Below are 1094190 nucleotides of genomic sequence, written 5' to 3' on the forward strand. Positions count from 1 at the left end.
TGTCAGACCTTAAAGTTTATCAGAGCAAAATACTCCCTGCTTACTCTTGCAACCAACAAACTCTACCGTGAGAGCTATATAGCAAATGCGTAGAAGACATGGAACCAAGCCATCTGAGTTGTGTGGGGGCAGGTTTTGGAGGGGTTTCAGGCTGGGGCTGACTTTGAACTCAAAGATGCCCGGCTCAGCTCCAAGGTGTCTTCTGGGACACATGATGGTGGTACATGAAACCCCCATCCCCACCCTTCCTTTGTTAGCCCGGGTGTGAGCTATAATCTCTTGTTGAGGAACAAAACCCACTTCTTGAGTCATATATTTGGGAGACAATAGACAAAATGATCAAGTATATAATGCTTAGAGCCACCAGACCTGAGACCCAATCCCAGCCCCTTCCGTATCTGTGCAAGTGACCTTGAGTCAAGATGAATCTCTTTGAGCCCAGCTGGTTTCACTTGTAAAACGAAAAACATACCATTGTGATCGCTGCTCAGAAGCAGTGCACAGAAGTGGAGCCACAAATGACAGCCTTGAAGAGGAGGCAAAGTTTTTTAGAAGGGATATTCTTGATAATCTTTTAGTATCAATATTGCAAACCACAATGCCCAAAAGAAGGGAGAGAGAGAGAGAGAGAGAGAGGAGAGAGAGAGAGAGACAGACAGACAGACATTCAGACAGACAGAGAGAGACAGAGACATACACACACACACACAGAGAGAGAGAGAGAGAGAGTACGCACTCGGATGAGCCTCACGCATGAAGGAACCAACAGAGGGACCCAGGTATGTGGAACCTGTGGCTGAGATCTCCAAGCCTGCTCAGATCAAGACTGGGCCTCCTCCACCCAGATCCCCCGTTTTCCAGTAGCTTGGCAGTCACACCTACAAACTGTCCCTGGCACCATGTAATCTCATCAACTGCCAAGATCCAGAGACTATAAAAAGAATCTCCCGGAAGAGAGCTACGCAGTTTTTCCTGGAGTGTGCAGCCACATTTGCAACCATGCAACCTCTTACACTCTAGTCCACTAATGTACCTAAGGCAGCACACATGTGTTTGGTTTTAACATTCTTGCTGTATATATTCTCTTATATACTGGCTTAAAGGGCCCCAGAATGAAATCAACAACCTTTACACACTTCCCTCTTATTGTGGTGGGAAGATGCTTGCTGGTTGGGTGGGTGTTTGAATATTATCTGTGATGAACCATTGTGAACTACTTTATGAAAATAAAATGTGTAAAAACCCCAAAAGAGAAAGAGAGACAGAGGGGGAGAGAGAGAGAGAGAGAGAGAAGAGAGAGAGAGAGAGAGAGAGAGAGAGAGAGAGAGAAGAAAAGTGCCTGTCATAGAGGCAGGCAGGAAGTGGGGCGATGGGGGGAGTGGGAGGGAACCATCACCCCACTGGTGCTGGGAAATGTACACTGGTGGAGGGGTGGGTGTTGGAATACTGTATGATGAAATCCAATCACCAGCAGCTTTGTAAAGGTCTATGTCACAGTAATTCAATAAGAATGTTAAAAACAAAAAGTTTTCTAGCAGTGACTTACAAACAACAAAAACAAAACCAGTAAAAAGAAATGGGGGAGAGGTGAGATAGAACAATGAGGCAGGCATTTGTACCACAGCCATGCCCTCTCCTTTTACCAAGATTCACTGTTCCCGACTCATGTGGGATCACGTCCTTACAGGGAAGGGTGAAGGACCAGTGCTTCAGCATGCCCCCCCCCCCGAGAAAACAAATAGAATCACACCCAGCATGAGCCCTCTTTACCCCATGGCAGCCCAGTAAATAACCCCAAAGCTATGGGGATTCTGTTCCTGCATAGGTTCATGGGTGAGACTCGGGTCAGGGTGACCCTCCAATGCAGTCACATCCACCAACTCATTTAGGGGTTAGCCCATTTCCTGCTGCCTCATGGAAGTCTGCTTGCCCATCACCAAAGCCCTTTCCTGGGCACAGCACTTTAGAAACGGCAAAGGGTTTAGTTGAGTCTCACAAAATTGCTGTCTGATATCGAAGCAGACGTGATGATGGCGTTTTTCACTTCCTTGTCTGCTGGCTCTCCCCCTTGTGCTCTCAGTCTGAGGCCAACACAGACCAGACTTTCTTTATGAACCAGATTGGAGACTTCAGACCCAACAGAGGATGTCTGTGTGCCTCTGTGTCTGTGTTTTCATTCTAGATTTTATAAAATAAAAACATGGAATCACAATTATACATATAGAATTACATGTATTGTGTAATTCTAATTATACCTACAACCAGCTTTATTGAAAAGAATAAGGATAAGAAGCCAGAGCAGGACTCAGCTGTAATACCCCGTAGACCACAGGGGAAATAAACAGTGACTGACTGCCTGGCCCACAGAAATGACCAGCTCAGGTGACCTGATATCTGGGGGTGAAAAAAGTTTAAAAGGCTGATCTTAGATACCAGATTAATGTAATTAATTTGAAATGTAATGTAATTAATTTATTAATGTAGGACCAGAGGTTCCAGGGGACCAGATCCTTGTGGATGGAATCCCGAGACGTTCCTTAAAACAGCTGGACCCAAACCTGTAGGCTACCTTGCTCTGGCTCTCCTCACCCCCCTCTACCCAGAACTCAGATGGATGCAGCCAAGTTAGGAGGAAGGTGTTCAGAACCTCCATTTACAAGGTAGAAAGCTTGAAAGCAACCTGTATAGGGTACCTTGACTTGCCCTGAGTAGTGCCTTGTCCTCTTACTCCCCACCACCATTGGCCCCTGTGCAGGGTTTTCGAGAACTCAGCAATCAGGTACAAACTTGGCCTTTGACTTAACCCAGGGCTCCTGCTTGAGCCCCAGACACTTTTCTAGCTACTAGTGTGCTCTGAGCAAGGCCAGGGCCTGAAGATAACAAGCATCCAGCTGGAGGGGACGAAGCAATAGTACAGTAGGAAGGGCATTTGCCCTGCACGCGGCTGACCCGGGTTTAATCCCTGGCATCCTATATGGTCCTCTGAGCACCACCATGAGTATTTCCTGAGCGCAGAGCCCAGAGTAACCCCTGAGCATTGCTGAGCATGACCCAAACCAAAAAGAAAAACAAAACAAAACCCATAAAGACAAAAAACAGAACACCCTTGCAGCTGGGGCTAGAGTTCTGGCGCTCCGTGGGATGCCTGTCTGAGTCCTCCAGGGCCCGGTAGCTCTTGCACGACATTATATTTTCCCAACAAATGAAGTACCCAAAAGTCGTCTTTTGTTTTGTTTCCCTGAGGCTCCACGTCTCCCTCTGGGCTCTCAGAAGAATGCTTTTTTAATGTCAGAATGGCTTTTCCAAACAGCTTCACACTGAAGTTTCCGGAGACCTCATCTTCAGCTATCTTCTCCTCTTAAAGACCCTCTCTCCAAATTAGGTCTGTTCCGCATGCCTGGTGTTTGGGGATCCAAGACATTCTTCAGAGAATGTTATGTGCACAATGTCCACAGAACCAGTAGCCAGAAGTCCCCTTGTTGTTTTCCATTGACTGCAGCTAACTCCCTTCCCCACATATGTTTTTAGCGTCTCCAAGTTCTACCCAGAATCTCATAGATCCCCATTTCAGAAAACAGCTTTGCCTGTGGCTTTCATTACGAAGGATGCTGAAAACTCCATTTAACCCACTGGACTTTTTGCAAGATGAACAGTCCTGATTTTTCAAAGATAGGTTGAGTTTTTGTGGTTGTTATTTAGCTTCAACTCAACATGTTTTCCAAAAGTCCTCTCTTCCACTTAGGTACCCTTCGACATGAACATAAACTTATTTCATGTGTTCCAATGATTAAACATCTGTGAAGACAACGAAGTCAGTCAATGAGAATAATGGGGCTGCTTTGACAGATGTAAAAATGTGCAGTGTGCATTTATAGAAGAAAGAGGCAGTCTGACATTCGCCTTACTATGTCTTTCATTTTTGCATTTGATTTAGGGTGCATAAACTAGAGAATATCTGGATTCAGTTCAGTAACACTGATATCATTTGCGGCCTAATTGCACCGTGTTGCTATCACTGAAGTGTCTGCAATTAAGCAGCTAGGGCCAGAGTTTTGTTCACAAAATCAATCTGGTAGCACCAGTTAACTCACCAGAAATCGACAACACGTTAAAATTTAGTGCCAACCGAGTTTGGGTATTCTCATGCAATTGCATCATTGTCTTAAAAATGTAATTTGGAGAATTAAATTGAAATTAGTGACAAAGCTCATGGATCACCTCTGTAGCGTCCTGAGGTCGTGGGGAAGTAGTGGTGATGGTGGGGGGGGGGCGGAGAACATAATTAGAAAAGCTCTGACCTCCTTAGTCAGGTTTGACCTCATTTGCCTTTGCTCTGCCAACTGGAACTCCTGGCTTTAGAGGTCTGACTTCTCAGGGCCCCTGGTTAAGTTTTTTTTCAAGCAGTTTGTTTAACCTGCTCCCCTGGGCGACTCTCCCAAGTCACTCCTGACTTTTAAGTCCTGCCCATTAATCAGTTCAAGTCCCTGATCATTGCTTTTTGGGGTCCAAGCGATGAAAGAAAGGTGTATGGAGGAGAGCCCAAAGCACCACTATCCAGCACAGAAGGTCACAATGGTGTCCCCAGTGTTGTGTTCTATAGGAACACATGGGGATGAGCTTGTGCCCCTCACTCCAGAGAAGGCACGCCCCTTCTGGCTGTTTTCCTTGACTTACTTACATTCCCATGAATTCAAAAATAAAGATTTGCCCCTTTAGACAGACATGTCTGGTGAGCTCAGACTCAGCGATCAATAATTAATACCCCCTCACCCCTGAATCTACAGCCCTTGCCAGTTTCAGGGGGTATAAATAAGTATTCCCATCCTGATTGACTTTAAAGATCCAATACGCATCCCCAAATAGGTAGTTGGGAAGAGATGCATAGTCTGAACGTGTGTGTGTGTGAGCACAAAAAAATGGTTCAGCATCTGCATTTCCTTGCCAGGGTTCGCCTTCAAGGAAGGCTTCTGTAATCAAACAGGACATTCTGTCTTTGATTAATTTCAATTGCAGTCAAAAATAGAATATACGAGAGCTTATTCACAGCACAAGACAGAGAGACAGCCTAATGCCTCTGTTCCTTCTAACTGTCTGTTTTGATGAGTAAATAATGACTGACTGGCTTAAGGAGGAGACAGATCAAAACCAAGAACAAGATGCTCCGCTTTGCAGGTCTCTGTGAAGGTCCAGGCTCCTGAGTGCCTCATTACATTTGAATTCCAGAAGCAAAGCTTCTCTTAAGCTCCTTCGTGATGTAGCCTGTGGAGTGTGGAGTTGTATGAAAAGGCAGATTTCAGTCCCACCCCCAACCTACATTCAGATTCCAATCTCAAATACCATCAGTAAGGCCCAAGAATGAGTGAGAAGCTTCGTAAACCTCCTTAAAAAGACTTTTGGTGAGGAATTGCCAGCCTCTGTCCTGGGTGCTGGGGAACAGCGACAACAGGCCAGGTGCAGAATTCGACATTATGAGGATGAGGTACAGTAAAACTCTGGTTTTCTCTCACACTCCCCCCCTCCCCACACTCCATGCCAAACTCACCCCTTGCTTCATTTACTCTTTTTTTTTCTAATTGAATCACCATGAGATACAGCTACAAAGCTTTATGATTGGGTTTCAGTCATACAGTGTTCCAACACTCATCCTTTCACCAGTGTAAAAAATACAAATGCACGCGTGAGAGGGTGATGTGATGTGTGTGTGTGTTGTTCGTGGGATCTCAAGGCGGCTCTCTCTCTCTCTCTCTCTCTCTCTCTCTCTCTCTCTCTCTCTCTCTCTCTCACTGCTCGAGTTCGTTGCTCTCGAGCCGCTGTGTGTGGATCGGATTGGGATGGCTTTTCCTTTGGCTCTGCTTCTGTGTGTGCCGCTGTACTCTCTTCTGTCTGCCTCTCTATTTCTGATTCTCTCTATGTAGTCTCTCCTCTAGTTTCTTCTGTCGTCTCTCCGCTAGTCTCTTCCGATCTCTCTTCTTCCTATCTCTCTCTCCCTAACCCTTCTGCTTCTCTCTCTGGAGCCGCACTTGCTCTCACTTCCAACTCTGACCCTTACTTCTGACTCTGACCTGATTTTGATTCTCACTATACTTCTGACTCTGACTCTGATTCTGTCTCTCACTTTCTTTGTGCTCTTTCTTTCCCCTACTTCTGGCTCTGATGACTTCCTGATTCTCTTTCGCTTTGTGCTCTGCTTCTGTCTTCTCCCTTATTTCTCTTACAGCCTTAGTTTATATAGGGTGGTGACACAAAGGTGGGTTGAACATAAACAAATCAACAAAGAGGGGTAAGACAACTGCTCCAGGAGATTAACAAAATACCACCTAAGGAGATTACTCCAGATTACTAGGAGATCTGCTTAAGGGCGGGATCCCATCCAGGGTGTGTCACTTTCTTCTTTCTTCACTAGTAATCCACTTAAATAGTTGCAGTAAGTCTACTTCTAATATTTCTAGAAATATCATTCTGTATGAGCACAGTAAGAGATATATCAAACTTAAAGTTTGGTTCTTCCTGAGGACATCTCACTATATATTTCAGACCACAGTCCTCAGGTCAGGTTAGTCTTCCTAACCACAGCAGGGTCCTAATCTCAGTTACTTTTGGATCATGACAGCATTTGTCTATAACCATGCTCTCAACTTAGAGTTGAGTATTGTGGCGCTTTGGCCTGGCCCATTTTGATATCAGGGTAGCTCACAGCTTGCCCTGGGTCCATTTCATCCCTCGTCGGGACCCTGCTTTTGGGGTGCTAGGAACTAAGGGCAACTGAGTTGAGAAAGCAGATGCCCAAGAGTAAATATTATTGGAGTCAATCAGCTCCCAAGTTACAAAGCATAATATTAACTGTCTTCTTGTGTCCGTACAGAAAGGACATTGCTTTAAGGTAAACTAAGTTCCCTGCAGCAAGGCTAAAAGGACAAACCCAGTGTTATTCTACACACCAGTGTACATACTAATATCCCCCCATATCCCTCCTGCATGGCCCCTCCAGCCCCTGCCTTTATGGCAGGAGCTTTTCTTCTCTCTCTGTCTCTTTGTATCTCTCTGTCTCTCTTTCTGTCTCTGTCTCCCTGTCTCTCTGTTTCTGTCTCTGTCTCTCTCTGTCTTGCTGTCTCTCTGTTTCTGTCTCTATCTCTCTTTCTCTCTCTGTCTCTATCTCTCTATCTGTCTCTATTTCTCTGTCTCTCTGTCTCTGTCTGCCTCTGTCTCTGTTTTTCCCCCAATCCTTTTGGGCATAACAATTTGTAATACAGATACTTAGAAGTTATCATGTTTGGTCCTTGACCCACTTACAGCACGCATCTCCCATCCAGTGCGGTCTCTTCCAAGCATCATTGTCTTAATGGTCCCTTCTCTATCCCAGCTGCCCTCTTCCTGAGCCCTTGTCCTTCTTTCGACTGTCCTTTTTACCCACTTAGCCTTAATAATAGGCTCCTCTGTTCCAGATGACCACTGTATCTGTCTTCCCAGGTCCCTTGGGGACACGTCCCTGTTTCAGGGCTGGGAGCAGGAGACGGGTTTTCACCTCTCCATCATCCTGCTGAGGGAAACCAGGAGCCCAGACTATCAGCAATGTGCAGAAAGGAGCGGGTGGGCCTTGCCAATGCACACCATCCGTCAAGGAAGCTTCTCCGAGAAGGGCAGTGCCTGACCTCTGCCCAGCACCTCATCCCTGCCCAGGCCAGAGCAGTCTCGCTCGTTTCCCTTTTCAAGGTCACCAGCTTCTGTTCCCTGGGAAGAGCTCGATGGGCTGAGGAGAATTCAAAGAAATTTGGGGTCTCTGAGCTCTACATTACCATCAAATGCATAAATGTTTTGTGTCAGTACCAGTGGTTGCTTTGACTGATGAACCAGCTTCCCCAGGCATGATTCAAAGTGACTCCCAAGAGCTATTTATTCCAACTTCTCTTCCAATCCCTGCAGCAAGTTTGAAATGCAGATGGCGGGCATATTGTTCTGGAACCTGACCCCCCCCTTCCTCCCCTGCCCTGTCCCCCCTCCCCAAGATCTCCTGCCATGGAGGAAAGAGCAACTCCTTGACATGTAGGTATTGAAAACCCATCAGTTGGGGTCCTCCTCTGACAGGCACTGCAGGGATAGACCCTTGTAATTTGTCTCTGTCTTCACCACCACACAGGCCCAAATTCATGAATGAGACTCTCCACTGGCCTTGTGTAATTAATCTCTGTCTCATTGGGGGGCAAAAAACCCCCAGCTCACAACAATGCTGCTTCTGTATCTGCAGGCGCAGACACCACACCTATCACAAAATGCATGTGCCAAATTCATTCTCTCAGTGCAAACTCAGGTTCCCCAAACAAGACAGTGTAGTGAGCCAACCAGAGTCTGGAGACTGGAATGGGGCCATCAGAGTTAGTGAGCAAGGGACTGGGACCTTACTGCCCCCCCTTCACTACACACACACACACACACACACACAAACACACACACACACACACACTGATGTCTGCAACTGAGTGGAACAGATGGGAGCTCGTTTGACTCAGAGTCTGAGGACCACAAGTCTCTTCTGAGATGTATAAGCCTCTTTGGCCTCGTCCTACCACCCCCATCTGCAAATAATGTGGCTGCCACAATGGTTTTTAGAAGGTACCATCTTCCTTAATACGGGCACCATCTGTGAACTTTGCTGAGCTCTCAGGGTGAACTTGGCAGTGAAGAGGTATAGTGGGATGGGGGTAGAAACAGCCATTAACTTGCATGGTTCAATATTCTAGCACTGAAGTGATGTTAGGACTCTATTGGGTCACTCAGGAGTCTCTGGTGAATGGTAGAGCTAGCAAAGCCACTAAATGCAGTCGGCCACTATGTTTGGGATGGAGAAGGAGGGCTCGAACTGGGTCCCGGATCAGGCTTCAGGGTGGCTTAGCAGGGTGTGGTCAAGGTAAAATACCCACCTGTTGCCAGCACACCTTCTCCAGAGGGAGCCCCGGCGACACTGAGCTTCTACTAACATGGCTCCGGTATGCAGGACTGGGACATCTCCAAACCGTGGGGGGCACTGGAATGGGGCAGCGCCAGCCCAGTTTCCAATTTGCCCCGGCTGCCGGAAGTCACGCCCTCAACCCACCCTCGGCGCCATCTTGCCACAACCAGCAGTGAAGAATCCGGGCCATTCCGGCAGGCACCACCAGCTGGAGGTTGCTCCGGACCCCAGACTGGGCCAACAACACCGGGGTGCCAGACGGAGAAGGTACAGGTAGCACGCCTTCTCCAGATGAAGCCCCGGTGACACTGAGCTTCTACTAACACGGCTCCGGTATGCAGGACTGGGACATCTCCAAACCGTGGGGGGCACTGGAATGGGGCAGCGCCAGCCCAGTTTCCAATTTGCCCCGGCTGCCGGAAGTCACGCCCTCAACCCACCCTCGGCGCCATCTTGCCACAACCAGCAGTGAAGAATCCGGGCCATTCCGGCAGGCACCACCAGCTGGAGGTTGCTCCGGACCCCAGACTGGGCCAACAACACCGGGGTGCCAGACGGAGAAGGTACAGGTAGCACGCCTTCTCCAGATGAAGCCCCGGTGACACTGAGCTTCTACTAACACGGCTCCGGTATGCAGGACTGGGACATCTCCAAACCACGCAGCCACTTATGCGGCCACGCGACCTTTCCTGATATACAAAATATATGCTCAGGAATGGCTCACCACCCCTGAGCGTCCATTATCCCAGAGGCACAGAAACCAATCTCAGAAACGCAGCGGCTGCTGGCAGATATACTTCTGGACTTTGAATTAAGCTATGGCCCTGTGCAGTCCCGAGGGGAAGGGTTTCTGTCCCTTGGTCTTTTCCCCTCTGGACAGCATGGCGACCGCCACCATTCAGAAACAATTGGACAGAGAGGTAGGAGTTTGCAGTGCTGGGACAGGATGCATGGGGAATCTTGCAATGGGGAAGGCAGAACCGGCCCGGCCTACTGCCCAAATTCCACCCCGAGTGGTTGCCCATGAGCAGCTCCTCCGCTCCTGAACAGCCATGATCCCAGTGCCACAGAAACCAACCTTGGAATGCAGTGGCTGTGGCAGAAATACCTCTGGACCTAATATCAGAATTCCAAATCTGGGCGGCCACCTTCGCGACTGTACAACATCAAATGCTCTTTGTTACCAACAATAGAAAACATGCAATCTAATGATGCCATTCCGACAGGTCTGACTGTTGGGGGGAAAACTCCAAAAAATGATAGTGAGTTTCCTGTCGAAAATTGAATGTAATCAAAGTAAGGAAAGAGTAAAGTAAAAATCATCTGCCACACAATCTGAGGGGGAGGGTGGGTATGCTGGGGTTATTGATGGTGGAACATGTGCACTGGTTAAGGGATGGGTGTTTGAGCATAGTATGACTGAGACTCGGTCCTAAAAGCCCTGTAACTGTTCTCACGGTGACTCAATTAAAAATAAATAAATAAATAAATAAATAATAAAATACTCACCTGTTGTATGACAGAGCTAGAGACATCTCTACAATGCAGCCAACCACCATCGCTAAAATGGGGAGGCCTTATTTCCAATCTGAATCTTTTTCATACCTTTTCTTGCATTGCTTCACTAGTTAGAACCACCCAGTGTGGAATGGTGATAAGAGCAGATGTCTTTTCTTATTCAGTTGCTAGATTCAGTTGTGAGGGGCAATCAATCTGTCACCAGTTAGTATGATGTCACCATTTAATATGCATGTTTTTCATAGCTGACTTCCCCTTTCTAGTTAGCTGACATCTTTCATTAGGAATAAACACTGAATTTTAGCAAGTGCTTTTTTTCTTTTTTGCACCTTTTGAAAGTATGACATAGTTTTTCTTTTCTTTTTTTCATTTTAGTGTATCATCACTATCTTTAATTGTATTATCATGGTGAATTAAACTGGTTTTCAAATGTGGAACCCATTTTGTAGTTTTAGTAGAAATTCCACATGTTATGATATGTTCTTCATTTGATATGTTGTTATATTCTACTGCCTAAAACTTTGTTAAGGCTTTTAACAAATGCTTATGAAGCATATTAGTATTTTCCTATCAATGTCTTTTGTAGTTTTCATATCAGGGTAATTATGATCTCATAAAGATTAGGAATGGAATAGGGAGATAGAGTCGCAGTAGAGCACTTGCTTAGCATGTGTGACACCTTGAGTTTGATAAGAAAGAAAGAAAGAAAGAAAGAAAGAAAGAAAGAAAGAAAGAAAGAAAGGAAGGAAGGAAGGAAGGAAGGAAGGAAGGAAGGAAGGAAGGAAGGAAATAACGAAAGAAAAAGAGGGAGAAAAAGACAGAAAGAGAGAAGAAGGGAAGTGATGCAGAGGCCAGGGAAGGGAAGGGAAGGGAAGGGAAGGGAAGGGAAGGGAAGGGAAGGGAAGGGAAGGGAAGGGAAGGGAAGGGAAGGGAAGGGAAGGGAAGGGAAGGGAAGGGAAGGGAAGGGAAGGGTCAGTAGGAAAGTGAAAGGAAAAAAAATAAAGTAAGGAGAGAAGAAAGAGAGGAAGGGGGAAGGATGGAAGGCAGGAAGGAAGGAAGGAAGGAAGGAAGGAAGGAAGGAAGGAAGGAAGGAAGGAAGGAAGGAAGGAAGGAAGGAAGAAAGGAAGGAAGGAAGATTAGGTGCTTTCCTCCTCTGATGTGATCTGGAAAAGTTTGTGCAGAATTGGTAGCATTGCTACTTTAAACGTTCCCTTACAATTTATCAGTAAGGACTTCTGAATCTGTCTGCTCTTCTTCTATGCTTGTTTTATGTATTTGGAGAGGTTTAAATTTAACTAAATTCAATTTATTGAATGCTATAGAGTAATTCTATAGCATTTTTTAAGTGGACTGTTGTAGCTTTTATCTTTCAAAGAATTTGTCTCTTCATTCAAGGTTCTTTTTTATCATCAATTTGTTCATAATATGGCTTTATTCTTCTTTGTTTGATTTGAGGCCACACCTAGGATGTACTCAGGGCTTACCCCTAGCTCTGTACTCAGAAATCACTCGTAATGGTGCTCAGGAGACCTTATGTAGTACTGGTGGTTTAACAGGGTTGGTTGCATGACACCAAGCACCTTATCTTCTGTACTATCTCTGCCCTTTATTTTTGTAATATCAGTTTAATCTGATAATAATTATCTTTCTTCTTCATGGCATTTATAATTTGTTTCTCTTGTTTCTCTTATTTCACTGTTGAATCTAGCTAGAGGCTTATTAATTTAATTGAGATACTAAAAGAATTATGTTTTGGTTTCACTGACTTTTAAAATGATTCTCTATATTACTGATTTCCACCTGGCCTGTTTTATTTCTTCTTGGTTTTTTGTTTCATTTGTTTTCATTCTTTTTTTTTCCTCCTTAATGTAAAAATTGAGGTCACTTAATTTAGATGTTTCTTCTTTTTTCTAAAGCTGTTTCAAGCTAAAAATGCCCCTATGAATACTGCTTTAACCACATTTCACAAATTTTGAGCTATTTTGCTTTCATTTTTCTTCTATTTAAGTCACTTTCAAATGTCCAATTTGATTTCTTTATTCCTCCTCTGTATATTATTTAGTTTCCAAATATTTTGGTATGTCCCAGATATTGTTCTATAACTGATATCTAACTTAATTACAAAGTTGCCAAAGAAATGCATTGTGTGACCTAGAATGTTTTGTACTTATTAACGCTCATTTAACCCTGAATATGTAAAGATGTTATGCATACTTGAAAAGAAAAATTTTATTTTCTCTTTCTGGGCAGAATATTCCATAAATATCAGGAGAGTCAAGTGGGGTGACATTGTACATCAAGGCTATAAATACAGCCTTATTGGTTTTCTGTTTTGTCCTCTTCCATTTGTCAGTAGAGGTTTGGTTTTGTTGTTGGTTTTGTTGGCTCGGTTTGTCTTTGAGGCCGCACCCAGCAGTACTCCTGACTCTGAACCCAGGGATCACTCCTCATAGGCTTGAGAGACCATCTGTGGTGCCAGGGGTTGAACCCAGGTTGACCACTTGCAAGGCAAACACCTTGCCTCCTGGACTATCACTCCGGCTCCTAAACAGAGTTATTGATGAAATCTTCGGCTCTAGTTGTGGAAGCGCTCTGTTCTCTCTACAGTGGGCTGTGGGCAACAGAAGATGGAGTTCAGAACTGAGGACTGCTCCAACCAGGGACTGAAATCAAACATCACGGCTGAGCAAGTCAAGGAAGAGCAGTGTCTTGGGAGGTGATAGAAGGCAAGGCTCAAGGCGAGGGCACTGTCACATGGTAAAAATTGGGTGACCACCTCATGTTGGAGGAATGATGTTCATTTGGACTGAGGGCTCTCCAGTGCTTTGAGTACACCAGATCCCAGACTGAGAGGTGCCCTGGGGGCGACTGAGGGCTCCTCAGATCCCAGACCCACAGGACCAACCACAGTTTCTGATTCCGTATGCCCACCAGTGGTCCGAAGTTTGCTCGTCTAACAAGTCTTCATTTGCCCTGAAGGGAGAGTCTGAGAGCCCCACTTTGGGCAGCTCTGTCCCTATGCAACAATAACCCATTGCCTCCTCCTGGGTCTGACACCTAAGGCTCTCATTGTGCCTTTTCCCCTCTGTCCATGCAGACAACCCTGTCCTCCACCCGCAAGCCTGAGTATCACATTTAGATTAGCTGGCTCCTCCAGAAATGCTCAAGTCTGGTTGTCTTTGCATCGCATTATGAAGAGATCGTCTATTACCTGTCACCCAGTGCTTCCCCCAGAGAACAAAGGCTCTGACTGAGGTGTTTCCTACGGCACTCCTGGCAGATCGCCCTTCTAACATCCCCTGCACTACAGATGTCTAATTCCTCGAATTCCTGGGAAGTTGGGATGGTCATAATAGCTTCATGGGAAGCGTTTCCTGAGTCCTGTAAACTGAATAGCCACAATGGATATTTAAGAATCCAGGAATCTGCCTACGGCTCCTGAGACCTTCCTTCCTTTAGGCAAGGCTTCCGTGGAACAAGGTCGGGTTTGTTTGTTTGTTTGTTTGTTTTTTCTGCGTCTGGCGATAAGTTCCAACACTCCTCCTCCCTCCTGTCTTCCCCAAAGGCAGAAAGTGGGGTCAGGTAGGGGTGGGGTGGAGGTAGGGGCGCCCTCTGGAGGAGCTGTGTCATCACTTCCGGCCTGGCCTCTGCCAGTCCCCAGGTCCAGGCTCTGGTTCCGCCTTGATGGACAGCTGCCCCGACAAATTGGCGCATGATCTACACAGCTCTTCCTTAAAAGCTGTGACAAATGGTGACAGATGAGGACCGCGAGTCGCCCGTCACTGCCAGAGACATCAGCTCTGAAGAAATTTTCTCTGGTGGATGATAAATAGATCCTAGCTACCAAGCAGGGAAAATGTGCACCAGGTTTAAGTAGGGAAATTCCTAACCAGATCCAAACTTCCATGGGTTTGTGGCACTCATTTGTCTGAGATGGCTTTCAATTGATTCTAATCATCTCCATGGAGGACCTGCGATTGCCGTTGCTCCCGAGGGCAAAATGAGGCTAGGAGAGGAGAAACATCCATCCTAAGGTCTCGTGCTGCCAAGCCCCTGCTCTGATGTTCTGAGTCCTGATTCCCAGTGCAGGTTCTGGGGATAGATTGGAAGATTATTTTCCACAAGGCAGGAAAAGCAAGTCTGGCTGGTCAAAAAATGTTTCCATGCTCACGCTTCATCCTGGAGACTGATTTATGGGAGGGCAAACAGCATGAGAAAGCATTGTGTTGCGACAGAGAATGAAAAAAGAAATGATATTTTTGTCATTGCAGGTCCCTGGCGTGGCACCCGACCCCGTCAGCCTGAGGTGGGGTGCGGGTGGCAGGCGGTGGGCGCCCCGCTAGCCTCTGCTGTGGCCAGCTCAGATGCTGCGTGCCTGCTGTCAAGCATCTTGCTGAAAGCCTGACTCCCTCCCTCGCTGGAACTCCACAGTGCATCGCTTTAGGGGACAAAGCTGAGGTCCCTGCACCAGCCTCGGGCCAATTAAGCCTAAACAAATTCTTAGGCTGCCAGGGCACCGATTATGCTTGAAGAGCGGATGGTGCAGTCAGTCGAAAGCCTGGCAGGATCTGCCCTAGTAATTGGGTTGAGGCACCGCACCGCCTGCCTCAGCGTCCTTGCTTCCCTAATGGGACCCAGGGCTGGCTGTTTGTTTAGGAACATTGCAAATGCAGAAGCACTAGGAAATGCAGCTCCCAAGCCCAGGAGTCAGGCCTCCCTGGAGGCCACTTGTTGGTCATACACTCTGGTTTTTCTACCACATCAAGGGGGCATAAGACGGAAAGCAGAGATGAAAGGTCAGGAAAGCCATCATTAAAGCCGGAACTCAGCGTTCTCCACGTGTTCAGAAAGGCACCCTCAAAGCAGGTGGGAAAGAATTCTTGGATTTTTTGTTTGTTGTAGTTCGTCTGTCATGGAGACACCAACTCAGCTTGCAAGAGAAAACAATTATTCAGAAAACCCAGCACATTGAAATGCATGCCCTCTCATCCCCCTGGAGAGAGATTCCAAATGGCTAATAGCTTCAGGGTGATTAACTGGGGCTAGATTAACGTAGTGTTAAAAATGAACCAAATCCATACCGTTTAGAGGTTGCAAAGTTGTTGTTTCCACCAATGTATTTTCATCAGTAGCAGAAATTAAAAACTGAGAATTAAGAAAATAAATTCTCTTGCTTGATCCCCTCGAGGTATTCCAAGTACATCGAAGTACCCAGGATGCTTTAATGAAGAGTATCAGGCTCCCACCCCCACTCCAGGGTGAAAGCAGCTCCCAGAAACTCCTCGGGTAATAAACCAAAGACACACAACTCTCCTGGCATCTGAAGGAGAAAGGATCCTGGCAGTTGTAATTTTCAGCCACAAGTCTCCACCAAGAGGTCTCACATGCAAACACACAAGCCATCATCAGAGCCTCCAGTATCTTCAGAACTGAGCTACCGAATGGACTGGTAGGTGTGGAGTTTAAAAGTTCCATAAGTGATATCTCATTGTTGTTTTGATTTGTATCTTCCTGATGATTAGTGATGCAGAGCATTTTTGGTGTTGGTGTGGATGCAGGGAGAAAGGGCCTCTCATTCACTGCTGGTGAGAATATCAACTGGTTTAGACCTTTTGGAAAATAGTATGGAAATTTTTGAGGAAAAATCTAGAAACTGAGCTTCCATATGAGACAGCAATACTGCTCCTGGAAATATACCCCAGGGGTAAAAAAAAAAACTGCCAAAAAATCATCTGCACACCTATGTTCATTGTAGCCCTATTTATAGTAGCCAGAATTTGGAAACAACCCAAGTGCCCAAGAACAGATGAATGGATACAGAAACTATGGTACATCTACACAATGGAATACTACACAACCATTAGGAAAAATGTCACTGTCACTGTCATCCTGTTGCTCATCGATTTGTTCGAGTGGGCACCAGTAACGTCTCCTTTTTTTTTTTTGGTGAGACTTGTTGTTACTGTTTTTGGCATATTGAATATGCCATGGGTAGCTTGCCAGGCTCTGCCGTGTGGGTGAGATACTCTTGGTAGCTTGTCGGGCTCTCCAAGAGGAGCAGAAGAATCAAACCCAAGTCAGCCGTGTGCAAGGCAAACACCCTACCGCTGTGCCAACTCCAGCTCATATAGGAAAAATGGAAGTTATGAAATTTGCTTATACATGGATGAATATGGAGAATGTCATGATGAGTGAAGTGAGATGTAAAAAAAAAAATAGTATGAGAGGGGCTGGGCAAATAGCACAGCGGGTAGGGCATTTGGCTTGCATGCGGCCAACCCGGGTTTGAATCCCAGAATCCCATATGGTCCCCTGAGCACCACCAGGGGTAATTCCTGAGTGCAAAGCCAGGAGTAACCCCTGTGCATCGCCAGGCGTGACCCAAAAAGCAAAAAAAAAAAAATAGTATGAGAATAATACCCAAAGATAAAAGAAATAAGGGCCAGGAGAACTGGTTGGTGGTAGAAAGCTTGTCACAAGGTGAAAAGGGGAGTGCAGTTAGGACAGTGAAGGGACCACTAAGACATTGATAGTTGGAAACAATCACTCTAGACAAGAATTGAGTGCTGAAAGGAAGTAATGTGATATACAAGATACCCTTTCAGTAACAGTACTTTGAACCATCGTATGTAAAAGGAAACAGGGCAAACATAGAGATAGAGAGGAAGAAAAGTGTCTGTCATAGAGGCAGACTATTGATAAGGAGCAGGAGGGAAACTGAGGGCATTGGTGGTTGGAAATGTACACTGGTAAAAGGATGGGTATTGGAGCATTGTATGACCTAAACTCAATCATGAATAACTTTGTAACTGTGTATCATATGATGGGGCTGGAGTGATAGCACAGCGGATAGGGTGTTTGCTTTGCACATGGCCGACCTGGGTTTGATACCTCTGTCCCTCTTGGAGAGCCCTGCAAGCTATCGAGAGTATCCTGCCCACACGGCAGAGCCTGGCAAGCTCCCTGTGGCATATTCGATATGCCAAAAACAGTAACAAGTCTCACAATGGAGACGTTACTTGTACCCACTTGAGCAAATTGATGAGCAATGGAATGACAGTAATACAGCGATACAGTGATCGTATGATGATTCAATAAAAAAATTTAAAGTTCCATAGGCACTTCAACTGGATAACAACCTAGTTATATTCTTCCATTGCCCAGATGCACAAACAGAGCTCAAACTGAGAGGGAGTGAACTAAGATGAACTCAGAGTGCCACTGCGATGCAAATTTCCTAGCTCTTAGCTTCTCTACCAAGCTCCTTTCTCTGCCAATTCAAAAAGTATGCCCCATCTCTGTGACAGCCACCAACTCTCATAGTTTCAAACAGACCTGAGAAGGAAACTGAAGGGCCAGAGCAATAATATAGCAGGTAAGGCATTTTTCCTTGTGTGTGGCCCACCTGGGTTCAATGCCCAGCACCTGGTGGTCTCCTAAGCCCACCAGGAGTGATCCCTGAGTGCATAGTCTAGAGTGATCCCTGAGAACTGCCAGGTATGGACCCTCACGCTCCCCCAAAACAAGAAAACTGAGTAGCAGGCTACCCACTCTAGCAATGTCATCCCGTTGTTCATCGATTTGTTTGGGCAGGCACCAGTAACATCTCACGTCTCCATTGTGAGACTTGTTGTTACTGTTTTTGGCATATCGAATACATACGCCACAGGTAGCTTGCCAGGCTCTGCCATGGAGGCAAGATACTCTCGATAGCTTGCAGGGCTCTCCAAGAAGGACAGAGGAATTGAACCCGGGTCGGCCACATGCAAGGCAAACACCCTACCCACTGTGCTATTGTTCCAGTCCAGCAGGCTACCCAATGGTAGAAGTTGAGCTTTAGAAAGGTGAACATTTCTGTAGTCTAAGAACTCCAAAGCTACCTGGGCTTTTAGCCAATCTAGCCCAAAGCCTCCCATTCCAAAGTGTTTCTGATTTTTACGTCTCTCTACAGGTCCCACATTGGTTGTGGGACTATGTGATGGACAAGGACTGACTTTGCACCGGTACCATATCCCCATACCCAGTTACTCCTCAGTCACACCTGGAATTCAAAAGTCTGTCTCACTTTTGACTACCAGTTAGTTATCAATTTTCACGACCTCCCTGTTGTCACCTCCAATGGTGGGAGTGAGATGGGGAGATGGAGAAGGATGGGACAATCCTCAGCTACTTTCCTTGACTTGGATGTGTGAGGAGGCTGGGTTGAGGGGTCCCTGCTCCTCAGGGATCTTTATATTACCTACACGAGGGGCAGAGCAACAAAGGTGTCTCTGCCAAGGTGTCCCCCAGCATAGAATTGGGGACACTTCAGATGTCAGCCTTGATTTGGAGTTCAGACTAGGGGATGCCCTTAGCACGCTGGCAACATCTTTCTTTTTTCCATTGACCATCAATGCTCAACATTGCTCTGGACACACTAGGAGTTAAAAATCAGGAAAGAGAACCGGAAGGTAATAAGTCAAATATGCCCTGGGATCAGGGACCATCAGAGCCAGAGGAGCCACGATTCCAGCTGGCTGTAGGTCTCTGAGCATAAAAGAACCTGGGGACAGAGATAGCTTTAAGAAAAACTCTGAGTTGAGTTTACACTGAATTTGTTAGGAGAATTCATGGCGAAAGAAAAACAGTTTTCACAGGAATAAACATGATTTTTTATTAAAACTCAAAACTTGCCAACTGTGCGGAGCTCGCTGTCTGATATTGTCCACAGGGAATTTGAAAATGTGGGGGAAAATAATGCACCGAGGAAAAAGTGCTGCATCAGGGAAACGGTCAAGCAGTAGCCAGAACCCTGGGGGGCCAGTCATTACCGATGCAGGAGATGGAAGGTGTCAGGCTCGGAATAACATTCCGTTTGGGAAGCTCGGGGTGGGGAGCAGCTCAGAGGAGAGGAAGGTGTGGGAAATCTCCTCTGCAGGAGTCACCCCTTCCTCCTGCAGCACCTCTGCAGCACAGCAGCCCTGGGCAGGGCTCTGTCCCCAGATGGGCAGGACAGATGTGCCTCTAGTGCAGTTGCTGTTTTGTTGCTTTCGTGCCAAATCCTTTGAGTATGGTGCCTTCAAGTACCTCTCTCTGGGGTCAGGCATTGTTACTCAGTCCCACTGAGTGAGCCCATTTCCTAAACATTTAGATGTTTTCTAAGAAGTCTTGGATGGCAGAGGCAAGGAGAATATGAGAAGTGTCTGACATCTATGGTTTCCCGGAAAGCAATGCTCACCAATTCATTCATTCATTCATGGTCAATAACCCAGCAATGAATCGAATGAACCTAAAATGTATCTCACACAGAATGCCCCTCTGTCCCCCACCCAAGTTTATTACACAGCAAACTTACAAGGCAGAAAACAAGCGAATCTTGTACAAAACACATCCCAAAGTCTTAGGCAGTCAGCGTAAGTGCTTCAAAGAATCCAATTGGGTCCAATTCATTTCTAAGTTCACGCCTTCTTTGTGTGTCTCTTGTAGCCATGTGATCTATGTAGGGAGATCTATGTAGGGAGCATGCTGGGGAGCTCCCTCCTGTGGTAGAGTACATGTGAGCACATGTGTAGCCCAAGAGACCCTGGATTCCATCCCAGGCATCACACAATCTCCTTAAGCACATGGGGTGGAGTGATCTACCCTGTGACCCCCTCTCTGCTCCACCCAGCATCTTCAAGTTTTCTGGCACTACAGACAAAACAGTCAGACTGGCACCTCTGGGCAGATCATTAGCTAAGGGATCTCCAGGTCTACTGGGGTGGCCATTTACAAAAGAACAAGAAGACAGAAACTCTTGCTGCCTCATCTACAGCTGGGAAGTCAGAGCCCCAAACCCTCAGCTGGTTCCCACAAACACTAAGTTCTCCCTGAGCTGAGTCAGCTCTGGGGACAAGTCTTAGAGGAAGGGCGGAGTCCTCCCTCTCCCAGGAGCTGCTACTGCCCTTTACCCAACAGAGAGAAGAGAGCCAGTGAGCAGCTTCTAAGCCTCTCTGTGACGCATCTGCCAATCTCCTCTGTAGACTGATGGGATCTCATGCTTTATCAGTTCCACTAAAACAATGACTGGATTAGGCCACGGTCAGATGTGGCCCCAAATGTGGTTGAGGAGCCACTCCTGGAAATATTGGGCAGGGTGGGACAAATAGGTTCAAGTTGGGGTCTTGCAGTGCTGGGTCACTGAGGCAGTGTTCAGGGGACATGAGGGTCACACTTAGTGGCACTTGGAAGGCCACAAAGTGCTGGATATTGAACCTGGGTCTCTGTGCACGCAAGGAAAGTGGCCCAAGCCTTGAACTCTCCCCTAACCTTCAGCTTCACACTCATATTTTTAACAAAATTCATCTGATACCAAATTGACAAACAACCATAATGTAAAAGTTGCTCCCTCACAGAGCAAGAGATCCTAAACTTTGTTTTCTGCTGGTGGTTAGTATTCATTATGCGATATAGTGTGGGTGCCTTCCGGGATTCTGGGAGCGACTTTTCATCCTTCCCGAGGCAAAAGCCCGGCCAATCAGGGTTGAGCCCTTTATTCGCAGGACCCGACTCCAGCTTTCTGCTGCTGCACGTTCAACCACTTTTTGAAAGTTGACTTCCAGAAGGGCTTTTGAGGGCCATAGGACAGAACTGCTTTCAAGCTAAGGGTTTGTAAAACCCCTTTCCAGGAGCGGGCACAGTCCAGGAATCTTCCAGAAGTGGTGCTCTTGGGGAACACCATGTGGTGTCTAACATACCTCCCTTCTCAAGACAACTTTCAAAAGCAGAGATGGACGAGTCTTGCTACCTCCAAAAGAAGTCCCTGCAGGCTCTCTTGGCCCTAAACTGCATTCTCCTGCACAGCGACAAAAATGCTTAGAAAGAGCTGAGAAACTTTATCCCATCCTGCAGTTACCCATTGACCTTTCCAAAACACCTTTGTCACCAGAGTCTTCCACACAAACCCTTGATACCTCCCACAATTTTTAGGATGAAAGACTCATTCTTTAGCAAGAATCCCCCACCAGCTACTGTCTGGCCAAAGGTGATCTTACAGCTGATCATCCAGACCCAAGCCTTCCTAGAAGAGGTGCTGCTGAGCAGAGTATTAGAATTGTGTTGCAATACACACTATAGCGGGGGTAGACACCTCATCCTGGCCTCATCTGCAGCCCTGTCTCCCAAAACTACCCTCACCTAGGGTGGTCCTTGACATCAGATTAGCCGCAGTCCAGAAAAGCCTTTGAGTCAGGTTGCTCCTCGCCCTCAGCTACATTGAACCTTGAGTCTCATTCAGATCTAGGTCCACTCTCCACTCTGGCCGAGTGAGCTGAAATACTGCAAAACCCCCTCAAAGGCCCGTCCTGCTTCCTCTGGCTCTGTAGTGGGGCACACTCCAGTTCTGGACTCGTGCAGACTAGGCTATAACTAGAGAAATCCCTTAAGTTTCAGTCCTTCAGTTTCCACATCTACAAAATCGGTATAGGTGTGGAAGTGGTTTCCTTTAACACTTGAACAGCACTATCTTCCACAGGCAAGGCATAGCTGAGGCTTGTCTATCACTTAGTCCAGTAGGGAGAAGCACTCAAGTGCTGGTCCTGATTCTCTCCTTACAGCATTCTATCACACTGTACTGGTAGACAGAGGCGCCCTTTAACTCACCAGAGAACTAAAACCAGAATTCCCTCTTCTGTAGGACCTCAGGAGCAGTCTGCCTTCTTGGTAAGTGGCCAACAGTTGTCTTAATAATGGATGACCCCAGGGGAAGGGGACCAGGAAGACAAGCTGCCTGGCTGGTGGATTTGGAAGCCCTAGAGAGCCAAGTGGAATAATTATCAGCTCCTTTGTACTAGATTCCAGAAAGGAGCCAGGATCCTGGGAAGGTGTGGGGGAGAAGCGACAATTCAGCAGATTTGGCTCAAAGACCATCTGCAGGATCACCCATTTGCTTGCACTTCCAACAGTTGGTCTGGGTATGCAGTGAGCTCATTAGCAGGATGTTCTTATCATTGGCTTTTTAATAATTGAATATTTCTCCATCTTTTGGCACATCTCATCTCTGTGTTTAAATCCTATTGAAAGCCACCCTTCACTGCTCCTCACAGACTTCCCCATTAAGCCAGTCCTCAGCAGAGAGCGTGAGCCTTAGTACCCACAGGCTACCACCTAATCCCACTGTTTGACAAGCTGCACATGGTCCAGTGGAGGAGGGTGGCTCAGAGGCCTTTTTTTACCTACCCCAGGTCCCCCCGGACCATGCACCCCTTAATCCCAGGGAGGAGAGAGAAGGCTTCACATGGCAGCAAAAGCTGTTTGCTATTTTGTTAGAGTTGGAACAAGGGGGTTTCTTTCATGGAGGATAAAAGACTAAAAATCGATGCCAGGGTTGTCTGAAGGCTCAAGTTTCATCTTATCTCAAGAAGGGATAAAAAACACAGGCACACACAAGAATCGGTGATTCTAGTCATTCTATTTGATTTAGTTCAAAGGTGTCACTCGCATTGGCAGTCAAGCGGTATCAGTGATTTATTTGAAAGATACTTGATAATCCATTTGTTTATTGATTTAGCTAAGCAGGTGTGTGTGCCTCTGTTTACTTGGAAGAAAAAGAGAGATCTTGTCTTTTGTGAAAGAGAAGCTTCCTATGGGCAAAAAAAAAAAAAAAATAGCATCCTGTTACCATAAAAGAAAGACAGAGACATGGTTGGGCTGGATAACAAAACCAAGTGTTATTTAAGTTTTGTAATAAATGCAGAAGAACCCGGAAAGTGATGTGAAAATAATGGTCTGCAGGGAGAGAACTTTCTCTCCAAACTCAGAAGTGAAGAGACAATTATTCAAGCGTTGAGAAGTGGGGGGTGGGTTGGGGGATTTCTGGAGTCTCTGGATGCATGTAGAGTCTTGGGTACATGCTTGGTCCATGTTTCTTGACTTTGATGTCTGTGGACTTGAATTCTTGTCAGGGACCGGAGAAGGGAGTTGGATACTCCACCATAAAGTGACACAGCGAAATGCTCGTCCAGAGCAGGACGAAGTGGCTAGAGGCAAACCATGGGAGCCAAGAAGGAGCCGCAACTCAGAAAACAAGCACGCCTTAGTTGCTTAAAACTTTCTGAGAAAATGAGCTGCTCATGGGTGAGCTGGTTCCTTTGAGACAGAACAAAGAATCTTAAACAAATCAGTGTAACTTTTAATGGCATTGCCCTGAGCAGCCGGCCGTACATTGAAAAAAAAACCCAAAAACCAGGCAAAACTCTTTCCGATATTGTCTACTGAGGCGACTTCAATGACTCTACTCCTCTGTCAGGGAAAACAAAAGCAAAATAAGCAAATGGGATTACATCAAACTGAGAAGCTTCTGCACTGGAGAACAGACTATGACTTAAAACCACAACAAGAAGAATCTATCCAGTGGGAGAATGCATTTGCACACTGCATATCTGATAGAGGACTAACAGCTGAGTTATAGAAGGAACCTGCAAAACTCAACAACAACAAAACTCAACGACTGGGGAGAAGAGCTGAACAGACCATCAAGGAAGACATGCAAGTGACCAATAAGCATATGAAAAAGGAATGCTCAGCATCACCATTTGGGAAATGCACATTAAAACAACATGAGGTACCACCTTACACCTATGAGAGCCATCTATATCAGAAACTACAAATAGCTAGCATTGTCAAAAATATTTTTCACAATTTCACTAGTGAGGGTTATAAACTGAAAACTAAACTATAAAAACTCATGTAAACTCTATAGGAAACAATATTTGGAGAGTTCTCAAAATATTAAATGTAGAAATACCACAAGATCCAGCAATTACACTGTGAGATAACTATTTAAAGAACACACAAAAGAACACCAATTCAAAAAATATATGCACAATTATCTTTATTGCAGCTCTACTTGTAAGGGTCAAAATTTTAAAATAACTTGAATGCCTAAAGTTAGGCAAGTGGGTAAAATTATGGTCTATATATCCATGGCATATTATTCAATTGTAAGAAAAATTGAAATCTTGATTTTTATGACAGGATGGATTGAACTGAAGGGGATTTTCCTTTTGTACTCTTTCATGCTTTATGCCTAGAAAAGGATCTGGCTCTTAGTAGCAACTCCAAGAGGGTTCCATATGCAAACAGAAAACAGGACAAATGGACTCTGATTTCAATTTGAACTAAACTGGAATGCATTTATGGGATGTCCTAGTCAACAACTGCGTTTTGGGACATTTCTGAAGTTAAGTGTGAGTCAGGTTAAGGCTAAGACAAAGGGAAAAGTTATGTTCCGCAAAGCTTGCCTTGATATCAGTCTCCCAGAATTTTTACTGGGATACTTCAACTTCTTTTTTCATTTATTCCAAATGAAAGGAGATTCTTTGTACTAATCTTCTTGCTGAGCTCTGGGTTCCGGACTATGTGAGCACTTTGCTGAAAGATGTTAATGGATAAAATTATTTCAAGATTTACTTAGTATGCCAGTAAGTAGCAGAATAGGGGTCTGAACCTACCCACCAACTGTGCTCTTTATGTAGCCATGACTCCCTGTTCTCTATTGTAAGTCAGGGGACTTTGGCTAAGTTCTTCCAACCCTATGAGGAGATGGGAGTGGGGAGGAGAGATGTTCACAGTTACTTGTAGAAATACATCATCATCATCATCATCATTATCAACATCATCATCATCCCGTTGATCATTGAATTTCTCGAGCAGTCTCAGTAACGTCTCCATTTGTCCTAGTCCTGAGATTTTAGAAGCCTCTCTCTAATCGTCCTTTCCAATGATGCCACATTGGAGGCTCTTTCAGGGTCAGGGGAATGAGACCCAGTTTGTCACTGGTTTTGGCATATTAATACACCATGGGGACTTTGCGAGGCTCTCCCATGTGGGCAGGAAACTCTCAGTAGTTTGCCAGGTTCTCCCAGAGGGAGAAGTAGGCTGTAAGATATTGCTTCTGGGAGCTGGGTTTTAAGTCTCTGGATGCTGGCCGTTGATGGAATTCCACGGCACCGGGGGCAGTCCCTAGGGTGTGACTGCCTAGCAACTGGGAAATGGGAAATCTGGGTGAAGGAGGCCCAGTCCTGATTTGAGCAGGCTTGGAGGTCTCAGCCCTGGGTCCCACACACCTGGGTTCCTCTGCTGGTACCTTCATGCGTGAGGCTTGTCCGAACATGTGGAGAGGGACCTTGAGCATGGCTGTGACTAGGCTCTGGAGGTCTTTGGCCACCAGGAGCACTGCTCAGGGCAGGGAGGGAAGCTGGAGCTCATCCCCTCCGAGGGGCCCTGGGGAAGACAGCCAGGCGTGGGGGCAAGAGACTCTCTGCCATAGAAATTTGTAGAAATATAAATTTAATTTGTAGAAATACAAATTAAAATTAAATTGTGTGTGTCCACAAACCAAAGAACTGAAGCACTAGGTCACAGAGATGTCAGAAAATACATTAAAGAATTTTTTTAGGGGACTTAAAGAGATCAGCAGTGTTCCAATAGAAAGGAGAGGGAAGACAGGAGGGATAGGATTTTTGAAGAAGGAAAGAATTTGAATACAGGGTATCCATGGGGTAACCCAAGGAGTTGGCATCCATCCTACAGCATGGATGCAATAACCAGGTTTCTCTAGAGACTTTAGAATGGGTACAAAAAGGCTCTGACCTATACAAATGGCCAATCTTCTTCAGCTGTCCTTTTTTTTCTTTTTGGGCCACACCTGGCGATGCACAGGGGTTTTTCCTGGCTCATGCACTCAAGAATTACTCGTGGCAGTGCTCAGTGGACCATATGGGATGCTGTGAATCAAACCCGGGTCGGCCGAGTGCAAGGCAAACGCCCTACCTGTTGTGCTATCGCTGCTCCAGCCCCCATCAGCTGTCCTTTTTGAATGATAAGGATGGAGGGTCCACAAGGTCATAGAAATAGACCATGGTGTTTCTCCTAAGCAGCCCTGGATGTAAGAGTCACTTTAAGCTGATTGCATTGACTCGAAGCTAATGTTACCAACTTTCCCTTATCACATGCTATGGCTGAATATTTCTGCTGTCCTCAGGTTCTTAGGTTCAAATCCTAAGTCCAAGACATCAGTATTAGGAGATAGTGTCTTTGGAAAACAATTGTATCATAAACATAATAACGCTTATTGTTAGGGTTAATGCTTATTTTATGTTTTTTTGTGGGGAGGGGGATGCTGTGTTCAGGGCTTACTCCTGGCTCTGCACTGGGGAATCACTCCAGATGATTCTCAGGGTACCATATGGGATGCCAGGGATCAAACCCAGGTTTGCTACATGCAAAGCAAATGTCTTACTATCTCTATAGCCTCTTTATTTTTGTTTTTTGGGGTTACCTTCAGAGATGCCTGGGAGCTACTCCTGGCTCTGGGTCTGGGAGCAGAAGCCCAAGTGGACAAGAAAACAGGACTAACCCCATACTCCCAGGGGTTGTCCTGAGCAGAGAGCAGGAGCAAGGGCATTCATCCTGACAGAAGGTGGCACTGAGCCATGGACATGACTGAGTTCTGCCCTAAGTCTTACTCTTTGGCTATTTGTGGGCTTATGATATGCGACATAACACCCATTTCCAGTCAATTGGTATCTTTCCTGAAATTCTTCTTCTACCGATTATGCCTTGTTTTGAACTATTTTCTCAGCCACCATTTTTCCAGGCTGAATTTCAGCCTCTAGAGAGACAGTCCCCTGGGCTGCATATCAAATGTCCCTGGAGTGTCGCACATTTTGCTCACTTGCATATACCGTTGTAAGTAACCTTATTCGTTTCCTCTGAAGCAGTTCTCTGAGGAGCAAGAAGACAAGAGCCTGGTTAACAGGATTATCCTGACCAGAGAGCAGGAAAAGGGAGGAGGGAAGAACAGGCAATGAAGTGGCTCATAGCTGAGGACCACCACATCCCTGAGGGAAAGCACAAAGGAAGATTGAAAAAGAAAGAAGGATAAGCCCTACAATTTAGGAGAGAGAGATTTCGGGATTTGCCATCTGGCCTACTGGGTGTGATTCCTGCTCTACCTGCTAGCTTGAACCTTTGGGGGTCACTTGGCTTCTCTGGATTCTCCACTTTTGTGTTTGTACAGGTGGGGTCTAAGAGGCCTCTGGATTAAAGGTGGTGCCATTTCCCTGGTTTATTTCTGTTAGCCAGGAAGTTAGACTGATGGACCAGGAAACGCCTTGTTTTTTATAGCGTGCTGAGTGGCTAGCACCAAATCTGTGTCGGAGACAAGGAGATCTCATGGTTCCTAATCTGAAAAGATGCAAAATGGGGCAACACTAGGGTACCCTCTTATGTAGCTGTTCTTACATAGCTGGACATTATAAAATAACAAGAAAATGCATCTGTGTGTAATCTGGCTTCTTATGGGGAAATTTAGCCAGACTCTAAGTCCATTTAGTAATACCCAATGTCTTCATAGTAATAATTATGCGACAGGCACTGTCCTGAAGACCTTAAGTCTTTCTTGTTTTTACACTCATTTGTGGGATATAAAAATATATATATGTATATATATATATAATGAGAATAATACCCAAGGACAGTAGAAACATGGGCCAGGAGGATTTGTCCATGGTTGGAAGCCTGCCTCAAGTGCCGGGGAAGAAGGCAGTTGGGTTAAAGAAGAAACCACTATGACAATGATAGAAGTGATCGCTCTGAATAAGAACTGCATGCTGAAAGTAGGTAAAAGAACAAACATGATAAACTTTCAGTATCTGTATTGCAAATTATAATGCCCAAAAGGAGGGAGAGAGAGAGAGAGAAAGAGAGAGAGAATAGAAAAGTGTCTTAGTGCCTGCCATAGAGGCAGGCTGGAGATGGGGGGTGGCAGGAGGGAAACTGGGGATTTTGGTGGTGGGAAATGTACACTGGTGAGGGGATGGGTGAGTGCCCAGGGTGAATTCAAGATCTGAACATAAGCTTGTGCTAAGTCTCTCTTGTGCTAAGTTTATGTGCATCACCATTGTGCTGTACTGCTTCTCCAGAATGGGAAAGGCACAGCTCTGTGAGCCAACAGTATCGGCAGATTGACCCACTACTATATTGCTACACGTGCCTATAGAATAAGATTACCAAGTCACCTGGAGTTTCCAAGAATATAGCCAAGGTGTAGGGGGCCATATTTAGTGAGTTGTTGAGGTGAACGAGACTATTCAGAGGAGGACGTCTCCTGCTCCGTCCAACTCTGCTGGGAAGAAGAGAAAAATAAATAAAAGTGAGCAAAGCAATCAATCAAATTCTAAGTCATTGAAAACTCAAGCTTAAAACAAAATTTTGGTTCCTAGGAAATGGAATAAATTCTATATTGGGTACAATACTTCATACACCACATCTCCAGTTGTATAGAGCAATTCCTCTTGAGCTATCTTTTTTGGTACCAGTGAGAATGGTGGTTTCATTCTCAGGACTGAAACTCATGATATCTGCTTCCATTAGGGTCTGCTATGCTACCAATCCCCTTTCATGATAAGCTTTCTGTCTTTATCAAGAGCTTTTATGACTATGTTTTTAGAGGTATAAACAAAGCAAAGGAATTGATAGCCAAGAGTTGAACTTGTTCAAATTAAGTATTCCATATTTTCTAACTTTTATGTCACCATTGGAACCAGTAGACTTCTGTGTTTATTCATCCAGGGCATGAAATCAGAGCAAGTGATACATCCTTGGGTGGAAGTAAAATCTCATATTTTCTCTGGTGTAAGTGAAGAATAATACTGGTCATATCCTAGGTGACTGGTGGAGAGTAAGATATCAAGCATCACGCTTTAGAATATCCTATCAAGCCTTTCATCAATCACTTCACACCTATTGCCCCACTTTGAATGGCGGCTGATTTGCATCATGGATAGTTTTAGTTACACGGGAACCATACTCAATGAGTTTATGAGGTGAACCAGACCATTCAAAAGAGGCCATCACCTCTTTAATCCAGCTTTTCTGGTATGGACAGAGAAATAGATGTGAGTGAAGCAACCAATCAAATTATCTCTAAATAGTTGAAACCTAGAGCGTAAGTAAATTTTTTGCTCTGATAAACATAATAAACTTGTTATATTGGGTACAATAATGTATAAGCCACACCTCTAGTTAAATGAAGAGTAATTCCTCCTCTTAACTCAACCTACATTTCTCTCAAGCTCCTATTCCAACAAAGGCAAAAGTTTAAGCAAGATAAGGAAACTGAGGTGCTTAAAGGTTTTCTCATTTGGGTTCTAGTCAGTTCAGTCCTTTAAGCCACATTTTTATTTTTATTTTTTTTATTATTATTATTTTTTTGCTTTTTGGGTCACACCCAGCGATGCTCAGGGGTTATTCCTGGCTTTGCACTCAGGAATTACTCCTGGCGGTGCTTGGGGGACCATATGGGATGCCGGGGATCGAACCCGGGTCGGCCGAGTGCAAGGTAAATGCCCTACCCACTGTGCTATCACTCCGGCCCCAACACATTTTTATTTTTCATGTGGTTAGGTGACCCAAAGGAGGGTTTTGCTGTCACATCTATGCCCTACTACTGCCCAACTGTCATGGAAGACACCCTTTTTCTCTCCAAACATCAATATACCCTGCTGGTACCTGCTGGAGCAACTGGTTCTCCATTGGTCTTGGCCTTGGCTGTGTATAAACTGCTAAGACCTTGGTCCCTGACGTACATGGGGGGGGCGGTATATTCTCCTCACTTCCTGGTCTTGGTTGAAAGAGGAAAGTGGGGCTTCAAGTCTATCCAGTGGTTTATCTGAAGATTCTCCCTGAGTGCATCCAGTGGAAGCTGCTTCAAGGCAGAGGGCAGGAGAAAACAGGGACATCAGGCTATATAGTTCATCAAACCCATTGGCTATGGGCCATTAGGAAATTGAGAGCAAAATAATGCCTATTATCTCCTTTCTATTTTGCACCCCCCCTTCCACTCCTTTGGGGACAAGGATCTAAGGCTTACTTTTCTTGCTAGTCTCATTAATTTGGGGTGGTGCATCACCAACATTACACACTCAGAGGGATTTGATGGATAATATCCGAAACCAAAACTCCAAACCAAGTAGTTCCAAGGAGAAGCCTTCTCCGGGATTCAAGCCTGCAGAAATGGACACTCACTTATGGCCAATGGGTGCTGAACATGAACAGCTGAGGACATCCCCAACAAAGGCCTCAGGGCTTCGGACTAAGCGTCTGCCCACCAGAGCTGGCCCTGAAAGGGATGGCGCCAGAGCAGCAGGATTCACCATGGGGGCCTTGAGAAACGCACGCTGCGTTATTAGCACCATTTAGTGGGGCCATGGTGTTTCAGAGCGGACTTCAGGGCTGAGAGCTCATTTCTGAGAAGAAGCTGTGCTTGCAGGATTGTGACAGCTCCTTCCCCCTCCTTCCCAGCAGTGAAAACAATGATTCTTCACATTAGTCTGCCTCACTTCAGATCCTCATCCATCTCTATCCAAATGGCCCGAGATGAACACTGTCCAAAGAGCTTCTTTAAAAGCCTCTCTCAGCACAAACATGCCAACGCGTGGAGTGGCTCCTTCTCTCTGCTGGAGGTCAGGCCCCAGCTCGTCTGCAGAATTACAGCCTCCCTCATGGCCTGTGCAGAGCCCTCTGCCCATTTGGCCACGTGCCCTGCTGGTGCTTTGCACAAGATCTTCCGTGGCTCCCACAAGTTTCTTCTAGAGTGTTCTGCGGTCTCTCTTTACTGCTGCAAATGACATTATTCATTTCAGTGACATTTTTCATCTCCTCAGAGTCTCTCTGGACCCTTCTCACTTGTCATTGTCCCGCAGAATGGTTCAGTAGAGAAAAATACAAGTTTGCTGGCTCGCTCTAGAAAGTGAGCCTGAGAGCACACAGGAAGTGGGTTTTCTATGAAGTGTGGCTGAAGTCAAGCTGAGTTGTGGGGGTTCTGAAGAAGGGTAGAGGTGACAGGGAGCTTCTGCTAATTCTAGGTCTACTCTTCACCCCTCCTCCTTGCCCCCAGGCTCTTTGTACTGATGAGGAAGATGAGTGAAGATAAGCAACTATGATTTATGATTCCCTTTCTAGGTTTCCCAGTGACCCAATCTTATCCTCATCTGACCATGGACTAGTATTAGCAGGCTTTGATAAAAAATAAATAAAATAAAATAAAGAAGCTATAATTCCATCACATCACTATGGAAATTTAATGGAAAAAGTAGCATTGCTAAACTAGGTTATTTCTCATGCCAGCTCCTTCTGGAAGCTCCTGGGACAAGTCTTGGGCCTCTCTCAGCATCTGGTGGTTGATAGAATTCTTCTTCACTCAATATTTGCTTCTTCCAGGGATTAAAAGACAATACAGTGGGTAGGGCAATTGCCTTACATGCAGTTGAGTGAGTTAGATCCCTAACATCCCATATGGTCTTTTGATTCTGGCCAGGAGTGATTCCTGAGTGCAGAACCAGGAGTAAATCCTGAGCACTGCTGGGTGTGACCAACAGTGCTCAACCAACCAACCCCCCAACACCCAATCTTTGCTTTTACTATCACATGCCCAAGTTTCCACCTCTTTCTCTAATGTCAAACCTCCTTCTGTGCTAATCTTAGAAGGATACTTGTGATTACATTTGGGGTTAAACCTGTTAGACCAGGGCCCCTCATGTAAAATACACACCTAGCATATCTGAGTTTTTAAACTTGTCTGATCATGTGCACATGGTGATCTGGAGGGGTCTTGATTCCGCACAGGGATCCACTTCATTTTGGACCCTCTCAGGATTCTCCTTCCCATCAAAGGACACGTTACTCTTTTTTTTTTTTTTGCTTTTTGGGTCATACTCAGTGATGCACAGAGCACAGAGGTTACTCCTGGCTTTGCACTCATGAATTATTCCTGGTGGTGCTCAGGGGGCCATATGGGATGCTAGGAATCGAACCTGGGTTGGCCACGTTCAAGGCAAATGCCCTACCAACTGTACTATTGCTCCAGCCCTGGACATGTTACTCTTGGCCTCTGTACTCAGGGAAGATATCGAGAGTCCTCAAGTGCCAGTAGATAAAGAAGAGGGTCACAGGACCACTGGAGTGGATGGTAGGGAGTATAACAGCCAATGTTTTGCAAAGCAGTGAGGAAGAATGCAATAGTTACTAAAAGAAGTGACAGTCCTGGCGTAAGTGATACGATTAGAAGATTTTGGCAGACACTGACTGATGGTAGTTTTACTCTCAAACCCTTCCCAGATATTTATTAGCATAATCCTAGTTTTTCCGAGCTGTCATAGGCATCTCCAGGGGGTGAATCACCAGTGAGCTGAAGCTGGAGCTTCTCCCAACATCACCTGGGAAGTGCTTCCTCCTCATCTCAGTAAAGGACCCGCCAGGCAGTGTGGAGTTTTGAGGGAGATTTCCCCTTTTGATGAAAGGCTAGAGAAGGCAGTGCTATCTTGTGCTCTTGCCAGCTTTGCACAATGTCACATGAGGGTATAAGACCTGGGGCTGGACCATCTTGTGACCATGGTAGACATTGGTGAAGATTAAACCCACTTACAGAGAAGGGGGAGAGAGCAGCACTTGAGTCATCAAAAGCAAGAATCTCACTTCTAGAAGTTCTTGTTTTAGTGAGATAGAAATTCCTTGTGTTTTTACTTTTTTGGGGTGGGGGCAAGTTCTAGCTTAGGAGTTACTCTTGGTCAAACACAGCCAACTAGGGGGTGTATTTCAATGCTAGGCCCAAAGATGTGGTGCTTCCTGGACTGTGCGGTGCCTGGTACCACCATAGTCCCCCTCTCCTTGCTTAGGGCCCTCCAGGGCAACAATCTGTGATACAGAAGGAACCATGTAATGCCAGAAACCAAACCTTCTAACTGCTGTACTATCTCTCACCCCAAATTCCGAATTCTTTAACCCTCCATCAGCATGTCTATTTGTGGCTGAGCTTTGCCAATGGATATCAAACAGTTGCCTCTGAAGGAGCCCAGGGAAGAGGGACAGGCAAAGAGAAGTGGAATCCAGAAGCAAGTACTCAGAGGAGACTTATGAACCCCTAATTCTACTGAGAGAGGCAACTTTTTTTTAATTGAATCACCGTGAGATACAGTTACAAAGTTTTCATGTTTGAGTTTCAGTCATACAACGATTGAACACCCATCCCTCCACCAGGTACATTTTCTACCCCAATGTCCCCAGTACCCTTCCCCATCCCATTCCTCCCTCTGCTTCTATGGGAGGCAGTTTCCCCCATACTCGAGAGAGGTAACTTTTAATGTCCACCTGAGCCCCACTGCACAGACCCCTATTTTTCTTGTGAGACTCGATGCATAGTTACTCTCTGGGCCATGTGCCTGGAATAATCATTCCTCAATCTGAAAGGGACTCTGGTCTCAAGAATCCTTTAGTCATCCTAAATTTTATAAATCAAACTCAAAATTTCTCTCAGGCATAATGATACCTGAACCGGATATCTAAGATAACGAGGAGTCAATGCTGGCAGCAGCTAAACCATTCCAACCTTGCCTCTTTTATTTCTTTCACTTGATTTTATTTTGGGAGAAAGGACTGGTCACACCTGGTGGTGCTCAGTGCTCAGTGCTTACTCTTGGCTCTGCACTCAGGGATCACTCCCGGGAGGACTCAGGGGGCCATATGGAGTACAGGGAATTGAACCCTGTTTGGCTGTATGCAAAGCATGTGCCTTCTCAGTTGTACTGTCTCTCTGGCCCTTGCTTCCTATTTTATGTACAATATCTCCAACCCTCTCCCCTGCACCTATGCATCTTTCATCTTTCCTCTGTATCCTTTACCTAAATCATGCTCTTTCAGTCTGACTCCATCCCTTCTCAAATCAAATGGCTGCTCCTTTCAGTTCTCAGGTAGCCCAGACATAAGCCACCAGTCCTGAGTATGACTAACGCTACTTGAAAGAGAAGTCTCAGGGGGAAAAAAAACAGAAAGACTCGTTTCTTTCCTGAATTATTTGTCTGAATCCCCACTGATATCTTACTTAATTATGCAATACCTTAGAAATACAGAAACATTTGCCATCTTATTTCCAAGTGTGTGTGAAAGACAGAGAATTCAATGTCCTATGCAATTGCAGGCACTCGGATCTTCCTGAGGTGAAGGGGTGGAGAAAGAAAAGGGAGAGAACTCTATTCAGTTGATATGGAATTCAAAATACGTCAAACAATTGAAAGCAGAAGAGCTGGCACATTTTATGAGCATATGCCCCAGGGTCTATACTGCTTTTTCTTTTAAGAAAGAAATCTGCAGGATGCCAACACCTCCTGTGGGACCTGGGTAAAGTATGCCTGTAGCACTGATTAGCTCCGTAACTTTGAATCTCGAAGGTTACTAATTTGCCTGACAACTCCCCTGCCGTTGGGCTCTGTCCTTCTATTTTGTGAGTCAGCACACTTTCTGCATCTTGCAGACCTGTCACTTCTATCAAACACAGTGCCCTCCGGGCTATGCTCATCATTAAAGAAAAAAAAACTTGTTAACTATTAGCCAGGCTCAGTACAGCACCGTTCAATTATATTTTAGAGATGTATCTAGGTCATACATCTGCATGGGGCACAGAAACACACCACTAGTTATCTAGTTGAAGGTATATGACTAAATGAGTAAGACTGTGTTGGATGGAGAAGGACCATTTCATTTGGCCCTCAACAGAGATGGATGCTTTTTCTTTGATAGAACTATCATGGTATTGTAATGTTTCTTCTGAAAGTGGGCTGCCATGAGACTATCCCAACTAATCTTTTAGGAGACAAAATGATGTTAATATTCCTGTTGCTTCAACTAGCAGCTCTTTCTAGAGGCTCTTTTGATGGCCCGATAACTTATGAATTCTCTAGCTCTTATTTTTATCTTCTGCGTAGAAACACTGTTTCCTCAGTCCCTGTAAAGGGGAGGAAGTTCTGACACACAGTTGACACAAGGCAGTGTGTCTACCTTTGGGTAGAAATGAAACTTCATGGAGAAATCAAATAAGGATTTAGTATTTTGGTCGTGGTGAATAAAGAATATTGCAGTGGGTATCGTTCAGAGGCTCTGCATGAGGCAAGATGAAGAAATGTGTGAGAAAGTGACAATATCCATTTTTTTCAATATGCTCTCAGGCCATTCTAAAGCATGACCCAGGCAGTCTGAAATTACAAAATGAAACCCTTGGCCTTGAAATGTCACTCTCAAGAAGATCCGTGTGCCATCTTAAGAATTTTCTTTTTCCTTTTGAAGCTGAATGAATCAAAAAAGTCCTAACATTCTCACATAACCTTCTTAAAGCTAATTTCTCAAGGCTTGATGACCCAAGTAAGACCATAATGTATCAGAAAGAATTCCAAGAGAACCTATCAGTGTGTCCAAGATGGCGTTTGATTAGGCAGATAAAAAAAAAGAGGCAGGGAATAAAAGAAAGAATCTGATGAGGATCATGAAAGCTCTTTAATTGAAAAGGACCCTGTGTCAATTCCTTGGATGAAATGATCTGTGTAAAAGAAGAAGTTTTGTGGGCTTAGGAAGTCTTTATGATAGCATCACCAGATTCTAGAAAGAATATTAATGACCCTCCTTGCAACTGGAACTGTGACTTGATCTGCTACAAACCTCAATCACCTAAACTTTTCTTTCTGAGAACTTAGACTCTGGGAAAGATATAGATAAGCACAATGCAGGGCAGGGTCCAGCAAAGAGAAGGGTGCTCAGTGATGAGTACTCAATATTACCCAGATTAATATTACCAATGATTGAGTGGGTCTTTTTCCCCTACTCCTGACCGCTGTTCCTACCAACTTTGGTACTGGTTCTGAGAAACATTCCAATGAATTTCTACTTCCTAACAGAGTGGAATACTGACAGCGTGATCACATAAAGATGTAACTGAGAATGGCAAAGTCACTTCCGATGAGATCATTGACACTTTCATGGCCCTATGATAGGACATGATTAGGTCTGAGCTAGCCCATAAACAGAGCTGATGATGGTGATTAATGAGGCCCACTCATGAGCATGACAGATCATGGGCATCTGAAAGTCTGAAGCTCCCTGATGCTGTGTAGAGTCAGAGCTCATTTCATGGGGGAGAACCATGATATTCTGAAAGACTAGACTTGCCTTAGAAAGGGGAGACTAGTCCTTTGAGGAGATGCATTTCTGCCATTAGAAATCAAGGTCAGGGAATGATGAGTGGGAATTCTGACATCATTTCCCTGCTATTGCCTGACGATTGTGTGCTTATTAATTCCTGCCCAGTTTTGAATCCTTGCCTAAGGGATCTGAAAGGTCACCTGAGGTCACTTCAAAGATGCTCAGGCTGTCTGCTTTTGCAGAGAAACTGTGAAAAATATGCTGGAATATACGCAAGGTGTGGTCATTGCTAAGGATCATCAACACATCACAACCACCTCAGAGTCTGATGGGTTTAACCAGTTATCAAAGTGGGTTCACTTTGATCCCTTCTTGGCATCCTCTGAGAATGTGCTAAAACTAAAAGTTCTGTAGCCAATACCAGACTAGTTGAATCTGAAGCCCTAGAAGGGAGGGGAGAAGGAAGATGGAATAGGGAAGGGATCACTAAGAAAATGATGGCTGGAGGAACCAGTTGGGATAGGAGATGTGTGCTGAAAGTAGATAAGGGACCAAACATGATGACATCTCAGTGTCTGTTGCAAGCCATAATGTCCAAAAGTAGAGAGAGAGTATGATGAATATTTTCTGCCATGGAGGCAGTGGGAGGATGAGGAGGAGGGGTGGGGTATACCGGGGATATTGGTGTTGGGGAATGTGTACTGGTGGACGGATAGGTGTTTTATCATTGTGTGATTGTAATCCAAACTTGAAAGCTTGTAACTACCTCACAGTGATTCAATAAAAATAAAATTTAAAAAAAGAAATGATTTCAGCAACACTTTAGCATGACTTACAGGTGATTTAGATCTTCTCTTAAGTCTTGAGGGTCATCAATTAACCAAAAAAAGGAGAGGCTGGAGAGATAGTACAATGGTAAGGCATTTACCTTGAACACAGCTGAACCTGAGTTTAATTCCTGGCACACCGTATGGTTTTTGGAGGCCCATCAGGACTCTGAGTACAGAGTCAGGAGTATGCCCTGGTCACTGCCAGGTATGACCCCCAAACAAACAAAAATTCATTTTCACACTTCAATTCTCATTCCCTGCCCCTACAAAGTAGAATGTTTTACTTAGCATAAATTTATTTGGTAGCTTATCAGACCCATCCCTCCTCCCAAAAACTAATGTACAAAGTTATACCTAATAATAACATTCTATATTTCCATTGTAAGGGAAATCTGTATAATGGATGAGGAATTATTTAAGTAGTAAGGCTTTTTGAGCATTTCTGGGATTTTTCTATATTCAGTTACAGAAAAAAAATGACCTCATTTATATGATTGACATTCTTGCAGAGAATTCTTGATTTGAAGGTAGCAGAATGAAATGATCAGAATCCGATCATTAGGAAAGAAAGGCAACATTTTAGTTTCACCACCGCTTGGGGTATTTATTTTCACAAGATAGTCACTTGGTGGAGTCATTTTTTTACACAACTAGTTTCTAGTTTCTAATGATACTGTAATGCCTCTTCAAGGTGTAACTAGTGCGTAGCTAATAAGGGTTTCTACGTACATAATGCAATTTGATTTATCAGCTCAAATTATGAACAGCCACTTAGTGTCAGCTGTACTGGGGTGAAGAGAATGTCTTAAACTTAATGCTCATTTATCACATAACTTCTGTCCTTCTTTGGCTAGATGTGTGCAAATATGCTTCCATATACATATGTTCTACACCTACATGTGGGTATAGTGAATGAGAATATTGGGTGCTGGGACTGGAAAAATAGTATAGTGGGTGGGGCACTTGCCTTGCATATAGCCAAGCCAGGTTTGATCCCCATATGGTCCCCTAAGCCGGGCCAAGAGTGCAGAGCCAGGACTAAGCCCTGAGCACTGCTAAGTATTAGCCACTACGAAAACAGAATATCGGGTGTTTAAAAAGAGGACTACTACACATTCTCCACATAAGGAGAAATGAAGGTTGAATTTAGACTTGAAATGAAAGCCCATTATATATAAACACAAATAGAAAGAACAATTCTATTATATAATGTACTCTGTTTAATAATTCTCTCATTGGCTTATAAAACTCAAAAGAACATGGTTAAATGAAGAGGAATTGAAAGTACATGATGGATGCCTCCCTCATAGCATTTAAATCTCTTCTACTTGATTAAAAATTCCTAGTTCCTCTTCACTGAATTGTTTAGAGTTTTTGAGCAGCCTCTGCCCTGATTAAAACAAATTAGCATCAAAGATCCCCTGTTGAATGAGAAATCATTAATTGAGAAACATGCAATGCTCCTTAATTACCTTTAGAACAGTGAGAGAACAAATAATCTTAGGTTCCAGAGGGGCCTGCTTGCTCGGCACTGTGGGCTCATTCTGTGTAGCTGCTGGAATAAAACTCAACTTGCAAAGACTATTGGGGAATATCAATGCAAGCTTCAGTAAACACACTGTAGATTGTTTATCTAAAAGAAAAATATCTAGATAATAACTAACAGGAAGAGAGGCAAATGCTCTCATTTATTGTTTTGTAGAGAGCTTTGAAAGTGTTTTACATTGGCCAATATTGATTAAGAAATAATGCAAACCATTCTTTCTCATACCGATTTTAATGCTTTGTGTAAAATACTTCATTTATATAATTATCTGATAAAATTTCATATGCTTAAGTACAGATGAGTAGCTGTATCATTTAGCAGTGGAACAGAAAGAAAAAGTTTTCATTTTCATGAAACCCAGTTACAACTGGAGATTCAAATCATGATACAACTCATATCTTCTATGCTTTTGTGAGTTATTAATAACTGTAATTGCATCATTTCATACTTATCCATGCAGTTATTAGATAGTCTATAGCTTCTCTAGGTTAGAGAAAGGTGTATCCCTCCACCTTGGAAATTTAGAAAAACACTAAATATCATGAACCCTTGAGTATCATGAATAAATAAAATTGTTAGGGATATTATGATTAGTGTAAAGAATAACATTAAAGGCTTATACACAGTTCCACTTCGACAATAATTTGATAAAAACAGGGATATAAGAAACTGGTTTTTTTCTTAGATTTCCTTAAGCACTCTGGAATGAAGGAGCAGTGGTCTTAATTTTTTTCCAGAAATAAATATTGAGACTCTTAGTCATTTAGCTGATTCTTGATTTTATTCTAATTTTTCCAGTTCTCTTCTTTCACCCCTAGATCAACAGACTTTGAACAATCAACAGTAGTGATTCAGTGACTTCCATTTCCTTGTATAGTTTTGATTCACTGTATAGTGTGTTGACTGTACATATAAATTAAAGCACAGAATTCCCAAATGAGGCTACCCTTTAAAACTGATAAGGTTAGGATCCAATTTTGGAAATTTTCATTTAATTTTCATTCATGTGAATGACTTAATTTAAAACTTAATTTCAAAAGTCATAGGATATTTCAAACTCTGGATAACTTGTTAATCATTACTTTTTGTCTCACATTCCACCAATATAATAAACTTCATATTGCCATAATCTTTGCAAACAATGTAAAAATAATCTTTTGGGCCTACATATTAAGGGTAATTATTAAGATTGCATAAGTAATAAATATACAAAGTAATTTCTCCTCCAAAGAGGTCTAAGATTACAAAGAACCTTTATATTAATGTAGCATGAAAACATATAAGCCTGATCATACTATTTTGAAATACTAGAAAAATTGTCCTTGTTTTTTCTTTTATACAGGACTCTCATGGATGTACATGCTTTCTTTGGGTATTTTCACTTTAGGCAAAACATATTATTAATTCAAAAATGTATAAAGCCTAAGTGTTTCATAAGTACTACCAAAATGGTACGTGCTGAAAAATACCTGACTCAAAGTCATCTTCTAATATCATTTTTATAAAAGGACAGTTATTACTAGACCATTGCATATTACATATAAAAACGCAAACGTATTTCTATGTCTTTATGCACTACTTTGTAAAACTCATTCTAGACAGGGCCTCCTTAAAAGTAAAATGATGCTATTTGGTAATTTTCCCATGTAGGAAGATGGAGAGAGATATAGTACAGTGGATATGAGTTCCAAAAGTGTGGGTGCATGATGTGTGTGTTCAGTGGCCAAGAACTGTTACCCCAGCTGGCCCATGGCAATCAACCAAGGAACAGGGAATGAAGGAACGAAGGAATAGGGCCATGAGTTGTTGGAAATCAGTAACTGTCTCTCTCTTACAGCATGAGTTATATAGCAATCGTGAAGGGTGGGGGCACACATAGGTGGGTTTGAACATTCTTCTAACAATAAACGATGTAAAACTGCTCCTTCAGGGGACATTCTCCTAGGAGATTAACTCAAGGACAAAATCTCATCTGGGGGTTCAGCACCCTAGATTACTAGGAGATCTGCTCAAGGGTAGGACTCCATTCAAAGGTGTATTCTTTCTCCTCTCCTTAGCTAATAATCCATTTAAACAATCATGTTGAATACTAAAATTTCTAGTCATTTTGTATGAACACAATAAGAGATATATTAAGCTTAAAGGTTGGATCTTCCTGGGAACATCTCGCTATATATTCTAGACCACAGTCTTCAGGCCAGGTCAGTCTTTCCTAACCCCAACAGGGTCCTTATTCAGTTACTTCCTTTTGGGTCATGACACAGTTTGTTCCATGACCATGCTCTTAACTTATTATACTTCTTATGGCGCTTAGATTGTCCCTTTTTTATTCCAGGGTAGCTTACAGCTTGCCCTAGGTCCATCCAAGTCCCTCCCCAGGACCCTCCTTTTGGTGGGTGTTAGGAAGTAAGGGCAACTGAGGCTTAAGACAGGTAAATATGATGGATTGAGTCAATATTAATTGGAGTCAATTAACTCTCATGCTACAAAACCATAGCATCAACTATCATACTGTGTCTATACAAAAAGGATACTGCTAAACCATGCAAAAGACATACAGGAAAGTGAAAAGCAATATAGTATTAGGAGTGCTGACAGAATTGGGTGTGCCTCAGGAGCACTGTGGTTGGAGTAACTCAATAAACCTAAGCTCCCTGCTGGAGGAGCAAGGACAAACCAGTGTTATCCAACAAATGGATAATGATATCCAGCAAACTTACTTCACACGCAGCCGCTCTGGGTTCGATTCCTGGCACCACATATGATTCCCTCCTCCAGGAGTGATCCCTGAGTGCAGAGGCAGGAGTAAACTCTGAGTAACTCCTGGTGTGGCCCCCAAGCAAAAACAAAAACAACCAAAAAATCAAAACAACAACAAAAAACAATTCCTTTTGTAGAAAAGGCCTTTCTCTCAACAGCCACTCTGACTGAATTTTTGCATGAGAAGGTCAAATTGGGGCTTTTACTTCAGAAGTCAGTGAGGAGTGGACTCCCTCCTCCAGTGATTCTCATCTGCACATACATATTAGGGCGAGCATCATCTTCTATTCTCACAGGCAATGAGCGTCCAGTGAGTTGGAGTCCTGACTCTCAGTGGGGAATAGTCTTGATAAGTAGAATATCCTGTTTGCCATTATCTATTTGTGTTGTGGAGTAATTCATTTTAGGTTGAAATCAAATTGTTTTAAGCTGAGCTGGTGTTTTTATTGGTGTCCTTCCAGCCGGCCTTCCTTTTGAAGTATCATTGTGTTTCAAACAAGCTGATCTAAAGGAAAAGATAACTGCTGCCAACAAGGAGAGTCCCAAGGGAATGAAGATGTACTAGATTTATTTGAAGTTATTCATTTATTTGGAAACCGTTGGTGTAGGTATGAGAGTGCCCGAGCTGCTAGTGGAAAGGAACTGTTAGTTAGGGGTCAGGTAAATGTGCGATGATAGAAGGAAAATCTACCCAACCTGAGGTCAGAGAGATAGGACAGGGTCTATGGCACTTGCCTTGCACACGGTCGACCCTGGTTTGAAACTCTGAAACTCTGGGCCCCTAAGCACCATCAGAAGTGACCCTCGAGGGTAGAACTAGTAGGAGAAACTGAGCACCGCTTAGTGTGTCCTTCCCGACAAAATAAACCACCAAAGGAAAAAAAAATACAGAAAAATGTAAGAACCTGTTAATATTTGCTATATATAAAATGACTCTTCAAAGTTGAGGATGGTGATATTCAAACTATACAACAAGCATTGTAAAATTCCTGAAAGGCACAATTCTGAATCCCCAGGTAACACATCATCAATTAATCATTTGGGAACTTTGGCACATATATGTGCTTTATTGTTACCAAAATAAAACAATGGCATAACTCATTGCATGTGCTTTACTGTATTTAACCTTTACTGCTTTAGAATCAAAGAAGAAAACATGATTTAACTCACATCTACTTATATGAGCAACAAAAACTATCACAACTCCTAGGTGAGGTAGTGAGTTCTTGTATCCCAGTTTACTTAGACGTGGTTGAAACAACTGGTTTAAGACATTTAGCATTATGCTTTTATTACATCTCATTAAAAGATGGCATTTACCTTCTTATTAAATCCCATGTGTATCCCTACATAAGACTTAGTCTGGAACCATTGACCAGAGAGTCCTATATTTAAATTATCTCTCAGCATCAAGGTCCAGGGAAGCACAAGGAGCTGCCTGCAAGAATCTGCTGGCTCTTCTTCTCGGTGAGTGTTCTAGAGTAGATTTGTCTATTAACCAATGCGCAGTCCATTGAGAGGATCTAATGCTTCAACAGCTCATTGGCCTAAGTGAAAATTCCACTTCTGCTGAAAGGAAGTGATCAAACCTTTAGAGGGTGACTAGAACGAATTCTGTAGTGGTCTTTGTGAGGGTTGGTTTCTTGCCCAGTTAGCCCCATAACAGATCCCTCCAGGGAGAAGAAATGGTTTCTGAACAAAGAATGGGATTCTTGTGAGCGGGGGGGGGGGGGGGGGGTCATGTGTGCAGTTTGTAAAAGCAGGAATGAAATTATGATGCAGTATACCTGAGGAAGCAGAAGAATCATCAACCTTGCTGCTTTCAGAGGACTGGAGAAAGGAAAATCCCCACCCAATGTGGCTATGCTGGCTAGGCCAAGCACATTCGCCGGGGGACTGCAATCGGTCATGGCAAACGGGATATTCATTCTACTTGGCGAGACTATTCCCTGCTGAGAGTTCGAAGTCCGGGTACATCTAAAAATCATCATCTCTGAGGAGAAAGGGTTTCCTTATCAGTTATAGGCTGGTGGGCTAGCTGGAGGGGAGAAGAGTTCTAAGGAGCTAAATGCCAAGCAAAGAGGAAAGCCCACTGGTATTGGAGGAGGAGTTGGTATCCCAGGCCTGCAGTTTAGAGCTGAAAGAATTTTACCTGCCCCGCCTTTGGCCACTCATGGGTGATTTCTACGAAGAACCTCTCCAGGAAAGAGAACAGTCATCTTGGAGATGAAATTCTCAAATCTCTGGATAAGCCATTGATGTGCCATCAAGATACTGAAAAATCCAGTAGTTTCTTGTTGTTGTTGTTAAGAAAATGGGACTCAGGTATACAACAATGATCCACTTTTCAAACACACATTTATCTGGGCCCCTCCCAAAGTGTCTATCTCTTTTCTAAAGCTTCTGGGAGATTCCATCATGCTGCTTCCCAGGCTTAAGCTGTTTTCATCCTAGTCTCTTCTTTGGCCTCACCTTGGGGTGAGGGAGGGCTGCCTGGAGGAGATTAAGATGGCATCCTCCAGGGCAAACCAGGAGACCATTCTCGAGGGTATGCCTCAGGTTAGGAGACAGAGGGCCTGCCTGAAGTCTGAGTTCAAGAAAGACCACAGACCTTTCTGTGAGACTGGGGAGAGGAGAGGTTTATTAGAGAGCCCAGGACAACTCACAAAGACTAGACCACCAAGACAGCCACAGAAATGAAGAAGCCAACATTTGGCAGGTTTTCAGACTTCCTAGAAAATTCCTCAGCTAGTCTGCAGCTGTGCCAGTCAGAGAAAGGAGACTGTTCTTTCATTGCAGTTGAAAACCCTTGATTGGGCACAGACCTGGGTGATAGCTGGCATCCTGCACACTGTTCCTTGGGGCTTCCGTCTTCCATGCTCTGGGACGTCTTCAGTGCTCAGCACACCAAAGAGAATATAGAGAAGAAGTGGCCAAAAATGGGTGACTGAGTGACTGGAGAAGAAAAAGGTATTTTAAATGAGGTAAGTCAATGACACAAATTGTATAATCCTTCTTTCTGGTGGGTATTTTTGAGGGGTTGAGTGCTTGTTCCTGTGTGCTCTTTAGAAGATGAAAGATAATAAAACTGCATATGGGAGTGTGTGCTGAGAGAGTCAATATTTTTATTTGGTAATCATTTTTTAAATTCCTGATTAATATCACACTGTATCATAAGATATTGGCCTCTTAAAGCAGGGCTGAGCTTTTGTACAATCTGTTTTAACACCGGCATGCATACCTTTATACACATATACTGGGTCTGATTAGTAATTTAAAGTTTTGAGGACATGAATATGGTAAATGTATACTACAATGAAAGCTTTGTGGTAACAGATATAATATGGCTTGTCTTCCTTGGGAAATTACTGAGAGCATTTTAAATTAGAACGATCATTTTGTGATTTGATACTATTCTTCCAACTGTAGATAAAAAGTCGTTTTTCTTCTTAGAACAGTGCTTCCATAATTTGCCTCAGCATATACTAAGAACTAAAGTTCTTATTAAGCATATTAATTTCCCACGTCCAGTTCACTCCATTCTGAATTTCAATCTCTACAAACACAGGTGGAAATCTACATGAACCCACTAGGTCTTATGGTTAAATAAGCTTTAAACTCACCTGTGTAAGTGGCAAATGTGCTTTAGAGGATGATTTTTTTTTAAGTGTAGGTGGGTAAAATTTTTTTCATTTGGTCAATTTGAATTTTTAAAAAACTTTGATGTAAAACACTTTGGAACCAGTCTTATGGGCAGTGACAAAAAGATGACCAGCAGATATTATCTGAACTTGAGAATGGCAACTGATTGCCCTGTCTAAATTCACAAAGTCATAATTTTAGAATTACTCTATTAAAACTATATATACATATTTTTTGAAGCAGTCAAAGCCTCGCTGTATCTAAATGTCAAAATGTTTTTATTTTAGAAACTTTATATTCTACAAAGATAGGAGCTTATTCATTATTTGCATGACGTCTTTCTTTCCAAAACATTACCTGGCTTTTACTTATGGTGAAAAGACGAATGAAACAAAATCAACCGATGGATTCATAAAACAGTGGCAGAAAGAGTGGCAGGGCCTGGTGGCTCTGTGCTTGCTAAGTCTCTGGTACCTGTGCTCTACCGCTCTGAGGTGGGCTGTGACCTACTGATTATCTTCTCACTCGAGGCAGCTCTGCACCCTAAATACCACAATCTGCCCTCAGTGATGGGAAATCTTAGGTTTCAAATGGTTAAGTGTTGCTCAGAATCCCATAGCTCAAGGCCCGTTCCAAAGTCTGTCCTGAGGTCTACCCACAACTTTACACGGTAATAATCCTATAGGGAAGAGGGACACCTCTGTCTATGGAGACCCAAGGGAAACGAGGCATTGGGCAGTACAGTAAGCATTGAGGACATATTTAAATACTCCAATTTGACGTTTTCCCATGAAACATTATGGTGACGTGCACACCTCTTCTATGATTATTACAATAAATTTCCATTTGAAAGCAGTGATGAGAATCAAAATCTTCTTACAATTTATGAAATTGATTGGGGTAACCAATTGATAACCAGGACACCTGGTTATCAGCTCTGAAGAAAACATTTTGCTAGGCCCTTTACAGATGTTAATTGATGATTTATGTTCCCTCCTTCCAAGGCCGGGTATGCTTAGCTCAGACAAGTGGTGACTTTCAAGTTTTATCCCACTATCTCCTCGACCAGGGAGCCCTTCTGGGTGGAGTGCTGGCACAGGGCCTTGGGGCCCTGTTTGAAGAGAGCCTGTTTCTATCTCTAAGGGCAGGGGATTTGGCCAGGGTCTCAGACTGGCTGCTGAGACCCCAACACCCATGCATCTCTTTCAACAAGAATTTTCCAGTGCAGTGTTCCCCAATTAATATTAAAACCTCATTATATTTACCACAACCCCCATTTCCATCGCTGTCTGTCACTGTCATCCCGTGCTCATCGATTTGCTTGAGCGGGCACCAGTAACGTCTCCATTTTGAGACTTGTTGTTACTGTTTTTGGCATATTGAATACGCCACGGGTTGCTTGCCAGGCTCTGCCGTGCGGGCGAGATACTCTCAGGAGGGGCGGAGGAATCGAACACAGTTTGGCTGCGTGCAAGGCAAACGCCCTGCCGCTATGCTATATCACTCCAGCCCTTCCTTATTGGGAAGAATAAGAAAACTTACTCTCAAAAAGGCTTCTGAACTAAAGTCATTCTGAACAAAAAAGTAAAGTAAAAAAAAAAAAGTAAAAAGTAAAAAAAAAAAACAACAAAACACCACCATAATGCTAGGTTTTCAAGAAATTCAGTCACTAACTCCTGAAAAATGTCTGTATATACCTGTGATTTGATTTAAAAAAGAAAAGAAAGAAAAGGATAAAAGAAAAGGAAAGATAAGAGTCAAGTGTAAAGTGTTTGGAAAGTTGGAGGAGTGGGAAGGGAAGGAACATGACACAGATTCTAAGTCATGATCCCTAAGGGCTTTTAAATCTTCTGCCCTAGAGGGTAAAGAATTTCACTGCTAGTAAAAAGCTTTGATAAGTCAAGAAGATACTGCATAATTAGTCACAGAGCTAGCTATATTTGGCCCAGAAAGGTATAGGATGACTTTAACTTCACATTGCTTTCTGTCCCTTAATTTTCTAAAATTCAAGTTTTCCAGTTTGAACCCAGGGGATGAAGCCTGACAACTCTTTTACAGTAATACTGTTTTCTGCGTGTCTCTGAAAATAGAGCTGAAGTAGATTTTCACATACGACTCGACATGCTTTGTGTTTCTGTTATATAACCTCGCTTTCATGACAACTGGTAAGAGAATTCAACTAATTGGGGAATTGTTTATTTTTAAAATGATTTATACTTTTGTAATCACCAGTTTTGCCGATTTATTTTCCCAGGAGAATAATCAACATTAAATAGTTCAAAAAGAAGCTAATAAAATTAGTTGATTGCTTTTAGGAGATGTTTTACAAATGTTGCTCCCCCCTTTTTTTTGAAGAAAGAATATACTAAAGGGAAATAAAATCAACCAGCTCCACTCCTCCCGCAAAGCCCACAGGTTTTAGATAAAATTACTCTAAGAATTAGTCTTATTTTTAATACATGTAAAATAGCAAAACCATCATGCCAACATAAGGAATATATACTATAATTCATAAGATCCTAATTACCAAAACAATGACATAGGAATGGTTTAGATGCAACCTAGCAATCTTATATACGATGCAACTACATATTGTATGATCATTCCTGTTATATATTACATTCGAATCTCATCAAATTAAGCTGCCTATGGATAAATGGCATTATGAAATTAACATTTAATATCACAATGGGGTCATATTCCGCTACTGCACAACCATAGCATGCGGGAAACTATGCATTAGCTGTAAACAGTGAAGTGTCATCTTCCTCCAGAAATCCAAAGAACATGAAAAGTCCATAGATAGTACTAAACATCAATTATATTTAAGTGATCTTCATATTGCAAAAATATCATATCATATACGGAAGTTTTAGATCTCCTGCCATGGCTCTGATTGTAGCCTATAGCCATTTGGAAGTAAAGAAACTCCCCTTCCAAATATCTTTCATGCTCTGAAGCTCCTCAACTATTGTCGTTATTAGGACACAAATGATTGTATGTTTCAATGTGAAAGTTGTTTAATATCATTCTTCCTTTCTACCATTAGCCAGTTATGAGTCATTAAGAATATTCTGAATTTGGAAAACAATGCGTTTATTCTTAAACTGGAGACTTTGTCTCCTGGAATCAACGCATTCATGTCAGAGGAATAAAAATACTGTGGATGCTTTTCTCTCCACATTGTCTAAATGAAAGAGCTGGCAGGAGTGAACCTGGGTATAATTTGGGAGGCAGTGCCTCTAAAAATTTCTCATAACACCTTTGAACAGTAGATAAAATCTAGCAGTGAGGAGAGAAATATCAAAGGCGTTCATGGATGGGTTCTTATGAGAATGCAAGTGGATCACTGAGGTCTGATCCAGTGATTTGGAGGCAATTAAAAACTACCATCTTGGAAAGAGACTTGGGCATACTCTCAAAATGACTTCCGCTCTATTTAGGTTTGCGGTTTTAGGAGCTTGCTTTTTGGAAGGAGGGGAGTGACTGATTGCTGGACAGGCTCTTCCATGCTCTATCAGCTCTGATAATGAGTTAGGCAGTTGGCATGGACTACAGGAATGTCCTCTTCACTCAGAATTCTAATAAACCTCCTGTGAAGTCGCACATACCATTCATCCAAATGGGCTAATTTGGGCCTGCATTCCAGCTATGTGGAAAATTGTCACATTCTCTGACGGAGTTTGGGACATGAGAGTCATGTGAGACATTGAAATACATTACCTACATTCTATGAAATCAAAATCTTGCTTTTACATTTATACCGAGATAAAATAGCATTGAAACCCATTGCCATTTGTTAATTTCCCATTCACTTCCCATTAAATATACAAGAGGTTTAAGTTTATGTGTATGAGGCAAAAACTGTACAATTCTCCTCATTCAGGCATTATAAAATGTCTCTCTTTAAAGTCTTGGGATATAAACAATTTGGTTTATACGAATTACATATCTTTCATCTGCATTAAGAAACAATATACATCTTTTTTCTAGAGTAATTTAATATTACCTACGATAAGCCTAAGAGAGTCATAAAAACTGACTTCATTGCCGGTGACCATCAATACTGTTACTTCTAGAAAACTTGTGAGCATTCTTTGGCCACTTGGGTCATGACCCATTTGGAGGGAGCTGGACTCGGTCCTGCGGTCCGTACATGGGCTGGCCTCCATCAGAGCCGAGGCCAGAGACCAGCTTTAGAGGAAGCCACCCGCAAAGTCAAATACTCTGAAAGAGCCGGGCACAGTTTCTGCTTCTCAGACACAAGTTCCCTGACGTGTTGAGAGGTGATGCTTTCGATTTCTGACTCCCGAAGTCTTGTCTTTATTCTCTGAAGGCTTCTGTTGTGAAATATCTACGAGGGCACTGGCAATCGCGAGACCTGGAAGAGAAGAAAAAAGGCGCTTAAATAAATGCTTGGCGGGACATTTCGGGGCCAGGGACAAACTGTGCAGAATCTGAGCAGACAAAAGTCTTAAAAACAATCAAAGGAACTGGAGTATCATCGGCAGAGTATCAACACCAAAGGAGATGTCTAGTTATCAAATTAAAAGAATATTGTTCTTCCATCCTGTTTGATTTTATGCTTGACAAGAACGTTTGGCAAGATGTTCAGGAGTTCTAAAGGCTTCAAATTTGAACACACAATGGCTCCATCAGAAACCCTCATTTATCATAGCGACACATAAATCATTTTTGCTTCTGTTGAGACCAAAACAATTTTGGAGTTAAAAAAAAAGTTTCAAAAGAGACGGAGAAACCAGATTGCTTAAGAAGAGGTTACTGAAGTACTTGTGGTTCATTTCTCTTTTCCATGGTTTTGGAAACTGGGCTGTAACCGGAGGTAAAACTGATCTCTGAGACTTCAGGCCTTCTCCATGGTGCCAGAGGGAGGCTCTCTTATAGCATCTTTTCCTACATAAAGGATCACTGAACTCTTTTCTTCTTGCAGGTCACTTTATTCTAGGGAAAGTTCAAACATGGGAGGGCAAGAACATGGCTCCAGAGATTTATGAACAGAGAGAAAAAGAAATAAAGAAGAGAAGCAAAATTGTAAGAGGAAGGAGAATTCACCTAGCACAGCACTGCCAAGAGGGAGAACAGGGCTCAAAGGGTCTGTGAAAAGGCCCAAATAGAATGCAAGTAAGTTTTGTCACAGAGATCCTTTCATTTCCCCAAGAAGGTTTTAATGACCTTTTAGTTCTTTTCATAGCTAATAGAAAACTTCAAGTTGGGCAGAGAAGAAGGGGTGAGAGGAGGCAGGCGAGGAGACCTCAGTCCCAGGTTCAAGTTGCTCAGCAATGACAAGAGATGAACAGGCTTACAAGGGAAGCATCCAATAAACTATATGCAGGCGCCCACAATGGTCTGGGCTCATTTATGGACCACGGAGTTTGTGGCCCACCTTGACTATACCTACTGGTGCATTGCAAAACAGAAGAGAAGGTATACGAGGAGGGAAATTCATGAGAAATGACATCATCACACTATCTGCTACACTAATTACACCCGTCAATGTCCAATCTGAAAGCCTTACCCTCTCAAGGTTATTGTTAAGCCAATCTGCTCTTTTAGGATATTAGTTACTTCCCTGATTTCTTAGAAACCATGCAGGCTCAAACCTTCAATGTTTATTTTTTGTCTTCTTTTTGGGGTTTAGGGACCACACCTGGTGGTGCTCAGGGGTTACTCTAGGTGTACTCTGGAATGAGCCCTGGGAATACTCCGGGGACCACATGTGACACTGGGACCTAGAGTCAGCTGATTGCAAGGTAGGCCTCTTAACCCACTGCACTATTTCTCCAGCTTTGAAGTTAGAATAAAAATTGCTTTCTTGACCTTTGAAGAGCAGTCACGAATGGCTAAAGTGTCCAAGAGAGATGCTTTTACCACTTTGCTGGGGGAAATAATTATGTTCTTATTTCTTTAAGAGGAGCTAGACCACTTGTTTTGCTCACAGACCATGGCTGGGTTAAGAGTTCAGTTCAGGCAGACCTTGTTTCTGCATCTCTCCTGGCATGCTTCCGTCATAACTTACGTTATGTTACTTAATCCTTGGCTCATCTCATCCAGAAACAGCCAAAGAAGATGATAATATATGTCTCCTTTAAAGTAGACAGAGAACACTTAGACTGATTTCAGGGATCACAGCCTCCAAATATGAAATCATGTTATTCATTAAACCACTGTATGACCTACTGCAAAGGAGCTCCGGAAAACAATGTTTTTCTATTTACAGAAATGTTTTTCTCACAAGAGATATAGCACCCAAGGAGGAGTAAACAGTTTGTATTGCCAAACAGGAAATACTAATCCCAAACTGACACTGTATCTGTGTATTTGGGGGGTATGTGAAGTCCAGAGCCTAATTAGTGTCTTTCATAGCACATCCTGGGCTTACTAATGATTTGTGGGCTTGGAAACACTCAGTGGAAAATAGGAAATCTAAAACCATATTCAATTCTTAATTTAGAAACAAACCTGCAAATCAGGGTTATTTTTTATTTTACTGCTTTTTTTCCTTTTCCAGGAAAATGGAACCATCAATGCCTTTTCAGGTTACATAAATGGCAATGTGCAAGGAGACGTTTTGTCTTTTCCTGGGGCGGTGAGATGTGAGGGTCCTTTCAGCAACCAACCAGAGAAAAGGTTGCTCAGTCCTTATGTTCTCCCTGGATTAGATGATGTTTAGATTCATACTGAAGCTTTATAGTTTCTGGACCACATAGTTGGTTGGCCCACCATAAGCCATTACGATTTATGAATATTACAACTCAACAATCATAACTGCACAGGGGTGTGTGCATCTTACTTATCATGTGTGTGTGCTGAGTGTTTAATTTTTATTACTCTTCTCATTTCTTCATGTCTTAATAGGAGAACTGAAACACTACCACCACCAACCATCACTCAGCAGCTGATCGGCTGTCTTTCAACCTACAACCAGCTCGCGGAACACAGGACTGAGCAAGAGAGACAAGGTCCCCAACTTCCTGAATTACACTGCATGTGAGATGCTCATTAATAAAGAGCCTGAGAAATTAAGGTAATTTCTTTCCTTGCCCTTTAGCATACTCTGTTACTGTAGGGAGCCTAATTTATTTTTTAATTGATATCGAGGAAAGTCCAGTCTGTAGCTTTTTTTAAAATATATTTTATAAAGTAGTTCACAATATTTTATTACATTTAGTATTTAAACAACAATTCCACCTTTCGTACCCATGCAGACCCCAATTCCTGTCCCAAAGCAGAACCAAAATAATATATTTTTGTGTTGCTTGTTATGAAAAACCACTGAAAATGCTACAAAAAGTATCCTTAGAGGAAAGAGTGTGAAGATTGTTGTATTTCACCCAAGGGCCATTAAGTCCTTCTATAAGAGATCACTTGGGGGACAGAGTCTCTTGCCCCTGCACCTGGCTGTCTTTAAAGGGGCCCCTTGAAGGGGCCTGGTTGAGTTTCCCTCACCACCCCGAGCAGAGCCCCAGCAGCAGCAGACCTCCAGAACCCAGCCACAGCCATGCTCAAGGCCATTCTGCACATGCTTGGATGAGCCTCACGTATGAAGGAACTGGCAGAGGAACCCAGGTGTGCGGGACCTGGGGCTGAGATCTCCAAGCCTGCTAGGATCAGGACTGGGCCTCTTCCACCCAGATCCCCCATTTTCCATTAGCTAGGCAGTCACACCCAGAAACTGCCCCCTCAGCGTTATGTAATCCCATCAACAGCCAACATCCAGAGACTATAAAACCAAGCTCTTGGAAGCGCGAGGCTGCATCATGTGACATCTTATAGCCTAGTTCTCCCTCTCGGAGAACCTGGCAAGCTACCGAGAGTATCCTGCCCGCACATGAGCACATGAGATCCTGGCAAGCTCCCTGTGGTGTATTCATATGCCAAAAACAGTAACAATGATGGGTCTCATTTCCCTGGCCCTGAAAGAGCCTCTAATGCAGCACCATTGGGAAGGACGAGTAAAGAGAGGCTGCTAAAATCTCAGGGCTAGGACAAATAGAAACGTTACTAGGCCCACTCGAGCAAATCGATGATCATCAGGATGACAGTGATACAGTGATAAGAGATCACTAACATGTTGTTTAAGATTGAGCCTTGTGTGGTTTTTATATTTATTTATATATATATCTGTAAAAATATATAATTTCCTCTAGGATTGGTTACCTCCTACTTTGAACCCCATCAAATGTGGTGTGGTACTCTTGGAGTATGGGTAGGGTGTGTCCTATGAAGTGTAACGAGGCCACATTCCAAGAATAGGTTCATGGGTGAGGCTCAGCCTGAGCATGTGGAGAGCAGCTATGAGCCTGGTGGTGGGGACAGTGGAGTTCTGGGGCTTTTGGCTGCCAGGGCTGGGTCCCTCGGGATGGAGAGGGATCTCACCCCCCACCCCCGGGCGTCCTGAGTGAAACAGCCTGGCAAGGGGTCTGGTGGCATGGTGACGAGATTATCTGGTGCCAGCCAGAGGTAACACTTGTTTGCCAGTGAGAGACTGAGTACATGGGTCAGACCATACATGAGAAAAGAATTCTAGCCTTCCAGCACCAGCAACCTGCTCCGAAAACAATCCCTTTTCTACAATAATCCATCCCTGATGGGGGCCGTGAGCTCAGATCTGGAGGAATCAAACTGTTCTCTAGGAATAACCTGGGGGTCAGATCACTGACCTTGTAACAAGGGGTCTCAGACTTGGAGAATTACTGACAGCTTCCCTGATATTTTTGATCCTGCTTTGGGCCAACAAGTCACCACAGAGCCCCATCCACCAAAAGAGGGGCCTTCCTTTCCTGGCCCCTTATCTTTAGCCTTGAATCAGGCAGCCTGAAGCCTTCACACACACACACACACACACACACACACACAAACACACCTTGGGCCCCTATCAAAGAACAGTAAGTGGGAGTTCTGGTTGTAGAGCAAGTTCTGGGCAAACAGCTTGAGAACTTCCCTGAATTAACAACAAACACTAACCCAGCACCGGGAACGTGACTGAGTGGCTTAGTCTCTGTCTTGAAGGTGTGAGGCACCAAGTGTGATCCCCATCACTGCTCCACACAGCCAAGTGTGATCTTCAGATCCCTGGGTGCCACAAGGAAGTGTGCACAGTCCTGGGCACATCACAAGCAAGAGTGTGATCTCAGACATCAAAATAGCAAGAGAAATCTGTCATCTGTCACATGATCATCTTTCGGTACCTATATTGCAAACCATAATGCCTAAAAGGAGGAAGGGAGGGACAGACAAAGGGGGAGGGAGGGAAGGAGGGGGAGAAGAAAGGAAGGAGTGAGAGAGAGAGAGAGCGAGTGAGTGAGAGAGAGAGAGAACTGCCATAGAGACAGAAAGTCTGGAGGTTTGTGGAAGGAAAACTGGGGATATTGGTGGTGGGAAAATGTATGCTGGGGAAGGGTTGGGTGTTGGAACATTTTATGAGTGAAACCCAATCATGAACAACTTTGCAACTGTGATTCTCACACTGTTTCAATAAAACAAACAAATAAATAAAAACCACTTAGAAATAAAATCACTTTTGGACATGGAGGTTGGGGACCCCCAAGCAATGCTCATGGCCCTAGCCTCCCTCCTAGCAATTCATGGTGAATGGTTTGTTGCAAGGGCCAGAGAGCGTTTTGGTGCTCTGGTCCTTTGGTGATGGGGGTTATCTGGACCAAACCTGGTGATAACTCAGGGACTTCCAGGGCTGCACAGGGCAATGCCTAAAAGACCAGATGGTGTTAGATCGAACTAGGGTGATAGTGTGCAAGGCATTTGCCTTAACTCTGACCCCCAAATCTTCACCCCAAATTGAGGTAAAGGCTTTCTTTGGGATTAGATGTCCTGGGAACATTTCCAGGTAGGAGTTGTTCTGGTTAGCACCCAACATCCCCATGAGGGGGGAGGCAGGCCTTCTCCCCACAGGCAGAGCACGGGGCACATGCGGCTCACCATCAGAGTTCCATTAAAACCAGGTCGCTCCAGAAGATTATTTTTCAAAACGTCACACAAATCATCCTATGCAACCTCACTTACTGTGCTCTCTAGGCCTCGCATAGTTTCTTGTTATCGAAGCAATATAATTAAGTAGGAGAACAATTCATTATTTTAGACTGGTGGTCTAAAGGAATTTCATTTACCACGTCAAGATGAGGCACAGAAGCTGCAGGCTAGCAGAATTTACATCAAAATACGCTGGGGGATGCAATACAATTGCAGGGGCTTCAATATTTATTGTAAGCCTTACGTGCTTTATCCTTTTTGCACTTTGAGTTCTTAAATACCAGACATTTGGACATTCCAAACAGGAATTAGAGATGGCTTCAAAAAGTCCAAAGCACTGTTCATTTCCTATTCGTTTCCATGGCCACTTGGCGTTGCTGAGTGAAACTGGCTGTCAGAGAACATCTTAGTAGTGGCTCTGGGTCACTCAGCCCAGGGCCAGCTGGGAAGGATGCTGCCTCTTTAGGAACCATGCAGATATGGGCATGATTTAGAAGCGTTTAGTCGTTACTAATTTGAATACCAAATAGCAGATATAAATGGACTACACTCGCACGTGACAGGGACAAATGGAGATGTTGCTGGCGCCCGCTCGAGCAAATCGAAGATCAACGGGTTGACAAGTGATTTAAGTGACAATTTGGATACCAAGAGCTATCACGAAGAATCAAATAAGCAGATGCGCCAAAAACATCTACCCAAGGGCAGGGAATGAAGGTCAGCGGTGGAGAACTTGCCTTCCACATGTGAGGCCTTGGGAATGAGTGCAAAGGGGTGTAACCCAGATCCCAGATTCTAGAAAAAAACAAACAAACAAGTATCTGCATTGTAAAATAGGAAATCTCTGTTTCCCTATTGACACATGCAGATATGCCCTAAAGAGAAAGCAATATAATTGACTAATCACTGTTTAAGTGGTAAGCTGCAACCAGTGGTTCTCTGGTCTTACTCCTGGAACTGACACAGAATTACACCTGTGGGACTTCAGGAATCCTATGCAGTGCCAAGGACTGAACCCAGGCTGGCTGCTTGCAAGGCAAAAGCCTCACCCACCCTGCTGTCTCTCCAGCCCTGTAAATACATCTTCTTAAGCCACTAAATCTGCAATGAACACTACCACAAAGAAACATGGGACATTCCATTGTCGTTAGTAAAAACTCTAGACTCATAAAGGCAGTGAGTTGGTATTAGTAGACTCCAGCAGTAACAACCTAATCACAAAATTACTGATGTGTGTTTTTTCACAATTATGCAAACAATTAATAAGTACAGTAATAAAATACTGCACATCAAATGAAATTGCCTTGGAAAGAACATTCTTGCTTGATATATCAACATACTACCAGCATTGTACATTGGAACAAAGCCTCAGAAAAAGTCATTCATTTTGAAATGCTTGCCTCCCAAGTCTGCGTAAAAGCAGTCACCACTATATATTTTAATTTTCCAGGAAAACAGCTTCATTAGGCGTGAAAGGTTAATTGAAGGTTTAAGTAGAGCTCAGGGATCAGTGTGGGGGTCTGTGGTGAATTCACAGCCTGTTTCAGGAAGACTTGAATGAGAGCTGTAAACTGTTTGCCCTGCTGAAATGTTTTACTACCTCATTTACTATCTGTCTTCTTTTACGGCTTGTATTTGTAGTTCTTCTAAACCTTTAATGGCTACAGTTTTATTTCACTGTAATCAGATTTAAATGGAAATACCATGCTGGGATGTTTAAGTGTTTTCCTTCTGATTGTATATAGCTACATATTACTGATCAGAGTCTTGGCCATCCCTCGCATGATGAAGAAAGTGACTTTGGGAAACTTGGATCTTACACAGAGGCTAGTGACGGTGCAGACTTAACATTCCACGCGGCCACCTCTGCCAATGTGCAACTAGGGCTGGATGCATAATTAGAAAATATGCATTTCCATTTTAATTTATCTGCTGGAAGGCCAGCACCACTGAAGTCATTATTAGGCAAAGCTCCAAAGGTTACATTATTGAATAAAAATTAAAATACTTCAAGTGCTGAAGACAGTAGAATGACAAATGGACTAGTCAGTCACATTTGTCTGAAGGTTTAAAGAATTGTTTCTCCTTCCCTGCTGAAAGCCAATGACACTCTGGATGTCAGGGTTTGAGCACCAACAATAACTGCATCCTGGTTATAAAATTTGGCTTGGCCTTTAGCACATAATAATATTTTAAAATTTCATTTAGAGATGTGTGTGCAAGTTATAGAAAATGTGATCCTTCTCCAGGACCAGAGATGACAGTTTGTGTTATATTGCTGAGCATTTCCCACATTTCAAAAGAGCAGTTCTCTCATTGGCTAGAGGGTACTGAGTAAATCACTACTGATACTGTTTCAAGTCACCATTTAATTGCAAACCCTTGTGACTCTTAACAAGTAAATCCTCTCTTATGCCTTATCAATTCTAATTTCAATTACATAGTAGGAAATTTTCCAGGTTCATTTAAACTATTCTAATTCTTTTCTCTTTTTCTAACTATGTAAATTACAAGAATTAGCCTTGCAGAGACCTGACCTTTCCGTGTTGTTAGGTGAATTTCCATTAAGAATTTCCTCTTTTTAAGACAAATGAGGAATTTCAATTTTTTTTTCATTAAAAAAATCTGATATATGATAAACTCTCATTTTGAGTTCTAATCCTCCTGAATTTAGGTTCATTAATATGTGTGATACTCTTGAAGGTAGTGAACTATGAGATTTTGTAACAATGTCTATACTTTATTCTTCATTAGAAACACTGTAGTTTAGCATTTCTACTAGTAAAAGGCCATTGTTGCTTTAAATTAAAATGTCACTAAATGTTAAAGTATTTTATAAACTACTGAATAGTGCCAATTTCAACACAAAAGACTCAATTTTATCATCAAAATCTTCATTTTTATAAATGAGTGAATTTATAAAATATATAATTTTTAATAATTATAAATTTAAAGTTTATAACACTTTAAATCAGTAGGAAACATTCAAAATATTGAGCCCTCAAGATTTTGCCTCTATTCATTCATTCTTTCATTCACTTGCTCAAAACCCACCAAGCCAATCATGTTTAATTTCAAATAAGGAACAAAATTTGACAGAGAGATGGACTTACAGACAGATCAATCTGGAGCAACACTGTCCGAAAAGTAAGATTGTATTTAGTCTTCAGGTCAGAATTATTTGAATACCTTGGACAATACAATGACAAACTTGCTTATGAAAAGAAAGATGACTGCCTACTTATTGGGGAATATAAAAAAGTAGAAAATAATGGTGGTACAATGGAAGAATTAAAATATTCACTGGAGAGAGCATTGCTGAGAACAATATTGCTTTTTATTACTGTAAATAGTATCACTATTTTTTTAATCCAATATTCAAAGTTACAAAATGCTTTTATATTATCTAGGTTGTTCCTCAAGACTATTCCTTTGAAGTGGGTCAAGAAGCTATTTTTACCCTGGCTTCACAGATGGCCAAAATGAGGCATGGAGTGATTAAATGACTCTCACAGCTGGTGGCAGTGGTAGGACCTGAACCCAGAACTCCCAGACCTTTTCACTTGTATACTGTTCACCTTAGAGACATGAAAAGGAAATGCTGCTTTGGCACAAATAACTAACACATCGTTTGGAGCCAAAAAAGAAAACGACACAAAAATTGGTACGAATGTAAAATCAGTTATAATTATGATATTAGGTATTAGTCAATGTGTGTGGTAATGAAACAAAAATAATAACGATGTATTTAAAAATATAACCCTCCTGCTGACAGTTATTGGATCTCACTACATCTGCAAGGCATTGCCCTTCACTACACGGACGCCTGGTTTTTATCCACTTATGCAGACAGGAGTGGGGAAAAAAAATGAAGGTCAGATGGATACACTTATACTGAAGTCCTACTGCAGGCAGGACTTAAGTTGGTTGGTCTCAAAGAGTCACTGCCAAATAGCATCAAGCTAGCCAAAGGCGGAAGAGCTCCTAGATTTGCTATCAATGCACAGACACATTAAAGGCAGTCAACATAAGGCGTGAGGGAAAGCAAGGTCTCTGAGGTGGGTGTGGCAGTTGAAGAGCACCAAAGGAGTGCGGACTAGCTAGGGTTGAAAGACAGCTGTCAAGCTAAGAACGCTGGTGTGGAGGGTATAGTGTCTTCTGGGTAGAGAGAGGGTGGGGACATATTCCAGAGAGACAAAGTATATCTGGACCTTAGGTCATTTTAGAAAAAAGTTAAGACCTAGTTTTAAAACAGGAGCAGTTCTACTTTGCAACAACAAACTTTCTTTTCTTCACCAAGGCAGGGGATGCAAATCTTGGTTGGTGGGGTTTTTTTCTTTTCTTTTTTTTTTTTTTTCTGGTCAGTAGAGTAGATGAGATCACGCTGGTAGAAAGAAAGAACAGAGTAAAGAGAGAAGACCAAGAACCAGGCACGGAGCAGGAGGGTACAGGAGAAGATTGGAAGACCCAGAAATGTACGAAAAGAGACAGGTCAGAGTGTCCGCAATTCTCTAGAAGATCATTCAGTGGCTAGTTATAATCCACAATATAATCTTTGTTCCTGTTTGCTAGAAATAGTCCCCAAATTCCATTACAACTTTAAGTCAGCTGTATCTGTCACTTCCAGGTCTTTCTTCTCTTTAAAAAAAAAAAAATTGAAGGGTGTCCTGAGAGATTCTCTTGGAGGAAGTAGTTACCTGTGGCTGCTAAGGTCACTCTGAGTCCATGCAGCTGCCTTTCCTCCACACTGACTAATCCTCTCTGTCTCATTTGGCATCACGGTGAAGTTCAGGGGTCCTGGCTAACTTCAAGACCTTCTAGAAATGTGTCTTTGGTTTTGCTAGCTAATGGCTCACAAAGAACTGGACATACTTCTCGAGTAAGAAGAACCACACCGACAATATTCATTAGGTTTTTTTACGTGTCACTAGTGTGGTTTCTGAGATGTCAGTAAGACCCATGAAACCATCCCTAAGTCTCACACTAGTTGAATGGAAATGGAACGAAATTGATATTCAAGAACAGATGAGGGCGTGGTCTTCTTCCCTGCAATCTCTGACTATTTGGATAAGACTTCTTCCCCCCAAAATCTGATTTTCTAATTCATCATATTATATCCCAATTTTTCCTTAAAAACTGCCCCCACTTTGTTACTGGGAGTACCTGGAAAGTAGGGACTCTTTTAATTCACCTTCTTTATCATAATATTGGGTCTCAGAGAGGCAGTCTGACATTACTAAAATGAGCTTAGAAAAAAACTCTCAAAAATCTCTGATAGCTCTTTATAAGAAACCAGTTTACAATTTTCCATCAAAGATAAACAATGGTGGTGGTTCTATGAAACACTGCATTGAAATAAATCACTGGATTAAACAGTACTTGAGTGTATGGCGCTGCTGTGTGTGGCTGAGGAGTGACTTCTGAGGGGCAGGATCCACGCTGTTCCACCTGATTTGGAAGCACAGCTGACCTGCCTGTGTTTTAACCCAGGGACTTAGTTGCAGGGAAGTCAGTGAGTGGTGAATAAAGCAGAGGAGCAGAGGACACAACATGGTGCCATGTGGTTAGAGTCATCTGTTGTCCAAGAACCCAGGGAGAGCAACGGAAATTTCTCTGTCCCATGTCACTGTGTACCACAAGTGTTCATGACCATCCTGAGGGACTGAACATGCTTATGCAAGAGAGAGAGAGAGAGAGAGAGAGAGAGAGAGAGAGAGAGAGAGAGAGAGAGAGAGTTATGCCAGTGAGCATCTGGCTCTGTATCTTGGTCAACACCATCTCTAAACAGGTTGTGATCTCAGTGGCTGTGTGCGCAATATTGATGAAAAATGGAAACAGCTGTCACGCTTGCTTGGCATCAACTCATTAGCAATTCAACTCTCCCTGAATGTCATTGGAGAGACGCTGAGTATTTTAAATCAACTTTGGAAGTCTCACCACAAGCTTCCTTCAGTTCCTGAATTTCCTCTTTCCCCCTGTCTCCACCCCCCTCCGCCCCCTACAAAAAAACAAAACATAACCAAAAAAGACTTCACTTCTAATGATCTGGACTTTCTCTGGAGATTTGTACCCAATTAGAGCCAAAACAAATGATTAAAAAAAACCCCCAAAACTCATAGCTCTATGTAGGAAAAAAAATTATACTTTTAAATCAAGGTTAAATAGTATTGGTGGTGATGTGAATCACTGCTTTGCATAGCATTTATATAGGAGTACATGAGGTGGAGGAGACAGGCACAAAGCTTATGATATCATAAAGAACAGGTATACCATACTGAATACTAAGAGACAAGTTATCAAATAAAAAAGAAATTTTAGTATTGTCCAAGGTGATGTTTCTGCTTCCCTGAGTTCATAGCAGTCAATATTTTTTAAAAGTTCAACATCAAGGGGAATTGAAATTATGTAACTATTTCCACAAAGTTAAAATATTATTTGAACAAAATCCAATGGTAAAACAAAATAATGCCTTTATATAACATTCCCAGCTCATAACAAAAAAAAATTGGGTGGGGGGAGAAAAATAGATAAAATTATGCAAATCCTCACTTCTAGTCATTTAGATAAAAGGGAAGAGAAAAACACTGTACAGAATCATGGATTTTCCATTAATATTATTATAAATTGCTTAGACCTTACCAAAAGTTATTACAGATAACTTAATGGCCAGAGGCATTTTAACAAAAACAGATGTGTCTGTAGCCAAATTGATCCTTGATAAATCTCCTCTGCTGAGGAAAAAGGCAGAAGAGTTGGATAGTGTATTTCTCAAAATAGACTTCAAACTATTCCTCTGATGTCTGCTAAGTGATCTAGGACCCTAGATAATACACAGTCTCTCCAGTAATTCAAAACAGGGACTTTGGGGGAGCAGTTTGTTTAAATGACCTCCTTTAATCTAACACACTAGTATCAAATATGCCTCCTTTCTCTGAAGCAATTTTGAGAATCTGACTGGGTATGTCTCATAAATGCTGACCCCTCTGAATGAAAAAAGTATCACCTGCCCCTACTTTGCCTTGGGGAACAATCAAAGTGGCCTCTGAGCTTGTGTAAATTGATAAGTGTCTCAGAGTCAGTAATAGGGGATTGTTCAAACTCTAGAGACAGGTAAATCATCAAAGGAGCAGACATCAGAGTGATCTGGAACTTTCTGATAGATCCAGGGGGATAAACTTTGGTCTGCATTTGCTTCAAGATATCCCCAACACAGACTTCCCATCCTGATCCCACAAGTCCCCGAGTCTAGCTCCTTAACTGATTTCCCCAGAGTATCTGTAGCATTGATTATCTTGATAAGCATTCGTTCCTCTTATGGTAGCACAGGAATGCAGTGGAGAGAGATGGAGTCAGAAATTCTTATTAGCACATGCCATTATAGAAGGCTCAGGGAAGAAGAATCCAAATGTTATCTGTTGTGAGATGCTGTCCTCTTTATTAGGCATATTTACTCTGATGTTATCTACCTACTTTCAGTAAGTGCCTAAGCTGGCAGGAAGATGGAAAAAAAAAACTTGCTTTCGGGTCAATAAAGGAAATATCTTATGATCAATGGCTGACTAGAGCAAGATCTTCTGAGCGGGACTATGGGCTGTATTCTGCAAAGCGTTTTCAAATTAGTCTTACTCTTATGCCCGGGCAAGGGGCCAGTTCATCACCCAGCTGCTGTTGACTTTCAGCCCCAATGGTCAGTGAGTTCCCACAACTAGAGAAAAAGTTTTTGCTTTTTTAAATAAAGGAAAGAAGCTTACAGTTTAGGGTAGATTAAGCCAAAGAAAGAGGAGATATACAGCAGAACTAGGATATCAGAGGGCAGTTAAGAAAACTTGTATTTCATCAGATTGGACTGCATACTCTCCTATTCCAAATCTTCATTCATTAAAGTTGGAGAAACGCAGATTGTAGTCTCACCTGTAAAGGCACTTATGAATTTCCGTTAAAAAATTGTAAAACGGGGTCCTGAAAGGAGCACCTATATGATTTATTTGTAATTGACTAAGTATGTTAAGTCTCCCCTGCTTTTTTTTTTGCTAAAATATTTCCTCTTAAAAAGCATTCTGACAAACTAGGAGCATAATAAGCAGGGGGAGCAAGTCCCCTGTGAATAACTGCAGATTTTAATTAATTATATTTCATCCCCGTTTCATTTTGTAGTTGCAAATCGCCAACCAGCTGTTCTTATTTCTTTGGTTAAGTAGTAACTGGGAAACAAAAATGGGGATGTGAAATACGAATCTTGAATCAATGAGCCATGAAGGCAAGGGATGCCATTATTTCGAGGGAGCTTGGATTGTCTGTGAGGATGAAAGTCTGTGTGCAAAGCAGCAGCAGATCCCAAATGCTGAAGCCTAGAGGTCACCGTCTCTCAGCAAGACTCATATTGCAGACTTAGAGCACTTTTTGAAGGGGAAAATGAGCAAAGCTATTTGTGAAAAATGTTGCAAGAGCTGCCTGGTGTCAAAACCTTTGGTATATTTGTATGAAACAACTTGTACTACTAGAAGGGTCCGATTGAATCAACAACTAAGCTAATTATATTCAATTTTTCATTTTAATTCAAATAAAAGCAACCACTATATGGTCAGTGGCGGCCTAGTTGTTTGGCCAAAGTGTTTCACTCATATTCCATTGTGGTAATTTTCAGGCTATGACTAAAGTCATGTTTTGGTTTATGATCCAACCTGATGGGCTGGAACCCAATTCTAACCATGAACTTTATTTAGATGGGTAATTAAACATGGTAGAAGTAACAAAGGGTTGCAAGTCTAATGGATCTCTAGAATTAATAATGTAATCAGGGTGATCTTTTAGTGATCTATTTAGAAAGATCTATTTCACCCATTTAGAAAGAGGATATAGGGCACTGGATTCCCAGTGAAGATTCTTTTAAGTTTTGGAGTGGTGGGGCCGGAAAGATAGTACAGCATATAGGGCATTTGCCTTGCACACAGCTGACTCAGGTTCGATCTCTGGCATCCCATATGGTCCTCCAAGCACCGCCAGGAGTAATTCCTGAGTGTAGAACCAGGAGTAACCCCTGCGCATCGCTGGGTGTGGCCCCCAAAGAAATAAATTATATATACATATATGTATATGTGTGCATATATATGTATATATATATGGCCTGGAGTAAGAGCACAGTGAATAGGGCATTTGCCTTGTATGTGGCCAACCCGGGTTTGATTTCTTCCATCCCTCTCAGAGACCCCGGCAAGCTACTGAGAGTATCCTGCCCGCACAGCAGAGCCTGGCAAGCTACACGTGGCGTATTTGATATGCCAACAACAAGTCTCACAATGGCGATGTGACTGGTGCCTGCTGGAGCAAATCAATGAACAACCGGATGACAGTGCTACAGTGCTACTATATGTGTGTGTGTGTGTGTGTGTGTGTGTGTGTGTGTGTATGGATGAAGTGGGGATGGGTACGTGACTCAATGGCAGAGTGCCTGCCTTGACGGTCTGAGCCTGAGTTATTCTCAGCACCATCCTACACTGTCAAGCAGTAATCTCCAGCATCACTGCTATAGTGATTCCCAAGGCCCTAAGTGTGCTATAACCAAGTGTGTGAGCACTGCCCTCCCTCCACATTGTAACAACCACAAAAACAACAGCCACAACAAAGGGAGGGGGGCATCTGGCCACTGAAGTGAGAACTTTTTATCAATATTGCTAGTCCATATTCAAATCTCAAAGTTTAGGTACATGAGGATATATTCCCAAAACTTTCTGAAATGATCAATAACTTATTTATGTATCTGGGGGCCCAGAGCAATCTTCAGGGGGACCTAAGAGTCATTTCCTGCAATACTTACTCAGTTGGGCCAGGGAATCAGTGCTCAGGCCCTGCACTGCAGTGCTAGTCAGGGCCAGTGGTTCCCAGGGGCCTCAAGTGGTGCTGGGGGGTGGGGTGCATGTGGAAGAGGATCAGACTCAGGGCCTGAGCATGCAAGGTCTGGGCTTCAGCCCTCTGAGCTATTTCCTTGGCTGCCCCTCCCGCCTTGGTCTGCAATGATTGATTCCATTGGCTATGAAAGGATTTTAGGATGAAGTCCTTCCTTCAACATTCAAAAGCTCCTACTCTCACAGGTCTTTCTCAGACATTTTTAACAAATCAACCTTTGAAAACAAAGGTAAAGGAGAAGAGAAAAAGAAGTACTTTTTACATACGAATGCAATCTGCTCCACTCTCTGTCTTTAACATACTACCATGTGTTTTGTTCTAGTAGTATTCAAAATTAGCTTTGAGATAAAAGTTCATATTAATTATCCCATAATGTTGTCTAATTACTGTTGACATTTGGAAAGAAGATGTTAAGGCAGCCAAGATCAAGGCTAGAAAGTGGGTGAAAAATACTACATCTGTTCACCACAGAAAGCCTATAGCTCGCCTCCCAGAATCCATCCTTTAAAGGGAAGCCCACCAGTGAGCCCCCTCTGAAGGCAGAAAAAATGAACTGGACCTTCTGGCTTGCTCACGTGGGGACTCTCCAAATTCTGTGCATCTCAAGTTCTTAGATAAGGAGCCAAAAAGATGTTAGATTATTTCAGTTTTAGTTTTCACTGCTTTACCAACTTTCATGACTTTTATTATCACATAAAAATAAGAATGTGACAAAGGCTTATACTTCAGGTTTCTCTTTCTGAATTTAAATGATTTGTTTTAGAATTAAGTGCGTGGTAAATACAATCAGTGCTATCCTTTGAATTTTGTGTGGTTGCAAACTTGAATACTGCAAAGCTGCAAAGCCAGCTTTTTTTTTTATTATTATTCGTATGCAAACATTCTTAAATCCTCTGCAAAATATGTGTCATCAAACTTGGCATCTACAGATTTTTCCTTAAAAATAAAAATAAGCATGGATTAGAAGCTACAGTTCTACAGTTTATATGTATCCAGGCAATGACATAAGTTGAGATTTCTTCCTGTTGCATAGAGCAAAAACCGAGCTTAAACAGCAATTACAACATGAAAGCAAAGGAAAATACTGATTTGAAATCTCATTTCTACAAAATCAGTTTCCTACAAAATACAAACTGTGGTGCCTGGTGATGAGGCAAATTGTCCAAAAAACAAAACAAAACAAAACAAAACAAACAAAACTACGAGGATTCTGTGAATCCTGAAATACCTGTTCTTATATCCCAAGTGATGTAAAAATTTAGACAATTCTAAAAACATGAGTGAGTCTCACCGAATATGTTTCCAAAACCATCTTTATTATTCTGCCCTACTAGTAAAGACTCTTTTCACACACATAAACACATTCATATATGCATGGTGTGTTTGACTGATTTTTTAGCGCCAGCAAGAAGCAGAATTTTCTATTAGATTTATGCTGCTACTCTTTGAATTATCTATAAAGTAAACTGTTTGTAACAACAGCAGAAAAAGCTTTTACTCCCAGATTTGATGAGAACATGTAAATAGGGAAAAGGTGAGGTAGCAACCCTTAAACACTAAACCTGGGGCCCTTGGTTGGAGATAATTAACTAATCGATAGACAATTCTCCTTCAGGGACACACAGGACCACACATTTATTAAGGAACTTTTCAGAGTTCCATACAAGGTAATTAATACAGGCACCACTATAGAAAATTACATTTTAATGACTTTCTGTTGAAGTTACACAAAGTTTATGTACGGAAAAGCTCATGAAGTCTAAGATTTCCTTTCCACCCCAAGTTATTAAAATTTGTATTTGAATATAGTTCCTTTCATTAACGTTAAATCAGTTAGCTTTAATTTATGAAAAAGGCCTGCTAAGTTCCTCCATAATACTTTGTACAGCTTTAATTTGCATTCATGAAAAAACACAATAAATTAATTTGCTACTAGGAAAGAATTTGACAAATGCATTAATCACGAAGAAACCAAATTCAGTTTTCTTTACCTCTTACAAAGATAGATGTAAGATAAGGGGCTACTGATTTAACATTCTTTTAGTAAAGGAGATGTAATGATAACAATGGTATTCACAGAACCAGACTTTTAGAGCTGGCAGGATCTTAGAAATTCCCTGATTTAACAAATGGAGAAAGAACAATTCAGTCTCCCAAATGTCCACGGAGCTGAGTACTAAAGAGGAATAATTTGCATTTTCTTCACCGGAAACCATCACAAAACTCAGAATTACTCAAGGACCGAATAATTTGGTTCTCAAATGACCTCTGTCCCTCCAGAAGCATGCTACTGGAGTCTCTGAGATTCTTAGAGTATCATTTGGCCTAAGGGATGATGCTGAACTGTAATACGAAACAATCATTACAAAATTTAGGTTTTAGAAACAGCACTAAAATCATTCTTACCTCCTACACTATGTACTGAGTCTTCTGACAAGTCAATGAAACACTGCTGGAGATATTCATAAGTTTGTGCCATTGTGGAAAAGGAGTTGTATAAAGAAACATTCAACAGCAATGCATTGTATTGCAAATATTGCTCTAAATTTGAAGGTTGTCTCTTTTACTTTACTTTATCTGAGATGAAACTTTTGATCTCTACCAGTAAGTCAAGTTACAGATCATTATGAAGATACTTAAGCCATCTCATTATTTTGTGCTTCTTGGTAAGATCTTCCTACTCACACCATACCTAGATATTCCTATGCTGTTCCTTCTTTTTCACTGTATCACTGTCATCCCGTTGCTCATCGATTTGCTCGAGCGGGCACCAGTAACATCTTGATTGTGATACTTGTTGCAACAAGTCTCCTTCTTTTTAAAATTAATTAATTAATGGCTATACTTGGCTGTGCTCATGGTTTACTCCTGGCTCTGTGCACAGGGATCACTCCTGGCAGGCTTGAGAGACCACACAGGGTACCAGGAATCTAACCAGGGTTGGCTCCTATGCAAGGCAAATGACCTACCTGCTCTCCTAGTGCTTGGAACCAGTTTATTTTAAATGTAAGAAAATTTGGGTGACCTATAGTGCAGAAGTTACTGAAGATAATAGTAATAATGGTATTTACAACAAATGTCTGAACTATATTGACTTGGAAATAAAATAAAATTCTAATGTTTGATCCATAAAATTTTATATGTGTATCTATGTATGTGTGTGTATTACAAGGCTACACAAACATGTTGTTATAATTATTTAAATAAAGGAATAACTATATTAAATCCACTTCACCATCACTAGAAGAATACTGATCCTTAAGCAAAGTCTTTTGACCCAAAATTACTATTAAACACCCATCAAACATTCTGAAAACATCAGAAAAGTTGGTGATTCAATCATTCCCATTGAATTATAAAACTGATTTAGTCTCCTTTTAGTGTGTGTGTGTTTGTGTATGTGTGTATGTGTGAAGAAACAGTTATGTTAAAAAGTGAAAGAATATAATTCATGTGCCCAGTTGGAACACATGGATTGTATTTTCCTTGAGCTAAAAATTCTTACTTATTTTTACTCAACTGAGTCTTGGTTTCTGTAGAAATAAATGTAATCTTCTTTCTTTGCATGAAAGAACTAGTCTTCCCCTGCACCCACCCTCCCATTCTGTTTTTAAATTTTAAAACCTCCTCTTACACAATCACCTGTGTCACCCCCAAAAAGGCCGCATTGACAGGGATGCTAGAGATGGCCCTTCATGGCTTTTGAGAAAGAATATCATTCTGGTTATTTATCTAGAAATATAAAAGTTTACATTATTTTATTTCAAACATGCTGACATTTGACAGGCTACTTATCTCCAGCAAATTTTAACAGATGGAAATTTAGCCCAGTGATTACAAACTACTCATTCTGTTTTGTTTTGTTTTATTTTTTCTTCTCTCTCTTGCTCATAAAACAATACAAGTTCCAGTTCACAAATTGGAGTGTTACTCTAAAAGATAAAGACTTGAAAAAAAAAAAGTTAAACATAGGCATTGCCAAACTGATTCCATGTATCCATAGAATTTTTTTCACGCCTAGTAAACCTTCTTGTCCACATCCCAGGTGAGCACATGAGATGGGCTTCAGAGAAGTTTCCAGCCCTGGTCCAGTCGAATCTGGCCCCTTGGTGTTGCATGAGGAGGCCTTTCCTGAATCCAGCAGTGATGTGGCTTTGGACTCCCTGACTGGAGACTGACTGAGTCCATCAGGCAGGGAAGTTCACTCATGTTGTTTCAGAGATTGAAACACAGGAGTGTGTGTGTGGGGGGGGGCGGGGGGAAGGGGGCAGAGTAACCTTCTATTGCCCAGAATATGCAGTTACTTTGTTTTTCTTCAACAACGTTTGGAAATGCCAAATGTTAAATGCTTAAGTTTAGGATAATGTAATGGCTAAGTGGGGGTAAATTTTATACAGACAACACTCTAAGAAAACTAACTGACTGAAGAGTTCCCACTTGATAATTATTCTGAAAATGTGCATACCAGGTATGCGCATGTGGATATGCCTCAAACTCTGTGATCATGCCCTTAGACTTGAACCCTAACATCAGGACCAGAGTAGCTAGAAGGTCAGCAAGGAGTTATACATTCTGCAAGCTGAAAAACTAGAATGGTGGAACAGGAGGTATAAAGAAATGTAAAAACCTGAACAATGTTAGGAGATGCAACTAGATGTGTAATTCTTTTATGAAAAGTTGCAAATGTCTATGGCTTTTTTCCCCATCTTTTAATATGATGAATCTATACATATAGTTTGATTTTTTATTTATTTATTTATTTTTACTTTTTGGGTCACACCCGGCGATGCACAGGGGTCACTCCTGGCTCTACACTCAGGAATCACCCCTGGCGGTGCTCAGGGGACCATATGGGATGCTGGGAATCCGGGTTGGCCACGTGCAAGGCAAACACCCTACCCACTGTGCTATCGCTCCAGCCCCTATACATATAGTTTTGAGACAAAAAATACAGTACTGCTATCAGCTATACCTATCTCCTTCAGACTATCTAATTACTTTTTCTCTCCCCTTTGTCATTTTTTCTTCCTCTGCCTCTTTTTAATCTACCCCCTTTAGTTCCATGCTTCCTTTATTTGAAAAAAAGAAAAGGTAGTTTGATGGTTGGTATTGAAATACTTGATTAAATAATTGCATGATATAAACCATCTTCAAGTCTTCAGGTATCTCCTTTTGTGAAACTACAGAAATGCCTACTAAAATTTCTCTAATGCTTTTTTCTCTGATGAGCAACTCAGACTGTCATATCATTATTTGATACTTGCAGAACTTAGAGGAAATTTTAGAGGGTTGTGGAATCATTTCTATGGCTTTGCTATTCTTAACATATAAGCTTGATTCAAAGATAATTTATACTTAAATATCTTCTAATATATGTATACTAGAAATACTGATGTTCTGATAATTTTTTACATCTTCCTTTTCTCCTAAAACAGCAATTTTTTTCCAATTTTAGGACCAATATCTATAAAATATTATATTTATACGACTTTAACTTTCATAGTTCTTTCCAGCTAGGATTATAGAGGTGATGTTTTTGAAAAGCACAACGGAAAAGAATCTAGATTTTGGTTAAGAATACAGTCACCTTACGGTTACAGCTTAAATCCATCCCATGTGTACTTCAGGGCTGCTCTTCTTCTGATAGGTCTCCAGGAAATGAGTCTCATTGTCAGACCTGGCTGGCTGGGTTCTTTATTACTTTTTTTTTTTTTTTTTTTTTTTTGCTTTTTGGGTCATACCCGGTGATACACAGGGGCTACTTCTGGCTCACTCAGGAATTACTCCTTGGTGGTACTCAGGGGACCATATGGGATGCTGGGAATCGAACCTGGGTTGGCCGCGTGCAAGGCAAATGCCCTACCCACTGTGCTATTGCTCCAGCCCCTACTTTTGTTTTTTGGACCACATACAGTGGTTATTCTTGGCTTTGTGCTCAGACATCGGCTGCTCCCGGGTTCAGGGGGTCAGTCCCAGGCTGCTTGCCCAGCAGGGATGGCCCAGGCCATGGGGCAGACGGAGGAGGAAACGAGGGCCAAGCCAGTTGATTGATCAGTTGCCGTTTATTCCATTCTCTCCACGCGCCTGTTCCAGTCTCTCTGAGCTCCCCATTTCTCCTCTCTCCTCTCTCTCCCCCAGCACTCTTCCTTCCTAGCTCCTCACTCCTCCATCCTGCTCTCTGGATTCTCCTCCTCTTCACTAGTCTCTCCCCCAACTTGTCTCTCTTCACCTTGCCCTCTAGGCTACACACAGTCTGGTAGCAGAATCAACATAAGAAACCTCTTCCTGAGGGCAGCCACGTTCAAAGGAGACACCACCTAGGGGCATTCCAAAGCCTTCCTGAAGACCCACAGGCAAAATACCTCTTAAGGTGTTTTTCTCCTTTCTTCAGTCCAAAAACTCATTAATATCTTAATACTAATTATTTTTGTATGGACACAGTAAGAGATACGTTGAGGCTTGCAGGGCAGTTCTTCTGGCAACATCTTGCCATAGACTCAGGCTACAGTGCTCAGCCAAGATTAATCATTCCTAACCCTAGCAGGGTCTGAATTTAGTTATTACTTCTTGGATCATGACAGCATTTGTCCATGACCAAGCTCTTAACTTATAGTTAAGCATTAGGCACTTTGGCCAGGCCCATCTCGATGCCAGAGTAGCACATAACTCACTGCTTGCCCTGGGTCCGTCCTGTCCCTTGTCGGGACTCTGCTTTTGGGGTTGCTAGGAAGTAAGGGCAGCTGAGGCTTAGGTCGAGAGAACAGATGCCAAGGAGGAAAATATCATGTAGAGTCAAATGACTCCCAGGTTATCAAAGCATAGCATTTGCTACAGTCTTCCTGTGCCATACAAAAGGACATTGCTGTGAATAAACTATACAAAAGACTCAAAGAGAAGAGAAAAACAATATTTATAAGTCAACAGAACACAAAGAAAGAAGTTACAAATAAACACAGAGGAATAGGAGCACTGTGATGGGAGTAACTCAATAAACCTAAACTACCTGAGGCTATGTTACCCTACACTAGTCAAAATCCTTTTCATTGTCTCCTTATGAGCAAGATCATCTGGTCCTTACCATTTACTTTCTGACTCGGTTACCATAACATCCTCTCGGTCTATGTTCTATCCAAGTTGCACCAACCTATACATTGTAAAAAATATTCTTTCTCATAGCTGATAGTAACCTACAGTGTGTGAAAGCACCAAAATTTCTATACCCACTCATTTGTTGTCGAACTCATGGGCCGTTTCTAGATCTTGGCTACTCTAAACAATTCTGTGATGAACACTGGTGCGCTTATGTGTTTTCCGATTAATGCTTCTGTTCAGAACGCATCTCAGCATATGTCTGCATGCAGAAAACACACCAACTTGAAAGGGTTCTAGTCAGGTCACTGTCTTCTCACAGAAGGGAAGGAGGTGGATGGTGGAGCCCTTGGGATTCTGGGAACAGAGAAAATCCTACATGCTCTGTCTTTTCTCAGCTTTCCTAGAACTTTGTACAAAGCATGGCTGACAGTTGCTCTCTGCACCTGTAGAAACCTTATTCTGTATTGAATACAAGTAGAAACCCTATTCTGTATTGAGAAAGTGGAGCTCCCTTCACTTGTTAATCACTTCAATGTGTTGTTTAAAGTTCACAGTGGACTAAAGTTCACAAAGCTCTGTCTCCTTCCTAAAGGATGCCTCGCATATTGCTGGGTTTCTCTATTACGACTTTTGAGGCAGGTTTCAGAATTCAGCCAGCAAACTTCCTGGCAAACACACCTTCAAGGAAGAGCCAGTACCCATTAGAGAGTGGATCAAAGTAAGTACCATGAGCTCCCGTGGCAGGCATCAGTATCACACACCCTCTTCCCTGAACCCCTGAGACGTGCTCTCCAGCCCTTCCTCCATGCAAGGCAGCTCTGCTTGTTCTAAATCACAGCAAATGATAGACCCAGCACGGGAATACGGGTTTGTCTCTCAGTTCTGCCACACTGCCTCTCAGTGCATTTCAAATGACTGACAGCAGTGATTCTCAACATTCCGAAAGCCAACACTCTCCTTTATAACATACTTTTTTTTTGGTAGTGAGCCTTATTATCTGAAAAGAATTTCACAGAGTTTATAAAATATTGACACAAATAATTCTCAGAAAAGCAATGGTATATTCTCCTTGTAAATGCAACAGAGATAAATAAAAAGTATTTTCAGGCATAACTGGATTCATATGAATGTCTTAAGGTGACCCAATAATCAAGGGCCACTTTGACACTGTGACAGTTTTGAACAATCCTAAAAAGGTCCTAGTCTAAAATTTAAAATGGGGACTCCAACAGATCACTTTACACAGTGGTACTATTCATACACACATCTCACCATTACAAATTCTAAGTTCAGGCAACTGAATGGATTGTTCTTGCATCCTTTAAGTGCCTGGTAGGGTACCTAAACTGATGAGGGAAAGAGATTGAGGCTGTATTGTGGTTCTGTTCCATGTCCCAGAGGACATCTGCGGGAGCCCCGCTTTTATCTTGACCCCAACCCTGAAAGTCCCAAATGATCTACACGTTTTTAAAACCATATGGGGGGGGGCAGTGCTGTCTCCAATGATATTCACTGCTGTCAGTTTGTTCTTTTGGTTCAGATGGGAGAAATATGTAGAGGTTCTAGAAAAGCTAATATTTTTCCTCTTTGTCAAGGTCTACCAAAAAAGTGAGGAATTCTTACCTAATTCTTTGGGCTGCCTTTGTTTTTCACTCCAGAGGAGCCCATTACAATGGTTATCAATAGCAGAAGACAAATGCTCTCCAAAGTGAGCTGCTTCTAATAGCCAGTTCATACGGACGGTGGCTACCATTTTGTGAATTAAAAGGGGAATCAGCTTAACCATGTGGTTTTGGCTCCGGGCCTCCCCAGGGGCTTGCCCACGCAGACTGCTCAGGACTGAGGCTGGCCTCTGAGCTCACTGGTGTATCTATTACCTGAGACCTCTTTCATTTCCTTGCCCTCACACCTTGCCACACGAGACTCTCTGGAGTGAGTATTCTCCTAACAGCCAATTGGCTTTTTTTTCTGGGCAAGGTAGAGAGTGAGTTGAGGCTGAAGTGTGCTTGATTGCCCAGCACCAACATCTGCTTCCTGTAATCTTCCGGCATCTTCCATTTATTAGGACCAGAAGAAGTGTTGCTCTCAGTTATGCTTAAAACAGGGTTGCTCTCAGTGATGCCTGAACCAGGTTTGGCCACATGCAAAGTAAGCACCTTAAGCCCTATACAATCCTTCTGGTCCTAGATCATAATTTTGTTGTGGGGTGGGGGGATTATATTAGGGGCTACACCCAGCAATGCAGAGGGCTTAGTCTTGGCTCTGTGCTCAGGGATCACTCCTGGCAGGGCTCAGGGGACAGTATGAGGTGCCAGTGACTGAACCCAGATTGGCCACATGCAAGCCAAATGCCCTACCCACTCTACTCTCTCCCTTTCCAGGGAAGAGAATCCGAGAACCAGTGGACATATTTTTAAATCACCACAGACTCAAAATCAGGAACAAAAGACATAGAGAGATCAAACAGGATGTTTCTGAATCTAATAATATCCCATGGAAAATAATGTGAGCAAAATAGGTGGAGTGGTCTGCGGCTTGAGTTGGGAAGGAGGTGGTGGTGGGAGGGAAACTGGGGACATTGGTGGTGGGAAATGCACGTTGGTGAAGAGATGGGTGTTGAGGTATTGTGTGACTGAAACTCAATCAGGAACAACTTTGTAACTGCATATCTCACAGTGATTTGATAAAATAAATGCACTGTAGCACTGTCCTCCCGTTGTTCATTAATTTGCTGGAACGGGTACCAGTAACATCTCTATTGTGAGATTTGTTGTTACTGTTTTTGGCATATTGAATACGCCACGGGAAGCTTGCCAGGCTCTGCCATGCGGGCGGGATCCTCTCTGAGATAAAATAAATAAGCAAAACCTTAAAAAACAAAAGGGGATGGGATCATAGGAAAACAGGGAGGCAAGCAACTCCTAAGACAAATAGAAGTTTTTCATTATATATACGTATATATTTAACTACCATAACTACCTTTAATCTATATGCATATTAGTTTCTTTGTCATATTTACCTATAATCTGTATGAGGGCTTTGATAAACTTATTCCACTCTTGACCTTTTCTCTCCTGAGAGATTTTTATGTCACCCAAAATACATAGGATATAAACTAGGTGGGGCTGGAGCGACAGCACAGCAGTAGGGCATTTGCCTTGCATGCGGCCGACCCAGGTTCGATTCCTCTGCCCCTCTTAGAGAGTCTGGCAAGTTACCGAGAGTATCTCGCCCGCACAGCAGAGCCTGGCGAGCTACCCATGGCGTATTCAATATGCCAGAAACAGTAACAAAAAGTCCACAATGGAGACATTACTGGTGCCCGCTCGAGCAAATCAATGAGCAATGGGATGACAGTGACTGTGATGGTGATAAACTAGGCACACATACAAATCAAACATTTACTGATAATAAATCCAAAAAATTTTTTTAAACCAAAATTGTTATAGGACCCCCTCCTCCCTAACCTTGGGCTCAATACCTAGTTTTCAAAGGTAGAATCTATAGCACAGAACGCCAATAACATCAACATTTTATCTGAGGGAAAAACACACAAAATGTACTATGATTCTTATGGGTTTCTGCTTTCCCATGATAAAATGGGCAGGAAATAATTAGACGCGTGGAATGTTTCTCCTCTGCCTCCTGTCCTACTCACTAGAGAACCTGGAGCCGAGACCGTAATGAGTGGAGGTGTATTAGAGAACTTTCTCCATTTCGCAGAGCTTCCTCCAGACGGAGTGAACCCGCCACTTCTTATTCAGGAAGTCCTAGTTAGCATTTCATCCAGCTCTCCAATTTAGCTTATTTTCAGATTCTCTTGTTTACTGTTGACTTGCGCTCCCACGTAGAATGTGAACATCTCATTTGCATCATCACAATCTGTTGACCCCCGTCTCTTTTTTGAAGATCTGTACTCAGGAGGAAACTCGGGGCAAAGCTGGCTGCCAATCTGTGGAGTGGGCCTCAGTGGAAATCTTCCTTCTTCCTCGGGGTAGGTGGGTGAGGGGGGGAGCACCTCTCTCAAGTTCGACTGCTGAGGAAGAGCCAATCCTTTTAGCCATTCGCAGTCAACCTCTCATGTTTGCTCGTTATCTGGAAATATTTTAGAGGCTCATGATGGGAATGAGTTTGCAGACTGTCCCTGCAGATCCGAGGTAGGAAGTACTTAACAAACATGTTGGCGCTATGCATCTCAAGTCAGCTCTCCTCTCCCTCCAGACTCAGCCTCAAAGCTAGTTCCTGCAGCAAGCTTTCCTGATTACCAAGGATTTCACGAAGATTTCTCCCTTTCTGAGAACATTCTCAGCGCTTGCAGCCTGCGTGCCATGATTTGAACCCTGGTGATTTTATTGTTGTTAACCTGGGAAGATGGAAGGGGACTAGTCTGTGTGCTTTGTCCCTGTCTGACCCTCAAATCTCGAACCCCACTAGACTACTGCTACAAAAGAAAAACTTATGAAAGAAAAACTCACTGGTGAATTTTTTAAATTAAAATGTTTTTCCATAATTTACTGCAATAATTGCCCTAAATTTATCTAAACACTTCCCCCCAATTTTTCCTTTGCCTTGTATTCCACAAGGGATGCATCTAGTGCTACTTTTTGGTATAACTATTTAGAAGGCAGGGGAAAGACAGAAGGGACTAAATTGCTATAAACCAGGACACATATCACTCAAACCTCAGATTCCTGGTGTTATAGCAGGGGAAGAAACAGTGTTAAAAGCATTTAAATATAATCACAACCATATTCTTTGAAACCTACTATTTATCATTTTAACATTGATGAGACATTGGATCTCATAAGAGAAGTCAATCAAGCAAGGAATACAGTTTGCAATAGCCATTAATCGCAGTAATTTTCATTGTTCCCACTTACCTTGCTGTTATTTCTCTATAAGAAGAGTACCATCTGAGTAAGCCCTGAACTGACCTGAAATATTAATAATAAAGCCCTGCAGGGAATGTTGATTCAAGCATTATTGGGAACAAAATATGATTATCAGAACTACTTGGTGAACTACTTCACAGGGTCTTTGTTCCTTTTGAAACAGCATTTGAAAAAATAAATAAGAGTTTTCCATTTTAAATGCTAATTGCAAATATGGCAAAGGGACTCTGTTCTCACTTCCTAGAACATCTGTAATACTTTGAATAGCCCTTCTCACTGAACACCAAACCAACAGAAAAACAACTACAGAGAAAGCTACACCCACAGCAAGCCTTTCCGCCATGTTCCAGAATATCTAGAGCACACCATCATTGTAGAAGGTAGATTTGAAGACCTCATTTGACAGAGAAAAAAAGCAAGAAACTTAAGACTCCCAGAGGCTGTCCAAGGCCTCTTCTTGGCTACTGAACTTGAAAGCAGAATTAGTAGCCAGCCATCCCAAGGATTTCCAACACTCCGGGCACCAGGCTGCACCATGACAAGTGTGCCTACAGCCTTGTCACGTTTGGAGGGGGGTGGGGGGGGTGAGAGAACCGGAAGAGGGGTGGGAAATGCAGCAGGAGCGGTGGGGACTGTCGATAGCAGCCCCATTCATTTGTGTTGCCAAGATGGAACTTTGAATTTCAGTGTAGGGCCAGGTCTGGAGACAACACCCAAGGGAAGCCAATCTGGAGCTTCACAAAGACCTGGACCAAACAAAGGGTGGACTATTGGCTCCTGAATTCCAGGCATCTCAACAGGAGGGGGTCTCTAGGTTTCTCCCAGCAGAGAAAAGAGACCCCAGCAGAGTGAATATTCTGAGTTCTATAGATCATCCCAGCATCAAAAAGTCCCTTGAAGGGGCTGGAGCGATAGTACAGCAGCTAGGGCGTTTGCCTTGCACGCGGCCGACACAGGTTCGACTCCCAGCATCCCATATGGTCCCCCGAGCACTGTGCCAGGAGTGATTCCTGAGTGCAGAGCCAGGAGTCAGCACTGAGCAGCACCAGGTGTGACCCAAAAAGCCAAAAAAATCCCACACAAAACAAAAAAACAAAAAGTTCCTTGAAGATATTGTATAGCTGGGAAGTCGGGCTATGTATATGTGTGTGTGTGGGGGGGGGGTCTACGGTGGAGGTCATCTACATCCTGCCCATCTCTTCCCCCAGAAGTTTTCAAGGGAGATAGGTGAGTGAATTCTTATGCACGTGGCCTGAAAGGGCAGGGATCAGTAGGAAAACAGGATTTGCTCTACAGAAATTTACCACGCAGCCAAATACTGTTTAACACACAGACCATAAGGTGAGGGAGAGCTGAGACCCAAGGCCGTGCTCACCGGCTGTGCAAGTTCAGTGTCTGAAATGTTCTATTTACAGCCGATTCCCGTCTCGGCACCGTGACGGTGCATGGCTGATGGACCGAGACTATTTCAAAGCGAAGGTCTCGGACAGCCGGGTGCTACGTGCACTTCGCTTGCGGCGTGCAACACTGGCCGGAGCCCACGGGGCCTTCGAGGAATTTATAATGTTATTTGGGATTGGTAATTATGATTAGGCTTGGGCTTGACTCTGAAACAATTCAGCAGTAAAATTGAGACGAAAATGTGAGGTCACTGCCTCCCAACAGTCACATCAAATTACTTGTGCATGAGAATGACACTCTGGTTGCAGGCAAGGAGACTGCCCTTTGAAGCAGCCCATTCCAACTGGAAAGCCTTCTGGACAAATGAGTGAGAAGGAGCTGACTCACTAATGCGCCTGCAAACACTTTCAAACTGTACTTTAAACGATGCTCTGCTTTGAACAGATAATTGGCCCAATTCTTCCCTTTCTCTGTCTGTAACTCCCACTGAAATCAATGAGAATTGCATATTCAAAAGGAGGGGAGAACAAAGTTACAGGTTGAATTAATGGGATAAAGGACTGCAGATCTCTTAAAGCTTGTGCAATTAAATTGTGGCCTTGGACAATTCTCTCGGGTCACCAGCAATTTGCTGGCCTAGGGAAGCCAGCTGACTTCGTTTCCCGAGGTGTCGCAATTTATAGAATGCATTTTCTTAGACATCAACATGGGACCCTTCTCGGCTCAAAATCGACCTCCTCACTCTAATCTCTTTAGGATCCGATAACTGGGCGGGTGGGCTCTCATCCACACGCCCTCATCACTCACTGCGACCATCCATCAATTGGCAAAATCTCCGCCTGACAGTCACGTGAAATAAGTGCACATGAATATCTATTTTTTTCTATAAAAAATATCTGCCTGAATCATTTACATGCATATTAATTATCCAGTATTTTTCTCAACGAGAATGGAAGTTTCATTTGGCGAGAACTTATCTTATTTATCATTATATCATTAGCACTTGACCTGGATGCACCGGTCAAATATCTTTAATCATTATACCATATGAATATTCAATTAGATATTCATAAAAAGACCAAGTACTCTTTGCCTTTTAACACTACAAACGTATAAAATGCAACAACTGCATTAAGACACTTCTCTAGTGAAGGGGAAGTAGGTATTTACTCATAACCTATCATCTATATGTTTTGACTTCTCTACAATATTTTTCAATGAATTCTCACACCAGTGGGACATATCTTTATGTTTATGTTACAAAAGACCAGGAAACTTCAAGAACTTTCCCAGAATGAGGAGGGGAAGAACTGAATTGGACCCTTCTAGCCCTGGAGTCTATGCTTCTTTATCACCCTTTATTTTGCTGCTTTACGAGCCAGGAGATGACCCACATCTGGGAAGAGAAAAAGAGAATGGGTGATGCCGATACTCCTCAGAGTGGAAAAATGTGGGTGTCCAGGGATACTGAAGGGAGAAGAGGCCCAGGTCGGCTGAGATCCATGCTGCAAAGCCCTGACAGAAGCCCCACCCCACACTGCACCCTCGCCCACACCTGGCACTCGGCAGGGAACATGAGCACCCCATGTTTCATGTCTGACTCCCTGGTGACCTATTCCTGATCTCCTAGTCTCTTCGGTCTCTCAGATCCTGGCAGAGTAATTCCTCTCCTCCTGCACCACTGTCTTCTCCAGCAACTTTCTTTTCTTCTCTTTTCTTTCTTTCTTTCCTTTTTTTTTGATTGAATCACTGTGAGATACAGTTACAAAACTTTCATGTTTGAGTTTCAGTCATACAATGATCGGACACCCATCCCTCCACCAGCACATTCCCCACCACCAATGTCCCCAGTATACTCCCCCTTTCCCACCCTCTCCCTGCCTCCATGGTAGACAATTCCTCCCATACTCTCTCTACTCTTGGGCATTAAGGTTTGCAATAATACTGAGAGGTTATCATGTTTGGTCCTTTATCTACTTTCAGCACACATCTCCCATTCCGAAGGATCCCTCCAACCATCTTTGACTCAGTGATCCCTTCTCGACCCCAGTTGCCTTCTCCCCCAGCTCATGAGGCAGGTTCCAACTATGGGGAAATATTCCTGGCCCTTGTGTCTACTGTCCTTAGGTGTCAGTCTTGGAGCAACAGCACAGCAGGTAGGGCGTTTGCCTAGCACATGGCTGACCAGGGTTCGATTCCTCTACCCCTCTCAGAGAGCCCGGCAAGCTACCGAGAGTATCCTGCCCACACACTAGAGTCTGGCAAGCTACCTGTGGCATATTCGATATGCCAAAAACAGTAACAACAAGTCTCACAATGGAGACGTTACTGGTACCCACTTGAGCAAATCGATGAACAATGGGATGACAATGCTACAGTGCTATATTCCACAAATGGGTTCCAGCGCCTTTCTTGCCCCCACACACTGTCCCTCCCCATCTGCCCACAAAGCTGATCACATTCCCAGTCTGCACAGCCACCCCACACCTACCATAACCCATGGCTCCACCAGTGGGGAGCATCATTTCACTGTGCATCATCATTTGACAAGAAGTCTACATGCCCACAAAGGATTTCCACCACGTTCTACAAACTCATCCGGGCCTTTGTAGCGGTGGACATGGTCTAGCCCTTTGGAACCTGCTTTTTACTTATTTAGATTGGGGATGCTGCGCACTGGGTGGGCGCAGGCCCAATACTGTACCTGGAAGCAGAAAGCTGGGTTCTGGGCAGGGGCCGCAGTAATAGTCAAACCTGCTCTTGATCACTGCATGTCGGGTGCCCTATGCTCCTCCCTCTGCCCCTTGAAGTGGAGGCCACTGTCCCCAAGCTACAATGGGATGCACTGCTTCTACACCTGGGCTGATGTTTTGTCACTGGTGTGTGGCAAAAACTGGCCACAGAACAAAAGTCCTGCCTTCAGCGCTGGCTATGGAAACACTGTGACCCCTCCACACCCCCCTCAACTTCCAGGACTCTTCCAGGGCATCAACTTTGGGAGTTGGTGTAGGTGGGAGTGATCCACAGGCTGGGGAAACACTGGTTGTGAGTGGCACGTGAAGTGATTGGTGCTGCCAGGGAGAGGAACGGAATGAATGTTCAGAATCAGTTCAAGTATTTTCTCATACATCTACCATCTACGACCATTTACTTCATCAAGTGCTTTCATGCTTTATTATCCATCCCACTGATAAATTCTGCCCCCTTCCCACCCTCCTTCCCTTCTGCCTGTGTTCTGGACTACAGGATGCAGCTTTCTCTGCCTAGGGCAGTTCTAATGCATGTTATTAGTTCACAAGCATCCTGTGAGGGAGGAGCAGGGGAGCACCTCGAAGTGGTGGGAGCACTATGCTACAGTGAGAGACATTTCCAAGGCTACCAGCTTACATGTGACCACTGTCAAGACATTGGGTCCTCAGTCCAGGACCTGCTGCTGGTCCATCAGCCCCTTCTCCAGGTTGGAGGATGGTCCCAATGACATCTCGATTCCCACCCAGTAAAGAGCACATACACCTTTCCATGACTTCAGGAGGATGTACTGCCAACCTGACACTTTGACAATCTGACATTTCTCGATGCAATCAAATAGTCCTTGTGTTGTTATAACACACAACAATCTGAACATATACGTAAATTGATCACGATTTTTCACCATTATAAGAAATGCTGGTTCACATTTTTCTGTTTTTACTGATCAAACTTCTAATGTCTTCCCTAAATTTCTTTCATTTTTTTAAATAGAAAATTACAGAGTAAAGAAATATTTGGGAAGTTTGATGTATAGTTCTAATTTATTTTAGAAGAAAGGGCTAGTCTGAACCTCTAAGAGCAGCAATTAAAATATGCCTGTTTCAGCATCTATACATACAATATGTATTGAATTGTTATTAATTTGGCAAGTGAGTTGTTTTAATATCTATATTAATTAATATGAATTATATCCTAGGTTTTTCATGTTATTTCTCATTTATCAGTCCAATTTGCCATGGATTTTCTGTACAGGTTATCCTTTCTGAATTGAGCCTCAAAGGACCTTATCTGTGTGTTTCCGTGTAATGAAGCAATCGATGTTTGATCCCATTTGTTGGTGCCATTTTTGTACTCCATCTCCACACACACCCCACTTTAGCCTTTGATGTCTTCATTATCAAGAAAGACTTCCAGGACTGGGGTGCTAGTCTCCCCTGTAGTTCTTCCCAACTCAGTTCTTCCTCTCACCCCAACAGTTAGGAAGCTGTTTAAGTCAGAGCATGCGATTAGATCGTTTAATAGTCTGCTGTGAGCACATGGTGCGATGGTAAGGAAAGCAGGCCGGGAAGGAAGAGCACCATACGGAGCTCTATTAAGGTATGCACACACAGGAAATGGATCACCAACGATGGTTCTGCAGGCATTAAACTTTCCAATGGAGCAAGGAACAAGTTCCTAAAATTAAAGGCCACTCCGCAACGCCCCATCACCCCATCCTGATGCCACCCACTAGCTTTGTTACTTAGGACAAGTCAGTTGCCTTGTGTGTCCTCATTTTCACTATCTATATGATGCAAATTCCATAGGGTTATTACCAGAAGCCAGTGACACCATGAATAGGAAAGCAACTTATAAGCCATAGAGTAAAGAGGAAATAGGTAGCATCCATTTTTTTTTTGGTGGAAATTTAGCTATTTGTGTCTTAAAGGAAGAATTCCTTGCCACACAGCATAAGAAGCCTTGATTTTTCCCATTTGATTGCTCTGGTTTCTTTTCATTCTCCCTCTTCCCTGTTGGCCTCTGTCTCATGATAAACACTTAAATGTCCCTAGAAGACAGACAAAAAATTCATTTAGCTTGGCTTCTCTGGTTTTCCACAAGCTCCTCTGAACAAACTGTTTGGATGGGAAGTCAGCAGGAGAATCCTGTTAGACACCTACCTCCGGTATAGTGCATTAAAGGTTAGCATACAATATTCATTAATGACCTTTCTGTGCTGTGTGCATTGGGTGGTGTTGGTCATTAGGAAGCTTTTCACAGAGGGATGCTGAGCACTGACAATGGGCAGGAATTGCCCGGTGAGCGAGTGAGGCATAGCCACGGGCACAGAGGTCTCTGAGGAGGAAGGAGCATAGCCCAGGTCTTGAATGACTTTCCCACGAGACAGAAATGGATGTGGGGGAAATACACCTGCCCAGAATAGTCCGATTCGGTACCTTTGATAGAGAGCCAAAAGAGATCAAGAGGTCTGTGGATGGGTTTGAGGGTGAAGAGGGAGCCAACAATAGAACAACTTCCTCTTTAGTTTGCTGGTGCGGCCTTGCTCTTCCTGCCGAACAAGAGCATGGTTCTGGCATCTTCCTCCACGGGGGAAGTGATCTGGGAGAGAGGAGATGCTGATGGGGGTCTTCTTGAGTTCCCTTGGGCAACTGGTGCTGAGGCATCAGGCAAGGAAGAAGAGGGATGTTCAGGGACAGGACCTGATCAGAAGAGCTTCCTCTTAGTCTCTCTCCCAGCCCGCAGCTAAGCAGGTGCCACAGCCTCAGGTGGAAGCTCCCATCGTATTTATTTACTTGCTCTGGCTCTTGCTTAGGGAATGGAAACTTTATGACTTCTTGAACATCTTCCCAGACAGATTATCCCTGGTGACTGCCAGAGTCATCATCTCTGAGGAACTATACCTTCTGAAGTGAAAGATACATTTCCCCCATGAATTCATGCATTTATACCCATTCACAATCATTGTACCTATTTTTGAAGGCAAGACAATCACCGTAATATTGCAGAGAGAATTCCTCTAGCAATGGCTGTATCCGTACACCTTTCCTCCTATTCTTCCAACTCTCTCTCTCTCTCTCTCTCTCTCTCTCTCTCTCTCTCTCTCTCTCTCTGTGTGTGTGTGTGTGTGTGTGTGTGTGCGCACGCGCACGCACGCATGCACAGGGAACTTTAAGTAACCTCCTTTGTCGGGTGCATGTAGCAGACCTGTTTTCAGGAGGGCTGGGTGCAGCAGACGCAGTGAGAGGTGCATCTGGCAGCTGGCAGTGGGCTCAGAGTTTGAAGAGCCGAGCTGCAGCTTAGGGAGAGGCAGATAAGGTCGCACCACGTCCTGAAGGGATTCATTACATCTGGTGACTGTCTAAAAAATATATGTATTTTTTTTCTGAATCAGGAGGGAAAACCCAGAGAGATAAAGATGAGGAAGGAAAAGAAGATGAATCTGCATACATCTCTCTCACCTGCAAGCCGCTCTCCCTCCTGACAGGCCCACCTCACAGGCGCCATTTTCAGGAGACTAAAGGATGATGGAGAACCTCCTGGCTCCTAGGTTTTAAGAATAAGGAATGATCAGGAAGAAAGAAAGGCGGCTTCATCTTCAGAGGCAGAGTGGGAGGAGGACAAGGGCTGTGCAGAGATGAGGTGGACACGCCCGGACATGTCCCCAGAGTCCTTTTGAGCCAGGCTCCAAGGAATCTCTATTCATCAAGAGTGACGTGTGGCCTCAGCGACTGGCAGAATAAAACTCACCCTTCTAAGATGACCGTGCCCACGCTCCTGGTATCTTTTCCATGGCTAAAGGACTTGGCTGATAGGATTGAACTGCAGCTGTGGGCACTCTGGTGGTGGTGAGCAGTAAATCTGGGCATCAATACTAAAAACTCTACCTTCACTGTAACCATGTCACCTAAACTAAAGTGAAATGACACCTGCAATAAATATTATCACCATCATAAGTGAATTCAGGATTTTGAGGCAGGAGATTATCTTGGATTGCCTTAGTGGACCCAATATAATACCAAGGGTCTTTAAAAGTGGCTGATGGGGCAAGAGGGAAGGACTGGTCAATGTGATGGCATGGGAGGGATGGCACACTGCCCGATACTGCTGGGTGTGACAATCCATTTGTCTTGGCCATACGGAAAAGCTCCTCTAACCTGCTGCCCAGCCGAACCTGTGCTAGGTGCTAAGAGAAGCAGAAGATCTGGTGATGAGGAAGGTCCACCACTGTCCCCTGGAAGCTTAGGATCTGGAAGGTAGGAGAGCTCATCACACATTCTCAGCCCTTTCCTGCTCTAGTTCCAACCTCCCTTTGCCATATATAGCTGTTCTCTCTGCTGTTCTATGCAGGAAATGGGTTTTAGAACTATAAAACTAGAAACATGGAGAGAGATGAATAGTTTCAGCATCGGCATGGTAATGTATAAGGTAAAATACCTGTTGCTTAAGAAAAATGGTTACCTGTGAAACTCATAAGAAAACACATGTAGAAATAGGCAGCTCGCTGGGCATTTTGTCAAGGAGTAAATCAAAGTGGGTCATAAAAAGGCCAGGTAAAGTTCACCTTCACAGACACTTTTTGTATGTCAGATAAAATACAGTAAAATGTACTCATGTGAAATGCATCTGATGATACAATATTGGAGATGTTAAATATAATTTTGATTTGAAAATTTTTATTGACAATGTCTTGCAGAGAACTGGACACAGTTATTCAGTGAGCTCCTGCTTCCTTTTGCAGTCTCATGACATGAGCAGATTAAAGATTGTTTGCACGTGCATGGAAACACCGACATATTCTGAATTTAACCACCAGGAAAGATTGCGTACATTTGTAGACATTCCCTAGTTTCGTAGTTCTCGTTTTCTATTTTAGAGTAGAAAATGGAACTTTGCTTCCATTCTGAAGTATTTTCCTGGGCCCATCACTGTGCTAAATCTCACATCTAAAACTCAACTATAAAGATGGTTCTTTTATAGTGTATATGTACCAAAAGGGAGAGGTTGGGTTACAATGAAAACCACAGTGGACATTCTAGCACTGAATTATCACTAATTCAGTCATTCAGTTTGCTAGCATGACTCCCTTTTCAGTGCTGAGAGAATTGTTTTCAGCATGTAGCAAGACTGAAAGACGAGAATTGGCAACCACTCAACTTCCAGCTGTAGTCCTGGCTTTCCCCTCACTGAACTGTGTGATCTTTGCCGGGTCACTCCAGCTCTCTGTTCTGTGGATTTCCCATCAATAGCATAAGGGTAATAAGCAGGTACACCAGAGGTATATAAAGATCCAAACACGCTTATACAATCTAAGATCAATTTATAATAAATTTTATACATGTGCAAATAATGAAAGGATAAAGTGCATTTAACATTTAAGAATTCAGCTCAGTGGCCACCATGGTGAAGAGGAAGACCAGCATACAATTCTGGTCCTCAAGGCAACCGGTGTCTAGTGGGAGGTTTGTGAGAACAAAGATAGGGGGAATGTGCAGTTCTGTTGGAGGCAGCTGAAGAGTTAACAGCTTAATGACGACAGCTGTTTCTTTCCTAGTTGAAGCTGCTTAAAATAATTAAAGTATCACCAAATATTGAAAGTAAGATGAATCAAAACAAGTCATAAGCACCTATTTTGTTTGCAGTCCACTGTGATTGCTTGGCAGGGGGCGCGTGTCAAGTGTGGAGAAAGAACAATGCAGAGTCTGTTGTGCGCTTCTCATCGACCCCTTCTGATCTCAGAGCCAAGTCTGAGAGATGCACCTTCCCTCCCATTTTACAAAACTGTCACTGGCACCTCGGACATGGGAAGCCAGAGCAGAGTCTGAATCCAGAAAAAATTCTCAAGACTCCTGTCCATTTTGCTTTTTTTGCCGATCCACCACTGGCTTTCAAAATTCATTAGCAGAAACCTAGCTTTGGAAAAAAAAAAATCTCCATTGTTAGATACATCACTTCATTAATGAAAATGTAAATTATGTTTCTAACTTTTTCAACAGCTACAGCTGTAACCGTAGACATTTATTTGTCACAAAGCCTATCAATAAAAATAATGTCACAGCGAGGAGCATAAACATTGGAAATCAAGGGCATGAAAGACAGGCACAGTCATACTAGTCAAAGGGCCTCGCCTCCTCCGGTTTCTCTTTACAGTGCGGAGTCTTTAAAAAATTCCGCAACACACATTGCAAAGTGTAATGGAGTTTTTTCAGTAGGTCACTTTGTAAACCGGGTCATTCATCAACTGAGGTGATATGAAAGCTTGAAAGACACAAGTGGGGATTAAATTCTATTTTATTACTATAATTATTTATCATGCCCCGCTATATGCACGGTAGCGTGTTGGATACTGAGAGTCTATGGCGCACACGACAGACGTGGCTCCTGACCTTTAGATAAGTAAGCACTTTATAAAGAGAGGTACTGGGTCAAGAACATGTACTGCAGGGAAGCAGTCATACAGATGGATGTCCTATTCACGTAGGTATAGCGCATCTAATTGAGTTCTCATGGAGAGTTTTATACTTTACGGTCAAATTTATATGCATGGGCCATTAATTCTGGGACTAGACTGGCATCTTTGAAATGGAAACCAATGTTTCTCTCCACCTACACTTTCATTGGTTGTAGTTTGGGGACCCAGGCCTTGAGTTTAGCTCCTTTTCTAATCTATGTAAGTATGAAGATGGTGTTATAATAATCTTGAGTTTCCCATGAACTTCCTGGACTCTTCCTAAGTGAGTCTGTCATTTATGAAGTGCGGAAGAAGTGACATTCATCCTAAAGAAGGGCAGGTGAGGATGAACCTGCTAAAACAATCCTAATTCCTCCAATTTACCAAGAACACCATGAACTGGCACTGAACAGAACAAGAAATTGGAGGGCAAGAGAATGAACTTTCGATTGAAAACAGAACAATTCCTTTGGACAAGACCCGACTACAGACTTTATATTCCTCATCTCTCTGAGAAGGTGAAAGTGGTAGGGGGCTTATTCAATCTCTGGGCGCCTTTATGTTGGCAGTCATTTATCAATACATCTAAAGGGTGTTTGGGCTCTACAACCTGTTATGTGCTCCTACAAACACGGCTGTATATAATTTAGAACTGGGCAACAGGAAATGGATTTTAAACCTTGGCTATGGCAGCGCCTTGGAGCTAATTTAATTGATGTATGGTTTTCATCAATTTCAGTGCTTCGGGGATAAAATCTGCACTGCCCATCAGCCATCCCACGATGATTCCCAAAGGAGCAAAAGTTGGCACTGGAGAAGGACTGATGGGCAAACTGTCTTGATGGATTGCTGATATCTTCCTGTGAGGGCAACTGCAATACAATGAGTGAGAAACGAAGAACTGGGTGGGGTGGCCTAGCAAGGAGCCATTTGTTTGCACAGAGTTTCCTGAGAGCCCCTGGTCTCCTATCTCACCCGCAAAGCATCCCCCTGGATGCAGCTAGGCTCCCCGCCCCCCCCTCCCCGCCTCCCGTTGCTCACAGCTCACGAGGAGCATGGTAGAAAGATTTTTCTGGCCCCTTCCTCCTGTCTGGTGCAGGATTACTCTAATAGTGAACAGACCTGCTAGATTTCCCGTTGGCCTGTGCGAAACTTTCTTAAAATCATACTGTGCCTGCCCAGTCATACTTCCTTTCACCCCTTTTTTTCTATCCACATCACACCTGCATCCTGGTCTCAGGCTAATGCTTGCACACCTCTAGTCTGCTGGGTACCCACTTCTCTGATTAATGAACAGACACAGCAAGCAGGAATGGGATGGTGGAAGCACTGAAACAGTATACAGAGCCAGACAGACTGTCCAAGAGTTAAAATGCTTGTCTTGCACGCGGCCCACCCTGGTTTGATCCCTGCCACCGTGTATGTTTCCCTGCCAGGGGTTACTCAGGGACAGACCCTGTGCACCATTGCATGTCATAAATCCCCTCCTCAATATATAGATTAGCAAGAAGCAAGTCCTATAAGCAATGAGCTCCACTTTATGTAACTGAGGTGCTTATGGGACTTCCTTTTTGCTATCCCCGCTTACCCTTGCTGGCCGCTTTTGCAGGCAACATTAGAAAACCACTTCAAAAACTGACAAATGGGAAAGGAAAAGGTTTATTTCTATGAAAAGAAAATAAAGGTCTTTCTTTAGGGAATTCTGACCCAAGTAGATCAAGATTGAATTGGATCCCAAGATAAAAGGGAGGTTATTAAAGGTGGCAAATAGAGGATAGGAATAGACTCACATTTTAAGCTAAAGATAAATAAATAAAAGGAAATCTGGCTAAGGAAGTTGACGGACTCTTTTTTGGCTCCAAAGGGAAGGTGCAGGTACTACTGAGAAGCAAGGAATTTATCATAGTTAAGAATGGAAGCAATTAAAGGCGGAAATGCTCGCAGAAGCATTTTCCAGGTCAATACGAGCGTGACAATGTTTTGCAGAGAGCGCTAAGCAGTCCTGGGGGTGGGGACGGGAGGCAGAAGGTGATTATTCTGAGCCCGGTTTCTGGAGCGAATGTAAGTCGAGGCCAAGGCGGTGGAGGGTGGGTGGGCAGACACCAAGGTGAGGGTTATCGATCAGAACTCTGCTTGTTTCTCTGAAGCACGTTTTCAAAGGTTAAAAATGGAAACTCAATACCCAGCAGGTGCAAAATAAATGACATTTAGGGGGGAGTAGATGAGAGTCGGGTAAGGAATATTAGTCCACGTGTTCTGGCACGTGTGAGGCCCGAGGTCCCATGCCTAGAATTCTATAGGCCTCCAAGTTTTGCTGGGAGCAGCCCCTCCAACAATAGCAGATAAACAAAACTAAGATGGAGGCCAGAGAAATAGCACAGGGGTTATGATGCCTGCCTCGCATGTGGGCGATCCCAGTTCACCCCCTGGCACCACAGATGACTCCTCGACCACTGCCAGGAGTAATTCCTGACTGTAGAGCCTGGGTAGCCCCTGAGCATTCCTTGGGTGTGGCCCCAAAACTAAAAACAAAACAAAGCAACGGCACCACAAGGATGATCTCATGTGAAGCGATCCACAAGGGAGATCATTCAACTCCCAAACAATGAACAGCGAAGGAATGATAAAAGAGAAACTTCCCCAATTTCCATCAGATTAAACCTCAACTGTGCACCAGAGGAACGAAAGATTCAGAGTGGCACCAGGATGTCAGGAGCAGTCCAAGATTTTGATAGATTTCAGGCAAGATGTGTTGAAAGATACGCTTGACCCAGACAGCAGCCTCCCTCGCGGGCCAAGCTTCTGTGTCTGGAGTTCTGCAGGTAACAGGTTCCTCCATCCACCGCTGCCTCTAAAAACAGGTCTCAACGGAGCAGACTTCAGCAAAGCCCTGTCAAACCCTGACTGCTTTTCATGACCAAATTCCTTCTGTAAGCTGTGCCACCGGTGTTAAAACAACAGACTCACAACCGATTTGAAGTGAAGGAAGGAACTGTCTCGAAATCATTCCCTGATTTTCTTTAATGTATAAGCGAGCAGAAAGCATGTGCTGTGAATGTGTGTGTGTGTGTGTGTGTGTGTGTGTGTGTGTGTGTGTGTGTGAGTGACTGGGGGAGCGGGGGATTGAGGCAGGGGACACAAGTGCAGACTGAGCTGATGGCTTTCAGTCAGTGGCTTCTCTCCAGAAACCACAGGGGTGCTTACTTCAGATTCTGCTGTTTGTCACCTCCAGATATGATGGTTCCACTAGACGCCAGGCCAGTGTTTCTCTTCCATTAATGTTAATGGAAGTCACTCTTTGTATCCAGGGGAGAATAGATCCCTTTGTCTTTTTAATTGGTCCTATAAAACAATAAATGAATGCACTAGGGGCGTTTCATCTAGAAATAAATTCTGGCCCACCAGACGATGCTGCTTTTTTTTTTTTTTTAAAAAAAGGCTTAAAAAATGATGATAATATGTAGCTTCCTGGTTGGACACTAGCTAGGAACCAAATACATAAAAAAAAGTACATCAAGATTAAGGAGATAATAGGTAATTTCGTTCTTTAGGAAGATGATGCTACTAAGTGTGTCTGCAGCACATGGGGCAGAATACAAAACACAAAGCGCCTGTTAAGATGAAGCAATTGCAACCGCAATTTAATGGAGGACAAGAAAGCAATTAACAGTGTAAAGTCATTGATGCGAAGGATAGACCTCGAGATTAGAATCTTATTAAAACAAAGACTGGTACAACTTGATTATAATGAGTTAAGTTGAAAGATCTCCAAAACAATCTCAGTGTGCAGATGTGGAAAAGAAAACATAATTTATCCTATTATACTCTGGGCCCCAAACTCTGCTGAGAGCGTTGGGATATTTCATAGATCAATATCTCAAGCAAACTGGACAGGAGCAGTTTCCAGAACTTAATTCCAGAAGAGTGGACTCAGGGATTGTGAGGGTTTTATCACAACTACTTAGTTCAAAATGGCAGTTCAAGGCATCATGAATTTTAGCACTGATGTCTGGGGTCTTTTGAGAGCAGCAAGCAAGGTATTTGCTTGACTGTTTATTTATTTTTGATTAATTCGTTTACTTCCTGAACTTTGAAATAATAACCTCACCATGAAGGCTGTTTTGCAGGTGAGCGTGAAACTAGGGGATTGTCTGAGGTGAACTGAGCTGTACTTCCCTGACACTTTCCTTGGTGATTCAATATTTTAAAATAAATATCACACAAGAAACAGTGAGAAGTGAAGCAAAGGGCACTGGATGAAATGAGGAAAAGTAAAACAGTAGAAACCTTGCAATCAGTTAACAATCACCTTCTCAGTTCGCCAACCCCCTCCAGGAGGTACTGAAAATCTTCTTCAATAGGCTTTTAAGAACCAGCCACTCAAAATATGTACCCTTTTCTTTTTAATCAATGTATTTTTTCTCTATTTAAGAATCATGGATTATAAAGTTGTCCATAGTACAGTTGTTACGGGCATTCAATGTTCCAATACCAATCCCTCCACCAGTATGACCTTCCCTACATCATTGTCCCCAGTTTCCCACTCACTCCCCCATCCTGCCCCCTTAACACACACAAAATAATTTATTTTATATTGCTCATTAGCATTAAATGGCTAATGGAACTGTCCAAAAATACTTTGGTAAAAGGAAATCTGTGAAAATTGTCATATCTCACCATGGAATCATTCAGGATTTACTGTTTGTTGTTAGTTGAGCCTTCTGTGTTATTGTTTTTGTGAAATGAGCATTTGATGAGCTCTTATTGGGTTATCAGTATTGTGGATTTTTTTTCTTTTTGGGTAAAACCTGGTGACGCACAGGGGGTTTACTCCTGGCTCTGCACTTAGGAATTACTCCTGGTGGTGCTCAGGGGACCATATGGGATGCTGGGAATTGAATCTGGGTCGGCCGGCTGCATGCAAGGCAAATGCCCTACCCGCTATACTATCACTCCAACCCCAGTATTGTGGATTTTGGAGGTGTTCTGTGGCCATGTTTGTGGCTGCATGCTCCAGGATCTGTAGAAGTGGGCCAGTAAGTTTTGATGGCTTTGGAATGTGGGTGTGTATGCCAATGCTTCCAAAGTATGTGGAGGTTGGGGAGGATGGAAGTTTTCATCAGTTTGACATCTCTGCAGAGATTAGCTGTAAAGCAGTGGAGTGTGGGTCCTTGGCATGGCAGCAGCTGTGATGTGTGGGAGTAGCTGCTGGGACTTTAGCAGGGTGGGGACTCCCTTCCTGCGGGAGCCCCAGCGTTTCCAGCCTAGAGAAGGGTATAGCCATGGATTTTAGTGGCTTTATTTGCTGTACTGTTGCTCCAGTCCTGGGACTGATATTTTTTTAAGGACTTGTGTGCAAAAAAATTAATGATGAAATAAGAAAAAAAATGTACCCCCAACAAGAGAACTATGTCTCCATTTTAGGTAGCAGAACAAAAGTATCAATTAATCGACTTATGAGTATGATGCTCTAAAATGGTTATTAATTTATAAGCCCAGCAGAAGCGGGAAGTTTTCACATCCATGCCATTATTTGATACTGGCAAACTTCCTCTGTGTTGCAAATCAGATGAGTGTGTAATTGTAGCTTCTTGTGCCCTAATTGACATTTCTTATAATTGAGTCCTGTTCCTGTTTATTGACCATTGATATGCCCTCTTCTGTGAAATGATTGTCAAATCCTTTGACCATTAGTTTTTTTCTTTTTTCATTGCCTCTTAACCCTTGTTATTGATTTGTCAGTGTTCTTTGTATACTTTTGTGTTGGATAACATTGGGTTGTCCTTGCTCCTCCCCCAGGGAGCTTAAGGTTTACTAAGCCACTCCTACAACAGTGCAACTGAGGCACACCCAATTCCATCAGGCACAAATAATCCTATATTGCTTTTCTCTTTCCTTTAAGTCACTTAAAGGACTTAAAGGATTTAAATTGTTTATTTAGCAATGTCCTTTTTGCATAGACACAGGAAGACAGTTGATGCTATGCTTTGTAACATGGGAGTTAACTAACTCCAAAATACTATTTACTCCTGGGCATCCATATTTACTTGACTTAAGCCTCAGTTGCCCTTAGTTCCTATCACTCTAAGAGCAGGGTCCTGACTAGGGACAGGTTGGACCCAGGGCAAGCTATGAGTTACCCTGGCACTGAAATGGGCCAGGCCAAGCACCATAATACTTAACTATAAATTAAGAGCACGGTCATGAGAAAACTGTGTCATGACCCAAAAGGAAGTAATTGAATAAGGACTCTGCTCTCTGCTGGGGTTAGGAAAGACTAACCGGGCCTGGGGCTGTGGTCTGGACTATACAGCAAGATGTCCCCAGGAAGAACCAACTTTAAACTTAGTATATCTCTTACTTACTGTGTTCATACAAAATGATATTGCTAGAAAAATTATAAGAAGTAAATTTACTATGACTGTTTAAATGGATTACATCCTGAGGAAAGGAGAAAGCAATACACCCTGGATGGAATCCAACCCTAGAGTGAATTACTTGGAATCTGGAGTGCTGAATCCTCAGATGAGATTTTTTCCTTGAGTTAATCCCCTAGAGGAGTGGCTTTATATCTCTTTGTTGATATGATAATGTTCTTTTTCTTTCTTTCCTTTTTTTTTTTTTTTTTTTTTTTTGCTTTTTGGGTCACTCCTGGCTCTGCTCTCAGGAATTACCCCTGGCGGTGCTCAGGGGACCATATGGGATGCTGGGAATCAAACCCAGGTCGGCCGCGTGCAAGGCAAGTGCCCTACTCTCTGTACTATTGATCCAGCCCTGATATGATAATGTTCAACCTCACCTTTGTACCCCCACCCTTCATGATTTCTATATTACTATGCTGTACGGGGTAAGAGGAAGGAGATGTTGAAGATGTTGAAGACTAGATGTTGGGGATGAGAAAGTGGGGACTGGATGCTGAAGACTAGATGTTGGGGGACAAGATGCTGAAGACCAGACACGGAGGACTAAAGTTTCAGCTTTTTATTAAGGAAATCCTTCCCTTTTTTAGAGTTATTAAGTTCTTATGTAAATTGACTTCTAAATGTCTCACATTACTTTCTATATTAAACATTTTAAAGCGTGAGACATTCATTTTGAGTTATGATGTGAGGTAGGGCACTACGTTTGTTCTCTTTTCATCTTTTCATATGAAACATCAATCACCCAACACCACTGACTACAAAGTTCCATTCCTCTTCCACTTGCTTGTCAGCTTGATTATGGCACAAGTTTCTGGAAGTAGAACTGAGTTCTCAACTTCTCCAAAAAAGGCTCATGTAACTGCATTATGCCATGACCACATTGTCTTCATTAACTCAATGTACACTATTCTTTTTGCAATCCTGATAAAGAAATCTCTGCCCTATGATCTTTGTATATGTGTAATATAGACATACATGTTTATTTTTAATTTTTTAATTTTTAATTATTTTTAGCATACACGTTTATTTTATATTGACCACCTTCCCTTCATTGTGTCACAATGTGACCACAATGACCAGTAGTGCACCACACACCAAGCTGTGGTGCTCACCCATTTAGCTGTCCATTGGGATTTAGCTGTAGTGTCCATTGGGATGGGTGGCTCATACACTCAGCTGCAGTGCTCACTGAGAGGGACTCTCCTGAAGTTGCAGTCTTTGCAAATATGCTTTCCAAGGGTTGTTCTCTCAGTGGAGGTGCAACTGTCAGGGTTGTGGGGCTTGCCCGGGGCCGCTGCAGTAGCTCACACACTTGCTCGCTGCAGGTCACACTTCTGAGTGGTGGTGTTCACAAATCTCTTCAGTGACATTGCTCACTGGGGGTCACACCCCTGTGTGATGCTTCCACACACTTACTATTTGCTTAGCTAAGACATCTACTGTGGTACTGGGGATCACAGGCAGCAGAGATGACAGGTTCAGATAGTAGAGCTGCCAGGGCTGCACGGGATGAGCACGATGGCATCAGGGACTTGAACTTCTGACCATGTGCTTGCCACGCAGGTCCTCTGAGCCCCGGTGCCATTCCTCCTGGCTTGCACCAGTCTTCCTTGGGAAAGCCTTGACTAGTTTTGGTTGGGCAATTGAATTTGGGGGAGTGGGTTCAGGCCAAAGCTGTGGTGTTCAAGGGCTATTCTGGGCTCTGCGTTCATGGGTGACCCTGGTGGCACTTTGGGGCCACCTATGATGCCAGGGATTGAGCCAGGACTGGCAACATGAGGGAAAATGTTTTATCCCCTATACTATCCTTTGGCCTCGTAATCCCATTTTTGTGATCAGACAGATATTTACTTTTTCTTAGGAGGGCAATTTTTCTAATGGAATTTTTTTTTTTATGTTCTATGTGTGTCTGTGACTTCTTTCCACCATCAACTTTATAAAATATTAATTTCTTATTACACCGTATCTTACAGCAAGTGAAAATTTCAGAGAAATACAAAAACAAAAAACTAAAATTCATCCTCCGTCTCACTTCTCAATTATCACCTACACTTCTCCCATACCCCCCAGACTCCTCCCTAATGAATCTATAGGGGCTTACAAACAGAAATTTTACGTGCAACATTTCATGCTACGCTTTTTGATTTGCTGCTTGTCCTGTCTCTCCTTCAGCAAGTTTATAAAGAGATTTCTATGTCAATGAAATGATCATAATTTTTGTTTGTTTGGGGGTCATCCCTGTTTTATTGAGCACTAACTCCTGGCTCCATCTCAGTGATCATTCCTGGTGGTGCTTGGACTCATATGTGGTGCCGGGGATCGAAATTTGCTTCAACCATGTGCCAGGAAAGTGTCTCACTTGCTGTATTACCTCTCTAGCCCCAGATTGTCACACTCTAAAACAGTTTACTAGTTAAGTTTACACCAGACTAGTTAACTTCACCAACAGTTTGGTGCCTTGTAACTGCCTTTTTTTAATGTTCCTTTTTTTTTTTTCTCTTGTGTATATGTGTTTCTGGAGTTGAAGGACATCTACTGTGGCTGTTTCACATGCTGTTCCAAGCCGAGGATTGAGGCATCCTCAGTGGGACAGAGGTCGAAAGTAAGGCCGGGCAGAGGTGTGGTCCTTTGACATGCATGTGCCACTTCCACTCACATCTGTCTGCCTGGGGAGAGAGATTTGGTGGATGGCCCAGAGCTACTGTAGTAGAGATCTCCTCCACTACCACTACGTGCAGCACTGCCAGGTAACAGAAGAGGGGACAGATGATTTGCACCCCATGGAGGGAGAGTAACTCTGCAGACACTATTAAAAATCTACCAAAATGATGGAATCACCTCGCATTTCATTATACAAATTTGAGCATGTTCTCCCTAAGTCAAACTCGGGCATATGCCTATAAGACTCCCAAGATGCTTTCTTTTATGATTCATACTAGAAACAGAGTCCCAGCTGCTCTTCCAGAAAATGGGGAAATCTGGCAGTTCTGGCTCAGCATTATCTCACGGCCACAGATAATAGTGGGCACACACATTTCCACTGGACATACCCATGTTCTCGAGTTGGTCCCCAGTTCCTGTTCCCCCTCCCGGCTGTCTCCCACGTGAGCTGCTTCCCTTATTTATCTTCGTGATGCATGCCTTCACTTAAGCTTTTTATTACCAGCCAAGACAAACTGTCTCTTCTTCTGATTAACATCAAGGATATTTCTCATTTTTCATTATGATCTGAAAATGCTGAAATCAACTGCTTCGATTCTATCCTTGAATACTTCTTCAAATTTCTGTGATTCATACTAGGGCTGACAAAGTTCATCCCCCACACTGATAAATATTGCCAAGTGATCCTTCCAGCAACTTCTGGCCTCACCCCTTTCCTCAGAGATGGACATTATGGAGTTCTGTCTTCTTCGTTTACCGACTAAGTTACAAATGATAAGCTATTATTGCTATAGCCTGTATTTCTTCAATCACCTGCAAAGTTGGATATACTTTTCTATTATTTCCTTCTTTGGTGTGTATATATGTCCACAGTCTGCCCGCAGCCTTTGTTTAGTTTCTTATTTGCACATTTATTTGATAAAATTGCCCAGTCAGTACTCTTTATGTGAAGTATATTGATTCTGTTACAATTTGGTTTGAGCCTTTCATTGCGGCTTTGGTTATAGAATCCATGTGCTGGAATTACAGTCACATCCCCTTGTCTTTGGCATTGTGAGTATTCTTAAAGGAAAGTTAATAAAAACGCTTCTAGTTGGGCCAGACAGATAGTACACCAGGTAAGGCACTTGCCTTGCATGTGGCCAACCTCCAAGCCCCCAAGCACAGTGGACATGACCCCCAAAGAACAACAACATAAAGTTTACTCGTATCTTGACTGAATACTTTTGTTTGATGATTTGATTGTGTTCACACCCAGTGGTACCCAGGGCTTACTCCTGGCAATGTGTGCTAGAGTGACTGACTATATGTGATACCTGAGATCAAAGTCAGGTAGGGTGTGTGCAAGCAAGCACTTTCCCCACTATACAATTCCTCTGTCCCTCTTGATGGAATATATTCATAAGCGTTTTGTTTTTATAATACATTGCTTTACTCACTTAGAACTTACTTTAAAGAGTGAATTTGGGGGGGGGGAGTTGTCCCAAGCAGTGCTCAGGTATCACTTTTTGAGACACTTGACTAATGGGCGAGATGATTTAATGTCAGACCTCACAATGCAGTGCTGCTTGGGCCCTGTGTTGCCAAGGGACACCAAGGCTACACAGATGCAGGGATAGGACCAGGGTCCCACTCAGCATGAGCCCCTGAGCCTTGTCCTATCTCCATGGCTCTGGAAGGAGTGTTTTTTAATACATTTTTACAGAATCTGAACAACTCTCTTGAGACTCTCATTGCAAAATCATCTTTCCCACACTTGATATTCTTTATTTTTAATTAAATTACCATGGTGGAAATTAAGTTTATACTACACTAAAAAATTCTGTAGCTTTATTATTTAACATAAAGAATTTTTCACAATGCTTTTATTATTTTCCCATCATTTGTTGTTTTAGATTAACCATATACACATATAATCAATTTGTCAAGGTATTTTATTTCCATACTTTCTTGTCAGCTTTTCATTATGGCTACAGTTGCTTCAGTGAAGGCTGATTTGATTTTGGGTACTCTGTAATAGTCTAATTATTATTGAAATTACTTAGTTCTTGAAAGTGTAAAATAATCTTTCCATTGCCGTCAGACCTCGCATTTTAGAGGGTCTATCTTTAAAATAGTCAGATAAGGTTAGTCTGTGATTATTAATCAATGTTAGCTTCTGACTTGTAACTCATGAGTTGGTTTGTAATTTAAAATTACAATATATGCACAGCAATTTTGAAAGAGCATATGTTATAGATTAGGAAGATAACACACCAATGAATTCATCTCAGAATGAATCCATTCTAGTAGGTCTCTTTGATCAATTGACTCTGGGCAATAGGACAACAGGGCTCTTTGATCAATGGACTAGGGAAATTAGAGCTTGATGAGGATAATGACGGTAGCAATACAGGATAGCTTGCTAGGATCACTACGTGCATCCCATTCTCTCCATTCATATTCCCTCCCTTGATTTAAAGAATCCTCATCCACCTGTCAATCAACTCAGCACTTTGTGGACATCTCAAGAAAGAGCTTATGCTTTATGGCTAATCACTTGCCCAAAGGACTGTCTCCCTCACAGGAGAGAGAACATCTTTGAGCCCAGGGTCTGGAATTCTTCACTTTGATCTGCCTGGTATTTATCAATGTCTGGAATATAGTAGATCTTCATTTAGTGTTTATAAATGATGCAGAAGCAGTAACTCTCTTTGTGGAGATTTGCAAGTATAGGTAGATGCTTCCCTGGAAATTCCCAGCTAGAGGTGGACAGAAAGTGCCCCCATGCTCCTGTTGGTACATCACAGCACAGGAAACAGTGTATGCACATGAGAGCGAAGGGTAAGTGCTGTGTTCCAAGATGAAGAACGAATAACCTTCTGGCAGCAGGGACTATTGCACACCAGATAATACACTGAATCACAGCACCTTCAGGAGATCCAGCTACATCCCCACTGGACCAGTGGTTCCTTCAGCACAAGCATAACCAGCATGGACTCTTCATATCTTGTTTGACTTCAGACCCCTGTAAAATCTCTGATCACTTGTGCTAAAGTAATGATAGTAAAAATATTCCTTTTACATAGCATCTATTTTTTAGAGATAATCTTTGAAGGAACCAAGAGAAAAGGACTAGTATCTTAGCATTTTCAAATAAGAATTTTCTGAAGATACTGTTTTAATACTGCAACATACTTAGGCAAACTTCTGTTTTGCTCATTATTTGGGATCTTTGGAACACGGTAATTTGAGTTTTACTTAAGAAAACAAGCAAACCAGAATTACTTCACACAGCTTGTGAGTGAAGCCACAGTTACAACTGAGCGATTAGGCGCCATCTAATTGACCTAGAGGTAGAGTAATTAACTACCAGGGGATAAACTAAAAGCTTATTTTCTAGACTCCGGGTGTTTCTACACAGACCCCACATGTCATTTTAGTCTGCCTGAAGCAAAAGCCATTATGGTTGCCTTCGTGTAAACAGGAGAAGTGTGCTGGGTTTAAAAAGAAATGTTCTCCTTTTTTCAGGGTTCTTTGCAAGGGTACTGGGTACGGAGTTGCAACTACGGTTCCTGTTGTCTTGCTTCTGTCTTCAGCTTCACAATGTTTGCTCTGGGCAAAAATGTACTGAGTTGTCTCTGAATTCAAAGTATTCAGTAGGCAGTGACAAGGCAGAGTCACCAGAAACAAACACCTGATTTCCATGATAAGTATGGTGATGCTATATTAGCTAGTGGAGCTGCTTTTTGTATTGCTGTATGGACTTATACAACAACTCAAATTGGAACAGAATGTAACCTGTCTCCATCCCAAAGGAATGGAGAGATCAGTGATCATCTCAACTGGCGAAATAATGGCTTGTCTCAACATCAAGTTATAATTTATGCCAAGTAAAAGCACTATGTACCCATTAAATATATGATGTGATTAAAAACAATAAAATAACTTGAGACTCTCAAAAAAATACTCTTGTGTTTCTCATTGTCCAGGAGGGTAAATAGTGGCATCACAGATACCACATTATTTTTTTTCAGTGAACATAAACAGTTCACTTTTTCTCATAAAAGCTTCTTTTATGAGAACATAGGACTGGAGCGATAGCACAGTGGTAGGGCGTTTGCCTTGCACGTGGCCGACCCAGGTTCGATTCCTCCATCCCTCTCGGAGAGCTCAGCAAGCTACCGAGAGTATCTCACCTGCACGGCAGACCCTGGCAAGCTCCCCGTGTACATGCCCAACACATCAACAAACAAGTCTCACAATGGAGACGTTACTGGTGCCCGCTCGAGCAAATCAATGAGCAAGGGGATGACAGTGACAGTGATCCTTGGCCAGTGTTGCAGTGGTCAATGTCTTGGTAGCTACTTTGAAAATGAAATTTCGTTGGGATCTTTGGAGTTTGCCAGAACACTTACATTACAACGCCAGGTTTTTGTTTTTTGCAGAAGACTGGTAACTGTCTTTGAAATTTTAGAAAAGAAATATATTCCCTTAGGTGTCACCACCTTACCTGCATTGCATCTGTCTATAGCCAATTTAAAAAGCTCTTACAGATTTTTCGTAGAGGTGAGACTAAAGTATTGCTTCCTGGCAAAAGAGTGACAAGACCAGCAGTCCCCAATGAAGCTCAACGTAACTTCCCAAAGGAAAGCAAGCACTGTAGCACTGTCGCCCGTTGTTCATCGATTTGCTCGAGCGGGCATCAGTAACATCTCCATTGTGAGACTTGTTACTGTTTTGGGCAAGCTGAATACACCATGGGTTGCTTGCCAGGCTCTGCCGTGGGGACTGGATACTCTCGGTAGCTTGATGGGCTCTCTGAGAGGGACGGAGGAATCGAACTTGGGTCTGCTGCGTGCAAGGCTCTGTTTCAGTTAATAGTTTCATGGCCTATAAGGCATAACATCATGTCAGTCACATTTATCCAGGAACTCTGTGGACACTGGCCCATCAACAAGCCTTTTTGGAACATCCTCAATCAAATTCCAAGCTAATTAGCACCACTGATTCAGTATCAATTGTGTTCAAGGCTCCCAGCCTTGTGTGTAACATAAGACTTAGTTCAGGGTTTCACTGGATCTTAAAATCTTACTGAAATCCCTTATATGTCTATTGCTTTTTTCCTTAATCCCGTGGAAGTATAAAGTCCTTCCAAAGACTTTTGTTCATACTTGAAAACGGAAGTAGGACTTTAAAAAAAATTGATTTGAATTCTAGGAAGTGAGCTTCCATTTTGCCCTGGCAGCCTCACTTCTTGGAATATATCCCAAGGGACCCTCAAAAATGAAAAAACATTTACACCTCTGAGTTACTTGCAGCGCCATCCACAGTAGCCAAAACCTGGAAACACCCCAAGTGTCCAGGAACAGATGACTAAATAGAGAAGCTATAATGCAGATACACAATGGGAGATGACTTGGCCGTAAGAAAAGATAAAGTCATGCGATTTTCTGCTACACATGGCTCGGGGTAGGGACCTGGAGAGTAGGAGATGTTCCAGGTACCATGCTGAGCGGGGTTGGTCAGAGGGAGAAGAGACCGACACAGAATGATGTTTCTCGTGCGTGGGATATACAAACAAATTAATGGTGGAATAATAAATAACCAAAGACAATGGAAACAAAGAACAAAGAACATGGCATTCAGTAGGAAAGATGCCACTTACGAGGGGGAATGGGACACGGAGGGTGCCAAGTCTAGGAAAGCGTCCAACTGGGAGGAGGAGGTGGTGCTGAAAGGTGGTCAAGTGTACGGCAGGAAACCCTATCAGCAACAGTGCCGTAAATCAAACAGCAAAGACATTATTGAAAAAAAAAAAAGAAAAACATCTCTCGTAAAAGCAGGGTGGGAAGCAAATGGGGGGTGGGCACTGGTGGAGCGAAGAGGACATGGGTGAAGGGATTGCACTGAAACATAGTATGTCTGCAACCTAATTGTGAACAACTTTGTAATTTCATGGTGACTAAATAAAAAATATTTCAAAATATTTCTTTGAATTCTAGTTTCATTGAGAAAGCTTCTTTGATCCAACATAGAACAGATGCACTTATTTGGTTCACATTATAAAATGGTCTACTCTGAGCTTCTGTGAGGTTGGTAGACCTTTCATAATTTATTTCTGGAGGGGGTTCCTGGGGATTGAGTCTAACCCCACACCATGCCTGCTGCCTGTCCCACGTTCTGGCCTTCTCTTTCCCCAGCCATCCACACTGACTAGCCTCAATTTTCCAATTTCCTCTGAGAATATTCAGATATACATGTTCTAAATCCAGGGCTATTCAGTACCTCTCAGGACTGTTCCCCAAGTTCAGCAGAACACAAAGTCTTCCAACTGGACAGGAGTCACCCTTCTTGAACGGAAGGTGAGATACAAAGATGAAAAAAAAAAGAGATAAACTACATAAACTAGACTTCATTTCATCCAACCCCAAACCTTGGGTATTAGGCATCTTTAGTTGAACTGTACAGAAAGGGCATATTATGGTACAAGAAGTTATATGTGTGTGTGTATATATACATACCTATATATATACAGACACATATTTTAATATATATTATAAAATTATATATTATATTGTATGTATATATGCATATACTTATATATGCACATATAAGTATATGTATATACCTGGCTGAAAGTCACCATTTACAAATCCAAAGCCTTGCTGTTCTGCTCTTGATACCCTCAAAACTCCTTTTCAACTGTAGACCACTCTCTACTCTTCAGCTGGGCCTTTTTTGCCACTTCACATAGCTGCCAAAGAATTCACATAATTGATGCTTCATGCCCTAGTCCCTCATCTCAAGATTGATATATGAAATTTTGTTCTTACCTATATGATAATACGCTTCTCTCCTAGGGAACAGAGGATTCTGAGTTTATACACCCACAGTCTCTTAATATTCTTGATTCCCCCCTCAGGGAAGCATTTAACACATTCAAGAATATTCTCCTTGATAGCCTTCTCCCCTAGATTTCCATGGCATATATGTCTCATATAATTAAAAAGCAATTTTTTAAATGGACTTTTCTTGATTAAGCGTTCCTAAAGCATTACATTTAATAGAAACTATTTTTGAGTTAGTATTCTATCCATTTACAGAATATTTAATTAGATCACTTAATTACAATACAGTTTAAATAAAATAGGAGATATAGTTGCAAACATGGAGGCACAAACAGACCTGGGAAATGCTTGATCTCGCTTCTCAGTTGTCTGAACTTCCAAGACCTACAAACTTCTGGATCATGAAAGGTTTCTATGAGAATTCACCATCTGTTGTGTGATAGGCAATGCTCTGACCTCCCAATGTGGGTGATTCAGGAAATGTTAGGTTCTCCGTAAACTCCACTGCCTTCCCCACCCACCAAAAATACAGTATGGTTTAAATGATATACTTGATGTGTCTGCTTTCAAAAGGTTCAGAGTGTGACAAAATATATGCTACCAGCATGAAACACTGCTAGTCTAGAATCCGTTATTCTTTTTGTAAGACACCAAGGAAAACAGTATCACTCTGAATGTGTCACATGAAAGTTTTTAAGACTTACTGCACATATTGAAATTGCTGGTGCTAAATAGGAAGTATACTGCTGATGCATAAGTCTCAAAGAGAAGCTAAACAATTCTCACATTATATTTTTGGGAATGGGAAATTCTTCCATACTGAGTAAGTGGTCTCTGACACAGAACCTTGCTACAATTATTCGAACTGAATAGTTACTGCCTGTGTCTGCATTGTCTGGTAGGTTTCTTAAACAAAAGACAGATATAAAAATTTGCTTTAATAAAAATCACTTTTCTCAGAAATATCCTTCTTAGAGGAAAAACAAAGACGACATTAACAAAAAAACCTTACTGCTCTGAGTCAAGATTCAACTGAGTAAATATAGCAGAATAAATAACTAAACTTCTTTGATATGATTCTGGCAGTCAGTAGACTGTTATTCCTATTCATAATCCTAAGATCTTAAGTCACAAGATCTCACTTGTGATGAGGATGCAGTTTAGTTTTTCTTACTTGCCGGCCATCATTCAATGGTAAATGTGTGTATCTACTCCTCACGTTTGCAGGGAACCAATGAACTGAATTAATAGCGTCTTACTTAAACTGCAGAATATTCAGAACACATAAAAATTGCTGGCAAAGCAACAAAACTTACACTTTTTCTTAATAAAGAAAAATTTTCCTTTATTGAGTTTTCTTAATAAAGAAAAGTAAACTTGAGAGGTGGGGCCAAAGATGGCCATTTGAAATCATGCTGGATTCTCAAAACAAAAATCACACTAAAAGTCTAAGAAAATTACAAAACCTTGAACACAGTCTCACAGAGAAATTACGTGGAAAGACCCAACTATTAGCTTTGGGAGATTCTCCACAGTGGAAGTAGTCGAAGAGCAATAGACTAAATAAAGAGAGTGACCCCAAGAGGTAGGGGTGGAACAGAAACAGACGAAGCACAGAACACCGCCAGGAGAACAGAAGTAGTGGGATGGAAATCTGTCTCCCAGCCTTCTAAACCCTTAGCTCATAAAAACTAATCAGGAGGCAATACTGGGACTTGGTAAGATGACTAGGATTGGCAGCTCATACATCTGTGGTCCCAGCAGGGAAGCAACCTATGGCCATTCCAAGTAGTAGTGAAAACAAAAGGCCTAGTGCATCCAAGCAGGTGTCTGTCCGGAGTCAGAAAGGGAGACTTTATACAATTACTAAGGAAAGCTGGTTCCATGGTGCTTCTGCCCCACAAAGTCACGGTGAGGCACCAGCAGCAGAGAATGCTGGGAGGCATTTCCCAGTACAAACTCAGCAGCACCACAGGCTCTGTGTTGAAATGCTGAATGTGAACCCAAACTGCCACCAAGGCCCACACAAAGCCAGACTCTCATCCCTAGCCTGCACAGTGCACCGGACCCAAAGCAGAAGTGGATGCACTCAACTACATAAATGGATAAAGACAAAAGCCCGTGAGGTCTCCAAGCACACCAACACTCCCAAATGTCAAGAGTGAAGACTTCAAATGGTAGGGATGTTCATTGAATTGAGTAAAGCAATATATGAGACCTCTGGGTAGGAAAGGGAAAGTATGAGAGAGGGAGAGAGAGAGAGAAAGAGAGAGAGAGAGAGAGAGAGAGAGGGAGACAGACAGAGACACAGAGACAGACACAGAGAGAAAGCGAGTGAGCGAGCAAGCAAGCAAGAGAGACAAATACAAGAAAACAGCAACCAGAAATTACTGAAACTAAAGAGCATGATAGGACACTAAACAGCATAATGACTGGGATCAAGAGTAGAATGATAGGACCTGTCAATCAGTGCACTTTGAGGAAAAGACACGCAAAACTATCAATAAGGATAGAAGGAAAAGAGAATTAAGAAAAATGACAAAAACATAAGAGATTCATGAAACAGTTTCAAGAGGAATAACATCCACATTATAGAAATTCCAGAACTAAAGGAAAGAGAAAATGGGGATGAATTATTGGTGAAGGAATTATAGCTGAGAACTTTCCCAATCTGAAGATTGAGCTATAGATCCAGATGAAAAACTTCAAAGAGTTTCAAACAAGATAAATAGAACATAAAGACATATTGTAATTAAGATGGAGGGGGGAATAAAACAAAACACAAATATACTATGAATCCAGAATGCGGCAACATCAAAGCAGAAATTTATACAGAAGCAAATCTCATAAGATTCATAGCAGATCTATCAAATGAAACCTACAGCTTAGAAGGGAATGGTTTAATGAAGCCAACATTTTGGGTAATACTAGAATACAGAAAAAAAGTATATTCTGTTTTTTTTATAGCTAGGTCACCATCCAAATGTGAAGGAGTGGCAATGAGAAAGTGGGAGTGGAAGGGTGGAACATTAGGCAAACTAGTTAATTTAGGCAGTAGACTGGAGTGAGAGGGTAGGGCATTTGCCTTGCACACGGTCAACCCGGGTTCAATTCCTCCATTCCTCTTGGAGAGCCTGGCAAGCTACCGAGAGTATCCTGCCCGCACAGCAGAACCTGGCAAGCTACCCATGGCATATTATTCGATATGCCAAAAGCAGTAACAACAAGTCTCACAATAGAGATGTTACTGGTGCCCACTTGAGCAAATTGATGAACAATGGGAAGACAGTGCTACAGTGCTACAAGTTAAGTTAGGTTGGTCACTTTAAATCTCAGTGCTGAAACATTATATATAAAAAGCCCAACTATGAATAATATTGTAACTCACAGTGCTTTAATAAAATAAAATTTGAAGAAAAACCTTGTAAAAAATAAAAGTGAAGATAAAAAATAAACCACCCCAAAGGTATCACTGTGTATCACTGTCCTCCCGTTGTTCGTTTCGTCGATTTACTTGAGTGGGCACCAGAAACATCTCTGTTACACTCAGTCCTGAGATTGTAGCAGCCTCTCTTTACTCATCTTTCCCAAGAATTGGAGGCTCTATCAGGGTCAGGGGAATGAGACCCATCGTTGTTACTGTTTTTGGCTTATTGAATATGCCATGGGTTAGCTTGCCAGGCTCTGCCGTGCGGGTGGGATACTCTCGATAGCTTGCTGGGCTCTCTGAGAGGCATGTATATATCTGTGACTGTATTTGAGATATGAATACACTGGGAGTTTGCCAGGCTCTCCTGAGCGGGCAACAGACTCTCCGTAGCTTGCCAGGATGTCCAAGAGGGAGAACGAGGCTATTAGATGTCTGGGAGCTTAGTTTTATAGTCTCTGGATATTGGCCATTGATGGGATGACACAGTGCTGGGGGCAGTTTCTGGATGTGACTGCCTAGCTACTGGAAAATGGGGGATCTGGGAGGAAGAGGCCCAGTCCCAATCTGAGCAGCCTTGGAGATCTCGGCCCCAGGTCCTGCACACCTGGGTTCCTCTACCGGCTCTCCCATGAGTGAGTCTCGTCTGAACACGTGGAGAGTGGCCCTGAGCATGGCTATGGCTGGGTTCTGGAGGTCCTCAACTGTCGAGGCTCTGCTCGGGGTGGGAAAGGAAACACAACCCATCCTCTCTGAGGGGCCCCGGTGAAGATAGCCAGGCACGGAGGCAAGAGACTGTATCGCTCTCTTCCAGGAGCTTGGTTTTATAGTCTCTGGATGCTGGGCATTGATGGGATGACACAGTGCTGGGGACAGTTTCTGGTTGTGACTCCCTAGCTACTGGAAAATGGGGGATCTGGGTGGAAGAGGCCCAGTCCCGATCCAAGCAGCCTTGGAGATCTCAGCCCTGGGTCCCACATACCCGGGTTCCTCCGCTGGCTTCCCCATATGTGAGGCTCATCTGAATGTGGGGCCCTGAGTATGGCCATGGCCTGGATAGTTCAGTTGGTAGAGCACCCCAAAGGTATCCAATTAAAATAGCTAATGATATGTCTGGAGGTGAGAAAGAGCAGCAGAGAAAAGAAAGTCTCCAGTCAGGATCTCTCTTTCTTGGTTCTCTCATCTAAGCCTAGACACACAGTAGGACAGCAGGGATCTCAGCCTTGTGCACGTGGTTGCGGCTGGAGACTAGAGAAAATCGACGGGACAGGGAACTGTCTGGGTATAGTCCTATGAAGGTCCAACGACAGGTAACAGTGCTAGTATGCCCAAGCAAGGAGACACAGGTGACGGGCCTCCAGCTGCTGATCTCAGACGAGAAGAGCATACACTGGATAGAGCATGGCGTATGGACAAAACCATTTCATTGTACCCTGGAGGTGAGCAGATGGCGAGGAGCAGAAATTAAGATGTCATACAGTGGGCAGGGCATTGCGGGATAGGATGTATGTTGTACCTGTGTAGAGGAGAGGCCTGGACACCGGGGAGGAACTCAGGCCCATCTACTTTAACTGTACAATGAACTTTAACTTCTTAAGCTTCTGAGTTTTGTATGCAAATCCTTTCGCAAGAACCCACAAGCTCTAGAAAAAATCCACTTTCACGCTAAGAACATGAAGCTTCAAAAACAAACAACAGCTGGAGAAGTTAATAGTCAGTAAATTAGCTCTGTAAGAATGACTAACTGGTCTTCTATAAAAGACAATTAGACCCTGCTTGATGGTAGAAAGATACTGAAAACGAAACGGAGGGAAGAAGAAAGGATTAGAGTCCCGAGGCTCACTTTGTACTTCAGGGGTCAACTGCAAGGTAATCTGGAGACAAATGTATTTAGAAGACCAACTGCAAAGAGGCACACGGATCGTGACCACTACACAAAAGGCAGATATAGAAGTTGCAAGAAAGAAAATAAGAGAAAGCTGGGGCCAGAGAGTTACAGTTTAGGGGTTTAGGCACTTGTTTTGCATGTGGCCAATCTCCAATACCACCATGGGTAATAACCGCTGAGCACGGATTCAGGGGCAGCTCCTGAGCCCTACTGATGTACCCCCAAACACACAAAATAAATAAAAGGTCAAAGAAGTCGTCAAATTTCACAAACCCCCCAGAATCTATAAAAAAAGATGACTGGGCATTCTCTAATTTTGGCAATTTTGCTTACTTTCAATGCCCTGAACCCACCATTGGAGGGCACAGGGACGGCTGTTGAATCAGAAAACCGAACCCAACCTTCTGTGGCTTACAAGTACACACCTAAACTGTCATGAAATCACAGGATCAAAGTGAAAGACTGGGAAACAATGCTACAGGCAAACAGACTGAAAAGACTGGGATAGCCCTATTCACATGCGTCAAAATTGAATTCAAGTTAAAAAAAAAAAAAGGAAACAGTTATGTGGGACAGAGAAGGGCATTGTATAATCATCAAGAAACAGATGCATCGGGGCTGGAGCAATAGCACAGTAGGTAGGGCGTTTGCCTTGCACGCGGCCGACCCGGGTTCGATTCCCAGCATCCCATATGGTCTCCTGAGCACCGCCAAGGGTGATTCCTGAGTGTAAAGCCAGGAGTAACCTCTGTGCATCGCAGGGTGTGACCCAAAAAGCAAAAAAAAAAAAAAAAAAGAAAAAGAAAAAAAAGAAACAGATGCATCAAGAATATTTAACACTCTTTGCTCTATATGCACCAAAGGAAGGAATATTAGAACGCAGGACGCAACTCCTAACAGGCCCTATCAACAACACAATAGTTAGGATATCTTTTATTTTTCTTTTTGGGTCACACCCAGTGATGCTCAGGAGTTACTCCTGGCTCTGCATTCAGGAATTTCTCCTGGCAGTGCTTGGGGACCCATATGGGATGTCGGGGATTGAATCCAAGTTGGTCCCATGCACGGTAAATGCCCTACCAGCGGTACTATTGCTCCGGCCCCTAGTTAGGATATTTTAACACCCTCTCTCGTCACTGGATAAATCAAGCAGACAAATCCATATAGAGAACTTGTTTTAAGGAATAAAAAAGCTGGGCTTAATAGACACTGCTAGTGCTCCTCATCACAAAAAGCCAAATACCCATTCCTCTGCAGTGCATGTTGGACATTCTCAAAGATAGAGTTCGTGCTGGAACATTAAATGAGTCTCCATTAAGAAAACGATAGATATCTTAATAACTAGCTCTTAGACAACAACACTTTGAAGGTGTAGATAAAGAAAAAACAAATAGGGAAAACTCAAACATTTGAATACTAAATATACTATTGAACAACCAATGGGTACAAGAGGAAGTCAAGGAAGAAATAGAAAGTTTCCTGGAAACAAATGAGAATAAAGACAAAAGTTACCAGAATATATGGGGCATGGGATCGAATGTTCTAAAGGATTCACTGCATCACTGTCATCCCGTTGCTCATCAATTTGCTCCAGCTGGCACCAGTAATGTCTCCATTGTGAGACTTGCTGTTACTATTTTTGGCATATTGAATACGTGATGGGTGGCTTGCCCAGGCTCTGCCGTGCAGGCAGGATACTCTCGGTAGCTTGCCGGGCTCTATGAGATGGACTAAAAAGGAAGGATTATACACCATACAATAGGATTTATCCCTGGGACACAATGGTGATGGGATATATATAGTTAATTCTAAACATACATCACACCAATAAAAGGCAAGATAGAAATACTATTATAACATTAATAGCACTGTAGCACGGTCGTCCCATTGTTCATTGATTTGCTTGAACAGGCACGGGTACTGTCTCGATTGTGAGACTTGTTACTCTTTTGGCATATTGAATACGCCACGGGTAGCTTACCAGGCTCTGCCGTGCAGGCGGGATACTCTCGGTAGCTTGCTGGGCTCTCCGAGAGGGATGGAGGAATCGAACCCAGGTCGGTCATGTGCAAGGCAAACTTTGATCCTGTGATTTCATGACAGTTTAGGTGTGTACTTGTAAGCCACAGAAGGTTGGGTTTGGTTTTCTGATTCATCAGCCGTCTCTGTATCCTCCCATGGTGGGTTCAGGGTATTGACAGTAAGCAAAATTGCCAAAATTAACATTAATAGACACAAAGAAAATATTTGACAAGATTCAATGCCCTCTAACAATATAAGAATGCTCCAAAATGGGGTAGAGAAACTTATCTGAACACAGTAAAGGTCAGAGAGCACAAAAACACAGCAAAAAAAGCTTCCATACTTAACGCTGAAAACTTTTCCCCTATGATCACACATAAAATAAAGTTTCCCATTCTTCTCACTGTTTTTTAACATAGTATTGGAAGTCCTTGATACAGCAACTAGGCAAGAAAGAGAATATAAAAGTACTCAAATGGGAGAAGAAGTAAAACCATCAGTATTTGCAGATGACATATTATAAATAGAAAACACTAAAACATCTGCCAAAATAGTAATGTGTCAGGATCAAAGTCAATACATAAAAAGATGTTCCAAGCAACAATGATAAAGAGAATGAAACTTTTAATAAGCCAATCCTACTTCCAACTGTAACCCCCAAAATCATGTAATTAGAAATCAAAATAACAAAGGAGGCAAAAGACCTATTTATAGAAAACTATGAAACATTATACAAATAAATAGAAGATACAAGGAAATGATATCCTTGTATTAAAAGAATTAACATAATTCAACTGACCATTGTATCTAAAACACTACACAGATCTCAAGGCAATTTCCATGCATTCTTCAAGTCATATTAAAATTCTGTCAAAATTTATATGGAAATATAAAATTTGTATGGAGATATAAAACTCTCAATAACCAAATAAGTTCTAAGACAAAAAAATCAGATGTGAAGCTTTACATGCCCTGACTTTAAAATATTCTATAAAGCTTTAGTAGTCAAAACTGTGATATAGAAATAAAGACTAATGGTATAGAATTGAGTGTCCAGAGGTAAAGACATATTGACAGTATTTGAAAAACAATCTAGGTACATAAATTGGAGCAAGGGAAGTTTCTTCAACAAATGGTATGGGGAAGAAAGTTACTGATAAGCAAAAACTGAATCTAACTTCTATCTCATATCATATATAAAAGTTCATTCAAAGGAATAAGTGATATTAGATTCTAATCCATAACATGTATTGAGGAAAAGTTAAACAGAACTCTCCACTAAATTAACTTTAGAGGCAACTTCAATGATTGAATTCCACTGGCTAAGAAAATGGAATCAAAATTAAACAAATGGAAAAGACTTTTGTGCTGTGAAAGAAATGAGTGCTGATATTTAAAAAAAGCCTACTGGATGGGAGAAAGTCTCTTCATACCATGTATCTGACATATAAAGCACTCACAAAACTCAAAAACAAAAACACAAATTACCCCATCAAATAATAGGGAGAGGAGTTGAACAGATGTTTCCCCAAAGGATATACAGACGGCCAAAAGGAAAGAGAGCTCACCATCACTGATTATTAGGGGAATGAAATGTCACAATGAAATATTACACTCACATCAGGAAGAATGGACTATATCAAGAAGTCCAGAAACAACCATTGCTGGTGGGGATGTGATCAAAAAGGGACTCTAATTTGCTGTTGGTGAGATTGATGTTTGGCTCCATTCCTATGGAAAAGAGTATGGGTACATTTCCAAAAAATTAAAAATAAAAGCTTCCATATGACCCAGTGATTTTAGCTATTGGCATCTACCCCAAGACAAAAATATTAATTTCAAAGGATATCTATACATGTATGTTCACTGCAGCACTCTTCACAATAGCCAGGATATGGAAACAATGCAAAAACCAATGCCCAACAACAGATGAGTAGATGAGGAGGAAATTGTGGTCTAGTGGTACAATGGAATACTGTGGCATACAGAAAAATTAAAGCAAATATTCCAGTTTGTTGTAACTTGGGTGGAAATAGCGGGTAGCACGCAAAGTGAAGTGAGTCAGAAGGAGAGAACAAATACCACATGATCTCACTCATGTGCAGAAAATAAAGAAACAAAATTGGGCTTAGACAAAGACCAATGGAGAAAAAAATCCTGAGATTCTGCCTACAGAATTGAGTCAGCTAAGCCTGGGCCGGAGTAGAAAGTGTAGGAGAGATGGCCACAATGAGGCGAGACGGAGGGATGGTGGCCGAGGGGGGAAGCAGCCTGAGGATGAGGCAGTACTGCACGCCCGAAGCGTCCACATACACACTGCTGTAGATCACAAGCCCGGAAATTTTTAAAATAAGCTGATTACAAAATATTGGAGGGGGTTCTTCTCAGGTTCCTAAATAAGGTTAGAGACTATGCCAGTGTAGGGGGAAAAAAGACAAAAAAGAAAAACCATAAAACAACCTATTTTTTTTTTTTTTTTTTGCTTTTTGGGTCACACCCGGCAATGCACAGGGGTTACTCCTGGCTCTGCACTCAGGAATTACCCCTAGCGGTGCTCAGGGGACCATATGGGATGCTGGGAATCAAACCCGGGTTGGCTGCGTGCAAGGCAAATGCCCTACCCGCTGTGCTATTGTTCCAGCCCCCGAAAACAACCTATCTTTTACTAGATTACCTGCGGCAGCTAAAGAATCTTAGCCAAGTAATCAAAACTAATCAAGAAAATAAAGCCATCATCTAGGAGGAAGGATCTCCTGGTATTTGAGGGAGATGCACTCTGAAGCAGAAGGCAATGAGGAATAACCATCTCAGGAAAATATTCAAGGACACAGACGTAATCAATAGATGTATGACAACGCCTCTCGAAACTCTGATTTGTTCTATTGTACATAAATCTATGTACAATTTGATAGGTTGACCACATGAAAATTTTGCATGAAAATAATTAAAACTCCCTTTCAGACTGCAGGTCACAGGGAAAGACAGATCCCAAGGCTGTGATTGGATGAAGCTCCCAGGTTGGGGCTGTTTAGAGAAACCCGGTAAGACCTCCTTATCCCCCCCACCCCCAGCCCCATTTCACCTGGCCGTACACAATGAGCCCCTAACACTTTCCCTTCCACTGTTTTCTGACTTTCAACTTTTTTTCCTATGTGACCTCACTCAAATGTTCACCCATGTTTCAATGAAACAATGGTTGCATTTTTACATAGTAGACATATTCATTTACAATTAAAATAAAAGGTTTGAGAGGCTGGGGCTGGAGCTTAGTGGCAGAGCATTTGCCTTGTATGTGTGGAGCCCTATGTTAGAAACATACACAGACAGACAGAAAGGCACATATGCACACACATACACGTGTGTATAAAATGACGACAAAATTTTAAAAATTTATCCAAGGAAAGAAAATGTCCATTGATGCTGTGACCCAGACATATACACTTGCCCTCATATACCCACACACCATGATCTGCACATTTGAAGCCAACCAAGAGTATCTTTGGCATCTCGTAAGTCCCTAACTGGCATTGGCACTAAATGTGCCATCTGAGATCAATCAGACCGACAGCTTCCAACTTGACAACCATAACTCTAGGATCTAAATAGAATCTTCTCATCAGAAACCTCCCTCAACACTAATTGGCACAGAAACAAACAGGCTGCTGAGAAAAATCTCTAAAGGGAAGGTGTCTGATACTAAAAGGTACCATTAAGCTGATAAAATATCTCTGCATATGAGCAAGCGTCATTATGGGGCTATATTTCTTAGCACCTGAAGTTTATTGGCTCTTTCTCCAAACCTGACAGTGTCCTTCATGAACTATCAAACATATCATAACACATGCCATTAAAGAAAATGGAAAGTGTACATTTCTCTAAATAATCTTTTCCTGTAGCAGGCAAAAAAAGCAAAGAACTTGGGGGAAAGGCACATGAAGTAATAAGAAAAGAGCAATTGTACAAAGCTTATTTGGGCGGGTGGATGGGGGAAATCTAATTTTAAAGGCAGGCTGAGCCCTGTATATATTCTTTGTACAGCAGCATTCCTTCACATTTTTAACAAAGATATGGTGAAAATAGGGATGAGTGAGAGCGGTAAAGAGCAATTCATTCACCAACTGCTCAATCAAAAAACCTTTGTGTCCAATAAATAGCTTTAAAAATTAACTGAGCTGCTGCTGCTGGTGGTAGAGCCAGTGACAAATGTGATCCTTCAACGTCTCAGACTGTGCATAACGGGCTCTGCATGCATCGCACCACACAGGCCATCGCTCATGCAGGCGTGTTCTCCTGACGACCACCTCCTGCTCCGAGGGTGCAGACACAGCCATCAAAGGGCTTAGGGAAGCTTCTCTGGCTTTCCAACAAACACCCTCGCAGTATTGTTCTGTGACTGCTATGAAGCGCAGCTCAAGGAGAAAGGCTACGGCAACAATGCATACCTCCCAGAATAAAGGGAGCAGGCCAGTGGTAGCCGCAGTGGTTACCCCCGCCAAACCACCCCCGCCCCCAACATACACCTCCCAGAAATACATCATCCAGGAAAACATTGACTGACGGTGAGAAAATCACTGTGGCTTTCGAATATCACGGAATTAAGTCCAGACACTCCCATTCATTGGTGTTGGCTGCAGCTTCAGGAAAATTCTCGGAGTAGGACCCTGTGTCTATGTCCTGAGTTGGGTTCGTGGAACTGTGATAAGCTAGATAAGGTCCACTTAGTTATGCAGACATTTAAAAAAAATTTTTTTTCCAGGGGTGGGGGTTGGTGACTGTTCAAGTGTTTGATAAACTCTGCTGGGTGGCAGTGACATTAAGGACATACATTGGGCAGTCATGGGAATCTGAGCTGCTGACCGGTGGCCCCAAGACCCACGAGAAAGACCAGACCACACAGTGGCTACAAGAACCTCCCTGTGTCGGGATTCCTAAGACACGGAAGCACCGGCCAGCACGGAAACGTGGCTCTGAATTCTCTCTGACAGACGTTACAGTGTCTTATAGAAACTGAGAGGGGCAGGGGACTGACCCAGTCAGCCAGCTCCTTCCGGAACACACGGCCTGGAGTGAAGAAGACGCTGGGGTGGAAGGAGAGGAGATGCGGTGGCGGAGGTGGGCTGCAGGTGGGCTGCCTCTGCCGCTCCCCTTTCGGTCTCCCTCCGTGTTTTAATCTGCCAAAGTCTCCCATTATCTCAGGAGCCAGCAATTCGGCTCACCGCCACTCATTCATTTATGCATAGCTTGAATTCACACTTGTGCCTTGTATGGGTGACTCAGACTCAGATGTGGCCTTTTCTCCACCACCCCCTGCCCCCCGCCTCGGAGTCTGTGGCTGGGTGGCATTTCCAGTTTCACACATAGAGGCTCCAGGCACCTTCCTGGCCATGTGGGCAGACGACTCGTCTTTTTCCTTTGAGAGGGGTCAGGTGACTGGGGACAGCAGAAGTGACGTCCCGATGGAGCGGCCTCTTCACAGTGGGTAATTTGTCAACCCCGGGCTGGGCAAACAGGCTGAGTGAAGGGACCCCAGGCCCCCGAGTCACTGATGCAGGCCACGGCACTCCGCCCTTTGGAAGAGCAAACATGAAACTTGTAAACGTTTCAGCAACTGGTGGTCCTGCTCACTGATGAAGGCATGCAGAGAGAAACGTCTGTAGTCATCAGCGCAGAGGATTAGGAATACTAGATAAGGGGATTTAGACAGCCGGGACGGCCATATACTGGAGAGAAGGCTTTTACTTCAATCCTGAAAGACAGGTCTTACTTAGCAAGTGACAGCGGTAGGCTGGAAAGAGCTGTCTGTGGAAGAAAACCTTGGGGGGACCAAAGAGACAGTAAAGTGGGCAGGGCACTTGTCCTGAATACAGTCAGCCCGGGTTCGAGTCCCTCAACAACCCATATGATTTCCCAAGCCAACCAGGAGTGGTCCCTGAGCAAAGTGCCAGGAATAAGCTGTGCCCGCTGCTGGGTGGGGCCCCCATAGCCCAAATAAAGAAATATTTTTTTTAAAAAAGAACCTGGAAACAAAAGAAGTGCAGTAAGAAGGTAATGAACAATATCTCTGCCAATTGGCAGGGCCCTGACCTTTATTACAGAAGTAGGGAAATGCATGCCCAGCCCTGTACTGAGTTCCCAGTCTCAGGGAGGACCCAGAAGAATTTTTGTTTGTTTGTTTTTGCTTTTTGGGTCACACCTGGCTATGCGCAGGGCTTACAGGGGTTACTCCTGGCTCTGCACTCAGGAATTACTCCTGGTGATGCTCAGGGGACCATATGGGATGCTGGGAATCAAACCCGTGTTGGTCACGTGCAAGGCAAATGCCCTACCCACTGTGCTATTGCTCCAACCCCGGCAACAGAAGAATTCTTAAAAAGAAAGTTGATCATTGTGTGATTGTAACCCAAACATGAAAGCTTGTAACTATCTCACAGTGATTCAACAAAATTTTAAAAAGTAATAATAATAAAAGAAAGCTGATGGTGATACATAAGCAGGAGAAAATATGGTGTGATGTAAAGTCACAGAGTTAGAGGAAGGAATCTACATAGATAGGCTGGGGAAGATTTCCTGGGGAAAGAAATGCTGAGCTAATAAAATCTCAGAGACAACAGTTAGCAGCCAGTGGTAGTGGTGTAAGAGGATGAGTCGTGAGGCCATGTCCTGAATGGTGACTTCTGAGAACAGGAGGGGGGCAAGCTAGGAGAGGAAGGTGGGGGTCTCGCCCCCCAGAATCCAACTTGCCATCTTACTGAGAACAATGTGGCATTATGAAGATGTTTTCAGCAAGATGATGGTAAGTTCCAGTGTCTGAAAGTTTCTTCTTTCCCATGATGTACTGTGGAAAGCAATGTAAAGGGGGTAAGAATGGAAGCAGGAAAACCAGCCAGGGGGAGAGTGCAAAGTGCTCAGGCAGATGATGGTGGCTGAGATGGTGGAGAGAAGAGGAAGGTGTAAGAGATGGTGCACTTGGGGTTAATCATAGGATGGATGCCCATCTGCCAATAGAGTAGATGACTATTCCTCTCATCCAAGTAAGGTCAACTAGAAAAAGAACCGAGTACAAAAGCCACGCACAAAAGTAAAATCAAAATGGCTTAAAGATCTCAATACAGACCTGAATCCATAAGATGCACAGGAGAACAAAGTTGGAACTCCATGACATTGAAGCTAGAGACATCTTTAAAGATGAGAAGCTACTGGACAAGCAAGTGGGAGCAAAGATAAATAAGTGGGACTACATTAAATCAAGAAGTTTTTAGCACCTCAAAGAAAATGATAACCAGAATAGAAGAACAGCCCAAAGATTTGAAGGAATAATTTACCCACTACACATCCAATAATTTACCCACTACACATCCAAGATATATAAAGCACAGATAGATTTGCAAGAAAAAAATGGGAGAAGAGATGAACAGAAGCTTCATCAAAAGAAAAAATACAATCAAAAGGCACATGAAAAAAATGTTTTATATCATTAATCATTAGTAAGCAAAAGAAAGAAAAGAAAAGAAAAAAAAAAGAAAAGAAAAGAAAAGAAAAGAAAAGAAAAGAAAAGAAAAGAAAAGATCCCTCCACAGTGACTCATCAGGAAAGAATAACAACAACCAGTGTTGGCATGGATGTGGGAAAAAAAAAAAGGGACCTTCTTTCACTGTTGGTGGGAATGTTGATGATCCAGACTTTTTCCAAGACAATATGACAAAAAGTCTAGGTAGGAATTGAATTCTAATCCTAAGAATATACTCTAAGGACCCCAAAGCATGATGCAGAAAAGACACCTGCACTACCATGATCATTGCAGTACTATTAGGTTAGGGAAGGGATTACTGCACCAATGACAGAGGGAACTGGTCACTCTTTTTTTCTTTTTGGCTTTTTGGGTCACACACGGCAATACTCAGGGGTTTATTCCTAGCTCTGCACTCAGGAATCACTCCTGGAGGTGCTGGGGAACCATATGGGATGCTGGGGTTTGAACCCAGGTCGGCCTCATGCAAGGCAAACGCCCTACCCACTGTACTATCGCTCTGGCCCAGGAACTGGACACTCTTGATGAGAAATGAATTCTGAAAGGAGGTAAAGTGATATGCACTGTACCCTCCGAGTGACTGTATTATAAACTTCAGCGCCTAAGAGGAAAAAATGAAAATGATGCCTGTCACGGAGACAGGCTGGAGGGAAACTGGAGACAGTTGTGTAGGGAAGCAGATGCTGGTGACGGGGACTGGTGTTGGAACATTGTATGCCTGAAACTAAATCACCTGGTACTTTGTAACTTTATCACTAAAGGTAATTGAAAATAAATTTTAAAAAAGAACTATAAAGGGAAGTTCTCTTTGGAGGACGAAGGATTGGATCACATCCGGGGGCCATTCCTGGCTCTGTGTTCAGGATCATTCCTGGCAGGGCTCAAGGAACCATACTGGGTGCTGGCAATCAAACCCCGGTCATCTGTAAGCACGCTTATCTGCTTGTACTGTCTCCTATGCTCTAGACATTCTACTTTGAACATGCTGATTTGGAGAAGAACTTTGTGTCAACCATGAGGAAATTCCAGGAAAGAAGTCTTGCTTCTGGGTCTGCTTCTTAATGCAGAGATCTCAGAGCTAAAGAGTCTCACGGATCCCCAGGACCCCTTCTGAGACTCTGACTCGGAGGGTCTGGGGTGAGGTCCACGTTTCTGCACTTGGAACATATTCTCAGGTGATGACCATGTGGCTGCCCCACAGACCAAAATCATGGAGCAACGGCTTGGAGGGTGGGTCTGATTAAGGCTAAGAAACACGTCAAAAACCAGCCTGGGAGTTTTGGGTAGCTTACGAGACAGTACAGAGACGAGGGTCCGGGACTTAGGTTTAAATAACACTGACATTGAGGGGCTGGATAAAGGCCCATCAGCCTGCAAAACAAGCAGAAGAGGGAGCGAGAGAAAGATAGGGAGAAAACCAGGAGGGTGTCATAGCATTGACATGTAGGCAGGAGAGTGCTTTAAGAAAGATGGGCTAAGAGAAAAGGCTGGAGCGGATTGATGAATGAATAGAAGGTGAGGAGATGCAGGGGATGCACAGAGAAAATTCTTCAGGGGAGCTTGACATAAAAAGGATAAGAAAGATGAAGCTGTAGTGGGAGCACATAGAGGGCTCTGGGCTTTCTTGTTTTTAGTGGCTTGTCCTTACACAAATTCCCGATCCTTCTAGTCTCCACTTAACCCTTTGCTATGAAGCCTCTTCTGACTGCTGGGTAGAAACAAAGATCTGCCCTCCCTGCCTCATGCTTCTTAGCACACAGATTCCACACATCTCATGATCATTCCCCCTCCGGGATGGCTCTGAAAGTTATGTCCAGGGGCCCTTGGGGACTCTTGAGTCGGGGGGGAGTCACAAGGTCAAAAGCAATTTCATATTATTAAGATTATATATGGACTGGAGCGATAGCACAGCGGGTATGGTGTTTGCCTTGCACGCGGTCGACCCGGGCTCAATTCCTCCATCCCTCTTGGAGAGCCCGGCAAGCTACCAAGAGTAATCCCCACCCACATGGCAGAGCCTGGCAAGTTACCTGTGGCATGTTGAATATGCCCAAAACACTAACAAGTTTCACAATGGAGACGTTACTGGTGCCCGCTCGAGCAAATGGGTGAACAACGGGACGACAGTGCTGCTACAGTGCTAAGATCATGTTTACCAATATGATAGTGAGTTTTCCCTTTTGTGTTGTTTCCCTTTTCCCCGTGAGGTATTTGTACAGACGGTGCAAATAGGGGATGGGGTGAAATGAAGCTCTGAGGGGAATCAAGGCAGAGACCCCAACTTTGACAGCCCTCAGGAACCTCTCTCCTTCCTAGTGAAAAATAACACCGACTGCACATAAGAATGTTTTTGTCCATTAAGCCTTGACTCTTCTGGACATGCCTTCCTAATACTGTGGGTGATGAAATGCGAAGCATTTTGCTGCCTACCAGAGTACAATGAGCAGCTCAAGGAAAGCACTTAGGTGATTGTTTGCAGTGCCAGATGAAGTAGCTGTATTTATTAGTATTGTTATTATTTTTAAATAGGAGACCATTTTTTTTCCTTCAGTGAATGACTGACAAATTACAGTGATTCGGATTTGGGCACATAGCAGACATTCTCCTTAAAATGAACAAAATAAACCTGTCACCTCAAGGAAAACAATTCATAGTATGTCTGGACAGTATAAAACATGGGGCTAAAGAGATTGCATGAAGGTTTAAGACAGACCCCCTAATTCGATCCCTGGCACCACCAGGCCTCCGGAGCACAGAAAGGAGTGACACATGGACATAGAATTGGAAGGCACCGTCAGCACTGCTGAGTGTGGCCCCCCCAACCCCATCCCCAAATATTATAATGGATATAAGAATACGACATTACAGACCCAACACCAGGCTGTTTCACTTGGGGCACTCCAAAGGGGGACGGGTAGGACCCCTCTCCACCCTAAGGTACCCAGTTCTGGCAGCTGAACACCTCCACAACTCAACTGCGGCCCTGCTTACAGCTGCTCTCTACAGGCTCAGGCGAGCCTCACTCACCACTGAACCTTTTCTTGGACCACGCGGCCACATTTGCAACCACACAACATTTCATAGGACACACCCTACCCACATTCCAAGAGTACTGCACCACTTTTGTTGGGATTCAAAGTAGGAGGCAAACAACCTTAGAGGGAAATCTTATATTATTCCAGTTCTTCTTTGGGGCAGGGATTGTGGTACGGGATGGAAATACCCAAAATATGGGGATGGGAAGGTGTATGGTGATGGGGTTGGTGTTTAAATATTAAATGTAATCAAATATTGTGAACTACTTTATAAAGCAAAATTTAAAAAATATATGGCATTAAAATTGAGTGAGTATTCTTTCTTTGGGGGGGAGGGTGTTATTTTTGGTTTGGGGCCACAACCATCAGTGTTCAGAGCTTACTTCTGGCTTTGTACTCCTGATGGAGCTTCAGGTACCATATGGGATGCCAGAGATTGAAGCGGGATCAGCTGCAAGCAAGGTATGCGCTGTACCCATTATACTATCTCTCTGACTTCCAAACTGTATTTCTATTCTAATACAGTAAATACTGGGAACTATAACCCACAACATCAAAAGTTCTATGATTTAGAGATCAGAAGCTCTAAATCATTTGTAGAAGGGAAAACCAGTGTTTTGAGTACTGCATTATTTAGTTGTCCCAGGCACAAGGCGGTGGACTGCAGCAGAGACCTGCACCTATCTTGGAAGGATGGATGGTCATGAGGATGCTTGCATGCTGAGCACTCACTAAGTACACAGAAAACTGAGTGGGTGATGGTAGGAACATGAGAAATGAAGGCAAAAGTACAGGGAGAAAAAGTAACTTGCAGAATCTGAACTCGAATTTGACAAAAATATCAAAAGCTATACACTGCTTTACATTTGATGATAAATTTTATGCCTTAAGGCGACAGTTTATATTTAAAGGTGAGACATATCAGTGTCATCATGAGAAGTGCACAGCCAGACCGAGAAAAATTACAAATCCACAGCTGAAAGCAAACCTCAGGCATCACTCCGTGTGCAATGCCAGGATCAAAGTCGGGTTGGCTGCACGCAAGACAAGCACCCCGCCCCCACTCTGCTTTGTTTTAGTATTTTTGACTTTGTCGTTTCTATGCTGTGCCTGTGACAACTCAATTCTAGAACCACCGTTTTGCACACCATGAAGTTTTTTTGGTTTCATGTGGTAGAAGCCACTATACAACCATTGACACACTAAGTTGAACTCTGACTGGTCAGGTGACCTTTCTCATTGGTCCACCATGAAAAATGACATAACGTAGCTCCTACACACACTATGACTGTGGCAGCAGACTTAGGCAGTGACTAAGTGATTAATCACGGGGTGATTATTTAGAATGGATGGTCCAGAATAGAAGTCTCCAAATGTATTTGACCCATTGCCTGCTTTAGAAAATAGACTAAGCTAAAAACAATCACTCAGTGGAACCCTAGAAACCAACCTTCTTTTATTTTTGATCTAAAAAATTTTATTGAGATTTCATAGTTTACAAAGGTACTGCCGACCTTCTTTAAGTGAGTAAATAGAAAGTGCCTCTCACTCGGACCTGATACTACTACCCTAGCCACATTACCAGCAATACCCCCCAGCAGCTCCAGGGGGCAGTATCAACCACTGTGAAAATGCTGGTCTAGCATATGCTTCCATGAAAACACACATTTGAAAATTCTCTTAGAGAACATTCACATAGGGGAAAAAGGACAATAATAATGATGAAAAATGGGAAACAACCTCAATTCACTGTAAAAATGGAGAAAGAGAGGCCCAGGAGGTGGCTTAGCGGCTTAAATCAAGCGTGAGGCCATGTTTAATCGCTGGCTCTGCTGCATGTGAAAAGGGTGAAATAATTTAGGACATAGTAATATTGCAGAACTATAGGAAACAGAGGAGGAAATTCATAGAAGAGAACACTGCTTGAAAATTGGGATATACAATACATATTATAAAGCATATATTACGGATCATACGTATGTAAAAAGAGAAACTTTTAGAAAAAAACCTGGATACTAGCGTGGCCAAAAGTTCACACTGATATTGATACGTGATTTCTATTTTTTCGCATTTTTCAGAATTTTAAAAACAATCTATAATGTACACATATATAATAGCATGATAATCAGATTAAACATCATCATCATCATATTATTATTAGAATTCTTGTACAAAGCAGTCAATACAAAACTACTGGACTTAATAGCCTAGAGGCAGATGACACTTAGTGAGACAACCTCGATGTACTTGTTATTTGATGCACACTAGGAAACACAGTGAGCATGTCTTAGTACAACTTATCCCCAGTGGTGAGATGTATCAGAAAGAACCTCTTTCTGACAGGGGGGGAGAATTCTTCTCTTCCCATCTCCAAGGAGCTAAGAGTATTATTTCTAATTCTTGACATGCTATACAATCTCCCGGAGAACAATGGAATTTACAATGAGCTGCAAGCCTTTGAATCTGTTTATTTTTATTTTGGGGGGGAGTGAGGTACAATTTTTACATAAGGACTTTCTACTTATACAGTCACTGTTCATCATTTAATTATATAGTTAATGCCTGGGATTACAATAGTGAGCACACAAAGATGTAATTATAGGATAAGTACCTGGTAATTTCTATTCTCTAAAGTGAAGATTGAATGTTAATTAGCTTTAAGCATATTAGAGTAGGTGCAATTATCAGGTAATCTTTGGGAATGTGTACTTTTTGGATCAGCATTTATTAAGGAAATCCCATGTAGTTACTGAGGAATGTCATAAAAGGCCCAGACCTTTGTGTGCTGATAAAAAGAAAGAATAATTAGAAAAGTTAATTCCACTGTCACCTTATTGGTATTACTATATTCCCGTTGCTCCCTGCTAATTCTCTTCCTGGAAATGCTCAATTATTCAATAGTCCTGGCTACCTGGAAATTTGGTAATGCCATTGATGTCACACCTAGCCAAGTACAGAATGCTCAAAGAAGCCAAGTCCATCAAACAGAACCTCTTTTCTGCTTTTTTATTTTTTTTTGCATTTCAATATGAAACCATAATGAAGAGTCCAGGTGGCGAATTTTTTTGCTTCAGCAGCTGCAGCACCAACTCAGGAATTCAAAAGCAGAAGCCCAACAGATTAACGATTCCCCATAATATTATCTCTGTAACATGCAATTTGTTCTCAATGATAATTAGATATTTAGAAAGAGACATAATTAGGAAGAAGCGGCTTAATGCCTGTTGCTGTTGTTGTTTGCTGAGGAACTCCTGACGCCAGAACGCACTGTGGCAGAAACGAGATTCTGGTATTGGAATTTGCAGTAGCTCGGTGGGGGAAAAAAAAAAAAAGGCATAAGCATCCTGCCTGGTGAAATCAAACCGGCCTAAATTTCAAGCCTCTCCATGCTTAATGCGTGTGTCCTATCACCCATCCCTGAAAATAGGCCAGTATTCTGTTTAGAAGTGCTTCATAAGCACGGAATAGGAAGGGAAATATTGGGCCTGATATAAAGAGAAATGAGGTGAAATACAATTTCAAATCCATTTCGGGAGGGGAGCTCCAACGACGACGACGGGAAGGTAAGGTGCAGATGGAAATTGCGGTTTTTTCCCTGCCCGGAGATGACAGCTGGTTCCCTGCCTCCTCAGCAACGCGATACTGCTCTAAGGCCTGGAGTGAAACCCGCGCGCCGCTTCCTCTGGAATTTTATTTACAGAATCAACCACGGGGCTCCTTCCTCTGAGCAGAGTGGACTCGGGGCTACTGGAAAATGTCATGCTACATGTCCGCTCCAAATGTCCCACCTCAGGCTGAGAGAGAACAGAGAGAGCATCTGCATGGCAAGGAAGCTGTCTGAGATCCCCAACCCCTCACAGGCCTGCAGGAACGGAGGGCCCGTGTCCCCACGGGATCCCGTTCTCTCTGCACCCTAATCCGAGGTGACAACCGCTGTTCGGCCCCTCTCCAACAACAACTGCTACACCGATTCTCCTCACCAGGACTACCGTTTGGAAACGGGGGAAGCCACAGAGCCGAACGACTCGGCCCACTTCTTCCTCGGCTCTACCTTATGTAACGGATTCACCTAAACTGCCACAGGCAGCAGTAGCTTATTTATTCCCTTGCTGTCTGAATTCTGTTTCCTGTCCGTGAACGCAGATTGCCGCAAGGTTTATACCTAAAACCCATCACCGCTGCTGCTTGCTGACACCTTACAGCTTTACGTCACACAACCTGAGGCACCCGAGCATCACGTTTCTGAGAAGAGCGTTTTGTGGAGGAAAGTGAGTCTGAGGTGGAGTGAGATGCAGAGCAGAGAAAGAAATGGCATTGATTTCCCTACGGGGGCTTGTGGGTGAGATGCGAGTGCCCTGGGCACGAGGGTAAAGAGAGGCTGGCAGGGTTGGATGGATAAGGAAGAAGAGAGGTGGGAACCAGGACGCACCCTCTCACAATCCCACACAAAGCCCTGTCCAGGTGTGACGCCATGGAGAGCAGGAGAGGGAGAATGCAGCTTTGGGGAATGACTGGCAACTTGTCCTGATGGATACAGCAGTAGGTTTTATGGTCAGGAGATAGCGGAGCAAGGGACAGATTGTAAGACAGAGTTGATGTCCCACGGTGGCAGTGCTTTGCCCCTTTATTGATTTTCAGAGTAAGCAGTAGTCCACTGAGAGGTAGGGGCATTCAAGGTTTTCTCTGAGGCAGGGAGCACTAAAGATTTGCTATGAGGCAGGTGTAGATGCAATGGTGGATGCCCGGCTCATTGTAAACCAGTCAACGAATGAGGCAGTTCATGCTCTAGCAACAGGATGAGCAAATGCTCAAGAGTTGGAGGGGGAGGAAGAGATCTGCCCTCTGTTTCCTTCCTTGCTCCTCACTCTAATGAAACCCCTACTTTCCCACATCTCCTCCTCTGAGACACAACCTTTCCATTGCCCAGGAGGAGTCCAGGCAGCTTCTAGCTGATGAAGTGTCTGAACATGGAGAAGAACAGGATGTCCCAGTGACAAATTGCCTCCAAAGACAAATTCAAATCCCTTGAACAAGGAAGGAATGCAAGTGTGAAAATCCTCAGGGACAGCAAGTAACCAGGAAGCATTCGCTTGGAATAGAAAGTGGAACAGAAGGAAATTGTCTGCCATAGAGGCAGGGGGCGGGATGGGGTGGAGGTGGCGGGAGGGATACTGGGGACTTTGGTGGTGGAAAATGTACACTGGTGGAGGGATGGGTGTTCAATCATTGTATGACTAAAACTCAATCATGAGAGCTTTGTAACTGTATCTCACGGTGATTCAATAATAAAAAGAAAAGAAAGTGGAAGAGAGATATCAGATCCTAAAGGGTGCTTTTAAGGCCACCTGAATGCAGGAACCACTCCTCCATGGCTCTGGCAGGCAAACCCCACAGCCTGGCCTTCCCGACACTCTGCAAGCATGACAAGACCGAGGCTGGCTTACTCAGCTTGAGTTTATATCAGCGGCCGTGCGTGGTTCTGCTCCCAGCCTGAGTCTCCTTCCTCAGGGATATCACCTGCCAGAGCATGGGGTGCTCATAGGACTGCTGCTCCTTCCCAGTGCACCACCTGTGCCCAGCAACTTGGCATTGCTGGCCTCAGACTGGCCCAGTGATATGAGGTCTGAGCGAGACTGGGAAGATAAGTGGACACTTCCCTGCTTTGTGAGGAGTTTGAACTTGACCTCTTCACAGATGGCCTCACAGATCCCCATATGACAGGACAGTCTGAATGAACGGGAAGAAGACAGCATTGGTGTGGAAGATGTGCCACCAGGGTGAGTGTGTGGGGTCACCTGGAGTGGCCACACAAGGTCCTGGGGAAGAAACAGCCAGTGCAGAGCCAACTGTGAAGTGTGGTCAGGGGGTATCTCGGGTGTGATCACAGGCCTGATCACCTGTTCACTCTAGTTCAAGTGGCACTGGATTATTCTAAGTGATTAAGTTTCCCTACTTTTAAAAAAAAGACAACATCAGCAGGTATGGTGCTTGCCTTTTATGTCACCGAATCAGGTTTGATTTCTTGCAACAAATCTGGTCCCCGCAGTCTACCAAGAATGATCCCTGAACTCAGAACCAGGAGTTAACCCTGAGCACTGCTGGGTTTGGGCCCAAGGCAAAAGTCCCTCCCCCCAAAAAAAAAGAGAACATCATGTATAAGAAAGAGAAATCATAATCATAGAGCTACATTATGAGTACCTGGAATTCTGTACTCCAGAAATAATCAGAGAAATCAGGGGGCAGGAATAACCATCTGTAAAGGTGGAAGGAAGAGTCAAAACAATTTTAATATTTAGGGGAAAGGAGAGGAGACGAGAAGAGGGGAGAGAGAGAGAGACAAACAGACAGAGAGAGACAGAGAGAGAGACAGAGAGAGAGAAGAGGTTGTAGAAGGGAGCTGTGTGGTCAGACACTGACCCCGCCGCCTCCCAGTGTGGGTACGTTACATCCCAGCAGAAAGGTGTACAAAGCTTGGGGTGCCGGTGGGGGGAAGCCCCGGTGCAGGCTGAACTGTGTCTGGGTGCACACAGTCTGGGGTAGGACTGCATCTGCTCTACGGCTAAGCATCAACATAGCAGCCCGGGCTCTGAACCCAGTGCCCCTGCCTCCCTCTCTTCTTAGCAAGAGAAGGCGGCCTCTTTCCTCAGAAGGGACTTAGGGGCCAAAGCCCAGGCTCCCAGGAGTGACCTGTGGCCTGGAGTACAAAATGTGAGGAAGCTGGTGCCCCCAAATGGCCTGGGACTATGTGCTACTCCACAAACACAGGGTGACATCACATATGTGGAAACAGTTCCTTCTCCTCTGAGTACGACATCTCGAGACCGAGGAGACCACCCCGTGACACAGTCTCAAGCCTCCCGTGCCAAGAGCCCCGTTCTCTCCTCTTAAGAAGCCACAGGCAGAGACTGACCGGATTACTGACCCCGGGGGCCTTTCTGGCTCCAAGTAAATGGGAGCCTGGGTTTGACTGGGCCAATGTGCACAGGGAAGTGGCAGAAAATTCAGTACCCACTCGGCGAGTGGCAGGACTCTGGGGCTGCCAGGCTTGCTTCCAAGGAACAGGACCGTCATTGATTCAGGTTTTGTCTCCTGCCTATTTCTGAAAAAGAATGGAAAGCAACCAGGCGGCCAGTCTTTCTATTTATTTTCAGTCTCATAGCTTGGGTCTCCACCCATGAACTTCATCCCTGGTTCTTTCCAGGGTCTCTCATTCCTTTTTCTGACAATTCCCAGTGGTTTGGTGGCCAGCACTGAGTGCCATACACTGTGGGGCTGTCTGCCATGGGACAGAGTCCCAAATCTGTCACTCCCCAACTGTGTGATCCTGGGCAGGTGTTCTGATCATCATTCTTCTCTCAGTAAAATGTCAACAAGTGTGTTCATCCCCTGGGCTTGCTTTAGTATTTAAGTGAGCATATAAATTCACACACATATATATATATATATACATATATACATATATATATATATGCTTTTGTAGTAGTTTATCAAGCAAGGGATGTGTGAAATAAAATTAAGGCAATACCCAAATTCTCACATTTTTGTTTTTATTCCTGCCACTATGGTTTTCTAATCATTTAATGAAGCCACTAATTCTTGGGGCGCTGGGATATAATTTTTCCTCTAAGTACAGGCCAATAGCCAAGAAGCTACTTATGATACTCAGGTAGGGTGTCCGGGGTACTATCATCAAATCGTATGCATTTTAAGAAACATATGTATAATGCAGCAGAGAGCAGAACATTTCTAGAAATCCTTGGGCAGGAGAAGAGCACAAGAAAATTGGAGGGTATGCGTCCCCCCCCCCCCAAAACACACACAATGCCAGATGACTCTATCCAGATTGGAGACACAGAGATGCAATCTTATGACACTGTCAGTTTGGCAGCTTTGGCAGACACAAAGAATTTGACTGATGAAAAAGAGAGGCAAAGGCGGGGAGCTGGGAGAGAAAGAGCAAGCGAGCAACTTTAGGTATATTATAGTTATCATTTCTTATCATTATCAATTTCCTGTGAGAACTCTTCCTAGTAATTCTTCCCCCCCACCTAAATCATGACAATAAATTGCCTCTTTCATTACAAAGAGCAAATTGTGAAGCATTAGGGTGCTTGCAGTGAGTCCTTAGGGTGCGGCCGGGGTGGGTGGCTGGCTAGGCAGAGTGGAGACAGAAACGCAGGCAGGTGTTTTAAGACTTTGCTTCTCTCTGCACACCAGCTTCCTGGGTGAACTGGTTTTTCCGGGAAGGTACTCTGAGCCCTAGCGAGGCTCGTCCTAGAAGGAGGAAAAGGCCAATCTCTGCCCCTTCTCTGATGCTACTGCAGTGGTGCCACCGTTACCTGCTGTGGTTCCGCCATGACTCCACTTGCAGAAAGAATCCTGGGGCATCATTTCATTCCTCCATCTACCCCCATGGACTCAGAGTGTCTGGCAGGACAGGGGCCAGGGCTCGGGCGCCGTCCAACTGTCTACCCAGTGCCTAGCACACAGCTTACACATTCTTTCTCTAAGTGTTTTTAAATAAAGGAACAAAAGAAATTTTGAAATGGCCTTTTTTTTAAAAAAAAAAAAAGCCAAGCACAGAGAAAGGGCAACCTGGAACCGTGAGCATAGAGTATTATTCAGCTGGGCAGTTGCCTGAAATATGTATAGTTCGTAAGTGTCTATTTTGTTTATTAACTGTGTTTACTAGGATTTAGGCAGTTTTAAACCACACGAGTTTGTCCCCAAAGTCTAATCAAATAATGCATTTGGATATTATCCTTGGGGGAGTGTGTGAGCACCGGAGTACCTTATCACCTGATCACAGGGTGTATGTTACTAGGTTTATGGAACTGTTCACAGAAACAGAAAATGCCCAATTGTTTATAGAAATAGAGACAACCAGGATGGGGCCTCTCTGCACACCTCTGTTCTGCAGGCGGAGGTAAGGGAAGGTTTCAGCAATTCCCCCACGAAGATTCATGGCTTGAGCACCAGTATAGCATCCCCACTGTGATTGCAGGATGGTCTCCTAGGGGCTGAGTGTGGGGGTCTCCGACTATGCAGCATGATTCCTTTCTAGTTTAGAACTGGCTATAGCTCTTTTTTTTTCTTCTTCCTTTTTTAAGGCTACAATCAGAAAGACACACGCTCTCTCTCTCTCCACATTAATAGCAAATAAAATGACTACCTCTCTGCCTCAAGTAAAGCACAATGCTAGTCGTTTTCTGGTTTCAATCAGATAGATGCCTTCTTCTCAATTTTGTTCTCATGCTTCTAAGAAAGCCGGAAAAGTATTCTATGGTAATAGCCGCTTGAAGTGGCTCGATTACAATACACCAGTTACTCATTTTCGTTTGCAATTGCTTATGAAGCACAAAAGTTGTATGGCTCTTGGCCCGAATCCACGAGGCAGAAAATTTACTGTACAATGCTTCTAATTGTCTACTATCCCTTTTAGAGGGAAAATCATTCTAGATAAATTGTTTAGCTGAAATGTTAGAACTGTTTTAAGGAGAAAAAAAATGTTTCCTTTCCCGGAACTGTCAGAAATGTTTCTCTAATTAAAACATGGTAAGCTCATTACAAAGAGAATATTCAGAGAGCAAGAGGTTAGAGTTTAGCTTATTAACTACTTAAAAACACAAATTGGTAAAAAAATGCTTTAAATTATTTTTAACATATACTACCTTAGCAATTGATTACCTATGCTTTTCACTCTCAAATCTCTCTAATTACTCAGTAATCATTCATTCATCAACAGCTAATTGAGCACACTCTAAATTCCTGGTCGAAGTGTGTAGATTTACGTACCAATCCCTTCTACCCTCCCCAACCTGAGCCTGCTTTTCTGAAGCTCTCGAAAAGCAATGCAACTGATAAAGGAGAAAAAGGTGGGGAAGACTCAGACAAACTTCTGAGCTGAGAGAAAATGTCAGTTCCCCGGTCCATGCATTTCACTCAGTATGTAGACATTTTCATGAATATGACCCAAATCAATATAAACAGAATGGCAAGAGGATTGATGACGGAGAACATTTCTTGTTTATCAGGCTTCAAGATACACATGCTCTAGGCATTCGCTTCTTTAAGCCTCTCATCTTTCCTAAGACACTTTACAGAGTGATGAACTAAAGTGAAGAAAGGTTAGGTGAGATGCTGTGAGAACAGCCTACATCCATCACACTGCAAACCTGAGGCTATGACCATTAGACAACGCCACATTTACCACTCACTTTCTGTGTCCTGGGTTCTGGACTTGGTCACATAAGAACCTCACACTTCATCAACTTAGACTTGTGTTTTCCCATTATATTTGGTTTCCTACTTTGCCTTTCAGCGTTCAAGTTGATGACTGATGCACTAAACCTAAGCCCCAGTCTTTCAGAGTTTGCTTTATCCATGCCCTAGACTTAAGCTCTCTGCCAGTGAATTCAGGTTTCCTGAAGAGTATATTTATACCCATGCTGTTGTATCTTTGGAATGCCAATAGCCAACCCTAGAAACTTCCACACATCACTGATCTCACCTTGAATCAGTGTTCAGTCTTTGCATGGCTAATTCCTGGCCATCCTTCTACAGTTTGTTGCAGTGTTATTTGGGGAGATTGTCTCTGACTATCGGATCTAAATGAGAAAGCCTTCTCCTTCCTTATGTCTCATGTCTCATGCACTGCAATGATCAGTCTTTGTTTAGGTATGCTTTGTGTGACTATTTGATGGTTGTGTTCCACACCAGCAAGAGCTATATAAAGGCAGACACTTTGCCATTGGTTCAACCTGAGCCCACATCTCATAAGCACTCAGAGTCTATAGAAATAATCCATGAAATACACTAAGCATGTAATAGGTATTCAGTGCATATCAACAACATGATTTTTTGAATGAGTGGCACTCAGATCCTTAGAATTCACCCTCTCTCAACTCCATTTTCCATCTTTGTCTCGGTGGACTCATCTTTCACTTAATTTAGAGGGATTTGCTGGGTTGTCCATTTCTTGATCTTTTGTAGAAAAATGGATCCTAAACTCATCCTTCCCTTTGTCCTTTGGATAACCTAAATCCAAGGTGGCTTCCCAAACTTGAAAGTGACACTAAATTTAAACTATGTGAGTGTTCTATTATACACACTATCTAATTTTTAATGTTGTCCTATTCAGTAAGATATTTTTAGGGTAGACCTAAAATTTGCTATCCTGATTCAATTGACAATGAGTTCTCAAATCAACTTATATTAAGAACTTTTCTATTAACATAAATATCCTTCATAAGTTCACTGTGGAGATGTATACCGCTGAGATAGACAAAAAGAATGAATTGTTATTGGTCAACTTAATTCAATTTTTTCATCAAGTAGTATCAATTACTAGTTTGTAATGACTTTCAAATTCATCAGGTACCTTCCCTTCTGACACTGCCTGGCCCCTTACCTGTTTTGATTGCTCTAATGATTTTCTCATTGCTTTTCCACTTCTAGTCTTAACCTTTTATTATTACTTGCACACTGCAGCAAAATTTATCTTCTTCAAATCCCCATTTTTAGGGTGGTCCCTGATCAACAACCTACCAAGGTCTCCCAATTCCGAGGAGACCAGACCCAGATGTCTGCTGAGAGTGAGGATCTTCTAATCATCGGCAAACTTCCTTAGCAACTAACGGCCACCGAATCACTGATTTATGGCTCATCTCTGCTTACCAGTCCCTTGATTTAACTGACCTTCTTCTATACTGTCTGCCTAATGCCGGTTCACCAGTTAAAAAAAACCTCAAGTTCTGCTGGCTCCAATGAATTTTTAGTAGATGTTCTATTGGAACTTCCCAAAGGATATATCACAGAGTGAGTAGCAGCGTAACCAAGAGGACACAATTCTGGAGACAGAGTCTAAGACCAAGGCATTGGTGTGTGTTTCTCCTGAGGCCTCTCTCTGTGACTCGCAGAAGGTTTTCATCCTGGGTCCTCAACTGGGTCTTTTCTCTATGCACAGGCATCCCCAGTACCTCTTTCCCTTCCTCTAAGGACACCCTTCCTATTACTCTAGAGTTTAACTTTGGGGACCTCTATGTAGGTACCCTATCCATTAGGCTGCCAACATAGAAATTTCGGGCTCGTGACATTCACTGATTTTCCTATCTCATTTTTTAAATCTGGTGTTGAAATAGACATTTTGAATATTGACTAACTGCCTCAGGAGAGTATAGTCTCCTCAGAAAAAGTACTCTCTATAATTTATAATCCAAACTTGTTCATAATTAACTTTAATAAAAAAATACAGTGTCAGAGAGTTGAGAAATGAATTCTTTATGAGAGTCCTTTAGAAGGAAAACACTATCCTTAGTTTCCATTGCCCCATGGGGGTTGGCAGCCAAAAATGAGGCATGTCTCCTGAAGGATGGTGGGGGATGGTGTTGCTTCAGAGACAGTGGCCAGAATTGGGTGATAATCTCAGCTGACAGAAAGGGCCACTGGGGTTGTAAAGGTCAAACTGGAAGAACTTAGCCCTGGAAGCACAAACCCCCTGTGACTTTGGCTTCTGAACTTTGAAGAAGTATCAGGACAAGCAACAAAGCAGAACAGGTGTCACCAAAATAAGACACTGGCTCTTCCTCAGCCTGTTGGACTCACACACTAGAGCTGTGCTGAAACCACAGAGAGCTGTGTAGGGTGACAGGTTAAGGAGATTTAAGAAAGTAGGAGTTCCAGCAGTTCTGTCATATTTTGGTTTCCCCAGACCTACTGATCCCAGTTATCATCCCACATCTTCAAAACCCTGATGCCAGTTATTGGCAGTTACTTGTATTTGGGTAAATGGTTGAATTGCTGAAATGATTGGAAGGATCCTTTAAGAATTTTCAATAACAGTTTTCCTAGCTGAACAAGAAGACTAAGTGACCAAAAATAATATGGTGAAAAAGTCCACTGGCATTCTGAAATGAGTCTTTTATGAAACATTTTCCTGGACTTACCACTGGTTTACAGTACTACAGAATTCAGGGGACGGGCTACAAACCTATACAGAAGTATGTAATATATCACCATTTTTACCAAAAAGGATTTTTTTCCCACAAGAATTCTTTACTTATTTCTCTCAACCCATTTCTTTTCCTCTGGTAACCAGCATGATTTTAACTGAGTTTAGTACTTTGAGGACTGGAGCGATAGCACAGCTAGTAAGGCATTTGCTTTGTACGCAGCTGACCCGGGTTCAATTCCTCCATCCTTCTCAGAGAGCCCGGCAAGCTACTGTGAGTATCCCGCCCGCATGGCAAAGCCTGGCAAGCTACCCGTGGCGTATTCAATATGCCAAAAACACTAACAAGAAGTCTCATAATGGAGACATTACTGGTGCCCACTCGAGCAAATCGACGAACAATCAGAAGACAGTGTTACAGAGCTTAGTAATTTGAAGCTAGTCTTTGAGTGAATGAATGCAAGAAAAGCTGCCAGTGCATTTTCTACTGCCATTCTGCTGGAAAGTCAAAACATTTAGCTAGCAGACAACTAATAAAGTAGATCTTAGACAAAACCTCTTGAATAAAACATGTTTTCTTCTTCCACTTCCAAACAGTTCTCAGTCCTCTCTTTTACCAACCCAAAACTACCTGAAGACAAGGTCAGAGCTGAGGGAGCCTGAGTGGGAGGGGCGTGATGAAGAGACGCAGTTCCCGGAGTCAGAGGACCGTTTCTCCTCCCCAAACAAGGGCGTTTTCAGTCTTACTCAAACTCACGTTTGGGGGTGAATGGAGTAAAAGGAAGAAGACACGCTCACGGGGGCTGGAGCGATAGCACAGCGGGTAGGGCGTTTGCCTTGCACGCGGCCGACCCGGGTTCAAATCCCAGCATCCCATATGGTCCCCTGAGCACGGCCAGGGGTTATTCCTGAGTGCAAAGCCAGGAGTAACCCCTGTGCATCGCCAGGTGTGACCCAAAAAGCAAAAAAAAAAAAAAAAAAAAAAAAAGAAGACACGCTCAAGATATTTCTCATGCCCCCAAATCTAGGAGGTCAGATTGCGCTTTTTGCTCGAAGCAGCATCACAGGGGGCTTAGAGAAAACAACCACCGCAAAAGCTCTGCTGGAAGCACAGGCAGGCTACACAGAAGCAGAAATTAGCCATCGGGGGGGCCACGCCTCGAGTATCCTTCGGAAACCCACCACCAACCACATCCAGCCCGTCGGAGCCAGCGGGTGATGCTCCACTGCGCTCTGCTCCCGCGGCTCCTTCCGGGGCACTTATCTTGCACGGAGGAAAACAATAAAAGGACACTGTGAAATACGAGCGGAAGGGTCTCCCTAAATGGCCAATAAACCGTGCGGACAGTTAGATTTTAAGACAGAGCAGCTATGCTGGAAGCCTCCAAGATTCCCAGAAAATGGGGGCTTCCCAGAATCCTGTTCTGATTTACATAAACAAATCAAAGAAATGTTTTACTCCTGGGCTCTTCTTCGTTATTTCCCTGACAAATGCTAGAAAAAGTGGCCGACTGAAGTATCTGCTTGATTTACAGTTGTTCTCTCTCTTGCTGGGGGGTGGGGAGCAGGGTGGGATGGGGGGGAGTGTGGTGGGGGGAGGAGACCCGGGCAGGGGACCTTGCAAGAGGAACTCCAGGAAGCTGCAAATAGTCACTTTATTTCAGTTAGTTTTCTCTGCACAGTCTGCTGTCTCTTCAGCCAGCTCGGAAAATATGACTTTTTCGTATTGCTTCGACTGCTGACAGGGTCCAGATAAGCCCCGAACTCCTACCTAGCGCTTCTGAGGAAGATTACATCCTTTGTCTCGTATCAGTTTACCTGCTGGTATTTCTTTAACCCCATTTGTGATGAACACTCAATTTTTTGGGGGGGCGGTGTGAATGGGCACATTTGTATTCTGACTTGATAATTAATTTATCTTTATCTTCTGATGAGCACAATTCCATCTGGGTGAACTGGAGTCAAGTCTTTCTGTTTTGTTTTTTCTTCCCTTCTTCCCACAGTCCTACCTAAATACAAAATCTGGCAACTGAACAGTCCCCGCTTTGGAATCAGACTTTTAAGTAGGCACAGTCCCTATTAGGCTTTTGAACTTTTAACAAGAGAAAGCACTGACATCTTTCTGTCAACATTTTTCTGAACCACAAATTGCTCATGCATTAGAAATTCTCTTGAAATGACATAAAAAAAAAAGGCCATGAAGCAAATGTATTCTTGTAGTGTGGGTCTGCTGGCCAGGGTAATTTCAGAATCTACCACATAAGCTGAAAAGATGGCAGATGCAGGAATTGGATTTAACCATAGATGATAACCCAATTTTCTCCATAGTGCTGTAACTCAATAAGTCTTTAATGGCTTCTTAGATAAACAGATGGATGTCATCAGAAGGTACAGAATGATAAATCTGATTGGTGTCTGAATAATTTGCACTCTTTATCCCCAAAACAAGCTGCGAGAGAAAAATGGGAGCACCCTTCCTGAAATTCCAGCAGGAGACTTTAAATTATTTGATTCGAAACAGTTGTATTTTCCCTGTGGCACAGTATTGAAAACAGAATGGCAAAGACCAGGAAGTGCAGTATATCTTTTTAATTAGGATTCTTCTTTAGAAGATTTATACTGTTTAGTTTAAGTTGTTTATTCTTCTTTAGTTGACTCAGTTTATTTTCATACAGATTTTCCAAATATTCAATTAAAGTTCTCTGGAAGATTATGACTTTCAATTATCCACGATGGGCCAGGGTTTATAGACTCTCAAGTCCATGGTCAAATTTCTGCTGGTCAAGCAGTTCCTGTTTCTTTGAATAGCTCCTTTACTTGGATGCTTTTTCATTAAGCTCAACTTGTCCACCAGGATCAGTCAGTGAAATTACATTTTAAATTGTTCAGTGTGTTGTCAATTTTTTTTTTAAGAAATGAAAAATCTGACCAAGTCCTTTCGAACCTGGAACTGTCAGATTGTGAACAAATCAGTGGCATTTGCCCAGATGAAATCTAAGAGAAAGATGACCATAGCGAAAAAAATAAAGAAACATTCTGAAAGGAAAATATACATTTTGCTATCATGGTCATTATCATATGGGTTGAGAGGTCATGGGAAAGTTCTAGGACTTTTAAGTAATTATTTAGGAAACTCCATGCCTTAAAGAGAAACCTAGAATTTTAAAATATCTGATAATAAAGTGTATAACTTCTGGCAGCATGCATGAAGAAAAAAATTATCAGGTGATGATAATGCCATTCATATTTGTTTTCTAATCTAAGATATTCTTTTAAGTAGTGTTGAGGGGCAAAAGTTTACTACTGTCACATACATATTTTTTTAGTATAGAACTGGAATATTTTTAAGAACGTAGTTTAAAGACAAATTTCTTTGGGTCAGAGAGAGAGAGAGGGAGAGACATGGGCTAAAGCATGACACTGCACATACTCTGAACTACACGTGACTTGTATGGGGTCAGCCCCAGTTGAATCCCTGGCACTACTGCCTGTAGTGATCCCTGAGCACAGAACCAGGAGCAAGCCTGAGCACTGCTGGGTGCGATCCCAAAACCAAATCAAAGTATAAATATAAAATGCTGTCTTTCTTTTTTCCAGAGTTCAAGCAATGGCTTTAAAATATGTTTGTGTTATCCAAAAGAACAAAAGCAACCGCTGTTGGAGAGGATGTGGGGAGAAAGGGACCCTTCTTCACTGCTGGTGGGAATGCCGACTGGTTCAGCCCTTCTGGAAAACAATTTGGACGACTCTCAAAAAATTAGATATTGAATTCCCATTTGACCCAGCAATACCACTGCTGGGAATATATCCCAGAGAGGCAAAAAAGTACAATCGAAACAACATCTGCACATGTATGTTCATCGCAGCACTGTTTACAATAGCCAGAATCTGGAAAAAACCCGAATGCCCCAGAACGGATGACTGGTTGAGCAAACTTTGGTACATCTATACAATGGAATACTATGCAGCTGTTAGAAAAAAGGAGGTCAAGAATTTTGTAGTTAAGTGGATGGGCATGAAAAGTTTCATGCTGAGTGAAATGAGTCAGAAAGAGAGAGACAGACATAGAAAGATTGCACTCATCTATGGTATATAGAATAACAGAGTGGGAGACTAACACCCAAGAACTGTAGAAATAAGTACCAGGAGGTTGACTCCATGGCTTCGAGGCTGGCCTCACGTTCCGGGGAAAGGTCAACTCAGAGAAGCGATCACCAACTACATTGTAGTCGAAGGCCATATGGGGGAAGGGAGTTGCGGGCTGAATGAGGGCTAGAGACTGAGCACAGCGGCCACTCAACACCTTTATTGCAAACCACAACAGCTAATTAGAGAGAGAAAACAGAAGGGAATGCCTTGCCACAGTGGCAGGGTGGGGTGGGGGGGAGATGGGACTGGGGAGGGTGGGAGGGACACTGGGTTTACGGGTGGTGGAGAATGGGCACTGGTGAAGGGATGGGTTCCCAAACTTTGTATGAGGGAAGTATAAGCACAAAAGTGTATAAATCTGTAACTGTACCCTCACGGTGATTCTCTAATTAAAAATAAATAAATTAAAAAAAAAAAAAAGAATAACCAAAAAAAAAATAAATAAAAAAATAAAATATGTTTGTGTTGTCTGACATTATCTGTTCACCTGTTCAAGCGATTTCTTAGTAAACTGAAAAACTGAAATAGAGAAAACAGGGATTCTTAAAGGTTAGATAGAGCGTTTTTGCTATCATGTGCTCTCTAGGAATTAACCTATTTTATTTCCCAGCAATCCTACTGGGATGGACTATGACCATTAGTCATTAGCAGAGAAGACTGAGACGCAGATGCCTTGAGTAACCTGGCCATGATCACACAGCTATTAAATGGCAGAGCTAGGAGTGAAGCCTTAGGCAGTCTGGCTCCAAAAGCCAGGCTCTTACTCATTTTCAAGTCTTATTGCTTCTCATAAATACCTGATTAATGTATAAAGCTATTCAGATTATAGCTGAGTAACCAGATAAAGATGGGGCTGGAGTGATAGCACAGCGGGTAGGGCGTTTGCCTAGCATGAGGCCGACCTGGGTTTGAATCCCAGCATCCCGTATGGTCCCCTGAGCACCACTAGGGGTAATTCCTGAGTGCAGAGCCAGGAGTGACCCCTGTGAATCACTGGGTGTGACAACAAAAAGCAAAAAAAAAAAGACGGATTTGTTAGGATATCCTGAATATGAGGATAAAGTCTTGGCTCTGGATTCTGGTACTCCTAGTTTCAGGCTGGGACACTCAGGGGAGGCTCCCGGGGGAATAGTCTAGGGCTTATATTGGGGATTTAGAGTGTAAAGAACAAGAGCACTCTCCCAGATGGGTGAGATGTTACATGGGAGAGTTGATTAGCCGGTTCTCCTGCCTGCTTTGCAGATGACTTGCTATGTGGCCTTCATTCACTGTGTAGTGGGGTCTGTGATGCAGGCAGAACTTCTGGGTGTCAACTTCCACTCAGGTCTCTACTGTGGAATCTCACTGTCTTCTTAAATCCCACTGGCATTTTCCTTAGGGTGGAGATGTGGCCACAATTTACTACGGTAGTTCTCATGACATTCAGAAATGCCCCAGTTGACTGAGTAAATCAGTGAAGTTTTCCCCAAAGCATCCCAAGAACATGTCTTGAAATTTTTTTCAAAAGAAAGTTCTAATATTATGTTCCAAGGAAATAATCAGAGATGTGGAGGACAAAAGGTTTACATGGAAATCTTTATCACATTATACACAATACCAAAAACAGAAGAAGTAGAAGCCTGTGAACAACATAAATAGCTAAGAAGAGGGGAATCATTAAGGAGTTTATGATTCATCCATAAAATGGCATATTATGCCATCATTAAAATTATGTTTCTGAAGAATTTTTAATGACACAAAGAAATTCTCATTATATACTATTCAGTGAAGAAGTTGAATACAGAATTTCATTAAAAATATTCCCACTGATGTAAAAAGAAAAAATATCTCACAGTATCTAAGGTCTAGGGAGGAAATAATTCTTTGCTGGATTAACTTTAATTTGTTAAGATTTTGTTTTCTCTTTTATAAACTGTCTCCAATGAAAATACATTAAGTTTATCATCAGAAAATTAACCAATCAACCAGAAATATCATGAGCAGCTATCTGAGTGTGGTGACCACAGCGGGATGGGCAGAAGAAGGGGAACAAAACCTCCCTTTCCAGAGCAAATATCTGAACTCCCCTGTACCCTCTTCCAGTCTCCCAACCCACCTGCTGTCCCCAGCACCTCTGGAGGGGACTAAATGTACATAAACATGTATTCAATCACCTGCTTATATTCATCTGCCTGCGTACCAAACTCACAGAGGGCACGTCCACAAAAATTGAGGATTCTCACTACTGACAAATATACCTTACAAATATAAACAGAAACAAATCATCCCGATGCCTACTTTTAAGCCAATTAATCTGAACCCTGATAAAATCCTCACAATGGGGACCTTCAATTCTTTAGGTAAAGACTAGGGGCCAGGAGCTGGAGCAACAGCACAGCAGGTAGGGCGTTTACCTTGCACTCGGCCAACCGGGGTTCGATTCCCAGCATCCCATATGGTCCCCCGAGCACCACCAGGAGTAATTCCTGAGTGCATGAGCCAGGAGTAACTCCTGTCTCCCTGGGTGTGACCCGAAGAGAAAAAAAAACCAGAAAACTAGGGGCCAGAGCAATAGTACAGTGGGTAGGGTGCTTGCCTTGCATGGCTGATCCGGGTTAGATTCCCCGGCCCCCTCTAAGGCCCCCCAAGCCGCCCATGAGTGATCCCTGAGCACTGAGCTAGGAGTAAACCCTGACCACCACTGTGACTCAAAAACTCAAAACAAACAAAAAAACGAAACTGACTTGTGCCTTTAAACACACAGATAATTAATAATGCACAAAAGGTGAGGTGTTCATTGGTTGTTCCCCTTTCCTTGCTAATAACCCTGAAAATTTCAGCATACCTTCTGGATTCCATTAACGAGATAAAAGCATGGCAAATGAGTGAAAACACCATCTCAATCAATGATCACGTGAGAGAGTGACACTAAGATATCATATAAGTTAGAGAACATATAATAACTTACATGATTAGTTTGGCCGCAAAAAGATGAACAAGAAAGAAGTGGCAGAAGCAAGAATGATGACAAGTCCCAGAGTCCTCCCCATTTACAAAACATTAATTACTGTATCACTCATGCAAGTATATTTAACCCTTCAAAAGCCTGGGAGGCAGAAGTGACCCATTCGATGTAAAAGCGTCAAAGTGTCGGTATAAAAATCAGCAGTCCCATTCCTAATGCTAAAAATAAATCAAGGTCCAAAAATAATGATGGTGAGAACCTGTGTCATCTCAGTCTGTGGATAGGTTTGATGATGAATGAAGTGGGCATTGCACAAGAAGAATTCTAGTTGTTGGATGCTGATGATGCTAATTGTGGGTGGGAGGAAGTGAAAAAATCCCTCCCAGGAACCCTTTGCTGCTTGCCCATCCTCTGCTTCCAGTAAGCTGGCGTTGACCTTGGCTCCGACTATTCTTTTGCTCCTAAAGACGGTGTAAATAAATGGAAGCTGCCTCTGATTATATGACACGAGAGAGATGGTAATGCTTAAGCAGTTAGCTGCTTGAAATTCCTCGATGTATTATCAAGATGACACCCAAGCCAACAAGTGACAACATGAAATTCTATTGTTCTAAGAAGATATAACAGTGGGATTTCATTTCCTGAAACAGCTAACATTTGCAAGTGGAATTTCAGGTAACAGGTAACTTTCATGTGACCAGGTTAACACTAATGAGTTTTTCAAAGGACAATGTGCTTTCACTTTTCCAAAGGACAAGTATGTTACTTAAAAACAACAACAACAAAACTGTGAAAATAGGAATCTTAGAAAGACAATGACATTAATCTTAGTGTTCAGAATTCAGAGTTACCAGTAAAGGCTTGGCTTGATTTTTTTCAGGAGCATTTTTTTTAAATTGATCAGACCAATTAGTCTGAGCAAGCCTGAAATTCCCAGGATTTCCTGAATCTGCTATCAGTGGCTTCCTTAAGCCGCTGGCGACACACGTGATGTAAATTTCCCAATTACGGGACGCAGAAGTGGATGTGCTTCAGCAGCAACAAAGCCTGAGTGTGAATCCACCGCGCTTGGGGACAAGAGAGAAAATAATGTTTCATCCCTGAATCGCTCTTTCATATCTCTTTCTTTTAGTTCTTTCCCCTGCCCCAAAATATTAAAATAGAGAACAATGACCACAGAGCACAGGAAGTGTAAGCTCAACAAATTTCTTGTGTTTTTGCTTTAGTTTTCTATGCTGCCTTTAGGTGAGAAAAATAAAGATTAAATGAGAAAGTATAAAAAATGAATTATCATAGAAATGACTTATGATTAAGTAATAAATGGTACAGTGTGCACACGTGTGTGATATGTTTATTCACCTCAGAATAAACACCACGGCTTATCTACTGAGTAGCACTGTAGCACTGTCATCCTGTTGTTCATCGATTTGCTCAAGAGGGCACCAGTAACATCTCCATTGTGAGACTTGCTGTTACTGATTTTGGCATATTGAATAAGCCATGGGTAGCTTGCCAAGCTCTGCCGTGCAGGTGGGATACTCTCAGTAGCGTGCCGGGATCTCCGAGAGGGATGGAGGAATTGAACCCGGGTCGGCTGCGTGCAAGGCAAATGCCCTACTCGTTGTGTCATTGCCCAGTCCGTATAGTTTCTAAATTGAAGAACGAATCATAACAAAAATAGCATTTGCCTCAGTAGCCCCACCTGCTATAATTGTTTAGTACAACTTGTCTGTGCCAATATAATTGAAGGCTGATTTAATAAGAATGAGCTTCTAAATTCCTTTCTGGTCTTTAGACAGCTTTCTTATTTAAAACATTTTTCAAAGCTTTAACAAAAATATGGCAACACCTTATATCCACAAATAATGCAGTAAATGTGCATCTTTGTCTTGTTTTAAGCTTTTAAGGATAAATATGTATCTTCATCTTATTTTAAGCTTTTAAGAACCTTGTTTCTCACATTACATTAGAAATCTTGTGCTTTCTCATTTACGGTCAAACGTGTCCTCAAGAGGGAAAGCAGTCTTCAAGAAAACACTTCCACATGAAGTTAATATTTAAAAAAAAAAAGGCAGGCTAATGGGCAAAATAATAATGAATACATGGTTTAAAAATCAAGAGCCAGAGACAAGAAGAGAGCACAGAGACACCTACACAATAGTATCCTCCATTCTAGTTGGTCTCCTACATCACTATGTGAGTGAGCAACTTGACACTTAGCGTCAGGACTCGGAGCATAGGATCACAAAGACCCCGCTTGGAAGTCCGCTCTCCAACTCACTGAAAATCTTTGGCAACTAAAAACTTGGGGTAAGGAAAATAATCTATCTGAAGCTTGCTTTATTTAGCTGTAAAAGATGCAGAAAATAAATTTTTTGCTTCTTTTTTGCAGCAAGAATAAGTGGCATCTACTGCCTGTCTTTCTGTCTCTTGCACCTGAAGTTGTGCTGGACAGTGCTGTGCTCTGTAAATTATGATTTTCTCGATGGCTGCTCTTTAAGTTATCAGTTAAGAACTTTCTCTTATTTTTTTTTATTCCAGGGCGCTACTTAAGAATGGCTCCACCAATACACTTGAGAGCATCTTGGGGAGACTGTAATTCATGACCATGTGGGCATTCCTGACTCACTCTAGAAATTCTAAGGGAGAGTTCCCAGGTCAGTGACAGCAATTCTCTCAGGCCACTGAAACCAAAGCACAGAAAGCTTTCAAGGCTGATCTCTTCGGGAGAGATCATGAGCAGAGAAAACAGGGAATTCAAGATCAGAAGCACAGGACAGACACTCAAACACCAAAGGTTCATACATGTGTCACTCTCCATATGTGAATTCATTTTTTTTCCCTTTAGAGTGAGAAACAGCATAATTCCTGATGAGAATTAGTCTGTTTCCAAGGAAGACAGAAGAAACAAGGAAGCTGTTACAAAAAAGATTCACCCATTTTCTCTCTCCTCCCTCCCTCCCTCCCTCCCTCCCTCCCTCCCTCCCTCCCTCCCTCCCTCCCTCCCTTCCTTCCTTCCTTCCTTCCTTCCTTCCTTCCTTCCTTCCTTCCTTCCTTCCTTCCTTCCTTCCTTCCTTCCTTCTTTCCTCCCTCCCTCCCTCCCTTCCTTTCTTCCTTCATCCCTCCCTCCCTTCCCTCTTTTGTTCCTTCCTCCCTCCCTTTCTCCTTCCCTCCCTCCCTCCCTTCCTCCTCTCCTCCTTCCTTTGTTTCTCATCATGCAATTATTCTTCCACAAGACTCTACTTGCTTTCTAGAAAGCATTTTCGGAGATTAGAACAGAAGTCTTAAATGTATAGGGGCTGGGGAGAGAGCACAATGGAAAGGAAGCTTATCTTGCATGAAATCGACCCAGGTTCGATCTCCAGCACCCCATATGGTCCCTCGAGGCTGCTAGAAGTGATCCTTGAGCCTGGAGCCCAGAATAATACAGCCAGGTGTGCTCTGCCCCAAAATAGAGTTTTCAATGTTTAAACAAGTGTATATACTTGAACATGCATGTGTGGGGTGTGCATGTAGTCACATGCATAGGGACCCTTGATATGCAGCATATATTTTAATCAATTCATTATTCATTGATTCATGGCCCCCCTCCCCACCTTGGTTAAGTGTCAAAGGAAGAGAGCAAGAGTTTATTGTTTATGTCATAGGAGACAGTGAGGTGGACAGGCAGATAGGCAATAGGCAGACAGACAGATAGACAGACACACACACACACACACACACACATGCATAAACACACACTTTAGAATGAATAAGCTTGAAGATGATCCCAGTGTCCATCTGTTAGGGAATGTAACCTTTAATAGACAGATGAATATTTGGAATATGAGCCATTTTCAGATGAGATCTGATAAGCACTTTCTGGGTAACCTTTCATTTTGAACTGATTTTAGACTTACAGAAAACTTACAAAGGAGCCTAGAGTTGTCGTCTGCCCTTCACCACCTTTTTTGATAGTATTTCACATAATCACATTATGTTGATCTAACCTAGAATATAAACATTAATATATTTATTTATATACAGTGATATTTATTTATCAGGGAGGTGCTTATCTACAAAAGCTCACTTGCCTTTCAACAACTTGCCCACTAATGTTTTATTTCTATGCTAGGATTTAATTCAGGATCTTATTGCACATTGATGCCATCAGTCTCAAATTTGTGTCAATTCGTCCTCTTTCTTTGCTTTTCACTCTCTTGGCACTTTTGAAAGGTTCTGGTCAGTTTGTTTGCTAGTCTGTTTTTCCATTTGGATTCATTTGCCCTTGTCTCATTCAAGTGTTATGCATTTGAGAGAAAGCTACAGAAGAGATATTTTATTGTTTTCTGTGCAACCAATCAGAGATATTTGAATTTTATGACATACTACTCATGATAAAAACAGTAATCATTTGAATAAGGTCATGTCTGCTACATTTTCCTGACATTATTATTTTTCCCTTTGTAATTAATAAGGTTCTTTGACACTCTGCAGATGTGCTGGTTTACATTATGTTTTCTCTCACTAATTTGGATTCCATCAATGGTTCTTGCCTTTAGCAATTACTGTGATGGCATTTGTCTAATGGTCATTTTCCTATTTTCCCTATTCTTTATATATTTACTAATTAGAATTTCACTAAAAAGAAAGTTGCCTCTTCTCTTCCACTTATTTATCAATTATACATCTATGTTAGCAGGGACTCATTAACATTTAAGTTATTCTCTGAGCTATAATCCATTACAATGTTTATTTTGATGCTCAGTTATTCTAGCTTTAATTATTGGTGCTCCTCTGGGTTGGCACCTTTTCCTGTGAGAATCCTCACAGTTCTCTAAGAATTTATTCTCTAGATCCATAAGATGTGGCAGGCTTAATTTCTATTTCCCTTTCCAAGACTTGGTAGTTAACTGTTTCTCCAAACAAAATAAAGTAAAACAAAACCTGGGTCCCTTTGAGTGGGCAATGGGGCTAAACAATAAAAATGTGGACATTAAGTGTATTTATTGCTATGCATTATCAATACTTCCCGACCCTCTCAGAAAACACAGCTGTGAAACTGTACATATATACTATCTCATCTATCTACTTATCTATCTATTATCTATCTATATATTTAATCTCTCTGAATGAACGATTTGAGGTTTTCTGTTCCTGGAGCGAGCAGGTATCAGTGGGCTACACTAGCTCAAGATAGGGACAAATGGAGATGTTACTGGCGCCTGCTCAAGCAAATCGAAGATCAACGGGACTACAAGTGATATTTAATCTATCTACTCATCCCTGTATGCTTGTATGTGAATGGGTTCATTCTCAACCCTTTAGTTCCAATCTGGCCCCTCAGAATTCATTCCGTACCACAGCGTACATGCCTAACATGTATCATTTCTCTCACTATGAGAAAGCTGGCTCTCATTTACTCAAAATGTACTTACTTCTTTGTTCAGTCCTAGTGGAGAAATAAAGTACTATCAGAACCGTTTCCACAGGAAGCAAATGTAATGTACCAGCTATTGTACAATGTATGTGTACAATTATTTTTGACGCTAGCCTTAACAGTGCAAAGCCAGAACATTATTTTCCCAAGTTACTTTGGTGGCTCTTTCCACCTTAGCCTCTCAGTGTGCTTGTATTATGCTCTTGTAAAACATTTAGATTCATTTGGGGGGGCATGGCTTGTATTCCTTGGGGGTTCTCCCGTGTGAGATTTAACTTACTCGTTGGGTATGGGAACGATTACAAGGTTTCAAAGAGTCAAATTTACAAAAAGACGCCTTAAAACAGTACCCCTCAGAATTCCAATGATTCCCTCTCTCATTCTCCATTTCTTATTCTCCATTCATACTCAACTCCCTGTATATAGCTGATCTTATTAGTTTTTGTTTTATCTCCCTTCCAATATTTTGCAAAATTGAGTAGGTGTCTGTGTATGCTCTTAAATCTCCTATTTCTTACATGAAGGATAATGTACTCCAGCTATTCTTTTGCACTTTATGCCCTCACTTAATAATACATCCTGGAAAGAATTTTATATTGCATCACAGAGACCTTCCTCATGTTTTATTTTTAGCTGCTTCGACCTGTATTTTGAGAATATAATGTATTTTTCTGCTTTCCTACGTATGCTCACTTAAATGGCATGTGAATATTTTCATCCTGCTGGAGGTATATTTTAGGGTATATTTCCTAAAAGTAGGGCTGCTGCTAGCAGAGTTGTTTGGTTGGGTGGTACCCAACTCCCTGCACCAGTGGGGATGAACCAGTTTGCTCTCTCATCAGCAATGTAGTGTTGTATTTCGCTTTAATTCACTAAAATGACGGCGAGAAATGGTATTGCTGTGTATTGTTTGATTTTGCATTAGTTAAGAAGATGTTTAATGCATGCAGGAAAAAAAAAGGAGAATGAGGAGGGGCTCAGATGGAACATCAGTGTCCTAACAAGGCTATGCTAGTCATGGAAGATATGGAGATTAGGCTGACAATTCTGGAGTGTAGGGGGATGGAAAACTATTCATGGAAGCCAGAGTTGGCCCTGGAGACATGAAGAGTTGGCCCTGGAGACATGAAGGGAAAGACAGCATCTCCTTTAGGCACTTCACAGGAGCTTGGCTTTGGGAGATTGGCTGGGTTCTGCACATACGCACAATAATGTACAAAAGAGAGACTCAAAGAGTTTGAAAAATTGTGTTCATAAAAGCAACCAGTGTTGGCATGGATGTGGGGAAAAAGGAACGCTCCTTCACTGTTGGTGGGAATGCCGATTGGTCCAGCCTTTCTGGAAAACAATATGGACAGTCCCTCAAAAACTAGAAATTGAGCTTCCATATGACCCCACAATACCACTTCTGGGAATGTATCCCAAGGATGCAAAAAAGCACAGTAGAAATGACATCTGTTCCTATATATTCATTGCAGCACTGTTCACAAAGCCAAAATATGGAAACAACCCGAGTGCCCTAAAACAGATGACTGGTTAAAGAAACTTTGGTACAGCTATACAATGGAATACTATGCAGCTGTTAGGAGAGATGAAGTCATGAAATTTGTTTGTAAATGGATACACATGGAAAGTATCATGCTAAGTGAAATGAGTCAGAAAGAGAGGGACAGACATAGAGGGACTGCACTCATTTGTGGAGGCTGACACCCAAGGACAGTAGATACAAGGGTCGGGGGATTGCCCCATAGCTGGAAGACTGCTTCATGAGCAGAGGGGAGAAGGCAGAAGGAATAGAGTAGGGATCACTAAGAAAATTATGGCTGGAGGAACCAGTTGGGATGGGAGATGCATGCCTACAGTAGAAAATGGACCAAACATGATGACCTCCCATTGTCTGTGTCGCAAAGCTATAATGGCCCAAAGTAGAGAGAGAGAATGGGGAATATTGTCTGCCATGGAGGCAAGGGGAGGGTGCGAAAGGGGGGGTATACCAGGGATATTGGTGGTGGGGAATGTGCACTGGTGGAGGGATGGGTGTTTGATCATTGTGAGATTGTAACCCAAACATGAAAGCTTGTAACTATCTCACAGTGATTCAATAAAATTAAAAAAAAAAGAAAGAAAAATTGTGCTCGTAAAGAATTGCTGATCTGAAAGATCTTCACAAACAAACAGAAGTGAGGAGGCCACGGGGCCAACCAAGGATTGAAAGAAACTGTACATGAACAGTCAGAGCCAGCAGAGAACTGAGGGGCTGGTGATTCCCACTATGGACAGGAAAAAGGGAGACAGAGTCCAGCCTGCTAGAAGCCCCTATGTAAGAGGGTGCCGACTCCGCATTCATTTTCTAGGACAGCATGAAATGATGGTCCTAACAGTGATTAGGAATAACCAAATCACCAAAATGAGATTTCTGTAGATGTACAAAACAACACCAAAAAACAAAATAATCCATTAAACATACAATAAAACCAAACCAAACCAAACGAACAAACAAACAAACAAAAACACAGATACTGTGTGATGACCAGCATCACTTGTGACAAACGTCTGCAGGGACAGGATGGTACAACCACCCTCAGCAGGAGACAGATCAGCCACTGTAACTTCAGTGACATTGCCATTCTACATCAGAGGCAAATTTCAGAGCAGAGAGCAGGGGAGGCCTTTCCATTTTTAAAAGAAGAGGAGATCAATAATCAATGTACAGTACAATACATACAGCAAGGACAAGAGCAAAATGTGGCAGGTAGGCTCAAAAGTTGGACTCTGGAAAGTTGGTGCCCAAAAGGACAGGTGAGTGAGAGAAAGAAGGAAAGTAATGAAGCAAATACAGTGATTTTCTATTATGTGCCAGGCTCCACTTCCTCCCTGGAGAAATAATAAGGGCAATCCCTGCTCTTCACTTACCTGGGTAGGATAGAGGCAGCATAATACAGGTTTCATAGTTCGAAATGAAGCAAAGAAATGAAATGGAGTGAAAAGGGGTAGAGACGGGGGACAAGTTCCACAGAGGAGGTGACTGACTGTTTCATGAGAAATTCTCTCACTGGCTAAACAGAGTTTGGGACAGCCCGGGCCGGGGGCAAGATGTACTCACACCAGGCACACAAAAGTTGCTTTGAAATCCAACCATGTAAAGGTGCTATTGTTTTCCTAAATGAATCATATCGTAGGAACATGGATGTGGGCAGGAGACACAGGACTGGGGTTTAGAAGTTTGGCATTAGACTTAAAAGCATGACCTCAAGACATCAGATAAAACAAGGGAAATGTAAAGTGCTCCCGGTTCCCCTGCGAGGACAACAGCGAACATGCATCCACGGTACAGGTAGGGTCAGGGATGGACAGTACCGTCCTGCAGGAGAGCTCTGTCCTGAGGAGCAGGACTTCCAGCAGGACCAGACAGTCGATCAGAGAAGGGAGTAAGGGCATCAGCACTGGCTCTGCCAGTGGAACAAAGGAGAGATGCTCAGAAAGTCTCTTTGGGTGCACCTGAGTTTTCTCATGTCCATTGAAGGGAAAGAATGACCTCAGGATTTCCATTTGTGAAGCCAGAGGTATCTGGATAGACTGGAGAGTTCTTTACTAAGCATAACCTGGCTAGCATTGGGAGACAGGCTCTACAAGACAGGCATGCAAGAATGGGGAGGATCATCTTAACATGAAGGCCGGAGGTGACTTCTAAGCTGCCTTCTTCCCTGTGGATGGCTGATGAGAAGTAATGCATTTAGTTGTTCTCTATTTTTTTTGAAAGATGAGAACAAAAAGAAAGAACAAGGGGTTAGAGTGATAGTACAGCGAGTAAGGTGTTTGCCTTGCACGTGGCCAACCCGGGTTCGATTCCCAGCATCCCATATGGTCCCCTGAACACCGCCAGGAGTAATTCCTGAGTGCAGAGCCAGGAGTAATCCCTGTGCATTGCTGGGTGTGAGCCAAAAAAAGGAAAAAAAAAAAAAGGACAGAAGGAAATGAGATAAAAAAAAAAATCAGTGAAGATTGTGAAGTAAGAGAATGAATGCATCCCGGAAGTTCCGGCGAGCCTTTTGGGAAAGCCTATAGGAACAGTCAGTCTGTCCAGGGAGGCTGGGGACAGGGTCACCAGCTGTGGCAGTGAGCAGCTGGCGGAGCCACATGCCACTTCAGCGCCTTCCCCAGCTCGGCATTTCTGTGCTGGAATAATATTATGCATAAATAGAGTAAGACCAAATCATCCCATTTATACATTTTATGTGTCTATTAATATGGACAACAGTTTCCTCTCCATCGTGCTAGTCAAGTTTCGAATACAAATGTGGCTCCAGCCTCCCCCCACCGCAGCCCGCCTTCAGCACTAATTGCTTCAGAGAACACTTAGGAGTCATTTTTCATGATGATGGTGAGCAGGGGGAAAGCAGATGGCACAGGCATGTTATTGATTTGATGAACCTTGCCTGGCGCATGGAATAAATGGAACCGAGGGTATGGTCACTGCATCCAGACTTTAAGGTTTTCAAGGTTCAGCTTCGGTTAGGTCAGACAGTCGGCTCGCAGGGCAAAGGCCCACTGAGTCCTCCTCGACTTTCAAACAATGAGTCCAGCAGCTCTTGAGAACTCCTCCGTCACCTCCTGGGAGTCTTGAGGGAAGGGTCAGCTCTCTCAGCTCTGAAGGAGAAGGAGCTCTCTCTCTCTCTCTCTCTCTCTCTCTCTCTCTCTCTCTCTCTCTCTCTCTCTCTTTCTCTCTCTCTCTCTCTCTCTCTCTCTCTCGCTCTCTCGCTCTCACTCTCGCTCTACCTGTGTGACAGCTGTTATCTGGATGCCCCCAGCTAGGGACAACCCTCCAGTTTAATGGGTTGTGTTTATTTGCAAATGGCTAGTGCAGAAACGGAAATGAATTACTCACTTTTCAGAGGGCTGTAGATTCTTTGCAGGAAAAACCCCAGAGAAAGACCATTCTGGTTGTAAGGAATTAATGTGATGATAATCAAGCTTTGCCTTTTAAGAATGACATTAATTATTGCTGGTGCTTGCTCCTTCACTGGGCCTCTTATAAAGAATGAAGAGATATTCAAACTCGAAAGTGCCTTTTGCAGGTGCCCTGGCACTATTTTACTATAAAAGGTAGTAACTGTAAATGACCAGCAGCACAACATGGAATTTTTACCAAGACCTTAACTAATATTCCCAACTGCATTTGACAAGAGGGCATTTGGCCTTTGAACGTGGACTTCTGGAAAAAAAAATACTTAAGGGAGAAAGAATTCCTGGTGTCCTTGACCTGCATTTTTCTTCGACTATTATTGTTCCTACTAATTTGTAGCACTGTAGCACTGTCATCCTGTTGTTCATCGATTTGCTCGAGTGGGCACCAGTAATGTTTCCATTGTGAGACTTGTTATTGTTTTGGGCATATTGAATACGCCATGGGTAGCTTGTCAGGCTCTGCTGAATTTGTTAGTAAGGAGACTTATTTTCACAGGCTACTCAATTTTCCTTATCAGGCCCGAGAAGTCCCATTGTGCCTCCCATTTCTGGGTCCTGGGGCAGAAGGATGTGTAATCATGTTTTCTGGGACGAAGTGGGAACATTTTGGACTCTCCAGATTTCACTTTGCAAAAACTGTGAGAGAGAGCTAGAAAATTACTAAGGTTATTCCAAAAGTTCCCCAGACTCTAAATTTCTATGTCACTCAGAATTCCCATCCACCCTTGCTTGGCCAATGCAGGTTAACCTCCCCCTAAATTCCCATAAATCTATGCAAAACCAGACAACTAAACGTGTGACCGATGAGAAGCAAAATATTGTATACTTTGGCAGCTGTATACAGACTTCATGTCAACCATCACCATTAATTGTGGGGGGTTGTCTTAATCCTTATTTACACCCACAAAATTCTTTTTTGTGTGTTGTTTTGTGGTGTCAAAGGCAACTTGCTTATTCCAAACCAATCTTGATATTCTTCTTTGTCTCTGCAAGTTGATCTGTGGCACTGCTTGCTTTTTCCTATTTTCTCTTTGACCACAAGAATTATTTACCAGTCAATTCCAGAAAAGAGTGGTAGTTGGAGAGAAGAAAAAGAAAAGAAAAGTACATTGGCCATTCAGTATCGGGGGTCTCATTTTTCATGCCCATGGATTCTGACTTTTATGAGTACTTGTTTTCAACAGTTCTTTCCTGAAATGATTCGAGCTAACTTTTAGGGCACTATAATCACTTCTGCAGTATATTTTAATTATCCATAATGACTTTCTTCATATTTTTTGGTCCTTAGATTACTTTTTGTTTCTTTTATACACTAATCAAATTCTCTCAACTCACGATGGCACAAAGATACATTTCAAACCTCAAGTGGGAGGTCTAAGGAATACCAGGGCACAGTGACAAAGCAGGGTTCAAGAGTGATCTGGGCTATACCTTCCAGGGCAAACAGTCTTCTACTATGTCAAAAAATTCACTATTCCCTAAAAGTCTAACCTAATCCCATTGTTCGCTTCTGGAGATAAAGTTACCCAAGGAACAACGTTGGTCATAACCGACACATTGATCTGGATGTTTCAATACTAGAGTCCAGCAATGCAGTGCTGCTTAGGATCAGGGGTACTAGGGTCACCAGCACTACACCCTCCAGTATTAAGGAGCCACAGGGTGCTGGCTATCAAATGTGGGTCCTTCTACATATAGGGAGACATGCCCCTCTGAGCTGTGACCTATCTCCCTGGCCCTAATTCTATTATTTTATACAGGATGCCTACATATTGCCATGTCTCAGAGCTAATGTGTGGTTAAAACTAAACCAGGATCTTAGAATTTGGGGCTGTAAGTCCACATGCAGAGTCTAAGTTTTTCTGTAATTGTCCGATCCTTGTTGCTATTACTCACGGGGTCACTGTTTCTCTGGCTAACAGATGTGCCACAGCAAACAGGATTTTCATTTTTCCAAATTTCTGGATAAACCACCACCAAAGAGAAACAAACTGTTCCTTCCCCTTAAACTGAATGCTAAGCAGACCCCCCTCCTTTTTTTTTTCTCTCTTTGACTTTGGATGGACAGTAATTTGGGCAGAGGGTCATGTGGGTGTCCCTGTATCTTTATCTAGAGGAGAGCAGTGACAAGGGAGAATGGCTCATCATTTTAAGAAGTCTCTCAGTCAATAGCTGTACTGGTTCTGGACATGTCATTCAGTCCCTCATGAATTTGAGGATTGAACTGTAAGAGAAGAACTGGAATAGCTCCTTGGTAGAGTCATTTGAGAGTTAAGTCAATGAATACTGGGTCTCCTTCCCCCACTCCCTTCCATTTCCTTAAACATTTTCAACACACACAAGCAAGGCTTACATGACAACAGGTATGTCACATTAAAAGTATTCTAAAATTGGGGCTGGATAAATAGTCTACTGAGTGGGATGCTTGCCTTGCACATGGCTGAACTAGTTTCCATCTCCAGTATCCCTTACGGTACCCTGAGCCCTCCAGGAGTGATTCCTGAGTACAAAGCCATGAGTAAGCCCTGAGCATCATTGTATGTGAACCAAAAACCCCAAAAGATATAAATACAAAGTAACAAAAATATTCTAAAATTAATTTAGTTCTTAACATCATACAATATTCCTAGATATTTCAAAATAGTTTGGTCATCCTTCCAAAACTGAGCAACCTAAAAATATGAAACTTTCAAACCTTTGACCTTCTAGTACGCTTCCTCTCCCATCAGAGAGGAAGCAAGATCAAGGCAAAATTCTACTGTCCCCTGGAACACAGAGCTCTCTCTCCTGCTTGCAGTGGACATTTGTGCCACTGGGAATTGTAATCCAGAGAGGAAAGTTAATTTTCTTCTTATTAGTAAGAATCCACAGGCTCTAGAATCCATAATCTTCCATCATAAAGTGACAGCCATCACGATCGTTTTCAATTTATGCTTTGGAAGCGCTCTATTTACTTTGCCCACATTTCATCTTAATGTGACGCTAACATGCTCGGGGACCTTGCTTGTCCAAGGTGATTGGAGACTCACTTGGATGTGTAGAGCTGGCCACAGAGTTACTCCATATATCCGGCTTTTGTGTAAAGACAGTCTTTTACCCAACTCCAGGGCAGAAGAGAGCATGGTTACATGGGGTCCATATGTCAACAGCAGAAATCCCATATTAATCTGAGTGCATCTGGCAGTGTGGACAGAGGTCGCTCCCAGAAATACAGGAATGAAACAGCAGGCTTGCCAGGTAGGGGAGCAAAGAATCTAATAAGTCAGGCCCCAGGAATGCCAAAAAGCCTCTATCATAATTTCTTTTGCTTTTACTCTTATAAGCCACCTATAGGGAGAATTGCTCACAAACATCTAAATTCATTTTATTAAAGGGAAAAAGAAGATTAGTGCCTGGGGACAATCTAAAGGATGAAGTCACACTTCTTCTCTTGACCTCTAGGATTAAAAGCATGAAAGAGATTTGACACAAGTTAGATGCAGAGAGAGTTATTCCTTGCCGAATTACACTTAAATACTAACTGGTAGAAAAAGAGCAGAATCTACTGTCCATGCCACATTTGAAAATAAAATTGATCACTAACTACGTAACATGACAAGAGACGAGCCATGTGAGTACCTGTAGGCTTCTGACACACTTAGTTCTAAGTGGTGAGCCCCAGAGTCCTGGAGACCACCACCGTGAGGCTGCCCACGGAAGCTGCCTGCTGCCTCCGTATTTCTAGATCCACTTATCTACGGCTGCTTTTATTCACAGTAATGAAGAGTGTATTATGGAAAGTATCACTCGACATTTAAGAAGTGATGTTTTGAGACTTTTAAAAAACTGTAGCCTGATGTATTTTTTTTTTAATGTTGAGCTTGTGCAAAGTACTGCAAAAAAGACTTTCCATCTAATAATAAATGTCAATTGATCATTGAATAGCTATGCAACATTTGGAGACATAAATAGCCCAAGAGCCAAGCCAAGACTCTTAGAGCCAAATCCTTCAGCAAGGGGGAGAGGAAAAGCCCAGAACAGAGCAATATAAAACTTTCCTGCAGACCCTGACTCCTTCTTGCTGGTTTTTACAATGAGGTTTTTTTTTTAGTATAAAAAAATTATTTCTCAGCACTTTACTAAAAAAATGTTAAACACCTAGCAAATTAAAAATAACTTTATAATGAATACCAGTATTCTTACGTACTACATGCTAACATCAATGTTTATTTATTTAAATGAGTTAATTTAATTTTTCTTTTTGGTGAAACTCAGCCAGCTTTGCGGGACAGATTAAAACTCAGATCCAGGGATCTAGGGCCAGGGACACTTAAGCTATGCTTAGGGGACCCCAGGCTGCAGTGCCCACGATCAACCAGGGGCCTCGAGCAATCCAAAGCATTCTTTACAGCCTTTTAAACTATTTCCCTGCTCTCTTATGTTTACTTTAAATAAACATATCAGTTTATCTATCCATCCATCAATAAAATGCTTTGGGAGCATTTCAAAGTAGATTGCAGACAGCAGAAAATAAAGTATTTGAAGGAGTAGCATCAAAGAGTGTTCCTATTTCTCAAAAAGTAACTAGAGAAAAAAAGTATTGTTTATTTTTTAAAGACAAAGGAAAAGCTCATCCTAAATTACTGTACATGAGACTCGGTAGACTATGATCTACAGGCCCCAGACAGATGCTCAGTGTATTTCATCTCTAGGTTCTATAAAACATAAGTTAGCTCAAGGTTTTATCTTCTTGTACCAATCCTATAGATATCTTCAGTATTCCTCCAAATGTCTGAATACTGGAGGATAATGGCTGTGGATTGTAAGTGAAATAACTTCCCTGTTGGAGAGCATCATTAAAATCGACCTGGGATTTAGGAGTAAATATATTTCTGTCCTTGTCTTCTATAATAGATGCTTTCCCAATTATTCCCAATGTAAAAATACACAATCTTCTACATTCCAGTTCCCTCAATTACAAATGAAATTTATTATTAAAAATATATATAACACAGACTGACATGCACACTTAAACACCAACATACACACACATAAAACGAACAAAAACCCAGGAAGACACTTTGTCGAGAGAGTCAAGCACTGGTCACATCTAAAATGGCAGTATTGCTACCGCAATGAAACACAGCTGAGGTAAAGGTCCATGTTGGGACTTCAGATTTTCAAATCAGTCAAAAAGGATCTCAGAGGTTAAAGGGATGAAGTATTGGCAGTTGTCTTCACTCTGCCTTTCAGTATGACATCTTGTCAAGGAAGGAGACAAAGCTTGGTGTAGATGTGTTTTCTTAGTGAATTGTTTGTTTTGTAAATCCTCCTGGTGCTAAAACAACGCTTCTATTAGCTGGGCACAATTAGCCTATAATTGTCCATTCTGCCTGATCCAAAAGAAGTAGGAAATTCACAGAAAATAGAAGAGGAGGTTTACTTCTTTGAGTAAATACCTAGAAAGACACTTTGGGTGGAAATTCCTTACAACAAGGTATCACTGGGTTTAAAAACGTTTTAAAGAAGATGGACACCCACTGTCCCCAAATGGGAAAAATTCTTACATGAGTAGTTTATGTTTACAAAACACAGAGGAATATGTGGCTTGCTTCCTTTTCTTTTCCTTTCTTTCTTTCTTTCTTTCTTTCATTTTTTTTTTTTTGGTCTGTTTGGCCACAAATCAAGAAAGTGAGGAGCAAGGTCAAAGCTAACAAGAGAACCAAGAAAAGATAAAATAAGCAGGGAGGCAAGTTCATCATCCATTACTATTACTGAGAACCTGCCAAATCTTTGGCATTTTATTCTGTGCTTTAAGGGGGCTTCAAAACAAAGATAGATTTGAAATTACCCTAACCCCCCAAACACATCCATATTACTAAAAGAATCAAGGGAAGACCAGAAAAATCAGAAATTGTAAGTAGGTAAAATCAGATATGTAACAAGAGAGCAATAAGCATGTTGTGTGATTTAATCACATAGTACCAATCCCACTTGGTGAATTTAGAAATCATGCTCCATATTGATTATGTGGACAGCCCACATAATCAATGTGACTGTCCACATAATCAATACTGTCCACAGAATCTATGACAAGACCACGAAGTGAATGTCTATCACTGTCACTGTCGTCCTGTTGCTCATTGATTTGTTCGAGTGGGCAACAGTAACTTCTCTTATTGAGACACTTATTGTTACTGTTTTTGACATATTGAATATGCCACGGGTAGCTTGCCAGGCTCTGCCGAGTGGGCTCCATACTCTCGGTAGCTTGCCAGGCTCTTCGAGAGAGGCGGAGGAATCGACGTGTTGGCTGCGTGAAAGGCGAATGCCCAACCGCTATGTCTATAGCTTCTCCTAAACACCCAAATATGCTTCCCATGGAGGCAAAGGAGTGGTAGAGTGGACAGCACGCTGTGCCCGTGTAAAGAAAAGGGCCCTGCCTGTAGGTACTGGCCCAGGAACATGCCACCTGGATGGACACACACACATACAAGTAACTACATCCAGCTTTCATCTTTGGGGCCTCTTCCAAACACACAAGTAAGTTCCCTCATTTATTTATTTATTTTTCTATTTATTTATTTATTTGCTTTTGGGGTCACACCCAGCGATACTCAGGAGTTACTCCTTGCTCTGCACTCAGAAATTACTCCTGGTGGTGCTGGGGGACCATATGGGATGCTGGGGATCGAACCCAGGTCGGCCACGTGCAAGGCAAACGCCCTACCCACTGTGCTATCGCTCCAGCCCCAAGTTCCCTCATTTACAAAGGATCTCCTAACTATCTTCCTCATTCACATCCATTATGAACCACAAACTGGGAGAGAGGCTTACCCAAAGGGCCAAGTCTCAGTTTGCTGGTGAGTTTCCCCTTGTCATTTACCCAATCTGGAGTGTGGATGACACTATGAACGTGTGCTTCCTGTGATCACACACGTGTTTATTCAACACGCACGTCTTTGCTTGGGGGACTCCCCACTCCGGTGGTGGTGTTTGGGTGCCCTGAAGTCCTGAGGAGAGAGCTCAGGATTTGGCACGTGTTCGGTCTGTGCTCTCCCACTTGAGTCACAGCACTTGGCATCTTGACATGTATTTTCAAGAGGGCCATTAGCAAATCAGAGTTTCTGGCGAGGCGATGGTTTGGGTCAACAGCACGGCTCTTACCTGATTGCCCTGGCGGAGGGGCACCTGAGGATCCTCGAGGGAGACAGAGAAACACAGTCAGGACGGCGGCTCTGTTTCCGGCGCATGGCTCAATGGCAATGGGCTTGGGGGCACCCTGTAAAAGAAAAACCAGTTTAAACATGTAGAATCGACAGGCCAATGTCCTTTGATTTTTTTCCTTATCTCTACATACAACTATATTGAACATTCTGAGTGGGAGTGTGAACCTGGGGACATGACAGCATGTTTCATTACAAAAGAAGAAAAACATCCAGTTTGGAGAGATAGCTCAAAGGCTGGGAGAGTGCTGAGTGACATCCCCACGACGTGGTCCCCACACAGCACCAGCAAGAGCAGCCCCAGGAAAGGAGTTGGGAGAATCCCCTGAGCACGGCCAGGTGTGCCCTAACTTCTCCCCGGCAATCCAAAAGACCATGCTATTGTGCAATAAGAAGTAGTTTTCGGAGGAGCGGCCTTCCACATTTAGAAAATATTTTCCATGTTGGTACATATTTTATTTTTTTTTCAATTTTAAAGACGTTCTCTTGGCTTTGCTTGTCTTTACCTCATTAATTTCTTTCCTGGACTTTACCTTCAGAGAGGTTTACGTTCACAGCAAAATTCAAACAATGACACAGAGTTTGGACACCACTTTACCGTGTATCAATATTTCCCCAAGACTAGAACTTTAGTTATGGCTGATGGGGACATGTCACTGTCCCCCAGTGCCTACGGTGTATACATTAGGGTTTACACTTGGGATTGGACATTCTGTGGATCTGGACAAGTGATTAAGAGTATGTATCCATCATTGGAGTATCAGGCACAATCCTTTGGCTGCCTGAAAGTGTCTATATTCTGCTCAGTCATCCTTCCTCCAGGCTCCAATTCAAGGAAGCTCCTCCAATTCAGGGAAGCCATCTAGCTTTTTTTTTTTTTTTAAATCTGTCTATAAAATTTTTCCTTTTCTTAAATGCCATATAGTCTTTAGCTTTTTCAGATGGATTTCTTTCACTTGAAAATGCATTCCACTTTCTTCCATGTCTTTTTATCCTTTAATAGCTTACTTATTTGGGGAGGTGGGCGGGGGGGCTAACATGGTTCAAAATCAGGGTTTCACATACAAGGCATGTGCTCTGCCACTGAGTTATATCCTTGGCCGGTGGATGATTTCTTTTCAGTGTGAACTATGCTCCATTTTCTTGTTGTAACACAGTTTATTTAATCATTTACCTCCTGAAGATTACTGAGTTTCTTCCAAGTTAAGGCTGTTACAAATAAATCTGTTACAAACATCTGTATACAAGTATTTAAGTATAGACTTAAGTTTGCGATTCCTTTGGATAAATATCAAGCACAATTTCTGTATCAAAGACACCATCTATGTGTCATTTTAACACTAACTCTTGGCACAATCTAGATGTTAAATTCGCCTACATTTGAATAAATGAATGAGTTTCATTAAATTTGATGTATAGCTTCTGAGTCAAAGTTATGGTTATGCCACTTTTGCTCTTTTTGATTTTCTCCACACAATTCCTTCCTTTTATCAATGATGTCTATGTAACAAGTTTACCTAAGCAAATGATCACAATCTAAAACATTCCTTTGGCATATCTCTAATGTCACTTCAGTGAAACACATAACAGTAGCTTATCATTACAAAAATTCATACGTAATATGACTATAGGAATAAAATAAACATAGTAATCAAAAAGTAAATGCTAGTATTTTACTGAGTACTTACTATGAATTTGATGCTAAAATTACTTTATATGTGTAATATTATAAAAACACTGTAAGATAAAAACAGTGAGCAAGAGTTTAAAAAAGGGCTGCTTCCTCTGTGGATAGCAATATGGAGATTTCTCAAAAAACTCCCATATGAGATGTGTGCTGAAAGTAGGTTATTGACCAAACATGATGGCCGCTGAGTATCTGTATTGCAAACCATAACACCAGCGAGAGAGAGAGTAAGAGAGAATGTGCCTGCCACAGAGGCAGTGGGTGGGAAGGAGTGGGGGTGGCGGGAGAGGTACTCGGAACATTGGTAGTGGAGAATGAGCACTGGTGGAGGGATGGGTACTCAAACATTGTATGACTGAAATGTAATCACCCAAGTTTGTAAGTCTGTAAAAAATGATAATAAATAAATAAAATTAAGTGATTTAGGACTGGAGCGACAGCATAGCAGGTAAGGCATTTGCCTTGCACGTGGCTGACCCAGGTCCAATTCCTCTGTCCCTCTCAGAGAACCTGGCAAGTTACCAAGAGTATCCGGCCCACATGACAGAGCTTGGCAAGCTACCTGTGGTGTATTCGATATGCCAAAAACAGTAACAAGTCTCACAATGGAGACGTTACTGGTGCCCGCTTGAGCAAATGGATGAACAACAGGACAACAGTAACAGAAAGAAAGAAAGAAAGAAAGAAAGAAAGAAAGAAAGAAAGAAAGAAAGAAAGAAAGAAAGAAAGAAAGAAAGAAAGAAAGAAAGAAAGGGAGCCTCCCATATGACCCATTTGATATAACTTCTTGGCTTCTACCTCCAAAACACAAAAACATTAATTTGAAATGTCATAAGTGCAACCATGTTCACTGTAGCACTTAGCATGATGGTCAAGATAGGGCAACCACCCAAGTGCCCAACTATATATAAATATACTGTGTCCAAATGCAGGTCAAAAGGCTGTAGTTACATACAAAATGGAACCCTCTATTTGGCTGTAAGAAACAACACAATCACACAGTTTGCCACGACATAGATGGAACTAGAGGGTATCATGCTGCATGAAGTCAATTAGAAGGAAAGGGAAAGACACAAAATGAACCAGAAAGCTGCTCCACTGAACCACAGAACTGAGCTTACAAAGGAATGGCGTGGCACGGGAGCACCGTGTGGGAGAAAAGTGAGTATTTTGATGGTGGGTGTGGTGGCACTGAAATTATGTTTGCATGAAAACACCATTCATCGTAGTGTAAATCACAAGTTCTCAATAAAAATTACAACAAAATTTAAAAAATGAGAAAGGTATTCTCAAGTTTGCATAGCCAGGAGTAGTGGAGCCGGGATTCAAATTCAAGAAGACTGCTTATTGCTGACTTCCTATGGTATCACAAACTTGCACCCATGCCCTGAGCACAAAAACACATGTATAGACACATATGATCTCTGCACATGTACAAGTGCAACCAATCACAATTCAGGATTTTGGGTTTTGAGATAATGTCACCGGTGAGGTAGTAAGGATATATAATTTTGTGTAGGAATGACAGTTTTTGCTATTTCACTCAAAAAATGGCAGGTGAGACAAGCTGGGCATATAAAAGCAACATCTAGGCAAAAAAAAGTCAAAATTAAAGAGAAGGAAAATACCGTGGCTTTCATTATTACAACAAATGATTTGTTTCATTTTCTTCACTGATGGTATCTGAACTTTTCAGAAGAAATATAGATGTAAAGAGTCATTCACCTAGAATATTTTAGGATACTGCTGTTTCCAGAAAGTTTAATGAGGCATTAAATATAAAATATGCCCCCTTTCATGTAAAACTTAGACTGAAATTTCGGGTGGGAACGGTTTTATGTGGTTATAAAGGATTTCTCCTTTATAGCAACATAAATCTCATGTTTTAAAATTATCCTCATATAGACACATTTGGGGAGTTTTCAATATAAAGGTGAAAGTGACCATAGTAGTAGAAGCAAAGGCATAAAACTCTTCCCAGAAAATGCTGTAAGCCATGTGGCAATACTTGGATCAAGTTACATGATCTATGACTCTACCCTTGAAAGCCTACATTTAATTTAACAGACTTATTTTTGAAAATGTTAAGTTGAAATCAGCATAAGTACACAGATTTTAACCAATGACGCAAATATTTAGGGAATAAGCTTGTCATATTCCAGGGTTAAAAGAAAAAGACAAAAAGAAACTGAATGTTTTTGAGTCATATTTCTAGGCTGCTGAAATTTATTCTAATTTAATAAATGCAAAGTATATGTAAAGGTCAATTGGTTAAAATGCACTAAGAACAAATAACATGAATTCAGGTCTAAATGATGCTGATATATTAGAAATTCAAAGTTCCTCTCTAATACCACTAAGAAAGAATTTCCAACTTCTACCATAAGGCAAGGTTCTTGTTTTCTTTTTAGACTATCAATGCATCAACCAGCACTATTCAGACAATCCAATGTTAAAATACTTGATTATAATTTAGAGAAAAGAAAGATTTTATGATGAAACAAATAAACTCCAGCTGAGAAACAATGGGTTTTGATTGAGCGGATTTAGAAAAACAGTTAATAATCTGAGGGTACATCAGCTAATCATGGTGTCATGCTACTTTTCTGTTTTTTTTTTTTAAAACAGGAGATTCACTGTATCACTGTCATCCCGTTGCTCATCGATTTGCTTGAGCAGGCACCAGTAACGTCTCCATTGTGAGACTTGTTGTTACTGTTTTTGGCATACTGAATACTCCACGGGTAGCTTGCCAGGCTCTGCTGTGCAGGTGGGACACTCTTGGTAGCTTGCTGGGCTCTCTGAGAGGGGTGGAGTACTTCAATAATTTTTTTTCAAAATTCTGCTTTGACATATACATCCTGCAGTGTTAATAAGTGACGTCATGTTTCACGTCACGTAAAAGAGGAGATTAAGGATTTAAAAATATCAGATGATGATACCAAAAGTACCCAGGGAGAAAATATCAGTAAAAAAAATCACTGTAAGTTTTAGATTAAAAAAAAAAACCTGAATTGTTTAATACCTTAAATTTCAGAGACTCAACAACAGATAAAGAAGAATGGTAGATTGTTTTGGCCATATAAAAAGGAGTTATGCATAAAAACTACCTCTATAAAATCTCCCTTAAAATAATTCACACTCTTATCTACTGCTTTTGAGCAGAAAGCATCCAAAAATTTCTTTACAGTGATAAGCGACAAGAAGGGAGATTATAATTCTATTTTAAAATCAAAATTGGCTTACACCTTTATCTATTTATAGCTATACAATTTTCATAAAAGGATATTAACCCCAAAATGAATTATTCATTCTATTTAAGATATTAGCAACTAGCATATCTCTGACATTTCTGTCAGGAATTCACACATTTTTGAGAATTATTTCCAGAGAATTTGTGCAAAATTCTCACTTTCAATATAGAATTTTAAATTAGAAAATTTTTATCACTTTACCACACTTAAATTTTACAGAGAAAGCAGTAAGACCTCACAAATTTCTTTGAGCTTTTTAGTTGTTTAGTGATAAATACATAAACATGAATCAAAATCATTGCACAATGACATAATGTGTTCACCGAGCCATGCAATTTATCATGTAGTTTCCACAGCTGTATTTGAAAGAGATAAGGCCTGGGTTTGTCTGCCCACAGCACTCTGACTATGTTTAACTTCTAGAAATTTTACTATTTGCTGTAACACATGAAGCTGATGTTAGCTTGTGCCAGAAAACACCCCTGACAGTTATGTAATTAGCAGTTCTTGTTTATTAAGCAATTGCACCTTCACAAAGGCTTGCTTCACTCACTCAAGAGGTTTTGAAATGATTGTATACACATTTCTGTTTCTGTTGCTGTTGTTGTTGCGGGGTAGGGGTACAATAGTATCTTCAACTTTCCCCATTTTTCAGTTTATTGATGATAAGCAATTGACCAAGTGAAGTTTTTGTAATTATAGTGACATCTATATACATTTTGTAATCATAGTGACATTATAGAGCCTGGCAAGCTACCCGTGGAGTATTCGGTATGCCAAAAACAGTAACGATAGGTCTCATTCCCCTAGCCATGAGATAGCCTCCAATAGTTGGGAAAGACGAGTAAGGAGAGGCTGCTAAAATCTCAGGGCTGAGTGTAATAGAGACATTACGGGTGCCCGCTCGAGTAAACTGACGAACAATGGGATGACAGTGCTACAGTGCTACAGTGACATCTCATAATGACATCTTCAGAATGGACCTCACCATCTGAGCTAAGGTGAGACATACGTTGAGATATGGTCTGTGTAACAATCAGCAGAGTGTTTGAAGATTCTAATGGGCAAAGCTGGTGACCTGCTCCTTCCTCTACCAGCGTCTCAAAGAGTGAATAAAGGAGTGAGTGATATCTACCTAGAACTCATGTCTCAGCCCATCACTGGAAACCTTCAATCTGCTAACAGATTAGACAGAATTATCTGATTGATCTTCTTGGACTAGTCATTGCCATTTAGGTAAAATTTAGATTAAGACTTTTGTACTCAAAAGATAAAATGATGCTACCTCCTTTCCTAAAAACATCCAGTAGTTTTAAAGTAGGTCTTCTAAACTCAAATATCTTTAAGGCCCATGTGTGTAATTTTTACTAAGTGCTTACAATATGCATGGTGCTAGGTGGCATGATAACCTGGATTTACTCCCTCCCAATGAATTACACACTTACACTTACCAATGGTCAAAATGAAGCTAAGATGGTTTATGAAACAACAAAGTTACATACTTAATGATTGTCAAGACTGGACCACTGCGATTTTCTGAACTTGTAAATCTAACAAGATGATGACTTTCATTGTATTTACATTTTTTAATTTTTATATAGGTATCATGATTTACAAAACTGCTAACTACAGAAATTTAGTTCCAACTCTAAGTCTACCTACTGTCAATGTCCCTTCACCGATATCCCAAGGTTCCCTCACCACACAGCCTGTTTCACAAACACGTTTTAAAAATGTAATAGTCATAGTTTTGTCATCATTTGCTACCTTCCCTTGACCCTGATCCTGCCCCATTTCTGACCAGGGTTCAGAATAGTTGAATTCCTGGACCAACTCTGCCACTGTCCAGTTATACAATCAAGGACACATAATAGGGTCAGTTTTCCCAGGCAGAAAATGAACGTAGGGGTTGTAGAATTTTTAGAGGTCCCCTTACTTTTTAGCATTCTGTGATTATGATTTGTAGACAACTTCCAAAATGTATGATGTGCCAAGACCTAACATGTTATCTAAGTCTGGTAAAGTCTTAAATTCCTAACTCAGTATTTTTTTTCCTGTTCAGGTACTTTAAGTGACACATCTAATTTTTAAAACACATTGTTATACCATATGATGAATACATCACATAAGACTAAACAGTCACCACTGCATGCCAAAAAAGCAATTAGAAAATTGAATCAAGGAATTAAGGATTAATGTGGATATGTTATACCTGTCAGTGGTAATAAGTGTTTTGACAAGGACAGAATAAAGTCTGACAGTATGCACAAATACTAATCTGATATATGAGTGAAATATTAGGAATGCAAACAACTGCACATTAATCACTCTAACATTTCCCTACTAAAACACTTCCAATGCTATTCTTATCAGAAGCTATCTATAAATAAAAACGAGCCTTTTTCAACAGCTTGCATGACTTGGTATTTGCAGTTTAATGAGTGTTTACATTGATATGAAATTTAGTTTTTAGTCACATTAGCAAAATAGAATTAATTTACTGAACGTTGAATTAAGTAAGTCTGATAGCTTGGTTCACAGTGAATCAAATGTGTTGATTCCTAAGATCAACAAATAAGAAGATTTCCTATTTTAAAAACAGATTCACTGTTTCATTGTTTTAGACATGGGAAAAATAAAAGGAAAAATCAAATATCTCCCTTATTTACTATTTGTTTTACATGAAATGATAAGGGGAAAACATTAGCTAGCTTTACTGGCTCGGAGAATTCATGTTAATAAAAGAAATTAAACTGATGGATACTCTTAGAACCAAGGCAAAATTGCATTAGAAGCAAATTCATAGAGAATAAAGTATTACACATGGGAATAGGTAAAGAAATAAAACATAATATTCACAGAATCAGTATGCTGCTCCTGAGGTTACAAAGGTATTTCAATTGTAAACTTAATTTTGATAGTATACAAAATATTTTCCCTTTGCTGAAAGGCCTCTCTGCTGAATCTCTGCTCAGAATCTTTCTATATGTGTGTAGCACTGTAGTACTGTCATCCCATTGTTCAACGATTTGCTCGAGCGGGCACCAGTAACGTCTACTTTATTAGTTGTCTACTAGGTAAATGTTTTGACTTTCCAGCAGAATGGCAGTACAGAAGGCACCAGCGGCTTTTCTTTCATTCATTCACTCAAAGACTGGCTTCAAATTACTAAGCACTGTCCTAGCACTGCTGTCCTGTTGTTCATTGATTTGCTCGAGCGGGCACCAGTAACATCCCCATTATGAGACTTGTTCTTACTGTTTTTGGCATATCGAATATGCCATAGGTAGCTTCCCAGGCTCTGCCATGTGAGCAGGATACTCTCAGTAGCTTTCCGGGCTCTCAGAGAGGGACAGAGGGATCGAACCCGGGTCGGCCACGTGCAAGGCAAATGCTCTACCCACTGTGCTATCGATCCAGTCCACACAGAAAAATATGTTGAGCAAAGGAAAGTTTCACATATATGGTGTAACACCTAGTTTTTATGAGATTGCTTTTGTTTTACTCTTATGGCACTGATTTGGGGGATGAAGAAGCCAGCTATTAGAGCAATACTTTCACTATCTATATTTCCACTACACTCAGGTCCCAGAAAACAAGGACATAAATATAAAAATATAAAAACAAGGACAAGAATATAAAAAAATTCTCTTTAGAGATACAATACAATTGTGCTCTACCATGAGTTGTTTAATAAATATAAATGCCAACAGGGCATATGTTTAAAAATGTTATCTTCAAAAGTTGCCTCTTGATAGTATATTTTTTCCCAAAACTTAAGACAAATTATCAATTAAAAAATTGTATTGCAATGAGATTCTCTTTAGTAGCCTGTACTTTTCTCTACAGCTCAGTGCAAAAAGGACCTAACTCATAGATGAACAAAATCTCATATATAGATGATGCCATCTTTTCTCACCTTAAAGAGTTTTGCCAAAATTTGAGGGACAAATGTGTCTATCGGATCACAAACACTTGTGCGCATAGACCCAGACCTGTACTTTGATTTAGGCCATTTCCTCCACCTCTAGTACCTCCACTCAGTACCTACTATTTCTTCAGGACCTTGCTCAAAATTTGTTATTTGTGGGGTGGGGTGACTTGGGCGGGGTGGGGCCCGGCAGTGTTCAGGGCTTACTCTTGGATATGTACTCAGGGATCATCCATGGTAGGACTCGGGGTATCATTTGGGGTGCTGGGGATGGAACCTGTGCTGGCCAAGTGCAAGGCGAACATCCTATCTGCTGGACTATAAACTTTCTATCTTCAAGAAGCCACCTGAAGTCACCTAGATCACCTCCTAGATCACATCCTTGCTCTACTCCATCTCAACAATCAGGAATAAATCATTTTCTTTTTTGTTACCACTGAAAGGTTGTATAGCATAATGATTAAGAGAACAGCCTTTAGCAACTAACTGCCAGGGTTTGGACCCTGCTCTCAACTACCTCAGCTTTGGTGAAATCACTTCACCTCTCTGTTCCTCGAGCTTCTCATCTGCACAGTGCACCTAGCCATCTCTTCCTCATCCTCTCCTCTTCGGGCAGCTTTGACAATCAAACATATGGACATGATTAAACATCTGTATGCACATGTCAAAACAGTGAGGGCTTGGGAAGAATCAGCGATTATTCTGCCTGGCTGCCTACTTCCCACCTTGCTTTCTCTCCTCTTTGAAGAATAGAACCAATACAAAAATAAAAATTTGAGGACGGGCACCATATTTTAAAAATCTGTTACAGGCCTGATGTGTTACAGGCCAGATATAATATATCTGTTGTATATATTATACAACAAACTCAGCCCGAAGGAGAGAATCTTATTGATGGCTCGGAGGATGGGGAAACTCTGCCCTCAAGGGCCAGGACTGAGTGTCACGGAGGCGTTATCTCCAAGTGCGGGACTCGCCTGCCGTCACTGCTTTGACCAGAGCAGCTTATCTGGCCGAGAGCATTAAGTGCTCCTGAGAGTGGATGTTCCCGGCTACCCAACACCGTGACGTTCGGTGAGTATCCTGAGTAAATTGGTATTTGTTTTTCCTCTTCCCAATTGTACACAAGCTAAATCTCCGAACGCCACAGCAAAACCGGTTTATATCCAGAAGCTCAATCGAGAGCAGACATACTCAAACAAGTGAGAAAGTTAGACAATCAAGAGGCTGGTGTTATTCCCCAGGCGGGTCCCTTTCAACACACATTATGTCACGGATGCAAAATGTGACCTTAGCAAGGCAGAAAAATAGGTTAATTCACTTTGAAAGGGAATAGTTTGGGGGCTCTTCTGGCTCTTCTGGTGGAAAGTGTTCCCTGGGAGGGAGGCCTCGTGTCTGTGTACTGGCGCTTGTCCCTTCAAAGCTATCATGCCGATGGGAACCACCACTGTTTCTGCAGCTCTGCAGAAAGATGAGGGGTGGGGACACAAAAATGGGGTGGGGTCAGCAGTCATGAGGTGTGGTGACCAGGGGCTCGTTAGGAGAAGGAGGGGGAGAGGAAGAATTGTGGTGAAGGAAGAGTCTGAACACAAAGGTTTAAGGCAAGGGGCCTGTTTGGAAAAGTTCTGAAAGTTTTTGATAAACAAAGTCTTGGGAGTATTTAGTAGAGAAGGATTAGTAGAACCCAGAGGGGTCACTGCAATAGGTCCCTTAGCCCCTCTGGTACTCATCTTGGCCAGGACCGAGCTCATCAGACCTGCTGCCCCAGCCAAACTTTGATGCTCGGTGAGATGAAGACAACTTCCCTCTGCAACCAGACAAATCACCCCAAATAATTCTATGGCCCATAGAATCACAGCCGGGTCCTCAGTTTGACTGAGGACTGGGTCCTGATTTGACTCACTTTATGGTCAAATCGAGTGAATACAAAATTCAAACATTAATTTCTGAGACTTCACACATAAACGGAAACCAAGAAGCACTGTGGAAACTGTCAGTAGAAAGAATAAGCGTGCAGATATGGCAATATTCTTAACAAGGAATCACATGTTAATAACGCTAGCGCAATAAACGACTTTCTACTCATTAATATACCAATGGACTGGAGCGATAGCACAGCAGGTAGGGCATTTGCCTTGCACGTGGCCGACCCGGATTCGATTCCTCCGCCCCTCTTGGAGAGCCCGGCAAGATACAGAGAGTATCCCACCCGCACATCAGAGCCTAGCAAGCTACCCATGGCATATTTGATATGCCAAAAACAGTAATAAAAAGTCTCACAATGGAGATATTACGGGTGCCCACCTGAGCAAATTGATGAACAACGGGACGACAGTGTTACAGAATATACCAATCCTAATCTATTACTAGAAACAAATGCATGAACAAAAGTCTGAATAAAAGAAAAATATCTGACTTTTAAAAACACCACACATGAATTTACCACCAGTAAATCATACCTGGATCTCTTAGAGAATCATTTGCTCTTGGTGGCAGAATTTCCCCCAGAATTTCTCAGAAAGCTAAGCATTAACTCTGTAAGAACTAAGACTTAGCTATTTGGGGGTGGGGGATTAAAATTGGTATATACTATCTTAAAGCAAATTTTCATTCCTTGGCTTCTTAATCAGATTATACTACATTAAATGAATTTAGCATTGTCCCACGAGTACTTGGGACAAACACCAGACCACAATATGGTAAAGATGCATGGAATTGCAAATATGTGTGTGTGTACGTGTGTGTGCACTGTTGCTATAAGCCTAGAGGTTTCTTTTCTTCTCTCTCTCTCTCTCTCTCTCTCTCTCTCTCTCTCTCTTTTGTCAAATGCCAGCTTGGTAGTGTCTTTGTCTTCAGGAAACTAATGATTATACTGTTGTCAGTGGATAAAATGGTAATTGATGGTGGTATTGAAGACTGAACCCAGGAGTCTCACATATATTAGGCAAATGTTCTATAACTGCACCACGTCCTAAGCCCCTAAAACATGTTAATAACTCTAGCATAATAAATCAAGTTTTATAAAAATCCCATCAGTGAAACAAACATGGAGTGTACCTTCTTCATAAGGAGTTGTCTTCTCCTCCCCAATATTCTCCTTACTGTTGCCACCAGCATCCTGCAAAGCTCTGTCCAATTTCAACATCACCAATCTAAGGGCCTCAAATACTATCATATACATCATTTATCAAAAATCTTCCCATATCCCTTAAAGTTCATTGGCAGAACACACTTACCAATTTCAACCACTTTGACCATGGCATTTGGGAGGAATATTTTAGTCAAGTCTAGAAATACTCCATCAAGTTCATATGATTTTACTGAATATAAAATGACTTGGGTTCAAATTGCATAGAATCTTGGGAAAGTATTTACCACATCTGGGCCTCTGCTTCTTCATACGGAAAATAGAGTTTATCACACCAATCTTGCTAGGAGACTCAGGATTATGAAGAATACTATCAAAAAAATCTATTTAGCGTAACACCTGACAAAATTCGGAGTTTGCATTTTTTCTATTATGTCACATCATCTGCAAACATAATTTTCATTACTCAAAACCACTTGACATAAGCTATTGTAGCTGGTTCCACCTTAATCGTTATTTTTCCTCTTTGTTTGATACAGCAATAAGGAGGTTCAGATGTCTGGATATCTTTTTTATCATTTCTCCCTGGGCACTGTCATTCTATCAAATGTGCTTCCAGAGTATTGGAAAAGTAAGAGACCAAATATTCTAGTGTCTGCGCATTTAAATTGGAGCCACACTACCAGTTTTGTGGAGAAGATAAAAACGTATTGATGTAAATGTTGAAACGTTCAGGGGAGAAGAGCCATTTAGAAATAAATAGTCTGAATTCTTTCTGCTTACACTGCAAAGAGAAAAGTGCCTTATGGATGGCCATGTTTAGAAACGGCTGCTGGGAGGATTCCCTCTGTCTCTGTGTGGACTGGGAAGCCTCTTTGCCTATGAACCATTTGCCCTATTATTTGCAAGATTATAATGCCTTTGATTTTATAATTAATACATTACGGGGTCGGCAGAGCCTGGCAAGCTACTTGTGGCGTATTCAATATGCCAAAAACAGTAATAACAAGTCTAGCAATGGAGACGTTACTGGTGCCCACTCGAGCAAATCGATGAACAACAGGACTACAGTGCTATAGTACAGTGCTACATTAAGCGGGGGAAGGGAAGGGAAGCATCTAGAGAATAACAAGCAGAAGATACTTTTTAATGGTCTGACTGGGTCCTTAAACAGTCGGCCTCGTCATTCCCTGAAACTTTTAGCATAGGTCTGTGGCCTCACCGGGGACATGAGGAATGTGGAATCTGTGCAACCTAAACACGTTCGCACAGCACTTCCAGTCTAGTCTTCAAAATGTGTGTTTGCTCACTGTGTGAATTCAACTTTATACCACTGGAGCTTGCTTTAGAAAGTAAACATGCAGAGGGAATAAAACCTAAACCTATTCTAAATCTATATCTAAATCTAAATCTAAATCTATTCCCTCCCCTAACCCCTCGTCTCCAAGATCCTTTCAGCACAACTACGGATTAATTGTCATAATGTATGGCACGATTCGTTTCCTGGTTTCATTCATGCTGCTTTACCAAATCCCACTTGGTCCCACTAATGATTGCACTGATTCAGCCTTGAAGGAGCCCTTGGTCACTGGGTGTGGTCCACTGACTGCATCTGGCTAATTCACAGTGTTTTCTTTGACCAGGAGGGACCAGTTGATTTACAGAGTGTAACACAAATAAAGGTAGCAATGAAGAAGCAAATCTTGGCCTCATTCAGTCTCTGCAGTGGGGTGATACAACCTTCCACCCCCACCCAAAGTTCTTGCCCATCTAGAATAATCTCAGAACACGATGTGAGTGCCTTTGAAGAAGGTCTTTGAAAATGGAGGATTCAAACTTTATTCTTACGAGATCACATGGGATTAGGGTGGCCCTCGGTCCTTATAGAGGAGAGACCCTACAGAGGGACAGTGAACTCAAAGGCAGGGGCTTAGGGAAAATGTCATAGTCTGACCCCATAATAGGTTCAATAAGTGCTGGTTAAGTGAGGGGGGGGTGACTGGAGAAATGCCAAGAGTTGCCAGCAGCATACAGAAGTTTTCATAAAGGCTTAGAACAAACTTTCCGGGGTCTGCTGAAGGAATCAACCCTCACCGAATCCTTCATTCCAGCCTGGTGACCTCTCGACCTCTGAGGATAGACTTCTGCTGTTCTAAGCCATCAAATTTGTGGTCATTTGCGGTGGCAGCTCTAGAAAATGAATACTGTTTCCCCAGACCCCATCTGACCTCAAAAGATTGGCAGAAAGTACTGATCAGCTGTCATCTTTCTCTGTTGTTTTGGAAACGGTCATGAAGTTTAATGCTGAAAGTGTGACTAATATCAATGCCTTAGGGAAGTCCCCCTATTTGGGGAGGAGGGTCATTCGGGCTACTTTCATTTAACAGATAAATACAGATCACACAGCATGGCCAATTCAATGGGAAAATTCACTTTGTTATGGGAGTTTTGAGACTGTCGTAAAATCGATGGCCTCTCTTCCACTGGAAATGGTCACACTTACAACGTGAATACAGTATATGGCGTATGTCAGATTTCCTAGGAAAGGGAGTTGAAAAAAATGCAAGACTTGTAGGCAGAAAGGGGCCCCAGGAAGAGCATCTGGGTGGGGGACGGCAGCAGAGATGGGCAGGGGGAGAAGACCGTTTGTGCAGGAGTGGGTTGGTTCTCAGCGGGTACTGCGTGCAGACAAGAGGTCAAGCTTTGAAGCCTTCGTGGGGATGAAGGCTTTGGGCAGGGAGGGGGCTTACTGCTGAGGGAGGTGGTGGCAGTGACCTGAGGGCAACTCCCGAGACCTGCCTTGATGGCGGTCCCAGCAGCTGAGCCCTACTCCAGTGCTCCTAATTCTGCTCAAAAATGCCCTTGTTGGCCATGAAAGTGACTTTGGTCAGACTCATACATAATGTGTTATGGGGTAGATACACATTTATTTCTCTCAGGGCTTTGCAAAGCTGCTGGATTATTGCCATCACTAATCTCTCTCCAAGAACGCGGCTCGTCAGGACCATAACTTTCCTCTTTAATTTTCCTACCCTGGCATGCAACTCCAATGGTGATCTTTCTCTTTAAAGAAGGGGAAAAATGATGATCTCAGTGCTAACTCCGTGGCTAGGTCAATCGTCTAAAGAACTGAGTAAGCACTGACTATATCCTTCACACGTATTATTCAAAGTAGCATACTTTTTTTTTTCCAATGTGAAGCTTCCAGAGAAAGGGGTCATCCTTCTTTTGCATGCAGACACAAAGGAAGGTGAGATCACTCTTATCGCTGCGCATATAAAGAGCATCTAAAAGAATGGCAGAGAGGAAACGGATTTCTTTTGTTTGCTGGCTAAGTCATATTCTCTTTTGGTAAACTGGAAAGGGACATGGCTTTTCATAATGATAATAAGAGACTACTGCTCATTGAGCACTTATTTATTAGCTTTCTCTTGAGCAGTGGAGTAAAAAGTAGCTACTGGATACTGGGCTCAATTCCTAGGTACAGAAGAATTAATTTAGCTGAGTCTTTAATTGTCATTAACAGTATTGGAGGACTATGAGGATTTTGGAACCTGGAAGTCAGATTTAGTTGCGACACTGCTATCACAAACTAACTGAACTCTCTGGGTGTGGAACTGCCACCAATATTTTTACCATAAAGACTAGCCTTTATCATAGTAAGCAAGAAAATATATAACTAAACCAGAATAGAGTTTATAGTCTCCAATGCAGATGCCTGATTGGAAAATGTATTAGGGCAAGGTAGGAGGTAACAAGACTGTAGTAAACTGGGGTCGGAGACAGAGCACAGTGGGCATGGCCACTAGTTCCATATGCTTCCCTGAGTCCCCACATGGTCTCCCAAGCGCAGCAGGAGTGATCCTGAGTGTAAGCCAGGAGTAAGCCCTGAGCACTGCAAGGTCTGGCCCCCAAACCAAAAAAAAGCACACACACACACACACACACACACACACACACACACACATATATATATATATATATATATATACACACACACACACATACACGCACATATATACACATACATATATATATATATATATATATAGCTAAAAGAGAGAGTAGTACTCTAATGCAGACAGCGCAAGGAAGACAAGATAAGGGTGATGCTTTCCAAACACAGATGCCAAACCTCACACTAGTGGGAGAGCTGCGGGGAATCTCTCCATACAAAGCAGGTAGAAACTGAAATGATCGAGCTCAACTGAGTGGCAGCTTCATTTTTCAGGCTCAAAGGCTCAAGCAGCAGATATTCTAGTCTGTTTCTGACCAGCAGAGAGTTGAACAAGAATGTGATAAGAACATTCAAGAGTGTGACCAGGCTCTTGCAGGATTAATAATACTGGACAGAAGTCATTCATTTATCACACAGAGTCATTTCAAGCATACATGTTGGGTGAGATCATTCCAGGCACGAGGCATAGAGCAATGAGTAAGGCAGAAAGGATTTCATCCTTCAGAGAGAGAGAAAGAGCAAGAGAGAAGAGTGAGATAGAGAGCGAGAGCGAGTGAGCGAGAGCAAGAGCAAGAGTGTTATTGAAAAGTAGGCAACGTTGTTAAAATCAAAGGAGAGGGGCCGGAGAGAGAGTACCGGGGTTTAGGTTCCTGCATTCCACAGGGTCCCCTGAGCAATTGCAAGAGTGATTCTTCAGGACAGGGCCAGGAGTAAACCTCGAGCACAGGCGAGTATGACCACTCCACCAAAAATGTCAGAGAACAGTAAAAACTTAAATAAAAAGAATAAAATTAAAATGAAGTAACTGATGGAAGAATAGTAGGACAAGTTTTGGGGACAGGTCGCATTAGTTTAGTGAGAGCAATTGCTGGCCTCTCAGAGGAAGTGAATCTAGGAAGAAAGACGTGAAGGGAAAGGGCAGATCTAGGTAGAAAGCTGGCTGCCAGGCCTAGAGAAAGAGATGGTACAGAGGGGAAGGAAGTTGCCCTGCATGTTGCTGATGTGGGTTTGACCTCTGCCACCACAAATGGTTCTCTGAGCTCCACCAGAAGTCCCTGAGTACAGAGCCAAGAGTAAGCCCTGAGAACAGTCAGGTATGCTCCCCCGTCCCCACACCAAACAAAGAAAAGAATCTGCTGCCACAAAGAAGTAGCATCAAAGGCAGAGATTCAGAGAGAGGGAGGACTGGGTGTACTGCATCCCAGCATCAGCAAGATCAGTGAATTGACCAGAGCAATGGGGAAGTGGTCCAGGTTGCATCCTAAAGTTAAAAGATAGTTTGGTCTTGTCTTCTCCAGTCTCCCTTTTTCTCCTTGGGTGATGATATGAAATAGACAGAAGATATGGTGACTTGGGCAATTTGGATTTAAGCAATACTATGGTTAGGTTAGAGAGGTGACCTATTTTGGGGTGTGTGGGGTATACAGTAAGAAGTAAAAGAGCAGCTGGAGCAATATCACAGCGGGTAGGGTGTTTGCCTTGCATGCAGCCGACCCAGGTTCGATTCCCAGCATCCCATATGGTCCCCTGAGCACCGCCAGGGGGATTCCTGAGTGCAGAGCCAGGAGTAACCCCTATGCATTGCTGAGTGTGACCCCAAAAAAGCAAAAAAATTAAGAATATTGTGCTGGTGTGATATTCCAGTGGGTGGGGTGCTTGCCTTGCATTCTGCCAGCCCAGGTTCAGTCTCCAGCACCTCAATATGGTTCCTCAAGCTTCTTCAGGAGTGCAGAGCCAGAATTAAGTAAGCCCCAAGCACCACTGGATATAGCCCCCAAATCAATTTTAAGAAAGTAATATTTTGGATGTGATCACCATTAAAAGAGCTTATTGGTCTATGGATTGGAAAACACAATAGTGATCAAAGGGTTTTAGGAATAGAGATTTACTGAGTGAGCGAGCTGGAACTATAGAGGGTAGGAGACAAAGAATACCACATATGAATAAGTGTCTTCGGAGGCAATTATCACAGGTCTTTAAAGGAAGCTGAGAAGGCACACACGCCCCATTTCTAGCTCTAATGCTGTCAAGGTTTTGGGAACCACCACTTGAGAGAATTATAAGGGAAGTAGGTTTCCTCAGGGAATAGCCAGGTTTCAATTAGAGCAAAGAGGTAAAGAGAACAATTTGATGGGTTGAAGAGGCTGAAAATATAAGGGTCTGCCTAACAACACTGTGAGTTCCTGAAAATTAAGTGGAAGAGTCTGAAGGGGCAAGAGAGAAGTAGGCAATTCAGCCACAGAAGGAGAGGTACTGAGTGTTGTACATTCAGACAAGTACCAGGATTCCAAGCGGGCTCTTCTAAATTCAGAAGAAAATAGAAGAGTAATCCCAGAGCTAGATGACTTACAATCACCTGGCACTAGGACAGGAAAGATTAAAATTGAAAATCGAAAATACAATCTAAGGCTAAGAAGTCTTTTTGGTACTGAGATAAGCTAGTGCATATAAGCTCTGGTCTAACAAGACAACTGCAGGAAGCAAGATCTTGGTGGTGACCAATAATGTGGGAAATGAGGGGATGGGATATACAGCTCCTGAGAGCCTCTGAGAGCAGCTGATCTGACCTGAAGGCGGAGAAGTAGAATACTGGCAGGTCCATTGTGGCATAGGCCTGACATGTTCCTGGTTGGGGAAAATACAGCCATGAAGAACCAATCATTCTGTACAAAATACTTGCTTCTTAGCATCCCTCCTCAAGAATCATCTAGATATTAAGTTCTTATAACCAAGGGCAAGTTCTTGCTGCTTCTGAGACCTGCTTTACCAGGTGTGAGGGTCAATGGTGTTGATTCTTAAAAATTATTTTGGGCACTTCCTAGCAAAGGGCAAGGGCTCAATAAATGTTTGGTAGTTGTTATTTTGCCGTTTTTATTTGTTCCTGGACACACCCAGAAGTGCTCAGGGCTTACTCCTGGCTCTATAATCAGGAATCACTCCCAGTAATATTCGGGGGACCATATATACAGTGTTTGGGATTAAACCAGGGTTAACCACATACAAGGCAAGTTCCTTACCCATTGCATTATCTCTCTGGCCCTATTTAATCAGTTTTTTAATGGCCTATTTAATGGCAACATATTTTGGCATAATTTATTCTTATAACTTGGTATAAATGTTCTCACTTGCAATGGAGCATCTTATGGGACTAATATATGGCTCTGGTGTAAGCTCCTGTGGGCTGTTTCTAGACACAGTATCCTGAACAATGATAAAGAAAATTACTTTTGAATCCTGGCCTATCCACTTACTGATTGTACACCGTTAGTCAAATAGACTAATATCTCTAAACCTCAATTCATTCGTCTGTAGTTTTAAAAAAGAGTAATAATGCCAGTAACTCAAAGCATTTTTTATAATAAGTGAACTGGATAACTTATGTTAAGCACTTGGGAAATTGTGTAGCATAGGGTAAGCATTCAATATGTGGAAGCTATATTATTATTTAGCCCTTTTAATCTCCTTAATTAGAGATAATTTTCACTTGAATGCTTATTGTAATTGGACATCATAAATTCTTAGTGTGCTATTTCAATTTCCTTTTTCCCTCCTTTCTTACATGTCAGGAAAGGATTAGAAAAAAAAACTAAGATGAACTACGGTGTCATGAAAATACTTGTGATGGTCATTTTCCATTTAGAAGGGAATCACCTTCCTACTTAACTGCTTCTCTCAACCATAGATCTTGGGCTGCCGAGACTATAATTCATATTATCGCCAGAGTTGGGGCGGGGGCAGCCAAGGGTCAGTGATAGGTGAGAGGCAGAGACAAAGCACCGAGAAGGGGGTGGGTCTGAAGCAAGGCCAGAAGGAGATATAGAGACAGGATAGAACCAGTCACACAGTCAGCCGTGCGTTGTGCTTCGTTGCTCAGGCAGGGTCCCCAGAACAAAGGGGACACCACAGGAGACATCAGGACAGGTGACCGTCCACCTGCAGCCCAGGAGTCTACGATGTTAAAGAAAAGTGACGAAAGCAAGGTCAGGCTGTGAGGAGCTTTAAATTGAACCTCTAAACAGAGAAGGATTCTTTGGGCGGGGAGGGGCGACCCCTAAGCAGGGCTTAGGAGGCCTGGGGGTCCCCATTGGCAAGGCCCAGCCCACGGCTGCAAGGAGCAAAGGTGTGATGCTGCTGAGGCCCTACTGAGCTCTGAGCACAGTCCTGGGAATCTCTTGGTGCCATATGGCGGGACAGCATTGGTGCAGCTGGAAATGGATTCCCAGTCTTCCCACAACACTGGGACAGTGAAGACAAGAGATGAGGGAGGCTCCCCTGGAAGGCTGGGGTAAGCCCCCCTACCCCCCAACTGTGAGGAAGTCCCACATTTCTCCTCCTTCCTGAATCTTAAGCAGTTCTCTGACTCTCTGACTGCAGTTGGGTTCTCAAAAGGACGGCACACCCTTCTTCGTGGAGCCTAGGGAGGTTTTATTGATTTTTAAATTTCATTCATTCCCATTCTTTTCTTTTTATTCTTACATTGTGATTTAGAACAGTTTTCATAGCACAGTTGTTTCAGGAATTCAGTGTTCCAACACCAGTCCCACCAGCAGTGTGCCCTGCCCGCCACCAACGTTCTCGGCTTCTCACCCCCTCTCCAAGCTTGCCCGCAGAGCAGGCACAAGGGGTTTCCTTTCTATTGCTTGCTACAACAAAATGGCAAATGGAATGATCAGAAACGAGATCAATACACGTCAATTTGTGATCACTGTTGTATCTCACAAGGATGCTACTCAAGTCATTGTCTGAGGGTTAACTGAGTTGGTTGGTGCTGGTTGAGCTTGCTTTTTTCTTTCTAACCTTTTTTTATTGAATCACTGTGATATAGACCTTTACAAAGCAGTTCATGATTGGATTTAAGTCATACAGTGTTCCAACACCATCCTTCCACCAGTGTACATTTCCCAACAGCAATGTCCCCAGGTTCCCTCCCATCACCCTTCACACTGCACCTGCCTCTATGGTGCAGTTCTTCTCTCTCTCTCTCTCTCTCTCTCTCTCTCTCTCTCTCTCTCTCTCTCTCTCTCTACTAGTATGTGGGCTGAGTGTAGGTTAGATAGAGAAGAGACCAATATGACAGTAATAGCTGGGTAGCTGGGAATGATCATGCTGTTACGCTGGACAAGATCTGAGAGTTGAAAGTAGGCAAGGGATATTCTTTATAACCTTTCAGTATCAATAGGGAAGTTTTAAAACAGAAGCATAAGTGAATTTCTTCAATCCTAGCAGCCACTAACCCTCAAGACTCTCATTCCCTTAGATTTTTCCCCCTTTATTTGCTTCATAAAAGAAAGCTAGGACCTATTAATCTCTGTAAATAGCTCTATATTTTTTGAGATCACTTTAGATGAAGACTATTTGAATAAGATAAAATTACTATTTGTCAGAGAATTTAATCATATGATTTTTCTTGGTGCTGGTTGTAAAGTTGCTTAATGCTTTAGTTAATAGCAGGTAGCTAGACTGATTTTAGAGCATCTCTGTCAGTGAGGCCATTTCTACCACTGTTGCTTTTTCTTTTTTCTTTTTAGAAACTTGCAGTTGATCAAACTCTTTAAAATCTCACTTGGGGGAAAAAAAACCTTGCTTGATCATTATATCTGTGCTGTGGGTATGGTCAGTGGAGTAAATCTTGTGGAGACTTAAACAAAGATAAAATTCCTCAATTTTCCAGGGTTCTGGAAAAATGCTTTTCATCACATACTATCAGAGAAATCCAGATCAAGGAGAGAGTGAGATCATCTCACACCCTTGAGAATGGCATTTGTCAAAAAGACCAGAAATAATTTGTGTTGGCGAGGATGTGGTGTAAAATAAACTTTCATCCACTTCCAGTAAGAATATTGTCTCGTCCAATCTCTGTAGAAAATGAAATGGAGATGTCTCAAGAAAAGCAAGAATAGAGCTTCCATGGATCCAACAATTCTGCTTCTCAATGTCTACAAAAACATTCATTTTAAAGTCCAAATGCACACCATTATTCATTGCGGCACTTAGCACACTAGCTAAGACAGATGAGCAGATAATGAAGGTGTGGTATGTATATGCGATGGAAGGATAAAGTAATGCAATTCACTGCAACTTGGATAGAGTCAGAGGATCTCATGTTAAGTAAGTCAGAGGAAAGATAAATGTCTGGGGATCTCACTTATCGGTGGCTTGCAGAATAACATGACAAGGGAATAGATGGTATCAAATGTGGGCAGTTCCTTGGCCCTAGAGTACAGAGAAAGCTTTAATTGTGGAGACTTCTTCAATCTCTCTCCAAGCACTCCTGGTTCCACAGAACACGATAAGTGTTAAACAGTCCCACTTTTGCTCCTTTAACAGAGTTTCAGGTACTGCAATATTTTCAGGTGGGGGGGAAGGGGAGGCTGGGCGGGGTAGGGGCAAGGAGCTGCGTCTATCTTACTGGAATTTTAGGGATTTGTGAACACAACCAAATTTGAACTACCCTCACCACAATTCACTCCACTCAAGCAGATGGTCAGACTAAAACCTCTAAAGCTTACTGCTACAAAGTCTTGGTAACAAGACAGTCATTCAATAAATGTTTATTGAGCATAGCCTCTGTGCAAGATACTGTAGCCACGCCAGATTTCTTATTACTCAGTGTGCTGCTCCATATAATGAGAAGATTGGTCTTGCTGAATTCCTAATGAAGAGACGCCTCAAATCTCACCTCAACTACCTCCAACACAAGGAGGAAACAAGGATGGATTCTGGTTGAAACTTTCTCTCTACATTTGTTTAGTTCATTTGGCCAAGTGGATTAGCTTTGTTAAAAATTCTTTAGTTCGTTCATTTGTCCACCCATACGTGCGTATATCTATTGAGAAGCTATAGTGCACTTCTGCAGCTAGAGTTGTGGACTTTCAGCAGCATCAGGCCAGGAGAATTTAGCTATGACTTTGGATTATTATTGATGCAGGTCTGCTGGTTAAGTCCTAGTAGCTAACACTTATACTTGCTGAAGAATAGGGCCAGTCCTGCACTTATTTGTAAACTATAAAATAACATAATGTGAGAATGAATACTACCTAAGGAGAGTAGAGACAGGGGCCACGAGGATTGTCTTGCAGTTTGGAAGCCTGCTCATATGCTGGGGGAGAAGGTGGCTGGGATAGAGAAGGGGCCACTAGGTCAATGATGGTTGGAGAAATCGCTCAGGATGGAAGATGTGTGCTGAAAGTAGACTAAGGACCAAATGTGATGGCCTCAGCATTTGTACTGCAAACCATGATGCCCAAAAGTAGAGAGAATAAGAAGGAAGGTGCCTGCCACAGAGGCAGGGGTGGGATGGGGTGGGGGTGGTGGAAGGGATAATGGGAATATCGGTGGTGGAAAATGCGCACTGGTGGAGGGATGGGTGTTCGGTCATTGTATGACTGCAACTTGATCATGAAAGGTTCGTGACTACCTCATGGTGATTCAATAAAGCAAACAAACAAAAAAATAGGGCTAGTCCCTATATTGCCATCAGTGAAATTATTGTTTTCGAGTCTTGTGGAGTCTCCAAAAGGTGGAAGTGGCATCAATGTACCAGGAAAGGCCTGACAAATGATTTCCAGGGTCATCTGACAAGAGATGAAACATCAAGAGTATGTCTTCTAGAGCCATCTAGTGTTGACTTTCCTTTTATTCCCCCGAACTCTTCATCCCCAAGATTTTCTTCGTAGGATTCCCCCCAAACAACAAGAAAGTTAAAAAAAATTAAAATCCCCTAGTTCCCCAAACTACAGACAGAGAATCCCTTGGTGACAGAAAGGATTTTTTTTCCCCAGTTCTTGAGAAAGGATGCCCGCTCTCAAAAACATCTCTTTTCTTTCAGATCCAAATAATCTGGAGGCTCAGGAGGGGAAAGGCATTCTCACACCAGGGAGCCCTGCAGGGCTCAGCTCTTGCCATGAGCTGCAGTGCTTAACTCTCTAAATTAAAAATATAAATAAAATAAAAAGAAAGCCTGCTGAATCTCCTAAAGGAGGCACATCAAAAGCGGAGCTCAATACCGGCTTGAGCACATACCCAGGGACCCACCTTCCGATGCTTCTGCTCTACCTGCCTACATGTGTCTGGGTTAATAATCTCCCTGTGAGCTTCCCTGCTAACACTCATCCCTGGGCTGGAGCAACCTCCCTCCCCCGCACACCCCCTGATTCCTCCCCCAGGCCTTGACCACAATATTCCAGTGTTTCTCCAGAGTTGGAGATGCCTGGGGGAATAAACCATCTTGTGTGGTTAGTTTGGTTGTTCTCTTCTCCCATAAATATCTCCCATAAAAGATCTTCTCCCATAAAAATACTGCTGCCATATACCCATAAAGATACTGGTGCCACTGGGGTTTCTCGGCGTTTAGGGACTGGAAGAGACCACCGTTTCTTGAGATGCTCCGAGTCACATCAAAGCTCTGCTGAAGATGGTTCAGAAATCATCAGCTATTGTTTGTCCTGTGACAGAGACTGAGAAAGGGAAATCTCACATCCAGGGACTCTTTATCTTTAGGGTGGAGTGCTCCCAAACAGTGCTCGAAGTTGCTCCTGATAATTCTTAGTCAACTCAGTCAGTGATTTAATGAGAGGGTCTGAGGATGTGGTGCTGAATGGCCCTCCCTGTGGCACCAGGGAGTTCCACGGCTATACCTGGTGATGCTTGGGCACTTCTAGAGCTATACCCAGTGACATTTCACAGGCCATATAGGCAACGGGGCTCAAAACAGAGTCAGGTGCCCGCGCCCCATCCCCTGTGCTATCTTCTGTCCAGTCCCTGGACTCTTTGTCCAAGATCTTCTCCCGTAAAAATACTTCTGTCATTTATCCATAAAAATACTGATGCCACTGGGGTTTCTGGGAGTTTAGGGGCTAGAAGGGGCCAATAATGGGACATCAGACTTTTAAAGCAATGCTCTTTTCAACTTATTTGAAAAATCTTAAAGATTTCTTCGGGGTTTGATAAACGCCCACATATTTCACTGCTTTCACAGACTGGATTGAGGCCAAAATTGATGGCCATCTAAAGGACTATTGTGAAGGTTAGATTAGCAAATAACTCCTCCCAGAGACTGGAGAAACAGGAGCAACACCTAGGGACATAGATGTAATGACTGGCCTTTGAACTTATCCAAAGAACACGGAAAATTAAAACTCGAACAAAACCTTGAGAAATTAAAGAGTAGCATCTATAAAAACATGTAGGTAGATGCCACCATGCCAAGAATCTCATTGCATGGGAAGCAATGCTATAACGGTAGCTACCCAGCTATTCAACCCTTTCCCTGTGATTGAAATGTGCCTCAGAACAACAGAATTCACAAGCCATGAAGCATCTCCCTGAAAACAGTGCCTTTCCACAACCTTAACAGCTGCACACATTCCATTGTTCTGAGACTCACACCAGGCTTGATGTTAGCGGGAGCGTTCTTTCATTCCTCCTGTGTGAGTAGCCTTTGTTCAGTGTCTCTGCCCACCACTCCACTGGGGCTACAAGCCACAGTTCTCTGTGGTCCCCATCTCTCGGGTGCTAAACTGGACTCAGCTCTGGAGGTAGGCACTGCCTTCAGAGGTAGTCCTATGGGAACCTTCTGGAGGCATGATTTCACCGTGACCACTGCTCAGGCTAGTGTGAGATCCATGTCTGACCACCTGCATGCTCACAGAATCCCTAGTGTCTATGATTCTAGGATGGTTCTCTATTGTCAACTCTGGGCGATGTCTTTGCTCTTAGATTACATCATCTCTTACCTCTGCCAACATGTGGTCCACAGAAGACACTTTGTTGACAAGAAAACTCTCCTCCCTTTTCTGACTGACTCTCCTCGGCAACAGGGTGGTACAGCTGTTAGGAGGTTGTCAGAATTCTTTTGCCCATCAGACAAGTGAAACCCACACTGATTGTGCAATCCATTCATGATGCGGTCATTCCTGTGGAGACTCATCACCATCAGTAACATCCAACAGCCTCTGACCAATGAGTTTCAGGCTTTTGCAACAGAAGTCTAGAAATAAAATATCTCCAACAGCCCAAGGTCTGCCACATTCTGTGCAAGGCTGGTCTGAGCATGCATAGAAAACACAGGGACTATAGGTGACAAGGAAACATATTCGAAACTTTAGTCCCAGAGTGCAGGTCCCAGTGCTGTGCTTCTCCTCTCCTGAAATGGCTGGCGGGAAGTCGTCTACCTAGCCGGTCACCTGGACTGCAGTTAATTGAACACATGAGTTCAGTTGTTTGCACTTGTAATAAAGCAAGAAGCTGGAGTCACGTTAGAAGGCTGGCAGGTTTCAGGGGCCCTCCTAAGCAGGACACATCCTTATGGAGCTCTGACTTGGGGCTTATCACTGTCTTATCTAACGTTATAAGACTAGGGGCAGCCATGATGCTCACTCACATGTGGGTTTGCAAGTGAATCTGTTTATGGGAATGGTCACTTTCATAAATACATGATCAGTGATACCTGTTTAGAGGATGCCAGTGTCTGTTACACCGAGAGAAATTTAGAAACAAACATATCTGGGGGAAAATGGAATGGTATATGTATATATATATATATCTACATATACAGTAGATATGATATAATACACCATTTCATATGTATGTATATATTTTAAATCAATTTCTGAAAATGTGGTGGAGATAATGGTTTAGCTAGCATATCTATCTAGAACTTTCTTCAGAAACAACTCTTCAAGGAACTAGCTTCTTGGGGTTGAGCAGGTGGGGCCACACCCACAGTGCAGGGCTTACTCCCGGCTATGTGTTCAGGGGTTAGTCCGAGTGGGGTTCGGGGGACCATATGTGGTGGTGAGGTTAACTGGGGTCTGCCAGATAAAAGGCAAACTTCTAACTGTTGTCCTATCTGGCCCCTCAAGCAACTGATTTTATTAGCTGTATATTTTATCTTAAATCAAACTTGCAAAAAGTTCCAATATGCATAAGGATATATGACCCAAAGAGAAATCAATGAGAGTTAAAAGCCAATGCTTACATATATTCATAGTTTGCAGCAAGCTTCATGGGCACATTCAGGTGCTGGACTCTGACACAGAGCTTAACCAGGTCAGTAGTTACAGGGGGAATTCACCTACAGAAACCAAGGATTCAGATACAGTAAAATCTGCACTGAGCCAGATTGACTAACCGTTAACAGACTAATTTCTCAAACAGGAACTTGCCAAGGGGGGAAAGAACCCTGAGAACTGGATGTAAAGGAACTGGGTAGGAGGTTTGGAGACAGCTGGGTATGCAGTGTCATGCGGTTCAAGTGATGAGGGGCTATAAGCTAGAAAAAGCTCGGAGATAATATGGTTTGAGTGGCTGAGTGTAGATAGACCAGTCCCAAAGACCGTCTATGCCACCTGCAGGTCAACTGTCTGCACATTAAGTATCTCTGAGATGATGAGAGTCAAGGTTGGGTTAGGGGTAGGGCACACGAGGCAGGTTTCAAGCCAGGGAACAGCTTATCAAGTGTGTCATGCATAAAGATACATAGCAAGAGAGCAACCAAGGGCCAAAGGCAATCGAATGGGAGAACTGATCCACTCAATTGAGTCGAGGCAGGGGGTTAAAAAGGAGGGGCACTGGGGTCCATAGGGGAGGAAGGTGGGTGATGAGAAAGTATCACCAACAGTATTGTAAATCACAGAACCTCAATAAAAAAAATTGTGCCATACATATGAAGAAATTTAACTATCTACTAAATATGCTTCTAAGCAAAATAACAAAATAACAAAAAAATTGTGCCATGCATATGAAGAAATTTAACTATCTACTAAATATGCTTCTAAGCAAAATAACAAAATAACAGTAGCAAGTTGTGTGCTGCCAAGTCAAGTAAGAAAAGAATAAGAAACAACTACTGGGTTTGCCAGTTCCTGTTAACAGGAGGAGAGAACAACTGAAGTACTTGGGAGGAAAAAAGAGGCAGTGAGTATTACTAAAATATGAGAAAGAGAATGAACTATTAGGAAGGGCAGAGAGAATGTGCAGTTATAAGGCAACGGTTACTTGAACTGAGTAGAATCACTTATGTCAAAATATATAGACATAAGTGATTACATAGATAAAAGTAGAATCAATTATATCAAATATTTATTGTCTTCTTGATATGAAAACATAGAGAATAACATAACTACCATAAAAATATTTTAAGAGAACTAACAGGGCATTCATTCATCAGTATGTTGCTAAATCATTTTAAAATACTGAAATGACTTTTAAAACCCGAATGCAAACGTGCTCTAATTGCTATCTAACCTGAAACTAGTTTAGGAACCGAACAGTCAAGACTGCACATGCTGTGGATTCATGGCGCAAATGGACAACTCGGGGTCAGAGAGATAGTACAGGGGTTAAGGCACTTGCCTTGTACATTGCTGATCTGGGTTCGACCCTCAGCATCACATATGATCTCCTGAGCACAGATCCAAGAGTAATACTTGAGCACTGCTAGGTATGGGTCACAAACTAACCAACAAAAACCAAATGTATATTTATTCTATAACTTTCAGCAGCTCTGTGTCTCATCTGCTTATTCACAGACACTGTAATCGGTAGATAAAGGATTGGCTGTTTGTCAAAAATAAAAAAAGAGAGAGAAAAAAATTGAATCAGTTGTATTCTGGAATTTGGCTCAGACTAAGAAAATTTGCTTCTAAATAAGTATTTAAGAGTCCAGGGGTGGGGGTGTGGCAAACAAAATGCAATTTGCAGAGACTAATGAAGCCGCTAGAGGAAGGAGAACATGGGTACTGTGTAATGGAGGGAAAGTTCTGTTTTAGAATTTTGCTATAAAACAGTCTTTCCCTGGAGATAAAATACTGGTGATGACATCCAGCCTTTTTAATTGGAATTTTGATCACTGATTCTAAAATAGAATAGATTACAACATAAAATCAAAGCCAGATTCTGTCTTTTTGTATATTGGGGAGTCAAAGGGCTAAAGATTCTTCAGTTTGAAAAATGAAACAAAACAAACCAAAAATACCCCACTTAAATGAGCCATTCAGCACACACAGTTAATGCTAAGTGCTAATTTAGCCCATGAAATGTCATGACAGTTTTTCTTTTCCTTTCTTTTCCTTCATGTAAGAGGTGGTTTTATTTTCCTCATCAAACTCAGAAGGTGGAAAAAGACAAATCAAGATTAATGAAGCCTGCCTTGACACAATCACTCTGAAGTATTTATCAGTGGTATACACATGGCTCAATCTCTTTTCATATACTTCTGTCATATATGTACAATCTGTCTTTACTACATTGTAAATAACTTTGATATCAAAGGCTATACTCTCCTCATTTTTGCCTGAGTCTTTGCATTATATTTTATCCTTAGTGTTTAATAGATATTGGTTAAATAAACAAATGATGATCGTTCAGTTGCTTGAAGCTCTCATAACTCAGATTTTCTGGGGCCCACCCAGCAGAACCTGGGAGTGTAGAGCCATTCCTGGCCATGCTCTGCCTGATAATCTGGTGCTACCAAGGACAGGAGCTACCAGGGCCATAACTAGCAGTTTTGGAGGGCCATGTGGGGTTAGGCATGGCCTCACACAGGGCAGATATGCATTCTCCCTAGTTTTCTCCCTAGCCCCACGTCGAAGATTCTAGATCATGTTTATTCTTATCTCATAAATGATTCATGATTTTTCTCCAAAATAAAAGAGTAGGAATTCAAGAAAATCCTATTTTTCTCGCAAATCTAAAAAAGTCAAATAAAACCTCGAGTTTGGAGTTATTTTATTAGGCCGGAAGGTGGAGCTTACATTCCTGGCATTTGATGTGACTTTAGTCATTCCCCTGCATTCCACTGGCTCTAGAGCCAGATTTGAAGTAAATAAGCAGGTGGAGACACAGATTCTCAAGGGGCAGCTGGATGATAGATAAGCACCTAAAAACAGACTCTGATCTGTCTTGGGCTTTGTGTTCCGAGAATCGATTTCCTTGCAAAATGCACCCTACATCGCAGTACATAAAGTTCAAGTTCTGTAAAGGAAATGCATTTCCATTTGATATAATAGAAAATTAAGACTTGGGGACTAGCTGTTATAACTCTAGATGCTATTCTGTCCTCGGTGTTGAGAGCTATGTTACGGATTGTAGTTACTCATTGGCCCCCTCTACTTTTGACATGAAAGCACACGCTATAGATAAAAGGTAATAAAAGCATGGCAGCCAGAAATACCTGCATTTGAAATATTTATGCACATATTCAGATAAAAATAAACTTTTTTACCTTTAAAGGATGAAACATGATGATTCTGTCTAGATAGGCACAGTGAGATGAGTGCTACAGTCAAGTTAATGAATTAGTCATATTCATACATTGCTACATTTTGTGTGTGTACGCACATGCCATGAGACCTCTGAAATCTGTTCTCTGAGCAAAAGTCTGGTATTCAACAATTATTTATGAGTCAGCGGCATGCAGGATGTTAAACCTCTAGATTAAAATTTCTCACAGAGCTCACAAACAGTGCTCAGGAGGTCCAGGATCTCCTTTTGCAATTCCTGATCAACCAGGCTGAGAGTTCAATAAAAGGTCCTGAGAATGTGCTACCCTTTGTCCCCTACAGTGCTCAGGATACCCGAGTCACACAGTGGAGCTAGGCAACACCTTCCAGACAACACCCAGTGGTGGTATTCTGGTGGCCTTTGGGTCTGCACCCAGCGATGCTTGAAGGACCTACTGGTACTGGGAATCGAACCTGGATTGTATGCATGCCAGGCATGGGCCTTAACCATGTGTTATTTCTGGGGCCCAGTCAAATTACAGTTCTAATAGCATGTAAGTCTTATGAACTGCGCCTTGCGTGTCTGAAAATATTAGCTCAGTGAGGAAATGGACTGAAGAATGGCTCCTAATACATCTGATTCTGAAGCCACTGCAGGGATCAACTAGATTCCCCATTGTTTCAAGCCTTTTCTGTGGGGCAACAGGTAAGGAAACTCAATGGGAGGCTGTAGCTGGGGTTCCCAGGCAGGAAGAAGTGGAAAAGGGGAAGTTGCAATTGGCTGATCAGGTGGCATGACCCCAGATAAAAAACAAAACAAAACGAAAAAAAAAACCTCCCAGACAGACAGTTGGCAGGTAGAGCTGGATGGAACTTGCTGGAATTTGTGCTCCCTGAATTGAAATGACAAAGTGAATGCCTCTTATTTTCTAGTCATGCCGAAGAGGGGCTTCTTTTGGCTTCAGATTGTCTTGGGTCCACCTGCAGTGTGTCCTTCGATGAACCAATTTCTGCAGAGGGTTCCCAGAGAACATAATTAGTCCCACACTGCACACAGGCGTGCAGTTCACGCTCTCCGCTGGCATCCTGTTTATCCTCCTCTAGCCCAGTTATTGGAGATTGAAATATGTTTTTAAAAGAATTATAAGGTAGAAAATCATTAAGAAGATAAATGCACCATGTCGATTCAGAGTTGTACCATTTGCTTATTTCCCAGCCTCTCTAGTATTTAGTCTTCTCCCACTTGACTCTCTGCACACATTCCTACTTTTGCATACACAGATTTTTGTTTTGTTAAATCCTGCCTGATAAAAAAAGCTAAGAGAAAAGAAAAAACAGGTGGATGGGAAAAAAGGATAATTGTGTTGTGACACTAACCTCCATTTCCAGTGAATGAATTCACCCTGAACTAAAGAGTACAGGCTATTTTGTAGTTTGGGGAGTGAAATGTTCTAAATATTTGTGCATCTTCACATGATCTGTGACTTTACAAAGATAATCAAGAAAAAAATTTTAAATAATGATTCCAGTATATTCTATTACACAAATATCCTAATGAGTGCCTGGATATGCAGTAGCGAGTGCCTGGATATTCAATAGAAGCCCCATGTTCAACTACTTACAATAAGATTAAAAAATCACATCAGAAAGCAATTTTATTACTTTTTGTAATGAAATTTAACAGTGCAGGTCCCTCCCACTTTAGGAGAACATTCTTGGCCAAAAAAATGGATTTGAAACGTCCATTTTTATCTGGATCATTTTGAGGTAAGAAAAAGGTAAGATTGCAGGAAGTAGAGACAGACGGGTGCTTTCATACCTCAGTGGAAACAGGCTGGGGACTGATTTTGGGGTGTGTGTTGTGTGTTTGTTTCATGGCCTCTTGATATCAGGACCACACATGGAAAAATATCCTCTTGGAACTAATTTTTGCAAGCCATATTTTCTATTAACCTATGAGTAGCTTATCAATATACTGATATTGATGAGAGCAATAACCCATATGGGTACCACCCCTTGCCATTTGTAAAGTTTTGGGTTTTTTTTTTTTTTTTTGCAGGGGGCACAACCAGCAATGCTCAGGGGTTACTCCTTGTTCTGCACTCAGGAATCACTCTTGATGTGTGCTCTCAGGACCATATGGGGTGCCGGGAATTGAACGTGGGTCAGCTGCATGCAAGGCAAACACTGTATCTGCTGTACTATCACTCCAGCCCCTGTTTATGCAGTTTAACCAACAAGCTAAGTTGGAGTAGAAACTGTCATTTTAATTTTTTTTTTTTTAATAGATGGGAAACGAAGACTCACAGAGGCTTGGTACCTTGCCTCCAGAAGCAGACAGATGAAACTTAGATGAGGCGGGGTGGGAAGTCAGCCTAGGTCACAGAATTGACTGCTATCTATGTACCTGTTGAAGGTGATGGTGGCCAGAGAGGCAAGGGAAGGAGAATGCCTTGGTCTCTCACTGCGCTGCAACAGAGCAATCTCCTTCTCAGTCTTGCCCTCTAGTTAAAAAGCCTGTCCTGAGTTCAGAGACCCTGTTACAACTTTCAGGGCTTGTTAAAGCCCCAGTACACACAGTTCCAGGGGAGGAAGAAGGAAATACCCCGTTAGCCAGTGGTTTGTTCAACACTTCGATCTCACCACGGCTGGTGGGTGGGTAGTGACTTGTGTCTATAAGCAAGGGATGCTTCTGGAAAATGAGGAACATTCTCAAAGAGCAAGCTCAGCATTTTTATTTTAGTAACTATTAGATAGAGTGAATAAGAATATAAGCTTATTTTCTTCAGTAGAAACCACATGTACTGAGGTTGTGACTTGGTGGTAGAATACCTGCTTTCTGCTCATTAGCCAATGACAAGTTCAGAAAAACTCCTGAAATAAGTTGTTTTAAAATTTTAAAAGTCTAGTTTGGGGGGAGGTAAGTTAACATGGCTGACAAAAGCAACATAATGATATTTTTTCTCAATATGGCTGATCTATTCTCATGACATAGTTGGATATTAAAAAGTATTAAGTGATTCCTCTAATTATGTTTTCATATTTTCTCTCTAAATTAAAGTACAGAGATATCTAGAAGACAGAATTAGATCATTCAGTTACTTGAATTTACATTTAGGTGATGCTCAGAGAGTGAACTGGTTTCAATCTCTTTTATTAAGATTGCTTTTTAAAACATATAATTTTATCCTTATCAGTTAAAAAAAATAATTGTAGTTTTCGATCACCAAGATAATGAAACTAAAATTCACTGTTTAGGGGTCAAATGGAAAACAAACAAACAAACTCATTAGACTTTTTTTTCCTGCAGATTGCACTTGGCTGTCAAAGAATTATTTTATAGGTACATTCTAAGGATGTCTGATTAAAGTTAATTAAGGGCATATGAGAAAATATACTTGGAAATGCCTGCTATAATTTGTTTTCTATAAATAGATAAACCACATTTCTCATCAATACCTATTACTGTAATGTGTCTTGTATTGTTTTAAAACTACATGCTGTTCTTTAGACATCTATTATTTAGTACCAGTTTCCAGTTGCTGCTCTCTGACTTATGAATGGTGACGAATTTTGTGATGGAAATTAAAAAAAAAATCAATCCAGAAAAGGTTATTTAAATGTTTTGTGAAAATCTAATATACTCAAAATGCTGTGTATTAAGGTACTGAGCACAACCAGGAGCTATCCTGCTGCATGTGCATAAAATCAGATTTTGGTATTCTGCCAAGGTGACAGTTAAGACCACCACTCAAAATAAGTGGGAAACTAAGGCACCGCATTTCCCACTGTCTGGCTTCAAGTTTGCTCAAAAGTACCTAGTACCTTTTCAGTTTGATAATTTATGACAAATTATCTGAAACGAACGCTTTCTTGTCCCAGCATCTCTAAACACAATAAAGACAATAACAATAAAACCAAAATGCCTCCTGGCACTGTAGTTAGCCAATCTATGTGTAATAAAGAGTCCAAAGGCAGAATAGTGAGATCCTGTGGGATGCTGGAATAGTTCTTAGTGCATTGAAGATCGGATCAGGCAAGATGGGCCAAAATACTCCAAACACGGGCTCTGGTCAGAGGTTTCAGAGGTGACAAGGAGGTGGGCTGCCACTGCAATCTGGGGAAGATGTTTTCTCTCTCTTCTATCTCTAGCATGAGGCCTCTAGAGATGAAATGAAACCAAACGTGCCGACATTACAGACGGAAGGTAGGCAAAGCCAAAGCCAAGAATGAATACTCCTTTAGATGTAAAATAAGAGGAAAGTTCTTTAGAACAAGAAAATCTTTATAATCTTTATTGGAATCTGAAAGATAAGCAAAAATAATTAAGTAAGGTTTAGAAACAAAGATGGGTTAGAGTGAGCTAGGCAGAGGAACAGTTAGAAGAAACCTCAGGAGGCTGTTAAAATGTGGCCCACTTAAGTCAATAAATCATTGATTTACAATGGCCACATACTGCCCGAGAACTATGAACGATATATGGCCCAGATAAAAACCATGCAAATAAATAATAGATTTTTAATCTGAGCATATTGGTAACTACAGTTAATGTAAATATTCTGAATATGAATTAATAGAATTGCCATTTAAGATTAACAGCAAAAACAACAAATTAAGACCCAGAGGCAAGAAACCTAATTTACATATGAAAACAATGACAGGATAAAGCAGAATAATGCAAAAAAGATATTATACAAATACTAATTATAAGACAACTGGAATGGATATATTAACAGCAGTAAGAGTATATTCTCAAGCCAAAAATATACTACCAGAAGGGAAGGATATTACAAAATAAAAAGAAGTCAGTTCATCAAAATAACAATACTAAATGTGTTCTTATGTAACAGCTTAAGATATATGAACTAAAAGCTAAATTTAAAAATAGATTTCAAGAAGAAGTAAGCAAGATCACTTTTTTTTTTTGCTTTTGGGTCACACCTGGCAATGCACAGGGGTTACTCCTGGCTTTGCACTCAGGAATCACTCCTGGAGGTGCTCAGGGGACCATATGGGATGCTGGGAATCAAACCCAGCTCAGCCATGTGCAAGGCAAACACCCTACCCGCTGTACTATCACTCCAGCCCGCAAGATCACATTTATACATTAGTATTTCAATACTTCTCTAATACTAAACCACAAAAATAAGAGTAAATCAAAAGAAATGTAGAATGGAGTATAAAAATGACTTGAATGATATTATCAGTGAAATTAATCTAACTGCACTGCAGAATACACTGTTTAAATGTATATGGATTATTCACAAAGATCACTGTCATCCCGTTGCTTATAGATTTGTTCGAGCGGGCACCAGTAATGTCTCCATTGTGAGACTTATTGTTACTGTTTTTGGCATATCCAATACGCCACAGGTAGCTTGCCAGGCTCTGCCGGTCGGGCTCGATACTCTCGGTAGCTTGCCGGGCTCTCTGAGAGGGGCGGAGGAATCGAACTCGGGTATTCACAAAGATAACACATAAAAATGTCTAAAAATTTTAAAGACTAGAATTTATACAAAATAATATATGAACACTAAAATTTTATTCTAGAAACAAATCACAAACATTTGGAAAATCTCATGCATTTGGAAATTCAACAATATACTCTTAATTAACTCAAGGATCAAAGAAGTTATAAGGAATATTATAAAATGTTCTTAGTTGAGTGAAAGTGAAGATACAACATGATTGGAATTGTTTTTGTAAGGAAATGTGCATCTTCAATGCTTATAATAAGCAAGGAGAGAGGCCTCAAATCAAGGGTTCAATATCCCTAAGACACTAGGAAATAAACAGTGAACTAAGCCCAAACAAGTAGAAGGAAACAATAAAGTTTCAAATATTAATGATATACAAAGTGGAAAAACAAAGGGGAAAAAATCCATAAAACTAAAAGTAATTTCTTGAAAAATGCCAGTAAACTTGATCAATCTCCAATCAAACTGATCATAAGAAAGAGAAGGCATATTATAGACTGCAGAGACATTCAAAATTAATAAACATTATAAAGAGAAAAGGAAATGTCAATAAACCTGACACCTTAATTAAAAGGCTAAATTCCTGAAAAAGTACAAACTACCAAAACTCATGTAAAAAATGACCTATATAACTCAATCATCCAAACACCTATTAAATACATCTAATTTGTAAAGAATTAAGCATATTCTATAAAAAATAACCCACGGACCAGATGACTATACTTGACAGTATCTATGAGAATTTGAGGATTCTATGTATAATCCTATATAAACACTTTAAGAAAATAGAGATGAGGAGGCAACATGTCCACACTAGGTAATGAATCCATCAGTACAGTGGTAAAAAAGGCATACAAGGATATGGGAAATTATTGAAAATACAAAAAAGTTATTAACAAATGAACACAGAGGCAGGGAAAAATAACAAAAAAAACACAAATCCAGGAGTCAAAGAGATAGTATAGCAGGTAGGGTGCTTGCATGCAGCTGACCCCGGTTCTATCCCCAGGAGCCTATACGGTCCCTTCTTGCACTGCCAGGAATAAACTCTGAGCACAGTTGGGTATTGTACCCAAACTAACTGTATCACTGTATCACTGTCATCCTGTGGTTTGTCAATTTACAAGAGCAGGCACCAGTAACATCTCTATTACACTCAGCCCTGAGATTTCAGCAGCCTCTCCTTATTCATCTTTCCCAACGATTGGAGGCTTTCAGGGTCAGGGGAATAAGACCTACTGTTACTGTTTTTGGCATATCAAATATGCCACGGGTAGTTTGCGAGGCTCTGCCGTGTGGGCAGCATACTTTGGGTAGCTTGCTGGGCTCTCTGAGAGGTATGTATATATTTTTTACTGTATTTGGGATATTAATATGCCATGGGGAGCTTGCAAGGCTCTCCCGTGCAGACAATAGACTCCTGGCAGCTTGTCAGTTTCTCCAAGAGAGAGAACAAGGCTATTAGATGTTTCGAAGCTGCTTTGTGGCCTCAAGTTTCCGGGAGCTTGGTTTTATAATCTCTGGATATTGGCCGTTGGTGGGATTACACAGTGCTGGGGGCAGTTTGTGGGTGTGGCTGCCAAGCAACAGGAAAATGGGGGATCTGGGCAGAGAAGGCCCAGTCCCAATCTGAGCAGGCTTGGAGATCTCAGCCCCGGGTCCCACACACCTGGGTTCCTCTGCTGGTCCCTTCATGCGTGAGGCTCGTCCGAACATGTGGAGAGGGGCCTTGAGCATGGCTGTGGCTGGGTTCCAGAGGTCTTCAACTGTCAAGGCTCTATTTGGGGCCGGGAGGGAAAGGCAACCCATCCCCTTCGAGGTGCCCCGGTGAAGACACCAGCGAAGGGGGCAAGAGACTCTGCATCTCTCTCTTGCGGGAGCTTGGTCTTAAAGTCTCTGGATGTTGGCTGTTGGTGGGATTACAGGGCACCGGGCACTGGGGGCAGTTTGTGGGTGTGGCTGCCAAGTTACTGGAAAATGGGGGGGTCTGGGTGGAGAAGGCCCAGTCCCAATTCAAGCAGGCTTGGCGATCTCAGCCCTGGGTCCCGTACACCTAGGTTCCTGTGCTGGTCCCTTCATGCGTGAGGCTCATCTGAACAAATTAGTTAGTCCAAACTAACTAAGGCATAAAATAAACTCCTCCATTCATTAAAACAGATATTAAGTCATAACAAAGCAAATATAATCTCTAAAGTCCAAGTGTCACTGAAAGACCAATCACCTTAATTTACCAATATATACCATATCATAATGGTGAATGACTGAATCTTTTCCTCTAAACCTCGGATGCTGACTCACAACATTTTTGTTCAAGGGTGAAAAGAAGTCCTACATAAGGCAATAAGGCAAATAACTACTGCGGCAGACATACAGATTATAAAGGAAGAAGTAAAACTGTTTACAAATAACAGAGCTGCTACATAGAAAAGCCTAAGGAATCTACTGTTCCAAAAGCATTTAAAAAATAAATACTTGAGTTAAGCAATATCACAAGCTAAACGTCAACAAACAAAAATTTATTTTGTTTTAATATTCAATGGCCCCAAATAATTGGAAATTGAAATTTAAAAAGAGGCCATTTATAACATAAACAAGTCAAATAGTTGAAAAATTAACAAGTTATTTCAACAAGAGAAGTTAAAGAAAAAACTAAATATGCGAAGAGATATTCTACGTTAGTAGATTAGAAACACAAGGCTGCTAAAACATAAATATTACCCCTAGTGATCAACTAGACTGGAGTGATAGCACAGTGGGTAGGGCGTTTGCCTTGCATGAGGCTCGTTTCTCCATCCATCTCAGACAGCCTGGCAAGCTACCGAGACTATCCTGCCCTCATCGCAGACCCTGGCAAGCTACCTGTGGCATATTTGATATTCCAAAACAGTAGCAACAAGTCTCACAATAGAGACGTTACTGGTGCCCGCTCAAGCAAATCAATGAGCAACGGGGACAACAGTGCTACAGTGATCAACTAATTCAACTTAATACCAATTATAAGCTCAGTTGAGCAATTTATCACTATTATATTTTTAATTAATTATTTTTTTAAAACTTTTTTGGGATTACAACCCGCGATGCACAGGGTTACTCCTGGTTTTGAATAAAGGAAACACTCCTGGCGGTGCTCTGGGAACCACGTGGGATGCTGGGAATTGAACCTGGGTTGGCCACATGCAAGCAACCACCTTACCCGCTGTGCTATCACTCCAGCCCTGAGTAAGTTTTTAAAAGTTTGCTTGAGAAATTAAAAAGTTGAAACTAGAAATTGATAAGAAAATGAAAAAGACCTAGAATAACTGAAACAAGCTTGAAAAAAGAAATATAGATGTTTAAGATGCACTTAGCTTTTAGGCATATTGGCATAGGATGAAAATGATACAGCAGAAGCTGTGGTGTGGAGCGTAGGTTCACTTTAAATTTCCTCCCATGGAACAGGCAGCCAATCAGAATAGCCAATGGGATGGCTGAGGATGGGATTTGGCAACAGAAATAAAGGAAACCTCTCTCCCTCCCCCCTCTTACTTCCTCTCCCCCTCTCTCCCCCTCTCCTCTCTCCCCTCTCCTCTCTCCTCTCCCCAGTACAGGTGCACATGGCCAGGGCCCGAGACAAGAAGAGCAGACACGGGACAGAAAGAGCAGAGCAGGGACAAGACAGGGAAGTCCTTCACAAGGAGGGCAGCGTGGGACAGGACCTGTGACTTCATTCATGGGAAGTGAGTAGAGTGTGTGGGACAGGACAGGGAAGTCGGTCTAGGGACCAGGCAGCATTAGGGCCAGGACTAGTGATGTTGTTTACAGGTAAATGAGAGGCCTGGACCTTTGGGGAGAGACCCAGACCCTTCTACCTTTATCTTTATAATAAACTCTTAACTTGTTATCTACCAAGATTTGTATGCAAATTTTTCATATAATTCCCAAGAACCCACCACCATAGGATAATCTCCTTCAAGCTAACAACAATATATATATTATTGTATATAATATATAATTATAAATTATATGTATAATTTATACAGTAAAACAGCTTCTGCGGCGGAAGATCTCCGGAGCCTAGCCACAGCCATGCTCAAGGCCCCTCTCCACACGTCAGATGAGTCTCACGTATAAAAGAATTGGCAGAGGAACCCAGGTGTGTGGGACCTGGGGCTGAGACCTCCAAGCCTGCTCGGATCGGGACAGGGACTCTTCTGCCCAGATTCCCCATCTTCCAGTAGCTAGGAGGTCATACCCAGGAACTGCCCCCGGTGCTATGTAATCCTACCAACAGCCAACAGCCAGAGACTTTAAAACCAAGCTCCTGGAAGACATCTTATAGAATAATTCTCCCTCTGAGAGAGCCTAGCAAGCTACCAAGAGTTTCTTGCCCAGATGGGAAAGTCTCACAAAATCCCCATGGCATATTCATATGCCAAAACCAGTAAGAATGATGGGTCTCATTCCCCTTATCCTGAAAGAGCCTCCAATGAGGCACCACTGGAAGGACGAGTAAAGAGAGGCTTCTAAAATCTCAGGGCTGGGATGAATGGAGATGTTACTGAGACCGCTCGAGAAATTCGATGATCAACGGGATGATGATGATGATATAACACATATATAACATATATACTATATAAATGCTACATAGTAATCAATATACAGAACTATGTAGATATCTAGACAATTGACTCACAACTAAGTAATCAAAGTAATCTAAATGAGGCAAGGACAGTATTGGAGGAAGTAGGTATCTATATTTGAATAACAAAAACTTAGGCCATTAATTCACATTACTTTAAATAACAAACATACATTAAATAACAAACAGTGAAGTCTCCAAATACCTACAAAATAAAACCTCAAAGTTCAACAAAGACCAAATGTTACAGTAAAGGACGATAAAACTCCTGGAAGGAAAGACAAGAAAATCTTTATGACAAAGATTTCTTTGTTAGACAAAGATTTCTTTCTTTCTTTTTCTTTTTTTCTTTTTTCTTTTTTGTTTCTTGGGTCACAGAGGTTACTCCTTGCTCATACACTCAGGAATCACTCCTGGGACTACTTGGGGGATCATATGGGATGTTGGGAATCAACCCAGGTCAGCCGAGTGCAAGGCAAACGCCCTACCCGCTGGGCTATCACTCCAGCCTCGACACAGATTTCTTAAATTTGACACCAAAACCATACTTGTTCCATCAAAGCTAAAAACAACAACAACAACCCAACTAACTGAGCCTCATCGGAATTAAAAACATAACCCTTTAGAAAGACAGTCCTCTTAAGAGAAGGAAAAGTGCAGACCAAGAGAAAATGTTTGCAAGACACATTATGAAAAGGCATTTTTTTCCTCCCCAAATACAATTTAAAAATCTTACAATCCCCACAACTTAATAACAGCAAGACAAACATCCCAATTAAAATTGGGCTAAGGAAAATGAGCATATATTGCACCAAAGAAATTATACAAATAACCAACAGAAATAAAATGATGTTGAACATCACTGGTGATCAGAGAGATGGAAAATCAAGCCACAAGCTCCCCCAATGCATGGCAAAAATTAAAGAGTACCTGTGCCAATGGCAAGGCTGAGGGATATGAAGCATTTCCATAAACTCCTGATGGAAAACCCTGCTCCACGGCCCCAGGAACACAGTCGGGAGAAGTCTCAGAAAGTTAAATAGACATTTATCACACACAGCAGCAGTACAGTACCACCAAACAAACAAACAAACAAAAAGTGTGTCCAGAAGGAAGATCTGCATACAAATGCCAGCAGCAGCAGCTTTGTTTGTTCATCAGAGCTTCAAACCAGAAGCAAGAGAGGCCCACAAATGGAAGAATAAACAAATTAAGAAATGTTCATACTAAGGGCTTCTACTGACTTAACTATATCCAGGAAAGCATTTTCCAAGCACTGATTTAAGTGTGCTACACTGAAAAATAAAAAGATCATTTTGAAAATATTACTAATGCCATTTTTCAACATTATAACAGCGAATCAGCGACATTTCCCAGAGTTCAGCCTTCTTGAGTGAAAGCTACTTAAACTAGTGGGAGGAAGTAAAAACCAAATAACCCAGATGAGAGTGTTGCCATATTATTTTCAGTTCCTTTATTAAAATCTGTTCCAGCCACTCATTATTATTATTTAATAAAGAGTAATCATGATTATAACTCAAGAGAGCAAAGATAAATTCTGTAAGATAGAATGATCAAAGGTTCTACTCCTCCAACCTTCCTGGGAGAAAGACTTCAAACTAGAGAGCCTGTGTAAGAGAGACCTTTAATTAACTTGGGAAATTAAAAGCAACTTTTATAGGGCAATCCTAGTAAGAGGACACGCTTAGATGAGCACATAAGCACATTTAAAAAAAAAAAAAAAGAACAAGAAGCTATTTCAGGTATGCCATGAAGTAGGCATTTACATGCAGTTCAAACTAAGCCCAAACTGAAATTTGTTCATGCTATGAACTAGATAAACAATATAATCCAAACAGTATAGACCTTCATTCTATATTTTATTATGTCTTTATTTAAATTACAATACATAATGGTGGCAGAATGAGCACAAAGCATGACTATGAAAAGACCTCCAGAGCCTGCCAGGCCTGTTGTCCTTCCCAGTGTGAAGGAGAGATCTAAATGGTGTCATTAAGGGGACCAACTGCTGGGTTTTTGTGTAAATCCTGGCCAATTGGCAATAATCCCCCAACTATTTCTTTAAGAATTTCTGGAATCACAGCAAGAGGGTTTTTTTGTTTGTTTGTTTTGTTTTTTTTGTTTTAAGAAGAGGAATTATTTTACTGGAAAAAAAAAAAAGAATGGTTGTTTGGAATTTGGTGCCTTCTCTCATTTCCTGGCTCTTATATACCTCTGGAGTCCCATGTCATTCTCTGAAAAAGCAGGCAGGTCAGTGGTGAAAGACTCAGTAAAAAATTGCAAGCATATTAATTCAAAAGGATACATATGCACATCTATGTTCATTGCAGAACTTAACACAATAGCCAGGATATAAAAACAATCAATGTCCAATGAAGAACAAACAGATGAAGCAGTTATGAGATATAATATATCACTGTATCACTGTGATCCCATTGTTCATCAATTTGCTCAAGTGGGCGCCAGTAACGTCTCCATTTGTCCCTGTCTCTAGCGAGCCAGTGTAGCCCAATGGCATACTGGGGGCTCTTTCAGGGTCAGAGGAATGAGGAGAGTCATTGTTACTATTTTTGGCATATTGAGCATGCCACGGGTAGCTTGCCAGGCTCTGCTGTGTGGTAATATACATATATATATATGTGTATGTATGTGTGTGTGTATATATATATACATATGTGTATATATAACATATATGTGTATATATATGTGTGTATATATATATATATATATATATATAACACAACAGAATGGAGTGATAGCACAGTGAGTAGGGCGTTTGCCTTATATGTGGCCAACCCAGGTTCGATTCTTCCACCCCTCTCGGAGAGCCAAGCAAGCTACCGAGAGTATACTGCCCGCACGGCAGAGCTTGGCAATCTACCCGTGGCGTATTCGATATGCCAAAAACAGTAACAAGTCTCACAATGGAGACATTACTTGTGCCTCCTCAAGCAACCTGAGCAATGCCATGGCAGTGTTACAGTGACACAGTGAACAACGGAATACTATGAAGCCACAAGAAAAGATGAAGTCATCAGTTCCTCCTAGTTTTCTTAACTTGGGTTAAGAAACTGAAATAAACCAGAGGGAGAAGAACAAGTGTTGAATTATCTCGCGTCTCTGCATCAGATAAGAAATGAAAGAGAGATGGATCCTGGGCGCTGGACTGCAGAACAAGAATGCCCAGGTCAGATAGGGTAATGATGTTGTAGTATGGAAGTAAACACAAGTGGAAGGGCTTGGGCACACTAGTGCTGTTAAGGTGAGGCAACTGTGTATGGGACCTAAACATCAACACTCTTGAAAACACATCACCTAAACTTTATTACATTAAAAAGCAACAAAATAAATTTTGCAAGTGTTTTTCAAACTTCAGTCCTTTGGCTATAGATCTGACTCCAGTGTAAAAACGGGGGGTAAATTAAAAGGTCATTAAACCTTTATAACGATGAGGAGAAAACAGACGCTACCTGTAGTCAAATATAGCTCTTACCATGTATCTGGTACATAACGCATGGAATCCTGGCATTGATCCTATGAGATTGGTGTCACTACAAAACCCATTTTATTTTATTGTAATGGTCAGGGATGACTCTTGGCTTTGTGCTCAGCAATCACTCTTGGCTCAGGGGATCATATGAGGTGTTAGGGATCAAGTGCAAATGGACCACAGACAAAGACAGGCACCCTACCCACTAGTCAATCACCATGGCCTCCAGGGCCCATTTGAAACATAAAGAAGGTATGAGCAGGTTCGGTCAAGGGTACCAATTCCCACAGCTAGTAAATGGTAAGAGCCAGAATTCAAACTTTTTCCCTCAGAAGTTATTTTCTTGCCCATTAAGCTACACTGCTTATCAAATCATTATAGCTAAATCAATTAAATAACATCCTTTAAAGCTGACCGCCTTTGGATGGTCTTGTTCCTTTATCAAATTTGCCTCAAGAATTAAGAAACTTTACAGAATATTTTTAAAATTAAAGCCTAATTTATTCTGATGAGTTTTAGTGACTTGCAACTGTAGCATGTATTTATTCTTGCCGGCCATCCCCTCTTTCATTTTTATTAATTTCCTACAGGAAATTGCAAGTTAATAGAAAAAGCAGCACTGGAACTGCCTCACATCCTATAGTTATTAATTAAAGCAAAGTCTGGTTCAGTAACTTTGGATACTAAAAATATAGACTTAAACAAAGCTGACTGCCCCTTGAAATGAAAGTTCGACTTCAATAGTCTGTCGAAAAATTTATGCATTAAAATCCACGTCTTCCCTTAAAGAAATTCTCCACAAGATTTTTAGTGAATAAAAAACTCAATATCTAACTGTTCCTAAGACTTCAGGATCTGAGAAACAGTGAAATAAATGGTTCCAGTTTAAATATATTCCTTTTAAAAGCTGTTAGTCTCATCATTTGACTACAGTTCCCTTTACAGGTTATTACCCACAATCAATAAAGCAAGACACTGTATAAACTATCTTATTAATTTTATACAATGGTTAGTAAACTTTAAAATACTGTACTATAAAACTTTTAAATGTTCCTGATGGTTTAGATCATACTGGATAATTTGTCGTTTTCTATGGCTTAAAGTGTTAGGTAAGTGGATGCCATGCTGGGAAAATGCACATAATTTCTGAATGTGAAAAATCCATTCCATTGTAGTTTTCTTGCATGATATAAGGTTATTATTGGGATGGTTTTTAGAGTCTCGATCTGTAAAAGTCTCTAACGGATAAATACACCAGCTTCTTCTCATGCCACAGGCTGCCAGAGCATACATAAATCATAGCCACCTCCCCTCACCCCCCACTGAATAAGTCAGAATCCTGTCAGGTTCAAGTTCTTTGTGGTTCTATCACATCAAGCAACTCAACTTCGAAGACTCTCTCGATACACTCCTGGCAAAGCAGATTCCAGGAAGGATGCTCCAGTAGAAAGGGATAGAAAGTGGTAATGAGCAGTAGACACTGGACTCAGAACAGCTAAGATATGAGTGAGCAGAGCTTGAAACGGTTAACCACTGTCTTACAGATCTACGCGGACAATCTCACCACATCATAAATGGTGAGCAAAGAGGGTCAAACGGTAGAAGGATATGGCCCCGGGAACGATAACACGGTGGTCAGGGCCTTTATCTTGCACTTGGCTGACCTAGGTTCCATTCCCAAGCCCTGCCAGGAGTGATCTCTGAGCACAGAGGCAGGAGTAATCCCTAAGGTGAGTTTGGTGAGGCCCAAAAAACGAACAAAAAAAGGATATGCCTTTGATCTGTGGTACTGATCATGACTGCATGAGTATCGTAACTGTATGAGTTTCCAAAATGTAATTGAATGGAGAAGCTATTAAACAAATTGCAGAACTTTGAACAAGGGCTATTCTTTTACATATACTCACCATATCACACACCTACAGAACCAACAAATTGTTCATTAGATTCAGTCTAGATTTTATTAAATTATCTAGAAACCAATCTCTGCTTATTTAACCCTTTTAAATAACATAATGAGGTATGCTCCCAAGGAACTGTGGAGAATTAATCTTTTCTATATTGATTAATAGTTTTCAAGTTGCCAACCCTCTAATTTCAACGTTTCCCAGTTGAAGGATGTGTAGGAGGGAGTTTAACTATCTCTACTATATAATATCACAAGGCACTCAAAACTTATGTCTTTCAATTTAAGGTTACTGTGCCTTTGTGGTTTGTGGTATGTATAGGTTCAAGTATTTATATGTCCCAGGGAAATGTTAGTTAAATGCACAATCAAGACAAGTAAATTAAAGTTACTGTAGAGCTAGAAAGAAAGCTCAAAGCTCTACATGCGGGCCCAACCGAGTCCAATGGTATTGGAGTGTTTTATCTCTGGATGAGGCTCAAAAAGGTAAAAAATAAATTACTAAATAAAGTCAGTGCATGCTGTACTGACAGTACCATTTACAATTGAAAGATCTTAAAACAACCCAAATGTCCAGTAACAGATAAGTAGCTGAAGTTATGGTATCTTGACACAACAGACTGCCACTCAGCCGAGGAAAATGAAATATTGCCTTTTGCTACAACTTGGGTGGAATTATAGGGTATCATGTTAAGCTAAATAAGTCTTAGGAGAGGACAAATGTTGGATCATTACACTAACATATCGTATATAAAAAACAAAGCAACTAAGCAAGAGAATGGGCAAAGAAAACAAACCACTGAACTGTGTCTACAGAACTGAGGTTCTCAAGTGTGTACAGGATGTGGTAAAGGGAGGGATGGGGGGACTATAAGGGACCTAGGGAGATAGTGGAGGCTTTCGGAAGTTTGGTGGTAATGGAGGTGCAATAACTTAGCCCATCAAAAGCATAAACATTAACTCTATTGCCAAGAATGCAATTTCAACAATAATAAAAGAAAAAATGTGATTTGTTAAAAAAGTCACTGCATAAAAGTAATGTAAAGCTTTCTCTAGGCAGTAGAAGAGAAACTTGCACTTAAGACAAATCTTAGTTTCTCTGTGTCTTGGACAAGCTTAGCTTAGCTCCTTTCCAACGCAATGAGAATAACCTTTCTATGAGATTTGTTTGTTTGTTTCGCTTGTTTTGGTTTGGGGCCACACTAGGTGGTGCTCAGGGCTTACTCCTGGCTCTGTGCTTAGGATGACTGTTGGTGGAGCTCCAGGGGAGTGCTAGGGATTGAACCCTGGCTGGCCACTTGCAAAGCAAGCACCTTACTTTATGTACTATTGCTTTGGCCCTCCTACGAGTTTTCAGCAGATAATTAGTGGAAATGCTCCTTCACCATTTCAGCCTTCTGCAAAAGAACACAGTGAACTGGAATGTTTAGACAGAAGACACTTCCTGCTAGCATTTTTGGCAGCTGGAAACCCACAGCCGAAGCCCAGAGTGGCCTTTCTCCGTGTGCAGTGGACAGTTATATGCGGCGCCATCACAGGATCGGAAGAGACATAACTTCTTCATCACAAGAATCCTACCATGTTTGGTCCTTTCCGAGCACAGGTGAGATTCTTGTCATGAAGAAATGATCTCTCTCCTGATCCTGTGATGGCACTGCATATACCTATTGTGAACCATAATGCCCAAAAGCAGAGAGAGAGTAAGAAGGAATGTACCTGCCACAGAGGCAGGGGGTGGGGAACACTGGGAACAATGGTGGTAGAAGATGTGCACTGATGGAGGGATGGGTGCTCGATCATTTTATGACTGAAACTTAATCATGAAAGTATGTAACTGTATCTCACAGTGATTCAATACAAAAAAAAAAAAAGAATCCCACCCATGAAGACTCCACTCAAATGACCCAATTCTCTCTCCTGGTTCCCCCTTAGGCTATCACCCTTCTGCGTCACAGGACTGTAGCCCAGGACATGATACAGAGCACAGCTGAGCTCAATGCCTGCTCTCTGAATGGACACTCCACTTAAACATCAGTAAGTGCCAAATATAAACATCACTCACTAGATGTCATGACTTTTGCAATTACTGGCAAGGTAATCACCAAGTGGTCCATCTACAGCACCAAAGAGAGTTACATTACTGGAAAATACAAAATTCAAAATAAATAAATTAAAAGTACACATACATGCCTATATATATGTGTGTGTGTGTGCATATATGTGTATATATATGTTCATTTCATATATATGGACACATTTATTTATATACTAGCAATAGGTTACTATTTCCATTAAAGGAAAAATACATGGAAAATTGATACTGATAATTTCAGCCAAAATCAATTTTTTGTAAAAAATATACTGAGCAGAATGATCTAACCACTCAGTATCTTTATTGTAGACCATAATGCCCAAAAGGAGAGGGATATAGAAATAGACACAGACGAGAGATAGAGAGGAGAGATGAGACGGGGGGAGAGGGAGAGAGAGAGAGAGAGAGAGAGAGGAGAGAGAGAGAGAGAGGGAGGGAGACTGAGAGAGAGAGGGAGGGAGACTGAGAGAGAGAAAGAAAGAAGGAAAGTTCCTGCCATAGAGACATAGAGACAGGTTTGATGGAGGTAGGGTGGCAGGAGGGAAACTGGGGACATTGGTGGTGGGAAATATACACTGGTGAAGGGATAGATGTTGGAACACTGTATGAATGAAACCAGATCATGAACAGCCTTATAACTGTGTATTTCATGGTTATTCAATTAAAAAACAAACAAACCCCCTCCTTTATTTTTTAAGTATTCAATTTTAAAAGATAACAATTTTATTTATATCATAAAAAGCATATTTATATTTTTAGAAATATATTTCTGGGAGGAGATACCATACATCATTAAGAGCGATGTTAAGATTTCTAGAGGTGGTGTGAGTGAAACCCCTTCCTTTAAAATGTAAAAAACAAACAAACCCAACACTATGCCATAGTAAGAATCTTTATATATTTTGAGTGAAGTATTGGAGGAGGCTAAAATTAGAATGCAATTTCATTTATTCTTAGTTAACAGTTTATATGGCACTACTTTATTTACAAAATTCTATAAAAACATAAGTTTAGTTCGTGTAAAAGTAGAATCCTACATATAATGAGAGTATTTCACACAACAAAAGAAGCTATTACAACAACAAAAAAGTAGCCCAGCCATTGGGAGAAGACATTTGTACATGATATTACATCTGATAAGAAGCTAATACCCGAAACATAGAGAAAACTCACAAAACTCAACAGTAACAACAAAACAAGCTCATGTCACAAATACTGAAAGCAAGAGTTGTTAAGGATGTGGTGGCAATGGAACTCTGGAATCTGCTGATGAGAATATAGATTAGTACAGCCTCTACAGAAATGGTATGGAAAATCCCTTAAAAATTTTTTTAAATGGAAATTTCACCTGGACCAGCAATACCACTCCTAGGCATTTTATCCGAAGGATATGAAGACACTATCCAAAATGATATCTGCACCTTTGTTTTCAGTATTAATCACAATCTCCCAAACATGGCATCAACCTAAATACCTTTCCATGACAAAGAAGTTGAAATATATACATATGTATATATATAACAAAGAAGTTGAAAAAAGATATATACATATATAAAACTTACTAATTCTGTTATTTAAAAAGATTAAACTCTGCGCTCTGCGACATAGTGGGTGGATCTCAAGGTGATTTTGCTGAGAGAAATAAGTAAGGAAGTAAATGACAATTATTAGGTAGATTCACTCTTAAATGAAATGAATATGAATTACTGAGGCAAATGAACTGGTAATAATCAACAAAACTCACTCAGACTGAGTGAAAATGAATGTGTTCACCAGAGGGATTGAGGACTGGGTAAGAGGAACGAGAGAAATTGTTCTGATTCTAAGATAGTTCTGGGAATGTAGTGGATGGAGTGGTGACAATTTCAATATGGAGGTGGGAAACAAAAGCCTTAAAATGCCATATTCATGTAAAACCCATGATAACTCAAAAATAAAATTTCAGGAAGCACTAGTCCTTACTCATATGACAACAAGAGGTTAATTTGCTTGTCTCTAATGAAGGCTATTGGTTGACTCTTGTGCCTGAGACAATCTCTCTTTCAGGAAAAAAAACCTGATGCAGCATTTAAAAATATTAACATATAAATTTCATTGCAAGAAGATCAGAGCCAAAGCAATCCCACCAAATTAATTTAGGTAAGTATACCTAATAGGTAAATAAATCAGCATCCTTTTACTTTCAGAAAGCACTCCAAGTAATTTCAAGTCATTAAAATACTTTTAGCTGCAGAGTTTTGCCTTTTAGTGTGGTCTTAATGGTTACACGACAGCATTTCTGCTGCTGGCTGTGCGGCTTTTATGTCCTGATAGCAGCAGCGTTTTAGAAAACTACAAAGAAAACCAAAATCAGGAGTAATTTCGGACAAGTCTCCTCAAATTGCTAAATCAAAAATGACATAAATGTTGTAGGCTCTTGTAAATTCTAATGTTATACAGTCTTTTGGCCAAACATTCAAGGGGAGATGAACCTTCCTTAAAGGACATATGAAACAGAGAACAAATTGCACAGCTCTGAGGAGTCCCTGGAGAGCGTTCTGAAAAGTTTGACCAATTTTTGGATTTGCTGATTTATGCGCTGGTCTTACAGGCTTGTGACTTAATTTCTCTTAACTCTACCACTGTCTCACTCAGATGAATGTCATTACACTTCATATCTATTTAGATTAAAAGTCAGGTCCCACAAGGCAAGAGACAGTCAATTATTTTCGTTTTATGCTGCTCTGATGAAATATTGCTGTTTTTAAAATGTACTTCTGGAGAATGAGAATTGTTCACCAACCAAATTCTAGGTGTCTGAATGCCAGGGAGAAAATAATATAATCTCAAAGTATAACTTCAAATGAATTGTATTTATAATGATTTTGTATTTTTTCCACCAACTTTTCACTGACAAAAATGATTAATTCAGTTTTTCGATTTCTGGGCTTATTTTTATGCACTTTTTGACAATATACTTTCTTTTCAAAGAAAAATATTATGAGCTTAGAGATTCTATAGGATAAAGCTGAGAGGCTATTCTTCACCGAGCCGAATTAGACCATTTATTTAACTTCCTAAATCTAGCAGAAGTGGCTCTCACCAGGCCTATGCTGAATGCTGAGTCCCTTAAAATAGCCACAAAATAGGAGGCGCAGTCGATGGCCAGCAAGACAACAAAGTGGCTGTGCAGATCTAGGACTGGACAACAAGGATGTGTGTCTATCTGCCTTTAACACATGGTTGACCAGAAGACTTCCCACTTGCATATTTAAAGAAAATTAAAAGCAACTGTCTAATATAGCGCAGTTGTAACAAAAAAAAACTTGAAAAAAATAGTGTTATGTACAGTTAGCACCTTTGTTACTGTGATAGTTGAAGGCTGGGTGGCTCAAACAACATATCTTTCTCATAGTTCTAGACACTGGGAAGTCTTGAGTTCAGGGGGTCAGCATGGTCTGGGTGTGGGCAAGAATCCTCTTCCTGGCATGTGGGAGGTTACCTTTTGGCGGTGGCATCACAGAGCAAAGTATAGAAGAGAGATATAGGGCAGTGGGCACAGAAAGCTCTCTGGGGTCTTCTCGATAAAGACACTTAACCCAACAAGTGGATTCACCCTATAAACCTCTAAACTGAATCACATTTCAAAAATGCCACCTTCCAGTATCATTCGACTGGGGGTAAAGGGCTTCAGAACATTGGGAAAACAAGTATTTGGGCCCCAAGACTCACAGTGGGCAAAGGAAAAACCAGGGTAAAAGATTAACTTAGAAGAATTTCTTTCCTAGTTCAGACTCAGACCCCTGGGCTAAGCAAACCAGTGGCAACATGCTTCTTATACTTTCTGTCTCTAAAGACATCTTTATCCCCTTCTCATTCTATTCCCTTATTCACTCTTCCTACACCTTCCTTGGTTCATAAAATTAGAACTAGACCAGAATTTGAAAAGAATATGGCAATAAAGTCAGACAGGCTTAAATTGCATTCTTTTTTATTTTTTATTTATTTTTATTTTTATTTTTTTAAATTGCATTCTTAAGTCTGCCACTTACCAATACAATCTTGTGCCAAGGAATTTTCTTCTTTTACCATCACAGCTCAGTCCCTATTACCTTGCACAGCTTTATCATACGGATAAGAGACAGAGCATGTAAAAGAGCGGTCTCTACACTCTACACTTGGTACCTAGTAAGATCTTAGAAAAAGGTATAATACAACTCTGCCACATGCAATCAGTGATGACTGCTCTAATTTGAGTGGATTATATTTATAATCCACTTTGACATAAGAATTTGACCAAATTCTTATATCAAAACCCTAACTTTCCCTATCTTAGTGTAGTGGTAAGTATCCCTATCTGTTCTGTGGGAGATCCATGTTGGATTCTCCAAGGGGGAAATTGTCATACAATTTTCTGAGTACTGTTGGGGTTGGCCTTCAATCAAAACAACATCAAAGAAGAAAATCCTAACTCCCAACGGGATGGGAATCTACATTAGGATGTTGGTTCTCTGTTAGGGGACAAGGTCAAGAGACTGGAGCACTCAAGTAGGGGATGACACACCTATCAGAGAGACCCTGAGAACCTGGTGCTCTCTGCCTTGGGGCACAGCCAGAAAACGGCTGTCTTTAAATCCAGAAGCAGTATTCCCTGGGTGCCAGATCTGCCTGGGTCCTGATCTTGTGCTTCTCTCTCACCTGAATGGTGGGAGATCAAAACTAAAATTTCTATTTGTTTCAGAGCCACCTCCTCTTTGTCATTATATTCTGTGGCTTGCATGGACTAAGGCAGGGTCCAGCCCATTCAGTTGGAGGTTGTGTTGTTCCAGGATTCGCGAGAGGACCCAGATGATATGTGGTTGGGAGCTCACGAAGTCTGGTGCACTTACTCCACCTGCTCTGGCTGTTAAGTGTTTGAGTGTTACAGCTTAAAAATTAATGGACCCAATCTGGAACCTGAACTGGCCAGGATTCCCTTTTCAGCAACAATGATTCCAGGAATTTCCTGGGAGCTGATGCACAACTGATTGTCCTGTTCTGGATAGCTCGGGTTGTAGGAGCTCTGGGACTTCTGCCTCACTCCCTTCCAGAGAGGATCCCAGACACTTCCTCGGGGTAAGCAAATTTCTCCTTTCTCTCCAAGCAACTTTGAGTAAGGGACCAAATAGAGGACAGGAGCCATGTGCCAATCACTGGATTAGTGATTCAAATTATTCTCATCAGCATGATTGCCAGGTGCACTGCCATGGGATTTACTGATTTAGGATCAGTGGTATTGACTGTCAGAAGGACAGCCACATTAAAAACAACACGTTCCTGTGCACAGGTATTATGAACATAGAGACGAATGAATGAGACAAGATCCGGACTTAAGGAAAGATTATTCTCCAGTGGCTGGAGAGAGATTGACACAAAACTGAAGCCGGGTAAGGAGTTTATTTTAATAAGTTAACAGGAACGATTTCAGGAAGAAGGTGGTACTGGAGCTTTAGACGTAAATTACCAGGTCTTGAACAGTTGTGAGACCCAAACAAATGGAATTCGGGAGTAGCAAAGGCAGGGAGGGTAAACTGGCAGCCAATGACCCATCTGTAGAAATGATACACTTGGCTGACGCAGGGAGGATCTTCTTATGGCATGTGGGCAATAATGGGATTCTTATTTGTATATTTTGCTCTGTGGTGGGAAAGCCAGGGGGCCCGCTTCTCTGAGTGAGGGGTGATGATTGGCTGTGTCAGGAAGACGGACAGCAAGGCGGAAGTGGGCTGGGGCTAAAAGATTTCAAGAGGGGAGTCAAGAAACCTGGTGATATTGGTAGGACGTTAGTTGGAATCTCAACTGGAAAAGGAGAAGAGGCAAGAGATTCTGCAAACCCAGTCAGTGACAAGAAGGAAGGTACAAGCTAAGGGAAAGAAGTCAGTGAGGACTCCGAGAAAACTGGATTTGATAAACGGAAATATAGGCAGGATTACTGGAGCTTGCACTGGTCTTCTCCGGGCCTGCAGAATTCCTGTCCTGAATATAACAGGGACTTGCTCCCTCCTATTTTCTGGGGGATACCTCCATTTCTTCCGTTTGGGCTGCGGGATACCTTCTTAGTGAAGACTTTCCTATCCCCCTACATCAAACTGCAACCCCCGCTGCTTCTCCTACTTTGTCTTCTGAACCCTGCTTTCCTATTTCTTCTATTGATGGTTACATATTTACTTATTATGACTTGCAGTTATACAGGGGCACGTGTGCTTGCATGCACGCGTGCGCACACACACTTATTTCATTATGTTTTGTGCTAAAATGTAAGTCACAGAAGGCTGAGCATTTGCCTGTTCACTCAGCAAGAGTGTGGAGGCTAGGCGCATGCGCATCCAGCTCCCTGCCTCCGGGCCAGATGTGCCTCAGGTGTGTGAGGACCCACAATTTCCGGTGAGGCTCCTGGGGCCTGCCAGAAGGGTACCGTCAAATGCCAACACAGAAAACCACCCTGGGGAAGAGCGGCCAGAGTCTAGTACTTTCAAAGCTATCTTTTCGCTATGCTTTGAACATGGGCCGTGCCATTCAACTTTCTGTTTCTGTTTTTGTTTTCAAATTACATAGCTGCCCTTGAGGTGTTCAATAATTACATTTTGATGAATAGCAAAATTTCCAGGAATAAGGGAAATAAAACCTTGTTCCGGTCAATAACAGGAACTAAAAGTGAAGGCCCGTACTTTAGGAGAAATCCTCATTTTTTTTTTATTACCATCTATGAATGCTTCATTACAAACATCACTAATTTTCATTATCTTTCAAGGTATGATATTTCTTGAAATAGTAATAAGATCGAGTGTATAGAAGAGAATCCATTTATCTGTATGATGAAAATGCAGGAACTAGGGCATACTTCTGATTACCTATAATTTTTGACGCTGAAAAAGAGTGAAATCTTTGCCTCTTGTTAACACGGCAGCTATCAAATTTATGATTTCAAATAAATCCATAGGTCTGATTCACATGCTCAAGAAAGTTCTATGTAAGAGCTTTAGTGCCTATGATGAAAAAAGTTCCTTTTGTTGCAGTCTTTCAGGAATCACCTTTCTGGAAGTCAACTGGTAAAACTGCTGAAGGTGACTCATCCCCTCTGTGGTCAGCACTCCTTGGGCTTCTACCTCTACGCATCAGATTTGTGGGCAGCTGAGAATTAAGTGATGATACATTTGTGGTTCTTTGCCCCAGGGACTCCAGTCCAGTAGGTGACAAAGACAAGTCAACACAGCCAAACCTCAGCAAGATGAGGAAAGTATGGCCCAGTGTGGGTATTCAGGTCTTGAATTGGGTAGGGGTAGGGCTGGGGAAATCCATGCTGGGATTTGGAATGTTGATACTTGGGGTTACTGAAAAGGGAGCTGAGAGCTAGCAATGTTCTGGGAGCCAGTATGTAAGACTTGATGAGGGAGAACGGCTTCTCTATGGAGCAGGGGCCAACCCTGCATGGAGTGTTAGAGACTGGATAGAGGGAGAAAGGATTCTACCCTCAAACAGGAGACTGGTTACATGCAAGGGATGAGCTTGTGAATAGAACATGTATAGGATGACTGGAACCAGGATCTTTTGCTGAAAAAAGACTCAACTAAAGTGAAAACATCAGCTCTAAGCTGCAACCAGTGAAACTCTGTAATGTGCCTGTCAAATTGACAAGTGGGGAGGGGGTGGAGGTTGGAGTCGGGAGGAAATATGTGAACACTAGTATACTGGTGTAGGATTGGTGTTGAAATATCATATGCCAAAAACTCAACTATCAATAACTTTGTAAATCACAGTTCTCTAATAAAAAAAGAAAAAAGAAAAAGGAATGATAAATATGCTAAGAAAAAATGAATTTGATAAATAGGCTAAGAAAAAAATGATTATAGTGATACTGGATTATAATTGTAGGCATTAGTATGCATCCATGGTTTTCAATATATGGACAAATTAATGCACAAGTGAATGTTGATACACATACAAAAATATTCTAGCTATGTCCACTGAGAGACCCGAAAGCAGCTATTTCTCAATAGCAAGGACCGTGTTTAAAGCCTGATCTTGACTACTACTGGGGCAAAAAAAGCACAAGGGGAGAACCGAGCATGTATTCTATGTAGAGCAAAGAAATTCTCAGAGTACATGAAATCTTATCAAAAGGACACAGAAGGCCCCAATGCCCAGATTTGGGGCATAAAAATAGTAGTAATGAACTGCTATTCAGTAGATAAGATGGGAAAGGGTGTTATAGAAAAAGTCAAAAGTTGGAGGGGATGGAGAAATTTACAGTTTTGAGTACATTTCAAAAAATTCTTAAGGAAAGAAAAAGAGTAACTTTGTATGGAAAATTCATTATGAAATAAGTCATCAAAAGTGTCAAGTTCATAAAAGTCAAGGAAAGACTAAGAAATTATTCCAGACCAAGGGAAATGAAATGCAACACTATAATTGCTATAATTTTGCTATAACTGACTGTGACAATTGGCGAGAACTGAACGGGGTCTGGAGATTAGCTATATATAGGCAGTGATATGTCAACATTCATTTTACCATTTTGATAACTATATTGTAGCTAAACAGGAGAATGTTCTTGAATGTTCTTGTCTTTTGGAATACATGTCGAAGTTGGGAGACAAGTGAGTTTCAGGTGACGATGTACTTTCAAAAGCTATATGAAAAAATATTCTTTTTACATGTATATTTTGAGTGAATTTGTGATTGTTTAACAACAAGAAAAAAATCAGTATCCTGTCACAGGCTTTAGTTTTCTTGCTCATCCAAGTATACAGATCTCTAGAATAAATCTAAGGGGAGCCCCTTCTTTAGGACTATTTGACACATATTTGCCTTGGTGGTCAATGTGCAAGCTGGAGCTATGAGCTATCTCATTGTTATTCTGGGGGTCCCTCGAAATGAACCCAGGTATGATACAGGTGAATCATACATTCCACCACTGGTACTATTGCTGGCTTTTATAGTTTAAAATATATATAATTCAACCACCATAAAACTCACTCATAAAAACTAAGTGTATAGTTCACTGAATTTTGTATAGTCATAGGTTGTGAAAATATTATAATCTTGTTTTATTTATTTTAGTGAAATATAATTTTATTGAAAGCACTGTAGCACTGTCATCCCATTTGTTCAAGTTGCTTAAGTGGGCACCAGTAACATCTCCATTGTGAGACTTGTTGTTACTGTTTTTGGCAGGCTCTGCCGTATGAGTAGGATATTCTTGGTAGCTTGCTGGGCTCTCCGAGAGGGACAGAGGAATCAAACCCAGGTCGGACTGCATGCAAGGCAAATGCCCTACCTGCTGTGCTATTTCTCCAGTCCTTTATTGAAAGTATTAAAAGAAATTTAGAAAGATATCAAGTGGAAGGGAGAGAGATAGACAGAGATAGAGAGAGAGAGAGGTGTTCAAGAAAGAATACAGATTTCTCCAGAGTAGAAGAAGCAGAAGAGTGAGAGATATGTGTGCTCAAGAGAGAACATGAGTTCAAAAAAACAGCCTACAGTTTCATTTTAGAATATTTTTGTCACCTCCCACCAAATTTCATAATTATCTGTTATTCCTCATTTCCATTTATACTAGTATTATTATAAAAATGTACGCATTTCTACTGGTACAGAATATAGTATTATTCAGTACATCATCAATAATTATTTAGTGAATGAATTAATTGGTATTCCATCATATTTTATGGTTGCATTTTTATCTTTTAATTTGTATATTTTAATTTTTTAAAGAAGTGGTCCTTAAGCATTTTTTACTAAAATAAATAAAGCTTTAAGTCTCTTTAAAGTTATATTAAATCCTATTTTTATGACAAAACCTATCATAAAAAGTGGTAGTAGTATTACCTTTATTATGGTCTAAGAATATGGATGATGAGCTACTACTATACCAATATATTTTGAACTGTGTTGTAGTTAATCAAACAGAGATAATAATAAATTGCATACTTGAACTTATAATCTTTGTTACATTCGTAACAAAGTCATTTCTATGATGATAAACTAAATGATATTCTTCAAATGTAGTATAACTCTATTACATTATCGAGCTGTAGACAAATACATGAAAAAAGATATTTCTTAAAACATAACCTATGATAAAAAGTAAAATGAGCAAAGATTATATATAATAATCTGCTATTTTTATAAACTATATGTTATTTTCATTGAAAACTACCATTAAGCCCTACTTTTCTTAAGCAATTCATTCCAGGATCCTACAAATGGTCAAATTAATATTTTATGTTAACGAACAATGTTTAAGCCTCTTCTTTAGAGTATCTCCTTATAATCTTAGCACTTATAGATGTAATAATTTACATAATCATATTTCTTATAAAAGCTACTTATTTCTAAATGTCTGGAAGTGGTAAGACCCTCAAAGAACTGGATTAATTTTTCAAGAAGATATATTTATTTCCAAAAAGAATAACTTTGGTTAAAAATGCATTTCTCAAACTAAAAACAAACACTTCAATTATGTTATTTGAAGGAGAATTTTCTTGGTGTGTGTTTTAGCTGATTAAAATGACAGTTTATTAAGGAGAGGATATAATAATCTCAACCATCACTTAACCTGTTCTTTGAATGAACAAGTACCAAAGCTAATAATCAAGCACATTAAACCAAAAAAATTACATTTTTCTTACAAGTTTTTCAGTATGCTTCCTTTATCAAAGGTGCTCTAAGACTATGTGCGGATTATCATCAAGAGAAAAACAATTGATTTCTGGCTGGGACCAAGATCTCTTTGGTATCCTGTCCCACAATGGTGACTGGCATTCAGCCCTAATGCCAGGAGTGGCTCAGAATTAGAGACCAAGAACAGGAATAAGTAGGCTAAAAAAATAAAGGATTGGAAACTATTGCTTAGCAGAAGAGTCATTTTGGGTTCTTTATGCATTTGGGTTTTTAAGACTTTGATGACCCAAAGTTGGCCATGGAAATTTAACTCCCTCCTTCCCTCTTTCCCTTCCTCCCTCCCTCCCTCCCTTCCTCTCTTTCTCTCTGTCTCTCTGTCTCTCTCTCAGCAACCAGCTTATGATCATTATTTTCCTTATATGTCATTTCACTTAAAATCACAGTTTTCAGAACCTATATTAGAGGTGGCTATAAGAGGTAGCCAATGTAAGGTGTAGCCAATATAAAGGCAGAACATAAGTGCTAGTGTAAATATGTATCAAAGCATATGTATACACATATATGTATACATATACATACATACACACATAATGTTACATGCACGCCCAAGTACTTTAGGTGGGTAAAATGGCAACATTATCAGTAGAAGTTCTGAATACTGCATCTTATATATGTTGATAGTGTAGTGATTGCTGAATCTAAGAATTCATTTCCGGGGCCAGTGACACAGTGATTGCAGCTATTGTGAAACTCGATTTTAGATGAATGATACATCTAATTCTAACAACATAAAAAGAAAATGAGCGCTGTTCTGTAGACTCTATGGCGTACAAAAGAAAGGTGGACATGGTTCAGCTGAAAACTCCATTGAAGGGAATAATAGTTAACTTCAACTAGATGAGAATGAAGGACACTTGCAAATAGGCAGCGGTCCCAGTGATGACAAAGTTTCATTTGCATAACCTCTGATTACACATTCTGATTATATATGAAATGACGGCACATTATCAAAACAAAAATGATATTATCTGTGAAGCAGGATGCTGGCTAGAATCTTGGAATAAATCAAGCAGGAAAGCGTGGCTTGTACATGTGATAACCCTAAGGAAAGGAAATTCATGGTGAGGATTGGACCTGAGAAGAAAGGGTATTCGGCTAAACAGACAAGTATGAGCTTTCCTCTTCCTCCTTGGATGGTAACAGATGGTAGAAACGATAACAATTTAAGTTTGTTTCAGGAATGAAAGAAATGGATGGCATCACCTGTCACTGGCCCAGTGGGTTCTCTGGGTTCTGCTGGGTAAATTTTTAGTAAAATTAAATGACACTGTTCACTTGAAATTGGCCTAAGTCAGAAGTGAATACTGTCTTTCTAAGAGAACTGAAGAAGCAACCTGGATATCTAAGAAGGGTAAATATTAGAATGCCAGGCTTGGGAATGAAAAATTTGGGGCAGTGAGAGATTGGGAATGGGGCTATTTATAACACTGGTCAAAGAAGAAGGAAGTTGACTCAATCAAGAATAGATTTGACAAGGAAAATGGGAACAAAGGTGGAAGGAAGGTCACTGACTTGATGGGATTGATGCTGAAACATCAACATCCCAGAGTAACTGTATTCTGAACTACTTTGTAAACCAGGATGTTTAAATAAAGTAAAGAAATCAAAAATAGATTTGACATTAGCAGAACCCTCCAGGAGACTGATTTGGAGGCTTCAACAAGACAAGCACAGTAGCAAAGAAAACAAAAACAAAAATAAGCAAACGAGATTATGAGATTATATCAAATTAAAAAGTTATGTACAGTGAAATAAAATGGCATCCTACTGAATCACTGTCACTGTATCACTGTCATTCCGTTGCTCATTGAGTTTCTCAAGTGGGCACCCGTAACGTCTCCATTGTGAGACTTGCTATTATACTGTTTTTGGCATATCACATACACCACGGGGAGCTTGCCAGGCTCTGTCATGTGAGCGAGATACTCTCGGTAGCTTGCCGGACTCTCCGGGAGGGGTGGAGGAATCAAACCCAGGTCGGCTGTGTGCAAGGCAAATGCCCTACTCACTGTGCTATCGCTCCATCCCACCCTACTGAATAAAAGAAAATATTTGCAAACAATACATCAGACAAAGGGTTAATATCCAAGATCTATAAACACTGACAAAACTCAACAACAACCCCCACCCCTACCAACCCCCAACAATTCTATCACCAAATGAGGTAAGGAGATGTATAATAAAGACATATGAATAACCCCAACAGGCATATGAAAAAGTGCTCAAAATCACTCACGATTAGGAAAGTACAAATTAAAACAATGAGATATTATTTCACACCAGTGAGAATGACAGTATCAAAGGATCTGGAAACAGCCAATGTTGTCTGATTCAGCCTTTTTTGAAAGCAATATAGAGATCTATTTGAAAAAAATAGGAATAGAACTTTCATAGAACCCCGTGATACCACTTTTTAATATATATTCCCAAAGGACAAAGAAATTTCATTTGAAAGGATAAATGTACACCTATGTTCATCATCTCATAGTAAAATAGCCAAGATACAGAAACAACCCTAATGCCCAGCTATAGATGAATGGATCAAGAAACTTCAATCCACTGGAATACCATGAAGCTCTAAGAAAGAACAAAATCATTCAATTTTCCACCAACGGATGGAACTAGGGGGTATCATGCTCAGTACAGTCAATCAGAAAGAAAAGGAAAGCAAGGGATAGATACAGAACAGATGTAGGCAGGTAGGTAGATAGAGAAGACCCCCTCCCTCAAGGCAATGGCAATGAATTTCCTGGCAAATAATGATAACAGTAGCCCTGAAGTTGCAAAAAGCCAACTTTGCAGAAAACAGGAATTAGAACCCTGTAAGACTTTCACCTGGCCAGCAATAGCCCCCCGAGAAGGCTGGACTCCCCTCCGAGAGAAGCTCCAGCAGAAACAGAAGGCCAGGAAAGGAATTCCAAAGACCATCACCACTTCCAACCCCACCAACCTTGGCAACCCCCCTAGTAAACCGAATTTTTAAAATAATTTTATCGAAACCGTGAGATAGTTACAAGCTTTCATGTTTGGGTTACAATCACACAATGATCAAACACCCATCCCTCCACCAGTGCACATTCCCCACCACCAATATCCCCCGTATACACCCCCTTTCCCATCCTCCCCCTGCCTCCATGACAGACAATATTCCCCATACTCTCTCTCTACTTTTGGCATTATGGCTTGCAACAGACACTGAGAGGTCATCATGTTTGGTCCATTATCTACTTTCAGCACGCATCTTCTATCCTGACTGATTCCTCCAGCTATCATTTTCTTAGTGATCCCTTCTCTATTCCAGCTGCCTTCTCCCCTCCACTCAGCTATGGGGCAATCCTCCTGGCCCTTGTATCTACTGTCCTTGGGTGTCAGCCTCATGTGATGTTACTCTATACTCCACAAATGAGTGCAGTCCTTCTATGTCTGTCCCTCTTTTCTGACTCATTTCACTTAGCATGATACTCTCTACGTCTATCCATTGATAAGCAAATTTCATGACTTCATCTTTCCTAACAGCTGCATAGTATTCCATTGTGTAGATGTACCAAAGTTTCTTTAACCAGTCATCTCTTCTAGGGCACGTGGATTTTTTCCAGATTTTGTCTATTGTGATCAGTGCTTCGATGAATATATAGGTACAGATGTCATTTCTACTGTGCTTTTTTGCATCCTCGGGATATATTCCTAGAAGTGATATTGCGAGGTCATGTGGAAGTTCAATTTCTAGGTTTTGAAGGACTGTCCATATTATTTTCCAGAAAGGCTGGACCAGTCTGCATTCCTACCAACAGTGAAAGAGTGTTCCTTTTTCACCACATTCACGCCAGCACTGGTTGCTTTTGTTCTTTTGAATGTGTGCCAGTCTCTGTGGTGTGAGATGATATCTCATTGTTGTAAACTGAATTTTACCCAGATATAAACCCCACATGAGGGCATGTTGGAGAAACTCTACAAAAAACACTTTGAACAAAGGAAGGGTGCACATATGCTTCCTGAGCCCTTGTGCTGCTTGTGCCCACGTGGCCAAGCACATGTGTTGCCCGCATTTCCCCTCTTGAGATGTGGACTTTTATGCTGTTATGTCTAAAGTGTGTAGGGGCTCTCTCTGCCCTTGGAGAAGCCCGGATTCTCTCTTGACCACATTACTTTCTTCGACTTTTTCTTCCTCCTCCCCTTCAAAAACCTCCAAATAAAATCTGCTTGTCTACTCCTGAAATTTTTTTTCATGAGGGGAGACAAGAACCCAGTAACCCTGGGTTCCGGGTGGCAGAAGTGGACGGGGAGAGAGTGGCCGTCTTTCTCCTCCCAAATTCACATGTTACCAGGTGTACCACTGACATCAGTACAATCTCTCTCATGGGTGGTACTTAAACAATGAGGTAGCAACAAAGGGCCAAAGGCAGCTCGTGGGAGAACCTGAATATTTTATTCTGATCACTTCAGTGGACATGCCCCCATAGTATTAATATTTTTCCCTGACTGACAAGCAAGAGGTATACTGATCCACACAAATGACTAAGATGAGGCAAGAAAAATGATAAGAAAATAAAGGGTGAATTTAAAAAAATCTGAAAACTATAAAAAACAGAAACAAAGTCTATAAAACAAAATTCAAAGGTAGTTTTCCATCCTTATTGTTTATTTTTATAGCATACTGGCTTTAATTTTGGAAACTGACCTCTGTCTCCTCAATTCCTGGCAAGTCTCAGGACCCAAACCCCATCGCTGGCATCTTTACAGCAGTAATACTGGTACTGTATCTACAGAGTACCCATACAGAGTTCTGCACTCTCTGCTACCCCACATTCACTGCAATTTGCGCTGAGCACTCCCATTCTGAAATGTGATAGAAGAAGGAGTGACTCAGACCTCATTTTGCTTGACAGCAGATTTAATATTTCCATGTATGAAAGGGACCAACTTCCTCTGGCTTCATTTATTGTTACTTGAGAACAAATCTGACTTGCTGTCAAAGGAAACAAATCTCCCCATGTCCACCGCCGCCCATGGACGTGGAAAAGGAACAGTTGGGGTAGGGTAACAAGAACAAAGCCACTATCAGAAGGTTAATGGGGCCTGGAACCCGCAGGGACTTCCACAGAACCTGGGCAGCACAGGAAGCTTTCTGCTAAGGTGAATTTGTTCAAACCCTTGACTTTCAGTTACTGGGAGAGCCGGTTGCTGAAAAGCAACCAAATCAAAATAATAAACCTGTATGTTACAAAGTGAAATAAACGGGCATGGAAGTTGACAAAACATATATCCTAAAAAAAAATTACTATTACAGAGTAGATTTCACAGTATGTTAGTTCTGGGGGGGGGATGAAAAACTGAATCTCAATGTTCTGAATGGGGTTCTGAATTCAGGGGCTAAGTTTGGGTAATTATAATTCATAGCACTGTAGCACTGTCATCCTGTTGTTTATCGGTTTGCTCGAGCGGGCACCAGTAACATCTCCATTGTGAGACTTATTGTTACTGTTTTTGGCATATTGATTATGCCACAGGTAGCTTGCCAGGCTCTGCCATGCGAGCGGGATACACTCAGTAGCTTGCCGGGCTCTCCAAGAGGAACGGGGGAATTGCCCTACCCCCTGTGCTATCGATCCAGCCCCAAACAAAAATAAATAAATAAAATAAAGATAAAATGTTCACAGAAAAAGTTAATGTCCGAGAGTTGAAAACAGAGACTCAAATAGATTACAATTTGTAACAGGAAAAAAAAATTGAAAGTGCCCCATGCAACCCTTTGTCAAGAAGTGAAGAGGCTGTTACAGGGGCCTTAAGAAGGTTGCTTATAGATTTAGGTAGGTCTCACCGGTGGTTCGTTTTAGAGTCTCTCGTTATAATATTGCCAGATGTATTAAGTCTCCTATTACTTTCCAGAGACTGGTTTTCTGCCCAATAGACGCCGGTGCCATTTTGGTGGGTACAATTTTCATTCTTGTAATTAGTTGTGGGCACTACTAATTGCCTTTCTAATTACCTGCTTGAGAATGCCAATTATCTCTTTGCCCCCACACAAGCATATGCAATTGGCTAATTAGACCTTCAAGTAGGCAACTAGAAATATAATTAGCCATTTGAGAGAACAATTAGTTGTACCATCAATTTCGCACCCATAAAAGAAGGAAGCTTTGGTATAATTTGTAATTTATAATGTGAAATGAAAACAGAACAAAAAATTGGAAACTATATAAAGGAATAGGGGCGCTCAGACGGGAGGAAGTGTGAAAGGTTCAGGTGGGGAAAGATGTGGTTTTGTATGTGTCTCCCAATTAGGGAACAATCTGTAACAAAGATTAAACTTTGATTGTCGAATATGATATTATATTTGGTGAGGAGAAAGGGGAAAGGCTTTAATCAAAACTCAGAGGAGGTATTTATTCCATAATAATTGAGAAGAATAACTGTTACATATGAACCCAGTAAATAACTGTGTGTGGAGGCTATAGAGAATTCTATCTTTTAAGGGGAAATACGAGAACTTCATACTGATTTCTTGAAGGCGCTGCAACAAATCACCCACATTTTGTGACTAAAAACAATAGAAACTGATTCTTTTATGGGGGAGTCCAGAAGCTTGGTATCAGCTTCACTGAAAGCAGGGTGTTGGCAGGGCTGTACCCCCTCAATAAACACGGGGGAAATGCCCCCAGACATTTTCATCTTCTGACACATTTTGACTTGTCTGCATTGCACCAGTCACTGACTTGCAATCATATTTCCCTTTTGATTTTCTGTCATTGAATCTCCCTTTAGGTAGCCTTATTAAGAAACCCTCATGACCCAGGGCCATCTCCAAGAGGTGGGGAGAAGGTAGGGTTTCAGGAAGGTACGATGAGTTTAGTTCATCATAATCACACTTAAATGAAAGAAGAACTTGAGGTGTATTTTATGCATAATTTCCTTAAGGGTCTCAGGAAGCAAGTCCATCTTGCAAGTACAAAGAGATAACACTTCTAAACCTAATAACCTTAGTGCATGGATTTCTGTGAAGACAAGGCAAGCAAAACCTAACAAGTATATTAGAAGGACTCCCCTAAAACAGAGGAAAAGAGTATTGTTTTATAGGCTTCAAATGGTAAATATATTTTGGAGATAAATAAGACAAAGTACTGACGGAATTAGCTGCATCATGTGAAAATAATTAAAGCATATGAACATCAATCTTGGTAGCACAAATGGATACATTTCTGCTACTTATTGATGTTGTAAATCTCTACACTCTAGAGCTTAAAAAGTACAGTGAATGTACAATCTTAAATAGCATTCTTTTCTTAAAGAATGACCTTCAATTTCAAACAAGTTACAAGAATATTGACTACAAAGACACTTTCAAAATCACTAGCAACTTATACATTGACTTGTATTGGCCATTGATTGACATGTTAAAGTAACAAATCCCAGGCTGAGAAGCATTGCAGACCAGGTATTAAATATCAATTTACAGAATCAGTTAAAAAATTTGATGTTTTCTAGTTGAGCAAGTAATTAAGTATGAACACAAACAAAGGTTATTATTTAATCACAGTCAGTAGCAGTCAGACATATTAATCCAATCAACTAAAAACAATGTTTTACTGTTTCTGACTGCACCTTGGCAAAATTCCCATCTCCAGATAGATATGATTTTCAGATTTCTCAAGATACTACCACTGGTGTACCTGTCAGTTTAAAGATTTAACATTTAAGAAACACACTTGAAAAAGAAAGGGGATTAGAATGCAGACAGTAGGCTAAATGGATAAACAGTCACCACTGCAATTTATGCTAGTATTGCTAACAAAAAGAAAATGAAGAGAAATCACAGATCTATATGAACCTGTACTGAGTTTCATAGTGTCCTTCTGGATTCCAAGTGTGCCAAGAACCACACTATGTGATTTACTTGGGAAATAGGTCCTTTTAGGTGTGATTTTTGAGGATGTTTTTGGATTAAATGCTGGTGTCTTCATGAAATGGTCACAGGAACAGGGAAAAAGCCAGGTGAAGACTACGGGGAGGGTGGTACTGGAGTGAGAATTCTAAGTGAAGGTGTGCCAAGGTTCCTGGCAACCCCCTCTGCTGGAAGAGAGGAGCAAAATGGTTTCTCGGGGCCTCCCAGAGAAACTAGTTCTTCTGATTCTAGAACCTGGTAAGAGTACAGTTTTATTGCATTATGATAACCCAAGAAAATGATGATGGAACTTTTCTTACAACACCAATGCATGTTGCTCGTGGTCAATTGTGACATTAGGATTCTCTGTAAGTAGTCCTTCTGGTTTCAGTGCCCTGGGAACTTTTGGAATTCCTGATGTCTGGACTTACTGCACAGCATTAAGCTTCATCTGTTATTTCGTCTGCAATGGCCTACAAACTTTAAGCGCAGGCCAGAGTTCTTTCCCCATCCTAATAGTTAAGAGGCAAAGCATGGTGTGATTATGTAGCTAGCACTCTCTGCGTTTTACAATGTTGTATCAAGTGTATAATTCAAGCATAGATGGAAGGAAACTAACATTTAGAGAAATTAATCTTATACTTCATAGCACAAGGCAAATTAGTTACAAAGCTATGTCTCCAACACAGATCTGATTCCAAATCATCTTATACCATCTAAACTAATGAATTCCTGCTCACCTGCTATAAGTAACTCATTTACAAGAATCAGGGGGGAAAATGCTGTAAATCTGAAAAGTAGCACTCGAATGTAACAATGCCAATATTATCATAATCACATCTTGCATTTGTAGGCACTTTGAAATTTATACACATTTTAACATTTACAATATACTTAATAGTCAGTATGAACTTAGGAATTTCACATCCTGCTCATTAATGAAGGTTAAATCATGTGTTTATTGTTACTTATGTAGTATGTCTAAGAGCTCAAACCTATATGTCTGTCTCCAGATATAAATTCATTCAATGGATCATAATGATCTAAAGTATAGATCATTATGAATTTTCAGTCTAACTTAGAACTTTATGAAACTTATTTTTGCTAATGACTTTCACATATTAAATATATTCATATGCTGTATCTCCATATGTACATATTTAGTGTCATAGATAATAGGAACTTAGAGCTTCTAAATTTTCATACTTTTCATGATTGACAAGGACTGGTAGTTTCATCATCACTGTTATAGAGTCATTATACTTTAGATGTACACAATTATATTCATCAATTGTTCACTTTCAGGAAATGTATGGGTCCATGCATGCTCCACCCCATCAAGCAGATCAAGCACTGTTCATTTCTTCAATTGCAGTGTCAGAGATTTGGAGAGTTTTGCTACACAAAGATGTCACAAGTACTGATGAATAAAGTCACTTCAATAAATATACGTGATCCATAAATATGCAAACACCCCCTTAGAACTTATCATCATGATTTGTCTACTTTAAATCATATGTCTCAAAAATTTTACCTCAGTAGCAATATAGCAATATTCTGGAAGCTATTTTTGTTGTCTGTTTTTGGGTCACACCTGGCTATGCTCCACGCTTACTTCTGGCTCTATGCTCTGTGATTATTCCTGGTGGGCTCAGGGAACCATTCTGGGGTCCTAAGGATCAAATCTGGCCACCATATGGAAGGTAAGCACTGTATATGCTGTGTTATCTTTCTGCCCCTGGAAACTCTTAGATCTAGTTATAATATGGTTTGTTAATGAACACCGTTATTGAAAAGTCACTGTTCTAGGTATTTCATTGCCGAGGGTTATTATTAACTTACAGGTTGAAAATATCAAGGTAAGATGTAAAATTAATTTTGCAAAAGAGCTGATGGGGTGACCAATGGAATCAGAAATATGAGAGCCTCCCATTTTAACTCCCATCCCTCTGCTCTTTGGAAAGCAGCTGAAGCAATGCAAGAGGATAGGCACAGTCATTTGACAATTTATGTTCTACAGCCAGATGAATAGTCAGCTAGAGTGTAAATGATGACCTCACAACTCAAAATGGGAAACTGTGATATGTCAGTATTTCTTCATTATATTATTATTTATTATATTTTTATATTATTATACAATAATATATTACATGTATACGATCCGGGTTCAATTCTTCCGTCCCTCTCGGAGAGCCCAGCAAGCTACCAAGAACATCTCACCCGCATGGCAGAGCCTGGCAAGATAGCCATGGTGTATTCGATATGCCAAAACAATAACAACAAGTCTAACTTGGAGACGTTACTGGTGCCCGGTTGAGCAAATCGATGAGCAATGGGGTGACAGTGATACAGTGATAATATATTATTATATAATAATATAATCTCATTATTTTATTATAATTATAATTACATTATACTTATATTTATCATTATATTATTATTGTTCAATTGCAACATTCAACATACAGACAAATTAATATAATTAAATGTAAAGAAGGGGTACTTTTTCTTTGTACATTTAATTCAAAATACAGATACTTTCAAATAGTCTTGATATGCCTATAAATTTCTAGGAATACAATGAAGTAAACCTGGAAGTTAAGAGGACCCAGTCACTCTGTGGCAACGGGCCACCTTACATGCCATCTCATGTGTGTTAAATCACTATAAAAGGGCCCAAGAGACAGTACAATGAGTGAGGTATTTGCCTTGCATGCAGTCGCAGCCATTCTTGGTTTGCTCCCAGGCACAATATGTGGTCCCCTGAGCCCTGCCAGGAGTGATCCTGGAGGATAAGCCAGAAGTAAGCCCTGAGCACTGCTGGGTGTGGCCCTAAAGTACCCCACAAACAAACAAAAAAAACCTGACACTGGTGGGAAAAAAAATAGACTAAACAATGCAAAGATTTCTGTGCTCTTGGATTGGAAGAACTATTATGTTTTGTCTCTCACAAAGTAACCTACAGCCGCACACTCATGCGGCTCCTCCGCAGCTGCACCAGCGTGAATCCACACCCAGCTGAACCACTTTTGACATGGGAAGCTCCTTGCAGAATGTCTCCAGCCTGAGAACTAAGCCGAGACCCGGTGCCCGCCCAAGAGGGGAAAGGTATTTCTCTCTCTCGCCTCTCCCATTCCGGGGATGAAGGGTGCAGGGCCCGCCATATTAAGACGACCACAGATGGGGTTTACAAGCTTGCAATGATCCAATATCCGGAAGAAATCTCCCTGGACTTAGTTGTTAAAGTACAGAAATCCAAAACCTCATTTCTCTTCACAACAGGTCTGACTCTAGTGGGGTGCTCCTAACAATAATGGTGAGGTTTGTGTTGAAATAATGAATGTAACCAAAGCAAATAGAAAGTAAAGTGAAATTTATCAGTTACAAGGCGGGGGTAGGGGTGTGGGGGTGGGCGGGATGGGAGGTGTACTGTGTTTTTTTTTTTTTTGATGGTGGGATATGGCCACTGGTGAAGGGATGGTTGTTTCAGCATTGTATGACTAAGACTTAAGCCTGAAAGCATTGTAATTTTTCACATGGTGATTCAATAAAATAAAATTCTTATTAAAAAACAAAATAACCTACAAATGCAATACAAACCCTCTCAAAATTCCAAAGGCATCTTTCAAAGAAAAAATTTGTTAAATTTTACATGGCACAAGTCTCACAATGGAGATGTTACTGGTGCCCGCTCGAGCAAATCGATGAACAATGGGACGACAGTGCTACAATGATACATCGCACCACCAACAGCACTAAACAATATCAAGAAAGAATAAAAACTGGGAGATCACATTTTCTGATTTCAAACTTTATTACAAAGTTATAGTAATAAAAAACAGGATGGAACTGTCACAAAACAGATACACTGTTGAATGGAATATAGAATAGACTAGAAAAAAAGTAGTTATTGATTTGTGGCAAAAGAACCATATTATGTTATAAACCTTTTTGATGTCTGGCTTTTATTAAAAAGCTACTAGGACAAATCTTGAACATATGTTGTTTTGGTTTAAAATAAGAGTGTTTTATTGTGCCTTACTGTGGGCCCAGCCTTTGGGAAGGGCTCGGCAGAATGACTTAGATTTTCTGCTGTTGCAATGAGACAATAGCCAGTGCTGGAAAAGTTGGTTGGCTGGAGTTACAGAGCTCAGCGGGACACCACTCATGGCTTCTGCGTGCCCACTCCCACTTCGTTGTTTGGTTTGTGCTTCCTCAGTGGGTAGGTCTTCAGAGAAGGCCACTGTTATTTGTTGGGTTCCCAAGGAAATAGACTGAGATTGCAATAGTGTCCAGGATATTTATTGGGGAGTGATAATGGGACACAAATATTGTGAGGCCATTAAGTCCTTGTCTGAGGGTTTACTAAGCTGTTGTTGCTAGTTGAACCTTCTGTGTTAATGTTTTTGTTAGTCGGGCTTAGTTGGCATCTACATTGCATTCCCATCCAATCTGGTGTGCTTCTAACAGGGAGTATTTTTGGAGATGTCACTCAAAAGAACCCAGGATATTTAATTGGGCAGTGATCTTACATGGTGGTGGGGTGGAATGTGGGTGTAGCTGCTGGGGCTTCAGGATGTGCAGGGAGTGGGGTATGTTAGCCCACCCCAACTCTGAGAATGCCTGGAATTTTCAGGAAAAAACAACAACAACTGGTATACCTGAAATTTTTGACAGTTTGTCATCTCTGTGGAGCTCAGCTGGGAGGTGGTAGACTTTGGCCAGATACATGGTGGTAGCTATTGGGCTGTGATTGCAGCTGCCGGGGGCTTGGCAGGGGAGGGACTTAGACCGCCTCCCCCTCCCAGGATTGCCCTGGAGGTATCAGTCAGTGACCAGTGCATCGAGGAAATTTTTGAGGCTAGTTGATTTCTTTGAGAGTTCATTATGAATCTCTGGAGCAGACATGGTAGATGAGCTTGCATGGTGGCAGAGGTGGAACCTGGGTGTGGCTCTTCAACATAGTTTTGATGACACTTTCTTTTCCGTTGGGCCTGCCTCTGGAAAGGAATCTAGCTGTGTTTTAATTTACATAAATATCTGAAGAGTTTTGGAAAATGGTTAGGTCAATTTACACCCCCAAAAGCAATGAATAAGAACTTGAGTTGTTTACTATTCTTGCCAGATTCTGGTGATGTGCGTGTTTAATTTTAGACATTCTTATATACATAAATATAATTTTAGATATTCTTGTATATATGCATATGTATAATGTATATGTATAATGTATGTATAATGGTGTTGCATATAATGTATATGTATAATGTATGTATAATGGTGTTGCACTGTGCTTTTTATTTGCAGTTCCCAGTAGACTCATGAAGTTGAAAACCTTAATATGTATTGTTAGTGGTCACTGGGTTATCCTTCTAAGAAGTTGCTGCTCAAGTATTTTAATAAATTTTTCTACTAAATTTGACTGAATCTTTCATTGCCCGCATGGCAGAGCCTGGCAAGCTACCGATGGCGTGTTCAATATGCCAAAAACAGTAACAACAAGTCTCACAATGGAGATGTTACTGGTGCCCGCTTGAGCAAATTGATGAACAACAGGATGACAGTACTATGACAGAGTTTATATATATACTGAATAAATTCTTCATTTGATATTCCTAAAGCAAATACCTGTCCATGGGGGTGTTTTGCTCTTTTAATGATATCTTTTGGTGGAAAATATTTGTACTCTTCAAGTAATTTAGTGCATCACATTTTCCATTACGTTTACTTTTATGCATTTTTAAATTTGGGGGATGGGAGGCACACCCATCAGTGCTCATAAATTACTCTTGGCTCTGCACTCAGGAATCACTCCTGGTGGAGCTCTGGGGACCACATGAGAGCTGGGGATCAAACCTGGGTTGATGGCATGCAAGCAAGAACCCTACCCACTCTTAAAGCATGCAGTTTTGTGCAAGTTTTAAAACTGGTTACAGACTTCCAGGCTATTGAAAACTCCTAATGCTTCATTTTTTAACAAATCTGCTGGTGCTAATTCCACTGAAATTTGATTTTTAAGTATGGTATAATGATAAGGAGCTCACTATTTCTTATTCCTGAATTTAAATCCAATAGACTTATTAAAAGTTATTAAAAAAATCAACTTTCTCTAATCAAGTATGATGCTACCTTTGTCAGATTTCATATAGTCAATGGTATTGCTGGCCATCTATTAAATTATTGTTAAACTGTCTTAATGCCAATTTACTTGATATCTGCTCACATATACGTTTTTCTTCTTTGGAGAGCCATTGCCTTACAATCTTCACAAATAACTTGGAATCAGTGTCCATTTTCATTAAGGTGACCTACAGATTGATTAATTTCCCCCTTCTCTTCCCTTTGCTGCTACCGTTGCAATGATTGGGGTCACGCAAAGTTGCCTGCACACTTGATTGAGGTGCTCAGCAGGGCTTCGAATACCTTAATATGGTGCTTGCACATGTTCGCCAAGGGTCACATTCATTTAGTATCATGACTGTGAATATTTTGACTGTAGTGCTTGCCCAGAGAGGCTGTCGTGGCCACACACATACTGTGTAGGGTGTGCTCCTGGCCATAGTTCTGACCCATCTTCACTTCTGTGTTTTCTGGGGTTTGCACACTTTTGCTGCAGTACTCACTCTCCTGACTGTATGCCAGAGATGCATGCTATGTTATCGCCTTTTTTTCTGTTGTGAGGGGTAGCAGAGGGGAGTCCCAGAGGGCAGTGCTGCTTGAACTTCACTTGGTAAATGTGGTGGGACTCCTGGACTGAACGCAAGGCAACCTATTTTTTTTTTTCCGTCAATGAATCATACCCAAGTCTACTTGTTGAGTTTTTATTGAATCCATTTATAATTATAGGAGAACTGTCATTTAGCCCTTCTGATTCTTGAGCATGATGTACAACTGCACCCAGTTGATTCTCTCAACAACGGTTTTATTTTAGTGCCGAGACCACGTATACTTCTATTATGTTTGTTCTTAGGTCCCTAAGAGCTCCAATGTTATTGCAAACAGTAACATTCTTAAATTTCTTATTTAGGTGGGAGTCTGTGATCTCAATTTCATTCTAAAATAATAGAAAAGACTTGACATATTCCTTATAGTGCCAGAGAAAATAACTAGAAATGACAGAACCATATTTTGTATGTATGTTCTAAGGAAGAGCCTTGATAGGCACATAAAACATATTCTTTGGGAGTCAATGTGATCTTTGTTTCATTTCTAGATTCTCCACTACAAAAAGTTATTCATTTTCAAGACTTAATTTTCTCCTTTTAATATAGGAAAATTTTGTTTACTAGACATGTACATGTCTAGAAATATTTATCTAGAACTATAGACATGTAACAAAGAGCAAGAACATGTAATTCAAATATGTAATTCAGGTGATTGGATGGAACTTTTAATACACTGTCATATTCTTTCTAGTTCTTCCTTTTTTGTGTTACCTCCTGAACCAAACCTAAAAATGTATTATCTAGAAAAACATGGTATTATAAATTTATAATAATTCTAGGTATAACATCATAATCACGATGATATAACTTATAATTTGACATATTCCCTAAAATATTTTAAGTAGCTAATGATCACATTCACATGAACACCAGGACAATTTGGAATAAAATCTGAAAAAAAATCTATAATTACTAAAGGTGAAATAGGGAGAAACTTCCAAGAGTTTAAGGTAAAATGGCTAATGCAATTGATATTTAAATATAATTCCAACATTTCTAGCAGTTAAGAACAAAAGAGTTCATTGTCAGACAGTAATTCCTGAACAAACATATCCATTTTCTAGGGACAGTTATAAATGGGACATATGTGCGTATAATAGATAATGTGTTTAATGCTAGTTTCACAGACAACCCTGGAATGTTCTTTACATCTTGTATCTACCCTAGAGGAATGCCAAGACAAAGTTTTTACCTTGTAAATCAATGAGAGTACATTTTAGGGAAGCTAAATTCTAATGCTGTCGATACAAACTCAATGCAAACTATTCTGATATTTAATTTTCTTTGGCTATAAATAATTAATTAGTCATACTCACAGAATTTAAAACAAATTAAAGGAATCCTTTCAAAATACTTCTTATATGTAGCTCCCAAACATCAACAATATCAATTGTAACGTTCGCAGAGCAAGATGGAAGGCAATTCAAGGAGATTTCGGGAAGGGTCCCTGATTGAACACATTGAGTACTGTCTGGCCTAATATCCTTATGCCTAGGAGACAAAGTACGTAGGTGGAAAATACTCAGCAAAGCCCTCCAAGCTACAGGCATTAAAGCCACATTCATTGCCAACTCCTACACAGACGAATCTCCAATCTCTGTCCATCATAATTTCCCAGGTGAACTACATTCACTTTCACATTTTCAGTGTTGGGCGTTATCCTCTGGCCCTCCTACCAGCAACTCACATTTAACTTGCACACAACCAAGCTCTATCTCAAAGCCGATCTTAATATCTTCCTGTTTTCCTCTTAAGTTAAAAACACCTCCCACCCCCCCTGGTTTTGTTAACTATCATCTGAAAGATTTTTGTCATTGCTTCCAATCCCATACGGTGGCATACCAATTCAGGGTGGGAGAAGCAGCGGAAACAACTGGCCTTGGATATGACATACAGAGGCGCATTGTCTAAGGGAATTTAATGACAATAATAAAAGTGACTGAAAACTGGTCAGGGTTTTATGATCAGCACATCTTAGCAATTCTGAGCTATGCACTGCTCCCAGTGTATAACACTTTGTCCGTACTGCCTCCATGCTCTTGGGTTTGAATTAGTGTAGGCTGTATCATTTATCCTCTGGAATAGCTTTTTCTATGTCACAGGGTCAGGGTTTCATTGTCTTAAAGTTTTTTTGTTTTGTATCATTTCATTTTTTTATTCCAAAATGCCAGATTAAAAACAAGTAATAAAGAAAATACTGAGCTTTTCATTCCTCAACTCACAAACCTTTAATGGCTCCTTTAGGGACCAACAGAAGAGGTCCCTACCATTTATTTTCTATTTTCCAATACCATTCTCTCCAAGCACAGTCTGAAAGGAGACAGGCATGTAAGCTTTGCTTCTGTGCTTTTCTGTACTTTTTCATCATATCTCTGTCAACATATTACTCATTTCTCTTAAAAACACAACTGAGTGTTGCTTCCTGCATGAATAGTTCCCTTATATGTCAACTGTAAGAAAACTTACAGAGAAAACTTCTCTGAATTTGTCTTCCACTTTATCTGTTTTTTTAATGTAATTTTATTTCATATGTTACATATAACTTTTTCCTTAGTTCTTCCAACAGACTGCACATTTCAACCACCCTGACATACACTTCACATTCATTAGAAAGTGCTAGTTATTATCATTCATGGCTCCTTGAAGTTAGGGCCAGATATATCTTTCATATCATCTCTCAGCACCTATCCTAATTTTTAATATAAACCACAAACTTACTAAATAAACTTACTAAATAACTCTTGAAATAAAGGAATATTAAGCTACTCTTCTGTTCTTATTCTTCCCTTGGTCATAAACTTGAATGAAAGGCCTATCCTTGAATGACACTGATTACTCGATTGCACTTACTTCCATTAAAGCCATATGTTCTCTGAGAAGAATTAACAAAGAAATTTCATTTACAGTAGGATTTAAAATAACCAGACACTTATAAATAAGTTTAATAAAGCAGGTGAAAGAATTTTTCTGTTATACAAGGAAAACTACCTGTTACTGTCGAAACCACAAAACAAGATATTGAGACAGTAAACCTTTCCATCTATATGGATGGAGAAATTAATATAACTTGAGTGTGGGTGGGGTTGGGATACATCCAGCAGTGCTTAGGGATTATTCCTGGCTCTGTACTCAGGGATCACTCTGGAAGGTGCATGGGGGACCATATGGGGTGCTGGGAATAAAACCTGTGTCAGCCATGTGCAAAGCAAGCATCTAACCCACTGTACTATCTTACCAGCTCCAGAACTAATATGATTTAAAATATATTTATTCTACCAAAAGAAACATGCAGATGTGATAAATCCTAACTAAAACTTTAATAATATATTTGAAGGAACTACAACAAAAATAGTAATGTCTCTATGAAATCATAAAAGACCTTCTCTACCCTCAACATCCTGCAGAAAAATAAGAAAAGTAGACACATCATTTAACTTGCATTCAAACTGCAAAGCAGCAATTGTAAAAACTATATAGTACCGGAGGAAAGATAAACACATGTGATGGACTAAAATTGAAATCCTAGAATATTTATCAATTTTTAATTAATTACAAAGGATCTAGACCACAGAATGAAAAAAAGGAGAGTCCTTTTAATAAATCATATTGGGAAGACTTGATAGCCATATGCAATAGAATGAAACTGGACTACTCTCTAACATCATATTCAAAAATGCTTCAAAGTTTATTAAATTCTAGATATAAGGCCTGAAACCATTAGAAATCCAGACGATAACATATGTAAAATTTTCCATGACTTTAGATATTTCAGGAAATAATCAACGCCAACAGCAAGGGAAGAGAAATGAAAGTCAACAGAAATAATTGGGACCACATAAAATTGAAAAGTTTTTAATATTGTCACTGTCAATGTCATCCCGTTGCTCATCAATTTGTTTGAGCGGGCACCAGTAACGTCTCTCATTGTGAGACTTATTTGTTACTGTTTTTGGCATATCCAATATGCTGAAGATAGCCTGCCAGGCTCTGCTGTGCGGGTGCAATACTCTCTGTAGCTTGTGGGGCTCTCCAAGAGAGATGGAGGAATCGAACACGGGTCGGCTGAGTGAAAGGCGAACGCCCTACCGCTGTGCTATATTATCTATAATTTATCCATTTATTCAGCTTTGTCAGTAAATATATGTATGCATATATATGCATATATGTACATGTGTGTAAATATATACATGTACATATTTAGTTAAAAGACAGCAAAAGGAATAAGAGAAGATATCTGCATGTCATACAGCTGATAAGGATTAATATTAAAAATATATATGGAACTTATGTGCCGATAGCATAAACATGTAACCTAAATCAAAAAATCAGACGAGATTTAAATAGGCACTTCTCAAAGATGACACACGGATGGTCAATAGGCATATGAAAGAAATGCTATTATCACTATTACCAAGGGAATGCAAATCAACACCACAATGAGATACCACCTCAAACCCTCTGGGAATGGACTCAAGGAAAAGTGAAATTAACAAGTGTTGGAGAAGACAGAGAGAAAAAGAAAATTTTGAGTTCTGGACGGTGGGAGCATTGATTGATTTAAATATTCTGGAAAATGTTATGGAGTGTTCATAAGACTGAAGAAAGGGGCTGGATCAATAGTAAAGTGGGTAGGTGCTTGCCCTGGATGTGGATGGCTTGGGTTTGATCCCAGGAACTGCATCCGGTCCCCTAAGCACTACCAGGCAAGGGCCCTTGCAGAGTCAGGAGCAAGCCCTGAGCACAGCTGGGTGTGATCCAAATATAAAACAATCAAAAAGCTGAAGAGAGAGTTTTACTGTGACCTAACAACCCCATTCTTAACACAAAGTTATATCCAACCCAATATTTACTGCAGCTTATTACTAATAATAGCTAAAATAGTGAAACAAGGACAAAAGACTAAATAGCGATGTGACACACTTGTATAATGGAATATCATTCTGCTATAAAATAGATGGAATTTGATGTTCCCAACAAAGTGACAGGACTCAAAGGAATTATTCAAAGAAACTAACTCAAAAAGACAAAAGATAAGTTTTGAACTATTTTACTTATGTGTACAACATCAGGATATAAAATCAGTACATTTTTCTCCATCTAGTGATCTTTAAGGTCCCTTTTTGCCATGTAAATTTAAGAATTGCAATTGTAGCTCATATTCACGGGTTTCAGCAATTAGTATGTGTATTATTTTTGTAGTGACCATTGGGATATTATTCTATCGCAGTACTCAAAAATGCAAAGAATGGCTACTTCATTAAACTCAGGAATCAAACAGATAATGCAGCTCACTCTCAGCCCAAACTCAGAAATGGACTGATTTTGTTAAATGTTGTTATATTTTCCTACAGTTAGATACTCATGTGTGATCTTCTTTGAGTTATTTATTCTCCAATGACTTTCTCTTGCCAAAACAAAACAAAACAAAACAAAACAAAATAAAAAAGCAATCACATGTTCTTTCTCAGTGTTCACATTAATTTTCTTTCATATTCTACTTAAATAGATATAGAAACCTCCAACTTTTGTCCTCAAGGCCTAATGATGTTCTACTCTGAATTCTCACCACATATTATCTATATTACTCATTCAACTCTTAATTATGCACTTTTTTGCTTCATTTTAAATTCCTGCACTGCTCACTTTTTTTGAGGGCTGGACATTTCTTCCTAACCATACTGAAATATTTCTGTGAATGAGAATCTTATGTTAAACTCCATTTTCTCTTCTCTAGCATCTAATAAACATTATTCTTTGTTGAATACATTGCTTTGTTAAAAACAGTACAATCAGCAAGAATTGTATATTAGCTATCTCTGTCTTGTTAGTAAACTTAAGTTAATATAAATTGGGCAAAACTAATCTTTAAAATGTATCAAATATCATGTATCAGGTATAATCAATTTTCTTAATATTTAAAAATTATTTTAGCCCTCTATTGCCTAGGAAATATATGATGCACCAAATAATAACTTGAAATTTCATTTTATGATATTTCACATTACAATTACTTTCTTGAGCTTAATCAATTAAATTCAGAGATAATTTTAGAATTAAGGTGCACAAGTTTTATTTTACTCAATTATTAAAGGACATAAAAGTATAAGTAAAAAAATAACTTGCACTTTTGGAATGTTTTCTACATGATTGACATCACTTTTTTTAAATTCATCTACAATTGGTAGGTAATAAAATGGTCCTTTCTGAGATAATAAAATTAGAATTTAGTGACTAGAATAACTTGCTCAGGATCACACAGATAGCATTTGGAAGAAAAGGATTTAGTCATGGTTTATTTAACTATAAATTCTATGTTCAAGTCTGTAGACTGACTTTCTTCCTGATTGGAAAAAAAGAACTGCTCCCATATCTCTTGGTAAATGCTTTTCCCCAACATTTCATTATGAAAATGTTCAAGAATACAGAAAGGATGGAAGGATTATGTAATAATTACCATAAATCCACCTCTTAAAATTCTTTAATTCTTAATATTCATCTGCATTTTGTTATCACAGACCTATCCAGTTGTCCATTCATTGCTCTGTTTCTTTTTTGAGACATTTCAAAGTAAGTTGCAGAAATCTGCACATGTCATTGCGAACAACCTTCAGTATGTTTCATTAGTCAACATTCAGGCTTATTTGTTCTGTGAATCTTAATTTGTTCAAGTGATGTTCTGATTGAGAGCACAGATTTTCAAAAAAAATTTCTTAGAAATATTTTTCTTGATGTGCCAACTGAAATCTCCAAACTTCCTCTACCTTATCTCTTAACATATGTGTCTGTGCTATATGGAATGTGATGTAAAAATGCTGTTATCATATTTTTTAAAGCAAGGCAACAATTTTTATTACCCATCTATATCAATTTTAAGCTAGTTTGGCCCCTGTCTGAAAATGATAGTGTTCATGTTGTGACTGTCTGGTTTCTTTGATATATTTATATTGTGGGCGAAAAGGCGGTGATCCTTTGAGGTCTCCCATGACAGTTATAATACAAGAGCTCAGATAAGGAAAGCAATTCATGTGTCCAAAAGTCCTCCTCTCTTTCTAACAATCAAGCATTCAAGTACACATAGTCCTTTGTACCCGTACCCACCCCACATTTCTGTGTTAACTTTCTTGGTGTCTACTGCCAGTGAAATCATAATTAAACTATTATTGACCTGGGTATTCTGTAAGCTATCCTTGACATTTGTCTTACTAGTGAAGTGATACAGTGATGTACAAATTTTTCATCAAGTTCTGGGGTTTTATTTGTTTGTTTGGCCACTACACCCCTACCCAGCTGTGCTCAGGGCTTAACCCTTGCTCTAGGCTCAGGGAAAATTCCTGATGGGGCCAGAAGACCAAATGTAGCACTGGGGATCCATCTGGGCTTTGCTATTTGCAAGGCAAGTGCCCTACCCACTGTTCTATCTCTCCAGCCCAGAGTTCTTTTTCATTAGTGATTCCCACAAGAAATCGTATTCATCATCATCATGAAGCTATTACAGATAGAGTGAGACCAACATTTATTTAAAATGCTGCCTATTGGTCGCTGGAGAATCCCTAGTGACCATCCTGTCTCGGGGGTTCTACTCCAGCCCTATTGCCTGCCAGGTTGTATAATTTTCCTGTTATTACGCTCACTCCGTATGCAAATCCTCACTACAGAGGGCACTCCTAACCAGAGTAGCTAGAAAATTCAAGAACATCCTGAGTCTCATCCATTCTCCATCCCCAGGCTTTCTCTTTGATATCCTTGACTAATCTAGCAAAAGTTACAGGGAACAAAAAGTTACCTAGCAGTCAATGGTTAAAGAATTTAGCAATAGTTGAAGATTCAAAAGACTCATGGGGATGTTTGTTGCAAACCATAGTGACCAACAAGGGAAGAGAGAGAAAGAGAAAGAAGTATTTGCCATAGAGACAGGTAAAGGGGTAGAAGGAGGGAAATGGTACAGTGGTAAATGTACAGGTGCTGGAATATTGTATGATTGAAACCCAGTCATGGGCAACTTTGTAGCTGTTTATCCCACGGTGATTTAACTAAAAACAAAAATAGGGGCTGGAGCGATAGCACAGCGGGTAGGGCATTTGCTTTGCACACGGCTGACCCGGGTTCAATCCCCAGCATCCCATATGGTCCCCCAAGCACCACCAGGAGTATTCTTGAGTGCAGAGCCAGGAGTAACCCCTGAGCATCGCTGTGTGTGACCCAAAAAGCAAACAACAACAACAAAAACAACAAAAGTTACTAGGTTACATTAATTTTCAGAGGAGTTAAAATAAAACATTTTCAAAGAAGTTAGAATAAAAATTATTTTAACCTGGTAACTTGGACACTCCAAAATTTACTGATTTAGAATAGTAGCAATATTCTTCTGTAGAGAAACAACTTAAAGGTAAATCAAATTTATAATACAATAAAAACATACTCACTTTAATGACAATATTTGAGCAAAACCCATAGGATAACTAAATTGCTTGGGTATGTTTGAACTTTGTTGGTATTAAAATCTCTAGTTTAGAAGAAATTACCTCAACAACTGGTAGTAAATTTCTTTTCATATTCTATAAGTGCTCTAATTAAGAGGAATAATATGTCACACTTTATACCTACTTAAATTTCTAAAGTTTTCTAGAGAGGTGTTTATGCTAGGCTCTTAATGTATTCATTTGTGTGTCCTGTTTGTGTGGTAGATGAGTTCTGTTCTCTTGATAGATGACTTAAGACATTTCATTTAATCTTTCTGGTAAAAGTTGTGGTAAGATAAAAAGGAGCTGAGATCTACAAACAATAATTTATGCTTAAAAGAAAGAGGATGCCTCAGTTTCCCCTTGCCAGGTGCAGCTAGCTGCTCCATTTTACCTATCTCCATTCCACACTGTAAAAATTCCAGCAAACTCTTGAGCTCTTTCTGAGAATGGGAAGTTAAGAATTTCCCAAGAGTAGATTCTGCCTTAGACGTTAGGCTCGTAGAAAACTAAGAGATAACAAGTACTACTTAGGCAAAAGGTCTAATAGATATCCTAAAAGGCCCTAACCTAGCTAGAACACTCTGGAAAGTCCTGCATTCTCTGTAACTTTCCTCTCAACTAACAAGTATCAGAAAGATGCAGTTTTCCTATTAAACCCCCCACAAAATGAGTCATATTAAACTTAGACCTATACTAAGTTCTTTCCTGGCTAGGGAGTTTCTTTCTCTCTCGCTTTTCAATAAAATTTCTATCTCTGAGTCTGAGCATCTTTATTATTTAATATTTTCATCCTTGAAAATACTGAATAACCTGGGAACTGTGGACCAATACAGTGATGCACCGTCACGGCTCCTGCATCAATAGTGAAACAAAAGAAGGTATGCCACCCTTTCTCATATATAATATAAACAGCCTCTACTCTGCAAGCTTCATTAGAGTATTTAATCAATGGGCAAATTACTATGCATCCATTCTATTCACTGCAGTGCTAGACTCCATGGAGGATAGCAAGGAGATGAAAAGCTGGTTCTCAGCATTTCAGAGTATTGTCATCTACTGAGAGAGGTGAGATGTGACTAGAAATAAATATATAGAATCCCACGTGTTAGGAGTGGCACACAGGAGTATGGGACAAGGAGAAAAAAATTCTGGAGGTGATGCTTAAGAGCGTTTCACAAAAAAATCTGAACCTGGTCTTCAGAGATAAGTAGGATTTTTAAGAGAATAAGAGAAAAATCCATATGAGAGATAAAAGAATAGAATGGTTCAGAGACATGTTTAGGTTAAATATGGTTAAGAACAGAGGCCTTCAATACTAAAAATGTAAACATTATTGTAACCATTTTACCTAAACTATAATATATGTCTTTTCTATAAAAGATCAGAGATTTGACCTAGAATCAAAGAGGGCCATCAGACGGGGCCATGAATGGTGCTCATTTTTGAAGGTACTGAAATGACAAACTGAGCTTGCACTTTTTTAAGTTGGTTTAGGTAAACCCTTTGGGAGGTTTAGATGAAGAGAAAAATCAATTAGCTGGGAAAAATGGGATTTTATATCCATAAGAAAGATGTGACAGAAAGAGGCCCCTATTAAGAGAAGTTGTTCTAATTAGAACAACACAACAGTACCCCCATTAACCTAACAATCCATTGGTATGCTCCAGCAATTATGGGTTGGCACATCTGTTCTTAATGTGAGAAAGACCTGTTTTGAATACTGAGTACATTAGCACATGCACAAGCTTATATGTAAGCTTGCTACCCCCACCCATTCTGAATTTCAAGGACATCTTATTCACCCATCCCGTCTTTGTAATAAGGGGCAACATTCTATTTACAGGCCTAAAGAGAACCTGGGGGATATTTCTACCTGAAAGATGAAAGCCCAAGATATACTCCTAGTTCTCCCAAGTCTTTTATTCTTTTATATATTGATTCCCTTCCTTCCCTTGTATTCTGACACTGCTAACAACTGCTTCAAACGCAGCAAGTTAATCGCAAAATTCACTGATGGAACTGAATTTGTTGGACTTGGAGGGGGAGATACTTATATCTGAGGATCTCTTTCAAGATGGCTCATTTGTATGCCTTGGCTGACAGAGCTGGCATTCAGCTGTCAACCCAGTGGGAGCTGTCAGCAGGAACCTTGGCTCTTTTCCATAAGTGTATCTCGAAATGGGACATTTGCATGACTGTACAGCACTGCAGTGTGGTTTAGGACTGAATATGGAAGTTACTCCTGAGCACCAAAACTAGCAAGCTTCACTTTCACTGTTCTTCAAGCAGTCAAGAAAATGAAACAGAAAACCTAGATCTCACCATTTAGTATGAAGGATAACGAAGATCCTGAAGCCAACTTTAATCTACCAAAATAAATTATCTAGTAATCACGTACTACTATAAAATTCCCTTTATCCTTCATAATTTCTTATTTTTCCATGGAGGACAAATTTTTTTTATGTAATGACATACAGATTTAACTATAGGTGTTCCATGTCAAGTTCAACATATGTCTTACATAGTTGGAGAAAAAGGTCTACTTCATGTGAGGTGTAAGAGATTGCTTTAGTACTGATTTATATTCAAGGCAATATACAAGTTTCTCACAAGCACTCTAACTTGTTTTATACTTGAAACATTTAAATTTATTATTTTGGTGGGGCCATACCAGTCAGTACTCCGGAATCTGTGCACAGGGATAACTTCTGTCAATGCTCAGAGGGTCATATGCAGAGCCAGGGATAGAACTGGGGATCAATTGCATGCAAGGCCAGTGCCTTAACCCATGTACTATCTCTCTGGTCCTTCTAATTACAATAATTTGGTATCTCCACAATTCACAATTAAGATTGGTTAGCTGATTAGATCACAGACAGATGCTTTTCCATCAAAAAAAAGCTGAATATAACAATGAACTTGGAGAGACTGAGATAAAAGTAAAACTATTCCATTCACAAACATATAAAAGAACATCAAGTACCTGGGAATAAACTAGGCAAAGTAGGTGAAAGACAAATATTCAAAATTTTTAAGTCACTATTTCGAAAAATAAAAAAGGACAAAAGCAACGGGAAAATATTCCATGTTATTGGATTGGGAAAAATTAACATAGTCAATAGTAACATAATGAACACGATTGAAACCCAAAGCATTATATAGATTCAATGTAATCCCTATCAAAACACCAGGGTATTAGTCAAGGACACAGAAAAATCACCGGTAAAATTTGTACAGAGCAATGAAACTCTTGAAAAGTTGAAGAAATTATGGAAAATAAAAAAAGGTGAGAAGCATTGGATCCCCCAACTTTAAGCTATCATAAAAAGTTATAGTAATCAAAACAGTGTGGTATTGGGATAAAAGCAGCTTGCAGACCAAAACTTTCAGAACAGAATTGACAACCCAGAAGTAAAGCCGCAGCTATATGGGCAATTAATCAATAATAAAGAGTGGTAGGTGTACTAACTGAGCAGAGAAAGCCTTTGGAGTTAGGGAAACCTGATTGAATATCATATGCAAAAAACAATAATTTATATTCCTATCTTACACTGTACACAAAAGCTGTATGTTATATCAGAATCCATAAAGTACACTGAGAAAACTTAGGTAGACCTTAGACAGGGGGTAAGGTGCATGCATGCAGCTAACCTGCTGCTTTCCTTCCCATGTGGCTTGGTCCATGACACCACATATGGTACCTGAACATTACCACAAGTTATCTCTGAGCACAGATCCAGGAGTAAGTCTTGAGAACCTAAGGGTATGGACTAAACATTTTTTTTAAATGTAGAACTCCCATATGACCCAGTTATTTTATTCATTTTAATATATCCCAAGAACATAAAATCAACAATTAAAAATTTTCAACACCTAATTCACTATAACCCTATTAATAATAGGTAAGTTCTAAAAACAGTCCGAATGTCTAACAGAAGAGTGGATGATGAAGTTGTATTCCTACTCAACTGTACGTTAAAATCTTACCTTCTGCTACAACTGGGATCATCCTAAAGGATACCCTGTTAAGTAACATAAGTCAAAAGAACAGGCACAGATGTCTAAAGACCTCACAAATATGTGGCATAAAAAGAAATAAAGTGGGGGCTAGATTGATAGCACAGCGGGTAGGGCATTTGCCTTGCACGCAGCTGACCCAGGTTTGATTCCCAGCATCCCATATGGTCCCCTGAGCAACGCCAGGAGTAATTCCTGAGCATTGCCAGGTGTGACAAAGAAAGAAAGAAAGAAAGAAAGAAAGAAAGAAAGAAAGAAAGAAAGAAAGAAAGAAAGAAAGAAAGAAAGAAAGAAAGAAAGAAAGAAAGAAAGAAAGAAAGAAAGAAAGAAAGAAAGAAAGAAAGAAAGAAAGAAAGAAAGAAAGAGAAAGAAAGAAAGAAAGAAAGAAAGAAAGAAAGAAAGAAAGAAAGAGAAAGAAAGAAAGAAAGAGAAAGAAAGAGAGAAAGAAAGAGAGAGAGAGAAAGAAAGAAAGAAAGAAAGAAAGAAAGAAAGAAAGAAAGAAAGAAAGAAAGAAAGGAAAAAAGGAAGAAAAGAAGAAAGGAAGAGAGAAAGAAAGAGAGAAAGAAAGAGAGAAAGAAAGTAAGAAAGAAAGAAAGAAAGAAAGAAAGAAAGAAAGAAAGAAAGAAAGAAAGAAAGAAAGAAAGAAAGAAAGAAAGAAAGAAAGGAAAAAAGGAAGAAAAGAAGAAAGGAAGAGAGAAAGAAAGATAGAAAGAAAGAGAGAAAGAAAGTAAGAAAGAGAAAGAAAGAAAGAGAGAAAGAGAGACAGAGAGAAAGAAAGAAAGAAAGAAAGAAAGAAAGAAAGAAAGAAAGAAAGAAAGAAAGAAAGAAAGAAAGAAAGAAAGAAAGAAAGAAAGAAAGGAAGAAAGAAAGAAAGGAAGGAAGGAAGAAAGAAAGAATAAACAAGTGAATGGACAATATCGAGGGAAAAACTGGACACAGACAACAGAACTTAGTCTATAATTGGAGGTGGTGGGAAGAAGAAAAGGGCAATCAAGAAGCAACATAAGGACAATGGTGTGTGTTGGGGGGGTGACTTGGGCACTGTGATGATGGTGGAGATTCAGTAACTTTGCAGACCAAAAGCAAACACCAACACTATTCTAACCATGTTACCTCAATAATAAAACTACCTTTAAAGAAGCTTAACACCTATAATTCTGCTTAAATGTTACATCTAACATATTGCAGCACCTTCAGTAAAAGAGTATTTGAAAGTGACTTTTGTTTTGGTAGATTCACTTTGTCAGTCTTTCTAAGAGCTTTCCTTAAGCAAATTAATGTAATAACTCCTCCAGATGTCTTAGTTATTTTGAAGTCCATATGTTACATTTGGATTTTAAGTTTAAATACTATAACTTTTACATTTTGTAGTAGAGCCTTGGTTCATGCTTATTTTGTTGTCTTATAACTGGAAGTCTATAAAATTCTAAAACAGCCCAGTTCTAAAGAGAATATTCTTAAGTCAAAGTAATTTACTGAGAATGATAGTTTATATATATGATACATTAAGATTTTAAGTACTATTTTATTTAGGTGTTTTCTTATAAGCAAACAGTTGCAAAAATGATCCTATATTTATTTATTCATTCGGGGGCTTGGGGACACACCTGGTGGTGCTCAGGGCTTACTCCAGTCTCTGCTCAGGGATCACTTCTGACAGAGCAAATGGTACCATACATGGTGCCAGGAACTGAACCCAGGTCAGCTGCATGTAAGTCAAGTGCCAAGGTTTCTGTACTATCTCTGAAGTCCCAGTTTTTAAAAATATAAAATCATGGGGCCAGAGCCAACAGTACAGGGCACTTGCCTTGCCTGTGACCAACTCGGGTTTGATCTCCAAGCCCTGCAGAGAGTGACCTCTGAGCACAGCGCCAGGAATAAGCCCTGAATACCATCAGGTGTGGCACAAAATAAAATTTTATTTATAAATAAAATAAAATAAAATATAATAAATTGAATTTAAAAAATGTTGGAAAACTTCAATGTCTGGAGAGACAGTACAGCAGTCAACATGGGTTCAATCCCCACATCCTATATGGTCGCCCAAGCACTACTAGGAGTAATTCCTGAATGCAGATCCAGGAGTAACCCCTGGGCATTGCTAGGTGGGACCCCAAAACAAAACAAAAAATCTAAACAACAACAACAAAAAACTGTTCAGATTCACTTGGTGGGAATTTTATATACATGAGAAATTGGTAGATAGATATTTTAGAAATACACATTTGAACTTTTTTTGGGGGGTCACACTTGGCAATGCTCAGGGGTTACTCCTGATTCAGCACTCAGGATTTACTCCTGACAGTGCTCGGGGGACCATATGGGATGCCGGTGATCGAACCCGGGTCAGCTGCATGCAAGGCAATCACCCCACCTGCTGTACTATTGCTCCTGCCCCCACAATTTAGAATTTTACTAGCCATAATATACTATGTATTACTTAAAAAGTTTAATCATCAACTCTGATCAAATGCAGGATTTATCATTATTTTCTAAAGAACAATATTAAAAATTAACAGCTAATAATCCCAAACCTGATATATTAATTTCTCAGATAATGTCTTATGACCAGTAGTCAATAACATAAAAAAAGACTTTATTTTCTTTAACTTCTGTTCATGTCTTTGTAATGAAGCTGGGAGAATGAATAAAAAATAGATTTTTTCTCAAAAAATGATTTAATTTACTCCTAACACAATTGAGTAAAAATTAAGTAAGCTATAATAGTTAAAAGACAGTAAGAAAAAAATTTCGTGAGATGGTCAGAGGTATTATAGTCACTTGTCAATAAAAGTTGAAGGGAGAGAATTAAATAGAGGAATCAAAAGGTATCCTACAGTTGGACTGTGATACAGCTGTGAAAAAGGATATGAATTTTGGCTTATGTGTTTTAATAGGCATAAGAAACTTATTCTAACCCAAAGGCAAGTATTATAGCTTAGAAAGCCAAAACAATTACATATTAGCACTGTAGCACTGTTGTCCTATTGTTCATCGATTTGCTCAAGCGGGCACCAGTAACATCTTTGTAATAACTTGTTACTGTTTTTGGCATATTGAATATGCCACAGATAGCTTGCCAGGCTCTGCTGTGTGGGTAGGATCTCTCAGTAGCTTGCCAGGCTCTGTGAGAGGGATGGAGGAATCGAACCCGGGTCGGTCACATGCAAGGCAAACTCCTTACCTGCTGTGCTATGGCTCCAGTCCAATTACATATTAATGTCCCTATTATTCAAACTCTTAGAGAACTTGACCGAAAATCACTTCTAGCTTTTCTGAATCTAATTCTAGAATTTGATGTTACCAGTTATTCACATCTCAATTTGGGGGCTAGGAAAATAATTTGTTGTTCTAGAAGAGGTGAGTCCTTGGATTTTTTGCTTCCAATGGCTCATCAAACAGGAATAGTAAGAGTATAGTAGGCTGTTTAATCTTACATTTAAGGGTAAAGGTTGAGTCTACATCTGAAGTGGTCAAGTTTAGGAACTCATGAATCTTATTTATCTGCATTAAAGGTCAGAGATAAAATGAAATATCAGATAGCATATATGATATGTGCATCAGATATTTGAGGAAAAAGGTAAATTTGGTGATTTCTAAAGTTCTACACTAGCCTAAAAGAAATTGTTTTTAAATTTTTGGTACTGCTGATGAGAATTCACAATACAAAACATTTAGAGATCTTGAAAAAAAGACTTTTATTAGCCATCCTTGCAGATGATCATTTTTTATGTTTTTATGAATAAAATGAGTTCAGACTTCACATGACCTTTACATTTGCAAAAGGCAGTGCCAAGGAAAGGCCCAAGCTAGGTTAATTGCTTGAAATTCTTAGTAATTGTTGAACAAGGGGTTCGGTAATTTTCTTTTGGCTCACAGATTACGTAGTCAATCTGAAATAAAATCCATTATGATTGGGTTATATTCCCTATAATCATAGAGAACAAACTGAGCATTAAGCAAATTTGGGGTGTTGGCTAAATTAAAGCATCCTGTAATTTTATAAACACCCCACTCTTCAGATTACCCTTCCATCCAAAGTAATTTTTCTTTCTACTGCTTATACAGGGCTGAATGGAGCGATAGCACAGTGGTAGGGCGTTTGCCTTGCGTGGTCGACCCGGGTTCGATTCCTCCTTCCCTCTCAGAGAGCCCGGCAAGCTACCAAGAGTATCCCATCCACACGGCACAGCCTGGCAAGCTACCCGAGGCGTATTCGATATGCCAAAAACAGTAACAACAAGTCTCACAATGGAGACGTTACTGGTGCCCGCTCGAGCAAATTGACAAACAGGATGACAGTGCTACAGTGCTACTGCTTATACAAAGTCTGATTAGAAGAATCCATGATTTACTCCTCTTGGGCATGTGAGTTTTGATGGGAAATGAACAAACCCGATGAAGAAACCCAATAGAATGAGGTGTTAATGTGGAGACATGGGAAAATGCTTCTGGTGATGTTGTTTTTTTTTTTATAAAACAAAAAGCACATCTGATTTTCTTTCAAAGCCAGAGGTAAGAAGTTTTATTATTGAAATAACCTGTCATTTACACCTTCTCCTGCACTGTAACTTGGCTTCCCTTCTTATTGCAAATCTCTCCTTCTCTTCTTTACTAAATCTTTCTCTCTGTTGTGTGCTACTTGTCTATCCAAAGAGCGCTGGCAGGAAAACAGTTTTCCAGTGAAATACCAACTCAAACAATTGGCCATCGTTGATTCTTATCCCAGTCACTAGCCACAATTTCCAAGGCAATTTTCTTTTATGCTCTTTTGCACCACCTCCAAATTTCTGCTCTTACACCATTAGAAATCTCAATGCAGTTGAATCATGCAGGTCTGATTTAGCTCCGAAAGTGTCAGTCAAAGTAAGCAAGATGTACTCTTTGGCTTTGAGTGTTCTCTGCTGCTAGGAAACCTAGGTTTAATTTTTGCCAAGTGAAAAGCAATTTTACTTGCCAAAAAAAAAAAAAAAAAAAACCACTGTAGGGATACTTAAGGCCTTCGGGTTGGTTCTAAGGAAATTTACCAAAATTGTCCAAGGAAAAGGTTTTGTATATGCACATGTGTGCATGTACGTGTTGTGTGTGAGTTTTTAAATAAAACCCCCCAAAGCTGGAAATTACTGCAACTGTTTTCACTTAAAATCCTTTTTCATTTCTTAGCTTCATCTAGCAAGGTGTTAACCATTAGACTAATAAATTGCTTCTTTAAATGGACCATGTTAGGCAATCAATAAAGTTCAAATTTTTGTCAGGGAGTAATTCAGTTAGATGTGGTTAGGGTGATTTTGTAATTAGTTGCCAAAGGACTGAGCAATACGATATTTTCTGCTCAGGAGAACCAGACACAGCCTAAAAACAACATTGTGATTATTGGATTCAATAATTTTGGAATTTGTGTCCTTAAAAAAGAGGAACTGTACACCAATTGTTCACTTTCGTTTTCATCTTGGCATCCAATTTCACAAATTGTAGGCTTTGTTCTGTGAGGCTGGCACTTTATCTCTATCCATAGAATACCCGTAGGCAGGCCAAGGAGACTTCCTTTCTCATGAGGACTGTCTATTCAGGCTTTTAGAGTGTAACCAAAAAGTATTGTTCAATGTGTTCCGTCCACACTAACGTCAGCTAATCCAGCCTCCTCTAAACAATGGTTATCTGGAACAGTGGCAGCCCCATTAAGCTGTCTGAAACATCTCATCTTATTTTTTTTTCCTTCCTAGATTGTTCTTATTATGAACAATTTTTGTAGTGTATAAAAGAGTGGTGAAGGAGTAAGAATTTCCGGTAGCATTTCAGATTAGGCTATCAGAGAAAAATTGAGCATCCCAATCAAGTCAGAGATTCTCTAAACTGATTTACCACATCTATACTCTATTATGTTTTTAACTATTTCCAGGAAACAGAAAACTAGAACTGATTTCTCTCTTGAAAGTGTTTTCAAGGAAGAAAAGCAGAGTAAAGTGTAAAGTCTCTCTATATCAGCTTCACTATCTGCTGAAAATATCATAAAAGGGGCATTTTCTATTAAATGCTGAAACATGATGTCATCTCACAGACTAAGGGAAGAATCAGGAGCAAGAATCCGATGAATGTTTGCCCCGGTTGCACTAATAATCTTGGGAGGATTATTTAATTCTGGCAATTTAGTCCTACCTTTATTTTTCTGTAAAATTGTAATGATGCTTCTTCCTATAGCATTAGGCACCAGACTTGATAAATGAGCTACACCTTCAGTTACTAGGTGTGTTTAGTTTCTTTAAGATTCTATCTTTCTAAGAAGTTGTTTAATAAGAAGGAAATTTTGTATTGTTTTTAAGGTGGAATGTTTTGGGGGGGTGGCAGAGACATGGAGGCCTCTCAAGCAGGCACGGCGGGGGGGGGGGGGTCCACCCATGATTCTAGGCCAAGCAGTTCAATGCAAGTACCAACAAATGCAATGCATCTTGGTCTACTCTGACTGACGCTACCAGGGCATCACCCAGTGGTGCACAGGTTGCACCCAGTGCTGTTTGGAAGATCATGTGCTGCCCTTTGAACCTAAGTCAGGTACATGGTGGGCTTGTGCAGTAATTTCCAGCTTTTGGGGGTTTTATTTAAAAACTCACACACAACACATACATGCACACACGTGCATATACAAAACCTTTTCCTTGGACAATTTTGGTAAATTTCCTTAGAACCAACCCGAAGGCCTGAAGTGTTTAATGCATTTATTTACCTGGACACAGCTTATATTTTGTAAAGGTGGGGTACACATTTCTAAAAAATATCTAAGGTGGGCTTATTTTCCAACATCCCACAAATGACTGCAGTCATTCTATGCCTGCCCCGCTCCTTCTGACTCCTTTCACCCAGCCTGATACTCTCCTTCATATCCACCTATTTATAAGCGAATTTCATAGTTTTATTTTTCCTGGTGGCTGCGTAGTATTCCATGGTGTAGATGTGCCATAGTCTCTTTATCCAGTATGAGACTAATACCTAAGAACATAAAAAATAAGGCTCAGGAAGAAGGGACCACTATGACAGTCATAGTTGGAAATTATTACTTTGGACAAAAACTGAGTGCTGAAAGTAGATAAAGGATAAACATGATAACCTTTCAATACCTATTCTGCAAGACATAATACCCAAATTAAAAGAGAGAAAGAGAGAGGGGGAAGTAGACGGGGGAGTTGCAGTTGATGAGAGGAAAAATGGGGACCTTGGGGTGGGAAATGTACACTAGTGAGGGTGTTGGAATACTATATGACTGAAACCCAATTATAAATAACTTGGTAACTGTTGTTACCATCTCATGGTGATTCAATAAAAAAAAATAATAAAAAGAAAAAATACCTGAGGTATAAATTAAGAATATTTTTCTAAAGTGCTTTAACTTATATTTTCATATTTCACACCTACTGAACATGTTGAAATATTCAGAAAATCCATCAATAAATTCTTTTGAAGACTAAGATGAATCATAGAAATTACATGGTACTTTCTGTGGTTTCATTAAGGCTATATTTAGATTCACCAATTGATGTTACCAAAATTATCTCCAAGTACTTATTTTTTCTCAATGTTCTGAAGCTAACCATCTTATGTAGAACTATATTTTTCTGTTCACTGCAGCTCACTGGAGTTTGTTCTGTTTATTACAAATGTGTAATTTTTCAGCCTCAATTATTGCATGCGTAAGTAATAAACATTTAATTTATAATGCATCGGGAAATCTATGCTTCCATGTGGTTTTGACATAAACTAACTTGATGGATTCTACTATCTATTTTGGAATATTTTAATTAGTTAGCTTTCTCACAAATGGATTCAAACTATTTTCTCTTCCTTATGAATAACAGCTTAGAAAATATTGAGTATTAATTAGACAATTCTATATCATTGATTACATTTCTTTTGAATTTTACTGCCAATAAATTTCCAGTTCATTTACTGCCTCTAATTTTTAGCACTTTACTTGCAGCCTCATTTTGAAGTTTAATGTACAAAACAGAATTTGTGGCATGAGTTTAAGATAATAATTTAACTGTTATCAATTTGTTCATTTGATGGTATTAATTTTTGTACTTTCTTATAAAGACTTCCATTTACCACTCAGAAAAACAATCAAAGATTCAGGATAGTACAACCTAGGTTAAGGTTTTATAAGTCCTGAAATGTTGGAATTTTAGAAACCATAATTAAGAAAGATGAGTATATAATTAAGACTACAGTAGTAAGTACCAAACATTGAAAGGGACTTTATAAATGATATGTCTTTAGACTCAGCTTCCTTAGCTCGAAAAAGGCTAGAAGAGATAGTACAGCAGGTAACAGCTTCTGCCTTACAAGAGGACAACCTGTGTTCAATCCTCTGTACTACATCTGGTTTTCCAAGCACCACCAAGAGTGATCTCTGTTCACAGAACCAGGAGTAAGCCTTGAGCATAGGGAGTTGTGGTCCCCAAATAAAACAAACAACAAGATATTTATGCAAAAAATCTGAGATAGCATTTATCAGTATGAATTGAAGTAATGAGATAAAAAGAACAGGAACAAAGGCAGTTATTACTTTTGAGTGATTATACCAGGACACTGAAAATTCTTAGCAAGTATCACCATAGCACTGTAGCACTGTAGTCCTGTTGTTCATTGATTTGTTCCAGTGGGCACCAGTACCATCTCCATGTCTCCATTGTGAGACTTGTTACTGTTTTTGGCATATTGAAAACACCACAGGTAGCTTTCCAGGCTCTGCAGTGCGGGTGGGATACTCTTGGTAGCTTGCCTGGCTCTCTGAGAGGGATGGAGGAATCGAACCCGGGTCGACCACATGTGGCTGCATGCAAGGCAAACACCCTATCCACTGTGCTATGGCTCCAGCCCAAGAAAGTATCATAGCATTAAATTCTTAGGAATATCCTATGAAGCTGTTGTTATATTCTAATTTTAATTTCTCAGGAAAGTGAGTCAGAGAACACTAGGAAATTTGATCTAAAGTAGAAAGTTAAGGGGTTGATCTCTTCTCTCTCTCTCTCTCTCTCTCTCTCTCTCTCTCTCTCTCTCTCTCTCTCTCTCTCTCTCTCTCTCTCTCTCATTCTCTCGCTCCTACCTTTCCCCCTGCCTGCCTTCTCTCTTGGTGACCCTTCCAATGATCTGATAAAGTAAAAATCAATCTTTTCATGTAACATGAGAATAAAAAGTGCACGTGTCTGACCCATATTTTGTAAGAGTGCAATTCTCAAATTTATTTAAAATAATTTGATTTTAATTCAGTGGCCTGTTGTTGGGGATGGACTGAATTATCAGGGCAGGGCCCATGTAGACTGTACCTTACTACAGACAGGAACATTTTCCCCCTTCAATCTGCCTTCAGAAAATAATTCCAGTATCTTGTAAGGGGCAGTTTTCCTTTTCTCACAGAAGCCTGACTGATCTTTGACATGCAGATCTTGGAGGCTAGCCAGGCCTGACATTTGTAGATTTCTGGCTCTGGCCAGCCCAGTCTTTGGGATGTAGATTTCAGGTGCTGCCTAGTTTGTAATTGAAATGTAGGTTTTCTCCTGGCAGCCCAGCCTTGTCTTTGGGATGTAAATCCAAGTGCTTATAGCCCAAGAAAGGTTTCAGTTTTGGTTCTGTATCTTCTTTCTGGAGGCCAACATTACTGGCCTGCAGATGCCAGGAAACAATGCATATTCTACTGCCTCAATGTTCTTCCTATAACTTCTTTTGATGCCTTTGGTGACGTCACTGTATTGCGCCCTTTAGAGGTACCATGATCAATAAAAGGAGATCATGGGGCTCTATACCTTTGTCAAGAGTCAGAGTGAACCTTGGCCCTCCAAGACATACATTTCTTCCACGTTCCTTGTCTCAGCGCCTCTGACCGCAAGAATGTTCACGCAATAGCCTGTATTTTTGAGACCTCTAAATTTCAGTTCTCAGTATTTTGGGAACTGAGAAGGTACACTAAATAGTAATATTATTTCTCCTGCTTTGACTACTATGTGGAAACAACTTCGATGGTTAACAGGCATTTGGTTAAAACTATAGTTTCTATCTCTAGTGCAGGAAGGGATGGTCCCTTATAAGACATATTGATAAGTCTGACCCTAAAAAAATCAAAGTAAATGCCGTTGTTGAAGAACCTACATCTTTCAACTTAACACTGCATGTTTTTTTTTTTTTGAACCATATCTGGCAATGCTCAGGGGTTACTCCTGGCTCTCCACTCAGGAATTACTCCTGGTGGTGCTTAAGGACCATATGGGATGCTGGGGATTGAACCCAGGTTGGCAGCACGCAAGGCAAACAACCTGCACTGTGTGTTATTATGTATTGTACAGTTGGCAATGTGGAACTATGCATAATATTTTTGTTATTGTTTTTATTATATATAATAGACAAATTACTAATACTTGGTTTTTCACATGTCTGTATTTTCTCTAAGAATGCAATTCTGTATTTTTCATTAATAAAATGGGAGGAAATGATTCATTTTATATGCTAATGGTAGCTACATGCAAGGCATATAAAAACAGTCTCTCAAAAAGGATATATGCACACCATTATTCATCGGTGCAGTCAGTACAATAGCTAAGATATGGAATCAACCTAGGTGTCCAATGACAGCCGAATGGATTATGAAGATGTGGTATATATACACAATGGAATACTGTGCAGCTGCAAGGAGTGATGGAATCATGCAATTTACTGCGGCCTGATTGAAACTGGAAGATATCATGTTGAATGAAGTAAACCAGAAGAAGAAAGACAAACAGAGGATGATCTCACTTATCTGTGGAGTATAGAATAATGGATGAGGGATTGTATTGTAGTAAAAGGGGGATACCTAGATCACCCTTGCAATGTTTAGAGAGGAGAAGGACCGAGAAGGAAGGAAATCGAGGTGTGGAAGGAGAGAATGTAAGTAATGGGTGAACAGTTAACAAGGCTTCAGTTATACTGGTGATATGGGTGAAAGGCATAGCCGTATATCAAAAACACAGACTCGACAATACTGAAAACATGAAATCTGAGCTACAACCACTGTAACTTTGTAATGTGCCTGTGTTATCAGGGCATGGAGAAGGTAGGGTGTGGAGGGAATACAGGGATACTGATGGAGGGAAGCTGACACTGGTGGTAGTGGGAATGGAGTTAACATATTATATGCCTGAAACTCAACTATCAATAACTTTGTAACTCACAGTTGTTTAATAAAAGTATTTTTAAAAAGCAATTTATATCATGGATTTATAGAAAATGAAATACTTTATAGTTTTATTGATTCTCACCTAAATACAAATAATGAGCCTAAATTTAACTAAAAATTAAAATGATAAATGATAAAATATAAGCCAAATTAGTAAATAAAAATATTCCTTTAAAGGGCATTTAGAAGGAAGAAATGACTAGTTGACAATGTCAGGTGAAGTATGACAATAGATGTAAATTTACAATATTCATGGCTTAGAGTGACTGCTAACAAGGACAATCTGTCGTGCAATACAGAAACAGTCAATGGATGAATGACCAAAAGCACTTATTTGCTCCTTGATATAAGGAAAAGTAGTTAGATTTAAAAGACATTAAATTGCAAAATGATTTGGTAGTACCTTGACAGCCTTCTCATCTTCTTCCAATTATAATGTTGATAACCAAATCTACCAAGTCATAAAATAAAAGTCTTAAAAGTAAGGTAGCAAAAGTGATTCCAGATTCTGCAGAAGCACAGAGAGAACATAGTTTAGTACTAATGAAGGTGGTCCTATTTATCAATTGTTTAGCTATGATATATATAGGCACAATTATCATTAATACTTAGAAACATACACATCATTCTCAATGTATGTATGAGTACTGTGAGGCTTAAAAAAATAGGTAGTTTATATAAAGTTATGGAGGAGTAAATTGGAAGAGGTAGAATGAAAATCATGGACTCTAATGAAAATGAATGAAAAACATTTTGATAAACTCTTAGTCAAATTATCAATCATGTATGTTTAACATTCTTACCATTAAAGTATTTACAACTATTTAGGTAGAAATGAGTCAAATAATAAAAATATTTATGAGAATATTCAAACTGCTCAATCTCAAAAGTTTATACTGTTAAATTCAAGTTACAATAAGGAGCTCAGAGGATGGACTTGAGATTTTGTAAAAGAAAACAACAAAATCCACCTAGACTACTCCTGATGTTCAGCTAGAATTGAGATCCAGTAAGGAAAACCGATTCAGAAGATTAAATAAGATAATAAGTGCTCCGAGTAGGCTGAGATTTCAAGAAGAATGGAGAATAACGGGATGTGACACAGGTCTTCAGATATGGTACTTATTGATGAAGCACTGTAGCACTGTAGCGCTGTCGTTCCGTTGTTCATCAATTTGCTCAAGTGGGCACCAGTAACATCTCTATTGTGAGACTTGTTGTTACTGTTTTTAGCATATCAAATACGCCATGGGTAGCTTGTCAGGCCCTGCCATGTGGGCGAGATACTCTCCGTAGCTTGCCAGACTCTCTGAGAGGGACAGAGGAATTGAACTTGGGTCGGCCACATGCAAGGCAAACACCCTACCTGCTGTGCTATTGCTCCAGTCCACTTATTGATGTATGAAAAAAAATGGATGAAGCGCATCTTAGAGAAAAGACCATTACCCCCCCTCCAAAAAAAAAAAAAAACCATGGGTGGAGGAATGAGCTTGATGTGAAGGAAGGAAAAGCATTAGGAGACTTAAGAGGTAAACATAAAGAGGAGTACTACTAAAAGGGATTTAGGATTTGACATGGCATTCATAAGCCAAAGAAAACAGAAGAAGTGTCATATATCATAACAAATTTGATCTTTGATCATAGCATATAGGATCAATAGATCAGAGAGCACAAGCATGGTAGAGGGATACAAAGACCAGATTATTTTGGCATTGACAAAAATGGAACAGTTGGGATGGAAAACCACTTTAGAGAAGGAAATGGTGCTCATTTATTATGCATCAAATGAATGGATGATGAGTTTATTTAGGACTGTTTAGGACTTCTCAGTTATGAGGAAAATTGTACTGTAACGGTTTATGACTATAGGGCTGGAGCAAATACATGATATGGGTTCAGAATGCCTGTGTATAATAAATAAGTGGATGAGAAAAGTGTGAAGAGTCGCAACAGACGAGAAGGCATAAACTCTCAGGACACCATGAGTCACAGACAAAGCACTGTGCTATAAAATTTCATAATAATTATATTATACCAAGCCCTTGCAATTATGAAAGCTTCATAACCTAAAATTTATCATAGCAATTCAGTGATATAGAGAGAACAAATGTTAATATTCACCATTTTCATACGAGTCAATTACAGCTCAGAGTTTATGTGACTTCCCCAAGGTAACACAACTAGTAATCAAGAAAAACTGCACTCAAATCCAAGTCTTTCACTCAAATTTTGTTTATTAATTAACACCAACTTACATAATTCTAGATAAGAGTCTCTCCATGAATGCATCACAGCAGGAAATAAAGGGAAGATTTTTAAAATTTAGATACTTTTACAAAGAAAAGGGCAAATAGTTTCTCCATCCCTGAGATGATTCCAGACTTCATATATTCACCCTACTATTTACTCTCTGAAATGGAAAACCAAATGTATCCTTATCACTACAATGTATTATGCAGGGACTTTATTACAACAGCTTTATTAAAAGGAAATATCATATGAAAGTTTAAACTATGGGATACTGATTTCACTCTCAAACTGCAGAGCTGATTGCTACTACAGCTTGAGGTTGGCAGGCTATAAGAAACAGTTATTGTCACGATTATTGTCAGGAATCTAAGGCAGTATGATTTTTACAGCAGTGCTTCTTACCAGAGAATATATGCAATATCTGCAGTCATTTTTGATTGTCATAAATGGACAGTTTTATCAACAACTAATAGATAAGAGATCAGGACGCCGCTAAATATTACACCATGCACAGTCTCCACAACAAAGGCCTGTCAAACACAAAATGTCAATCAGCAGTGCCAAAGTTGAGAGTCCCGACTAAATAAAGCTCAATCTGATCATATCTGTCCAAATTATGAATGCTTATTTCTTTTTCATTCATTAGTCTACTTATCATATTCCCCTCTATCTAATGATGTGTGTGCATAATTTATTGGGTGCCTATTAATTCTAATTTCTGGAATTACAAACTGGACAAAACAAAACAAAGAAAGTCTCTGCCTTTAGAACTCACATGCTAGTGCAGGCTGGGATGGGGATTGGCAAGAAAACAAATGAGGAAAATACATAATATGGAAAGAGTTTAGAGTATGAAGGTGAAGAAGGCCAACAAGGAGAATCAAATAAGATTCTTCCCTGCAGGCCAAAGAGATAGTATAATGGGTAAGGCACTTGTTTTGTATGTGACTAACCAGGGTTCAATCCCCAGCAACCTATACAGCACCCCGAGCACTGCCAGGAGTGACCCCTGAGTGCAGAGCCAGGTGGAAGGCCTGAGCACAACCAAGTGTGGCCCCCAAACGAAAAAAAATACCTAAGATAAAAATGTAGATACTAAGGTAATAATACTTACTCAGCATTGTTTCAACTCACTAAATGTTGAAACAAATGCCCTAATGGTATACATTAGAGTGAATCAACTAAATAAATTATAGAACTATGAGATACTGTGAGCAACTTAAAAAGTTTCATAAGTGCTAATATGAGATTTTCTAGCAAGTAAATAAAACTACTTGTCTGAAGAAGAGAATAGGGGCCAGGGGGATTGTGCAACAGGTAGGGTGTTTGCCAAGCATGCAGCCAACCTGGGTTTGATTCCTGGTATCCCAAATGGTCTCCTGAGCACCGCCAGGAGTAAATCCTGAATGCAGAGCAAAGAGTAACCCATGAGCATCACTGGGGTGTGACCCAACAACCTCCCTATCCAAAATACAAAAAAAAAAAGAGAGAGAGAACACTAACACTAGCATTTGTAATGATATCTCTGCAACAAAATCCTCTAGGAAGATAAAATGAGTGTCTGAAGGATCAAGGTGGTAAAGTGGATTTTATTTTCACCACATGGGGATCTTTTTTGAATTCTGAATACAAATGCTCCATAACAGGTATTTAATACCTGTTTAACGTGTATAGTTTTTCTAAAAGTATCTTCATGCTTACCTACATGTATACTTACCTACATCTACACACACAGAGTATATATGTTTTCTCAATTTATTAAAAGCATATTATGAAACAAAGGCTTGCCGAGCATTAACCCTCTCCTGGGTAAACAACTGCCAGGAGGGAGGCAACAGGCGCTGAAAAGAGTCCCTCAGCCTTTCCTGCCAGGAATACCAACTCAGGAGCGAGGAATTGCTTTTTCAGTGCTGAATCCTAGCACCGAGAACAATTTCTGAACACAGCTGTAATAAAATATTTGTTGAACAGATGGACAACAGCCCGAGTTTACCCCCACTTCTCTGTGCCCGAGAGCCTAACATCTTTCTCTGTCTTCTTGCTTTTTCTTTCAGCTGATTTCTCATAGAACCACCCAAGGAACTTAGCCAGAATACAAATTGTGCACAAAAGTCTCTTCCTGTTCCCCACGGCCTAAACGTTTCAGACCCTTGGAGATCAGCCATGACTTCCCTTCCTGAGGATTGACTTGAGGTTGTCCACGTGCAAGGCAAAGGCCCTACCCACTGGGCTATCCTTCCAGCCCCACTTTATATGTTAACTCAGCATTTTTCTCCATCAGCATTTTTAACAGACTGGACTTTGATATCATTTGAGAATAAATTATTTTAATATTTTAGCAAAAACATATAAATCCTTTAATTACAGGGGCCAGAGTTAGTACAGAGGTTAAAACACTTGCCTTGCAGACACCTTGTATCTGCTTACAGTACTTTGAGTGCAGCCAGGAGTGATCCCTGAGCACAGAGCCAGGGGTTAGTCCTAAGTACTGCCAAGTGTGACTCAACTCCCTTGCCCCTCCTACCTTCTAAAAAGATCTTTAAACATGCTCGTTAAAGCAGATGCTTCCATTTCATAAGTCAGTAAAGAAATTTAAAAGTTGTTAAAGAATATTTATTTAATTTACTCTTACTTAAGGGTCCACACGTGGCTGTGCCCAGGAACAGGCTTGGTTGGGCTCTGGAGACCTATCACACTAGAGATCCAACCTGGGTCACAGATCTCTGACCTGCAGTACTCTCTCCTTGGTCCAGCATTATTTTAATTATTAACTGTTTACATTGGAAATTTTGCTATTTATATAATCCATCTAACTAAATTGCTGACATTTACTTTTAAAGTACGAAGTAATTTTTTTATTATATTTTATATGGAATTTGTAAAGTGTTTTTGAGTGGCTTGGCTTTCATTGGTTTAAAAAAAAACTATCTTGCTCTGCAAATAGTGTCACATAAAAGAAAAATTAAACAATACATTTCAATCCCATAAGGTTAGCACTGTCATTGTAGCACTGTCGTCCCGTTGTTCATCGATTTGCTCGAGTGGGCACCAGTAACGTCTTCAATGTGAGACTTGATGTTACTGTTTTTGGTATATCGAATACGTCATGGGTAGCTTCCCAGACTCTACCATCCCATAAAATTAATCTTCCAAAAATAATTTGTAAGTCCTAATTTTTTTTCACCTGTTGAGTTTGACTATTCTTAATCCTGTCTTTCATTATTACTTAGGAAACATTCAATTTCTGATATTCAATTAACATGTCACTTGAATCTCTTTTTAGATATTTTCAACTATCATCAGATAAAGTCATCCCAATCCTAGAAACCTGGCAGAGCCAAGGCAGACTTTTTAGAGAAACCATCTCCACAGTATAAGCCAGAAAGAATACCAGCCCTAGACCTAAAGGAATGTCTATATTTTTTTTCCAAACAAAAAGAAAGAAGGTAAATGATTAAAAAAAAATTTTATTAGAGAATCACTGTGATGTACAGTTACAAACTTATGAACTTTTGTGTTTGCATTTCACTCATACAGTGATTGTTTACCCATCCCTCCACCAGTGCCCATTCACCATCTGCATTTGTATGTTCATTGCAGCACTGTTTATAATAGCCAAAATCTGGAAAAAACTGGAGTGCCCCAAAACAGATGACTGGTTAAAGAAACTTTGGTACATCTACACAATGGAATACTATGCAGTTGTTACAAAAGATGAAGTCATGAAATTTGCATATAAGTGAATCAACATGGAAAGTATCATGTTAAGTGAAATGAGTCAGAAAGAGAGAGACAGACATAGAAAGATTGCACTCATCTGTGGAATATAAAATAACAGAGTGGGAGACTAACACCCAAGAGTAGTAGAGATAAGGACCAGGATATCTGCCTCACAGCTTGGAAAACTGGCCTCACATGCTGGGGAAAAAGGCAGCTCAGATAGAGAAGGGAACACCAAGTAGAGGATGTTGGGAGGACCCATTCGGGTTGGAAGATGCGAACTAAAAGTAACTATAGACTGAACATGAAGGCCACTCAATACCTCTATTGCAAACTACAACACCCAAAAGGAGAGAGAACAAAGGGGAATGCCCTGCCGCAGAGTCAGGGTGGGGTGGTGGGGAATGGGGTGGGGGCGGTGAGAGGGATACTGGGATCATTGGTAAATGAATTTTTTTATTCCTTTTCCAAGGAGCAATGAAGCTTTTGTTTTGACCTCCACAACTCTGACTCGGGTGTCTTACCTGGAGTAGGTGTTCACGTAAGGGATGCTGCAGGTTCCCTTCAGATATGACTTGAGCACTCACCTCTCTTTTCTTTTCTTTTTTAATTTTTATTGAATCACTGTGAGATAGTTACAAGCTTTCATGTTTGGGTTACAGTCACACAATGATCAAACACCCATCCCTCCACCAGTGCACATTCCTCACCTTTCAGTGTGGTGTTCTTAGACCCCTGAGAAAAGTCAGCCAGAGGGAGAGGGAGAGCTAGAACGTAGGTGGGGTAGAAAGGGAACAACAAATGGCTGGAGGGAACGGGACTGGAGAGTTGGTCCACAGAACTGAGCTGCCCTGGGGTGAGGGTGGGTAAAATGAGAGATTCGGGCAGAGTGGAAGAGTCCTAGGGAAACTGGTGGAAGGAAGTTGATGCCCTGTTAGTGGGCAGGGTGTAGGAATCAGTGTAGGCATGACACCCCGTCATCAAGAGTATTATAAATCTCAGTGACTCAGTAAGAATAAAAGAAAAATCACATTATGCTTCAGTTGGAGAGGGTCAAGAGTGCCCGTCTAGGAGAAACTTCTCACCCCTCCATCACTGAGAAAAAGGAAAACTGGCTGGAAACAAGTGTTCACTCCCCAGCCCCCTGTTTCTTTGTTCCAGGTGTTAGGCCAGTATTCTACCCATTTTAGCTCATTTATCCTCACAACAGGGCTGGAGTGATAGCATAGTGGGTAGGGCATTTGCCTTGCACACGGCCGACCAGGGTTTGATTCCTCCGTCCGTCTCGGAGAGCCTGGCAAGCTACCGAGAGTATCCCACCCGAACAGCAGAGCCTGGCAAGCTACCCGTGGCGTATTTGATAAAACAGTAACAATCAAGTCTCACAATGGAGATGTTACTGGTGCCCGCTCGAGCAAAGCCATGAACAACTGGACGGCAGTGCTATAATGCAACAGTGCTGTAACAAAATGAAAAATAAGCACAAATGAAAAAGAAAATCTCATAACAATACTGACTTAGTCACTGTTGGACCTGCTTTGGTTTAAGGAAGCCAAGTTCAAAGACAGGAGTTAATCCACCCAAGAGAGAGATAAGAGGAAAAGTGAGGCTCTATGTCCAAGTTTGCTGACTCCAGAGTTTATTCTAATAAGCCATTTTTACTTTAGAAAAACCAAAACAAAGCAAAAACACCACTTCCAGAGACTTGGCTCTTATCTGCCCCTTCCATTCCATTTTTGCTTGTTTTTCTGAGCCAAAGAGCACAGAAGTACCAGGCCAGGTGGTTCAATGCATGGCCCACTGGGGTGACACTGAAGGGCCTCCACAGTGTTTGGGGGACACAATGGTCACATAGGCAGCCGCAGGGGACGACACCCAGTGCTAAGGACCAAACTCAGGGCTCCCCCATATGCAAAGCATTTGCTCCAGTCCTTTGATCTGCTTCCCTCAAGCCCTTCTTGCAGCAAATGTAATACTCATTTTATAAAAATCCCAATGCTATCAATAATTACATTGCTTTTCAAGCTCATTTGTCCAAATGGAGGATTTAATTGCCAGCTTTACTGAGCAGGGAAAAACCGAGGTTTGACTTCTGCATCTCACAAACACACATCTGAGTCACCAGGTGTCACATCCCTTTCCACATAATAATTAGGTCACATGCTATTAATGACAGCATGGTCTCGCTGACCTCACCCAAGTCCCTGTGCCTGGACCCCCCTCACACTGTTCCAGTGGAAGATGACAAAGGGCACCTCCGAACAGGCAAACTTACAAAGTGCAATTACTGCCTTCTTTAGTGTGTTTTAATATTATTTGAGGCCAGTGTCAGGCACTTCAAATAATGTGTTATTATAGTAGAAGAAAAGTTTTTCTAATAGAGACAGCTTTTTGCTATCATTTTCAGCATTCTTTTGATAATGTGAATTGATTTTTTTTTTTTAAAAAGCTCCAGCAGCACAGGCTTTGAAATTCTACCTCAAATAGGTCAGAGTCTTACTTCTCCAGTTGTGCTCTGCCGCATGAAAGGTGGCCTGGGTTTTCTCAGGACTTAACTCCTCCGGGGACCTCCCATGGATCATTTCTCTTAGTGAAAAAAAAAAAAAAAAGAATCCATTGACTGAGCCGATCCTAAAGCGAACAAACTGAGCTTTCCATGGGGAAACAAGGGCAAATTGAGTACAACTATTGACCAGCCTTTTGTAGTTAAAAATATAACCAGCTTGCATTGTTGGATTTATTCTTGAATTACTGGTTATTTTCATGCTCTGCTGGTATTATCTAGTACTTGATAGCGTCTCAGAAAAGTAGAACAAATATTTCAGCCATTATGTTGTCTGTTTTGGTTATCCAGTATATATGTATGTATATGTAATATGATGTACATATATGTTTAGCATAAACACATACACGGATTTCCTTTATTTGTAGCTAACAAAAATTGTGATGCTATTTTACTCTATGTTTTATTTCAAAAGATACTGTCACTATCACTGTCATCCCATTGCTCATCAATTTGCTCAAGCAGGCACCAGTAACGTCTCCATTGTGAGACTTGTTGTTACTGTTTTTGGCATATCAAATACACCACGGGTAGCTTGCCAGGCTCTGCCGTCGGGGTAGAATACTCTCGGTACCTTGCCGGGCTCTCCAAGAGAGGCAGAGGAAACGAACCCGGGTCGGCTATGGGTTCTAAATATCGAAATTTAAAATTCAGTAGCTTAACTGAATGTCAACCAACATTTATTTATATACATCTTTTATAAACAATAATAATACAACAATAAGAAAAATTTACCTTAATAAGGCATATAACTGAATTATAAATTGTGTCCAATATTTTAAAATTTTCTATGCATATCATTTAGGAATATATGCTCAAGGCCACTCTGCACATGTCCAGATGAGCCTCATACATGAAGGGACCAGTAGAGGAACCCAGGTGTGTGGGACTGGGGCTGAGATCTCCAAGCCTGCTCGGATTGGGACTGAGCCTTCTCCATCCAGACCCCCCATTTTCCAGTAGCTTGGCAGCCACACCCACAAACTGCCCCCGGTGCCGTGTAATCCCACCAACAGCCAACATCCAGAGACTATAAGACCAAGCTCCTGGAAGAGAGCAACGCAGAGTCTCTTGCCCCCTGTGCCTGGCTGTCTTCACTGGGGCCCCTTGGAAGGGACGGGTTGCCTTTCCCTCCCGTCCCAAGCAGAGCCTCGACAGTTGAAGACCTGTGGAACCCAGCCACAAGCCATGCTCAAGGCCACTCTCCACATGTCCAGACAAGTCTCACACATGAAGGGACCAGCAGAGGAACCCAGGTGTGCAGGACCCGGGGCCGAGCTCTCCAAGTCTGCTCAGATTGGGACTTAACCTTCTCCATCCAGAACCCCCATTTTCCAGTAGCTTGGCAGCCACACTCACAAACTGCCCTCAGCGCCGTGTAATCCCACCAATGGCCAACATCCAGAGATTATAAAACCAATCCCCTAGAAGCGCGTGGCTGCAAAGCTGCCGCATGACACCTAAAGCCTTGTTCTCCTTGGAGAACCTGACAAGCTACCAAGAATCTATTGCCCACACAGGAGAGCCTTGCAAGCTCCCCATGGCATATTCATATCTCAAATACAGCAAAAGATATATACATACCTCCCGGAGAGCCCAGCAAGCTATTGAGAGTATCCTGCTCTCATGGTAGAGCCTGGCAAGCTACCCATGACGTATTCAATATCCAAAAACAGTAACGATAGGTTTCATTCTCTTGACCCTGAAAGAGCCTCCAATCGTTGGGAAAGACAAGTAAGAAGAGGATGCTAAAATCTCGGGGCTGAGTGTAATAGAGATATTACTGGTGCCCGCTCGAGTAAATCGACAAACAATGGGATGACAGTGATACAGTGACAGTGATCATTTAGGAATGTGTAAATTAGCGTGATTTTATTTACAATTTAAATCAATAAACTATTTAGAAGAAAGAAATTTTTTATTCACCTGTCTTTTAGAAGATTGGCAATGCTACTTAATTATTAAGAAAATGTCAACTTGATAGCACAGCAGTTGGGCTTTTGCCTTTAGCGCGGCCGACCCGTGTTCGATTCCTTCACCCCTCTCAGAGAGCCCGGCAAGCTTCCGAGAGAGTACAGAGCTCGCACGGCAGAGCCTGGCAAGCTACCCGTGCGTATTGGACATGCCAAAAACAGTAACAATAAGTCTCTCAATGAGAGACGTTTTTGGTGTCCGCTCAAGCAAATCAATGAGCAATGGGATGACAGTGACAGTGACAGTGATGTTTTTGAACAAAAATCAAAATTAACCGCTTTACTCCTAAAACTAAATTAAAAATCTAAAATTAAATCAGTGAGGAATAAAAACAGAGCTAGTACACGTTCAGTAATTGGTGAGTCAAGAGAGATAGTTCAACAGGCTAAGCACATAATTTGTATGCAGAATCCCTGGGTTTGGTCCTTACTACCACATAGTCCCCTGAGCATCACCAGAAGTGGCACCCAAGCACTGAGCTGGGAGTGAGTCCTGGGAGTGTCCATGCCTGGCCTCCAAATTAAAAATAAATCCAAAATAGAAAATAATAACAACAACAACAACAACAAAATACATACACAAATAAATTCAGTCTTATTGTAAGGAGAATGCCATGTCAAGTATGCATTATGGAAAGCATTGATTGAATAAATAATAGATAATGAATTAAGTATATATTAATAATTATATATAATCTTAATACATAAAAGATATCCTTTATTGTGATTAAAATCACGGTCATAGTTGTACATTTTTATCAGAAAAATTTTTATATCTATTGTTAGAAGATCTTATGTACCCAAATATAATAGAAAATATTTCATTGGAAAAATCCCAATATAAACAAAAAATATTACATGACTACATAATGAAATACCTTCAACTACCATCTATACATTTCTAGTGTAAATTAAAGGATACGAACCAGAATCACATAATTAAAATTTTACTTTGTTAAAGATTAAAGCAGGGGTCACCTTTGTCTCACAAATGACCCTTGGATTCCACCCAAGGAGTATCTTACAATGTCCAGAGACATTTGCACTGTCACAGCTGGAGCAAGGTGCCACATCTGCTGAGCCCATAACTACAGGACAGTCCCCACAACAAAGAGTCACCATTGCAAAGGGTCACGCTCAATAACTGGTTTAAACAAGAATGTGTTTTAAAATATAAAAATTTCTTTTAAAATGCTTATTTTCAGCTGAAGACCTACCACCACCATGCAAGCTCATCTATCGGCCTTGTTCCTGAGACTCATAAATAAATCTCAAAAGAGATAAACAAGCTGCAAAACTTTTCTCTGACACCCATTCCAGGCTGAGACCTCCGGGACAATCTTGGAGCAGCGTGGGCCAGATGCGCCCAAACAAAAATCAGTCAGCCTCTCCTAAAGCCAACCCATGCCAACCCATGCTTCTGGTTGGACTGGCGCCGTTAAAGACTCTGGATTTTCTGGGGTGACATCTCCAAATGTACTGGGCTACAATACTGTCAGCCCAGTACGGGCACACCAGATTGGTTGGGAATGTAATGCAGAAGCCAATCAATCTCAACCAACAAAAACACTAACATAGAAGGCTTAAGTAGCAACAATAGGGGCTGGAGCAACACCACAGCGGGTAGGGCGTTTGCCTTGCACGCAGCTGACCCAGGTTCAATTCCCAGCATCCCATATGGTCTCCCGAGCACCTCCAGGAGTAATTCCTGAGTGCATGAGCCAGGAGTAACTCCTGTGTATCACCAGGTGTGACCCAAAAACAAACAAACAAAAAGTAGCAACAACAGTTTAGTAAACCCTCATACATGGTAAGATACAAGTTTCCACAAATTTCCTTCAAACGATGTTTTTTTGATCATTCCATTAGCCATGTGATGGTAACAAGCAATATAAAATAAATTACTGTGGGCCTGCCATAGGTATAGGCCTGAGGGGTGATTGGGGAAAGGGTGATAACGGTGGAGCAAATGCACAGTGGTGGGGGAACTGGGTGTTGAATTATTAATACATGCGACATATCATCATGAACAACTTGGTAAACCACGTTCTTTAAATAAAGTTGGGGGAAATAAAAATAAAATAACCTGGAAAAAAAAAACAAGAACATAAAAAATGCTGATCTTCTCAAGACACAGCTAAGTCTAAACACCCAGAACTTGTGTATTGGGACCAAGTAACCCAATATACTTAGAGCTGCTTCTCAGTATGGTGTTTCTGAGCTCACTGCAATTAACTCTGAGGTGTAGCACTGCACTGTAGCACTGCTCTCCCACTGTTCATCAATTTGCTCGAGCAGGCACCAGTAACGTCTCCATTGTGAGACTTGTTACTGTTTTTGGCATATCGAATATGCCATGGGGAGCTTGCCAGGCTCTGCCGTGCAGGTGGGATACTGTCGGTAGCAGTAGGATACTGTAGGTGTGACCAAAAGACACACCTGTTGCTGAATTTTAAACCTGATTAATAATGAGACATACTGTTCCACCTAACAAAATGCATAAGATCTTAACATTTTTCAAAGATCGTCTTTAAACATTATTCTGAGGATGATTACTTAATTATGCACACATATGTGATATCAGGCAATAAAAACAAACACAAAAAGTGTACTTCCTGCCAACAATTTACTATTTCTTTGTCTTTTTCTGCTTACTTAATTCTTTACTAAGGGATTATGAAGACAACCTAAATATAGCACAAAACTAAACACCAAAAAAGCTCACAAGTAAAAATGTTTCTTAATATGATAAGCAGGACCAAAGAGAAAAGAAATATATAATAATATAAAAGAACAAGAAAAGAATATGTGAGTTTTTCTTATTTCTGAATTCCTGGTTTACTATCATAATAAAGGAGGAAGAAATACAAAACACAAAAATACACCAGAAAGTCTTAATTCTTGAACATAACAATGTTTAAAACCCACTGATTTTGTATTTAAAAATGTGTAAAGATCTGTTCAACAAAATTGCTTCACTAATATGATATTAGGTTTTAGTTTATTACATAATATATCAACTATCTGATTAATAACATCAATTTTGCATTGAGCTCTATGGTTCATCTTGAAAGATTTACTATAAAATTCGCAATTTACATCAGCTTCATTGTAATTATATTTAAAATAATCGTATATACTAATAAAAGAGAATTTTTATTGTTGTTGGATAGATCGCTAAAATATCTATTATGCAGGCTAAAATACATCTGCATTTAATAAATGAACATTCTGAATCTAGACGGGATGCTCATTTCCAGAATTAAGGCTCCTAAGGGAGAAAACAAAATTTCTGCTTGTGGAAGCTAAACATAATGCTGTATAATCGATTGGTTCACTTAAAGGCATCAACCATGTTCCCTTTGATGATAGATTAAATAAATATGAGAGTAGACAGCACAAACATTATGGGTATTAAATAGCATATTGTAGTAAAGACTAAGAAGATTGGTCATGCTCTAGAGTAAGCGATATGGATTAAAGTGTTTTATAAGAAATGTATTTATAAAGAAATTGAGGGAAATGTTTACATTAATTTTTAAGCGGTAAATAAATAGTGATATATAGGTTAAATCAGAACTAAAATAGTCTTTGGGCGTTTCCAGAACCAGAAAGGAAACCAGAAAGGAGTTCAAGACCTTTAAAAATAGTTGCAATTAGGGGCTGGAGCGATAGCATAGCGGGTAGGGTGTTTGCCTTGCACGCAACCAACCTGGGTTCGAATCCCAGCATCCCATATGGTCCCCTAAGCACCGCCAGGAGTAATTCCTGAGTGCAAAGCCAGGAGTAACCCCTATACATCGCTGGGTGTGACCCAAAAAACAAACAAAAAAAGTTGCAATTATTCTACTGGCTTATCCTTTACGGAAAGAAAAAAGATCCACTTGGGCATGAAATGAAACACTTCAAAGTGAGCCAGAAGAAAACAGTGATAATCTACCAATTTACAAGAGAGAAGCAAAAATAATCTCTAATGCAATGGAGTGAATTAGAGATCAGAGAAATAGAATGGCCTCCTAGCTCCCTATCTGGTTTAAAACAACTTGGAAGACAGGACTGGAACCACCCACACAAGGAGTAGGCTCTTGGCTAAACCAGTAGTTCAATGATACCATACAGGTTTGAATGACTAAGCTAGAGGGGACAGTGACTGTGGAAACCTCCAGGCTCAGGGGTTATACAGAACAGTGAGACTTTCCCCTTTCATTCTACTGTCTCTACCACTCACAGATTCCTTTCCCCCCTACCACTGGAAAAGACAAAAATGAGACCACGTGGAATACAACACAAAGCATGAAGCCACGTTTGGGTCACATTCATCAACCAGGCTTTGATCTAAACCAGTTCTGTTAGTAGGCCATTGGTGGCCTTTTGGGTAATCTGAATCTATTCCTAAAGTCATCACTGCATTACGGACCCAGCTTTCTCATCTGCAAAAAAGGGAAGACCAACATCGTGTGATTCCTTTAACTGTGATTCTTCTTAACCAAGATACGATGAGGACAAGTAAGAAGACATATTTAATTTTTCAATTAAAAGCAGTTTTTGGTCTGGGGGTTACACTCAGTGGTTCTCAAGGGTTACTCTTGGTTTTATACTCAGAATCACTCTTGGTGGACTCAGGGGTTCATATGGGACACCAGGTTTGATCGAACCTCAGTAGGCCATGCCCTACCCACCGTGCTGTCTCTCCAGTCCTGAAATTCTCTTAGCAATTAGGAAGAATGACACAGCATAGAAATTGAAGATGTTCTAACAGTGAACTGGAAGATTAACAAGGTCATCATCCTAACACCAGTCTGGGTGAATGAACAGAAATGAATTTGGACCCGAGGCTGCTATCAATAGAGGGTGACAGGACACAAACAGGAAAAGGGGGTGTTGGCTGTGTTTTCTTTCTCTGTATGATAACTGTGTTCCTTATCAAAGTGAATACCAACTCCTACTGCTCATTAAGGCTGTCATGTTTTTCACAGACTCATCTCCCTTATAATTGAAATTCTTATTTTAACAGCATTATCTTAATGTTATTGCTAGCTATGGAATGTCTTGTGAAGACTGCAACATTAAAGTTAATTTGGCCCTACATCTTTAGTAATGGATACTGTCTGGAATATAATAAACTATAGACACTTGGACTGAAATATGTCAAGGTTACTTCTCCAATTACTGTCGTTTGTCATTGGCTCCCCCTAAGATGGTGGGATATCATTTCTTCCATCCAAGTAATGTTATGTCAGTCATGGTCTTTTTTTGTTGTTGTTAGATTGGCAAAATACTGAATTTCTAATGATGTAAAGCATCTTTTTCCTTTTAAAAAAATTCTTAATTAAAACTGGCAGTGCATTTCAGTTGAGCTTTCCAGTGAGAAAAATTAGATCTGCATTATAATAAGAATTAAGAAAATACTCCTAGGATTATAGTCAATGCATAATTTAAAAAATACAGTAAATAAAAAAGTAAATCATGACCTACATTAGTAACTTAAAAAGTCTCCTCCACTAAGCAAAACCTGAACTTCTTATAATTTAATGTCTATATAAAGCTCTGAAGAAACTATATACACAATATGCTAATGAGGTAAAACAATCTCGCTTAATGGGCTTTTATTCCCATTTAGGCATGATGATTTCCCATTGCTTATTAAATAAATACCTGAAATAATATACCAAGAAATACTCTATACTTTTGTATATAAATAGGTCAAGCTAAAGACTAATAAAACCTTAGAGAAAAATACCAGAATTTATATAACAATTTTTAATATTAATACAATAAATCAAGAACTCAGATCAATTCAGATTAATTCATCTTTGATGCCAAAATAATGCCTGATGAATGGAGAAGAGTAAATAGAGATGAAGAAAAACTGGCCATGAATTTCAATTGTTAAGACTTGGTGATAGGATTTGCTTCTCATTTTCTATTTTTGTTTAATTTTTAAATTATATTTGCTAAAATCAATTTTTCCTATTAATATTTTCTTTCTTATTTAATAACTATCTCACAAAAGAGGGCCTCATAGGAAGTTGAAGAAATCAACTATAGTTTGAAAATATATTTTCTAAAATTTTATTTCTGGTTTCAAATTTTACATGTATCCCTGCTCCCTGCCTTTATTTTATAGTATACTTCAGCTGATGTCTACAGAGCATCCAAAGATATGCAAACTTATAAGTGAGTAGAGAGATTCCACTTCAAAAACAAATACAGCACTAATATACTATTACATACCTATTAGAATAATAAAAACAAAACACAATATCAATGATATTTAGTTCTAGTGGTAATGGAAAGCAATCAGAAACCACACAAGCTGCTGCTGAGAACATAAAATGGTATAACCACTTTTTTGAAAATTGTTAAAAGTTAAACCTACTCTTACCATATGACCCAGCAATCTTACTGAAATGCATTTACCCATTGGAAAGACATCATTTTCATAAAATGTTCTGTATGAGATGTTAACGGAAGCTTTACTCACAAATGGTCCAGTTTGGAAATAAACCAAACGGCCATCAACCAGTGCCTGGATCACAAATTATGGTGCATTCATACTAGGAATGCTAACTAGCAACATAATGGACTGATAGCTTCAATGGCATGGGTGGATCTTGAAAGACTTATGCCTAGTAAGAGGCCAAATACAAGGGTCTGGTTCTAGTGAGATGACTTCCTGGAAAGGCAAAACTCTAAGGACATAAATCAGACCCATGGTTTTTAGGGCTTTGGGATAGAGAATGAGAAGGACTGAAGGAAAAAATGAAGAAACTATCTATGGTGGTAAGCATGTTCTGTATTTTAACTCAAATGGTCAGCATGGTTTCACCATAGAACCCGTAGTATAAATGAAGCTTTTAATTTTTATATTTTTCTATTTTTCTAAAGTCTATAATTAAAGTGCCTTAATTTCTGAAAGAATTATTTACTATGTAGTAACTGACATGATGGTAACTCTACTGTCTCAACAATTCAATAATATTGAATACATTTTCCTAACACCTTGGAAAAATAGTTTTATGTGTCAATAGCATTTTCTCTCAGCATTGGATGAAAAGTTTGGAAATACATTTAGACATACATGATGTATGCATGTACTCCATGGCAGAGTGGAGGTAATTAAGTCAGTATTTGATCGAAAGAAGAATCATTTATTAAGGAGTGATAGCACAGCGGGTAGGGTGGGCATTTGCCTTGCATGCGGCCGACCCGGGTTCCATTCCTACGTCCCTCTTGGAGAGCCCGGCAAGCTACTGAGAGTATCCCACTCACACAGCAGAGCCTGGCAAGCTACCCGTGGTGTATTCGATATGCCAAAAACAGTAACAACAAGTCTCACAATGGAGACGTTACTGGTGCCCGCTAGAACAAATCGATGAACAACAGGACGACAGTGCTACAGTGCTAACCTAACTACAACAGATTATCTTTATAATTAATTGTATCAAAATTAAAGGTATTTTTTGAGATTTTACAATGTATTAAATTTATCATTATATGAATCTGCTTTTTATAAGGCCGGTAAATGTATGGGGTAACAAACTAGGTTGGGGGAGGAAAGACAGAGAAGAGGCATAAAAGTGGGATAGTGATAGGGAAAGGTAAATAGTGCCACTCTTCAGAGAAGGCTCTAAGAAATTCGAGAGTCCTGACTGGATATTAATCCCTTGAGATTTTTGGTATGCCCCCTATTCTATACTATAGACTTTGTGATTGGATAATTTATAGTTTGTTTATTGAATCAGGTAATCAATATTCATATGTTTTTGATAAAAATTATTATATGGAACTTGACCCCATGCCTGGCTGTCTTCATCGGGGCCCCTTGGAACAGGGCGGGTTGAGTTTCCCTCCCTTCCAGCAGAGCCCTGGCAGCCGAAGACCTCCAAGACCCAGCCACAGCCATGCTCAAGGCCCCTCTCCACACGTTCGGATTAGCCTCTCGCATGATGGAACTGGCAGAGGAACCCAGTTGTGTGGAACCCAGGGCTGAGATCTCCAAGCCTCCTTAGATCGGAACTGGGCCTCCTCCACCCAGATTCCCCATTTTCCAGTAGCTGGGCAGTCACACCCACAAACTGTCCCTGGCACCATGTAATCCAATGAATGACAAAGATCCAGAGACTATTAAAAAAAACCGCTCCTGTATAATGCTTTAGGGAGTATTGCCATTTTGACAACATTGATTCTCCCTATCCACGAGCAGGGTATATGTTTCCATTTCCTCATGTCCTCTTTGATTTCATGGAGTAGCGTTATGTAGTTTTCTTTGTAAAGGTCTTTTACTTCCTTGGTTAAGCTGATTCCGAGGTACTTGATTTTCTGGGGCACGATTGTGAATGGGATTGCTTTTTTCATGTCCCTTTCCTCTGCCTCATTGTTTGCATATATGAAGGCCATGGATTTTTGGGTATTGATTTTGTAGCCTGCAACTTTACTGTATAAGTCTATTGTTTCTAAGAGTTTCTTAGTAGAGGTTTTAGGCTTCTCTAGATATAGTATCATGTCGTCTGCAAATAGTGAGAGTTTGATTTCTTCCCTTCCTATCTGGATGCCCTTAATCTCTTTTTCTTGTCTAATAGCTATCGCAAGTACTTCCAGTACTATATTGAAGAGGAGTGGTGAGAGTGGGCATCCTTGTCTTGTGCCTGATCTCAGAGGAAAGGCCCTTAGTTTTTCCCCGTTGAGGATAATGCTTGCCGTAGGCTTGTGATAGATGGCTTCGACTATCTTGAGGAAAGTTCCTCCAAACCCCATTTTGGCGAGGGTTTTCATCATGAAAGGATGTTGGATCTTGTCAAATGCTTTCTCTGCATCTATTGATATGACACTCTTCAAAGAAATGGATCAAGCAATCCTAAAATTCATATGGAATAACAAACGTCCAAGGATAGCTAAAACAATTCTTGGGAAAAAGATGATGGGAGGCATCACCATCCCCAACCTCAAACTTTACTACAAAGCAGTAACAATTAAAACAGCATGGTACTGGAACAAAGGCAGAGCCGTAGACCAATGGAACAGGGTGGAATATCCCTACACACAACCCCAAATGTATGACCATCTAATCTTTGATAAGGGAGCAAGAGATGTGAAGTGGAGCAAGGAAAGCCTCTTTAACAAATGGTGTTGGCACAACTGGACAACCACATGCAAAAAAATGGGTTTAGACCTTGACCTGACACCATGCACAAAAGTCAGATCAAAATGGATTAAAGACCTCAACATTAGACCACAAACCATAAGGTACATTGAAGACAATGTCGGCGAAACCCTCCACGATATTGAAGATAAAGGTATCTTCAAAGGTGACACGGAACTAAGCAATCTAGTAAAAACAGAGATCAACAAATGGGACTACATTAAACTAAAAAGCTTCTGCACCGCAAGAGATACATTGACCAGAATCCAAAGACTATCCACAGAATGGGAAAGGATATTTACACAATACCCATCAGATAAGGGGTTGATATCAATGGTATATAAAGCACTGGTTGAACTCTATAAGAAGAAAACATCCAACCCCATCAAAAAATGGGGCGAAGAAATGAACAGAAACTTTACCAAGGAAGAAATACGAATGGCCAAAAGGCACATGAAAAAGTGCTCTGCATCACTAATCATCAGAGAGATGCAGATCAAAACAACCATGAGATACCACCTCACACCACAGAGACTAGCACACATCCAAAAGAACAAAAGCAACCGCTGTTGGAGAGGATGTGGGGAGAAAGGGACCCTTCTTCACTGCTGGTGGGAATGCCGACTGGTTCAGCCCTTCTGGAAAACAATTTGGACGATTCTCAAAAAATTAGATATTGAATTCCCATTTGACCCAGCAATACCACTGCTGGGAATATATCCCAGAGAGGCAAAAAAGTACAATCGAAACAACATCTGCACATGTATGTTCATCGCAGCACTGTTTACAATAGCCAGAATCTGGAAAAAACCCGAATGCCCCAGAACGGATGACTGGTTGAGGAAACTTTGGTACATCTATACAATGGAATACTATGCAGCTGTTAGAAAAAAGGAGGTCAAGAATTTTGTAGTTAAGTGGATGGGCATGAAAAGTTTCATGCTGAGTGAAATGAGTCAGAAAGAGAGAGACAGACATAGAAAGATTGCACTCATCTATGGTATATAGAATAACAGAGTGGGAGACTATCACCCAAGAACTGTAGAAATAAGTACCAGGAGGTTGACTCCATGGCTTCGAGGCTGGCCTCACGTTCCGGGGAAAGGTCAACTCAGAGAAGCGATCACCAACTACATTGTAGTCGAAGGCCATGTAGGGGAAGGGAGTTGCGGGCTGAATGAGGGCTAGAGACTGAGCACAGCGGCCACTGAACACCTTTATTGCAAACCACAACAGCTAATTAGAGAGAGAGAACAGAAGGGAATGCCATGCCACAGTGGCAGGGTGGGGTGGGGGGGAGATGGGATTGGGGAGGGTGGGAGGGATGCTGGGTTTACGGGTGGTGGAGAATGGGCACTGGTGAAGGGATGGGTTCCCGAACTTTGTATGAGGGAAGTATAAGCACAAAAGTGTATAAATCTGTAACTGTACCCTCACGGTGATTCTCTAATTAAAAATAAATAAAATTAAAAAAAAAACACTCCTGGAAGCTGGGACAGTGACCTCTCTCTCTCAGAGAACCTAGCAAGGTACCGAGAGTATCCTGCCCACACAGCAGAACCTGGCAAGCTCTCCATGGCATATTTGATATGACAAATACAGTAACAAAGTTGGGTCTCATCCCCCTTACCCTGACAGAGCCTCCAATGCAGCACTGCTGGGAAGAACGAGTAAAGAGAAACTGCTAAAATCTCAGGGCTAGGACAAATGAAGACGTTACTGGCAGCCGCTTGAGAAAATTGATAATCAATGGGATGACAGTGATACAGTGATACAGTATTACAGTAAGATCAGGGGAAAGATTTTGAGAGCTTGATCAGGGAAGTTGAAGGCTGACATGACAGACTTATTCAATTAGGTGACAGAGCTGAAGGGCTCAATGGCCAACAGAAAACGGAAGAGCAGGTCAGAAGCAAACTTGGATAACTTCCCAGATTTTATTTGTCTCAACCAGTGAGCATAACCTCTCCAACTGTGCTCTATGTCTCTTCTGTAAATTTTAAACTTAAGTCATTGCTCACCCTGTGGGAAACCTTACTTCTATTATTACAATGCAAATGATAGATATGGTTTTCAAATGTAAACTATCACATGAAACTGCTTTCAGTTTTGCAAGACATTTCCTTTTCATTTCCTAAGTTTCCAAAATTAATCTTTATGCTTGCTTTCTGGAGTCTCTCCTGTTACCTCGAAGGTTCATTTCCCTCTTCAAAATCTCTTCTCCCAAAGGAACTTTCTCTTGGATCTGCCACTTGGATCAGGCTACATATCATTTGCTTCCTTGCCATCAAACATTATCCAGTTCTAATCATTTCCACTATCTCATCTTCAACCTGGCCTGGATTGTCTAGTTGCTGCTACTCAATAGTTCCTGTATCAAGGGTCACAAAAATGTTTCCATAATAACAAAATTTTTCTTCTTTTCCCTAGGCCAATATTTACTGGATGCTCATAAAAAAGATGACATCCTTTGCTACCCTTTTTTCATGATAATATTACTTATTTTTCTTTTTCCTATCTAGCACTTCTTTATTTTAATAAAAATATTTCAGCATTAATCCTTTAACATATGAAATCAATCCACATTGATTTATCTGCATTGAATTTAACATATGAAATCAATAACATATGAAATCAATCCACATTGCTGCAAACTGCATGATTTCATCATTCCTTACAGTTTTGTAGTATTCCATTGTGTATACATACCACATTTTCATGATCCATTTACCTGTCATTAAACATCTAGGTTGATTTCAAATTTAGCTATTATATTGAGTGCTGCAATGAATAGTGGTGTGCATACGTTCTTTTGGATGAATTTTTTTGTCCTGTTCATAGGTGCCCCGAAGTGGAACTGCTGAGTCATATGGGAGCTGAGTTTACTGAGTACCCTCCATATTGTTTTCCATAGGGGTTCACTAGACAACATCCTCACCAGCCATGAATGAGGGTTCCCTTCTCACCATGTCCCCACCAACAGAGATTATCTCTGATATTGTTGATATGTTACAATCTCATTAGTGTAAGATAATATCTCATAGTCATCTTGATTTGGATTTTCCGAATAGTCAGTGAGGATGAGCATTTTTTCATATACCTGTTGGCCCTTCATTGGCTTTCCTAGAGATATCTCTGTTCATTTCTTCTTCGCATTTTTTGATGGGCTTTTAGATTTTGTTGTTGATGTTCATTCTCTGTGAGTACTTTATAGATCCTGGGTATCAACCTTTTATCCAACGTGTTGAGTGCCAATATTTTCTGCCACTCAGTTAGCTGTCATTTAGTTTTAGCCCATGTTTCTTTTCCCAGTACAGAAACGTTCAAGTTTGATTTAGTCCCATTTATTTGGTTTTGATTTTGTAACCTTTGCCAATGGCATCATATCATTGAGAACTCCCTTGAGGTCCAGGTCTTGCAGCATTCTGTCTAAATTTTCCTCAGTGTACTTTATAGATTCAGGTCTGATCTCAAGATTAGAAAAGAGGAAGTCAAATTATCTCTGTTTGCAGAAGACATGATGTTACACATTGAAGGGTCCACACAAAAGCTCCTAGAAATGATAAACCAATACAGCAAAGTGGCCGGCTACAAAGTCAATACACAAAAATGGGTTCCATTCCTATATACAAATAATCAATCAGAGGAGAAAAGATCAAAGAGTAGGTCCCATTTAAAATAACAATACCAAGAATTGTTTTAGCTATCCTTGGACGTTTGTTATTCCATATGAATTTTAGGATTGCTTGATCCATTTCTTTGAAGAATGTCATGGGTATATTTATAGGGATCGCATTGAATCTGTATAATGCTTTAGGGAGTATTGCCATTTTGACAACATTGATTCTCCCTATCCACGAGCAGGGTATATGTTTCCATTTCCTCATGTCCTCTTTGATTTCATGGAGTAGCGTTATGTAGTTTTCTTTGTAAAGGTCTTTTACTTCCTTGGTTAAGCTGATTCCGAGGTACTTGATTTTCTGGGGCACGATTGTGAATGGGATTGCTTTTTTCATGTCCCTTTCCTCTGCCTCATTGTTTGCATATATGAAGGCCATGGATTTTTGGGTATTGATTTTGTAGCCTGCAACTTTACTGTATAAGTCTATTGTTTCTAAGAGTTTCTTAGTAGAGGTTTTAGGCTTCTCTAGATATAGTATCATGTCGTCTGCAAATAGTGAGAGTTTGATTTCTTCCCTTCCTATCTGGATGCCCTTAATCTCTTTTTCTTGTCTAATAGCTATCGCAAGTACTTCCAGTACTATATTGAAGAGGAGTGGTGAGAGTGGGCATCCTTGTCTTGTGCCTGATCTCAGAGGAAAGGCCCTTAGTTTTTCCCCGTTGAGGATAATGCTTGCCGTAGGCTTGTGATAGATGGCTTCGACTATCTTGAGGAAAGTTCCTCCAAACCCCATTTTGGCGAGGGTTTTCATCATGAAAGGATGTTGGATCTTGTCAAATGCTTTCTCTGCATCTATTGATATGACACTCTTCAAAGAAATGGATCAAGCAATCCTAAAATTCATATGGAATAACAAACGTCCAAGGATAGCTAAAACAATTCTTGGGAAAAAGATGATGGGAGGCATCACCATCCCCAACCTCAAACTTTACTACAAAGCAGTAACAATTAAAACAGCATGGTACTGGAACAAAGGCAGAGCCGTAGACCAATGGAACAGGGTGGAATATCCCTACACACAACCCCAAATGTATGACCATCTAATCTTTGATAAGGGAGCAAGAGAAGTGAAGTGGAGCAAGGAAAGCCTCTTTAACAAATGGTGTTGGCACAACTGGACAACCACATGCAAAAAAATGGGTTTAGACCTTGACCTGACACCATGCACAAAAGTCAGATCAAAATGGATTAAAGACCTCAACATTAGACCACAAACCATAAGGTACATTGAAGACAAGGTCGGCGAAACCCTCCACGATATTGAAGATAAGGGTATCTTCAAAGGTGACACGGAACTAAGCAATCTAGTAAAAACAGAGATCAACAAATGGGACTACATTAAACTAAAAAGCTTCTGCACCGCAAGAGATACAGTGACCAGAATACAAAGACTATCCACAGAATGGGAAAGGATATTTACACAATACCCATCAGATAAGGGGTTGATATCAATGGTATATAAAGCACTGGTTGAGCTCTACAAGAAGAAAACATCCAACCCCATCAAAAAATGGGGCAAAGAAATGAACAGAAACTTTACCAAGGAAGAAATACGAATGGCCAAAAGGCACATGAAAAAGTGCTCTACATCACTAATCATCAGAGAGATGCAGATCAAAACAACCATGAGATACCACCTCACACCACAGAGACTAGCACACATCCAAAAGAACAAAAGCAACCGCTGTTGGAGAGGATGTGGGGAGAAAGGGACCCTTCTTCACTGCTGGTGGGAATGCCGACTGGTTCAGCCCTTCTGGAAAACAATTTGGACGACTCTCAAAAAATTAGATATTGAATTCCCATTTGACCCAGCAATACCACTGCTGGGAATATATCCCAGAGAATCAAAAAAGTACAATCGAAACAACATCTGCACATGTATGTTCATCGCAGCACTGTTTACAATAGCCAGAATCTGGAAAAAACCCGAATGCCCCAGAACGGATGACTGGTTGAGGAAACTTTGGTACATCTATACAATGGAATACTATGCAGCTGTTAGAAAAAAAGGAGGTCAAGAATTTTGTAGTTAAGTGGATGGGCATGAAAAGTTTCATGCTGAGTGAAATGAGTCAGAAAGAGAGAGACAGACATAGAAAGATTGCACTCATCTATGGTATATAGAATAACAGAGTGGGAGACTAACACCCAAGAACTGTAGAAATAAGTACCAGGAGGTTGACTCCATGGCTTCGAGGCTGGCCTCACGTTCCAGGGAAAGGTCAACTCAGAGAAGCGATCACCAACTACATTGCAGTCGAAGGCCATGTGGGGGAAGGGAGTTGCGGGCTGAATGAGGGCTAGAGACTGAGCACAGCGGCCACTCAACACCTATATTGCAAACCACAACAGCTAATTAGAGAGAGAAAACAGAAAGGAATGCCTTGCCACAGTGGCAGGGTGGGGTGGGGGGGAGATGGGATTGGGGAGGGTGGGAGGGACACTGGGTTTACGGGTGGTGGAGAATGGGCACTGGTGAAGGGATGGGTTCCCAAACTTTGTATGAGGGAAGTATAAGCACAAAAGTGTATAAATCTGTAACTGTACCCTTACGGTGATTCTCTAATTAAAAATAAATAAATTTAAAAAAAAATAAAATAACAATACCAAGTACTTAGAAATTCACTTAACAAAGAAGTAAGAGAATGATACCATGAAAACTCCAAAACACTCAAGAAAATAATAGAAAATATCTTAGGAAATAAATTGAAAAACATTCTATATGCTCATGGATTGGAAAAATCAACATTATCGAAATAACTATCTTACTGAAGTATTATATAATGTCAATTGAAACCCCCAAAAATAAGACCCTTTATAATTAACTGTTCTAAGTCCTTGATGGATATTTGAATTTGGATAGGAATTGAACCATAGAAAGGCTCTGCATAGCCAAAAACATACTTAAAAACAAAAAATTGGGAGGCATCTCACTACCTAAATTGAATCTATATTATAAAACCATAGTAATCAAAACAATGCAGTAATAGTAGTATAAAGTTAGACTCTGACTAATGGGCTCGAATAGAATATTGTAAAAAAAAACCATACACATGGTCAGCTAATATTTGACAAAGGAGCTGAGAGCATGGAATGGAATAATGACAGTCTTCACAACAAATGGTATTGGGAGAATTGGATAACCACATGCAAGAAATTAAAGCTGGATCCATATCTCATACCTTACACAAAAACCTTCTGTCACTTAATATTAAACACAAATAGCTCCTTCTACCTTCTCTTCCTTCCCCTCTCTTTCTTCTTCTCCCCTATCCTCTTTTCCCCTCTTTTCTTGGAGTTTAGGCACTCTTGGCAGTACTCAGAGGACCATGTAGTACCAGATCTCAAACTCAGGCCTCCTGCATGCAAAGCACGCAATTAGTCATTAAAGTATGACCCGATCCTTAGTTTATGTCTCTCTTGGAGGCTTTTCATTTTTCCTTTCACTCAATTTGCCTCCAAATTGTAGAATTTTCCTATATTCTGCCCTTAGCCCTCTTTTCTTTCTTTTTTTTAAATGTGGCTAGGATGTTTAGAGTATATTTTATTTTTCTTTATTTATTTTTGCTTGTCTTCTTAAAAAAATTTATTTATTTATTTATTTTATTAAATCACCATGTGGAAAGTTACAAAGCTTTCAGGCTTAAGTATCAGTTACACAATGCTAGAACACCCAACCCTTCATCAGTGCACATATTCTACCACCAAGAACCACAGTAAACGTTCCCCCACCCCCCCCAACCCACCTGTGTAGCTGATAAATTTCACTCTACTTTCTCTTTACTTTGATTACATTCAATATTTCAACAAAAAACTCACTATTATTGTTTGGAGTACCCCCCCCCACCAAAGTTGGACCTGCTGGAAAGTAAGCATTTGATAATTTGTTTTCCATTGCTGAGAATGAAGAGATATGAGGTCATGTGGCCACAATAGCGTCCTCAAAGTTTTGGATTTCTGTAAGCTCTCTTTACACTCTTATGATTTTAGATCTCTGTGAAGAACTCCCAGTGTTTAAACTCCTCCTTTTGACCCAGACTTCACAATTAATAAGCTCATCAGTTCTGAAAATTATTTATATTCATAGTTATCCCTGGGTTCAAATAATCCTCAAAATTCAACATATAAAATACTTATCACAATATTACCAATATGTGGGATTTCAATGTATAAAATTTCTACTTGATTTAATAGTATTTAATAGTTCCTAGAGTCAATAAATCTATTGAGGACATAAATCTGATCAAATAATATACTAATGCATGTAATGAAAAGAAGGAAGAAATACAAGCTTAATTAGTAACTAAATTTACATAAGAGGAAGCAAAAATTTATTAAGAAAAGGAAACAAATGTATGTTAATAGCAACTGCTATTTAGAAAACCATGGTATAATAAATATTTAAATAAAATTCAGGAAAGTAATTATTATACAATACCAGACATATGACAAATATTAAAAAATTTAAAGTGCTAAAATTGCAGATAACAGTATAATAAATTATTTGCTGTTATTTTGAGATGACCAAATAAATATATTATTATATATTAATATACTAAATGTTCACATTTATATATAATGAATATTAAGAGTGTTTTTGTAGCAATAATAAATTCTATATTTCATAGACTGTGGCATATTCTTAGTGACAGCAATTATAATCTGATCGGTTTGCTGAGTAGAATCTTTATCAAGTGATTTCATACTCTATCTTTTTAGCTTAGAGCAGGGGAAGGATATAGTTTGGGGCTGTGTTTTCTATTTGAGGGTGAAAAGTGCCCCTAACAATCTCTAAACTATACATACAACTTTCCGATAAGTGACAATACAGCCTTACTTTACACAGTACTCTACACTAAGTTCACTGTATAAAAAGAGTTTAGATGGGCACATTTCAGCTTCAATATGTGCCGTTAAGGCACATGCTTTTGTTGAATGACAGCCAATATGAATACCTGCTATCAAAGTGATAAGCTTTTAAACTTCACTGAGGTGAAACTGGATTTATCTTTTCTTTGGTGCTGTTCATTTGGCATTCCCAGCAGTGACTGGGAGTCTGGGGGAACACTATAGGTGTCACTCTGCCCCCGGGAATGGTTAGATGCTCACTGTGGTGGTACTCAAACCAGTGCCACTTAGGGCTACGGGGGGACTGTAGTAGTGCTCTGAGAGTTGGGGGCACACAATGATGTCCGGGGATCGAACTCAGGGCCTGTCATGTGCAAAGCGCTGACTCTAACCATCTAAGCTATCTACCCAGCATGGATTGCTCTTCATGTTTACTTTTGTATTCTCTATCGCAGTTGATACTCATTTCAAATGAGTTAAGACAATTCGGATGTTTTTAATAGCTCCGTGGAAACTTCCCTTATAAAATTTTAGTTCGGAAAGTATATAAGAACTAGATAGTGTTGAAAGAAAATAGACCCTTAGACCTCGACCACAGAATTGAGCTTACTGAGGTGCTGGGAACCGGGCTGCAGGGCCCTGAAGGTGACAGTGGTGGCCTGGTGTGGTGACATGGCCCTAAAACATATGAACTTTCATGTTCCCGCAAACCGGTGCTACAGCTCAATGAAAATAAGTGAAATGGGACGCAGGGCAAGGGGATTCGGGTACACCGATGGTGTTAAGTAAGGAATGACAGAGGCAAATACCCAAACTACAGAGTCAACAACACTGAAATCACGAGACCTAAACTTGAACAAAGAAACGTCAAAAGGTGCCTGTTGAAAGGACAGGCTGGAGGGATGGAACCTGGGAACACGGTGGAGGGAACTGACACTGGTGGGACATTGATGTCTGGACCTCAACTATGAATAACTTTGTATTAATAGATTTAATAAAACTAAAAATACCTCTATGTAATAGTAAATTTAAAAACCACTGTGATCTAATTTGAAACGCCACACATGAAAAAGAGAAAGAAAAATAGTACTGAAACCTTTGAAGGTTTTCAAATTCTAAACCATGTTAACAATAGCATTTTGCTTTTAAGTACAGTTGACTTGGGTTACACAGAAATCCTTCCATTAGAAACAAAACCAAATGGATTTTCTCAAGTTTAAGCAGTTTCTGGTAAGGGCGATATTAATCTAGGACCATGCAATTCTAATAGCTTAAGTAACAAGTTATTATCATGCTGTATTCATAGATTCTATTCATACCATGATAAATTGGAAGAACTACCTTTAATTAATGCACCATTCAACCATGAAATGCACAATTAATCCTGCTCAACTCCAAATATTAAAAAAATGTTTGAACATTTTCTGCTAAATAGCCTTGGTGGAAAAAAGGGTCTTTTACAATTCTGAATGATAACAGAAAGCTCTGCAAAGCAACTGGAACACCAGATCATTTCTTATGGCAGGAACCAAACATGTGGCTACAAAAATTTCAGATTTGTCCTAGATAATTTTTTGAAGATGAGAAAATCTCACCCAGGAACCAGAGAGATAGTAGAGTGGGCAGGGCACTTGCCTTGTAGAGGGGCAGATGTGGGTCTGATTTCTGGAACTGTAAACGGTCCCCCAAGCCTACCAGGAGTGACTCCTGAGTGCAGAGCCAGGAATAAGCCCTGAGCACCGCCAGGTGTGTTTCCCAAGTAAAAACAAAAAGAAAGAAAGAAAAGAAAAGGAAGAAAGAAATGAACATCTTATTCAGTTTCCTGTTGTCTGCCTCTCTGCAGAGGGTGCTGAAGCAGGAGGCTCCAAGTGGTTCCCGTAACAATAACCAGCACCAGAAAGAGAAAAGCATTTCCAACAAAAAGAACCTAAATCTAGTAAATCTAGGGACCCCCAATACAGGACAACCTATAACTTAAGTAAGGTTCTCCAAATGATACAACCCAATTCTTAGTAATTTTTAACGCACTGCTCAGCAATCAGGTTATTAGGGAATGCTCTAAGCCACGGAGCTAAAAATAGGGAGAGAAGCAGAGCACAGCAAGCAAACATGAAAACAGAATTGCCCTGAGGACAAAAGTGAACAACAAAAAGGAACCCAGTAGATAGGGCCGAGCTCGAGATGCCTGAGCCCTGCCAGGGACTCTGGGAGAAGTTGTTAAAAGAATCATGACAGGTCCTTGGTTTCCAGCAGAAGCAACTGCCTTTGGAGGAAAGCATTCTTTATTTGGAAAGATGCTAGGAAACCGGAGATTAGGATCAAACAAATAGGAGCTCACCCAGATCACAAGACACACTAGAAAACAGGCGCAATGAATTAGAGCCAATGGGAATAAACAATGCATTCTGATTTCTGAGGATTTCAGATATTGGGACGATCAGATATAAAAATAATTATGTTTGGGATGAAATATAAAGCAATAAAATCCAGCAAGAAAGAAGAGACTTTTTTTTATAAATTACCAAGCAGATGTGAAAAAAGAAGCAAACAGGACTTGCAAAAACGCAGGAGGAAAAAGTGGTGAAAGCAATTCAGCAAATAGCATAGAAAGCAGATTATACACTACCGAAAAAAGAATTCATGACTTGTAGCCAAGTTCTGAAGAAATAAGCCAGAAGAAACACTGAGAGAGGAGACAGCATACACAACGGAGAGAATAAGAGATTTTGAAGGGTTCTTCAAGAAGATGAGGCTCAACAAGCAACTACTGAGAACCTTAGGGGTTAGAGAAGGAGAATGGGAAAATACATAGGGACAACGAAAATCTTTAGGACTAAAGAAAAGCTTAAAATCTTAAACCTGGAAGCATAAAATATGTCTCACAGAAGAAATGAAAATAAGTATATGGTTAAGAAAATCATTCTTAAGACTGGAGGTCAGGAGCCAGAGAGACAGTATAACAGGCAGGGCACTTTCCTTGCATGCTGCCATCCCAGGTTTCACCCCTGCACCACATATGGTCACATGGAGTGATCTTTGAGCACAGAGCCAGGAAATGCTTTGAGCACTACCATGTGTGTCCCCCAAACAAAACAAAACAAATGGATAAGACTGCATAATACCAAAGGCAAAGAGATTTTAGAATTTATTGGAAAGATAATCTAGATTAGCTAAAAGAATCACAAGAGTGCAAGGTTTCTTGGCTGTAACAATGGAAACCCAACCCCCATGCAGTTTCCACATAGACAAATGTTTCAGTCCGGTTCTCTCACGGAGAAACACCTTGATTATTGATAAAGTTCATTATCGATAAAAAACATTTCTTAGATTGTAAGCTATACGAAGGTACTCCAGGGGGTGAGTTGAAACTAAAACACTCCAAGGGGTGACATAGTGAGATCATGCTAAGAAGGCTTATGGTTAAAATAATGTATAAACGACAATAACCAAACTTAAAAATGTTCCTGTGAAGGAAACAGGCTGGAGAATGGGAGGGAAAAGGGGGCATTGGTGAAGCGAAGTTGATACAGGTGTTAGGAAACTCTATACTTGAAACTCAATTTAACTGCAAAGAATTTTGCAAATCACAGTGCCTAAATATTTTTATTTTTATTTATTTATTTATTTTTATTTTTTTATTGAATCACCATGTGGAAAGTTACAAAGCTTTCAGGCTTAAGTCTCAGTTACATAATGCTCGAACACCCATCCCTTCACCAGTGCATATATTCCACCACCAAGAACCACAGTAAACCTCCCCCCCCACCCTCCCACCCCCCAGCCCCCCAGCCCTCCTGTATAGCTGATAAATTTCACTTTACTTTCTCTTTACTTTGATTATATACAAACAAAAATTAAATCAAATAATTAATTTAAAAATAATGTGTTAAAAGACAAGTAACCAGTAGATGAAAACTTATTTCCAAAGGAGTTCTGAATGCAAAACACAGCAATGAAAATAATATATAAATAAGTACATTTGAAAAACATTGATCATGGATAGTTTCATTCAAGAGAAGTCAAAAAGCACTTAATTATAAAAATCACTGTCACTGTCATCCCATTGCTCACTGATTTGCTCAAGCGGGTACCAGTAATATCTCCATTGTGAAACTTGTAACTGTTTTGGCATATCCAATATGACATGGGTAGCTTGCCAGGCTCTGCCGTGTGGGCAAGATACTCTTGGTAGCTTGACAGGCTCTCTGAGAGGGGCAGAGGAATCAAATCCGGGTGCAAGGGAAACACCCTACTCACTGTCATATTAATGAAAGCATTATTTAAATTCTGTTTAGGTTCTTACATTGTTGGATAGAGGTAGAAATGTTCATTGATATCAAATTTAAACAGTAAAAGATTTTAAGTCACTAAAAGAGTACATCACATTCAAATTGCCCAAGATAAAAAGGAAATACTGCTTTATAAAGCAACTCCAATTCAAAAGAAAAACAGTTAAAAATTATAACTTAATGCTAAAATAATTTTAAAGAATTAAACATAATTTTCAAATAGTAATTTTAAAGAACTTACTGTTTAAAAAATTTAAACATAATAGAAATTCAGAAAAAATAGAAGGCAAGCATGAGAAATTTCTCTTAGTCAAGAGAAAGACATACAAAAAGGCATAAAACAATATCAATAGAAGAAAACGATTTTAAAGGAAATATTAAAAATATATTTGCCCTAGAAATAAGAAGCAAAGAATGTTCCAATAAAAAGAAGATACTGAATAAAGTATTGTCATTTTAAAATTTGTAAGTAGCATTAAATATTTAGCATATCTGATTACTATCAATAAATCCTACTAAAATAGAAGAGGACAAAGGAACATTGGTCAATAAAATGAACTAGGAAAATACAAATCAATTACTTGCTATTCCATTTTTTACCATTAGCACTGCCTTCAAGGAGACAACACAGTGTTTTTTGAAGTTAAGTTTATTGTTCTACTTCCTGAAGCAATAATTATATACTAAGCTTAGCACATTTACAAACAAATGAAAAAAAACCCATAGGGGCCAAAAAGATAGTAGAGTGAGTAAGGCACTTGCTTTGTATATGAGTGACCTGGATTTGATACTGGTAATACACATGGTTTCCTGAGCACATCCAGGAGTAAATTCTAAGCACAGAGCCAGGAGTAAGCCCTGAGCAGAACCAAGTGTGCCCCCTAAACAAAATGAGGAAAGAAAAATATAAAAGAACCACTATTCATGTGATCAGAAGAGATCAAACTATAGATCACATAATTCAAAGTAATTTTTAATAATGCCCTAACTTTATTATGTAATTTTTCCTTACATATCAGATACCTGTGTACTTGACCACATTACAAAGACTTAAATGACCATAATTAGACGTACAAATTATTAAATATGAAAATATTCAGTTTCTTTAGTAATAATAAATCTGAATAACGTTGTACATACTCATTGGGCATATAGATAACATTGTATGCATTGTGTTAACATTTTGTTAAAAAACTTTTATGACTAGTACCTGACAAAGATGTGTGCAAATTCATTTTCCAAAAACAGTAACAAGTCTCACAATGGAGACGTTCCTGGTGCCCACTCGAGCAAATCGATGAACAACTGGACGACAGTTCTACAGTGCTACTTTGCTAAATCTACTAAGAATACACTTCTAGAAAGTAAATAAACAAAATACTCCAATGTCCTTAAGATGTCAAACTTTTTGACTTAGAAATTTTGTCTTTTAGGTGAGGATTAAATGTTATAAATAAAAATTAGTTGTATAATAATTCGTTATGATAGTGTTATTTTTTAATAGGCCACCTAAAACAAAATTGAAAAAAATCATTGTACTACATAATAACTAACATGGCATTAAAAAAAATTAAACCTGGTAGCAAAAATTATTCTTATAGTACAAAAGTGAAAAAATTCAGAACGCAAAATCATACATAGAATGACTTTTCATTTTGCCAAAATTTGTATATGCAAAAGAAAATGTTACTGAGAGGAACTAAAGTTTGAGCCGTGAATATTATTAGTAGTGGTATTATGGAAGCTTTTGATTAATTTTGAGTTTTTTCCAGTGAGAATTTCTGAGCTATATAATTCAAATATAAATGGTAAATGTTAATAAGAATATTAAAATATCAAATATCACAAGAATCCTTGCTTGCTCTATGAGCTACTTCAAGCTGTAACATTGAAACACAAGAAACCTGGGGCAAAGTAATTAAGTCACTCTAGCCAGATTCTGTAAAACTGTCTACAAAGAGGGAAGTTTAGAAAACTGGGAGAGGAAGGGACGGCTGGGTGAAGTCAATCACAGGGAACAGGGCTCCTGCGACTCCGGGCGGGAAGCCAGCCAAACTCGTCTTAACAGAAGCGTTCCCTGTGCTCTCCTAGACTGGAACGAGGTACCCGTCCCCTTCCGTGAGAGATTCCTAACATCTCAGACGAGGCTGCACTGGGCCAATCGTTCACAGCGGAGCATCTAGCATCAAAGAATCCTCCGTGGTCTTTAGAGCACTGCGCCTACACATAGCTTCACAGGAAATAGGATTCCTTGAGATGAATTGGGTCCTAAAACGCATTCTCATTTGAACCATAATCAGCACGTTTTCAGGGTGGCCTGAGCGTGCAGAGAACAGTCTCGACTCTCCTCTTCCTATGGTCAGAAGTGGGATCTTCAACGAATCTCTGAAGCTTACTGGGCCAAAGTTACCCCAAAGCTAAGTAGGAATATTAAACCACTTTGCTTGTCAAAGTGGATTTTTGTTTTGTAAGTTTTTTTTTTTTAAAAAAAAACATTAACCTAAAGCACGAAAGGGACAGTGAGTAGATGTAAATGAACTTTGAAAACAGTTTCTTAGGGACCAGTAAGATACTATAGCAGGTAAAGCGCTTGTTTTATAAATGACTGATCCTGGTTTGATTATAAATGGTACCTCAAGCTATACCAAGGGTGATCCCTGAGCACCGGGCTAGGAGTAAGCCCAAAAAAGGAAAAAAAGGCACAAAAGAAAAACAAAGACTATTTTGAACATTTCATTCCCCTTCTTTAGAAGGAGCAAGTTCAAGTTCTGTGGCTTGGTCTATAAATCCTCATTCTTCAGTTTGGAAGTTTCTTCTCTCTGTGTCTCTGTCTCTCTCTGTGTCTCTGTGTGTCTCTCTCTCTTTTTGGTTTTGGGATCAATACTCAGGGGTTACTCCTGGATCTGCATTCAGGAATTCCTCCTAGCATGCAGAGGGGACTATATGGGATGTTGGAGATAAAATCCAGGTGAGCTGTGTACAAGGCAAATATGCAAATGCCATACAAGCTGTACCATTGCTCCAAACTCATCTCCATCTCTCTCTTTCCCTCTCTCCCCCACCCTGTCTCTCTCTCCCATCCACTCCCTGGACACCCTCCCTCTCTCTTTCTCCACCCCCTCTCTTTTTTTTCTCTTGTCCATGCTTGATGAGCATCTAAGTACTGTTCTTGTAGAATATATCCCAGTGATCATCTATAATTTCAAAAGTTGAAATGGGGAAAAGATAATTATAGTGGATTAGAAAGTAACAGCACAATCCAGAATATATACACAATACTACATGAGCATTTTGGTTCTCTATATCAAATGAATAAAAAGTACATTTTTGAATAACTGACAAAAGCTTATCCCCTTCTAATATGAATAAAAGGGTTTATATTTGGGGGGAATATTATATTTTATATTTTTAACTTATTTTCACCTTTGTGTTTTTTCTCAGCTAAAAGAAGAAAGTTGTGTGTGCCATTATAGAAAGGATACCTGCTTCGGTATAATCAAGAAAAATGCATATATAGAATCCACCTAGATATACTTATTCTCTAACATACAACAAATTAACAGACAAATCCTTTACTCAGGGCCATTAAAGTGGTTTTCTGCTTTTTCAATAAATAGTAGAGTAAGAAAAGTTGTTTAAAAATAGAAATAAAGAATAATATCTCAGCAAAAAATTGCCAAAGACATTGAAAGTCATATATAAATTTATAAAACTGCCAAGCCTCTCCCTTTTCCATCCCAAGACCTCATAACTCTAGCCTAGAAGACTGAAAATTAACTTGCTGGTGATGATATGACATACACCTTTAGGATGATGCCAAATCTATAAAACCCAGCCCATCAATTGACATTATTTTCAGGGAACTGGGAGTCTTTGCCTCAGATTTTCCTGGTTTTGATCAGTTACCTAAGAAGAGCACCTGTTTCATGGTGGGATAGAACATTCTAAGAGAATGGTGCTATTTTGCATCATAGTGAATTAGTTCAAGAGCTAAGGCAGTGCCAGTTAAAGAAAGAAAATCATCTGGACCTGGAAAAAACACAGTCACTGGGAAGATGTTCAGAACGGGTCACTGTGCTCAAAATGACCTGGAAAATAACGCCCAGAGTCTGGACACTTCTCACTTCTACTGCTCCCAGCCTTGTCTCGGCAGAATTGTCTCTCCTGGATTCTTGAAGGGGTCCCCTAACCATAACCTTGAAGGGGTCCCCTAACCATCACAGCCAGCTGTCTTGCCCGTGAGCCCCTGACTTCCAATGCCAAAAACTTCATTTCTCTGCCTTGAGAACTTTCTCTGGTTTCTAGGAAGTGGACCTCGACCAGTGACTGAGGGGGGCGGGAACTAACTCTAGGCTCCGTTTCCTGTGGGGGAGAGACTGCCTTCCCTGCATCACCTCTCCACACTTTCCCCCAGACAAAAGCCATAGTTAGGCACAGTGGTTCTGGCTCCTGCCACTTTCTTTCAGAAGGCGTCACAGTCCACCAGCACATCCTTCCACCCAATGAACGCTTTCCTCCCCTCAGTAGATGCTTCTCTTGGGACCACACGGAGACATCTTCTTTCAAACTCTACTTTCGTTTTATGCATTGGCCATACCTGGCAACGCTCAGCACTTATGCCTGACTTTGTGCTCAGGGATCATTCCTGGCAATGCCTGCCTGGGGCATGTGAAGTGCAGAGGCTCGAACCCTGGTCTACCGCATGCAAGCCAAGTAAGTGCCTTACCCACTGTACTCTCTCTCCCGCCCCCATCAAACCATTTCTTCTTAAAACAATTGTTTTATTTCAGGTTTCTAATATTGTTAATGCAGGGTTTCCTGCATAAAACATTTCAGCCACCCACCCCCCTTGCAGAGTGTTTGCTTCCCTCCACCACTGTCCCAGTGACCCCACCCCTCCACCATCCCAGCCAGACCCCGACCTCCCTGTGGCAAGCTTCTGAGAAGGCCAGTGCTCAGCTTCTTTGGGGTTTAAGCATTTGTTCTTCCCCTACTGTCTTTCTGTCTAGCCTGCATGAGGGAGATCATCCTGTTTCTGCCCTTCTCCTTAGCGGCTTTGCCCAGCAACTTAGAAAGCAGAAGGATCCTTCGAAAAGCCTTCATATGTGAGGCATCAGTGTTAAGTCTGTTCTCCCGAAAGCCTGTCGCTGGCCCCCCTCTTTACTCAGAACTGAGTATCAAACTCTTTACCGTAAGCTGCAGAGCTTGCGGTCACCTGGTTGTTCCCACTTCCCAAGCTTCCTGGCAGAGTCTGAACAACCAGGGCTGCCCACATCAGGGCCTCCGTCCTCACGATGTCCTCAGCCTGGAACATGTTTCCCATGGATATCTGCCGGCAGGTGAGCTCCTCTATGTCTTTTAAGACTTTTTCAAATCTCACCTTCTCCATGAGGTCGCCCTGACTATCCATCCTATGTTGTACAATACACTACACTCCAGGATATCAACAGACACCCCTCCCCCTGCCCATCCTTGTCCTGCTGTTCTTCTCCCACAAGGACTGGGTTCTTGGCTGGATTTCCTGCTGGAACTCAAGTGCTGAGAACAGTGTGTGACGCAGAGGAAGCACTCTGCAAACACCTGCCGAACCAACCACCACAAATTGCATTACTGCCTGCTGGAAGAAAAATAACAAGCGCATACTATGGGTAATGCAGTTATTATAGAATTAATGCTATTTAAGATAAGTTTAAAGCCAATTAATCGTGTTTCCACATAAAGGCACCTTCTGAGAGTCTTTATTACATTTTAATAATGTTTTCAAATGTGTCACTGTAAGAAAATAGGATTTATACTAAACAGACCATTTAGAGGGTAATTATTCATAATTATATTTTCACTCAGAAAAGGTTTTACACCTAGGGTTTTACAAAAAGGTCTGGTAAAGATTTGATACTCATTTACTAAAAAATACAATCAAACTATGTATAAAAATGTTCAGAAACCTCTATTTTTATGGGCAGTAGTAATTCGTTGTATACTGGATCTTAAATGTCCCCTAAGACTGCCTCAGCTGCACAGATATGGTGCTTAGTGTGGCAGACAAAAATAAAATTTAAGTTAAAATCAACCTATTTATTAACACACTACACTATGAGTATTTCTAAAAAATCTACTGCAGAGTTATTGCTAGTTAATTGATGGCTTGCTTTTAATTTTAAATACTGACTTTTAAGAAAAACCCAGGAGGAACATTGAAATTCTTTATATTTGAGGTTTAACTAAAATCCTTAATATGATTTTAGAATAGACCTAGACTTCAGAATCCACTGTATAAGCAAATCAATAAACTGTATAGTACTAAATTATGCATATTAAAAGAAAGTAATTCAAAGCTAGCTTCCAGTGATGTGTTATAATAGAAAACGAATCTCACATGTATTCATACATGAACAGATATACATACATAACATATAGGTAACTTTTCACTTAATAATAATTATTATGTAATATAATATAATATAATATATTATTAATGCAATTTGCTTATAAAAGAAAATAATACAGCATATTCTTCTTTAGAAAAGAAAAAATATATTTTTCTTTAGAAAAAATACAATACAAAAAACTAAAATGCAAGTATCCTGATTCTACTTCTTTGCTAAAGTATGTCAAAGAAATAAGCCTGAAGTTAACTGCTTAAATTTCTTTGTCAGGCTTAAGTTTTATAGGTAGAGGTAAGCAATTCAAGCTCTTTTAAAAAATCCACGAACAACCACATTTTTAACGTAAATTTTTTAAAATATCAGGGCTGGAGAGATAGTGCATGGATGAAAGCACTTGTGTTTCATAACCCAGATTTAATCCTGGGTACCTCAAGTTCCCATGAGCACGGCTGGGAGCAACCCCAGAGCACAGCCTTGGGAGTAGCTCCTGAGTACTACTGGGCATAACTTTACCTCTTCCCCCTAACTAAAAAAATAATAATAATAAAGTTCATGTTGTTGATTCCCTTAAGGTCATTTATACCTATTAATTACTTTCCAAAATACAGGAAATCTGATATTAAGTTTAAGGTTATGACCTTGGAGCATGGGGATACACATTTAACAAAATTAGCTCTTGAATAAAGTCAATGGTAAAAGTATTGCATACACCTAGGATTGCTTTGGGTATTCTGGGTTTTATTACTGAATACAAATTTCAACAATATTTGGTCTACATCTTTCAAAAACTGTTACAGATTTAAAAAAAAAACACATCCGCCAGCCTTTATTTTATTTTTGGGTTTTGAGGTCACAACCTGGCTATGCTTTGGGCTTATTCCTACCTCTGTGCTCAGGAATCACTCCTGACGGTGCTCCAGGGACACATGTGGTGCTGGGATCAAAGCCAGGCTGGACGCATGTGAGACAAGCGCTTTACCAGCTGTACTATCTCTCAGGCCCAGTCACGGGTAATTTTATAAAAATGGCATTGAACCTATATAGTGCTTTGGGTAGGATTGTCATCTTGACAATAATAATTCTTCCAACCCATAAGCAAGGGATGCATTTCCATTGCTTGTGCATTCTTTTAGTAGTAATTTATTATTTATTTCCTTTGTGTAACTTGTTCACATCTTATGTTAAGCAGATTCTTACTGGATTTTGAGGTATTTGAGTTTTTTTTATTTTTTAAGGTGCAATTGAAAAGTGTGCTGGTGGAGGGATGGCGGTTGGAATACTATATGACTGAAACTTAATCATGAACAGTTTTGTAAGGGTTTGTTTCATAGTGATTCAATTAAAAAATATCTCTTCAATTTTATTTATCTGCATACAGGTATGCTATGATTTTCTGTGTATTAATTTTGTAGCCTGCCACTTTGCTATATGAATTTATTGTTTCTAGGAGTTTTTTAGGTCTTCTTAATAGAGTATCATATCATCTAAAATTAGTTGTAGTTTGACTTCTTATTTTCCAAACTTTTTAAAAAATGTATTTATTTTTTAATTAGTCAGTCATAGTGAGGGTACAGTTATAGATTCACACATTTTCGTGCTTGTTTTTCCCTCATGCAATGTTTGAGGGCCCATATCTCCACCAGTGTCCATTCTCCACCACCAATGAACCCAGTATACCTCCCACCCCCCAATCCCATCCCCCCACCCCACCCTGCCTCTGTGGCAGGGCATTCCAATTTGTTCTCTCTCTCTCCTTTTGGGTGTTGTGGTTTGCAATAGGGGTATTGAGTGGCCATCATGTTCAGTCTCTAGTTTACTTTTAGCACACATCTCCCTTCCTGCGCGGGATCTCCGAAAACGTTTTACTTGGTGTTCCCTTCTCTATCTGTGATGAATTTCCCCCAGCATGTGAGACCAGCTTCCAAGCTATGGAGCCCATCTCCTGGCATTATATACTACTATTCTTGGGTATTAGTCTCCTACTCTGTTATTTTATATTCCACAGATGAGTGCAATCTTTCTATGTCTGTCCCTCTCTTTCTGGCTCATTTCACTTAGCATGATACTTTTCATGTTGATCCACTTATATGCAAAGTTCATGACTTCATCTTTTCTAACAGTTGCATATTATTTCATTGTATAGATGTACCAAAGTTTCTTTAACCAGTCATCTGTTCTTGGGCACTCGGGTTTTTTCCAGATTCTGGCTATTGTAAACAGTGCCGCAATGAACCGGGCTTATTTTCCAAACTTAATGCACCTAATATTTCTTTCTTGCCTAACTACTATGGCAAGAACTTCCAATGCTATACTGAATAGCACTTGTGACAGGGGGCCAGCTTGTCATGTGTCTTAGGAATGGAGGGACAAACAGAATGACCTATCTCACACGTGAGATATAGATATATAATAAAGCAACAGAATCAGAACAGAAAATTGGTCTTTGGGAAAAGCTTAACACAGAGTGCAGTTAAGGCAGTAAGATGATTGGGGGATGCTGAGACAACGGTGGAGGGGAGCAGACACTGGTGAAGGGAGTGACACGGTGACTTTTTATTTATTAATTGGAAATCATTTAATTCTGGCACGATGGTGTACAAAAATGCTAATGATAGGGTTTTGTGCACTAAACATTCCAGTACCACTTCCTCCACCAGAGTATCCAATAACCTTCATCATCGCCTGATTGTCACCCTTTCTCCTATTTTCACCCACTATTATAAGCTTCTTACTGAACACTGGTTCTTCACTTCTGTTGCCTTTTGGCATTTGTTATTCTCTACGATGTTTCTTTTTATTTCTCATGTGTGAGGGATCATTTTGTGCCTGTCCCATCTCCTCTGACTAACTTTATTCAGCATGATTCTCTCTAGGTCTACCCATAGAGAAAATTGCTTGATTTCATCTTTTCTGAAAGCCAAGTAGCATTTACTGCATATATTTACCATAGTTTATCTAGTTTTGTGTGTGTGCATGTGTGTGTGTGTGTGTGTGTGTGTGTGTGTGTGTGTGTGAAAATGACTAATGACCACAGGGTTTACTAAGCTGTTGGTTGCTAGTTGCATCTTCAGTTTTATTGTTTTTGTGTATTGAGCTTACTCAGCTTCTGAGCTACTTTCCCATCTAATTTGGTGTGGTCCTATTGGGCTTTGAATTTGGAGGTGTTGTTTAACTGTATATGCTTCTGCATGCTCCCTGAACTTCAGGATCTCTAAAACTGGGTGGATGGGTTTACATAGTAGTGGCCATGGAATTTGGGTTTGGGGGTAGGCCACCCACCCCCCCGCTCCAAGAAGACCCCAGAGTTTTCAACCTGTAAATCAGTGTATCTGAAACTTTCATTGGTATGGTATCTCTGCAGAAATTAGGTGTGAACCAGTGAATTGGGCCATAGGGAGGGGGGTAGCTGTGAGGTTTAGGGGCAGCTTCTAGAGATTCAGCGGGGCACGGACTTGGCCTGCCCCACCTCCCGAGGGTGCCCCAAAGTTTTCAGCTGGAAGACTTGTATACATGTCAACTTTATCTGCTTGCATCTCTCCTGAGATTAGTACTGAATCTGGATCAATGAGATTACATGACAGCAGCTGTGGAATAGCCAGTTCTCTGTTCCTGAATAGTTGGGTTATTTCTAGATTTCAGGTATTGTGAATAATGCTGCTTAGAACACAAGAGTGCAGATGGCATTTCTAAACAGAGTTGGGTGCTCGGGGTTGATGCCCAGAAGTGGAACTGATGGGACATACGAAACTCTCCTTTCTGAATTTTTTGAGGAGTGTCTATATTGTTTTCCAAAAAGGTTGGATCAGATGACATTTCCACTATCAGCGAATGAGGGTCTCTTTCCCCACGTATTCATACCAACACTGGTTGTTTCTATTATTTGAGGTGGGTGCTAGTTTCACTGTGATGGGTTGGTATTTCATTGTTATGACTTGCTTTTTCTTGAGGAAAATTGCAGAGTACTTTTTCATAATATTTTGACCATCTGCTTGTCTTTGAGAAAGTTTCTGTTCATCTCTTCCCCCCATATTTTGATGGGATTTGTTGTTACATTCTCCTGTAAAGTTCTACCAGTGCTTTATATATCTTGGATATGACCCTTTTGTTTCAAGAGTGGTGGGCAAGTGCTCTGCCCCAACTGTGGAGTTTCTTTTTTATTCTGTTTATTGTCTTTTATGGTGCAGATGCTTGTTAATTTGCTGGGACATTGTATGAAGAAACCCTATCATTGGGACTGGATAAATAGTACAGCAGTAGAGCACTCCTCTTGTGCACGGTCGATCCAGGTTTGATCCATGAACTACATATGGTAATCCAAGCCTACCCGGAATAATCCCTGAGCACAGAGACAGGAATAAGCCATTAGCATTGGTGAGTGTATCCCCAAAAAAATGAAGGAAGAAAGAAAAAAAAGAAACACTATCATTAACAGAATTGCAAGTTATGGGGACTAATATTAAAAAATATTTTTAAAATACTATATTGTCCCCCCAAATGATATAAAAAAATCAATGCAACTCAATATAAATATATTCACAGGCCTATTTTCAGAAACTGATAGATGTCAAGGGATCCAGGAGAACCAAACAATCTACGCAAAGAAAAAAAAAATGAAGCTAGAGAAAGAACTCCTTTTTTCCAATTGTAGATCTTGCTAAATGCAAGACTAGTCTGCATAGTGTGGTCCTGATATGTGACAGGCCCATCAGTGAAATGGAACAGTACCGAAGGCCCAGAGTAAATCCTCACATTTATAGTAAATGGACTTGAAACAAGTGTTCCCAGACCATTCAATGGGAAAGAAAGACTTTGATAAGGAAGAACTCCCATCTGACCCAGTTGTGTTTTCTTTTTTTAGTTATATACTGGACTGGAGCAATAGCACAGCAGGTAGGGCGTTTGCCTTGCACACAGCCAACCCGGGTTTGATTCTGCAGTCCCCCTTGGAGAGCTCGGCAAGCTACCGAGAGTATACTGCCTGCACAGCAGAGCCTGGCAAGCTACCCGTGGCATACTGGATATGCCAAAAACAGTAACAAGAAGTCTCACAATGGAGACGTTACTGGTGCCCACTCTAGCAAACTGATGAACAATGGGACTGGACGACAGTGCTGTGGCAATGCTACGATGCCACTAGTGGGAAATGAAAGCAAATCCCTTATAGAAACTAATGCATCTGTTTACAGTGGCATTTTACAAAATATCCAGAGAGTAAAACAACCAGATATTATTAATCTGTGAATATACCAACAAAATGTGTCATATACGTACAACCAAATATGATTTCAAAAAAAAACTGATCAATGTTTCAGCATGAGTGAACTTTGAAAATATCATACTAAAGGAAAGAAGTTAATTCCAAAGACCACAGTTTCATTTACATAATTTCATTTATATCAAATGAATCAAATTATATACTATCAAAATTCGTAAAGATAAAGAGTAGATTAGTTTGCCTTGGGTAGAGTAGTTTGCCTGGGGCCAAGGAAATGGGTGGAGGACAGCTGAGGGGAAGAGGTGTGGGAGGGCCTGAGGACCCTGGGGAATGATAAAAACATTGTTAAGTTCACTTTGGTTACACAACTCTGTACATATTAAAAACCATCCTATTTTCCATTTAACTGAGTGAATCATATGGCATATAAATTAGATTTTAAAGAAGCTTATTTCCAAAAATTTAACAATACTATAATAATGTAGACCTTGATTCTCAGATTAAAAGAGAGCACCACTTGTAGCACTGTTGTCCCGTTGTTTATCGATTTGCTTGAGCCTGCAACAGTAACATCTCCATTGTGATCCTTGTGTTGGCATATCAAATATGCCACAAGTAGCTTTCCAGGCTCTGCTGTGTGGGCAGAATACTCTAGGTAGCTTGCCAGGCTCTCCGAGAGGGACGAAGGAATTGAACCCGGGTCGGCCGCATGCAAGGCTGTGCTATCGTTCCAGTTCAAAAGAGAGTAACGCAGGTAAATATTTTTAAAATGGGAGGGTGCAGGTAAATATTTGCTTTTGACAATTCACTAAGCAAGCAAAGCAAGCGGTACAAAAGTAATAGGGGCGTACACCACTGCTTATACAACAGAGTAAAAATATTCATAAAAATAAGAAAAATGCCACCATTCGCATAACTGCCTTACGGAGTAGAAATTACTTGAATATACAGTCCTGCAGCCAGCCACCAAATGACCAACAAAAATTAGTCACTTGCTCCTTCTCTTGAGTTCAAACACAGAGATAACATAAGAAATAGAAAGGTTGATGACTCCGGCTATACACAGAAACTCTATAGAGAGTCTCAAAGAAACAGAAAGATGGTGGTCAGGCCTCCTGGAGAGAAGAACGAGAAAGAGAAAGACAGTCTAATGCACATGGTCTTGGATGGAGACAGAGCAATTTACTTGCAATTTCCTGCTTGCTACGGGCAGGAAAGTGGCAGAACCTGAGTGGTTGTTGGCCCATAGCTACTGATGTGAAGGAGCTCAAAACTCATGTCCATCTGGTGAGGAATTTCATGGCCATCCAGAAAGGAGACCAGATTACTGCTCAGTTCAGCTACTGTCCTTGCAAGGACACAGAGCCAGGCCAATAAGAACAATGTTTAGGAGGGAGGCACCAGAAAGGTGGGCAAATGAAAAGCAATGACTAAGCCCTGATTACATACAATGGGCAGTTCTCCAATTCCATCCAGGAAATAATCTGTGAGAGCACAGTCTAGAGCCAAGGGCTGACTTCTCAGAGTGAATATTAGGAACTTAAACAAGGTATGTGTACAGAGAAAATAATAAGAGAAAATGCTGAATACAATCATTAAAGAAACAGAAAAAATGAAATTACATATCCATGAAGGTCAAATGCAATGGGCGACATAAAACAATATATACTTTAATAAACGGCTTCATAAAGATGAGGAGATATTACAAATATGAAGCAACTACAAGTGTTTATGAAGTAAAAACCAGCAGCAAGTATTAACAGCAAGTATTAAAATATGCAATTACTGAAGTCAACAAATGGGCTGAGGAGCAGTAAAAAGATACCCTTTAAAAATTACCAACAGTTGGCTGGAGCAATAGCACAGTGGGGTGGGCATTTTCACGCAGGTGACCTGGGTTCGATTCCCAGCATCCCATATGGTCCCCCAGGCACCGCCAGGAGTAATTCCCGAGTGCATGAGCCAGGAGTAACCCCTGTGCATTAATGAGTGTGACCCAAAAGGAAAAGAAAAATTACCAACAGAGAAGCGTTGGTTGGAGTCTTCCTCAAGATAGTAATGGCCACCTATAACGGCCCTATGGGATCACTCTGGATGGTGGAAAACTCAAAGAATTCCCTCTGGTATCAGGCACAAGGCAAAGATGTCTAAACATTATACTTTTATTCAGTTGAGTATGGGAAGTTATAACAATAGCAATCCAGCAAGAAAACTAGATCAAAGGAATCCAAATTGGGAAAGGAGAAGCCAAATTTTCAATATTTTCAGATGACACAATAATATACTTAGAACAGAGTCTACTAAACAGTGCCTAGAAACAATTAACCAACACCACAAAGTCGCCAGCTACAAAGTCAACACACAAAAATTGGATGCATTTCTATACAGAAATAATAAACCAGATCAGAGTCCAATCTAGGACCAGAGGGAGGGTTTTTTGCCTTCTAAACTGCAGATCTGGGTGCAATCCCCAGCATTACCTATGCTCTCCTGAGCCCTGCCAAGGGTAATTACTGAGTTCAGAGCTAGGAGTAAACCCTGTGCACTTCTGGATGTGGTCCTCCAAAACAGACAAATGAGTATATAAGTGGAAGACCTATTTAAAACAAAAACCAAAGACTCCCATTCCATTCAGAATAGTGCCAAGTACTTAGGAATCAAGTGAATAAAATAGGGCAGAGACCAATACCATGAAAACTATAATTCAGTTATTAAAAGAGAAATAAAGAGAGCATAGAAAATGAAAAAAATATTCCACATTCTGAACTGGAAGAGTCAATTGTCAAAATGATCATCCTGCATAACTTATATAGATACAATACACTCTCCATTCAAATTCCTCTGACATTCTCCAAGTACTTAGAATGATCAGTAATAAATTTTACATGGAAACACAAAACACCCCAAATTTTCAGAGCCATACTGAGAAATAAAAAAATGGGAGGCATGTCATTACATAACTTGACTATAGTAAAAAGATACAGTAATTAAAATAGCAGGGCTGGAGAGATAGTTCAGCAGGGAAGACACGCACTTGCATGCAGCCAGCCTGTTTCAATTCAATCTCCAGCATCCCATATGGCTCCCCAAGCACTAACAGGAGTAATTCCTGAGTGCAGATCCAGGTGTAACCACTGAGGTTTCACTAGGTATAATCCCAAACCCACAACAACCCCCCTCAAAAAAGGAAAAAAAAACTTAAAAGGAAAAACAAAGCAAAATTTAGCATAGTACTGTAATAAGGATGGAATCTCTGACCCATGGAATAGAATCAAGTACCCAAAGACAAATTCCCAGATATACGACCAACTAATTTTTAGCAGAAAATTTTGATACAAGAAGTGGAGTAAAGGTAGCCACTTAAACAAGTGATATTAGAAAACTGGATAACCATATGTAAAAAAAAATACCCCAAAATACCAAACAAATGAAGCTGAATCCATGTCTCACACCTTATACAAAATTCAAAATGGATCAGAGACCTTGAGAACAGACCAGAATCCATAAAACATATTGAGGAAAGTGTTCCAAAATTTGGACTTCAGCGTGTTTTCAAGGACATGATTCTACTGGCAAAAACCACAGAAACAGAATGAAACACATGGAATTACATCAAATAAAAAAGCTCTTTTCTGCGTGTCAAAGAAACTCAGCTAACACCGAAAACATACCTAAATGAATGGGAGAGAATATTCACGATGCATGCATCAAATAAAGGGTTAATATCCAAGATATTCAAACTACTCACAGAGTATTCACTAAACACCGCAAGCAGGAGACCCAAATTGCAATTTTGACTAAACAAAAATTTCCAGAAACAGTATCAAAAAATGGGGAGAGGGAATGAAAAGACATTTCTCTGAAGAAAAAGGATAGATGGCAGAGAGGCACATACAACAAAAGCGCTCATTATGATCAGGGAAATCCAAGTCAAGACGACAATGAGATACTATTCACATAGTGAGAATGAGATTTTTAAAAATGAAAAAATAAATAAAATAAGAAACAATGGTTTTTATGGGGATGCTGTGAAAAAGGAACCACCATGCACTGCTGGTCAGAATCCTATATGGAGCAAAGCCTCTAGAAAACAGCATGGAGATTTCTGAGTAAAGTAAGGAAAGCCTGACATGTGACTCAGCAATTACACTTATTGGCATCTACCTTCTAGACACAGAAACATTCACTCAGAAGAACATGTACACACCATTATTCATTGCAACACCTAGTACAATAACTAGATTTGAAATCAACCCAGAGGTCTAATGATAGATAATTAGATAATGAATGTATGGTATATATACATAATGAAATGCTATACGGCTGCAAGGAATGATAAAGTCATGTAATTCACTGCAACTTGAATGAAACTGAATGATATCGTGTAAAATGAAGTAAGTCAGAAAGAACAAATACTGAATGATCTTATTTATCCACAGTAAAAAAAAATAACCTGGCAAAGGAATGCAAGGTATTGGGAGGGGGGAATACTTAGTTTATCCTGGACTCTAGATTAGATTAATGAGAAGGAGTGAAGGAAAGAAATGGAGACGGGGAGAAACGCAGAGCACAAAACATTGCAAGCAGGAGACCCAAATTACAATTTTGACTAGATTTTTTAAAAATGTGCCTGTTAAGGGTGCAGGCTGGGAGATGAGAGAGAACCTGGAACGTTGGCAGAAGGTCGGTCACACTGGTGGTGGGATTAGTGTCAGGGTATTGTATGTCTAAAGCCAAATCATAAACAACTCTGTAAATAAATCTTTCCAAAATTAGCATATTGAAATACCAGTATAATAGTCTCAAAGGCTTTAAGAAGAGATTTTTTTTAAAGTGGAAACAATGAGAAAAAAGTTACAAAATGGAGATGAGGGCTAAGGAGAGTACATTGGGTAAAGGCATTTATCTTGAACATGGCCAACCCTGGTTTGATCCCTGGCATAGCAGATGATCTCTTGAGTACTGCCAGGAATGATTCCTAACCGCAGAGGGAGGAGTAAGCCCTGAGTACCACTGTGTGTACCTCCAATCGCATCATCACCATCCCTAATCCCCCAACACCCACCAATAAAAAAAATGTAGATGATAAGAATCAAAAGTATATAACAGGAATTTCAGAGCATAAAATGTTAAACAAACAGCAACCAGGGACTGAAGCAACAGCACAGCGGGTAGGGTGTTTGCCTTGCACGTGGCCAGCCCGGGTTTGATTCCCAGCATCCCATATGGTACACCAAGCACTGCCAGGAGTAATTCCTGAGTGCAGAGCCAGGAGTAACCCCTGAGCATTGCCGGGTGTGACCCAAAAGGAAAAAAAAAGCAAAAAAAAAAAAAGAAACAGCAACCAAAGATTAGGCAGAATTACACAGTTATAGGCTCACAGATTTATAGGGTTACATAAAGTACCAAATAGAATAATAGGCTACCTGGTGCTTCCCACAAGCTGCGTTCTTTACACCTGTTGTATAGAAGGAGAAGCGTAGTAAACCCACCCCATTTATACCTCAGCCCAGGCAAAAGGTACATATGAGGTGGGTTTGCTATATGAACCATGTGGTATTATAAATGTGGGACATAGATAAATAACTGAAAAAATATACATATATCAGAGAGTATTTTAAAGAATTGAGAAGTGATCTCCTGGAGATAAAATTTTCTGAGAGAAAATTCTGAATGATTATAAATAGAAAGGCAAAAGGACATTTACAAAAAAACAAAGAACCTATATGACATCTGCACTGCGATAATGGAGGGTTATCTTGAAAGTTTCGATGAGAACTTGGGAGGTGAATTCTACATCTAATTAAACTGTTATTTACATGCTTGGATAAAATGAATTTATTGTGAGGGATTTAAGGACTAGGAGAATAGGCCACATAATTTTGCAAATCATCTCCTGGAGGATTGATTCTAGTGAAAACTGAGAGAAATGCATGAGCAAGCAAGTAGATATAAAAAGCAAAGAAGAGGAAAGAGAGTCCATTGTTATTTAAATATGCCACAGTAAGGAACAAAGAACATCCATAATATCCGGATCAAAAATCCAGGCACTGTGAACATAGGGTGGGAGAAACAGCAGGAGTTGAGTGTCTGCTGAAGTATTCATTTTGTTTGAGATGGGCAGAGCAGGAATATGTATTCATAAGCTTTAGACAATGATAGGGAACAATAACCAACACTATAAATCTTGATAAGGGGTAAGTATCAAAAACATAGAATATGTAATATTCAGTTAGCAGAAGAAAATCAATTTCTCTAAGAAATCTTGGGGAAAGAACCTGAAAGAAGCAAAGCTAGAAACAATAACAACAAGCAGCGCCATCTCCACAGTGGAGTAGCTGAAAGCAGGCTTGGTAAAAGAAAGAATCATCATGGTTCATGTAGAGAGAGGTGAGAGCAGGCTCACAGAGTGAATGGGAAAAATGAAAAAACCAACAGTCTGTTCTCTAACATTTAGGGGCAGAACAAAAAGACACAAAGAAATAGGAAATTAGAAAAATTAAAAGGGTTATGAACAAATCGAGAGTGACAGAAGACTGAGGTAGCAATTATTTAGCCCAATGAAATCACATTTAAGAAAGATATCACAAGGGGTTGGAGTGATAGCACAGCGGGTAGGGCAGTTGTCTTGCACGTGGCCAACCCAGATTCGATTCCCAGCATCCCATATGGTCCCATGAACACCGCCAGAAGTAAGTCCTGAGTGTAGAGCCAGGAGTAATCCCCTTTCCATGGTCAAGTGTGACCCAAAAAAGAAAAAAAAATCACAATGATAAAAGGAGATAAAGTTTCAAAAACATACAATAAATAAAATGATTAAGAATATATATGCACATTTTCTAATGGAACTTAGAAACATATATCTATATATATAAACATACAATTTATAAAAATATCAGACATATCTATAAGCACTATCAAAGAACAACTGACATTCCACTTTCACACAGAAGGACCTTGATTACATTTGCTTCTGAAGTTTCTGAGTTTTCTAGTAATTGATCATTTGGCCAAACAGTAATATTTTTAAATGCTTTAGAAAAGAAGTTAGGCTCAAATATTCCAGATTTTCTATTTGGCAAAGTTTTTACTCTAAAGTTTGAAACAAAGTGACAAAAATGAAATTAGAATTCTTACTTTTAACACTCATCTACTTAGTCTATTTCTTTTCTACCAAGTAATGCAAGATTTACAAATACATGTGCAAAGGTCTAAGCTTCCATGGCAACTTGTAGTGCAGAGAAGTAAAAAATCAAGGAGACAAAGGCATAAAAAAATTCAAAGGGAACAATTGTCTGAAAAGTGGTCCTTTGGGGGTTATTGGTTGAGTGACGCACAAACACTTATCGAGGTATGAAGCTGAACTCCCCAAATCTTTTACTATTGTAAACCAAAGGTAAATCAACAAAATTTGTTTAAAAAACAAAACTGGCCCTTTTTATAGCACCCATGATGCATAATTCAGTTTATTTTCTCTAGAATAAGCAAAAATACCCTTAAAGAATCAATTCTATTTGTACCTAGGTTTTAGGTGGAGTACGCTTTTCTATCCCTTGCTTTCTTTAAAAAGAATCAAAAATTTAAAATACCATGTCAAATTCATCAACCAGGGCATGTTTTAAGAGAAAAAGATGCAATATTTCATCTTTACCTTTACAGTATTCCTTAGTCTTTCAACATGTGAAACGCAAATAAAAACCACAAGCAGCACCCAATTAAGTCACCATCCCTCAAGGAGCTGTGCCAGTCATTATCACAATCTGGGGCTTTTTTCCTCCTTGGGTTTTTTTACTCTCAGAAACCATTTCATGCATTATATCAAGATTTTAATACCACATTGCATTGCACATAATGATTTCTGTTTCACCATTCTGTTTCCACATTTGCAATAAAAAGAACTGTGTAACACAGCCATTAACCACAAATAAAAATAGTCACTATATTCTGTAGTCTCAACATTCAAAAATGAAACTATGTAATTAAAATGCAACACATCTCCACACCCCCCTTTTATAGTCAACATTGTTAATAAAGATAGATGTGGATCATTAACTAAGGGACATTAGGTACTCCACGGACTAAATATAGGCGCTTTGTTTCTTTCATCACATCTCTACCTTGAATTCCTTCAGCAGCTATCTGTCAGGAAAAGGCTACCAGGTGAGCAGTCTGTCACTCTTACCTAAGCTAATAGATTCTCCAGTGACTTTTGTCACAGCTCATGTCATACTATTAAGACGACGTGCCTTGAAAATGGCATAACATATGTAGCTGCATCTTGTCAACTCTGGATAATCAGGCGCTATTTGGCGTCACAAGGAGGTGCAGATTAAAGAAACAAAATAAATATGCAAATCACAGTGCTCCCTTTTCAGCACCACTGTTCCTACCTCTAATGGCCCTCGCAGAAAGTCTGTTTGTTCAGCTCCTACTTCCAGTGCTACATCAACAGAAGCAAAGGGACGGCTGGCCATCTGCTGTCGTTCTCGAAGCAGTTGCTGGAGGGGATTAAAAATGATTGGTTTTACAACAGGCTTAAAGACATACTAAACTCATCATCTCTGGCTCCAAGTTTTGAACAAATGACATTCAATTTTTTGGAGGGGGGAATTATTTAATGCACATACCCAAATCTGACCACTAAAAAGGAAGTTGGTTTTACCCCTCGATCGGGCTATCTTTCCATGGAGATTTACAGGCATGTTGCCACCAAACCACTTTCCCCAGCCCTCCATCCCTCAGGCCTAATACAAGGTGCTGGGAAGCACTTTGAGAACATTAAGTTACATTAGGTGCAACTTAAGGAAAAGTGTTCTGATGTCGATGGCTATGCCAAGTTTTACCACTCAAACGCCTCATGTGTTCTCTCAGCTGAGAGCAAATAACAGCAAACATGTTTAAGAAAAGATAATGAAAAGTTGTCCAAATGCATTAAAAGAGATTAAAGCGAACACAGATACCTGCCAAGACTAAGTTCTGGAAGTTGTCAAGATCCCCTTTTAATTGCTATGGAAATCGAGATTGGCAGTGTTTACAACTTCATTCGAAGCTTCTGTGTTCATTATTTAAAATGAAATAGAACAAGCAGGCTGTGGAAGTCTTGTGCCAGGGCTTCCAAAATACCTCCAGATAGATGTTTCTTTTTCTTTATCATTACTCTGGGCTTTGCCCAAGTTAAACTAATAAAGCAGGCAGTCACATCCAACTAAGAAGCTAATTTATATTTCTGTCTCTCCTAATAATTATAATATTCATTAACTCATGATAAGAAAAAATTGATGACCAGCACTAGATATTGCAAATCTTGCCCTTCACATCCTATACAGCTAATAAAATCGTTATTAAATATTAAAAGTGGATGAGCAATGCAATTAAATACTCTTTCAAATAGAAGAAAAGCGTATCATTGAAAAAAGGCAAATCCTTGAACACAATGAATGGCTTCATTATTCAGAGAGATTTCTAAGATTAACCAGCACCAACTTAAAATGTTAACAACTGGTCTTTGAATGTAAATGTGTGTAATATGGTAATGCATCATTCATAAATTCTTTTTTCTTGGGTAAAGCAAGGGGCACCAGCCAGTACCTGATGGCAGTTTATTATTTGACAGTTCTGTTTTGACAATGTGACACTTCAGTCAAAGTACCCATGAAATGATTCTCTAAAGTATAGACGAAGGCCTTGTTGGGTTATTATGGAAACATTCGGGGATGGCAGTGGGTAGTTTAAACCTCTGGGTTCAGGCCCCAGACCACATGTCACCGCCAGGGATCTCTGGGTATGGCCCTGGGAACTCTCAGCACCAATGGACCCCAGCAGTCATTGCTGAGGCTGAGTGTTGAAGCATCTGGCTCAGTCCTGCAGAGCTGGGCCGAGTGTCACCGGGAGCAGCAGTAGGGAAACCATGAGTACTGCATGGGCACACCCCACAAAGAAAAAGAATACTCAAGAGCCCACATGGGATATAAACAATACCATTTCTGAATAAGGGTTTAAGTCAAATTATATGAATTGAAGTAATGTGTACATATTATAAAACATCACTGTCACTGTCATCCCGTTGTTCATCGATTTACTCGAGTGGGCACCAGTAACATCTCTATTACACTCAGCCCCGAGATTTTAGCAGCCTCTCTTTACTCATCTTTCCCAACGATTGAAGGCTCTTTCACGGTCAAGGGAATGAGACCTATCATTACTGTTATATTATAAAACATATTCAAAATTTAAAAATTGAGTAGACCTAAACCACCATTAGTATCATTAAGATGAACTCAAAATTATATTCTGAAAAATATAACCATTGGCATATATTGTTGATTCCCCAATGGGAGAGAAAAAGTGACCTGGTCAAATAATCTGAATATTCTATTGATGTAAAATGCAAGCATAATGTTATTTGATATGAACTACCTCACCCCCAGTAAAGCACAAATGGCTTTGAGAAAATTCTGCAAATTCTTGAACACTATTTTTCTGACATTTAGATTATAGAATTCCTTTTCACACTATTTTTTTCCCAGCATACAAATGGAATAAAGTATAATTAAGTGATTTTTAAACACAGTGAACAGATTATGTTGCTTTATCTTACCTTTTTCTTATATCTAAAGTTAAAGGTCTACTAAATTTATTTAATGCATACTCTACACCACATTTTTTTCTGTAATGCCAATATTTTGAATATTTAATATTCACAATTCACTATCACTTGCAAATTATAGAACTCCATGCAATATAATAATTTATCACTGCCATCTTAACACCTATTAAGAAAAATCAGCAACAGATTTTTGTTTTAAAATGTATTAAAAGAATACAAATTTAAAAGAATATGAGTATCTATTAAAAGAATACAAAGATTCTACTTTATTATAAAGATGACAATATTGTTTAGTACTATATTCTTTGAATAAAATACTAGGTATTTATTTATCAAAGAACACAAAAAAATGAATTTGAAAGAATATATGCACCCCTAGATGATCACAGCATTACGAACAAGAGGCAAACATGAGTCAACCCAAAGTTAAATAGATGACTGGATAAAGAATTGTTCACACAATGGAATACTGATCAACAATGATAAATAATTAATCTTGCTTTCTACATCAACATGGATGGAATATGAGATAAAAGTGCTAAGTGATAGGTCAGAAAGGGAAAAAGAAGCTTATCAGATTGGTTCACTCATATGGTAAGTGAACAACCAAGACCTACTGACCTTCAAAACATAACTAAAACAACTCTGACTGTGAAAAGTATGGTGATTATCAGAGGGAGAGGGGAGTGTGGTGGGGAGTGGGGAGAAGTGGGTGGAAAGGAGACTCTGAGGGTTAATGATGCTGGAACTCTGGTGGTGGTGAGTGAAGCATAAACACACTCCACTGTGTGAAGCTGTGCCCCTCAATATTGCAATCCAATGGGAAAGAAATAAAAACAATTAATTTTCTCGTCTTTGAGTTTCCATCAACCTTAAGATTTGAAGACTTAGTCTAGAACTCTTTAAAAAATTAAGGGGGAAAATGTTTCTAGCTGGAGCCTTAACCTGATAATTTTGTAAAATAAGACAATGGCAGAGTCTCTTGCCCCCGAGCCTGGCTGTCTTCACCAGGGCCCCTCGGAGGACGTGGGTTGAGACTCCCTCTCCTTCTGGAGCAGAGCCCTGGCAGCTGAAGACCTCCGGAACTCAGCCACAGCCATGCTCAAGCCCACTCGCCACATGCTAGACGAGCCTCATGCATGAAGGAACCGGCAGAGGAACCCAGGTGTGTGGGACCCGGGGCTGAGATCTCCAAGACTATTCGGATCAGGGGATCAGGACTGGGCCTGTTCCGCCCGGCCAGATCCCCATTTTCCAGTAGCTAGGCGGTCACACCCAGAAACTGCCCCCCCCACCCCCGTGCCTTGTGATCCAATCAATGACCAACATCCAGAGACTATAAAGCCAAGTTCAGGGGAGCACGTTGCTGCAAAGCGGCCGCATGACCTCTTATAGCCTAGTTCTTCCTCTTGGAGAACCCGGCAAGCTACCGAGAGCTTCCTTCCCACACAGGAGAGCCTGGCAAGCTCCCTGTGGCATATTCATATGCCAAATACAGTAGTAATGATGGGTCTCATTCTCCTGACCTTGAAAGAGCCTCTAATGTGGCCCCACTGGGAAGGACGAGTAGAGAGGCTGCTAAAATCTCAGGGCTAGGACGAATGCAGATGTTACTGGGCCTGCTCCAGCAAATCAACGATCAAGGGGATGATAGTGATAGTGAAGACATGGGAAAAATAAAAATTAATGTGCAAGATAAATGATACAAATGGGGAATTATACAAATGAATTTCCCCTGGGCCAGGCTGAGCAGCAGAGGTTCAAGGACTCTGGCTGACATACTGTTTCTGATTTCTGGAAACGAATGCAAATGTTCTTACTGTGAAACTTAGGAAGGGCAAATCACTTATTCCTGAAACCCTCTTGCTTTGGTGCAATGGCCCTAAAATAATAAAATAGAATAAAATGCTACTCCATGTTCTTTGCTACTCATGTCTGGTTCTTAGTCACTTCCTTAGGAACCCTTCTCCCTCTTACCAATAACGTCATATGCCTTTACAGCCCCAAAGTTGGCCTGTCCATGCCAGAACAAAAGAAGATATAACTAGTAAGCTTACCATTTAAAATTGGTACAAGTTCAGTGTAAAAACTGAATATCTATATAACTAGACTCTGAAATTAGAAGATCTTGTGCTTAAATATCAGCCTTTCAACTTCTTAGTTGGTTAGTTTCACTGAATAAGTTAGCCTTCTCTATGCCTCAGTTTTCCCCAACTGCAAGCTTGAGAAGCTATTAAGTATGTACAATTCCGGTTTTTGAACCTGACCTCACCACTTCCTATTAGATTGTAATCAAATTGCTCAGACCTTTTGAAGGCTTGTTTTTTATGTTCTCTGTAAATTGGGACTAATAATAATATCATAAGTTTGGGACCAAAATGATAATGCACTTGGACTGCTCAGTACAGGGGCTGGCACATTGTCAGCACTCAATAACTGTTCATTGGCACCATTATTATGTTAAATTTCAAGCACTAATTCTGTCTTTGAAGACACTAATTACCATAGGCCTATTTCCTTCAGCGCTAGTGACACATTTGCTCTACTAGTCTCCCTTTTAACAAATGTTGCAAATTTATGAGACAGTTGGAAAATGTCATGATTGTGGTGAAATGAATTGAGATTTGGAACTGTTCTCTGCCATTTGTGACTAAGAAGGACGAAAACTCAACCTGAAAATTGGGAGAAAATATAGAGAACTTTCGCAAGAACCTCCAAAAATAACGTATTTTTGTGATTGTGACTTTTATGTTAAATGGATTTTAACAATTTGTACATCCATAAGAAGCCATATAACAGATGATCTGTTTTATAACTAACCTGCTATTGCCAATTATTCGGCAGAAAGATAAAGCCAAGAGAACAAACTGATCATAATACAATAGATTAGAACCATGCTGCCATAAACGGTGCTGTGAGAAAATTAAAAAATTAAAGAGAGGCTTTGCGTATCGCATTTGTTGTCAATAATTATTTCCCAAAGCAAAATCTCTTACAAACCATGAAATTAAAAATAATAAATAAAACCCATGCTTAAGGATGGCAAGCAAGAATAATTATTGACTCTATCAAGTATGCACTGTAGCACTATCATCAATTTGCTCGAACAGGCACCAGTAACGTCTCCATTGTAAGACTTGTTGTTACTGTTTTTGGCATATCAAATACACCACAGGTAGCTTGCCAGGCTCTGCCGTGTGGGCAGGATACTCTCGGTAGCTTGACGGGCTCTCCAAAAGGGACGTCGGAATCACACCCGGGTCGGCCGCGTGCAAGGCAAATGGCCTACCCGCTGTGCTATCACTCCAGTCCACTATCAAGCATACCTATGAAAATTCTCCCACTCATATTACACTAATTGAACTATTGTATCATTATCTGAAGTTCATACTATCTGCCTCTAATTCCAAATGTATGCAGCCTTAATAGATTTTAGAATAATAAGCCTGAAAAATACACAGACACAAAATCACACAGCAACTAACTCTGTTCCCAATTGTCTTCATCTTTCCTTCTTCCTAAGTTTTGATTCTATCTATCCCTCTCCTGTCTAACATCAAAAATAATTCTATCCCACCCCAACATGGAGTGATCATCTCTTTTATGAATAAGTTATATCAGTATTTCACTATGCTACCTTCATGCATTCCTAAAATCTTTCTAAGGTAAATAACAGTTTTCATTATTTTTTGACTCCCCATAGCACTTTGGAGTCAACAGCATTTGATGAATAAACAGTGAACGAGAGAATTAAAGTATTGACATCTATATCCAGGTATGAGTGAGACAAATCATGATGAAACTGTTTTTAATTATGAATAAGTCTTAAAATCTATTATATTTCCTTGACATTCCAGAATTTATGTCTTATCTTCTAAAGTAAGTGGATAGTCCACTTCTTGGTGGACACACCTGAGAATATAAAAATGCTAAATTATATATAAGTGTGTGTGTGTATATATATATGTATATATTATGTCAACTTCAGCATTCTTTACAATAATTAACATATGAAAATAACCCAAATGTGCACTAATAGATGAGCGAATTAAGACTAATTATATATAATGTATATAGGTATATACACATACACACAAATATATAATATGTATATAATACATGTACAAAGGAATAGTACTCAGCTATTTGAGTACTATTTCAACTATTTAAAATAAATATGAGAGCTAGCCATTTGTATAGTGATACATGGGTCTTGAAGGTATTATATTAATTGAAATAAATAAGACTGGGAGACAAGTCATCTGATTACACTTATGTATAAGAAACAACCAATAAAATAAAAAAGAACAAAACAAACTCATATTATAATAAAACTCCTGATACCAGAGAGGAAAGAGGACATACAAGGGTCAATTAGGGTTAGACTGAACAAGTTTTTTTTTTTTTTAGTGGCGGATGTTGAGGGGGTAGGGGGGGTACGGACAGAAATCATCCTGTAACATAATGTCAAGATTTTGGGGCTGAAAAATTTGAGGTGTCTCAGAATTGGGGGGTGGGCAATTAGCCCCCATCCCACATAGTTCTGGAAGACTTGGCAACCACACTTACATTCCACTACCACCACCACCACCATGTAAGATTATCTTCAGAAACTCTTGATTAAATGTTCAATGCAATCAACTAGCTGCAAAAATTTCTTGGATACCCCAACCCCCAGCTGAGACCTCAGGGATGTTTTGAGGGGCAGGTGGGCCAACATCCTCTTCTACCAAGTCCCATAAGCTGAAATTACACCTCAACAGCTGCTGTCGTGCCTACGGCTGTAGTGCACTGCCTCCCTACTGAGGTACACAGAGATGACAAACTGCCAAAAGTTTCAGGTACACTGGTATTTTTTGGCTGAAAACTCTGGCTTTCTTAAAGTCTGGGTGGATGACTTCCCCCCACCCCTCTGTACTCCCAGAAACTCTAGCATTCTACCACCACAAGCACTACACCATGTGAGATCACTGCCCAGTTAAATATTCTGGATTTTCCTCAAACCCTACCATACTGATAGCACAGTAGAAGCACACCAGAATTGCCCCAGATTGGATGCAAATGTAATGTAAAATCCAACTAAGTTTTTTTAACAAAAAACATTAACCCAGGAAGCTCAACTATCAATCACAGCTTAGTAAACCCTCGCACAAAGACTTAATGCCTCCATGATGAGATGCAACAATTTCACAAATTTTCTTTAACTGCTATAACTTTGATTAATGCCATTAGCCATATAGTGGTAACAAGGAACATAAAATAAATTATTGTGGGCCTGCTACAAGGGCAGGCTTGTGGGATGGTTGGGAATATCGGGACAATGGTGGACAATGGTCACAGTGGTGATGGGATTGGTGTTGGAATAATGAAAGCCTGTAATAAATGCATCAAGGACAACTTTGTGATGCAAAAACAAAAAAAGTTATTTAAACAACTTTGTTTAAATAAAGTGTGGGCAAAAGCAAATAGATACTTTTTTAGAATGTGGTAATTTTGTGGTTCTATATTTTAAATCAACATCAGGTTGAAAACTGTTTCTCATTCACCTTATTGAAATACTGTAGAGATTTACAAAATAAAAATTTCCCAAAAATAAGCATTATAATGCTAATTATATTCCTTACATAATAAGAACATATAAAGGAGCAATGGGCTGGAGCGATAGCACAGCAGGTAGGGCATTTGCCTTGCATGTCGACAACCCAGGTTCGATTCCTCCGCCCCTCTCAGAGAGCCTGGCAAGCTACCAAGAGTATCTCGCCTGCACAGCAGAGCCTGGCAAGCTACCCGTGGCATATTCGATATGCCAAAAACAGTAACAAGTCTCATATGGAGACGTTACTGGTGCCCGCTCGAGCAAATCAATGAACAAAGGGATGACAGTGACAGAAAGGAGCAATAGGAATGATTCAGTAATTGGTCCTGATCTGACATAACAAATCAGAGTCTGAATTAGAGATTAGGCAATATTCATGACAAATTCATAAACACATTTTTAAAAAACTAATAGACATAAACAGCTAATTCTGTTCTGTTGATATTAAGATTTTGTGAGAAAGCAAAGAGAAGTGGTAATGTCTTTTGGCATTGTTTAAAAATTGTTTTTATATAGCTTAATCTGCAAGAGGCAATCTTCAGTTTCTCACCCAAATTATTTGGAATGTTTTGCTTCTAGTTTTCCATTCCCAACTTAGTTTTCATAAGTAGAAGGGTATATTTCTGATGGGAGTGGCTTTTCACAACATCTTTGTTCAGATTGCTTTAATTCCTTCTTTGTATTCTCTAGATCATTTAATCTATGAGGGCCTTATTACTCGACAAATAGTGCTGTATATTTTTAAATAAAAATTTCCTAATCACCTTTCAACCAGAATTCTCTGAGTTTACTGAAAGTATTCATTATTGATGACTTGCAATTTCTTTGCCAATTGGTAATTTTATAATATTTGTATTAATCTGCAAAATAAACTTCACTGACTTCCCATGAAGCTTTTTATTACTTGGAAAGTTCCACTAACCACCAAAGTAGTTTGGGAAACATCATTATTTGGAAGCAAAACAGCCTCAGTTGTTTAATACTGAGAGCAGATTTTTCAGGTAGATTGTTCAGTATGCAGAACCACTACTTGAACAGCAATGCACTGCAAAGTAAACCTACTTACAGCATCACTGAGCCTGCTACTAGTCAGAGGTTGGAGAAAAAAGGAAAAACATGTTTTATGTTTTATAATATAGGGAGGCGTGGGGGCTAGGGAACATAACTAGTGATACTCAGGGGTGCTCTTGGCCTGCACTCAGGAATTACTCCTGGCAGTGATAGGGAACCATATGGGATGCAGGGGATCAAACCTGAGTTGGTCAAAAAGCAGGTACCCTACCCAATGTACTATCTCTCAGCCCCCTGAATGGAAAATGTTTTTGAAATCTTCCAAAATATTAATCTTAATATTAATTTAAATATTTACACTAAAATATAAAATATTTATAAGTTCTATGTAAAAATTATAGCAGAGAGTCTCTTGCCCACACGCCTGGCTGTCTTCCCCGGGGCCCCTCGGAGGGGATGGGCTCCAGCTTCCCTCCCCACCCGAAGCAGAGCTCCTGGCGGCCGAAGACCACCGGAACCTAGCTGCAGCCATGCTGGAGGCTCCTCTCTACAAGTTTGGACAGGCCTCATGCATGAAGGTACCAGCAGAGGAACCCAGGTGTGTGTAATCCCATCAATGGTCAACATCCAGAGACTTAAAAGCAAGCTCTCAGAAGCGATATCTTTAGCCTACTTCTCCCTCTAGGAGAAACTGGCAATTTTCTGAGAGTTTCCTGCCCACATGGGACAGCCTTGCAAGCTTCCCATGGTGTATTCATATGCAAAATCCAGTAAGAAGCTGGATCTCATTCCCCTGACCCTGAAGAGCCCCCAATGCAACATTGTTAGGAGGGCCAAGTCGAAGTAGACTTCTAAGATCTCAGGGAAAGGATGAAATGAGATGTTACTGAGCCCGCCCGAAAAATCGGTGATTAACGGGATATTGTGATTGTGTTGTGATGTAAAAATTATATATGCATATCCTGAATGCATGCATGTGTATATGCAAATATGCATAAAATTATAAATGTAGTTCAAAATAAATACATAATTCAAACTCAAAATACAAATTAAAGGCCAAGACAGAGAATAAGTATCAGTAAATGAGGGTCTTTGTTGTTTTTACACATTTTTTTTTTACACATTTTTTATGTAGTAGCGTTATTTCAGAAGAGCCTCTAGTCCAGAAATGTTTTAAACTACAAACCATAGTCCTTTAAAGAGTAAGTAAATAAACCTTGGAGTGCTCAACTGTCTCAATGGGATGACAGTTTTCCTTTAAAACGTTTTTTCAAGTTGGGAGTATTAGAACATTTAATCTACCAGCTTTAGAGGCTAATTTTCTCTCATCTGGAATCAAAATTCTATTTTATTGTGTTCTCAAGTTCTTTCAAAACATATCAACACATATTAATGCTTTGAAACGAAGAAAGAAATAATTTCTGAAAACAAGTGATAATTCTATGAACCCCGAAATTTTCTTGAAGGCAGAATGTGTTCAAAATAAACATATCCTAAACTTTATTTTTCTTTTCTTTTTCACTAACTCAGTGGTTCTCAAACTTTGGTATTTAAGAGGTCATTTGCACAAGGGCACCTATGTGTTTTAATGAGCAAATTTGTCTCCACATGGATTGTTTGTTAAAGTCAGTCTCATGGAGCTCTGAAAATTATCAATATTATTATGAGCAGAGTGTCACATGCTTTATGGCCACATAGTTTTACCATCATTTCCACATAATTAGGTGTTAAAAGTTTTTACTGACAGGAATTAAGTAAAATAATTTTTAAAATAAATTTATACATTTTAAGTGTGGGCTATCTTTTTGTAGGCAAATTTAGACACTGTAAAACAGAAGAAAATGTGAGTTCTTCATTATAGATACACGGCTAAGTATTCCTGCTAAAATACCCTGAAAGCCAACATTCTACTCCCTACATAGCACAATCTTTCTGAACTGAATTTTGAAGCCAAGAAAACACAAGAAACGCCTGTGTACACACCTGAATCACAATAATTCCTCCTATTACGGTCCCTATCACGTCTAGTTCCATCATTAGTCCCTCCCGGCCCCTTTCTCAGATCACCAATAGGCCTTGATAGAAACATTTTGAATGGAAAAATCAAGCTGGTTTGTGAGGAGGAACAAAGAAAAGCAGAACAATAGTTCTGACAAATTACCACCTCCACGCCAAAAATTGCTAACACTTGTGAATATATCTTTTAACAATTTGAAATAGATTTGGCAAGAACTGGTAGCATCCTTCCTCTTTAGCCTATGGAAATACTAACACACTCAGTCTAGCCAATTTCTGGATATCATTAACTCTGTGGGTTGAATCACCGTATCACTGTCATCCCCTTGCTCATCGATTTGTTCATCGGGCACCAGTAACGTCTTCAAGTGAGACTTGTTGTTACTGTTTTTGGCATATCGAATATGCCATGGGTAGCTTGCCAGGCTCTGCCATGCAGGCGAGATACACTCGGTAGCTTGCCGGGCTCTCAGAGAGGGGCAGAAGAATAATCAAACTTGGTTTGGCTGCATTCAAGGCAAATGCCCTACCCGCTGTACTATTGCTCCAGCCCGTGGGTTGAATATATTAACAAAAAAATTCCATTCCCTGAACATTTTACAAAGGAAAATAATTTACATCTCAAACATTGTAAATAGCTGAGTTTCCATGTTGTAAAATGTTGATTATGCAAAGGATAGACTTATGGAAATTAGTTTTAACTTCTACTTGCACCGTATTAGTTCCTGAATAAGAAAGGAAGCTGAATCTATGTACGTGACACATAACACTCAGGAGAAAATGATTCTCAGTTGTCTTATTGCCTTGTCAAGAAATTTCATTGAGGAATAAAAGAATTTTCCAAGTTCTATACTTGGCATTCCAAAGGATGAATCTGGAAGAGTTCAGACCAAATGGTGAGTGTAGCCAATGATTCCATTCTCTCTTCTTTTCCTCCCCTCCTACTCCTTACCTCTCTGCGCCTTCTCTCATCTACTTTTCAATCCTGTCCTACTTTCCTAGATACAACAAAACTATTCTTAGAAAAAGTCATAGTTCTTGCATATCTTGATTTCACTGATGAATAAGTGGAATTATATATTTAAAATTTCTGGAACTGTGTCACACTTTTCTAGGAACTGCTCTTTGAGGTATAGAATTTTGGAAATCTATTCCCCAAACTTTTCTGTTATCTTTACAAATGAGGGACTTCCCCTACCATTTACCAAAGGCATGTAAGCAGGATATTGGAGGAACAGTCTAAGGCAGAAATAATTACTTTTGAACTCTCTACTTGAACACAATAGATCTATTTATTTTTGGCTTTGGGGCCACATCCTGAGGTACTCAGGGCTTACACTTGGCTCTATGCTCAGTGGTCATTCTGGATGGAGCTTGGGAAACCAGATGAGGTGTTAGAGATTGAACCCAGTCAGCAGTGTGCAAGGCAAGCTTCGGCTCCTTCGTGCTATACTTAGTGCTCCTTCTTGCTCCAGGTCCCCAAAGCCAATACATTTTCATCCATTTCTTAGTGAAGAAAAACTTGAAACACACAAATCTCTTTCAGAATTTTTGAGAATTCAGTGCCCAAATTAAAACTCTAAAGTTAAAATTTGATTCCGACTTCTCTGTTGGCCCAGAGAGCCTGACTGTTTTACATTTTGCTAAAGCTGATCTCACTTCCATGAGAAATAAATCACTCAGAATGGATTCATTTATAAGAGGAAAGGACTGCAAGAGTAAATGGAGTCATTTATAAGAGTAAAGGTGAGAAATGGGAAACACGGTGTCATTTCCAAGTTAGTGCTTTGCGTCGCTGTGTTTGTAGTTGTTGACATTAAAGCAAAAAGTCAATAAAAGAACAGGATGCAGAATGCCTACTTTAAAGATGACTCTGGGCACTTAAAATCACAACCAGCAGAACAGAGAAGTCTTGTTTGTTCAAAGTATACTTGCATAACCAAACAAAGACTATATATACAAATAATTTTGCTAGAGAAATCACAAAATGGCTCGGGGAAGAGAGAGGAAGAATAAAGCCCTTAGCTTAGAAAGGGGGGCCCCACACTGGTGATGTGGTGTTAGAATTATGTGCATAAGAAATCATCATTAACGGTATTGTAAGTCTCATAATCTTTATCAATAAAAACTAGAGTAGATAGACAAGAGGAAAGGGGAAGATAAGAGAAAAGAATGACTACAGAAATATAAGAAAGTGACTGTATACTTGAAACCTTGAATACCCAGAACAGGCAGGCATCATCCAACGATTAGGGTATGATTTAAAAAAAAACATACAACCATATTTCTTTCTCGCACAAAATCCTATACAGGTCTGGAAACAAAGTCATATTGATTTCTTCAATGTGACTCTGTCATCTTGGCCCAAAGTTTCCTTGAACTGAAAATTTAAGAACAGAAAAGAGACTAGTGAATCCTGTATGAATTTTGGGGGCTTCCAACCAAAAGTGACATAAATCACCGTCCATCAAGTTATACGATACTTTCATAGACAGTCACATGACCCACCCTAAGAAGTCAAACCTAGGGTGAATGAATAAATGGAAGTTGGGTTGGGTTAAGGAATCCTAGAAAGAAAAACATAGTGGGAAGAGAAGCAGCAACTGCAAAGTTTCTATGGCAAATCTGATCATAGAGTATTCAAGTGAAATTAAATAAGCTAAAACTAAATAAGCAAGGTGGGGGTAATGACTAAAGATAATATTAACTTTATCAACGTCAGGAGAAATTGAAACAACATGTGGAAATCATCAGACAGCATAGGATTCAAATAAATCAGTTTTGTTATTTTTTTTAAACAGCAATTTTTCTTTGAATAGCTCAGAATTCGTTCCTATAGTGTTTGAGTAGCTTTGCACAAACAGACAAAAGAAATAACCTTTAATATTCTCAAATAAAGTTATTTAAGATGTAGCCCAGAAAACAGCAACAGCAGTTAATCTCAAATACAATGAACCTAGCTTTCCCAATAAGTACCAAAAGGTCAATTTTGTATGTAACCTTCTTTAATACAAAAGGCCAGGTGGTTGTAATTTATCTGAGCAAATCAAAATGAGCAAAAGGATGAGTACTGAAAAGGTCATTTAAAAGCTAGATCCCCAGAATGGATATTTAATACACATTATTCCTCCAAGAGCAAAAATGGGGAGCTGGATAATTCCAAATTTTGAAACCTGAATGTAAAAAAAAAAAAATTTCCTACATAGAATTGGCCTCATAATAAGACTGTGGAACGCAATTCTTCCCCAAAGTACAGGTTTAAGTTTTAAGGAAAATACATATCCTGCTCTTGAGAGGAAGAATACATGAATATCTTTGACAACCAAGAGATGCATAGTATGATCAAATCCACCCCAAGGAGTGAAAAAATAAAAGCAGTTGATTACAATAGAAATGACACATCGACTCATGTTCGTGTACCAGTAATTTATGATTGGAGGTTCTTGTTACAATAAAACTCAAATCAATTCTTCAGCAGTGCCCACCCCTTTAAGAATTAATTTACTAAAGAAAGTTTTTTTTTTCCCCTTCCTGATTCTAGGAATCAATAAAAAACTCAATATTCACTTTTGATCCACAATATGCTAGCTTCTAGGCTAAGGAATTCTAAATGCAACATAATCTGGTTAGTCTTTTTTTTTTTAATTTACTTATCAAGAGTTCATACTGAACATTAAACAGTCTGTGACAATAAATTTGAAGTCCTTCAAGAGACTCTTAAATTTTCCCGGAGACATAAATGACCCAAATGCTGACATTTTACTCTCTAATCAATATTTTTATAAAATATTTTTTACTTTAAAAATGTGATTACTTTGCTATTAGCAAATAAAGTTATATTTAATTCAATATTGAAAAACTCTTAAAGTGGTCTATAAAGAGTTCTTTTGTGAAATAAAAAGACATTTTCTGGATGCAGTTTTTTAAAGTCTCTATTGGAAGATACCTACAATAGTCACTCATGAATTGGCATCAAAGATTAAGATGCAGTGTCATGTTTAATTTTTGAGAAAGGACAGAAGATATAAATATTAAAAAAATAACTTCAATCATTTAAAATTTTTAAATGGAAAGAGTCATTATATATAGCATAGATATTTCAAGACTGATAAGCTGAATTTCTTATGTACTTGGAACAGTGAGTTAAACCACAAAAATAAAAATAAAAAGGTAAGAAAATCAATGGTCATAAAAGACTCACTGAAATAATTCATTCCCAGATTTGGAAGAAATCCTAGAAGTTACCTAGTCCAATTTTCCCATTAAAACAAGGTCAAAGTGCTGAGTTTTCTGATGGATGATCACAGAGCAAACTTGAATATATCTTGCAAATGAATTACTTTCAGTAATCAGCACTTTTTCCCTAAAGATTTTTAACACTTCTAGGAAGTTCGTTACACCCAACAAAAATATATTCTTGTGATCTTTACGGACCATTAAACAGGATACTTTTAATCTCATTAACTAAAATTTCCTTAAAAGTACACACATTTGAAAACTTTCTCATAGCCATAGAGCAAAGAATTCTAATATTTTTAATTTATTACTTGTGCACCCAACAGCTATGGCATATGCCAGGCATTAGTGTTTAAAAGCTAAGAAATACTCTTGATCTCAGGGAGCTGATTACACATCTCATAGGTAGAACACAGCGTTTTCTCCAAAACCATGGCCTGCAGCATTTGGTTTCATAACATTTTCTCTTCAAAAATAAGATGAACACAGTAACCTAAATGAGATCTGACTGGTGAAGAATAAGGTAGAACTAATTCTAAAGTATTCTAAATTAACTTGAAATTGATTTCTCTTTTTAAAATAGGTTTTAATTTTAGAACTACTGTGTTATAAGACCCAAGTAACAATTACAAATCTGCCTGATATGATCAAAATGAGTGCTCCCTTAACATTTCCATAAGAGAATGTCACTGGTGCTTGACCTTTCATGTTTCCTAGCTCATTTTGTTTTCAACCTATTTTCCTTGGAAGTACAGAATCCTCCTTGATGCTTCAAACTCCCAACAAACACATCTAATTGAGTCATCCGATCCAAGTTGCATTTGTGCTGACCCCAATTCTAATCCCTTGACCAGATTAAAAAAAAAAAAGACAAAACACAACCTAGTCAAGATAAAGAGATGCAAACCTGTTAGTAATCTAAGGCAAATAAAAAAGCAACTACCAAGAAAATGACTTGGTTTTTTATATAATAGGGTTTCTTTCATGGAGTAATGTCAAAATGCAGCACGTATAAGTTGCATAGTTTTATGTCCATTTGGCTTATTTTTATAGACACTTTCCTACTACTTACTGGAAAAAATAAATCTGTGGTACGTAATATGATCAGTTAGGAACACTACCAACATTTTATTTTATTTTATTTTTTCCAACTTCTGAAATCATCCTTTATCCATCAAAGGTGTGTGTGTTTGTGTATGTAGGGGTGGGGAGGAGCGGGGTGATTGAGAGGGATATGATGGATATGATGTATCTGAAATGTATCTTTCCAAAATAGGCTTTTTGGATTGAAAGTTTTGAATGTTCATTTTTTGGAACTGTTATGTATACTGTGGGGAAAGTTGATCTGAAAATCGGGGTGTCTAAAGGTTTTTGCATTCTCAGCCTTACCAAGTGCCTCATAGATGACAGAAAGTGCTTTCTTAGGTTCAATCAATCTCATGGCCCAAGAATATATTTTATTTTTTTCCTGTGGAAATTGTCCTTTTGCCTTTTAATGAGAACTTGTTTTCATGATGATTTTCTCATACCAGATAGAATTTTACTCTCACCAACTTAAACTTAATTCGCAACTTATAAAATTCCCTTTATTTGTTGTCCCCTACCCATTTTCCCCAAAATTTCTAATTTTTATAATAAGGGCTTATAATACCCATTGGTTGGAAAATTTAAATGGGTCATGGAAAAGAATGAACCTTGTATTACCGAAGTATTGCTTTTCTTCTTTTGAACAGGACACTCATCTAACAATCAACAATGAATCTATTAAACTGTTGGGAGCTTTTTATAAGATTTCCAATGCATAATTCATTTTTATCCACTTGGGATTCTAAATGAGTTGGAAATAAAAGGTAAGCAGGAAGGGCATATCTTTATTAATGATGGTGTTTAATTCACCTAAATTTACAAATTAAGAAAGTCTTTCCTTTAATGATAGATCAAAAATGGTGCCACTTTAAAACAAACAAACAAACAAACAAACTACAAAACTACAGATAATCAGACCTCACTGAGATACTGCTCAAGCTGAGGCTTTCTTAAACAGAGATGAGTCTGCTGACGGAGCGATTTTATAACCATAAGGGAAGATAAGTTTTCAGAAGTTTGGGGGTGGAACAACTACAATGAAATCAAGTTGTATCTTTGCCTCACTCAATGCACTAAGAAAGAGAATGAGAGAAAGAAGGTCTCTACCTGGGCTGGAGCAATAGCATAGAGGGTAAGGCATTTGCCTTGCACGTGGCCGACCTGGGTTCAATTCCCAGCATCCCATATGGTCCCCTGAGCACTGCCAGGGGTGATTCCTGAGTGCAGAACCAGGAGTAAACCCTGTGCATCGCCAGGTGTGACTCAAAAAGAAAAAAAAAGTCTCTACCTTGCTTTGTCTTTCTCTACTATCTCCACCATATTGGAGCTAATGAAAATAAGGAGATTTAAAGACAGTCTAGGGGGCCGGAGCGATAGCACAGCAGGTAGGACATCTGCCTTGCATGCGGCCGACCTGGGTTCGATCCTCGGCATCCCATATGGTCTCCCCAGCACCGCCAGGAGTAGTTCCTGAGTGCATGAGCCAGGAGTAACCCCTGTGCATCGCTGGGTGTGACCCAAAAAGCTAAAATAAATAAATAAATAAATAAATAGAAACAGTCTAAGGGGAAAAGGAATCTGAAGAAGATTATGGGCTGATCTGATTACAACCTTTTAAACTTTGTAAGAAGTCCACCTGTTTTGCTAAGAGATAAGTATGTGTAAAATCAAGATTAACCTTTGCTTTTGTCCCTTTGCATTTAAACGTGAAGGCTATGGATTCTCTCTTTCTGATCACAGTTGAGTCTTTCTTTGGGTTTTTAGCAGCCATGGGTACTAAGCTTAGCAAAATAATTTTGTTTTTCTAAAATAACTCATGGAGATTAAAGATAGGTCTATTATATATTTTTTTTAAAAGAGAAATTTTAATAAGCTAGATTTCCTGGGTCAGGGACACAGCCTAGAAGTTTGAGCATGTCTTACGTATGTGGGGATCCTGGTCCCCCTGGTACTCTAGCATTGTTGAATGTGGTCACGGTGCTCTCCGAGCACCTCCAGGGTAGCCCTGGTGGTCCCAGGAAACTCAGGGCCTGTGCAATACTGTATCTCAGGCCTAGCACTAAACACTGGCTCAACTGGTGGGAAAATCACCAGGAGTGACCTCTGGATCCTTAGGTACCGATTAGGAGGAGTTCCCCAACAACAACAAAAAAGGAAGCTATTTATCATATTTAGTGTTTGGGTCACAACAAAATTGCAATGCATACTATAGCTCTGGGTCAATTAATAAAACTATCTAATGAGAATTTAGTTGTCAGTTGCTCTTATTCAACTTCTACTTCAAGTCCTTGACCATGTGACATGTTAGATGCAGATAATCACGCTCCTTTTAAATAATTGATCAAATACTAAAATACAGAAATACAAAACCATGCGGCCGCTAGTGCGGCCACTCAACTTTATATCTCTTCATTCTCAGCAATGGAAAACAAATTATCAAATGCTTCCTTTTCAGCTGGTCCGACTTTAGGGGGGAGAAACTCCAAACAATAATAGTGAGTTTTGTTGAAATATTGAACGTAATCAAAGTAAAGTGAAAGTAAAGTGAAATTTATCAGTTACACAGGCAGGGGGGTGGGGGGCTAGGGATGTGGGGGGGGCGGGGTGGAGCTATACTGTGATTCTTGGTAGTGGAATATGTGCACTGGTGAAGGGATGGGTGTTCAAGCATTGTATAACTGAGACTTAAACCTGAAAACTTTGTAACTTTCCACATGGTGACTTAATAAAAATTTTTTTTAAAAAAGCAAGTCTGGGCTTATACCCATATAATGAAGCTTAGTTTTCATAGGCTGTTAAAAAAATTTGGGGACGCTTACGATGCACTACTAGAACCTTTACAAGAACCTTGTTCTATTTTCCCTTCTTTGTATTCAATATGCCAAAAACAGTAGCAACAAGTCTCACAATGGAAGCATTACTGGTGCCCCCTCAAGCAAATAGATGAGCAACGGGATGACAGTGCTACAGTTTTGGGCTGCACCTGGCAGTGCTGGGGGTTACTAGTGACACAGTGCCTGGAGGTGGGAGGAGCGAGTGGTGAGACTCAAACACTAGTGGTGTTTGCGGGACCTTGTACGGATTAGCAAAGCATGTACCCAGCGGTCTATTATCTAAGTGTGGCAATTAGGAGAACAGTGCTATGAAAATGTATACCAGTAATTTATTGTACCAGTACCTGATTTGATCTTTTAAAAATTAAGGCCTAGGGATGGTAAGATAATTCAAGTGTTAGGGCACATACATGATATGTATCTTTCTGAACTACAGAAATTATTGTTTGTATGTAGGTTACCATCTCTTTTGGAGAGCCCGGCAAGCTACTGAGAGTATCTCTCCCGCATGGCAGAGCCTGGCAAGCTACCTGTGGCGTATTCAATATGCCAAAAACAGTAACAAGAAGTCTCACAATGGAGATGATAGTGGTGCCTGCTAGAGCAAATCGATGAGCAAGGGGATGACAGTGATAACGGTGATAGAGTGACAGAGAACATGTCTAGCATGTGCAAGGCCCCAAGTTTGAAACTAGCGCTGTATGGTATGAGAGCATCACTGGGTGTAGCTTGGTTGCCCATGGCATCAGAATGGCCCCTGGTCTCCGAAACTACCAAGTATGGCCCCTATAAGAGGCAAAAATAAATAAATTAAATAGAACTAAACCCTGTGAGTAGTCAGAGAGGGCATAAGTGGGTAAGGTGCTTGCTTTGTACGTGGCTGACAACAAGTTCAATCTCAGGCATCTCATATGGCCCTCTGAGCACTGTCTCAAGTGATTCCTGAGAGTTAGGAGTAACCCTGGTGCACTTCAGGGGGTGGCCCCCAAACAAACAAATACTCTCTAAAAGTCTTTGAATGCATTTACCCAGAAGGAATTTTCACGCATTCGGGTAATAAACTGATAATTGAGACTGTGTCTATGAAAGGAGAAGCAGGTGGCTGTGAGGAATTAGAATAAGAACACACCAAAGAATTTATTCACAGGATTTTTAGCTTACAAAAGCAAAAGAATTTTATTATTTTGCCCTCATGATTTTTAACTTGAAAATAAACAGACTCTTGTGAGCTTACGATAACTTGAGAGAAGAGAATTAAGTTGGGGACGGATTTCTAGCTTTAGGTATATGCAGGGAAAGCTGACTTGATATGCGGATTATTCCAACCCATTCCAGAGCTTTCTGGGAGCAAAGTATAAACTCCCACTGGCACTAGGGAAAAGTATCCAAGCAGCCAACGGGATTAGCCTCCTTCTACTGAAAGTGGGAACGCTGCTGCTGTGATAAAGCCTTTCTGCTCTTTTCGGCTGTATCACTTTAGCCACGGTTCGCCATATGCCATATGGTGAGAGTTAGTGGAATAAGAAAACAAAAAATGAGGAAAGCGAGGAAGAAAAACATATTGTACAGCCCAAAAATATGCTCTAGTAAATGGAATAAAGTTTCCTTTCTTTACCTTCTTTTCCCGGTACCCTGCCCCTTTCCCACCCTTTGCCTCTTCCTCCTCTTTCGAACTCCTTCTCCCCCTTTTCCCTTCCCTTCCTCTTACTTCAGGGAGCCTTCAGAGATTAAACCTGGAATGGCTTGAAACAGGAACAATAGGTCTCATTGCTCTGACCCTGAAAGAGCTTCCAGTCATTGGGAAAGACAATTAAGGAGAGGCTGCTAAAATCTCAGGTCTGAGTGTAATAGAGACATTACTGGTGCCCGCTCGAGTAAATCGATGAACAGTGGGATGACAGTGATATAGTGATATATATATATATGTGTGTGTGTGTGTGTGTGTGTGTGCGTGTGTATACACATACATATATATGTAATTATATACACACAGACATATATAGCACTGCACTGTAGCACTGTTGTTCCATTGTTCACTGATTTGCTCAAGGGGGCACCAGTAATGTCTCCACTGTGAGACTTGTTGTTACTGTTTTTGGCATATTGAATGCGCCACAGGTAGCTTTTTAGCTCTGCTGTGCGTGCGGGATACTCTTAGTAGCTTGCTGGGCTCTCTGAGAGGGACGGAGGAATTGAACCCGTGTCGGCTGCATGCAAGGAAAACGCTCTACCCGCTGCGCTTTCGCTCCATTCCACAGACATATATATGTGTATATATACATATATATAAATCATTAGGAATATATATGTCCACAGACATATAAATGTATATATAAATGATATATATAACATTATATATGCATATATATGTATTATCAATTATATATAAATAAATATATATAGAAAGAGAGATACTTAGTGTTCTGGGGTCCTTGGGATAGACAATATGAAGTGGTAGTTCTATTTTCAATTCTTTTAAGGAGCAAGAGTCTGTTAATGAATTGGGTTGTGTTCAACTCCAAACTGCCTTACTTCCTCTTAGAAACTAATCAGCTGGCATGTAATATTAACTCTGTTCTTATTTTTTATTTCATAGCATCCCATTTTGGAAGGTGTCTGGAAGGAAGTTCACGTTCTAATCTGGCATTACCAATGGTGGCTGCCCAAATCTGCCTAACCCTGGGGCTCAGGATCAGCGAACTCATTGGGTTTATATACCCAAAGATGTTTGATTTTTGACTTCACATTTGTTTAGAAATGACAGCGAGAAGTGCTAACTATTGAGCCCTGTCAGACACCACCAATAATAACCATTTTCTATCCCTTCGAAAGCATCAGGTATTATTAAATCCCTTGCTAAAGTCACAATCCCGAGTATCTTCAACACTGCAAATCCTACAAGAATTTGCTGTACCAACCAAGTTATTCTGACAGAAAGAAAAAGAATCAGTTTTGAAGTCTTAACTCACTTGTAGTTTGAAACTTTCTAACACCATTACCTAGCAAATAGCAATACCATTGCTATTACCTCACAAATAAATGTGTGAATAAATTAATGAAAATTGGGATTTATTGGTGTTACTCTGTGATACAACTGAGCTATTTTGTAAACGGTTTGAAATCTATCTTGCTAAAATTGGTGTTAGGTATGCATCCCCTTCTTTCTTTCCTCTCTTGTTATACATGTTGAAATAACAAGATCAATACTCCCTTCTCCCATTCACGTTGGTAGTTTATTTCCTCTCCTTTCTAGCTTCTGAGAGTTGAAGCTATCAGCAAAATAAGTCAAGAACTGGCCACATCTTCTTCAGCTCTGAGCAGACAGTGCCTGCTAGTCTGCAGATGTTCAGACAGTTCCTATTCCCCTAACAATTACGCTATCTTGACTCAGCGCCAATTTTGTAATCTGTCTTGGGACAAAGACAATTTGTCCCAGGTCATGCAATTATAACTGCACACACATTCAGCTCAAGGAATATATTCTTGGAATTAATTTAAGTGCAGCACTTATTAGAACCACAATCTCTAAAATTTAAATAATCTGATTCATGTACCTCTTCTCCATTTGTCACAACCCTAAGATCAATACAAACTTGGTTCACAAGTCTAAATCTCAAGACTATAATATGACCAAAAAAAAGAAAAAGAGAAAAAATAAAGAAAAAGAACTTTCTAACTCACTGCATGTTTCAAAGCTTCTAAATATCACCCAGGTTTCTGCATGCTCTCAGTGCTATTTTATTATTTGTTCTTAATATAGGACAAGTGAAAATTATATCTAAACACTCAGTCAATCATTGGAAAACTCAGAGTGCTCCAAAAGGCTAGTAAGAAACCAGACAGAGTAATTCTCTTCTAGTTTTATATAATACTCAGAAAATTGGGATTTAATGCATGAAATGCTAAAAGACAATACAGTTTAATGACAAAACAAGTCAGAAATGTAAATGTATGGTCATATGTCAAGTGAGTAGATAAAGAAGTTCTCTGCTTTCAGAAAAGGACAGTATCGAATGGATATTGAAAAAGGCCTTATACCTTTGTGACAAAGCCAACATCTAATATCTAGCACTTAAACGAGTCACATATTAATAGTAAATAATAGTTTTTTTATTAAAACTTTTATTGTAGAATTCTGTGTTATAAGAATAAATGGAGCTCTTCATCTTCATCTACAAATTTCTATATGTTGTTCCATCTCACTTGCCACTTAACATTGTTTTAATTTCCAGCCCTCTCTCAGAAGCTGTCAAATTTTGTCATCTTAAATTCTTTTCCTATATTTTTCTATTACTTTAGTTAAAATAAGAGCAGGAAGTAAATTTTTACAATTAAAATGCACTTGAATCAGTTCATGAAATTATAAAATACAAAACTACGTTGACATAAAGAATTTTATTGTCAACACTACAATATGCATGGTGGATCAATTTTATAAATACTATTAAAATAGACTTGTAAGTTTAACTGGTGGCTGCTACCTTTCTCCCAGTTCTCTCCACCAGCAATAAGAATAATTACTATTACATAAATAATTTTCCAGCAAATATTATAATGTTCAACAAAACACAAGCATGCTAGCTTTTGGAGAATTCTAAGAAAACAATTACAATTTATTTTCCCAATTCATTGCCTACTTGCTTCAACAAAAAAGTGGAATGATTATCTAAGAAAATATTATTCTAATTTAAATGTTGTCTTGACCTCAAAAACAGGAGACCAAAACAATATTTTAATTCAAGTTAGAAGCTACCACAAGTTCATCGGTCTAAGCAATATATACCACAGATATTAGCAAACATACAAAGGCAGTAAGAGTTTAAATGCTACCCTTTAGCAATTCTCTAACATTTCAGCTGGAACTTACAATAACATTTATGATAATTTACTGTATAATGCTGGAGGAAAACATTTAATTGGAAATGATGATGCAAACATACCTTCAGAGAATACCTTCAGATCTGACAAGATATTCCTTAGTGCAAACAAAAGGAGAGGACAAAGGGGACATAAAACACCTCTAACCCCTTTAAAATAATAGCATTAAAAAGGGAACAAGAGTTTATAAATTTTCAAATGTGTTTTTAATATCTATTGATAAAACTTTATTAAAATAATAATTTCTCATAGGAACATTTTGAAAATGTTTACAGCCTTTACGGCCTTCACAGGAAGGTTGTAAAGTTAGGGTTCAATTTTCTCACGAAACAGTATATCACAGAATACATATGGACTTTCTGAAAGGCACAAAAAAACTCTACTTAAGAGGTCGACTTTACCCTTTTTGGAAAACATTTATAGATACTTCTCAAAAAAGAAAAAAAAAAGAATTGAGCTTCCTTATGACACAGCATCTCCACTTCTGGGAATCTACTTCAAGGGCTTAAAAACTGTTGAAACAAGACAACGGCCCTCCTGTGTTCAATGCTCCACTCCTTGCAATAGCCAACTTCTGGAAACCATCAAGTGTCTAAAACAAGTTGACTGGAGAAAGAAGCTATGAAAGAAACAAACTATATATGCACAATGGAATATTATTTGGCTACAAGAAAAGAAGAAATAGTGAAACTTGCCACTGTGTGCTCAGAACTAGAGGGGTGCCATGCAGAGGTGAAGAAACCAGGAGGAAAGAGATAGATACAGAATGATCGCTCTCATCTATGGGATATGAAGAAACATTGTAAGAGAATCACAGATGTTCCAAAGCAACAGACTCTGTGAACTGATCTACAGAACTGAGCTTACCATAATGGGGAGATGGGCAAAGCAGAGGGAAACAGAAGGAACAGACACTCTAGTGGGAAATATGGTGTTGGAGTATCGTACATACAAAAGCCTATCATTGACGGCATTATAAATCACAGTGAAGGAAATAAAAAAAACAAAGTATACAAGAAAAAAAACTCTATTGCTATATATTACAACATGACTAGGTTTTATTTTTGAAGAAATAAGTTAATCATATGTATAAATATAATTGTACAATATACCTAAACTAAGGGCTGGAGCGATAGCACAGCAGGTAGGGCATTTGCCTTGCACACAGCCGACCTGGGTTGGATTCCTCCACTCCTCTCGGAGAGCCCGGCAAGCAACCGAGGGTATCTCACCCACATGGCCAAGCCTGGCAAGCTACCGGTGGCGTATTTCATATGCCAAAAACAGTAACAAGTCTCACATGGAGACGTTACTGGTGCCAGCTCGAGCAAATCAACGAACAATGGGATGGCAGTGACAGTGACAGTGACCTAAACTCATATCATCTATCAATCATACTTCAATAAAAAGGAAACCTTTGGGGGGGAAGATATATACTTTTATTTATGCTGTCTTCCTAATTTATGGTATTGACAATTTTGATTTATTCAAGATACTAGAAAACACTAGACTAATATATAGATGATCAACAGTTCAAACTCATCATTTCTGCCATATCTAAAACATATTTTCCCCACAAGCATTATTTCCCTTCACACAATTCAAATAATTATTACTAATATTGAATTGAATTCTAATTCAATTTAATTAGAATACCAATTATCCTAATGGAATAATACGCTAGAAAAGTATGGGCTTTATTTTAACTTTATCATGCGCATAATTTTAAAAATTCAAACAAAAAGGTATTTGAAAGATAAATTGCTAACAAAAATACCACAAAAGGGAAATAAGCTTATCAGCAAAAATTAAGTTAATGGCAATCCTCAGTAATTGTATGAAGAGAATGCAACTAGTTTGGTTTCTTGATTTCAGTGTGTGACTCTGTGGTTTGGGTATTTGGCTCTATCACTCCTTAACACCACTGATGTACCTGAATCCCCTGACCTGGTTGCCATTACTTCTCATCTGTCTCTTTTTAAATTTTTTTTTTTTATTTTATTGAATCACCATGTGGAAAATTACAATGCTTTCAGGTTTAAGTCTCAGTTATACAATGCTGAAATAACCGTCCCTTCACCAGTGCCCATATTCCACCACCAAAAAAAAAAAAAACCAAAAACACCAAAAACCCAGTATACCTCCCATCCTGCCCACCCCCCCGCCCCCGGAAATGATAAATTTCACTTTACTTTCTCTTTACTTCGGTTACATTCAATATTACAACAAAAAACTCACTATTATTGTATTATTGTTAGGAGTTCCCCACTAGAGTCAGACCTGTTGGATTTCTGTATTTTAGCAACTAAGTCCCGGGAAATTTCTTCCAGATATTGGATCACTGCGAGCGTGTAACTCTCATCTGTGGTCCTCATAATATGGCGGTCACCACGCCCTTCACCCCCGGCAAGGAAAAAGGCAAGAGAGAGAAATACCTTTCCCCTCCTGGGCAGGCATGGGGCCGCGGCTTAGTTCTCAGATGGAGACATTCTGCAAGGAGCTGCCCATACCAAAAGTTGTTTAGCTGGCCTCTGGAGTCATGCTCATGCAGCTGTGGAGAGGCCGCACACATGTGGCCCCCAGGATCACATCTCGGCGGCCTCATCTGTCTCTTTTCCTCCTCCCCTTCACTCTTTTTTTCCTTATCTTCCCTGTACTATAGAGGCCAAGCTTGACTGGGCATCCTCTCTTTAAAACACTGCATTCTCTCACTCAGTTATTCTAAATATCACTCATAACACTTTGACAACAGAATTTAGAAAGGTGCCTTTCAAGAAGGCAGGCTGAAGGGAGGGAGAAGGACCAAGCTGGGAACGTTGGCGGAAGGAGGCTGACAGTGGAGGTGGGATCAGTGCTGCAATATTATGTGTCTGAGGCTCAACTCTGAATAACTTTGTAGTCAGTGTTTTAGGTATAATTTTTAAGAAGAGAGAATGCAACTAATTTGGCTTTCATTTTTTGAAAGTTAAAAACACCAAATGACCCGGCTCCTTTAACTCAGTAATTCCACGTTATAACTATATAAATGAAACAGTAAGATTTAGGCACTTGTTTAAAAAACCCAGACTGAGTACAGTTTATAGTAAAATATAACATAAGTATATATATTATATTATATATAACCACATATTATATTATGAAAGCATTAAAATTATGTCTTTAAGGGATTTCTACTCATCTATACCTGTATATTGGGCTAGAGCGATAGCAGAGCGGGTAGGGCATTTGCCTTGCATGCAGCCGACCTGGGTTCAATTCCTCTGCTCCTCTTAGAGAGCTCCGCAAGCTGCCGAGAGTATCTCGCCCACACGGCAGAGCCTGGCAAGCTACCCGTGGAGTATTCCACATGCCAAAAACAGTAACAAGAAGTCTTACAATGGAGACGTTTCTGGTGCCCACTCAAGCAAATCGATGAACAACAGGATGACAGTGACAGATACCTGTATCATCTACATCTAAATCTACACCTATATCTTTATGCTTAGGAGGGCATTTGAGTACAAATTTTAATATAGGAATACATCTATATCCCTCTCATTTATCTATAGAGAGTTCTGTAAAACAGGATATTAGCAAGTCATTGGATGTTCCTAAATTGTTTGAAGTGTTAACATAAGAACACAATCATTTTTTTTAAAAATCAAAGCAATAAAGTAATAATTTTGGTGTATTATAAAACTGAAATTTTCATTTACTTTTGTATTATGTATATTGTAAATACAGCAAGGATTACCACTTGTTTGCATAAAATTATTGATAAAGTAGATTCTAGAAGAGATCACCATGTAAATAATTATAGTTAATGTGAATGATATAGTTTCAATTTAAATATATATATATATATATATATATATATGGGCCAGGGAATTAGTATAGTGGGTAAGGTACTTGGCAAAAGGCCAACCTGATTGTGACTCCTGGCATTTTATAAGGTCTCCCAGCTGCAATATGTAATTCCTGAGAGCGGAGCCAGGAGTAAGCTCTGAGCACAGTTGGGTATGGTTCAAAACCCAAAAATAATAATACTTTTTTTTTTTTTTTTTTTTTTTTGCTTTTTGGGTCACACCCAGCGATGCTCAGGGGTTACTCCTGGCTCTGCACTCAGGAATTGCTCCTGGCAGCGCTTGGGGGACCATATGGGATGCCGGGGATCAAACCCGGGTCGGCCGCGTGCAAGGCAAACGCCCTACCCGCTGTGCTATCGCTCCGGCCCCAAAAATAATAATACTTTAGATAAATATTTATATACACACTCAACAAAATTTAGGAAACGTAAAGTTTGTAAAAAAATAAGTGAGCATAGGATTGGCAGAATCTTTTTAAATAAAAATAAGGCTTAATTGTGGATGTTAGACTTGACTGAATAAATTATTTTTTTTCTGAGGTAATTATGGAGAGATTTCACAATACAGGAGAGATTGAACTGAAGTGATAGCACAGTGGGTAGGGCGTTTGTGCTGCATGCGGCCGACCCGGGTTCGATTCCTCTGTCCCTCTCGGAGAGCCCAGCAAGCTATCCAGAGTATCCTGCCTGAACGGCAGAGTCTGGCAAGCTATCCGTGGCATATTCAATATGCTAAAAACAATAACTACAAGTCTCACAGTGGAGACGTTACTGGTGCCTGCTTGAGCAAATTGATGGACAACGGATGGCAGTGCTACAGTGCAATTATGGAGTCTCAGAAGAGTCTTGAAATCTTACTGTACAGTTTTCATCAGAAATGGTCAAGTATGGTAAAACTTCAGTGATCAAGAATACCTAATACTACTATTGAGTTTCTATTTAGATATTTAGCTACTTGGTCTGTGAAATTAATTTAGATTAGGATTAAGAATTTATGACCAACTTTGCCATCTGGTGGTCAGTGCAATTCAAACTGATGACTTCAACTAATATATTTCTCAACCAAATTTTGAACTTTGTTTAAAAATATGATGACAACACTGGTGGGGGGATGGGCTCTCGAACATTGTATGAGGGAAAAACAAGCACGAAAAAGTGTGAATCTGTAACTGTACCCTCACTGTGACTCACCAATTAAAAAATAAATAGATTATAAAAAAAAAGAAAAGAAAAAATATGATGACAATTCTGAATTACTTCAATTCATGAGGAATGCTAAAACTATAGCAGAGAAAGGTATTATGTGGTTTTATTAAATAATACTATGGAGGGTTGAATTATGGATCCTGAAGATATGCAGGTGCTGATCGTTAGAACCTGCAATAGTTAAAACTCAAGGACTTATGATTAAATGAAGGAGCTAGAATTGGGGTATTATCCTGGGTTATCTGGATGATGAACTCCACATGTCTTCACAGAATCTATAAAAGGGAGTCAGAGGAATATTTGACTATAAAAAAGGACAAGGTATGGCACAACTAAATGGGGTGAGTCCTTAGAACCTCCGAAGATGGAGAAAGGGCCCAGAAGTCATTGAATGAAAAGGATGTAGTTAAAACACTGAAAAGGCAAGAGTATGTATTCTCTCCTAGAATCTCTGGAGAAGAGATTCCCTGACTCCTTGATTTTGATTCAGTAGCTTTCATTTGGACTTTTGACCTCCCAAAGTGTTCAGGGATAAATGTCTGTTCTTTTAAACAACTTGTGACGATTGATTCTAGTAGTTATAAGAAATGGATGCAATTCCAAAGAGACTATGCTAAGAAGAGTGGAAAGTTAATACGACCGATTGATCTCAAATATGACCATGTCTGTCAATGAACAGTGCACCTTAAACTATTTGTTTTTAGGCCTGGAAGGAGTTTGGGAGTTGTTGACATGGATAGAATGCAAAAACTCTCTTCTCTGCTGCTTCCTATAATCTCACTAGGTAATTCCGAGGATATAACAGTGAATGTTATTTTGTTTTGGGAATTCTTTCTTAAACATGACAGAAATATTTAAGTACATGCATATTTCACTAACAAATAAATGCTATGTATTTAAAAACTTTAAAATATTAACCAAGGCAAGAAGCTGGCCTCTAGAGGACAGACTTTGAATAATATAAAATTCATTAAGTTCAACAAAATGAAAAGCCATCTCTAGCCTGAGAAGGAGCTTGTAGTGTACTTCTTCCCTTTATTATTTTTATCAAACCCTATATGACTTTTATAAGTCGCTTTTCTTGGAAAGGAAGAAGAGAATTATTCTTGTAATGTTAACTAGTCTATTAATACATTTGACTCCCTGTATGGTGTATTTGTGATAGCACAGCAGGTAGGGCGCTTGCCTTGCACGTGGCTGACCTGGGTTTGATTCCTCTGTCCCTCTCGGAGAGTCCGGCAAGCTACCCAGAGTATCCCGCCCACACAGCAGAGCCTGGCAAGCTACCCGTGGCATATTCGATATGCCAAAACAGTAACAACAAGTCTCACAATGGAGACGTTACTGGTGCCCGCTCGAGCAAATCGATGAACAACAGGAGGACAGTGCTACAGTGCTATGGTGTATTTGACTTGGCATAAAGTGCACACTTGGAAAATAGAATGGTAGAGACCTAGTTTTTAGTTCTCTAGATTCCGAGGGAAGCAGATACTCTGATAGTCAAGGTCATGATAAAATACGAGAGATACAAATTAGAGATATTTTAAATCCCTGCTCTTGTTCAATGTGCACTTATGGAGTGTCAGACCAGATGCTGGGGACTGCTGATGGCACTCGAGAACAGAGGGACACATCAATCTTCAGAATACCTAATTGAAAGACTGTGACGGAGACCGAAGAGACGCAAGCAAAAGAGAAGGAGCTGAGTGGCTCAATGGTGGACTAGGATTCTTTCCGAAGTAAGCCCCCTTTACAGAGAAAAAGCATCACAGGGCAAGCCCCCTGGGAATCTGCCTTCTTGAAGCACAAAAGTGCCCACAGGTGCACCTGAGGCCAGCACCCCTACTCCAACAGTATCACCCACTTTGGGAAACACTGAATGAATCCCCCTTCCCTCCAAATTTGATTTTATTAAAGCACTATGAGAAACAAAGTTATTCATATTTCATTTTCGGCATGTAATGTTCCATCATCCATCTCACCACCAGTGTCAATTTCCCTCCACTAGTGTTCCCAGGCTCTCTCCCACCCCGACTCCTGCCCCAGCCTGCCATCTTAGAAGCATCTTTTGGGTTTGGTAATTATAGTTTGAATCTCGTGTTTCCCTTCCTAGCTTTGTTTCTTCCTTCCATCTCTTCCTCCCTCCCTCATTCGTTCCTTGATATACCCTTATTTGTAAAATGTGAAAGAATATATGTGTCTGTGAGAGAGAGAGAGAGAGGGAGACAGAAGAGGGTTTCCATAGATAAAAAATAATTATGCATTCCAAATAGGAATGTGGGCAAATCCAAAATGGAAGACTAGCTTTCATTTTCTAATTTTAAGATTTTAATGCTAGACACGTAAGGTGTGTTCTCATCACATCATAAGGTTCATAAGACATGTGTGCTTAAAATTTTAATGGATACTTTTCTTAAAGTTAAATTTTAAGTATAAGCTATACATGTACACAATTTACACTAATTATTTTGATACATGTTGAACTGTACCTCCCCAAGAGATAGGATAAAGATGTAACTAAGAAGATGAGAAGTTTAGAACGTGACACTATGTGAAATTCGGTTGTTGCAGATGTTGTAAGTTAACATGTCACACAAGAGAAAAGTGAAACCCTGAATTCAATATGACTAGCATGCTTATAAAATGAATGTATTAGTTATCTGGAGCTGGAGAGATAGTGCAGCAGGGAAGGTGCTGGCCTTATAGCTGCCATACCCACTCTCTATCCTTGGCACATCAAATGGTTCCCGGGCCTTGCCAGGAGTGGTCCCTGAGTATAGAGCCAGGAGTAAGCCCCGAGAACAGCTGGGTGTGGCCCCCAAAATAACAACAAAATAAATAAATGAAAAAATGTGTTGTGAATAGACAGAGATCACTGTCACTGTCATCCCGTTGCTCATCGATTTGTTCAAGCAGGCACCAGAAATGTCTCTCATTGAGAGACTTATTTTGACTGTTTCTGGCATATCCAATACACACGGGTAGCTTGCCAGGCTCTGCAGCTCGGGCTCGGAGAATAGACAGAGACACAGAAAAAATGTCATGTGACCATGAGGGTGACAAGTGAGTGATGCTTCTACAAGCCAAGGAATGCAAAAGATGTCCAGCCACCAACAGGACTCCAGAGAGAGGCACCAAACAAAATCTCCCTCCCAACCTTACAAGGAACCAATAATTATTGAACTTAAAGCTCTTAAACGGGAAACAACAGATGTCCAATTTTAAACCACCCAGTGTGTGGTATTTTTTGTATTAGCCCTAGAAGACCAGTATAACTATATAGCTGCATCTCTCATCTTACGAATGAGACCCATTTAAGAATATTCCATTAGTCATTCTCTTTATTTTAAAGTTTTCCTTGTATACATGCATTGCTAAACAATATGTGGTTTAGATAAAGCTATTTTTGTTCTTTACATGCTGGGTAGATCCTACACTTTGCTCTTTCAACACACTATTGTGTCTTGGAGATGATTCATACTGATAGTTATCCGGATGATAAATTATTTTTATTCTTATAATGCTCCAGCCTAAGAATATTGCTTAGCTTATTCATAAATGAATGTCTATGGATGGATCTGTTTTTACTGAGTGTGGGTAAATGTGTTTTGGAGCTTCAGTTTTGCAACACATCTCTATTTCTTAAGGATTTACTTCACTCCATAATTCACTTTACTTTTATTAGCCTTTTAATTTTATTGGCCTTGAACTGTTCTTCTAGTCCTGTAACTTAGAAGGTTAATAGCAATTCCCTGATTCTCTTCTCCTGTGAGAAATTTTTCGCCAACAGGAAAATTTCAATCGATTAGAAGAGACAACTGCTTACAGGATCCATCTCTCAACCTGCAATGCTAAAGACTCATTTGGATGCCAACTGTAATTCCTAATAAAAGACAAAACCAAGCAAAATACAGGTATACACCAGATCCAAAAAGGAGATATGGTGGAAATGATTTTATAGTTTGGATTTGCAGTACTAATACCACTGAACAACTATAAAAATTTTTAGTTAATGTTTTATTTTTAAAATTCATTATTTTCAAAGTGCATTTCAGTCTGTTCATAAACTGAGAATATTGTGTTAAAGAAGTCCAATATCAGTGTCAATTCAATGTCAATAAGCTATGAAATTAATGACCAGCAACCTCCGTTAACAATCCTAATACTTGTGCCAAAAATTAATAGGTGCAAAAATAATTGGTTAAAACTTAGCTGGTTTTTAACTTGTTCCTCATCTTCTGGCCACATAATCTGTGTGGGATAATGTATAGTCATCCCACATAGATCATGTGACCAGAAAGCACACACCTGTACATTGTTGATGGTCTTTTTGGCATAAACCAAGGAAGAGACAGTGAGAAGAATATTGAATATCAATGTTAAATTCTGGATAGTTGCTTATGTTTTGCTTTCTTATAATGCTTCTGGATACTAATAACAGAGCTAATTTTAAATTCTACTAAAGAGTCTGTGTGCAGTACACTAATAAAGGTCATCACGCTGCGACATCTATATAATCTTCCCTCTTGAAATTCCAGAATGAACTCTGGATCGATGGCATTCAAATTTACCAGCATTTACAAAAATATATGGTCACATAGTTCAGTGTTATACTTGAACTATTTGTTCTGGATTTTTTCCTTTGAGAGTAGTTTGTTTTTTATTTAATTAATTGCATCAATATTAAGTTTGTAACCTTTCTCAGATTTTTTTCTTACACCATGATTCTGGTTGTATGATATAATTAATTTTATATAAGTATTTAAGCATTACCTTTAAGTTGGGTACATTTCTTTGAGTATTACACTGACAGAAATTATCCCTAAAGAATTAATTTCTATTTCTCTATCACTACAATCTGTCACTGTCACTGTCACCCCATTGCGCACCAATTTGCTTGAGCGGGCACCAGTAATGTCTCCATTGTGAGACTTGTTGCTGTTTTTGGCATATCGAATACGCCACAGGTAGCTTGTCAGGCTTTGCCGTGCAGGCGGGATACTCTCAGTAGCCTGCTGGGCTCTCCGAGAGGGGCGGAGGAATTGAACCTGGGTTGGCCACATGCAAGGCAAATGCCCTACCCACTGTGCTATGCTCCAGCTCTATCACTACAATGAGTAGTTTAATAACAAGTCACAAAAAAGCAAAAATCAAAATACTCTGTCTGGAATTTAAACTACTCAATGTGTCTCCAAAAGGAAAAGTGAAAAAAAATTTAGAGTTCATCAATTATAGCACATTAAATTACCCTCCATCATTGATTTGGCTTGGCAAACCTCATCCATTTTAATTTACAACCAAAAGGACAGCCAAGCACAAGATATTGGGAATGACATGGTCAAAGGGTGCTCGCTTCTTATTTATAAAATATGTTTTGCTTTGGTGCCATTAAGATATCAATAACAACCTCTAGCTCAAAGGAACTCTCAGAGTAACACAGGATATAACACATACTCACTTTTGTAAAAATGTATTGTAATATAATTTTATACCCTCTTTAATAAAATTCCCCTCTAGTCAAAAGTATATAGTATTATTTGCATCATATAAAATAAATATTTCAACCATGCCATTCTAATCTGACAGAATACAATTGAGCTCTTAAAATGATTCACACTTTCTATACCTTCAGAAATAGAGTTTCCTCAAGTAATACAAACGCTATTTTACAAATCTTACTGGGTGATATATCAGTCTACTCATGACATCAAACTGGAAGAAAAATCTTCAGTTTAGTTTATTAAAATCAAGGCAAAAATTGCCAAGGCAGTTTGAGTTGATTTTTTGTGAAATTGTTGACTTTGACATTGGAATAGTAAAATCCAATAATAAGATGAAGTATGATAATAATCAGAAGAAATGTTCACATTAACCGACAATCCCATAAAGCAAAGAAATAGAACAGGGAGACATGCAATAATACATAGAAGAAAACAATAATATTCAAGGAAAAAGATAAAGACCTGATAAATATTTTGATATTTAATGTTCTATACTAATTTAATAACATGATTTTCATTTTCTATCATATATTTGGTATTGTCTACGTGCTGAAATTATATACATAGATAATCAGGATAAGGACCCAGTCTTTGAAGAAATTGGTTGTGGCAATAATTTAACAATTATTATGTGACTACTGGATGATTGAAGACATTTCTTCAATTTTCTTATTGTTTTAAGATTTTTCTCACTACTTTCACAAGAAGGTATAAAAGTATATTACTATTATATTAAATACAGTAATATAATCACTATTTTGGATATTTAAGACCTTTAGTGATTCATACTAATTTTTTAATTGCTTGTTTTATTTCTTTGAAAATATCATTGGGAATTTGAAAGGGATTTCATAGTTCATTTCAACAATGTTTATTCTTTCAATTCATGGAAATAAGGCATAGTTCCAATTTGTTGTGTCTTGTATTTATTTTACAGTGTCAGTTTTAAATACAAATCTTTTAGCATACAGCATACAGATCTTTCACATCTTTTGTTAGTCATTCTAGTTAAGTTATTTTGGTGAGCTTGCAAATGATATCATTTTACAATTTTTTCTTCAATTCCTTGCTTGCATACAAAAATGCAACACATTTCTATATGTAGGTTTTGTATTCTTCCTTTAATGTATTCATTTATTATTTGTTAGTTTTAACTGTAGTTCTAAGAGTTTTTATTCACATTATTAAGTCATCTGCAAAAGCAATAGTTTTGTTTCTTTTCCAATTTAGATTTCCTTTTTTTTTTTCTTTTTGGATCACACCTGCCCGGCAAAGCACAGGGCTAACTCCTGGCTCTGCACTCAGGAATTACCCCTGGTGGTGCTCAGGGGACCATATGGGATACTGGGAATCGAACCCGGGTCGGCTGTATGCAGGGCAAATGCCCTACCCACTGTGCTATCACTCCAGCCCCACCAATTTAGATTTCTTAAGTGTCTTCTTTTCTTGGCTCACTGCCTTGGGTAAGGCATAAAACCACATTAAACAAAAGGGTGAGAGTGGATATCCTGCCATGTTCCTGATCATAGGGGAAAATCTTTCCATTCACCTCTGAGTATGAAGGTATCTGTGGATTTATCATATATGGTCATTATTTTACTGGGCTATGCTTTTTTGTATTTAAAATTTATTGAGTTCTAAAATCATAAATAGATCTTGAATTTTGTCAAATGTTTCAGCATACATTGATATGACTATGATTTTTTAATGTTTCCTTGAGGATGTGGTTATATATTGATTTATTTGTTCAACCACTACTGTATCTCTGGGATAAATCTTACTTGGTCATGATGAATAATTCCCTTAATATATTGTTGCATCTGCTTTTCCAAAATCTTGCTGAAGATTTTATATCCGTGCTCACCAGAGAGAGTAGTCTGTGGTTTTCTTCATTGGTGTTGTCCTGGTCTGGCTTGGAGATCAGCAAAATGCTGGTTTTATAAAATATGTTTAGGTAAATCCTCCCCTTTCAATTGTTTAGAAGAGTTTAAAAATTGATATGTTTACTTTAAAAGTTATCAGAATTCATTAAGGAAGTAATTCCTGATTCCTTTGAACCTAATTCTCTCTCGGTCTCTGTCTCTCTCAAAAAAAGGTTTGTTCATGGGGCCAGAGTGATAGCACAGAGAGTAGGGCATTTGCCTTGCACGCGGCTGACCTAAGTTCGATGCCCAGCACCCCATATGGTCCCCCAGGCACTGCCAGGAGTAATTCCTTAGTGCAGAGTCAGAAATAACCCCTGAGCATTGCTAGGTGTGACCCCCCCCCCACAAAAAAAAAAGAAAAGAAAAAAAAAGGTTTGTTCATTTTGTTAACTTTTCAAGGAATAAGTTACTGATTTCATTCATTTTTGTGTAAATTATTTTCAAAGATAAGGTTACACTGGAATGTACACACTCACCACCAAAGTGCCACCATCCCTCATGCCTGTCCCTTCGACCCCTTCTGTTCCACTCCCCCACCCTTAGATAAACTCAGTTCCATGGTCAGAGCTGATGGATTTGTTTCACTGGACAGTATCTATCCCTGTGATTTGCTTCTTTACATGTTACCTATGAGTGAAATCATTTGGGTTTTTTTTTTGATTTGTTACAACAGACTATATGACATAAAGATTTTAAAGTAATTTCCCATTCTGTAGATTGTCTTTTCATTCTGTTCACTGTTTCTTTTGTTGTGCAACTATTTTTAGTATTTTATAATGCCACCTATTTATTTTGGATTTATTTTGGATTTTTTGCCTGTGATTTTGGTGTCAACTCTGAGAAATCATTGAAAGACCATGTCAAGGAGATCTGTGGGTTTTAGAAAGACATTGTTTTCAGTTTAGAAATATGAGAACCTGGGCTGAATGCTGGCAAATTCAAATTCTCTCTTCCCTTTTATGAACCTCACCTCCCATCTTTTAAGAGAATGTTTAAACACTACTCATAAATTCTTCACACTTTTCAAAATAAAATTGTCACCAAAATAAGATACATCATTACATCATTAATTTTAAGATACAGTTAAAATTCTTGATCATGATGTTAGTCACCTGAGCTTAGATCTGACTATGAAAAGTCAATTTTCCTTTCAGAAAGTTAAATTTTAAAGATGTTAGCAGCTGACAACAGTCTATCTAAACTGTTTCTTTGTTATTCGTTATTTTCTTTTTATAATTTGTCAGTTTCTTGTCTTTCCAATAACATCACTTCTATGTCATCAAAATCAGCATCCTTTTTGATTTTTAGGAAATATTAACTAATTCTAACTACTGTTTCACAACGTCTGTTTTCCCCAGGGAGCCATACAAATGGATTAAGAACTGTATTCCTCACAGATGTGTGTCATTTTATAACATTTGTAAATAACAAGAAAAACCAAACAATCACTAAAGTACATTTCTAGCAGTTTCTATCCCCAACCCCCTAAAAAACACAGCAAGGAAAAGTGGATCTATTATGTAGTCTAGTCATAACAAATGCCTTATTCCCATGTGAGGGAATTCTTTTCCAAATGTAATGTCTTTTATTATTGTATTGTTGTGTTCCACTCACAACTCTGTCAGTTGTATTGATAATCAAATCATGTTAAAAGAAGTGTTACTGCTCTACCAAATACCATGTATTTACCATCAAGAATTTTAAAGAATCTCAGAAATAGTGTTAAGTGCACACAAAATGGATCTGTCTCTTTAGAAATGTATTTTAAATATAAATTCTAAAGTCATGCTGCTGCATTTAACAGTGCTACTTGCATTTTACTAAAATACATTTTAAAAAATATTTTCTTCCTAAGAACTTGCCCAAATTATTTACCCAATGCAAGAAGACAGAAGTCTATCGGTAATAAAGATACTGAATAGGATCTTGCTTTCATATGTTAAGCATTTTATTGTTTTGAATTTCTCTCTCTATATATATATATATATATTCCTTACCAGTTACTCACTATAATACATATACATACACATGTATATAAGTATCCATAAAAGAAGTGTTACTTTATACCTGGCATGAAATAAATTGTGCTTAACACTGTCTGAAAAGAGGGTTCAGATTTGTTATTATGTTCATGTAAAAAATCACTAAACCTTTCTATCTTTGTTTCTCGAACTGAAATATGGAGAAAGAAAAGATACATCACACAAATTTATTTTATAAAAAACAAATGAGATAGTGTACTTTCTTGGGTATTTAAATAAATTCTGCTCTGATCTTGTGAATTTTATTTTATAAACCCTATTTTATATTATTACTTGATATTGAGTTGCAGATTTAAATCTACTTACCTTTTCACCAGGTAAGCTTATTTCAAAAAAAAAAAACCCACTAACACCAAAATAAGGCCTTATCCTGGGGATTTCAAATGACAAAAAAAAGGTAATTTACAAGTGAACATTATGTAGTTCAGAACTTATTTTAGGTCAGGTATTTAAGTTTTACCAATAATTTCGGTGACACTTAAAATCACATTCAATATTGGGAGTACAATGATTTTCACACCTTGAGAAACACTGAACTAATGTATTTAGAGAACTTTGTATGTATCATAGAAATCTAAGATACCACATTAATAAGCAATCAACTAATTGCATGATCTTCTTAAAAACATTTATTAACCAGTCTTATTAACAGAGTTTCGTAGTATTATTTACATTCTATAAGTGATTGTAACCATCACAATATCTAATGCCATAAGGGAGACTAGCCTGGGGAGTGCAGATCAGTAGCCAGACCTTCGAAAAAACGGGATAAGTATCATGGGGAGAGAGCAGACAGTTGACAAAGAAGAGCAGATAAATGCTACCCAGAAAGAAATTGAATAGCCAGTTTGTTAGGAAGACATTTGCCAAGAGCAGAGAATTAGTGATTTAATAAGTTTAATATGCATACTCCTCCGAAGCGATAGCACAGCGGTTGGGCGTTCGCCTTTCACGAGGCCGACCCGAGTTCGATTCCTCCGCCCCTCTCGGAGAGCCTGGCAAGCTACTGAGACTATCTAGCCCACCCGGCAGAGCCTGGCAAGCTACCCGGGCGTATTGGATATGCCAAAAACAGTAACAATAAATCTTTCAATGAGAGACGTTACTGGTGCCTGCTCGAACAAATCGATGAGCAACGGGATGACAGTGATGCATACTCCTCACCTACTTTATAACTTTACTTCTGATAGGATCTTGCCACTGCAGCCTGTACTTAATCAGCTGACAGCGGTCAAGAATGAGCTGTGTGGGTGTGTGGGTGTGGGTGTGTGTAGGTGTGGATTGATGGAGGATGTGGGGTGGGATGGAAATAAGAAACAGGAAAATAGATATCAAGGAAAGGAAAACAACAGTAGTTGAAACAGCAGTAGTTGGCCAGCCTAGGATTTAGAATTCATTCATGAAATCATTTTTTTAAAAAAACTCAATGGTCAGGTTAAATTTACATGTAGTTTTTATTCATTCGAGTACCGACTATTTGAAATGTAATTTGATGGTAACAAATGGATCTGGGGAAATAGAACAGAAGCTGCAAATCTCTGGTCTCTTTTGCCTTGCCTCTCATTAAATAAAGAAAAGATTTTTCTATTTGTATCTAATTTACATTCAAGTTTATGAGTAATTTCCTTCAGACAAAGGGCACTAAAGTTAACAACAAGAGTGTGAAAATCTATGTTTTATTGAAAAACTGCAAATCAGCCATTGCATAAGTAAATTTTTCTGGCCCAATGGCTATGCTTACTCTTAGTCAATGTTTGCTCACATGAACAGTAATGCATTTTTAAGTAGTAGAATACTGGGAATAATAGGAATTTAAGTCCATTTTTACCACTTCCCATAATAGGATATTTAAAAATAGGAGTAAAAAAACACTTTAAAGTAGCTACCTCTCTTCTCCTTTAAGTACTTACAAAGTATTGCTACTTATTATAAAAACAAAGGTTGGTGATATACCCTCATCTGAATAAAACCTTTCCTTTTTTACTCTACTACTACATATAAAAATAATTCCAAGTAATGTGGGGCATGATTTTCCACAGAAATAGCTCCTCAGCACAAAAATGTATCAAATTTCAGTGGGTTGCTAAGTACCTTTTTAAGAATATGGCAACTTAGAGGCAATAATGCCTATATATAAACAGGTACAACGCATTTAGGCGAGAAATGTGGAAAAACAAAACCTCTGCTTACTCACCTATATTATCAATGGACAAATGATAATGACCGAGTGTTAGATATACAGTGAGCTGGTCAAAATTTTATATTTAAGACAACCTTTTCCATAATGACTATCACATTTTCTACATAGTTATGTTGCATCTCAGCAGGTTAAAAAAAATCTACTCCATGAGTTCTTATGAGGTCAATATTTTAAAAACTGCTCTTCAATCTAACATCTGCTGTCAAGGAAAGTCTCCCAGGACCTATGTCTCATAAACGTAATGGAGCAGCCTTCACCTGTAACACCGCTGATACATGTGTTTGGGGTTCAAGGCCCCTGACTGACACTTTGTAAACTGGCAGTGCCATATGGCTGCTTATTCTGCGAGTTCTTGCCCTATCTTGCTTACTGACAATTATTCCTGAACTTCAGATTCAAGAATCTAGTAATAGAAAAACAATTATGGTTGCAGTGAGATGCTTAAAGCAATGAGGTCCCATCAGACAACTATCGGCTTCACACGTTATTAACAAGAGTTCAGCTATCGTTAATAGGCAAAACTTTGTTTTATTATAGTCGAGGGGAATAGTGCTTTCTTTAATGACCCAGGAATTAGAATTTTAAATGATATTATTTTATTTCACTCTAGGGAAGAGTCTTAGAACATTCTCAGTGGAAAAAAAAAAAGCTTCATTGGTGAAGTTCAGATGTTTTTTCCACTCTCCAATCAATAAGGTGGCTGGCCAACTTGCATTTCAAATGATGTTGAAGTCTGGGTTTTCATCATTTTGGGAATAAGTCTGGTAAGAAGCAGAAGAAGATAACCTGTATATCAGGCTTTTGAGTGTGAATCTTGAATTAAAAGACTCACTTAGAGGTGACTTTAAAATCAATCACACATTTGATTTGTGCTGGATTGGTCAGTTCACGTGAAATCGGATCGTTCTAAAAATACTTAGTGAGCACCTGCTCAAGTGTCAAGTATAAGAGGGATGAAAGATACAGAAAACAGAGTTCTTGCCGCTCGGACCTTGAATTTGGGAAACAAAATTGTGTAACCATTGCATACTGATGAGGGTAGTCACCCTGAAATTCCTGGAAGGAAAGGACAGACATTCAAAATAAACCCTATGTTCGGGCAATAGGACTGTGGGTAGGGTCCTGGCCTTAACATGCCTGACCTGAATTTGGTCACCACCTGGTCTCCCGAGCATCACTGGGTGCGGCCAGCTCTGAGGCAGGAAGCATCACTGAGGATGGCCCTGGAGGCTCCCGTACCACTAGGTGATTGGGATGACCCCCAGGACAGCACTGGATAACACGACAGGGCCCAAGTAACCCAAGTAACAGCTCATCTGCAGGTCCCTGCATTGAACCACTGACTTGGCTGGCCAGGAATTGTGGTTGTGACCCTCAGGCCTCAGAGAGCTACTTGGAGCCTTTCCGCCCCACACACCCAAGATAGAAGAAATAATTAAAGCAAACTTTGAAAGTTGGGTTAGTGATAGAAGAGTTCCAACTTTTAAATTTTGCTTTGAAGGGTATTTCAGATAGTTTTAGTATAAACTGCAGTTTATAGTATAATTTTTCAGAGAAATTATTTTATTTATTTTTTGTGGGGGGGCAGTATGAGCAGTGGTACTTAGTGGTACTCCTGACTCTATGCTTGGGAATCACTCTGGTGCTACTCTGGGGATCATTCAGGGCTGAGGACCTGACTGGGGTGAGGAACATGCAAATTAAATGCCTTAACCCTTTACTATCTCTCCAGCCCCCCCCATCAAATATCTTTTCATCATAACACAACTATAAGAATGCACTAATTCACTGGGATCACTTTAGTTCTATAAAAAAGTTTCTCTAATAGACTTATTTTATCTATTTGTAGAGTAAAAATCCATGCATAGACCAGGGAGACAGGACTGCAAATCACTGCCCTATACCTAGTACCTCTGCTGATACTACAGTTCCCTCATGTGTCAAAAATTTTCTATTAATTTAGAATTTTAGAAAGGCAACAGTCTAACATGACTCAATATTTAGAGGAACAGTTTCACACATCCTCAAAATATGTTATTACACCATCTCCATCCACAAAGTATCAATACCCTTCCATCTGACTCTCTCCCCTCTTGAATCCATTTTCCTTTGTGGTAAACTCAACTAAAAGTGACTTTATAAAGAAATGTTACTATAGAGTACACTGCATCTCATGATATAGGAACAGTTCCATTAAATTATTAAGGAAAGAATGGGAAAACTGTCATTTGTAAAGTTCCCTTTATGTTAGCCATGTAGTCATACAGCATATCATTTAATTTGCCTATCAATGCTACCATATCTATACTAATATTCCACATCTACAGATTAGGGAAATGATATTAAGGGGTGTGAGATAATTAATCCAAAATTGGTGATATATATATAATATTTTTTTTCCTCTGGGATTTTTTTCAGAAGCTCTTTTTCATTTTGGCTATTTTGGGGGGGCCACATCTAGTGATCCTCAGGGGTCACTCATTACTCCTGGTGGTGCTTGCGGGAACATCAGGGATGCCAAGGATCAAAACCGGGTTGGCTGTGTGCAAGGCAATGCCCTACCCACTGTGCTATCACGCCAGCCTCATTTTCTCGAACGCTCTTATCTTAATTAAAATTATTTTGTGATAGGAAAAAAATTGAGAGCCCATGTAAAAAACTAAAGAACGCCGAGGGGCGCAAGCACTCGCGGGCTCTCCGGGCGGCTCTGTCTCACCACCCGCGTTCGGTGCTCTGGAACCGCAGTGTGTGGACTGGATCGGGACAGCCGGTGGTCAAGGACAGGGGAAGGAAGCACGAGGACCAAGCTGGTTGCTGATTAGTTACCGTTTATTCAATCTTCAATCTTTCTCCTCTCCCGCACTCCCAGCTCCGGCCTCTCTCTGCATCTACTGCTCAACTGCTGCCTCTCCTCTGGCTTCTCTCTCTCCTCCTGCTTGTCTCTCCCCCATCTCTCTCGGTGGATCTGGCCCCGTGGATCTGGCCCCCAGAAAGAAGATACAAAACCAAAACCGAAGCCCTCTTTGGGCTGAAAGCACTCGGATTTACATCCCAAAGACCAGGCTGGGCTGCAGCAAGAAATCTACATGTCAATTACAAACTAGACAGCACCTGAAATTTACATCCCAAAGACTAGGCTGGGCCAGAGCCTGGAATCTACAATGTCAAGTCAAGCTGACTAGCACCTTAGATCTGCGGGTCAAAGATCAGCTAGGTTTCTGTGACAAAAGGTTTCTGACAAAACTCCAGAAGGCAGCTGGAAAAGGGGAAATATTCCAACATCTCCCCCCTTTTTGTTTAGGACAGATTTTAACCATAAAATAAAATGGTAGGCACAAAAAGTTCAATAACAGTAGCAGAACACCTATTCTCTAGGACAGATACGCTTTCAGCAGGACCCATCCAAGGATGAAATCCCAAGGTTGTGTTTCTCCTCTCCTTGTCAGACAAACATATAAGCATTCACAATATTAATCATTTTGTATGGGCATAGCAAGAGATGCATTAAACTTTTAGAATTGCTCTCCGGGGGTCACCTCATCTCAGACTACAGCGCTCAGGCCAGATTAGTCTTTCCTAGCCCTAGCAGGGCCCTGTCTCGTCGTTGCTTTTGGATCATGACATGACACCCCATGTCCAAGCTCTTAACATATAGTTAAGCATTAGGCGCTTTGGCCAGGCCCATCTCGATGCCAGGGTAGCACATAACTTACCGCTTGCCCTGGGTCCTTCTTCGTCCCACGTTGGGACCCTGCCTTTTAAGAGGGCTAGGAACTAAGGGCAACCAAGGCTACAGTCAAGAAAGCAGATGCCTGGGAATTAATAATATTCAAAGCCAATTAAATCTCAATTGCAAAGGCATAATATTAAATGTCTTCCTCTGTCCATACAAAAAGACATGCTCTGAATAAACTATGCAAAGGACTCAAGGAGAAGAGAAAAACATTATTTACAAGTCAACAGAACACTAAGAAAGAAGCTACAAATAAACAAAGAGGAATAGGAGCACTGTAATGGGAGTAACCCAATAAACCTAAACTACTGAGGCTATGTTATCCTACAAGCCCAGAGACAGATTTTCAAATTATATGGACACTTAATCTTCAATAAAGGACAAAAAGTATGAATTAGATTAAGGAAAGCCTCTTCAACTAATGGTGTTGGGATATCTGATTAGTCACATAAAAAAAAAAAAAGAATTCAGACCTCTTTCTAACACCATGCACAAGTCAAATCAAAACAATTAAAGACTTTCATATAAGATCTAAATCCATAAATTAAAAAGCAACCAGTGTTGGCGTGGATGTGGGGAGAAAGGGACTCTCCTTCACTGCTGGTGGGAATGCCGACTGGTTCAGCCCATTTGGAAAACAATATGGATGATTCTCAAAAAGTTACAAATTGAGCTTCCATTTGACCCAGCAATACCACTCCTGGGAATATATCCCGGAGAGGCAAAAAGGTATAGTAGAGATGGCATCCGCATTTCTATGTTCATTGCATTGCAGCACTGTTTACAATAGCCAGAATCTGGAAAAAAACAGAGTCCCCCCAAACAGATGACTGGTTAAAGAAACTCTGGTACATCTACACAATGGAATACTATGTAGCTATCAGAAAACATGAAGTCATGAAATTTGCATATAATTGGATCAACATGGAAAGTATCATGTTGAGTGAAATGAGTCAGAAAGAAAGAGACAGACATAGAAAGATTGCACTCATATGTGGAATATAAAATAGCTGAGAAGTACAAGTTTGCAGTGATGCAATTTCTGGCAGATATTTATTTGGACTTAGTTACTAAAATACTAAAATACAGAAATCCAAAACCGTGCGGCCACTAGTGCGGCCACTCAACCTCATATCTCTTTATTCTCAGCAATGGAAAACAAATTATCAAATGCTTCCTTTTTAGCAGGTCCGACTTTAGGGGGGAGAAACTCCAAACAATAATAGTGAGTTTTGTTGAAATATTGAATGTAATCAAAGTAAAGTGAAAGTAAAGTGAAATTTATCAGTTACACAGGCGGGGGGGGAGCTAGGAATGTGGGGGGGAAGCGGGGTGGAGCTATATTGTCATTCTTGGTGGTGGAATATGTGCACTGGTGAAGGGATGGGTGTTCGAGCATGGTATAACTGAGACTTAAACCTGAAAACTTTGTAACTTTCTACATGGTGACTCAATAAAAAAATAAATAAATAAAATAAATCCATAAATTATACATAGAAAAACATAGGTAGAATACTCCATGACATTGAAACTAGAAGTATCTTTAATGATTCAATGGAACTGGTCAAGCAAACGGAAGCAACGATAACAAATGGGACCATTTCTGCACCACACACACACACACACACACACACACACACATACACAAAGAGCCAAAGTAATAGACAGCCACATATTGGGAAAGAATATTTGCCCAACATTCATCTGATAAAGGTTCAATATCCAAGATAAATAGAGCACGGGTAGAACTTTACAAGATAAAATCAACCAACCTCAACAAAGCATGAACAAAAAATGAAATGGGAAGGGGAGGGAGAGATGAACAGAAACTTCTTCAAAGAATACATACAGATACCCAAAAGATATATAAAAAAAATGCTTTGCATCACATCATTAGGGAATTGTAAATCAACAGGAAATGAGATATAATCTCACACCAGTGAGATTGGCACACATCACAAAAAATGAAAACAACCAGTTTTGCCATTGATGTGGGGGAAAATGAACTCTCACCTACTGCTGGTGGGACTGTCGACTGATCAAACCTTTTAGGAAAACCACAGACACTTCTCCAAAAACTATCAACTGACCTTTCAACTGACCCAGCGATTCTACTTCCTGGCATTTACCCAAAGGCCCTTTTCAAAAAAAGTCATTTACACTCCTATGTTCATTGCAGCACTATTCACAATAGCCAAAATTCTGTAAACAATCTAAGTGTCCAAGAACAACAGAGTACTGCATAGAGAAACTTTGGTGCGTATACACAGTGGAATACTATTTGGCTCTAAGGAAGAATAAAATCATGAAATCTGCTGACTGTTCTTGAGAATATGCTGAGTGAAAAAGGAAAGAGGCAGGAGAGGGTCCAAACTTCACGGCAGAAGAGATAATACTGGGGATAGTACTGGGGGCTAAGGCGCACATCTTTCCTGCAGCCAACTACAGTTCAATCTCTGGTACCACCTGGTCTCCTGAGCCTCATTGGGGAAAGTTGTGGACACACCTGAGCACTTCCAGGGTGCTCCTACTCAGTGCTCAAGAGGTCCGGGAGGCCCCCTTGGGACTCTCAGCCATCCTGACTGGCTACTAGTCCAAGAGCCTGAGGGTATGGAGGTGCTTAGGCCTACAGCGATGGGGGTTATACTTAGCATCTCAGAGGAGCTCTAGGGTGTCCAGGACTGCGCCCCATGGATTTGGGGGTCCGTGTGGTGCCAGAGTATAAACAGGAGTTGGCTGCAAGCAAGACATGCATCTGATCTCCCACACTATTTCTTCCTTTTTGTCATGCTGTGCAAACACTGTGTTCTTACAGACCGAAGGCCTGAGGCAGCCCTGCAAGAAGCAAACCCATCAGCACCAAGTCCACAACCATGTGTGCTCATTTCCCGTCTCTGTGCAACAATCTGGTAATTCTAGAAACACTGCAAAGATTTTCACATTTGTTTAGCTGCTATATTGACCTGTAACCAGTGATCTGTGTTGTTTGGATTCTAACTACTCCTGGCAACAAAAATTGTGCCTATAAGACCACCAACATAATCCATGTTGTAGGAGTTGGCTGTTGCTCCCTCTCTCGGCTCTCTCCCTTTTCCTGGGACTTCCTATTTTCCGAGCCACTATAATATGTTTGTCAATATTTAAGTGAAGGGTCTGCCTCGCTTGTAACTCCAAAGCTAGAAACAGCTGAACTTACTGAGAAAGGCGTTATCAACAGTCAAGCTAGAGCCAAACTAAACCTATTTTTCTAAACAGCCAAGTTGTGAATGCAAGGGAGAAGTTCTTAGAGGAAATTAAAAGTTCTACTCCGGTGAGCTCATGGATGATAAAAAGCGAAACAACCTCATTGCTGACGGGGGGAAACGTTTGAGTGGTCTAACTAGAAGATCAAAGAAGTCACGACTCCCTGAAGCCAAAATCAAATCCACACTCTGACTCTCTTCAGTTCTCTGAGAGGTGAGGATGGTACAGAGAAAACGTTGGAAACAGCAAAGGCAGGTTCCCGAGGTTTAAGGAAAACAGCCTCCATGGAATCAAAATGTCAAGGAAAGCAAGTGTTAATGGAGAAGCTGCAGAAATTCTCCAAAAATCCAGCTAAGGCCACTGATGAAGGTGTCTCCCCTAGACAGATTTTAGACGTAGACAAAACCGTCTTTTATCCAAAGATGTTATCAGCGCCAGATGAGAAGTCAATGGTCATGCTTCTGAGCTTCAAAGGATGGGCCGCCTCTCTTCTGAGGGGCTAAGCCAGCTGCTTACCTCAAAAAATGAAGTCAATGATCATTTATCATTGCAAAAATCCCACAGCCTTTATGAACTCTGATAAATCTACTCTGCCTGCCTTCTCTAAATGGAACAGCAAAGCCTGAATGACATTGTATCTGTTTACAACAGAGCTCACTGAATATTTTAAGCTCACTGTTGGAAAAAAAATTCTTTTGAAATTATGACTGCTCATTGACAATGCATGGTCATTCAAAAGCTCTGATGGAAATGTACAAGAAGGCGGAGGCTGCTTTTATTCTAGCTGAGGGGGGAAAAAAAAGATTACCATCCATCTGCAGCCAAAGGATCAAGGAGTAGTTTCAACTTTCAAGTCGTACTTCATTAGAACTAAGGCTGCAGCTGCCATAGATAGTGAGGCCTCTGATGGATTTGGACACAGCAAATAGAAAACCATCCGGACAGGATTCACCAGTCCAGGGACCATTAAGAAATCTATGATTCATGAGAGAAAGTCAAAACACAAATGTTAACAGCAGCTGAGATTGATTCCGACTTCAACCACTTTGAGGGGAGAAAGACTTCAGTGGAGGAAGAAACTGCAAAGGTAATGGAAACTCCACAGCAATAAAACTCAACAAGAAACTGAGTCTGAAGTTTTGACTGAAGAGCTGCAATCTCATAATAAAACCTACGTGAGGAACTGCTTCTTATGGATGCGCAAAGAAACTGTTTCCATGAGATGGATTCTACTAGTGAAGATGAACGTTACCGAAACAATAGCAGGAGTCCAAATATTGCATAAACTAAATTGATAAAGATTTAGTTGATAAAGATAAAGTTGGCCAAGATTTAGAAGGCTGATCCCAATTATGAAAGAAGTTCTACTGTAGAAAAGTTTGTATACTGTGGTGGAGAGATAGTGCATGGGATAAGGCCTTGCCTTACCTGTAGCTAACCTCTAGTATCTCACATGATCCTGACTCTCACACCTGGAGGAAAACCCAGTGTAAGATAGAGTCTTATATGTATTAAAAAAGCATCCTTACAAAAAGAAAGACCGAATATGAAGAGCATACCCTTTACGATGAAAAACTCTCCCTCCTCATCAATGCATTAAAATCTAGGAGCAATCTGAGGTGAGGATACCTAAGATCAGAAGTGCCTTCACTGCTATTACATGTAACCTTTCCTCTTATACAGCAAAAAATAATTCCCACACAAACTGGTTATAAAAACTGATAACAAAGCACCAGTTCTCAATGGAAATGGTGGGTGGGAAAGTGTATTAAAATGATGAAAATATCTTTTAAGCATGCATGATGCTGGAGTAATAGTACAGCGGATAAGGGAGCTTGCCTTGCATGCAGCCAACCCAGCTTGGATCCCCAGCAATCCATATGGTCCCATGAGCACTGCCAGGGGTGATTCTGGAGTGCAGCGTCAGGAATTAAGCCCTGTGCACTGCTGAATGTTGGCCCCAAAACAAACAAAAAGGACAAAGAAAAGAAAAGGTATTTTTTAAGGATACATCTATCTAGGTAAGTATATGGGACTAGGTGACAATAATGTAAGGGGAAAGAGAAGAAAAAGAAATATGCAACTTATGAATGAGTGCCAGGCTCTGTGGTGCGAGATGATCTCATTGTTGTTTTGATTTGCATCTCCCTGATGACTAGCTATGTGGAGCATTTTTTCATGTGCCTTTGGCCATTTGTATTTCTTTTTTGAGGAAGGAGGAACCAGTTGGGATGGGAGATGCATGCCGAAAGTAGATAATGGACCAAACATGATGACCTCTCAGTGTCTGTGTTGCAAGTCATAATGCCCAAAAGTAGAGAGAGAGTATGGGGAATATTGTCTGCCATGGAGGCAGGGGGAGGGTAGGAAAGGGGAGAATACCGGGTATGTTGGTGGTGAGGAATGTGCACTGGTGGAGGGATGGGTGTTTGATAATTGTGTGATTTTAACCCAAACATGAACCTTGTAACTATCTCAGTGATTCAATATTTTTTTTAAAAAAAGAAAGAAAATAAATACAGAACTTAAATGAATCTTCTTTGGGCCAAAGTGATTATGGTATTCGCCTTGCCTGTGGCAAACTCATCACCTGCATCACGTGATCCCTGAGCACTGCCAGAAGCCACCCTGTACCTGAGCACAGAGCTGAGAATAAGTCTCTGAGCAATACTGGGTGTGCCCCCTACCTAGAGAAATTTCTCTTAGCCAACTTCGGCGGGGAATCTGCTGAGTTACGGTCTACTATCGTAAACTCTCGAGTGGGGTCATTCTGTGATCCAAGAGAAGTACAGTCTTTTGTGGTAACTGAGATTGCAGTCTAGTCAGATGCTCGGTTTGTACCACTCCTGCGTCTTATGTGTCCTTGGATTGTTGCTGAATCCCTATCATTAATGTGCAACAATATATATAGGACTGTGGTGAGAAATAAATAAGACTCATCACATCTCCAAATCCTTAGGATGGGACCTCAATGAACAGCATGTTTATATTACTAGGTCTGGTCAATATTTGTTTGTATTAATTTTGCCCATTGATTTTCAAGGTCTTAGCCTATCACAAATAAAAAGTTTAAATGACCAAACATATCTGTTTTCTTTAGTAACGTTATTAGCTAACAGTCAAAGCTATATACTAAATACTTCAATGTTGTATGGAAGAGAAGGGGATTTATCATAATCCTCTTTCTGGTGCTTAGAGAATATCTTTATGTGTCTGGAAAGAAGTACATAATAGAAATGTTGACAATTTTCACAGACACATTATTCATAAGCCGCAACTGAAGCACAGCGACATTTGACTTCAAACCTGGATATTATAGAGGGGAAATCGAGAATCACAGTGAGAGGGAGTTTAAGTAAGCCCAGCGGTCTCTCCAGATCAGCATTCTCTCTAACATACCTCACCAACGGCCCGCCTTTCGGAGAGTGAGCTGTTTCCATGATTCTCTTTTCTAAATTCACTGACACACTCCAAATACCCTTTGTTTCCTAAAATTCACACCACATACAAACTAACGGCTTGAAACACCAACCTCTCTCTTTCTTTGGAAGCTCCAGAAATCAAACCTGGCATGTAAAAATTGCCGCTTCAAAATTGGGGAGATCGGGTCATGGAGATATAGTCCGAGGGTTAAGGGAGGGTTGCCTTGCACACAGCCCACACTGGTTCAACCCTCAGCATCATTTAGAGTTTCCTGAGCACGGTCTCACATAATCCTCAACACAGAAACTGGAGTAAGTCCTGAACACACTGGTGTGCCCGCTGCTCCAACCAAAAATAAAACCAAAAACTGGAAGGCTGGCAGAGAAAATAACAAGAGCTTGTCTCCTGGCACTCTGAACACTGTGCAGCAACAGGAGCATGAGAGTCTTCACTGTTTCCCGTAGTTCCTGGGCATAATCTTGGGACTCACTTCCTTTCTGATGCCCTCCTTTGTGTATCGGAAATGGGTATTGTGGGAAGGTTTTTCATAAAGACTGAAACTTTCTCTTCTGACCTCAGGTTAGTATGCCAACTATAACTTTAAGACTTGAACACTAACATTTTTTAAAAATTGCAAGTGTAATTCCTTTATCAGCATGACCCTCTCAGCAACACATAGGGCTGCTCCTCTAGCTGTTTCCCTTGAGTTTCATGGACTAGTAACCCTGCCAACTACCTTTAAGAAACATAGTTCTCGTAAAAGCTACATTGCTTTGAGTTCTCTTTTCATACCTCAACTCTGGAATTGGGGGCAGCACTGCACCTATAAATCTTCTCCAACTTCCAATTTGATCTTTGCTCTGAGTTATGTTTTCCCCCCTGGCAGAAATATTTTAAGGTGTCTTACTTTTAACCTGATATTTGTTATGAGGAAGAGAATTAGCTCAATAATTTTAAAAATGGGCTCAAAGCTATACATTTAATGTGATTTCTGACAAATATCTGACACAAGATTAAATTGTCTTTTTTTTTTCTGGGGAGTGGGCATATCCATCAGTGCTCAGGGTTTATTCCTGCTTTGTGCTCAGGGATCACTCCTGGCAATGTTCAGGGAACCACGCGTGGTGCTAGTGGTAGAACTGTGGTCAGATGCATGCAAGGCAAGTGCTTTAGCATGGGTATTACCCTCTGGCCCCAAGATAACTTCCTGTTTTCTTTTGCTTTGGGCTCATACCAGGTGATACTCAGGGGTTACTCCTGGCTCTGCATTCAGGAGCTACCTGGCAGTGCTCAGGGAACCATATGATATGCTGGAGATGGAGCCCAGATCATATGCATGCAAGATAAGTGTTTTACCCACTGTACAAATGCTTTGGCCCCTGAAGAAAAAATTTAAATGAGCTGTTGTCACTCAAAACCAGGTATAGGTTTAATATCTAGGATATAGAAGACACTAGTAGAACTTTACAAGAAAAAAACCTCCAGTTGATCAAAAAATGGGGAAAAGAAATGAACAGATACTTCCTCAAAAAAGAAATACAAATGATCAAAAGGCTCATGAAAAATTGCTTGACATTGCTAATCATCAGGGAGATGCAAACCAAAACAACAATGAGATATCATCTCACACCACAGAGACTGGCATCAAAAAGAAACAGACGTTGATGGCAGGGTTACTGGTCCATGAAACTCAAGGTAAACAGCTAGAGGAGCAGACCCCATGTGTTGCTGAGAGGGTCATGCTGATAAAGGAATTATACTTGCAATTTTTTTTAAATGGTAGCATTCAAGTTTTAAAGTTATAGTTGGCATACTTCCCTGAGGTTGGACGAGATGTTGATGTTGGAAACAACACCAAAAAGAACCAGAACAACCAATGCTGGCACAGATGTGGGGAGAAAGGGGATCTCCTTCATTGTTGATGGGAATGCTGACTGTTACAGTCTTTTTGGAAAACAGTATGGACATTTTTCAAAAAACTAGGAATTAAGCTTCCATATGACCCAACAATACCACTTCTGGGAATGTATCCCAAGGGTGCAAAAAAGCACAGCAGAAATGACATCTACACTTGTATGTTTATTGCAGCACTGTTCACAATAGCCAGAGTCTGGAAGCAACCCGAGTGCCGAAGAACAGATGACTGGTAAGAAACTACGGTATATCTACACAATGGAATACTATTCAGCTGTTAGAAAAGATGAAGTCATAAAATTTGCTTGTAAGTGGATGGATATGGAGAGTAACATGCTAAGTGAAATGAGTTAGAAAGTGAGGCATAGACATAGAATGACTGCACTCATTTGTGGAATATAAAACAATATAATAGACTAACCTCCAAGGATAGTAGAGGCAAGGGCCAGGAGATCGTCCCACAATTTGGAAGCTGCCTCGTGGAGAAGGTAGTTGGGATGGAAAAGGGACCACTAAGTCACTGATGGCTGGAGGAATGGGATTGCTTAGGATGGGAGATGTGTACTGAAAGTAGACAAAGGACCAAATATGATGGCCTCTCAGTATCTGTAGATAAAAGTAGAGAGAGTAAGAAGGAAGGTGCCTGCCGCAGAGGCAGGAGCTGGGATGAGGTGTGTGTGGAAAGAAGGATACTGAGGACATTAGTGGTAGAAAATGTGCACTGGTGGAGGGGTGAGTGTTTGATCATTGTATGGCTGAAACTCAACCATGAAACCATTGTAACTGTACCTCCTGGTGACTAAATAAAACAAAGAAAAAGAAACCTTTCCCAAATGCATTTCTTACTGTTTGGGGAGTGGGGGTGGGGGTATAGAAGTTACCTTTTAAAATATAGCAAGACCACAAATTTTGGATTCCATTTCCTTTCATATCTCTAAATTGACTATTTTTTTCTGAATAAAGGTCATTCTTTAGTAGCTTATCAAATGCAAATCAGCATATTCTACTGCTGTGTCCAATTCTCTTTCCCTACAGTCCAAACTCATTAGTTACATAATGTTCCCAAAAATATCAAGGATAACATTTAACCAAATGTTTATCCACTTGATTGTAAAGACTGTGAGCCATTCAGTTTCCAATATCCCTTTTTTGTAACCTAACTTTTAAATTAATGTCACAAAGTTTGTTTTTCCTTCAACACTGCACTAGTTCTCGCACCAACTACTGGATTAGTGAAGATGGATTTTATTGTGATATGAAAGGAAATTAAGCTTGAAATCTCAAACTTTATGCAGCAAAGGTTGTTTCCACACACGTACACATATCTGCCAGCCATCAGCAATATTTTTTCTTCCATAGAGTTACTAAGAGTTACATAGAGTTACTAAGGACTAGAGCAATAGCACAGAGGGCAGGGTGTTTGCCCTGCACGTGGCCAACCTGGGTTCAGATTCCTCTGTTCCTCTCAGAGAGCCCGGCAAGCTACCGAGAGTATCCCACCCGCATGGCAGAGCTCATATATATCTGAAATGCCAAAAACAGTAACAACAAGTCTCACAATGGAGATGTTACTGGTGCTTGCTTGAGCAAACTGAGGAACAACAGGATGACAGTGCTACAGTGCTACAGAGTCACTAAGAGGACTGGACTAACGGAAGACCAATCTCTGATTCTCTCTAGTCAGCCAGCGCAGATGTAGAAAGAGCACAAGAAGTCACATGTCTCTGCTTTGGCCCACAGGGAACATAAATCAATTCCATTCATAGTTCACTAGAATTAGTAAGGTTCTGACTTTGGATTCATATTCGGTCAGTATTTCAGTATGACCTATAGAAAAAAACTATGAAGGTCTATGGCTATGGAAAAATATAAGTTAAAGGATTTACATATTTGCTATTATAGAGTTACTTGGAATCAGTCTCTGTAGCCTTTTAAAAGTAAGTTTTCAGATAAACAGAGCCAATTCTACTTATAATGGGTGAAAAATGTACTAAGTTATTTATGGCAAGATGGGGGAAAAGTCATAAAATTCAAGAAAATATGTGGGGGCTGTGTATGCGGCTCAGCAATAGAGCATTTGCCTTGCTTGTATGTCTACCACGACCTACTGCATCTGAAGCACCCATATATTTTCCTTCACAACTGGGAAAGTGAATTTACGTTCTAATGCAGAGCTGAGCTCCTACCCCCAGACATCTAGACTTGAGCGACATACCGTGACCTCATCAGACCTTAAGGTTGTTTTCCTTGTTGGCATTCACAACATTGGATTTGATACAGAAGTGGTTTTGAAGAGGAGACAAGTAATACCGGATAGTGTCTATTCAAATATGTATTATATTATAGGTTCCTGAACTATACTAAATAATTAAAACCTATTTATCTCCTAAAGATAAGAAGCCAGAGAAGTTTTATAGTAAGTAAAATGGAGAAAAATACAAATATCATTCATTTTTCTAGAGAGGGTTTAATTCAGTTGAGCTTCTCTACATACTACACTTCTTTATAGTAACAAAAGTGAATCCTTTCTGATTCAAGGTTTTTTTGGTTTTGTTTTGTTTGGGGGCCCCACATGGTGGTACTCAGAGTTTACTGGCTCTGATTTCAATAATAACTCCTGGTAGGTTCAGGGGACCACATGCGGTACCCAGGACTGAACTTGGGTCAGTCAGGACCCCCTGTTCTATCTCTCTGGTCAGTGGATCAAGTTAATTATTTAAAAAATCATATGTCTTAATCTATAAATATTTGTATTCTTCAACTATTCTTTTAATAAAACTCAAATGATAGAAATAATCCTTAATTTAATTATGTATAGAAAGTTTTATTGATTTTTGTTGCAGAAGTTTTAAACTGCTCCTTAGCATGATGTAACTTTTAGCTTAAAGTGCCTGAAAATATTAGCGATATAGAATGATACTAACAGGTACTATCCTCACTTCTCATCCTTGAAACATATTTCAGATATAACATTGACTTATTATTATATAAATGAATCACCGAATCAAGGATGGTCTTTGTGGATTGACTCGTAGGTTGCTCATTTATATTTTTTTGCAACAGGCATGAGTACATTAGTTGAAAAATCACTTGTACACATCCAGCAATTGGTTTCAGTGTAGCTGACAGTTAGCAGAGGTTTAGTCCCTTTGACCTTGCTTGCTTTGCATACTGTACAAAATGATGCCCCCGAAGCTGCTGGCATAATGGATGTGCCTCTATTATACAGATACACATCACTGCTTCTCTCAGAACTACCCAGAGACTCCCCTTGGGCTGCTGAGCAGAACTGCCTAAGTTCTGCCCCTCCCCCTTGTCTGTGGGAGCATCCTTCCTATCCTTTCTTCTGGGCCATGGCTCCCCTCCTTATGCTCAGTTTCCTGGCATGATGGCCTTCCCTTGCTTGAACATGAGTGTTACCCAAATCTGTCTTTTTGTTCATTAGTTTTGGGGTCATACCCAGCATTACTGAGTAGTTACTTCTGGCTTTGCACTCAAGGATAACAAACTCCTGGTGGTGCTCAAGGTACCATAAGGGATGCTGGGGATGAAACCCAGGTTGGATTGTGGGCAAGGCAAGTACCGTACTCGCTGTACTGTATCTCCAGCCCCCCTAATCAGCCTCACTGCCAAATCAGGGACATAACTTTTTCCTTGATTAGCAAACCCTTCAATTTCGAAACCACACTACTTGTCACAGCATTTATCCCACGAAATCAACTGCACACATCAACAGTTCTTCACCGACGTCTTCTGATGATCGTTCATGCACACCTACCCTTATTCAACAGATTATTAACCAACTGTTTAGCACTAAATGTAGAGTATAAGTACTTGGATAAATGAAGATAAACAGATTATTATCAATTTTCATGGAGGTGTGTATATGCTAGCAAAGCAGTCAGATGCAAATCTAAGTAATGAGCAGAAAGAACTGTAAAAGTTATGGAACAAGAACCACAACAGTTCTTTTTCCTTGCTTCTATTTTCATAACTGAAAAACTGGTCATGTATATAGTAAAGGCCCAGAAACATTATGTCCCTGAAGAGCTCTCTGATTCAACAAGCTCTCCAACCCTGCTTAGCAATCCGTAGGAAGCAACAATTACAAATCATCTTAATTCTCCCACACCCCTTTCTCTATGCTCATTTGCCTTTGATTTACAATTACCTTTCTCCTCTTTTAGAATTTTTGTTACATCAAACTTTAAGGCTCACAGAAAAACTGAAGACTGGTAGGTTCAGAGATCTCCCCAAAACTCTCTACAAACCTGCCAAAAATCCCCCATTTCCAGCATCTCCCAGAAGTGTGCTAAAGCTGCAACCTATGAACCTACATGGACTCATTTTAGAAATGCACTTAACATGACATAAACGGGCACATTGTAAATTATAACACTTAGAGTTATGTTATTAGGTTCACACTGTGGCGTAAATGCACAGATACTGACACACAGCTAGACCTCAGCTACAGCAGAGACAGAAATCTGTCACTCATCCAGGTCATATAAAACTAACCCAACATTCTTTTTTTTATCTTGCAAAAGCAAAGTGTCAGAAGAATTAGGATTATTTGGTTAACTGAATAAATACTTCTACTGAACTCTTTATAACCTGATAAGTGAACTGCTTCTAAAATATTCCTGAGTATTTTTTTAATTGGACTGGAGAGATAGCACAGCGGGTAGAGCATTTGCCTTGCACATGGCCGACCCAGGTTTGATCCCTCCATCCCTCTCTGAGAACCCAGCAAGCTACTGAGAGTATGCCGCCTGCATGGCAAAGCCTGGCAAGCTACCCAAGGTGTATTTGATATGCCAAAAACAGTAACAACAAGTCTCACAATAGAGATGTTACTGGTGCTCCCTTGAACAAATCAATGAGCAACTGGATGACAAAACCTGGGTCGGCCGCATGCAAGGCAAACGCCCTACCCGCTGTGCTATCACTCCAGTCCTAATCTTTGACAAAGGAGCATTAACTGAAATATGAAGTGGAGCAGGGAAGGCCTTTTTAAACAGTGATGCTGGGAAAACTGGGCAGCTATATTCACAAAAATAAACTCAGACCTCTTCTCTCTAATGCCAGGCACATAAGTCAGATCAGAATTCAGTAAAGACCTCAATATTAGACCTGACTCCATAAGACACATGGAGGAAAATGTGGGTGGAACCATCCAGGATACTGAAGCTAAAGGCATCTTCAAAAATGAATCACCACTGAGCAAGTAAGTGGAAGCAAAGATAAATAAATGGAACTGCATTAAACTAAGAAGCTTCTGCTCCTCAAAAGAAACAGTTACTAAGACACAAATACAGCCCACAGATTGGGGAAAAAATATTTACCCAATATCCATGTGATAAGGGGTTAATATCTAAGATATATAAGGCACTGGTAGAACTTTACATGAAAAAACATCCAGCCCCATCGAAGAATGGGGAGAAGAAATGAACAGACATTTCCTCAAAGAAGAAATACAAATGGTCAAGACACAGGGGGAAAAATGTTCCACATCACTAATCATCAGGGAGATGCAAACCAAAACAAAAATGAGATATCATCTCTCACCACAGAGATTGGCACATATCAAAAGAACCAGTGCTGGCATGGATGCGGCGGGGGCGGGGCATGCAGGGGGCTGGGGAGGGACTCTCCTTCATTGTTGGTGGAAATGCTGACTGGTCCAACCTCTTTGGAAAACAATATGGGCATATCTCAAAAACCTAGAAATTGAGCTTCCATAGGACCCAGCAATACCACTTCAGGGAATATACCCCAGGAACCCCAAAACATCTACACTTCTGTGTTTATTGCAGCACTAGTCACAATAGCCAGAGTCTATAAACAATCCAAGTGTTTGAGAACAGATGACTGTTAAAAGTAACTATGGTACATCTACACAATGGAACACTATGCAGCTGTTAGGAAAAATAAAGTCTTGAAATTTTTTTATAAATTGATGGACATGGAAAGTATCATGCTGAGGTAAGTGAGTCAGAAGGAGAGAGACAGGCAAAAAAATTTTTGCACTCATCTGTGAGATGTAAAAAAACATGATATGAGACTAACACCTAAGGATAATAAAAATAAGGGCTAAGAGAACTGGTCCAAGGTTGGAAGCTTGCTGTAAGTGCTGGGGGAGAAGGCAGGTGGGATAGAGAAGAGAGAGAGAAAGAGGAAGAGAGAGAGAGGAAGAGAGAGAGAGAGAAAGAGAGAGAGAGAAGTGTCTGTAGTAGAGACAGACTTGATGGGGGTAGAGGGGTGGTAAGGAAATGGGACATTGGTGGTGGGAAATATACATCGGTGGAGGGATGGATGTTGAAATGAAACATTCTGTGGCTGAAACCTGATTATGAACAGTCTTGTATCTCATGGTTATCCAATTAAAAAATACAATAAAAATTAAAAAATTAAATTAAACTTGTATATCACAGCACTGTGGGTGGATTCACATGCTAAAGTGAATTCTACTAAAGTTAATGATTTTCCTAGGAAATTGCAATCAAATGCTCTGGCAACTTTTCCCATTGTTTAATAATCACCAAAACGGCTATTGTATTTTCTCTGTAGGAAGACTGATATGCAGAATGTTCTTTCAGTTATTTAAGAACAATTCTCAGATTTTAGATGGCTACTCCTAGCTTAAATCACTATCAAGTGATTTAAAGCTGGCACCGGAAACATCTGGATTCACACATCTTAACTAGCCTTTTAACCCTGGGCTAGTTTTTAAATCTTTCTGGGCTACATTTTCTTCATCGATAAATTGGAATAATCATACTCTATATATTTAAGTTATTATAAAAAGTAAAGGTTATCATATTTGCAAAGCACCTACAAGACTGATGGGTACATAGTAAGCACTCAATAAACCTTGACAGTTCCAGAATTATTAATGACATCTAACAAGATAGACAGCCAAAAAAGCTACCAGAATAGATGTTCTTTGACCTTTCACATCTTTCCATTCCTATTTGCTTTAATGAAAATAGCAATAATGAATAAAATGAACAGTGAACCTTGGAAATTAATATGTGTGAAGAACATCTGTTTAAAGGACCTTTACTGCTAAGTATTTCCAGCAGAATAAGAACATACGGCAAGACAGAAGCTTCCGAAGAGTCTGTTTGGCTTAAACAAATAAATATAGCCCAGAACAAAAAGACATTTTCAATCTGAAACTAATGAACATTTCATTACCCCACTTGCCAAATGTCTGTCTATTTCAATATCCAAGTTTTATTGAAATTTGAAGTCCGAAAGTTGGTTGTTAAGTAGTTCGGTGAATCTTTCCTTGCATCGTGTGAAAAACTATACCTACGAGGTGAAATGTGCTGATTCAGATACACTTAATCATATAAAATCATTCAATAAGTGACCAACTTGTTTAAACAGCAAGCTTGGGCTCGGGAATGCTGTATGTCAAAGGATTACTGTATTATTAAGGGGTGGTCACAGTTTTTTTAAGTTCCTCACTTGTCTAGATTTTGAAACTTCATTTTATAATGTCAAAGACAGTAGCTAGAACGCCACTTCTTTTTTTTTTTTTTTGGTTTTTGGGTCACACCTGGCGATGCACAGGGGTTACTCCTGGCTCTTCACTCAGTAATTACCCCTGGCGGTGCTCAGGGGACCATATGGGATGCTGGGATTAGAACCCGGGTCGGCCGCATGCAAGGCAAACGCCCTACCCGCTGTGCTATCACTCCAGCCCCTAGAACGCCACTTCTACGTATTCAGATTATACAAAATTTTACCTAGTCTTCTGAAATCCATTATGCATTTTTTAAAAGCCAATGATGCCACTATATTCCAGGTTCTGCAGTCAATTCAGTACAATTCAATACATATTTACTGAGAGCTCACATGTGGAAGACTACACTATTGGTGATAGGAAGGAAGCAAAGAATAATTAAGTGCTCCTTATTCTCAAGAAACTTAGATTCTCACGAAGAAGCAGCACAAAGAAATGAGCCTAATTTGTCAGTGAGGTGTTTGCAGAGAAATGCATCACAGTTGATAAGAAATTCAGAAAACATTTCAGGAACAGGTAGTATTTCAATTGGCATATACAGAGTGAATTGAATGATAAGAAACAGATCGTTTAGTTACGAGCATATGTAAAATCACAGCAGGCTGAAAATGCCTTTAAAAAGTTTTCTACTCCAGGCCTTCTCGAAGCATTTCTGAAACATCAACACCAGGGACAGAGATCTGGCTAAAGAGCTTAAGAGCAAACACCTACCAGGCACAAGACCCTGAGTTCAATCCCCAGCACTGCATGGAACAAAACTATGTTTGCACACTGCTTGTGCAGAACCATGAGTTTCGAAATCTGATACCACAAGGCTGCACTCCAGCACCGGTGAGTGTGGCCCTCGTCGTCATTAGCATGGCAGACGTGAGTACCTCCACCTGGCCAGCCCCAAGCTCACAACATCTGGCACACAGCCCCATACTGTACCTCTCTGGGCATGACTGCAGAGCTCCCAAGCACCATGGGGGAGAGCCCTAGAACATCTGCTTTTAAATAATCTAAGTACATAATGTAACTGAGATTTCTCTTTTATTTTATTTAAACATGGGGCCATTCAATCACTCTAGTTGTAACCCACTGTCCCAATGAAAATCCCTACATGGCTACTTCTCTCGTACTATCCCAAACATCTTCTGGGCATTTCCATCAGAACCTTCACTTCATTAGTCACAGGATTTACCCAGCTCTAGGAAACAAAGACTGCAAATTTCCCAGCTGCCTTTCCGGGAATATGAGTTCTGAGCTGGATTCGACGTGAGGAGGAAGGAAAGTGAGAAGTGGCAGCGCTTGACTGTGAGCTGAGTGGGTGAGTCTCTGTGAAGTGAGAAGAGAGGAGAAACACTAGCGTGTTGCCAACTCAAAAGAGCTGACTTCTTAGTTTGCTATGAACTCGAGTTTCAACAGAAATGAAGATTCAGAAGGGATTTCTGTTCTCTGTCTTATTTTTCTCTCCATCATAGTAAGAAAACTGTACGAAAATAATTTGATGACTATGAAAACCTGCCAATATAACTAATGCAGTAAACTGGAGACATAATAACTAATGACCAAATTTTTGCTAATCAGGGACTTACATAAAATGAATCTTTTCTGAAATAAAAAGGTTATTGCTTTGAAAAAAATCTAAGAAGCTTATATTCTTAACTTCTCAATGTTCAGCTAAAATTTGCTCAAATTTATATTATTGCTTTGTGTTATTTTTATCCTCTTAATCATTTTCTTTGTACCAGTCCAAATATGCTCCACTTTTTATGTGCTATATTTTAAAATGCTATAATTTAAGATTCAATTTACAAAATTACAAATATAAAATGGGGACAAGCCTCTATAAGTAATTCCTAAAATAAGCTATGATTTTTTTCCAAAGGAATATAATGTTGGAAAAAGAATAGGCTTAATAGTAAATCTGAATGAACTTCTAGCTTTGCAATTTTCCAGTGGTCGTGAGATGGGTACATTTTTGCCTCCATGGAGTAGGAATTGTACACTGGTGGAGGTATCGGTGTTGGAACATTGTATGACTGAAATTCAATTATTAAAAACTTTCTAACTGTATATTATATAAAATACACATTATTCAAATTAAAAATGAATTCTTTTTAATTTTAAAAATGATTCAAATTAAAAAAGACAGAAAAACCTTGATTAGATAACAAAAGCTGCAATATCAGATCAAAACAATGAGATATTATCTCACACCACAGAGACTGGCACACATCCAGAAGAACAAAAGCAACCAGTGTTGGCTTGAATGTGGGGAGAAAGGGAATCTCCTTTACTGTTGGTGGGAATTGCCGACTGGTCCAGCCTTTTGGAAAAACATTATGGACGTTTCTCGAAAAACTAGAAATTGAGGTCCTATTTGACCCAGCAAGACCACTTCTGGGAATATACCCTGTGGGCCCAAAACACATAGCAGAAACACCATCTGCACTCCTATGTTCACTACGGCTCTATTCACCATAGACGGAATCTGAAAACAACCTCAGTGCACAAGAACAGATGAATGGATAAAGAAACTATGGCACATCTACACAGTGGAATACTCTGCAGCTGTCAGGAAAAATGAAGTCATGAAATTTGCCTATGAATGGATGAACATGGAGAGTATCATGCTGATTGAAATGAGTCAGAAAAAAAGGGATGGATATAGAATGGTTGAATTCATTTGTGGTATAATATGTAAGTATGTATATACATATATATGTATATATAGTAGAAGACTAATATCCATGACCAGGGAAAACAGGGGTTAGGAAGACTGGTCAATGGTTGAACTAACCATAAGTGTATGTGCAGCTGAGAGTAGGTAAGATAGAGAAGAGACCAGTATGACAATAGTAGCTGGGAATGATAACACTGGACAAGATCTGAGGGTTAAAAGTAGGTAAGAGATATTTGATAACCTTTCAGTATCAATATTGCAAACCACAATGCCCAAAAGGGGAGAGGGAGAGAGAGAGAGAGAGAGAGAGAGAGAGAGAGAGAGAGAGAGAGAGAGAGAGAGAGAGAGAGAGAGAGAGAAGAAAATCGCCTGCCATAGAGGCAGGCAGGGGGTAAGGGGTGGGGAGTGAAGGTGATAGGAGGGAACCTGGGGACACTGGCACTTGGAAATGTACACTGGTGGAGGGATGGGTGTTGGAATACTGTATGACTGAAATCCAATCATGAACAGCTTTGTAATGGTCTATCTCACTCACAGTGATTCAATAAAAAAGTTTTAAAAAGCTGCAATATTAAAGTCAATAGGTAAAAAAATGAAAAACCTAGAATATCAACCTATCTCAAGTGTCAGGTAGCTGGTAGAATTCAATCATATGAAAATGCTTATATATGGTGTTCTCAAAAGAACAGTACATTACATAAAACTGTATTGTCTTAAAGTCTAACAACCGTAATTCCTTTAGAGGTGACAATGATATTTACCACTTCAAACTGTACCAAAAAAGAAATAATATATACAAATCTAGTGGCATTGTTTCTGTTTTTTCCTGTTTGGCTTTTGTTTTATTTTTAAAATAAATCGGCATGTGAAATTCATTGAGCCGTCTTCGGTTCTCTCACCTCATGTTAAGCATCAAATCATATCCAAACCTAACTTCAGTAACCATAAGTCAAATTCTTTCCCTCAAAGTGGAATACTGAAGTTCAGCGATGGTATCTTTACTTTAAGAGAAGTTCACATTGCTAACAAGCCACAAACTCTCCGGTGAACCTCTTACCCCAAAGTACCACTTCCTTTGGAAGTTTCCCTAGTTACTTTCTCTCTCCCTGTAGAATCAGTGTTCTGTCTGTTTGTCTGTCTGTCTGTCTGTCTGTCTGTGCTCCCCCTCTCTCCCACAAACTCAATCACCAGTGTTCTTTTGATTCATCATCATCACTGTCATCCTGTTGCTCATCGATTTGCTCGAGCGGGTACCAGTAACATCTCCATTGTGAAACTTGTTACTGTTTTTGGCATATTGAATACACCATGGGTAGCTTGCCAGGCTCTACTGTGCAGGCAGGTACTCTCGTAACTTGCCAGGCTTTCTGAGAGGGGCAGAGGAATCAAACCCGGGTCGGCCGCGTATAAGGCAAATGCCCTACCTGCTCTGCTTTCGCTCCAGCCTATTCTTTTGGTTAAGGAAAACAATGGCTCTTTTTAAGATCACTTTGAAAAGATCACTATATCTTTGATTATAGATATCCTACTTAATACATGTCTTCCCTCAAATACAACAGAATTTGAGGGTAAGGACCATCTTTGTAATTTATAAGACTGTATCACTGTCATCCCGTTGCTCATCGATTTGCTCGAGTAAGCACCAGTAAGGTCTCCATTGCGATATTTGTTACTGGTTTTTGGCATATTGGATATGCCACGGGTAACTTGCCAGGCTCTGCCTTGCGGGTGAGATACTCTCGGTAGCTTGCCAGGCTCTCCGAGGGGGCGGAGGAATCAAACCCGGGTTGGCCACATGCAAGGCAAATGCCCTGCCGCTGTGCTATCGCTCCAGTCCATTTATAAGACTAGTTCTTAAAATAATGCATATAATTTTTGTACATAAGCTCAACTAATTGGCAATTGTTTATATTAAATAAGCATTAATGATGCCCAATATTGTACTTTACTTTTGGCTATTACTTAAGGTGGGTAATACCTTCACCATGAAGAGCAAGAATACATAGAGAAACAAGGAAAATCTATGAATCTGGTTATCAACTAATCATCCTTAGGAACGAGCTGGTCAGAGAGGCAGCAGTGGCGTTAAGGCAGCGGCATGAGCCTGCCAGGGCCGATCCCTGAACACAGAGGGAGGAATAGGCTCCGCCTACAGCATGCGTGGCCCCCAAAGAGAAACAAAATTACTGATAACCCTTAGGAAAATATTTGGTACAAGATCTGTCAAGAGCCTTTAGACCAAAAAAAAGTATTTTTTTTTACTTTAGACTAAAAAAAAAATATTTAGCAAACCACAAATCTGTTCTTGAACTTGGAGCAGACACCTGCCAATTGCAGCCTCTGTTCCCCGGCACCCATCCTTCTGAGAGTCAGCAACCTTTCTCCGACTAGCTGGGAATCATAATTGGCTCTTTCCCTGACCTTGAAATTCAGCATGTTCCGCAACATCGAAATCTCACTCCAGGATGCAAAATAAAAAGTTTAATTCTTTGCATGTTTAGCAAGGTTAAAAAAAAAAAACACAGTAGAATTGTTTGTTTATGACCAAGAAATAACAACGCTGCTTCTTGACTTGCACGATATTTTCAGTACTTAAATATTTTTGCACTGAGTCTCACCTTTTACTTCGTTTTTGTTTATCTGGGGGCCATTGCAGCAATTGTCAGGGTTTACTCCTGGCTCTGTGCTCAGAGATTTCTGTTGGTGGTATTCAGCGGGAGCAGATGAGGTGCCGGGGACAGGACCTGGATGGCTACATTACCTCTCTGGCCCTCTCATCTTTTATTTTTACAATAATAACAAAGTTAAACAGCAGAAACTGTAAAACTAAAAAGTAAATGGCTGCCCAGGATTATAGAACAATAATAAGAGAACCTGCACCAGTATTCAGGGACTCTCCTCTCTCCTGCACTGCTGACTTAGCCATACCTCTCTGCACCACCCAAGAAACACAGGTGCAGTCTCTCCCTCTTACATAAATACATTATTATAGTAGTAAAAGCAAAGTTAAATCTCTAACAAGGTAAGACAGGAAAGTATCAACCACTATACGCTTAATGAATAACCACATAGATGTCTGCCACAAAATATAACAGTTTATAAATAGGCTATTTGCTTAGCATTAAGAAGGTCTGCTTTCGCCAGTTAAGACAGAGTGTGGAGGAATGGAGATATTTCTCACAATTTCTTTTAGATTCCCAATATCAAACATACTGTGAAATGTTTTCGAATATTCATAAATCAAAAACTACAACTTAAAATAGCCAATCATGGCAAAATAAATTTATGGACATATTTTCCACTGTAAGAAGAATTAAAACAAAAGAAACTAGTAACAGTAATTGGAATCTAATATGTCCAATGCTGGGATCAAATGTATTTTCATTTTCTTTCACTCTAGCAATGAGAGCCAATGCCAAATTTCCTATCTCACATTCATGATTTTAAGCATTGCATGGAAACTCTTTTTTTGTTCTTGCTTTTGTTTAGGGGCCATATCCAGAAGTGCTCAGCTCTTACCCTCTTACTCCAGCTCTGTGCTCAGGGATCACTCCTGATGGGTCTCAGGAGACATACAGGGTGCCAGGGATCAAATGCAGGTCAGAGACATGCAAGGAAAGAGGTATGCCCACAGGATTATCGCACCAGCCTCACAAAGAAACTCAACCCTAATAACAACTCTTTTAAAATTATTCCCATTTAGATGGATATTATCCCCAAATTTAAAGAAACATTTCGCTATCCAGTTATTCTATATACAAATAAGAGAGATCATCCCATGTTTGTCTTTCTTCTTTTGTCTTGCTTCACTCAACATATCTTCCAGCTCAAACCAGGTTGCAGCAAATTGCTTGATTTCATGGTTCATTGCAGCTGCGTAGTATTTCATTGTGTGTATTTATACCACATCTTCCTAATTCATTCATCTATCATTGGACATCTAGGTTGATTTCATTTTGTAGCTGTTGTCTAAATGCTATAATGAATAGTGGTTCACCTATGTTCTTTCTGAGTGAATGTTTTGTTATCCATCCTGGGTCTTGAGAATCCTTGATCCCAGAGTATAAGGAGGAGAGTAGAGAAGAAAAGAAATCAAGAGGGAAAGAAAGAGGATTAAAAGAAGAAGGAATAGGAGAACAGGGATCAAGGGACTTTGGGTATATCAGTGGTGTAAGAGAGTGGTACAGACTAGCAAAATTGAAAACTGAGGGGCCGGAGTGATATAACAGCAGGTAGGGCATTTGCCTTGCACGCGGCCGACCCGGGTTCGATCCCCGGCATCCCATATGGTCCCCCAAGCACCACCAGGAGTGGTTCCTGAGTGCAAAGCCAGGAGTAACCTCTGAGCATCGCTGGGTGTGACCCAAAAAGAAAAAAAAAACCTGAAAACTGAGATCTAACTATATACCACTGAACTTCGGAATGTGTTTGTCAAGGATGTTAGGACAGGAGCTAGAGGGAATATGGGAACACTGGTGGAGAGAAGTTGACAATGTTGGTGGCATTGGTGTTGGAATACTCTATGCCTAAATCTCACCTATTAATAACTTTGTAAAGTGTTGGAATATTTCCCCTTTTCCAGCTGCCTTCTGGAGTTTTGTCACAGAAACCTAGCTGATCTTTGACCTGCAGATCTAAGGTGCTAGCCTAGTCTTTGGGATGTAAATTTCAGGTGCTGTCTAGTTTGTAATTGACATGTAGATTTCTTGCTGCAGCCCACCCTGGTCTTTGGGATGTAAATCCGAGTGCTTTCAGCCCAAAGAAGGCTTCGGTTTTGGTTTTGTATCTTGTTTCTGAGGGCCAGACCCACTGAGAGAGAGATCGGGAGAGACAGGTAGGAGGAGAGAGAGAAACCAGAGAGAGGCAGCAGTTGAGCAGTAGATCCAGAGAGAGGCCGGAGCTGGGAGTGCGGGAGATGAGAAAGATTGAAGATTGAATAAACGGTAACTAATCAGCAACCAGCTTGGTCCTCGTTCTTCCTTCGCCTGTCCTTGACCACCGGCCATCCCGATCCAGTCCACACACTGCGGTTCCAGAGCACCGAACGCGGGTGGTGAGACAGAGCCGCCCAGAGAGCCCGCGAGTGCACGCGCCCCCTCGGCGTTCTTTAGTTTTTTACAGTAAAGAACAGATATTTAATTAAATAAATAATTTTAAAAGGAAAAAAATTCAAAAGATAAGATAAAAAAACAGAGGCATTAGAAGGAAGGTAACATGAATAAAGTTTAAAGAAAGTGAGGATCTTGACTGGATTAGAAACTCAAAGACTCCTGGTTTCATAGCCAGAATTCTTCACCACTCTGGTAGCATATTATTCCACGATATTCTATTTTTCTATATTATTCTCCAAATTATTCTATTTTTGTATGTATCAAATGCAAAAACTTTCTAGAGGATAACACATTTCCAAATCAAAGAAAAAGTAAATGACAAGTCATGAAATTGGAGACTGTTAAAAACACTTCTAAGTAATCACACCTCTTCTTGTTCTCAGCTTTTATATTCAGCTGAGAATTCATTTGAGAAACATAACAATGTATATATGAATTTCAGAAACATAATTGTAAGTGGGAACTAAATATCTGAAATTTTACCAATGTTGAAGAAGGGAAAAGGCATTCAATAAAAATCTTCCTACTATGATACCATTTTTATTTCATAGAGCACTGAAAATTTTTGTGTTCCATGAACATATATATATATGTGTGTATATATATATATACATATATATATATGACTGATTTGAAATTATTTGGAAGAATGTCTCTGGCCCTTTGCTATAAGCAATATTTTGCTAGACAGCATTTATTCTTTTATTATGTCAATGGAAAAGCATTGTAGGGCCTGAATGACAGTACAGTGAGTATGGTGCTCGCCTTGCACACAGCCAGTCTTGGTTTGATTCCTGGCACCACATATGGTTCCCTGAGTCCACAGCAGTGATCCCTGATTACAGAGGAGGAGTAAGCCCTGGGTACCACCAACTATGCCTCCCCCCCAAATAAAATCACTCTGGTTCACAATAATGAGAATATGTCAGTAGTACAAAACAAACCTAAATATGGAATATTTAAAAATGATATATTTACCAAAAATAAATAATATATATATTTTTTACAAAGGCATTTGCAACTGTGCGACCTCTTGTTGTCTAGCTCTCCCTCTTGGAGAACTCAGCAAGCTACCGAGAGTATCCTGCCCGCAGAAGCAGAGCCCGTCAAGCTCCCCGTGGCATGTTCAATATGCCAAAAATAGTAACAATGATGGGTCTCATTGCCCTGATCCTGAAAGAGCCTCCAATGTGGCACTGTTGGGAAGGACGAATAAAAAGAGTCTGCTAAAATCTCAGGGCTAGGACGAATGGAGATATTACTGGCGCCCGCTCCAGCAAATCGATGAATAATGGGATGACAGTGATATTTACAAAATTAATTTAATCTAAGTCATATATATACTTTACACCTGCAATGAAATGCCAGAAATGTTGTCTCAATAAAGACATCTACTCCAACTGTAGTTCATATCATATTTATAAGTTACATTTGTTACATTCCACTTTCTAAACCATCTATGTTTTCCAACTTACGTTCTATAGCAATATGAGAGGAAAATTCAAATTTTGATGATATTTTGTTAAAAAGTTTAGTACAAATATTTCCTTACATTTCAAGATATTGGTTTATTTTAAGATTATTAAAGACAGTTTCACTAATCAGAATTAAAAACAAATTTTAAAGAAACATATTATGACCTCAAAGGTAATCATTTGGAATTCTTGTCTACTGCTGGTAGGAATGTTTCCTGGTTCAATTGCTATGGAAAACAGTATGGATGGTTCTCAAAAACTTAAAATTCATCTCTATATGACCTAGTAATTTCACTTTTGATATCAACCTTCAACACAGAAAAAGGTTCATTCAATAGGACATACCGCCATTATTCACTGCAGCACTCAGACAATAGCTAAGATTTGGAATAAACCTAGATGCCCAACAATAAATCAGTGAATTATGAAGATATGGTATAGAGACACAGTGAAATACTATGTAGTGATAAGAAATGATGAAATCGTGCAATTTGCTGCAACACAGATGGAATTGGAAGATATTATGTTAAATGAAGTAAGCCAGAAGAAGAGCTATAAATACAGGATGATACTACTTATATGTTCATTGTAACTGGATGAAGAAATGCAACAGTTTAAAGGAGCAATGCCTAGATGACCCTTGGTCCCAAACTATAGGGAGAAAAAGAAAGACAAGGAGCATATGTGTGTGAGTGCAGAGATAATGAGACACAACAGGGAGAAGGTTCAAGGTACCATAAAGAAAGGATAGAGATAAATATCCAAGCGAACAACATTGAAATCATGAGACCCAGACTTTAATAACCAAGCTTTAAAAGGTGCCAGTAATCATGTGATCATGTGATTAAACCTCCACTGTTTCAACAGGAATGCAGTCTATAAATCCAAAAATTAAAACAAGAAAAATAAGAAGAAATATGGATGAAATGGCAACGGGAAGAGATTCCATTGAATGTAGGCTAAAGTGAGACAATAGTGAACTCTTTAAAAAAACAAATGGTAAATCTTAGGTAATCCAAAACAACAGTAGCCATTTCCATGTTAGGGACACTGAAACTGAACAGAGAATTACCTGGGCAATTAAAAAGTAACAGTCCTGTCACTACAATATATGGATATTGCCAAATCTAAAGATTTGAGAAGTTTTGGAGTTTATTGATATGTTGAATGAGTGGTATTCCATTTACCAATCTGAAGGTTCCATACCTGCAGATTGGCAGAACTCCATGGACAGACAGTTGAAAACTCAAGGTACTAAATTAAATATTTATCGTCAAACAAGTTAAATAGTGAAATAAAAGCTATTAAAATTGAAGGTAACTGGGGAGAGGAAATTACTAAATACTACAACTGCTTAAACAAAATCATTTAAAAATATTATACACAAATTGAATATTTTTAAATTTCATGTACTCGGAGCACCCCAGAGTGGGCAGGTGAAAGCCCTCCTCGCCTGAAGGGACCCAGCCCTGGCAGCCAACCTCCAGAACCCAACCACCCCCACGCTCCAGGCCATTCTGTTCCCCACCCGCTCAGCTGAGCCTCAAGCATGACTGAAGTCCTAAGGAACCCATGTAATGTTGAACTTTGTGACCTTGGACTCTGGACTCAACGGGACCTGGAAGCAGAGATCCTCTGCCCATTTTGCTCCCAGTCTCCAGTGAGCCAGAGGTCACTCCTATAAGCCACCTCCTGCCGGAGCCAGATAATCTCATCATCGGTCACCCTCCAGATCACATGGCTGCTTCTCCAGGAAGGGAGCATAAAATGAGGCCCACAAAGCCATGCCACTGGACTCCAAGCCAGGCTGTTTTCACTCGGGGCGCTCCAAAGGGGGCAGGTGAGAGCCCTCCCTGTCCCAAGGGACACAGCCCCGGCAGCCGACTTCCACAACCCAACCACCACCATGCTCCAGGCTGCTCCCCACCTGCTCAGGCAGAGCCTCACATATGAGTAAACGTTCCTGGACCACGTGGCCGCTTTTGTGGCCACACAACACATCATAAGACACTCCCTACCCATTCTCCATAATTACCATGCCATATTTGATGGGGTTCAGGCAGTAGGCAACAAATCATAGGGGGAAATATATATATATGTGTACATATACATACTTTCAGATATATATACATATACATACTTTCAGATATATATATATACATATATATATATATACACCAAAGCTCACATCACCCAAACTTTAACATGTTAGTGATATCCTATAAAATGTCTTAATGGCTCCTGCCAAAAATAGAACAATCTTCACACTGGCTCCTATATAAACACTTTTTGTCAGCAGTTTTTTATAACAGAAAATACAAAATATATTCTTTCAATTGTGTTTTGGGACAGGGATTGGGGTTTGGGATGGAAACATCCCGAATTTGGTGTTTAGTGGTGGGAAGGTGTAATGGTGGTGGGATTGGTGTTTGAATATTAAATGTACTCAAATATTCTGAACTAACTTATAAGATAAAAAAAATTAATAAATAAAATTTCATGTACTGTATATTTTTTTAAAAAAATAGGCTGAAACAAAGAGGAAAAAGAATATTCAACAGATAATTTGAAGAAACTTTGATAAAAAGAAGCAGAGTATAAGAAAAATAATTATTGGGCATGAGCATAACCATGCTGCTGGACCCGCACCAGGCTGTTTCACTCGGAGCGCCCCAGAGGGGGACAGGTGAGACCCCTCTCTGCCCCAAGAGACCCAGCCCCAGCAGGCAAAATCCTCAGAACTCAACCGCTGCCATGTGCGTGGCCACTCTCCACACACTTGGGACGAGCCTCACCAAAATATGTCCTGGGACACTTCATAGGACATGCCCTACCCATACTCCAAGAGTACCGCACTGCATTTGATGGGGTTAAAAGTAGGAGGAAACCAATCTTATAGGGAATTTTTTTACATATATATGCATATATATGTATATATGCATATATGTGTATATATATGCATATATATATATGCACACAAGGCTCAACATTTAACAACATGTTAGTGATCTCTTATAGAAGGGCTTAATGGCCCCTGGGTGAAATACAACAATCTTCACACTCTCTCCTCTCCTCTAAGGATACTTTTTTGTAGCATTTTCAGCGGTTTTTCATAACAAACAATACAAAATAAATTATTTCAGTTTTGCTCTGGGGCACAGATTGGGGTTCAGGACGGAAACATTTGAAATATAGTGGTGGGAAGGTGTAATGGTGATGGGATTGGTGTTTGAATATTAAATGTAGTAATATTGAGAACTACTTTATGAGATAAAAAAATGAAAATAATTATTGGGCATGAGGATAATACAGGAAGTATAGCACTTGCTTTGTACTTCCCTTGCTTGCAGTCAGCCCTGGTTCAAACAGCCCACACCATATATGATTACCGGAACACGGCCAGAGGTGACTCGTGAGCACAGAGCCAAAACAGCCCCTGAGCACTGCTGAGTGTGGCCCCAACCCCTCGTACCCCACCCCAAACAGGGCGATGTAGGGTATTTCTTGTCATTTCTGGCTTCTATTCACTAGCTGTCAGTAACAAGATAATCAAAACTGTAACCCAATACTTCTAAACATTCTCCACTGGTCAAAACCTAGCCCACCCCCACTGACATCCAGGTCTAGAAGATGTGATATTACACATACTTATATACATATATGTATGTATATGCCAATATATATATATATATATATACACACACACACACACACAAAAGTTAATGATTTTCCCCCCACAATAATACAGCTGATTTCACTCTGGCCAAGTACCATGAAGTAAGCTGCTATGTGGAAAACATCACTTCTTTATGACTTCCTCAAAAAAGTATTTGGTGCTCAGAGGGTAGCCAAATGTACAGTGGCACTTGATGCTCTAATTGTCAATTCAAATCTTGAAGTAAGAAATGAGAGTATGGACTCGAGAAGCCCCAGGATGGCTCAGGAACAAAGCACCTGCCTCGCATGCCTGAGGCCACGAGTTCAATGCCCAGTGTTTCCCGGGGGTTCTGGGCATAATCCTGGGAGCACTGTGTTCTGGGACATCCCCCAGCCCATGCAAGTGCCACCCCAAGAGCACCATGGCCAGTGTGGAACCTCTGACAAGCACCACAGCCTCAGGGATGGGCAACACAACAAATCATGGCTGTGGCCACTGTTACCACGGGCCACAAGAGCAAAGGGAAGGGGGAAATAAACTGATGGAAAGTTTTTAAATGTTATTCAAAATTAAAAAATGTTCATTCTAAGTATTCTAGTCGTATGTTTATATTTATTCATGAAAACTGCAGCCACTTATGGAATAAGTATGTATTTTATGTATTTATTATGTATATAATACATACTTCTCCATGGCCCCTCAGAGGGGATGGGCTCTAGCTTCCCTCCCCACCCCGAGCAGAGCTCCCGGGACCAAAGACCACCAGAACCTAGCTACAGCCATGCTCGAAGCCCCTCTCCACACGTTCGGACAGGCATCATGCATGAAGGTACCGGCAGAGGAACCCAGGTGTGTGTAATCCCATCAACGGTCAACATCCAGAGACCTAAAAGCAAGCTCCCAGAAGTGATATCTTATAACCTACTTCTCCCTCTGGGAGAAACTGGCAATCTTCTGAGAGTTTCCTGCCCACATGGGACAGCCTTGCAAGCTTCCCATGGTGCATTCATATGCTAAATCCAGTAACAAGCTGGATCTCATTCCCCTGACCCTGAAAGAGCCTCCAGTGCGACATCATTGGGAGGGCCAAGTCGAGAGAGACTTCTAAGATCTCAGGGAAAGGACGAAATGAGAGGTTACTGAGCCCGCTTGAGAAATCGACGATTAATGGGATTTCGTGATCGTGATTGTGATTATGTATGTAAAATTTTATTTATTTTGAATTATAGAAGGATAAAATGGCTGTCTTATCAAAGGAACAATGTTAATGAGTCTTGTATTGTTTCCTCAAAATCCTGAGGCATAGAAACACTAAGCTTCACTATTATTATTATTTGTTTAATTTGTTGTTGGGCCACACTCAGTGGTGTCAGGGTTTACTCTTTGCTCTGTGCTCAGGGGTCACTCCGGGTGGGGCTTGAGGGACCATATGGCATGTCAGGATTTGAACCCAGGTCAGCAATGTGCAAAGTAAATCCCCTCTACAGTATCTCTGCAGCTCTTTCCCTCCCCCAACTGGTATCAGCAGTTCTAGCCATGTGGTCCCTTTTATTTTAGTGCTGGCCACCGTGACAAATACATTGCTTCTTCTTCAGCTACTTTCTCTGTATTAACCAAAAACCATTAGCATTTTCCCCATCTGGTCTTCAAATTTCATAGCCAAAGGACCGAGCACATGTACCTAAATTGCTTGGATAATGTTCCTAAGCCGAACAATTTTACTGTGGGCTTGCAATTAACTAGACAAAAACGCAGGATTTAATTTTTTTGCAACATAGGTGTCAAATACAGAAACAGTTAAGAGGACTAGTCTGACACAGAGCAAGGTGACCTGTACTTCAGGGCTGAATACCATTACCGTGAGGTAAATAAAAAGGTATTAAGAGGAAATGACGGACAAGTGATTTGGATTCCAATTCTAGGAGCAGAACAGAGAGGGGGAAATGTGCCTCTTCTCCCCTACAATTAAGAGTAAATCTTGAAATGTGCGAAGAACAAATTTTACATCCAATTGTTCACATAATAATCCCCCTATCTTTGGAAAGTAATTGTAAACCTTAATGATAAAAATAACTTGAAAAATGTACAAGTATTTTATGTATGGTTTTTTTTTCACTGCAAATTATTAAATTGCTTCAAAACTGTAAGCTTACATAGGGTGATGGGACATAAAAAGTTAATAAGCAAAATAATGACTCACTATTTTGAGCAAAAATATTCTTTCCATATACGCATTACTCATAGAAAATTAGAAATAGAAGCTATCAAAAACCTACATATTATCCTCATAAATTATAATTGTTCATATCTAATAGCACAGCAAGAAAGTGACATTTGAGATTTAAAGTGGTGTGATGATTCACGGCTTTTCTTTGCCACGTCTTTGTTCTGCCTCGGATTTGACGTTGTTTCTACAACCAAACACAAGAGTGGCGTGTCTGTCTCTGCCACAGAGACCCCTGCCTGCGGCTCCCTGGGGGGCTGGCTATAGAGAGGCAGAGGCTCAGCAAGGGCTTGGCCAGGTGGGCATGGAAACTGGCAAGTCCTTAGTCATCTTTTCAGTGGGAAACAAAGAGACCAGGGAGGGAAGCTCAATGGGAAGTGGAACCAGGAAGAACAGCCTTAAGAAGGACCATGTTGGATGGATCTAGAATATTATGCTGAGTGAAATGAGTCAGAGAGGGGGGCACGGGCACAGGATGCTCGCACTCATGGGCAGGGTATAAAAAAACCTAGTAGGGGAATAATTAAAGCCCAAAACCAAAAGAAACCAGGAGTAGGAAAACTGGTCCCTAGTAGGAAGCTTGACACTGGGATTTGGGAGGAGGGGTAGGACAGGTCAGGGAAGTGATCACTATGACAAGGCCAGAGGGAAGTGTGGCCCAGGACAAGGTGATGAGAAGAGACAAAGTGACGGGCATGACACCCTCAAAGGGATGGTGTTGTAAACCACAGTGTTTAAGGTGGGGGTGGGGAGGCTGTGGGAGAGGAAAAAAGAAAAAGAAAAAACGTGCCTGTCATAGAGAACGGCTAGGAATGGTGGGAGGGAACCTGGATTCAGTGTTGGAGGAAAGTGGACACTGGTGAAGGGATTGGTGTTGGGACCTGCTACGCCTGAATCTCAGTTATGAATAACTCTGTAACTAGTAATTCATAGTGATTCAATACAATTATTATTATTTTTAAAGAGGCTTTTAGGCAGAATAACAGTGACACTGACGTGCCAGAATGGAATTCAGGTGAGGCAAGGGTGCTGGGGAAATGGCACCGATCAACAGATGCCAAGATTCCAAACAAACTTCTGTCTGCATCTGAGTAACACAGGGAACACTGTGTTAAAGTACCTTCCGAAAATCTCTGGTTCTACTTAGTTTTAGAGGACCCTTAATGCTATGGCAAATGAATCTCAGGTCAATCCATTTTGCGCAGCAAAATCAATTAAATATTTTACCTAAGTTAATGCCAATTCTCATCTTTTCCGTAAAATTCTTCAAAGGGCACGTGTCTTTGAATCATTCAAACTCCAACAGATTTACCGGCTTTAACAAACATTGGTGCGGTTTTGTATTTTGTGAATCATTGTGTGTAATGATAATGTGATAATATATAGCATATGCTGTGTACATTTGAACTTCCTCATTAGTCATTTTATTTATGTATGTCAAATTTCTCTGACTAGATTGAACATTACTTGCAAGTAGATAACTTGCTAAATATTTTGTAACCCATAATGTCTAGTGGTATTTCAGGCATAGTAATGGGTATTATATAAATATTTTAATGCATTTAAAATATATAAATGGATATAGGCAGTTATATTACATCCACATAAACATCCCACAGATAAGACAAATGTGACAAACTGACAAGATTATAAAATATATCTTGGATTTCTATGCAGATATCACACCATGAAGATTAAAGCCTGCAGCTATTAAGTCAGACAAGCTGGAATCAATCCTTGATTCAATCAAGCCTTATTCAGTCTAGTTACAGGCTTATGTCCATCACAAAGCATCTAAGCTCTCAAACTTCAACTTACCACTGGTAAATGGAATAATAACAGTTGATGGGACTGTTTCATAATATACATAAAACATGGTACAGGCCTTAAGATAAATGCAACCAAGAAATAACCAGTTTTTTTTTTCTTTTTCAGTACACTAAGTTTCAATTTACATTTCAATAACAACTTGAATTTCTCTTTAGGAGATGTATAAACTACTACTGTAACTACTGTCATCCCGTTGCTCATCGATTATTCGAGCGGGCACCAGTAACATCTCTCATTGAGAGACTTATTGTTACTGTTTTTGGCATATCCAATATGCCACGGGTGGCTTGCCAGGCTCTGCCATGCGGGCCAGATACTCTCGGTAGCTTGCCAGGCTCTCCAACAGGGGCAGAGGAATCGAACACGGGTCATCCTCGTGAAAGGTGAACGCCCAACTGCTGTGCTACCGCTCCAGCACAGGAGGTGTATATATTCATTTATATAACAGTTTCTATGTCTAACACAATCCTTCTTTAAAAAATTTAATTAATCAAGATGCTGTGATTCACAAAACTTAATCATGCTTTCTTATGTGCATCATTCCACATCACACCCGTTACCGGGGTACCTATCTCCCTCTCCCAAGGAGCCCAGTGCTCCTCTCTCTCAGTCACACTCCCTCAACTCAATAGTGTGGATGAGTTCTCCATTATAACATGATCTTCTTTGGATGACTGACCTAATTTTCATTCGCTGATATCAAGTATATGCCAGCTGTTTTATTTTTACCTTAAGAAATTAAGAGATTTCTTGTTCGCGTTGGTGTGGGGCCATGCCCAACAATGCTCAGAGACTATATCTGGGGCACTGCTTGAGGGATGCTCCTGGAGGTACCCCGGAGACCATCTGCTGCTTGGGATCAAACCTGGGTGCCTTGTAAAACATACAGGCACACTCGCTCTCTGAACTCTGTCCCAGGCTCGAAAATGATTTTTAGTAAAATTATTTTTGTCATATTTAGGGCATCATTTCTGTAATACATTACAAAGAACTATCAAATTAATAGTTATCCCCTTCAAATGATGCATTAGATGTTATTATTTACATTTATTTTGGTTTTGAGGGTCACAGTCAGCTGTGTTTACTCCTGGCACGGTGCTCAGTAGTCACTTCCTGGTAGTGCTTGGGGGGGACCATACTGGTGCTGAGTATCGAACCAAGGGTGGCCACATGCAAGACAAACACCTTAGCTTTTGGACTCTCTCTCCAGGTTCTAGAAGCTATTGTTTAAAAGAATCAGTAGCATTGTCAGTAGCACTGTTGTCCCATTGTTCATTGATTTGCAGGTACCAGTAGCGTCTCCATTGTGAGACTTGTTGTTACTGTTTTTGGCATATTGAATACACCACTGGTAGCTTGCCAGGTTCTGCCGTGGGGGTGAGACACTCTTGATAGCTTGCCAGACTCTCTGAAGGGACAGAAGAATCGAATCCGGGTCGGCCACATGCAAGGCAAATACCCTACCCGCTGTGCTATCGCTCCAGCCCATTTAAAAGAATAAGTTTTTATATTTAAAATAGGTTATGAAAAACTCATCTGAAATCATCAATAAGATAGTATTCTCAAATATTTTGCTAAAATATTAAAAATATAGCATCTTTTTAATAATATATGATTAGACTCACATTTCACCACTAATAAATATATAAGCTCATATACTGGCCCTCCTTCATGAAAAGACTGATTATATCTTTTATTTTGCCTTTTCCTTTTTGGGTCATACCCAGTGATGCTCAGGGGTTACTCCTGGCTCTGCACTCAAGAATTACTCCCGGTGGTGATTGGGGAACCATATGGGATGCCGGGGATTGAACTTGGGTCAGCCAGCCCGTTTGCAAGGCAAACGCCCTACCCGCTGTGCTATTGCTCTGGCCTGGAGACTAATTAAATCTTGAAAGAGATCAATTAGCAGAAAAAAATTCTCAGACACATGAGTCCTCATCTGAGATTTTGGGGGCAATTTGGGTGGGGGCTGGGTCAAGGCTTGCCCTGCCAAAGCCCCGGTAGCCACACACATGTCTCAATAGCTGCCGCTATGCCTATGGGCGGACTCCAGTTCCTCAAAACTGAGCTCCGTAGAGATGAGAAACTGCTGGAAATTTCAGGTACACAGGGTTTTGGTTTTTTTCTTTATTTTCTTATTTTTTAATATTTTAGCTGAAAACTCCAGGCTTTCTTGGAATGGGGGTGGAGACCTCCCCCCACACCACTATACTTCTGGAAGTCCCGCTAGTCACACCCATGTTTCACCACCTCCATGTAAGATCACTGCCCAGTTAAACATTTGGAATTTTCTCCAAACCCTATAATACTAGCATCTCAATGGGGGCACATCAGATTGTATGGGAACGTAAAGTAGAAGCTAACTAAGCTTGATCAACAAAAACATTGACACAGAAGGCTCACCTAGCAAGGACGGTTTAGTAAACCCTTAGAGAAGGGCATCATGTCCTCGTGGTGAGATATGACATTTTTTCACAAATTTTCTTTTCCTGAAGAATTTTTGACAATTCCATTAGCCATTGAGTGGCAACAAGAAATATAAAATAAATTAATTTGGGCCTGCTACCAAGACAGACTTGAAGGATGGTTGGTAAAATGGAGACAAAGGTGGAGGGACAGTCACAGTGGTGATGGGATTGGTGTTGGAACACTGAATGCCTGTAACAAATGTATCATGAATGACTTTAAAATCCACGGTGTTTAAATAAAGTATGTGTGTGTGGGAAAAGAATATGTGATTACTCAATAAGTTTGAGGCTAAATTGTGTGGCAAAAGCCTGCAAGCAGTGGATCAGTGTACATCACATCTCACCAAATTAATGTCCCACTGCCACCAATATAATTAGATAAAATTCACTTTAATTGAGTCATCAGAGTAATGCTTCAGAGAACATATCATGATGTATTGTTATACACTCTATTACAGACTTCTTATCACTTATTAAATTTGAAATTTTGGTCTGACAGAAGCATGCATCTATTATACAGTCTACTCTAATGTAAACAGACTTGAAATAACACAACCAATAAAAAGTACAGGTGAGATACAGGCCAAAAACGCAGAAAAGCTGTCTGCATATAATCACCTTACTCTTATTTTTGTAAACTATATACTGAGGAAGTCTTGGCACGTCAACTGATCTGTCTGCAGAAATAATTTTGGTCCTTCCTTTGGTTTTTCATTAAGTTTCAATATATTGGTTAAAATGATTTCCCATATTTCTATTCCTTATAAATGGTACATGTCAAATGAGAACTGATTTATACAGTTAATTATACAGATTATATCTGATTTATACAGATTAATAATAATTCAAAATATTTAACTCAAAAATATTTCTTCATATAATATCTGTAAGGATATTTGATAATTTTTATTCCTGTTTTGTTTGTTTGTTTGTTTTTGCCACATCCAGCAGTGCTTGGGCTTAATCTCTGCCCCAGTGCTAAGAGTCATTCCTGGAGAAGCTGGGGATTATATGAGGTACCAGGGATTGAATCCGAAGTGGTCATGTGCAAGACATGTGCCCTACCTGCTGTACCGTATCTCTGGCTCCTACTTGACAATTTTTGAAGATGCGATAATAAGCAAACATTTGATGGGCCAGAGAGATAAGTCAATATGCTTGAGCACATACCAAAAGGCAGGAAGATACCTGCCTTTAAGCACATACAAAAGAGGAAGCCTGGACTGAACCCCCAGAATCACATGGTGTTCTAAGCTGGGTGTAGCCACTAAATGCCTCTGGGTATGGCTCAACCAGTCCACCATGAAAAAGTCAATATTTTCCAGCAGTTCTGAGATAAGTTAATAACTCTTGTAGCAAGCTCATCTAGTAATCTGTAGACAGTCCTATATTCCCTAGGTAGTTTCATATGCTGAGGTTAGAAAGAAATGGATAGTGTTTGCCTTTCAAGGTTCAGGCTACTAATAAAAAGCACTAAAAAATTGATGATGATGATGACGATATTGTTCAACATTCCATGAATATAAATATATTGGGTATTCTCTCACTCTGGAACTTTTATCTATCCACTAGTGCCTGTTCCCATCATTGTTTAAACCTCTGAGAGATAGGTAATTCAGTCGTCAGGAGAACATGCTTCAATTGTGCCCGACATGTTCGAAACCACAGGCCCCCTGCTCCAAAGCTGTCACCACATGCCCCTTGCCCCAGCACCTTTAAGTGTGGCCCTGGTGGTCCCAGGCACAGGAGACCCAGATACCTCTGCATTTAGACGCCCTAGCATTGAAACGCACTGTTCTGGTGACCGAAGAGGGCCATGGATTATTACCTGGGTACCTGGTAACTGTTGGGAGGCCACTGTGCTGTCATCTACACAAGAAATAAATCACCCTAAGTCTTTCCCATTACTTTTTAATGATATAAAAGTAAATAGGCATACATAGTTACATGTGTGTTCACATGTGTGAAAACACACATATAATACATGAAGTGGAGCCCTCACTATGTCACTAAAACTACAGTCCCACTCCTCTCCTGTAGAGCAAAAACAATTTGTAAGAGTTATCTACTCTTCAGCTCTAGTTTTTAACCTTTCACTGCTCGAATATGGCTCCTATTCTTACCCCTTTATTAAAATTACCTTAGAGTTTATATATATATATATATATATATATATATATATATATATATATATACACTTTTGTCAACCTCATTTTTTTCTTCTCAAGTCTTTTTTTTCTTCTTTTTTAAAAAAAATTTTTATTAGAGAATCACCGTGATGTACAGTTACAAACTTATGAACTTTTGTGTTTGCATTTTACTTATACAGTGATCGTTTGCCCATCCCTCCAACAGTGCCCATTCATCTCCATCTTCTCAAGTTTTGACTTGGGCTTGTCAGAGAATGTTTTTACATACTTTTTTCTAGGAATATGATACAGTAACATCCTTCTCACACATGTCCCTGGTTGCTCCATCATGATTGCCTCTCTTATTCCATCACCCACTTTATACTAAAGAGTCCTCAATCCACATTACCAACCCTCCTAAGTAAGTTTGCTACTGCCCTAATTTTTCACTTGGAGCTATAATAGAAGTACAGAAAGACATTTATTCATACTTGTATTAGATATATATTAGAACATTGCAATCCATAATGCCCCAAAGTAGAGAGAGAGTATGGGGGAAATTGTCTGCCAGGGGGAGGGGTGGGCTGGGGAGGGGCATACTGGGGACGTTGGTGGTGGGGAATGTACCTGGTGGAGGGATGGGTGTTCAATCATTGTATGACTGAAACTCAAACATGAAAGCTTTGTAACTGTATCTCATGGTGATTCGATAAAAAAAATGATGCATACAAAAACTGATCAAACATTTAGAACTATTAGATATTATGAGCTGCATGTTGACTTTTAAAAGCTATAGGATTCAAAACATTAAAATTTTAATTTCAATACTTAGGAATATAGAATTTTTTAATGAATGAAAGGCAAAGTTATAATTATGTCTTTACATTTGTTTTGGTTTTGGTTTGTATGCTTTTGTTTGGGGGCCACACCTGGCTCTGCTCAGGGCTTGCTTCTGGTTCTGCACTCAAGAATCACTCCTGGTGGGCCCCAGGGAAGATTTAGGGTGCGGGGATTGAACCTAGGTAAGTCACATGCAATGCCTTATCCACTGTACTATCTCTCCAGCCCCTCTACATAAGTTTGTAACATTCCGCATTTTATTTAGTTAAAAGTAAATAAAAAAGTAAGTCCAAAGAATTCAAAAAGCAAGTCGTGCTAGAAAAGTTAAGACATAAAAATAGAATAAGAAAAAAAATGTGCTTCATGTGCTTTAAGTTCTTAACTGTGGGGCTGCAGAGACAGTACATCAGGTAGGGTGCTTGCGTTGCACACAACTGACCTGAGTTTGATGACCAACACCCCAGATGTTTCCCCAAGCTGCCAGGAGTGATCCCTGAGTGTAGAGCTAGGACCAAGTCCAGGTGTGGCACAGCCAGGTGTGGTCCAGAAACAAACAAGCTAACAAATACAAAAAGGAGTTCTTAACTAGTAAAATGCCATTCTGTAGACATTATAGGTGAAAGCAAATGCTGAATACCTGCTAGGATTCACAATGAACAGAATAAAGGGCTGCCCTAGCATATAATGGGGAGAAGTCAGAGATCTGACAGTCCATATTGTAGGTACTGATATTATAATGATTGAGACTGATCCATAAATGGGTGTAATTGAAATGGAGTGAGCTAGCAATTTAAAATGAAAGGGTCACTTGATTATGAGGAAACTAAAATACAGACTGTGAAGCACAGAATGATAAAAGCCTGGCGGTGCTGAGGCACCATGGCCCAAATAAGCAGGTGATTCTGAAAGTACCTCTCAAGCAGTATTATCATAGGAGCTGAATCATCTGTTTAAATATAAATGCGAAGTATGTTTTGCAGTTGCTATTGATAATATAGTTTACAAGAATTCCACTATGGTGTATTTAAGAGAAGACTGCTTTGGTCTTACTCCTAACCTTATCATCAGTTGTTTCCCTTTTCAGAAAATCATACCACTCTACAGTAATGCTATCCTTCTGTTGCAAAGATCACAGTCATGCTAACTCTAAAAAGACCAATGCCTCTGACTGCTTCATCATAAATGATAGCATAACTTGGATATTAAAATGCATTTTGACTTTTCATGAACTGGATTCCTCAGTGTCTCTTTTACATTATGACCTCTTTTTGCATCTTAAAATCTATAATTAATGTAAGTTATCTTGTAACATGTTTCACATCAAGCTAATGAAGGGCACAAAACAAAGTACCCGCCATAGGACAAGGCAGAAAGCTCAAAATGCTATAGTGCAGGTGTAGGTATACTGTAGGATAACATAGCCTCAGTAATTTAGGTTTATTGGGTTACTCCCATTACAGTGCTCCTATTCCTCTGTTTATTTGTAGCTTATTTCTTAGTGTTCTGTTGACTTGTAAATAATGTTTTTCTCTTCTCCTTGAGTCCTTTGCATAGTTTATTCAGAGCCATGTCTTCTTGTATGGGCACAGGAAGACTTAACAAATGTTATACTTTTGTAACCTGGGAGTCATTTGACTCTACATGATATTTTCCTCCAGGGCATCTGTTCTCTTGACCTAAGCCTCAGCTGCCCTTACTTCCTAGCACCCCCAAAGCACGGTCCCGACGTGGGACAAGAAGGACCCAGGGCAAGCGGCGAGTTGTGTGCTACCCTGGCATCGAGATGGGCCTGGCCAAAGTGCCTAATGCTTAACTATAAGTTAAGAGCTTGATCATGGACAAATGCTGTCATGATCCAAACAGTGATACTAGATTTGGACCCTGCTAGTGTGAGGAATGATTAATCTGGCCTGAGTGCTGTGGTCTGAGCCTGTGGCAAGATGTTGCCAGGAGAGCTGCCTTGCAAGCCTCAATGTATCCCTTGCTATGTCCATACAAAAATAACTAGTATTAAGATGTTAATAAGTTCTTGGACTAAGGAAAAGAAAAAAACCTTAAGAGTGAGGAAGGGCTTTGGAGTGCCCTGCCCTCAGGAAGGGCTTTCTTATGTTGATTTGGCTACCTGGCTGGTTGTAGCCTAGAGGGCAAGGTGGGAGAGACAAGTAGGAGGAGAGAGAAGGCAGAAAGAAGCGGTAGATCCAGAGAGAGGCCGGAGCTGGGAGTCCGGGAGATGGGAAAGATTGAAGATTGAATAAACGGTAACTAATCAGCAACTAGCTTGGTCCTCGTTCTTCCTTCGCCTGTCCTTGACCACCAGCCGTCCCGATCCAGCCCATACACCGAGGTTCCAGAGCACCGAACGCGGGCGGTGAGGCACAGCCGCCCGGAGAGCCCGAGAGTGCACTCGCCCCTTGGCGTTCTTTAGTTTTTTACAGTATACAATGACTTCCACCTCAGTTCCGGGGACTGTAAAGTCACCTAAGTACTGCTAGGGTGGCCTTGATGGCTCCCAGTACTGCATGACCCAAGCAGCACCCAGGAAATTATTAGGTAGATTGGCTCCCAAACCCTCTGAGCACTGTGTAGAACACAGAGTTAAATAAACTTAACTACACACGCACAAACACCAAGAAAATAAAACACTCACAGTGACAGCATGAAGTATCACTGAGAAAATTCTCAAAGACAAAAGAACAAGAGGGATAGGACCAATGATGGTGTTGGAGAACAGAAAGCATGGAAGTGCTATTCCCAACACCCCCGGTATGAAGTCCAGGACTTTAAGCACATTCAGCAGCAGCAGTACAGATCAGCTTTCTTTCACACTGAGGAATGGTCGAAAGAGACATCTGGGGAGGGTTTCTGCAGCAGACAAAGGAGAATATCACAAGGAAAAAAGTACAAGAGTTATCAGTCAAGGAGAATGCATTAAACCTGTTGGAGCCATAGCACAGCGGGTAGGGCATTTGCCTTGCACACAGCCGACCTTGGTTTGATTCCTCCAGCCCTCTCGGAGAGCCCGGCAAGCTACCGAGCATATCCCACCCACACGACAGAGCCTGGCAAGCTCCCCGTGGCATATTCAATATGCCAAAAACAGTAACAACAAGTCTCACAATGGAGGCATTACTGGTGCTCGCTCGAGCAAATCGATGAACAACAGGATGACAGTGCTCCAGTGCTACAGTGCATTAAACCTGCTGGCTCAGAGTCCTCTGGTTCCTCCAACAGACATTTTCATGGTCAGGGAAAATAAACTGAGTTTCCCGTCATTCTCATCATCTCATCGTTTTAAGCCTTAAGTATTAATATCTGGAAAGAACACAAGTTGGTCAGGGTAATGAGCAATTTGCAGTTGTCTGTTGGCCAACGGGTTCCCCAATCTGTGAGCAGAGCTTGTTCAAAAGAGACAAAGTAAACTCCAAACAGGGACACGGAATCAAAGTTTTTATAAAATTTAGAATAAAATGTTACCTAATATTGAAACAGTCATCTGAGGTTATACATTATACCCTAAATTTTTATTATTTAAAGCTACTCGAGCTTTTCTCTGATAATATTTTGTTGTTGTTTTGGAGTCACACCTGGCTGTGCCCAGGGCTGACTCCTGACTCTGCTTAGAGAGCACTCCTGGCTGTGCTCTGGGGAATGTCTGCAGTGCTGACGATCAAATTGGGGTCACTTGCCTGCAAAGGAAGTGCATTAACCTCTATACTATCTTTCTGGTCCCTCTAAGCCAATATTTAAAGGAAAAGGAAAATTTCAAATCATTTAACTATAGATTTTCATTCTGTCCACAATAGTAATTTCAGTCTTCATTCTTCCTATGAGTAAATAACTTAAAAAAAAAAAAGGTTTTCTATCTTGACAAAGTGTTGATAATTAATAGAATATTCAGATTGCATAGACTGTATTCAGTTCTAACAAACACATTTTCAGAGACAAATATTATTTTATTGTTTCATAAAGAAAACCTGAGATCATATTCAATACCAGTATTTAAAATGAATTCTCTAAATTCAGAAATGAAGAAATTAACTTATAGTTATATATAGGATCAAATCTGTATGTGAAATCTCATAGATGTCTTTGCCGAATAAACACTAATGAAAGAATTATTTATTGAGTTCTAGCAGTAAGACATTATACTTTATCACTCTCATCCCGTTGCTCATTGATTTGTTCAAGCGGGCACCAGTAACGTCTCTCATTGTGAGACTTATTGTTACTGTTTTGGTTTTTTTTGGCATATTGAATACGCCACGGGTAGCTTGCCAGGCTCTGCCTGCAGGCGCGATACTCTGGGTAGCTTGCCGGGCTCTCCGAGAGGGGCGAAGGAATCAACACGGGTCGGCCGCGTGAAAGGCGAACGCCCTACCACTGTGCTATCGCTCCAACCCATACTATATATTCTTCTGTTTTAAAGATAGGATTTTACATATATATTTTGTTGATGCACAGGGGTTACTCCTGGCTCTGCACTCAGGAATTACTCCTGGTGGTACTCTGAGGACCATATGGGACAATGGGGATCGAACCTGGGTCAGCCGTGTGCAAGACAAACATCCTACCCGTTGTATTATCGCTCCAGCCTCAATTTTGCATATATATTTGAAAGCATCAACCTTGGGAAAAAAAGCTTTGGGGCATGGGGGATAGATGAATAAATCAACAATTATGTAGCAGCACAAGCCACGTGACAGTGGGAAACACAGGCAGCAGAAGGACAAAAAGGAAACACAGCTCAGCCCGTCACTGCTGTGTTTGGAAAGGCCCGGTAGAAGACAGTGACCACAGGACACTGAATGTCCAATGGGAGAGTCTTGACATTGTTTGAGAATAGAGGCAGATTTCAGCAATTGAGGAGACAGCAAATATTCCAAACAAAGGGGTAATGACTGAGAAGAGGTCTGGAAAAGACCCAGAAATTACGGTGAAATTCAAAGCATGACCAATGCTGTCATGGAGGATTTTGAAGAAAGTTCTGGAGAGAAAGACATCCTGAGAGCGCGTCCTGAAGGAAATAACTATGATCACAGCATTGAGTGCTTTTTCTTTGATGCCTGATGTGTATAAAATGTTATACTTTAAGCTATAAGGAGGCACAAATGGACAAAATGCCAGAACATGATCATTTTTGATGGATACTTACACGTGCACTGTCAAGTAGATAAATGCATATTTGTAAACAGTCAATAGAACATTTTTGAAAAGCCACAAATCATAGCTCAAAACTAAAAACATGTGAAAGCTTTTAATTTAAAGTCATAAAACTGAAGTGTTTTATGAGCCAAATGTTTAACTGCTTGTATTGATTAGATTACCTGATGACTTAGTGTTTTTCATTTTGTATTATAATTATTTAATTCTGTGACAAGTATAAATTGTTATTTTAAATGCATTAATTCAAAAGCCTCTGCTTTAGAAATTCATTTTAACTAGAAATTACATAAAAAACTATTTAAGTTGGTAATAATTATTTTCTAATTTACTGGATAAGAAATCTACATGTAATAAAAATTTTAAGAATCTTTAGTAAACACTGGAGGTGTTTATATAATAGAAAACATCCATCTTGATCAAAGTAAAGTACAGGCAAAGAGCAAAAAAAATTGTCCAATTAGAACCTAAGAATATTATTCTGAGTGAAGCCGGTCAGAAGGAAAGGGACAAATACAGAATGTTCTCTCTCATATGTGGGGCTCAAAGACACACAGTGATGTGGCAACAAAGATCCAAAGGTAGCCTAAATGGGGGCACTGACACAAAGAATTGAGTTGGGAGGTCAGGTGAGTGGGAGGGGTATTGGGGTTCTTGAGGGAGGACACACTAGTGATGGGGGTGATGATGGAATTATGTCCATAAGAAACCATTAATAGTATTGCAGGCCCAAACAAGAAATAATTTGAAAAAATTTAAAAGTATCCAATGGTTTTCAGGTTTAATAATACATAATAGAAATCAGTTAAAATAAAAGAAATGTTTGTTACAAACCAATATGTGTGTGTGTGTCTGTGTGTGTGTATTATATGTATTTTGTCTCTGAAAAGAAGATGTCCACAGGATGGTTCGCTCTCATTCAGAGAGGCTTTGAGAATATATGAGGCCCTGGCTATCCTATTTCTTTACTGTTTTGCTTTTAAAATCTCAGTGACAATTTATTATCAATTAACATGAAGAGCTGATATTTGTTTCCATTTCTTCTCACATGCAAGTCTATACATTCTATTGGAAGCCACTTGTTTTGCTTTTCCCATTTCATTATCAAATTATCTCCCAGACATAATGTGTTTAATCATGAATAATAAAAAGCTATTAAATATATTATATCCATGAACTAACTTGATTTAAATAAAGCTGTCCACTGGCCAATAAAATTTCATTTCTATATAGATTACAAGAAGCAAAGACAACACAGACATGCCCTATGAAATGGACAAATAGCTTTTATAAACTACCAAGATCCTTGGACAATAACATCCAATTGCATTAGCTCTGCACACACTAAGGTTTACAAGTCTTTGAACATATTGTAAGAAGGTCGTGGGACTGATTTATTTTGCATGTGCACAGCTGAAGCACTTGTAATAATAAAATCACAATCAGGTTCACTCAAAAGCTGTCCAGTGTTAAGTTGCCAGTGGTCATGTTAATAAGGTTTCCTACCCAACTTGGCTGATAGAAACTTCCAGCTCAAATGCTATTAATTTATTTAGTAATTCTAAAACTCATAAGTGAAAGGAGAAGAGATACTTTCTGAAGAAACAGATAATTCAGGAGGCCTATTGTTGTTCTTCATAACAATGGAGCTTTTAGTTCCATTTTCTAATTTACTGTCACTTTATCACTTTTATCTTCCACTTTAAGTCTGTTTCTTTTATTGGACTATCTATTCAGCTGATAATTCATTTAGACTTTTGAAGTTCTATGCCATAAAAAATTCCATTTAACTGCGTCCTAAATGGTGGTTAATCTGCACAAATTTTAAATTTGACCTTAATGGAACAGCTTATTCCTGAAGTTATCAGGACATTGGAAAACAGATCATGTCCTTAGAAGTGTACTTATTTTAACAATCCTTTTTAATCATTCATAAAATGAATTTTGCAGAGAGAGATATTTGCAAAGTGCCTCCTTTCAAAATAAAATGCAGAGTCATTCTGCCATTTGAATTCCCTCTGTACAGTTCAGAATCTCACTCAGGCATCCGATGAGGTGTCAAAGAGCTTTGTTAACAAACTTCTTCCCCAGATGTGGATGGAACAGGGACAGACGGCTTAAACGCTCTAACATACCTAACAATTCAATTACAGTTATCTTATAGTGCCATCACATATTTTTCTTCAACAATCAAACAACCTCAGCTGGAAACCTCTAGCAATAACATAAATAAAGGACCATCTGGCTCGAATAATTAAGGAAGGCTGGAAATAAAACATTAATTAGTGCAGTATTTCAAACGACCTTCAGAGGCCTTATTATGAAATTATTTCCAAACAGGTAATCATTTATTTCATGTTGCTGTTAAATTTAACTAGGCATGAATAAATACACACACCAATTTTTGACTCTTTCAGTGAGGACTATTGACTTAAAATGATAATGGCATTATATTTCATTTAAATTAAAGCCACAAATAAACGAAACAGAAATGACACTGCAAACTTTGAAAATTTACATAACACCAACCCCACAGAGTGTTCACTTTGAAAGGACCTTTGGCGGCCATACCACCTCAATTTGCAGATGAGTAAACATGGGCTCCAAGACAAGAGAGGACTTTCCCAAGGTCACACACTGAGGGAGTGACAGAGACCAGAGGCAGAGAGGAGCCTTCTTCTCATTTCGGAAATACTCTATGTACACTGTGAACTTGTACTGTGACGCTCTGATGCTCTATAACAAGTGTGTGTACGTATGTGTGTGTTTGGTGGAAGGGGGGGTAACTATTGGTTACTTCCCTTAGTTAAGTAACAAAGTCCCTGCGTGTTTCTATGCCAGAGATGACAAGCTCTCCACAGAAGGGTAAACTACCCTTCCACAGCTCTGGGTCGATACCCTGTGCTACTGCAATGCAGCACATGGGGACATGACTACTTCAGAGTCCGAGCAGGCTTCCACCTCTGAATTTCGTGTTGGTTACATTTGTCGGTGTGCTTTCTGGTTCTTTTTAGGTTCCCGTGTGAAGTTACACATGATCTGTCTTTGACTTATTTTCTAGCACGATGCCTTCAAGGTTCTGAATACTGCTGGAAAGCATAGGAGTTCCCTGCACTTTTAGTGGCTAAATAATATTCCTATATGTATAGTACATATTGCATTTATATATTTCATATATAGACACTGTATATACAATTACAAACATTACATGTATACACACATATACACATATGCCACATCTTTATATTTCAGTGGGTTTTTTTGTATTGATCAGAAATAATGCTGCTATGAACATGAAGGCATAGGTAAGCTATTATTTTGGGTTCCTCTGTATATATTCCTGAAGTGTAATTGATGGATTAAACTCTGGCTCTTTTTAATTTTGACAGAGGTGGGGTTGGACCACACAGCGCAGTGCTCAAGAACTACTCCTGGCTCTGTGCTCAGGGTAAATCCTTGCCAGTGCCCAGTGGACCATCTGTGGTGCTGAAAATGGAACAAAGCCAGCCATATGCAATTGGTCTTCCTGAAACTTATCTGAGGACCTACTACTTGTTTTCCATAGTAGGTGAACTAATCTACAACTCCACTGACAGCATGCTAGGGTTCCTTTTACCTACATTTATTAACTTCATGAAGAAAACATCTACATTAATTTGGTCCACAATCGAGAAATAAGTTACATTCATTACTAAACTTAGCATTATCACAATGTCTAGCCAACTGACAACAAAAACAAGGAGAACAAAAACCCTGGAGAGCACTGATTTTCATGTCCCATCTGTAATTATAAAATATCAATGAAAAACTTAAAAACGGGGTGAGAGAGAGGTCAACAAACTGAGCACATACTTCACAGGCATGCAGCCTGGGCACCAGGTTGGCAATGCCAGGGCTCCTGAGCACCACTGGGAGTAAGCTGCAAGCACTGAGTTGGAAGCAGCCACTTTCACCAGTGTGGCCCAAAATTTGAAGAAAAAAGTAAAATTTATGGGGTAGAGAAAGGATTCAGCGGGTTGAACACATGCCTTGCATGCAAAATGACCAGGTGTGATCTCTAGTACCATCTGGTTTTTGGAACACTGCCTAGAGTGGTTCCTGAGCACAGAGCCAGAAGGTCCCCCTCAGAACTACTTCGGTAGTCCATAGTCTGATAATAAACAAAACTAAATAAGATGCAATAATTTAAATTTTTTTTTGTTTCTATATTATTCTGTGCAGTTGTGATTAGGTTTTTTTTTAATTTATTTATTTTTAATTAGAGAATCACCGTGAGGGTACAGTTACAGATTTATACACTATTTGTGCTTATACTTCCCTCATACAAAGTTCGGGAACCCATCCCTTCACCAGTGCCCATTCTCCACCACCTGTAAACCCAGCGTCCCTCCCACCCTCCCCAATCCCATCTCCCCCCCACCCCACCCTGCCACTGTGGCAAGGCATTCCCTTCTGTTCTCTCTCTCTAATTAGCTGTTGTGGTTTGCAATAAAGGTGTTGAGTGGCCGCTGTGTTCAGTCTCTAGCCCTCATTCAGCCCGCAACTCCCTTCCCCCACATGGCCTTCGACTACAATGTAGTTGGTGATCGCTTCTCTGAGTTGACCTTTCCCCGGAACGTGAGGCCAGCCTCGAAGCCATGGAGTCAACCTCCTGGTACTTATTTCTACAGTTCTTGGGTGTTAGTCTCCCACTCTGTTATTCTATATACCATAGATGAGTGCAATCTTTCTATGTCTGTCTCTCTCTTTCTGACTCATTTCACTCAGCATGAAACTTTTCATGCCCATCCACTTAACTACAAAATTCTTGACCTCCTTTTTTCTAACAGCTGCATAGTATTCCATTGTATAGATGTACCAAAGTTTGCTCAACCAGTCATCCGTTCTGGGGCATTCGGGTTTTTTCCAGATTCTGGCTATTGTAAACAGTGCTGCGATGAACATACATGTGCAGATGTTGTTTCGATTGTACTTTTTTGCCTCTCTGGGATATATTCCCAGCAGTGGTATTGCTGGGTCAAATGGGAATTCAATATCTAATTTTTTGAGAGTCGTCCAAATTGTTTTCCAGAAGGGCTGAACCAGTCGGCATTCCCACCAGCAGTGAAGAAGGGTCCCTTTCTCCCCACATCCTCTCCAACAGCGGTTGCTTTTGTTCTTTTGGATGTGTGCTAGTCTCTGTGGTGTGAGGTGGTATCTCATGGTTGTTTTGATCTGCATCTCTCTGATGATTAGTGATGCAGAGCACTTTTTCATGTGCCTTTTGGCCATTCGTATTTCTTCCTTGGTAAAGTTTCTATTCATTTCTTCGCCCCATTTTTTGATCCGCAATAATTTAAATTTTAGAGAAAACATGAAGTGAAAAGTACACCTATTTAGAAAATCAGATTGATTTAAGGACTTTTTTGATAAAAGTCACCCCTTTTATAAAGTTTTCCTTATGTAACTTCTTACAATTACTGAGTTTAACTGCTTACATAATGCAAGTTTTAAAGATTTGATAAAAACACCCTAGAGAGGAAAGAGTAGGATAGAGCAGACCATAGATGAAATTTTGTGGCAGGGGTCTACTTTCAAGCCCGGGTTTTGGCTTGAGATGCCAAGAATTAAAAAATGTCTGCGTTAATCTTCACCATCTTCACTCCTCAGCTTTTTACTTCCAACACCACGGGGATGGGTAGCAGGGAATGGGAGGGACTTGGTGAGAGAGAGAGAGAGAGAGAGAGTCCAACAGCATCCACAGGCCCAATTCACCCTAAATCACTGCTATAGACAAATAGGAGAAATAAGACTAGCTGAAAGTTGAGAGGCTATTTGATTGCTTTTTGACTGCATTCGGGCACACCAGCAATGCTCAGGTGTTCCTCCTGGCTCTGTGCTCAGGGTAACTCCTGGCAAGGCTTGGCCACCTGCAAGGCAAGCACGATACTGTACTAGGTCTCTGGCGCTGGAGCCTTTTCTTTTTAACATGTTATATATTGATTGAGTTGTTGTGATTTAAAATGTCATTTATTCTGGTTTCTAGTGTATATAATTCCAGCCCTACTGCTCCTTCACCAATGTCCCCACCCTTCCTCCCCCAAAGCTCAAAATATCCCTCACTCTCAATCTTCCTGAAAATCCTCTCAAAAAATTTTCAGTTTTATGAATCTGTTTTCCCATTGTGTTGCCTTTAGACCTTTGTCACTACCTTGCTGTGTATTACCTTTAAATCTCACATATGAAAGAGATCATTCTGTATTCCTTTCTTTCTAATTGATTTCACTCAACATGATATCTTCTATATCATCCATGTCATGAAAAATTCCATGACTATGGAGATCTCTCGACCACTGAAAATAAAACCCCCATATGACCCAGCGACACTACTTCTTAACCTCTATCCTCAAAAAACAAAAAGAGCTATTCAAAAGGACATATACATACTTATGTTCTTAGTGTCTACTAATGTACACCAGCCCCAATACTGTGGATTCATGTGGTAATAACATAGGAATTTCATGTCAAAATTCTTAGCAACCCCCGTGCTGCTTGCTTGTACATGCATAAAAAGGAAATGTGTGTGTATGTATAGATATGGATACATAGGAAACTAATGGAAATCCATTAGATATGGAATATAAACTGTGTAAATGAAACCCAAGAGAGAAGGAATTTTTTCACTGTACTATTCTTGATGATTTTCTGTAGTACAGACCATGTACTTATATTAATAAAATTTTTCCTCTTATAATACGTTAAGCTACAGAAATATCCTATATAGTTTCTCTTTTTTTATGTCTTAGATATGAACAGACATGATAACCCAGATTTATACCCACTCTGAGGGTCAGTACAAGAAAAGGGAGCATTAAAAATCTTTTTTTTTTTTTAATGTTTTCCCTTTATTGGTCACAGTGGGTGGTGTCCATGGCTTACTCCTGGCTCTGCACTCAGGGATCTGTCCCAGTGGACTCAAAAGAGCACACAAGGTATCAAGGGTCGCACCTGGGTCAACTGTATGCAAGGAAAATGTCCCATCAGTTGCACTATTGCTCCAGCCCCAGCACTGGAAATCTCATATTCTTCAGTCTCAGAATATCACGCTCATCAGCTCATCCATTAGGCTTGACTCATGAGGCAAAATCTTGGTATGTCAGATAATAATCTCTAATTACATGTGTTCTTTACACTGAGCTCGGCGACACCAGAAATGCTCGTATGTTGTAAATCTCGAAGCTGCTTCTTCCAGACAGTTTAGATGGAAAGCAGGTGACTTCAAATAATGTCAAGAGAGAACCTGCTAGAACACGGAGTTTTTTTTCTAACACGAACAGAACTCATAATTACATCCACCAACTACCGCTTGCTCACAGACCTGCCTGCTGGTTTGTTTCCAGGCAACTTACATGTAGTTTTCTAATTACTACAAAATCCATGCCAATTACAGAGGAGGGAAAAAGAACAATAGCTACCATTAATTAACAATTTTCCTCGGCCCACATTTTGTACTCATTCATCTTTGGTAATTCTCATAGCACTGTGAAATAAACACCATGAGTGTTTCCACACAGTATCATCTCAAAGAGCCCTCAGGGACCGGACAAGGATATGATGTAGATCTCACTGACGGGGCACTTTAGGATCATCCAAGGCCCTCAGTGATAGAATTACACATGATGCAGCTCCGACTGACTGGACACTCTATGATGAAAAGTCGACAGGTCTGGGGACAAGGCCGATGTGGGAACTTTTTTTTTTTTTTTGCTTTTTGGGTCACACCTGGCAGTGCACAAGGGTTAGTCCTGGCTTTGCACTCAGGAATTGCCCCTGGCGGAGCTCAGGGGACCATATGGGATGCTGGGAATCGAACTCAAGCTGGCCCCGTGCAAGGCAAACGCCCTACCCGCTGTGCTATCACTCCAGCCCCCCTATGTGGGAACATTTTGAGCTCTTTGACATTGAACAAGTCAGCTCATCTTTTAGAGATTTATTTTCCTCATCAGTAGAATGGAGCTGAGAATTTCCTGCACACAAGACACTAGCTGTGACTCTTACAGGTAAGAACGTGGTAGAATTTGGTACAGCGTGTGGTCATGGTAAGACTGGTTGATGACACAAGGGATCTCCCAAGGGACTGCTGAAAGAACAACCTAATTCACTACTATCACTGTAGCACTGTTGTCCTGTTGTTCATCGATTTGCTCGAGCGGGCACCAGTAAGGTCTCCATCGTGATACTTGTTGTTACTGTTTTTGGCATATCGAATATGCCACGGGGAGCTTGCCAGGCTTTGCCATGGAGGCGGGATACTCTCAGTAGCTTGCCGGGCTCTCCAAGAGGGCCGGAGGAATCAAACCCAGGTCAGCATGTGCAAGGCAAAGGCCCTACCTGCTGTGCTGTCGCTCCAGCTCAATTCACTGCTATATCACCGGCAATCTTAGTGTGATGAGCGCAGACACCAGCCGCAACCCAGGGGAATCCTTCAACATCTTTTGTTAAGCTGGATTTCTAGAGACTTAATTATTTTATTTTTATGCAATTGTAAATGTTGAAAATGGGATTTTAAAATTTTATCTATTTCTCTCTAAGCTCTGTTTAAATGTATAAAGCAACATATTTTTCATATATTGAATTTGTAGGTTGTCGTTACACTGTGTTGGCTATCTGTAGTTTTTAATGGAGTCTTTAGGGATATGTTAATATATATAAAAATGAAAGTAGTGATGTTTTTTCTTTTATTTTTCAATTTGAATCCCTTTTCCTTCCTTTACTTCCTCTTCTTTTGCTTAATTGCAGCAGCTAGGACTTCTAGAACTATGCCAGTAGTAGTGGCGAGAGTAGATATCCGTGCCTCTTATGCTCCATCTTATACAAAAAGCTATCAAAAAACTCCAAAGCAACAAACCAGCCCCATCCAAAATATGGGAAGAGGAAGAGAGCAACATACATGCCACAGAGATGCCTCCAGACCCCATGCCAGGCTATCTTAATCGGAGCAACTTGGAACAGGGGCAGGTGAGTTTCCCTCCCCTCCCCAACAGAGCCCTGGCAGCTGAAAACCTCCAGAACTCAATTGCTACAATGCTCATGGCCACTCTTCACAGGCTTGGATGAGGCTCATTCATGAGTGAATCTGCTCTATAGTCGTATTCTAAATTTTAGAATTCCTCACATAATCTATACCACTGATGTACCAAGAGTAGAACACAACATTTGATGGGATTTAAGGTAGAAGACAACCAATCTCATGAGTGGGAATGGGAGGGGGAATATATTTCCCCCATGAGATTGGTATCTATCTATCTATCTATCTATCTATCTATCTATCTATCTATCTATCTATCTATCTATCTCATCTTCATCCCGTTGATCATCTATTTTCTCAAGCGGTCTCAGTAACATCTCCATTCATCCTAGCCCTGAAATTTTAGCAGCCTCTCTTTACTTGTCCTTCCCAACGGTGCCACATTAGAGGCTTTTTCAGGGTCAGGGGAATGAGACCCATCATTATTACTGATTTGGGCATATGAATACGCCATGGGGAGTTTTCCAGGGTCTCCCATGCGGGCAGGAAACTCTCGGTAGCTTGCCAGTTTCTCCGAGAGGGAGAACTAGGTTATCCCGCTTCGAGGAGCTTGTCTTATAGTCTCTAGATGTTGGCCATTGGTGGGATAACACGGCAACGGGGCAGTTTCTGGGTGTGACCACCTAGACTACTGGAAAATGGGGGATCTGGACAGAAGAGGCCTAGTTTTGATAGGAGTAGGCTTGGAGATCTCGGCCCTGGGTCCCACACATCTGGGTTCCTCTCCAGATGTTTGGACGACCCTCACACATGAGGGTTAAAGGTTGCATACAAGGCAAACACTTTTACAAACACTTTGAAAAGGATACTTCCAAAGGCCAGAGAAACAGTCCTGGGGGTGAAGCCTTGCACAGAGCCAACCCGGGTATGATGCCCAACACTACAAATGGTGCCCTGAGCACCACTGGGGGTGATTCCTGAGCACAGACTCAGGAGCATCCCTTGAGCACCAGCAGGTATGGCCCAAATACTCCCACCCCAAAGTACAAGGGTCATGGTTTATTCCAGAATTACATTTCCTTCTCAGTGGACTTTATGTCTACTTTTATGTACCACATTTTCTTAACTGCTGTCGCCTTTTAACAAATTTTATGAACAGAAATCAAGTCTTCGACTTCTGTTCTTTTTAAAAAGTGACTATTTCTAATTATGTGTCCCTGGCATTTTCAAATGGAGTTTAGAGGATCAGCTTTTAACTTCTGTAAAAAAGGCTACGATTTTGACAGGGATTGTATGGAATCTTCTGGAGGACCAGTTGAGAAGTGCTGAAATCTTAACATCTAACAAATATTTTGTTTTCATGTTCTGACAAAGAGTCTCTGAGACTTGTCATATTTCATGTGGTTGTGGTGGTTTGGGGATCTGCTTTCAGTGCCCTTAACCCTGCGCTTTGGATCTATACGCCTCTACACCACTGATGTTCCTGAGGCCTGTGTCCCCTCTCTCCCATCACTTGCCGTCCACTTCTTGCTCCTTCCCTTCATTCATTTTCCTCTCTTGTCCATCTCCTTCCTATATTCAGGGAGAAACCTGTCAAGGAGACAGGCTGGGAGGTCAGGGGACACTGGAGGGAACCTGGAGACGCTGGTGGAGAGAAGCTGGTGCTAGCGGTGGGTCTGGTGCTGGAAAACAGCATGCCTAAATCTAGACATGATCAACTTTGTCAAACACAGTGCCTTAATAAAACAATTAAAATTTATAAAAGAAACAAACAAAAAAATGTCAATTCCATCTGCTTCTTATGCTCTTAAGCACAACATTTAATTTTATGCAATAAAAGAATTAAAATACATTGCTTAAAATATTTTTGCTGAAGTGGCCCGCCTGTAATTTCATATTAAACACCAACTTTAAGCATCTCAGATACAGTTTTCCTCAAATTATTTGCCTTCTATAGGCAACAAAGACTATATTAGGCTTAACAGACTACTAAATTATATCGCTTTTTGACATCTTATTTGCTTACTGTCTGGTGGTCAATTAAAGTCATTGTTCCAGTACAAATTTTATCAACCATAAAATATGCTACCTTTTACCAGAATCTATGGCTATCAAAATCTAAATATATGTATCACTATTCTTTGAACCATCCTGCAAACAGGTCAGTGCTTAGTATGGCTGACTGAATTCAAGACCCATTATAGACACTAACGAATTGTTATTGTGTCACATGAAATAGAAAATCTGTTTCATTGCAGTGACTTAGAAAATAATAAAGATAATTTGGCAGAGATAATAACAGTGCATAATAATCATAAGGTATTGTTTGCCAAAAGTTGAACTAATTTGAAACATTTTATTAAATAAAATTAGTTTGCTCTTTTTCCAAGATACAAACTTTAATTTTGAAATATTGTACTCATTAATATTCCATTATCAAGTTACAACATAGAAGAGTTGCTTCTCTTTTCTGTACCATGGCAATGGTTTTAGATTTGAGGATAAAAGTGTAATAGAGGTAGATTTATTCACAATAAAAATTTTACCCATAGAAAATACCAACTATAGACATTCATGCTTATCACAGAAAATACAAAAGGGAAAGATAGTGTAAAGGTTGAGGCACTTTCCTTGCATCCTGCTGGTCTGGTTTGATTCCCTCATGCCACATGCCCCAAGGACCATCAGAGGTCACATCTGAGCTCCAAGCCAGAAATAGTCCCTGAGCCTGCTGGTTGCAACCCCCCCACACACAAGTGTGTGTGTGCATATAAAAACATATATATGCATATACTCAATGTTTGACTATTTCTAGAGTGTAAAGGACTTATTGATGAATGAGCTAATGAGAAAAAACATCTCACGTTTAAAGTATATACAACTTTTGAAATGCATGCCACACAAAAATAGGAGGACTTGTGGATCTGTGTTAATAAACTATTATGCATCCCACTTATCTTGAAAGATACTTTTAAAATACTTGCAATCATTTGTTAATATTAACAAATGTATGTTTAAACCAGAACTCATAGCCACACGTTCCACAAGGAAAACATTTCAACTCATGCCTTTGAAATTAAAAAAGCTCCAGAAAAAAAAATGCTGCTTAAAAATTTATTTCAATCTAAGATAACTTTTTAAAAATTAGTTATCATTGTTTTAAGTTTTATTATAGTTTAGGTTTGATGGTTAGACTGGTGCCTAAATATCTGGCATTGACGTAAATAATCACTGCACTGCCCCTCCCCCCACCAAAGTGTCCAAGACCCTCCATCACTGTCCCTATGTCACCCTGTCTAGCAATTAATCTATCCACCCAACCCCTATGGTTAGGTTAGGTAGTAAATATTGTAATCCAAGGTCAAATGTTTGTAATTGACTTTTCCCTTGAATATTTTTATAGAGTAAGTGGATTAAAGAATGAGGCTATGCTCGATCTTTATTGCAGTACAACCTTAGTATGCTTTACCTTTATTGTAGCACAACTGTAGTACAATTGATAGACCAAACCCAGAAACACAAAAACTGACCAAGATGACACTCAAAACAAGCAACCACTCAAACTTTTGCTAAAGAAAATATTTAAGTTAGCTTATATTTAAGGCTCACCAACCTCTATCTCATCTGGAAGTGGTTTAACCAATAGGGATATGTATAATTTTGCACTGAATTAGAAAAGTTGACACTTTCTTTAAGATTTAGTGTTCAGAGCATTTGTATTTGCATTTATAATATCAATTCAACATAAAAAACACTTGATTTTATATTATTCATGTACTGCATCTTTAATAATACTATTATTAAGAAGGTTATTAGCCTACTAGAAATGTGCATATGATAAATCACATAGTTAATGGAGTATATTCAATTACATGGAGTAAATCAGTTACATATTTGAATGAACCAAGAAAGGGAAAAAAATGCCCTAACTGGTTTTTAAAAGAAAGAGCTCACTTGAAGAAACATTCTTTATCTGAACTCTGTTTCCACTTTGAACATACACATTAAGTTCTTATAACCAATTTACCAATTGTCTTTAATATTTAATATTTCAATTTTATTTTATATAGTTTTTGGTTTGGGGATCACACCCAGTGGTATTCAGGAATTACTCCTGGCTCTGAGTTCAGGTATCACTTGAGGCAGTGCTGGGGGACCATAATCAGAGCCGGGGATCAAACTTGGATAGACAACAAGAAACGCAAGTGCCTTACCTGCTGTTAACCCCACTCCACCAAGATATCACACTGCTTTGTCAGTACCAAGATTCAGAAAACACTAAGAATTCAAGTTCAAATTCATTAACTGACATTGATAACTGTCAGGTGATTCAGTTTTATCAGTCTACCCTCAAGGGATTCTTATTTCACTGAATCCTCTTTATTTCAAAACTCAATCTACATGACAATGAATATGGAATGTGGTAAGCATTCTCATCTAGAATCAATATCTGCCATAGCTCAAGGGATTTTCCTTGCTCTGGCTAAGAAAAACAAACTGGCATTACGTCAGGATTATCAGGACCCAATGTTTAGTCCCAGAAACTTACTGGCTATGGTTTCCAGGTGTACCCCTTTCAAAATGCAATCCTGATCATATCAGAAGCCATCACCCCCGGCCTGGGCAACAGCATCTTATTTTAAATGTAGCATAATACTGTAAGTAGACTCTAATGCAAATACACCACAATTCTGACTTTGATTTTTTGAAACTCCTCAGACATGTTATTACTTAGACGTATCATCTATAAAAAATATGGACTCAGTTATTCATTTTTTTCATCATGCTGAGTTTGACATCTCTAAGTCCCTCAACTATATGTTCACTCACTCATTTTCCTAATTTACAGGACAGCATGCACTGTCTTTTTTTAAAAAAAATGTATTTTTATAAAGTTGTTCACAATAATTTATTACATTAAATATTCAATACCAATTCTACCATCATTACACCTTCACAACGCCATTATTTCAAAATTTCCCACTACCACCCATGTCTGTCCCAAAGGCGGATCCTAAATAATTTATCTTGCATTTCCTGTTACAAATAATCCACCAAAAAGGATCCAGAAAGTTTTCCTTAGAGGAGAGTGTGTGAAGACTATTGTATCTCACCTTGGAGCCATCAAGCCCTTGTATAAGAGATTATAAACATATTGTTACATGTTGAACATTGTCTACTAATATGTGTATATATATATTATCAAGATCAGTTCCCACAACACCTAATTAGAGAGAGAGAACAAAAGGGAATACCCTGTCACAGTGGCAGGGTGGGGTGCGGGGAGATTGGATTGGGGGGGGTGGGAGGGATGCTGGGTTTATTGGTGGTGGAGAATGGGCACTGGTGAAGGGATGGGTTCTCGAACATTGTATGAGGGAAACATGAGCACAAAAATGTATAAATCTGTAACTGTACCCTCACGTTGATTCACTAATTAAAAAAATAAAAATAAATAAATAAGTAAAACCTACATAACAAAAAAAAATCGGTTCCTTCTACTTTACATCCCATCCAATATGGTGTGCTACTCTTGGTAAATCAGAGGCATAGAGTCTGAGATGTCGCTCCAGGAATTCTAAAATTTTAAATACGGTGATACAACTGGAGTTAAATTTTTAACTGGATGGTGACTTTGAGGTCCGGAGGCATACTGCAGCTTATTGTTCTCTTCTGAGATTTATTTATGAGTCTCCGGATCATGGCCATTAATGAGCTTATATGGTGCCAGAAGGCAGTTCCTGGGCATGACTGCCAGGCTCCCGGAAGAACAGGGGGATGTGGGGAAGCCTCCCATTCCCACCTCCGCAGCACACACTGTCTTTCCTATCTTTCTCCTAGCATAGCAATATCTTCATTTTATTATGATATGATTGCAAGCAGGGTTTATGTCTTAAAATTCTCTTTAAATACCTGGGGATGCTTCTTCTTGCCATGCCATTTCCTTTCTTTTTTTGTATACCTAACCGCTCCTTGTTATTTAACCTTCAATTTAAATATCAACATGTCAGGAAGCTTTGACTGATCATACTTTAAGAACAGTGCTCACCAGAGTCAGAATGTTTCACCTTCAAGAGACACAATTTCATAGATTATCATAAATGGCAAATAAATTAAGGAGCTCACATAAAGGTAGGTTCGTTTTCCGGATTAGTTGAGCCAAAGGTTCAATGATGTCAGCAAGATGCAGTTCAGGGCTAGAGCAATATCGCTTCTCGGCCTTTTGGCCAAGATCAAGTGCAGGGCTTGAGCAATAATATAGCAGGTAGGACATTTCCTTGTACATAGCCAACCCAGGTTCAATTCCTGACATTCCATACGGCCGTCTGAGCACTGCCAGGAGTAATTCCTGAGTGCACAGTCATAAGTGACTCCTGAGCATTGCCAGGTAGGACCCCCCAGACGAAACAAAACAAAAACAAAACAGAAACAGAATGATGCAATTGAGTTCTGACTTATTAGATTTACTGTTTTGCAGTTCCGAGTGGCTTTGTCTAATACTGCACCATCTGGGGAACCCATTTCCTCATTCACTTCTATTAAGAAACTGTCAACTTTTTACAACTTCCTTTTGCAAGTGATAAACTGTCATTTCAAGAACCCTTCAATAACCTACACCAGAACTTCCTGTGGTTTAAAGTGACCTGGATATGCCTGGCCTTGGACACAAAAGCCTTGGCAAGTGGGCAAGGGCTTTGTGACTAGTTTTGACTAATCAGCTAGAAATGTATGAACACTGGTATATTTTATTATGCTACCTACAATTTAATTACACTGATTCCACAGTAAACATGAAGGTCATTCTTTTTTAAAAATTTTTCCCTTTTGCCATTTTTTTTGGCCACATCTGTTGGTCATTAGGGACTACTCCCAGTTTGGTACTCAGATACTCCCAGCAGTGCTCAGGACTGTCTGCTATGGGAGATTAAACCTGGGACTCCCAAACGCATAGCATTTGAGAGCATTTGAGTCATCTTCCTGGCACAAGCTCATTTTTGAGAGGAGGGAAATAAAACATGCCACTTTATATTCTTTCTGCCTAGCAGAGTGCCTACTATGCTACCTACATCACTGAGAACTGGTAATTGGTTGAAAATTATAGGATAATTTATAGTGCATCCCAGTTCCTATTTTATTTATTTAGTCTCTAAAAATTCTTGTAAGGTTAAACATGCAAATCAATGGACTAAAAAATGAGAGTCCAAAGATAAATGCACAAAACATAGTCAACTGGAAGTCAAAATGATGAACTATGACAAATCAGTGGGGAAAAATGTGTCTTCAAGAAATGATACAGGTACAACTAGATATTCGCATGCAAAAAAAGATAAAAGCTGTCAAACCTCTATCTTATTCCCTTATAAAATTAACTCAAAGTTGGTCAGTGATTAAAACATAGAGAATGACCTTGTTATACTGAACATATCAATGATCTTGTTGTTGGCACAAATTCTCAGATGAGATACCAAAACATAGAACAAAAGCATAAAAATTAAACTTTATCAGAATTTTGTTTTTGTAAATAACAAGATTTTCAAGTTAAAAGATACCCACATTATAGGAGAATTTATGAATCGAACATCTCAGAAAAATCAGAAATCCAATATACATAAAAGAGACAAAAAGACCAATAACCTAATTAGGATAAAGTCATCTGAATTATCGGATTTTTTTCCAAAGAAGATAAATAACTAGCAAACAAGTATATAAAATCATTATGTTCAAAATTATGTCAGAGATGAAAATCAAAATTACAGTAGGACACCATTTCATACCAACCATGATAATTGTAATTTAAAACATGGAAACCAGAAATATAGGCATGAATAAGAGTATGAGACTCTCACATGCCACTGGTGGATATTATTTACACCTTCAGAAATCATTTTCATGGTTTCTCTAATAGTTAAAGAATGATAATATCAACTAAAAATTACACTAGGTATAGGCCCCAATCGGAAAATTGACACTCAAGTATGTTTGTTAATATTTATAGAAGTTCTATACATAATAGTCAAAATGTACAGTTATATTCTCATCACTGAAGAAATTAAAACTGTGATATATACAAAGAAATAATGAATGAATCATAAAAACAATTGTGCAAAAGTAGAAGGCTGAAAGAATAAGTCCCACATGTGAGTCTATATATAAATATACACATACATATATACATATATATGTGAAATATTCATCATAGATTAAATCCAAAAGAGCACTCAAGTTAGTGGTTTCCAGGAATCCGGTAGTAGGAGAGAAAAATTAAAAGCAACTGCAGTAATAGTAATGATTACAATAGTGAAATGGCTGGATAGAGTAGAGGTTGAGATGCTTGCTTTACATGTGGATGACCCAAATTTGAATCTGGTACTACTGAATGTAGTCCTCTGAGATTCACCAGATGATCTCTGAGCGCAAAGTAGGAACAAGTCCTGGCTCAAAACCAAACAAAAATAATAACATCATTGGGAGTATTCTCAGTGTTTCTTGACCTTTTTCCAGACATGCCCTTGTTTTTTTTGTTTTTGTTTTAATTATTATTATTTTTTATTAGTGAATCACTGCGAGGGTACAGTTACAGATTTATACATTTTTGTGCTCATGTTTCCCCCATACAAAGTTCGAGAACCCATCCCTTCACCAGTGCCCATTCTCCACCACCAGTAAACCCAGCATCCCTCCCACCCTCCCCAGTCCCGTCTCCCCCCACCCCACACTGCCACTATGCAGGGTATTCCCTTTTGTTCTCTCTCTCTGATTAAAGAAGAAAACATCCAACCCCATCAGAAAATGGGGCGAACAAATGAACAGAAACTTTCCCAAGGAAGAGATACGAATGGCCAAAAGACACATGAAAAAGTGCTCTACATCACTAATCATCAGGGAGATGCAGATCAAAACAACCATGAGATACCACCTCACACCACAGAGACTAGCACACATCCAAAAGAACAAAAGCAACCACTGTTGGAGAGGATGTGGGGAGAAAGGGACCCTTCTACACTGCTGGTGGGAATGCCGACTGGTTCAGCCCTTTTGGAAAACAATATGGACGATTCTCAAAAAACTAGAGGTTGAGCTTCCATTTGACCCAGCAATATCACTGCTGGGAATATATCCCAGAGGAGCAAAAAAGTATAGTCGAAATGACATCTGCACTTATATGTTCATCGCAGCACTGTTTACAATAGCCAGAATCTGGAAAAAACCTGAGTGCCCGAGAACAGATGACTGGCTAAAGACATGCCCTTGTTTTATTCCCATGTTTCTTCTCCCCACCCCCATTCTTCCAGTTTGCCCCCTAGTTCTGTTTCTTGACCCCCTAGTTTATACAGTTTTTACCTGAGGCCCTCTTGAAATATCTTGGTTGTCCACGGGGGATATGGCCCTGTGTAGCCGCTAGATGAGCGAAGCCGATCGAAACTACAGTAAATTCTTAACTTGGAAACAGTTACTTTGAAGCTGAAGATTTAACACAGAGATTAAGGTGCTTGCCTCACATGTTGCTAATCACAAATAATCTCCTCAGTAGGACATGGTTTCCCAAACACACACACACACACACACACACACACACACACACACACACACACACACACACACCACATGCACATTTTAAAAACAGTCAAACAAAATTGCTACTTTTAAGTTGTATAGATTTAATCCACTGAAAATTTTTAATTGTTTTATATACCTACATAGGTATATTTCTGTCAACAGTACATGAAATATTGACATTATGTGGTGGCTAGTAAAATACTAAACATCAGGATACAGAAATCTATATATGACAAAGCTTTTTGAGAATGGCTAAGACATCATATATCTTGATTTCTAGATGATGAAATGACTCTTGAATAGGTCCTAGATGGTACAGCTCCTCATATCCATGGTACATAATATCATAAATTGAGTTAGGAAAATATTTTTACATTATATCTACCTATAAATCTGTAGTAAACTATTTTCCACTGTGACAGCACACATATTCTTATTTCACATTAGACCTAATTTAGTTTGTGTACTCTGAGAAACTGATTTGCACAGTCACTGCTAGAATCAGCTAGGAACAATATGAAAAGCATATTTATTAGAAACAACCTAAAACATTTAACACACTATCTATCTTTAGGAGCATTAAATATCATAGAATAGCATTAAAACACATAGTTTCATTTCATTATTTTAAAGAACCATATATAGCAAACACAAACCAGAGCATATTAAAATATGATAAAACTAATTCACAAGACAGATGAACTAAATTACTGTAACTCTAAGTAAGCTATTTTCCAGGACAGTGATATTTCAAACAAACCTATTCTATTTTGACCACTGAGAAACTTATTAAGTATAATTATTGCCACTCCTTTTCTTAGCCTCTGAATCAACTGACAAAGGAAGGCAATTCATACCATCTACCATACAATACATAGCTTAGGCATACCATGTTTTGACAGTATATAGCTTAGGCATACCATGTTTTGCATTCATCATAAACATTTTGTAATTAATATGTGTATCTGTATAAATGAGAAATAATTTATACTGAGGCTACTCAAGGTGTTGATTCCATTACACCTCTTGCTTTGGGCCAGGAGCTGAAATAAGACTTCACAAAAGATATAGTGTGAGAATGTTGTTGGCAAGAGAGATAAGGGGCCCTGGTAAACTAGGACTGGGAAAAGACATGGTCTAGAAAGTGTAAATCAGGCCAGAGGGGAAGAGAGGCTTTGGAAAGACAGGACCCATCTTTGATGTCTGGAAAGCTTTTGAGATGCAGAATTCCAGGAGAAATAAAGAAGTAGGAGTGGAGGGGAGGTGGAGAAGAGGTAAATGAAAGGGACTGGAGGGCTGGGGTCAAGGAAATTCAGGTACATGGGTGGTGTTAAGGAATGAGAGAGCTAAACAGACAAACCACGGAGTCAGCAATGCTGAAATCATGAGATCCAAAGTTTAACAAACAACCGAACTTTAAAAGGTGCCCGTTAGTTGGTCAGGCTGGGAACGGGGGCATAGAAAAGGGACTCTGGGAACACTGGTGGAGGGATTGGTGCTGGAACACTGCATACCTAAACATGTAATTGCATTGTATATGTTTGTATATTGTATACTGTATATTTTACAATTGTATTGTAAATTGTAAGTATTGTATACCTAAGCATCTAAACATACTTCAACTATGAACAACTTTATAAATTATAGTGCTTTAATAAATCTTAAAAAAATTAATTCCAGGCACAAAAACGGGGGAAGAACTTCCAAGCTGGGACGAAGTCCATAAGAACAGCAAAGAAGACCCTCAACCCTGCCCCGCTGTCCCCAATGAAAACAATCCAGCGACAGACTTTGGGGGAGAAATGATGGCATTCATTGCCCTAATCTGGGGTCCTCCAGATCTCTACCTGTACTCTCTTTCTTAAAGCGTATGGCACCTTCTCTCCATCTGACGCAGCTCTATGAGGGATGGTGTCCTTGACTCTCTCCACTCTGGAGAAGCTCATGTTCTCTCTTCAGAACACAACTTCCCATCTCTTCCTTCAACGATCTCTAATAAACTTATCCAACATCACTATCTGTCTCCTTCCTGAAATTCTTTGCTTTTTGGAAAGTAGAAGACGGGCTGGGCAGAGATCAGGAAAGATTTCCCTTTACCAGCAAATCCTGACCCTAGACTGAGCCCATGGTTCCCAAGAAATCCTCAGATGGTGGGGATAAATTCCTGTGCTGTGAAGATCAAGTGTGACTTAGGCACAGTTCGATGAGCTGCCATGTGGAACTAGTGAGATGAAATATTTGTGCCATGTGGTGCTGAAAGAGGAAGCAGGAATTCTGATTAAAATGATGTTTCCACCATGAGGCTAATTTGCAAGAGGTGAATCCAGGAGATAACAGAGAAGGTGTGAGGTTAGTTAAGTGAGGTGTATAGTCAAGGATAAAAGAGGGGCAATCAGGGCTGCTTGAGGGAATTTGATTTAGGGACAGTGAAGTTTCCTGGGGAGAGAGAAGAAATTGTTCACTGAAGTAAAAAATAAAAACACACAGGGTCATTCCTTTCTCCCACAACATCAAATTCTGTTCTCCTTGAGAAAACTGTTCTCAAAGGCAAGAAGGGAGTTATGGGAACTCAGAAATACAATAATTATCACCCCAGCATCAAGTTTTGTACCACAAATACACTGTCACTGTATCACTGTCATCCCATTGCTCATCGATTTGCTTGAGCGGGCACCAGTAACGTCTCCATTGTGAGACTTGTTGTTGTTGTTTTTGGCATATCGAATATGCCATGGGTAGCTTGCCAGGCTCTGCCATGCACATAATACAAACAGCACAATAAACGGTCAATATACTAAAGTATTACACTATAGCTAAGTGGCTGGGTGGTCAATGCAAATAGCAAAATACTTCGCTAAGGGAACAAAACATATCTTCCCAAAATACACTTCTCTGAAATATTATTTTATGAATTAATATTTTTAAGAAATAGCATCTATGAGGAAAAATCCCTGAAAAGAGTATGTCTTAGCCTTTATTAACAGACAATTACATTTGTTTATTTATTTATTTATTTAAGAAGGAATCAGGAGTTCTGACCTCCGTCGGCAGTCAAGAATCAGGGACGCTATCTCGTTTGCCAAGGCATCAAAAATCAGATGGACCAGACACGTAATGCGATTCAGAGACCACTGGACTAGAGCTGTCTGGATTCCGACTGGATTACACAGGATGTCAAAAGACTGTGTGGCCTTTAATCCACTTTGATCTGACTTTTGTGCATGGTATCAGGTCGAGGTCTAAGCCCATTCTTTTGCATGTGGTTGTCCAGTTGTGCCAGGACCATTTGTTAAAGAGGCTTTCCTTGCTCCACTTCACATCTCTTGCTCCCTTATCGAAGATTAGATGATCATACATTTGGGGTTGTGTGTAGGGACCACAAACCATAAGGTACACTGAAGACAAGGTCGGCAAAACCCTCCATGATATTGAAGATAAAGGTATCTTCAAAGATGACACGAACTAAGCAATCTAGTAGAAACAGAGATCAACAAATGGGACTACATTAAACTAAAAAGCTTCTGCACTGCAAAAGATAGAGTGACCAGAATACAAAGACTATCCACAGAATGGGAAAGGATACTTACACAATACCCATCAGATAAGGGGTTAATATCAATGGTATATAAAGCACTGGTTGAACTCTACAAGAATAAAACATCCAACCCCATCAGAAAATGGGGCAAAGAAATGAACAGAAACTTCCCCAAGGAAGAGATACGAATGGCCAAAAGGCACATGAAAAAGTGCTCTACATCACTAATCATCAGGGAGATGCAGATCAAAACAACCATGAGATACCACCTCACACCACAGAGACTAGCACACATCCAAAAGAACAAAAGCAACCACTGTTGGAGAGGATGTGGGGAGAAAGGGACCCTTCTACACTGCTGGTGGGAATGCCGACTGGTTCAGCCCTTTTGGAAAACAATATGGACAACTCTCAAAAAATTAGAAATTGAGCTCCCATTTGACCCAGCAATACCACTGCTGGGAATATATCCCAGAGAAGCAAAAAAGTATAGTCGAAATGACATCTGCACTTATATGTTCATCGCAGCACTGTTTACAATAGCCAGAATCTGGAAAAAACCCGAGTGCCCTAGAACAGATAACTGGTTGAAGAAACTTTGATACATCTATACAATGGAATACTATGCAGCTGTTAGAAAAAAGGAGGTCATGAATTTTGCATATAAGTGGATCAGCATGGAAAGTATCATGCTAAGTGAAATGAGTCAGAATGAGAGAGACAGACATAGAAAGATTGCACCCATATGTAGAATATAGAATAACAGAGTAGGAGACTAATACCAAAGAATAGTAGAAATAAGTATCAGGAGGTTGACTCCATGGCTTGGAAGCTGGCCTCACATTCTGGGAAAAAGGCAGCTCAGATAAAGAAGGGAACACCAAGCAAAATGTGGTTGGAGGCCATGCGGGGGAAGGGTGATGCGTCTGAATGTAGACTAGAGACTGAACACAATGGCCACTCAACACCTTTATTGCAAACCACAACACATAATTAGAGAGATATAACAAAAGGGAACACCCTGCCATAGTGGCAGGGGAGGGTGGGGGGAGATGGGATTGGGTGGGTGGGAGGGATGCTGGGTTTATTTGTGGTGGAGAATGGGCACTGGTGAAGGGATGGGTTCTCGAACTTTGTATGAGGGAAACATGAGCACGAAAATGTATAAATCTGTAACTGTACCCTCACTGTGACTCACTAATAAATAATTTTTTTTACAAAAAGACCGTGTGGCCACCCACCAACGAGATGGTCAGACTTCATCGTCAAAACCCTGAATGAACGGTTTGAGGCTCTTCCTGTTCCTGGAGCAAGCAAATATCACTGGGCTACACTAGCACGCCTGACAGGGATGAATGGAGACGTTACTGGCGCCTGCTCGAGCAAATTGAAGATCAACAGGATGACAAGTGATACAAGTGATTTATTTATTTATTTAATTATTTTGGTTTGGGGGCCACATCTGGAGGTTTTCAGGGCTTACTCCTGAGTCTGAGCTCAGGGATCACTCCCGGTGCTGCTTCAGTATATCATTTGCGTTACGTGGGAGGGATGCAACTTGAGTTAGCCACGTGTGAGGCAAATGCCCTACCCACTGTACTATTGCTCTAGCTTCCAAGACAATTACATTTATTTTTTTAAAAAGTACCACTTTATCAGAATCACAATCTACTTATACCAAGTTGGGAGCTGGAGCGATAGCACAGTGGTTGGGCTTTCGCCTTTCACACGGCCAACCCGTGTTCGATTCCTCCGCCCCTCTCGAAAAGCCCGGCAAGCTACCGAGAGTATCCTGCCCGCACGGCAGAGCCTGGCAAGCTACCCGTGGAGTATTCCATATGCCAAAAACAGTAACAATAAGTCTCTCAATGAGAGACATTACTGGTACCCGATCAAACAAATCAATGAGCAACGGGATGATAGTGACAGTTGTTTTGTTGGAGGGGAGCATCTAGCCCTGCTCAAAAATTACTCCTGGCTCTGCGCTCAGGGATAGCTTCTGGCAGTGCTCAGGGGAACATGTGGTATGCCAGAATCAAACCAGATTGGGCAGCATGGAAGGCAAACACCTTAATCCGTATACTATCTCTCCAGTGCCCCAAATTCTCAACATGTAAGATTATTGTTGAATCTTACATAAATATGTTTAGAATTAAAATATTTTTAGAATATTTAAAGCTTTGAAATTTTAAAAATATATACATTTTTTAAGATTTTCTGAGGACAGAGATATAATACAATGGGTAGGACATCTGTCTTATATGCAGTTGGGTTCAATCCCCGGCATAACATATAATCCCTTCAAGAACCTGCCACAAGTGATCCTTGAGCATGGCCAAGTGTGGCAAAAAATTAAAATCTGTCACTGTCACTGTCATCTTAGCACCACCAGAATTGATCCAGGAGTGAGGCAGGAATGAGCCCTGAGTATTTGCGTGTGTAGACTAACCACAACCTCCCAATCCTCTCCTCAAATTTTAAGCTAGTAAAACAAAGAATATAAACTAAATTAACTATAATGCAGGGTTTTTTATAAATTTATAAAAAATAAAATTAACTTAGTTTCTTAAGCTCCTAGAAATATCATAAGCCTGAGGCCTTGTATATACTGTGTCTAATGAATAGTTTGGCCCTGGTAGAAATGGAACCAATGAGCAAACATATTGTACTAAATAAAAATCACTTTTAATTACTAGATAATCAGAGAAAATAAACAATATTCTTTATAGCTACCTTTTCAAGCCTATTGTTCAATATTTGCATCTTCTCTTTAACAATGTTGCTAATCTCTCTCATCCATTAGTCTTTTCAAAGCCTCACTATGGGATTTGTTTATTCTCTTTATGGATTTTTTCTTTAATTTTTGTTACTGGTGCTTATTATTTTCTTCCCTCTATTATTTGGGTATATTTTGTTGTTCCCCGTAAATCTCTTACATTAGATACACAGCTCATTAATTTCCACCTGCTGGGATTTTTCCTGTGAACAGTCAGGCCCATAGATTTTTCACTAAGTGTTACTTTCACTATCTGGGGTTTTGGTAAGTAATATTCTGTGTCATTTAATTCTATGCATTTTCCAATTTCTATCTCACTTCCTTCTTTGTCCTGTTCAGCACCCTGCTTTTGCTTTAAATTTTAATTTTTCCTGGCATTTTCAAGTTAGATATTTTTAAAGTTTACTTCTGAATTCTCGGAATGGCATAACAGAATGTGGTCCTATGAAAATGATACTTTAAAATAGTCTGAGATCTATTTTGGGGGTCTCATAGATTGTTTGTAAATACTGATTGGAGATGAATTTATTTTATAAGTTCCTGGTTTTTATTTGTGGGTTCCAGGGGTTAAGGTTGCAGTTATATCAATTCAATTAAGATGATTACTTATTTCTTTATCAGAATATTCTCTTTCCTTAATTATTTTATCTGCTCAATCGATCAACTGCTGAGGAAACTATCCCAAAATTTCTCACTCAGGTTAAATGGTAATTTTGTCATTCTTTATGCATGCCTATTTTTTTTTTTTTTTTTGCTTCTTGGGACACACCTGGCGATGCACAGGGGTTAATCCTGGCTCTGCACTCGAGTTACTCCTGGCGGTGCTCAGGGGACCATATGGGATGCTGGGATTCCAACCTGGGTCGGCCGAGTGCAAGGCAAACGCTCTACCCACTGTGCTATCGCTCCAGCCCCAATGCATGCCTATTTCTAATCCCTCATGTTACTTGGGAATGACACACAGATGTACCCTTATGATAAAAATCATTATCATATTTTCTTCATCAATCAGAATGCTTGTATTATAAGCTTGACATACCATAAATACAACAAAGTTCATTGTCTTTTCCTTAGAATTTCTTTGATATGTTTCTTAGGAAGGGTGTGACAAAAACCAGGTTGTCACTCCATCCAGCAGTAGCTTACTTCCGTAAATAACTGTACAAAGAGAGTGGGCAGGATGGAGATAAATTTGACTCTTAACTGAGGAGCCTCGGGGTAGCAACTTAAGTTACAAGAACTTACAACCCAGAGACACTGGGCAGCTAGAGGAAGCCTGTCACAGAACTGCAGCTTTGGCAGAGAAACAGACTATCCAGTCATTGGTCTCAGAGGAAGCAGCTACAGGAAAACATCCCCCACCCCATCTCTCCTCTTATCTCAGAAACGTCTAGTACCTTCTCCTATAGGCTGAATCCACCACAAGGCAGAAGGCTGGGACCCTCTGGCTAATACAAGCCATAAACTATTTCGGGTCACCGTGGAAGCCATTTCAAATTTATTTTTCAATTCCATGAGTTTTATTGTGTGTATATCTTAAATGGGCTGGCTTAAATGGTTTTGGTATTTGCAGGGTTTTGTCAAACTTTACCTTTCAGCATTGCAAGCACTGCTTTTTCAGAGCATGTTTATATACTTACCATAGTTGAAATCTTCGTGTATGTTTTGTCTCTTTGTCATTTCTGCTGGGCCTTTCTCAGGACATTTTATGTTCTGTGAACTTAGTAAATTTTGATTGTCCTTATTTTCCTTAAAACTTTATCTGAGGAAGTTCTCTGATGTCTGGATGAACGTATTTTCCTTCAGAGGAAGATTTCCTTTCTCTTCTGACAGAGCTACTAGAAAGTAAATTCCCCGGCTCAAGGTCATTTTAGGTCATGTGGGTCATGAAGGGACAGCTGAATGATGGGTATGTTAGAGAAGGGACCAACTACCATTTCTCCTGGGTGTACAGCCCCTTGGCACTCGGCTTCAAATGGTGAGCATAGCTCCCCAGTGATGGGTTGAGCTTCTGCTTTTCTTGGTTGGGACCCCAAGGTAGGGTCCCCAACAAAACTTAGAGGACTCAAGAACCTACTCCGGGGAGTATCCTTTTATTTCTTCTCTCTTATGCACTTTGGTGAACAAACTAAATGTCCTCCAGGAGAAATGTTGATAAGCCAAAACTTGGTATATTTCTTCCCAATTCTCCTGATCCCAAGATTTTACCTTGCAATTCCTAGACATCTTTTACTGAGTTCTTTGATGCTTCTAATAATTTGAAAAGCTCTACTGAAGGCCAGAGAGATAGTACAGGGGATAAGGTACTTGTGAGGTAGGTCCCAATTCTGATTTGATCACCGGCACTATCTACGGTCCCCAGCGCACCACCAGGAGTGCACGGCTGGGTGTGCCTCCACCCTCAGATTTCTGTTTAGTGCTTTGTGATCCTGTGAAATATCCGATCTGATTAACCTATGCTGTCATCATTGGCCTTGACTTTAGACAAAGCTTAATCTAAACACAGGATGTTAATTAAACAATATAAAATTATTGAATAAAATTCTGTGTCTGTATTACATGATAACTGATAAAATAAATCACACAATTCAACTATTCAAATTGTGCTTTCTCAAATTATTTAAGTATGAAACATGCATCCTCCATCACTACATAAATATTTGCATGGGGATATAAGAAAACACATTATATGAAAGTCAGTAAACTGAAATCCTTCCTGAATATAATCAATATAGTCAATTAAGCCTATTCAATTATAAAATTGATATATCTTAAAAAGATATTATAATAGATATTCTATCGATTTATACTTCTTAATGTCTACTTTTAACTTTCAAAATCTTATTCTGAGACTCTTCAACACAATAATATGAAACAGAATCTAACAACTTGATAAAAGTAAAATTTTCCTTCAAATGAAATGAAGGCATTTACAAGTTTAAAATGCACCCTGTAATCAAGAACTGTAAAAAAAAATATTTTCCAATGTTCTATTTACTTCTTTATGTTACTTATGTTAATCTGCTTATTTAACAACTCAATCTCATGGACAATTAAACAATACCCAGAGAGGTATACAAATGTCCAATCTAATCAGTTCCACTTTATTAAGTATTTCTTCCACTAGTTCATTGTATCATGAAACATAAACTGAAAAGTAATTTGAAAACTGAAGAGAATAAGAGAATCTAAAACTTGAAACTATAAATTTATGTACAAATTAGAAATTTTAAAACAAATGTAGATAAATCTGTTACTTTCTTTTTTAATATTATTCTAAACTCAAACTTCCAAGACAAAATATTTTTCTGTAATTCTGAATGCTGCTTCCATATAGGTTAGGAATGGATGATATTTGGTTGAAATTTTGATTTAAAAAGAATTAAACTTGGAGTCCTTAATTTTGACGTGAAATCCTTGTAAGCCACAAGTGAGTGTTAACTTGATCACAAACATTACTCTACAAATTTTATAATGGAATTTATGGTTTCATTTCTTGTTCATGACACATGTTAGAGGTACTGATATTTGTCTTTGTTCATAGATGAGAAAATTGAAGCATAAAGAAATTTGATAACATGACTGAGATTTGAACTTAAACTCTAAGAAGCCAGGCCATTATAAGTCTATTTAAAGGTTAATTTTAACCAAAAGTGACATAAAAATAAATACAAATGGTTACTAATGGGACTTTGATGAATCCTCAAAGAAAACCAAAAAAGAAAAAAGAAAAGCCTTATATTTCTAAAGAAAGCATGCTACCATAGAAAATGAGTTTTTAATATTTTATAGTCCATATAGATTTCAATAGATTTAAATAATTTTTGTCTAATTCCATTTTTCTCATTTGCTTATATTTTCCTCTCAAATTCAGTCTTATTGCAAGTTTGGAAACTACATAGAGTATACCAAACATGACAGTTAAGATAATAGTTTCTGGAATAACGACACAGGGAGTTTGCCAGATTCTGGTTTTGTCATTTCTAGCTGGGTCATGGTTGATAGTTAGATTAAAACTATAAGCCTGATGTGTAAAAGAGGATGATAATTTTATCAACTCTGTAAGTTGTTCAAGAATAAAAGGAAATGCTTCTGAAAAGGATAGCATAGAATTCAGGATAATAAAAAAAATTTGGTGTTCCTGCATCACCTCCTATTCCCAGCTAACATCTCAGCCTGGGATCATTTATTTTCTCAGAAAGCCAGAGATGCCCACGGATTATTTGAGAACTCAGCTCCTCACCTTTTCCCTTCAGTGCTGCAGACCGCAGCCTTTACCTTCCGCTCTGCTCACTTCACCATAGAAATGGCCTGTCCACTTCCTACATTTGACCTTGGACTGCAAGTCACAAATCTTCAGTCGGATTCTTTGCTCGTTGCAAATGTGCCCACACCCACTCATTTTCCCTGTTTTAGGAGCTGTGGCAAAGACTATACCGGTGAAAGGAGGCCAAACATCCACTCTTGCGGGAGTATGGTAACAAACCATTGGTGTGTTTTCAGAAAAAGAATCTCTCATGGAAATCTCTTAAAGTGCTCCTAAAGTGGCATACTGCTCATGGTTGGAGCATTTGTCTTGCAGGTGTTACTGGGTCTGAAACTCAGCCAAAGAGAGGGGGGAAAATGTTCCTTAAAGTAGTTGGATATTAGAAGGTGATTGACAGGACAAAGATGCAGTCAACTTTTTTATATAATTGAGGGATGGAGAGTTTTATGTGGGAACTTAACCCAGGGCCTCACACACGCAAGTGCTCTACCTCTAAACCACATCACCCAGCCCTCCGTCATTTTTATTTCAACTCCAAATGAAACATTCTTAATTTGTAGTTACTACCTTGGCGACCTGCTTTCACAGTGTTGGTCATGGAGGCAGCTGGTCGGCTGCAGCATCCTGGCAATGCCAAAGTCACTTGCTCAGTGTGTGGGAACCCCAGAGAAGGTGCAAAGACCCCTTCTGTTCTTTGCAAAGACCCTTTTTGGCCACACCTGTCAATGCTGAGGGCTTACTCCTGGTGGTGCTTGGGGGACCATACAGGGTGCTAGGTACAGAACCCAGGTAGGCCGCGTGCAAAGCAAACATCTTCCCTGCTGTGTTATCGCTTTAGCCCCATTGCCAATCTTTTTGAAAAAGTCAAAACTTCCCTGGAGCATAACTTACATTCCATTAGTGTTATTTTATTCCAGTAGCACTAAAAAAAAAAACCAAAACATTTCCACTCAACTTTCATATTTAAAGAGATCTATTAGCTCTAAGCTATTTTCTTTTAATAGTTTGCTTATAAATAATCAGCAAATGTATACTCGAACATGAAATGATCTCTAGGTGCCAGAGAGCAAGACAGGGGCTAAGGTGCCTTCCTAGCATGTGGTTGACCCAGGTTGGATTGTGGCACCTCATACGTGATTCCCTGAGCACTGCCGGTGCACCTCTGGAGCTCAAGGCCGTTCTTCAGTTTGGTCTACTGAGATTTTTAATGATGGAGGGACTGATTACTTCCAATCAAGAGTATTAATCATTATTCCCAAAGTTAAAGTTGAAAAGAATCAAGTGCCCTTCTTTAACCTGAACATTCCTGCTCGGATGCCTTTCATGGATTAATTTTACACCAGTCTTCAACCCATTGCTCAGTGCTGGACTGGGAGGCCCTGGGTCTACTGCCTATATTATAACCACTGGTCTGTGGAAAAGTATGGAGGACAAGTGGGATACTGGTGCAAAAAGGGTGAAGAACACTGGCTTATAAACTAGCAAAGTATCTTCAAATTTCAAATAATAAAAATTCTTCCTTAATATAGCATATATTTTTACTTCATAAAACTCTGACCAATAATACAAATATCTAGTGTCTGTCCACACATCACATTTAAATGACTGAAGATCTGAATGTAAACATTAGTAATAGTTATGAATCCATGGTTAGATATTTGATTACAAAATAATTACCATATATTTTTGTCAAGAAGCTTCTACCCGAGTCTCTGTATTGTTTGGACTGATTTCTAGTTGACCTCCAGTGAGCGTTCAAAATCAGAATGATAATACAGAATGCTACAATTCATATCAGCTTTTCTGAGCCTACTTCAGCTGATCTTAATGATTTTTGAATAGAAGAATTCTGAGTTTTAAATTATACCTTCTATTCTTTTAGACTATTATAGAAATTGTGTGTTATGGAACTTAACTGAGCATACACAATTGCTGATAATCAAATTTTTTAATATTTACAAAACTGGCTTTGAAAAATAATGGTGGATAATATAACTACAAAGCAAATTGAGGTCTTTTAAAAAGTCTAAAAATGCTATGGGGAACAGAAATAAAGACTGCTTATGCCTAAATGGTAAATGACTGGACTTAGGTAATTGCTTTTTTAGTGAAGTGAAATAATTTCATTTTAAGACATTTACTTAGAGAAATGTGAGATAAGAAAAGCAGAAACGTGTTCAGGAGAGAACATGGACATGTTGGAGAGATAGCATAGGGTCGCGTTATTAGATGCTTGCCCTGCATACAGCTGAACCCAGGCCAACGTTCCCTGGCATCCCCCAGGTCCACCAAACACTGCCAGGAATGGTTCCTTAGTACAGAGTCAGACTAAGCCCGGAGCACCATTAGGTAAAACTCCAAAACAAGACAAGAGAGAACAGGCTTCTCCAGAGAGGAAAAAACCTGAGAGTCTACATCTCAGCGCATGCTGGTCCCCTGGGCCGTTACTCTAGGAAACTTTTCAAGAGTTGGATTTGCAGTCAGGCTTCTCCCAAACTGACTCTGCCTGGAGTTCCTGGAATGCAGAAACGTTAGTCTGCATGTTGTCACGAGGTCAAAGTCCTGGACTCTTGATGGTCCTTTCCTATTCTTATCATGACCTTGCCAATAATGTATAATGGTTTCGATTAAAATCAATAGCACACATTGGTTCCTATTAAATGGATTAAATGCAGATATCCTGTACAAACATGTACAGTATATAAGAGGTACTTTACTCAGGGAAATGTCAAATACATTAATGAAAATTTATAAAGGATGGCATCTTTTATCTGCACTAAGTATGGGTATTATATGAAGGAGGAATAGCATAACCAACGCACTTCCGAAGTTTCGTGAGAAGTGAAGTGAGATATAATACAGTGGGGATTTAGCAAGACTAATCCAGAGCAATGAATATTTAATTACAGCAGCAGTAATTTTATTATACTATAAAAACCACACTATATTATTTATACCGATGCCATGCAATCTTTGGATTGTCTATACTATAAACAAATACTGATGGAGTAGAATTAAATATCATGGAAATGGGGTGGAAAAAGTCTAGCTTTGAGTTCAGGCTATTTGAGCTTAGCTTGAATTAAATAGCCCATAGGAAGAGAGAGCTAGCATTTCCTGAAGTATTACAGCATTAAATTGCTACTGGGACAAAAGTAAATATTTCCAATGAGACCACACTGCAAACTTCAAAAACACACTATGAATGATATTATTACTGACTAGAATGATACTGTGTATTGTATAACAAGTATTTTACAACTCAGTTCATACTCACAAAAATACTGAAATAATATTGCCATGACAATCAGGGAAACAATATGTTAGATAAACCTAAAAGTCTACCTCGAATCACATTTTCACAGGTAGCCACACACGCACACGCGAACACACACACAAACACCCCCAAGAGGCAGTTTACTTATTTTTTTAATTAATTCAGAAACTGGAAGATGATATAAAATACAATAAAATCCCCAAGACAAACTTCCCTAAATTGCAATATATGTTTCTCTCAAAAGGATAAACTATTCAGCAAACTAACAGACACAATTCATGATGGAAACTGTAGTGATGAACAAATTGTCCAAACTACAGATGAATCTCATCATTTTGACCTTGAGTACAAAGTCTCTGGTAAATATCACTGGGGCATTAATACACTTAGCAGCACAGGAAGACGATGCTCCTCAGACTTGATCATGCATCAGTGAGCTGTAACAAATGCTGACAGTTAGAGAGCATTGCTCTAAACATTATGACACTGTCTTAGTGACAGCTCAAGAAGAAAACCGAGTACCGTATTGTTTCGTATTCACCACTGCAGGCATGGCTAGGAAATACAAATAAATAAATAAATAAATAAATAAATAAATAAATAAATAAATAAATAAATAAATAAATAACCTGACTGAAAGCATCTGGATAAGCATCTTTAATTCTGGCACTTTCAAAAATAAAAGCGGAGAGGTGAATTTGCTGAGTCTCTTACCGTCAGAAATTTATCCTCAGATCTGATGGATAATACTGTCAAAGAACATCTACTTTAAAAATAGTATATGATACGCTTGCTCCATTACAAAGCAATTCGTGACAGAGGTCTTTTGCAGAAGCAATAATATTTGCATAGTAATTGCCGACATCAGAAAATTTCAAAATGCCATGATCGTATTCCACCTTTTTTTTTTAATGCAAACGGAAATTCTCCACAAGCACTTCAAAAAGTTGGTACTTTATTTCTGAATTCTCTAAGCATTATTTTTAATGGAATATCAGTCTCATACCTTGGGAAAAAAAAGTAGATAAGAACACTTGCTAATGAATTTTGTGATTGACTATATTGAGCAGTAAGGGAAATGTTTTCAGAGTAACACTAAATTAAGCATGCAGTTCCCATTAACAGTTTTGGCAGCTGTGTATTTAATTATATGACTACCATGCTGAAAATGTGCATTCCTAGAATCAAATATGCAAAGCTTAATCTGTAAAACTGCTATCTGAACTTTTGCCTCTCGATTAAAGAAGATGCGTGAACAACATTTCTGAGAACACATACACACTTGCAAAATGATCAAACTAATCTCTGATACATTTTAATTGATTCCACAAGAGGCGCTATGAAGGAATGCATTTTCGAATTTTTTATACAAAGAATAAAATTAATTTTGATGAAATGTTATTTTATTCATTTTTCCCTTATTGAATCCAGTACAATGTAAATCTTGGTAATGTGTAGAAAAGTTGTGACATTTTAAGTTTTTATTTTTAAAACAGCAAGCTACAGAGTAACTTAGCCTGAGGAAGCTAAGATAATTTAAAATACTTAGAAAAATGATGTTTAAAATATGTACATGAAAATAATGGTATTTTGATCTTCATAAAGGAATACAATTAAGACGTACGTTCAAATTATAGACATGGTATTATTAGTCATCCTTCCTTTACATCCTCAACAAGTAAGACAAATCATGAAAATACAGAATTATAATTGTTAAGTAAGGCATATTACTAGCATTGAAAGGTTAAAGAAACCAATAATCTTATTCCAGGGGTCAGAATCATTCCATCTGGTTAAAAAACATGATCAAAGACTAAATCTAAGAACACTAAAGTCTGTGAAATGAGTTGTTCCAAAAACATAATAACTATGTTGAAAATACAAATTGATTTATACTTATAAAACTCTATAAAATGCCACAACATATACACACTCTGATCAATAACTAATAGCTGTGTACACCTAATGATTTCTTATTAAGTTCTCATCGTTTCATGTAACAATATTAATATTGTGGTGGTTGTCTTTGTTTGGGGGTCACCAGGCGATGCTCAGGGAGTTGCAGCGAGTCACAGTGCTCTGGGATAGTATAGGATGCCCGGGATCAAATCTAGGACAGTTACATGCAAGGCAAGTACCCTACCCACTGTACTATCTCTCCAGCCCCAGAAATATTAACATTTTCAAATGTGAAAATTATGTATTACTTAGTATCTTTTTATAAAGTTCAAAACAGGAAAAATATCTATGGAAAAAGGTATTTCAAATATATACTCTACAAGGCAAATCATGGAAGGAAATATGGGAAGGGAATGAAAGGGAAGCTAAGGTCACTGTCACTGTCACAGTCATCCTGTTGCTCATCGATTTGCTCGATCATGCACCAGTAACGTCTCCATTGTGAGACTTGTTGTTACTGTTTTTGGCATAATGGTTATGCCATGGGTAGCTTGCCAGGCTCTCAGGAGGGTCGGAGGAATCGAACCCAGGTTGGCCGCATGCAAGGCAAACGCCCTACCTGCTGTGCTATCACTCCAGCCCAAAGCAAATCATAATCACAAAAATAAAGCAAATCAGATTTCCACATACAGAAATGCAGAAGTGGAGATTGATTTACCCCCTTGTCAGCTATAACTAGAAAGGAGACATAGTATGTGAAAGAATTGTTGCTAGAGAGTAGACGACGGGAAGAATATTGCTGTGATCCTTAAGAGAAGAAAAACAGAGAGAGAAAACCCCTGCATTCATGAGAAAGCAGAGTATACCAGAAGGATATCCAGAGTTAATTAAAGAAAAAAAAATTGATACATAAAGAGGAAAGGCTCTAACCTCAGAACAGCTATGAAAGCTACCACTTAAGAGAGTCTTCTCCAGCACAGGGCTACCCACAGAGAACATTTGAATTTTTTACTGAAAAACTAAAAACCACGAGGCAGTCCGAGAATCACCAAAGGATGGTGAGCCACCCACTTTGCTTAACTCGCAGAGAGGTGGGAGACATCTAAGTTCCAATGAGACCAGTTGAGGAATATTTGATCCCAGGTGTTCAATTAAAATAAGCCGGAAGAAAGAAAAAGAGTGGACGGTTGCCCCCAGATGTGGAGTAAAAACCAAAGCAATGGGAATAGTGAACAGCCAATGGAGACAAGCTCTGAGGCTCTGCCAAGAGAACTGGTTTACCCAGGGGGAGTGGCAAGGAGGAGGGGTTGAAGCAGCGGTGAGAGTGGGAGAGAAGGGACCTGCCATGGACAGAGAGGACAGAGATGGGTGTTAGGTGGTGGGTGTGTGCAATAACAATTTATGCCTAAAACATAAATAGTAATACTGATACTAGCTCTGTTACCTCAATTAAAAAAAAAGCTTTGAAAACTTATACCTAGGAGGCTAGAGAGAGATAGTACAGCAGGTGGGGTATTTGCCTGCACGTGGCACACCTGGTTTTGATCCCTGGCATCCCATATGGTTCCCTGGGCACTGCCAGGAGTGATCTCTGAGTGCAGAGCCAGAAAGAACCCCTGAGCATTGCTGGGTGTGGCCCCCAAACAAAGAAAAAAACAATGCACCTAAAGAGAAAACTACACATTGGGGGAGAAGAACAAGAGGACAAGAGAAACGTTTTTTTTTTTATAACATTTCAACACAAAAGTTTTCTAAAACATGGAAAAAGCACAAACCATTAAAAAATTTTTTCTAAAATTTATCAACAATGAATCAAATTATTTGAGAATGTGAGAAATGTAGGGATTGTTTCCCCAAGGCCCATGCCATCCTGAACGTGCATTCCTCTGTTTCTTCTCTTGTCTCACACTTCTCTAAGTAAACTCCCTTTTTTTTGGGTTGGGGGAAAGGGTCCTCACTGGGTCACACCCGGTGATGCTCAGGGGTTACTCCAGACTCTGCACTCAGGAATCACTCCTGTCACTCTTGGTGGTGTTCAGGGACCATAAGGGATGCCGGAGATTGAACCCAGGTCGGCCACATGCAAGGCAAATGCCCTACCCGTTGTACTATTGCTCCAGCCCCTACATAAATTTCTTTCAATAAAAACTGTTTTCCTTTACTAATAATATAAAATAAATTTGGAAGGCAAACAGATAGACTTGGAGGACATATTTGCACTGCAGAGGCCTGGCAAACTTGCCACTCACAATATGAGAATAAAGCTTACATCTCAATATATTTTAATTTGAAATCAGTTGAAGGAAAAACACACTTGGTAATAGATAAACAAATCTGAAATGAACTCAAGTTGTAATTAGTCCCCCTACCTCTCAAAAATAAAATTAAGATCACTGTTTTATCAAAAAGAGAAGGTAAAATTAAATACACTGGCAATAATAAGTAGACAAGAATGTGAAATTCTGATATTCTCACATAGATCTGGCAGAATGTAAAACTGCACAACTGTTTTTGGAAAATGGTTTGACATTTTCTAATGAAGGTGAACATATATTTACAGTAATACAGCAAGGAGAAATAAAAGTTAATGTCAAAAATATTTATAATTATTCATAATGGGTTTAGTATACAACTCAGCAAAACAAAAAACAGTGAAATAAGTTTCTATTTAAGAATACTGGTAGATCTCGAGATTGTTAAGGTGGTTTAAAGAACTCAGATAGATAAATGTGTGTATGGGGTCAGGATAGGTAATATAGTGGGTCCCATCTGCCTTGCACATGGCTAAACCCAGTTTGATCCCTGGCACTACATATGGTTCCGTGAGGACTGCAAGGAGTGATCCTTGAGCACTGACCCAGGAGTCAACCTCTGAGCACAATCTGACGTGGCTCAATTACCAAAGCATGGGGGAGAAGAAAAGAAGATAGAAATAAAAGGAAATGCATGTGTTGAATGAAACTGCTAATATCAAACTCTAAGAAAGGGAATGAAACAAAGCCTGCGAGAATTAAGGCATGTGTGCCTTGCACAGTGCTGGCCACTGTTTGATCCACAGAACTACACATGGTTGTCTAAACACCACCACGATCACTGTGAGCACAGAGCCAGGAACAGCCCCTGACCCAAACCTGGAACGGAAGGAAAAGGCAGGGAAGGGAAAAGAGGAGAGAGAAAAGAAAAGGGAAGAAAGGAAGAAAAAAGAATCTATTTTGCTAGAGCGTACATCAGTGGTGGTTTGAGGAAAAATGGACAGTGGAGAGTAACCGTAAGGCGTCCTAAGGAGCTTGGAGGTTACTCTTGTGCGGTTAAGTTAATGCACACTTTAGTATCATCTATGTTGGTATGTGTTATTGCTGTATATTTATATATTTGATTTTTGTAATTAGCAAGTTTCTAAGTAACAAGTAGTTCTCACTGTGTGAGTTAGTGAGTTACAGAGTTCTAGAAAATCCACATCCACGAACTCAAAGTTATTTTCACAGAGCTTCTAGAATGTCATTGTATTTGAACTGTTGTTTTTACAGTGTCATTCATGGTGCAGAAGCAAAAATGGGTAAACAATACTAGAACTTCAATAATAGTCAAAACAGTGGGCACCCAATGATTAGTCGTTATTGACCTTTATGGTGCCAAGTGCTAGCAAAATAACATAAAAAGTCAGGTTTATATTTAAACTTTCCTTGATGAGTAAAAATTATTAATTTCAATAAATATTGACTGAGTGAATAAAATAAGAAGAAAACATGCAGCATTTCTGCCAAACTATGAAGGAGAAATGTATTGTGCTATTGTACTGCAAGTTGATTTAAGCTGACTTTTTCATAAGCCAGCGCTTTTACTTGAAAAGCAAGTGACAGAAATTATTACAAGAGGGCATTTTGTAGGAATCTACTCAAAAATGAATCAAGTCTGCCTGTCACTTTTAGGGAAATGACTACATTTGCACCGTAATAAAGTGGGAGATATCTTGTTATATTTTAAGCAAAAATTGTTAATTTGGAGACTATTTTTGCTGGTACTGAGAGTTTAACAGCTTTCTTATAGTTAAAAACAAATTTTAATGTATTGGTCATGATATATTTATATTAAAAATTACATGGGTTGGGGCTGGAGCCATAGCACGGCGGTGAGGGGGCTTGCCTTGCACATGGCGGACCCAGGTTCAATTCCCAGCATCCCATATGGTCCCCTGAACACTGCCAAGAGTAATTCCTGAGTGCAGAGCCAGGAGTAACCCCTGTGCATTGCCGGGTGTGACCCAAAAAGAAAATAAAAATTACATGGGTCAAAATTTAGAAGACTTACATAACTCAGTGAATCAATATTCTCCAAGTAACCAATGTCTTGTGCTACAAAATCATACATTGACACCAAATAACAGTTACATTTTTAGACTCTCTCTATGAAATTACATCTTCTCAGGTTTATTGAAGTACCAGTGAAAAATATCTACATTTAACTGAGACTTTTAAACTGGAAGCTGAGGAGATGGTTCCGAGAGCCAGAGCACATAGGAAGCCTGTGGGAGACACAGGTTTATCCCCCGGCACCTCCCAGTTCCCCAAGCACTACCAGAAGTAACCTCCAAGCACCCCCAGAGAGTAGCCCTGAACATTTCCGGTACAGTCCCATCACCCTTTACACCCCCCTCACCGATTATGCGGTGCGGGCGTGCTCGGACGCACACACACACAGACACACACCAAAAAACAAAAACAAAACAACAAAAAAAACATGTTTCTCAATATTCTGTAGGAAGCCACACCTAGCAGTACTCAGGGCTTCTTCCTGGCTCTGAGCTCAGAGATCATTCCTGGGAGGGCTCAGGGGACCAGATGGTGTCCCGGGGACTGAACTGGGTTGGCCGTAAGCAAGGCAAGTGCCCTCCCACTATATTATCGCTCTGGATCACTGTTTTCCAACTACCCATGTAAGGCAATATTGTCTTTGTACACATAGACCGGCCAAGATAGGAGAACAAGTGTGAGAAATAAGTATGAGAACTCTGGATCTTGCAATGTGTCGGATAATTTCTTAACTTTGCAAGCCATACTTGTCACTTTATTGCAAAATAGTTATTTTTCAAAGTAATATTGTGTATAATAATAGTGATCTTTCATTACCAATTCTAAGATATTTTTATTTAATAACTGTATCACTGTCATCCCCGTTGTTCATCTATTTACTCGAGTGGGTGCCAGTAACGTCTCCACTCGTCCCAGCCCTGAGATTTTAGTAGCCTCTCCTTTCTCGTTTTTCCCAATGATTGGAGGCTCTTTTCAAGGTCAGCGGAATGAGACCTGTTATTGTCACTGTATTTGGCATATTGAATATGCCATGGAGAGCTTGCCAGGCTCTTCTGTGCCATGACAAATACAAATACAAACACTACCAAGGGAAATACTTAGTAGAAAATAGAAAAGTATCATAGTTCAAAAGTCCCTTAGTATAGACATACTGCTTAAAAATCACCTGGATAGGGGCCGGAGTGATAGCACAGCGGGTAGGGCGTTTGCCTTGCACGCGGCCGACCCGGGTTCGATCCCCGGCATCCCATATGGTCCCCCAAGCACCGCCAGGAGTGATTCCTGAGTGCAGAGCCAGGAGTAACCCCTGAGCATCGCTGGGTGTGACCCAAAAAGCAAAAAAAAAAAATCACCTGGATATTATTTATATTTATTTTGGCAGTTAAAAGTTCAAATTCACTGATAGATGTTAACCCCATATATTACATGGAAAACTATGATTATTTTTAAAAATAGGGATCATACCAGGAGGTAGTTAGGGGCACATAGTGCCAGGGATTCAGAGTCTCACATATATATGCTTAACTACCTCCCCAGCCATAAAGGCAATTCTTTTTTTTACAGTTACTGGGAATTGAGGGCTGGAGCAGTAGCACAGCAGTAGGGAGTTTGCCTTGCATGCAGGCGACTTGGGTTCGATTCCTCTGCCCCTCTCAGCTCAGAGAGACCCGCAAGCTACTGAGAGTATCTCACCCGCACGGCAGAGCCTGGCAAGGTACCCATGGCGTATTCAATATGCCAAAAATAGTAACAACAAGTCTCAAAATGGAGATGTTACTGGTGCCCACTCGAGCAAATTGATGAGCAACGGGATGATAGTATGACAGTATATTAGGAATTGAATCCAGGACCTCACACATGCAAGGCAAATGTTCTACCACTGCACTAGATTCTTGGCACTCGAAGGTAATTTTTAGACTTCTCACTGAATTGATGTTGTCTTAACCAGATAGCAAATACATACCCTACTACTCTCTAGCTATTTTTATTTAATAGGAATATAAATGTAAATGTGGTTCAATTTTAATTCCTAAGAAGCCTCACCACTTGCCTGTCTGCCTTTGTGCCCCATACAATCATCATGTTATTTATTTCCAACTCCTTTCCTTGTCTTAACACAGGGTTAAGGTAACCTATGGTCACTTACATCCATAGGTGACCAAACTCCTTTCAACATAGCAAAAAAGAGAAAGCAACTGGCAAGGGAATGTGGCATTCCTGCTGCTGAGAGGAAGGATAAAAGTAATTATCGCTCCCTTTACAGAAGGAGAAATAAGCTAATAACATGTTACAAGATGTTACTTCACTTTACAGTGGAGGAAGCAAAGTAACACTAACATGGCAACAACAAAACACTAATAACAGCTAATGTGTGCGGGTATTGAGACAGATAAACCTGGAAAGTGGCTGACACTCTTGTCTACAAGCAGTAACACAAATGAGACCTGCAAACCATAAGGCATTAGAAGTGAAGGAATCAGGAGTTAGAATACTGAATTTCATTGAACTGTGCTGGGCGCTATCCGTTAATCACTTTGTCAATCTGCATCAAATCAATTATTTCTATGTGTTCAACTTCTTTGAACTGAAGCTGGAAAATCTACATTTTTATGTAAATTTTCTTAAAATAATACATTGAGTCTATCAAGCTGAATGGATTACACCGTATTTAAGTTTAGTTAGACAATTACAATTCTTCCTACTATAGAAATTGGGCAGTAACGCTTCTAAAAATGTCTTTGCTTTCATAAACAAAGTCTTTCAGTCGAGGTTTTCAAAATGTGTTCCGATAACATTTTTTAAGCTGTTGAAAATCTTCTCTATTTTTATTGCAATAACTGAAATATACAATACAGTAAATTACACACAACTTCATACCTATCTAGGTATATATACTACCCTATTTTCTAAATAATATTAAATAATTTTTGTATTTAACTATTTCACAGTCCATTAGTATTTAATAAAAAATTAAGTTTTGTCATAAAATAAATATTATAATACATTTGTACTCACACCATCTCTTAGTTAGAATTTGATGTTATTTTTATTTTAACTAGTTTTAACATTTATAACTGAATATTGGACTGGAGCAATAACAAAGTGGGTAGGGCGTTTGCCTTGCACGAGGCCAACCCAGGTTCGATTCCTCCGTCCCTCTCAGAGAGCCCAGGAAGCTACCAAGAGTATCCCACCTGCACAGCAGAGCCTGGCAAGCTACCTGTAGCGTATTGGATATGCCAAAAACAGTAAAAAGCCTCACAATGGAGACATTACTGGTGCTCGCTCAAGCAAGTCAATGAACAATGACACGACAGTGCTACAGTACAATTGAATATTAATTGATTTATTAGCTTAATCAAGAGCATCAAAGGAGCTGGAGTGATAGCACAGCGGGTAGGGTGTTTGCCTTGCATGCGGCCGACCCAGTTTCGATTCCCAGCATCCCATATGTCCCCTGAGCACGGCCAGGGGTAATTCCTGAGTGCAGAGCCAGGAGTGACCCCTGAGCATCGCTGGTATGACCCAAAAAGCAAAAAAAAAAAAAAAAAAAAAAAAAGAGCATCCAATCATTTTGGCAAAGAAATGAACCCAGGTTGGCCACATGCAAGGCAAACGCCCTATCGTGGAAGGCAAATGCCCGTCATGAAAGGCAAATGCCCATCCCCTGTGAACTATAGCTGATTTATTATGTCACGTTTAACTTTTGTTTCTCCAGTTTGTTATAGTGTAAGCTGACAAAATGTATTTAAAAAACTTTATCACATCCCATTAGTCTTCACTGTAATTTAAATATCTTTTGCTATTCACAGTTCATATTTAGCAATATTTTCTCTAAATTATTTAATTTTGCTCAAATAGTCTTGTAAAACATTTTGATTATTGCTACCCTAAAATTGCACTATATTTTAAAAAATATTGTAATATTTCCTCTGTTTTTTGGAAAGCTTGTTAGAAATGATGGGAAATTATTTTCATTGCCTTGCATGCGGCCAACCTGGCTTCGATTCCCAGCATCCCATGTGATCCCCGAGCACTGCCAGGAGTAATTCTTGAGTGTACAACCCAGGAGTAACCCCTGTCCATTGCTGGGTGTGACACAATAAGCAAAAAAAAAAAGAGGAGGAGGAGGAAGAAGAGGAAGGAGGAGGAGGAAGAGGAGGAGGAGGAGGAGGAGGAGGAGAAGGAGGAGAAGGAGGAGAAGGAAGAAGAAGGAAGAAGAAGGAGAAGAGAAGGAGAAGGAGAGGAGAAGGAGAAGGAGAAGAAGGAGGAGGAGGAGAATGAGGAGGAGGAGAAGGGGAAGGAGGAGGAGAAGGAGGAGGAGGAGGAGGAGAAGGAGGAGGAGGAGAAGGGGAAGGAGGAGATGAAGGAGGAGGAGGAGGAGAAGGAGGAGGAGGAGGAGGAGGAGGAGGAGGAGGAGGAGGAGGAGAAAAAGAAGAAGAAGCAGCAACATTCCTTTTATTTAGTCATTTTTTGTTTGTTTGGAGGCCATACCCGTTACTGCTAAGGGCTTACTCCTGGCTGTGCACTCAGGGATGGCTCCTGGCAGGACTCAGGGGGCTGTACAAGATGCTTTGCAAGGCAACGAGCTTGGCTGTGCTCTAGGCAAGCACCCTACTGCTATAATATCTCTCCAGCCCCAACCCTCATTTTTTCCTCCTGACTTTGAGCCACATCTGGCAGTGCTTGGGGCTCATCAAGCATGTGGTGGTGCTCCGGATCTCCTGCTCTCTCTAGTCTTACTCCTGAATGAGGTCAACTGAGGCTGCAAAATGGAGGAGCTGGGAGAAGGAACTACGGGAGACTGGTGGGGCGTTGGTAAGACTTTTGTGCTGGGTGATAAACCAGCACTGACAATATGAAACAATGGTATCAAAAAATGATGTAAACCAAGCTGCCTCAATAAAGATGACTGGGGGATGGTGAGGGGAGAGAACAATTCTGAAGACATTGCTTGTCTTAATGACAACTCGACAAAGAGATGGCCCCATTAAATTAAACTTAGGATTTTTTTTTCTTTTTGGGTCATACCTGGTGATGCACAGGGGTTACTCCTGGCTCTGCACTCAGGAATTACTCTGGTGGTGCTCAGGGGACCATATGGGATGCTGGGAATAGAACCTGGGTTGGCCGAGTACAAGGCAAATGCCCTACCCACTGTGCTATCACTCCAGCCCCTAAATCTAGGATTTTAAGTCTGTGTCTTTTGAAGGAAATATAATGGACATCTAATCTTCATATATTTCTGGCTTTAAAAATTAAATAAACCATGGGGGCTGGAGCAATAGCATAGCGGGTAGGGCGTTTGCCTTGCACGTGGCCGACCCGGGTTCGATTCCCAGCATCCCATATGGTCCCCTGAGCACCGCCAGGAGTGATTCCTGAGTGCAGAGCCAGGAGTAACCCCTGTGCATTGCCGGGTGTGACCCAAAAACCAAAGAAAAAATTAAATAAACCAGCAAATAAGACTCATGTTTGAGTCAAGACAAGATGCTAAGTTTAAGTACTTCAAAGGATAAAGCTTATAGAAAGGTGAAGGGTAAAAGAAACATTTTTACAAAACCATTATTCAAAATTCAGAACTTAAACCCCTTCAATCATTCAAAATAACAAGATTTTATTTGTAAAGCAAGCTACTATTTAAAATAGGCATATTGATACTAAGAAACAATACTGCATATTGCCTTAAAACATGATGAGGCAATTCTCCACATCTACTCGTATTACCTACTGCCTGTCATCTTGAATGTCAATTCATCTTACAATCGCAGGTTCCAGTACTATCCTTGCTCTACCTTGTACCAATTCCAGCTAATCCATCTAATCAAAAGACCTTCTCTCTAAGTCAAATAAATCGGTCCACTCATTGAAAGTTAGTGGTGCTTCGATTGCCACTTTCTGAACTAAGGAATGTGACGTGAAATCATTAATGCAGAGAAGGGCACAAAGACATTCCATTCTACTCCTTATTCCTTTGGTTTTCCCCTTCATTGTTTACCATAAATGGAAAATAAAAGAGTCTAGTATAAATCTCCTGAACAGGTGCATGACTTAATTCGCCCATCTACAATGCCTGACAGGCCAAGACTGTCGCTGCAGACATCATCAGCTGTGCCACGAAGACAGAAGAGGCCTGAGAGGCACCAGTGTGCCCCCAGCCCACTTCTGATCTCCTGAGATTGGCCCACCCACTCTTCTTGTGGAGTGAGCGCAGGTTATTTTAGAAACACCTCGTTCTCTTCTCCTGATTGGCTCAGAACATTTGATACACAACTACCCCCTTCCCAGAATTGGCTACGGCCTTCTGCTCCTCCAGGGCCTGGAATCAACTACTAAAGAAAGCAGAGACTTCCTGCCTTAGCAGTTCCCCCCATCCCCCCCAACACACATACATATAGCCTCTTCAAGACTATGCTAAGCGGGTCTCTCTCTCTCTCTCTCTCTCTCTCTCTCTCTCTCTCTCTCTCTCTCTCTCTCTCTCTCTCTCTCTGTGGTCTTTCTCCACTGCATCAGGCTGATCAGTGTACTCTCTTTAGTCAAATTTGCTTTCATCTAAACATCCTTGCTCTACTCTCCCTTCAGAAAAATAACACGGAAATGATAACCAAGGAGAATAATGAGATCATTCGGGTGTGATAAATTTCCAGATAAAAAAACAACAACGAACTATTATCACCTCTGATGAGTAAGGAGAGGCCGCTAAAATCTCAGGGCTGAGTGTAATAGAGACGTTACTGGTGCCCACTCGAGTAAATCTCGAGGAACAACGGGATGACAGTAATACAGTGATGCAGTGATATTATCACCTTTACTAACAGAACTTTTTGTTTGTGTGGGGCCACACCCCATAGTGTTCAGGGCTTACTCCTGGCTCTGTGCCTTGGAATCATGCCCCAGGGTGCCTGGGGCCATATGTGGTGTGTGGGATCCAGCCAGGGTGAACTGCATCCAGAGCGAGTGCCTCATCCTGCCACTATCTCTCCCACCCCATGAAAATAACTTATATTTTTGGTTTTCAGTTACAAAACCACAGAGATAAAAATGATAATAAAATAAGGCTTAATGTGAAAACTCCTCTCTAGAAGCCAGAGAGATAGAAGCAGGGTTTAAGGCACTTGCCTCATATGCAGCTGACCCAGGTTGGATCCCGAGCACCAAATATGGGTCCCTGAGCATCACCAGGACTGAACCCTAGCACAAATCTAGGCACTTGAGCATTGCCATGTGTGGCCCCCAAAACCCAAAACAATTTTTTAAGGGCTCTAGTAATGCCAAGTGTTACCTTCAAAATTGTGCCGCGGTATTTTTGAACAGTGACTGATATCTGATCGGTAAAATGTTCAGCCCCATCCCGGAGACTTAACAATATAGTGACGTTTTAATGTCAACTCCAATTATCAGTTCTTAGCACTTCACTATAATTAATTCTAACCTTTCAAATTCGGAGCCAATTGTAACATTTGAAGAGAATAAATCATTTCTCCAAACGCTGAGTCAAAACCTACACAACTGTACTGCCATACTGCTATTTTAATATCTATAATGATTCAAATGCGATTGTGATGGATGAATGCTAAAAGGAAAAAATAGCACTAGCTATTCAATAAAACAAGTGAAAATATAATATAAGTGCTCCAATTAAAAAAAAAACTTGTCTATTTCTGTATTCACACTGGGCTCCTTGGTTTAATACTTTTCTAAACATGATCTCAAAATAACAGAATAGATCTAAAAGTAAATACAATGAGAAATGCAAAGTACTATCAGGTAATTCGACGAGTGTTGTTTTGTTACATAAGGCACACGAAGGGCCAGAAAGATGGCTCAGGTGGTGGCGCCCAGGTCTCACCAATGCAAGGCACTTCTTGCCCCCAACCCTCGCACTGCTAGGATTTCCCTGTGTCCCCCACAAATAACAACAGCAACACATGCACATCATAAAAAATCTCATGTTTTTTTTTTCTTTCAGACAAAAGTATTTCACAAATGCTTGCAATTTTTCATCTGGAAGCAGGTAATATTACAGAGTTTACATGAATCCCCCACTAGGCCTGATTTTGAAGAGAAAAAGAAAAACGGGAGGGGAGCAAGGAGGCTAAGGAGGAAGGGAGGATACATGAACAATTTCAAGTACCCAGAACAAGCATAAATGATTCTGTCTTTGTTTTTGTTTGTTGGGGGAACACACCTGACAATGCTTGGGGGTCACTCCTAGCTCTGCACTCAGGAATTACTCCTGGCAGTAACTGGGGGGTCATAGGGGATGCTGGGGATCGAACCGGGGTCAGACACATGCAAGGTAAGCACCCTACTCGCTGAACTAGTGCTCAATCCGCAGAAATGATCTTTACCTAAAATGTCAGAGAAGTCACTCTACGACAAGGGCCGTGGCTAGGCGAGGGTGCAGAGCCCCGTGTCCGGCTTCATTTCTTTCTCTCCATGGGTGCAGAGGAGAGTGATAGGCAGTGTTCGTTCTGTGAAAATGCATCACGCTTCACAGTTTGGACATGCCTGTCTTTCTAGCTACAGTGTATACTGCAAAAGAAACTGCGTCACAGAAAGCTAGTGAGGATATCGAGAAATCGCTTCTCGATCAATTGAAATATTTTCTTAGTGTTTCTTAATCCAAGAAATCACTACTCAACATGAGGGACAGCACGGTGAGCAGGGGGTTTGCCTTGCAGGGCCAACCAGAGATCAATCCTTGGCACCCCACTGGGTCCCCTGAGTACCACCAAGAATGATCACTGAGCTCAGAGTAGGAGGATACCCTGAATACTGCTGGGTGTAGCCCCAAAATAAAACAACAACAACAACAATAAATCCAAGAAATTACTACTGAGCGTCTATGACCAGAGTCCTAGCAAAGGAAGATGGCTTAGGATGGGCTAGTAGTGGCCACTGAGCACTCTGGTCTGAGCTAAAAGGACATATAAACTGGTGACCTCTTTAGGTACCTAGAAGATTTCTCAGAAATCAGTTTACTGAAGGATTATCCTAAAGTTGCTGGGGGGAGATCTGCAAATTAAGAATGCCAACACTAGGTGGGCTGGAACAATAGCACAGTGGGCAGGGCGTTTGTCTTGCATGAGGATGACCCGGGTTTGATTCCCAGCATCTCATATGGTTTCCTGAGTACTGCCAGGGCTAATTCCTGAGTGCATGAGCCAGGAGTAACCCCTGTGCATTAACCCCAGGTGTGACCCAAAAAGCAAAAAATAAAAAAAAAGAATGCCTTCACTCTACCAGAGTTCTACAACCACCTAGATCACATTTTCAGAATCCTTCAGAAAGTTTAATGGAGCAAAAGTGAAATTTCCCCAGAGAATATAAAGAGGTCCTAAAATCTACTTAAAATTCAAGTTTAAACTGTCACAATAAAGGCATATGATATAATATGCATCGGTTAAGGCAAAATATAAAATTGTGGATAATATTTAATTTTAGAAATTGATTTGTCTTTATCAGGACTCTATTGTTTATAAGTTACACTGTGTGTAATTGTATATACACAAATAGATTTAATATCTCTAGGTAATATATTGACTTCAGATCTTGAGAAAAAGCTTTTTTCTAGGAAATAAATGTTCATATCTTATTAGAAACAAGTTCTGAAATATCTTATTTGATTAGTAAGATTTCATATTTCTTTGGTTTTGATCCATTAATAATGACTGGAAATACATTTCTTAAAATGCAATCTTAAATCTTACTAACCAAATGGTTATGTTTTATAGTTTATATCTGAGCAAGACACAAAAATCCAACTCTTTATAGCGTATAAATAGTGCATGTATATTATAGGCTATATGTTACTACACATATAGCAATTGTTATGTATAAATTATACATAAAATTTTTGAACCAAATAATAGCATGTAACCTAAGGAACTATAAGATAATCAATTACATCTCCACTATACAATAACAATGAGATCCAAATTTTAAGTTTTTAGGACAGAATCTTTTAATCTTTTAAGAATAATAAGTGCCTCTGTCCATTTTCTTTCAATGTAAACTTCAGGAAAAAAATGTTAAACTTGATCATTTAAATTAATAGATGTGTTCGAAATGTTTATGATATTATATTGGTTAACTTTGAAATAAATCTCCACATCCACTATGTGAAGTATCAGGTGTAAAACATGTGCAAAGAAATGATCAATTTGAAGGCCAGGGTGATAATACAATGGGTAGGGAGCTTCTTTTGCATGCAGCTGACCTGCTTTCAATTCCCAGAATCCCATTTGGTCCCATGTGCATGCCTGAAGTAATCTCTGAGAATCAGAGTAAAAGAATCAGGGTCAGCCCTAAACACTGTTGGATGTGGCTCAAAACAAAGAAAATCAATCTTGGTAAACTGATGGGATTAAGATAATCATATTTGTGTTTTCTTTAAATCTATTTTGTTAAAATTTTACTTTGCAGCAAAAAGTAATACACTTTAAAATGAGGGTACTGGGGCTAGAGCAATAGCACAGCAGGTAGGGCGTTTGCCTTGCACACGGTCGACTCAGGTTCAATTCCCAGCATCCCATACGATCCCCTGAGCACCGCCAGGAGTAATTTCTGAGTGCAGAGCCAAGAGTAACCCCTGTGCATTGCCAGGTGTGAACCAAAAAGCAATAAATAAGTAAATACAAACATAAATACATAAATAAATAAATAAAATGAGGGTACTGGTATAAAAAATAAAATAAGAATACTGGTTCATGCTTGCTATTTAATATATATAATGCTAAGATTACACAGTGGGTAGGGCGTTTGCCTTGCACGCGGCCGACCCGGGTTCAATTCCTCTGCCCTTCTCGGACAGCCCGGCAAGCTACCGAGAGTATCCCACCTGCACGGCAGAGCCTGGCAAGCTACCCATGGTGTATTTGATATGCCAAAAACAGTAATAACAAGTCTCACGATGGAGACATTACTGGTGCCCGCTCAAGCAAATCAACAGTGTTTCAGTGCTAAGATAAATCTATTTTTAATATGTTATAACAAAAAAATTAGAGTTGCTTGATTTTCTGAGAATCTCTGAAACAAAAATGAAAATCAGATTAGCAAACAAACTCTTTGTAAAATAAAACTAATGACTGGAACAAACACACATTTCTTTTATTCACTAATGGCAAGAGGAATGGTTCTTTTTTTTTTTTTTTTTTTACGTTTTATTTTATTTTTTTTTTTAAATTTATTTATTTTTAATTAGAGAATCACCGTGAGGGTACAGTTACAGATTTATACACTTTTGTGCTTATACTTCCCTCATACAAAGTTTGGAACCCATCCCTTCACCAGTGCCCATTCTCCACCACCCGTAAACCCAGTGTCCCTCCCACCCTCCCCAATCCCATCTCCCCCCCACCCCACCCTGCCACTGTGGCAAGGCATTCCCTTCTGTTTTCTCTCTCTAATTAGCTGTTGTGGTTTGCAATAAAGGTGTTGAGTGGCCGCTGTGCTCAGTCTCTAGCCCTCATTCAGCCCGCAACTCCCTTCCCCCACATGGCCTTCGACTACAATGTAGTTGGTGATCGCTTCTCTGAGTTGACCTTTCCCCGGAACGTGAGGCCAGCCTCGAAGCCATGGAGTCAACCTCCTGATACTTATTTCTACAGTTCTTGAGTGTTAGTCTCCCACTCTGTTATTCTATATACCATAGATGAGTGCAATCTTTCTATGCCTGTCTCTCTCTTTCTGACTCATTTCACTCAGCATGAAACTTTTCATGCCCATCCACTTGACTACAAAATTCTTGACCTCCTTTTTTCTAACAGCTGCATAGTATTCCATTGTATAGATGTACCAAAGTTTCCTCAACCAGTCATCCGTTCTGGGGCATTCGGGTTTTTTCCAGATTCTGGCTATTGTAAACAGTGCTGCGATGAACATACATGTGCAGATGTTGTTTCGATTGTACTTTTTTGCCTCTCTGGGATATATTCCCAGCAGTGGTATTGCTGGGTCAAATGGGAATTCAATATCTAATTTTTTGAGAGTCGTCCAAATTGTTTTCCAGAAGGGCTGAACCAGTCGGCATTCCCACCAGCAGTGAAGAAGGGTCCCTTTCTCCCCACATCCTCTCCAACAGCGGTTGCTTTTGTTCTTTTGGATGTGTGCTAGTCTCTGTGGTGTAAGGTGGTATCTCAAAGTTGTTTTGATCTGCATCTCTCTGATGATTAGTGATGCAGAGCACTTTTTCATGTGCCTTTTGGCCATTCGTATTTCTTCCTTGGTAAAGTTTCTGTTCATTTCTTCGCCCCATTTTTTGATGGGGTTGGATGTTTTCTTCTTGTAGAGTGAGGAATGGTTCTTTATGTCTCAATCTACTCTTTCAAAGTTATATTGGATTTTGCATTGAGAAGCTAAATTTTAAAAACACGTTTCTTTCAAACTGCTAATAATAAAGTCATTTTTCAGTGCTTCATTAACAATATAGCATCCTACATTCGAGACATTTGGTTACACAATAACATAGGAATTATTTATTGTAAGTATTATTAGAATTAGCTGTAGGACCCAGAGCAACAGCACAGAAGGTAGGGGTGCTTACAGATGATCTAGGTGCTTACAATCAGATGACCTAGATTCAGTCCCTGGGACCCCATATGCTCCCCCAAGCCCACCAGGAGTGATCCCTAAGTTCAGAGTCAAGAGTCAGCCCTAAGCACTACTGGGTGTGGCCCCTCCAAACACAAACAAAAAAGGAGTTGTAAACCACACCAAATATTTTGAAGTGATGAAAAAGAAGTCCCTTTAGATACTGAATTTTGTTTATTTATTTATTTATGCTTTTTGGGTCACACACGGCGATGCACAGGGGTTACTCCTGGCTGTACTCTCAGGAATTCACTCAGGAATATATGGGATGTGGGGAATTGAATCCGGGTTGGCTGAGTGCAAGGCAAACAGCCCTACCTGCTGTGCTATCGCTCCAGCCCCCAGACACTGAAAATTTACACTTTCTTTAAAACCATGAGTTGTTCGTTTATACAAAGAAAAGGGGATCATGTTTCCTTTCTGTGGCAGAGAGAATCATGGGTTCTCTTGAAATACTCTCCTCGACAAGGGTGTCTGAGAAAGACCCTCCTAGTCCTCTCAGGCTGGGGGCTGCATCCTGTGACTTCCGCAGGTCACTGAAATGTACAGATAGGTTTTTATTTTATTGAAGTTGAAATGCATATCAAAAGATTTTTATTTAAGTTGAAATATTTTTTTGAAAACACGATTTATGCTATTTATGTTTGCATTGTGTCAAAAGCAGATTCAAATTTCTCTAGCCAAGTCTAGAAGTTGTATGGAGATGCGGAGATTGTTTGGCATCCCCCAAATCAGCATGTCATCTAGACCCAAAGGGCACTCGGAAGGACAGGCCTGAGGTGAGAAGGAGCTGGCGCAGACTCCCTGAAAGTCTGCTCTGGGGCACCATGCTGAGGCCCAGAACAGGTTTGTTCAAATGAGTTGGGATTGTTACTCTAAGTAAGGAGCTGTTGATCATAGTCTACAAGTATTACACTAACCTCAAACCTGTGCCATTAGGTTTCCATATAAAAGTAAGAGGCCAGTAGTTTTGCAGGCTGAGAAGGGGGAAAGCATGTGACATGTGCAAAGGGGTGGCAAGACTGTTGTAGGTTAAGCCATGCCTTCTCGTGTATGTATGATTCCTTCATGGGAATGTTATGGGCACCACCGATTCTCAAGGGACAGTGCTACTCAGGTGAACTGACGAACACTGCTGAAAAAGATAAGCTAAGGCCATAAAGATGACATTAAGTATTTTTTTTCTAAAAATTCCAATTTTCTTCCTGGAAGAAAGAGTAAAGTGGGAAGAAAGGAAGGATATTTGTGAGAAAGTGAACTACAATCTACTACATTCTCTCTCTCTCTCTCTCTCTCTCTCTCTCTCTCTCTCTCTCTCTCTCTCTCTCTCTCATTCTCTCTCTCATTCTCTCCCTCCCTATTTCTTTTAACTGGCTTTGTTAGGTGAAAGCCATACCTAGAGCCAGACTATAGCCATGGCAGGCCACAGCTAAGCAACTAACATTATGTTTTGACTAGGCCTAAGTTTCATTTTCCCAGAAACTGAACTTGTAATTTCTGGTAAGGAACTGCTAGAACATATGACTGGTCAGGAGGGTTCACTATGTCCATTTTTTGGAACAATCAGAAACTAACTGTTATCAAATGCTGTTGACTAATAGCTGACGACTATTGCTTGATGACTGCTATCACAGTGCTTGCTCAACCTATATAAACTGCTTGCACTTGGAGGTCGGGGTCGCTATCAAGAGACCACTTTGTGGGTGAGATAGTTGACCCCAGTTAACTGGAATAAAACACCTTTGCACTTGCATTACTGTCTCTCTGACTCTGTGTCCATTCACACCAAGACCCGAAAACCCGAGTACAACAGTTTTTGGGTCACGCCAGCAGTGATCAGGGCTTACTCCTGGTTCTGTGCTCATGCTATGATCCACTTTCTTTTTTAATCTTCTTGAGGAAATTTCTAAAACAAGGTTAGATATGTTCTATGGAGACAGATTTCCACCTCTGGGGAGTGAGTCTGTCCCATTTTCTTCTTATTCCAAGTCTGGGCTTGCAGGAGCAACTTCCAGTCTGAGAGGACTTTATGCTTTTGTGGCTACAGAAACAATTCTGCAGTGACATGCAACAACTAGCCTTTGTTCAGCGCAAGGAGAATCAGAGAATCAAGTACTGCTTCTGACACAACGCAAATGTAAATAACAGAAATTGTGTTTTTAAAAACAAGTAAAAACATTTCTGACACTTTGGTGGTGGGTGTGGTAGGTTGACACATGTGGAGGAGATTTTCCCCTTGTCCACACACGCTCCTCTTCTCCTTTACCCACTTTGGGTGGGGGAGCATCCTCTGTTGATATTTACTTACTTGCAGGACAAACACAAGGGTCTGTAGCCCAAATCACAAAACTCACACGCCAAACAAATATTTATAATTAGGCAACTAAAGGTGAATACACACAAGGACTTGCTAGAGCAGAAAAGCAAAGACTTCGCTAAAAATAGGGTGATTCTGAGGATACAGCCAGTTCAATGCAATGAACAAAAGTGCAATTCATATGCCAGAATAAGGCTACTAATCTTGTTAGGACATGTATTCATGGAAAATCAGGCTCTGCATCTCGGACTGAAAGAAGCACTTAGACCTTTTTTTAATTTTTGTGGCCTGTGGCAGTTAAGTGATTGCAGTCATTTAACAATCAGACTCTTTACAATTCAGATTTATTCTTAAAGCTGGCAGAGTCAATACTTTCAATTTAACTAGCACAACAATGAATTCATTTTACTACAGCATGTTCTATACTGTGAATTGCATAGACTTAGAGTAAGCTGCTATATTAGAGCTTTCACATAGAGAAGTAACAAAGGGCTGTATGAACCATAATTTAGTTTCACACACAGGCAAAAAAAGATGATCAACAGCAGCAAAAAAGATGGTCTATTGCCTAATGAAGTTGACTGATCAGTTTATTACTGACCACGGGCTCCTGTCCTTTCTATCAGAAGGTCAACAGTTTCATCTCTCATCAGTTCCCACTCTGACATTTTTGATTCAAAAGACTTTGGGGGAAGAGAGTATGTGTCATATAAATAAATTTAATTCGGACTGACCTCATTCAAATTTATAATCAAAGGTGATAACAGTTGCTAAAGCCTTGGTAGTAAAAATTATTGTCCAAAACAGATAGCCACAAGTGTGCACAGATGATAGAATCAGGAGTTATCTACCCTAAATACTCAAATAAAGAAAAGAAAGGGACTTCATTTATCTTCCTGAAAGTAGTCTTTATACAATGAGAATTTAAGACCAGCAGTGGAAGGTCTGGGGCACTTACATAATTACTGTCAAAGACCAGCTCTTGAAATATAGTCCCTATGACAATTCAATGTGTTTTCTTCATTAAGCAAATGAGAATCCAATGACAAAGCAAGGATATAATGATAAGAGGCTATGAATAAATATGATAATCCCCATACCGATCTAGATAACCCATTTGAAAAATGATAAAGACATTCTGTCTGACTCATGTTCAAAGAGGAATTGACTCAAAATGGAGCATTTAAATATTCCTACAGCTCCACATGACGAATAAACGGCTCACAATCCCTTGTTAGTATTGGCAGAATTAGGTTTGTGCTTTATAGGTAGTCAGGATGCTAACAATATTCAAAGCGCCGTTGCTCTGTGATTGTAGTTGCTACCCGTACTGTGCTCAGGGGACACTGAGGTCACATCCAACAGTACTTGAGAGCCATGTGGTCTTGGGAACTGCATCCATGACCTCACCACACAAGGCAGAGCCTATTGCACATCTGCAGACACATCTTAGATGCATATTTTTTTTTTTTGCTTTTTGGGTCACACCCGTCGATGCTCAGGGGTTACTCCTGGTTCTGCGCTCAGGAATTACTCCTGGCGGTGCTTAGGGGACCCTATGGGATGCTGGGGATCGAACCTGGGTCAGCCGCATGCAAGGCAAATGCCCTTCCCATTGTGCTATCGCTCCAGCCCTTAGATGCATATTCTTGATATTCTGTTATATTCCTGGACTAAGTTTTCATTCATCTCCCAGTATCTAATATCACAACTCATATATATTATCTTTCTCTTGAACATCACTTTGCTGTCTGTTTCTTACAGCAAACATTTGGTATCAGTTGGACTGAGTCAGGGTTCTCTTTGGACTCAACATTAATGGCCCTAATCATCTGCAAAAAGAAATGGTTCTACATGGAGAGTGGTAAGAAAGTAAGAAATTTTACTACGTTATTTTTTCTATATTAATTCTACATCAAGGATACTTAAAAAAAAACATATTTGTGGCACTACTATGAAAGGGGGAAGGGTTTCTAACACTGGGCCAGTATTAGCACTGTCGCACTGTAGCACTGTCATCCCATTGTTTATTGATTTACTCCAGCAGGCACCAGTAACGTGTCCATTGAAAGACTTGTTGTTACTGTTTTTGGCATATCAAATACGCCAAGGGCAGCTTGCCAGGCTCTGCCATGCAGGCGAGATACTCTTGGAAGCTTGCTGGGCTCTCCAAGAGGGGTGGAGGAATCAAACCCAGGTCAGCCGCGTGCAAGATGAACACCCTACCACTATGCTCCAGCCCCCACTTATAAGCTATTGGAAGTAATAGTTGTTTCTAAATATTGATAAGAGAAAAGACTGTCTAAAATAAATAAATAGAAAAAGATAGAAAGCTTTGTCTTAGTCCTGCTACACATAAAAAACAATGTCAATAAAAAAGCATGGTATGCTTCAGGCTTATGTGATTAGTTATGCTACAGTTTGGGTCTTATGAAAAGTAGAAGAAATGGAATGATGAGATTGAAAGTAACAACTAAGGTAACTACTTCCCAAATAACATACTGATTTAAATGATGCATGCATTTCTGTTTTCAGACTCTACATTAAATAGCAAAATAAAATAACTTAGGTAAGAGTGTTAAAAAAAGAAGAGATAAACCTATTTCAAGCTGAGATGATCACACATTTGGAAAATCCATAAACATGAACTGAAAAACTATTACAACCAATAAGGGAATTCAGACTAGCATATAATATGAAATTAATAAATATAAAATAATAACTATATGCATATATGTGTATGTGTATAAGCTTTAAAACATGGAAAATTTAAGAAAGCTTTTACATATTTTAGTGGCATAAAAGTCAACAGATACACTATGCTCTTGAATAACAAGACTAAAGTTCATAACACAAGATGTGTAACAGTTACAACTGAATGAGTTTATGGTTTTATTTATTTAAGATTCAAACCCTCGATAGCACAGTGGGTAGGGCATTTGCCTTGCACGCAACTGACCCAGGTTCGATTCCTCCATTCCTCCCAGAGAGCCCGGCAAGCTACCAAGAGTATCTCACCTGCATGGTAGAGCCTGGCAAGCTACCCATGGTGCATTTGATATGCCAAAAACAGTAACAACAAGTCTCACAATGGAGATGTTACTGGTGCCCACTCTAGCAGATCGATGAGCAACGGGATGACAGTGACAGTGATACAGAGAAGATTCAAACCCAGGGCCTCATATAAACAAAGCAAGCAGTCTAACCACACCGTAGCACCTGTGACTTTCATTCAACCTCATTAAGTATACAAAACATCACTTCTTGAGAACATGAGATTGTGAAATCTATTTTTCATAATAATATAAAGATGAGCTGGGAAGATAGCTCTAAGACATTGAGAGCATGCCTAGCAAAACTTTATGAAAGCCTAAGTATGAGAGGTAGCTAGGCTCGGAGAGAAATCCCAAGTCCTCAACATTTGTCGTGATGCAGTTCACAGAGAGACAGACTGATGAGAGCAAACAGAAGGAAGCACGAGAATCATGGGAATTCAGGATGTCGTCAGGAGATTATCTTGATTTATTGGGGGGAGGGGAGTGTGTTATATTAATGATATTTACATAATGTAATAGTCACTTGGACAAAAAAAAAGCTGAGTCAAACCCAGCCATAAATCCTCCATCACCGTTTTCTGGGCTAGGACTGTCTTTTTCTCCATACCTTTGAATTCGAGCTGCCCTCAGGAGTGCCTTCTTCCATCCAAATGAAGAGGCGAGAAAAACAACAAATAGGCATGGCTGTGAAGAGGAACTAAAGCTGACATTTACGTCCTGTCCCAAATCAGCTAGCTTTGCTATTAAAACTAGCACTCTTAACAAGGGTCTTTCCTGAGAGAGGAAAACTGAGTCCCTCAGTCAGCAGATACAGCTGAGCTTCAGTTGGTGGCCACAGCCAAGCTCTGAGGCCCTCAGTGAATGACTATGGCTGAGTTCTGAGGCCCTCAGTCAATGACCCTGGTTAAGCTCTTGGCCAATAGCCAAGAGATACTTAACTCTGTCAGGAGGCTTCTCCTGACCCTGAGTTGCTCCACAATCACGTGAGGGGGAGATGTGCCAACCTGGCTGAGTCCTGCCATAACTGTGAGCAACACATGACTGTCATAAGCCAAGTTTTGAGGCAGCGTGTAATAATTCGCTGACTTTAAGCAACATTTAATGCATCTCCCTTACAACTCTGCGTTAGTACTGGGACATTCTGTCCCTCTTGATGAAGGGGTGTGCGCACCAGGAAGGTGGTGACCAATTCAAGTGAGAAATCACCTGGGCTGGATGGCCTAGGACACCTGGATTCCTCCTCACCTAGAGACTCGGACTCCAGGTGAGCAGCTGGCTGGTGAGGTTGGTCCTCCCTGCTAGGAGTCTCCCAACCGGTGTTCTTTTATACATGGTGGTCGGGTTGTAAGGAGTATTTCATCAGTAAGATCCCAGACAGCATCTAGGGCCAGACCACCCTGAATGCACCCGATGTCACCTGATCTCAGAAGCTAAGCAGGGTCAGACCTAGTTAGTACATGGGTGGGAAGATTTCCGATGGAAGAACTGCCAACTGACATAAAACCCAAGGCCCCAGCTGATAAAGAATCCATCACTCAAACCATTCTGGAGTCTGGTCAAAGCAGCCAGAGTCTGTCTAATCAATGTGATGCTAAAATTAGCCACATGAATGATACTAAAGTAATCAAATAGTCACTTGAAAAAAAAAGCATGTGTATCAAAAATATTCTGTAAAAATATTGTAAATGTTAATGATGTCATCTCTTGTGCATAATTCCAACACCAGACATATCACCGGTGTACTTTCCCCACTCCCCAAAGACCCCAAGGAAAATGTTTAATTTTCTAGCACAAATAGTTATCACTAAAATCTGCTGGGAAAATCTGTTTACAAAATTAGGTATAAACTGGAGGAAACTGCTAACCAGTTTCTCATGATATTTTGGAGACAGTAAGTTTCACGGTAGAAAGCCAAAGTTGTTCTCTACACGTCTTTATAACTGTTTATTTCCATTATAAATAAAAAAATGTGTATTTGTTTCTGAAAAAAAATAGTCTGTACAAAATGTGAAAATAGAGCCTTCAATGTTTTAAGGGTTAAAAATATGACAGATTCCTTCAAAACCATTAAGTAGGAAGTTTTTCTATGAGTTAAGCTTTAGGAGCCACAAAAGAAAAATTGGTGAGAACTTATTACATTAAAAATAAACAACCTTATATAAAAAGACTGGCAAGAAATAAGGGAAAACTAGTAAAAGCAGTTATAACTCATTCCAGGGAGGAAAACACTAATCTCTCCAAAAGCAATAATTTATATAAGAGAAATTTCAACAACTAGAAAAATGGGCAAGGAATAACTACAGTCTGCTATGAAAGAAAAGTGAAGGCCTTTTTAACATAGGGAAATAGCCCTGATATTTCTCATCAGAAAGTGCAAATTGGATCACTTATTAAATGCAAGTTTTGAAGTACTGCTACGTGAAGAGATAGCAGAATGGGTAGGGCACTTTTATTTCACAGGGTGCAGTTATACTACAGAAATAGTATGTACCTGTAATGAAAAGAATAAATAAGATATGCTACACAAAGAGCCTCATATTATATTGCTGGGTGCTAAGAATGATATGCAACAGGTATATTTTATAGTTCTCCATCAAAATATGAAATATTTCACATTTTAGCATTCCTGACATTGTAACAAACGGGGTAATCAGTGAGGCCACAGTTTAATCGCCAGCAATTTTCCCTTCCTGTTCATTGTGCATTACTCTACATGATGTTTTTGTTTTTGAGGAAATATAGAAATACATTTTATTTTTAGTAAGAAATGAAGTGAGATGACATATTTAGGAGCCAGATCTTGATAATACAGTGGGTAAGACACCTGGCTTACATGTCCCCACGCCCCGCAAAAGATTACATATTTATAGACTGCTATTACCATGTAAAACTGGTAAGGACTCTAAACAAACAATACTCTGTCACATGGCTCTATTCAGTTGTAAAACATCAACTTATACAATTTAATTTTGTCCTAGGTTTGAGCCATTTGTATCATTTAAAATAATTAAAATTGAAACTTACACTCCAAAAATAATTAAGATTATTATTCAGAGCTGGAGAGACAATAGAGTGGGGAGGGTACTCCCTTGTACATGGCCAACCCGGGTTCGATCCTCGGCATCCTGTATAAATCTTCAGAGCACCACCAGGAGAAATTCCTGAGTGCAGAGCCAGGAATAACCCCTGAGGATGACAAGGTGTGGCCCATATTCCTCCCCCTCCAAAAATATATAGATATTATCCTAAGGAGTATTACTTGCTTTTTCACTCACCAAACCATATTCTTGCTCAGATAAAAATCAGGGTCTTGTTGGAACACTGAAAACTGAGTTTTAAATTTAGGACTTAAATTATTCTGGCAAAGAAACATAGGGTAATATCCAGTCTTCACAGACAAGAACTGTCTTTATGGTCAGTATTGGAAGTGTTGATACTAAAGTGATACTACTATAATTCAAGGGTCTTTAATATACCAAAAAGCTACACATGGCTTTAGTTATTGAGAACTCTATCCTAAATTTCTTTGGTATGTTTTGTCTCCAGCTCCTGTACTCAGGTTATTAAGTTTATTTTCAATCACTGTATCACTGTATCACTGTCATCCCATTGTTCATCAATTTAGGTGCCAGTAATGTCTCCAGCCCTGAGATTTCAGCAGCCTCTCCTTACTTGTCTTTCCCAATAATTGGAGGCTCTTTCAGGGTCAGGGGAATGAGACCTGATATTGTTACTTATTTGGCATATCGAATATGCCACAAGGAGCTTACCAGGTTCTGCCGAAGTTTACTTTCAATATCCTTAAAAAAATTTCTTGGACGAATGGCTCCTCTGTTCCTGAGCGACCGTGATCCCGGACCATGATCTCAGAGGCCCACTAATAACTTTCAGCACCCAGCGGCTTCTTGCAGAAATGCCTGTAGACTGTGAACTAAGCTACGGCCTCATGCCACCCCAGAAGGGGAAAGGTTTTTCTCTCTCTGCCTTTCTTTTCACCGGTGGCGTGGCGACCGCCATCTTTTAGACCCCACTAGACAGAGGAACGAGCTTGCAGTGATGCAACTTCAGGCAGAAATTTCTCTGGACTTAATTATTAAATACCAGAAATCCAAAACCGTGTGGCCACTATTGCAGCCACACGACCTCATATGTATGCTCTTCATTTTCAGCAATGGAAAACATATTATCAAATGATGCCTTTTCGGCAGGTCTGATTGTTGGGGGGAAATTCCAAATAATCATAGTGAGTTTTCTGTTGAAATATTGAATGTAATCAAAGTAAAGAGAGATTAAAGTGAAAATCATCAGTTACACAAGCAGAGGGTGGGGAGGGAGGGAGGTATACTGGGGTTCTTGGTGGTGGAACATGTGCACTGGTAAAGGGATGGGTCTCTGATCATTGTATGACTGAGACTTAAACCTGAAAGCTTTGTAACTTTTCTCATGGTGATTCAATTAAAAAATAAAAAAAAAATTCTTGGCATGAAAAATGGATACAAATCAGAAACCGTTCCACTTCTTGTGAACTTCAATATCGAGAAAGTACTCACTATGAAGGATTTCTTTTCCTCACACTCAACTGGTGATACGCCACCAATCACTTCATAGCATTAACAAGGAGTGCTGGCTGCCCATATATATGACAACAACCTCTTCCAGGCATGAGTCTCTGTGCCCACACTCATAAAAAGTTATTTCACTCTTATCGTTAACTGCCAGCTTACAGCATCAAAGTCACCTTCATTTGAAATCCAACAAACATTTATCTTAAGGAAAACAAAGGGGAAGAAGAAGCACAATAATGAGGCATATTAAGTAGAATAACAACTAGATAAAGGATGATAGTATCCAGGCTGTTGCCAAATATTTCACTCATCAGGTAGCAGGATTATAAAAGGTTTGATAAAGGTTAAACAAAAGGGAATCATGGACATTGTGATTCTAACTTATTATGCATTATTCTCCTTGCAAGCACTTTCTGGAGAATTTATTTGGTCTTTACCATCCTAATTAAACTTACTGTTATTAAGATACTGTTTCCTCCTTGTTGCTAATGAGTAGGTAATTTGCTAATTAGGAGATGTAAAAAATAAAATTTAACAAAATACGGGGGGAAATGCTCCTATATTGATCTATATTACACATTAAAATAGCATTGGAATAAGTATATGATTATAATTTTTAATTAAATATAGACTAGAACTACCAAAGAGACATAAAGTAAAATTAATCTTTAATGTTTTACTAAGTTGTTGGCAAGCAAGAGACTTCCATTTGATTCATCTGATACAGACTTTTAATTAATATTTATTTTTAATAAAATATAACCATCAACATTAAATGTAAACAAATTTAATTAGGGGAACTCTATTTTATATTAATATCTGATAAAAGTAGATGTTTTGTTTGGAAAATATTGTCCCGATATATCTGAAAAGAACCATTAATATGTGGTAGTCCATTTTATCACACATAATGAAGGAAAAAAATGGTTACCAGTCTCAAAATTGCATTGACTGTAACCTGCAAAATATAATCCACACATATTAATATTCTGGAAAAAATACCCAGTAACCTAACTTTTTAGGAACAAAATTCTAGAAAATCTACTGAATCTTTAAAAACAGGAAAATTTGGGAGCTACAAAGGTAGCAGAGTGGGTAGACACTTGCCATGCAATGCAGCCAACCCAGGTTCAATTCCCTGCATCCCATATGGACCCTGAGTACTGTCAGGAGGAATTTCTGAGTTCAGAGCCAGGAGTAATCCCTGAGCACTGCTATGTGAGGCCCAAAATCCAAAGGATAAATAAATAAGTAAAAAGGTATGAAAAGTAAGTTGCCAGTGAAGTTTGTTCCTGGATACTCTAGATGGTTCCCCCAAAGATGGCCAGAGGTGATCTCCCTGACCACAGAGTCAAAAGCAAGCCCCAAACATTAAGGTGGGGACCAAAACCTGAAAGAAAAAAAAAACAGGAAAATATATATGTTTAAAACAAAATGCAACAGAGTAGCTGATCATTAGATGTTAAGAATCTAAGATGAGGACCAGGGAGATAGACAAGGGGACAAGGCAGGCGTCCCTAAGCACCTCCAGCAGGAGTCCTGGGTACCTCCATTTGATAGTCCTTGGCACCATAGGATCCACGCAGCATCACATCCTCAGACATCTAACATGGCACCACTGGCCAGTTTACAGAGAATGGACTGAAGTTCCCTGAGTCACCTGCTTCAGGGAGCCTTCTCCCCACCCAAAATAAAATGCAAGATGACCCTGACAAATTCTTCTTGTGTGGCTTTGGTTGACAGATCAGTTACCAGATTTCTCCCGAACTGGATTTCAGCTGATAGTAACTGGGATACAGTTCACCAGCGAGAGTCATTGATTATGAAAGTGTTGATGGAGTCTGCATCAGAGTCCATGGATAGGATGCCTGCATTCACAATGAGTCTTACTTTTTTACCTTAGTGCATCCTCTGCTTTCAGGGGTACTCGACATGAAATCGGCTAGGGAGAAATGCATGGTAGCAATAGCATTATTTCTAACTACACTCTATGTAAATATATCCATATGCATGCAATATTCTAAGTAATTTTGCAATTCCACACTTTAACTTATGATACATGCAATAACCTATGTGGTCTAGAACAGTTATGATTTAAATTCCTACACACTCCATTCAGACTCTTCACATATTCTTAATAGTCTCAAGAGGATCATTTAGCAAAATAACTGGCCTAAAATAATGATGCATTTTAATTAGATTTTGCATTTCAAAGGACTTTCTATATATAAGACAATTTATGCAACTTATATCAATACTCTAGGATAAAAGGATAGCCAAAGGTTATATGTAAATTACTAATTATCTAAAGGAAGCAAAACTGATTTACTGCTTAATTCATGTTAGCTCATCTGTTAGGCAAATTATTATTTTGAAATAATAAATGTCCACATCTATTTGAGAAAAATGTTTTATATTCAATGATATAATAAAAAACTAGCTTCTACAGATAGTATATTTCTCTCATGTTGATCAGAAGGTTATGGGCCTTATATAGCATTTAAAAACAATTATGTATGGATTTTATAAAGTTCAAGATAATGTTCTAATTATAGAACTAGAGGACTTCATGTTGTCATTATTTCAGATATAGTAAGAAAAATTAAATTAATACTTTAGTGGATACTTTAAAAGAAAGATCATTCAGGATCCTGCTAGCCTGTATATTATTGAAATTAGTATTATTTTACAGTATGATGACATTTCAAATAAAAACATATCTTCACCAGAGCTAAAAATTGAGTACAGTAATTAAAAATTACAATAGTAAAATGGAAATTTAATGTATTAACAATAATGCCTTTATTTTGTGATAATATTACATAATTGACTTTAAAATGCTGACAATGTGTATGTTTAAAACTTTGCTGCTATCTCATTTCAAATCAGTAGCCAATGGATAATTTAGCATTAAATTTCATTGTGGGTCAATTTCCAGAGCAAAAAATTAGAGCCAAGACATACAAATTGTTTTAGCTAAAGCTTCATAGCTTTTGGACCAAGCACACAACACCTCCAAATTTCATAATACCATCAGCCCAGTATCACAAGAAAATCTAATGGGAAAGTTGCAAAGCCAACCACAAAGCTCAGTGGGTGAAAACAAGAATACAGAAGGCTCAGCTAGCACCAACCCAGTAAATCCTAGCCAGTGATGCAGTCACACCAGTGTGAGATATAACAATGATCACAAATTGACTTTTATTGATCCAAGTCTCGACAATTTCATTTACCTTTGTGTTGTTACAAACATATGAAGTAATAATTTTTGTGCCTGCGAAGGGGGCAGGATGGAGAAGCGGGTGGGAAACTGGGACATTGAAGAGAAGGTCACAATGGTCGTGGGATTAGAATTAGATCATTTAATGCCTGAAATAAATGCATTGTGAACAACTTAGTAAATCACGATGCTATAATATAAAAATTTTTAAAAACTTTTAATAAAAGATAAAGCGAAAATAACCCCTAAAGATCTTTCCCCTCCTCGGCCGGCGAGGGGCTATGGCTTAAATATAGAAATCCTAAACTGTGAGGCCGCGATTTCATATCTCTTCATTCTCAGCAATGGAAAACTAATTATCAAATGCTTCCTTGTCAGCAGGGCTGTTTTTTTTTGGGAAACTCCAACAACAACAGTGAATTTTGTGTTGAAATATGGAATGTAATCAAGGTAAAGAGAAAATGAAGTGAAATTTATCAGCTACACAGGCGAGGGTGGGGGGCTGGGGGGCTGGGAGGTATACTGGGGGTTTTGGTGGTGGAATATGGGCACAGGTGAAGGGACGGGTGTTCAAGCATTGTATAACTGAGACATAAGCCTGAAAATTTTGTAACTTTCCACATGGTGATTTAATAAGATAAATAAATTATATGAAAAAAGCGAAAATAACCTTTGCAGTTAAAAAATACAAATTATTTTAAGTACAAAAAGTAGAAGACCTGCTCTTTGAGAGTCATATTGGCACTGTTCTTTCACATTCTTTCACAGATTGCAAATTGCATGACATAGTGACTGTACAATTATAATCCTTCTGCACCAACATAAGAATGACTAATATTTATGTTATTTTTAATTTAAATGAAGAAAATTAATTTTATTATTTCCCACTTGTTCATCATATCTCAATTTACACCATAGATTAAAACTGTTTGCCAATATTTTTATTTAACCCCAAATGATTCTAGGCTAGCTTGCCATGCCCTAAATTTCTTATTAAAATCTGTTACAATTTTCCTTATAGGTTATTATAAACTTGAATAAGTGTCTTGAATTTTTGTGAGGCACTCCACTGAGAGTATGATTTTTAAGACTTAGTTCTCAAAAGTATGAAACTATAATGGTATCTGAAAATTCTTATAAAAACTATGAAAATATATTCTATACATATCACTGTGCTATATAAATAAATTATAGGAAAAATGGCCCAAATGTGATGTTTCATAAAACACTAGCTTATATATTTTGACTCAATAGTTATAAAATATTTTAAGATAGTTGAATGGTACAATCTGCTCAACAGGAGGGCGCATCTGGTATGCTACCATTAGCGAGAGTAATGTGGGGGAAAAAAGAACATTTGTTGATATTTCATTGTGTTTGCATCACACAACTTTTAGTGAAGTTGTTTTAGAGACACACACATATTCACATACACATGATGATAACACTGAGGACCTCAATGAAGAGAGAACTGAATGAGTAAACAGTACTGGAAATCTTGAATTTTGAAACGACATTAATTCGAAGCAAATTTTTTTTAAATGCAAACAAAAGGAATATAAGTTGGTGCTTGATTTGTTCACTGCCCAAGTTGACTTCCACTGGGCAGAAAGATTTCTATAAACATTTTCTATTTTTAATATTTTGAGAAATGACCAGAATGTTTCCATTGAGGTGGAATCTAGCTGAAGTCTCACCAATAGTGAGCCAAGGTTGATTTTCTCCATGTCTCTCCCCTGGCATTTGTTTTAAATAGGCTAAGCCTCAACTCCATATAGCAGAGAGGATCCTCAACATATTCAAAATGGATCTATTGTATCTTGAATGAATGACTTCACTTGTAGGTATCCAGGCAAAAAGAATACAGACACACAAAACCAAAACTATATGTCACTGCAGCACTATTTACAGTCTATGGAAACAACCAGGATATGGGAACAGTCAGTACTATGGTAATAACCCAGAGGATGCCCACAGAGAAATGGATAAAAACAATGTGGTATAGATTCACAGTGGAATGTCACACTGCCTTTTATGACAATGTGAATAGAACTTGAAGGGGTCATGCTAAGCAAAAAAAAAAAAATCTGAAGGAGACAAACAATTATGAATGATCACATTCATGTGTGGAATCCAGAGAAGCAAAGCAAGAGACAGACAAAACCAAAGGAAACAACCAGTGGGCTCAGACCCGAGAGCTATGGTCTGTAGGGGGGAAGCAAAGAGGAAGTCAGAGTGGGAGAGGTGCTGGTAAATGAGAGGTGGATGCAATATGGGAACAGATATTTACCGAGGTGTGAAATGTTGATAGACCCTTGAGATATACACAACTGTGTTAAACTGATGTTATCTGAACAAAAAAAAATAATAAAATAAAGTAAAATCTCTTCCAAGAGTAAAATAAAATTCTGTGATAGTAAAGTATCAGGAAATGGAAATATGTACTTAGGAAAATAGGAGGGAAATTTTATACCAGTCCCCAGCTACTCAAGAAGGAACAAGTTGGGGCTGGAGTGATAGTACAGCGGGTAGGGCATCTGCCTTGCACGCAGTAGAGTTGGGTTCGATTCCCAGCAACTCATATGGTCCCCTAAGCACCGCCAGGAGTAATTCCTGAGTGCAGAGTCAGGAGTAACCCCTGTGTATCGCTGGGTGTGACCCATAAAGCAAGAAAAAAAAAAAGAAGGAACAAGTTGGCAATATAACATAAGTTTGAAAGGGCAGTGGCAATAAAGAACCAAGCTTTCATTGCCTGCCTTTGTTTTAAAGCTTTGCAATAATATAACCATGTTGAATATAAGTTCATGATAACTAATATACTAAAATAGGTAATATATCCAATATTAGATTCATGAATAAATCTAATGCAGTGTGAATTCATTATAGTCTACTAATACTTCACCTACATACCACAATTAAAGTACACAAACCCTGAGTGAATGGCAATGAGCCAGATTAGGCTATAATTATGCTAATAAAATAATTTAAAGGAAAATGTAGTACACTATGTAGCAAGAGCACCAAGTAATTTCCAGAGTGTCATGTGCATTATTCCCCGTTATAAGCTGTGTGTCTTGGACCTGAGAAAGAAAAGTAGAATTGCTTCTCCTCCAAAAGAGAAATCAAAATCAACCAGAAAAAGCTTTTTCAAATTATCCTTTTTGAAATGTGCTCTTTAGCTGAGAAGCCCTATTACAGTGAATCACTACCAGGGATGTGGGGGTGGGGGCGGGGTGCTAACTTTCCGGAAGCTTCCATTTACTACCTATTCTCATTCTCCTTATAATGCTTGAATTATTGGGAAAGCCAATTCTTCAGGATGCTAGCCTTATTGTACAGCACATTTATTCTAAGATAAAAATACAAAGATACTGCAACATGGGTGAGATGACTAATTTTTTTGGAGAACTAATAAAAAAACATAATTTAAGTATGTGCAGGTCATAAATATAACTTCCTGGAAGCACATTTTCCCTTCAAATTAGAACAAGTAGAATATATCTTAAAATCTCACAAAGGAGAGGATTTTTAACTCATAAAATTAATTATACGTACTAAGTCTGGACTAGGTTTGGATGTAAATATGTAAATGTCCAAGTGTTCACAACATATACTAGGAAAAAACTACAGAGTGTGTGGGGTGGTGAGATGTTCAAGCACAAATGTCAAAATTATGGCACATTCTTTAAGTGGGGTCAGTTTTTCATATTAAATAAAAACTTAAAAAACATAGACGATGCTAACAAGGAAAGCTGGAACACATTAACACTTATGATCATTGTTTAATGTTCCAAATCTTCATGTTAATACAATTTAGAGAAATTCCCTTTCTGTGTGTATATAAGTGAGTGTGTGAGTGTGATATGTGAGAGAGACAGAGAGACAGAGAAACAGAGAGACAGAGATAGTGTGTATATGCAGAGAAGAGGGAGACAGATAATGGGAGAGGAAAAGATAAACGAGTAGGTGGAGGAGAAATATTTATTGGCAATTTAAAACTGAATTTAGATTCAATCCCTGGCACTCCATGTGGTCCTTTGAGCCTGCCAGAATTGACCCTTGAGCACAGAGCCATGAGTAATCCCTGAGCACTGTCGGGTGTGCCCCCCACCAAAAAAGCAGAACAAATAGAAAATAGAACATAGAATTTATACTCCATAAAATTCATATCTGAATCCTTCAGTTCAGTGACTTTTGACAGACACACCTACATCTCTGTCAAGACAGAACCATCCCATGACCCTGGGGAGATCCTTGGGTGAGACCTCTGGCACCCTTCCAAATTTCTCAGGCTCCATCTCCCACCTCAGAGAGAACCGCCTTTTATCACCTCAAGGTTCACTAGGGTGAGAGTTGCCTGTTTCAGGATTTACATTGAAATCAGACAGTAGGCGCTTTTTTTTTTTTCGGTCTGATTGCTTTCATTTTTGCAAAAGACAGTCTTTTTCAAGATCTAGCTCCAGTCTTGCAAAGCTCGCCCCTTCCTCTGGTGTGATAGGAGCTGTGTGCTGCAGGTTCATCCTTCACTCGCTCCGAGATGCTAGGAAGCCGAGACTTTAGCATCTGAGCTGGGGTCACACTCCAGGAGCTGATTCCGTAAACTTGCTGCCCCGTCTCCAGGACAGACAGAGAATACCTGGGTACCCTCCAGTCATACACCACGGCAGGGAAAAGGATTATGAATAGAGAAACTATTTCTCCCTGCAGGACTCCACAGCACACTGTTTCACTCAGGGTTCCCCAGAGGGGGACGGGTGAGAACCCTGCCCGCCCCAAGGGACCCAGCCCTGGCAGCCGACCTCCACTACTCAACCACTGCCACGCTCCAGGCCGCTTTCCCCATGTGACACATTATATGACACTTCCTACCCATTTTCCAAAATCACCACACCATATTTGATGGAGTTCAGACAGTAGGCAACAAATCATAGAGATATTTCTTGGACAGCCCGGCAAGCTACCGAGAGTCTCCCACCCGCATGGGGAGAGCCTGGCAAGCTACTCATGGTGTATTCGATATGCCAAAAATAGTAATGATAGGTCTCATTCCCCTGACCCTGAAAGAGCCTCCAATCGTTGGGAAATACATATAAGGAGAGGCTGCTAAAATCTCAGGGCTGGGAGGAATAGAGACGTTACTGGCACCTGCTCAAGTAAATTGACAAACAACAGGATGACAGTGATAGAGTGATTTCTCCCTCACTCCTCCACGGTTAATATAATTGCTGTGTTTGTATTAAGCACATATATGATGCCGTAACATGTTCTGTATTGTAACACAACAGACGACATGCCATTGCTCAACAAAAGTATTTTAGCAAGAGTAGAAGAATCTCAGGTAAGAGGACATTTTTTTTCCTGTTACTAGTCAGAGATTTACGTGTAGGATAGAGATCACACTATACTAATTTCTAGACCATATACATTTAAACAAAACACAAATGAATTTTTCTTTTGAACATTCTGCATTTGTTTCATTTTCTTTCTTTGGTTTTGGGGCCACATCCCACAGAGCTTGGGGCTTATTCCTGGTTCTGTGCTTCGGTCACTTTTAGCAGGACTTGGGGATCATATGTGGTGCCGGAAATTGGACTCGGTAAGGCATGTGCAAGGCAAGACTCTTATCTACTGGATTATTGCTCTGACTCTGACTTGAACTATTATAAAACCGCGAGACTGTATTACCAAGTAGAAGCACCATTTTACATAACCATATGAGTAATTCGATTCTATTTATCGGCAGCCTCCTTTCATTTATATTATCATTTACTAACAGTGATCACTGGTGTCATTTATTGATAAACATCAGTGACTAATGGTGATAATTACTGCTGCATGATGGCATACTATGATTGATCAGGCATTTCCTAGTGGTTGCGAAGTGGTTTCATGCTGTGGTCTTCTGTTTCACTGATGTAACGGCATTGAGTATCTTTCCATACTCCGAAGTGCCCATTCAAATCTTTTATTCAGTTTTAGCTGTGTTATCTGGGTTTTTTATTTTATTTGTGAGATTTAGTTACAGAGTTAGCTCTGAGTCTCTTGTTCAGATATATGATTTCAAATATTTCCTATAAGACTTTAGACTCTCTTTATTCCTTTCTTGATGGTGTCATGTAAGGCGCAATTTTTTTTTCAATTTTGATGAGTTCCAATTTGTCAATGCATTTTCCTACTGTCACCTGTGTTTTAGTGTCATATCTAGGAAGGCTTCAAAGTATGGGAATTTGCAGTGCTTCCTTCAAAGACTTATTATTCCCTCTCTTAATGTAGTATGCATCTCCTTACTGAGCTCATTTCTGTGTCTGTATCTAAATTCAGCTTTTTTGGAAGTGGGTTTGTGGTTATACAGAATCATTTAAAAAGTTAAATGATGTGGCATAAGATAATAAAGACTGATCTTTCTCCAGTTTTTGTTGTCTTAGCATCCTTGGAGAAAACCATGGAACTCTAAGCTGACTGGATTCTCAATTCTACTCTATAGATCACATACCCATTGTTAGGGCAGTAACACACCAAATGTATTACTACATCCTTGTAGTAAATTGAATTCAAAGCATGTGAGTTCTCAAGCTTTCTTCTTTGTCAAATCTGCTTTGATTATTCAGGGCCCATTATATGAATATTTTTTTGATTCACTTAATGGTTCATCTGCCTCATGATGAAGGTGCTAGATAAATATGAGAGACTCTTGTACAATCTGATTGTTTTTCCTGGAAAGTTATCTCCACCCTGGAGCAACTTGTCATGAGAAACATCGGGACCCCAGAATTCCCAGCCTGTTCCCTCTGGGGAAGAACTTCCGTCGTCTAACCAGGAGCCTGGTGAAGGAAGAAAGCGTCAGATCTCTGTAGCTTCCCTGGAATGGAGTCTCTGCACTCCAGAATGAGGCACGGACACAGGATAAGAAGCGCTCAGGAAACTGAGAGGGAAAAAGAAGAGAGTAGCGGGCTGGAGTGATAGCACAGTGGGTAAGGAGTTTGCCTTGCATGCAGCCGACCTGAGTTCGATTCCAGCATCCCATATGGTCCCCTGAGCACCGCCAGGAGTAATTCCTGATTGCAGAGCCAGGAGTAACCCCTGTGCATCGCCGGGTGTGACCCAAAAAGCAAAAAAAATAAAATAAAAAAGAGAGAGAGAGTAACTTCCAGCAGCAGCTCAAGAGCTACAGGAACTTTTTATTTGTGCTTTCAAATGAGACTAAGTAACTTAATTTAATAAATTTCCATAATACATATGTAACTAGTACAGATTCTAGAGATTGAAATAGCTTTAAATTGCCATTAATTATTTTTTTCCTCCATCAGTTTGTCGCATATGGATGGAGGTCAGTGAAGTTTCTTCTGCTTCCAATTGGGAGGTCATCTACTCTTTTTGCTTTCTTATTCAGGCTTGAATCAAGATTTTGCCATATAGGTCCTTTAAGTTATCCTATGAAGGTCACCTATTACTTACGAGCAGCTAAATCCAGTGGCCAATTTTGATTATAATTTTTCTCTAGCCAAGAGTATTCTTCGAAATGTTAGTAATGATCCTTGCAAGGTGCTTGCTTTCTCAGCTCGACAGATCCCACATGCTCCTTGCGGACTGCTTTGCTTCTTTCTGACTTCTTAAATGTCCTAGGCAGTTCAGGCTACTATAACAAAGCACCATGGACTGGTTTGCTTTAAAAGGGGGACAGTCATGGAAACCGGAAGGGCTGGCTGCAGAGGCAGATTTGGTTCTTAGGGAGGTCCGTTTCCAAACAGCATCAACTTGCTGTCTGCATAGATATAGCAGAAGATAAAAAAAAGAGACTCATGTTTCTTTCTGCTCTTTTTAATTTTTTTTTTCACCTTCTTGGTTCAATAGCACGGCGGGTAGGGCGTTTGCCCTGCACATGGCTGACCCGGGTTCGATTCCTCTGTCCCTCTCAGAGAGCCCAACAAGCTACCGAGAGTATCCCGCCTGCACGACAGAGCCTGGCAAGCTCCCTGTGGCATATTTGATATGCCAAAAACAGTAACAACAAATCTCACAATGGAGACTTTACTGGTGCCCGCTCAAGCAAATTGATGGACAACAGTGCTAGGACAGTACTACAGTGCTACTTTCTTGGTGGTCCTGGGGACAGAGCAGTCGGACCACAACTGGCTGTGCTCAGGGCTTACTTCTGGCCCTGCACTCAGGGACTTAATGTGGTTGAGCTATGTGTAAGAAAAATGGCGTATCTGTTATACGATCCATCTGGTCAGTCTTTCTGTTCTCATAAGACTACTAATATCACCATTCTGACTGACCAATTTCATGTCAAGCAAGATATCTTCCAATAGCTTTACAACTGAGTTTCATCACATTGGGGATTAAGGCTTTTCACTAAAGAATTTGGAAGGAAACATAATATGATGATTGAACATATATGTACATACTATGATGAGTGAATGCCTTCTAGCCTGTCGCATGAGACTTCCACACTTATCTCCCCTGCTCATGTCCATTTCCTCATGACACTCAATGCCTGGCTTACTTGAACATCTAGTAGACATCTCACACATAATCCGTCCCAAGCTAGATCCCCTCCCTCCACACCAACTGAAGTTGCAATCAACTCCATAACCTATCCTGATAGCAACTTTATGTTATAGTACCTCAAGAAAAAAAAGCAAAAAGCACCTTGGCATGATTCTTGGATTACTGCCTTACTTATGTTGGGGCCTGGGGGCTACAACTTGCAGTGCTCCATGCATCGTGGCCAAATGAGGATCTAACCCAGTTCGGCTGCATGCAAGACAAACACCTACACACTAATATTTCTCGTCCCTGTTTTACACCTTCTTGTCCACCTATTCCTAGTATCTTCAAAACAGGCATATGATAAAACCACCTCCCCTGCTTTCTCATGAACATAAGTCACTATTGTCTCTTACCAACTTATCGTAGTAACTTCTTAATGACCTAATGAGTCTCCTGGGATCCGCCACTGCCTACACATAGTCCGTTCTTAACACTGCTGCAGAATTATCAGTTAAGAGGGATTAGTCACATTGCTTCCCTGCTGAAAACCCTCTGTCCCTCCAGGAGTGGAAACCAAAGTAGAGTTTCAGCATCCGTGATGCATATTGGAATCAACAGCCGTCTTTAAAAACAGACACAGGAAACTAAGCCCCAAAGAATAATGATTTACAGGGGGTGGAATAGAGGAGTAAAACACAGGGTTATATAAATTTATATTTTAAGAGTTACAGGTGGTTCTAAAAGGCCAACTGAACTGAGAATCACTAGAGAATCACAGTGGAGAAAGAATTTAAGATACGGGTGAGCCGTTGTTACTAATACTAATGCATATTATAATGATCACTCTTTATATTATATAATCACAACAATAATAACAGCTAACATTTGTGGAAGTAAGACAGATGAGCACTTAGCACACATTAACTCATTTAGGACTAAAAACCTTCTCTGACAAGTCCCACCATATTTTACTGATTCTAAGACACATTTTATTATCTCTGAAATCTGATATCTTACAGTCAATGACTTCATACAGACGCTGCTCGCCAGATGGCATTTGTGCTATAGCTGTCATGGCTGCACAGACACAAACTCGATTATTCTACTCTGAGATACTTTGTGAATCAAGCGAAATGTTTGACCCGAGTACAAAAGAAAAGCTATTTATGAAAAAAAATCGAACTAGGAACGTGCGCAAGTTTTAGCAAAATCCCAACCAACTGACTGTGCTCTGCTTTCCTGAAAACGTGTAGATGTGAATGACAGAAAATAAAATCAAGACCTAATTCTCTGAGTCTCTTTAATTTGTACAAAATAAAGTGCAAGGGACTGCCAGTGTGCTCCGGGGCTGGGTGCAGTACTGTCCAGACAGGCGGAGGGTCGGAGCAGGCAAGGGTGCTTGAGCTTGGTGACACTGGACACCACTAAGGTAACTTAGCTCTATTCAGGGGCCATCAGAGCCGTCCTAGTGGCACCAGGGAACTCCAGAACAGCACCCGTCAATGCTGACAGGCCCATGGGGTGCGAGAGATTGAATCTAAATACTTAGTTATCTCTTTGTTCCCTAAATAAAGTTTCAAGAGGTTTAGGGCCATACCCGACCCCTGTGAATGGGGCTATTCCAGACCTGATGCTTGGTGGTCTTGAAAGGTGGTGCTCAGGGGATCATGGGATCCTGGGAATCAAACCCAAGCCTCTGGCATGCAAAGCACACACGCTAGCCCACTGAATTATATCCAGCCCCCAAACAAACACTTTTCCCAAGAGAGCGTTGTGACAGAATTAATTGGCATTGTCTCGCTCTTTTGAATGTTATACAAATAGAGATAATGGTCTCAAAATGCTGAATAAAATCAGCATATCTATCATACACATGCACATAGAAACAGGAATGCTAAATTATAAGCTGTCAATGAAACAAACTTATTCAAACTCAGGCTATCTTTGTATGAGCCAAAGAACTTTTGTGAATTTGGGATCTCACAGGCAAGTTGAAATTATTATTTCCTATATTCGTGTTTGTGGGGGGAGACTCTCCAGACAGGCCTGGCAGTGCTACGGAGCACGAGCGGAGGTTGAAGGTGGGATCTCAGGCACACAGGTACCGGCCTTGACCCTCAAGTCCTCTCCCTGGCTCCCACCGTTCCTCCTCCTCTGATGATGACATGCACCACTCCTCAAACCCCTTCGACAGCAAAACAGAGCAAAATGTCTATAAAAACTCTGATGCTCAGGTCACGAGGTGAGAATCATGTTTTAATCGCATACTCCCACAGATATTTGACTAGGAAAGTCTACGTATGCTTATGCTAACTTGGTTTTTGTTTGTTTAGTTTTTGTTTTTGTTTTGTTTTGTTTATGGGTCACACCCAGCAATGCTCAGGGCTTACTCCTGGCTCCGTGATCAGGAATTACTCCTGGTAGTGCTCAGGGAACCATATGGGATGCTGGGGATCAAATCCAGTCCAGCCGCGTGCAAGACAAACTCCCTACCAGCTGTATTTTCGCTCAGCACTGATTTATGCTAACATTTCAAACCACTGAAAATATAAATAAGGTATGCTATACATCCAAATTTCTAGCCGGATAGGATAATGGGAGAAAAACCATGGTAACCCTTTTATTTTAAATTTCATAAGAGTAAATGACAAACAAAATAAGTTAATACTGAGGGGTTACTAACTGCAAATATAAACACTCATTTGTATAGCAAAGACAATTTTTGTTCTTTCTGGACCACACCCGGCTATACTCAAATCTTACTCCTGGTTCCATGCTCGGGTATGGTCGCTGCTGGGGGTGCTCGGGGAACCAGACGTGGTGCGGCATAGAAAGGGGGTCGGCTCTCTACAACACAGACACCAGAACTCCTGCCAACCTCTTTGGCCAATATGTATACAATTTAATAATTATTTCTTCAAATGTATATTTTTTAAAAACACAAAAAAGAACATGTTTAGGGTCAGAGAGAGCTCAGTCTGCTAGCGGTAGGGAAGCTTGGATCCCTAGCTCTTCATGATCCCCTGAGCACCCACTGAACTCTGAATACTATCAAGGGTGACCCTCCCCAAATCAAAGATTAAAAAGAAGTTCGAATAAAGCTTTGTTTAATAGTAAAATATTCAATATTCTTAAAGTACTAAGAAATTCTGCAATAAACTGCATGTGGATTTTAATTCACCTTAAATTCTCTACAAAAACATAATATTTTATCATTATTCTCCTTACTCTATGCCAACTACCCTCTCTCTAAATAAATGAAATATTGAAAAAGAGGTGGAGTAACCCATGTTGGAAAAATCATTGAATTAATAAGTATGAAGAAGCAAACTCAGTAAAAACTTAGTGGTATTTTATCATTAATTATTCAATCATGACAAATATTTGGTAAAGTATAACTCACTGGTATTATTTATTTGGGGCTTTTCCTTGATGAAATAGCTAGAAATAGGAGGGAGAGACTAAAACGCATATGGCTCTAGAAAACAACGTTGATGCTTACAGCTACTTAAATTCTATTTAAGGGGTTTAGCTTATTAAGAGGGTTTTAGCTGACATTACTTTAATTGGACGATGCTAAATTTAATATACTGATTAAGTGGGCAGGGGAAAGGAGCATCATGAGCAATATGCCAGTGACCCACTGGACATTGCCATATATCAGGCAACGTTTATAGCACTTTTTTTTTCTTTTGGGGTCACACCCAGCATTGCACAGGGGTTACTCCTGGCTCATGCATTCATAAATTACTCCTGGCGGTGCTCAAGGGGCCATATGGGATGCTGGGAATCAAACCCGGGTCAGCCGCATGCAAGGCAAATGCCCTACCTGCTGTGCTATTGCTCCAGCCCCTGTTTATAGCATTCTTTAAACATTGGAAAAGAATATTCTACTAAGAAAGAGAGGTCATAGATCGTGTATCTCTCCTAATTTAAAGACATATATATCTCTGGGAGCTCAGGTGGGCCACACCTGGCTGTTCTCGGGGTTACTCCTGGCTCTGAACTCAGGAACCACTACTGACAGGGTCCCAGGGACTATATGGGATGCCGAGGATTGAACTCGGGTCAGTTCTACTGCTACCCACTGTCCTACTGCTCTGGCCTTCCAATAATGTATGTGTTAATATGTATATTTTAACTTTTTGTCTTCCTTGGGGTCACACCTGGTGGTGTTCAGGGTTACCCCTAAGCGGGTGTTTGGGGGATATATACAGTGGTGTTTGGGAGACATGGAATATCATAATGGAGACCAAATTCGGGGCTCCTCCACGCAGAGCCTGCATTCAACCCTTCAATTTATCTCTCTGGCCCTGATTTTTAAACTTTAAAGAACTGAAGTTGAAGATACTTAGGAAAATATTGCTGGTACAAGCACTGCTGTAATCATTCAAATACTAATATCAAGTTGATACAAAAATAACCCATTGGCTCTAGGATTTGTTACTTTATACACAAGCTGATAGGTTTTTAACAGAAGCATAGTATAGGGAAGGCATATCAAGACACTCCAAATATGTTGGAAGAAATGTTTCCAGATAAAAAAAATCAAATTATTGTAAATATAAGATATGCATGAGTTTTTTACTCTTGTAAATCAAATATAAAACTAAACATCTTCATTACTAAGCATAATAATATTTTGATAAATTTGTGCCTTGTGATACCTATTTAAAGCCCATATTTCAGTTTAAAAGTGAAGATTGTTAAGCACAACTATATTTCAAGCGAATCCTTTCAATATATACTGGCTCCTAATGAATGTGTTTATAATGTAATCACTATCTAAAGTGGAATGTGTCTTTGAAACTAAATGTTTCCTGTATCTCTGTAATAAGCACCAGCTACAAAAATGAACTCATCTTTTTAGTGTTTTATAATATTTCCATTGATCAGGATTCTCTTATTGTTTCCATTCACTGGGTACAAAAAAAATGTTCGTATTTTTAGTAGTCATTATGCAAATGAGCTTGGGACTCCTACATTAAGAAGCAATGTTAAAACTGGGGCCTTTCTATAGTTTCATTTTTTTTTTGTTTTTAAGAGCACCTAACATCTCAAGGGGTTATTTAAAAGGCTTAACATTGATAATGGACTCTGATGTGAAAATTATACTACAAAACACTGTCATTTACTTTAGGAGAAAACAAAATTTCAGATAGCTTTTTAAGAAGTGATGTGCTGGGGCTGGATATACATTAAGGCACTTGCCCTGTGAGTTCCTGACCCAAGTGGGATCCCGGGCACCACGTAAGGACCACCAGGAGTGATCCCTGAGCAAAGAGCTAGAAGTAAGCATTGATCATTGCAAGCTGTGACTCTGAACCCAAACAGAAAGAAATAGATCAATCAATCAATAACAAAATAAGCAATGTGTATAGAAAAATTAAAAATCTAAAGATTATTTTATTCAAAAGTCTATATTTATAAAACAACTAGAACAATTTCTATAATAAAATTACAGAACTTCTTGGAAGAATCCTTTGAATTTGTCAGGGAAAGGTATTGGGCCACGCCCAGCGGTACTAGGGAAGAACTCCCAGTTTGGGGGCTGAGGAGGTCACTCTGGGGCTTGGGAGACCAAGAGGTGCCAGGGGTTGACAGGGGTCTTGAGCGTAGAAGGCAAGTGCCTCCACCCCTGCACTATCTCTCCAGCCCCCATTTTTAATTTCCCATAAATTATCATTCTACCCATCAGTTTTTTCTGAGATTTACAATAACAGATGTCTTCATGTCTCTGACAAAGTAACATACTCACATTAGCACTGTGTAGGATAACATTGGGTTTGTCCTTTCAGCCTTGCTGCAGGGAACTTAGGTTTATCGGGTTATAACCATCACAGTGCTCAGTGCTCGGAGTCACTCCCATTCCTTTGTTTATCTGTAAACTCTTCTCTGCATCCTCCTTCCCAACCAGTTAATCACCTTTTCCCTAATCAGATTCTGTTAGCTTGTAAGATCATATCTTTCTAAGGATTCTGAACTTGTATTGTAAGTTAGTGTCTTTTGCATAGTTTACCTTCAAGCAATGTCCTTTCTGTATGGAGACAGGAAGACAGTTAACATTATGCTTTGTAACTTGGGAGTTGATTGACTCTAATAATATTTACTCCTGGGCATCTGCTTTCTCAACTCAGTTGTCCTTAGTTCCTAGCACCCCCAAATCAGGGTCCCAACGAGGGACGGAATGGACCCAGGGCAAGCTGTGAGCTACCCTGGCATCGAAATGGGCCAGGTCAAAGTGCCACAATACTCAATAATAAGTTAAGGGCATAGTTATGGACAAATCTTGTCATGATCCAAGAAGTAACACTATATTAGGAACCTGCTAGACTTAGGAAAGACTAATCTAGTCTGAGCACTGGAGTCTGAGATCTATAGCGAGATGCCCCCAGGAGAGCCATCTTGCAAGCTTAATGTATCTCTTACTGTATCCACACAAAATGATTAATATTAGTAAGAAGTAAAATTAAGATGAATGTTTAAATGATTATTGGACTAAGGAAAGAAAAAAAAATCCTAGGTGGGATTTTGACCTTAAGCTTTATCTCCTTCCTGCAGGCAAGCAGGTAGGATTTTGAAATGTTGATCCTGCTACTGGACCTCAGGGTGGTTGCTACCCCCAATGCTGGGAATTGGTGAGAGAGAGAAAGAGAGAGAGAAAAAGAGAGAGAGAGAGAGAGAGAGAGAGAGAGAGAGAGAGAGACCAAGGCAGCGAGTCCAAGAGCGGAGAGATGAGCTAGGGAAATAGGAAGAGACGGGCATGAAGGGTTTAGTGAGATTGGAACAGGCGCGTGGGGAGAATGGAATGAATGGCAATTGATCACTCACTAGCCTGGCCCTCATTTTCTCCTTATTCCACCCACGGCATCAGCTGCCCCAGGTGGGGAAGTGGTGCAAGACCACTGCATGCAGGCCACCAAGAGATCATGGAACGCAGGAGGCGAGAGAGAGCCACAGGATTCCTAGTCGCTTGGTGATTACACACCTACCTGCTATAGCATCTCTCTGGCCCCAAAACATTTTTAATGTGTGATGCGTGTTATAGGGATGTTTTCATTCCTCTTCAAACTATGTGTTATCACACCAGTACAAACCCTGAAGTACAAATAAATCTTCACCAATTTGGATAAGACAGATACTGTATTTTAGAAGAGGTGGCAAACTAAATGCAAACATGACTAAATTCTTCAGCAGAAAAATTCATTATCTCAGAAGCCATTGGCCTAAGGAAATATCACCAGGACATAATAATACTTAGGAGCGTAGATTAGAACTGAACCAGTATCTCCAATACATCCCTCACTTTATCTTTCTCTCTTCTCTCCACGTGTAACATATATCTTCCAAGACTATTATGTCCAATCAAGAGACAAACAAACTCAATTTGTAAGTTAAAAACTGAAGTAATACCAATCTATCAGAACTTTAGATTATATACCTATGTGATATAGTATCAACCTAAGCAATGTGTCTTTTGAGAAGTATGAAGGTTTGTAAGCAAATGAACTGCACACATTAGCTTTCTCAAGTAACTATTTACCATTCTAAAATTCAGTTATTATACAAAAACATTCCTCAATCTGTCTAAACCTCAAACTGGGAATTGACTCTGTAGGATAATTCCTTCATTTTAGTTGAAGGAAAATACAATTTACCAATATTTAGAAGTCAGTTAACACAGAGATGCACACTGATATTTTCACAAGGCTGAGTTTACATAAGTGTATTTCATAATCTTTAGAAATCACACATTTAAACATTGCTAGAATAATAACATGGTAATCTAAACTGCCTGATTGATCCTGCTTCTCTAATGATCAGATATAAATTGTTCTGTGGCTAGACTCCATTATGGAACACCTTTCTACCACCAGTCATTCACTTTTTTTCCCCCTTCCTGAATCTATCATTTCACTTAACAGATTGTCCAACATGTAGAGAAGAGCATTTATCTCCACACAGAATTCTGCTTCTTGCCAAATATTTGTATTTAATGAGCTCCTTTTCAATTGGATTACTTTTATAATAAGGTCATACCAAGTAATTTCACACTGGTATTATACTGGACTTATAGAGATGAAAGCCAGACAGGTGCTGAGGGTTAGAAGGAATAATTTACTAGCAAGGAAGTGGTGTCACATTTGCAAATATACTGAAGGTAAGCTCTGAGCTCTGCTGGACATTTGAAAACAGAAAAAAAATTAAGAGCCCAAGTAATTCACTAATTCTGACACTTAGAATATTCTGAATTGTTCTTAAATACCTCTAAATCTGACATTTTTATCTGGAAACAAATAAAGTAAGGAATTATATTGCTAAGTAAAATTTCACATATAAACAAATAAAACATACTAGAAAATGTAACAGTGATACTATTATTATTACTAAAACACTATATTAATGCTAACAAAATACTAATAAAAGTAGAAAACCTCTTCCTCATGATAGTAGAAATATAAATCTACTATATATTTCTGTTCCTCAGATTGTATTCTTTGGTTGATTTCAATTTACTAGTATATAAAGAACTAATAAATTTATATACTTGTTCTTTTAAAATACTACTGTTTTGTTCACAATTTTAAGATTGCTAGAAACATTTGTGATTAATTTTTATGTGGAAATGTATCAAATTTAGGCATACTCCACATCTTCTTGGATCAGAAGTAATCACACAATGGATAAAACAGGTTTCAAAAGAAACCTTCTAGAAACTAAAAATAAAAATAATATTTATCCCCTAAATTGCAACTGTTATACAAACAGTTCTGTGGTTGAATAACTACCCAAATTAAAGAGATTATGTGTTACTTACTAATCAACAAGATTAATACTTAAATTCATCGACAAATCCAAACACATTTTAAAACATGGCAATTAACCTATGCTTCTACATAGTGTCAAAAATGGCAGTGATAAAAGATGTTCTAGAGCCTAAACAGTGCTATACTTATTTGTTCAATTTTGATATGTAAGATTAACTGGAAAATACGTCTTTGAAAGTGGCATGTTAATTAAGCAACAGAAACCCACATTGTTCACGTCTTTAAACAAAAGATCAAATATCACTAATACCTCTCTTCGACGAGAAGCCCAACACGTTTGCTTGATCTTCCATACCACAGCAGCCACCAGTAATAAGGATAAAAAACAACTGAAATATAGAACAAATAATTTTCCTTAACACTTAAGATGAAGTGATTAAATAATTAAATATATAGTTGATGAATTATAGAGAAGTAGAACTCTGGATGATAACACATAAAAATGACACATTAACTGTTATTTAATCTCAGAAGTAAAATCAAAGTAGACAGCTAATATTATTTATATTTCTTTCTAGGACTGGAGCGATAGCACAGCGGGTAGGGCATTTGCCTTGCATGTGGCCAACCTGGGTTCGATTCCTCTGTCCTTCTCAGAGAGCCCAACAATCTTTAAAGAGTATCCCACCCACACGGCAGAACCTGGCAAGCTACCCTATTTGATATGCCAAAAACAGTAACAACAAGTCTCATAATGGAGAAGTTATTGCTGCCTGCTCGACCAAATCGATAAACAGTGGGATGACAGTGCAAGAGTGTGATTTCTTTCTATACACTATATTTGATCTTTAAGATTTCTTTTTATGTCAGTAGGAATTTAAAATTCAAACTGCACTGTATTTATGAGGCAACAGAAACCTATGTAGAATTGCTGAGTTGATGACACAGCAAATTTATAAATTCAAACACCAAGGTGTGTTCATTCACTTGACTTTGTTGTCAGCTAATTTAGCTATGAAACTAATCCAGTGGCCTTAACTGAAGATTCTCTCCTCCCAAACAAAGAGTTATGTTTGAAGACATTTTTTCATGATCACAATGGGTAGGAGGTGCAATTGTGGCTAGTGAAAGAATCCAGGGGTGCATATAAATACCTGCAATGTAGGAGAGCTCACCCCCAACAAAAAGAATTTCCCAGTCCAAAATACCAGTCATTGGTTAAAGAAACTCTGGTACATCTACACAATGGAATACTATGTAGCTGTCAGAAAACATGAAGTCATGAAATTTGCATATAAATGGATCAACATGGAAAGTATCATGTTGAGTGAAATGAGTCAGAAAGAAAGAGACAGACATAGAAAGATTGCACTCATATGTGGAATATAATGGAACTGAGAAGTACAAGTTGGCAACGATGCAACTTCTGGCAGATATCTCTCTGGACTTAGTTACTAAAATACTAAAATACAGAAACCCAAAACCGAGAGGCCGCTAAGTGGTCACTCGACCTCATACCTCTTCATCCTCAGCAATGGAAAACAAATTATCTAATGCTTCCTTTTCAGCAGGTCTGACTTTAGGGGAGAGACTCTCCAAACAATAATAGTGAGTTTTGTTGAAATATTGTATGCAATCAAAGTGAAAGTAAAGTGAAATTTATTAGTTACACAGGCGGGGGGGGGCTAAGGGTGGGGGGCCTTGGGGCGTGGGGGGGTTGGGGTGTGGGGGGTGGGGTGGAGCTATACTGGGATTCTTGGTGGTGGAATATGAGCACTGGTGAAGGGATGAGTATTCGAGCATTGTATAACTGAGATTTAAACCTGAAAACTTTGTAACTTTCCACATGGTGACTCAATAAAAAATTAAAAAAAAAATACCAGTCATATTTAGCACGGCATTGTAGCACTGTCATCCCATTGTTCACTGATTTGCTCGATCGGGCACCAGTATCCTCTCCATCGTAAGACTTGTTGTTACTGTTTTTGGCATATCAAATACGCCATAGATAGCTTGCCGGGCTCTTCGAGAGAGATGGAGGAATCGAACTCGGGCTGGCCGTGTTGCAAGGCAAACGCCCTACCCACTGTGCTATCGCTCCAGCCATCTTTAAGTTGAAAAAACCTGGATTATATTGATGTTTAAATAAGTAAATCAATCAGGGGGGCAGAGTGATAGTACAGTTGGTAGGGCATTTGTGTTGCACTCATTCTACCCAGGTTCCGACCTTGGCACCACGTACGGTGCCCCAAGGAGCACTAGAAGTGATCCCTGGCACAGAACCAGTATTAAGCTCTGAGCATAGCAAATATAGCACCCCCCCAAAAAAAGTAATGAAAAAGAAAGAATTCAGTTATAATATTTACACATATGACCATACATATGAGACATAATATGCAAGAAGGTTTGATAATACATGATATGCCGTCAGTAGTAACTTGGTTTGACAAATCTCAAAATAACAGTTTTACTGGCTCTGATTCATCAATCCCAAACCCGTACCACTGTTTATTTTCTCTCCTTTTGCTCTGTCCACCCAGAAGCAGACCTGGACTACGACTAAATTCACTTAGCACTACCAGAACTAAGTAGGCTCCATCCTTAATTGATAAACCTTATATTTGTCAATGATTCACTCATAAGAGTGCAATTTCTGACTGTTCCACTCTCGGCAGACATTTAGTGTATTTTATTTCCCATTTCACTCAAAGAGAAGATCGTAGACTACCTTTTGATGCTAATGCTGATAGCAATTCCATGCCTATCCACTTAGTGTGAACACATTTCCAATACCCTGTCAGATAGTTCTCAGTGTTGCTAAGGTAAGTTTTCTAAGAGCACTCTGAGATATGATATAACATTCTTATTTCACAAAAGATGAATCCGATGCTCAGAGTCCAAAGTGAGCCGCTTCTACAGCAGTCATACTGAGGAAGTAACAGAGCAGAAATTCTAATGCAACTTTAAAAGCCTAGCTGTTTCTAAATCTATTGTCTCACATTAGGAGCTTGTTTGCCAATTCACAACAGTTGTATTTCCATATCATATCCAGTCTCTAATCCTCTCTGCAGCATCAAGAAAGCAGATAAAAGGAGTGAAAGTCACAAGTCCTAACATTTTCTAACACAACCACTAACCTTTTAAACTACTTCGTTTTTTGTATCATTATTATGGGGAGCAGAGGGGCACATCCATCGGCTGTGCTCAGGGCTGATTCCTGATTCTGTGCTCATGACTCAGCCCTGGCAGGGTCTGGGAGACCAGATGTGGTGCTGAGAACCGAACTTGGGTCTGGCTGCATGCAAGGCAAGCTATCCCTGAACTATCTATCCATCCCTGCAACATTAGCTTTCCTCCTAATATTTATGAACCCTTTCTTTCTATTTCATTTTAATTTACATTTCTAATAAATGTTCAAAGACCATACATATTTCCTCAAAAAAATAAAATTAAGAACCCTACTTGATTGGCCCTGTAACTTCCTCCAGATCAGAAGTCCCCAACTCATTTGGACTACTACTGCTTTTGCAGGAAAAAAAAAAAACACTCAAATGATGTTGCCCACCAGCCCAAATTTTACCTTCTTTAAGTGAACCAACAGAGAGGACCCCTGCCCCCAATCCAATCAAAGCGACAATTGCCTAACCTGCCATCCCAGTGGCCCCCTAGAGGACAGTGTCACCCATTCTATCAATCACCAGTCTGGTTTGTCCTGTCACCAATGTAGCCATTCTCAAGTCAAGGTTCTCATCGTCTCATAACCTGGTATCTGACTTGTAAACTAATGCAAACACTAACACTAGGATCTGGATAAAATTCAGTGCTAGGGAACAAGGGAACATGCTTTGCTCCACCACAACCAAAAAGATGTTACTATTAATGATTTAAACTTTAGGCAATATTGAACATAATCAAGGATATGTCTGTCACCATGTCTTTTTAGAAAAGATTTATTCTCTTAACAACCAATTTTCAAACCTCAAGTCATAGTACCAGCTAGACAAAACTCCTTCTGAATATTTTATTCCAGTGAATTTTCTTCTTCAGGGCATACTCTAATGTGAAGAGAGGGAAGATAATTAATTACTGATCCCTCTTTTAAGTTATGGGTATCCTTAAAGATATCCTTAAAGCTTATACCACCACACTGATATTTTTCCTTTTGCTCAGTGCAGTTTTTCTCATGGCTTTAACTTTGACCTCATCCGGAATGAATTTCAGATCTATGTCCTTCGATCTGGCCAAATGAGAGCATCTAATTATTAGAAGAAATCTCAGAGATTATTTAGTTCAAATTCTCTCCCAGAAAAGAAACTCCCAGGGCAACTTTAACAGTGCATCACCCCTAATTAAACACTCATCAGAGTGGAATGGCTGATAACTCAGAGCTATGAGAATTTCATTTAGAGGGGAGCTCAAACTCTGTACGTGTTCTTTAAAGCATCTTTCTAAGACACTAGTTAATGCTGCTCTGTTTCTCTCTTCCTGTTACCTAGAATCAGCCGAAGTCTCTACTTGCTGAAATATCAGCTTTGAAATACCCAACCTAAGGAATAATATCTTTAGAAAACCACTGGTGGTTCTCCAGCGGGACAGTTTTGCTCTTCCTGAAAAGCTTGACTTAGCACTCTTTCATAGCAAAGCGAGAGATACTGCTATCACTGAGGGATGCCGGAACACAACTGTGGGGGTCAGGGGTGATAGGAAGAGAGTAGCAGCCTCCTGTTGCTAGGGGGATGCTTTCTGTTTTTCTGTTTGTTCAATTTCCGGGGGTGGGGACATGGTGGAGAGTGCTAAGCTTGTTTTTTTTTTTTCCTGAAAAGCAGTGGTAGACCTAATAAATTTAGGAACATCTGCCAGACTATTTAGATGTCAACATTGAGTGGACATTTAGGAAGATGCTGGGAAATATCTAGTAATAAGTCAACACTCCCTATTCCTTCAAAAGAATAAAAAAAAACATGTATGATGTGGGGGGGGGGGGGTAGGGGAGTTTCCAGTCCATCCTCCAGTAGTGCTGAGAAACCCTGTTTCAGTTTAAATTATTCCCAAGTGCTGAGACTGCCTTGCTCAGGTTAACATTATAACCATTAAGATATAGTGCTGAAACTAGGTACTTTGAGTGTCATCTGAGTAGCCCACTTTAAGAATTTTAATGTGAGAGATAGAAATAATAAGCCTAACTGGAAAGATATTACAGTAGGTAGGGCTCTTGCTTTGCACATGGATGACCCAAGTTCGATCCTGGCAATCCACATGGTCCCCTGAGCCCCACCAGAAATGATCCATGAATGAATGAATGATCCATGAATGAAGCCCTGAGCATCATCAGGTGTGCCCCCTGCCTCCCCAAAAGTAAAGAAAATCAAACTTATTATGTCAAAACTAAACTCATGAATGCAGTAAACCATTCTAAAATGCCTGAATTACAATAACAAAAGTTATTTTATACTTTTTAATTAAAGCAACTAAAGTACTTAAGTATATTTTTATTTCTGTAATTCCCAATATTCCCCAGCAAAAAAAGTTACATGATTTATATTCAGTAAAGAAGATTAATTTTTAAGTGATAGTTTTCATTCTTTTAATGAAAAAAATACACAAAAAGCTGGAAAGAAAATCCATGGATTGGAATAAGTGACATTCTTTTAAAAGGCCATATAACCTATAGTAATATACAGTTACAATGCTATTGTATGAAAATATAAATGACATCCTTTACAGAAAGAGAACCAAAAATCATGAGTTATTTGGAACTAAAAAACACTGAAAATAGAGCAATATTGAGGGGGGGAATAGTCTTGCACTCCCAGACTTCAAATTATACTATAAAGTGGTAGCAATTAAAGTGGTACTAAAATAGAGACACAGATCGATGAAACAGAAAAGAGAGCTCCCAACTAAAACCAAACATATGTGTAGCTGTAATTTATTGGAAAAGACCCAAATATACATCCTAAAGAAAAAAAAATCTGTTAGACAGTTTTCGGTGAACAGGACAGCCACATGCAGAAGAATGTAAACTGCTCAATATTTAACAGCATACCAAAAAGTTAACACAAAATTTACTAAAGCTGTGCATGTAAGATCTGGCTGGCATCATAAAATACATAGAAACAGAGATAGGCAATACATTTCTCAACATCAGTCACAGAGATGTGTAGAGAACTCAAAGCTAAAGGGAAACAAACGTAAAAGTAACAAACGCGACTACATCAAACTAAAGAATTTCTGCACATTGAGAAAAACAATTATATTGAAAAGATGCTATTGAACAGAAAAAAATATTTTCACACATGTCAAAAAAAGGTTATTAAGCAAAATGCACAAAGAACTTATGAAATCTAACAATAAAACAAACAACCCAATTTAAAAATGGACAGATCTAGTCACTTCTTCAAAGAAGAAATAGAGGGAGATGACCAAAGCACACACAGAAAGGCCTTTGCTCATCATCTCCAATTGCAAAGAAATGCAAATCAAAAGGACAGAAATCACCTCTTCCTGTGACAGAAAGTCAGAGAAATATATGTATTTCCAAGTTGACCACACTATTATATTATTTATAACAGCCAGAACTGGAAACAATCTAAGTGCCATCAATTGACAAATGAACAGATATGAGACATATGTGTGTATGTTATGTATGTATGTTTATATATATGCACACACATATATATTTATTACTGAAATTCAGCTATTTTAAGAATGGGTGATATCTTTCCATATGCAACATGCACAGACCTCAAGGTCATCATAATTAGTGAAGTAAATATAGAGAGAATAAGCATCTGGACCGAATAAAGCAACATTTTCAACTATAAGACCAACTAGTTCTTTAATCTAAGAAGTCATCAGGGCTGGAGCGATAGCACAGCAGGTAGGGTGTTTGCTTTGCGCGCAGCCGACCCGGGTTCAATTCCCAGCATCCCATATGGTCCCCTGAGCACCACCAGGAGTGACTCCTGAGTGCATGAGCCAGGAGTAACCCTTGTGCATCACCGGGTGTGACCCAAAAAAAAAAAGAAAAAATAAATAAATCATCAAATGACTAGAAGTGGAAGAGTAAAGTACATAAATAACTTGGACAAATGGAATAATTTAAAACTGAAGGACAGAATTGGTTTTGGCAAACTTAATGTAGTGTGTCTGTGCACACATGTGTACGTAAAGGTAATATAAGTTGATTTTCAGTGATACATAACTAAAATCTATACAATGCTGTAACTAAACACTACTTCAAAAAAGTTTACAAAAACAATCAAGGAACCAGGGAGCCAAAGATACAACTAAGTGGCAGAGCATGGGCTCTGTGTGTGCAATGCTCAGATTGCATCTCCAGCCCCGTGTGGCCCTACAACAATAAAAACAAAAAATTTAAGTTTTTCTGACCTAAATCTATGACTTCAGAAAAAAAAAACTTTACAGCAGAGCAGAAGCCCATATTAAAAAACTGCACAAGTTTCGTACTTTCACCTTATAGAGGACATTTTCATCCATCTCCTCTATAGTAGTTCACAACAAATGCTTTCCATAATACATCATATTCGATGAGCACTACAGATATTACATTGATATAAAATTAGCTGGAGCAATCAATAAAATAGTTTAAGAAATCATTCTAACAACACACCAGTCATCTCCAATGACTATTAAGAGCCCAGTAAATTATATTTCAGTTATTGGCATATACTCATGGTCATTAAGCTTTTGCAAATGAATGGAACTGATTATTTTAATTGACTGGAAAATATTGTAATTTGTTTGGATTTGACGGTCTTTTTAGCTGTTATTATCCTTATGTAAACATAATACTTTGTTAAGTTTTTAATAAATTATGTTGCCAATAAAAGTTATAGTTCTGGGGCCAGAGATAGAATTAAGGCACCAACCTTGCATGCAGCAGACCCTGGGTAGATCCCAGGCTCCCACAGTTCCCCCTGCACTAGCATCCCCCTGGCACCACTCGGGTGGCACAGTTAATGTCCAACACCGTGGTGTCCACACAGCCTGTAGCCTCAGACCTTTTTACTGAAATTCCAGCCCTGGTAGCTAAGAGTTGACAGGAGGGGAACCCCAGGGCTCCTATGTATCACTAAATGTCTTGATTCCTTTTTTGTTTAAATCTGCATACAGGCACCAGAGTGATAGTGCAATGGGTAGATCATTTGTCCTGCATATGACAGGGCCTGGTACCCCATATGTCCCCCCAAGACCCACCAAGAGTGATCCCTGAGCATAGAGCCAGGAGTAAGCCCTGAGCACTGACAAGTTTTGCCCCCCAACAAAGCAAAACAAAATTACAAAAAAACAAAATCCAATTTATTAAGAATATTCCATTAAACAACAAGCAGTGTGTGTGTGTGATGGTGGTGGGGGAGTAATGGAGAGGGGTGCCAGGAAAATAATACAGGGGGAGGGCACTTTCCTTGCATGTAGCCAACCTGAGTTAATCCCCGGCACCCTGATCCCCGCCAGAAGTGATCCCTGAGCAGAGCCAGTAGTAAGCCCTGAGCACTGATGAATGTGGTCCAAAGACAAAAACATAGAAACAAATCCCCAAAAATCTACATAAAAACAAAATCCAGTACATTAAGAATATCTATGAAAAGGCATGCAAATGTACAAAATCCCTTGATAAATTTATTTATTGCTTTTGAAAAGTTAGACTTTTTTGGTAACCCCTTAAAAGTCACCAAGAGACTCTGAAAAGACTTAATCAGAAAACAGGAGCCGGGGGCTGGAGCAATAGCACAGCGGGTAGGGCATTTGCCTTGCACAAGGCCGACCCGGGTTCCATTCCCAGTATCCCACATGGTCCCCTGAGCACCGCCAGGAGTAATTCCTGAGTGCAGAGCCAGGACTAACTCCTGTGCGTCGCCAGGTGTGACCCAAAAAGCAAAAAAAAAAAAAAAAAAAAAGAAAGAAAGAAAGAAAGAAAACAGGAGCCTTCAAGGACGGAAGATGGCTGAGGTGTGACAGCTCGTCCATCACCTAAAATTCCTCCATGGAAAAGTACCCAGAATCGCCCCCCTCTCCCCTTACCCGTCTCCAGCTCTCCTCTCCCACTTGAGTTTGAGGGTAAAATAAATTTTTATTATATAAAGACATTAGGATTGCTGGGCTTGTCTGTTACAGTTCACTTTGGCCTGATGCATTAAGTCAAAGACCAGTGGGTAATATCAAACGGCCTTTAATCTGGCTTTATGGCTGGGTTTCCAGAGGAAAAAAAAAAAAAAGCATTTTCATTGCTTTATTTTCAACGTCTTTCTATTGCAGTGGCTTTCATTGCTCCTGGGTACAGAGATACTCGTGACGGTGGCAGTGTTAGATGTGTGTGTGTGATGAGGAGGTGGGGCTTCTCATTTTAAAATTAAACTTAGTTATAATGCCAGAAACTCTAAAAGGTTTAATACCTTTTCAGATATTTCTTAAAAAGGAACTGGGGTTGTATGAGGGAAGTATAAGCACAAAAGTGTATAAATCTGTAACTGTACCCTCACGGTGATTCTCTAATTAAAAATAAATAAATTTAAAAATTTAAAAAAAAAAAGGAACTGGGGGGGGTTGGGGGGGGCTGGGAGAAAAGGAAAGGAATGTATAAAAGCAAGCTCAGGGCCCACAAGGACAATGAATGAAAGCATTAGGAACTTCGGGAAAGGTGTTTTCATAATTTCAATAATTTGATTTTAACTTTCATAAGATGGTCATTTTAGAAAAGATGTCTATGTGAGACACCATGGCACTCGTTAAGTATTCTCATTTAGGGAATATTAAAAACAATTCAATACAAGTAGCACAAAGGACTATAAGGTTATGCTGTAAAATAGGCTTTGGGGGGGGAAAAATAAGAAAATAAGAAGTAGAAGTAGGTAATGTAGAAGCCCCGTGCCTCTGGGCCATACTCAAATGGGGCTCAGGGCTTCCTCCTGGTCTATACTCAGGGGTCCAAACGGGGTGCTGGAGATCAAATCTGAGCTTGCTGCATGCAAGAGAAGTACCTTACCCATGGCACTATCTCTTCAGTCCCACCTTTGATTACTTTCTGACTGTTCTTCAATTGTTATCAACTGCCTTTTCTAAAGTATCGAACAATTCCTATCCTATCTTTTAGTTCCTTCACTGTTTCTCCTTTCCTCCTGCAATTCCTGTTTAGTCAAAGCCACCTTTTTCATCATATGTATAGATAATTGATCCAGTTGTGATACAAGTTTTTCTTAGCACCGAGCACTGTTGTCCCGTTGTTCATCGATTTGCTCGAGCGGTCAGCAGTAACGTCTCCATTGTGAGACTTGTTGTTACTGATTTTGGCATATCGAATACACCACGGGTAGCTTGCCAAGCTCTGCCGTGAGGGCAGGATTTCTCAGTAGCTGGCCGGGCTCTCCGAGAGGGACGGAGGAATTGAACCCGGGTCAGCTGCGTGCAAGGCAAACGCCCTACCGGCTGTGCTATCGCTCCAGCCCACAAGTTTTTCTTAAAGTAATAAATGTTATAGTGCTTGACTTGATTTAAAAAAAATGTAATGATGCATTTTGAAGAGATATAAAGTTGCTCCCCTAAACATATACAGTTTTGAAAACCTCCATAAAATATAAAATGTTTTTAAATGGCCTACTTCCATCAGCGTTCTCTTTACTCCTGCTCCCTATCCTCTGATGCTCTCTTGAGCTGTATATCTTCAAAAATGGATTGAGACCTTATTTATATCCAGCAGAGGATAGTAGTTTTTCTGTTGAGGTGCTTCAGCTATTTTTAGAATGTGGTTACAATGTACCCAAAATATTGCAATGCATTTTTTTTGAGGATGTCCTGCAATTTCAGTCTGTATCTTGGCAGCATTCTACCCATTCGCTCAGCTTTTGAATTTTCTGGCCTGCTAACAAGAATCAGGATCTCACTTACGCAGCTCGGACCTGATCCCAGCTGTTCACATCTAAGTGCATGAAATTCTTTCCCTCTTCCTGAAGGAGGTTCCTTCCCAGCTCCTTTCGAGTACCCTGAGCTTTTCCTCGACTTGACTTTCCCATCCTCTGGCCAGAAAACGTCCATTTGCACTACCCACAGCACCGTGTGCTAAGCGGGCCTGAGAGAGGCGAAGCAATGTGGTTTCTCACGGCTTTTGTGGAAGCCGAACCCCACCACACGCAGAGGAAGACACTTCTTTGGAGTTGGAGCTCGTGCAGTTTCCACCAACTCCTGACAGGTTTTGCTAATGTCAGCGTAGGTGCTGTGGGACTTCTTGGGACTGGTTGGATGAATAAAGGAAACAGAGGAGGTGGAATTTTTTTTTTTAAGGTGGAAACCAACCCTGATTTCTCTTACGTTTAAGTTCTTTTCCCACACAGTGGGAAGCAGAGGAATTTAGAAGGAGACACAGGTTCAGACACTCATGCAAAAATGGCAAAAATCCAAGCATCTGTACGTAGTGCATTGCACTGGTCCCATTCTCCCTGACAGAACTGCTCACACTCACTCTCATCAGCATCAAACAGCTTCCCAGGAACTTCATCCAGCCGCAAGAGATGGGATCAGATGGTATGGATAGGGTAAAGAGAGGTACGTTTATTCCAGACCTGCCATAAACTTGCAAAAGTCTTTCAATTGAGAAATAACACTCTGACGCGGAAAGCTGCAATAATTAGATACCTGTCTACATGCAAAATAAAAAGATCTTGACATATAGCTCAATAATAAACCAAAAATAACCGAAATGATCACAGATCTAAATATACAAGGTGAAAATGTGAAATTTTTAGGGAAAAATAAGCTTATGTGGTCTTGAGTTGAGCAGAGTTCTTAGACATGACATTCAAATCATAATTTACTAAAAAAAGAAAACTTGATTGTATAAAGGAAAATCTTTTGTTCCATAAAATACACTGTTAAAAAGGAATGATAAAACAAGTTAAAGACTGTGAGGAGATATTTTCACATCAGATATCTACTGAAAACATATCCAGTTGTATAAAAACACATTCGAAACTCTGTAATAACAACCCACTAAAAATGTACCAAATGATGTGCGAAGACATTTCAGACAAAAATATATTTGTATGATTTATAAGCACATGAAAAGATATTCAATGTTATTAGCCATTAGGGAAATAAAAACTAAAGTACTGATGATACTCAACACATGCCTTTTACAACCTCTAAAATTAAAAATATAGGCAAGACCAAGCAATGAGACTGTGGAACTACCGAAGCCTCTACGCTTTGCCAGTATAATGCATAATAATGCTGTCATTCTCAAAAACAGTAGCATTCGCTATAAAGATAAATATACATCAGCCACACAATCCAGCAATCCTCCCCAGGTGTCTATCCCAGAAAAATGAAAACTTATACTTACATTTGCACAAAAACTATACAAATAGGACTGTTGTTCATGGAAGCATTATTCAAAATTGACAAAAGATTAACAATTCATTTCTCTCAATATGTGCAAGCATAAACAAATTGTGCTATAACAATACAAAGGAACACTGCTCAATAAAAAAGTGAAATAGGATATTGATGAAAAAAAACCTACTTGGATAAATTGGATGAGGAGCATTCGGTTAACTAAACTGTAACAAACTTCTCGCAATCACTCTTACTTGTGGTGCATTGGTTATTTTTATTTGAAAGAAGAGTGGAACTCTATCTGTTTTCTTGGAGATAATTCCTGAATAAACCTCCCATATAATGTGATGTCTTTTATGGTTTCTACTTAGCTAAATACATTTCTCCGGGCCTCATTTCCATTACCATATCCATTATCATAATCTCATTTTTGAAAAGGAAAATTTCTGTTTATTTTTCATCCTTTATCCTTCTCCAGCATTCCTTGTCCTTACATGATTTTTAAATATATATGTATATATATTTTAATTTTATACACATGTATATATTTACCAAATACTCCTTCTGGGTAAAGTCACTTTGATGTAGGCATTCTATTACTGAAGATTTTAGGATTGCTTCTCTCCCTCAAGGGAATTATCTCATTTTTTCTCTTTCCTGAAATATCTCCATCAAATGTATAACATGAATACAAGTTTCATTTTCCACAAAACTTGCTTATTCTTCTTATGCTTGTACTGACATGTATAGAGTCCTTGTTGGCTGCTCTTATGTTACAATGTTTAACAACTGATTGGTCTTTTTAAAAAAAATTCAGGTTTCTTTCCCTTGGCCTTTAATTTCTGAATAAACAAAATTATCATTATCCCTTACAATTTCACCCACGAAAATGACCATAATCAATAAAATAGCTGGTAATATGCATGTGTGAGGACATGAAGAGACTGGAACCCTCATAACATTCCCAGTGAAAATATAAAGTGGTGTGTCTTCTTTGCAAAGTAGCTTGCCACATCCTCATGATGCTAAACCTAGAACTACACATGACCCAACTATGCCACTCCTACAAATATACCGAAGAGAAATAAAAATGTATTTCCAGGGGTCAGACAGAGAGTCCAACAGTGTCTGAAGCACAGACTTTGCATGTAGGGGTCCCAGGCTTGACCCCCAGCACAGAATCCCCCAAGCACCACCAGGGATGACCCCTAAGCATAGAGTTGGGGGGAAAAATAAAAAAATCATAAACTTATAAAAGAAAATGGAACTGTGTTGCATCCAAAACTAGAATAGCATTTATAAACTAAAAGAAATAAAGTGTTGGCACAGAATAACTCACGGATAAACCTAAGCACAGTGCTAAAGATGATGCAAATAACAAAAAGTATATATTGTCTGGCTACATTTATATGGAACTTGAAAATAGTCAATTTTATGACAGGAGATATATTAGTAATTGTGGAGAACCGGCTGTGTGGTGTGAGCACATGGAAGGTAACTGCAAGTGAGTATATGGCTTCATTACAGCATGATTAAAATGCAGAGCAATTGATTGTGATGGCGATTGTAGACCGACTGTGCCCTTCAATGGGTGAATTTTATAATGAGTAAAATTTACCTCAATACAGCTTTTTAAAAAAATTTAAATTATAAAATATAACTTGAGTAAAAACTGAGACAATGTATATCAAGCTCCAATAGGATTCAGAGGATAATACTTAGTGATGCTTGGGTAAGATGTACGTGTTAAATTTTAATGACAGTCATGTATCTGGACAGGGACATCATATCTAAAATATAAGTACCTAACTAATCAATTAAACGCAACTAATCAATTAAAATGTCCAAAAGAACCAGAGGTATGTAGGAATTAAGATGCACGCAATTAGATGTGTAGACCCTGATTTGGTCCCTGTCATCTCATGGTCCCCCAGAACTGCCAGGTGTAGTTCTACAGATCACCAAGCACAGCTGCAGGCCTCTGGCCTCCCAAATCCCCAAAACCGCAGGGCCTGAGCAGCACCACATCCTCAGGACCCTGCACAGAAACCGTAGTCCAGACGGCCAAGAGTCACAGGGAGGGGGCCCCCTCACCTCTACATACAGTTTGCCAGGTCACTAAAATGACAGAGGATCTGAATGCACGTTTTTCCAAAGGACATATGCAAATGGTCACAGTATATAAGAAGATGCTCAGGGCTGGAGCAATAGCACAGCGGGTAGGGCGTTTGCCTTGCACACGGCCGACCCGGGTTCTAATCCCAGCATCCCGTATGGTCCCCTGAGTACCGCCAGGGGTAATTCCTGAGTGAAGAGCCAGGAGTAACCCCCTGTGCATCGCCGGGTGTGACCCAAAAACCAAAAAAAAAAAAAAAGAAGAAGATGCTCAACATTACTGGCTGCCAAGTAAATGTTGCAAGTTGAAACCAAAAGATACCACCTCGTACCTGGTAGGATAACTTTTATTTTAAAAAATACAGGGGCCAGAGGCTGGAGCAATAGTACAGTGGGTAGGGTGTTTGCTTTGCACATGGCTGACCCAGGTTCAAGTCTCCAGCATCCCATATGGTCTCCTATGCACCGCCAGTAGTAATTCCAGGAGTGCAGAGACATGAGTAACCCCTGAGCATTGCTGGGTGTGACCCAAAAAGCTAAAAAAAAAAATACAGAGGCCAGAACACTAGTACAGCAGGTAAAGTGCTTGCCTTGCCTGTAGCTGACCCAGTTCAATCCCTGGCACCCTTAGATGGTCCCCTGAGTTTTGTCAGGAGTCATCCCTGAGCACAGAGCCAGGAAAGCCCTGAGCACTGCTGAGTGTGGCACAAAAAACAAATAAATAAATAATAAAGTAAACAAAACATAAAATATACTCTCAAAAAGATTGGTGATAAAGTACAGAAAATGGAAGTCATATGGCAATTAACTGATACATCAACCACTGAAAACATGACCATGGCTCAAAAGCTTTAAAAATGGAGCTAGCCACTGATTTGGAAAGCCCATTTCTGGGTGTACATCAAAGAAACTGACATTGGCATCCCAATGAGATACCTACATCTTCATGTTCACTGCAGCTGTATTCACAAGTATCAAAATATGCAAATAATTTGTCAGTCACACTGAATGACAATATGGATCAGATGATCACATACATAATTCTAATTGCAGGATTTCCAGTTTCTCATGGTTGAAAAATATTCCATTGTGTCTATCATCCTTTCACCATCCTACCATCCTACCAGCTATGAGGTAGAATCTCTGTGGTTTCAATTTGCATTTCCCTGATGGCCAGTGATGGTGCTCATCTTTTCATGTACAGATGCTCTGTGAGACAGACTGGGAAAGAAATACTACACAAAGCCTATTACATGTGTAATCTACAAAAGCTGAATTATAATCACTGGAAGTATGATAATGGCCCCAAGGGTTGGGGAGATGGGAAATTAGAGAAAGGCTGTTGGAGGGCAAAATTGTTCAAAATTCCAACAAGGAGATAAATAAGATCTGGAGATCTTGTGAAAAATATAGTGTTATTGTCCTAGAATTTGAAATTGCCAAGAGAGGTCAGGGAGCAACCTGAAGAGAGGAACCTGAGGAGGGTCAGTTTCAATGCCCAGAACCACAGGAATGACAAGGGCCACCACTGTAGGTTAAGCATCAAACTTTCAGGCTCCCAGAGTCAGGCCAAGTATGTGAATCCCCAGGCACTGCAGGAAAGGCCTCCCCCAAACTGAACACTGTATCTTAACTATTTCAACAGACAAGAAAAAACAAGAGAAATGTGACAGGATGACGGTCTTAGCTAATGGTAGCATTATGTTTATGTAAACATAGCAGCTTGGGTAGCATTATGTTTATATAAGCATAGCAGCTCGGTTTCTATAAAGCAAAATACATAATAATATAAAAGTACTGAGAGGGGTACATCAGATAGGGCAATTGCCTTGTACATGGCCAACACAGAGGAATGACCCTCAAGTACCCTATAGGGCCCCCGAGTCCTGCCAGGCGTGATCCCTGAGTGCAGAGCCAGGATTAAGTACTGAGCACTGCTGGGTGTACCCCTCAAACCCCCAAATTTCAAAGTATTGATAGGGAGAAAAAATAAGTTCAAAGCGATTAAGATGACTATGCAATGTCACCCTTACTAATAGATAAAATAAACAGAGAAATATAAGTAAGAAAGCTGAATACTTGAACCAACTGATATCTAGAAAACTCACCCCCCACAACAACAGAAATATTCTTCCCAAGGGCACGTTAGACAATGTCCAGGATATTTTAGGGCATGCATTAAATCTGAATCGATTTTGTAAAAATAGATACGATGAGGAGGGGGAAGGGAGGGTGAGTCAATGTTGGAAGGATCGTGAAACACTGGTACAGCGTCTGGTGTTGGAACGCCACAACTATAAAATCACGACTTAATACTATTGTCAAACTAGAATAACTTAATAAAAAATATTTTTCATAAAAAATTTACCACAAAGCATATGTCTCCACAGCAGGATTAAGCTACAAATCAGTAACAGATGAAAAAAACTAGAAAATTCCTAATTTTGTGTGAATTAAATACCACTTAAATATCTAGTCACTGCCTCAAAGAAGAAATCACAAGGGCCATTACAGTTTTTAAAGACAAAAATGAAAACACAACACAACAAAAGCCCTGGGGATGCAGAGAAAACAGGGTTCAGGAAGAAACAGAGCTATAAATGCTCAGAAAAAAAAATCTCAAATCAGCAACTTAACTTTACAACTTCAGGAAATAAAACAAGAAAACTAAACCCAATGCTTACAAGAGGAAGAAAAATAATAAAGATTACTGCAAAGTAAATGAGAAAGAAATTTTAAAAAAATAGAAAAATCAACAAAACCAAAAGTAGGTTCCCCAAACAAACCAACTATATAAGCAAACTTTTAGTTAGGAGGAAGGAAGGATGGGAGGGTGGGGAGGGAGGGAGAGAGACTGAGCCACAGACTGTATCACTGGGCTAGGGAGCATATCATTGATAAGGCTCCCCAGCTTCTGTACTCTGAAACCATTCACCAGTTTTCATGCAGGTATTTTCTAAAAAATGTCCTCAGCTAAACAGGGAGCATGGAAGTGACAGCCCAGAAGCCTCGTCCAGGGATTTTTCAGAACTCCCCCACGGGTGCCCACTGGTCTTGTCAAACTGTCCAAGATCCGCACAGAAGTCTCAGGAGATTTTACTCAGTTTCCCATTCTTGCGTATCTGTTTCATAGGCAGATGGTCTGAAAGATCTCTCACCTTCTCCCCTGCTGCTTCCTAACTGAAACTTTCTCTTAAATGTGTCCAAGCCCATGCTGATTCTCTCATATATGTCTAACCCCTATCTGCTTTCCAGAGGACGTGTAGTCTAGGGAAATTGGGAGGTAAAATAAGATTTTAGCACCGATTCTCTCACTATGGGACAGACTGACAATTCTCCCCCACCAACATGGGGCACAGATCATCCAGGAAAGGCTTCTAGTCCTAACAAGTCTTCAGCGTTGACTTGAGAAAGCATCCTGGGTAAGAGAACATGGTTTTAGATACAATTGTTCTGGACATTAAAATTAGAAAGTAAAGGCCTTAAAAAGAAAGGCAAGTTGGTGGGATCATTGCTGTGTTACATTAATACCTGCAGTGGGATAATGAGAGACCGAATGCCCATTAACAGACATTACTGGCCAAATGTATGAGCTAGAGGGTCTCTTTTATAGCTCTGAATGAGGCCGTCGCATCCAACAGTGGAAGAGCCAATATGGATGAACAGCAGGCTGATGGTCCAACTGCTAGAGCCGAAGGGCCCAAGAGTTGGCAGAATATCCAGTCAAAGCAGTTTCTTTATCAGCTCCTTTATGAAAGAGAGGGGCCACAGTCTGGGCAACCTGAGCTCTTGATACAAGGCACAGAAATATCCAGGATTAAATACCTAGATGATTCCTCTGCAATAGATGATCTAGTAAACTAGGCAAACACCATCCCAAACAAGCACCCACCACATCCTCTCCGGTTTCCACTCTGATAGGTGGAAATCGGGGCATGATCCATGTGGGTTTAGAAAGGAAGTAAAGAGATTATATGTGCGACAGAAAGGCAAGAAAGATCCAGCAAGTAGCGGGCAGGAGCTGGGGGGTGTGCGAAGAATTGGATTCGAGTATTAATTGCTCTAGTGGGGGAGAATGTAAGACTCGAGATCCTGATACCTATTTCAGGGCTGTAGAAGAACGAAACGCCCTACTGAGCAATCCAGGGGATAGGGCAAACTCATTACTGGGGAGCGTTGGAAGTCTAGAAAAAGCAACGGTCAATACAAACTGAAATGGAAACGCCTGTGCTGTCTCAGCAGATGGAATGGGGATAGAAAGAAGGAAGCCATGGGAAGGCAGTGCATTGTTATGCTCATATTACGTAAGGGCAGAAGAATGACCAAAAAGACGGTGTTTCCATGAAAAGGGGGCAGGAGATCAAGTAAGATGCCCATCTCTCTACCTTGGACTCAGAACACAGAATTGAGGCATCTCAACTGAGGGATTTCGCTGAGGGATCACCCAAGGGAGAGGGATCCCAGTGCAAAGGGGACCCCGTGGACTGTGGAAGAAGGCTATTGGTTGGACACTGATGGTAGATACGGCATTGTAACATATATTCACAAGAGATGTGAAGTTACACCCTAAAGACATAGTCTTGAAAATCAATAGTACTCAATAAAAATTTAATGAAATGACTTCTTTGGGTTGTTCCAATCATTTACAACATGAAACCACAGACTCTAACAACAACAAACTTGGAGAAGTTAGGACGACCTACATAAACGGCAGGGAAAGCGAAGACCAGGGCCAGGCTCTGTCTATAAGTGATCTCCCTTGTCCTGACCTAATTACGTTGCCCTCCAGACTAGGCCCAGCATGGAAGTAAAACACTGACGCAGAGTTTGTGAACTGGCCTCCACAGAACCGCACTAAACTGAAAAGCTGACACATTCACCTCTGCTCTCCCAGTAGTGAGGGAGCAACAGCAATAGCGGCTGGCACCGATGAGAAATGCTGGCCCTGAGCGGACAGGGCCGCACAAACCCAGGCTGGGGAGAATTTCCTGAAGAAGGAGCGTCGCTCATTCTTGGTGGAAGGGCAAACTGGCTCAGCCTGGATGGAAAACAGTATAGAGGCTTCTTAAAAATTTAAAAATAGGGACCAGAGCAATAGTACAAAGGGTAGGGTGTTTGGCTTGCATGCGGCTGACCTGGGTTCAATCTCCGGCATCCCATACGGTCCCCCCAAGCACCACCAGGAGTAATTCCTGAGTGCAGAGCCAGGAGTGACCCCTGTGTATCGCTGGGTGTGACCCAAAGAGCAAAAAAAAAAAAAGAAAATTAAAAATAGATCGATCGTATGATCTAATAATTCTACTCTTGGGCATCTCTTCTAACAATACAAAAATGAATTTGAGAAAGATAGGTGTGTATATATGCACATCAAAATTCACTATAGAGCTATTGGCAGTAGCCAAGTTCTGGAAACAAGCCAGATGCCCAACAGGAAATGAAAATTGGTGCAGGAATGGCTGGAAAGAGAGAGATAGAGAGAGAGAGAGAGAGAGAGAGAGAGAGAGAGAGAGAGAGAGAGAGAGAGAGAGAGAGAGAGAGAGAGAGAAACAAAGTTTAAGGCACTTGCTTGGCATGGAGCTCTGGTCACTGAAACCTGGGTTCAAATCCCTGAGCACCACCATCAAATCTCTGGGACCATACAGATCCCACAGTCCTGCCAGGAGTGAGCCCTGGGCAGAGAGCCAGACGGTGATGCTTTTGAAGACCACTGAGTGTGACAACAAAAGAGAGAAGAGAAAAGGAGAGAAGAGGTGAGGAGGCTAGGGGAGGGAAGGGGAGGGAGAGGAGGGGAGGAGCGGGAAAAGAAAATAGAAGAAAAGGAAAGAAAAGAAAGGAAAAGAAAGAGAAGAGAGGAGAGGAGAGGAGAGGAGAGGAGAGGAGAGGAGAGGAGAGGAGAGGAGAGGAGAGGAGAGGAGAGGAAAAGAAAAGAAAAGAAAAGAAAAGAAAAGAAAAGAAAAGAAAAGAAAAGAAAAGAAAAGAAAAGAAAAGAAAAGAAAAGAAAAGAAAAGAAAAGAAAAGAAAGAAAAGAGAGGACTTTTGCTATAACCACCATGGAACTAGAGAGGATGGTGTTAGGTGTTACATAAAATAGTCAGAAGAGGGGCCGGAGTGATAGTACATTGGGTAGAGCATCTGCCTTGCACGTGGCCGACCCGGGTTCGATCCTCAGCATCCCATATGGTCCCCCTACCACGCCAGGACTAATTCCTGAGTGCAGAGCCAGGAGTAACCCCAGAGCATCGCTGGGTGTGACTCAAAAAGAAAACAAAATAGTCAAAAGAAAGACCAATACCAGATGATTTCACTCAAATAAAGTAACAGAGCAAGGGGATGCCCAAAGGGAAGAAAGGAAAGGAAACCCTTTAGATTCTACTGAGAGAGCTGACTACCAAGGAATGCGCTGGCCCCCTGTGAAAGGTCCTGTGGACAGGGGTGGACATAAGCACTTCCGCGGCGGCCGTGCTGTGGAAAGACTGTAACACCTAAATCACAGACATCTATATATTTTTAAAGTCATTACTACGCCCAGTAAATAAAAGAATTCTAAAATCAAGTTAAGAAAGAATAAAACAGCAATCGCAGTAATAGTGGCATGAATAAGTGACATCCATAAATGCTGATCTATTTAAAGCCCCACTTGAAAATTTATCAGCAGTGCTATTTAAAAAGAAAACAAACAGTAACTTAAAAATATTCTGCACACGATTTGTCTTAACAAGGAAACAATTTAAAACTCTTTAATTTACATTTCACTACTGGGATAAATTTAAATGACAAAAACCCCGCCGAATAAATTTTATTACACTAAATGATCAGAATATTTTATTTCACTTGGTTCACTTTGTCCATGATGACAACATAATAAATGGGATCATCTCTAAGACATGAAGCACATTAGCACCAGCTTTCTTTCACTTCCTGAAAGAGGTACTAAACTTAAATATGCAAATTCAAAACCTTAAAAGAAAAAAAACTAAACATTTAAATCATTTACATAACATTCGATGGTTTTGTGAATTTTTTTACACAGAACTAAATTATTTCATATATTTCACCCGTACTCTTCTGCATCAAAAAATATTTCATTTTGATCTATTAAATAATGCTCACAGAATTTAACTCACACTTTTCAAAAGCATTCTATAACCTAATTCAGAATCTTGAAATTAATTTATAATCGTACAAAATGTAAAATGTTAAATACACTTATGTTGTATTCTCAAATTTCAAGTTTTTCAATCATTTTACTTTTTTAGGGGGGAGGGTTGGGCCACGTGCTCAGGGTTTACTTCTGGTGTTGGTTCACTCGAGGATTACTCCTGGCAGTACCTGGGGAACCCATATGCCATGCCCGAACTGTACTTGTGTCAGCCACATGCCAGAAAAGCACCTTAACCCGTGGACTATTTCTCTGGCCCTCTAAAAATTTATTTTTAAGGGAAAATTTAAAGTATGCATAAAATTTGCATGCATTAGTGCTAAACATTTGTATAGCATTAAATCCTGTGAATTGCCCCTCTTTTAAAGAGAAAGATAAACAGGACTCTTTGCAGAGCAAAGTGATCAACATGGCAAAGATTTTGAAAAGAGAGCAGATAGAGATATAAATTGAAGAAAAGAAGGTAGAAGCTGAAGTGCACTATTGGATATGAGAGTAGACTTCTTCTGCACAGACCCCGTAAATAAAATTAAAGTAAATGCTACAGGGAGACAGATTTCCATTCAATTACAAAGAACAATTAGTTATTTGAAGATAAAAACTACTATCTCTGGAGATGGTGTGTTTCCTGTCATTAAAGGCATTGAGGCATAAGCGAGATGAAGGGTTGGACAAATTACGTCCACAGGCAGAAGCCAGCCCACCAGCTGTTTTGATCATAAAGGTTTATTGGAACATAGCCTCTCCCATTTGTTTCCATCCTGACCGTGGCTGCCTGAGCAACACAGCAGCTGAACTGAGCAGATGCAAGAGGGACTGGTAGTGCACAAATTCAGAAATATCCAGTTTGGCCCTTTACAGAAAATGTCTGCTAACCCCCGTGGAGAACATATTAGGAATTCAATTGCCTACATGTGTGCACATGGTAGCCAATGATGATGACGTTGGTGTTTAAGAAAATGTCTTGTGTATCATCTGTAAGGACAGACTGGATGGTACAAGTTCTTACAAGACAAGGCAGGAGAGTCAACTAAGAGAGTAGCACTGTCATCCTATGAATCGGTGTTCATCGATTTGCTCAAGCACGCACCAGTAACGTCTCCATTGTGAGACTTGTTGCTACTGTATTTGGCATATCCAATACGCCACGGGGAGCTTGCCAGGCTCTGCCATGCGGGCGGGATACTCTCACTAAGTAGAGGTCAAAATTTATAATTCACTGTTTTAAAGCACTATGCTGGGATTGGGACTATAACAGTCAGAAAGGGAAAGACGCATTTGCCTAATTTCCACAAAGGCACTAACAGACAAGTAGAAGCTTTACACGATGTGATCATGTTAAAAGAAACAAAATCCCTTTCAATCCAAGTATGAAATGCCATTGTACAGTTACTCAGTTTAGCTCTTCTCCTAAAGTTTATTAATATCCCAAGAATATGAGAACAGATGTTTCCCATGAAGAAATTTCACATTTTGAGAAAAACTATAAACTCGACCTCTTTGAGACAGACTGTAAATCAGCAAAACAAAAATTCAAGAAAAAAACAACTGATATGTTAAGTCAATCACAAAAATCAAAATACATATAGAATTTCCCTAAACTTTACAGAAGCCCACTTCATCACTGTATCACTGTCATCTCATTGTTCATCAAGCAGGTGCCAGTAACATCTCCATTCATCCCAGCTCTGAGATTTTAGCAGCCTCTCCTTACTCGTTTTTCACAATGATTGGAGGCTCTTTTCAGGGTCAGGGGAATGAGACTGATATTGTTACTGTATTTGGCATATCGAATACTCCACGGGGAGCTTGCCACTTCATCAACCTATACTTAATGTTATGAATAACTAAGATTCCAGGAAATAATGTTCTATTCTATACACTATTACAGGTAGCAAGTTCCTTAAGAATAGAACATATGTGCATTTTAACAATCTATACAGATTTTAATCACATTGCTGTGTACTTATGATAATTGCTTGAAAAATAATTGAATTAATTTAATGCTAGATGTGCAGAACCAATATGGTGATTTCACTATTCATCTATTCATCTCATTAACTAAAAGAGCCTTTAATGTTTTATGCAATAGAGGAATACAGAGTCATCATCCTTTTTTCACAAAATCCACTGAATACTATCCACAAAATAGTGTAACAGCAAACTAATGCTTCACAGGTCTATTTCAAGGATACTTCCCCTGCTCTGAAACATAGATGTAAATATAAGCATATCAAGGTATTCAAGGTGCACTACAGAAATAATAAAAATTGCTTCCTGGAAAGAATATACATGGAATATAGATTTAATAGATTCATAGTCAGGAAAAGCAAATTACCTGAAGAAGGTGACAAAAAACTGCACAAGATCCATGATTGTATTGTGTTGGGAGAATGCAATCTGAAAAATCAAAGAGAAAGTTTTAAATATACCGAGTCTTTGTTCTTCGCTAATGCCTATGGTGATGTCAAGGCATTCATAATTTTTCATCATCTAGACATCTGGATCATCATATAATTCACCATATATGCTGAAATTAAAACCTCATCTAACACACTCAATATCTTCAGCTGCCCGTAGTGACCTGTGCCCAGCTATAAAATGAAATAGTTTGAAAAACTTATTATAAAATGAAGGATTAAAGATAAGATGGGGAGGTTGGCTGGGGCGTTGGAACACTGGTGGAAGAAAATGTTCACGCTGGTGATGATTGTGGTGTTAGAAGGATGTATGCATAAATCAACAGCTATTTAAATCATAGTACTTCAATAAAAATGTTGAATAAAAGTGATTAATTTTAATACAGAATGTATGTTATGAGTTTCATGTAAGATCTTATTACATAATAAATGTACCTACCTAAAAATGGAAGTAATCTTTATCTACTAATGATCATATTTGAGTTAAAGAAATTGAAAATTTCATGTAAGCCCTCTACCCTCCACCAAATTTTAAATCTATCGAGGAAACTGAAGATACGTGTTTTTTCCCTATAGCCTTCTTTAGTACATTAATGTACTAGTGCCTCAGTTGTCCCATATATGAATACTAAATAAAAAAAGCAGCTAACTTATAGTGCTAGGTTAAAGAATAACTGAATAAACAGGAATAAAATTTCTGCCACAATACATGGCATAGAAGTATAGAATAATAAATGTATATTATATCATATAAGATGATCAACATGATTTTTTTTCAGAGAGCTAAAGCAAAACCATTAAGGAGCTGAACTTCCTTTTAAAAATAATCTGTTATAAAAATCTTTCAGAACATGTAGTAGAATTTATGTTTCTAGTGAAAAATGGAAGAAGAGGAATAATATTTCTCCTTGGTTTTAGACAACTAGAAAAATCAAACAAAATACATAAAACAATTATTTTTAGGACTTTGCCCAAAAAAAGCAAGAGAACGATATAATCCACATATGAAGGGAATGTAAGATGAGCTTCACAGTTGTTCCTGTTTCAATGCATGGAAATGGCAATACAAAAGATATTCTAAAATAAGATATATTAGCATTTCTTATATATAAAGAATCACAATCCATAGGAGGCCGTTTAAATTTGTGACGTTATGTGCAAATGCTTAAATACAGTAATATTAATATCCAAAATGCTTCTAAGAATATGAAGTGCAAAGCACTTATAAAGAAACCAAGGAAAATAATTACTATAAAATATTGGTTAGAGGTAAAATTGTCTTAAAAGATTTTAGTGTTTGGGTCAGAGTGATAGGACAGTGGGCAGGGCACTTGCCTTGCACACAGTCAACCTATGTTCCATCCCAGGCATCTCATATGGTCCCCCAAGTGCACCAGGAGTGATTCCTGAACACAGACCCAGGAGTCAGTCCTGAGCCTCTGGGTGTGGCCCATGTCCCTCCCAACCCCCGCCGCAAAAAACAAACACCTTTTTAAAATTGAATCATCATGAGATACACAGTTACAAAGCTGTTGATGGTTGGGTTTCTGTCATACAATGTTCCAACACCCATCCCTCCACCAGTGTACATTTCCTACCGTCAATGACCACAGTTTCCCTCCTATCACCCCACCCCCACCCAGACTACCTCTATAGTGGGACTTTTCTTTTTTTGAATCTCTCTCCTTTTGGGTATTATGGTTTGCATTAAAGGTATTGACAGGCTGTCCTGTTTGTTCCTTTACCTACTTTCAGCATGCAGTTCTTATCCAGAGTGATCGTTGTAAACTATCATTGTCATAGTGGTCCCTTCTCTATCCCAACTGCCATCTCCCCACAGCACTTGAAGCAGGCTTCCAACAGTGAACCAATCTTCCTGCCCTTGTTTCTAATATCCTTGGATATTAGTCTCATATTATGTTAAAAGAGCATCTTTAAATGGAAAATATAGAAATAAATTTTCTTCTCGGGTGGTTGACCAAGAGAATGCATTAGAAATGGTGCTACCGAACCATTTTTTTTTCTGATGGTAAATTATCTTCATGGGAAGATAATTTTGGATGCAGAAATTAAAAACTGAATCATTTCAAGGGTAGGAATTTCAGTGAAGGGTCACAAAAAGTAGAAACAGGATGTGAAACAGGAAATGAATCAGATAAATATAAATAGTATAAAAGAAAAGAAACAGGATAAAGGTATATAAGTAATCCACTAAACACTGAGCAAACAGAACCTGTGTTAAAACACAGATTTCCATAGTGATATCAGTAGGTATAAATTCAGCTTTATTATTTTAGAAAATCACCCAATTCAATGCTACATTTATATTTAAATGGGAGCACTTCGCAGAAAGACCAAGGAAACACTAATATCAGCGTGCTGAAAGTAGACTATGGACCAAACATGATGGCCACTTACTACCTGTATTGCAAACCATGACACCCAAAAGTAGAGATAGTAAAAGAGAATGTGGCCTGCTACAGTGGCGGGGGTAGGGGGTGGGAGTTGGGTTATCGGGAGAGATACTCAGATAATTGGTGGTAGAGAATGGGCACGGGTGGAAGGATGGGTACTCAATCTTTGTATGACTGAAACATGATCATGAAAGTTTGTAAGTCTGTAAGTATATTTCATGGTGATTCATCAAAAAATAAATAAATAAATAAAGATTGCAACCTTGGGGCTGGAAAAATGAAAAAAAAAAACACTAATATCAGCAGAACATTTCTCTTAAAGAGTGCCATTTTATCTAACCACCAAGTTTTTCTCTGTGCATCTTCTACATTCAGAGCACCAAGTCAGGTCCATGATTACAAGGGAAATTCTTGGTGGTAGTGATGAAATGAGACAAAAGTGACAATAAACTATCATTGCACTGTTGTTGCACTGTTCATCGATTTGCTCGAGAGAGCACCAGTAACATCTCCATTGTGAGGCTTGTTGTACTGTTTTTGGCATATCGAATATACCAGGGGCAGCTTTCCAGGCTCTGCCCCTGCTGATGGGATACTCTCAGTAGCTTGCCGGGCTCTCCAAGAGGGACAGAGGAATCAAACCTGGGTCAGCCACGTGCAAGGCAAACGCCCTACCTACTGTGCTACTGCTCCAGTACGATAGAGTAACAGATAAATTAACTGGCTGGTAGATTGAAGGATACACTGAATCATAAGTAGATACTAGGTGTGTCGATAGAGTAATAAATTAACTGGTCGGAAGATACAGATACATTGAATCATAGGTAGGTAGTAGGTGTGTCAATAGAGTAATAGATAAGTGAATCAATAGATTGGTCGATTGGTCGATACATTGAAATAGATAGATATGGAGTGTATAGACAGAATATATATATAATGATATAAACTATCATTATAATAATAAATTTCCCAGTATCAGAACTTTAGAGTACTGGCTATGTTTATGCTGTTCACTGCATAGTCCTGTGTCTAGAATAGAATCTGGTACGTAGTGCATAGGAAGCATTTAATAAAGATTGCTCTACAAATGAATACACTTAAGAGCAAAATCTAGCATGAGACTGCTTTTAGGGCTTCATGTATCCTTATAAAAGCCATTACAGAAAACTGTTAACAATAATTACATTCTTATGAATAACATGTTTTTCTGAGAAACATTTAAAAAGTGGTTGAATTTCATGAATAAACACATAAATGATAATTAATGTCAAATAATAAAATATTACCTTTCCTTATATAGCTGATATTAATGATTTCATAAACTATGAAACATGAAAATTAATGCATTGAAAATATTATTTCAGGCCATACAAACAGTATGGGGGTAACACACTTGCTTTGCATATGTCCAAACCAAGATCAAACCCTGGCACCTCATATTGTCCCCCGAGCATCACCAGATGTTTCCATCGAAAATCATACTCCTCACACAAAATCCATAATCTGTTTATTATTATTATTATTATTTTGCTTTTTGGAGGATTATTCCTGACTCTGCACTTAGGAATTACTCCTGGTGCTGCTAGGGGACCATATGGGATGCCAGGGATTGAACCCAGATCGGCCGCGTGCAAGGCAAATGCCCTACCCCCTGTATTATCACTCCAGCCTCGTGTTCTATTTTTAATTAGATAAATTATTAGCAATTTTAGTGCTTATGATTTTAGCTACAATATTTAACAATCTTAAAATGAGAAATATTTGTGCACTATATCGTCCACAACAGAGGGTCTTGGCATCATGGCTGCCGAATGTCAACAAGACACCCAAGTTTTTGATCAATTTTTGGGGGGGGAAGGAGGGCTCACCTGGAAGTGCTCAGGGCTGACTCCTGGCACTCAGAAATTACTCCTGGCGGGGCTCAGGGAACCCTAAAGGGGTTATACAGCACAGCGGTGGATTTTACTGGGGCACCTCAGCTTTCCCTGAAATTTGCTGTCTGAGAAGCTGACGTGACAACGGGGTGGGTCGGTGTGAGCTGTGAGCTCGGGGTTGGCCTGGTGCCCCGCAAAGGCATCTCAGCCTGCACGAAGAATGTTCCCCAGAAGGGTCTAAGGCACTCGGGGTGTATCTGTATCTGTGTGTGTATGTGTGTGGGGGGGGTGCGGGGGTCCCTCTGGGGAAGTGGGTGCTGCCATGCTACCGTATTTCACTACATGATCATCACTGTCTCTCACGCAGAATCTCACCGTTTTAAAATTTTCTTATTTGCTTTCAAGCGATAGCGCAGCAGGCAGGGCATTTGCCTTGCACATAGCCAACCCTGGTTCGATTCCTCTGTCCCTCTCAGAGTGCCCGGCAAGCTCCCAAGAGTATCCCGCCTGCACGGCAGTGCCTGGCAAGCTCCCAGTGGCTATTCAATATGTCAAAAACAGTAACAACAAGTCTCACAATGGAGATGTTACTGGTGCCCGCTTGAGCGAATTGATGAACAACGGGAAGACAGTGTAGACAGTTAAAATAAGAACACCAGAATTCCAATGTGTAGTCTTACCACACTTTCTTGATTTCAACTGTGAACATTTTTAATAATATTGGTTTCTAGGAACTCCAAGCGATGAATTAAAGTACACTAGTCTTAGAATTCATACTGAAAAAAAGTTTTTAACTTATGACATAACAAATGAGATCAGCCATGACACTGTTAACTTAACCAACCAGACTTAGAAAACAGTGAAACAAATCAATGACAACATCCTGTGCTTTTATTTTCAGCGAGAGTGTGTCTCCCAAAGTGATGCAGCATTTCTGACCTAAAATCTGCAATTGTCTCATTAGGCAGATTTTCACTGGCTTCTGCCATGATGAGAAATGGCCTTTACAGAACACAGGTATATTCTATTTTGCTTCTGTGGTCTCTCGCATGAAAAGTTTACTCAAGTCTTATTGAGTTTTTAATTCTTAGTCAGCATAAACGTGCAGTTCCCTTTTCCACTAAGGATTTTATTCAATTTACCAAGAAAATTCGATCCAAATCAAGAGATAAATATTGGTAAAGTTTTAGAGTTTGAAAGACTTTCATTTCTTCCACAGTTAAAGTTCTCACAAATAATTAATAAAGAGGAATTCTATAAAACCGAAACTAGTTTGGCAATTTCCTTGAAGTTGAAACTAAAATGACAACGATAAAATATTTTCCACTTGAGCTTAAACACAAATTCAAATCAAATTTACAAATTCATATATCAAAATCTAAAACCTAATTTCAGATATATTGTGTTTTCATTTAACTAGAAATCAACATTTGAAATTTGACCACTTTATGAAGAAAAGTTTCATTAGTTACATTTGGATAAAAAAAAAAAAGGAGGTAAATAACTTAATAAAAGCCCCAAAAGTTGAATGGGGAAAAAAAGTTCTTATTCTAAAAAACAAATTCTATGTGTATACAAAATGCAAGCTTCCCACAAATAAAAATAATGTATTTGAAAAAGAAGAAAAATGAAAATAGAAAGAGGTGTGTTACTATGATCTAACTCATGTGGCAAACAAAAAGGGAAGTATTTTTTTTTTAAATCATTGGATTAATCCTTCCAAATAATAGCAGGAAGCAGAGTTACAGAATGGAAGTGAGTAGCCTCTTCATATCTCAAAGACAGTAGCAGAATAAAACCTATATCTGGGGAAAAAAATGTGGAATATATTTTGTTCTCGAGTAGGGCGTTTGCCTTGCATGCAACCGCCCCAGATTCGATTCCTCCGTCCCTCTCAGAGAGCCTGGCAAGCTACAGAGAGTACCTCACCCGCATGGCAGAGCCTAGCAAGCTACCCATGGAGCACAGTGGTAGGGTGTTCATCTTGCACGCGGCTGACCTGGGTTCGATTCCTCCACCCCTCTTGGAGAGCCCAGCAAGCTTCCAAGAGTATCTCGCCCGCATGGCAGAGCCTGGCAAGCTACCCTTGGCGTATTTGATATGCCAAAAACAGTAACAAAAGTCTCACAATGGAGACGTTACTGATGCCTGCTCAAGCAAATCGAAGAGCAACGGGATGACAGTGATACAGTGATGCAGTGATATTTTGTTCTGGCTAATCCTATATAAATTTACACAAATTACTCTAATATATCTCTGGATTTTATTTATATACATTTAGTGTGTTTAAAACTTTTCATAGCGAACAAATGAGTAATAGCGCTCAGAACTTCAGCTTCAATGGAAAATGCAAAATGGTTTCCTTGTCTTCGTGATCATTACTCTCTGGTCCCTCTCCAGCCAGCTGGGCAAACGCTCTTTTTGAAACTGCATAAGGGGTCTGAAGTCTCTCTTAACAATCCCTTATGCTCTTGCTTAAGTTTTCCTTTCCAGCCTTCTCAACTAAAACCTCAACTCCTTGACATCACACGTAAAAATCTTCACAGCTTAGCCCAAGCTTCTCTCCGTCCACATCAACCCTGAGTTTCCTGAGTTAGTAACAGCAGTTTAAAATATTGGCCACATAGTTATCTCTCTGGGTGCCCCAGTGTTGGCAAAAAGTGGCTTCTCCTGCATTAACCCCTTCTTCTACTGGGTAACTCCTTCCAAAAGATTTGTCAGGCAGTTCTGGATCCTACAATGGAAGCACTCAGCTGTTCTCAAGTTGTGTCTATCAGATTCTTCTCCCAGAGGGCTACTAAATAGTGCTAACGTTTATACATGGCTTACTGTTTATTGCTCAGGCACGATGCTAAGTGCTTTTCATCTACACATTTAATCCTTAAAATAATCCTATAAAATAGGATTTTATTTCACTAGATTCATCTTCTAGATGAGGAAATAATGCTTATCGAGGCAAGAAGCAGTGGAAACGAATGAAAGTTCTACTATTCATATGCCAATTTTATTTTTACAGATGTAGTTCTATTAAATTAGCAACCAGACATCTGCATTTAAAACCTACATAATTGTGGCTAGAGAGATAGTATAGCTTGCCTTGCGCGCACTTACACAGATTCAATCCCCAGCATTCAATAAGGCAGTCCCCCGAGCACATCCAGGAGTGACTCCTGAGCACAGAGCCAGGAGTAAGCCCTGAGCACAACCAAAGATGAAAAAACAAAATATAATTTCTTATTGAGGAAAAATGGAAGCAAAATTCTGAAGAATAGGTCCCATGAAATCTAATGTTGGATGCTTTGAGAAGTATTTTACCTTTACTATCCCTCCTTTATTAAATCTAGTCTAATGAAGCAGAATGTCATAAGTGAGGTTCTTCCCAGAGGTGCTTATAAGCCCCACAGTAGGTATCTTTAATGGTTCTGAGGTTTTTGCTCCTCTATTCACTAATTTTCTTTATTTTATTTATAGTTTATGTTCATTATTATTTTCCTATGGCAACTTACGTGCCATGGTTGCCATGATGGTACCGTTTCTGCTGCAGATACGCAAAGTTACCAACACCTTCACCTCCACCTACGTGCCCACAATGCTCCACCACTACCTTTGGGTCTCCTTTAGTTCACCACCTCCTTCCTTTCCCTCCCCACGCTGTTTGGTGACCCCAGTTCTGCAATCAAAAGTCAAGGGTTTTTGCAATCATACAATATAATCTATTCCTCTGGTATGTTTTGCTATATACCCTATGCATCCAAACAATGCATAATTAAAATTACATTACATAGAAATAGAAAATGATTTTAAAAATGTACAACTCAAGTATAGAAGCAACTTTATAATGAAAAAATCAAATTGTCTGATGTAGTATAAACTACAATTAGAAAATATGAGATGTCATTCAAAAGAAATACTTTTCCAAATTTTAATTTTAAAGCACCGTGAATCACAAAGTTATTCATAGTTGAATATTTGATGCAAATTGTTTCATCACCAATCCCACCCCCAATGTCAACTTCCCTCCACCAGTGATCCCAGGTTCCCTCTCCCAACCCCCAACCCCGGGCTGCCATCTTGACAGGCATCTTCTACATTTGGTCATTAAACTTTGGGTCTCATGATTTGGGTGCTGCTAATTCTGTGGTTTGGGTATTTAGTTCTATTGCTAAAGGAAATTATTTCTAAGCTTTGTAAAGTCTTACAGCTCTGGTGTTAATAGGCCCTTTATCCCAAGGAACATCAACTAGAAAAAAATAATGGGCCTGTGAGATTAAAAACTTTAAAAGATCAACTATCCAAATCATACATTTTAATAGTATATAATGTTTAATGCACAAGGGTTACTTTGTGACCCAAAAAGCAAAAAATAAATAAATAAATAAAAGTTTAACCAACAGTACACTTACACTGTTCAAACTTTTAAAAAAGCTCTTTCTCTTACAAAGACCCACACATTCATTCTCCACCCCCCACCCTCCCTCTCTCTCCCTAGAGTCAACCAGTATTACTTGTTTTCTATCACTCCAAAATGGGAGAAAATATGAATACATACAGAAGTTACTAAGAATATATGTTATATTTTTCCACATATAGTATTAAACAGAAGAGATTGGGTACTAGTCACTTTTCTGTCTCTTTTTTCACATGTATTTTAGATCTCTTATCAACACAAAGCTCTTTTCATGTTATATTTTATGGGTGTATCATAATTAATTGATATACTCGGTGAATATTTAAAATATTCAATCTGTGGCTGTTACAAACTGTGAACTATCTTGGTACGTACTTTGTTTCTTATGCATGCAAAGATGTCTGTTTGATAAATTATAAGTATTGGAATACAGGGCCAAAGAATTTGTAGATTTGTAGTGGATTAGCTGGGCTGGAGCGATAGCACAGAGGGTAGGGCATTTGCCTTGCACAAGGTCGATGCAGGTTCAATTCCTCTGCCCCCTCAGAGAGCCTGGTAAGCTACTGAGAGTATCTAGCCCACACGGCTGAGCCTGGCAAGCTACCCGTGGCTTCTGTATGCCAAAAACAGTAACAAGTCTCACAGTGGAGATGTTACTGGTGCCTGCTCGAGCAAATCGACGAGCAACCGAATGACAGTGACAGTGACAGTGGATTAGCTACAGTCTGACCTCAGAGTCTATCCTAGTTTATGCTTCTACTCTTAATGAATAAGTCTTTGCTCAAAGTCTTAGCAGCATCGTGTAACCAAGTGCTCTTTGCTAATCTGGTAGTAAAAAATGATATTTTCTGTTCTGTTGTGTGTTTTGAATTAGATTGAGAATCTTTGTATAGGTGAGTATTTTAAGAAAACTATTATGTTTTGAGCCTGGCAAGCTACCCGTGGCGTATTCGATATGCCAAAAACAGTAACGATAGGTCTCATTCCCCTGAACCTGAAAGAGCCTCCAATTGTTGGGAAAGACGAGTAAGGAGAGGCTGCTAAAATCTCAGGGCTGAGTGTAATAGAGATGTTACTGGTGCCCGCTCAAGTAAATCGACGAAAAATGGGATGACAGTGAATGTTTAATATTATATTTTACTATTAAATAATCTCCATTATGAATAACTAGCAACTAGAAGAATGGTAGGGTTTCATGTTTACCATGTTCCAATAACACACCCTCCACCAGTGCGTCCACTGCCCTCAAACACCATTGTCACAATTTCACCCCACACCTGGCCCTTGTCTTTTCGATCCCTCCAAACTGTCCCCTGCCATGGTGAGCTCAGTTCTATAGACCAATTCTCACAGTCGTTTGCATTTGTGGGTTTGTTATTTCTGTAAAACATTTATACCCCACGAATGAGAGAGATCACTCTGTATCTGTCCCTATGCTCCTCAGCCGGATACTCTCTAGATCTATCCGAGTAGTGAAACAAAGCAAACCAAAAAATTTATGATTTTGCCTTTTCTTATATCTGAGGAGTGTACCATTGTATAGATATCATACTTTCTTTATCTAGGCATCTGCTCTTGGATAACTGGGCTGTTTTCAGATTCTAGCTAGTGTGAACAAGGCAGCAATAAACACAAGAAAACACACATCTTGTCTGCTTTTCTGAAAAGAGTTTCTGGGCCCTTGGGTTAGATACTAAGAAGCAGAATCTAGGGAAAATATTTGCCCAACACTCTTCTGACAAAGGGTTAATACCCAAGATACCATCTCACACCAGTGAGACTGGCACATATCAAAAAAACAAAACAAAACAAAAAATAGACATAATAGTGTTGGCATGGATAAGGAGAAACAGGAACTCTCAACTTGGGTCCACTGGGGCAACTATATTGTAAAACAGTATGGATGCTTCTCAAAACACTTGGAACTTAGTTTCCATATGACCTAGCAATGCCTTTTCTGGGTATCTATCACAGGGTCCAAAACTCTGTGTTCTTAAAGTTGAAATAAGTTTCAAAAAATAGCTGAATTTGTTTTTTTTAAAAAAAAAAACCAACATCTAACTCTACAAGTCTTATTTACCAACTCCATGTGTGTTCTTAAAGGAAAATGATTCTTTTATGTTTAGTAGACCATTTACAGTGTGATGTGCTTGGGGATTTTGTAGTATTTTAGAGCAATTTGTCTACTCTACATTTTGGAGAACTCAATTCATTAACTGGCATGCAGTAACATGATATATCAATTTTGTTACTTTCTGTGTTTTGAAGACCATTAAACTTTCTTTATTTCTTTATTTATTTTCTTTAATTTCTTTGAGATATTTTATTCATCAATGATTCTTTCACCTCTTTGGCATATGCAGTGTGGATTTCTCTTTGACATAACTTTAGATTATATTAAATGTTATAGTTATAAAACTCAAGTGCAAATAAAATCTATATATCTTTATTTCGCCATAGATGAACTATATGTATTTTATGTTATGTCTCCATTAATAAACAATTAGTGGTAATTATTTCTATTAAATCTGCATGTGGGACAGTTATCATTGGTTTACATATTTGTTACAATATTAGAGTATCATGAATTTGATCAAATAGTTACCTTTTAAAAGAAGATTTTGTATTTTCAAATGTTACTAATTGGTGTTCTTTCAGTTCATCCTAAGGAACTTATTTAGCTTTATTTTTTCAGGATCAATTTAACAATAACAAACTCCTTTAACTTTTATTTGAGAATGTTCTGACAATTTTCAGACAAGATAAAGCATGTTCAGGGTAGTATGACCAAAGACAGTTTTGATAATTTTCAGAAAGTGCATTCTGACAGTTATATTCACTGTTCACACTATTTGTTTTCTTTCAACAATGTGAATGCATCATCATTTTCTTCTTTTCTACAAGGCATCTTCTGAAATTTTTGCTCGTAGTCTCAATGGAAGTTCCAATATATAACAAGTGTTATGAAGGAACTGATAAATTAATTAGTAATAATTTCCATTACCACTCTTTAAATGAAAGTCAACCTAAGTTTAGTTATAAGAATTGAAATTAAGACAAAAATATTTGAAAATAAAAATATGATAAACTACTTAAGAATATAGAAGACAGAAGCAATTAATAATCATGAGATCTTTGAGTAAATTTGAAAAAATGTATGTGAGGTCATCTCTAGTAGCATATCTGTATTATCACTTTTACTCAATACACAGAAAGAAATTTTCTCTTTGTTTTAATATGGTTTCACCAGTAATTTAGCACATTGACATCTTATTTTATGCTCAAATGATTTGTCTTCTATGTTCAAAACCTGATGCTGGAGCGATAGCACAGTGGGTAGGGCGTTTGCCTTCCACTCGGCCAACTCGGGTTCGATTCTTCCGTCCCTCTTGGAGACCACAGCAAGCTACCGAGAGTATCGTGCCTGTGCAGGCAGAGCCCAGCAAGCTCCGTGGCATAAAGCTCCGTGGCATATTCGATATGCCAAAAACAGTAACAACAAGTCTCACAATGGAGACGTTACTTGTGCCCACTTGAGCAAATCAGTGAACAACAGGACGACAGTGTTACAATGTTACTTAAGGAAAAAATTTACAGACTTCAGAATTAGGATCCAGTTTGCTATCTACTTTTTCTGTGTAACAATTTAACCGTTGTTCGTTAGGGGTATCACCTACTTTACAATGGAAATTAGAATTGCAAATTGAAGAATGATTCCTAGCACAATTTTCATAAAACAAAATCAAATCTAAATTATGACATCAGTTTGCAGATTCACTTAATACTGAATTACCAAATCCCATTTACTCAGAAACAGGTAATTTAGATTCAATCTAATTTAATTTAATTTAAGCAGTGATGTATAAGTGTTGATGAGCGGCACTATTGAAGAATACAAAACACTTCAGCTCATGCACTCTTTCAGATTGTCAAGCTGTAAGCTCGGCAATTATACTATCAATATTTTTCTCTTGCTAATTGCCAATATTCCATTGTATTAATAGCACCAAAAGTCAAAGGAAAAAGTGTTACCAAAATAAAATTTCACTTTAGAGACTAATGCGAATCAACTATGTGCAATAATTCACAGCAATCCAAAAGGAAATATCATTTTCCTGTTTAATTACTAGATCATTAGCATATTTGCCATATAAAACTGCTATGTGTCTCCGAGTCACAATCACAATTGTTAAGACTCCTTTATTTCTAAAATGGTTGGTTATCTAAACATGAAATACTCTGCCATAAACAGCGAAAAAATTTTGTTTAAAATTAGACTAATTTACTCAGCACCACCACCACACACAAAGTCCTGTAATAATGAAGTTTTTATTTATCAATATGGCATCCCCTAAAAATACTGCTCATCAAATTTATTTCCAAAGTTCAAAATACCTATTTGGCTCTAAGCTTCTGAGTAGGTAATCCACAGAGCCATAGCAGAGGTCAATGTTGGTTATCAAAGATAAGATTGTTTGTTTTGGTTTGGTTTGGGGGCCATACCTGGTGGTGCTCAGGGTTGACTCCTGACTGTGTGCTCAGGGATCACTCCTGGCAGGCTCAGGGAACCATATGGTAGGTAGGGGATTGAACCTGAGTCAGCTGCATGCAAGGCAAATGCCTTACTTGCTGTATTATCACTCTGACCCTGTAGCACAATTTTTCTGAGAAAGAAAAGAAAGGAAGATTATAGTGGAAAGAAAGATTAGAACAATAAGAAAGGTTACCTGCTTTATTATGGATGTACAAGATGGCTTAAAATGAATGTATAAGAAGGACTGGAGACAGCATAAAGGTGGGCAGTCATGTGTTACATGCACAAGGCTCCAAATTCAACCCCTGCCACAACACAGTTCCCCAAACACTGCTGTGTGCATCCCTAATGTCCCCCACGAGCCATAATACCTTGTCACTGGACTACTGAGTCCAGCACCTCCAGGTCAAGTACTGTCATGAGTTGGATCCCTCTCAGCAAAAACAGCCACATGAAAATGACCGTTCGGTGAGTGTTAGAAGAGAAAAGAAGATGACCAAGAATTGTGCCAAATCACTTCCCATGGACAGCTTCAACAAGTCACCACAGCACTTGAGAAGATGATTTTGGCATGCCCATATATCTATACTGGAAAATAAATCTGAGAGGATGAGGACATGTTGAAATGATCCTGCAGGTATGCTGACTTGAATGGGCATCCCAAGTTTACATTTTACTAAAAAGAAATAATGCTCATTGCTGTTGGAAGGAAAGTAAATTAATTCCTATTTTGGAAAAAAGTATGGAAATTGCTCAAAAAATTAAAAATAGTACTAAATGTGATCTAGCACTTTCCACACCCCAAGTATCTATTATATATCCAATAAAGAACACAAAAGCATTCATTCAAAAAGATGCATGTATATGTATGTATATGTATACATATGTATATATATGCATATATATTCACACACAAACACCTACACCTATATTCACTGCATCACTATTTACAATAGCCAAGATCTGGAAACAACTCAGGTGCTCAATGATGCTGGATAAAGATGTATTATATACACACTATGAGATACTATTCCACTATTGCAAAAGATCGAATATTTTGCCTTTTGCTACAACATGGAACTGGAGGGATCATGAAAAACAAATAATTAAGAAGAAAGACAATTATGGATAACTCCACACATGTTGTATATCAAGAATGAAAACAATGAAATAGACAATGTCCAGTTAAAACAAATCCTTGTACTTGACTATAGAAACGAGGTTTCCAAGAGAGGGGGGGAGAGAAATGTGCAGAAAATATCCAATGAACTGAGCTGGAAGCACATTGGTGTTTTAGTACCGAGCACGGTTAGGTATATCACTAGAACACAGATATGTGTACTCATGTAAACCAGTATTACTTCAATTATTTTTAACTAGGTACATTCTTAAAAAAATTAAAAATGAGTAACAAAGATGTGGTGTATATACACTGAAATACTATGTGGCTGCAAGGAATGATACAAGCATGCAATTTGCTTCAACATGGTTGGAACTGGAAGATACTATGTTGAGTGAAGTAAGCCAGAAGAAATACACAGGATGATCTCACTTATCTGTGGTATATAGAATAATGGATGAGGCCATGTATTGCAGTAAGAGAAGGATTCCTGGGTCACCCTTGACCCCAGTGTTTAGATAGGAGAAGGAAAGAGAAAGAAAGAACTCAAAGAGGGAAGAAGAGAATGGGAATAAATGGGTGAACAGGCTTCGGTGCTTCTGTTACTCTGGTGATAGGGGAGAGTGGTGGTTCCATATATCCAAAACACAGACTCGACAACTCTGAAAACATGAAAACTAAGCTGCCATCACTGAAACCTGGATTAATTCCAGGCACCACACTGACAGTCTCTGCTCTACCAGGAGAGATTCCTGACTGCAGCGCCAGGAGTAAGCCCTGGGCACAGTTGAGTGTAGCCCCCCAAAACAAAAAATAAAATATCAAGTATTTTAATAAGACAAAAAATCTTTAGGAGCTGTGCTTGCAGTTGGGAATGACAGAACCCATATAAAGTGTAACTCCCATAAAGCAATAGGAAATTATGCCATAGTATCTAACTAAACAAGGAGTAGGGCTTTGCAGTTGTATGTTATTTTTTAAAAATGAAACAAAATCAGTATGCTTAATAATTAGCACTTACACACCATTTGACATCAGCAACTCTTGAGAAAGGTAAATGCAAACTAGAAGCTATTATAGCAGGTAGGACATACACCTGGCATTTGCCTGACTTAAGTTCAATTCCCAGCACCACATGGTCACCCAGACATTGTCAGGTACAGTCGAGGAGATGACGAGAGCATCACTGTAGCACTGGAGGCCCTCAAAGGCAAGGAGTAACCTCAGTATCCCCAGGAGCACCAGGCCCAAGCAGTACCCTTGGAAAGAACTGAGTGCCATTCCTAAGCTCCTGAGCACTGCTTGGAAGCCCTCCCCCTGCCTCACACACACAAAACCAGACAGATGAACATGTAAGAATACAGCATTTGTTGCAAACTGGGGCCAAAGTCATTAAAATAGAAAAAATTGCCTCTATAAAAATAATTAGGCAAAGAATGAGAGCTATCAATTCACAGAAAAGGGCAATACTAAGTAGCCAATCAGTGTGTTCCAGTTAAACCTCTCCAAGCCATCAAAGAAATGAGTGACTAGTAAGCATATCGGTCATAAAAACTTTTTTAAAATGTATAATATACTGGGGTTGGAGCAATAGTACATCGGGTAGGGCGTTTGCCTTGCATACAGCCAACCCAGGTTTGACTCCCAGCACCCCATATGGTCCTCTGAGCACCGTCAGGGGTGATTCCTGAGTGCAGAGCCAGGAGTAATCCCTATGCATTGCCAGGTGTGACCCAAAAAGCAAACAAAAAATATATAGCACACATTAGTCAGGACATACTACAGACTGGCAGAAGGTACTCACAACACAAATATCTAACAAAGGAAGGGAGATATTCAAAATATGTGAGAATTTGGTAATTTAATACAAAAAAGACAACTTAAAATATGAGCAAAAAAAAAAACTCGAATAAGAATCAAATTTTAAATGATCCACAGAACACTTGCCTTGTATGTGTAATATTCAGCTAAAAGCCACATGCTTACTTATTTGCCATGATGTGTAAGATGAAAAAAAAACACAACATCAAGTGTTGCTGATGGTATCTATGGCAACTGGACCTTTTTCAGGTGTCTGGAACAACTATAATGGCTACGTACTAGGTAGGTATTGATAAAGTTAATAGATACCTACTCTGTCTAATTCCCAGTTAGAAGTGGTGCTTTGAAGTCAATAAAGAAGAACTAATGTATTTATCTACCAAAAACTTATAAAATGTCAGAGCAGCTTTATTCAAAACATCTGAATACTGAAATCACAAACCCAATGTTCAACAGCTGATGGACAGAATAAATGTGCACAAATCCTTAACATGGACATCGTTTAAATGCATCAAAATTCTATTACATATCAACATGGATGTTTCTCACATATGAGAGAAACAAATACAAAGGTGGAAATGTGTGCTTCAGAATACCTGTCATGTATAGTTCAAAGCCAGAAATAAGGAATATGTATGATTACAGTGACCATGACAGCCCTAAAGAGGGCTCTGGTGAGGAAGGGCATGATGGGGGCCATAGAATGGGGAAAATATGTATATAGATGGAGGTGGGACCTATACAGAGTACATGTAAGTAAAGGAAATTGAGAAGTTCTACATGGAGCTGGAGAAGTTCTATAAAGGAGACCACAGCTTTACAAGGTCATTGTCGGTAATTTTAACACCAAGATAGGACCGGGAAGGTCACTCAAAGATCTCCACATAGAGACCCACGGCCTAGAATGGAACAAATAGGGTGAGAGACTGTCTGAGTTCATCATGTTGACCAAGACCATCCATGGTAACTCGCAGTTCCAGAAGGTCGAATCTAAATGTTGGACATGGGAGTCTCCAGTGGACAGTTCCACAATGAAATTGACCACATCATATTTAATCAACGGTTTTGCATGACCAATGTCGCTGTTATCCCAAAATTTCAAACAGGATCAGACCACTGTCTCCTTCATGGGAAATTCTACTTCATGGAGCAGGGAGAAAGGGCTGCAAAGTTTAAGAAGAGAACTCCCAAAGCAACCACCAACTGGGAGCTCTTTGGCAGTATTTCAGCAATATGGGAAGATGCCGTCATTGACAACATCAACGAGGAATATGATCAACTGGTTCAGCACCTCCATAATTGTGCAAGGAACACCGAGAGAGATAGCCACAAAAAGATGCCTGTCTTCGGAAACTCTCGAACTCATTTGCCTCAGCAATCACAAACTAACGTCCAAGCACGCAAAGCTGTGCAGAGAAGTGATAAATGAAGACTTTATCAGCAGAATCTGGGAAAAATATTTGCCACAACCATCTGTCCTTTGCCAACTATAAGACCAAGATGACTGCCCTCCAACATACTGATGGATCTATCACATCTTCCAGAAGGGCAATGGAAAAGGTTATCCATAACTTCTAATTGGATCTCTTCGATAGCCACATCAACCTGCCCACATACCAAATTCCAAAGGATGGATATGTCATTCCCAGCAATCTCCCTTCTGAAATCCAACATGCCATTTCATCGGTAAAGAAGTGTACTGCACCCGGTCCAGACAGGATCTGACCCAAACACCTGAAGAATCTACCACCAGTACTCATCAATACACTGGCTTGGCTCTTCACATGTTACCTGTCTGAATACAAGGTTCCATCCCAATAGAAAATCAACAGGACTGTTCTGTTGCACAAGAAGGGAGACATCCACGGCATTGGCAACTATTACCTGATTTGCCTATTGTCCATTGTCTACAAGTTATTCACTCAAGTCATCCTGAATAGGATTGGCAGAACACTAGATGAAGGACAACCATTCGAGCAAGCCGGGTTCTGAAAAGGATTCAGCACGATCTATCCACACAGTGACCAAGCTCATTGAGGTTCTGTGAGAGTTCAAGATGCCTAACATTCACTGATTTAAAGAAGGCCTTTGATTCTGTTGAGACTGAAGCAGTCATCGAAGCCCTAGCCAAACAGGGCATTCAAACTCAGTACATCAGGATCCTCTGTGAGCTGTATTATGGATTCACCACCAGAATCTCACCATTCTACAAGGAAGTGATCATCGCCGTAAAGTGAGGGGTTCGGCAAGGTGATACCATTTCACCGAAACTCTTCAGTGCCACCCTCGAGAATGTCATGTGACGACTAGAATGGGAAGGAATGGTAGTGAAGATAGACGGTCGGCAACTACACCACCTCCACTTCGCTGATGACATCGTTCTCATAACACCAAACATTAGCCAAGCAGCATGAATGCTGGCTGACTTCGACTGTGAGTGTAGAAAGGTTGGACTGCAGCTGAATCTCACGAAGACAATGTTCATGAGAAACGGACTCATTCCTGATGTCCCATTTGCTCTCAATGGAACGAACATCTCCGAATGCAGCAGTTATGTGTACCTGGGTCGAGAACTTAACATGACCAACGACCTGGCACCTAGGCTGCACAGGAGGAAGAGAGCAGCATGGAACACCTTCAAGAGAGTCGAAGAAGTGGTTAAAAGGATGAAGAACCTCCGGCTCTGGGCACATCTTTTTGACTACCATTTTTCCTACACTAACATATGCCTCAGAGACCTGGGCTTTACAAAAACAGGATGAGAACACTATTCGGGTATCCCAAAGAGGAATCGAAAGAGCTATGCTTGGAATATCATGCTTCACTCAAGTGAGAGAAGGAATCTAGAATTCTGACCTCCATCAACGATCAAGGATCAGGGACACTGTCTCGTTTGCCAAGGCATCGAAAATCAGATGGGCCAGACAGGGAATGCAATTTGGAGACAACCACTGAACTAGAGCTGTTACTGACTGGATTCACGGGACATCAAAAGAACGCGTGGCCACCCACCTATGAAATGGTCAGACTTCTTCATCAAGACCCTGAATGAATGCTTTGAGGCTCTTCGTGTTCCTGGAGTGAGCAGATGACATTGGGGTACACTAGCACACGACAGGGGCGAATGGAGACATTACTGGTGCCCGCTCAAGCAAATTGATGTGCAACGGGATGACAAGTGATACAAGTGATAAGTATATATAATATCAAGACATTATAATACATATATATCAAAATAATGAAATGATACAGTTCCTATGTGTAGATATTTGTCAAGAAATAAAGCATGTTTCACATCTTCCCCCATTATACTCATGAAGAATACTGGGATATATGACCCAGCAATACCACTCTCCAGATATATCCCGGAAATGCAAAAATACAATAGAAATGACATCTTCTCTTGTATGTTTATTGCAGCACTGTTTCACAGTAACCAGAATCTGGAAACAACCCTAGTGTCCAAGAACAGATGACTGGTTAAAGAAACTTTGGTGCATCTACACAGTGGAATACTATGCAGCTGTTAGAAGAGATGAAATCATGCAATTTTCATATAAGTGGATGGACATGGAGAGTATCATGCTAAATGAAATGAGTCAGAAAGAGAGGGACAGACACAGAATGACTGTGCTCATTTGTGAAATATAAAGTACCATAATATGAGACTATCACCTAAGGACAGTAGAGATAAGGATCAGGAGGATCACGCAATGTTTTGAAAGCCGGCCCACCTGCTGGGGGAAAACGTAGTTGGGATGGAAAAGGGACCACTAAGTAAATGATGATTGGAGGGATCACTTGGGATGGGAGATACGTGCTGAAAGTAGACTAAGGACCAAATATGATGGCCTCTTAGTATCTGTATTACAAATCATAAAGCCCCAAATTAGACAGAGAGAGTAAGAAGGAAGGTACCTGCTACAGATGTAGAGGGTGGGATGGAATAGGGGTGGCAGGAGGGACACTAGTAAAAACGGTGGTAGAAAATGTGCACTGGTGGAGGGATGGGTGCTCGATCATTGTATGTCTGAAACTCAATCATGAAAGCTTTGTAACTGTATCTCACGGTGATACAATAAAATTTGTTTAAAAAATTAAAAATAAAAAAATAAAAATGAATAGTGGGATATATATTTTTATTAATGTGAAGTCATATTAAAATTAAAAAGCCACCCCAGTGATAAAACACGTGGCCAAAATACAGCAGAGAAAGCATCCACCTCTCACATTCACACAGTAACCTGAGCTTTCTTTGAAAGAGATTTTGGTAAACTGGTGAAGGGTGCAGTGCTGGAATTAAGTGCATGAGGAACCCATTATCAACAGTACTGCAAACCACAGAATCCCAATCAATAAAATATTTAAAATAAATAACAAGATCTGGGACAGGGCCCAGATTGAATGGCAGATCTATCTTAGCATTCTCCACCGTATCAGCAGTGAAAAAACATCTCTTGCTTCAGGTACCATCAGAGTGGGCAGTGGGAAGCTACCGAAAGGAAGCAGGTTTCATCCAAAAGTAGAGAGAGAGTATGGGGAATACTGTCTGCCAAGGAGGCAGGGGGAGGGTGGGAAAGGGGGGGTATACCCAGGATATCGGTGGTGGGGAATGTGCACTGGTGGAGGGATGGGTGTTTGATCATTGTGTCATTATAACCCAAACATGAAAGCTTGTAAGTAACTGTGATTCAATAAAATTTTTTTTTTGAAAAAAAAAAAAAGGAAGGAAGCAGAGTCCAGATTTCCTCAGAATAAAGGCACAGTCCAGAGTGGACAGAGTGACCTCGAGTGACCTCGAAATCCAGAGCCCTGCCAAAAATTCTTCAAAGTCCAGAAGAGAATTCTGAGGTACTGAGCGTTGCCCTGGGAAAGACATGGATTGCACTTGAGTTTCTAGCGCCCAAAACTCTACATTCCTTTACTTGTAGTACCAACAGGGGACTCAAAAGACTACGAATTATGTGTATGTGTGTGTGTGTGTGTATGTGTGTTGGGGAGGTGGGGAGGGGAAGAGGAGTGGCCTCTGTCAGTGGCATCGCACAAAATTATTGGGAAACGTCAATTTAAATCTCTCTCCTCAGAAACAGATCCTGAGAGCAAAATTCTGAGGGACATTTTGGTCATATCTTCTTAGAAACTACCACTGGGAGCCCAGTGGCACACATGTGACCGTGGCCAGAGAACCAGATCCTCCAAGCCTAAGGCTGAGTACCAGGATGTAGCCCAAGCACCTACTATCCAAAAACACCTCAGGGGCCTCCAAACAAATCACCGGGTCCTAGGTAAACAAATGAAAGTGAGATTTACCAAACCATCTCTCTAGCAGCTTCAGAGGTGTCTTCCATGAGTCAGCCTCCACTGGGGAGGAGAGCAAAAACAAAAATGAATAAATGGGACTGCATCAAGCTGAAGAGTTTGCACCAAGAGAAAGCCCATGACTAAAGAAGAGGACAGTCTCCTAAACGGGGGAAAATATTCACACACCAGACAGCTCAGAAGCGCTAACATCCAATGTAAGTGAAGAACTCCGAAACTTAGTAAATGAAAAACAGCCTCGTGAATGTTTCATGGTACCAGATCAATGGAAAAATACTCAAGCATCACTGGTTACCAGGGAAACGCAACTCAAAACAGCAGTGAGATGTCACCTCACACCAGTAAGGCTGTCCTCTATCAAAAAGGCCAGAAACAAGAGCTAGCAGGGATGTGGAGAAAAAGGATCCCTCACGGACAATTGTCAGGGACACAAACTGTTTTAGTCCCCATGGAGAACACTGTGGTGATTTCTCAAAAAATAAAAGAGAAAACGACTCTCGGCTCCAGTCTTAAGTATCCATTTTATGAACGCAAAATGACCAATTTGAAGACATATGCATAATCTCACTCTGCAATGAACATTTGCTCCAAAATGAATGGAACAAGATAGAGGCTGGAATGCTGAGCGAGATATGTCAGAAGAAAGAAACAAAAACTGGAAAACTGGATAATATCGGGGCTGGAGCGACAGCACAGCCGGTAGAGTATTTGCCTTGCATGCAGCTGACCCAGGTTCAATTCCCAGCATCCCATATGGTCCCCCGAGCACCATCAGGAGTAATTCCTGAGTGCATGAGCCAAGAGTAACCCCTGTGCATCGCTGGATGTGATCCAAAAAGCAAACAACAACAACAAAAAAAAAAAACTGGATAATCTCAATTAAATATCATGTTAAAGAAACAACTGACAGAAAAAAAATTGTTTAATGAAAAATTTGGACTCTGAGGTCAGAAATAAGATTATCAGGGCTAGACAGATAGTACAATGGATAAGGTCCTTTCCATGTGCATAGCTAATCCAAGTTCCGTTCCTGGCACCTCATATGGTCCCCCAGAGCCTACCAGGAGAGATCCCTGAGCACAGACTAGGAATAAGCCCTGGTAACACCGGTGTGCTCCACCCCCCAAAAAAGAAAGAAATAGGTTACCAAAAGGAACAGGGATTAATGGTAAGGGGCCAAGGTACGTTTGTGGTCTAGTGTGGCATATCACATTCGAAACTTACAAACACTAAACTCTTGTAAACCAAATGTTACCTAAATTAAAAGAAGAGAAACATTAACATGTTAGAGAGAAAAAGATTACTAAATTTAAAAAATAAAAAAAAAAACCTTAGGGGCTGGAGAGATGGTATAGCAGGCAGGGCTCCTTCCTTGCACACAGCCAACCCGGGTTTGATCCTTAGTATCCAATGTGGCCCCCCAGGCACTGCCAGGAGTGATCGCTGAGTATAGGAGTAAGCCCTGAGTACCACCAGGAGTGATCGCTGAGTACAGGAATAAGCTCTGAGTACCACTAGGAGTGATCGCTGAGTACAGGAGTAAGCCCTGAGTACCACCAGTGTGGCCCAAAACAACAATGAAAAATTAACTAACTGCTAAAAAAAATGAACTCTTCAAAACGTTAATCACCTTTCAGGGGGTTGGAGACACAGTACAAAGATTTAGGTGCTGGCCTTGCATGAAGCTAACCCTGGTTCAATCTGTGGTATCACCAGGTTCTCTGAACACTGCTGGGTGCACCCCTGGTGGCCCCAGCATCTTGGTACTGCCTGGTACACCCAGCACATCAGATGCCAAGAGCATCCTTAGCTCTTGTACTGCTTGAATCGCTGGCTGGGTTGGTAAAGAATTGCCAGTAGCAGGGCCCCTGGACCATTTGAGCACCGTTTGGGAGAAGCCTCCCCAAACCGTCATACTGTATTTGTCGGTATTCAATATTATACATTACAAATGAACAAATTTAAAATGCTGAAATGACTGCTTCTTGGAAAGTTACAAGACAACTTTCAATTCTATGAGGTAGTCTATAGATAATAAAAGAAAGCTAATAAAAGACAACAACCTCCTCCCCAGAGCTTGTAAATTAGAACCGATGAATATAGTTTTCCAGGACTTATTTTTCTACAGTTCCTGTAAAACCTGCAATAAAAACTGAAAACGTAAGAATCATTAAACTTTAGCTCCTTCCTGAGAGTGAGCTAGAGAACAAAACATTCTATTCTCTTTACAAGTATAAATTCACAAATGAAAAAAAGTAAACTTAAAAACAATTGAAAATACTTTAATCCTGGGGCTGATGCATTGCTACAGTCAGCCATGGCTTTACACGTGCCGACCTGGATTTGATCCCCCGTCAACCAATCCTCTAGGCCCTGCCAGGAGTGATGCCTGAGCATAGAACCAGGAGCAAGCCCTAAGCCACAGCCAAAATGTGACCAAAAATTAAACAAACAGACAAAAAGTCTCGAAAATTTTACTGTTTCATAGCTAATAATTAAAATTTTATTAGAGAATATATACAAACAGTAACGACAAGTCTCACAATGGAGACATTACTGGTGCCCACTCGAACAAATCGATGAGCAATGGAATGACAGTTATATAAACTAATATAATAATAAATAACTAATAAAAAGAATAATATGTATGCCATATAAAACACAAAATGCTACATGTTTGCTTATGATAACACATTCCTCAGCACAAATATAATGATTTAAGTTCAAGTGAAAAAACTCATTTACTTCTTGACCACCATCACAGTTATTTTCCATATCTTATAATTTTGGAAGAATGGAGTAATTCAACTCTATTAAATTAATTCTAATTTGGCAACCAGAATATTTTTCTAGTATATTTTACAAGGACAAGACAATACAAAAAGTTTATTTCTAAACATTAAATATTCATTAGCACTCTTATGTAAATATGTAATCTACTCAAAAATAAAATATGATGAGATATCTAAAAACAAGGGGCATATGATAATTAAATGTATAACAATTGAACCTACTGTAATAAAATTGTAAATATACTGTAAATTAAATCATTTATTTAATTACCATTGAGTAAATGTTATACATGAACCCCTGTTACCTTCAATCATAATTTGAATAAACCAAACGACATCTGATCAATATTTCTGCATAAAGCATATTAACAGTGCACAAATAGTCTGCATGAATTGATGTGCTGTTAAACCTTACAAAATAAATTTATCAGTAAACATATACCTTTTTTTTTTTCTTTTTGGGTCACACCCGGCAATGCACAGGGGTTACTCTTGGCTCTGCACTCAGGAATTACCCCTGGCGGTGCTCAGGGGACCATATGGGATACTGGGAATCGAACCTTGTGCAAGGCAAATGCCCTACCCGCTGTGCTATCACTCCAGCTCTCAGTAAACATATACCTTTAAAAAAAATCACTCAGGAAGCTGAAGAGATAGTACAGAGGATAGGGCACTTGCCTTGTACACGGCTTACCCAGATTTGATCCTTGCACTACCAAGAGTAATTCCTGAATGCAGAGCCAGGAGTAACACCTGAGCACAGCCGGGTGTGGCCCAACCCACCCCACACACCAAAAATGTGTGTGTGTGTGTGAGAGAGAGAGAGAGAGAGAGAGAGAGAGAGAGCTAGAGAGATAGAAAGATAGATAGATAGATACAGAGAGAGAGAGAGAGAGAGAGAGAGAGAAACAGAGAGACAGAGTCACTCAGGGGAGGGTCAGGGAGATAACTCAATGGGCTGGTAAACTTACTTTGCATGCAGGAGGCTCGGGTTCAATACCCAGCTCCACATAGTGTCCTACCCTAGAATGGTCTACGGGGCCCTCAAACACCGCACTGGAAGGAGCTCCACCACCACCAGGGATGGCCCGAACCCCACCAAAAATTAAATTTAAAAAGCAAATAAAACAGAACATTTGTAAGCACAGATCAGAAGCTCTCAATAACATCAAGGAAGGAACAATTCACACCTTTTTAGAAATTTTAAAACATAATGACCTATTCCAAGGTTTGTAATTTTAAAACATAAATTTTAAAACATAATGACCTATTCAAAGAACTTTTCATGGTTCAGTGTATTAAATCAGACCTAAGTAAATAAACACACAGATTTCAACATTATAATAGACCTTTCTTTCACAAAAATATAAACTGAGGGCAAAATTCTAGATTACTTGGAGAGAAAAAGAGGATATCAGGTGTTTCCTAGCAATAAATCTAAAATCTCTAACAACCAATTGCTAAACACAATGAGAGTGGAACACAAAATCTTTACAAAAAAATATAAGCCAATAGTGAGAAGAAGATGGTTGTTAAAAGGAACTGGTAAGCACTATTTAATAGTGCCCTTTCTTGGCAAGGGGCAATATATGGCATTTCTTTATTATTATTCAAAACACTGAAATGTAAATAGATATCACACTGAACAAAAATGCACTTTTTTATAATCAAAATACAGAATGACCATTAGATGCAATACTAATAATACTTACCTGTATTTTAATAGGCCAGGAAAAGTTGCTGACGTACACATAGAACGTAATGTTAGGATTGCTTCTAAAGTTAAATTTTTCATAGGAAAAGCTATCTCTGTAGTCCTTTATATTAGTTTTAGAAACTATAGGAGTCTCCTCTCCGGATATTGTACCAGCTAAAATGTAAGGAAACAACAAATTTAAACAATTCATATTAGGAAACAGAAATCTTTATGAACTTAGAATTAACAGTACTTAATTTTGTAACCCTTTCATACAAGATAATTACTAATGTAATCTCACCTTTAGAATTTAAAATGAAAAAGATAATTATATTTATCAGGAATATAATAATTGAAAAGATAGTACATTATTATTTTTTACTCTTTTTAAAAAAGTTTTAATTTATTTTAATGTAGACAAAAGCCATAGCTATTGTTGATACAATTGCAGAACTGAAACTGGTTAAATAGCAAAGTTTAGTTAAAATATTAAAGTCAGTAAGCATTTTTAAAAATCGTTTTTATATAAAAATCATTATATCTAATCATGAGGTTGTTAAATACTTGCATACAAATTCATTAAGTTGTTGCTAGTGGAGCCTTCTGTGTTACTGTTTTTGTTTGTTGAGTTTACTTGGCTTCTATGTTAAACTCTCCCATCTAATTTGGTACTTCCTTGGTAGAATTTCAGTATTGAGGAATTATGAGGTGTCTCGCGACCATGCAGTCTAGAGATCTCAGGATCTATTGGTCTGGGCCAATGAGTTGACACAGAAAGAGATATGGAAGGTGGGTGTAACTGGCAGGGTTTCCAGAAGTGGGGGGGGATAGATATGAGTATATTATTTTTTTATTATACTGATCAAGTGCTAAACACTAGTTTATTCTTAATAATAATCTCATCCCAAAGGTATTCCATCTCTATTATTGTAATAGAAACTTGAAATTCCAAAATTAAAGCATGTGCCAGTCCAAAGTTTAGAGCTACAGAGCAGAAAAATTCCTAGCTCGACTGGAGTCTATATCTGCCTCCAGAAACTGAATTCATTCTATTTAACCACTCCACAGAGTCTTTCAAAACAAATCAGAACAAATTTTTGCTAGTCTCAGTCCAATTAAAAACTGTAAAAAAAAAATCAATGCATTTGCCTTACCATAAATGGGACATTCACTACTTCTGAGGACACTATAAAACTCAAGCTAAAAGCTTTAAAATTAAACACATACTGAGAAGTCAAATAAATATTTACTAAAATTAACCAAATGGAACAATGCACTTCCAACACCCTAACCAAGTCCTCTACTTTAATAAACAGCAAAGGCAGAAATAAGGGCCAGGAAAGTGGTTAAGTGGGAAAGCACATGTCTCCCATGCCCCAACACTGCATCATCCCACGCCCTGCAGCATCACTGAGTGTGACCCCAGAGGCACCTGAGTACCACAAGGGCTGGGCCCCGGCACCTGCAGTAGCATAACCTGACATTCAAAACACTGAGCAACTTAATCACTTGCTAAGCTAGTACCTACCTCCAAATCTAATGGCATTTGGGAATTTGACTCTGGGACTTGAAAATTATGAGATATTCTCCACATTGAAATTAGTGTTCCACAGAGATTTTAAAAGTTTTATAAATTCCGATTTGTTGTAGTTGTTGTTTGGGGGTAGTTCCAGCAGTGCGCAGGGCAGACTCCTGTTGCGAGTGCTCGAGGGACCCACATGTCATGCCAGGGATTGAATTTAGGTGTACAGGGTAAGCATCTTACTCACTGTAAGATTGCTCAGCCCCTTACATATTCTGATATACAAATTTTAAGACTTGCAGTTCAGTTTATTGTGCATTAGTTCATTTAAAATAAATACAAGTTATCATGATTCTTAATAAAAATCACAATGCCAAGGTTTTCCTGTATGTTTTACACACCACTATGTATGACAAAAATATCTATAGATTTGCCTGAATTTCTCATTTTTATGCATGTAATATAGGTTCAGAAATGCAAAATTCTACTAACTCCTTAACTCTCATTGCACAGTAAAATAACACAGATTCTACATAGTAAAATAAACACAACAATCTAAATTTTAGAAATTAGCTACATATTTCTAAGCATATAGATACTTTCTTGAAAAAGTTTCAAGCATAGGAGATCCTTCCAGAACTTGAGCCAGACTGAGTCATCCAGGGCACCCATGGGCAGGGTGGCTGAGCCCAGCAGCACCCCCAAACACACACACAACAGGGCCCCGGCAGTCAAAATCTCCACACTCCACAGTCATCGCCATGCTCATGGCAAGCCTCAGCTAGAAATCAATCTGTTGAAAAACTCATGTGTACAGGTTCTGTGACTGAAATCTCCAGACTCTCATGAGGTCAGGGATGGGCTACCTTCCTCATCTCCCTGTACTTCCAGAAATCCAGCAGTCACACTCATGAACTACCTCTGGCACCAAACAAGCTCATTAACTGGCCACAATCCAGAGACTCGCATATAAATCTTGAAAGAGATCAACAAGTTGCAGAGATGCTTTCGGATCCCACAACAGGCTGAGTCTTCCAATACACCCAAAGTCACCCTCCAGTTAAAAATTTAACTCCTACTATCACCCCATTCAAACTTTTTTAATTTTGAATACCTCAAACTGCACATCACTTATAAACCAGGAGTAGCATACCACATTGGATGAGATGTAAATTAAAGGCAACCAATCTCAATTAACAAGATATATACACACAGGCTTAACCTGTAACAACATGTTAATAATCTCTTATTCAAGGATTTTAGGACCCCATGGTGAGATACAAAAGTCTTCACACACTTTCTTCTAAGAAAATTTTTTTGATCATTTTTAGCAAATTATTTATAACAAGCAATATAAAATAAATTATTCAGGGCCTGCTATAGGGGCAGACTTGAGAGGTGGTTGAAAATAATGGTGGGAAGATTGTTGGTGGTGGTATTTGGTGTTGGAATATTGAATGTAACAAATCATCTTAAACAACTTTATTTAAAAAAATTAAATTTAAAAAGTTTCAAGCATATTTATGCAATACATATTCTTGACAAACATTAAAAGCAAAAGAATTTTCTAAAGCATAAATATAAAAAACTACTCTTTTCATACACCCAAATAAACATATCTACTTCTTAATTATATTTTTCAAATGTCAAAATTTCAATTTACAAACCTTATTACCAAAGACATACTAAGTACAGTAGTTTTTCTAAAATATTGAAGCAATAAAAGCTGACAGGCAATTGAGTATAGGACTCTGTTTAAAAGTTATCTACCAGTATGCAGTTAAGAATTTCATTGTTCTATATCAACATTAAGGTTAATATTCATATTTATGACTTCAGTAGCAAAGGAAATAATGGAAGTGTTACTCAATTCATTGAAAATGCAATATATTTCAATTAAAATCACATTTAATAACAGTTCCACTTAAAATCATTAAGCATTATATATTATTTGTCATAAATCTATTTTAATTAAACAAGAATGAAATTATTATGATAATGAAGCCCTATTACTAGGACTTTCTGAATTGTCAGTTGTTTAAATTACTTTTAAAAATACACATTAGAACACAACAGATGTGCAAGACACAGGCACCAAAGTTCTCTTACCTGTGGAGCCAACAGACCATGTAATGTTGAGATTAAAGTTGTTGGATGCATTAATTGAAATATCCAAATTTTTGTTTGACTGTCAAAACAAAAATAAAAGTTAAAAATACTCTAACTATACCAGACATAGAGGTTTAGTCAAATTTTTAAATTATGCCTATTCCATATTTCTCAAATTCCACAGATACCATCACCAAGTCAACATTCAACTAAGTAACTGTAAATGCCAACTACACTATTTAAATGCAAAAAATAAAGTGATTCAAGTGATAATTCATGTGGTTAGTCCAAATACTCAGTTATCTTCTTTACCATAATAGAGTTTTCTCAATATGCAAGGTTTCTGCTATTCAATATAAGCGTGTTGGTTCTCTTTGCATATCAACATTTGAATGATACATGTTTGGCTTAGTCCAAAGTAATTTTAGAGCACTATAGTAGGATTCGGGTTGGACCCATATCACAGCAGGTAGGGCGTTTGCCTTGCACACGGCCGCCCCGGGTTCAATTTCTCTGTCCCTCTCGGAGAGCCGGGCAAGCTACCGAGAGTATCCTGCCCACATGGCAGAGCCTGGCAAGCTACCTTTGGCATATTCTATATACCAAAAACAGTAACAACAAGTCTCAGAATGGAGACATTACTGGTGCCTGCTCGAGCAAATTGATAAATAATGGGACGACAGTGCTACCGTGCTACAGTAGAAGGATTCATGTTATTTTGTTCAGGTCAGATTGCATTATTACACACACATTTTTTTACTAATAGAAAATAATTAGAAGATGCAAAATAAAATTTTCTGGTAATAACAAATCCACATGAGGGGGGAAAAAGTGATCGCATATTTTAAACAGCTTTACAGAGAAGAACTCAAGATTTTTCTCATCAAATTGCTTCTTATCATTCATTAGTAGAATATAGATGCTTTTCATTTAATTTCAAGGAATAGATACCTAAGACATGCTTCTTATGTCATTTGCTATTATTTTACTCTAGGAGCTGAGGAACCACAAAGTGTGGATGATTATAACTGATTAGTGCTTCAGATAAAAAATGATAATCCTGTTCAATAGGTTTTTTGTTTTATTTATTTATTTTTCTTTTTGCCTTTTTGGGTCATAGCCAGCCATGTTCCGGGGTTACTCCTGGATCTTCACTCAGTAATTACTCTTGGTGGCTCATGGGAGATCATATGGGATGCCAGGGATCAAACCCGGGCTTGCAATGCATAAGGCAAATGTCTCTACCCACTGTACTATTGTTTCAGCCCCAATGTTCAATATTCAATATGTTTAACCTCAAGAGTTGTATGCTATGATCTTTTCAAACATAGACCCAAATACCAAAACCACATAAATTTATACCCTAACATAGCTATTTTTAAAAATAAGATAAAACAGGCAAGGATTAGAAAATGTATCTCAGAATTTTAGGGCCACTTAAGAGAAAATAAGTCTGTCGACAGTGAAGCTCCTCATTTTGATATAACAATCTGAGAGCGAAATTGTCTGAAGGATACGGCCTTTTCCTGTCGAAAGGCATAAGGAACATCACAAAATTCAAAAACTGGGGATGAATTATGGCAATCATCCTACTGAAATGATACAATAAGGTTCAATCCGTAACTCCAAGTAACATTTACTTTTAATGATTGTCATAGACAAAGAGACAGCTAGGTTTCTTGAAGAACTATTAACAATCCTTGATAAACACCAGAAAACATGATCTTCACAGTTTTCAGGAAGCAAATCAGACTAAATAAGAATAATCATCTTCGGCTCTCCGCCGAGATGTAACCCGAGTGGCCGCACGTGTGCAGCCTCTCTGTTGCTGGATGACCATGATCCCAGAGGCCAGCTAAACTATTTTTGCTACCAGCAGCTTCTTGCTGAAATGTCTCTAGACTGTGAACTAAATCACGGCCCCATGCCACCTACGCAGGAGAGGAAAGGTTTTTTTCTCTCTCTGCTTTTTCTTTGGGGAGGGGGGAGCAGGGGGGAAGGCATGAAGACCTCCATCTTATAAGGACCAGTAAAGAGAGGTACAAGCTTGCAATGATGCAATTTCTGACAGAATTTTCCCTGGACTTAATTACTAAAATACTAAAACACAGAAATCCAAAACCTCATAGCTCTTCATTCTTAGCAATGGAAGACAAATTATCAAATGCTTCCTTTTCAGCAGGTCTGATTTTGGGGGGGGAACTCCAAACAATAATAGTGAGTTGTTTGTGGAAATACTGAATGTAATCAAAGTAAAGAGAAAGTAAAGTGAAAATTATCAGCTACACAGGCGGGGGGAGGGGAAGTATACTGAGGTTCTTGGTGGTGAAATATGTGCACTGGTGAAGGGATGGGTGTTCAATAACTGTATAACTGAGACTTAAGCCTGAACGCTTTGTAACTTTCCACATGGTGATTCGATAAAAAAAGGAGGGGAAATAAATAAATAAATAAATAAATAAATAAATAAAATAGCAGAAGATAACAGAACAAGTGTAAACGCTGAGCAATGATTGAACTGAGTTTAAGTAACATCTCCTCTTGTTTAAACCTAGATGCAATAAAGATATTCTTGTCAATATGGAAAAAAAAGAATAATCATATTCAAGGACATGCAAAATACATTATAATGGAGTTGAATGACTGTCAAACACAACTCCCAGGAGAGTGCTCATTAATATTGCAAAAAAGGCATGAGCTTTTTTTACTAACAACAACAAAACAAGGAAGACATAGAAAAAAATAGAGCCTGGGGTTTCAATACAAGTATTTCAGGATAATACTGCATCTTTGATCAGTCAAGCTCATCAATGGCTACGAAGCCTAAGATGACAGTTAGCTTACTGAGTTCTATAAATCATATGCGATAGAAATTCCCACAATCTACATACCACAAGTGCCATATTTATTGAAACCTTCCTATATCTTTTAAGACATTACTGGGAAAAAGCTGACAATGATTCAAGATAATGCCGAAAAGATAATTAAACATTACTTCAGCCCTATTAATTAAACAAAGATGCTTTTCATACTAGTACTCAGACAGATCTCTTCAACAAATTATGTTGATCAGTAGCGGTAATGTTTACTTCAATATGTAATTAATGTTGTATCATGAAAAACCCAGAATTGAAAGAAGGAACCTACTGGTAACTAATGGTAATGTATATGCCATCACAAAGAACTAACTGAACCAGAGAAAGAGTTACACTTCTTCATCACTATATAGGGTTTATGAAGTAATGAAAAGAATTAATAAAGAGCATGCTCGCCATTAATTCCAATTCATAAAATTGGAAAGCATCTTAAGGTTTTAGCTCAGGGTTGGACAGACAGTACAAGGAGTAAGGCACTTGGCCTGTCATAAGGCTATGGTGGCTGTGATCGTGATGGCACCACATGAAACCCTAAACAGAGAACCAGGGATAGCTCCTAAGCACTGCGGGATTGACCAACCCACCCCCCAAGACCCCCATAAACACAGAGTCCACCCTCAAAAAAACATTGGGGGCTCAAAGTATCAGCTCCACATTTAGGCATTATTAAAATGTACAGTACCTTAACAAGAATCTCAGAAAATACATTTAAGATCAAGAAAAAAATTCTGAGGCAAAAGAAGTTCTATGACAATTATCATGGTAAATGAAAAGAAATCATTCTCCAAGGATGTGGCTGGTTCGGTGTGGGTAAGTTCAACAGAATAACACTGGACAGGAAATGAGTGTAGAAACTGCTCGCATGGAAGGACTGACTAGAAGGGATGTTTAATGGCTCAGAATTAAATTTATAAAATTGGCGGGAATGTATAAATAATTAAGGAATCTTATTTTTAGTAATAGCTTGCAGTTTAACTGGGTAGCCTTGACCAAATTCCACATTAATTTTGAATAGTTTCAAATTGAATGTCTTCAATTGAAAATTATATTTATATCATTAGAAATTAGAAGTAATGATGTTGCAGCATTCATAAGTGACACCTCTCATACAGTTCGGCATCCTTCAGCCTCAAAGACCATGTGTCTGAGCGAGTGGCTCAGACTGGACAAGACAGTAGGAAAGACAGCTAACGCTCCCAGAGAAGAACTCAAGGGTTTCTGAAAATTGAAAGAGGAAACAGGAGAGAAGCAAACCTGAATCACGGCTATTTCTGAGCTGCACATATGACACTGTGGATAATACTGGAGAGAACTATTAATCATGCCCAGATTCTGAGTCACAAATTCCACTCTCAAGAAGCTTGGAATTACTATTAAGTCATTTATTCTTAATAGATAAAGAATAAAATGTTGACATATGCTGCAATGTGAACATGGGGAGCTCTGTAAGTCAGGCTATGATAACAGCATGCCAGAGCCAGACAGAAAGAGAAATACTGCACGATCATACTTTCATGAGTACCGAGAATGCACAATGTCATACAGAAAAATGTAAGCTAAAGACTTCAGCTATCAAGGGCTGGATATGGAGAGGGCTCAAGTGTTACCAATTTTTTGTTTTGGGGGTCACACCCAGAAAATGCGTCAGAGCTTACTCTTAACTCTGTGTACAGGGATCACTCCTAGCAGGCTTGGAAGGCCATCTGGGGTGCCAGGGATTGGCTCATGCAAGCAAGTGCCCTACCTACTGTCCTTTAATGGATGCAGGGATTGTGTTCACATTGTTAAAACAAAAAAAGAAAACTGATGAATAATGGTGGGTGGTATGAAACTGTAAGCATACTTCAAAATTGTACACCTAAATGGTTAAACAACTTTCATTTTTCTATACTGTGCCACACTACAAAAGAAGTTAAAGGTTACGGTGATGTACTTATAAGAATTTTATATCATATTAGGTTCTGACATATTATTTAAGTTACAGCTTTATTATACAGCAAATGACACTTTAGTCATCTTTAAAATCTTCCATTTAAATTTTTTTTCAAAAATTAAGTGTTTTCCAGAGATGGCAGCATTCTTTAAATCTAAAAAATAAGTAATAACATACCATACAAACAAAATTTCATAAATTATGCCTGACTCCTCTATCAGTAACTATGAATCATGGTTCATTAATAAGGTAAAAAAAAAACATTTTAAAAGAAATGGCGCATTTTGTGGGAAGTCCAATAAAATATTTTAGAGAAAGGAGGGTAGCAGATATCAACATATATGTTAAATTAAGGTTTTATCTATTTGAAAAGCTATTGGAATGGATCATATGGATATAATAGATTAAAATAGTAAAAACTCAGCAACAGGAAGTAGAATCAGCCAAATGGCAGAACTGAAAGTCCTTGCTCTCATTCTTCCTCCCCCTCCCCGAGTAAAATACCCCACCATTTCAACAATGTGTAAGCCAAAATACCTTTCTTCAAAGTGAACGTGAAACTAGCCAATGCCACTTTATTAGAGGTAGGAACACTGTCGCTTTGTGCGTGCGAGCACGCAGGAGCATCAGTGAGACCTGGGAGGCCCAGAAGCAAGCAGGCAGCGTGGAGCTGCCATCCTCAGCCCTGCACGGAGAACTTCAGCATCCTTCCGGGGAGAGCAGACTCTACCTGCCTCACCCGGAGCCGGGGAGGAAACGAGCAAAACGGGAACATCTGCTGGCAGCAGAGAATGAAGGAGGTCAGGGTGGCCCCTTGCAGCTAAAACAACGCGGAGCGATGAGTTGGGACACACAACCCTGAAACCCCTCGCCGGGGAAGGAGGGCAGGAGTTGGGGGGCGTGGACCCAGCACCCTAGATTACAGTGCACTGTCCAGAGGGAGAGGGAAGGGCGGGCAGAGACTACACAAGCAGGGCTCGGTGAGCCTGGAGCGCCACCCCGAAAATTTAGGAGGAGGAAGGAGAATGAGGAGGGTTGGGCTTCCCCGGGCCTGGCCTTTGTGAGAATCAGAAAGAGTTGGAGAAACACACAACCAGAGACACCCCCTGGTCCCCAACAAAGGAAAGAAGAGAGGGGGTCAATGGGCCAAAGCTAACCGTGCCCCTGCCATGTCTAGCTGTGCCGATGGTGAAGGCACCTCCTGTGACCAGGAAATGTACATCTGCGAGGACCAGGAAGGGAACACGCAGCCACATGTGTGAACAACAATGCAGGACCACACTGAACGTGAAGGGTCAGAAATATGTGATGCCACCAAGATGCAAACGCGTTTCCAGTAACTGATCTTAGAGAAATGAAGATCTACACTCTCCCGGCAAGGAATTCAAGACAGCCCCATTAAAGAAGATAAAGGAGTGAAAAAGAAACCACAGAAAGATAACTGAATAAAAATAAGAAATGATACACGAACTGAAAAAAAAGAGGACCAGAGACAGAAACCATTAAAAAGGAGCAAATAGAAATAGTGGGGCAGAATAATGCAATAAGTGAACTTAAAATTTAATAGAGAGTTTCAAAAAGAAGGGCTTAATGAATGAGAAGAAAGAATCAGCAAACTTGAAAGCAGATAATAGGAAATTACCAAAGCAGGGGGCAAAATTTTAGAAGAATGTGAAAGAGTGGGTGAAGAAAGCTTAATGGACTTACGGGAGACCATTAATATATGCATTAGGGATGTCCCGGGGGAAGATGGGAAAGAAAACTTATAATAAGAAAATAATGGCAAAATTCTAAAATAAATAATGATCAAAAGTGTTCCAAATCTGGGGGGAAGAAAGGACATGCAATCGAGAATCTAAGATGAAAATGAGCCAGGATTCTATCTGCAGGAGCAGAATACATGCCCCCCAGTGGAGATTCTAGGTTTGCTCCCCAACAATGCAAAACAAAATCAGTTTTTAATATATTAATAATAAACTAGATGAATTCACCAAGGAGAAAAACTTAAAAATAACTTAACCCAGAAGATAAAAGATCTGAACTTTGAAAATGATAAACCATGGGTGAAATTAAGTCATGGATAATAGAAAGAAACGTGATGCTGTTAAAATCCATATTACCCAAAGCAATCTATAAATTCTAGTGGAATTTCTTACAGAAATATAACAAAAATATCCAACAATTCCAACAATTTTAAAAACAAAGCTGGAACATCCTATTTCTTGATTTAAAAATATATTTAAAACCCCCCACAGTCACTACAGAGATAGTAACTCTGTAGTAACCACAGAGATACCAGAGCAGGAAAGGTGCTTGCCTTACACAATAGTAACCCTAATCCAAGGCATCCTGTACATTCCCCTGGGCCCCACCAGCAGTGATCCTTTGGTGGAGAGCAGGTGTAAGCCCTAAGCACCACCAGGAGTGTCCCCCACCCTCCAAAGGAAAAAAAAAAAGGAAACGAAACAAACAAACGAAACTACTGTAGTTAAAGCACATGATCCAACGTGCTGAAAGGTGGTAAAGTGATATGCATGACACCCTAGCTGTGACCAGACTGCAAATAAACCACAGTGCCTAGGGGAAAAAGTGACTTAGGATAGAGATAGGAAGAGACAGGAAGTGAGGTGGGAACAAAACTGGGGACACTGGCAAGGGAAAGTGGACACTGGTGAAGGGATTAGTGTTGAAACATTATATGCCTGAAAATACAATCATAAAGAAATTTGTAATTCGAGGTGACTCAAAAACAACAACAAAAATCCACAAATTCAATATACACACATATGGTTGGCATTAATAATGACAGCTGACCGATGCGATACAACAGAGTTCAGATATAACCCCCATGTACATGGGCAGCTAATCTTTGATGAGGGCTCCCAAAATATGCCTTGGGGAAAGTACGGGCTCTTCAACAGATGGTGGAGAAAAAACTGGATACCCATGTTCAAAAGAAATTGAATTCTTACAGTCTTCATCCATCCAAGACAGTATAGCAAAAAATGCCATAGACTGGCTGATAAATAACAAGAATTTCTTTGTTCACAACGCTGGAAGCAAAGAATTCCAAGATAAAACTGCCAGCAGATTCACAGTTCATCAAGTCTCACTTCCAGTTCATACACAGACCTCTTGGGCCAAAGCGATAGTACGGTGGGTAGGGTTTGCCTTGCGCAAGCACCGCCAGGAGTAATTCCTGAGTGCAGAGCCAGGAGTAACCCCTTAGCATCACTGGGTGTGACCCAAAAAGCAAAAAATAAACAAACAAACCAAAAAAGCATACACATACACGGACCTCTTTTTTGTGTCTTCATGGGGTGAAAGGGAAAGTGGGCATTTCTAGGGCTTCTTCGTTGAGTAAATCAACTTCATTTCTTAGAACTATATCCTCCTGACTTAATCAAGCCCCCAAAGCCCTCATCCCTATGGCACTAAACACACCAAACATAAAAATACAGCACTTAATTTTGGAGGGATACAAATGTTCAATTCGTAGTACTTATAAGGACAGTTTGGAGAAATAGGAGACAGGCTTAAGGGTGCTGTCTCAGAAACAGATGAATAAGTCCTAGAATCTAATATACTATCTCATGGTTAATGACAATAGTATTGTATTAGAAGCTTCAAAGTTGCTAAGACAACAAAAATCTGAGTCAGTCTCACTACACAAAAGAAAGTTGTGACAGAATTTTTATTTCATTTCTATAGTGATAACATACTGCATTACATAAATGTATCAAATCAACAAGCTGTGTATAGATTTTTTGTCCCCAAGCTGTATATTTTTAAGCTCATACAGCATAATATGTCAATTATACGTCAATAAAAATAATTTATATAAAGAAAAATCCAGCATTCATACCTCAGATAAGTCAGTGGACTTAGGGGAAAAATATGCAATGAGAACTCACTATATCTAACTATATAGGAAAAATATATTATTTAATATAGTATATTCTGAACTTATGGATTTTATTTTCAAATAAAACTACTCCCAGTTGTAGAGCTAATCACAAACAGAAGCACAGCCATAAGTATGAATAAATAACAGAAACAACATAATTTAAAGTGTAGAAATGCTTGCAAAATCTAAAATAGGAAACACAAATTTTCTGAATCACAAGTTTATCTAAGCTTTACAGAAAATAAAAAAATGAAAAGGATTGGTATATCTACCAAGCCCCTACAGTATGATAATTCTCAGATGAGGCAAGAGTACAATGAAAGATGACAACAGTTTTGTCCTGGGTTTACTATAATTACACACACAAAAAAAAGATAAATAGCCTTCTTACCTGTTCTGGGTTTGCTATGAAGTTTATGGCAGTGTGGTGACGGTCATCTTCCTGTAATAAGCTGAATGTAAACTGATAGTCAATCAAAAGGCTGTCTGTGAAGAGAAAAATACAATCGAAAGTGCATCTTGAAAACTTTGAGAACAATCAAGTGATAACATACTGCATATTAGTTTTGAAAACAATTATTAGTGACCTTTTCATGACAGAAAAAACATAAATTATTATCAACAAGCAACAAAAAAGCAAACCATAGGTATTGAAAAGCTTCTAATTTTTTAAAATGATAGTAATTACTTCTTCATCATTATAAAGGTTCCACGAACACTGCAAACATTCTGAAAACTACATAAAAGAAAATAAAAATCATCACAATCTTTTCATGAGAAAAATAAAGATAACACTTTGGCGCATTTATTCCAGTTAAAATTTTGTACTTAGAAAGACATTTGTATCCTACTTTCATACAACAAAAAAATGTATTGAAAATATAAATTTTAATCTTACAGTATTCCAACATAATGCCATTACACAGTTACTTGCTCACTTATTTTTGCAGTAAGTTTTTAAAACTCTCCTTTAGTTTTGTCTGTGATTTGTGCAGTTTTGTTTTGGGTCACACCAGCAGTACCCCTGAGTTGGCCATGTGTGGGGCAAACACCTTCCCCACGTATGACCTCTTGGTGCTCCTTTTGTGGTCATTTTTGCTCTCAGCCATTGTTAGATGACTAGGAAAAACATTCTACAGTAGTAAGTTTTATCAACAACTGATTAAAAGAAAAGGTTTAGGAGGGAATTTTCACTTTTTTTTCCATGTACATAAAAAAAAACAAGGTGGTTTCCGATCCCCAAACTTATTTGGTCTATCACCCATTTCAGAAAAAAAAAAGTCAACACCACCCTAGAAATCTACCTTTAAATGAACAAGGAGAAAGAGCTTCCCTCCCCCTGTCCCCTACACATACTAGGACACTAAGAAGCCTCTATTGATAATTAGCATCATCACACAGAAAATAATGAAGAATTATTAATAATGCTAAATTGCCATCTATAATAACTTCAAATTATTTTAGATAGGAATGACCTCCATTTTGTGATAACTAACTTTCATGTTATGCTCCCAGCCCTTAATAAACTAAAAAAAAAAAAACACAGATGATATAATCTCACTGAGCTTATGGTTTAAACTGTTAGCATCATTTTTCTGTTGCTTACTGTACAGTGAGATCCAGCCTACCTATTACCTGAATAATTTAGTGCAGGCAATACTCTGTACTCAGGATTTAAAAGAATCCTAGGATATGATGAGAATAATGCAATGCACCAAATCGCTCAGTTTCATCTGACTGCCAGGAAAAGCAGAAGAAAATCCAACGGGTGCCAGACACAACAATAAAAAAAAATAAATTCTGGGGTCAAAAAGACAGTACAGTGGGTAGGGTGCTTGCCTTGCATACGGTCAACCAGGGTTCCATTCCTGGCACCCCATGTGGTCCCGGAGCCCACCAAGACCGATACCTGAGCACAGAATCCTGAGCACAGCCAGGCATGACCAAAAATACTAAATAAATGGATAGAAAGTTAAAAATTCTGGCCTTGTGCAACTTAAATTCTATTTGATGTACACTGGAAATTAGTAAATGGTAAGTATTATAGGGTTATAAATGATAAGTATTTTAGAGAATAATAAGCCAGTGAAGAAAGAAATTGCTATCAGGGTTGGAGAACTGCTAGTAATTTTGAGGAGACATTTAAAGAAAAAAAGAGAGTAAGAGCATAAGTAGGTAGAGAAAATATAAGTAGAGCAAGCAGAAAAAAAACTAAATAAAATAAACATCTCAAAGGAAGAATAGGCTGTGGTAAGAAAACAGAGGACAGGTGATAATGGCCTGGGTAATGGCAGAAGAGGCAAGGCAAACTGTGACTGGAAAGAAAGCACAGCAAAGATTACTTGCAGAATAAAAATGTTACAGTTTGAAAAAATTGAAAAGTAAAGGCTTACGGACAACAAATAAAGCAAAATGTCAATATTTTGATATACCACTGTAGCACTGTCGTCCCGTTATTCATCGATTTGCTCAAGCAGGCACCAGTAGCGTCTCCATTGTGAGACTTGTTGTTACTGTTTTTGACATATCGAATATACCACAGATAACTTGCCAGGCTCTGCCCGTGCGGGCAGGATACTCTCGGTAGCTTGGCGGGCTCTCCGAGAGAGGCGGAGGAATCAAACCCGGGTTGGCAGCATGCAAGGCAAACGCCCTACTGCTGTTAAGACAAATATAAATATAAATACTGTCACTGTCACTGTTATCCCGTTGCTCATCGATTTGCTCGAGCGGGCACCAGTAACATCTCCATTGTGAGATTTGTTGTTACTGTGTTTGGCATATCAGATACGCCACGGGGAGCTTGCCAGGCTCTGCCGGGAGGGCGAGATAGTCTCAGTAGCTTCCCGGGCTCTCCGAGAGGGGCGGAAGAATCAAACCCGGGTCGGCTGCGTGCAAGGCAAATGCCCTACCGCTGTGCTATAACTCCAGCCCAACGATAAATATAAGTGAAACAAATAAGAATAGGTCCTATTTACTAGAAATTGAGGGATTAAATGAGAATCTTAGTTTAGACGGTGTCAAGTCTGCGTAACTCATTAAAATCCCAACTGCTATGTGGAGGCCGAGCTGAGAGCCGGGCAGACACAGCAGTTTGGAAAGTACCTGCACTTACCTGGGATTTGGGTCGTGAAACTTCCCCCAGATGTTGAACCAACTGACATTTCAGAAGCTTCATTTGGGGTTTCTTTTACACCAAGCCCATAATATTTGTTGCTTCTGGTCAGTTTGGTATATGTCACACAGCTGAAAGGCCTCACTATATTTGGATTTGAATTTCCTTGATATAAGTGATAATAATGAGTATTTTTTATGAGCCTGTTGTCCATCTATGTCTTCTTAGATGAAATATTTCGGCAGTTTTTCTACTCCTTTTTTGATGGGGTTGTTTTCGTGCGAATGAGTTTTGTAAATATGGTGGTTATCAGTATCGAGATTTCTCACAAAATAAAAAATAGTGTACACTGTATTACCCAGCAATTTCACTCTTTGATGTCTTTGTCAAAAATATAAAAACACTAATTTGAAATTATATATATACACCAATGTTCACTGCATCAATATTAATAATATTCAAGATGTAATCATTGAGGTAAGATAAAGAAACCTGTATGGCAGTAATAACTGGGGATGATCACGCTGGACAAGATATGAGGGTTAAAGGTCGGTAACAGGATATTTTTGATAACCTTTCAGTATCAACATTGCAAACCACAATGCCCAAAAGCAGAGAGAGAGAAAGAAGGAAAGAAAGAAAGAAAGAAAGAAAGAAAGAAAGAAAGAAAGAAAGAAAGAAAGAAAGAAAGAAAGAAAGAAAGAAAGAAAGAAAGAAAGAAAGAAAGAAAGAAAGAAAGAAAGAAAGAAAGAAAGAAAGAAAGAAAGAAAGAAAGAAAGAAAGAAAGAAAGAAAGAAAGAAAGAAAGAAAGAGAGAGAGAAAGAAAGAGAGAGAGAAAGAGAGAGAAAGAAAGAGAGAGAAAGAAAGAAAGAAAGAAAGAAAGAAAGAAAGAAAGAAAGAAAGAAAGAAAGAAAGAAAGAAAGAAAGAAAGAAAGAAAGAAAGAAAGAAAGAAAGAAAGAAAGAAAGAAAAGATGCCCACCATAGAGGCAGGCAGGTTGTGGAGGGTAAGGGGTGATGGGAGGGAACCTGGGGACACTGGTACTGGGAAATGTACACTGGTGGAGGGACGGGTGTTGGAACACCGTGTGACTGAGTCCAATCATGCACAGCTTTGTTGTGGTCTATCTCACAGAGAGTCAATAAAAAAAAAAGTTTTAAAAAATAGTAATATTCAAGATGTGGGCTAGTGAAGTACTTGTTCAACGAGAGCAAGTGGATAAAGAAAATGTGGCGTCTATACACAACGCAGTGCTACTCAGTCGTAAGAGAGTGAAATTCTGTCTTTCGCAACCCCATGGAGGGAGGCTGGAAAGGATTATGCTAAGTGAAATAAATAAGAAGGAAAATGTCAAGTACCAGATGATCTCACTCATATGGAGGATAAAGAGAAGGAAAGAAACCAAGTCAAAAGAAAAATTCTGAACGCTAATGGCAGACCTGAGGTGACTAAAGAGGAGAGGGGAAGCCTGATCAAGGGGGCGCCAATGAACTGTGGTGAAAAGACACTGGTACTATGGTAGTAGGTGTGAGGTGTAATGGGGTAACATTTTCAAAAGATGGCAAAGTGTACCCCTCAATTATACAGTCTTATTCTGTCTTGTTGTTGTTGTTGTTGTTGTTGTTGTTGTTGTTATTAATTTGGGAGCTATAACTGTTGGTACTTGAGGGATACTCCTGGCTCCATGCTCAGAGGAACTCCTGAGATGCTCTGGGCATCGTGCGTTGCCACACCCATACCCATCCTTTAAACTGACCTTACCTAATAAAAACAAAAAATATATAAATAAAACAGCCTATATGAGGGCCACAGGCTCAATCCTTGGCACCAAAACCCAGCCAAACAAAAACCATAAAAACAATTCATGGGGACAGGAATGATAGTATAGCAGGTAGGGCATTTGCCTTGCACGTGGCCACCCAAATTCAATCTTTGGTAACCGTATGGTCACCGAGCATCACCAGGAGTAAACCCTGAGTACCGCCAGAATAAATAAATAAATATATTTTAGAAAAACATTTCATAACCATGATATTTATGCAACTACAAAGGAAACTATGTCCAACGTTTGTACTGAAGGTGTTTGCTTTGTGAAGAAATACTATTCTCACATTATGTAAACACCACATTTTCTTCTCCATGGATGCATTATTTTTTCTCTTTGGGTCACACCCGGCGATGCACAGGGGTTACTCCTGGCTCTGCACTCAGGAATTACTCCTGGCGGTGTCGGGGAACCATATGAGATGCTGGGAATCGAACCTGGGTCGCCCGAGTGCAAGGCAAACGCCCTCCCCGCTGTGCTATCGCTCCAGCCCCTCCATGGATGCATTTTAAACTATCTCCCAATGCCAGCTGTGAATAGTACTGCAATCAACAAGGGAGTGCTATGACCTCTTCAAGATGCTGATTTCAAAAATTTTAATGAATACCCCAAAGAGGTCTGGCGCCTTAGACCACTCGGCCATCCTGACCTGCGGGACAGAAGCGCTATCACGCATAGACTGGAGTGATAGGACAGCAGGTAGGGTGTTTGCCCTGCACACGGTTGGCCCGGGTTCGATTCCTCCATCCCTCTCGGAGAGCCAGGCAAGCTACCAAGAGTATTCCGCCCGCACGGCAGAGGCTGGCAAGCTACCCGTGGCATATTCAATATGCCAAAAACAGTAACAAGTCTCACAATGGAGACGGTGCTGGTGCCCGCTCGAGCAAATCAATGAACAACAGGATGACAGTGCTACAGTGCTACCCCAAAGAGGTATTGCTGGAACTAAGGAAAAGAACCAATCACAGAAGAACAAATTCTGCATGGTTCTATTGATGTGAGGCAGCTAAAGGAGTTTAAAAACATGGAAATGAATCAGGAGCTTATAAGGATGGTTGGTAATCAGTGGACATAAAGTCTCAAGTTGCAACACTAGTAAGTTCTAAAAGTCTTGTGTATAATACTAACTGGTAGCTACCAATACTGTGTTGTATACTCAAACTGCATTGAAGATATATTTCATGCAGAAAATTTAAAAATATATTTTTAAAAGCTGATAATTTCAAAAAGCGTGAATATAATTATCTTTAAACTATGAAGTACTGGTAGTTCTAGGAACAGATAATGACATCTGTTATTATATGTCATTATCTAATAAAGATATTCAGGTTAGATTAAAGATTAATATTGTAATAAATACTTCATATTTGGAAAAATAATATGGTAGAGGGACTCTTGAAACACTGGTAAAGGGATTGGTTTTGAAGCTCTGCCACCATAAAGCAACCTCAAAAGACTTGTAAATTATGATATATCAACAATAACAACAACCCAAAACAAAACCCCACCATATATTTTAAGAAAAGAAAAATAAAAGCAAGTGTATGTTAGCTCTAACAAGTTAACAAAGAAAGTGGCTGGAAACAATACAAATGTGAGATCTGATGATTCTGATGGTCTGAAGACCCCATGAATCTTGTAGGATAAAGATATTTATCCTTTATCTTTTTTTTTTTTGCCCTTTATAAAGGGCAGGATAAATTCCCTTTATCTTGCAGGATAAAAGGAATCCATCTACTCCTTTGGGGGTCTCTAAAGGAGAATGGATCCCTCATTCCCCTACCAAGGTTCAGACTGCCTCTAAGTCCCCGATGCCATTGTCACAGTTACAGCACCACGTGTAATCTCTTGCCTCTCTTCCTGTAATAAGAACACCACTGACCTAATCTATCCACACGTCTTCCTTTGCCATTAAAGGTAATCTGTTCACTGGTTTCGTGGATCAGAATGTGGACATCTTTTTTTAAAAACTTTTTCTGGGGGGGGGGTCACACCCGGCAATGCTCAGGGGTTACTCCTGGCTCTGCACTCAGGAATTACCCCTGGTGGTGCTTGGGGGACCATATGGGATGCTGGGAATCAAACCCAGGTCGGCTCGTGCAAGGCAAATGCCCTACCCACTGTGCTATCGCTCCAGCCCCAGAATGTGGACATCTTTCATGATTCAGCCTGTTACACAATCAGTGATCAGATAAAATACTGGTAAAAATACCTAACAATATTAGCAACAATATTCTTTGGGTAGGGATCTCCTGGTCTCTCTTTTCTAGAATGAACTGTTTGCATAATTAAGATTTTTTTAAAAAGGGGGAGGAGGAGGAATTCTTTTAATGATTATTCACAAAGCTTCTTTCTGTTAGTTTTACTTCTTAATCCCTGATATATTTTTATATGGTTCTCAGTTACAGATTATCTTTTTTTTTCTCAGTTACAGATTAAATGGAGCCAGATGAGTTTTTCTGGTTGGTCATTCAGCGCAAGAGTCCAAGGGCATATTTCTGCTTGAGTCCACCAGTGACAGTGTTCAGGGACTAAGAGCTGCACCCAGTGAAGCTCAGGTATCGATGCAGTGTTAGGGAATCAAACTGAGGCTAGCTATATGTAGGAATGCACCTTAACCACCATACTATCTCTGTGACTCTATACGAAATCTTCCCCAAAATGTCATCTGATTCCTACTTCACTCTTATTCGGGAAGTAACACAAACACACAAGATAATGATGACTGTCAGAGCAATCCCAAGGTTAAATTTTTACATTCATCAGCACGTTTTTGTAGGTAGTTTAGCCATTGGGGAACAGAGAGCAAAAAGAGAGGCTGCCATTTTCAATGGAGAATAAATAACAAATTATATACAATAACTGATCACAAACCAGCCTGATGGAAGTTAAATCAAATAAAGTGGCAAGGAAAAAGAGTTTTCAACATGCACAACATATTTAAAGAATTCATGCAGGGCCAGAGAGACAGTACAGGTGGTGGAATGTTTGCCTTGTACATGGCCAACCTGGTTCAATGCCCTGCACCTCATAGAGTCCCTAAGCATCGCCAGAAGGTCCCCAAGCACAGAGTCAAGAGTAAGCCCTGACAAAGCTCTTCTGTACCCTCCTCATTAGAGGATAATTCATTCAAACTGAAAACTAAACATTTTTCTCTAGGAAAAGGCATTTTCCTGAACTGAACTGCTGAAGAAAGTAGTTTATGCAAGTACACTATATATTTGACCAAAAGCCAATACTGAATTTTAACTACTTTTTCAAAAGTCGTATAAAATAATGTATAGTTTTTAAGAAAATGATAATCAGCTATAAAAATCATCCAAGTGTATGTTGGAAGGATCAGAGAGATAGCACCGTGGGTAGGATGTTCCGCTACCATGCAAACAACCCACCTTCCATACCCAACACTGCACAGGGTCCACTGAGCATCACCAGAAGTGACCCCTGAGTGCACAGCCAGAGTAGCATGTTCCAGTGTGGCCCTCCAATAAAGTATATGTTGGAAATATCCCTTTCTGTGTTTGTTTTTTTTGGGGGGCACACCTGGCAATGCTCAGGGGTAATTTCTGACTGTACTCCAGAATTACTCCTTGTGGAGTTTGGGGAACAGTGCTGGATGCTGGGGATTTAAGCTCAGTTGACCACATGCAAGGTAAGCAGCCTACCATATGTCTAAGAAAGCAAAATATTAAATCCCAAATGAGACTAATCCTATCTGGATTTGCTATAGGAGAAGCACTGTTCAAACAAATTTCGTCTTATTTGGGACCAGAATAATTCTTACATAAATTTATAATTGTTTCAGAAATTTTGAAAGCATTAAAGTCAGATAATAAGTCATTTCACTTTCAATTTAGCATTATCCATAGCATTTAGGAAGATCTCTATTGTAATCTTATATTTACCAACTGGGTTATCTTATGAGGTTAATTAACCTCAGTGAAATGAAATTTCCTGTCTCGTAGGATTGCTCTGTAGGTTAATCACAATTGTGTTAGTGTATATTTGGTTTATAGAAAACTGAATCATAATACAAAACATTCAACACATGTTATTTTGCTTCCTTTATTTACTAAACTGTTCCGAGTGAATACTAAAAGATAACAAAAATCAAGCAAAAATCTGGATAGGTTTTTTAGACACACATTGTATGTCTATAACTCAACTATGAACAACTTTGTAATTCATGGTGCTGTAATAAAATTAATGTTTTTAAAGTTAAAAGAAAAAAAGAGTAAATTAAAAACAAGTCTGGAGAGATAGTATGGCAGAAAAGGCACTTGGCTTACATGCAGTCAAGCAGGATTCAACCTCGAACACTGCATGTATGGTCCTCCAAGCACATCTCGGAGTGACAGCTAAACGCAGAGTCTCAAGTATTACCAGGCGTGGCCGCCAAGCCAAAAAGACTCAAGCATATACTCATGTATATATATACATAGTTATATGCTTTCACAGAAAATTATATGTTCATGATCACGTATTAGCCACCTCAAAGGGTCCTAGAAGGATATACAATATAGTTTTGACAATAATATCACTTGTATCACTTGTATCACTTGTCATTTCATTGCTCATCAATTTGCTCGAGCGGGCACCAGTAATGTCTCCATTCATCCCTGTCATGTGCTAGTGTAGCCCAATGGTGTCTGCTCGCTCCAGGAACACGAAGAGCATCAAACCGTTCGTTCAGGGTCTTGACAAAGAAGTCCAACCATCTCATAGGTGGCAGCCAGCCATTGATGGATGCTTCCTACGCCAGTGTATGTGCGTTGAAAGTAGAGACAGTCATTTTAGTCCTTCTTCGTTTTGGCAGCCTAGTTCAGCCCTGAGATTTTATCAGCCTCTTCTTACTCCTCTTTCCCAACCCTGCCATACTGGGGGCTCTTTCAGGGTCAGGGGAATGAGGCCCGTTATTGTTATGGTTTTTGGCATATCGAATACGCCACGGGTGGCTTGCCAGGTTCGCCATGAGGGTGATATACCCTTGGTAGCTTGCCAGGCTCTCAGGAGGGACAGAGGGCTTTTGGGCAGTCTTTCTTCTGGGAGCTTTATTATTTTTTAAAATTTTTTATTAGCAAATTATCATGAGGTACAGTTTGTAACTGTATGAACTTTTGTGTTTGCATTTCAGTCATACAATGATCTTTTACAAATCCCTCCACCAGTGCCCATTCTCCTCCACCAATGTTGGTGGAAGGGATACTGGGAGCTTTATTTTATAGTCTCTGGATCTTGGCCATTGATAAGATTACATGGTGCTGGGGGCAGTTTGTGGATGTGACTGCCACAGGGGATCTGGGTGAAGGAGGCTCAGTTCTGATCTGAGTAGGCTTGGAGATCTCAGCCACAGGTCCTGCATACCAAGGTTCCTCTGCAGGTTCCCTCATGAGTGAGGCTCATCCGAGCGTGTGGAGTATGGTCTTGAGCATGGCTGTGTCTGGGTTCTGGAAGTTTTCAGCTGCCGGGACTCTGCTTGGGGCGGGGAGGGAGACTCAATCTGCCCCCCTCCGAGGGGGCCCCGGTGAAGATAGCCTGGCACGGGGGCAGGAGATTCTTGAAAATAATATCAAGAATCCAAATAGGTTTTAAATAACAGTGCATAAGTAATTATGTGTTGGCAAAAATAAATTTTCAGACCTTGAAAACTGCTTAGTAAATAATAAAATTCATAAGAATTTAAGTTCCAGTTTGGTTATGGTCTCGTTGCATTTTATAAGCATGACATGTAGTTCCAGGAACATGCCTCAGAAAATGACTGAAACCATCTATTATCACGCTCCGTTGTCCTCACTGAACCATTGAAACACTGCAAACAGACTTGTTTTCAAAGTAAAACTTAACATTTGACTGCCCCTTCACTCCCTTCAAAGACTTCCCATTTTCCCGAAGACCAAACTCCTTAGATGGTCTGGAACGCAAGACGTGATGTTGGTCCTGCAGACCTCAGGAACCTTGCCCCTAGCCTCTCATACCCAAATTCTCTTTATTTTTGCATCTCCCACATGATGCCCTGCCTAGCAACAGGTCAGGTGCATGTTGCCTCCACTGATTCTCCTTGCTCCCATCCTCACACCATCGTTGCTCAACCACACCCCCTCCATGGCTCATCTGCCACATCAGAACCCATTCTTGCCCTTGCTTCATGCCATCCTTCAGTCATGGCCCACTCTCTGGGCCACAAACTGGGTCCGACTGGCTTGCAGTATACTCCCCAAGCAGCTATAATTCTCATCAGAGTTCTTATGACAATAATATTTAGGTAATTGTATAATGGGTTTAATTTTCCCTACTAGCTTATAAGCTTCAATGGAGCAGAACCTGTTCTGTTCACTATAATATCCCCAGAGTCCAACAAAGTGGTTAGTCAATAAATAAATGTAGAATGAATAAACAAAAGTGAGCCAATGCCAATAAGTGACACTCACTCCTAACTTTACAGGAGGGAATCTTTAGTAAATGAGGAGGGAAAAAAGACATGTCACACTCGCGGTAAATGAAATAATCAGCATTAAATTCTTTTGCACATAATAAATATTCAATAAACACAGCTTTTCTTTGTTTGCTGAGCTGTGTTATCCGTGCTTAAAGTGATCAGTTAAGAATTGCTCTTGAACTTGGAACATTCAGACTATTTCAAGAGATAAAATCTGTTGCAGGAATTTTTGCAAGTTGAACATGTGCTACTATATTATTACAGAAAAAGAACGTTATCTTATAATTATCCACACTTTAAAAATGATTGTGTGACCTAGGATCTACATTATACTCGTTGGATTATTTCTCTATCCTCAACGAATGAAAGAAGATAGACAATGAACACCAAAGTCATACATCAATCATTCTAATTTAGGATTTTTTCATATAATATGCATCATCGCCTCTTCAAATTCCACCTTCCGTCATTTGATATTATCTCTAAATAGCTGAACTTTGCATTCTTCTGCAATGACATATGGGAATCTGCTTAGATTTTATTTGAAGCAAATGTTTCATAGCCTAGGTCTGGTGGGTGGAAAGGGGTCGGGAGAAGACTGTTTTTATTTAAATAAACAAGCGATGCTTAAAGGATATCACTTCATGAAAATCCATTTCAAAATGCAAAGCAGCATTATGTGAAAACCTATAACTCTGATCTCCAAAGACTTTGGTCAAACACCCATCGATAAAAATACTCACCCTCCCCCAAGCATTCTGGGGTATATGGAGGTGTTCAGGGGCACCTCCAGGGCTCAGCACCACCACGGGTGACTTCAGAGTCCCCAAAAATAGCCAAGTGTGGCCTCCACAACAATGAAAAAATTATATTTGCCCATAGAGTCACAATACATATATTTTCACTTATATATATATATACATATATTTATATATATATAAATGCATATATGTATATATATATATAAGTCTGCTAGGAAGCACCCACTTTTTAAGTAAGAGTGCTAATAAGACATGGCTTATGGTTCCCAGATTTTTGAGTAAAGGAAAACCTATATCCAGGGCCAGGAATATATCTCAAGTGGCAGAGAAAATGCCTCGAGTGTCTGAGGACCTGAACTTGATCCCTAGCGCCAAATGCTTCATCTCCCCAGCTCTACCCAGTGTGGTGCTAAGTAGCTGCTCAAGAGGCGCAGGGTCCCCCAACTCTGCTGAGAGAGGGCCCCTATAAGGAAAAAGTCAAACCCACTTTCAATAAAACTTAGAATCTCTGTGTTCGTGGAGGTCACGTCTGTTCATTATGGAGATGGAACTTCTAAATCCTATTTGAATAGCCTTTCACAGTAAAAGGTTTAAAAGTTTTATGAGACATTAACTAACGAAATGCAGTGTATTTAAACAGAAGAACTCTTTTGTTCCATTTTGGAATGAAATAGAGTTAATTCCTTTAAATATGAATTTAAATTGAGTTTTATAGGACGGAATTCTAATACACTGGAATTGGCTTTTTAAATTTGTAGGCATACAATGTTTATTAGAAATTTGCCTCGTTATCAACACAAGGATAATCAAATCCAATATATAATATGGTAATAAGTTTGTATTTAATCCAAATCATAAGCATAAATGAATTAATAATAATAAATGGGTTTATAATGTGATGAGTAGACAATTCTACATTATAGAAATATAAAGATATGACGAGGTACAGATAATCAGAAAATCTGTTCATAGCAGGCACTGTACTACCTCCCCAGGCCCAGGTAATGAGAGAATTTAAATTTGTAATTAAATTCTACATTCTTTAAAGAGATAGTGTATTGTTATTGTTGTTGTTGTTATTACTATAAAATTTCACCCTTAACCTTAAGTAGTTACAGAAATTAAAAATAAAGCTGAATATTCAATGAGTAAGAGGTAAAATAAACCAAAATCTGTTATAATATCACTTGAAAATACACTAAAGCACAGTAATTATGAATTTTGACTTAAGAGGAGTAGCATAAAAGAGATGGCTGCAGAAAGTGACTTTTGGGCACTGCTCTACTCACTGTATTATAAGAAAATATTGTGTATATATAATTTTAATAGCTCAGTCTTACAATTTATGTTTGAGATTTTCCTCATTACAACTGCTGTTACATTTAAAAGAAAACATCAAAGGGGGGAAATAAACACTACTTAGAGATTACTAATGTTTATATTTGCTAAGAACAAATTTAGAATGTCACACTTACGAGGACCAGTTAAATCAGATATCTTTGCTAGAGCCTTTCTTTTACTATGTGAGGCAGGGAAGTGTTTTACTACATTTGGTTGTTTGGCTTTAAGCTACAGTTTGAAAAACCAAAAGAATGTACAAGATCAAACTGCTGAAGTACTATTTTCAATTAACACCATCTTGCATTCAAATGCTTAAGCGACAGTGCAGACTGGCATTTTTAACTTTACTCTTTAACATCAAAAAAAAAATTTTCTATTAACAATATTTCAAGAACTACTGAACCTTCCTTTCCCCCCAAACATTATTCCTTTCAAATGTTAAGTCTCAAAACACATGACAAGACTGCCATCTAGTGCTGCATTCGAATGCTTTTTCTCATCTTATTGTTTTAATTTAAATACTGTGGTTTATAAAGTTGCTCATAACATAGTTGCTTCAGGTATTCAATGTTGCAGTAAGAATCCCACCACCAGTGTGATCTTCCCTAGCTCTGCCTTGCGGGCTCAATACTCTCGGTAGCTTGCCGGGCTCTCCGAGAGGGACGAAGGAATTGAACCTGTGTCGTTGGCATGCAAAGCAAACGCCCTACCCGCTGTGCTATCCTTCCAGCCCCCTTAGCAAGTAAAAACAAATTTACTTCATATTGGTTGTTCAAACAAATAGAATGATCAGAAAATGCATTAATACAACTCAATTGGTGATCATTGTTGTATCTCACTGTCACTGTCATCCCGTTGCTCATAGATTTGTTCGAGCGGGCACCAGCAACATCTCTCATTGTGAGACTTATTGTTACTGTTTTTGGCATATTAAATACGCCATGGGAAGCTTGCCAGACTCTGCCGTGCGGGCTCAATACTCTCGGTAGCTTGCCGGGCTCTCTGAGAGGGGAGGAGGAATCGAACACGGGTCGGCCGCGTGAAAGGCAAACGCCCTACCACTGTGCGATAGCCCAGTTGTATCTCACAACGCTGTTATTAAAAGTCATTGTCTCAGGATTTACTGGGCTGGCTGGTGCTGGTTAAGCCCCTGTGGTATTGTTTTTGTTCGTTGAGCTTGGTGGGCTTCAACACAACTTTCCCATCAAATTTGCTGTGCCCCTACTAGTATATCAGCAGGAGTATCAGATATTGCCCACTGGAAAATTTGGAGGTGTGGCGCTGGGCCATTTACATGCAAGAGGAAGTTAGGTGGGAGGAATTCTGGGCATATGCATCAGAGAGAGAAATTAGCCCACCCCATTTTCCAAAAAGGTCACAGAGTTTTCAATCCAGAGACCCTATAGATCGAGTTTTGATAGTCCAACAATGGTAGACATCAGTAGTCACAGTGACTATTAGAGTATTACTGTGTTTGGAATTGAGGCTGCTGTCATAAATCACAGACTGTATTTCAAATAAACTCCCTTTGAAATAAACAGAAAAAAATTACTTGTAAACTTTTATAGCCCTCTAAGTCAAATGACCTTTTAGATATGCTGAGTTAAAGAAGACTAGTAAAAATAACTTTGCTTGCTTCCTTTGACTTTTTTATGTAGCGGCTGAAAATTCTCAATTGTGTATGATGCACACATATTTAAACTGGGCAGCACTGGCTTAGAAGAAAAACATCTCTTGGTCTTAAATGTAAAAAGTCAATGTCTTACTTCTATAAAAGACATATAATTGCTATTTGTTCATACAGAAGTCTCCCAATCAAGAAAAAGAAGAGCAAGAATATCATAGTTTTGCAATCCTAACCAAATAAATAAAAAGAAACAGTAAGAATCCCATAAATATGGAGGCTAGCTGGTGTTTTGTGATTCTTCTAGTTAAAGAACTAACATACACTTATGAAATAGTGTTTCCTCTAAATCAAAATGAATTGGAATCAAGATCTCTCAGTCTCATTCTACTAAAACTGAGTGTAGATAACTGCTTGCTCTCCGGGGCTGGAACGTCCACTTGGGTACCGCAGCCACACTTCAGGTCCCACCCAGTACACTCAGGCCCCACACAGTACACTCAGACCCCACACAGTACACTCAGGCCCCGCACAGTACACTCAGGCCCCTCACAGTACACTCAGGCCCCTCACAGTACACTCAGGACCCGCACAGTACACTCAGGCCCCGCACAGTACACTCAGGCCCCACCCAGTACACTCAGACCCCGAACAGTACACTCAGACCCCGCACAGTACACTCAGCACAGTACACTCTGACCCCGCACAGTACACTCAGACCCCGAACAGTACACTCAGGCCCCGCACAGTACACTCAGGCCCCGCACAGTATACTCAGACCCCACACAGTACACTCAGGCCCCACACAGTACACTCAGACCCCGAACAGTACACTCAGGCCCCGCACAGTACACTCAGGCCCCACCCAGTACACTCAGACCCCGAACAGTACACTCAGACCCCGCACAGTACACTCAGTACCGTATACTCAGACCCCGAACAGTACACTCAGGCCCCGCACAGTACACTCAGGCCCCGCACAGTATACTCAGACCCCGCACAGTACACTCAGGCCCCACACAATATACTCAGGCCCCACACAGTACACTCAGGACCCACACAGTACACTCAGGCCCCAATGTGTACACTCAGACCCCACACAGTACACTCAGACCCCGCACAGTACACTCAGACCCCACACAGTACTGGGTGCTGAGTGCATGCCTACTCCACACCGAGTGTGATTGACAAAATTGCCGCAAACAGAGTCAAATAGCCCACGGGCCCAAAAACGCCTAGGTCAGGTATGGGATTGTAAGTGCCACCATCTCAACAAAGTTAGAGAAAAATTCTGAAAAAGTGATTTTAGAAAGATTTACTTAATTGGAAAGTAAGAAATTTCCTCAATAATTTGAAAGTGGTAACAAAAGTTAAACTCAAACTCTGTTTTTGAAAAAAAAAAACTAAAATAAACCTAAAATTGATGAGATGGAAAATAAAATCAGGGCTGGGGCAATATTAGTGTGGGCAGGGTGTCCGGATTCAATTTCCAGGATACCATAGGGTCTCCCAAGCTCTACCACGAGTAATTCCTGACTGCAGAGCCAAGAGTAACCCACTCACACCTCAGATGTGGTCAGAAAACAAAAACTAAAGCAAAAAAAAAGAAAAGAAAAGAAAATCAGTGAACAAGATAAGTAACCCCCAAAAGCTGATCCTATAATATGGCAAAAATAAAAAGATCAATGGGGTATGTGGGGGGGGCGGGGGGGTTTCAGAGGAGAACTACAAAAAAGAAAAAAACTTCATGAGATTAAGAGAATCTTGTTGAATTTAGCTAATATTTAAAGTCACTTAATAATTTTTATTTTTGTTTGAAAAAACAAATTTTTCTCAAATTACTCAAATCACTTACTCAAATTCATTTTAAAAGCTATTACTGGACCAGGGAGATATTTTCAAAGGTTGAATATATGCAGTGCCTGCAGGACACCCAGATTTGATCTCTGGCATCACACAGTGCCCTAAATATGATTGGGGACTTCCAAGAACTGACCGATAGAACTGACCCATAATAGCCCCTGAGAACCTCTGGGTACGGCCCAAACCAAAAAAAGAGAAAAAAGGCTATTAGATAATTACACAGCATGAAACTGGAAAAGGAAAGCTAAAATGCCATAGTGATTTACAAATATATGTATGTGTATATATATACATATATATGCTGTATTTATTTTAGCGAATAATTCTAAACAAATATAAATAGCACTATATATTTATATCACAAAGAATAATTCATGTATATATCTGACTCACCCCCCCAAAAAAACACATCCTCATGCACCTTCACATTTATTTAAATATTAAAAGGAGTCATTCATGATTGAATCTTATAGCACTCTGACTTAGAAATTTTTATAGAGGATATATTCTATATATTATAGCAAAAATTACTTGATGGTGATAATTACTACTATCATTTTGACTCGTACTGAAGTAAGATATTTCAACCATCCATTCCTATAAAGGAACCAAAATTTAGAAAAGGAGAAATAAAATAAGACTTATTTGCATTTAAAAATCAAACAAGTCTTATAAAATTGCTAATTAAAAATTAAGTTCACAGGAGTTTATAAGCATTAGAGCAATATACTGAAACAAATCTCACTTTTACATAAGATGAATAAAACTAATTTAAAAGAAAAACATTTTAAAATAGCAGAAAAAGCATAGGAAAAATAGAACATATTTTTCACAGTTAACAAAACAAGTTTAAGACACAGACACAAAAACTGAACTCAACATTAATTGCAAAGAGTGATGCAAATTAAAACCACAAGCTATGTTCTATACTATATTCTGGCTTTAAATTTGAAAAGACAGACAAGGGCCAGAGCCATAGTACAGCAGGTAGGGAGTTTGCCTTGCACACAGCTGGCTCGGGTTCAACCCCCGGCATCCCATATGGTCCACGAAGCACCACCAGGAGTAATTCCTGAGTGCAGAGCCAGGAGTAACCCCTGAAAATAGCTGGGGTTCAAAAAGCAAAAAGAAAAAAAAATGAAAAGACTAAAGAATTTTGAAGATAAGGAAAAGGTGAGATATTGAGATATTTATAAATATATATATTTGTATTCTAGAAGGAATATAAAATGATATGCCTGTGTAAAAACAATTTAAAAGTCTCTCTTAAAAATTTGAGCATAAACTTAATACAGGAGTTTACCAGGGAAATGAAGACATGGTTACACTATGACCCTATGATGTTTATTTCAGTATTTTACATTATAGCCAACACTGAGAAATAATCCAAACATCCAGGGCTAGGGAGGGAGTACAGCCAAACATTGCATGCACTTACTTTGCATGCACCAACCCAGGTTTAATCCCCAGTACTGTATCTGGTCCTCTGAGCACTAACAGGAGTGATCCCTGAGCACAGAGCCAGAGGCAACCCCTGAGTACTGCCAAGTGTGGCCCAGAAATCAAAGGGAAAAAAAATGAAGGAAGAATCCTAACATCTGAAAGTTAATGAATAGACAAAAAGAATGGTAGATCCATTTCTTAATTTTAAAATATAAGGTTACACTGCAAAAGTAAAATATAAACATCTTATAATGGTCTCAAATGATATAGAAAAAAAAATCTGACACTCTTGATTAAAAAAACATCTGACACATTTGATTAAAAAAAACAAACTATCCAATAGACTATCAGAATATTTTCTAAATCTGATAAAGGTATCTAGGAAAAAGTGACATCATATTAAAAGTGAATGACTGACTGCTTCCCCTCTAAGATCAGGAAGAATAATATTTGCAGGCTTACTCCATCTGTCATGTTAATAGGGAATGTAATATGACACAAAAGATAGATAAATCAAAGGCATTCATAAAGGAAAGAAATGAATCAAATTCCAGTAATAATAGAAGACATTATTGATTATGTAGAAAATATGATGCAATCTACAAAAAAAGTCTGTAGAACTAATCAATGAGTTTAACTTCAAAAAATATATATCAAAATAAAAATCAACTGTAGTTAAATAGACCAGAAATGAACAGAAGTAGATTCTTTGAAAAATATTTTAGGGGCTTGGGAGAGACACAAAGGACTGGAGCAAAGTCTTGCATACAGAAGAATCTGAGAGTGTTTCCCAGTACTGTACTTTGAGTACTGCTGGGTATAGCTGAGTGGCCCATCAAGACCACCAGGGTGGTGGGGGGATGAGGGGGACACACCACTGGGCTTCAGGAGGGCCCCATGGTCAGGCTCAAGTACTACACTGTCAAGCCTATGTAGACAGAGTATTGTCTGGAGTATCTCACTGGTCCCCCCAAAAGCAAAAGTTAAACTATTTTTGAAAAGATAAAATTACGTAAGGTAAGGACTAAATCTGATAAACTATGAAAAACTTGCAAAGTGAGAAGTGCAAAATAATTCTACTTTTGTTTTGGGATTGGGGCCATATCCAGCAATGCTCAGAGCTTACTTCTGACTCTTTACTTGGGGATCACTCCTGATGGGCTAAGGAGACCATAAAGGATGCTAGAGATCGAACCCCCACCAGCCCTGTGCAAGGCAAGTGCTTTACCCGCTGTACTATCACTCCAGCCCCGATATTTCTGATAGTAAGTATCTGTTGTGCCTTAATATAACAAATAAAATTCCACATTTAAGTTCTATCCAACAATACGTGTGAATTTTCAAAAACACATACCTGAAACTTTACATGCTATGAAGGAAGGAAGGAAGGAAGGAAGGAAGGAAGGAAGGAAGGAAGGAAGGAAGGAAGGAAGGAAGGAAGGAAGGAAGGAAGGAAGGAAGGAAGGAAGGAAGGAAGGAAGGGAGGGAGGGAGGGAGGGAGGGAGGGAGGAAGGGAGGAAGGAAGGAAGGGAGGGAGGGAGGAAGGAAGGAAGGGAGGGAGGGAGGGAGGGAGGGAGGACAAAAAGGGAGGGAGGGAGAAGAAAGGAAGGGTAGATGAAAGAAAGAAAGGAAGGGATGAATGGAGGTAAAGTGGGATGCAGGACAAGGAAAAAAGCAAAAAGAGGCATACTATGTTCAAAAGTCAGAGAATTGACAGAAAACTCATTAGAGTTCAAATAGGATTTATTCCAAAATTTATCCATGAACTAAACATAACCCCAACACAAATTTGAGCATGTTCTTTTTGGCAAAATTGATAAGACTATTCTAAAATTCATATGGCTACAGAAAGGAAATGAAGTAGACAAATCAAACTCAAACAGGACAAAATTAAAGGATAAACATGACATTCTTTCAAGAGGTCTTTTATAGCTAAGATATTGTGATAGTGCTATGCTGGCATAAAGATAACTATAAAATAATGAAACAAGATAGAGAAGATAGAGTCATACATGGTATTACATAGTATACATTCAATTGATTTCCTACCCTGGCGAAAATAGGAAGTCACTGGTTAAAAGATAATCTTAAAAAAAGAAAAATATCTTAGGACACTTAGATCTCCACGCTGAGTGGGGGGAAAATGTGATCTTTCAGAATATAACATTCTAGAAGTAAACACAGGGGGAATTCTTTGACTTTCAGTTAGGTGAGTATTTCTAAAAGAATAAATTTTAAAGTTGAATATCACCTAAATTAAAAATTGCTCAGGTGCCAAAAGAGATTAATACAAAGGGTCAGTGGTTTGCCTTGCACTCAGTCAAGGTGAAGTCTAACCCTGGCAACCCAGACCCAGGGGGTCTGAGCCCTGCCAGGAATAATCCCTGAATGTGGAGCCAGGAGTAAGCGCTGAGCACAGCCAGGTGTGACCCAAAACCCCCACCAGAGAAATTACTCTGCAATGAAAACACTGTTAATAAAATTAAGACAAGTTTGAAAGTAGGAGAAAGTCTTTACAAATCACAAATAAAGGGATTTGTATCTGATAGGAAAGTAATCTGAAAACTTTTTTTTTTCCCCCACGAAAGCAGAGGAATCTTATTAGAATTCCATATTCTTCCTATTTTCCCTATTTTGTACTGTTGAAAACTTCCAATCACTGTAAATGATGGGGCACTCCAATTCATGATACACTGCTTCGTTTTTCAAGCTTTATTTTACTAAAGCACCATGAATTACAAAGTTATTCATAGTTGGGTTTCTGATATGCAATATTCCATCACCAGTCCCACCACCAGTGTCCACTTCCCTCTACCAGTATTCCCAAATTCCCTCTTCAATATGAAAACAATCTAAGAAAGAAGCTAATATATTTCAACATAATTTATGAAATAAAGCATTAATAATTCAATCACATGAAAAGATGCTCAGAGACACAAATCATTGGTAATGTTAGTGAAATGCAAATAACATTTGAATAAGAAGCCACTACGCATCCATCCCAGTAAAACTAAAAAGAACAAGTATGCAATGAGAACTTACAGTGGTACAATAATCTGGGAAAATAGTATTTTATCTTGAAACAATATAGATCTAACATGTCATAAGAAGACATACAAATATTTCACAAAATTGGTGCAGATTTTTGGTAAAGACCCAAATTTTTCCCTGGAATAATCTATCACAAAATATTATTTGTTTCTAATTTAATCATAATGAAAAAAGACTACACTAAGACTCAGTTGAATTTTTCTCTAGTTTTATATTTTGTATGTGTTTAGAGTAAGATGCATTGCTATTTTACTCCCCAAAGTGGAAAACAATGCACCAAAAACAATTAAAATAATACAGTGAAAGACTCTGCCTGAGTAATATCTCTATTATTAATAGAGACACATGCATATATCTGGAATCATGTAATAAAACTTAACGCAAATGGTATCTAGCATAGTAATAGCATTAATAACTGATCAAGAAGACATTTATTATCTACAAAACCACCTGAAAAGTCAGCATAAACCAATCATCTAAAATAAAAACATATACTCACAATAGCACGTTCCTCTGAGTGGATTGCCAACATAGCGATTTTCAGAATCACATCTGTAGAAATTAAAAAGCTCATTTACTCTTAAACAACAAAATTCAAGTCTGTTTTTCTTTAAGCAAAATTGTAATTAAACTCTACATTTAAAAAGTCTTAAAAACTGCATCATTAAAAACTTTAAGGCTACACTATTGAAGTTCTAAAACAGCTTCTTTATAAGCATGAGTGACAAATACGCAAATAGAGAAGACAAATACACACCAGGTGATATTGCAAGGTGGAATAAGATTATAAATTTGGGGACATGTTTTTCCTTAATAATGCTGAAGGTGGTCCAGAGAGATAGTACCGGGGGGTTGGTGCTTGTCTTGTACATAGTCAATCATGTTTAGACCTCTTGGCAGCCCACATGGTTCCTGAGATGCCCGGAGTGATTCCTGAATAAGCCCTGAGCAGTCACGTGTGCTCAACCCCCAAAAATGCAGGAGGAATTGAAAGTCCAGATAAAGATTTTATGGACTTTTTAGGCAAAGGGATAAGTTCACAAAATTCATAACTCTACCTCATTTTCTAAATCCTGACATTCTGTGGATTAATATATTTTTCTTCAGTTTCAATGCCTGTGAACCCTCCATTTTTTAAAAAATAAATGTTCCCAAGTGTAGAATGAAAAACTGTTTTCTCTGCATTTTCCAATGCTAGCTTCTAAATTCATGTCAATAGTGTTACTGAAACATGAGCATTCAAATTCAGGAATTCTAAGTTTAATGTAACAAAATTATAGTTAACTATAACAGTGGGAAAAATCAAAATAATTTTAATAATTATTAAGTTTCTATTATTTTATCCCAGTCTCCAGAATTCAATCATAATGACACTAACTAGTGTCTAACAGGTTATTGTTTGGCTTTATACAATACTACTTCTTGGCACACTCTCCAAAATAAATTTAAAATAAAGATAAATACCAGTTAACTGAATAATGTAACTCAATATTTAAATTGTATGTGAAACATTCCAATTAAAAAAATAGTCTTTAGTTTTAGTAACTAATTGAACTGAGGAATAATTATATGCATACATAATTTAAGAAACTAGGTGACTAAAATAAGCTAAATAAAAAGGCACATTCAACATGCCTTTTTCAGACTTGTGCTTGCTAGCTTTTATATGCATGCAAAAGGAGTTAAAGGATAAATCTTTTCTACGCTACCTACAAAATTAAAGTAGAAAGATGTTAGTCCTTTAATACCACTGACTTTATCTCTGTGAAGCAAAGGCATTCTGGAGGCTAGGATTTTTTGTGACTTCTCCAAAATTGGTAGCAGCTCAAAATGCATAAAATAGAGCAGTGCTACAACTTTAGAAAAGAATCATGCTCATTCTTTTTGGGTTTCAAATCAGAGCCTGTTTCATTTCCCCTATATTATTGTTCCTTCTTTGTCTCATTAACTCCTATCACTTTTGTACTAAGTATATATATGCCAAAGGATTCATTTACATACACTGTTATAATTATGCTTTCCATCATAAAAATAAACCTGAATTCAGATCTCAAGACACCATTTCTCCCCCATTAGATCGCCAATTTTCCAAAACGTATCAATACGCTGTGCTTACAAGCCTGTGAGAAATAGGCATGCCGGGCACTGCTGGAGAGAATGCAGAAAGAGAGCCTTGTGGAAGACAAGCAAAAGGGCCCGCTAACAAAATGACAAGGGCATTTAGTCTTCAACCCAGAAAAATCCCTCTTCTGGTAAATCACATTAAAGAGAAACTCCCAATAAGATGCAAATACATGTGTGCACAAATATGTCCCCCACAGCACCATATGCAACATTGTAATACTGGAGGAAAATACCTAAATGTCCAAGTGTAAGAGAGGTGCTAAGGAATGTGGTACATACATGTGATGATACAAACACACATGATGGATTATGGTGTATGCACGTGATAGATTAACATGCGCCTCTAAACAAAAGCAAAGGAAAAGTGTGGAAGGTCCTTATAACCAGATATAAATACATCTACCAAGGCACTCACTTAGCAAAAATAAAAATATATTTATGTGTATACATAGTAGATAAAACAGATATTAAAATCCTGCATTGTAAATATGCACAAAAACATTTAAATAGCATTGCCCTTACTAAAAGAAATAAAGGAAAGATAAGTCAGAAAACGAAGTTTGCTACCTAGAGGAGAAAGGAGAAGAGGGGGAGTAATTTTTAATGCTTTCATCATTTGGAGTTTTTTGTTTTGCTAAGCTCAGGGCTAAGCTCAGAGCTTGCTGCTGGCTCTGTAATCAGGGGTCACTCCTGGCAGCTTATGTGGTTCTGAGAAACATCAAACCTGGTCAAGCCCCGTGTAAGTCAAGCCCATCACCTGATGTACTCTCTCTCTTACTAGTGCACTAGCCCTTCTGTCATTCTGAAAGGAAGTTCCTAGTCAACACATTGAAATTAGTATGAAAGCAAAGAATGGAAGCAGTTTAAGCAAAGTTAAAACAAAATGGAAAGGAACGAACCTGATAAACAGAACCTGAGGATGACATGCTGAATGTAGCCAGTCAGCAAGAAAGGGACAGATATAGAATGATCTCTCTCAGATGCGGGATTGCAAGGTATACAACCAGAGAGCAAGAAAGGACCAAGGGCAACATAACTGGAAACTGATCCACACAATTGAGTTGGGTTTGAGTGGGAGGGGAATGGGGGTCATTGTGGAAGGGAGGCGAGTACACTGGTGCTGAATGTGGTGCTGGAATTAAGTGCATGAGAAGCCATCCTTAACAGCATTATAAATCACCAAACCCAATAAATAAACATTCTAGAAGTCTTTACTTGCATTATTAAAATTATTCTAGAAAGTATATTTTCAGACCCAGATAATACAGAGGGTAAGTTCTGCCTTGCAACCAGGATTTGGCCCCTGGTATCACATAGTCCCCCGAGCCCCGCCAGGAATGACCCCTGAGCACAGAGCCAGAGCACTTCTGGGTATGTGCCCCTCCCCCATAAAAAATAGAAAGCACATTTTCTATATCTACGGGGACAGCTTGTCCTCGTAATCTGAAACCTCTTTAAGTACTTAATGCCGTGTAATATATAAATATTTAATACATAAATCTATGAACATTAATTTGAATGATTTGAAAAGCAACTGTATTTGTACTACTTTCCATAGTGCTAAGTAACAAATTACCATAAACTGAATGACTTTATTCAACACCTATTTGCTATGTTACAGTTCCTGGGGGTCGGGGCCTAGGCACAGCAGAGCTAGAAACTCCTGCTCAACCTGAGTAGAATGAAACCGTGGTGCCCTCTGGAACCGGGCTTCACCAGTAGGGCTATATCGGTGGCATGAGTTGGGGTCGTTAAGATCACATCAAAGGCTGGACTAGGAAACTGTCTGCTTCGACGCTCCCTCATAGAGATAGCAGAGTTAGAGCACAGTGATGGGAGTGACATGCCATCGCCTTTGCAAACTCATGTCACCAGGACAGCCGATAGGCTTTGGAATTTCTGTCTTAGATACAAACGACACACCCTGCTCACACCAAGGACAGTATGAATTCCAGAAAGAAGGGAGGGGCGTGGCCGGTTATGTGAGGGTCTGATTATCATTACTTGACTGTGACACACAGAAGTGCTTTTACTAAAAAAAAAAAAAGTGTAACTTTTGTTTCTTTGAAACATGAAAATAAGCCACTAATATAATTTATGTTATGAACAATTTAAGAGCTAAATTATTTGTCAGCCAGGAGAGTAAGGGTAAGACAAAGGCCAAGAGAAACAAGGAACTTCAGTAGGAAACTTGCTATTGTGGTGGGGGGAGGGAGGGAGAAGGGAACTCTGACAAGGGGGGGATGAAAAGGTGCAGAATTTTAAATAACTGCTTGCACCTCGCAGACCTTAACCACTGTATTGTCCTACCAAGGAGGCAAGTGTCACAGGAGGGCAACAGGACACTGCCAATGAGGCCCCAAAAGTTAATCAAATAATAATAATAATAATAATAATAGAAATGGAATCAAAATAATTGTGTTTAATTAGTAGTAGGAGTAAGTTAAAATTTTGCCTTCAAAATGAGAAACTATAAGAGACAGAAGATACAGCACACAAAATAAGAATGTAGTCTGAGAATGTATGCAATGTAAACTGGGAATCATAAAAACAACAAAGTGAAAATTCAATAACCAAAATTAATAACTTATGTAAGATTAATTTCTAGGATAGCAAATAAAAGAGAATTTTCGAGGCTTACTGAGGCACAAGCAATCTTAAACTTTAGGTCACCACCCTCCAACCCCCCAAATTGTTTAAACATGGCAGAGCATATCCACCGAGCCTGTGATTCTCACTCCTGATCATCTGCAAGGCTAATGCTCAGGTCAAGACCGAACCTGGATGAAACTCAACACACAAATTGCAACCAGGCCCTCAAACTCCTCATCACTCCCCAGATCTACTCAAACCTGATTTGACGGTGAACTTTGATGGAGCCTACAATAGCTCAACTGTGGCACTACTGACCTTGCCAAATACTTGCTCCTTGGGGTCAAAGGATAGTAAAGTGGGTAGGACGCTTACCTTGCACGTGGCCACCTGAGGCTATCATCAGCACTCCATAATGTCCCCCAAGCCCACCAGGAGTGATCCCCGAGCACAGAGGATAAATATAGAATAAACACAATCTCAAATCAAGTCCAGCTACACACTAATCATGATTTAAGGAAAATGATCTTATCTGCTCAAGAATCTGTTTGTTGAATCCTTTATGAATGCAATGAAATTCGGAGAACAACTAAGGTGTTAGAAAACAACTGCTTGATAAAGGTAAAAGGGCAAGTTTTTAAACATAAGTAATGAAAACTATTATCCTCATAGAAAAAAATTGAAATGAGAAAAATACAAAGGTTAATCGAGTACAACTGAAAATATAGATACCCAAAACACATCAACAAACACAGGCACCTGTGAAGCAGGAGAGCAGAGATACTCATAAGTGCATCTGTGCAGTTAGAAAGGAAAACAAAACTAGGATTATCAAATCTATGAAGTGAGATAAAATGATACTTTTAAGTGGCTCAGTATTAAATATTGATATAGCTACACTGCGCAAAGAATACAGCCACAGGAGGCAGAGAGATACTATAGGGGTTAACGTGCTTGCCTTGCATATTGCTTATCTCAGTTCAATCCCTGGTACCATACATAGACCCCTGAGCACTGCCAGGAGTGATCCGTGAGCACAAATCCAGGAATAATGCCTGAGACTGTGAGATATGACCACAACTCTACACATACACACACACACAAATACACACACGGTACACACATACACACACAAATATAGCCATAAACAGGAAGAAAGTATTTGTAGACCCACCTGAAAAATTACTATTATCTAAATGCGCATAAAGAACTCAAACATTTAAAAGGAGTTTTTAGACAGGTATCATTGGTTTACAAACTACACGTTTATATGTTTAAGGAATATTTTGTTAACACATCCTGGTCACAACCAAAGGGCTATTTAACTTCACAATAATGACCAAAAAAAATCCTTGAACAAACATTCTCTCTTGAACACATACCTCCCCCATGTCTCTAAATTTCTTTCAAAAAAATAACTACTTTGCATCACCAAAAAAGATAGAAAACAAACCTAATTTTAAAAAATAGGTCAAAAGCAGACTCTTCACATAAAGGATACACAGATGGCAAGTGAGCAGATGAAAAGATGCTACCCATCAGAAAATTTCAAATAAAAACAACATGAGGTAACACAACAGAATTATTAGAGTAGCCCAAATCCATAACACTCACAACACCAAATGCTAAAAAGCATGGAGAATGTAAACTATAATGAATGCCACATTCAATGCTGGTGGAGATACAAAAATGGTCAACCACTTTATAACTATTTTGTCAGATTCCCATAAAACCCATCATACTCTTAAATATGATCCAAATATGATCCAGCAATCATGTTTCTTCAGAAATTACCCAAAGCCAGTGAAAACTTGTGTCCACACACACAAAAAAAATTGGGAATTAAAAACTGAACCAGGTACATGAATGCTTTTGGCAGTTTTGTTCATGATGGTCAAAATCGACAAGCAGTCAAGATGTCCTTTCGTCCATTCATCTGTCCATTTTATGCACAGATGAATAAAATGTGGAACTTCCTGGCAACTTCAGCACTAAAAATACATGTTGCCAAACTGTTAAAAGACACAGATGAAATGCAAATGTATATTGCTAAGAGAAAGAAACCGATCTGTACCCTCTACAATTCCAACTCTGCATGAGCCGTATGAAAAAGGAAAACCTACAGACAGTAAAAAAGATCAATAACAATTATTGCCATAAATTAGAAAGGAGGGAGGGATGAACAGGAGAAGCACAGAATACTTGATACAGTAAAACTTTCTGTGATACTGTAATGATTCATGGAAGTCAAAATTCAAATTTAAACTCTGAACTTAGGAGGATGATGATGATGATGATGGTGATGATGATGCTGATATAGATTCATAAACTGCAGCAACAATATTACTCTGGTGAGGGCTATCAATGAAGGGAAGTTATGTGTGTAGGCAGGGGATAGGCGAGTAAATTACCATATTGGGGATATGGTGCTGCCAGCAGGTAAACCTGTAGCCGCTTGCCTCCACAATCCAAAATCACCACCAGACCTCTGGCCTGACTCCAACATCTCTTGGCAGACCTCACCAAGATATAATCTGCCGAAAATTCAGGTATGTGGGTTTTGTGACTCAAATCTCCAGACTTTCTCGGAGTTGGTATGGGCTACCTCCCCGCTATTTCCAATACTCATGGAAGCACTGGCAGTCACCCCCATGAACCAACTCCAGCGCCGCCATGTAAGCTCTGCTACTGGCCTTGCTTCAGAGATCCATAAATAAATCTTAAAAGGGATAAAAATCCTCAGTTAATCCCAGACCCATGCATGGCTAAACAGTGGGAGGAAATCAGAGTGGGGCAGGTTGGCCTGGTGCCTGCCCAAAGCTGGGCTCCCGGCAGCCTCTTGTTCGCACAATCCAAAATCACCACCATACCTCTGGCCTGACTCCGCATGTCAAGATGGACCTCGCCGAGACATAATTTGTTTAACGTTCTGGTATGCGAGTTTTGTGACTGAAATCTCCAGGCTTTCTCAGAACTGGGGTGAGCCACTATCCCCCCCACCTCCCTGTACTTCCAAATGCCTTGGCAGTCACATCCACACCCCAAAGTGTCCATCCAGTTAAAAAGCTACTCCAGCTTTACTGTCTGATAAAAATACCGAATGCCCTGAACAAACACCATGACCTCTTAGCACCTGTGTTGCAAACCTTAATGCACAAAAGGAAAAGGAGAGAGAGAGAGAGCAAGAAGGAAAGTACCTCCCATAGAGGCAGGCTGGGGTGGGGGATGGGGTGTTGGGGAATAATGGTAGGGAAACAGAGAACATTGGTGGTGGGAAATGTACACTGGTTAGAGGGAAGGGTGTTGGATCATTGTATGACTGAAACCCAATTATGAACACTTTATTACCGTTACGGTCTATCTTGTGGATATTCAATTTAAAAAAATTTAAAGTAAGAAATATGAGCATCTTTTTTTAAGAGCTAAGATTTACAAAAGGAGTCAATAAAAAGAATTTTAAGATGACATCATTTTATATATTTGAAAATAAAGGTAAAATCTAAAAATAATTACTGAATAAAAAAGAAGATTAAAATTGCTGAAAATATTTAAAAATTATGGATACCTAAAAGGACATATCACACTAAAGGAATTAATACTGGGACTGGAAAGACAGGACAGCAAATAGGGAGGGTGCTTGTCGTGACAACAGCCTACCCGGGTTCAATCCCAAGCAACCCATATGGGGCCCATAGCCCACCAGGAGTGATCCCTGAGCACAGAACCAGAGCCAGGAGTAAGCCTTGAACACAGCCAGATGTGGCCCCAAAACAAAAACAAATAAAAGAATTAAATCAAGCAAATCCAAACTATACAGACAGCAATTAATCTGAAACAGAATAGAGCACAAGCTTTTATAATTATGTATAATTATAAAACTATTGTTGCAATTATGAAGAATTAATTTTGAGATTTATATAATTATTCCCCCAAAATCAATAATTTTTCTATCCAAAGAACATTAAATTGTATTTAACTAACACAAAATCTTGTACAACAGAACACAGATAAAAAAAAATAAAAGCGTGATGTACAGTTCACAAATATCACTGATAGATTCACTGACAAGAACTGAAATTGTTTTCATTCTTGAAATAGTGTCTTAATTCTACTTTTCCCAATTATCCTTAATAGAGGAATGATGAATAAATCATTGGCAAAGAGCACAGGAATTTCAGTTAAAGAAAACCTACTTCAATGCTAATTAGAGTGTGACCTTAAACAAATTCTCTTTTGGATGTTTCAATTTCTTTTACAATAAAATGAGAATATCAATATTCCCTTACTTCATGGAATTGCTGTAAACCCAAGTGTTCTGCCCTTAGACAGCCATTTTGTCGGGCTCAAATTACACTAACTCTGATTATGACGACTTCAATAATGATGGCAGTGAAGAGGAGAAAAAAACAGTAACAAAAATAGAAAGGACATTATATTTGCATCTGCCAAATGTCAAAGCAAGACCAAAAAATTATCTTAGGAAGATTCCAATGAACTACTTTCAATCATTTATCCTTTTTCCCTAGAAACAAAAATCCTAAACTGTACCACACAGACACTACACACGGCAAGAAAGCACACAGAAATGAATCAAACTGACACACAAGTGTATAACAGCAATTCATCTTATAACACACGCATTTGAAATGCAGCCCCATCCTGATAAAACATACACAGATATATTTTCTGCATTAAAATACTGAAACTTGCAACAATTTATTTCTTCATATAAGGTTAAGTTTAAAAATACCAGGAAACTATTTTATCTTCTGATATTTCAAGATAACTTTTCATAATAAATAAAGACTGACCAAAAAAAAAGTTTCCCTTATTCTCCCTTTCTTTGGCATCTATATTATATTTTATACTTTTCTGCAATTCAGAATTATTATATCCTACATCCTAATTGACAGTCTATTTGTTACTGTGTACTTTTTTATTACTGATAATCCAAACAAGTCTATGAGTATCGAGACTCCTTCTGACCATATACACTTGAAACCTCTTTGTTATTTCGGCTATCAATGTCAGATTGTATCATGCTTACAGTTTCTAAAGAGATAGGCTTCAATAAGAATAGATAATTGTATCTCTAATGAGAGATTAAAAAGTGCCACTGTTTTAAGAGATGAATAAGATTCTAAGGACAAAATGACCCTGAGTAGCTCTCAGACTGTTTAGGGACCAAATTCTAAATGGTGGATACTTATAACTCGATTAAAGTTACTTAAATGAAACCATAGTGAATGAGGATATCAAGCCATTGCCAAGGGAACCGTAATTACTCGAGAAAGGGAATGCTAACTCCTCAAACAATACAGCCCCTAATATTTTAGTTCTACACAACGTAAGTCTAGTTTTAAGGCCAGGTGTGTTTACTGGAGGGGTCTTGCTCCATGCAGATTTCTAGGGACTGGGCTGCAATCTTCAAGGTCCTCATCTTCCTCTGTCTTTCACTGTGGTATAGGAAGGACAGCCTGAGGCACAAGGAGATTTCTTAGGAGCCTGGAGTGGTGGGTCCTGCTTATGACTCTTGGTGAGAACCCAATTACATTACCTCCAGCCTAACTCAACCAAACTGTAAAACTGTAACAGAATCTAGGAAATTAAGACATGTATGTCCAGAAAGTTTCCCAAATTGACAAGGAAATGAAACTCAATCTAATACAGGAGGGCGATCTGTTTTGTTGGCTTAGCAAGACTGATGGCAGATTTAAGTCAGAAGAACACTCTTACAGACCCAGAGTTTAAAAGTCAGGAACAAAGACTCAAAAAAGAACTTAATGACTTGGCCTTGGGGGAAAAAAATATATATTTTTCTCAAGTTGAGCTTCTTACCAGGAAAATACATGTCTGAAGGAAAGGTTTTTGAACTCCTTAAACCTGGGTTCAGAGAACAAGCATCAATTGAATTCTACCATGTTTTCCGAACTGATATTCCGAGGTTTATGGCTTTTGGCACTGCCTTCTAGCCTTAAACAAGCAAAGGAGATCCTCCAGTACCTAAGAAATATTTAAGAAGCAGGTATCAGGGCTGCTAGGGCCATTAGTACCCATAAACTATGCCATGTCACCAGGACTGCAGTGGGACAAGGTCCACGCATGGTGGAAAGACATTCAAGGATTGTTTCTCCCTGAAACAAGACAACGACCTGTCGCCCCGTCCCTCCCCTACAATTCTTGGAATCAATGTATTTACATATGTGCATTGAGGTTGATCTGTATGTTTAGTCCTGAGAGTTCCAGAAAAATGATGATTGGAGACTCGGCCCTTGCAAAAAATGCAACAGGATATAAACTACCTGAGTCTGTGAGGAAATTTATGAATGTGAATTAACATTTACACAAACCGAACAATGCGTTAGGCAACCAGAAAGTGGAAGACAAAATAGAAATTAAAATGCACTCTACAGGTCCCTAATTAAGAGGAGTGTAGCACCTACTATAATGACTAAATATATGACACACTGGACCTTTGGCAAAAAAATAAGGCGCAGCAGGCCATTGTGGTGTTTGTTAACTATAAAATAAAAAGTTGATGCTTTAAGGTAAATCAAAACCTGGAATCATTGGTGGGAAAAGAGTTGGTTACAGTTTAATGAGAAAGGACAAAGGGACCCGGATATCCTGAAAGCCTTAAAAAGTGTCCTAGGATATGGAACGAAAATTATTGAAAATATAGTTAGATACAAATCAATGTCTAATGAACCCTTTGTTCTAATTTGGCACAATTTATGAGTTGTATTTGTGAACCCTGCATGCTATGCTTGAGCACTGTCACTGTCATCCCATTGCTCATCGATTTCTTCGAGCGGGCACCGGTAACGTCTCTCAATGTGACTTATTGTTACTGTTTTTGGCATATCCAATACGCCACGGGTAGCTTGCCAGGATCTGCCATGCAGGCGCGATACTCTTGGTAGCTCTCCGAGAGGGGCGGAGGAATCAAACACAGGTCAGCTGCATGAAAGGCGAACGCCCTACCGCTGTCCTATCGCTCCAGCCCATGCTTGAGCAACTTATTTTTAATTCTGTGCAACCACAACAAGTGCAACAGAAAGTTTGCCTAATCTCCTGCTGTAATAAAGACATAAGTTAGGTGCATACACAGAAAATGAATATAAATATAGACACAAATGGAATAAAGCAGAGATCTCCTTCAACCCTGAAAAAGTTTGTTCGTGTTCTTCCGCCGACTCCACCAAGCCCACTTTCAGGGGTCCTGAATGTTTGCCACGGCTGTCTGCGGCAAAACTAATAGTCTGATATGCAGTTACAAGAGTAAGAAGCAAAAATGATCTGAAAATACTAACAACACTTAGTGTTAACATCTGAAAACTATTTTCACCCGTCACCTATCCAATTCTGTCTATGAGGGGAATAATATACGTGCAATTTTTATTTAGGGGGAAGAAAAAAATACTGCTAGGGACCACACCTGGCAGTACTTGGTGCTTAGTCCTGGCTCTGTACTCAGGGATCAGACTGGTGGTGCTCGAGGACCATCTGTAGTACCAGGAATTCCTGTACTACCACTCTGACCCACAACTGTTGTTCTATGAAAAGGCAGACTGTCCATCAGATCATTCCTCCACACTGTATAACAACAATATAGATTAAAACATGAAGATAAAAGGTTGTCGTTTTTCCCCATTCACAATATAGAAAATGTCATAGAAAATAACAAAGCAAAGACACAAAACAAACAAACAAAGATGCATTCATTAGGAGAAACAAAGATACATTTTTTTCTGCATTTGCCTTATAAAGCTCTTCCTACCTGCCAAAACTAGTCTAGAAAGGAAAGTTGGGGCCAGAGAGATAAGATAACAGGTAATGCATGTACTTTGCAGACAGTCGACCCAGGTTTGATCTCTAGTACTCTATGGTAGCCTGAGCCCTGCCAGGAATTATCCCTGAGCACAGAACCAGGAGCAAATCCTGAGCACAGCCAGGTATGGCACAAAACCCAAAGAAATGAATAAAATAAATAGAAAAGAAAGTTTGATCTTCCCAAAATGGGAAAAATAATTTAAATTACCCTCTGCCTCCCCCACCACAAAATAAAATAAAAAGATCAGGTAAAACAAAATGGCAGAAATTAAATATTGAAATTATTTACCGGGAGGGTTTCCAATTGCTTTCACTAGCACTCTGACAAGTGTTCCCAACAGCCTCTCACACAGTCTTAACTGGGACTTGCATCACATATCTTTTTCCAATCTACCTTCCATTTTCTGTTGCCTCAGAAATTATGTAATCTCCAAGGTCTTTTGAGGACCAGAAATTGAAAGTATGCCTTGACAAGTGGTAAGATTGCAAGACAAAAAATATATTTTCTATGACATTTCATCACAATCCTGCCCATATTTTAACCTCGAGAATTATTCTGGCACAACACCTACAAATAAATTCTAGCTCATATCTGAAAATATATTTTTCATTTCTTCCATTTCAACACCTGTTATTTGTCTTGGCACCAGAATTCTAACTTGATTTAAAACCCTGCTGGGTCCAGAGTACCGGAGAAACCTGGAGGGGAGAGACTTCTTCCACTTGGCCCTTTCTACCTGGTGGCTCATCGGCCACCGGCCAGAAGTCAAATTTGGGACTCTGCATTAGCTCAACATCTTCACTCCAAATCGGGCAAGAGAAATGATCACTGAGAGCTTGTATCTTCACCTGCTCCAAGAACAGATTCAGATCATTTACCACCCGATCTCCCCAAGTTCCCACTCTAACACTGAGGCCATGGCTACTGGTCATCATCAAAATGCCGTGTGCATTATCTTATCTAATAATCAAACCCCCAAAGGTCTAGTGGCACTGTTTTAACTTCACTGATAAATTAATGTTGTCCCTTGTCTGTCTAAAATGACTTGAGCTTCACATTGTGTATCAGACACGATTTTATTAACTTCCATAAAAATTTAGATATTTTTCTGGCAATTAGAAGTAGGTTGGATGAGATCTAATGCAGGGCTGATCAGAAACATGTTCTTATTTGACTTGTCCTATGCAAGAAATTTTTTATCCAATGATGGACCCATGGACTGTTCCATATTTTGGTTATTATAAACATGCTTCTATGAATATGAGGTCTACACTTCTTTTTTGATATTACTTGTTGTGGGGGCCACATCCTGTAATAATGCATGTAACAAAGTCAGTCACAATAAGCAAAGCTTGGGGGCCACAAGGACCACTTTCAGTAGTCCCCAGGAAGTCATACGAACTGGAGATCAAGTCCAGGACCACACACACACATACACACACACACACACACATACATACACACACACACACACACACACACGACATGTACCCTACCACTGGAAGCACATCCAAATAACCTATATATATCTTGCATGCATCTATTTTAACTTGGTGTTTTCATTTCCTCTGAATAATTCTCTGAAAGAGCACTGTTAGCTAATATGGTAATTTGTTTCAATTTTAGAGGATCCACCATACTGTTTTCCATAGCAGCTGTACAAGTTTACAATTTAGCTATTATTAGGACTCACTCTCTCAACATCACCACCAGTGTGTGTTCTTTTGTATTTTGATGAAGGGCACTCTGACAAGCTTGAGGTATTATTTCAGAGTAGTTCTGATGTGTCTTTTCCTAATGACTTGCTACATTCAACATATTTTCTGATACCTACTAGCCATTTATAGATCTTCTTAGAAAAAATACTATTCTAGTACTTGCCAATGTTTGGACTACATCTCTACTACTGAGTCATATTAATTCCTTATATATGCTCTATAGACTATATCTTATTCTGTATAGAATCTTTTCAGCTTGATGTAGTCCTTTTATTTTTTTTTATTTTTTGGTTTGTGGATTTAGCGTCCAATTCCCCAAAATTGCAGAAACACAAGCCCAGAAGTTTCTGTTCTTAGTTCTTCTAGAAGTTTCATGGTTTGAGGTCTTATAATGAAGCACTCCATTCCAACTTAACTTTTCTGAATAACATGAAAAAGTTTAGTTTCATTATTTTATGTGTGATATTCAATTTGCATAGCACAAATTACCAAAGACACTGACTTTTGCCAATTAAGTATTCTTGTGTCAGGAATATTATTATTCCTGCCATTTATTAACTGACTGCATATGCTTAAATTTCCTTCTTGCTCCTCACTTCTACTTCATCTGTTTTTATGCTAGCACCATACTGTTTCAATGACTGTAACTTTTTAGTATAGCTTAAAATTAGGAAGTATCCTATGTTCCATTTTATTCTTCTGAAAACCCTTCTGTAACTCATAAAGTTTAGTATGCCATGGTTCCATATTTTGTTCAAATCAAGATACTTTTTTCTCCTGAAATTTCTTCTCTTATCTACTGGTTATTTGTGAGACTGTTTCACTTACATCTATTCATTAATTTTCCATTTTTAAAGCTTACTGATGTTTAGCTTCATATAATAATATGAAAGCAGAAATTTGGAAGAATCTCTGCCCCTTGAAATTAATAGGCTTTGTTTTTGTCTATAAAATAAAGTCTATCCTATAAAATATTCCATCTGCCCTTGAGAAGTTTTTGTATTTTGCTGTTGGTAATCTGAAAGTTCTGGACATGTCTATAATAAATATTTGGTTTATAATGTTGCTTCAATTCCCTATTTCCTTATCATTCTCTCTTGATCATCTATTTGTTGCTGAAATTGGGTTATTATTTTGCTATACTGATGTTTATTTCATTTTTTAGCTCTGTTAGCTAAATTTATTTAATTAAATATTCTAACACCATCACATTATATGATGACTTTATTTGTTTCTCTTTATCATTTCTTAGTTTAAGTTCTGTTTTATCTGAGATAGCTACCTCTACCTTTTTTAATTTGGGGGGATGGAGTGGAGAGTTGCCATTTTATGAAATGTCTTTTTCCACTCATTTATTCATTGTTTATGTGTGTCTTTAAAATTAAGTCTCTTGTAAAAAATATATCAAAAGGATCTTGGATTGTTTCGTTTTTGTTTCATTTTTGTTAATGCTTCTGATCAGATTATTTAATCCATTTATACTGGCAGTTGAGTCGAAGGTACTATTGCCACTTTTGTTAATTTTGGTGGGGCCTTTTTGCAATTTATTTATTTTTAGGTCCATTGCTCCTGTGTTCTTAACTGGGTTGGTTTTTGCGTGTTTTTGATTTCTTTGACTTAGCATGTTCTTTTGAGTAATTATCACCATTATTTCCCTTGTGGTTATTATGAACTTACATAAAATTTCTTAAAATTATACCAGATGCTTGCCTTGCATCCTGCCCATTCCAGGTGGGAGCCCCTAGCTCTGCATACAGGCCCTGGGCACTGCCATTGTTCACTCCTGAGCACAGAAGGAGGAATAACCTCTGAGCACTGACACGTAATTCCCAAATTATAGCGACTTTTTCTTTTTTAAATAAGGGCCACCCCAGTGAACTTAAAGAGCCTGGGATCTAACTGTGGTAATGCCCAGTCCAGAGCTGTGGGCATGATTCTTCAGTGCTTGGGCCAAACAGCTACTCAGAGATTGCAGAGACCTTGCCCAGCTGGAATGCAAGAGCCACCAGGGCGATCCGCAGCAGATTCAGGAAGCATGCAGGGGCAGAGCTCGAATTCAAAATCTCACACATGCTACGCATATATTCTATCACTTGAATTATTTCCTTAGACTGTAACACTGCATTTAAAACTAATAGCAACCTAACATCAATAGAATTCTGAAATTTTACACTTTAATTTCCCTCCATCACATTTTATGCACCATACACTTAGTGCAGAAATTTCTGGTGCAGAATCTAAGCTTAACTACATATTTATGATTACCAGTGAGTTTTATGTTACCTTCTTATGGTTTTATATTTTGGATGATATGACATTATGTTACATGACTATAGAACATAAGAGGTAATGAGATATTTAAATTATTTAGGCAAAAAGCAACTTTTTAAAAAACTGCCTGTTTTTATTATCATCATGATGAAATTGCAGAACAAAAATAAAATATCTGATCTACTACATAATTTGTGGAGTGTGGGAAGAGGGCAGGTAAAAATAGAGCCAGAATCTGCAGTACAGACAAAAATAGAGAACTCCTCTTTTTCCTAACTTTCTGCATTATTTCACCTCCATGTACCTTTAAAAAAAATTTTTTTAATTTAGGTGTCATAGCTAGGATAGAACTGAAGTCACTGTTTCATAGTTGTAGAACTGTGTTGCAGAACAATTCCCTCCACCAGTTTCCAGATTCCTCCACTGTTATGTCACTCTCCTTTCCTCAACACCCCAACTATCTCATCTCAGTTCCATTGATCATTTCTCAGCTTTTGTCAGCATTAGGGCCTACAATAAATACACCATTTGAGTGGGAGAAAATAATTGCACAGATACATCAAAAGGTAATTAATACCCAAGATACATAACACAAAACAAGTCCATCAAAAACTGAAGAGAGGAAAATAGACACTTCCTCAAAGAACACATAAAGATGCACATGACAAAAAAAAACAAAAACAAAAACAAAAAATTGGGGCCGGAGCGATAGCACAGCGGGTAGGGAGTTTGCCTTGCACGCAGCCGACCCGGGTTTGATTCCCGGTATCCCATATGGTTCCCCAAGCACTGCCAGGAGTAATTTCTGAGTGCAAAGCCAGGAGTAACCCCTGAGCATCGCTGGGTGTGACCCAAAAAGCAAAAAAAAAAAAAAAAAAACAAAGATGCACATGAAAATATAGTCATCATCACTTATCATCAGTGATGCCTGCATATGGAAACAACATGAAAGTGTCACCGCACATCAGCTAGTACAGTCTATGAGAAAGAGAGAGGGAGGGAGGGAGGGAGGGAGGAAGGGAGGGAGGGAGGGAAGGGAGTGAGAGAGAGTGAGAGAGAGAGAAAGAGAGAGACAGAACACCAATTAGGGCTGGTGGGGATGTGATGAGACAGGAACTCCCATTCACGGTGAGACTGGCGCCTCCTTGGACAATGATTTAGAAACTCCTCAAAATATTACTCTCCAAAACTTTCCATATGACCCAGCAATTCTGCTCCTGGATATATACCCTAAGAATACAAAACCATTAGTCTAAGAAAGACATACATATGCCAATGTTCACTATAGGAATCATAAAAATGTATTAAGAATTGCAAAAGCTGAGTATGAAACTAATACTGTCCTTGTAAGCATGAGACCATGTGTTAAAGAAAACCAGTCTGCTAAGTGAAATGAGTCAGAAAGAGAGAGACAGACATAGAAAGATTGCACTCATCTGTGGAATATAGAATAATAGACTATAAGACTAACGCCCAAGAATAGCAGAAATAAGTACCAGGAGATTGTTTCCATGGCTTGGAGGCTGGTCTCTCATTCTGGGTAACTCAGGGAAGGGACCACCAAGTAAAATGTGGTTGGAGGTCATGTGGGGGAAGGGTGATGCCGGCCGAATACAGACTAGAGACTGAACACAATGGCCACTCAACACCTTTATTGCAAACCACAACACCTAATCAGAGAGAGAGAACAAAAGGGAATTCCCTGCCATAGTGGCAGGGTGGGGTGGGGGGAGACGGGACTGGGGAGGGGGGGAGGGATGTTGGGTTTACTGGTGGTGGAGAATGGGCACTGGTGAAGGGATGGGTTATCGAACTTTGTATGGGGGAAACATGAGCACAAAGATGTGTGGATCTGTAACTGTACCCTCACGATGACTCTCTAATTAAAAATAAACTAATTTTTAAAAAAAGAAAAGAAAACCAGTAATGTTACAAAATACTGAAGGCAATGTCCTGTCTTTAAGCAGAGGATTTATTTACTACCATTGTTTTAAGGCCAAATTTTATCTTCCTTAAGAGGAAAATCCACAAATGAGTGTAATCTTTCTATGTCTGTTCCTCTCTTTCTGACTCATTTCATTTAACATGATACTTTCCATGTTGATCCACCTATATGCAAATTTCATGACTTCATCTTTTCCAGCAGTTGCATAGTATTCCATTGTGTAGACTATAGACTGAACATGATGGCCACTTAATACCTCTATTGCAAACCACAACACCCAAAAGGAGAGAGATCGAGCAAAAGTGAATGTCCTGCCACAGGGGTGGGGTGGGGTGGAGGGGATGAGGTGGGGGTGGTGGGAGGGATGCTGGGACCATTGGTGGTGGAAAATGGGCACTGGTGGAGGGATGGGTACTCGATCATTATATGACCGAAACGCAAACATGAAAATCTATAAGGCTGTAACTGTACCTCATGGTGATTCACTAATAAAACAATTTTTATTAAATAAAAATAGAGGAATATCCCCAAGTTTTACAGTTTGACTTCGTTTTTAAGTTTAGAGTCTAAAGATAAAAGGAAAAACACAAGTACTCCTCACCTTTCAGAAACCTGAAAGCCTCAACAGTTAGTCAAAGAAATAACTTGATATATTTAAGGTAATTATGCAGGAAATAATATATTTCTTTTACATAAAAACAAAATATACATACTTTATGTTATTAACAGACTTCTTTGACCATTTATCATACAGTATATATTTATAGTTTTGGAGAATCCTGAACAATTTTTATTATTACATAACTATTACTGAAATGTATCGTTTGTGTCAGAGTGGAATATGGTAAGTTTATATGGAATATAAAGACACAAACATATATGAAATCAAAATTTAAAAATAATTTTAATAACATATGTGTGAATGAGAATATGAAAAACACTTCTAAATATTATTAACAAACACTTTCAAAATTATGTTTCTGGGGAGAGAACTGACAGTAACAACAAAATTCTAAAAAGGCAAAAATCATTAATAAAAAGTGATCAGTTACACAAGTACAAATTTAGTAATAATAAAGAATTCAAAAAGATACTAGGTATGGGTTACTTAATAGATGTAGAGGGAAATTACAAAGATGAAAATGTAGATTTGGCATACAAAGGGAACTTTCCAGAAAAATGAAGAACATTCTTTTTTTTTTTCAGAGAGATACAAAAGACAAACATTTTATAAGTTATTTTTTAAAAGTTTCCACCAAGGTATTATTTTTAAGTTTAATCTTTTCTGAGAATTAATAAATACAAGTGAATATAGTTTTAATAGAGATTTCTTAACGAGGGTACTAAACTGGGGGAGGATAGCAAAAATTCAGTTCACACAGTGTGAAAGAGAGGCCCTGGTAACTTTGAGGGGTTGTTGGATTTGTGTCCATGGAAACCATCAGCAGCAATGCTGTCAATTGCATGGTCTCAATCAATTAAAAAATAAAAGCTCAAAACAAGTTCAATTAAACAAAGTGCTGAAGCTGTTCTACTTACAGTTGGCACTGGTCACCTTTTATTCCTTTGGTTGTGCAGAAACATTTTCCTGTGTGCATATGACAAATATTTGCATGGCCACTGCATGTACAAGCTGCAAGTCAAAACCAAAGTTACACTTAATATTCTGCATCACAGACAAGTGCATCACATTTCCGGGAAGGCCGTATTTTTATTTTACACCACACATTTTCCTCTTGTCATTCAAAATTGAGGGTGATCTCATAGAGTATTTTTTTTAAAGTAATTTTTTATTGAATCACTGTGAGATACAGTTACAAAGCTTTCATATTTGAGTTTCAATCATATAATGATCAAACACCCATTCCTTCACCAGTGCACATTCTCCACCACCAATGTCCCCAGTATACCACCCCCCTTTCCAACCCTCCCCCTGCCTCTATGGCAGATCATTTCCCCCATACTCTCTATTTGGGGGCATTATGGCTTGCAATATGGATACTGAGAAACTATCATGTTTGGTCCTTTATCTACTTTCAGTACACATCACCGATCCTGAACGACCCCTCCAACCATCATTGATTAGTGATCCCTTCTCTATTCCAGCTGCCTTCTCCACCAACTCATGAGGCAAGCTTCCAATATGGAGCAATATTCCTGGCCCTTGTGTTTACAGTTCTTGGGTGTCAGTATCATATTATGTTGTTTTATATTCCACCAATGAGTGCAGTCGTTCTATGTCTGTCTCTCTCTTTATCACTCATTTCACTTAGCATGGTACTCTCCACGACCATCCACTTATAAGCAAATTTCATGACTTTCGATATTCTCCATGACCATCCACTTATGAGCAAATTTCGTGACTTCATCTTTCCTAACAGCTGCATAGTATTCCACTGTGTAGACGTACCAAACATTCTTTAACCATAGAGTATTCTTAAGTAAAGTGAAGTGAATTAAGTTATTCAAATAATTTTGTGAGACTTTTTTTTAAGTCTTTAGTGGAGGGTGGATTTGGGAGCTAACCCCAGCTGTACTCAGGGTTTATTCTTGGCTCTGAGCTCAAGGAAATCACTCCTGGTATTGCCTGGAGGATCATATAAAGGGACTGAATCCAGGTCAGCCTTGGACAATGCAAGTGTCTTACAACCTGTACTAAAGCATCTCTCCAGCCCAAAACTCTTTCAAGTCTTGAGGGTATCCTGAATGAGGTACAGGATGGAGTCAAATATTTGCATCATTATTCTTAGGGCAAATTTCATTTCTAAACTGGTACGTCTGCTTAATGAAATGAGCCTCAAAAAAAAAAAAACACACACACAGGAGTTTGCAATCAAATAGGTTTGCTTGAAAGGTACAGCTGGAGTAACTACAGATTTAACTTTAGGCAATTTATTGTTGCAAGAGCAACAGCAGGACAGCTCCGCCAACCAACATGAACTGCCACTCACATCCTCTCACGAATGTCTGTATTTCTAGGTAATAACTCAGGGACAACGCTGACAGACAGTCTAAGGAAATGAGACTAATCCTGTCATCAGCACCATCAAAAGTCCTTTGTGAAAATGACTGTGTTCCTATACATTACCAGCTGACTAAACAATCCCACTGATAAAAATTAATTTGCTTTTTCACATAATTCACATATATACACACACAAAATAAAATCAAATAGATCATTAATTTTGTAAAAATACAAAATATTCTACAACACTGCATTTGAGTTTAATGTTTATGACTATTTACTTTGAAATAAATCATCATCATCATCATCATCATCATCCCATTGATCGTCGAACTTCTCGAGTGGTCTCAGTAACGTCTCCATTCGTCCTAGCCCTGAGATTTAGAAGCCTCTCTTTACTCATCCTTCCCAACAATGCTATATCGGAGGCTCTTTCAGGGTCAGGAGAATTGAAATAAATAAATAATATAATCATACTCCTAAACATATTATTTTAAAAAAGGCTTTAATACTCAGTAGATTTCTAAGAATTAGATGTTTCATTAAAAGAGACTCCAACACAAAAAGTGTGAGTTTTTCTAATAAGAAATACTTAAATAGATCAACATTCCTTTAACTTAGTAAATTAACTATGGAAACAATAAAATTCTTAGACATAAGAATTATCATTGAATACTAGCTTAAATAATTTCTGAGACCAAAAGTGTATGTTTGAAGTACCTCTTAATGTCAGGGGAAATGCCCTTGGTGGTGCTACACTTTAAGCTAAATAGCACAAACATATTTTAAATTCACTGGTTCACAACTTGTACTTCCTGGCAGAGTTGAAACAATTAAAGAGATCAACATTCCTTTAACTTAATAAATTAACTACGGAAATAACTGCAGAACTTAATACCACGGTAGAATTGCAAAAAATAAAGAAATCCAGGAGTCACACAGATGGCTCAGTGAGCTGAGAGAATGCAAATGAGGCCTGAGATCAATCCCCAGCACTTCATGGGCCCTTAGTACCAGGCAATCTCCAAACAGAGTCATGAGTAGCACACAAGCATCACCAGATGTGCCCCCACCCCAAGATCCCCCAAAAAGATAAAGAAAACTGTCACTACCATAATAGGGCACTAAGTTATATGGGCAATATGCCAATTTGGATCTTGTCTGTTTTGCAGTGTCAGGGGTTGAACCCAAGTCTTCAACTCATGCAAGGCAAATGCTCCACCTCTGAAGTTCATCCCTAGCTCCAATATGAAAATTGGTAAGTATTAAGTGAGCATACCATTGTCTCTCTATTAATTTACAGGCCTTCATATTAACATTCGCTGCCTTAGAATCAGAAATTCACCAAAAAAAGATGCATATTAATATTTAAAATGGCTAACCTTTTCATTGTTTATTGCAGAACTGGGGAACAGTTACGTTTACACAGTTTTTTATTTTGATTATTTTAATAGTGTACGTTTGAATTACATTACCTCTTTTTTTTCCAAAGGAAGGAAACTTCTTTTGTTTCCCATCACTTAATTTCATGTGATCATATATATTTATGGGACATTTACTTCCTGTGTTCTATGATTGCTTTGTCCTTTTTTAAAATTTTTTAATATTTTATTGACTCACTGCGAGATAGTCACAAGCTTTCATGTTTGGGTTACAATTACACAATGATCAAACACCCATCCCTCCACCAATGCACATTCCCCAGCACCAATATCCCCGGTATACCTCCTCCCCATTTTTCATCCTCCTCCATCCATCCATCCTGCCTCCATGGCAGGCAATATTCCCCATACTCTCTCTCTACTTTTGGGCATTATGGCTTGCAACAAAGACACTGAGAGGTCATCATGTTTGGTCCATTATCTATTTTCAGCACCCATCTCCTCCAGTCATCATTTTCTTAGTGATCCCTTCTCTATTCCATCTGCCTTCTCCCCTCCACTCATGAAGCAGTCTTCCAGCTATGGGGCAATCCTCCTGGCCCTTGTATCTACTGTCCTTGGGTGTCAGCCTCATGAATTACATTACCTCTTAGTGTACGTTCATTCAGGAGAATTCCCTTGGTGGTGTGGCACTTCAAGCTAAATAGCACATATATATTTTAAATTCACTTGTTTACAACTTGTACCTCCTGACAGAGTTGAAATTATTCATGCTGTTGTCAGTACATGAGCTTATCATTGTATGCTTAGAAAGCAGCTTGAAAGCATCATACAGGTAAAATATGTTTATCAAGTTTTTTTAAACAAATGGATTTCTGTTTACCAAATTTTACCTGATGATTATTTTACAGCCTGGACTTATAATGGTGGAGACTTATGTGCCCATGAATTTCATTTCCCCACCATATAAAATTTCAATTATGAATTTACAACCCAAACTAATAAACAAAAAGCATAGCAAGTATGTTATCAGGATTCAAACAAGTTTTATATAAAAATATTCTTTAGAAACAAGAAATCCAAAAGTAGTCACCAACTGCTTGTTTCAAAGGCAGGATAATTCCTTTTGTTGTTACAATGCTATCTATCACATAGTATAAAAGAAATTCTGTAGAGTAATAAAGCATGCATTTTAATTTCCACGTATATTTCTAGCACAACTATACCAAATGGCATTTAACAGATATGCTAATTATTAAAGCTGGAATAAAGTAGAAATTCTGATACATCTGTTCAAATGTCAATATAACTTTAAGTTCTGCTCTTCAAACTTCTCATTCTTCATTGTTCTATGACCAAATTCTTTTCTTTTTTAAAAAATTTTTTAACTGAATCACCGTGAGATTACAAATATAAGGCCAAATATAAGGCCTTATAAATACAAATGTAAGGCCAAATTTTCATCAACATGTGGCTTATAAAAGGGAAAACATAATGTAGTTCATTCTTTTATATAAACCTGCAATGTTGATAACAATGAATCTTATCAATTTATTCTTCTTTACTAAATACTCGAGAATAAAAACTGCTACCATGTATCAACCTGGAGAGCGAATTTTTTTTCCCTCATAAAAAGATGATCATCCTCATGATTCAGATTTGTCCAAATAAACAATTTGACAAAGATTACTTTGTTTATTAAGAATATTTTGGTCTCTGTGGGCCAGTAATGGCTGCTGCTGCTATTTCTGCTTCCTCTTTGTCTTCTGCTTCTCAGCTCCTACCTCTCTGCATCATTCTTCCGACACAATTCTTTAAAATCACACAAACCATTATCAATTTAGGAGCCTACAAAAAAAAAAAAAAACCTAGGAAATAGGCTTGTACTGTTTTCTGGGATGATTTACAGACCCTAAGAAATAATGGTTAAGGACTATTCTAAATACACGGCTGTTTCATTAATTCCTACGCTGACTGCGGCACTATTTGCAAGAGTCAAAATCTGGAAAGAGCCCAACTGTGCAAGAACAGATGAGTGGGTAAAGAACCTAGAGCGCATATAAACAAAATGTACTGTCGCTGGAATACTACTACTCGACTTTCAAGAAAAGATGAAATCATGCAATTTCTTGCTGTATGAGTGGATCTGGAGGGGGCCAGGCTGAGCGAAGTCAGTTGGAAGGCGAAGGACAGTGGCAACATGATTTCTCTCATATGTGGGATACAAAGCAACAGGACGGGAGATGCTCAACGGCAACTAAAAGCTGGTCTTCAGCAGAGCTCCCCACAGCACGGTGGGAGAGAAGGTCACTGGGGCAGTGATGGAGGGAAGCAACAGAGAGTGTGGTGGAGGGTGTGGTGCAGGGATGTTTTATGCATGAATTCTTCATTAACGATTTTGTGAAGCACCATGACGAAAATGCAAGTCAAAGAAAAGGGTTCTAACTAATCGAATCCGTCAAAGAAAAGGATTCTAACTAATCTAATCCGTAGACGTGTTTCAGAGTCTTGGGTTAGTAATTCTGAACATTGCATTCTAAGATGAAGCAGATAAAAAATCGATACAGTGGCTAACAAGGTCAAGTTTCTTTCCTTTTAGCTATAGAATAAACAGGCTTGAACCCCAGAGTACAGGGAAGGGAAGGGCAGAGAAGGAAAGAAATCAAGAGGCGAAGGAAGAAGATGACAAGGGGAAGTAATGGGGGAAGGGGACCAGGGGATTCCGTTATACCTGTGATGCGGGAGAGTGTATTGTTACATATCCAAAGCACAGACTCAACAACGCTGAAAACTAAACTACAACCATGAAACTCTGAAATGTGCCTGTGAAGGGGGCAGATTTGGGGGCGTTGGGGGGAGCACAGAAACACTGGTGAGGAGATTGGTGATGAAACTTTGAATGCTTAAAACATAGCTATCCATAACTCTATAAAACACAATTTTTTAATTAAATACAAAAATTTTCAAAGAGAAAGACACTTTAAAAAAATAAACTTTAAAATAAAGGAAATGATCAGTATTTGTATGAAATCATGGGTTTTAATATAAGCATAGGTAGTTGCTGAAATTGGCATCAGTATTGAAGAGGCAGCGCAATATTCACAGTCTAAATCTTCCCTGAGATGTTTTCAGAAAAGAATAATAAGCATCCCCAGAGCGAGGAAATCTGGCTGACAAAACTAACCAAACAATATTTATTCATAGTGAATATTACCATTGATCAAAAAAATACAGCCTGTGGTGTCCTATAAGTGAAAAGAATTTGGTATTACTTTGCCAGTACTCTTGCCTACAGTATAGAGCAGAATACAATTATAAGACAAAGTCAACTTAAAGCATATGCTATATACATATAGGTGGGCTGTATGACTTACTGTATGTGAAATGAATCCAAATGACAGTATCATATCACACCAAAGATCACTGCATTGTCAGAAAGACTGAAATAATCAGTGTTGGTGGGGATGCTGTGAGAAAGGAATCTTGGGACTGGAGTGATAGCACAGCAGGTTGGGCGTTTGCCTTGCATGTGACAGACCTGGGTTCAATTCCCAGCAATCCTATATGATTCCCCGAGCACCGTCAGGAGTAATTCCTGAGTACATGAGCCAGGATTAACCCCTGTGCATCGCCGAGTGTGGCCCGAAAAGGAAGAGAGAGGAAGAAAGAAATAAAGAAAGAAAGAAGGAAGGAAGGAAAGAAGGAAGGAAGGAAGGAAGGAAGGAAGGAAGGAAGGAAGGAAGGAAGGAAGGAAGGAAGGAAGGAAGGAAGGAAGGAAGGAAGGAAGGAAGGAAGGAAGAAAGGAAACTTCATTCACTGCTGATGAGAATATCTCCTAGTTTGGCCTTTTTGGAGAGTAGTATGATATTTTTCAAAATCACAGGAATATACATTTATATTTTTTGACTTTTAAGTCTGTTTATCATTATGTTTAATGATTTCATTTGATGAACTTTGTTTCCGCAGTATTTTATTAGATATTTTTATCTTATGGTTAGAAGAGCAGATTTTTGCAACTTAAAATACACAAAAATTCCACTTCTAAAGAAAATATCAGTCTCTATCTTTTCAAGAAGAAAAATGATCCCATATAAATACGCTAATGCTCCTTATTACCAATAATAAAAATCACATAATACAACAGAAATAATACATTTTGATAAAATGTGCCCCAGAAAATTAAGGTGGCAAGGCAAAAATATAGATGGTAAGCTGAGATGTCAGGCAACACATTTTGATTTGTTTCCTCTAGAAAAACTAGAAAATAAAGAATTAATATAAATTATATTTCTTCTTCCTCATCTGAATTCCATGTAACTTCTCTTATGTTAAAATTTTTATGCACAAACATTATATTATTACTCAGTAAGAGCTATGAGTACAGTGGAAAAATAATCCTCGGTCCCAGCAAAATAAAATATACATGTGGAACCAATGTAGTTTCACTTTTGGCTCAGTGAAAAATAAAAGAAAACAGAAAAATGAACAAGAAAAAATACATCATTTTTTACCACTTGCTTTAAGGTGGAAATATTGTTTGAACTACAAAGCTCTCAAGTTAGAAAGCCTATTTTATCTTACTCTTCAATTACATGAAAATGAGTTAAATGGAAGACAAAATATATATAAACAATATTTTTATTTCTTTCATGCACAGTTGAATGACCTACAAAGCTATGCATTTATAATATGGAAACATAGATTATATAAAAATTATAAAAAACAGAACCTTTCTTATGTTCATAGCCTACTTAGAATGGACAAGTGATAACTTACAAGAACTCTGACAGCTATTATCACAGACCTTCCAACACGACTTAAGCTAGAGAAAAATATTGCTACGTTATTTAAGCTGAAATTTCCCATGAACTAAGATATGAAAAATGAATAACAGGGTTTAGAGACACAAGAGTTACTAGGTATATAAATATAGTTAAAATTGATAAAGCTGAGTTTATCTGAAGATATGGTGAACAGCCTAAAGAGACATAACATCTAAATTATAGAGACCCTAGAAGACTATGGAAGAGATATATCGGGAAAGAGTTCTTGAGAATAGAAATTATCACTGAAAACTTCCCCACATTGACCACTGACTAGGTCAGCCAATAGCCAATAAGGAAAGAGCAACCTTGGAGATGAAACAGAAGAGACGGGTTTAACATCTCTAGAGCTCCCAATCTATGGAACGCTGAGACCTGTTCTTCATTGCTTCTAGATCATTCTCTAGGATAGACACATGCTGGGACACAAAACACGACTTCATTGGAGAAAGAAAATAAAAACAATATCAAGTATCCGCTTGGATCATACACTTTGAAATGGCAGAGAGAGAGAGACCAGAGTATAGAAAGCAGAGGGTATATTAAACACATGGAAATTCGACAACTCACAACTCAAAAATCATTGGGGAAACAAGAATAAAACACAAGCTCTGAGAACGCACAGGACACGGCAGGACTCTCGGAAGAGGGAAGTTCATAACTCCCTAAGTATTCATTGAGAAACAAACCAACAAACGAAAAATAGGTTTAAATCAGTGACCTAATTACATATCACAGCCAAATGTTTCCATTATCTCAGTCCTCTTGTACTTGAAATTATCGCTACTAGAATAGAGGGTTCAGAGGTAAAGCACAGCAGGTAGGGAACTTGTTTTCCATGCCGCCAACCCTGGTTCAATACCCAGTGCCACTTATAGTTCCTGAGCATTGCCAAGTGAGGCCTTAAACACCTCCCCCTAAAAGAATGAAGTAAATGGTAAAAACCAGAAAGAAGAGTTGGAATGATAGTAGAGCTCTTCATGCAGCTAGCTCAGGTGGGTCAGATTCCTGACACCACCTTTGGTCCCCCATCCTGCCAGGAATGGTCCCTGAGCACAGAGCCAGGAGTAAGCTCTGAGCACTGTTAGGTGTGAGCCCCCCAAAATAAAACAGAAAGAATGATGAAGTTTGAAAAGACTTAGATGAAGAAGACTTAGGACTCCTAACCAACTGATGGTAGAGAAATATTTCTACCAAAGAAAATATGGTTTTAGAAAATTAGTTTAGAGAGCCAGAGAGATAGGAGAGTGCAGCAGATACTTGCCTTGCACATCTGGTCCTAGGACAACTCCTGGAGGGACCTTGGGCAGAGCCAGAAGTAGGCCCTGAGCACAGTCAACTGTGGACTCCTTGCAACCCCCACCAAAAATATAATAATAATAAGATTCAAGGAAAGGAAAAATAATGGTATAACATTGACACAAAACCAAGTTCACTTTATCATCACTGGCTCACTGTCAAGCTTGCTCATTGTTTTGCTCGAGAGGGACCAGTAACGTCTCCATCGTGAGACATGTTGTTACTGTTTTTGGCATACCGAATACGCCACGAGTAGCTTGCCAGACTCTGCCATGAAGGTGGGATACTCTCGGTAACTTGCCGGGCTCTCCGAGCAGGATGGAGGAATCGAACCTGGGTCGCTTGCATGCAAGGGCGAATGCCCTACCCGCTGTGCTGTCTCTCCAGCCCCACTGTATCATTGAAATTTCAACACCGCACAACATTGAAATTTCAACACCGCACAATTTTAATAGCCTTTCGATTTTCAAAATGTAATAAAATTCATATAATATTCTCAAGGGAATGATCAAAGTACAATTTGATGAGTATGATATAGATACTAAATATACCTATGCATAATTACCTAATTATTGACTTAATACCCCTATCTTAGGGGATATTTTAATCTCAGCCTGGCTTTTCCCTGAAACACAGAATGATAAAATGGGTCTGCATACTCGAGCCCTCGTCTTGCATGCAAGCGACCCAGGTTCGATTCCTTCATGACTGGGTCTGCATCCTCGAGCCCTCGTCTTGGACCATATGGCCTGGTTGACAGTTACCACCAGGTTCCCTAAGCACTGGGGAGGCCATCCCATCCCTCAGAACTTCAACATGATCACTCCGAAACAATTAACAGAACAAAGACTTCCTCGGCTACTGATTTTCATTCACCTGCCATTTTAAATACTCAGGTTAATCGCTCCAGTTTGAAAGAATGGAGATTTCCACTTTTGAGAACTGTTCAAAATCCTCTGATTATAAAAGCCCCTACCTGAATGAACAATCTGCACTCTGGGAGACAGATTTTAAATGTTTAAATTTCACAGAATGATCTCTCTCATATGTGGAACTTACAGATACACAGGAGGTAGCAACAAAGATCCAAAGGCAGCAGAAGGAGGAAGTTGGGGGTAGTGTGGGAGGGGTGGGGGGGCAAAGGGGAGGCGTGTACAAAATAGAGGGGTGCGGAAGGAAGATGAGTACACCAGTGATGGATGTGAATTAGTATGAATTAGAATTACGCCCATGAGAAACCACTAATAGTATTGCAAACCAAAAAAATAAATAAATAAATTTTTTAAAATAAAATGTTTAAATCTCTCACTCAGGGCTTAGAGAGTCACATGCTCGGGTGTTTGAAAGTGCTTTCGGGAGCAGTGAGGGCTTAAAATGATTTGAGTTCTGAGGACTGCGGTTACTGAGTACAGCACGCCGCAAATAAATCTGCCTGTGAGGGCCTGGGAAAGCAGGTGTGCAGGCCATCCTTTGGAGGGATAATAAACACCGCTTATGCAAATCATCAAGGCTTTGTGATTAAAGGAGCTGGAAAACGTAACTCCCATCTGAGAGCAGAGAAGGAAAAGCTCTCACCATCTTTTTGGTTATCTTTAGTCTCGCAGAATGGCACTACCGAGTGTGTGAGCATCTAAATATTTCGCTGAGAATCGTTCACATGCAGATATTAAAAATATGGCAAGAGAAAAGCATGTTTTGCTGGTCAGAGACAAACAAAAATAAATTGAACTGTTATTTTTAGGAATTCATTTTTATCTCAAATTAGAAAAAATATATAGATTTGTAACTATTAAAAATTTTTTAAATATATTTCTATGTTGCAGGGCTGGAGCGTTAGCACAGCGGGTAGGGCATTTGCCTTGCAAGAGACCAAACCGGGTTCGATTCCTCCATCCCTCTCAGAGAGCCCAGTAAGCTATCGAGAGTATCCCACCCGCACAGCAGAGTCTGGCAAGCTACCTGTGATGTATTCGATATGCCAAAAACAGTAACAAGTCTAACAATGGAGATATTACTGGTGCCCGCTCGAGCAAATCAATGAGCAACGGGATGACAGTGATCCAGTGGTACAGTGATATTTCTATGTATAAGAAAGACAGTCGGCTAAGAAAACTATTCATAAACTTTGAAAAAGCAAGGTAAACTAAAAAAACAATTTTTTTTAAAAAGTAGTAGTTATGCCATGCTAATCTTCTCTGTATCGTTCCAATTTTAGTATATGTGCTGCCAAAGCAAGCATGAGAGTCTCTTGCCCGCACGCCTGGCTGTCTTCCCCAGGGCCCCTCGGAAGGGGTGTGGGCTCCAGCTTCCCTCCCCACCCCGAGCAGAGCTCCTGGCGGACTAAGACCACTGGAACCTAGCTACAGCCATGCTCGAGGCCCCTCTCCACACGTTTGGACAGGCCTCACGCATGAAGGTACCGGCAGAGGAACCCAGGTGTGTGTAATCCCATCAACGGCCAACATCCGGAGACTTAAAAGCGAGCTCCCAGAAGCGCGTGGCCATATCTTGTAGCCTACTTTTCCCTCTGGGAGAAACTGGCAAGCTTCTGAGAGTTTCCTGCCCACATGGGACAGCCTTGCACGCTTCCATGGTGTATTCATATGCTAAATCCAGTAACAAGCTGGATCTCATTCCCCTGACCCTGAAAGAGCCTCCAGTGGGACATCCTTGGGAGGGCCGAGTCGAGAGAGACTTCTAAGATCTCAGAGAAAGGATGAATTGAGAGGTTACTGAGCCCACTTGAGAAATCGACAATTAACGAGATTTCGTGATCGTGAGTAGTTATGCTACAACCAACCATGAACATGGTGTTAAAGAATGTTTTGGTTTAGCTTGGTTTACTTTGGGTTTATTTATTTATCTTTTAGTTAGGGGCTCCATCTGGCAGTGCTCAGAAGTTATTCCTGGCTCCGCACTCTGGAATCACTCAAAGAACCATATAGGATGCCAGGGATCAAACCCGGATCAGCCACATGCAAAGCAAGTTCCTTACCACTGTACTATCTTTCCTTCCCCTACATAATTTGTTTTTAAAAATAAACTAAACTCATTAAACATCTGAAAATAAAGAAATTTAAAAGAGTGAGGGTATTCTGAAGATACCATTACTTAAAAAAGATTGCAATTCTTTAAATGTCTGTATATTTCATGATTTGCAGAGGTTTTATACTAATAGAACATCTTTCTTTGGAATAGTTGAATAAAACATGCATATAACAATACCAAAATTTTTTAATTTAATTACATTATATCTTGGACTGGAGCGATAGCACAGCGGGTAGGCATTTGCCTTGCATGTGGCCTACCCAGGTTCAATTCCTCCATCCCTCTCAGAGAGCCCAGCAAGCTACCGAGAGTATCCTGCCTGCATAGCAGAGCCTGGCAAGCTACCTGTGGCATATTTGATATGCCAAAAACAGTAACAACAAGTCTCACAATTGAGATGTTACTGGTGCCTGTTCGAGCAAATAGATGAACAACCAGAGGAGATGCCATTGCTACAGTGCGGTGCTACATTATATCTTAGTTGTCTTACATTTAGAACAAGTTATAATGAAAAAACATTCAACTGATGATGATCACATAAAATTAAACATCATAAATGACACTAATCTCACAAGGGTCTCAGGTCCTTCCATCAGAATAAATCTTTATCCCAGATTAGATCATCCAATTTTTTCATAGCACTATTATAGCTCCAATACAATGAATGGAAATGTAGGTCCGAATACAGTTCTTGCATACAATTATTTCTGGAATTCAAAAATCATCCTTCATTACAAAGTACCTTAGGAAGTTGAATGCTGAGCCACTGCAGAATATTGTAGATTCAAAGAAGATTCTATTTTTTACTTTTTAACTCTAATTTATAAGCGAGATTAGAGATAATGACAAAGATAATAAATGCTGAAGGTCCAAATCATACATTTTTATTAGCACACTTAATTCTCTGATGTAATAAATAATAGTAATCTTGATTGACAATAACTTTCCCAATAATAACAAGAACTGTAGTATTAACATCTGCCAGAAACACATAATACTTTATATGTAAAGTATTTCACTTAAGTTTCACAAAATAAAAAAAAAAATCAGGCACTGTTTACAGATGAGAAAATTCAAGACACTAAGATATGATAAACAATTATCTAAATTGACAGAGGCATTGGGCCAAATCAGTATGATTCCGAAGCCTAAGCCATTAATAATGTTTGAATCTTTCAAAGCAATAAAGGCGAAAGTAAGATAGACTAACCCACAGATAGCAGCCACAAACAAGGCTGCACCAGAGAATCTACCTGAATTTTAATGAGAAATAATCATTTTAGTAATTAAGGAATTTTAGGACTTATGTGCAATAATGAAATATTCATAAATATCCCATAGTTTATAAACTGAAAAAAATCTACAAGGATACTTACATAATATTGATAATAATGTTCACTTAATTTTAGTGAAAAATTTTAAAACATGGTATTAAAACCTGCATTATACTCAATCGCTCACCATCAAACATAAATCTTCTTTCACTTATTGTCATCAAGGACTTTAAATTTTAATAAATTCATTTCCCGGGGCCGGAGCGATAGCACAGCGGGTAGGGCGTTCGCCTTGCACGCGGTCGACCCGGGTTCGATCCCCGGCATCCCATATGGTCCCCCAAGCACCGCCAGGAGTAATTCCTGAGTGCAGAGCCAGGAGTAACCCCTGAGCATCGCTGGGTGTGACCCAAAAAGCAAAAAAAAAAAAAATTCATTTCCCATACTAAAAATTAAATTCGGCGAACAGAGCAATAACACAGCATATCTGGTGTTTGCATTGAATGTGTCTGAACTGAGTTCAGTCCTTGGGACCACATATGGTCCCCTGAGCACTGCCTGGAGTGGCCCCTTAACACAGAGCCAGGAGTAAACCCTGAGGACTGCCAGATGTGGCCGAGAAAATGGAAAAAACAAAAAATCATCATCATCATCATCATCATCCCGCTGATCGTAGAACTTCTCAAGTGGTCTCAGTAATGTCTCCATTCATCCTTGCCCTGAGATTTTAGAAGCCTCTCTTTACTCGTCTTTCCCAACAGTGCCACAAAAAAAAAAAAAAAAAAAACCTACCTTTGTTCTATAAAGTGAACTAGAAATGAGTTAGTGATTAATCTATACTTTCCTTGTCTTATAAATTGATTTTAGCTAATACTGAACTACAATTCATCAGCTCTCAGAGTTATCTAGTTAGATATGTGTCCCTAGGAAGCAAAAAAAAAAAAATGACTTTCTTATCTCATCATAGAGAAGTCATAAATTAAAAATTGACCAATTATTTCCTTGAAAACTCAAAAAACCTGAAAACCAAAAATAACCATTTGAATTTTCACCAACTGCCAGAATATATGTAACAGTGAATAAGACGGGCTGTGACGGGGATGGAGAGATAATATAAGGGGTAAGGTGCTTTCTCTGCATATAGCTTTGATCCCCAGTACCACACTGGACCCTGAAGCACTGTACAGAGTGAGCCTTGAGCACAAAAACAGTAAGTCACCAGATGGAGTTCAAACATCCCTGGCCATCCTCAACCTCCCCTTCCCCGCCCCAGAAAACTGTCTATGTTATATTTCATTTTACTGTGTGATTTCAGTCACAAAAATGTGAACTGACTGAACTAGTTTTAAACCTAACAGAAAATCATCCCCAAAGGAGAAAAGAGTTTTTAAAGCACTCTGGCTGTTGAAAAAGCAGTATCTACCATTCTAATAAAAAGTATATTTTCTAGTAATACAGTTGCTCAAAGACTAGAGTGGTAGCACAGCAGGTAGGGCAACTGCTTTGCACCCGGCCGACCAGGGTTCAATTCCTCTGTCCCTCTCAGGGAGCCTGGCAAGCTACCGAGAATATCCCACCTGCACGGCAGAGCCTGGCAAGCTCCCCGTGGCATATTCGATATGCCAAAAACAGTAACAACAGGTTTCACAATGGAGACATTATTCCTGCCCACTCGAGCAAATTGATGAACATCTGGACGACACTGCTACAGTTACTCAAATGTTTCTTCGCATATACTGGCAAAAATTAAATTCCAAGGATCCTGAGAGATAGTATGGTAGGTAAGGCACTTCCATTGCACCTTAGTTCTTTCCCCAGCATCGCATATGGTCCCCCAAGCACCGCCAGGAATGATCCCTGAGTACAAAGCCAGGAGTAAGCCCGAGTACCACCAGGTATGGCCCAAAAGCAAACAAAAATAAAATTCATAATGGAGAATCATGTTGTTATATTTGGCAATGAACTCATATTTTTAAAAAGCAGTAAAAGAAAAAATAACTGACCACTAAAATTAAAAGCCTTTGTAGTCCAAACGAAAATTTTTAAAAAGTCAAAATATAGTAACCAATAAACTAATATAAATAATGGAACTCATAACATATATCTGATTAGAGTTTCATAGCCTAACTGTAAAAATAAAAACCCTTAGAATTCAACATCAACCTTATATCTGGTTAGGGTTTCAGAGGGTCAATGTTAAAAACAAAGAAAACCCTGAGAATTCAACATCAACAAAAATGAACCCAATTTAAAAGTGGACGGAAACTAGGACCGCAGCGTGCTGGTCAAGGTCATACCTTTGCCGCCAGGTCTGGCTTCAAAGCCCAGCCCCACAAACCCTAGAAAGAACTAGCAAACAATAAGCACAGGAGATGAACAAAGCTTTCTCCACAGAGAAGATGTAACTACAGACACAAAAATTTAAACGGAGGTCTGTATGTCCAATTAATACCAGCATCATTTCACAAGTCAAAAGGTGGAATTGATTCTCATGTATCATCAGGAGATATAAAGATAAACAAAGTGGGTATACTGATATGACAGAATAGCTGTAAGCCTTTTAAAGAATGGACACACATACATGCAGCCATGCGCACACGCGCACGCACACACACGAATCTTGAAGGCATTATGCTTAATGAACTAAATCAATTCATAAAAGGCAAATACTACAAGATTTCAGGTAAATGAGGTATTTTTTCTAGTCAAAAGCATAGATACTGACATAACAGAATAGTTGTAAGCTTTTTAAAGTGTGTGCACACACGCACACACACACACATACACACACACAGGAATATTGAAGGCATTATACTAAGGAGACTAAACTAATTCATAAAAGGAAAATACTACAAAATTTCAGGTAAATGAGGTACTTTGTCTAGTCAAAAACATAGATATATCCAGGGATTCCCAGAGTTAGGCAAGTGGAAAGTTGCTATTCAATGTTTATAAAGAATTTCAGTTTTACAAGATGAAAACAGTTTTTGAAGATGAAAGATAATGACAGAAGCACAACAGCATTATTGTATTTAATTCTTACCCAGCTAAAAACTCTAAAATTGGTTAAAATGGAAAATTTTATGATGTGTATTTTACAAGTTCAAAAAGAAAAAATAATTTTACACCAGTAAATGACTTGAATAGACACTTCAAAGATAAACGTACAACAGCAATGAGCATATGAAAAAAATTAACATCACTAAAGAATATGGAAATGCAAACCACAGTCACACAGTGCTATCGTTTCATACCCAAGAGGATAGATAAAGTAAGTATAATGAAAAGTAAGTGGGATAGGGAGAAATTGGTAGAAGGGCAAATTTTTGTAATAACTACAGAAAACAATTTGGGCAATCTGACAGTTCCTCAAAAAAGGCAAACACAGAATTATCATATGGCCAGCAATTCTTCTCCTGGCTTTATATACAAAAGAGCAGAAAATAGGTATTCAAAGAATTGTGTAGTACTATTCAAGACAGAAAAGAGGTGAAGGGAACACCACAATGAACAGAATGATTTTAAATATATACATTGATCTATAGGACATATATCTACATGCATATATAGGACATATATATCTGTATGTATATATATGTCCTATATATAAATATATGATAAGTTCATGCGATAGAATAATACTCAACCACATAAAGAAATAAAGTTCTGATACATGCTACAATAAGAATGAATGTCAAAAACATTATACTAAATAATGCCAGTAATAAGAGATCTCATACTGTGATACCATGTATGACCTAACCAGAGGGAATAAATCCATAAAGACAAGATGGAGATTGGCAGCTGCCAAGACCTGTGATGATTTGTAATATATATAAAGTTCTCATTGGGAAAATGAAAATATTTTAGAAGCAGATATAGGAGATAGTTCCAAAAATTATAGAGGAATTAAATTTTCTAGACTGCACATATAAAATTGCTAATTTTATCTTATGTAGATTTTGTCAAAATGTTATAAAGGCTCTAAAACTGGGCATTGTTAGAGGAAGTGAGATATATATATATAACATGTGTAATGTATTAGACAAATTCTCTCACAAAAAGCAGGAAGGGCTCTTATGTAGAGGAACTACATATAAGATGTTGGAAAATAACCATGAAACCATTTTTGTATGTAAAATGAAACATATAAAATTATACATTAAACATACCAAAGTTATACAATTTCCATTTATAAAAAGTACATAAAATTTTTAAGGAACAAAGACCAATTAAAGCTAAATAAGGATTATTATAAAATTATCATTTAAAAGGAAAAAATTTAGGGGGTCAAAGATGTAGTATAGGGGTAAAGGCCATGCACGTGACTTCACATATGATCCCCTGAACATTATTTCTAAATATGAAATGGCAAAGTATTAATTCCAAAACACATCAAGTGGTGAATAAGTTTGAAGAGTAATATTATGGATAATTTTTAATTTTATGCATTTGAAAAGTTACCTATAATAAAGCATGCATTCAGTTTGAAAAATAGATTGTGTGACTTGGGGGTCACACTAGGCAGTGCTTAGAGCTTACTCCTAATTCAGAACTGATGGATCATTCTGGCAATGCTTGCGGAACCAAATGTGGTGCCGTGGATTGAAGTGAGGTTGGCTGCATACAAAACCAGCACCTTCGTCTCTGTACTATCTCTCAGGACCAGAAGGAACGGGTTTTAAAGCAAGTCTATTCCAGAATGTTTATACTTCACACAGCCCTAAATATAAATCATCTTCCCCTCAAATTGAGACCATGGAAAATTTTTCTTTAATAAAATATATTTTCACAAGCAGTGTCTCATTCCCAATTATCTTTTCTATTGCACACTCACTCACACACACACACACACACACACACCACTTAGAAAAGAAAACTACTAACCAGTACACTGTCCTCCATTGGTCGGATCGCCATAATAGCCTGGCATGCAGTCTTGACACTGTTTCCCTGTGGTGAGGTTTTTACACTGTTCACACACATTATTATTGATGCAGGTGCTGTGTCCATTACACTGGCAAGCTGAAGAGAACAGAAAAGCATTAGAAATCCAATGTAACTAAATTAAGGTTATCCAAGGGGCACCAAAGTCCAAGGCCAGTTTCCATTCTATTTGACAAATCCCATGTTAAAATATGTCCTGGTGCACTGTAACTTGCAGGAATCAGAGATATGGAGAGACACAAGGTTGCAGCTAAGGAGACAATACTTTTAACATAGTCCTAGAAGACTCATGTGCATTTGAAGTCAATTATGTTGCGTAAATAGGAGAACAAGTAATACAACCCTGATAAAGAATGTTAAAATGCAGGGGCTGAAGCCACAGCACAGCAGGTGGGGCGTTTGCCTTGCACAAGGCCAACCTGGGTTCGATTCCCAGCATCCCATATGGGGTGCTAAAATGAAGCTTTCATTATAGTGACACACAACAACAAAGTGTTAAATATTAAGAATTGTCTGGAGATGAACACAGGTATCATTTTTAAATTAATTCGCAAAGCTGTGATTCTTCTTTGTATAAGAAAAACTTCAAGGCTTAATTGAAATTCTACTTGAATGTAAACTAAACAGATTATTTTAAAGCATGATTAATTTATGTCTTCAAAATATGAATGTTTTGATGTAATATTTTAGCAGAATCCACACATTTCAGTCAAAAGATAAAGTACATGCCTTTAGCACCTATTTGAGGAATAATAATGACTTAATTTGAGGATGACTTGTCCAAAAATATCATCAAATAGTAACCTTCCTTGTTATTTTTGTCAGTATTACAACTAATTCAGAATTAAACTAGAGTTCTCTTTCACCTTAGTGAAGCCAATACTTGGTAAATTCTGAATCTATGACTGATATCTACTCTGATTAATTCAGTGTACTTATGGCAACAGTTTTAAAATAATGTGATTACCAACCACTGCGAGATAGTGCAGCAGGTAGGACACGTGAATTTTATCATTTAACTGTCACAACAGTTCTTTATGAAATGTTCTAGTCCTAAAATGAGGGTGCCTGATTAGGCAACCATTCGAATTCACATAATCAATTGCAGCATCATATGCACAGCAAGGAAATAGACATCAACAGACCAGACGCCATGTGAGAAAAGTTTAAAGTGAAAGTGAAATCCCAAAGACTGGCAAAAGTTTATCAACCAAAGTTAATATTAAAGCATGAAGGAATATCAGGGAAAAAAAAGAGGCTAAAACCAGATAGCTATACTTATAAAACCGTTAAAAGGCAGAGCTCTAATATAATATAGAAAGCAAATGACATCATTTTAGGAAAAAAGACTTCAACAACCATAATAATCATCTTTGTGAATCATCAGGAAATTTTAATACAGGTTATAAATTTTACGTTTTGTTAGGAAACAGACATGAGAAAAATTAATAACAAGGGAAAATGTTCATGCTAAAGTAAGTGAAATAGGCAAACTTAATTAAAATTATCATGATTTTGTTCTTAAATATTTTTTAAATATATAAATGTTTAAATGTATAAATATGAATAGATAAATATGGTTATCTAAGTTTAGAAGTATTTTTCTGTGTCACCACTTTTCTACAATAGATTCAAATTAGCTCTATAACAAAAAAACATTATTAATAACTTTAACATTCTGCCTAAGAACTTTTGTTATTGTTTTATAGAAAATGCTGTCTCTAACACCACTAAATAATCCACTTGGGTACAAACAAAATTTATTGAACTCCGACAATATTCAAAGCATTGTCTGAAAAGGAAAAGTTGAAAGTGGGTTACTGTAAGCATTTCATATATGTCTTCCTATAAATGTTCATCTAAAACACCAGGACTTTATCCTCTGAATAAGATGGTAATTAGCAATTATATCTAATACCCTTCCCACAAATTATCACTGAAATAATAAGAAAATTTCCAAGCAACAATAGAAAATGTTTGTGTGATGGCAGTAACTAGTAAATGAATAAAATAAAACTAGAAAGCAGTAACCCATAATACTTCTGGAACCTTGGGGCAGATGCCACTGCCACTCAACTATCTCTTTCTGAAAGCTAAACATTCCAAAAGCATTCTAGGCTATGGGACAAACAGGACATCAATTTATTACTAGAATGCCTCAAAGAGCTGCTAAGAAGTGTGACACAGAGCAATCGATGTTCCATGTAGCAAATACAACACAAAGAAACCTGGTATCACTTCGACCTAACTGCTGGCAAATTTTTCCACACAAGGGGAAAAAAAAGTCACTGTCATAGCTTCTAGCTCCGAAGTCAGCTATGGGCGAAATGAGATTCGGTTTCAGAAAGTAGTCAGGGAGTAACAGCTCTATTGAACACTGACAATTAAAGAGCAATACGGTGGTTAAACCTGCAATTGCGTTTCTCCACACACATCAGGGTGTTGGATCCACAGATCTTCCACTCAGTGGCTCTCACGGGGATTCTAAAACACTCTGGCTGTGGAACACAAACCAAACTAAAGAGAAGTCATCCACCGGGATCTGTCTAAACTTTAAAGCAAGCCCAGGTGGCCCTTCAGGTACAGATACATAAGGAAAACCTAGTAAAAACTCAGTATTTGATATGCCAATACACAGTCCTATAAAAAAAAGATTCAAGGCATTTGAGAGTTTTTGCTTGATGTTCTCAATAAGATTCAAAATATATAGTTAGGGAATCACAGCTAAAATTTATCTAATACATTTGCCTGTGCAGAGCCTACCTTAAAAGCAGAGGAAATCATGCTTAGAAAGAAAGCGAGAAATTAAATAATAATGGGGAAAGAAGTTTGAGCAAGCGGTCAAATTTTACTAGATGTGGGACAGGCACAAGAGCTGGTATGAATTTAAAAACCCATTCAGACGGGAACATAATATTGCAAGTATCCTTAAAGAAGACAGCTGAATCAAACCATATGCATAATGCTTGGGAACTTGGAGCTGCAATCCATCCTTTTCAAATACTAAAACATATCACTAGTCAAAAGAAGTAGAAAGGAAACTGAAATCTACTGGGGGGTGTAGGAAGGAAAAGTCACTTGTGAGAAAGAAAACCTTAAGTCAGGCCTATTGGTTACTTTGGAATGCACGTTTTCCATATGATGACAAAAGCTTTAACATTAATATAAAATGTGTTTCATAAGCAAGAAAATCTTCAAATGTCTTGCAAAGTAGATGTAAAATTAGATACTCAAAATAGATGTAAATAGATACAAATAGACACCCCATCACCTCAAATCGTATGGATATGCCACAGAACAAAGACTGCAAAAAGCTTTTTTCTGTAAAGAGACAAATAAGTATTGAGTGTTTGATCCTGGTTGAGCTTATAATGCCTGCCACAATTACTCATCTTTCCCAGTGCAGAGCAGAAGCAATGAGACATTACAACTAAGCAAAGATGGATACTTCATTAAAAGACAACGAACCAGATCTGGCCTGCAGCTTTAGTTTGCAAACCTCTGACGGTAGGCAGAGACATTTTCAGTGGTCAACAGCTATATGATAAAATGTTCATCATCGCCACTAGTTATCAGGGACATGCAAATCCAAACAAAGAGGGATCACTCACACCAGCAAGAAGGTTTATAACAGAAAGCCCAGGAGCAGTAAATGTTGACGGGGATGTTTCGGGAAAAGAAACGGATTCACTGTTTGAACCAGAGTATCGATAGCACAGCAGGTAATGCCTTGCCTTGCATACAGCTGGCCGAGGTTCAAGCCCCAGCATCCTATACGGTCCCCTAAGCCTTCCAGGAGTAATTCCTGAATGAGAAACTAGGAGTAACCCCTGAGCATCACCAGGCATGGCCCAAAAAACAAAAAATAAAAAAAGAAAGAGATCTATTCACTGCGGGTGAGGCTGGTGTCCGGGTCAGCCTTTATGAAAAATGGCTGGAGATGTCCCACAATATCTAAAATAGAAAAGATAGTGCATTATCAGGTAAGCCAATTGCCTAGCGTCCAACTGACAGGGGTTCGCACTGTATATGGTCCCATGAGTCCCACCAGGAACGAGCCCTGAGTTAAAGGGGGACGAGAGGGTTATTTGTTTGGGGGCCAAAACCATGATGCTCAGGGCTTATTCCTGACTCTCTGTTCAGGGATTACTCCTGGAATGGGTCACAGGGTCATATGGAGGGTTGGAGAGAGAACACGATCAGCCTCTTACAAGGAAAGCACCTTACTTGCTGCACTATTATCCCTTTGGCCTGAAAATCATTATACTATGTGGAATAAGTCAGACATAAAAGAACACAAACTGTATGAGCCTCTTTCAATTAAATGTCCAGAATAGATAAATTATTGAAAATGTAAACCAGACTAAAGGCAAAGAAGAATAGGGAGTGACTGTTGAAGGAATGAAGTTAATTAAGGTGTTCTGAATTTTTTAAATAGTACTGTAGCACTGTTGTTCATTGATTTGCTCAAGTGGGCACCAGTAACATCTCCATTGTGAGGCTTCTTGTTACTGTTTTTGGCATATTGAATATGCCACGGGTAGCTTGCCAGGCTCTGCAGTGTGGGCGGGATACTCTCCGTGACTTGCCAGCTTCTCTGAGAAGGACGGAGGAATTGAACCTGGGCTGGATGCATGCAAGGTAAATACCTTATCCGCTGTGCTATCACTCCAGTCTAGAGTATTAAAATATTCTAGAGTTATAAGCTGGTTATAGTTGCACACCTACAAATTATTCTAAGGACCGCTGAACAGTACACTTTAAAATGTGCACATCATGCCATTTAGGTCAATAAACAAATGAGCTAGAACTAATTATATGGGTTTAACAGTTGATGCAGTTCATTCTGAATGATAGGTGCAATATTGAGTACGGAATATTTGTTATGTTATTTTATCATTGTTCTCAACGCAAAGGGGGCCAGCCTTTCTCACCCTTCAAGCATGTACTGACATCAAGACTTGCCCTAATCTCAGGAGGCTTGCCAATTCTATTTCCCATTTCCTGGATTTCTCCCCTTAGCACCAGCATGGCCCAGAAACCCATACAGCACTGCGGACGGAAGACAGACCAACATGAGCACCGGCCAGTTCCAGCGAAGGAAAGGAAGGTGAACTTTCGCCAAGTGATTTCAAAACCCCCAGACAGGAGAGCGGAGAATTCTGAGACTACTCAAAACAAATCAAGTTTCCAGAGAACATTCGCCTCTCTGTGTTGAAAACCTAAGCACCAACTCAAGAACAGGAGGGGCTGGCAGAAGAACGGACTCGCTAAATTCAGCAAAAATAGAGAATCATAAACAAATAAATCTGCTTCAACTCAGTGAGACTAGGGCACCAAGGTGAAGAGTAATAAATCACTAAAATATAAATTTAGAGCAATTTGGAAACACCTAGAGGAAGAATCAGGGCGGGAAAGATAAAGCATGTGCCCTGTGTGCGCCTGAGCCCGGCTCGACCACTGCACCACACGGCCCCATGCAGAGCAATGATCTCGGTGAGGGGCCGATGAGTCTCCTGAGCATCACTTGGAAGAATCCCCCCACCAGAAAGGAAAAAAAAAAGGAATTCGTGACTTGAAAGACAGACCAATGAAGATGCAATTATGTAAAATACAGAGCAGACAATAAAATTTTTAAATAGGGACAAAGGGGGAAAAAAAAAACTTAAAATGATGTAGAAGCCAAGAAATAGAGGTCAAGGTGTCATAATGACACATAAAAAAAAATGCAAAGAGATTAATGGCAGAAAAGTTTACAAGCAATGAAAATCATCAAGGTACAGAGTAATTAAATCTCATTATGCAGTAACCAAAACAATACTTGACTCTATCGTATTAATATTATTGACATCTAAAGACTAAGGGGAAAAAAATCTAAAGAGAGAGAAAAAAATTTTTTCAGAAGAGAAACAATAAAATTTATAGACAGTTTTAAAAGAATAGAAATCGAAAGAAAATGAGACTACATATTTTAAATGATTAAAAGTTTCTATCAATTTAGAACACAATTTTAGTAAAAATATCCTCTAAAAATGAAAACACAAATACAAGAAAAACTTCAGATATGAAAGACAATTTATGGCCACAACTGAGAAATACAGTATTTTAAAATATTAAAGTTCATCAAGCTAATGAAATATTACATTAGGAAATTCAACACTACAGGGAAAAAGACATGGTCACAGAAAATAGTCAATACATGAGAAAATAAAACTATTTCTCCTGGTTATAATTTTTTTTTAAATGTCATTTAAAAAGAAAAATAATATATGGGCAATAACACACAGAAGTAAAATATATGACAATAATTACAAAAAGAAGCAAAATTAATTCCACTATTGTGATGTTCTTACCTTATACATGAGGTAGTATAATAGTGATTCAAGGTAGACTGTGATAAGATAAAGATGACTATTACACTCACTACAGCAGTCACTAAAAAAAACACAAAAGAAGTATAGCTAAAAATCCAATAAAAGTGATAAAAATGGACTTAAAACACTCAAATTTATCCAAAAAAAAAGGGCAAAAGGAGAAGAAAATAAATAAAAGGGAAAAAATAAAAGAAAATTTAAAAACATGCCACGATGGGTGGTAGACTTAAACTTAATAACATTATTACATTAAGTCTAAGTAGACTAAAGACTCTGATAAAAAGACAGACTGCGTTTAAAAATAAATAAGAACCAAATAAATTCTATGTTGTTTAGAGATTCATTGTAAATAAAGAGAGACAGACTTCCAATTCTGCCCACAAGGATGAATCACCCTGAGAACTGACTTGCAGTTGTAAACAAGAAGGAAAGAAATTAAAATATATGAAACAACTCCATATATGCACACCACAATCTGCAGTGGGGCCCCCTTAAATCTTTGCTGCAAAATTGACTGGACAAACAGTATGAAATTTTAGGAAGATGGAGAAAGAATCAAGGAAAGCATCGAGAACTGGTACTAGTTTGCACTCTCACTAGTCAGATGGAGAGACCTCATTAGCTAAAGAGCACTATATGGAGACCACAGAGATACTAGGTCTCAGCAGTGAAAATAAATTAGAATTGGACTTAGGGATGATATACACTGGCCCTATAACTAACCTTAAAAACTATGCTTGTAAAATGACTGTACAGATCCCAAGTAACATAGCTGCATGCAGGAATAAAATCCAACTAATTTGAAGAAATAATAGAAAAATGAAATACAAATTATAAAAAATCACAATGTCCAGATACCACCAAAAAGCTAAAAGAAATGGATTCTGCACCTCACAAAGCAAAAATCAAAAATCAAATTTCCCCCACCAAAAATGTCACTCAAGATGGAATGAATAAAGGATTTCTAAAATGGCTCTTAAAAACTATGCTATATGAGCAAGAGTATAATAAAATGTGAACCTACAAAGGAGAAATACTGAAAATAAAATAGTGGCTTACAGTTTCTAGCCAAGAGAAATAAAATATTAATTTTAAATATTCAATGAGGAAAGAATTATCTTTTTAACAAAACAATGCTGGGATACTTAGATAGTAATATGCAAAATAATCCATGTGGAGGTGTGAAATATTGATATGACAATGAATTCAAAATGGATCAAAGACCTAAATGTAAGAATTTAAAAGATTAAACTCTTAGAAGAAAATATAGACACCAGCCTTTGTGATTTTATAGTGTGCATAGTTTCATAGATGTGACACCAGAAGAAAAGAAACAAGAATAGGATGTCATAAAATTGGAAACTTAAATATTTTTTTTAAAAAAGAAGAAAAAAATCTAAATTTTCTGTACTTCAAAGGACATTACCAAGAAAGTAAAATAATAATAACATAAAAGAAGAAAATATTTGCAGGTCAATAGCTGATAAAGGAAATGAATTCAGAACAAGTAAAGAAGACTGGTTGTTCAATAACAAAAAGACAAATATCTTAAGCAATGACAAAGGCTGCCAGAGGCATTTCTGTAAAGAAAACAAATAGCCAAAAGGTCTTCCCCAGGATTCTCAACCTCTTCACCACCAAGAAAATGTAAATCAAAACTACAATGAGAAACCCCAGGCTCAGGCTAAGATCACAATGATCTGAAATCTTGCAGAAAAGTTGCACTCTCCCTGAGCTGCTAGTACGGACATAAAATAACTCAGCATCTTAAAAACAATCTTCTGATTTTGTAAAAGGTTAAAAGCAAAGGTACCTTGATCCATGCCCAGAGAAGCAGAACTCGTACGTGAATGCTTATGGAAGCATTTTTTTTTAAAGTTAAAAACCCTAAATACCCAAATATCCATCTGATGATGTATGTGCAAACAAAATATGATATCTCTGTATAATGGACTACTATTTAGCAATAAAAAGAAGTAATGCTACGTGCTAAGATTGGAATGACTCTGGAGAACATCATGTACTGTGGGAAAAGACCAATCACAAATCATTCGTCATCTATTTTATGATTCAATTTATATAAATGCCCAAAATAAGAAATCCATGGATGTGTAAGATCAGTCGCTGCCCACGAAGGCAGGTAAAAGTTCAATAGGCAATGACTGTCCATAAGCATCAGGTGTTCTTTTGAAATGACTTTGTAAGAAATTCTTTAATAGATTGTAGTAGTGGTTTCACAATCCTATAACTATATTAAAAGACTTGAAATGAGACGCTTTAAATGGGTACAGTGTAATAGCAGGATGGTGAAAGCTTGTGCCATATTAGCTAAATTATAGTAGTCATTATCTAATCCACACTAATCAACGTCTCATGTACATGGTGGGGACCTGCACTAGGGCAGGAATGGTGGCAGGGCTCTTCTCCACGATGCAGTTAACTTTGCAGACAGGGAACCACTCCAGATGGAACAAATCAATCAGATGCTCACTTGACACAACCTATCTCTACCCAAAGCAGAAGATTCCAAATGTGAAGATTCCGTTTGTGCTTCAGTTTTCAAACCTCTGTGTTGCTAGAGGAAGTGTGTGTGTATTGGGGGGTAGGGGAGGGAAGTGGCAGGGACGGGTAGAGGGGGCGTAGGTGCACAGAACAGAAGGCATGGGGGTTTCCTCTAGGAAATACAGTGAACTCTGAATTCCACCTAGGAAATAGTCCAACCGTGCAAGAAAGAGAATTCTGCCACAGACCTTCAGGAGCAAGGAAGAGCCTGCCTCCTCCAAGCTCCCCAAGAAAAACAGCCCTGGATTCCCACCTCTGAGACCTGGAGCAGAGAAGCCAGTCGAGCTGTGCCTCAACATCTGAGAGCCGGCCTGTATCCAGGGATGCCCATTAAGACGCCTTTAGGTATTTGGGCGCTATTAGGCTGGAATAGAAAAGATGCGCACTCTCCCAAATCCGTGAAACAAACAAGCCAGCAGTGTGCCAGCCACACAAATGAACTCATAAAGTGGTAACTATTATCTTTGGAAATTAAGAGGATCCTCATTGTATGCTGTTAAAACGTTCATCCATTTTTGAAACTCTGTTACTAGGTGAAAATGGTTAGTCGTGTTTCATGAAAAATATTTAGGACTGTCTTCATGAATCCACACATTTTTCTTTAGGTAATGACCCTTATTGCTACAAGAAACATTTATTTTTTGCTCTTAAATCTATTTGCTGATGCTAAAATAGCCAATTCAGCTTTCTCTTATTTTGTATTGGCATTGTATATCTGTTTCCAATCCTTTACTCTTAAAATATTTATGTATTCCTATTTTAATGTGTTTTTCTATAGGCAAATTTAAGGAAGTAAAAGAAAAATCTGCTGCTCCAAAATATGTCCTGTAGGCAAAGGGTTTATCTCTTAAGAGGCGCTTTGAAGGCTGAGTAGGCGTGACTTGTAAACATGACATTTACCTACAAAGTTCCCAATTTTTTCTTCCAAATGTCCAGTCTTCACTGAAACCATGTGAGTGACTACCTGTGTTTCTCTTCCAGGTACAGGGGGTGGGGAGATTGCATATTATTAAACTTCTTTTACACCTGTCATCAATACATTTGATGCTTATTTTATTATTTAGCCAGCTTTTGAAGAACCCAGAAAAAAAGAACAGACTGACTTTCCCTGAACCTTGATACAATCTATAGTTGGTTTTGCTTTCATCTTTGTTTGTGGGGCATACCTGGTGGTGCTCAGGGGTTCCTCCTGGATCCTGGGGACCACACAGTACTTGGGATCAAACTCAGATCTCTCACAACGTTCCAGCCCTTTGAACAACTTACAAACCCAAGGACCTTATTTTTGTCAAAATCTTACTGGAAGGATGAACTCATTTACGGTAAATTATTAGTAGGTTTGCACTTGAACTGATAATGTTGAAATTAACTGTTCCATCCATTGTACATCTTATTTATCTCTGGTTCTTTTGTTTTATGGTGTGTTAGTAGTTGCTTCAGGAGTTAGTGACACATATCTACAAATTATCACAGTGAGATGTCAAGGAAAATAACACCTTCACCTAGTCTGTAAAGATCTTACAACAAGCCACTTCCATTTTCTTCCGTTTTTTCAACCCTCTGTCTTGGGTCTAATACTGTTGTATAGTTAGTTTACTTCTACCTGTGAAATACAATTTTAAAAAAGAAAACGTTGTGCCCTGCTGCATCCCTTTTCTTTCTGCCAACATTAAGATGCACTGTAAAATCAAAGAAGACAAAATAAAACAAAATAAGCATTGCAAGCTTACAGTTTAAAAATGGCAACCTGTCTCGTGAGCTCTCCCTCTAGCTTTGAACCAAGAAATACCTTCGTAGGGATAAGGATGCCAGGCCGGGACAGGAGGAAGCTATTGAGTGCAGGGTGAGCAGCAGAATCTGCCCTGACCAACGACTCTGCCCTCCCCTTATTACCCCATTGGAAATGTGCCCCAAGTTGTCCATGACCAAGCTCTTAACTTATAGTTAAGCATTAGGTGCTTTGGCCAGGCCCATCTCGATGCCAGGGTAGCACACAACTCACCACTTGCCCTGGGTCCGTCTCGTCCCTCGTCGGGACCCTGCTTTTGGGGGTGCTAGGAAGTAAGGGCAACTGAGGCTTAGGTGGAGAGAACAGATGCCCAGGAGGAAACTATCATGTAGAGTCAAATGACTCCCAGGTTACAAAAGCATGGCATTTGCTAAGTCTTCCTGTGCCCATACAAAAAAAGGACATTGCTCTGAATAAACTATGCAAAGGACTCAAGGAGAAGAGAAAAACAATATTTACAAGTCAACAGAACACTAAGAAAGAAGCTACAAATAAACAAAGAGGAATGGGAGCACTGTAACGGGAGTAACCCAATAAACCTGAGGCTATGTTATCCTACACCAAGTGAAGTTTCTCTGCCATTTTCTTTTTTGTCTTTTAGCTTTTGGGATGGGATGGGGTGCGGGGGAGGAGGCATACCCAGGGACGCACCAGGCTTACTCCTGGCTCTGCGCACAGGAATTACTCCTGGCGGTGCTCAGGAGGATCATATGGGATGCCGAGGATTGAACCTGGATGGGCCGTGTGCAGGGCAATCAGCCTTCCCTATGCGATGCACTCTCTCTCCAGCCCCGTTTGCCATCTACAGGAGCAATGTGCAACTGAGTGTCCACTGGGCGTTCTGCACCCTCGCAGGCTGCCTCTCCTCTTGAAAATACACTTGATCTTGCCTCAAAAAACGGCAAATACTTAGGGAATGCTGCTTCACCCTAATCACACGTGGCGTGAAACCAGACTCTCCACTTTCCCAGGATGCTTATACTGCAGCCTGTGCTGGTTAAACAAGGTTCCCAACTTACAAAAAAATGAAAAAGAAGAACCACTTCTTTTTGTCTGGTTTTTCCTGTGATTTCTAGACCACACATTAATCCACAAAATACTCTGTTGTCATTTTTGTTTGGAACAACTGATGGCCTCTTGTATTGTTTGCTTTTTTAAAAATTATTATTGGCTGGTGCTGTAATATGGGGGCTGTTTCTGATTATACTCAAGGACCACCAAGTTGCTCCAGGTGATTGTGGAGACCACCAGGTCCAGCCCAGGCAGTGCTTGGGGACCACCAGAGCTAGTCCAGTGGCAGAGGCTCCACAGGGCCCAGCACACGCCGAGGAAATGCTCTCTCTCCCCCTCGGAACCACATTCCAGCACGGCCTGCCCCTTTCTAAAGATCTCTGGCTACTATTCTACCGTCCCCTATGTCTGCTTCTCTGCATAGGTCAGATTCCTATCTGGAGCCATTTTCCACCTGCTGAAGGATTTAATTCAGCAGTGGGGCCACTGGTAATGAATTCTTCCTGGCTTGGTAAATCTTAATGCACCTGTATTTGTTTTTGGAGGATATTAACACTGATGACTAAAAACTACCTTTTAATTCTTTTGCTATTTGTTCTCCGAGCCACACCCAGAAGTGCTCAGGTCTTCTTATTCCTGGCTCTGTGCTCAGGGATCACTCCTGGCAGGGCTTGGGAGACTATTAGGGTGCAGGAGAGGAAACCCAGCCCAGTCACACGAACGAGTGTTCTGCCTTCTCTACGAGGTCTCCAGCCATTTGTTTTAAAGATGCCGCCTCACTGTGGTCTCACTGCATGATTTTCTGGTTTCTCTGCACCAACGGAAACTTTTCTCCGCTTTGATAACTAGCGTGACTAGTGTGAGTGTGGGTGTCTGTTTCTTCATTTTTCATTGACGTTTTTGCTTTAGGCACTTACAGGTTTCCTTAATCAATTTGGGAAAATATTGGCTATTATTTCTTCCAATTTCGTTAAGCTCTTTTCTCCCTACCTCCTTCACATTCAATTACAAAACACTTTGTTCATGTGCCCACAGTTTATTGATGCTCTCTTCCTTCTGTTTCAGTTTTCCTTCCTGTGCTTCACTTGGGTAATGGGTTGTTTGTTTTAAGTGTAGCAATCTTGACTTTCATAATGTCTTATCTCACATTATATTCATTATATTCACTCTTTTGGGGTAGTATTTATAACTATAAATTCTACTTGAGCTTTCGTAGGATTTTTTTCTCTATACTTCTACTTAACATGCTCACTGGTTCATTTAATTTTTAAAAAATAAATGGACTACATTTATAATTATTGCAATAAATCCTTGTCAACTTATATATTTAATTTCGAGGATGGTTTCAATTGATTGATTTTTCTTTGCTATTTTGGGCCATATCATCCTGCTGCTTTTGTATACATGCTAATTTTTCCTGGATGCCTGATACTGTGAATTGGAAATACTATATTCTGGGTGCACGATATTTTTGTATTCCTATAAATACCTTTGTAGCTGTGTTCTGGAGTTTGGCAAAGCTACTTGAAAACAGTCTGATCCTGAAGGGTCATTACAACATTCAGTCTAGTGCTAATTTTGCCACATGAGTGAGACAAAATCCTTTGGAGTCTTCTATTTGCTGTCAGAGACTAGAACCTTCCCTGCTCCGGTTGACTGGAGTTTCCAAGCAATTTATTGTGTTGACCCAGATAATTTTGCACAATGATGAATTTGAGGTTGTGTGCTCAAATTCTGGGCCTAATCCTGGGTCTGGCTCAGGGTTTCCACCTGGCAGTGCTCAGAGGACAGAATCTAGTATCAGGGATACAACTGCTGCTTACAAGGCAAAGGTCTTACCCCTGGACTATCTCTCAAGCCCCAAATGAACTGATTTTGTTCTAACCAAACACTCCAAGTGTTCCTTCCCTCGAGAGTTCTCCAGAATTCTCTATGTCCACAGCACTCTCTTCCTTAGCATCTTCCCGGGGAATTTAGATGCCTCAGTTTCCCCAGACTTTCAGTTCCAGAATGACAGGGGGCTCTGCAACATCTTTTGTGCCCACCACCTGCACTGCCTCACACAAATACAGGTGCTGGTCACTAACTGGAGGCAGTGGCGGGCCAACCTTGTGTGTTCCATGAATCTAATGAGTCACTGGCCGTATTGCCTGCCAGTCAATAGATGAAGAACTGTGCTTCTTCTCGGACCAGAGAGATACAACAGCGGGCACTTGCCTTGCTAGTGGCCAACTGGATTTGATCCCTGCCACCCCATAGGGTTCCCCACCGGGAGTGACCCCTGAACACACAGCCAAGAGTAAGCCTCGTGGTCCATAAAACAAGCAAACATAAAAACCGTTCTTTTTCTCTTCTGTCCCATTTCTTAATAGTTTCACGTAGAGGAAATTAAATTGAGCCACGTAGAGAGTCACTTGGATGCAGCAACCAAGTATCTGAGTGTGCCCGGGACTGCCCTGTTTTTTGCACTGATAGTTCCACAACCTGGAAAACCTCGTCCTGAGCATCTCAGAGTGGCTGCTCGGCCATCCCACTCACTCCATCTCGCTTGTTGATGAAAGTTCCTTTTTTATTCTTTAAATATATTTCAAAGGTAATCTAAAGCAAAACTAGCAAAATTCTACTGTAGTTCTAACTGGATGTGGAAATATAGTATCACTTATATAGATTATGAGAAGTTAAAAATGAATGTAAACCTAGAGCAGGCACCCAAAAAAGAGAACGCCAATAAACCAATAAATAAAATGCAGCACAAAAAAATTTAAGTCAATTAACTTAAGATCAGGCAGGAAAAGAGGTAATTGGAACAAAGAACAGATGGAGAAAACAGATAACCATATGGTAATTTAGACCAAAGCATACTAACATACATTCAATTAAAATTTGATAGCAGACACGATTCAGTTAGGTTCAACAGAGACCTAAGAATGTGCTGCCTATAAGAAACTTTAAACATAATACAGTTTACAGTATAATCATGAAAATCAATCGGGAAAAAACTAATCAAAAGCAGTTCTTAGGAGAAAATGATAATACTAAACTTAGAAATAAAATTTTAGTTCATTTATCTAATTTTCCATCTAAGTAACTAAATAAGAAAAATACAGAAAATGCAATATGACAAAAATATATGAGAATCACTGAAAGCTGGCAACCCTATAAACAAATTAATCAAGAAACAATTATCAATGCTTAGAATTAAAGATGTTATACTAAAGTCCTACAGATTAAAAGAATAAAATTAATATTATGAATGCCTTTATCAACATCTTAAATTTTAAAAAAACGAATTATCAAGCTCACACAAGAAATCTAGAGAGCCCAATTACCCTCATTATCTATAAAAATAAACTGAATTTATAGTAAAAATTCCCCTCCCAAAGACAATTTCAGATTCAGATACCTCCAAAGGTAAATTTGATCAAATAGTCGAGGAAGAAATAATGCCAATTCTTCACAAAGTTTCCCAGAAAGGACAAAAAGTCAAAAGTAGTTCTCAGTTTTGAGGTTAATATAACATTGGTACCAAACCAAACCTTAAGGAAAGAAAACTATACCCCCAATATATCTCATTAATTTAAATGCAAAACACCTTCCAAAATTTAAACACAACAAACAGGAATAAAAGAGCTGATAAATTTATTTTAAAAAATCAACAATATATTTTGAAGCATGAGGCTAAAATACTTTCCAAGGATTAGGCTCCTTCCCATGATTGTAATCCCACACTGTGTGTGATTCAGAAAGGAGGGAACCTTGTACTTGAAAGCTGTAGCAGGTACCAAGGACTCCGGGACCCCAGACCCACGCCCACCTGGTTTCACAGCAATACACTATCGCTCTCACCTACCACATATTCTCAGATCCCTTTCTCTCACTGGAGTAAGGGCAAGCAATTTCTCAGACATACTGGCTCTTCCTGAAGGTACAGTAATTGCTCCCAACCCCAGGGCATTACTCAGCCAACAGTGCATGGAAATCACTAGCTCATTAGCACATAAAGGTCCCCTCTTCCCAATCCCTCAGGAAGTTAAATCAGAATCGAGTTCTAAATGATTCTTCACTAATCCCTAATTCCCAAGGTGACATTTAACTAATAATATAAATAGTGTTTGGTTTTCTCCATTCTGTCTGAAATTCTTCATTGTCACCTCTTCCCAGCCAGATGCCCAATGCTAGCATTCACTCCCTCACCTCCTGTAGGTGTTTATTGCTGTTTCTCACTGGGGTCTTTCTCTTTTCCACCCTATGATAAGCCTTTCCTCCCTTACTGTATTTCACAGCACTTATCTAACTTTTTGAGTGTGTACTTTTATTAATTTCTATTTAAAAGTATTCTATGCGTATATATTACTTCAGTCTGATTTTTAAATTGTTATAGTTCTATCACCCTAAAATACCCATGGGTGCATAATAGTGACTGAATCATATCATACTGGCTAAACTGATATTTTTAAGGTTAATTTTATTTAACATGAGAATAGGCTTCCTATTTTTAAAAAATAACTCTTAAAAGCTTAATGACCTTCATAATTAAATGATAGTGAATAACAATGATGGTTTTCAAGATAAGGCTAGTTAAGCCATAATAGATAATATAGAGCACAGTCCCATACTTGGATAAAGTTTGAAAAAATCCTCCAAGTATTTCTCTTTGAGTTTTAAAATATCATAATACTACACACAAAAGACTGTACTATACAGTAGAAAACTTATACAATGGCAATATTTTGTCCTCTCAGCAGTTCACAAGAGCCCAAATGCAATAATTATATTTCACTCATCTGGTTACTCTATTTAACGATGCCAAACAGAATGCCATCTACACAGCAGAGATGGGTACAGAAAAGAATTTTGTCTGGTTGGTTGGTTGGTTGATTGCTTTGTTTTTTGTATGGGAGGGGCCACACCTGGTTGTACTCGAGACTTGTGTTCAGGGATAACTCCCAGGGATGCTCAACGGACCATATGCAGTACTGGGAATCAAACCTGAATAGGCTATGTCAAACCAAGTCCCCTACCCAACCAAAACTTTTTAACCATGAAATGGGAGTTCTTGTTGTTATTAAAGTTTTTTTTATTAATCACTGCTATAAGAAAGGAAAACTCGGGGCTGGAGTGATAGCATAGCTGGTAGGGCATTTGCCTTGCACGTGGCCGACCCGGGTTCAAATCCCAGCATCCCATATGGTCCCCTGAGCACCACCAGGAGTGGTTCCTGAGTGCATGAGCCAGGAGTAACCCCTGTGCATCGCCAGGTGTGACCCAAAAACCAAAAAAGAAAAGAAAGGAAAACTCTTGGTTTACTCAAGCAGATAATAAATTGTGTTCATCACGTTTGTATTACCTGGACACTGGATAAAAGACCACTCATAGTTCTTCTCCTTAGGACAAAGACTGGTGTCAAGAACCATCTCGCTGTTGTGCGTTCCAACAAGCTTCATGGGCCCCCGTGAAGAGCCTTCCACACAGTGCCCTCTCCCTGTGTTACTCGGGTCATTGCACCAGCCGCATCCAGGCTGCTCCAAACACTGTCCACAGGTCCTCAGGCCAGAACAATTTTGAGCTGCATGAGAAGAACAGTTATGTGCTGCATGACAAGGATGGGAACGTAAATGCTATTATGATCTCATATAAAAAAACAACTGTAAGCAGATCAAAAACTAAATAGGAACTGATGAGACTGTCAAAGGCCATGTAGAGTTACTATAAACATGTGACAATATTCGATGACACAGCAGTTAACTTAAAACAAAACATCATGGTTCTTTTCTGCCGCCGCACGAGCTTGACCCCGGAGGCAACTGAACTCCTTTGGACACAAGCAGCACCCCAAAAATGCCTCCAAACTGTGTGATTGGAGCTACTGGCCCATGGGCCTCCAGCGGGGCATGGTTCTTCTCTCCAGGCTTCTCCATCATATGAGCACCACAAAAGGGAAGTAAAAGATTGCAGTGATGCAATTACCAAAAGAATTTTCCCTGGACTTCATATAGAAATCCCAAACCTCGCGGCTCCTGTCGCAGCCACGCGATCTAATATTCCTGATTGTCAGCAACGTGAAAAGGTTCCTTTTTAGCAGGTCTTACTGTGGGGGGAAACTCCAAATAATAGTACCGAGTTTTTTGTTGAAATATTGAAGGTAATCAAAGTAGCAGCTATTTCTTTAGACTGTGAACTAAGCCAAAGCCCCACACCGGCCGAGGTGAGGAAATATCCTTCTTTCTCGGTTCTTTTCCCTTTTCTGGGAGAAACGCGGTGTGGTGTCCACCTTATTATGAAGTCTATTAAGCAGGCATGAACTTAGAGGCGCGGGAATGGGAGGGGGGGAAAAAAACTATATTCTTGGAACAGCGGGACGCTTGGGAAGTCTCGGGCCGATACCAGCGCATGCTCCGCTGAGACTCGACCGGGGTGGCCACACTTTTGAGTGGCTGCGATGTTGCTGATCAACCACAATCCGGAGCCTAACTAGATTACTTCCGGTTCCAGAAACTACTTGTAACCATGTCTCTAGACTGAACTAAGCCATAGCCCCATGCCGGCCGAGGACTGGAAATATCCTGTTTTCTCATAGGGCGGCGTGGTGTCAGCCATAATATGAGGACTATTCATTAAGCAGGCACGAACTTGGTGGCGTGGGAAGGAGGGGGGAAAAAACTCTATGTACTTGAAACAACGGGACTTCATATCTCTCCAGTTTCAGCAATGGAAAACTAATTATCAAATGCTGCATTGGCAGTAGGGCTGTCTTTCTTGGGGGAAAACCCCAACAATAGTGAATGTTGTGTTGAAATATGGAATGTAATCAAGGTAAAGTGAAAATGAAGCGAAATTTATCAACTAAGCAGGCAGGGATGGGGGGTGGGGAGCGGGGGTGGGAGCTATACTGGGGTCTTTGGTGGTGGAATAGGGGCACAGGTGAAGGGATGGGTGTTTGAGCATTGTATAACTGAGACATAAACCTGAGAACTTTGTAACTTCCCACATGGTGATTCAATAAAAAAAAAAAAACATCATGAACAAAGAGAGAATAAATGGACTGAAAAGGGGTTTTTCCTTTTTTAAAAAAGGTGTGATAAGCACACACACACACACACACACACACACACACACACACACACACAGACCAGGTCAAAGGGGAAAGATTCTTGAGAACTTTGCTAGGACTGGGGGTGCTAAGCCAGGAGACCATATTTACCATTGCCTCAAATGTTGAACCTGTTAGATACTTTTTTTCTGGCTTTTTGGGTTACACCCAGCAATGCTCAGGGATTATTCCCAGTGGTCCTTAGGGGACCATATGTGATCCAGGAATAGTACCCAGGTCTGCAAGGCAAACACCCTAACTGCTGTACTATTGCTCCGGCTTCTGTTAGCTATTGTTCTGCCAAGATAAGGTCTTTAAGAAAAACCTTTGCATGTGCCTGGAACATCCAGAAAGGGGATGCTTGCCCATCCCCTGAAAAGGCTGAGTTCCATTGGCTTGGTCTGACAAGATTCATCCCTGAACAATTCAATCAACTACTATTTTTAGCTGTAATCAAATGAGTAGATTCAGTCCCATCCACAGAGACCAGCCCCATCCACAGGGAAGCCAGGGACTGGATGCTCCCTCGGGCAGACCACCAGGAGCACGATACAGAGCTGTAGGCACACCCCAGACTCTCTAATTAAATCTGACATTTCCATAGTTGATATGTGATATTTTAACTTTTTAAGGAGTATCTGATATTGGGCAGAAACTTTCTCTAATTGCTTTAACATGTGATTTTTCTAGGAAAAAAGTCCCCTTTCTCTTTGTCATGGAAATTGGTGAGACATAAGAAATAGTGACATGGCATATGGCACCAAGCTAGAAAAACCCAAGAGGAAAATAATGGTACACATCCATCAGACACAACTTAACAGCTATATTTATACTAATAAGTGTCACCGAGAAGCCAAAGAGATAGAATAGCAAGTAAGGTGCTTGCTTCGCACATGGTCAAACTGGGTTCCATCCCCAGCATCTTATATGGTCCCCTGAGGCCACCACGTGTGATCCCTGAACTCAGAGTCAAGAATAACCCTGAACATCAGCTGGTGTGGCCCCAAAACCAAAACAACAAAACTGTTACCAAATGTTGTAATATTACTTGAAAAAAAAAATACTTGTTCCTCAGGTTGCTGGAAATAGAAAGGCAGAAGCTTCCAGGAGACCATAAAGAACTTTTTATAGTCGCTTTCAATGGGATTCAGAGATTCAAAGTAGATTAAAGGATTTACCACTCACAACAGTATTTGTTGTTGTCAATTTTTTGAGTACTGAGAATTCCAGAGATTGGATATACGAAGGTTGAAGAATACCTTTTCTCATCTTTCCTAAATCAAAGCGTTTAAAAGGAACAGAAATTCTGAAACACTGAACCCAGGCGATTGTGACTAACACGATTAAATAACTCAATGGTGAAGACTTGTCTATCTACTTATTCTATCTACTTATACTATCCCTTCAAAAGATGCAGCCACTATACACCTTCGTGTTATACCAAAAAACCACATGTGGATGTTAAAAGCACCTTTATTCCTCTGCCAAAACTTCACCACAATCAAATTTCCCTGTAACAGGTAGGTGTATAGCTAAAATGAGGTACATCTAGACAGACCTATCTCCAAACACAAACAAGCTATCAAACTAGGAAAAGGATGAAGAAAACAGTGCTTATCACAAAGAGAGAGGAGCTTACAGGATTCCAACTGCATGTCAATCCAGAAAAGGCGACACTATGGAGGCAGTGACAGGATTGTGGTTCCCAGAAGCCAGGGAGAAGGAGGGAGAAACCAGCACAGCTCACAGGAATTGCTGTTGCTTCTGTTTTTATTTCTGTTTGGTTGGAGGGTGGAAGTAATACCTAGTGGTGCTCAGGGCTTACTCCTGGCTCTGTGCTCAGGAATCACTCCTAGAGGGCTCTCGGGGGACTAGGCAGGGTGCTGAAGATCAAACCTGAGTTGGCTGTGTGCAAGGCAAGTGTCCTGCCCACTGTACTATCACTATGGCCCCTCACACAGGAATTTTACAGTAGAAAAACTACGGTATGTCCTAGTGCAATGAGAAAAAGTCATTGTGCCGCCCTGTTGAATGTACCACACTGAGAAACTATTTAATTTTTGACAATGATGTGCCAACACAGTCTCAATGCATTTTTGTTAATATTGTCATTACTGACAATAATATATCAACATAGGCTCATTAGGCACAACAGATTTGTGGTAACAAATATGCCCTTTTGTGCAGTGTGGGACATTATATCTGTGCGCCAGGCAGAGAGCAGATGAAAAATCTCTGTACCATATTCTCTATGTGACTGTGAACCAGAATCAACTCTCAAACTTAAAATTCAGTCACTTTTAAAAAGATTGCCTTCCCAAACAGCCAAGAGAAAAACAACATTTAATTTGAGCCAGCACATAAGCCTATGAAAAAAAACTGAAAGAATCACAGATTTGTGAGCTATACTCTATATTCTTATTTTTTACTCCATTTTTACTATATCACTTTAAGCTACATATTTTTCAAATTATTTTATATATTAAGAACTAAATCTTCTGTTATTGCTTTAAATAATGCCCTTGGAATTTATTTTCACCAATAGAATATCCAATTACTTAAGATATATCAATTATTAATTATTCAGGTTATTAACAAAGATTTCTCAGAAAAACACTAGGCACAATTTGTCTTACAAATATTTACAATTTGTAAATTTTAAATGTTAATGCAGGAATATTGTAGCGCTGGAAAATAATAAAAACCCTATATTTGTTTCTCATTTGGAAAGTTTCCTTCGAGCTCTGTTCATTACAAAACTTTTAACGATCACTGATGCAACTTTCTAAAAGCAACATAGAAGGCAGACCTTTCTAATAACTACAAGAATGCTTTCAAACTGGATGTCATCAAATATTTAGTGAAAAAAGAAGTTATTATGTACAAAATGATAATGTGAACCTATCACATATGATTCACACCATAAAGATGCAATGTTGCACAGTCGTTCAATAATAAAAATCTTTAACATAAATACATAAATAAAAATTTGAAAAATAAAGATACAATGTTGAAAACAAAGGTATGGCAAGGCCACGGCCTAGATGCTGACACCTTTCAACGGTGACTAGTGCTTTTTTAAGCACCTTGATTTTGCACAGAAGTGTCAACATCATACCTGGCCCCTGTCTCATTTCCTGACCTCTCCTTACTGCTCAATAGGTATTTTTTGGTTAAAACACAGAGAAGAATTAGACATGATATAGAAGGGCCGATTTTGTACAAGAAGCGTATCACTGCCAGGTAAGCACTACTTTCCAAAAAGCCAGTCTCCCTGCAGTCATGATCTTCCTGCTCGAGAGGATGCAGCACAGAGCATATAATTTTAAAAGCTGTACCACAAAATAACTGTTATTGACATTGCTGGCACAAGCAGGCTATTGACAGAGACAAACCCCGACAGTAGGCAGAACAATGGAAGAAAAGACCTATGGAAAAGGAAAATCTGAGGGACTAAACTAATTGCTCAAGGAACAAATTATAGAAGCAGAAAAATAAAGCCTCTGCGACTATCAAGAAAACAAAAGAAGCAAACGATCACGAACAAGAGACACAAAGGCAGAACTGAAGAAATGACCAAAGCACCCTGCCCATACAGGTAAGGTGTAATTACTCAGTTCGCTGGAGATAAAACTGCAATTCATATTTCTGTGTGTGGAGAGAGAAATTACAAGTCTCAAAGTCTAACTTCAATAGATTTTTTAAAAGTCCCAAGTAAAAACCATAAGAAGGAACAAAAACTGAATCTTATCAAAGAAATATATGGAATATACATGTACAATTAAAAAATAATAACCTATATACAGAAATTCCAACCATTTTAAGATTTCCAAAAGAGAGTAGATAAAATAAAACAAAAAGTCAAAGACATCGAAGACCATTTTGAAGAAACTCTTCCAGACTGAGAAAGTCAGTATGAATCCATTTTAGCGATCTATACTAGTTACTGGAAGACTGGATTGAAATAAATTATAAAAACATGAATGTCAACTGCACTGTAGCACTGTCATCCCGCTGTTCATCAATTTGCTCGAGCGGGCATCAGTAATGTCTCCGTTGTCTCCATTGTGAGACTTGTTGTTACTGTTTTTGGCATATCGAATATGCCACGGGTAGCTTGCCAGGCTCTGCCGAGGGGGCGGGACACTCTCGGTAGCTCGCCAGGCTCTCCGAGAGGGATGGAGGAATCGAACCCAGGCTGGCAAGGAATGTCAACAATAAAGAGAAAACTATTTTTTGAAAAAGAAATTCAGAGTACAGGGAAAGGATGTGCTACAAGGAGTAAAAATTAGATTGTCATAAGAATTCTCATCCTAAACACCAAATGCTAAAGGCACTGCAGAATGATTACTTTGAACTTAACATGTGTTTATCATCCAAATGAAAATAGAAGATAGACTGTGGGTATGCAAAGATTCAAGAAAGTTGACTGGCCACAAACGTTTTTGAGCAAAGGCAACGGAGGATCCACTCTAAACAATATTGTTGCTTTTAATTTTTAAGATTGTAAGACTTCCAAGCTTCCTTTCAAACTCTTCTTAATAAGAGCTTCTATCCTCAAGCTTCTGTTCCTACTTCTGAAATTCATGTTCTGAAGAACCGCACACAAAGAACACAGAGGGGGAAATGTGACACTAATGAGCTGTTGTAAGTAAACAGTGACCCTGCACCCCGCCCTGCACACTTGCCTTCAGCTGCACCCCCATCTCCTCCCCAGAGCATCCGCCACCTGACATCTTTCACACCTTCCAGCACATCTGCCTCCATGCACCCTTTTCTCCCCAGGAAATCTCACTTCTATTACCACCGTCCACTGCTTTGTCTTTTTATCGCCACTGTTCATCACTTTTATTTTCTTACATTGCTCCTTGTGGAATCATCCAAAAGTTTCTTTCTTCCTCTGGACTTACTTCCCTTGACACAATTCCCTCAAAGTCCTTCCATTTCACTGCAAATGCCAAATTTTCATCTTGTTTTGTAACTAAATAGTATCCCCGTGCACAAGTAAACCACATCTGCCTGACTATTAATCAACAGGCAGTTCAGGCTGCGTTCATCGTTTAGCTATACATAATGCTACAACAAGCTGGGAATAGGTCTGACTTTCTAAATTTTAGGCGTAGTGATTTGCCAATTACTTTTAATGAGAGAGTTTCAAGCCCTCCATCAGAGTATCCTTCCCTCTTCAAAAAGCTCCCCACTCCCAACCCCTGCCTTCGAAATCTCAGTTTCATAGACCACTTCTCAGGTTCTGCTACTTGGGGCCAATTGTTACTTGCTTTTGATGCTCTTTTGTGTTCCACATACGGGAGAGTTCATTCTGTGTCTCACTGTCCTCTATTTTTACTCAGCATGATACTCTCCAGTTGCAGCAAATTGCATGAATTTATCTTTTCTTTAACCAAAAAAGACAGAGTACTCTACTATATACAGATTACCATTGTTTCTTCCTTGACACCATTTGGGTTGTTTCCAAGTTTCTGCTATTGCAAGTACTGTTATAATGATCATACAAGTGTAAATGTCTTTTCAAGTTAGAGATTTGGGGTCCTCGAGTAGATGCTAAGAAGTGGAATTGTTGGGTTATATGAAAAAAGCTCAACTCTTAGACTTTTTGAGAAGTGTCCATATTGTTTTCCAAAAAATGGGACCAATCAATACTCCCACCAGAAGTGGATGAGGGTTGCTTTCCCCACTACACCCATACCAACACACTGTTGTGGTTTTTTTTCCTTATTATCTATTTATTTGTTTTATTAAAGATATTTTTTATTGAATCACTGTAAGATAGACCCTTTCAAGGCTGTTCATGATTAGGATTCAGTCATACAGTGTTCCAGCACCCATCCCTCCACCAGTGCACATTTCCCAGCACCAGTGTCCCCAGTTTCCCTCTGATTAACCACCCCCCACCCTAAGCACTTCTCTTCTCTCCTCTCCTCTCCTTTTCTCTCCACCTCTCTCTTGAACATTGTGTTTGCAATACAGATAGTATATCCCTTTACCTACTTTTAACACAGTTCTCTCCAGCGTGATCATTTCCAGCTATTACTGTCATCTTGGTCCCTTCTCTATCGTACCTGCCCTCTGCCCCACACACACTTATGGTTGATTCCAACCATTGGGCAGTCCTCCCAATCCCTGTATTTCCTGGCCATGGATACATCTTTGACTACACACACACACACACACACACACACACACACACACACACACACACACACATACATACGTATACCACAAATGATTGCAGCTATTCTAATGAAAACATCCTATATCTGTTCCTACACTGCTGTTTTGATTTGCATTTCCCTGTTGATAAGTTATGGAGAGCATTTTTATATACCTATTGGCCATTTGTTCTTATGCTACTGTTTTCAATTCTCTACAGAGTCCCTAATATGAAACCACCGGAGAATATGTTAGCCCCATCTTTGACATTTTTTGAGGTGGGGACATACCCAGTGTGCTCAGGGTTCTCTCTTGCCTGGTGCTCAGGGATCACTCCAAGAAGGGTTGGGGTACTATATGTGATGTGAAGAAAAAAACTAGGTTTGTGTTCCTACAAGGCAAGCGCCTTACCCACTGTGTTATCTCTCTGGACCCCCAAGCATTGACTATTTTAAGGAAGCTTTATAATGTTTTCCAAAATGGCTGTGTGACTAACATTCACACCACCAGTGCACAAGACTTTTTTTTCTCCATGCCCTCTTGGACACTTGCTACTACTGCTTCTGAAGTAAGTCAGTTCACTGGTAGGAAGGGAATCTCACTAACTTTTATTTTCATTTCCTTGATGATTAGTAAGTAAACTTGTCTTTCCTTTGCATACCACCATCTATACGTCTTTGTAAGAGAACTGTAGCACTGTAGCACTGTCATCCCATTGTTCATCGATTTGCTCGAGCGGGCACTAGTAACGTCTCCATTGTGAGACTTGTTATTGTTTTTGGCATCTCAAATACGCCACAGGTAGCTTGCCAGGTCCTGCCGTGTGGGCGGGATACTCTCGGTAGCTTGCCAGGCTCTCTGAGAGGGACGGAGGAAATGAACCCGGGTCGGCCACGTGCAAGGCACATGTCCTACTCACTGTGCTATTGCTCCAGCCCCATAAGAGAACTATGTATTCAAATTTTCTGCCCATTTGATTTGAATTGGGTTGGTTTTTACTGTTTAGCTGAATGAGTTCTTTAAGTATAACTTGGGTATTAACCATTTATGAACTATAAGGTATGCAAATTCCTTCTCCCACTTAGTAGGGTGATGTCTTTTCATTCTGTTTATATCCTTTTGCCTCATAAGAGCTTTTCAATTTCACTATAGCACCAATTATCTCTTGTCTCATATCCTCTACTCTTGAGGCTGAGGTCCCAAATATACTTCTCATGCTAACCAAATAGAAATTATTGTTTGGCTTCACTTTGCATCAAGGTCTTTAGTTCATTTGAATTTATTTGGTTTTTCATCACATTAAGGTCTTCATTTTGTATATAAAGTTATATGCTGCAATTTTTACATAACTGTTCAGCTTTCCTAACAAATGTTTTGAACAGAAACAACTTTATCCACTGCATGGTCTCATTTCTCACCTGATCCTTTGCCATAAATTAAATGTCAGTAACTGGGTGGATTTATTTATAGTTTTTTAGTTCTACTCCACTGAACCCTGTGCCTGTTCTATTATAATGCCACACAGCTTTGATTACTGCCACTTTGTCATATAGCTTGGAATAAAGTAACACCGATGACTCCATTTTCCTTCTTTTTCCTCACAAGTCTACTTGAGAGGTGGGAGGGCATTCCCCCGGGGAAGGACAGAAAGTCTGCAAGAGCCAGAGCCTCTACCGGCATTGTCTTCAACAGCTTGTGACCACCAAGTGAGAAAGTCACTGGTTAAGGGACAGGTCTTGGAACACTGTATGACTGGAACCCAACCATGTCCCACCACCAAAGTCCCCAGTTTTTTTTCCCCTCCTGCCCCCTGTCTCCCTCTATGGCCTATGGTAGGTATTTCTTTCCCTCCCCCTCTCATTTTCTTTCTCTCCCTCCCTCTCTTTCCTTCCCTCTCTTCCTCCCTTCCTCCCTCCCCCCTGCTTTCTGTCTCCCCCCTTGCTCACTCGCTCACTCTCCCCCCCAGCTTTTGGGGCATTATAGTTTGCAATACAGATACTGAAAGGTTATCATGTATATATCCTTTACCTATTTTCAATATTCAGAGTGATCATTCCCAGCTATTATTGTCATACTGGTCCCTTCTCTATCCTGACTGCCCTTCACCCATTACACACTTATGGCAAGCTTCCAAGCACTGAACAGTCCTCCTGGCCCCTGTTTTTCCTGGACTAGGATATTAGTCTCGTACTATTTTTTTTTATATCCCACAAATGAATATAGTCAAACCCAATCATGATCAATTGTATAACTGTGTATTGATTCAATTAAAAAACAAATTAATCCAAAAATAAAAAAGAAAGCAAGCCATTCATTTGAGCAGGATGGACTAAGACTGGGTAGCCGACCTGTCTGAGGGCCACTGCAGCCAGGAGCAAACCTCCAGGTGCGCAGAAACACAACCAAAATGGATCAAAACTCTCTGAAACAATCAGAAGCTGCTGACTGAGGAAGAACACCCTAGATCTTAGAGGGGGAAAGATCTCTTCTTAGAGAGATGAAGTGAGTCCACTCAAACAGCGACCCCTCCCCCCCATTCACTGTGCAATGCCCTGGGGAAGGGAGCCACTGTGTCCAGATGGAAGTCCAGAAAATAACCAAGAAAGTAAGAGTAACAATCTATAGTGATGCCTGCCCCGAGCTGAAAAAAGCAGCATGTAGCTCACTGAAGATCTCTGGACCAGCACTGAGCCTATTCCACCTGGGCATCTCAGATAAAGCAGGTGTGCCCTCTCGGCCCACCCCGATGAAACCCTGATGTCCATGAGCTTCCAGAAGCAAAACCCAGGTACGCAGGTTCAAGGACTAAGACTCCAGGCTACATGGCAGCAGCAGAGACAGGAGGGCCCTTCCTGTCTCCCCACCCGGTTGGGGTCCTGGCTGTCACACCCACAATCAGCCTCCGGGCAGCATCTCAGAGCATCAACGGCCTTGATCCAGAGACTCACAAATGAATCTCAAAATGAACTGGCTCCCTACAGAGATGTCTCTGGACCCCAACCATTTACAATTTTAGAATTCCAGAAGCTCACAGCCATTTTGATATGCATAAAAAGCAATAGAAATTAAATTATCTAGCATCTGCCTCTGGCAGGCAGGCTTGAAGGGTGGTGGGAAAATTCAAAATAATGGTGGTGGGAAGGTGTAATGATGGTGGGATTGGTGTTGAAATATTGAATGTAATCAATTAATGTGAACAAGCTTATGAAAATAAATTTTTTTAAATATGAGCATGTGTCTTCTAGAAGGGACAGGAAGAGAGGGAAGGTAGTTGATTAAGGCAAAAACTTAGATAAACCTACAAGAGTTACTAAGGTGACATGTAGAGCTCAGAGCAATGATTAAAAGAAAGGAACTAGAATTGGGAATAACTGAATCCTGGGGACAATTCCTTATGGACACTGAAAAAAATGTTTCTTCCCTAACCATCAAATACCTTTCAATTTAATCCACACTAAATTCAAGTGCCTACTAATCTGTCTCATCCACCACACTGCAACTGCAGCTCCATAAACGCAACCACACGCTAATTCGATTCACTCACTGCAAGCCCTGTGTGTGTGGGTCAAATCACTGGGAGGAAAAGGAAAAAACAAAATCAAAAAAAACAAAAACAAAGGCCTCCCGGAACTTGTAGGCTAGTGAATTTACCAGCCAGTTGGGAGTTGGGAAATGGGCAAACAAAAAAAGTACAAAATATGACTCTCATTTCTATCTGCCTCTCAGGACTGAGCAGGTGAGAATGGCACTTTGCTGTGTTCAAACACTGTATTCCTGGGTGGACATAAACTTGAACCCAATCTTAAATAGTTCTACAGCTGCCTCTAGCTCCTGGGCCACAGTAAAGCATAAATAAGGACATAAAGTCCGAATCAATCACAAGAGGGACAGACTTCGATTAGTGGGTCGGGAGTGAATACACTCAACACTGGAAAGCAAACGGTGGGAGATGCCGGAGGAATTCGGCCTTATTACAAGTCCAAACGCATCAATTGTTCGTGCTCCCTGCATGTCACTTTTTTGATAAGCTCCATTATCAGAAGGTGAGCTGTGCACAAATAAACCAAGTTTTACGCCAACACAGAGTTCTGAGTCCAGAACTTTCTATAGCCTCCCAGGCAACGGGAGTTATACGTGATCATAAATTTCTACCAGGCTGCTGAGACAGAATTACACAATTCCTCTGGAAGCAAAAAAAAAAAAAAAATAGATGTAGTTGGTTTGTGTGAGAAAGGCTTCTCTTTAACCACAAGGTGCTTATGTCACACACCCGGGGTTTCCCCTCCCCATAGCTCCTACAAGGCGGGAGACCAGGAAGACTCAGGACCTGCTCCCAGGAAGTCCGGCACTGCCCCGCCCTGTCGTCTGTGACATGCTGAGACTTGATGCACTTGGAGAAATACAGGATGATATGCCTGTCAGAGCTGCTAAACTCAAATATAATGGAAAAGAAACTGTAACTCTAAACTTGCAAAACTTTTAATATTCTTTTAAAAGAAAATCACAGTCATGTGGGGCTGGGAATACAACTTAGCAGTACACATATGAGGTTCTGGGTTTGATCCCAAGAATTGGGGAGAGGGGGTATCCTGGGAACTGTGCTGGATCAACAAGCACTGAAGAAGCAAGAAGCATAGCCCAGAGATATGTGACCCTTCAAATACCTTCTTCCATAAAGTTTATGCTGTTGGCAACCTACACATGGAGTTTTAAGAAGGGACATAAAGTTGGGAAAATATCAACACGTGGGGCAACTGCTTACTGTATTCAAAATTACAGTATAGGATCAACTGAAGCTTTAAGGCATTCATAAACTCAAACCAATTGTTACCATATTTTTTCTTTCTCTTTTTCTTTCTTTTTTTTTTTTTTCATTGTGGAGCCTCACCTAGTAGTGCTTAGGGCTCAGGGTCCTAAATCAATACTCTGGGGACCATATGCGGTGCAGGAGATATAGAACTGGAGTCAGCCATGTGGAAGGCAAGTCTTCCCTGCTCCACTAATCTCTCCGGCCTTCATAATATTTTCCCTTTCTTAAAAAGAAAAAAAAAACTCTTCCAATATTTGATTGCTCTTTTCATCGCAGAAAAGGATTCCATTGCAGCAAAACGGGAAGCCAGAGTGAGCAGGCACTTACGGGAGCAGGTGGCCGTCTGCCACTCCAGACACTGCCCATAGGGGAAGGAGATGATGTAGGCGTTGGAGTCGACGCAGCGCCGCGTGCTGCTACACCACATGCACTCCATGCCGTTGCTCGTGCAGTTGGAGCACGACGTCCGCAGGGAGCACGGCTTCTTGCAGGGACGCGCGTTCTGATTCGGACTCACTGGAAAACAACACACAGACACCCGTCTCTCCTCTGCGCAGGGGCACGGGAAGGCACAGCAAAGCCAGCTCCTTTGATTGGCTCTTTAGCTACTGTCCCAGCGGGGCACGAAAGTGACAGCATTAAAGACATGGCCAATGAAAATGAAAGTGGTGACACTTGTTAAATTTGTCACCCGATTTGCACGTTGTCGCTGGGAATGGTCACAAAGTACACCGAGTTGTAGAATTTAAAAAGATTATCGGGGCTGGGGGAGTAGTTCAGGGTGGAGAGTGCATGCTTTGCATCTAAGAGGCCCCGGGTTTGATTCCCAGCACCCTATAACGAAAATTATACACTGAAATGCAATGTATGAATTGATATTTCTATCTGCTGATGAAAAACAATAGACATAGTCATTATTTCATGTCCCAGCTGCAACTCTGTCCATAACCATGTTGGACCTTATCGAAATAAATTTGATCAGAGCGCATGTCTCTGATATAAACAAAGAGAATTACCAAATGACCTCTACATAAAATCCAATATTTGTCACATCTATTGGAAAGATATTGGCATAAAAATCAGCATCCCAATAAGATGGTAGAATCTACATCATGCACATAGAACCTCCCCCACCCCCTTTGAAAGAAAAATATGGAAAGAGAGGAAATGGAAATGCTACATTTTCTTTTTTTTTCCCCTCCTTTTCGGATCACACCCAGCGATGTTCAGGGGTTACTCCTGGCTGTGCATGCAGGAATTCCTCCTGGCAGTGCTGGGGGACCATATGGGATGCCCGGGATCGAACCGGGTCAGCCAGGTGCAAGGCAAACGCCCAACCCGCTGTACTATCGCTCCAGCCCCAAGGAAATACTACATTTCTAAGATCCCCGTTGATCGACCACTTACCCACAGGCTTTTCACAGACGAGGCCATCTGCCATGGACGTACAAGGATTGGCTTTGAGCCCCGCCACGGCGGCCCGTTCCAGGTACGCGCAGAAGCCAGAGTCATTGGGCTCTCCAGGCAGCCACTGCAGCGAGGTGTTGGTGAACGGAGACATGTCCTCCCAGCCCCAGTAGGAAATGTTGATCTTGCGCAGGCCTACCCACGGCGAGACTTTCTGCACACACAGAGAAAGGGGCAGTCAGAACCGTCAGGCAGGGGGCACGCGTGACCCGCTCCTGAGCAAAAAAAGTCACTATCCTGACAAATGACATTGGAGGACTGTAGAGCGCATCCGTGGCTAACAAATTCTGGGGGCAGATCAAAACCGTCCCAGAACACTTTGGAGAATGTTATAAAGTTGAAAGCTATTTTTAAATATGAATGTATAAAATAACGGATGGGTGCTAATACATTTAAATTCTAGACAGAAAAAAAAATCTTGCTTAACGCATTAAGATGCTCGAAGTAGATTGACCTCAAACACAGACAAGTTAGCAGGTCACCATTTTTCCAGACTGCCCCAAATGGAAAGGTTATTGCTGTATTTTTTCCTTATGCCTTGCCAATACTATTTTTGAATTTTCTGTGAAGAGCGATGATATTTACAAGTAAAAACATAATTTCAAAATGTAGTGCATGTGTTTAACTACATGAGTTAGACCAATGATTTGGCCCTTATGGATCTCAGAATTCTCTGCAAAATACAATATAAATGTCTAACATAGTATGTACCTTATGAGACAAGATTAAAAACTTTAGCACATTACTATTACTGCTGGGTCTAATATAATTTTCAAAGAAATAGTCAAATTAAAAATATATCTCCATTATCTGTAGTAAAATTATATCACTGTGAGCTAACATCTCTATGTATGGGTGTGTATATTTGTCACTAGGCTGAGTATAGGACCAAGTCGAGATTTTTGAATCTCATAGTTTCTTATGACTTCTGTCAACTTAAAAGCATCAGTCCATTAAACCATGTAGAAATTAATATGCAAAAAAGTCTGCAAAACAAAACATCCTTTAAACATCTTTAAGTAGATAGATGATCTGAAATTCCAGATTTTCAGTCATTTCGTTTTTAGGCTATGGCAATCATGTAATCCTTAACTTCTGTAGGAGTAAGTCTCCTAAATCCAGCTTCATTCCAGATCCCAACGGCTACGTGACCTTCTGTCATTTGCCCTGCAAAGCTTTCTTTTAGGGGTAAGATGACTGTAAGAAGTGACAGATCTTCATAATATCTTTTTTTCAAGGAAACGTTCTCCCAATCACATAATTCTTTTCCATGGCAGTTGCTTTCCATGCAAAGTGCGCTCTGGCGGGAATCTGAATGAATCAACAGGGTCGCCCCCCCGTTCCAGCCCCAGAGAAGAAACTCCAAACGGACGCATGCCACCTGACTGGGTAGATTCTTGCACCACCAAGGTGGTGCATGAAGCCCCTGCAGTCGGTCCCTGCCACTACACATCAAGCCTGTATCCTTGGCGGTTGGTTCCACTTTGCACACGCTTCACTCATCACACACGGTGGATTTTGTTTCTTCTCTAGTTGCCAATTCAACACCCTTTGCTGCTTTAATTCTCACAGAAGAGGCTCCTCCAGCCACGGCAGCCACGGCATATTTATTGGACACATGCACCAGGTGGGCTGAGCGCAGTCGGGGAGTAGCTGCCGCCACGCTCCACCCACCATCTTCACGCAGCAAGCCAGGCCCACGGACCCAAGCATGCTGCAGCCCAGACCGGGGCATCGTTAATGTTTAGCCTCATCACTTACTTTTGATCTAGACTAAGGGTTTTTTTGGGGTTGTTTTTTTTTTTGCTTTTTTTTTTGGGTAACGCCCAACAATGCACAGGGGTTACTCCTGGCTCTGCGCTAAGGATTTACGCCTGGCAGTGCACATGGGACCATATGGGATGCTGGGAATCAAACCCGGGTCGACCCCGTGCAAGGCAAACGCCCTACCTACTGTGCTTTCGCTCCAGCCCCCTATACTGAGTTTTTGCTTTGTTTTCTAAACAAGTTTTTCAAAATTCTGAGATGACAGCTTATGTATTTCAAGCAAGTACGTGAACTAAAAATACATTTGAAAAACTAGATTACTGAATTGTTTTGAGTCTCCTAGTGAATCTATTAACATGTGACCATATTTTAATAACCCAAGAATAGAAACTACTGTAAATTCTCCTTAGATATGTCCTATAATTTGGTATTCGATATAATTGTTCGGAAGGTTATAATTTCCTATGAAAATATTTTCCTAAGATTCCCTAGAAAATGAATGTTCTTCCAAGTGCTATGTATTTTAGCACCTTCTATACAGTTTAAAATATAGTCTTTAATCCTACCAACTTTTATTATAATGTTTCAAGTAAATCTCTACCAATAAAACAGGATAAAGTTAGTTAAAATCATAAATTACTCTCTCTTTCACTCATGCACATATATAAACAATGGTTAGTCTACAGATTTAATTATAAGGGACATCTCAAATTAAAATCAAAATAAATCCTTACATTTTATGCACATGTACTAGGTCTACATGAAATAATGCAAGATAATGTAAAATAAAGTAAGACAAGATAATGACATACTCTATAAAAAATAAGATTTAAGTAAATTACAAAATGTACATGTAGCATAATCCAAAATTAGTTCTCATTTGAAACCTGTTCTATTTTTGCATACTACTGTATTTAAAAACAGAATTTGTTATTACTAATAATTATGAAATTACTGACACATTTCCATTACATGAGTAAACACAGCTGTTACCTGTTGTGTATACTTTTGTATTTCATCCAGAACAAATTCGACTTCTTTTGAGGTTGTTAATGAAGCAAGATTTCCACTAAGATTATAGCAATAAAGTTTGGCATTATCATAGCTTTCTCTACTGGAATTGAGCCTGAGACATGCATCACCGATATGATTCCATCCTTCTCCACAAAGATGAGCTGTTCGAAAGAAAATCATATTCTTATTTTTCAATTACTACAAAGCATGCTCGTTTTTCAGTAATTTTAAAATTATAAACATAACTTTCATATTTGTTTTAGAAATTTCAGCAATGGAAAAAAGAAATTTCAACAATAAAAAGATAAATATTTTAAATACTCCAAAAACGTCTTTGTAATTTTGAGAATAACAACAGGAGATTGTAATTTTTTTTCATAATCAGTGATGGTTGGAGTTGCATCCATTGGTGCCTGGGGACAATTCAGGCTCAGGAGCCTCGTAGGTGGTACTTGGGTAATGCCTGGAATCAGGGACTGAACCTCAGTTTCCATAAGCAGTGACCACTTTTCCATCCTTTGCACTATATTCCAAGTCCCTTTGATGTAATTCTTAAACATAAAATGTCACTGCTCTATAACAACTATTAAAACGTGCTGATTTCATCTACACAATGAAATATTATGCAACTGTTAGGAAAAATGAAGTTATGAAATTTGCCTGTAAATTGGACAAAGAGAGTATCATGCTGGGTGAAATGAATAAGGAGAGGGACAGATATAGAATGACTGCATTCATTTGTAGTATATTAAAAAATATATATGTATTTATATATATACAGTAGAAGACGAATGTCCATAGCCAGGGAAAACAGGGGATAGCAGAACTGGTCAATGGTTGGAATCAATTACAAGTGTGTGTGAGTTGAGGTTAGGTTAAGAGAGTGGAGAGACCAGTATGACAATAATAGCTGGGAATGATTGCGCTGGACAAGATCTGAGTGTTTAAAGTAGGTGAAGAGATATTCTGGATAACCTTTCAGTATCAATATTGCAAACCGCAATGCCCAAAAGGGGTGGGGAGAGGAGAGAGAGACAGAAGAGAGAGAGAGAGAGAGAGAGAGAGAGAGAGAGAGAGAGAGAAACAGAGTAAGAGAGAGAGAGAGAGAGAGAGAGAGGGAAACAGAGACAGAGACAGAGACAGAGAGACAGAGAGAAAAGTGCCTGCCATAGAGGCAGGCTTGGAAGTGAGGGTGAGGGGTGATTGGAGGAAACCCAGGGACACTGGTGCTGGGAAATAAATATACACTGGTGTAGGGATGGGTGTTGAAATACTGTAAGACAGAAATCCAATCATGAACAGCTTTGTAAGATTGTAAGAGTCTATCTTACAATATTTCAATTAAAAAGTTAAAAGAAGAAAAGAAAGAAATGTGGTAATGGAATAATAAAAAAAAATGTCTAATAAAAAATAAAAACCACCAATTTTCTCAAAGCAAAAGATACCACTGACCAAGCCAAAATACACCCTAGAATTGGGTCTGGGTGGAGGGTCGTTGATCTTTGCCAGAGGATTTTGTTAGTAGATTTCTGTGTCAGTCAAGTGTTCTGGTATTTGAAATCTAAACAAATAAATCTCATTTTCTCTATCTCCAAAGATCTAATGTACAAAATGTTAGAAATCTCAATAGAAAAATAGCACATAACAAAAGCAATTTAAAAATTATTCCTTTAACTGCAGTTATTTATCCCTCAAGTTGACTGTCCTTAGCCCAGATGTACTCTATTGGTGCAATTAATACCTTTGATTATTTCATTATACCTGTAGAGAGGACCTGTATGTTTAGTAAAGAAGTGAAAGTCACTGCTTTCTAATATTTGTTTGTACATAATGACTCAGGTTTTCCTAATAATATAAACATAAAAATGTTTGATAATATTAGTTTATCCACAGAGTCCAACTTATAATTAAATGTTTCTAATATAAATTTATAAAGTTATAAATTATAAAGTTATCTGACATTCATTAACCATGATTTATCAGCACACTAACATAAAGTTATATTACATTCAGACCATATTATAGTAAATATTATTTTTATTTTATATCACTATTATTTCTCCAAACTGCCACCAGTAATGAAATTTCCTTCTTACAAAAACAGTTTTCTTTCAAATATATAAATTACTTTAGTTAAATCTTATTTTAATCCAGGATGTACTTTTTCTAAACAGATTTTTAAATATTGTTACTGATCCACTGTTAATTTTAGGGTTGACTCGTAGAAATGGGTACTATTCTGAAGGAAGTTTCAACTCACAATTGCTTCTTAAATCCTGCCTACAAAATTAGTAGTCTCTAATTTTCAAAAGGTAAACACACACGCATACTATCACTATTTAAGCGCTTTAAAAATCCATATTAAAAAAACTTAATCTTAAACATTACAAAACCCTAAAGACAATCTAATGTTTACCTTATTACATGTACTTGTAATAAAAATATAAATCCTGTGATGCAATTTTCCAAACGTTTTAGAATTACTAAGGGCTCAGAATTTTCTCTATAGAAATAATTAAAAAAACAAAACGAATTCCTGGTATATAAAAAGCAAAATACTAAACAGAGACAGGAGTTAAATTTATGTCTACCATTTACAAGATCTGTAGTTTCAAGGAAGTCACTTAATGAGGTGCCTCAGTTTATCTGCATAACAAGAAAAATGAAAGTGGCCAGGGAAATACAATACTTTTTCCTTTTCTTCTTTTATATTTAAAACAAAAAGTACTTAGGGTTTAATAAGAATGTTTAGTGTGAAAAAATAATTACTTATTAAAGTGGGTTTTTGTCTGGCCTAATACTAGAACATATTAGGTTCTAGTAAAGTCACATAATATAAATGTCCCAATTATAATAAAAAAAACATTTAGTAAAATGCACTTCAGTTTTAAAACAAAGGGCACTTAAAAAATAAAATAAACATGTAAAAATGTTAACATTTACAAAATCTGACAATTATTAACCTGAGTGCTATTTTTCTATTTTTAAGAGAGAAGTATCTCTGATCCCAAGAATTCTGATAAAATCCACTTGATGTCTAAATCCAGGAATAAAACCAAGATTTATTTCAAAGTTAAAAATCCTTGAAAATGTTAAGAGTGGGAGCTGGAGTGACAGCACAGTGGGTAGGGCATCTGCCTTGCACGTGGCCGACCCAGGTTCGATTCCCAGCATCTCATATAGTCCCCCAGCACCGCCAGGAGTAATTCCTGAGTGCAGAGCCAGGAGTAACCCTGTGCATCCCCGGGTGTGACCCGAAAAGCAAAAAAATATAAAAAGAAAATGTTAAGAGAATTAGAAGAAAATATACCTTAAAAATTCCCCTTTGGCTACTTCTATAAAGACTATTATTATTATTGTTGTTGTTGTTGTTGTTATTGTTATTATTATTATTATTGTTATTATTATTATAGCAATAGTTTACAAGAGTGTAAATGTTTGCAAGTTTTAGGGATACAATATTGTCATATCAAACCCACCAAAGTACCAATGTTTGTCCTCCACTGTCCAAAAGATCCCTCTTGTCTACACCCATCCCACAGTAATTTCAATTCTGCTTTTAGAGCATAAGTTGTTTCTGTTGGACAGTGCAAATTGCCTTGTTTTGTTTCTTATGTAACACATCATAGGTGGGATTTTTCTTTCTCCTTCTGACTTATCTGACGTAACATGACACCCCCTAATTCTACTCATGTATCAGCAAAACACAACATTTTCTCTATTCTTAGAGCTGAGTAGTATTTCATTATGTACATCTCCTATTATTTATTTTCCCCACTTTTCTGATAGGCACCTGAGTTGTTTTTAGATCTTGACTGCTACAAATAGTACTGCAATGAACATAGAGGTGGTTCCGTATCCTTTTTTTTTTTAATTTATTGAATCACTGTGAGATAGTTACAAGTTAAATACCCATCTGATAAGGGTTTAATATCCAGGACATACAAGACACTAGTAGAATTGTATAAGAAAAAAACCTCCAACCCCATCAAAAAATGGGGAGAAGAAATGAACAGAAGTTTTCTCAAAAAAGAAATAGAAATGGCCAAAAGGCACATGAAAAAATGCTCCACATCACTAGTCATCAGGGAGATGCAAATCAAAACAACAATGAGATATCATCTCACACCACAGAGACTGGCACACGCTCAAAAGAACAAAAGCAACCAGTGCTGGCGTGGATGTGGGGGAAAAGGGACGCTCTATCCCGTATCCTTTTTCATTAGTCCTTTGGTATTGATGAGATAAATACTCATGAGTGAACTGATAGGTCATATGGTAATTTTATTTTTAATTTTTTGAGATGTTGCCAACTTCTGATACCAACTTCTCTTATGGAAACATTACTACTGTTATTACTATAATAGTATTGTGTGCTTGCTACTGGTTTAATTTTATAAAATGTACTGCTCTTAATGCTCTTGATACTGTTTGATACCGTTTACTGTAATGACACTTGTTGAGACTCTAATAAATCTCAGTTGCCAAGTTGCAACTCTTACCTGGTAGAGCCTGGCATTCCTGCTGCCTCTGATCCCACTGGCAGTTCAAGTTTAGGGAGCAGCTTTTACAGCTGGTAAGTTTGTTGCAAATCTGCTCATTTCTCACATGACACTTGGTGTAGTTTTTCACAGACTGGAAAATTGAGAGGAGGCACGTTATTTTGCACTTTTGGCGGCAATGTGGCTCCAACTTCACCACATAAAATTCACCAGGTGAATTGTTATTCTTAACCCCCAGTCCAATTCTGACCCAATCAGATTCTCTCAATCATTTCTTTAAAGTGTAGCTCTTGAAGTTGGAATATGTGGCTATTGGGATGGGAGCAGGGGGGGTTAGGGGGTGGCAAATTACAAAACAGACACTCAAGTAACCTTTTGTTCTAAATCAGATAACAAGTTTCTATTTCAAGAAATAAAGTCATTTCTCTTAAGATTATATAAAAGAATTCTAGCTAATGAAAATATTCTGCAAGATCTCTGAAAATGAAGAGACAAGTAGCATATATTAAAATGATGCTTAAGCAAAATACAATACAATCGACAGAGACACGTTTTTCTCTCAGTTGCTCACAGAGATTTGACTTTCAGGGATGCTGCACAATGCCTTTATGTTAACTGATGCTTTTCCCTGTATCTGTCACATTTCCTGCATCAAGCCTCCAAGGAAACTGCAAAAGCTATGTTCTGATCAATCTTATCACACAATATCATTAAAATTCAACTAATTCCAGCACAAAGAGGCTAAACATTAAAGATTGAAAAATTTAAAACAGACAGCCAACAGAGAAGCTTGTGTGCAGGCCCCAATATGTCACAAGATTTGCTACTTCACATGATTCTTATCAGTATCTATGACAAAAGCTAACTCCTAAAAGTCAGCTCTGATATTCCTAGGGCTGTCTCAGGGAGAAAAAAAAGAATGTCATACTCCAAGCCCCCCAGTCCCATCTTCTTTTGCCCTACCTGCTGTGCTATCGCTCCAGTCCTTCAAACAGTATAAATTCTAGTATTATTCAATATAACCATTAGAGTATATTTCCAAATATTTAGCACCTAAAGGAAAATATATTTACTTAACTCTACTGATGGACTGGAGCGATAGCACAGCAGGTAGGGTGTTTGCCTTGTACACGGCCGACCCAGGTTTGATTCCTCCATTCCTCTCGGAGAGCCAGGCAAGCTACCGAGAGTATCCTGCCCGCATGGCAGAGCCTGGCAAGCTACCCGTGGCGTATTCGATATACCAAAAACAGTAACAAGAAGTTTGGGATGACAGTGCTACAATGCCACAATTATTTACTGATATTGATAAGAGATGAAATTAATTTCAGTCACACAAAGGACGAATGTAATCAAGAAAGTGTTATTCTTAAACACGGATGGCATTTTTTTAGCCTAATCAAGCAGATGTATAATAGTAAGCTGATTGTAAATGGAAACACCACTGATGGTCATTCTGAAATATAGATATATCATCATTATCATCATCATCATCATCATCATCATCATCATCATCATCATCATCATCATCATCATCATCATCATCCCGTTGATTGTTGAATTTCTTGAGCGGTCTCAGTAACCTCTCCACTCATCCTAGCCCTGAGATTTTAGAAGCATCTCTCTACTCATCCTTCCCAATGATGCTGCATTCGAGGCTCTTTCAGGGTCAGGGAAATGCGACCCAGCTTGTTATAGATATTTAGATATATATTTATATATAAACATATGTTTATGTATAAATTATATATAACACATGTAAATTACATATAATTTAGGATTTTTTAAATATAATATTTTTTAAATAAGCAGGTTATTTGAGCACCTAAAACATACAACCTGCAGCAAAGAGGATTAAGCATAGAAATGGGACAGCAATGGACACCATTCACACTAAATCCTCAGATTTGGAGTATCTATACCAAACATTCTGGTAAAACTCTTTAAATGATACAGTATATCAAGATCTAAAGTACAGATGGGTAGTACTAATACATCATTTTCAAAATCATAGCATATAGCAAAGTTTACTTCCTAAAAAGAATACTTGATTTAAGTGTAACTTAACAATTATTCAGAACGTGTTTTCACTCAGTATAAGTGTCTAAACACAAATTCACAACTCCACTCAAAGTTTTAAATAAAAATCTATTTGCAATTTGTTTTTATTAATGAAATGTTTCATAACAGTTCAGGTATGCAACCTTATGTTTATTCAATATTATGATCATTACTGAAAATCCAGTTTCCATACAACAATACACAACTATGATTTGCCTATTTTACACTCCCATCCCGTTTTCCTCATAACCAGAACCTAAAGTTTGCTTTGTTTCATTTCTTTTCTTTCTCTTCTACATTAAGTGAAACCATATTTCATCTTTTTCCATCCGATTTCTTTCACTTAGCACGATTCCCTCAAGGCCTAGATGTGCTGTGCAAATGTAAGAATTTCATTTTTGGACCTGCAGAATATCCTATATGCAAACATATACCACATCTATCTCTACTCATATATTAATGGGAACTTAGGTTGTTTTCACAGTTTGGCCTTTATCATATTCAACAGTGAAAAACTGAATGCCCTTTGTGCTACAACCAGGAATAAGTCAGAATATGCTCACTCTCACCATTATTAATCAACATAGTATAGGTACTAAATAAAACATTTAGGCCAGAAAAAAATAAGTCAAAGGTATTAAAAGTAGAAAATAAGTAAAACTGTCATAAGTTATAGATGATGTGATATCATACATAGGACACTCACTAAAATACTAGAATAAATGAATACTGTAAAGGTGTTGACTACAAAAGTAAATATAAAAAAGCCCACTATGTTTCAACATAAACAATTATGGGGTGGGGGGGAGTCCGTGGGACACCAGCAGAGAGAAGCAGACACTCTGCTGAAGATGTGGTGCTGGAACATTTCCTGCATGGAACCCTACTCTTGACAGTAGAGTGCCTAGAAGTAAAAAAAATTTTTTTTTTCATTTCTGAGACCAGGGCATGAATCATTTATTCATTCAACTAACATCCATTGAGCTTCAGTGTGTAAGATGTTGTACTGGGGGAGGGTGTTCATTCATCATCCCCATTAGATTCTTTGAGCTGCCTGATTCAGAATTACATGGAGGTTCACTGCATCACTGTCATCCCATTGTTCATCGATTTGCTCGAGCGGGCACCAGTAACGTCTCCATTCATCCTAGCCCTGAGATTTTTTTTTTAGTTTATTTTTAATTAGAGAGTCATCGTGAGGGTACAGTTACAGATCCATACATATTTGTGCTCATGTTTCCCCCATACAAAGTTTGAGAACCCCTCCCTTCACCAGTGCCCATTCTCCACCACCAGTAAACCCAACATCCCTCCCCCCCTCCCCAGTCTCGTCTCCCCCAACCCCACCCTGCCACTATGGCAGGGAATTCCCTTTTGTTCTCTCTCTCTGACTAGGTGTTGTGGTTTGCAATAAAGGTGTTGGTAAAAAATATTTTTTTAACAATTCCATTTATAATTGCATCAAAAGGAACCAGATAACATATCTAAATTTAGTCCATGATAATTTTAAAAACCTGTGCTAAAGGCCAATTGTAAGATAAGATAAAATATAAAACATTTTTTGGAAAAAACTGAAGACACAAAGAAATGAAAAAACATTTCATGCTCATGGAACAGAAGAAATAACAATGTCAAAATGGGCTTCTCGACTTGAAGCAAAATACAGATTCAGCATAATCCATATCAAAATTCCGATGGTTTTCTTCACAGGAATAGAACAAAAAAAGTCCTAACGTATGCATGTAGCCACAAAAAACTTTGCGTTACAGTGAAAAATAGATAAATTTAAAAAGTCAAACTAAAATAAAACCAACAATCATAAAAGGAAACCGGCTGCCTACAAAGGTGCTCAGAGGACCAAGTGGCATCAGTGATGTGACCAGGATAAGCCTCATACAAGGGCTGCCCTCAACTATCCCACAGGCATCAAAAATTTTTAATTTATTTTTGCCAAACTTCCTTTTATTTGCTTGTTATGACTTCCTGGAATCTGTAAAGATAATCTTTAATGACAAAATAAAATTTTTAATTAAGAAATAGCATGGGCTGGAGCGACAGCACAGTGGTAGGGCATTCGCCTTTCACGCGGCCGACCCGTGTTCGATTCTTCCGCCCCTCTCGGAGAGCCCTGCAAGCTACCAAGAGTATCGAGCCCGCACAGCAGAGCCTGGCAAGCTCCCCGTGGCGTACTGGATATGCCAAAAACAGTAATAATAAGTCTCTCAATGAGAGACATTACTGGTGCCCACTCGAACAAATCGATGAGCAATGGGGATGACAGTGACAGTGAAAAAATAGCATATATTTAATAGAAAATAAACACACACATTATTTATTTAAGATGTAATCCAATTAGCAAATTTTAAATTCTAATGAATATTAATTACTTTAAACTTCCCTTTCCATTGATTTATCTCCTTTTTAAAGCAGAGAACTTTTTCGTTTGAGTGGGGCGAAGCAGGGGTGATCTGGGCTTATTCCTGGCTGTGTGCTTGGGGTTCAGTCCTGCAGTGCTCGGGGGACAATATGCAGTGCCAGGGATCAAACTGTGGTCAACAGCATGCAAGGCAAGTGCCCTTACTTCTGTGTTATCTTTCCGGCTACAAAGATTATGGAGATTTTTTTTTTTTTTGGTTTTTGGGTCACATCCAGCGATGCACAGGGGTTACTCCTTTACTTCTGACTCATGCACTCAGGAATTACTCTTGGCGGTGCTCAGGATACCAGATGGGATGCTGGGATTCGAACCTGGGTTGGCCGCGTGCAAGGCAAACGCCCTACCCGCTGCGCTATTGCTCTATGTACCCTAGAGAGGTACTTTTATAATGAAGAATTAAAAGGTTAAAATTTGCTGTTCATAATCTGTTCTCAGTTACCACAGTGTTAATTTTATAAATTCTTTAGCCTCAATTAGTGTCTTTCAACCTCATTATTGAGATTTTGAGGAAGATAATTTATTATTATTATTATTATTATTATTATTATTATTATTATTATTATTACTATTATTATCGCTGGAGCGATAGCACAGAGGTAGGGCATTTGACTTTCATGCAAATGACCCGTGTTCAATTCCTCCACCCCTCTCGGAGAGCCCGGCAAGCTACCGAGAGTATTGCGCCCGCACGGCAGAGCCTGGCAAGCTACCCGTGGTGTAGTGGATATGCCAAAAACAGTAACAATAAGTCTCACAGTGAGAGATGTTACTGGTGCCCGCTCGAACAAATCAATGAGCAACGGGATGACAGTGACAGTGACTTTTCAGGGACTGTTACTGGTGCTGTGCCCAGGAGTGACCCCTTGCAGTATTCATGGAACCATTTGCAGTACTGGGAATTCAAACTAGGATCACAAACAAGCAAGTCACATACAAGGCAAGTGCCTTCTCTCCTCGGGTGGGCTCAGGGGACCACATGGGATGCCAGGGACTGAACCTGGGTCAGTGTGTACAAGGCAAGCACCCTATCTGCTGTACTATCTCTCCAGCCCCAATAAGTATTATTTTGGTGGGGGGAAGGCTGTTCATCGATTACAGGATGTTTAACAGCATCATGGACCTGTATCTACTAGAGATGTCAGTAGCAGCCTCACTATTGTGACAATAAAAAATGTCTACCCACATCACCCATTGTTACTTGAAGGAAAAAACGTGTCTCCAGCTGAGAACCACCGGTCTAAAGTCAGACAGATAAAATGGAAACTATCACCATCAACACCTCAGGTTCAACATAAAAATTTACAAACTTATCGAGCATGTAAACAAGCATTAGTCCACGTTACTGTAAGTGTATGTCTCACAATCACTTCGTGGAAAGAATTTCAGTTCTTACCTGTACCAGTACTGTCTGTCAATATAAAAGACACTGTCCACCGCCATAACTACCTTTTAAAATGCATCTTATGCATTGTGTTTTATGCATTAATTTTTATGCATTAGTCCTTTAAGGAATTTTCTGTCCTCAATGAAAGCAAGTAAAAGTTACTGCATCTGAAAATAGAACCTAAGGCCTGAGAGACAGCCTGATAGTCTGAGTGCAGGCTTTCCTTACAGGAGGCCTGGATTCAATCCCCATCACGGCCTGCCTTCCACACTGTGTGACCCCAAAACATGCACTGTAGCACTGGCGTCCCGTTGTTCATCGATTGTTGTTACTGTTACTGCTTTTGTCATATCAAATACGCCACAGGTAGTTTGCCAGGCTCTGCCGTGCGGGCGGGATACTCTCAGTAGCTTGCCAGGCTAAGAGGGATGGAGGAATCAAACCCGGGTGGGCCGCATGCAAGGCAAACGCCCTCCCCACTGTGCTATCGCTCCAGCCAAAACATATTTTTTTTAAAAAGTAGACTCTAAAGAAACAAATCTGAGTTCCAAATAACAGAGTAAGTTTATAATAAACTGAGAACGGAATGATTGCTTTTTGTTTGTTTCCAGATGCCTTGTGCATCAGATGCTGTATCGTACAGTGCTACTTAACAGAAAGATAATGACTCGAAAGCAGCAATTTCACGCTCCCACCCCTGGCCCACATACTAACCATACTACAGTTACTACTTGCTGAAATGCATTTCTTGTCATCACACCATTGGCACCCGTTTGTGTTGGCAGTGCAGCTGGCACAGTCTGCATACCTGTAACATCTGTCATCGGAGGCAGCTGTAATACAGATGGGAGATAGAACACATCAGGACGGAAAGGAGAATGACACCCTTCTGAACTCACACACTGTCACATCTGTCCTAAGAATCGCTAAGACATTTTTAGACCGCACATATGACCAACAATATCAAATTCTGTTTTTTGGTATAAAGTCAACTTTTTAGTTCAATGACTTTTATAAAGTTTTAAATCACTCCTACCTCCCTGTTATTTATCCAATGTGCCAGACTCCAATGGCCATCTTAAATTTACACATTATGGAGGAAAATAAATAAATATATATGTATACACACATATATATGCACATTAAGTATTCTACTGAGTAAAATGTTACTGTACGTCTAAAATAAAATATTGTTAGAAATATTACCATTCTTCAAATGTATATAGAAATATCTATGCTATAGATTATCCAAACTTAAAAAGTGTACACTAGCTGTACCAGTAATAAATGAAATCAACCTATTTAAATAAAATTAAACAGATGTTATTCATTAATGTTTACTGGTATTTTCATAAGATTAACTTATTTGTTCAATACTTTGTGAGAAAAAAATAAAATAAGACCTTATTCATCAAATTTCTAGAAAATATTTTAACTTTATGGTCTGGCTTGGCAATAATTCAGAAAAGAAAAAACACCAAATGCAGAATAAATTATATTACTTTATTTCTTTGAAGCACACAGTATTTCTTAGAAAATATGTGTATGAAAGCAATTTTATTTAAAGAGCAAAACAATTCATACATATAAGCATATTACATAAAAAAATCAATTTATATAAAATTTTAAAAGAAAACTAAAAATAGCAATAAAAATATCAAATTATTGAGTGCTGCCAAATTAAAAAATTAGAATTCCTAATTAGAGGCTTATGAATTTTTAATTTCTGAAAGCTCCTAAGTTGATTCTTAGTAACATAATGCAATTCTATTTCTAGCCAAATGTGGAGGCTGGGAAACACTTTACCTGTTTTTGGAGGGCACTTTGCTTTAATAATATTATTAGTATTCCCAGATTCCCAAGATTCACAGTGGTTTTTATTCCAAATACACTTTATCCCTGGACCAGCATTTTTACAAAGTTCTTCATCCTTGAAAGCTTTGCAATTTGGAGGCTTGTATACAAGAATATCATTAAGAAGTACACTAGAAAATCCTCCAAATATATACATGGACCTATTAAAAATAAGATAAGAGTCTTAAAAAACACTATTAAGTTTCTCTGTAATAAAAAATTAATGCATTTACATTATTTTAATATACATGCATTTCATGTATACACTTTACAATATTTCTAATGCACTATATAATATGAAAGCATGAGATAAACTACTATAAGATCATCTAAATAAAATGTTATCCAGATAAAATATGAAATAGTCTACAATACAAAAACAGTAAGAAAACATCGCCTTCAAAACATGTCTGTTGCTAATGCAAGAAAGAAGAAACAATAATTAAACATCTCATTCCTTTGATAGGCAAAACAAACGCCATTTTATAAAGGTAGAAAACAATCTTTTAAAACAGAATATATGTGGATAACAAGCTAAACTCAAGACATCCAACTAGAAATTATAATTTCAATAACTATTTCTGGAATGAAATTGTAGTTTCCAAATAACAATACACTGAATGCAAAAATAGTGTCTACAGTGTCTTACTATTCTCTTACAAAATAAAATACTAAAAGTAAAAATAATTTTCAAACTTCAAAATTTTAATTTGAAAACAAAACTGATTTTTTAATTAATACTACCAGAGTAAAGAGTTTGACATGTCCCCAAAACAGTGTGAATTTTATTTCTGTATGATGGCATTTTTCCTCAATTTTTATTGAGGCACAATGATTGACAATACTATAAATTATAGTTTCATTACATAATGTGTTAGTAAATAGAAGAGATCAGAAAATGCTTGAGAAATATAGCTTATTTTTTAAAAACAAAATAAAATTAAACCAGTATTGATCAAAAACGCCTAGTCTTCATGGTTCCAAGCTGAATTTAATTTATCATTATTCTGATATTGATATCTGTTTTGCAGTTTTATTGTGGTTGACGTGTACCTGCTTGAACCAAACTGGAGAATTTTTACATTATGACAATGTGGTGGTAATATGCTGAAATCATCAAACTGTCACTATGAATTACCAATTTTAAGCTAGTGAATAAACTAACATTTGTCTACTGTTACTTCTGTCCATATCAGCAAGAGTTTGCCAAAAAACTGAAAAAGCCAGACTACCATTTTAAAAAAGGAAAATAATGGTACCGGGTTCAGATAGGTATCCCAATGAATATACAGATATTAATGCCTAGGGAGATAAGAGATTTGTCAAAATCAAACACTGAAGGTAACTGACAGAACCTCCATCAGAATCCCACAAATCTCGATTTTTTTTATCTCCTTGATCCATACACAGGGAGAGACTTCCCATCATTATATGACTTTTTTTTTTTGAAGTAATCTATTCATTATCTGGCTTCCGCTGAATAAAGGCAAGATAACTTTTAAAAATCTGAAGTTTTAACCTTAACCTTTTTTTCTTGGGACCGTTCCTTGACCTTTAAATATGTCTGAAGAGGGGCTGGAGAGAGAGTACAGTGGGGAAAGTCCTTGCTCTGCATGCTGCCTACCCAGGTTCAATTCCCATCGTCCCATCTGGTCCCCTTCACATTGCCAGGAGAGATCCCTGAGCACAGAGTTGGGAGTAAGTCAGATCACTGCTGGGTATGGCCCCAAAACGGGAAAAAAATGTTTAAAGCAAAAGAGAATAAAGGATATGATTACGAATTCTAATGAATTCCTTGGCAGAATATGGAGAGATAATAGAAGTTCAATGTCATTAGTGCAAATATTAATTTTTCAAAAGAACAAGTATGAGAGCATGTGACTGATAAATGTATGTCTTTTACCCATTAATGACAACTGCAGAGTGGCCAAATCTGTTGACATCTCTATGAAGATTTGGTTTGGGTAATATTTTCCATTCATCACAAGCTAGAAAGAAGAAAATAGCAAAAGATTAAAATGAAAGAACATAGCATACTATGAAACAATCAACGATCAAAATTACTTAAGGAAGGCTTCCTTCAATTTCCCTTGACCTAATATCATTACTTAACTAACATTAGCCACAGGTTGAAAAATAGCTTTCAGCCTAAAGTGCTCACAAAAATTTTTAATTATCTAAGAATACTGGAAAAAATATTAAGTGCACTTTAAAATAAAGATAATTTCAATGACATATCACTGAAACAAAAGTCATATAGCAAGTGTTATGAGTGTCAATAATATGCAAAAATATTAGAAAGTTAAATCACTACACCAAAATCTACATGCATGAATACGAAATTAAATGTAATTTATGCTCTTCAGTGAAATACATAAAAGTCATGAAAATAAAATTTACTTCAGTGAAATTTCAAGTAGTCTTAATTTTATGCAAAACAGATCAACTTTACTTGCAACAGAAAAACTTTATAAATGAAAGGAAAACTAATTCACGAGCTATTTAAAGAGGATGGAAAAAGAAACGGTTAAAGAAAATGCATATCCGTTCAATAGAACTTAGAATTGACACGCTCGCAGATTTCAGGTGTCAAATCATTCCATATTTAGTGACAAGGATATTTTCAAGACACTGTTCAAATTGGTGGGGGGAGGATGCCAAGGAACACCAAGGCCACACCCATCAATGGCTGGAGTGTCCAAGGTGCCATGCAGAGACGTTCCTGAACCTTATGGTGTTGGGGCTGGAACCCGGGAGAGGCTCACGCACACAGGTACCTTAATCCCAGTACTATTTCCCGCTCCCCAAACATCGCCTTCTTAAGCATGCTGTATCTAAGGGAAGATATTCACTAAAATCACACCAGGACAAGTATTCTAAAGTTAATTGATTTTAGCTTTAGGGAGCTTAAAAGTTCTTTTCAGAAAAAAAAAAGTAATAACCTAAACTAGTTACTAGCGAAGATTATAATAATTATTTTCTGTTTAGGTAATTATGACAGCAGTGTCAGTAATGAAACAATAAACTTGGTTGTAATTACCTCTAGTAGTGAAAACTCATAGAAATTACCAAATCCAAAATCACAACTTATAAAATAAAAGTGGAAGACTGTGAACAATAAGATATATCTTGAGCTGCATGTCCTAAAATAATATGCCAAAGAAGTTGGAGAGATAATACAGGTGACAAGGTGCTTCCCTTGCAACCAGCTGACCCTGGCTTGATCCCCAGCACTGCAGATGGTGCTTTGACTCATATAGTGACATCAGGGAACACTCCTGAGCAGAGCCAGGAATATCCCCTGAGTACCACCAGGGGTTAGTATGAACAATACCAATACTGCGAGTGGTTATAAGGAACACAAATCCCCCCACAAAACAATATCGCCTATTTGCAATCTCTCTCTCTTTAAATTGCCTATTAATTACTCTCAAAATAGTGGACAAAGGTATAGAAGCCAAACCTGATACAACCCAGAGTGTAAAACCAATGCTCTGAAGATCACATTTCAGAAAACAATTTTATCAAAGCCAATGCATGGGTATGCCAATTTCACATGTTAAGAACTGATTTAAGAAAGTTCATTTTCTGTACGTATTTGAAGAGAAAACACATTTCCAAAGTGCTTTCAGCTCCTTAAAATGGTCTTCAGAAAAATCCAGTATAGCTATTGGCGTAAGTCTCGCCCGGTGTAACGGGTGAAGAATTAGCCGTTCAAGCAGAGTAATGGATTGAGGTCTACTGGATTATTTTTGTTTTTCTATAAACCATGCTTATGAATAGTTGCTTATAAAAACAGATTGAAAAGATTGAGCATTCCTATTTGGAAAGAAGATTACCTGTAGGGGACAGAGGCTCTGGAAAGAAAAAAAAAAAGAGCTTGAAAATATTGGAGATAGCTAATGAGTTAAGGCACACAGATTTCAACTGTGACATCCAATATCCCTCCGAACAGACACATTCCCATTTGGATACTCACTTATAAATCGTGTATTGGAGGGCAAGGGAAATAGTAAAGGGGTGAGGGATGCACCTGACAAGGATTTGACCCCCAGAACCACTTGGTTAAGTGCTACCTGTGTAGGTCTGGGATGCCAGACCATAACTAGCATGGCCTAGTGAACCCCAGAAGTTGCTGTGTACAACTTCATTCCTGAAGGAGCAATATTTGAGAGGCCAAAACCAGAAAAAGAAAGGTGTATTGACTGTCTATTTCAACAACAGAATTCAAGCGATTCAAGAATGTTTCAGGGAAATGAAGCTGGTGAGAGTCAGGGGAAAGAACAGACTCTCAGCCATCAGTTGATTCTAACATTTCCAACTACGAAATGTCCTTCTTGGTCACGCTGGGAAATCTGGAGTGTGGATAAGAATGTGACACCCACAATCTCACCCTACCTGGGATTAAAGAGGGAGAAATGATGCGGCCTAAGGCTCCAGAATAGAGCAGGCAGAAAGAGGAGAGAGCGTCAAGGTGAAAAATTGTAGAAAATGGTGAGGAAAACCCAGCAAGCAGTGAGTCAGGAAAGAAAGCTCAGAGGACAAAGACCACCATTAACTCAGAATCCAGCTTTTTGGAGATTCTTCTAACTCTACCTGCCTTCGAGGGGAAAGACAAAGTTTTTATTTTTTTTTTTTTGCTTTTTGGGTCACACCTGGCAATGCACAGGGGTCACTCCTGGCTCTGCACTCAGGAATTACTCCTGGCAGTGCTCAGGGGACCATATGGGATGCTGGGAATCGAACCTGGGTCAGCCACGTACGTGCAAGGCAAATGCCCTACCCACTGTGCTATCGATCCAGCCGCAAAAGACAAAGTTTTTCAGCAACACAGAATTATCTAAAGAATGGCATTACAAATAACCTCTACACCACTGTCCAGGGAAAGGAGCTGGGCCACACCCAGGAGGCAGGCTTGCTCCCAGTTTTGCGCTCAGGGGTCACTCCTGCCAGTGCTCAGGGGACCAGGAGGTGGTGCTGGGGATTGAGCCAGGGTCAGCCACATGCAAGAGAAGTGCCTTCCCCCCTACTCTGTCTTTTTTCTCTGGCCCCATACTCTTTTCTTTTTTCTTTTAAGTGACAGAATTTTATGGTACAACTCTAACACAAAATCATATATATTGCTTACACATGGGCTGGAGCAATAGCACTTCAGGTAGGGCATTTGCTATGCACACGGCTAACCCGGGTTCAATTCCTCCGCCCCTCTCCGAGAACCCAGCAAGCTACCGAGAGTATCCCACCCGCACAGCAGAGCCTGGCAAGCTACCTGTGGCATATTCCATATGCCAAAAACAGTAACAGCATGTCTCAAAATGGAGACGTTACTAGTGTCCGCTCGAGCAAATCGATGAGCAACAGGATGACAGTGATACCACTGCCCAGACACTTCAAACTCAGTACTACATCCTGTTTATTACATCTTAAAGATGGAAAATATTATAGATACAAAGAGGGTCCCTTGTGACATCTTGAAGATGGAAAATATTATGGACATTAAGAGGTTCCCATAACTAACTTTCTGTATTTTCCTTCTTTGGACACAACCCACAACCACTAACACTTATTTTCAAATCAATGTCTCTAGCTTTATACTATGTCTGTATGTCATGAGAGTGATTACTATAAATAGGCATCAGACCATGTGAATCCTTCTGCAACTTGTTTATTTTGTTCAGCCCATTGAATACTTCTTGCCACTTAAACCAATTACAGATACATGCACCACACAACGTGCACCCATGACTGCTCTCTTTTCCCCAAGCTTTCTTCATCATGCAAAACTGAAACGCTGCACCCAACACAGTGACTGTCAGCTGTCCTCTCCCCCCAGCCCTGACAACCTGTTCTTTTGTTTCTGTAAAACTGACTGTTTTGAGCAATGCACAGAAACGGACTCATGCTGTATCTGTTTTTCTGTGATTGGTGTACTTCCCTCAGCAAGTCTTCAGAGTTCATCGGTGTTACTGCATGCAGGCATTAGAATTTCTTTCTTTTTTTTTTGAATTAATAAAAGAATTTATTTTTTATTTTTTTATTTTTTTTCAGGTCCCAAAGGTTGATTTATTTTTTTAATTTTTTTTAATTTAATAGTTTATTTTTAATTAGTGAGTCAACGTGAGGGTACAGTTACAGATTTATACATTTTTGTGCTCATGTTTCTCCCTTACAAAGTTTGATAACCCATCCCTTCACCAGTGCCCATTCTCCACCACCAGTAAACCCAACATCCCTCTCCCCCCTCCCCAGTCCTGTCTCCCCCCACCCCACACTGCCACTATGGCAGGGTATTCCCTTTTGTTCTCTCTCTCTGATTAGGTGTTGTGGTTTGCAATAAAGGTGTTGAGTGGCCATTGTGTTCAGTCTCTAGACTATATTGGGCCCGCATCATCTTTCCCCCACATGACCTCCAATCACATTTTACTTGGTGTTCCCTATTTCTTTTCTAATGATTATGAAGAGAACACTAGTCTACTGTAAGACACAGGTTTCAAACCATACATAACAAACCCAACATCTGTATGGACTATAAAAGTCTAATTCCATCAGAATTCCCTTCTTTTTAAGCTAGAATAATAAAACAACGCATATATGCCACATTCTACTTCATCTGTTCCACTATCTATGGATATGGTGGGTTGCTGCCACCTTTTGGCTACTGAGAAGATCAGTGCTTTCAACATGGGTGTATAAATGTCTCCCTGTGGTCCTCTGCTCAGTTTTTCTGGATATAACCCAGAAGTAGAACTGCTAGAGTACAGGGTAATCATTTTATATTTAAAGGGTTTTTGTTGTTTTGTTTTATTTTGTTGTTGTATGAGGGGTGGGGGGGTGGCATGCTCAGGGCTTACTCCTAGCTCTGTGCTCAGGAATGATTCTTGGCAAGATTTTAAAGGTCATATGGAGTGCTAAGGATCCAACACAGGTCAGCACATGCAAGGCAAGCACCCTGCCCACTGTATTGTCTCTCTGCTTAAATTTTTGAGGGTCCCTCTTATTCTTTCCCACAGCAGCTGAATCATTTCACAGTAACTCCGGAAGCACACAACAATTTCAATATCTCTACATCCGGTCTACACTTGATGTTTTCTATTTCCTGGCAATAGCCATCCTCGTGGGTTTGAAACAGTACCTCTCATGGACTTGGGGGTTGATAGTGGTTATTTTGGAGTTTTTTACCCCTTTTCTTCCTCTCCCCGTTTTTTGGGGAGCCACTTGTGCTCAGGGCTTATTCCTGGCTCTGGCTCAGTAATGACTGTAACAAGGTTCAGGGATTCATACTGGGAGCCAGAGATCAAGCCCAGGTTAGCTGCATGCATTGCCATGTCATATCCACTTGGATATTTCCATGGCCCCTCATTATGGTTTTTATTTGCATTTCCTTAATTATTAGTGCTGTTAAGCATCTCTTCCCTTTTGGGGGACCAAAAAGTATAGTATATGCTCTTTGGAGAAATATCATTCAACAAGCAATTTAAATGCATGCACATGTTCCATGTGTTTCATTTTAACCATGTGATAGCAAACTATGTTATGATTTTATCAAAACATCTTTATCCATTAAGCTGTGAAACATCACTTTACTTCAGAATTTTTCCTAACATTAATCAGGATCTTATGTTTACTGTTATGCACACCTTCTTGCACATATTTGGAGAGCTTTTTTGCTAAGCAGATTTCTAAGAAAATTGCCAGACCTAAATACACAACTTTGATCACCAGATTCTGCAAATGTGCTTCTTAGGTACACTAGCTTAAACCCAGGCCTGCTGTATAATAATTCTTATTTCACATTTTTGACAACATAAAGCTCCTCTGCACGTCTTAATTGTTACCCGCTTGCTATTGGTTAAACTATGCATGCTTTTAAAATTTAGAAGTCATTTGTTTTTACTCTCCTGCAAAACTATTGTTAGTGCCATCTAGTCATTTTTCCATTGATTTTTTTAAATTTAATAATTATTTATTAAAAGTATTGGATACAAATCCTTTGCTAGTTATGTGTATTATCATATCTTCTCTGCAGTCATTTTTTCACTTAATTAATGAAGTCCTATAATACAAAACTTGATATAGTAACTTTATCAACTTTGTTTTCCTTAAGATTTGTAAATTTTGTTCTTAACACATGATTTCAAAGATAATCTCTAACCTTCTTATAAAGGCTTACAATTTAGTTTCTACTCATTTGGTCTTGCATGCATATAAAAGTAGTCATTGCACATATCTTAGGAATTGAATTTAACTTCCCACATACTATACTTCTCAGGTATTTCTTAGTATGTTTCTATAGTCTAGTTTTCTCAGAACTATTTTGAACATTTACCCTGACCCTAAAACAAAAACAATAATAATAATATTAATAAAACTTAGGGTACGGGCCTTCTTATTCTAAATATACTTAGTTCTTAGTTAAGAAACTGAATTCCTTCTTTCAGGATGATGAAGTTAATTATTTATGGACGTGCACACACACACACACACACACACACTTCCCCTCTCTCCATCCCTCTCTATCTTTATGGCATAACTTTGTTTAGATCAGCATTCAGTGTTTATTAGAAGGGATAATTCATAGATAAGCCTGTGAGCATACTATGAGGACATTTTAATAGCAAACTACCTTACTTTCCCTACAAATCAGTTTTTCACTTACATTTCTAAACACCTGTTATTTCACCCCCAACTCTTTAATCGTGCATATCTCTATTTGGTGTTTTCTAATTCATCATGTTATTGAGCAGTGTCACTCACTTCTTAAAGCACTGCATTTCCTCTCCAATCAAACCTCACTGATCTCTAGGTCTGCAACTGCATTCAAAAGATTCCTTCATACCTCCCCTCTGCTACATACCCTTGTTTCTTGGAGCTTAACTTTTATGTTCTCTTAAATGTTATTTCGTCGCATGTATCTGTAAAAGACACAAGTTCTGTACTTCTATGAAAAGTTAATTTGGAAGTAAACCAGTGAGACTTTGCAATTCTGAAAAAGACTTACATGATTGACTGCACCTAGAATTCTAACCTCAAACACAGTTTCACACACAGGATGTAATTACTTCACTGTCTTCTGGCATCTGACATTGCTTCTGTGAAGCCATGCGCTAGTGAACCATGCCTTATTTGGACTGTGTCTATTCTCTATTTATAGATTTTTAGAATATTTTTTCTGTCTCAGGTTTTAATGATGGTCTTTGCTCAATTCTTTTCTATTTTTGGGGGGTCTGGGGCTCAGAAGGATCTTTTATCCTGAAAATGCATGTACTTCAAGTTTGAATTCTTTTCTTGAATTAACCACTTGGTGGTTTCTACCTCAATTCAAATTTTTTGAAGTTCTTTATTTTTCACAATTCCCATTACTCAGGGATAACTCTGGATAGCCATACAAAATTATTTTATCGTATTTTACATCTTTCCTTTACTCATAATTTTCGGAACAAATTCTTTTCTTTTGTAAGTTTTTATTGAACAAAACTTACTTAGAAAGATATGAGGAGGGGAGATGGGAAATAATATGTGTTCAAGAGAATCTGAGCTAGAGAGAGCGAGCAAGCAAAGCACAGCGGGTAGGGCATTTGCCTTGCACACGGCCGACCCGGATTCGAATCCCAGCATCTCATATGGTCCCCTGAGCACTGCCATGCCATTTCAGGTAACTCAGGGGTTACTCCTGACTCTGCATCGGCGGGTGTGACCCCCCCCAAAAAAAAGGTACATATTCAAAAGGAGAACATACGTATTCAAAGGAGAACATGGGCTTGAAAGACCAAGGCTAAAAACAGATTCTTGACTTTATCTTTGATATATCTTCTCACTTGCGCTCCTCATTTTAATAGTGCCATTTTTGTTTTGGTTTTCCAAATGATCAATTTCTAAAATTCATACTTTTATTTCATAGGTGAACTCTCTTATTGCCATAAAGGCAGAAGTTGGGGCTGGACTCAGAAGTTGAAAGCATGCACTTGCATGCAGGAGGTCCAAGCTTAACATCCAACAAGACCAGAGTTATACTCTCCTCTTATCACCATCTCAATTTCCTCTCATTTCTAAGTTTTTCCTGTTTTGATTGATATTTTTGTCAAATTTAATTGCTTTTTGCTAATGTCAAAAAGGTTAACTAATTGCTCTTTAAATTATTTAAGTAAGGCATAACTAAAATAGTTGACAATTTTATGGATGGGCAAGATATGCTAGCTCTTGGGATTCTACTCAGGCATTTGAAACCTCCAAATGTCAGGTTTTGGACATGCTTCCCTCAGGCTGGCCAGAGTTTTGAAGGAAAATGCCCCATGCTCTGGACCAGAAAGTATTAACCTGGTTAGCAGTATACTGGACTTACGTGGAAGAAAGAACCTAGAGGCTTGATTCTGAAGCATGTAGGCTTTCATTTAATCTCACAATTTTTAAAATCATACTCTCACTGCCAACTGCACTCTGGTAACTTAAGTATAAATTACTTGGGTCAGTGTCTACAAAGATTAAACCTTTGTCTTCCAGTGGTGTATGAAGAGAGTGGATGTTCATTTGCATAGGCTGAAAAAAGGTACCAAAATATTTAACAGCTCAGAGCCTGATCAATAGTAATGTGGGTAAGGTATTTGCCTTGCACTTGGCAGACCCAGGGTCAAGAACAGGCATCCCATACGGCGTCCCCAAAAAACTGCCAGGAGTGATCCCTGTATGAAGAACCAGGACTATGCCCTGAGCACAGCCAAGGTTTAGCCCAAAAGCAAACAGGAAAAAAAAGTATTTAATAGTTAACTGTAAAATAATTACACAGAATATCAGTCGTTATGAAGAAAAGATAATACGACCATGAAGCAAAGGCAAACATGAGGTGTTAACCATCCCTTGGGTTGGACTCCACCACCTTAGGGCTGAGCTTCATAGAGATCCTAATCTGCCAAAAATTTTAGGTACACGGCATTTTTTGGGCTGAAAATTCCAGGCCGTCTCAGAGTCAGGATGGAAAACTCCTCTCCTCTCCCCGTACTTCTGGGAGTACTGGAAGCCACCCCCATATCCCACCGCTGCCACAACCATGTAAGCTTATCCACCAGTCTTGTTCCAGAGACTCATAAATAAAAGAGATCAACCAGCCAAAAAATATTTTAGCTGAGACCTCCAGGGTGATCCCAGTAGGGCAGAGGCCAGCTCCCGCCCCACCAAAGCCCTGGCACTATGCCCACATGCCAAGACCGCCACCATGCCTCAAGCTTAACTTCCCAGTTTAATATTCTGTATTTTCTGGAGCAACATCTTCAACCACTACAACGCTGACATCCCACTAGTGGCACACCAGATTGGATGGGATGTAACATTGAAGCCAACCAGTTTCAACTAACAACATTAACACAGAAGGCTGAACTTCCAACAACAGCTTAGTAAACCCTCAGACAAGGACTTAATGTTCCATGGTGAAAAACAGCAATTTTCACGAATTTTATTCTATGATCTATATTTTTTGATCATTCTTTTAGCTATTTAGAAGTAACAAGCAAAATAAAACAAGTTATTGTGGGCCTGCTACGGGGGCAGGCTTGAAGGGTGGTTGGGAAAATGGATACCATGGTAGAGAGAAGGTGAAGCGATGATGGAATTTTGTGTTGGAATACTGAATGCCTGTTACAAATCACCATGAATGACTGTGTAAGCCACAGTGTTTATATAAAGTGGAAGAAACAAATATTCTGTAAAAAAAAAATATGAGAGCTAAAACTAGACCACTTGGGGAGTCAGAGACAGTACTGTGGATAAGGCATTTGCCTTACAAACAATCAACTCATGTTCAATTCCTGGCACCCCATATGGTCTCCTGAGCCTGCCAGGAGTGGTTCCTATGTACAGGAGTAAACTCTGAACATAGCCCTTTGTGGCCCAAAAATCAGAGGGAAAAAAATAGATCATTCAGAAAGCAAAACCTGAGTGTTTTTTTTTAAAAAACAAACAAACTACAAGGATTATACTTTCTGCTTTGGGGCTTCTAAAGGCCCCCCCTCATTTTCATAAAACCTTAAAACTTTAATCCAAAAACTAGCAGAAATTAATAACAACTCAAATTCAACTCCTAAATGGAAAGAGATCTGGTTGATTGTCCAAGACTGATCAGATCACATAGTGGTATAGAATAAGCAAGGCCTGGGGTCAGAAAGATAGCTGAGTGGTGTGGAATGCATGTGCAGGAGGCTTGATTTCAATCCCCAATAACACATGGGCCTGTACAATGTATGATGAGGCACGATCTCTAAGCACTCGAGTACTAACTACCCCAAGAGCTAAGAGTAACCTCTGAGCACTCTTCCGTATAACACTCTCCCCAACCCAAAAGTAAATAAAAAATGATCAAGGCCCAAAATTCAAAAGCATTTGATTTCTAAGATTTTGTTCATTTTAATGAGCTTCATTTTAGTAAGGTAGTATTTGATTGGACACTTTAGATTTTACTAACCATGTAAAATGCCTTCTCAAAGTTCTATTTTTCCATAACACTGTGTCTTTCAAAATAAAAACAAGAGTACATTAACTTGAGTTCTTTAATCTAAAGGAAGGAAGACTGAGAGAACTCATTAGCTTAACCTAAAAGTAGGAGAAAATACATGAAATTAAGTTAGCAGGATCTAGAGAAGATGTAGGAAATGATCAATATTTAAGCATCAACTTAGATGAAATGAATATCCAATGGCTCAATGACATGATGGACATTAAGCTGAATAAGACTGGCTTCAGCCCTAGAGGAGTGAGTAGGTAACACCTGTATTGAGGAAATCAGTGCTTTGGAAGGCCCCAACTAAAAGGCACAAAGTTGCTTCTACCAGCCAAAAAAGTTTGTTTGTTTTTAATATTACATGGGCGATAGCACAGTGGGTAGGGGGTTTGCCTTGCACGTGGCCAACCTGGGTTCGATTCCTCCACCCCTCTCTGAGAGCCCAGCAAGCTACTGAGAATATCTTGCCCACATGGCAGAGCCTGGCAAGCTACCCATGGCATATTCGATATGCCAAAAAACAGTAACAAGTCTCACAATGAAGACGTTACTGGTGCCCACTCAAGCAAATCGATGAGCAACGGGATGACAGTGATACAGTGATAATATTATATAATACTAAACAAATGATTCCAAAAAATCTTTTGCTCTTTTTTTGGGGGGGAGGATGGTATCATTAGCAGCACAGCCCGGGGTTTACTCCTGACTCTGTGCTCAGGGGCTGCTCCTGACAGGCTCGGGGACCACATGTGGCTCCAGGAATGGAATCCAGTCGGCTGCACGCAAGACAAGCGTCCTGATCTCAGCCTTTTAGATGGGTTGTTTCCTCACACAAGTGGCAGTGACCTTTCCTTTATTTTTTAAAATGCGTCAATTTCTTATCAATACTATGTGACATTTAATTTTCAGAACAAACAAAAATTAATAATTCCATAGATGCCAAATTCTTAAACTGGGGTTAAGGACTTTTAAATTTTTTGCTCTAAAATAAATGTAGGGACCGGCTAGAGAGATAACACAGCAGATGCAGCACTTGCCTTGCGTGGACGTTCAGAGTCAGATTCCCAGCACCCCGTATGGTCCTCTGAGTCCATACGGAGTGACCCCAGAGCCCTGGGTAAGCTCTGAGCACTGCCGGATGTGCCACCCGCCCCGGGAAAAAAAAACAAAAGAAAAAAAAGCAACCCACAGAACATAAAAGTTGTTAGCTGAAAAAGAGTAGTTAGACTAAGCAAGGAGAGAAACAATGAAAGTCCACTACAACCCTGAGACCAGCGGGAATGGAAATCTCCCCAAGAAGAGAGGTTACTGGCCTCCTGGGAGAAGTGTCCGATAAATGCATCTGAAGAAGGAGACTCAGACACGCAAAGAAATGATCTGGAGTGAGCAGTGAAAAAGTGCTACCAAAACATACCCTCAGGGAAGGACTTTCTACCCTGGCTGTGAGAGCACTCTGAATGGAGAACTTCCTGCTGCCGGCCCCAGGAAAGTGCCTTCGCTACAGACGCCTTCCTCGCCCGGTCCCAGGCTGGCAAAACACGCAGTGACCCAGCCAGGCCTGGCCCTCCATTCTAATGAGTGACAACTCTTTCAGGGATTCCCTAGATGTGGCTGAGGCCATTAAATCTGCTTGACCTTCCCCTGGGCCCGATCCTTCTTTTTGTACCTCTTCCTTTCATAAGTTCATTCCGAGGCCCCTAAGGATAACCCTGAACACCAGTCCCTGGCTCGGAATTTTCTGTTCGAAGAGTCCTTTCCGCTGGTATATAATCCATCCCGTACTGACACAATGAATGTGAATCCCCCTCCAGTTGCTTAAAAGTCTCTGGAAAGTATTCTTCCTCATAATACTCCTTACAAAGAAAGAGTTTAAGTTGCAAAATGATGAAAAGCCACTTGAAATAGACAACGTCTGCAGCTATAGCCACAGCACGCCCCATTTGCTGCTGTCCACCTGCCAGAAAAGACGAACAAAGGAGCAGTTGGTAGAAGTGGGTTTTCCACTGGTTCCTTCCAGGTTTTTCCAAAACTAAAACAAAAGTTGGACTAGATAAATTCTGTTGCTAAGGTCCCACATCCTTGATCAGGACCCTCTACGACACAGATTGGTTTTTCTTGTAAGATTCAGAGTCTGTCGAATAATTTAAGGCTCAATATTAAGCTAATGTCATTTATTTACATGTGTTTATTCCCCTTCTTACATCAGAAAGTCCCCTACATTCTCAATCTGTCTGACTGAAATCTATAATTATGTTTCTTGCCAAGAAGAAAATGTATTTCTGGAGCACTCTGGTCATTATCACTTCATAAATAGTTCAAGTCTAGACATATTAAAGCAAATTCTACAGTTATTGACATCATAAAAATTGACAGAAATGCCATTCCGTACCAGCAGAACACCTACAGAGGATTTTTTTATTTGGTCTCTGGAAACAGATTCTTCTTTAAGTGCTATGCTACAAGGAAGTATATATTAATTTACAAACTATATTCTCAATCACATAAGATTGCAAAATTCCTATTCTCTTATCCCCAAATTTTATTTATCCAACTACTGTACTGTTAGAGCTATCTACCTATGTGGAACCTCCAATTACATTAAGAACCTAGGCTAAAATGTAAAGACTGATTTATTCTATCAATTATGTATAAAACAGTACAGATGGAAAGTGCACATTTATGGCTCACTTTTCTCCAAATCAGATTCTTTTATGAAAAAAATACATCTGTAATACTTTAAGAAGATATTTCTCAAATTATCTTAATATTTCATCTGAAATATCAGGGCATAAGTCATTCTTTTAATTATAGAGTTGAATAAAATAGGCTACAAAGGATAGCCCGTTTGTATATAAGGACCTCAAAACCAGATTTTTAAAAAAAGAGACTTCTATTGACATTTGGATGCCTTCACAATAGAAAACCAAATTTCTAGCCGTCTCCAAAAACTTTTCTCTCTGCAATTCAGATGATAGTGCCTAACTGGGTTCCACCGTTAAAACATTTCTTCATGCTATCTCCAAACTTTGTCTCCTGGCATCCATTCAATAAACAGTTCATTTCTTACTTGGACAGAAATAATAGTCATCATTATTTGACTCTTAACAGTTCTTGGTTGGGGGACACACACCCAGTGGTACACAAGGGAAGCTCTAGGAGGTGCCCAGAAGAACATGAGCCACAGGGAATCAAATCCTGGGCTCCCGCATGCAAAGAAAACACAAAAACATAGCCTCAGAGCTATCTCCCTGGCCCTTGGCTCTCAATCTCAATTGGAATAATCTTATATCAATTATTACAGTATCACAATATCATTCCCTGCTGACTGGAGAAAATAATCTTGATGCAACAGATGATCTTTATGATCCAGAGAACCAGTACAGTGGGTAAGGTGCTGGCCTTGCATATGGCTAACCCAGGTTGACATACGGTCCCCTGTGCCCCATCAGGAGTGATCTCTGAATGCAGAGCCAGGGCTTAAATCTTGAGCACCGAGGGGTGTGGCCCTAAAACTAAAACAAATAAATAAATAACAATTCCCTGAAATACTTAAATTTCTAGAATGACTCTTACTTGGTCATAGTTTGCTCTGAAATTCTATTTACTGATGTTTTATTTTAAATTCTGGGTTCAATATTCATAACTGTTTTCCCCAGCCTCTTCCCCACAAGTTTTGTTCGGCATTTCAAAGCTTTTCTCTCAGTGTTTACTCTACTTCAAGGACTTTAATTTAGTAATTTTTGCAATCGCTAACATGTTTGTAGGTATGTTAAGAGATTCATTGTTCAATTAGGAGAACTATTGTTCATTATTCTTCTTTCTTTAATTTTCTATCTTGAGGTAACTACTTTGTGATTAATTTGTTGGAAGAGAACAGGCACAGTGGAAATCAATATCTTAAAAATTCGATTTACTCCAACTGTAATGATAAATTAATTTTCATGAATGTCTGGTTATAAGTATTATATGACTTTTTCCAACTAAAGATTATTAAAATTTTATTCTACTACATAGGGATGGGATAATAATTAACACATTATAGTATAGGTGGTACCGTGAAAAGAACTTTATTTTTTTTTCTTTCTGGGTCACACCCGGCGATGCACAGGGGTCACTCCTGAGTCATACACTCAGGAATTACCCCTGGCGGTGCTCAGGGGACCATATGGGATGCTGGAATTCGAATCCAGGTCAGCCATGTGCAAGGCAAATGCCCTACCCACTGTACTATCACTCCAGGCCCGTGAAAAGAACTTTAAATGCAGGTGCTGGCACATTCCACAGTTCACTGACACTTAATTGTGGTTTAATTTGCATAAATTGCAGCTCCAGTGACAATGGATAAACACAGATCTGGGTGTCAAATTCTAAACTATCTTAAAACCTATGCTGGGGTTTACTAAGTTTTTTTTTCCCACTAGTGGTCTGTCTTTAGCCAATGATTATTGACATTATCCAAGTATATTAAGTACATAAAATAGGCATGTGAGTCAAATATTTACTGGTAGTAAATCATAAAGAAATTATATTTTAAACAAAATTTTAATGTTTCCATGACAATCTCTATGCAGTGACAACAACCAAATAGGGTCAGAACAATTTGGAACAATTGAAGGCTCTAGGACCTGGAGTCAGAGAGATAGTACAGCAGGTAGGGCATGTGCCTTGCACACGGCCAAGTTGGTTGAACCCCTGGCACCTCATAAGTTCTCCTGAGCCCCACCAGGAGTGATGCCTAAGTGCAGAGCTAGGAGTAAGCCCTGGTGTGACTCCAAAACAAAACAAACAAACAAAAAAAGACAGAGAAGCTGTCCCTACATGACTTTAAGATTTACCACACAAAATCACAGTTTCAGGCTGCAGACGGGCAGAACAGGAGCTAAGGGCACATGCCTTGCATGCAGTCGACTCCTACTCACTCCCTGGCACTGCAAGGGCTCCTGAGAATCACAGGTACAGCCCGTGGAACCCCAACACCACAGAGCCTAAACAACACCACCTTCTGGCCCTCACACTGAACTGCCAATCGGGTTGACTGAGAACCACTATCCCCCCTGATCACCGGGTGGGAAGTTAGTACTTCATTAAATAGAATTAAAGTTCTTGCCCACAAATAGTACATAAAAACACAGATGTTCAAGGAATCACAGAATGAAGTGCTTGTAAAGTACCAAGCACTCTAGGAAGACTATCACATTTTATTAAAATAAAAGTTCATTTGTTTCTTGGGGCTGGAGTGATAGCACAGCAGATAGGGCGTTTTCCTTGCAAACAGCCAACTAGGGTTCGAGTCCCAGCATCCCATATGGTCCCCTGAGCACCCCCAGGAGTAATTCCTGAGTACATAAGCCAGGAGTAACCACTGTACATCATCGGGTGTGACCCAAAAAGCAAAAAAAAAAAAAAGTTCATTTGTTTCTTTACTTAGAGTGCACTATTTTGGGGAAAAAAATAAACTATATTTCTTCTCTATGTGATTATATGACTGTGTCTATTACTATACTATAAAGAAACTATATTTTAGTATCCTAAAAGAATACCTTAAGTAAAGCTCAAAACTCAGCAACGAGTTACACTGAATGAAAACAGTGTGACAACTTTTCAGCACTTTCTTGAGGGACAAAAAAAAAAAAAAAACAAGCTGGTCCTTTCCAGTGGCCAGGTCAGCAAGAAAACGCAAAGAATTTGACGAGCAGACAAGAGAAGTCCTGATTGACAAATAGAGGAACCAATAAAATAACCTAGAAAGTGGACAAGTATCAACATGGAGAATAGGGACTCTTGCCTTGCCTATGGCCAACCGGAGTTCAATCTCTATCACATGGTCCCCTCAACCCTGCCAGGAGTGACCCATGAGCACTGAGCTAAGAGTACTGCCACGTGTGCTCTGCCCCCCCCACACACCCAAAGAATAAACAAGTTAGAATTTGTATAAATTTGATGTGTTAAAAAATTAAGCTTAAAACATTAAAATTTAGTTAAACTTGGGCTGGAGAAAAAGTACAGGGGACAAGTCACCTGCCTTACATGCAGCCAATCTGGGTTCAAACCCCAGGACCCCATATAGGGTCCCAAGCACCTCCAGGAGTGATCCCTGAGTGCAGAGCCAGGAGTAAGACCGGAGCACGCTGGGTGTGGCACAAAAACAAATAAAAAATTTAAACTAGATATATCTTTATTGAATGTGCCTTATAAAACTCAAATATATGTGACTGCATGTGTATACTTAAAAGAGTTTGACAAATATCTATGTGATGCTTCACAAACTAGTTCATTGATCTTTAAGCACTATTACTCCACTAAATTATAAAACGGGCAACTATTCACATATTACAAGTTAACAATTAAAATATCATTGTATTAAAAATGGAATTGTTTTCAGTTTGTCTGCTGAGTCGGCTTTAAATAACTGCCTACCAAAATATTAATAAGCAAAACCTGACATAATCAGAAAATTTGTTTTTAACTCTCTATTATTATTATTTTCATCTGATTTTTAAGTTTCAGCTGTTTTGCTTCCTGCAAGATACAATCCTGACATAAATCCTGTTCTCCCTGCCAAATTCCTAAAGGAATCTAGTTCAGGAAATTACCTTGCTATGTTTATACTACCTTTTTGAAGAAAGAAATAAGATCCATACATATCCCAATTGTCTTTCTTCATGTCTCAGCATTCTCTACATTTTCTCAACTCCTACCATTTATAGTGATAAGCATCATAATTATATACTAGGTCTACTGAAAATTTTGCAGTAGCAGTTCATTAGACAATTCTGAAATTTATCTCAAAATTCACTTTTATATTAAAGTATGTCTCAATTCATGAAAATTTCTGATTTCCAAAATGTGAAACCTCAAATGAACCCACTTAAAGACACCTAAACATTGCAAAAAAAGACAAAGAAGTCTGCCTGATTCTCCTTCCCCACCTACTCTTCCATGAAAACACGTACTGCCCAGTGCCAAGCAGCTCCACAACACATTTTTAACATTAGATCAACTAAAATAGGCATGTTTTTCTATTGCATTTAGTCTCACCATCTCCTAAAAGGCTATGATTTCCAGAAAGATTATTTAAACCTTTAGCCATGTGCTCTGGTGAGCTCCTGAAACCAGGAATATCACAAACAGTAACAAAAATGATGAAGGGTTTCAGATTCTAAAATCTGACTTCAAGCTATATTTACAAACTAGAATTAAATTACATAATATATCGTGCCGCTTATTACAGCTCTCAATCACCAGCCACAGTTCTAATTATAGAATGCCCAGTGCTAAACTAAAACAATATGATTAACAGGCCGGCTGCTTTCCCTATAACCTTCAGAAGGGATGTCCAGGGACAGCCATGTTTGAGAACCACCGTCTCTCTATCCATCATGGGTAAATGTATAGCACCATGGGAACTCGGAAAGCAAGGTTATAGCTTCAAAGACTAATGATAGCCACTATGTAGAATTTATTGTGGCAGTCATGTTACAATAGGACACTTTAGAACAAGGGAAAATTCACAGTGAGATAAATATTCTTACTGGTTTAAACATGATGTAACACAAAGCAGTAAGTTAAGTCTTCAGGCATTTGCAGCTAAACGTGCCAGGAAAGACCTGGTGTACTGCATAAAGAAGAAAAATCAACAAAACCCTCTTTACAAAACCTGTTTTCTAGTTTAGAAAGCAAGATTATTTCTACAAAGACATACTCTGTAATGAAAACAACAATTATTTTGGAAATCATTTTCTGAGATGTGAAAAACACTTTTTCACAGGAAAATATCCCAATATTTGATGTGGAACGCTCAAGAAAACAGATTTGCAAGGCTTCTACTGTGGGTTACATAGAAATAAGTAAAACAAAAAAAAATTTAATGACTCTGTATTGGACTATGAGGTTGCTTTGATGGTTTTGTTGCTAGTGTTAGCACAAAGGGTCGATGCTTAAATAAGAGACTATGCTTAAATTTTAAAATGTTAAAATATTTTTTTTTGCTTTTTGGGTCACACCCAGCGATGCTCAGGGGTTACTCCTGGCTTTGCACTCAGGAATTACTCCTGGCGGTGCTTGGGGGACCATATGGGATGCCGGGGATCGAACCCGGGTCGGCCGCATGCAAGGCAAACACCCTACTCGCTGTGCTATCGCTCCGGCCCCCAAAATGTTAAAATATTTTACTCTTCATTTAACCTGTACAATTTTGCCTGAAATATGAATCTGATAGCTATTAAAACTAACAACATATGATAAGCCCAAGAAAATAGCATGCTAACCCAAGAAGTAAAACAGTGCAAGTCTTAGAAATTAAAATATCTGGAGGGGCTGGAGCAATAGCACAGCGGGTAGGGCATTTGCCTTGCACGAAGCTGACCCGGGTTTGATTCCCAGCATCCCATATGGTCCCCTGAGCACCGCCAGGAGTAATTCCTGAGTGCATTAGCCAGGAGTAACCCCTGTGCATCACCAGGTGTGACCCAAAAAGCAAAATAAAATAAAATATCTGGATCTAGACATCCCACAGCCGCCACCATGTAAAAAGAGTCCAGCTTCACAACTTCACAACTAATCTTGGAAGACATGCAAGTTAAACAGTTAAAACTCACAAGTACACCTCAGAGTGAAAATTCTGGAATGCCCTCATGAATGGGGGGGGGGGGGGTCCAAATCCTGCCCTGCCAATGCCCTGGCAGCCGCGCCCACATACCATAGCTGCTGCCCTGCAAACAACCCAACTTCAGGACTAATCTTGGAAGAGATGCAAGCCACGGCAGAAGGCTGAAACTCACTGACGGGGTTCTAGAGATCCTGGACCTCCCGGAGTGACGCCTCCAAACTCCACAGAACTGACAGTCCATGAGGAACAAAGCAAAGTAGATAAGAAAGTAGAAAATATAGCCAACTAAGCTCAATAAACAGAAACAGTAACACAGAAGGCTCAACACAATCAACGCTTAGTAAATCCTCTGACAATGCCTTTAATGACCCCCCCCCCCGTGAGATTTAACAACCATCACAAATTTTCTTTTACTAAAGTTTTTTGTTGTTGTTGTTGTTATAACAAGCAATATAAATTATTTTGTGCCCACTAAGGGGGAAAGTTAAAGGGGGGGGAGGAGGGGGGAAGGAGGAGGGAGGGGCAGAGGGGGTGTGACTGGGGACAATGATGGACAGTGGTGGGGAGTGTTGGTGTTGGAACACTGAATGCCCTAAACAAATGTAGCTGAACCACTTTGTAAACCACAGTGTTTAAATTAAAGTTTAAAAACTTTTTTAAAAAATTAAATTAAAAAGCTGGATCTACCACATACTATCTGGAAGAGCTTTGGGAAATTTCTTTTACTCTTGGTTTGCTTAATCTTCTGAAACTCAGTTGAAAGATCTATTATTAAAATTACAGATTTTCTCTATGAAGCCCTGAGCACAGTAACTCACTTTTAGAAGACACTGATCTGATACTCTCTTTCTCTAAAATGTCGTAGTGCCACTGTTTTTTCACCTCTGCAATTATCTGACACATGAAAGCTAATACATGATAACCTTGAACAATCAGGGAGAAATAAGAGTAAATTCCCAATATGTTAGCTGCCAAATACTTCAGCAGTAAACTTATTTTTTAAAGTACAGGTTTTAAGTGAAAGCTCCTTTAAAAAAAAATCTTGGGGAAAAGCTCAAAACCTCACTTTGTGGACTCAACAACAAGTACAAAACTCAAGTTTTCCTAGAATTTGAATGCCCAATGCAAAACAAAGTATTTCAGAGGGTCTGTTTATTGTCCATCACCAGAGCCAAGAGTGTGTGGGCAGCTCCAGCCAGGGAGCCTCAGATCTTATTAACGCAACCTCAAGCCAGTACTCACTCAAGTCATTTTTCAAGATCTTGGGTACTAAAATTCATAACCCATCTCAGAGCTGAAACAGTCTCATTATTTTCATCAAGAATCATGTCTCCGATTTTTATTTCAGAAAAGTAAACATGTAATTATTTAGGTTCTAAATTACTAGCGAGGGGAAATTTGTTTGAGTAACTAAATCATAGATTCACTCATAACTTTTGGTCAGCGTTTTTTTGAGGTGAGAAAAGAGAAACGCAGGTTGCCCAGGGCCCCTCTCGGGGACTCTCAGTCGATCAGTGGGCAGTTCAAAGTTAGAAGCCAGTGCTCCTTGGGCCAGGAGTCACCCAGACGGCCCTAGAAGCACACAGCTGTCCCTGGCCGTCCAGGGTTACACCCAGCAGAGCTGAGAGGTATCTGAGGCTACACCTGCTGACACTCCAGTGACCATGTGGTGCCCGGGATTGAGTGAGCGCCAGCGGCATGTAACACATGCGCCTGAATCTCTGGACTCTCTCTCGAGTCTCTGCACACAAACTTTTTCCTAAGAATTTCCTTCCAAACAAACTTGGACTGGTATATAGAGCAAAGTGCTTAGCAATCATCAGAACTGTCCTTTTATGCTTCTATTTGAAATAATTTTCTGTTTGACTATGACCTTAATGGTATCTAAGAGCAAAAGTAGATTTCTTATATATTTTAAGAGAGCTTTCTATTTTGTTTATCAAATTGTAAAATTCATTTATCAAATTCTAAGGTCTTAAAATTGCCACACTGCTTTAAGCATCAATAAAAGGTATTCTTAATTATTAGTAAATATGTCTTAAACACCAGTTATATTTAATTTATAATAAGGAGAAAATATTCAGTAAAATTATCTCTGCTTAATGTTAGTATTTCAAGAAAAACATTTATTTATTGTTTTTATAAATGATAGGCCTATAGAGTTAAAATTAAGTTATATATGCATATATATGTATATATGTTGCTTAAGCTGTTTACAAAAGATTCTCATTCAGTTGTTTTCACTAGGTATGCCCTGGGGGTCCCATTCTGCCTAAAAATCATATTTAACTCTACCATCCCCATATCTGTTTCTCTAGTTCTCTCAAGCTCCTATACCAAGTGTATCTAATGCGTTTAAACACAGTGATGCCCATGTGTGCCACCAGTGGCTCACACTAGAATGAGATTTAACACAAACGTTACCTCCAGCATGAATGTATTAATTTAAATTTATCTTTGCTCATCCAAACTAAATATACAATGCTTGTATTACTACTTCTTTTAATTTTACAATTTAATAGTATTCCATATATACCATTTATCAAAGCCTGTAAGATCAATAGTGCCCACAGGGTGATGCAAAATGTCCTTCACAAAGGACACTCAAGCCCAACTTTCTCAATTCCTTTGTCTCCACCACTAATTCATTCAAGAGTTTATGTTCTCTCGGCCTTCATTTTTTTTTTTTTTTTTTTTACTTTTTGGCAGCACATCTGGCGATGCACAGGGGTTTCTCCTGGTTCTGCACTCAGGAACCACTCCTGGCAGTGCTCAGGGGACCATATGAAATGCTGGGCATCAAACCCGGGTTGGCCGCATGCAAGGCAAACACCCTACCCGCTGTGCTATCACTCCAGCCCCTTGGCTTTCACTTCTAATACACTAAATTTTCTTAAAATCCATTCATAATCTGTCACTAGTTTATCTCTTAAATGATATGTACACACACTGTCAAGCAATGCATTTGAGAATCTCTGCATGAAAACTGTGGCATTTCCTACTTTGTACAATCCTATCCAATACATACCTATGTCATATGCCAGGAAATCGGCAGAAAAACATTTTGCACCGTTACTCAAGGAAGTGTCATTATGGGTATTTCCTCCAAAAATAAGCATAGCTCCATTGATAAGTACAGCTGAATGAAGATATCTGGCAAACCCACTTTCTTTCAAAATAGTCCTACAGGATAAAATTTAAAAATGCATTACATAGGATAAAAAGATCTCCCTGATTTTATATGTATCATATAAAGGATCGAATTTGCATATATAATGTTACTGAAAATTGCAAAAACAACATGATTTATTCATTAACAACTCACATGACTCCTAAAATTTAATAATTTTAAGATATTTGAGATTTGTACTGCCACAAAATGCTTGGAGAAACAGTATTAAATATAATATCTTAATAATTTATATTTTGATTATTTTTTCATTTACAAAAAGAAGTAGTTTCCTCAAAACTATGGCATCTAAATTTCATGACCATTAACACCCATAGAAAAACAAAAACTCAACTGTAATAAATTTAATCCAAAATGCATTCAAACAATAGAACTCACACAGATCCCGAATATACTTTTTAACCATTTATATATAAATAACAAGATAAAAGTACATTTAAAACATGATACATTTTCACAAAACGGGCAAAACTAAGTAACTGATGTCCAGACACTTAATTTATAAAATTTTTCAATGAAAAACTTTTTCACAATTTTTATTCTAGCAGCAAAGATTTGTGCTGCTCTCTTTTACTACAACATGGAATCACATCAATTGCATTTTATACACAATCTTAGGCTCAAGATTGTTTCTGCAATATATCCACAGTCTGTTATAACTGGAAATCAGAACTCATTTTTCAGAAACATTAAAATATCAATATAATTTTAAAGTTTGACTGAGAAACACAGCTATAAATTTATCCTTACAATCACATCTCTGAATAAAATTGTATACAGTGAAGGTACATGATATTAGGAATCAACACTTCATAAATACTCTAAAATAAAACCCTAATATGAAGAGAACCAGAAAACACACATGGTAAATATAGCGTATGTGATGGCATATAAGATTTAAATTCTAATACCAATTAATGCATGAAGAACATGACGCTAACTTCCAAGTATGAGAATTCCACAAGTACTACCCAATGTCTGGAAAAGACTTTAATTGGTAAAATTTATGTTGTATACTGCTATTTAAGTTCGAAATTTCACCAAAAGTAGCAATACATATTCACTCGATAATTGTTACTACATATCAGGAATAGAAACAGTCACTAACAGCTAGACTGCTACATGTTCTCATTCTCCTCCTAATGCTCAGAGAGAGAGAGAAAGAGAGAGAGAGAGAGAGAGAGAGAGAGAGAGAGAGAGAGAGAGATCAACAAAACAGAAGTTCAACCCCATGAAGGTAACTGAAAAACTCAGAACACCTTCATTCTTCAATTCCTAATTCAGATCAATGAACTTTACTACGATAGGCCAATAGAGTTCCGTCTTACCCTCCTAGCTCTGCTGAAGCTCGAGAAGCAAACATGAGAGGCCTGAATTCTCAGATGGTACATGGTGGGTCTCATATGCTTAAGAATATAGGAGCTGAGAAGTCTTAGTCCCATGTCACTAAAGAGCGTGGCCACTGGTTAAGAAAGGCTGAGCTAGAGCACTTGTTCCCAATGAGAGTATCATCGAAGGAAACTGGGTAACTCTGAAACAGCATCAATGTCTATTTCTTATTCTTTCTTTTCTTTATTCTTTATTATTTCAATGATGTGAAATCATTTATGAGAAAAGAGGATACTGATTCTCAGGGGAGAGAGAGAGAAATAGAGAGTGTGTGTATGTGTGTGTGTGTGTGTGTGTGTGTGTGTGAGAGAGAGAGAGAGAGAGAGAGAGAGAGAGAGAGAGAGAGGGAGGGAGGGAGGGAGGGAGGGAGGGAGGGAGAAAGAGAACAAAGTAAATGAAACCTATGCCCTTTGAAAAGCCATGGTCAGGGGCTGGAGCGATAGCACAGCGGGTAAGGTGTTTGCTTTGCATGCGGCCAACCTGGGTTCGATTCCCAGCATCCCATATGGTCCCCTGAGCACCAACAGAAGTTATTCCTCAGTGCATGAGCCAGGAGTGACCCCTGTGCATTGCCAGGTGTGACCCAAAAAGAAAAAAAAAGCCATGGGTAAGCCCAGATTGGAATGCTGAAAAGCAGAGCTTACAACCTTCTACCCTGCCGTGGACTGGAACCCAAACTGCACGGAGCAATGTTCATCACCCAGGCGTGAGAGGAATGGTTCTCAACCGGTCTATACTTATGGCCCACCACCAGCCAATGGACTGGTGGTTAAAGATGGCTACTCTAAAGGCTCGGTCACACACCTGATCAGGGTACAGGTGACCCCGGGCTGGACCGCCTCTGCTATTGTTTTTCAAGAGGGAAACACCCCTCGAGAAGTTCAGGCACCTACAGCCACTCCTGCTGAAACTGGACACAGCGGTACAGAGCTAGTGTTAGGTGCTCATACCTGGGAGTGTTTGTGGCCCATAAAAAGTGACACCCGGCCCAGGTGGAAGGGGCGGGGCAGGGGGCAGGAGGGTGGACAGTGCCAGGAGCTGACTTGCATGTTATGCTGCTTCTGACATGTGAGCCAGGTTTCCAGTCCCTCCTTTCTTTCTCATGAACCTTACAGATAATTACTATAATACATTTTGAAACAGTTTTTATAAGGACATGCTTATAAAACTCTACAATGTAGACATGTCATCTACTTGACAATAATCAAAATCAAAAAGCACAGCACATGGAATAGACAGAAGCGAAGCTCAGTTAAGGCAAGGAAATAATGCCAAATACACAAGAAAAAATAAAAGACATAGAGTAGTCTCCTTCCTACACAGTGTCTATGTAAAACATAAAACTATATGAAGTAAAAGTATAACAATAGTTGAATTTGTAACATCTATATGTGGTGGTATATGGAATACTACAAAAAGACAATGGAGCTATTTCTCTAAGTATAATATTTCTACAGCTCTTTGTAATCAAGTTTGTCAAAATGAAAAGTGTTTATAATTTATTTTACAGATAACAAATTATCTGAGATCAACAATGAGAATAACAAATAATTCTATTAAAAAGAAGCCATTATCATGAGAAATGTATACTGTTGAAGGGATGGGTATTGGGACATTATATGACTGAAACCCAATCATGAAAAACTTTGTAACTGTGTATCTCACTGTGATTCAATTTTTAAAAATTTTTAATTATGTAATTTTAAAAAACATTAAATATATTAAGATGTAGTAGAAAATATTCACTAATGCAAACAAAAATAAAACATAGAATAACAAATAAACATAAGAAATAATGAATAAATGAACAAAAAATAAAAGGCAAAAGTTTAACCAAATCAAATGTAACATTAAATTTAAAACATATATAAATAAGTATGTAATATGTATATTACATAAATATATACAATAATACTATAATGTATAATTCTGACATCTAACAAGACACCGAAAAATATCTATAGATGAATATTATTAATAAATATAGAAACAAAAATCCTCAAAAAAATTCTATCAAATCAAAAACAAAAATACATAAAAAATAATTGCTGCACGACATATCCCTACTCATTTTCCATAATTACCACACCATATTTGATGAGGTTCGGATAGTAGGCAACAAATCATAGAGGGAAATATATATATAAATATATACACATGCCTGATTGAGAACACCTGTAAAGGCAATTAGAGGCCACCCCAAAAGCTTCCATCCCTCTCAGAAAGCCCAGCAAGCTATTGAGAGAATCTCACCCGCATGGCAGAGCCTGGCAAGCTACCCGTGGCATACACGATATGCCAAAAACAGTAACAATGATGATACTCATTCCCCCGACCCTGAAAGAACCCTCAATACACCATCTGGCTACATTAGCACGAGACAGGCACTAATGGAGACGTTACGGGCGCCCACTCTAGCAACTCGATGAACAACGGGATGACAGTGATAGTGATAAGGGGAAAGAAAGAGAGGTGTTCAAGAGAACATGGGTTTCTCTAGAGTAGGGGGGACAAGAGTACACATCTCAGGTTGAAGCAGAATATATCATAAAGAAAAATAAGGGAATTACATGGCTCAGGTTGAAATACCAGCAATAATCCAAGATGGAGGATGCACCATAGAGGGATTCTTTAAGAAAAGAAAATAAAGGAATTAAATATCTCAGGTTGAAATGTGGGAGAATCTCCAAGATGAAGACTGCCCTGGCGTGTATCTTTATAAGAAACACATAGACAAGGGGGGAATACAACCAGGGAAGAAGACATTGGAAGGTTTCAACCACAAATTCAGGAACGCTACAGTTATCAACAGATCCCAGAAGTAAGAAAAAGAATTTCCCCTAGCAACTCTTTATGGGACTTTGCCAGTCAGTTCACACTTGAATTTCAGACTTTTGGCCTCTGGACCTGAAAGAAAAACACTTCCCTTGTTTTAAGTTGCCCAAAATGTGTTCATTTGTCTCAGAAGCCACGAAAAATTAACACAAGGTACATCTACAAGAAAAATACAGATGATATTATATTTAACAGTAAACAATTAAACTTTCCCTTAGAATAAGAACAAAACAAAACAAATGTGTCATCTCTATTCAATCGTGTATGAGAGGCTACCGGCAGAGCAATAGGCAAGGAAACAAAATAAGAACATCCGCATTGGGGGAAAAAAGAAGTTGAATGGTTACTTGCATATAGAGATTCTAATGAATTTCTAAAACACTATTAGAACTAAGTAAGCTCATCAAATTTGGAGAGTGAAAGAGAAACATGCAAAATTCAATTGCTCTTTCCATAAGATAGCAAAGGGAAAAACCTTAGGTTAAAAATAATTTGATTCTTTTATTTAGAATAGTGTGGCAAAAAGAGGTAGACTTAAGACACAAGTGTAAAACGACCCACAAAAATTAGAAAGACAGGGGCTAAGGAGATGGCTCAAAGTTCTAGAACATGTGTTTTTCTTACAGAGGCTCCACATTGCCCATCAAGAGCCACTGGGTGTGGGCCTGAGGCGCTCAAGTGATGCTGAGGATGACTCTAAAATAAAACAAAATAAAATGCTTACCGAAAAGCTCTAAAATATTTTTTAAAACCTTAAAAATTGAAAGATTTTATGATTTTCATGGATTATAAAATATTGTTAAGATGACCAGACTCGTCAAATTGATATATAAACTTAACCCTTCCTAAAAATCCCCAGTTTAACATTTTTCCAAGACAATCAAAGGATGATAAAAATTCATATAGAAACGCAAATGACAAGTACAGCAAATTAAACAGAGGAAACAATACTCTTTTTGACAAAAGTTCTGATACAACTGGACTCCAAATGGGATAAAAAAAAATCCCTCCTTTCTTGAAATATATACAAAAACCTTATCTCAAAACAGATAAAACGACTAAATTTAAGAGCCACTGAAATAAGTATTTCTGAATTTGGGCTAGGTAATAGATTTTCAGATATGATGCAAAAAGCGTGAGGTAAAAATATGTAGTAAATTATAATACTGTCAAACACAGGAGATTTTTTTGAATAGATATTTTCAAATAAAAATATAGCACATTCTTTTTAAGATCTATTTGTTCTGTTCTTCTTTACCAATCACTAGCATGCTTTGATTTTATAAATTAATAACATGGATCAAAGAGGAAATAGCTTCAGTGCGGAAAAATCTGAGCTGAAAATAATTTAAATCTAATGGTTGAGTAGGTAGGATATATCCACATATCCCAGGTTGATTAAACACTTGAAAATCAATTGAAAGAAACAAATTACATCAACAGGCTTAGAAAGAAATTCTATCATCATAGAAGGAGATGTAGAAAAACCAACTGACAAAATTTAACACCATAAATGTTTTCAAAAAATCAGAAAGAGCTAGGAATAGAGTAATTCCTCAATTTAATAAAGAACTTCTACTAAAAATTAATATTTAATAACATAAAACTATGGTTTCCTGCCAAGAAAAGAGACAAGGAGTCACTCTCTCACCATTACTCTAAAGCACTGTACTTAAAGTTCCTACTATGTGTCAAGAGACAAGAAATAAAGAGATGCACCTATTGGAAAGCAATATGCAAAACTATTTTAAACTGGTCACATATAACATAATCATCTATATAAAAAGTCTCAAAAAATCAAGAACAACAAAAATTGCTCCTGGATTACTAAGCAATTATAACAGATTCCTAGATACAAGGAAAAAGTCAACCACTTTCCTTTTTCTTATAAGTCACAATGCAAAAAAATATATTTGAAATTAACAACACAATAGCTTACATCAGCACAAAAATTGATATTAATCTAACATTTATACATATATGTTATCTACATAAGAAAAATTACAAAAGTGATGGCAAAAATCAAAGCAAAACTATTAATAAACCTATATACATCTAAAAGATAATCAAGATAATCAATATTGTCAATGTCAATCCCTTTTAGATGAATATATTCAATACAGTCATTGCAAATAAAATTTCAGCAATATATTTTTTGTCTCAACTGACTATGATGTATATGGAAAGGCAAAAGACCCAAAATAGGTAACACAATATTGAAAAACATCAAGTCAGAATGCTGACTGACACTAGTTTATAAGGTTAAAGTAATCAAGCATGATAATTTCCATATCCTTGGACCACTATGACCATGATGGTTGGAAATGATCACTCTGGACAAGAACTGAGTGCTAAAAGGAGGTAAAGGGATATCCATGAGAACCTTTCTGTTACCTGGATTGCAAACCACAAAGCCCAAAAGGAAGGAGGGGAGAGACAGAGAGAGACAGACCGACAGGCAGGCAGAGAAAGAGAGAGAGAGAGAGAGACAGAGAGACAGAGACAGAGACAGAGAAAGAACACTGCCTGCCACAGCGTGAGGCAGGCTGGGGTAGGGGTGTGGGGTGGAGGGAGAGAAACTGGGGACATTGGTGGTAGGAAATGTACACTGTTGAAGAGCAGGCTGCTGGAACATTGCATGACTGAAACTCAATCGCAAACAACTTTGGAACTATGTGTTACAAGGTGATTCAATAAAATTAAAAAAAGATCAAGACAGTGTGGCAGTGGCAAAACAATAGGCAATAGCTCAATGAAATAGCATAGAGTGACCAGGAATCCACACAGCAACATGGCCAATTATCTTTGCCAAAGGAACAAAACTGTGCCAGCAGAGACACAGTCCTTTGGAGCACTGATGCCAAGATGTGGGACACCCACAAACAAACAAACACGTTCTAGAGGAATCATAAAGATGCCACAAATATAAACAAAATGGATCACAAACTCAACCACAAAATTCAAAACAATACGGTCCTAGAATATTATAAAGGAGGAAACCTAGGTGACCTTGAGTTAAATGACTTTTCAAGAGTTAGCGTCTAAGTCTCAATTATTTTAAAAAGAATCAATGAGCTAAATTATTTTAAAATTTTAAACTCTGTCCTGTCAAAGGCGCTCTTTAGAAAAATAGAAGAGTAAGACCCTCCCAGGTTGGGAGAAAATAGTTGCAGCAAGGGGCTGGAGCAATAGCACAGCGGGTGGGGCGTTTGCCTTGCACGTGGCCAACTCGGGTTTGATTCCCAGCATCCCATATGGTCCCCTGAGGACCGCCAGGAGTAATTCCTGAGTGCGGAGCCAGGAGGTAACCCCTGTGCATTGCCAGGTGTAACTCAAAAAGCAAAAAAAAAAAAAAAATTGCAGCAAATATCTGATAAAGGGCTAAAATCCAAAACATATGAAGTCTTATGCATGAACTCTCATGCATCCCTGGTGGGATGGAAAAAAAACGATACAACCCCATTCAGAAGACCACTGTGCAGTTGCTTACAAGCTAAGCATCCTGTTTCCATAAGATGTAGCTTGCACTCCCTGGGGTTTACCCAAAAGAATTTAAAAACTTCTCCCACACAAACACCTGCACATGGATATTTATAGCAGCTTTATTCATGACTGTCAAAACTTGGAAGCAACTAAGATGTTCCTCAATAGGAAGTGGATAAACTGAAGCACACCCTGGAATGTTATTCAGCAACAAAAGAAATGGGCTCTTGAGTCATGAAAAGATACAGAGGAAAACATGCCGACTGCCAAGCGAATGAAACCAATCTAAAAAGGCGCACATACTATCTGATTCTAATTATAAGACATTCTAGGAAATGTCTTCGAATCAGAGGTAAAACAATAGAGACAGTAAAAGTATCAGTGGTTGCCAAGAGCTTAGAGGGGAAGGAGGGAGGGTTGCGTAGGTGAGGAGCTGATGAGTTTTAGGGCAGTAAAAGGTAGAATGTGTCAGTATGCATTTGGGAAAATCCATAGGATCTACAGTACTAAAATGAATCCTAATGTAAACTATGGATTTCAGTTAATAACAATGCATTAATATTGACTCAGCCATTGTAACAATGTCCTACACTTACAAAAGATGGTGATAATAAATGAATTTCACTGTGTCCCTATATCACTGTCATCCCATTGTTCAATTTGCTAGAGCGGGCGCCAGTAACATCTCCATTCGTCCTAGCCCTGAGATTTTAGCAGCCTCTTTTTATTCGTCCTTCCCAACTGTGCTGCATTGGAAGCTATTTCAGGGTCAGGGGAATGAGACCCATCTTTGTTATTGTTTTTGGCATATCGAATATGCCACGGGAGCTTCCCAGGCTTTGCCATGTGGGCAGGATACTCTCGGTAGCTTGCCGGGTTCTCCAAGAGGGAGAACTAGGCAATAAGAGGTCTCATGGCTACGCACTTCCGGGAGCTTTGTTTTTATAGTCTCTGGATCTTGGTCATTGATGGGATTACACGGTGCTGGGGGCAGTTGGTGGGTGTGGCTGCCAAGCTACTAGAAAATGGGAAATCTGGGTGGAGGAGGCCCAGTCCTGATCCGAGCAGGCTTGAAGATCTCAGCCCGGGGTCTCGCACACCTGGGTTCCTCTGCCAGTTCCTTCATGCATGAGTCTAATCCGAGTGTGTGGAGAGTTGCCTTGAGCATGGCTGTGACTGGGTTCTAGAGGTTTTCAGCTGCCGGGGCTCTGCTCATTGCAGGGTGGGAAACTCAACCCACCCCCCTCTGAGGGGTCTGGTGAAGATAGCCTTGGTGTGAGGGCAGGAGACTCTGCATCGCTCTCTTCAGGGAGCTTTGTTTTATAGTCTCTGGATCTTGGCCATTGATGGGATTACATGGCGCCAGGGGCAGTTTGTGGGTGTGACTGCCTAGCTACTGGAAAAAGGGGGATCTGGGTGGAGGAAGCCCAGTCTGAATACAAGCAGGCTTGGAGATCTCAGCCCCGGGTCCCGCATTTAGAATTTAGAGTGGCAATATAAGGATATTTGGGGATTCTGTACTTTCTGCTCATTTCTCTTAAATCTGAAACTATTCTGAAGAAAGTAATTATAAAATGAATGAGATGATGCTAAATATTTAACATGCAGTTGTAGGTCTGGGAGACCTGATACAGGACTCCGGTTCCAACCCACAATGACAGTCCCTAACCATTACTGGAAGCAACGCCTGCGCACTGAGCCAGAGATAGCCCCAAGCAATGCCAAAACACAAAACAAAACGAGTTGCTTCTCTAGAAGTGAACTTCTTGGTAATAAATGAAACCAGTCCCTCATACCTGGTTTGAGGCCATCTTCCCCATTTTATATCCAGCTGGCCTAGAACATTTCGCTGAAAGATTAAAAACAAAACTCTCCACAAATTAAGCCTTCATAATTAAGTAGGCCTAACTCATTCTTACTTGCTGCACTGGTCTACTTCTTATCTTCATGAAAACACTTAGGACAATTACTGCAGCTTTGTACGTCATGAAACTTTGAAAAGAAATTCTCGAACCTTGGTTCTTCTAAAGACTGGTCAGAGAGATGGAACAGCAGGTAGGGTGCTCAGCTTGTACACGGCCAACCCAGTTCTATCTCCAGCACTCGACATGTTCCTCCAGCACCACCAGGAGTGATTCCCGAGAGTGAAGCCAGGTGGAACCTGTGACCATTGCTAGGTGTAGCCACAAACCAAAATTTCAAAATATTAAAAATTGGGGGCTAGAGCGATAGTGCAGCAGGTAGGGTGTTTGCCTTGTACATGGCTGACCTGGGTTCAATCCCCAATACCATTTGTGATCTCCAAGCCTTGCCAGAAGTGATCCCTGAGCGCAAAGCCAAGAGTAAGTTCTGAGCACCTCCGGATCTGACCCCAAATCATCATCATCATCATCTTAATGATGATAAAGGTTTACTTAGTTATGGTTAGCCCTTTGCAATATAAATTTTTTGAAGTCTTGTCAATTTTCTTGTCAATAAAGAAAAATTCCTGCTTAAATTTTTGGTGGAATTTCACTGTGTATGTAAAAGACATATTTTCTCATGTCTCATAGCATTGCGTATCTATACCACAATTTCTCAGAGCATTGTGTATCTATACCACAATTTCGTCATCCACTCTTCTGTAATTGGGTACCACGGTTGTTTCCAGATGTTGACATTGTAAACAGTGCTTCAGAGAAACATGGATTTACTTAAGTATATGCAGATTGATGTTTATTGTGTTCTTGGGTAGATTTCCAGGAGAGGATCACAGGGTCTTTGGAAGTTCTATTTATATTGTGTTGAGGGTCTATAAACCATTTCAGCAAAGCTGAAATGCTCACTAGTCACTCCAACAGTGAACAGTTTCTTTTTAACCACACCAGCACTATTTCTGGTCTTTGAACAGAGATCAGTCTCCCTGATGTGAGGTGATGTCTCACTGTTGGCTTAATTTCCATATCCCTGACATTCTCTGTTCATGAACATTTTATTTTCATGTGCCTGTTGGCCATCCCTATGTACTCTGAGGAAATGTCTGTTCAACTCCTTTCCCTATTTCTGATGAGGGTTTTTGTTGTTGTTTTGAGTATGTATTACGAGTATCAGCACTGTCTCTGATATGTGGTGGGTCAATACTTATTCCCAATCAGGAGAGTATCTATTCACTTTAGGTCTCATGTTTAGTTCCATGCAATCCCATATGTTTATTTCTGCTTTGGTTTTCTTTGGTAATATGGTTATTATTTTTATTGAAGACTCCTCTGAGGTCAAGACACTGAATGATCCTGCCTGTATTTTCCTCAGAGTACTTAGGCTGGAGAGATAGAAGAGGCGTCAAGGCACTTGCCTTTCATGCAGCATACTCCAGGTCCCTGGTATAGTATAAGCTCCCCCAAGCACCACCAGGAGTGATCTCTGAGCACAGAGCCAGGTGAAAGCCTGTAACACTGCCAGGTGTGGCCAAAAGACAAAAACCAAAATATGTTTTATGAAGGTAGGTTTACTATTGCATTTTTTTTCCTTTTTGGGTCACACCCAGCAAAGCTCAGGTATTATTCCTGGTTCTGCACTCAAGAGTTACTCCTGAAAAAAAAAAAAAGAGTTACTCCTGGCGGTGCTAGGGGGACCATATGGGATGCTAGGGATTGAGCCTGGGTCAGCTGCGTGCAAGGCAAATGCCCTACCTGCTGTACTATCACTCCGGGCCCCGCTATTGCAGTTTTTAACCTGTTTTGAATTGACCCTCGTGTCTAGCAAGAGATGTGTAAGTTCAGGTCTCTGATGTGGCTCTTACTATTTTTCCCAGCTCCATTTTTGCAGGCTGGAGCGATAGCACAGCGGGTAGGGTGTTTGCCTTGCACGCGGCTGACCTGGGTTCAACTTCTCCGTCCCTCTCGGAGAGCCCGACAAGCTACCGAGAGTATCTCGCCTGCACGGCAGAGCCTGGCAAGCTACCCATAGTGTATTTGATATGCCAAAAGCAGTAACAGCAAGTCTCACAATGGAAACGTTACTGGTGTCTGCTCGAGCAAATCAATGCACAATGGGAGGACATGGCTATAGTGCTACAATTTGTTGCAGACGTTCCACTTTACGCACCGCTAGCCCCTTTGCCATCGAATGGGAACATTTAAGCACTTCTCTCTGGGTTCTTAATTCTATTTCATTGACTTGAGAATCTGTTCTGTTTCAGTGCCCACACAGTTTTTATTACCACAGTTTTGTTAGTGTGTAAGGCTGCCAATTTCATGCTGAGTGAAGTGAGTCAGAAAGCAGAAAGTAATACTGAATGATCTTGCTCATATGTGGAGTATGAAAAACGGAATTAGATCACTCTTCATGGAAATCAATCTTGAGACAGGATAAACAGAACTGGGAACAAAGGAGAAGGAGGGAAAAGGAAGGGAAGGGGCCACGGAATAAAGGGGGAGGGTCGATAATTACTGGTGGAGACAGGCATAGTTGCCTACAACTATAAAATAATGACTTCAATACTATTAAACTCTGATACTACAATTAAAAAATAAAGTCAAACAACAAAAAAAATCTATATAGATCAATTTAAGTAGAATAGACAATTTTCTATTATTGAATTGTTCGATCAATTGTCATGTGCCCTCATTTTTATTTTGTCTATGAAACTACATTAGATAACTTTCTATATAAAGATCCCAAGCAGGGTATCATACTGCATCCTGGCCAATGATGTCCTGATGATAAAATAAACTTTTGAATTAATATATTCTAGGGGGTGGTCAGGGGTCTCCAAAGCAGTGCTGGGGGTGGGGAGGTGGGCACGGTCGCTTTCAGTGATTTTTGGCTGATTGGATTGGATTATTCAATCCTAAATAGTGGGGGAAATCAGGCACACTCAGACATGCTCAGGGACCATCAGGGAGCACGAAACTCAAAGAGAAATACAGTATCAGAGATCTAATCTGGGTCTTTGTGGATGTAAAGAATGAAGCCCTGATCCCTGAGCTATTTAACTTCAGGCTCTAAATTAACGTTTTCTAATTGCTCCTGGTATATAGACTTAAATTTATCATTTTGGCCTAAAATCTCTCAAACTATTACACATATACACTGATATTTTATTACTTTCACTTTACATTTATTGCATTGCTGCACTGGGTAAAAATTCTATTAGAACAGAATAAAAATGGTGACAGTGCATACCCTAATGTTTAATGTTACAAGGAAATTCTCAAAATTACACTGTAAAGTTTGCAATAATGTTTTTTTTTTCTGTTTGTACCTTTTAGCACAAAGCAGCTTCTATTCCAACTATCACTCGAATTCTTTTTTTATTTTAATTTCAATTTATTTTAAGCACCAGTAGTCACAAAACTTGTATAGGTATGGCTTCATACATAAAAACATTCCAGCACACACCCTCCCCAGTGTCTACTTCACACCATCATTGTCCCAGTGTCCCCACCCCACCCTTGGCAAGCATCCTATTGAAGACCAGTTATCAGTTTGTTGATATTTCCTTGTTGTTTCTTTATATCCTGAATATGAGAGAGAACATTCTGTGTCTGTCCCTCTCCTTCTAACTTGACTCAGCATGACACTCTCTAGCTACATCTACATGGCAGAAAATTACACGATTTCATCTTTTCTTCCAGTCAAGGAGCATTTTATTGTGCATATATGTATATATATATATATATATATATATGCCATACTTTCTTTACCCAGACATCTGTTTTTAAACACTTGGGTTGTTTCCAGATTTGCGCTATTGTGAATAGTGCTGCAATAAACATAGGAGTGCAGATGTCTTTTCTGGTTAATTTTGGGGGTCGTTGGGGAAGTTACCAAAAATGGAATTGCTGGGTCATATAGAAGCTCAATTCCTCATTTTTTTTGAGAAGTGTCCATATTGTATTTTCCAAAAAACTGAATCAGTGAACACTCCCAAAAGCAGAAATGAGGGCCCCGCTTTCCTTGTATCCATGCTAACACTGGTTGTTTCTGTTCCTTGAATGTGTGCCAGTCTCACTGTCATGAAATGATAGTTGTTTAGATTTACATTTTCCAGATAAGTGACATGGAATATTTTTCTCATATACCAGTTATATTACTAGAGTTTATATCAAGTTCTTATATGTTGAATTTCTGTCTAAATGTTTCTATGCCTCTTTTGAGATTATATGGCTTTGCTTTCTTCATCTCCTGAAGTATTAATTTGCCCTAACATTACAAATTATTGGCCTTATATCCTTAAACTGTATCCAGAGCATTGCAATTTTCATAACTTGCTAAATTATCCTGATATTTTTGTATCTAAGCTAATGAGAAAAAAACACTTATTTTCCTTACCTACAATAGCCTTGTTATATTTATACATATACACAATGAAATACTACACAGCTGTCCCATAAAATGAAGTCCTGAGATTTTCTTATCACATGGATGGACATGGAGAGTCTCATGATGAGTGAAGCGAGTCAGAGGGAGAGGGGCAGACATAGAATGATCACACTCATTTGCGAAATGTAAAAAACATAATTGAGTTTGTTTTATTGTATCATTCTCCTTTCTTATAGTCTTGCAAACAATTCTCAGATTTTCCTTAGCTATACAAAGACAGTAGAAACAAGGGCCAATCCACCCCAATTTGACCCCCAGAATCACAAAAGGGTCCCTGAACATGGCCAGGGGTCTCCACTCACCAAAGTCAAGAACAGCTCCTGAGCACCACTAGGTCTGGGCCCAAACTCCCAAAGTTTGCAAGTTACAAAAACGGACATACAACAATGGCATTTTAAAATTAAACCATATTTTATATTTAATGGACCTGACATACATTATAATCCATACATCATTGCAAACTTAAAAAATTATTTTTGAGAATAATTATTAGAGCCTTAAAGAATGCTACAAACTTTAAGGAAAAATTAAATATTATTTTCTTTTTTCATTTGATAATTTTACTGATTTTTTAAAAAAATATTATTAAATTCTCAAGACAGCTATATCTATAAATTATTCTTAATAAGACATTCTAAATTTACAAAGCACCTTATTAAATTGTAATAGTTGGTAAGTTCCAAAATATATGTGCATATACAAAATTGTCAAGGTCAATAATTATATTCTGTACAAAGTTGACTATCAAAGGTTTTCAGAGGGAAAAACATCTAAAATCTCCGCAAATTCCAATCAAGTGATAATTAACTCTCTCATCTGACTTTAATTCAAAAACCACTCGTGGTTTTTTTAAAATCCATTCATTCCTATTAGCATCTTTCCCTAAAAACTCTACCACCCATTATTATTACTGGGAACCATGTTGCTTCTTTCATGCAAAAGTTATCGTATCTCTTTAGGGAGGCAAGGGAATACAAGGGAAGGTTGGGCCATCTCCACTGTGTTCAGGGGATGCTCCTGGCTCTGTGCACAAGAAAGCATGTGTGGTACCAGGATTTGACTTGGGGTCTGCTGCATGCAAGATAAGCACAGTACCCCCTGTAATATCTCTCCAGACCCATTCCTGTTTTGGTATGATACAATGACATTAATATGCACAAAACTAATAAATAGGGCTGACCAAACCGGATTGATGGTGAAATAATCATGACACAACTGTGCTTATAATCATAGCAAAAACATCAGAAAAATCATTACAAATATTATAATATAATAAATAAAATATAAATATTTAATAATAAATATTATAATATAAAATAAAATTATAAAATAAATTGCAATTAAAATTGTATCACTGTCATCCCGTTGTTCATCCATTTACTCAAGTGGGCACCAGTAACATCTTCATTTGTCCCAGCCCTGAGATTTTAGTGGCCTCTCCTTACTCGTCATTCCCAATGATTAGAGGCTCTTTCAGGGTCAGGGAAATGAGACCTGTTATTGTTACTGTATTTGGCATAATGAATCTGCTACGGGGAGATTGCCAGACTCTTCCATGTGGGTGGGATACTCCCAGTAGCTTGCATAATTTTTCCCTTTATTATGATGTGTCCAGAAATATGTTCACTCATGCGTGAGGCTCAGTCTGAGGGTGTGGAAAGCGGCCTGGAGCATGGCAGCCGTGGGGTAGTGGATGTTGGCAGCCGGGTCTAGGTCCCTTGGGCCAGGGAGGGCTCTCACCCGCCTCCCTCTGGGGCACCCCTGGTGCGGAGTCTGGTGGCATGGTTATAATTAAAATATTAATTCTATTAAATATCAAAATATTAAAATAGAAATGTATTATATAAAATAGTTGCATAATCATTTTGATATTTATAAAATATAAAGACAGACAAAAGAATAAAAATTTTTGAAATTGTCTATAGATAGGTCTTATTTTATTAACTCTGTCTTCCTTTTTAAAAAAATATTATATGTATCAAACTGAAGGGGGTAGAACAAATCATGTGGTAGGAACTATTTCATTTTAATACATAAAGTGTCTTCACGAAAGAACTTTAAAAGAATGTACAGTGACTTAACACAACAAAGTGGTTATTTCCCACATTCACAAAAGAAAATGAGTATAACAAACATTGTATTTTAAAATTTATATATCCAGAAAATCAATACATGAAAAATTAATGAATAGTATTTCAAACATACAGGGACCATTATGCTTATACCTAGGGAATTTACTAAATCGGAAATGTCAGTGCAAATAAACACATAAAACGATGCCTATTCACGAAAGTAATCAGGGTGCTCGCATTAAAATATTAATAAGACACCACTCACATCCACTGCATAGGCCAAAGGCAAACATCCTGAAATAATCAAGAGCTGGTGGGGAAAATGAAGAACAGGGACACTCACACCTCACCAGGGGATGTGCACAGGTCAGCGTGCCCTGGAGAGAAATTAGGCAACAAGGAGTAAGGATGAGGATGGGCAGACCTCCTGCACAGCAGAAATATGGCATGGCAAAGTCAAGCCAGGAGGCACAATGCAACACTGTGGACAACCACCAAAAAAAGAAAGTCTATCTAACTGTCATAAGCTTTGCACCTCAAAGGAAATAAGATGAGGAAATTGAAGGGAAAAAATTTTTTTCTGTGTGCAAAGAACCACTTACCAGGACAGATAATGGCATGGTTCAAGTTAGACAGGTAAGCAAACTGCATCTCAGAGTTTCTACGTAATGGGTATAGTGTAAGTTTATATAGACGTGCAAGAACACAGGATCAGTTACCACTTCTAAGTCAATCGCTTATACCACAGATGGCGATACAGTAAACATATTATTCTGCACTTTTGCATTGCAACAGAAAACCACTAATTGGAATAAAGATGAAAAAGCCAAGTGTGCTTTCTTGAAAATATTTAATACCAGAATTATAAAATAAATAGAAAACAGAGGTGACAAATGTTCTTGTCATACTTCTGCCCGATCTACTCACCAAGTCTTAGTGTTAACTTCATACTTATAAAGGTCATCTACCAATCCATATTTATTGCCTGGTAGTGCCTTATAGCCTCCATGAACATAAATAGACTTTGTTATTTCATCATACACGCTGGTATGGCCATAGCCACCCTGAACAATACCTCCTTTTGTTTCTGGAACAAGCCAAGTGTTTGATGCTGTAAGAAAAAGAGAAATAACAAACCATAAGTATTGTTTTAAACCAAATTATACACAAGCTGAATATAACATAATATAACATAGTCATTTGTAAAGCATGACTAGTGTTCAATTAATAAAAAACCAATTCTTAATTATGGTGGTAGTTTTATTCTGATCTTTCCATAGATTAAACTATTAAATATTAAAAATGCCAATTTTACATGTGCAAGAGAGAAAGAGAAGCTTTATCACATATATGCCTTTGTTTGCAAATGTCTCTGAAAAAAAGAGAAGGAAAGAATATTTTATGAGGGCCAACTTGGCACAAACAGGCTCTTAGTCAGTCAGTAATATCAAAAGATTTAAAAAAAAAAAGCCTTAGTTCCTCCCCATTCCAGTTTTCACAGTTTTCTTGCTTAGAAGCCCAACTTTTCTTTGTATCTCCAATGAAAATCTTGTTTTGTTTTGTTTTCTGCTTTATTGGACCATACCAGCGATGCACAGGGGTTACTCCTGGCTTTGCACTCAGGAATTACTCCTGACCGTGCTCAGGGGACCATATTGGATGCTGGAAATCAAACCCAAGTAGGCCGCATGCAAGGCAAATACCCTACCCACTGTATTATCGCTCCAGCCCTCCAGTGAAAATCTTTAAAAAGTTGAAACCCTAAAAAATTGATTCCCTTAGATGGAGATCAAAACAACAATGAGGTATCATCTCACACCACAGAGACTGGCCCACATCCAAAAGAACAAAAGCAACTGGTGTTGGCGTAGATGTGGGGAGAAGGGGACTCTCCTTCACTGCTGGTGGGAATGCCGACTGGTTCAGTCCTTTTGGAAAACAGTATGGGTGATTCTCAAAAAATTAGAAATTGAGCTTCCATTTGACCCAGCAATACCACTGCTGGGAATATATCCCGGAGAGACAAAAAAGTATAGTAGAAATGACATCTGCACTTATATGTTCATCGCAGCACTGTTTACAATAGCCAAAATCTGGAAAAAACCCGAGTGCCCAAGAACAGATGACTAGTTAATGAAACTTTGGTACATCTACACAATGGAATACTATGAAGCTGCTAGAAAAGATGAAGTCATGAAATTTGCATATAAGTGGATCATGATATGGAAAGTATCATGTAAGTGAAATGAGTCAGAAAGAGAGAGACAGACATAGAAAAATTGCGCTCATCTGTGGAATACAAAGTGACAGAGTGGGAGACTAACACCCAAGAATAGTAGAAATAAGAACCAGGAGGTTTGCCCCATGGCTTGGAAGCCGGCCTCACATGCTGGGGGAAAATACATATGTATATATGTATTGGGTAAATGATTTTATATGGCAATATATATGGCAGTATATATATATGGAATATATATATATATATGGCACTGTAGAACTTTACAAGAGAAAACCATCTAACCCCATCAAAAAATGGTGAGAAGAAATGAACACGAATTTCCTCAAAGAAGAAATACAAATAGCCAAAAGGCACCGTGAAAAAAGGCTTGGTATCATTAACCATCAGGGAGATGCGACTCAAAACAACAGAGATATCATCTCACACCACAGAAACTGGCATACATGAAAAAGAACAAGTACAACCAATGCTGGTACAGAAAGCAGGGAGCAAAGGATTCTCACGCATTGCTGGTGGGGGTGCCGACTAGTTCAGCCTTTTCTGGAAAACAGTAAAGGCATTCCTCAAAAAACTAGAAATTGAGCTTCCATATGACCCAGCAATACCACTTCTGAGAATATACCCTGATGGCCCAAAAACACAAAGAAGAAACGTCATTTGCATTTCTATGTTCACTGCAGCACTATCCACAATAGCCAGAAACTGGAAACAGCCCACATGCACAAGAACACGTGATTGGATAAAGAAACTATGGTTCATCTAGACAATGGAATACTAGGCAGTCACCAGGAAAAGTGAAGTCAGTAAATTTGCTTCTAAATGGATGGACATGAAGAGTATCATGCTGAGTGATATGAGTCAGAAGGAAAGGAACACAAATAGTATGGCTGTATTCATTTGGGAGATAAAAAGAAGAAAAAAACGCAGTATGAGACCCAAGGACAGTCAAAATGAGGACCAAGAGAAATGGATGCCACAAGTGGGGGTGGGGGGGTAGGGGCAGTTGTGGGGGTGGGCAGTTAGGACAGAGAAGGGAACACCGTGACAATGATAGTTGTAAATGGTCACTCTGGACAAGAATTGAACGCTGAATGTATTCAATTAGGTAAGGGGATATACATGATAACCTTTCAGTATCTGTATTGCAAACCATAATGCCCAAAAGGAAAGAGAGAAAGAGAGAGAGAGAGAAAGAGAGACAGAGACAGAGAGAGACAGAGAGAAGTGCCTGCGTAGAGGCAGACTGGGGGTTGGGACATGGAAGGAGAGAAACTGGGGACCCTGGTCATGGAAATGTACACTGGTGAAGGGATGGGTGTGGGAATATTGCACAAGCAAAACCCAATCATGAACAACTTTGTCACTGTGATACCACGGTGATCTAATTTAAAAACAAATAAAAATGCCAGTTGCAACATTAAAAGCAAGAATTTAGAGCAAGAACTGCATAAAAGAGAACAAGGGTGCTTCCTCTCAAACATCCATCAGTTGCATACTGCGGCTCCCTATGTGGTCTCCTAAACGTGGACACCCTTGTCAACCCATCCAAATGCAAATCAGGGAGTATAGCAAAAAGAGAAGATACAGCAAAGTCCTCACACCTTGCTTTGGGCAAATCGTAGGGTCAGCACATCCAAGTGCAATGGATAAGTCTCGCCCTGAGAAACCACCTTGGTGATCATGGCAGGGAAGTATTGACAGATTTCTAATGGAGTGAAAAGACTCATTCTCCGATGATTGGAAGATGTGGACATACAAAAAGAAGATATCAGAGTGAACTGTAGTCTGAGAAAATCAAACATGAGTGAGGAAATTTTATAGTGCTCTTGCAACGAATGGACAATATACTTAGAAGCTCATTCCCAAAGAATGAAGTAACTAATAGCTTCTGAAAATTATTTAAGGGCCAGGGAGACAAATCAAAGGGCTGAAGCACATGCACTGTAGGCATGAGGTCCCAAGTTTGATCACCAACACCTCACAGGCCCCAAGAAACACCATAAATAGCATCTCATGGCCCCCAGTAACACTGGCTGACCTTGGCCCCTCTAGCACCACGTCGCTGGCTCTGAGCACTGCACACAGCCAGGGGAGCACTGGGGGGGGAGTAGCTAGGTCCCCAGGCACTGCTGGGGTGTCCCAAATTATTTAATATTCTGTATCCAGTTCTCAAAGCTTCGCATAAACAACCAAAGTCACGGTTTTTAATAAATCACTTTTATAAAGATCAAGCATTATGATTTACCAAAGAATACTGACACACACAAAGAATGGTGTTATAGGGAAAGCTGAATGTGGCCTTCTAAACACCAGCACTACCAAGAGGTTTCCTCAAAATGTGTCCAAGCATTTGTACAAGTATTTTCATACTATACAGACACACAAACACACACACACACACACACACACACACAACCTGTAAATACATGCCTCTAAAAAGTTTCAGCCTAAAATACCATGCTATTTTAACGTGGTCTTTTTTTAATATAACAATTTAGGGACAGACTTCCATGTGCTATGTCTAAGTTGTAACAGCAAATTTTCATTGGACTGAAAATACGTCACTGTCACTGTCACTGTCTTCCCGTTGCTCATCGATTTGTTTGAGCAGGCACCAGTAACATCTCTCATTGAGAGACTTATTGTTACTGTTTTTGGCATATACAATATGCATGGGTAGCTTGCCAGGCTCTGCTGTGCGGGCTCCATACTCTCAGTACCTTGCCGGGCTCTCCAAGAGGGGCGAAGGAATTGAATTCGGGTTGGCCACGTGAAAGGCGAATGCCCAACCGCTGTGCTATCACTCCGTGCATATTGGATATGCCAAAAACAGTAACAATAAGTCTCTCAATGAGAGACATTACTGGAAGATACATAAGTTAAATAAATATGCTGTTACTCATCTGATGAGTTTCAATTTGATTTTAAAACAATGGTGTACAAACTAAAAACTTCCTGTACTGTGAAAAAGTTATCACTAAAGACATTTGGGGGGTTCTCATGAGATCTTGGGACGGGAGATGATACAGGTGCCGCTCTCTGCCGAGATGTGACCCAGGTGGCTGCACGTGTGTGGCCTCTCCGTTGCTGGATGACCATGATCCCGGAGGCCAGCTAAACTACTTTTGGTGCCAGCAGCTTCTTGCAGAAATGTCTCTAGACTGTGAACTAAGCCACGGCCCCATGCCACCCCAGGAAGGGAAAGGTTTTTCTCTCTGAGCTGTTTCTTTCCGGGAGGGGTTGGAAGGCGTGGCGACCGCCATCTTATAAGGACCACTAAAGAGAGGTACAAGCTTGCAATGATGCAATTTCTAGCAGAAACTTCCCTGGACTTAGTTACTAAAATACTAAAATACATAAATCCAAAACCACGCGGCCGCAACCTCATATCTCTTCATTCTCAACAATGGAAAACAAATTATCATATGCTTCCTTTTCAGCAGGTCTGATTTTGGGGGGGGAAACTCCAAACAATAATAATAGTGAGTTTTTTGTGGAAATACTGAATGTAATCAAAGTAAAGAGAAAGTAAAGTGAAAATTATCAGCTACACAGGCGAGGGGAAGGGGAGTTATACTGGGGTTCTTGGTGGTGGAACATGTGCACTGGTGAAGGGATGGGTGTTTAATCATTTTATGACTGAGACTTAAGCCTGAATGCTTTGTAACTTTCCACATGATGATTCAATAAAAAAATTAATAAATAAATAAAAATTTTAAAAATGATAAAGTAAACACATTTTACTGAATGAGAGAAAAGAGCCACCAGTACCACAGACAAAGGTCTCATATCGAAAGGACCAAAAGCACTCACAGAAATTGAAAGGAAGAGTTGAACAGACAATTCCCCAAAGACATAGAGATGATACGGAGACACATGGAAAAATGCTCATAATTCCTGATTGTTGAAGGAAGATAAGTCAAAGTGACAGGTTCTCCTTGACCTGTGATAATGACCCACATCAAAGGGGCTGGAGCTATAAAGTGGCAGACCGTTTGCCTTGCATGCAGCAGACCTTGGTTTGATCCCTGACACCCCATACGGTCCCGTGAGCACTGCTAGGAGTGATCCCTGAGCACAGAACCAGGAGTAAGACCTGAGCACTGCCAGGTATGGCCCAAAATCCAAAAGAAAATTCAATTTTTTAGAGAAAATTAAAGGTCAGAAAAAAGTGATGGTAAAGACACAGAGAAAACGAAACCCCCTTTCACTGTTGGTGGAAATACAAAGTAGTTCAGCCTCTATGAAGAACAATATGAATTTTCATAAATTTAAATTTCACAAATGTAGGCCCCCCCCAAAAAATGTGCAAAGTGCTTCCAACATCTTCTGCCACAGAGTAAAACTTCAATAAGTATTAGTCTGCTACATCATTATCAACGAAATATATTGTGTAAATCTTTTAACATCTATGTCAACTTATATATTGCAATCACAAAAAAGTTGCAAATGAAAACCTTGTGAGTGAAAATTGAAGTAATCAGAAAAGCTTTCAAGAAAACATGGAAGTGTCACACAAAAGCGAAAGAAAGAAAGAAAGAAAGAAAGAAAGAAAGAAAGAAAGAAAGAAAGAAAGAAAGAAAGAAAGAAAGAGAGAGAGAGAGAGAGAGAAAGAAAGAAAGAAAGAAAGAAAGAAAGAAAGAAAGAAAGAAAGAAAGAAAGAAAGAAAGAAAGAAAGAAAGAAAGAAAGAAAGAAAGAAAGAAAGAAAGAAAGAGAGAAAGAGAGAAAAAGGGAGAGAGAAAGAAGGGAGGGATATAATGAGGAAGAAAGAGAGAAAGAAGGAAGGAAGGAAGGAAGGAAGGAAGGAAGGAAGGAAGGAAGGAAGGAAGGAAGGAAGGAAGGAAGGAAGGAAGGAAGGAAGGAAGGAGAAAGGAAGGGCAATCAAGCACTGGGAAGTAATATATCTAAATACACTGTAGACTGAGTTTGTGTTAACTAACATTTATCCATATTGACAAATAAACTTGTATGCCATAAAAAGACAAAAAATTACCAAAAGTTCATATTTCTTGTAAATATAAATTTTTAAATATGAAATATAATTGCTTCTATGAAAGGTCTGGTAACGCCATCAGTAAAAGACTGCTAAACAGATACAGAAAGAGGAGGACTTTCTGAATCGTGAAGGCATCCCTACTGAAACATCTGAAAATTAGCTGTGCCTCAGGGGTCCCCCCGGGTTTGAAAACAGCATGTGTATTAGGGGCTTTTTAAGACCACACTCATACTTTTATTATGGCAGACTTATAATTGTTCTGTCCCAGTATTAACTATTGCTTATCTCTTGACATGTCTAATCAATAAACCTTTACGTAGGTTGGGGAACGGCCTCCCCCAGGGTTAGCGGGGGATGGTGTGTGGGGCGTATGTGCTGTTTGGGGAGCATACAGTTTATAACTTCATTTACCTTACTGAAGTCTTTTTATTGCAATTATTTTGTGAGTCACTTTGTGAATATAAAAATATGTGCTATTGACAGCAACCTTTGTCACACACTAGCATTAAAATGGCACTTTATGTATCACACTGGAACTACTTCACTTTGCATAATTAGCCCTAAAATGAGCTGTACAAATGGAAGTTTACAGCAAAATGCCAGCCTAAACCTTGCTTTGTTATCATCCTGATTGGATTATTTTTAAAGGGAAAATCTCTTCTATTAAAAATTCCTAATCACATTTTCATATAGCAATTAAGTAAAAACAAATGTCCTATTTATACTTCAAAGTCACCAGATTGTTAAGAACATGCAATAAATTCAAGAGCGAGCCAAAGAGAAGGGAAAGTGACAGAGTATCACTAAACTTTGCAGAAGGAAAAAAAATTACATATCTTCAAAACTCATAGCGGTTTTTAAATCAAAAGAAAAGAGTTAACATAAAATGACATTAATAATGGCTTCCCATCGACACCTCCCAAATTCTGGAGGCATGAAAATAATAAGGCAAAACATTAATATTATACTAACCTTGAAACTCACATTGAGAGTCTTAAAAAGTTTATGAAGTATTGCTAAGCTAAGGTGAAATAAATTTCCCTCAGGATTAACCCAGAAGAGCTTTATGGTCCAAGTTAGTGAAAGTATCCACATAATTCTCTTCTGAGATTTATAGGTTTCCAAAAAGCTATAATTCTAAGTAAAGCAAAAAAGGACAAACTGATGTTTCCTTTACTACCAGAGCAATTCACAGAGATTCTTATGATTTTCAATTCAAATATGTGAATCTATGAAATACATATATATATATATATATATCTCCTACATAGCAAAATGTGAGACACGTCGCATCCAGCATCTAGCTTCCTCTAATCTACTCTTAGCATTTCATTTAGAAATAATTTCAGCAATACAAAAATGTTGCAAGAATAGTCAATTTTCATAGACCCATTCCTCGGATTCATGAATTGTTAACTCTCTGTTTCACTTTTGCCTGACTTTACTCAGGGGTCACTCCTGGTAGTGCTCAGGGGAGAAAATGTGATGCCAGAGATCAAACCCAGAGCAGTCATGTGCAAGGTACTAAACCCCAGAACTATCTCTTAAGCCCAGAGCTTTTGTTTGTGTGTTTGTTTGTGGGCAATACCCAGATGGACTCAGGGCTTACTTCTTACTTGGCAACCAATAATTACACCTGATGGGGCTCAAGTGACCACATGCAATGCTGGGATCAACCCAGGTTGGCTGCATGCAAGGCAAGTATTCTCCCTGCTGTACTCTCTCTGGTCCCTTGTTAACACTCAACTATTTTAAACTAATTAAAATGTTAATTATTGAAATATAATTATATAATATAAATATACAGCACTGTAGCACTGTCATCCCATTGTTCAGGGATTTACTCGAGCGGGCACCAGTAACGTCTCCATTGTGAGACTTCTTGTTACTGTTTTTGTCATATCGAATAAGCCACGGCTAGCTTGCCAGGCTCTGCCGAATATAAATGTATAAATCACTGAAATATAATAATTTTAATTTCAGTATTTTAGCTTTTTTTAATTGAATCACCATGTGGAAAGTTACAAAGTTCTCAGGCTTATATCTCAGTTATACAATATTCAAACACCCATCCCTTCACCAGTGCCCATATTCCACCGCCAAAAACCCCAGTATACCTCCCACCCCCACCCCCTCCCCCAACTGCATCAGTATTTTAGCTTTTGTCCCACTCCCTGCATTCTCTCCCACCTCCCTCTTGCTCTTTCATACACACACACACACACACACACACAGACTTTCTCTTACTACATAATAAGTGTATACATCCTTAGAATTACCCCTGAACATTTTTCTGTATCTATTAAAAATAAGAATTTTTTTCATACTAGTATATTGTAGGGCTGGAGCGATAGCACAGCGGTTGGGCGGTCGCCTTTCACGCAGCCGACCCATGTTCGATTCCTCCGCTCCTCTCGGAGAGCCCGGCAAGCTACTGAGAGTATGGAGCCTGCGTGGCAGAGCCTGGCAAACTACCTGTGCATATAGGATATGCCAAAAACGGTAACAATAAGTCTCTCAATGAGAGACGTTACTGGTGCCTGCTCGAACAAATCCATGAGCAACAGGATGACAGTATATTGTAGTTGGTCTCTTGCCCTCACACCTGGCTGTCTTCCCCAGGGCCCCTCAGAGGGGGTGGGCTCTGGTTTCCTTCCCCGCCCTGAGCAAAGCTCCCGCAGCTGAAGACCTCCACACCTAGCCACAGCCATGCTCAAGGTCCCTCTCCACATGTTCGGACGAGCCTCACGCATGAAGAAACCAGCAGAGGAACCCAGGTGTGTGGGACCCAGGGCTGAGACCCCCAAGCCTGCTCGGATCAGGACTGGGCTTCTTCCGCTCAGATTCCCCATTTTCCAGTAGTTATGCGGTCACACCCAGGGACTGCCCCCGGTGCCGTGTAATCCCACCAACAGCCAACATCCAGAGACTATAAAACCAAGCTCCCGGAAGCAACATTTTATAGCCTAGTTCTCCCTCTGGGAGAACCTGGCAAGCTACTGAGAGTTTCCTGCCCACATGGGAGAGCCTTGCAAACTCCGTGTGGTGTATTCATATGCCAAAACCAGTAACAATGCTGGGTCTCATTCCCCTGACCCTGAAAGAGCCTCCAATGCGGCATCCTTGGGAAGGACGCATAAAGAGAAGCTTCTAAAATCTCAGGGCTAGGACAAATGGAGACATTACTGAGACGGCTCGAGAAATTCAACAATCAACGGGATATTGATGATGATGGTGATGATGATGATGATGATGATGATGATGATGATGATGATGATGATGAGATATTGTAATTATCAATGTTAGAAAATTTAATATGCATACTTTAAAACATAAATACTTCTTGATGAATTGTGCTACTGTGGCCCATTTTTGTCTAGTATATGATCCCATCTGAGAGCTACCACTGTTTTCCTGTTTCTTTTGCAATGTTTAATAAGGAATAATTTAATCAGTCTTTTGTTTCTCATGCCACTGAAACTTTGAAAGAATGAAGCTCTCGGGGCCAGAGCGATAATACAACAACAGGTAGGGCATTTGCATTGCACATGGTCGACCCAGGTTCAATCCCCGGCATCCCATATGGTCCCCCATGCACAGCCAGGAGTAATTCCTGAGTGCAGAGCCAGGAGTAACCCCTGAATACCACTGGGTGTGACCCAAAAGGCAAAAAATTTTTTTAAAAATAAAAAATGCAACTCTCCCCATTTTCTAAATAAAATTATTCTGGCCACAGTCTGAATGATCATCTGATTAGATGCTGGTTTGCAAAGCAGCCAGGCACACCGTGTGAGGCAGCTGATATTTCACACTAGAAACCTAGAGGGTCACTTGCTTTCATAAGTTATCGGTTAGCACACAGGGATATTCACTCGATTACATATTATCTGAGTCTTGCTTTCAAATTACAAGATCCACAGTAGTATTTATCCATGTCATATTTATCATGTGACCCTTTTCAGAAAAAGTTAGCTCAGTCTTGTAGTAGGTAATGTTTATGTCAGTCATATCAGTCCAGAAGCACAGGAACTCGAGTCTGGGTGGTTTGCAATGTTAACTTTGATGACCCAGACATTAAAGCTACACCGTTCCTGCTGTTCCCCTGCACCCTATAAACAACGGTGTGACACCGTTCCTTCTGTTCCCCTGCACCCTATAAACAACGGTGTGGAAGATATTTAAATACCACATACATCAAAAATTCACCCCCACACCCCTGGGTTTATTGTCCCTTAACAATTCTTTCCCAGTTTTCACTGTGATTGTTGCAGATGCAATGCTGAGTGCCTTGGAAGGTAGGTCATAAAAGTAATTCAGTTCTGCCTGGCTGTTTTGGGTTTTGCTTTGAATGCTTAATCTTCTGATGGGACGGTCCATTTTAAAGCTCAGCTGGCGGGCTATGAGAAGACCAAACTCCAGGCAGACGACACAGACCCTCCCCAAGGCTTACTCTGCACTCATCTCACCGGCACACAATTATCTCTATGAGGGGAAAACCTGCAGGTAATTCTACTCCCCAGCCATTCGGGTTACCCCAACTTTTACCTAAACAAGGTCACAGGTTATCAGAGAACAAATGAATCATGCTGTAAATGCAAGAGCCCAAGGCACCCAGTAGTCACCGTGAGCTCCACCTGGCAGTGCTCAGGGAAACATGTGGTGCCAGAGTTCAAATCCAAAGTCCACACGTACAAGGCACATGCTCGACCACCTTAGCCAGACCCAGGCCCAGACCCTTGGCTTGACTCATATAAAAGCTACTTTTTACTGAAATGCATTATATTGAAAAAGTACTTTAAGGAAAATGCAATTTGATGACTTTCAGATGTTTGGACCAAGAGCAAGGAGTGCTTTTCATTTATCTATGTCTACATTTGTGACTTTTTCCTACTATTTCTTTTTAGAAGTACACCTAAGTGATTTGGATTTATTGCAGCTAAGTGTGATTTTTCTCTTCTGTGTCTCTTATTAAGTGTACAAAAATTACTGACTTATGCATATCAGTTGTATAACCTACTTTACCTTGTTGAATAATTTTTTACTTATACCTATCACAGATTATAAGGTTTTCCAGAGTTTTCACTATTTTATATGTCAATAGTTTTATTTGCCTTCACCCAGTTGTTTTTACTTTTCTCCCATTATATTCACACGAATTTTTAGTAATTGTGGAGATAACAAATATCCTTATTTTGCTAACCTTAATAGAAATGTCTGCTGTACCCATATAAAATACTGAGTTTGAAATTAAGATATGTATATATAATTTTACTGTATTCAGAGAATAACAGTCACTTCATCCTATCTTCTCAATTTTTGATTAGCTTTAATAGTTTTTCAGCATCAACAAAAATAAGCATAATATTTCTCCTAACAAAGAATTTTATTAGTCATTTCTTAATAATGAACCATCTTTGGATTCCTACCTAGCACTTTAATTTGATGCTGGTGTTATATTACTGTGTGTTTGCATTTACAAAGTGTGATCATTTTATTAGAGAGTTTGGGTATTTAAGTTTTTAATTAATTTTTTAATTCATTTTCCAATCATTTAGATATGCAATTTCTACTTCAGAGCTATCAGTACCAGTTTTAGGTAGTAATGTTATATTTGCTTTCTAAAATAAATGAGGAAAATTTTTTTTAATCTCTGTAACAATGTGCAAGCTAAGACTACCTTGTTATTAACGGTTTGCTAAACTTACCCTGAAATATTATTTACATTTCGTATTTTCTTTATTTTTCCTTTGGCAATTACTTTGTATAAACTTTCTATCTCTACTGGATTCTATTCTTGCACTGCCATCTTCTAGCTGTTTCATCTGAATTTTCTAATTTATTAGCATACCCATACAAATAGGACTGGAGCAATAGCACAGTGGGTAGGGCATTTGCCTTGCACGCAGCCGACCAGGGTTCGATTCCTTCGTCCCTCTCAGAGAGTCCGGCAAGCTACCCATGGTGTATTCGATAGGCCAAAAACAGTAACAAGTCTCCCAATGGAGACGTTACTGGTGCTCGCTCAAGCAAATCCATGAACAACGGGACGACAGTGCTACAGTGCTACCCATACAAGTAGTATGTTTTTTAAATTTCCAATCAAGATTATTTTCCCCTTTGTCATTCCCTATCCTATTTTGCATATTTTGGTTTCTCCCTTGTTTCTTTATGAAATGAGCTATCAGCTTAAAACAACACTATAATTTGTCAAATTGACTTGCTGATTTTATTTCCTCGTATCACATTTTTACTTATTTTGTTGCTTCCTTCCTAAGGATATGTTTGTTTTTCTTGTTTTTTGAGTTGAAAAACATTTTTATTTTGGCTTTTCGGCTTTTTGGGTCACACCCGGCAATGCTCAGGAGTTACTCCTGCCTCTGCACTCAGGAATCACTCTTCGTGGTGCTCGGGCACGAGAGAGATATGAGATGCTGGGGATCGAACCTGAGTTGGCTGCATGTAAAGCAAACACCCTACCTGCTGTACCTGCTCCAGCCCCAACATTTTATTTTTATTTATAGTGAAAACCTTTTCAGTGTCTTAAATATTCCTCTGATAACTTCTTTGAACATATTTCTTATATTCTTACATGCACTGCTTTAACTGTCATTATTTTTTTTTTGCACTGCTGTAATTTACATTTGTATAGACCATCTTATAGCCTAGTTCTCCCTCTGGGAGAACCTGGCAAGCTACTGAGAGTTTCCTGCCCACATGGGAGAGCCTGACAAAATCCCCGTGGCATATTCATATGCCAAAACCAGTAACAATGATGGGGCTCATTCCCCTGACCCTGAAAGAGCCTCCAATGTGTCACCATTGGAAAGGAAAGTAGAGAGAGGTTTCTAAAATCTCAGGGCTAGGACAAATGGAGACATTACTGAGACCGCTCGAGAAAATCGACGATCAACGGGATGATGATGATGATGATGATGATGATGATGATGATGATGATGATGATGATGATGATGATGATTTACCCTCTTGCCAAATAGTATGGTTTTAACACTGGGGCATTTAATTTGAATTTTTCCACTTAGAGGGAACTAATGATGTTTCACTTATACCCTATAACATAATTATCTCACTTGAAATATTGAAACAAATAGATCTTTAACATTAAGAGAAAGCACTTGGTAGCCAAATATAAGATTTAGAACTTGTACGACAGGAAATCTCACAAAGAAATTTCCCTACCAAAATATTTGTGTGTACCACACAGGGATATTAACTATTTTGCTTTTAAACACCTAACTACATTTTCAATATGAATCAAGACACATTGATTTATGTGAATAAAACAAATCTGCAACCGAAGAATGGGGTGATTTTTCAGATACTGTGCAATGGACTCATCAACGACTTAGAAGTTTAACGATTAAGGAAGGCGGTGTTGATCTGAAGACTTGGGATTGAAGTACCATCACCCTGTGGTACTTGTGTCTCTTAATGGACCTTTGGATGCCTTCTCATGCCTACCAGGCTTCTTCAGTCCCCTAATTGTGTTTTATTATTTTATTTCCAAATTAAAACTCTCAAGTTCACTTCGAAACAAAATCCTTTCACTTGAATTCCTACTTCATAGTCGGCTGTTACGAAAATTCCATTTTAATGAATCCATACAGTCCCAGCCAACAGCTGTTGCTAACTTATTTATTCATCTGTACAAGCATATTTCCATGCAAGAGTTGGCTCTTTCCACCATTTCAAATTCCACTGTTCCTGTCATAGCACTGTAGCACTGTCATCCCATTGTTCATCTATTTGCTCGAGCGGGCACCAATAGCGTCTCCATTGTGAGACTTGTTGTTACTGTTTTTGGCATATCGAATACACCATGGGTAGCTTGCCAGGTGTATGTGCGGGCGGGATACTCTCAGTAGTTTGTCGGGCTCTTCGAGAGGGGTGGAGGAATTGAACCCGGGTCGGCCGCATGCAAGGCAAAGGTCCTATCCGCTGTGCTATCGATCCACCACTTCCACTTCTCCTCTTAAATACTACCCTGGTTTTAGTCACACCACTACACAACCCAACACTAGTTGCTAAGAAGACCAGGAGTCTGCCCAGTACCAATTCTAGGGTTAATCCCCAATCATTTTACTTGACCTAGCTACAGAGCAGCAATTGGACAGCTGATTACTGTCTTGTGTCACAACCTCTCCTCATTCAGCTTCTAGCTCACTGCTCTCTCCTTTTCCTTCTCTCTGTCCTTTTACCAGTAGAACATTCGAGACCAATCCTTTTTTTTTTTTTGTCTACCCTCATTTCCTTCGTGATCTGCTCTAGACTTCGAACTTTAAAAGCGGTCCTCCAAAGGACTCCCAAATTTGCTCTTCCAAACCAGCTGCCTCTACAATTCCTGCTGCCTACTTTAAATTTTCGCTTTAGAACATAATGGACGTTTCATGTGTTGCATGTCTAAAATGAACGTCTGACTTTCGAACCCCAGTGCCCTCCAAACTGCTTCTGAATCGCAGATGACAGCAACTTTGTCGTTAGAGTTTCTCAGACCAAAGCCCTTGGAATCTTCCTTGACTCCTCTTTTATCTCAGCCTCAACACTCAACGCTCAGCACATACTATTGGCCCCGCTACCTGAGAAACACTCAACAGGGGCAAGAGAGATAGGACCAGGGTGAAGGTGTTGCCTTCCCTGCAGCCGACCCCATCTGATCTCCAGCTCAACCGGCCCATAAGCACTACTGGGGGTGGCCCTGAAGGACCCCTGAGCACCACAGGGATGGTTTGGCTAATCCTTGGCACTGCAGGTTCCACGCAGAATCACACCCATTGGCTCTTGCACTGAACCACTGGCGCAGTTGGCCAAGACTGGCCCCAAAAGGAGGCCCCCACGTCTCTTGAACACTTGCAACCCCTAATTAATTGACTGATTTGACTTACTCTGAAGATTTCCAAACTACAACCTTGCTCTGAACCACCATCATTGTGATATTATTATAGCAACTTCCTAAATGGCCTCTTTGCTTTTGTTCTTTCCCAGTTATTTTGAACTGGGAAATAGTCAAAATCAAAAACAATAGTCAAAATCATTCATTTTAATCTTGCCACTGCTCTGATCAATAGTTTGCAATGATTCCATTAAACACAGATATTTTTTAAGGCTGTCTAGAACCCTGACCTAGTTATTCTTGAACTCTATTTGTTCATTTTTATTCTCTGTCCTCTCTTCTCTATACTCTTTACTGATCCTGGAGTGTACGCTGTATGTCCTCCTTGTTAGCAAAACTACTCCCACTTCCAGTGAGCAGTCTTTCTCCAAACACCCACCTAGAAAATTCCTTCACTTTCTTCAATCCCTTGCTCAAAAAGCATATCCGGGCCTTCCTAATTTAACATGCTACTACCTCTCAATAGCCGTATCCTAATCCCCTCACCTTGCTCATTTTTATAAAATATATTATCTTTGGGGCATAGATTTATATAATTTTATAAAATATATTATCAGAGAGTCTCTTGCCCGCACGCCTGGCTGTCTTCCCAGGGGATCCTCAGAGGGGGTGGGCTCCAGCTTCCCTTCCCGCCCTGAGCAGAGCTCCGGGCGGCCAAAGACCACTGGAACCTAGCCACAGCCGTGCTCAAGGTCCCTCTCCACATGTTCGGTCAAGCCCCATGCATGAAGGTACCGGCAGAGGAACCCAGGTGTGTGTAATCCCATCAACAGCCAACATCAAGAGACTTGAAAAGCAAGTTCCCAGAAGCGCGTGGCCACAAAGCAGCCGCATGAATATCTTGTAGCCTACTTCTCCCTCTGGGAGAAACTGGCAAGCTTCTGAGAGTTTCCTGCCCACATGGGACAACCTTGCAAGTTTCCCATGGTGTGTTCATATGCTAAAGCCAGTAACAAGTTGGATCTCATTCCCCTGACCCTGAAAGAGCCTCCAATGCGGCATCATTGGGAAGGACTCGTAAAGAGAGGCTTCTAAAGTCTTAGGGATAGGATGAATGAGAGGTTACTGAGACCACTCGAGAAATTGATGATCAACAGGATTTCATGATTCGTGTGATCTTTGGGGCAGGAATGACAGTACAGCAGATAGGGTGTTTGCCTTGCATGCAGCTGACCTGGGTTCAGTCCCCAATAACCCATATGGTCTCCTGGAGCACTGCGAAGAGTAATTCCTGAGTGCAGAGCCAGTAACCCCTGAGCACCGCAGGATGTGGCTCCAAACCAAAACTTACACACACACACACACACACACACACACACAGATCATCTTATAGATAAAATCTGGACATACAACAATGGATCTGTAGCAGAATATAGTTAGCAAACCACAACAGACAAAAAAAGTGGTCATGATTCTACTCATGTATGGTATATAAAGAAAACCTAAAATAAAATACGTTTTATTGAACTATATAAATTTTTTTTTAGTGTTTGATGTATTAAAATAGTGGTTAACAGAAAGGAAGGAGGACAGAGGTAGACAGGGACAAAGGGGAAAAAATACATCATGAAAGGAATAATTTGACTTTTAAGATGACCTGAAGGTACTACATACACATTCAATTTCTTTTTAAAATTTTATTTTAAACAATTTGGTTTACAAAACTGTTACTGGTATGATTTCATACATGAAAATTTCAGGACCACAACCTCCACCAGAGTGTCCACCTCCCTCACATGTTGATTTTCAATGTTGTACCTTGACATTTATTTAGAATTATAATGGGATATTATGTTGTGTTGTTATATAATGTTAGATTATAACATTATAATTTATGTTAACATGAACTATAATGCAATTGAATACATAAATTAAGAGATTACAGTATAAAAATATTTTTACTGAATAATTTTCAATTTAGAAAATTAAATAATGTAAACATTAATCCTGGATTTCACCTGGGAAAACAGTTAAATCCATAAACTTCGGGAACGTCATCAGAAACGTAAACACTTCCAAACTGAATCAGGTATTTAGTTTCTTTTACCAAGACTTTGCCAGGGGTAAAAGGATTTCTGAAACTATTTTTAAAGCAATCTTAGAGGTTGTCATTAATTTTCATTACACTCAAATTTAATTTCCCAACTACATTTTTATTTAAAAAAATTAATGAAAGTAAAAAAAGCTATCTTCTAATATACTATGTAGTATATATATACATGCATATATATATACATATATAATATTCACTGCTATTGTCTGCTAATCTGCTAGAAGTTCTCTAAGAGTAAGGAACAATGTCTGGCACCTCATTCACTGATCTGCATGCATTCATTGAATAGGGTTTGAACCAAGTGTAAAAAATGTGCTCATATAGCTCCAAAATCAACCCAATATTTGTATATATTCCTTAGTTCAACAAAATATCTTCTTTTTTAAAACTTTAAGTCCTTTTTAAGTACTGTAAAGTTTACCAAAACTACCCTTGATATTCTGTAATCAGTTATAGCCAATAAAAAGAAAAACCTACCAACCAACATATTTATCAGTAATCTGTATCTGTACCAATGTTTACCATTCATAGAAAATTCAAAAAAATCTACTATGCCTTCCTACCATTCCTATAAAGTATAACTACCAGCATGTCTCAGGGATGAAAGAGAATATCCTAAAATCAAGCAAATGTGTAAAAATAACGAAATATATTCTGTTCACAGTAAACTATATTCAATGGAGTGGAAGCATAAAGAAGGTATAACTTATTCAATAAGCCAAAATTTATTAACTACTATATTCCAAACGTTCCTATCAGCAGAAGTTCTCTGAAACTTCTCTGTGTAAGCTTATTAGCTGGGAGTAATGCTGAAGAAGGAAGTGTTCCAAGTTTGAAGAGAGAGATTGTATGGGACAGTCATGTTGGAGAGTTAGAAGAGAGAAGAGTGATTAAAAACTATATAAGTGTTAGACATGTGAATGAGAGAGTAAGAGTGGGAAAGAGTGTTCAGGCTCTAATGAGACTGAATAATTGTCAAGTTTGGCTACTGAAAACCATGAGCTGCTCAGAGTACAAGAGGCATCTGAGGAACAGCAGAGAAGTGCTAAGAGAAGCAGCAGGTAGAGTCTAACGACCCAAGGATCAGAGCTAAAGTCTAACGACCCAAGGATCAGAGCTAGGTGATTCAAAGAAGAGAAGGACAGACCAAGAATACAGAGGAAACAGCAACAAGCATAGAGGAGCAACAAGCATCACACAGTCAACCCGACCATGCTGGGGATACAGAAAACAGACCACCTGTGATGGAGATCACAGAGCACTGAGAAGGGAGTCTTCATCTGAGCACATATGCATACCTTTGTTGGTGCCAATTGTGACCAGTAAGTGAATTTTCTCTTAAGACTCTAAATAACTTCATATAGCTCTCTATACACAACAGTGCAACATATGGGTGAAATGAGTTAGGAGATGAACAGACATAGAATGATTGCACTCATCCGTGAGATATAAAAAAAAAATGTGTGAGATGAAAAAAAAAATCATAGTTTGAGAATAATACCCAAGGACAGAAGGAACAAGGTCAAAGAGAACTGATCCATGATTGGAAGCTTGCTACAAGGGGTGTGTGTGTGTGTGTGTGTGTGTGTGTCTGTCTGTCTGTCTGTCTGTCTGTCTGTCTGTCTCGGGGCGGAACAGTTAGGATAGAGAAGAGACCACAAGACAATGATAGTTGGAAATCAGCACTCAAGAACTGAGTGGTGTATGCTGGTAAAGGAACACACATGATAATCTTTCAGTACCTGTACTGCAAACTATAATGCCCAAAAGGTGGGGGCGGGAGGGGAGAGAGGAGAGAGAGAAAGAGAGAGAGAGAGACACAGAGAGACAGAGAGAGAAGAAAAGTGCCACTGAGGCAGGGCACACGGGGGAGACTGGGGACACTGGTGGTGGGAAATGTAGACTGGTGAAGGAATGGGTGTTGGAACACTGTATGATTGAAACTCATGATCAACAATTTTGTGACTGTATCTCACCATCATTCCATCTAAAAATTTTTTTTTAATTTAAAAAAAAACACCTTTTGTTTCAAAGGGGCAAAACACTTGGGCCCCAGAAATCAGAGAAGCAGAAATTAGTGTATATTACCAAGTCTAAAGAACAATCATAGGGCATATGTTTGTGGAATTTTAAAAACAGAGCCTGCAACTGCTTTAAAATGTCATACAAATTAAAATTCTCAAGTATCAGGAAACCAAGCAAGTTCTTAAGCGTATAGCACAGTCATATGGATTGCCCTCGTCAACTTCGCACACCATAGAATAAAACTAGTATAGAAGCTAAGAGATGATTCTCTGAAAGCTACTTTAACAGAGTGATACATGCATAGAGATACTGAAGTAAGATTGGAAACAGAACCCCGAAAAGTGAAAAATCCGTAAATCACGGAAAGCAGAAAACAGATTGAAGCTGGTTTCAGTTCATGGCTCATAAGAGAAATTCAAAGAAACAGCACCATCTACTGGACATTCTCTTATTTTAAAATAGCTCTAATGTCTAGAAAGTGTGGGTAGTCTATATAACATATCCTCTCCTTAGGCTAAAAACCTCAAATATAAATATTAAAGAATAAAACATAATATAAAGCAAAATCAATTTTGAGTCATTCTGATAATTCTTGGTTCAAGTAACTCACCAGCATTTTGAATAAAATCATGAGTAGTTTATCAAAGATAAAAATATTCCCAGCACTGCCAAGAGTGATTCCTGAGTGCAGAGCCAGTAACCCCTGCATAGTGGGTAGGGCATTTGCCTTGCACGTGGTTGACCCAGGTTCGATCCCCAGCATCCCATATGGTCCCCTGAGCACCGCCAGGAGTAATTCCTGAGTGCATGAGCCAGGAGTAATCCCTGAGCATCGCCAGGTGTGACACAAAAAGAAAAAAAATATTCCCACCCAATAAATAACAAAAAGGAGACAGTTACAATTTCAAAGTAACTCACAGATATGATACTCCTGTATGCTGCTTGTATAACCATATATTGAAGAATATCCAAATATGATTATCATGACGACGTCCCTACTGTCCAGTTCCATAATATGTGCTGAATGTCCCTCCACCGCATACTGCTGGCCGTGCCCAAGGACAGTAGGAGTCTTTGTACTCCAAGACTGACGCTGTATGTTAAAGATCCACAATTCATCTGTAACATTGCCATCACTCGTTTCGATTCTGCCTCCATACATAAAGATGTCCTCCTAAACATGAAAGCCATATGGTAAAGATAAAATAGTCATTTCTTAACAACAGACATTTGCTAAATAAAAACGTTAAAACTGAATAACAGCATGCAAAGGACAAGGTTCTCGTTTGGAAGATAAAGTGGAAACCAATGAGTTAATGAGAATTGATGATTGTTATTAAACTTTTGCTTACTGACGTGGCAAACAGGGGTCAGAGAGATTTCGCAGTGAGTAAGGCAACTGCCTTCCATGTGGCTGACTGGGGTTCAATCCGCAACATCCTACATGGTCCCCAGAGCTCTGCCAAAACTGATCCCTAGTTGCAGAGCTAGGAGTAAGCCCTGAGAACCACTAGGTACATCCCCCCCCATAGCCCCCATCAAAAAAATAAACAAGGCACACACGTTCATGCTTCCAAAAAGTTATTTTAAGATATTTAGTTTTTAAAAGAGTCCCTAGTTTTTATGTTTTACCTACAAGTTAAGTTCCTAGTTAATACATGTGAACTTTACCATCTATATGTATACTCTTTTGAGCTATTCTCAGTCATTCATTGCTTTCACTAATCACTGGATCACAAAAAAAAACACATCTTTGTATTTTATAGAATACTTTTTATTACCATTTTATTTTTCATTGCTATGAGTTAATACATCTCAGCAATTATAAATTACACATATTATTTAGAGCATATAGACTGAAGTGATACATAAACAGAAATTGTTGGTACTTCAACAATACAAGAATAAAAAAATTTTCTTTGAGTTCATTAAGAACACCTATGAAAAACACACAGCTGACATATTTATTAGTAAAGGATGGATATTTCTCATAAGCTCAGGAAAAAATAAAGATCCTTCCTTTAGTCACTTCCATTCAAACTGAGACGGTCATTCTTTTTTTGTTTTTTCAATTTTTTAGTGAATCACCATGAGAGACCATTACAAAGCTTTCATGATTGAGTTTCAGTCATACAATGATTGAACACCCATCCCTCCACCAGTGCACATTCTCCACCGCCAGTGTCCCCACTATCCCTCTCACCGCCCCCAACCCATCCTGCCCCCTGCTTCTGTCGCAGGCACCTTTCTTCTTACTCCCTCTCTACTTTTGGGCACTATGGCTTGCAATACAGACCCTGAGAGGTCATCATGTTTGGTCCATCTTTTTTTTTAATTTTTATTTTATTGAATCACCGTGAGATAGTTACAAGCTTTCATGTTTGGGTTGCAATCTCACAATGATCAAACACCCATCTCTACACCAGTGCACATTCCCCACCACCAATACCCCCCTTTCCCACCCTCCCCCTGCCTCCATGGCAGACAATATTCCCCATACTCTCTCTCTACTTTTGGGCATTATGGCTTGCAACCCAGACACTGAGAGGTCATCATGTTTGGTCCATTATCTACTTTCGGCATGCATCTCCCATCCCAACTGGTTTCTCCAGCCATCATTTTCTTAGTGATCCCTTCTCTATTCCATCTGCCTTCTCCCCTCCACTCATGAAGCAGGCTTCCAGCTATGGGGCAATCCCCCTGGCCCTTGTATCCACTGTCCTTGGGTGTCAGCCTCATGTGATGTTATTCTATACAGCACAAATGAGTGCAGTCCTTCTATGTCTGTACCTCTCTTTCTGTCTTTACCTCTCTTTCTGACTCATTTCACTTAGCATGATACTCTCCGTGTCTATCCATTTATAAGCAAATTTCATGACTTCATCTCTTCTAACAGCTGCATAATATTCCATTGTGTAGATGTACCAAAGTTTCTTTAACCAGTCATCTGATTTAGAGCACGTGGGTTGTTTCCAGATTTTGGCTATTGTGAACAATGCTGCAACGAACATATAGGTACAAATGTCATTTCTTCTGTGCTTTTTTGCATCCTTGGGATATATTCCCAGAAGTGGTTTTGCAGGTCATATGGAAGCTCAATTTCTAGTTTTTGAAGGACTGTCCATATTGTTTTCCAGAAAGGGTGGACCAGCGAGACTGGCATTCGTAACCAGAGCAAATAGGCATACAAATGAATACGTGCACTCAATTAGAGAGGAGTCAGTAAAACAGTCCTATCCACAGATGGCATGAACTTAGTTATAGGTAAATATATATCTTAAAGATATATAGTTATTTAAAAATGAATGCTATTAAATGGGTTCAACAGGGAAGAACACAAGATCAATGTACAAAAGGATTATTCTATTTCTGTATACTTACATGCAAAGATTAAATTAAGTACATTTAATGGTAAATATAACAAAACAAACTTTTGTGTTTGGTAGTTTTGAGACCACAACCCACAGTGCTCAGGGTGTCAGGCACTGACCAGAGGCCTCCTGCATTCTTAGGGGCCTTTGCACAGGGCTTAGCGCACCGAGCTCTCTCCAGCCCTGTCACTTTCACTCTTAAAGCCACAAAACATTTCTGGAAGAAAGTTTATATGGGCATTCCTCAAAAAGCTAGAAACTGAGTTTCCATATGACCCAGCAATGCCACTTATGGAAATACACACTGGTGGCCCAAAAACACACAGTAGAAATGCCACCTGCATTTCTATGTTTATTCATAACAGCCAGAATCTGGAAATAACCCGAGTGCCCAAGAACAGACGACTGGTGAAAGAAACTATGGTACATCTACACAATGGAATACTATGCAGCGGTTAGGAAAAAAGAAAGTTTTTTCTTTATTATAAATAAAGCACATGGAGAGTATCATGCTGAGTGAAATGAGTCAGAAGGAGAGGGATAGACATAGAATGACTGTATTCATATTTTTTAAATTAAGAGACTAATACTCAAGGACAACAGAAACAAGGGCCAGGAGGACTGGTCCATGGTTGGAAGCCTGCCTCAGGTGCTGGGGGAGAAGGCAGTTGGGATAGAGAAGGACCACTATGACAAAGGCAGTTGGAAATTATCACTCTGTAAAAGAACTGTGTGCTGAAAGTAGATAAAGGAACAAACATGATAACCTCTCAGTAGCTGCACTGCAAACCATAAGGCCTAAAAGGAGAATGAGAGAGAGAGAGAGAGAGAGAGAGAGAGAGAGAGAGAGAGAGAGGGACAGAGAGATAGATAGATAGAGAGAGAGAACCTGCCATAGAGACAGGTCGGGGTGGGGATGGGGGGTGTTAAGAAGGAAACTGGGGACATCGGTGATGGGAAATGTACACTGGTGGGGGATGGGTGTTGGAACATTGCATGGCTGAAACCTGATCACAAACAGCTTTGTAACTGCATATCTCATGGTAATTCAATTGGGAAAAAACAAACCCTCTGAAAAAAAGAAAAGAAAGAAATTCTGAAGATCTAAATGAGTGAAAACACATCTTGTGGCTATGGGACCTAAAGACAAGAGAGTCGAGAAGACAATAGTCTCCAAACTTATCTACAGACTCGATGCAATTTCTATTCCAACTGGCTCTACAGAAGCTGACAAGTTGATCCCAAAATTTACATAGACTTGCAAGGCACCCAGTGTCAATTTTGGAAAAGGAGAAGCAAAATAAGAGGACTCTCACCTCTCAATTTAAAACTTCCTAGAAAGTAAGTATGCTGCCAGCATACAGACAGACACAGAAATCCACAGAACTGAAATCAGACATAAGCTTAGAATATTCGTGGCTAACTAATATTTGACAAGAATTCCAAGACCACCCAATGGGAATGAATAAGCTCTGCCAAAAAGGAAGCTGAGAAAACTACACAGTCACTTAAAATTAAGTTGGACCCTTATTGCACACCAAAAGTGAGACTTAAAATGAATCCAAACCTGAATGTAACAGCTGAAAGTACAAAACTGAAGAAACAAAAATTTATTTTGGGGGGGGTGACAGCAGATGGTGCTCAAAATCCACACCCGACACAATGGACAAGCTGGACAACAAAAAAGATGAATCTTGATTCATCCAATAAAAACCCATGTTTCTGTGATGTTTTTAGTATCATATTCATGAAAGGCATACATACATAAAATGAACTGACTACAATGTCATCCCTATCAAAATGATATGCATTTTTGCATAAAAATTCAAAAATCTATCTTAAAATAAAAAATAAGGAATATTAAGAAATTCTGAACAGTTGAAAACAAACCAAAATTAAAACAAAGTTGAAAACAAAACAAACCAAGTGAAGAAGTCTCAGACTGTATTCATTTCAAAACATGCTACAAAACTACAGTAACCAAAGCAATGTGGTATAGGCAAAAGGTGGACATAATTAAAGTAATAAAAAAAAATACTCAGTCTGTACTGAGCATTTAAAAAATATGCAATCAAATGATTTTCAGCATGGTATCAAGGCCATTTATTTTTTTAATTTTTTTAATTTGATTGAATCACCATGAGATAGTTACAAGCTTTTATGTTACAATCTCACAATGATCAAACACCCATTCCTACACCAGTGCACATTCCCCACCACCAATATCCCGGGTATGCCCCGCCTTTCCCACCCTCCCCCTGCCTCCATGGCAGACAATATTCCCCATACTCTTTCTCTCTCTACTCCTGGGCATTATAGCTTGCAACACAGACACTGAGAGGTCATCGTGTTTGATCCATTATCTACCTTTGGCATGCATCTCCCATCCCAACTGGTTCCTCCAGCCATCATTTTCTTAGTGATCCCTTCTCTATTCCATCTGCCTTCTCCCCTCCGCTCATGAAGCAGGCTTCCAGCTATGGGGCATCCCCCTGGCCTATCAAGGCCATTGGGGGAAAAAAATAAGATAATTCTTAACAAATGGTTCTTAGAGAAACAATAATCAAATGCAAAAGAATGAAACTGGATGCTTACTTTATATCAAATGAAACATAAATTAATTAAAGACCCAAACCTATTAGTTAAAATCTTCAAAAGAAAACATGGGGAAGGAGCCATATAACATTCGACTTGGCACCATTTTTTTGACTGTGACACCAAGAGCATAGATTAAAAAGAAAAAGAAAAAACAGATTTACAGGACTATGTCAGAATTTCAAACTTTTGTACAACAATGTTTACTATCGGCAGAAATAAAAGACAGTTCAATATGCGGGAAAAAAATGTTTTAAAATTATATATCTAATAAGGAAGGTAAATATCTATAATACATTCTGAATACAAACAGTTCTATAAAACAAATAAAAATTGAGCAAAGAACTTGAACATACATATGCATATTCTCTTTAGAGAAGACATGCAAATGACTAGTATAGCATTTGAAAAGAAGCTCAATATAATTAATCTGGCCTACAGTAAGACAGTATTTCATAACCAATAAGATGACTAATATAAAAACAAGAATAAGCTGGGTAGGAAGTAGAGAGACCGGACCACTGCTGGGGTCCACAGATTCTCTGTGAAACAGCAGGGCCGCTTGACAAAGGGTTAAACTTTAATTACGAAACCTTCCCCATCCACAGGCACTAGCTATGCCCACCCGTGCTCCCCGTCCAGGCCTCAGTTCTCGAGGGGCCAGCCCCCCACCTGCCTAAGGGAAGCCAACCCCACAGTGCCGGCTTCAGCCAAAGGACGTCCAATCCCCAAAACAAAGTCTTCACCCAGAACCCTGATCTGGGGTTGGAGCTGTAGCACTTTAGCACTGAGGCACTGCTGTCCTGTTGTTCATCAATTTGCTCGAGCGGGCACCAGTAACGTCTCCATTGTAAGACTTGTTGTTACTGTTTTTGGCATATTGAATATGCCACAGGTAGCTTGCCAGGCTCGGTTGTGCAGGCGGGATACTCTCGGTAGCTTGCCGGGCTCTCCAAGGTCGGCTGCATGCAAGGCAAACGCCCGACCTGCTGTGCTATCGCACCAGTCCAGGTGGGAGGTGGTGTGTGTGTGTGTGTGTGTGTGTGTGTGTGTGTGTGTGTGTGTGTGTGGAGCTGTAGCTCCAGAAATAATGAAGATGACGAGGGATCCTTCTGCACTAGTGGACAACACAAGAAGCCCTGGAGAGACCCTGCATCTAGACCTCTCTTGCTCTCTGGGAGAGGAGTTCAAAGTTACAGGGATTAGGCTCTGCAGCGATTAAAGAGAGCAATGAAGGAGAGTTCCAGTGAGGGAAAAGAAGGTGTGAGAATATCCACTCAGGGACCGCTGATGTAAAGGACACAGGAGGAGAAACGCAGAAACACAACAGAGGGGATACGCACACAAGGCCAGAAGCGAAGGAAACACTTGGTGTCCTCGAAGATGAGATGCATGAAATTATCCAAAAAGAACAAAAGGAGGGAATGGGAGAGGCTGCAAAAGGGAAGGTGCTCGCCTGGCATACGGCTGACCTGGGTTCGATCCTGAGCAGATGGTCCCCCCAAGCACTGCTGATGGGTCACTCCTGGGTACAGAGCCAGAACAGTCCCTCAGCACTGCAGACTGCAACCGCCCCGCCCCACCAAATAAAGAAGGAAAAATAAAGAAAAATGAAGAAAACATCAGCCTTCTATAGTTCAGCCTAAAGAGAAATGCTGCTCGTTAATATACATGAAACAAATGAAGTATCATCACGTACATGCAACAAATGAAGTTATTACCAAACTACACAAAACAACTACTAGCATGACTTAAGGAAAATAGCAACAGCAACACAATAGTAGAAAATTTTAATAACATAATGCTCATCCAGATAGATCAGCCAGACAGAGAATCAATAAGGAAACAGCAGACTTAAAGGACGAAATAGAAGAAATGGGCTTAATAGAGCTCTAGAGAGTTTTCCATTCCCCCCACAAAAAAGCAAGAGTATACATTCTTCTCACATATTCATGGATCATTCTCAAAATTAAGAGAATTAAATTACATGAAGTACCCTCTCAGATCGTAATGCTTTGAATCTGGAAATAAACTATAAACAGAAAGCTGGGGAAAGCTGTAACACTTAAAGTTGAACAACATACAAATGAACAACTGCTGAGTCAAAGAGGAATCAAAAGAGAAATTAAAATATTCCTGGAAACAAATAAGAATGGAGACAAGAGCTCCCAGAATTTATGAGGAACACGGCGTACAGCACGCCAGGCATTCATCGGGAAACAAGAACAGATAAAAATAAATTACCTAAGCTCACACTTCAAGGAACTAGAAAAACAAAACAAAACCCAAAATAAGTAGAAGGTGTACAATAATAAAAATCTGAGTGGAAATCAGTAACATGGAAATAACACAGTACCAAAAATGGCAATGAGGGGCTAGAATAATAGTACAGTGGGGAGAGCATTTGCCTGGCATGTGGCTAACCCGGGTTCAATCCCTGGTATCCTGTAGGGTCTCCCAACCACTGCCAGCAGTGATTCCTGATTGCAGAGCCAGGAGTAAACCCCAAGTATTGCCAGATGTGATCCAAAAAGCATAAAACAAAATAAAATGGAAAACAGCAATGAAAATAAGATGATATTTTTGAAAAATTCAACAAGATATACAAGTTCCTGGCTAGAACTCACAAAGTGATTAAGAGGAAATCCTGATAAATCAGATTAGAAATGAATGGAGAGAAATCACAGCAGAAACCTCAGAAATACAAATGATCATACACCATGACTATAAAGAACTTGATACCTCTACGCTGGAGAACCTAGAAGAAATGGCTAAATTTCTTGTCAAACCTTCCAAGGCAGAATCTCCTGGCCCCGCACCAGGCTGTTTTCATCAGGGGAACCTTCTGAGGGAGGCGGGTTGAGTTTCCCTCCCCACCCCAAGCAGAGCCCTGGAAGCCGAAAACCTCTGGATCCCAGCCACAGCCATGCTCAAGGCCACTCTCCACATGCTCGGACGAGCCTCATCATGAAGAAACTGACAAAGGAATCCAGGTATTTTTTGACCCATGGCTGAGATCTCCAAGCCTGCTTGGATCAGGATTGGGTCTCCTCCTCCCAAATCCTCCATTTTCCAGTAGCTTGGCAGTCACACCCACAAACTGCCCGGGCGCCAGGTAATCTCATCAATGGCCAATAATCCAGAGACTATAAAACAAAGCTCCCAGAAGAGAGCGATGCAGAATCTCCCACGACAGAGCCTGGCAAGCTACCCACAGCGCGGCGCATTCAATATGCCAAAAGCAGTAACAATAATGGGCTTCATTCCCCTGACCCTGAACACGACAGGGACGAATGGAGACGTTACTGATGCCCGCTCAAGCAAATCGATGAGCAAGGGACGACAGTGATATGATGATAATCTCCAAGACTGAGTCAGGGGGAAGTAAATAACATGATCAGACTTGACTATCAAAGAAGCTGATATTCTACTAAAAATCACCCCGAGAACAAAGTTCTCAAACAGATGTTTCATTAATGATAATGAGTTTTCCAATCTTCAAAGAGGACTTTTCACGTGTCCTCCAGGTAGTAGAATTAGAAGCTCATCCAGGGAATAGAAGAATCAGGAATTCTCCCCAACAGTTTCTATGGGGCCAACATTACCCTGATACCAATGGCTGACAGATATTACTAAAAAAAAATTTTTAATTAGACCAATTTCATTAATGAACATAGATGCAAATATCTTCAATAAAATCCTAGGAAACCGAATACAATGTACTAAACGTATCATACATCACAAGCAAGTGGCAGTCATTCCAGAGATGCAGGTATATTCAATATATGCAGTCAATAATGGGATACACCAAAAAATAAAAGACAAATTAACGTTCATCTCTATTGACACAGAGAAAGCATTTGACAAGATCCCAAACTCATTTGTGATGAAACTTCTCAAAGAAATGAGGACAGAGAGAATTTCTCAGTAATGTAAAGGCCATATAGAACATCATCCTTAATGGGCAGGAAACATCACCCTTAGTGGGGGTAAAATTGCCTTGCATGTGGGCTAACCCAGAACCCCATATAATCTCCCTAATCCTCTCCAGGAGTGATCTCTGAGCTCAGAGCCTGGAGAAAAGCCCTGAGCACTGCTGAGTGTACCGCCCCCCCACCCCCACAAAACAAATACAAGACCCTCCAAGACCTTGACCTCAATGATAAAGAAAACAAAAGCAAAAGTAAACAAAAGGAACTACATCAATCTAAAATTCTTTTGCCCTGATTAAAAAATGGGGCTTGCTTCTCCCTGTACTCTGGGCCCAAGGGTGATCTAGGTATCCCTCCTTTAAAACACTGCAACCCTCACCCAATTATTCTATAGACCACATATGATGGAGATCATCCTGTGTTTGTGTTTCTTCTTCTGGCTTCAATCAACATGAAAACTGAAGGGGGAAGAAGAGATAAGAGGGAAGCAACGGAGGGCAGGGGTCAAGGGAATCTAGTACTTTGGTGGTGTGATTGGTAGAGAGAAATATCCAAACCAGGGTCAACAAAACTAAAATCAGGAGATCCAAATTTCAACAACCAAATTTTAAAAATGTATCTGTCAAGCTGGCAGATTCGCAAAGGGAGGGAAGTTGACACTAATGGTGGGATGAGTGCCGGAACATTGCATATCTAAAACTCAAATACGAATAACCTTGTAAATCACACTGCTCTAATAAAGTTAAAATTTAAGAAACATAAAGAAAAAGGGCCTAAAAATCAAAAGACACAGGATAGGGCTAATGCCCAAAATGTATAAGTACTCTCAAAGTTAAAAAACAAAATAAATGGGGGGGGGGGGTAATGAAAATTTCACAAAGATGACATAAAAATAATTAATCACGAGTCTATGAAAAATATTCATCATCTACTGATCACCAAGTAAGAAGAACAATGAAGCATCACCTCACACCAGCAAGAATGGTGTGAAGGCAACGGTCCTAACAGTTGTACAATGTAAATGTACTTAATGCCACTGAACTCTACACTTAAAAATAGTTAAAATGCCTGGCCTAAGCCCTGGCAGCCACACCCATGACCCACGGCTGCTGCTGTGCCAACGGCCCTACTTCACTGCTCCATGACTAATCTCAGAGAGATGACAAGCCAATGGAAATTCCAGGTACGCCGGTTTCCAGGCTGAAAACTCTGGGATCTCCTGGGAGTGGGGGTTGACAGTCTCCCCCCTGCCCCATACTTCTGGCAACTTCAGAAGCCCCGCTTACATCCCACAGTCATGGCCATACAAACTCATCAGCCCAGTCCTTCAGATTTCGGAGTCCCTGGAGTATGCGATCACATATGTGGCCATGTGACACCTCCATATTCCACAATACTGACATCCCAGAACAAAAAGACCAAAGGAGATGGGACAGTAACAGAGAAGCCAACTGGGCCCGATAAATAAAAACAGTAACACAGAAAGCACAAGGAGAAATAAACAGCTGCATCCGCCCTCAGACATGCACTTAATCACCCCCATTTGTCAGAGATAACAATTTTCACAAATTTTCTTATTCTGAAATATTTTTTGATAAGTCTATTAGCCATATAACTGTAACAACCAATATAAAATAAATTATTTTGTGCCTGTTAAGGGGAAAGGCTTGGAGGGTAGCTGGAAGGAACACCACACTGGCGGTGGGACTGGAATTGAAACACTGAATGTCCTACTAACTGTTTCATGAAAAACTCTGTAAGCCATGATGTTGAAATAAATTTTTATCAAAGGGAAAAAAGTAGTTAAAACAGTAAATCTCATGATAATTTTACCAGTCTTTTAAGAAATGATTGATTGGATGATGAGGTATTAAGTCACTTCATGTCCTCCATTTAATGGAGCACAATGAATCTATTCTGTATCAACTCAGGGTCATCCATAAAATCTATTGCTCTCATTGTTTGAAATAGAGTGAGATGTGAGTTATCAAGATAAATTCCAAAATTAAGAAAATGAAATTTAAAGAAAGCAGAATCCATACCTGATATAAAGCAAGAGAGTGTCCATATCTCTGGAGAGGTCCCCGTGATAGAGTTACCACACTCCATATACTGCTTTCTAAATTGTAACTAAAAGCAAGAAAATAATTTCATAAGCCAAAACTCATTTTCAGTTTTTTTTAATTTGCATATGCCTTTCCTCAAGTATTGTACTCAAGTATTCATTAAATTCAAAAACAATTATAGCTAATAAACTCATAATTTCATGCAGCGTATTAGGGATTTTTAATAAAGACTCATTCAAGATATGCCTACTCTAAATTAGAATTCAACCGCTTAAATGGATAATTCACATTAACATGACTAAGGCTATTCATTACTGGAATTAATTTGTTCAATTGCCTTTAATAATTTCAACCAATAGATTAACCTAAACAACAGCAAACTATTCTGCATTTTACAAAAAGCCAGCTTTCTCCTTTAGAAACTGATGATACTCTGTCCACTTTCAAATTGCTCATTTGATTTACGATTTCATTTTTATTATCTTATATCCACTTAGCTTAGAATTATATAAATTAACCAAAAGCATATCTTTCCTGTGTACAGATACAGCTTATTTACTGCTCTGAGAAGTGAAAGGAGGAAAAAATGAACCCAATTAGATAGAAACTTCCATTAAAAAAAAATCAGGTGCGATTAGATTACACAATAAAGAACATTGTTCACTCCTACTTCACCGTTCTTAGGTCTGACTGTATCATTCCCGTTGCATATGGACACAGTGTTCTTTTCCCACTTAAAACAAAAAGTAAAGTAAAATCCTTCTGAGAGGGCTTTCGGCTGCTACCCCCATTACTTTACTGCCACTCTTCTTTTTGTTGTTGTTTTTGGTTTTTTGACTCAGAGGTCACTCCTGGCAGGACTCGGGGGACCAGGTGGGGAAGTGGGGACTGACCCCCACCTGGCCGAGTGCAAGACAAATCACCTTACCCACGGCACTAACTCTGGTACCAGCAACCCAACATCACTATTGACCTCCGAGCACCTTCCCGTTCCTCAGAATCTACTATGGCCAGGCTTGAACCCTCTGGCTCCTGAATGTCCACTTCCTTACACACTGTCCTCCCCTGCCTTCAGAGATGGGTCGCCGGGTGGTCCAGCCTCACTGGACGCTGCCTCCTCGTGACAGGGCATGTAGCTTCCACCCAGTGGTCCTCTCCTCTCCCCGTATCTGGTCCCTGGATGAGTCTCAGAATCTCATCCTAAGGCCGTCCCCGTGGGTCCTCTTCCTCCCGGCCCCAGGACTCATCACCTCATCCACTATGTAGTGTTCTGCTGCTTCACAGGCTAAGTTTCAGAACCGGTTCCAAGGCATTCCCGAGACTCCCAGCCCATCTCCAGTAGTCTGTGCCCTCTGCCTCCCGTCCCCCAACCCCGCACTGCAGCCTCCTCCTGCAAATGCCAAGCAAGTGACAGGGGCCCCCTTGTTGCTTCTCAAACTTCCTAAGGGACTTCGGGGTCTGCCTCTTCCCTCTGACTCCAGGTAACGGCGCTGCCGACGCCCACACCCTGGCAGCCTTTGAAAGTTCTCGCCTTGCCTGTGGAGCCTACCCACGACCCAGGACATGTGAGTCTTCGGAACCCTCTTCTCTGGCACACCCCATTTGCTCACCGCTGCCACCATCTCTGCTACCCAGTAGTTACTGATGTCTGCAAACGCACATCCGTATCACTGGCCAGTCCGTCGCTGTTTTTATTAACTCTGTTTTCGCTGTCATCCCCACAGACTCCACAGAGACACGGATATTATGTTCACTGGTATATCCCTTGTTCAAGTTGCTGAGGACCGTGGGTGAGGTCACTTTTTTACAGTCTTTCTTTAAATATATCTTCTCTAATTCTGAAGATCCTAACATACACTGTTTATGGTATTGACTGATTACTGATACCTTAAAGGGTAACCTACCTCAATTTTTAAAGTTTGGGAGGGCTCCCAAACAGTGCTCAGGAGGTCCAAGGGGCCCAGGGGTCTCACTCGAGGATATCTGGTAAATCAGGGGGACGGTTCAAGCTTGGACTCTGCTAGGGCACACCAGGTCACCCAGGCCATGCTCAGGCCACACCCGGAGAAACTCGGGGCACCCCCACGTGACACCAAAGACCCAAGTCGGTCCGTGCACATGACCCGAGGCCCTAAACCAACTCGTCCCAGCCCAAGAAGTCACTCAGTTTTTGGGTTTTTTTTTTCTGGTTTTTAAGGGGGTCACACCCGGCAAAGCACAGGGGTTACTCCTGGCTCTGCACTCAAGAATTACTCCTGGCGGTGCTCGGGGAACCATATGGGATGCTGGGAATTGAACCCGAGTCGGCCGCGTGCCAGGAAAACGCCCTCCCCGCTGTGCTATCGCTCCAGCACCAGAGACCTCACTCGGATTGATAAATCAATTCTTGACTTTCAAGAGCTGCGAAACATGCCTACAGTCTGCTGGGTCACATTCAGACTAAGGAGGGGGAAGTCATCTCGAACCTGTGAAGGCATCCCCCAAGTTACTTGTGATGCTGCGGGACGAATTACAGAGCTGATCAAATAGCAGCCAGCCACGCAAGCACTGGGGCGGGGGTTGTAACAACAATAAAGAAAAGGAATCTCGTTTCAGACAAAAACCAATGTAAGGAGTTGAAAGGCTACAGCCCCGGGCCAGATGTGTAAAGGCACTCCTGTATCTGAGCCCTGGCATTGGTGGGCCTCTCCAGCACCCCAGAGTGCAGCCCGGGGGGGGGGGGGGGGGGCCGGGCGGAGAGTCGGTTCCCAACACCACTTAGAAGACTCAGACAAAAGCGTAAGGGCTGGAGCAAAAGCACAGCTGGGAGGGCATTTGCCTTGCACCTAGCCAACTCGGGTTCGATTCCCAGCATCCCATATGGTCCCCTGAGCACCGCCAGGAGTAATTCCTGAGTGCAGAGCCAGAAGTAACCCCTGTGCATCGCTAGGTGTGACCCAAAAAGCAATAAATAAATAAATAAATAAATAAATAAATAAATAAATAAAAAGAACAAATGCGCAATGGTTCGAATGGAAAAATGCATGTTGAGGAGAACAAGATCCACACATGCACTTACACTTACAGAGAACACAGGTCTCTGTGATTCCCACGTGTCCCTGGCAAGGATATGCTGTCTTCTCAACTCTACTTGGCAAACATCAAAACTGGATCCAAAGCACCACTTTATTTTTACGGGCTTTTCATTCACATTACTCGCAGTTAATGTCCTTTTCATTTCCTAAGCCTCTTCACTTTCCACACTCCTTTCAAAACTAAACAATTCATTTTAATTCCTATCTTTCAATTCTTCTGCTCCCTCCTGTCCTCTATATATTCTTTCACAGAATTCTAATAGTTCGCTTAAAAATTAACCAGAAACAATTTCTCCCTTCTCTTCAGAATTTCTTTTATGATTCCACTGCAGTTTTACTCCGTTTTAAAGCAATCTCCTCTTTGTCCTGCAAAATTTCTTAAAACTTTCAAATTCAGTGGGCTAAGCTAGTCATTCAGTAAATAGGCTTGCTGTCTAAAACATGGAATGCACAGTTAAATTTGAATTTCAAAACAGAATGCTTAGTATGAGCCCAATCAATATTTATAACAAAACCACAAAGATTTCAAGGTGTTTAGTTTCTCTGAAAAATTATTACTTGTCTTGTGGGCTTTGTCTGCGAAATCTGAAAATCCAAATTCCACCTCATGCCAAGGGCAAACTGCCTGGGGCCAGCACAATTTGTACCAATAGTTATGTTATTAATATATATAATATGTAGCACTGTAGCACTGCACTGTCGTCCCGTTGTTCATCGATTTGCTCAAGCGGGCACCAGTAACGTTTCCATTGGGAGACTTGTTACTGTTTTTGGTATAGTGAATACTCCACAGGTAGCTTGCCAGGCTCTGCCCTGTGGGCGGGATACTCTCAGTAGCTTGCCGGGCTCTCCGAGAGGGACGGAGGAATTGAACCTGAGTTGGCCACGTGCAAGGCAAACACCCTACCCACTGTGCTATCACTGCAGTCCATATAATATGTCTTATATATTAAATATTATATTTTTATATTATATATTATATACCAGGAGATATCACATATCTCCTGAAAACATTGAGAATCAATTAATTCTTCCTATTTCCTCTTTTACTGTGTAACTGAGCAGTTCCTGAAATACATCACCTAAAACTAGTCGGGGAACGCTGTCACCCATGTGTGGGCTCCCCTGTCAGACTCATCCAGGAAACAATCCCTATTGAGCCAACAGAAAAATGAATGATCTGTGTTGCCAAGCTGGCAGTATTCTCCCAACAAAAGCTTGTCAAATAAAGGCGAAGTAAAAGTTCAGGTAAATTGAAATTTACAGAACTGAAAGTGTCTTCACACTGGCAATTACACTTCACGCTGAAGAAACAAAAAACGTGGCAGAACTCATTAATACCCAAAGCAGGCATGGCCTGCCCTCGTTTGAAGTTTTTATTTTCTTACTCAGAACTTATTAAAAGCATTCTAGACAGATCAGTGAATTTCTACGCAAAACCAACTTATGCAGAATGCCATATAAGTAGCCACTGCAAATTAGGACACAAAGCAAATAGGCATTATGACAATACAGCTATTCATAAAATTGGACAGACAGCAATAAAACAAGACAGAATAATCTTATTATCAAAGCAAGCCAGTTTAAGAACAGGTTGTAAGAATCGGGGTCGGGGGGTAGGAGGGAGATACTTACTTCAGGACCATTTGAAAAGAACTGTAGTTAAAGGTATATCCACCAATCACCCACATCAATTTGCCATGTAAAACTGCCTTGTGGGACGCTCGGCCTACGGAAGGACTGAAGGGTTTAACATTTGGCAGAATCCAGTAAGACTCAGTAGAAGGAACATTCAAAGAACAATCAGGACCTATTTTTAAAAAGAACAAAACAATGCACCATTACACAAAGGCCTTAGGTTACAGAAAGGAAAATATATGTACATAAATGTTTCATCTATAGGTTATGGGCAATAGTCTAACAACAACGTCAGGCTTACAAGAAAATAAAAATATACACTCATTCAGATTTGGATCTGTTGGTAAGTATCAAATAATATGAAAATTCTAATTTAGCTTACTAAGCTACCAGACTACTGGAATGAAAAGCAGTGTACTGAAATCCCAGTTCCAGCTCCAAAACTTGAACCCTGAGTAGCTCTATTTCATTCTGTGATAGAAAAAAAAAAAGACTTCATGTATAAGAATGGAAATGACAGGACCGGAGCGATAGCACAGCGGGTAGGGTGTTTGCCTTGCATGCGGTCAACCCGGGTTCGATCCCCGGCATCCCATATGGTCCCCCAAGCACTGCCAGGAGTAATTCCTAAGTGCAAAGCCAGGAGTAACCCCTGAGCATTTTTGGGTGTGACCAAAAAAAAGCAAAAAAAAAAAAAAAAGAATGGAAATGACAGCCTATTCTAGTTTTATTTAAAATAATCGATCTTTTAAAAGACAGTGGTGGTGGGATCATTTTTAAATTGTAAACTACCAGAAAAATACAAAAAATAAAAGTACACTTGCATTGGCATCCTTCTTAAAAAAGCAACTATAGTTAGTATCCGAAGAAAACTTTAGCATTATTCTCCAAAAATTCTGAATGAAATTTAGACATTCTTAGCTAGTGTGTGAAAACTTAAGACACCACGGGGTGAAATCACTGCCTCTCAATGCTCATAACGGGGTGCAGGAGTCTTGCTTTGCTCAGACATTAAAGACAGGAGGATAAGTTAGAACAGTGTTCTAAAAATTTTAAATAATGGAAGGAATATTCCTAACAAACAATTTTTTATCCAAGGAAAGGATTCCCAAATTATCTTTATTCTAGTGGAATTAAAATACATTCAAGTACAAACCAGATATAAATTGCCTATGTTTAAAGTTTTTATCAAATTGAGGCTGTCTGGGGCAAGGGCACATCCCCAACACGCGGCCGACTCAGATTGAATCCCCGGCATTCCAGATGCTCCCCTGAGCACCACCAGGAAAAAACCCTGAGCATCACCAGGTGTGACCCAAAAAGCAAAAAATTAAAAAAAAAATTGAGGGCGAGTATAGAGAGCAGGGTGGTTTTGTCTTATAAAATAGGTTCTTATAACCAGGTTCACTCCCCAGAAGCCCAGAAGGCTCCCCAAGCCCACCAGGAATGATCTCTGAGTGCAGAGCCAGGAGTAAGCCCTGAGCATAGCCGGGTGAGGCCAAAAAACCAAAATAAATAAATATGGTTTGCACAAATATTAACCAGACAAATTTATATGAACAAAATTCATAAAACCACTGAAATGTTTTCTTAATATCACGGATGGCAGTGTTTCGCTCGAACTAAGCCATCAGGCGCAAGTGGACAACATAACTCCACCATCATTTTTCTTTCCTCCAACTTGTACAAGCTTCTAATTTATATGACATGCCCTATACTTGTTTAAAAAAGCATCAGTAAACATGAACGACAGCCTGATATGAAAGGGGACACAACTGGTCCCAGCATAACAGTCAAAACAAACCTGGACACAGCAATAAGGCAACATTTTTTACTCTATTATGAGAGTCTAATCGGCTTGCTTATATCAAACCATATAATTGAGTCATTGACCTTTATTTTAAAAAATATTGTCCTACTCTGTTTTTGCAGTCATTGTCCACTCTCCCATGCACACCTTAATCTATATTCTGATCTTTACAGCCTTAGAATGAATAAATCTGCATTTTTCAGGCACAGACTTAGTACCAAACTCTCTTCTGTTTTTAAACTGAGGTAAAATTAGCTCACAAGAGAGTGTTTAGAAGTTTCAAGTTTGGAGGGGAGGACGCACTGGGTTTTATTTATTTATTTTTTGTTTGCTTTTTGGGTCACACCTGGCGATGCACAGGGGTCACTCCTGCATTACTCCTGGTGGTGCTCAGGGGACCATATGGGACGCTGGGAATTGAACCCAGGTCGGCCGCAGGCAAGGCAAACTCCCTACCCACTGTGCTATCTCTCCAGCCCCACACTGGGTTTTATAAACTGTTACTAAGGATTTCCTACTTGAAATCCCAGCCACACACACACACACACACCATACCCTCTATCCACGACCACCTCCCTCCACCACCCTTCCCGGGTCCCTCGTCCATCCCCACCCTCTGTGGTAAGCTTCTACTAAAAACAAATTCTCAGTTTCTGTTGCCTTTGGGCATCTGCTATTCCCTTATTTTGGCTCTTCACATCCCATAGATGAGAGAGGTCCTTCTCTGAGTGTGCCCCTCTTCTTCTGACTAACTTCACTCAGCCTGGTCCTCTCCAGACCATCCATGGGGCAGCAAATTTTATGATTCCATTGATTTCTTACAGTCGAGCAGTAGCTCACTGTGCCTATACCACAGTTTCTTCTCTGATCTTGCACACTTGGTTGTTGATCCTGCACACCTGGCTGATCTGAGCTACTGTGAATAGTGCTGCATGAACACAGGAGTGCAAATATCTTTCCTAAATTGAGTTTTTGGACCCTTGGGTAGATGCCCAGAAGAGGGTCAGACAGATACTCCATTCCTAACTTTTTTAGCGTGTCCATAGTGGTTTCCAAACCAGTGTTCAGAAGTTTTAATGGTACTATGTTACCACACACTCACTACCAAAGTGCAATATCCCTCCCTATCACTTATCTCCTCGAAAATGGTAAGATTCTTTTATTTTTTTATTTTTATTTTTTGGCTTTTTGGGTCACACCCAGCGATGCACAGGGGTTACTCCTGGATCATGCACTCAGATATTAATTCCCGGAGGTGCTCAGGGGACCATATGGGATGCTGAGAATCAAACCCGGGTCGGCCGCATGCAAGGCAAACGCCCTGCCCGCTGTGCTATTGCTCCAGCCCCAGTAAGATTCTTTTAAATAGAGAAAATTTTATCCTTTGTGAGTAAGAAGATGGTGAATATTTATTTACTGGTAATTAGAAAACATAAAAGAGCATACTGCTCCAAGGAAAATTTAACTTGAATATTAAATCATTTTACTCAGATTGGTAAAATCCAAGAAAAAAATAGTTCATTCTTTTAAAGTACTGTCCATAGTTCCTTTGGCAAAGGATGAGTGTTAAACAGAGCCCAGGAGGCCTACAAAACCAAAAATATTAGCTGCAATATAGACCTATAGAGAGAAGTCTGAGAACCTCTAATTGAAGAAAAACAAGATCAGAGATATATTACATAAAAATAACATATCCACGGGCATAAATTTTGTATGCAATTTTCTTAATTAAGTAAATAAAGATTTATTTTAAGTCATTTAAGAATCAGAAATAATATGAAATAGTATAAAATGTTAACCATAGGTGAATCTGGGTAAAGACTATTTGCATATTCCTTGTACAGTTACTCTTGCAACTTTTAAAAAATAAACTTGAAAACCTTTCTAATTAAAAAGTTTACCACCTAAAAATTCTGAGTTCTAAGTAGTCATTTAGTATCACTTGGCAAAAAATTCTGACAAAGAATCACTGTATCACTGTCATCCCAGTTGCTAGTCGATTTGCTAGAGTGGGCACCACTAACATCTCCATGGTGAGACTTGTTACTGTTTTTGGCATACTGAATATGCCAAGGGTAGCTTGCCAGGCTCTGCCGTGGGGGCGAGATACTCTCAGTAGCTTGCGGGGCTCTCTGAGAATAACAGCAGCTAAAACTTTTAAGAGTCAGGGCTGTATTTAAATCCATAACATACTTATAAATTCTAAACCTGGAGCGAAATATTTCAGAGCAAGTTTGCGGGAGACGAAATTAGGCCCAAAGACCCAGGTGTCAGGGAGCGGAACACAGCTGAGCGTCATCTGGCAAAAAGGATTTTGCAGATGTGATTGGAGTAAGGATCTGGCATTGTCAGGAAGTTTCACCTGGTTGCTAGGTGTAATCAACGTCTTTCTAAGAGCAGATCTGACTACAAAAGGGGATAATAGTTTGACCACATAAGCAAAAAAGTTGGGCTGAGGGCTGCATACCTAGCCAAGCAACTGAAAGCCAAAACCGCAGATGCTTGCCTGCAGCCTCCAGAGGGCGCTGGTTTCCGCAAAACCGTTTTCCAACTCTGGCCATCAGGAACTGAGAGGGTTAAACTGAACACACCTAGCTGTGGCAACCGGTGACAACTACTGGAAACTAATAGTAATAATTAGACTGACCAATTTGATTAAACTAGAAGACCTTTAACACAAAAAAATGAAGGACTTGAAGTGAACAGTAAACAGGCATCAAGGCTTCAGTTATCCCGGTGATAGGAGTAAGGGCTACAGCAATAGCCCAAAACAGACTCAACAGAACTGAAAACAGGAGGTCTGAGCGGCAACCCCTGGCACTGTGTAAGGAGCCTGTCAGGTTGACGGGAGGAGGGTGGAGCGAGGGCTGGCAGGGGTGGGAAGGAGCCTGGGAACATTGGCGGAGGGAAGTTGACACTGGTGGAGGGATTGGTGTGGAATTACCGCACACCTAAGTCAGTACCTTTGCAAACTGTGGCATTTTAATAATTTTTTTTTTAAATTAAGCCCTGAAAAATTAAAAATAAATAAATAAAACATCTTGTTTTAGGACCTGGGATAGTATGGTGGGCAGGGCGCCTGCCTTGCACACAACCTACCAGGGCTCAATGCCCAGCGCCTCCAGAGGTGAACTCCGAGTTCACAGGCAGGAATAATCCCTGATCACTGGGTATGACCCAAACAACAAAATATAAAATAAAGTATTTTGTTTTCTGCACGGACTAGAGTGATAGCACAGCGGGTAGGGCGTTTGCCTTGCACACGGCCGACCCAGGTTGGATCCCCGGCATCCCATATGGTTCCCCCAGCACTGTCAGGAGTGATTCCTGAGTGCAGAGCCAGGAGTAGCCCCTGAGTATTGCCAGGTGTGACCCAAATGTCAAAAAAAGAGAAAAAAGAAAGAAATTAAGTCTCAATGAAGTGCCTTTATGTCATATAAAGCAGAAAAGGAAACCAAAATGTGAGATTAATCAATTAGGGACTTTTCGGGGGAGCACTGTAGCACTGTAGGATGGCTGTCCAGTTGTTCATCGATTTAGTCAAGCAGGCACCAGTAACGTCTCCATTGTTGTTACTGTTTTTGGCATATCGAATACGCCACGGGTAGCTTGCCAGGCTCTGCCATGGGGACTGGAAACTCTCGGTAGCTTGCCAGGCTCTCTGAGAGGGACGGAGGAATCGAACCCGGGTCATCCATGTGCAAGGCAAACATCCTACCCACTGTGCTATCACTCCAGCCCTTTGGGGGGCGAGGGGACTTAATCTCGCTCCAAAATTTCAAACTCCCTGTGATGTAGTTCTGGTTAATACCTGGAACTCATATTTAACCTCTGCCATGAAGGAAAAAACAAATCATATTTTACTATTAAGATGATACATTTATAAAGAGTCCAAATTTACTTAATTTGTGCAATTACCTCTTGAAAGCATTAAGTGCAGTTAACATGAAGCTATCTCAAATGCTGGTTGTAAGTTGCACTTCTGTAAAGAACACCGTTCTGCAGATAACCACTCCGGCATTTCAAATCAAGGCTTCCTGAACTTTTTACATCCAAAACCCATTTTTTGCCCAAGAAATGCATTGGGGGTTGGGAGGGTGAACACCACCAGAAACACCTCAAATTTATTAAGCATTTGATTTCACGTTGTCTTATTTCGTTCTGATTTCTCATTGGGGGACGGCATCTAACAGTGCTCAGGGGACCACATGTGGTGCTGGGGGTCAAATCAGGGTCAGCTGCAATCAAGGCCATCACCTTAGCCCCGGGACTAACTCTCCAGTTCTCACATGTTTGATTTTGAATTTTTAGTCATTGCACATTCAGAAGCCTTTTACTACTGCCAAATTTGTTGTGATTTGCCACATTTAGTTATGAGTTTCAAGAATACAGATTTTAAGCAGAAGTTTAAGAAGTAGGTTTTAAATAGATAATAGAAAAATTATACACACACATATATGTAGATAAACATGCCTTCTAAGAATGTAGACTTAAGCACTTTTCTCTCCTTTTTTGTATTTGGTCTTGGACACTTACACTGAATTATGTTCTTAATACTTTTCACTGGTTATAAGCTATTGATTACATATAATATTTAAACTACCCAAATATCCAGCACACATTTTTCTCTGCCTGCTACTTACTATTGATGCCATGAAATGCAACGACAATTTAGAAAGCCAAAGGTCTTTTTTCTATTCCTAATGAAGAAGTGGGCTGGAGCGATAGCACAGTGGGTAGGGCATTTGCCTTGCATGCAGCCATCCTGGGTTCAATTCCTCCACCCCTCTCGGAGAGCCCGGCAAACTATGGAGAGTATCTCACCCGCACGGCAGATCCTGGCAAGCTACCCGTGCGTATTGGATATGCCAAACACAGTAACAACAACTCTCACACTGGAGACGTTACTGGTGCCCACTCAAGCAAATCAATGAGCAATGGGATGACAGTGATCCAGTGACACAGTGAAGAATGTTGGATAGTATATAGTTGCAATTCTTTGACTTTTAGCCATAAAAACTAATTTTGTCTAGTTTAAGGGGGAAAATATGGGAATTTACTGTAAAATATATATAAGTAAATTTAGAAATTTTTTTAAGAAGTTGAAAAATCAAGCTTAGAGTAGACAGGTATCATATTTATCATTCCATCAACACCGCTTTCAATGACTGAAAGGCAATTTTCCAAAAAGCAATTTGACTGTTAATACAAAGGGGAAATATGCTGAGCAAGAAGATTTTAAGCAAGGTACATGCAGCTTACTGTAATCATGCCAGCAAGAGTCAAGATTTAACATATGCACTGAATCTGAAGTTCTCCAATAAAAGGCAGAACAAGATAGCATCATTGCTCAAGCCCTATCACTTAACATCATTAGAAAAATAGGATTTTGTTCCAGAATCCAAACTATTCTTAACATTTCCTAGGCCCATGAAACCAGTCTCCAGAGGCCATATGTCAATTTCAGTGTATTTTAAACATCCCCCAAATTTTAATTTTATAGTCTAATGGACTGTGTGAATATTTATAAAGGAGCTAAAGGGCCTACACTAGTGCCAAGGGGCACAAAAACTCTTATGAGTGATTTTTTTAAAAAAGTGACTGAACTAGGAGGTCTGTGTATGTATGTGTGTGTATGTATATATATTTATATATTTATATACTGTCAGTGTTGTTTTGGTTTGGTTTGGTTTAATTTTTAAGCAATCAACTTTTCAAGTAGGCTAGGAATCTGTATTTTAATTTTATGGATCGAGCAGATGTCTGCTACTCTGTGCTAGGTGGGAAGAATGAACTGAAAGCGCCAATCTCACAAATAACCTATCACCAGTCGCTCCGTAAAGTTAAAAGGAAAATTCACGTCTGGCAAAGCCCTCCAAAGAGATGCCTCACTCAAGTCCCCCTTTCAAAGGCCCTGGCAGGCTGAGACCCTCCTTGCTAAGATAAGCAGCTGCGGCTAGGAGGCCCTTCAGGCCCCAACACCGCTCCACTCTGCCTCACTAGCCCCCGCCATCTCTCACCTCTGCCCTGGTAGGCCCCGCCATCGCTCCACTCTGCCCCTCTAGCCCCCGCCATCGCTCCACTCTGCCCCGCTTGGCCAGTCCTAGAACTGTCCTGGGCACCTGTCTTACCAACTTGGCAGAGCAAGACAAACACTATGCCTTTGCCATCCAGATTCCTAGAACTGGTCACACTACTACTCCCTTCCCAGGATAGGCATAAATTATTTTATGTAGTTTATACGCTTCTGTGATTGACTCAGAACATTTCATAGTTGATCCAAACTATTCTATGTATTTCTTATCCTTTTGCATGTGACTGGCTGAGAATATTTTATGTACTTTCTCCCCCAAATTGGGCAAATCTGTCCTGCTTGCCCCCTCCTGGGATTAAACTAATCTACAGAGAGCAGATTAGTTGGTTCTAAAGCACCTAAAAATAATGCTATAAAAAGTATCCCCCTAATGGGAAACTTTCCATAAACAGGCGGTTACCTATCTCATGTAAACTCCAAAATATGTTAGCACAGACTTTCTTTCGAAGTTTTATTAACAACAGGTAATTACCATAATAAGACCCTAAAATAAAATTTAATGCAATATACTTTAGATGCCAAAGTTGAGAATTTACTCATGTAAATGAGAATAAGCATTTTATTATATTGTATTAAAGAATCCTATTTTCCTTATTCACATAGGTTAAATTTTTATGACAATCACAAATTGACTCTTAGTGATTTATTTTTTGGTCATTCTACTTGCCACGTCTTAAGGTTTTGTTGTTACTTGTTGGGACAAGTAATATAAAGTAAAATATGTTATGTGCCTAAGGGGACAGGTGGGGGTGGGATGGAGCATGGGGACATTGGTGGAGAGAAGGTCACACTGGTGGTGTTGGAACACTAAATGCCTGAAGGAACCGAATAATGAATAACTTTGTAAATGACAGTGTTTTTGACAATAATAATAATAATAATACTTTAAAAATTACTTTTTAAAAATACTTTTAACTGATTATCTCCCAATAATGCCATACAGACCTTTCTCTGAGGTACGATGTCAACTAAAACAATATGTTATATTTCTCGGATAACTTTCTTGCTATAATGCTCTTGTTATAATGGTCTCATTCTTGGTGAATTCTTTTACCTGTCCCACAGCTCAGAGCCAGCGAGGCCTGGGCTCACCTCCACAGAACTCTCCGACTATTAAGATTCTACAGGTAACTCTAAGGAATCCCATGAATTTCTTCAAGGCAACCTGTGTCCAGGTTCAACTATACTCAAGCAACTGTGTCTTAATACATTACCCGGCTAATCCCCCGCCAAATACTTAAGCTTTTATGAGTTTACATTAAAAAAGAGTCACTGTCATCCCGTTGCTCATCGATTTGTTCCTGCGGGCACCAGTAACGTCTCTCATTGAGAGACTTATTGTTACCGTTTTTGGTATATCCAATACGCACGGGTAGCTTCTAACACAAAACCTATCAAATTTTCCCAGCCTTAATGCGGAGTTGTGTTAAGTGTGTTTTTCTGGCAGTCAATACTGCCACCCGGTGGCGAGTAACTGGAAAGGCAGAGGACCCAGAGGGGATGGTGAAAGCACGTGGATTTTCTCTTTCCACGTTTTGTGTATCAAGTAACTGACATCATCTGGGGAAGTATCAGTCTCCCAGGACACCCACACTCGAACGTCCACATATTACTAGACAGACACGTGAAGACATTTCAAATTCAGTTGCTCAATAAATTTAAAATGTTAAAGCTGAGTGTGCCATTTGCAAGCCGGGCCTTACAGGGGTGCTGAGGACAGAGGCCACCGAAACCTCATCAACTCCACTTAACAGGATTTAGATTTCGCGATCAAAAAAATCTCATGAACATGCAACAAAAGCTACACGTTTTGGGGGCTGGGGCGATAGCACAGCGGGTAGGGCATTTGCCTTGCACGCGGCCGACCCGGGTTCGATTCCCAGCGTCCCATATGGTCCCCTGAGCACTGCCAGGAGTGATTCCTGAGTGCAGAGCCAGGAGTAACCCCTGTGCATCGCCGGGTGTGACCCACACAAAGGGGAAAAAAAAGCTACACATTTTTAAAATTTTGGGTCCCATGAAAGGACCTGACAAGGAGATGTCACCTAGTCCTAAAATATGCAGCTGGCCCAGGCTCCATCCCTGACACCCCAGATGGTCCCCTGAACCCAGCCACGTGACCCCAGAGCACAGAGCCAGAAGTTAAGTCCTGAGCGTCTGCTGGGCGTGGCCTAAAAGCTCCCCCAAGAAACGGTTCTTAAAGAGACCAGGGACTGCTGCATGCGGAAGACAGGGGCGGGGCGTCAGGGGCGGAGTCCTGGGGCAGCTGCTAGGGCCTGACACCATCGGGCTCCCTGCGGCTGCACCCCAGGTCCGAGTCCTGTCGGCCCCTCCAAGGGCTGTGCTCAGGGCAGCCGGGACCCTCCACGCAGTTCACAGTCAACAGAACCTGTAGTTTGATCCGCGGCCCTGAGTGCTGGGGTACACCCGGGCCACCCCCACAGGGCCAGGTGGCCTTCAGGGCGGCACCCTGTAATTTGGTGCTCCGGGTGGGAGCTGGAGGAGCGGCAGGGAGTGCAAACCTCATGGCACTGAGGGCTTAGCTGCATGCAAGGCTGTCATCTGGGTTCCCTCCCTCCCTCCCTCCTCCCCCTCCCTCCCTCCCTCCCTCTCTCTCTATCTATCTCTCTCTCTCCCCTCTCTCTCTCTCTTTATCTCTTCCCCCTCTCTCTCCCTCCCTCCCTCCTCTCTCCCTCTCTCCCTGTCTCCCCCTTCTCCCTGTCCCCCCTCTCTCCCCCTCTCTTTCACTTTCTCTTCCTCCTCTCTTCCCCCTCTCCCTCACTCTCTCCCTCCTCTCCCCCTCTCTCCCTCTCTCCCCCTCTCTCCCTCTCTCTCCCCCTCTCTCCCTCTTTCTCCTCCCTTTCTCCTCCCTCTCTCCCTCTCTCCCTCTTTCTCCTCCCTTTCTCCTCCCTCTCTCCCCTCTCTCACTCCCTTTCTCCCTCTCTCTCCCCTCTCTTTCTCCCTCTCTCTCACTTTCTCTCTCCCTCTCTCTCCCTCTCTCTCTCCCTCTCTCTCCCCCCTCTTCCTCCCTCTCTCTCACTTTCTCTCTCCCTCTCTCCCCCTTCTTCCTCTCTCTCTCTCTCTTTCTCTCTCTCTCCCCTGCCTTCCTATCCCTTTGAACATTATTCAGTATCCTTACATTACTAGGGTAAGGGTACAGGTTGAAACACCCAAAAAGGAATGTCTTAAACAAGCTACACGCTGACGTCTCTCCCCTCAGACCTTCTGGGCAGACGCCAAGACTCCTGGTCACTGCAGTTACCAGCATCCATCTTCCGGAGCCAGTGTTTCCACGCAGCCTTCCCTCACCCAGCTGGTCCCAGCTCAGCACCACTGCCAGGGCCGCTGAGAGGGCTGCCATGCAGTGAGGGTCGTGGGCTAAGCCGGCTAAGTCTGCTTGGAGAGATGGAGCAGCAAGCACCGACCTAACGCTTTCTCTTTCTGCCGTGCTTCTCTGCTCAAGGAAGCGGGAAGTGCTGGCGACCCCGGTCTCCCCACGATTCTGATGGTCTTGAAGTGACAGAAAGATCGTCTGCATGATGCTGCACGCATGTGATTAGCGGGGCTCCACGGCATGGAGTCAGCTTTGAAAATCGATATTTCCCTGCAGTTCTTATGCTGGAATTCAATTTGTTGCGTCTTGATATTAATGTCTTTTAAAAAAATGGATCGAAGGGATAGTAGAAGGGTTTTTTGTTTGTTTTTTCTTTGGGGGTCATACCGGGCGGTGCACAGGAGTGACTTCTGACTCTGCACTCAGGAATTACTCCTGAGTGCACGGGGGACCATATGGGATGCTGGGAGTCGAACCCAGGTCGGCAGCGTGCAAGGCAAACACCCTACCCGCTGTGCTATCGCTCCAGCCCCAGCAGAAGGGTTAAGACACCAGCAAATAAGCATCCCACCTCTGAGAGCAAAGCCAGGAGTCAGCTCGGATCATCACTGGTCCAGAAACCAAACAAAACCATGGGCGGAAGCAGAGGTTCCGGCATCTACCTTGCATGCACACCACCCCAGTTCAAATCCCACCACCCCAGTTCAAATCCCTGGCCTGTACATGAGCAGGTGGCTCCCGAGCACCAGCAGGAGTGCTCCTTGAGCACAGAGCCAGGAGTAAGCCCTGAGCACAGATGAGTGCTAGGGGAACACTAGATGAGTTCCCCAGAACGAAACAAGTCTTCCTCTTGCCCCGTGTATGGAGACCATCTTACAAGGAACTACTCGGCAGAGCTAGTTTCGAGCTGTTTCATTAAGTGAAAAGCATCCCTGAAAACGAGTCCACACCTGACCCCATCCCTTAGGTCGCTTTTACATATGCATATCATTACCTCTCACTACTGCGCTGCCACACACAAGTAAATAGTACTCAGTCCAAATGCTTGTCAAGGTTGCCCTCGGCACTTTCTATATTCTTTGCTATTTCACCTATTTAGTGAAATTTTTTGGGTGGGGGGAGGAGGGGAATCTATTTCTGGTTTGGGGGGTTTTTTGTTTGTCTGTTTTAAATTTTATTGAATCAATGAGATAGTTACAAGCGTTCATGTTTGGGTCACAATCACACAATGATCAAACACCCATCCCTCCACCAGTGCACATTCCCCACCACCAATATCCTGGGTATACCCCTCCTTTCCCACCCTCCCCCTGCCTCTAAGGCAGACAATATTCCCCATACTCTCTCTCTACTTTTGGGCATTATGGCTTGCAACACAGACACTGAGAGGTCATCATGTTTGGTCCATTATCTACTTTCGGCATGCATCTCCCATCCCAACTGGTTCCTCCAGCCATCATTTTCTTTTTTTTTTTAATTTTTTTTTTTTTTGGTTTTTGGGTCACACCCGGCGATGCACAGGGGTTACTCCTGGCTCTTCACTCAGGAATTACCCCTGGCGGTGCTCAGGGGACCATATGGGATGCTGGGATTAGAACCCGGGTTGGCCGAGTACAAGGCAAACGCCCTACCCGCTGTGCTATTGCTCCAGCCCCCAGCCATCATTTTCTTAGTGATCCCTTCTCTATTCCATCTGCCTTCTCCCCTCCACTCATGAAGCAGGCTTCCAGCTATGGGGTAATCCTCCTGGCCCTTGTATCTACTGTCCTTGGGTGTCAGCCTCATGTGATGTTATTCTAGACTCCACAAATGAGTGCAGTCCCTCTATGTCTGTCCCTCTCTTTCTAACTCATTTCACTTAGCATCATACTCTCCATGTCTATCCATTTATAAGCAAATTTCATGACTTCATCTCTCCTAACAGCTGCGTAGTATTCCATTGTGTAGATGTACCAAAGTTTATCAGTTCGAGGTTTTTGTTTTAAGGTCACATCTAGCACTGGTCACAGGTTACTCTCTGCTCAGTGCTCAGGTGCACTCCTAGCAGTGCTCAGGGCACCATGAGGTACAGGGCATCAAACGTGGGCCTCCCACATGCTACGTAAGAACTCCTGTCCTTCGAGCCATCCCCCAGCCCTCCGCTGCTGGTTTCCGTAAGTGCCTTCTACAGGCAAAAGAGACAGTGGACTTGAACGGTGCCATACATCCTGAGAATAGATTTCCACATAAGCTGGAGAGATGCCTCAGGCGGTGACAAACTGAAAGCATATGGTTAAAACAGACAGGCTGGGCTGAGACAGTGCTGGGGGGAGCCAGGGGGGGCACAGCGACTGCAGAGCAGATGTCCCAGCCACACTACAGAGGAAGCCAAATTTAGAAAGATCAGGCAGGTCCACCAGCTCTAAAGAAATGCCACGAGGGAATCAAAGGCTCAAAAGCGAGCCTCTTCCTCTGTGCTCTCTAGATGAAAAAACTAGCTTTAAAAAAGTTGAGCTGCTAAAATAAAAACGTTGTTGTATATGAGCATAAAATCTGCAGCACCAAGTAGCCAGCAAGGGAAAAAAAAAATGCCGTCTATAATGAAGGAAGCAACAATCTACTGACGTGCCCATACTTAGTCTAAAGAATCCGGTTCCAAATAATCCCTGGGGGCCGGATCGATAGCACAGCGGGTAGGGCGTTTGCCTTGCACGGGGCCGACCAGGGTTCAATCCCCGGCATCCCATATGGTCCCCCAAGCACCGCCAGGAGTGATTCCTGAGTGCAAAGCCAGGAGTAGCCCCTGAGCATCGCTGGGGGTGACCCCAAAATAAAAAAGCAAAACCAAATAATCCCTTATGAAATAACTGCCAGGTTTTGTAGCTCACAGAGACAACTTCCTCGGCTCTCCTTCTCAGAGATCTGGAGCTCTCTGACCATTCCCCAATGTCTGAGAAGTGAATCTCTCCTTCATTCCTCTCCTTTCCCCCAGACTCCCCTCCCATCCGCTTCAGACTATAACCTCCTGCACCACAGAGCTAGGAACCAGTCGTGAGCTGCAAAGAAAATCAAGATGCACCATTACTGTTTGAAAGAAGTACATTAATCTCTCAGTGAACACTCTGACCTTAAAGCATTCACATCCATTCAGAAACGGTTTTGTTATTAGAAATTAATCATGGTATAAAACGTCTTATCCACGATATTTTATAATTTAAAAAGCACTTTCGTATTAACCTAATTTTTCAAAAATTTATATATATATATCAAACAAAGGTAATGTTTGAAACATCTATATTATAAAAACCAAAACCAAACTTTTCCAGTGTACTAAAAGAAAGTTTTTTTTAAAAGGACAGAAATATTTATCAAGAATGCTGGGGCTGAAGCAATAGCACAGCGAGGTGGGCGTTTGCCTTGCATATGGCCGACCCGGGTTCAATTCCCAACGTCCCATATGGTCCCCTGAGCACCACCAGGAGTAATTCCTGAGTGCATGAGCTAGGAAAAACCCCTGTGCATCGCCAGGTGTGACCCCCCCCCCCCAAAAAAAAGAATGCTAATCAATTGTAATCATCTTTTGCTCTTCAAACTTTTATTGTTGAACTGAGGATAAAATGAGAATGAAACTAACAGTAGTTGAAGACCAGTCTGAAAAATAGTTATAATATACTTCCATTTCTCCAGGCTTAATTTAAATGTATTCTTAATGTGCCATTCTCTCCACAGGGGAGAAAAACATCATTTTAGCTTCCAGGCTGAAATTAAAGAAAAAGTATCTCATGACACTTTTTTAAAGAAGAAAAATCACAAATTACAAATAGCCACTTTACAAAATACAAGTCCCATAATTAAAGACTAAGACATTTACATCTGTTGTAATCATAACACAGAGTCATATTAGCTCACTAAGATATGACTGGTATTTAATGAGATTGGAGAATCAATTTTTTAAATGACTAACAGGTGAAATGGGCATAATTTACACAAAAACTAAAATAAATCCTCTAAATAAGCACTCTGCATTATTAAGCAACTTTTTTTTTTTAAGTCTCCTTGGGAACGAGGAATACAACCACATGAAAAGTACATTCCCTCCAGGTGTAAGACAGGCAAAAGGAACTGCATTGCTAAGGCTGCCATGCTGGATTATAATAAATCATGATCATGTAACTGAGAATTATGTATTTCCTACGTCAAAGTTCCCTCGTATCAAAAGCATTAGTCATTTTGCCCAAAAGAAAGCATCAATCTGTAAATATACTTTGCACACAGTAAGTTCTAGAAGGGTAACTAGCATATAGGTAAGTAGTCCTAGCTCTTTAATTCCATGGAACCCAAATGCATGATTCTATACTCAAGTATTTAAGCATCTAAAATTCTTCAATGGAGTCTATCATCATCCCGTTGATCGTCAATTTTCTCAAGCAGTCTCCGTAACGTCTCCATTCGTCCTAGCCCTGAGGTTTTAGAAGCCTCTTTACTCACCTTTCCCAAACACGATGCCGCAGTGGAGGCTATAATTAATTTTTTTTTTTTTGCTTTTTAGGTCACACCCAAAGATAGAACAGGGGTTACTCTTCGCTCATGCACTCAGGAATTACTCCTGGCGGTACTAGGGGGACCATATGGGATGCTGGGAATCGAACCCGGGTCGGCTGTGTGCAAGGCAAATGCCCTACCCACTGTGCTATCGCTCAAGCACCTATAATTAATTTTAATGAAATTTATGAAAATTATTTACAAAATCCTCCCCAGAAATACTCATGCAATAAGGTTGAAACATCCTCCTTTTTTAAAGTATTCTTCAAAATAGCCACAAGAGGGCAGTCTTTTCCTAAGATGTAAGTTTCACGCACTTGCAAGCATTTCTTTTTCCCAATCAAATTTGAATGTGCCACATGTTAAATTCAGTCCTTTCAATCATTGGAAATTCAAAATAATAAAGTTTAGATTACCATGATGTCACACCTTGATACTCTACAGAGCTGCACTGCATTCCCGAAACAGCGTCAACAAACCTCCTTGCCAATTCTATTTGTGAAGACACAAACTGATGCTGATCATTAAACAGCACACTACAAAAATCAAATACAGCACAAGAGATCTGGGTGTGCAAAGTGCAGCAGGGCTGAGCTGCTGAGCGTCTGCACCCGCTGGAAGCCGGGCCGCGCACGGACTTACCTTGCCAACTGTCATTGCAGACACAGAGCTTCTCCCCGGTGAGGTCACAGTAGCCGTGATCGGGACTGCCGCAGTTGGCTTTGCAGTAGGGGATATCGCAAGCCTCACCCTTCCAGTACTTATCACACTCGCAATAGACTTGACTTGGAACAGAGGTGCTGGTGGTACACTTTCCGTGACCAGAACAATTGTTAGGACAAGAATTGATTCTGTAAAATAGAATTCATATATATATATGCATATTCAAATTCAAAGTAATTGGAAAAAAAAGGATTTAGGCTGATGTGTTATATAAACTTCAGTTTTCATAACTGTATCTCACGGGTTTCATTTAATGCAATTTCACAATGTGATTTTACTCCTTTCTGGATACCTTTTTATCCCTAGTGTACTTCTGTTATACTTATTATAAATATGTTGAAATATATATATATATACACACATACAGAAGGCAATTAGCCTATTCATTGAATTAACTCTGCTAGCAACTCTCTATACTGTAAAGACAAACAACTCAATATCTTCTGAATCTATAGAGACACAAGCACTGTGTTCCAGAAATACTTAATCACCCAAATGTTTTGAATGTATATTTTATGGGGGAAAAAAATCAAACTCACAAAGACCTGAGCTACAAAGAAGACACCTTAATTATTGAACGCCTAACTAGGACATTTTCGCCCCTAACATTGTGTGAGGGCAATGTTTATCAGACCGCATGTGGATGAAGAAGTGTACTACTTTGTGTTTATTTTCTCTTGTCTACAGATGAGATAAATAAGTTCCACAACAAATCTCTAATCCAAGGGTGGTTAGGACACCTGACGCCTGACAAGAAACTGACTCTCGCTGTGTGCGTTCCTGGAGAAAGGAAGGGACCTAACAAGCCTCTCTGTGTCTCCCCTCGGAAAGCAACGTCTTCTTTTCATTCTTGGGTGTGAGAGTGCACAGAAATAAATATGATGTGAGATATAAATTCTCAATAAAAAGCTATCTTATTGCACAAAAGACAATGATATAGCTACTTATCGCTTATGTCTCAATTCCTTCATGTGTAAATGGGGAAAAAGTATTTTTTAAAAATACCCCCTTGACAGGGTTGTTGTGAAGAGAATAAAGGAACATATCTGAAGCACTGGGTACTGTCTCTTGAATGCAGAAGGGCAATAATAATGGATCTCACGTCCAAATGAAGGGTGAAAGCTCCCCGAGCCCTCGCCCCTGGGGAACTCCAGCCGTGTCATTTCCAAACAGACCTAACCCGGTAACGTCCATCCTGAGACTTGCCAGGTTCTGAAAGCGTTATTAAAGCATCCTGCTCCTCAAGAAGAGATCCTCTGTATTTTAAAATTTTACTCACGAATCTGCTTCTCATAAATAAGACACTTAATTTTTAAAATGCACTCTTAAGACAAATTTTAAGAATCTGGGTGATATTAAACCTTTTCCCAATACTTACGAGTAAAAAATGTTGAAACCAGTTAGATTATATGCAGCATCACTAAAAAAATGTAACAGTGCATAGCCAGATGTTGTAACGACTTCAGGCACGGTTTCATTCCCCCTGGTTTCAGGAACAATCAAACCACTGGAAGAGAGCAAAATCGAGGTGGCGGATACATTAATGTGCATGTGGAAGCCGGTCATCACGCTTTGAAAAGCGCTCAGAATGGGCAACTAGAAGAAGGGCAAACCCAGCATTTCTCCCCGAGTGTCTACTCTTCTCCACAGCAAACCACCTCCCACACCTACACGCTGCCTTTCCCGTTCTCGCATTCGTGCCACAATGTCCCATTTCTCCCTCCTGTCCTGCTTCCCATCTGGCATAATACTGTGGTGGTCTTTGACTTCGCTCACTTACAAACCTTCTCCTAAAACTACCCCACCGCTCTCGCAAGTCACCTCACAGCATGAGCCTTTTCCCTTGGTGGTAGTAAGCTTTGATGAGCCTTGAAGGGACCCTCCAAATCAGGTAAGCAATCTCAGGGACAGCCCAGTTCAAGCTGGACAGCTCCAGTACACAGTTCTAAGCAGCTGAAGTCATCTGAAAACTACATACTTTGTATAGCTCCTTAAAATTCTGCATGCCGATACACCTTGCTAAATGATGATTATGCCAGGAGACAGTTTCACTTATGTGAAATCACTAATTTTGTGTACACCTAAGCAGTCACCCTATATGTACACAAAGGAAAACTATGTAGTGAATATGTATACATATATATGTGTATAATATACATATGTGTGTATGTGTGTATATATATATTCACCACATATCACTGATCACTGTCATCCTGTTGCTCATCGATTTGTTCGAGCGGGCACCAGGAACGTCTCTCATTGAGAGACTTATTGTTACTGTTTTTGGCATATCCAATACGCACGGGTAGCTTGCCAGGCTCTGCCGTGCGGGCTCGATACTCTCGGTAGCTTGCTGGGCTCTCCGAGAGGGGCGGAGGATTCACCATATATATATATATATATATATATATATATATATATTCACCACATATATATATGTGTATATATATATATATACATACACATATACAAAAAAGCAAGATTAAGTTAGCAACAAGTACCTTTCCATACAGGGGAAAAATACTATTGTCCCGACTTACACCTACTATACTATACTCTCTAAATCTGTGCAAACATAACATTGAGTTCTAGCAAACAAACCATAGTACTAAAGATATTATGTAATAATATAGTATCATTATTCAACACAGCATATTACTCAAAGTATTATGCAATAAGAGTATAATAGCACTATTAACATGGTGAAATCAAAATACTTTATATTTTACATAGTTAATACAAATAATATGCAATAATATAGTATTTTACATAATCAAAATAATATATAACATATGATTACATATTGTTTTGATTACATAGTATATTTGTATTTTTGCATTAATAATAGCATTACATGGCATTATTTGAGTACTTAAATATTAATAGTATATTTGAGTATGCAGTTACATAGTATAATGATATTTTATTTCAGGTACTAGGTACCTGAATATAGTCAGTTCCTTTAAAACCTGTCAACATTATAGTCAATGGCCACTAGGGACTAAATTCTCTCATTCAAACCATATTGGTCAAAACAAGATGAAATATAATCAAATAATTTTGCAAACACATAGAGATGAGCAAAGAAAGTAAAAAGTAATCAACATTTGATGCTTAAATTATACTAGTTTTACTTCTGTAGAAAAACAGTTTCAGGGACAGTGGCTAAGGGGCACAGTAACTGCACACTGCAACCATACCCTGGAACACTGTTGCAACTCTGAAAAATTTTAATGTAAATTTTTAAAAAACTGTGAGTAGAATTTGAATTCTTTATCAGTTGTGGTTGCATACTCATGAGGTTGTAGCAAAATGTGTCGATAATTAAATACAATGTTCCCAAGTCTTAGTAACCATGTAGTAAATAGCTGTGAAACAGATGAAAGATGTTGCTTGCTAATGTTTTAAGAGCAATAAATGAGATGGTTTATCCTTTCTGTATAATACCAGACAATGTGGGTCAAACAATGCTCCAAGTGAAGTCAACTTGAAAAAAAAATGACTACAAACCCCACCAAAAAATCAGCTTAATGGTAGCTGAGAACCAGTAAGCTGGCGAGTCCAGGCACTGGGTGCCAACACTGATTTCAGAGCCGCAGGGAGGTTAGCAGCAGTCAGAAAGTGGGCTGCTTTACACAACTAGGATGACTAAAAGCGGAATCTGGGGCACTCAGTTTGACCTGGGGCCCCAAAGTCTAGGAATAAAAATAAAATAGTAAATGACGTCCAGGGGACTGCACTCCAGTCTGGAGGTAAATCGCCTCAACAACTGTTACGAGGACTCAGGTGACGTGACCGCCGGGGCCCCGTCCCCTGCAGGACAGCCACTTCTTAGGTGTCCTGTTACTACAGCTCGTGACTTACAAACACGAGCCTCTCCGGCGCACGGTGGAAGAGTCATCCTCTCCGTTCCGCTAAATGCACCGCATTCTAAAGCGTCCCGCACACCGAACAAAGCTCAATTTCCTTAGTGTGGCATTCAAGAAAACGTTATTAGGGAATATTAGGGAATTGAGGAATTATAAAAACCTGGATCCATAAGCGACTATCACTCACAAGGTGTGCAAATCTCAGCCACTCACAGAACCTCTTTGTGCCTTCCATCTTGATTTATAAAAGTGAGGACAATAACTGAAGGATGGCTGTGATTATGAAATTAGTTCACGGATATAAAGAACTTTTATAACAAGCACTCAGTAGATGTTACAGATAACTGCTTGCTGAAACTTGCTCCTGTAATCTAGCTACAGAAAACGCACATTTTCTATAATCAAGTTGCTGAAAATCATTCGCTATTTTTCCAAAATATAATTTCCTATAACCTGTCTCCGTTTTTTGCCCGTTTCTCCACCGAGGAAGGCCTAGCTGGCGCCCAAACCTTGAGGATCATTCTTCTACTCAACATGAAATTTATCGTGGATGTTTAGTTTCTTCTTCCAAAATCATACAGTATCCTTTTTATAACTTGATTATGACATTTTTTTGCGCTGTATTTAAAAAAAGAAAACTTTCTATGGTGCAGATAGTAACTGATGGACACTATTTTGATGCAGTGACAGTCTCCAAATTCTTGGAATTTCCAAGGCCTTGGCGGGCCTCTGTTATTCATGGCAGGCTCCGCGGGCCCATGAGAACAGGGTGACTCACGGTGGGCCCCTGCAGAGTTTAAGCTAATAAAATGACTCAGAATAGGAAACTGGCCACGCCAAGCACTCCAGCCACAGGATTCAGTCTTTGGAGCTTTGAGCCCTGAGGGATCAGCCCGGTTTCCAGAGATACAGGAGAGGGACTAGCGCTCAAGTGGGACCTCGGCACCAACGCCGAGTCAATCCCGAGTGCCCACAAAAAGTAAAAGCCGGATTGATGAAAGCTCCGGCGATCCACTGTGATGTGCTGAGAGAGTGACTTGTCCTAAGGATAAAGAAACGACCCTGGGGCTCCTCCCTGACTTCACCTGACCAAACGTAGATCTCTCCGTTTGTCTGGGATCTGGGCCTTCACGATACAGCTGTAATCCTCAGAAGGCTCCTTTCCTGAACTCTGTGACTCATTTCAGAAAACGATTTACCCTGAGAGTGAGAATAATGGGAACCTGCGGACGGGCCAGCTGGACCACAAGCAGGTGCCGGGCCCCCAGAGGATGCTGGTTCCAGGTGTCCTGTCATCGCCAGACCTACGTCTTACTCCTTACTACACCCCCCCCCCAGGTTTATGACGGTCTAGCACCGCGGCTAGCAGACATCTGTCGAGCATTGCAACGCAGAGGGAGGAAGACATTTAAATTCTGAATTCTTAGCTGCAGTACGACACGTGGGTTCTTCACGTCAAGAGACTGCCCGGTCCTCATCCCGGCTCTCCCATCTTCAGAAGTTGACTTAACTTTAGAACTTTCCCTCACTTCTCTGAGTCTCGGTTTTCTCAACTGTAAAATGGGGGTGACAGGACTTATTCCACAAGATCCCTGTGAGGGTTGAGGGGCTCAGGCCAGAAGGAAAGTGCTATTCCGTAATAGGGAGGCCCCTCCCTCTCTGAAGATAGTCAATAGGAACACTTGCCAATGAGACTCACTGGCTCCATCTTCAGAATCAGATACATCATTAATTAACAATTAACAAGCTAAATTGACAGTATGCAACACAGAATAATATAATTATCTATGTGAAAATTAATTCGGAGGCACAAATCAGCACATATGTGTATTATTAGCATGTAAAATACACTTTTCTACTATAGACGATAAATTCATCAAACCACTCACCTAAGTACAGCTATTAAAGGGGCATATATTGAATCTCCGTCATAAACATACATGTGATCCCAGCTACATTCTGTAGCAAAATGATTGAATCTTAATCTTAACACTGCATTTGGACTGAAAGAAATTAAAAATATGTTTAAATTAATATATACAATGTAGTCTAAAGAGATTTAGACAAAGTATTTCTTCATAAACCTACTACATATAACTTTACTATAAAACTACATCACCAGAAGACATTACTATATCTACAAAAGATAAAATTAATTACCTTATATGTAAAACTGACAAGCAATTTATATGTGAAAATGGTATGCATCTTAAAAATCTATTAACAGTTCATATAAAAAATCACTTTCTAAAAATTTAGTCAACCAAAGATGCTTTAAACATTAAGACAGGAGATACATAGACTCTATGCATTAGACCTTACTGAATTATACACTGAATTATATGCTCAATATGGGTGTTTCCTTAGAGTCAAATAAGGTAAATTAGACCTAAAGGAAGTTAATTGTTAAAATTGTTAAAATTAAAAACCTAAGAGATAACTATTCTCATTTCTACAGAACTCTTAACTAGAAGCATAAATAGGTACTTTAATTATAATCGAAAGGTCTATACTGCACTATAAACAAACAACATGAAACAATGGCCATACAGGAAATTTTTAAGACCAAAAGTTACTTTTAGAATAGCCAAAAATATATGTTTTCAAAATAAACCTTATGAATCACACGGTCTGAGAGCAGGGAGACAGCCCAGTGTACACGCCTCACGTGTGCCAGGACATGAGTTCAATCCCTAGTACTGCCAAACCTCTCCTCCTCTTCCTCCTGCTCTCCGAGGTATGATCGACTAAAACAAATTGGGTTTCGAAAAAAATTAACATGCATCCATTTGAGCTTGGGACAAGGCTTGGCAGTCCAGTGCATGCCTTCCTTGCAAAAGACTTGGGTTCCATTTCCAACACAACCACAACAAATAAATGCCTCTACCAATGACATTTAAACAGGCAAATTCAGTACCAAGACCTAAATACTTGGGGCTGGAGGGATAGCACAGCGGGTAGAGCATTTGCCTTGCACAAGGCCAACCTGGATTCCATCCCCAGCATCCCATATGGTCCCCCAAAAACCGCCAGGAGTAATTCCTGAGTGCAGAGCCAGGAGTAACCCCTGTGCATTGCCGGGTGTGACCCCCCAAATAAAACCTAAGTACTGAAAAAAACCCTAAAAATATAATGAAACTCTTCCTAAAGAAATCTTCCTTAGAAATATATGGTCCATACTACATAGCATAAATCAGCATCACATGGTGAAATGCCTACTGATCAATGCCACTGTAACAGAACTCAAAGTAAATGCGCATAAGACCTAAATTGCAATCACTTAATTAGTAGTACTAGAATTTGTTAAACAGAAAACTGTAAAAAGCTACCTTTACATATAACTGCTATAAAAATATTGCATTTTCCAAATATAAGTAAAATTTTTTAAATTATATAGCCAGAAATATCATGCTTTAATTCTTTACCCTTGATATACTACACTTTATGATTTCAGAATAAGATAAAGTAAGTCAACCCAAGTCGTATACTTACTAGCCTTCAATTAGCCATGTACATTTAGTTTTATACTTATAGTTAATTGGACCGTCTGTTAAATATCCAGAAGGCTCTGTTAACCTAGAAAACAAAACCATAAAATTAATTACCTTTAAGTATCATTAAGACATACTATAACATAAGAAAAGTGAAAGACATTAAGTCAAAGAAATAGGATGCAGCACTATTCAGAAAGAACTGATTCACAACTTAGAAATGCTTTCAAATTATTACATATCTCTTTATATTCCAAAATATATTTATTTTGAGCTTCTGTAAACCTTAATGTCTTGGAATTATTTCCTTTTACACACTCAGAAAGCTTTAATGTTATGTCGGTAGGTTCAGTAATGATGCAAAATAGATTAAGTTAATTTTTTTTCCTGCACAAAAACTCGGCGGAGGCCAGGGAAGACCAGAGGCACTTAGGCGGTGCATGGACCCACACTCCAGGTGCACACTCTCGGTGATGAGTGCTCGTGACACACCGGGACTCCAGGGGGCCTGTCACCAGGCCCTCCTGAGACGCACTACTTGCTTTGGTCTACACTTCCTCTCATCTCTACCTGCTCCAGAAGTTCAATTATTTTTAAAACACAGAATAAACCGGAGGTTTTATAATTATCCTCTACTATAAACAGATGAAAGAGTAAAGATAAAACATTTTCAGAATTTAGAACAATACATCCAAGTTTACTATCTGTTTCCCCTACCTTCTAGAGCAATTGTTTAATATAGGAGACCATGTCGTAAGTAATTAAATCATCTGTCCCTTTAGCCTTTACATATATGTTTCTGTATACATTCATCTTTATATTTTGACACACAGACACACACACACATACACACACATAGATAAGAGGGTCACTTTTAGTTTTAGATAAAATTATGTTTTCACAGTCTTTATTATCATTTTATTATTATTATATATGTATTGTTTATTTCACTGTATCACTGTCATCCCATTGTTCATCGATTTAGTCGAGCGGGCACCAGTAACATCTCCATTCCTCCCAGCCCTGAGATTTTAGCAGCCTCTCCTTACTCGAATTATTCATTTATTATTATTATATATGTATTACAGTCTTTAAAACACTGGTGAAAACAGCTTCATTTAAACAAATCTAGATTGATGGAAAGGTCAGTATGAATTACTATTTAGCAGTCTTTCATATTGTGAAAATTACTCTGGAAATTAAAAGGCTAATTCATGCTTGCCAAAGTTTTTGAGTAGCAACCAATTCCAAATATTCTCGAAGCCGTGTAATAATAAATTGAGTATTTCCTGTGTCAAGCGCTGCTCTGAGGGCCTCATGTATTACCTCATTTTGAAATCTCCAACAGCCTACAGGCTGGTAAAGATAACCCCAACTACAGGTGAGAGACACGAAGCACAGTTCAAACAACGGGTCACATCATGGGTCCCGACTGCACTCCCGGATGAAGTAACTTTGATGAACCCTCCACCGTGGACCAATGTTTTTCAAACTCAGGAACATGCTTGGTGAAATCAGCCAGACGGAAAGGAAGATAAACACCATATGATTTCATTCATATGGGGCACGGAGAGAGAAGGAACAGATGAGCTTCCTACAACTCGGCACACTCTGGGACAGTGAGACAGACGCCGGGGGTCGCCGGAAGGAAAGGGGGGCAGGTGGGGGCCGAGGGGCTCAGAGGATGGAGAGGTGAGAGGGGCCTGTCGGAGGGGCCCCCAGGAGAAGGCACTGAGCCTGGAGACCCCTCAGCGGGCTGGGCGGAGGTTTGGAGAACAGGAAGCCCAGGCTGACTTAGCACAGCCCGACTCCCGAGCACTGCCCGGAGTGATCCCCACCCCCCACCCCTCCAACCCCACCCCCACTGCACTGAGCCAGGGCCGGCCCTAAACAAAGAGCAAAGCAGAACAAAGCAAAGACTTAGGAGCACCCTCCACATGGGGACCTGGTGCAGATCTACCAAGGCAAGACTGAGAAGCTGCGACTCGCGGGGAGCCGGGCACGGACGGGGGCTTGCGCTCGGGAGAGATCTAGCTCAGGGACGCTGACGAAAGGCTGGGAGCCGTGTGAACACCCCGCAGGCAAGACGGGAACAGGACGATGGGGGCCATGGCCCACAAAGGTAAGCGGCTTAAATAAATAATGTGGCACTTTGAATCGGGACAGTCTTGCCGGGGCAAGGATGTTCCAGGGGCAAAGGCGCCCTTCCTAGGGCTGCAGCCTAGCAACGCCTTGCCGGGGCGGCAGAGAATCCAAGGATTACGCTGCACTCCACGTGATGCGACAACTACTAGTATGCTGAACTGCTCCACAGGAGAGAGGAACACACTCGGCCAACTTGCATGATTCCATTTCGGTCATAGGAAACTTGAGCATGCGTGTCTGTAAATCTGTAACTGGACCTCACGGTGATTCATTAAAATTAAGAATATAAGGTAAAATAAAAAATGAAAATACTTGGCGAAGACAATGCTCCCAGGAGGTAGGTGGTGATTATTTCTACAATCATTTTCCCAAAAAGGGGGCTGGAGAGGTAGTGGGTAAGGTGCTTGCCAATCCCAGGCACCCCGCATGGCCCCCCCGAATCCCACCAGAAGTAGGCACAGAGCACAGAACCAGGAGGAAACCTTGATGGTGGCCCCAGCCAAAAGCAAAACAAAAATACTGCAAATATGATAAAGGGTAATTAGGCATTCTCACATCACTGTCACAGTCATCCCGGTGCTCATAGATTTGCTTGAGCGGGCACCAGTAATGTCTCCATTTTGAGACTTGTTGTTACTGTGTTGGGCATATCGAATATACCACGGGGAGCTTGCTAGGCTCTGCCATGCGAGAGGGATACTCTCAGGAGCTTGCTCAGAGGGATGGAGGAACTGAACCCGAGTCGCCCTTGAGCAAGACAAACACCCTACCCACTGTGCTATCGCTCCAGCCTAATTAGGCATTTAAAAACACAAAACAATGAAAATAGTTAGATTTCTGTAAAGAAATCTAAAGGTATCCCAACTATCAGGATGAATAGGTGTAGCCTATAAAACAGATACGCTTTGCTGCATTTAAAAAGACACAGACGGAATCCATACTTCTCGGCCGCTAAAGAGAAATGAAACCCTGCCCTTCTATGACAACATGTGTGGAACTGAAGGAGATCACAGAAGTGAAAGAGTCGGAGGGAGAAATACAAGCAGCAAACGATCTTGCCACCCACACAGGCTACGGAGACGCTAAACATGGGAACGGACAAAGCCAGCCCACGGATTCCGAGCGCAGAGCTGTGTTCCAGGAGCAGAGGGCAGTTGCGAGGAAGAGGGACCCGAGGCCCGTGGGAGAGGGGACATGGGTGCTCCGGTGGGGGGGGGGGGGCTGGTGTGGCAACATACTCCGAGGAGATATGAAACTCCACCATTCATAGAGTCCTGTCCATTATTGTTATTGCAATTTTTTACAGTGAAGAAAGATTTTAAGATTTTGTCAATACACTGCAAGCCATAAAACTTCACAGAACATATTTGAAAAAACTCATGGAAATTACAATCATCAAAGTTTAGAATTTAATGAAGAAATTAAGTGACGCAGGTTAAAAAAGAGAAGAAATGTAGAACACAAGTCTGAAAAATATTACAAACTACTGTGGGGCTGGAGAGATAGTATGGGGGGAACAGGACGCTTGCCTTGCGTACCATGTGGCCGCCTCGCTCACCAAGAGTGACTCCCGAGTGCAAAGCCAGGAGCCACCCTGAGCACAGCTGGGTGTGGCCCCAAACCTCATCACCAGCAGCAGCAGCAGCAGCATAACAACGACAACTGTCATCATCCAAGCTGTAACACGAGATCAACCTGCTGGGTTTGTGCTGGGTTTGGGTCACTGCACCAAGTAAAACTCCGAAAAGCCAAGACTCTAACTGAAGACGGAAACCATGGAGAGAGAGAAGCTGAAGAACTAACCCACAGGTTCCATTGGGGCGGTAGAAACAAGGACCGTGAGAGCCTCCCGGTCACCGTGTGCGGTTCTCTGCACGGAGACTCTCCACATCTTCATTGGCATACACGTTGCTGTAAGTTAACTTTACAGTGGGTGTGGACGCTAAGTCACGGGGCCCTCGGGGCTGACTGGTACTGACTCCAAAGGTTAATCAGCCCAACAGAGCCAAGGACTGAGACAAGGACTCCCCTGGAACTGTGTTTCCTTGTTTGGGACAGAGGGAGAAGGCGAGACGCTTCACTTAGCAGAGGCAGATCTTCTTAGGCTGAGAGTTACCCACTTGGGGGTGGGTGGCCTTCGGCGGTGTAGACGGATGCACGAGGGGAGCTGAGTGACGCACACAGAGACTGCCAGGTGGCCCTGCCTCTCAGCCCGGAGTCTGCACCGCCTGTCCCCTCTGGGGAGGTGGCCTGCATCCCGGAAATACGCCTCGTGCCACAGGGCAGGAGCGAAGCTGCTTCGTGGGTACTGTGACTGGGCGAAGGAGCTCTGTGCCAGGGCCCAGGGTCTCTCTGGGTGAGTTCCTACAGCTGAGGGCTTCGAGGACAAGGAGCCCCCCTGCACCCCCCCACACACACACACATCCCCACCCAGCACTACAGCTCCCCCTCAGGCAGCAACAGAATGCCCCAGTCAGGCAACCATGGAAAGTTCCAGAAAGCAGGTGCCATAGACGTTCCCCCCACGGGCATCACAGTACCTGTCTGCCTCCAGGAAGGCCCCATCACAGCCAGAAAGGTCAGGACGCCCACTGAAGTGCCCCTTCTCTCGGGCTGACGGGGAACAGGCCCTGCGGCCACGCCTGTATTCCTCAGCCTTCTCCCCTTACCCGGCAACTGCCCGTGACTCCAACCCCGGACCCTCAGGATTTCTGGACACTGCACCTAATTAAAATGAATGTGGAATTCTCTCTCCTCCTTGGACCCAAACCAGTCAACAACTAATCCTCGGGAGAAAGCAGAGCAACATCATAAAGTCGTGTGCCACAATGCACACGACTTCTGAAGTGACAAAGACTGACAATATTAAATACTGATGAAAAGAATTGAGAAGAAAGAAAAAGAACTCTCAGAGGAATAAACCAACGGAATGACTGTTAAGCAGGACTCCCCTGCGTCACTGAGAAGAGACACCCCTTCTGCGTGCGCCGTGGCGACCGGGCCCCCTCAGAGCCTCTGCACGTTCCCGACACTCCAGCCTGACAGCCTCAGACCACAGCCGGCACGTTAGGGACGGGCTCCCCTCTGGTGGCCGAACCCCATTTCCCCTGCGCTTGGTATGGGATAAAAGTTCCTGTGAGTCAACATCCTCCGGGGAGCGGCCCTTCGTCAGCGGAAAGTCTGATTAGAGAATGTGAACCCTCCCCAAGACTCCCCGTCTCTTTCCTGGGTAATAATAACGGTTTCCCCCAAATTCTCTTCCCCCTGGGATGAAGGTTGGGTCACCCATTGTGACAGCCGAGCTGAGAAGAAGCCTTGGTTCCTTCTTTCCTAACCCCGCGGTCAGTGTCCCTGCATGTCCCAAACGTGCCACAAGCACGGGAAGCTCCTGTCTGAGTGTCTGCACTGAGGTGCTGGACGGGCCCCCGCAGGGTGGGAGCCAGGGGATGGACCCTGACAGGCTGGGGGGCCCCGGCCAGGGGAAAAGGCAGAGTGGGAACGACCCCCTGGGCACGGGACAGCGCCCCGATGACCCATACTTGCACTGTGTCCCACTGCCGCTGAGACCCTGGGCAGGCGATGTCCCGACAGGCTTCTGTGTGACCTCTGGGATCTGAGACACTAAAGCAAGAGGAGTGTGGGAGACACCACCCCTGGTCCCCGGGGGCTCCACTCCCAGCCACCGATGTTAGATAAGGTGCGAAAGTACAAGGGTGCTAATGACGGAAGGAATGCTCCACGCCTGACTCGGAGTTTTGAGCAAGCTGCAAAACAAGGCCAGACTGTGAGAGGAAGCGAATGACAGAAAGAGTCGAACCCATGGCAGCCCTTCAAGTGCTAGAGATACAGTCTGGGGGCCGAGTGACAGCACAGCAGGTAGGGCATTTGCCTTGCAGGCGGCCAAGCAGGATTCAGTCCCCGGCATCCCATAAGGTTCCCCCAGTACCGCCAGGAGCAATTCCTGACTACAGAGCCGAGAATAACCCCTGAGCATCACCAGGTGTGACCCAAAAAGAGAAGAGACAGACAGACAGAGTCTGAACAAGGGAACGAATTTCTAAAACCAAGAGGGTGCACCTGGGCACTCATACTTGAGAACCTTGAACCCCCCAGACTTTTTTTTAAGAAAAAACCCTTTTGGGCTTGAAAAAGTCTTTGAGGAGCTAAGGGTGACAGGAAAATAAATCTTCCCCCCTCTTTAAATGATTTCCTAACAAGAAACACTGGAAATGAATCAATACGACCAATCGATGAATATTGGCTACAGTAATCATGTATCCAAAATCGGCACCACCAGCAGCAGGTCGAGAGAGTGTCCACGTGAGAAAAAGAGAGCAAAGACACCCAAATGTTTAGAAAGGAAAAGGAAACTTACAGGTCGCGAGGAAAATCAGAAAACGCCTTACCCACAACATAGCTTATTAAATGAAGCTAAACCAGTATTCAAAGAGAAATTTATAGCTCTAAATATGCACATTAAACTACTAAAATAAATTAGGATTATAGGTCAAAGAGCTCGGGGAAAAAAGAGAGAGGGAAATCATTTAACTAAGCCACAAGAAAGTACTAGGAAAGGAGTGACGATGAACAGAATTCCTGAGGTAGAAGATAGTACATAATAAAGAAAACTAAAATAACTGAAGTTTGTTTTTTAAATTAATTTTAAAGCCCCTCGCAAAACAAGATCAAAGAGAAAAAAAGTTATTAACTAGCATTTTCAGAAAAGAAAACGGTGTTAGATTACTGATGCCACAGGAAGAATAAGACATTAAGACTGGTAGGGCGTCTGCCTTGCACGAGACCGACCCAGCTTCGATTCCTCCGTCCCTCTTGGAAAGCCCGTCAAGCTACTGAGAGTATTTCCCCCGCATGGCAGAGCCTGGCAAGCTACCCATGGTGTATTCAAGATGCCAAAAACAGTAACAACAAGTCTCACAATGGAAATGTTACTGGTGCACGCTCAAGCAAATCGATGAACAGGACAACAATGCTACTGTACTGACAGATTTTCATTATCAGCAAATTTGACTTTTTAGATGAAAATGGAATTTCCTTTTTAAAATACAACTTAAAACCAAGCACAAAGAAATGAAACTGACAAAAACCCTCATACTGAAACGTACAAGGAAAGCAAAGCACTTAACAGCATTCCCGACAGAGGCCGTGTACAGACACAGAGGCTTGTGAAAAGCAGAAGTTCGGGGACTAGGAGCCCCTCAGTGAACTAACGGGTAATGCGGAAAGATAAAACAATTCAGGGTAACCCTGACGACTCCGGCCCGAGGCCAGAGAAGGTGGATTTGATCGTTGTAAAGGCCAGCTGAAGAAAGGACACCATAAATTTAATTGAACTGATTGCCTAAGTATTGATCTTAACCTACTTTTCCCCCCCATTAATTCACAAGATCATTTGCTGGTAATCGTATGAAAATATCCTAGGCTTAACATAGAATTTCTTTAAGGGGGGAAAAAAAAAGGTGGAGGGGTTGGGAGATTACAGAAGAAACAAACAACAAATACAGATACCCAGAAACACTGAGGGGAAGAGAAGTCTCTGAAGATGGAGGAGTGGGGGAGGGGAAGTGGGCAGCCAGGACAAGCCCAGAACAGCCTTGAGGAGCCTCCAGTACCACCTCTGGCTATTTTGTTGTTTTTGTTGTTAAAGATCCATTTTCTGACAGAAGTTTAGGTAAAAATGGTTAGCACTGTTAGCACTGTCATCCCGTTGTTCACTGACTTGCTCGAGCGGGTACCAGTAACGTCTCCATCGTGAGACTTGTTGTTACTGGTTTTTGGCATATCTTTAAGCAATAACTTGGACGAAAGTAAAGACTAAAGAAACTCAACCAGCGCCTCTGCTTTTCATTGGCTCTTTAGGGAAGAGCCTGATCATGAAAACCGAAGCTCTAAAGGGAGACATGGGGCCTTCTCCACTCAGGGCTTCGTCACAGACCCAACACTGACAGCCGTCCCTGAATGATTATGTAAGTGGGTAGCACATAAGTGACCAAGTCACTACATAAGTAGCTCGACTGAAACTGGAATTTGGGTTTTTGCCTTAGTTCACTAAGACCTCCTCTCTCACTCACCTTTGCCTGGGTCCTAACTTCCTGTGTATCTCTGTAGCACTGTCACTGTCATCCCATTGTTCATCGATTTGCTCGAGCGGGCACCAGTAACGTCTCCACTGTGAGACTTGTTGTTACTGTTTTTGGCATATTGAATATGCCACGGGTAGCTTGCCAGGCTCTGTTGTTTGGGTGAGATACTCTCAGTAGCTTGCCAGGCTCTTCAAGAGGGACGGAGGAATCGAACCCAGGTCAGCCACGTGCAAGGCAAACACCCTACCCACTGTGCTATCACTCCAGTTACAACTGCATTAATTTGTATGGTATTGGTGTATAAAGTTACAGTATCTCGCCACCCCCAAAGTGCCCGGGACCCTCACCACTGTCCCGTCCTTGGTTCTAACCCAGTTTTCCTCTCCCCGCACCCCCTCATCCCTCCATCACCCACCGCTTCATATTCTGAAGTTTTCTAGCTCAAGACCCAGCGCCTCCTCCACTCAGCTACCTAAATTCAACACGAGAAAGAAGTGAAGGTTCGGCCAGAGAGACATTCGCGGCCTGACTAAGCACCGGAGGAGGACCAGCCAAGACAAGCGACCAAGACTGGGAGAGGCCTTTAGTTTTTCTTGGCTTCAGACATTCAAAGAAAATTAAAAAAAAAAAAAAGACCGATGTCAAAACACCAGCTGACCACAAGCTAAAGGAACAGGGAAGCAGTGATGACACACAATAAATAATGCAGTCACCACAGAAATAATTTAGAGAGGGACTGAGCAAAATACACAACCCCAACCACATAAGGAACAAAAACAAACCCTGACAAGGAGGAAAAACCCTATGCCGAGAGGTACAATGCCACATTATCGCATGGTAAGGTAACATAAAATGGACATTACAGTAACCAGTCTCGCAATGGAGACGTTACTGGTGCCCGCTCAAGCAAATCAATGAGCAACGGGATGACACTGATACAGTGATACAGTAATCATATATTTACTCACCAACAGAAATGTTTAAAAGCACACAAAGCAAAACAGAATGACATACTCCAAGGAGAAACAAACAGACACCTTCCCTGGGGAAAAAAGGCATTAAGGCATGGGACTTGGTAGGCAAAAAGGTTAAATCAATTTGTTTATTATAAAAAGAAAAAAAAAAAACTAAAGCAAACCCCGGCTAAAAGAGCTCAAGGAAACTAAAAACATTATGACTCAACAAACAGAGACTATCAAAAAGATTCACAACTGTTATCACCACATCTCAAAGTCATATCATTTCCATTCTTTTAAAAAGCACAGCAGTAAAAGAAAAAATCATGCATAATAATTTCCTCCGGACCTAAGTCAGGCTCAGCCCATTAAAGAATCCCCCCTCCCTCCTGGTTTCTAACTTAAAAGTCTTACAATAAAAAGCCAAATTAAAGTATCCCTGTTGTTTGGGGCTGCAAAACCTCCCCGGAATCAGGGCTGAATCAGAGAGAAGTCACGAGACACGAATGAGTCCCATATGGTGGCGTCTACAGCCTCGGGGGCTTTGTTTTTAAGAGAAAATTCTCCTTTGCTGCAGGCGGGGCCAGGCTGGGCGGTTCATCAGCCGTCCAGGACGCAGCACTTGGACTTGGGCGGGGAGGGGAGGGCAGGGAAGTCTTGCCGTGCTGGGGGTCGCCCAGCACCCAGGCAGTGCTGGGGGGAGCAGGACATGGTGCGTGGGATCAAAACGGGATGGCCACATGCCAAGTGTGTGCCTTAACCACTGCACTATCTCTCCAGCCCGTCAGTGTCACAGGAACGGAAGCAGGGCCCATTGCAATGGTACACTGACACACAGCCCACACCGACACACAGCGCACACCGACACACAGCCCGCACCGACACACAGCCCACACCGACACACAGCCCACACTGACACACAGCCCGCACTGACACACACCGCACACTGACACACAGCCCGCACTGACACACAGCGCACACCGACACACAGCCCGCACTGACACACAGCCCGCACCGACACACAGCCCGCACCGACACACAGCCCGCACCGACACACAGCCCGCACGGCCCTGGTCCTAGAAGAAAGGGAAGCTGGAATTTACGAACAAGCCGCCCGGTCTTGCACACATCACTGCCGTCACAGTTTCGCGTCTGAGTTCTGGACCATGCACCTCCCAAACCCGCCTCTCTCCACTGGCCCTGGGGTCTTATCTCCAAAGCCCCTGCGGCCCCACAGTCGCCTCAACCAAATGGGTCCAGTCCTGTCTCCCAACTTCTTCCTCCTCCGGAGACGCGGGCAGTGCAGGAGCCGCCGCGCCCCTCCCGCCCGCCTGCAGGAGAGGGGACATGGAGGAACGGTCACACTTGCCCAAGAGCAATATCAGCTGGGTCCCGTCCTCCGTGACCTCGGGGGCACAGTCGCAGACGGCAAACGACCCGCGCGCTATGGATTCCCCCTACGTTCCCACCCCGCTACCCCACTGAAGCCCCCCTACAAGAAGAGATGTCCCCTCTGCCTCCCACCCTTCGGTCAGCGCCAACACCAGCGACGCACAAGAGGGGTGGAAAAGACCTCCCGGCCCAGAGACAGGAGCAGAGGGGGAAAGACCCTTCCACCAGCACCCCGGGGAAAGCGTCTCCCAGGGGTGGGCACTGCCAGCCGGAGAGGCGCCCAGGGAGTGGGAACTTGCCGGCAAAGGCAGGTGGAGGAGACGTGACATGCCCGGGGTACCTGAAGGCAGGGGACGGACGGCAGCAGGGACTCGTGGTTGGAGAGAAGGACAAAGAGGAGCTGAAGGGCCTGCCCGACCCCCGATGCGTACCACAGGCCCAGCTCCAGGTCCTCATCCCCCCCACGGAGGAGGGATTTGATCTGCACAGCGGGGATGCCGGGCAGGGTGGGGGTCTGTGTATGCATCACCCGTGTCTGTCCACACGAACAGAAGTTGTCGGGGCTATTTAAGCCAGTGAGTGCCTGCCAGGACCCTAAATTCCACCTACTCAGCCCCCAATATGTCATCACCAAATCTACCTGAGGACTAAAATTCAAGTGACCAACACTCACTCTCACTCTCTCTCTCTCTCTTTTTCCCTCTCTCCCTCCCTCTCTCTCTCATTCTGTGTCTAAATACACATGTTTTGCTTTCTATGTGTCTGTGTGTTTGTGTATGAGAGAAAGATTAAGAGAGAGAGAGAGAGAGAGATATCTTCAATTCTTTGTTGATAAAACAAAGATTTCTGTCACCCACCAAATCCAGGCGACAAAATCATGGTGATATCATACCAACACATTCTCCTGGTACCTTCTTCCACGTCCAGAAACATCTCCTGCATGCCACCTGAGCAAAGCACACCCTGACGAACACATGGGACAGCTCTGCAACCTCGAACTGTTTCTCTTCTGTAATCCAGAAATCTGAGTCGGTGAGGTTCAACTCTAACCACAGACACCCACATTTCAATGTTTACTTCCTTTTTTTCTTTTTTACCTCAGTGTAACCATCTGTTTTACTGAAATTCTTTGACATTTTTTGTTAATCAATGCTTACTTCCAACCCCCTTACCTATCAGTGCATAGCGCTCTCCAGAAATTAAATCCTACAGGGCTCAACTTCCTAAGGGTCTAATCGTCTTCTTACGTTACTATCATTTCCACCACGCATCCCAACTTTCAAATAATGAACTTGGTTAAATTTTGCGACACTCCTGGTTACTGAACTACAGATCATATTCCACGGTGCTCTCGAGTAGACCATCAATGACAAGCCGACTGCTTGTTTTGTATAAATGAAGTTTTATTGGAGCACAGCTCCCCCCCATCTGTTTACATATCGTCGAAGACTGCTCGTGTGCGACAAGAATGGAGCTGAGTGGTGACAACAAAGACCATCTGGCCTACGGAGTCTGAAATATCTCAGATCTGGCCCTTCCCGGAAAAGGTTTGCCAATCCTTGTCTAGACGCCTGCCACATGCCCATCTGCCTTGCCAGTTTCTCGTCGAGCTGAAACTGCCCAACCCCAAATCTCTGCCTCAGTGAGCACGCGGGGCTGCCTACGACATGCAGGAAAACCAGCACCAACACGGAACAGAAGCCAAGTGAAGCCAACTGAAGTGCTGTTCTCCATCTCTACTGTGAATGCAGCATGTAAAGGCATTAGGAAACACGAAAAATGGGATGGTTTGATACTACCACGTTTCTGATAGAGAGCAAATTCTGATTATCAAAGGATATGGCTCAAGTGCTGCTATAACCACCCTACAAGGAATAGCCTGACCTAGCTGGGGAGAGTTCCCACACAGGGAGGCCTTTGGAAGCCATCCTCACGTGGAAATATTCCTTAAAACTTTGAAAAGTTGGGGATGGAGAGATAGTACAGTGAGCAGGATACTCAGCTTGCATGCAGTCGACCCTGGTTTGGTCCCACATGATCCCCACAGGAATAATCCCTGACCACAGAGCCAGAAGTAAGCCCTGAGTACTGCTATGGTGCAGCAAAAAAATATATGTATTATTATTATTATTATAAAGTAAATGAAGAGAATCTCTAGATTATATTCACTAGTATTTTCTTCTCTGCTCACACTGATATATCATTGTGTGACTTTATTTGCATTTCTTCTGGGGTTATTTGCATTTCTTCCTATTTCCTTTTTTTTCTAACAAAAATGGTAAACATTTTAATATGAATCCTCCTGGTGTTATTTTTGTTGGTGACATACCTAGTAATTTTATTTTTAACCATTCTGATTGAAGTGCCAAGACTCACAATACTACTGATCACACTGTTCATGAATCCACCATTCCAACACCACACACCAGTGCGCCTGTATCCCTCCACCAGTGTCCCAAGGGTCCCCCGCCCACCCCTCCCACCACCCACGTAAGCTTAGTTCTGTGAACAAATGTTCAGTTCCAATGACTTAGAGCATTTGTTGTTCCTTTGCTATGTTTCTTTTTGTATTTTATTTTATTTTATTTTATTTTTCTATTTGGGATAGAGTCTCTCTCTCGCTCTCTCTCTCTGTGTCTCTCTCTGTCTCTCTCTCTCTCTCTCAACTGTGGAGGTGGTGTCACCTACACACAGGTCAATAGAATTTGCCTCCTAGAATTCCACAAAAATTGCAAATCAATGATAAAATGATAAGGTAATATTTTTTTCAAAAATTCTTATTTTTGAGATTCCAGAATTAAGTCTCCAAGGAGATGCAAGCCAAGGAGCTGAAATCCATGAACACACCAGTCGCCCTGGCCGAGAACTCTGGGGCACCCTCTGGGGCTGTTGGGTGAGTCCTCACCCCAGTGTCGGGATGAGAGCTCTGGGGTCTGCTCCTAGCGGAGGCAGGCGGCCACCCCCCACCATCTCTTCGTACTCCCAGGAGCCCCGGCGGCCACACCCACCACCCACGGCCGCCTTGTCAACTCACACACCTGGGCCTGCTCCTCAGACGCACAAGCTAAATCTCCGAGAAGACGCCAGCCAGCGGCCGAAATTCATGGACGCGCTGCTTCCCCCAGGCTGGCAACTCTGGGCAGCCCTCGGGAGGAGGGATGGGCGGAGTTGCCACCCACACACACCTGCTGCTACCGCGCCAAGAGCCTGTGGCCTCCTTCCCCTGGAGACTCTGCAGAACCCACCCCCCCCACCACCACCAGCTCTACAGGCGCTGGAGTTTCCGGACCGACTGTCTGCGTGTGTGGCTGTCAACACCTGCAAATTCTACGGGACTCAAAGTCCAGTAGGATCTCACCAAGTTAGAGGAGAGAGCGACAGAGAGAGACCCACTAAACACAAATCAAAACAGCAACACGGAAAGCTCAACGAGTGACAAAAAAGCTTAGTAAATCCTCAAAGATGTAATAACCCAGTAGCGAGATAGAACAATGTTCACAAATTTTCCTTTACTGAAGTATTTTTGGTAAGTCCTACCTTTTGGCTGTAACGAGCAGTATGAAACAAATCGCTGTGTGCCCGCTAATAACGGGGCAGGTCTGTGGCGTGGCTGGGAAAATGGGGACAACGGTGGGGGGAAGGCATTTGGGATTGGAACATCAAGAACCTGTAACAACCATATTACGACAACTTGGTAAATCATGGTGTTTAAGTAAAGTTTAAAAACCTACATATTTGAAGGCATGTAAGTGTAAATTAATGAGTAATTTGTGCTAATACATTTTAATATTTCTTCCCTAATGCATCTCTTTCTTCCAAGTCTGCATTTTCTGCCCACCTCATCCCTAATGAAGACGCACACTGGGTCACCTTGAGAGTAAATCTAAGTATTGAGTATCACACTAGCTAATTGGTAAACAATATATATTTTATGTGATATGTGTTACATATTTGCATGCATCCTGTTTAAATTATAATGAATTATACATTTAAATTATAATGAGTCACTCTATACAGAATAAATTAAAAGTACTATTAATAGAAATCCGAACATTTTCTTCCCAGAAGTTATCCTGCATATGAGCCCAATCTGGAGATTGCTGATTTTAACAAACCATATTCTGGCCACAGAACTTATAGCTTTATCTTTCTAGAGTTGGACTGTCCATCAACGTACATGACTCTCAAAGTCCAGATCAGTCAGTACCCGGTCATCTCTCCAGAAAAGAAGGAGCTATTTATACCACACAGTGCCCGTGATCTAGATCGGAAAACAGTAACTTCCAAAAAGAACCTCTGGTACCGGTGATCACCAGATCTCTTCCACAAATAAAGAATACTTTTTTTATGAATCTTCAAAATACTATAATTTCAAATCTTGCACAAGCTCATCTTCAACAGGGCATCACACAATTGCCAAGACAAAGCTGCCTTCTGGAAAAACATTACTAAGATTAAGATCATTACCAAAAAGGCTGCAGCATTTTAACCCTTTTATGCATTTTCTCTCAATACTTAGCTGTGGATAAATCCTACTGGAATTGACGGCTGCTATGTTGGGTACTCAAAAGCTTTCCGTCAAGTATTTTAGCATCTGCAGGGCGGAAAATATAATTAAGTATTTACTTCCAGATACAGGCCAAATTAAGTATGGCTGATGTCAAGTTGATTTCCACATCAAATAAATAGGCTGCAGAAAGGAGAAATTAAGTTGCCAGGCAAGATATTCTGTTTTGAATAGATCTGATTCAGCTGTACTTATTTCTTTCCCACTGATTTTAAGAAACATTTATAGTCCACCCCTTGTGTTTCCGAAGAGAAGTAACGGAATGGTTGGGCCACACGTGCCCTGTCTTCCGGCATCTCACGCCATCCTGTCCTTCCCGTGGGGAGCAGAGGCGGCTGCCTATTAGCACCTGGGCATCCATCACACCCAGTTCCAAACAAAAGGCTGTTTGCATACCTTCTTCCACAGGACAGAAGCCTCGTCCCGTCCCAAAAGAGCTTCCATACACTGCTGGGGGCAAATTTTATCTTGAGTATTTGTAATGTCACCAGTGTAACCAGAGCTGAACATTAAAAATAGAATCTTTCCTCATGGTGATTCACTAATAAAAATAAGTAAGTAAATAAATAAATAAACAAATAAATAAATAAATTAGAATCTTAACCAATTCAATAGCTTCGTTTGGCTATTGACTGCCTTACTATAGAATATTGCTCTGAAATTAGGGACGGCGATAGAGAGATGTCAGGTAAATGAAGACATATGTCGTAGAGTCTGGGAGGATGGCCACTTGCCACTGTCATATATATACAAATACACACACACACACACATGTATATATACTTTATCTGTATGTATTAATTTATAAACAGGTACAGATAATTTGAGCAACTAATGGGGAAATTTTTATACTCTTCTTCATACAACCTTCCTAAAGTTTTTGAAAAAATAAATTGGAATAAATAAACTAAAAATCTGATGGAATCATTCCTATTGTATTTCTTTCCTATAATACAATGATTCTTACAAAAACATATAGAAATCTTTTGCATATAATCTGAGGATTCACCAGCAGAGCCTGGCAAGCTACCTGTGGTGTATTCAATATGCCAAAAACAAATCTCACAATGGAGACGTTACTGGTGCCCGCTCGAGCAAATCGATGAGCAACGGGATGACAGTGCTACAGTGCTGAGGATTCACCAACCGTCCATGGTCCTGGAAACATGATGTCAAAAACTCCTATTCGGGGGCCAGTGAGCGTACAGCGAGCAGGGGGGCTCAGGTTCCATCCCCGGCACCCCACCTGGTCCCCTCAGCCCTGCCAGGATTCATCCCTGCACCCAGAGGAAACAAAAGCAAACAACAAATAAACAAACAACAACAACAACAATAAACTGCTGAGGGGCCGGGGAAACAGCTCAGAGGCTGAAGCGCCTGCCCGAGGCCAGAGTTCAATCCCCAGCGAGGCGTGGCCCATCCCTGGCACCAAGGCTGTGGCCCTGTGGCCCCCAACACCTGGGACCGGGCGGCACCTCATCACCAGCCCTGACTACTGAAGCATCTGGACCACAGCCCTGGTCCGGCATTACTGGGGATTGCCCCCAGCCCTCGCCCCACCCCCTCCTGAGCACTGCTAGAGTATCTGGGAACTGTCACGGGCGTCAACCTCCAGACTCTGTGAAAGACCAGCAAGAGCTCAGAGCAACCGACTCTTCCCAGGGCTAAGAAACTCAACGCCTGGGAGAAACGCCTACGAGAAACAGCCTGAACTCTTCACGGGTGGTAGTCAACCTCCCCGGCCCTAGAGTTCGCCTGTGTGTGAAATGTGTATAACAACGGTATTTATTTTTTTTCATAAGCCTGTTTCAGCTTACATACAACATAGTGGCAACCCGTATGCGATCCAGCAGCCCAGAAGATGGAGTTCAGAACCTAGGAAAAGCTTAAGGTGGAATAAAAGATGGCTCCCTGCGGGAAAGAGGGGGACAGGCACATATTCTAGCAACCCACCTGTTACTCGGTAGCTATCAAACTGCACACAAATAAGTACCTTTTCCGGGTCTTTCACTCTCCATTCCAACCATAAAAGGATACACGGAAAAACTCTGCTTCGTTATAGCCTCCGTGTGTCTTGATATGACAATCTTATCATGTTGGTTCAAAAGATAAAGATACCGTACCTCGCCCAAGGCCACCCCTGTGGTGTTCAGAGCAGGTGGTGTGGTGGCCACGAGGATCCAGGGATTCAAACCCAGGGCCTCATCCACACAAGGAATGAGCTCTAGCACTTGGGCCCCAGCCTGGTCTCTGAAATGCCAGGAGCACTTCGTGACAAATTAATGCTATGAGTACCGCTCTCAAAAAAAAAAAATTTTTTTTTTTGCCATCAGAATTGTCAGGATGGCAAATTCCAAGAAATTTACTTATACATTTTCTAGAAGAAAGTCATTATTAGCTTCATTATATTGCTCCAAAACAGAATAAAAGAAACCTGTCATTGAATTTAATACATCAAAACATGGAAAACGCTCTTATATTTTCCAATTTTTATGAGACACAGAGAACCAAGTCAAAATTTACATAGTGCTAAGGGGTTTTTTTTTAATGCTGAAATGCTTATTATAAGTATCTTCCCCCCCCCAAATGGGGGGCTGTGAGGGGTGGAGCCCCTTCAGCCATCCCTGTCCTACATAAAGCAACAGCCCCCACCCCCCGTCACTGCAGGTGGGGGTGAGTCATCTCTGGCCTGGGCTAAGCCCAGGCAGGCAGAGTCAGCACCCCCGACCCCCAGCTGGGGAAGAAGAGCGATTAGCAAGCCGGGAAGGCAGCAAAGGGACCCCGTAGGTGCCCCCTCCGGCTGCCTGGGGCAGAAACTCATCACAAAGCAGCAAAATCCACTGAGAAATGGGCTCAGGCATGGAAAGACATCGGGGGTCCCGGGCAGTGGGCAAGCAGGACAGTGGACACCGGAGTCCTGGCAGGAAACAAAGACAGCGCACTCAGCGACCCATCCTGGGAGAGGGGGATACAAATGCCCGCCACGATCCTCACGAGCCAAAGGGAGGAAACATCTCAGGTGGATGAGCAAAGTGGAGAATGAGCACACAACGGAACAGGCGTCGGCAAATCAAAATGGAACACGTGAAGGTGAGCGGAAAACGTGCTTGAGAGAAGTCGTTCTATCCTTACGTGAGACAGCTGTTACAAACTCACAGAGACGGAAAGGACATTAGTATCCGGGAGACAGCTCAAAGGCAAGAACACGCGCAGAGGGTGTGGGCTTGAACCCCATACCGCACAATTCCCTCAGGTACTGGGGGCTGGGGTGGGGGAGGTGACCCCGAGCCTGAGTCAGGAGTAACGCCTGAGCAGCACACAGTGAAGACCAAAAATATTTATTAGTGGCTGCCTCTGCATCTATAAGTGGAACTGGTGGGTAGAAAATAAAGGGTGACTACTTCTGAGTATGAGGCTCTTTTTGAGTGATCAGAAGTTTTAGTTAAAAACAGGTGTTGGTGTACAAAGAAAACTACAAAACACTACTTCACAAAATAAAAATAGACACCATGAAATGGAAAGATATCCCCTGCTCATGGACTGGGAAAATTAACATTGTCAAAATGGCAATACTTCCCAAAGGATTGTATAGATTCAATGCAATCCCCGTAAGGATATCCATAACATTCTTCAAAGAAAGGAAGAAAACACTCCTGAAATTCATATGGAACAATAAGTCCCCACGAATAGGTAAAGCAATTCTTGGAAAAAAGATGGGAGGCATCACCTTCCCCAACCTCAAACTCTACTACAAAGCGGTAATAATTAAAACAGCATGGTACTGGAACAAAGGCAGAGCAGCAGACCAATAGAACAGAGTGGAATATCCTGACACACACTCTCAAATATATGATCATTGAATCTTTGATAAGGGAGCAAGAAATGTGAAGTGGAGCAAGGAAAGCCTCTTTAACAAATGGTGCTGGCAAAACTGGACAGCTACATGCCAAAATACGGGCTCAGATCTCTACCTAATACCATGTACAAAAGTCAGATCAAAATGGATTAAAAACCTCAACATCAGACCAGAATCCATAAGGCACATTGAAGACAAAGTTGGCAAAACCCTCCACAACATTGAAGCTAAAGATATCTTCAAAGATGACACACCACTGGCCAAGCAAGTGGAAACAGAGATAAACAAATGGGATTATCTTAAACTAAGAAGCTTCTGCATCTCGAAAGAAATAAGGACTAAAATACAAAGACAGTCTACAGAATGGGAAAGGATATTCACCCAATACCCGTCTGACAAGGGGTTGATATCAAGGATATATAAGGCACTGGTTGAACTCTACAAGAAGAAAACATCCAACCCCATCAGAAAATGGGGCGATGAAATGAACAGAAACTTTCTACAAGAAGATATCCAAATGGCCAAAAGGCACATGAGAAAATGCTCTTCATCACTAATCATCAGGGAGATGCAGACAAAACAACAATGAGGTATCATTTCACACCACAGAGACTGGCCCACATCCAAAAGAACAAAAGCAACAGGTGTTGGCGCAGATGTGGGGAGAAAGGGATTCTCCTTCACTGATGGTGGGAATGCTGACTGGTTCAGTCTTTTTAGAAAACAGTATGGTAGCTTCAAAAAAATTAGAAATTGAGCTCCCATTTGACCCAGCAATACCACTTCTAGGAATATATCCTGGAGAGGCAAAAAAGTATAGTAGAAATGACATCTGCACTTATATGTTCATCGCAGCACTGTTTACAATAGCCAGAATCTGGAAAAATACCCGAGTGCCTGAGAACAGATGACTAGTTAATGAAACTTTGGTACATCTATGCAATGGAATACTATGCAGCTGTTAGAAAAGATAAGTCATGAAATTTGCATGTAAGTGGATCAACATGGAAAGTATCATGTAAGTGAAATGAGTCAGAAAGAGAGGGATAGACATAGAAAGATTGTGCTCATCTGTGGAATATAAAAATAAGAGAATAGGAGACTAACACCCAAGAATAGTAGAAATAAGGACCAGGAGGTTTGCCCTGTGGCTTGGAAGCTGGTCTCACATGCTGGGGGAAAAGACAGCTCAGATAGAGAAGGGAACACCAAGTAAAGGGTGTTTGGAGGACCCGCTTGGGTTGAAAGTAGACTATAGATCGAACACGATGGCCACTCAATGCCTCTATTGCAAACCACAACACCCAAAAGGAGAGAGAGAGCAAAAGGAAATGCCCTGCCACAGAGGCGAGGTGGGGTGGGGAGATGGGGTGTGGGTGGTGGGAGGGATACTGGGATCGCTGGTGGTGGAGAATGGGCACTGGTGGAGGGATGGGTACTCGATCATTGTATGACTGAAGCGCAAACACGAAAGTTTGTAAGTCTGTAACTGTACCTCACGGTGATTCATTAAAAAATAAATAATATAAATAAACAGGTGTTGACTCTTAAAGTCCACTGGATCACACACTACAGAGGGAAACGCTGTGTACCCCTGGTAGAGACCCCTGGGCTCCGTGAGCACTGCTTGGACGCCCCCACCCCCAAAGGTAAATGCTATAGTATGTAAATTATAAGTCAATAAACCTCTATTTTTTTGGCTTTTTGAATCACACCCGACAATGCTCAGGGGTTACTCCTGGCTCTGCACTCAGGAATTACTCCTGGCGGTGCTCGGGGGACTGTACTGGATGCCGGGGATCTAACCCATGTAGGCTTCGTGCAAGGCAAACACCCTGCCCGCTCTGTTATTGCTCCAGCCCGAAATCCCCTCATTTTTAAGCATGAGCTACAGCATATATGCCAAATCAAAATAAGTTTATTGCACCTAGGACAGAACTGTTTTGTTTGGGCCATACCTGGTGGTACTTAGGGCTTCATCCTGGCTCTGCACTCAAGGATCACTGCTGGCGGGGCTCAGGGGACCATCTGAAGTGACGGGGACCAAATCTGGGTCGGCTGCCTGCAAGGCAAGCACCCTATGTGCTGTAGTGTTGCTCCGGCCCCTAGAACAGAATTTTTTTTAAGGGCTGGGGCCTCCCCAGCAGTGCTCAAGAGCCCAGGGACCACTCCCAGTCGCCTCAGCGTGGTGGTTAATGGCCTGAAAGTCCAACGCCAGGACCAGCCATGGGGGTGGTGCTCCAGCCAGCAGGGCAGGACGCAAGCAGACGGGCCTGTGGTGTCAGGGCCCAGACTCGGGGCATGCCAGGCGTGTACCCTTCACACTCTCTCCCTGCTTGGCCCAGTTTCTAGAAGGATCAGCCTTCTACACAACAGCCAAAATATTCAGGATCCAATCCAAACTTACATGCCATACCAAGAAACATGAAAATCTCAACTCGTTTGAGAAATGATAACCAGTGGTTACTACGACCAAAATAACAAAGACGCTGCAACTATCACTCTAGTGTCTTATAGGAACAATCAGAAAAAGAGTCCCAGAAGCAGCTGTCAATGCTTTCACAGTAAATGTAAATATTTTCACATAAATGAAATAATAAATAAAACTGCAGAGACCAGAGACACAGTAGAGTGGGTAGGGTCCTCGCCTTGCATGCAGCCAAGCCCAGGTCAAACCACAAATGGGACACACCAGGGAGTGACCAGGCGCACCCAACCATGAATAAACCTGAACACCACCAGGTATGGTTAGAAAAGCAAGAATAAGGCACACGAACGGCTCCTCCGTTCCTGAACGTCCATGATCCCGGAGGCCCACTAACTAATTTCGGAACCCGGCTGCTTCTTGCAGAAATGCCTCTAGACTGTGAACTAAGCTACGGTTCCACGGCGCCCCGGGAGGGGAAAGGTTTTTCTCTCTTGGCCTTTCCTTTCGGCAGCGGTGGCGTGGCCTTTTAGAGCCCACCAAACAGAGGTACGAGCTTGCAGGGACGCGACCTGTGGCAGAAATTCCTCTGGATTTAATTACTAAAATACCAGAAATCCAAAACCTCATATGCTCATATGCTCTCCATTCTCAACAACGGAAAACAAATTATCAAATGATGCCTTTTCGGCAGGTCTGACTGTTGGGGGAAAACTCCAAATAATAATAGTGAGTTTTCTGTTGAAACATTTAATGTAACCAAAGTAAAGAGCATCGTCTTGTTGAGGTTCAGCTGCAGTCCGACCTTTCCACACTCGCGGTCCAAGTCGGCCAGCATTTGTGCTGCTTGGCTAACGTTTGGCGTTATGAGAATGATGTCATCAGCAAAGCAGAGGTGTGTAGTTGAAGACCGTCTATCTTCACTCCCATTCCTTCCCATAGTATGGCTGAATCTCAAACATGAAAGCTTTGTAACTGTATCTCATGGTGATTAAAAAAATAATAATAATAACAGCCCATAAGGGGTTAAGTCAGACTTGAGGATAGCCCAGAGCCGAGCTGGGCACAGCGGGCAGGGCTGTGGGGGTGGGGCGGGGGACACTCTCTGCTTTCACCTGTAAACCCAAGCACCTGAAATGAAAAACGAACGAGTCCCTGACGCTCCATTTGCTCTCCATGGAACCAACATCTCCGAATGCAGCAGCTACGTGTACCTGGGTCGAGAACTCAACCTGAGGAACGAATTCACACCAGACCTGCACGGGAGGAAGAGAGCAGCGTGGGGGAAGGAGGGGAGGTATACTGGGGTTCTTGGTGGTGGAACATGTGCACTGGTGAAGGGATGGGGGGTTTGATCATTGTATCACTGAGACTTAAACCTGAAAGCTTTGTAACTTTTCTCATGGTGATTCAATTCAAAAAAAAAAAAGCAAGAAGAAGAAAAAGAAGGGAAAATAAATAAATAAAAGCTGAACATTTACAGAAATTTTCAATATGCTCCAAGGAAAAGATGAAGATGGCAGAGGAATGATAGAAACGGAGAAATATAAAACATCCCACCTGGATACGAAAGAAATGAACAGACCCTTTGTGACCCACTAGTCAATAACTGAGATCTAATATTTGTCTCACTGAAGGCACAGGAGAGAAGAAACAGCATGCTGGATGAAAAGCTGTTAAATAAATCAGATCAGAAAACTGCAAGTTCTTACAAAGATTTGAATGTACCGTACAAGAAACTGAACAAAGAACAGGAGAAGCTCAAAAGCACTCTATGCTCACACATGTATATGCATATAATAATCAAATTTCTAAAAATGAAAAAGAGGAATAAAATGGAAAAAAGCCTGAGGAGAATGGCACGCTACCTAGACAACAGAAATTCACATCACCATGATTCCTCGTTAGAGACCTTGGGGTCACTGGCGGAAACGCTTCTGCTCTGAAGAAAGGGAAAGACACCAAATTGAGGTTCTGTAAAGCAAACTCTTGGGGCAATAAAGGAGATTGGCAAGAGTAAAAGTAGATGCAGAGAAATTAAGAGATCAATTAAAGGACTATTCTAATAACCCCTAGAAAGAGGGAGGGGGGTCAGGAGCAAGACATGACAAAAGCAACATGCATAGAGGTGGGAAGGGGGTCAGACAGAGAGGGTGTCACCACAAGGCACGTGCAAAGCCCAGCAGGGGTCACCAGGAAGACCTTGGATACATTGAGCCTTCACTAGAAATTACACCCTCCCAAGACAGGAATGAGATTAAAGAAGAAGAACAGAAGCAAATTCAAAGCTTAACATTTGTGTCACTAAATCCCAGAAAGAAACAAACAAACAAAAAAAAAAACTCTTGGTGAAGGAAAAAAAAATTGAAGTAGTAATGGGTTCAAAATACCCATAACGGGTGACAGAGACAAGGAACAATTTCAAGAACTCAAATGAACCCGAACCAGGATGACTTCATAGAAAGTGCCGTCCGGATCAATCATAATCTGAACTGCTTAAGATGAAAGATGTAAAGGAAAAAAATGATTTTGCCAACACTGGAGGGTGATGGCATCCGTGAGTCACTTAGCAGCTGGGACTCGTGGGACAACGGTGCCCCAGGGGGCAGCATCGCTCTGCAAAGGACAGGGGACCTCAGTGGTCTCGCCTACGACACAGCTCGGTGACGGGGCCCCCTGGCATGTATGTGGCTGCCCCTACCCAGTGTCACTCAGCAGCGTGGGAGGACAGGGGGGGCTGTCAACCCAGATTCCTGCAGCTCAGAATCTCCTGCAGTAGCACTGTAGCACTGAAGGCACTGTCCTCCTGTTTGCTCAAGCGGGCACCAGCAACGTCTCCATGGTGAGACAGGCAAAACAAGCCATTCGCAGACTAAGAACAGAAATCCGTGCAGATGCAAAAGAAAGGGTTCAGGCTGAAAGAAAGTGTCCCAGGGGGGAAGGTTTATAGTTTGAGAAATCAACCAAAAGCAAAGCGGAGAGCAGCTGTCTCTGGAAATATAAAAGACTCTGCTCTCTTGGCTTCTTTCAAATAGGTAAGGTCATCGGGCCATTGCGATCGGGCAGTGCTGAGAGCAACTGTCTTAAACGAGGCTGGCCCAGGTCCAACCCCTGGCAACCCAAATGGTCCCCGAGCCCTTCCAGAGTGATCCCTGAGCACAGAATCAGGAGTAAGCCCGGAGCACTACCAGGTATGGCCCCCAAACATTTCAAAAAATCATTTTTTAAGAAATTAAAATAGGTAGGTACTGACGCTTCATCTGATAAAGTATGCCTACATGCAGAGGTGCCACGCGGATATGACAATCACAGCAACGGTCAGTGGGGAAGGTAAGTACACCCGTATGTTTCTAAACGCTCGTAATTTTACCTAAAGTCCCCTAACTCTGCAGTCTAGAAAAGGGTGTGCATGTTATAATTACCAGAGCACCAGCACCATGACTAAACCACAAAGCTAGAGACCCAAAGGGTCAACAGCAAACGAACATGGAATGCTAAAGGAAACTGAGTCTCAGCAACCGCAAATACTCTCAGCAAACTCACAAAATGCTCAAGATGAAAGGGCTGGTAGTTGGCGCGGGGATAACAGGGCCTGCCTCGCCGGCGCAGGGCCGAGAGCTCAATCCCAGACTCTGCCTGTCCAAGGTAAGTCTGCAGTCTGGGCTTCACGGGTGCTGCCAGCAACTTGCGTGGGCACCAAAGCCAGTCGTGTGCCAGCACGACAGAATGATAGGACTCCTAGGGACCACCGGAATTGGGGCTCCTACCTCTAAAAGGATGTGCTGAATCCCACAACCTGATCTGCCAACTGCAATGGACACCACCAACGGACGCACAAGCTCTGCCACCAGGCACACGTGTGTGAGACCACCCCACAGCATCGACAGAGAGAAGGGGAGAAAGTATTTGACTAAAATAAAATAGGTTTATCAGGGGCCGGAGCGATAGCACAGCGGGTAGGGCGTTTGCCTTGCACGCGGCCGACCTGGGTTAACCAGGAGTAACCCCTGAGCATAGCTGGGTGTGACCCAAAAAGCAAAAAAAAAAAAAAAAAAAGGTTTATCAGATTCGAAACACAGACACACACACACACACACACACACACACACACACACACACACACACTTTTCGTGTCAAAAAGATTCGTGCAGAGGCTGGAGCAATAGCACAGCGGGTAAGGTGTTTGCCTTGCATGCGGCCGGCCCAGGTTCAATTCCCAACATCCCAAATGGTCCCCTGAGCACCGCCAGGAGTAATTCCTGAGTGCAGAGCCAGGAGTAACCCCTGTGCATCACCTGGTTGTAACCCAAAAAGCAAACTTTTTTTTAATGAAAAAAAGATTCATGCAAATTCTAACCAGAAGGGCGATTTACAACAGAGGAGACTTAAGGTGCTGGAGACGGAGGCCGACGGGCAAAGAGAAGTCCCACGTGGGTGAAGCCTGAGCACAAGCAAGGGTAGCCCTGCAGGGCCCCCACTCGGTCCCCAAGCACTGTTGAGTGCAGTTGCCACACCAGCAGCAAAAACAAAAAACAAAGCAAGAAAACAGAATTCAAAGCAAAAACAAGGACGGTAGACAAAGCAGATTACCTTATGACAAATAGCTCAGTTTGCCAAAAAGACCCGGTACAGTCCAACTATAAACACCCTTCCCCCAGAAGCGGCAAAATACAAGGAGGAAAATCGAGGTGAAAGGAGGTGGAGAGGGAAAGCTACGATTACAGCCTGAGATTTCAACACTCCTCTCAGGAGCCAACGCAACACACAAACGGACCTTATGGAGGGATAAGAGACAAGCGGAAGGTATTCGACAGCCAACTGGATTCAGTGAACATTTCTAGAACACGTCACCAAGTGGCAGGAGGTAGTTTATTTTAAGCTGCTCATGCAATATTCACAAAAAACACCACGTCATGTTCAGAAAGCCAAGTCTGAAAGAAATGATGGGAACTGGAATAAAGGGGCTGAGGAGCACGTGCTTTGCATGCCGGAGGCCTTAGCTTGATCCCTGGCACCACACGTATTCCCCCAGCCCCCCTCCCCCACACACACTGCTTGAAGCAGCATTTGAGCACAAAGGTAGGAGTAGCTTCTGAGCACTGTCGGATATAGTCCAAATGCCTAGGGAAAAAAGTATATTCTGAACATAACAGAAAGAACCTGAAAATAACGGGGAAATACTTAGAAACTAAACAAAATAGTACTATGTAACCCACAGAGAACAATCAAGGAAAAATAGACTATTTATCATGCTAAATTAAAAATAAAATCTCTACATATCAGAATATGTACGATTCGGTCAAAGCAGTGCTTAGATAAACACCATATTTTATACTGCTTTCATTAAAAAGCATTAATAATTTAAAATGCTTTTATTATAAAGAAAAATTCTTAAGTTAATAACCTAGACATTTCATTTAAAAAAAAAACTAGAATAAGAAATGCAGATTAGAATCAATGGAAATTGAAAGACAAAGTAAAAATAGCAAGATATAAAAAAAAGTAAATACTGATTTTAGAAAAGACCAATATCATTAATAAGTGACTATCAGTCAAATCAAGAAAAAGAAAATATAAACTACCAATATTAGAAATTAGAGAATAAAAAAATCACTAGAATCCATGTAGCACTGTAGCACTGTCGTCCCATTGTTCATCGATTTGCTCAATCGGGCACCAGTAATGTCTCTATTGTGAGGCATGTTACTGTTTTTCAAATACGCCATGGATAACTTGCCAGGCTCTGCCATGTAGGCAGGATACTCTCGGTAGCTTGCCGGGCTCTCCGAGAGGGACAGAGGAATCGAACCCAGGAACCCAGGTTGGCTACGTGCAAGACAAACGCCCTAACCACTGTGCTATCACTCCAGTCCACTAGAATCCATCACTAGAATCCTCACTAGAATCCATAAACCTTGTAAAACATAAAAAAGAAAACCTATGTCCTGAAATTTAAAAACTTAGCCAAACTGCACCAATGAAATCTACCAACCGTAATGTACAAACTATAAATTATAATCTACTAAAACTCTTTCAAACAGGTAACCAATAAAATTGATATCCCATACTCCTTTTGCCTGGGGGCCTCGCCTGGCGGTGCTGAGGCCTTACTCCTGGCTCTCGCTCTGGGATCACTGCTGGTGTGACCCGAGAGACCACAGTCAGTGCCAGGACCGGGAGGGCCACACGCAAGGCAAGAGCTCTACCTGCTGTACTATCACTCTAACCTCACATACTTTTTTTTTTAATACTAGCTTATTTTTCTTGAATCACTGAGATACACAATTACAAAGTTGTTCATGATGGTTACAGTCATATAATGTTCCAACACTCAACCCTGCACCAAGGCACATTTCCCAAGACCAATCACCTTAAGTTTCCCTCCCACCAACCCTACCCCCAGCTTGCCTTCTCTCTGTCTCTCTGTCTCTCTCCATCTGTCTGTCTCTGTCTCCATCTCTCCATCAGTCTCTCTCTGTGTGTCTCTCTCTGTCTCTCTGTCTGTTTCTGTCTGTCTCTATCTCTGTCTCTCTGTCTCTGTCTCTGTCTCTCTCTCTCTCTTTCATGGTGTCTCTTGTCTGCTTTTGGAATCAGAGTGATGTTTGCTTCATAGAAACTGTTGGAGAATGTCTCTGTTTCTTCAATTTCCTAAAAAAGTTTTTAGAGGATTGCTTGTAGGTCCTCTTTAGAGCTTTGGAAGATTTCACTAGTGGGCCTGGGCTTTTGTTTGGGGGAAGATTTTTGATTACCATTTCAATTTCCTCAATAGTTATAGGTCTGCTTGGTATTCCAAATCTTCTTGGTTCAACCTTGGGAAGTTATAGGAACACAGGAATTTATCCATTACTTCTCGGTTCTCTTGTTTCTTGGCTTAAAGATTCTTAAAGTAACCTCTGATGATCCTTTGAATTTCTATGGCTTCTGTGGTGACATCTTCACTTTCATTTCTGATATGGTTTATTAGCATTCTCTGTCTCTCTCTCTCTCTCTCTTTCATTCTTTGTGAGTCATGGTTTATTAATCTTGTTTATTTTTTTCATGGTTTATCAATCTTGATTATTTTTTTCAAAGAACCAGCTCTTGGTTTCATTGATCTTTTGCATTTTTTTTTTTTTTTAGATTCCAGCTCATTAATTTCTTCTCTAAATTTTACTATTTCCTATTTCCTTCCTCCTGCCTGACTTGGGCTCCTTTTGTTGGTCATTCTCCAAGATCTTAAGCTGTGAACTCAAGTTATCTATGTGGACCTTTTCTTCCTTTCTGATGAATACTTGCAGAGCTATAAACGTTCCTCTTAACACTGCTTTTGCCATGTCCCACAAGTTCTGGTAGCCTGTGCCCTCCCTCTCATTTGCTTGCAGGAATCTTCTGGTTGTCTGGAGGTGCTTCATCCCGATCACTGGGGGCGTGTGCTCCCTCTCTCACCCCCTACCGCCTCACTGTCAGGAAGAACACTAGGGGAACGGGGTGGATGGTGGTCTCTTCTCTTCTCATCAAAGACATTCTCTTCCAATTTTGTGTGCCTGTGTGGTGCCCTGCCCTGGTGCGGAGACTGTGTCCTTTGGCCTGGACCTGCTGCTCCCCTTTGATTGGGTTCCTGATGTTTCTTGTGCTCACCTCTACTTTTTTGTGGGCTTGGGGGCAGTACTGACTGGAGTAGGGGCTGGCAGACCATGGGCCTCACGAGGTTGGGCGGCCAGGTTGCCCCGGTGAGAGTTCAGTATCAGAGGCCAGGAGGCGGACCTGATGGGATCTGGGTTGGGAGAGTAACCTGGAAAAACCACACCCGCCACACCCACAATGCTGGGATCTGTGGGAGGAGCTGAACGATAGAGGCACTGGCCAAAGATTTTTTTTTTCCCCACCGTGGGACGTTTGAGCAGGAAGGGCTCCTTTGGGGCACTGCTCTGGGAAAGCTTCTGTCCACGGGATTACTGACACACGGGGAGGGCGGGGAGGGCGCCTGCACTGGCAGCCACCCCACATACCTTTTCTGGTTTTTGTTTTGCTTGGGGGCCACACCCAGCAATGCTCAGGGGTTACTCAGGAATCACTCCTGCTGGTGCTCAGTGGATGATAAGGCATGAAGGGGACTGAACTTGAACATGGCTCAGGCTCATGCAAGGTAATCGCTTGCACTATGTGCCCTCCCTCCCCCACATACACACACATACTTTTTAATTTATTTTTTTGTTTGCTTTCTGTGTCACAACCAGCGATGCACAGGGGTTACTCCTGGCTCTGCACTCAGGAATTACTCCTGGCGGTGCTCAGGAGACCCTATGGGATGCTGGGAATCGAACCCGGGTTGGCCATGTGCAAGGCAAACGCCCTACCCACTGTGCTATTGCTCCAGCCCCCATATACTTTTTTAAAAGAAATTAAATTCATAGCAAACCTTTCCTCAAAGAAAAATTACAGGCTCAAGTGTATTTAAACAAAGGGTAGTACCAGTTTTATTATAGTTCTTCTAAAAAAGAAAACTAATAAGAGAGAACTTCCTAATTTCATTTTTTTAAGACAACATTATAATCAGGACCCAGAAAGAGTAAAGACACAGAAGACCCAGCTATCTCTCATGACCATCAAAGCAAGTCCTCGATAAAATATTGCCAATGTAATCAAACAACATGTAAAAAGAGTAATATATTGCCACCAAGTAGGATTACCCCAGGAGCACTCAAAAGTCAGTGTAATTCACCAATATCAGCAAACTAAAGAAAAACAAAATGACAATCTCAATAGATACAGGAAAACATTTGATTAAAATATATATATATACATATATATATATACATGGTAAACACTTAAAATTAGGAAAAGAGGGAATTTCCTTAATCTATTAAAGCTCACTAACCAAAAAAAAAAAAAACCCTCCACTAACATGACAATGATTCTGGATGCATTCCACCTAACACTGGGGACAAAACAAGGATATACACTCTTACTCTTAAACTCTACATGAGGCTGAGGACGCCCAGGCACCACAGCAGAAGAAGAACAACAATGAAGTGCAGGTCTTGGGAAAGAAGCAAAATTGTTTCTATTCACCGATAACACGATTGGCTGGGCAGGAAATCCCAAGGCACGCCCAAAATAAAGCTACTGAAATCAAGTGAGTTGAGCAACATTGTGGGATACAGGTCAATACACCAAAAATCAACCGTATGCCCACATAATGAAAATGAACTGGAACTGAAATGAAAAGAAATACAACAGGGACGGAAGCGATTGCCCAGGGGTTAGGCGAGCTCGGCTAGGTTTAGTCATAGGGACTAAACCCAGTTCGATTCCTGTTGTTCGTAGTTCCCCAAACCTTGCAGGGTGCAGCCTTGGAGAACCCTCCCCTAAACACCTTTGGGTGTGGCTTTGGAGGTCCCCAAGCACTGCCAGGGTGGCCCAGGCGATCCTGGGTACCACAGAGTGTATCCTTGGGCCCTGCCACTGAATCACAGACCAGCTAGCTGTGAGCCCCCTCCCCCCTCCCCTAACTTCCTTTTCTGAGGCAAAAGAAAAAAAAAGAAAGAAAGAAACACTATTCCAATAGCATCAAAGATTGTAAACTATTTGTTACACATCTGGCTCCGCATCTAATCACCAAAAAACACTAATGCAAGGAGCCAGTGGAAACCTGAATATGTGGGCGGGCGAAGTCGCGTATCGAACTGGACAATCCAATATTGCTGAGACACCAATTCCTCCCAACATGATCTCGAGTCGGAAACCCTCTCACACTCCCGGCAGGATTTTTAAGAAATTGACAAAACTGATTCTAAAGGGTATGTGGAAAAGCAAATGAACCAGAATAACCAAGTACATTTCTAAAATCAATAATAAAGTTAGAGAAACATCACTGTCTAATTTCAAGACTTATACTGCACAGTAGTTTCCAGAGGCGGCGGTGCTCCGGGCGGGGCATGGCTCAAGAGACTGGAGTGCCGGCTCTGCACGCGGGCGTCCCAGGGAGTCCCAGGTCGATCCCCAGTGCTGGACGGTCCCCTGAGCACTGCCAGAAGCAATCCCTGGGCACTATTGGGTGTGACCAAAAACTGGGGGGGTTCAACATATTTTAAACAAAAGGGCAAAGACACCAATGCTAAAAGGATCATCTTTTCAATACCTGGTCATTTTATACTGACAATTCATCAAAATGCTAATTAGGAGCTTCAAAATAAGTGAAGAAAAAATATAAAAATATACCTGAGTATTTCAATATAATCTCCAGTAACTTAAAAACAAAGAGAAAATTGGAAAGGCTTTAGAAAACTGTGACAAAGTTATTAATCAACTTAACTGGAATTCATTGAACTGAAATTCACTCACCATCAACAGTACAACATAGATTCCTTCACCTGGACAAAGAATTTACCAATATTGTCAATATGCTGATCTACAATGTCTTATGAATTTTTCACATCGCACTTTATGTATTAATTAAAATTGATCAGTGATTAAATAAACCAGTAATAAAATTAACCATATCTATTAAATAAATAAAACTGGAACTTAAAGAAAATCCCAAGCCTTCTAAAGAGAACTTGCAAGTTGTGTTCGCTTGTGAATTCTACCCAAAAACGTGATGAAGAAATACTGGAGATTTTATACAAATGCTTGTAGCATATAGAACTGAAAGGCACCAGAAGTCAGAAATACCTTACTCTAATAAATAAAATACAGACTAGGCATTTATATGCCAAGATTCTAAACAAGATGTTAATATATCAAATCCAAATAATTTAACCAATGTATAAAAAGGAAAAGACATAACTTGAGATGAGATTATTCTCAAAACTGTAAGACTGGGGTTGGAGAGATACACTACAGGGGATAAGACGCTTGCCCTGCATGTGGCTGAGCCAAGTTCAATCCCCGTCATCACATTGCCATCCCCTGAGCAACCCCAGGAGTGATCCCTGAACACAGAAACAGGACTATGCTCTGAGGGGGGGATGAGGGGGAAGAGGAGGGGGAGGGGGAGGAGAAGGAGGAGGAGGAGAAGAAGGAGGAGGGGGAGGAGGAGAAGGAAGAGGGGGAGGAGGAGAAGGGAGAGGGGGAGGGGGAGGAGGAGGAGGAGGAGAAGAAGGAGGAGGGGGAGGAGGAGAAGGAAGAGGGGGAGGGGGAGGAGGAGAAGGAAGAGGGGGAGGGGGAGGAGGAGAAGGAGGAAGAGGGGGAGGGGGAGGAGGAGAAGGAAGAGGGGGAGGGGGAGGAGGAGGAGGAGGAGAAGAAGGAGGAGGGGGAGGAGGAGAAGGAGGAAGAGGGGGAGGGGGAGGAGGAGGAGGAAGAGGGGGAGGGGGAGGAGGAGGAGGAGGAAGAGGAAGAAGAAGAAGAAGAGGAGGAGGCAAGAGAAAAACAAAAATACATAAAAAGAAACCCTCATAAGACTCACATTGGCTTTCTCAATACAAGCCAGAAAAGAGTAGTATAATATATACATACCGAACAAAAGCTAAAGGCATTCGTAGTTTCTATACCAACTCTGCAAGAAAAACTAAGCAAAAAGATACATAAAACACACACACACACACACACACACAAAATAAAACCAGGAAAGGAGGAAAGGAGAGCAACAAAAGGAACTACCAGAATGAACTTATGAACTTAAAACTTGCTCTAAATTCGAAAAAGGGTTCTAAAGCATAGAACCTTGAGTATAAACTACTTAGTAACCTCAAAGCAAAACTACTTAGAAGAAACTAACAAGAAGAGGCCAATGAGAGTGGGTCACTGCGTGAACGGTGAAATGAAAATGAAAGCAGAGGAAATAAGGAAAAGCTTAGGAAATGAAAACAACTGGAAAAAACACGTTAATCCAATAAATTCCTTTAGGTCATCTGTGTCTGTTTCTCTCTCTCTCTCTCTCTCTCTCTCTCTCTCTCTCTCTCTCTCTCTCACACACACACACACACACACACACACTTTTTTTGGGTCACACCTGGTGCTACTTAGGGGTTATCCTGGCTCTGCTCTCGGGAATTACTCCTGACAGTTCTTGACAGACCACATGGGATGCCAGGGATTGAACCCGCTTTGGCCACATGCAAGGCAACACCCTACCTGCTGTACCAAACAATCTCTGGCCCCAATAACTTCTCTAATGTTAGTGGCCTGAACTCCCTAATGAAAAGATAAGGCACGTTTGGAAGGAAGAGATGGTAAAAAATATACAACCCTCTTGAACTTTCAAGACAAATCCATACTCAGAGTAAAGGCTGGGAAACAGTCACACAGGCAAATGGCAGCTCAAAGTCACCGGGGCCACAATATTTGCATCTGACAAAACAGAACTCAAACTACATAAGAAATTCTAGACAGGAACTGACATTATCTAGGGGTTGAGACAAATCCATCAAAAGGATTTAACTCTCAGCAACCAAAATATATGCTCCAAATTATGGGACAGCCAAGTTCTTAAGGCGTCTAGTAATGACCTAAGGAGCCGCATCAACAGAAACCCACAGTAAGTGGTAAGAGACTTTCACCTACACCGTCATCATTGAAGAATGCAACCCAGAGAAGGAAATAATCGCTACACAGAGCTTCCTATTCCCAAACACCTCTTGCCCCAGGGCACACGGAGAGACGCAGGCACAGGATGCAAAACAATTGTTCTGAGGTCATGCCACTAGAGATCACACAAGTCTCTCCTCAGACCACAGTTCTATGAGTGTAAAAATCAACCATAGAAAATAAAGCCAGAAAGGCCAGATAAATAGTACAGGCTTTAAGGCACTTGTCTTGCTCGATCAGATTCAAACTTCCCAGTCCGATCCCCAGATCCGGATGGTCCCAAGCACCAACAAGAATCACTACTAATTACAGGGTCCAGAGTAAGCCCCGAGCACTGCTGTGTGCGCACCTCTCCGCCCCCACAAGAAAGATTTGGAAGCCAAAACCTCAAAACATTTGGAGACCAAACAACACACTACTGAATAACAACTGTGTCAGATAGGAAATCAAAGAATAAAAAGATTCTCAAACATCAAGAAGAATGGGCCGGAGCGATAGTACATCGGGTAGGGCGTTTGCCTTGCATGCAATTGACCTGGGTTCAATCCCCAAAATCCCATATGGTCCCCCAAGCACCGCCAGGAGTAATCCCTGAACATCCTTGTATTTGACCCAAAAAGCAAAAAAAAAAAAAAAAAAAAAAAAGAAAGAAAGAAAAAAAACAAGAGGAATGAAGACACAATCAGAATACATGAGGAACGACAAAAGCAGTACTAAATGGGAAGTTCAGAAATAAAAGCAGACATCAGGAAACAAAAAAAAATGCTCAAACTCACATGTTAAAAAATTAGAAAAGAAAAATAAATAAACTCAGATCCAAAGTAAGTAGGAGGAAGGGAAAAATAAAACTGAATATAAATGATACAGAAATCAAAAAAAAACAGTTCAAAAGTTAATTAAACTAATGATGGCTTTGGAAAGAATAAAGAAGACTGACAAATCCTTAGCTCCGCTTATGAAAAAAAAAAGAAAAATTAATAAATCAAGAATGAAAGAGGAAAAGTTAAACAGATATATAAGATAAGAGAGCATTAGAAATAAGAGACTATTACCATAAACAACTTTCTGACTCCAGACTGGAGAATCTAGAAAAAAATAGATGAATCTTCAGAGCTTACAATTTCCCAAGACTGAAACAGGAAGAAGTAGAAAACCTGACTGAAATAATTTCTAGAATAAAATTAAACAGTAATCAGAAATCTCCCCTGAAACAGAAACCCAAATCCAGATGAGATTACTTAAAAATCCAAGTCCAGATGAGATTCTATGAAATCTTCAAAGAGAACTTATTACCTAAGTTCTCAAGCTCCTCCAGAAAAAAAAAATCAAATCAACAGTATTATTTCAGTTTTCTCTAAGGCCAACATTACCTCAGTACATAAAGCAGACACATTGCCAAAAAAGAAAATTACAGACCACCATCTAGGTGACAAAAGATGCAAATATCCCACACAAGATACTGGCCACCAAGTTCAACCATGCATCCCAAGGGTCACACACCATCACGAGTGGGATTCACTCTAAGGAGGCAGGGATGACTCAATATGGAATCAATGTTTCTGTCTTGTTCTGTTTTCTGCTTTTTTGTTTGGGGGGCTATCCAGCAGCAGTTTTCAGGGGCTACTGGTGGCTCATGCCTAGGGGGTCACTGATAGCAGTGCTCAGGGGACCCTACAGGTGCTGACGAGTAACCCTACAGTGCAAGGCAAGCAGCTTACCCACTATTCCATCTCTCCAGACCCACAATGCAATCAATTATTGTTGACATCCCACTATTATCGTTGGTCATATATGCCACGTCAACAAAAAGAAAAATGAAAGTCCTATGGCCACGTCAGTAAATGCATTGAAAGTTTCTGACAAGATTAAACACTCATCATGACGGAAAACACTCTTAACAAAATGAAGGCAGGAGGAACTTACTTCAGTGGAATAAAGGCCAGATATACAACCCACAGTTAACATACTCAATGGCAAAAAAAATTCACAGTCTTTCCTCTAAGATCAGGCACCGCAAGAAGGGCACTTTTACCACTTTTATTCAAAACAGTCCTGGCCACAATAATTAGGCAAGAGAAAGAAATTAAAAGGAACTCAACAAATAGGAAAAGAAATTAAAGTATAACTGCTTGCAGATGGCTTAATGATGTACATAGAAGACCCTAAAGACTACAGGCAAACAGCTTTCAGAAACAATAAATCAATATATAAAGTAGTAGATGGCATAATCAGCACAGAAAATCTATTGCTTTTCTATCTTTAGACAATCATCAAGAAGAAGTTTTTTTTAATTCCCATTCAGAACTGTATACAAAAGCACCAAGTATCAAAAAAAGTGAATTTAAAGAAAATGAAAAACATACATTTAAAACTATGCGGTAGCACTGTAGCACTGGCGTCCCATTGTTCACCAATTTGCTCGAGCAGGCACCAGTAACGTCTGCATTGGGAGACTTGTTGTTACTGTTTTTGGCATACCGAATATACCATGGGCGGCTTGCTACTATTTAAAAAACAAAAAGAGGAGACACAATGAAATTAAAAAAAAAAAAATTCATCCTCATGGACTGAAGTATTGGCAGACCCAAAGCGTTATACAAATTCAATGAGATTCTTATCAAAATTCTAATGGCATTCCTCAAAGACACTGAATAAATGCAACCAAAATATGTATGAAACCATAAAACTCCCAGAATTCTCAAAGCAATAATGGGGACAAAAAGAAGATGGAAGGCACTGAATTTCCTCCTTTAAAACTATATTATAAAACTAAATTTATGTCAACAATGTGGTACTGAAATTCTGAATTTTTTTCTCTTTTTGGGTCACACCTGGTAATGCACAGGGGTTACTCCTGGCTCTGCACTCAGGAATTACTCCTGGTGGTGCTCAGGGGACTATATGGGATGCTGGGAATAGAACCAACGTCGGCCTTATGCAAGGCAAACGCCCTACCCGCTGTGCTATTGCTCCAGCCCCTGAATTTCTTTTTTTATTTTGGAATTGTTCATTTGGGGAAGGGTCACAACTAGCGGTGCTCAGGCTTTACTCCTGGCTTGGCAATCAGGGATAACTTCCGGAAGGGCTTGGAGGACGAGATCGGGTGCCGAGAATAGAACCCATGTTAGCCACTTTTTGCTCTGGTCCCTGAAATTCTGACTTTAAAATAGAACTGAAAACCTAGAGGTTAACCCTCAGATGCACAGACAGTGAACTGATGGCAAAGAAGAGAGGGGTATTAAGTGGAGAAAGAAAAGTCTTTGCAACAAAGAGCACTGGGAAATTGGCTAGCCACAGGTAAAATAATGAAAGTGGACCTCTATCTCACTCCATACACAAAAGCTAATTTGAAATGGATTAAAGATCTCAACATAAGACCTAAATGCATGAAACAGAGGCAAACAAGAGCAACTCTCCATCATGCTGACTTCAGAGGTATCTTTGATAACTGGACAAAGAAAACAAAAATAAATAAACGATATGACATGAAACTAAAGTTTCTTACAATGAGAAAGAAATGGCTAGATTTAAAAAAAAAAAAAAACAACCATTCATGAACAGGGATACAGTGCAGCCTCACACATATGAGGTAAGTATGAGGGTTGGAATCCCTGAGCTTCCAATATAAAGCAAACTAACCAAAAATAATAATGTCTGAAATTTTTAAAAAACCTCCTCCAGGATATAAGAAAATAATACATGTACACTATGCATCTGATAATGGCCTAATATCCAGTACACATTAAATATTCACAGAACTCAACAACAAAAAGCAAACAGCACATCACTGGACCTCAGTACTGAACCACCAGACGTGGTTAGCTGAGTATCACCCGCTGTGCATCACGCAGTGGTCCCCGGCCTCTCTGAGCACTTCCTACAGCCCCTGCCCCAAATGTTTTAAAAATAAAGCTACTGGGGCCGGATCGATAGTACAGCAGGTAGAGCGTTTGCCTTACACGCAGCCAACCCAGGTTCAATCCCCAGCATCCCATATGGTACTCTAGGCACTGCCAGGAGTAACTCCTGAGTGCAGAGCCAGGAGTGACCCCTGAGCCTCACAGGTGTGACCCAAAAAGCAAACAAAAAATTTAAAAGAAAATAAAACTTCTACATGATCCAGTGATGGCACCTCTTGGCCATCTATCCCAAGAACACAGAAATATTCATTCAACAAGAGAGATGCTCACCTATGTTCATTGCAGCATCACTTGTGACAGCCAAGATCTGGGAACACAAATGCCCAACGAGGGGCTGGAGCTATAGTACAGCAGGTAGGGCATTTGCCTTGCACTCGACCAACCAGGGTTTGATCCCCAGCATCCCATATGGTCCCCCCGAGCACTGCCAGGAGTAATTCCTGAGTACAGAGCCAGGAGTAACCCCTGTACATTGTTGGGTGTGACCCAAAAAAGAAAAGTAAAATGCCCAACAGGAGATGAGTGGGAAAAGAGCTCGTGGTATCCATACACAGAGGGCTACTACTTGGCTGTAAGAACAGATGGAGTCTTGCCTGTTGCTGCAGTTTGGAGGGAACTAGAGTGTCATGTTAAGCAAAATGACTCAGAGGCAGAAGAACACATGCCAGATAGTCATAATGTGGTACCTTTAAAAAGTAAAATAAAGGGGCCCGAGCGATAGCACAGCGGGTAGGGCGTTTGCCTTGCACGCGGCCGACCCGGGTTCGATCCCTGGCATCCCATATGGTCCCCCAAGCACTGCCAGGAGTAATTCCTGAGTGCAGAACCAGGAGTAAGCCCTGAGCATCGCTGGGTGTGACCCAAAAAGCAAAAAAAAAAAAAAAAAAAGTAAAATAAAATAAGCAACGGAATGGACAGTGTCCAGCGAAAACCATTGGACTCTGACAGGAGAACTGAGTCTCCCCAACTGGGTGGGTGATTGGGACGCAGCAGACTAGAAATGACCTGAGGACAGTGAGACGGGGTTCCTAGCACTGGGGTTGGGGTAGTACAGCTACAACAAAAAGCATAATTAGTAACACTTATCAACTCTATAGTCTCTATAATGCACTGTCACACTGTCGTCCTGTTGTTCATTGATCTGCTCAAGTGGGCACCAGTAACGTCTCCACTGTGAGACTTGTTGTTACTGTTTGTGGTATACTGAATACACCACGGGGAGCTTGCCAGGCTCTGCCATGCAGGTGGGGATACTCTCGGTAGCTTGTGGGGCTCCCAGAGAGGGACGAAGGAATCGAACCCGGGTCGGCCGCGTGCAAAGCAAATGCTCTACCTGCTGTATGATCGCTCCAGTCCAGTCTCTATAAAAATAAAATTAAATTAAAAATCTAAGATGAAGAGCTGGAGCAATAGTACAGTAAGCAGGGCATTTGCCTTGCATGCGACCGAGCTGGATTTGCTCCCCAGCATCCCATACAGTGCCCTGAGCACTGCCAGGAGTAATTTCTAATTTCAGAGAACTCAAAATATGCATTCTGCTCTGGGGTCACCTGCATCCCCAACTGGGGGTTGAGGTCCTTTCCTTTATCAACTCTGTCTCTACAGGAACCCGCCTTCTCCCTAGTGTTTCTTATCCCTCCCATCTCATAAAATGCCTTTGGTTCACCATAAAACAAAACGAAACAAAACAAAACACAAGTCAGCTTGGCACAAAGGAAAAAGAAAATTTGGAGGTTGAGACTCAAGAACAGGCATCTTGAGCAGCAAATGTGACAGAGGCAGTTTGAGGCCAGCATCCATCCTCATAGAAACAGCTTAGGATTCTACTGGAAATGAGTCAAGAAAGGTTGTCAGAGGGGCTGGAGAAATAGCAAAGCGGGTAAGGTGTTTGCCTTGCACACAGCCGACCCGGGTTCGATTCCCAGCATCCCATATGGTCCCCTGAGCACCGCCAGGGGGTAATTCCTGAGTGCAGAGCCAGGAGTAACCCCTGTGCATTGCCAGGTGTGACCCAAAAAGAAAAAAAAAAAAAGAAAGAAAGGTTGTTAGGGAGGAATGCTCATCCTAAGACGTTCCTGAATGTCTGCGCGAGATTCCCCTACCTATCACCATCTGCAGAAATCTTTCCTTGAATCAAAGATGTCTTATATACATGCCAAAAATACATTCTAAGTGCGCCACGAGAGGGGGGAAAAATGATATATGGCATGCTGTAAGTCATCAAATTTAACACGAAAACACAAGCACCAGCCTGGGAGAAAATATCTGCAAAGGACGTATCTGAGAAACTACTGCCCGGAAACTAGTATGGAAAGAACTTGCCAAAGCCAACAAGAATGAGGGGGCCGGGGAGAGAGTACAGCGGGGAGGGTGTTTGCCTTGCACACAGCCAAACTGCATTTGATTCCTGGCGTCCCATATGGTCCCCCAAGCATCGCCAGGAGTAATTCCTGAGTGCGGCAGAGCCAGGAGTGACCCCTGAGCATCGCCAGGCGTGCCCCCCCCCAAAATAAATAAATGAATAAATTTTATAAAGCCAACAAGAATGAGAAAGCACTTTTAAACTGTGCAGCAGATTTGGACGTGCCATCGAAGATATGCAGGGCCAGGAAGGAAAGCTAACTAACGTCCTAGAGCACATCCCCAGCCATCGTGTAGAGCTGCACTCCCCGCCCTCCTACCCCCAGCACTGCCCGGAATACCCTGGTGGTCTGCCCGGTACCATCAGGCCCACGCAATGCTGCAGCACTGGGCCCAAACATGAAACCATCAGAACAGTGCAGCCCTGACTGAGCACTGTGGGAGTGGGGCCTATAAAAAGCAGAAGACAAGATGCTAAGATGCTTCACATGGTAATGCGTTAGGGAAATGCAAATTGAAATCAAATATCACCATACAGGAAGGAGGGGGAGGCCTTGCCAAAAGGCACGTGGAACTTTGGGGTGTGATGGATATTTTTACGATCTAGAATGCGACGAGGTGTCTGTGTACATCAAGGCTCTCTTGACTGTACAGTCTGGTGCATGCTGATGACACTTAAGGTTCTCTGAGCCTTGAATCACTGCAACCAACTACTTCGTTTTGGAAGTGCAAAGATGGACATTAATAACTCTGAAGAGGATATGGTCTGAGAAATTCAAAGAGCCTCCTCTGAAAGAGTGGTGTGAATGTCTGGAGGATGGTTTGTCATTGACCACACGAAGACCAGAGAGGGAAAGGTATGCGGGCAGAATAGCCCAAGTGAGAATCCAACTGAGTCAAAAGGCAATGGACATTTTGATGGAACTCTAAGAGGCCAGCGCAGAAGGAAGGAGGTGGGCCCTTCCGGAAGGTGCCCATCACATCCCAGTCTCATGGTCCAGGAACCCTGACCGCAACAAGCAACTTACTGGAGTAGTGGCCCCGGCCTTGGGAAGCAGAACACGCAGCTTTAGGGATGTGAAGTTCCGGCGTGATCAGAAGGAAGAATGATGTAAAAAGATAACGTGGATATAAATGACATTCTACCGTCTGCGTTTCCCTCCTTGTGATACAAAAGTTTGTGTGTGTGTGTGTGTGTGTGTAAACTACACACACTTTTCTCAGGAAAAATATTTCCACATGTGACCCTGCCCCTTTTTGTTTATTCGAGTATCCTTATTCCTGACCCAGTAGCGTAAGTTGCTGACGTAGGAAAGTAGTTTCACTATAAAGGAAGAATTCCATTAGGCTATGAGATTCAGTATCTATATTTGATGAACTTGAGTTCTAGAACAGTCATCTCTAAACAATGAACTGTATTATGATTTAGTAGATGCTTTTAGGAAAAATGATAAATTTCTTAATAATAAACTTGTATTTACTTATTAGCATATTGAGTTCTTTGAAAATCTCAAGCACTAACTTATTTTACTTACCTAAGAAACTAGAAGTCAGAGGTTCCTAAATCACATCAATAAGAAAATGTCTGCAGTTGAATACAAAATGGACATAAAATTCTCAACTATTCTACAAAAATAAACCGGTAGAGGAAAGTTGACATGGGTGATGGGATTGGTGCTACAATAATATAAGCTAAAAATTCAACTATGGGAGCTAGAGCGATAGCACAGCGGGTAGGGCATTTGCCTTGCATGCGGCCAACCCAGGTTCGATTCTCAACATCCCATATGGTCCCCTGAGCACCTCCAGGAGTAATTCCTGAGTGCAGAACCAGGGGTAACCCCTGTGCATTGCCAGGTGTGACCCAAAAAGAAAAAAAATTCAACTATGAACAACTGTAAATCAAGGTACTTTAATGTAAAAAATATATATCATTGAAAAAATCACGGTGCCTAATAAAAAAATTTTAATTGAAAAAAATTGTGAAGAGCCTAAGTCTCTAAAAGAATATCAGGTGCTGGAGACACAGCTCAAAGACAGGGCCAGAATGTAGAAACTGCATGCATGAGGCCCCAAGTTTGACAACCCCCCCCCCCCCTCGGCCAGCACACACAGCCCTGGTGGTGCCCAAGTACTGCTGGGTTGGCAGTGGATGTCCTCAGCATCACTGGGTGGAGGAGCACTGCTCTAGCCAGCCTGAGCACTGGGAGGCTGCAAGGCAGGTCAAGTATGGCCCCAGTGGCCCCAAGAGTGACCCCAGATCCCGGAGCACTGCTCTTAGAGGCCCAGAAAAACGAATGCAAAGGAATGCACTGTGTTCAACTCAACACAGTGACTTTAGAAGCTGGTACTTCCGAGACCAGGTGGGAGTCTTCATTTAAAAGCCTCTCACAAGCATTAAAAAGTAAATTAAGGGGCTGGAGCAATAGCACAGTGGGTAAGGTGTTTGCCTTGCACGTGGCCGACCCAGGTTCGATTCCCAGCACCCCATATGGTCCCCTGAGCACCACCAGGGGTAATTCCTGAGTGCAGAGCCAGGAGTAACCCCTGTGCATTGCCACGTGTGACCCAAAAACCCAAAAAAAAAAAAGTAAATTAAATCGATGAGGAAAACAAAGTTTATGGTAATTTTTGTTTTTTCTAGACTAGCATTCCACTAGTTGGCTCAAAGAAGTCGGATCCAAATGAGCAAATATCCCACCCTGCGTGACGTTTCAGAGAGATGCTGTCCTTTCCGGTACTCAGTACTCCTGGTCTCCCCCTCACTCCCGTCAAGGATCACTGGAGGAATGGCTCGCGATTCTGAGTGTTTTATTTTCACACAGAAACCACAGACGGGAATCAATGCTAGGAGAGCGAAAGTACCACTTCTTGTGCCACACTTGCTCCTGCATTTCTCCCCGACTATCAATCTTCCATTCCAAAGCAGCATTTGAAGAGTACTCTAGATTCCCTGGGGAAATCCCCATGGCAGTCCAAAAAAAAGGCGATGTTGCCATGGAGCCAGCCAATTAATTTTGACACCTGCTTACCAAGATTGATCACTTTTGATGTCTGTTTGTTGGGTTGCTATCCTTCAATTTAGAAAAAGATTCTCAAGATTATTAATGAAGCCAATTCCAGGGAAGTCTTTGCCTCTGCGTTATCACTTCAAAGGACACATTTTTAATGCCACAAACAAACCTCTTTTAGCATAGCATGTGCTTTTCCAGGGAGCTGTTTTCTTATACATGGAGTATCCTTTAAACTTTAAATATTACATTTTATTTAGTATTAGTAGGCCTAACGCACCAGAATTAAACCAGTCGTATTTACTCTAATTAATCGCTGAGTACCACAGGGAAATGTAAAAGCACTTACTAATACAGGACCCCCTCCACTTCCCCCCCCAAAAAAAAAAACATCGGAAAGAGCTTGTAAGGAGATGATGAATATTCAATGATTAGTTCAGGATTTATTATTATTTGACAGCACCTATAAAAAGCTAGTCCTCTGGAACTTACAACAGTCTGTCTATGAGCGTCATCGAAGTGGCAAGCTGGTTTGAACGCAACCTGTGGTCCCTCCCACTAACTCGGTCATCTGCCAGAGAGGTCACGGCTGCTGACTCTACCGATGAGGAAGTACCGTAACTCTGAGATGGACACGGAGCTCGGCAGGACCTGCAGTAATTTCTGTCTTCTTCACCGGAAGGAAGCAAACCCACCGCACCACGGTGTAATTACACATGAATCAGGCAGCCTTTCAGTTTATGTACAAAAAGATATTTGGAAAAAAAAAAATCAATGTCACAAGGGCCTGCTGTCTCTCCTAGGTTGAAAATTCTCTCTTCCTCTCTTGCTCAGTAAAGAGGCTAGCTGCTCTACGAGTCATAGCTAAAGTCTAAACATTTGGGATTTGGGTTAAGAAAAAAAAAAGTCTATTAGCAAGCAACAAGATACTTTTCCTCTGGTTGAAATACTCTTTTTTTTTTTTTTTTTGAAAGTGAAGCAATTCTATTGGGAGAGGGGAAAAAAGGATTCTCTGGAATCCTATGTGGAGTTCTCTGCAAAGAGAAAAAAGAAAGAGACACACAGAGATGGGGAGAGGGAGGGAGAGAGAGAGAGAGAGAGAGAGAGAGAGAGAGAGAGAGAGAGAGCCAACAGCAGAGAAAATGTGTATGCACAGAAGACCGGCAGCCTCAGTGAGAGAATCACAAAAAAACAAGGAACATTAACAGCAAGGACGTGGAGCACGGAAATGAGCACTGGGGCCTAAGGGGGAAAACAAAAAAGCACAGCTTCTTATTAGCACCTCTTCCAAATTACACGGGAGTGTACTTTCAAACCTGACATGGCTTCATGGTGAAGCGTCTGCCCTTGCGTGTGAGGCCCTGGGTTCCTCCCCAGCGCTGAGACAAGCCTTGCCACACGCCCAGGTAGGAAGCCGCGAAACATTCCAGCCTATTGCTACAAACACATTTCATAAAATTTCACTTTGAGATCTGCTTTCGCAAAAACCTGCTGAAATTAACATGGTCTACCTAAGGTTTAAAATCATTGCATCACTGCATCAATTATTTTAAATCTTAGGTAGACCATCTGAATTATAGCTTTCATGAGATTTTCATAGCTTTGTGTACCTCATGGGGCTGGAGCGACAGCACAGCGGGTAGGGCGTTTGCCTTGCATGCAGCCAACCCAGGTTCGATTCCTCCACCCCTCTTGGAGCGCCGGCAAGCTACCGAGAGTATCCTGCCTGCACGGCAGAGCCTGGTAAACTACCCGTGGTGTATTGGATATGCCAAAAACAGTAACAAGTCTCACAATGGAGACGTTACTGGTGCCCGCTCAAGCAAATCGATGAACAACGGGGACGACAGTGCTACAGTGCTAAGATTTAAAAGTGCTAGAAAAAAATCAAAACCACTTTGTGATGAATTTTAAGAGTTAATGTTTTAGACAGGAATGGTTTGTTGTTGTGCTGCTGTTTAAAAAATAAAAATGTGAAAGAGGATGGAAAGTGGGGGTGGGGGGGAGAGAGAGGGAGGGGTCCTGTTTAAAAACCCCAGGAAATTTTCCTGTAAGACATCAAGGTGAACCATTTGAATCCGAGAGAAACTTCCCTTCTATTTGAATGCATCCTGACAATGACTGGTACACTTTGTTAATTTCACTGCCCCAACCCAGCGCAGCAAACTTCAGGTACCGCAGAAGTTTACTGACTTAACGTCTGCGTCTGCCAGCTGTCAGACTTTCCCTAATAAGTCGGGTTCTCGTTTTGCTGCTTTCCCCTTCAAATCTGTCTTCAAATCAGGCAAGCAGGCAAGGAACGTGAACCAACAGGGGGAGAGAGTACCCGCGCTGTTCTAATAAAGCAAACGGCTCCAGAGCACCCCGTGCCACAGAGAAATCAAAGCCATACTCCCACACAACAGCTGATAGTGAAAAGAACCGGTTCGAAAAATACTATATCTTGGACATTTCAGGATTTTTTTTTTAAGGCCAGGTATTTCATCTTCTATTCTAACCCGAAGTCACTGCCGTATTTCTCCATCCCCGCGGGTCCGAGGGCACTCAATATTGCCTACTGGCTCCAAGCAAACGTACTTGCCGACTGGCACTCAGGATTCGGCCCCATTCAGTGCTGGTGGTGGGATGTGGGCAAACCGACTTCAATTCACTGCCTCGACTTCTCACTGGAAAGCCGGTAATAATAATTCTTCTAACTCATTGAGTTGTAACAAATGAGATAATCCTTGTAAGGCGCTTTAGAGCAGCGCTTGGCACGTCGGGAGCCCATCCTCAACTCCTCCGGAGATCGCGATTATTACTAAGCAAACTCAATCCCGGTCGTGGCTACCTCGGAGAGGACGGGAGGGAGGTCCTGGGAGCCTCTAACTTTGAACCTTTGCACTTCTGAATTATTTGCATTTTTCCCCCCAATGCGCATCCCTGGAGTTACTTGCAGGATTTCCGATGACCAAATCGCGTGCTAACAAAGATGGGTTTTGGCACCGGTGGTGCGCGCGGAGGGAGAGGGGGCCCCGGGGGGTTGGAGATGCGCTGGGGACCAGAGTCGCTGCGGACAATCGGGGCCCATGGGAAGGCTGAGCGAACCCGGAGGCACTCGGGGCGCAGCGCCGGGTCGAGGGGTGCGCCGGGGTGCCGGGGATGGGGCGCATGGAAGGGGGCGCGCTGCGGCTCCGTTCCGGCCCGGGTCCCCGAGTCCCCGAGTCCCCAAGGGGGTGGTGGCGCGGATGGGGTGAGAGGGGAGGGGGGGTGAGGACGGACGGGGTCGCGGGGTCGCGGGGTCCGGCGGTGGCACTTACTTGAACCTGCCCTGGCAGTGCTGGCACTGGTCCCCCACCCAGCCCGGGTCGCAGACGCAGGTGGAGTTGACACAGCGGCCCGAGAAGCAGGAGCCGGTCCTGTCGCACGGCTTGGACTGGGACACCTGCGCGTAGAGCGCCAGGTAGAGGAAGCCATAGCACAGCAGCCAGGCGGAGGCGCCCCCGCCGCCCCCCGGCCGAGCCCTCCCGGGGCCGGGGGCGACCGCCGGCGGGGACCCCGCGCGGGCCCGGCCCCCCGGCTCCATCTTCCCGGGCGCCCCCGGCCGGCGCGGGGCTGCGATCGCCAGCGAGGTGGGGGATGCTCCGCGGCGGGGGGGATCGGAGCGGAACCCGCCGCCCGCTCAGCGGCGCCGGCCCCCGTCCCGCGGCCCGCTCTGGAGGGACAGATCCCCGCGGCGGGCGCCTGCGCTCGGCTCCGGCCGGTCGCCCTCGGGCATCGCCCCTCCGTCCCCTGACCTTGTCCTGGGCGGGGCGCGGGCTGCGCGGGGCGCTCCGGAGGGGACCTGCGGAGGGGGAGGGGACCCCGGCGCGCCCGCCCCGCCTCGCCCGCCGCTCGCGCCAACTGCTCGGGCTCCCGGCGCCGCGCGCCCGGGCGGGCGGGGGCCGGCGGCGGCCCCGAGGTGGGCGCGCCCAACGCGGGCGGCGGGGCGGGGGGGACCGGGGAGTCCGGGGCGCAGCCTCGCGCCGCCCGGCCGCCCGGCCGCGGGGCCCCCGGCCGGCGTGTCCTCCGCGCGGCCGCGGCGCGAACTGCGGGGCTGCGGCGGGAGGCGCGGGGCCGCCGGGCCGCACCCCTGCCCGGCGCGCGCCCCCGAGCCGCCACCCCCCGGGCCCCGCGCCGTGGTCTCGCCCCGCCCCGACCGGGATCGGGGACTCCCCCCCGCGCGCGCGCGCGCGCGCGCCACGCGCGCGCCCACCCCGCCCGGCCGGCGCGCGGAGGGGAGACGGGCCCCCCAGGTGTCGCCGGTGCGGCCGCCCGGCCCGGCCCGTCCCCGCGGGGCCCCGGGAGCCGCCCCCCGCCCACCCCCCACCCGGCACCCCGCGGCCCGCGGCTCGGGAGCGCGTCCTGCAGAAGAGCCGCCCGGCCCGCTCGGGCTGCGAAAGTGTCGGCGCCGGGTCCCCCCCGCGCGGTCCCCGTCCTCCACCCCCCTCAGCCTCCTGCCGGCTTCTTGGCGTTTTCTTAAGAGCCAAAAACTCCGGCAACGCACAAAGAGCTGAGCATGTGCGGCAGGCAAAAGTCTTAAAGGCACCGCAGTCCGCCCACGTTGCGGGGCCCCGCGAGCCCCGGCCGATGCGGGGGGTCGGGACCGCGAAGGTCGCGGCATCGCCCTCCCCCGGGGCGGGGTGTGGGGGGGAGCCGTTTCTCCCGCGGATCCCCCCGGGCTCCCCTGCTCCCAACCAGAGAGCTCCGATGGTGGGGTGAGGGTGGCTGACCCTTCCGACGCGCCCACCCCCACCCCCCTTACCCCTGCACTAGTCTCGGAACCCCAGGTAGCCCCCTTTTCTGCTCGTCGGCGCGGCCACCTCCGTCTGGGACCACGTTCCGCCCGGGAAAGGGTGGTGACCCGGTGGGGGGGGGGGGGGTGCTGGTTTCAAAGAGCAGAAATGATGCCCCCCGAAAAGAGCCGTTTTCCTCCTGCGGGCGGCGATCTGGCCTCCCCGTGCGCTACTTTGCGGGATGGGGTGGCACCGGCAGAAACTGGGTGCTTTGTACTTGGTGCCTCCTCTCCACGGGCGGGTTGGGACGCTGGAGAAAGGCAAGGGAAGGCAAATTGCAGCCATGGATTCTCGAGTTACAGCGAGCAGTGTCACTGGATCCCCGCAACCCGGAGCAGCCGGGATGAAAGGCAACGTCTCCCTTGGGCGTCTCTGACGACAGGAGGACAAAAAGTTTCGGCTGAAACCGCACAGTCGTCATATTATGCTGCACATTCCACTCGTGTTTGTTTGGGGCATAACATCCCCCCCCGTGTCATCTCTTTTTATGTTTCTCTTATCCCCACTTGGTCAGCAGCATCCTCCGCTAACCCCATTTTGCAGATGAGGCCAGAGACTGGAGAGGGAGAGAGCTGGGTCGGAAGCATCTTTGTCCCCGGCCAAGAGTCATGAACCGAGCTCTCAACGCGAGCCCTGACACTTCCGTGCTCTTTTCACTACTTACCAGGCTGTTTCCATTAGCAGATGCTTTGTTCGACTTTGGTGAATAAAATGTCACTGTTGGCTTGGTTTGCAAATACCTCAGCAGTGACTTAAGGAGGAAAACAAAGATCCAGAAGAAGGTGGCTTTGGGAAAGGCAAGAAACGTGTCTCGTTTTATGTAACCAGTAAGTCACCATTCCCAGGTAACCTTAGTACCAGAAATGTCATCCTCAACCCTTCAAAGTAGGACAGTGCCTTCTTCCTGTCACATTTTTTCAGTGTCAGGATATCCCGTAGAGACTGTGTAAAATGAGGGAAGAGAGAAGAAAAAATATTCTACAGAAGGGGGAAAAAAAAAGAAAAACGGGAGTGAATAGTTCTGGATCACTCCTCTACACTTCTGGAACTACAACATGGCTAACGCTTGCAAGTATTAACCATGCATGTATGATCTCTGCAACCTTCTCCCGGTGCCAGCCAAGTTTAAAGTCAGACTGGGCTTTCTCACATCAAATGCATAGTGGCTGTACTGCTAATTCAAAGGAGAGAGTGGTACCCCTTTAACGGATCACAGCACAGACACATACTGACTGGCGCTTGTATTCCTGGCAGAGGGTTTTCCCCGCGAAAAATACATCTTTTAATCATGTAGCCATTATAATCAGCTCAGTAATTCAGGTAGCCCAAATCTCTCGTCATTGGCTTTAGACACAAAAACCTCTATAAAATTATTTTCAAAAAGGATCTCACAAGATTTCCATTTGGTCTATATCCTATTTCTTTTCTTTCAAAATCTTCTAGTCAACATTTACTGAGTATTATAAATTTAAGTAAGAGAAAACAAAGATGAATAAAACATGAGTTCTATCCCTGGATCTGCTTCTCTCCCATTCAGCTTACTCATTGGAAGCTTCTTCTATAATGAGTGTCACATACTTTACAAATGTAAACATGGAAACTTGAATGATTTACACAGCTATGCAAGGAGAGATTAAAGCCTGGACTCTTTTTTTTTCCCTTGTGGTTCTTTGTGTTTTATTCCATGCATTTATTATTATGATTCCTAGAAAGAGTTCACAGGATTTTCCCAGACTATCAAAATAGTTCAGGACACAGAATGATTAAGAACCCCTGATCATTCCTCATTTATTACAGTAGCCTCCAACTCATTTTTAACTATTACAAACATTTCCTATGCTAGTCATAAATTTGATCTTCCACTTAAAATCTATCATCCTCTCTTACTTCTGAGATGTCAGGACAAGTCTTATCTTATCTCCATCCTCTTGTCTTACAATACTTATATATGTGTGCGTCCTTGCTTTTTGACACATTACCTATTTGTATACTTTTCTCTACTTGAAGTAATTGCTACCCCCTTGACAGCCTACTAAAATCCTACTGCACTGGGCTCTAGCTTAAGTCTCTCAAATGTTTTTCTCTTGGATTCTATCATTTAAATCAGTCTGGAATGAGCTTTCTGTATATACTTTAGCTATATTGTAATGGGTCCATTGACATTCTTGTAGCTCTTATTCGACTGACCTTCATGAAGATGGCATCTTTTATACGCTTGTCTGTGTAGTTTGCACCTCACATTTGAGGCAAACATCTTTAGAGATCTGTTTGATAAAAATAACAAACAAGTTAAGATTAGTGTTCGAGCGTATCATGCTAAGTGAAATGAGTCAGAGGGAGAGGGACAGACAGAATGATTGCATTTATTTGTGAGATATGAAGAAACATCATATGAGACTAATGCCCAAAGACAGTAGAAATGAAGCCCAGGAGGACTTGTCTATGGTAGGAAGATTGCCACAAGTCAGAGGGTGCAGTTAGGACAGAGAAGGGACCACTGTGACAATGATTGTTGAAAATGATCTCTCTGGACAAGAACTGAATGCTGAAGGAGGTAAAGCAATATACATGATAACCTTTCAGTACCAGTATTGCAAACCACAATTCCTGAGGGAGAGGGAGAGAGAGAGAGAGAGGAGAGAGAGAGAGGAAAAGTGTCTGCCTGCCATAGAGCCATAGAGGCAGGCAGAGGGGGAAGGAGGTAAACAGGTAAACAGGACAATGGTCTGAGAAATGTACAGAGGTGACAGATTGGGTGTTAGAACATTGTAGGACTGAAACCCAACAACTTTGTAACTGTGTATCTCACAGTGATTCAATTAAAAAAATAAGTGGGGGGGAGGGGGAGATTATTGTCCAAATAAAGAGCTTTTCATTCACAGTAACAAAGCTTTTCTCTTTAATATCAATAAGGTATTATTTTGCCTACAATATTGTCTAGTGTGTCAGATTCTTCCATGATCGAGAATTTGGGGAAAAGTGCTTTGGGGAGCCACCCCTGGCAGTGTTCAAGATTACTCCTCACTCTTTGCTCAGGGATCACTCTTGGCAGTGCTTGGGTACCATATGGGGTTCTTGGGATTGAATCTGGGTTGGCCACATGCAAGGCAAGAGCCTCATCCAATGGGCTATCTCTCCAGTATCCCAAAGTTTTAATTCCAATGAATGCAATCCAGGCTCAACAGGACCAGGGAACAAAGATCCTCTGCCTGCTAACACTAATCTCCGGTGACCCAGGGGTCACACCCATAAGACCCACCTTGCCAGTGCCAGATAAATTCCTCATTGGCCGACCTCCATTACCCAACTGCCGCCACACTCCAGGCCGCCTTCCGAACCGAGAGGCCTCGAAGCAGACCATAAACACTTCTTATTCATTTTCCATCGATACTGCACCATATTTGATGGATTCAAATATGGTGTGAACCATAGGAACACTTATAATGGTGCTTAGAGGCCACCCTAAAAGCCTCCATCCCTCTCAGAGAGCCCAGCAAGCTATCAAGAGTATCTTGCCCACATGGCAGAGCCTGGCAAGCTACCCGCGGCATATTCAATATGCCATAAACAGTAATAATGGGCCTCATTCCCCTGGCCCTGAGAGAGCCCCCAATACGGCAGCCTTAAGAAAGGTTGAACAAGGAGAGGCTGATAAAATCTCAGGGCTGAACTAGGCTGCCAAAAGGACTAAAATGACTGTTTGCACTTTTAACACAAGTACGCTGACATTGGAAGCATCCATTGAGGACCTGATGGTGCAAGCGTGGAAAATCAAGTACGACGTCATTGGATTGACCAAGGTGAGAAGGTATGGAACACATCATGCCATTTTCAACACTGGAGAAGAACCATTCCTTGGAACATGCGGCAGTAGAGGCATCAGCGGTGTCAGTGTCCTTGTCAATATGAACTTGGCCATGAGCATTGATTCGTTTACATGTCTAACAACTCAAATCAGATGCTTACATTTGAACAGATGTGGCTTATTGCCAGCAGTTTCTATCTTCGTCGTCTATGCACCAATATCCAACTATGACGAAGAAAAAATTGAGAAGTTCTACATAGAGCTGGAGAAGTTCTATAAAGAAGACCACACCTTCTACAAGGTCATTGTCAGTGATTTTACTGCCAAGATAGGACCTAGAAGGTCACCCAAAGAACTTCACATTGGGACCCATGGCCTAGAATGGAATGAACAGGGTGAGAGACTGAGTTCATCATGTCGACCAAGACCATCCATTCACAGTTCCAGGAGGCCAAATCTGAACGTTGGACATGGGAGTCCCCCGGTGTACAGTTCCACAACGAAACTGACCACATCACATTCAATCATCAGTTTTCCCTGACCGATGTCAACATTGTCCCAAAATTCCAAACAGGATTGGACCACCATCTCCTTCATGTGAAATTCTACTTCACAGAGTGGGGAGAAAGGGCTGAAAAGTTTAAGAAGAGAACTCCCAGAATGACAACCAACTGGGAGCTCTTTGGCACTACTGCAGCAATATGGGAAGATGCTATTGTTGATAACATCAATGAGAAATACGATCGGCTGATTCAACACCTCCATGAGAGAGAAAGCCACAGAAAGTCGCCTGTCTTCGGAACCTCTCGAGCTCATTTGCCAACAAGGTCTGGTGCGAGCCTCAGGCAATTACAAGCTAATGTCCAAGCTCACAAAGCTGTGCAGAGAAGCAATAAAGGAAGATCTCAAAGAGAGAAGAGCAGCAGTGTTGTCCAATGTGGCAGAAGCCGGGAAAAGTATTCGAAACACCCGCCTATCCTTCACCAACTATAAGACCAAGATGACTGCCCTCTAACATCCTGATGGGTCTGTCACATCTTCCAGAAGGACAATGGAAAAGGTTATCCACGACTTCTACTCGGATCTCTTTGATAGCCACGTCCACCTACCCACATACCAAATTCCACAGGATGGATATGTCGTTCCCAGCATTCTCCCTTCCGAAATCAGACCATTTCATTGGTAAAGAAGTGTACAGGACCCGGTCCAGACAAGGTCAGACCCAAACACCTGAAGAATCTGCCACCAGTACTCGTCAATGCACTGTCTAGGCTCTTCACACGCTACCTGTCTGAATGCAAGGTTCTGTCCCAAAGGAAAACCAGCAGGACCGTCCTGTTATACAAGAAGGGAGACATCCATGACATCGGCAACTCTTGCCCAATCTGCCTGTTGTCCGTTGTCTACAAGTTATTCATTCAAGTCATCCTCAGTAAGATTGGCAGAACACTAGACTAAGGACAACCATGTGAGCAAGCCGGATTCTGAAAAGGAATCAGCACAATCAACCATATCCACACGGTGACCAAGCTCACTGAAGTTTCACGAGAGTTCAAGATGCTGCTCTGTCTAACGTTCATTGATTTAAAGAAGGCCTTTGATTCTGTTGAGAGTGAGGCAGTCATCGAAGCCCTACCCAAACAGGGCATTCAAACTCAGTACATCAAGATCCTCCGCGAGATGTATTATGGATTCACCACCAGGATCTGACCATTCTACAAGGAAGTGATCATCGATGTAAAGAGAGGGGTTCGGCAGGGCAACACTGTTTCACCGAAACTCTTCAGTGCCACCCTCCAGAACATCATGCGACGACTGGAATGGGAAGGAATGGGAGGGAAGATAGATGGCCAGCAACTACACCACCTTTGCTTTGCTGATTACATCGTTCTAAAAACAACAAATATCAGCCAAGTGGCAAGAATGCTGGCCTACTTTGACCGTGAGTGTATAAAGGTCAGAGTGCAGCTGAATCCATGAAGACAATGTTCATGAGAAACGAACTAGTTCCTGATGTTCCATTTGCCCTCAACGGAACGAACATCTCTGAATGCAACAGCTATGTGTACCTAGGTCGAGAACTCAACATGACAAATGACCTTGCACCTGAACTGCGCAGGAGGAAGAGAGCAGTGTGGAACGTCTTCAAGATCGTCGAAGAAGTAGTTAAGAGGACGAAGAACCTCCAGCTCCAGGCACATCTTTTCGACTCCACCATTCTTCCTGCACTAACATATGCCTCAGAGACCTGGGCCCTATGAAAACAGAATGAGAACGCTATTGGGTATCCCAAAGAGGAATCAAAAGAGCTATGCTTGGAGTATCATGTTCCACTCAAGTGAGAGAAGGAATCCAGAGTTCTGACCTCCGTTGACAAGCAAGAATCAGGGACACTGTTTCAGTTGCCAAAGCATCGAAAATCAGATGGGACAGACACATAATGAGATTCAGAGACGACCACTGGACTAGAGCTGTTACTGACTGGATACCACGGAACGTCAAAAGACCGCATGTCCGCCCACCTACAAGATGGTCAGACTTCTTCAACAAGACCATGAATAAGCAGTTTGAGATCTTCGTGTTCCTGGAGTGAGCAGATACCATTGGGTTACACTAGCATGTAACAGGGACGAATGGAGACGTTACTGGTGCCCACTCAAGCAAATTGATGAATAATGGGATGACAAGTGATACAAGTGATAATGTGATCTATTTTTTTCTCCAAATAATGTTGAGTCAGCATGTGAGCAGTACTACAGGACACCACAATAATTCATTGTATTGGTAACAGTAGTCATAAATCTAACAGAAAGGTAAAAATTTACTCTAAAGAGGTCACGAGGTTGTGGGTGGAGGGGAAAGTCAGTTTTACTGAGGTACTATGAAACTGCTAAGATCAAAATTACCTATCAACATTTCTCCCTAAGGAAAGGTAAAAATTTTCTCCACAATCACTCATATCAGGATCTGTTTTTTCTTGAGGACGTTGTTTCATTTTCTTTCATATCACATAACAGTGATACTATAATATGATAGCCAAAACTCTGACTTTACAAAATTGTTTGAAAGAAATTAAATTTAATTTAATTGTTTGAAAGAAATTAAAAAAAAACTTTTTAACAGAACAGGAGAAATGATGACTCCACTGATTACTTTATTGCTACTTAAAAAGTCAAAGAGCCTCTGGACTAATGAACCAAAGCAGCCCCTTCTCCATTTCTTGACTGAAGAATGATCTCTACTCTGGTTATTGTTCACTGTTTGGCTCATTTTGAGGTTCCTGAAAGCAGCCAAGATAATGAGAGCTCCAGATAGGCTGGTCCCAAGAGCCAGAAATACATGCACTCAAAGGGACCCTTGGTGTAATTAGAGCAGTATTTTTGAGGCTATGATAGAGTATGAACAGTCTGTGAGTTTAGATAATAAAAAGATCAATGTTAGATACTCACTTAAAATTATTGTCAGTATTAAAAATGTTTATATAGCAATGATCTAAAATACCACCCTTTCTCAACCCGAAAGAAATCTAACACTCTGCTCTCTCTTGGATTCCTTCTTTTCTTCTTTCAGTTTCTCTTGCTGTCACACTTGCAAAAACACACACACACACACTGATCCTGCCAAATTTTCTACTTAACACATTTCAAACATATTGTTATAAGGAAATCCAAGAAAATAAATCCAACGATTCTCAACTCACTATGCTGGGCTAATAAATTTTTTAACTGGGAAATAAAATGAACATCCTTCAACTTTTTTCCAAAATATTGAGACTTGTTGTCCAAAGAATAGTTGATTTTTTAGGTAGCCAATTTGTGAAATTTGTCTTTTGTGCAGTTAATTTCAGTAAAAGCATAAGATGAGGACTTCCTATTAAACATAATAGATAAAGTCTGTGTGTTTACCTCTTCTCTAAACTACCAACATCAGAATATTTTAATTTTAAAAGCATAAATGTAAAACAACAAAGAAAATGAGAAAAGAACAAACTAGTAGACTAGATGTGGCAATATATTTGGAAGTGTCACTGTACGAAAAGAAAGAAACTGAATGAAAAAGTGATAACAAAAAATACGCTTCTGCAGAGAAGAATAGTAATAGGAATAAAATTTTTTCTCTTAAAACTCTGAGGAAATCCTTGGAATTTAGAAATAAGAGGTATCAAGGGTCTTTGAGATAGGGATCTCAAAGATGAAAATAAGGAGAAAGGTTGGAGGTAATACTGCCTCCTTCCTCACCAAACCACCCAAGTAGACCCAACACTAATAGGAAATTGAAATAGGTTTTGTAAAAATTATGTCATGGATTTTTTTAATTACTTATGAAAATAAGTCAGAGAGGATCCAGAAAAAAAAATACCATGCAGAATGGATGGAGAGAATTATATAAGCCATTGAAATGGCTACATTAAGTGAACATATGGATATATCTAAATAAGTGAATATATGATCAGAGTTCCCTCGATACTTTCCTACATGTTCACAGACTACCTGCAGTCAATTGAATAACCACCATGCAGAAAAATGAAGGATATTTATTTGCAGAACTTGAATAGTCCAAGAGATTCAGTTAGAATTTCTGAACCAAATGGTGAGTTTTAACCAGTCGTTTTTCAATCACTTCTTAAATACATACAGTAAAGTTTCATTGTACATAATACATAAAAAGCATAGTTAAGTTATAAAAGACTGTTTTGCAACAAGGAAACAAAAACTGCATACCCTTTATGAAATAAAAAGACACTCAAATAGACAGAAAGTGAATTAATTAAACTGGAATAGCCAAATCAAAGGCAAGAAAGAGTTAGGAAAATTAAATCTAGAAAATCTCCTAGAAATTAGAAAGAAAAATACAAAATACCCTCCTACCCAGAAGAAATAAATTTCAGAAAATTAGATTTGTTGATGAATTTTCATTTTGCATAGTTACCAGTTTTAATTAAGCATCAACTTCTGTGATAGAACATATTCCTATGTAAGAACAACACACTTGGCTTGTCTCAACTTCTACAGCTTAAGAAAAAATGTAGATGAAAAACTCCTTGTAGTCCATAACATTGAGTTAAAGATGATTCACAAATGTAGAAGAAAAAAGGACATATGCAACAGATTGGAAGAAAAACATTAAAACTCTCAATAGCAAACCTAGATGTTGAAAGTAAAGATACAAAGGAACTTTTTTTTATTTCTTTTTTTTCTGGCTTTCTGGGTCACACTTGGCAACGCTTAGGGGTTACTCCTGGTTCTGCACTCAGGAATTACTCCTAGTGGTGCTCAGGGGACCATATGGGTGCCAGGGATAAAAACCAGGTCAACCACGTGTAAGGTAAACACTTTCCCCACTGTATTATCGCTCAGGCCCAGAAAGAAACTTTTTTCAACCTAGAATTATATACCCAGCCAAACTATTGATAAAATATGAATAGCTTTTTGAAATATGAAGTTTTTCAAATATGAAATATGAAAAAGACCTTTTCAGATGCATAATAGTATTCATAAAATATATCAAGCTGGGCCAGAGAGATAGTAAAGCAAATAGGTGACTAGCCTTATTCATGCCTCACCCCCGGCCAAGGTTTGATTGATAGCACCACATACAATACCCCAAGCATTGTCAGGAGTGATTTCTGAGCATAGAACTATGACTAGGCCCTGAGCACTGCTGGGTTTTGTGCCCCAAAACAACAACAAAATTGATTAAGGCTACTATCTTCTCCTACTCCTTTTCCTTCTTTTTCCTTTTCTCCTCCTTCTCCTTCTCCTCCTCCTCCCCCTCCTCCACCTCTTCTTTCCCCTCCTCTTCCTCTTCCTCCTCCTTATTCTTTTTTATTGTTGTTGCTTTTGTTTTGTTTTGGAGGGACAAAATCCATGGTACTCAGGGTTACTCCTGGCTCTTTACAAGAAATCATTTCATCCCCTAAGAGTTCAGAGGTCCTTATGGGATGCCAGAACTCAAACCCTGTTTGGTAGCGTGCAAGGCAAAGCCCTTCTATCTCTTGGGCCCAAAGATACTCTTTAGAAAATACCTGGAGAGTAGAATAAAGGGGAACTAGATAAATGGCTCAAGTGATAGAACACAGGCTTAGTATGCAGAAAGACTCAAGTTCAATCCCTGGTATCACATGACCCCACACATCATTAAGGTGGGATTGATCCCTATTAAAAATCACTGTATCACTGTCACTGTCATCCTGTTGTTCATCGATTTTCTCGAGCGGGCACCAGTAACATCTTTGTTGTGAGATTTGTTGTTACTGTTTTTAGCATATTGAATATGCCACGGGTAGCTTGCCAGGCTCTACCTTGCAGGCGAGATACTCTCGGTAGCTTGCTGGGCTCTCCGAGAAGGACAGAGGACTTGAACCCAGGTCAGAGGCATGCAAGGCAAACGCCCTACCCACTGTGCTATCACTCTAGTCCTATTAAAAATAGATGAATAAATAAATGAATAACAGAGTTCAAAGGAAAGTAGCCAAATATGAAACTTATAGAGTTATATCCTAGGATGGCAGAGATGCGTCCTCAGCCAAGAGAGCAACCACTGCAACCTAGAACAGGGGACAAGGGAAAGAGCTATGCAGGAAAGTAATGGATACAAGTGTTTGAAAATGTTTGAGTCTTAGAGGGTCTCCCATGTGTGCTCTGGAGCCCAGCAGCCACTCCTAGTAAGAATAGGTCAAGAAGGTTGGGTGGAGCCTAGTGATGTGTCTTAGTCCAGCACTGCTAGAGGCCAGCAGGGCCACAACCAGCAGCAGTAGCTCTAGGAGGCCATGCAGTGTCCGGGATGACTGATCTTGGGATCCCCATGCAAGCAAACTATCTGCTCCGCTACTCGGAATTATCTCTTCCCAGCTCCTAAAATACCTGAACTTTGGGCAGGGAAAGAGCAGGGAGGAAAGATAAGTCAGAACTTGGAGTGTTTGGGAGAATAATAGGATCCGAACACAGAAATCGAAGGAAATGAATAAAGTGAAGAAATCACCAACTAGGGGAAAAATAGACATACCTATAGAAGTAAACAATCCTTTTATAAGGTCACAATAATTTAAACACTATTGATTTAACAAAAAAATTTAAATACATACACATAGACACATAGACACAGACACACACAGACACACAGACACAACACACACACACACATATGCACATAACGATTTGCAGGCCATACCTGCAGCACTCAGGGCTTCCTCCTGGCTTTGCACTCAGGGATCACGTCTGGTGGGTCTCAGGAACTCTATGAGGATCTAACCCGGCTGGCCCCATAAGGCAAATGCCCTACCCACTGTACAATCTCTTTGGTCCTTCATGTCGATACATTTTTTTATGAAGTGGGGGGTGGATAAGTAGTGCCAAGTCCCTCATTTTATAATAAGTAATATCATGTATAAAATTCACAAATCCAAAAATAACAATAATAGAATACTATGGAAAAGTGTGGAAAGCTACTTTCTCTTAAGAGATAGAGAAGAGAGGAAGAAGGTATAATATTTTATTATAGGGCTTAAGTACTCTTCAAATTATGGGGGAAATTTTAAAGCAGATAAATAAAAATATGAGTTCATCAGAAAACAAAGGTGACACGGAGCCCCAAACTCATGAAAACCTAGGTTTGCTTCTAATGCATTTAAATCTGATGGCCTTGCACGCCGAATTAACTTCTGTGCCTCAGTTTCCTTACCTATAATATGGGAATAATCAAATTACCTGTCAAAGCTCATTTCAGCACTGAGTGGAGGGTCAAAACAAAGTGATGTGTGCTACACATTCTTGGCATGCCAGGAGCCCAAGTCCAATCTCTGATACTGCAAGTGATCCTCTGAGCACTCTGGGAATAAGCCCCAAGCACTGAGTCAAGAATAGCCCCTGAGACAGACATAGAGTGGCTGCACTCATTTGTGGGATATTTAAAAAAGAACACCACAGTGTGAGAATAACACTCAAGGACAGTAGGAACAAGGGTCAGGAGGGTTGGTCCATGGTTGGAAGCCTTCCTCTAGGGCTGGGGAGAGGGCAGTTGGGGTAGAGAAGGGACCATTAGGACAATGGTAGTTGGAAGTGATCACTCTGGATGGGACATGTGTGCTGAAAGTGGGTAAAGGACTAAACATGATGGCCTCTAAGTGTCTGTATTGCAAACCATAATGCCCAAAAGGAGAGGGAAAGAGAGGGAAGGAGAGGGAGAGAGTGAGGGTGAGAGTAAGAAACAGAGAGAGAGAGAGAGAGAGAGAGAGAGAGAGAGAGAGAGAGAGAGAATAAAAGTGCTTGACATAGAGGCAGGCTGGGGGGAAGAAGGGGAGACAGGAGGGATATAGGGAATATTGGTGGTAGAAATACTGGTGGAGGGGTGGGTGTTGAAACATTGTATGACTGAAACAACCACGAAAGCTTTGTAACTGTATCTCACAGTGATCCATTAAAAATATGTAAAAATAATTAATTTTTAAAAATCCCCTGAGCACCACTGGATGTGGTCCTCAAGCCGATTATTTTGAGGTGGGTCTAGTCCAAGCCTCATGTGTTAAGGTGAGGTGCTTGAGATGAGAACAGAAGAGTGAAATGTGTCACGGAAACATGTGCGGCAAAGAGCTAAGCCTACGACCCTAGTTCTGCTGAGATGCAGCCAGCTTTTTTTTCCCCTCTTTTCCTTTGTTCAGGCTATTAAGTAAAAATTTCAGGTCAGTTATTCTGTCTCCAGAAAGGTCTTCCAAGTTTCAATTAAATTAAGTGAATCACCCAATGTCACCCAACAAGTTAGTGGCCACAGAGGCAAACTAAACCAAAGGACAGATCGCTAAAGGATAAACCTTGTATTCCAAAACTTAGACCACAGCTAAAGGCATAATTAAAATATCTAGTTCGGAACCTGCAAAAGAGAGAGGATCAATTAATGTCAGTGCCCTGGTTGTCTAAATTTCTGCTTAAGAATGAAGGAAGAAAAAAAAAAGGAGGAGAAAGAAAACAAGCATGCTTAATAGAGAAAGAAAGAAAGAAAGAAAGAAAGAAAGAAAGAAAGAAAGAAAGAAAGAAAGAAAGAAAGAAAGAAAGAAAGAAAGAAAGAAAGAAAGAAAGAAAGAAAGAAAAGAACTAGACAAGCCAAGTCAGCAGAAAATTCCTCTTGAAAATGGAGATGTAAGGCTTTGATTCACTTGAATGGAAGGAGGATGTGAGAAAGAAGAAAAGAAAGGCCCTGGACCAGCGATTGACAAGCTGTGTCAGAGAGGTGCCTGCATTTGAACTCTTCAAATTCTTGCAAGACTTCTAATAGGCTCATCTACCCTTCTTGTTGGGATCCTGTTGAAAGAAACGAGGGCAGGGGAAGATAAAAAGATGACCCCTTTCTCCATTCCATACCTAGGGAATCATTTGTTAGCACTTGCCTTCATGAAAGAGAGAACTCTTCAAAAAATACAGCTCAGTCAATAAAAAAAGAACAAAAGTTCCATTTGAATCAGGCGCCCAAAAAAAGCAACTAACGTACTCTTTTCTCTTCAGAGGTCAGCGCCGCCCCCCATCCCTGCACCCCAGATCATTCTCATCTCTCAGAGTGAATCTTATTAGTCATCACGGCCCTATGTTATGTCATCTCACACTCGTAAATAAACCAACTTTAAGAACTTGGAGAGACACCACCCAAGAGTGGTGTGGCACTAAGACGGGGTGTTTGTGATATTTGTGCAACAGAAAGGAGTGTTTCAGTTGTGAGAAAAATCCCAAAAAGAATAACAATCTCATTCCAGAGGCGTTGCTCACCTCTAGATGAACCAGGTGAACTTTCTAGAGACCTTAGTTGAGTTTTGTTTCATGCTCCCTCTGTCTAAAGAAAAACTGAGTCACAGTAAGAAAAACAGGAAGTATTTAAAAAACAAAAGCTCGCCAGCAAAATAAACAACTCAGAAGAATAACATACTCGCTTTTAGAAAGCTGCTTGGGGTCCTGACACTGGGAAATATGTTTATGTTTACAAGGAAAAGAGCATGAAAAAGAATTATGGACCCTCTGATCAGGAAAGACGAAACCATCATGACGCAGAGAGATTTCCTTGAACAGAGCGCAGAGACAAAGAAGAACCACAGAACAGAACACATATAAAAAAAAGAAAAATATCTGACAAATGATAGCCAGACCCCACAAATCCTGATAACACGACATTCTACTTATTAAAAACATCAGTCTTGGAAGACTCCAGGCACCGTAATTTTGAAAATGTACACAAGTAAATTAAAACCAGCCTTATGATTCCTCTCATTGTAAGTCCCTCACTCATTTCCTTCTGCAAAGCTGATGTGAAATTTCAAATTAAATGTGGGAAAAAAAAAAGGTCAGCATGAACATCAGCTGATTTTAAGCAAGAGCCCAAGTTCCCCATATTTTATGTACCCAAAAAAATCCATGTTTGCGCATGAAGAGGACATATCTTTTTGTCAGGAAAATCGTTTTTACAGTAAACAAAGAAAATGTTATATCCATAACCAGAAAACGTGCAAGAGTTTTATTTATTAAATTATCTAAACCACTTGATAGCAAATCTCTTTAGACATGCCTTATGGCTGCCTTCTTCATCACTGGTCACAATTCTTTAGTTTATGACCCATCACATAAGAGAGAGCCAAGAGAACTGAACAAAGACCCAACCTCTACCACTAAACGGGACAAACCTCGCTCACTTCACCTGCAAAACAGCAAAGACAGGCACTTCCCGAATATTATTGCCGTTGTTGTATCATCAAAATTCTAAGAGGGGCTAGAGCTCAGCGGTAGAGTTCAAGGTTCACAAGCAGAAGACCCTGAGTTCAATTCCAAGCAGTGCCCCTCCAATAAAATTATATATATATAAATATATATATATATACACATATATATGTGTATATATATATTTAATTTTAACCGTGGAGTCAGTTCTGGGGTGGCAGCTAAGGGACATGTCTTGCATTCACAAGAACCCAAGTTCAGTCCCCAGTACCAGCTGGCCCTAAGCACCACTAGTTGTGTCCTTCACAGAGCCCCTCCCCCAGTACTGCTGCACCCCCCACCCCACCCCACCCCTACTACTGCTGCCCCTGAGCATCAAGCACCACATCGTTGGGCCTAAGCACAGGACTTAGCCAGTCCAGCTGGCTGAGTAATGAAGGAGGTGGCCCCAACTTTCCATGAGCACTACTTGGAAGTGTGCCCCCGCCCCCCCCCCAAAAATACCCAAACAACTTTGAAGACTTCTATGTCTCTGCCTGTTTTCAGTTCCTCTTGGGGAGCACAGGAACTAGGAGCCCACAGGATGCTCCAGGCAGGGAGGGGACCCAGTGATCCCTCAGTTTCCTCATGCCTGGTGTGCAGGTGACAGCAACTTCACGGCTGCCTCCCCTGATGCCTGGCTGAAGAAAGACACCCCAACTGTGGTGAGACTGAGCGCTAGCAAGGGGGTAAGGCGCCTGCTTGGCACACTGCTGGCTCCTTTTCCTTCCCTGGCTCCCCATACGGTGCCCGGAGCCTCACCAGGGGTGATCCCCGAATGCAGAGCCAGGAGTAAGCCCTGAGCAGCAGAGCTGGGTGTGATGCAAAAACAAAACCAAAAAAAAAAAACCCACAAACCTAGGTTTTTCTCATTGGAGGCCTTTTTAAACCTTTTAAGAATCTGTGGGAAAGCATAAATTTTTTCTCAAAGATTTCCCCCAAACCCCTTATGTGCTAATTGCTAATAACACATTCGTATCCTGTCTTCAAATCATGTCTTGTGATTTTCCCTTACAACCCTACAGCCCCACACAGCTGGGTGTGGCCCTCAAAGCAAACAAAGGCAGGTGTGATATGACTGCAGTCACTCCTGGAAGTTTCCAGACTACAGCAAGACCCCCTGACCCCCGCCTTCCCTCCACTAGAGCTAACATTTAAAACTTAATTTTGTCCTTTAGCTTGGGGGTTGGGGACACTTGCTGTAGGGCAAATGCCTTTGAAGCACCCACATGTTCAGTGTGTAAGAGTCATGAGTACTTAGCTGGGGTGACTTTGAACCTATTTCCAAGGATCATTTCGAGCAGGGAGGGAAGAGAAGTACAAAGATGTCTCCCCTCCAACATACCCTCCTGGGCACTTAGGACGTACAAAGCAAATCAGCTGTGAGCAAAGATTTCTTGACTGCTCCCTGGCTCCTAAGTCGGGAAAAGTCTGAGCAGACACGGCACACTATAAATCGCTTTTGAGTGTAATATGATTTCCTTAACCCTGAAAGAAGCCTCCAATCATTGGGAAAGACGAGTTAAGAGAGGCTGCTAAAATCTCAGGTCTGGGATGAGTGGAGACGTTACTGGTGCCCGCTGGAGTAAATCGATGAACAACGGGATGACAGTGACAGTGACAGAGATGATGCCCAGTGAGGGAGTTGAGAATTTTCAAAAGAACAAAAGAGGGAATGAACACTAAGGAATGAGACACTGGTGGTGGATTTTCACGTGACTCTCCCCGTGGAAGATCTCAGACGTATGTCAAGTCAGCCCTAAGGAGTCACTGCCTGCGACCCAGGGCAGCGGGGGCTCGTGTGGGATTTGCCTTCTGGGTTCACAGGGAAAGAATGGAAGAGAAGAGCTCGAAGGGAAGGTGCGGTCTCTTTCCTTGGAACCCCCCCTTCTCCCCTCCCTACATACCAGTCTCCGGTCTGGCAGGAACCCCCAGCACCAGCGTGGATTGTGTTTAATGGCAAGGTGGATGCCGAAGGAAACGTCAGTCTCGAAGATTACCCCAAGTCTCCTCTGCATAAATAATAGCATCGTTCGCGACAGATTCTTGGCTCAACCGAGCTTCTTTGAAACATGCAGTCTAGTCAAAACGAAATACTTATTAGCAAAAGATGGGAAAGGGTGAAACTGGAAATGATCACTCACCCTCAGGGAGGGAAAAATCAACCTCATTAAAAGGGGGAAATATGGTCATTCCCCCAGACACCCAAAATCTGTAGGAATGAACGGCGAGGCAGCCCTCCTAGGGGTCAGGACGGCTTTGACGGTGCAGTGACTCAAGGGAAGTGACTGGGGAAGCCTGGGCCAGTCCCAGCACATGGTCCAAACTCTTCTACATGCCCAGCAAGGCTGGTGGGCTGACAATATTCTAGTGGCTGGGAACGTTCCCCTGGGCTATTCATCAGTGTCCACCCTAATGCTCCTAATGCTTCAGAACTTTCTAGTGCTCTGTCTTTAAATTCTGACTCTGTTGCTGCAAATCTTTCCCTCATTCATATGACCGCTTAGTCTTTCTGAATCATCCTAAGTGTTCGTTAGCAATTAGGCCATGATTAAATTTCTCAGCTCAATTAATTTTTAAAAGACATATTCATTTAATATTTTTGTCTTTTTAACTATCATGAATTATTTTAGTCCTTTTATGGTGAGGTTTGTATTGAAATATTGAATGTAGCCAAAGTAAATAGAAAGTAAAGTGAAATTTATCAGTTACAAGGCAGGGGGGATGCAGGAGGTGGATGGGATAGGAGGTGTACTGTGGTTTTTTTTTTGGTGGTGGGATATGGGCACTGGTGAAGGGATGGTTGTTTCAGCATTGTATGACTAAGACTTAAGCCTGAAAGCATTGTAATTCTCCACATGGTGATTCAATAAAATAAAATTCTTATTAAGAATTCTTAAAAAAAAAAAGAATTCTTTTAGTCCTTTAATATTGGAAAATATAAGAAAAAGTATTCATTATTCTTCCTTCTAACATTCTTTATCATTCTTATCAGATTTTTTACATTTTCCCCCGCATCTAATAAGTCATAGCCCTTACCTCTGGATTTTATCTTGCTACTCTGGCTGTAATTATTTTAGCTGACCTTGTCTAAATTGTTTCTAGTCTAGTTCAGTCATTCTGGAGATGAAGGTGATAAAAATGGAACTGTCACTGTCACTGTCATCCCATTGCTCATTGATTTGCTTGAGCAGGCACCAGTAACGTCTCCATTGTGAGACTTGTTACTGTTTGGCATATTGATTATGCCACGGGTAGCTTGCCAGGCTTTGCCATGAGGGCAAGATACTCACGGTAGCTTGTCAGGCTGTCTGAGAGGGAGGAATCAAATCCCAGTCAGCTGCATGCAAGGCAAACGCCCTAACCACTGTGCTAAAATGAGGATGCATACTTTGTAAAAATGAATGTAAATTTATCACAATGGTATCTATTTTTTGTTTGTTTATTGTTATTAAAATGTATTTAGCCTATGGCAAGCATCATCCTAAATGGGGAAAAACTAAGAGCCTTCCCTCTAAGAACAGGGACGAGACAAGGATGCCCACTCTCTCCACTCCTGTTCAATATTGTACTGGAAGTACTTGCAATAGCGATTAGGCAAGAAAAAGGTGTGAAGGGCACTCAGGTAGGAAAGGAAGAAATCAAGCTCTCACTATTCGCAGATGATATGATACAATATTTAGAGAACCCTAAAAATTTTTTAAAAATAAAAAATAATTAAAATAAAATGTATTGTTTTTTTAATTTATTTTTTTTATTGGATCACCATGTGGAAAGTTACAAAGCTCTCAGGTTTAAGTCCCAGTTATACAATGCTCGAACACCCATCCCTTCACCAGTGCACATATTCCACCACCAAGAATTATAGTATATCTCCCCCCACCCCCCCACCTCCCCAGTCCCCCACCTTGCCTGTGTAACTGATAAATTTCACTTTACTCTTACTTTACTTTGATTACATTCAATATTTCAACAAAAAACTCACTATTATTGTTTGGAGTTTCTCCCCCCAAAGTCTGACCTGCTGAAAAGGAAGCATTTGATAATTTGTTTTCCACAATGGTATCTATTTTCCACAACGTCTTTTAACAAAGAGTTTCTAGTTTATTTTAGTTGTTGTTCTTAACCATAATATTTCTACCTGCTTTTCTAGAAGGGTTAAGAGTAATTTAGGGTTTTCTAAAAGGGTTAAAAGTAATTTAAAATCCATGAGGACAGTATTTTAATTATTCCTCTCTAAAATGCATTCAAATCATAGAATCTCAAAGTAAATTTCTTTGGCATAGTCATCTGGTTGGTTAAAATGTCTAGATGCTTCTAGATTTCCATTATTGTGGGCTTTGAATAATCCACTACTCCTTTGCCATCTGTGCAGATAATTATGAGAGATAAGCCCTAAACGCCTTCTGAGGAAAACTATCCATTCCTTCTCTACTGATAAAGCCTACTTAAGCAGTCGTGTTCTGTACACATGATTCTATTTTCCTAGGCCACTGAGAACAGAAGCAAGTGACAGCCCTGGGGCAAGCAATCCTTAGGTTCAACACAGTTTTACAAGGAGACTTAGTGCAAAAGCACTAATCAAACAGAAATGAGCTTGGGCAAAGTTTAGTATATATGAAAAGAATTAAGCCATTAGGAGTAGGAACCGAAGCTGAAATTTTGTGCAGAAATAAATCATTGGGTAAACACAGGAGCAAAAAAAAAAAAGTAATGTCTCAAGTTTTAATGTCAATAGAGTGGGAAGAAGAAATCATAGATAAATTGAAAATATGCCAGAGAGAAACAGTCGAGAATGAAGAGATTTCTCTCCTTGGTAATTAGACACAGAGAGAAGCAATATCTGGGAAGTTGAGTTGTGTTGCTAATCAGGCATAGGATGCTGAGTTATGCTATGGACACCTGAACTGACTCTGATTCAAGATGGTCATTGAAGGCCAAAGAGATAGTACATTGGTAAAGAGCTTTCCTTGCACACAGCCAACCCTGGTTTGATCCCTGGCACACATATATCCACTGAGCCCTATCTAAGTGATTCCTGAGCACAGAAACAGGAGTAAGCCCTGAACACAACCAGGTGTGGCTCAAAACAAACATAAAGTGCTCACTGAATCCTGTCTCCATTGATTCCCAGGACTGGCTTCCATGAGCTACTTCTGTGAACACTTACTTGTCTAATGACTCCATTTCTTGAAAGAACCTCTGACCTTAGAAACCCCAAGGTCTTAAGTGTGGCACTTACCCTCATCTATTCTTTCATTCAGTCCCCTGTTATTAGAAATGCTTTTGCTAGATTATGTCACCTGTCCTTGCGTAGGGTCCCACTCCAAACTCACTTAACACTTTTCACATGCTTCTGTGATAACATCAATGCCAGATGAGCTGGTATGAGACAGCCCGCCTTTGTACAGGGCTAGAATATAGTGAGCATTTGAGAAATACCTGTGAATGAAGTGAATAACTGAATAACCGTAAAATTCATGCTCTGCTGTAGACTATGAATCTATCTTAAATTTAGAGTTGAGCATCAGAAACGTACACAACCCAATTTAAAAATTGGCATTGCATCAATGAGAGTATCTAAGTGGTCAGTAAGCATATGACAAGAAGCTTAATATCAATATGAAAATGCTAATTAAATCACAGTTAGATTTTACAGCACCATGACAGATTACAAACAATTGAAAAGATTAACAATAGCAAAACTTTTCAAGTATGTGGCTTAACTGAAATTTCTATGCACTGCTGATAAGTATAAGTTATCACAATACTAGGTTAAATACAATTCTAAATATATAGATATATAAGCACCTGTGAATCATGTTATCTTAAATAGAATATTATAAAACAACAACAAAAAGAATTATTAGTATATAGGTAACACCATAAATATCTTCACAGGTAAAAGATTGAGCCAGGTAGGAGGTCAGGAATCATGAACTACATGCATACTCCATTATTTTTATTTTAAGTAAATGTAAAGAATGGGCAAAATTAGCATGTTATGACAGGCATTAAGATCATGGTAACTTCAGAGTATGTACAGCTGTTGAAACTGTGCTCTGGAGGATTATAACTGTTCTATAACTTGATCTGAGGGGTAACTTCACAGAAGAAGGAAAATGTAAAAATTCATTGAGCTATAATATTTAAGAATTGAGTTCTATATTTTAGGATGTTACATCTCAACTGAAAAGGGAAAGAGAAATACTTTCTTTTATAGGAAAGGTATTCAGCATTAGTATGTTTTATAGATTTACTTTATATGTTAATGTTTAAATCTTACATGAAGCATTTTTCTCAAGAATAACACCATCCTTAGAGCCAAGAATGTGGTATATTGGAGAGATTTGGGGATTAGGATACCTAAATTCTCTCAGCTACAATATCTTTTTGTTTGTTGTTTGTTTGCGGGTCATGCACAGCAGTGCTCAGGGCTTACTCCTGGTTCTGAGCTCAGGGATCACTCTTGGTGGAGCTCAGGGAACCACATGGGATACTGGTGATCAAACCCAGGATGGATGTGTGCACAGTAAGCACCCTACACACTGTACTATCACTCCGGCCCCTTAGCTACAATCTAAACCTAATTTTAATTTTCCTTACTCCTACTCCTGTGGTCTAATGAGAGGAGAGCACAAATGAGTAAAACATACAGAGTGCTAAGGAAAAGGAAATTAAAAAAAGACCGAAGGAAGGCAAGACTTTTCAGTAGACAGAAAGGCTCCTTAATAAGGTGGTATTTGAGGAGAGAAGCGCAAAGCAAACTATTAGAACAAGAGGGTTCAGTTCTCTCTGAAAGTTCCAAGACACTGATGCACCATGAGTGAGGGTCAGCATATCCAGAGATGAGACCGGAAAGATGAGGGGAGGTGAAATCAGCCTTTCTACACCAATCTAGAGCCTTCTACTTGTGAGAAGTCTTTGGGATTTTTAAAAATAAGCTTCTAAAATTCCTGAACCATAATTTGGGTTAGAATTTTTTTCACTGCTTTGGGTAGGGTTTGTCCTGTGTTGCACAGGGCCCCTGACTCACTACCAGTGATTCTCAGCTCAATGGCTGATGGCCTTGATGATTTTGGTGCTTGACCTAACAGTATTGTGCTAGTTGGAGCGCTGGTGATGGAGACTAGCAGGGGCTACACCCAGCATGAGCTGGGGCCATGCAATGCTCAAGGCCTTGTGCACACCAGACATGCAATGATGTCCTTTGAACTATCTCCTTGGTCCTGATTTCTAATTTTTAATAAATAAGTCATTCCAGCACCTTCTTTAAAATTATACTGTTGTGAGTGCAAAGGTGGAAAAACAGAAGAAAGGATAGAAGAAGAAGAAGAAGAAGAAGAAGAAGAAGAAGAAGAAGAAGAAGAAGAAGAAGAAGAAGAAGAAGAAGAAGAAGAAGAAGAAGAAGAAGAAGAAGAAGAAGAAGAAGAAGAAGAAGGAGAAGAAGAAGAAGGAGAAGAAGAAGGAGAAGAAGAAGGAGAAGAAGAAAAAGAAGGAGATTATGTGGGAAAAGCAGGTTTGGAGAGAAGCTTACAATTTCAATTTTAGACATGATAATTTTGAGATTTCAAACCCAAATGAAGGTAATGGATAGGAAATTAACCATCAGGGGTGAAAATATAGATTAAGTTTTCAGAGTGTGAGAGAGAGAGAGAAAAGCATAGAGGTAGGCGAGGGGCAGGGGTGTCAGAAGGGAAATTGGGGACATTGGTGGCAGGAAATGTACACTGATTAAGGGATGGGTGTTGAACATTGTATGATTGAGAGCTAATCATGAACAACTTTTATCTCACTGTGATTCAATAAATAATGATATGTTAATAAAATTTTTCACTATATTCAATCATTTATAGTTTAGTTTTCTAAAACAATGGCTCAGACATGAGTATAAGGAAGAGCTGGAAGAATACAGAAAATAATGAGTGGAAAATCTTAACAGACTAAGTGCAGAGAGCTAGGAATTTAATATTCTTCACCAACCATGCTTTAGGATGAGGAATTCTAACCTGGCTGGTCAAATCCAAGATTATCCACTGAGTTTTCACACCAGTGTTCAGATCACTGATTGTGCGTTCATGCATGTAATCATTTCCCCGCTATATTCTCCAATCAAGTGGTTAGGACCATCAGAGGCAGATGCACTTCCCAGAAGAGGAAGAAAGGCAGTCATCTCTCTCCCCTCCTTAAACCAAGGGTACTAGATTTACATGACAGTTTTTAAATCTCAGTTGCCACAGAGTGACTGAGAGCTCTAGATGGGTTTAGCAGACAGAGAGATTTCCATGAGATCTCCTACTCCACCCACTTTGCCTTGTCTGTAAAACCCATAACCCACTCTGCTTTTTCTGCAAGTCCTACATTGAAGTTTGGGGCACAAACCAAATAATTAAGTGGGACTTGGATTTCTTACTTCCCATTAGCCCTTGTACATATCTATCTATCTATCTATCTATCTATCTATCTATCTATCTATCTATCTATCTATCTATCTATACTGTAGCAAAAGCACAGCGGGTAGGGCATTTTCCTTGCATGCAGCCGACCCAGGTTTGATTCCTCCATCCCTCTCAGAGAGCCCAGCAAGCTACTGAGAGTATCCCTCCCACACAGCAGAGCCTGGCACCTATCCATGGCATATTCAATATACCAAAAACAGTGACAAATCTCACAATGGAGGTGTTACTGGTACCCGCTCAAGCAAATCGATGAACAATGGAATGACAGTGTTACAGTGCTACAAACACACACACACACACATACACACATATATATATATGTACATATATATATATATATTATGGGAATCTCAGGGATAACAGAGTTTGGAGATTGAGGTAGGATTTTGGTATTACTGGGTCCTAAGTCATAATATTAAACTAGCACTATTAGCACTAGTTCCTATCAGTAGGCATTTAATATGCATTTGTTATTTTCCTTTAACATTCCAGCAATGTTTTTCACAGAGACATTGACCTAGAAATAAAGGAGAAACTTATTAATAAATTCAAGATTAGGGGCCAGGGTGTAGCTCAATGGGATAGTATGTGCTTTGCATGTATAAGGTTTGAGAAAGGAAAGGAGAAAAGGGAGGGGAAGGGAGGAGGGAGAGGAGGGGATGAGAGGGTAGGGAAGGGAAGGGGAGGGGAGGGGAGACAAGGAGAAACAAGGAGATCTGGTTCCCTATTTCTTTAGTCCTTTACTGTCAGACCAATAACAGAGACAGACATCAGAGACAAGAAAGGGAAGAGTGACAAGTGTGGTGTAGAAATAGTGGAAAAAATAGGGAAGTGGATGTATGGAGGTCTGTCCACTCATATGATGTGCAATGCTCATGAGCAGAGGTGGAACCAGCAAGCAAAAAGCTGGCAGTAGAAGCAAAATTAAAACATTGCTGGTAAGTACATTGTGCTTATTAAAACTCTTCTAGTACAGGAACTTCAATTGCACTTAAGGAATATTATTTGTCCTAGACTTTTTGGTCCAAAATGTAGATCAGAAGAGAGGAATCTAAATAGGATGCATTTAAAAGGACTTTGGACTCGGCACTCACCTGTGTACCAAGCTTCTAGTTATTAATACCCAAGGATGTGACCAGGTCTAGAAAAAGAGGTGCAAGGCTGAGGAGTGAAGAGTGTAGGGAAGGTTCTGTGACACCATTGAAACAAAACCTTCCATCGAGAGCTGTGGTGACGTGACACTGGCAGGCACAGACCCAGCAAGCACGGCTGCGTGTCTGTTACCACATGACTCCAGGGAGAGAACTTGCTGCCCTTACAACCTTTTCTCCCGGGACTGTTGGTACCCAGCATAGCTACAGATTCACCCGCCGATTCTCAGGCCCAGATCAACGTTCCATTGTTCTATGTATGGTCTAAGTTTGCAAAATGAGCATGAGGAGTCAAGAAGGCAAGATGTTTCAGGGGGCCCTACGGGATGTCTATTAAGTGGAAGCATGTCAGTGGCCCTCGTTCATGGCATAGACCCACCCGCCTGCCCGTGGGTCTCTCTCTTCGTGGAAATGTTGCCCACCCAGGGACTCAGCCCCACTCCAGAGGACAGTAAAGAGTGAAGAGCTCCAGCCTCTTGGCCTTGGGAGATGATTAGAGTGGTAAACACATATATCCCAAACACAGACTGAACACAACTGAAGACATGAGCTCTAAGCTGCAACCACTGACACTCTGTCATGTGCCTGTCAAGTTGACAGGCAGGGGTGGGGTGAGGTTAGGGGTGGGAAGGGAATATGGGAGTGCCGGTGGAAGGAAGATGACAATGGTGGTGGGCTTGCTGTTGAAATAGTATATGCCTAAAACACAACTATCAAAAACTTTATAAATCATAGTTCTTTAATAATAAATGAATAAAAAGAAATGAGTCGCCTGGGAGCCAGAGCAGTAGCACAAAGGGTAGGGTGTTTGCCTCGCACGTGGCCAACCAGGGTTCCATCTCAGGCACCCCACATGGTCTCTGGAGCCCACCAGGAGTGATCCCTGAGCAAAATAGCTAGGAGTAAGCACTGAGCACAGCCAGGGGTGGCCCAAAATCCAAAAAGAAAAGAGAGAGAGAGAGCAAAATCCAAAAAGAAAAGAGAGAGAGAGAGAGAGAGAGAGAAAGCAATCAACTCCCTCAGTCATGGTTTGGAGGCCAAATTTGAGCATCATCCTTCCCACCACGTGACTCCAGGGAGAGAACTTGACAGTGGCTTACGCACGCAGATGGAAGAAGCTCATCCCCAGATGTGGTGCTTCGATGGATGGGTTAAGTGCCGACCATTGAGTGCACGGAACATCTGTATTTCAGATTCAGCTTCGAGGTCATGTAGGTTTACATGTCTTACCTGTGTGCTGAGACCCTCCCCCAACCTGAAATCCCACAAATCCCCATATCTTGGGGGAGTTCCCAGTGGAAGTATTTAGCATCCGTGGGGAAAGACTTTTCTGCAAAGACAACGGACACATTTGTCCTTGAACCCCGACTTAGATATGTCCCCAGTGCACTCACAGGCTCTCTGTGCAAGCCTAAATCTTTCCATTCTTCAGAGCTGTCCACTCCTCCAAGTGCTCCAGGTCTCATCTGGGCTATTTATCACTTAATTTAAATAACATTTAAAAAATCTGCCCGGTGCCCAGAATAAGAACTAATTAAAATTTTTTTGTGTATGGGGAAAAAACTGTGAAATTTTTGATGTTGACTAACATCTTAATATGAATCGTATTTAGGTTCAAGGTGGTTGGATAAAGATCGTGTGCCCTCTTTCCTTTTTAAAAGTCAGTTTATAACTGAAATGATAGATTTTGACTCACTGATTTTGATTCATATTATGAATTTTTTGTGGGGACAGGGTTTGGCTCACACCTGGTGGTTATCCAGGGACTAGTCCTAGCTCTGTGCTCAGGAGTAACCCCTGGAAATACAAGGGAACAATATGTGTCCAGATATCATTGAAAAATCAAGTTAGCATGGAAGTTATGGATGAGTAGAAGTGCACATGAGTTAATGAGTGAGGCCCTGAGTTCCCTCCCTGGAACTGCAAATAAAATAAACTTCTACATGGACAAAGGCTTAAAATTAGAAAACCCATTCCAATCACTTGAATTTCGCCTTGTGTACAGGTGAGTGTTGAGTGCAAGGTCCTTTTAAATTTATCCTATTTAGGTTCCTGTCTTCTGATCTACGGTTAAAAACATCTCGGACCGGACTTGTTATTCTCCTGTCTCATTTTATAGCTCTCATAGTCTAGAATCTTACTAATCTCACAAATATTTAAAAAACCAACAGTTTTACTTACACAGTACTAATCTCTAAGCTAAAAAAATACCTGAGCAAGTGAAACAAAATCATCAGTAACTTCCTTTCTAGCCTACGTGCTTATCTCTTATTACTGTCCCATGCCTAATAATGAAGTGAACAAGGCTTTAAAAAGAAAAAGAAAAAGAAAAAAATCTTGGACCAAAAAGTCTAGGACAAATAATATTCCTTAAGTGCAATTGAAGTTCCTGTACTAGAAGAGTTTTAATAAGCACAATGTACTTACCAGCAATTTTTAAATTTTGCTTCTACTGCCAGCTTTTTGCTTGCTGGCGCCACCTCTGGTGATGGGCATTACACATCATTTATGAAGCCTGTCTAGAAATGTCCAGTTGATGGAGAGTCAGTCTTGATCTTTATATATAAGATCTTTGCTTCTTTGTCAACACATGAAACATTTTCCAGCCATGTTAGAGCTGTGTCAGGATGAAGCTGAAAGTAACAGTTTAGATCAAGTTCAACAAACATGAAGAATCTTTTTGTTATGCTAAAAATAGAGGTAACCGGAACTTCTCCAATAAATTTTATAAAAATCTCCAGATGTGAACTTGACTTCAGAAGACTGTCTGTTTTTAATTTTAAGGGATTTGATTTGTTTTGCTTGCTTTGCTGCAGAAACAAATTTCCCCTGGCAATTCAGCTTGATATTTTCTTAGACTATTTTTTTCTTAATTTTTCCTATGAAGGGAAAACTATTTTAATTGACATTTTATCACAAGATGGAATAAGAATTATTTCAGTTCTAAAATTTTGAAAGAAACATTTTCCATCTGTTTCAATAACCCAACTAGCTAATTACATTGCCAAGAATAATTTGTCACAAATGGAGAAAGACCATCCTTTAGAGGAAAAGTCTCACTGTCTTATCTTACATCACATACTGATTGATGATCAATTTTTATTTTTTTTTCAGACACAGGAACAGATCGTTTATTGTACATTGGAGAAATATCCCCATGTGCAAGTTGAAAATGCAACACAGGATATTGCATTAAGAAAAGAGAAAACGGAGAGTCAAGTCCACTAAACTTTTTGAGGTTCGATGGGAGGCATGTGGGTTTACCTCAGCTGAGAGGGGTTCTATGACACTAGCTGCTGACTGGATCAGAGAGGACAGGATGCCCCCAGAATGATCCCTTGATATTCATTGTTTATGAACACTGACTCATTCAAGAGGTTGAAGATATCATCTCTGTCTGTGGTCTAAATCCTCCTACTCAAATACATAGTTCTTGCTGAACTCTTGTTATTGGGGGCGGGGGGTTGAAGGGGATGTCAGAGAACTGTTACCTATTGTTCCCAGCTTTTTCTCAGAGGTGTCAGAGTCTCTATTGATTGGCTAGCTTCAGGAGTAGTCACTCATTCCTTTCTCTCCCATTCTGGTGAGCTAAACCTGGGTATTGTGCTTCTCTTGATGTTGCTGCCAGGTGGACAACTGTTCAGTATTAGCGGGAGTCCCTCCCTTTCGTTTACATCCATATATACTCTCATAAAGGTCCAGAGCTGATGAGTATGCTAATAATCTGGTAGAAGCTAATCAAAACAACAATGAGATATCATCTCACATCACACAGACTGACACACATCCAAAAGAATAAGTGCTGGCACAGTGAGAAAGGGACTCTCATTCATTGTTGGTAGGAATGTCAACTGGTCCAGGCTTTTTGGAAAACAATATGGGCATTCCCCAAAAACCCGAAAATAGAGCTTCCATATAACCTGGTAATACCATCTATGGGAATATACCGCAGGGGCGCAAAAACATGCTGCAGAGAACACATCTGTACTTCTACATTTATTGCAGCACTATTCACAATAGCCAAAATTTGAAAATAACCCGAGTGCCCAAGAACAGATGACTGGTTAAAGAAACTATGGTACATCTACATAGTGGAATACTATGCAGCCACCAGGAAAATGAATTTATGAAATTCTTATAAATGGGTGGACATGGAGAGTATCATGGAGTAAAATGAGTCGAGGGAAAGGGATATACATAGAATGATTGCACTCATTTGTGGACTATAAAGAAACATGGTATGAGACTAATACCCAAGGTGTATAGGAACAAGGACCAGGAGGATTGGTCCATGGTTGGAAGCCTGCCTCAAGTGCTGGGGGAGAAGGCAGTTGGGAAAGAGAAGGGACCACTATGACAAAGAAAGTTGGAAATGATCACTTTGGATAAGAACTCTGCGCTGAAGTAGGTAAAGGAACAAACATAATAACCTCTCAGTACCTGTATTGCAGACCACAATGCCAAAAAGGAGAGAGAGAGAGAGAGAGAGAGAGAGAGAGAGAGAAAGAGAGAAAGAGAGAAGAAAAGTGCCTGCCATAGAGGCAGGCTGGTGGGTAGGGGGTGGCGGAAGGAAGAAAACCAGGGACATTGGTGGTGGGAAATGTATACTGGTGGGGGGGATGGGTGTTGGAACATTGTATGACTGAAACCCAATCATGGACAAGGTTGAAATCGTGTATCTCATGTTGATTCAGTAAAATTAAAAAGCTCATCATTATCATCATCATCATCATCATCATCATCATCATCATCCCGTTGATCATCGATTTTTCTTAAGTAGTCTCAGTAACGTCTCTGTTCGTCCTAGCCCTGAGATTTTAGAAGCCTCTCTTTACTCATCCTTCCCAACGATCCTGCATTGGAGGCTCTTTCAGAGTCAGGGGAATGAGACCCATCATTGTTACTGGTTTTGGCATATAAATACACCACGGGGAACTTGCCAGGCTCTCCCATGTGGGCAGGAAATTCTCGGTAGCTTGCCAGGTTCTCCGAGAGGGTGAACTAGGCTATAAGATGTCTGTTCCGGGAGCTTGGTTTTATAGTCTCTGGATGTTGGCCGTTGATGGGATTACATAACACCAGGGGCAGTTTCTGGGTGTGACCGCCTAGCTACTGGAAAATGGGGGATCTGGGCAGAAGAGGCCCAGTCCCATCTGAGCAGGGTTGGAGATCTCAGCCCCGGGTCCCGCACACCTGATAGTAATTTTTATAGCAAACATATATACTAACATATGCTTTGTATTTATTCCATAGTTTAGATTATGAGAGGAAACACAGAATGGAGGTTAATATTTACATTGATTTAAAAACAGAGGGTGGAGTCTTAGGGTAAACAGAGGGTGGAGTCTTAGGGTGAGTTCAGATTTTATCAGAAAAGTCAAATATATTAGCCATCTCCTGCTTTTAAAGTATCCATTAGAATATGAATGACCTGGGGCTGTAGCAATAGCATAGTGGGTAGGGCTTTTGCCTTGCACATGGCTGACCAGGATTTGATCCCCAGCATCCTATATGGCCCCCCAAGCACTACCAGGACTAATTCCTGACTGCATGATCCAAGAGTAACCCCTGTGCATCACCAGGTGAGACCCAAGAAGAAAAAAAAAAAGAATATGAATAACTAGGCAAATAAGGAAATAAGATGCCACTAGTATATCTGCAAGACCTTCAGCCCCTCAAGTTGCTGGTGAGGCATTGTGTGGTAATGAAATGTAGGTTTTGCTGCTACATTTACCTGGGTCTGAATTTCAGCTTGAGTGCTCATTGGCTTGACAAATAATGTATATTTTTGGGTTTTGGTACCTTTGGAGTCTTTTGCCCCATAAAATGGGTCTATTAATAATAATAGTACTTCTTAGAATTTTTCTAAGTTCATTCTGTTAGCACATTTAAAGTTCCATGCATAATGCTTATTCATATTAGTAATAACTAATATTATTAGTTACATATTAATTATGTATAGCAATAGCTAGGTCTTATTATTCTGAGTGATAGCACAGCGGGTAGGGCGTTTGCCTTACATGTGGCTGACCCAGGTTTGATTCCTCCGTCACCTCTCAGAGAGCCTGGCAAGCTACCAAGAGTATTCAATATGCCAAAAACAGTCACAGTCACAGTCACAGTCACCCCGTTGCTCATCAATTTGCTAGAGTGGGCACCAGTAACATTTCATTGTGAGACTTACAGTTACTGTTTTTGGCATATCGAATACACCACGGGTAGCTTGCCAGGCTTTGCTGTGCAGGCGGGATACTCTCAGTAGCTTGTCGGGCTCTCTGATAGGGGCAGAGGAATCGGACAGGGGTTGACCGTGTGCAAGGTGGACGCCCTACCACTGTGCTATCACTCCAGCCCATGCCCAAAACTGTAACAACAAGTCTCACAATGGAGGCGTTACTGGAGCCTGCTCAAGCAAATAGATGAACCATGGGATGACAGTGCTACTCCTTTGGATGTTAGGACAGTCTTCCTAATCCTCAAGGAAAAGGAAGGGAGTCACTCCTTGAGCTTTCATTACCAGCATAGTTCTTCACTCAGGAAAGAATCTCCTGGAAACTGTCACCAAACCAAACCAAAGACACACCCAGGATTCTCCAGAAGAGCTTCTCAGTGAACAGATCATGGACGGGGCCCAGGGACCCACTTCTTTTGGTGGGGACCACGCCCAGAAATGCTCAGGGGATACTCTTGGCTCTGCACTCAGAAATAATTTCTGGCAGGGCTCAGGGTACCCATATGGGATGCTGGGGATTGAACCCAGGTCAGCCATATGCAAGGCAAGTTCCCTACCCGCTGTATGATAGCTCCAACCCACCGGCTTGTTAAAGACACACAAGAACTCAGCTCTAGGCGGAGCATCATGGTGTGGAAAGCAGAAAGCCAGGAGCAAAGCTGCAGAACAAGGACAGCAGGAAAGGGACACCAGAAGGAAGTGTTGAGAACCAGAAGATAAAATTACTGCTACGTAAGACCTCTCTGGTTTGCTCAGGAAGAGCTCTGAGAAAGTGCTCTCCCTTACAGCCTATTCTTTCTTGTGGTGGCCCTGAAATAAGGCTTGACCACCAAGGCTCCTGCTGGTCTATACCTTTTCTTCTGCCTCTAACCAGCCATCTCCTATTGCATATGGTGCCCCTGTTCAAAAAGCATGCAATCATGTCTTGGAATATTCCATTTATAAATTCTAGCAAAAAGCTCCCATTCCTTAGTGATAACTTATCACGAAGATGGAGGGTAGTTACCAGGATGAAAGACTTCCGCTCAGGAAGTAGATGTCTGTGCTTTAGAAGGGATAAGAAACTCCAAAGTGTGAGCATGAACTAGATTCTTGCTCTGGCTTTGTAGTGACTTCAAAGATTCACTTTGCTCTTAACTAGAAAGAGAGGGGGAGAGAAGGATGATAAGTGCAATACCCACATTTAAGGAATCAGAGAAAAGGGCTCCGAGGAAGAAGAAAAAATCCCTACGTTTCCAATGATTTATAAAAACCTGAAATTCTTGGTGATCTTAGCCTTTCATTTCTGTCTTCACTCCACCTATTCATTGTAGAAACAATTCAGAAAGCAGTGGAAAGCTCGAAAAGGAAGTGAAGAACAATTCATCAATTTCAAACCTTTCCCCTTTATTTTTTTATAGCGATATTAAGTCTGCTCGCCTCCATCTCTCTTTTTTATTTTCCATAAAATTCTTGAATTGTTTCATAGGTACATCTTAGCATTACCTCATGTTTCAGTGACTGTGTAAGTACCTTATGGGAATTATCTCATTTAATCAGTACAGTAGGGGCCAGTATGATAGTGCAGCGGTCAGAGACCTGAGTTTAAACTCTGACACTACCTGAGTCTTGCTGGTAGTGACCCTAGTGGTCCTCAGCAAGATGTGTCTGAGCAGTACTGCATTTCTGGCCCAAGCAGCGAACTATCAGAATTGATGTCCCTGGGGGGTGGTCTCTGAGACTCCTTAGTACTGCCCGGAAGACCTTTCTCTAGTGATAAGAAAATCCCCACAAAAACCATGAAAAATATATCCTATTTCTATCCCTCCACTCCCAGTCTATTTTATTTTCTCCCCAACTTCTTATTGAGGAACCATGATTTATAATATTGTTAATGATGTTTCATGCATACACAGTTCCATTTTAGAGATGAGGAACCGGGCCTTAATGAAGTCACCTTGCTCAAATTTGCTTCTCATTTATCAACAATCTCCTGAGTCCCTGCTCTGTGCCACACACCGTGCATAGGGCCAAGGTCACAGAAGAGTGAAGTGGACATGACCCACATGCTATGTCCTTTGCCGCTATTAGCCCCACTCTACACCATCCTCACCTCTCACCCATATTGCTTAAAGAATTTATAACAAGTTTTCCCACGTGTGCTCTTATTCCCCTACAGTATATTCTTATTGGGGGGTGGCCAGAGCGGAGGGCATTTGGTATACCTAGGGGTGCTCAGGCTTACCCTTGGTTCTGTGCTCAGGGGACCATAGTCAGTGTCAGGGATTCAACCGGGGCTGGCTGCACGTAGGGCAAGCCCCTTACCTCCTGTAGTATCTTTCTGTTCCCTGCAGTCTATTATAAACGCAGTTGTGATGACATTCCTCGACCCAGACACCTTTGGAGACTCTCCATGTCACTCAGAAGAGAGCCAAACTCCTTTCCAAGGATCCATGAAATTCTCAGTTGTGTGTGTCTCCTGCGCCAACGGCACCTCCTGCCATTCCCCCTGCCATAATCTGAGCTGTGCTGGGGCTGGAGCGATAGATAGCACATCGGGTAGGGCGTTTGCCTTGCACGCAGCCGACCCGGGTTCGATCCCCGGCATCCCATATGGTCCCCCAAGCACCGCCAGGAGTAATTCTTGAGTGCAAAGCCAGGAGTAACCCCTGAGCATTGCTGGGTGTGACCCAAAAAGCAAAAAAAAAAAAAAAATCTGAGCTGTGCTGACAGCCTTTCTGGCTGTTCCTAGGCGTGCTGCTCTCTCACAGCCTTCGGGGGCTTTGTAGTTCTAGTTTCCTTGGCCTGGAATGTCCTGATCTCAGATAACCATGTGACTCAATTCCTTGAAGTTTGCTCAAAGGTCACCGTTGCACTGATCGATTTCTCGTCACTGCCTGCCGCACTCCACCTCCCTTCTTTATTACATATGTGCACTGTCCAATTCACTGTGTTTATTTTCTTTCTTTAGGCTGTAAGTTGCTTGAAGTTTGGCTCTTTTCCTCTTTCCCAATCGCTGCTCTGTGGAGAATGGCTGCTCAGCTCTTTGTATCATGTACTGATTAAACTGAATTAATAAACTGATTGGACTGGAGCAATAGAACAGAGGGTAGGTGTTTGCCTTGCATGTTGCCGGGTTCGATTCCTCTGCCCCTCTTGGAGAGCCAGGCAAGCTACCGAGAGTATCTTGCCTGCATGGCAGAGCCTGGCAAGCTACCCGTGACGTATTTGATATGCCAAAAACAGTAACAACAAGTCTCACAATGGAGATGTTATTGGTGCCCGCTCGAGCAAATCGATGAACAATGGGACAACAGTACTACAGTACTAATAAACTGATTAGACCAGCACAATTTTTTTTTAGCATTCTCTTTATTTTTATTTATTTATTTTTTAATTTTTTATTTTTAATTAGTGAATCACCGTGAGGGTACAGTTACAGATTTATACATTTTTGTGCTCATGTTTCCCCCATACAAAGTTCGAGAACCCATCCCTTCACCAGTGCCCATTCTCCACCACCAGTAAACCCAGCGTCCCTCCCACCCTCCCCAGTCCCGTCTCCCCCCACCCCAAACTGCCACTATGGCAGGGTATTCCCTTTTGTTCTCTCTCTCTGATTAGGTGTTGTGGTTTGCAATAAAGGTGTTGAGCGGCCATTGTGTTTAGTCTCTAGTCTACATTCGGCACGCATCACCCTTCCCCCGCATGACCTCCGACCACATTTTAATTGGTGTTTCCTTCTCTGAGTTGCCCAGAATGAGAAACCAGCCTCCAAGCCATGAAGTCAACCTCCTAGTACTTATTTCTACTATTCTTGGTGTTAGACTCCTAGTCTATTATTCTATATTCCACAGATGAGTGCAATCTTTCTATGTCTGTCTCTCTCTTTCTGACTCATTTCACTTAGCATGACACTTTCCATGCTGATCCACTTATATGCAAACTTCATGACCTCATTTTTTCTAACAGCTGCATAGTATTCCATTGTATAGATGTACCAAAGTTTCTTCAACCAGTCATCTGTTCTAGGGCACTCGGGTTTTTTCCAGATTCTGGCTATTGTAAACAGTGCTGCAATGAACATATAAGTGCAGATGTCATTTCGACTATACTTTTTTGCTCCTCTGGGATATATTCCCAGAAGTGTAGACCAGGCACAGTTTTAACAGAACCCATCCAACAACATTCTACAAATATCAGCACATTATTAGTCCTCCAATTTTAAAGATAAAGAGTCAGAGATCCAGAAAGTTTCACTTAACCTCCATCCATCCTCACAAAATAGAGTTTGAGACATAGTTTGTTCTCTTTGCTACAGTAACCAGGTTCTCCAAACCCAAAACATAAACTTAGAAGTTCAAGCTAAAGGATAAGGAATGTATGGCACTAAATATGGTGACTCTATAACATGATTTCCCTGGAATGCAGTAAGCAAAATTCCTACAGATGAGTTATTATAGAGGTAGCACAGGGTCTAAGAGACTTTCTCTTTCATCAAGCATCTCTTATTTTCAGAAGCAAAGAAAACTTAGGTTTGGAACTGCTGATACTAATGCTTGATGTTCAATATAAAAAGTATAGCATTAGACCTCAATAGTTAACTTTGCGATGAAGTTGAAAGCACTGTTTAATGATATGGAGCAGGAACTGAAGATTCAATTTCATGCCCAAGAACTGAATTAAGTGTTTTGATGAGGGTACAGATTGTTCCGAGAACTTTCTGTTTAAACATGACATAGTGCAAGAGATGCAGATTAGATCATATTTTACCTCTAATATTTTGAGATAAGCCAAAGCATATAAACTAAGTTTAGATCTATCATCTCTGCAATCTTGTAGCTCTGAGAGCTTTCTTTGCTTGATTTTTCCCTTCTTCCACAGAGGACTAGCAATTTGCTGATCATGATAAATATGCATTTAAGACATGTATATGGTAAATTGGCAACACAAAATAAATTAGATATCCTGCTTCTCTTCCAAATTTCCATTTGTTCTAGGAGTCATATTCACATATGTGAAAGGAAAGTTTAAATCAAAATATCATCACGATCATGCTGTTGAAGCACAGTAGTTCTTATTTTTTCTTTATGTCCAGCTCATCTCTTTCTTTATAGAATCACTAAAAAGAAAAAAGTCAATAAATTTCCATTTAAAGGGAGAATTAGGTCACTCATATTGTTGAGTTAAGTTAACACATTTTCCCCTGGAACTGCCCTAAATAGAGAGTTTGAAATGCTGAACTCACAGCATGGTAGAGTTGGCAGGACCTGAGAGAGAGACTTTGGTTTAATTTGGGTATTTTAGCAGAGGCTGTATTGTCAATACTGTAAGACTTAAGTGCAAGCAGCTGCTATTATTTTGCATCAGGAATGTGTGCTAGGTACCTCCTTATTGCATTCCTTCGAATAGTCCTGGCAATGATACAAAGAAGGAAGCCATAGAAATAATCTGGCAGTGAGTCTGAGCACATGTAGACAAGAGTTTGACTTCCTAGGGCTATACAGAGAATTCATTGAGTTAACCATGGGACTCACTTGCCAAGGTGCTGGCTGTTTTTCGGATCATCATTTTTCAGATGAGGCAATGGAGACTCAGAAGGGTTGTATAGCCGGGACCCACATATGTATTTCCGTTTCTCTCATAGCACCTGAGCTATGAGGGAAAGTTTCTGAAAGTATTCTCAGTGTACTTCATGCTTAAAAACCATCTGAGAGGAGAGATCAAAATTCAGCTTCCCAGGAAACTTGCCCCAACCCCCAGACTGGGCCAGTCGCTCAGGAAGGAGAGAAGAGGAACACGCATATTTCAGGCTCAAAAAGTGTTTCTGGGGGCTGGAGTGATAGTACAGCGGGTAGGGTGTTTGCCTTGCACGCAGCCGACCCGGGTTCGATTCCCAGCATCCCATATGGTCCCCTGAGCACCGCCAGGGGTGATTCCTGAGTGCAGAGCCAGGAGTGACCCCTGTCCACCACCGGGTGTGACCCAAAAAAAAAAAAAAGAAGTGCTTCTGTGCCCTGGACTTAAGGACTCGACTCATGCATACTCCGTTTTTCAAAGTCATCAGCCCAGTTTCTGAGCTTGAGCCCAAGCTTCTCCTCTGAAAAATGGCACCATAGTCCTTTCTTCCTAGCTAATTTGGAGGGACTAAAAGTAGGAAAGTGCTTGGTAAAATGGAAAGGCACAATTGTTAGTTACTCTCCCTCTCATTAGCAACTTGCCCCATAAGATAAGACCCATATCTCTGGCCACAGACACTGTTCAAGTTAAGTCTCATCAGATAACCAATCCCACTGGACTTGGTATTCATTTAGTATTTAACTCTTAGCCCTGAACAAACACTGTTCTGAAGAATTGGCTACACCGGTCCTCGCTAATGAAAGTGGACAGTGTCAGAATTGAGATTAAATACAATAGCACAGCGTTAGGGCGTTTACCTTGCACGCGGCTGACCCAGGGTTTGATTCCTCTATCCCTCTCGAAGTATCTGGCAAGGTACGAAGAGTATCCTGCCCGCATGGCAGAGCCTGGCAAGCCACCTGTGGCATATTCAATATGCCAAAAACAGTGACAAGTCTCACCATGGAGACATTACTGGTGCCCACTTGAGCAAATGAACAACGGGACAACAGTACTACAGTGCTGCTATTATTCTCCAGTACCTTCTTTCCTTGCTGGCACCAATAAAACTAGTGTTCCATTTTCCTGTGGGTGATGAGAAAGGGCACACTTGGCTCTGTACTCCAGGTTTTATATTCCTGAATCTTGAAAGTGTGTCTGACATTTTTTTCCCTAGGTACGTGACTAAGAGTTAGATCAGTGCAGCATCCAACCAGCCCTCTTGACTGGTCTGAACAGACTTTCCTGAAGGGGCTATGAGAAGCACACACAGGGAGAGGCCCGGGGAAGAGTAACCTGGGAGTGGCAAGCAGGCTGGGACTGAAGGAGCACCAAGGCTGTGGCCCGTGAGAAGCGGAGTGCTTCCTCCCTGCCCACCCACGAAGCCCATCTCTCCATGGAAACTCTCACAAAGACTATGGAAAAGTTTTCACTGCAAGAATGAGGTTTCGCGTTTGCCTAAAAGAAAGTTTCCAGGCCAGTGGGGCTCTGGCTGGCTGTTCTCCCGCACGGGCTGGAAAACCTGCAGAGAACAATAGCTTTGAGCTTGACTAGCTTCTATTTTGCTCCATTGTTTGTTCTGGCCGGGGGGGAATATTGGGTCACACCTAGCAATGCAGAGGAAGACCCCTGGTGGTGCTCAGGGGACCATACGTGGTGCTAGGACTCGAACCAGGGTCATCCTCATGCCAGGCAAGAGACTAAACTCATGGTAGTAATTCTCCATTCCTTTGTTCCATTCTTGTGAGTCTTTTGGTGCTCCCACTCTTAGCTCTAAATTCCTCCGTGCAGAGGTGTTGGACATGTAAGTCAGGCCAGGCACTCACTGTTCTGTCCTGAAAATATTTTTAAAACTGAAGGTAGAGAAGGTATAGGTGTGTGTGTGTGTGTGTGTGTGTGTGTGTGTGTGTGTGTTCAATGCAGTTCAATGCAGGAAATGATGCTGCTTAGACCCTTCCCTGCTGGGACCACCTAGGCCACCCCTGAGTGCTCGGGCTCAGAAAGCCACTTCTGGTGGAGCCTCTAGGCTGCACCTGGTGATGCTTGAAGGACCACACGGTGCAGGAAACCAAAATCAAGAAACCACGTTGGTGCCTATCTCTGGCCTAAACAGCCCTTATATTTTTGATCACAGAATTGGAAAGATAAGATTTAAAGATACTTGTTTGTTTGTTACTTCCTTTCATCCTTCCTTTCTGTTACTGCTGATTCTTGTCATGACTCGGGTTACACACAGGCCTGGCTGTGGTATCACATACCCAGGCTCCTGTATCCCAGTGTGCCGTCTGCATACTTGGCAGCAAAGCTCGTTGACGCCACTGATGTCTGCATTCCTTCAGCTTGCAGCACTTACACATGTGCTCACTGGAGTTCACACTCTTACCCGGGGCGTGCAAGTTATGATTGGGGGCACTTACTGGGGCGGGGAGGGGGTCAGTGCAGAGCTCACACAAGGTGCTCACTAGAGATCCAAGTTTCTGGCCCTGGCACTTATACATCATTTTGGGGATGCTGCTTAAGGGCAGGATACAGGGCATGCTCCAGCCCTTTCTGTGGGACTCACACACCTGGTGCAGCTGGAAGTTGTGGTACTGGGGATGGCAGATGGCAGATAGCAAAACTGCCAACACCATAGCCTCAGCACATGTGAGACACCAAGGATTTCAACCTCTGACCACCCGTGCACAAGGCTGGTGCTCCTAGGCTCCATGCTAGTCCTCTGAGCCAGGGATTTTGTTGGTCATCACCACCGTGGAGAGAGATTTTGGCATTAGAAAGAGAGAACCATTTGGAAAAATTGGGCATGTGAGGAGAGTGCCGGTTCTGGTTCTGTGGGTACCCAGTCATTCTCTTATGACTTGAACTTGTCTGAATTTGCTTTCTGTCACTTGCCGCTGAAGAGTTATCACTAAGCATTACTGCGCCTTGCTCCCATTCGCTCCGTCTTCTCAGTCTGCACCTGGATACACAGCACACCTCATTTCCACACTCCAGGTCTGTAATAAGTCATCTCTGGACTTTCCTCATCTGGATAATCCATCCTTTTGGGAAACTGCTTGAAAAGGCATGCTAAAAGGCATACTAATTGTATGGAGGTGACTCATGACTAATTTTGTCTTAATGCGCTACTTTTCCCAGGTTATCATGTATCTTAATAGTAATTATGATACTAACAGTAACTATTATTTACTGAAGGGCAGGCACTGTGCTGAACACATACATGCACTGAATCACTTAATACTTAAAACAAATATTTCCATAGGCAATAAAGCTGAAACAGAAGTGACAAGGTGGGGAGAGGGGACCCATCATCCAAAGAAATGCTTTCTCCAATAGCATATTTTCAGGAACTGCAGCTTTCAGGGACTGCTACTGTTTGTTTTTGTTATTATTTTATAAAGAAGTTTTATAATATTTGATTATAAAACAAAATTTGATTACAGTTAATATTCAAACACCAATCCCACCACCATTACACCTTCCCACCACCATATTTTGAATGTTTCCATCCAGAACCCCAATTCCTGCCCCAAAGGAGAGCCAAAATAATATATTTTGCATTGTCTGTTATGAAAATTTGCTGAGAATGCTAGAAAAAAAGTATCCTTAGAGGAAAGAGTGTGAGGATTGTTGTATTTCACCCAGGGGCCATTAAGCCATTCTATAAGAGATCACTAACATGTTATTAAAGGTTGAGCCTTGTGTGTGTGTATATATATATGTGTGTGTGTGTGTGTGTGTGTGTGTGTGTAAAAAAAAATATGGTACCCATTCTTCAACTCTTACCAACACCTGTGTTCTCTCATTTGCCATGTTGAACCGATCAGAGGTGCTGGGCGGGCAAGGGTGGGCAGGAAGCCCCATATTTTTCTTTGTCTTTGGAAACCTGACGGCCAAGGGGCCAGAGTTCAGCACTTGCCAAAGAGAAAGGAAGGTCATGTTCTAACTGTTGAAAACAAGCGGGAGCAGGCTGGGAGCCAGGGAACGCTGGCCAAAAGGGACGGGGCAAGAGAACGTTCATCATCAACTCTCATCCGAACAGTGAACATGGGCTGAATAACTCTGAGAGGAAAGGGGTCAATGACACGAGGAATGTGCTTCGGAAAGATGAGCCGGGCTTTTCCAGCCAAGTCCATGGCAAGACTGAACTGTGCCAATGTCAGGATCGTGACACTCACTGCCCCAAGATTTCCTCTGATTTCCCTCCCTCCCGCCCCTCCCCCCTTTATTCCCCTTTATTCACTCCCTCCTTCCCCCCTCTCTCTGGCCCTCCCTCCCTTTCTTCCTTCCATCTTTCCTTCCTTCTCCTCCCCTCCCTCCTTTCCTTTTTCCCTCCTTCATGCTGTTCCTTCTTCCCTCCTTTCTTTCCTCATTCCTTCGTTTCTTCCTTGCCTCCCTCCCTCTTTCCCTTCTCCCTCCTTCCTTTCCTTCTTCCCTTCTTCATGCTGTTCCTCCTTCCCTCTCTCTTTTCTTTCCTCCTTCCTTCCTTTCTTCCTTACCTCCCTCCTTCTTCCCTTACTTCCCTCCTTCCTATCTTCTTTCCTTCCTCCTCTTTCTCACTTCCTTCTGCTCTTTCTTTTTTCCTTATTCCCTCCCTTATTACTTTCCCTTCCTTCCTACTTTCTTTCCCTTCCTTTCTTCCTCCCTCCCTTCTCTCCTCCCTCCCTCCATCCTTTCCTTCTTATCCCGAGACAGAAAGGCAATTTGTCTTTTTCTTTAATAGATACTAAATGAGCCTCTACCACAAATTAAGAAATGATTCCTGCCCTTGGGACACCATAATTTGCAAGAAAACTGAGCAACAAAGCTAGCATAACAACAGAGCAAGGACTAGAGTAGAAATAACAGGGGTTTAGGAGCAAAGCAGACAGCACCGAATCATGGCATTGCTTCCTACTGTTGCTACGACCATCACTGTATCATTGTCATCCCATTGTTCATCGACTTATTCAAGCGGGTGTCAGTAACATCTCTATTCGTCCCAGCCCTGAGATTTTAGCAGCCTCTCCTTACTCGTTTTTCCCAAGATTGGAGGCTCTTTTCAGGGTCAGGGGAATGAGACCTGTTATTGTTACTGTTACTGTATTTTGCATATAGAATACACTACGGAGAGCTTGCCAGGTTCTTATTTTATTATAAAACAAAAAAATTATAAATTTTTATTTATAAAAAATAAAAATAAAAAATACTCTTATTTTCAGTGCATCTTTAATTTAAAATTTTAAATTTAACTTAAAAAGCACCAAGACAATTGTTATGACTGAAACTCAAACATGAAAGCTTTGGAACTGTATCTTATGGTGATTCAATTAAAAAAAAGTCATGATGAACATGCATAATTTAAAAAAATAAATAAAAGCACTAAGACATCTAGCACAGATTAACATATGAAACTATGTATTTGGGCTGGAGCGATCGCACATCGGGGAGGGTGTTTGTCTTGCGCAGACCGGGGTATGATTTCAAGCATCCCATAGGGTCCCCCAAGCACTGCCAGGAGTGATTCCTGAGTGCTTGAGCCAGGAGTAACCCCTGTGCACCAGGGCAAGGAATGGACCCTGGGAGCCAGGAGCATATGTTACTTTATCTGTAAAATGAGGAAAACAGTCCTATGTATTTAGTAATAGTGTTATGTGGGATGACCAGATCAGGTATATAACCTATGTGAAGCACATGATCCCCCGAACACTGCCAGGAATCACCCCAGAGCACCACAAGGTGTGACACTAGACATTTTTCAAATACTAAAGGTAAAGAAATAAGTGAGATCAATCTGGAAAAAACCAGAGTGCCCAAAAACAGATGACTGGTTAAAGAAACTCTGGTACATCTACACAATGGAATACTATGTAGCTATCAGAAAACATGAAGTAATGAAATTTGCATATACGTGGATCAACATGGGGAGTGTCATGTTGAGTGAAATGAGTCAGAAAGAAAGAGAAAGACTTAGAAAGATTGCACTCATATGTGGAATATAAAGTAGCTGAGAGGTACAAGCTTGCTCTGGCAGATATTTCTCTGGACTTAGTTACTAAAGTACTAAAATACAGAAATCCAAAACTGTAAGGCTGCTAGTGTGGCCACTTGACCTCATATCTCTTCATTCTCAGCAATGGAAAACAAATTACCAAATGCTTCCTTTTCAGCAGGTCCAACTTTAGGGGGAAGAAACTCCAAATAATAATAGTGAGGTTTTTTGTTGAAATATTGAATGTAATCAAAGTAAAGTGAAAGTAAAGTGAAATTTATCAGTTACACAGGTGGGGTGGGGGACTGGGAAGGTGAGGGGGTGGGGGGAGGGGGTATACTGTGATTCTTGGTGGTGGAATATGTGCACTGGTGAAGGGATGGGTGTTGGAGCATTGTGTAACTGAGACTTAAACCTGAAAGCTTTGTAACTTTCCACATGGTGATTCAATAAAAGAATAAATTAAAAAAATAATAACAAGAATAAAAGACAAAAAAAAAGAAAGAAGTGAGAGATCCAGTGTCGGGGCCCTGGCTCACTTATGAACAGTGCCTGCCTGGTACACCCAGGACCGCCCCCATGCACCTGGCGTGGTCCAACAAATCCGCTATCTGGGATGACAGCGAGAGCCACAGAGTGTCTGATCTCTGCTTCACAGCTGGGGGTGTGCCAGCACCACAGCAAATCCACACAGGTACCCCCAGAGAGCACCACCCTCAAAAAAGATGTGTAAGGACCACGACCAGGAGTGCAGCCCCCAGCGAGCTTGTGTGTGAGTCCCCCTGGCCACACCACCTAGGGAGCACTGCCCTGCAGAGCACCTGGACAAGCAGAGCAACTAAAAGGGGTGTGACCCCAGGAGCCTGAGGTCAAATGTGTGACCCCACAGCCATCCAGGTGTGTGTGGGTGTAGGGGGGTTGTTGTTTATTTGTTTGTTTGTTTGTGGGCCACATCCAGCAGTGCTCAGGGCTTAGTCCTGGCTCTGCACTCAGGGATTACTCCCGGCAGTGCTCGGAGGGGCATATGTGGAGCTGGGATTTTACCTCAAGGCTACCTCGATGGTTCTTTTTTTTTTTTAATTAAAGAGAGATGAGTTGGGGTCAGCAGAAGGCAGCAGCTACCCACGGTGGACACAGTATGGGCGCAGTGGGCAAGAGGGAGAACAAGCTAACCGGGCTCTGCTTCCCACTAGGAATTGACCGATCAGGTTAGAGTTCATTTGTTCCCCGCCCCCCGCCCCGCCATCCGCCACAGCGGGGAGTAGAACTGGATCCAGGACCGAACGGAGAGCCAAGGAGCTTCATAACCGTGAAGATGCTGGCACTGGAGAGAGGAAGCATCACGGGGAACTGATGGAGGACTGGGATGGGCTCCAGGCACGAAGGGGGTGAAAGTGGAGAGCTCCAGTGTGTGTGTTTGTGTGTGTGTGTGTGTGTGTGTGTGTGTGATGACGACGAAATAAACAGGACATAAAAATTGACTGTAGGGGAGGAAAACCTTTCCCTTCTTCCCTCCTCGCTTCTTTGGCTGGTCTGATCATTAAAGTGACATAAACCAGATTAACGGGAGAAAGAAGCCACTTTAATTCCCTAAGTACCAGGTTCCAGACAGCCAGGTAATTGCGGCTTCTCTGTCACCCTGAGCTAAGGAGGAGGGAGGAGGACGGAGCGTGGGGGGCGAGGAAGACAATTCTCTGGGAGATGAAAACAGTCAATTCTTGGGGAACAAATATTTGCCGTGTCAATCATCTAGGTCTTTCTGAAGTAAAAAAAAAAAAAAAAATGTAGCTCCTGTGTGACTTCTCTCCAGGGCTCGGGCCCTCTCGCTAAGTTCTTTACAACAGCGAGAGGAGAAAGTAAGACGCAAACAATGACTGGAATTGGGAACGGGAGAACCTGGGAAGGGCATGGATGTGGGGTCATGATGGTGAAATCTTGAAACACAGGTGGAGGCCTAGCCTCGGAGCTCTGCAACCACAACACGATGAAACAATGACTTCCATAGTAAACTAGGGTACCTCACTGAGAGAAAACAATTACTCCGAAGATCAAAGAGGAAAAAATAACCTTTCTGACTCTGTTGGGGCAAGTTTGCCTTCAGTTCCAAACAACCCACGTATTAAGGTGACATCTTTGGGGGTTTCTGTTCTGCTCGTGACTTCCAATCATATGTAATCATATGTGTATATATATATATGTATATATGTATAAATGTGTATATATGTATATATACATATATATATATATATAGAGAGAGAGAGTTCAGTTGTGTTGAGCACATTTGTCCTAATACAAACTACTACTCAGAACTTTTTCCCTCTTGCAAGACAGACACTGCACCCAATAAACAACTACCCGCCTCCTACCCAGCATCACAGGCTGCCCCCATCCTGCTTCGGGCATAACAGACCTTTGTTATCCCTTACAACGCTTTTGGCTTGGAGAGCAGAAAGATCGTCAACGAATAGTATTCCAAGGGGTTCGGGAAGGGATTTGTCATGCATTGGCAAAGGAGGATGAGACACCTGGGTCTACATCTGGGTCTCTGGACCACGTAGAATGGAACCAGAAAGGTATCAGTCTCCGCACTTAGCTAGCTCAGCTCTCTCCCACTCCCCCCGGGAGGAAAGGGGCTCCCTGCGCCTTAGCATTTATATGTGACAATTTCAGTTGCATGCAGAGACAAACTAGCTATTTCTAAATCTCAATTTGCAATCAGAGAGAGAAGGAATTCAGTCCAGCTTGTGGCAACTCGCCATCGCTGTTCTAATCAACTATTACCTCTGAGAGAGCCTTCAAGTACAAATAGAGCGATGAAGGCTGATATCGAGAGAGAGCATTCATCTTTGGGAAGTGAGCACATTTTAGAAAACAAAAAAAAAGAATTTAATGAAATGATTCCTCGGGATGCAATGTTCTACTAGAACATGACTGAAGCTTCAAATGCGCGTTGATAATCCACATAGGGTTCACTACTCAAAGTCCAGTTCTATCTTCCAGTGGCCCCTTCTCCCTGCTGTCTTTCTGGAAGCCCCTAATTGGCCTTTTGCTCCAAATACTTAGTTTTATTCTATTGAACAAGTTAAGGAACCCTGCAGCCAGGGAGTGGCTGGGGATAGCTGAGAAAAGTGGAAACCAGAGTTGCTACCTTAGGGCGTTGCTAACCTAAATGGGAAGCTCTCCAGAGACCATTCAACTCAGGAGAAAAAGGCTCGCCAGTCTACCCCCTCCCCACCCAATCTTACACATTGAGCCCGTTATTATTAGGTTGGGGAAAAAAATCTACAAGATACAGTTTGTAGTCTTCCATTAAAAACAAACAAACAGACGGCACCTTTGCCTCTGAAGTCAATGTCAAAGGGGCATAGGAACGTTTTGGGGGTACAGTAGAAAGTTGGGGTAAGGGTTATAAACAGTCTTGTAAACCGACTTCTTTTCTGGCAAGATTACTGCAAAGACACAGTTTGTTCCTACATCCGGGGAGGGGAAGGAGGTGGGGAACAAAGCGAACAAGAAGGCAGAGTTCAGAAATGACCCCAAATTAAAAATAAAACCCAAATCAAATCAGTCTCTGATACATCCTGAGAACCTCCCACAAACCACCCCAGACTTTGCCATCAGCAGATCGCTGACTCCAGCTGCACTTAAAATGCAATAACCCAAACTAAATATGGGATTCCAAAGGATAAAGTGATATTATTGTCACGAAGCTACTGGTGATTTCCTTTCTTTCTGATATTTAAGCTCCAGCTTCTTTAAATTAAATTTCACCTGAAAATTTCAAGAAACCCGTTGAATTCTTTGAGATGACATATTCTGAGCTAGATGAAAGCTGAGTGGTTCGGTGAATGATATTTCAAATTATTTCTCTAGACATCAGTTACCAGAAACCCTTTTAATGAAAGCTCTGAGTACTGTCTGTCCATTATGCTGCTAAGGAGCCTGAGTCAGCAAGCTCATTCAGACTTAAAAATTTAACTGGCCCTCATCCAATCTTTAATCAAAAGCTAATGCACTTTTCCAAGCTAAGCCTTTTGCCTTCACTGTCTAGAGAGGACGTTGGATGAAGCTTTCTTGGGAAACAGCTGGTCGAATATGCAAGCCGCAATCACAGTGGCGTTGGAGTCATGTTGTAGGAATATCTGCACGTGTGGGCATATTTTCTTAAAAGGCATGACCTAAGACACTTCCCGTCACTGTCATCAAGCACTAATGTGCCTTCGCAAGGTCAGCCCAGCCGCAAATGTTTCTTTCTCCTGCGCAGAGAATAGAGGAGGGTGCAAGTACTTGCGCTTGCCTGTCTCCCCACGTCTGCGGACAGAATGAACAATGGGATGGGTTTGAGTCACGGCAGGGGGGCTACAGAGTCATCAGAAAGCAGAGTCCCTTCCCTAGAAGATCTCTGCAATAAGACAGAGCGTGTCCTGGAGGGCATGAAGTTGAATCTCGAATTCCCTGTAGCTTAAACCGATCACAAATGAGAGGGAGAAAGAGAGGAGAGCGGAAAAGAGCAGTGTCAGGGGCCTTGGGACAGCAATTAATGAATTGGAAGAGGGAACTATGGAAACAGAAACTCTACTGGATGCCTTCCCCAAGGGTGGAAGAGGTGTTTGCGCACAGGGATTTCTTTATTCCCTCGGTTCATGAAGAGACTAAAATACAACGCAGAGTGCCTTTTAGAGCAGGGCCTGGGAGCAGTCTAGAAGGACCAGTGCCTGGTGAGATTTGATGGCAAATCCACCACTTACCCAGGCACAGAAGACCCCAGAACCTAGAGTGCTCTCATCATAAGGAAAAAGATGCTTTTAATCCACCCAATTCTTGACCTGAGTCCAGAATCAGTGTTGATTAAAGAACCGGTCTTGAGGCCAGAGGGATAAGGTACGTAGTAAACCCAGGTTCTATCTCTGACACCCAAAATGGTGTCCTGAGCACTGTTAGACTGATCCCTGAGGACAGAACCAGGAGTCAGCCCTGAACACCACTGAGTGTGAACTCCAAATTAAAACAAACAAACAAACAAAAAAGATATGGTCTTTAAGGAATCATGATAATGGTGGTAGGAACCGGACATTGGTGGAGGGCGTAGTGTTGGAATATTCATGCATGAAATGACACCATTAACAGGAATGTAAAACATAGTGCTTCAAATTAAAAATAAAATTATATATATGTACATATATATGCATATATATGAGGCAGAGAGCTAGTACAACATGTAGGGTGTTTGCCTTGCATATGGTCAACCCAGGCTTGATCTCTGGCACCGTGTATGGTCCCCTGAACACCACCAGGAGTGATGCCTGAGCATAGAGTCAGGAGTAAGCTCTGAGCACCAACAGGTATGGCCACCCCCCCAAATATATATATATATATATAAAATATATTAATATATTTTTCATATTGATGTGTGTATATGTAAAAACATATACACACATCAATATGAAAAATATCTATACACATAAAACTACCAGTGGCTCTGTTCTTTTCACTGCCTGTGTTGCATTTTTTTGTGCCTTAGCTAATGACTTCTTTGTTATAAGTGGGCACAGAAACTGACAGATCAGTCTATTCCAACCAATGCAGCGAGTGTTTTACATATGTAGCAGAAAGATCTCGGCACTGCAGCACTCAACATCCCTTCATGTGTAAGCCAAGAGTCATAATGACACATATAAAACATTTACACTCAAGAAGCACAGCTCTCATTAATAGATGCGCATTAGCAGAGCCAAGTGTTGCAGGAGAGGGATTTGTGTATGAATGACTTACAGGGAAATTGTACAAATGATCAGTGGGTGCAAATCGTTATGCAGAAAATTCAGGGGACTGGTAAAAAGCCAGGTTTATCTTTGGCCTTTCTTTTCCGAGACTATTGCCAGCTTCGGGACTCCTGGGAGGAGGGTTCCTGGGGCAGTCGGGAGGATGGACACTACAGGTGAAGGCTGGAGGATTCGGGCTCTGCCTTTTCCCATGCCACGTCAGCAGAAAGCATTGCTGACTCTAAAGGCAGGAAGTCTGGCCCCACGAAACAGATTGGCTCCCTTTCTTAGACTGAATTGCATGAGACCAAATGCCACGGACATGACCAGGAGCCAGGTATGAGGGCTATACTTGCTATACTTCGAGCAAATTCAGAAGATGTTAACCCCTTGAAAACACAGCTCTTTACCAAACATGATGGCCACTCAATACCTCTATTGCAAACCACAACACCCAAAAGGAGAGAGAGAACAAAAGGAAATGCCCTGCCACAGAGGTGGGGGGCGGGGGCAGGGGAGAGTGGGGGCAATAGGATGAGGATGGTGGGAGGGATACTGGGATTATTGGTGGTGGATTAAATGGGCACTGGTGGAGGGATGGGTACTCGATCCTTGTGTGACTGGAACGCAAGCACGAAAGTTTATAACTCTGTACCTCACAGTGATCCACTAATAATAAAAAAATAAAAACACAGCTCTTAAGGACACCCCCTCCCTTCCTGTCAGCAGGCCACCCTTCCTGGGCCAGCGTGGTCAATGTCGGTTGCAGGAGGTGTATGCTTTCATTCATTTCATATATGCCCCAAACCTGTTATAATTTTTCTGGAGAATGAGGTCTTGTCTTTCTGGGAGGGCTTGAGCCTGGGTCGGGTGAAGGAGATGCTGGGGACGATGTGACCCTGTTGAAGGATGGGCAAAGTGGCCCAGTGGTGACAGTTGATTTGGTGTAGGATAACCTGAAGGCACTGTCCTCTAAAGAAGTCCATACAGATGAGTGACCAGTTCCAGGAAGTCCAGAAGAGAGGGAATCTGGGATGGGAAGCAGCAGGGAAAGGAAGAGCCTCGCTTGGAAACCTTCCTGGGGCCTCAGGCGCAGACCCAGGCAAGTACCAAACTCCTGCAACCAGCCAGCACCACTGTAACTCCTGCATCCTTTTCCCTGTGAGCCGTGGTTGCTGGAAGCTTTTGAAAAATGGAGAAAACTATGAAAAGGTCAGAGAACAGTACAAGGACTACTTGGTTTGCATCCCACCGACCTGGTTCCATTCCAAGGTACCATACGTGGTCTTCTGAGCACTCCTGAGTAATGAGCTAGGAATAACCCCTGAGCACCAGGAGGTGTGGCCCCCAAACAAAAGAAAGAATAGAAAGTATGAAGGAAATGATTCCTAAAGTGGAATGGAGGGCCCTGTCCTTGTCTGCTACAATCCCCTTTCACCTCCACACACACCCATTCCTCTGTGAAGACCCCCAGACCACAGGCCTCTGGAGCAACCAGGGACCCATACCAGATTAATCTTAGAATTCCATCCCCTCATCCCTCAGGCTCCAACCCTCTTGACCTCTCTGTGGGGTTCCGTGAGTCAATATATTTTCTGTTTTAGATTTAGGTAGGTTTGAATTGAGTTTCTGTCACTTGCAAAGAGTTCTGAAGAGTCCTGAAGATCAACTATTCTTGGCTTTGTTATTTTTTTCTCAAAGATACAGTTGCAAACTCATATCAGAAATCTCAGCATTTATACTGCTCTGCTGAAATACAATGATTTACTCTAGGCTGAGCCCCTTTGTTATCAGGATTTAGTCCCCAAAGATGGCCTAGAGTGGTAGAAGTGGGAAGAGAAGAGAAAATGATCAAGCATTTGTTCCCACAAACTCTTGATATTGCCGTGGGACTTCAGAAGGTTGAAGGCCTAGTTCTAGCACAAGATTTCCCTTCGCCTCTCTGAATCTCCTTTGATCTGCTGTGGGATTAGACCCAGAGCTGCAGGGACTTTCTCTGGTGTTAGAGCAAGGGCTAAGGTTCTTGTCCTCAAGGGGTCAAGATTGAAAGCATGAGACTAGAGATCGAATGACCAAATTCAGAGAAGATTTTATTTAAGGGATGGGAGAGGAGGTTGCAGATGAAGACAGAGTTCCCAGATTATGGGAAGGGTCTCCTGCAGAAGGATCCCAGAGAAACTTAGAAAGCTTTCTCCTTACATATACTTTAACAAAGGGGGTAGGTGAGCATTTCTTTATTGAGTTTAAAGGAGAGAGGCCAGTAAATCAGGAGTGAGGATGTTGGTGTCTGTTTATCTAGTTTATCAGGCAGACTTGAAGTCATCCAGATTATTAGGCTCCTACTCTTCGTTACATTCCCATAACAATAACTGCTTTTCTTGGGACCATGTTCTTAATCTGTCCCTACCAACTCCCCTTGTGTGCTTGTACTGGGGATGGTGGGGGTGTCTATAGATTAACTGGAATCAAATGCAGAAGAGATGGTGAAGTCAACTAAGAAATACTGGGCTGGAGAGATAGCAGAGCAGGTAGGGTGTTTGCCTTGCACGTGGCCAACACAGGTTCGATTCCCAGCATCCCATATGGTCCCCTGAGCACCGCCAGGAGTAATTCTTGAGTGCAGAGCCAAAAGTGACCCAAAAAGCAAAACAAACAAAAAAAGAAATACCTGTATGTACTTCCATTGTGAGTGCACTTCGGGGTGCTGGGTGACATCTAAAGACAGACACACAACTTGGCCCAAATCCATGAGTAAATCACATTTTTATTGGGGAGACAAAACACCCATATATATAGCCAATGACTTAAGAAAAAAGGAGGCAAATACTGGAGATCAGTAGGAAGCTCAGACAGGAAATACCATGTAAGTGGAGCAACCATGAAGAGCATTGCAAGCTGGTGTTTTATGAGTTCTTCGGGTCGAAAAGAGATTCTGGTGAAATCGGGCCAAAACAGGACTAAAGTGAGAGCTGAACAACAGACAGCTGGAGGAACAGGAAGAAGGTAACCCTCACAAACATGGCCTCATGGTCATGTTGACCTCAAAGACAACCCAACAACCAACTTGGCTTTTTCTGACACTACCCAGTTAGTAAGAGCTGAACCAAGGACTGCTTTTCTGAATCAAACACCAACAACTTCTCTTACAGCCTCTGAAGTCCCTGTCATGTGCTAGTGTAGCCCAATGGTATCTGCTCACTCCAGGAACAGGAAAAGCCTCAAATCATTCATTCAGCGTTTTGACGAAGAAGTCTGACCACTTCATTGGTGGCCGGCCTTGTGGTCTTTTGACGTCCCGTGAAATCCAGTCGGTAACAGCTCTAGTCCAGCGGTAGTCTCTGAATCGCATTACGTGTCCGTCCATCTGATTTTTGACGCCTTGGCAAACGAGACAGCATCCCTGATTCTTGACCGTCGGCGGAGGTCAATGTGTGAGACCTTTATTTCAAGCCTTTGCCTTACTTAAACAGTTTCAGTGTATAAATATTCATAGTCAAATAAGGAAAGGAGATAAAGAAGGAAAGGGGTAAGGAGGAGGACAGATTGTTTTCCAATCCTGTTAGAAACAGGTTCTGAGACAGGGTTGAGTTGATGAGCTATAACTGATTAAAGGACCTTAGGAACTGGCTACTGTATAGTGAAGGGCAACAAATATAGCAGAATCTCAGCCATAAGCTAAGGCTTCTGTGAACCCAAATGAAAGACTCACTAGGGATTTTTAACTACTTAAGTACCAACACCAATACTCTACAGTTGCCTGGGAAGTGTTTTTGCTGAGAGAAATCTGACTCGGCAATCAGTATGCAGAGGGGCACACATGACCTTGTGGCTGTATTGAGCACTATTGACAGGCCCAGGCATCCATGACAGCTAATCACAAGACTCCAATTAGCCATCCTCTCTTAATACCCTGCCCCGGCGCTTCAGAAGCTGGCACACCCTTGGACCTAGAAAGACGCCAAGGGAAATGGAACAAGTAAGCATCTCAGAGCCACGGAAGGGTTACTCAGGGAAGTAAATGGTTCAAGAGTTCCAACAATGAGCTGGGTCTCATAAGAGAGGAAATATGTTTTATTTTTCAGGCGAATGATTTGAAGGGCGTCTTATGGCCACATGGTGGGGGGTGAGGGAGTGGGTGTGGAATTACAAAGTTGACAAAATCATATGCAGCAGACACAGATGGCTCCCTCCAGCTCGGCCAAGTGGGAGGCAGAACATGCCGACGAAAGTCTCGCTGTGATCCCTGCCTTCCTATTAGTGATAAGCATGGTAATTCTTCTCTGTTAAGAGGGAAGCTTTAAAGGGGGGAAAAAACTAAGTAAAGAAAAAAAGGGGGAAAAGAAAAGACGGAAGCCTTATTGATTCTCCCAAATCTTATTATGTCCAGATTTGTATCGTTTCCAGGAGGGTCACTTGGGAAGAACACTTTTTCCCTCTTTCTTTATACTACCTCAAGGGCTTTCCACAATGAGTCATGTGACTGTTTATTTTGGAAGAAGGAGGTCTCCAGAGTGACTTGGTGTCACTCACACCCGGCTTTGGTCATGGTGGATGGTTAAGTCCATGTCCTTACTTTATCATGAATATAAGGAAACTGATGGCGGCATCCACATAGATCATGTCCCAAACCTAGCAACCAATTCATCCTCAGAGATGTCTCACCTGCTTCAGAAATCAAAATAGAAAGAGGAACAGGGTCAAAGGTCCCAACATTATTTATGACCAATGGAGTCCAAGATACCTACTCAGAGCATTCCTCATACCACTATTACATTGTATAGCATTCTCCTACATTATCTCTATCATTTCCCAAAGTCCCAAGGGATACACAGACAGATATTATAATTTCATTGGTTAGAAAACTAGGACTTGGGGGGCCGGAGCGATAGCACAGCGGGTAGGGTGTTTGCGTTGCATGCGGCCGACCCGGGTTCGATCCCTGGCATCCCATATGGTCCCCCAAGCACCGTCAGGAGTAATTCCTGAGTGCAAAACCAGGAGTAACCCCTGAGCATTTCTGGGTGTGACCCAAAAAGCAAAAAAAAAGAAAACTAGGACTTGGGGCTGGAGCAATAGCACAGTGGGTAGGGCATTTGCCTTGCACGAAACCGACCTGGGTTTTATTCCCAGCATCCCATATCATCCCCTGAGCACCACCAGAGATAATTCCTGAGTGCAGAGCCAGGAGTAACCCCTGTGAATCACTGGGTGTGATCTAAAAAGCAAAAAAAAAAAAAAAAAAAAAAAGGAAAAAAGAAAACTAGGATTCAAATAAATTGATTCAACTCCCCAAGTAAGTGGAATTCCCATTTATTCACTGTGAGAAGTCTTTGGAGTCGAACTTGGCTTTCTGGTCACCGATGCTGTAAGATGGTTGGGTTGTGCTTTTGTAATACACTACATAAAGTTGACATCTTGTCCCCGAATAACCTTTAGGAAAGTAAATCAAGTTCTCTAGGTCATCTTTCATTACCTATTAAATAAGTCGAATCACTCGTCTGTTAAGAGATAGTACTCAGGGGCTACCCCGGCTTAGTCCTTGAGGGTCACTCCTGGCAGAGTTCAGAGGACTGTATAGTTCTGGGACTCAAACCTGGCCTTTGCTTGCAAAGGATTGCTAACCCTTTGAGCTATCTTCCTGGCCTCAACAATAGGATCATTTTTGGAATTTCCTGAAATAATATAGCTATCAACAAAATGTATATTGACTATTCACTCTCATATTGTTACGCATTTACTTCAGTTGAATAAGCAATCTGTCACTAATTTAGGGTTGGTACAGATTGACCTAAAATCTGCATATTTGACCCTAATTTTAAAAAATAACATGCACAGCCTGATTCAATTGTTTTGAGGTTAAGCTGAAAGAACATATCTATTCTTATATCAAGTGCTTTCAACATATTCTTTATAAGACCCTTTTGGTATAAAGGCAACTTTATAGCATAGTGCAGTATTCTTATAGCATTTTCTGTAGATACTGGAAATAGTCTTAAATAATGTTTGAGGCATTTATATTAGGATTAGCAAAATGTTTTCTGTCTTTCAACTAGTTGATTTTATATTTGAGAGATTATTTTAAATAAAATTTTAAAACATCTCACACACACATAAGCATTTCAAACCGAAGATAACCTTGTTTATCTTCTACTAGTCTCGTGAAAGTAACTAGTCTATCACTTAGAGTCACTGGGCCAAAAGATTAGAAAATAAGTCTATCTTCAGAGGGATTAGGTAGTTCCTCTGTTCAAAGACATCAGGAAGAATAGGAATTAGGATAAGTCCAGAAACCTCAGTGTAATAACCTCCTTGATATTTTATTTGGGGTACTGCTGTCAGAATAAACCAATTTCAGTCATTCTTTGCTCATCAACCAACATACAGGTAGAGGTAACACCATACCTGAAACTCTCTGGAGGTAGCATTTAAGTATCCTGTCTTGGCTTGGTCACTTACCTCTTGGGGAGGCAAATAGAAAGACCTACAATCTAGAGTTAAACAAATCACATGGGAAGGGGGACAGGACTTACTACGGAGCAGGAGTAACTATTCATGTTCATCTAGAGGACAAAACAACTAAATAAATGTATACATAGATTGGAAAGCATCTGGTTACCTTAAAAAAATGACAACTGGGGGCTGAAGAAATAGCACAATGGGTAGGGCATTTGCCTTGCACGCAGCCGACCCGGGTTCGATTCCCAGCATCCCATATGGTCCCCCGAGCACTGCCAGGGGTAATTCTTGAGTGCAGAGCCAGGAGTAACCCCTGTGCATCGCCAGGTGTGACCCCAAAAAAGAAGAAAAAATGACAATCATAGAGATCCCACGTTTGTAATGCAATTTTAAATAAAAATTCAGGATATCTAAATATATGTATTATTACAACTATGAAGGAAAAGCATAATACAAAATAAATGGAAGGAAATTTGTCATTATCTTTGTGAATACTGCCTAATCTTGGCCCCTCTCTTGTCCCCCGAAAAGGCATCCACATTGTGAACTAGAATAAGATAGATGTTTAGGGCTGAAAGAGGCTCTGAAGTCCCTAGTCTGTCTCCACAAAGGAGGCAGGCAACATCCCCAGAGGGAAGAGGGGAGCATTCACACACAGACCAAGAGGCCAGATCAAATCTTAGACTTAACTGTAAACAAAGCCAAAAGTCAAGGGCTCAGCAGGAAGTGGAATGGCTCAAAAGGCTAGAGTGCATGATTTACATATGGGAGCCCCAGGTGTAATCCCTGAGCTATGTATGAGGAGCACCCAAGCACCAGGCAGGAGAACAACTCTCAGCACAGCTTGGTGGTCAAGAACAAGGAGAGGAGGAAGCAGGGGTCAAGGCTTGGTTTTGACTAGGACTCAGTTGTCCATAGTTCTCTCTTGTGGACTGTGCCCTGCACAATAGTTAGAGTGTTGTCTGGGAAGTAAAGGCACAGATATGTAGTTGGTACTTAGAGAGAGGGCAAGTGGGTCATTTTTCTTTTACCCCTTCCTTCTTTTAAATACTTTGTGACAATTTTGTGAAAATAAAAAAAAATGAATAAACAACAGCACATTAGTTTGTAGGAGAATTAGTCTGAGACTCTACAGAGTTTAAAATGTTTCATTTAAAACCCAAATATTAATGCTATTTATTTCCTTCATAATATCTATTACTATGGGCTGGAGTGATAGCACAGCACGTAGGGCATTTGCCTTGCATGAAGCTGGCCTGGGTTCGATTCCTCCATCCCTCTCGAAGAGCCCGTCAAGCTACCGAGAGTATCCTGCCCGCATGGCAGAGCCTGGCAAGCTACCAGTGGTGTATCTGATATGCCAAAAACAGTAACAAGAAGTCTCACAATGAAGACGTTACTGATGCCCGCTCGAGCAAATTGATGAGCAATGGGATGACAGTGACAGTGATACAGTGAATATCTATTACAACACTACTTGTATTAATGCAGTAAAGGAAGATTTGAGAAGTTTATTGAATTCAAAGACTATCAGCATTCCTGAATTGTGAATTTTTTCTTGTCTGTCTTACAAGCCACCTAGCTCTAGCAGAATCTCAAGATGTAATCTTTCTATTCATCTATAACTTAATGATCCAAAAGAAATTTTACTTATGCTTAAATATAATGACTTCACAATTGTTTTATTCTTGTAGGTTCAGTAATCTGTTTGTTTTTATAACTCCCTAAAGATCCAGGGATAAAAACATTGCCTAGAGCTTTCCTTAAAAATGTCTACAAGTTTTCCCTAGATAATATGAGGACACGGAAACTGTGAATAACAAATTGCTTTACTAAAGAGAAGGGGATCTTGTAAAACACAGCTCTAAAAAAATAAGGAGTTTCAGAATTCCAAATACGTTATGGTGCATCTGGTGCCCTCTTTCAGCTTTAAATAGTAATGTTGATGATGATGATGATGATGGAGATGATGGTGTCGGCAGAAGAAGAGAACGTGAAGAGGAGGAAGAAGAGAAAATAAAGGGAACAAAGGAGGAATAGAAAAAGCAGAAGAAGGAGAAAAATAACTGGTTCTGTTGTTGTGCAAAGAAACACCAAAGTTTTTTGAAGATGAGAAATATTCATGATTAGATACAAGCTTTTAAGGGACTTAAAAGATGGAATATGAGGTCAAGAGCAATTGTACAGTGGGCAGGGCACTTGCCTTGCATGTAGCTAACCCAGGTTCGATTCCCAACACCCCAGATGGTCCCCCAAGTCCTGCCATGAATGAACCCTGAGTGAAGAATGAGGAATAAGCCCTGAGTACATCCGAGGTGGCCCAAAAGCTAAAGCAAATGTGAAAGACTTCCTAAAGGGCCAGAGAGCTAGTTGGGCAGGTAAGGTATTTGCCCTGCATGCACCCTACCTGGGTTTCTCTCCCTGGCATCCCATGTGGTCCTCCAAGCTCACCAAGAGTATTTCCTGAGTGCATAGCCAGGAGTAGCCACACCCTAAAAAAATGGAAATATGCTTAGATGTACATATCTGTATATGATTTTTGACTGTTGATATTCACATTCATTAGGGCAAGAGGAAAAGCACTGTATTGGATAAAAGGACCAGCCTTATTGCCCACGGCTCCTTCAGTGTTTCCATGAGGAGAAAATGCACCCCGTCAGATGGCTTCTAAAGTCCTATCCTGAAGCTAAAGCTGCGTCCTCTACTCTTTGACAGAGTCTTCAACCACAAAATACATCGTTAAGAAATAAAAATCAGGGCTGGAGTACTGCGGGCTAGGGATTTTCCTTGCATGTGGCCAACCTGGGTTGGATCCCTGGCATCCTATTTGGTCCCCAAGCATTGCCAGGAGTAATACCTGAGTGCAGAGCCAGAAGTAACCCCTGAGCATTGCTGGGTGTGACCCAAAAAGCAAAAACTAAATAAATAAATTAAATAAAAACCATACAGAATAGAAAGAGAATACTCCCAAATCACAAGTTATTGAGAGAAAGGAAGAAGGAAACCCCCAGAATATTTTGCCCAGCTGCATGCGTCTTGAGCTGGATCACACACTTGAGCCCTCCATGCTGTCATTTTTTTCACTATGAAAGCTGAAAGTATTAAAATCCAAACCAAAAAGTTCCCCGGAAAATTAATTTGTTAAATTAGAAGGAAAAAAACCCCACAGCTTGTCACTTGAAATAATGAATGTCATAATTCAGTACTTCCATGATCCATCTCCAACTTAAATATGCAAATATAACCATTGAGTTTTCAGTTGGATTTTTATGCTGAGCTTTTTTTGTGTGTATATATAGTAAAAGGAAATTGTGAGTATATAAGGCCACTTTCTTCTTTTCTTCCTCAGGAGCTACAGGGTCCACAAATCCATACAGGTACTCACTACATTAATCAAGTTTATAACAGCTCTGCCTTTAAAATCTGCCTCATGGGGCTGGAGTAATAGTACAGTGGGTGGGGCACTGGCCTTGCACACGGCCAGTCTGGGTTTGATCCTTGGCACTCCACATGCCCCCCTGGGCCCCAGCAGGAGTACAGAGCAAGAAGTAAGCCCTGAACACCACTGAGTGTGGCCCTAAAAATGAAATTAAAAGAAAAGAAAATATGCCCCTCCTTACTTTGCATGAATTTCCAGATAGCTCCCCACCCCACTCCCAATCCTGCTTTTCTGGGCACTCTTATTGGATAAAAAGAAATGATCTAATCACTTCAAGTCTCAAAACATGGTCATGGTTTCAGAATTAAAATGGCAGGTTCCAATACAATGAAAATATAAGATGCGTTTAAATTTAATAATAATGATTTATCACAGGGGCTGGAGCAATAGCACAGCGGTTGGGCGTTCCCCTTTCACTCGGCCAACCCGAGTTGAATTCCTCCGCCCCTCTCAGAGAGCCCGGCAAGCTACCAAGAGTATCAAGCCCACGTGGCAGAGCCTGGCAAGCTACCATGCGTATTGGATATACCAAAAACAGTAACAATAAGTCTCTCAAAATGTTACTGGTGCCCACTCGAACGGGATGACAGTGACAGTGACAGTGATTTATCACAATTTTAATTTCATGCTATTTTATTGGTTTGGGGGTCACACCTGGCAGTGCCAGGAGCTATTCTCCTCACAGGTATGGGGGTGGGGGCCATTCCAAGATAGGGTGAGCTTGCTCTAACCCTTAGAGCCATCCCCCCCTCCCTAGAATTTCTATTTGAAATATCTTCCTTCTCCCCCAGCTTAGGTCTGTAGCCAGAGAATTCTGTAGCAGGGCAAAAATGGTCAATCTGGCCTTCTTTTCCCACCCAGGGTTGCTGTTTGGCTAATTTAGGATTAGGGAGCAAAGAGGAAGACATGATGGAGGAGAAGCAAAGTTCTTATTGGCCAGCTACCCTGGTGTTAAAAAGCTCTCAGAGAGCCACGCCCACATCTCCTACTCCCCATGTAAGCTTATGTTATTTTAGAGACTCATAAATAAACCTGGAAAGAGATAAAGAAATTTCTCTATGACAAGACCTCCAATAGATCTCAGAAGGGGGTGGGCCAGCTCCCACCCTAACCAAGCCTTGAAGCCACTCCCACACCCCCAAATCACTGCCATGCCTCTGGCCAGACTGCCCAGCAAAATATTCTGAATTTTCTGAAGTGCAGAAACTAATACCTCGAAACTCTACAGCACTAACATTCCAATAGCAGCACACCAGATTGCATGGGATGTAATATAGAAGCCAACTGGTCCCAACTTACAAAACCATGAACACAGAAGGCTTAACTTGCAACAACAGCTTCCTAAACCCTCAGATAAGGACTTAATGTTCCCGTGGCGAGATAGAATAATTTTTCACCTATGGAAATATTTTCATCATGCTGTTAGCTATTAGGGACAACAAGTAATATAAAATAAATGATTGTGGGCCTGCTACAGAGGCAGGCTTGAGGGGTAGTTGGGAAAATTGAGATAATGGTGGAGGAAAGGTGGCAGTGGTGGTGGAATTGGTGTCGGAATATTGAATGCCTGTAACAAATCACTAAGAACATCTTTGTAAACCACGGTGTTTAAATCAAGTGGGGGCGGGGGGGAATAAAGGCTTTCAGAGCCTTCATTATGTTTTTTGTGGTTTTTTTGGTTTTTTTGCTTTTTAGGTCACACCCGGCAATGCACAGGGGTTACTCCTGCCTCTGCACTCAGGAATTACCCCTGGCGCTGCTCAGGGGACCATATGGGATGCTGGGAATCGAACCTGGGTTGGCCGCGTGCAAGCAAACACCCTACCCGCTGTGCTATTGCTCCAGCCCTGCCTTCATTATGCTTGAAGCTGACCAGTTCTGTGTGTATGCTGGGAGCGGTCTTCACTGACACCCCTTGCCCCTTCACTCTAGGGACCGATCTCAGGAAATTCACCCCAAAGGATGAGTGAATCCAGGTCCCTGTTGGTTGTTTCTTCCTCCATCAGCACCAAAAGTTTCTCCAGCTTCTTTCTGCTGCTGGGAATTTGCTTTCTGGGTCACCTCAGTAAAACCAGAGAAAACGCCCATGAGGGCCTCTGTCCCACGTCTTGACCCAACCATCAAAGCTGCCAGGGATGTCTCCTGGCTCTGCTCTCGAGGATCACTCCCGGAGGGCTGAGGGGACTCCATGGGGTGCCAAGGATGGAACCCAGCCCTACCTGCTGTACATTGCTTCCACGGTGCATTTGTTGCCTTAATTTAATGGAGTCAGTAAGCTAAACTACCCAGCGCCACTTCTCGAACAGTGGTCTCTTGATTGGTCTGGTTAAGGCCCTTTTTTCCATCTCCGGGATGGGAGAAACGGGGTTCGGGAGCAGCCAACCAACAACCGTCTCTTTGTCTGGTTTTCAGCTTTCATCCTCCTTCCTCTGATGTAGCTTCTGAATACTTCAGAGGTGTAAAACTTATGCTCCCTAGCCCCACCCAACCCCCCAACACACACATTTGGTTCACTTGGTTTATTACTCATGGTGACATGCATTCATTTTGGAATCTGATCCTTTTTATCATCTTTAAATCTTAGACAAAACTCTCATGTTTATATCTGACATGGATTTTTGTAACGTTCTCGTTCTGTCCGAACACTTCAGAGAATGAAGATATATGTCAACTATTGAATGTTCCAGATGCTAATGAAAATTAAAGGTCCCCCAAGGAACCCAGAGGTAATACCAATGCTAATGATTATGCATTTAATTATGCAGAAGGAAAAAATCAGAAAGGCAATAGGGAAGCTCCTTCGGTATTGTCCTTTTAAGCAAGACAGTATCAAAGAAAATAAGTTGAAAACCTGTTAGCAGCCGAGATTATTTACTTTTTATCTAAAAGGCATTGTTTTCACGCCTGTTCATCTTAACACTATACTTGCTGCATCCGTGGAGACAGGCAAGTCAATTACATGGTCTTCCTTTCACACTTACATCAAGGCCAAAAGTAAACTGTTGCAAACACAATGCACCAGCCTGTTTCCTTTGAAGCCAATGAAATAGGACCATCGTTCTTCAATCTTACTTCTTTTTGTCTAAAAAGTGACAGGATAAGAATTAAGCTAAAGAGAGAAGCATGAAGACACATTTTCTTCCAGCAGGCTGAACGGCACTACCTTCACAATACATTGTCTGATGGGTAAGCAGGGAGTCCTTTGGTTTACTAAAATACCTCAATCAATTTTTCTTTTAATGACTTTCATCGCCAGTACCTACAAAGTGCTGAAGGACATTTCGGTCCTGAATCTAATCTTTCCGCATGTTCTTTATTGTTCAGAACAAGCACACACCATGGTCATGTGATACTCCTTATTAGCTGTAACTGAAGCTTAACAGATATAATTAATGGATTATTCCAACCCTCTCTTTAGTTCCTCCATTTCTTTTATCCTTACAGAGATGAATTCTAATAGTGGCATTATCTGTAGAGATATAGTAGAAGAATAAAATGCCCCTGAAGACTTACCATTTGGCTTATTGTAATAATAGAATAAATGTCCATCCAGGGGGAGATTGTTAGATTTTCAGCCCTTCCCTCAACTCTCCCTGGAGACTAAAAGTCTGTATTCCATCATTTTCTGAAGCCCCTTCCTAGCCTCATGAGACAGGCAGGTCTTTTGCCCTCTCAATTATGTCCTTTGCAAAATTTCTCCCACCACAAAAAAAGCTCTAAGTTGGATAATTTCTTAATGTAATTATGCTTCTCCAAACTTGAACCTTCAATGCTATGCTATTTCCTAGCATGTAACTAGGACTACAAAAACCAGTCAAAAGGTGGGATGCCTTTGTGAATAATTTCTATTTTATATCTGTTTTATATTCTGTTTTCTAAGATTACTACAGTGAGCAGAAAATAATTTATAAAAACAACTAGAAAACAGATAAAAAATGCATCACAAGGTCTTCCATCTCCTCTAAGTTTCATCTAATTATGTTTTATTTTTACCCAGTTGTCAAAATTCAAAATAACTTGACATATAGAGATGACTATGATACATTTAAGAAATCTAATCATGAGTCCAGATGTAAAACTTGGTGTCATCTTTTAATAACATTTGTGGAACATCAATATGCAGAGAAAGCTATGAGCAAAAATAATTTCTTAAGACAAATCACAGGCAATCCTGGTTCCTCTTCCAGCAGACAGGAGCTGGGAAATCTGGATTCTACTCACTTTGACTTAAACATTTGCTGAGTCCCAGCCATTGGAGAATGAAGATGAATGAGGGGAGCAGTGGCAGAAAGAGGGACAGATACTTAAATAACCAGTTAGACTAGCAAACATACTAGGGAGAAGCAGAGATAGAGCCTTGGAAAATTCTAGTTAATTTTGTCTGGGGAGGAAAATACATGTACAGATGATAATGTGTGAAATTTGACTTCCAGAGTGATCTGTGTACCCGTTCTTGAGCAACTTATCTTGCATCTCTAATCATTGACTTTGCAGTCAAGAATGGAAGAAATGGAAGTGTTCAGGATTCTGCATCAATGACATTGATGAGGATCTTTATTCATTGCTTTTTCACTCCCCCTTTTCTGACTCTGCAATCACTTGTGATGTGTCACTGTCCTCTGTAATTGAATCCATATCTGGCTATCCCTCTTCCTCTCTAACCACATTTTGGTGGCTATTAAACTATGGCAACCACCAGTTTATAGACCGAAAACTCAGTATTTAACCCGGGTGTGTATAATAAAGAAAATTTGGTTCAATTCTTCTCCTCTGTATTATTTCTCCCTAAGGATTATTGGTTAAATGCTAGGTCGGTAGGTGACAAATATAAAAATCTGTTTTATAATGGACTGATTTGAGTTGTCATTCTAATTTAAAGGCCAGAAGAGAGCTCATGGTTTTCTTTTAGTCCTAGCGATTTTTCTGTAAATCTCACACATTAACCTTGAAGCCACATGCTTTTCTGACATTCTTTGAATTCTTTAAATAGATCTGGGAGGTTGGAGTCAGGGCTGGCTTTTGTTAGCACTCCACTCTCAGAAAATAATAGCCACTTTGCTTTCTTTTTAAAACAGCATTAATAAGAGATCTATTCAAAGGAAAAAGCATCTAGCCCGGGCTTCAGGATCTACTCAGGACAAATGCACGAAGAAACTATATACAAATACGAAGACATCTGCCTGTTATTTATTAAAACATCGTGAAAGTAATGTTTTCACCTTCTCATCCTTTTAATTAAAAAAAAAATGTATTGAGCTCCTGCTATGTGAAGGTAAAACATTGTGAAGCAAAATGACCCATTCTTTCATGTAAATTTATCCTTTTCTGTGACATCAAAATGATTCAGTTCTTTAAGAAATTTACAGTAACAGCTGGGATAAAAGTCAGGTGGATGACTCCAGTGCTAAAAGGCCAGCAGCGCTAAAAGGCTAGCAGGGGAACGGCAGAAGGAAGCAGCTGTACCCTGATTCTGCAGTCACTTGTGACATATCACTCTCCATTGCAACCACTGAGCTCTGCGGCCACATCATTCTTTGTTGCGGGTCTGTCCTGTGCCTGCAAGATGTTTGATAGTATCTCTGGTCTCATTGTACTTTCTGGGGACAAGTTCTGTCCTGCACCATCCTCGGAGCTAGCCTCTGCTCTCTCCAATTGTATGCTGGTCTCTTTCACAGTTTGTTCTTTTTTATTTTTTTTTCTTTTTGAATCACACACAATGATGCTCAGGGCTTACTCCTGGCTCTGCACTCAGGAGTTACTCCTGGTGATGCTTGGGGGACCATATGGGATGCTGGGGATTGAACCTGGGTCGACTGCATGCAAGGCAAATGCTCCTGCTTCCACAGTTTGTTCTTTTTGCTTCTTGGAGAGAAAGGCCAAACCAATGCACTTCAATCTGTGTATAATGAGGGGCTGGGAATACAGTTCAAATGGCTGGAGCAGGGCTGGAGCGATAGCACAGTGGGTAGGGCATTTGCCTTGCATGTGGCCGACCCGGGTTCGATTCCCAGCATCCCATATGGTCCCCTGAGCACCGCCAGGGGTAATTCCCGAGTGCAGATCCAGGAGTAACTCCTGTGCTTCGCTGGGTATGACCCAAAAACAAAACAAAGAAACAAACAAACAAACAAAACAAATGGCTGGAACATTATACTTTGCATGTGGGAGAACAGGGTTCAACTGCCGGCAACTCATGGACCCTGACTATGGCCAGGAGTGACCTCTGAGCACTGCTGGGTTCACGGGACACCCATCCCGCAAACCCGTATACATTGGTACTTAGCATAAAGCAGATTCCATTCTTGTGTCTCAATGTCAGGTGCTCCCTGGGAAAATGGCTACTGGTGTGAAGTCAGTTCGAACTTAGTTTTCCTAAATTTGGGTAGAGCTGTGTCAATAGAGCCACAGCTGTCTGGTGCAGTCGCCCCGTGACTAAGTTGTGAGTGGTAATGGAACTCCAATATGGTGCCTAAAGACATAAGTGCTGGCGTGACAGAACAGAAGATAAAGTGCTTGCCTTGCACACAAGGTCGTTTCAACCTTGACCTTGGTCTGATCCCTGGCACCAGAAGTGGTCCCTAGGCACCTCCAGGGGTCACTCCAGAGCACAGAGCTCAGAAGAGCTCCTGAGCACTATTGGATGTGATCAAAACAAACCAAAAAGAGACGAGTGTCTCAGAAATGAAATTCGACCCCATCATTTTAAAGTTTTGAGGAGAAACGTATGTATAGACTTGGAAGCCATGTTTCCCACACTGTGGCATGTACAGAAATCACCTGGTACCAAATAAATAAATAAATAAATAAAATTTTAAAAATTAAAAAGAAAAAAAGAAATCACCTGGTACCTTGTTGAAACCCAAGTCTTGGGCTCCCCGCAGATATTCCACGGGAACTAGTAGACCTGAGAAACTCTAAGTATCATCATTTGCGGGGAGAGTAATTTGGGCCAAGTCTGCTGTGCTCAGTACTCCCAGCTCTCTTATCGGGTCTTAGTCCTGGATCTATGCTCAGGGGACCATGCACAGGGGTTGGACCAGGGTCAGCAGTAAACAAAGAAAGCGCCTGAACTCTCAGTGCAATCTCTCCGACCCAGCACCAACAGTTCTAAGGCACATCCAGGTGGTCCTGACACACAGGGTCCATGAAGTCCCATTTGGAGAACAGAGCCTTGAAGATGAAGGAAAACTGCCAACTTTGTTTGGATCCATAATCTGATCGAAAGTATTGCCTACGTGTTGGAGAGGATAAATCCATTAGGAGGCTAGGAGGTCAGCTGAGGGAACACCAAAAAAAAAAAAAAGAGTTAATAGGCAAGAGGGACAAGGCCTATTGCAGGCCAAAGGGACAGAGTGATCCTGTATAAAAATCGAACCTGTCCCTTCCTTATGGCGGCTGGAGTCCCAGTGGTGGCAAGGCAAACTCTGGTTCACTTTGGTCTAATGTCATTGAACATTCAAACTACAAATTAGCTCCTTTTGCCTTTCTTTGCAGGATGCCTGAAGGCGACTCATCTTGCTAAAAATGTTTAGTGTTGATGTTCTGATTACATACATCAGTCTGTGAACTTGAGCCAGGACTGAGCCACCCACCCTGTCCTTACCAGAAACCGGCTCTGTTCTCAGCATGCTGACCGTTAAGGTCTCTAAGGCTGGAGTTGGAACCTGGGGCATGGTAAGTTAACCAAGACAAGAAGTGGCATGGGAGTAAATTTTACACAGCTCTGGAGAAGGAAAATTAGAGCCTGGATTCATAACCTTGGCTGATGCTCACGGTACAGAGATTCACACCTCCACAGCGGTTAACATCAAGCTGTCATCGGCATACCGGTCTTGCATTACCACTCAAGAAACGCAACCCGGACAAGCACTGCCAGAAACCTTGAGCTCATGGCAGCTGGTATGGAATTGAGGGCTGATCCATGTGCATTAAAAAACCTTTTAGGGAGCCGGAGCGATAGTCTAGCAGGAAGGATATTTGCCTTGCACACGGCTGACCTAGGTTCAATCCCGGCATCCCATATGGTCCCCAAAGCACGGCCAAGGGGTAATTCCTAAGTGGAGAGCCAGGAGTAGCCCCTGAGCATTGCTGGATGTGACCCCCAAAAATATCCAAAATAAAAATTTAAAAATAAAATTAAAAAAATACTTTTAATATTGCTAACATTTTTGAGGATCACCTCTGCCTCAGTTCCCCATCTGTGGATATGACCCCCACAGTTTAAGAAGCCAGAGTCTCTTGTAGTGGGGGAGAGACAGCATGAGCTACAAATGTGTACAATTAAGGCAAATAATCTTAATCTTGAGGCATAAAAAATTAAAAAATGATAAGGGAAGAATGTGAAATAGTGATTACCTTGAATTTTATTTTTATCACTGTATCACTGTCATCCCATTGTTCGTCGATTTACTCGAGCGGGCACCAGTAACGTCTCTATTCCTCTCAGCCCTAAGATTTTAGCATCCTCTCCTTACTCGTCTTTCCCAATGATTTGAAGCTCTTTCAGGGACAGGGAAATGAGATCTATCATTACTGTTTTTGGCATATCGAATATGCTATGGCTAGCTTGCCAGGCTCTGCCTGTGCGGGCGGGATACTCTCGGTAGCTTGCCGGCTCTTTGAGAGGTATGTATATATCTGTTACTGTATTTGGGATATGAATATGCCATGGGGAGCTTGCCAGGCTCTCCTGTGCGGGCAATAAACTCTCGGTAGCTTGCCAGGTTCTCCAAGAGGGAGAACTAGGCTATTAGCTTGATTTTATAGTCTCTGGATGTTGGCCATTGATGGGATTACACGGCACGGGGTGGGGGGGGGCAGTTTCTGGGTGTAACTGGAAAATGTGGATCTGGGTGGAAGAGGTCCAGTCCTGGTCTGAGCAGACTTGGAGATCTCGACCCCGGGTCCCACACACTTGAGTTCCTCTGCTGGTTCCTTCATGCGTGAGACTCATCCAAATGTGTGGAGAGTGGCATTGAACATGACTGTGGCTGGGTTCCAGAGGTTTATTAATATAAATATAAATTTATATTAAATTTATAAAATTTGATATAAATTTTAAAATTTTATAAAAATTTTATTTTTATAGATTTTATATTGTTTCATTTATACAATATAATTTTAATTAACAGCAAACTGGGGGAGTCACATTCAGTGGTGCTCAGAGCTTACTGCTTGTTCTGTACTCAGAGATCATTCCTAACAGTGCTCCGGGGATGATATGGGGGCCAGGGATTGAACCTCTGTCAGCTGCATGTAGGGCAAACACCTTGCCCATGGTACTATATCTACAGCCTCTTTAATAGCTATTCTATTCACCAATTCACTGGTTCAAGCTGCTCAATACTTAGCTGCAGGGACCAGTTTCCCCAAATGATACCCTTGTTTCAAGTATGCATGTTCTTTTATAAATATATCACTGTCATTCCATTGCTCATTGATTTGTTCGAACGGGCACCAGTAACGTCTCTCATTGAGAGACTTATTGTTACTGTTTTTGGCATATCAAATACACCACAGGTAGCTTGCCAGGCTCTGCCGTGCGGGCTCGATACTCTCGGTAGCTTGCCAGGCTCTCCAAGAGGGGCGGAGGAATCGAACCTGGGTCAGCCACGTGCAAGGCGAATGCCTTACCTGCTGCGCTATCACTCCAGTCCTTAACTCTTACAGTGTCCAAGATTTCAATCAACATCCTTATTTACCTCCATTTTACCACATTACCTACCCACCCCCATTTCTTGGCATTCCCAGTTCTGTAATCCAAGCCAAGCCTTTGCCATCATTTGGTACTTTCCATGCCCTTTTTTGCTGCTTGTTATACCACAGAGGGGGGAGATCAGCCAGTATTTGTCCCTCTTTTGATTTATATTGCTCCACATAATATTCTTTATATGCATCCTTCCTGCAGAATCCATTGAAATACGCATCTTGAGTTTCTACATAGACACATACCAGGGTTGCTTGAGCTTAAAATTCATCAGCCTGGTCTCATTAATCCTTCATATGTGTCTAATACTTTTTCAGTGTGCAAAGGCTTGTCTTGCACAAAATTTCAACTGATTTTTGTAACCACCTCATAAACTGGCTATAAGAGATCTATCCCCTGCTTTTTACAGATGAAGAAACTAAACGGAAAGCAGCAAGATTACTTGCTCAGTTCAACAGCTAGTAGGTGGCAGAGCAGAGAAATAGGGAATTGCATTCACTGGATGCCAGCCACAGACAGACATTGGGGTCTTGTCTAATCCACAACCTAATGCATTTGGTATTGGGAGGGAGGGCTCTATCTGAAACAGGAAGACACTGAATTTGGTGAGATGATGGCATTTATTCACAATCACATCTCCGGGAAGTCTAAATTAGGAAGGACCAAGCACACATTCTGGGATTCCAGATTCAGTGCGTTTGGGGACAGATGCAAGAATTTGAGTTGCTTACAAGATCCCTGGGCATCCTCATGATGCTGAGACTGAATTGCCCTGAGTTGAGCCTCAGGGCTATTAATTGCCACCTGAGAACCCCGGCATCTCGGTTCCCACTGTGCTCGGTCCACAGAAACACCAGAGACGGTTTATTCCAACTCCGAATCAACCACCCCAAAGACACTGTCCTGTGTGGATTGGAAGGAATGCATACTTTCCTTGGATCGATTGACAGAGTAGTGGTCCTAAGTTTTGTATTGACCGATGTATAAAAATATGTATTTGGGGTCTGGAGAGATAGTACAGGGGTTAAATCACTAGCTTTGCAAGTGGCTGACTGTGGTTCAATCTCCAGCACTGCCAGGACCAACCCAAGCAGCCAGCCAGGAGATACCCACCCCCTGGTCCCAGCACTGCTGGGACCTAGAAACCTAGTGACAACAAACGTTCATCTTGAAAACTATTTCAAAGAAAACAATTTCTTACAACCTCTCATTATGTTGTTTCAAAGGTTGTGAGTTATTGTTAAGCTGTTTTAAAAATCTCTGATTGGGACCAGAAAGATAGTTATAGGGGCTAAGGTGGCAGTCTTGCACAAAATGCGCCCTGATCTCACACCCAAACTTTGCACATTGTCCCACACGCAACACCCAGAGCGAACTCTGAGCACAGAGCCAGGAGCAAACCTTGAGCACAGTCAAGGATTCATCTGGTAACAAACCTTCCCCTACACACATACACACACACACACACACACACACACACACACACACACACCTAAGAAAACCTCACTAGAAATTATTATAAAGGTTCTGGACATTGCTAGAAAAAAAAATGAAGTCCAATTTTATTTTCAATAATCCATGTAGAAAGGGGCTGGAATGATAACACAGCGGGTAGGGCATTTGCCTTGCATGCGGCCGACCTGGGTTCGATTCCCAGCATCCCGTATGGTCCCCTGAGCACTGCCAGGAGTAATTCCTGAGTGCAGAGCCAGGAGTAACCCCCGTGCATTGCTAGGTGTGACCCAAAATAAGCAAAAAAAAAAAAAAAAAAATTCATGTAGAAATAAAAGCATGTGAAGAAACCCTGAATTTGGCAAAAGAAGGCTCCAAATTTGCATTTCGAATTTCAGTCTTGCTTCAGGGGAAACTGGCGTCTTCCTCAGCTGATCCGTACACTGGGAAGAGCCGCACTGAGGCAATACTTAATAACATTAATTATAATATTCATAAGACAGCTTTCCGCGAGGCTCTTGAACAACTGTGATCACGTCATCGTTCTCTTGGGGGCGAGGACCTACTCCGTCTGCCAGATGACAAGCCGCCAGAGGAGCAGCGACCTTAGGTGTCACTCTGAAGGTCATTCACAGACCTCAGTCAGCTCTGCAAATCCCGCCAGCATGCCCAGGGGCCTGTGAGTCACAGTTGGGTGCACAAATGAGCCGACTCGAGGCTAGAGGGTCGGTGAACACCAGACAGGAAGATTCCAGCCCACCAGCCCCGTCCCTGGGCAAAAAGGATGGGAGGGGATGAACAGCTCCCGCTAAACAGTGGGTTTGCACCCCTTAGATCGCTTTAGCTCCCCAGAGCCAGAAAGCACTGAGCTGGCGTTCGTTCCTTGTGGCTTATCATCATCTGACCCGGGAGACGAACCCTCGTGGCTGAATGCGGACTTTGTACCAAAATAGCTAACGTGTCAGGTATCCGACGCGCGCGGAAGCAGGACACACGATTCATTTTTCCAATGGTGCGAGCCCCAGGAGGGCCCGCTCAATTAGAATTAGAATTTAATTATCTCTGCTTGCCATAGATGGTGGGGGGTGGGGGTGGAAATCTATTTAAAGTTTGGCCCCTCCCCCACGCCTCCTTCTTCTGCCGCCGCCGACTAGCCCTGGTGAGTGCTCGGTTCACCCTGCTCAAAGGTGATGCATCGACTCACGCAATCTCCCCGGAGTGTCTGTAGCTGCCGGTTCCCCCTCCCTCGGGCTAACTAGCCTGAGGAGCCGGGGAATTTCTATTCTTCCATCGGGTCCAGCCTCCGCTATTGGCAGAGAGCCTGAGTCACATCCAGGGCGTTGCTGAGTCCAGGCTTGGCGGTGGTGGAGAGTTCCAGAAGCCCGGAGCAGTTCCTGCAGCCCGGAAGGCGCCTGGGATCAGCACAGCTGCCGTCTTTGGGGAAGACGCTGCGCTCCAGGCTCTGCTCTTTTCCGTCCTCCTGGTCCCTGTTCCTCCTTGCCACCTGTTGGCCCTGAGCGAGGCCAGGCTCCTGTCAGATTCAGGGATGCTGGGGGCACTCGGACATTAACTGCTGTCACCGCGGCTCCTCGTCTTTGTCAGCCCCTCGGCTTCTCCTACTGATAATCCAGGTTCCTCTGCTCCAACTTCAGGGCCTTCCGGCTTCTCCACCTCTGGTTCTCTCTCTCTTAGTCCTCGCAGGGTTTCTCTGGGGGCGTTAGAATCTCCTGGGCTGCTTTGCATTACAGATTCAGGGGCACCCAAGTGTCCCCCCAAACTTGTTAGCAGATCCTTTAGGAGTTGGATATGGACATCTAAACTTATAGCTAGGCCTATGGGTATTTATTCTATTTTATTTGGGGGTGACATCCTGCAGTGCTCAGGGTTAATTCCTGATTCTGCACTGTGGGGTCGCACCTGGCAGCCTTAGGAGACTACACAGGGTGCCAAGGATGGAAGGTGGGTTGTCGGTGCATAGGGTGAGTGCCCTACCTGCTGTACTATTGCTCCAGCGCTGTAGGCCTTATACACTCCACCAATGGAGACTCATTAACCCGGGGGATACTGTTGCATTTAATTTATTAAGACTTGGGACTTGATTCCAACCATTTTTCCAGTTTCACTTTCTACCACATATAATCAGTTGCGATAAAGGGTCGTGAGAGACCTGGGAATAGACCCTGGGCATTCAGTCTAGCGTACTTTCTGGGTCAACTTTGCCTTTCCGAGTTGGGGAGAAATTGTTTTCAATATTGTCAGTTTCAGAACTTTTGTAATGTGGAAAATCATTCCTGTGCAAGGAAATGCAAAGGAATCCTATCTGGCGCAGTAAAATGATGTCTGCTCTGCTTAGAACCAGAATTGCATCCGTTTGTAAATTCATTTTCAAATTCCTTGATTGGTCCCCTGTTTGAATTGTCCCCCTTCAGACTGGCTGTGATCTCTTCCGGGTTCCTCCCACTGGGTATTAACTAAAACCTGACCTGTGTCATTTCATACTTGTCTGAGGTCACCATGTTGCTTTCGAAAATGATGCTTAAATGATGCTTGCCCACATGCAAGCCTGGATCTCCTGCCTCTCTGTGGGGGGCTAGTTTCTTCCATCTCTGGTCTGCTCTCCTGGCCTCCTCTCTCCCCCCACCCCAAACCCCCCTATTGCAGGGGTAAAGTCCCTTTCACCTTTCATGGGCCCACGAAAGTCATCAAGCCTCAGCTTGTGTTCTTCATTAGGCCTGGCCCTGCCTCCGCCTGTCCCCAGCACCCCAACAGATCTCAGCCTCCTGGGCCCTCCTGTTCACACTCCATGGACCCCTTCGGAAGGAGGCAGCCTCACGCCTTGCCAGTCGAGAGGAAGCCACAGTTTTCTCTTGCCCGATGCTTCATTTCTCCCCACCCACCCACACATACTTCATCCCCAGGGTTCTGTCTTAACATCCCAGCAACTCCCCTGGACCATAAAATTCTGCCCTGGATCTTAGGGTCCCGGGGAGCCCCCAGAGCCTGAGGCAATCAACTAGAAAGACATTCCAGTGACTTCCTTGCATTCTCTGGACATTTGTCAATTGATAAGAAATGGAAAGATCCCAATTTTCACCTAAAAAGGTCTACAGGAAGGGCCTTTACCTGCAACTTCCTGGCATCCTCTGTAACATTTGTCAATTGATAAGAAATTTAATTGACTGGAGAGCCTTTTCAGGGGTAACACAAAACTCCCTTTGGACTTAGTCTTGTACTAAGTTTTCCCCAACTTGGGGAGCGTCCTCTCTTTTCTACTTTCCAATAAATGTTGATACTTTCCAACTCAGAGTCTGAGCATCTGTATCATTCACTATTTTCACTCTTGAAAATATTGAAGAAATTGGGGCTGGAGTGATAGCACAGTGGGTAGGGTGTTTGCCTTGCACGAGGCCGACCCAGGTTTGATTCCCAGCATCCCATAAGGTCCCCTGAGCACCGCCAGGAGTAATTCCTGAGTGCAGAGCCAGGAGTAACCCCTGTGCATCGCCAGGTGTGACCCAAAAAGCAAAAAAAAGGGGAAAAAAAAAGAAAATATTGAAGAACCTGGGTATGGTGAACGAGCAGAGACCTGCTGCCTCTGCTTCTGCTGCTTCTGCATCACCTCATCCCTTTCTAGTGCCAAGGGGTGTGCCCCACTCTCTTCTGGGGACTGTGAGGACCGGCTGCAATCTGACCGCCAGATGCTTGACACAGCTGTGGCCCATGGCGTCTCTCAGGAGCTTGCCACTCTCTTCCCTTCTTCATCAGGGAGGGGACCCCGGTCCTCTACGCAGGAGTGCATACCACGGGCAGGTGTGTCTTCACCGGCCTCCCTGATGAGGAACATCCTTAAATTCTGTGTAAGGTCCCTGGGGAGTCCTGCTAAGTTCTTTCAAAGCAGCTCCCAATGGGTTAGAACAGCCCCCAGAGGGACAGGACGGTCTGCTTCGTGCAGCCAGGTGACCTGCAGATCCATTTCTTCATCCCTTACCCGGTCTCTCAGAGGCTCTGTCCACAGGGAGTGCCCCCCGACCCCAACCTCCTCTAGAAGCTCTGTGTAGAGGTGTGTGTGTGTGTGCGGGGGAGGGGGGGTGCAGACAGAGCCACAGACCCACCAGGGCAGAGGGATCTTGCTATTCCATTCCCTTGGGAAGACAGCTTCAGTTCGACCTCTAAACTAAAGGCATAAAGCTTTGTGAGGCAGAACTGGCTTGGTCGGCAGCACCATTTTCAACCAAATGAGGTTTCCTAGCAGCTTGATTTCTGTTATCCGTGTGTGTGTGTGTGTGTGTGTGTGTGTGTGTGTGTGTGTGTAACACAGAGAGTTCCCCAGCATGCATATTAAACTGTGCACTTCCTGCACCACCATCCCATGATGCTAAATTCCGTAAGAAGAGAAGGCAGGCTCGTGTGTCGAAGAGCATTTTCCAAAAAGGATGCTGCAGCACAGGAAGTGGCCCCAGGGATGGGTCTGTGCAAACCGACATCAAGAGTCATCAGCACTGAGGGCCACTAGGCAGGGCCTGTGAAAGGCAGTCACGGCAGCACTACTCACTGCCTGGGCTCTGTACAGCGCGGGCTGGCAGGGCAGCACTTCCTGGGCAATGGGCATGAGAGTGACCAGGTGAACCCTGGAGGGTCCCAGATTCCATGCTCTCCAGTTTGCTCGGGACTCAGGACCTCATATGCCAGGCCTAGGAAATGGGCCAGGAGAGCTGGCCTGGTGGGGCTAGAAGGCCCCCCTATCACCACACAAAGGTGACCCCCTATCACCACACAAAGAATCATTTCTAGAAAATTGGATAGGTAGGAATAGCTGAACTTATACCCTGAAAAAGAGATTTAACCAACTCTGGATGGACCAGAAATTCTGGACGCTTATCCAGAGGAATGTGCCTGATGAGTAGTAATTGAGCTTAAAGGACCATCTGAGGAAGGCGTGCAGTGAATTAGGAGGACATGGAGAAATGGCCATTGAGCCAATAATAAAATAATGTGATTTAGACAATCAAAGTAAATATGAGATGGCCAACGTTATGAAAGAAACGAGCAGAATAATAAGAGTAGGGGCATGGGTAGCGAGCTCTCCGGAAGCAGGAAGACGGGACGTCAGATCTGAGCACTGAAGGCCAAGCTTTGGGAAGTACTGGGTGGCAGACGCAAGGCCTCAGAAAGGGCTGGGCTCCGTGAGGACCAGAGGAAAGGCCGCAGCTGGCCAGCAGGCAGTGCTCGGCAGGAGGAAGTTAGAGCAAAGGTCATGTTTAAAGACATAAAGGGAGACACGGGAGGAAGCTGGCATGCAGGACCCCCCAGATTTGGGCAAGGTGTGGCTCCAGCGGTAACCTCGCACGTGCAAAGCTCAGTGTTCCACCCCAGCACCACATGGCCCTGTGGAGTACCCCTCAGCGTGGCCCTGGGCCCTATGCACCCCCGGCTGCAGTGCCCATGACAATAACAAGAAAGCACTGTTGGTGCATGAACACTGGGTGGAAAGACCTTCACAACAGCTGAACGGTCTGTGGAACTGTTGCTTTGGCAGGCAGGAGATTCACATCAGGAAAGCGTGTTTCCCTTGTTCGGGCTGGGATAACGCTGTCGGGGTAGACTGGTCTAGACCTCTGGCTTCTTTTCGGGTGCACACACTGCCAGCACGCTCCACGGAAGCCCAGGCTCACCAGGTGGGTCCCACAGGACTGAGGACACAGCCATCTCCAGCTGCAGCTGCCCTCTGAGAGACACAGTGTAGGACAGCTCCAAGTCTGAGACACGGGGTTCGAGACCTGCACTGATGCTATTATTCCTGAGAGTTACAGCATCTGGGAGGACACATTGCCAAGGACACCCGGCCCTTTGGAGCTCCTTTCAGCATCACCCATGAAGCAGTGGGCGGAGCCAAGCTGAACAAAGGCCCACTCTCTGTGCCTCAGTTTCCAGCAGCAGATCAGCGACGTGAAAGGCTTCTGGTGCCAGGCAAGCTGAATGTGTCTTCGTGAAGTAGCATTCATAGAAAAGCTCTTTTAATTTCTTTTCTTGCAGTATTCCTTCCTATCTCAGCAAACCCTTCTGCCCGTGTCCAGTCCCCAGAGGCTCTTTCCAGCCCTGGCTCCTGCGTTTGGACCCTGAGAGACGGTGGGACATGTACCAGGTGGCCAGTCCACTTGTCCACTAATGAGAAAAGTGCGTGATTACCAATGTTTCCTGGTCCCGCTTTGGCCCAGACGGGGCTTATTATTGCCGCCATTAGATGTTTCTCTTCAAGAAAGCCGAGCTGGAAGCACATGGAGCATCTGAAGAGCCACTTACCTTAAGCATGACGCCCAGCAGGCAGAAGGATTTTTTAAGAGCACAGACAGCTCCAGCTACGGATCAATATTTCCGCACAGCAGCCGAGGTGCAGTTGCGTCCGCACAGCTGTGGGGCTCCTGGAGCCGAGAGCGGTCAGCGTTGGACGTCTCCCTCTCAGTGCCCATGCGCATGGTTGGGTTTTATTTGTTACAAATTAGTGAAATGAGATTCATCACATGATTTTATTAAAAAAAAAATCCCATCCCCTGAAAGCACAGAAAGGGGGCTGGAGTGATAGTACAGCAGGTAGGGCGTTTGCCTTGCACGCAGCTGACCTGGGTTCAATTCCCAGCATCCCATAGGGTCCCCCGAGCACCGCCAGGAGTAATTTCTGAGTGCAGAACCAGGAGTAACCCCTGTGCATCGCCAGGGGTGACCCCAAAAAAGCCATAAATAAATAAATAAATAAATAAATAAATAAATAAATAAATAAAACACAGAAGAGTTAGAAAAGGAAGGTGTTCCTACTGGGTCCACATCTGCCCATTCAGGTGTTAAAATAGTTAAAATAGTTCTCTCAGACATAGAAAGATTGCACTCATATGTGGAATATAATGTAACTGAGAAGTACAAGTTGGCAATGATGCAACTTCTGGCAGATATCTCTCTGGACTTAGTTACTAAAATACTAAATTACAGAAACCCAAAACTGAGAGGCCGCTAAGTGTGGTCACTCGACCTCATACCTCTTCATCCTCAGCAATGGAAAACAAATTATCTAATGCTTCCTTTTCAGCAGGTCTGACTTTAGGGGAGAGACTCTCCAAACAATAATAGTGAGTTTTGTTGAAATATTGTATGCAATCAAAGTGAAAGTAAAGTGAAATTTATTAGTTACACAGGGGGGGGGGCTTAGGGTGGGGGGGCTAGGGGCGTGGGGGGTTTGGGGTGTGAGGGGGCGGGGTGGAGCTATACTGGGATTCTTGGTGGTGGAATATGAGCACTGGTGAAGGGATGGGTATTCGAGCATTGTATAACTGAGATTTAAACCTGAAAACTTTGTAACTTTGTAACTTTCCACAATAAAAAATTTAAAAAAAAAATAAAATAAAAAATAAAATAGTTCTCTGGTGCCCTGTGGCAGAGAGGGGCAGCTCGGACTCTGTGCCCAGGGTCCTGCCCCTTTCTGAGCAGCAGCTGTGAAGGGAGTAGGAATCCCAGAGTGAAGCCCTATGTCTCAAGCCACAGGTTCCTCTCGGGCAGTTGGTCTGGGTAAGAAGCAGATGTTGTCAGATGTCTCGGGCACCCAAGCCACAGGTTCCTCTCGGGCACCCTGTCTGGGTAAGAAGCAGATGTCATCAGAGCTGCTTCTAAGACGACTGTCTCAGGGTGATCTCCGGCTTACCCTCATCAGCACCCCAGGGGGAAGGCTGGCCTCAAGGGATGATTCATGGCTTCTAGCCTCATGACTGAGCATGAGCCCAGGAATTTGCTGTATTTCCTAAGACCCCATGTGATTTTTAGACATGCTAAAGTGTGAGAATCACGGGTCTTGCTTTTTGGGGTGGAGTGGGGTGGGGGTGATTTGGAGTCTATTTCTTAACCAAAGAATAATTTATATCAATTAGTGCTGGTTCTGTTGGTCATTATTTTGCCTGTTTCTGCTGTTATGCTGACTCACTTGATCCTTACGACAATGGATGGTGTGGGAATAACATAATCCCCAATTTCCAAAAGAGTGAGCAAAAGCACTAAGGCGTTAGGTCACTTGCCCCTTCTCACACAGCCAGGATTCAAAAACAGTTGGGTCTGAGTTCACGCTCTCACTCTTGGCCAGGCTGGCTAAGACCTTGGCTTCCTACGTGCTACTGCATCCCTCCTCATCCCTTTCAACTGGCTAACACCCCTTTTTTTTTAATTTATTTATTAATTAGTGAATCACCATGAGGGTACAGTAACAGATTTACACATTTTCATACTTGTGTTTCCCTCGTACAATGTTGGAGCACCTCTCCCTCTACCAGTGTCCATTCTCCACCACCAGTGAACCCAGTATCCCTCCCACCTCCCAATCCCATCCCCCTGCCCCCTCCCCCCCCCCCCCGCCTCTGTGGCAGGGCATTCACTTTTGTTCTCTCTCTCCTTTTGGGTGTTGTGGTCTGCAATAGGGGTATTGAGTGGCCATCGTGTTCAATCTATAGTCTACTTTCAGCACGCATCTCCCCTCCTGAGTGGGTCCTCCAACAAGAGCTTACTTGATGTTCCCTTCTCTATCAGAACTGCCTTTTCCCCCAGCATGTGAGGCCAGCTTCCAAGCCATGGAGCCAACCTCCTGGTACTTATTTCTACTATTCTTGGGTGCTAACACCCCTTCTTTCAAGACTGCGCATCCCTGGTTCTGTGTGCCTTTCTCTGACCCCCAGAAGGTAGAATATCGCCCCCCTACTGAGAGAGAGGGGACGGCACAGGGCAGTGGCAAACAGCAGTTTTCTTTTTCAAGGGTGGCATGGGGGGGTGGAGTGCTGGGGAGGGCTTGGCCAGAGGCTTTTTGTGGCAGGGCTTGGGGGAACCAGCTGCAATGCCCAGGATTCGAACTAGGGTTAGCTGCATGCACGACAGGTGTCTTTACCCCTGGACTATGCCCCCAGCCTGCAGTCTTGATACCGCATCTGGTGCTTTCTTAGCACTGCCAGGGGGAAGCCAGTTCTTAGTAATCATAATGCCCAGGTCTGCTGACATTTAATTTGCCTGCTAATCAAATACTGAAAACCCGGTGCCGACAGTTCCCCAGGTGCTGATCAGAGAGGAGTTGGGCAGGGCCAGGCTCAGGTGCTGGGGCCTCTTCCCACCCTGCTTCCCCCACCCCGGAGAGTGGCAGAGTCACCCTCCTGGTTGGGCCACGGGCGAAGGGGCGAATTCCACGTGATCCTGCGTCATTTCCGGAGCACTCACCGGCACCTGGGCAACCCGTTTCTTGTTCTTATCAAAGCTCCCCCCACCTCAGGGGGTCTGCTCTCTTGCGGGGTGTCCATTCTGTTTCCTTGGCGAGTGAAAACGTGCTGGACCACCTGCAAATGGGGTGAACTAGGCTGCCCCGGAGGCTCTCCGTGTTCCCGGAGCGAGCAGATACCATTGGGCTACACTCGCACATGACAGGAACGGACGGAGACGTTACTGGTGCCCGCTCGAGCAAACCGAAGATCCACGGGATGACAAGTGATACAAGTGAAGCTGCTCCTGTCTGATCCACAGAGTGCTGGGAACTGGGTATCTGCATCCCCTCAGGCCCCTCATTCCCTCACTGTGTCCAGAGAACCAAAGAATGGGGAATGACCTGCTTCCTCTCTTTGCACACAGCCACTCCGCCAACCTCCCAGGCAGGGGTTCCAGACTATCCCTGGGTCCCTGGCACCCCCTGCCATGGTCTGTGTGGCACATCCCTGAACCCCGCTCACTACTGCATCTTCTGGTCTCTGGCATGCTTCCCCCCCCCAACCCAGGACATTTCCATGTTGACAATTACTCTATCAGCCACTTGGAGCAGGAGAATTTGAAAGGAGGGCTGCTATTTTTTCGTGAGTACAATTATTTATGTGCACAAATAATTGTGCACATAATTGGCTAATGGGGAGTGCAATCGGCCACATGTGGGCATAATTAGCCACTTGCCCCTCGTTGGGAGGGTATAATTACCAAACCAGGCAATTCTATATCTGCGGATAATTGTATGGCAGAAGAGAAGGACGCATAGGAAATCCGGTCCTTAATTACCTGCTCACGTCCTTGGTTCCAGAAAATGCCTTTTAAGGTAAAGGTGTTCAACTGCTGGCTTGGATCCGGCGTCAGATCTGGTTGCAGGGAAGCGGCGGGGGGGGGGGGGGGTGGTGGAGGGGGGTGGTAGGAGGAGCCGAGATCTGGTGTACCCTGCAGAGATCTCCCTCTCCCCTGCCAGGAACCCCAGCGGCCAATTACCCTGGACATTTGCACCGAGGCCCACCTAGCGGTCAGCCATCTGCCTTCACAGACAATAAAGCGCCCTTCGTACGGGTGCCCATGACTGAGCATCATTTTTGCCTTAGCGGCTTTAACGTTTTCCTCCTCGCTTTGAGGTTTTATCACCTCAGAAACGCCAGTTGGCGCGGCACAGGCCGTCCAGGCAGTGACTCCGTTCGCTGCTGGAAGTGGGTCATTTGGAATGCTTTGACAATACCTTTAACTAGTCATTCATCGGGGGATGCACGCAGAATAATCAATCCAGAGCACGTCTCTTTGTGGTTTTTCTGAGACCTCAGATGGCAGAGATTTTACAGCCTCGGCTGGGCCCCCTGCATTCGGGTTTAAACAGCTCTGCAAAACTCTTCCCACTCTCCCCCTCAATCACACAAAAATACACTTGCTAACAGCAGATCCTAAAAATACATGTCACATGCGAGCACAAGGGAAATTATTTCTTAACATGAATTGACTCTTTAGGAATATGCAAGCTGAGTGATTTTTCAAAAAAGCAATGTGAGGCTCCTTATTTCACGGCATCACATCTCTATCAGAGTATTATCTTGGGGTACTGGGGAGGGGGGGTGAGAGGCAGTATGCAGCACCCCCCTGGTTGAGGGACAGGCTTTGGGTCATTCCCAGAGCCTGTGTTCTGGGCTGGGCTGGGCTAATCATTAGATGAATAGCCTCAGGTTATGGGTATTTCAACTTTCTGACTCAATGTTCTCGTCTCTAAAATGGGTTGTTCTGAGAATGAAATGGAATACAGGTAAATTACCCAGCACAACACTAGGCACAATCTAAGGCCTCAAAGAAGGGGTGTCTATTATGGATAATAAGTGTTTTATGTCTTGGCATTTCCTCCAGGAATCATCACCCACCTCCCAACTTGGGGCATCTCGTTTCTGCTTTTACTCCCTGGAGTTCCTCGTGCCTCTCACATTTCCTAAATAAAATCATTCCATTTAAACTTTCAAAAAGGGGGCTGGAGTGGTGGTAGGGATCTTGCCTTGCATGCGGCCCACCCGGGTTCCATCCCAGGGGATCTCATATGGTTCCCCCAAGCCTGCCAGGAGTAAGAATAAGTCCTGAGCATAGCAAGGCATGGCCCCCGAGCAAAAACCAAACAAGTTGCTGTTGCTGCTGCTGCTGCTTTGGGCCTACCCAGCAGTGCTCAATGACCCAGACACCCCCCGGGCAACTTTTCAGCCTGGTGGCTCTGTGCATAGGCCCAAGGATGTGATACTGATCATGTCCACAGTGCCAGCCATATGCAGGCCACCCCCACCCTGCAGGGGGCTCCGGGCTTGCACCTGGTGGTACTGGGGGGCGGGGGTGGCCAGGGAGGGAGGAAGGGGACCACGTGCGGCCAGGAATCAAATCCGGGTCAGGTGCCTGCTAAGCTCATGCCCTAAACGCTGTACAGCCTCTGAGCACCTCCCCCAACACACACACACACACACACACACACACACACACACACACACACGGGGTCAGAAGCCTTAGCAACTCTGACCCAAACCAGTCACACCACACTCCCTCAGCCTCTCCAACCCCAGCATGCCCAGAGGAGATGCTCCCGGTGGGGATGAGGGAGGGGAGCACCCCCAGCACCCCGCATACGACTCTGGCCTCCTGAGCAGCACTTTCTTCTACAGCTGCCAGGCCAGGCCCCGAGCTCCGTCCTCTCCCCCTTCCCTGCAGCCAGCCGCCTAGAGACACGGCTCCTTTAGTCACTTATTTATTCACTCAGTTTGGTTTGGGGGCCACACCTGGCGGTGCTTACACCGGGCTCTGAGCTCAGGGATCTCTCCGGCTGGGGCTCGGGAGACTTTACGGGGCGCCAGGAGTCAGGCCCAGGATGAGCGCGTGCCAGGGAAGTGCCCTGTGTCTAATCTCTGACTGTGTGTCCCCTTGACTCACCTCCTTCAGCCACTCTCTAGCCCCAACCTCCCTCACACTCCTGACTTTTGCACCACCTGGACGTTTCTTTCATCGGGTTGAGTTTGCCTTCCTGACCTGGGAGGTGGGAGGCGGGGCCCTGCTGGGCCCAAGGATGCGCCCCTCTTCTCAGCTCTGCGCTTAGGGACACGGCGTGGAGGGGTGCCAAGCAGTCGGGGGGGGGGGGGGGAGTACCAGTCCCCTTGAATGAAGCAAATGCTGCCGACCAGGCTGCCTGCTGGCCCCAGAGAGCCTGTTTCTTACCTTTTTCGGTACAATGCTGCCTGCCGGGCACGTCTCTCCTGCACCTGTCTATGGCCCCTGGTCCCCTCACACCTCACTATGCTTCCTTGTCCCCTTCGGTGCCGTGGTCCTTATGATCTTATACCCCAGCATCAGCTATGATGTTCAAAATGATGCTCTTGGAATCTGCAGCCCGCTATGACTAACAGTCTCACCTCTCATCCCCTTTGTCCTTCTGCTTCCTGCCCCCCGCCCCCATGCACACACACACACACACACACACACACACACACACACACACACACACACACACACACACCTCACTCTGACGCTCTGACTCCTTCTCACCTTGGGGTCTGAACCTTGACTCCTCAATGCTTGTCTAAATACACCCAACTAGTTTGCCTGTGTTTATTACTGGGTTACCCATTCTTTGAGAAAGGAAGAGAGGGAGGAAGAGAGAGTCTGAGAGAGGAAGGTCATCGCCAGGCCCTTTAATAACTGGACTATTATTCCCTTTGGAACATTCTAACCCATTTTGGAAAGTCTCAATTTTGTTTTTGGTGTTTAGGTCCCACCTGGCAGCACCTGGAGCACTATGTGGCATTGGGGATGACGCCCAGGCCTCCCTCATGCAAAGCTGGTGCTCCAGCCAGTTGAGCCATGCCCCCGTGGCTCCTAACTAGCTGGATACACATGGAACCTTCCAGCACTGAACTTCACTTGGCATAGGTGTTCTTGTCAGTCATTTCAAACTGGATTGTTTTTGCAGGGGCAGGGGCAGTAATCAAACTAGGGCGGGCCACAGGCAAGGCAAGCACCTTACTCACTACACTATCTCTCCGGCCCCTCAAAATGAAATTCTTTGGGTCAGAAGAATTTCACAACAGGTGAATAACACAATAACACGATAACACAACAGGTAGGATTGCACCTCAGCCTAGCATGCGGAGACACATGTTTGCCTTCCATGCGGCCAACCTGGGTCCAATCCCTGGCACCCCATATGGCCCTCCAGCACAGCCAGGCGTGATCCTTGTGAGCAGAGCCAAGAGCAAGCAAGCCCTGAGCACCCTTCGGATGTGATTTCCCCCCCTCCCCAAAAAATAAAAAATAACATCAACAAAAGGAATTCTGTATGTAGTCACTTTACCACTTACCATGATGGTCATTCACCTCCAGGTGTTCCCGTGGAACCTCAGGTTCTCTGCGATTGACCTTGGAGGAAAGGTTAAGGGCGGTAGGAGGGAGGATGGGTGAGATGCAGTGAGGAACCATGAGGCGAGACATTGCTCACTTCTTCCCGAGAGCCAGCAAAGCTGGGTGTTTGGGCCTGTGCTGTGCTTTTGGAAGTTTGAGAGATTTGTCACAAAAATGCAGGTTTCTGGCTCTCCCCGAGAACGCTGTAGTGTTGGCTCAACAGGGCCTACATGGGGACATAATTGGCTGGAAATGAGTAGCAGCTGCCCCTTTAAAATAGGGGCACCCTCTCCAGCTGGAAGCAGCCCTGCATTCCCACCAACTCCCCCATAATTGTTTTACCCGCAGCCAAAATCAATCATTTATGTTGCAGCTGGGCGGCTGCAGGCGTTCGAGTGAGTCTGTGACTTCTAGCCTAAAGGCAGCCCTAAAGCTCATCCACACCGGAAACATTTCACAGGGTGGTGGTTTCTAAAATATGGTGGTTTCTAGAATATGGTGGAATCTCAGCGTTGTATTCAGCACTGCAGCCTCTGTCAGAGAGGCGTGCGGCTAACTAAAAGGAAGCACTCGGTGCGTTGGGTTAAACATCTGAGCAATACAGAGCGACCCCCTAGCGCTCCTAGCTGGAGTCCAGCTTCCGAGGATGGCAGGAAATGTCACTGGCCACCCTGAAGGCTTTGTTCTTTGGGAAGTGGAGACGGAGACCCTTCAGAGGCAGGTATAGGAAGAACCAGTGAACTCACTCTTGGATTGGACAAATTGATTATTAGATCAAGATGCCTGTTCGCGCAAGGAACAAACACAATTAGTGTGGTGGGAATGTGGGGAAAAGGGGACCCTCATTCACTGCGGGTGGGAATGTCAACTGGTCCAGCCTTTTGGGTAAATAGGACACGTCTCAAAGAATCTAGGAATTGAGTTCCCAGACAACCCAGCCATTCTGCTTCTTCTTTTTTTTTTTTTTTTTGCTTTTTTGGGGGTCACACTCAGCTATGCACAGGGCTTACTCCTGACTCTGCACTCAGGAATTACTCCTGGCAGTGCTCAGGGGACCCTATGGGATGGTGGGAATCGAACCCGGGTCGGCCGCGTGCAAGGCAAACGCCCTACCCACTGTGCTATCGCTCCAGCCCCCACCATTGCACTTCTTGGAATCTGCCCCAAGAGCCCAAAAACTCTACTCAGAAAAGACATTTGCGAGCTCCTTTATTTATTGCAGCACTATTCAGAGTAGCCGGAAGCTGGAAAGAACCGAAGTGTCCGAGAACAGATGACTGGATAAAGGAATTATGCTATAAGTGTACATTGGAGTACGATTCAGCTGTCACTTACCTCCTTAGGAAAAGATGACATCATGCTCGTTGCTACGACATGGATGGATCTGGACAGTGTCATACTGAGTGAGTCAGAAGGAGAGGGACAGAGACAGAACGATTCCTCTCCTAGGCAGGAGAATAACAAACGCCAACAGGCAACAGAAACTAAGAACTGATCTTCAGTAGGAAGAGAGTAGGGATTGGGGCGTGGGCACTGAACCAGTGGAGGATGTGGTGCTGGAATGTTCTATGCATGATACCCTTCATAACTGTTTTGTAAACCACGGTCCCTGAGATAATTTTTTTTTAAGTCAGTGTTTTTTTTAAAAAATAAGGACCAGAGCAAGAACGAGTACAACAATCCTGTTACAGAGTCTCTGGCATTGAGACCCCGCCTCCTGCTTTGAGAAGCAAGGACAGACAGGGGTGGAGGCACAGGTCGTGGGGTCCCATTCGGGTTTCTTCCAGAAGGGGTTTGATCAAGCAGCTTTGATCCCAGTCAGTGTCTTTATGAGTAAGCTTGTCACTTACCTCCTTAGGAGAAATTTTTTAAAGTTTCCAAGTTCTAATTAAACTAATGAACTCTGCATTTCTGACAGAGGTTGTGAAAATGCTATTTCCTACCCATCTAGATGAATTCTTTAAAAAAAAAACTGACATAAGCAAAAGCAAAATAATAATAATAATAAACAAAAACCTGGCTTAGGACTCCATGACTGCTTGTCTTCCTGAATCATCCCTCGCTTTCAGGCCAGATATAGTACGAGCAGAAGTCCTACATGGAGATTAATGAAGACCCGCGTTCCAACGCCTTCAGAGCAGCTGTCTGCTTTCAGAGTCATGCCCTCGCTCTCCTACCAATTAGAGTGGAACAAAATGGGTGCCTCGCCTTTTGGTAGAAAATTAAAAACCAAGAAACTGTTTCTCCCTCCTTTGATGTAATCTGACACCGCTGTGCATCGGAAGCATCTCCCGGTATTGAAATGAATGGTAGAGAAAACACCAAGGTGCTAATTGAATTCCTATCTCCTCCTCTCCCAGAAGCTGAACACAACTGAACAAAGCCTGGCTCCCCTTCTCTGAGGCTCTAAGGAACCCGAATGAAACCTTCCTCAAGTGAAAACTTCTTTTTCCAAACATCCGGAACGGTTGCCAATCAGATGTGATATTTAATACCACTGTGCGCATGCTGTTTCTCAGGAGGAAACTCCCAGAAAGGATGCAAGAATATTATTTTAGCAAATAATTTGTTTATCACGTAACCATTGATATGAAATCTGTGAGGACTTAATTAAAAACTGCCAGAAGCAGTCGTATCAAATTCAACTGAATCAACAAAAGATGGATTTCTTAGATCAAGACAGGTAGGGGACATTTGGATCATTTCAAAGCTTTACAGCATTAACACTATGAAAATGTGTTCACTTTTCATATTGTATTATTTTAAATAGTCATCATACAAACTAAGTCTTCAGAAATTTATACCAGTCACTGCTTGTCAAGTAGTTATACCATGCCAGATTCTATCCTCAATACTTTTTTTTCCCTGCAAGCCATCAATATTTCATCTCCCATTTGGAGGAAAAAACTGAAAGAGCCAAGGTCATTCAAGGTCACCCAGTAAGTGGCGACCTTGGGATTTGAATCTAGGTCCAACTTATCTAAAACCTATCCATTAAGTAGTAAAAAGCATTTTAGATGATAAATTTGACCGTAGGCATGGCTTTGACCACATTCCATAAATTAAAAAAAATTATCTGCTCTTTTCTAAATTATAGTGATTATGTCCTTATTTTCAGACATATCTCTTGGGGGTGTTCTTCATTCTTAAAAAATGTGCAGTATGTCTAAAAAATTGTTTCACTGTAAAATATGGAATTTTTTTAGTTTATCCTATCATTAAATTGTCTTGACAATTTTCTTTTGCTGCTCCATACTGTCAAAAATCTGCTCTCCCTAGGAAAGAGTCTACTATTTTTGTTTCATTCTGGAGAATTAATGGAGTAAATAATTTAAAATGATGTATGGGGGAGGGTAGCTCAGTGGTTGAGTGCATGCCTGAAATGTATGAAGTTCTGGGTTTGATCCCTGATATTCTCTCTCTCTCTCTCTCTCTCTCTCTCTCTCTCTCTCTCTCTCTCTCTCTCTCTCTCTCTCTCACACACACACACACACACACACACACACACGAGATGGAAGAATGAGGTTAAAACTGACTTATGATGGTCCAGAGACTCACAAATAAATCTCAGAAGAGAGAAACATGCTACAGATATGTATCCTCACCCCATGCCAGGCTGACTTAATCGGGTACTTCTGCAGCTGCAAACCCCAGAACCCTATTGCCGCCAGACTCATGGGCGAGCCCATCACGCATGAGAATGAATCTGCTGAAAATCCCAGGTATGGGGGTTTTGTGACCGAAACCTTCAGGCTGGCCTGGAGTTCAGAGTGGGTGCCCTCCCCCCATCACCCTGTGCTTCGGGATGCCTGGCAGTCATGCTCAGAAACTGCCTCTGGGCACCATAAAAGCTCAACAGCAGCCATGATCCAGAGACTCACAAATAAATCTTGAAAGAGAGCAATACACTGCAGAGATGCCTCTGGACCCCAAAGTCACCATCCAGGTAAAGATTTAACTCTAGCACCCTATTTAAAATTTTAGAATTCCTGGAATGATACTTTATACTCTATGCTACTGACGTACCAAGAGTAGCACCACAATTGATGGGGTGTAAAGTAGAAGGCAACTGATCTTGATCCAAATATATATATACATATATTATATATATATATATTCACACACACACACACACACACATATATATTAGCACACAAGGCTCAACCTTTAAAAACGTATTAGTGATCTCTAATACTGGGGCTTAATGACTCCAAGGTGAGAGAAAGATACACACTTTCCTCTAAGGAAAACTTTTTGGATTATTCTTGATGGATTATTCATAACAAGCAATACAAAATAATTTATTTAGTACATGCCTTTAGGGCAGAGTTGGGTGGTGGTGGTAAAGTTAGAAATAATGGTGTTGAGACTGGTGTTGAAATATTGAATGTAATAAATTATTGTGAACAACTTTATAAAAATAAAATTTTAAAAAACTGACTTACAAAATGAAAAAAATATTGGGTTATTTGTGGGAATCAAGAATTGTACCCCCCAAAATATAGGTTTTTAGATTTAAGGGGGTAAGATTTTAAGTTTCCAGTTCTAGCCCTTCTTAATAACAACTTATTAAAATAGCATACCAGTGCATCCTTATTCATCCATCTGTTTATGAGAAGCAATAACTATGTGCTTCTGCAGTATCACGCCTTTTAAGCCCCATACGAACCCCCTGGAAGGGCAACTGATTAAACCGAGTCATTGCCACTGGCCTCCGAGGTCACTGATATGAACCCCACTGCTCGGCTCCACCCTCCACAGAACTTTTGTACTGCTGTGGGTCTGCTCACTTTCCCGTTCCCCCTCCTCGCTCGACTTAAGAACGCTGACTACTTACTTCCCTCAGCTCCCTGCACCTAGCATAATGCTTACCTGGCATGTAACGGGTAAATTCTCACAGAATGAATACAGGTATTGCTTGCAGGGGGCTGGAGCGATAGCACAGCGGGTAGGGGTGTTTGCCTTGCACGTGGCCAACCCGGGTTCGATTCCTCCACCCCTCTCAGAGAACCCTGTAAGCTACTGAGAGTACCCCGCCCACACGGCAGAGCCTGGCAAGCTCCCCACGGTGTATTCGATATGCCAAAAACAGTAACAGCAAGTCTCACAATGGAGACGTTACTGGTGCCCGCTCGAGCAAATCAATGAGCAACGGGATGACAGTGATGCAGTGATTGCTTGCTTGCAGGGAGGAGAAATAAGGAGGTTCTGTTCAAGAACTAGGTGGACCCGGGTTCCAGCAAGCCCGCCCTGACCCTTGAGTTGTTCAGGCCTGGAGACAGGGACACTTCTGAGGCTGGCCTGCCCCATTGACTTCCTGCCTAGCACTCCCTACACCTGGATTATCACACCAGCTGTCTGACGACTTCAAACATCTTAGATGAGAGCTTGCTGGAACACTGAGTCCAAGTGAGAACCAGGAAGTCAAAATACGGGAGGAAGACAGTTCGTTTCAAAGGGAACTTGAGGAGCAGACTCAGAGTGATCTCTCTCCTAGGCGGATATACTGAAAGTTCCTAGGGGAATCACAAATGCCCAACGGCAGTAGAAACGAGGAGTAGGAGAACCAGTCTTAAGTAGGAAAGTGTGGGGCAGAGGCTTGTGTGTGTGGGGGGGGGGCAGTTTAGGGAAGGGAACACTGGAAATGGGAGGGAGTGCCTGCCATGGAAGCAGGCTGGGGTGCAGGAGGGAAACTGGGGACACTGGCAGAAGGAAGTGGACACTGGTGAAGGGACTGGTGTTGGAACAGTGAACACCTAAAACTCAATCATGAATACCATTATAACTGCAGTTTATGGTGATTCAATTAAAAAGTCATATTATTTTTTAAAGGGGATCTTAAACAACCTTTTAGATTGGCCAATGAATGTGGAAGTTACTGGCTAATCTTGGGCATGTCATCTAGAAGGAGAGGTAGTAGACACGGGGAGGGGTAGATGGATTTATTTACACGTCAAAATCGTAAGGGATGGAGCACCCACTTGGGATGTAGGAGCTTGATCCCCATTGCCCAAAAACAAAGAAAACACATTGAAAGCAAACAACAACAATCACAACCAAAAAAACAAAAACAGAAAAAATGAGGTCATGAAGTTTGCATATAAGTGGATCAGCATGGAAAGTATCATGCTAAGTGAAATGAGTCAGAAAGAGAGAGACAGACATAAAAAGATTGCACTCATCTGTGGAATATAGAATAATAGACTAGGAGTCTAACACCCAAGAATAGTAGAAATAAGTACTAGGAGGTTGACTACATGGCTTGGAGGCTGGTCTCTCATTCTGGGCAACTCAGAGAAGGGAACACCAAGTAAAATGTGGTCGGAGGTCATGCGGGGGAGGGATGACGCATGCCGAATGTAGACTAGAGACTGAATGCAATGGCCGCTCAACACCTTTATTGCAAACCACAACACCTAATCAGAGAGAGAGAATGAAAGGGAATGCCCTGCCATAGTGGCAGGGTGGGGTAGGGGGAGACGGGACTGGGGAGGGTGGGAGGGACGCTGGGTTTACTGGTGGTGGAGAATGGGCACTGGTGAAAGGATGGGTTCTCGAACTTGGTATGGGGGAAACATGAGCACAAAAATGTATAAATCTGTAACTGTACCCTCACAGTGATTCACTAATTAAAAATTAAAAAAAAAACAAAAACATAGCCTCATAGCCTCCCTGTGCTGTTTTAGCTTACCGGCATTTGTGAGTATCTATCTGGGGTTGATCTTCGGCAGGCCAGAAATAAAGAAGTAAAACCAAAACAAAACTTACACTTAAGACAATGGAAAAATAAGAGTTACTATTGAGAAAAGTGATTTCGGAGGATTTTGCTTATCTTTGGGCTTTCGTTTTGTTGGCACTGGGTGGTACAGATGCAGGAAGGAGACTCGGGAGAGCAGGGAAAGCAGCGCCCTGGCCCTCAGAGACCTGCTACAAAGGCTGTCTGAGGCAGGGACTGGTCTTGAGTTAGAACGATGAATTTCCAAGGTATCCCACTTTGCTTCTCTGGAGGAAAGAAAAAGCGCGTTTTCAACAGGGCTCAATGTTGTTTGGACCGCTTTGTTCTTGGAGCCACATTCATGATGATTTGAGTCATCATTTTCTCTGAGACATCACTTTGACTACCCGAATACTGAACATATTTCAAGATAAGAATAGGAAAGAATGGGCTTAGAAGTGTCCAGCCTTCAAAAGGCACTGGGTGAAGTCCTCCAGGAAAAGCAACTGGGGGTGGGGGCTTGGACAGAAGTTCTGGTGGGCTTATGGGGGAACCTGAATGTGGATGGAGTCAGTTTCCCCCGGAACCTTTGAAAGGGCCGATGAGAGACATTTTTTTCCCCCCTTTCAAATATCACAGATCTGTGGCTCTCTCAGGGAAATAGCAATAAATATTGGTTAAATGCCTATAAAGCCGGCAAGGCAAAAATAAGTCCAAAGTTTGAGTGGGCCATTTAAAACACGGCCTAACCTTTTATTTAATTGCCCTTTTGCTGCAAACCAGAAATGAGATCTGAACGCAAAATGGACTGGCCACTCGGAACCCGCTCTGAAATATCTGCCAGAAGTGGATTTAAAGTCCAATTGCTCTGCTCTCAGCTCGAGTGCAACCAACTGGGGGGAAATTGAATTTTTGCTCTGCCAGTGGATGGTGGCAGTGCGTGTCTTTATTGGGGGGCGGGAGGGCGGGGAGCCCAGAGAGGGGCAGTGGGGTGCTGAGCAGCGTGGTGTGATGGAAGGAGCCTGACATGAATTTCAATCTGATTCTTCGTTTGTGACCTGAGTCATCCTATCGGCAAGACCACACCCTCCTGGACTCCATTTTCCTCATCTGTAAAAGGGATCTCTTACTACCTCACGTCAGGACCTACACTTAGGATGCAAAGACATAATTCCCTCATTGAACGAGTCTCTTTTTTTAAAGATGATGTGCCAGGACTCTGGGAACATGGCTGTGAACTAGTCAGCCTGACTCTTTGCATGTGGGGAATGAACGTAGGACAGGAAACTGTCCATTCACTACAACGGGAGGTGGGAAGCCGAGGAAGGAAAGGCAGGGTGGCAGTGAAACGGATCAGATGTGGCCATGGCAATGCCCCATCCTTCCTGTGCCAATATGACTCTGCCCTCCTCTGGTCCTCCTCCTGAAACCGACTGGGATTTTGCCAGTTTGCAACCAACAGACTCTATGGCAGAAAGGCTCCGTGGATCCTAAGGTCCAGAGTCACGAAACTCTGCGGCTCTAACTCCCTTGTTAGTATTCTCCCCTGGGACCCCTCTGACTCCATTGAAAGAGGGACCACCACCCCCTGAGGTGACCACACTCCCAGGGAGGGGTCATGCTGTCTGAAGAGACAGACATGCAGGCATCCAAGCTTCTGCCTGGTTCCCGTTCGCCTCCCCACCTTCCTGCAACCACAGTCAGAAGCCAGAACCTTCCAGAATGCCTGAGCCTCAGGCACAATGAGAAAGAAAGCGATGGCAAATGTTTGAAATTCTCTGTGGAGGACTTGAGGGTGAGTCTTTGCAGCAAAGAGCTAAAGGAATGAAGTTAGGCGGAAAGTAGATTCCACAGCAGCTATGGTCAAATAGCAAGTAGTCTTGGGTCTTGCTGGCCAAAGCAAAGACCAGTTTTTACTCTCTATTAAAAGTAAAAAGTTACTCCTGACTCTGTGCTCAGGAATCACTTGTGGCAGAGTTGAGGGATTGAATCCAGGTCAGCTCCATGCGATGCAAGCACCTTACCTGCGGTGAGGTATCTCTCAGGTCAGGATTTGTGCTTTTTCTTCCTCTTCCATTTTATTTTAGGCACCTTGTGATTTATGGAACAGTTAATGTAGGATTTCATGCAGAAAACATCCAGGCACCACCACCAGGATGTTTGCTTCCCTCCACCACTGGCCCAATGGTCCCCTCAAGCCGCACCACCATCTACCTCCTGGGGTAAGCTTCCTAGTGAAGACCAGTTCTCAATTTCTATTGCCTCTGGGCATTTACTCTTCCCATCTTTACATCCCACATATGAGTGAGATCATTCTGTGTCTGACCCTCTCTTTTGGAATAACTCAGCATGATTCTCTAGATCCATCCAAGCAGTAGTAAATTGCATGATTTCACTTTTTCTTATAGCTGAGTAGTATTCCATTGTGGATATATACCATAGTTTCTTTATCCAATCATCTGTTCTTGGATACTCAGATTCTTTCCAGATTTTGGCTACTGTGAACAGTGCTGCAATAAGCATCAGAGTGCAAATGCCTTTTCTGAGTATAGTTTTGGGTCCTTGGGGCAGATGACCAGACATGGAATGGCTGGTCCAGGTGGAAGCTCAATTCCTAGTTTGTTTTTCTTTAGAAGTGTTCAAACCATTTTCCAAAGAGGCTGGATCCAACGATATTATCACTGTGAATGATGGTCCTTTTTTTTCCAAATGCTGTTGATTGGTGTTTTAATAGAAAAATTCAGGACACCTTGCAGAGACTGATAGCTCAATTGTTACTTCTCTCCACAGCAAACCTGGCTTCTCTCTCCAGAGCAAAGGATGGCGCAGTAAGGTGAATTGGTTCTAAGAATTGGTTCTAAGTCTCTGAGCTACTCAAGGCAAAGATGGGATGCAATCCCACCTCATCTTTTCAACTCTTAAGAGAGTAAGTTTTTACAGAAAGTCAGTTTTATTAGCCATGAACTCACGAGCTGTGTGACATGGGTAAGTCACTTCGTTTCTGTCAATCACTTAGAGTGTTCTGATGCCATGCTATCTAGTTTATGCTCGACTTTGCCACCTAGCATTTACTCAACTTTGTGACTTTTGTACCTCACCTCTGACAATAGGACACTGTACTAAGTGAACTGCTGCTAGGTGAGGGTAGGAATCCCAGACCAGGAACAAGGGTGCATGTGGCATTAAGGTATATGATGCAGGTCTGCCTGCTAAGAAAGCCCCACATTAGAGTCTCTATCTCCTCATTTTATTTAAAAAGTTTTAAAAGTTGTTCACAATAATTTATTGCATTCAAAATTATAACTCTAATCCCACCACCACTGCATCTTCCCTTCACCATTATTTCGAATATTCCCACCACCCCCAAAGCCTGCCCCTAAATAATTTATGTTGTATTGCTTGTTAGGAAAATCCTCTAAAAATGATCCAAAAAGGTTCTTTAGAGGAAAGTGTGAGAAGATTATTGTATCTCACCCTGGAGTTAGTAAGCCCTTGTAACAGGAGATTACTAACATTTTGTTATACATTGAGCCTGTGTGCAAATATGTATATATTTTGATCAAGATCAGTTGCCTTCCACTTTACACCCCATCAAACATGGTGTGCAATTCCTGGTACATCGGTGGCGTAGAGTAAGAGATGTCATGCAACTATGAATGAGGCCGCACACTCCAGAAATCCTAAAATTTTAAACAGGGTGCTAGAGCTGGAGTTAAATTTTTAAGTGGGTGGTGACTTTGGGGTCCGGAGGCATCTCTGCAGCTTGTGGCCCTTTTCTGAGATTTATGTGTGGGTCTCTGATTTGTGGTTGTTAATATGTCCCATTTTATATCTCATTTTAAACGGTATGTCTCTTTCGAACCCCCAGCCAGCTGTGGCATCCTGCTCTGTAGCTTCAGTGCTGAATGCACCTTCCCTCCCAAATAAGCCCCTTTTATGCTACCTGTTTTAAAAGGTGTTATCAGCTAAGAGTTCAAACCCTGATGCCATCTTCAACTTCTGACAATGTCCTTCTCTCATTCCACATTTCCATCTCCTGGACTTTCCCAGTCTTTTAAGGGCCTCTGATTCTTCTCCATCACCCTTGAATAAATCTTACAGATTCATCTTCCAAAAGTTCAATCCTGATTAGAGCGTTCATTTCAGAAAAGTATTCACTGTCTGCTAAATAAACTCTAAACCCTTCTGGTTCTCATTAAAGCATTTTATGATCTCATTCTAACCTCACTTTCCCAGATCAATGGTCCATCAAAGGAAAGCAAAATTGCTGTGTGTAATAATGTAAAGGGACCTTCCTGGGTCGAGAGAGATGGATGGAATTCAGCTTAGTCTACTGGTCAGAACGAGGTACACGAAGACTCTTAATCACTGTTCTGTCCATTATGATTTGAGTGACCTGCATGGTTGTTTCACAGCTCTGAATCTTATTTTTCTTAATTAAAAATTCTCACCAATTTCCTAGATTCTCCTAGGGCAGACAAGGAGAGAAAAGCTCTATGTGAGAGAGAAACACAAAGACTTAGCTGTATGTGGCTAATTTTGGGGTGGGGGCAAAGAAGTCCACTCTACAGCAGAGGGACTCTGCTCTCTTCAGGAATCCTCCGTCCATACCACAGTAGAAGGCCTTCTTGGACATATTATCCCAGGTTACAATTACACAACATAGTAGTCTGCCTCTTGCTCTGTTGGACTTCTGCTAGAAAGAACACGGGCATGAAGAGTTGAATTTATTTGTAATCTACTAGAGGTGCTATGATGGGTTCTGTTGAGTCCCCTGTCAGTGTTGAGGCTCTACTCCCAGTGCCTTGGGTGTGACCACAGCAGCCACAGTTGGTGAGACTAAGCTCCTGCTAGTGTAGAGTGGGCCCTTCATTGTTTGGTTTAAAATTTTACTTCTTTGGGGCAGGGAAGGGGGCTCACCCAGCAGTGCACAAGGAGTTACTCTTGACTAGGTCCTCAGAGGTTGTTCCTGGCAGGCCTGGGGGACAATGAGGTGCTGGAGATTGAACCATGCACCCCAGAGTGTAAACATGAATTTCAGTCAACTGAACTGTCACTACAGCCCAGGGCAGGCTTTTTAATCCAGAGTATAGGGTCTCTTTAAAAGAAGAAAGTAGCAGGGCTGGAACAATAGCACAGCGGGTAGAGTGTTTGCCTTGCATGCAGCCGATCCAGGTTCAATTTTCAGCATCCCATATGGTCCCCCAAGCACCGCCAGGAGTAATTCCTGAGTGCAGTGCAGAGCCAGGAGTCACCCCTGTGCATTGCCAAGTGTGACTCAAAAAGAGAAAAAAAAAGATGGAAGTGAACCAACAGAAACACAATATCATGAGATGCTGGGGAGTAAAGACCAAAATCCTTCAAGTCAAGGAATACTTGCCAGCAAAGCACAAGTATCTGGGGAGAGGTAAGGAAGGGTTCCCCTGTGTGAGTCCATGGCTTGCCTGGCCCTCACAACACCTTGACCTAAAACAAGAACTTCTAGTCTGCATCTCCCTAAGAATTTTAGTGTCAGTCACGGCAAATGGCAGAGACTAACACATCAGCGTTGGGAAGTCAAGGACTCCCACCTCTCCTTTCCAAGGTTCTAGGTCAACCCAGTGCTTGATGAAAGTCAAGGTATCTCTGCAGTAAGGTATCCTGGAGAATGGGGGCACTGGGAATGGTGACCCCGCTTCTCAGCTCTGACGAGAGGCTCGTGTTGTATGTGACCTGTAGCAACTATTACATATAGTCACTTCAACATAGCAGGGTGTTTTGGGGGAGAAGGAATAGCTATGATTATGGGACTAAAAAGGAGCCTCCTCTGAGAAAATTAGTCTGTCAGAAGTCTCTGCGGCTTTGCCAGAAGCTTAGAGCTTAGAGCTTAGAGCTCTGATGGGGGGATACCCCTGCCATACGTTACTTAAATGTTTTGGCATCTGGAAGAGTCTTGGCATTTTGGAGGTGGGCCTGGTGTAGCAAAATCACCAGTATAGAGTGAAACTATTGATACTACTGAAAAATAAAGAAATAACTGAAAAATATTTTAACTTTGATGTCATACCTACTAACAAGTAAGTTAAACGTGGGCCTATGCCAGCCTGAGCACAAGCCAGTACCACTGGTCAATACCACTCTCAAGTAGAAAAGGGTCTCCACAGGTCCATTTTCCTAGAGGGACATCATGTGCTCCCTATAATTTTTAGATTCCTGGGTTAAGAAAAGTAAGTTCTTGGGCTGGAGAGATAGTACAGTGGGTAAGGCATTTGCTCTCCATAAGGTCAACCCCTGACACCCCATATGGTTCCCTGAGGCCTGCTAGGAATGAATCCTGAACACAGAGCCAGGACTAAGACCTGAGTACAGTCAGGTATGGTCCAAAAAATTGTCAGAGAGAGAGAGAGGTGGAGCGATAGTACAGTGGGTAGGGCATTTGCCTTGCACTTGGCCAACCTGGGTTCGATTCCCAGGATCCCATATGGTACCCGAGCACCACCAGGAGTAATTCCTGAGTGCAAAGCCAATAGTCTCCCCTGTGCATTGCTGGCTGTGACCCAAAAAGAAAAAGAGAGAAAGTGAGAGAGAGAAGTTGTTGAGAAGGTAATGAGAATATGGGAATTCAAAGAGTTTGTTAGAAAAATAAAAGATATTTAATTTTTAATCTTATGTTGAAGAAACAGATAGTAATGACAAACATGGAACAAGGGACAATAAAACTCTACATGTTAAACATTTCACGTGAAGGATGAGATGTTTCAGAAATAATTGATGAGAAAACGTCAAAGGTTTAAAAGAGATTTTCTAAGACCCACAGTCCAGTTTGTTGAGCCAAATCTCTGAACGGACTTCAAATAAAATCTTCTTTCTATAGAAGCAAAGCAATTACTCAAAATCAACCAAGAGTAAAAGCACTACATGGTAACAATGGAAATTGCTCAGCTGTTGCCATGTGGAACGGAATTTCAGAAAAATATTCCTTTTTTTTTTTTTTCAACCACAGCATATCCTCAACTCTAAGTTCTGCTTGGAAAAAAAATCCAGTGCCAAGTGATGCTCACAGCCCCACATTACATGGATATAACATAGAGGTAACAGCCAGCCCTTATAAGCAAAACAGAAGACAGTCCAGCAAAAGTGGTAAAAGAATGATTTGTATTCCCTGAGTACGAAAGGCTGGCAGAGCAGAGCTTAGCTCTTCACACCCCCTGCTTCAGCTGGGTCCTTGCTAAGGTCTGCTGGGGACACAGCACTGTGGATTTTCTGAGATTGCACGGGAGCAATGTGTGGACACCTAATGACACCCGCTCCATCAGGATTCCAAGAACACCAAATCTTCAGATTACTGAAAGTATAAAGGGAGCTTTAATGGGGTTGTGAGAATCTTGAGCAGGATGGGAAACAAAAATGAGTTTCCTGTGCCCAGAAAATGGTTCTAACCTTACAAAAGGTGCGCAAGTTGAAAGGAAGCACGCTAGGCATTCGGGTCTGGTCACCAACAGCAGATAACAAATGTCTATACTCTGTGTCTTTGGTGGAAGGCGGTGCTGTGCCACGTGTCCCCGTGCGTGCGTATAGTGCACAGGGCAGCCCATTTCTCCAGGCACACTGGACACTTTAATATCACATAATGTCACATATTTATCAACATAAAGGTACAAAAAGTCGGATACAAGATAAAGGAGGGTTATTAGTGCTTATCTTTTCTACCTTCTTGGATACTCCCGTGGAAACGAGAAGATGGGCTTTTTCTACACGTTATTCTCAGTGTCCCTCCTCTTTGCCATGGTTGATCATTCGCTTTTCTCTGGATCTCCTTTACAGGAGCACACACAAATGACTATATGATCTGATCTGTTCTTCTCTCTGACATGAACTCTCTTTAAAAATAACTTTTTAGAGCTGGAGTGATAGCACAGCCGGTAGGGCGTTTGCCTTGCATGAGGCCGACTTGGGTTTGATTCCCAGCATCCCATATGGTCCCCCGAGCACCGCCAGGAGTAATTCCTGAGTGCAGATTCAGGAGTAACCCCTGTGCATTGCCAGGTGTAACCCAAAAGCAAAAAATAATAATAATAATAACTTTTGCCCTTTATTGAAACACCACAGTTTACAAAGTTGTTCATAATGCATTTTTTATGGGCATTCAATATTCCAACACCAATTCTACCACCAGTCTGATCTTCCCTTTACTAATGTCCCCATTTTCCCAACCGTCCCCCAATCATGCCCCTTAGCAGGCACAAAATTATTTTATATTGCTTGTTACAACTAAATGGCTAATGGGATTGTCAAAAAATACAGTGGTAAAAGAAAACTTGTGAAAATTGTTATATCCTACCATAGGGATAGGACTGGAGCGATAGCACAGCAGGTAAGGTGTTTGCCTTGCACTCGGCTGACCCGGGTTCGATTCTTCCATCCCTCTCAGAGAGCCCAGCAAGCTACCGAGAGTATCCCACCCACACGGCAGAGCCTGGCAAGCTACCCATGTCATATTTGATATGCCAAAAATAGTAACAAGTCTCACAATGGAGACGTTACTGGTGCCCTCTAGAGCAAATCGATGAACAACGGGACTACAGTGCTACCATGCTACAGGTATGGTAGTCCTTGTCTGAGATCTTACTAAGTTGGTTGTTGCTAGTTGAGCCTACTGTGGTATTGCTGATTGAGAGGAGTTGGCTTCTACATTACTTTCCCGGTCTACTGTGCTCCTACTGAGATGTAAGCACTGTAGATTTTGGAGGTGTCATGTGGCCGCAAATTGCAGCCAACTGCATTGCATGCTCCAGAGAAATGTGGCCGCAAATTGCCTTGCATGCTCCAGAGAAATCGAGGATATGTAAATGGGCTGTGAGTTTACATGGCGGAAGTTGTGGGTTATGAATGTGGTTACTGGTGCTTCCAGAAGTACGGGGGGAAGGAGAGGGAAAGCTGTTCACCCCACTCTGAGAAGACCCCAGCGTTCTCGGCCTGAAAACTCTGGTGTTTTCAGGAATCTCTGATAGCTTGCTACCTGGCATTTTTTGCAGAGATTAGCTGTTCCTGACAGGGACTCTTACAGACCCCGCAGGGCAAGGCCACAGGTAACAAACACATGTTATCTTCTATTTACCACATGCCTGCCAATCCTATACCCCGTAGGGCCCTCAGAGTCCTGCCATTTTTTTTTTTCTTTTTGGGTCACACCTGGTGATGCACAGGGGTTACTCCTAGCTCTGCGATCAAGAATTACTCCTGGTGGTGCTTGGGGGACCATATTGGATGCTGGGGATCGAACCCAGGTTGGCTGTGTGCAAGGCAAATGCCCTCCCTGCTGTGCTATCACTCCAGCCCCAGAGTCCTGCCAGTCTTGCCCTGAACACAGAGCAGAGGTTCAACCCTGAGCACCACCGGGCATGATCTAAACCACCACCACCACCACCACCCCCTAAAATAAAGAATTATTGGGACAGAGATAGTACACTGGCAGTGCTACAGAGATAGTACAAGGGTTAGGTCACTTGTCTTGTATGCAGCTGACCCCAGTTTGATACCTAGTACCCCAAAGGGACCACAAATCACCACCAGGAGTGAACCCTGAGTGCAGAGCCAGGAATAAGCCCTGAGCACTGAGGGGTATATACCTCTTCTCCTGGAAAAAAAAATGTGTGTGTGTGTGTGTGTGTGTGTGTGTGTGTTGAAGAGTAAGATGAACAGTTCTGGGTGAGGTGTTTCTTTCCACTTACATACGTGGTGCCTCTAAGGATAACCATGAATCCTCAGGACCCTACTGAGAACTCTGGATTTTGCCATAGGCAAAGGACAACCATCTAGGCAAATGTTGGCATGAAAATATGACAAAACTAGCATGGAATATCCTGAACACATCCCTGACATCACAGTTATAGTAACTGGTAAGGGACAGAGGAGGCGAGGCAAACAAAACAAAAAATAAATGTGCTAGCAGGATATCTGGCAGACACTGAGCATGCAATACATTTTTGCTGAGTGAAGAAATACATGAATGATAATAGCAGGGATAGAATTATAGAAAGATATTGTCGAGGGATAATGAAAACATGTTTGTTTTGATGGATTACAGAAAATAAGAGAGAGGTGGGGTGAAAAGTTTTCCAAGTCTCATGCCTGGGCCTCTGATATAAGAACCAGAAAATTCTTTGGAGAAACTGATTGGGTGGGAAAGATGATGTTAATTATGGAGTAATTTAAATATAGTGACAAGATCATCCACGGTAAATGTCTAGAGACATTGGGAACTAGGGCTGAGAGACCAGCATGATGTACTATGGTAATAAAGACAAGAGATGGGCCAGAGAGAAAGAGTACGGGGATAAGGCGTTGGCCTTGCATTCAGCCATTTCAGCGGTGGCCTCAGTTTGAATTTTTGGAACCCCCCTGTGTTCCTCTGGTACTGCCTGGAGTTACTTCTGAGTAAGGAGGAATAGCCCTGGAGTACCCCTGCGTGTGGTCCCCAGTTGTGGTTCCAGGACCAAAAAGGAAAAGCAGAAAGACGAGAGGAGATGGCACAGAGCATCGGAGGGTTGGCAGAATCGGAAGCAAAGCCACAAAGAGGGGCAAGAGAGGAAGGGGAGCCGCCAAGAGGATGGAGTGGTGGGAACAAGAAAAGCACCAACACCACTGATCAGAAGAAGCCAGGGAGAGACTCTCAAGGCATGAATGACCAGCACAGCCCCTTGAAGAGGTAAAGGAGGAAGAGAGGCAAGAGGAGGTCACTGCACTCAGGAGACAAGTTATAAGTGCTGAGGGAAGAAGCTGTTCATCCTGGAGTCAAGCATGGGACACAGTGACGGAAGCCAGGCTTTGAAAGGGCCCATCAGTGAAAAAGCAATGGAATCAGACAGGCACCACAGTGCAAGAAACACCATAATGTTTTCCTTTTTGAGGACCTGGGGGATGCCTGAGCAGAAGTATAGGCAAACAGGCAGCAAGGGAGAAACTGATGGTGCAAAAACATCGCAGTCCTGTCACGGTTCTTGAGTGATGATGCATGTCCTTCTCATAGTGAGAGATCCTTGGTAGTGAACACCAAGAGGCTGCGGCGTTAACAGAAGTCTTGTCATTGGACAAGCACTGCCTGGAAAGCTCCAGCTTAAGACAGGCCGTGAAAGATGCTTTGTCTGCCTACTTGTTCTCCTTCTGATTCTCTCCCTGCTCCAGTTTCATTGAGGTATCAATGACAATAACACCGCATTAGTTTAAGTGTCCAATCCAGAGATTTGATACATGTATTGATTGCAAAAATAATTACTATAAGAAGCTGGAGCAATAATAGCACAGTGGGTAGGGCATTTGCCTTGCACTCGGCCAATCTGGATTCAATTCCTCCATTCCTCTCAGAGAGCCCGGCAAACTATCAAGAGAATCCTGCCCACCCGGCAGAGCCTGGCAAGCTACCTGTGGCGTACTGGATATGCCAAAAACAGTAACGAGTCTCACAATGGAGACGTTACTGGTGTCTGCTCGAGCAAATTGATGGACAACGGGAGGACAGTGCTTCAGTGCTACAAGAAGTAGTAACATCCATCATCTCACAATTACAACATTTTTTTTTCTTGTGATGATCTACTTTCTTCACAACTGTCAAATATACAACACTATGCTGTTAACTATCACCACCACAGTGGACATCACATCCCCACACTGGACATCATATCCCCAACTAAAACTGGGAGTGTGTATCCTCTGAACCACCTTCATCCAAGTCATGCATCCACCTCCCACTTCTGGCAACCACCAATCTGTTTTTTGTTTCTCTGAGTTTGCCTTTCTTAGGTTCTACAAACGAAAGGATCAGTATTTTTTTTTGTTTTTCAATGTTTATTTAGGCACGGTGATTTATAACAAAGTTAATAATAGAGTTTCCGGCATGCAATGTTCCAGCACTGCACCTATCCCTGGAGTGTCCTTCACCAATGTCCTACCTACGTCCCACCCCTTCTTGGTCATCTCAGTTCTGTAGGCTGTCTCTCAAGGGCTGTTACCACCCGTCACTCATTATTCCCTTCTATGTTCCCATGTATGAGACCCTGGTGTCTTCACTCCACGGATGTGCGCTGCAGACACTTGTGTTGGGAGGATCGGGTAATCACGCCAGGCGCCCCACATTGCCACGGGCTTGAGGTTCTTCGAATCTCTGACGTGCACCCGCCTCTTTACTCAGGGAGGACTGAAGAACTTCTAGGAATTTTACTTCTAGAAATATACATAAGTATATTCTTTGTTTGTCCAAAACTAGGTCATTCCAGTTCTTTCCTTTTTCTTCCCTCTGCAGATCCACTGTCACTGCTGTTAGTTTACTGCCCACTGGAGACTTCTGACTCAAGTCATGATCCTTACCTCTCTCATTCTGTGTCCGGAGAGGGCACTCCCAAGCAGTGCTGGAGGGTGCCAGGGCCACTCTAAGACTATCCAGAAAGCAGGCCGTGCAGTTCACTGATGGGGCCCAAGGACACACAGCACGACTGCTCCCGGCAGGGATCATGAGGGCCACCACGGCTGTGCTCAGGGCCACACTGGGTGTCAGTTGATGAGGGTGTGTGGTCCCTGGCTTCTGGGATGCTCCGGTGTTGGTGCACACCAGGCCAGTGCCCCTGACAGCTGAGCCATCCCCAGGGCTCCTGTGCTACTTGTTTTTAGACCTGAAAAAAATAGGTGCATTCTGTAGCTTTGTTCCCTAAGGAGAGGAAGAAAGTGCTGCATGATCAGAGCAGGTGCTGAAGACCTGCGGCCAGGAAGGGAGAAAGGAGGGGGAGGAGAGAGGAAATGAGGGAAGGAAGGAAGGGAGGGAGAGAGGAAGGAAGGAAGGAAGGAAGGAAGGAAGGAAGGAAGGAAGGAAGGAAGGAAGGAAGGAAGGAAGGAAGGAAGGAAGGAAGGAAGGAAGGAAGGAAGGAAGGAATCGAGGGAGGGAGGGAGGGAGGAAGGAAGGAAGGAAGGAAGGAAGGAAGGAAGGAAGGAAGGAAGGAAGGAAGGAAGGAAGGAAGGAAGGAAGGAAGGAAGGAAGGAAGGAAGGAATCGAGGGAGGGAGGGAGGGAGGAAGGAAGGAAGGAAGGAAGGAAGGAAGGAAGGAAGGAAGGAAGGAAGGAAGGAAGGAAGGAAGGAAGGAGGGAAGGGAGGAAGGAGGGAAGGGAGGAAGGAGGGGAGGGAGGAAGGAGGGGAGGGAGGGAGGGAGGGAGAGAGGGAGGGAGGGAGGGAGGGAGGGGGAAGGGGAGGGAGAGAAGAAAAGGAGGGAAGGAGAGGGGGAAGGAAGAGGAAGGGACGGCGGGAGGTAAGGAGGCAAGGAAGGATGGAAGAAAGGGAAGGGCTGGCAGAGTGGCAGGGAGAGCTGGTGTTGATGCAGTGAGCACTGGGCTGGCTGCCAGGCAGAGCGTCAGAAGCTTCCAGGCTGCCGGGGTCTGTCCTCCACAGGAACACAAAGGAAGCTCCCAGCCACCAGCCCCTCTGTCAGGAGAAGCCCCGCGCCGCGCTGCAGAGGGAGAAGCCGCCTGTCCCCTCCCTGTGTGCTCTGCACTCTGAGCCCGAGAAGGAGGAGCAGAGACACAGTTGGCAAGGACAGCCGGGTCGGGCTCTGCAGGTCGCAGTGCTCTGAGGTCTGCGGACGAGCTGGTGACCAGCTTTCACTCACTGGACCCGTGCTGGCCTGAGACGCCCGGCCCGAGACGCCCGCACGGCAGACTCAGGGTCCCCGAGGGTGGCTGAAGCCGACACCAAAGAGTGGCTGTGGAAAGGCCGCCTGGGGGTGGGGGCAGGAGTCTCCCCACTAGCAGCAGCTCAGAGGGCCCTGGGGGGCTGGTGCTGGCTGCTCCTCAGTGCCCGGGAAGCGTGCGTGGTGGGGTGCGGGGTGGGGTCCGAGTCCCTCAGGCCAGGCTCCTAGGCACATTGTCCCATTCCCCTCCTCCGGGCTCCGTCTGTGCCTGTTTCCACCTCAACTCCTTCCGGACCCTCGGCCCACGGACCCTACGCTCCGGGGAGTCATCATTGCTGCGTCTGTGTTGGGTCCCATCCTCCTCTGAAATACACCGGTCACTGCTTCCAGCGAGAGGAATGTTCGTGTGCTCAGTGAAATACACGAGAAGGACACAACAGCCAACAGTGTGTCACCGGTGTGTAGGCACAAGGCAAGCGCACCGGGAAATAACCCTTCAGAAGCTCTTTATTAGACTGGCCAGTGAGGCCTGCCAGGGACTGAGAGACCTTGACTGTAAGAAACGAAGACTAGCGCCCAGATGTGACCCCGAGTGGCCGCACATGAACGGTTCCTCCGTTCCTGAATGCCCATGATCCTTGAGGCCAACTAACTACTTTTGGCACCCAGCGGCTTCTTGCAGAAATGCCTCTAGACTGTGAACTAAGCTACGGCCCCATGCTGGCTTGGGAGGGGAATGGTTTTTCTCTCTCTGCCTTTCCTATACCCGACGGCGTGGCGACCGCCACCTTATAAGGCCCACTAAACAGAGGTATGAGCTTGCAATGATGCGACTTCTGGCAGAAATTTCTCTGGACTTAATTACTAAAATACCAGAAATCCAAAACCGCACGGCCGTGACCTCATATGCTCTTCATTCTCAGCAATGGAAAACAAATTATCGAATGATGCCTTTTCGGCCTGTCTGATTGTTGGGGGGAAATTCCAATAATAATAGTGAGTTTTCTGTTGAAATATTGAATGTAATCAAAGTAAAGAGAAAGTAAAGTGAAAAATCATCTGCCACACAGGCGGGGGGTGGGGGTGGGATGGGAGGTATACTGGGATTCTTAGTGGTGGAACGTGCACTGGTGAAGGGATGGGTGTTTGGTCATTGTATGACTGAGACTTAAGCCACTACTGGATGTGGCCCCCAAACAAAACAAACAAAAAAATAGAACAGAAATGAACACTAGTCAATCAAAATTAGGCATAAAGCTTTATTTATTTATTTATTTGGTCTGGCTTTGTTTGGGGGCCATACCTGGCAATACTCAGGGCTTACTCCAGGTTCTTTGCTCAGGGGTCACTCCTGACAGGGCTCAGATGATAAGGCCACATGCCAGACAAGCGCCTTATCCCCTGCACTCTCTCTCTCTGGAAAAGGCGTAAGCTTGAACGCCAGGGTCTACCACTGAGGGTCCCCCTTGGACATTGCCAAACACAAATTTCATGGCCCACATCAATGTGTTACATCCTGAGTTAGAGAAGGGCGTGATTTGAAAGAGAGACAAAATCCACTATCCTGAACGTAATTATTTGCAAGAAAGGAACCAGTGTGTTTTCCCAAGACGCTCAAATGTTGAAAAGCTGGCTTAAACCTATCACCTTAAAAATGAATGATGAGATAGACATGAGGAGTCCAGAAACAACATGTAAGATCTGAGAGCACACAGAGAATTCTCTCGAAAGCAGCGACACTGAGGTGGCTGAAACATCTCCCTGCACTGGCAGGAGCTGCAGCACTGTCCTGGAATCCACTGTCCTGGAATCCTGGAATACACTGGATACGGAGCGCTATGTGTGACCGTGGTCCAAACTTCAAAAGGACCGTGCTCATGGTTCTACCAGACTCACAGAAGAATAGAGATGGTCCCCTCCATACCAGAATTCAGACTCTATGGAGTCAGTTTGTTTACAGAGCCAGTAACCATGGCAACAGTTCCCAGCAGCCTGTCCCCAGTTCAGTGACAGGTGTCCCAGCATCTCTGTCCACTCTGGGATGTGACCATGTGTCTCCTGCACTGCTTTGCTTTTTGCCTTCTGTCTGGGCCTCCCAGGCAGTGTTATAGGGCCCCAGGGCCCCTCCTGGTAACATGAGGCCATCTGGACTGGATGGTTCAATGGTTGGGTCCAGCAACACAGTGCTGCTTGGGTCCAGCGGTGTTGGGGCCCACCAGGGCCATACCCAGTGATGCTTAGGGGCCACGAGATCCCAACCTCTGTGAGGACTGCCTCTGCCTACTCAGCTATCTCCTTGGCTCTGGGGCTCCTGCTCAGAAGTTCAGGGGTTCTCTAGTTTCCTTTTGGATCCAGGACACACAGTTCTGAGTACAACATTCAAGAATGACTGAGGCCTCCTTGGATTTCCATAAAACTGTTCCCCATAGAGAGTGGCCTGGTGCCCAGCACCTTACTGAAATATCTTTGTCTTTAGGTGCTAGGTGATCCCAGAGTCATGTTCAGGCTGCTGAGCTGATCCTATCTGGCTACTGGCACATTGAAATCACCACCTTGAGTCTGACTTGGTTTGCTCTCTTTGGTGTTAGTGCCAAAACTACAGCACCTCCCACGGGGTTTACTGGCCAGATCAAATGAGATAATGTACCTAAAGTGCTTAAAACTAAACTTGGCAGATAGTTGGAGCCCAAGGAGGAGATGAGGTGTTCTGGAAATATTCTGCAGCCATTAGGAGCACTGGACTAGCGAGCAAAAAGGACCGGTCTAAAAGTTCTGGTGGAGAGGGGAAAGGTTGGTGTATCTAGGACACAACCATTGTGTGCATGGGTACGAGACAGGTACACAATTTGTACAGTCACAACATCCTTACATAAATCCTACCAAACAGATGAGGCTGCCAGGACAGTACTATTGTGTAAATGAGTAATGGAGGTTTACACAACTTGTAGGACCACAAGTAAACAAATACCCATTCAGCATTTGAGAATCATCTTGTGTGGTGGGCTGGAGCAACAGCACAGCAGGTAGGGCGTCTGCCTTGCATGCGGCCGACTCGGGTTCGATTCCTCCATCCCTCTCGGGGAGCCAGGCAAGCTACCGAGAGTATCCTGCCCGCACAGCAAAGCCTGGCAAGCTACCCGTGGCGTATTCGATATGCCAAAAACAGTAACAACAAGTCTCACAATGGAGACGTTACTGATGCCCGCTCGAGCAAATTGATGCGCAACAGGATGACAGTGCGACAGTGCAGTGCAGTGCTTGTGTGGTGGAAGGGGAGTGGCCACTGAGAATGAAAACCAGCATGAATACATAAAATGGGAGCTGGGGTGGACGGCAGACCCGTGAAAATGGGCCATGAGCCTCACAGCACAATGAACTCCACTAATGTCGGTGCAGTTAAATACACAAGAGACAAGGCGAATCGGTAGGCAAATGCCGAAGACCCCCCCACTTCCTTTCTCCGAACAAGGCTGGAGTATCTCCTGATGCCACATTTCCTGGGCTTGCTCAAGCAGGAAAGCTTTTTCCTCCAGTTTTCTGGGTGATTTAACACACGGGGCAATAAGGCGAGAGAGGCGCGGGCTCTCCCGTAGAGCCATTCTGCACGGAGCGAAACTGCGCTTGGCTCTGGACACGTGATTTCATCTATGAAATGATGCCAAAGTAGGACACTGACAGAGGAGAAAAAAAAGTGATTTTATTATAGTGTTCCTGTCCCTTGCCAGCGGAGGGTCTGCTGTGTCTTTCTGTCCATCCACTTAAGGGACGGTCCATGTAAGGTGGCTCTTGACACACCCCTTCCTGGCACACACCAGCCACTTGCCTTCCCTTTTCCTGCCTGCAAACAATGGGGCAGGAGGCATACAGACTCACACTTAGCGGGTCCCCGCAGGGAACATGCTGAGATGTGAGGAAGCAGAAAGCGGGGGACCCGCTCTTCAATCCATGGCATTGGGCAAACTGGAGAGCCACATGCAAAGGGACGGAACTACATCACTGACCAGCATCCACAGAAAGGAACACACAACCAGGTCCATGCTCGCAAGACCTGAAGCCATGAAGTGCACAGAAGGAAAGACAGGAATCCATTCCTTGACATCGGCCTTTGAGAAGTCTCTGGGACCTTAGTTCTGACGGCAAGGAAACCAAAGTAGAAAAAAACAAATGGGACAGCATCAACCTGAAAATCTTCTGCACAGGTGAACTACCACCAAAATGAAAATCTGCCCCACGGAACAGAAGGGGCGATTTGTGTTTGTTTTTGTTTGGGGGCCACACCCAGCGGTGCTCAGAGCTTACACTTGGCTCTGCACTCAGAGACCACATGGGGTGCCAGAGATCAAAGCCAGGCCAGCCGCTGCGTGCAAAGCAAATGACCTACTTGCTGTGCTGTCAGCCCGGCACTGACTGGGAGGTTTCTGCAAATCCAATACACAAACATACAAAACATTTCAAGGCCTCATAAAATCCGATGACAACGACAAAGTTATCTTAAACACAAATCAGAAAAACCAGACGCTCCTCCAAAGAAGACATGCACACGTGTCCAACAGCATACGACAAGAAGGTCACTGGGGCCGAAGCCATGGTACAGTTACACCAAGTGGGGGTCAGGGGGTGGACAATCACCTCCAGGGGCCCCGGGACTGAGGTTCATGTCTAGCAATCTAGGCCCACTAGTGGGTGGCAGGAACTGTGCAGTACTGGGGATCAAACTTGGGGCCTCAGATCTGCCAGGCATGCAGAACTACTTGAAGTACTTGAAATACTTGTACTACTTCCTTGAACTACTCCCCGGTCCCGTAAAACGATTTTTGTTAGAAGCTCTTTCATGCAGAAAATTACTTCCTGTTATATATATCCTTGCGCCTACACGCTGCAGCACTGTAGCTTAATAACTGCCCCCGCCCCCAAAGCATGATAGTACGAATCACTCACTTTCTGCTTCTGTAGTATTCACGGCGCGGGGGTGTCGGGGGGCACGGTGGAGGGTGGGGTGCAGCGCGGTGTCAATCACCTCTTGGCTTCACAGATGCCCCCTGCGACATGCCTTGCTCACATGCGCCCCCTAGTGTTTGAGGAATTGAATCTCTTCCTTGAGAGACCTCCAGGGACCCTTCTGGAAAGGGGAAAGTGGCAGATAGCTCGTGGGATCTACCCGCCCCGAAGGAGCCATCCTCGGGGAGACCAGCACGCGACTGCATTTCGTGGCATTAAGAAGAACGTGGGTGATTTGTGGCATCCCTGGCTAATGTTTCCGATTTGGGGAGTCACAGCTATAGCACCCCAGCTTCATAGCATTTGCCTTTCATGCAGCCGACCCGTGTCCGATTCCTCCGTCCCTCTCAGAGAGCCCGGCAAGCTACCGAGAGTATCTCGCCCGCCTGGCAGAGCCTGGCAAGCTACCCGTGGCATATTGGATATGCCAAAAACAGTAACAATAAGTCTCACAATGAGAGACTTACTGGTGCCCGCTTGAGCAAATCGATGAGCAACGGGATGACAGTGACAGTGACAGCTACAATGGCTACAAAAATCGCTCTTCGGGCTGGAGCAATAGCACAGCGGGTAGGGCATCTGCCTTGCACGCGGCTGACCCAGGTTCGATTCCCAGCATCCCATATGGTCCCCCAGCACCGCCAGGAGTAATTCCTGAGCGCAGAGCCAGGAGTAACCCCTGTACACAGCTGGGTGTGACCCAAAAAAAGCCAAAAACCAAAAAAAAAAACGCTCTTAGCCCATAATAGAAGTGCCCATCAGTGCTCACGGTGGCCTGGATTGGACCCAGTCCTCATCACATCCCACGTGCTCTATCTTCTGTCCTGACCTGTCCCCGTATCTGCGGCAGCCAAGGACTGTACGTACTGCCAGGAATCTCAGTTCCTACCAGAGGGCTCCTTAGCAGCAGCCTGCCAGAATTCTGCATTTGTGGGAAAATCTGTCTCTACCAGAGTGAAGATGTGGCAAGCTGCCAGGCCAGGGAGGACACGGCACCGGTTTGTCCCAGCTGGTCCACTTTGTATCTGTCATACAGCGAAGACCACTTCATTATTCTAGCACTCTAGGACTCCCTCAAGAGAGAGTAAGTTATATGGCGGCCCGAGTACCCCTCCCACCAAACTTTTCACCAGCTCAGTGCAGATGGAATTCATTTCCTCCCTCCCCCTACCCACCCCCCCATGTGTGTGGTACCTGTTCCACGAAGTCAGACTCGTTGGTTGCTTTGTTCTAGGAGCCAGGCTGACTGCCACCAGCCAATCTCCACTGTGGCCTGCTTTCTCAAAGCAACACAGAATAAACCCAAATCCACCCAGACGACCATCACAAACGATGCCAACAAATCACGCCAACACTGCTTTCCCTTGGGGGAAAAAGTCAACCATCAAAAAACCCTAGGAATGGACATTACTTGGTCTGTGTGTTTTGCGGGGAGCATGCTCAGCTTCGCTCAAGGCTTCCTCTGGGCTCTGCCCTCAAGGACCACTCCCTTTGGGGCTCGGGGGACCCCTTGGGGTCCTAAGGGATTGAATCCAACCCCACCTCTTAGGAGGCAAGTACCTATTCACTGCACTCTCTCTCCACCCCCAGGAATGGACATTTAAATCTCCCAGTAAAAATGTTCAGCACCTAAATTTCAGGACTGTGTTTGCTGAGTTTTAAGTCAAAACCGCTTAATTTCAACACAACCACAAAAGTTCCGGGCAGCTTTTTTATTATACATAGGGGCTCTTTCTCTCATCATGTCATCTGGTTCCACTCCAAAAGAGAAAATATAATGCAACATTAGAATACTGTGTAGTTATAACTATATTTTCAGCTCAGTAATTTTGGCCCAATTTTCAGCAGCAGCATTTTATTAGAATCAAACATTTCCTAGATGGTTTAAAAACACAATGAAAATCTAGCACTTTGGGAGAGTGTGTGAATACAGCGTTAACTTCTTATTTTCAAAGAAAAATGAGACTTAATGTAAAAAAAAAATTAAAGCGATGTCCCCAAAGGTTCTTAAAAAAAAATAAAAAAAGGAAACTCAACCTGCTGTACACATTAAATAATTCAAATCAATGATCCTTTTAAGCCCTTAGCAATGCATGAACCAATGGGGGGGAACAATCTAATACTGCATGCATTTAGGGGATTGCATTAAAAAGGTTTCGTCTGCCTCTGCTTTTATGAATGCAAATGTATGCAGGGAAGACAGACTGGGGTCTGTAAAATTTTGAAATGATCAAGACCTGTAATTTCTAAAAGTGGGACAGATGTCCAGACCCCCTTCCATTAAGATACTCCTATTGAAGAAGACTTCAAATAAATAATCCAATTTGATGTCCTCATGAAACAGGATACATGATCACAAATTAGAACAAGTTGCAGCTAATCTTTTTTCCTTTCTTAGGTTCTTAAAGATAAGAGACAACTTAGGATAGTGGAATAAATATTTCTAACATGTATCAGCGGATTACTTATATCCCTGGCCTGAAAAACCAGAAATGGAAGGGTGGGGAGTTTGCTCTTGAAGGACCAATACCATACTGGATGAGGTCAGGATTGTTCCATCCCTGGACTCTCTGTACACTTTCCTACCCAGAAGCAGGAATTGGGTCAGATCAGAGCACACGGTCAACACATGCTGAGTGGACAGCATCCCGCTTCACGCATCCATCTCAACTGACTGAGTCCTCAGTTCCTTCCTGTATCCGGGTTGGGCTCCCATGATTTATCTAAAGATACCAATGCGGAGCCCAGGATGAAAACTGTATCGCCTTCAAGGAGCCCAAAGCTGAGGCTAGATCAAGGTTTCTCCATGCTTTCCAGACTATGAGCCCCACCCTTTTAATCTTGTTTGCTTCCGGTGGCCCCACCCACCGCTTGGGCCCACCAGCCTGTTGCTGTAGCCCTATATTTATGCATTTCTCACCTGTATACCCTTGATATATACTGTGGGCCCACCAGAGAGCAAAGCTAGGTTAGAAAGGGAAGCAACTGATAAAGCAGGATGCCATAGTTAGAGTAAACCACAGAAGAGGCTAGTTCTGGCCAGACCACCAGCAAATGACAGCCTAGAACTAGGAGATGACTCAGGATTTCCTGGGCCGGCCTTGCACATGTGGGGTGGTGAGTGTGACCCCCACGTGGCTGCATGCACTGAACTCAGTCCCGAGAGCTCTGCTGGTTCCACCTTCCCGCTCCGCTGTCGGAGGCCCCCACAACCAAAGGAGTTCTGGGTGTGCAGCCTGTGTGTGCGTGCACTACCTTTAGGCCAAAGCAAGCAATGACCACAGCAGGGAGGAGCCATAAAAAATAAATCAGTGAAAAGAAGTAGTAGAGATCTTCCCAATGAAGCCTTCACTCATTTGAACTTAAAGATGTGAAAAGTTGCCGGGTGGACAATGGTGGAACCTTCCTGGCAGGCAACAGTGCGGAGGAACCGGGAGACAGCGGGCTCAGGGCTGCGTGCACAGCATCACATCCTTGGTGGCGAATGTCTGCTGACAGGCCCGGGGTGAAGCACTCGGGATACAGTGGGGAAAAAACAAGGCTGGTCCTTGTGGGATGTTACTCTGCAGCTTCAGAGAGTTGCAATAGAGAAATAACACTCAGCTGGGAGCAGAATTAGCCTCGCTGGACGGGGCGCAAGAACGGGGCTCTAAGGCAGAGGCTGCAGGTGAGGACGCTTCATTCTGGAGCCTGCCAGAGCCCAGGTGGATCTGAACTGTGGATCTGAACAAAGTGACCTGGGGATGGCGACAGACTGTCTGTGAGATGTGCCTGGCCTGACTTTTTCCAGCACGTGCTTTCTGCTTTGTCTGCGGGCAGCTCAAGCAGCTGGGGGTCTGGTCACGTTGAGCTGGCACAAGCCCCGGCCCCAATGTCCTCTGTCAACCTAGATGAGTGGTCGGGGAGAAATTCAAAGATGACAGATTCCCCGCCCCTGGGCCTGCGGTTACGCTTGATTGCCCTCGGGGAATTCCAGACGCACTCTTAAGATTTCTCTGAGGGACCTTAGAGCAGACCCAGAGTCTGCCTGCCACCAGCCCTGCTCCAAGTTTCCTGCCAGAGACCCAGGAGCTGGCTAGAGAAGCAGAAGAAGATGATTTGAAACGCTCTTGCATTTCAAATGCAACCAGCTTCTTTCAGAATGAGATCTGACCTTCCTCAGAGGTGGGGGGCCGGAAGGACGCAGAGGGGAGCAGGGAGGATTTGTTGTGCCCGATTCTCAGCTCTGGGTTCTGGAGGGCACCCCCAGCAGTGCTCAGGGTTTACTCCGGCTTTGCGCTTAGGGACCATTCAGGCAGGGCTCGGAAGACCTCCCGGAGTGCCTGGGATTGAACCCACTCGGCTGGCTGTGTGCAAAGCAAGCGCCCGGCCCGCTGCACGGAGGCTCCTGACCAGCTCCATCACCGTGGCAGACCCACCGAGTGAAGCTGCCACGAGAGTCCAAGAATCCCAAGACTTTTCTTGGACTAAGAGTCCTTCAGCCCGAGTCCAGCTGAGTCCCACGACTGAAAGCGAGACGGTGGACAGAGGCATTTGCCCATTCCTGCAATCCAGCTTTTCCTACTTCACAGCGCTCAGGGTTGAAGACCCTTTGGGGTTTTGTTCAGGGAAAGACAACTTAAAATTTTGGTTAGGAATGTACTTAGGTACTTCGGTAGACATACTGGTCAAGAGAGAAAACTCTGACTTGACATTGTCTGGTTCCTAATTTCAACATTTCCCCACACTTGCCGACCTCTTTTCATTTTTTTTCACTTCCTTATCTTTTTCAATTCATTTTCAATTCCTGCCCTCAATTCCTTTTTTCCCCTTTCTTTCGTCCCTTTTCTCTTCTTTTCCCTGGTTTTCTCCATTGCTTTACTTCCTTCCTCTCTTTCTTCCTTGAGTATGTTTATTTTTTCCTACTTATTTATTTATTTATTTATTTATTTATTTTATTGACTCACCATGTGGAAAGTTACAAAGTTCTCAGGTTTATGTCTCAGTTATACAATATTCAAACACCCATCCCTTCACCAGTGCCCGTATTCCACCACCAAAAACCCCAGTATACCTCCCGCCCCCGCCCCCCATCCCCAAATGCATAACTGATGAATTTCACTTCATTTTCTCTTTACCTTGATTACATTCCATATTTCAACACAAAACTCACTATTGTTTTTTTTTTTTTATTGTGGGATAGCTGGATCATATGAAAGCTCGATTTTTTTAAATAAAATAACTGACAGATGTTGTCTATAGATTGATTATAACCAGCAAAGTCCCTGTACATAGCTAATTTTTTAGTGAAACTCTTATGGTTTTTATCTTTATTATTTTTTTTTATTTTTTTTTTAAATTTATTTATTTTTAATTAGAGAATCACCGTGAGGGTACAGTTACAGATTTATACACTTTTGTGCTTATACTTCCCTCATACAAAGTTTGGAACCCATCCCTTCACCAGTGCCCATTCTCCACCACCCGTAAACCCAGTGTCCCTCCCACCCTCCCCAATCCCATCTCCCCCCCACCCCACCCTGCCACTGTGGCAAGGCATTCCCTTCTGTTTTCTCTCTCTAATTAGCTGTTGTGGTTTGCAATAAAGGTGTTGAGTGGCCGCTGTGCTCAGTCTCTAGCCCTCATTCAGCCCGCAACTCCCTTCCCCCACATGGCCTTCGACTACAATGTAGTTGGTGATCGCTTCTCTGAGTTGACCTTTCCCCGGAACGTGAGGCCAGCCTCGAAGCCATGGAGTCAACCTCCTGGTACTTATTTCTACAGTTCTTGGGTGTTAGTCTCCCACTCTGTTATTCTATATACCATAGATGAGTGCAATCTTTCTATGTCTGTCTCTCTCTTTCTGACTCATTTCACTCAGCATGAAACTTTTCATGCCCATCCACTTGACTACAAAATTCTTGACCTCCTTTTTTCTAACAGCTGCATAGTATTCCATTGTATAGATGTACCAAAGTTTCCTCAACCAGTCATCCGTTCTGGGGCATTCGGGTTTTTTCCAGATTCTGGCTATTGTAAACAGTGCTGCGATGAACATACATGTGCAGATGTTGTTTCGATTGTACTTTTTTGCCTCTCTGGGATATATTCCCAGCAGTGGTATTGCTGGGTCAAATGGGAATTCAATATCTAATTTTTTGAGAGTCGTCCAAATTGTTTTCCAGAAGGGCTGAACCAGTCGGCATTCCCACCAGCAGTGAAGAAGGGTCCCTTTCTCCCCACATCCTCTCCAACAGCGGTTGCTTTTGTTCTTTTGGATGTGTGCTAGTCTCTGTGGTGTGAGGTGGTATCTCAAAGTTGTTTTGATCTGCATCTCTCTGATGATTAGTGATGCAGAACACTTTTTCATGTGCCTTTTGGCCATTCGTATTTCTTCCTTGGTAAAGTTTCTGTTCATTTCTTCGCCCCATTTTTTGATGGGGTTGGATGCAAAACTCACTATTGTTGTTGGAGTTTCCCACCAAGTAAGACAGCCTACTACTAAGGAAGCATTTGATAATTAGTTTTCCATTGCTGAGAATGAAGAGATATGTAGCCTACTGCTCCAAGTACATAACTCTTTTTTTTTCCTTTTTCCTTTTCCTTTTTTCTTTTTTCCTTCATTCATCCCCCTTCCCGATCCTCATAGTATGGTGGACACCACTCCTCGTTTCTCCCGGAAAATGGCAAACAACCAGGAAAGAGGGATATTTCCTCTCCTCGGCTGGTGTGGGGCTATTGCTTGTCCACAGCTACTTTGATTACCTTCAATATTTCAACAAAAAACTCACTGTTATTATTTGGAGTTTCCCCCCAAAGTCAGACCTGCTAAAAAGGAACCGTTTCACATTGCTGACAATTAAGAGACGTTAAGTTGGTTTTGGATTCCTGTATAAAGTCCAGGGAAAATTCTGCCAGAAATTGCATAGCCCATCTCACAATCCCAGTCCATTTCTGAAGAAGCTGCGCTGGATGCCAAAATCTGTTAGAAGGTCTCTGGAATTAAAGTCTTTAGGCGCAGAGGGTCCGTTTCGCTCTCAGCAGCTCTAGATTTATCTGGGCGTGCGGGTAACACCCACTTCCATGATTGCCTAGGAGCCCCAAAGTGTAAAAATTGTATACCTCTGGGTTAGGAGTCTTAGAAGGTGGCTCCCACCACGTGGATGTTGCTGCCGCCGCCATTTTCTGTGCAGAAAGACAGGGTGGAGAGGAAAGATCCATCCCCGGGCAGCACGGAGTTGTAGCCCAGCTCACAGTCCAGTGCATTGCTGTAAGAAGCTGCGCTGGATGACAAAATGGGTTAGACGGCCTCTGGAATCAAAGTCTTTAAGCGTAGAGGGTCCCCCTTGAGTATTTTTAAAGCAGTCTCTCATATCTTGTTCTCTGACCCACACATTTCAGTGTAACTCTTAAAAAAAAAAAAAAGACTACTTAGATACCCATGATCCTGTTCTCACAAATGACCAAATAATTAGTAATTTGCTTATATCTCCTAGTAGCTTCCCAGGAAGGTTTGAAAACTCATCGATGGGATTTCCACAGCTTCTTTAGGGCAAACTATACTGTAGATATCGTCTTATTAGATTTTCAGAAACTTTCCCACAAACTCAGCTTCAATTTCCATCCCATTACTGTCTGCTACACCCCCACCCCCGCCCCATGCCTTCTGCCAAACCATTCATCTCCCTTTTACATGTTTACACATCTGATAGTTGTATATGTCTAGTTGATCTCGCCTTAGTCTTTGCTAGCTGAGTTCCTCATATTTGCTCGAGCCATTCCTTATTAATCCCTGTCACCAGCCCCTTACTCACTTGGGAATTTTCCTTTGAACTCCGTCTAGGGGGTTTTCTATCTGCCCAGGACCAGACTCAGTTTATCTCACCCAAATCCAACTGCCCTGCCCCCGTCCTTCTCCGAAGGCTCCATCCCAAACCACAGACCCCACTGTCCTGTCATAGCAGAGACTAATGTCTTGTTTTCTGCTTTCATTCCCGCGCCACAGCACGGGTTTCCTTCTGTCCACTGAACATCTGTGCGTCCGATCACTGCTCTCCAGATGTAAGGGACACAGAGATGGAATCTGAGTCCCATCTCTGCCACCCTTTCTGAGACTCTTGGCAGCCGGTCCCACGTTCCATGGCACGTCAAGTTCCCCACCCAAATTCCGATAAGGACCGGTTCCTCCTACTTCCAGGGGATTGTTGGGCCGAACAAGAGTATGTAAAGGAGAGTGCTTAGTATGTAAAGGAAACGGCTTCATCTATGACCCGTGTGTATGTGTTCATGTGTGCATGTGTGTCTGTGTAGTCGACTTAAGTATGTCCAACAGACAAAGGGTGAACAGATTTGTTCTCTGAAACACTTTCCTATTTCCATCAAGAGTCGACTGTCCCATTTAATCATCTGTGCTGTCAGGAAATTCTTGTCTCGGCTCAAACAATAGCTTATAAAGCATCATTCAAGTGTCTAATTTGAATCCATAAATCATGAGAATCTCAAATGTATTATCCCCCCTTGTACATATCAATGAGGCATATGGTATTTGCTTCTGTTTACTATTTACAAAGTTCTAAGAATCACGATAAACACTCCACCTGATTGACCTCATTTAAGCGTTCATAATTTTCTGAAGTAGACAACTGTTAATTTTCCTCAATCTGCAAATGAGGAAACTGGGGTGCAGGGAAGTTAATTAGCTTGCCTAAGGTATTAATAGCTGGAGATAAGCAGTAGAGCTTGAAAAATCAACAACTCCAGAGCCCGTGCTCACAAACACAGGCGTGATTTACAAGGGCTAATTGGGAACCCCTAACTACAGAGTAAATTCCACACACTGATCATCTGCCAAATGATCGGGAAGGAGTGGAGAGCCGGGGTCTCGAGAAAAGGTGCCCTATTTGCTCACACGGGAGCTCACGGCTATTACAAGCACAGTTCATGGCTATTTGCAGGCAACCAAACTCATGCTTATACTTTTTAAAATTTATTTTATTGAATCACCATGAGATACAATTACAAGCTTTCCTGTTTGAGTTACAATCACACGATGATCAAACACCCATTCCTCCACCAGCACATTCCCCACCACCAATGTCCCCCGTATACCCCCACTTTCCCACCCTCCCCCTGCCTCCCTGGCAGACAATTTCTCCCATACTCCCTCTCTCTACTTTTGGGTATTATGGTTTGCAACACAGATACCGAGAGGCCATCACTTTTGCACTTTTGGTCCTTTATCTACTTTCATTCTTATACTTTTATACAAAAATTCAGATTCTTTTTCTCTAAGGAAAACTATTGGATGGCCATGGCTAACCATTCTTTCCCTCTAATTTCTCAGCCTCCAATGACCCAGTAGGTTACTGATACCATCAATGTTTCTGCCCAACACGCATGAGCTGGAAATACTCTCGTTGGGTTTTGGTCTCATTGCCTCCATCCAGGAGTGCCGTGCTGGATTCAATTCTGAGATTTCTGCGTCCCATTTCTCTCTTCGGCCACTGCTAGATCAAGGTCCTTAAAGCAGCGCATCCCTATGAGCGGGTCTGTCCTCTGAAACCACACTCAATTTTGCCTTTCCAGGTTCCAAACAGTGCAATGCCTCTAACGCCTTTCTGCCCCCAGAAGCCCCCACCTGCTCTCCGTCACCCCTCATACCCCCTCCACTGGTGACTCTACCTGGCACCCAAGACCCAAGCAGTTCTGCAGGGAGCCCTACTCCCCATCCCCCCTCCCCCTGCAAACCTACACAACACACACACATACACACACACAGACCCCTGCCCTCTGCAGGGAACCCTACTCCCCCTTGCCCCTCCCCCTGCAAGCCTACACCACACACACACAACACCACACACAACATCACACACACACACCCCTGCCCTCTGTCTTATTGCTCAAAGTCCCACTTGCTTACTAGGTCAAGGACTTCCTGTGTCTCAGGTTCTTAGGCGCCTGATCCAGTTTGCATTCAACATCAAGCACTTGCTGGTAATACCACTCACCAATCCTTGTGTTTTGTCTGGTACCTCTACTTACCTTTTCATATGTTCATTTTCTTGAGTCCTCACTTCAAGTCAGAGAAAGCTTCGTGAAGCTGGAACCACGTCTTCGAGACTTCTCTGGTAGGTCTTGCACGGTTTCCCGATTCGAGAGCACTGATGAGAAGCCGGAGGGATAGTACAGAGGACAAGATGCTTGCTTGCACTCAGACAACCAGGGTTACATTCCCAGCACCCCACATGGTCCCCTGAACACCACTTGGAGTGATCCCTAAGCTGAGAACCAGGAGCAAGCCCTGAGCAACTGCTAGGTAGTTCCCCCCTCCCCCCGCCCCCAGGCACTGAATACTTGACAACTGGCATGTTTAAATGACGTGGAATAAGATAACCTAGCCATCACCTTCCGATTATATAGCCAACTTTGGGGCAGAAGACAATTATTAATGGCTTAAGATATCTGGCCTGTTGGGTCTGGGGCAATAGCGGACCAGGGGTCAGTCCTTAGCACCCCATATGGTCCCCCGAGCTCCGCCAGGAGTGATGTGAGTGCAGGATCAGGAATAAGCCCTGAGCCCCATGGAATGAAGTCCCCGAACAAACAAAAAGAAGCTATACGGCCTCTAAACCCCATTGGAAGAATGTACAAATGCTGGGTGAGAGAGAGACAGTACAGTGGTGAAGGCGCTGGTCCCGCACGTGGCCAAGCTCAGTTCAATGCCTGGCTCAGCTTAATGAGCACTGCCAGGAGTGAGCCAGAGCCAGGAGTAAGGCCTGGGACCACCAGCCCCCAAACAAAAACCAAACAAGCAAACTAAAGAAGATGTGATGCACAAAGAGATGGAAGGATTCATGAACAGTTCAGGTTCATTAACTCAGGTCTCTAAAGAACCAGTTTCTGGGCAGAATGACTACAAGCAGCAGAGCCTCAAAAGCCTACTGTTTAGAAAGAAAAAAGACTGAGGCCACAGGGCTGAGGAGAGCTCCTGGGCTGGCACATGCTGTGCATGTAGGAGGCCCAGGTTTCATCCCTGGCACCGCATGGTCCCCCCCCCAACACTACCAGGAGTGACCCCTGAGTACTGGGTCAAGAGCAGACGCTGAGCTCTGTCAGATACGGGTCCAAAACCAAACAAACTGAAACTTGAAAAGATCAAAGGGGTCTATGCTTAGATCAAAAAGATAAGAGCAGAGACAATCTTAATGTTGTATTTTAAGTACAATGGGCAAGAATAGCACAGAGTAGTTTCTTTCTTTAACTTTCCTGCTGGTATCACCAATATGAAGTACTCCTAGTCATAAAAAGAATGTAACTGAAGTTGAAAATACGATAGTATTACCGATCCACTTCCATGTAGTGTTAGCAAATGAAAATAAATTATCCTTTGTTAAGAGCTGCCTACACGTGACTTTAAAACAAAGTTTTAAGTCTGCTTAAACTTAACACTCATAGTTCAATGCATGGACTGGAGTGATAGCATAGTGGGTAGGGCGTATGCCTTGCACACGGCTGACCAGGGTTTGATTCTTCTGTCCCTCTTGGAGAGCCCAGCAAGCTACTGAGAGTATCCCGCCCACACGGCAGAGCCTGGAAAGCTATCTGTGGCGTATCTGATATGTCAAAAACAGAAACAACAAGTCCACCAATGGAGCCGTTACTGGTGCCCACTCTAGCAAATCGATAAACAACTGGACGACAGTGCTACAGTTCAATGCATAAACTTCAGATCTTCTATTTTAAATGTCCTAATATCTTAGAGCGCCTATTGAATCACTTTTTTTCTATTAAATACATCATGTATAGTAAATTATTTGAAATAAAATATAATTCACCATTTAATTGAACGTCCTGATGCCCATTCTAAGTCTGATGACAAATTTCAGAGGCATTAATTAAATGTACTAATGACCTAATATAAAGCATTCTTTTCTTACATAATGAATCACTTCTGATGATAGGTCAATATAGCAACCATTAATTCAAATACTTTAGAAGAAAAGATCTAGTTAGTAGAGCAAAATGGAAATATAGCCCTTATTCAAATATCATAAATGTGAATTAGTAGATAGCAAATTTGTACTACTTTAATGCTCTTGAGTTTTAAAACTGTAGATAATTTTCTGTGACCAATTCAGATGACTTTTAAGACAATATTTTTCAAAAATATTATTAAAAAAAACACAAAGTGCCAAAATGAAAATATCTGTTAGAGGTTGAAACATTGTCTGGAATTTCTAATGGATGCTTTGCTTTTAACTAGAACAATTTTATTATACCATGATACTTTAGCCCTCAAAATACATAGGAAAATATATTTAATGTTTTGGCTAAAATTTTTTTAAAATTTTGTATTTTTATAAATGCCGGATTCTCAGAAGAAAACACTTATTTTATGAGTGAATACTGAATGCTACTGAACAACTGAATTAGTTTCAGTTGCCCATGAAAATGAAAAATATTTGGAAGTGTCAGTAAATTTCATGCATACTCAAAAGTCTATCCACCATAAAAATTAAATTTTATAAATTTCATTAGCAAAAATGAAAATAAAACAGACTACAGATCAAGAAAATAATTCTGAAAATAATTCACGACACAAATAACTCAGAAATGTTAAAGAAACCACTGTGACATTTATTTATATAAACGAACACAAGTATACAAAAAGTCACACAAAAGCAAATCACAGCAATGTTGAACTCTTAGACTTATTAATTAGCCACAACATACAAAACCCCCACAGAAAGTTGTAAACTTTTACTGAAACTGTATATTCAGGGTTGACACTGTAGAATGTCACAACTCTTTGGGAAAGCAACAAGGCAAAGGCAAACAGCTTAAGAACCCCCAAATTATTTATATCATTCCACTCAAGAATCCCACTTCCTGAATTTATCCTAACAAAACTAAAAATAATAAGTAATCAACAATAGGAAAATGGTTTAAATAAATAATATATAAAGTTACGATCAAGTTAAACTGAAAATAAATATTCAGCAATGGGGAAACAGTTTAGCAGTGAATAGTAAAATTATCACCAACAAACAATGGGGCCAGGAATGTGAGGCAGCAGCAGACGTTCATGCCTTGCATGCATGAGACTTGGGTTTGATCCCTGGCACCACCACCCCCCCAAAAAAAATCATCATAATTAAATAACATTTAAAAATGACCAGCAAAATAATATACAAATGGAAATAGATAAGAATAAAAGAGTACTATAAAAACTGAAGTTCTGGGGACAGAGCAATAGCGGGTAAGGCGACTGCTGGGGTTCGAGCCCGGGCATCTCAGAAGGTCCCCTGGGCACCGCCAGGAGTGATTCCTGAGTGCAGAGCCAGGAGTAACCCCTGAACATCGCCGGGGGTGGCCCCAAACCATATTTTTTTAAAAAAAGAGCTAAAGTTCTAAAAACCACCGCGTCAGGATTAGGGGGTGATATTTCCATCCGGCAATACTTCCTTCAGTGTTTTCAGTATGAACGACGGTGACCGTTTTCCAAAGTCTTGTCTTTGCAAATAATCTCTACTTTTTCTTCACTAGTAAATTCTCTGCCAACTTTTAAGTTGAGAAACTGAGCAAGATGCCCTGATATTTTCAAAAACTAAATATTCCTCTCCTCGAACTTCACTGGCGGCGCAGGGAGACGTACTGTAACCTGTGCCACCGTGGCTGACACGCAATGCAGGAGACTAGAAAGGAAAAAGTGACATTGCAAACTTTCAATTTACTTTATGTATTTGGCATTTTACAGGATGTATCACTACGTCCAATGATTTTCTTTATCATCTTTGTCAGATTAACAATTAATTCCAATAGTCCCATGCACTAACTTGCTAAAAATTCTCTTTTAAAATCCATCTTTTAAATATTAAGTTGAATTACATTCATCATAAATAAAACCATTTTAAGATTGCATATTTAACATATTTTTTAAAATCTAAAGGCCACCACCTTTAAAAGATAAAATGCTCTAAAATCCTAAAAATTCATGTTGTATCAGCTATTTACTGATTCTTTTGAAACTTAAAAATAAGAGTCGTGGGATTTGAATATTTCTACAGACTGCAAAATATATTGCTTTCCCAAAATAAAAATATGCAGCATTCATTACATATTAAATTTACTACTATGGAACGTGACTACATTTCAAAACGAAGGCAAAAAGGGACAGAGCACTTTCAGTGGCTGTCTAAATGAAAATGTCGGAGACAACCATGTTAGAATTCATAGTGCAAGAGAGTAACGTGGTCTGGAGAGCAGTTCTCTCATCATCTATAAACAGCACTTGAAAGAGCAAACTCAAAAAATTGTCCCAGGCAGGAAAGTCCTCCCGAAAAGTATATAAATATGAAGGAAAAGAGAAAAGAGAGTGTTAACTGAAGACAATTTCTTCAGTTCAATTAAAAAAAATTACATTACTTTAGTAACTGATTATAGGACGGTCAGTTGTGTTGCTAAAATCACTAGGAAAAATCTCATAGCTGCCAAGATACACCACACTCACAGCAGAATAGGTGTAGCTAGTGAAAAGGTTCATCTATCTAGATCACATTCATGGTAGCAGCAATGATTTGCTTCATTTTACAAATATTTATTATAAAAGTTTCTTCGTTTCCAAGATCGAAACAAACCCAGGGAAGTGCAGACTCGTCGAAGAAATAGCACTGATAATCATAAATGCTCCAAAACATATGAGTTCAATAAAGGCCTTTTCAAACAAAGGATTTCAATACAATAAAGCCACCAAGAAGCCCATATAAGGTCAAAGTACACTCATTTACATTCATGTCACTTTTATGACACCAAAGAAACATATAATTCATTTTTTTTCATTGATTCAAAATGTGTTCAACTCTTTCACAGGAAAAGACTTTGCAGAGAGATTAAAATCAGAAAGTTGACTTTCCTGAATCTAACCTAACAGCATGATTACAATCAAAAGGGAATATTTCATTGTACAGCGAAATACTGAACAACTTCAAGGCTATTTATAATGCACAGCAGATACACTGTACAATATAGAAACTGTAAACAATGCGCATTTTTCTTCTTCATGCAAAAAAAAAAAAGTTTGTCTTTTGCACACAGTTTGTCATTTTGCACACAGGATTCAAGTGTCAACTACACTCGTGATGGAATCCCAGGCCAGTCTTAAGATGTCTTAGTTACGTCATCCTCCCCCTTGGTCTCATTTAGAGTTATATATTCACAGCTCAAAACCTGCTCACTAGACTCTTCTGGTTTGGACTTTTTAAGTGCCAACTCTGCTGGCAGAAGAGCGGAGCAATGCTCGAGAGATTGTGCAATGTCATCAATGGTCCATTTGTCCTCGGGAAGGGCATGCTCCTCTAGGGTAAATGGCCCCTGCTTGGTTCGGATCAGCTCTAGCACACTGGCACAGGAAGAGAGCTCTATGGCGACAGAGGGCGAAAAGAAAGATCCACAACATACATGAGTCAGCGTTTCACAGCCCATCATTTCTCAACCGACAGAAGAATTCAATTTGCACCTCTCGAAAGCATCCCCAATGTAAAGTCGTTCATAATGCAAGAACCAAGAGGCTTGAGATTAAGAGATGATTAAGTATCACAAGAATATCAAAAGCCCACCTTCTGAACGGACTTAAAGTCTACAAGAATTTGCACACACTTACTTAACCCAGGAAGCATTCCCACGAGGTAACTATTACTTTCACTTCGCAGATGACCTACTCTGACCTGTGACAGTCACAACTGCCAGCAAATGACGGGATCAGAACTCCCAATTTCCATGTCTGCTGAACCAAGAAATCTGATGTGCATCGATTGAAAATAACTTTTCAAAGGACAAACCTGCGTTCTTATCCTTCTAAATAAAGGTACTGTGCTCGGAAAGACGTTGGCTCTTACACTCATAATTCTCTTCTTCATTTTCTGTCCCTCCCTTTCTCTCCCAATACAAGCATTTCACTGCATCTGCTGATGTGGATGGCTGTATGCTACGAACCCACAAGGTATCAATAGCTGAAGGCAGCAAGAGTCTAATTCCTAAAACCAGTCCTCAAGAGATACAAAACCCAGAAAGTCCTTCTCATCAAAAAGGAATATTCCTCTCTAAATGGTAATGCGGGATTCATCTGTGTGCTTACCTTTGCCAATGTCACTGACCAAGCTTCGGATATAAAAGCCTCCTCCACACTCAACATCTGGAAGGGTAACAGTGACATGGTAAATTGCTCACCTCCCATGAAATCCACTTTACATAGAAATGATGCCCCTAAACAAATGTAAAAATGCACTATGCAAACAATTGAGTGATAAAATATTTATGTGCTGAAACATAAATTATTCATCCAGTAGCATATGTGTTTGTGAGATTGAAAAGTCAGAGTGTGGGGAAAGCAAACAGCAGAAAACCCATGAACACATTTTAAATTAACTGGCAAGATACAGCGTTTTAATACTTCATTCTTGTTCATTTCGTCGATCTTAAATCGTCAGCGACAGCAGCTTTGCTATGAGGAGCTGGAGATTTTTAAAAAAATCTCTTCGGAACTACGCGCCTCGTTCACAGAGTAGTGCTTAAGTGGTCATCGCATCTGTTTTATGATCATGAGCTGGAGGTTGTTAAAATACTTTTAAAAAACACAACAAACTAAAAGTCCCTTATGATGATGAGAGCGAGACTGGGGTGACAGACCCCACAAGCACAGCATCTGCAAGCGTTCCCTTGGAGCGATTCCTAGAGAAAATGCAAAATAACTTACAATTACAATGTCCCGAAACTGAACACAAATCTAAACATCTTCACACGGGATGGCATAACCTTAATAGCTAACAGGGTCCTGCATTAATGTTTATGCATCTACAATACATTCTTTAAAAAAAAAAAAAAAGAAAGAAAAGGAAAGAAAAAGAGAAAGCACTGCATTTCCCACACAAAAGCATACCTCCAGCTGCTTTGAGACTTATCAGACAAGAAGGTCTTTGGGAGCAATTAATAAAGACTCACGACCTGAGATTAAAAAAATATTGGGGAGGGAGACCTGGAGATCAAACCCAATGTTGCTAAGGCGGGTCCCTGGGAGACACCCTGTTCAAGAGTTGGAGCTGGTGGTCTTCAAGGGACCACGTGGTGTCAGGGGTTGGACCCAGGCCCCTGCATGCTCTCTAGCCACCTGGGTCATCTCCCTGACCTCGAATTCTCCAGCCCCCAGGGGCTCAAGGTTGGCGGGGGAAGGGCAGTCACTGCTGAGATTAAAAAAAAAAAAAATTGTTGCTAACATTCTTGCACTCTATTTGGTGAACAGACATCTTTGGGATTATTATAATCTTCAATGAATTGTAAATTAAGTATTTACAATTTAAATGAAATGGGAAGATTGAGTTTTTTCTTACTTTCATAGATAATGTCTACGGTGTCAGGCCAGCTGCTGCATTTTCATAGAATCAAGTAAAATATTTTTTAATCATCAGTCTCTCTTTCTTTCTTTGGTTCAAGCAGAGCAGGAATGGGAATAACTATTTTTTCTTTTAACTGTACAAGCATCTCACCCCAACACCCACTTTTTATCGAGGCACCAGGATTTACAATAGCACCAGTAATAGTTTCGGGCATGCAAGGTCCCTACTTCCCGCCCACCATCTGCCTGTCAGTGTCCCCCACTAATCTCAAGATCCCCTCCCATCCCACCCCTCACCCTCCCCACCTCCCGAAAATTCAGTTCTACTGACTGACTCTCACAAAAGCAAGTTTTTTTTTTGTTTTGTTTTGTTTTTTGCTTTTTGGGTTGCACCTGGTGGAGTTACTCCTGGCGGTGCTTGGTGGACCATATGGGATGCTGGGAATCGAACCCGGGTTGGCCGCATGCGGTAACTGCCCCACCCACCGTACTATCGCTCTAGCTCTAAAACCGAGTATTCTTAAGGAATTTACAGATGTTAAATAACAATGCGAATGGAAAAAAATAATAATAAAGTTTAGGGGAAAAGGAATCGTATTCCTAAGAGGAATCCTACTTAGTAAAAACTATGAAACTAAGCATGACCGGCGCCAGGGAGACAGCTCAAAGGGCACGCCTGCTGTGCCAAAAAACCAAAAAACCAAAAAACCAAACATGATAATGTAATACAGGATATAAAAATGTCTATCTGAAAAATAAATTTCTGGTATAGCTTAGCATTATCACTGAATGTGCTACTTAAAAAAATATTGTTAAAGAGCCATGTTTACAAAGTTACTAATAGTTGCATTTTAGGCATACAGTAATTGAACACCACCCCCTCCACCAGGTCCTGGGTTCGAACCGGGTACCACAGCCACAGCTTAGACACAACAAAAAGGAGAGGGGGAATAAATCATTCAAAGATTAGAATTTCTTGCTCAAAACCAAACAAACAAACAAATCCTTGATTCATTTGCTTTTTTTTTTTTTTTTTTGCAGTTCTAGGGCTCAAACTCAGGTTGTCACACACGTCCAAGGCAAGTGCTCTGCTCTACCACTGAGCCACATTCCAGCCCCCCGAGACACTGCTTTCAAGGACAAATTAATGTCAACTGTACAACTGAATGCAAGAAACTAGTTCTAGCAAATTAGGGCACAAGCACATGTAAGATGACGGGGCATCAAATATAAAAGTCTTGAGGCAGAAGCGGGGGAGGGAACCAGGCGACACGCCGAGGGAAAGCTGACGCTGGTGCTGGAACACAGTACACCCAAAGCTCAGCTAGGAATAACTTTGTAAATCACAGTGTCTTGACCAAAAAAAAGAAAAAAAGTGAAAATAAAGAAAAAATAGTTTGACAACATACTCCTTGGAGCAATAGGCTGACCTGGGTTCGATTCCTCCGTCCCTCTCGGAGAGCCTGGCAAGCTACTGAGAGTATCTTGCCCACACGGCAGAGCCTGGCAAGCTACCTGTGGCATATTCAATATGCCAAAAACAGTAACAACAAGTCTCACAATGGAGACGTTACTGGTGCCCACTCGAGCAAATCGATGAACAACGGGACGACAGTGCTACAGTGCTACTCTTCTCTATTGAGTTCGAAAGGTATGTTATTTCCAACTTTAATTAGGATAACATAAAATAGGGGTTAGAGAGATAGGCACAGCAGGTAAGGCTTGCCTTGCACACAGTCAATCCGGTTTTGGTACCCAGCACCCCAAATGGTCCCCCAAGCTCTGCCCCAGTGACCCCCTTAGTGCACAGCCAGGAGTAAGCCCTGAGTAACAGCAGGTAGAACATCCGTCCTTTCCCTCCCAAAAAACCAAACATGATAATGTAATACAGGATATAAAAATGTCTATCTGAAAAATAAATTTCTGGTATAGCTTAGCATTATCACTGAATGTGCTACTTAAAAAAATATTGTTAAAGAGCCATGTTTACAAAGTTACTAATAGTTGCATTTTAGGCATACAGTAATTGAACACCACCCCCTCCACCAGTGCTCCCAGACGCCCGCCCGTCCCACCCCCACCCTACCCCTGAGGGGCACAGCACAAAGGGCCAGTGGCCACTATTAGATCTCTTTTCGGGTCTGCTGAGTCTGTGTAGGGGTATAAGGCTCCACCCCTCTGAACGTACTAGTTTTAAAAGGCATCAACAAATCTTAATGTTTCTTGAATCAAATTTAAAACATTGTCCCAGCAGTCGAGGGATTCATGAAAATGACATAAAAGTAGGCAAATGAAGGGGGGCGGGGCATGGAGGGCAGCACATGGAGACAATCCTGCTGTCCCAGCCCCGCCTCTTACCCAAGGTGAACAGCGGCGGCTGGAACTTCTGCAGGGACAGGCTGTAGACCGTGACGGGCCGGGCGGGCTTCGCCTCTACCACCTCCCCTCTCTTCATCAGAGTCGAGAGCCTCTGCCCGTCCTTCTTCAGCGCTGAGTAGCTGGCAAGGTGAGAGGGAGAGCTGAGGAGCTGAGGACTCAGAGAGCGACTCCAGACTCACACTGGGAGAGAGGCTCACGGGGCAGCCCTTCGAGCGAAAAATTCTTCTCGAAAGCGAACGAGCAGTTTTTTTTCCTTCTGGTGTCAGGCACAGAGCTCCCAAATATCCCTGCAGATCCCGGAGGCCGGGCCCCTGCAACCCCCCCCCTGCCCCCCCACCCCGCCCGCAGGGGTCTAATCTGTATTTCCTAGAAACAGTTTCCATTATAATACTCATTTCCAAACAATAATTACCAAAGGGTTTCGGAAAGGTGAATAATTAAGTGACCTACGTAAGAGACCCTAGCTTTGTGCGGTGGCATTTTATCGCACCACACAATCCCTAGGGCTCTCCAAGTTCTGAAAGGTGCCATAACCTTAGGGTCTCAATCAATAAAGGAAAAGAATTCAAATATAATAATGACCATGATTAGAAAAATGAAACAAAGCAATGATGAGGAATAAACATGATGAGTTCAGCCAAAATGCACCAAAATAACATTTATTCAGGTGCTAAACTTTTTAAATCTTTATGTGTGAGGTACAACGATAAAGCATCACTGTGACAGGCGGCAGAAATCAGCAAAATCAACTGGGCCTCAGGTTCAGTTCCTGGAACTGAAACAGTCTGGGTTTCCCAGCAGTGAAACAATGTGCAACTAGCCAACCTGACCCACCTGGGAAAGTTCCTGGGCCCAGCAAGTGGGCTCCATCACTCACTGTGCCCCCAGTCAAAAATGCCCCGGAAATTGTCTTTTGTTATCTCGCCCACACGGCAGGGCCTGGCAAGCTCCCCGTGGCATATTGGATATGCCAAAAACAGTAACAACAAATCTCACAATGGAGACGTTACTGGTGCCCACTCGAACAAATTGATGAGCAACAGGATGACAGTGATACAGTGATAACCCTAAAAGAATGAGTAGCTTATGTAACCATGGACCGTTACTGGAAACTATTTACTATCGCCTGACCCTAGACACTTGCCAAAACACCTTTGTTTGGTATTCTAGGTAAGTTTTTTCTGAAACAATCAGGCACGAACTGCTTATGTAATCAAACCCTATTGCTGCCTGAAGTCGGGGTCACTATCAAGAGACCCCTCTGTGGGCGAGAGAGTTGACCGCAGTGTACCGGAATTAAACTCCTGCTGCTTTTGCATTATGGTGTTCGTGTCTCTGTCCGTCTTGCTGCGTGGGAGCCCAGAAGCCCGGGCTTAACAATCCCCACGGGTGTTTCAGTGCTCCCCAAACAAAAACCCAACGGCAACAAAAAAAACCCAAGATTACTAAGTATGAAATACTAAATTTTAAAAGAATTATCACTTGACACATCTTACAGCCATTGCAGCTACTCAGAACAAAAAGGGATTTGCCTGAAACGGGAATGTTCATAAAAACGTGATTAAGTGCTGAAAGGAATGCACTTGCACTGCTAGCGGGTGATAACGCTCAACCTGCTTCATCTGCTGCAGAGAACCGAGAAGCCGAGATCTGGCCCAGGCAGGAGGCCCACCTGGCAGCAGAGGCACCTGCAGCCAACGGAACCAGGAGGGCCCGCCAGAGCCTGCCAAGCGCCCGTGCCCTCATCAGAGTAACTGCAAAGCCCGGTGGAAGGACAGACGTCAGGGTGCGGGGAAGCCACCCTCTCCTCTGAAGGCCACAACAGGAGCCTACATCCTCCCGTACGGAAAGGGGTCACCGTTACGCCAGATTTCAAGCCAACCTTGCCACCCAACCAAGGTAGGACACCGCCCCGCTGTCCCCGGCCAGGGCTGTCGACAGGTCACGGGGAGATGAAGCGAGACGGACGGTCACATTCACCAGCTGCACTCACAGAGGCGGGACTTGCATGATATTCCCCGTGAACTTCTGCAGAATGCCTTCGATATCTTCCTGCGTGATTTTATCTGCCAAAAATGATTTGAAGATGTGACACGAAAACAATCACATAAATCATTGTGCTATTTTCACAGTACCAAAGCTTTGAAAATTGATTTAAAATTTTTCCCAACAAAGCAGTGCCGGGGTGGGAAGGGGGGGCGGGGGTCTCGGCACTGAACTCAGGGCCTCACACATGCTGAGAATGCGCTCTACCACTGGAGCCGTTTCCCGGCCTCTAGATGTATGTGAGTGTGTGTGTGTGTGTGTGTGTGTGTGTGTGTGTGTGTGTGTGTGTGTGTATTATTATTATCATCCAAATCTTGCCTTGTGGAGATGCATGAAAATACATTCATGAGAGGGGCTGGAGTGATAGCACAGTGGGTTGGGCATTTGCCTTGCATGCGGCCGACCTGGGCCCAATTCCCAGCATCCCATATGGTCCCCTGAGCACCGCCAGGAGTAATTCCTGAATGCAGAGCCAGGAGTAACCCCTGTGCATCGCCAGGTGTGACCCAAAAAGCAAAAAACAAACAAACAAAAAAACAAAACCCACATTCATGAGAAAGGATAAAAATGTTTAATTGCTCAAAATTAAAGAAAAAATTCTCTTTGCTTCAATCTTTTTCCTCTAACAAAAAGAATTCCTTCATCTTATATGTACTCAAGTCCCGAAAGAAAGGTTGCATAAGCTATAGAGATGGCGCTGAGGGGACCAGAAGTGATGGGATGAGGGGTTAAGTAAGCACTTGCCCTGCACGCAGCGGAGCCGAGTTCTATCTCCGCACACATACAGTCCTGGCACTGCCGGGAGTCATTCCTAAGCAGAGCCAGGAGTAGCCCCTGAGCACTAGCTGGGATGGCCTAAAAAAAAATCTATTTTTAAATAAATGGGGGTCGAGAGAGAGTACAGGGGTCGAGGCACTTGGTCTTGCATGCAGTAGGCATTAGTTCAATCCTTGGCACCACGTATGATCTCCTGAGCACTGCCAGGAGTGACCCCTGAGCACAGAGCAGGAGTAAGCCCTAAGCACCAGTGGGCATGGTTCAAAAATAACAACAACAAACGAACTGATCAGAAAGTAGAAAAATGTGCATAAATTATATCCTAAATTTCTCCAGGCATCAAAGACTACAAATAATGCAGTAGCAAAGATTTTCAAGTATTAATCACCTTTACAATTTTACCTGATAGACCTCAAAACTATTCTATGGTGGGATATAAATTTTTATATATTCCCACTCAATTCTGCCTGCAAGAAAAGTTTGATCTATCATTTTCCTTTTCTTCTCTGCTCCTGGAATTTATCTGTCTTTTAAGTAAACACTCAGTCAGAATCTGACTTGTGTCCCAAAAGAAAATCAATTAAAAAAAAAGAGTATTAATTACACAGCAAGGATAAGTAAGCATGATTACTGAGCATTTAAAACAAATGATTTTCAAAAAATATTTTAAAAGATATAAAGCATATAATAATCAGTAGTATTACATTTTTTGGTATAGTACTCACAAAATGCTGTAATACTAAAGAATGATGCAACCTTAAAGAACAGTTTTAGTTAACAAAATGATACCTGTTCACATTCAATAATAAACTAAATGACAGGAATCCTCTTTAACTTATCTAGGACACAGTCAATGGAAAGAAAGAACAATGTTTCTTTTTTCATTTTGCAGGAAATGAAAACTTTTGATTAAAACATTCATACATGTAGGCTATGTTTGATTGGAACTGAACTAAACACAAAACAAACACAAAACAAATTCATGCTCTTTGTGTTACTGTTAATATTATTAAACGTTTTTCTTATACTCAGGAAATATGGTTATGACCATGTTAAAGGTGCTCATGTACAGTCACTGCACCCCAACACCCCCTAAGTGCCCCTGGCCCTCCACACACATGAGGTGTCCTCATTCACCTCCAGAATAAAATCTGAAAGACAGAATGAAATACTGCACCCAGACATATTGTATCAGTACTGATACATATTGTATCAGTATCAATATGACGAGCCTGAACCTCAGTGAGGACTGGACCCTCCCAAGCTAAATGTAACCAAAAGACCCACATCTACTAGATTCAGAGAAGGCACTGCAGAACTCCACAACACTTCTCCAATTAAGAACCAAAAAGGGCTCATGTCGGAGGGCTCGTTTGTTCATGCTCCTTTCAAACAGACTCAGCTCATGACGAAGACTCTGTGAGAAACGTCTTACTCTACTGCAGCACCAAAATTAACTAAGTGAATTCACCTAAGTCGTTCAAAACATCCAAAATCTGGACAGTCAAATCTTACCTCCATGCTGGTGAGTGCTGAAAGAAATGTCATTATTGGGGTTCGGAGGAATAGGTAGGGGCCTGGAGCAAGCCTAAGGTCACGCGTTCAAGTCCCCAGAGTCCTTCATGCGCTGAGCCTTATCCTAGCACTCCACTACCTGCAACCCCAGCACCTGGGGTAATATAAGCGCCACGAAACTGGGTGTAACGTCCAGAGAACAGCAGAACTAAAGAGACGGCAAGTGGCCCCCTGGGGAGCACGTATGTTGGCACCCAAAGTAAAGGAGTGAATATGCTGGTTCACACTGCAGCCAAGTGTGCAAGCACACACAGGTGGGTGTGAGAGTCCAGGCAAGAAGTGATCCGGCATGCACACAAGGGAAGGTGGAGGGAGTAGGGAGGGAGGGGAAAGGAAGAAGGAAGGGAGGGAGAGAGGAAAGGAGGAAGGAAGGAGAGAAGGAGAGGGGAAGAAGGAAGGAAGGAAGGAAGGAAGGAAGGAAGGAAGGAAGGAAGGAAGGAAGGAAGGAAGGAAGGAAGGAAGGAAGGAAGGAAGGAAGGAAGCAGGAAGGCAGGAAGGCAAAAAGGAAGGAAGGAAGGAAAAGAGGAAGGAAGGAAGGAAGGAAGGAAGGAAGGAAGGAAGGAAGGAAGGAAGGAAGGAAGGAAGGAAGCAGGAAGGCAGGAAGGAAGCAGGAAGGCAGGAAGGCAAAAAGGAAGGAAGGAAGGAAAAGAGGAAGGAAGGAAGGAAGGAAGGAAGGAAGGAAGGAAGGAAGGAAGGAAGGAAGGAAGGAAGGAAGGAAGGAAGGAAGGAGGGAGGGAGGGAGGGAGGGAGGGAGGGAGGCTGACAGGCAGACAGGCAGGCAGGCCATTGTTGATGAAATTCCAAGCGCTCTGATGCAGCAGAATAAGAGCATCAGCTTTCTAGATGTGCAAGGCCCTGGCTGTCACTGATTCCTCTCCAGGAACGAAGCTTTCCCCTGTCCTGCTCCCTCAGTGTCTCTCTGCAGAGTCTCCCAGACCAGATGTGGCTACACTCAGGCAGGGATGATGACTGCAGGCCATTCTGCCATAAATCACACACAAGTTCTAGGTACCAGTTAGGTACCAGTTCCGTGTCTCACCGAAGAAATTCTAAACTCCGGAAACGCGAGACAGCTTTTGCCTCCCACGATGTGTATGCAGTTACGGCGGCACTGAGACATTCTGGCTGAATTTAATTTTGCTGAAGAATAACGGAATCTCAAGGTCAAAGAGACATTTGAAAGTCACATGGGCCATTCGCCCATCTGATGTGTGCATTACCAGAGAGAGCCTCTGCAGCAAGTTATTTTGCAACATGGTACTCCAGAATAAAAGGGAGTATTCATTAAGCAGTGAAGCCTGTGTCTAAAACATTTCAGTCCAATCCAAGTAATAGTGATTATCTCTGTAAGATGAACTACCATTTCAGAATTTAAAAAGAAATGGAGAATAAAAGGGCAAAAGGCAAGGGATTCAATAAGCAGCCCGAGACAAATACTTGGGGAAAGAGGAGGGGTTTGATAGAGGTGCCACGGGACTTGGTTAATTATTTTTTTCTGTTCAGCAAATAATTATCAATGTGACCGTATTTGTTTTAAATTAATTTTTAAACTCTCATAATAAAATATATATAAGATCGCTTTACATGCTGTTATTTGTTTAAAATCTATTGAGTCTTCCAGAGAACTTCCAGTAAGATATTTGGTACCTCATTAAACTCCGTTGTAAACACAGGATGGCAGGGCGGGGGAGATGAGGGCTCAGAACCAGAGCATACGCCTGGCATGTGTGAGGCTGCTAATTCAATGCCTGGCACTCTGTGCCCACTGACATCAACCCTGGTGACCCCGAGCACTAAACTGTCAGCCTGGCATTGCCCCCAAGAGCTGTGATCTTCTATTTAAAAATCAGCTAAACACAAGGAAACAAAAAGGCTCGGGAAATAATACAGGGATGAAGGTTCATGTCGTGCACGTGGTCACCACCAGCTCCATCTCCAGCAGCACGTGGCCTCTGAGCCTCACTGGCGTCCAGTCCAGGGCCCCGAACAAAGCCCAGGATGGTCCAGGTGCCTGAGCACAACTGTTTCCTCGGGTCTTTGCTTTCTGATGATTTACTGAGCTGGACTTTTATGGCTTATTCATTTTATTTGTGTAATACTTTAAATAAACAATTTAATTTATATGGAAGAGCCTGGCAAGCTCCTCGTGGTGTATTCGAGACGCCAAAAACAGTAACAATGATGGGTCTCATTCCCCTGACCCTGAAAGAGCCTCCAATGGGGCACCGCTGGGAAGGATGAGTAAAGAGAGGCTGCTAAAATCTCAGGGCTAGGACAAATAGAGACGTTACTGGTGCCTGCTCGAGCAAATTTGATGAACAACGGGATGACAGTGATACAGTGATACAATACTTTATCATTTTGGAAAGTTTCAACACAAACAAAAGTCACCCTTAGCATCCAGACACCCACCTCCATGTTAACCAGCGTAAGTGTGTGTCCTAACTGTTGAAACTGAGAGAGAGGCAAAGGCAGTGCCATGACAGGCTCAGCACAGATACCAGGAATTGAGTCATGATTCCCCTGAAGTGAGAGAGCCATGGTGAGGTCAACTAAGGGTTCCCAATCAGATGCAGGTAGGGAAGCCCTCCTGTATAGCCCTTATGTAACGCTTATGCAACTCTTATGTAACTCCGACTTGTAAGGAATGAGCTAAGTACAAGTAGTGGAAAGCCCCTCAGACTGCGGCCAAAAGGGTGGTCCGCAGAAAGTCCCTGTTATATAATGTTATGGTATAAAAAGCCCCTCACTTTCGAGACTTGGGGCTGCTCGTTCCAAGAAGGCTGCCACTGTGTCGAGGAGCTGGACGAGGGCCCGAGCTGAGCCAGCCAATAAAGACCCTTTGCTTATTGCACTGCAACTTGTCCTCGTGTGATTCCTCTGGGGAGATCTCGGCCCGGTTCAATGAAACCACAGACTGCTCAGTTTGACTCTTCAGCTCCTACCGAGTCCCTCCCTTTAGACCAACATGTACCTGAACATCCTCCCATTGTGGCAATATCGAATCTTTCCTTCCAGAATCCTTCCCTTCCCTTCCCCCAAGACCTCCAAGAGTAATAGTAGGGGGAAGAAAAAAAAATTTTCCCATGGCAGGACGAGCTGATCCACATTTCCATCAGCCGGGGACACCATGGCCCTGAGGCCCGAGCACACTGGGGAACAGCTGAGCCCAGTGACACCACATGACGCTAACACCAGGATGTGGGTGAGGAAAGCAGCAACACCGAGGAAGATGCTTCACCTTCTACCTCCCCACAGATCTCTGGGCATCTGGGCAACAGGTATCCACTGCTGGGTTCACTGACTCGCCCACTAAATGTTTTATTCTACATCCTGCCCATTGTTGCAAGACCCAAACAGTCTCAGCCCCACAGCTTAGGGATTCATATACCAACCGTGAAAAATACAGGAAAGGGCCCATTGCCACAGTTTTGGCTTTGAGTCTGAAGTAGACTTCCAATTTCTCTGAGTTAATTCACAGCTATCTGGAGCCACAGCTAAGTACAGTACTTCTCCAGACAGGGCAGAATTAGTTCAGAACATTCATTTGCCATTTACTGTGTATTGCCTAAATTCAGTTAAATGTTAGTAGCTGGCGACAGGTCAAATGAGAACTGCATTTTGGGCTGGGTATGTGGCTCAGTGGTAGTGCCCTGCATGCACGAAAGCTGGTAGCAGTCCCCAGCAACACCGAGACATGCACGAACTGCATTTTTTTATGTTCTAACAACTGGGAAGAGCAGCAATGGCCCAGGAATTTTAGACATTGTGCAGTGTGCAGGACGATGGAGCACGGGGTCCCCAAAGTGGCACTGCAGCTGCCCGGAGGGTGCTGCAATGGTGGGGAGCACGGGAGGGGAGCAGGGCAGGAGTTATACATGCGACTGGAAGGCTTTTCCCTGTTCGTTTGCATAGAGAAGATGGATTTCCAAGAGATCACAGGGCTTTGGTTTTGTTTTCTGAAAAGGGGCCATAGGCCGAAATAAGCTTGGGGTCCTCTAATGAAGCCCAGTGAAGAACTGTCCACTGAACACAGGCCTTTCAGATGCTGACGAGATACTTTCATGGTGGAAAGTCGACTTAGTATTACCTGGTGCTACACTCAATTTCACTTAAGCACACAGTGTTAAATATTTTTATTTCATAACTGTATCACTGTATCACCGTCATCCTGTTGCTCATCGATTTGCTCAAGTGGCAGCACAGCTGGTAGGGCGTTTTCCTTGCACGAGGCCAACCTAGGTTCGATTCCTCCACCCCTCTTAGAGAGCCTGGCAAGCTACCGAGAGTATCTCGCCCGCACGGCAGAGCCTGGCAAGCTAGCCATGGCATATTCGATGTGCCAAAAACAGTAACAACAAGACTGACAATGTAGACTTATTTCATAACTAAAAGTAATAAATACTTTTTTTATACATAAGCTGAACTGGGGTTTTGTGGTTACTGTGGCTGTTTCACTGGTGTTGAATCTGCTGGTGCTGAGTCATCTCAGAGCACATGCCTCCAGGTATGTGTGCATGCTGCCGTCACAGCAGCCCCTCGTGTAGGCGTCATGATACGTCCCTGAGATGTTCTTTGCAGGCTCAGTCCAGGCAGGCTTACTTACGGGTGTGCTACTGTACCATAAGTCATCTTGATTTCTTCCTACTTTTCATTAACTACACTGTATTGGTGTCTTGGGAATATGTAGGTAGAGAAGTTAATCTCTGAATTGTATTTCAGGGGAGTCTGTGAATCTGCAACAAAGGAGCCAAGTACACCAAGTGGAGCCAGGAGAGTCTTCAACAAATGGTGTCAGGAAAACTGGATTGAAATTGGAACCGTGTCTCACACCATTCACAAAAAGTAACTCGGAGTAGATGAAAGACCTGGAGATTAGACCAGGGTACGCAAACTATGTGGGAGAAAACAGGCTGCACTCGCCAGGAAAAGGGCTCACAGGCTCCTGCTCTCTATGTGCCGACCACAGAAGCAGAAAACAAGAAAGCAAACGGGATGACATCAAATTAAAAAGGGTTAGCGTGGCAAAATAAACTCAAGCTAAAATCAAAAGGCACACTACTGAGTGAGAGAAAATAGCCACGTGCAATACATCAGATAAAGCGCTGATAACCTAGATTTATAAAGCACTCACAACGCTCAACCAATAACCAAGAAACCAATTAAAAATCCAATAACCCCGTCCAAAAGTGGGGAGAGGAGAGGAACAGACACTTCCTCGGGGAAGACACAAGGAGCGTTAGTAGGCATATGAGAAAGAGCTCATCGTCACATATTGTTATAGAAATGCAAATCAAAGTAGCAGTGAGAAATCATCTTACACCTGTGAGCACGGCATATGTCAAAGCACCTGGAAAAAACCAGTGGTGGTGGTGGAATGCGGTGAGAAAGGAACCCGTGCTCACTGCCCGTGGGAAGGTCACGTGGTCCCACCTCTCTGGAAAGCCACATGGAAATTCCTTGGAAAAAATAAGAATGCGCCGTGCAAGCCAACAACAGATACCACCTCTTGGCACCAAGTCAAAAGGATATATGGGCATCTGCATTCACTGCAGCGCTTACCGCAATAGCCAAGAGAGGAAAACAACCCAAATGTCCCACCACTGGTGAATGGTCGAGAAGGTGGGGTATAATCACACGATGAAATGCCACATGGCAGTAAGAAAGGATGATGCAACCTGCCGAGACAAGGATGGAGCTAGAGGGTCTCGCGCTGGGTGACGTCAGTCAGAAGGAAAGGGACAGACCCAGAACGATCGCTTTCCTCTGTGAGAGACAAAGAAACTCGGTATGGGAGCAACTAATGACCGAAGGCAAACTGGAGAGTCGGCCCACAGATCCGAGGTGGCCAGGGGTGTACAGGAGTTGGGAGGGTGGAGAGGAGGGACTTCTGGGACACCGGTGGACGAAAGGCGCACTCAGGTGCTGGGTACAGCGCAGGAACGATGTATAAACGAGATATGACTGACAGCACTATTAATCACAGCAGCTTAATGAAATTCAGCTTGAAAGGGGAAAACATGAGTGCAGTTAAAGACCTTTAAAAGAGGAAGGTATGAAAGACAGAGAGAGACAGCCAGCCAGGCAGAGACAGAGAGACAGAGACAGACATAGAGAGACAGAGAATGAAAGAGCAAGGAGTGGCTGCCAGAGAGGCGGGTAGGAAGAGGGAGACTGGGGACACTGGTGGTGGGAAATGTGCATTACTGAAGGACGGTGTTGGAACGGGATATGACTGAAACCCATTCATAACAACTTGGTAACTGTATCTCACTGTGATTCAATTAAAAAAATCATTTTTTTTAAAAAGGAAAGTATTAGAAAATAGCGGTTTTAAGCATCAGTATGAAGGCTCAGAAGGTGGAAAATGCAGTTTTCCATTGACAGATGTTCCTTAGGACACAGGTTGTCTTACACCTAATTGTTGTCATCTTGGTAACTGCTGCCAGAACTTCAACCAATAATAAACATTTACTAATTCACTAACCAGCAAAAAAATGACAAAAAGCATGTTAATTAGCAAAACTATCAACTCTTTATTTTCTGGGACTACAAATACTGTTCAATACACTGTAAAGGGAACCAAAGAAAGTGACTTAGTGTCTTCATTTATTTCAAGGTTATAATCAAATAATTTTAACAATTCAGCTTTTTTAAAGGAGAAAAAAGCAATTATACAAATTAGGTTGCAAATTATACAGAACTTCTTCTTAATTCCCAAAAGCTTGAGAGCAGGAAGAAAGGGTAAGTTTATTTTTTAATTTTTTAAATTTTTATTTATTTATTTATTTGCTTTTTGGGTCATACCTGGCGATGCACAGGGGTTACTCCTGGCTCTGCACTCAGGAATTACCCCTGGCAGTGCTCAGGGGACCATATGGGATGCTGGGAATCGAACCCGGGTCGGCTGCATGCAAGGCAAACGCCCTACCTGCTGTGCTATCACTCTAGCACCCAGGAAGGGTTTAACATTTTCCTACCCTTTGTCCTCATCTAATGTCCTTTATTTAATGAACTGCACTGTCACATGATTACTTTTAAAGCCCAGAAATGCTCTGGAATATGAATATGCTCTAGAAATCTCTGATGACCCCCTCCTGCCCTATACTTCTTTAATGTGGACATGTTCTAGTCCAGTGGTTACTGGAGGCAAGGGCTCTGGGTGGGTGGAGGGCAAAGGGGAAACTTTGGCAGTGGGAGGGCATCAGAACTCTGGTGGTACAAAGGATCTTATACAAACACGGAAGTGATAGCCTGAAATTCTATAATATTGTGGAATAATAATGAATCGATAAAGAGCAGGGCAAAAATCTTTAAAATGCTTGACTGAAGATCACGGTTAGGCATCCATTAATTGAGGGTCTGCTGTTATTTCCTCAATAACTCTGAGGTTAATATAACACCCCCCAACACACACACACACACACACACCCCTTTGAAACTGAGACTCAAACCCAAGGCTACGTAGAAGTGAGGCGCGTGGTCTACCACTGAGCCACATCCCTGGCCTCAAAATCTATTTTTTTAAAGACAGAAGATAAATCAGTGACTTTTCATTATGGCGCTTGAATAGTCAAGCAAGCCATTGAGCCACATATAAACACAAACTGGACAAGTGAAGACACCATGCACAGGGGAAGGCGGGTCTCCCTGAGGGAGCGCCCAGCCTTAAGGCTGCAGGCCGCCCTACCCAAAACCAGGAACTGCCTCTCGCTAAATTAAGACAACACTCAACACCAGCCCTAAACTCAGGGAAGTCTACAATAACTCACCACGGATGACATAGTAAAGTAGGTGAACTGACTGTTCAAAACTGCAACTGCTGAATTAAAAATAGCAGAGGCACTGTGAGAGTTGCTAGGAAACCATTTCATTTATCTACCCTTTCCCAAAGTGGTGAAAGAAAGAATAGTAGGAAAATTATGGTGGGCCCGGCAAGCTCTGTTTTACTGCCAGACAAACAGCTTTCTCCCTGTCACGTATTTTTTTTTTTTTTAATATACTACAAAGGCAGAGGCTCACAATCAGTTTCAAAGAACTAAGTCTGGCACATTTAATTTCAACGGCTGAGAAGTGACTCTAAACACACAGAGATCAGGGAAGCCCAACAGGACGGCGGTTCAGCACTGAGCAGAAGAGAACCCGGAACCCGAAATCCACTTACACGCACCCTTTGGTGGGGGCGGGAACGAGGGGCTATTTGGGAAAATGCTGAACATTTCAAATAGTGATTTTAGGGGCTGCAGTTACAGTACAGCAGGTGGGCATTTGCCTTGTACGCAGCTGACCTGTGTTCGGTCCCCAGTACCCCCTATGGTCCCCACGAGCGTCACCAGGAGTGAGCCCCAAGTATTGGACGGGTGTGGTCCAAAGAAGAAAGAAACGACAACAGAATACTCTGATTTTGTAAAAAAAGAAAACACGCTTGCTTGCTTGCTTGCTTTTTTAGGAGGGGTGGGAGGTGGGGGGGGGAAATGAGGGTCCTCTCAGGCAGTGCCAGGGGCCACTTCACAGGGCCCCTCCCACGGTGACCCGCTGGCAGCCCCACAGCTGATCAATGCCCGGCCCGATGGTGAGGCCCCGGTGAAGGGGAAAGCTCGGGCCACCCCCGTAGTTCTTGGGGAGTCAGTGGTGCTTGGGAGCAAAGCAGGGTCAGGCAAATGCAAAATGCACATCCCTAGCCCCTGCGCTCTCCTCCGCCCCCCCCCACCCCGACTCCTTGTCAATAAACCCATGCCAAAGAAGCACCAATGTCTAAACTTGCAAACCCAAGAAAATAGACTGAAAAGTAAAATCACTGGAAATGGGCAGTAAAGAATTTCTTTAGAAAGTGTCGATTCCCGGGGCGAGGAGACAGCAGCCCCCCCCCCCACACCGTTCACTCCCTGACAGCACCCACTCCCCCGAGCGCCTCTGCGCCTCCCCCAGGCGCCCCAAGCACGGCTAGTGTGGACGTGGAACCTGGGCCCCAAATATTCTCAGTTCCCCGTTCTTATTCTCTCTCTTTCTCTGTCTCTCTCTCTCCCCTCCCTCCCCTTTCCTTCTCCTCCCTCTCCCTCTCTCCCTCTCCCGCTCCCTCTCTCCCTCTCCCTTTCCCTCTCCCCCTCCCCCCTCTCTTTCTCCCCCTCCCTCCCTCCCTCCCTCTCTCTCTCTCAAAAGAAAAGACAACTGTACTGAGTGCGCTTCATACCGTAGGGCTTTTCTTCTGTCACTCTGCCCGTGGAGTCCAGCGTGTCCGTGGCCTTGCCGAGCTCCCCAATGGCAATATACCTCTGGAGGAAGACACAAGTGGAAGAGGAGGCCATAAGAAAAGCTCTCGTGTAGGGCTCGAAGGTCACGCCGAATTTTACTAATACCTGGCACATCCTGATACATCTTACAAGCAAATATAATAGACCACAATTGTATATGAATTGATAAAATACACCTGCGTGTAAGAAGGAGTCATTAGCTTTCCACTCCAGTCAAAATGTCATAAAGAGTCCAATGTCACTTAGGACTCAAAAACAAATAGGGGGCGGATGGTGGGGTATAAGCCCCACCCTGCTGCACTCAGAGGTACTCCTGGCTCTGTGCTCAGCAGTGACTCCCAGCAGTACTTGGGGAAGCATACGTGGTGCTGGGGATTAGCACCAGCGCTGGCCACGTGCAAGGCAAGCCCCTTGCCTCCTGTACTAGCCCCCCCGGTTCTATTATTCCAATTTTTAAAACCAGTTTTGATTTTGAAGGAAAAGTGTCAAACCTCTGGGTACAAAGAATGGCCTAACAGGTCACTAGATGACCATCCTAAGATTCAACAACTTTCCATAGACATCACTTAATTTCTAAATAAATGCACTACTTTTTAATGCACCACCTTTGTCCTTGAATGAAATCTTTTACTTTGTCTAATTAGCTAACTTATTTCTTTTGGTCTGGGGGCCTCCCGGTGGTGTTCAGAGCCTCGTCTGCCGGCTCTGTGCTCAGGGATCGCGCCTGGTAGACTAGATGTAGTGCTGGGGATCAAACTTTGGGTTGACTCTGTAGAGAAGCACTTTACCCACTGCACTAAGACTAATTTTAGTAGCTTGATTATGCGCTTAAACAAAAGGGAAATGTAGCGTGAGTACTGCTCATTCAGTAAAGCACAGCAAAAATAGTACAGCAAAGGTCAAATACTATGACAGGGTTTTCTTTATTTTGGGGGGAAGGGTATGGGAGGGTGCTATGGGCCACACCCAGCTGTGCTCAGGGATCACTCCAGGCGGGGCTCGGGGAAACAGACAGGGTACCATGGAGGCAAGGCAAACACCCTCCCTGCTGTATTATCGCTCCGGCCCCAGATGTATTTTATTATTAAAGGGAAACTACTACTTCTTGAGCTTTCTCAAGGGGAAAAAGCCATTTCCAAGAACTGATCGTTATTCACAATAATTAGCCCAGTCTTAGCCAAGAAGTGGTTGTTTGTTTTACTTTTCATCTCAGGACATATTCATACTCGATTGTTTATAGCCCTCTCTTAATCAAATTCCACTTCCCCCTCCCACCTCAGATGGACCACGTGCTGACTGTGGACCTAGGCTTGGGGAAACACATGGCACACAGATGCCTGAGCACACAACCATCATGCTTCGGAAGCGCACAGGGGTCTCTGATTCAAGTGCCACAGGAGACACGGAGAAAGCTTCAGTTAAAATTTCCACTGTTTGTGGCTACAGGAGCAATTTGTAAAAGAGGAACCTCAAAGTTTATGACAATGGTGAAGGAACCAAAGACAAATACCCAGAAAATGTTTAAAATTCAAGCTGCCCGAGATCCACCAACGTGCCACCTGCGGGAATCAACCTTTCATTCTCGAGGCGCTTCCTTTTACAAATACACAATACGGGAGGAAGTGCTGTCAGGCATGAACTCATTTACTTTATTGTTTTGCTGTTATTTGTTGTTTTTGAGTCGAATCTGGTGGTGCTCAAGAGTTACTGCTGCTCTATACTTAGGAGTTCCTCCTGGCAGTGCTTAGAGGACCATACTGGGTGCCAGGGATCGAACCCAGGTCAGCCATGTTCAAGGCAAGCGCCCTACATCTCCCCAACCCCCTTAACCCATTAAGAACAGCAACAACAAAACCAAAAACCCGGAACTCACTGGGGAGTGAGATCAGAGGAGTGGGTGGAGCACGGCCCTGTCACGTGGGAGGCCCTGAGTCTGTTCTGGCACCCCATGCCCCCCCCCCCCGCCCCGAACTGCTGCGTGCATAGCTAGGGTCGCTGCCAAGCACCATCGGAAGTAATCCTGGTGACCCCAGCACCTCGGAACTGAAGAGCAATATCAGCGGGCCAAGCACCACACAGTAGGAGTGCCCACAGAATGATACACCTGCAGGAGCTATTCCTGTGAGCTGGATTCCTCACAGCCCCTCACATCTCTCGCTAGGGTTTCCGACCCCCAGATTCTGTCCGACCCGGCCGGGTCTGTGCTCCCACCACGTCCGAGTGCAGGCTGAATTCTTTTCCGGGGGACGTATGCCCTCACCTGGCAGTTTCAGAGTCCGTGGTTTCAGAGCCTGTGCAAACACGGGAGAGTTACCGGGCAACCTTGGCATACATCTCATGACACGGGCACTCTCTGTACACACTGAGTGCTGGAAAGGGAAAATGTTCCTAACACACAAGCACACAGTCCGGGAGCCCTGAGCCAGGGTCCCCTTGCAGGGCAGCCAAGTGGGCTGGCAAACAAAGAGACAAATGTCAGGAACAGTTCTGAGGTCCGCAGACCCCCTAACGCCCTCAGCGGGGCATCAATTACTCTCTGTGGATCGCTGGTCTCAGTGAGAACTGTTTTCTGCCCTTCCCTTGTCCCGGTTAATAGTATCTTTCAAGTCTATTCAGCGATCCACAAAGTGTTGAAAACAAAAACCTGCCCAGACGGCTTAATTTCTGGCTGGAAACAAAAACCTCACCACCAAGAGAGGAGGGAAGAAAATGGCTACGACCGTATCCTCTGGGGTTTGAAGCAATTATTTTCATTGATCTCAACTCTACACACAAACAGGGTTTTCAGATTGTTTCTCCTCCGAAATGTCCAGGAACTATAAGTGCTATTAATGTATTCATCACAAAACAATTCCGCAGTGACAAAACAAAACAAAAACGGTCCTGTGGCCTAGTTCAAGAAGTTCACGGTGAGCTGCACGCTCTCTGGAACCGCCCTACTCACTCATCTGTTGGAGGAGACAAAAGGTACCTGTCCAAACACTCCCTCCGCTCACAGGTACACAGGAACCTGTATCACACCACTCCACCTAGATGCCGGCAGTGGGGGAAGGCAGGGGAAGCAGCACTCCATCTGGAGAAGCGCTCATTTGTCTTTATATAGCAAACACTAATTCATAACAGAGCATCGGCCCTCCCATCCGCTCTTCCGGTTTCTAAACATACATGAGAAACTAAACGAGCACTGGAGAAAGCCCATAAAGACAAGCCTCCAAACCTCAGCGCCGCCTGTTATTTCAAAGTCCATCTGCCGTCCAGCTTCTGCAGAATGACTGGCACAAAGGAAGTGTGATGTGAAGAAAATCGTGTCGGAACTTACACATCTGGGTCCTTCCTTTAGAGAACCCACAAACCCACGCTCGGGTTTAGTCACCAAAGGGCTACGCCAGCCTGGCCTCTCTCAGAACCACTTTGCCTAAGTTGTCATTTAGGAAGTTCCACTTCTGCATCTGTTGTAAAAATCTGAATTCCTTACCAGCAGGTTCTGTTTTCCTTTTTAACTTTAATTCCCAGAGAGTCTGTGCGTGCCCTTTCTCTCTGACCAGCACTGGTTTTGCCTAGGTCACCAGGACTCACAAGCAGGAGTGACAGAAATGGAATTCACCATCAAGATTTCCAACAGAGCTTGCTTGAAATAGACAAGTATCCAGTATCAAGAGAACATGGAGCTAGAGAGACCAACAGGCCTGGAACTACAGAGAGTGGCTTGGGGATATGTGAAATATTTGAAAGTGGCAACAGTAACATTTACCAAGCAATTTCTGTGTATAAGATCATGATCACAAAATCCTGTTGATCATGGAGTCTCAGTCTCAGTAACCTCTACATTCGTCCTATCCCTGAGATTATAGAAGCCTCTCTCTTCTCAGCCTTCCCAATGATGCAGCATTGGAGGCTCTTTCAGGGTCAGGGGAATGAGATTCAGCTGGTTACTGGCTTTGACATATAGATACACCATGGGAAGCTTGCAAGGCTGTCCCATGCGGGCAGGAAGCTCGCAGTAGCTTGCGAGTTTCTCCCAGTGGGAGAAGTAGGTTATAAGATATTGCTTCTGGGAGCTTGCTTTTAAGTCTCTGGATGTTGGCCGTTGATGGGATTACACACACCTGGGTACCTTCATGCGTGAGGCCTGTCCGAACGTGTGGAGAGGGGCCTGAGCATGGCTTTGACTAGGTTCTGGTGGTCTTTGGCTGCCGGGAGCTCTGCTCGGGGCAGGGAGGGAAGCTGAGAGAGTCTCTTGCCCATACGCCTGGCTGTCTTCCCCAGGGTCCCTCGGAGGGGATGGGCTCCAGCTTCCCTTCCCTCCCTGTGTATAAGATATGGTACATAAAATCTTTAAGTAGATTGTTTACTAACCAATTAATTCATTTGATTGATTGGGGGCAGGGTTGGGGCCACATCTGGTATCACCCAGGAGTCACTGCTAGCTTTGGACTCAGAATGGCCCCTGAAAGTGCTCGGGAAGCACATGTCATACTGGGATTTGAACCTGGGTCAAGGCGAGTGTCTAACCCCTGGACTATCTCTCTGTCCCCTATCCTGTTTCCTTTTATTTGCTTTTTTGTTTGTTTTTGGGCCACACCGGGCAGTGCTCAGGGCTGAATCCTGGCTCTGCACTCAGGGATCACTCCTGACAGGGCTCAGGGGACCATATGGGGCACCAGGAATGGAACCCAGGTCGGCCACAAGCAAGCCAGCACCCTACCACTGTACTATCCCTCTGGTCCCAATTTTTAATTTTTGTCATTCCCCCCCCCACTTTGTTTAAACCCCATGGTTTACAGTTATTCATGATGATTTGATACAGGCCTTCAATATTCCAACCCCAATCCCACCACCACTATCACCTTCCCTCCACCACCAACCGCCTCCACTTTCCCGACCACCACTCAAGCCTGCCCCTGTAGCAGGCCCACAATGACTTATGTCATATTGCTTATTGCCACTGAATGACTTATGAAATGAGCAAAAAGTATTTGTGTAGAAACTGTTGCATCTCACCGTGCTGGGATGCTAAATCCTCGTCTGAGGGTTCACTAAGCTGCTGTTGCCAGTTAAGCCTTCTGTGTTTGTTTCTGTTAGTGGAGATAGGTTGGTTTCTACATTGCACCCCATCCACTCTGGTGTGCTACCACTGTGCGACAAACATGTCAATGTTTGTCCGACTCTGGAGATGTCCAGAATATCCCGAATATTTACCTGGCCAGTCCAGCCAGAGGCTTGGCAGCAGCTCTAGGCTGTGGGCGTGGCCACCAGGGCTTCCAGAAATACAGGGAGGGGGTTGGTGTTGCCCATGCCAACTTCAAAAAGGCCTGGACTTTTCAGGCAAAAAACCCCTGTGTACCTAAAATTTCGAACAGATTAGGTTCTCTGTGGAGCTCAGGCCTGAGGCTGTGGAGTCTGGCTGAAGGCCAGGCATTAAACGGATTTTTAAATACAAAGCATCTATTTTCTTTTCTTTTGTTTTCAAATTTGGGGCCATCCAGGTCTGGTCAGGCCTCATTCCTAATTCTGTGCTCCCGATCACTCGTGGTAGTGCTCGAGGAGCCCCAGGGGGTGCTGGGGGACCGAATCTGGGTCAGCCGGGTGCGAGCAAGCGCCTCACCCCCTGGACCACTGCTCCAGCCCGCAAAGCATCTATTTTCAAGAAGAAAATTGTCTTGAGAGAAAAAAATGATGGTTGACAAAACACAGTTCCCTCTGATACTGGTGAAGAGACACAGAGACGGGCCCGTGGCTTTCATCTTCTTCCATCCGAGAGAAGGAATGCAGGGGAGAAGTGGGGGTGCTCTGAAGAGCACTTCATCTTCCTGGGATGAAAACAAAATAGTTCATCAAGGCAAGAAAAAAACACTCTGGGCCTAACATTGAGGGTCACCACCCATTCCCAGTGGTAGTATGAAGTGCATCACGTTGAAAGGAGTCCGCGGATGTTTCCCGTGCAGCAGGAAAGAGTGTTTGGCCGCACTCTTGTCTCCCTTTGGGACTGGGTCAGTGTTTCCCCAGGTGGGAGATCTAGGGGTGGGGGGTGCTGGCACAGGGGGGTGGGAGGGGCAGTAATCACTGGCTTACCATGACCCTCCCCCCTGCCAGGCCAAACTACACTCTTCAAAATGAAAAAAACTAAAATTAAATGCCGCCCCCCGCTGTTGCACCTAAAGCAACTACTGGCCCCCCCCGTACTAATACCTTCCCTTTTTTTTTTTTTTAAATCACAGAGCAAGCCAGATGGAATTTATTTTTCATTTACCTAAAACATTACTATACTTTCCAACTCAAAGACAAGGGGTTTTATGCCAAGTGATTACTAAAATGGGACATCAGAGGGAACATGCTCTCCGGGGTTTTTAATTTCTCAAAAAGGCTTACTTAGACCGCTGCCACTCAAAACTGTGATTCTAGGGCCAGTGTCCCTGAGGAGAGAAGCTCAGGAAATACGGGCGTTTAGAAATCCATTTAGCAATGCAACATTCCATTGAAAAATACCACTGAAATGATGATATTTTATGAAAGTTCTCAGTTTGCAATGAACAAGGAAAGGTTCCAGGCCTTAGTCCACAATTTCCAAAAAAGAAACAATTTAGAGGGGGGGGGGGTGGAAAATCACTTTACCAGCTAGTGCCATCCCATTAAAAGCCAGGGTTTCAAAGAGAAAACGCCTAGTCCAGGAAGGAGCTGAAAGTCCGCCCTATCTCGGAGCATATTAATCTGCCCTCCACGGGCCTTCGAAACCCCGGCCCGAGCTGAGCTGCTGATTGGAATACAAAGGCCATGATCTCGCTCAGAGTTCAGGGAGATCCTAGAGGGGCCCCAATTATCTTTTCTAGGGAAAACCCTGAGGGTCCCGAGAGGTCAACTTCAACATCTTCACAGCAGTTTCATGCACGACCCTTTGCTATTTTGTGGGGGTTACTCACAGCCTATAGTAACCCAAACATTTCCGCCCGTTCTGGCCTTGGCCAAACTGTTCCTCTCCTCCCACCAGCCAGGGTCTCGGAAAGTGCTCTGGAGCCGAGACAGGGTCACTGTCACGCACCAAGGACGCGACTCCAAGAAGCCCCACTCTTGCTGCAGCAAACATTTTGCGATCGTTGAGCAGCACCTGTCCTCCGAAAAAATGTAAGGTTTACAAGCGGTGCTATGGAAATGTTAGGTTTTCCTTCTCACTGGATTTACACACCCTGGTTTACAAAGCTGTTCGTGGTGCCATGGTGACAGCATGAACGGGTTTTGGATGTTCCGACACCACCTGAACGAATCCCGAACCTTCCCTCCACCCCTGGTCCCATTTCCCCAACCGCCCACCGCCAGCCCTGTTAGCAGGCACGTAATTTGTTTTCAACAGCTAAAGGAATTATAAAAATACTTGTGCAAAATGAAATTTCTGAAAATTGTTCTATCTCACCCCAGGGCTGTCTTTGTCTGAGGATTTACTAAGTTATTTGTCACTAGGTGAGCATCTGCAATCTAAGTTCTAATTCCCCTTTCATCTAAGAAAGGATCTTACTGAAAAGAAAAAAAAAAAACTTTAATTTTAAAAAATCAGGGACTGGATTCCTGGTACCCCACATGGTTGCTGGAGCCCACCAAAAAGTGCTTTCTGAGTCCATAGCTAAGACTAAGCTCTGAGCACTGCTGGATGTGGGCCAAAAACCAAATAAACAAAAATGAGATAGTATAGTGAATAAGGCAATTCTTGCAGGCAGCTAACCTGGCTTTGATCTCCTGTATTTCCTATGGTCCCTTGAGCACCTCCAGGAGTGATCCCCGAGCACAAAGCCAGGAGTAGGCCCTGAGCACTGCCGGGTGTGGCCCCAAAACCAAGAAATATAAGTACAATCGTGGACACTGTAGAGATTTTGCTCCGATAAGTTACTTTCAATTAAGAATCGCTAATTTACTGTTTTCAATAGCCAGAATCTGGAAAAAACCCCGAGTGCCCTAGAACAGATGACTGGTTGAAGAAACTTTGGTACATCTATACAATGGAATACTATGCAGCTGTTAGAAAAAATGAGGTCATGAAGTTTGCATATAAGTGGATCAGCATGGAAAAGTATCATGCTAAGTGAAATGAGCCAGAAAGAGAGAGACAGACATAGAAAGATTGCACTCATCTGTGGAATATAGAATAACAGAGTTGGAGACTAACACCCAAGAATAGTAGAAATAAGTACCAGGAGGTTGACTCCATGGCTTGAAAGCTGGCCTCACATTCTGGGGAGAGGGCAACTTAGATAGAGAAGGGAACACCAAGTAAAATGTGGTCGGAGGCCATGCGGGGGAAGGGTGATGCATGCTGAATGTAGACTAGAGACTGAACACAATGGCCACTCAACACCTTTATTGCAAACCACAACATCTAATTAGAGAGAGAGAACAAAAGGGAATATACTGCCACAGTGGCAGGGTGGGGTGGGGGGAGATGGGATTGGGGAGGGTGGGAGGGATGCTGGGTTTATTTGTGGTGGAGAATGGGCACTGGTGAAGGGATGGGTTCTCGAACTTTGTATGAGGGAAACATGAGCACAAAAATGTATAAATCTGTAACTGTACCCTCATGGTGATTCACTTATTAAAAAATAAAAAATAATTAAAAAAAGAATCACTGATTTATAATCTCAGTACTCTGAATGTCAGATTATGATTGTGAACACTGTAAAATACTCAGGAATGATTGCCATTCGTGCATTTAACAGTTTATATTTTAAATGATACAACTGAACACAGGTCATTAAGAAATACACAAGCAAAGACGAAAACAAAACTAATCCACGAGTCTTACCTTGGACCCTGACAACATACTGGTCAACATTTTTGTTCCCCTTCCAATTCCAACCACTACAAATCAAAGAAAGAAAAATTATGACACTCTGGTCTAAAAAATTAGGTTTCCAAAACATCCACATATTTTTGGTTTTCATTTCCTTGCACATGTAATACAAAGCTGGAAGGAGTATATAGTTAGGACTTACTTCTCCAGTCAGAACTTCATGTAACTAAGAAATTCATCCATCATATAACTAAGGAAATCTTAAAAGGAGATGGGAGAAAAACATTTTTTTTCTCCCATCTCAAAGTGTTAAATATGGAAAGAGTTTTTTCTGTTTGTATAGTTGGGGTTTTTGTTGTTGTTGTTTGCTTGTTTTAGGGCCACACCCAGCAATGTTCAGGGGTAACTCCTGACTGCACTCAGGATTTACTTCTGGCAGTGCTTGGGCAAAGCCCACATGGGAGGCTGAGGCGACATCTGGTTGGCAGCATGCCAGGCAAGCACCCCCGCCCCCCCACCCCACCCCAACTGTACTGTATCTCCAGCCCCAAATATGAGAGAATTCTTAACCCAACAATTAGATCATGAGAAATTTTAGAAATTTTTCAAAGAACTCACTACAGTTTTACATGAGCATCAGTGAAAAATGCATAACACAATTAACCATGAGATGATCAAGTCTTTTGACAGAATGTATTATTAAAGAGAACAAAAGCTATCATCACAGCTAATGAGCCATTCAAAGATGATTAGTGCCCCACAATATCAATCTAGAAGATAGAAACATAACAAGTCAACCTAACCCACAGAAGACTAGGGCGAAATGAGAGCTTGGGAATGTATGTTCCGTGTCCGGCCCGTCCAGCCCTGACCACATCTTAAGCCCGCAAATGTTGTTATAAATACTCAGGTGACCTTGGGCAGAAAAAAGTTCCCGCCCCTGACAAAGCCAATATATACAGGACAACAGCCCACCGGACTCTTCAATTTCAAATATTTCTTATTTTTATGAGAACACATGTAACAAGTGAGGATGATGAACACAATTTTTCTTCATTTATGAGCAGAAATTTTTCTAAGAATAGCAGAAATTCTCACTAACGGACACAGTTTTGTGTAAGAACAAGAGAACCATAATACAGCATTGTAAGAAATGAGAAGCGACTGGTAAGCCGGGAGCACCGCCAATATTAATAGCAGATGTCATTCTCTGGGCCGCCTACATACTAAAGTCCACTCTAAATGCGCCCCATTGATTAACTATCCCATGTAAACATCCTACAAGGTAATACCATGATCCTTACTCTGTAGATGAGGCCCAGGGAGCCTGTGAGCTGTGCCTGGCATCTCATGACTTGCAGACAGTTGGTTCAAACTCAAGCCACAGCCTGTTACTGCATCTCTGCTTCTCAGTCATCCCACCCGCCCCATCAGCCTGCTCATTCTAGGTTTTCTTCCCATTGCTAATAAGCTCATGTAGTTTAAACATCACAAACGGTTCTACATCTAACCCTTCTTCTAATTATTGTAATTAATAATCATTTATGAAATTGCCCAGTGTATACAAAGACCCCCTTCCACAGGTCCCCATGCCTACATACAAGCATAAAAGAATTTCAAATCGATTCTCCAAAACCCAGATCAAATGCTTCAAGTCTATCCCAAAACTCTAAACTCCTAGGGAGCAGAATGATAGTACCATGGGTAGTGAGTGTGCTTGCCTTGTGCGTGACCGACCTGAGTTTGATCCCTGGCATCCCATAAGGTTCTCTGAGCACTGCCCATCAAGTTGACTCTTGAGTGCAGAGCCAGAAATAAGCCCTGAGAAGTGGCGGGTGTGACCACAACACCTCCCCTCCACCCTCACCCTGAAAATAAAAAAAATAATAACCCTCTAAACTTCTCTAACACTCATCTGAACATTTATCTCTGAGTAGACTCACTTCAGTTCAAGGACTGAGACCGGCTGGTTTGGTCTGGAAGGAGGACACAAAGCCATGCTCAGGACTCCTCGCTCAGTGCGGGGGGTCTAACCGGCGGTGCTCTGGGATCAAACCCAGGCCTCCTGTGCAGTGCCGTGTTCCTCACCGCTGAGCTCTTCTTGGCGCCAAGAACTGAGATTTTTACTTGTGTGTGTGTCTGAGATGTCTACGGGCTGGAGATGCGGCCACGTGGCGCAGCGCCTGCCTCCCAGGAGGGCTGGCCCGAGTTCCCATCCACACGCCAAACGCGATTCTCGGCGCCACTGTGCAGCGTGCTGGAACCAAGTGTGTGTGAGCCCTACAACTACAGTGTGCCAGCCCCAGGGACCGCCATGGCAGCAAAGGGCAAGAGAGGGCAAGGAAAACAGTGAAAAGAAACACCCCCCCCAAAAAAAAAGAGTAAGAAAAACAAGGGACGCCTTCAGGATTGGCACGGAGCACAGGACTCTTCAGATGGCAGAAGCACAGCTGAGACAAACGCACTGTTAACACCAACAGATCTTATCCCATTCGAATGAATGGAATCCCCAAATATATATCTACACACACACACACACACACACACACACACACACACATTCATAGCGGCTACTTTGTGCAGTCTCCAGAATACATGCAGTGAGACAGCACAGTTCAGGCTCTGGAAGTGCCTTTCAGCTCAGAGAAGGAGACCTCGTAGCATCAGCCAGTGGCTTCAGGGGCTGCACTAGTTTTGCGTGTCAAGGCCGTGACGCTAACACTACTGCGGAGGGCGTAGTTCAGTTGAAACCCCCCAAAAGTTGCCTAAACTCAGGAGTGGCTCCTTCATGGCAGTATATGACTTGGTGAAAAAAAAGGAAGAGAGAGAATGACAGCGGAGGGAGGGGACAGGAGGAAGCCCCCTGGCAGGCGTTAGGAGGCCAGAGAACTCGGCATCCAAGCGGGTGTGAGTGAGCCCCGGGAGCAGCGCCTGCGAGCGCGCTCTGAGAAGGAAGACCCCCACAGCCCCCCAGCCCTGCGTCCCGCGGCTCCGGCAGGAGAGCTGGGCCTGAGGGGCAGAGGGCGGGCTCCATGCCAGCTGGGCAGCAATCCCGAACTGACGATTCTCAGCTAGGGAAGTGATCCAGAACAATCCATTTTTTTTAAGGCACCCAAGGGTTTCTCATTGTAGCGCTCTCAGTTCCTAACCAAGAAAACAAGGCCCACCGAAATTAGGGGGTGAGTGTCAGGCACCAGGATGCCAGCCAAGCAAATACAGAAGTAGTATTTGGACAAATTCTCAGGAGTCAATCAGCAGCTTTTCATTCAAGGGCCAGTTTACAAGTACAAATTTTTAAGCATCTTTCCCCAATAGTCATACCAGTTTTTATTCAGTACTTACTGTACATTAGGTACTAAAATAATTAAAATCTGACTCCAGTCCTGAGGGAGTTAACAAGAAATCAAGACAAAGAAGGCGTGCACATTACATAATCCATATAAAAGAGCAAGAGGGGCTCTTCCTAGGGAGTAGATGCTTTTCAGCTGAAAATCTGGAAATCCAGGATAAGAAGATGTCTACAGTGGCCAAAGACAGAGATAAAATGAGAAGCAGGAGCAAATCCACAATGGCCTGAAGAAGGAAAGAATTTGAATGCTTTCTCGGCACTGTCTCTTTCACATTACTACTTTTATTAGTTCCCAAATGTTCTTTGGTCCATTATTTTCTCTGTAAAAAAATCCCAGGGTCTCTAAACCAATCTAAATGTGCCAGCATTTTATTCTCAAGTCATAAAGGCATGGTAAGGGTATTAGACAAAGCTTTTTGCAGTTGGAAATTTCGGCTGTCCTATATTTAATTCTGTAACATCCTTGCAATTTATCTTAGGGGAAACAAAAACAAAAACAAAAACCTGTCTCTTTCCACTTCCGGAAATGAATCTTAACAACCCACAATAAGTACTTAAGTTTTATTTAGAAAAATGTTCCAGTGCGGTGATCTTGGACGAGTAGTGTACTACATGTGTCTTTTTTGAGGGTCACTGGGAGAATCTCAGAGAGTATTAACCTCTGACTAAAGCCCTTCTACGGGGAGTTTCTTTCCTCTTCCTGGCTTCCCGGAAAGGCTGCTCACTTTCCATGGATGGAGACCTCCCACCACCCTCGCCTTATTCAAAGCCAGGAGCTGCCCTCCAGCCTCTGCTCCCGCTCTCATGCCTGCTCCTCCTCTCTTCTGCCTCCGCTTCTTTCCCTCTGTTGCCCAGACTGGGATCACTCATCTGATTGTATCCTTCGGGGGGAGAGGGGAGGAAGGCCATGCAAGTATCAGTTAGTGGCACTGAGGAACCTCAAAAAGCAGTGCTGGGGAATCACAGCAGCATGTGAGGAGGCATCAGGGATCAAACCTTCAGCCTCCTGTGGACACGGCAGGCAGTCTGGCACTGCGCCTTCCACCTTTATGACCCTGGTTTCACATGGGGTCCATCTGGACAGTCCAGGGTAACCTAAAGTCAGCTGATTAGGGGGGCTGGAAAGACAGTGCAAGGATTAAGAAGGAGCTTGCCATGTCCACTCATGGCCCAATGAGATATTCTAAGTTTCCGGAGTGCTTGGCTGCAAATGTGGCCCACAAACCTTCAGTTTCTACAAGTGTATCCCAGGAGGAGCGCACCAAATTAGATGGGGAAGTAACACAGCAGCCAATCAGGCACAGTGAACAAAACAAAACAAAACAAAACAAAACAAAAACATGAACATAGAAGACACAACTAGCAACCAACAGCTTTTAGTAAGCTCTTGGACAGGGTCTTAACCCCATGTTGAGATATAACCATTTTCATAAATTTTCTTTTACTGGAGTGTTTTTTTATAATACCATCAGCATCCCATATAGTCCCCCGAGCACCATCAGGAGTAATTTCTCAGTGCAGAGTCAGGAGTAACCCCTGAGCATCACCAAGCATGACCCAAAAGCTAAAAAGAAAAAAGAAAAAAATGGAGGAAAGAGCTTGGGGAGTGGGAGTAGAGGGTGGGGGGTTATAAATCAGGACAATGAAGATTCTCATATTTTCAAAGATGCATACCTGAAGTTTATAAGTTACAATGAATACTTCACAGTAAATAATACTATGTGTCAAAAATCAAAGCCAAGGAAAAATGTATCTTTGCACATGGGCCCAATATTTTGTTATGCCTTAAAAAAAAAAATTAAAAAAAAAAAGAGAAACACCACTTCCCAGGGTTCAAAATGTGCCATCATATTATAGATACTCCTTAAGTTTGAAAATTATGGTTGCTATCATCCCTTTTATTATAATCATCATTATCACCATGGGGGGGGGGTGGGAGTTCAGGCACTTTAACCCCTGCCCCATCTCTCAGGCCTACTATTAAACTCTTTGAAACGACTTCAAACAGAACACTGAGATTCAAAGAGCTATTAAAATTTATGCAGGTTATATGTCATCAGTGAATAAAGCAACCAGTATGTAAACTCATAAACGATTAAATACAGTTTTACACAATGAAACACTGCAACTTTCCCTAACAGTCTTCAGGACAGCTAACTTGGACCTTAGTTCCGTAAACAGTGGGCCATGGCCCTACACAGGGGTGCATAATCCTTTAGGATTTTACTTTAAAATAAATATATGATTTAGGGGGCTGGAGCGATAGCATAGTGGGTAGGGCTTTTGCCTTGCATGCGGCCAACCCGAGTTCGATTCCCAGCCAGTGGTCCCCCAAATACCACCAGGAAATTCCTGAGTGCAGAGCCAGGAGTAACCCCTGAGCAATGCCGGGTGTGACCCAAAAAGAAAAAAAAATATATATATATACATATATATATATGTATTATTAGTAACAATTTAATCTGTATACCTATTTTATATACTTATATGCCTGGGGTCCTGTAAAACTTTCTTAGGTGAAATAGAAGCACAAGTAGAAAAACCGTTTAAAATACCCTGACTTAGACAACAAGGATCTCTTTAGGTGGCTAAATGCCGTCTTTCTGTTCTTTAGTCCTCATTGGAAACTGTATTCCTTGTTGGTATCACTGTCACTGTATCACTGTCATCCCAGTTGCTCATGATTTGCTCGAGCAGGCACCAGTAACGGCTCCATTTTGAGACTTGTTACTATTTTTGGCATATCGAATATGCCAGCCACGGATAGCTTGCCAGGCTCTGCCGTGCGGGTGGGATACTCTCGGTAGCTTGGAGAGCTCTCCAAGAGGGGCGAAGGAATCGAACCTGGGTCGTTGCGTGCAAGGCAAACACCCTGCCGCTGTGCTATCGCTCCAGCCCTCCTGTTGGTATCATAAGAAAAATTAATAAATTTGATGCAGTACTCTATTTTATCATTAAAGTCCCTTGTGATCAAATATAAATTAAGCCTCTAATAATAAAAATTACTTTGAATGTGATTGCTTCCACACATACAAATCTCAGCTAAATGTCGCCCTTTTAGAGTACTAACTAAAATAGTACTACCAAGAAGATTCCTTAGGTTTAGGGTAAGAAACAAACTGATTTTATTCACTCCCTTCAATATCACTAGTTTTTGCAAATCAGGAAGTAACAACCAGAAGAAGAGAATCTAACAGTGATGTAAATGACCCACTCGTAACTAACTAGCAGCCTCTCCTGTTTACAGTGCTCTTAGAAAACAACTGATTATGACACATTCAGTTTCATCTCAGAGACTGCTGAACTGATGAGAACCACGAAGCCACTTCTATGGCCCCTGGCAGTGGACACGGATGGGTAGTTCCTGGTGGGCACTAAGGCGGGAGAAACAAAGACAGGAGTACCGGTTCCTGCCATCCCAGCCGAGGGCAAAGGTGGGCTTCAATGCTGACTGCTACTCGCCGACAATCACACTGTCCAGGCTGCTTTCTCATTCTGGGTCTTCACTTCTGTATATGGGGCTAACAGGCGCTACCTCAGAGGTTTAGAAAGGATCAAAGCAGGGAGGTTAGTCCTCAAATTGGTGTAGAAAGGTTAACAGCCACTGAATTCAAGTATGGGGGCTGGGGAAAAAGTACTGGGGTTAAGCAAACTGTCCTCCACACTGTCCGCCCCGGCTCCATCCCTGGAACACATGCGTACAGTCCCCCAAGCACAGCTGGGAGTAATCCATGAGCGCAGAGCTAGAAGTTCAGGCCTGAGCACCACTGTGTGCGGACCCCAAACAAAAACAAAATAGAAACTTGAAGTCACTTATGCTGTCAAGACTTGCTAATGCAGGTTCTTTAATTCAGGAAAATGAATTTCCTTGTTATTTGCGAGGGACCTTCTCAAACCAGTGCTGGGGAAGCCCAGGGTCCTCCTAGAAATTCTCAAATATCTGGTATTTCGGTGCAAGGATGCAGGACGTTACTGCTCCCACTCTGCAGCCCAGGGGTTACTGGGCAGGGAGCCAGTGGGGCCAGCAGCAGCCACGGTCAGTGGCAAGCAAGGTCTTTACCCCTGAACTGGCCCTGTGGGCACTTTTTCTATTTCAGCTCCAAGTAAAGTTCTTTCCAACATGCATTAAACAAGATCTATAATCTTATAAAATACAAAATTGTGCCTTGCTGTCAATTTTCTTGAAAAACAGGATTTTCTTCATTAATTTAAGTCCTTCTAAAGCATTTATTTTCTAATCTGACATCTAGATCAAATTTACTGCTTATTCTTTGTACCTAATTTTCAACTTAATAAAATGAACTAACTACTGTAGCAGAGTATTTTACAAACCAGAAAGCAGAGCCCATTAGTGCCTCATTAAATCAGCCTGGTCAATTATGATTGAAATTTTTAAAAACAACTTAACAGGGAGCCAGAGAGACAGGAGGGTGGGGAAGGCTCCCGCTTCACACCTCGCTGACCCGGGTTCAGCCCCCAGCACCGTATGGATGCCCCCTAAGCATCACCAGGAGGGATTCCTGGCCTCAGGGTCAGGAGTAAGCCCTGAGCACAGCCAGGTGTGGACCCCAAAACAAACACAAGCATAAACAGTTAAACAGAACAGGGCTGGGGAGATGGCGCATGAGCTCTGCAGGGAGAAACGGCCCCATGTGATCCCCTGAGCACTGCCAAGAGCGAGCACCGAGCTGGGCGCAGTCCCATAATAAAGGACAAAACACCCGCAAACGTTAAGTAGGATTCCAAGAGAGTTTGTTTCTAGTGTGTGGGGAAAGGCAGATGGAAGGGAAGGGGTGCCGGGGAAATCCCAACCTATGCCTTTCTGTGACTACAGATACAATTAGGGAGAAATTTTATAAAATAAAGGCTATGGATACACACTTTAGCAATCTACGAAGAAACAATTCAGAACCTCTATTAGGTGCAGGAAAGAGAAGAAAGGGGGGGCGGAGAATAGGGTAAATCATGTCACTAATTTTCCTCCACAAGCAGTAAAATGCTCAACCCCCAACTCCCATGCCTTGCAAAGGCAGTGAAGCCCCCACCCTCACCCCACTCCCCCAGGACCCGTAAAGGCCCCCTTCCTTTCTCTGGGGAGCTGATCTCAGAGATGAGCTTCTCAGCCTGTGTGGGTGAAAGAACTCTCTTTGTGGGGCACTTTCTAAGGCCACCCCACACTGGAGGACTCCTCTGTGGCTGCGACAGTGACCCAGAACTGTCCAAGGAGACACTGGGGTACCCAGCTGCAGGTGCCTCATTCTCGATCCCTCCTCTGGGGGTGCAAGAATCAGGGGACGGTTCCTGCAGGTGAAACAGGCAGAAATGCCCATGGAAACCCAAAACCCACAGTTCTGACTGAGGGCAGAGCGAGGGCCAGGAGAAGGGGATTCCCCAGACCCCCTCTGCATGCATGGTGGGATAGAATTCCAGAGCCCTGGAAGGAGAGCCAGCGTGTGTGTGTGTGTGTGTGTGTGTGTGTGTGTGTGTGTGTGTGTGTGTGTGTGTGCGCGTGTGTGCGCGTGTGTGCGCGTGCTGGGGGTGGGGGGAGGGGCCTCCAGATTAAAGGTCACATACCTCCCATCAACAGTCAGGGCACAGCAAACAGGGGAGGGAGGAAGCACCCCAAATCCAAGTTCCCAGACGACAGGCAAGGGGCCGAGCCTTGCGGACAGGTCCCTGCAGGGATACTCTTTCCACCCTTCCTGCACACACGAGACCTTTCTCCAAGTCTGACACACGCTGACACATGACTGCTTCTTTCCACCCACTTCCTGACCAGGGCCCCTCCAAACCTTGTTTTCTTCCCATATACTCCCTCCCCGCCCCCACCCCACCCACCCCCACCCCCACCACCAGCTGGCCCGGAGTCTCATGCCACGGGCCCCTAGTTAATACAACACACCTTTCCTCTGTGGCCCGCTTGGCACATCCTGGGAAAATCACAGGGGAATGCTGCTTCAGAAGAGAGTTCTATAAATCAGCAAATCGAAAAAATTACAGAATATACTGAAAATGGCCCGCATGGCCTGCCATTAGCCAATCTTGTCTGCTCTCATTCAGCAAGTGACGTTCATCCCATTTTCATTCATCGCTTACCTAGAACGCCTCGGGCTGCGCTGTCTAGGGTCCCGCCATGGCCAATTTTCAGAGCCTGCTTTTTCCTTTTAGTCCATTCTGGAGATGGCATTCCAGCTTCTATAGAGGCAATCGGGATGGGGGGGGAAGAAATGATTACCAAAACAATCAACTGGAATGTTCAGCTAATAAATTGTATATCTAGCCCCAAAATTGCAGAGGAAGAATAATCCAAAACAAATTGTCTAGAAACTAATTGGGGGGGGGGACCCACATGAAAGGAAGAAAGAAAGAAAGAAAGAAAGAAAGAAAGAAAGAAAGAAAGAAAGAAAGAAAGAAAGAAAGAAAGAAAGAAAGAAAAGAAAGAAAGAAAAGAAAGAAAGAAACGATATATGGTAAGTTTATAGCCTAACCTACAGAGATCTAGCAAAATCAGATACTCGATGGTGACAAGTAATTTTTATATAGGTGGCTGGTTTTAGAAGTCCTCAATTCTGGGGCCAGAGCGATAGTACAATGGGTAGGACCCAGGTTGGATCCTCAGCGTCCCATATGTCCCCTGGGCACCACCAGGAGTAATTCCTGAGTGCAGAGCCAAGAGTAACCCCTGAGCATCGCCAGGTATGGCCCAAGAAAAGTCATAAATAAATAAATAAATAAATAAATAAAAGTCCTCAATTTCCTGCCTAAAGCTCAGGTTTCTGGGGCTGGGGGGTGGCAAAGAGGCTGGCCTAGCAGCACGCATCTGCGGCCGTGAGCCTGGTTCCAACCCCAGTGCCACAGACAGTCCCTTTCCCATCCCACAGCACAGGAAGGGGGCCCGGGGCCACCCCTGGGTGCAGAAGATCGCTTGGGTTTTTTAGTGCCCCCACTTACCTGAGCGGGGCACAACAAAGACCCATTTCAGGTCCCCAGCTTCTCTCTGTTCCCTGTCCTCTCCTAATCCCAACTCCCAGTTCCTTCAGAAAGCTAACTGTAACAAAATGTTCCCCATGAAACAGTAACAACTCACTGCCTCTTAGTAGCAGAAGTAGTCAGAGGAAAAGGAAAGGGAGCAGAGGTGAGATGTGGGTCGGTGGGGGTGTTCATGATTCCCATGTGTGAGACCCCAGCACCACCCACCCACACACACACCCACATACACACACAATGGTGCGACCCAGGCCTATCTCATATTCCTATTGTAAAGACAACAAAATAACATTCTCTGAAAATGCTTAGAAACTAAGAAGCACTAGAACAGTTAAAATGTTGCTAATGCAGACAGAATAAGTCCCGAGAACATTAGCTGCAGGAATACAAATGAGAAAAAAGAGGAACTCAAGCACTGAGTTGACCTACCTGTCACCTCAACACCCACTTCCTTAGCCCCACTGACACCAAGAAGACAGAAAAGCCAGCACAAGAAAATGAAAGCTGAGGGTGGAGAAAGGGGCAGGGGGCAAAGGAAAGCAATGGTGAAACAGGAGCATGGCCAAAAGGAACCCCAGGGTTGGTAAGGCTAGGTGATGACCCCAAGAGGCCGTGATGTCTGAGCTGACCAGGTCACTCTGTGATCACAGGATCCTCATGCTTGGAAGGGCAGAGCTGCTGCTTCCACAGAATCTCCTGAGGCCGGACCCCCACTTCAGGCCAGACCCCACTGTGACCCACCCACACTCAGGCCAGACCCCACTGTGACTCTCACCCGGAGTCAACAGAAACCTTTGGGGACTCCCTTGGACTGTGAATTTACTTTTAAGTGAATTTACTTCAAAGTTTTTACTTTCTTTTGTGTCCAAACTACCTTCCTTCAGGTTGAAGACATGTCATCTCTACTTGACTGGCTCACCCCAGTGGTATCATGCATGGAGGAGTATGTAATCAGGTATTGTGGAGACTGGAGAGAAAGGACAACAGGTAAGGCACTTGCTGTGCATGTGGCCAACCCATGTTACATTCCCCGGCATCCCACCTACTCCCCTGAACCCCATCAGGAGTGATCCCTGAGCACAGAGCCAGGAGTAAGCCCTGAGTACCACGAAGTGTAGCCCAAAGCCCCTCACCCGCACAATTTTTTTTTAAATAAGGTCTTGATTAAAAAATAATAATAAATTCTTATATGTTAGGACATGAAATTCGAAGAGTGCAGGAATTTCTTTCTATACATGAATCCAGTCAAAATAAAACAAGGGGCATTAATATCAGCCTTGACCAAAGACTCGTGACTGGAATGAGTGGGTGTCAAACTAGGACAGCAGCATTCAAATGGGGTGTCTTGGAGTCTGGATATTTAAGAACCTTCCCAGATCATTCTGGCAGTCCACATGGCATTTGGTAAGCTCCCCTCTAAGGGAAGTACAGAACAGGCCAATCGCAAGCAACATGAAATAAAAAGTAGTAAGAATATCTACATCTAAATCAGTGATTTCCAGGAAATAGCCTAGAAATCATCTGTTTTAATCCATTTCAACATAAACCAGTTATTGGAGGGAAATTAACCAGAAATCTCAGATACTCTTGGATCCTCCCAGAAACCCCTTGGAGAAAGGACGGTGTGACCTCCTGGCACAAACAAAACACCCCCCAGCTCAGTTAACAAAGAAGGCCAGACAAAAACAGCCATTCTCTAAAGGAAGCAAGTCTCCAGCGAGATCACAGCTCGCCCTTGGTGTAATTCAACCCTTCATAAGTCTCTGACACATCCTGATAGGTAACAAAGTCAAAGGAAAGTGTAAAATGGGAATGAGATTTTTTTTAAATTGCCATAAAACATCTGAATCGACATCATGCCCGTTCTTTCAAAACTGTTTGGTTTTGGTTTTGCTTTGGGGGCCATACCTAGCGGTGCTCACAGATTACTCCTGGCTCTGTGCTCAGGGATCACTTCTGGTGCTGCTCAGGCCACAATATGATGCGTCAGGAGTTGATGAGCATCTCATTTAGTGCCCCTCACTCCCAGGTAAGATCCCAGAGAACAGAGCCAGGAGTAAATCCCTGAGTACCATTGGGTGTATCCCCAAAACAAAACCAAAATATCACTCTCTCCTTGAAGGTGGTTGAGATCGCAGAGTGCTCTGAGCTCCGTTTCACCTTTGTGCCTCCTGGGCCAACACAGGTGGGTTTGTCTTCTGTGTCCAATAACCCCAAAGCTTCTCCCCCCTCGCCTGGAAGCATCTACTGGGCTGAATAACTGAGAAACCTTTCGGGCGCTTCGAACATTCTCCCAGGGCACAGGAAGAAACAAATCAAATGATCTTAGGGAGCAATTTCTATTTCTAGTTCCCAGATATGAGCCAACCAACAGCATCAGCGCCTGCGGCAGCAAATTTAAAAGACAAGATTGCCTTGGGGGTGGGGTGGGCGGGAGGTAGAGAAAGATCCTACAGGGGTTTCCGCGCAGGTTCGGTGTGCAGAGTCCTCAGCTGACCCCGAGCGCCCAATAGGGCCCCTGGGCACCGCCAGGTGTGACCCCTGGGCCAAAACAGCTACGTGTGCTCCGAAACGAGGTTTCTTAGGAAGAGCCCAGACTAGGGGCTGGAGCGATAGGACAGCGGGGAGGGCGTCTGCAGGGTTCCATCCCAGGCATCCCATTATGGTCCCCCAAACACCGCCAGGAGTATTTCCTGAGTGCAGAGCCAGGCGGAACCCCTGTGCAAGCAAAAAGGAAAAAAAAACACATAGCCCAGACTCTGAATTACCCAGAACGACCTGTCCCCGCCCCCAGGTGAAAGTCACCGCATTAAGTCTTGGTCCAGGGACACCTGCATCTTCACCCTCCTCTCTGGGTGTGTGGGGGGAGGGGTGAACGCCAGCGCTTCCTTTGGCTGGGCATCTGCGGGAACCCAAAGCCCCCCGCCACCCCACCACCCCACCCCCGGCACAGACTGCAGAAAAATCGGGGTGCGCGTCCGGAGAGTGGTGGCGTCTTTGCGCACGCCGGCGCGCTGTCCCCTCCGCAGCAGTGTCCACGACCGACCAGGCCCGGGAGCCCCCGGCGGGGTCGCGCGCACAGGGGACAGCCCCGGGGCGGGCTGCGCGGGGCCGCGGCCGTACCTGCCAGCAGCTTCTCCTTCAGCCGGTTCAGCAGCTCGGCCGACGTGGGCCCCTTGGGCTTGTGCACGGCGAACACGCCGCTCAGGGACAGCAGCTTCGTCGCCAGCGCGGCCTTGGAGACGCGGCCCTCGGCTGCCGCAGCCTTCGCAGACGCGTCGGCGCCCGTGGCTGCAGCCCCGGCTGCCGGGTCAAGGTCAGGAGCCGGGTCGGCTGGCAGAGACGACGATGACGACGATACCAGCGCCGCCGCCTCGGCTGCTGCCATGCTTTTACAGCCCGGGCCTGTGGGGGTTCCTGGAGGCGCACGCTGATGACGCCACCGGAGAGCGCCCGGACTATCCTTTCCCACGGTTAGAAACGGGGAGACCGAGCTGCGGGTCGCAAGGGATTGTGGGGATTGTAGTCTTAAGTGTCCCATCCCGTCCTCCTCAACCCCCCCCCCCTCCGCCACGAGGGCGGAGACTTTTTTTAATGAAAAAAAAATTTTATAAAGTTGCTCGCAATAATTTGTTACATCTAATCTTTCAACACCAAACACCACCATTATACTTTCCCACCACCATTATTTTGAATTTTCCCAACCACCACCCAAGCCCACCCCAAATAGCGGGTCTTAATTTAGGTTGTATTGCTTTTTATGAGATCTCAAAAAATTGAGTTAAGACTCAACACTGTTCCTCTCCATGGCAATCTTTAGTGAAAGTGGAAAGATTTATACGATCTGAAGAGAAACCAGAGTCACTGTCATTACGTTGTTCATCGATTTGCTCGAGCGGGCACCAGTAACATCTCCATTCGTCCCTGTCGTGTGCTAGTGTAGCCCGATGGCGTATTGGGGGCTCTTTCAGGATCAGGGGAATAACTACCGTCGTTGTTACTGTTTTTGGCATATCGAGTACGCCATGGATAGCTTGCCAGGCTGCCATGCAGGTGGGATACTCTCAGTAGCTTGCCAGGCTCTTGGAGAGGGACGGAGGCTTTGGGGGCAGCCTCTAGTCACCTTTACAAGTGTTCTCAGTCTACCTAATGTAAGCTTTTGATCTCAAGGAGATCAACCTGAGGCCGCAGATGTCCCAGGTACTGCCCAGAGATGCAGGCAGATGTGTGTTTGTCAGTGTGCAGATCATTACAACATGCCAGTCGACCAAAAGCTTTCCATGAACAATTCGCTAAAAATGATCCCAAAAGGTTTCCTTACAAGAAAGTGAGTGAAAATTGTACCTCACCCTGGAGCCATTGAGCTCTTTTATAAGAGATTACTAGTATGTTCTTACAGGTTGAGTCTTGTGTGCTAATATTTTTTAAATTGATATTAGTTGCCTTCTACTTTACATCTTACCCGATACATGTGCTACTCTTGGTACATCAGTGATATAGAGTATGAGATGTCGCTCCAAGAATTCTAAAATTTTAACTAAGATGATATGCCTGGAGTTAAAATTTTGGATAGTGACGGGGGTCTGGAAGCATCTCTGCAGGTTGTTGATCTCTTGCGAGATTTATTTGTGTCTCTCAGACTTAGACTTCTGACCTGCAATAGTTTTTCTCCTATAACGCATCTCCTTTAAGTGAGGTGAGTACAGTGCTTCTGCTTCTGAAACTTGCAATTTCAGTCCTAAGCTGCCAAACCCAAACACCAAGTTTGTGTACATTTTTGAAGGGAAAGCTCTTGCACCCTTCTAGCTGCCCCCATATTAGAACTTCAAAGGACTCAGTGTTCCAGCATAGAAAACTTCAAATACTGACTTTGGCTATATTGGCTCACTGATGCATTCAATACTTGTACTTTTGGATTCAAGATTTAGAATTTAGTTCTAGCTCAGATGAACTCTGTTACAGTATGGAACCCACTTCCCATGCTCACAGTGTACTCAGAGCTCGTATAAATAAAACACTGATGGGTGGCCGGGGTTATGGGGGCCGGTGGGGGAGTCAGAGAGAAACAGGTAGTGGTGCTTGCCTTGCATGCACAGAACTGGGTTCAACCCCCAACATCTCATATGGTCTCCTGAGCACCTCCATGAGTAACTCCTGAGTACAGAGTCAGAAGTTATCCCTGACCATTGCCGGGTATGGCCCCCAAACAAAACAAAATAAAATAAAACACCAGGAAATAAGAAATGGAAATGGTGCCTCTCATTCCCAAATAAAACCTTTATGGCAAGACAGTGCCAAATAATTTGGGGTCATTTCTCTGCATTTCTGCCAGTCTCCATCCTGTCTTTCTACTGTAATTCTTTATAATTCTAAGGGTTTCCTCTTGTTTTAATGAGTTGGGAAAAGTAAGAGAACCAGGAATGGTAAAGGACTTGACTTGTGGAGTGAGGACCTATGTTTGAAACCCAGCACTGAAAAGAAAAAAAAAGATAAAGGAGAATCATCAACATTGTATTTTCAGCAATTATGTTGAGTTTATTGCCTAGGTGGACATGGAGAGCATCATGCTGAGTGAAATGAGTCAGAAAGAGAGGGACAGATATGGAAGGGCTGTACTCATTTTTGGTATATTATATATATATATGTATATATATGACTAATATCCGTGACCAGGGATAAAGGGGGTTAGGAGGAGTGGTCAGTGGTTGGAATCAACCACAAGTGTGTGGGGCACAGAGGTTAGGTAAGAGAGAGATAGAGAAGGGAACAGTATGACAATAATAGCTGGAAATTATCACACTGGACAAGAACAAAGTGTTAAAAGTAGGTAAAGGGACATGCCTGATGATCTCTCAGTATCTGTATTATAAACCACGATGTGAAAAAGGAGAGAGAGAGAGAGAGAGAGAGAGAGAGAGAGAGAGAGAGAGAGAGAGAGAGAGAGAGAGGTGCCTGCCATTGAGGCAGGCTGGGGATTGTGGTCAGAGGGTGATGGGAGGGAACCTGGGGACACTGGTGCTAGGAAGTGTACCCTGGTGGAGGGATGGGTGTTGGAATATAGTATGACTGAAACCTAATCATGAACCCCTTTGTAAGGGCCTATCTCATCGTGTTTCAATTTTTAAAAATCCTTAAAAAAAAAAGAAAGTAAAGCTGAATTTAAATGAATTTTTCCAGGGATGAGGATAAAGTTCTAAAACATCGATGCTAAAAGATGAATTTTAGGGAAATCATAGTGTTGTGCCCAAGTTTCAGAAGCCCAGTCTCAGAGAGACCAAGTCCACACACGGTAATGCCAAAGCAAAGGAACTTTATTACTAGCCCGAGCCAGCGCTAGCTGAAGCTAGGGTCCAAGTCTCATCCAATGCAGCGGAGTCTTGACAAGGACCGCAACTCCAAATCACAAGCAGTTTATATAGGGTTCGGAGTTAAGGAGCAATTTATACTGATCTATTTTTATCATTGGCTTTATTACAATGCTGGTCTGCAATAGGCAATGGTTAGCAACAGTTTCTAAGGAGGGGACAGTGACCCTTCACGACTGGCCAGACCCAACTGCCCCATTCCTTATCTTGGCAAATTACTCAACTGGGAGTTTTCCGGAAACTGCAAGTCCTGCTCTGGGGAAACAGAAACTGAGGCCTAGTTGAGACTCAATGTTAGCTCCAACTTATCATGACTTCTGAGGAGCCAGCTTTTGGGCCTCACAGTAGAAAACACAGCTTGGAATTGACATCAGCGGAGGATCCCCAAGGAAGATCAAAACCAGCGAAGTTCCCGGCAGCCTGGTTAAAGGCATCTGTCAAAGGGCTGGAGTGATAGCACAGCGGGTAGGGCATTTGCCTTGCACGTGGCTGACCCAGGTTCGATTCCCAGCATCCCATAGGGTCCCCTGAGCACCACCAGGGGTAATTCCTGAGTGCAGAGCCAGGAGTAACCCCTGTGCATTGCCAGGTGTGACCCAAAAAGCAAAAAAAAAAAAAAAAAGGCATTTGTCAAGCCACACCTGAGTGCCCCATGATCTGTTAGACTAGGAGGTTCATTCCTGGACCCCCAGATTTGATTTGTAGGCGAGGGCCAAGTTATGCCCTGGGCAGGAATAGGAAAACAGACAAAACTCAAAGAAGATCTTCCCAAAGGATCATAGGAATGTGGTGTTTTATTTCAATATTTTAAAAAGCCAAATGATTGGGTCAAATTCAACTTTTTATTCATATACTTATTTTTATTATTAAAAATAAATATTATTAAAAATAAGTACATGATGGCAGTATTATCAACATTTATGATTTTGAAGTTCACAGTTACTCTACCTGACCACCATCAGAGCACAGGTCTTGGTATGTTAAAGGGTTTCTATCAATTCCAGGGAACATAAGCAAGAAGAACTTGCCCAAGCAAGGATTCTTATTGGGTAGAGATTTTTCAGCTTTGGAACCAAGTCATGAGGTGTGCATGGAACTGTCCTGGCATCATCTATGTGAGGGGAGGCAGGGTAATGGTGAGTTTATCACAATCATATCACAATGCAGCAAATGTGCAGGTCGCAGGCCAGTCTCTGTCAGTTTTAGTCTCTAACAGGTCCAGCCAGATTACTCACATAACTTCTGTATTGGTGGGCCAAGGTCGCAGGGGTGGGAAGTCACATCCAGCAATGCTCAGGGGTTACTTCTGGCTCTGCACTCAAGAATTACTCCTGGTGGTGCTCGGAAGACCATATGGGATGTTGGGGTCGAACCTAGGTCAGCCATGTGCAAGGCAACTGCCCTCCTCATTGAATTGTCTCTCCAGACCCACTTTTGTGTTTTTGTGGCAGGCGAATGGTGCCAGAGACTTGGTCCAAGGATGGCGTGAGAGGAGCCAGATGGCAGCATCTAACCTCGCGAGCCACCTCAGAATCCACCTGGAGCATAAAGCTGGCCTGGTTCCAACTTTAAACCGCAGGTGCAGGCCTCCGTGGCATATATAAATATGAAGTGGTAGCAAAGCAGTGAATTCAATCTTGGCAGCAATAATGGAATGACCAGGTCTAGAGAATATGGGAGGTGTCACTGACAACTTGTAACACAGTTATTTCTAGGTATTATCTCATGTGGCAGGAGTTTACCCTGTCTCAAAGATGTCTTGTTCTGAAAGAAAGAAAGAAAGAAAGAAAGAAAGAAAGAAAGAAAGAAAGAAAGAAAGAAAGAAAGAAAGAAAGAAAGAAAGAAAGAAAGAAAGAAAGAAAGAAAGAAAGAAAGAAAGAAGAAAGAGAAATAAAAAGAGAAAGAGAAACAAAAAGAGAGAGAAAAAGAGAAAAAGAGAGAAAGAAATAGAAAGAAAAGAAAAGGTTATCTTGTTTTCTCCTTCCATAAGAAGGTAATCTGAGAACAAACTTCAGGAAGACATAAGCTTGAACCAAATAAAACTACTGCTGTGTAGGTCCAAACATTTAAATATCCACCATTTCCATCCATTTCCATCTGTATTGCCACGTGATTGGCAGTTTAAAGCATCACTTCTCTCTTGGTACTTGCATGTAAAGCCGGAAATCCAACAGACAGCAGCACAGATTGGGAAAGGGAGATACTCAGAACATGAAAACATTCTGAGCTTGCCAAATCACCCCAAACCCGACCTGCATTTTTTTGATGATTTGTTCCGTTAAGCTCTACCAATTCCTCTTACTATCATAGTCGACTCAGTCCATTTGAATAAATTAATGTTCTTATCTCAGATTACTCACTTGGCAGTAAGAGTGAGCTGACCTGCCAGTGCCTGAGCTGGCTCATATGACCTCTCCGTAAAAATAAAAAAAACTATTTTCACAATACTGAGCAAAATCAGCATGTGCTTCCTTCCTCAGTAGAGGACAGGCTGAATAAATGTGAAAATGTAAAGGGCAAAGAGGAGGAAGGCTTGGGTGTGAGGCAGAATAACCGGGATGATAAAGATGTTTTGCAATGTATAAAATAATAATACTTTACATATTTTGGATTATTTTGGTCCTTGGAAAGATCCTTGAAATTATCCCTGTCCTCTCAGTTCATACAAGGGACTTAATTAACATTTATACACAGGCAGACATAGTTTTGGAGACAAACAATTGTACAAAATTATAGCTATCAAATTTCATTAAATGGAAATTTTAATATAAATATTTACAAAGAAATATAAGTTCACATGTGAGCATATATGTTATGTCACATTGCAAATATAGTAGGAATCCACTACTCCAGTAATCAATACTAACAAAATTAACAGTAAGCGGATGGTGTTTTATGTTATTTAAAGTCATTTTTTCACTGTTATAGCAAATGCTTACTGTGCAGTGCTCTATAATGAGTACATGAATAACTTTCCCGTTGACCATACTGTAAGCTAGGTCTTTTTATGCAGCTTTGAGAAAGTGTTATCCACGTCAGTTTTTAAGTAGACTCTGAGGATTTGGAATATTTAGAGCCATTCTACATTCACATCCCAAAGATAATGTATAAATTGTCTTCATTGATTAATCTATGCTATCATAAGCTGGGGAAATGTGGTCCTGTGACTTCAGTTTGCTTTAAACATTGAATAATGTTCTCCACTTGAGAAAGGGTTTAGGGCTGCACGCAGGCAAAGTTGATGGATGTTCCCCATTACCAGGTTGAATGAAAAGACTCTTATTTAGCATGGACCGTGGCTCCAGGCTAGGAGGGGAAGAAGGCTTTGCCCCTTCTGTCATCTTTTATCTCAGAATTCCTCAAGGCTTCAACCTTTCCTATTATCACTTAATTGAATTTAGAAAATCATGATCTTTCTTTTAAATATTTTACAGGTTTTTAAATGTAAGATTGATTTTTTTTTTCTGGAAGGAGTTTAGTGCCATTTTTCCTAATCTGTAGTTTGGCATCTATTTCACAATTTCAGAAACATCTGAATTTTTGGCCAAGTTAGAAAATAAAAATGTTTTCATTATTGATGCCAAAGCTTAGTTACATAAGTTTCTTGATTGTGAAGTTACACTACACTCAGCTTGAAATCTCGTGAGTCCTGTCATTAGTCTTAAGTATGGAAAATGTTTCAGAAAAAGCAAAGCTTAAGCATTAAATCCTAAAATCATTTTCATCTATCTGATGTCAAACTACTTATGTATGTATTACATGATTATTACTTTATAGACCTTTTTCCCCAATTTTATTTTATTTTTATAAAGTTGTTTACAATAATTTATTACATTCACTATTCCAACACCTTCCCACCACCTAACACCTTCCCACCACCATTATTTCAAATTTTCCTCACCACCACCCAATCCTGCCCCCAAAGCAGGTCCTAAATAAAATAATTTCTACTTTATTGGCCTTTAAAATAGGAATTAGAGGCTGGAGAAATAGTCTAGGAGGTAAGGCACTTGCCTTGCATGATGCTGACCCCACCCCCCAGTTCAATCCCCGGCACCAAATATGGTCCCCTGAACACTACTGGGTCTACACTGGGTGACTCCTGAGCACAGTCAGGAATAGCCCCTGATCACCACTGGGTGTGTGTCCACTGCCAGCATTATTAACTTCAGGGAGTGAACATTATTCAATGTTTAAAGTGGTTCTGGACTGCAAAACAAGGAGGGGAAAATGTTGGGGAAGAAAACCCAGAATGCTGGGGCCCCCCCAGATGGAGAGCCGCCCCTGGGCAGATCTCCTAGGAGAATTTCCCCTGAAGGAAGAGCTGAATGTTCAACCAAACCCATGTTTATATTTATGTTCAACCAAACCATGTTTATATATATGTATATACGAGTGGGCTGGAGCGATAGCACAGTGGTTGGGCTTTCGCCTTTGACGCGGCCGACCCGAGTTTGATTCCTCCGCCCCTCTCCGAGAGCCCGACAAGCTACCAAGAGTAACGAGTCCATGCGGCAGAGCCTGGCAAGCTACCCCGTGCGTATTGGATATGCCAAAAACAGTAACAATAAGTCTCTCAATGAGAGACGTTACTGGTGCCCGCTTGAACAAATTGATGAGCAACGGGATGACAGTGACAGTGACAGTGACCTCTCTGACAGCATGTCATGATATATATACATATATATACATATATATATATATGTGCTTTTTGGGTCACACCCGGTGATGCACAGGGGTTACTCCTGGCTCTGTACTCAGGAATTACCCCTGGTGTTGTTCAGGGGACCATATGGGATGCTGGGAATTGAACCCCGGTTGGCTGCGTGCAAGGCAAACGCCCTACCTGCTGTGCTATCGCTCCAGCCCCACCCATGTTTATATTTATGTTCAACCAAAACCACGTTCAGTTCATTCCTATCCCCCTACCCTTATGCTTTTCCTATGTAAGCCCTGACTGATCTCAGTAAAGAATGTTGCCAGCCATCAGCCTGTGACCCATTCTGCCATCCGTCAGCCAGGGGAATGTATATCAGCGCCAAACACACCAGGGGACCTGGTCAGCACCAGGATGGTGACAGAGACAACTGATCTGAACAGGGGCGCCTCAGAACTCAGACACACCTCCTGCCAAATAACAAAATAAATAATAGGAATTATAAGAATAAACATGATCCATACCCCACATCTTATATCCAAAATATTGTGGGTTTTTTTTTTTAAGTCAACCTTGTACTTGGAACAAATGTTTCCAAAAAACCAGTTTCAGGAGGCCAGAGGAGCTAAAGAGAAAGTCCAGCGAGCTTCTGCTCATTGTGGGCCACTTACCCTGCCAGGCCCACCGCGCAGCTGCCGGGCTCCAGCTGTCCTTCTGGTGATGCTCACGGCCTCCGGGCTCGGCCCCGCCAGCCTGGGCCACCAGCCACGTGGGTCTGGATGAGATTTTTATTCTTTTGGATTGTAGCAAAGGGATGTGACTGGCCTCAACTTAGAGGCTAGGATCTTTTCACAAGAAAGAATTTGGGGATGAGAGAACATGGTCAGAAGGGAAGAGGAATTATTGAGGTCCGAGGACACATGCACCCAAGGCGGAGGAGCAGGAGCTCCCGGGAGAGATGCGACTGTTGGGCTTTCGGGTAGGGACTTTATCAGGTGAGTTCAACAAGACACTCAATATTCATGGAAGGGTTGGACTAGTACAGCATGGTCTGGACAGTGCTGTTTGCCCCTTAGTGAAAGGAGGACTAAGATCAAGATCTGGAGCCTCTTCATTGCGTATGTACCAGTAACGGATAAGAACTACTTCTGAATTCATTTATTATGGTGGGATATGGTAACCAGAATCATCATAAGAAACTTGGTTCTGGGTATTCCTCTCCTCTCTTGGTGCATTTCTTCTTTTTTTTTAAATTTATTTTATTGAATCACCAAGTGGAAAGTTACAAAGTTCTCAGGCTTATATCTCAGTTACACAATGATCAAACACCCATCCCTTCACCAGTGCCCCTATTCTACCACCAATAAAAACAAAAACAAAACAGAAACAAAAGCAAAAACAAACAAAAAAAAAACAGTATACATCCCACCCCTCACCCCCCAACCCCCCCCCACCCCGTGCGTGAGTGATAATTTCACTTCCTTTTCTCTTTACCTTGATTACATTCCAGATTTCAACACACAACTCACTATTGTTGTTAGAGTTTCAAAACAGACTCACTATTTTTGTTGGAATTTATCCCTCTTGGTGCATTTCTTTTTAAAGTTTGTGTGTGTGTGGGGTGGGGGATGGTGGGTTGGGGCCCCACTCAGTAATGCTCAGAGGTTACTTCTGGCTCTGCACTCAGGAATCACTCCAATACTCCTGGCAGTGCTTGGGGACTTACGTGGTGTCAGGGAGCAAACCCAGATTCTCTGCATGCAAAGCAGAGACCTTACCTCCTGAACGATCTGTCTGACCTTCTTGATGCATTTCTATCTCAGCAATTTGCAACATTCATTCTCCTGTCTTACATGTATTAATTCACCCGACATACCCACTTCTCCCTCAGAAATAAAGTGAGCTTCTACTTGTAGAGTTTCTGAAGAAAACGAAAATAATGTTCCTCTAGAGTTAAGATCAGAAACAAACTCAGTCTTGCTGGGTCTTAGTCTTAAACTCTAAGAACTTTTGAAAGTTTAGATCATGTCTGAAAATTGACAGCAATGCCAACATCAAAGACCGACTGACTTATTTTAGCTTATCTTGCCCAAAGGTTAGCTCCTGCCTGGAAGGGAGGAAAAATGTGTCCCTTAATCCTCTGAGGACCCCTGGCTGGATCTGAAAATCAAAATGACAAAGACCAATTCATTGAAGAAAAACGTACATGTTTGAATGAACTTTTGTGTGGAGATGGGAATGTTCCAGGAAAAGAACCCTTAGCCCTGAAGTAATGAAAGCAGGAATGTTTACATCTTTGAGATCAAGAAACAATGAAGTTTTTTTGTTTGAGTTTGGGCCACATCTGGCTGTCCTCAGGAACCATTACTCCTGGCTCTGCATTCGGGAATCATTCCGGGTGCTTCTCAGGGGACCATATGGGATGCCAGGGATCAAACCCAGGTTGGCCACACACAAGGTAAGCACCCTACTGTGGTACTATCTCTCTGATCCCCAAGAAGCAATACATTTGTAACAAATTCACAGGATAGGAGGATTTGGGCTGGAGGGAGTAAATGATCAAGAAGTTAATTAGGAAGACAGAGGCTAGTTTAACAAGGCACAGATTTCTCATCTTGGCTGATTCCAATATCTATCATTACTGATCGCAAAGTCTCCCTTCACCCTGGTGCAGAGATGGGTGTCCTAACAAGGGAGCTTTATCTTCTGCTTCCAGGGAAGTGACAAAGTATGGAGGAATAGCAGAACGACCTTCTTGTTTCTGTAATTCAAATTCCATCTGTATAAGATCATTAATATAACATGCTTCGGGATAACACGTTCCAAACCCATCACAACCAAGAACCTTATCTTTAGGAATAAATAAGTCTTCTAAAGAGATCATATCCGCCCCCATCTTTCTCCACAAAGGCATGAATATAATAATATTGACATTGAGAGCTTGCTATTTATATTACAAAATAAAAATCATATAGTTTGTCAGAAATCTGGGGTCTTTAGAGATTCATAAGTTGCCAGTTTGTGTAAATTCATCACATGGCAGTGAAACCCACATAGGAAATGTTAGTCTTGACTCATTTCAGAATCTCAAATGAGCCAGCTTGTTTTATTAAACATATGCAGCTAATATTTACCTAATTCATGTGTACACATTCTATCTTGTGGTTTGCAGGGTGGAACAGTTAGTTCTTGCTCCAGCAGTGGGCAATTTGCAGACCTGCCATCGTTCTCTTGAAAGACACTCTCTTTCCTGACCAAGGGCTCTGAAGACACAGCCATCACCTTTCCTCCTTCTCCCATGCCTAGACTTTGTCAGGGCACCTTGGAACCTGCCAGGAGAGAATTATAATCTGCAGTGGGACTTCGCCTGTTATTCATCTTCCTCCCACTTTCTGGCTCTGAAAGAAAAAAATCCCTTGGTCGTGTTTTTCCCTCGGCCTCTGAGACATCCTGTTAGCTGCCTTAGTCACAGCTAAGAGAGAGAGAGCTGAATTGAGCTCTCACTGCTGCTCTCTGGGGACGGGCTAGCCACAGCACTCAGCTTTTTCCATGAAGGATTCATGCTCCTCACGGCCAGCAGAGAATCAAGCCTATCAGCTTCAGCTAACAGGCTGCTGGATGCTGATGGCGCTCTTGTGGCCCACACACCGTCGTTCAGAAAATCAGGAAATGATACGTGCAAGGAAATCTTCAGCATATCATCTTTTGGGATTGGGAAAGAGTTTTTTTCAAAGATTTCTTAAAGAACACTTTCTGCCCGTGGCAGCATTTCATCTCCAGTTGCAAAGACCCATTCCTTAAACGCGTGACTTCCTTCAAGTATCATGAATAAGCCCATACTGACTCCTGGGTCCATAAATTGTCCCGCATGCTTTTCCCAAGTATCAAGTTATAAGTCCATATTCTTTCCATAGAAGATCCCCAAGATACACTGACAGCTTTGTATGATGCCCTAAAATACTCCACCAGGTAGGATAAAGAATCTGCATAGTCAATGACACTGTCTAAAAAATATCTTCAGTGGCAAAAGAGACAATACAGGGGTCAAGGTGCTTGCCTGGTTAGCAGCTGGTACGGTTTGATTCCTGACACTGCATATGATGCTCTGGGCATCACGGGGTTCATTTCTGAAAGCACCAGTGGCCCAAACCTCCTCCTATATATAGGGGAAGGAAGGAAGGAAGGAAGGAAGGAAGGAAGGAAGGAAGGAAGGAAGGAAGGAAGGAAGGAAGGAAGGAAGGGGAGGGAAAGAGAGGGAAAGGGAGGGAAGAAGGGAAAGGGAGGGAGGGAGGCAGGGAGGAAAGGAGGGAAGAAGGGAAGAAAGGAGGGAGGGAGAAAGGAAGGGAGGGAGGGAGGGAGGGAGGAAGGAAAGGTTTACCACATGTCCACACATTCACAAATGTGTTCATTTAATTTTTTTTCACCAATGCATATCAATGAAAACTCAGAAGACACTTTCACCCTGTGAGTTATGGCCACTACTTGTTTCATTCGACATTCATTAATCCCTTCCTGAATAGTCCAGAGCACTGGGATCTGAGCCCAGGCTAGAGGTACCATAGAACAGCTGGCAGGACCCCAAGCTCACTCCCCCACACCCACAGGCCCAGTAATCAGTTGGCGTCATATCAGTGCTCAAAAGAGGTGAGATCTAGACTAGGAATTCCTGAAAAATCATGCTGCTAGCTTGTTCACATGTTATAATTTGACATGTTTATATTTAAGACAACCTAAACCACTGCTTCCCAAAGTATTTGTGAAGGAGCGGTTGTAGAAAACGCCCAGTTTGTGTGGATGAATACAATTATAAGCTATAATCAAAAAAATACTAAACAATTTAAAATTTAAAATTCCCCCAATAGGATGCCACATGGGTGGAGAGGGTATTGGGGATCAAACTCAGAACCTCAGGTATGTGAAGTAGAAACTCTACCACTGATCCACTTCCTCGCCTCCCCCCCACATCCTTGTGAGTGGTTGTGTCCTGGTTGTCATTGTGTCTGTTTTCTGTGGAAGTTTGCTATGCAAGTGCTTAAATTCTTACTCTCCTTTTCTGTATTTCTCCCATCACTGGCTGATACTACAGTTCATTGATCGACACTGATCTGAGATTAGACTTTAAGTAGCCCCAAGCTAAACCACAGCCATTTGTGCCTTATTAGCTTTCCCACTTTCCCTGTGTGCCTTCAGGAATTGTAATCAAACAGAGATGCAAACATTCTCAGAGAAACCTTGCGTTAAAAACGTACCACTCCTCTGTTTCTGTACAGTAACTAGCCCCAAACCTGCCGCTCTCTATTCTTGTCTAGGAACTGAATATTGTGGACTAAACACTGGCTTAGATTCCGCAGAACAACCTCCAAATTCCTCATTGGATCATTGATGAGCTGTGTTGGTAAGTGACAAGTTAATGAACCACTCAGAGCCCTTTTCCCATCTATAAAATGGGGCGGTCAAACAACTTCCTCTCAAGGAGGTGATGCAGATTGAATATAACCATGTGTGAAATGCATCTCGATTGAATTAAGTGTGCAAATAAAAAATGGATGCTCCCTACTGCAGGGACTCCTTTGAAGCAGATTCTTGAGAAAGGAAAAAACCTGATTTTCTTTGTGTGTGCCTGCGATCTTAGTTCCTATCTCAGCACTGACAGTAGATGCTTAAGGGTGTTAACAGAAAGAAAAGGAAAGGGGATGTGAAAGAAGTGAGGAAAAAGAAGAAAAATAGAAGAGGAACCAGCAGTATAAATCAAGGTACTTCTGCCTTCAGTGAGCTTCAGGGGAAAGCGCCTCATTATAACTTGCAGAAATCGAAAAGGATAAGAGGTGAGCTGCCAATGAGGGTTCAAAGTAGGGTCACCAGCTCACATTTGGCAGTGGACACCCATGCTGGCTAATCCATGCTGCAGTCATGGAATAATTTATCTACTGAGCCGTGTCCCCACTATGGCACTAGTTATGCAGAGTGAGGTCACGACTTTGGACTTTGGGACCCACCCATTAAACTGCAGAGAAAAAAAAAGAGGACCAAACGTCACGACTTTGGACTTTGGGACCCACCCATTAAACTGCAGAGAAAAAAAAAGAGGACCAAACGTGATACCATCTTGAAAACTAGACACTGTCCAGGGCTTCAAAAAGAGATATACTTAGCAGTTGCACAGAGCTATTTCTTTTCATGAGCGGATTATAAGAAAGCATGTCAGTGGCCTCTAATGTGTGACCAAAGTTGGGGATCATTATTCAGAGGGTCACTCTAGCGAAGCAGAGCTTGCTTTGCAGACAGAAGTGGCCAGGAGGACTGCATGAGGTTATTTATAACCTGCCACAGGGCAGGAGTGCTGGTGGAGACGGCAGGGTACCATTATTTCTTTTGCAGAGCAGATCGGTCATTTTGGTGTATGTTCTTGCTTGCACTGTGGTCTTTCCAAAAACGCTGTTAATTGATCAGAGCTGTGATAGGCAAGATATTGGTCTTCGACCTCATGCAATTACATTAATAAAACCTGTATGGGGTAGTTGTGAGCCAATGATTCATTTTAAGACTTTGATCTTTTCTTCGCTATTCTTTTTTTGTAGGGAAAAATTGCCATTGGAGAAATGACATTTCATTCATTCAAGTAACCACATTTTACCATGATCAATAATCCATAGAAATATATAAAATTATGCTAATTTTCTTTCATGAGCCAAAACAATAACTACAACATTTATTATTATTGTTTTGGTAACTGGGACTTCCAGCAAGCTGGTCTCCTTTTTCTAAGGTTAATATAAAATATTCACCTATCAGCGATAAGGCAATGCACTACACAATGAGAATACTTGGTATGGTAATTACATCTCCAGATAGAATTGATAATGGCGGGGTTTTTTTTTCTGTAATAATTCTCCTTTTTTTCTAGGGATGAGGAAAGAAAAATATGCAGGCTCCCCAGGTGCAAAGAAATGAGTCTCAACTCCTAGAATGTCTCTTTTTTTCCTCACTTTGACCTCAGGAAGGAAGTTCTTTCATGCTGATTTTGTTTTTCAGAATTAATTCTTTTAGAGGCTGGGATTATGGCTTAGCCATAAGGCTTGTTCTTCTTATGCATAAGGTCCTGATTCAGTTCCCAGCACCACAAAGCAAAAAAGTCTTCCATTGAATAAGCCTTTCCAAAATTGGTCTAAGAAGATGTTTAGTCCTAGAGGTTGACAAATGAAAAATATTTAATAAAGGCCTTTCCTTCTCTGATACATTAGATGCGTGTCGGTATCAGGATTCACTGTGTATAATTAGTAATGTAAAATGTACTGTCTCATCTGGAATATCTTCATTGTTCGGTCCGTGATGATAAGAGAGCAGGCAGAGTCTGACATCAGAAGAATCAGACGACCCAGGGGAAAATGAATGAAATACATTTTACGGTCCTTTGATTTCCTCCAAACTCAGTGGGGCTTTGGTTCCTGGTTTAAATTTCTAAGATTTATTATCATTCTCCATGTAATAAAAATATGCTCATTTTTCAAACAGCAACACTCTAATTAAGAGTAGAGGGAGAAATGACAGAAATACACTGGAATGCAGAGCTTCAAAAAATTACTCACACAAACAAAGGGTTCTTCAGGGCCGATGATGGAGCTTCTTTTGTTCTGGCAAGATATGAGAGAGAAAAATGTTTCCTATAGCTATCTTCTTCCGTCAGTGATAAACAAAAGATGGAGATTAGAACCAATCTTGACATGTGCACACATCATTTCTAAGAGGGAGTCATTTATGAGAACTGTGGACAGAGTTGGGCTCTGCATTGAAACCATCGTGCGCCCCGAGTCCTGTGTTGAACACCATCTCCCAGGTCCACTGGGGTTTTTTGTGGGGTGGGGGTGGGGGGTCATTTGGGAGTCATATCCAGCAGTACTCAGAGGGGCTATTCTCCACTCAGGGTCTGGGAGGTCACTTTGAGAGATGCTTGGGGACCGTGTGATGTCAGGGACCTGGTGTGCAAAGCATTAAGTCATTGGCTTGGCTTCCATCTCCCAGCTTTTTTTTTTTGGTTTTTTGGGTCACACCCGGTGATGCACAAGGGTCACTCCTGGCTCTGCACTCAGGAATTATCTGTGGCGGTGCTCAGGGGACCATATGGGATTCAGGGAATCGAACCCGGGTCAGCTGCGTGCAAGGCAAACGCCCTACCCGCTGTGCTATCGCTCCAGCACCCATCTCCCAGCTTTTAAAAGTCTGATCTGGGGGCTGGATCGATAATATATCGGGTAGGGTGTATACCTTCCATGCAGCCGACCCAGGTTCGATTCCCAGCATCCCATATGGTCCCCTGAGCACCGCCAGGGGTAATTCCTGAGTGCAGAGCCAGGAGTAACCCCTGTGCATCGCAGGGTGTGACCTCCCTGCAAAAAAAATTCTGATCTGGACACAGCCAGATCACACCCTCTGACTGTGCCTCCGCGGGCCCTTTCCTGCCCTTTGGGTTTGATTTAAGCCTTCAAAGCTGAGACTCTTCGAGTTGAATGATCTTGTCCATCAGGACAGCCCATTCTCTCCAATAGATTCTGCTCCTGAGACCTGGTTACTCTGCTTCATTGCCCCCGTAAGAGGAACTACTGCAAATGAGGTCTGGAAAGAGACTACCCCGGTTAAGGCATTTGTGTTGCATGCAGCCGACCTTAGTTTAACCCCTAACACTACATATGGTCCCCTGAGCACCATAGCGTACAGCTTTGGTTCCCCCATTCCCCAAAAGGAAATACCATAAAGTTGGGTGCCTTTTCATGCCTTTTATTCTCTAACCATCTGTGCAAGCAAGACCTGGAGAGGGGGTGAAGTTGTGAGCTTCGGAGTCCGTTTGATGGGTGACTGCCCCACGAGGTGGCCCCTGACCTGCAGGTCCCCTCATTGTCCTCTCAGCTTTGATGTGCTTCTCATTTATCTGGAAGTGCAGGTGAGTGGTCCAGCTATCAGTGCGAGTTCTCTGCCCAGCGCTGCTGAAGTCCAGCCTCGCAGGATTTGCTTCTGTCTCACACTATGTGAATCTCAATTGCTGAAAACAGAATTTTAATTTTTAAAAGTCCACGTATATCTGTGATTAAGCATTACCCACCTTCCATGGGCTCTGCATTTTAATATGTTCAAAACCTGCAACAAACGCCACTTCAGATCCCACTGAAGAATTTTAAGCAGCTTTGGAAGAGAACTACAGAAAGCAGAGAATTCCCAGGATATAAAGGGCAGAAAGCTTTGTCTCCAAATATCTTGCCTGTAACAATGATTTTTTTTGACAACCTATGTTTATAATTTTTTTCTTCTGATTAAAAGTGACCTAATCTTTATGGAGAACATGGAATATGAGAAATAAAATGAAAATTATGTCTGCAAGATAAAACTGTACAGGGTCTGGCTTCATTCATTCTATTCTTTGTAACTATGTGTAATTTTCATTTTTGTTGTTTTATAAAATTGGCCTTGTCCTTTTTACTTTCTTTTCTATCAGTAAACATCTATTTTGCTGTATGAATGTCTGTTCTGTACCTCCTCCTAACAATCTCTCCCTCTCTCTCTCTCACACACACACATACACACACACACACACACACACACACACCCCATAATACCTAACATGGTGTTATGGTGTTTCTGGTGTCCAGTATTATTTTCTCAACCAATATGTGCAGACTGAACACAGTTGGGGACCCAGTTTTGAACTCCTTCTGCTGACACAGAAAGCAGAGTAACAATGTAATACTATCTACTCCTTCTCTTTCAATCGGCTTTCAAAGATGTTTTTAGGACAACTGTGTAAAAAATATGCAATGGAAAGACTAAATATCATTAGAGTAGCATTTTCCAGATAACTGAGTGTCAATTTTGTAATTTGGAAAAACAGGCGATAGGGTTGGGTGCTTGCCCTACATGCAGCTGGCGTGGGTGTGATTCCCTGTGCTCCAAATGGTCTCCTGAGCCCACCAGAAGTGATTCCTGTGCAGAGGCGGGAGTAAGCCACGAGCACAGCAAGGTGTGTCCCTCCCCCAGCAAAATGAGTAAGAGGAGGAGAAGAGGAAGAAGATGAAGAAGACAAAGAACTTGTCTTGTTTATTTGTCTTGTGGGCACACAGGTAACCCCAATGTTCAGGGGTTTCTTCTGACTCTGCACTCAGGAATCACTTCTGAAGGTGCTCAGTGGACCATTTGGGATGCCTGGGATCAAACCTGGGAGGGCTTCATGTTAGGCAAACACCTACCCACTACACTATTGCTCATGCCCTGAAATTTCAAAATTTTTCCCCCAAAGCTTCAGTTTTGGGAATACAATAACTGCAACCATTAGAATTGGGTTTGGTGGAATAGATCTATAACCCCAAATATGAGTAGATTAAGCAAGATAGACTGAAGGGACTATAATGGTTGCGTGGCCAGTTAGTGGTTGGTAAGGCCTCAGCCTTTCTGTCCCACACACCCCTGTGTGTGTGACCACCTTCCATAAAGTCCACTCAGCGCAGATATGGCTGCCAGAGTCCCACCGCACACATCTGTATTCCAGGTAGGAAAGAGAGATGAGAAAGGAGAGAGCATCAGAGCTGAGTCAGGCTCTCCCAGGAGCAATGCCAACAGACATGCCCATCAGGTTTTATATTCCTTCTCTTGGGCAGCTGTAAGATGTGATCAGCTGCTCCTAAGAATTTAACCAGGGTTCTGTTTATACAGAGAAAATGGACCGCAATTGTCATATAAACAATATTCTCTTCTAAAATCTCTGTTTGGAGGGGAGGAAAAGGGGGTCCAGGTCTGGTGGTGGTCAGGGATCACTCCTGGCTCTCACGCAAGGGACCAAATGTGGTTTCTGGGGGACTGAGCCAGGGTAGGCTCCATGCAAAGTAAGTGCCTGATCTCCGGTACCGTCTCTCTGGCCCACCCAGAGTCTCTTATGTCACTTAACAGTTAAGATGCTTTTGGCTGCTGCCAGATGCTTGGCTTGCTTCCAGGAGTCTGCCCTTCTGGATTGCTTCATATCTGAGATGCAGAAGCAGCACCTTGGGGCCTTTGTTTTGTGAGTCCTACTGGATATTATCACTTCATTTATTAAAAAATTGAATTAAATTAAAGAAATAAAGATGCTTTTAGCTGGTGGAGCCAAAAAATGTTAAAGCTCTAGCTTTGTATTATGAGAATCTGAGTTTGACCCCAACCTTTTAAAAACAAACAGAATCGTTAAGATACTTTTGGGTGCAAATAACAAAATACTTAATAACAAGTTGGTAAACTGTTTTTGATTTTACAAATTAAATTAGGCTGGTTCAGGGTTGATTTGGAAGTTCAAGAATGTTGTGAAGACACAGACACCTTCCATCTTCCTGTTCCTCTAGACACCAACATTATCTTGCTTCATGGTCCAAGGATACCTACATAGTGCCTTCATACTACATCATACAAACATTGGAAGGGGCAAGTGCTTACATATGTTCCTTCTTCTTTCTGAGGTTCTTCCAGCTGACTTATTACTCTCATCTGTTCTTGCTTACGTCATTCACTAACAGAGTAAAGGAATTGCAGCATTTGGTTGAGAGAAACTCATTGGTGATTTTTTTCCCCTGGTGCTGAGTGAGAAGAAGATAAATAACAAGTCAAAAGAGGGCTCTGCTCCAGGGAGATGTTCAAAGGGCTGAAGTGTCTGCTTTCATGCGGAGGCCCCGGTTCCATCCCTGACCTCACATGGTCTGCCCACTCCCCAGTACCACTGGGAGTGACTCTCAAGTACCACCAGATGTGATCCTAAAACAAACAATGTGGTTCCGGAGGAGGAGACAATGTTTCTCAGAGAGATAATTCAGTGTTTACCACCCTCTTTATTTCACAAAGAGATATTCAACTTTTCTCTCAAATGGTACATTTTTAAAAAACTTTTTTATTGAATCACTGTGAGATGGGCTGGAGTGATAGCACAGCGGTTGGGCGTTTGCCTTGCACATGGCCGACCCGTGTTTGATTCCTCTGCCCCTCTCAGAGAGCCCGGCAAGCTACTGAGAGCATGGATCCCGCACCGCAGAGCCTGGCAAGCTACCCGTGCATATTGGATATGCCAAAAACAGTAACAATAAGTCTCTCAATGAGAGACATTACTGGTGCCCGCTCGAACAAATTGATGAACAATGGGATGACAGTGAGAGTGACAGTGACAGTGACTGTGAGATAGACCCTTACAGAGTTGTTCATGATGAATGGATTTCAGTCATACAGTGTCTCAACACCCATCACTCCGCTAGTGTACATTCCCCAGCACCAGTGCCCCCAGGTTCCCTCCCATCACCCCTGATCCCACCCCTTCCCTGCCTCTATGGCAGGTGTTTTCCTTCTCTCTGTCTCTGTCTCTCTGTCTCTGTCTCTCTCTGTGTCTCTCTCTCTCTCCCTTCTAGGGCATTGTGGTTTGCAATATTGATACTGAAAGGTTATCCAGAATATCCCTTTACCTACATTTAACCCTCAGATCTTGTCCAGTGTGATCATTCCCATCTATTATTGTCATAGTGGTCGCTTCTCTATCTTACCCACCCTCAGTACTGACCAGTCCTCCTAACTCCTGTTTTCCCTGACCATGAATATTAGTCTTCTACTATATAATATTTCAATTTTGCTTTTTGGGTCACATCTAGCAATGCAAGGGGTTAGTCCTGGTGGTGCTCAGGGGACTATATGGGATGCTGGGAATTGAGCTCGGGTTGGCCTCATGCAAGGCAAACGCCCTACCCGCTGTGCTATCTCTCCAGCTCCAGTCTTCTACTATATAATATTTTAACATTTTTATTTTATCTTATCTTATTTTATTTTATGGCCTTTTGGAGGGCTGTGGCGATAGCACATTGGGTAGGGCATTTGCCTTGCACGCAGCCGACCTGGGTTTGATTCCTCCGCCCCTCTTGGAGAGCCCAGCAAGCTACCAAGAGTATCTCACCCGCACAGCAGAGCCTGGCAAGCTACCCGTGGTGTATTCGATATGCCAAAAATAGTAACAAGTTTCACAATGGAGATGTTACTGGTACCCACTTGAGCAAATCGATGAGCAACAGGATGACAATAATACAGTGATTGGAGTTACACTCAGCAATGCTCAGGGGTTATTCCTGGCTCTGAACTCAGGAATACTCTTGATGGTGCTCAGGTGATCATATGGGATGCCAAGGATAGAACCCGGGTCACCCATGTGCTAGGAAAATGCCTCACCCACTATAGTATTGCTCCGGCCCCTCAAATAGTACATTCTTAAAGAATTCCATGACATTCATTACTTAAACAGCATTTTCTGGGGCCAGAGATAGTACAGAGGATAGCATGCTTGCCTTGCATGTAGTCAACCATGTTTCAATCCCTGGTACCCCATATGATCCTCTGAGCCCTGCCAGGAGTGATCCTTGAGCACAAAGTCAGGAGTGAGCCCTGAGCACCGCCAGCTGTGGTTCAAAACAAAATAAAAACAAAACAAACAAACAAAAGAAAAACAAGCAATTTCTTCCAGAAGGATACAGTACAATCCTGAGATCAGATGGTGCAACAGGAGACATTAATAAGCAGGCACAGATTTCTCTTTCTATCGCTGTAAAAACACAAGACAAAAGCTATCTTTTGATGTACAGGTTCAGTCCTCTTTATGATTTAGACTTTTAGCATTATGAAAGCACTGGGGAGGAGAACAAAAAAATACCAATCCTGCTAAGATTAAAATAATCACCCAAGAATTTGCATTTTCCCCACTTAGATGCAAATATAGTTTTGTTTGTTTAAGGAGCCACACAGAATAATTGGAGCACAGAGGATGAAGAAGAACATGAGGAGGAAATGGCGTGTAGTGTTTGCCCAGTGAAGCAAGCCGGACAGTTTTGCTCTGTTCATAGTGTGGGCAGTACCAGCAGTACCTGGGGCCACACAGTGAAACTTGGAATTGAACTCGGGGCTTCACATATGCTAAGGTATGTTCTATTTGAGCCAAATCCAGGTCTGAAAATACATTTCTTTGGGATGTTAACGCTAACTGGTCACCAGGATTAAAGGATCATTCTAAAATCACCCTCTCTTTGTTTTCCCCACAATAATGTTGCCCAGAGACAATGTTATGGCATGTTGACCCTCTTTTTTTGGCTCTGAAATAAAGCAACCCAGACCAACCTGGTGACTTTGCAGCATCCGGGCCCATGGGCATTTCAGACCTAGGTTATCCTGGATCAGGGAAAGGAGAGAGAAGAGGGAAGAAAGGAGTGAAACCATAAGGGAGAGAGCAATTCCTCAAGGCTGGGTAGGAAAAAGGAGGGCAGAACAGGAAGTTCTAGAGGGTGTGAGAGCCTCACAGCCAGCACTCTGGGAGTGATGGTCACGTGATGGGTTGACCACGTGGTTGTCCCTGGGAAGAGCAGATCTCTGGGACCGCAGTCAGGAGAGCAGTCTGTAGTCAATGGATTTCTCTGCTGGCATTCACTGGGGCTGAAGGGTTAGAGCAGGGAATGGAAGTGACGTCAGCGTAGAGTAGTCATCGTGCAATCAGGGCTCTGTGGATTTTCCTAATGTGGAGAAATTCTGGATTCTTAGGATCCTATGGAGGCAGTGATAACGACTGAAAGTGAAAAGGATTGCGAGAGTCTATCCAACACTCCTGTTTATCTTACTAACACGAGTGCTGTGTTACAGGAGAAACGTCTGCCTTAAAAACTACTTTTCCTTAGTCTTTCTACAGACATGTGGCCAATGAAAACAAAAGGAAACCATCAAGAAGCATTTTTCAGGTCTGGAGTGATACTACAGTGGGTAGGGCATTTGCCTTGCATGCGGCCAACCTGAGTTTGACCCCTGGCTTCCCTGGGGTGATCTCTGAGTTCAAAGTCAGGAGTAATCCCTGAGCACCCCTGGGTATGACCCAGCGTCCATCCCCTCACCCCCCCAACCCCAAAAGAAGCATTTTCAAAACAGTTCCTTTACTTTTTGTACTTTCCTTTATTCTGCTGGGAATGAGGAAATCTTGATCAGAAACTAATCATCATCTTGGAACCCAAAGGATGAAAAGCACTTACGAACTAGTGCAGTGTGGGCCAAAAATATGGCTCAATTTGTAGAGTACTTGCCTTGCTGGACACCACCTAGTATGGCCCTGATGGTTCCAGCAGCACCAGCCTGAACACCACTGTACAGACCCTCTTCCCCACCCCCTCCCACACACACTATTGAAAAGCAGAAATATAAAAATTGCCTTCATTCCTGGAGAGTTTCTGAAAGAGTCATGCCTGGCTCTCCATCAGTATTGGGTCTCTGTCATTGGCATAATTGTCCTAATTTACGTAATTTTCACAGTCCTGGTTGTATGTTACGATGGATCCCGTTTTTTTTTCCGCAGGAGGAGGGACTGATAAAGCCTGAACTCAGAATTCAAACACATTTTGTCTCATTCTAAGTACATATTTGAGATTGTTAAGCAATCTGGTAAGTCAAGCTGGGACAAGCACGTGTAGGGAGGGGTGGTACTACTGTGGAAGGAACGGAGCAGAAACCAGAGTGAGAAACAGGTAGAAGAAACCAATAGGTTGTTGGAACATTGTATGACTGAAACCAAATCGTGAACAACTTTGCACCTGTGTATCTCACTATAATTCGATTAAAAATTTTTAAAAAACTAAAAAAATAAGAAAAAGAAACCAGTAGGAAGAATTCTCGAAGGAACACACACACACACACACACACACACACACACACACACACAGAGTAACGAGGCCTGAGGGTTATAATCATGCTGATGAATGCCGCTCCATCTGCTTCTAAGTGCTGTTCATCACACTTGATGTATTTCTGAGCTGCAAACCTGAAGTCAAAATGTATAAAAAAAAAAAAGTGTTTAGCAGTTAGTCCACTAATTGAGTTAATGTAGATGCCAATCCCGATAAGTCTGAAGAAGAAATTTTGATCTGAATTAACTAGTTTAATTGTCTGCGAAATCCAAATTGACCAAATAATTGCAAGTTAATCCTCTCATTTAAAGCTGGGTGGGTCCTCCTATTCAGATTGGAAATGTGCTATTAGTATTCCTGGAGGTCCCCGCCTCTCGGGAACAGGTATGCCTCCTGTCCAGAGGGTGGGAGACATATGTCAGAGGACATTTGGGATTGTCACGACTGGGCTACGTTACAGGGCATCTATCGAGCAGAAGTCAGAAATCCAGTCGAACATCCTGCCATGTACACAAATAGCTCCTTACGAAAGAGAATGATCCCGGCCAAATGCCAATAAGTGTCGCTATTGAAAACCTGCTCCGGCCAAGCATTCCTTAGTGATGGGAGAATTGGACACTTCCACCTGTTAATGAGAATCCAATCTGTTATTTCAGGCTTCAAAGTTGTACTGAAACCCGGCCTCGGGATTCGTCAAATGAAGCGGGTAATGGATCATATTCAATTTCTCTTTTTCATTGTAGATACGGCCAAAAAGGTAGCGCTGGGGAGAGCTTCTAAAATCCTCCATCCTTGGCGAGTCTTTGTATTTACTGGAAGGTCATTAAGTTGCTTTGCTTTTGAAGTCCATTTATTACTTCTAAATCTAGTGCAGCCTATTTAGTCTTCCTTAATGCTGTCTAGTGAAACATTAATGAGAAGCTCACGCATCGTCATAGAATTTGTCTGATTACCTCATTAATTATTAATAAACTTGCCACTTACTCTTCAAGATAACATAACAGAAGTTGGGTAATGTAATTCTTTCTGGGTGGAGTGCCCCTAAATTTGGCTCTAAATAATTAACCATGTCGGCTGAGGTCATTCAAAAGTCTTTTTGCCCATAAATAAACCTAAATGTTCGGCTATATAATTTCTATCAATATATTCCCTTCCCAGAAATGTCTTTTAATCAATTATTGTGGCTGCAAACATCCGATTGTTTTTTTTCAATGTCCTCTGAATCCAAAGTCTGATAAATTGAGATTCATCATAAGATTAATTTTTTTTGAGCCTTCTCATTCACTTTATTATTTTTATATAGAGGTCAAATTGGTTTACATCACAGTGTGTGCTTCATGCGTGCTTTTCCAGGACTCTTCAAAAGCAAATCATCATTCTACACCACCACCAAAGTGGGCATATCCCTCTCCCACTCTGTCTCTTATGTCAGACCCCCACCATCCTGGATGGCTCCTAGACACTCCCCCTGGAAACCTGAGATCTGCAGTTTAAATCTCAGAGTTGTTCCTTTCCTTACTTCCCTTCTTGATAACCCACCAGAGGATTGAAGTTGAGCCTAGTGCAGGAAGGATTACATCAGTCTCTTAAGAAAAGAGGAGGAGTCAGGGAGATCGCTCAAAAGTTGGAGTCATGTGTGGAGACCTGAGTCTAATCCCTGGCACTGCAAAGGCGCTCTGAGCACCTTACTCTGCTGGGGTTCCCCCCCCAACAGAAAAGAAAGGGGAATCATGAATGTAGAGTCAGTACATGGTTTCTACAACCAAGGTAATGAATGGCTTTAATCCACTTATGTAGTTGGATCACTTAAACCTACATCACAATTGTTCTTATTTTATTGGGGGCCTGGGGATCCCACATGGTGCTCAAAAGATCTGGGGACCTCTCTCAGAAATAGTGGCCCACCGGCTTAGGGGTTCAGTGCCATGGTGCAGGAACATGGCTCTGCTCAGACCTTGCGATATCAGTGACCTCGGGAATGTCTCTGAAGGCTTGGGGGTCTCTAAGGTGATACCCAGTGAAGCTCAAAAGGCTGTTTAGTGCCAGGAATCAAATCTTGAGTGGCAGGTACCTCTATCTTATCTCCCCAGCCCTATATAAACTTTTAAATTCCCATCTTGCATTTTCATTGCTATTCCATGGGGTTTATAGCTATTAACTGATCTTAAGTTCTATGGTAGCAACGATTATAGCATTTCTTACCCAATACACGTTTATTTTACAACTGGAAACAGCTCAGTACAAAAAAAGATTAAATTCATTGCTCCCTCTCATAAATCTTAAACAGGTACCCAGTCCTTTTCAAATAGAATAGTAACCAGTGTTTTTCAATAGAGCAAGACTTAGAAATGAAAGTCAGACCATAAATGTTATGAAGACTCCTTTGTAATCCTGACTCTATCCGTGAGAGATGATAACCTCCCCATGCCCAAACTACAACAAACTGATTTCTGTCAATGTATGGGAGCTATCAATCAATCCTGGCTGTGTGCTTGTGTCTAGCCTAGAACCATTATAAAACATTACAAAAGCAGCATTCAGCTGAATTAATGAGCCTCCCTCAAGCCCTCTGAAGTAAATGAGGGTGACCAATACTTCCCAGCCTCTGGGTGCCCAGCTATCATTTCTCTCAGTCAAAACCAATTGGATTGATGAAAACAAGGGTGACACAAGGATAGCCAGAGATTGCTCTGGAGTGCTTTAGTGGGCGTGCAAGTAAAACAGCCAAATATCACTCTGGCCCTGGGGAGCCAATCACGGGCAGGAGTGTCTACTCAAGATTTTCTTCTAAGGGACTAGAAGTTCCTGCTTCCTGAGCCATGATCAACACATAGAGAAAATTACACACACACACACGCACACTCACGCATGCACACACATATGTGTGCGCACGCACACACATACACACACACACACACACACACACACATACCACATCCTCAAACCTCATTGATTTGCAGAACAAAGGAGCTTAATCTTGAGTTTTCAGCAGTCAGCCTTTCGGTATGGGAATAAAAATGGTCTTTATCTGTGAAAAGAGGCTTTGCTCCATTTTTGGGCGATGCATAGGGGTCACTCCTGGCTCTGCACTCGGGAATTACCCCTGGCGGTGCTCAGGGGGCCATATGGGATGCTGGGAATCAAACCCGGGTCGGCCGTGTGCAAGACAAATGCCCTACCTGCTGTCCTATCTCTCCAGCCCCTTTAACTAGACTTTGAACTGATGGTTCAGACACAATTGGATAAATGAACTTCATCAGCCTGTGTGTGCATGTGCATGCATGCCTGTTTGTGTGTGTTATGTGTGTGTGTGTGTGCGTGCAGGAGGGGGCAATGATAATCAGATGATACTAATTTCAATCACTGAGTAACTCTCCCAGGTCTTTTGCCTTTGATGACAATGTTAAGATTAGACACTTAAATAACAGTAAAGGAAAGGAAACTGGGAAATCATTTCAACAATGATTCTCCCTTCATTCTGGCTGCATGAGAGAATCACTTGATGAGCTTTACATATATATATATATATATATACACATATGTATATATATATGTATATATAACCCCTTCTCAGAGGTTTTTGTTTCAATCAGTTTATATTAGTGGCTTTGACATTGGTGTTTGAAGCTTCTTGAACAGAACCTCTAAACTTGTCAAAGCATCTCTTCCTCCAGCAGAGGAGCTCTGTCTCCCACTTCTTTCTGATCAGCATAAACTGCCCAGCCCCCAAAGCCTACTCCACAGATGCTGGAAGCCCGAGGTGATGATAGAAGGGGAGCTGAATCAAGGAGAGCCACAAAAACCTCTGAAAGGGAAGCAGTAAACCTGGGCATTAGACTGAGGACCAATGTCTTAGGTCTTGACATGTCACACTCTGACATTTCTCTCTAGATCTTCGTGCCTGGGTTCAAAGGTCTCTCTGAAATAGGACAGAGCTATTTTAGCTCTAGCACTGTTTGTATTTCTTTTTAAATTAATGAACTTGGTTTTTCTAATTTTCCCCTTACACTTTATATAAACACCGTGGTTCACAAAGTTGTTTGTTACAGTCATTCAATATTCCAACACCAATCCCACCACCATTACACGTTCTCTCCATCTAGCACTGTTTTTGTTGAATCCAATGCCAGCACTAATGTGGGAAGTGGATGAAATAATTAATTTTCTGGTGTAGGTGGGTAGGTGTTGAGAGGGAAGGAAGAAATGAACTAGAGGTGACATGGGGATAGTGTCAGAGGGTCTTGGTCACTTTGGGAGGGCAGGTGGAGTAATTATATACAACAATACCCAAAAATTTAACACAATTGTAATCATATTAGTGGAAATGGAATTGAAAAAAGTATTTTAAAAATGTAATAAAAATGAGAAAGAAAAAAAATACCTCCCCCCAAGTAATAAGTGATCTTCAAGGCAAAAACATTGATGAGCAGAAAAGGGATAAGTAAAGCAAGGTTAAGACAGATTCTCAGGGGACAGGAGCAATAACATAGCGGGTAGGGTGTTTGCTTTGTACGAAGCCAACCCGGGTTTGATTCTCAGCATCTCATAGGGTTCCCTGAGCACCGCCAGGAGTGATTCCTAAGTGCAAAGCCAGGAGTAACCCCTGAGCATCGCCAGGTGTGACGCCCCCCAAAAAAAGCAAAAAAAAAATATATAGATTCTCAGGACACTCCACAATCACTGCTATGCTGCTGGCCAGACTCCACTGCTCAAGAAAAGCCTCATCCAGAAATTAATCTGTTGTAAAGCTCAAATATGCAGGTTTGTGACTGAAATCTCCAGGCTTCCACAGAGTGGGGCATGGGCTCCCTCCTCCCCCCTCCCCACATCTCCCTGTGCTTCAGGAAGTCCCAGCTGTTATGCACACATCCCAAAGCCACCACCCAGTTAATAATTTAACTCCAGCTGTATCACTCTGTTAAAACTTTTGGACTTCCTGGAGCTCTACAACACCGATAAACCAGGAGTAGCATTCCAGATCGGATGGGATGCAGTGTAGAAGTCAATCGATTTTGATTAACAAAATATTAACACAGAAGGCTTATCCTGTAACAACATTTTAGTAATCTCTTACACAAAGAGTTAATGTCTCCATGGTGAGATAGAGCAATCTTCACTAAATTTCTTCCTAGGAAACATTTGTGATTATTCTTTAAGCAAATTATTTATAACAAGCAAATTATTTATAAAATAAATTATTGGGATCCTGTTATGGGGACAGGCTGAAGAGGTGATTGGGAAAATTGGAGATAATGTTGGTGGTGGGAAGGGGTGATGGTGGTGGGATTGGTGTTGCTGTATTGAATGTCTGGAACAAATTGTCATGAACAACTTTGTTAAAAAAAAAAAAAGATTCTCATCCTCTGCAGATCTGGGAGATGGAGGAAAGTCTCTTAGGTCAGAACCGAGGTTTAAGGGGGACTGAACACCATGGTTCCTGGCAGGAGTGAGAAAGAAGGGGGTCAAAGTAGAAAGATGGGCTTAGACTGTCCAGCTTATGGAGGGATCCGCAAGGTGACAGGCGCCCTGCTGAACTAAGAGCAGAACTCAGCACAGAATTTCGTTCCCTTTGGTGGCCAGGGAGATAGTGTAACAGGTAGGGTGCTGGCCTTGCCTGCCATTGACCTGGATTTGATACCCAGCACACCATAGGCTCCCCCTCCCAAGCCCCACCAGCAGTAATCTCTGAGCACAGAGCCAGGACTAAGCCATGAGCACTGGCGAGTGTGGCCCCCAAACCAAAGTAGCATGGTAACACTGTCCTCCCGTTGTTCATCGATTTGCTCAATCTGGGCACCAGTAACGTCTCCACTGGGAGACTTGTTGTTACTAGTTTTGGCATATTGAATACGCCACAGGTAGCTTGCCAGGCTCTGCTGTGCGGGCGGTATATTCTTGGTAGCTTGCCGGGCTCTCTGAGAGGCACAGAGGAATCAAACCCGGGTTGGCCATGTGCAAGGCAAACGCCCTACCCGCTGTACTATTGCTCCAGCCCAAACCAAAGTAAATAAATTAATTTAAAAAAAGATGAACTTGGCTCCCGTGATATATCTTTATAACAGAGACCAGGTGGTTGGATTGTTGCTTAAACTAACGCTCTCAAAATGGAGCTTGTGCAGAATGACTCAGAAAGAATGGTAAGACATAGCCTGCTGCCCTACATCCTACCCCCAGCCCTGACCCCAGCATCCTGCTTCTGTATTCTCATGAGGAACCTGCGGATTTCCTGTTTCTGCTGGTCTGGGGCCCCCACACTGGGAAGCACCTGCTTTGAGCCATTTTAGAAGACCCAGCGGATCCCTCTTCTGAGGCCGTGGCAGTTCTTCTGCATCACCCACCGGCCAGAACCTGGGAACCCACTTGTATTTCTTATGAAAGATATCTCCACACTTGGGGTTCCATCAGGATTTTCAAACAAGATTTTGTTAACCAAAGACAAATGTGTTCATTCTGTTAAACTACAAACAAGCGCCCCTCCTAAAATGTGCCCTTTCGTTGGACAGATTAATATTGCAGATAAAGATCACATTGAGATCTGTTTCTACATATCTTCTTTGATAGTTTTAAAAGTTCCAGATGTGACTGTTGGGAAATCTGCCCTTTCCCCCCTTCATAGTCTAGAGACTAGTTAAGCGGGGGGGGGGGGGGGGGCTTTATTTTATTATAAATAATGAGCATACTTAAGTGTCATATTTTCCCCAGAATTTGGATTACAAATACAGCTAAAGCCAGATTGAGGGAACGCTTCCTTCCTGCACTGTGTTCTCCAGAGAAATGAGCCCATCGGATATAAAAGGAGATTTATGATCAGGAACAAGCTCATGCCGTGATGGGTGCTGGGAGCCGGGTGTCGGGGTGGGGGCCAGCTCACAAAGGGCAGGGTGGGAATTCAAGGCTGATAGCTCCAGCGTCCAGGGGCTGAAAGCTCAAATCCTCGCTGAGGGTGGGATAAGATGAGATAACCCAGCTCTAGCAACGAGGTAGGAAAAATTCTTCCTTCAGGGCCAGAGCAATAGGGAACGGCATTTGCCTTTCATACATCTGACCTGGGTCCAATCCCCAGCATCCCATATGGTCTCTTGAGCAATGCCAGGGGAGATCCCTGGAAGCAGAGCCAGGAGTAAGCCCTATGCACAGCTTGGTATGGGCACCCCTTCCCAAAAATACTTCTTCCTTCTTCCAACCTTTGTCTCTCAGGTCCTCCATAATACTGGGCAATGCCCGGCCACTCTGGGGAAAACCATCCACTTCCTCTGGCCTACTGAGTCAATATTAGCATGGACTAGAAGCATCACAGAAATAAGATTAACCAGAGAGATAAACATTCCCTGACACTCTCACATTGTTATACACATTCTACCTTACGCACACATTTAAGAATCATCTTTCCAGTGAATGGCTCTAACCATATCCTCAACATCCAGCCCTCTGGTCTTCTTTGACTATGTCTATAGTACCTATATATTTATCAAAGCAGTCTTTATTGAGCGCCTATTATAGTTCGTGTAAGATGAAGGGGACTGAGGCAGGGGAAATCATGCAGCCTCATTTTATGGAGCTTATATTTTGAGAGCAACAAAGTGGGGGCAACAGAGAGACCAAGCCACTGCAAGTTGTGTTACCTATTATGATTGAACAAATAGATGTGCTGTCCACAGCGGAAGTCCTGTCCCCAGAGTTATTTAGGCTAAGATTTGAATTTATCTGAAATGTATCTAGAGAGTAGTTAGCCATGCTGTGGTGGGAAGAATAACAGGGAGAGGAATGGAAAGAAGGATAGTGCTGCTAAAGGCTAGGAGGTAGTGGAGACAGAAGCAAATAAACAGTTGACACTTCATTTTCAGGGGAACCGTAAGCAATTCATGGTTTAGGAATGGTAAATTATATCTCCCCCCAAACTTAGTTACTATTATTCTTTAGTATCTAAGAGAGATTGTTTTCAAGACCAGGTCCACACCCAGGGAATATAAAATCAAAGGATACTAAAGTCCCCTATAAGGGACACTCCTATGCATAGGTTTTGCTTTAGTGCAAAACTCGTTTAATTGCCCATATGAGTTGGGTGTGTGGAGCAGAACCCTCTGGTAGAAATATCCACACATAAAGTGAGAGAAAAAGATCAGAGGTCAGAGGTCAGGGGCACATGCCTAGCACGGGCAAGGAACTCAGGTTGAATCCTAGGCACTCCCTACTCACCCAGTACTGCTTGGTGGGACCCCAGTGAACCACTGGGCCCAACCAACACTGCAACACTGGGCCTGAGGATTGAACCATCTGGCACAGCTGGTAAGTAAGTATCACTGGGCATGACCCAAGCACTGGGTGCTGCTTGGGTGCTCCCCACTAGCAAGAAAGAAAATACCCACTTAAGGGGCTGGAGCAATAGCACAGTGGGTAGGGCATTTGCCTTGCATGAGGCTGACCCAGGTTCGATTTCCAGCATCCCATATGATCCCCTGAGCACTGCCAGGAGTAATTCCTGAGTGCAGAGCCAGGAGTAACCCCTGTGCATCACTGGGTGTGATCCAAAATGAAAAAAAAAAAAGAAAATACCCACTTAAAAGTAGAACGTGAGGCCAAGGATCACTGTACTTATGTCTGTAGTGACTGTTCTCAAAAAAAATCACACTTTCAGGGATAGGCTTAAAGATATCTTTGGGGGAGACTTCAGTTCACACTTGTACAATTTGCATTTTTTTTTCATTAGAGAAAGTGTTCCACTGAGCCTTAGAATTTTCTTGGTGTGCTGGTTCCTTTGGGATTTTCCATCTACACTAACCTGGTAGCCTCAGGAATATGGTGGGGATATGGAGCTGATGTCATTTACAGTTCACCACACACTGCCATTATGAACAGGGCACCAAGGGGTATCTTGTTGGGGCTGTCCACTACAAAGCCTTGGGAATGGCTTTGTCAGCGGCAGGGTATAAAAGAAGAACCCCCTCCAGGAGATGAGTTATAAATGAGCACAAAAGTCAACTCCCTCCCAGAGCCAATTGTAGCAATACTCTCCTACTTCTGGACCAAGAGCAGCCAGGGAAAACTGAAATGACAATGAAGGGCTTTTTTTTTCCCCTCATGAAGCTGGACTCCATTTGAGACAGACTATTAATGGCAAAAAGCTCGATAACTCATTAACTCAATCCCTGTGGGCCTCCAGTCCCCAGAAAAGATAAATATTTGAATAGATGATGATATGGATGATGATTTGTAGTCAGCATTCCACATGCATTTTCATGGAGACTTTTCTTTTAAACTTGCACTTCTGAGTGTGACGGGCAGGGATTACACATGAACGTGTTTTGAAGTCTCTATGCAGGATCTGGGACTCATTAAGCCCACACAAGTATTCAAAAAAAAAAAGACAAAAGAGCTGCTTATTGATTTGCCCAGGACCAGAAACACAGTGTCTGCATTCGTTCCCGTTTTCTTTCAGATCCTTGAGTAAAAAATAGATTGAGGCTTATAGCAGTTTCCTCAAATTTTTACTTGAAGGTGAACTTGAGGTCACCTTAATAGCACCAAAGATCCTCTTATTGTCAAGCCTAGAAAACTTTTCTCAAGCTTCTGTTTGAAATTCTGTCTTGGGGGGGAACTTTCACCTACTTCGAACTTCTAATTAGCTTTTCTTCAGAAACTGGTGTTCGGTGGAAAGTGGAAAGAGTCAAGAGGTTGCCCGGGGCACACAGGTTACAAAAGTAATGGGACTCCTTTTATCTCTTCCTCGGAATCAATGCCAGGGATTAATATATTTTTTCTTTGGAGTTGACTTCATAACCAAGACTCCCAAAGAAGGTATTGATGTACACAAGAAGGCACAATTCCCAGATGGGCCGTGGGTTGATTTATGCTGCTCCATGCATCCTGGGCTTGCTCACAGATTTGTCTGCAGTGACAACTCTCCTCAGACGAGTCATTTTTACATGGACTTCTTTAGCTCCACCTAGTAGAGATCCATCCAAACCCCCACAGTGAGCGCGTTCAGTCAAGTGCTTCTCCACGAGAGGGGGAAACATTTCTCAGATGGCAAGGGAAGCTTTTATTCATTTGGACATGGGTAAGGATGTCTGGCCGAATGCTTTATCTAAAAATTACTCCATACCAGGACCGAAGTGATAGTTCAGCTGGGGCACTTGCCTTGCACGTGTCCAAGCTGGGTTCAATCCCCAGCACCCCATATGGTCCACTGAGGCCTCACAGAGCCAAGAGTAAGTCCTGAGCATAGCTGGATGTATTCCCACCACCTTCCCACCATACACACACACACACACACACACACACACACACACACACACACACACACACACACACACACTCACACACATCTCTATTTCAAAAGAACTTCTTGTCATAAATGTTTATATTTTTTATACTGCAAAAAATATATAGTCAAGTGGTTTTTAAAAAATAAAAAGCAGGGCTGGAGCGATAGCACAGCAGGAAGGACGTTTGCTTGCATGCGGCCAACCCGGGTTCGATTACTAACATCCCATATGGTCTCCCCCAGCACCCAGGAGTAATTCCTGAGTGCATGAGCCAAGAGTAACCCCTGCGCATCACTGGGTGTGACCCAAAAAGCAAAAATAAATAAATAAATAAATAAATAAATAAATAAATAAGCAATGGAGGGGGGTGGTCAGAGAGGTAGCACAGTGAATAGGGCGCTTGCCTTGCATGTGGCTGACCCTCGTTCAATCCCCAGCACCCCATATGATCCCCTCATCTGCAAGCATGCACTCCAGCCCCTTCTGCTGTCTCCCATCTCCCCAGGACAGAAGTTTCAATCCCCTCCTCCTCCCTATCGAAATGGTCTCTCAAACAAGGGGACTCTGCACACTCTGGCCTTCCTTGCACTCCCAGTGGTATAAAGGCTTTCATAAAAAGGTGGCATGACTGTGTTTGGCTTTTTGGTGCACTAAAGCTACAGGTCCATGTTTGGCTTCTGTGTGAGTCACATGGTTGAACCAAAAGGTGACCTTGGCAAATTTCCCTATCATCTGAACCTTGTTATTTTTCTATGAATCAAGTTCAGAGCACTATGAGTGAACATTACCAGCCACGCTTTGAGTGCATTGTGTTCTCAAACTGAAAGCAATTTTTTTCATAGCTTTTAGTTTTGGGGTTTTTTGTTTGTTTGATTGTTTGTTTTGGGGGGAAGATCACACCTGGTGGTGCCGAGGGCTTACTCCTGTCTCTGTAATCAGGGATCACTCCTGAATGACTCGGCGGACCACATGGGGTGCCAGGGATCAAACCCAGGTTGGCCACATGCTAGGCAAATGTTCTACCCACTATGCTATTGCTCCAGCCCCAGATTTTTGGGTATTCCTATGAAGTCTTAGTTGACTGTTATGTCTCCACAGTAGTCTATTAGGGAATGATCAAATAGTCAAACTCTGCAGATCAGAGAATGATTTAATATTCTACAGATACGTTGAATATTTAAAAAATTCACCAAAAGTTACGTCTTAACATTTAATTTCTGAGTTTTATATTGGCACAAATTACTGATTTCTTCTTAAGCATATCTTATTTTTGATTGATTGATTTCTTTTTTTTCAGTGCAGGGGATTGAACCCAGGACCTCACACAAACAAGGCAAGTGGGATACCATTGAGCTACATCTTAACGTCATTTTAAAGTAATGTTATTTTTTCCTAACATTTTAACACATCTTAGAATAATTTCTCTATGTTTTCAGGTGAAAATATCAAAGTTTACCATTTTTGTAAGGCCCACTTCCTGAAGATCTTGGCCTGGCACAAGCCCGTGGTGCCAATAGGCCACACAGGGGTACTGGGCCCACGAGGGCCCTAATGCTACATACAGCTGCATTAGGCGTGGATGCACATGGTCCTAGGGGTTGAACTCGGGGCCTTGCATACAGTAGGTGTGCGTCCTACCACTTGGGCTGCCTCCCCAGCCCCCAAGTTGATTGTGTTTAGCTAGTTGTTGCTCAAACTTATTATGTAATACGGCTGTTCTGATTGTTTTAGGCTCATTTCTTGATTTAGCTCTTTCAGAATTCTTCTCTGATAAGCTAAACTAACTCAGGTTTGAAGTATTAACCATCTGAAGCAAGAATTCTTGCAGCTTGAATAACTTTCTTCCATATTGTCTGTCTTCAAAGTGCTCTGTCTATGTACATACTTTTCCCAGGTAAGCACTTGATTTTAGCATTTAATCCGTGACAGAATTATACAATTACTTCTCATTTGTTTAGGATAGTCTTGGATTTTGAAAAGTGAGTAATACTGCCAAAACAATTGGTTAAAATAACTTTTTAAAAAATAAATCAGCAAATTTGATAAATTGAGAGATTTGTTCACTTGGTAAGCTGTTGTTAGGTAAACTGAATTTCTGTAAATTGGCAGTTGGCAATTGATTTTCAGGTAATCCACCCAAAAGTCATACAACCCCTATTAAAAAATAAAGAACACTGACACACATGTGGAAAATACGTATTGAACTCAAGACTCTTCCTTTTGAGAAGAACAGGACCTGCTTAGTGAAGTAAATTTGTACTTTTTTAAACCATCCAATAATAAAAGTTACATAAAATCTTTCTGTTTGTTTGGTGGCCACACCTGGCCTTACTCCTGTCTCTGCACAAAGATCAGCCCTGGTGGGTTTCAGGGGACCATATGTAATGTCGGAGATGTAGCCCAGGTCAGCCAACAAGCAATTCAAATACTCTACCCAGTTACAGAGGATCTTGAAGGCATCTTTTACAAATCTCATTAGATGTGTGTGGCTTTATAACTTTATCAAACTTATAAAATATAAAATTTTCTGCTCAACTTTCAGGGAAGACTAACTGCTCATCTTTAATAAATAATATTTTAGTATTATAAATCACAGTACCTCAATAAAATTCTTAAATAACAATATTTTCTAGGATGAAAACTCAATTATTTAAAGAGGCAGGTTCAATACAATGGAGTCATGCACCTATTATTGCTTTTCATTAAATGTCTTCCTGGACTTTTTTTCCCAACAAAGTTCCTGGTATACTGCCGGATGAATACCTAAAATGGTTTCACAATTGTGGGATTTTATGATTTTAATGTAATTTAAAAATCAATCTCCTTTGCCATTTGTTCTCAGAGGCATTCACTTGCTTTATCTTGTTTTGAAATGTGGTAACTGAGGGAATCTTTTCCTGACCCTCCGCCTTCTCCAAGTCAGACATTAGACCTTCCTCTTACACAAGGTCTGTTGTATGAGAAGGGAAAATAATGTGGCTTTGTTCTTACCCTCCTCCCTTCCTGACGCCGTGCTAAGAAGCTGTCCTGAGTATTAGCTCACCTTTGACTACATGCCTTTCTCAGATTGTTTGATCATTTCTTGTTATGGATTTTATTTTTCTACCTGGCCCAGAGTACAAAAATTAAAAAAGAAGAGCCAGAGAGATAGTCCATGGGTTACGGCATGTGACTCAGGCTTGCCCATCGGTACGTTCCATTTCCTTGGCCACAGGCAGGATCTCTAAGACTTGCACATTACTTGTTGAAAAAGATTCTCTCTGGTGCTCTTGTAGCTGAGGAGGTTGTGAAGATGTAGGAGCTGCCGGAACCCATCTTCCACCATCAGGAGGAACTTCCTAGAACAAAGGAGGGAAGCAGGCCTGGAACTAGACCAGGTGGGGCTGCTGGTCCTTGATGTGTCCTTCAAGCACCCCGTTGACTCCTAGATATTCCTTTTATACCAACCAATAACCCCCGATGTTTCCCTCAACTAGCTAGAGGGAGGGGCCGATCACGCACCGCAGTTACTATTATTTTACTTTGCATCTGTATATATCTGCCATTACCGGAGCTATAGATGTATTAGTTCTTTATTGCCGTGCAGCACATCACTTCAAAATTGAGTGCCCTAAAACTCCAATGACCTTTTGCTTCCATGATTCTTCTCCTGACTCCAGTGTTAGTCTTTTCTTCTTGGTTCTCCGGCCTGACTGCACATGACTTGCAGGTGCCAGCACAGTCCCACAAGTGATGCCAGGTGGCTGGTAAGGAACAACCTATGGCTCCTGGATCACCAGCCGCAGCCTAGCAGCTGGGAACTAGCTTCATCCAGGGGTAACTGCAAACTTTTCCCACCCTTTAATGGGACTGTGACACAGACAAACACACTGACATACACAGAGACACACAGACCACCCAGGAGGTTTGAATGCCACAGATCTCTAGGTCATTCTCCAGATTTTCTTTCATCTCCTATTTCATAATTCCCTATGACCCGTTGGCAGGGTTTTTTGTTTTTGTTTTGCCGGGGCTGGGGGGAGGGGTGCCCACACCAGTGGTACTCAGCGTTACTCCTGGCTCTGTGGCATCACTTCTGGTGGCGCTCCAGCCCCACAAGAGCACTGCTGTGTGTAGCCCCAAAACTCAACAATAATAATGGGATAATAATAATGGGAAGGAGAGAAAACATATTTATCAGATACAAATAACTATATGCATAGGAAGAAAAGAGAAAATATGCCAACTTCCTAGCAGCCTCCGTCCTGTAATGTGGCCCTTGCTGATGATCATGCAAACACTCTGCATTTCCTTTACCCTCGATATCCAGAGCTGTTCACCTGAGCACGATCTTTTTTTTTTTTCATGTGCTGGGGGAAAAGGCAGGTGGGATGGAGAAGAGACCACTAAGCAAATGATGGTTGGAGAGATCACTCAGGATGGTAGATGCATGCTGAAAGTAGGCTATAGACCAAACATGATGGCTGCTTAGTGCCTAGGTTGCAAACCATAACACCCAAAAGGAGAGGGAGAGTAAGAGGAAATGTGCCTGCCACGGAAGCAGGGGGTGAGAACGGGTGGGTGTTGGTGGGAGGGACACTGGGAACATTGGTGGTGGAGAATGGGCACTGGTGGAGGGATGGGTACTCAAACATTGTTTGGCTGAAATGTAATCACGAAAACTTAGAAGTAACTATATCTCACGATGATTCATCAAAATAAAAGATAAACAAAAGTAAAAATTTGAAAAAAAAACACCAAAAAACAATCTTGATCCCTGAAAGATCTGAGTCCTCAAGCTCCTTTTCATTTATTGAGTTTTATGTATTTCTCACTAACCTCTACTCTTCAGTATGAAGGACTAAGCACACGAGAGAACCGTCTGTGTGACTGACACAGATCTTTCTACGACCACTCCTTTTACTCCTGGACTGATCAATCATTCCAGTCTGCAGAATGACATCTTTATCTGCTTATTGGCCTGATTGCATCCAAAATGCACAGGTTGCTGTCTTGTCTTGCAGTCAAAGGCAGTATCCGGCATGCAATGACGGATGGAGGTGGCGCCGAGACATAATCATAAATTAATAGCTGACACGATGTCTCTGTGTTTCTAATGGGAAACTGATTCAGAGAGTGTGATGGATGTGGCTCATGGGACTGAACTGAGGGAGGGCCCGGAATCTATCCTCAGAGCTCGGATCCAATACCTTTTCCAGAGGCTGTTCCGAGAAGCTGAGAGTGAAGGAATCAAGCACCACCCAAATCTGAATTCTACTTCCTCACAGTGGGCATCTAGGCAGTTCACGGAGGTGCTTCCAGTCTCCATCTTCTCCGCTGTAAAGCCAGCATCCTCATTGCCAAGCCAGGATTAGAATGAACCTTGAATGAGTTAACAGTCCGTGAAAGCACTAGTGGATTATACCAGGTAAGGTGCCCATTAAGGAACGCACCAAATTTCCATTTACTGCTTACCCATCCCCAAATTTGATGAATTCCCTAGCATTTTATAGTTTAGAAAGAACAACCTCTGCTAAGAGCCTCTGTTAAAGTTCCTGTCACCCAGAGAGCAAGTGGGGTTAATTCTAACAGCAGGACATGCAGAGCAAGTGGGCCTGGTCTGACATGGAAGGAATTGATAGAGTTCTTTGTAGCAGTAATCTCTGAATCTCAATGATTCTTACCAAATATTTCTTTCAAGTCATTTTGGGAAATGGCTCACTGCCTTTTTCTATTTTATTAAATCGAAGAACCTCATTAAGTCAAACTATCAGTAAAGCATTGTCAGCAGGCAGAAAATGGGGGAAAATCCTCTTTCAGTGTTTGATCAAGAGAAGCTTTCTAACAAACTCAAGACAAACACATTTCCCTCCTACCGCCTATTCAGACGGGATTAAGCATTGTGCCCGCTCACAATATTCAATCATCATTTCTGACCCGTTTAAGAGCTGCCAGCGTGAATTAGGAAATAGGCAGTCGCAGGCTCTACTGCATCTTCCCGTGTTCTCAGCCTGAGAAACATGGCGTGATTAAATGCATTTAGGACATGGACACAATGTTTATTAAGAAAAGAAGATACAAATGCTCTCTCTTTCCAAGACAAGGAAAAAGAGAGCAGGAGAAGTCAGCATTTCTTTCCCCTCTCAAAGCCCACACAGGAAGCTCCCAGTTTTTCATTTCATATTTCATAGTTCATTTTTCTCAGTCCTGCCTAGCAAACCCGTTGACTTTATTCTTGCCTTTCCTCGCAAATTTTTTTTTCTCCCAGAAAGTTTTCCTCTATCATTATGAAAGTGGCCAATGGTTTGGGTTCAAGCATCAAATAGATGGTTTGGAAAATAAAATTATAAAGAATATAAAAGTCACTGGTCATTTCTCAGTCCATGGGTAATAATTTTGAAACATTTCACTGAATTTCCCTTCCAGCTTCTCTTTTCTTTCGTCTGTATCTCCTTTTCCCTTTGTCCCAATCCTGTCTCTCTGACTCTGCCATCCCTCCTTCCTTCTTATTGGAATCATACAACGTGATATTGTATTGAATTTCACACATCTTAAACACCATTTCTTGTGATCTACTCTGATATAGAGTTCTTAACGAATGTGTTAATTTACATAATAAGTTTAGATATGTGCTTGTTCCATATGCATCCGCAAAGATACAGACGTGTGCGTGCACCCAACACACCGAATTTGTGGCTTATGGGAAGAACGATCAGGGACACATTTTGCTTGCCCTTTCCAGGGAGAAAGACATGAGTCAGAGCAACTTCTGGACAGAACCATCTATGACTGGACACGAAACTTCTGTCAAGTGTGGCATTCTGGGACGGGCAGCAGCCTTTCAGGACAAAAGTCAATGGGCAGCAACTCTAGAATGGTAGTCGTTTGAGCAAGGCTGACACAAATTGGTCTTGTCAGCATATTTAATGAATTAATTCAGTTTCTGATTGGTTGATTTGGGGACAGAAGATTGCCCCTGACTGGCTGGTTTGTAAAAGCATGTTTACCGGAGTAAGTTCTGCTGATCAACAGAAGAATTTAAAACGGGTCCTTAGGGTACCTGCTACCATGGTTACAGAAAAACAGTATTGTCTTAGGAAGAGGAGAAATATCTGCATTCTCAATATCATAACTGAATTAATCCTTTTCTTACTGTGGGATAACTGGCTCGTGTGCACTTACCCCACTGCTATAAACAATGCTGAAGTGATCATTCTAACTTATCTTTAAGCACACCTCTGGTTCCTTTTCAGAGTACTAGAAGAGGATTGCGGATTCAAAAGAGAATTTCAAAACAACTGTGAAGCTAATTCAAGCTCATTAGAGGACCTTAGAAAATATAGATGCATAAAAAGAAAATTGAAATCATCTATAAGGCACGTGCCTCCCCACCAAACACCTCCCCACTGTTTAATGTTTAGAGCTTATTCTTGCGTCCATCTGCTGAGCTTCTGTAGCGCTACACAAATAAATGCAAAAATCAAAAGCTGGCTAGTAATTCAGTTCGTTTTCTTCACCTAATTAGTTGTCACAGATGTCTTTCCCTGTCATCATACAGTATCATTTAATGGCTAAATAATAATGTGTGTATTGGCTGCAAAACAAAAAAGAAAGTGTGTATTTGCATGTAATGCAACTTAACTTCTTTTGTTGGAAATTCAAGCTTTCTTTCTTCTCTTTTGTTCATTCCTGTTCATCCTCTTGCTTTATTTTGATATTCCTTTTAATTTTATTAGTAGTCTTACATGTATATTATCCACTAGTACATATATATATACATAGATAGATAGATAGATAGATAGATAGATAGATAGATAGATAGATAGATAGATGGTGGGGGGAGTCCCAGGCACAGCCCTCAAGTTCCCCAGGCCTCATCATTGTTCTTGACTGACCTGGATAATGGTTCCATGCAAGATCTGGAGTCTGAGCTGCTACTTGGGTCTTGAAATACTGGGGAGACCCAGATCAACTTAGAGTGCAGGAGGCCGGGAGGGAGGTACTATTGTCACACCGAGTGTTCACTTGGGACCTCCAAGGCTACACTAGTGATGCCAGGAATTGACATCTACTAGTCACCTTAACTGCCGTACTCGCTCCTGCTCCCTTAATGCTAATATGAACAATGCTCAGCATTCACATGAGTATTGAATATTGGCTGGGTTTTGCGTATTGGCATGAGAATTGGCTGCTCCTCCTATTGTTGTTATTACTTTTTTGGTTTGAAACACTAAAGTGAACACTAGGGGCGATACTAAGATACTTTATACAGCACCACTGCCATCAAGAATATCACGGTCTTCCAAGAAACAGCGGGTGTTGGCCAGGATGAGAGACTAAGGAACACGGGGACACTGTTGATGAGATATAAACTGGTGCAGCCACTAAGGAAAACACGAGAGACATTCCACAAAAGAAAATATAGTAAGACTAGAACAACCATACAATCCAGCTATTCCACATCTGGATGTACACACACATTCACACACATGTACACACACACACAGAATACAAAAAGTACTAATTACAAAGATATGTGCACCCCTAGGTTAATAATAGCATTGTTTGCAATAGCCAAACTATAGAAAAAATAATCTACATATTCATTGTATGAATGTAGCAGATGATGTGGTATATTATATACATAGTATATTTAATATAATTCCATCACAAAAAAATCAAAATTTTGCATATGCAACAACATGGGTGGACTTCAAGTCTGATATCAAAGGTCAGTTTCAGTAAAATAAACTGTCTAGGAAAAGGCAAAGTGCTGGATTCCTTAATACATGTGGAATATAAAGCAAGCAAGCGAATGAACACACTTCTATGACACACGATTTCCCCTTTCTTTTGTTTTTTTATTGTTTGTTTGTTTGAGTTTTACCCCAGGCTCTGTAATCAGGGATCATTGATCAACTCAGGAAGGCCACATGCAAGGCAAGTGCCACTCCCTACTTGTTCCAGCCCCTCACGACACCGTCTTAGGTATAGAGGACAGGTTAGTAGGTGGAGGAAGAGAATTGGGGTGAGTGAGAAGGGTGAAAGGAGTCAGTTGTATGCTGATAAAAACTGTATTAACTCATCAGAATGCAGCACATACAGGCGTCAAGGCTTAATGCTATCTACATGAGACTTGTGCACTGCTATAAGCCAGTGTTTCTCAGCCTTTTTCCAGCTGCGGCACCTTCTGACTTTGTTTCCTTCTTGTGACCGTCCTAATTCTGCTATCCTTCTTCTTCCCATCTCAAGCTGTAAAACCCCACCACTTATGTGATTTTACCTGGACTATCCTGGGGTCTCCTGTTGGGGTGGGAGCAAGTGGCATAGGAACCCCAGTTGAGAAATGCTGTTTGTAAACCAATGACAACATCTCACTGAATATGCTTTGTCTTAAATTTTTTAAAAATTTTACTTAGGAACCAAAATTTGCAATAGTGTTAATTGGAATGTTTTAGGAGTATGATATGGCTATACTGGGCCAGCTACCAGAGTGCCAGCAAGCAATTTTTAAAAAATTTTCAAACATAATAAATAAATAATTGTAGTCTTTAACCTGAGAAGCCCCTTTAATTGGACCAGGTTTATACTTTTATGTCACTAGGAACTGTTTTTTTGGCAATCAGGAATGACAGGTGAACGCTCCAGGTAAGAAGCCCTGAGCTGTCTGCACCACAGGCAGCAACGCTTGTTCTTTCTCTTCACCTCTTGCCGTAACTTATGCTTCATCCGTACCTGGAAAGAGAGCTTCTTGCTAATCTGGTCACAGAGGAGAATCTAGTCACAGAAGAGAAAAATGAGGAAGGCTCATTCCCGAAGGGGTTTCCAAAGATGCATCAATACAATCAGTGTAGAGGCAACCAAAGTGGACTAATTAGGGAGCAAGCGGAGCAGAGGGAATACGAACAAAGCGAGTGCTGATAACATCAGAGCCGAGACTGCAGCACATCGGCTTAACTTCACCTGGTCTTTGTGGGCAGAAAAAGTTTCTGTGTCAAAGAGCTGGCATGCCAACACAAACATCATTAATTACTATTGACTAAGTGTCCCGAGTCGGCCGGGCCCTGAGGAGCATTGAAGAGAGGAGAGAGAAGAAAGATGGCTTATCTTTTCCTGGTCTTTCCCCCAGGAAGGGCGGCAGCCTGAGACTTTTGGACTCAAGTTAACGGTACCCTAACAGGGAAATGTAAACAATGGTTAAGAATTATGGCAACTCAGGACATAGAGGCAGCTTGTGCATGAAAAAGGGGGACACTCCAAGTGCTTTACACATCTGGGGTTGTTCCATACAGGTGCCTAATCCCTGTTTTCTAATGAAGAAAAAGAGGAATGGATCTAACACTCATGAAGCACTTGGCAATGCTGCCTCTGTTACTGTGCTGTGTTCTCTCTTACAAATTTTCAGTAAATTCCTAATTGGGACTGGGCGTATAGTTCAAAGGGTCGGAGTACACTGCATGCAGGAGGGCTGAGTTCTATCCTCAGATAGCCCTCTGAGTGCTGAGATCAGAGTAGCCCTCATCAAAACTACCAAACAAAAAACTCCCTAAGTGGAATATTGGTGCTGGGAAATGTACACTGGTGAAGGGATGGATGTTGGAACATGGTACGACTGAAACCCAATCGTGAACAACTTTGTAACTGTGTATCTCATAATGATTCAATAAAAACAAAAACAAACCAAAATAAGAAAAAAAAAACCCTCCCTAAATGGTCTCCTTTGTTTCTCACTTAAAAAAAAAAAGTTCAAAGAGCCTAAATTATTTATTAAGGTCTCAGAACGAATAAGTTGCATATTTGAGGTTGAAACTCAATTTCGCCTGACCTCCAAAGGTTATGCTTATGTAAAACAAACACGTTGTGGACTCACATCCCAGGCAGATGCCATGGAAGCTCATCTACAGGCCTGTTCCAGAGACTCATAAATAAATCTCAAAAAAGATCAACTAGCTGCAAAAATTTCTCAGACACCCTTTCCTGGCTGGGATCTCCTGGTAATCTAGGGAAGGGGTTGGGTCAGCTCCTGCATCAACAAGACCCCAGTAGCCCATAGCACACCACTAGGTCTCTGGCTGGACTGCCCAGTTAAATATTCTGGGTTTTCTGGATTTTCTGGACACATCCAAACCCTACAACACTGACATCCCAGTAGAAGCACACCAGACTGGATGGATGTATCACAATCTCGACTAACAAAAACACGAACACAGAAGGCTCAACTTGCAACAACAGCTGAGTAAACCCTCAGACAAAAACAACGTCCCCATGGTGAGATACAACAATTTTCACCAAGTTTCTTCTTATGGAAATATTTTTTGATCATCCCATTGACACTTAGTGGTGACAAGCACTGTTTAATCAATTATATTGGGTCTGCTACAGAGGGGTGGTTGGGAAAATGGAGACCAAAGTGGAGGAAAGGTGACATAAAGGTGGGATTGGTGTTGGAGTACTGAACGCCTGTAACAAATCATCATGAACAGCTTCGTAAACCATGGTGTTTAAAGTGAGGAAAACATTTTAAATATTAAAAAGTATTATGGTTTTCTATTGTTTCAATGCTGGGGACCATATGTAATGCCAGGGGTCAAACTAGGGTTGGCCAAAATCAAGGCAAGCTAGCGCCTGAACTGTCCCGTATCTCTAACCCCATGTTTTCTGACATACTATAGAACAAGCCTCAAAGCTTAAACAGTAGATGCTTTAAGGAGATTGACTTTTTTATTTTTGCTTTTTGGGTCACACCTGGCGATGCACAGGGGTTACTCCTGGCTCTGCACTCAGGAATTACTCCTGGCGGTGCTCAGGGGACCAGATGGGATGCTGGAAATTGAACCCAGGTCGGCCTCGTGCAAGGCAAATGCCCTACCCGCTGTGCTATCGCTCCAGCCCCAGGAGATTAACTTTTAATCTAAAGAATAGCTCCTTTTTCCTGGGAAAGGTTCTTTCTAACAGTGGGGCAGCTATCCTTTTCATCTGATGCCTGCCTCACTGGTCCTCATAGCAAGAATCTTCCCATAAATGAACTTTTTCCTTAAGCTCTTACAGGTTGGGTGTTTTCCACTTACAGCCTAGTGCATCCAGATCAACTTTCACTGCAGCAACTTTAATGACAGAGCAGGGGGTGTTCATTCATTCACAGCTTGTCACAGACTGAGATGGGTATATTATCGGTACATGCTGCAGCTAAAATTGGATGCATATGTGTGTGCTAAGGATGGAAACTAATTCTTTACTATCTATTCCTACCTTTACTAAGAGAAACATGATTAAATCTCTGCTAACAGAAAATCTTGTGTAGCAGGTTAAATAGTGGAATATTGGGCTGGAATATTGCTTTTCATCCAGGATAAATTAATCAGATGCTCTATCTTTACCCTTAAATAGATTCAAATAAAAAATATGCTTCTTCTAATTATCAATAGGAATGTAAGGGAAATTTCTGGGGGAGGATATTGATATTTTAAAAGTACAAAGTTAGGGCAGAGAGATAGTATAGGAAGTAAAGCAGTTACTTTGCATGCAGCTGACCCCAGCTGACCTCAGAACCATATGGTCCATGAGTCACTGCCAGGGATCACTCCTGAGCACAGAGCCAGGAATTGCTCCTAAGCAACATTGGATGTGGCTCCAAACCCTCCAAAATAGAAATAAAATCACACATAAAGAAGGAGTAGGGGAAAAGAATAATGCTGACATAAAATTCACCAGTTGTAGGATAACATAGCCTCGGGTAGTTTAGATTTATTGGGTTACTCCCATCACAGTGCTCCCATTCCTCTGTGTTTATTTGTAACTTCTTTCTTAGTGTTCTGTTGACTTGTAAATATTGTTTTTCTCTTCTCCTTGAGTCCTTTGCATAGTTTATTCAGAGCCATGTCCTTTTTGTATCGACACAGGAAGACTTAGCAAATGCCATGCTTTTGTAACCTGGGAGTCATTTGACGCTACATGATATTTTCCTCCCGGGCATCTGTTCTCTCAACCTAAGCCTCAGCTGCCCTTACTTTCTAGCACCCCCAAAAGCAGGGTCCCGCCGAGGGACGAGGTGGACCCAGGGCAAGCGGTGAGTTGTGTGCTACCCTGACATCGAGATGGGCCTGGCCAAAGTGCCTAATGCTTAACTATAAGTTAAGAGCTTGATCATGGACAAATGCTGTCATTATCCATACAGTGATGACTAGATTTGGACCCTGCTAGGGTGAGGAATGATTTATCTGGCCTGAGTGCTATAGTCTGAGTCTGTGGCAAGATGTTCCCAGGAGAGCTACCTTGCAAGCCTCAATGTATCTCTTGCTATGTCCATCCAAAAATAACTAGTATTAAGATGTTAATAAGTGTTTGGACTAAGGAGAGAAGAAAAACACCTTAAGAGTCAGGAAGGGCTTTGGAATGCCTTTAGGTAGTGTTCCCTTTGAACCTAGCTGCCCTCAGGAAGGGCTTTCTTATGTTGATTTTACTACCTGGCTGTGTGTAGCCTAGAGGGCAAGGTAGGAGATCCAGAGCCAGGAGAGAAGCAGAGAGAGGGCTGCAGTAGATCCAGAGAGAGGATGGAGCTGGGAGTGCGGGAGAGGAGAAAGATGGAAGATTGAATAAACAGTAACTAATCAGCAACCAGCTTGGTCCTCGTTCTTCCTTCGCCTGTCCTTGGCCAAAAGCCATCCTGATCCAGTCCACACACAGTGGTTCCAGGGCACCGAACACGGTCGGTGAGACAGAGCTGCCTGGAGAGCCCTAGAGTGCACATGCCCGTCGGCGTGCCTTAGTTTTTTACAACCAGTGAATATAAACAGAATATAGATGAGAAGATGAAATCTACTATATCATGTCTTAAGATAAAACAATAATCACTAGAGATCAGCACAGGTGATGTGATTTACAGAAGTGAGGAATCAGATAGATCTGTAACATGTCACTGAAGAAATGTAGTCACAGACCATGCTGCATTGTACATCTTAGAGCAACAGCGGAAGGTGGATGGCAGGTGCCTTCTTTGTGTGATACAACGCATATATGAAAACCCACGTCACTTCAATCCCATTTTAATACCTCCTATCACTAATAATTTCTGAAAAGGTGGCCCATTAAAATTTGTTATAAAATATTAAAAATAGAAGCACAATATCATTAAACTCAAGGAATTTACAACATGGACAAGGGAAGATACATAGGTATGAAATGATGAGAATAAATCACACTATATGCCATCGGTTGGCTATGTTCCTAAGAAAAGTGATGGTGTGAAACAGAATATGTCCTCGTACAAAGAATGTCAAATAAGGTCCTGGAATTCTAGGTGTGATTTATTAAAAACATAACTGGAATATTCCAAATGACTCCAATCCTTAGCCTCCCAGGCCTTCTGTCACCACCATTCAGACAGAAGGCTGAACTGAATGTCACCGTTCCATCTGATGGTGCCACCTCACCTGTAGAGCTTGGGCAGGAAGGATAGAGATTTCAAGAATCACTAGACAAACATTTCAGACTTCTTATGTCCTAGAAAATTTCTCCAAAATAACTTAAAGCAGGGAGGGAATAAATAACTTATGTCCAAATAACTTAGAGCAAGGAAGGAACTGGTGAATCCCAAGAGCTTGAAGATCCTGAATAAAGGCCCATGACAAAGTCCCCACTGGCCAGAAGGTAGTTTTTGGTGACAAGAGGGGACAGTTTGGCTAAGACTGTGGGATAAAGGGCCAGAGATATGGAGACTAGGGTAAGGCACTTGCTTTGCTTGTAACTAATCTGCGATCCATTCCCAACATATGATCTCCCGCTCTACCAAGAGTGACCGTAGAGCCAGGAGTAGGCCCTGAGTACCCCAGGTGTGATCCAAAATAGAAAAAAAAAAAAGGACTGTGAGATTACAGGTGGGCGTGTAGAAGGCTAAGTCACACTGGCCTTCAAGTGTGCCTCTATTGTGCCCCCTGGCCCATCCTTTCCCGGTGAGCAAACCCTGTCTAGAAAGGACAGGAGGCTGGAGAAGCACTACAGCAGGTGAGGCACTTGCCTTGTTTGCTGTCAACCCAGATATGATCCCCAGCACCCCATCTGGTCCCCCGGAGTGATCCCTGAGCACAGAGCCAGGATTAAGCCCTGAGCACAGCCAGGCGTGGCCTAAGCCCTATCTCCCCCATCACCACCCCACAAAAGAAGGGAAAGGACAGGAGTCCTAGCGGCCGGGTTCGTCTGCTCCTCACTCAGAGTCCCGGTCTCCCTCGGATGCCTGCTGATGCTCCCCGGCTCCAGGAAATGAACATTTTCGAACATGTCCTCACAGGCGAGCAGACTTGTAGGCAGAGCCACACACAGCGCCCTCTGGGGTCCACAAGCCCTACCTCGCAGTCTGGCATCAGACCCAAGATGCTCATGAAACCAAAGCCATCATGCAGAAGCCATCAGCCAGCAAAGGGTGCGCACGGGGACAGGCCTCTGTGCTCAGGAACAGGTGGGGCCAGATCTTTGTTTTTATTTCATTTTATATTTGGATCCCACCCGGAGATGGTCAAAAGTTAGTCTTGACTCTGCACTCAGGAACCACTCCTGGTGGTGCTCGGGGGACTATGTGGGATAACAGGGATAGTACCTGGGTTGGCTGCATGCAAGGCAAATACCCTACCCACTGTTCTATCACTCTAGCCCCAGATCTTTGTTTTTCATTGGTCAAAAGTTGTCCAAATCATAAAGATCAAACATCATATAGAAGCTATGTTACTAGTTTTACATCATAACATGCTTTTTATTTGTTTGTTTGTTTTAATTTTGCTTTTTGGGTCACACCCAGTAATGCACAGGGACTACTCCTGGCTCTGTATTCAGGAATTTCTCCTGGCAATGCTCAGGGGCAGCTGTAGCACAGCAGGTAGGGCGTTTACCTTGCACGCGGCTGACCTGGGTTCGATTCCTCCGTTCCTCTTGGAGAGTGCAGGAAGCTACTGAGGGTATCCCGCCAGCACAGCAGAGCCTGGCAAGCTCCCCGTGGCATATTCGATATGCCAAAAACAGTAACAAGTCTCACAATGGAGACGTAACTGGTCCCTGCTTGAGCAAATCGATGAGCAACGGGGCGACTGTGCTACAGATGCTCAGGGGACCATATGGGATGCAGGGAACCTAACCCAGGTCAGCTGCACACAAGGCAAACACCCTCCCCAATGTACTATCGTTCCAGCCGCACATCGTAAAATGCTTAACCAGATGGGACCAATACAGTGGACAGGGCATTTGTCTTGCATGCCACTAATCTGGGTTAGATCCTGGCACCCCATATGGTTCCCCGAGCATGGCTGAGAGTAATTCCTGATTACCAGAGCCAGGAATAAGCCCTGAGCACAACTGTGTGTAACCCCAAAACCAAAAGCATAAAGTGTATAAAAAGGAGGGACCAGTTCCAGAATGTCTTGGGAATGGACCAGACACTTGAGCTTCTAAGCAAACCTTTCAATAAATCATGTCATACCCGAGAGCGAGAGTGAGAGAGAGAGACAGAGACAGAGACAGAGACAAAGAGACAGAGACAGAGGGACAGAGAGACAGAGAGAGTGTGCGTGTGCGAATGTATGTACACAGCATCTTTTTTTTTTGCTTTTGTTTTTTGGGACTGGCAGGGGTGTTATTCCTGGCTCAGGGGTGTTACTCCTAGCTCGGGGGACCATTTGGGACGCCGGGGATCGAACTTAGGCCAGCTGCGTGCAGGCAAGGGCCCTCCCCATGGTACTATCACTCCGACTCCATATTTTATGTGTCTATGAGTGAAGAGCCCCAAGATGCCCTCAAGTGGACACAGGGGAGAGCCGCAGGGCCAGTCACCCTGGAAAGGCGCATCTTTCCCTTCTTCCTGCTGAGCCTGCAGATGAGGCGGTGCTGTCAGATTGAATTAGTGCTAAGGCAATGCAGCCTCCACGGCGAAATGACTGGGACCAAATCTCAGGGCTTTCTGACATCCGGGCAGGCAGCAATCAAATATTGATGGGCAGGAGCCACGTGGGAAATGCCCAGAAAGCCGGGCAGTCGGGGAGGAAGAGCTACCACTGGCCGGAGGGGTCACTGGGGCAACCTCTTGGTCTCTCCGAGTCTCTTCTCTTTCTTGGCAGGATAAGGTTGCTCACAGAAGCTGAGGAAACCCTCAGACAAGGACTTAACGTCCCCCTGGTGAGATACAACAAGTTTAACAATTTTTTTTAACTGAATATTGTTTGATCATTCCATTAGCCATTTAGTGATAACAAACAATATCAGATGAAGCATGTTTGGCCTGCTACAGGGGCAGGCTTGAAGGGTGTTTGGAGAAATAGAGGGAAGGTGATGGTGGTGGCGGGGTTGGGGTTGAAACAGTGGCAATTATCTGTAAGAAATCATCACAAACAACTTTGTAAGCCACAGTGTTTAAATAAAATGGCGGGGTGGGGTGGGGTGCAGGGGAAGGTTTGCTGAAACACTGTTCGTCTCAGAGGTGATGATGAGAAGCCAGGATATAACCCGTGTCTCAGCTCCGGGTGGAGTTCACAGACAAACAGCAGGGAATATTTTTCAAATAGTGTTCCAGTTTATCTTCCTTTCCCTTGAAGGCTTTCTGGAAAAAGCTCTCCCAGGGCTGTGACCTAGTAATCAACTTGCTTTTATTTGTCGGGAAGCTTCTGTAAATCAACAGCACCCAAAGGGCTGTAGCTAAGGAGAGCAGCTCCCCTCGCCGCGAAAACCACTCTCGGGGCCAGAAGGAGACCGGGCAGAGACGTATCTGGCACCTTCCCCTCACTGAGCCCTCCTCAGATTCAGTGACTCTGAGTGAGGGCCTCAGTTTCCTCTAGCACACCAAGCCTCTCCACTAGTTAGCAGTGTTGCAATTATTTTCAGGGGGGTCTTGTTGATGCATTTATTTATGTTTGCTTTGAGGTCACACTGACGGTGCTCAGGGCTTACTCCTGGCTCTGCACTTAGGGATCACTCCTGGCAGTGTTTGGGGGACCATATGGGATGGCTGAGATGGAACCCAGGGGAACAAGACAAATGCCCTGTCCATTATACTCTCTCTTTCTCTCTCTCTATCTCTCTCTGGGTTCTATTCTTTTTGTAGTTGAAAGTTTCCCCTAGTCCCATGAAGAGTGGAGTTTCTGTGTAAGCAAGGAGCAGAGTTAATCTTTGCAGACTCTGCAGAGGAAGGAAGATGGATTCCAGGCCAAGGAAGCCTTGGTCTTGCCTCTGAAACAGTTATCTATGGCAGAGCAGTGCTCTACATAATTACTTGCTTTTTTCTCTCTTCCTTTTTATTTTCTTCTGCTCCAACATCTATCCCACCACCACTGTGATCGTCCCTCCACCAAGTCCCCAGGTCCCTTCCCACCCCATGAGTCTACCCCCTTGGCAGCCATACAGAAAATTTATTTCCCACTGCTCATTCCAACAAAACCTAAAGGAATGGGGAATATTGTCTGCCATAGGAATGGGGAATATTGTCTGCCATGGAGGCAAGGTGAAGATGAAAAGCCGGGAGGGTATATCGGATTTTTTGGTGGTGGGGAATGTGCACTGGTGGAGGGATGGGTGTTTGATCATTGTGTCATTGTAACCCAAACATGAAAGCTTGTAACTATCTCACAGTGAGTCAATCAATTTTTAAAAAATTTTAAAAAAACTTGGGGCTGGAGAGATAGCACAGTGGGTAGGGCGTTTGCCTTGCACGCGGCCGACCCGGGTTCAAATCCCAGCATCCCATATGGTCCCCTGAGCACGCACGGCCAGGGGAAATTCCTGAGTGCATAGCCAGGAGTAACCCCTGTGCATCGCCAGGTGTGATCCAAAAAGCAAAAAAAAAAAAAAAAAAAAAATTAAAAAAAAACTTAAAGGAATGGCAAATGGAATAATCAGAAAATAAATCAGGAAACATCCATTTGTGATAATTGACTGCTATATAATTTTACCCTATGTAAATAAAGAAATGAAAATCTTTTAATACAATATAACATCATGCTTGCTCTCATTTACATAAGTAAGTTTTCAACACTGGCTTCTAAAATAAATAGCACTACATTTTGCTTTGTACTAGGTTCTCGTTGTAGGATTATTATTGTTCTCGTAATTATCAGGTCTTCCCACCATTAATAAAATGTTTTTTATTCTTTGCTAATATATTTTGGAGTTGACATGAAATAAGAATTTTCGATGTAAAATTAGTAAGAGTGAGGAGAATTAAGAGAATTTAGAGGGGAAATCTGAATAGGCTTATACAAGAACAAACTGTGTTACCCAAAAGTCCACATACTTCATTAAATCCAGACACCTGGACCTCATGGAAATGGAAAATTCATTGGAGAGGGACCCAGAAGGGCCCAGTGTTTGTGGCAAGACTTTGGGTGGTCAAATCAATCAGCTCAATCAATGGCTGAACAAATAACAGTACTCCTATATTATCACTGTCACTGTCATCCCATTGCTCATCGACTTGCTCCAGCGGGCACCAGTAAAGTCTCCATTGTAAAACTTGTTGTCAAAGTTTTTGGCATATTGAATATGCCACTGGTAGCTTGCCAGGCTCTGCCATGCGAGCGAGATACTCTCGGTAGCTCGCCAGGCTCTCCCAGAGGGTTGGAGGAATCGAACCCAGGTCGGCTGCGTGCAAGGCAAACGCCCTACTTGCTGTGCTATCATTCCAGCCCACTCCTACATTATTTAAAAAAAAAGACTTTGGGTGGCTCAGTTGCCTAGCTCAGCCCTTGTAAGAGGGGAGCAGAGTTCTTCCTTGGGTGTTCAATGTCCAAAGGGTCCTTATGGTTGCTTGGTGAAACCCTGGGCTGGGCCTGCCGGGATTCTAGGAATCGTGACAGTCTGGCCTCCTTCGAGCCAGTGTTCCTCGAGTGTGTATTTCACACTGGGCTGACAGACATGTGGCCGCTTGTGGGAAGGACTTGTCTCTGCTCTTATCTTATGCTCAGCGAGCTTGCTGTAGCAATCCACTGATGGGAACAACCCAATGTTGACAAATCCATATGAGACAGGAAGTGGGTGGGGGGCTGTTGAGGATGGGGTGGGGATATTGGGGATAAGGAAGCAGGGTTTCTTTTTTGGAGTAAATAGAACATGTTCTAGGGGCTGTACAGTGCTGTAAAGTGCTTGCCTTGCATGCAGCTGACCTGGGTTCGACCCCTGACATGCCACAGGGTCCCCCAAGTCCACCAGGGGTGATCCCTGAGCACAGAGCCTAGGAATGAAACCTGAACACCAGGTGGGGCCCATAAATAAAATTATAGAAAGGGAGAAATATACTAGAACAGATGGTACAGATGGAAGCTCTGCCAATAGACGGAAAGCCATCAGAAGCATGAAATGGGTGGTGTGTGAATTGCATCACAAAACAGTTAAAAAAAAAAAAAACCCAACAGCTTTATTCTGAAAAACCAAACCCTACAGTTACTGATGTCCTGGCTGCATCAAGGCAACCTAATAACCCTCTGTAGATACTGGGGTAGAGAGAGGAACCTTTCCCAAGAGAGAATACCAATGTGTTTCTTTGGATTTTTCTTTTTTGGGGGTGGCTATTGGTGTGATGGTTTGGTCCTTATGTAGCAGTGCTCAGAAGCTACTGCTGGCTGTGCTTGGGGGACCATTTGTGGTAATCAAGGACTGAAACAGGGTCAGCTACATTGCGAGTGCCTTAATCCTTCCTGATACAATGTCTCCAGACCCCGTTCCCACCACACTCATTTAAATTTCTTTTCTTTTTAAAAGTGTATTTACTGGGGCTGGAGCAATAGCGCAGTGGGTAGGGCATTTGCCTTGCACACAGCCAACCTGGGTTCAATTCCCAGCATCCCATATGGGGTCCCCCAAGCACTGCCAGGAGAAATTCCTGAGTGCATGGGGCAGGAGTAACCCCTGTACAATGCCAGGTGTGAACCAAAAGCAAAAAAAAAAAAAAGTTTATTTATTGAGTTTGGGGGTGAGACCCTGCAGTGCCCTAGGACTATTCCTGGCTTCCTGCTCAGGAGTTGTCCCTGCTAGTGCTTGGGGACCATATGCAGTGTTAAACCAGGCTGAGATTTCCCCAGAGGAATCACACGAAGACAAGTTGCAATGCAATAAGCAAAGGGTCTTTATTGGCTAGCTCAGCTAGCTTGTTAGGGTCCTTGTCCAGCTCATCGACATGGTGGCAGTCTTCTTGGAATGAGCAGTCCTGAGTCTCAAAAGTGAGGGGCTTTTATATAATAATATTATATAACAGGGACTTTCGTCAGACCACCCTTTTGGCTGCAATCTGAGGGGTTTTCCACTACTCGTACTTAGTTGATTGGTTATAAGTTGGAGTTACATATGGGTTGCACAAGAGTTACAAAAGGGTTACAGGGGGGGCTTCCCTACCTGCATATGGTTGGTCACCCTTAGTTGACCTCACCATGACTATCTCACTTTGAGAAAATCGTGACTCAATTCCAGGTATCTGTGCTCAATTCCAGGAATTCTGGAACCGAAAGCTAGGCCTAGCTTCTGGCTTCTTGATGAGCCTTTCCTTCTCTATCTCTCAGCAGAACTTGGGGTTGAAACGAGGTCAACTGCGTGTCAGATCTCCAATTCTATCTGCCTTACCTCCTATTCTATATCTCTGGTTCAAGATTCGTGAAATTGTGAGGAGGCCCCAGATATCTTTACTTTAGGAAAATGCCTCTATCGATTCTGATGTAGGAAATAAGGGGGCAGGCATTTGGTAACCCTTCTAGAATGCTCTATTGCAGAGCCAAGTTTTCTTTGATCAAATACATATATAAAATGTCCACATCCCTGCCAACTTGTGTGTGTGCGCGCACACACGCGTGCACATGCACGCTCGCATTCAGGATGGATTTATCCACCTGGATTTTAGTCTCTCTGTTCTGGAATTTCACTTTATAGATGAGATCCGCTTCCTTCTCTCACCTAATTTGAGGACTGACCCAAGCCACGTCTGGGTGAAACGGGGGTAGAAGACCTTGCTGTGGCTCAGGACTCTGGCTTTTAGAGCTCTCCAATCACTCACCCTTCATTACAACCAGGTGGCCCTATAATAATGGCCTGAGAGTGCCTGGCCTTTGGCGAGGGTGAGGTTTGGCTGCCTGATCTCAACGTCCAACCTCCAGGAACTCATGTTACCTCTCTCAGCCTGTAGACTTGGGATATGGAGCCTTTTCTCCTAGAATGATTGAGAGTGAAGTGATAAACGTATGAAAGTTGGCATATAAAATCTGCTCAGCAGAAAGCATCAAGCCTTACTGAACATCTCGCTTCAGGGAAGCCACTTCTCATTTGGATTCGTAGCTCCGTGGATGACAGTCCTTGAGTTCTGACAGCACTTCTAAAATAGTGTCTCATGTGCAAAAGCCAAAATAATTAAGGAAGGATGGAATTTGCAGAATACCCCTGAGCTCCCTTTCTAGAACCCTTTCCTGACCCCACCAGCCATCCACAAGGTTCTAGAAGAGTTCTTCCAGAAGCTTTGGGGGAAACCTCAACCCCTTGGATCCTATTCCAAAACACAATTGGTTGAGCAGGGAGGCTCTTCACCTCACACTTGACCAATTAGGCCCTTCTTGGAGAACTTGAATTGGATTCAAGTGATTCCTGTCCAGGCCTCCAAGCTCTTGGAAAGAGAGATGTGAACCTAACAACAGGAAAGAGCTGGTAGGGAGACCGTTTGACCATGAGCGACCCCGGTTTTGCCTCAATAGTGCATGGTCTTCTGGCTGTGTTTGGATGTGCCCCCATCCCGCCAAAAAACCCTCTAAAATCCAAGGCAAGAATGGGGTGTTCAGATGCCTTCACATTCTATGTCATTGTGTGATTTGAAGTATATTCATCTGGTGTGGTTCTAGGCAACCATTCAATATTCTTCTTGGAGCAAATAGCACAGCGGGTAGGGCGTTTGCCTTGCACGCGACCGACCCGGGTTAGATTCCTCTGTCTCTCTCAGAGAGCCCCACAAGCTACTGAGAGTAGCCTTGCTGCACGGCAGAGCCTGGCAAGCAACCCATGGCATATTCGATATGCCAAAAACAGTAACAACAAGTCTCACATTGGAGACTTTACTGGTGCCCGATTGAGCAAATTGATGAACAACAGGAGGACAGTGTTACAGGTTGTTGTTGTTGTTGTTATTGTTTTTCATCGGTGGGGCTGGAGATATAGTATAATGGTAAGGTGCTTACCTTGCATGTGGCTAAATTGGATTCAATTCCCAGCACCCAATATAGGCCCGCAGGCACCGCCAGGAGCGATCCCTGAGTGCAGAGCCAGGAAAAAGCCCTGAGCCCCACCAGGTGTGGCCCCAAAACAAAACAAAAAGATTCAAAAGTTTTTTTCCAATACTGGGGTCAAATCCAGGACCTTGTACATGCAAGGCCAGTGAGAATGCCAGGGTGAACTCCAGCTCTCCTGAACAATTTTGAAGCCTGGGGAGATGTTCATGGTATAATGTCAAGGTAATAAAGATAAAACCAATTCTATGGGCCCCGTGGATTTTTAAAATATACATGTATACATAAAATGCCAGAAATACATTGAAATGTCAATAGCGATGGAGGAGTAGAAGATAGTCTTGCTTCTTCATTATCTCTGACCTTTCAAGGAAAGTCTCTATTATGGAAGGGGTGGTGGTGGGGGGTGTCATACAAGGAGAGAGCAGAAATAAAGGTGAACTTTCTTCGTCTTAAAGGAAAATGCAGCTCTTCTGGCCTCATTTTGTCAGAACCAGGAACCAGAGCTATTCCGAAATCTGAGTGACTCTTTAGCATACAGGTGTTAATGATGTGTTCATTGTTGGAGGCTGTTGGGATTTGCTTATTTCTTTGGCTTGGGGGCCACCCCTGGCAGTGCTCAGGGCTTACTCCTTCCTGGCTCTAACTCAGGGCTCACTCTCGGAGATGCTCATGGGGCCCTCTGGGGTGCCGCAGATGGGACTCAATTGGTCCGCGCGCAAGGCAGATGCCTTCCCCGCTGCCCTCTCTCAGTCCCCACTGAGGCTGCTGAGATTGGAAATGGGCTTCCGGGAACAGAATGATACCAGGCCGTGTTCCCCACCGCTCCTTCCAGGCTTGGGCTAGCAGCTCTACCTCAGAAAGCAACAATCAATGGTGATTTTCCACTTTGCAGGGGGAAAAAATAGCACAATAGAAGTTCTTAAAACTAAAATTCTCTCCTTGAGGCACTAGGAGAGACCTTAGGTCTCCAAGTTAAGCAGTTCAATCCCCAGGGCAGCAAGCCCGCTCCTGTCCCCCAGTACCAGCCGGGGTGGCCCTGATGACCCCAGCACCCTCAGGCCCCCATCTCTGGAGGGTCTCTCAGCACCCTTTCTCCAACAACAGCCCCGTAAGTGTTGACACTGGAAACCACGCGACCTCACTATAATAAGAATAACCCCAACAATAAGAAAAAGAATTTCTATTTTTTATTTTTGGATCACACCTAGCGATGCACAGGGGTTACTCCTGGCTCATGCACTCAGCAATGACTCCTGACAGTGCTTGGGGACCATATGGGATGCTGGGAATCGAACCTGGGTCGGCCGCATGCAAGGCAAACGCCCTACCCGCTGTGCTATTGCTCCAGTCCAGGAAAAGAATTTTTTGTAACAGCTTCTGGGTGTGGGAAGGAGAAAGTTAGGAGATTCCATCGGGTGTTTTCTCTAGTGCCAGCCTCTGCTGGGGGTGCAGAAGCAGGGACCGGGCAGGGAGGCAGGACCCAGAGGGCAGCAGGAGACCTGGCGGGAAGTGGGGTGGGGGCCGAGGCCAAGCTCGGGTCAGGGGAGGTGCAGGGGTGGGGGGGTCTCCTCTGCATCCTCCTGCTGTCTTTTCTCCCAGAGCTTTCCTGTGTGTGTGTGTGTGTGTGTGTGTGTGTGTGTGTGTGTGTGTGTGTGTGTTCTCATGGTCTTCTCTTTCTGCTGCCCGCTCGAGCAAATCGATGAACAACGGGACGACCGTGCTACAGTGCTATTCTTTCTTCTGTGTCATCATACTTACTCAGAGGGCGGGGGGTGGGGGGGAATAAACAGAAGTAGGGCAGGAGTGATAATAAAATGGGAAGGGTATTTGCCTTGCCTGTGGCCAGCTGGGTTCCGTGCCCAGAAGCCCATATCATTCCCCGAACACAGCCAGGAGTGGTCCCTGAGCACCACTGAGGGTGCCCCCCAAACAAACCACTACCTCCCTTCCCTTAAAAGGACCAAAAGATGAATGTTGAGTGCAAAGGGACGGTCAGCCCCCAAGGTCACCTGGAAATGGGCCAGGAAGCAGCTCAGTCCTGGGCTGAGAATAAAGGCAAGAGGCCTCGTTATAGAGACCTGGAGTCTTGGCGGCTCCCGGGTCGACACGGTGCCATCCTGGCGGGGGACGGGGGTCGGTGAGAGCGCCAGGAGCGGGGACACATGCTTTATATGCTCGGCCTTAGAGGCCTTCTGGCCTCAGTGGCACTGCAGGGCCACAACAACAACAACAACAACAACAACAAAAGCAGGAAGAAAGGATTTAGACGAGAGGTACAATGAACAAAATACTCAGATTAAAAAAAAAAAAATCTTGGGGGCTGGAGTGATAGCACAGCGGGTAGGGTGTTTGCCTTGCACTCAGCCGACCTGGGTTCGAATCCCAGCTTCCCATATGGTCCCCCGAGCACCGCCAGGAGTAATTCGTGAGTGCATGAGCCAGGAGTGACCCCTGTGCATCGCCGGGTGTGACTCAAAAAGCAAAAAAAAAAAAAAAAAACCAAAAAAAACAACAAAAAAAAAACCTCAAGGAGAATAACTTTCCCTTGAAGGTCATCACAGACATGCCCTTCAAGCAAGGCACATTCTCCTCCTCACAGGAGCTTGAGCAGGAGGCCCGGGAGTGAAGAGAAACTGAGCCGCAGGTGTGTAGCCCCTTCCTGCAGGCCCGAGGCTCCCCCAGCCGGGCCCCTCCCACGGCGCTCCGGGGGTCTCCCGTTTCAGGCACTCGTGCTTCTGAGACTGGCACGGTTTCAAGCTACAGCTGAAGAAACACGAATGCTGCCCTTTGCGGAGCAAACAGAAGTCTACGAAGCCGGCGTGGCGTTTTCTCCTTTCACAATAATTGTGTTCTCATCTGTACCGATTTAAGCAAGCTGCGCCTGTCGGAAGGAAAGACAAGTCTCTATGCAGGGAGCCTCCGTGGCCGAGCAAGACCTCAGCCGTCTCTTTCGCAGTCTTCCGGCGATTTCACCACGAAGAAACGCCCACATCAGACGGGTAAACCATGCGTGCTTGAAAACGCTTTCTCGTGAGCAAGCTAAGCAGTTTAACACAGGCGGCTGGAGAGAGGGCAGGGGTGACGGCACCATCCTTGCATGCGACCAACCCGGGTTCAAGCCCTGGCACCATGTGGGCTGCCTGGCATGGAGGGGAGCAACCCTGAGGCCCGGAGACACTGCCAGGCTGGTGCAGTGTCCTGGCTCTGCGGCGACCCCTGGCTCTGCAGGGCCCCTGGAGACCCTCACACTCAGGCCCTTGCACTCAGCTTCCAGCCCTGTTGGCCGAGAGTCAGGGCAGGGCCCCGGACCCCTTGGGAGGTGCCTCCCCACTTCCCTACCACCACCAAATAATCTTAACACAAAAAGCACGGCCAAATTTTAATTTCACGGAAGTTGCATTGATAGACTTGCCGTGACTCCAGAGTGCAAATGTATTGATTGGGCAAAGGGGGGGTCAGGGGGTTCTCAGCCAGGCCATGGCCATCGGGCTGAGCCCGAGCTGCGAGGCTTGAGTCGAGCCCCCTTGGCCAGTGGCAGCGTGGTGCCTGGAGACTGGGATTAGAGCGGATTTCAGTAGAAGGCGGGGGGACACGCAGGACACCCAGCAAAGCCTCCCCTCGAAGGCCAGGGGTACACTCCAAAGGACTGCAGAAATCTGAATGGCGATGTGGGCATAGAGCCAAAGGAAAATCAAATCTCACACCTTGGCCCCCAGGCCCAGACTGGGGTGTCTGTCGGAGCCAGGTTGGGATGGCATCTGACGTCCTCCCAAGCAGACCCTCCCCTCCAGGATCCGATGGCAAAGGGTCCCGGGCACGTGTAGAAATGTGGATTTCCTGTGGGCTGCACATTCCCAGGGGTCCACATGGCCCTCTCTTCACCAAGGGGCTGAGTAGGAACAAAGGGTGCAGCTACAGATAGGAAAGCTTTGGTGGCAGCTGTTTATTTGTTTTGGGTTTTTTTTTAGGAGAGAGAGAGAGAGAGAGAGGGAGGGAGAGAGAAAGAGAGAGATGCATATATATACACATAGACAGATAGGTAGATAGATAGATATAGATAGATAGATATATAGATAGATAGATAGATAGATTGATAGATTGGCCATACTGCTGTCCATGGGGCTTATTTCTGGCACTGTGTTCAGGGATCACTCCTGGCAGGGCTCAGGGGACTATGTGGGGTGCCAGGGACCAAACTTGGATGAGCCTCTTCCAAGGCAGGTGCCCACCTTGCTCTGGTCTCTGTGGAAGCTGCTGCCGAGGTGGGTCCTGTCCGGGAAACAGGAGCCAGCTGCGACTTCAGCAAAGGACTGGAAGACGGATGTCGAGTGCGAAGGGGCGGTCAGCCCCTGAGGTCATCCGGAAATGGCCCAGGAAGCTGCTCAGCCCCGGGCTGAGCACAAAGGGAAGAGGCCTCGCTTATAGAGACCCAGAGTGACACTGACAGGTGCCATCCTGTGGGGCCGGAGAGAGAGCCAGGGGCGGGGGCAAATGCTTCACGTGCTTGACCTGAGAGGTCTTAGTGGCACCTGAGGTCTCCTGGCACTGCAGGGCCAGAACAGCACCACAGTCCCGAGGCCTCACAGTGGGCCGAGAATCAGCCCGAGTGGCCCCTGGAAGACCCCACCCTCCCACATACACACACCATCACACAACATAAAACATACTGGGATGGAGCTGGAGCGATAGCACATCGGGTAGGGCATTTTCCTTGCACGCAGCCGACCTGGGTTCGATTCCTTCGCCCCTCTCAGAGAGCCCAGCAAGCTACCGGGTGTATCTCACCCGCCCGGCAGAGCCTGGCAAGCTCCCCGTGGCATATTCCATATGCCAAAAACAGTAACAACGAGTCTCACAATGGAGACGTTACTGGTGCCCACTCCAGCAAATCGATGAGCAATGGGATGACAATGATTACAGTGATTACCGGGACAGAAGCTACTACAGAGATCCTATCTGGAATGGCCAACAAACCTCAAGAACTTCCTCCTTCCTTCCTATTTCTCCTCCTCCAGACTCCCAGAAAGCCAGTCACCAAAGGAGAAATCTCCCTGGCGGGATCCCAGCCTCAGGACGGGAGGCAGAGTAGAGAAGACCCCCCACCTGGAAGAGGAACGGCCACAGCTTCATACCTGCACAGGGGTTGCCTGCTGCCCTTGGCTGGAACTTTGTGGGCCAGATGCCTCCACAGTCTTACCTGGGTGTCAGGGACGAGGTGGCTCTCTTCCTGCAATGATGCAACGCACTGGGCACTGCACGGCTCTACATTTATTAGGCTCGGAAAAGTCCTGCTTTATGTATCTAGCTGGCAAGCATGTTCCTACTGCAAGCTGGATTCATTTCTGAGCACCCTAGCAGAGGAACAGAACCCTGCTTTGTTTAGATACAGTAGTTTGCTGAACAGAAGTACCAAGGACCGCCGCATGCCCGTCAAATAAATTCTCTTTTCTTTCAATCATTGTGGTAGAGGCAGGGATCAGCTTCCATGGTTAGGTGGTTACTTCTGTATAGAGTTTGCAGAAAAAAAGTAAAATGTGGGGCTGGAGCAATAGCACAGCGGGTAGGGCATTTGCCTTGCACGCGGCCGACCCGGGTTCGATTCCCAGCATCCCATATGGTCCCCTGAGCACCGCCAGGGGTAATTCCTGAGTGCAGAGCCAGGAGTAACCCCTGTGCATCGCCAGGTGTGATCCAAAAAGCAAAATAAAATAAAATAAAATAAAATGCAGGATTGGCAGTAGAGAAGCTCAGCGGGTATACCTATCTAACATCCTTCTTAACCCAAAGGATGACAGTGAGGGTGGAGGGTGTTAGAGGAGGCATCACTCAGCTTGCAGGAAGAGTCCAAATCCAATGGCCTCGTATCCATAGATAAGCCAAGGCAAGGTGGACAGTGAAGACAAAGAACTTTTCATCATGGCCTTAAAATGGCGTGGGCACTCCAACGCTTCATCCAGAAAGTTCTACGTCAAATTAATTATGTTTCCGCAGTTTCCCCCCTTCCACCCCATCTTGAAATAAAAGTGGTAACAAGTAAGTACCATGACTTGGAAAATGCCAGCTTTTCCTCTGAAATACTCCAAACTCAATGAGTATATCAATAATAATATGAGCTCTGGATGGAAAGACTCCAGCCATTAAAACTGTGCAAAAGTGGGGCTGGAGTGATAGCACAGCGGGGAGGGCATTTGCCTTGCTCGTGGCCAACCCCGGTTCAAATCCCAACATCCCATATGGTCCCCTGAGGCCACCAGGAGTAATTCCTGAGTGCAGAGCCAGGAGTAACCCCTGTGCATTGCCAGGTGTGACCCAAAAAGAAAAAAAAAACTGCAAAAGTGTTTTTAATTTCAAGATCAAATTCCAAAGAAAAACACTCAGAAGTTGCCATGCACACCTGCATGGTAAGTGCTATTTTTTTAAATTTAAACTGTTAGGGTGTAGTCTGAACCCAATACAGTCACCTGTGTTCCTACCAGTCTTTTCGGAGGAAGGTTTGCTTGGTTCTGTCTCATATTGGATACTTTAATAAATACAGTCCTTGTAAAATGGGACCTGTCAATCATCAAGGAGTCCAAAGTATACAAACTATTGGGAAATTGATTTTTATATCCTACAAATAGATATTTTATTCTCAACTTCATCCTTAGTTAAGGAATTGGAATAACAACACTGAGGCAACTGAATTTTTAAAAATGGTCGTGTCGGAATGTGGCTCAATATTCAGACAGTGCAAAGCCTTGTCTGTTTGAGGCTTAGACCCCCAGCGCTGAAAAAAAGAAGAGTCTACTAATTATTTTTGAAACGAAACAAAAATCATAGGACACTCAAATCTTGAAGCAGCTCACCAAGATTACAGAAGCAAAAAAAAAAAATACCATGACGTGTCCCATTGTTGATAAAAGCCACGAGAAACGATTTAAGTAGAAAAGCCTTCTTGAAACATGGAAGAATTATGTTTAAGAAAGAGCTAATTTGTTTGCCATAACAAATCTTTGCTACACGGTTCTCCTGGAAAGCCTAATCAATTAAAGCCCTCACACACTATTCTATTTGCGAGGGGAATGAGGAATATATTACTTGTGTTATTACACAAATGAATCTCATCTTTGGGGCTTTGAAATATAACTTTATCCAGACTACAGTGAATGTGTGTCATCTCATCTCTCTGCATTACAGTGAAATTGATTTTATGATTCCTTACTCATAAATTACAGGCCCGAGGCAGAAACTGTCTGAAGAGAAGCTTTTGTTTTGTCTTGCCAGCTTGCCGACTCTCACAGGCTGAGCGTGTCACGCTTGCTTTCATTGTATTTTCCTGAACCACTTCTAATTTTGCAAATCTAGTTTTAGATCTCAACCTAAAATGTGAGGATTTTTTTTTTTAAATGTGTGTGTGGCAAAAAGGCTCCCCAAGAAGCTAAAAAGTGTGTGGGGGGGAAATCTGAGGGCCCCTCCTGGCAATACCGTCACCTGGGCTAGACTCCAATGCCCAGGTGTGGGGCCTGGCATTGTGGGGCCGCTCAGCACTGCAACGGCGCCTGGTACCTCCTAGTGACGCTTGGAGGTCTCCAGGGCAACAGCTATTGATGAGCAGAGCTGGGGCTGGACCCGGGGTCCTTGCTTGCAAGGCTGGCACCCCGGTGCCCCCAACTCTTAGTTTTGTTTTGATAAAGTGACATGTTTGGTTTTCAGCTGCCTGTGGACCAGCACAGTCACAGGTAGAGGAAGGCTGGCAACTGCCGGTATGAACTGTGGATTTGGCCGATGTTAGTTAGTCACTGGAATGAAGCCTGCGGTTTAGACTGAAGAGAATAATGAACGTGCAAACGACCGCACGGAACAACCTGGGCATGATGGAGAAACAAGTACAAAAATGGAAGGATAAGGGTCTTCCTTCTCCCAATACGCACTTCCTTGAATGAAAGCACGTGTGACACTACAGCACTTGGCTCTGAGGGTCCTACTGGGCTGGGGCTTGGCTATGGAGTCAGGAGAATCATTGCCTTCATGTCCCTTAAAACAGTTCCTTCTGGGGCTGGAGTGATAGCACAGCGGGTAGGGCGTTTGCCTTGCACGCGGACGACCCGGGTTCAAATTCCCAGCATCCCATATGGTCCTCTGAGCACGGCCAGGGGTAGTTCCTGAGTGCAGAGCCAGGAGTAACCCCTGTGCATCGCCAGGTGTGACCCAAAAAGCAAAAAAAAAAAAAAAAAAAAAAAAGTTCCTTCTAAAGCGATCCTATTGGCTCTTTGGTATATTGACTAGTCTGAGCAGGCAGAAGAGAAAGGTCCTACTATAAACTATCAGGCGAGCTGACTTCCTTTAACTTCCGCATCTCCAGTGCACACAGCTGCCGCCCCTTGAGTGGTGGACTCAGAAGCAACAGCGCCCAGACCCAGGCTGAGCAAGCCCAGAGGCGACAACTCTGCTAACTGGCACAAACAACCAACTAAAATCAGTTCTCTTTCTTCCTTGAACGCAGCATTAAACTGCCATATGTTGTTTCTCTTTGCTCTTTTATTTTTCTTTAAAAAAAAAGGAGGGATAGTGTTCATTGGGCAGTTATTCTAACCAGATTTCAACCGGAACAGTTTTACATTAATGCAATTTCCTGGAGATAACTAATTTCCTAAATGAAAAAAAAACTGCAAATTTTGTCAGTGACCATCTGCAGCAGGGCTTCGGGTATCTAATTACACATTCCTAAAATCCAGTTTTCTTTTGAAATAGCTCAAGGCAAGCAGGACAATGTCAACTTTCAATGCCTACAACTGACGGTTCCTGCATCCTTCAGATCTATTAGCCTCTTATTTCCTTTTAAACCTATTTTGGATAACCTGACTGAAACGCATCATGGGTCAGTGGATTACATAATTCAATTTCTCCTTTTTGGTTGTGCCATTTATTATGTTCCTTTCAGTTTGCAATGAAGGAATTGTGGCAAGTACTCAAGTAAATAAAATAAGCCTGGAGTATAGCTGTCTTAAATGTCAAAGAAAAAAGATTTTATGTGTTATGAACATACTGATCAATGCTTACCAAGATTCGCTTTTCTGAGACTTGACTAAACAGTTCTTCCTTTACTGAAGTGATATTTTTGCTTGGTTTTGATGAGCACACCTGGCTGTGCTCAGGGGGTAACCCTGGTTCTGTGCTCAGGGATCACTGCTGGCCAAGTCTCAAAAGGGACTGTACACAGTGCTGGGGGTTGAACTTGGCTGTACGCAAGGCAAGTGCCATCAGGCTGTACCATCGTTCTGGCCCCTTGCGCAATTTTGCATTAAGTGATTATTAGGGAGCGAATAGTTGATTAGGCCTCTGACAAAAATATAAGACGTTGTTTAAATTACAGTATTTATTTTGAGATTATCTTTCAGCATGCACTGTTAGCACAAAAAACTGAACTTGATCACAACCTCCTTGAAGACAGAGTAGGTATAACTGCCATCTGTAGGTGAAGGGTGTCTTCCTAAACGGCCCGAGAGCCCAGGCCTTAATAACACTGTCAGTAAGCTACAGCACAGGCAATAGAAACATTTACCAATACCCTTTGTTTAATGTAAACAAGGCAGGAGGCAAAACAGAGTATTACAGAAACACTATTTTACAGGGCCCAGAAGTATGATGACCTATCAGGTTTCCACAGTATTACAATACCATGCATATTCTGATTAACTACACACCCCAAAATAGAATTACCGGATCATTTGTGAGTTTAGCGCTTCATTGTATAAGACATAACACTTCTGTCAATACCCATCCACTTCATAATTGAATGGCAATTGTATCCGGATGCAGTAATTTATGGAAATAGGCTACCATGAATTATGAAGTAATTCCATAATTTGTGCCCCGTAAAATTCGTGTCATAATCTTTACACTAGCAATAGTGTAAGCAAGCCAAGGATTTTGGTCCTTTTATATATAGATATATATGTACATATGTACACATGTATACACACAATAATATACAACTGAACCAAAAAGCTATGAACCCATTCATAGCTCCCATATTGCACAGCTATGAGAACATTACACGGTGAAGAGGTGAGTGCTACAGGACAGCTGGCCAAGGACAAATCTGAATTCTATCAAGTACAGATCGTGGCTCATTACTAAAAAGAAAAACAAAAAACAAACCCAAAGACTACATTGCTAGAGAAAATGGGATTTTTTTTGTTTGCTTGTTTTGTTTTTTTTTTTTTAAGCATACCTATTAACACCTATGTGAAGCAAGGCTAACATTCAGTTTGGAATTTGCTCTGGCAATCAAGTGACAAGGTGATACTTTCCACCCGACACTGGGCCTTTAGTCACTGTTTTGCGAGTGCTGAATATTCACCTTCTGAAAGTCAGTTAAAAAAAAAAAAAGGCCTAGTAAAGGAGTACAATGATGCCCTAACAAATTCAACTCCCTTGTGAGAGATGCTAGCTCTAGGTCTAAAATAAACGTGAAAAACAAAATCAAGAACTTAAAAAAGATTATCCCTTAAATTGTTCTGGTTGCAAACCAGAGTCATCACAATAACTTAGGAATATAATCATGTCTGAAGAAGCAGCATTCATACACACAAAATTAAAGCTTTTCTGAGCATGGTTTCATGGATTAGCTGGAAGGTCCCACTGTGAAATTCAGGATAAACTTGTATTTGGCTTGAGAGGTAACATCATTACTATCACATCTATTGAAGACAGAAAACACGAAGAAACATCTAGGCTCTCTACACTCTCTTAATATCGTCTTCTCAGCAGAAATGGAGAGGCCGGAGTGGCCCGTGCAGAGGGGATCAATAAATACGGTAAACTGAAAGCTCCTCCTCTCCCGAAGATCATTCCAGAAGAATGCACACACGAGCTCCTACTGGTTTCTCCCATCCAATGAATGAATTTCCTAGAACAAGCTAAGGAAGATTTTCACAAAACTGAAATGTTTTAACAGCAGTGGGGAGCGTTCTAGAGACGGTGATGTCCATCGCCTCCTGGGGCTGTTCTTGGTAGCAAAAACGAACTCTAACATGAGTCAGGAAAGGAACGCCACGGGGTCAGCGGGGCAGCGCACGCTCCTGCACGCATGCCCCACGGTGCAGACCCGGCAAACGTGCCATGGAAACCCCCTTCTCCAGGGTCAGCTGACAGGTGGGGCCTTTCAAGGTGGGAGACTGGACAGTCGGCTCCCTGGGGCCGGCGGCAGAAGGACAGATGAAGAGTAAGATGCGGCAGGTGGAGATTTCAATGGAAGAGGAGAAGGAGGGGGAGAGGGAAGAGAAGGGAGAGGATGAGGAAGCGACACCGAGGGGAGAACATGCCGTAGAGCAGCGACCTAGGGTAGGGGACCAGTGGGCCCTTCCACGGTCTGGAAATCAAGTCCAAGCCTGTCACACGCAGCGGGGCGAGGCTCCCGCCCACGGCGCCTGGCACTGACCACACCCACACGAATCCCGGGGATCGGAACGTGCTAACGTGTAAACTTGTTTGCTTTTTCTTTTAAGTTGCTTTAAAATAATTTAAAATAAAGGACTGAATAAAAACTGAACAGTAAACACGAAGAAGGGCGTTGGCGTGATTGTTGCTCAAGAGTATTCCCTTGCAGAGGCACTCCCATGCACATCCACTAAAAAATCAAATTTTAAAGCAATATTCGGAGGAAGCAGGGAGAGAAGGTTCTCAACCCAATATGTCAATCAGCTTTAAAAAATATTCTACTCCAGCCAACGCTATGATGAACACGAATTCAATGTTGTCGCAAAAATGACGGTCTAAACCGACAGTCTAACTAAAACTTGATTTTCAGACATGAAAATCAAGCACTAACATGGCTGTGTGCAAAAGAGTGAAAGAAAAATGTTTCTTTAAAAATATATATATATCATATGAATCAAGAGTTTATCATATTAAACTGTTATTCTTAGAAAAGCTGAAGAATGTTAATGGTACTCTGTACAGTCTACCCTATTATTCACACACTCAACTGATGGTTCCTCAACTTTTTTTTTCTCATTTGTACTTTTTCTTATTGTTTGATAAGAATTCTGACCTTAAAAAGATATAAAATTAGTTTTTTTTTTACAACTTATTAATCCAAAAGAATATAAGCCACTTGAGTCCCAAAGAATGTCAAATGCCTTGTTACCTTAAAGGATATTAAAATAACAGAAATATCATCAAAGTCATGACATGGGGAATTTTGCAGCTTTTCGCAGTCAACTAGAAATGCTCATTTCCTGAAGTTCCTTGATTGTATCCTGGATTCAAGGACATTACGCAGGAGCCAGTGAAAACAGCGCTGTACAACACTCTACCAATGTGTCCCTCCAGTGGGTTCTGAACGGTTCTGTCCAGTTCCCGGCAACCCTTGAATCAGAAGGCTTTGATCCTCGCCGGCTGGGTGGAGGAATCCTTTCTGAGGCCACGGACACAGCTCCGTTCACCTGGCGTTTAGGACGTGGAGGAAGAGTGATACTTCACAAACGCTATGGCGGCCAGCTCCTTACAGAACTCTTCGAGAACGATCACACCCTCCAGCAACGTGATGTGGTCGATACTGGGGAGAGAACGCAGGCGATGCATTAATTCAAAATACTAGCAGGTCGGCAAGCTTTGGTGAAATGTTCAGATCCCAAACATGCAAAAAAACAGGGACTTACATGGGGCCTTCAGGTTCCAAGCCGAGTAATCGCTTTCTGACTAGCAGAAGTTTGGGTGTGAAATCTTGAATACGCTGGATTCGGACCACGAGGTCTCCAACCACCTGCCTCACAGACACAAAAGAAACTCAGTTCCTCAAACCAACGACCAGGGGATTTTTCAGAATTTAAAAAAAAAACATTCTTCATCTTCAGCGGCTAAGGATGCGCTCTTTCACTACTCACATCACCGTCTTTCACGGAGGCCTCATAGAATTTAGGCCTTAACATTTAAGAGCCACGGGGCTGGAGCGATAGCACAGCGGGTAGGGCGTTTGCCTTGCACTCGGCCAACCTGGGTTCGATTCCCGGCATCCCATATAGTCCCCCGAGTACTGCCAGGAGTAATTCCTCAATGCAGAGCCAGGAATAACCCCTGAGCATCGCCGGATGTGACCCAAAAATGTAAAAAAAAAAAAAAAAAAAAAAAAATTTAAGAGCCACTCACATCATTTGAAAGAATAAATTGGGAGCCAGTGTGATGTACAGCAGATAGAGTGTTTTCCTTGCATGTGGCTGGCTGGGTTTGGTCCCCCGCATCCTATAGGGTGCCCGGAGTCCCGCCAGGAGGGACCCCTGAACACACAGCCAGGAGTAAGTCCTGAGCACTTCTGGGTTTGACCCAATGAATCGGGGTCTGGGGGAAGAGCAGTGGGAAGAACACATGCCTTGCGTGCCTGAGGTCGCATGTTCAAACCCCACAATCCACAAGGCCGCAGTGTGACTCGTGTCACATGCCTGACCCCTGTCTTCAACCCAGGTCATGGTAACAACCATCTCAAAGGGCAAGGAGGAACTTTTATTTTAAACAAATTAAAAAAAAAAAATTCCCATTTCCCCCTTTACATTCTGCAGTGAAATAATGGCTCATCAAAGTCGACATGTTACCATTTTTCATTACGTGCCCTCACGCCATACAAGAGTATGGGAAGAATAAATGAACAAATTCTTACCCACAACACCCCTAACTCACCCTGACAGTCACAGAGAAGAGGGAGCGGCAGCCGGAAGCAAGGTTCACGTAGGGGTCCAGAAGGTACTCGTGTACGTGGGGGTGAGGGAACAGGGACAGTCTGGACAGCACCGAGGTCACTTGTAAGTTTACGTCATACGGCTACGGACAGATGAGACAGGAAGACCTTCAGCATTAATCATCACGCATGTAACGAGTATTTGATTGACTAATTTGTCTCTTCAGAGTAGGAAATCTACCATCTTATTATTCCCTCCACAAGCTCTCCTACAAGAAAAAGCCCCACAAGAAAAACAGCTAATTAAATTGGTTCTCACTGTATTATTCAAATTTCACTGCGAGACACACACAAAATAGTCCTAAAATCTAAAAGATGAATACAACTAGGAACAAACAACAGCAGTCATAATGTCTCTATTTTCTACAAACTGTTTAATGAAACAGTTCAAGACTTTGGTTTAAAAAACCAACAGTGTCAAATTAATTACAAACAGGAAGCCTTCAGTACAACTACCCCTCCCCCCCAAAAATCCCCAGAAAAGCTCAACTCCTCTTAAAATACCATTGTCTGACTTTAGAAAGGATATTCATCTCACTGAATATCCCACGACTGCCTGTCCCTCACAGCATTGAGTATAAAGATAGAGTGAAACAGATCACAGAGATGCACCAACAGGATAAAATGTTTGGGCTAGAAATGTCCACCACGTGCCTTGAGGCAGATGAGAAAATTCAGGTGGCAAGGAGAGATGGGCTCGTTGTATTCCCCGAGAGGGTACTGGCCCCCACAAACTGGGGCGTGCCTGTCTGCAGCCCTTCTGCCCTTCTCTAGGGAGCACCGCAGTCTGACATGAGTTCTAGGCCTGCGTTTTCAACAGGCACCTTCTCTTCACCTGAACGACCCAAAGCTGCTTTGCAGAGGGTGTCCAGTCAACCCCCCCCCGCCCCCACCTTCCTTCTCTCCTTCTCAGCCGTCCAAGGAAGCGGGGTGGGTGAACCCAACTGACTCCTGGGAGAAGCTGCAAAGGAGCCGGGTGAGAGATGTGCGGGGGTTCGGGCCCCAGGTTCCCGTCCAGCAGGGAGCGTGCATGGCTTTCTTCTCTCACCCATGGAGAATCTTTTCAAACCCGCATCGTAGTGAAGGCCAACTAGGAAGCGAGCATGCGAGTGACGGACAAGCACTGTTTAAACCGAAGCCAAGAGATACGGAAGATGCGGTCACAGCGGAACTGCACAAAACAGAATGGAAGCCCTGTGCGTTCAGGCTGACTTGAGCCATTTCTGAACTTACACCAGAATTGTGAACACAGATTTTTCCAGGCAAAAAAGGAAACTGCCCCTGCATCACTCACTTGAAACCTAGTCTTAAGAATGACAGGAGATGTGTCCTCCTATGACAGAGCAACTGGGACAGCAAATTCTCCCCCTTGATTACATATGTGTGCAACAGAACAGCCTTCTTCCAGGCTCAACTGACAACAATGAACACACCTGACATGTGTTTTAGGCACAAAGGAAACGTATGACAAACCTTAAAAGAATGTGTTCTGCTTAAAGAATGTGAACAAAATCATTTACAACACAACTTAAGTGTGGTATGTATGTGTGTGTGTGTGTGTGTTCATAGTAGGTCATTTAGATTTTTAGTTCACTAAATCCAACACTTAAAAGTTTAAATATTGCACACAAACTTGAACATGGATATTGTCATTTAAACTTTGCATCCCCCCCTCCCCCCTCGCACAATATCTGTTTTAGTCTCTAGCATTCTGTTTGCTTGTCTGGTTCTGCGGGGGTCATATGTGAGCGGACTTAGAGACTGTCTCCCGCCTGGTGCTTATGGGGGGCTGTCCCAGTGGTGCTAGGGACCAGGCATTGCTGGGATGTGAACTCGGGCAAGCAAACTGTGTGCACTGGGCCTCGGGGCTATCTCCTGGGCCCTTCTAGCAAGTTTAAGAATTTATAACTGATGGGGGCTGGAGCGACAGTACAGTGGGTAGGGTATTTGCCTTGTACGTGGCCGATACGGATTCGATTCCCAGCATCCCATACGGTACCCTGAGCACCGCCGGGAGTTAGTTCCTGAGTGCAGAGCCAGGAGTAACCCCTGTGCACCGCTGGGTGTGACGCCATCCCCACACACACCCCCCTCCCCCCGAAAAAAAAAAAAAGAAAAAGAATTTACAACTGAGGGGTCAGGGGCTGGAGAGACAGTACAGAGACAGGGGGCAGGGCGCTTGCCCTGCACGTGCCCTCTCTGGGTTCCAGCCCTGGCATCTCATATGGTCTGCAAGCTCCCTAGAAATGATCCGTGAGCACAGAGCCCTGAGTACTGTTGGGTGGACCCCCTCCCCCACAAAAGGGGCAGGAGCATGTGGCTCGCATGAAGGAAGCCCCTCTCCTCTCCCCAGCACCACGGGGTCCCCTGACCCAGCAGCCGCAGCACACGCGGTGCCTCCGCTAGGCACCGCCGCCTGCGGCACCCAAGCAACCCCACACCACACACCAACGCACACGCATCATGGCCAGTCACTTTATTTCTTAATGTGAAAACAAAAATGTTTCAGGCATGATTTTACTCCACCCTGCCTTTGAATGATCCCTGCGCTTTATCTGGCCGCCCTTGAAAACACAGGTGCCTTTTGGGAGATTATTAGTAGTGCTTTTACACCTATTATTTTGGATGTCCTTATTATAATCAGGGGTGGTGGGGCGCAGCGCTGAGAGGCCCAGGGTTTACGCCTGGGAATTCCCCACTCACCGGGCCTGACGGTTGAATGCCAGGGCCTGGGCCAGGTGGGGCTGGGGCCGAGCAGACCCATGCTGCAGTGCTCAGGGCCTCCTGGGCACTCCTAAGGGTGCTCAGAGAGGCTGGGGGGCCGTGCACGGTGCCAAGGGTGGGACCAGGCCTGGTGCGCCACGCCTGTGTCCTGACCCCTGTCCTCTTTCCCCACCCAGCTCCCTTTGTCACTTTACTCAGTGGCGGATAATACAATGAAAGGGATCGTTTGTGAAATGAAAGATTTTTTCAGAGATGATGAATGGACGTGGCACACACTCAATTTTCGTCTGAATTTGAGGACAGTAAACTGCGACTTTGAAGCTTACTGGCATCATCTTCCACTAAAGCCCTAACGTCTAATAATACCGAATCTAACATTCTGCAGTTTTTCGGTGGGGCCGTCGGTACAGGTGTGAGTGCTGTGCTCAGGGATAATGGTGCCCGGACATCGGGGGGAGTAGGGGGTGCTGGCACCACAGACAGCTGGCGGCGCTGCAGAAAGGGAGGCGGTGTGGGGGATGGGACTCCAGGCCTAACCGCTTGGGATCTCCCCCGGTTCAATACTGCATGTTTAATTGACTTCAAACTTGTCGAAGTGAGGAAGCTTGAATACTGACATCGCTTTAGGAATACAAAGACGTGACAAACGGTCTCTTTAATTGGCTCAGGTCAAACCCTTCACTGGGAGGGGAAATGTAAGAACTTAGGACAGCCGCCCTATATTTTTTTCTTATTACATGCTCTGCATAGTCGCATTTTTGCCATCTTTAAAAAAAAAAAGACAGAAGTTATACTAAATATCTACATTAAGAAGCATTTAAAACTTCGCCTTCCAACAATACCGTCATGCCAGAGAGACTTGACGGGGTCACTTGTTGATTATGCAAGCAGAAATCAGCTCTCTGTATTAGCCACTGAGAATGTTTAACCTTGCCAGGCGACCCTCACCTTATTAAAGATACATACATACTAAGAAAACATAGGGACACATCAGCCTCAGCAGAACATTTTGAAAACTAAAGAAAACAGAACTAAATCAAAGACACGGAGCACACCAGGCCTGACAATTCTCTTAGGATCTGATTTGGAAATTCTCTTCCGTGACAGGGTTGGAGAATCCCGGGTTTTACTGAGACAAAGCCTGGAGGCTGGGCCCCGTGACTTAGCAGCTGTAAGTCGGCTCCCTGAGGCCGAGGACCCTTGTTTACACAGCAGGAGAAACCAGTCCTGCCCACCCGCCAGGGAGCAGGGAGGAAGGCCGACACTCTGGGTATAATCCGGGCTCGCACGGCACGCTGCTGGCTGGGGAAATAAAAAGAACTTTAAAAGGCACTTCCAAGTCTCCTCTTCCTTTTTGTGGCTGCAGGAAGAAAGTGATCAAGAGGAGGGAAGACTCAGGGGAAATAATCTTTCAACTCTGGAAGATCCTGAAACCATTTTTGAAAATTTACATTCCTGTTCAGAGCTCTCGGGTCAAAATTTCTCAGGAGGGCTGACTTGATATCCTGCACATGCGCGTCCACAGAGCCCAACTCCCCCTCGCCAAGCCGCACAAAGACGCAGAATAAAGGGGCCGAAAGACAGGACAGGGACGAGGCCTCGAGAGTGACTCCTGAGCACAGAGCCAAGAATAGCTCCTGAGCACTGCTGGGGGTGGACACAGACACAGACACACACACACACACACACACACAGACACACACACACACAGACACACAGACACACACACACACCACCCCCCCATGAATTATGGCTATCCGAGAACTTTGCATATCCATGATTTATAGAACATAATTTAAAAAAAAAACAACCAAAAAGCTGGGGCAGAGAGGGCACCTCCAGGCCTGCAGCTCTTGGTTCAATCCCCAGGACTGTAGATAAAAAAATAAATTCAGAAAACTAAAATACAAACTGGTAAATGAACAACAACCAAACACTAGAAATAGGAACGTTAATTATGTTTGAGGGAATGTACTCTACCTCTTTACAAATTACTATCAGAAACTACTGAGAGGAGTCTGTAAGCCAGTGAAATACTTCCTAAATGGTAATTTCTTTATTTGGCTTTCTGGTTATTAAAGACAATCCATTTAGAATAGTAAATTTCTTTTATAACTCCCTATGCTTGCATAAATATTTAACTAAAATGCTAAAAAAGAACAAATACTTTAATATACAACTTAAAACTAATTCCAAACTGATTAACTCAATTTGTAGGTGGAAGTAAATACTACGCAGAGTGCTTTTTTCCCAGCGAGGAGACCATTTCAAAACTCTGCCACTTTATTTATCCAGACCAAGAGGAGAAGGGCAGGAGGTGACCATGAAGCCAACATTTCCTGGCATCTCTCGGGATGGTGACAAACCAGAGAAGGGCAGTGTCTATCCACCATGGAATAAGAAAATCATTTTCTTTAAGAAAACTCATATCCCGCATATGAAAATGAATGCTATTGTTTGTTTTATGAGTGGAAATGAGAGGATGCTATTATCCAGTTATTATTCTATTATTATATCGGGAAGACGGATCTCCCAAATGGTGCTTGGGAGGCCTGGAGGGTCCCACCAGGACTTCGAAGCACCTGGTTCAACGAAAATCAAAGATAAGGTGCTGCTCAGAGGCTGAAGTACTTGGGGAGTCCAGGCTGGTACCCAGCAGTACCCAGGGAGACGGAGTAGTACCAGAGACTGAATCTCTGCTAAGGCATGTGCCCTAACCATTGCACTACACTTCCAGGTCCCTACAGCCTGTTTGTTTGGTTTTTGGGCAATACTAGTCTTGTTCAGAGCTTACTCCTGGCTGTGTGCTCAGGGGTCACTCCTGGCAGGGCTCAAGGGACCGTATGTGATGCCAGGGATCAAACCCAGGGCAGCTGAATGCCAGGCAAGTGCCTTACTCACCATGCTCTCTCTCAGGTCCCTGCAGTTTTGTCACTTTAACGAGATCACTGGGTTCAAGCTTCAATCTGAAATGGCGTTAAGGTCCCTGAATTGAACCTGACACATTTTACTCCATTGGCTGCACTGCTCACAAGGCAGCTAAGGAGAAGCCGTTCATGAAAGGAAAGCGCTAGAATCACCCCCAAACAGGGACGGGACTCGGAGATGGGCCCCGACTGGGAAGGGAAATGCTCAATTCTCTAAACAACTATCAGGCCAAAGGGACGCTTAATGAACGAGGCCTGCGTGGAAAAAGTCACCTCGCAGAAAAATGAAGACAACAAATAAAAGCTGCTCACGATCTAAACAGAGGCTTAATCTAACCTCAAAGTGAAGGATGCCAAATAGCATGAAAATGGACAGATGAACGCTTATTACCTGGTCGAGAATTCTTCCCATTCGGTCAAACAAGACTTTCAGAAAGTGGCCTTCAAAGAAGGCAGCTTCTAAGTTGCACTTTTCCAACGCTTTAGGCGCCCCTGGCCACTCCCAGCGCAGGCAGATGGCGCAGTAGTCCCGGAACTAGGAGAGAGAGAGAGCGCCCGCATCATGAAACAGGGACAAAACACAAACAACCCCCAGCGCCCCCCAACCCCTGGGACCCTGAGCGTCTGCACTGAGGGGCGGGAGGAAAGAGAAGACTCAGACTCTGTCCTGCGGGGGTCCGAGGACTACAATCCCTGGAGCCAGCAGCACTTGGGAAAGTGTCGCTGACCCCAACGCTGTAACTACGTTACACAGCACCCTGCAACCACGCTCCTGCACATCCCCGGGGACTCCACCCGTTATTTTCACTGCAGATTTCGAGAATGCTTAAAAACCAAAGTCCTGAGCCAGAGCGACAGTACAGCAGGGAGAGCATTTGCCTTGCACACAGCCAACCTGGGTTCAATCCCTGGCATCCCATACAGGTCCCGTAGCAATGCAGGAGTAATTACTGAGTGCAGAACTAGGAGTAACCCCTGAGCATCACCAGGTGTGACCCAAAATAAAAGCAAAGTAATAATAATAATAATAATAAAAGCAAATTCCTAGGTTTTTAAATCTTGTCTCAAATGTCCATAGAATGATGACCAGATACGCAGTATCTGAGAAGGAAAGCTTAGCTCTCTCGGGCTGCATTTGCTAGTTAATGCTGGGTGTGTTACTGTGAGAGGGGCAGCTGGGCACTGAGGCGCCCATCAGACTGGATCACCATCCCTCGGAGCAGGCCAGGCTAGGAGGGAGCATGCAGAGACTTCCACTACAATTTCACTGCATGTATTTCATGTCGAGTGACCTTTTCTCTTCCTGGTCATCATTTTGGAGGGGGAAATGTGGCCACAGCTGGGGAACCATGAGGTCTGGGGAATCACATATGTAAAGCTCTGGGACTCACATATGTAGAGCATCTGCTCTGGCCCTTTGAGCCTTCCTGTAACAGGTTTACATATTAGAAAAGTGTTGGTCTGTGACACATAGTTGACCCTTTACTACAAAGGTAGCATAAATGCTCCTTGATAATAACAATAAAGGATAGCACTCTTCTCCAATATGTAATTTGCTTGAATTTAAAAAAGAAAAAACTCTAGAGATTTCTTTCGAATTCTTCCTCTTTTCAGATTCTCCTTATTCAGCAAAGTAAAATTAGTTTGACTTCTCTAGTTTGGAAATTAGCAAAAATCAAAACATTTTTACCATAATACACTAATTTCGACTCAAAGAAAAACATCTGTAACTATTTAAAAAACACAAAACACTTCTTCAATGTATTTCAAGCTTTAAACGATCTGGCTTTCAGGAAACAATTTTCTTTACAAAGCCTTATCTCAAGTTTTTAGTACAGCAGTTTAACATTTAACTTTTGAAATGCTGACCTAGAGAAGAATGGTTTAGACAGAGTCAGGTTTTATGAGAAGGGAGAGGATGTGGGGAACCGTCCCTTCTAAAACAGAACAGGAAGAGGAAGGAGAGGTGGGATGAGGGAGGGGGAGAGGAAAGGGGGAGGAGGGGAAGAGGGGAAGAGGGGCAGAGGCGCAGGCAGGCAGGATGTTGGGGAGATGCAGCGCTCACCCGTGGAGTTCGGGCTGGGAGGGAAAAGGGACCAGTCAGAGAAATGAAGAGGGACCACGTGCCAGGGGCTGCATTTCTCTAACACCGCCACACCCAGTGAGGAGGGGGGGCTCTCTGGGCAGGGGTCAAGGGTGCAGAGCAAGTGGAAGGGAGGGAGGTGAGGGGCAGGGCCTGTCCTCACCTGCCGGTGCGCGTCTCGGAGGTAGGTATCGTAACCGGTGCCCTCGACGTGGTAAGACGACTTGGCTTCATCGGGTACCAGACAGAGGAAACTTGAATGCAAAACAAAGCCCCCACCCAGTCACATATTTATTTGGCTTTCCGTTTCGTATCCTTCTTTTTCTGAATTAAAAAGTCTAGTGAGAGCCTCAGTTCGGTCAAGCGGAAAGTTGAAAACTAAAATCGGGGCCAGAGCGACAGTACAGTGGGTAAGGCAGGTGCCTTGCACGTGGCTGACCCAGGTTCGGCCCCCAAAGCCCCCTGGGTCCCCCGAGCTGGCCAGGAGTGATCCCTGAGCACTGAGCGCTGAGCCAGGCACAGGCCCTGGGCAGTGCTGGGTGTGGCCCCGAAAGACAACACTACAGTAGAGTAAAATTGTTTTTTAAGTACTTTCTCTCAGCTAATTCTGCAACACACTGACGAAAGATTCTTTCAGTTTGACACTGAGGGTGTATGTAAAAGTCACTCATTTTCAGAGCAGATGGAAACCTAGGCCAACCTTCCCTTCCTACGCCACAGCCAGTGAGCAATCATCGTGCTTGTTCATCTCAGGAAACTGAGTTCGAGTCACTGAACTTAGCTAAATGGAGATTCTCTATGTTAAAAACTAAAAATATTGCCCAAAGAGAAAAAAAAAAAAACAAAAAAGAAATAGAGAAAGGGTCACAGGGGTGCACTTTAAAAAAAATGTTTTTACCTGAAAGCTTTGTAACTTTCCACATGGTGAATCAATAAAAGAATTAATAAAATCAAAAAAAAAAGTTTTTAAACATTTTAAAGTTCTACACCTTTGTGCGAGTATACATGTGTGTATAATCAATCTGTCCGAGCTGTCACTTGGGAATTACTCAGAATTTGCAATGAAAAGCAGTATATCTGGAGCCATGTGCCACCACTGAGAGCATTTTAATGCTTCCATTCAGGAGGGTTTTGGGTACGAATGCTGCCCCTGTGTTCATGACAAAAGTGGACAACAATCGTTAAGGAAGGAAAAATGGGGCAGGAGGAGATTACAGCGGGAAGGCTCTCGCCTTGCAGGCGGCTGACCCAGGTTCCATCCCCACCCAGCCCCCCTAAGGTCCCCTGAGCCCTGCCAGGCGTGATCCCTGAGCGCAGAGCAGGAGCAAGTCCTGAGTGAGCACGGCTGGGTATGACCCCAAAACCCAAATACTGCTGAAGAAGGAAAAGTGGAGTTCAGATATCCTTATTATAACAATCTAAGAGCAGAGCCAACACGTTGTGAAAATAAAGGACAAGTCAGTCAAACTGGCACAGGGACTCACCTATTCACAATTTTGTGGACTTCCGTTTTCCCGTCACTTTTGGGGTGGTCTGGAGTTGTGGGGGGTGAAGAACTAAGCCATTCTTGGTTTGACAGAGTGTTATCTGGTGAAATGTCAGTAAATAATGGGTCTTCTTCCAGATCTCTAAGTTTAATTTAATGATGTATAAAAAAACCATTTTAATATATTTTCTAAACCAGAAATATCGCTGCTATGTTCTTAGAAAACATTAGCGTCATTTTTTCTAATACAAGAATTAAAGAATAATGCAAGTTTTATAAAGAAATTTAAAGAGAGGGACACTTTGTACTAATACCAAACTTAAGAATATTAGAATATATGTTGTGGTTTTGCCGGGCTTAATGAACAGATAATACCACTTGTAAAATGAAATGGACGGTAATATTAAGGCACCTAAAATTTACTTTTCAAACCGTAAAAACTGGGGGGAGGGAGGGCTGGAAAGACAGTATAGTGGGTAAGGCATTTGCCTTGCTTGTTCGATCCCTGGCACCCCCTGTGGTCATACCAGCAGGAGTGACCCCTGAGCACTGAGTAAGGAGTAACCCTGAGTATTACCTGGTGTGCCCCACCACCCCGCAAAATAAATAAAAATTAATTAAAATTTAAAAAGTGAAATACTGCTTTGCCTTTCCTGTTTCCTGAACAAGTAGGGGTGAGGTGACAGGGAAGAGAAGCGGGACGCCCCGCGGGACGCCCGGCGCGGGGAGCTGCAGGGACACTCACACTGCTCCCGCCACCAAGCCGTTCTCCGCCACGTCTTTGTCTTCTGGACACGCGGGTTTATACTCGGTGTAGTTTCTTTCTTCGAGATTCCGTAGGACCAAGTTGTAAAGAATGTGCTCATTGGGCTTTTGTAAGAGATGCTCAAACATTCTTAACGTCATTATGCTTATCTGAAACCAAAAATAAAAAAAAATAATAAAGGCTAGGAGCGGGGAGGAAAAAAATGTACATCAAGCATTCTTGCCACCCTATCATGTTTTGGATATTTTAAAGCCACATTAAAAAGAAGCTGCGTCCACAACAGCGCCAGCATGTTAAAACCCGTATTTCACAGAGGCCAACTATGAGCCTAGGTCGGCACGACAGCGCGTACCTCATCAGATATGTGGTCGCAGTGTTCGATCAACCTATGCCGCAAAGGATGCCTGCCGATTTCTGCCAGCAACTCCGGTTCTCTCTGCTCTCCAAGGATGAAGAACACCATTTCTTGAAGCAGGACATCGGAGGTCACTTGCCGAACGATGCGGTGCAGCAGGGCGGTGGACGTCAGGATTCCCATCTCTGAACTGGGCACAGCACAGAGGAATCAACGGGCCGGACTCACACGGAGACCGAGAACGTTTCCTCAAGCAAAGGGGCCACTCACGTTTGCATTAACTGAGGCTCCATGACGCCGATAAAAAATCTTTCATGAACGGCTTTGGCCAGGGCAACAGCGGTGGGCTGGGACAGAATGTAAGCAGCATAAACATCATTATCTTTCGGTTTTGAAATGGGGGAAAAGACATTTGTGACATGAGTAAGCCAGCGTGCAGTCCATGTGAATGCCCAGGAGAAGCCGCCTGGCGCCCTGCCCACCTTGGTGACGGGAGACAAACCTAGGCTGGATGCCAGCTACGAGGCTCGTCAGGCACAGGAGAGGGAGAGGGTTATCGACCTCGCTGGACTCCCAAAGAGGAGAAATGGGGAAGAGGGTGTCACTGTGTAAGGCTTGTGCTCCAGTATTTAAAATCCAAACCCAGGCCTTGGACATTTCTTTTTATACTCAAGTTGTCGCTAATCAGTTTTATTTCATAAATTTAGGAACCCAAACCAAGAATTCCGATTTTCTTAAGCGGACATTCGTCATTTTAAATCACATACATGCTCTGGCCAGAGACAGGAGACTCAGAGGCAGCTTCTGAGCCAGATATGTCACCCTACAGGACGGAGACAGCACCCCGGCACATGTCCCGAGCTACCCTCACGCTGTCCCCAGTCTTGCACAGGTACGTGGGGAGCCTTTGGCAAACAGTGTGTGGAGGCCAGGGTCCAGGCCGGCCACGTCACCAGGACCAGCCAGCCGCACGCCTGGGCAGCATTCCCTAGATCCAACACGGCTCCTTCCATGCCCACCAAGAAACCTCACTTCCGCTAAAGAGATGCATGTATACCTATCAATCAGCCCAGAGAAAAATAAATAAAAAGAGCCAAACCTTTTGTGCTTCCTTTATGAGTTGATCACAATAATCAAACCAAGAAAGAAAGGAAATTAAGGCTCGTTTCCCGGGGAACGCGGACGCATCTTCTTTATGACTGTAGGAGTCCAGGCTGTGGGGCACAGAAGGCTCAAGTTACCCAGAAGCTCGAACCCGCCTCAGTGCCGAACGAGCACTGCGGGAGCCGGCTGACAGTCGGGGAGGGCTTTATAAAAAGGGAAAAAAAATCCAGCCAAAAATAAGCAAAACTGGGGCTGGATTGATAGCACAGCGGGTAGGGCGTTTGCCTTGCACGGGTTCGATTCCAGCATCCCATATGGTCCCCCGAGCACTTCCAGGAATAATTCTGAGTGTTATGAGCCAGGAGTAACCAGTATGCTTCGCTGGGTGTGACCCAAAAAGCAAAAAGACAAAAAACAGAAAACAAAACCAAAAAACAAAGCAAAACAAAAATAAGCGAAACCTCTGAAATGAAAGGTGTTCTGTGGGAAGAGGCCGTTCAGGAGAAAGGCGCGGGGGAAGAGCCACCAAGGGGTCGAGAGGGAGGCGCTGCAGGAGCACAGGTGAGAGGTGAGCAGACTCCTCTTCCTGCCTCAGACCCAGCACACGAGACAAGGGGGGCGGCCCAGCTTCAGGGTGGAAACGTCAAGTAAAACGCACACAGCAAAGGAGCCAGGGGGAGAGCGCAGAGTGTGCCATGCACGTCTCACAGGCGGCAGCCCCGAGCTCAAGCCCCTGACCCCTCTGTCCCCCGAGCACCGCCAGATGTGCTCCTGGTGGTCCCCAGCAGGGCCTGGATGCAGGGGACAAGCACTTGACCATCAAGCCCAGCAGAGCCAGGGAAATACTGCCAAGGGTGGGCCCTGGGCTCCTCTGCCCAGTTAGGGAAGCCTCCGTCAAAATTAATCAATCAATCAATTAATTAATTAATTAAAAACCTCAGAAGAAAAAGATGACAGATCTCCGTGTCAAAACAGCAGCATGTGGGGCTGGAGTGATAGCCTAGCGGGTAGGGTGTTTGCCTTGCACGCGGCCGACCCGGGTTCAAATCCCAGCATCCCATATGGTCCCCTGAGCACCGCCAGGAGTAATTCCTGAGTGCAGAGCCAGGAGTAATCCCTGTGCATCGCCAGGTGTGACCCAAAAAGAAAAAAAAAACAGCAACATGCTCATTAGCAGGTGCTCTGGGTGATAGGAAACTTTACTTAACGCTACTCTCTATCCGTAGCAACAGAAGTGCTCTGCAATACCACCCTCAGGAAGCAGGTGCTCACCTCCTCCCCACCCCGGCCCGCCCCTCTCTGGTTGTCTTTTGTTTTAAAAAGATAATCATACAAAGTCACTGGCCTTGGGGCTGGCGCAATAGCAAGGCAGGCAGGGAGCCCCCCCCCCCAGCCTGTGGTGGGTTTGATCCGCAGCATTCATAGGGGTCCCCTGAGCAGGGCCGGGAGGGGTCCCTGGGCAGAGAGGCGGGAGTCAGCCCTGAGCACTGCAGGGTGTGGCCCGAACACGAGAGATAAAATGATCGGCCTGAACGCAGCCCTTGAAAAAAGAATCACTCGTGAGGCCAGCGGGAAGCAGCGTCCAAGCCGGACTGTCCCCCCGCGCCTTCCTCCTGCAGGCTGGGGGGTCCAAACCCCGTCTCGGGATTGCTCAGCTCATGCCCACCCTCAGGCAGGAGGGCTGTGCTGGGGGCGGGGGGGACGGGTTTAGATGTTGGGCTGCGGGTGTGGGGACAGCCCGGGGGGATTCCCGGCCCCGTGCAACTCCGGACGTGGCGACTCACCCCCAGTTGATGGCTTCCACGGTCTCAATGTCCAGGGGGTCCAGGGCCTGCGGCAGGGCCTGGTAGAGGGCGGCCAGGCGGTCGGTGAGCAGCTGGCACAGGCAGGTGCTCTGGGTAAGGCACTTGGCGGCCGCGGGCTCGGGCAGGCTCACCAGCAGCATCAGGCCCTCGCAGGCCTTCACGGCGATGCGGCCGTCCTGGGGGAGCACGGCGGTCAGCCCCGCCCCCCACCCGGCCCAGCCCCGCCCCCCCACCCGCCCCCGCCCCGCCCCGCCTCCCCTCCCCGGCTGAGGACAGAGACTCACCGGGCTCCTGGTGAGGTTGAGCAGAGAATTCACTAGATTGTAGTCCTGGCTGGGCCGCACCACCGAGGCCTCGGGCAGCGGGAGGACGTGCAGCTGCTCCAGGCTGCCCGACAGGCCTGGCGCCCGCTGCTCCTCCTCGGGCTCGGCCTCGGCCTCGGGCTGCGGGGCGCCCGCCGCCAGCTCCTCGGGCGGGCAGTCGGGGCCCTGCCCAGGGGCTTCTGGACCCGCGCCCGGCGCGCCCCGGGACGCCGAGGACCTCAGCTTGCTCTGGAAAGGAATTCGGGTTCTCTGAGTCTCCTCGTCCTCGTCCTCACAGGTTCTTCCAGAACCAATGGGCCGGCGCGGCAGCAGGTCCCCGAGAACGCCAGCACCGCCGCGTGGCATCTGGCCAGGGGGACACTTTCTCCGAGACCCTTCCCTACATTCCTCCTTACACAGCCGCTACTCTGCGGTGGGTTTTTGCTGTTCCCGGGATCAATCCCGAGGTGCTCGGAATTCCAGCCCCTCCCCAGCCCGCCCGCCCCAAGCCCACGCACAGAGGCGCTGAGAGAGCTGGTGTCCAAGGCACAAGCATTCCAATGCAAGAGTGGACATCAAATCTGGGGGGCTAGAGAGAGCGCTGCGGGCAAGGACCCCCGCACCAGGAGCAAGCCCTGAGCACAGCCGGGGGAGGGAGGCCCGAAACAGAGGAGAACCAGACTGTGCCTGAGTCAGGACGTGTGGGAGCCCCGCCCCTCCTGGATGCACAAGTCACAGGAGAGCCTGAAACCTCAGAGCCCAGGGCAGCCCCTGCATACAAAGCACGCACCCCTGCACGCACCCCTGCTCCCGGGACTCTCCTGGGGCCCATGAATCACGTACTGCTGATATAGACCGTTTAGACCAGCCTCCGTCAACCAAGGGACATACGGTTCCCTGTGGTCCTCCAAGATATTCCACGGGGCCACAGGTGGAAACCTCACACATGGGGTGTGGGCTTGCGAATGACCAGAAGGACAGGGACAAGATGCGGAGGGGGGCAGGGTCGGGAGAAGGCTGACAAGCACTGGTGTAGACCCGTCTTCCCCAGGTTTCTGGGGAACGGAGCGAGCTTAAAGAGCCAGAGCCGGTGCCCGGCACGGGAGAGGCCGAGGGTCCGCCCTGGCACTGAGGGGGGGTGGGGGGGTCCGACCGCTAGCACTTAGCGGGAAGCGCCTAACAACATGGCCCCTAAAGAAAAAACAAGCGGAAATCAGAGTCCTGCTTCCCCCCGTCCCCATCACACTGAATTGAGAATATCCGGTGCCGGGTCAAGTGATTCTCAGGTTGAAACACTCGGCTGCAATCAGGAATCGCTACCTTCCCTGGTGTGTGCTGGGGCCGCTCAGGGAAACACAGCACTCCCCAAGTCTCTTTCACCCACCCCCGTTCCCGAACCACAGCTCCACAATCCCAAACTCAAGATCTCAGGACTCCAGTTAGGATATCAGAATGACTGCAGCGTGTGGCTCTGAAAGCAACAGCTCCGCCTCCAGGCAGGCTCCGTGGGCTCCCTCCTGCAGTAAGCATGTGCTCGCGGGGCTCAAGCACGAGGCTCCTTTCTCCCACGTTCCACCCAGACCAGATGGGACTCGCCTGTGTCCCCGGCCCTCCGGCCCTGCTCGGGCTGCAGCCTGTCACTCCGGGCCACTCCGGGCCACTCCCTCAGCTCCCTGCTTGTCCTTCTACCGTCAAAGGAATCCGCTAAACAAGTTGGATTCCTGAGGACACGCAGACCACGACACGCCGATTTCCCTGCTCAAAGTCCTGCAGAGGCTCTGCATGGTTGTTAGGGAAACACACTCCACATTCTGCCCAAACCCTGGCCGACTCCTGCTCTCACCTGCCCGGGCCCTTCTCGGCCCAGGCTCCCCAGAGATACCAGTTCCTGACCCCGAGCCCCAACTGTTTCGCGCTTCCTTCCTTCCTCTGCTCACCCACTTAGGCAAATGTGTGTCAAGGCACCTTCCCAAGAAGCCTCTTCCAGGATGGCCCACACAGCAGAGGCTGCCTGCTCATCCCTCAACACTGGCCGGGCCCGTACCCTGCATCTTGCTCTGTCTCCATAGCCCACATCTGAGCATCCCTCGTAACCTCACACCAGGCTACAGACTCCTGCAGGGCAGAGACAGGGACTAACCCACTCACCCTGTGCCCTCCCCTCACAGCTCACACAGGAGGGAATGGATGGAAGAGAACGACCCCAGCGAAGACATGCGTGAGAACTGCAAGGGGTCTGTGTGACACCTGTACTTAGGAGACACAGATGCGCCGACGGAAGATTCATACATTCGCTCAGTACATGTTAATTAAGCAGTTATTATGCACCCTGCCAGATAACAGTGACACTGCAGGGACCCAGAGATGAATGAGCTAGAATCTTTGTCCTTGAGAAGTTCGTGACAAGCAGGAGAAAATAAAATGTGTAGAAAAAAAAAAAAAGGGCTGGAGTGATAACACAGTGGGTAGGGCCGCCTTGCACGCGGCCGACCCGGGTTCGATTCCCAGCATCCCATATGGTCCCCTGAGCACGGCCAAGGGTAATTCCTGAGTGCAGAGCCAGGAGTGACCCCTGAGCATCACTGGGTGTGACCCAAAAAGCAAAAAAAAAAAAAATGTGTAGAAAGATGGGGCCTGAAACATAATTCAGCGTGTTGGGTTCGATCCCTGGCATCCTATATGGTTCCCAGAGCCGCAGGAGGGATCCCTGAGTGAGGAGATAGAAACCCAGAGAACTACTTTATAAAAACAAACAAACAAACAAACAAACAAAAAACCCACCGGGTCCCCTGAGCTTACTGGGAGTGAGGCCTGACAGCCCGGGACCTGGAGGAACTAGCACAGCTGGGAGTGGCCCCACAACAAACAAATGACACAGGAAAACTAAGGCACCTATGAAACAACTAAGAAACAATTTTAAAACAAAACACAACAAAATCCTGTCAACAAGACTAACAATGATGAGGACCGAGGACCGAGAACAATGGGGACTTCCCCACAGTGCCAGAGGGAGCCAAACGGGGAAGCCCGTCTTGGCTAGTTCTCAGGAACATAAATACACAGGACCTGGCAATCAGACACCTGGTCCCTTACCCACGAGAACTAAAAACCTGCGTCTACCCGAGTGGGATTCACAGCCGTTCCTCTGCGGCCCTCAACCCCTCCCCCCCCCCGACTGGGTGAGAGAGGAAGCTGCTGGGACACGCAGCCAGGACAGGGCTCCTCACCGACCCAGGACCCGACTCAAACGGCAAGGGATGCTGGACATGCTGAATGTGGGCAGTGGGGACACACCGGTGCTTGTCAAACTCAGACGAGCAGGCCCCAAAGAGGGAACTGACTGCATGGACCTGAGGCAGCCGTCTCCAAAGAAAAAAAAAAAAAAGAGAGGGTGTGTGTGTGTGTGTGTGTGTGTGTGTGTGTGCATGTGTGTGTGTGTATGTGTATGTGCGTGTGTGTGTGTGTGTGTGTGTGTGTGACTGACTGCATGGACCCGAGGCAGCCATCTCCAAAGAAAAAGAAAAGAGAGGGTGTGTGTGTGTGTGTGTGTGTGTGTGTGTGTGCATGTGCGTGTGTGTGTGTGTGTGTGTGTGTGTGTGTGTGACTGACTGCATGGACCCGAGGCAGCCATCTCCAAAGGGAAAAAAAAAAAGAAAAGAGAAGAGGTGTATGTGTGTGTGTGTGTGTGTGTGTGTATGTGTGAGAGAGAGAGAGACTGACTGCATGGACCTGAGGCAGCTGTCTCCAAAGAAAAAAAAAAGATAAATAAGGGGAAGGTGGGGTGTGTGTGTGTGTTTGTGTGCCTGCATGGACCTGAGGCAGTCATCTCCAAAGGAAAAAAAAAAGATAATAAAGGGTGTGTGTGTGTGTGTGTGTGTGTGTGTGTGTGTGTGTGTGTGTGTGTGTCTGCATGGACCTGAGGCAGCCATCTCCAAAGGGGGAAAAAAAACATAAATAAAGGGTGTGTGTGTGTGTGTGTGTGTGTGTGTGTGTGTGTGTGTGTTTGAGCACACCAGTGGTGCTCAGGGACGCTGTGAGCTACCAGGCATCAAACTGCAAGTGACTTATCCCCTGTACCATCTCTCTGGTCCCCAAACAAAAAGATTTAAAACTGGAACATAACACAATGAAGTTATTTCTTTTGAAACATTCCTTCCTTGCCAGGGGGTGGCGACTGGTGAGTGTGGGATGACGATGGAGGGAGAAGGGAGGGTTGGGAGGAAGGAAGGGGTGGGACGAGGGGGAGGGATGAGGTGAGGAGACCATGAAGCAGACCCCAAGCTGGCTTGGGAGTCGGGGGCTTAAACAGTGGAGCTCAGCCCTGGCGGTGCAGGGCGGGGGGGTGTCTGCTCCGGCCTCCTTGTGCTTGGAGACCGTCTGTCTTCAGTCCTGTCTCATATCGTACTGTCTTCAGTCCCCAAGATTACTCAAGAGTCAAGTCTAAACGATCAACTGGTTCAGGGAACTCGTGGCTGGCGGCGATGGCTGAGCGTGTCCGCTGGAGAGGCACCTCCCGGCTTCCCGTCTGGCCTCACCTCCACACCGCAGCCCGAGCCACACCTTCAGGCACAGGTGACCACAACTACTACGGCCCCCGAGGCTGTCCTCAGCGCTCCAGGGCCCTCCTACAGGAGGGGCCGAGCTCCGTTTTGTGAAAATCATCCTCTCGTGACAGTTCAACTAGAAAGGCAACAGGGAACTGAAAGACAACGATGCTGGCATCGTGTACCCGAAGCGCTGGTGTCCACAACTTTGTCAAGTCTACATAAACAACTCAGTTAAAATCTTCTGGACGGAGAGCAAGTTCTCTGATATATATACCCATAGATGTAATTCATTCCTTCTAACACGAATCACAGAACGGGTTTCCGTGAAATGTTTAACCCTGGACGCTATCAGACATGTACCATACCTCCAGACATGACCATACCTCCAGAAAGAAATTAACCAGGTAGGGATCTTGCTTCAGCTTCGCACACACGATACAGAGAAACTGGATTTCCTCATTTTCCGTTGGTGTTGCAAGGACTTCACCACAGAGCCGAATCAACTTCTGTCCAGAAAAAAAAAAAGTCTTTAATTTTAAACTTAAGTAACAGTGTGTACGCATATAATAGCCAACCATCTACCTTAAAGATACTTAAATTTTCAAATAATGCAAATACTCTTAATTCAGACAGAACACTATTTACAATCGCCTATATAAAAATTAAATTACTAAAAATACATGTTTTAAATTAGTTGCCTTAAAATGCTCAGGAGTTGCCCGAGACTCCCTCCTTTAGGAAGTCCCGAGGATAAAGGAAAAACTCTTGTTTTAATGTATTTAAGAAGAACTCTAAAGCCACGGAGTTCACAGAACACAGTGCCACGCCGAGGGAGCTGAAGCACCTGCTCGTGAGCAGGGGAAAGCTTAGAATCACTCCCTTTACGTCTGCTCACGACGGCGTGTGACGTCATTCCCGACCGGAAGCGAAGGGCCCGAGCGCGGAGAGGGCGAGCCACGCACCTGGACGGGCCGGTGCACGTTGATGTGCGGGAGCAGCGGCTGCCGGATGCGTCCCAGGAGCTTCGTGTAGAAGACCAGCACCTGCTGCTTCATCCCGGGGGGACACTGCGGGCACAACGACACAGAGGCTGGGTGTGAAAAAGGCATGCTCCCCTCTAACCCCGCACGGGGGAGTGCTCCCCTCTAACCCCGCACGGGAGAGTGCTCTCCCTCTAACCCCGCACGGGGGAGTGCTCCCCTCTAACCCCGCATGGGGGGAGTGCTCCCCTCTAACCCTGCATGAGGGAGTGTTTCCCTTTAACCATGCATGAGGGAGTGCTTTTACCTAGCCCTGCATGAGGGAGTGCTCCCCTCTAAATTCCATCCGAATGAGATCCTTCTTTGCTCTGGGCACACTGGCGCTGCCAAGAGCTCTACGCGGCTCTGTGCCTGGGTTTCGAATCTGGGCCCCCGGCATGAAAAGTATGTGCTCAGCCCATGGAGCTATCTCTGCGGCTCATCATGAATTTTTATTTTTTTAATTTTTATTTTTTATTGAATCACTGGTCTGGAGCGATAGCACAGTGGCTGGGCGTTCGCCTTTCACGCGGCCAACCCGTGTTCGATTCCTCCGCCCCTCTCGGAGAGCCCGGCAAGCTACCGAGAGTATGGAGCCTGCATGGCAGAGCCTGGCAAGCTACCTGTGCATATTGGATATGCCAAAAACAGTAACAGTAAGTCTCTCAATGAGAGACGTTACTGGTGCCCGCTTGAACAAATCGATGAGCAATGGGATGACAGTGACAATGAGGGTGATTGAATCACCGTGAGACAGCCCACCACAAAGCTACTCATGATCAGGTTTCAGTCATACAGTGTTCCAACACGCATCCCTCCACCATGTAATTTCCCAGCACCAGTGTCCCCAGGTTCCCTCCCACCAGCCCCCAACCCCGTCCCCCCACCAGCCTGCCTCCATGGCAAGCACTTTTCTTGGCCCTTTCCTCCCTCCCTCCTTCCCTCTCTCCTCTTCTTCTCTCCTTTCCCTCCCTCCTTTTGGGCACTGTAGTTTGTAGTACAGATACTGGAAGGTTATCATGCATATCCCTTTATCTACTTTCAATACTCAGTTCTTATCCACAGTGATCATTTCCAAACATTATTGTCACATACTGGTTCCTTCTCTGTCTTACCTACCCTCTGCCCCATACACACTTGTGGTAGATTCCAGCCACTGACCAGTCCTGGCCCCTGTTTTCCTTGGCTTTGGATATTAGTCTCATAACTAATACACACACACACACACACACACACACACACACCACTCCCCCCCCCCCACAAATGAATGCAGTCGATAATGAAATTCTTAACCAAGTATTAATGACTGGCACTAGAGAAATAAAGTCACATCTGAAAAGAAAGGTGGTTTGAGAGGTTGAAGTGACATCAAGCTTCTTATAATCTAAATGCCAGGGTGACAGGAAATGATTACAGTTAACACTGGCCAAGTCAAAGGCAGAATCTTCTTTCTTAGACTAAGGGCATGTAATCAGTAATATAGTACCAGCTGTGAGAATAAATGAAGGCTTCTAATATGTATGCAATTTTTTAAAAAGGAATCTTATGGAATAAACTGACGCCACTGACTTCAACGATACTGTTTTCAATTACTTGCAAAATTATTTATATCATTACAGGCAAAGAATGTTTTCATAGCATGCTTATTGTCTTCAGTATTTTCTGAAAAGTACATAGAGATATGGTTACTCACATGAGTGAATGGATAAAAGAGTATGAATTAGAAGGGAAAAAGAAAGGAAGTATGAATTAACAAGGTTAAATTAATTAATCTGTTTCTACTGCCTCACACTTAAAATAGTCATGAAATGAGTACTCCAAGGCAACATCACAGATATGCTATCTGGCAACATATAACAATAATTAAAGGCACAATGTTGCTAAGAGAGCAAATACTTTCCATTACTCAGATAAATTAGTATTTACAACCATCCATTTCAAAATGGATACAACTTTGAAACTGTATTAGTACAATTACCAATTCAAAAAAGTCAAATTATCTGGGCCGGAGCGATAGCACAGCGGGTAGGGCGTTTGCCTTGCATGCAGCCGACCCGGGTTCAATCCCCGGCATCCCATATGGTCCCCCAAGCACCGCCAGGAATAATTCCTGAGTGCAAAGCCAGGAGTAACCCCTGAGCATCGCTGGGTGTGACCCCAAAAAGCAAAATAAATAAATAAATAAATAAATAAAAAGTCAAATTATCAAGTTCAAAAGTCAGTTTGTGTTCAATTTAGTGATGTATAAACCCTTTCTTGAAAGGAAAAGGAAAAGGAAGGAGAAGAAGGAACTGCAGGGTATTAAATATGTTGCCAAGGAAATAAAAAAGGAGTTAATTTTATTAAAAATAAGTCAGAGTCTTGCAGATTTAAGTAGAAGAAAATTCTCTTCAAGAATTTACTATTCAGGGGCCAGGGATGTGACCCAGTGGCAGGATATACATGCTTTGCACATGTGAAGTCCTGGTTCAAGCCCAATACCACACACAACAGACACACACACACCCCTGTTCTTGAGGCGGATATTTAAACATATCTATTCATTCTGGTCTTTTCTAGATTGTACAATGTACGCCACTCAAAGAGCCTGGCAAGCTACCGAGAGTATCCTGCCCACACGGCAAGCTACCCTGGCATATTCAATATGCCAAAAACAGTAACAAGTCTCACAATAGAGACGTTACTGGTGCCCACTCTAGCAAATCGATGAGCAATGGAATGACAGTGACAGTGACAATGTATGCAAAAGTTTCTCAAGATTCCTTAGGCCTACAAATTTCCTTTTTCCTCCACGTATCAACAGAGTTAATGTTAAAATCATCGAGATGCACTTTAAGATTAAGACAAATAATTCCTATTTTCATCACCCAACTTTCAGTGGACTCCTTATTTCCCTGGAATCTGGGCCCGGGTACCTGGTGCTTCCTTTCACACATGCTTTCCTGGGAGCTCCGCGCTCTCTGCAGAGGCTCTCTGGGACAGGTAACCCCGTCTTTCTTCCTCAGCTCAGACTCAAACCTGCCGTGCTGAAGACCCACCTCTGTGATTCAATGTAGAGCGTGGAAACTGCTTTAGCTCTCTGACGTGACTGCATATGTGACAAGCCTAGGGGACACGACACGGGGGGGGGGGGGACACTTACATCAGCCTTCCCTAAGGTATATAATGTTTCCAGGATCTTGTGATGCAGCAAATATTCCATACACGGCCCCGTCTCTCCAGACTCCCGTTCATTTTCTTCTTGTACCAATATATCTAACATCTGTTCCAGATGAGACGGAATATTTGTGTCGGTCACTGGGGCTTTATCATCTAAATAACAACAACAACAACAACAACAAATTATCAAACCAACATTTAAACATTTTCACTTTCAATGAACTATTTTTTGTTTTGAAGGCCATCCCCAAAGTGCTCAGTGGGTCACTCCTGGCGCTGCACTCAGAAATGACTCCTGGCAGGCTCACCTCCATCCCCGCCTCCATCAGTTAATCCATCAATCCTTATAGCGCAAGGGTTAAATTAGTCTTTAAAAATTCATCGAACGTTTAAATACAAGACAAATTCAGCAATGCCAAGTTCTTCCATCTCTGTTGCCATTTCCTTGGTGTGCCTGTGTCTGTTCAACACCACCCCATTCGCCCTGGACCTGAGATGTTGCAGCGTCTAGAGGTAGCACTACGGACTCAGAGTAAACCGAACCACTTATCACGAAAGCCCGGGAAAGAGAGGGGGCATCCTAAAAACCTCACTTAAGAAAAGGGCCCCACTCACTTCCAGAGAACATACAGGTGAAACTGAGTCTGTGTGACAGGTGTTAAGCGCCTGGCTGCTGAAATGAGAAACCCTGGATTCAAATCTCCGCCCACTCACTTTGGCTGGACAGCCCAGGACACCCCCATCACCAGGAAATGGAAATGAAGCAAGCCCATGCCCGCATGTGCCACCTGACTTCAATGACATCACAAGTCAAAGCCCAGTGTCACGGCAGGTGTACAGTTAACATATGACGGTTCATTTCACAGTCCTCTAAAACGACTAGCCTGGTGTTAGTAAGAGGCCATTTGTAAGATCACTTGAAATTTAATTTTAAAATATTTTCCCCCTATAACTGCAGGCTTTGTATCTACGTTCATTGTTGAGCATGCGCTGATGATAGTAACTAACAGGAAATGATCAGAAAGGCTTATTAAATTGAGAAATAAACTATAGGGATTAAAATGCTAGCTCCCTAGACAACAAGACCCATTTCTCCAGTCTACGCGCCTGGCTCCTAAGCTATGCTTAGGTCTCTGAGCCTCTGCCAGTGTTATTTTTTTTTTTTATCCAATAAATGTCTCTCTATCTCCCTCTTCAGTCTTTAAAGTCAAGGTCAGGGTTTGGTGGCAGCTCCATCGGTTGGAGGGATATTTTGCACACAGGATTCCTGGGTTTGGATCTCGTCGTGCCCAAAGGGGCCTCCCAGCACTGGCCCCAGAGGCAGCTGGCCACCTCCTCGGCCAGCCACTGCCTCCTCGAGGCCTTTCCTTCTATCTGTGTCATCACTAGGTCCCTGAAGAGCCCTGAAGCAAGAACTGGATCCTTCCCTGCAGGACACTTCCTTAAAGCCAAGAGGGGGAAGACTCAAAATATTTCGTTGAAAAGGCCAATTCCTCTCGAAAATTACTTCTGTACACCTGCTACCTAAATACCCAAATAAAGTGAGAAATGATGTTACACATTTAAAGATACATATTATTCTTTAAATATATAAATACCAGTGGCAGGGTGATATATCACTGCACATGTATCAATATATATGTGCGTACATAAGTGCGTATATATGTAAACGTGCGTGTGTATATGTATATATATGCACATATATACAGTATGATTCTGACTTACTGAATAATCAGCAAGTATATTTTAAAAAATACAATCCGGGCTAGAGCAATAGCACAGCAGGTAGGGTGTTTGCCTTGCATGTGGCCAACCTGGGTTTGATCCCCAGCATCCCATATGGTCCCCCGAGCACCACCAGGAGTGATTCCTGAGTAGTAACCCCTGTGCATCGCCGGGTCTGACCCAAAAAGCTAACAAAAAAAAAAAAAACCAAAACCCACAATTCGGGGTCAGAGACAGTAACAAGCAAGAGCTAAGGTGTGTGCATGCCGTGGAACCCGGTTCAATCTTTAGACCCACGAGGTCCGCCAAAGACTGCCCGAGTGACCCCAAACACAGGGTCCTGAGAAGCCCCTGGGCATAGCTGGGAGTGGGCCCCAAATCCAAATAAAAATAAGAATTTAAAAATAAAATGCTGAGCCCAATCCCCTGGCCCACAGTCTGCCCAGGAAACAATTCCCCACTCTGTGCGCTGGGCCTTCCGGTGTGCGGCCGGGGTCTCCACTGCCCCCCACCCCGCCCCCACTACTCTAGCCCCCATTCACAGGGGACAATCCAGCTCCGCCACCTGCTTTCTAAATAAAGTTGCACTGAAACAAACTAATTCTTGTTTCCTTTAGGTGCTGATGACTGTTGGTGGGTCATAAGGATAGCTGGGAAGTTGCAAAGGGGTGGGAGGGCCAAGCCCCTGGGATATTCCCAACCTGAGAATCTCATTCTTTCACATTCCTTGTCACCTGTCATTCCCAGTGCCACCACACCAGTCACGCGTGGATGAGCACGGCAACTCCAGGCAGTGACCTCCGAGCAGCAAAGGGAAGGAAAGAGGGGGTGGGGGGCCTGGAACTGTCTCTGGTTGGGTTTGGGGGCTGCCGCCCGCAGTGCTCAGGGGTAACTCAGAATGGGACTCTGCCTGGAGGGTGTCCCCAGTGGCGCTCAGGGGACCAGGTGGAGGCAGGGATCTCCCGGCCCGAGGCGCTGCCTCTCAGTCTTCCACCTCATGGAGCCCTCTCGCACGAGCACTGCTCAAGGAGGCGTCTCAGCTGAGAGTGGGGCTCGGCGGGAGAATATCCACCTCACGCCCTGGGTTCGATCCGCAGCACAGCCCCAGGGAAGACGGGTGACGCCAATCCACGTGGCCCATTCAGGGCCTCCGACGGCGTCATGGGCTGAGCACTTTGCACGCGAGAGGCCTAGCTTCATCCCCAGTACCACAGGGGCCCCTGGGCACTGCTGGGAGCGACCCTCCAGTTCAGAGCGGTGCTTGATGGGCTCCTGACCAGCAACAACGGGACGTCATTCCCATCAGCTCTTCTCTCATAGCCCTGCCCTCACCGTGACCCTAGACAAGAGGACTAACTCCGCGAGGGCCAGCAGCCCACACTATTCACTGCGCATGCGCCCGGCCCCTCTCCCGGCCCCCAGGCCTCGGCTCCTGCACAGATGCCTTCGACCTCACTGGCGACGAGCAGTTTCCTTTGCCTGCCACTGATTTCATCTTCCCAATCTCTAAACGTCCACTGAACATCAAAGCCGGGGGTCCAAAGTCCAGTCTCTCCCGGGCAGCCCGAGCTCGGCGCCCGCCGCCTTTCTCTCCGATGGCCTCACCCCGAGCCAACCGCATCGGCCTCGCAGCCTAAAATCCCACGAGTCCTGTTTGGACCCAGACTCCAATTTTCAACTGTATTTCTGACATATCCAATTGGAATGGACATTTCAAACTTAACATGCCTCAATATTCTTTCTGGGGGACAGGGGAGGAAATGACACACCCAGCAGTGCTCAAGGGTCAGTCCTGGTGGCACCAGGGACTGTCCCGGGATTAACTCCACGCAAGGCAGATATCTTATCCTAGACTGTCTCTCCAACAGCCCAGAGGCTCTTACACACCTGGTTCTTCAGCTGTCCCTTTCGCAGGTGACCTTTTAAATTTTCCCCACTATCTAAACTCAAAACTGCAGATAGGCCCCGAGCTCATATTCTCACTGCCCTAAAGGAATCGTTCCTGGCGGAGTCACAGGTGGGAGGCAGGGGATCGAACTCAGGCCCGCCGAGGGCAAAGCAAGCGCCTTACCCACTGGACGTGGTCATCTTCTCTCACACCCAGCCCTTCATCAAAGCTCCCTTCCGAACAAACCTGCGGGCAATCCCTCCCTGCCCCCAGGGCAATCCCTTCCTGCCCCCAGGCCCCTCCTGAACTTTCCCACTGGCTTCAGCTGGCCTCCCTTCCATCTAACTTCTGCCTACCAAAGCCAGAGGGATTCCGGTTACAACAACAGGTCACATGACACCTCTTAGGGCTCCCTGGCCTGGCCGGGGCCCTGGGCCCGGCTCCCGAGGCCTGCGTGAGCCACGGCGTGCCGGGCCTGGGTCTCCCACCCGGCTTCTGGGTCACCGAACTGCTGCCAGGCCCTGGAACAGGCGAGACAGCCACGCGCCGTGGCCTTAGGGCCTGGCACGGGGTCCACTTCCTGAGACACCCAGGCCCCGCGGCGTGCTTCCTCTCTCCGAGAGCTGGGGCCCAGAAGTCACCGGGTTGGCGAGGCCTTGTCTGACCTGAGAGGTCACGGCCCCGAGGCTCCAAGCCCACGCGCTCCCCCGAAAACACTCGGCATTTCACACACGGTTTGCCTGCCTCCCCCGACCCAGTAGGGCAGGAATCTGGCCTGCGTGACTGCTCTGTCCCCAGGGCCCAGAGCAATGCCTACACATGACAGGTGTTTGGGACTGAGGGGCGAGGTGACCCGAGTCACTCCCAGTGGTGCTCTGGCCTGACTCCTGGCTCTGTGCTCGGGGGCCACGTGAGGTGCACAGGGTGGAACCCGGGTCCGTTAAGTGCCCGACCCCTGGACTGGCTCTGTTTTTTTTTTTTTTGCTTTTTGGGTCTCACCCGGCGATGCACAGGGGTTACTCCTGGCTTTGCACTCAGGAGTTACTCCTGGCGGTGCTCAGGGGACCATATGGGATGCTGGGGATCGAACCCGGGTCGGCCGAATGCAAGGCAAATGCCCTACCCGCTGTGCTATCGCTCCAGCCCCTGGACTGGCTCTCTGGCCCCGAGCGGCGGTCTGATGACTCTCAAAGAGGAGCTCAAAGTAAAACTGTTTATGAATGTACGTGACAATGACTCTAGGAACTACCGGGGACACGGGTCAGCACGTCAGGGATCCTGCTGACTCCGCACCAGCACGGCTCTCACCTGAAGTCTCGATGTAGTAATGGGTGATCGCCTTCCAGTGGTAAACGAAGTCTTCTTGCAAAGGAAGAGAAGGCGCGAGCTGCAAACACACACGAAAGACAGGACAATTAAGAGAATGGCATTTTCTTTTTTTTTTTGCTTTTTGGGTCACACCTGGCGACGCACAAGGGTTACTCCTGGCTTTGCACTCAAGAATTACTCCTGGCGGTGCTCAGGGGACCATATGGGATGCTGGGGATCGAACCCGGGTCAGCCGCATGCAAGGCAAACGCTCTACCCGCTGTGTTATCGCTCGAGCCCCGAGAATAGCATTTTCTTAAACAGTCTCCCCCGGCCCGGGCCCCCAGGTCTTAACTGGAGTTTATCCACTAATGAACGATACAGAAACAAAAGGGAAATCCGGTGACTTTCAAGCTGATTCCAGGTGTCCGATATCAAAGAGAAACAAAATGAGTGAAATCCCAGAAAGTAAACAGGATTTATTGAAAGGGCAAACAGTGTTGACAAAAAGTTGTCTGTCAACAATGCTATTAAACCACCATAGTAGTTTCTTCCCTCCGCCCCTGAAACTTGTTTTCAAACATGAGAGCATTAAAAATGCAACACCCTAGTACTAAAGGGTCAGTGAAATGAAATTATCAATAACCAGGGATCTTTGTACCTAGGACTTTGACAGGCTAGAGAGCACAGCCCCGCTCTGTAATTAGTTACACATCACCAGCAGCGGCTCAGACACCAAAGTCAACCTACAATCAGATGGAAACTGCTCCTGACTTTCAGTAACATAGTTATAGAAAACTTTTTTTTTTTTTTTTGCAAAACAACTACTTGACTGAGAAACTACCAATTTAAATTCCACAGTCAAAAATGCCCTACGGTTCAGCCCAGTCTCTGCCCAGCAGCTAGGGCTGGGGGTGGACGCAGGGGCCAGCGGTGAGGGGGACCGAGCAAAGGCCTGGTCAGTCTCCAGCCCTCACAGCGAACTTCAGGGCGTGCCGCCCGCCTCCTCAACCCCCAAACCCTCTTCCAAATTTTAAGACCAAAACGACAGACATTTTTTCAAGTCTCTGCCTCACAAGCAGGAAACTTACTTACAAGGATTTCAAATGTGTGCTAAAGGTCTGAGACTATCTGGCTGTACCTTCCGGGAGGTTCTTTTCCTCGACCAAGAGTGAGGAGGCGGGAAGGCGCCCCTGGTCCCACTCGACCAGCTCAGAACCGCAGGGCTGCCCCTGCTAACGTCAGAACAAACAGGCTTCTATTCTGGGGACCCACGCCGCGGCGGGCTCTGTCACCTTCCACGCTCACCAAGAGGTCGGGGCACCCCTCGACTTCTGGGAGTCCCCAACAGAGAGCTCAACGTGCAAGCCCAAACAGCGTCACGCTAGTGAGCAAAACAGGAACACGGGCCGCAGACATCCGAAGCGTTTTTCAACCCGGCTGAAAGAGACATAGGGCAAACGTGGGTCTGAACAACGCTCCACCTGGTAGTGCCCGCTGGCCGGCTCCTGCCAGTCACCCCACTCTGCAGTGCACGGGAAGGGATGAAAAGAACGTACGAAGCCGTCTCATTTGCAAGCAAAATAAGATGACTTTTTAAAAGAGTTTGATGAGCTCTGTCAAAGAGCTTTAAAGACAACCAACCACAAACGCCTTTCGGATGACGACCCTTCAGAGCGGACCCGCAGTGGCAACTAGGGAGAGAGCACCGCCTTCTCTGCAGCGGGATCCTCGGGCTTGAGTTCCCAGCACCGACAGGAGGGAGCCCCCCCGCTGCGGGTACGGATCCTCTTAAGCAACAAAACTCAAGTTAAGGAAGAAGAAAACTGAGCCCGGGAGAACAGAACCATCTTCCTGACAACTCCAGTTTATTTCGGGGTCACACCTGGCAAACACTCAGGACATACTGCTGGCTCTACGCTCGGGAACCTCTCCTAGCGGTGCCTGAGAAGCCCTATGGGATGCTGGGGCTCGAACCCAGGTCAGCTGTGTGCAAGGCCAATGCCCTACCGGCTGTACTATCTCCCCAGTCCCACTCCTGACAATGTTAGATTGAAAAAACGTTTTAGTCAGCTAAGCTAGCTATCTTTAGAATCCGTTTCATCTTAGATGTGTAGGTGTGTACGTTTGTGTGTATATGCGTATGTGTGTGTATATGTACATGCATATACAGTTTCTGTGCTGGTGTTTGTAAGTCAACTTTATTCACAATTGGGACGTGTCCAAGTGGAGACAGCTCAGAGGGGTAAGAGCCCAAGTCTGACCCCAGGTAGCACTTGGCCCCCAGAGCACCAGTGCAGCCCGGGGTGCTGCTGTCCTCCCTACCAGCACCCCAAGAGTGGCCCTCAGCACGACAGGTGGCCGGAGCACCTCACTGCCAAGCGGCCATCGCCCGGCCAAGGATCACTGGGAGTGGCCCCTGGCGCACAGGCGCTGCTGTGTAGGTCCCTGCAGAAGGAAAACTTAAGGACGGAAAAAAACAAGTGCCGGGGCTGGAGTGATAGCACAGCGGGTAGGGTGTTTGCCTTACACGCGGCTGATCCGGGTTCGATTCCCAGAATCCCACAGGGTCCCCTGAGCACTGCCAGGAGTGATTCCTGAGTGCCTGAGCCAGGAGTAACCCCTGTGCATCATCAGGTGTGACCCAAAGAGAAAAAGAGAGAGAGAGAGAGAGAGAGAGAGAGAAGCGCCCTGGCTCCTGAAATGCAAATATGCCACATGGTTACAATGTCCCCAGGCACCCTCTGGGCCTCCAAGGAAGGACAGCACCTGGTCAGGGCACAGCGGTAACTCAGAAGTCGTGTGTGTGTGTGTGTGGGGGAGGGGGGGCGGCTTACAGCCAGATCACAGCAGGAGCCGGTGCTGGGGGCGGGGGACACATCTCTTCCCAGGTGTCAGCAAGAAACCTATTTTAGTTGACAAGGAAACATTTCTAAATTGCTAATAACTTGGTTTAGCAACAATTTTGCTCAAACAGGAATAAATTTCCTTATTTATGTAAAACTTCCTAATAAATGAGCTCCTTTCATTACTAATTCTAACATGCAAATCACCTATTTTATCACTGCATAAAATAGAGCCCGGCACGCTCCTGAGAGTATCCCACCCCCACGGGCAGGGCCCGGCAAGCTACCCAGTGTATTCGATATGCCAAAAACAGTAACGATAGCTCTCATTCCCCTGACCCTGAAAGAGCCTCCCATCGTTAGGAAAGACGAGTAAGGAGAGGCTGCAAAAATCTCAGGGCTGGGAGGAACAGAGACGTTACTGGTGCCCACTTGCGCAAATTGATAAATAATGGGATGCCAGTGATTCAGTGATCACTGCATAAAAAATGATTATGCTCTGGTAAACCCCCCTCAAAAAAAAAAAAGAGAAAGAAAGAGAAAGGAAAGAAGGAAAGATCGGTGAATCAGCAGAGAGGATTCAAATCGGTGATAACTTTTTTTTTTGCACTTTTGTTGCAGTACCAGGATTATACGATAGTGTTGCTTACACGTCTCATACCTACATCATGCCAACAGCACACTCACCGCCTGGTGCCCGTTTCTCTCTACCAGTGTCCGGCAGGCCCCTCCCATAAGAGCTCAGTTCTAGACAAAATTAGCATCAACTTCTTTTCTTTTCTCTTTTTTTTTTTTTTTTTGGCTCTTGGGCCACACCTGGCTGTGCTCAATTAGGACTTCCTCTGCACTCAGGGATCACCCCAGTGGTGCTGGGGACGGTGGTGAGGGGGAACCACTGGTGCCAACTTACTGAATACAGAAAATATTACATTTCTGAAAGCCCAGGCAAGTGGCCACCTCTGCCCGAACTGGCCCGGGCTGAGCGCGGCTGGGTGGTGCCTTCTCAGGAAGGTCCCCAGGGCTCCGCCCACAACAGTCCCCCTCCGGCTCCAGGTCCCCTCCGCGAGGGCGAGGCTGCCATCTTCTCACCCCGGAAGCCCCCGTTTCCCACTCAGCGGGCACACAGCTAGTGTCACCAACGCTCAGGGGGTGCCTGGGCCAGGCTCTGCGGCTGCCCTGTGCCACGCCGGCCCGAATTCTCACAACAAGCCGCGACTAAGGACACCTCACGGTAACCACAACCCTGGGATGTCCCTCCGAAGTAACCACCAGGCTGGAGGCCTGACACTGGCCATTTCCCACCAGCGCTGGCCTTGCACAAGCCACACAGTGACCACCTGGTCTGGCTGCATTTGCCTGAATCCCGCCCCGGGCCCCCAGATCTTTGAAAAAGTCCACCCGAGGCCTCCTCTCGCCCGCCGACAGCTTTAAACATCTGCCCCCACCCCGACAGAGCCGGTCGCTCTCTTCAACACAAAAACAAGGCTGGCTGACGACCACCGAGCACGAAGCCGTCGTGCAGAGGAGCTCATCTCCGGTACTTGTCGCGCATGGGGCAGTGCTCAGGGATCACGCCTGGTGGTGCTCAGGGGAGCATAACAGGGTGCCGGGGAGAGAAGGCAGGTTCCCTGCGTGCAAGGCCAGCGCCTTGACCACTGGACTCTCTCTCCTGCCTCCAAGTTCATCTTAATTTTTACAACAACTGCCTGAGACAAGTGTAAGGGTTTCTAAATTACAAATAGGAAGCGGAAACGTACGAAGATTAAGTAACTCGCCCAGAGCAGAAGCAAGAGACAGAGGCGGGAGCTGGGGCCCTCCATCCTTGCACCCTGGGCTGGCTCTCCCCACGGCCAGTGAGCGCCCCGTGAGCAAGGCCCCAGAAGGCCTGCGGCAGGCACCCAAGGCAGACTCATAGAACATCTGCTGGATGAATGGCTGCAGCTACAGACGGCAACAGTGGGAAAAGAATAGCACTGTAGCACTGTCCTCCCGTTGTTCACGATACACTTAAGAAAACACTACAGGGGCTGGAGTGATACAGCACAGCAGGTAGGGGGGTTGCCTTGCACGCGGCCGACCCAGGTTCGATTCCCAGCATCCCTTATGGTCCCCCGAGCACCACCAGGAGTGATTCCTGAGTGCAGAGCCAGGAGTAACCCCTGAATATTGCTGGGTGTGACGAAAGAAAGAAAGAAAGAAAGAAAGAAAGAAAGAAAGAAAGAAAGAAAGAAAGAAAGAAAGAAAGAAAGAAAGAAAGAAAGAAAGAAAGAAAGAAAGAAAGAAGGAAGGAAGGAAGGAAGGAAGGAAGGAAGGAAGGAAGGAAGGAAGGAAGGAAGGAAGGAAACACTATATATGTATGCTTGGAGGTTTTGATCCCATTGGCAGAGTGGACTTAAAAAAAAAAATGCCGGTACTGGGGCTGGAGAGACACAGCTTTGCCAGGTAGAGCACTACTTTGCCACAGGCTCAATCGCCAGCACCCCACAGGGTCCCCGGAGCCAGGAGTTACCTCTGAGCACTGCGGGTATGGTCCCCAAACCATACAGAAATAAAAACTGCTGATCCCGGGGCTAAGGGTATGGTTCAAAGGGCCTTTCATACAAAGGCCAGGAGCTTGATCCCTGGCATCAAGTGACCCCCCGTCCTCGCCCCAACTCCCCCACAGACCCAGGGGCCAGGAGCACTGAAAGAACTTTCAGGTCTACACCACTGGGACTGCATTGCTGGAAATGTGTCCCCTCCGCCGACCCCCTTGGGAAGCCCAAAGCTGAACAAAACAAAACACCAAGAATTTCAGGCCTCCACAACTACCATCACCTATTAACAGCAATTCTTGAAAGAAGACGTTGCACTGCATTCAAACTGCCAAAAACAAGTTCTGCTGAAACGGAGTGAAAGAGGAAAGCCTTTCTTCCTGAGCTCGACCCGTCCTGGTCATCCTCCGGGAAGCTCTGCCCTCCAGCCGTGCCACTGCCAGGCCCTTCCACAGAACAGCCCCAATCAATGACGAATCAATTCCAAAAAAACAAAACCAAAGCAAGCAGGGTTTGCTGTGGCGGACGACGGACACACAGTCATTCTAATGGCCTGTGTTCCAGGCCTTGGGGTGCGGGAAGAGGGGCTAACCTCAGAGGAGATGCCGAGAGGGACAACTCACTGGTGTCCCGGTCCTGGGGATTAAAACTCTGGGGCGCCCTTGGGTGGGCGGCAGGCTGAGAATCACACCAATTCCACAGATCCCGGAGTTCCTGGAACACGTGACCGCATATGCAGCCACACGAGACCTCCAAATGCCACAGTCCTGACAGCCCTCAGCAAATACTGAACGGTACCAACTGGCTCTTCACAAATACTGAACTGCACTAACCAGAAGGTGGTTAGTTTAATTTTCCGCTGGAAAATCTGTGCCAAAAGGAAGACTGGCTTTTTTTTTTTAAGAGGCAGGAATTACTTTACAATTTCTGGCTTTGACCACAGTATGAATTTAAACTAGCTTGCTTAATATTTTCAAATCTTAAAAAAAGGAAATGTGACCCCCCCCAAGACCAAAAAAAAAGTGAGGAAAACAGTAAACCTTATTTAAATGAATCAAATGATTATGTATCCAATCAACCCTTAAAAATCATTTGAAGGTTGATCCCATTTGAAAAAAGAAACCTAAAAAGTCGGGGCTGGGAAACAGCTCAAAAGGCATGAGGGTGCCCCAGGATCCATCCCTGGCACGTGGTTCTCCTACCACCTCTAGCTGGATGCTCCCAGGAACTCAGCCAGGGTAGACCCAGAGTACTCCCAGGTATAATTCCCAATCCAACGGAGTTAAAAATATCAAATATGGCTCGAAAAATAGTTCTAAGACAGACTCCCACAAGTTTACAAATGCAAAAGGTCCCATCAGCATTCACGTCCCAATGCAGTATCCGAGCAGGCTCCCTGAGCACAGAAATCACAAGGACAGAAAAAAACGCATGAAGAGACAGGCAGAGAACAGTGGGGAGGGCGCTGGCCATGCTGCCACCAACCTGCATTTATTCCCTGGTACTGCGTATGGGACTGGAATGATAGCACAGCGGGTAGGGCATTTGCCTTGCACCCGGCCGACCCAGGTTCGATTCCCCCATCCCTCTCGGAGAGCCCAGCAAGCTACAGAGAGTATCCCGCCCACACAGCAGAGCCTGGCAAGCTCCCCGTGGCCAAAAACTGTAACAAGTCTCACAATGGAGATGTTACTGGTGCCCACTCAAGCAAATCGATGAACAACGGACAACAGTGCTACAGTGCAGTGCCACTGCATATGGATATCTGAGTAGAGCAGGAGGAAGCCCTTCACACTGCCAGATGTGCTCCCCCAAACTAAAATTAAAAAACGCTAGTGAAACCACCAGAGAACTGCCAAAATTAGTTTCAGAAGAATATGCAAGCAAATAAACTGAAGGGAACCTATGGGAATCAATCTTGAGCTAGGACAAAAAAAAAAAAACAAAAAACAAAAAAACAGCCCCTACCAAAGGCTGCTTTATTGATCATGATGATTTCCTTGCCAAGAGAGAACGCTGAAAGGGGTTAAAAAAAAAAAAAGCAAACCAAAATGTTTTCATAAGATTGAACCTCCAATCAAGATAAACTGGGAGGCAGTTCAGGTAAAAAATAACCATAAGCAAATAAAAACACTATTTCTAAATACAATTTATGAGTTGATGGATCAGGCGAATATAATCCACTAAGCCTTTTTCTCACTAACTCAGCAAAAAAAGTGGATATCACAGAGCAGGGTCAAACAATTCAGATAGATTACAGGAGAGAAAGAAGACCAAAAAACAAAACAACAACAACAACAAAAAAAAACAAAAAAAAAACCCAGGCTTCAGGACAAAAATGAGCTTCCCCAGGAGAGCTTGAAAGCCATCTGTCTTCTTCTAAGTACTCATTTCTGCAACTATCAGCCTGACACAGAATGCATACAAATAATGTAACAAATTTCCATTCCCAATTATCCCAGGTCAATGCCAAAACTTAAAGACGCTTGGTGTAAGTGAAGGAATAAATGCATTCACAGCACTGCCTTTATGAATATAAATCCTCTCCAAATGGGCTGTAAGATGGGCTATGTCTAAGGAACACGGTCAAAGCTTTCTTAAGGACGGAAACGTGTCACTCTCGGGCTTAATACCTTTAATGATTAAAAACCCGTCCCCACCCACACCCCAAGAACTTGGAGCACAGCTCAATTCATTAGTAAACATTTGTCACCTAGCTTTTAAACTACGCGTTACCAGACTTTTCATTGTTAAAACAATGTTTACATCCATTGTATCCTGTAACCTATCTGACCCTAAAAAAATTGGTCCCACTGCCAGCGACCAACATGAACAACAACAACAACAAAAAGCCGTGTGGCTTTTAAAGCTGTTCCATCACACACCAGGAACGTCCAAAGAGAATGACATTAAAAAAAAAAAATTAGCCCAGCAGCCGTTTCTACCCCGGATGCACTTTCCGATGGGGGCCTGGGTGGGGGCGGGGTTCTCCCCGGGGAGGGCGGGAGAGCCGAGCTAGACGCGCGTGGCCCCTGCGCCCCATCTTTCTCTCCGGGGGTCCCGGCCGCCGGGCTGCGGGGCTGGATCCGGCCCCTGCCCCAGGAGCACAATCGCAGGACGAGCCGAGCCCGTGCAGGAAGCGCGGCCGCGACGGAAACAGATGGTCGCGGGCCCGGCCACTGCCCGGAGCTGTCGCGTCCCCGCCCGATGAGACCCCCCACCCCAAAAAAACAGAACAAAACAAAACACTCCGCCTTTCACCCCGATTCCGAAAGGTGCAGCCGAATCCGGTTGCCGGTGGCCTTACAAGGGGTCCCGGAGGGCCGGGGCACACCTTTCCTGCACCCCACCCACCCCAAGCCCCTGAGACCCCCGGCGACGCTTCTTTTGTCTTGCTCCACTTCCCCCCCAACCCAAGAGCAGGTTAACGGTCAGGGCGGGTCAGGGCGTCCGGGCGAGCTCCCGGGGACCCCCGCCAGGTACTCGCCTCGCCGCACAGGGAGCAACGAGTCCCGGCCGGGTCGGGAGGGCTGGGGGTCCCTGAGCGGAGAGGGTGAGGGTCCCCGGATCGGGAGGGTTGGGGGTCCCCGTGCGGGGAGGGCGAGGGTCCCCGGGTCGGAAGGGTTGGGGGGGGTCCCCATTTGGGGCGGGCGAGGGTTCCCGGGTCGAGAGGCCGGGGGGGGGGGTCCAGTGCAGAGAGGACTGGGGGTCCCCGGCGGCGGCCGAGAGCGGGGGTGAGAGCGGGAGGGGGTGGTGGCCCGCAGAGTGGCCTGGCTCGGAGGCCGGGCTGGACTGGGCCGGGCCGGGCCGAGGCTCCCGGGGCTGGGTCCCTGCTCGGCGGCCGGGCCGGGCCGAGGCTCCCGGGGCGGGGGTGGCCCTGCTCGGGGCCGGGCCGGGGCTCCCCGGGGAAGGGGGGTGGCCCAGCTCGGAGGCCGGGCGGGCCGGGCCGAGCCGGGCCGGGCCGGGCCGGGCCGGGCCGGGCCGAGGCTCCCGGCGGGGGACGGGGGGGTGGCCCTGCTCCCAGGCCCGCGCCGCAGGCCCGCGTAGGCCGCGGCGTCCCCGGGCTGGCGCGCGCGCGCCCCGGGCCTCACCGCCTCCACGGCGTGCTGCAGGATGGACGTGAACTTGGAGAACATCCTGTCCCGGGACTGCAGCAGCCGCTCCCGGGACGACCTGGAGAGCTCCTCGATGCGCCGCCGCCGCCCCTGCTGCGGCTGCCGGGGCCGCTCCAGAGTGAAGGCCGGTGCGGGCCGCGGGCGGCGCGCGCGGGGCCGGGCGGGCGCGGGCGGCGGGACGTGGCGGCCGGGCCGGCGGGACGGGCGCTCGGCGCGGGCGGACGGGCGCTCGGCGCGGACGGGCGGGCGCGGGCTCCGGCTCGGACACGGTGGCAGTCGCGCTCTCGGGCCGCTTCCGCCCGCCCTGCCCGCCACCGCCTGCAGGGGGCGCCGCGGGGGGCCGGGAGCGGCCGCGGGGGGCGGGGGCGGCCGCGGGCTCCGCCTCCGCGCCGCTGCCCGCTCGGGGCGCCGTCCTGCGGGCTCTCCCGGGACCTCGGCCCGCAGCCGGGAATCCCCGCAGGAATGATTTCTGGGTGAGCAAGTTTAAAACAACAACAAAAAAAATTTCGGCCTTTCGCTGCCAGCGTTGCTTTCTCCCAGACGATCCGGGAGGGAAGCCCAGCCCTAGAGATAGGTATTTATTTATGTCTATCGTGTGTACTTGTTACTATATATAGTAACATACCAGTACTCTCTATTCACAGCCTGTGACACATCATCACCAGCCTTCTACTGGGACAAGAGGGACCTGTGTCTGCAAAGTTGGATTTCAGAAAGTATGACTAACACGTCCCAAATACATATATGTATATGTATATATATATATATAAGCCTGCCATATATATACTTATATAAAAGCCCAGCCATATATATATAGGCCCGGCCATATATATTTTATATATTTATATTAACATATATTTATAGACATAAATATATATTTATGTCTGCGATCTTATATATATATATATATACGCCCAGCCATATATATTTATATAAATATACACTTACAAATATATATGTATATATGTGTGTGTGTGTGTGTGTGTGTGTGTGTGTGTGTGTATATATGTCTGTGCGTCTTGGCAGGGCAGATTGAAAAACACGCAGTTCCAAAGGCCCCATGGACCTAGGTAGGGCTTGAATGCTAAGAATTATAACAAATCAAGCTACGCAGGTAGAGTGGCTTTGCTCACTCTAAAATGTGTTCTGGGGCCTGGAGCGATAGCACAGCGGGGAGGGCGTTTGCCTTGCACACAGCCAACCCCGGTTCGATCCTCGGCATCCCCATACCCCCAGGACACCACCAGGAGTAATTCCCGAGTGCAGAGCCAGGAGTCACCCCTGAGCATCGCTGGGTGTGACCCAAAAAAGACAAAAATCGGTTACAATCATATAAGCTCCCTGTGGACCAATGGGCAGGTGGTTCCGGAGATCTGTTGCATGTTTGATAGCTGGGCACGGTGCATTTCCTCGATCAGGTGATCCTGGAAAACCTGCGATCGGTCAAAGCCAAAGCACGACAAGCAGGTTATAACCATATAACCATATAATTCATATAACTCGAAGCCTGTAAAATGGCCTGTGGCCAACTAGTTAGGCCCTGGAGAAACCCCAAGGCACTGCAGAGTGTCTGGTCGGGTTGATGCAGATGACACAGGTGTCCCGAGAGCTGTTTCTGCTGCTGGCGGGCTCTCATCCAAGGGGCCTTTAGGGTCCTGATAAGGGGAGGGTGGGGTAAGTTTGCACCACCCCAGATGACAATGTATGTTTAGAATCGAGTCTGTAGAGCCAACAAAAGGCAGAAAGGGCAGTGGGGATGTGGGGTTTGGTGTTCTGGAGGTGGGTGGCCTGAATTTAGACCCCCCACAACATTGGCAATTTATCAAAGCAATTTGTTTCACCTTGTGGGAGGACTCTCCTTTTGTCCCCTACAAGGCTTGGGGCGGGGCAGCCAATACCCACCTCATGAGGTCGTGTGGGGATTTGTTGACATCTGTGAAACACTGCAACTGTTCCCAGTTCCGAGTAAGTGATACCTAAACCTTTGCTATTATCAATATTGTTACTATTGGCGATATTGGTATTTGACAGAATATTAGAGCCAGAAATCAAGGTTTCAGGAGGGGACTTGAAGTTCATTGAGAAAAAGAGTTCCATACATTCATTAACCTGAAGGCGTAGTGAGTGGTAGAATGTCAAGTGTTAAAATTTTAGCATAATATCCTCCCTCTCTCCCCCCACCACCAATTTTTTGTTGCTTATATCCTAGCTCACCGGTAAATTTGACCCTTGAAGTGCTGTAGGCTTCCTTTTTTGATGTTTTGTTTTGATTTTCATTTTTGGTTCTTGGGGAGCACCAGGAAGTGTTGACCCTGCTCCCAGCTCTGCGGCCAGTAGCAGCCCGGATATCACTCCTGCCGGAACTTCCTTTGTTTCTTGCTACAAATCGAAACATACACTGTGGTTAGTCCAGTCTGCTTCCATCAAGAGTGGGTTTATTAAATTTGTTATCCTTGTTATTATTTATAGTTTCAGATGCTTACTCATGTCGTTAAGCTTAATTATTCTCTTGACCTAATTGTCATGCCTTTACATGGTGGTATTTTGTGTGTTCATAATGCCTTCTAACCATTAATTGTATTCGACTGTCTGCTTGAAAGTGGCTTACTGAAGAGTTGTTTGCATCTGCTGATGGCCTGTCTTTATATACTTCTTATAAGTATAATAAAATGCAGGTTTTGCTCTAGATTAAGATCAATATTGAGGCTGCTGACTCACTGATATCTAGGTTCTAAAACATACACGACTAGAATTATACTTGAACCGATACTATTACTATCTGTTCACAGCCTGGAACGCCTCTAAGTGACACGTTATCACCAGCCTTCTACTAGGACAAATGGAACCTGCTTCTAAAAGTTTGATTTGAGAGAGTATGATTAAGGCATCCCAAATACTTAGACGTGATTGCCTGAAATCCTTCAATTAGAACTTTATTTCTTTTGCATAGGCAAATTAGAGACTCAGCCCCTGCCAAAATTTAAATACGCTGGGGAGAGATAGCACATTAAATTCTATCATTCATTACGCCTTCAGGTTAATGAATTTATTGAACTCTTTTTCTGAATGAACTTCAATAAGAGAAGACACAGAAACATACATGAAACTGACACTCAGCTGAGATAAAGTTAAAAGAGAGAGAGAGAGAGGAAATAAAAGCTAGTGATGCTCACTTTCAAAATTTGGCAGACATCTAGATAAATATGTAGACTGAACATAGCAAAATTCCCTTCCCTCTCATTAAAGGGTTACTTCGGGGGCTGGAACTGTAGTACAGTGAGTCGGGTGTTTGCCTTACATGCGGCAAACTTGGTTTGACCCATGGTGCCCCATATGGTCCCCCAATCCCCTCCAGGAGTGTTTCCCGAGAACAGGAGTAAGCCCTGAGCATCACTGGGTGTGGCCCCAAAATAACAACAGCAAAACAAAGATGAAACCGAGAGATGGACTATCTGTTTGAACAGGTTTTCAAAAGGAAAGTATGACATTGGGTTAGTGACAAATGCAAAGATAACTGCAAAACAAAAAGAGCCTGATTCTTACTAGCAAGAAATAGAGAATTCAGGCTAGAATGAGTAATCATAGTTTGAATATTTCAATTGGAAACTGCATTTTCTTAACCAGTATCATGTAAATTCTGATATAATTTTAAAAAAGGAGATTGGGGTATATATGCTGAACAGATGAGTGTAGTTGGGAGATGGGGTGTATAGGCTAAATCCTCATTAATACTGAGGAAAGTACCTTTTTTTTTAATTTTTGGGTCACACCTGGCGATCTACAGGAGTTACTCCTGGCAGTGCTCAGGGAACCATATGGGATGCTGGGATTCGAACCCAGGTCTGCCAAGTGCAAGGCAAACGCCCTACCCGCTGTGCTATCCCTCCAGCCCCCGAAAGTACCTATTCTAAAAAAAAGTATCAAGAAGTATGAATAATATTAAAAGATGGGATGTAAACTGTAAAAGTTCAAGTCTACTCAAGGCATTGAGAGAGTTTACCTCTGAGATGCAGGAAATGAGTTCTGACGGAAGCACCTTTCATAACAAACTTTGTAAAACCTTTTGACAAAACTTTACAATGGTGTAATTCATATAACCAAAGTTGATTTGGTAAAGGGAGAAACCTGAAGCAGAGAACAGGTACTTTTTTTTTCAATGTTCAGATAGAAATAGGAATAGGAAGGCTTAATAAGAACTGGCATAGGTTAGAAATGGTATCCTTGAACCATGAGCTCAGACTAGCCAGATTTTGCAAGTGATTTACATAAAGGGGAAGGAAAAGTCAAAGACATGGCAGGAGTTTCACCTTTGGGTGAGGTTAGTGAAAGTTGTCGCTGATTGAGATAGGGACTGTGTTGCCACAGGGAGAGAAGGACACGGTCTGGTGGCATGTCGGGCTTGATTGCCTGCATCATGGGTTAAGAATCTGGATCGGAATGTCAGAGACATAGGGGCTGGGAGTAAAGATTTGACAGTTCACCTCCAAGACAGTAATGGGCATATAGGAGTAAATGAGAGTTCAAGGAAATGGTATGGAAAAAGACAATACAGGATAGACACAAACCCAAGTACCCCCTGCAGTTAAGGACCAAGATATGTGGAGGATCTGTCTTTGTTTTTGTTTTCTTTTTTTTTTTTTTTTTTTTGGTGGTGGTGATGGTGGAGGGAACAATCAAGTTGGATCTGGCCAAATGTTGGGTCTCTAATTAGAATTTTTGGATTCAGTATGTTCTGATAGTTGGTTGTAATCAACTATTATTGAGCGATAGTTGGCTCCTGATAGAGACCCAAACTCTGAATCTCAGCATGGCCTTCATTAGCTACAGTAGAAATTTCATTCAAATATTGCGAAGGAAAGTTGGTAGAAACGTGTAAGATGTATGAAGATGAAACGGATTGGGGCCAGAGCTGCAGTCCAGGTGGGAGGGCTGCTGGCGCTTCTGCCTCCCCTAGCGGGGCTGCTCCTTGGTGGAGCTGGAGTACGGGCACAGTCCACTGCAGGTGGCCGGCCCGTGAGCGCTGAGCCGAGTGTCTCTACCACTGGTGAAAGAGACCCCACGAGACCACAGGCACGCTTGAGGAGAGGCGACGAGGCAGCCAGAGAAAGTGCTCGAAGGCACTGCGCTGCTTCCATCTGCACCGCGGACATCGGGAACCTCCTGAGCCTGATCTCCTTTTCTTTCTTTTCTTTTCCTTCCTTCCTTCCTTCCTTCCTTCCTTCCTTCCTTCCTTCCTTCCTTCCTTCCTTCCTTCCTTCCTTCCTTCCTCTCTCTCTCTTTCTCTTTCTTTCTCTCTTTCTCTTTCTTTCTTTCTTTCTTTCTTTCTTTCTTTCTTTCTTTCTTTCTTTCTTTCTTTCTTTCTTTCTTTCTTTCTCTCTCTTTCTTTCTATCTTTCTATATCTCTTTCTTCTTTCTTTCTTTCTTTCTCTCTATCTTTCCTTCTTTCTCTCTCTCTCCTTTCTTTCTTTCCTTCTCTTTTTCTCTTTCTCTTTCTCTCTCTCTTTCCCTTCCTTCCTTCCTTCCTTCCTTCCTTCCTTCCTTCCTTCCTTCCTTCCTTCCTTCCTTCCTTCCTTCCTTCCTTCCTTCCTTCCTTTCTTTCTTTCTTTCTTTCTTTCTTTCTTTCTTTCTTTCTTTCTTTCTTTCTTTCTTTCTTTCTTTCTTTCTTTGTCAGGAGTCAGATACGCAAGACAGTCTCCACGGCTGAGCCCCGTCCCCACCCTGCGCCCCACTTCTTCAGAGCCCTTCCGAGCTGAAGATGAGCTGTGTGTCCTGTACCCTGGCCTGTCTTTCAGAGGGTACGGTAACACTTCATTCAAGACTTCAGCACAGGTCACGGGGTCACTCTGTGCCCCACAGTCCACTCCCTCTTTTCTCTGAAGGGAAGTTGTTATTAGTAGAAGACAGATGATTGGACGCCACTGCCCTGTGGATTCTCTAGTCAGAGCTTGCCAGGGACGCCAGCCTTGTGTGTGCCACACACACTTTGAGCATCACTGGATCATTGAGTCAGGAAGCAAACACTAAACACATGGCATTCCACCTAGACCTCTGTGAGGGTCTGAGACCTCACCCCGTGCAGACAGAGGGACAGAGACCAGTAAAGTGAAGAAACAGGAGACGTTTATGGGGGGACGCTCCCGGGTGGGCCCTACTCTGCCCCAGATGAGGCTGGAACAGAGCCTGGGAGGGCGTGGCGGGGTTTCCAGTTGGCCTGGGCGGGAAGGAGACAGAGCCCAGTGGGAGCGGGACCCTCGGTGAGCGAGGGACACATCCTGGGGGCTAGCTGCGGGTGGGCCACCACCCTGTCCTCGTGATCTTTGATTCCGCAATGGGTGGAGATTTCATCAGCGGCCACTCCCGGATCCCGAGCAAGCCTTCCGCTCTGCAGAGGCTTCCTTTGCTCTGACTTCAGTCCCAGCCGTTAGCGTGGGAAGAACTGTGGGGAAATGGTTCAGAGCAGCCTAGGTTCTGTGGAGGACTCTCCGCAACCCCCAAACCAACGCAGAGTCTTTGTGCTGACAAGGTACAGAGCTTCTTCACCTTGCACGCTCTGCCCCAGGCCGCTAGCCCCTACCCAGGTGACTGAGAGAGTAGCACTGTAGCACTGCCGTCCCACTGTTCATCGATTTGCTTGATCGGGCACCAGTAACATCTCCATTGTGAGACTTGTTACTGGTTTTGGCATAGCGAATATGCCACGGGGAGCTGGCCAGGCTCTGCCGTGCGGTCGGGATACTCTCGGTAGCTTGACGGGCTCTCTGAGAGGGACAGAGGAATCGAACCCGGGTCGGCAGTGTGCAAGGCAAACGCCCTACCCACTGTGCTGTCGCTCCAGCCCAACTGAGGGAGTGGGCCTCGGAATACTCAGGCTTTTAAAACTCCACGTCCTTGTGCATTAAAGAAGCATTTAAGGATATTGCTACTTCCTGCCTATTAGGTCAAATCAGAATAACCATAATCGCTATGTTTATTAGATCAAATTAGCATAATGCAGCAGATCCGTTGAGATGGTCTGTGCGGAGATAACCAACTTTTCTGCAGACAAGTTGAAAGAAGAGATCAGGAAGGTTGACATAACCCTTCAGATAAAACCGACAGTGTCCTTTAAAGCCCGGGAGATTGCTCAAGGGGTAGAGCGCGTGTTAGATTGTGTGGGGCCTGAATGCAAGCACCCGGACCCACAACCCAACACCAAGGGTCTGGACAGCGGGCCCCTGCGCACCACCATGGGTTGATCCCTGTTAAAAAACAAACTCCGACAACCCACAGGTATGGATTTGATCCGCCTTACACTAGATCTGAACTAATTTAATATTGATTTACATTATACCACTCTTTTGTTTTTGTTTTGGTTTGTTTGGTGGGGGCTGGGGGGAGGCACCCTGGCAGGGCTCAGGGCTTACTCCTGGCTGGTTCAGAGGGCCATGTGGAAGGCAAGCGCCCCGCCCACTGGACGGTTGCTCTGGCCTATACCGCTATTTTTAAAAAACCCGCTATAAAGAAACAAATGGGGACCAGAGAGATAGCTCGGGTGGCCAGGCACTCACCTTGCACGTAGCCGTGGTGGCCAGAGCCCTGTTTCAATCCTTGGCATCCTATATAGTCCCCCAAGCACCACCAAGGGGCACGCCTCCAGAGCACAGAGCTGGGAATTGTCCCTGAGCACCAGTGAGTGTGGGCCAATCCCAAACCTCCCATCCCCTGCAAAAAAAAAAAAAAAAAAAGGAAAACAGTGAAGCAATGAAGGATACATTTCTTCTAGTGGTGCTCAGGTGCTCACACAATGGTCAGAGGGAAAGAAGCATTTTGGGTGGGTTTTTGTTTTTTTTTTTGTTTTTTTTTTTTTTTTACTCTTTGGGTCACACCCAGTGATGCTCAGGGGTTACTCCTGGCTCTGCACTCAGGAATCATTCCTGGCCACACTCCGGAGACCATATGGGATGCCAGAGATGGAACCCGGGTCAGCTGCATGCAAAGTGAACGCCCTCGCCCTCCCCGCTGTTCTATCACTCCGAACCAAGAAGCGCTTTGCAGAGTCAGCTGCACCCGTGCGGGTTTGTGCCAATAAAGAACACGCTGAAGTTCCCACCTGGTTCACTGTGATTTGTGACAATCGTTTTCTGATACTCAGTTGCCTTCTGAATCCTGCGGTGAAAAAAATGGGGACAGAACAGGAATCACCAACCAACCTTAACATTTTCACTGCTCTGTTTGTTTGTTCAAGGTTTGGGCCACACCCAGCGGTGCTCAGGACTTACCCAGGCAAGCCCCTCACCCGCCGTACTATCTGTCCAACCCACATGTCCTCCGTCTTTGCCTGGATCTCCACAGGCCTCCCCAGAGATGCGATACTGTTTTCAGGTCTCTATTTTGATAAGAAGAAAACGGTTCTTCGGGCTTCCTCTGGCCCGTCCGCCAGGGGCCACCTTTGCTCTGTATGTCCAGGACCCATGTCAGCAGTGCCACCTGCTGCCAAGCCCGTCTCACGTTCAGAAACTTGGGATATGGCCATCGGACACACGTATGGGCACTCTGGCTTGCAGTATCATGTGTTGGGGCTGGAAGACAGCTCCGGGGCTGGACACATGCTCCATGCGCAGGACACCCTGGATCCGATCCCCAGCACCGGACAAAGAAGCAAACAGACCCCCAACATGTCGTTTATTACACAACCACCATTAAGCCTTTGGTCGCTGGTATGCCATGGCACAACGGGTGCTCAGGAAATGTTGTCATTTAAGAGTGTCTGTCATTTCTCAAAAGACCAGCTATTGTTTGTTTGTTTTTTCTTTCCTGTAATGTATAGTCACGTTAGAAAGTGCGGTGGTGGAATTGGTGTTTAAATATTAAATGCAATCAAATATTGTGAACTACTTTATAAAGTAAAATGTAAAAATTAAAAAAAAAAAAGAAAGTGCGGCCTCTTTGTAGGAGGAGTTGGCAGAAGAGTTAAAACATATTACTTTTTTGGTCTGTTTTGGGGTGTGTGTTGGGGAGGTTCAAACCTGGAGCTGCTCAGGGCTTATTCCTGGTACTGTGCTCAGGAATTACTCCTGTCAGGGTTCCGGGGACCATATGGGGTGCTGGGGATCGCACCCGGGCCTACTGCGTGCAAGGCAAGTGCTCTTCTCACTGACCTGTCTCTCGAAACCTAAAGTCTATTCCTGTAGATCCTGATAGTCTGGGAGTTAAGGAGAGAGCTGGTCTAGGAGTTACGGCATGGCCACCCCGGGTTGGGTCCCCAGCACCACACAATGTCCCCCCCCAAGTACTGCCCGATGTCAGTCCTGACCACAGAGCCAGGAATCATCTCTGAGCAAGTATTGCTCACCTTCTTGCCCTCAATACATTAAAAATAATTGTATTCTTGTGGACTTATAGGATCTTTCTTTTTAAAATTTTTTTTCATTTTATAAGTTAGTTCACAATATTTGATTTCGTTTACTATTCAAACACCAATCCCACCACCATGACACCTCCCCACCACCCCAGGCCCCCATCCCTGTCCCAAAACACAACTGAAATAATAGATTTTGTATTGTTTGTTATGAAAAACTGCTGAAAATGCTACAAAAAAAGATAGAGGGAATCATGTGGAGATTGTTCAATTTTGGCAGGGGCCATTAAGACCTTTCACATATCACAAACTTGTTCAAGTGTGAGTGATGTGAACTTTCATGTATATCTGAATATATATATATATGCATATATATATTTCCCTCTATGGTTGGTTGCCTACTATTTGAATCCCATCAGATGTGGTGTGTCACTCTTGGAAAACGGGAAGGGAGTGTCTTATGATGTGACCGTGCGGCTGTGCGGTCCAGAATAAGTTTACTTGTGCATCAGGCCTGGCCCGAGCGTGTGGGGAGTGGCCTTGAGCATGGCGGCGGTTGGGTAGCTGCTGGGGCTGGGTCCTTTAGGGTGGGGAGGGCTCTCCCCCTCCCCCCTCTGGGGTGCCTCGAGTGAAACAGCCTAGCGTGGGGTCCTGTGGCATGGCTATGGTGGGCATCATATTGCTCCCTTCTGGGAGAGAAAGCCATGCCAGGATCTTTCTCAGGTGACTCCCCTCCTGTGGACCCGAGAGTCTATCAAGGCTTGATTCTATTTAAAGACAGAAGCCTGAAGGGCCAGTCTATACCGTCTCAATAACAGAAGAAAATGTGGAAGACCGCAAAGTGAGAAATTTTTCTGAACCTTCTGAAAATCCCCAGAGGAAAACCACGGGGTGGGGGGCATATTCTGAGCCGTGCGCAGGGGCCCGTGTGGGCAGGACCCAAGCTCGGGTTCCTGCGTGCAAAGCCTGCGTTACAGTCCTGTTAACTTTCTCTCCAACTCTAGATCTTGTTCATATTTTTGTGATGCTGGGGATCAAACCCAGGAGTCACGCATGGAGGCCATGAAAGTGACCATCGAGCCACATCCTCGCCCCTCAAGTGGTCGTTAGCCTTTAGAGTCTGATTTGAAGTGGAGCAGAGGGTGAGCGGGGTGTGCCCTGGTGCAGGAAAAGTGCAGGGGACCATTCCCTGTACTTTCCCCAAAGGTCTGGGGTGGGGGTGGGGGTGTCCTTCTTGGACACTTGTGGGTAAGAGAGCGAGAAAAAGGGAAGTGACAGTGAGAAAGGATTAAATCTGTTCTTTCCCAAGCTGAACGATTGGAGGCACGACAAATTCAGGGTGCGGATGTGACCTGGGTTCTGAAACGGAATGGCCGGGTGTGTGAGGTCCAAGGGCGAGGAATGCAAAGGCCAGTGGAGAGTGCGTCCCCTCAGGGAGGTGGCCATCCCAGGAGGATAGCCAGACGTGGAAGGACACGTGTATGCCAGGTGCCCGGTGACAGTGATGCTGGGGAGGATGGTGACGGGAAGTCTAAACATGACAGCCACCCAGGGGGCGCAGGTGGTCTGACCTTCCGGCTTAAGCTAACGGGAGAAGGGATTTCCCAGGAGAGTGGGAAGCAAGGTCTGGGAACATTCCAGAGGCACCGACGAGAGGTCGAAATCGTACCCTTCACCGGGCTCAAACATTTCTCCCCAAAGAGGGAGAAGCTGACGTCACAGAGTATGGGGGCCAGTGTCCCAGATGGTTGCCAGCAAGCCCTGGTCTGGGCATTCACCCCTGCACAGATGTCTCCTCTCACTCTGGACCTCGTCCATGGAGATAGTCAAGGGGGATGGCATATCGCTTCTAAGACGGTGTGGTAGGTTGGGGCTGGAGGGATAGCACAGCGGGTAGGGCGTTTGTCTTGCACGAGGCCGACCCGGGTTCAATTCCCAGCATCCTATATCATCCCCTGAGCACCGCCGGGAGTAATTCCTGGGTGCAGAGCCAAGAGTAACCCCTGTGCATCGCTGGGTATGACCCAAAAAGCAAAAACAAACAAACAAACAAACAAAAATGGAGTGGTAGGGCCCAAAGGAACACGCGGAGAGCTTAGAAAGGCTGCCTTGCAAGCATGTGGTCACAAACCCAATTCCCTGGCGCCCCACGTGAGTCAGGCGCAATCCTGGTAGCTCTGCTGTTGGCGCCCGGCAGCTCCTCCAGGCGGCTGTTCCTGGTGCCACACGCCGTTTCCAGCCCCGCCGTAGCCAGGAGTGCATCCATCCCCCCGGAGAGGGCCACTCCCGGCAAGAGCACAGCTAACAGGGTGTGCGCGCTCCAGAGCCAGGAGACAGGAAGGGGGGCGGCACGCGGGAGCGCTGCGGTGAGCCCCTGACCCTAAGGTGCATCGGGGCAAGTGTGCGCTCAACTCTGGGCGGGCACCAGGGCAAAGGAGGCAGAGCACTGCAGCAGTCTCCAGGCGCCGGGCGGCCACACCACTGCTCATAATCTGCAGGCAGTTCCCGCGGACACGACAGGGTTGTCTACACCCGCGAGGAAGGGAAGGGAGAGGGAGGAGCCAAGCCCCGCCTGGGTGGGCGGTCCTCCCGCTTGGGCCAGTGGCTGCGGGGAAGCGGCTGCTTTGCACGTGGCCGACCTGGGTTTGATTCCCAGCATCCCATATGGTCCCCTGAGCATTGCCAGGGGTGATTCCGGAGTACAGAGCCAGGAGTAACCCTGTGCATCGCCAGGTGTGACCCGAAAAGCAAAAACTAATAAATAAATAAATAAATAAATAAATAAATAAATAAATAAATAAATAAATAACAGCGTAGCAAACGGAACTGTGTTTTCTTGGGGATTCGGGATGCCTATTCCGCCAGCTTTACGCATCAAGATCATTCTTGCCTTTGTCTTCACCAACTGTGATACAGATGCATTGCTAACACATGTGACATCTTTCTGTCACAATTCTGGAAGGAGTAAGAAGACGCATTCGGGTCCATGCAGTAGCTGCGTAGTACAGCCAGAAATGTAATTGCAACTTGATTTCTTTTCGCAATCCGGCAAGAATGCCATCGGCGGCTGCCGGGAACAGTTCTGTCCTTACGTGCTTGAGCGACCCTGACTTCCTGTGCAAGGCGCGATCTGGAGTCTGTCCTTTCCCGTCTGCCGTCTCTGCCGTCTCTAAAGGGAACGCGGCCAGCAGGGAGGGTCGCCCAAGAGGCCGTCTGGGTCTCCAGCTCCGTGCCAAGGAGGTGCCATTCATGTGCCCATGACTGAGCGTCAGAGAAAACATGTGCCCTTTTGACTGACATTTTGGACGTCAGTTCTTAGGAAACATGATTGTTTTGGGTTCTTTTTTTTCCCGATTTTAAGAAAATGTGTCGAATCACTATGAGATACCAAGTTACAAAGTTGTTCATGATTGAGTTTCATTCCTACACTGTTCAAGCACCCCTCCCTTCGCTAGGACCCATGTCCCTCACCAATGTCCCACTTCCTTCCTTCCCACCCTCAGCCTGCCCGGATGGCAGACACTTTTCTACTTCATTTTTCAGACATTGTGGTTTGCAATACTGTTACTAAGGTAATGATATATGCATGTTAGTTTACCTCCTTAGAAAATATTATTTTTTCAGGGCTGGAGTGATAGCACAGCGGGTAGGGCATTTGCCTTGCACATGGCCAACCCGGGTTCGATTCCCAGCATCCCATATGGTCCCCTGAGCACTGCCAGGGGTGATTCCTGAGTGCAGAGCCAGGAGTGACCCCTGTGTATTGCCAGGTGTAACCCAAAAAAAAGCAAAAAAAAAAAAAGAAAATGTGATTTTTACAATATTTTCATTTTATTCTTTCCCTCCTTAACAATATAACCAGAGAAGTCATGGGATAGCAAGGGGTGGGGGTGTTAGAGGAGGAGGTTTGGATTTTATTGGAATTTAATCTCATGTGTGTTCAGGCTCTAATTCTGTTAAATCTCATAAAAAATATATATCAGCTACAGTCCCCATTACTCCTCATTACAGTCGGTAAGTTCCATTGCTGTCATGGATCTCGGGAGATGCTTGAATATTTTCCTGTAGCTTTTTTCTCTCACTGTGTTTGGGAGTAAAAAACAGATTTGCTGCCTCTTCCCCAGCGCTGTTTACTCCCGAGAGCCTTAGCGAGCAATTTCCACTCTCTTGACATTTCAGCACTTTCCTGGTTGTAACTCAGCTAATTAAGCATGGCGTGAGGCTTCTGAGTATAAAATACCATTTCATATCTTATGTTAAAGAGGCTAGTGATTAGCACATAGTTTAACTTTAAAAAAAAAGCATTGCTTTTTATAACCAGCAAAAAATAAAAGACAAAGAAACAAAGTGTGCCTAATTATTGATATTGAGTTTTCCAGTTAGGGCCTCACACTAGAAAATTTAGATAAAATTTTGATGTGTCTCATCAAATGATGTTGTCTTACCAAACAATGCCCGTAAATTCTTTGATTTTAATGGTCCAGTCATAGATTTTTGGTAAGAATTATTTTGTTTGACAGCATTTCTTGAGTATTTCAAGGTGTGAAACAATTGCTTTTATAGGTCCTGAAGATTTGGAGATGAATAGGACATAGAATGTCTGTTTTCATGATACTTGTCTGGTAAAGGGGAGGAGAAATCAATTAGCAAATAAACAGAGAGCAAAGAATAAGAAGGATATAGGGGCTTAGCAATATCACAGCTGGTAAGGCACTTGTCTTGGGTTTGAACCCCGGCATCCCATATGGTCCCCTGAGCACTGCCAGGAGCAATTCCTGAGTGCAGAGCCAGGAGTAACCCCTGAGCTCCGTGGGGTGTGGCAAACAAACAACAAACCCACACAAAACAGAAAAGAAATGAATATAGAAAACGCCAGCTGTTGCAAGAAAACGAATGAAGGCAAGTGAGGGAACAAATTTGGAGTGAGGACAAGGCCCATGTGATGTCTGTACTGGGGGTCAAGGCACTCCAGAGGGAAAGGCAGGTCAAGCGTACCATCGCCTTGACCCCGGGGAGAGCCTGGAGGCTTGTGTGGTCCGAGCAGAGCCAACCTTGAGTCGCTGAGCCCCCGAGAAGCAGGATGAGATCTTGGGGAGCCCCCAGGAAGGCCGAGTCTGGTGCTGTGTCATCAGTCCTGGAGAGAGAGAGAAAGAGAGAGAGAGAGACAGAGACAGAGAGAGATAGAGACAGACAGAGACAGAGAGACAGAGACAGAGAGAGACAGAGAGACAGAGACAGAGACTCTGGGCATGTTCATGCAGGAAGCAGGAAGTCCAATCAGAGCGTTTGTACCAGGGGTGATGGCACAACGGGGAGGGCGTTTGCCGGCACCCCATATGGTCTCCCATGCAATTCCTGCATGCAGACCTGGAGTAACCCCCAAGCATGCCGGGTGTGGCCCCAAATACCCAAAAAGGAAAAAGAAAAGAGGAAGCTGGTTTCCGTCCGAGTCTTGGGCAGGTGAAAGATGAATGAGGAGGAACTGGCCTGGGGAGAGGAGGGGGTGGTCAGTGAGGGGGGCCTGAGGCCTCGCGTGGGGCAGACCCCGGTGTGAAAGAGGGGAGTGCGTCCAAAGAGGGGAGCACCATGGGGGAGATAGGGGGTGCTTTGAGGGTACAGCCCGCAGGGCGGCCCTGACCGTGGTGAGGGGCCGCAGGAAGGCCGGGGGCTCTGTGGGAGGACGGGGAACTGGCCAGCGGGGACCCCCTGACCTTGGTCACCCCCCGCAGAAGCACTCCATCTGTCCAGCCGTGCGTCCGCTCGGAGCGGTGCTTGGGGACAGTGGCCTTGGAGGGAAACAGCGCGGCCCGCCCCGGGACACTGCAAGGTCAGGGCAGGCTTCCAGCTCTGTACTCACCTGGGCCCACGTTCGCCGATACACTCACAGGCAGATCATCCTTTTGGCTCTGAGTACCTTGAGCAGGTGCAGACACGCGGGACCAGACTTTCCGAGGCCCCAAGGAGGGAACCAGATTCACGCGTAGCCGGAGAGGTCGACAGCGCCCCCACGTGGAGACACTGAGAAGGCAGGCGAGGCGGGTCCCGAACCTGCGCGCACCCGCGACTGAAGATGCAAGGTGGAGAATCATTCACACAGGAACAGCCACGGTTTAGCTGGAAGGGACCGGGAACAGAGACTCCCTCAGACAGCACCCCCCTGCTGCCTGCCTGTGGCCTTCAGGACGGTCGGCAGAGCCAGCTGGGAGGTTGACTCAAAGGATTTGGCACGAAGATGCCCCGGGCACCTCTGCGAGTCTCCCTCCCGCTCCCCAACTCTCCCCGACTCTCCCCAACGTAAAGACCAAACCCCAACAGCCGGGAGACCCCAAGGCAAGTTCTGCTTGGGGGGGGGGGAAGTACAGAAAACACATCATTGGGGTTAGCCCAGGACCTCTGTCTTTCCTCACGCTCTCAGCCCGTTTGCCTGGTTTTTCAAGAGACAGACAAAAGGGCCCAGAGAAAGCTGAATGCATGCTGGTATGTGGGGGGCCCAGGTTTGAACCCTGGCAGTGCCAGTTCCCCTGAGCACTGCCAGGAGCGACCCTCCATCAGAGTTGGAAGTGGCTCCTGAGCACCACTGGGTGTGCCCCCCCCAATTAAAAAAAAAAAAAGGTGAGACAGAAGCATCTATCTACAGCTCTTGCACCTGTGCAGACAGTCTCTAAAACAGGGGGCAGGGCAGGCTTGCACCCTGCTCCTTCCTCCCTGACTCTTTGCACTGCAGGAAAGCCTTTCCCACCCCCTCCCCTTGCCTCCCCCCATTGTGTTAAGTGAACGTGCAGTGCTTATAAGAATATCGACCTAGAGACCAACTCAAGCCCCAACCATTCACTGAACCTTGAGCAAGTCTCTTATCTATCTATCTATTCATTTATTTGGGCTCTGCACCCAGAAATTTCTCCTGGTGATGCTCAGGGGACCATATAGGGTGCCGGGGATTGAACCCCCCCTAAAAGTTAATATTTTAAAATCAGTCGTAGGCTTCTGTAAGCAGCTCATGGCTGACCAGAGAAATAAAGTCAAAATTAAGACATGTAATTTCACAGAACAACAGTTCCTAAGCCTCTTAGGGATGCTGGTCCCTCTGAGGGTAATCTGGAGGTCTTCCCCTGGCAGATACACACAGTTATTGAGCCTACAGAGAGGGCTGTGGGAACCCCTGAACAACCCCTCAGGCCTCCAGGCGGCCACGAAACAAGACTCCAAATTGGTAGCAAGTCCACATTGTTGAGGCTGTGGCTCCTTCCTTGGTTGTTCGCAGGTTTACGCAGTATTGTTTGCGGGGTATATCTATGCCCAGATATAGTTGAGGTTAATATTAAACAGTGACTCGTTTTCAGTATATCCGGATACTGCAAAAGTATTGATTATAAAATGAAATATCTGGCAACTCTCCCTCCTTCCCTCCCCTCCCCTTCCCTCCCTTCCTCACTCCCCTTCCTCCCTTCTCCCTTCCCTCCCTCATTCTTCCTCCCTCCCTCCCTCCCTCCCTCATTCTTCCTCCCTCCCTCCCTCCCTTCCTCCCTCCCTCCCTCCCTCCCTTCCTCCCTCCCTCCCTCCCTCCCTCCCTCCCTTCCTTCCTTCCTTCCTTCCTTCCTTCCTTCCTTCCTCCCTCCCTCATTCTTCCTCCCTCCCTCCCTCATTCTTCCTCCCTCCCTCCCTCCCTCCCTCCCTCCCTCCCTTCCTCCCTTCCTCCCTCCCTCCCTCCCTTCCTCCCTTCCTTCCTTCCTTCTTTCCTTCCTTCCTTCCTTCCTTCCTTCCTTCCTTCCTTCCTTCCTTCCTTCCTTCCTTCCTTCCTTCTTTCCCTCCCTCCCTCCCTCCCTCCCTCCCTCCCTCCCTCCCTCCCTCCCTCCCTCCCTCCCTTCCTTCCTTCCTTCCTTCCTTCCTTCCTTCCTTCCTTCCTTCCTTCCTTCCTTCCTTCCTTCCTTCCTTCCTTCCTTCCTTCCTTCCTTCCTTCCTTCCTCAGTACAGGGAGTTAGACTCGGCTCCTCTGTGCTAGCCTGTATCCTCCCACTGGGCCTCCTCTCTGGCCCCTTTTCAGTAAGTTGCCCACATAGCCCGCGGCAAACCCATATGCTGCTCTCCTTGCCACCTCTAGGTGGCAGTTTGATCAAATAATTTCAGGGGAGCAACTAGTCAACACTTGATTTAATAACATGTCATTTATCTGTCTATTAGTAATACTAATTTCTTAGTTCCATAAATTAACATTAAAAAATAAACGAATTTTATAGATGCTTAAAATTATATATAATCCCTTATTCTCCACCACAACTCATTATCAAACAGACATTATATGGGAATCCAACAGGCTTTTATGCTTATGTTTTCAGGGAGATAAGGATTTTTTTCCTTTTTTTCACTTTTTTGAGTCACACCTGGTGATGATTAGGGGTTACTCCTGGCTCATGCACTCAGGAATTACTCCTGGCCGTGCTCGGGGGACCATGTGGGATGCTGGGAATCGAACCCGGGTTGGCCTCGTGCAAGGCAAACACCTTACCTGCTGTGCTATTGCTCCAGCTCTTCTTCTGTTTTATATCAAACTACTTCCAATGTGTAGGATAGCTCCTAACTTTAGTATGTCTATTTAAGTTTCCTTAATTCATGTCGTATTCGTTATAACGCTTTTAGATTTCCTAATAAACAATTAGATTTTCTGCCAGCCATGTACTTTCCTCTCCTTGAAAATAGCAGCGGGCAGGGGCTGGAGCGATAGCACAGCGGGTAGGGCGTTTGCCTTGCACGTGGCAGACCTGGGTTCTAATCCCAGCATCCCATATGGTCCCCTGAGCACCGCCAGGGGTAATTCCTGAGTGAAGAGCCAGGAGTAACCCCTGTGCATCGCCGGGTGTGACCCAAAAACCAAAAAAAAAAAAAAAAAGAAAAAAGAAAAAAAGAAAATAGCAGCGGGGGTTGGGGAGGTTTTACAGCAGGGAGGGCATTTGCCTTGCTTGCATCTAACCCAGGTTTCCCCCTGGCACCCCACGTGGTCCCCCGAGTCCCACCAGGAGTGATCCCTGCGTGCAGAGCCAGGAGTAACCCCTGAGCACTGCCAGGTGTGACCCCCAAACGACAACTAAAAAAAATCAATGAACAGCAGGGGCCAGGGGCTATGCCTGGCATAGACCAGGGGCTGGGCTTGGTCACTATCCTGCGTCACCCCTGGCTCAGCGCCTCTGGGTGTGGTCCCAGAGGTCAGCGACCACCAAAGGACAGCGATGGGGGCTCCCGCACGGCTGCACCCCAACATCAGGCCCAAGCATTAGGCCACCCGGCACTGCTGGCAGATTCCACCAGGAGTGGCCTCTGACCTGTCCTGAGCACTTTTTGGGAGTCTCACCCAAACGAGTCTCCCCCATAACAATGAGCCTCTCCCCAACAACACCAAGTCTCCCCGTTAGTTGAGTCTTCCCCAATTGACAATGAATCTCTCCCCCAATGAGTCCCCCCAATAACAATGAATCTCTTTTTTCTCCTTAAAAGAATTCTATTAATGTAGCTACTAAGAATAAAAAGAATTTATACTCATGCTCTTCAAAAGTGATTTCTATTAACATGCGATTTTGCATTCACCTGAAACTATAATCATACAAAATATTGTAATAAGTATAGCTATAATCTTATTTTATACATAAGTAAAATAGAATTATATAAAAATAAACCCTGAAGTATCTTTTGCATTTACACCTATGTCCTCTTACATTTGCTAAGAATGTTTGTTCTGCTTCTTTCGGGGGGGGGGGGGGCATCTGGTAGTATCCAGGGGACACCTCCTGCCTCCGTTCGAGGGCTGTTCTCCCAGCACTCTACCATATGCAAGGCAAACGCCCTACCCGATCTCTCTGGTCCCAAGCTTTTGGCAAGCTACCAAGAGTATCCTGCCTGCATGGCAGAGCCTGGCAAGCTCCCCGTGGCATATTCGATATGCCAAAAACAGTAACAATAAGTCTCCCAATGGAGACGTTACTGGTGCCCGCTCAAGAAAATCAGTGAACAACGGGATGACAGCGATAGAATGCTACAACAGAAATATTGCTTGGCCCCTGCCTTTATTCCTTCTCTCATGAGTGGTGACAGGTACGGCCGACCAGGGTTCGATCCCCTATGGTCCCCCAAGCACCGCCTGGAGTAATTTCTGAGTGTAGAGTCAGGAGTAACCTCTGAGCATTGCTGGGTATGATCTTCCCCTTCCAAAAAGGAAGGTAATATCTTTAGGATTTTAACTCAGATACTAAATAAAATATCTATTAATGTCTAAAGGTGTCGAACTACAGTTTAGTTACCTGAGAAGTAAATCTCCCACTAGGTGGCGCTGTTTAGCAACAGGCTACCTCTGTTGCCTCGACTACCTGTCAAAGGTTCCGTGTTTCCGTTCCCTGCAGACATAGCATCTAAATGTATTCCCATAATGAAAAAGTGATTTAATCTCGTATTACAAGTGCAGCTTGTTTATCACTAGAGCGCAGCAAAAGTTCAAGAAATTATTATAGCAAAATGGCAGCCTAGACAATAGCGTCTATCCCGAGATGACAAATCCCCTACATCCAGGCTCCTACTCTTGCATCACATTTAAGACGTTTTAGGAAAGAAACTGATGCACTTCTTGGTTGTGTCTCATGACAGGGAGACCCTGAGCCCTACAGGTCACTGGGCCTGTGACTGTTGTGGGCTTCCCAGGGCAGCCGTGTAAGAGGGCTCCAGGCAGTGACCTGGGCCACTGGCTGACTCCAGTTTCCTGAAGCACAGCTCTCCGGGCTGCTCCTTCTCCTCCCTCTCCTCCCTCTCCCTCCCTCTCCCTCCCTCTCCCTCCATCTCCCTCTCTCCCTTAATTGCTTTTCCTCTCTTTCCCTCCTTCTCTTTCTCTCATCTATCTCCATCTCTCACCCTCTCTCCTTTCCCCTTCTCTTTCTCACCTGTCTCTTTCTTCCCTCTTTCTTTCCCTGCCTCTCTCTATCCTTCTATCTTTCCTCTCCACCTTTCTCTCCCTTTCCCTCTCTCTCCATCCCTCTCTCCACCTCTCTCTATCCCTTTCTCCATCCCTCTCTCCACCTTTCTCTCTCTCCATCCCTCTCCCCATCTCTCTCTGTCGCTCTCCTCTCTCCCTCCTTCTCTCTCCTCCTTCTCTCTCTCCTCTCTCTGGCAGCTGCCCCCGAGTGTGCAACTTCAGCTGTCCCTGCCCCAGTGGCACCTTCACTACAAACCACCAAGCACAGCGGGAGGCCGTGTGCAGCTCTCTCCCGGTGAGACTCCTGTGCAGCTCGCCCCACCCCTCCTGCCCACCCCCCCCCCCCACCCAGTGTGCATCCCCAAGGAGCCTGGTTCAGTGCAAACCCCTCTGCCCTGGAGATGAAGCAGTGGCTGGAGCAGACTGGGCTGTCACCGTGGGTCCCAGTGTGAACCTTGGGCCCAGAATTGGCCCTTTGCGTCTGTGAACGACCGAAGAATGAACAATACCTCGCCTCCTTGCCGGGGAGCTGGGGGGAGTGGGCCACCTCTTAAAAAAGATCCAGACACAGCCTGCACGCTCCCCAGCGACCGTACCTCTCGGAGTCTTGCCTACCAGGCCTCTGTAACGGTTTTCAAAGGCGCCGACGGGGCTTGGTGGCAAATGCGAGCATGCACGAGCTTGCAAGCACGAGGCCCCGAGTTCAACCCCCGGGACCCCACTTGCACCTGTGACCCTGCCAGCTCTGCCGAAACAGAGTGTGTGTTCTCCAGTGAGCCCCAGCGAGCACGCCAGCCAGGGGGACACCAGCCCTGACGTCACAGCCACCACCAGCACAGCGAAAGGAAGGGGGCGGGATTTTTATTTAATTTTAATTAATTTACTTCTTCTTCTTCTTCTTCTTCTTCTTCTTCTTCTTCTTCTTATTATTATTATTATTATTATTATTATTATTATTATTATTATTATTATTATCTCCACATGTTCGGACAGGCCTCATGCATGAAGGTACCGGCAGAGGAACCCAGGTGTGTGTGATCCCATCAACGGCCAACATCCAGAGAGAGACTTAAAAGCAAGCTCTCAGAAGCGATATCTTTAGCCTACTTCTCCCTCTGGGAGAAACTGGCAATCTTCTGAGAGTTTCCTGCCCCCATGGGACAGCCTTGCAAGCTTCCCATGGTGTATTCAGATGCAAAATCCAGTAACAAGCTGGATCTCATTCCCCTTACCCTGAAGAGTGCAACATCGTTAGGAGGGCTGAGTCCAAATAGACTAAGATCTCAGGGAAAGGATGAAATGAGATGTTACTGAGCCCGCCCGAGAAATCAGTGATTAACGGGATTTTGTGATTCGTGATTATTTTGGGGCCGCATCCAGCTATGCCCAGGGCTTCCTCCTGGCTCTTCACTCAGGGCTCACTGCTGGTGGCCTTGGGGGACCATCCACCAGTAGGCACACGCCCAGCCTGCTGTTCTGTTGCTCCAGTCCGGGGGATTTCTTTCTTTCTTTCTTTCTTTCTTTCTTTCTTTCTTTCTTTCTTTCTTTCTTTCTTTCTTTCTTTCTTTCTTTCTTTCTTTCTTTCTTTCTTTCTTTCTTTCTTTCCTTCCTTCCTTCCTTCCTTCCTTCCTTTCTTTCTTTCTTTCTTTCTTTCTTTCTTTCTTTCTTTCTTTCTTTCTTTCTTTCTTTCTCTCTCAGTTTCTAAGATAACATTTATTTATCTATTTATTTTTAATGAATCGCCATGATGTGCAGTTACAGACTTACAAACTTTTGTGATTGATTGTGTTTCAGCCATAAAATATTCAAGTGCCCATCCCTCCAACAGTGCCCATTCCCCACCACCAGTGTTCCCAGTATCCCTCCTGCCATCCCCACCTCATCACCCCCGCCTGCCTCTGTGGCAGGAATGTTCCCTTTTACTCTCTCTCTCTCTCTCTCTCTCTCTCTCTCTCTCTCTCTCTCTCTCTCTCTCTCTCTCTCTCTCTCTCCTTTTGGGTGTTATGGTTGGCAGTTCAGGTCGTAAGTGGCCATCGTGTCCGGTCCACAGTCTACTTTCAGCCCACATCTCCCATCCCGAGCGAGTCCTCCAAGCGTCACTCACTTAGTGGTCTCTGCTCTATCAGGGGATTTTTTTTTTTAAAGAGATACTTTCAAAGATATCCAATGAGGCGAAGTTTGTAGCTGCAAAATAAGAAAGAATATAAATGTCTGACCAAAGGGGGGAAAAAAGGATTGGATTACAGTGCAGGAGAAAGGAAGGAAGGAAGGAAGGAAGGAAGGAAGGAAGGAAGGAAGGAAGGAAGGAAGGAAGGAAGGAAGGAAGGAAGGAAGGAAGGGAGGGAGGGAGAGGGGAGGGAGGGAAAGGGAAGGGAAGGAGGAAGGGAGGGAAGGAGGGAGGGAGGAAGGTAGGAAGGAGGAAAAGAGAAGGGAGGGAGGAAGGAGGGAGGGCCCAAGGAGAATCATTTATGCTGGGCCACCAAGTCTAATAGTCCTTTCAGCTTCTCCCCAGGTGGAACTGTAGACCAATCTGCCTGGAGTCTTCTGGCTGGCACCCGTGAGTTTGTATTTATATAAGAAGCCCTACCCCCGACCACCAGAGGGAAGGTGACTTTGCCTGTAGTCTTTCTTTTGCTACCAACCTGACTCTAAACACCCTCGATTTGGGTGCCCCTCCGGGCAGGGCCTCTCCTCTTGCTGGACTGCGCTGCTTCCTGATTCAGAGAACTGCAATAAAGCCGGTAGAGAGGCTGGATTTATTCAGAGGGGTTTTGTTTCTTAATAGAAGAAATTAGATGATCCACGTAAAGTGCTTGGCACTTCATAGAAGCTATGTAAACATTGGCGAGTGCTATTGATTAGGAGAAGAGCAAGTCATTGGCGAGTCTACTTCAGTCTAAGAAGAATTATTATTTTCTACATATTTTGACAGCGGAGAGAGAAACGTGCTTTTAAAAAATCAATGTCGAGTGTCCCCGGAGACGAGGCGTCTAATGGCCCTGCACTTAGCGACTCTCCCTGGACTGGGACGCGGAGAAGCGCAGCGGCCAGAGAACAGAGCAATCCAAATTCATGCTGGACGTGCCCCAGGAGCTGGACACAAGGCCGAGGGGGTTATTTCTGCGGTGGGGAAACCATTTTGCTGGATGGGGATGAGGTGGGGAGAAGAACCAAACCTGTAAACAGATCATTCCAGCATCCTGTACTACAGAGGTAGCGGGGGGGGGGGGGGGGGCGCGGGCGCGGCACTTGCCTTGCTGTGACTGGCCCTGGGTCGATCCTTGGTACTACATCTGGCCTCCCGACTACTACTAGGAGTTATTCCTGAGCATAGAGCTAGGCACATCCCCTAACACTGGGTTCCCCCCACATAAAAAGAAATAACAACCCTCAAACCCGTTAATGTTCTATTTTAATAAGGTTCCCAAATGATGAACAGCATTGGAGACGATAGGAGTGGGTTGGAGCTCGGAAAGGATGGAGAGATAGTGCAGCGTTTGGGTGCTGGCTGGATCCTTGGCACAGTACATGTTCCCCTCCAGCTCTTCCAGGGTATCACTCTTGAGCACAGAACCAAGAGTAGCACCTGAGCACAGTTGATCTGGCTTTTGACCATAATATATCTCAGACACAGCATCATTTATCTGAGGAAACTGTCATTGTTGGTTTGGGTTGGCTTTTCTTTGTCATTGTTGGGCCACACCCGACAGTGCTTAGGGCTTATTCCTGACTCCGCATTCAGGGGTACTCCTGGTAGGGCCCCGGGGACCATATGGAATGCTGGGGATTGGGCCCAGGTTGGCTGCGTGCAAGACAAGTGCCCTACCCTCTGTACTATGGCTCTGGCCATGACACCGTGATTGTTCAATTTAGTACGTGAATGTTGTTACAGGGCTGGAGCGATAGCACAGCGGTTAGGGTGTTTGCCTTGCCCGAGGCTGACCCGGGTTCGATTCCTCTGTCCCTCTCGGAGAGCCTGGCAAGCTACCAAGAGTATCTCACCCACACAGCAGAGCCTGGCAGGCTACCCTGGTGTATTCGATATGCCAAAAACAGTAACAACAAATCTCACAATGGAGACACTACTGGTACCCACTCGAGCAAATTGATGAGCAACAGGATGACAGTGTGATTCAGTGAATATTCTTACAGGGGTGTGTATAGTATGAGTGATTGAGTGTGTGTGTGTATGTGTGTGTGTGTGTGTGTGTGGGTGTGGGTGTGGGTGTGTGTGTGTGTGTGTGTCTGGGTGGTAGATGGGAGGGAGACGGGAAGGAAAAGCAACAGTTTGGAGAGAGGATGGCAGCCAAAGGGGCGGTAATTCTGATGTCTCCCCACCGCAGTGGAAAGTTCTCAGAACTGCCCCATCATCTGGATGTTCAGGCTCCCGCATAAGTGCTCCCGGCTCAGACAACATTCTGCTTTGCAAAACATGACAGGGCAATTTTGAGCCTCTGCTTCCAGGAGGGCTAGTGGAGGCGATGGCAGACCAACTCCTGCTGTGATATCGGGGGCGGGGGGTGGTAAGGACAACCCAAGGCATGGTTGGAAGAGAGGTGTGGGATCAATGTGGGGTCGCTGGGCCACCACCTGAACTCCAGTCCCAGAGTCCTGGGGAGCCCTTTGGTCATTCCCTGCCATGAGATGGTTAGTCAGTTCTGGACAAAACCCAAGACCCAGGCGTTGCTTGTTCGGGACCCCGCTAGGGAAAAGAGAAGCGAGCAGCACTTTGGCGGTTGCATGAGAGAATGTCACTGGGGTCACTGGTTTAGAAGGGAACACAGCAGCGCATACTGGCGCGTGGGTGAGTCAGGGTGCTGGGGAACTCAGCTGGGCATGTGAAGGGCAGAGCAAGTGTCTTCATTTTCCAGACGTAGAAGACAAAGACTCACAAGGGCTCACGCCACAAGTGCCAAGCCAGCTACTCCATCCAGTCCTTTGCTAAGTATTGGAAGTGCGCAGCGTTGAAAGGCAAAAGCTAAATTCTGACCCTCTGATGGGAAGACAGAACCCTGCAGAGTAAGAAGGGACAAAGACCCAGAAAGTCAAAACCCGAAGCCCAGCCCTAAAAGACAGGGGCACTAAGGAGATCTTCCCACTGGAAAGGGGACGACGCCTTCACTAGCCCCCGGGTGCGTTTCTACTCACACAATTGAAAGCACCCCGGATTTCATGCAGCCAGTTACCATACATGCAAAATACAAGCAAAGCTATAGATGATTCTGTATTGGAGATAATTGGCAAGAACTCTGAAAACGCGATTCTCTTTTGGCTTAGTGGCAGAGACCACACTCAGAAAAGCATTGGTAGGCAATTTTCTCTTGCTGTGAATGTCCCGAGTGTGATAACTCGAATTCAGATGCTATTGCCTATAACATGCTTTGTGTCTAGGAAATAGCCCGCTGGGACCCCTGCACAGGAGGGGCTGCCATTTACTGAAATGTCCTTCAATGAAGGATGGTTATGATGATGATCAAGACATTCACGGAGATAAGGAAAACCAATGAGCAGAGTCCACAGGGACGTGCAACCTATAAAGCAAACAGACTCAGGCGCACGTTCTAGAAATACAAATATATGCTCTCTGGAAGAGTAACTGGATGGTTTTCAACAGATGCATCTTGTTCCAACTATGGGGCAAGCTGATGGAATGACAGTTTGAATTACCTTAAGGGGGAAAAAGCCTGTGGTGTCACCAAATGAGAAGTCTTTAGGGGAACTGAATGGGTAGCACCCATCAGAGATATAAATTCGAGGACAGGTCAACAGAAATGAGAAAGTTGAAAGGGGGGGATGAAAAAGAATAGAGCAAAGAGACATATGGAACAAATGATCTAGTAAGAGCTTACTATTTGCAACCTGAGGAGGAGTGTGGGGGGAAGGCAGAAAAAGGGAAGGGAGGAAGAGAGAGAAGAATGGAATAGAAGAAATAGATAAAGACACGAACCTAAGGATTTTCTTATTTTTCACTGTATCACTGTATCACTGTCGTCCCGTTGCTCATCAATTTGCTTGAGCGAGTGCCAGTAACACCTCCATTTGTCCCTATCGCTTTCAGGGGAATGAGGCCCATTATTGTTACTGTTTTGGGCATATTAAATATGCCACAGATAGCCTGCCAGGCTCTGCCATGTGAGATTCTGCATCTCTCTCTTCTGGGAGCTTTGTTTTATAGCCTCTGGATAAAAAAAAATCTTTTTAAATTTTATTGAATCACTGTGAGCTAGAGTTACAAGCTTTCATGTTTGAGTTACAATCACATAATGATCAAACACCCATCCCTCCACTATTGCACATTCCCCACCACCAATATCCCCAGTATATCCCCCATTTCCCACCCTCCCCCTGCCTCCATGGCAGACAATATTCCCCATACTCTTTCTCTACTTCTGGGCACTATGGTTTGTAATAGAATCCAAGAATTTTCAATAGCCTTCTGAACCCCAGGCAGGGGCAAGATAAGTATACCTAAAGGCACATCGGAGATGAAGAGTAAGGAGACTAGAGAAGTTGAACATTTTGCCTTCAAAGGAGCAGCAGGAAGAATAACTGCATTCCCCCCGCCCCCAGCAGATACATCTCGTTGCAACTATGGGACAAGCTGATGTGGTAACAGCCAAGTTTGAATTGCCGTAAGGAAGAACGAGTGTCACCACTGATTATTCCCAACACGAGCCCTGTTCTACCTCCTCCTCCCAGTCATCTCAAAACACTCTCTGGTTTTCTGAGCTCTTTGACCTCCTGCCTTCTCAGTATTAAATGATTCAGTTTTGCAATGAAGTGGCCGAAAGATCACCTTTGCCAGGTTATGTAATCTGGAGTCTGACACTCCTCTAAGGTGAAATTTGCTTTTTCCTCCATGGGCTTGCAGAGGCAATACCTCATAGCACCAGTGCCATCTTCCTGTCAAAAGTTGACTTCACTTTGACCTAATTAGCAAGCATGCTCTGCCAGCCTCTTAGGATTCACGCTTTGTATTAGAACCTTCTGCTCTAATTCTTGTAAGAGACAATACTGCGTCTCAGTGATGAGGAATGTTTCCAAGACCAGATTTGGAGTTTAGCCAACAACTATTGACCCGGGTAAATTTTCTTCATGAATCTTAAGAACTGACCACATCCATAGCAGACACGACAGTTCAGTGATCCAAGCCTTGGTACCATCGTTGGGCTGATGGCTCCTTTGGGTGGCACTGGCTGCCTCTAGGCTCTCACCAAGAGGGACTGTGAAATGTATCTCAGTATTCCCATTGGCGCATCAGAAGTGGAGCAGAGCAACGAGAACTTCCTGCAGCCAATATGCCCTTCCTGGGTGTCTGGGATGAGCAGTGATGAGTTGCTTAGTGGCCTCACCTCACTCCGGGAACCAAAGAGGCCCCAGCCAACAGCCAATGAGTCGACTGTCTCTACAGCCTTCCCCCCCGTGGCCACTTTCCAACCTTGAAACGTTGCTTGGAGCTCCCAGATCTCTCCTTCTCATGCTGCA

General features: G+C 41.9%; 3 protein-coding genes, 2 non-coding genes and 4 pseudogenes across 5 annotated transcripts; 2 read left to right on the forward strand and 7 right to left on the reverse strand.

Moving 5' to 3' along the window:
• Positions 1 to 45484: 45484 nt before the first annotated feature.
• ATRNL1 (attractin like 1) lies at positions 45485 to 794635 on the reverse strand. Its single transcript, XM_055118743.1, has 29 exons — positions 794039 to 794635; positions 747500 to 747583; positions 745897 to 746010; positions 741517 to 741645; positions 740058 to 740266; positions 723654 to 723828; positions 718921 to 719008; positions 707899 to 708154; positions 687686 to 687869; positions 670455 to 670609; positions 648238 to 648322; positions 646287 to 646495; positions 645195 to 645313; positions 638599 to 638731; positions 634076 to 634257; positions 631256 to 631469; positions 630176 to 630364; positions 617125 to 617343; positions 599982 to 600119; positions 581843 to 581936; positions 562319 to 562371; positions 540753 to 540847; positions 531646 to 531724; positions 528031 to 528188; positions 501955 to 502016; positions 478305 to 478383; positions 308349 to 308456; positions 159104 to 159218; positions 45485 to 49604 (listed from the first exon to the last, which is right to left on the reverse strand). Exons 1-29 carry the CDS (start codon positions 794302 to 794304, stop codon positions 49480 to 49482), a joined length of 4116 nt encoding a protein of 1371 aa, XP_054974718.1. The 5' UTR covers positions 794305 to 794635; the 3' UTR covers positions 45485 to 49479.
• Positions 100378 to 100616, forward strand: LOC129399321 (cytochrome c oxidase subunit 7B, mitochondrial-like; annotated as a pseudogene).
• On the forward strand, positions 305379 to 305536 carry LOC129399490 (small nucleolar RNA SNORA51; annotated as a pseudogene).
• LOC129399452 (U6 spliceosomal RNA) lies at positions 592918 to 593007 on the reverse strand (annotated as a pseudogene).
• On the reverse strand, positions 632379 to 633050 carry LOC129399319 (proteasome subunit alpha type-2-like; annotated as a pseudogene).
• Positions 794636 to 915928: 121293 nt separating the features above from the next.
• Positions 915929 to 959346, reverse strand: TRUB1 (TruB pseudouridine synthase family member 1). Its single transcript, XM_055119395.1, has 8 exons — positions 958960 to 959346; positions 954946 to 955044; positions 945513 to 945568; positions 936667 to 936748; positions 925072 to 925144; positions 923058 to 923197; positions 919446 to 919502; positions 915929 to 918729 (listed from the first exon to the last, which is right to left on the reverse strand). The coding sequence occupies exons 1-8, from the start codon at positions 959222 to 959224 to the stop codon at positions 918470 to 918472; spliced, it is 1032 nt and encodes a 343-aa protein (XP_054975370.1). The 5' UTR covers positions 959225 to 959346; the 3' UTR covers positions 915929 to 918469.
• On the reverse strand, positions 938002 to 938104 carry LOC129399504 (small nucleolar RNA U13). Its single transcript, XR_008627136.1, has one exon. It is a non-coding gene; the product is annotated as a small nucleolar RNA U13 (small nucleolar RNA).
• Positions 959347 to 959585: 239 nt separating the features above from the next.
• On the reverse strand, positions 959586 to 959700 carry LOC129399537 (U5 spliceosomal RNA). The gene has a single exon (XR_008627159.1). It is a non-coding gene; the product is annotated as a U5 spliceosomal RNA (small nuclear RNA).
• A 65650-nt stretch (positions 959701 to 1025350) lies between these two features.
• Positions 1025351 to 1066585, reverse strand: FHIP2A (FHF complex subunit HOOK interacting protein 2A). Its single transcript, XM_055119230.1, has 17 exons — positions 1066397 to 1066585; positions 1056926 to 1057004; positions 1051988 to 1052157; positions 1048789 to 1048893; positions 1048210 to 1048332; positions 1043262 to 1043528; positions 1042957 to 1043153; positions 1041168 to 1041282; positions 1040339 to 1040415; positions 1040066 to 1040258; positions 1039693 to 1039862; positions 1038946 to 1039089; positions 1037625 to 1037715; positions 1035770 to 1035913; positions 1029670 to 1029810; positions 1028658 to 1028761; positions 1025351 to 1028554 (listed from the first exon to the last, which is right to left on the reverse strand). Exons 1-17 carry the CDS (start codon positions 1066439 to 1066441, stop codon positions 1028449 to 1028451), a joined length of 2271 nt encoding a protein of 756 aa, XP_054975205.1. The 5' UTR covers positions 1066442 to 1066585; the 3' UTR covers positions 1025351 to 1028448.
• Between the last annotated feature and the right edge of the window lie 27605 nt (positions 1066586 to 1094190).

The sequence above is a fragment of the Sorex araneus genome, chromosome 11, assembly GCF_027595985.1.
Source record: "Sorex araneus isolate mSorAra2 chromosome 11, mSorAra2.pri, whole genome shotgun sequence".
In the NCBI taxonomy this organism is placed as follows: domain Eukaryota; kingdom Metazoa; phylum Chordata; class Mammalia; order Eulipotyphla; family Soricidae; genus Sorex; species Sorex araneus.

What these genes read in the sequence shown, in the direction of transcription:
- ATRNL1 (XM_055118743.1), bottom strand. Translation starts at nt 794,304, where the DNA reads ATGGAGCCGGGGGGCCGGGCCCGCGCGGGGTCCCCGCCGGCGGTCGCC. An exon ending in ACATGGCTAATTGAAGGCTA is followed by an intron (nt 746,011 to 747,499) that starts GTAAGTATACGA and finishes AATTTCTTTCAG; the next exon opens with TCCAAATGCAGTGTTAAGAT. An exon ending in TTCTGCGAGGGCCATTAGAG is followed by an intron (nt 159,219 to 308,348) that starts GTAGGAACAGTG and finishes TTTCTTTTACAG; the next exon opens with GGTGCCCCCAAGCCCATTGC.
- TRUB1 (XM_055119395.1), bottom strand. Translation starts at nt 959,224, where the DNA reads ATGGCAGCAGCCGAGGCGGCGGCGCTGGTATCGTCGTCATCGTCGTCT. An exon ending in GAAGGAGAAGCTGCTGGCAG is followed by an intron (nt 955,045 to 958,959) that starts GTACGGCCGCGG and finishes TTGCCTCTATAG; the next exon opens with AAGCTGGAATGCCATCTCCA. An exon ending in GCCGCCGCTGTTCACCTTGG is followed by an intron (nt 919,503 to 923,057) that starts GTAAGAGGCGGG and finishes TTACCCTTCCAG; the next exon opens with ATGTTGAGTGTGGAGGAGGC.
- FHIP2A (XM_055119230.1), bottom strand. Translation starts at nt 1,066,441, where the DNA reads ATGTTCTCCAAGTTCACGTCCATCCTGCAGCACGCCGTGGAGGCG. An exon ending in TCATAAAGGAAGCACAAAAG is followed by an intron (nt 1,040,416 to 1,041,167) that starts GTTTGGCTCTTT and finishes ATTCTGTCCCAG; the next exon opens with CCCACCGCTGTTGCCCTGGC. An exon ending in TGGGAAGAATTCTCGACCAG is followed by an intron (nt 1,029,811 to 1,035,769) that starts GTAATAAGCGTT and finishes ATCTGTCCGTAG; the next exon opens with CCGTATGACGTAAACTTACA.